Below are 1,150,845 nucleotides of genomic sequence, written 5' to 3'. Positions count from 1 at the left end.
ACCGTATATTGACAAACCTTAATCTGAAACCATAGGAAAAGAATATATTATCCCCATTAAAATGGACCTGCCGAAAGCAGAATCTAGGGCCTTGGATATCACTTCCAGTTTGGGAAGCCAGCGATCTAAAGGCTATGCCTGTGAGCTGGGAGCTTCAAAAAAAGGGCAGGCCTGGCTGACTGGGGCCTCACATCTCCTTGCTTACGACAGTAAGTCTGCAGGGGGTAGAGGAGGGGTGGCAGATTTCATGAAACTGTCGTCTTCGTATGGTGGTGCTGGAGATGACCCGGACCTCAGGAGCTGGGGCAGCAAACTTGTCTCTGGCCTTCAGAGCTGAAATTCCCCAATCTGGCATTGGACCAGCCCTAGAGAATCAGGAAAATGGCAAGCCATGGAAATGCTCTGTGTGTGTGCCAAGGAAAAGTTTTGACCAGAGTTTTCCATGCAGGATTGTTTCGTGTGTGTGTGTGTGTGTGTGTGTGTGTGTGTGTGTGTGTGTGAAATATTCTGTAACATCTGATTTGAGAAGAAGCTAAGCCATAACAAAGCCAACAGTGGTCTGGTTAGGCCAAGGGGTATAAGGGTCAGAGTTGGGTCCCCTCCCACTAAACCCTCAGGACAGATCTGGAATAGGGATTTAAGAGCACACTCGTGGCACTTGGAGAGGACAGTCAGAGAAACATGAGACAGGAGGGTTTTGAATTGCTGGTGGAAAGAGGCAGTGGAATTATACTTGGGGGAAAAAAGCTTTTCAAATAGAACACATTCGCCAGAAGAGAAGCCAGAGCAAGGGTGGGGAGACTGGGAGGGCATGGAAATGTTCAGGCCTAAACTAGCACTTTTGACCTGGTCCTGAAGGAGGTGGGGGTGGTTAGCTGCATCATCCGTTTCAGCCCCCTCGTGTTAGAGAGCAAATGGCTTGGCCTGGCCTCTGAGGCTAGCATTCTCCTGACATCTTGCTGTTCCTAAAGTGGTTTTTTGGTTGGGCGGAGGAGCTTACCTTGATCTCACCCTCACCCAGCGTGACTCCAGGCTCTGATTACAATATGCAGCAGCAGCAGGGATCGAAAATGGCTGGCAAGGAGGCACAGTGAGGAGAGAAGGGCTTGGTGCAAAGGAAAAGCCAGGTCAGCCTAGCCTGGACGACCCTCACCCCCAGAAAATCGACACACGGTGTATACTCAGACTAATGCGACCTGTCCCTGCACCATTCAGCAACTCTGACCCCTCCCGGATTGCTGAATGCTGCCCTGACATTTCAGCCCCTGGAGATGTCAATAAATCCCTTGGAAGACTTTCAGAGAGGAGCCATAAACATGCTGGGTGACTGGAGGAAAAGATAAAAGGAATCAGAGGGTGGGAGCTGAGGTTGTGAGGTTTGAGGTATGCAGGGACTTAAGAATAGAAGCAGACCCTTTCAAGTTGTAAGCACTCCAGGACCAGAAGAGGATGGAACAAATTTCAAATGGTATCCGCCCAGTTGCAGGCCCAGGAAGACTGGTTCAAATCACTGTGCTCTTCTTAGCTGTCAGATCCTGGTGAGATCTTTTTCCGAAATGAGCTGGGAGAAGCGGCTTACGGCTCAGATCCCTTTATCTTTATTCCTGTTTTAAACTTTCCTGCCCAAAGGAAACTCCTGCATTTTGTTCCCCAAGCAGTGGATTGGAACTCCCTGGGCAGGAGCTGCCAAGCTTCGCCTTCCTGGGAAAGGCTGGTGGAGACTCTGCCTCATTCCAAGTCTGTCTGACTGTGGACCCCCTGCCTGCTGAACACCTACACTGCTTTCACCTCTTCATTCCTCATGTTAACGTGTGAAATGAAGAACTCGGGAAAAAGCAAGTCCTTGGATTCCCCTTGGAAGGGCGGGAAGACGAGGGTCGGCCGGGCTGATCCTGATGTTGGTGCACTAGACAACAGGGCCAAGGGGGAGCCAGGAGGAGGGGTGGGAGCCTGGAAAGGCAGAGGACCGAGGTGAGTGTGCCTCTGGGGGCGCCTTCAGAAAGAAGTAAAACTTATGAGACAGACTAGAGTGGTTGGGGTAGCAGGCCCGAGAGGCCAAGCTCTGTCTTCATTTAAGACGATCAGCTTCTTTGTGCCCAGTGAGATCATTGAGATTTTGTTTTTAATTGGGATTGGCTCTTGCGATTGCTGATGTAGTGACAGATCACAGATTCTGCCACATCAGCCTTGGGTGCCCGTGGGGCCAGGGACAAGGCCTTGGCAGTCAGGAAGGGGATCTTTGGGGGCACCGGGCTGGCTCAGTCGATAGAGCATGCAACCCTTGATCTCGGGGTTGTGGGTTTGAGCCCCATGTTGGGTATAGACATTACTTAAAAATAAATTCTTAATTAAAAAAAAAAAAAGGAAGGGGATCTCTGTCCAGGCCCTTGCTGGGGACACCTGACCCCATGATAAGTGATGGCCTGTTAATTCCTGGATGGTGCTCGAGCTCCAGGGTGCCCACCTTCAAGATCTGGAATGGTGGGAAGCCTCCTAAGATGATCCCGAGGCACCCGAAGGCAAGCCTCTGCCTGTGTTTCTGCCTATCCCTGTGGCGTGCCTATCCCTGCAGGCTGCCATTCTCTGTGGTCTATATGAATAGCCCCTCCTGGAGTTGGAGGTACAACCTGCCCCACTGTACACCACAGTCCTGCAACAGGGGCTCCGGGTCCAGAAAGGGAGGCATTGGAGCCCCACAGCTCTGCTCCTTTATTCTTTCCCTGCCCCCATGCCGAGCGCCCTGTGGGCTCTTCCCCAGAGCTCTGAATATTCCCCTACCCGGTCTTCTTTACCTTCCGCTCTCCTGACAGGGCCGCCAGCCCCATGGCCAGCCAGGCTGAGAGCCCAGGTCACTGCATAGCAGGTAGGGAGGAGGCGGGAATGCGGAGGGCAAACTGGAGCCCAGCGCAAATCCGTGCCACCTGCTGAGCCCCACAGTCACATCGACTTTCTTCCCCCTGGGTCCCCAGTGTGACTTCAAGGCCTAGGAGAGGCTCAGCTGCCCAGTTTCCCAGGCTGCTTCTGCTGTTCAGTCCACCGTCCTCAAGGGCACACTGGGGCTCGCTTTGGGAGGGGCATTGGGGTCAGAGGGCCAGACTGAGAAGCAGCTTCTGCATCGGACCTGCTTTCTCGTGACCAGACCCTCCTTTGCCCCTTCCTGCTCATGTCTGGGCATTTCCCTCCAGCTGCTGCTTCCCCTCAGTCCCAGCAGAGAGGGAACTAACAAGCTTTATTCCATCTGTAAACTGTCTCCTGAGCCCTGTGTCCCTCCCTGGTGCCAAGAAACTCCTTCCCTCATGCTCTGAGTCAGCTCAGTCGCCTTAGAATAGCAGAAGTAGTGAGTCAGGGAGAGATGGGGGCCCAGGAGGGGTGGAAAGTGGGGGTCCAAGGTAGCCCTGGGGAAGTAGAAAGTTAAAACAGGGAGACCTCGGTAAACTCTGCTTTGTGACATGGGCCAGGTCACTTAATGCTTCTGACCCTGAATTTATTCATACACAAAGTTGAGATGAGGCTTACCTTGCAATGCTATCGTGCAGATTCGTGAAAGCACACGCACGGACCCTAACTCAATGTCCAGCGTGCAGCAGGCTTTGGATAAGGAGAGCTGCTACTGTTGTCATCATAATCATGTCTTCTCTCGGGCCCAGTGACCTGCTGACCTTTGGCCCCATGTTCATGATGCTGGTGTTAAGCGCGGTGTTGAGGACAAGCAGTAGGGCGTCCCAGTGACTTCTCCAAAGATGTCACCTCCTCCTATCTATTCCCTCTCGGCATTTACGAGAACTCGACACTGGAAATAAGGCTCAGTGTTGGGGAATACTGGGTTCTCTTTTTGTCCTAAATACTTCCAAGTGAAGCCAGCCACAGAAGCAGAGTTGGAAAACCAGCAGCTAGTGAGGGGGAAGAAGTAGCAGCAGGCCGAGGAAGCAGGAGGCACTCACAGCCACGGTGTCCCTTCCCAGGGGCTTACTGGGACCGTCCAGAGAGCTTTGATCTGTCCAGCAGGAGTATGGCCTTCACCTTCAGAAAAGCCAATCAAGAGAAATCCAAACTTAGGAAACCAAAATGAGGACAAAGGGATTCACATTACATACAATTGGATTCGTTGAAAAAGGCTTTTGATGACGCTCATCTGCTGTGTAAAAAGAGGCGCCCTTGGATGAAGCGTGTAAGGTAAGCGCTGAGCGAGTGCTTTACCAACAAACCACTCCTCTTCAGTAGACTCTCAGTGATCGGTTAATCCCAAACGGCCGATCGGCCCAAAATGTAGGAACTTCCCCCATGGAAGAAATTTCTTGGGTTTGCTATCCATAAGGATTTTAAACTCTCTCTCTCTCTAGGAAGTCACATCAGAGCTAAAAACCCCAGTGGATCATTTGAATCCCCCTTTTTTTCCCATTCCTTGGCGCTCCTGAGTGCTGGCCAGGGTTTTAGCAGCCGGTTCCCTGCCAGCACCTTATCCCCAGTTACAAAATGAGAAAATGGTCATTATAGGGTCGAAGATCTTTGTACCCCAAGAACAAAGTGTTTGTTTAGAACAGTAGTTTTCCAGGGCGCCTGGGTGGCTCAGTGGTTAAGCGTCTGCCTTCAGCCCAGGTCAGGATCCCAGAGCCCTGGGATTGAGCCTCACGTTGGGCTCCCTGCTCAGTGGGGAATCTGCTTCTCCCTGTGCCCCTGCTTGTTGTGCTTTCTCACTCTCGCTCTGCTCTCTCTCAAATAAATAAATAAAATCTTAAAAAAAAAAAAAAACAGTAGTTTTCCTTCAGAATTGTGATCCACAAGGGATAAAGAACAACTCTATGAGACCAGAAGATTTAAGTGGATTAAGTTAGAAACTTAGGAAAAGGGTTGCGACGTGAAAGAAAAAGATATGAGCAATGAAGGTCTATCCTTATTCCTCAGTAGGCACGGTCGGTGCATCTCAGTACTGGTGTCCTGGGGCTTTGCAAAGGCTGGATGGCAAATGCGTGTCTTGGCTATTATGTCTCTGTGGGAAACATGGATGAAAGCAATTCCGTCTCCTCCCTGTGTCCCCGATCTTGTTCCCACCGGCACTACTCAAAGTAAGTATGCACATATTCTCTGTCCAGCAGTCCATTCCTGGACGTATATTCTAGACATTCTCACCAAGGTCCTGAAGGTGGCCTGTACCAGGATGTCCACTGTGGGTTTGTGTGTGGTGCCAGGGAAGTGTTTGTCCCTATGGGAGTAGGTCTGCTAAATGTGGTAGCAGCCCAGCCCCAAGGGCCACAGAGCCGTTGGCAGTAACAGAGCAGGTGGACTACTCGTGGCAACATAGATGGATCCTAAAACCACAAGGCGGAGTGAAGAAGGTAAAACAGAGTAAGAACCGTAACACCATACCATGTACGCAAATTAGAAATGCATGCACACAAGAGGAATGTGCATTTATCATAAACACATCGAACGAAAGATACACATTACGTACGCTGGAACTGTCACTTGCGGGGGAAGGAAAATGAGATGAATGCTTGAATAAATCAAGAGAAGAGAGGGCCACAGAAAAACCTGTAGATAAATGTTCATAGCAGAATTGTGCATAACACCCAGAAAGTGGAAACAACCCAAATGTCCATCAGCTGGTGACTGGATGAAAAAAATGTGGTGTATCCATACAATGCACTATTACTTGGCCAAAAAGAGGAGTGAAGTACGGGTGTACGCTACAACGTGGATGACCTTGGAAAACATCATGCTAAGTGAAAGAAGCCGGTCACCAAGACCCCACATATTGTGTGATTCCATTTATATGAAATATCTAGATAGACAAATCAGAAGAAACAAAGTAAGTTAAGGTTACCTAGGGCTAGGGGAAATGAAAATGTTCTAAACTTAGATTGTAGTGATGGTACAGCTCAGTAAATATACTAAAAATCACTGTACACTTTAAATGGGTGAGTTTCATGGTATGTGCATTTTATCTCAGTAGAGATATTTTTAAATTTTTTTAAAGATTTTATTTTTGCCCTCCCCTGGCTTGTACGCTCTCGCTCACTCTCTCTTTCTCATATAAATAAATAAAATCTTTAAAAAGATTTTATTTTTAAGTAATCTCTACACCCAACATGGGGCCCGAACTTACAACCCCGAGATCAAGAGTTGCATGCTCCACTGACTGAGCCAGCCAGGCGCCCCTCAATAAAGATATATAAAAAGAAAACCAGGGCGCCTGGGTGGCTCAGCCGGTGAAACTTCCAACTCCTGATTTTGGCTCAGGCCATGATCTCAGGGTTGTGAGGTCAAGCCCCGTGTTGGGCTCCACACTCAGTTCAGAGTCTGCTCGGCAGCCTCTCTCCCTTTACCCTTTCCCCAGCTTGAGCTCGCGCTCTTTCCTTCTAAAATAAATAAATAAAATCTTTAAAAAACAAAAAAAGAAAGTAAAGAAAAAGAAAAACAGAAGAGGGAGAGTATGCTCACATGGTTGCCCTGGGGTCCTTCCTCTTTGTGCTTCTGGTTTCATACTGGAATTGCTCGAGCTTCACCTACCTTAACCCTGCCCGTGGGCCACTGCCCTAAAATGGTGCACGCTTGCCTCTGGCCTTCCGGCTTGAAAACCCAGCACCGGCCAAGTGCTCCCTGGAACTGACTCGAAGCTGATTCCAGGGCAGGTCTGACTGGCTCCACATAGATCCCTTCCTCCACTGCCGAAAGTGGCTCACAGCCAGACTGCAACGGAGGGTTTTCTCACAATGGAAGTTAGAAGGGACATATTCACGGCCTTCTGCGTTCTGTTAACCAAGCATGAGTTTATCATTAGTCAACAGTGTGACTCTAAGAAGACATGTTTTTCCTTTCTGGCTTTGCCAACAATAGTTGTGAGACTTTTTTTTATTTTCTGAAAGTTGTTTTTTTTTTTTTTTAAGTAATCTCTACACCCAATGTGGGGCTTGAACCTACGACCCTGAAATCAAGAGTTGTACACTTCACGGACTGAGCCAGCCAGACACCCCAGTTGTGTGACTTTAAAATGCTACTTCTGTAAGTCTCAGCTTCTCTCTTTGGACCACCACAGCCAGGGCAATGCCCATGACAACTCCTAAGGCTATGATGGCAGAGGCATGGTGCTGGGCTGATGAGCTTTGATAAGTCAGAGTTCACCTGGAAAATCACAACTTGCCGCACAATGGGAGAGGGTGGAAGGACACTGAGAACATGGACACAATGCCTACCGCAGGACCACATATTTCATTCACAGATGGGAAAATTGGGGCCAAAGTTTGTACGTCCAGTTTGTGGCAAATCTAAGACCAGATATGAATGGTCTTGCCTAGAGTTGGCTGCTTTTGAGTCAGTAATGGAATAGAAGACCTTGAGGGGTAACAAAACCCCATTACTAGGGAGATTCACGCTGAGGCTGGATGGCATCGTCGCTGTAAAAGGAATGACCACACTGATCTCCAAGGGAGGACAGAAACCTCTGTTACTGACATTGCATGGGGACATCGTGGAGATGTGACAGCTAACCCCGGGATGGAATGGTGGAGACGGGGCCCTGCAGCAGGAACAAGTTCATCCTGTCTACTTGCTTGGATTTGCAGCTTCCTGACAGAGGCTCTGCGTGCCCCCTGCCTCTCCCTCCTCCCTGCCCAGTTCCCAGGCTGAGGGGGACAAGCCAGGGCTGGTAATTGTGTTAGTTCAGTTTCCTCCCTGGCCCTGCCCTCCTCATAATCGGATTTCCAAGGGACGAGGGATAGCAGGGCCCAGGCTCAGGAAGAAGTCTGCTCCCCCGTGTGCAGTGGGCCTGCTAATTTGATAGAACTACTTGCTGAGCTTCCACAGAACCCCCATTAGGAACAAATTTCATCTGGTGTCCACAGCCCTCGCCCTGGAGAGCTCTCTGGGTCTCAGCTCAGAAGGAAATTCAGCTTCCAGTTCAATTTTTGCATAAGGAAATGGAGTCTGTATTATAACGACAGCAACCAGAGATGGAGAGCCTACTGTGAGTGAGCTGCAGCGCCAGGGGCTTTATATTTGAGGACTCACTAGGTGTGCCCCCCGTCCCCCGTGAGCTCACGGGTGCTCCAAGCTAGGTCCTTGGCCAACGATTCCCTTTGTCACAGGATCCTCCCTCCATGTGAATGGATCTGCCCTCGTGTGACCCTCAGAGTAGTGGTGTTTCCAGGGCAAGATGGCGGCCCTCACGTGAGGCAGGCTCTAACCCCGTCCCCTCTCCTATGCGGGGTTCCTGGTGTCTAACAGGAACCAACAGCCCCTCGGAACACCTACTGGAGCCCACCTTCACCAGCCCTCCCACTGCCGTGACACGTACCAACAGCTGCAAGCCCGTTCTAGGCTCGGCCGGCGCGGCGCCATGACGGGTGTGCGTGAGCGTCGGAAGACTGACCCTGGGCGCGGGCGAGAAGCGGCTTTGCAACCTGCTAGCTGTGGGACCTTGGAGAAGGTACCCAAACCCGAGCTGGGTCTTCCTCACCTGGGAAAGGGCAATAGCATACTCTACCCTATGGGGCAGTCGTGAGAATGACGTGAAAAAGAATATGCAGCGTCGTCCCCAGTTTCACTGTGCGGGGCGAGAACTATGCCTCACGCCCGCTCCAGTATTTCCCCAGCGCCTGAACCACCTGTGTGCTCTGGCACCTGGCCCCCCACTTTGACTTCCTCCCCAGGAATCCCAGGGGACTCGCAGGGTTAGGGGGAGGGAAGGGGGCTTGCCAGATTGCTCATAACATGGAAACTAGGGTCACTTGCTTGCTTGTCCCTGTCCCCACAGAGATCATGACACAGGCAGATGACAAATAAGTGAATGAATATATAAAATACTATGTTGTGACACAACCTGTGTTCCAGTAGATATCAGGGAGGCTCCTGGGTCCCCAGCTGGGGTGCCGGTGTCCTTGCCATCCCAGGGAAGTGACAAGTGGCTTTCCATGCACCATTCTACCCAGACAATAGATACTTACTCCCCCAGGCAGGCACCCTCTTTTTGTTTTTTTGAAGATTTATTTATTTGAGAGAGAGAGAAAGAGAGCAAGTGGGGGGAGGGGCAGAGCAAGAGACTCTTCCCGTGGACACCCCGTTGAAGGTGGAGCCCTATGCAGGGTTTAACACGGGGCTCGACCCCATGACCCATAGTAAGGGTGCCTGGGTAGGTCAGTCGGTTAAGTGTCTGCCTTCGGCTCAGGTCGTGTCAAATAAATAAATAAAATCTTCACCAAAAAAAAAAAAAAAAAGAAAGAAAAGAAAAAAAGAAAATCTTCAACTAACATAATACTTAATGGTGAAAGACTGAATGCTCTTCTCCAAAGACTGGGTAAAGGACAAAAATGTCTGCTTCACCACTTCTTTTCCACATTGTACTGGAGGTACTGGGGCTCGATCTCACAGCCATGAGGTCATGACCATGAGATCATGACCTGAGCCAAAACCGAAAGTCAGATGCTTAACTGACTGAGCCATCCAGGCGCCCCTAGCTAAAGGGTTTTTTTGGGTTTTTTTAATATTTTATTTATTTGTCAGAGAGAAAGAGAGAGCACAAGCGGGGGGAAGCGGCAGGCAGAGGGAGAAACAGGCTCCTATCTGAGCAAGGAGCCCAATGTGGGACTCAATTCCAGGACCCTGGGATGACTACCTGGGCTGAAGACAGACGCTTAACCGACTAAGCCACCCAGGCATCCCAGGGTTTTTAAAAGATGTCCTTATCAGGGCACCTGGGTGGCTCGGGTGGTTAAGCATCTGACCCTTATTCTCAGCTCATGTCTTAATCTCAGGGCTGTGAATTGAAGCCCTGTGTTGGACTCAGGCTCACCGAAAAAAAAAAAAATGGCCTTATCAAGTTAAGAAAATTCCCTTCTTTTTCTTGTTTACTGAATGGCTTTTGAATTTTGTCAAATTTTTTTGACTCTGATGAGATGATGATGTATTTTTTTTTAATTGTGCTAGAATGGGGAATTACACTGATTAATTTTCTAATAGTAAACAAACATTTTATTCCTGGGATAAACCTGATTTGGGCATGCCTCATTTCCCTTCCTATCTATTGTTAGATTTGATTTGCTAAAATTTTGTTAAGGGTCTATGTTCTTTAGGGATTCATTTCTTTTCTTATAATCTTCTAATTAAATCTTTCATTTGATTTGGATATCAGGGTAGCACTGGCCTTAAGATATGAACTGGGAAGTGGCCATTTTTTCTTCCATTGTCTCAAGGAGCTTGTGTAGAACTGATCTTATTTCTTCCTCAAATGTTAGGTAGAATTTGCTATTGAAGCCATCTGGACCAGGAGTTTTCTCTGTGGGAAGATTTTGTTTAAAATCAGTTTACTTTCAAACAATTTTTATAATGAGATGAATTCCATGTCATATAAAATTCACCATTTTTACCAGTTTAAAGTACATAATTTAGTGGTTTTTACTACATTCACAACATTGTGCAACCATCACCATTATCTAATTCTAGAACTTTCTTTATTTTCCTAGAAAGAAACCTCATACCTCCCAATTCCCTCTTTCCCCCGTCCTCTGTTTAACCACTTCTACTTTCTGTTTGTATGTATTAGCCTATTCTGGGTATTTTATAGAAATGAAATAATACAATACGTGGCTTTTTGTGTCTGGTTTCTTTCACTTAGCATAATATTTTCAAGGTGCATCCATATGTATCATGTATTAGTACTTCATTCATTTTTACCGCTGGATACTATGCCATTGTATGGATATGCCACATTTTGTTGATCCATTCATCAGGATGGACGCTTGGGCTGTTTCCATTTTTTGGCTATTACAAACAGTGCCACTACGAACATTCATGTACAAGTTTCATGTGAATGTGTATTTTCAATTCTCTTGGGTAGGAGTGGAATTGGTAGTTCATATGGTAACTCTGTTTAACTTCTTGAGAAATGGCCAGACTGTTTTTCAAAATGGCTGCACCATATTATACTCCCAACAGCAATATATGAGGTGTCTGAATTCTCCGTGTCCTTGCCAACACTTGTTATTTTCCATTTTCTTATAGTCCTACTGGTGCATGTGAAGTGGTTGTGGTTTGGAGTTGCATTTCCTTAATGATTAATGACATTAGCCATATTTATATCTTCTTTAGAGAAATGTCTATTCAAATCCTTTGCCCATTTTTAAATTGGGTTGTTTGTCTTTTTTATTGTTGAGTTGTAAGTATTTTTTATGTATTCTGGATACTAGAACTTTATCAGATACATGATTTGTAAATATCCCATTCTGTGGGTTGCGATTCCACATTTTTGATAGTGTCCTTTGATGCATAATAATCTAATTTTTTCTCTTTGGTTGCTTGTGCTTTTAGTATCATAATTAAGAAACTACTACATTGGGGCACCTGGGTGGCTCTTGATTTCAGCTCAGGTCATGATCTCAGGGGCATGGAATCAAGTCGGTTAAGTTCCCTGCTCAGCAGGGAGTCTGCTTGGAATTCTCTCTCTCCCTCTCCCTCTGCCCCTCCTCCCACTTGCTGTCTCTTTCTCTCAAAATAAATAAATAAATATTAAAAAAAAACTTACAAAAAAAGAAACTACTACATAATCTAAGATCACAAGCATTTATATCTAAGAGTTTTATAGTTTTACCTATTACATTTAAATCTTTGCTCTAGTTTGAGCTAACTTTTTAATATAGTGTGACATAGGAATTCAACTTCATTATTTTGAATGTGAATATCCAGTTATCTCAGCACCACTTGTTATAAAGACTGTTTCTCCCCCATTGAATGGTTTTGATAACCTTATAGAAAATCAACTGATCATAGAGCTATAAGTTTAATTCTGGACTGTCAGTTCTATTCCATTGATAGACATGTCTATCCTTTGTCAATACCACGTTGCTTTAATTATGATAGTTTCATAGTGAGTTCTGGAATCCCAAAGTGTTTGTCTTCCAACTTTGTTCTTTTCCTCCTTTCTTTCTTTCTTTCTTTCTTTCTTTCTTTCTTTCTTTCTTTCTTTCTTTCAGATTTATTTATTTGAGAGAGAGAGAAAGAGAGGGGTGAGTGGGGGGAGGGGCAGAGGGGAAGCAGACTCCCCATTGAGCCACCTAGGCACACCCTGTTCTTCCTTTTCAAAATCATTTTGGTTATTCTGGATTCCTTGCATTTCCATAGGAATTTTAGGATCAGCTTGTTCATTTCTGCAAAAGAGACCAGTAGAATTTTGACAGGGGGTGTACTGAATCTGTAGATCAATTTGAGGAGTATTGCTAGCGTAATAACTCTTTCAATCAATGAACATGGAATATCTTTCAATTTTATTTAGGTCTTGTTCAATTTTTTTCAACATTGTTTTGTGGTTTTCAATATATAAGTCTTGCACTTCAACAGGAAGGATTTATTTATTTATAATTTTTTTAAAAAGATTGTATTTATTTATTTGACAGAGAGAGAGTACAAGCAGGAGGAGCAGCAGAGGGAGAGGGAGAAGCAGGCTCCCTGCTGGGCAAGGAGCACAATGTGGATCTCAATCCCAGCACTCTGGGTTCATGGCCTGAGCGGAAGGCAGATGCTTAACCAACTGAACCACCCAGGTGCCCCTCCTATAGAAATAATTTATGTGTCCTTTCTTTTTTCTTGATCAAGCTATCTAGATGTTTATGAATTTTATTAATCTTTTCAAAGATCCAGCTTTTGATTTCATCAGTTTTCTCTATTGTTTGCTTCATTAATCTGTTGTTTCGTTTTCTGTTTCATTAATCTCCACATTATTATTGTTTCCTTCTTTTTACTTGGGCTAATTTAATTTGCTCTTCTAGTTTCTTAAGGTAGAAACTTAGTTTATTGATTTGAGATCCTTTAATTTTTTTAATGTAAGCATTTGATGCTATGAGTTTTGTGATTTTTTTTATTGAGATATAATTGTCATATCCAAATCTTTTCTTTTTTTAAACATAAGCTCTATACCCAATATAGGGCTCGAACTCATGACTCTGAGATCAAGAGTCACATGTTCTACCAACTGAGTCAGCCAGGCTCCCCACTGAGTTTTATTTTAAGCATTGCATTAACTGTATCCCACAAATTCTGATATGTTATATTTTCGTTCAGTTCACAATATTTCCTAATGTCCCTTGGATTTTTTGTGGTTTGGGGTTTTTTTGACCCTAGGTTTATTTAGAAGTGTTCTTTAAATTTCCAAATATTTGAAAAATTTCCCAAAATCTTTCTCATTGGTCTTTAGTTGAAGTCTTTTGTGCTCAGAGAATATACTCTGATTGACTTCAATCACTTCACATTTCTTTGACTGTTTTATGACCCGGAATCTGGTCTGTTTTGTTGACTGTTTCATGTGCACTATAAAGGAACTTGTATAATGCTGCTTTTAAGTGGTGTATTATGAATATCAATTAGATCAAGTTATTCTATATTCTTATTTTTGTTTATTCTATTACTGAGAAAAATATTGACATCTCGAACTATAAATGGATTTTCCAATGTCTCCCTTTTATCTTTTCGTATGTTTTCAAGCTCTGTTATTAGGTATATATATACATTTAGGATTGTTATGTCTTCTTGATGAATTGATCCATTATCATTTTGAAAGGTCTCTCTTTATCCCCAGCAATATTTGTTATTCTGAAGTGTACTCTGTCTGATATTAAAATAATTGCTTCAGGGCACCTGGTTGGCTCGCTCAGTCAGTAGAGCATGCAACTCTTCATCTTGGAGGGTCATGAGTTCAAGCCCCATGCTGGGTGTAGAGATTTTTTTTTTTTTTAAAGATTTTATTTATTTATTTGACAGAGACAGCCAGCGAGAGAGGGAACACAAGCAGGGGGAGTGGGAGAGGAAGAAGCAGGCTCATAGCGGAGGAGCCTGATGTGGGGCTCGATCCCATAACGCCAGGATCACGCCCTGAGCCGAAGGCAGACGCTTAACCGCTGTGCCACCCAGGTGCCCCAGAGATTATTTTTTTGAAAATGCTTCAGTGTTCATTCTTTTTTAAGTTTTATTTATTTATTTATTTATTTATTTATTTATTTAATCGGGAGAGGGAGGTGGGGAGAGACAGAGGGAGAGAGAGAGAGAGAATCTTAAGCTCCATCTCACCACCCCGAGATCATGACCTCAGCCAAAATCAGAGTCAGATGCTTAATTGACTGAGCCACTGAGGTGCCCCAAGTTTTATTTTAATTTAAAGCTTTGTTGCGATCTAATTGACATATAATATATTGCATATACTTAGAACGTACAATTTGGTTATCAGTTTTGATATATGTATACACCCATGAAACATCTTCACAATCCAGCTTTCTTTTGATTAGTGTTTGTATGGTATGTCTTTTCCCATTGTTTCACTTTTAATGTATCTATATCTTTATATTTAAAGTAGACGTCTAGGGGTGCCTGGATGGCTCAGTTAGAAGAGCACACAACTTTTGATCTCAGGGTTGTGAGTTTGAGCCCCACACTGTGTGTAGAGATTCCTAAAAAAAATGAATAAGTAAACTTAAAGAAACAATATAATGGATTTCTTCCTCTTTTTCAATAAAATGACAATCTCTGCCTTTTAAGTGGAATGTTTAGACTACTTAATGTAAATATCAATACACTTGGGGTTAAATGTATCATCTTACTCCATGTCTTCTACTTTTCTTTTTCTTTTTTCTTTTTTTAAGTAGAGTCCATGCCCAGCTTGGAGCCCAATGCAAGGCTTGAGCTCAAGACCCTGAGACCAAGACCTGAGCTGAGATCAAGAGTTGGACACTTAACCTACTGACCACCCAGGGTGCCCCTTCTTTTTATTATTTTTTAAAGATTTTATTTTTAAGTAATCTCTACTCTAGTGTGGGACTCGAACTCACAACACTGAGATCAAGATTTTCACGCTCTACTGACTGAGCCAGCCAGGCACCCCTGTTTTCTACTTTTCTTTGTTCATTTTCCTGCTTCCTTTCTGATTGGGTGTTTTTATGAATCAATAGTATCTCCACCATTGCTTCAGTAGCTCTATGTTTTTGCTTCATTTTGGGAATTCCCACAACTCTTAGCTTATCCATATGGTAGAAGTAAAAAAAAAAAAAATCCGATAAGTTGAATTACGGTTTATAAGTGAATCTTTGCCAAGGTGTTGATGACTGATGATATGTTGAGGATGACCTGTCCGGGTGACATATTTGCATTTGAGACATAGCTTCACCCCTTTCTGAAGTGATCAATAGGGAAAGTTTTCTGATCCAATAAGCCAAGTTCTTTGGGCTTATCCGACACGTACATAGCCACTTAGCCATGGGTTATGAGAGGTGACAGGACCTTCCTGTCCTGGTTGTCGTGAAGATTAAATGAGATAATGCATTAATTCAACATAACCGGTTGAGCACACGCTATATAGCAGTCACTCCCCTAGGGAACTAAGGTACATCAAAGAACAAAACAGACAAAACTCTCCAGCTTCATAGAGCCTATGTGATAGTAAAGGAGGACTTAGAGTAAACATACAGTCTATGGTATGTTCCATGATACTCTGTGCTACATTAAAAACACAGCAAGTGAGGAGATTTTGAATGTTGGGAGGTTCAATTTTCAACCGAGGTAGAAGGTCTCACTGAGAAGATGATGCTTTAGTAAAGATTAAGGAGGTGAGGGAGGGAGTCACACAGTTCTCTGGAATAAGAGGGTTCCAGCCAGAGGGAACAGCAAGTGCAAAGACCCGGAGGCAGGAGTACCGCCGGTGCTTGAGGAGTAAGGAGGCCCTTGGGGCTATTGTTGGGTGCGGGAGGCGTGGTGAGAGATGAAGTCAGATTGCTCAGGGTCTCGCAGTCTGTAGGAAGGGTTTTGGCCTTTGCTCTGAGAGAGACGGAGCCACTAGAGTGTTTTGTGCCAAGGAATGACGTGATCTGGTTGACATTTTAGCAGAATCCCCTGTGTGTGCTGCTGCGGGGAGAATAAACCGAGGGGCAAGGTCTGAAATAGGAAGCCCAGCTGGTAGGCTGTTGCCGTAATCCCAGCCGGAGGAGCATATCAAGCAGGAGAGCAAAGTGAATGGCCCGGCAGGTGCCTAAGGCCGGGCCTCATCAGTTCTGGGCGAATTTCCAGGAGCAGAAACCCATTCACTCTGTCACAGTTAAAATAATCGGGTCCAGGGGGCGCCTGGGTGGCGCAGTCGTTAAGCGTCTGCCTTTGGCTCAGGGCGTGACCCCGGCGTTCTGGGATGGAGCCCCACATCGGGCTCCTCTGCTGGGAGCCTGCTTCTTCCTCTCCCACTCCCCCTGCTTGTGTTCCCTCTCTCACTGGCTGTCTCTCTGTCACATAAATAAATAAAATCTTTAAAAAAAAAAATTGGGTCCAGGGGCATCTGGTTGGCTCATTCAGTGGAGTCTGCAACTCTTGATCTTAGGGTTATGAGTTTAAGCCCCACGTTGGGTGCAGAGATTACTTAAAAATAAAAAAGTAAAAAATAAGTAAAATAAAAGTCAGATCCAGGGACATCTGGCTGGCTCAGTCGGTGCAGCCTGAGACTCTTGATCTCAGGGTTATAAGTTTGAGCCCTACGCTGGGTGTAGAGATTACTTAAATAAATAAATCTTTAAAAAAAAATAGGGGTGCCTGGGTGGCTCAGTCAGTTAAGCATCGAACTCTCTCTTTTTTTTTTTTTTTAAAGATTTTATTTATTTGAAAGAGACAGCCAGCGAGAGAGGGAACACAGGCAGGGGGAGTGGGAGAGGAAGAAACAGGCTCCCAGCAGAGGAGCCTGATGTGGGGCTCTATCCCATAATGCTGGAATCGCGCCCTGAGCCGAAGGCAGACGCTTAACCGCTGTGCCACCCAGGCGCCCCAAGCATCGAACTCTTGATTTCGGCTCAGGTCATGATCTCAAGGTTGTGCCGTTGAGCCCTGGATCAGGATCTGCGCTCAGTGTGGAGCCTGCTTAAGATTCTCTCCCTTGGGGTGCCTGGGGGGTTCAGTCAGGTGAGGGTCCAATTCTTCGTTTCAGCTCAGGTCGTGATCTCGGGGTTGTGGGATCAAGCTCCCCACTCAGCAGAGTCTGCTTCCCCTTTCCCTCGCCTTCTGCCCCTCCCCCTGCTGAAGTGTGCTTTCTCTCTGTCAAATAAATACATAAATCTTAAAAAAAAAAATTCTCTCCCTCTACACCACCCCCACCCCCCGCCGCTCATGAGCAAGTATGCTCCCTCTCTCTCTCTCTAAAAAAAAAAAAAAAGTCAGGTCCAGAGGGTGGTTAATAGGACAGCAGGGAATCTGGATTTGGGAACCAGCCAGTGAGTTGGTGGACTGCAGCCCCCTGCCGTAGGTCTCGGGGGTCAGTTGTGTCTCACCTGCTCTCGTTCTTCCTGTGCTTAATCAGGACAGGGCTGAAGAGGAGCTGTCCTTCTCTGGTGTCCAAGGATGGTGTCCCCTCCCCGTTTAACTGACCTGACTTCCCATTATTGGTTAGACAAAAGCAGCTCCTGACAGGCCCGAGTCTCAGCCTCTCACAAAGTCCTCTAACCAGGGCTATTACTACTAATGATAAAAATGTTTTCCATTTATGTCCATGTTTCATAGTTTTTAAAGCTGGAAAATAGCATATTCTAGGCAGAAAGCATTATGGTGAAGATGTGGGTCTGGAACCCAACATTTGGAGCTGGAATCCTGGTTCCACCACTTATTAGCTCTGTGACCTTGGGAAAGTTATGTGACCTCATTTATAAAAGCCATTTCATGTGTTGGCTTGAATCGTTAGTCCATGCACAGCATAAAACTCAAAAGGCACAAAAGCCTATATGGTAACCATAATTTTCCTCCGCCCGTCTCCTAAGCCATCAGTCTCCACATTGGAGTTAACTAACTACAATGATCACTTCCTTACTCCACCTTCTAGAGCCTCCGTTTCCTTTTCTGTAAAATGGGAACAGTGACACTTGCCAGCCTCCCACCCAAAGCTTTTATGGAGATCAAATGAAATGAAATGGGCAGAATTCCTTCATCAGGGAGTGGCAGAGACTATACAAATGGAAGGAACCAGTGACCCTTGAACTCAGACTGGCTGGAGCAGGTCACACCTTTCAATAGCCGGCGTCCATCAGATTGTCCTCGTTGATCCCAAGTCTGGACTTTGTTGAGATAAAACAAACTGACCCATGGAACCTCTCAGAATTCTTGAATTGTCCAAATCCTACCTGTCTTTCAAATCCCAGCTCAGGTGTCACCGTCCTGAGAGGCTTTCCCTAGATCCTTATGCAGCCCCCTCACCCCAATTCAGATGTGCTTGCTGTCTCTTTGGGACTCGTAGAATCTCCTTCCAGATCTTTCTCTGCTGTGAGAGGCATTTCCCTTGTTCGCTGACATTGTAAGGCAGCCGTGTGTGGTGGGTCAGCAAAGCTTGGATTCTGGTGTCACTTCCCGTGGGCTGTGTGACCTCTCACCCTCAGTCCCCTCATCCGTAGATTTTTGGTTAGTAACTACCTCTAAGGCAGCAGTTCTCAGATGTCGTGGTCTCAGGACCCACAAAGAACTTTGATTTATGCAGGTGATAGTGGAATATTTATTTATCTGGAAATTTACTCTATATTTTTATGTATCCATCTGTATCATATTAACAATGAAAACTGAGAAATTAAAACATATTTATTTATTCCTTTAAAAATAACAATAGCCAACCCATTGCATGTTAACGTTATTTTTAATTTTAAAAGTTATTTGTGCTTCCCAAAACAAAAATATTTATGAGAAGAATGATGTTCTTTTACATTTTTGCAAATCTTTTTAATGGAAGAGAGCTGGATTCTTATTGTTTTCAATAGTCAGTCTGCCGAGATCCGTACTTCGGTTGAGGACTCTGAAGACAAGCCAACCTCGCGCAGTTACGCGCTGGGAAAGGCAGGAGTGGTACAGTGGCCTTTCCCAATGACTGTGGGTATTCTTCTTTGACATTATAGCAACACTCAGCAAGTGGGGATTTCTTAAAGGTCAACTACAGTGTGAAACCTGAAACGATTCAAAAATCGTTTCAGGGGCGCCTGGGTGGCTCAGTCGTTAGGCGTCTGCCTTTGGCTCAGGGCGTGATCCTGGCGTTCTGGGATCGAGCCCCACGTCCGGCTCTTCCGCTGGGAGCCTGCTTCTTCCTCTCCCACTCCCCTTGCTTGTGTTCCCTCTCTTGCTGGCTGTCTCCCTCTGTCAAATAAATAAATAAAATCTTAAAAAAAAATCATTTCATATTCTGTCCCATTGAAAGCCATGGGTCTATCTCGTACTTTAAGGAGATCTTTTACCCATGCACAATCTTGCAGTTCCGTGCATTTGTCATTTGGAAAGTAGTATTTTATTAAATATGCAAATCTTCTAAAAGTTGATATATTTGTTATCAACATTTAAAAAATCACATGGCTAATACCACCAATTGCCTCAGGAAAGTCTTTCAGCATCGGGAAGTTGTCAAGTTCACAGTGGCAGATCCAAGTTTTCCGAAAGTCTATCTTACTGTTGCTCTCTTTGAAGTGGCAGGCTCGTTTTGTTTATTTTTGAGACAATGTCTGCCACATAGCCAAATACAATACCATGGTGGTCTGCCAGGCTCTCTTTCAAGTCAAAATGATGCTCCATGGGAAAGGTGGCTAATTTAGGTCACAACTCAATAATACAAGTCCTTTTCCTTGAGACAGCCTCTCTACTTTGGAAGGCAATCGCAGAGCTTTCTGTGTATTTCCCATTTTGTCACACAGAATAGTCAAAAGACAGACACTCGGGGAGACTGAATAAGATAATAATTACTGCCTTGTCAGGGACATTCCTCCGTGAAACTGGAATCCGCAAATGGGTGGTGGCGAAGAAAGCCATGGCCCTCGGTCGAGTTTGGTGCCACTGCCTTGATTCCTGCTAACACGTCAGCGTCTTGGCCCACCGCTGCTTCTGTACCATCGCTGCAAATGTCCACACAGTGAAGCAGGCAAATAACATCTCAGTGGCATTATGCAAATAGTTCTAACCTCGAGGGACCCCCTGCAAGGGTCTTGGGGATCCCCAGAGGCCAGCAGACTACGTTTCGAGAAGCACTGCTCTAGGGTTGTTGCAAGGATTAGACAAAGTAATGTGTGTAAAGCCGTTGGCATGGTGCCTGGCACATTCCAAGTGCTTAATAAATGCAAGTGATTCCATTTCTTATTCAGAATGATTTCACATATTTTAGCTCACAATGACCTCCCTGTCCCCACCGTATCTAGCCCAGCCTGCCTGCGTAGTATGAGTTCATGGGATTGTACTTAGCTATGAGCTCCTCAAGGGCGTGCATCTGTAACCCAGAGGTTGGCCTAGTGTCCAGTTTATTTAAATGAATAAATTAGTGAGTCAAGGTCTGTATGCCAATTTCCCATGCGGAGTGTCTGCGACGGAGTGACTTTTCAGCTGGTCACTGTGCTGATAAGCGCAATGCTGAGGAGTAGGGGAGAGGGTTAGGCAGCAAGGAGGGGGAGGGGGGTCCACTGGGAGTAAAGGGTGGAGGAAAGGTGAGGAAAACTTTTGCCTCGTGTGAAGATTATAAACAGTCTGCCCAAAGGCCAAGGTTGCCCACCGATGCCTGCACGGTGCTTTACATTTTAAATAGTTCCCAAGAAGCGGGATAAAGGAGTATAAACCGGGAATTTGCGAAAGAGGAAATCCAAGGGCTAGCAACCATCTGAAGAGATGTACAAACCCATGAGTAACCAGAGAAATGCAAATGAGAAGAACAATGAGCTCTCCTTTTATACCTCATCAACTTGCAATATGGGAGAGCGAGGGGATGCCCAGCTTTGGTACGGAGGTGGGTAAACAGGAACTCCCATGAACTTCCGGTGAGCAGGTCAGCTGCTGTTCCGAAGCATTACCAGGCAGAGCCTAGTCGAATGAGGCCAAGGCTCCCTCGGACATGCTCCCGGCAAGTATCCTAACTGGATTCTCGAACTGGTGCCTAAGTTGGTAGAAGGCTGCAGGAAACCGTTCAGTGTAGCAGTGTTTACGGGTGGAGAACCAGAGGCATCTGAGGTCCATCTCAAAGGGGTGAAGAGGTGAAGTGTGGTCGATGCCCACCATGGATCGTTGTATCAGTTGGGTCCCCGCAGGAACCAGATGCGGGCTCGAAAGGGGTCAATGAGGATAGTTTAAGAAAAAGACTGCTTACAAGATGTGGGCATGGCTCAAGGAAACCAATAAGGAATGGCAGAGCCCCGAGATCTCACAAGAGGGACGAGCAGAGAGAACAACCTAAATCAACCAGAGCTGTAGCTTTAAGGGTGGGCCCCCTGCCGGAAGCTGGGGCCTTAGAGGAACGCAGCTAAGGACGGACTGGACTAGCAAGGAGGGAGGCAAATACCCCACATCTCTCTTCTCTCTTCCTGCCCTCTGATCTCCTGACTGTGCCCCTACTGGCCAAGCCAGTGGGAATTCGGAAGGCAAGGGAACGCAGGGCACGGAGCAGGAAGGAGACAGGTGGAGAGCAAAGCTGGAGGGGCAAATGCAGAACGTCAATCAGAAGCGTAATGCTCTGGCTGTGAATAGTGAACTAGATGTGCACAGAGCAGCATGGACGGATCCGAAAATACAGGACTGAGAGTAAAAAGTAAGTAACAGAATGAGATCCACAACACGATGCCATTTACGTCATTTTAAAAATGCATACAAGCTGTGGGTCTGGCTGGCTCAGTCGGTAGAGCGTGCAACTCTTTTTTTTTTTTTTTTAAATATTTGGGGCTTTATTTAAAAAAATGTTTTTAAAGATTTTACCTATTTATTTGAGAGAGAGAGAGAGGCAGGAGAGAAGAGCAGAGAGAAACAGAAGCAGACTCCCTGCTGAGCAGGGAGCCCAATGCAGGGCTCGATCCCAGGTCCCAGAGATCATGACCTGAGCCAAAAGCAGACGATCAACCAGCTGAGCCACCCAGGCACCCGGAGCATGTGACTTTTGATTTCAGGGTCCCGAGTTCGAGCCTTATGTTGGGCACAGAGATTACTTTTAAAAAATGCCTACAATCTAATATATATGCATATAATTGTATATATCATATATGAATAGAATTATATACAATAACAGAAAATACCTGGGAATAATTTAAATGGAAGATGTGTATGCCCCGTACACTGGAAATGAGAGCACATTCCTGAGAGAAACTAAAGAACAAAACAAGGAGAGTGATATGCCCTGTTCATGGATTGAAAGAATCAGTATTGTGAAGACATCAGCGTTCCTCAAATTCAATGCAATAGATTCAATGCAATCCTAAGCGAGTCCCATCAGGACAGCTGATTCTAAAATTTATACAGAAATGCAAAGGACTGGGGCGCCTGGGGGGCTCAGTCAGTCAAGCGGCTGCCTTCAGCTCAGGTCATGATCTCCGGGTCCCAGGATCGAGCCAGCTCAAGGGGAGTCTGCTTCTCCCTCTGCCTCTGCCTCTCCCCCTGCTCATGCTCACACTCGTTCTCACTCTCTCTCTCAAATAAATAAATAAAATCTTTAAAAAAAAAGAGATGCAAAGGACGAATAATAGCCAAAATAATCTTGAACAGTAAGAAGAAAAGTTGTAGAACTCCACACCACCTGGTTTGAAGACATGGTAAGACTGTGACGATGGAGACAGTGCGGTATGGGCAAAAACCACACAAACACATCAGTGGGACAGGGGAGTCCGGAAGCAGATCCACGTGAAATACAGATTATTGGTTTTGCAAAGGACAGCAAGGCAATTCAGTGGGTAAAAGAAAGTTATATCAACAAAGCATGCTGCAACAATAAGCTACTCATATAGGAAAAAGTGAACCTTGACCCCTATCTCCTACCATACAGCAAAGTTCGTTCAAAATGTATCACAAACCCAAACATAAGAGCCCAAACTCTAAAGCTTCGGGAAGAAGACATAGGAGACCATCTTCACAAGCTTGGAGGAGGCAAGTTATTTTTTAGATGGGGCACAGAAAGCAATAACCCTGAAAGAAAAAAAAATTGACAAATGTCCCTTTCTTTCTAGAAGAGTCCTTGAGTCTCCTTCCATGGCTGGCCTGCCTCCTCTGCATCTTGAGGTGTTAACACTCCCCACACGCCCCGTGCAGAGCCCCCAGCCCTCCACTCCCACTGCTACCGCATTTCCCCAAACCGAGGGCCTTCGAGATCATTCTTCCACCTTTGCCACGATTTACTCAACATTTTCCTTTAAAGCAGCTCACTCCCTTTAACTTCAATCTTGCCCTCCCTTCTTCCGCTGTGTCATAAACCATCCTTGCTGTGAAGTCCCTAGTTGATAGGTTTGTCATTTTTCTCTATTACATATTAAAATAAATCATTAACTATTAAAGATTTTTGAAAATGTGTGAATAACCTAAAATTATTTCAGGTACTGTATTTTTTACATGTTCTTGGGAATATGGGTTTAAGGGTGTGTGAGCATGTGTGTGTGCATCTGAGGGTGTGTGTGAGTGTGTGTGTGTAAGTGTGAGGGTGTGGTAGGGGAGTGTAGGTGTGTGGGGGTGTACTGTGAGTGTGCAGAAATATGCAAGTGTGTATTTGACCGTGAGGCTGTGTTCCTGAGCGGCCTGGAGGTGCAGCAACTGTGAGTGTGAGGCGGGATGGGCTGGAGGAAGACTAGACAATCCACATAATGACGAGTCCTGGTCCCGGGGGGTAACCGCCTCCCCCTGCCCCCCAGCAATGAGCCCCACTCACCAGGAACCACGCAGGGCAGAGAAAAGGCATGTGGCCAGCAGCCCCTCCAGTCACTTCCCTGCTTGTTATCCCCAGGCCCTCCGAGGAGGAGGGAAGCCTGTCCTCGGCCAAGAGAGCACCTGGTTACAGCCAGCATCCTGGTAACCATCACCAGGGACTGAGAGTACTTCTGGGAACAGCAGGAGCCAGCAGGCGGGGGCAGATCCTCTGTTGCTATATTTATAGGTCTGGATTTAGCACAGGACCTTGAGACAAGGGACTGAGCTCCCAAGGTTTCAATATGTTCGTCCCCCTGGCAACCTTGTGCAAGGCATATTTTTCAGGAGTTCAGAGGGGTTAGGTAAATTGCCTAAGGGCACACAGCCAGGAGATTCAGAACCAGAGCAGGACCCAAGTCTTCGCACTCTAGGGTCAAGGATTTTTCCACTACGGCGCAGGCAGCACGGCACCCCCAAAAGCCCTGTGCAGCCCCTCCCTGGACATGAGAACCCAGGCAAGAATGCCAAGTGTCACCTGATTTCACTGTGGCTGTTATCACGTGGGTCAGCCCCTGTGGTCTTGGGTAATGATTCTTCTGCACGTTCCCAGCCAGGTACGGAAAGCCCATGCGCTTTCTGTCTGGGGTGACATTCCACGCAGCTGCTGGCACGTCAGGGCCGGGACCCAACAGAGCTAACTTCAGCCTGAGGGGCTGGGGTCCTGGTTGAGGGTGAGGGTCTCCAGGGAAGGGCAGGGGCAGCCAGAGCACTGGAGACACTTAAGGTGGAGGGAAAGCTCGGGTCTGGGACTAATTACCAAGCAGAATGGAAGCACGTCGGTACTTAAGTAATTCTGGCATGTTCTGGCTGCACATCAGCCTGTGCCAAAGGATTTCTGTACTTTCACTCTTCTCAGAGGTGGAAGATGAGGCAGTTCCTCTGTCTTCCCCTTCCTCCGTCCTCCACTCCCTTGCATTATGGACTGAGCCCTTTAGTGCTAGGGAGCACAATGCTAGAAACTAAAGCTAGTAAAATCTGGATCTCTGCCTGCACCCCAGGAGCTCCTCTGAGAGAGATTCTCTCAGAAAGCCAGCCCCAGTCCTAGGCTGTAGAGGTGCCAGGTTGGTACCCCGAGGGCCTGGGGCCTGTGTCATGTGTCACCAGCTCCGGGACAGATAGGTTCTGTACACAGGCCACTCAGACTGGCTCTAGAACTCAGTCCCCCACTGTCTTCTTCAGACCCCCGAGCAACAAACATATCCATGAGCTCTGCGGGCTTCACACTGAGGAGAGTGGAGTAAATCCCGCAGCAAACAGGATCATGGCCGGCTCAGGGTGGATGATTATTTGGAAGGCCCCAGACTTCTGCATAGGCCCCTGCCATACTCTTGCTTAGTGGTTCTCAAACTTTAGTGAACACAGAATAGCTCTAGGGGGTTAATAGCTAGGGATTTATGTTCATATGAAATGGAGAGAAATGACAAACATATCAAACCAGAGATTTTTACTGTGGAAATTCAGGTAAGAATTCACGCTGCAATCCTGAGTCCAGATTCCACGGGGACAGCAGGCTGGGTTTCTGTGTTGCCGTTTTGATGCAGAGTCCCTTCTTCTGAGACCTCAACGTTGCTCTTAAGGCCTTCAACTGATTGGATGAGACCCACCCACCCCGTGGGGGGGCTGTCTGCTCTACTTAAAATCCACTGATTGTAAATGCTAATCACATCTAAAAAATACCTTCCTAGCAAATCTAGGCTAGCATTTGACCAAAGAGCCGGGTACCACAGCCTCGTCAAGTTGGCGTGTAAAATTACTCATCATATTTTCCTTGACCTCTGGGGAAGGTCAGCACACCCTTCCCTCTGCGCTCCGCACTTACGTGCTGTTCTCGAATGGGTGCCTCTCCTTCACAGAACTGCCACACCATCTGATAACTATCTGCTTGGCTTTGCTGTTCTCCAGATTTTCCACCCTGTGCCCAAGGTGTGCATTTGGGTTGTTTATTTTCTCAGGTCTCTAGGTAGTTATTCTTTGAAGATTGAGGTTTTTCTTCACGTTTGATCAATTCCCAGCCATTTTGTCTTCAAATATTGCCCCTTTCCCATTCGCTCTTCATTCTCCTGGATGTGCTGGCCTCACTATGCTAGATCTTGTCATCTCTCTCTATCTCTTAGCCATGGTTGTTCCTATGTTTTTCTTCTCTGCATTTTCTCACTGTGTACCAGCAGAGTGAGTTTTTTCCAGAGATATAACCCAACTTACTGAATGTCTTATTCTGCTGTTCAACCTATTAATTTTAATCAATAATTTATTAAAACTATTTCTTTTCATTTCTAGAACTTCTGTTTGGCTTGGTTTTTGTCAATTTTTTTCATATCATCCTGTTCTCTATTATTATTTCTTTTCTTTCTAATTTTTTAAGATGTTATTTTTAAGTAATGTCTGTGTCCAAGGCGAGACTTGAACCCACAAACCCGAGATCAGGCCTTGCAAGCTCCAGCCACTGAGCCAGCCAAGCGTCCCTTCTCTTAAAAAAAATCTTTATAATCATTTAAAATGTTTATTTTGTTTTTAGATTTTTCTATTCTATTTCTGAGAGGGTGAATTCCTCATTTTTTGTCTTGTTTGGTTTTTGTATTTACTGATTGTCTCTTATTGATACTTTCTTTCCCGGTGTGGTCTGTAATTTGGTTGGGAACTCGTCTTCATTGGGACTTGTTTTTGCTCTGGGATGTTTGTGAGCCCTACACTGTGAAATGTTCTTACAGAGTACTTTGGGGTTCGCTTCGGTCAGGGCGTTAAGTTCTGAACTAATTTTTATGTTAGCTTTTTGGTACAAGAGTCCTGAGACCAGCGGCACGCCAAGGTCGGGATGCAGTGGGAGCAGTCCACCTCTCTCTTCTGTGTGGGTCAGGCCCAGACCTTCCGTCTTGCACAGGAACTTTCCTCCCACCCCAGCCCAGGATGGTGAGACGGCATTGCTGACCCTTCGGCAGGCCAGGTTGGTAGAATTTTCCCAGCCTCCTTTTTCCCTGACCAGGGCTCTTTTTAAGGCTCCAAGCCTTAAAAGGATAAGTTCAGAGGGATGAGTCCCAGCTCTTCTGCCTCAGACAGCCTGGGGCTGCCTCCCGTCCTTGAAAGGGCCTTAGAATTCCAGGCTCCAGGCCTTAGAGCCTTTGTCTAGTCAAAACCCAATGAATCATAGCCTGAGCTCCCATTCCTTACTGTGGATTAGAGTTTGTGCACTGTCTCTGGAATCTGGGGATTTTCTTTTCTTTCTGTTGAGCTCGGCTGTGTATTTTCAAGCGTTGGCTCATGCTCTGTGCAGCATATGGTAGCAAGGGAAAGGCAACCTGAAATTGCTCAATCCGACATGTTGCCAAAAGGATTCTGATACATTGATCTGCGTGTTGTCCAAGTAATATTAGTCTCCCCCCCTAGACTGTAAACTCCATGAGGCAGGGACTCTGTTGGCTTTTGCTCCCAAAAAGGGCTCAGCATACGGTGAGAGCTCAATAAATATTTTTGAATGAGTGAATGGAGAAGCTCTCTCTGGGGACATTAGTATCTAATTCATAGGGCTGTTGGTAGAACTTAGCAAGAGAAGGTAGGTCAGATGCTTGGTATATGGTGGGAGCACAGAGATGGCATCTATTATAATCACCATGTCTATTAAGGCAGAGGCTCTACCTGTGATGGTTTCCCTATAATTCAGCTCCCACCCCTCAGCTCAGACATTAGTTCTGGCCTAGCGGGGCAGACAGGTTCTGTGGGTCTGGCCCCCTGATCCTTCCTCAGAGGACAAAAATCAGGCCTTCCCGCCAGAACAGCTCTCAGTTTTAACCTGAGCCCCAACGCCTGGATGTGAATTGGTGAAACTTGTCCCACCACCACATTCTGATTTATCCTGTCCTGTCTAGGGGTCTTTGGCCATGCCATTACCAGTGATTCCCTCCTATGGCCAGGATTTTTCTCGAGAAATCTTCATTTTTGAGAGGTTTGTGGAGGAAAAATGCACGTAATAAGTAATCATTGATCTATTTTTGCATCTTAATTAATCACAGGCATTTAACTGCCAGGGCTTCCAATCAGTGTGAGTGAGGTAAGATAATTTTAGCCCAAAGCAAGGAAACAGCATTTCAGTCAGGCTGGGCAGCATCTCCTGGGTGAATGCATGGGGGACCCTCTCCCCATTCCTAACCCAGGGATTTGAAGACTCCAAATGAGAAAGTCCTGTCCCAGGGGGACCCCCTAGTAATAGCAATGCCTTACAGATCAGACCTAAGGAGGACACAAAGAACCTTCTAAGATGGGACCCAGGAGTAACCTTATGAGCATTACAATAATCCCAAGAAAATAGTTGGCAATGGTGTGAGGCAAGAGTGGGACTGACAAGGTGTACGATTGGCTTCATGCCGCCTCAGGAGGAAGAATTTAAAATGTACGTGGGGGGGGGGGGCGATATCTTCTTGGGCGTGTTGGAAGGTGCACTCAACCAATGAGGGCAACTTTGAGCTACGGACTATAAATAATAATGCCTATTAAAATCCTATTATGCATCAGGCACCCTATTTAAAATACTTGAAGCTATTCCTCAAAACCCACCTGTGAGGTTGATACCGCCCCCCCCCCATTTTATAAATGAGGAAGTTAAGTCAGAGAAGTCTTAAGGAACTTGCCCAAGGTCATGTGGCTAGTAGGTCAAGAGCCACCTGTCTGACCCCAAACCAGCCTCCAGCCCCTGGAGACTGCCCGTCCTGTGCATGAGGAATAACAGCGAGCGAGCACTGGGTCTCAGTATTGACTGCTGGTCGGAATCTCCTGGGGAGCTTTAAAAAAATATTGATGCCTGGGTCCTACCACTACAAACTTTTATTTAATGGACCATCAGATTTTTAAAAGTTCCCCGTGGGGTTCTTTTTTTTTTTTTTTTTAAGATTTTATTTATTTATTCGACAGAGATAGAGACAGCCAGTGAGAGAGGGAACACAAGCAGAGGGAGTGGGAGAGGAAGAAGCAGGCTCATAGCGGAGGAGCCCGATGTGGGGCTCGATCCCATAACGCCGGGATCACTCCCTGAGCCGAAGGCAGACGCTTCACTGCTGTGCCACCCAGGCGCCTCTCCCCGTGGGGTTCTAACATGCAGCCACTGGCTTTGTGGATACCAAGCCCACCGAGGTCATTGGCTGTAAACGTTATGTGGCCTGCCCAACCCCAGGATTAAGAAAAAGGCCAGAGAAGCCCAGGACACCAGCCCAGGCTCAAAGTCCAATGTCTGTAACTGGGGCTGGCCCAGAGCCAAACTGGGAACTAGGCACCACTAATGGTAACAGGATGTCAGTAACAGTGACAGGACAGTACTGTGATCGTAATATATTGAGCTTACAGGTGCCGGGCACGCTCTCTCCCCCAGCAGCGTTGCTCACAGCAATGCTGGGAGGTAGGTACCACAGTGAATTTCTCCAGTGTGTAACTGAGGACACTGGGGCATAGACCCATTAAGTCCAAGGTCACTCAGTGAGGCTGGGTTGGGCTGTTGATCCCTGGCTTCTCTACGCTGCCTCTCCAATCCAAGGCCACCTCCAACTTTGCAGCCCCTGGGCCCCCCCGGAAGTCTCATGCCACCGACAGCCCCCAGTGTCCAACTGGCTGGATGTCTGCTCTGCACTGGAAAGGTGAGGTCGGCAATGAAGGTGGGGAAGGGGGAACCCTGTCCCCTACCCCTAATGGGTCTCACAGTGTGGTGGTGGTGGGGGGGGTAAGGCCAGAGTACCCAGGCTTGTAGAGCAGGCAGAGTGAGCCAGGACATTGCGTGCTCAGGGACACGTGGACACAGAGGAGTTGAGGGGGTTGGGGCTCCTTCTGACCTCCCGGCAGATGGAGGGATCCTAACCACAGCAAGCAACCAAGACCCCTCCAACCCTCAGGGTCACATGTCGGAGGCTGGCTCCCTGGGCTCTCCTTCTGCCCCCACATAGCATCTGGACAGGGACAGAACAGCAGTCAAGACACACCTGGTTCAGGGCCAGACCTTCCACTCTGTGGACCCTGCTTGCCTTCCCATTACAGGCCCTCCCGGCAGGTTTGGGGGCGGGGGGAGCAGACGGAGCCAGCCTGGCACTGCTCAGTGCCCCTCGCCCACAGCCGTTTCCGCCCCTTACCCTGTACTCCATCACCAGAGCCCAGCGTGGCTGTCGAGCCACTTCCCGAGCTCTGACTGTCATGATGAATGGAAACTCTGAGAGGGACCATGTCTCTTTGCATTTCCCCAGCAACCAACAAGGGCCTGGCACCAGGCTTCCTCGGAAACGCTCGCCAGGCTGAATTGTTCACGGCTGGCAGCGCAGCTCGGTGACTCAGCCCGTCCAGAGAGATGCCCATGTACCCAGGGCCTTCGTTCCAGTCAACGCCTATTAGCCAGCCCAGAAAGTCAGTGGTTCTCGGGCCCAGCCGCGCAGGAGAGTCCGTGGGGGGCGCAGTAGGTGGGAGGCAGAGGGCGTTCAAGTCCTGAGGCCCAGGGCGCCCCAGACGAGACAAAGCAAGGTCTCGGGGCAGAGGCCCAGGCAGCCTCTCACACAGTCCCTGGCGGGTCCCCTGAGGGTCTTTGTGTTAGAAGACAGGACTGTTAGCTTACAATACGGCTTCCAGGCACAGGCCCCAAACCAGACAAATCTGCGCCCTTGACCCATCCCAGGGGATTTTTTTTTTCTTCTTTTCTTACGATTTTATTTGCACAGTAAGGTGTAGGAACTTCTGGAGGGCACCAGGGTGAGGAAGAAGCAGGCCCGGCCCCCAGGTGTACCTGGCGTGGTGAAGAGGTGGAGGAGGTGAGGCACCAAGGGACAAGGAGGCACCTCTGTGGAGGGAGGGCCTGGCAGGGCCGGGAGGGTAGGGGCTGGAGGACTTCTTGCAGAAGGTGGAGCTCCATTCCTCTCATTCCTGAAGAATGAATTTCTGGAATTCCTGACTGGCTCAGTTGGTTGAGTGTCCAGCTCCTGATCTCAGCTCAGATCTTGATTTCAGGGTTGTGAGTTCAAGCCCCCTGTTGGGTCCCATGCTGGGTGTGGCGCCTACTTAAAAAAAAAAATGAATGAATTTCTTTATTTTTTAAGATTTTATTTATTTGTGAGAGAGTGCACACTAGAGAGAGCTAGAGAGAGCACGAACAGGGAGGAGAGGGAGAAGCAGACTCTGCTGAGCAGGGAGCCCCCCCATGCAGGGCTTGATCCCAGGACCCTGGGACCACGAGCTGAGCAGACGCTTAGCTGATTGAGCCACCCAGGTGCCCCAAAAGAACGAATTTCTAAGGGTAGAATTTCAAGGGTGGTAAACAGAGAGGCAAGAGGAGCTTTCACTTACTTATTTACTCATCCAGCCAGCCAGCCAGCCAGCCATTTACTTCCTCTCGCACTCCTGGGGCTAATCAGCTCACCCCAGGGCAGCCTCCAAGGTCGGCTTCTCTAACCTCCCAGCCTGGCTAAAAGGACCTATGCAGGACTCACACCAAACCCCAGGGAAAGCTGGACGTAGGACAGAAAAGGTGTGGGGGTGGCTTTTAGTCCCAGGAGAGCTCCAGAGCTCCTACTTCTAGTCCACAGATCTGACCCAACTGTTCCTGGGCCTGTGGAGCCCCAGAACCGGGAATGAAAGACCAGGATCTGAATGGCCCCCAGGGCTGGCTGAGGGATCCTTGGGAGGCTGACCCCGGGGGCAACAGCTGTGGCTCAGGTGACCACAGGCTCAGGAACAGGCCCTGGCTTCTGCTCCAGAAGCAGCTCTGGGGCAGACATGTGGTCTCTTAAGTGCGTTAGTCTAAGCCGGGGCACCTTCCTCACAGCCCGTGTCAAGTGTCCAAGGCGACATACACTCACTCGTTCATTCGACACTCGCTGTGGGCCAGGCACGGTGCTGGGCTCTGCAAGTTCGCTGTGAATGACACAGAAAGGCCCCGCTCTGTGGAGTTTACAGACAACAAAACCATAAACACCTCCGTGCAGAGCCTGATCGAGTCTGTGGAGTAGGGAGAAAGACGAAGAGAGGTAAGGGAAGAGAGAGTGGTCGCGGTGGAAAGGTGAGCTGTTCCTGCTCCTGCGCGGGGGAAGCCTCTGAAGAGAAGACACTGAGCAGAGGCCTGAGGGAAAGGAGTGGGACCGACAGATGGGAGGGAAGGAACCGCAGGCACCAGGTACCGAGGTTCGCGGCCAGAAGGAACTTGAGGCGTGACAAGGAGGTCAGCATGGCTCCCGTGTTGGGAAGGAGAGTGTGGCGGCAAATGGGGGTGCAGAGGTAGACGGGGCCGTGTCTCTGGGGCCCACAGAGCCCCGCTCTTTCTATGTGTCTGACAGGAGGCCACAGGTTGGCTTGGGAGGTGCGAGGAGTGAGGGGTTTGAAAGCTGCCAACACTTAGGAAAGTTGAGACGGGAGGATTCGATGCTGGGACGGAGGCAGGTGTGAGGAAGGAGGAGGCACAGCTGGTTCCTAGGTTTGCCTCTTGAGCTTCCAGGTCAACCGTGCTGGTGAGGGAAGTTGAGAATTCTGCTCGGGACACGTGACACCTGAGGTGCCCATTGAGCACCCCGTGGAGGTACTGGCGTGGGGCTGGCTCTGGGGTGGGGTCAGGCATGGCTTGCAGGTGCAGCTGACAGCTGTGGGGGAGATGGGATCCCTGGGGAAACTTAGAGGGGCGGAGCAGGGAAGTGAGCCCTGAGCCCCCAGCCTCTACCCCGGAGGTCCGCAAGAGGAGGCTGAACCAGCCTGGAAGACCGAGCCAGAGGAGCCAGAGAGGAACGATGAAGCCAAGCGGGCGAGGTGTGCTGGTGAAGGCACCCGGCAAGAAAAGGGCAGGCTGACCTGTGCCCGGAGCTGCTCCCAGGTGAGAACGTTTAGACCGGCACGTTGGAGGCTGTGGGTGACCCGGACAAGAGAGCCTCAGCGGGGTCGTGGGGCCTGAGGCCTCAGAAGAGTGAGCACCGGCATGCATGGGACGGCAGGAGACCCAGAAGCAGGGCGGACCAATCTCCTTGAGGGCGTTTGCTACACAAGCGAACAAGGAAACCGAGCCGTAGACCAGCCAGTCGGACCTGCAGGGAGGAGAAGGTGGGGGGCAGCGACGACCTTGCTTAGCGCTGTCCGCGTGCGGAAGTCCAAGGGGACTGCTCTGTTAGCCAGGAGGCTGGCAGGTCGTCCTGGAGATTGGAGGGAAACAGGTAAGGAAGGGTAAATACGCAGACGACTGTGAAGGGGATGGAGGGCCTCTGCCAAAGCTCGTTCTCTCTGGCCTGAAATTTCACCTTGACTGTGTTTGGAAGCCTGACCTTCAGCAACCGAAGAGAAAGAAGCTACCTGAAGCGGCACCCCCTTATTACAGCCAAGAGCAGAGCCGAGATGGAGGCTGGTGGAGGAAGGCCCCCAAGTAAAGGGGGAGCTCTAGCTAGAGCCCTTTTGCCCAAGGCTGCATAGGCCTGGGTGGGTCATAAGAGCGGGCCTGGCCGGGGCAGCGCGCCCAGGAGAGCACATCCGCAAACAGTCTCCAGCCTCACAGCCCAGCGTTGCTTACTACCAGATGAGGCATTCACTTAAGAACCCATCAGCTCTGGCTGGGGGCCTGGTGACACAGAGGGGTAATAGACCTCTGGCAGGGAGAGGCCCTTCCTGCTGTCTCGCCATTCCCAGAGGGCTTCCTCCACCCACACCAGCCAAGTAATGAGGATGGACTTTTGCGTCTAGAAAAAGGATGTACTGGTTAGGATGCCTTCAGCCAACGTAACAGTGATGATCGATGCTCAAAGTGGGTTCCTGAACCAGCAGCAGCCACATCACCTGGGATCTTGCTAAAAATACAGAAGCTCAGACCTGCCGAATCAGCCTTACTTTAATGAGTTCCCAGGTGATTCATAAGTACATAAACACTGGCTTCTGCTGCTGGTTCTCAAATTTGCTACACCTTGGAATCACCAGATTTTTTGAAGTACTGATGCCTGAGTACCACCCTACCTTCTGCAGGCCTCCCAGAAATGCTGATTTCACTGGTAGGGGCTGTGGCTTGGGCATCAGGAAACTTAAAAGCTTCCCAGGTGATTCTAACATGCTAACTTAGTCACAAACTTTGAGAACCACTAACTGAAACTGTAAAGAAATTTATTTTGGGAGTTAGATTCCAGGGTACCTCCAGGGTAGGTCCAGCAACCCCCCCTCCGCGATGTAACTGAGAACAAACCATTATTAGAGGGTTTTTGATCCTTAGGCTGGTCACCTACCTCATGGTTGCAAGATGGCTGCCATAGCTCCTGGAATCATTCACCCACATGACAGGGGTCAAAAGCTGGGAATGAGGTGCAGGGCCAATGTGATGAGTCTGTTTTTTGACTTCTCTCCTTTTGTCAAGCAGGGAAAAAACGTTCTTAGATCCTTGCAGCAGATGTCCCCTTGGTTCTCATTGGGCAAAGACAGGTCACCCTTAGCTGCTGGGAGACTGGGAAAGTGAATTTTGGGGTTTTACACTGTCCATAGCGGGGAAGCAGAAAATGGAGAAGAGGGCTGGAAAGGCTCCCGGGCAGGCAGTGATCCGTGACTGTCAGAAAATGCGCATCTGAAATACACCGGCAGCAAGCTTAACACGTGAAATAACCAAGTCATTAGTTAACTCCCCCCACCCCTAAGCAAGAAGCCACTCCCCGACGATTCCCCCAACTGGGAATGTTCTCGGAAGCTTCTGGAGACCCCGCCCACTTGGCGCAGTTTATATTTTGGTGGAAACTCTTAATATTTCCATTGTCTGACTTGAGAGTGTTGAAATTATTCATCTTAATTAAGTGTTGCCTAGGTGTTATTTTGACAGAGACTCTCACCCATTGAATTTTCTTTACCTCTTCTTTGTTTTAGAAGCCAAGAAGGAAAATGCGTTAGCGGGAGGGCAACTCTCCCACCTGCAGTATCTGGAAGAAATGACAGTCAGCTTGGCCTCAGGCTGGCCTGACTTCCCACTCAGCCGGTTTTTTAGAGACTCGAAAGCCAGCAAGAACCCTTTCTTTGCAGAAGTAGCTGCCAGGGTTCCAAGGTAAGTCGAACAACGTCTCTTTCCTAAGTGGACCAGGTGCTGGTTTCACAAGTGGACGTGTATCCTCTGGACTAAACCATGCATTCCTAATGTGCGCCAGGAGGGTTTGTGAGGACAGGGAGCAAGTCTAGGTTGGTGACTATGGGCAGCCTCTCAGAGGTGGTGGCATTTGAGCTGAGACTTGAATGGACATTCAACCGTAAGCAAATCTGGGGAAACAGAGTTCCAGAGGAAACAACAAGGGAAAAGACTCACGTGGGAATGAATTTGGCCATTTCTAGGAAAGATGGAAGCCTGGGAGGTCTTTTCCTGGGATAAATTCCCACAATGGGGTGACAGGACCAAAGGTTATAGATAAATTTTTTTCAAGATTTTATTTATTTATTTGAGAGAAAGAGAGACAAAGAGCAGGGAGAGGGGCAGAATGAGAGGGAGAGAGAGAATCTTAAGCAGGTTCCACACCCAGCACAGAGCCCCATGCAGGGCTTGATCTCACGACCCTGAGACCACGACCCAAGAGTTGGGTGTTCAACTGACTGAGCCACCCAGGCTTCTCAGTTATAGACGTTTTTTATGACTTTTGATACACACACATACACATATATGGCTGGCTTGTTTTCCAAACGTATATAGGATCATGTGTCCAATTGCTAACAGTTGTTGTTCCTGGGGCGTGGGATTCAGAGGTTGACATGAGGAGAAAAGGGGCTTTGAAGTTTCCATCTTCTCCATGATTAGAATTTTGGCTATATATTTTGGTATATATCATTTGTAAAACTTAAAGTGACCTAATGTTTTAGAATATTGGTAATAAGCAGGGTGGTAGATATAGTGTTCTATTATTCTAAATATCATATATGTATTATGTGAATTCCATTATTAGTAAGAAATATTTCATAGCAAAAATTTGATTTTTAAAAAGTGTATTAATTTAGTGTATTAATTTGTACATGACCAAGTAGCTCTAAATGTGACAGTTTCATTACATACACACAAAGATTGATGATTATTCCTTTTTAACATTTTTGCTTCTTTATTCGGGGTTAGGCTCTGATTTGCTCTGATAAGCCACTTTATACTCTGCAGGTTTCAGTTTTTTGTCAAATGAGAAGAAAGATCTGACTAACCTCTCAATTCCCTAACAGAATTGTTCAGGAAGTTAAATAAAATAGTAAATGGAAGGTACTCTGAAAATTTTTATTTTATTTATTTTATTTTTTTAAAGATTTATTTATTTATTTGAGGGGGAGGGGCAGAGAGAGAGGGAAACAGAGAGAATCTTTTTTCTTTTTAAGATTTTATTTATTTGAGAGAGAATGAGCATGAGTGGGGGGAGGGACAGAAGAAAAAGCAGACTCCCCCTTGAGCAGGGAACCCAATGTGGGGCTTGATCCCAGTACCCTAAGATCATGACCTGAACCAAAATCAGGCCAAAATTAACAAGACAGGAAACAACAAGTGTTGGTGAGGATGTGGAGAAAGGGGAACCCTCTTACACTGTTGGTGGGAATGCAAGCTGGTACAGCCACTCCGGAAAACAGTGTGGATATTCCTCAAGAAGTTAAAAATAGAGCTACCTTATGACCCAGCAATTGCACTACTAGATATTTACCCCAAAGATACAGATGTAGTGAAAAGAAGGGGTACATGCGCCCTAATGTTCATAGCAGCAGTGTCCACAATAGCCAAACTGTGGAAGGAGCCAAGATGCCCTTCAACAGATGAATGGATAAAGAAGATGTGATTCATATATACAGTGGAATGTTACTCAGCCATCAGAAAGGATGAATACTCATCATCCGCATCGGCATGGATGGAACTGGAGGGAATTACGCTAAGTGAAATAAGTCAAACAGAGAAGGAATTATCATATGATTTCACTCATATGTGGAATATAAGGAATAGAGGACCACAGGGGAAGGGAGGGAAAACTGGGAAGAAATCAGAGAAGAAGACAAACTATGAGAGACTCTGGACTCTGGGGAAACAAACTGAGGGTTACAGAAGGGAGGAGGTGGGGGATGGGGTAACCGGGTACTACCGAGGGCACGTGTTGTGATGAGCACTGGGTGTTACGCACAACTAATGCATTGTTGAACACTACATCCATGTGCTGGCTAACCGAACATACAAAAAAAAAAGTCAGACATCCAACCGGCCGAGCCACCCAGGCTCCCCTCTGTAGATTTTTAAATGCAATAGAATAGAAGGGAGGAGGAAAGAGAATTAGGAAGGAATTTCCATCATCAGGATGAATTCCCCCTCTAATCACATCTCACCAAAGCCAGCACCTTCGCCCTGCAGCCCTCCTAGACTCTCCCATTCACCCTGATCTCTCCGTTCTCTTAATTCTGTCTCGAATGTTCTTAAACCTAAGGCTACACAATGTGACCCTTGGATGGTTTTGTGGGCGTTGATGATGACCTCCCCTAGAGAAGGGCCCCGTGAAGGCACCATGTCCTGATGGTGGGATCTGAGGCATTCGTGAGTAGGTAGAGAGGAGATAATTTGAGGGGAAAGGGTGGTCTTTTACACAGAGTTGTACGTGTGGGGAAGAGCTTCACATTAGGCTGCGGAAGGACCAAGTGCTAGTCTGAGTATTTCAGTGATGAGCTCTGAGCATGTCAAGTCTTTTCACCTCTCTGGTTTCAGTTTTCCTGAGCTGTGGGGCAGTTTACACCTTCGTTCTGCCATTTACTCCCTGTGAGTCATTAAAGGTCCCTGTGGTCCACCTGCTCCATGTTCACCACTCTCCGGGCCTCCTCCCCTTCGCAGAGTGTGGGAGCCTCAGCCCTCTCGCGGCTGGGTGGGGCCACGGGACGAGCTCCGGCAAACGAAATGACAGAGGCAGCTCGCTTCCAGGCTGAGCGAACACCACACGCCTGTTCTCCAGGCTCTCTCCTGCCCTGCCACAGCGATTGTGGAGCAGGCTGGTGTGGACGTGGTGGGCCGAAAGGTCAAAGCAGCCCGATCGCTGAGTCACTGCCTGGAAGGCTGCTGTGTGCGTGGGAAATGCACTCCAACTGTGTAAAACCGCTGAGATTCTCGGGACTGTTCGTTACTACAGCCCAGCCCAGCCTAGCCTAACGAACATACAGACTGAGCCTCAGTTTCCCCTCCTCTGGGGGAATGACACCTAGCTTACATGGTTGCGGTGAAGATTGAACAGGAGAATGGGTGTCAGATTCCGAGCTCCACGTCGGTTCACGGGAAGAGCTCACTCGGTGTGCACTTCTTGCCCTGCCCTAGCCAGATGCTCGTTGCTGGCAAAGCCAGGCCAGGCCACCTGACCAGGCCTTCCTGTGGACCTTGGGGCATGACAAGGTCAGTAGGTCCTCAGGGAAGGAGGCCCAGCGTCCTTGTTAAGCAGCACTTCTGAGTTCTGTCTCTCCACACCACCCGGTTCCTTCCGTGTAAACCCCGGGCAGTGATTTGGGTTGTTGAGCGACGTGGGACTGACGGCTTCTGACGTCCACCTTCCGCTAGCAACGAGCCGTGGCAGCGGCACGTTCTCCCCACCACCGCCACCGGCTGCCTCCGTCTTGCTGGGAGGGGACTGCGGGGTGGGGGTGGGGAGGGAGCCTTCCTCATTGACCGGGAACTGTCCCCTGGGTGCCATGAAACAGGGAAGAAAGATTTGGAAGTATGGGCATCTGGTAGGGCCTCCGCGCCTCACTTCATCTGTGCCTTGAGCCTAATAACGACAACAGAATAAAAATAAAGTGAAAACAAGCCTCTAAGGTGCAAGTGCCCTTTCTTTTTTTTAAGAGGAAAGTGTAGCGAAATGGTGGTACAAGGAGCCGAGCATGAGCCGAGAGTTCCGTGGGGAGAAACCGTCCCCCCTGTGAGCGACGGCCGGCTCTGCGCGGTGGCTCTGGCTACCAGGCAGATACTTGCAGGTGCCTCAGGACGGCAATTTCTTGAATCCCACAGCGAGGGACAAGAGAGGTCAAAGTGTTCTTAGGAATTTAAATCAGGGCGATGGCAGAATGTTCCAGAGCCAGTGACTCAGGATTGCTCACCTGGACACCTTCCCCACCGAAATCCACCCACCCCCGCACACACGTCTGGTTATGGAGCAGAGGGTGGGAGCAACTTGGAAATGCTTTTAGCTCAAACTTTAAAGACTCAGAAGAAAGTAAGTCCGTTTTCAAAGTCTGGGCCTGGCTGTGGTAGGGCCTGGTCCTACTTCAGCCACTCTCCTGACCCACAGGAGCTGTAGTCAGGCAAGTAATGAGCTATTCTAGAGAGTTCAGAAAGATGGATTCCACTGCCTGTGCTTCATCTTATGAGAAACAGATGACTCCCTGCTCTGAAATGGCGAGTGCCTCCAGGAATCTATCCTTGTCCCTTCTTTGTTCCAAAGCAAACACTTGCCTTGGCTTCTGTTCTCACGCCCAGACGTGCTCCATGGGAGTGGAGCTCCTGAGCCAAGGACCTGAGACTTGAATTTGAATGGAACTCAACAAGCCTACCCATGAGCTGTGACCACAGAGTAGTGGGACTGCCTTCATAACGAACCTTCCAGACTTACACATCCACGTGTCATCGCATGCAACACGGTCACCTCGGTGTGCTGCAGGTTTGTAGCCAAGGTGATAATAACAGCAAGGTATCAACATTTATGGAGCATTTACTAAAATCTAGGCTCTGTGCTAAAAACTGTAAGGGTGTTTCTCATTTGACCCTCACAGTCCCATTACCAGATGAAAAAAACCGAGATTGAGAGATATCAAGTCATGTGACCAGTGGGTGAGGAGGCTGGGAGTCAAACCCTGGCCCAAAGCTGTCCCCTGCAGGGTTAGAATGACGCTGAGGACTTGGAATGACTGCTGTCCGTTCACATCTTCACTGATGGTGTGAGGATTCACCTTCGCTCAGGTTTAGCCCCGGGAATCAGGAACTTTCACATTCCTTCGCTATGTCGTTGAAATCTCCCCACGGGGAGGCAGGTGGACAATCATCCCAGCCCCCAGCCGTCCTCGGGACGAAGCCAGGGTCACTCAGGGAGGGTAAGGAACTTGCAGGAGGACTCAGTGCAATAACTCTCGTGAATGGACTTAATTTTTTTTTGAAACAGCCAAAAGCTATTTGGAGCCAAGTCCACTAATGTAGGTAATTCATCCAAGTTGGCAGAATTCGGCATGTTGGGTATAAATTTACACAAGCCTGCTCGTCTTGTGGGGCTCGTAGTCTGGTCATGAAGGCAATCCCAGAAGAGAGGTTTCAGGAATGGTTAGAAATTTCCTTCTAGGGGCGCCTGGGTGGGGCAGTCGTTAAGCGTCTGCTTTTGGCTCAGGGTGTCATCCCGGCGTTCTGGGATCGAGCCCCACATCAGGCTCTTCCGCTATGAGCCTGCTTCTTCCTCTCCCACTCTCCCTGCTTGTGTTCCCTCTCTCACTAGCTGTCTCTCTCTCTCAAATAAATAAATAAAATCTTAAAAAAAAAAAAAAAGAAATTTCTTTCTAGTCCGAACCAAAATCTGCCTCCTTGTAATTTGCTCCTGTGGTTCCAGTTTGAATCCTGGAGCTGCAGACTTGGCCTCATCACCGGCCCTTGCCACACCCCACTCCATCCTGACGAGCTCCGCGATCTGGTTTCGAAGCAGCGAATTCGAAAAGATGAGCGTGCACCTTAGAATCACCTGGGATGTCTCTAAGCTGCAATGTCCAGAGAGTCCCGCTTTATCCGACAGCCTGATGGATAAAAGCATAGCTGTGTTTTGAAGTTTATCAAGTGACTTTCTTTTTTTTTTTTTTAAAGATTTTATTTATTCGACAGAGATAGAGACAGCGAGAGAGGGAACACAAGCAGGGGGAGTGGGAGAGGAAGAAGCAGGCTCCCAGCGGAGGAGCCTGATGTGGGGCTCGATCCCATAAAGCCGGGATCACGCCCTGAGCCGAAGGCAGACGCTTAACCGCTGTGCCACCCAGGCGCCCCTAAAGAGTGACTGTCACACGGGGTTGAGAACCACTGTTAAGAGAGGAGAATTTAGACCCGGAGCGGCTCAGTTACTACTGGCCCAAGCGTCACAGGAGCCATGCCCCAGAGCTGGGCTTCAAGCCACCGCCCAGCTGCCCCTTGCTTCCTCTGGACTTGCCCACCCTCCTTGGCCCACAAGGGTTCCCTGAGCTTGGGGTCCCAGCAGGGACAACGAGGGAGGACAGTCTCTGCCACGTGCCCCGTTCTGAAGGCGGTGCTTATCACCCCAACAAAGCTGGATCCCTCGTTCGGAAGGCATCTGTGTGGGAGGTGCTGTCTGGAAAGCTGGGAAGCTGGGTGCAGACGATGCTCGGGTGCTCCTGGGGTCTGACTCTGCTCAGCCCCCACACGAGGATGTAGCCCTAGAGACACGGGTTGGGTCCAGAACCAGGAGAGGCCCGTGTTTATGGACGTTCTCTTGATTACACTGGGTTGTTAGAAGTGGGTTCCTCTGGAACCATGATGTAAGCTCCATTGCAATAGGGTAAGAAATCCCACTTTCCAGTGAGATCTTACCTCCCAGGGTGGAGGGCAGGCAGGCACCCCCCACACCCCCTCCAGAATTCTGAGGGCCTTTCTTCTGATAAGATTGAACCTAGCCTTACAGGGATTGAGTGTAGCATCAGTCCCCGTAACCTTTAGGTGGGGACATGAGGAGGGCTGGCCTCCTGGCCCTGAGCCTGATAGGAATAACAGGCCTAAAGAAACCAAGGCAGGGATGGGCTGGGGTTGCCTCCACCGCGGCTCCTCTGGGAGTCTGCCCACTAGCCAGGCCTTGCCTCCCTGGTCCCTCTGTCTAGAGCCCCTCTATTTCAGCCTCTCCAGTGGTCTTTTTTTCTTAATCCCAAAGTCTCCCAAGATGCTCTGGTCCCACCTCTCTGTGAGCTCTCTGCTCCTAACAGAAACCCCTATCTGGCCGCTCCTCCCCTTCCATTTCCCCTCCATGGCTATCCCCATTCCCTTCCCTTAAGTCAAGGACATTCTGAGAAAGGACAGGAGGGAATTTCAGGCCAAGAGCAAGGCACAGTTGTCGTGGTTACTCAAATGCCAACCATGGATTTACATGAATACCAATGAATGGCTTCCACAGACACAGAGATTTTGTGTGATAGTTAATTTTAGGGCCTGCTTGCCTGAGCCACAAGTGCCCAGGTATTTGGTCAGACATTATGCTGGGTGGTTCTGGAGGAGATTAACATTTAAATCAGTAGATGGAGTAAAGCTGATGGCTCTCCTTACTGTGGGTGGGCCGCAACCAATCAGTTGAAGGTGTGCATAGGCCAAAAAGGCTGACCCTCTGCTGAGTAAGGGAGAATTCATTCTGTCTGATGGCCTTTGAACTGGGATGTCAGCTTTTTTCCTGCCTTCGGGCTTGAGCTGAACTGAAACACTGGCTTTTCCTGGGTCCTGAGCCTGTTGGCCTTAGCATTGGAACTACAGTATCGGCTCTCCTGCTTCTCAGACATTCAGACTCAGACTAGAACTGACCATCTGGCTCTCCCGAGTCTCCAGTTTACCAGCGTACCCTGCGGAGGCTGGGACTTGCCTGCCTCTATAATCAGGTGAGACAATTCCTTATAATAAACCTCTTTCTCTCTCTGTACATCCTATGGGTCCTGTTTCTCCAGAGACCCTGACCAAGGTACCTTGCCTCACAGATATTGCTAATATTCCCATTTTATACGTGGAGAAAAGCCCCACCCCCACAGGTCTACACTGCCCTGCCCTCTCTAGCAGCACCATCTGGATCCCACTCACTCCAGCCCCACTCTCCTCCTCCTCTCCTCTCTCCATCCGGGCATCCAGCTCACCTTGTCTAGCTGGAAGCCCCACCTCCATCTCTCTGCCCAGCTGGGCCAGGCTGTGCCTGGATCTAGGATCTGTGATTCTTCCCTGCTTCTTTCAGAAGCAAGCCCATATTCCTGGGGGAGTTGAAACACACTTGCTGGCCTTCCCTGGTTCTGCAGTCACTTCCTTTTTAAACAGTTGGAAATATTTCAGGACCCACATGATTCCATTTGGTTGTCAAGCCACATCATTGTTTTGGAGAGCAGGCTATATTTCCTGGAGACTGTGCCTGGTCTCCATTTCTTTCCCCACCTCTTTACACATTCCTTTCTCACTCAGACAATCTCCTCCTGCCTGCGGATTTATTTCCAAACAACTCAGGAAAAGGTGTTCAGCAGGCCCATACATTTGACCCCCTGTGTCTTCCCAAAATCTAGGTGGCACATTAGCTTCTTCTTGGCCACAGCCTGGGTAATTTTTGTGCTACAGCAAATGTATTCTGAGTTTTATTTATTTTTTTTTTTTTTAAAGATTTTATTTATTTATTTGACAGAGAGAGACAGCCAGCGAGAGAGGGAACACAAGCAGGGGGAGTGGGAGAGGAAGAAGCAGGCCCACAGCAGAGGAGCCTGATGTGGGGCTCAATCCCAGGACTCCAGGATCACGCCCTGAGCCGAAGGCAAACGCCCAACCGCTGTGCCACCCAGGCGCCCCTATTCTGAGTTTTAGATGGTAGAAAGAAAGGAAAGAACGGAAGAACAAAGGAGAGGAAAGAAACCAATAGCAACACCCAACAGCCAAATTGATATGCACATTATGGTAATAATTCTGCAAGAACAGCTTGTACTTGCAGATAACTTAGCCTCTGGCCAACCAGGAACAGGGGGTACCCACAACCGCAAGCCGTATACCAACCACAAGACTATATTTGCCCAGGTTTTTTTCCCAACCCTATTCAAAAACACTTCAGCACATCAATTCTCCTTTCTTCTGAGCATACAGAGAAACAGGTTGGCGAAGGGGATGGCTCAGGCGGGTGGACGGAGGCGGGAGACAAGAAGATCTTTGAGGCCTGGACAGTGTTCTCTGGGAGGCCTCTCCTCAAGGCTGGAACCTGGGAGGGGGTGTCATAAGCTGTAGCACAATGAAGTCAGGGAAGGTGGAGGAAGGCCTTCCAGAAGGCAGGAGCATGAAAGAGGGATTGAAGAAAAGGCTTGTGAAGGGCATGCCAAGAGGGCCATGAAGTAATGTTCCCAGAGCCCTCCAGCCCTCTGGTTAAAGGACCATTAAGCACGAATTATTATCCTGGCTATTATTTCTGTCTGCAATAACAGCCATGACAATGGATGCCGCAAAGGTCAACCCTGGGGCTCCTGTTGCCTAATCCATTTAGTGAGCGATGGAGGCGGAAATGAGCTGATGAAGTTTGTTGTCGATCCAGACACGTTTCAGCTGGCCGGGCCGCGAGGCCTGTGAGAAGCTCCAGATGGAGTCCGTCTCCTCTGTGTCCCAGGCGAGGATGGCGGCTGAAATTGAACCTGAGCCCATTCAAGGTAAGTCCTGACAGGGAGGAGGCATTCGCCCAGTTCAGGGCAGTGGCCGCGGTGGTCACCGGAACACGCAGCTTGCCCGCAGAAGAGGGGCCCTGGGCTCCCGCCTCCCAAGCAGCGGCTAGACCCCCAGGAGTCTCGGCTGCCCCTTTCATCTGGAGGCATCTCAGATCCCACCTGGCACTGCAAAGACCCGCCCAAGGTCACCCATTTGGATAGACGCTGAGCCAAGACCAGACCCTGGGGCCCTTGGCTTCTGGCCGGGGTATTTCCACTCCACCTGTCTGCAGCTCCCCCGCCCCACCAGAGGCGAGTAAGCTGCAGCCTTGAAGCCTCCAGCTGGAGATGTGGGGGTTGGGGAGCCTGACCTCCCCCCCCATTCCCTCCAGTCAGGCCTTCCAGCAAATGCATATCGAGCACTTACTGCAGTTCCTGCACTGTTCCATGTGGGGGATGAGGGCACGGAGTCTGGAGTCAGACCTCGGTCCTTTAATCCTTCTGAGCCTTGATTTTTTCATCTGGAAAATGGGCAACATTAACCCCTGTGCCTCACACATGACTGCTCCATGAAAGGTGGCTGTATAAGATGAGGGCCTGGCCCCAAGGAGCTCTTGGTCTCCTAGGGGAGGCAGATCCATCAACGACCATGCGCACTACACAGGGACACCGCGTCTGCGAGCAGAGGAAGGAGTGCTCTGCCGCTCAGCAGCCGGAGGACAGCGAGCAAGCTCCTCACCCTCTTCAGGGGGGCCCGAGTCCTCTTACCTGTGCATTGGGATAACATAAAGAGCCCATAAAGTCAGGCTTATGGATCTGTGCTTTGGACCTGATAAATTCGAAGGGCCTGGTGCTCAGGGGGCGTCGAAGTAGGAGCATCAGTTTGGAGGCGAAGTCGGAGAACCTTCACAGGACAGGTGACATTTGAATTGGGTTTTGAGCAGAGCTCTACAGGCAGAAGTTAGGCCGAACGGCCTGGACAAGGGCATGAAGATGCGGACACACAGCATATTCAGAGAAGAGCAAGCAGCTTGAAGAGTCTGAAGCAGGGAGTTGGTGGGAGAGGGGCGGACAGGGCTCTGGGGACAAGCTGTGGTGCCCGATGGAAAGAAACCTGAACTTTCGGACAACGAGGGCAATTGGAGGTTTTTGAGCTTAGGTAGGACAGGATCAAAATGGCATTTTTAAGATATATTTTGCTAGCACTTTATTGGCTGCTGGCTTGTAGTTTCGCCAGGAGCCATGTTGTAACAGCAATAATACAGTGGTGATAAACTCCTCAGTAACTGTCTGAACTCTATTGGTTGCAAACGACAGAAAACCAAAATCAGACCAGGTGTGCTGGTTTTCAGATATGTCCACAAATTCTTTGATCTTCCTTCCTTCCTTCGAGGCCCGATTCCCCTCCCCTTGAGTGTAGGCCTAAGGTCCTAACTCACTTCTAACAAACAGAGTGAGTGGGAGTGACAGCGTGCACTTCAGAGACTAACTCAAAAGGCACTGCTCACTTGCTCTCTTGGATAGCTCATCCCGGGGGTCGTCAGCTGCCATGTTGTGAGGACACGCAATCAGCCTCTGGAGAGCCCATGGGACAAGGAGCTGAGGGCTCCCACGGCCAGCCACGCGGCCAGCCACTGGGAAAGCACGACCTTCAGGCCCAAGCAGGCCTTCAGAGTCCTTGCTAATACCCAGACTGAAATCCTCGGAGAGACTCTGAGCCAGAACCACTCAGCTAAGCGCATTCCCGAATCCCTGACCTACAGAAAGTGTGAGATGAGAGATGTTCTTTTCAGTCTCCGCATTTGTGGTAACTGTGCAGCCATAGGTAACTAACACCTCAGCTTATGCAACAAAACAGGCAATTAATTGGTGCACATCGACTGAGACGTCCTGAAGTAGGTACCGCTTGATGCTGGGGATCACAATCCAAATATGTCTCCAGGATTCAATTTCTTTGCAGCCCCTAGATCTGTCTTCCTCTGCATTGGCTCTTTTCTCAGGTTCCGTGTGGTGGCTCCTGAAAGCTCGAGGCTCCTCTCATCTTTACAGCTAAGATCTCCAGGGGAAGAGACGCGTCTCTCTCCCAAGGGTGTGTCGTTGATTCTGGTTGGGTCCCCTGCCCATTCCTAAATCAATTGTTGGGCTCTGATTGGCCAGGCCCATCATTTGCCCAGCCCTGGGAGGGGGGGTTAGGGGTGGGGTCACCCTACCCTGGGGCAGGATGGGGCCTGGGGCAAGGGAGGTGCCTCCCTAGAGGAAAGTCACCCGTGCAGTTGCCAGGAGGGGAAATGGTTGCTGGGCAGTGAAACAATGGGTGTCTATTACACCCACATTTGCATTGTACTTTTCGTGTGTGTGTGTGTGTGTGTGTGTGTGTGTGTGTGTGTGTGTGTTGTGTGTCTGCTATGAGTTATTCCACAATAGCTACCTGACCTCCTGGGGGCTGTTCCTCAAATGCTTTAGCTTCCTCCATCTCGTTCAGGACTTAGATGTTACCTACTCAATGAAACTTCCCCTGAACATATGCCAGTTAAAAATGTAACCTCCCTCTACTACTCCACTGAGATATTGTAATTTTTTAAGTGTTTTTTTGTTTGTTTGTTTCGTTTTGCAAGTAATCTCTACACCCAGTGTGGGGCTTGAACTCACACCCCGAGATCAAGAGTAATGTGCTCTTCGGACTGAGCCAGCCAGGTTCCCTGGTATTGCGATTTATAATAAGAAATAAATATTTGGTTTTTGTGCCCATTTCTGGCACCAAGTTCCTAAAACCCTTGAAATTTCCTATGGAATAAGAGCAACCAAGGTGCTCTTATTGAACCCCTTTCAACAACACCTGCGTTTATGTAAATGAGGTGATTTTTGGAAAGTGCTGAGTGGCGCTGGTTGCCAGGGGAGCCAACCATGTGATGGAGGGTTAGAACCTTCAGTCCCACCCCCCTGACCTTTAGGAGAGAGAGGGATCAGAGGCTGGATCAATTGCTAGTGGGCAGTGATTTAATCAGTCATGCCTGTGCAATGAATCCTCCGTAAAAACCCAGAAAAGGATGGGGCTTGGCAAGCTTCTGGGTTGGTGAACATGTGGAGAACCCAGGAGAATGGCACCCTGTCCCCATAGGCATCTCTTCCATCTGGCTGTTCCTGAATAATACCCTTTTCTAATAAACCATTCATCTAGTAAGTAAAGCACATCTCTGAGATTGTTGAGCCTCTCTGGCAAATTAATCGAATCCACGGAGGGGGCTGCGGGGACCTGGGATCTATAGCCAGTCCGTCCAAAGTACAGGGGACATCCTGGACTTGGGATTAGCATCTGAAATCTTGCAGGTGTGGGTACCTAGCCAGTGGGGCCTGATGCCAGCACTGGGTAGACAGGGTTGGAATGAAGGCAAATTTTCGGGCATCCCACTGGTGTCAGGGAATTGCTTGGTGACGTTGGAAAACCCACATTATCAGATGCCCATACGCTGTTCCCTTCCCTGCTTTGTCTTTTTCCTTAATACTATCACACTATTTTCCTAATTTATCTTATTACCAGTCTCCCCACTGGAATGTCAGCTCCACAAGGCAGGGATTTTTGTCCATTTTGGTCACTGCTATACCCTGTGTGTCTAGAACATAGTAGGTACTCAATAAATAATGACAGGATGAACGAATGAATGTTCACAGTCATCCTGTGAAGTGGGTAGAATCGACGTGAGCCTCCTTCTCTCTCTCTCTTTTTAAAGATTTATTTATTTATTTGAGAGAGAACTTCTGCGTGGGTGGGGGTGGGGGGTGCACGAGGGAAGAATCTCCAGCAGACTCCCTGCTGAGCGTGGAGCCCAAGGTGGGGATCCATCGCTCCAGCCCTGAGGTCATGACCCGAGCCAAAATCAAGGGTCGGCTTAATTGACTGAGCCACCTAGGCGCCCTGGTGATACTCCTTCTTTTATATATAAGGACACTGAAACTTTTTTTAGATTAAAATTTTTTTTCGGGGTGCCTTGGTGGCTCAGTAGGTTAAGTGTCTGCCTTCGGCTCAGGTCATGATGTCCTGGGATGGAGCCCTGCGTCGGGCTCTCTGCTCAGCGGAGAGCCTGCTTCTCCCTCTCCCTCTGCTGCTCCCCCTGCTTGTGTTCTCTCTGTCAAATAAATAAAATCTTAAAAAAAAAATTTTTTTTCTAAGTAAACTCTACCCCCAACGTGGGGCGCAAACTCCTGACCCTGAGATCAAGGGTAGTATGCTCTACCGACTGAGGCTGAAAGGCACCCAAAAATTAAAAAAAAAATTTTAACTGATGCATAGTTTACATATAGCATTATATTAGGTTCAGGTGTACAACATAACGGCTCGACAATTTCAGACGTTACTCTGTACTCAGCATGATAGCAGAGCTACCATCTGTCACCACACGAAGTTATTACGGTATTACTGCCTATATTCCCTATGCTGGACTTTTCATCCCTGTGATTTATTCATTTTGTAACGGGAAGCATGTACCTCTTCCTCCCCTTCACCTATTTTGCCCATCCCCCACCCCAGGATATTGAAGCATGAGAGAAAGATCCTCTTGGCAAAAAGATTAAAAAGAAGTTAAAAAAAAAAAAAAACCCAAACCTTTAATTGTTGAGTGCTAATGAGAACCCAGCAGAGGGGAACTTAACGCATTACAGTGTGTTCCCACCAAGCGAAGGTTAAATGGTGCCCTGATGCTGTGGTTCAGACTGAGAAAGTAGTAGGAGAACTGAGTCATCGCCTGGCACGTGGTGATGCCGGCGGCCACCTGCTCGATCACAGCGCGGCAGTCACGCTGGGCCCGGCAGCTTCATTTCAGCAAATAGCAACAATCACGTTCAAATTAACGTGGCTACGTTGAGTCTTAGTGGTTTTACAGTTTCTTGTAGACAGGAATTTGTAAGCTTGTTTTGATTTTAATTGTAAACCTAAAAGCTTAGGAAGTTTGTACCGAGTTTTATGTTCGTAAACATTTGAGAAACATTAAAACAAAAATTAAGTAACTTTGTGAGAATTTGTATCCTTTACAGAGGACCCGGCTTATTATTTGAGATTGAGAAGCACGGTTTCAGAAGACCCAAGCCCTCTTGTCATTGGCCGAGAGAAGCAGCTTGAGAAGGATCTTCTTAGGACAGGGCTCAGGGCTTAAGGACCATCAAGCCCTTTTATGGTGCAGGTGAATAAACCGACGCAGGGACAGGTCCCCTGATCCCAAGGGTCTTTCTCTGAAGTTATCCTGCCAGACAGATAAGGATGCCTGTCCTCCAGAAGATATCTTTATTTTTTTCTTTAACAGTTTATTTAAATAATCTCTACAGTGACATGGGGCTCAAACTCATGACCCGGAGATCAAGAGTCGCATGGTCCTCTGACTGAGCCAGCCAGGTGCCCACCCCCACCCCCACCCCAAGATATTCTATCACTTCTAGGAAGTGCCCCGGGCAGGCCTCTGGGCTTGAGCTTCTGAAGACCAGTGGGACCCAGCTGCTAAGAGGGGGAAGCTGAGGTTAATTGGGCTCCCCTGCAACTCATTCCCCGGCCTGCAGTTTGCCTGTCAGCTCCTGAAGCGGGGCAGGGGAGTGTCTTACTCACCAGGAATTTCCCAGCTGTGATTTGGGTGTTTCGCTCTGGTATTTGCCGGGAAACGGAGATAGCCGGGAGAGCTCGCAGCCCTCCTAGGAGGACTCAGGTTGGGCAGCTATCAGGCATGACTATCTCTTGCACATGGAGCTGACCTCAGGGTAACTGTCTGAGCTGGAGATTTTGGAGGGCCCTGCTTGGATGTGACCCCTGGAATTTGGGGTAGAGATATATGCAAAAAGATGAAAAAGAGGGCACCAGAGAGGCCAGAAGTTCCATCACCTGACACCCAAGGCCGGAGAACTGGGCAGAACTTGGGAACCAAAAAAACTTCTGCCTGCTCCAGGCCAGTCCCTTACCAGAGACCCTGCAAGACGGAAACTGACTGTGTTCTCTCCTCCCCTGAGCAGCCTGTGGTGGGAGGGGCAGGAATGGGCCTAGAGGCAAACAACCTTTCACTGGTGGCGAAGACATGGGCCTGGTGAGGGCTGGGAGCTGCTGGCTGAGGCATGGGAGCAAGATGGCCAAGTCAATGTCTCCAGCACTGGCTTCTTGGGTGGTCAGAAGACCTAGGAAATGCTTACACGGACTATGTCAAAGGACTAGCCTTCCAGGGCCTCCCACAGCTTGATGAGAGAAACTGAGGCACAGAGATAGAATGTGCCTAATGCCATTTTTCATTCAGCAAAGATTGAACCGGACCACCTACGGTGTTCCAGGCCCTGTGTTAGGCTGTGTGGGAGAAAGATGAGGGATGAGACCAGACAGGGACAGTAGGAAAGAAAATGAGGACAAAGGAACACAATAAAGAAGAGGGGGTTATCGCAGTCATCAAGGGTGTCTATGGGAGTTCAGGCGAAGAAGCGGTCATGAATTAGATTGCAACTGGGACTGGCAACCAAACTAAGGTCTCTGATCAACTGAGCTAGAGACCCAAGAAACCATGGTGATTTTCCCTCCCTCCTTTCAGCCTTCTACAGATCCCCAGTGCCCTTAGTTCTCCTAGGAAGAGCCGAGAAGGAGCCTATTACCATTAGGGGGGAGGGTTAGAGATTCAGGACACGAAGAAGGAAATCCCCAGCTCTTTGGGCTGGGAGATCCATGGTACTTTTAATTTCCAGAATCTTGCCGCTCCTACTTTTTCCATGTTTCCCCACGGGGACTCAAAAGGCCAGTGACACATAGTAGGGAAAGAAAAAGGAACTTCTGAGCATCTAAGTGGTCTGCTGCATGCCAGGCACAGGGCTGGCACTCCACATTCTTGATGTCACCTCATGTGGCAGGCCAGTTTGTTCCCAGTCTCTCGGCCTGTGCCTGTCGGTTAAGTACCTGTTAGATGACGAGTGCTAGGGGAGGAAGCCCATTGTTTGGCCCCAGCTGCACTAGAAGGTTTGGGAGGAATTGGGCTCTTCTGTGTGTCTCCTAGTATCCTGCCTGGCACAGCGTGGGTACCAGTACTCCCAGAACTCATAGACATGAGAATTCCTCCTTCTTTCTAAGGCAACTGGCTTAGCTACTCCAGAGCGAGGTTCTTTCACCAGCAAGGCACCTACGGCTTTCTGGGAGACTCAGTACCGGCTGGACTGGGGCAGAAACAGCTGGCTGCAGGGCTGGTGGTGGATGGGGCTAGTCTCAGGGCCTGCTGCTGCTGAGTCAGGACCTCTCCCTTCCTCGAGCAGCTCCAGGGAAAGGCCTGACCGGGGCCTGAAGGGACATCGATGCTGTCTTCCCTGCCTTGACTTGAGCAGACTTCTTGGGCCCCCTTTCCTGCCCCCCGGCCTGTAGAATGGCAAGAACTCTGCCCACAGTCTTGGTTCCTTTGTAGCTGCACCCAGAGAAATGCAAAGGATGAATGGAAAAGGGGCATCGGAGAATGAGCCTCTGGAAGGAAAGGAGTCAGGACCGCTTCCCAGATGAATCCTCCCATTTTCTTTCATGACCTTGCCTCACTCCATTTTGGCTGCCCACATGACTCCAGGGATTTTGTTGTGTTTTTAAAGAGCTATTTTCTCTTAAATTTTTAATTGAAAAGTCATATGAGGGGCTCCTGGGTAGCGCAGTCGTTAAGCGTCTGCCTTCGGCTCAGGGCATGATCCCGGCGACCCGGGATCGAGCCCCACATCGGGCTCCTCCGCTGGGAGCCTGCTTCTTCCTCTCCCACTCCCCTGCTATGTTCCCTCTCTCGCTGGCTGTCTCTCTGTCACATAAATAAAAATAAAATCTTTAAAAAAAAAAAAAGAAAAGTCATATGAAATGGACATGTTCCGGCTTCCCACCAGAACAAGCCCAAACCAAACAGCTCCCGTGAGGGTGCAAAGAGCTTCCCCAAACAATCATTCATGGACTATTTATTAAGCATCTACTATCTATTCTAAGAGGGACATGACCACTCTTGCATCTTTATCTAGCACGGTGCTGGGCATAGAGTAGTTGCTTCCTAAATAGCGAATACATTACATTTGGGGAAATTGATATCATATGCATGTCATTGTTCCTTATCTCAAGCCCCATGTCAGGTGCCCCTCAAGCAGCTAATACATTAAGAATCAATTGCTATTAAAATGAGTGGCAGTGGGAATGGGAGGTTTTTATTCAAAAGGTTGGTAAGACTATGGCAAGATTAAACCCATAAAAAGAGACCACTCCTCACCCACTGTAATGGCTGAAATTTAGGGAAAAAAACTGACAACATCTGGTGGTAGGAGGCTGTGGAGCAACTGGATTTCTCACACCTGCTGCTGGAGAGTCAGTTGTTAAACGGCCAATTTGAAAAGCGTTTGGCAATATCTACTAAAAGGAAACACAGACCCACCCTATGGCCGAATGATCCCATTCCTAGGTATCTACCCAAGAGAAACGAATGCGTATGTTCACCGAAATGCACATAAAAGTGCTCACGGCAGGGACGCCTGGGAGGCTCAGTCAGTTAAGCATCTGACTCCCGATCTCAACTCAGGTCTTGATCTCGGGGTTGTGAGTTGAAGCCCCGACCTGGGCTCCATGCTGGGTGTGGAGCCTACTTTAAAAAAAAAAAAAAAAAAAGAGTGTTCCTGGCAGCTTTATCCGTAGTGGCTCCAAACTGGGAACAAGGCAAGTGCCCATGAACAAGAGAGTGGGTGCGCCGCTCAGCACATACCCGTACGACGAAAGAGCACACGGCGAAAACAGAAAAGACAAATTAACTACCGAGACAAGCCGCAACAGAAGCAAATCTCATAGACATTAAACTGAGTGAAAATTCCAGAAACCAAGTGTATATACTGTGTGATTCCGTTTATATAAAGTTCAAAAACAAATAAGAACAATTATTGGCAGTAGGAAGTCAGAATATTGGTTTCCTATGTTGATTGTGAGTGAAGACTGGGGAGGGGCTTGAGAAACCTGAGGTGCTGAACATGGTTGATCTTGGTGTGGGTAATAGTTTCATGGGGGTGAACCCAGCTGAGCTGTATGCTGAACATTAGCACCCTTGGGGAAGGTGTTTTACTGTATGTTATACCCCATTTAAAAAAAAATTTTTTTTTTAAGGAATCTCAGTATCCCTAAAGAATTAACCCGTTTAGTAATTCTGTTCTCTCTGTAGAAGGTGGTATTATATGGGACTAGTATCCCCAGTGCGATGGCCACTAGTGAGTCCTGGATGGCAAGACTGGTCAATTCATCACCTTCGGTCCATCCATCGGGGTCTCCTCCCTATTGAGAAGACTAAGATCATCAGTAATTGCTTCAACCCACTCCCTTACCCCCTTCCCATTCACTTATGGCACCCACGCCCATCCTCGGAACCCCTCCCCCAGCTCAGAACACCAGGGCCTTTCCTCTGTTTGTGTTTTTTTTTTTAAGATTTTATTTTTAAATACTCTGTCCATCCAACAAAGGGCTTACACTCACACCCCCAAGATCAAGAGTCACGTGCCCTACTGACCGAGCCAGCCAGGTGCCCCTCTTTCCTCTTTTTATTAGCCCGCCCTTTAGCCTGTGTCCCTGAATCCACATGGTCCTGTCTCCTCAAGAACTGTGCCATCTCTCACTTTTCTCTTGCTTGCCTTTTCAATTCTTTCCTCTCAACTGAATCCTTCCTTTCAGGCTGCAAACAGCTCAAGTTTCTCCTATTCAAAAAAAAAAAATTCCTCTTTTGGATCTCCTCTAGGAATGCCCTTATATATTTTTTTCCTTCTATCCCTTCTTTTTTTTTTTTTAATATTTATTTATTTATTTATTTATTTATTAGACAGAGACAGCCAGCGAGAGAGGGAACACAAGCAGGGGGAGTGGGAGAGGAAGAAGCAGGCTCCTAGTGGAGGAGCCTGATGTGGGACTCGATCCCAGAACGCCGGGATCACGCCCTGAGCCGAAGGCAGACGCTTAACGACTGCGCCACCCAGGCGCCCCTCCCTTCTATCCCTTCTATATTCACTGTTGTCCTTTATTCACTGCCTAGTGTCTCTTAAATTCACAGCTTGGCCACACTACTAGAATTCCACAGGCAAAGACACTAGTGAATTTTCAATGATCACATGCAAGAATCCTGTGAGGCCTTATTTTCCTGATACGTCCGATGCTGCTGACCCCCCTCACTTTGAAACTTCATATCTTTGACTTTCACGATGCCATGTGGTCCAGGCTTTGTGTGTTCCTGCTGATTTCTTCCTCTCTGTCTCCTTCAGAGGATCTCGTTCTTTACACTCCCTTCTAAGTGCTGCTTCTCCAGGTCCCACCCTTGGTCCCCTTCCCAGCCCCACTTAGGCATCCTTCATGGGTGGTCTCATGGTTGTCAATACCATCTGTATACTGTTGACTCCCAGACCTGTTTCCCCTGAGTTCAGGGCCATGAGGTCAACTGATGGCTGGACAACCGAGTCTGAACATTCTCAGAGCACTTCAAGTTCGATGTGTTCAAACTCAATCCAGGATTCTACTCCCAAATCTGAAACTCTTTATCTCAATTGGCTGTACTGCCGCCATTCACCAGATGATCCCGACTAGAAACCAACAGTGAAGGCAGACGTTCTCAACGCTGGTGGTGGTGCTCTCTTGGGCTGGATCATTCTTTGCTGTGGGGAGACTGTCCCTCCCACTCGCAGCTGTGGGCCTCTCTGGCCTCTCTCAACTGCATGCCAGTAGTGACCCACCAGTTGTGACAACTAAAATATGTCTCCAGTCATTGCCAAATATCCCCTGGGGGAGAGGGTGTCAAACTATCCCGGGGTGGAGAAACACTGGGTCCAAAGCATGGGTTTAGGACTCACATATCCCGTGCAGCCGTGCACTAGTTAGCCACCTCCCCGAGCCTTAGCCGGTTTTCTCTGTAAGGTGGAGACGGTTCTCATCGCATAGGTAGGGCTTCCCTAAATCATATAGTTGAAGTGCATGGTCTGTCCCATATGGGCGGGCATTGGGCGAGAGGAGCAATGACTCCTCCTTGTCCTACACTGAAACTCTGAGGCCTCTCAGTTTTGTATTCTGTTTCTCGTCTAACCACTCTTCTCTGTTTGCGATAGACTGAACGTTCATGTTCCGCAAAAATTCCTATGTTGCAGGCCTAACCCCCAGCGTGATGGTATTAGGAGGGTGAGGAGGTCATGAGGGCAGAGCCCCTTGCACCATGTGAGGACGCAGAAGACGGCTTCTAGCAACTGGGCCGCAGGGCTCTCACCACACCGAATCTAACCTTGGACTTCCCAGCCTCCAGAACTGTGAGAAGTCAGCCACCCAACCGACAGTACTGTGTGCTGGGGGCCCAGATGGACCAAGACACCATTCCTACCTGGATTATCGCGACTGCTCTGCACCTGGCTCTCAGCTTCTGCACAGCCTGGGTCCCCTCAGATCCACACTTCCCATGGCGCACCAGGCCTTTGTGGTCTGGCTGCTGCCCACCTCCACGGCCCTATCTCTTGCCCCTCCTGGCCTTGAATTTCTAGTCCAGCCACGCTGAAATGTGAGGCATTCCTTTTATACCAGGCAGTTTCCTGCCCCCATGTACTTACACTGATCCTTCTGCCTGGAACAGCCTCCCACACTCTGCATCTGGCTGACTCTTGTTTTCAAGGCTCACTTGAATTTCACCTACTCCAAAAAGTTATACCTGGAGCCTCCTCTCTGCGGCTGGGCTCAGTGGTCAGAGCGCTCCCCGCCAGAGCTGTCCCCTTGCGCTATATTTTTGTTTCCGCATCGGTCTCTGCCGGGCTGCATGGGGAAGGAATTGTGTCTTTTCATCTCTGTATACATAACATCTAGCACGTCCCCTGACAGGCAGACGGGGCGCAGCAAGTATTTATTGAGTGAACGAATGGCCACGGCACCGTATTACCCTCTATGTTAGATTTAGAGCCATAGTTTAGAAATGGTTATAAAATAGTCCATAAATCTGCTCTCTCTGGCTCAGAGGCAGTGCTTCCTCAGCCAGGGGCTTGTGGCGCGCAGGGCACTGACGGTAGCACTTGCATCAATGTGAGGTTGACTAATGATGCAGGGAGCGACACCAGATATCTGCTTACAACAGCATCCGCTCGAGAGAGTCAGGGGCTCTTTCTTCACCTTATACATCGGTGGCCCTTCCTGGCAATGCACTCTTTTTCTCACTCCTTCACCTGCCTCCGGGTTGACAAGCTGGAGTTTCTGCAGTTGGCTCACCAACCTTCGGGGCACAAATATAAAAGCACTCCTGGGTGCACGACCTGTCGGAGGGCTGTTCTTTAGTACAGTCCCCTAGAGGAGCCCACCAGGAGGTCAGGCCTGTCTCTTCCCGGTATCTGTCACAGCTGGGCAGTGTATTTCCACTCTCCTTACTAGGCCTAGGGAAAGAAGCCCAGGCAGGCACCTAGAAGTCAGAGGTGTTTGGCCAATCTTGCCCTCCTTCCTCCTCCAGTAACAATCAGGCTTTGTTTGTCAGGCCTGAGGTTACAGGGTCGGCCTTGGAGTCCTGAAAACCTGCTACATCCCTTTTCCAACTCAACTCTTTGAGCCTCAGTTTACCCATCTGTCAGGCGTGTGTGCTGGGGGTGGGGCGTGGAGTAGGTAGACCACTCAGGGCTCTCCCTTCCAGTTTTCAGGGTGCTGCTGGCGCTTGTAACAGGGTAGATCCCGCCTGCCCGCCTGCGGGGACCTGCAGGGGATCCCGGGAAGCCGGGCGACGTAGGCGCCTGCGGGAAGCCCTTAGGCAGAGCGGTCCCCTGAGTCGGAGGTCGGGCCAGAAAGGACCCTGTGGCGAGGCGGGAAAGCTCTGTGGCCCCCGAACGCCGCTCGCCTGCCAGACACCGGGCTCTCAGAAGGCAGGGGTCGGCTGGGCTGCGACGGGCGGGGCCGGGCGGGGGCGGGAGGGATGGAGTCAGGAAATTCCCAGGAAATTCCTTTCCATTCCGGCATTCCCTGCCCCCTTTCGTTGGGTGCTGACTTCTCCGGACCCTACGAAGGAGAAATGAAATGCTTTCCGGGTTTGCTTGCGTCCCTTCTCCAGCCCCTGGCCCCCTGGGGTTTGGAGCGCGTGGGGGGCGCAGTCAGGCCGGCGCGCCCGAGTTCGCCGCCTTCCCGCGGGCGGGAAGGGTGTCCAGTCCCCGGCGGCGACTGAGGCTCCGGGGCGCGCTGCCGCTCGGTCCCAGGGCTCGGGGAGGCGTCCCCCGGCTTCGGTCCCGTTCAGCTTAAGCTGGTGTCACATGAGCGGCGGGGGAGTGGGAACCCGGGGAGTGGGCGGGGGCGTGCGCGCCGGGAGGGGGCCGCCCAGTCCACCTATATGCGCCGCGGCCCGGCTGACGGATGCCAGGAATTCCCAATGAAAGGCGATGGGGGGAAGTTTGGGCAACTCGGCCTGGCCAATGGAGAACCTCGGGAGGGCTCTGCCCCTTCCCCCCGCCCCCGCCCGCCTCGGCTCCCGCAGCGCGAGTGTGTCCGCCTCGCTCACTGTGCGTGGAGATTAGGTTCCAGGCAGGCAGTCCGCGAGCTCCAGCCGCCGCCACCTCCAGCAGCAGCTATCGCGAGCAGTGCCGCGGCGGAACCGGGCGCAGGGGAGCAAGCCCGGCCCCGCTAGCCCAGCCCAGCCCAGCCCGACTCCCTCCCCACGCCGGGGCAGGAGCAGCAGCAGCCGCCGCCGCCGGGAGAGAAGGTGGAGGAAGAAATCCAGCTCGTAGCACGCGCGCACCATCATGGACCATTATGATTCCCAGCAAACCAACGACTACATGCAGCCGGAAGAGGACTGGGATCGGGACCTGCTCCTGGACCCGGCATGGGAGAAGCAGCAGAGAAAGGTCAGCAGCCTCCCCAGCCCGCCGCAGCCCCCCTGCCGGAGCAGCTCCGCCCGCCGCGCTCCCAGCTCCCGGCTCCGAACGGGCTCCAGGCTCGCACGAGCGGGGGCGGGGGATGCGTGGCCGCTGCGAGGTGGGGTGTTGGGTTACAGGCGCGGGCGGAAGGGGGAGAGCCCCTTTCCCAGAGCCCGCGAACGCCGAGCCCGAGCGCGGGGAGGTGGGGCCGCTGGCGGGCAGGTCGCCTTGGGGTCCGCGATTCAGGCCACCCGGCCTCAGCCGCACGGTCCCCGCGTGGGCAGGGGGTGGGAGACGGTGCTTGGAAGGCTCGGGCTGAGCCGCTGGCGCGGTAGCTGCTTGCTCCGGATCGATTTTCCCTTCCCTTCCCCGCCCCCTGGCCGCCTCTCCATATGGCGGTGGCAGCGCGCTTCCTGGGCCGCCCTGGGCTTGGTACCTGCGGGGGGCGAGCAGTGAGGGATCCTGCACCTTCCAACCCCAACCCGCAGGCCGGGGGGAAAGCGGACACTGCGGGGATTGGCAGCCACCTTCGGGTCTGCCTGGAGGTGGACTTGCTGGAGTGGGGCTAGAGCCGGTTCCCCAGCCGGCCCTGTGGGGGCGGGGTCAGGACGGCAAACCGTTTTATTGCTTAACTCAGCTGCGGGCGGAGATGGGTTTGCGTCTGCGTCCTGCCCCTCCGACACCCGCTTATTCCTGGGAGAAGGAGAATTTGGGCAACTTGATCTGAGTTGAAGGGCTCCAGGACAAGAGGTTGTTTACTGGGATATTTGGGTCAGTCATTGGGGAATCCCTGCTTAGCCACCGTCCCCAGGCGTCCCAGACGAGGTGTGCCGGGTGCGCACCCCGCCACCGGGTCTGGCTCGGAGCTGGCGGTGGGACCGGGGCATAGTGGCCGGTGGCAGGAAGAGGTCAGAAACCACTCTTGTGGGGAGGGAGGGGAGGGCGCCCCAACCCTGCCTCTGCTTCCTGCCTGCGCTGTGAGCTCTTGCCCCAGGCGGCCACGTACCCTGAACACCCTCCCCCCCCCCCCCGCCGCTGTCCGCTCCCATCCGGTCCCTCCTCATTTCATCTCCCCCCCCCCACCCCCCGCTGATCTGGGAATGGGGGGGACAGGATGGCGCGTCCCTTTGGATAGTGCGGTTAGGGCTGGGCTTGAGGGAGAACGCTCATGTCCAAAAATGGTAACATTCATTCCCTTTTTTAAACTTAAAAGGGGGGGAGTTTAGGGAGCCGACTGAAGTTTTTTTTCAGCCAAAGGCATCCTGTATTAGCTCACTCAGGAATCCTAAGCCCTGAATCGGCGCCCTTTTACTCACTTCATCAGACAAGCAGAGGTAATTTAAAACACACGCACAAAGGGCTTCCTCAAAGCCCAGCGACCTGAGACCCAGGCCCGGGCTTCTGCTGGACCCGGCCCTATGGCTTGGAGCTGACTTACTTGCAGTGTGACAGTTCCTTAAACATCCCTCCCCCACTTCCTGTTGCCCACCCCCCTGGGGGGGATCTGGGGGAGAGGCTGTGACAGTCCCTCACTCACCAGGCTTATTTCCTGGGACAATTAGGCTGTTGGTGGAGCTGAGAATGGAGTGGGTAATTTGGAGATTATCAAGGGGTCAAGGGGGGGGTGCTTTTTTAAATTCAGGGTGAGGCCTTCTTGAGACTAGATTTTAAATTGGATAGGAGGGGATGGGATTAGGGCGGTGGATGTCTTGGGATCTTCCATGGGGAGCAGAGGAGACACGGAGCACCTACTATATGCCTGGTTGGGGCAGGAGTGACAGGACTGTGGGATGAAGTTCCGGGGAGGGCAGAAATCTCTTCTCCTCAGTGTGGGTCACTGGACCTGCATATAGTATTCTGTTATCAAACGAATGAATGAATATATTAAATATAGTTGGGGACAAAAATTATATTGTCTCTGTCTCTTTCTCTGTGTGTATATATACGTATGTAGACTCATAAAACTCTGCCGTGGGTGGCGGTGGGTGTGTCCCGGGCCTCTGCGTAGCCAGGTGGGAGCAGGGTCGTCTGGGAAATCTGGTGGTCTAGGGGGTAAACTCAGCGTGCGGGAACCGGCACTGGTGGATGTGAACCTGGCACACTAGACCTTGAGGAAATGAGGGGCAGAGGAAGAAGTAACAGGTCCAGAGTTCCAAATGGTGCAGGGGGAGGGCTGGAATGCAGCCATGTTAGGGGCAGGAAGGTTCCCCTCACTTGTCCCTGGGTGGTAAGGAAGGCACGAAAGTTGGGCTTGGCATCCAGAGGCTGTCAGGATCTCTGGACCAAGGGGAGCCAACCTGTGCTTTGGTGGGGTTGATGGAGGGGGTGGGGGCATGGCGCAAGCTCGGGGCCTGACTTTGAAAATCCAAGGGTTGTTTTTTGTTTGTTTGTTTTGTTTTTCCTGCCATTCATTCCGTTGCCTTGCATGGGCCTGTTTTCTTGTCTGAAAATTTCACCGAGTTCTCAGTGGGGTGGTGGGGATATAAGGAAGTGGTGTTACGTGGGAGATCAGACCTAAAGTAACTTCTTTTTTAAAGAGTTATTTATTTGAAAGAGCGTGCGCAAGCGGGAGGGGCAGAGGTCGAGGAAGAGAGCATCTCAAGCTGACTCCGTGCTGAGCACCGAGCCCGACAGGGGCCCGATCTCATGACACTGAGCTCACGACCTGAGCCCAAACCAAGAGTGGGACGCTTCCCCGACTGTGCTACCCCTGACGCCCCAACCTGGGTGTTGCTTTTGGCAGCCTCTCTGCTGAGCGTGGGAGGTGAGGGCTGAGGGTGATCAGAGCAGACTAGTGGACAGAGGGGGCTGGCCATTCCGATGCAGGAGGCTGAGTGTCTGTGGGTGGTTGGGGGGTGGTGGGAGGACACAGTGCAGTGGGACACAAGGGCCTCTGGGTGGGAGGCAGAAGGCCCTGTTTTTAGCTGTGGTGCAGTCACAGTTTGAGAGACTTCGGGCAAGTCCATTTCATTTCTCTGAGCTTTTATGAGAGTATTCAACAGATGCTTTTTGAGCGCTGACTCTGGCCGGCCCAGTTCCAAGGGCTGGGGCTGGAGCCCTGAATGCTAGAGACAGGTGCTTCCCATCCGTTTCCTCCTCTGTAAACGGGCTGCATTCCTGTCCTGCCCTGCCCTGCCGATCCCTCCGGGTTCCGACAGGCCACGGATGAAATGATGTGGTAGGAAGTACTTCCCTGGGGACGGGTTAGGCGTAGGCAGCTGCAGGTAGAAGTCCGTGCAGGCAGGAGGCATGACTCAAGAAACCCGCATCTGTGGGCTGTGGCTTGTCCTGTCTTCAAAGAATGCTTCCATGCGGAGTTCACGGGGCTGGACCCCCTGCCTCCGGACACAAAATGCAGCGGCTTTGGGAGTTCTTTGGGAGTTTGCTGGCCTGCGAGGCTGAGCTCTCAAGCCGCCTTTTTGAAGGGAGCAGGTCTGAATGCCCATCTTTGCAGGATGACGGGAGCCCCCCCCCCCACCCGGTTTATTCCCTCACGGGCATCTCTGCACACCCTCCCGTGTGTGTCCCCGGACACCAGGCCAGCTGGAGAGAGCATGGGCTCTGACTAGCACCCTGGCTCTACACTTGCAGGCTTGTGACCTTGGGCAAGTCACTTTAACCTCTCAGCCTTCAATTCCTTATTTATAAAAAGGAGCTAATACCCCCACCTGCTGGGTTGACGAAGATTTGTAAAATGGCAGCTTTCAGCTGTTAAATTTTATTCCCTCTTCCCTCTTGAATCCCATAGGCTCGAGTTTAATGGGTATTCCCACAGGTGCCAGCCCTCTTTTTTTTTTTTTTTTTTAACATATAGGAGCTTAGTCAATATTTGCTGAGCTAATGGTGTTGAAATAGGCGTTCACATGGCAGGTGAATGAAGGTGGTTGTCAGTAGGCCCAGGTCCCGAGCCTGCACCCACATCATGCCAGGCGTCAGGAAGATGGGCCCTCTTGTTTACACTCCCTGCTGGACTGCAGGACCATTGCAGGAGCTAGCCAAGGCCACCGGTCAAGGGGGAGGCCCGCTATGGAGGGGTTTACCTGGGGAGGAACAGGACATCCGTCTGCCTTGAAGGTTAGGGCTGCAAAAACCAGAGTGATGCCTGGTGGAAGTAAAACATGCAGGAGGAGAGAACTGACTCTCATTTCAGTCCTCCTGCCCCTCACTGTTCTGCACTCCGGCCTGCTTCACCCTGTGCCCATGGCTGTGGGCGCAGGGCCCAGCCTATTCTGTTCTCTGCTGAATCCCCGGTGCCTAGTACGGGACAAGGTGTCAAGAAACATAGCATCACGCCTGGCTCCGAACTCCGGGATGGGAGGTGGAGATAGGGATGGAATACTTGACATTCCGGACAACCCAGCCCATCCTGGGGCTGTATCCTGGCTCTAGCCTCTGCAGAGAGACGTGCTCTGGGCACACTGGGTTCAAATCTTGGCCCCTCTGTGGACTTCCTGTGTGATCTTCAGTGAGTCACCTACCTGCTCTGTGCCTGACGATACCAGTGGGGAAATGAGGAAATTAATCATTCCTGCCTGATAGAGTTGAGTGGAGGTTTAAACCAAGCAATGTGTGGAGGGAATTTAGCAGAGCGCCTAACAGGGAGTGCTCAGAAACACGTCAGCTCTTTGAGGAGCCAGAGTTGGTGTGGCCTTTACCGTATATTCTTGGAGAGAAGGGGTATATAGACCCATCTAGTTGGCTCTGAGTATCGCGCGAAGTTGTGTTCTCCTTGACCTTGGGCCCTGAAGTGAACTCGGGCTCATTCCATGTCACTTGACCTTTCTGATTGCTCAGTCCTGTCACTGTAGAGTGCTGTGGACTCCCTTGCCCACCTTTACGTACCTGCTGGGTCTCCAGGATGAAGAGATGGATGTGAAGTGCTCACTTTGTCAGTCTGTTCCAGTGCAGGTAAAATGACCTCAGAGTATGAAATTCCTCTAGCGGATACAGCCCGGAGTGTCTTCAGGCCCCACTGTCACGTAGCTGAGGGCATTCTTGAGGCCCTGCCCGTGCCTCCCAGCCCTGCTCTGCTCTCGGACCGGTCACAGCCGCATCCTCTCCCAAACCTGTCTCACGTGGGTGCTCTGAGAACACGTGCCCCACGGTTTGGCAAGCTGATCAACAAAGCCTGAAAGAGAGCTGGACGGGGGCCCACAGCATCGGGGCTGCCTCTGGCTGCCACCTAGGCTTCCCCAGGACAGATGCGAGAAGGCCCGGAGCCCACTAGAAGCAGATTGTCCAGTTTTGAGGAATGATGAGATCTTGAGGGGCTGTTGGTCCCTGGAGTTGGGCTTGTAGGAGAGATAGGCCCGCAGGCTCCTGCAAGGTCTGTGGTCACCAAAGGAAAAGGAGGAAAGTGGTTTCCTGAAGCTGTCTGCTCGAGGAGGATTACCAAGGCTGTGCTCACCACAGTAGGGGTGCGGCTGGGGGGAGCCCTGGACCCCTGGGCCCTTGCTTGCAGGCGGTTCTAAGGGTGAGGAGGTCAAACCAAATGGGCATCCTGTAGTTCATTGTTGGTGGTTGGGATTTGGGCCTCCCCTCTCCTCCTCCAGGCAGGCCCGGAGCTGGGCGCCTGGCCAGGGGCCACAAACTGTAAGCCTGGCTTGAGGACTTGTCACACAAGACCCGGTGCCTCCTGTGGTTCTTGGAACCAGCGTGGGCGTTCCAAGCCTGAGACCTGAGATCAGCTGCTGTGTGTCTCTAGAGAAGAGCCGGTGTCTCTGTTCCACTATTGTAGTCCCTTTTGAGTGTAAGAGCACCAACAGTTTCTCCCGGCGGAGTCCATCAGTGAGCACTGGTTGAATCCCTGTCAGGTATCTGACGCTCCACCCATCTGGGGTCGTGCCATCATGGTTTAGGTGGAGAGGGAAGCAGAAAGAACATCACGCCAGGCAGCGCCAAAATGGCCAGAGGCGTGGTGGTGGCTGCTGCCAGGCGGGAGCGAGCACTGCTCCCTGCCTGCGTTGGTGGAGAGGCTGAAGAGCTGCTGGCATTTGAGCTGCATCTTGAAGGATAGGCGGCGTTTGAAGATTCTCCTGGAAGCCTCCCCCTTCCCTGGCAGCTGGGCTGTGTGTGTGTACGGAGGAGGGCAGGGCAGGAGGGAGCCAGGAGAAATGTGGGAGGGCAGACCAGAGGGCAACCACGTGTAAGCGGCTGCAGGCCGGGCAACACCCGCTCCCATTGTTCTCCTCACTGTCCCTCCCACAGAGCCGACCTCTCACCTTTCTGAGAGGCCAGGCTGTTTGTATAGCTCACAGGTGGGGGTATGGTTCCCACAGCTGTGCAGGTGTTGTGGGAACCATCCCAGCACGTTAACCCCACCTGATCTGCCCCCGTGTGTAACCCACCCAAGCTTTTCCTAGGACGGGGTGTGGAGCCAGTGGGCTGTGGTCTCAGGGCACCTTCCCCACCAGCCCTGCTTCTCTCCCCTCTGAGTATGCTCGGCGGGGGGGGGGGGGGGGGACACATCTCATCTCTGCAAGGGCCTGGGGAGCTGGGCTCGGTAACTTGCCAACGACATGGGAGAGGTTCCAGAGCCCACCAGCTGGTTTGGACGGGTTAGTCTGCAACTCCCCAGAGAGGTCGTGGCTGAGAAGCCTTAGGCAGAGGAAACCCCTTAGCCTGGTTCCTTCGTCCTGGCCACACTGGTCAGCCCGCTCAGACTCCTGATTCAGGCCCAGGGTTGTCTCCCTACTGAGGCACCAGTGTCCTGCTGGAGGCAAGGGGCCTTGGGAGTGGTAGGGGCAGGAGACCCAGCAAATCAGGGCTCAGAGCCAGCCTGGAGCCCACCTTCCTCTTTTTTTTTTTTTTTTTTTTTTAACAGATTTTATTTTTAGGTAATCTCTATACCCAACATGGGGCTTGAACTCACAACCCCGAGATCAAGAGTCACATGCTCCACTGACTGAACCAGCCAGGCGTCCCCACCTTCCTCTTAACACATCAAGATTTCTCACCTGGTTACCCAAGCTAGGCATCAAGTCCAAGCTCCCAGAAGCCTTCCTTCTCAGTGGGTAGGGGTACATTCTTACAGAGAGGGCTGGTCAGGGGCTCTCTTCTCTGCCTTGCTTGCCCTAGCCCCTGTTCCCGTGTCCTGGCTGGGGATTATCTGGCAGGTTCCCAACACATTGGGCACCTCGAGTCTGGTATAGTGATGCGTCGGCCCCAAAGCCCCATGGGCAACACTCATGACCCCAACCTGCCCCATCCGTGTGCCCCATTCAGCCCTCCCAGACAAATCAGCAAAAAATGGTGGCAGTCCCCAACAGCCTGGGCACAGTCATCTTCCCAGACCAGAGCCGGGAGCAGAGCTGTACTTAAAAAAAATTCTTTGTCTCGTCATAGTCATAGCGGCTCCCCCCCTTCTGGGCACAGGCTAAGTATCAGGCACTGTGTTGGGGACTGTGTGTTGCATTAGCACATCCCGTCCTGTGAGGCGGGCACTTTATCCCCATTTCACAGATGACAGAGCGGGCTCAGAGCAGCTGCGGATTCCCAAGATCACACAGCCGGTACGGGGTCGCCTGGACCCGAGGCCGGGCAGTGTGGCTCTGCTGTTTGCCTCCTCACCACTTCGCAGCTTACAGAAGAAATGCTTGTGTTATCTAGGGACGTTTGACCAGAGGCAAACATATATGAAACAAAACCCAGGGATGAAAACATTCTGGAATTAGACAGTGGTGATGGTGGCACAACCTTGTGAAGACACTAAAAACTATGTACTAAATATACTAGAACTTGCTCAAAATATGTATACACTAAATATATGTAAATATAGTCTAAATATATGTAAATATACTCTATATGTATAAATGTTCTAAAACCCGGGTGACTTTTATGGTATCCTTCTATCTTAATTTAAAAAACCTGAGAACATGCTAAGTCATACAGAGAAGAAAATGACAATTGCCTGTCCTCCCACCTCCGGAGCTCAGCAGCTCGCAGAGTTTCTCATGCTCTCTGCCTCCTTGCCCCTCTTCCTCATTTGTGTCTATCTGTTCTCTCTTGCTCGCTGTTTACTCTAAGGTCAGGGATCCAGGTTCATGGTGAGTGAGCGGGAGAGCCGCAGAAGAGGAAGATAATCAAGAGGGGCATCTTTCATAAAAAGCTTGATTGACCCTGTGCTTGGAAACTGCTTAAGAATAGATCACACATAAGCACAGGCAAGTAGAAGGCTGGGGCGGGGAAGGAGGGGGTGGCTCTCCTCATTTCCCCGAGGTCGAGTCCCACCGCACCTGCACCCCTAAACCCTGTTGGTCTGGGAGTGCTTCTCACCTTCGCCATCCCCGGGGTTAATGGGGTGGGGTGGGAGTGTCCAATGGGGGCAGCTTTCCCCAGGGCCTGAGTCCTGGGAAGGGGAGGGGGGCCGGGGTCCTCCCCCAGGAGGCAGCTGCTCTGCTCTCAGGGTTGCCTAGCAATAGTGGGAAGAGGTGACTTAGCCCACTACAGAGGCGGGAAGAGAATCAAAAGCAGCCGGGGATGGAAATCGGGAGTAGATGCAGAGGATGCTGTTACCCTGGAAACTGCCTGCTTGGTCCTGGGCTGTAGCAAGCTACTTTGGGGCTGGGGTCTGCTCTTCATTGAGAGGTTGTGGGGTCCTCTCCAGGCCTGGGGTTGGGGGATACAGAGGAACCCCTCTTGCACATTAGACATGTTCTGTCGGTGGCCCCATTTAGCATCTGTGGCAGCCTTGGAAGGGACGTGGGATGATTACTCCTGACAGATGAAAATCCCAGGCCGGGAGATAGAAAGTAGCATGCTCGACAGCTGCAGAGCGAGGAGCCCCTGGGAAGGAAGGTGCTGATGTCCTTAGTCCTTAAGGGGAACCTTTTGGTTTAAAGCATTTCCCAAGCCCAAGATCTGGGAGGTGATGTAAACACTGTCCACCTCCTGGGGAGGGAAGAGAAGATGAGAGAGGGGAGGCTGAAAAGGAGCGTTTTCTGCTTTATACCAACCAGCCAGTATTTATTAAGAACGTCTTGGTTCCTCAAATAAGTAAAATGACTGATGGTTCACACTATTTGAGGGTTGTGTGGTTTGGATTACCTAAATCTGTCAACCCTTTGAGGAAGGCCCTGTTATTTTCCTTGTTGCAGATAGGGAAACTGAGGCTCAGAGAGGTTAAGTATCTTGCCCAGGATCAACCAGCTGGTAAGCTGGTTATGAAGGAGCCCAGGCAGATTGACCTCAGAATTCGACTCTTAAGCAGGGGTAGGGACAAACCTTTTGCTGTTCTGTAGACAAGGCTTATATAAGTGAAATCATAAGGAACAACTAAAGATGGTTTATAATCAAGTACTCATTATAGGATCCATGGGTTTTGTTTTAAAAAGATTTATTTATTTTAGAGACAGAGAGAGAGGGAGAGAGAATCTCAAGCAGACTCCCCGTTGAGTATGGAGCCAGACTCGGGGCTTGATCTCATGACCCTGACATTGCAGCCTGAGCGCAACCAAGAGTCAGATGCTTAATTGACTGAGCCACCCAGGCGCCCCAGGATTTGTGGGTTTTTTTTTTTTTAAAGTAAACTCTATCCTCAATGTGGGGCTCGAACTCATGACCCCGAGATCAAGAGTTGATGCTGTAGTGACTGAACCAGCCAGGTGCCCCTTGAGTCATGATTTTTAACATTTATGCTTTCACACATGGTTTTCTCTTCATTAATCATGATGAGCAAACTTGTGAGGTCTTATTCCCTTTTTATAGACAGGGCAAGTAAGGCTCAGAAAAGTTAAGTGACTTTACCAGGGTCTCTTTCAACTTGAATGGGGTAGAGTTGGTTTTGAATTCAGATCTTTGACTGAAGGGTCCGAGGGGCTAAGCCAGGGGAGCAGGGCCAACCCAAAGTGACTTTTCTTGGTTGAAAAGGTAGGAGGGCATTCTAATTGTATTTCTCCACACTTTTGAGTAGGAGTCACTGACAGGAACAGACTCAGGTCCCCTGAGCCTGAAGGGCCCCCGTGTCCTTGGTGGCCTCTGTAGAGCTGACCCCAGCTTTTGGGAACTGGCTTTCCCGCTTTAGGACTCAACCCTGTCCTCCTCTCTTGTTCTGGGTCGCTCAGCCTCACCTGCTCGTCTTTCCCTTTGTTTGGTCACCTGGGGAACAGGCTTTGAACCTGGTAGCTGAGGCTCACTGTTTATTTTGGTTTTAAAAGAAACCCAAAGCTGGAGGTTCTCTGTTAAGCTGTGAGACCGTTAAGAAAGTTGGTGAGGGAAAGTTGGGGGGCTTAGGTGGGAGTCAGTTCAGGCTTTTAAGCGCTGCAGGCCAGCACTGGGGGGAGGACAGTGCCCTGCCTGACCCCCAGTTTTGAACCTTTCCACTCAGGGTGTAAATCCGAGGCCCCAAGTGGTTCAGCTGGGGGAAGAGCGGTCGGTGGGGGAAGGGAGCCTGTGACAAGTCGCCTTCTCTCTGCCTTGCTTTTCCTGTTGCCTGCTGCTTGGTACCGTGGGCCCGTTCAGAGCGCAGACACAGGCCAGGCCAGGGCTCGCAAGGGAGCATTTTTATGGGCCTGAAGATTTATTTTTAAAAGCCATCTGTAAAGCTGATATAAACGGATGGGAACAGAATGGAGGGGTGCTGAGCTCTATTTTCAAATCCTCTGTAGGTGAGAAGACAGGAGGGGTGGCTACGTCGAGGTGGGTGGCCTCCTTCACGCAGGTCTCTGAGTGGAACTTGGCTTTCCATCTTGGAGGACAGGCCGCAAGCCCTGCACGTGGGTGGCTGGGGGCTCGTTACAGTCAGACTATCTTCTCTGGTTACGTCCAATGGGGGACTGTCCACCGTCACAGTCTGTGGTTTGGGGATGGAGAGAAGTGGGGCTTTCGATTCTCCTCAGTCCCAACACCAGGAAATGGGATCCCCACCGCCCACCAGCGTGGGGTCTGCAGGGGGCGGGCATCAGCTTTAGCAGAGGTGCTGTGGTCCTGACCTCCGTGTCTGTCGCGGTCTGTGAGCGTGCAGGCCGTGCACACGTGTGAGTGCAGGCACACGTGTGTGTCTCTCTGGCGCTCAGAAGCCCCTGTGTTGATTTTGGCCACGGTCTTGACTTCAGCAGAGGAGTGGCTCCCTTTCAAACACCGCAGACATCCTCCAGATAATATATGATGAATGGCACTTTCCAGTGGAGTTCCCGATATTTCGGAAAGGCCTTTCTTTCCAGGAACCCGAAGTACTTTTCCAGACTTGGCTCTGGGAGCCGGGAGATGGAGGAGGCGGCTCGTGAATCCTGCGTTCCCGGAGCAAGGGAAGCGGGGCCAGACCCCTGGTTTCCTGCCCTTTATCCTGGATCCCGGCTGGGACTGTTCGGAGGTATCTTTGCATGCATGAAACCCTGAGGCCTCTTTTTAATTTAGATGTTTCCCCAAATGTGAGTGAGTCTCTGTGAAAGCCGCTGTTTTGTTTGTTTAAGTTAAACAGTAGTTAATTTAGAGGTTCACTGTGCGTAACTAACTAAAAAAAATTCAGGAATGCTGCACTGGGGTCTCAGCTCAGTGGGCCTGGCTGGAACTCCTGTCATGGTAAAGGCCACAGTGGGGTGCAGGGGTGCCAGGCTCGGGGACGTGCCCCTGATCCCCTTTCCACGGGAGCTGCTGGTTCCGAAGGCCCGGTGTAGGCCCAGGCCCAGGGAAGGTGTCTGGGAATGTGGAGCTGAGCATCCGCCCACCCCCCCCACCCCCCCCCCCCCCCCCGCTTCGGTGCACCAGCCTGGTAGGGTGCTGTGGGCCAGGCACGGTCAAGGGTTTCCCGGCTATTCATTCATTTAGTCTTTTTTTTTTTTTTTTTTTTTAAGATTTTATTTATTTGAGAGAAAGGGCACACAAGCAGGGGGAGTGGCAGGGGGAGAGGAAGAGGGAGAAGCAGGTTCCCTGCTGAGCAGGGAGCCTGATGCAGGGCTTGATCCCAGGACCCTGGGACCATGACCTGAGCTGAAGGCAGACGCTTAACTGACGGAGCCACCCAGGCGCCCCTCATTTAGTCTTTACAGCACCCTTTGAGATGACTTAGCTGGAAGTAAGGAAATTCAGAAAGGCCTGCAAAGGCTCAGGCGGTTCCATGTGGTAGTTTAGGTTTTCTGCTCTGGAGGCCAGTGAAGGTGAGGTGCTGGTGTGCCTGCCCCCCCCCCCCGTGCTGTTCCTGTCCTCCCTGGAAGTTAACAGCTGTCTGGTGTTCGGTGCTTTCTGTCCTCAGCGTATGTTGTATTATGCAGTCCTGTCTGCGTTGTCGTCTGTATTTTAAATGGTGTCACAGCCAAGACAGCACCGTGCATGCACGCTGTCCTTTCTGCTCCCACCTTTCCTGTGCCCTGGAGCTGTCGAGGTTGGCCTGGCCCACCCCCTAACCCCGTTTCACAGATGAGACCGCGGCTGAGGCCCGGAGGGGCTGAAGGACTTGAGGGACTTGTCCAGGTTGCACAGGGGCTTACAGGTGGAGGCGAGACCAGAAGCTGGGTTTCCTGCCTCTGAGGGTTGCTGTCTGTGTTACACCTGCTACTGCGCCCCCCACCCCCCGCCAGGGTTCAAAGACTCCCTGGTGTTTGAGGAGGGAGGGCAGGAGCAGCCAGCCTCAGTTTCTTCTTTTCTTTCCTCCCACACGTGTTTGGGCACCTGGCTCCGATTTCCTGGGGGGCACCGCACCCTTGCCCGCTGCCCTCCTTTCCCCAGGGCCTCTGAGAGTCAGCTTCTTAGGGACTCACTGCTTTGCCGGTTTTTCTCCTCCCAGAGTAGCAGTTGTGCTTTTATTGCTTCTTGATGAAGCAAATATGTAATGACAGAAAGCTGCTGTGGATTTGGGAATGCTTCTAAATGAGTTTGCATTTTATGTCTCACAGTGGCATCTTGCAACATTGGGAAGTTAGTCGTTCTCTGCACGTAGAGTTTTGGAAGAGGCCGAGGTGGGGAGGCACAGCTGAGCCCTTCTTGGCTGGGCCCCAGGGGCAGCCGGTGGGATTCCAGTTATGTCTCCCTGCCCCGGCCTGGTTTCCTGGCTCTGGCCTTTTCTTCCTTCTCTGCTGGCTCTCGGCCACTCAGCGCTTGCCTCGCTCACTTAGCGCCTGGGTAGAGGATGGGCAGGAGGGAGCTGGAAAGGACAGGCGTGTCAGCAGCCTCTTGGCAGCCCTCGTCATCCTCGCTTTGGGCATTGTGAAACTCTTGGCTCTGAGGACATTCGGAGGGTTCTCAGGGGATGTCACTGATCTATGAATGACTTGGGGCTCCTTGGATGACGGGAGGTGGGTCTGGGTGGTCTCAGGAGCCCCCCTAGTAGGGGGTTTGTCATCTGGGCCTCCTGGAGGCTATGCCACTGTGATCCAGACACACTTATACCACCTTGTCCCAGAGCCTTGAAACCTGGAAGGGTGGTTCTCAAACGTGACCGGGCATCAGAATCACCCAGAAGGCTTGTTAAGGTACAAATGTTGGACGCCATCTTCAGGGTGCATGTGGGTCTGGGGTGGGGCCTGAAAATTTGCATGTTGAGCAAGTGAGCAGGCACTTCAGAGTTATGAGCAAAGGAGATAGACACAGGCAGGGCTGAAGAGGTCTTGACGGAGATGGTGACTTTGCTGATTATTTACTACGTCCTGCCCCCTCCCCCGCCCCCCACAATAAGCGAAAGTTTGGGTGGCCTGGGCCTGGGGAGGGAGAGGTGCTCCTGCTCCCTGAGCGGGGTGAGTCCTCAGGAGCCTCCTGCTGGCGCAAGTAGGTGCTCACCGAACACTACATGTGCTGAGCGGTGGCAGTGGGGCCTTTGCAGGGGGTGTGACGGCCACATCCAGCAGATGTCTGGCAGAATGTTGGGTGGCCACGGTCCAAGGCACCAAGGGCCACAGCACGGATGGGGCTGAATCTAGGTCCCAGAGCAGAGCCCGGGCTGGCTCCCCAGCCTCAGAGGTGTGCCCTGGAGTCTGGAGGAAGCCAGAGACCAGGGAAGCCTCAGCTTGAGATGGGATCCGAGCCTAGGATGGCCTTGGCCTGCTACACTGCTCTGCACCCCCTCTCAGGGTGTTTGACTGCAGGGCGGCCTGGAGCCTGTGTGCCCCCCTGTCCTGCCCCCCCAGCTCCCTGTTAGGCCGTCCAGCTGTGTGTTTTCCTCTTGTGGCCATCGGCCCACTTCGGATTCGTCTCCCGAGGTCCTGGCCATGCTGACACGTCCCTCCGCTCCCTGCCCTTGTTGCATTTGGCTAGGGCCCCTGCTTCAGAAAATCTTAGGGAGTTTCTGATCCTCTTGTGTGGGTTTGGGGGCCTCAAAGGAAGTAAAACCGCCTTCCAGCCCCGGCACTGAGGGTTCTCTCAAGCGATGGACGTCAGCAGCCTGCTGTCTTTAGCCACGGCAGCCTGGGGCGCGGAACCTGACAGAAGCTTCAGACCCTGCCGCTCACCAGCGTGTGGGGTCCAGCAGGACCTTGGTCCACCTGCCTCCCTTGCTGTTGGGACCCTGGTGGGTGGCATTTAGGAGAGGAGTAGGTGTGGAAAACCGTCCTCTTTTGGCCTATCAGTCCAGAGAGCTTGGGAGCGCTGGGATGGACCCTGTTCTGTCCCCTGGGAACAAGGAGAACAGGCATGCAGGGTGTACCAGGGCCCATGGCTGCTGCGTGATGCTGGACAAGCCACGTCGAGCCTTACCTACAACACGAGGGGGCTGGGTTACAGGTCGGTGGGAGTGGAGCGTTGTAAATGCCTTACCTGGATTATCACATGGAGATGATCTCAAGGCCTGGGTCAGTGCCAGCATTCCGTGCATCTGTCCTCTTGATGGGGGTTGCTCGGTAGAGCCAAGCACTTCTAAAGGTGATCTTGAGGTTGATTCCTGGGCTTCCCAGCCTGGCCCTGAAACGACTATTCTGCCCACACAGGGAGACTCTTATCTTTAGAAGTCTTCCATGCCCTCAGCTTTCAGGAATTTGTTCCCAGCCTCTAGGGAGGGCGTGGGTGGGGCCAGGTGAGTTTCCCTGATGGCTGCAGTGGTGCTCTGTGTTTTGGGCCCTGCATCACCCTTATTCTGGAAATGCCTGCGTGGGGTGTGGCCATGGGGGAAGCCTGGTGCCTGTGGAGGGTAAGCAGCCTTATTTGGGATTGGTGAAGTGTCCCTTAGCCCGGCCTTCTAGCCCGGGTGCTCCGGGTGTGGTCCGGGGGTGGGGAGAGCATCTCTGCCCACTGCAAGGTGCAGTGTTCATAATCCGGCTTTTGTGTAGGCTAGCTGCATCACAGGACTGGTGCGAGGTAGGGGAAACGGCAGCCTGTGCCAGGGAGCCAGGATTTCAGCCTGGAATCTGCCCAAGGGACGGGTGTCAGTAGGCGGCCTCGTCCTTCACTTTGTTTACTTCCAGAACCCAGCTCTAGCCCTTCTTTCCCTCGTAGCAGTGGGAAGAACTCAAACCACAGAATGCAAGGCCAGAAGGGGACTGTACTGTCACCTGGCCCTCCCCCCTCAGATGAAGAGACTGAGGTCCATCGTGGTGATCTGACTTGTCCAAGGACGCTCTGCCGTGGGTTCATTCCTTGTGGGGCTGGTTTCGGTAAGGACTGTTTGTTCAAGCACACACACGCCATCTTCTGTGGTCATGCTTGTGGGTGGGCTCCCAACACCTGCAGACAGACAGGCAGCCTCAGACCTGTGCTCTGAAGGCAGAGGGATGGAGCTGCTGGGGTTCTGGCTCACGTGTGGGTGGTCAAGTTCAGGTGGATTTCGCACATGACGCCAGCTGTGCTCTGCCAGGTTGGAGGTGATGAAGGACAGGTGGGTCCTTTGTATGGCTGCCCATACGCTCAGATGGTCCTGGGACTGGTTTCTGGCAGGTGAGGAAGGGAGTGAGAAATGAGCCAAAGGGTCGAGGCTGGTGGCGCGTGGGGGGACTAGCGGTGGTGGTCCTGCTATTTACAGCTACCACGCCCACACACCTGGCCCTGTGCAAAGTCCGTGATGTGCTTTGTGTCCATGAATCCTCACAACCATACTGGGCATTTTCATCTCCACTTTACACGAGAAGTTGAGCTTCAGTGAGATTAAATAATTTGTCCCAACCCACACAGCTCTTGAATGGTGTTCTAGCCTCTGAACCCGGCGCTGCCTGGCCAGAGCCCACACCTCATCACTGACCTGACCGGAGACCGGAAGCCCCTCACTGGAGACAGAACTGGGTCTCCACCCTCCTTGGGCCCCAAATACCTCTCTGCTGACGCACACATTCCTGCACATTCCTGCGGAACCTGGAGCTGCCCATGGCTGCCACATGATGCTGGATGAGCCACACCTGCTCCTCGCCTGCAACATGGGGGTGGGCTGAGTGATAGGATGGGGGGGGTGCCCTGTTGTCAATGCTGCTGGAGTTCTGGTCCCTGACACTCCAGGGCCCAGTGCTGTGTCAAGCAGTGGGCATGGGGGCAGCTCAGGGCGAGATGGGGGCTTCTTTTAGGCCTCTTCCCTTCTTCCCCATGTCTTCTCTCTTTCCCTCTTGCCCTGTGTGGCACGCCAGGCACTGGCCATCCCCAAGGCTGGTCTTGGGAATGAGGTTGTGCTGGGCCTTGCCTCTGGGGAGTGGCGGAACTCTTGCCGTGCTGGGAGCGCAGGAGTGCTGGCCATGCCTCTACTGGCTAGCCCAGAGTGTGGCACCTTCTTGGCTGTGTCGGGGTTGGGCTGGCCCTGCGTCTGTGAAGGTGCTCCAGGCCCCACCCCCTGACACAGTCGTGGTGGTTGTAGGCCCTGGGTTGGCTGTTTCATCCCCACAACAAGGCAGGAGGCATTAGCTCTATTTACAGGTGAGGGGATCAAAACCCTGAGTAGTCAAATAACATACTGAGGCTCGCGTGCTGCAGACCGAGGTTCGCACCCAGGTCTGTGGGGGCTGAAGCGTCCACACCGCCTAAGGCCCAGAGTGAGCGGAAATTGGCAGCTGGCTCCAAAAGACAAAAGCCCAAACCCCAAACAACAAGGAAACAGCGCTCAGCCTGGCTACAGCATCTGGGTCTGGGCAGGCTGGGGAGGAGAGGGGCGCTGCTGGCCAGACAGAAAGCTTCCACGGGCTCGCAGGCACCATTTACCCATTGGGTTGTGGCTAGGCCATGGCTCAGGAGAGCTCCCGCAGCGGGCGAGCGTACTGCTGCAAGGACAGCCAGAGCCAGTCTGAGCCTGTTTCTTGAATCTGGCCTTGCCTCTGGGATTTTGTTCTTTGCATTTCAAACTGCGTCGTCACCTAGACCTGTTAATAGGCTGTAGGAGCCTGGTGAATAATACTAATGCGGGAGTCGTGAAGTAACTCTTCCAATGCTGTGTGCCTGGCACGGTCCTTAGCTTTTCACATTCAAGCACGGGGACAAGGACTTTCCATGCACTGACCCATACAGTCCGCAGAACCACCCCGCAAGGTGGGCGCTAGCATCCCCCTTTTATACATGGGAAAACCGAGGCCCAGAGAGGTTTAGTAATTCGCCGGTTCTCGCGCAGCTAGTGAGTGGCAGAGCTAGGGTTTGAATCCGAGGATTTCCAGTCAATAGGACCTTGATTCCCTTGAAGTCAGGGTCCTCCGCGTGGCCTTTATTTCGACCTCCAGAGCTGGCCTAGCGCCTGATAACTGAGAAGGCTTTAGGAAAGGGTGAAATGATAGAATGAAGGGTCTTTGGATCCTGCCCTTTGAGGGAAGACTGTCTTTTGCTGGAATCCTGGCCTGGCTTCCTGTGGGCTTGTGACATCGGCAGCAGCCCCCAGGCCCACCCATAGTGTCCTGCAGCCACTTACTAAATGGGGTGCCGCCCCCTTATGGGGGAGACGGCAAGGGCAGGTGGAGGAGGCAGGGCTGGGGAGACAAGCCCAGGAGAGACAGCGCCCAAAGCCCCTTGTTATCTCTTCTGCCCTTTGGGGAAATCAGCATTGTCTTCATGTCACACGTGCCATCAGGTGTTGAATTTTCCGGGAGGGATTAGATAGCAAATAATTTAGAATTTAATCAAGTTTTCAACTCATGGCCGCTGGAGGGGGTTGTTCCTTATTTCTCTCTTTATCCACCCTGCCTGGCATGTGGTAGGCACTTAGGGAATGTTAGTTGCATGAATAAGTTAAAAAAAACTTATGGAAAATTCAAGTACAGGAGTAGAGAATAGTCTAATGAATCCCATTGTACCCATTACCCAGCTTCAACATTTAGCAGCGAAACCCCCTGTCACATTTAGCCGTCTGGGCTAGTTTGCAGTGAGATGAGTGTGCTCGCTGAACTGCTCTTCTCACGTGTGCAAAGGACAAGTGGAGATGAGATGACCTTATAGCCCTAAAGGGGGCTCACCCTTGTGTCACCTCTGTTCCAGGCACGGGCGATGCAGTTCTCCAGGCTTGAACTACTCGGTCACTGGCCACATGGCGCGGCTCCAGCCCCAGGGGGCGGGGAGTCTCTGAAGGATGAGTTCAGCCAGGTAGTTGGGGTGGTCAGACATACTCTGCAGCCAGCAGTAGTCTGTGCACTCGGGTCACATTTACTGTGGGTCATTTCATTTTTTTAAATGCCATTTCAAATCTAAGAACAAGTACAGAGAATAGTACAGCAAAGACCGATGTGCTCAGCACCCAGATTTAACAGACATTAAGCACTTGCTTTTTCCAGGTCAGGGTCCGGTGCTTGAGAGGCCAGTGGGTGACAGGCCTAGGAACCGGCATTTCCTTGTCACAGTAAAAGACGTCACATGTAGTATAGGGAAGGGAGCCCAAGGAAGGCCTCAACCCACCTTAGAGGAGACAGGTAAGAGTTCCCGGGGGAGGCGATAAAGTGAGCTAAAAATCAAATCCGGAGTACGTCTGGGTGAGTCAGGCCAGGGGGTGGTGGTGAAGGGTGGGGAGGTGGGCCAGGCAAAGAATGCGACCAAAGGCATGAGCGATGAGTATCAAGCTCTGGGAAGGGTGGGGCAGGGGATGAGCGAGAAGGAGTGGGCTGGGAGCAGCTGGAGAGAGAGGCCTGGGGGTGGGTGGCAGCGTACCGGGTGAGTCAGCAGAGGGACAAGCACGGCCATCTTTGGGGCAGCAGCGGGCTCTGGGCTTGTCCTGAGTCCCGCTCGGCACTCGGCTGTCTGAACTGGACACTGCGCGTTGAGAGGGTTGGAGACCCATACGGTCCGGTGGGGAGGGTGGGAGCTGTGTCAGGAGTAGTGGAACCTGGCTGTGTAGAGAAGGCTCCAGGCCACGTTGCAAGGCCCGAGGGAGAGAAGTAGTACTGGTGGGAGTTGTGTGGGAGATGGAGTGTAGCTCAGAATTTCTAATTGTCAGACTTTCCAGAGAAGGAGTGAACTGTGGGGTCATGAGTTTCCTGGTCTCAGTGTGTTTGGGTAGACCTGTTGAAGCCGTGGGGGTGGAGCAGGGCTCTGCCTTGCCTGGCGCCCACGGTCCCCGCTCACTCCGTTCTCAGGGCTGAGGCTGGGCTGGGCGGGGTAGGTGACCCTGGCACGGGTGGAGGGTACCCTGGGAAGCGGCAGTGGAGGAGAGGCTGGCCGGTTGCCATGGGAACCACCTCTGCCGTGGGTTTCTCGTTCTGAGGATGCCCTGGAAGGGAATGAGCTCACTCCACCTGCGAGGTGATGAGTCAGCCTCCTACTTGCTCCCCAGGGCAAGGCTTCTCTGCCCGATGTGGGCTGTTGTCCCTGGAGAAGAGATGGACAGAGTAGAGGCGGCCGCCAGCCATGCCGGCAGCCACTGGGGTCAGGAGGAAGCCTCTAGTCCACTCGCCCAAACCTCGGCCCTCAGCAGGGGCTGAACCACCCCGGCAGCCGCTGGCCACTTGGCTCCTGTGGCCCGGGCACCAACCGCACTATGCTGGCCTTGGGCTCGCGGTCCCCTGGGCTGGGCGGACACGGACGACGTGATTGCAGAGGTGCCGGGGGCGTGGACGGAGGCGTGCAGGCCATTTGTGAATGGCTGTCCGTCAGGTGTGAGGGCAGTTTCTGGGGGCGGATGAGGAAGGCTTCCTGGAGGGAGTGGCACTTGATCTGACGTGGGAAGGCGGAGGGGTCATTAGTTGGCCAGTCAAGTCCTAGCATTTGTAGGTCAGGGGTCATGGCCGATGGCTCGTGCCACTCTCCACAGCCGTGTGTCCCGGTGTCTAGTTCCGTGCTCTTACGAGGGCGTGCTCGCACATGGCTGCTGACCAATGGCGAGAATCTCCCACAGCTGTGCTTTCAGGCACCAGGCGTCTTCCTCAGGACCCTAACACTTCCAGACCACACCCGCTGGGTTCCAGTCCCTGAGGAGCCAGACAGCATGTAGCCTGTCCCCTGCCCCCAGTGTGGCAGCCTGGGGGGTGACATGGGAAAGGCCAGGGAGCTCTGGCTTCTGCTTGCCTGCTTCCTTCACGCACATAGGCTTCTGTTTCCATTCGAGAAGATAAATGACTTCAGGGGGGGAAAATGACCATTTTAACTGTTTTACCTAAACACACAATTTATAGTTTCAGAAACCTATTTTTGTTTTCATCCTCATACATGCATTGTTTTGATAGTGGTAATCATAGTGTATATACAGTTTAGTATCTGCTTTTTTATTTCTCCACATGGCATTTTATCTAAGATTTTTTTTTTTTTTCATATATAGCTGCACAGTCTTTGTGTTCCTTCCCTGGAGAAAGTGAGATCCAAGTATAGAGTTCATTTCATGAATATTTTTTTATTTCTACTTTTTTTGCCTTTCTCCAAAAAGCATTTGAGGAGAGCACATTAAAAGGCTCATGTATAATAAAGTTTTAAAGTTGCAGGATCTGAGCTTTGTCAGGGTGAGGACGAGGTAGTTGAGAAAACAGTGTTATAAGAGGTTAGTTTTTGTAAGTTTGCCTTGACCCTAGTTCCGAGCTTCCTGGTAGCCAAAGCAAAAAGGGAAATTGGACTTATCATACGTTTGTTTCCTAATACAAGGAAGTATATCAGTTCATGGGAGAGACACTTTTTGTAAGTACTGAATACCAGGGGCTTTTCCATTTTAGGAGAGTGGTGTGCCGGACGATGCTGTCAGTAGTGGTTTCGTGGATAGTGGTTCTTTTCGTGCATAGTGGTTCTTTTTTTTTTTTTTTTTTTTAAGATTTTTATTCTTAAGTAATGTCTACACCCAACATGGGGCTTGAACTTACAACCCTGAGATCAAGAGTCACCTGCCCCACTTGAGCCAGCCAGGCCCCCCTGCATATTGGTTCTTAAATCAACCCCCAGGAGACATGATGTTAAGTCACAGTTCAATGAAAGCATTTCTGTGAGAAGCTGAATAATGAAATCTCATCCTGCTGCTTCTAGGGGTTCAGCCTAGGCGAGGCCTCACTCCTTGCAGATGCTTGTCACGAGAAACCCTCACTTGCAGCTGTTCGTCCAGGGCTGGAGAGCCGCCTGTGCGGACTCCTGGGCCCTGTGTTTATTAGACGTTTTCCGAGACCTTTACAGAGAAGAGAACTGTTTGCTTTAGGTACGAGGCATGTGAGAACCAAAGCTGCTCTTTTGTTAGGAAAACGAGAGTTTGGCCCATCTACGTTTTCAGAAGGAAGGCGGTGGAGGCCAAGGATGTCCTCTAGAAGCACTTTTGGATTTGCTCCATGTCTCAGCCAGGCCCTTCTGGCCCAGGCTCCTTGCCGCGGATCAGGGATGAGGTCTTCTGGGGAGAGAGTGGCTTGCCCGTTGGGGCTGGGCCTAGCATGGCACCTTTACCAGCTGCTTCACTCCTCACTGAAGGGACAGATATTCTCCTCTTCATTCTCCCACTGGTGGACGTTTCCATGCTTTCCAGTTTTTGGCTATCCTAGCTAATGCCTCTGTAAGTATTCCTTTCATGCGGTTACCTTCCTGCATTTTAGGTTAATATCTGGGATCTGAGTTAATTGGCCAAGGGAGATGACCATTTTACATATTCATCAGTTGCCTTTATAAGATGGACCGACTTACTATGCCACCGGCAATACACAACTTATTTTTTTTTAACTAATTAAAAAAGAAAGTAATGCTTGTTGTGGAAAATACAGCAAAGTATAAGGAAGAGAAGAAAGATGACCTGGAATTCTACCATGCTGAGAGTATGGAGATGTTGGTTTGGGGCGCTGCTAGAGCCAGCCCACTGTCCTTTGTCAGGCCGGGGTAGGAGCTAGGGCAGTCCCCTCTTAATGGCTGTCCTAGGTGTCCCCTATCTGGTGGGGGGCGGGGCGCACACGATTTTCCTCTGACCCAAAATATCTTAGCCACTGACCTGCCTGGCTCTGGGCTAATCTGAAGGCTTGTTCACATTTTCATCTAGTGTTAGATGCATAGAAGGTGATTCAGAAACTGTCAGGACTTAAATATTTGGGAGGAAGATGTGAAATATTATCCCCCAGGGACAACCTAGCGGACTCTTCAGTAGCTGCCACATGCCAGGGCGGGACCTCGGGGACGAGGGCATGAGGCATATGAGCATGTGGGGGAAGTGGTTGAGAAATGGAATCCGTGTCGGGGAAGATTTTGCCCAGACCTGGCTGCTGACCACATTCTCCAAGTTCCTGTCTCTCCGTGAGGCTCGTCAGAAGAACCCGGGCGTTTGGTAACATTGAAGGGAAGTGGGAGAAGTCCTAGATGAGAACTTAACGCGGCCGGCTCCGCACCGGCTCTCACTTCTCCCGTCCACTTCCCCGGCCCAGGCGCCGCTCTCCTGCTCCCCCATCTGCAGGAGGGAAGCCTCCGGGCAGGAGAGCCCGCTTCCCGTGCTGGCCGGGCCCTCGCTGACCTCTCGACGGGGGGCTGGTTCTGGGCTGAGGGTGCCTTGCACCCCCAGCCCGCCGTGTTCCTTCTGTCCCTGGGCAGCTCCACGGTCACCTGAGCAGCTATGTGTCTGACAGAATTTCCCAGGTGCTGGGATGGGAAGAGGAAGTTGACTGTTCATGAAATGACTTGACCTGCAATAGGGAGTGAGGCCTCAGTCCTTGGGAACTCTAAGCGCCAACGAAAGGTTTCTCAGGTGGCTTCAAATACCCACATGGGTGATGCCTCGGGAGCGCTTGGTGTCTGCGCACGCACCAGTGACACCGCTGGGTGTTCGCGGCGTTTTCAAGCTGTAAGAGGCAATGCACGAACATTCCTTTCTCCTGCAGCTCTGGCCCTCCCAGTTTTTCATCGTCACCGAGCGCTAGCTACGTGGAGTTGGTGCACCTGGCTGGGCACCATACCTGAGGTCCATGGGTGTTTCTTGGGGGAGGAAGAGATAGCGCTTCCATGATGGCGTCTTAGAGTTACCCAAGCCCCTGTGCCCACGTGTGGAACTTTCGGGCTGTCTCGGAGGTGCACTGAGGGGATGCTAATACTGAGCGTCCCTAATGCGGAGTGTGCTATGGCCAGCCCCTCCGACACGGTTGCAGACAGTCTTCCAATGTCCAGGGGCTGTGGAGGACCAGAACTTTGGAGCCATGGGATTCACCAGAGGGGTTCTTGGTGTTGGGGCATTTCCTTGGGGGCACCGAAGGGGGAAGCCACTGGAATGTCTCAGCTGCTGTTCGGCTTGTCCGGGTAAAGAGCTCCCTGTCAGGGCCTTCTGGTGCTCCAGCTTGCGGCCATGTGCACGGGCTGGGATTGATTTGTTCTGTCTGGCTTGCTAGACACTCTACCCTCTTTGCCTCTCCCCACCCAGAAAACCACAAGGAACTATAAAGGCTGGTCCAATGAAGACACATGGTAATTGGGAAGGAGACAGGGACTCCTGAGGAGCCAGCAGACTTGTGCTTTGCTCTGTGAAGGAGAGGTTCCTTTGCTCTGAGGAGTGGAGGCAGGGGACAATGAAGGCCTCCTGCCTACACTTTATTAATTGAGTACCCACTCCAGGTGACTGCAACTTCCCTGTAGGTCTTCTGGTTCCAGTGGGCATGTCCGCTCTCTGCCACCCACACGGAGAGTTTCACTCCGATGCCATATTTACTAGAGGGTGGTCCACGGCCCACCTAGAGTTCATCTACGAGCTGTAGCCTCTTGAGCCTTGGCCAGACCTGCTGCACCAAATGCCCTGGGCTCAGAGCCCAGGAATCTGCATTTCTAGCAGCTCCCTATTTAATTTTTGGGTAACGCTAGAGACCTCTGTGAAGGATTCCCTGGAGAATATTGTTGCTTCAGTCTGAATGGTAGGAGTATCCCAAAAATGTGAACGAAGTGTTGGACCCTAAACCCACATTAGTTAGAGGGGAAGTAAGGAAAGGGAAGAAAATCTGTTCTTGCTTCCCTGACTGTATGTTGTTTTGGGCCAGTTGGCTATCTACAAGGCTGTTTTATTATATTTTTAAATTCAATTCTTTTTTTTTTTTTTTTTTGGAGTAGGCTCCACACCCAATGTGGGGCTTGAATTTATGACCCTGAGATTAAGAGTCGGCATGCTCTCCCGACTGAGCCAGCCACGCGCCCCTGTAAGGCTGCTTTAAAGCAATACTTCAGGGGCACCTGGGTGGCTCAGTCAGCTGGGCGTCTGCCTTCGACGCGGATCGTGATCCCGGGGTCCTGGGATCAAGCCCCGCATGGGGCTCCCTGCCTGGCGGGGAGCCTGCTTTTCCATCTCTTGCTCCCCCTGTTTGTGCGCTCGCTCTCTCTCTCTCTCTGTCAAGTAAATAAATAAAACCTTAAAAAAAGAAAAAAAGAAAAAAAAGCAATACTGCCGTGCTCATGGTGGAGGCCATGCTTTTCTCGTCCCGGGCTTTCTGAGGGGCCCTCTCTACCAGACAGGTGGCCTTCCCTGCTCACCGAGCACAAGCATCTGTGTCCTTCAGTGACCGTCCAACTCTGTTGTTTGGTTTCCGGTGGAGAGAAGGCTTTTCAATGTTCTGCATCCTGCCTCACCCTGCACCCTGCCCTGTCCCACCTTAGTGACTGACCTCTGACCCTCTAGTGTCCACTGAGCCAGATTCTGACTGTGGGCTGTTGTCTGGGCTCTAGCTTTCATGCAAACAGCGTGACCACAGGGGTTTGGTTTGGCTCTGGACTGTGAACGCCTCCTTGTTGTCACGCTCCTGGGTCTTTTCAGCCGGGGGGAGGGACGGGGGGCTGCCAGCAGCAGTCTGTTGGCATAGACTCAGCCTGGCCCCTGGAGATGGGCCCAGGCAATGGGGAGCCTAGAAGGCCTGTGAGACTCAGTTGAACTGGGCAGTTTGACATCCCCAGGTGTCATATCGGGGGCTCTAGGTCAAGGAGTCCTTGGCTGCCTGTCTGTCTGTCAGGAGTTTCTCAGGGGGGATGTGGTACTGCGGGGGCCAAAGGTAGGCAAATGTTCACAGCCTTTGGCCTGGTCATTCTACTCTCCCAGCCTCCAGGATTTTGTCTGAAGAAAACGGTCTGGCTGAAACAGAAATGCCTAAGAATATTCTCTGTGCTATCTGGGAAAAAAGCTTCCATGCCTAAGTAACATTAGGGGAGGAATTTCACAAACCTTCCTGATACCTGATAGTGCTGGAACATTTTTTCAGCCTTTAAAATGACATTTATAAAGATCGTACAGAAATGAAATATTCAGTAGTCTGTCGACTGGTAAAGAACACGGTGTGGTCTGTGCATTATACTCAGTTGCAACCGTCAAAACTAGTGTAAACAGAAAGATAATAAGCAAAAATGAAAATGTGTTGAGGTTGTAGGATGAAATAAATTTCTTTTTTAAGATTTTATTTATTTGGGGGCGCCTGGGTGGCTCAGTTGTTAAGTGTCTGTCTTCGGCTCAGGGCGTAATCCCGGAGTTCTGGGATCGAGCCCCACGTCAGGCTCTTCTTCTGGGAGCCTGCTTCTTCCTCTCCCACTCCCCCTGCTTGTGTTCCCTCTCTCGCTGGCTGTCTCTCTCTCTCTCTCTGTCAAATAAATAAAATCTTTTAAAAAAAAGATTTTATTTATTTGACAGAGAAAGAGCACAAGCAGAGGGAGCGGCAGGCAGAGGGAGAGGGAGAAGCAGGCTTCCTGCTGAGCAAAGAGCCCGACATAGGACTTGATCCCAGGATCCTGAGCCGAAGGTAGATGCTTAACCGACTGAGCCACCCAGGTACCCCAGAATGAAATACTTCTTAAGAAAAAATACTATTTCAGTTTTACAGCAAGTCAGGTAATTTCTATCTGAAGCACCATCCCTCTCCAAAGACTTTTTTTGCTGTCACCTGTCCTGTGCTTGAGTCATGGCGGCTCCGTGACGGCTTGCCATCTGTTCTGAGCATGCTCAGTGTGTGCCGTGTACTGTTGGGTGCTGGGGAGTGCACAGAAGGTATAGGACGAGCTCAAGGGCAGGGGATGTGTCCCCTTGCTGGGGAGAGAGGATGTGTCCCCGCTGCCCCAGCTGATTAGAGCTAGGTGCTGCGGCATGGCCCTAGCACGGATGGGGGGCATGGGGAGGTGGGTGGGCTGGGCCTGCAGCTGGGGTTAGGAGGATCTGTAGGACCAGGAGAGCTTTCAGGTCAGGGGAGCAACCAGTCTGGCAGCCCAGCACAGGCCAGCTCTGTCTGGATCCTCACAGCCGCGCATGAGATCAGAGATAAAGAAGATGCCTGTTACTCATCCTTGGAGACGGTAAACTCTAGTCCTGGAAATGGACTCTTCTAGGAATCTCCAGAGTCCTCTAGGGACAGGGCTGGTGCTCCCCAGGAGCTGGCTGCCCTGCCTTTGCAAGCCCTCCCCGCGCCTCCCAGGCGCAGATCCCCAAGCGCAGGGACCACCTCTGGAAGGCTGCCCTTTGGTCCCTTCTGGGCTGGTGGCGGAGGATCAGCATTTCTTCTCCAGTGACCTCTCCTTTTAAATCTGTCCCTGGCCCGCATGGGTGCCAGGCGCTCCTGGGGGGCCGCCCCATCCACACTTGCCATTTGGGGACTTTGACATTTTGTTTAAGCAGGGATGTGATTGAGAACATGTGAGGGTGAGAACCGGAGGTGCTGGCTCTTTAAGGCTCGGCCTTCAAGTGAATTTGGCAGAGGAGAACTGAATGTTTAATTTTAGGGCCAGGAGGGGGTGGGGGAATGTCCCTACCACATCTGGTTTGTGTTAAGCCCTTCCCTTCAGAAAAGGGCTGTGTTTATGGTTCAAATCCGGCAGAGATGGGGCGGGAGGGGCGCCACTTTCCCCTACTAGGCATTGGGGCACCGAGAATGCACAAAGCTCCCTTCTGGTCCCGTGACCCCATCCTGAGCTAAACAGTTCCAAGTTTGAGAAATCTCCGACATCCATTTTATCCCTGAAGTGACAGCAGATGTTCGCCCTCAGACGGCCTCCAGCAGCTGGGATTGCGGGGCTGAGCTCTGTCCCTGGTGCCGCAGAACTCCCCGGAGTTGGCCGGCTGTCAGCTCGGCTGTCTGGGGTCCACGGGTCCCGGATGCTCAGGGGTCAGCGGTGCTGCTGGGATCCCGGGATCCCAGAGGCGTTCCAGGCTGTCAGAGCTGGAGGGTCCCACAGAGACCAGCCCCAGGCCCCTCTTGACAGATCAGGAAACTGAGGCCCAGAGGGCTGAAGAAGCTAGTCCAAAGTCACGCAGCAAATCGGCGGCAGATGCGGGATTCAAACCACACTTTCCTGGCTCTAGTTCGGTTGGGTGCTCTTTTCGGGGCCCCGTATGGCTTCCCCTTTGCCTGCTGTTTGTATTACTCTTGCAGGCTCTGCTTTGTCTGAGGGCTGGCTCGGGGACGGTGGGGTGGAGACGGCGCGGAGGCCGCGAGTGCCTCGAGGCTGGGCTGCTCGCCGGCTTCCCGGCACTGGCACGGCCCCTGGCACAGGGCGAGAGCTTCGAACACATGAAATGAGTGAGTGGTGTGGTCTGAGGGTGGGGGTGCGGGTGCTCCCGTTAGAAGCATTGCTTCCGGTGGGGGTGGATACCGGGCATGGGTCCCTGTCGCGAGGCTCTCCTTGTTCCAAGGCCATGTCTTGTCTTCCCCAGCCCTTTCCCCGTTCTGGAATATCACCCAGCTGGTATGTAAGCCCATGGTTTCAGAGCCAAAAGCAGGCGTTCCATGCCTTTCAGGTGACAGATGAGGAACTAGGGGCAGGGCCACACAGCTCGACGGTGGGCACTTGAGCTCGAGTCTGCAGCCCTCCTGGTTGCTCAGGGTGGGGGCTGAGGGTAGGAAGAGGAAAGGCCCGTCTGGTCCTTTGTGCCTCCTCCACCCTGTGTCTTCCTCCATCGGGTGAACGTTTTCTCCGTCTCCCTCTTCCCTGCAGCTTCCTATCGCCCTGAGGTGGAGGTGGACGGGAGGCGGTTTCCCCAGAGCCCCCCCATGCGGGGACTGGGCTAAGTCATTCCCTCGTGCCTTCCTAGAAGGGGAAATGGGGAGACTGGCTCATTTCCTCCCAAAGCCGGAGTCACCTTGGAGTCAGAGCCCAGGGAGGAGCACCCCAGTTACCCTTTGCCTCTGGCCCTGGGGGCACTTCCCGGCTGCTGTTTTAATGAAGGGTGGAGGGCCGGGGAGGCCCTGTGCATGATTGCTGGCCCCCACCCCAAGTCCGCCTTTACTGCTTTCTGGGGGGGGGGTGTTTCTCATCCTTGATGCCAGGCAGGCTGGCGCTGGTGGCAAGGAGAGTGTCAGGCGATGGCATTGCCCCCATCGTGTGTGGAGTGGGCAGCTCTTAAACACTAGCATGGGTCACGATTTGAAATGTTCTGGGTTGATAAGTCTTCGGTGTCTCTTTTTGTTTTATTATGGGAGTATAACTTGCTCATGGTAAAAAAAAAAAAAAATCCCTTCAGGTAATATGGTTGTTTTTTCTATGCCACACATAAGGTTTTGTGTTTAATCTGTATCTCTCTCTATTTTTATATATAGAGAGAATTTGTGGTAAAATATACGTAACATAAGATTTACCATTTTTACCATTTTAAAAAAATATTTGAGAGAGAGTGCATGCACACGCGTGGGGGGATGGGCAGAGGAAGAAGCAGCCTCCCCGCTGAGCAAGGAGCCCAATGCGGAGCTCGATCCCAGGACCCTGAGATCATGACCTGAGCTGAAGGCAGAGGCTTTAACTGATTGACCCACCCAGGCACCCCCCCCATTTTTACCATTTTTAAGTGCGTAGTTCAATGACATTAAGTGCATTCACAGTGTTATGCAACTGTCTCTGCGATCCGTCTCCAGAACTCTTGTCATCTGGCAAAACTGGAACTCCGAACCTGTTAAACGCGAACTCCCCATTCCCCCATCCTCCCGGCCCAGGACAACCTCCCTTCTATCTTCTCTGTGAACTTGACTCCTTTAGGTACCGCGTTCAAGAGGAATCATCCAGTGTTTGTCCTTTTGGGTCTGGCTTATTTGCTTCGCATCACGTCCTCCGGGTTCATCTGTGTGGTGACCTGTGTCAGCCCTGCTTCCTTCTTATGGCTGACCAATACTCCGGGGTATGCATACACCACGTTCTGTTGACCCGTTCATCCTTTGGTGGACTTTTGGATTGCTTCCACCTCTTGGCTGTGGTGCATAATGCTGCTGTGAACGTGGGTGTACAAATATCTGTTTGATTCCTTGCTTTCCATTCTTTTCTGTATCTACCCAGAAGTGCAATGGCTACATTTCATGGATTGACTGCTTGTGCTCTCCAGGCACTTTGAGCCCCCAAGGCAGCACTGATAGGTCAGCAGAGGGCTCTGGACACCGGCCCTCTTTCCTCCTCCCCCCGGGCCAGGTCCCTGGTCCGTTGGGCTTGCCCCAGTAGCTGCCTGCACAGGTGGGCCGGCTGGCCAGCGGGGTCACCACAGGGGTGCCATGGCCCGTGCTGGCTGCAGCACAGCTCTGGGGAAGTCTGGGGCCACTGAGCTAATGAGAAGCTCTGGCATCTTCTGGTGAAGAAGGGCCTTTTGGGGCCAGGTCCCAGCCTTCCTCCTGCTACAGGGAAGGGGACTGTAGCCTCTTGAGCATTCTGGGGAGGAGTGGGGACCCCAGAACCAGCTGGCCCCACTCTCCCCATGGCCACCCCCCCGGCCCCTTCCTGTTCTTCCTGTCCCGGGCTGATTCTGTGCCAGAGGCTCTCCTGGAGGGTAACTGTGAGATAGATTTTTGGCCAGTGAGTTACAGAGACAAATGTAAAATCTCCTAGCTTCCTTTGGAACTGGAGACGGTTCTGTCTGCTGCTTGGTAACACAGCAGGATCTCCTCTCCCGATTCCTGCTCACACCACGTCTGCTGCACCTGCGGTTGGCCGCTGGCTCAGGTCGGGGCTCACATGCGGCTGCACCCCGGAGTCCCTCACGGAGCATTGGTTTCTGCTTGCTGGTGTGGACCTCCACCACGAGCCAGGACCCTGGCTCCCTGCAGGGATCTGTGCGTCATTTCCTCTTGGGTGCCCCGCTTGGCGGCGCGTGTAGTGATCCGTCAGCTCCGTGCTGCTCCGTGAGGGTGGGGCCGTCTCTCGTGCTGGTAGTCGCTGGTCTGCTCCCCTGTCCTCAGGAGATGCTCAGTGAGGGAGACAGAAAGCAGGGGAAGGAACTCTGGAGTCGGGTGTCAGGGAACTCCTGGGTTTTGGGTGAGGTCTTGTTCTTTGCCAGCTGGGGTGCTTAACCCTCTGGAGCCTCAGTTTTTCCACCTCTGAAATGGGGGGGTGTCACAATCGAACTTGTAAGGTTGTGCGGAAGAGTCCACGTACAAAGTGCTTGCTTGGTGAGCGAGCGTCACTGAATGTCAGCTGTGGGCATCGCTGTGCCCTCTCAGTGGGAGGGGAGGCGCCAGCCAGCAGACCTGGGCGAGGACTTGGTGCAGGACGGCAAGATCTGCGGACTGCCCTGTGCTTTCCCTCTGCTGCTCTTTGTCTGGTCCCAGGCCAAGCCCCCCGGGAGAGTCTGGATGAGAGGAGGAAGGGGCGCTGTAAAGCTCTCTGGCTGGGTGGCTGCAGCTTCCTCTCCGTGCACTCTGTCGTGGGGCTGGCTGCCGCTCGCCTAGCAGGGATTACGTGTTTGCGGGAAGAAGGGGGCCAGGGTTCCTTGCGCTTCATTCCAATGCAATGTATCCTTGGATCCCGGCACCCTCTCCTGCCAGACCCTCTTAGAACCCTTCACTTAGAACCGCTCACCAGGCATTCTGGCTCGGCACTCTCTCCAAGTTGGGTCGCCGTATGACTGTTTCTTAGGTGGGTCCCCCCCTACCTTCCTAGATTGCAGGCTCCAGGACCCCTGTCTCCCTCATATTTGGGGACAGGAAATAGAAGCCTCCATCTCCAGCAGTGGAATGCCCCTTTCTCCTGCAGGATAGGATGATTGGGACCACCCGTACATGGGTCACGTCCAGGTGCAGGGGAGGGAACAGGTGGGTAGTCCTGCTTGCTGTCTCCTCCTTTCTTTTTTTTATTTTTTTTTAAAGATTTTATTTATTCATTTGACAGAGAGAGACAGCCAGCGAGAGAGGGAACACAAGCAGGGGGAGTGGGAGAGGAAGAAGCAGGCTCCTAGCGGAGGAGCCTGATGTGGGGCTCGATCCCAGAACGCCGGGATCACGCCCTGAGCCGAAGGCAGACGCTTAACGACTGAGCCACCCAGGCGCCCCTGTCTCCTCCTTTCTGCCCTAGCCTGCAGGAGAGTCCGTCTTGCAAGGCTGCAGTGTGTTGAGAAAGGCTCAGCTTTGGTGTCGGCAGTTCTGGGGTGAAGGGAAACTCTGCTATCTTCGTCCTGTGTCCTGCCATCTATCCTGCAGGGTCACTGCCAGGACTAACTGAGAGGAGGGAGGTCAACCAGAGGAGCCTGGTGGGCTCCCTAAGTGTGGGCAGGGGTTGTTATTTCCTATGTGTGCACAGAGCCAGGGAGCGTTTTAGCAAACCCTGCTTGCCCTTCTTTGCATAGGGGAAGTGGTAAAGACTTTCTTCACGCTCCTCGAACCTGGAGTTGCCTTGCCCCAACTTGCTCGATTATAGGATTCACCAGGGGTATTTACTACTTGTTACAATTCTGATTCATGGGTCCCACCTCTGAACTCCTGAACCAGAATGGCCGTTGTTGGGGTGGGATCTGCATTTTCAGCATGTTTTATAATGAGGCCAATTTTGGGAACTCTCACATTTGCTGCTCTCAGAGTCCTGTCCCAGTGGCTGTATGATTTGATTTCACAAGAGCCCACTGAGACCGCTATGAGGTGGGTATGGCCCCCCCTAACCTGGAAGACTTTCTAGGTGAGGAGACCGAAAGGCTTCGAGGACAGCCTCAGGCCCTGTGCTCCCTCGCAGTGGAACCGGAATTAGAACTCAGATCTCCCAGTGCCATGTGTCCATTGTGCGTGCCACCATTCTGTTGAAGCATGGAAAAGGTGGGGGATGGAGAGAGGTGGGGTGACAGGAAGGAGGTGAGTATCATGGCTGCGGTGGTGGCAGAGGGGGAGCAGTGGTTGCTGCCCCTTGAGGGAGGCCCACGGAGACCAGCCCTTGTGAGCGGGCGGCCGGGCGGGAGCTTCCCCAGCGTGCCTTCTGAAAGCCAGGGCCCAGCTGAGCGTGGTGAGCCGTGGGCTTTGTCCCGGGCCACTGCAGATCCACAGGTGGAAGGGGGTAGGGAGGCGGCAGGGGCCAGGTGGACAGGGCTCGGACACCGTCTCAGGGTGGAATCCTGGAAGTCCCGTGGGTAGCTAGTGTCCACTCCTCCTGCCCCTCCCCCTGTTGTGGTTAGGTCTGGGAAGCCTTCTAGAAGCACAGGCAGGGCGAACCCCCCAGCTCAGATGGTGGAGGGTGGAGTGTGCGGGGAGTGAGGAATGGGTATCGCCAGGCCCCTCCAGGGGCGCAGGGGTCCACTGCCTCCCCTGCTTCCTTATTCCCAAGGTTGGCTTGGTCCATGAAAGGAAAACCCTTTCAGGTTCTTTGTGTACCCCGCCCTCCCTTTTCAGTTTCCCTGTAAGAGGCTCTTAATGATTTCAACCTGATTGTGTCTGCGTTTTGGTGGAAAGGCTTGGGGAGGGTCAGGCGGGGGAGGGAGGCACCGGACTTAGGTTCTAAGGCCCAGCTTGTCCATCCCTTCTGCAAGTAGGGGAGCTTCAGGTGCGCCTGTGCGGGCTCCGCTCCTGGAGGGTGATGGGCCTGGGTTGAGGGGACGGGGGCAGTGAGAGGGGAGAAGCCTCATGCTGGGCCTGTGGATGGCACCTGCTGTTGGGTGCTCGGGAGAGAGGAGGTCCAGGCTGACCGAGCCTGCGGTTAGAAGCACGGGCTCTGCAGCCTGAATTCTGGCTCCTCCCTGTGCTGTTTGATGGGACGTTGAGTGACTTTGTGAGCTCTGTGTGTGCTTTCTCATCTGGAAAATGCGATTGACGATAGTCCCTACCTCGTAGGGAGATTGGGAGGATTATGGTGCCGGCGCTGACAGAGCACTGGACAGTGGGCTTGGAGGGCATCCTGGTCTCTCAGATCCTTTCCCTCTTGACTTTCACATTCGGTTGTCAGGCCAAGGGCTGTAGACCCTTCTTTGAGCCATGGTGAGCCGCTGGAGGTGTCTGGGTGGGCAGGGGAGTGTGGTGGAAAGCCGGGCTTCGCTGGATGGCACCTTCAGCCGTTCATGCCTTCATCTCTTGGCTCAGGTACAAAGTCTGAGGGTGACCTCTGATCCCTCCCTGACCCCCAGGTGTACTTGCGTCCACCCACTTCTCTGTCTCCACCACTACCACCACCACCGTGGTCTAAGCCACTTTTCTCTCTTGCCTGGACCTTTGCGTGGTCCCCTGACTGTTCTCTGCTGACGTTCTTGTCCACCTCTGATCTGTTCTTCACCCCAAAATTAGGAGTCTCTTCCCAAGATGCAGGTGTAATTATGGGTCAGCCAACACCTGATTCCTGCACCCACCTTGTCCTCACCCCTGACCCTTAGCTGAAGTCAGACAGACCTCTTCAGGGGCTTCCGTTGTTCTCAGAAGAGACCATCCTAACCTCCCGCCCGAGCCTCGAACCCCCGTGGCCTGCTGAGCTCAGCCTCTGCCCCTCGCCTTCCTCCTGCACCATCTTCCAGTGGTTTGAGCACGGCTTCATTGCTTTGTGCCTGAGGACTGTGGTACTTCGTTCCCTCTGCTCGGGCAGCATTGCCTCCTGGCCGCTCCCGGCCCCACACACATGCATAGGGTGACCGTATGGCTTGGTTTGCACCTGTTGCCCTGATGTGATTATTATTATCTTTTAAAATTTAAATTCAGTTCACATATGGTGTGTTATTAGTTTCGGAGTTAGAGTTCAGTGATTCATCAGTTGCATATAACGCCCAGTGCTCATTCCATCACGTGCCCTCCTCAATGTCTATCACCCACTTACCCCATCCCCCCACCCCGCTCCCCTCCAGCAACCCTCAGTTTGTTTCCTGTGGTTTAGAGTCTCTTTTGGTTTGTCTCCCTCTCTGATTTCATCTTTTAAAATTTTTCCCTCCCCCTGTGCTCCTGTTTTGTTTCTTAAATTCCACATATGAGTGAAATCATATGATAATTGTTTTTCTCTGACTTACTTCGCTTAGCATAATACCCTCTAGTTCACCCAGGGCGTCATTGTGAATGGCAAGATTTCGGGGCTTTTTTTGATGGCCGAGTAATATTCCATTGTATATACATACCACACCTTCTTTATCCATTCATCGATCGATGGATGCCCTGATGTGATTATTAATAGCAGCTCCTTTTATTTTGAAGTGCCCTGGTTTGGATGATAAATTAGATGGTCCCCCTTTACATTTACAGTATTTTCGTTTAATTAAAACTCCCCAGCTTTAAAAATTCACTGACTGGCATGCCTGGCTGGCGTGTCAGGTAAGTGTCCGACTCTTGGTTTTGGTTCAGATCCTGATCTCAGGGTCGTTGGGTCCAGCCCGGTGTCAGGCTCCCTGCTTAGGGGGGGGGTCTACTTGAGATTCTCTCTCTCCCTCAGCCCCTCCCACTTGTGCTCTCTTGCTCTCTAAAATAAATAAATAAAAAGAAAAAAACTCACTGACTTCCTCAGGGCCGTAGTCAAGTGTGGGTGTGCATGTGTACTCCTACACACACAACCAGGTTAGGGCCCTGTTTTGGCCCCAGACCTTCTGGAATTGTTCCTTTATGCATTTAAACTCAGTTTGCAAATATACAGTCACTTATGAGTCTTTGATTACTGTTTGTCATCCCCGGCAGACAGAAGGCTCCTTGACTTAGGAGCCCAGCATGTGACCCCAGGCCCCGTGTGAATCTGGCTCCCGGCTCACGGGGGGGATCCTGGGGCTTGGGCGAGGCAGGAGGATCTGCAGTGGACCGCTGTGGGGGAGGCTGCTGACATCAGGCCAGTCCAAGCCCAAACAAGCCAGTTGCCCACACTCTGGCATACACACCCCCGACTTGGCTGCCCCTTTAATTATTCCTGATCTCTCTCAATGGGCTTTGTGTTCAGAAAGCCAAAAGAGGCCAGAGCTCAAACCCTCTCTCCACCTCCCTAAAACTGAGAGTCAGAAGAAAAACCTGCCTGGCCCATTCTGCATCCCCAGGGAGCCACCAGGTCTGGGACCTTGTCTCGTGGCTGGATGTGAGCGCTGGGGGTGACCCTTAGCCCGGTGTCCTGGGCCGGCCTTTAGCTACCCTCCTTGGTCCAGGCCCAGGGACGGCCTGAGGATGGCTGCCCAGGTGCCCGTGTAGTTCTAGACAGACGCAGGGCTGGGGCAGGATGGCGGGCGGAGCTGCGTGGTTGGAGCGGGTGGTGCTGGCTGATTCCTCATTTATTTCCCACCCTGAGTGAAGGGAGAGGGTTTCCCTGGAGGGGCCTCAGCCCCAGCATAGTGGACAGGGCTCGGGCTTTGGTGTCCCTGGGACCCCGGTTCAGATTTCAGTGCTGCCGCTCCCTAGTTGTGTGCCTGGGAAGGTTGTCGAACACGTCTGGCCCTCGGTTTCCTCCTCTGGCCTAGGGTTGTTGAGCAGATTTGCTGAGGTGGTGGAAACCTCACAGAGTGGGAAGGATAGCCAACATCTTTGATCTCATTCCCTCTCTGCCCCCCTTCTCGGGGCCAGAGGTCCACATTCCCTTAGAGCCCCCTTCGTGGGGGCTTGACACTGTATTTTCCTCTGGACTGAGGTTTGGGGGAGGCTGTGGTGCCCTCCGGCTGCCCCTGCTCTCTGCACCTTTCTGAGGTGAAGCCCAGCGCTGGGGGACAGAGCGGATGTGGCTCTCGCAGCTTCGAGGAGGCTGTGAACACACTCCCCCACAGACAGGAGCCCCGCGTCCTGCCGGGTCCCAGCAGAGGGTCCTGGCCAGATCCACCTGCGGCCGTACTTCTCACCCTCCGAAAATGTGGGCGATCCTGCAGACACGTCCCTGTTCCTCAGCCTCCTGCTTCCGGCGTCCGATCCCTTTGCTGCCCTGTCCCTCGAGCCGGGCTGGCCCCCTGGCCAACAGGCCCACCCACTGCGCTGGCTGCCAACGCCCCATCCTCCTGACAGCCCTGGTGGACGGGCCGGGCGGGCAGTGCTGGTGTGGGGTTCCATCGGCCTAGGCCTGGGTGGGCTTTTCCTTGGCTCACAGGTTGTCTTTGGGTCCTTAGTAGGGGGATTTGGGGGCTTCTGTGTTGTTTTATAATGTGCTGATCTGTGTTTGGGTTTTGAGAGAAGAAACTTGATTTTCCTGGACCTCAGGTGAGGAGAACTGACCTAATGAGGCCCTCAGCTCACGCCTCCGGTCACTGCAGGTCCATGTCCAGTCCGGTCACTGCGCATCTGTCACCTTTTACCCCACCGTCTTCCTACAGTGGGCATGCGAATTGTCCCCAACCCCTCCCCTGCCAGCACAGCTGATGGGATGCTGAACATTCCCCCACGTACCCGGCCTTCACCGCGGGAGGAGTTCTCTGGGAGGGGCCTTCCGGCGAGCATTGCTGGGTAGCGGAGCAGGTGCACGTTGCGGTTGACCCTCTAGTGCTGGGTTGCGCTCCAGAAGGGCCGCGCCGTCTGCTCTCCAGCAGGGCATAAGAGCCCCCGTTTCCCTCGACCAGTCTCTTAGTTGTGAAGGGCCAGTTACTGCTTTATAGGCAACTCAGGAGGCACTCCACGTGCCACGCCTCTCCTTCCCTTCCTCCAGCCAGCTCTCCAGGAACCAGAGACTTCCTCTTAGGTACAGGGTAATTGCTGTCACAGAGGAGAGGCATGGAGATCTTCTGCAGAAAGCCCCGTGCCCTGGGTGGTGGCAGTTCATAGCTGCAGTCTGTTGTTGCCGTTTAGGAAGTTTGCGCTTCACCCCACCCCCCAGGGCGCCAGTCACCAGGGTGACTCCTCCTGGCTTGTGATGCTTCCAGGGTGTTGGACTCTGAGCTGGCACTGCCACCCCTGCTTTCTGCTTGGGGCGTCTGTGGGTTCCCTGGAGCTTTGAGCTTTCCCTTTCGAGGCCGTGTTTCTACCTCCATTTGGTGGGAGTTCATGTGGCTGCTGGCTGGCAGTCCCCTCAGGAGGGAGGGTGGGAGGCATCATGATGTTGGCTTCAGTCTGGGCCATGAGCTGAGGGCCTGTCGGTCATGTGTCCTTGGGCCGGAGGAGCTGGGTCACAGAACCTGCCGGAACACGCGGATCAGACTCAGGGACACATGTGGCACCGGGGCCACCTCCCTGACTCCCACAGGGTGCCCACTGACCTTTTGCACACACTTCAAGGCCTCTTGCAGGCCTGTTTCTGCCGAGTGTGATTTCACAGACGGAGGCTTCGAGAGGTCAAATTGAGGGTCACACCTCAGCTACACAGGGAAGTCCAGTTAGGGTTGAGTCAGCCAGACCACAGATCCCCATATTTCATGAATACGAGGCTGGGCCAACTCCTTGTCATCCGGGGAACCTTTCTGTGGAACTGAGTGGCCCATAGCTGTATGCATCGGTGCCAGAAAAACCAAATGACCTCACTTTTGGGTGGCTTTTCCTTCTTTGGAAAAGGAATGTGTGGGCTACTCCTGTGAGCTCCAGCCTGCCGAGGCCTGTGTGCCGTCAGACCTGCAGGGGCCAGAATTGGACTGCAGACGTGGGGGAGGTGTCACAGGCGGGACCAGCTCAGGCTCAGCCATGGGGGGCAGGCCTTTCTCACACTGGTCTCCAGGGCAAGGTGTCCCCCTGCTGCTGGGTGGAGTGAGGTGTGGCCCTCTGGGCTGGGAGCTGCCCTGCAGAGTAGCCACTCCTGGAGAAGGCCAGTGGTACCTGCAGCTCAGGGTTCAGGCCTGGCACCGCTGCTACGTGTGGCCAAAGATGAGACCAGTGCCCGTCACCTGAGAATCCTCCTGTGAGCTTGCTTTCCGGCCACAGTCAGTAGCTGGCTAGTTCAGTCCGTGCCCTTGGGGCCTGGATGAGGGGAGGGTCCAGGGCCTGCCTTTGTGGCTGGTTTCTTGCCAGTGGGACTCATGGGTAAGCAACAACAACAAAACCGAGGTCAAAGGCTTAGTGGGGTCCTGGAACAGGAGTTAATTTAGTGTTTGGTCTTTTTTGGTAACAGCTTTTTTGAGATATAATTTACATACAGGTCACCCATTTAAAGGGTACGGTTGGAAGGTGGTTAGTGTTCTCACAGCTGTGCAACGTCCTCACAGTCCGTTTGAGAACATTTTTTTTTCCTTCAAGATTTTATTTATTTATTTGACAGAGTGTGGGTCGGGGGAGCGCACAAGCAGGGCAGCGGCAGGCAGAGGGAGAAGCAGGCTCCCCCTGAGCAGGGAGCCCGACGCAGGGCTCGACCCCAGGACCTTGAGATCATGACCTGAGCCGAAGGCAGACGCTTCACCGACTGAGCCACCCCGGCGCCCCTGAGCTTAACCCCGCTTTGTCCCCTGCTTCCAGCCCTAAGCAACCAGGACTCACTTTCTGTCTCTGTAGATAGGTTTTTGGTTTTTGACATCTAGCGAGCACTTAATCTGCATCCGGCACTGGGCTCAGCCCTTTGCATTACTCCCGCACACCCTCCCGCAGCACCACCGTGTGGAATAGAGGCTCGTGTTTCTCTTCCTGATGTGACAGCCGGGGCCCCGTGGATCTGGATCAGAAAGGCCGCCGGAGCCTGCCGACGGCGGCGGCGTCCTTATTTGGTCTCCGGCTGCTTGCGGTGGGGATGGTGGAGGCCGCTCTCACTGGCCGGGAGCTGCTGGGACAGCCTTTGCTTCTTCACAGGGATCACGTGCCACCTGTCTTTTAAAATGGTACCCAGTTCTCCCAGGAGCCAGCAGTTCCACCAACGCTGGCAGGAAGGCGCTGAGCTGCCCAGGCCTCCGTCTGCTTTCCGAGGGCCTCATCGAGGCCGCAGGAGCGCTCTCCAAGCCGGGTGCGTTCATCAGGTCACACCACCTGCCAGGATGAGCCATTCGGCCCATCTTCTTTGTCCCCCAGCGTGGCTGCAGGTAGACATAAAGGAGGAGACCTACAGGCTCCTGGTCCCCTTCCTAGTCCCCACCCTGGCTGGGAGGCTGGTCTCGAGGTTTCCTCATCAGTGGGGGGAAAACCATAACAGGACGTCTTCCTTTCCAGCCTGTAGAGCTCTGTGAATGATTAACCTTGATTAAACAGAAAGGGTTGGGAAACGAGAGTAGAATGACCTCCGATGTTTATGGGCTCCCGCTCTGTTGTGTTTGCTTCCATTGGCCTCATTTTGACAGCAGCCTGCGGAGTAGGGAGAGTATGTAACCCCATTAGTCAGATGAGGGGATGAAGGCCAAGACAGGTTAATTAGGGTCCCACAGCCAGTGAGGGACAGAGGCGTGCTGGATTAAGATTTTTTAAGTATCTGCTGTGGACACAGCACCAGGCCGCCTTTGATTAAGTACATAAGATCTAATTTGGTCCTTTCTGATGCTGTGCTGTGTAGGTCTTGTGGGTGGTTTTTGTTTTTGGTTTTGGGTTTTTTTGGTCAGAAAGAGAGCATAAGTAGGGTGAGTGGCGGCAGAGGGAGAAGCAGGCTCCCCACTGAGCAAGGAGCCCGATGGGGGGCCTGACTGGGGCTTGATCGTGGGACCCTGGGATCATGCCCTGAGCTGAAGGCAGGCGCTTAACCTACTGAGCCACCCAGGCGTCCTGCTGTGTAGATCTTGTTATCCCCATTTTACAGGTGGGCATCCTGAGGCCGAGACTGAGAATCCTGTCCAAAGAGAGCTAGTGAGAGGTATAGGCTGGGACTGCAGCCCCAGCTCTGCCCGGTTCCACAGTCCAGCTCCCTCGGGTGCCCCAGCCGCCTTCACCCTGAGTTTCCAAGATCCTAACATTTGCATGGCCTGGGGGGGCAAGCTGTGAGAGAGATACCCTTTCCAGACAGAGGAAACTGCCTGGCAGTTCTCAACTTTGTCAGCAGCCACTCCCAGGTTGGGGGAAAGTAAATAGATCTGGGTGGAGATGTTCTTGAGGACTCTGCTTTTCATCTTTGAGCAAGCCAGCTGACAGTTTGCTTTGAAAGGCTGGCAGCATGCCCTTGATAAGTGAACCAGATACTCCTGTTTATGTTACGAGAGCAGCGGGCATCTGAGATCACTTCTGGGCAGCTCTTTGCCTGCACAAACCACCCCGTGCCCACACCCTGGCTAGACTGGCCGTGTGGGGACCAGAGGGTCTCCAGGGTGGCCCGCGGGAGAGAGAAGGCACCCTGGCTGTGCCAGCAGATGCCGCCGAGAACTCGACCCTGCACACCCATGCTGGCCTGGCCCTGTGGGGGGCACCTGGCCCGATGCCCACCCACTGCGGCCGAGGGCGGCACGGGAGGGGTGCGCTCTGACCGGCAGCCGTGGCGGAGCTCCCCCTTGGGGGGGGGGTCGGGGGCTGGGGGCCGGAGAACAAGACCAGGTCCCTGGTTGCTCTACTCCAGGGAGGGGCACTGGGATTGAGCAGCCAGGTACTAAAGAGGCTGAGAAGCTAGACTGGGGTTTTTCTGGAGCCTCCTGGCCAGGGGGTGCTGCCCTTCATCTTCCCCCATGGTTAGCAGTTTACTAACTATTGGGGTGAATATGCGTGTGTGATTGCTGGCTCATTCTCCTGTCCTGGCCCCTAACTATGACTTTCTTTGGAATATTCTACACCGATAAGGCACTTTAAAGTTTTTCAAAACCCTTTCTCTATGTAATATCTTAATTTGATTCTCTTACTAATTCTTTTAAGTAGATAGGACAGTTTTTTCCTTTTTTATTGTTCTTTTTTATTTTGGAAACATCTGCTTCCCCCCTCCCCGATTATACATGAGCACGGATCCTTCACCCCCACAAAAAAATTCCCAGAGAAATGGGAAGTCTCTATATCCCATCCCAGAGGTCTGACTTAGATAAGTGTATATGCTTGCAGGTGGACTTTTCTTACATTTGCATAGCTTTTTTTTTTTTTTAAATAGGTAATGACTGTATGTGGTATGAAATTCAAAAGAAACAGAAGGGTATTCTGTCAAAAGCAAATGTCCTTCCCTCCTTTGTCAGGAGGCCCCAGCTCCCCTCCCTGGCGACAGCCACTGTCTCAAGTCCCTGTGTGTCCTTCCAGGGGTGTTCTGGCATACAGCTTCGTTTTTTTTTTTTTTTTTTAAGATTTTATTTATTTATTTGAGAGAGAGAGACAGCCAGCAAGAGAGGGAACACAAGCAGGGGGAGTGGGAGAGGAAGAAGCAGGCTCCTAGCGGAGGAGCCTGATGTGGGACTCGATCCCAGAACGCCGGGATCACGCCCTGAGCCGAAGGCAGATGCTTAACGACTGTGCCACCCAGGCGCCCCTGGCATACAGCTTCTGTAGGTGGTCCAGTAAACTACTAACAGGTGTCTGGTTGTGAGGGAGGGAGCTGTCAATCTCAAGACTGAAACACTGATCATACTTTGAGTTCATTGACATGAAACTCTTCCTATTTATTGGCCTCTTTGGAAAATGGACAGAGCCTACCAATCAGAATCAGCCCTACAGGGAACAAAAGATTGCCCCTGCATGCTCTATTCGCTTGTGCCTTTTTTTTTTTTTTTAAAATTGAAGTATGGTTGACGCACAGCATTGCATTGGTTTTAGGTGTACAATAGTGATTCTCGACAATTCTGTACATTATGCTATGCTCCCCACAAGTGTAGCTCCCACCTGTGCTTCTTTGAATTAGGCACCTTATGATGGGAAAAGTGGCTGGATTCCAGCCTGCAAGGTGTGAGAGACTTATTTGGGGTTCCATAGCTGCAAGGGGTCGAGGTGACTTATCTGGGCTCACACGCACACCAGGTTCCCTGACCCCTATCCTCTGAACAATAGCTCCCCTGGAATGATCCCAGAGGAGTGGGACGATGTGCCTGGGAGAGGTGTGGTCAGTACGTGAACCTGGGGCCTGTGGTGGCTGGGTGAGGTGGCGCTGCTGTCCCCCTACCACTGCCAAGCCATCTTAATTTGGCTGTAGGTGGGTTATCTTGTTTACTCTGTTGTGCAACCAGTAGAAAAGGCACCTTTGTCAACGGAGGCTTCTCTGGTGAGGTCAGCCAAGAGCGGACGGCCTGGATTGTGCTGGGAGGCGAGTAAACATCAAAAAGGAAAGTGCTAGCCGGGAGAAGGGTGAGGGAGCAGATCGTGGACACCGGCCATATTTGCAGATGCCTGATCAAGGGAAGCAGGGGAAGTCACGGACACGCGCTTCCTGGAGCAGGGGCGCTGGTCACGTGTGGGTGGGGCTTGGTCAGGTGCTTTTCGTGTTCCTGTGATCACGCACTTGGCTTTGAACCTGCAGTACATATAGTTCTGTATCCTGCTTTTTTGTTAATTACATCTAAGGGTTCTTTCCATAATAATAGATGGTTTCAGAACCTCTCATTTTGGCCGTGTAATGTTCCATTAAGTGGATGAATCATAATTTACTTTACTGATACTTTATTAATGTAATTTGGGGCCATTTCTAATTTTTTCCTCTCGAGTGACGCTGACAAGAACATTTTCCTACTCATGGCCTTTATTTAGCACTGTTTGCCCAGAATAGCGCCCCGGCTCTGGGCTAGGGCTTGTGAGCATTTTAGTTCCCTTGGTGAGGAGCTTTCCCCAGGAGGCGTACGCGTCAGCCCGCCTGCCGTGACGTCACCCTGCCTGCCGTGACGCCGTGATGTCAGCCTGCCTGCCATGACGTGTTGCGGGCCTTGTCTCGGTACCCACCCTGCCATGGGAATTAGCAGAAACTTGTTTTTGCAAAGGGAACGAATGAAAATCGGCACCTTTGATTCAAGCACCAAGTATGGCCGTGTGTGTGGTACCTCTCACTATCATCCCTGGTGACAGGTATGAGTCCACGATCAAGCCCAAGTGAGGGGAGCCCCCGTGGCCCCTGTCAGGAAGTCCTGTCAGCTTTTGCTACCAGATCCCTAGATGGCTGGCATCAGCTGCGGTGGTAGGAGGAGCCAGAGACCTGAAGAGTGTTGTTGGTTTTTTAAAATTTTAAATATTTTATTTCTAAGTAATCTCTACACCCTGCATAGGACTCCAGCTCACAAGCCCGCGATCAAGAGTCACTCACTCTATCAACTGAGCCAGCCAGGTGTTGTGAAGATGTATGAGTTGAAGGGGGCAAAACACTCAGAAGAGGGTCTAGTACATAGTACATGCTTAGTAGATGTTAGCCGCTAATATTGCTATTATTTAGGGCATATGTTTGTCTCCTCTAAGTTCTCAGCTGGTGGTGCTCTTTGGCTGTCACCACTCGAAATGGGGAGATGTTAGTGGCATCTCATGGGAGGGCCCAGGAATGCTGCTGAACGTCCTCATAGGACAGGCCCCCCGACCCCTGACAAGAAACCAACCCCAAGTATCAATAGTACGGAGGTTGAGAAGCCCTGCTCACACGTTTAAGTGTGACTCTTGGTAACTGAGCTCTTTAAACACATCTCTAGAGAAACATTTTCAGGGACTGCCTTGGTCTCTCAAAGAATCAGCATCAAAGGGACCTTACTTCACTCAGTCCCCGGGGCTATGTGGATTCCTTCCCGGCACCCTTACCAAGGACATACCGTTGGCAGGTAGCACACTGTACATTTGACATTTGGTGCATTATGACATTGAACTCCAGCCTTCCCGGCACCCTCCTGTCCTCCATCCTGGTAACGGTAGCCACCATGCTTTGAACCTTGGGCATGGGTGGTTGTGCTTAGTGGTTGCCATGTATTTGCTGCATTGATCCCCACCATTCTTTGAGGTGGGTTTTATTCTTATACCCATTTTACAGATGTGGAGATCGAGGGTGGGAGAAGTGAAGTCACTTGTCCAAGATCACTTGGGGGCAGAGCTGGGTGTGGATCTGGGTCGGTGTGGCTCTAGAATCTGTATTCCTCACTTTGCTTCCTGCCTTGTCCTGCTTGGGGCTGCACCCAACAAGCTTATTTAATGCTCATCCACGGGAAGGTCTTTCAAATCTTTGAGGTGAGTTCCTCAGTCCTCTCTTCTGTCCTCTGGTCAGAGAGACCCAGTTCTCAGAGTTCCCCGCAAAGACATGTTTCTGAACTGCTCACCATCCAGAATGCTCTCCCGTGTCTCAGTAACCGCCTGCCTGCTTCCTGGCTCTGTTCCCGTCGCCTCTCTCCACCACACTGCCCTCAGCGAGGCTGCCCGTCCCACACCAGCGCTACTGATACTCCATCAGCTCAGACTGTGCCAGTGCTGACCGGAGTCACCCAGATTCCATCGGTTGGTGGTGTCACTTCACAGTGACCCATTTTCACTGATGCTCCGTAAGATTCAGCCTGCCCATATCTGCACCTGAAGTTCAGTGTCCCGGTGGAACCAAAGGTGTGTGGAACCGGGAGTCAGGAGGCTGGGTTGTGATCATACCTGATTTTGTGGCCTGGGAAAAGCCACTTGCCTTCTCTAGTCATGGCCTTTGACTTGGGTGCTGTTGGTATTGCTTCCAGCTCTAACATTTCTTCGATGGAATGTGTCGAGCAGCAAGAACTTGTAATAACTGTAGTTCTGATTATTGTGGTAGCAGTAATAATAGGTAATTATTGGCCAGCCGCTCGGTCCCAGGCTCTTTTCAGTGTTTTAAATGGATCGTCTTACGGAATCCCCTGACCCCATGCTGTTATTACCCTCATCGTATTACCCCCACTCTACAGATGAGTGCCTTGAGCAGAGCCATGTTGAGTCGCTTACCCACGGTCACCAGTTGACCAGAAGTGGTTGGACCTGGGGTTTGCATTGTCTTCGTTAGAGAGAATCCTTCCAGTGTCTTGGATGCTTGTTCTCCAGAGTGATCCTGAGCACGTGCCCTGACCTTGCTGTATTTCAGCATCTCTGCGTTTGACCACTCCCTTCTTCCACCAAGATGAAGGCTGTGAACGCCACTTGACTTTAAAGGCTTGGTCTGTGACTTGTGCTTATGGAGTGATCCTCTGTACCCCAGATCCCAGCTGAATGTGATTATGCAGATATTCTTTTAGAATCTAAAATAGAGACAAAAATGACGATGATAGGGGCGCCTGGGTGGCTCAGTCGTTGAGCCTCTGCCTTCGGCTCAGGGCGTGATCCCAGTGTTCTGGGATCGAGCCCCACGTCGGGCTCTTCTGCTGGGAGGCTGCTTCTTCCTCTCCCACTCCCCCTGCTTATGTTCCCTCTCTCGCTGGCTGTCTCTCTCTCTCTCAAATGAATAAATAAAATCTTTTAAAAAAAATTGATGATGATAGTGACTCTTCCTTACACATTTACTGTAGTTCAAACATATATTAGTAATATATTATCATTATTAACATAAATTAGCAATATTAAGGTTATATTATCTTTTTTCTAATTTTTTTACTGTCTGATTTTATCTTATTTAATTTGCATCACAGTTCTGCCTGGTAGATGCGTCCCCATTTTACAGATTTGAATACGGAGGCTCAAAGAGGCCCGTGTGGCTCGAGTCACATTCTAGTGCATCTGAGCTGGGAGTGGGGGACAGCATGTTCTCAAAAGCCATTTACTTTCTCAGCACGTTTTAAGGGAAATACATACTTGGTAAAGATCTAATGGAAAGGTATTAGAGGATTCTCTGTGACAGCAGGGCTGTGCGACCCATAGAGAAGGTAGACAAAGATGCTTCTCCATGGCCAGCTCCGTGGAACTCAGCCTGGGCTCGAGCACCCTCCTTCTTCTCCCCTGTCGCGATGTGTCCATCTGTCCTCCCTCCCCTCCCCAACTTGGGGCCTGGCCAGGCCTACTCATAGCCCTGACTTTCAGCGCTGTTCATTAGGTAGGGTTAGATATGCAGATTGGATATGGGTAGTTAATTCAAGGTCGGAGAGAGGTTGAATGGGGGTCCGGGTTCTCTGCCAGCCCCTCCCTCACTCCCAGCACCCTCAGAGGCTGCAGCTGTCGGGGGCGTGGAAGGGAACCCGTGAGCACTTCCAGCACGGGGCCCCTCGCCCATTTCCTGAGACCACCCTGTATCCCTGAGCCCATTTCTGCAGCGGAGTGCGTCCACTAAAGGCCCACCAGCAGCTTCTTTCCTTTTTTTTTTTTTTTAAGATTTTATTTATTTATTTGAGAGAGAGAGAGCATGAGCAAAGGGAGGGGCAGAGGGAGAGGGAGAAGCAGACCCTCACTGAGCAGGGAGCTTGATGTGGGGCTCAACCCCAGGACCCTGGGATCATGACCTGAGCCGAAGGCAGATGCTTAACTGACTGAGCCACCCAGGTGCCCCCACCCCCACCCCGCCATCAGCAGCTTCTATCTGTTTATATAGTGAGCTGAAGATGGACCCAGTGGTAGGGCTCTTGGAGCAATGGGAAGGTCCGACAGGGTGAGGCGGGGTTGGGACTAAGGCAATAAAATGATCCCTGCCCTTCATTTGAGTGAGGCTGGACCATCGCCCTGCTGGGGTGCTACTGCTCACCACGCTGGGGCGTCTGGGCCGGAGGCCGTGGGGCCCCGGGTCTCTAGCCACGGGCATCACTTGTGGTTGTTGGCGGTTCCTCCTTGCTGGACCCCTGGGGCACTGCTAAGGGGCAGGTGTCCTCCTTTGTCATAATGTTGGAGCTTGAGCTTCAGGACCAAGGTCTGTTTGTGCATCTTCCCCAGCAACTGGGATGTCTCCACCCTTTGTGTGTCTAGTGGAAGTTACTTGAGCTCTGTGCTTTGAATCCAGTTTCATAAGTCCTTGACTAAGGAGCTCCTGGAGCGCTGCCCTGGCCAGGGAACCGTGAATCTTCGGTCTCAGACACGAGAGGTCGGTTATATGCCGGAAGAGAGAATGCGGCTGCATGGTGTGCCTGGAAGCCCACGTTGTCTTCCCCACTCCTTTGCCCCATTGGTTTCTTCTCTGGTGAGGACCTGCAAGGCCACTGTCCTAGTCACAGGCTTTCTGCACCCCACACCACACATCAGAGTTCTCAGACACCCTAGGTGTCATCTCGGGAACTCAGGGCAGCACTTTCGGGGTGGGACCCGGACAGTTTGGTGGCTGAGGGCAGGGGGAGGCTGCAGGCTGGGGGCACAGAGTGGCTGAGTCCACCGGGAGGTTTCAGGGGGAGCTGCTTTTTCTTTTCCTTCTTACCACTGATGGCACGCTAGTGACAGGCACTTTATAAGTGTTTTCTAGTTAATCCTCCTGACTTTATAAAGTGCTGTCACTATCTCGCTTTTACTGGTTAGGGAACTAGAGTTTAGGGAGGGTAATCTCAAAGTCACACAGCTGGAAAAGAGCGTCAAACCCAGATGTGGTACACCCCCACATGCATGGTCTCAGTCACCGGGTGACCTCCACCCTTCCCTGCCTCGGCCTGAGCTGCGTGAGAGGTGCTGCTTATTGGTGGAACTTTCCTTATTTGGGAGGTGCTCAGGCGCCCCTTCGAGGCAGTCACCTGTGGGGCCTGGGATGGGAGACTGAGGGTCTCCCAGGGCAGTGCAGCCCCGGAGGCCTCCGAACCCGGGCCTTGTGTAGGAGCCCTGAGCAAACACAGGTGCATTTCTGTCCCAGGGCTCGGAGCCTGGCTTCCCCAGGAAATGGGGCTGGCTGCTTTCAACAGCATTTTCCTCTTGCAAAAGCAGTATTTTTTTTTTTTTCTTTCAAAACCAGCCTCTTCTTCCTCTCGTCCCCAACCCCTCTCCACAACTGAGCGATAAACAGATTTCACAGCCCCCAGCTGTGTCGGTGTGGGTGATTCCCACCAGGACCCTGGCCACATTGGACCTGATACTGTCCCCTACTGGGGGGATCCCGTCCCCTCGCCCCCTTGAGTCTGTAGAAAACCCCAGGCGGAGGCTGAGTGTGGGCCTGGAAGGGAGATGAGAGCAAGGCACAGTGGAAATTCTAGATGGTGGTAAATGAAGAAAAGCTACCCTCCCCACAGATACGTTCTGTGTGATGACACCCGGGGCAGGAGTGTATAGACAGGTCACAGCTAGGAGAGAATTAGGAAGCACAAGATAAATTCTCTTCAAGATGAAAAAATTCTCTAATATGTTTTACTATAAAAAAAGTTTTAACAAAGTGAAAAAAGAGGCCAAGTACCCTCTGGGCTCCTGCCAGGTTGCGGTGCCAACACTAGAGGCAGGGCCCCCAGTAAACAGGCCTCCCGTAAGGTGTCTTACATTTCCGGAGGGTCCCCGAGGGCGCTGTTTGGCCCGTCAGCCCCCTGCCCTGATACCATCTGGCATCATCCACAGGTGCAGTTGGGTCTTCTAGAACCCCCCCCTCCCAACTTTGCGTGAGCTCCTCACTGGCTCCTTCACCCAGTTGTCCAGTTTTCACATCCCCTAGAATGTCCGCTGCACAGGACAGGGGTTTTCGCTCTTGTGGTCACTGCGGTGTCCCTGACGTTGTGCCCTGGGACTCTAGGCAGAGCATCGAGGCTACACCTTCAGGAGCTCCCATTCCGACAAGTGGCCGGGCGAGGACCGTGCACTGGGATATGGGCAATGATGGGGTGGTGCAGGGTGCTTTGGGCTCTGTGCCCCAACTCAGATGTGGCAGTGGGCTGGCTGTCAGGAAGGCTTCCTGGAGGAGGTGATAGCTTAGCCTGATCTTGGAAGATGAGGGTGAGCTAGCCAAGCGTGATATGGAGGACATTCCAGGCCGAGGATCAGAATATATCCCCTGCCCACCCTCGTCTGTGTGCCAGGTTTCCCAAAGGTTTTGGGTAGCATCCACGACCCTCTTCTCTGTCACGGGAGCACACTGGCCTGCAGAGTGGAGCCGTGTTTGTAGGGAGAGAGCAGTTGCCTCGTGAGGCCTGATTTAAAGATGAGGCCCGGACTTGGGGGTGTCCTAATGCTGCCTCCTCCTGCTCACCTGTGTGGACTGACCATCCCTTCTTGCTCACAGCTCTTCAGTGCTTGCTTATAAACCTAAGCAGCCATTTCTTTTCCCCTAATGATCACTGGGGTGGCATTCCTCCCTTCGGCCTGTTCCTTGCCACTTCCCTTTGTTCCCCGGGGCAAGAGGAAGTGGTGGGGGAAGGGGGTCATGAGTCTGGTGACCTTTCTTAGGAGGAGGGGTGGTTCTGGTGTGGCTGTTACTGGTTGAGTAACACACTGCTCACCATTGCAACTTTGCAGGGTGGGTGGGAGGGGAGCTGACTGGCGCTGCTGGGGGGTGCTGGACATGGGCGCTCGAGCCCCCATATAGTTGAGGGTGCCGTTTGGTGCTTAGAATTCTGGAGTTGCCGAGAAGTATGTTGGACCTGAAGCCGGAGAGCTGTTCTTTCTGTTTCCCATGGAATGTGACAGCTGGGGAGAGACCCCTGCCCCCATTTTGGGCGGGCCTGGGAAGTGGAGGCACAGGCTTCTGTTTCTGTTCACGGCTCAGCTTGACCCTTGGGTGGGCCTCAAGGTGGTGCTGTCAGTGCAGGACGGCTTGGTTGATGGGGGGGGGGTCGCTTCAGTGTTGCTGCTCCCCCACCCCGCCCCCCGCAGACTAGAAAATCACAATAGAGATAGTCTTTCGTTGAGTCTCCTTAGATTCCCTTCTGGAATTCTTCCTCACAGTTTTGCAGCTTGAGGTGACTCACACCCTGACGCCAGACACACACACACACACACACACACACACACACACACACACACACACGTGCATTGGGGTCCTCACCTTTCTCTCCTTGTCCTGATGCCGCGCCTCTGAACCCAACAAGATTTACTGATTCTTTCCCTTAGGCAGCTGCCAAGTGGACAAAGATTTAATAAACTCATTTGCCCGGTTAATTAATTAAGGCTTGCTGTGTCACCTTTCTGAGCGCGGGTGGGGGGCATTAAAGCGGGGCGCTGCGTGGCCCATCCCACGGTGCCCACTCACGCCTTCCTTCCACAGCAGCCGGAGAGGGCATGAGGCGGGCGGGTGCTGGGGACTCACTGAGGCCCCCGGGAGGGTCGCAGAGAGCCTGTGACGCGTGCGGAGCCTGACCGCTTGCTCGTCTCTCCTTCGCGCAGACATTCACGGCCTGGTGCAACTCCCACCTGCGCAAGGCGGGGACGCAGATCGAGAACATCGAGGAGGACTTCCGGGACGGACTGAAGCTCATGCTGCTGCTGGAGGTCATCTCAGGTGAGGTGGGCCGCCCTGGCCGAGGACGAGGTGCCGCCTGCTGGGTTCGGCCGCTTGGGGGTGCTGCCCAGACTCCTCAGCTTCTGCTCTGCCTTTGCTCGCGGTGACCTTTGGGTCTCTTGAAAGACGTTGGGGGCGCCGCGGAGGAGATTGGGTTTGGTCCCGGCTCTGCGGCCGACCAGCCACGTGTCCTTGGACACGTCCCTGCCTTTCTGCCTCAGCACCCTCGTTTGCAAAGAAGGGTCCACCATGGCTGACCATTGCCAAACCTTGGCTCCCCTAGTACCTCTCCACCTATATCCAGATGGTCCCGCTCCCTCGCCCAGCCCCCAGTGCAGAGTTTGGATGTCCAGAGATCTGGAGGGACGGCTCCTGGAATGCAGAGCTCCACTTTCTCATGAATACCTTTCCTCCCCGTGCCTTAGAGCTTGGCGCTTCCCACAGTCTCGCCTTGCTTTATACACTGGGTAATCTTAGCTACTCTCTTCACCTTACCTTCTACACCAGTGAGTCCCAGACCTGGTGTCAGTCCTGTCTTTTCCCTCAGGCCCCATCTTCGCCCAGATGGCCCCCAGCGACGCCTCAGCGTGCCCAAGGCTGTGTGGACTACCCCTGGCCCTGCCTGACCTCCTTCCTCCTATGATCTCCATCTTGCTCTCCTGAACCTAATGTAGGAATCAGACAGCTCTTCCTTTGCTTCACGTTCCAGCTTGGCATTCAAGTTCTATTCATTCTGTCTCCTTCTTCCGTTAGCCTTTTTTTTTTTTTAAAGATTTTATTTATTTATTCGACAGAGATAGAGACAGCCAGCGAGAGAGGGAACACAAGCAGGGGGAGTGGGAGGGGAAGAAGCAGGCTCATAGCGGAGGAGCCTGATGTGGGGCTTGATCCCATAACGCCGGGATCACGCCCTGAGCTGAAGGCAGACGCTTAACCGCTGTGCCACCCAGGCACCCCTTCTGTTAGCCTTTTAACCTCTGCTATGGTGTTGTCAGCGTGGGCCTGCGTCAGATCTCACCTAGATGATCCTCAGAGGCCTTCGACCCTCTCCTGGCTCCTTCCCCACCGCCGTAGTCCATCCCCCACGCGGCAGCCAGAGGGGCCATCTGACGGCCCAGATATGGTCTCGCTGTTCCCTGCTCAGAACCCTTCAGCGCCTCCCCAGGGCTCGAAGCCTGCAGCCCACATTCCTTAGCATAGCTTGCAGGATCCTTTGTAAGCTGGCACCTGTTTTGTTTTCAACTAACTTCCCAAAAAGGTATCAGACCTCAGACCCTGTGCCACCCAAGAGACACGCAGTCCTCACCAAGGACAGGCTCACTGCTCTCTCTGCTTCTGCACAAGCTCTGACTGACTTGTTTCCTCTTGCAGGTGCAGTCTGTGTGTCGTGGGGGGGGGGGGCTGGGGGATTGTGCGTGTGCAGTACAATCTGCAGAACGGAAGATTTAGCTTTCGAATATTTTCAGTTTCATTGAGTATTTCGTACACTCCCCTTCTTGTGCAGACACCCCAGCATCCATCTGCAGACTCCTCCGTCATCCCACACTGAGACCCCATGTCCATTAAACACTGGCCCCCCCGTTCCCATCTCCGGAGCCCCCTGGCAGTCACCCTTCTCTTAGTCTCTGTGAGCGTGACTGTTCTCAGCACCTCGTGTTAGTGGAATCAGACAGTATATGTCCTTCTGTGGTTTATTTCATTGGAATGCCTTCCAGGTTCATCCATGTGTCAGACTCTCTTTTTAAGGCTAGCATTCCATCGCGCGTACGCACCGCTTTCTGTGTGTCCATTCATCCTCTGAGGCATGTTGGGATTGCTTTTATCTTTTGGCTGTGGCGACTAGCGCTGCTGTGAACATGGGGGTACAGATACCTGTGTGAGTCCCTGTTTTCAATTCTTTGGGGTAAATACCCAGAAGTGGAGTTGCTGGATCATATGGTAATTCTGTGTTTAATTTTTTTAAGGAACCACCGTACTGTTTTCCTCTAACTGCCTTTTAGACTGTCCTTCCCTGCCTCCTCTTCCAACATTTCTTAGTTTACACAAACCTGGTGGTATTCTTCTTCATTCTTTAAAACTCAGCCCAGAGTTTCCCTCCAGGAAGGCTTTCGCCGTATGAGTGGCTGTCCTCCTCAGGGCCCCTGTCACACCCCATTCATCCCTCCGTCATGTCCGTTTCCCCGTGGCATGATCATTTTTGGCCCACTTGTGCTTTTCCCCGTCCCACCCTGAGTGGCTTGGGGCAGGGATGGTCTCATCTCTGTGTCCCAAGTGCTCAGAATGGTACTTGGCATGCATGTGCTGCTCAACAAATAGCGTGACCAGACGCCCTGCCCCGGGCTTTTCTGCATAACCAGCACCGTTTTCCCCACCAAATGGGTAGGCCTGTGCCCAAGGGGGACCCAGGCACCTCTGTGAAGTGGGCTTATCTCCTTGCCTGGAGTGAGGAACATCGAGTCACTGAGACACTGCCTTTTCCTCCTTGAGCATCGTGAGGTGAGTAGAGGGACAGAAGGAAGGGGCTGGTGCCCCCAGAGGTCCTCTAAGTAGCATGCCCAGACCACCCACCTCAGAATCTGCAGGACTGCTTGTCCACATGCAGATTCCCAGGCACATCCCAGACTTCCAAAATTAGAAACTTTAGGAGGCAGGGGAAGGGGACTGGGCATCAGAAGTGCGAGAACTGCTGGCCTTGCTGCCTTCACTATCCCGATGGAGAAGTCCTGTTCCAGCCAGTGTGCACGGCTGGGGGCCTGGCTGGGGAGCCCAGGCTCGGCAGGACCTAAGGGCTGGGGTTTTAGCAGGAGAGGCTTCAGGGCTGGGGGTGGGATGGGGCACTGCCTCATTCATCCTATGGGAGGGAACCCCAGGGCATTTGGTCTGCCCAGGGGGATAGTGGGGTACCTAGCTGGGGAGGCTGAGAAGTGGTTATAGCCTTGGAGAGCCCCAAGTGGAAAGTCTTAATTTAATCATAAAAACCCAGCTGTGCTTCCCTGGGAGCTGCCAGGCCTAATCATATCTGCGGCAGGAAGTCTGCTCTCTAGAAGCTGGGGGGCTGGGAGGCCCCCTGGAGAAGTGCTGCTCCCACACTGCGCCTGCCCCCCTCCTTGAGCCCTCTCGGCCAGGCTGCTAATGTGCTAGGTGTAGTGGGGGGGGGGGTGTATAGCTGGGCAGGGCTGGAGACCATGGCAGGTGCAAGGGCCCCGAGTTTTGGGCTCTAGGATGGTGGTTCTCAGCCTTTTGGGGTCCCTGGGCTTTTAGAGACTCTAAAGCTAGGTGCCCTTCCCCCGGTATGGGCATGCATGTTATACATTTCAATTTTGAGTTTTAACTTAAAGAGGTCCGCGAGTGCCTCTGTTCTGAGCTGAAACTGCTCTTAATGGGGTGTTTGGAGAACCAGCTCTTTCCCCGCAGCTTCGGACCCTGGAACCTGCGTTGGAGGAGTCGGTGGGCTGAGGGTGGGCAGGTGGCTTGGAGCTGAGCCAAGGATGCCCACGAGAAGCAGCGGTTCTCAAGCGAGATCGGAACACTGTGGGCAGCTCTGTTTAAACACTAGGGGACTTTTTCAGAATATTCTAAAGTGCCCACACATGTTCCTGGGCCAAACAGTATAGACTAGAAGGGGTTCGGGGCCTTTGCACGTGCTGTTCCTTCTGCCTTGATAATCACTGCACGCTGTCGCGGCCTGGCTGCCCTCCCACTTGGAGGCCTTTCCTGACTATCCCATAACTCCTTCATCCCCCACCTGCCCTCCTATGCACCCTCTTTTTAAGCATTTATCCTTCTTGGTGTTTGTTCATTTGCATGTATTCGTGTGTTTCTCTGTTGGAGGTCTGTCACCTCCTGGTCCAGAACTGCACGGAGGCAGGAAACTGTTTTGTTCGCCCCTGTGTTCATAGCGCCCAACCACCTCCCAGACATACGGGGCTTACTGTTGGGTGGAGGCAAGCAGTTGAGGTCTGAGAAGTGGCAGAAAAGAGGCAGGGTCCACTCTCCCTGTCATTCCCTGCGAGGGTGGTCCTCACCACTCCTGGGCAAGGGTGTCATGAGAGCAGCCCTGCTCCTAGGAAATAGCATCTGACCCTCCTGCCCTCCCTCTTGGTCTGCATTCAGGGGAGCGCTTGGCCAAGCCGGAGAGAGGCAAAATGAGGGTGCACAAGATCTCCAACGTCAACAAGGCCCTGGATTTCATAGCCAGCAAGGGGGTCAAGCTCGTGTCCATTGGAGCTGAAGGTGAGTGAGGCCTGCCGTCTGGCTGCTCTCTGGAGCCTGATTTTCTGTTCCCTGTTCTCTTGGCCTTTTTGGCCCCGACTCCCGGGTTCCCACACCGCTGGGTGCATTGGGAAGTGGGGCTGCCAGCACCTCCATCTGGTCGACCTGTGGATTCTTCGTGTAACAGCTACACTTTCCATCCAGTCTCAGCACCCTCCACATCCAGCTCTGCCCCCTGGAAAACCAAGGGCCTGCTCCCTGGTCCTGACTTTGATGCTCCCAGCCAACCCACCAGCTGAATCCTGGTGCCATGAGGTCCTGTAACAGTGGAATGCCACCTCCCTCACCCACAGGCCTGCCTGCACTTTGCTGCCTGAGGCAGAGAATTCTGTTGCCTGGAGAGTGTCAGACATGGGCTGGGTGGTGGGTGAAGGCTGCCCAGAGGCCCCATGGAGCCCTTGGAAGACTGATGTCCAGAAGCCTTCAGGAACATTCCTAATAGCATTTCTCTGCAGATTAGCTTCTTGACTCTTTTTTCTTCATTTTAAGCTCAGTATAAATTGTTATTCGTTTGTTCTTAATGGTTTAAAAGAGGTAGCTCAGTTTCTTGTGTGCACTGTGGTGGCCCGGAAGGATTTGGGGAGGGTGGAGGAGAACGGAACACCATACCCGGGCCGTGTCGGCACTGCGCCCCATGGATCCAGCCTGGACTCCCTGGGCACCTGCTGTGCGGCACCAGAAATCTAAAGACAGGAAAGGTTTCCATCTATTCGTTCATCATTTGACGTATGTGCTCGGCCGTGCTCCCCGAGCACACGCGCCCTGGTGGGGACTGTGCCGGAGCCCGCTGGGGATCTCACTGATCTCTCCCACAGCCTCTCTGCTGGCTCTCGTTATTATCCTCCTTTGATGAGAAGGAACCAGATGCCTAATGAGATGACTTAACCTCCTGAAGGTCCCGATGTCAGTAAGTGGCAAAGCCAGAACTCAGACCAGATCCTTGTCAGAGAAGTCCCCTTAGAGCATGGCCTTTTCTGGAAGAGGGTGGGGTATTTGCTCCAGGAAATCATAGGAGTGCATCTCTTTTCTGGTGGATGAGTTTAAAGGCCTCCCCGCCCCCCTTTCTTTCTAGAAATTGACGGATTTTGTATTGCTACATCAAACACGAATTTTAGCACAGTATCGACAAACCACAGTCCCCGGTGTCAAATCCGGATGACACGGGTTTTTGTAAATACTGGAACCCAGCCACACCTGTCTGTTTACATATTCTCCGTGTCTGCTGTCCTGCTACAATTGGCAGAATAGCTGTGGCAGAGACCGTATGGCCTGCAAAGCTGAAAATATTTCCTATCAGCCTTTTGCAGAAAAATTTCGCCAAGCCCTGCCTTACTGGGGACTCAGGCTGATGCTTGAGCACTCGTGGGTGCTGCCTCATGGGCCCAGCACACCTTCGGCTGTGAAGCAAAGAGCACGTCTCTGCATCCGTGTGGCGCCAGCCCTTCACCCTGTGACGCACACAGCAGGTGCTCAGGAAGGGTGCGAAGGACTCGCACCTAGCAGGGTGCTTTGTTTTGTGAGTGGGAACATACTCTCTGCTTCTTAACAGTAGTTCGCTCTCTTAGGGAAGGTTAAAGGCTTGGCAGAAAAAGTTTCAACTAAGCAGGGCTGGGAAACCAGAGACAGAGCACTCCGCTGGTCTGGCGCAAGCCCCAGGGAAGTAAAGGATGTGTAAGGGCCAGGGGTGACGGGAGGGATGGGTGGGGATTGTGGAGAACTGGGGGAGGCATGTCCTTCTAAGTGGGGCACCTGCCAGGCACATCTAATCATTTGTCGCTGTGTGGGGATGCAGGTCCAGCATGGCCAGGTGTTCCAATTTTTCAGCAGAAGCCAGAAATCCAGATTTTTAGAAAGAAGAATTAAACAGCTACTTAACATTTTTTTTTTTTTAAATAACTCTGAGGTCCGAAGGGGAGGAGGAAAGGGGAAGATGGGAGAGAAAAGCACTTGGTTCCAGCTCTTTGTCTGGCTAACAGGATGCTTTGTTGGGCTCTCCCCTTCTGCCTGTGAGCAGGCCTGTATGGTGGGTATCACCAGCCACATTTTATAGTCAAGGCAACTGAGGCTGAGAAAAGTTGCTAGGGTGGAAGCCTGCGGTGTGGTTGAGCACGGGCTCTGGGCCAGACTCCTTCCATGTGGCAGAGCCAGGTTGAGCCATGGAGTGTGGGCTCCAGAGCCGAGATCTGAACCTCTTTCCATGGCTCCAGACATGGCGCGTGGGGACCGAGGACAGCACTTCCCTGCCTGCTTTTCCCCACCTATGGAGGGCTGGGTCAGGTTCCCGTGCCTGCCCCAGAGGGCGAGGAGCAGAGACAGGCTCGGGCATAAACTCCACCCCGCCCCTCCGACCTTCCGCGAAGTCAGCCTAGCTGGCCACGGATTTCCAGGTTTTTTCACGCAGGCCTCACTTCTCTGAAGATTTTGAAAGGCTGCTCTAGAGTGAGCTCACCCTGACCTCCTCGCTGCCCTAGGGAGTCGTGCTTCAGGCTGAGCCTTCCGCTTTGAAATGAGCTCTCCTGTTCCAGACTGAGCGCTGAGATCATGCTGGGATGGCTGCTGTGCTGTGCTGGACGAGGCCACAAATGGGTTTTGTTTATTTTAATGAAGTGCGGTTATTGCCGTAGCCTGTAAATACAAGGCGGGGCAGCAGATCCCCGAGAGGAGCGCTCGTGGGGGCGGGGCTGGGGAGATGTTGCCGGTTACCCCGAGGAGCATCCTGGGCGGAGGGGGGCAGGCCCAGTGTGGGCGAGACCCCAGAACTTTAAAGGATTATCACGTGGTGCAGGACTAGACTCTGGTGAACCTCTGAGGGGCAGACCCAGGCCCGGGAGGCCCTGTGGCAATGGAGTGGGTGCTCTGGAGGGGTATATGGTCCCTGTCCCCGAAGGTGTTCAGATGGAGGCTGAAAGCAGGGAATGTCCGTACATCCAGGAGGGATTAGAATAGATCCTTACGGTTTCCAGTACTTGATTTAGAATGTCTAGACTTCATGCCGTTGAGGCTTGACCTAGGGGAGTGGTTGGGATTTAACCAGGTGAGAGGGCCCGGAAGGATTTTTAATCTTATGATCTTTCGGGGAGGAAAGCTTGATGGCTTTGGGTGCCAAGAGCCTGCGTGGTCTTGATGATTGATCACCTGTCCTCGGGGTGGAGGGGGCGGTGGGTGCAGTAGCTGAAGCATTGGTCTGGGAGCTGGTGATCCCCAGGGGTCTAGTTTCTGTCACGTGGCATGTCTTCCTCCTACTCTGAATCACGCCCGGGTGACTGCATCCCTGGAGTGTGGGCAGGGGTCAGTGCAGGAAGCGAACCGCTTCTTGGCTGGCTGTAGACCAGGAGTGGCAGACACATGCCCCCGCTTCTTCCCGCATCTACAGCAGACATTGTAGTCTATCGTCATGTTTTGTCCACAGGGCCCACTTGTGGCCTTGGGACCCTCCTTCGGGACCCAGCATGGCTGGCAGCCCCCTGACATAAAGCTGCTGGTGAGATGGGGCATCCTTGATACAGACATACAGATGCCTGGGAAAGGATTTGTTCTGGGGGCCCTCTGGGGGGGGGGGCTACTCTCTGGGGGTGGGCAGGGAGCCAGTAGTCCCTGAGGCTGGGGTGGTGCATGGGGTATCAATACACCTGACTCTTTTTGCCTGTACTTGGCTCTCCTGTTTCCTGAAGGATCTGGTATGAGTGAGAATTCAGAGAGCAAAAATCCTGGGGGTTTCTGGGGAAGGGAAAGAAGAATAAGTAGGCAAGACCCAAAAAAGAAGCCACTCTTGTCTTCCTGGTTGCTGGGAGGGCACTGAACTTGAGCCACAGGAGGCCCAGGTATTCGGCCTTCACAAGAAGGGTGCAAGAGGGGGCTATAGGATGGGGCAGAGGTGGGGGCCGGTGCTGCAGCCCCCGCTCTTGGAAAGGTCAAGAATGGAGGCCTCTTACCACCGGAGCCTCTTCTAGACGTTAAAAAAACATCCCCTGTATTTGAAACACTGTCCGTGAAATTTCACACTTGCCTTTTCCACTTTCCATATTATAAAGATTTCTCCAAGTCATTAAAAACTCATGAATGTAATTTTTAGTGGCTGTGTGAATCGTTGAGCACAGCTACGCTCTGTTCTAGACCTGGGTCCTGCCCTGGGGGAGCCTGAGTGCCCTTCCGTTCTCCCACCCACAGGCCTGGGTAACCTCTGCCCATTCACCCGCATGTGTGTAGTGCCCTCCAGTACTCATTCATTCATTCATTCATTCATTCAACAAACGATGGAGGGCTTTCTCTGTGCTGGGCACTCTGCTGGGCTCTAAGCAGTGATGCAAAATGGAAAAATTGTTCCCCTTGTGGACCTTATGTTCTGGAAGGGGGAAGAGAGAAAACACACACACACACATGCACACGCACACACACACACACACACACACACACACACACGTGTCAGATGGAGAAAAATCAAGCAGGGAGTAAAGTGGGAGGTTTCCAGGAGAAAATGAAGCAGAGATGGAGGGAGGTGAGGGACAAGTCACGTGGATATCCAGGGAGGAGAGAGCTATGGGGGGGCCGTGTGACTGGAGCGGGTGGGAGTCTGTCAGGGCCTCACTGCCCACTGGCTTTGACTCCCAGTCAGGTGGGAAGCCGTGGAGGTTCTGAGCAGATGGGTGACAGGCAGGGCATTTACTCCATCACATCTTGTACTGGGTATATTCTCGCTTTCCAGCTTGGGGCCATGATAAATGACCCTACCGCAGGCTCCCCGTACGGCAGCCTTAACTCTGCCTGTCAGATCATCGACTAGGCAGCGATTCCTAGAGGGAGATTTCACTGACAAAAAGTCTAATGATTTTGGGGCTCCTGGGTGGCTCAGTCGGTTAAGCATCTGCCTTCAGCTCAGGTCATGATCCTGGGGTCCTGGGGTCGAGTCCTGCATTGGGCTCCCTGCTCAGCGGGAAGCCTGCTTCTCCCTCTGCTGGCTGCTCCCCCTGCTTGTGCTCTCTCTCTCTGTCAAATAAATAAACAAAATCTTAAAAAAAAAAAATGTTGAACAACTTCAAGATGCTTGATCCTGTTGCCAAATTATTTCCCAGAAAGTATTTCCTTTTTTTAAGATTTATTTGTTGTTTTTTTTTTATTTTTTAAAGATTTTATTTATTTATGTGACAGAGAGACAGCCAGCAAGAGAGGGAACACAGCAGGGGGAGTGGGAGAGGAAGAAGCAGGCTCCCAGCGGAGGAACCCAATGTGGGACTCGATCCCAGAACACCAGGATCACGCCCTGAGCCGAAGGCAGACGCTTAACAACTGCGTTACCCAGGCGCCCCTTAAGACTTACTTGTTCGAGAGAGAGAGAGAGGACGAGTGAGAGCGTGAGCGGGAGGGGCAGAGGGAGAGAGAATCTAGAGCAGACGCTGTGCTGAGCGTGGAGCCCAACCTGGGGCTCAGTCTCACGACTGGGAGAGATCACAACCTGAGCCGAAACCAGGAGTTGGACGCCTAACCAAGTGTGCCACCCAGGCTCCCCAGAAAGAATTTTTTTAAAACCAATTTACACTTTTAGCCACAGTGCGGTAGGTAGCCTTGCTACCATCAACACACATCAAGGTGTGTGTTCCTTGTTTTTTAACTTTGCTGGTATAACAGCTGGGAAACTGTTCTCTTCCTTAATTACAAGGGAGATTGACATACTTGGAAATTGGTTGTATTTCATGTTTTTGTGAAGTATTTATTCAGGTCTTTTGCTTGTTGTGAACTTAGACTTTTTTCCTTATCTATTTATATAAATTCTTTAAATGTTATACAGATGAAACCATTGGAAATCGCAAATGAAAGGGCGTTTTTTAAACACCAGATCTTTATGAACTGGTTCTTCACTGATGGAGTGTCTCCGTGTCCCCCAGCGTGCTCTGCATGGTGCTGGCTGGCTGTTTTACTCCTGAAAGCACATGGCTGTATGCTCCTGAGTTCTCCGTCTCTCACCCAGGCCCTCCGACTCGGGTCTGCGTCCCACTGGTGTCTGTGGCTCTGGGAGGGGCATGGAAGGCCCTTGTTAGCAGGAAGAGTGACATCCTGTCCCCTGCCCGACATGGACGCTGTTCCCCCCTCCGCTCCCTGATGCAGGCTCAGCAGAGTCGCCCGCCCTGCCGGGAATTAGCAGCCGCGCTCTGCACCTTGTTGGGCCCACAGCGGCCCGCAGTTTTGCCCTCCCTTTTGACGAAGGCGATAAGATCTTAGAATGTGATTTCCTTAGTGGAATCCACTCTTGCTTAACCGGTTTGTGGGAAGCAGACCCTAGTGGACATGGGCTCAGGATATTGGGAGTTCCTGGAAATTACCCCTTCTCATGGTCTTGTTAGGTTTTTCCTTAGTCAGTTTTTCAGGTTGGAAAAAATAAGATATTCTTTGGATGCCAGACTGTTAGCTGAGAGTACCTTGCCACGGGGCTGGGTTACTGTCTCCTGGTTTGGAAGCAGGTGAGGGTGAGGAGTCTACGTTTGTCACGGGCTCAGCCCCCTACGGCTCCATGTCTTAGGCTCCTTAGACAGGTGTTTATGTTTGTAGTCCTTGCCTCCGGGCCTGGTACAGGGGGAAAAAAAGAATTACTTAATAGAATTTATAGCATTTTTTAAAAGTCTAAAAAGTGTTGCTTAGACTGAGTTTAGTGGGTTAGCGCTTAATCATGATCTTGAAGCTGTTGTTTGATTTTTAAAAAAATACACATTTTGATACCCGTCATAGCATGCAGTTGATTTGTGAGTTGGTACATCCTTCAGGATGTCAGTTTATAAATCTTTGTTGGATTGATTTCTTTCTGTTGCCTACAGTGGCTTTTTGGGCGTGGATGGCTATTTTGAGAGCTGTGATTGCCCAGACTTCCCCAACTGAGAGTTGCCAGACCGTTTGTGATGATTTAGAAACCTGTCCCTCTTCTGTCAGTCTCTCTTGGCTTCCCTGATGCACCCAGGGGAATTGATCACACCTCCCTCGTGTCCCGGGTCACCCCCAAATAGACTTCTGTCCTGGCACCTGTGATACCTCATTGTACTTCTAAGAACATACTTAACTTTTTCCTGGCAGTGGAGCTGTGTGGTCTTTGATTTCCTACGTGGTACACACAGTGATGTGGGCCCTCCGGGAATTTTAACTCTGCCCCTACTAACAGCCATCCTAACATGTCCCGATGCCATTTCCATAGAAATCGTGGATGGGAATGTGAAAATGACCCTGGGCATGATCTGGACCATCATCCTCCGTTTTGCCATCCAGGACATCTCTGTGGAAGGTGGGTGTCCTGTTCTGTTTCATTAGTCCCCAAGTCCCTGCCCTCACCATCACGTCTTCCTCCCTGAGCTCAGCCTGGAGAACCCCCGACCCCTGGCAGTGGGGGCCTGATCGTGGGCCACATCCTGGGCTTCTGACCCATCACGGGTATCTGCCTTCCCTCCTGGTTTGTAGAGAAATAAGAACTGTTTAGGTGCTGGTTCCCGCTGGTATGTTGGCCCCAGGGAATCCCACTCACTTTGGGACTGCCCAGGGGTGCTGTGGGGACCTATTGGCTCTTGGGTTGTTAAAGCCAAAAGGGCAGGGAAAAGCTTAGCAGCCAGAAGGTGGCGTGGCAGGATTTCAAGGGGACCCGAGGTCCTCCACTTTGTTCCCATAGCGCCCTCTGGTGGCCACTTCACAGATCTTCAAGAGGCCCCTCTAGTCTGGGGCCGCGATCTTGTGATCTTGTTCAACTTTTGGTTCCACACTCGAGCATTTTTTGAGCTTTACATCTGATATGTGTGTATTTATTTTGTAATAAATTGTATTTATGTGTTGATATTCGTATTATGAAACACACATACCGAAACAAATTTTAAAAAGGTGAGATGGAGATAATATTTTAAAAATATTTTTTATTCATGGGGTGCCTGGCTGGCTCAGACAGCAGAGCGTGCGACTCTTGATCTTGGGGTTGTGAGTTCGAGCCCCACACTGGGTGCAAAGATTACTGAAAAAATAAATAAATGCATATTCTTTACAAAATATATTTTTATTCATTTTCGTGACCCAGGAATCTTATAAAGATTTTTATTCAAAGTAATTATTTTGATGGGAGGAATGTGGAATAAATAGCTTTCTTATGGAAATTTTGGTTTGACACATGATGATACAGCCATGTGAAGGCCTACATTTGACTTATAGATGCTTGGTATTTAGGGCTGAAGCAGTTAAGAAGGTGTCCACAGTAGTCAGTTCGAACATGGTTCTCGTTAGTGATGGGGGATATAAATCCGCTCAAATCGCCTTCTTGATGAGATCAGTTTGATTCTTTGGGGGCTGATTTCTTGTCAGCTGTGGTTAAATTGTCATTGTTTTAATCTTGTAATATCGCTGATGAACTTGAGCTGAGTGGAAGCATTAGCTTTGCTGATTTTTTAAAATTGTGCTTGAAATATCTTTGTAGAAATCATTTAATGTCATTTTAAAGTCCATTTTGTGAACTGAGAGTAAATGAGATCACCCATGAAGCCTCTTCGCTGGGTACCATTTCTGCAATTCACAGATGCGAGCACATGGGGGCAGTGTGGTTTGCAACCCTTCTGTGCTGGGAGCTCCTGGGGCCTCCTCTGACGCCTGCCTGCTTTAACTTACAGACGTGTGTCGGCTTCACACATCTGGCAATGGTGTCAATCCATGCATTAAATATAAGGAAACTTTATTTTTTAGATAATTCTAACGCTTCTGTGCACTCTGCACGGCCTGAGTGCCCCTACGTGGAGATCCCAGGACTTTAGATTTCATAGACCAATCAAACGTAGACCTGACATAGGTTGCTGATTGACTTTGTAATGCTACATGTCTTTGAATAAAAGGGAATGATGGAGGAGATATTCGGAAAGTTTAAAAGGCCATTGTATCAGTATGTAAGTGTGTTATGTGGCTGGCTTGTAAAAGCTGCCTCACTTGCTTCTTTGTTTCTCAAATGACTGCTCAAACTTTGTTGAGGAAACAGACTTAGTGGCCTGGTAGCCCCAGGGTTGGAATCTAGGGGTCTTTGGACCCCTCATGTGAATGAGCATGGACCCCGTGGTCACAGTGGGGCTTCCCGTGAGTCAGCACCCCTCTCTGCACTGAGCCAGCCCACTGACCTCTCCGCCCGTCGTCCCCCTCCTCACAGAGACCTCTGCGAAGGAAGGGCTGCTCTTGTGGTGTCAGAGAAAGACAGCCCCTTACAAAAACGTCAACATCCAGAACTTCCACATAAGGTGAGTGGCTGGGGGCTGAGGGGCTCTTGCAGAGCCTGGGCTGTTTCCCCAAGACCCCTCGGCCCCCTTTGGCTGGCTTAGTCTCAGCTCTAGAACACAGCAGAGCTCCCTGGGGAAGAAGTTTCTCTCTAGGGGATGCCACACACCCTCTGAAGCCACCTTCCCTCCCAGTGGTGCCTTTGATGTGGCTGCTGCTACCTATGCCTTTAGTTAATGCTCAAGCCACTGGGGAGCTCCCCAAGGAGGTGTCCAGAAAGTTCCGGCCTGGGGCACTGGAACAGAGCGGGGAAGGAGGGGGAACAGAGACCTCAGTGGAGGGTAGAGTTGCATGTGGTAGGTGTCTCAACTTGCCAGGCCCCACAAAATCTTGACCCCGGTGCCTGGGATTATGGCAAGAAGAAATGCTGCTTCCCATCCTGTCTTCTCCTCACTCCTGCTCCGAAGCACTATGTGTTCCTCTCTGGAAAAAAGGAGGACCCCCTCCCAGTCCTTGTTTAGAGCTTTCTCCTTAGTTAGTGCCTGGCCCCACTCAGCAGCTTGCCCCCCACCTTCTCTCCCCCTCGGGCAGCTGGAAGGACGGCCTCGGCTTCTGTGCCTTGATCCACCGACACCGGCCTGAGCTGATTGACTATGGGAAGCTGCGGAAGGTACGTGCACTTACCCGACTCTCTGTGGCCGGCTCTTGGCTGCCAGGTCCCTGCTGGGTAGCGGGGAGGTGGACAGGTGGGACTGGGGCCCTCTTCTGAGAGCCCATGGCCATGATCAGGGGTGTCATTCCCCTCAGACTGGCCCCGGAGACAGCCTGTAGAAGTTAGAGAAAAAGACCTTCACCAGGGGGCTACGTGGGCACCCCGTGTGCACGGCACAGAGTCCTCGCTGACGGAACAGCCCACAGCGCGTCAGAAGCACCGCAGCATGTTGTCGGGGTGATGGGACCCCACTGACATTTCCCCTGCTGTTTCCTGGGGTTTATAAATTGGATGTGATCCTTCCATAATTGAAGCTATTGGTGTCAGGGCCTCAGTTTCCAGGGCGTGGGGGAGAAAAGGAGTAGACTCCCATATCCTCCAGTGCTTGAAGCCAGGCTGAAGCCGGCGGCCTGGCCCTGCATGTGTCTTTAGTCAGGGGTCCACCATCTTGGTGGGTGGGAGGGTCCCTACACTCTCGCTCGGCTGCCTCACAAGGAAGAAAATCAGGTTGAGAACCCCTGACTTCCCGAAAGCTGTGTGGCCAAATCAAACAGAGCCGAGGCAGGAAACCCTAGAGGTGGCGAATTTTCTTTCAGAGACATCATCACATACCTCCTTAGTGTTTGCCTGACGCGCCTCAGTGATAGGTGTGTGTCTGTCCCTGCGTCTGTGTGCTGGGGGGGACAGCCAGTTAATCCACAGCCGTTTGCCACTCCGTATAAAGTGGGGCCCTGCTGACTGTGGCTGTCCAGTCCCTTGCCCCGTGCCACAGATTGCGGCGGTCTTGGCCTCTGGGAGGTGAGAGCCTAGGGCCCTTTGTCTGCTACCCGGCCAGCTGCCTACCCCCACGTGTCTTGTCTTGTCTCCCTGTTTCACTGTATCTGTCTCCTCTCCTTAATTCAGTAGCATCAGTAAAATCCAGCCCAAATCCTAGCCCAGACCTGGTCCCACTGAACCGTGGATGCTTTCCAGGAAGCACAGGTTGCCAGAGCCAGCTGCTGTTTGGACATAGGGGACAGCCCTGGGGCTCTGGCTGGGAAGCTCTTCCTTCCCGCTGTGGCCTTAGCTGGGCGTGAGAGCCTGGCTGTCCCTAGAAATTGAGTGTGGCCAGCGGGTGTGGCCCGGGGCCTGACGGCTGCTGGAGGCCCTGGACGGAAGTGACTTTCACTGCTTGGCATTGTTTTGTTTTTTTTTTTATCATTCTGAAAGCTGTAAAAAAACTTTCCCAGAAGGACTCCACCTTCTCTATTTTGAGCAGTTTCCTCCTGAAAGCATCCTGGATGAAAGTATTTATTTCTTTGTAACTTTGTGCTTCTTGTCTTAGCAAATGGGGACACTGACAAAACCAGGTTGCTTTAGGTTAGTCTGGGGAACCAGGACATAGTGTGGAAGGACCAGCAAGGAACTCCCATTGCTGTGTGGTGGTTTCCTACCCACGTTAAAAAAATTCTTTTAATTGTGGTAAAACGTACATAACATAAAATGTAACATACATAAGAACACAAAACATGTATGATCTAAACGTTTGAGCCGTGCTGAGGTGCACGGGGTGGTGGCGGGGACATGTCTCCAGTGCTCTTGGTCCCGCACAACTGAGACCCTGCACCCAGGAAACCATCACACCCCGCTCTCCGCTCCCCCGGCAGCCACCATCTGCTTTCTGACGCAATGACTCGGACTGCTCTAAATGCCTCATATACGTGAATCCTGCAGTATTTGTGTCTGGCTTACTTCCCCGAGTGAATGTTTTCAAGGCTGGCCCAGGTGGTAGCAGGTGTCAGTCTCCGTCCTTTCGAAGGCAGGATAATAGTCCGTTGTACGGACACCACTTTGGTTTGTGTGCTCGCCTGGTAATGGGCAGCTGTGTTATTTTAGCCTCGTGGCTCTTGTGAATAATGCTGCTAGGAATATGGGCATGCGCATAGGGATTTGAGTCCCTGCTTTCGGTACTTTGGGCTGTATACCCAGAGGCGGGACTGCTGAGTCATATGGCAGGTCCTAGATTTAACTGGTTGAGGGCCCTGCATGCTGTGCTCCCAGCAGCTGCCCCAGTCTGCACTCCCACCCATGGCGCCCATGGGCCCCGCTTTCTCCACATCCTCCCCAGTCCCCAGGAGATGGTAGCAGAAGTCAGAGTAGTCAAATTGTGGCTTTTGAAGGAGCCCCCAAATTTCATGGGATGCGAGCAGGCTCCTAGTCCAACTCCTCGATAGCGGAGGGGAAACCGAGGGTGGGTCGCTGAGCCGTCGCACCGGCTGCTGGCAGAGCCGAAGCCAGAAGCCAAGACGAGCGGCGCCCAGGCAGTGATCTGCTCTTGGCGTGTACTTCTTAGCCATTCTTTCTTGGGCTGCAGGCCAGCATTCTTCGCCCTCTTTCTCTGACAAACTGAGGCTTGAGGAGGACAAATGGCCCTTTAAACACCCACCCAGCAAGCTCTAGAGGTGAAGCCGGCCTTGTACACCCAGAGCTGGGCCCTGGGGACCAAGCCCAGGGGACCATAGACGTCCTCCCTGCACCCCTGTCTTTGATCACTCAGATGTGGGTGACCAGTGACTTCTTGGGCCCCCCATGCCTTCATCCTCTTCTTCCTCTAGGACGACCCACTCACAAATCTGAACACAGCCTTCGATGTGGCCGAGAAGTACCTGGACATCCCCAAGATGTTGGATGCGGAAGGTAAAAGGTGTTTCCTTCTGTTTCAGTGGCTCTTCTCTCACCTGCCCGCCGGTGGCTGAGATGGGTGGGCCCCAGCAGCCTGAGGTGGGAGGGGAAGAGGCCTGGCTCTGTGATCTCATCTGGGGAGCCCAGGGGCACCTGCCTGTCGGGGATTCCTCATTGCCTGCGGTTTGGGGGGGAGGCCAGCTGGTGTCTTGGAAGCTGGTCTGCAGCACCTGCCTGTTCTCGTCTCTGTCTTGGGGCTGGGGCAGTGGGCGCTGGGGGGGAGCACAGCGTTCCCTCGTTGCTGTAGGGGCTGGAAAAACTCTGCCCCTACCCTCTTAGGCACTCCCGCTGGGATCCTCTAAGTTAGACCGGCAAAAGACAGATTCACAGAAAAGCAAACAGAAGTCTGTTGACATGTGAATTCACAGAGAGCTGTCAGTGATGGGTACTTCACAGGGGTGGTGAGGGGTTTGGGGTCTATACCCACACCTAACTTGTAGGGGAAAGAGAGGGGCCAACCGGCATTTATGGAAAAGCAAGTGACTTTTTAAAAAGATGACTGGGCCCTTAGGAGACTGGGAGGGAGAGGTGAAGGTTGGTGACAATGTCTGTCTGGGACCGTTTTCCAGTCTATGCAAAAGCAGGAAGAGTAGTATAAGAACTTCCACAGGCGCATCGTCCCGAAGAAACAATTAGATTTTGCCACTTTTTTTTCCCCTTTGTTTTCTTAGTTGAAATATTTTAAAACAAATTCCAGACATCGCAGCATTTCACCACTGCATACTTCAGAATACACACCTTAAAAATATGGATATCTTCTTATGCAGCCGTAAAACAAATTTCATACTTAGCAAGGTGACTGTAATTCCTTGGTATATTTACTGTCCAATTCAAAATCAAATTTCCCTGATTGTTTCTTTTGAGGGTTGGCTTGTTTTAACCAGGATCCAGATAAGGTCTGCACGTGGCATTTGTCCTCTTTCTTCTGTCCTTTCCTATCTGTAAGCGCCCTCCTCCTCCCTCCATTCCTTTTTATTCCTGCCATTGAGCTCATTGCAGAAACAGGGCCAGCTGCTCATGGAACGTTCCTTATTCTGGGTTTGTTGTTTGCTTCCTGGGGACACGGTTTCTCTGCTCCCTCTACCTCTCCTATTCCTGGAAGTGGAGGTTGATGCCAGAAGCAGGTAGGATTCAGGCTTGGCACTTGGGCAAGGAGACTTAGAGGTTCTGTAAGCTTCCTTCCGCATCACATCAGGAAGTGCATCATGTGTTCGCCAGCTGGCTTTTAACTCCAGATTTTTCTTGACAGACATCGTCGGAACCGCCCGGCCGGATGAGAAAGCCATCATGACTTACGTGTCCAGTTTCTACCATGCCTTCTCTGGAGCCCAGAAGGTACCTGGGGCCCCCTGCTCCTTCCTCGCGCAGCACACCTCATGCTGGGCCCCAAACCATGCGCCCCCCCACCCTACCCACCTCTCCCTGGCAGCGGGGTCCGGATGGTCTGTCTCTTTGGTAGAGTTAGCTCCCGGTGCCAACGTGGCGTGCTGCTCTTGCTCGGCTCTCTCCCGCCCTGCATCTCCGCCCCTCCTCTCCTCTTCCTCCACAGTCTGAGAAGACTGGGCTAGAGCTCGCCTTCTGGGACCCGGAGGGCTGGCTTAAGCAGGAAGAGCTGCATGTGTGAGATCAGGCTGGGGGTTCTGGACGCCTGGAAGGCGCAGTGGCCAGCAGCCCCTCCGTGCCCACCTCTGTTGGAACTGTGGGCTTTCACAGAGCCATGAGGCTCCCCGGGGGGTATCGCCTGTCTTCACTGACCTGTCTTACAAAGCTGTCATGAAGCCCCCACCTTTTTCCCATTCACGGGCATGATTTAGCAGATCTGTCCACAGCTTTTTTGGGCCCTGGTGCCTTTTATATCCTTCTATATCCTGCCTGGGACCCACGTGTGGGATCACTCTGCACTCTGTATTCGCAGACATAAGCACAACCCCTTGGAGTAGTGGGGGGGTGGGTGGGGAGGGAGGAGGTAGGCGTCTGTGAGCCCCTTCAAATGCCCTGGCTCAGTTTTGCTCAGGGAGGCCTGAGTTTAAAGTCCAGTTGTGCAGGTTCCACACTGCACAAGGGTACCACGCCTAAAGAGCACCATTCACACTGCCGATTTGAAGATTGGAAGATTTTTTTTTTACTAGGCTTAGCTCAGGCGGCAGAAGCCCCTCTTCTAGACCCCTCTCACAGGCAGGACCCTGGAAACACAATATGCAGGTCAACACAACCACAGACCACAGGCTGGGCCTTCATGGTTTTGGGCTGTGCACCTGTCCCATCACGTGGATGTGCTCAGGCAAATTTCCCACCGTCCGCATGGAGTCTGAGTGACCTATCTCCACGTGCATGATGGGGGTGCTCCCCCCACCTCTGCCCAGCCTTCCCCTCTGCTCTCTCTCCCCCTTCCCTGTCTCAGCCTGTGCTCTCTCCCCTCCCTGCCCCCTTCTCCTCCCACCATCTCATTGCTCCTGTCTCTGCCCGTTCCCTCACTCGCTGTCTCTGCGACCGTCCTGTGTTCTCTCTGTCCACCACGCTGTTTGGGTTTGCTCTGTGCCGCTGCCGCCCTCCTCTCTCCTCTCAACCTCTTCTCCTTCTCTGTGCAGATGTGTAGGCTCGCTAAGGCCGGATGGGAAGGCCATGTGACCTAGTGTGTCACGTCACTGCCACGCCTTCTTGGGTGCGCAGAAGGTGAGCTCTCCCTCGGCCTCGCCCGCTCTCCCTGCCGCCCTCCGTCCAGCTCTTCCGTCCTCCCGGGATGCTCCAGCAACAGTCCCGTGGGGCGCAGCCCCTGCAGTGACGGGAGGGACTAGCGGAGGCCCCTGCCTCTTGTGCTCTCTGAACCTTGGCCAGGATACCTGAAGGCGCCAGAGAGCCCCAGCCTCAGTCTGGCCCCCGTGTCTCTGTCCGTACACCCTGGGCTTAGTGGAGGCCACAGACGGGAAGGAAGCTTGTGGTTTCAGTGCCTTCCCTGGACCCTGAGTCAGGAGCCCTTTCCTGAAGTGGTACAGCTCCTGGCTGCGCTTCCTGACCGTTCCCTGAAACACTCAGGACCCCTTCATTTTCTCTCCTTCCCGCTTAGGCAAGACCATCCCCGCAAATCACCCAGCAGACAGGGCAGGAAGAAATCTTCCTGCCTTCTCTCTGGTATCCAGGCCGGAGGCTCAGCGCCCTTCCCAGCCAGGCCTGCCATGGGCGTGGTGCAGGCTGCACACTCCCCAGGGGTGCCGTGGGTGCCCCGTGGACCATGGGGATCTGAATAGTTGTTACTGAAGCAGTCCTGCAGCTGGCAGGAAGAACGGGCTCGAACATATCAGTGTGATAGCTTTCCACTAGAAGCGCCTTGGGAAGAGGCGGCTTTAACCCATCCCACAGAAGCACCATATGGGCTAGCAGCAGCCCTGTTCCCTGGCTGCATAGGCACCCAGAACCCTCCTCGCCTGCCTTCCAGGCCTTGCCTCCTTGGCACGGAGACAGGAGAGCTGTCCCGTGTGGAGGCTTCCTCACAGGTGTCCTGGCCCTCCCAGGATCCCCAGCCCCTTCCAGCCTCTTCTCTGGTCTGCCTCTTGCTTCCTGTTTCTCTCTGTCCCACCTCCGCTACTGCTCTCTTGCCAAGATTTTCTGGCCCCTCTGAGTCCCCAACCTTTCAGCCAGCGTGTGAGCAGCATCTGTCTACTTCCTGGGTGGGCCCCCAGCCCTAATAACCACAGAGGCCCGCCCTCCCCCTCCCCCTCCCCCTCCCCGCTTGCCTGCATCCATAGCTAGAGGGCGCTCTGCTGTGGGGTTTTCCTCTTTCCAGCTCTTCCCCTCTCTCCCCTGCTCCTCCAGGGGTTCTCTCCTGGGCTTCATGCCTGCTGCCACTGGCCTTCCCTGTGTCCTGGCTGATGATAATGCTTGGACAGGTGCATGCAAGAGTGTGCGTGTGCACGTGCGTGTGTGCGTGTGCATGTAGCGGCCTGCTTCCCCCCCTCCCAGACCTCCTGCCACCTCCCCCCATGCCCTCCTGCCTCCCTCTCATCCTTGTTGCAACCATTTCATGCTCCTTTTGTCCACATTCAAGGACAAGGTCACCAGTGTAGGGCCAGGGTGAGGTAAGGGTGGTGTGCCCCTCATGTCCTGGGTCGGGAGCCCCTCCCAGAGTTGTCCCTAACCACTTCTTAGGATTCAGACAACTGCTTAGAGCCAAGCGGGCCAGGGGAAGGGGAAGCTTTGCCCTCTCCTATGGAAGAAGGAGGATTCTTTCAGACCCACACACTCTTCTTGTCTTGACTGTCTCCGTGTCTCGTGCCAGTGGGGGGACATATCCCGAAACCCATGCCCAGTGCTCTCCATCCCCTCCACTGTCTTTCTCTTGTCAAGCCTTGGATGGAGGAACTAGAAAGGCAGCACGTGACCCGTGCATGTGCGCATGCGTGTGTCGAGCAGTCTGCGTGCCCACACCGGCGTACGGTGTGCGAGTACACATCACTGGTTTTCCCTGTTGGACGAGGGCCAGCTTCTGCTTGCCATGTTGGTTTGGGTTCTGATTCTTTCTCAGTTTTCTTTTCCCCTTCCCTTCCCCCGTGTCGATTGAGAATCAACAGAACGCAACAGGTTTTGTTTATGTAGTTTGTGCCTTAAAGTTCATGGTCTGTTGGGAATGATTGTGAGAAATAACCCGCTAAGGCACAGACTAGCTCTGCTGTAGGTGTTTCTGGATGCTTTCAGGAGTAGATGGTAATGTTTGCATCTATCCGTTTGGCCTGTCGGTTGCTTTTTTTCACATTATGAATCTACAGGAGAGAAACACCACTTCTGCCCCCAAGGGATTCACGGTCCATCTGGGGGGGCCCTACACCTAGAAGCCAACAGTGGCTGTGGACTGATCAGTGGCCACTCTGCTACAGACTTGAGCAGGGGAGAGGCAGGCCGGAGGGCTGCAGGGCTGCACAACACAGTGCTTTCTTGAACAGGAGGCCCTTGAGCTTGGGGGCCTTCGAGGTTGAGTAGGGGTCCTCAAGTGAAGATGTGGCAAGGGTGGGGAAGGCAGTCACAGCGTGTGTGACAGTTGGAGGTGTGATAGTGTAGCCTGCGAGGGGAGGGCGAGTTAGCCCTGGTGGCCAGGTCTCTCCCACTGCGCAGAGCGAGGCACCCAGGGGAAGCCGGAGATGGCACTGGGGAGTGTCCTGAGCCCCTTTACCTGAGGGCCCCACTGGTGGGGACACCAGGCCTGGGTGCTGATTTAGACACGGGGAAGGGCTGAGCTGTGGGAGGAAGGAAATGGGCCATTCTAGGTAGATTTGGGAAATTTTTGACTACAAAGGTCACAGATGACATTTTGGTAGCATTCACATGAATCCCTGTAGATTGTGGGTGGCAGAGCCATTGTGCGTCATTTGGCTACATTTGTCACCTTAATTAACTACCTGGACCAGCGAATTCAATGTTGCTTTTTAGAGCGGCCGTCTGGCTCGGGATAGCTAAGCTTCGTGTGGGGTAGCGAAGTTGTCAGTACTCCGGGAATAATAGGCCCTGACTTACAAAAAATAACTCTAATACGAAACCAAACAGATTGTTCCATGTAAAGCTGTATAATAATACAACTTAGAGTAAGGCATGAAAGAATAAACCAAGGGAAGGTAAACACAAATTGATAAAAGTCTTCCTGTGGCATTTAGAAGTAATCCTTTTGCCCAGTGTAATAAAATATTTTCTCAGCCCGTTGAAGATATTTGTGCTGATGTCCCTTATCTCATGCAAATTCTGTCAACATCAGAAAGGCCTGGGCGATCTGGTTTGGCTTCTCGGGTTCCAAAGCAGCCCATCTCCTCTTGCAGGAAGAGCCCGAGGCCAGGACTCTCCCGGGGTTGGTGTTCTGATGGCGCTTCAGTTTCTGTTTCTTTCAGGGAATGAATCTTTCCTCCGCTAGAGCAAATCTCTCCTTTGAGCAGTCTTTATGACTTGGTGGTGCTGAGTACCTCTCTCCTAAGTCCCCCATAGTGATGTAGTTCTTGTAGCCACGGGAGAAACAGTTTCTAGAAAACTAGAAAGTGGGACAACGAGGCTAGGCCTTGGTCCCAGCCTCAGGGGTCTCACTCGCTTCCCACCGCAGCGATTCTGTCCCACACGCCTTACTTCCCTGTGTGGCCTCTGTGGCCTCCCGGACTAGGGGTGGTGGATGACTGAAACTTCTTTGCAAAGGGACCAGCGTAGGAGCAAGTGTCATCTCGTAGGCTTGGGGGGGGGGCGGGGTTCGCAGTGAGCGAAAGAAACGGGTCAAGGTCTTGAACTTGCTACCTGTCCTTTTTTTTTTTTTTTTTTTTCCCTAAAACCAAATCTGGATTCTGGGAACCTGCTTCTTTGCTAAAGGGAACCGTGGGAGCGGGTCTGTCCCTCGAGGGCGGAGGCGCCCCCGCGGAGTTTGCAGACGGGCCATTGCCATTTCTAAAGAAAGTCCTCTTCTTCCGCGATGTCTGCGCTCTCTTTCCGAAGGCAGATTTCCTGGTGATAATGACCGGTTTTCTCAGTCTCTCTGGGTGAGGCCACCTGGGCCTGGGCAGGCCGAGTTGCGGGCCTGGGAAAGAGGCAGGTCTTTGTGAAAGGTGCCCAGGAGGCCCACTGGGGAGCTCCTCCGGACTTCATCCGAAAGGAGCCTCCGTTGACCCTGAACAGGCAGCAGACTCCGGGGGGCGGCGGGGCCCGAGGGAGGCCCCCAGGATCTGTCTCCTAAAATCCCACGAACACAGGCCTCATTCAGTCTGCTGGTTTGACAGATGGACACACAAGTCAAAGCTTAGGACCCCTGAGGGGCGCCTGGGTAGCGCAGTCGTTAAGCGTCTGCCTTTGGCTCAGGGCGTGATCCCTGCGTTCCGGGATCGAGCCCCACATCAGGCTCCTCCGCTGGGAGCCTGCTTCTTCCTCTCCCACTCCCCTGCTGTGTTCCCTCTCTAGCTGGCTGTCTCTCTGTCACATAAATAAATAAAATCTTAAAAAAAAAAAAACAAAAACTTAGGACCCCTGAGTCCAGGATTTCAAGATGAAGTGGGGGGGTAACAAGGCCAAGGAGAGCTTTATCTGGGAAACCTCACAGTGGTAGCTGCTGGTTTGCCCGTGAGGCGCTGCAGAATCTCGGATTCTTACCCCCTCGGTCAGCGTGCTGGACATAGCTTACCTATGTCAGTACGGAGACCGCTGCCCTCCTCCCGGTCCCCCTCCCCAGCCGTCCTTGGCACATCGGCCCATTTCCTATGACCTTGCCCTTTCCAGGGCCCCACAGGGAAGGAATTTCCCTCCTTGTCACCTCTTGGGGGTTCCCTGTGGTTACCTGTTGGTTCTTAAGAGGAAGGTTGATCAATCAGGAGTTCCAGGTGAGACGTGGCCACGGCATCTCCAGGGCAGTTAGGCTGGAGGGCAGAGGGGGAGGGTCCAAGGATGTGTCTCCTTGCCTCAGTGTCTTGAGACCTGGGACTCAAGCACCAATCCCATCTCGGAGGCCCTCTGGCCCTTTCCACAGTCGGACCTGGTGGAGGCCTCCTTGCTCTGACACCTCACCCTGGAGGGTGCAGTCTCTTGACTTTGAGCTTGAAAGGACCTTTATGCTGATCTCCTTCTGCGCCCTCACACACACACATCCCAGCAGGCCCTCCCACGCACACGATTCGGTGGGCGTGTGTCCTATTTGAAAAGTTCTGCAAAGAAAAAACATTTGCATCTTAATTATTTCTTTTCAGTTCAAAGCACCCTCATTCTCAGACAGTTCTTCTTATGCCTAGCCTCAGTGTATCTTGCTGCAATAAAAACTCATTTTGTCTAGTTCGTCAACCAGTTGTGAGATGTCATCTTTCTATCTCTTAAACCCTTGCCATCGGCAGGGTCACCCTTCTCTAGGGCCCCAGAATGCATATCTGTCTTTTCAACAGCATTATCTGCTCCCACCCCTAGGCTGTGTTTCTATCCCGGGACCCCAAAAAGGCTTGAGTTCCCCTCCTTAGGACCTTGGTTCCCCTCCTTAGTTCCCCTCCCCTTGGAGTTGGGTCATGGTGCAAAAAGATGAATTTAAAAATCACCGAGTGCCTGGTGCTGTGGCCGTGTGGCCCTTGCTGGCGTTGGGTCCACAGTGCCCTCCATGGCCCAAGAAGGCAGTGTCTCTTGGAGTTTCTGGGCCTTTGCCTCTGATTTCCAGTCAGTGCCCTCATTCCTCTTGTCGCCAGGACCCGTGTCGGGCGTCTGCTAGCCCAGCAGTCACTCAGCGCCAAGACCCGCACTTAGCTTTCCCCCAGGCGCCGGTGCCCAGCTTCCTGGACATTTTGCCCGTGCTGGGTTGATCCTTAAGTTTGCCCTTCACACCGTAGAGGGTCTCCACGTCTTCTCTGATGTTCCTTGGGCCGGGAGCAGATTCTGTAGGGACCTCGAGAGGCCCTGCTGCTTCTCAGTCGGCACCTTATTCCAGACTCCCAGTTTGAATTGAGCCTTGGGAATCCCAGGGGCTCCACTTGGGATTCTAGACTGGGTGTGAATTTTCTCACACCTTTGCCTGAGCCGAACATTTTGATTGTCTCAGTCATCACATTGGTGTCTTCCCAACGTGCATGGTAGGCCTCAAACTCAGATCCTTCTCCAGGGGCCCCTGGTTCAGCCGCAAGATCTCTCTTTGGGCTCACTTGATCTGTGGGACCCAGCATGGGCTGGCAGAGGCTGGCGAGGAGAAAGTGGATTCGAAGCCTTGGGAGCTGCAGGGGTGGGAGCTCCTGCTACCCAGGGCTGACTGTGACCACCCCCTCCCGCCCCCTTTCTTCTTGCCAGGCGGAGACAGCAGCCAATCGCATCTGCAAGGTGTTGGCCGTCAACCAGGAGAATGAGCAGCTCATGGAAGACTATGAGAAGCTGGCCAGCGATGTGGGTACCTCCTGGGTTCTCCTGGCCTCACTCGAGCAAGGCTCTGCTACCCCACCCTGGGGGAAGACGGAGCCCCCAGAACCTGTACCTCCAAACCCATCCCTGGGGTGCAGTCTGAGGCTGGGTGTCGTCCTTAGTCCCAGCACAGCAGATCTAGGGAAGCTTCAGCTCTTCTCCCGTTCTCCCAGAAGGCAGAGGCGGGCCCGATATCCAGGCTCCAGAGAGCCAAGTCCCCAGCTTTTTCTCTCACCAACAAACAGTAAGCCTGGCAAACTCTGCACCTCTCTGGGTCTTGGTTTTTTTCACTTGTCAAGTGAGAGCTAAGCCAAGAGGTCTCAGGGGCCTTTCTAGCCTGGTATACTGTTGTTCTGTGAGTGGCTTGGCCTAGAAAAGGAGGACACCTGGTTCTGAGAGGATGTGAACTGGAGATGGACCAGCGTTGGCTCAAGCTAGCGTAGCAGCTGGGCCCACTCAGGGGACAGGAGGAGACAGCGCTGGGTCTGCTGTTCTGCCTTTGACTATATTTGGGTGAAGGCTGTACTTCTTCCTTAAAAGAACTCAGCCTTCTGAACCACTTAGCCTGGCCTCTTGGTGGATCTGCCATCCAGCATAATAAGAACCCAGGTGCCAGGCTTAGTCCAGCTTGCTCACCTTGGCAGGTCACATAACCTCACGGTGCCTCGGTCACCCCTCTGCAACCTGGGGAAGAATCACAGCACCTAACTCCATGGGGTTCCCATCATTATGCCAGTGAGTTCGTTTGGGGGCCAGGCTGGCACCTTGCAGGCGCTCATGCTATTTGCTGTGACCACCAGCACTCCCCCTCCACCTTCTCTTCCATCATCACCTCATCCAGGCTCTTCTCTGCCTGTGTCCCTGAAGCTGGCGTCTTCCCTTTAGAATCTGAGATCCTGCTTCTAGAATTCTAGATGGCCAGGTGATGGGGCCTCAGGAAACAACCGTGAACCCCCTCCTTGGTAGGGATGAGGACACGGAGGCCCAGCCGGGTGGTTGAGCTAGAACCAGAGGGCGGGTCTGCTCCTAGCTGAGCTGACTTCCCACCAGGTCTGGCAGGGCAGGGAGGTGGAGTTACCCTCCTCCCCTGGTGGAGAGGAGGCTGGTGGCCAGGCTGCATGAAGAAACACCCCAGAACCTGGCCTCATGGCCGGGGAGTGGGAGTTGGGGACACAGTGTGCTGTCAGGAGGGCCCTCCACCGGCTCCCCCAGTGTGGGAAGGACCAAAAGGCCCCTCAGGAGGAGAGGGAAGCAGCCCTCGCCCTGCTCCCAGCAGCCTCGCCCCTTCCCCCCTCCAGCTGTTGGAGTGGATCCGCCGCACCATCCCGTGGCTGGAGAACCGGGCGCCGGAGAACACCATGCACGCCATGCAGCAGAAGCTGGAGGACTTCCGGGACTACCGGCGCCTGCACAAGCCGCCCAAGGTGCAGGAGAAGTGCCAGCTGGAGATCAACTTCAACACGCTGCAGACCAAGCTGCGCCTCAGCAACCGGCCCGCCTTCATGCCCTCCGAGGGCAGGATGGTCTCGGTGAGTGCCAGGGAGCGTGGGCCCCGCCCGACTGCCTGCCTCCCCGCTCTGCTCCTGCTCGGGGCAGGACGTGTCCTCCCCCGCCTGCACCCCCCCCAGGCTCGAGCCCACCCCTCCCACTGTCCCAGGCCAGACTCGCCCTGCCAGACCCCAGAATATGCACCTGGACCTCCCAGCACCCCCTTCTCCCCTCGATCCACGAGGCCTGGAAAATCATCCTTGCGAACAAAATGCCTCTTGACATACTGAACCAAACAGGGCATGATTCGGTAGCAGTTAGGATAATTTTTTACTGCTGTGGAATCTTTTTTAAGCACTTAAAAAAAAAAAAGTATTACCTATTAAGTACTTAAAAAAAATGTATTACCATACAAAAAATGTAATGGACTTTTTTTTTTGGTAGGATATTTCAATGATACGAACAGGCAAAATGCAGAAAACCGAAAGTACTCATAATCTGAATTACCCAATATCAGCTTAAAAGGTGTTTTTTAGGGGCGCTGGGGGGCTCAGTTGGTTGGGTATCCAACTGTTGATCTCAGCTCCGGTCTGGATCTCAGGGTCGTAAGTTCAAACCCTGCGTTGGGCTCCACGCTGGGCCTGGAGCCTACTTAAGAAGAAAAAAAGTTTTTTGGAAAAGATTCTCTTAGTCTACGTAAAAATAATTTTTAAGGAAATCCTAAAGCATGTTTTATTTAATAAGCTGCTTTTTAAAAAAACTAAAAATTATATTGTGAATGGCTTCCCGAGTTGTTAAATTCTCTTCATTTAGGTTACTTAACGTTATTTCTGCTTCCCACTGACCCTATCCTCAGACTTGGGAGGAAATGTTATGAGCCAGAGAAACGTGCAAAAGAAAATTTAAAAATTCGCCAAGATAGAGCTTTTGCCCTTTAAGATGAGAAGTCACGAGAAGTCGTGCGCGTATAAGGCGGGTAGGGCAGGGGACGGCCGAAGCAGGCAAATCAAGTTGGAAGGAGGCAGGATCCCAGGGGACACTGGAGGAGAGGAAAGAGGCCCCGGCCATTGTTTCTACGCTTTGGAAATTGCGGTCTTTTTTACAGATTTCAGGCTGAAACAGCAGCTTTTAGGTGGCTAGAGCCCCTGCTAACTGGAGGGTGCTCTGCGTGGGTTAGACGTGCCCCCTTCTCCGGGTGGTTGCAGCCTGTCCTCTGGGCACGCAGGTGGCATGCAGGCCGGTTCAGCCCCTATCGGCCCAGCGGACACCCTATGCCAATCGTAGGAGCGACCCTGTGGGTGGCTCCCTGTTTGAAGGGCTGTGGGTTTGTGCTCAGCAGCTGTCACTGTTCTCAGATGCTTGGCCAGCTTGCCCAGACCGGGGTCCCTGCCGGGTTCAGGCTGCTGCCCAGAGCCCATGAGCAGATCCAGAGATGGGGGCGCCTGGGAGGCTCCCATGCCTGCTTGCCTTGTTCCATTATTGTTCTTTCCCCCTGGTTGGCCCTACATCCTCTGTGATCGGTCAGCATCCTGGGCCACAGAGGGCCTTAGGCTCTTTCCCCACAGGGCTGCACATGCAAACCCCTCTAGCTGGGGGGCCCACGTGGACTTGGGCCTCACTTCCTGCTCAGGAGGCCTGGTGCCCAGGAGCCCAGGAAATGCCAGTGTGGGGCTGGGTGGGTGTGGCTGAGACGGGGAAGGGGCTTCTTCTAGAAGGCGTGGGGCGGCTGTGGGGGTCTCAGGAGGGGCTGACCCTGTGCCTCCCATCACTACAGGACATCAACAATGCCTGGGGCTGCCTAGAGCAGGCGGAGAAGGGCTATGAGGAGTGGCTGCTGAACGAGATCCGGAGGCTGGAGCGGCTCGACCACCTGGCAGAGAAGTTCCGGCAGAAGGCCTCCATCCACGAGGCCTGGACGGATGGTAAGGCCAGCCTAGCCTCCCGTTTCCCCGAGGGTGCTGGCTTTCTTGCTCCATCAGCTGAAACGCCAGCCCTAGCTCCTTTCTCTTTGGCTGCTTGTTTTGCCTTGCCTCTTACTAGTTCCTTGTCGTTAGACAAGTTCATTAGCCTTTTGGGTGTCTCTGCTTCCTCGTCTGTAAAGTAGCGATAATCCCAGTGACAAGTTCGTCGGTTTAGGGAATGGAATGAATGAATACCTCTGAAGCACTGAGAATTCCTGGCATAGGACGATGCTGTGTATGTGTAATTCATTGTTGGTTTTGGTCACCGTGATGATGTCTCCTTCCCTGAGTCCGTTAGGCTGGGGTTCCCATCCCGACTCTGCCGCCTAGAAGCAGAGTAAGTTTGGACCAGTGACTTAGCCCCCAGGTGTCATTCCCTCATCTGTGACACAGAGATGACCATGCGCCCTCTCCTGCGTTAGCTTCCTAGGGCCACCAGAAAAAGGACCAGACGCTGGGTGGCTTCACACAACAGAAACGTGCTCTGTCCCAGGTCAGGAGGAGTCAGAAGCGGAAGGGTCGGCAGGGTTGGCTCCTTCTGGAGGCTCTGAGGATGGGGCTGTCCCTGCTTCTTCCTGGCGTCTGCTGGTTGCTGGTCACCCTTGGTGTCACTGGCTTAGTTCAGTTTCTGCCTCCAGCCCCCCATGGCTGCTTCTGGGTCTCTCCTTCCTTTTCTAATCAAGACTCCAGTCGTTGGATTTGGGCCCTCCCTAGTCTCCTATGACCTCATCTTAACTAATTGCATCTACAAAGACCCTATTTTCAGTTAAGGTCAGATTCTGAGGTTCTGGGTGGACCTGAGTTTGGGGGGATACTGTTCAAATTCAGCATGCCTCCTCCTAGTGGTGTTGTAGGAGTAAACGTCGTAAGGACGTTTTATGCTTAGCTGAGTTCCTGGTGGGTAGAGCACGCTCTGTAAAGGATAGCCCTGGATATTTTTCCTCCACTGCCTTCCCTCTTCCTGTTTCCGGCCTCCAATTCTAGTGACCAGAGCCCTTGCCGTGTTAACACATGTGTCTCCATTTCTCCAGATTGGAGGCACTTGGGGCCATGTCTGGTGTCTGCTTGTTGGCAGCTGAAATTAACTCCAAAGAAAGAAAAATCACACCTGGAATAGTCTTTTCCTCAGAACCTGGGTCAGGGCTAGAGGGGGACCCACACTGCCGTTTCCTAGGGTCCTGCAGCCGCTTCAGCTGGGGCCCCTGGGGCAGACCCCGCTGGCTGGTGGAGCGTAGGGTCTCCACACTCCCCCATTTGGCTTCCTTGTGCTCCTCAGCTCTTGGGCTGGAGACGATCAGGAACGGCCGTACCCTGTGGTTACTCGGGAGCAGCTTGGCGTGGTGGGGGGTGGGAGTGTGCTTGACTCGGCCTGAGGGGGTCGGGTTCAGCCCCACGTCTGTGAGTGCACAGCGATGCGAGGTTGCTGTTTGTCCCCCCCGCCAGCCGCAAGCCTATGAGGCTGTTTACCTAGCTGTGCCTGGTGCAGAGTGAGAGCTTGCACCCGCTCACCCACATGCTTCGATCACGTCCTCTCCAGGGCCCAGACACAGCTCGCAGGAAGGTACGGAGCAGGGACCAGCACCGTCAGCCAGCCCGCCACCAGCACGGACGTGAGAGTTGCTGGCATGCGGGCAGTAGACGCTGGCACAGCCTTGGGGCCCAGACTGCCTGCCGCCCAGGGATTCTTGGGACTGTCTACAGAATTAACCCTAAACGGGGGGAAATCACACGCCTGGAGAGATTTGCCATGAGACTGTCTCTAATAGTGCAAGCTGAGGGGCCTGGACCCCCACAGTAGGGTGGCAGGTGGTCACGCCAGTGGTGGCTCAGCCACCGGAGGGGACACACGTGGGAACTGGAGCCAGAGCAGAGCCTCTGATGACATGCTGCTGAATGTTTGAAGAGCAGGAAACACAGTTTCTGTATACCCGATGGTTGTAAACAGCATCCGTATAAGGAAAGACTGAAAAGGAGTAGATAAGTAGGCATAACTGTAATTTTTTCTCCCCATAAACGTGTCATATTATCACTCTGACTTAAAAAATAGGGGGGCACCTGGTTGGCTCAGAAGAGCATGGGACTCTTGATCTTGGGGTCGTGAGTTTGAGCCTCACCTTGAGTGTAGAGATAAGTTAAAAATTAAATCTTAAAAAAAAAAAATAGAAGTAGAGGGCAGGAAAGAAAGGCCACATTGGGCACCGTCTGTCAGCCTCCGCAGCCCGGCCTTCATCTGCTGAGCAGGGCTGAGCATCCCTGACGGGCCCAGACGCGGAGGGTGGGCGTGTGGCCAGGCCAGGGCAGCCCCTGTCCCGTACCAGGCACTTCACGAGACCGCTGGCAGACGTCATGTAACAATAGTCCCAGGAGGTTCGGTTCTCATCCCATTTCCTCCTGGGAAACCGAAATCCAAGACATGCCAGCCCCACCCCACTCTTAAAGAGACGGCGGTGCCCCTGACCGTCAGAGAAGGTTCTGGCCACCAATGGATTCTGTGTAGAGTGCACTGGACTTGCTGACCACAGTGAGAGTAATTAAGGGGAGGGGTCCCTGCAGGGCTGCAGGGGGCTAGCAGCAATAGCTGGAGAAGCTCTAAAGAAGGGGTACCTGTGAGGCGCTTGGCTGGCTCTTTCCTGGCTATTCCACGGGGCAGAGCCCTATGTAGCCTTTGTACGGAATCACTCCTCGTGGCCCCGTACGTGTTCCGTGGGAAGTCGTAACTTCCCTGACCCGACCTCGTTGTGGACGTTCCGGCTGCACGTCCGCTTTCTCAAACTGCAGATGATGGATCGCTGTATGGTGGACATCTGGGGACGAGCCCTCGGAAATGGGGCTCTTGGGGCTCTGGGGGTGGTCGGTCAGGGCCGAGAAGATGGGGCCTCTGGCTTCTGCTCAGCCTTGTCTCCCCTCTCTCCGAACCCAGGCAAAGAGGCTATGCTACGGCAGAAGGACTATGAGACCGCCACCCTCTCGGAGATCAAGGCCCTGCTCAAGAAGCATGAGGCCTTTGAGAGCGACCTGGCTGCCCACCAGGACCGCGTGGAGCAGATCGCAGCCATCGCGCAGGAGCTCAAGTAGGCGTGGCCCCGAGAGGGCTGGGGCTGCGGTGGGAAGTGGGGTGTAGCTGTGAAAAGCGAGGAAGGTGGGTACAGTGGGCGCCCGGGCGGGAACGGCGTCCGTACAGAAGACTGCGAGCGTCGCCCCGGGAGGAGAATGGGCCCGTGACCCTCCTGCTGAGGGCATCCGGTCCTTCCCTGTAACTAGTGCAGGACCCCGAGCTCTCACTGGGCCTCAGGGGCTCCCTGCCATGGGGCATTGGGGTCAAGACTGGCATCGCCTCCGGCCGAGGTGTGCCAAGAACTGGCCTTCATCTGTCTCCCAGCAGTCTTCTGGAAGCCAAGGCGTTGGGGGTGGGAGGGGCACCTGGAGGTCTCGAAGAAGGGAGCACACCTGGTCTCCCTGTACCACGCGCGCCCCAGCCCCGGGGAGAGGAGAGCAGGCCCTGGAGGTAACCCGGGTCACCAGACCTTCCTGTCTCCTCCCTTCTAGTGAGCTGGACTATTACGACTCCCCCAATGTGAACGCCCGGTGCCAGAAGATCTGTGACCAGTGGGACAGTCTGGGAGCCCTGACCCAGAAGCGGAGGGAGGCTCTGGAGGTGAGGGCCCCTGAGGGGGATGGAGGCCTGCCTCGAGCGGCCATTGGAGGACTTTCCTACTCCACAGATCAGACTGGGGGCCAGGCTGGGGGATTCCAGTGTGGGACGGTCTGTAGATCCCACATTAAGAACCGGTGTCCCAGAGAAAGCCTATTCTTTCTGTCTGACTCAGTCCGGTGCTTCCAGACCTAGACCCCTTGTGGCTGGCCAGGAGGACCTTGGAGGTTCGGGACGAGGGGCGGTGGGCAGGGAGTGGTGATTCCAGATAGGACTCTGCTGAATACCTCCCTGTATCCGCCCCTTCCCCTCAATTGTCACTCCCAGCGGACAGAGAAACTGCTGGAGACCATTGACCAGCTGTACTTGGAGTATGCCAAGCGGGCCGCACCCTTCAACAACTGGATGGAGGGGGCCATGGAAGATTTGCAGGACACCTTCATCGTGCACACCATCGAGGAGATCCAGGTGTGCTGCAGACCCCTCACGCCGGAGGCCTGCTCCCCCAGGCCCCTGTGCAAACCGCACTCCTGCAGGGCTGCTCTGTGGGGGTGGGGAGAGCAGCCAAGGATTTTCTACATTTGAACGAATTACATTTTATGTATTTTGATTAGGTAATAGATGCAGATGGCATAAAATCTAGAGGATAAAAAGGACATGCTGTAAATTCTCCCTCCTACCCTAGTGCCTTCCCCAGAGGGAAGCAGTATGCCCGCGCTGGCTCTGCATATGCAGGCTAAGATATTTATTTATTAATGTGGTTCTTCCCCATACCCCTTTATAACATGAAAAACAGCTCTTATTATATACTGTATTCTGAACCCTTGTTTTTAACTAATATTTTGGAGCTCATGCATTGCAATAAACAGCTGCCTCGTTCTATACAGCTGCAGGGAATTTGATTTAAAAGATTCTGCCAAGGAAGCCTGGGTTGGGGAAGGTCACCTGGGGAGCAGACCTGGGGCACCGCTTGTCCCCGACCTGGCTGTGGGGTGGTGTACCCTCTAGGGCAGTTGCTCCTGGTTTCACCAGCCCTCAGCGTGAAGCTCTTGCTTAGATGGCCCTGCTTTCACCTCCCCACGGCCAGCCCTGGCCTCCTGGTTCTCAGCCATGAGCATCCTGGCTTGATGCCTCTGGGTCTCCCAGCTGGTGTGGGGCCAGGCCTTCAGGGGCCCTCCCGTGCCCCCGCACCCTGGGACCTGTAGGGCTCCCTTAGTTCGTCTTGCCCACAGGAGGCACCAGTCACCATGCTTCTCTTGCATCCAGGGACTGACCACAGCCCACGAGCAGTTCAAGGCCACCCTCCCTGATGCCGACAAGGAGCGCCTGGCCATCCTGGGTATCCATAATGAGGTGTCCAAGATTGTTCAGACCTACCACGTCAACATGGCGGGCACCAACCCCTACACAACCATCACTCCTCAGGAGATCAATGGCAAATGGGACCATGTGAGTCCAAGGGCTGGGTGGGGCGTTGGCTGGGCCGTTGAAAGTTTTATCCCCCTTTTAGGTTGATTTTTATTGATTTTCATTGATTTTATTTTTTTCATCATCACACGGTAAGCACTCATCTGTCCAGTTAATGAACGATGGAGTTTCTGGAACAGGTCCATGTTCACTCCTGTTCTGTAACTGACTGGCCCCTTCCCTTCATGCCTCCTCCATTTCCTCATGTGAAGTACGGGGCAGGTGACTGGCCCGTTCCCCATGTCCATGATCGTCCCCACCCCAGGTGCGACAGTTGGTGCCACGGAGGGACCAGGCCCTGACGGAGGAGCACGCCCGCCAACAGCACAACGAGAGGCTACGTAAGCAGTTCGCAGCCCAGGCCAACGTCATCGGGCCCTGGATTCAGACCAAGATGGAGGTGGGTCCCCTCACGGGAGGCAGGGATGGGGGCTTCCACCCCTTCCCAGCACCGTCCCAGCCAGTCAGGCTTGCCCTGTCTCCTCCCAGGTGGGACCCCGGGAGGAATGCTGGTTCCAAGCCCACGATTGGTCTGCTGCCCTACAGAGGGCATGGAGCCTGTCAGGGAAGGCCAGTGGGTTGATCCCCATCTCTGGTTTGCGAGCAAAGATCCACCCAGGGGTCATTAAAGAGCCACATGAGAAAGTCCCACAGAAGGATGAGTGCCCGGGAACTGACTAGCTTATTTATCCTGTGGCTTATTTGCCTGACCAGGTCTCCCTTCCTCCCGAGTAGAGAGCTTTGTCAAAAAGGAGGATCTTTCCAGAGAGAGAGAACTGAGTCTCGGACAAGAGTGGAATTTTTTTGTTGAATTGTTGGGCATGGTGTCCCTCTGAGCTCCTTGAGGGCAGAGACCATTCGCTCGAGCTTGTGTTTGTGTGTCTCCTGCACCCCACCCCCACCTGCTTGGCACACTGTGCATAGTAGCTGCTTAAGAAAGACTTGCTGGGTCAGTTGAGTGCACAGAAAAGGCTTTTACAAACAAGGTTTGTTTCCAGAGATGAAGTACAGACAGAAAGGGGGGGATGAGGCCTGGCCCGTGGGGCAGGTGGGACTGAGGCAGGCTGGGGCAGGCACCCTGGGGGCAGGGCGGCAGGTGCATGGCCACCGAGGAGGCACGTCTGGTGCCGTGAGGCTGTGAGGAAGCTGGCTCTGTGAGCGGAGAGTCCCTGAGGTGGGTGGTAGTTGGGAACAAGACCTGGGTTGGGAGTTTGAATGGCAAGCAGAGGAGTGAACATTTAGGTTGGGAACTGACCTTCCAGCCCCTTTCTGAGGCTGAGAGGCACCCGGGGGACGGGAGGTATGTCGTCTGGTGGTGACGGTGCTTCTCATACCCCTTTATGGTGCTGTTTCCATACCAAGGTGTGTCCCTGCTGAATGTGTCTTGTTCTCGGTTGACTGATGACCACTGATGGGGTCCCTGGTGCTGCGATGGGAACCGAGAATCATCTGAGGGGCTGACGATGATGACCTGGGTGCCCCAGTCCCTACCCCAGGGACGGAGTGGGGCGGTCTGACAAGGGCTTCCTCCCCGAGCAGGAGATCGGACGCATCTCCATTGAGATGCACGGGACCCTGGAGGACCAGCTTAGCCACCTGCGGCAGTACGAGAAGAGCATCGTCAACTACAAGCCCAAGATCGACCAGCTGGAGGGCGACCACCAGCTCATCCAGGAGGCGCTCATCTTCGACAACAAGCACACCAACTACACCATGGAGGTGGGCGGCGCCGACCTTGCTTCTCCAGGAGGGGCGCCCCGGAGCCCCTTCTGCTCCCCACCCCCTGGGGCTGGTGCAGGGCCAGTTACCAGTCTCCCCAGGAAAGTGCTCAGAGTGGGAGGACAAACTCACTTGGGAGTGAGGGGGTACTCGCTGCCGCTCCGCTCCGGAGCTCCGGGTCCTCGGGCCCTTCTGAATTTCCCAGGGAGCTTGTGGACAATGCAGACGTCCAGGTTCCAGCTCCAGGGTTTGATTCACTAGGTCTGGGATGAGACCGAGGAATCTAAATTTTGAACCAGCGCCCTGGTGATTCAGAGGCAGGTGGTCTCCAGACACGGGCTTAGGCACCTGCTTTCCAGGTGGTGAATGGTCTGGACCATGAGGGCGTGTGCATGTGGCACGAGAACAGGGTGTGCAGGGCCCTCCTTCCTGGCCTGACTCACGCCATGCGTTAGTTCTGGTCTTTGCTGTCCCGTCCCCCCCCTCCCCGTGGAGGCCACGCCCTCCTGTGCTTCCCTTTCATCATCTGGGTCCTCTGTCCTGGTGTTTTGTCCTTGTCCTGTGATGCTGTCAGTCTGGCTCAAAGTCCAGATCTGATTACTTGGGCCGTTTCGATAGTTGCGGGAAGAAGTAGCCAGGAGCAGCCAAGGCCCAGGCGTGGTGCCCCTTTGCTGACAGGCTCCTCATCCCCCCCCAGCACATCCGTGTGGGCTGGGAGCAGCTGCTCACCACCATCGCCAGGACCATCAACGAAGTGGAGAACCAGATCCTGACCCGAGATGCCAAGGGCATCAGCCAGGAGCAGATGAATGAGTTCCGGGCCTCCTTCAACCACTTTGACCGGGTGAGAGCCCCACCCCCCGCACCTAGAGCAGTCCCCACCCCTGCCCCAGGGCCCGGGGGGCACTGCCTAGGAGGTGGGCAGCCATGCTGGGCCAGTTCCTGGGCAAGGGAGGAGGAGGAGGAAGAGGAGGAGGGAGAGCAGGAAGTCAGCCTGCCCTGACTTTCCGCACCTCACAGCTGGCCTTAGAAAGCCTGTCCCGGTGTGCTGTGAGCTTCCCTGCTTTTCTGGAGCAAGAGCTCATGTAGCGAGCGGAGAGAGGACCTCTGGCCCCCGACACTTGCTCTCCTGCCGCGAGGACTCAGCCCTTGGGAGCAAGGCTACCGTAGCCTCAGGGGCCGGCCTGCTGTCCCCTGGCTGTGGGGACTATTGCTCGCCTCTGTCTCAGGACAGAGGAGCAAAGGCTCCCTCCCCACCCCACCCCCAGCAGCCTTTGGGAGACTCTGTGGGGGCGTCAGCATTGTTCACCCTGGGTTCTCATCCTAGCTCTGGGATGGGCTGGGCTGTACATGGGCCATCGCTCCCGGTGCCCTGGGGCCTCTGGGTAGCCAGAGGGGTGGGAGCATGGGGTTTGGTGCTGCCCACCACCCTGCCTGCTTCCCTGTCCTCCAGCCTCCTGGGTGTGTGAAGCCCTCTGGGAAAGCCGGGTCGGGGCCTTGGGGCTGGGTGGGCCGGGCCCTTCTGGGGGAGCTTCTCACCCCCGTGGCTCACCGTGTCCCCCTCTGGCCTGCTTCCCGGAGCAGAGCTGCGTGTGCCAGGGAGAGGGCACCCTCTGGACCTCGTCCGTGTGTCTAACTGTGTGCACTTTTATTTCCCCTCCTCCCCTGCCCCTTCCACCCTCCACCCTCTCCCTCCGCATGCCTTCGTCCCCGTGTCTCCCCACACACGCCACCCTCCACCCGGGGCATGGCCCACCCCCCTCCCCTCACGGCCTCCACCTCCCTGGCACCGCATGGCTGGCTGCCTGGCACACGTCGGCCCCAGGATCACTCCGGCACGCTGGGTCCCGAGGAGTTCAAAGCCTGCCTCATCAGCTTGGGTTATGATATTGGCAACGACCCGCAGGTACTCGCCTCCTGCACGCAGCACGCTCAGGGGTGGCGTCCGGGGCGAGAAATAACGCGTTTCTCCTTTTTCTTTTCTCTCTCTGTCTGGCTCTCCCTGTCTCCCCTTTCCTGTGGGCCTCGGGGCTCGTCCTCTCCTGCTGTCCCTGCCTGGCCCACGTCGGGCTCCTCTTCCCACTGCTCCAACCTCTGCCCTCTGCCCTCGGTCATCTTTCATGGGAACCTGCTCGGGGCCCCCCTTCCTCTCTCCTCGTCTCTCTCCATCCTGTGGATGGACTTTGGCCTATCCCTGTTCTCTCTCCTCCCCGTGGACGTGTCTCCTCTGTGCTCCTCTTCCCTTCCTGACCCCCCAACCGTACCCCTCGACCTCCTCTTCTGGCCGTCTGCGCCCTGTCTTCCTGGCCCCGGGCCGGCCCTTCCTCCTCCTGCCTCTGACCCTCCTGTGTCTTGGTGCCACTGCCCCCACAGAAGAAGACAGGCATGATGGACACGGATGATTTCCGCGCCTGCCTTATCTCCATGGGTTACAACATGGTAATGTAAACCCCGCCCTCTGTTCTGACGAGGGCCCGCCAGCTGGCCAGAGAAGCCGAGGCCTGGCCAGGGCAGGCTGCGAGGCCTCAGGCTGGGGGCTGCTCTCCCTGGAGGGGCCTCACAGTTCCCGTCCGTGGGGAAGATGGCGCCCTGATGGCTGGGCCCAGCCTCATGGCGCGCGTGTGTCCCAGAGGTCTGGCCTTCTCACCTCGGTCTCTGTGCTGGCGTATTTTTTGGTACTTACTGTGGAGAGGGGCTTTTTCACTCCCATGGTGGATGGTGGGGCTGACCCCAAGGCTAGCAGGAAGGACTGGAGGTTTGGACTTCCTGGGTTGGGTTTCATCTCTCAGGAAGCGCAGAGATTTCTGCCTCGCCCTGTTGGTGGCTCCAGCCACGCCTGTCGTCCCTTGGCCTTCCCAGCCTTCCCAGTTGTGTGCCCTCATGCAGGCCTTCTGAGTAGAGCGGGGGCCTAAGCTGGGCAGCCAGGCAGCTCCCGGGCCACGGCACAAAGGGCAGAGCTTGTGGGCTGCCCCGTGAAGGGCAAGGGCTCTAGACGCAGGGAGCCCAGGAGCAAATCCCAGCTCTGCCATCAGCAACTTGGGGCCCAGGATGAGGTGAGGGGACCCCTGCAGAAGGAGCTTCTGTGAGTGTTGCGCACGGGTCTGACACAGGGAAAGTACGGTGTGGTGGGGAGAACACAGGTTGTGGAGCCAGACCAAGTTCAAATCCCAACTCTATTACCTGCTGGCTGTGTGACCTTGAGCAAGTCACCAAGCCTGTCTGGGCCTCCGGTTGCCCTTCTGGAATCCAGATGGAAATAATAACAACCTGTGCCATATGGTGGTGGGGAGGGTGAAATGAAGTGAAATGCATCCAGCCGTTAGAAGAGTACCTGCCCCGTGCTCTCAGCCATGACGACTGTTGTCAGCATTGTCGCCGTTTGCTTCGACGGGAAACTGTGGGGTGTGGGAAGCCTGAACTGGGTCTTCGCTCTTGGGTGTGATGTCCCTGTGATGCCCTTAGGACAGCCCAGTTTAGGTCAGGGGGCCGTTGTGCCCCCCTCTAACAGCCTTAGGCCACTCTGAGCCCCCAGGGCCTTCTGGTCCGTATGAGACATTCCCAGCAGCCTGTGGCTGAGAGGCTGACGGGCCTGGGGTTGGCTCTTCTCTCCAGGGAGAGGCAGAATTTGCCCGTATCATGAGCATCGTGGATCCCAACCGCCTGGGGGTAGTGACATTCCAGGCCTTCATCGACTTTATGTCTCGGGAGACGGCCGACACAGACACAGCAGACCAAGTCATGGCCTCCTTCAAGATCCTGGCTGGGGACAAGGTGGGTCTGCTATGCTGTGGGCACTGTGCCGGGGCCACTCCGATCTGGAGGGGAGGTCACTTGCACCCTGTGGCCCCTTCCTCCCACTGGGGCTCCCCCTGCTGTCCATCTCTACCTATTTCTGTAATGCTTTGGGATCAGCTAAGGTGTTAGGACACAATATGAGCTTAAGGGGGTCTCCTGCCAGGGCGTGGGACTCCTTAGCACTTGGGCAAGAGTGATGAGTGGTAGAGACGGGTAGAGTGGGGTGGGGGGTGTGACTGAGTGATGAAAGGGCCAGCTGAGAACTTAGAGTTTCACCGTTACATCACTCTGGGCGCAGGCGCAGAGCGTGGGCAGGGAGTGGGAGGCAAGCACGTTTCGGTCTACCCTGGGCAGCAGTCAGTTCTGGTTTCCAAATTTCCCAAGTTCCCTGCAATGCCCTGCCTGGCAATGGAACAGTGGGAGCACGAGGGGGAACTGGCAGAGAGGGGGATGTCTGGAGGCCAAATTTCCTTTCTATAAAATCCATAGGATAATCCTTCTGCCATCCTTCCTTCAGACTGAAAAGATTTGAGTTATAAAAAGCCAAAGCCAATGGGGAGCATAATTTCTGAAATGTCTCGGTCTATAAGGGAAAAAGACTGAGCCCACAGAGGTTCCTAAAGGTCGGTTCCTAAAGTTTAAGGACACCCTATTAGAGTCCTAGCATCTTGTCACTTGAAGTGACTCTGGGTCTCTGAGGTCCAGAAAGGGGCCTGGGCTCCTGACTTTCGGAGTGACCTGGGGGTGACCCCGCCCTCCTCGAAACGGTTCCTAGGGGACTCTGGCAGAGGTAGGGCATGGGGCTGGGGGCCTGCCTTGTGGGTCAGAGCCTACAAGTGAGCTGTTCTGGAGCCTAAAACCCCCAAAAGAAGCAGCTTCCCAGTAGACCTGTCACGGGCACCCAGAGACCTGGGCTGGGAACCAGGCGCCGGGGGGGGGGGGCAGACCCACGTCTTGCAAATGTGGTGGAGATAGCTGTCGGCCACAGCCACGTCACACCTGGGTGCTCACTGTATTGGCTGAAATTACATGACCTGCAGAGCGCTTGCTTGAGCGGGCGTGGGTCCCACTTTGTTACCAGACCCCCTGCTGGTTTTGCTCCAGCCCGTGGTGCCTGCAGTCGAGAGCAATCCATGAAATTACAGGTGCAGTTAGCACTTGAATTAGCATGGAAACAGGCCAGAGTAGGTATGGAAATGGCAAACAGGAGATCGGAAATGAACGTGTATGTTGTATATGCACACGTGCGTGTATCCGTACGTATACATGATACACATGTGGGTACGTGTGCCTGCGCATGTGTCTGTATCCAGAAGCAGGAGGGAGGGGACGGGGCGGGGTGTTGCCGCCCCCAGTGACATCCCGGCCCCCCTACCCCGCTCTCTCTGCAGAACTACATCACGGTGGACGAGCTGCGCCGAGAGCTGCCGCCCGACCAGGCCGAGTACTGCATCGCTCGGATGGCCCCCTACACCGGCCACGACGCCGTGCCGGGTGCTCTGGACTACATGTCCTTCTCCACGGCGCTGTACGGCGAGAGCGACCTCTAACCCGCCCGCCCAGGCCAGCGCCCTCGCCCTGCCCGCTGTGCACCCCCTGCCCTGCGCCCCCTGCTGCCCCATCTCCCGCCCAGGTTTGGTCTCCTCGCTCAGGCTCCAACCGGGCGAGCCGGGACCCACGTGGCATCGAGCCTCCCTGCCCGCAAAGTGACAGTTTACAAAATTATTTTCTGCAAAAAAGAAAAAAAAAAGTTACGTTAAAAAAAGTAAAAAAAAAAAAAAACCAAAAAACCACATATTTTATTATAGAAAAAGTATTTTTTTCTCCACCAGACTTAAATGGAAAAGAGGAAAAATTAACTGTTTGCACCAAAATGTTTTGTTTTGTTGTGACATAGGACAATAACCAAGCACAATGTTCTATTCTGTACTTTTTATCGATTTTTTTTCTCTCTGTATCATCTGCTGTATTCATTTCTCCAATCTCATGTCCACCTTGATGTGGGAGTTGGGGGGGTGGGGTAGGGGGGTATCTCGTCAGAAGGCACATTGGTGCATGTGTGTTTGCTAGCTCACTTGTCCATGAAAATATTTTATGATATTAAAGAAGATCTTTTGAAATGGCTGTTTTTTAAGGAAGAGAATTTATGTGTCTTGTCTTCTCGGTTATAAGTCTAGAGGTGTGGTTAGCACAGTTTTTTTTCCTTTAGTTTTACTATTGCCGATTAAAAACGAACAAGATTGGAGAGTGTGGACAATTTTGATAATACTTGTCACACATCATATTAAAGCAACAGCACTCCCATGACTAGTCTTGGCCTGCTCCTTGCTTACTGTTTTCCAGAAGGGTGCCTGAGGTCAAGGACGATGGGGGCCACCTGTACCCAACCTTAATAGGTTTTCGACCCTGGCACAATGCCGTCCTCCTACACTTCACTATCTTTATTTTAAAAAAGGAAAGGTGGTTTCCTCAGAAGGCTCGTATGAGTTGAAGATAAGGTCACAGACGTGTAAGGAAGGCACTCTGTAATAAGTCCTACCTTTGTTCTCAATGGCATCAGACAGCTCTGTGGCATCTGTGTGCCCCCCCCTTGCTACTCAAAATGTCCTGCAGTTGGGGCGCCTGGGTGGCTCAGTCAGTTAAGCGTCTGCCTTTAGCTCGGGGTCCTGGGATCGAGCCCCAAGTCTATTTCTCCCTGTCCCTCTGCCCCTCCCTCTGCCCTTCCCCCTGCTTGTGCTCTCTGTCTCTCAAATAAATAAAATCTTAAAAAAAGAAAACAAAACAGTGTCCTGCAGAAAGCAGCTCTCCAGCATCACCTGGGAGCTTGCTGGAAATGCAGAGTCTCAGGCCCCACCCCAGACTTTCAGAATCTGCATCTTAATAAGATCCCCATAGACTGCCATTTCCAAAGTGGGGAAACTGCACCAGAGTTCCCTTAGCTATTACGTGGCAATAACAGTGCTATTGGAAAGCCAGTGCGGCAACACGTAGAGCTCCTAGAATCCTAGAACGTTCTAGAATACTCACTGCCCAGGAAAGAGGCAAGAGGACTGTTCAGAAGGAAGGACATGGGGTAGAGGTCGGCATTTGCTTTGGAAACATTCCTGTAGGATTTACCACCGGCTGGTGAAAAGTCCAGTAAATGCTCGGTGTGGGTCTGTAGTGGGTGCAGCTCCAAGGGGGAAAACCGTGGAACAAGGCCAGAGCCTCGTCTCAGAGGGTCAAAGTCCTTTGACAGAGGGTAGGGCACAGGATACCCTGTTTTCGCTATTGACATGCAAGTCGAGCCGAGGGCGTGGTGGTACAGGAGTCGAGGAGAGGGGAAATTGTTCCAAGCAGAAAGTTTCCCAAACCCAAGGTGCCAGCACTTTACCGTACCGCAGTTTCTAGAGGTATCAATCGACCTTTCCACTGCTCACATTAGAAAAGGGTAAGAGTCATTTGAACCACAGTACGCTTACTAACTGCACGTCCTGTAGACAATGTCCTTATTTGATAGTCTCAATATTCAAGTGTGCTTGTTTGTCTGCAGATGACGATAGTTGCTTTAAATTTTCAATCTGCTAAAGAGAAAGCATTTTAAAATCTATTCTTGAAGCTATTTAGGTGATCACACACGTCTTACTATATTGATAACGTCATTTTTTCTGTAAAAATAAAAACACTCTTGCTTGTCCTAATCATTCATACATGTAACAGTTAACCATCCCAAACAACCCCATTTAAATCTCCCAAAATAATTAAGTTCCTGTAAATATTTTAAACATATTGACAGATTTTAATAATTCTTTCCGGTACATCAGACTCCCCACTGAGGCGAATTCAAATCGAGGCTGCAAATTCTTGCTCAGCACAAAACAATTGAACTATTAGAAATGTAAATCAGAGTCTCTGGAGCAGTTCAAAGCTGTTTACTAACAGTTCTCTTCCGCCTCCCAAATGAAAATCACACATCTCATCTCAATTTCACATTCCAGATAAAAACCCCCAAGCGAATATATGCCAGATTGTCTTACAAGTTCAAGGTCCTTAAATTAATCCACAGGTTGTCATGCGTATAAACCCGCTGAACACCCCCAAAATCTTCATACTGAGAGTTGGTTTTCCTTCATCCATGCACTTCTTTCTACATAGCTGATCTCAAGTCCCCCTGTCACTCATTGCTGGGTGTTCGGGTCACAGGTTGAGAACTGTGACATGCATCAGTGGGGAGTCCGAACCAGGACCCAGGATGAGGTGCTCACCCGCTTCCAGGTTCCACCCAAGGCACCGGGGAGCTCATGGCGTGGACTCCAGAGTCCAGCATTGTTTGCTTTGTCACCAGGGTCCCTGGGCCCAGGCCCCTCCTCTGGGGCTTTGTCTGCAGCCCGTCGCCTCACTCCCTTGCTGGTTATCCTTTGTATCTCACCGTGGGCCACTCTTCATCGTGAACCACTCCAGTTTGCTCTAAATGATTGGATACGTGGAATTTTCTACCCTGACGAAGGGGGCAGTTGATTGTTCCTGCATCCGTGGGAGGAACGCATCGAGTCTCTTTCTTGCCCAGCTAGGGCATGCGTTCCTCTTGTATTCTCATCTGCGTCTGCCCATACCTTTGGAGGGCATTTGCTGACAGCCTGATGAAAGCCAGTCTGGAAATACAGCTCCTCTTTCTCTGGCCTGTCAAGCCTTTGGTGAAATCCTACGACCATTGCAAATCCCAGGCCTGTCTCAGGAACCTCTGTGTCCTCTGTCCCTGGGCCCACTCAGAACTGTCCCTGGATAAGGACCAGTGCCCGAAGGGTACAGTCAGTAGGGTGAGTGAGTTACCAGAACTGAGAACAGATAAGATTTCCTTAGGTTGTAAGGACATCAGAGGCTTTGTCAGTTCTTTGGCCTGTGCCACAGGGCAGGACTGTGGCATGGACGGTGTCCCAGGGTGGCGTGCGTGGTGGGGAGTGCCTCTGAGCTGCCCCATCTAAACCCAGCCCAGGACTAGGGTCTGCCTTCCTGTCACTAGGGAAGAAATACAACCTCTCGCGACATCAGTGCCTTTCAAGGGAGACACGTGGGCTCAGGTGTGCCCTGCAACTTCCCAGCTGGGCACATCACCTCCCTACATGGTGTCACCAATGCCACTTTCCATCTGTGCTGGCACGTTGTAGGCAGTTAATAGGGGACAGTAAGTATTAATACAGTTTCTTTTTTAATTAGCTATGCTTTGTTAAGCTATTTTAAATATTCTTAAGGCAAGAGGCGCCTGGGTGGCACAGCAGTTAAGCGTCTGCCTTCAGCTCAGGGTGTGATCCCGGCGATCTGGGATCGAGCCCCACATCAGGCTCTTCCGCTATGAGCCTGCTTCTTCCTCTCCCACTCCCCCTGCTTGTGTTCCCTCTCTCGCTGGCTGTCTCTATCTCTGTCAAATAAATAAATAAAATCTTTAAAAAAATATATTCTTAAGGCAAAAAGGCCTGACTCTAGAAAAATACTGGTAAGGGGAGTCCTCTTCCCGTATTTGAGTTCTGTGGTGGGCTGAATACTGGTCCCCACAGTCCACGCCCTGACGCCTGGAGCCTGCGATTACTTTACGTGGCAGATGGGACTTTGCAGATGTAATTAAGGATCTGGAGATGGGGAGATGATTCTGGATGATCTGGGTGGGCCTTCATAAAGAGGTAGGCCAGAGTGTGAAAGTCAGAGAAGAAGAAGTGATGGAGGTAGAGGTTGGAGCGCTGTAGGCCGTCAGCCGAGGCATGCGAACGGCCTGCAGAAGTTAGAACAGGCAAGGGCACGGAGTCTCCCCTAGAGCCTCCAGAAGAAAGGCAGCCCTGCTGACTGACTTTGGCTTCCTGGCCTCTAGAACCACAGGCACACCTGGTTTCACGTAGCACTTGGTAGATCACGTGTTTCTTACAAATTGAAGGTTTGTGGCCACCCTGAGTGGAGCAAGTCTTGGTGCCATTTTTCTAACAACATTTGCTCACTTTATGTCTCTGTGCCAATAAAGTATTTTAAAATTAAGGCCCGTGCACTGTTTTTTTTTTTTTCTTTTTTCTTTTAGACACAATGTTATCGCGCATGTAATAGGCCGTGGTATAGTGCCAACACAACTTTTACCTGCAGTGGGGGACCAAGAACTCCCTTTGGCTCGCTTTATTTTTTTATTGTTTTTAAAAGATTTTATTTATTCATTTGAGACACAGAGAGGGCACGAGCAGGTGGAGAAGCAGAGGGAGAAGCAGGCTCCCCGCTGAGCCAGGAGCTCGATGTGGGGCTCGATCCCAGCACCCTGGGATCATGACCTGAGCCACCCGGGCGCCCCTGGCTTGCTTTACTGCGATGTCTGCTCTGTTGCGGTGGTGGGGAATGGAATCTGCAATAGCTCCGAGCTAGATGCCCGTAGAAGATAATAAATCCGTGTTGTCTTCGGCTACGACGTGTGTGGTAATTTATTGTGTCAGCCGCAGGAAACTAATACGCTCCATCGTCCAGGCCTCTGGGAAGTCTGGCTGCTTCCCTGATGTCAGTGGCCCAGGTTAGAGGCCTGAGGCTCTGGAGGAACCGCTCCAGCTTCAAAGGCCTAAGTTGGCAATGTTGGTGCTTGGGAGGCCGCCACGGCTGTCGGACCAGAGCCCCAGCCCTAGACATGCTAGCCCACAGAGAAGGGAGATGGAAGCTACAGCCTGAAACTCCAAAAGGGCCCGAATGGCTGGGCCTGCAGGAGACTGGGGAGCTGGTTAGCAGCATGGCTGAGGGGCTGAGGGCTGCAGGCAGGACACAACCTAGGCCACTAAGTTGTTTGAGAACATCAGGAGCTGAGGTTTTATTTCATTTTCAGTCTCTGTGGGTCAGACCTAATGGAGATGTCCCCTTGTCCTTTCAGAATTTTCTGACCCTCCCAGTCTCTACTCACTGCAAAATTCTTTTTAGTTCCAAATTTAGACCCGGTGGTGAGCGTAGCATTTCAGGAAGAGAGGAAGGAGCCATTCTCATGACAAGGTAATAGCATGGGGAGTGCAGAAGGGATGGGTGAACCATTTCCCGGGAAGCTTACATGGGCCTCCGTGACGGGCTAAATGTGGGACGAAGGACAAGAATGTCCACAGAATGTTAGTGTCAGAAAACGGTTGAGGTCATGGAGTCCAATCTTTCCATGTGACAGAGAAGACTACAGCCTGAGAGCAACGCTTGCTCGAGGTCGCAGAGGCAGGTTGAGGCAGAGCTGCGGGAGAATCCAGGTCTCCTGACTCACAGCCCAGTGCTCTGTGCAGAACAGCCAAGTTGGAGCCAAGGTGGGTGGGAGGAGAGAGAGACAGGAAGAGAAAGAGAGAGGAGGATATTTCGTTTTCATACACAATCAGCCTGAGATCATCAGATGTAATAACTCGTTACCCAGCCCGGTGTCATTTGTGGATGAAGCTCGGTCGCTACTAGGCATGTACTGATTAGGACACTTGTAGTGAGTTGCCGGAGTCACAAAACGCAAGCTGCACGGCTGAAGCCAGAAGGCTGGTTTTACCGGCTTGGATAACCGAAGTGTGCGGGCTCCTGCTGGCTGCCCAGGTGCCTGAGGCAGGGGCTCCCACGACGCCAGCAGGACATGGTTTCTCTGGATTGACCCCATTCTCATGTAGGCTGTCCCTCCCAGGGGGCGAAACAGCCAGGGGCTCCAGGCTCACCACCTTGCAATTTCGAGTCTAGCAAAGAGACTCGAGGAGAGAGCAACATCCCCCGGAGGTGTGCAATATGGTGGCCTCAGCCAGGGCCACGGGGTTGCTCCCTGGCTGCGTTTGGCCTGTGTGTGCACCCTAGAGGGGAGGGTGCAGCCCCCCGCCAGGCCACCTGGACGTGCAGTGGGGGCGGCAGGGCCCTTTCTGGCAAGCGACCCACAAGACGCTGCCTCCCCACAAAACTCATGTAAGGGGTGGGCTCTCCAGAAGCTGATGCTGGCCAGCCAACAAACGACATCCTCCACGACAGCGGGAAGGAACGGAGTCCTCGCGCAGGTCAGGGGCTGTGGCTGGAGGCAAGGGGAATTGGGGCTGGCACGATGGCCAGCCGGCACCACATCACAGGCCGCTGCCCTCACCGCCCTGCTCATACGCAGCCAACTTCCACCTCCCGTTCTTGCACCTCTGTGCCCGGGGACTTTCCTCCCAGAGCCACCGAAGGCCACCCTGCCCGAGGATGAGCAGGCCACTTGAGGCAGCTTCTAGGAAGAATGTGTGCCAGCTCCCTCCCCCCTCAGATGACATTACTGGGAGGCTCAGGCTTGGCACGGTTTCACAGCGTTATCCCAACAGGATTAAGCCCAGCTGCCCATGGAGCTTAGGGCACAGGCAGCCCCGGGAGGTGGCTCTGGGGATACCCCACATGAGCACACAGCCCATTCGCAGGGAAGTGCCCCAGAGTGACCCCCTGAGAGCCTCCATCCAGACCCTTGAGATGCGTCCCAGGGGAGTCCCAGGCCCCGTCCAAACACCGTCCTAGAACACGTGGACCTGCTGGTTGAAGAGTCTCCACCTGCGGCCCGTTGAGAAGGAAACACCAAGCGTGCCGGGAGGGGGCAGCCTCCTCTCTCTGGGCCGCAGGCCCGTATTTCTTCACGTGCAGCTGGCAGCTGGTGGCCAGGAAAATAAGGTGCCTCCGGTGGGCTTGCAGAGGAGTGGGGCATCCTGGTGTCAGGCCCGTGGGCACTCAGAAAACTGTCCCTGGGCACCTGTGGGAGACTCCAGGCTTAGGAGCAAAATTCCCATAATTCAAGGCAATGGAAAAACAGTTCTGTATGCAAAACTTTTCACTGTATGTTATATTTACGACACTTATATCCATGAAGTGCTGCCCGGAGGAGGTCTGACGTTGGGTTACTAACCCAGAGCCCAGTAAGCCCCCCCACCCTCCTCACCCACCACCTGAAAATGCCATTGGAGAAGGCCGGTCTTAAAACGAGCTGGGTGGATGTTGCCCTCCAGCGGCCAAGCGCGTCCTTACAGCGTGTGGCGGGGGGAGAGTGGCAGGGAGCAAAACCAGAGCTCTCACCGCGACATCCTGCCCTGCTTCCATTTGCTCCGCTACCAACGTGTCTCAACCAGGGAATTTCTGGGATGGCGAGGGCCCTTGGCCTGTGCCACAGAGGGACGGCGGGAGCAGCCGGGCACGCTTAGCAGGAGAAAAACAAGGGCTAACATTTGTTGAGCACTTCCTTTGGCCCAAGTCTTAAGCCATTTATGTGCATTCAGTCTTCACACAGACTATTATTATCCCTTTAAAAACCAGGAAACCAAGGCACAGAAATCTTAAGTTAGTGACCTGGATTTGAACCCAGGTCCCTCTAATCCCCAGAAGCAGAAACTGCATTTCTTTCACCTTATTAGTGGTTCTCAGACCCTGCTGGGCTCAAGAATTGTTCTGGAAGTTTGTCAAGGATGCAGATCCAGGGCTCTGTCCCCTGAGAATGTGATGGAGTGGGTCTAAGAGGAGCAAAGACACCTGAGCGTCTGTCCTTAGGACATTCCGGGTAGAACCCGGCAAGTAATCCAAGCAGGTTCACGGGCCACACTTTAGGAAACACCGAAGTAAAATCTCATCATTGCCAGGAGGGTGATACGAGAAAGCACTTCCTTTTTTTTGTTTGTTTGTTTAAGATTTTATTTATTTATTTGAGAGAGAGAGAGAATGAGCAGGGTGGAGGGGCAGAGGGAGAGAGAGCAGCAGACTCCCCACAGGGCAGGGAGCCCGCCAAGGGGCTCCATCCCAGGACCCTGAGATCATAACCTGAGCTGAAGGCAGATGCTCAACTGACTGAGCCACCCAGGTGCCCCAAGAAAGAACTTTCTAGTCATGTATGCGGATTCGATTCATGTCTGCATGCCAAGCATTTTGATAGGTGGTCTCACGAACATGGTCTCAGCCCCCTCCCTGGTAACTCTGGGGGCTCCGTGTCCCCATTGCGCAGATGACGATGCCTCCCAAGAGGGAACAACCCCCCCCCCCACTTTCTTCTACTTGGAGGTTCCTTTCACTCAGCATTCCACTCTGTGTTTACAGTGGGTCTCCTGTGATGCCCTCCAAAATAGGCCATTGCTGCATAGGGATTATCTTGAACTGAAGGCGACTGAGAAGCAGATATAAGAAAGGCTCCCTGTTCTCCTCCTATTTGCTGGAAAGCGGGACACGCAATTGTGAAAGCGTCCCCTTCTCCCCTTTCTACAGGGAAGACAGAAGTTGGTCACCAGAGAGAACTCTATCCCCATATCAGCCCACGATGGCACCGGAGGAACCCACATTACAAACCTTGCTAAAACTGGCCCTTTGTTAGCATTCATTTCCCCGTTTGCCTTCCCACAATTTGCTGCCCTAGAAACTCAGTCTTTTTTTTTTTTTGTCGTGCTGTTTCTCTAAAAACGTATTGTTCTTCTGTCGAGATGCTGTATAAGCCCAAGTTCTAACCACCCTTTTGAGTTATTCAACTCAGCACTCCTGTGCGAATGTGGGAGGAACGTGTCAAAAAACTTCTGCTTTTCGCTTGTTGATCTGTCCTTTTTTCACCAAAACTCCACCCTTTGTCATTAACTGACGTTTACCTAATTTGGTACTTCAAAATGAAGGATAACTTGGTATATTAAAAAGTTAATGAAGATTAAAAATTATCTCAATTTTCTTTATCTACCTTTTAAAGCAGTAAGTGACTTCCTTCTGTTTTGAGGCTTTTCCTCTGAAGTACAATGATCATTATTTTAGATTTATGATTTTCACAGAGAAATATGGCTTGGGTCAATAATCATCCATCTGATTTAAGGAAGAGCTACCATTTAAAATAGACAGGGGTGCCTGGGAGGCTTAAATCGGTTAAGAGTCTGACTCTTGATCTCGGCTCAAGTCTTGATCTCAGGGTCATGAGTTCGAGCCCCATGTTGGGCTCCACATGGGGCATAGAACTGATTTAAGATAATAAATAAATAAATAAATAAATAAATAAATAAATAAATAAATAGACAAATATCTGAATCATTCTAGAAGATCTACTATTTGTTAACCTTTTTCTTCCCCCAAATTTGTGAAATTATTTGTTAATTTTTTTTCTCGAGAATCTGAGCCCAAATACCTACGGAAACAAAACTCAGAAGAAAATTTTTGGTCTAATATTACATTTGCTATTATGGAAGTAGTTCTAGATAAAGTGGAAAATACTTCTGAAATCTGTCTTTTGTTAGTCTAATTGACAGTGCCCCAGCCAATGAACCTGAGATGAGTAGAGGAAAAGAAAAGGTTTTCTTTCCTTCCCCTACACCCCCGTGGAAATTAAGCACCTTGATGTTGCTGGGGACATTTGCATCGTCTGGCAGGGGCCCAGAGTAAGTGCAGGTAGTGCTGTTGTGCCAAAATGCCCCAGCTGCCAGGAGCAGGCTCGGGGAGGCGTTGCCAGGCCTAGGGAGCAGCGGCCGCATGGGTCACCGGGGGGCATCAGTCCTGGGATCTGGAGGAGCTAATCCCTGGGACAGGCCCTGGGGAGGGGCAGGTGGGAGCCAAGTCCTGGTCACTGTGGGGCTGCCCACAGAGCGCCATCAAACCAGGACACATCGTCTGCGAGGAAGAGGTCCTGTGTGGCAGGCCGAGGGGCAAGGGCAGCGTGACAAGTCCCAGCAGGCTGGGAGGAGGGAGGCCAACTTGCTCTCAGTTGGGGGCCCTACCTCTGCGGCCCCTTGTCATTGTCTTCCAAATAAAGCACTCATTCTTAAATCCCTGACTGAGGGTCTGTTTTTAGGGCAAACGCAAACCAAGCCGGTGGCCCTCCCTGGGCCCCGAGCCCCTGGCAGGCTGCTCCTTCGGTGGCACGCTGGTCTCCATGTAAGATCTCGCTGACTGGCAAATACGCAAAGCTCTGGTTTGCAGTATTTGCTGATTTCTGGGTGTGAGTACTCCCACCGTGGCTGATGTCCATCGACGGAGTTGATGTCCCTGCCCACAGCGTAGAAAGGGGGTGCCCGCTGCTGGCTCTCATGGTGGGGTGAGCTGGCTCGGCACGGCCCCACCCCTGTGACACCCAGCACGCGCTACTGTAAGTGTCTGCCCCTGCTCCGCGTCCCTCTGCGGTGTCCCGTCGTCTCAGCACTCAGCAGCGCCCACTCATCCTCGATACCAATATATCTTGAGCCAATGAGAGGAGCAAAGTGGTAGTAGAGTTGAGAACAGCTGCCAGAAAGGTGTGTCTGGGCGGAGGAGAAGGGACCCATGGGCCTGGCAGAGCCAAAGCCTGCCTGGAGGTCGTCTTCTGGCCGAGACCTGAGTCTCTGAGCACAAATTTCGAATCCACCAGACCCGGCAGGGAGAAACTGAACACCCAGGCGTCAGCAAGAATAAAGCCCAAATGGGGTTAAAGGGCATGTGGGGGAATGTCAGGACTTTGGGAAGCAGGTGACTGCAGCATAGAGGAGGAGAAAGGAGAGGTGTCCCTCTGCCTCTGGGGGACAGAGGCCCTGGTTTGATCTGCTATCCCACTGGCCCTCCCTAACCCCCCAGGCCAGAAGCCAGGCAGGCCTGCCAGTGGCCCACCAGCTGTTTTGAACATGGGAGCCCTGACTTGGCCATCCTGTTAGTCAGTTCCAGTCTGACAAGAGAACTTGCAATTCGTGTCTTTCCCCAAACTGCTACCTTTGCGAGCTCCTGCAGCCTCTTTCCCCAGAGCCTGGTGAGAGAAGCGGGGAGCAAGCTGGGTCAGTAAAGACCCAGTAGGGCTGGGAAGGCAACAGGGAACCCACAGTGAGAGCTGGGAGGACGGGAGGTAGAGATAGGTCAGGGAGGCCAAGTTCACTGAGTGGCTGCAGAACCAGGTGAGCTGGGAGCCATGAACTAGGCCTTCTAGAAGCTTCTGAGCTTGGAGCTGAAGATTAAGGATTCAAATAGAGCAGATGAGAATGACCTACCTACTCTGGGGAATTAGCCTGGGCCCGAGGACAGAAAGGACAAACTGGCTTTGGTCTTGCCCCCCTCACCTTCTCTAGAAGGCGAGAGACTCGGACGACACAGTGGGAAGCATAGGGCCAGCGAACCTGGGTTTGAATCCTACTTCTGCTGCTTACTAGCTTTGTGACCTTGGGAAGGCTGTTCACGCTGGGTCTCATTCCTTGCCTGTGAGGTGAGGCTCCTGGGGTTGTGTAATAACGTATGCCAGCTGACCAACACGGTGCCAGCAATATGATTAGGGTTCAGTAAGTAATACCGGATTTCACTGAATCTAACATGTCATCAATTTTTATTTCTCAGTTTATTGAGATATTATTGAATGCCACGAATTTTAAGAGGCACCTTTTGGGGGAGAATGCTTTTACAACATGTATCTTGCACACTTTACATATCTCACCATGTTATTTGTCAGTTCTACTTCAATTAAAAAATAAAATCATCTGGGGCACCTCGTTGGGCGTCTGCCTTTGGCTCAGGGTGTGATCCCAGCGTTATGGGATCGAGCCCCACATCAGGCTCCTCCGCTATGAGCCTGCTTCTCCCTCTCCCACTCCCCCTGCTTGTGTTCCCTCTCTCACTGGCTGTCTCTATCTCTGTCAAATAAATAAATAAAATCTTTAAAAATAAATAAATAAATAAAATCATCTTTATTTTATGCTCTTCTAAGAAAGAAAACAAAGCTGCCAAATAAACCGACCTGCCATCAATTGTAAGACATATCCAGATTTCAGAGATAATAAAATGTGAAAAAAAGTACCCCTTAGCACTGAAGACATGCTGTAGTTCTTTTTTTTTTTTTTTTTTTCCTTCTCATTTGTGATTTTTATGCTTCTGGACTTTTCTGCCTCTGGAATATTGTAGAGTGTCATAACCCCTCACTGAGCACCCCGCCCCCCGCCCGGCTGAAGACAGTTTCCGATCCTCTTGCCCTCTCTTTCCCTTGCATATGCTGCTGCCCTCCCACCACTGGAGCTTGGGGGTGGGGGATGTGCGTCCTTTCGGTTTCAAAGGGCCCAGGAAGTCAGGGTCTGCAGTGGCTCGCACTGTGTCCAGGACTTTCTGTCCTCCCAGGGCTGTGGATGTTGGTCTCCATGGGTGTCCCATCTTTTGGGAGGCTGACAGGCCGGTCTGATTGCTCCCAGCTGTGGCATGCAGAAGTGTAGGACGCAGTGAGACAGGCCACAGGCTCCCTCGAGCTGCAATGCTAACCATGTGTCCCCCAGGGGCTGGTTCCGGCATGTGGCAGTCTCTGAGCCTGATGCCACCCGGGCACACGTCCCGATTTGGCTTCCCCTTCAGCTCTCTGTCCCGTCAAATGTCTTCTTTTAATGCACAACTCACGACTTACTTCCCTTTTGCTACACTCTTAAGGTGAGGCTGATGGCTATGATGCCAAAATTGGTTTCCAAAGATTTGTTGTTGTTGTTTTGAGATATCTTGGCGAAATAGTTGGTAGGTTTCTGTATGAAAGTCATATCTGCATTCCAAAACCTATCGACCAATCGTCGAGCTCCTCAGTGTACTCTGAAACCCTAACCCCGACCCCAGTTTACTCTGGGTACTTGGACACCGAGAAAAGTGGTTTTCTTTGGAAAATGTACAATAGGATTTTTTTTAAATTGCAGAGTTGGAGTTTTGGAATTAGATGGACACTTCCCGGTGTGTTGCTGTTATGAATGAGGCTACAGAGGAAACCCCTGAACATTATCTTTATACCCGTGAATGTGGATGTGTCTGTTAGGCTCATTACCAGTAATGGGATTGCTGTATTGATGAGATTGCGCTTTTATAATTTGATAGGCTGGAAATTACTTTTCATTTATGTTCTTACCTTAATGTTTGAGAGAGCTCATTTGATTATGTCTATTTTTTGGATTTTTTAAAAATTTATTTTTATTCGAGAGAGGGCAGAGTGAACAAGAGAGAACACGAGTTGGAGGGGAGGGGTAGAGGGAGAGGGAGTAGCAGACTGCCCGCTGAGCAGGGTGTCAGAAAGGGGGGCTCAATCCCAGGACCCTTTGGGATCATGCCCTAAGCCGGAGGCAGACAGTTAACTCACTGAGCCACCCAGGTGCCCTGAGACCCCATTTGTTTAAAGATGAGCTTAAGACAATCTAATAGGATAAAAGCTGCATAACTAATTTGATATATGAAGTGGTAGGGATCATCACCAATTAGATGTCAGCATATTTGTATATGTGTGAATGCAAATACATAATCTTTTCATTGCCTAAGGTTTATAAATCGGGTGCCTGGGGCTTTTTAAAAACACTGCTTTATTGAGGTCTGATTGATAATTAGAAAGCTGTGGATATTTAATGTATACAAGTTGATGCGCTTGTGTCTGGCACCTTTTAAGTCTCTCCACCCCTGGAAATCACACAATTAACGTACGTGGGGGGCCAATAAATTACATATCACTGTTGTTACCGGGCTTTTAAAATGAGAAAAATCAAGCCCAGCTGGGAGGACCTTGCCGCAATCCTGTTTTGGGCCAGCAGATGGCGCCTGTGCTCCCCAGTGGCCACCCCGCTGTGAAACTGGACTTAATATAGAAACCCGATGTTGCCCTGAACCTATAATTTTCAAACCTCTGATCCCACCACAAGGAAAACCTCGGAGGATTTTCTTCTGGGAAGAGCAATTAGCCTAACCTCTTAGGAGGAGAAATTGCATCCCTGAGCTTGACTGGGAAAGTAAAATATCGTCCCTAAGCGGTCTTGGGGGGTGGGTGGAGAGAAACCACCAAAGGTCTTTGGGAGGGAGGGAGTGCTGGGGAGCACTGGGAACTGTAGGGCCGGGATTAGGGCTCGGGGTGGGAAGTGCCTTGGATCTGAGGAAATCAGTCCCCAACCTGTCAGCCTCTGGGTTTAGGTGGGAGGGTGATAGAGATACTGAGGAGTCGCAGGACTACTTGGGGTGGGGAAGGGGCCTCTCACCTGTACCCAGCTCAGACCTATGGGGACCAGGCCAGCGCAGGAGAACCCCCTCCCTGCACCCCCCCAATCTATAGTGATCAGGTGTCATGGGGGATGCAGCTGTGACAAGGTGGGTCTGGTCCTGCCCTCACAGAGCCCGCAGTTTGGGGCCGGAGCAGAGCAGCCTTTGGTGGGGTCTCCTCTCAGTCAGGGGACCCAGGTCCGTTGCCTTAGACTCTGGACACCTTGAGACTGGAGAGAAGACTGGAGGGAGTGATCTGAACCAGAGAGAATGGCCTAGAAAGGCCCACACAGCAGGAGGAGAGCCAGCTACAACCTATCGATCATGGGGTAGAGAGCTTGGAACTGGGAGTGGGGGGCACTTGTCACAAGGGCTGCAGATGGCCAAGACTGTGTGACCTTGGGCAAACACTTAGCTCTCTATACCTCTGTTTCCTCATCCGTAAAACAGGAACAATATTAGGATCAACGTCATAGGGCTGTTAAAAGGGTTAAACACAAAATAATGCTTGTAAAGCACGTAGCACCGTCCCTGGCCCGCAATAAGGTCTCAGGTGGTTGTTGCTGCTATCATTTATCATCATCGTCATTATGAGTTGTCATCTGCTGGAAGAGGAAGGATGGGAAAAGCGGAATCCGGATGGGCACGGAGAGGACAAGCCATGGGGTGGGAAAGGCAGAGCAAGCTGGAGTGAGGGAACAGTAGGAGCGAAGGCCAAGAGAAGTGTCAAATGACAAACGTAAACAATTTAGTGATGAGTTCGGTGTCTTTATTTGAGGGAAAACAGTCCATGGCTGGGGGCGGGGGGTACAGAGCCTCACAAACGTGGACCAGGCTTTCTGAGGAATTTGGGGCAAGAGTTTTTCATGGAAACAGGGCGTGATTGGCTAGGAGGCTGGAGATTCCCTTAAAAATAGGCGGGTCCTGATTTCCAGGGTGAGGTCAGCTCGCTGCTCCTGAGTTGGAGGATTGTGATTGGTGCGTTAGGTTTCCTGACAGTGACATACTTCCTGTTCAGTGCGGCCTGACGTCGGTTTTAAGATTGGTGACGTGAGCCGGGCCATGCCGGTGGCCTCACTTTTGTGAGTCCGGGTATGCGAATTACCTTTATCAGACGCGAATAGTCTAAGGCCTGGCTCCTCCCCGTGCAGCCTGAGGGCCCGCGGCGGCAGCACCTGGAGCTCGTTAGAAATGCACACTCTCGGGCCCCGGCCCAGGTCTTCTGACTTGGAATGTTCTGTTTATCAAGCCACGCAGATGGTTTGTTTGCGTGTTGGCATCTGCGAAGCATCCTCTGAGCCGCCACTCATGGGCAAAACCAGTTCGGTGGGGCAAACGGACAGCAGACGGGAGAGACAGGTTGGGACCAATCAGCACACTGCCCTCTGAATACTTCCACAGGCAAGTTGTTAATTAGGACCCAGTATTTGTTTATAGTCCCCCCCCCCCAGATAAAACTTACATACCATGAAATGTACATATTAACTGTCACGGAGGCAACTGCGGATGAAACCAGGCTCCAATCAAGTTAGACAATGTTACCAGCAACCAGCAAGTTCCCCCATTGCCTCTTCCCAATCAATCCCTGCCCTGGCCTCTGGCCTCCTGATTTCTTTCCCATCACAGGTAATTTTGCCAGTTTTAGAACCCCATATACATAGAACTACAGGGTAGGTTTTCCCGGCATGAAGTTTCTGATACATCCATGGCATCGCATGTGTCTGTGATATGTCCCTTTTCCTGGGGCAGTTGTGTTGTCTCAGCATGCCTCGGTCTGTTTATCCAGTAGCTTGTTTCTGATTCGGGGTTCTTAGGAGTAAGGCTGCCAGGAACATTCCTGTACAAGTCTTTTCGTGAACTTATGTCTTCATTTCTCTTGGGTAAATACCTATGAGGTGGAATTGCTGGGTTATAGAGGAGATGTATGCTTGGTTTTAAAAGAAACCTCTAGACCTTTTCCAGAGTGGTTGTACCATTTTATGCTTTTACCAACAATGTATGAATATTCCAGTCAACATTCTCACTAGCATTTGGTTTTGTCGGGCTTTTTTTTTTTTTTAAGATTTTTTTTTTTAATTTATTTGAGAGAGAGCACGAGAGAGAGCACAAATGGTGGGGAGAGACAGGGAGAGGGAGAATCAGGCTCTCTGCAGAGCGGGGAGCCCGAAGACCCTGGGATCATGACCTGAGCGGAAGGCAGATGCTTAACCAACTGAGCCACCCAGCAGCCCCCAGGCTTTTCAATTTTCACCATTTTGATGAGTGTGGAAGGGTATCTCTCTGTGGTTTTATTTTGTGCTTCCTAATGATGACTAATAATGATGACTATCTTTTATATGTTTATGATCCATTTGCATATCTTCTTTTGAAATCTTTTGTTTAAATCTTTTGCCTATTTACAAGTGGGGTTATTTGTCTTTTCATGACTGAGTTACAGGAGTTATTTCTATATCCTGGATACTAGTCCCTTGTCAGATATGTTTTGCAAATATTTTCTGTGAGTGGATTTTTACAGGAATCTCAGCTATTGGGTTGGCCCCAGGCGGGGCTTGTGTGGGTGTGGGGCTGGAAGCCCAGTAGACCGCTTGGGGTTGCTCGTTGTAGGGGGCCACGGGCCCCTCCCTCACAGGGCTGGTGCCGAGCGGGAATGAGAGAACACAGGTGAAAGTCCTTTGTAAAGTCTAACAAGATAAGCAAAGGTTTATCATTGACCCTTCAACCACGACAGGAGGAAGGACCGTTGCTCTGCCTTTTCCCCAACAGTGCCGTCTCTCTTGGGAACGGGAGAGAAAAAGCTACCCCTTGGCTGGGAAGGGCCTCTCTGGTTAAGATCTGCGTGGTTAGTTGAGCGCCTAAAACTGTACGAGTTTGGTATCACATGTGGGCTCAAATCCACATTCTGCCAGATACTATCTGTGCGCTCTTGTGCAAGTCCTCATTTCATCTGGAAACTGGAAATAACACCTACCTCAGCCCGGTCATTGGGAGGATTAAAACAGCTTTTACTCTTGGTGTTATGACGATTTGCAGAACGGTATGCTAAGAGGGCTGCCGATGCTTGTGCAGTCCTCACAATGACCCTTTGATGTAAGTTGTGTCACCTTCTGTTTTGGTTTTAGGCAGTTGCTGGTTGCTTAGAAGATGCTCCTGGAGCGGGTAGGACACCAGGCTGCGCTCCCAGGAGGCCCGTGTGGGGAATGCGGCTCTATGCGGCCTGTGCCACAGAGGAGCCACCAGAGGGCGCTCGCCGTCTCCTCGGGGCCATGCTGAGGCTGGGAGGTCCCCAGCCCCAAACTCTGCTTCCCACTGCCGCCCTGCTCTGCGTCCAGACTGTTCTCTGTGGCATTTTCGAGAATGCAGCTCAGGAAGGCCAGGGAGGGCGGTGTTGGTCTCTGTCCCCTTAAAGGTTTCCTTGGGGCAGGGGTTCATGCAGGGCCCGAGGGCACAGGGGAGGGAGCCAAGCCGTTGAGGAGCTTTCTGTGCACCCTCCCTGGACCGCATGTCACACCCCCCCACACACTCCATCGGAGGTGGGGATAACAGCTCGCGGCAAGGCAGGGCTCTGCCTGACCAGGCCTGACTCTAGGTCTCCTCTTGGCTTCCTCTGTCTCAAAGTTGAGGCGTATTTGGCACTTGTTCTCCAGAGATTCTTGGGCTCCCACCTGCCCCTTGCTTACTTCAGTCTCCCCCAGAGAGCTGGCTGGGGGTGGGGGTAGGGAGTCCCCCTGTGTGCCCTTTAATGCACAGAATAGCCCTTGACTTGGTCCAGTTACTTTCCCTTTGTGCTTCACTGAAGGTGTTGGGGTGTGAGCTCATAGACCCCGAGGTGCCCCTCCCTCCAGCTCTAAGATACACAGCCCCATATTAGAGCAACAGCCTCATCCCCCCCTTTTTGACACGTTATCCTTGCTCCTGGCACCATCTAGCCTGCTCCACCCCCAGTCCAGAGCCCAAGTGGGCCTTACCCCGGAAAGAGGGGCCGTCGGCTCTCCTTGGCCACAGCAGTGAGCCCTTGGTAAGACACTTCCACGCCAGCTCGAACCCACCCCCTTAGGCAAACAGGCGGGGGCACTGACCCCAGGGCCCAATGGCCAGTGGACAGGGGTGCTGTCCTGGCCAGGCTACCTGCTTGTACAGGGCAGCAGTGAGGCCTCTTGGCCACCCACCCCCACCCCCACCTCCACCTCAGGCAGGGCCAATGGATCTCTTGCTCTTCTTTTCCTCCCAGCAGGGGTGGGCAGGTCGATATGTCCTGGCCCAGGGTCCTCTTAAGCAATCAAGCTCTCAATGGCCCGTCGATGATTGACCAGGCCAGCCTGTTACTTGGTCATCAAGTGTGCATGTGTCTGGCAGGCAGAACCCCTTGTTCTGGAGACATGCTGTCTAGGGAAGGAGACCTGGGGGGATTTCATGGTGAGCCAGTGCGCAATGGGCCACCCAGTTTCTCAGAAGCCACATTCCTTCCTCTCTCCCAGAGGCCATGTGACCAAGGAGCAACTGCTTTTCCCTCAGCTGAGCCATTAACCATCCAACTACTGGTTTACTAGTTTACTCACCCGCTTGTGCACTGGTCCCCTCACTCACCCATCCATCTGTCCACTTGCTCACCCACCGGGGACTGTGGAACATGTGGACCCACTTCTCCACTCACTCATCCCCACGCTTGTCCACTCGTCTACTTGCTCGTGCACTCCCTCCCCCATGCAGTGAGTGTCAGAATTCTTCAGGTGCTGGGCCGGGGCTGGGAACAGCCAGCAAGGAAGTGCGGAGTGGTGAAGGGCAGAGCCTCTGGGGTCAGAGGGACCAGATGTGAATCCTGATTGTAGGGTTTCCTGGCCACGTGACTATGGGCACATTCTCAAATGTCTGAGTGCCAGTCTCCTCATCTATAAAATAGAGACCCCATGCACCTTCCTCCTCCCAGGATGGATGTAAAGATTGGCTTCAGGATGAATTAAAGTGCTTTAACCAGAGGCCAGGAAACGGAGCCGTGGTTACTGGGCCTCTCAGTGGCCATGTCCTGGCCGTGGGGCCTGCACTTGGCCTATTTCCCCATGGCTACCCCGTCCCATCCCTGCCTCTCAGCCAGGCTATGTTCCTCGGGCAGGTGGCCCCCACACCCAGCCTTGAAATGGAAGGCGATAATCACCGCCTTCCCACGCACCTTCCCTCTGCCTTCTTACCCACGGGGCACTCTGGGGTTGCATCAGGTCAGCCAAGACACCTGGAAGATCCAGCTTGCTCTTTCCCTCTTTGCAAACAGGTTCTCCATGACAGCTGTGGGGGGTGGGGACAGGCCTCGAGCATCTGACCCCTTCAGGGGTCATTTCCCCGCCTGTCTGAGGCCCATACCTGGCCAGGACCCAGTTACCTCCCACCCGGTTCCCTTAGACCTGGTGTGGACTGTTCCCGCCAGCTGCTCTGGGGGCTCCTTGGGGGCAGAAGATGCTTGCTAGCTGCAGAAAAACTGGCTGAGCTGGAAGGGTCAGCTGGGGCAGAAGAGGAGAGAGGGACTGGAGCGTGATGGAAGTGGCGCTCTGTCGGAGGGATTTCTTCCCCACCTCCCCACCCCCCACTCCCACCCCTAGACAGCCTGGCCAGGGGCTGCACGGTACTTGGGCGGTGTGGTGTGCTAGCCTTGGCTGGGGAAACGTGCAGAACTGTGGGTTGTGGACTTTGGAGAGGGTCAGACAAGAATGAAGATCCTCTCCTAGCCCCGAGACTTTAAGTCACTGGTAAAATCTCAGTTGTTTAAGAAATGCCTGTGAGGGGCGCCTGGTGGCTCAGTCGCTGAGTGTCTGACTCTTGATTTCAGCTCAGGTCATGATCTTAGGGTGGTGAGATTGAGCCCTGAGGCGGGCTCCTCACTGGGTGTGGAACCTGCTTAAGATTCTCTCTCTCCCTCTGCCCCTCCTCCACCTCCCTCTCTGGGGAAGGAGAAAAAAAAAGAAAGACAAAGAAATGCCTGTGATGTGCTGAGCGTGGAATGAGCCTGGCACCTCGGAAGTGCTGTGTCATCAGGGGGTGCTGCTGTGAGCAGTGCCAGTGTACCAGCCTGGGTGTCCCCTGGCCGTTCGACTCAGCCCGGCACCCTTCCAGCTGCCTCCTGAGCCTGAGATGGGGTCCTGTTAGGGCTCGGAGGGATCCTACCCCTCCCCTCAGCCAGTCCTCAGGGGCACCTCTAGGGGAACCTTTCCTTGTAGGGAGAAGCTTCTGCATCCTGGATGGGGGTGCTGGTGGGGTGGTGGTATAGGAGCCCCAAGCCCTCCGGCCCCTGTTTCCAGACTGATTTACTGAATGGACCTGCTTTGGAGGACTATAGTCTCAACATGGGCTCAGCTGTGGGACCCACGCAAGCAGATGCACACCCACACTTCAGCTGCCCATGGGGTTGGGGCCCCGCCTCTGGACGCCTCACCCTGGCCATGTGGTCAGTATTAGTTTGATTTGTTCACTCAGGTTTTCTTTTTTTTTAAGATTTTATTTATTTGTTTAGCGCGTGAGTGGGAGGTGGGGCAGAGGGAGAGGGAGAATCTCAAGCCAATTCCATGCTGAGCAAAGAACCCCACATGGGGCTTGATCCCACAACCCCAAGATCATGACCTGAGCTGAAATCAAGACTCGGATGCTTTGCTGACTGGGCCTCACTCAGTTTCAAGCTTCTAAAGGACAGGGACTTTTTTTCCTCTAAATCTGAGTCTCCTTGTTGCCTAGTCGTACATCTGGCTCTGACGGACTGAATGAAATGAATGGCCACGAGGCGGGCACGAGTTCAGAACAGGGCAAAGGGACAGTGAATACCATGTCTTGCTTGGGCCCCAAGTGAGCGAAGGTGGGCACCCCAGGCAGGCGTTCCAGAGTCCTGTGCACAGCCTGCCCTGTGCCCTCTACCTGCCCTGAGCTGGGAGGTCTGGCATGTATACAGCCTTGAGTGAGGTCAGGGATTTCCTAGGCTCTGTTCCTGGGTCCTAACACCCACTTCCTATGTGGGGGTTGGCACCCTCTTCAGAAAGGGACTGCTTTAAAGGCGGGGGCCGCCGGCACCTGGCACCTGGCATAGAATGGGTGCTTAATAAACACTTGTCCGCTGGGGTATCCACCTGCTGGGTGGGCCCAGCCCCTCTGCCCGGAGAGCCGGCTGGGGACAATGCTCAGGACCTGGCCTGTCCAGCAGGCTAGCCCCAGGGCTGAGGCACCACCCTGCCTCATACCCAGTTGAGAAGGAGGGCCTGAACCCCAGGAGGTTGGCCAGGAGCTGGCATTTCCCCTGAGGAGGTGGCCTCTTCAGCCGATTCTGGTGACCGGGAGGCCACCTTGCCCACGCCAGTGAGCCAGTCCTGAGAAGAGGCCAGGTCACAGCTGGGGGGAGCCAGCATCTGCCGGCAGCGACAGCCCTCCTCTTGGAGCAGCAGTGCCAGGATGGGGCCCTCCGGGGAGCAGGCGTGCTCACAGGCCACGCTTCCACCGCGGGGCTCAGGCTGAGATCAAGTCCTGCTTGGCCACAGAAAGGCTGTGACCTCTGGGTGTTGCTTGTTTGCCCTGAGTCTGTTTCCTCACCTGTGAAATGGAGGTGCTCCCATACAATGGAGCATTATTCAGCCATAGAAGGAAATGGAATACCCAGCCTGCTAAGACGTGGAGGAACCTTGAAAATGTGCTAAGAGAAAGAAGCCAGCACAAAAGGTCTGGCTATATGAAGGATCAGGATAGACAAGTCCAAAGAGACAGAAAGCAGATTGTGGTTTCCAGGGGCTGGTGGTGGTGGTGGGGAATGGGGAGCAATTGCTTAATGGATGCGAGTCTCCTTTTGGGGTGAAAATGATTGACAACTGGATAGACGTCGGCGGGGTTGTACAATGTTGTGCATGTGCTAAGAGCCACTGAGTTGTTCACTTTAAAAAGTCCCTTTTCTGTCGTGTAAATGTCACCTCAATAACAACGATGGCGATGCTACTGACCTCACTCGGGGGTTGGGAGAGTCCGGGGAGATGGTGCCTATGAGGCCCTGGCTGGATGCATGGAAGCCACACCACCCGGCGGCCAGGCCAGTTCCCTTCCTCGCTCTGCCCTGAACTCCGGGGTCCGACACAGAGGCCAAGGTGGGGATGAGGGCAGGTGGCGTAGGCTGGCAGATCCCCTCATCCAGGGGGAAAGGGGACCTCACCGGCTGCTTTACCAGCTGTGGACCCAGGCTCCAGCCTCCAGTTTGCTGGGAAGCTTTGGGCTGGCGCTTCAAGCCTGGCACATTCCTCAATCTGCTCATGCCTGCTTCTGCCTGCCTTGGAAAGTGTATGTGACCACTGCATTCGACATGTCACCCCCGTCCCATTCCTGTGTCCTAACTCCCATCGTCTTCAGAGTGCACACCATTTCCGGGCACGTATCAGGAATCTCTCGGTTCTTGTGTTGGTTATGTGTCTTCCACGAAGAATGCAAGTCCTGGGGCCCCTGGGTGGCTGCGTTGGTTAAGCATCTGCCTTCAGCTCAGGTCATGATCCCAGGGTCCTGCTCAGCGGGGAGTTTGCTTCTCTCCCCCTCCGGCTCCCTCCCCCTGCTCATGCGTTCGAGCTCTCTTTCTCTTTCTGAAATAAATAAATAAATAAATAAATAAATAAATAAATAAATAAATAAAATCTTTTAAAAAATGCAGATTCCACAGGAGGAGATACGTGATCTGTGTTGCCCATGACTGTTTCCAGCCCATTGTCTGGCACAGAGTAAGTGCTTGGTAAATGTCTGTTGACTGAACAAATACACGAATCCTCATTCTTTACACAGTGGCTGCCTGGACTAAGTGCTCTCAGCTGTGAGGTCTGGGCTGTCATTATGCCCACTTTGCGGATGAGGAAGCTGAGGCTCTGGGACATAGGACGGCCCATGGAGCTGGGATTTCCACCCAGCGGCCTGGCCTCAGAGCCCCCACTGTGACCCACCATAGCCTAGGCTATCTCCCGCCCTCAGAGCTCCTGGTCTAGAAGGCAGCCTGGGGCCGGAGCATCCTGCCCCCTCAGCCAACTGGCACCTCCCACTCCAGGACCTGGGCGGCCCCATACTCACCGCCCCAGAGCCTTTTTCTCAGGCTCACAACCACCTCAGCCCAGCTACCTTCCCTGAGAATCTCTGTCATAAAGAAGGCGAGGCCCTGATCTGGCCTGTCTCTCCACCCCCAGGCCTTCCTCACCCAAGGGAACCTTGGTTATAAATACGGGGGTCACGCCTTGCATTTGTATTAAGCACCTTTCATCTGGGGAGCTCCTGGCTGTGGGGAGGCTAATTAGCTGCTCTCTGGGAAGAGTGAGTAAGAGCTGCCATCTCAGCCTGGGCATTGGCTGACGAGAGCTGGGGCTGGCCCTCCCGGGGAGAAGCGGGCACACCACCACGTGGGCCACTTACCCCTCTATGTTTCTCTTTGCCGCAGGACCTCTTCACAAGGGTCCCCTTTCTCTGACTGATAACAAAGGCTACCATTTAGTGGGTGCTTACCATGTTCCAAGGGCTGGCTAAGCGCCTCCCGTCTACTGGATGTAGCCACAGGACCAGCACGCGGGGATGGGGGGCACGGCGAAAGGAGAGCAGTGGGACTCCCATTATCATACCTTCCTCCTTGCGCCACGGCAGTCGGTGCTTCCTGCAGGACTTCACGGAACTGTTGAGAAGCCCTCATTAGCACAGTGCTTCACCTGGAATAAACACTCAGCAAATGGTAGCTAGTACTCTTCCTCTTCAGAACAACCCTATGAGGCAGGTACTGTACGATCCTCATTTCTCAGAAGAGGAAGCCGAGGCCCAGAGAGGTTAAGCCACTTGCTGGAGATCACACAGTGAGTCAGGAGCAGAGCTAGTACTTGAACCGGATTGGTCTGACTCTAAAGCTGCACGGAGCTTTTCAGGTGCTCTTTCCTCCCTCTCCTCGAGGTTTTCACCCCCAAAGGCCTTCCTTTGCATCGTTGTGGGGCCAGTGAGCAGGGGCTTCTGCTCATCCATCCCTCCAACAGCGTGCGGGCCGGCAGGGCTTGCACCAAGACACCTTGGGGATCTTCTGTATGACTCCGCCCCACCCCCCATTTTTCACATGAGGAAACGGAAGGAGGGCAGCGACTGAGCAAGGGGACAGGCCTGATGGGAAGATGCCTCCTCCTCCCAGCAGGAGGAGTAGAGAGGAGTGGAGAAGGGCCGCAGCTTACCCCTCCTGCTCCCTTTAACCCCTTGACACCGAGTAACAAGCGTCCTCACAACAGAATACCTGGCTTCCATCCTGTGGGACCCAGCCCGGCCTACCCACAAGGAGCTGCCCGAGGGACGTGTGGGTGGGATGGGGGTCGTGCTGCAGGCTAGGGACCCAGACTGGGGGTGGGGGACGGGACTCCACCTACTGCCCCGCAAGGTGCTTTCAGCGGCAGGACCGCCAGGGCAGGCCTCCCTCTTGCGGCACGCCTGACACATCCCTGGAGGGACTTGGGCACAGACCCGCAGTGGGTACTTAGAAATGCTCGTTGGAGAAATGGCTGTGTCCTGCACCCACAGTAGGGAGAGAAATGTGGAATGTACAGAGGGGGAGATGGTACACCATGTCTTCTCCCCATTGCTGGGTGAACCTGGATTCATCCCATGTGGCTCTCCTTTAGGCCTTGGGAAGGGGCCTAAGCAAATCCGGTTCAGGCAGCAACAAGTTGGTGGGCCACGGGCACTTAGCTGAGGTTCCCACAGGTGGGACACCATGCTTGGGTGCTGAGGGGGTGGCTAAACACTCATTATCCACTTTCTCTCCTCCTCTCCTCTGAGCGTTGACCCTTCTGAGGAGGCAGATCTGGGGGCTGTGACCCTCTGCCTGGCTCCCAGCTCGGCTCCTCCAGCTTCAGCACCTCCCTTGGCCTCTATAGCTTCTCCCTGCTGCACTGACTGCCTCACCGCCCCCTCCTTCTGGCCTCAGCTCAAGGGTTTCCTCCGAGAGGCCTTCTCCAACAGCCCATCCCAAATCGAAAGGAGTTTCCCATGTACATATGTTCTTCGAGCATCTTATTCTTTCTCTTCCCAGGAATTCGAAAACTTTTCAAATGGAATCTTATATTTATTTATGCGGTTAAGTCTATCTTCTCTGTTACAGTAAGCCCCACAAGGGTGGGAACTTGGTCATGGTCGCTTCTTGTCCTTAGTGCCCAGCAGGTGCAATATATATTCAATGAGTGATGCCAGAAGCCCCCGGACAGGATGAGCAAACTGAGCCCGTGGTTCTGTAAATGTGGTCCTCGGACCAGTAGCAGCAGCAGCCTCTGGAATCTTGTTAGAAATGCAAATTCTCCTCCCTTCAGTGTGGGACCCAGCAACGTGGGTTTGAACCAACTGTCCAGGGCATCCTGGTGCCTGGTGAAGTTTGAGAACCACTGGAGGAAGCAGATGCCCTGCTCTTCCATCTGGGTGCACCGTGGCAAACGGCAGCTTGGGCCGCCCGTGAGAGGAACTGGGGGTGAGCAAAGCCACGTGTTCGAAGGCAGCCGAGGGGCAGCCCTTCTCTGAGAAGGCAGGAGAGCGGGGGACGCGCGCTGTTTGGCGGGATGGCCACTGGAGGGCAGTGCGACCACGTTCAAGGCGCCCCGGCGAAGGCTGCCGGCGGGAGCGGGAGCAGCCCTGGGAGGCCAGTCCAGGACCAGCTGGGGTGGCTTCAGCCCGAGCGGGGGAGCCGGTGCAGCCAGCGGAGCGGCCTCGGCCCCCCACCCCGGGGTCCCTCCCGGCGGAGGACGCAGCCGCGCGCACCCCCGGCCCCGGTCTCCCCGACGGCCCTCCCTGCCTCGCCGTCCAAGGCCGGCTCAGTGGCCGGTCTGGTTCGCCTTGGACCTGGAAGGTTCGGCGGGACGGCAGGACGCGCAGGGGAGGAGATACCGTCAGGCCGCCTGGGGCACAGCGCCAGAGAGGGCGGCGGGACCTTGACAGCCTCCCCAAGGCAAAGGGCAGCCTCCCGCGTGACCCCTCCGAAGTGCAAAACAAGTCGGCCATCTTGGCGGCCGCTTAACCCCCTCGTGGCCGGCGGCGGCGGGGGCGGCGGCGGCGGGGGCGGCTCGGGCTTGGCCCCGCGGGCCAGGGGAAGGGGGGGGGGATGGCTAAGAACTTCAGGAAAACCTGAGCCCCCGACCCAGGGCTGTTGGGAAGTCCCATCCCATTCGCCATAACGAAAGCCCAAGCTTTTGTAAGTGAAGCGGATTTGTTGCAGGGCACCCTCTTTCTTGCCCCACGTTCAGAGCGTAAAGTCAGAGGCTTCTCCCGGGCATCAGGTGTGGGTTCGGAGTCAGGATCTGAGATGAGTGTGTGTCCAAGTGTGGTATCTTGTTGCTCACAGCATGAAGTGCCACTCCTTCCCGGGTCACACCAGTGTCCGAGCCAAGGGTCAAGGACTGGCAGCCTGGGGCCGAATCTGAGTGGCCGTTTCCTCTCAGTCGCTCTCCAGCACGAGGAATTTCCATGCCATTCTGAAGGCCACTTAAGGAGCCACGGGCCAACAGGCTGCACCATGCCTGTTGTCCATCTGACCTGGTCACTTGTTGATACTACCTTTCTGTCATTTGGTACTTTTCAGCTTCTGGAATATTCGTAATATTCAAGGTCCAGCTTAAATATCAGCTCCAGCAGGGAGCCTTCCTCAGTTTCCCTCCATTTGTTGCCGGCAGATTCAGTCTCTCTCTTCCTCTGCCCACCTATGGTACCACTAGCCTTTGCTAACTAACAGGACTCTCCTGCTTTCCTCCCTGCGCCTTCCCACACTGCCCTGTGGGCACCATGAGGGGAGGGACCATGAGATAGTGGTCTTGGTGTCCCCCATGGTGCCTCACACATGCAGGTCATTCAGGAAAGGGTCGTTGCAAGAGAATCATGAAATTATTGAATGGGTTTTGGTGTTGGAAACAAAGTTCCCAAACATTTTGAACCTTGAGCAAAGAAACAACATATAATGGTGTTTCCTTAAGCCCTGTAATGGAATCCTTTTGTGTTTTTAATTGCTTTAAGTTATTTTTAGTGGCATGTCAGGGTGCCATAGGAACAAACACCACAGGTCTGAGCTTGACCAAGAAGACTAACCACTGAGTCCTGGGGTGTTGCTTCCTCTGTGTGGCCTAGGGTGGGAGCCTGGGACAGGGATGCCCGTCTGCAGGTTAGGCCCCAGGGGCCAGCCAAGGAAGGTCTAAGCTGGGCTTGAGGTCATGATTCCAGGCTGAGATCTCCAGGGGAGGCGGAGAAGAAAGTGCCTGGAGAGTCTTGCAGGAGGCTGAAGCTAAAGGAAGAATCCTTTTTCCTTTTAAAAGAATAAGCCAAAGTGCTTCATGAAGGACTCCAGAAAACCCCTTTCATGCCTCACCCACAGATGATTTGCTGAACGCTCATTAAGGGAAAAACAAAGAGGTGGTTTTGTTTATTTATTTAAGAGGAAAAATGAATGAGCTGTGACAAAACAATTTGAAACCAGGCCCCTCCGAGACCTGGGCTTTCACTTCCTTGATGGGAAGTAAAACAGAGAATCAAATCCCCCTCCAAATAAAAGTGAAGTTAATAATCAGACAGCTCGAGCCCTGGCCACATCCTGTGTCAGCTCCCTCCCTCCCTTGGCTCACTGTTTATAGCTGCAGAGCCGGCCTCCTGAAGCCCAGTGGGTTTAACTCTTTCCTTCCCATCCCAGGGAAGCCCAACCTCTGGTGCAGAACTGGCCTCTGCAAGGCTGGCTGTGCCCAGGCCTGCCCACATGCGCCTGTCCCCCACAGGGCAGCCGGCCGGCCTCTCGGGCTCTGGCTGATAAGCTTAACAAGCCCCGCTTGGAGTCCAGTGATGGTTTCTGCGTATCCAGCACAAAAGCCGAAGTGGCCACAGGAGGGCTGCGCCCACAGTATCCCTTTCCTTCTCCACCCTAGCAGGGCAATGCTACCCCAGCCTCAGGGCCTCTGCTCTATGCAGCCTCCAGAGCCTGGTGGCCTCTAGGAGGTACATTCTGAGGGGAGGAAGCGCAGATATGCGGGGCTTCTGATTTGTGTTGAGAACAGTACTCTGTGCATATCCCCAAGCGGCTTTCTATGAAGACTTTAGGCTTCCTTCAAATACCTTCCCACCTTGTAGCAGGTTATTTGTCCCAGGAAACGTGGGGTTGCTAGCAGTGCATTCCCCCGGGCCGAGGAGGAAGGCTCGCTGATACGTACTGAGGGCGGTTTCTGTCTAGCCATCGTTGTAAGCCCCAGCGCTGCCCTGTAGACCCACCTGTTAGCCCCATTTCACAGAGAAGACTGAGGCCCAGAAGGCTAAGCAGTGTGTCCATTGTTATAGGGCTGGTAACTAGCAGAGCTGGGATTCAAACTCAGGCATTGTGGCTCCGAAGCCCATGCTCTCAGCCCTTGCCCTTGAGGTCTCCCAACAGAGATTGCTCTCTTCTCTGGAGCCAGGGCACTTTCAGAGAGCTTAGAATGATCCCATGAATTCATTTCGACATTCCCAAAGCCCAAGGACCTTTTTGAGAGTGTTCAGATTTTGTGTAGGGATCCCTCCCTCCGCTCTGATTCTTCTGAAGAAAGAAGGCACAAAGGACATGCAGCCCGTTGGGTGGACAGTGGTGTGAAGGAGAGGCTAGGCCATGGAGCAGGCTGGGATGGGATAAACGCTTTCATCGCTTGGCAAGAGGCCATAGAGCAAGAATCTAAAAACTTGGGGTTGCTGCTCTCTGAGCCACAGGACTACCTTCTGCTCTGTCCCCTTGCCTCTTCCAGTCCTCTAGCCTTCACCTAAAGTCACAAACGCCTTCTCCTGGCTGGCGCTTATCTCTAGGAAGCCACTTACCAGTTGCCTGGGGACAAGTGGCAGAGGCTCATGACCTGGCTCGGTGGGCCACCCGCCTCTCCTGGGATCCCGGCCTCTGGATGCCATGGCTGCTTAGATTTGTTCTTGGAAGGTGGTCCGCTCACCCTGCCCAGACATTTGGCACCTCATCCCTCTGACCTGGGAGGGTGTCTTCTGCTGCCCCCTGGAGTCTGGAGGCTTTCATGACCGCTTGCCTATGACTCAGCTGGGGAAGGCTCTAGAAGCTCCCTGTAGGGGAGTGCTGCTGAGCACAGGGCCTGCTGTCCATCTGTGTACCCCTGTCTTTGGGAATGAGATGATCTGCTGAAGGTCTGCTTTCTTAGGATGCGGTTTGCCATTCAAAGCTACGGCGCAAGTGGAGAGTGCCCTATTCCTCATTTCTCAACTCATTCTTCAACTAGAAAGTGAGGGCTGCATCCCAAGTGGCCTGTTCTTCCCACAGCAGGTGGCTGTTCTGGAGAGGGAGAGGACAGCAGTGGCTTCTGTGACACCCAGTAGGATTCCCGGCCCAGAGAGGTCTCAGAGTATGTGTGCCCTGAGTTTTATCTAATTTCTATGTTTAAGTGAGGCCGCGGCTGTTCAAAGAGAACGACTGAGATGGGGTGCGTCCACTGTGGTCTCAAGAGGCTGAAGGCTGATATTTGCCAACAACCCCTCAACTCAGACCCATCCTTTATCAGCGCTTACTAGTGCTAGGACACTTCACGTGCATTAATCTCATTAAGCCTCACACTCTAGGAAATGGGGCACATGGGATTCTCCCCATTTTCCATTTGAGGTTAGAGAGGTAGCCCACTCTGCTATAATCGCTGTCTGCTGGAAAAAATAATTCATTGTGCTTTAAAATACATTGAAACCAACCTAAGGATAATTTTCACTGAGTTTAAAAGCAGTGCCAAATGAACACTGATCTCTTCGACTCTTTCTTCCCAGCCTGGGAGGCCCTGAGGGACGGGACAGCCGTCTTGGTTCTCATGTGTTTGGGGGGAGGAGGGTTTGGGGCACTTTCCTGCCCCCTGCGTGGTGGTCTTCCTGCGTCTTCTCCAGCTCCCCCCACTCCTGGCAGGTGTCCCACAGCCTCGTCTCCTGTCCAAGAGCACATGTCCTCAGCAAGTAAATATCATGTTGCAAGAACCAATAAGACAAGAATCCCTGAGTTAAAAATGTTTCAGCTTTTATGAACTTAAGACATTTTATTATGGAAAATTTCAAACATATACAGGAGGAGACAAAGGAGTACGATGAATCCCCATGTACCCATCACCAACATCACTAACTCTTGGCCAGGCTTGTCCATAACACCACCATCTGCCTCCCCACCTCCCATATAATACTGAACTAAATCCTATGTATCGGGGCGTATCATTTCCTCTGCCAGTATTTCAGTATGTATCTCTAAAAGGGGGGGGGGGCTTGTTAAACTTAGCCACACCGTCTTTATTTCACCTAAAAATTAACAATATCCCTTAAATGTTAACAAGATTCAGTGAGTGTTCACATTTCCAGAACATTTTTGAACTCTTTGCCTTTCTACTTTAAGAAAGAAAATTGGCCCTGAAATAAGAATTTCTCAGCATTTGGTCATATCCTTACAGTCTAGCTCCTAAAAGGACAGATCTCTGAATTTGGACAGAAATGCCCAGTTATTAAGTCTCTGAGGCTCGTGACCCCTGCGTAAGCTTGCTCCCCCTACCGCCCTTGGCCTGGCCGGTGCTGTGCACACAGTAGTGCTAGGTAACTACGTGCTGGGGTTCACGGAAGGATGAACACATGCAAGGGTGGGGATGCAGTCGAGTTGAGCTAATGCGGGAGGACTGGAGCGCAGCCCCCTGCGTCCTCCCACCCACGCTGTGAGTGGCTGTCCTTGGCTCTCCGTGCAGTGCTCCACCCGCCAGCTGCCTGGGCCTCCTCTGGGACCCTCTCCTCTCTCTTGCTCGGGATACTTGACTGTGTTCCAGTGACTCCGTGGAACCCCATTTTGTGGGGCCTCCAGCCTTCTTCTTGGCCTTGCCAATTCGCTGCTGAACGTACAGCAATGGTTGACTGGGGGCGCTTTTAGGGAGGGGGGGCTGCTCACATGTGCCAAGCGCCCTGCTCATCTGTCCTCATGGCCACAGCCCCAGGAGAGGGGGTTGCTGTCACTGCCATTTCCTAGCGGAGGAGACTAGGGGAGGCAGGTAAGTCCCTTGCTTGCCTAGACAGTGGCAGTGCTGGGATTTGACTGTGGTCAGCCTTGAACATGGGCTCCTCTCCGTTGTTTCCCAAATGTTAAGACTCATTTGGCAAACTGCTTGGCCGCGTGGCCCAGGACCAGGCACTTACCCCTTTGAGGACAAATCTCAACAGGTTGGGATCTTCAATCACCATGCCCTTTCCCTGCGATGTTCACATCTTCCAGAATAGATACAGCATGACTTATTATTATACACACCCTTATGTGGAGATTAGCTCAGTTGAATGGAATAAATTTTAGGTCATTCAGCCTCTAATTTCCTGGTTTGTCTTTTTTCATGGTTAAATAATAGTTTGAGTCATAGATTATACGACTGTGGCAGGTTGGGAGGTGAGGAGGGACGAGAAGAAACCGGGTTGAGTATCCAAGGCTACAAGCTAGACGTGATTCCTGCCGCACGTTTGGCCACATCTCTCAGTTTTTGGTAGAAGAAAAATGTGACTTTTGGAATGTACAGAACTGGGGTCAAGTATTTGAGAATTCTTGGGGAGAAGGGCCAGTGCTGGCACTGTTCCCTTTGTCTTAGTCCATCAGAGCTCAGCCTGTGTGGCTTCGCCTGGCTTGAACTTTGTGGGGACAGTTTTAGGGGGCCTGGGGAGGCGCAGCGCCGTGTCTGCCAGGAGCCTCCTCACCCGCTGCAGACAGTCTGGGCATGCTGGGTGCTAAACCAGACTCACGTTTTTACTTCCTTTGCTTCTTGATTCTGCTTCGGTGTGCTTCCACTGCCTCCCGAGGCCTGCTGCCCTCGAGAAATGTCGAGGGGGCAGAGGTGGGTGTGATTAAGTAAGGGAAATGAACGACCTAAGCAGACACAGACGAGAGATACTGGCTGACTCACAGAGGAAAAGAGGGGCAACAGAAGGCTGAAAGGCCAAGCAGGCAAAGGGAGAGGGACCAGCATCTTCTGCAAGCGCTCCTGGGGTTTGTGAATAGAAGGCACGGAAGGTGAACTTTAAGAAACTATGCTGTTTGCTGCTGGAGCAATGAGAAAACTGTAATTATCTTTAGGTCCCCTTGGGAATGCCTGGAAACAAATTTAAATCATCTAAGTTGTTTCCAAAAGTTGCATTTGCTGGGGCTTCTCTGGCTCTGCACAGAGTTGGGTATGCCCTCTTCCAGGCACCCCTGCTGGGTCTGAGGGCTGGGTTAGCCCAGATCCACAGCAGGGTGGCTGGGAAAAGCCCCTCCCTAGAGGCTGAAAAGCTGGAGGGACAGCTGCATCACACCCAACGCTCCCATCGCTGGGCTCCCCCTACTCAGACCGCCCAGTGGGCCCTCAGGAGGGCACCGTGATGGAAGCCCAGACTCGGGGGGCGAACTGGAATGGTTTTTGGCCTTGCCCCTGGAAGAAGAGCTCTCCCCCTGAAAAAAGACCAACGGTGGGGGTGAGCTAGGGTGTTGGAGGAAAAACAAGGGCACGCAGGAAAGCTTGCTTTTCTAGGACTGCCCTCTGCTCAGTGTTAGAAGAGTGAAATCCACAAATGCTCTAAGACTCGAACATGCCTGAGTGTGGCTGGTGGGGGGTCAAAGCGGTTTAAAACCCATGGCTGCCTCTCTCTCCCTCCTGGGTCTCTTTCTCTCTTTTTCTCTGGTGTTGTTTGCTTTCACATTCTTCTCTTTTCAGAATTATTTATAACTGCCCTCCACTTCTTTTTCATTCTCCATTCCCTTCCCCACCCGACTCTGCCTTCTTAGCATAATTTTTCTTCTCTTTCGGCCTTCCTTGTTTTACATCTGGATTCCCGGGTGGTTTATTTTGTCTGTTTCCTGAATTCCCCTCCTCTCCTGTTTCTTAGAGCTCTTCCCCTCCTTTTCCTTCGCCGTCAGTTCATTCCCCTCAAGCTTTCCTTGGGTCACACAAGCTTTTATTCTTGCTCATCTGTTTCAGCAGAGCTGGCAAGAAGGAGGCCACAGCCGGCAGGCAGAGCCACGGTGGCAGAAGAGGACCTGAGCATCTGAAGATTCTCCCGCAACCCTGGTGTCCCTGGAAGAGGAGCCCCCCTTCTGGAGAGGCGGGCTGGGGACAGGGCTCCTCTCCCCCTACGAGGGTTCACAGTGGCTGCCAGGCTGGGGCTGAGGGCTGGGGCAGATGGTGTTTCCTCCACGGTGTGTGGGCCTGGGCCCCATGGCTCAGGGAGGCGGTGGAATCCATCCCTCTCTGAGCGGACAGGTGGGGGGTTCACCGGGTTCCACCCTAAAGGCTGGAGCTCAGGGCAGGTGCCGGTGCTGGGAACGGATGACTCGCAAATCTCTGTGCTGTGGGTGGGAGGACTTGCAGCTTAGGGGGCCGCCTCATGGGGGAGCCTGGGTGTCCTTTGATAGTCGCTTTCTGGCTGAAGACCCCCGGCGGTTTTCCCGGCAGAGGGCCCTTCCCTCCCAACACCCCCAACCCGGCCAGAGGATGTTTTTACGGTAAGAGCAGAATGCAAGTCGTGGCTGATCATTTCAAGGTGTCTTAAAGGCGGTTGGCCAGTGAGGAGCAACACAGACCCCACCTGTGGGAGGCCCTGAGGGTCAGCCTCATACTGATAGAAGCAGGTGGCACTTCTTGAAGGGCGCGGTGGCAGAGAAACCCTAGAAGTCGCAGCCGCGCCCCTCCTGTGTGGAGTGACGGTGGGGCGGGGGGGTGGTGGTGGGGAGGCGCATCCTGGCTCTGCTCCCCAGCTGTCTGAGGCAGATCGACTGGAGTCCATCTGGCCGTCCCCCACCCTCCCCACCGCCCGACCCATGCTTGCCTCCCACCCTGGGACGTCGGTGCCACTGGGGCCTGGCTGAGCTCTGGGTGGGCCCGGGTGAGGAGCGGCCGGGTCAATGTGCACTCGGGGCTGCCTGCGTCTCGGGGTGCCAGGGCCCGAGGGCTGCGCCACCCTCTCCTGGGCCCCTGGTGATGGTGGCCACGTGCTGCTCCGCAAGGGCCATCAAGGGCTCCCTCGCCTTCTCCACATACCTTGCCCGCTGGCCAGGTCCCGTCCGTTCCTCACCATCTTCATCAACGTTCCTCCTACTCCAGGAAAATATCATTAATTGTATAGAAGCTGGAGAGAGATCTTTGCTTATTTTCTATTTTGCTTCTGTTTTCTAAGCCTTCAGTCCTAGAGTCCAACTCTCGGGGTCCAGCATCCTTTCAGACTCTAGAACCGGAAGGCCCAGGAGCCCACAAGTCCTCACTCCTGGGCCCTGCGGACCTGCTTTGTCTCTGGTTGAAGTCAGAGCCTCCTTCCCTGCAGAGAGGCCTATCCTAGTCCTGAGGAGGAATGTTTAGGGGACTTAGGGGAAGGATGGTGAACTTTCTTCTAAGTTCTCCTCTTAACTGTGGCAGGAAGGCTGGGGGCAAAGACCTGCTTCTTTGATGTAGGAATTCGGTGGGAGTGGGGGGGCTAGGATCCTGGTGGCCTCTCGCCCTTCCCACCTGAGCCCGAAAAGCAGGCTCCTGCAGCCTGCGGTCTCAGTGCACCTCATTCCTGCCACCTCCCTCTGCCTTCCCTCTTCCCACATACCACGTTGTATAAATATTTACACCCCCAGGCTGGCAAGAATCTTTCTCTAGCCGCATCCACGGTCTCTGGGAGGGCTTGTTCTCTCCCAGAACAGCTGCAGCAGATCTGGTTGCCTTTGGTCAGACGAGGGCAGGCCCTGGTTTGGGGGCCCATGGCCCCCGCGGGGTGGAAGGTGCAGTTGGCAGGAGAGAGGCAGCTCGGAAGAAGTCACAGGGCTGTGGCCGACATCCGTCCTCTCTCTGGCTGCCTGTGTCACGACCCTCCAAGAGCTGTCTGATCCCTGCTCTGGCTGGGGAGGTGGGTCCTGCTTCTCAAAGGAACAGGTCCCCAGGGTGGCAACAGTCCCCTTCTGGGCTGGGCTTTGCAGGAGAGGGCCGGAAGAGAATTCCAAGGCAAACTGGCTGGTGCGAGGACAAAAGAGAAACTTAGTTTACTTGTGAGCACTTTACAGCTTCTAAATATGTCTGCACCCTTTATTCTCCCTGAAGCGGCACCCCAGTTCAGAGCAAGAATCCCCTGGGGAATCTTCATGTCAGGCCTCTCCGGGCCTCCTGCCCCAGGCCACCCCCTCTCCTATCAGTTCCTGTTCAGTCTTTCTACCTGGGGGCTGGGGAGTGGACAGGACGATGCTCCTTTCCCCAGTTTCCCTGGCTACCTGGGAAGCAGGAGTTTGCCAAGGAACAAGACTGACATTTGTTGGGCTCCTAGGGGCCGAGCCCTGGGTGCGGTACTTCCCATATTCTCATGTGATTATTTGAGTCATAAGCCCAGCAGATTTTTTTAGCTTCCTTGTGTGTCTTCTCTTTCTGCCCTCAGAGAGCCGGCTACATGGCAGCAGTCCCCAGACACAGGTCCCTATCTTTCTCTGGTCCTTTCAGGTTCAGTGGGTACCTCTGAGAGTCGGTCGGTGGACACAGAACTCACCTCCCCTTCCCTTGCCTCAGTTTCTCCCATATCTGTGGGAGGTGATTAACCTGTGTTCCATAAGCATTCCAAATTCACAAGAACAGGTTTTTAGAAAGCAACATAGGGGTTTCATTTAACCCCTTTTTCTACATATGGGGGTGTGTGTGACACGAGAGACCGTTCAGGCATCAGGCACAGAAAAAAAATGTGTGTTTGGTGCCTTGGGGAGGCTGAGGAGAAAGAAGGCAGGACTCAAAAGGCCTGGATTTAATATCCAAGAACCCCCCAAATTCAAATAGTAGAGCCACTGAGGATGGGGGTGTGGGATGGGGCAGGAGGTGCTGATGGGGCCAGGGACAAAGGCACGCACATTGTGCCAGAAAGCAGGCAACCAGGTTCAATCTCTCAGTCTCTTGGAGGGCTCCAACCCTTTCTGGGAATGGGAGACGAGCAGAGGTCAAAGGGGCCTGGATGAGCCTGCTTGGCGTTCAGTGGGTAGACAGCCCCCCACTAAGGTGCAGTGGGAGGGGGCCGGGTCTGGCCTCCCAGGGAAGGCACAGGGAGGAAGGTGGGAGAGCACAGCTCAGAAGCCGTGCAGCTGTGAGATATTCCTGCTTGCTGCCTGCCTGCTTCCCCACCCCCAAAAGGTGAAACAAAACCCAAATAAAAGCCTGACCCGGCAGATATTAATACCCTAGAGCCAGGGCTGGTGTGCAAGCAGCCACCCCCCCTTCCCCCTTGTGTTTCTATAAGCGGCTGAAATAAATTTAGCGAACCAGCCCCACCCATCTGAGGGCCTAAGATTTCAGAGCAGTGTGACTCTTTCCCCTGAAAGCCCCTGTTTTTCAGAGCTGAGAGCATTTTGTTTAAATTCCCTTTGGGAAGGGAATGCTCTGGATCTGAAACAATCGTGGTCCTGCAGTCACCTACAACTCACCGACGACCATGACTGCCACACAGTGCGGCTCCCTAGGAAGCTGATGGGCAGTGCACTGCAGCTTCAAGCCGTCACCGCGATGGGGGCCGTCGCGTAACTGGATCTACCGGGTGTTTGTTGTAAGATTATTCTTCACACTGTCCGAATGTGCAGCCAGGCCCTCTGCTGTCTGTCGCAAGGGCAGCGGCTATGCTGGCTAAGTCATTCAGTAGAGACTCACTTATTGAGAGCCTGCTGTGTGTTAGGTCCTGTTCCAGGCACTGTGGGGTAAGTTGAGAGCAGACAGACGGCTGGCTCTCTCATGGAGCATACATCCTCATGGGAAGGGAGATGTCAAAAAGGTAAATGACTACAAACAACAACAACAACAACAAAAAACCTCTTGCAATTAATGTTGTTCTTAATAGTCAAAGATGGAATGCTTTCCCCTAAGGTTGGGATCAGGTGAGGGTGTCCACTCTGACTATGCCTATCCAATATTATACTGTAAGTCCTAGACAGGGCAATAAGGCAAGAAAAAGAAATGGAATGCATGAGATTGGAAAGGAAGAAATTAAGCTGTTCCTATTTGCAGGTAACAGAATTGTCTATGTTAAAAGAAACAAACACACAGGGGGGCCTGCGTGGCTCAGTCAGTTGGGAATCTGACTCTTGATTTCTGCTCAATCATGAGACTGAGCTCTGTGCTGGGTGTGGAGCCTGCTTGAGATTCTCTCTCTCCCTCTCCCTCTGCCCCTGCTCACTTGCAGGCTCTCGCTCGAGCTCTCTGTCTCAAAAAACCAAACACGCAAAAAACAAAACTCAAGGAATCTACAAAAAAACCCTTACAACTGAAGTGACTTTTGTAAGATCAAAGGATACAAGGCCAATACACACAAAACTGTATTCCTATAAGCTAGTAATGAAAAATTAGAAACTGAAATTTAGAAAAATGTTATAATAGTTCCTCTAAAGGGAGAAATACTAGGTACAAATCTAAGAAGACATGTATAGGGTTTATATGCTAAAAACCACAGAACACCAATTAAAGAAATCAAAGACCTCAATAAATGGACATACACTGTATGTGGATTAGAAGACTCGACACAGTAAAGATGTCATTTTTTCCTGAATTGATCTGTAGATTTAATGCAATTCTAATAAAATTCCCAGTATGATTTTTTTTTTGTAGATATAGATAGACAAGCTGATTCTGAAATTTACATGAAGAGGCAAAGTAACTACAATAGGTAAAACACTTTAGAAAAATAAGAATAAAGTTGGAGGAATTATACCACCTGATTTTAGGACTTACCATAAAGCTACAATAATCAAGACAGTGTAACACTGGCAAAGGAATGAACACACAGGTCAATGGAACACAATCAAGAGACCCATATAACTATGGCGAACCGATTTTTGGACAGACACAAACCATTCAATGGAGAAAGTGATAGCCTCTTTAATAAACAGTGTTGGGATTGGACATGCATGGGCAAAAAAACCAAACCTCAACCTAAATTTCCCATCATATATAAAAACTAACTCCAAATGGATCATAGATCTAAGTGTAAAACATAAAACTATTAATCTTTAGAAGAAGAGAGAATCTTAACGACGTAGGGTCAGGCAAACGGTCTTGGATGGGCCACTAAAAGCATGATCCACAAAAGATAAAACTGAAAAATTAAACTTCATCAAAATGAAAAACTTCTGCTCTCTGAAAGATATTTTGCTCAGAAGATGAAAAGATAAGGCGCTGACTGAAGAAAATATTTGCAAATTTACATATCCCACAAGGCAACTGGAGCCAGAATATATAAAGAACTCTCAGAACTCAACAGTAAGAAAACAAATGACCCAGTTAAAAAGTGGGCAAAAGACCTGAACAGATACTTTGCCGAAGAGGACATACGGACGGCAAGGAAGCACATGAAAGGATGTCTAACATCATTAGTCATGAATGAAATGCAAATTAATAGCACTACACACCTCCTGGAATGACTAAAATAAAACGTACGGACAATTGTAAGTGCTGGTGAGGACAGAGTAACTCAGAAACTCCCCTGTATTGCTGCTGAAGGTGCAGGACGCTGTATCCACTCTGGAAGACGGTTTGGCAGTTGTTTATAAACTTCCACACACACTTCCCATTGGCCCAGCAGTCCCACTCCTACGCATTTACCCTAGAGAAAGGCACAGTGTTCACACAAAAATCCGTACACAAATGTTTACTGCAGCTCTATGCATAACGGCCCCAAACTGGAAATAATCCAATGTCCTTCAACAGGTGAATGGATAAACAATGGTGTACCCATACAGCGAAACAGCAGTCTTCAATAAAATGGAATGAACTATTGACACATGCAACAACATGGATAAATCTAGAAGGCATTATGTTGTGTGAAATCATACATACTATGTGATTCTACTTACATGGCATTCTGGAAAAGATAAAATTACAGTACAGGGAGCAGATCAGTGGTTGCAGACTAAAGGACAGGGAAGGGCATGACTACAAGGGGATAACATGAGGGAGGTTTTCGGGGGTGATGGATATGTTCTGTTTTCTGATCATGGTGGTGCTTACAAGAATCTATTGATGCTAATAGTCTGTACACCAAATATAGGTCAATTTTTCTGTGTGTTAAATTAAGAAGTGAAAAAGTGTTACAGGAATGAATATATACTCATAAACCGAAATAACTTCTCTGAAGGAAATGAACATGGCATGAGGACATCAGAGAGAAGATAGATACCTTGCCATGTTGGGGGGAGGCGGACTCCAGGAATGGCTGAGGAAGTGATGCTTGAGCTGGATGCTAAAGGATGATTTAGAACTTACTTAGGCCAAAGGAAGGTCAATTCAGATAGAAGAAATAGCAAGTGTCAAGGCCCTGGGGCAGAAGGAAGTATCATTCATTTCATCTGAAACTAACCAGAGCACAGGGAGTGCCCTGGGGGAGTGGGAGAGGTGGTGATGGGGAGGGAGGGGTATGAAAGTCCAGGCTGGAATAGTAAGAGAGTCAGATGCCCTTGGACTGAGGGTATGGTTTTATTCTAAAAGGATGGGCAGCGAAGGGTTTTAGGCAAGTGTAACACGAGATCAGGTCTAGGTTTTGAAAAAGATCACTTGGGCTGCCGTAAGGAGAGGGGTTTGAGGGAGAGCGGGGATAGAGCCTAAGTACACAGGAATCTTGGAGTTGGAAGCCTCTAAAACTGGGTTTCCCAGTTTGGGTACTATTCACGTTTTGGGCCAGATACATTTTGTTGTGGGGGCTGTTGTGTGGATGTCTAGCAGCATATCTGAACTTTACCTTCTAGATGCCGATGGCACTGACCTTCCTTCCCCCAAAAGTGACAACCAAAAATGCAGCTAGACATTGCCAGATGTTTACTGTGGGGCAAAATCATTCCTGGTTGGGAACTACTGTTCTAAAATAAACATGTCCATGTTTCTGGCTTCATGATAGAATCATCTGGGGAGCTTCAAAGATACAGATGCTGGGCCTCACCCCAGACCAACTGAAGTGGAATCTTTGGAGGTGGGGTGGGATGGGGTGGGAGAGGGCATCTGTGTAGTTTTAAAAGCTCCCCGAGATAATTCTGCTCAGAGTGATGTTTGAGCACTACCTGCCCAGTCCAACGTTCTCCATCTACAGGGCAGAATAGGGAAGCCCAGAGTAGACAATGATCGACTGAACTAGAAGGAGAGTAGCTCTAGAATCCAAGAGTCCTGACTCCTAGACCAGTGCTCATTCCATTAGACTGTCCCCTCTTAACAGCTGCACAGAACATGCCGTGGGCTAGCTGTGGAAGCCCAGCTTCCCTGAATGACCAGCTCCGGCCTTCCCGGCCTCCCAGTGCTAAGACTGCCATTTCCCCTTGTGGCAGAGCCCAAGCCCTCCCTTTCTGCCACTCCCCACACCTCTGCAATCCTTCTTCTACTCCCACTGCCAGACGTAGGGTGGCCAACGTGTCCGAATGGTTTCAACAGCAAGGTTCAGTAACAACTGAAAAATTGTATTGTGCACCTACTCGGGACCTACTCCTGAGGCCCAGGTAACAGAGCTGCCCTCGTCCTCCAGGAGTTTATAGTCCAGTGGGAATAAATAGGTAATTCCCATAAAATGCAGCAGAAGGCTGGAGTGCTGTAGGCCGCAGTGGTACTGCTGGGAGAGAGGCAGTAGGCCTGCTCAGGGAGCTGCCCGAACCCCAGCGGAAGGAACCTCTTGAGTAAAGCCCCAGGGAGGGGTGTGCAGCGACCACCAGCAACTGCGAGCAGTTGGGAGTGACTGGAGGCCAAGGGGCTGTCTGAGCTGAGCACTGGCTGGAAGAGTTTAACCTTCCCCACCATTGCAGAGGCTAAGGGACCTGCTCAAGGTTGTGGAACTGGTGACCTGCTGGCAGAGTTGGGCTTCCCATCAAAGTTTAGGGGGCTCAAAACTCATGGGCTTTCTTATGTCCCTAGGCAGGCCCAGGCACGAAAGGAGGAGGTGAAGCAGTGGTCAAAGGTGTTAGCTGACCATTTCATGGATGTTTATACCGAAGAATACTTTTTGCAAAGTGAATACTCCCCAAAATGTGTTTTGTGGTGTGATAAGGTCCCAAGAATGGTTTAGTTTACATACAATGGCTAGGCATACAAAAGGGTTCTGCTAGGCTTGAAACTAAGCACTTTATCTGCCAATTTTAGGCAGTATTATTATCCATATTCTAGAGATGAGATAACAGAGGCTTTAGTCATGGTCTTGAAAAGTCACACAGCTAGAAACATTTGGATCACACAGAGCCAAGGTTTGGATCCAGATGGCCCAACTTCAAAGTCTTGGACCACTGATTCTCAAACCTTAATGTCTGAGTCACAAGCAGGAAATTACTAAAAATGCAGATTCCTGACCCCACCCCAGAGATTCTGATTCCCTGGGCCTGGGACCAAGCGGAGGAATATGCATTCCACAGGCCCTACAGGTGAACTCTAAACCAGGTAACTCTCAGGCGCACTTGGCCATACCTCCCCCTCTCTCTAATCCAGAGACCTTGTGGCTGTCTCAGGGTCTCGGGTAGCAGAAGTTGGGGGGGGGGGTTAGAGGGGGAGGGCAAGACCCAATCCGAAGAATTTGGGGGTTTGTGCAAATGACCTGAAGCCAAAGGGCTCTGGGATGACAGGTCCTATGTTGCAACCATGGCCAGGAGGGGATCCCAGGGAAGGGTGTCTTGGAGGGCGCTGGTAACGGTGACCAAGGCCAGGCCCGCTGGGGGCTCGGCGCCCCACCCTCTCACCTGCCGCGAGGTGCGCCCAGAGTCCAGACTGGCCCATGAATATGTCCGTCGCGCTTCCCTAATTCCGAGGACTTTCACTTTCCTCCTTTTTTTTTTTTTTTTAAAGATTTTATTTATTTGTTTGACAGAGATAGAAACAGCCAGCGAGAGAGAGAACACAAGCACGGGGAGTGGGAGAGGAAGAAGCGGGCTCCTAGCAGAGGAGCCTGATGTGGGGCTCGATCCCATAACGCTGGGATCACGCCCTGAGCCGAAGGCAGACGCTTAACCGCTGTGCCACCCAGGCGCCCCTCACTTTCCTCCTTAAACAAAACCTAACACCCCCAAACCAAAAATACCTGACTAGCCCCTCCTCGCGAGGGTATCGGCTCCAAGGGAGCCAGGAGGGCCCGGAAGTCGGGCCTGGGACGGAGGACCCGGCTGATCGCCTCCCGATCGGAAGCGGCAGTGCAGGTGAAGGGGCGGCCTTTCCCGACCCGGAGCGAGTTAGGAACCCGAGCGCCGACTGCCTTGCGAAGGAGGCGGGGAGGGCGGCGCACGGCTTTCGTCCGGCTTCCTGCGGCGGTCGGGGCTGGCTGCCATCCCCGCCGCCTTCGGGCACCTGCGGAGCACGTCCGGCCGGGGCAGGCCGCCTCCGGCCCCCCGACTCCCAGCCCTCCTCGGCCGGGCTGGACGCCGCTCCCCGGCCCGTCGGGTTAGCGAAGGGTTAAGGAGGCTCGCTCCCCCCCCACCCCCGCCCCGGCTCCCTCACCCTTGGAAAGTCCCCGAAATGACGTTTCAACCCGACAATTAAAAAAGAGTTTAATTATAGAGACAGGCTCTGGGAGCTGGAACAAACTCGGTGGGTCGGCGGGGCCGGTAAACAACTCCGGAGCGAGCGGGCCAGGCCGCCGCCCCGCGGAGCCCGCACCCCGGGAGTGGGGGAGGGGAGCGGCGGCCGGGAGTTGGAAAAGCGGAGGAAATTCGAGGAATCGGCGTTCTCTTTGGGGGGTGGGGTGGGGGTAAAAAAAAAAAAGAAAAGACTTTTTAGCTAGCCTGCGGCGCTGGGGCCGCGTGACGGTACTTCTTACCCGTCCCGCAGCCGCGGGGGGACAGCGGGTGCGGGCCGGGCTTGGGGCCGGGAAGGCGGCCCCACCCGCTCCGGGTCCCCCTTCTTCGCTTCTCCACACCCTCCTCCGTCCCCCCAGCAGAGCTTCGCGAACCCTCCAGAGTTAAAGACCAATGGGCCTTTTTTGGTGGTGCAGGGGGGAGGGAGATAAAAAGACGAAATAGCTTCACATCAGGACGCAGACTAACCTTGTGGTTTTAACGCGCAGCCTGCTCTGTCCTAAAATCTGGAACTCATTACCTCATCACCAAGAAACTGCACGATGCCCCCCCCCCCTTTCTTGGAGCTGGGGAAAAGAGAGCAAACACCCCTTTAAGAAACCTACACTTGAATGATTTAAATTAAGGTGGATGGAATTTATTTCCCTTTCTGGTGCTTGCCAGATTTCAAGAAAAGCTGAAAAATGGGAGCAGAGGGAAGGAAGCAACAGGAGGCTTGGACAGCAGCAGGAGGAAAGGCAAGGGGCAGCAGCCAGGTTAAAAATGGGGGCCATAGGGGGCGCCTGGGTGGCACAGCGGTTAAGCGTCTGCCTTCGGCTCAGGGCGTGATCCCGGCGTTCTGGGATCGAGCCCCACATCAGGCTCCTCCGCTGGGAGCCTGCTTCTTCCTCTCCCACTCCCCCTGCTTGTGTTCCCTCTCTCGCTGGCTGTCTCTATCTCTGTCAAATAAATAAATAAAATCTTTAAAAAAAAATGGGGGCCATAAGTTTAAGTCAGAGGGACCAAATAAAAGCAGACGGGCTGGGATCACGTAGATTCGTGGCTGCCGCTAAACTTGTGTGTTTCGCAAAGATGAAAAACAACCGGTTCCTTTCGTTGTGATTTGGAAGGTTTCCCTGGGTCTGCTCGGAGGTTGACGAATACATCTGAAATGTAATAAAAATGCGTGTGTATGTGGGTGGGTGGGTGGTGGTGGCGAGAGCGCGACTCGAGCGCTCTGCTCCGCCCGCCCTGTCCTTTCCAAAGAAACGTGCTCATAATGGGGTGACCTAATTACATCGCAATGGAACCCGCTCTTAGCCACTCAGCGCTCAGGGTTTCATAACAGACTCGGCGGCCTCCGAGTGCTGGGAAGAAACGTGCGAGGGCTGAGGAGGCGGCCGGGCACGCGGGGAAATAGGAAAGAAACAGAGCCCCGCAATTTCCGCCTGGGTCTTCGCTCCAGCACCCGGGGGGCCGTGGGCGACGCGTTAACTTTTTATTTGGGTGGATGGAGAGGCATCCGAACCTAACAGTAAATATAGAACAGTTTTTAAAAGGAGTAATCTATTGGGGGGGGCTTTCGGTTTCGAGGATCCCATACCCTCCTCCCCCCATCCCGCCAAAACAGCGCAGCGTGACAAGCCATATGTTCCGTTCCCGTGGGGGCGGGGGAGAAGCGACAATAAGTTAAAAGTGTCGCCCCCCCCATTTCTTTACCTTCATTCTTGCCAAAGTAACTTTTTTCATTGTTCAAGCATCTGGGGTGTGTGCGTGTGTGTATCCCCTAGTTCAGAGCGCGCGTGGAAAGTTATGCGTTAATGATTTTTTTTAATTGGGCGGGGGGGTGGACTGCAAGGGGTATTATTAATGAGGGTTCGGGTTTTCTTTATGAAAAACTTTAAAGTTGGATATGTGAAATAAATCCCACTCCCAGGCCTGTTAAGCAAACAAGCAATCCGCGCGGGCGGTGGTCTTTTCCGCGACTCCCCCTCCCGCGGTCCGGCTGCAAAGCGCAGGAGAGTGTAGACGCGTGCGGCGCGCGAAATCGTGCTGCGCTAGCCCCGCCCGGCCCGGTCCAGTCCTCCCGGGGGAAAAAGTCTGCCTAGTTTCCCCCACCACTCTACCTCCGCCACGTCCTGCTGGAAAAAAAACCCCAAAACCCCTAGACCTGAACGTTTTGTGCGTCCCAAATTCCCGATCTCCTGGCCCTGCCCGGTTGCGGAAGGCAGCCGAATGAGGAAGAGAACTCGGGAAAAGAGTAAGTTGTGGGGGGCACTTGGAGAAGTTTCAGGGAGATCTGCTCAAGATGGAAACCGCAGCTCGGGCGCTAAGGACGGGCTTCTGCTCCTGCTTGCAAAAAGAGAAAGTCGAGCCCGCCTTCCTGCCCGACAAAAAAACAACAACACAACAACTAGAACCCCGAAGAGGGTGGAATGAGTGATGTCACAGAGCCGCGCTCGCAGCCTGACAAAGGGGGGGCGCGCCCCTCCCCCTCGCGCCGCGCTGCCCCAGAGAGGGGCGCCCCAAGCGCCGGGCTGCGGAGCGAGCGGACTCGAAACTTTTCCTCTTTAAGAAAAAAAAGTTGTGCGAGTCTCCCAGTTGGGTTTTTTTTTTTTCTCGTCTTCTTAGGCTTCTTTCCTCGTTTCCCCTCCCCCTTCTTCCTTTTGAAAGTTTCTTTTTTTTTTTTCTCGAGTTTGACCGCATGGCTGATTCAACTTCAGTGTCAATCAACTTTTTTTCCCCTCCTCTTCCTCATTTAAATAAGTTTAAAGCTCCTCCTCCCCCGGCCCACCAAATCTGAACTTTATAAATTGGGCTTCGCGCGCCGCGGCCGAGGAGAGTCAGAAAGGCGAGGGGCGCCGGGAGTAGGCGTGTGGGACTCCAGATCGGAGAGCCGGAGGCTGCGCCTTCCCCGCACCGAGACCTTCGCGACACACCAGATCCCCGTCCCTGCCCCGTGCGAACGCCCAGGATGACCACCACCCTCGTGTCTGCCACCATCTTCGACTTGAGCGAAGTTTTATGCAAGGTAAAGTGGGGCGGAGGGTTTGCTTCTCAAAGTTTTCGTTTTCCCTTTTTGCCTAAAGAAAGAACCCCCAAAAGTTCAGGTCTTGGAAAGCAGGGAGGAGAGGAGGGGAGGCGAGATGGGTCTTTTTTCTGCCTCATTTCCTCCCCAGTTTAAAGGAATTTGGTTCTCTCATTTCCACCCTGAGTTTCAACAGGTCCTCGCGGCGACTGCATAGGAATTTGGAGACTAGAGTTTTGGGGGGAGAAGTTTGAGTGGCGGGGCTGCCCGGGGGACTTGGGGCATTGGCAGACTGGGGCAGTTTTGCGGTGTTTCTGTCGTCCCTAATGTGCTGCTTGAGCCCAGTTTCGCTGGTCGGCTCGGGTTGCCCGGTGCGCGCTCTGGGTCTCGCCGCCGCCTGGAGGGGTTCGAGGCTCTCCAGTCACACCGCCAGCCTGTGTGGGGTCAGCAGGGGCGCCCCTTGGCAAAGTGAGTCTCAGGAGGACGTTTTGCTGGGAGATTGCCCCCTCTGATGTGGAAGGGCTGGGAATCTGCGAGAAAAAGGCCAAGAGTTGTGATTCAAAAGGATGTTGCAAAACGGGTTTGCAGTGTGGCTTCGGTTCGCCCCAGCGCGGTCAGGCTTCCTTCTGTGATAGCCTACAGTGCTGCAAACTTTGGGGTGACAATGGGACTAGGTTTGGCCCGCTTACCTGTTTTCCGAGGGGGTGGGGGGACTCGACAACAAAATGCCGGCCTGAGCTCAAGGGGCTCTGCGAGCAAGGATTTAATGGGGCCTCCTTAAGTGGTGTGGAAAAAAAAGCAGGTTTTAAACACTGAATGTTCCAGGAGTGTGGTTTAAGTGTACATAGCAAAAGCCTATGGATGTTAAATTATTTTCGCCCCCTCTCCCCAATTTGAAATCGGGGAGCTGCTAGGCTACTTTTAATTGCTAAAGTGTTGTGCCTTCTTTTAAACACGTCGGGTCATGTCCCTCTCTTTTCTCAGCTTGCTTCTCCAGTCCGCCCAGCTGCCAGGGCCCCAGGGCTGCAGGGCTGGGGTGCAGGGACAACGAGGAGCTGAAGAGCAACATGAAAAAAAGTTTGAATTTCAGCTTCCTTCCCTCCTTGCGCTTTCCCAGACTCCAGTTGCCCTTGCGGCTCCCTGAGCTCCCCTGCACATCTTCCTTCTCATCCCAGCTTTCTCACTCTTTGATCTGTTTCTCTTTTTCTTGCCCTCTGCAACCCCCCCCCCGCAGGACTTTTTAAATGAACCTTATTGTTGGGAACCGGCTCTCAACTTGGTTCCTGTAATCCGCTCCGTGGGGTGGTTGCTGTTACAGATTCCCGATCCCCTGCAGCTGATCCTAAGGGACAGACTTTAGAATTTGCACAATGACACCCACATGGGCTGGGAGCCAACTCCCAGGTCCCCGGCTTGCACCCTTTCCAAATCTTGGGTACAGATTGGGCAGGTGACCAGGGGCCCATTGGAACAGAAACCTGTTTGTGGTGGCTCTGCTTCCCTCCCCCCAAATCCACTATTGACTAGGAGGCGGGTGGGGGGATGTGGTGCCTTCCTTTTCCTTCCCACCTGCAGCTTTGCGTTAAAGATTAAACACTGGCGCTCTTATCCAAGCCTGCCCTTGCAGCCAGACTAACTGCAAAGGCATCTTCCCAGTGCAGGGGGTGGGGTGGGCCGAGAATGGTGGGGAGATCATTGTAGAAGGCACCCCTTCCCCAAGTATGGGGCAATGAATTTTGTTTTTAGGAATCCCATCCTTCTCCTGTCCCCTCCCTCTCCCCTGCCCCTCAGCAAGTAAAGCAAAGGCAGTCTGGAAACCTGTTGCCAAAGGAAGGGAACACTTCTGAAGGAGGAAGTTGAGAGTCTTAGGCCATGTCGTGTGTGTGTGTGTGTGTGTGTGTGTGTGTGTGTGTGTGTGTGTGGTGTAGTGTCAGTGCAGGAGGGACTGATTAAAAGGGCGGTACTCATAGTCTCCTGAGGTTTACCTGTTTTTGTTAGGGGGAAGGGGAATCTAGAGAAGTCTGAGCTGTATGAGATATTTTGAGCTGAGGAATCTGTTTGGGAGGTAAAGAAGTTCAGTTTTGTGGATCAACGCGGCACGTTTGGGGACAGGATATGGGGGCACATTCGAGCAGTGTGCAGGGAGTAGGGTGCGTGTATAACAATTTCATCCCGGTCAGCATTTTGTGGTTTCTTCTGTATGGGGCCAAAGTAAAGCTAGGTGGTGGCCTGTGGGAGGAAGAGTGGGAGGGGCTTGTCAGGACAGAGTTAGAGATGGTTCCTTAGAGACACAAGGGGCATTTCTGCTTATGGAGGGGGCTGCCCTTAGGGGTTCCCTTTCTTGGCCCTGGTGGATGGCCTTTGTCACTAACCACACTCTCTCTTCCCTCTCTTCCCTCCAGGGTAACAAGATGCTCAACTACAGTACTCCCAGTGCAGGGGGCTGCCTGCTGGACAGGAAGGCGGTGGGCACCCCTGCCGGTGGGGGCTTCCCCCGGAGGCACTCGGTCACCCTGCCCAGCTCCAAATTCCACCAGAACCAGCTCCTCAGCAGCCTCAAGGGTGAGCCGGCCCCCTCTCTGAGCTCTCGCGACAGCCGTTTCCGAGACCGCTCTTTCTCAGAAGGGGGCGAGCGGCTGCTGCCCACCCAGAAGCAGCCGGGCAGCGGCCAGGTCAACTCCAGCCGCTACAAGACGGAGCTGTGCCGCCCCTTCGAGGAGAACGGCGCTTGTAAGTACGGGGACAAGTGCCAGTTCGCGCATGGCATCCACGAGCTGCGAAGTCTGACCCGTCACCCCAAGTACAAGACGGAGCTGTGCCGCACCTTCCACACCATTGGCTTTTGCCCCTATGGGCCCCGCTGCCACTTCATCCACAACGCCGAGGAGCGCCGCGCCCTGGCCGGGGCCCGGGACCTCTCCGCTGACCGTCCCCGCCTCCAGCATAGCTTTAGCTTTGCTGGGTTTCCCAGTGCCGCTGCCACCGCCGCTGCCACGGGGCTGCTGGACAGCCCCACGTCCATCACCCCACCCCCCATCCTGAGCGCCGATGACCTTCTGGGCTCACCCACCCTGCCAGATGGCACCAATAACCCCTTCGCCTTCTCCAGCCAGGAGCTGGCGAGCCTCTTTGCCCCTAGCATGGGGCTGCCTGGGGGTGGCTCCCCAACCACCTTCCTCTTCCGGCCCATGTCCGAGTCCCCTCACATGTTTGACTCTCCCCCCAGCCCTCAGGATTCTCTCTCGGACCAGGAGGGCTATCTGAGCAGCTCCAGCAGCAGCCACAGTGGCTCAGATTCCCCCACCTTGGACAACTCAAGACGCCTGCCCATTTTCAGCAGACTTTCCATCTCAGATGACTAAACCAGGGTAGGGAGGGACCCCCTGCCTACTCCACCCCTCCCATCCTTCTCCTCACCTCCCTCTCCATCTGATTCCCCACAACCCCTGCATTAACAAGGTTAAGCTCAACCCCTTTCCCCCAGAACCTTGGAATGCCCCCTCCCTCTCCCCCCTCTTAACCCTCCCCCCCAACATAAGGACAAGTCAATTTGTCAGTAGCTTCCTCTGGCTTGAAACCCCCCTCTCCTCGATTTTATAGCCCACTTACCACGCAGAACAGACAAGTCCCATATTTGTCAGTAGATGCCTTTTCCCCCTGGCTTAAGCCTTAAGTGCCAAATCACAAAAGAAAAAGCAGTAACAGTTTACAGAAGCAATTTAGTGCCTTGTAATCTAACTTTGTCACTGTGACTACATTACCTCTTCAGCGCCAGAGGGCACCCGTGGGCCTCCCGGAGCCTCTGCCCATGGGGAGGGGGAGGGGACCCAGAACCAGCAGCTCCCTCCACTGGCGACCCAACTGCACCTTCCCTTACTTCAGCCTCCCACACACTTCCTCCTCCCCCTCCCCATGACCCCCGCACCCCTCTAGGGAGAGTTGTTGCCAGACTCGGGTTTTTGGGGAAACCTATCTTGATATTCAAAACCTTTTTCTTCCCGACCTGAACCTCTGTTGACTAATCTTGCCTGGGTTCGTGTAGGTCTACAGGAAGGAAGACTGAAAAAGTGGATGAAGATTGTGACATAAGTGGGACTTTGTGATTTAATTTTTTCTTTCTTTCTTTTTTTTTTTTTTTTTTTTAAGTGGGGAGGATGGGGAAGCTAGATGGACTATGAGAGACTTGATTTTGGTGCTAAAGTTCCCCAGTTCATATGTGACATCTTTAAACAAAAAAATAACAAAAAAATGAGAGAAAAGCTAAAAAACATGTAAGGGGTGAGCAGTTAATGGTATTCATTCCACATACAATATCTGTGTAAAACGATTTCCCGTAGAAGTAGCTGTAATGGTTTTTGCTCTAGAATACCGTAGGCCTGTCCTTAGAGCACTCACGCCATGCTTTCTTCCCTGGGTTTTAAACTTCATATAACTTTCAGAAATTGGAGAGCAAAAATTTTGCTTGTCACTGCACATCAATATAAAAAAGCTTATTTAACTTATCAAAACGTATTTATTGCCAAAACTATGCTTTTTTTTTGTTAATTTTGTTCATATTTATCGGGATGACAAATCCATAGAATATATTCTTTTATGTTAAATTATGATCTTCATATTAATCTTAAAATTTTGTGACGTGTCTTTTTCCTTTTTTTTCCACAGTTTTAATATATTATTCTTCAACGACATTTTTTGTAACTTTACACTTTTTTTGGTTATTTTATTTTAAAAAAATGAAAAATTAATTTAAAAAAATGCAAAAAACTGTTGGATTATTTATTTTAGAAATTTCCCCCCTTTGTGTTGGACTGCAAATTGAGTTTCTTCTTCTTTAGGCCTTTTCACAGCTAGGACTGAGAATGTATGTAAAAGTTCTGTGACAGTACAGAAGGAAAACAACTTATGTATGGCTTCTAAAAGGGAAAAAAATTTAAAAAAAGAAACCCTTTGACTTCCACGTGCCCATCTCAAGACATTCCGATTGCAGATTTGAGGTTCTGGATTCCAGGTTTGGAGTTTTCCAATGTTAATGCAAACAGAACTGGCACACACATTAAGATGAATGTAATTATTATTCCTCTTGCTGGTCACTACCGTCGCTTTCTATTTCTCTTTCTTTGTGTGAATTTATTTAAAAGAAAAAAAAACTTTTTGTAACGACTATTTGCAGTTTAAAAATCAATAAACCCCGTTTTTTTTCAAGAAACACGGATGGTGAAGCTCGTTTTACTTGGCTTGTGGTTTGACTTCGCATGTAGGTTTTTGTCTTTTGTGTAGGATGCAGGTGGTGGGGGGGAGGAGGGGCACTGGTTGCTTTTTTTTTTTTTTTTTTTTTCTTCCTCAGAGCTAAACCTATGGCTATATAGCTCCCTCTGTTGATGCCGGAAGTCTCCGCGGAAGTATCAGCGTAGAGGGGATGGGACGGAAATTGATTGCAAAGGAGCTCGCATTTCGCTATTATCTTCCCAGTGTGTTGGTTCTTGACAGGCGTCCAGTCTTGGGACCCCGGGCAGCTTTGGAGGACCCTCAGAAAAGCTGAGGCCTACAGTTTTCTAGTCTTCTCCAGTCTGTGGTCTTCATTCCTTTGGGTGCTGAGGGGGAACCTAGTAGTACATGGTACTCCAGCCAGTTGGGTTTGAGGGAGTTCTTCTGTGTGTTTCTAGGCTCGTTTTTCCTACATGAAATTGACCAGAAACTCTACCCTGTCAACACCTGTCGGGGGTGGGTGTGATGAAGCATTGCAGGCTTGGAGAGGAGCATCTGAGATAGTCAGGGACCCAAACCAGAGTCCTGGGGCTGAGGGTGGATCCCCCTGGAGCTGACATGCACTTCTGTATTTGGAGGGCTCTTAGGGGGAAGTGGCTGTTAAACTGGTCAGTCATAACAGGAAGTCCTCAGGAGTTCCCACCACCTCAGTCTTGTTAACACCCGTGATGCCATGCAGAATATGTGGGTTGTCATCTTGGGGCGAGTGGGGTCCCCTTGGCTAGAAGCATGGCAGCCAAGGCCAGATGACCACTTTGAAGGGGATGTTTTTGCCTGCCTGCGGGGCTGGATCCTACTGAAACCCCTGAGTCTGTTTCTTAAGAGCAGTTGCTTTTTGGGTTGGCAGGGATGGATCTTGCTTTTGGAGGCTGCCTTTGGTTCCTTGCACTCAGTAAGTTGTGGGGGTGGGGGGAAGTAAGTTGAATTTCCATCTTGACTCCACCCGGCCTCTCCCAAAGGCAGTCCGGTCTGCAGCACACATTGGCTGGGCTGTCCGGGAAGACCTACCTTATCTACCCTGTCAGCTCTTCCCTGGCCGGCAGGCTCCTGCTGGGAGATGCATGAGGGAGAAGAAGGGACAATTACCTTTTCGTAGGCAGGGCCTGCTGGTGGAGGTAGGGGAACAGCATCCCTCCTCGGGACTGGAGTGAACCTAGGCTGCTCGGCCCTGAAGAACAGAATGGGGTGTGTGTGTGTGTGTGTGTGTGTGTGTGTGTGTGTGTGTGTGTGTTGGGTGGTAATGGTGGTGGTTGGGGCATGTGATCTTCCTTACTGACTAAAGGCAAAAAGACATTTAATTGTTTACCTTGATGAGCAGATGGCAGACATCTTTCTAATGCTTTAGCTCATGGTGACACATACCCACCAGCCTTCCCAGAATTGCTTCTGTTGGAGTGGGTCCCTTGAGTGATACCAAAGGTAGAAGCATTGACTCCTGGAGGGTGGGGGTTGCCTGTCCAGGCAAGGGGAGGCTCCCATGGCCTTGGGAAGCTCTCCATCCCCAAACCTTGACCCTTTACCCCACCTAAGTATCTCCATGGGAAACACACGGTCTGGGATTGTAGCCGCCCAGGCGCATGCACGGTTATCACCACAAAATTGGATTTTCTGCCATCTAGGTTTTTAAGGTACAGGAGGAGTTAGGTCCAAAGCTATGTGGGAAAGGAACCATCAGGAGACTTTTAGGCCCTTTCTTCCAGGATGTTAGAAGATGGAGGGGCCTTGGTAATGGGCCTGTGCTCTAGGCTGGTGGGGGTTCCGGAAAGTGTGAGCCCAGAGCTGGCAGGAGACCTCCACCCCTCAGCTCCTCCACAGCAGGGAGGACAGGAGCCATGTAGGGATAGCTGGAGGTAAGGCCTACACCAAGACTACTTCCCCACCTCCTGTCCCCAACCTTGGGGCATCTCTGGTTTGGGGGTCCGCATGAGGGCAGGGCCTCCGTGGCTGTTGACCTGGCAACCCATGGTCTGACCCTCCTTGGAGCAGCAAAAGGAAATGAGCTGTTTTGGTCACTGAGCAATGACTTACTTCTCCGGGCCAGGAAGCCTCATTTTCAGGAGGAAGTTTGGGGCATACGGTACCTCACTGGCATTCTGGTGAAAGGAGCAGACATGAGATAGTTTTGCAGCCCATTGGATCATGAAGCCCTGGTTGCCAAAGGGACAGAGAGAGTCATGGCAGGAGGAAGCTTCCATGGCATGGAGGAAGAAGGGAGATGGAACCCTTTGACCTGGGTTCAGATCCCAGCTCCCTTTGTGTCAGCTGTGCCTTGGGCAGGTGACTCAACCTTGGATTTCTCATCTGTATCTCAAGAGGCGACTGATAATCAAGTGAACGGTTAGCAGTGACAGCTCTTCATAAGTGGCAGGTAGTCTGAGAACTTCGTGTGTGTGAGCTCATTAAATGCTCACGTGACCCCATGGAGCGTCTCTCATTTTCTGTATGGAGCAGTTGGGGTGCAGAGACGTTCACTCATTTGTCACACAGCTCGCAGTGTTGGGATTTGAACCCAGGCAGGCCAGCTCCCTCGTTGTGTTTCACCACCATGTCACCGGCCGGCGTTCTGAGTACGTTTGGCCCAGTCCCTGGCACATAGTAACTGCAAACTGACCGGTGTCAGTTCCCGTCTCCCTTGGCCCGTGGAGACTTTGTAGGGGCGCAAGAAGCAGCCAGTTGGATTAGATGACTCTGTACACACCCCTTCAGTGTCATGATCTCATGTCCCACACGGCCTAGGGTTGGCATGTTTGGAGGACAGTGCCTGGGAGGAGGGGCAGGCCATCCCCTTGGACTTTCCCCTTCTCTGCCTGCCATGGGGTGGCTTCTGTTAATGATCAACAGAGCAAAGGGTGCCCCAGGGCCACCTGGGGAGTTGGCCCTGTGCCCTTCTTCCCCGGGATCTCACTCCCCTGCACGTAGCCAACCATTTAATCACGTCTGGCTGGACTGCCTGAAACAGTGCCTGAGTTCAGAGGGGGAGGGGGCTGGGGAGACTACCCAGGCTCCTCACCTCCCCCTGCTGCCTTGCGGATGGCCCTTCTCAGGCTGGTTTCTGGGCTGGTGGGCACCAGCAGGGACCCCAAGAGTTGGGAAGCAGGACAGAACCTTGGCCTTTTCTTGAGGTCAAGCCGGCACTAGGAGTCCCTGTGGTGACCCACCTTTTGGTGGGATAAAGCCTGGATTACAGAAAACCTTCTGGCCTAAAAGCCTACAATGCTTTTGCAGGAGTCACAAAGGGTTACAACTGAGTTACTGTCGTGGGAAACTAGTCTCTGAGGAGCCAGGGCAGGGGCTGTCCACATGCCAGGCCAGGTTCCCTCCCCCTGCCCGTGAGAGCCAGCTGCTGGTCAGGGGATGAGGGTGCTCCCACCGTGGTTAGGCTGTTTGCAATTATTTCGACATGCTGGCGAAGGCCAGGTCTCAAGGTACAGAGCCTGGAGTGACAACCGTACCTGCGCCATCAGCTTGGGGCACAGTGAAAATAATATTGACAACGGCCAGATCTGAGGCAATTTTCTCACCACCTGGGGCCAATCAGGTAGCTGCCCCCTGACTCCCACTTGTACCTCAGGGAGAAGGAGGTCATGACCACATGGGACAGAGTTCATTTCTACCCACCCCAGTGCTCCGGGGGATGGGAGGCTCTGCTGCCCTGGGCGAGGAGCTGGTTTTGAAGTCAGAGGGCCATGGGTTCAAATCCCTGCTCAGGGTCACCCTCATTCTATGACCTCCGGCTAAAAACTTAGCAAGCAGCTTAGAGCCCCAGCTTCCTCATTTGCAAGATGGGATGAGGACGATGAGACGATGGTAATTACATCTAGTTCAACGGGTAAGCTGTGGTGTAGTCACACAGTGAAATACTATACAGCCGTGTAAAAAACAAATGACTGATAAACACAGCAACATGGATGAATGACAAAAACATAAAGTTAAGGTGGGGGGCACCTGGGTGGCTCAGTCGGTTAAGCAGCCAACTCTGGATTTCGGCTCAGGTCATGATCTCAAGGTCATGGGATCAAGTCCTATGTCTTAATCTGCTTCTCCCTCTCCCTCTGCTCCTCCCCTCTGCTCTCTCTCTCAAAAATAAATAAATAAAATCTTTTATTAAAAAAACGTAAAAACCCCATAAAGTGAAGGGAAAGAAGCCAGTCCAAAAGACAGCATTTATATGAAGTTCATAAGCAGCCCAAAGTGATCTATGATGACAGAGACTCCATTAGAAGATAGAGCTCATACGCGCCACAGCTCGCGAAGCCGCGTGCTGAAGATCCATGCACTTTACTGTGTGTGAGTCCCACGAGCACGTAACACCTATAGCGTTGTTATGTGTTCCTACAGATTCCAGAAAAGCGAAATGCACAAAAAAAATGAAATGAAATGAATTCCTTGCCCGTTTTAGGCACTCAGTACATCGTGGCTGGTTTTTGTAACAGCCACGACCTGAGGATGTCGGTCCTGTTCCTGGTCCCTTTTTATAGAAGGAGGAAATGGGTTCAGAGCAGCTGAGTAACTTGCCGACGTGAAGTGGGATTTGAATTCAGGCACGTCGGCTTTTAAGCCTACGGAGCTGCCTGATACCCCGGACGCCCCTCAGTGCCCAGGTGTTGCTTCCTGAGAACAGCTCAATACACGGTAATCCAGACGCAAGCAAGCTAATTAGCAAATTAAAAATTTTAATTAGGAAATACAATCATCCGCATTTAGGGAAGGGTTTTTCACTTTGCAGATTCAAAATTAATCTCCTGTGGCTAGTTGTTTCCTCCCACACTTTGTGTGAGGTAGAGGGAGGCCAAGTTGGAGCCTGGCTGAGCTCTGAGGGGCTGGAGAGAGAAGAGCGTGGCTGGGCAGGCCAGCATCCTTGTCCTGGGATTCACCCACGTGGCCTGCCTGTCCAGGCCCATCTCTCCCTAAGGCTGATGGGGGCTGTGAGGCCTCCGAGGGACCTGCCCAGCCCAGCCTGCTTTCCCTGGCCCTCAGGCTCGAGGGTGCATGGAAGTCTCACGTGGCCGTCAGGGCACCACTTTTGACCTCTGTTCCATTCCACTCTTGTGGGACTTGGTTCCAGTATTCAGGCTTTGGGAAAATGTCCTTGGATCCTGCCTGAGGGAGATATCCAGCTCAGCCAGTAGAACAGTCCACCCGAAGCACGGGGGGCAGGCTCTCGCAGGGCAGCTCCGCGAGTGCAGGGCGTGGAGACTGCAGCCTCCGTGCTCTGGGAAGGGCCCAAGGCTTGGTGGGCTCAGGCAGCAGGGCAGAACGTCAGACGCTCACTCAGGATGGTCCCTCCTGAAACCTGGCACTGTTGGCACCTCACTCGCCTCCCTCTCATCCTGGCCCTGGCTGACAGGCCTGGACGTGGAACCCTGCTCAGGGACTTACAAGTTGCGAGATCTTGGGCAAGTCACTTAACCTCTCTGGGGCTCCTTTTCCCCTCACGGCATGGGTACAGGAAACACACCGTGCCCACTTTATGGGGCTGTGGTGAGAATCTCATGAGGTGGAGAGGAAGGAGTTTTGGGGATTCAAGCCCCTGGACAAAGGTGACATTGAGAGTGTGGGAGTGGCTTGTGGCCCTCTGGAGGGACAGAGCCCCTCCTCCACGGATCTTTTTGTGTCATAACCTGGTGCGCTTTGCCGATGCGGCCCACCTTCCGGAGGTCCTGCCTTGAAATCACGTGTGGTGTGTCTGTTGTAGGTGATTCTTCAAAATGTACATAATAAATATAAGAACACCGCTCTGTGTTTGTGGAGACTTACTACGCATGCCAGCTTCGGCCCTCCATCACACGGTCTCACTTGACAGCACCTATGAGCAAGTGCTGTTATTAGACCCATTTTCCAGATGGGGAAAGCCGGGCTCCGGAAGAAGTCAGTATTCCCAGTCACATAGTTGTACATGACTGAGCTGCCACCCCGGTCTGCCTGACCCCACCACACAAGCTCTCAGCCCCCACGCTCCAGTGGGGAGGCAGACGTTAGATGTTAGATGTTAGAGGTCACTCAGCAGGTCTGGGTTCTAATATTCACTCTCCCCTGGGGACCCACAGGCATGGAGAATATGTCTCCCCTCAGCCTGTCCTTTCTTGGGATGTTGCCCATCCTATCTGGTTACCTTCTCCACAGCCCAGAGGGTCGGGGTGCTGAGCAGAGGGAAGGCTCATTTTCTGCCTGTTTTATCAATGGGGAAACTGAGGTACAATAGTGGTGGGGAGTGCACCGGGATTGCCCTCAGTGCAGCAGCTGCTGTGAAAACCACGTCTCCGTGTGGGCTGTGCTGTCGGCTGTGCTGCCGCCTGGCTAGTGGTGCAGGGAATTCTATTTTCCCACTCCGAGGGTGTCATCCTGCCTGATGACTGACGACGGAGAAATCCTGGCTCCTGCAGGAGCCTCCTCAGGGCTAAGGTCATGACGCTCTAACCAGCCTTACCGTCCACCTGAACGTGGTCCCTCGGGGGCTTCTCTGGAAGGCACCGGATAGTTGCTTGGAATGGTGCTTCCTTTTCTGAGAGTCGCTGCCTGTAACTATCCAGTTGTGTTCCAGCATTCCCTGTCCGCCCAAGAAAGTCATGTATTCCTGCTAATGCAGGGGTCAGAGGTAGAAAAACGGTAGGTTCTTGAGCTCCAGCCAGTCCCTGAAGCCAGTGAGGGCAAAGGAAGGAAGCACTGTCCATCATCTCCCACGCCCCCCTCCTCAAAACGTCCCCCAATTGCCTCAAGCTGGGGGCAGGAGGGCAGGGCTCAGGGCGGTTCATTGATTGGCTCCGAAAGGCCTGTTTCCTCAGGCCTCTTTCTTCCTGTGTTCCTGACCATTTTACTGCCCAGCCTTGAGTACCCTGAGGCATTGTGGGCAGCCAGGCGGTTGGTTTGGACTCAAGTAAAAGCCAAAATAGTTTTGGTTTCTGTGTTGTCCTTGCCTCTGCTGCTTTCCTGCTATCCTGCAGCTTTGGGTTTGGAGCTAAAGCCGAGTCTTCCTGCACGGCCGACGGCCCCCACGAACCGAACAGCGCACATCGAAGCCAAACAGGGCGCCCAGCCCCTTTGGTACGTGGTCAGATGTTCACGAGGATTCCTGGACTGCAGGTCCGCATGCAGAGGGGGTTAGGGAGCTGGGCTTTCTCTTCTTACACATACGTTAGAAACCCCCGGAGGACTGGGAGTCCACGCCAGCGTGACAGCGAACCTGGGATTCTATATTAGTACCACGGCCCAGGGGTGCCTCGACCGGCTGGAAGGCTGGAGAAGACAAGTCCCACCCTGGCCAACATTGGCTGATGGACCTGAGTGGCCACTTCTTATTTCCAGCCTTTCATTTCCTTGTCTTTGAAATCAGGGGGTTGGACCAGATGAGTTCTCAGTTCTATGATTCCACGAATATCTTAGAAAGCAGAACGCACAGAGCCAAACTTCCTTTGCCATGCCAAATGATGGGGTGCCAGGGCCAGCAGTGTCGATGCTCAAAAGCCCCAGCTACAGTTCTAGGCAGAAGGGAGTTGGTGCGTCCTGTGAATGATGTCAGGTGACTCCCATGGACGGGTCCAGGACTCTAGAAGTTGATTGTCGGAACCTCCTTTGAAGCTGTGGTTGGAAGCACTTCTACGAACTGGAGGGTGAATGCTAACATGCAAGTCATCGCCTCGGTATGTTGTGTTTTCCCAAACACACCATTTCAAATCAAAACATTGAAACAACTGTCTTATGTTAGGATCGTTCTTTGCATTTGAACACGCTGCTTCACATCGTTAGCTGACCCGCTTCTGCGACACTTGGAGAATGAGTTACTGAATTTGAAGTCCCAGGGAAGTCGATTTCAGCTCATTTCAGGAAAGAGCTGTTTAACAAGCTGAGCTGGCCTTTGGAGGTAGGGAATTTCCTGTCATTGGTAATGCTCACACCAACGCTAGAAGCTTACCGACCTCCCTCCCAGGCCCCCACCGTGTTCTCCTGCCCACCAGTCAGGGAGATGGCATCGTGATTCTCTGACACCCGATCCAAGGCAGCCCCCTCCTCCGTACCCTGTTGGACAACCTGGTTTACTATTTTAGTACTTATCACTCTCTGAAAGTGTCACACTCATTTATTTTATTTTATTTATTTATTTTTTTTGCTAGGTCATCATCTTGCCAAACTCCAAGGTCAATCTGGAGAAGCAGGCACCTGGACCCTTGTTCCCTGTTCTGTCCCTAGCGTTGCATCTCCTGGCACTTAGCAGACGCTCAGCACATACTGAATGGATACAGTTTTGCTATTGGTAAAGGCTTTCTAGCTTCTGAGCCTCCCAGCCCCTCATCCTCCGGGATTAGGCCCCTCAGGAGCGTGGTGGTAGATGCTGGAAGGAGCTGAGGGAGAGTAGAGTGAGCACTGGGGATCGGGCGGGCAGAGACTTTCTCGCTGCCCATATCCTTGGGGGAGTCACCCAAACTTTTGGGGTCTTGCTTGCTTCCTCTGTAAAAGCAGAGGGCTGGATTAGGTGTCTCAAGGCTCTTTCCAGCTGGACCACCTTGTGATTCAAGTACTCTGTGTTTGTACTCACTCCTCTGTTCTCAAACCGTTTGTTCAACTCCCTTTTATTAGGGGTTCTAGGGCTATTAAAACAGAAAAAAAAAAACCAAAAAAAACCAAACCCACCCAACTAAGTAGCTTTGCGAAGTGAAGAGTAAACACAAGTGCAAATGGATTATTTATGCCACATAACAAATTACAAGGACTGCAGGTAGTCCCCAAGGTGACTATTTAATTAAATAATCCCCAGGTTAAATATAGATAGTTTAACCCAGTCACAAATTAACAACTGAGGATGTTTTTCCCTGATATACTGTAGCCACCTCACAATGTGCTCAGCTTCAATACACCTAATAATCTCTGATTTGAAATATACTTTATGAAGAGGTTTGTACATTCTTCCTTCTCTTCGGCCTCTCTAGGATGTGGAGAGTAAGCTTGGATGATTCTGTTTTACTGGTGAGAAAATTAAAAATAAGCTACTTTTTTTTTTTAAGATTTTATTTATTTATTTGAGAGAGAGAGACAGAGATAGCAAGAGAGAGCACAAGCGGGGAGGAGAGGGAGAAGCAGGCTCCTGACGGGAAGCCTGACGTGGGGCTCAATCCCAGGACCTCGGGATCATGACCTGAGCCTAAGACAGATGCTTAACCGACTGAGCCACAAAGGTGCCCCCAAAATAAGCTCCTCTTAATGACACCATGAAAGAAAGCAGCCCCCTGCAGCTGTTTCTGGCTGCCGGCATGTGCTGATGAGCAAGGCCAGAGATGGCTAATTTTTTGTTGGTAGATACATTTGGGACTGGCCTCTGCATATTCCTCTTTCTTCCCTACATAGTCCTCTATCTTTGTGTTTCTGGAAGAGATTTCTTCTGTATCCTGAAGCGTTAACCCACATGCTACCCACAACAGCCACAAAGTCAGAATTACCTCTGTGCTGAATCCATCAACACACAGATCGGTACTGGGTACTAATACAGCGTGAAAGGTGCTCTAATGGTTCGAAAAGACAGAAAATGTGATGGTTGTTTGTAAAGAGTTTGCATTTCAGTTGGGGAGGTAAGGCGTGCATGAATAAAGCCATCCATTAACGAGACTGGATTTTGTACTCTGATGGCATTCTATGCTGACGCAACAAAAGACTAGCTTGAGATAATGCGGGGATAGCGCGGCTTCTGGTTCTTTGCGAATTGGGTGGTACATTTAGTGCCAAAGAGCCAGAGGAGGGAGAGGCTGGCGAGGACCGGTGTCTGTCTGGAAAGAGGCTAGCTTGCAGCTCCACATTGGCCTGCTCTGGGGGTACGGGAGGGTCCCTACAACTGCTCCAAGCCACCCGTCTCAAGGAACTGAATGTGAGTGGCACCCGCTGGAGCGGGGTAGCACGGTGGCCCTGTGTCACGAACAGCTCGGACTGCAGAGACCTAGACGTGGTAAAAAGATGGAGAGGTCTCAAGGTCACTGTCCATGGTTTGAGTCAGCCCTTGGGCCCGTGAAAATGTACTGTGCCTTACACAGTATTTCTAAATATTTTGAGCCAATATTTAAAAATCAAGAGATTTAAAAAATAAGAACCCAGTTTTCTGGCATCTCTTGAAACCGTGGTACCCCTGGCCAGGGGAGACTTATAGTCCCCTCTGGCATCGACTGAGATGCCAGTCACGTGGATCTAAGCAGAGTCTTTTATTTATTTTTTTTTAATGATTTTTTATTATATTATGTTAGTCACCATACAGTACATCCCCGGTTTTCGACGTAAGGCTCGATGATTCATTAGTTGTGTATAACACCCAGTGCACCATGCAATATGTGTCCTCCTTACTACCCATCACCGGTCTATCCCATTCCCCCACCCCCCTCCCCTCTGTAGCCCTCAGTTTGTTTCTCGTAGTCCATAGTCTCTCATGTCTCATTCCGCCTTCTGATTACCCCCCCTTTCTTTATCCCTTTCTTCCCCTACTGATCATTCTAGTTCTTATGTTCCATAGATGAGAGAAATCATATGATAGTTGTCTTTCTCTTAAGCAGAGTCTTTTAAGACAGGGCTTGTGCTGTCAGCCTTGCACCCGTCCCTACCACTCCCCGTAAGTCCCCAGGACCTCCTACACCTTTTTCTCCAATGGTAGAGAAATATTTCTCTGTATTCCCATCCCTACTAAGAGTAAGAAAAATAAAAGCCCAAGAGGGCTGTGTGTTTAAAAAAAAAAAAAAAAAGGCAACAGGAAAAAGCCCAGTTCTTCATAGAGGGGAAGAACGTGCAAACAAAGGGCAGTGCTGTTGGAGGAATTTAGCCCACCGACCTCACTCATGTACAATCCTGCTGGGCCCCGTGCCAGCCCAGTTTGCGGGAAACTCGGCAGGTTGTATAACAGAGAGGTACCGCCTTAAGAATAGTCCTAATAGCTGAGGTTTATTAAGGGCTTATACGTGTCAGGGGTTACCTCACTTAACCTTCCCAACAAGCCTGCCAGATGGGTACTGCTACTATCCCCGTCTCAGAGTGGGGAAACAGAGAGGTTCACCAACACGCCCAAGGTCCCACAGCTACTTGAGGGTGGAGACAGGATTTGGATACGGGCCTGCCGGACCCCAGAACCCATTCCTACTTCTGCTTCCTCTGTGCCGTGGTTCTCTAAGACAGATAGCCCCGGCCTGGGGTGCTAGACACATGTCGCGTGTGCGCGTACACACATGCGCCGTAGCGCAGCGCCCAGAGCGGTCGCGGTGCTAAGAGGCTCTCGCTAAGTATCTCTGAATGTGCGCGCTGGGCCCCGCGGGCCAGGGCTGTTTGCTCAACTTCTTCGTCTGCGTCCGCCATCCCGCTTGGGGCTCAGCTGGGGCCTTCTGCCGGATCTGGGCAGGGTGAGCTAGATCGGCGGGAGAGCCCCGCCTGCCCCACACCTTTCTGTTCTGGCTCTTCCTCGTCTCTGCGTCTTTCCTCCTCCACCCACCTTCACCCTCCGGACCACGAGCTGAGACAGCTGGTGGCCGGCAGAGTGAAGGACGAAGCCGCAACTGCTGACAAAGCCAGAGGGTGAAGGAGATGGTTCTTCAAGCCACTAAGGCGCTGTGAGGGGCTGTCCTGGGGTGTTCGTGCACAGGGGCGGTGGGGGTGGGTGCGAGGGCAGTGTCTATGCAGCTGGCTCCCGGAGTGGAGCCGTGGAAGCATGGAAGCAGAGGTAAAGGCTGACGGCAGCGGTGACTGGGTGTGGAAGCCTCAGCTCCGTGTCCACTGGTCTTAGTGGCTTAGAAGGAAACCCCCAGAGAAGGATCTGCGTGCTGGTAGTTAATTTGAGAGGTGATCCCAGGAAGCCCCAGTAGGAGAGTGGGGAAGTGAGTCAGAGAAGGCCAGGCAGCCAATAAAGGGTTTGTTTTCAAGTTAGTTATCACTGGGTTGGCCGGACCTTGATCTTGCTGGGAGGATCTAAGATCCAGTAAAGGACACACGCCTCAGAGGGGCAAGGAAGCTGGGTATTCGTACACCAACCCCTCAGTCCCGGGTTGAGGGTCACTTGGCCCTTCTGGCCTGCTGGGAGGGTGGCCAAAGAGAGCCCCCCAGGCAGAGACACAAGTACTACAGCTGGCGGATGGACAGGGATGCACTGACATGGGGAGGGTGAGGGAACTTAGGGGAACACCAACGCCCCCGCCACTCCCCCTCTGTCCATGTAGGTGGAGCTCCATGTCTGGGGCGTGGGGTGCTTTGCAGAGTTTCTACACCTGTCCCGTATCAATTAGCTTTGGCTACATAACAGACCTCCCCCCGACTTAGTGGATTAAAATAGCAGTCGCTTATTTAGCTCACAATTGGGTGGGTGGGCCATTTGGGCTGGGCTTAGTTGGGTCATTCTGGTCTCAGCTGTGCTCCTTGTGAGGCTGAGGCCAGCTGGAAGGTGGGCTGGGGGCTGGCCGGTCTCAGACAGTCTCTCATCCCGAGGCAGGCGAGCTGCGGCTTGCACTCATGGCTGTGCCGGCACTCCGAGCGAAGGAGTGTAGGCAGGCGAAGGCTCTGGAAGCCTAGGCTTGGAACTGACACAGCATCACTTCCACCTCCCTCCGTGGGCCAGAGCAAGTCATCAGGCTTGCCCAGATGCAAGGGGTTGGGAAAAAGGCTCTGCCTCTCGGTGGGAGGGGCTTTCACATTTAGGAGGAGAGGAACATTTGTAGCCATTTTTACAAATGATCTATCACATGTCCCATGCCTTTAGGCATCTTGTGGTCTGGTGGACAATCAAAACCAGTGTTTGTTCTAGTCTTTTAGACATAGTAGGAGTCAGAAGCTGTCTGGATCAAGTGTGGGAACGTCTCTGTCCTATAATGTCCCCTCCCCTGATGCTTTCTGTTAAACTTTGTCCTTTCTTTGGTCATCTTTAAGAAAGCAATTATTTCTGAGGGATAGCACATTAAGCCTCTACTTATGGAGGCAGTGGTTCTGTGTGGGTGGGAAAAGCAGCAATGAGCTGAGTGGTGGACGTAAACCACCTTTGCTCCTCTTTTGGCCAGTGTCTGAACCTTTCCCCATGCTTAGGCCTTCCTAGGCCTACTGGGAGGCAGCAGAGCCCGCCCCCTCAGAAGACACGAAAATGTCTTCCCTCTCCCGGCCCCTCTTTGCACCAGGCCGTGGGCTTATGACCTGGGCTTTGCCCATCAAACCCACCTGCCCCTGTACTCAGAAAAGGAGCTAGTGGGGCGCCTGGGTGGCACAGCGGTTAAGCGTCTGCCTTCGGCTCAGGGCGTGATCCCGGCGTTCTGGGATCGAGCCCCACATCAGGCTCCTCCGCTATGAGCCTGCTTCTTCCTCTCCCACTCCCCCTGCTTGTGTTCCCTCTCTCACTGGCTGTCTCTATTTCTGTCGAATAAATAAATAAAATCTTTAAAAAAAAAAAAAAAAGAAAAGAAAAGGAGCTAGTGATGTGAAGAAATGGTGATCAGTAAAGTCTCTCTGGAGGTGGTGTGAGTTCCGGGGGGCCGTTCTGGCTGTGGGACTAGGAGCTGGGTTCAGTGCCTGTGGCAGCAGTGTCCTCACTGGACAAGTCCTGAGGTGTGTATTAGGGGGGTAGATTCTGGCTGCCGAGTCTCAAACTTGGTTCTCTAGGTCTCCAAAAGATTATGGGAAGTATGAAGTATTCTTTTAGTGAATTTCTATTTTGCTGGAATTGGCCAGACCCTATTTCTGTTGCTTGCAGATAAGAAACTCTAACTTATATGATGGGGGTGGAGAGGGAAGAATACAGAAGGGGGGGCGGAGAGTTTGACAGGAAGGAGAAACTGGTTCTTTGTCACTCTTTTGCCTGATGAGGTCCTGTCGGGAACTGAAAAAGAAAACCAGCTAACTGTTTTTGAAAGCATGTGATAGTTTGTTCGTTTAAAAAAAATTTCGGAAGATAAAATTTGCCCCTTTAAGAAGCCGGTTGAAGCACTGACGGATAGCCCTGAAAGAGAGAGGGGCAGATACGAGCCATAGGGAGGTTGTGTGCTTCGGGTCTGGAGCCCTGGAACCAGACACGAACGTCCGGGACTTGGTGGAAGGCCAGAGGGGGCTGTAGGAGGTGAGATGAAGCATGGCCGCGCGTCCCCAAGTGAAAGGACAGAGTATGAAATTCATTTATTTTTCTCCAAAGAGAATCCAGAGTTGGACGGGGACACGCAGCGACAGTGAAGCTGAGCAAAGAACACGTGTTATTTTATTTATTTATTTATTTATTTATTTATTTATTTAAGATTTTATTTATTTATTTGACAGAGATAGAGACAGCCAGCAAGAGAGGAAACACAAGCAGGGGGAGTGGGAGAGGAAGAAGCAGGCTCATAGCGGTGAAGCCTGATGTGGGGCTCGATCCCATAACGCCAGGATCACGCCCTGAGCCGAAGGCAGACACCCAACCGCTGTGCCACCCAGGCGCCCCAGAACACGTGTTTTTAAAGCCTGTACTTGCCTGGCTAATAAGCAAAATTAAGATACTTTCATAGAAGAAACATAGGTGAGTGGATCACGTAGGGTATTACTGCTTCTCTTGGCTTACCAACCCTTACGGAACGTTTACTCTTAAGCTTGGGGAAATTTGGCCCGTACTTCAAGCGTAGGCGACCTCACCGGGAGGTGGTAGTTCACCTCTGTATGTAAAACGCAAAAGAAATACACTTACAAAAGGCAAGTCAAAGAGAGTCAGTGCGGCCCTGCTGTTTATCTTGACTGGAATCATAGTTCTTGTCAAGACAGGGCGGGGGTGGGGGGTGGCGGGGACAGGTGCCTAGCAGTAGTATTTCTTAGGCTGCCTGGGGTTATACATCCGCCTTTGGTTACCCACCTCCCCACCATCGCGCCGCACACCTCCCGCAGGCCCCTGGCTTCTTCTCCTTCGCCACACTGCTCTTCCTCAGTTTACCTGAGCTACCCCTGTTGTGTTCCTGCAGCACCATCAGCTCAGAAGAGAGCAAATTCGGGTGTTGTCCCAAGGCCTGCGTCTGCAGAACCGGAGTGGGCAGGGAGGAGAGAGACCCCAGTCCAACTCGCCTTCAGAGGGAGGAGATCCAGCCTGGAGAGCTAGACTTTGTGTGAAGAAAGGCTGAGAGGCTCTGGCCCATCCCCGTTCACTGGTGGTGTGGGTTTGCTGAATGGTGTGGAACGCCTTCGATGTTAAGGCATCCAATCTGCAGTGGGGAAGTGGAAGTCCCTCCTTACACCCAAGGAGGGAGAATGGATCTGGCAGTATCTCCACAGGGGACCAGCTGGGTGTGACCTGAGCGTGCCCAGTTCAGACCTTCATGGGTCAGGTTGAATCTGTGTGAGCGGCTTCACCTGCCATTCTCAATGTGCGTCCTGGAAGCGAAAGGGACCTTCTTGGTGCCTCCGGCTGGGGATGCTCAAACACTCAACCAGCCCGGAGCCTTTGTGAACATTTGTGGAGCAACTCTTTGCCTTGCTGGGCTCTCCTTCTTCACCTCAGTCCCTGCTTACGGGATTTTTTACAGAAACTGAGGCTTCTAGAGATCAAATGGTTTGCCCAAGTTTACGGAGGTATAAGGAGTGGAAATCGAGTCTTTTAATTCCAAATACAATGCTGTTATCATGATACCTCACTATTAATCTTGAATTTACTCAAATATTGCATTGAAGAGAAATGATTTAGAGTAGAGATTTGTTTTTTTTTTTTTTTAAAGATTTTATTTATTCGACAGAGAAAGACAGCCAGCGAGACAGGAAACACAAGCAGGGGGAGTGGGAGAGGAAGAAGCAGGCTCATAGCGGAAGAGCCTGATGTGGGACTCGATCCCATAATGCCGGGATCACGCCCTGAGCCGAAGGCAGACGATCAACCGCTGTGCCACCCAGGCGCCCCTAGAGTAGAGATTTGTTAGTAGTCTTCCTTCAAGATGTTACACACTTGAGGAACGTTCCAGCCACTTTTTTATGGTATCACTTCTGTGATGATTAATTTTATGTGTCAACTTGACTGGGCTAAGAGATGCTCACATAGCTGAGAAAACATGGTCTCTGGGTGTGTCTGAGGGTGCTTCTAGAAGAGATTAGCGTTTGAATTGGTAGACCCAGGAAAGAAGAGAGCCCTCACCGGCGCTGGTGCCCACTGTAATAGTCAATAAGGGCGTAACTAAAACACAAAGTTGGAGGAAGGGAGAATTTGCTCTTTGTTTGAGTTGGCCCGTCCATCTCCTCTGGCCCTTAGACATTGGTGCCTCTGCTCTCAGGCCTTCAGACTAGGGCTGGGATTTACACCATTGGCCCCCCCCAGTTCTAGGGCCTTTGGACTCAGACTGGGACCAGAACTTACACTATCGGCTCCCCTGGTTCAGGCCTTTGGGTTTGGACTGGAACCACACCACTGGCTTTCCTGGGCTTATGCTTGCGGGTGACAGATGGTGGGAGTTCTCAGCCTCCATAATCCTCTGAGCCAATCCCTAATAATAAATCTCTTTCTATCTCCATGTATCCTATTGATTCTGTTTCTCTGGAGACCCTAATGCAAACCTTGGTTCCCCTTCCCTATACGCTCTGCAAACACACTCTTCTCATTGCCTTCTGCTCACTCAGCCTTTCCGTCTCCTGGTGGGTACGGCCAGTGTCTCAGTACCCTTCTCTCACCCCATCACTGCCTCTGGGTAGTTGGTGCACATGGGGTGTCAAAGAGCTTGGGAAACCATGGGTCCACACCCCATCTTCCACTGGTGTCAACTTTACTGGAAAAGTTTTGGGGGGAGAATAATACTACAACATATAGCTACCCATGCAGCAAAGTATACTTTGAAGATGAGTGGTTTTTATCTTTCAAGTTAATGCAAAGAAATTCTTGCTTGCCCCAACTGTTTCCAGAGCTAGCCCTGGACCTTCTGGAGAGAGCTCCGTCTCCTCAGCAGGCCGTGGGGGTTATTTGCTGAAATACAGCCCTCATTATCTGACAGCCTTGCTGGGTGTCTACCATATGCCCCAGGACAATGTCCTGAGTTCTTGTGTTTCTCATGTGTTGTTAGATAACTCTTCTAGTCTATCCTGTTAGATTACACCCACTTTGAAACTTTTGTAATAGTAACATTGAGTACCTACTATGTGCCAGGAGAAGGGCTGGGACGAGGGTGAGGCGACCAAGGCGCCTAGGATATAAAACTTAAGGGAACAGACGGTGCCAGCCTCGCACTAGCATGACCCCGAGAGAGAGTGCCTTTTGAATTTCGCACCGTAGGCTCCTCCCCTCTCCTTGGTCCTGCCCTGGCTGATTCTTCAAATCCATTTTCTCATATGTTTTGTCACAACAGCCTCATTTTACGGCTGGGGAAAATCTGAAGCCCACGCTGGTTAAGAAACTTGCCCGGGATCCCACAGCTGGTTCCAGCACACTGTTGCTTGACGCTGACATTACCAGGCTCTTTACTTTTCCCACAGCCCTGAGACGTAATCGGTCACGTATAGTATTGGTTCAAGAGGGCCGATTGCTAAATTTCCAGGAATTCTGTGAGTCAGCTGTTAAACAGCCATTATTAAATAGCAAACAAGACAACCGTAAGTAATTAAATAAATTCTATCAGAAGCGAATGTCCTAAGTACCCCCAACTCATCACTTTCTAGTTCTGGTTCCCCAGGGTTGGGAGGAAATCCTGGTTCTGCCACTTAGCAGCTGTGTGACTTCCCTGTTCTGTGAGAATGACAGAGTGAGGAGCCTTCCAGAGAGTGGAAGGGGGAGGGGAACGAGGCCCTTGAATTCAAGTCCCATCTTCCCTCCAGCTCTCGGTGTCCGTTTTCTCATCCGCAAATGGGGAGCAATGGATGGACAAGCACGTTGCCGCCGGCGGCCGTGTCTGCTCCGTCACATGCTGTTGAACACATAGCTGTTGGACGCTTGCTGACCACTCATTATGTGCCAAGCATTGTTCTAAGCCCCTTGCTTATATTTTATTAGTGTTCCAGCAACCCACTGAGATAAGGATTGTTTTTCTCCTGTTTTTAGATGGGGAAACAGCCTCGGCACAATGGAGTACCTTTCCCAAGGTCGCACAGCTGGTACGTGGCAAAGGCAGGAGTCCCTCTCGGACAACCCCTTGGGCCTAGGAGATGCTCAGTGACGGTTACACATCAGCTCCCGCATCTCCCCCAGGAGATGTCTTGGGCCCCAGTGTCATTTTCCCTGGGAGCTTCCAGGTCAAATGTCAGCAAGCAAAAAGGCCCTTCAGCTTTTCAGATGGCGGGTCCCAAAGCTGGCCAGGCCCCCAGCAGGCAGGGGGCGGGATCCGGCCTCTGCACCCAAACCCTCCTGCCTCCCTGTCCAAGGGCACCTCTGAGGCAGTTGCAGCTGCTGCTTTGGAGCAAAAAATCCCTCCTCCGTAGGGCGGGAAGAGGCCGGCTCCTCCCTGCACCAGCCGGATGCCACTTCTTCCGGTCATTCTCCAGGGCGGATACATTGTAGGAATCAGCCACGCTGGCCACAAGGAAGAAAAACACCCTCTTCCCATACTCCCAGCACCAGTGGTGGAAAGCTCTAGGCTCGAGCTCCTTGAGACCTCTCCCTGGGTCCCAAGAGAGATCGGCTCCCTACACTGGGGGACATGCCCCTGTCGCCCACAGGGCCCGGAGGGGCTGACGGCAGAGGCTCAGGAGGCAGTGGGCCCCCAGGAAAGAGCTTGGCTTTTTGTACCAGGCAAGCCTGGGTTTGAATCCCGCCTCTGCGTCTTACGAGCTGGGTGTCCTCGGCTGACTTCTCCGAACTTCAGTTTTTCCATCTGTAAAATGGGAGAATACCCAACTTATGGCATCTTACAGAGTTATAGTTTAAAAGTCAGAGAAATGTGGGGCACCTGGGTGGCCCAGTCGTTAAGCGTCTGCCTTTGGCTCAGGGCGTGTTCCCAGGGTCCTGGGATCGAGCCCCACATCAGGCTCCTCTGCTGGGAGCCTGCTTCTTCCTCTCCCACTCCCCCTGCTTGTGTTCCCTCTCTCGCTGGCTGTCTCTCTGTCAAATAAATAAATCTTAAAAAAATAAAAGTTTAAAAAAATAAAAGTCAAAGAAATGTGTACAAAATACCTAAGACACAAATGGTGGAAGGAATGGAATAAATGGTAAGTGGATGAGTGCTCAGCAGTTGTGTGCCAGGCACAGCGCTAGGCAAGGAAGCTCCCCACAGGGGCGGACACGAGTGCAGGGCTCTGCAGAGGCAGAGAAACAACCCGAGAGAGAAGGTGCTGTGGTGGCGGGGTGGGGGAGAGCAGGGAACATAGGACGGGGCCTAACATGTCCCTTACAGATGCTCCCTGAGTTACCGCTGAGACCTACTATGTGCCCGTGGGTATTACGGGGAATGCGGCTATGCGTACAACCCAGCCCTTCGCTCTCAGACACAACACTGACACGCACAGAAAGTTAAATGACAGCGCAGGCAATCAAAGCCTTAGAGACTGGGGCTCCTGCCTGGCTCGGTCGTAGGAGCACGTGACTCTTTTTTTTTTTTTTTTAAGATTTTATTTATTTATTCCACAGAGATAGAGACAGCCAGCGAGAGAGGGAACACAAGCAGGAGGAGTGGGAGAGGAAGAAGCAGGCTCATAGCAGAGGAGCCTGATGTGGGGCTCGATCCCATAACGCCGGGATCACACCCTGAGCCGAAGGCAGACGCTTAACCGCTGTGCCACCCAGGAGCCCCAGGAGCACGTGACTCTTGATCTTGGAGTCGTGAGTTCAAGCCTCACGTTGGGTATAGAGATTACCGGGGAAAATTAAATAAATGAGAAAAGCCTGAGAGACCAAGGTGCAAGGAATCATAGAGTGAGAAATGTGGTGCTTGACCACCTGAGAGGGACGGGCCACAGGGAGGACCCTTGTTCATACTTGCAGTGGAGACCTGTGGGTGAGGGGCTTATGGGAGGCCCGAGTTCTACTCCATCTTGTTTAACAAGGCACAGGACAGAGGAGGGGCCTGGCCAGAGCTTGCTTTCCTCTGCTCCAGCGGTCCTTCCCCCAGAGCTCCCTCTCTGCCTCCACTGCTTGGGCCCAGGCCTGAAGCAGCCCCGGACCTGCCTCTACAGGACCTCGAAGCCGAGCTGGGAGCCTGACTTGCTAGTGTGTCCTCACTCCCATCCCGCAGGCGTGCCCGTGCCGTGGGGGAGAGGCAGTGTGGAAGCTCAGGAAACAAAGCCAGGTCTTCAGTCCTCTGTGGCTGAGGGGATTTGGATCGGAGCTGGCCCTTTGTCACGGGTCTGTTTCTCCCTCTTTGGCTGCTTCTCGTACGACTCACACGGCTGAGTCAGGTGGACCTTCCTGGGTTGAAGAGACAGTTCCAGGAAGAGTATGGAGGTCGTGCGATGGAAGCAAGTCAGAAGATGCGGCCCTCCCCAGACTTCCCAGGCGGGGCCCCTGCAGGGCCGCAGCAGGCCTGGCCACCTTGCTTCCTTGGAGGTCCGGGTGTGTTCCTGCAGCTCCCCTTCCTTCCCTTCGTGTGAGGTGAGTTTCTCTCATAGCACATTGTCTGTTGTGACAGCTTGTTGGTGTCGGGGACACAGCCTCTTGGTACGTGTGCCCTTATGCTTTACCGAGGCCGCTTTTCTCCCCACCCAGTAACAACGAACCTGTAATAAGCACTACGGAAGACAGCGTGGTGATCGCCCACTCCTCCGTGCTCCATGCCCACACGACATTCAAAAGGGATCTGTTCTTAAAATTAGGGCAGCAGATGAAAAGCCCAGTCCACTTAATCGTGTGGGGTGAGGGGCTACCCTGTCTGTGTGCTTGCCAAGCTCACACCTGTGTCTGCGGGAGCACTGACGCGTGGCCCCTACAGGGGTGTGTTTCCCCCAAGTGCGTTTTCATGTTACAGATCACATCATCCTCAGAGAAGGTGACTCTTTTTGGAAGAAATAGGCTGTTTCTCTGCTCCTTGTGTGGGGGATGGGACAGAGGCCGTAAGGACTGGTGATTACAAGGGTGGGCTCTGGGGGCGCCTGGGTGGCTCAGTCAGTTAAGCATCTGCCTTCAGCTCAGGTCATGATCCCAGAGTCCGCTGGGCTCCCTGCTCAGTGGGAGTCTGCTTCTCCCTCTCCCCCACCTCCTGCTCCTGCTTGCTTTTGCTATCTCACTCTCTCTCAAATAAATAAAATCTTAAAAAAACAAACACCCAAAAAACAACAAGAAACCAAGAGTGGGCTCAGAAGCTGGAAAGCCAGGGGTTCGATCCTGACTTTGCCCTCTTGCTCCTTGTGTCACTTTGGGGAAGGCCTTGACCCCTTGAAGCCTCAGTAGCCTCATCTGTGAAACACAGAGCCTGAGAGTGAATGTCCTCGCGGAGAGCTGGTGGGCATTAGATGAGGTGCTGTGGGAGTCATGGGGCCAGAGGTCCACGCAGGGGCTTCTGGGCCACTTCTTGCTGTGTGACTCTGGGAAAAACAACAGCCTCCTGAGGTTTGCTCATGTCTGCAGTGGGGGTTACACGTCTGATATGGGAGTCAGGGGGGGGTCAGATGAGGTCTCTGCACGATGAGGGGCACGCGGTAAGTGCTCAGTAAACAATGGCCTGTGACAGGCTGGCGGGAGGGGGTGGGGACAGGACAGGAAGATGACATCCTTTCCCACTTGGCTCTTTCTGTGTTTCTCTTAGGAAGCCTGGTCTGGGGCTTGGGGCTGTGAGCAGCACCCCCGGGGGCACCCTCCCCGCTCCTGCACTTGAACGGGCCCGGCCCTCAGTGGCCCTGGTCGGGTCCATGCCCTAGGCCACGACAGAACTACACTCATTTTGCAGCTTCCTCAGTGTGGAGGCTTAAATGCAATGGCCCCGGGACCGTGGGGCCATCTCCTCCCACGAGCAGGCCATGTTTTCATTCCCGACCATCCTCACTAACCCAGAACACTTGGGATTCTCTTGTCTGCAGCAGAACCCCAAACACCTCCCGCCCCCTTGTTGGTATACTGGTTAATTAAGTGTCTGTCAGTCACAGAAACCAGAGGCAGGTATCAGATGACTGTTCACTCAGCCTTTTCCCGAAAGGCCCATCTGGCCTTGTTTCCTCAGCTCAGCAACATCGGTGCTCCCCGACCGCCTGTCTTCTCGGCCACTAAGGGCAATGGCCCTGGGGCTGGTGAGCAGCTGTTGTCCGTCTCCTGGAGCCAAGTGGGGAGCTTAGGCTGCAGTGGACAGCCATATCTGGTAGAGGCCAAAAGGAAAACGGCTGAGTGAATGGCTGAATCAGCCTGCTGATTCTTGGGCTGCCATGAAAACTTCAGCCCCGGAGGTCTTTCACAAACAGGATAGAGTTTCATCTCTCTGGAATGTATTAGGGCAGCAAGGCCTACCCGTCCTCTCTGCCCAGATGAAATTCATCTTCCATGAAGGACTGGGCCCCACATCTGAGCTGCACAGAACTACATAGACCTCCACGAATAGAACATAGAGCTCCACTCATGGCCGCCAAGGCCTTGAATGACTATCTTTCTCCAGGTATGTGTTTATTTCTTTAACTCCCTTGAAGGTGAGGATTATGTCCCACGTATAGCCACACATCACTCAGCATGGCGCTGGATACTTCTTAAGCATCCACTGAGGTCCCGTGGTAGTTAGGGGGCTGCCCCTAAGAGGGGAGCAGAGCTTGAGAGGGTGGCTCACAGAATTGGTAGGTTTTGAGGAAGCCAGTAAAGGGATGGGGTTTGGGGTGCTGCCTAAGAAAAGTGGGCTCCACAGTGGGGCAGGGCAGTGAAGCTCAATGCTGGGGACAGCCAGAGAAGGTAGTAGCCTGGGGACAAAGGGCTGGGGCCTAAAGACAAGGAAGACAATTGACGGACTTCAGGGCTTTGTTGAGAACCATCCCTGGAATCCCCCACATGGCACCTCTCTTTGTGTCAGCATGGGGTTCAGACCTGGTGACTGCTGACCTCCAGCTGATCTCCAGCTGGATGAGAAGGGATGCAGGAGAAGTGTGAATGAGGTGTGGTTTCAGGAGAAATGGGGACTTGGGTGGGCAGAACGAAAGGATGAGCCTCCAGGCCAGGAGTGATATAGGGAGGCAAGAACTCCGAATGCCACAGACCACAGGGCTTCCTGCAAGCCTGGGGATGGGGCCGCGCGTCCTTAAGGAAAGATGGAGCACTGGTGTTGACAGACCTGGGCTGACCCCTGGGGTAAAAGGGAGAAGGAATACAATGGTGGCCATGGCAATGCTTCCCACTCGCATGGTGTCTCACAGTTTACAGAGGGCTTTTGTACCTGTTAGCTGAGGAAGAGGGAGAGGTGGAGAATTTCGGTTGTCTCTACCCCATCTGCTTCCTGGTGGGCCTTCACCTTGACCTGCCCATTGCTCCTCCCTCTTTCCGGGACTGAGCCCTTGCCCTGGGATGTGCCACCCGGCAGGGATCTGCAGCGGGGTGAGAGCAGGGACAGGCTCAGAGCAGCCCCGCCTCCTCTCCCTTAATCCTGCCCCCTCCCCTTCCCAGAGGCGTGCTCCCACAGCTGGCTTACCTGGGTTCCCAGGAAGGCCAGGAGGCGGAACCCCTCTCTCTGTGTCTCCCAGGAAGGGGGAGCTGTGGGCTGGGAGGAGAGCAGAACTTCCGGTACCTTATTGGCATCACAATAATCTGTTTCTTTCCTCACCTGTCCTACCTACTGGGCACACCCCTGGCCTTTCCATCTTGCTCTGCCAGTGGCTCTGTGCGTCTGCCAGCCCCAAAGGTCAGAACCCATTTCCCACACTGACTCAGATCTCAGCCTCCTTCCTGACAAATGGCACACGGGGCAGCCCCAATCCTGGCCTTGGTAAATGCCCCGCTATTCTTCCACCAGCACACGTATCTTTCCAGCTTGGGGATTCTAGCTTCAGAAACCTCACCCGGCATCTGCAGCCTGCCCTGGGCTGGCCAGGGATGTAACACAGCCAGAGGAAGGTATGCGGAAGCCCAGAAGACACACGTTTTTGACAGGAAACAGGGGCATGTAGCAAAGAACAAGAATGGTGGACCACAGGGGAGAACTGCCTGTCACGGAGAGATGGGACAAAGGGGCCAACAGGAGACCCTATGAGGAGGAGGAAAGTTGGCTGGGCCCACATGTGCAGATCTGGTCTGGCTACAAGGAAAGCACAATTAAGTTTGACGTGTATGATTCTGAACTCACAAGACTGGCAGATCAGGACACGGATGTCGTTTTTGTGTGTCCAGTGGCCTCACCTAGAATTTCTAGGCTAGGACGTAAAAGTGTGAGGTAGATGGTCCCACCTATTTAAAAAAAATGTCCTATTACAACCCAGATCCACAAGACATTGTCCCTTAAGAGTCATAAAAAGAAGTATGGGGTACTCTGAGTGTAACAAACTTAATGAAAGGTCTTTATTTATTTATTTATTTACTTATTTATTTATTTAGAGCACGTGAGTGGGGAGGAGGGGAAGAGCAGGAGGAAGACAGAGAACCTTAAGCAGCCTCCACGCTCAGCACGGAGCCCAATACAGAGCCCAACATGGGGCTCGATGGGGGGCTCGGTCTCAAGACCCTGAGATCATGACCTGAGCCTAAATTGAGAGTCAGACGCTCAGCTGACTGAGCCACGCAGGCGCCCCACACGTAGTGAGAAGTCTACGGGGAGGGCTGCGCCGTACAGGAAGAGTGCTGGAAGGTACTGAAGTCTGGAGAATTTGATGTCATCCACTGGAATCAGGTGATTGTTTCCGCAGTGAGAGTCCGTGGGGCACTAGAAGACAAACATATAGTCAGCTGGGCTGGGACACATGTAGTGTGCAGAAATGAAGTCGGGGTGTGCGCGGTTATGCTGTGGCGATAACCACAAAATCTCCGTGGCTCGCGATAACAAAGGTTAATTTCAAGTGTACCACGTGTCTGTTGTGTGTTGGCTGTAGGTCTGCTCCGTGGTTTTCACTCCTGGGCTGATGGACAAACGCTGGGACTTTTTGATCTGGGACTCTGACAGTTTCATAGCAGAGGGAAGAGACACGATGACTCACTCACTGATCCTTAAAACTTGTCACTTCTGCTCACATTTCATTGGCCCATGCAAGTCATATGGCTGAGCCTAAACTCTCCTGGGAGAGCAAAGGATAGTTCTCCTCTAATGAACAATAATAAAATTTACCACAAAAAAGGTCCTAAAAGTCAGTTTCTGCTTTAGGCCATAATTGGGGTCCACCTCACTAATTCTTGTGAGGTGTAGAGACCTCAGAATTTAGTTGTGGACAATTGTCTTAGGAGGGAGTTATAGACCTGTCCAGGAGAAGAAGCTCCTGGAGGGACAAGTGTATTTCATTCACTGGTATATCCCAAAGGCTAAGAACAGGCCCCTCAATGTATGTTTATTGCCTAATGAATTATAAATGGATTCAAGATGCAATATAACCCTCCCTGCCTCAGCCAAGGAGTATCCAGGTGCCATGTTCTGACCTCTTTGGGTGTGGAGATGAACACACTCAGAGAACTTGTGTGTCTCTGATGGATCCGGGTGAGTTGGGACTTCACCTTCTGCTTTGGGATGCAGTGTGTCCAGCCCAAGGGTCAGCAAACTTGTTCTGGAAAGGGCAGACATTGACTATTTCGGGCTTTGCACGCCGTATCACACATTGTCTGTCACGACTATGCAAGTCTGTTGTGGTGCAAGCAGCCATTGACTGTATGTCAGTGATCGAGTGTGGCTCTGTTCCAAGAAAACTTCATTTGCAAACACAGGCAGTGGGCCAGGATTGGCTGGGGGACGGTAGTTTGCCTACCCCTAAACTAGCCACGAAGCTGGCTTCTCAACCTCTTGCTCTCCCTGGGGCTCCTTTCCAGCACCAGGTTAGAGGCATACATTTATCCCTCTCATTTCCATAAAATGAACCTCCACAGAACTGTAGTTTTGAAATGTCCTGATGTCTGGTTGGGGTGTTTAGGGCTTCTGTTTATTTTTGTACAGGGAGCATGTCCATCCCAAACACCCTGACCTGGCCAGGTCTTGGCTCTCACTGTGCTGTTGTAAATCCCAGGGGCCCCACTCCATCAGTATCCCCATCTGCCTTGCCTTTGCGGCGTGCACCCACTTTCCCTGTTTCACTTGTTCCAGGGACCCCTGGATGCCATGGGGGGAAGGGAAGGGCACCTGGAGGGCTGAGAAGGAGGAGCTCGCCCTTCTCCTCATAGTTCAGTTGGTGTGAGAAGTATAACAATCTATTTTCTTAGGGATGAGGCTCAGATATTTTCATTTCATGGAATCTTATGTCTCAGAATCACAGAGTTCTTTTCTCAGGCTGGAATGCTTCTGGTATGATGTGACAGTCTGGAGAGTATTAGCGGCTGCCCCTTCTCTCTGGGGGCAGTACCAGGCTTATGTAATTAGAAATCCGAAGAGGAGACAGGGAGACAGTCAGACTCACCCCAGCCAACAACCTTCCTCCCACAGCCTTCTAGATGGTTGTCACAGAATTCTAGAGCAGGAAGAGACCTTGTACGTAACGACCTCTCCTCCATCTGGTTCCAACTGGACATTTGAACATCATGAGGACCAAAATCCAACCCTCTTGTTCTAGGTGTCAAAGACGGGGCTTCAGACCCCATGGGCTCTCCACATCCTGTCCTTCAACTAACTTCCAGACTGCTGCCCGCCACCCCTCCCCATCTCCTCCAACAAGATAAACACATCTGTGACCCCATCCTGAGGGGACCTGGGGGAAGGAAGGAGGGAGGAGGGTGGCTCCCCAGTGCAGACAATCAGAGACTCGGCCTTGACTTGAGTTGTTATGATAGGACCTGCCTCTCTTCTCCAGCTGGTGGGAGCACTGACCCCAGGGAGCTCAAGTCCTGGGGGAGGAGAAGCTTGCCAGGGAGAACAGATAAGGGAGAGTAGGGGAGGAGTCCGGCCAGCTCCCACCTCCTGGTTGCTGTTCCAGCCAAGTGGCTGAGCTGGAGAAAGAAAACTGATAACAGATAAGGATGCTTGCTTTCCTGTGGCCTTGTTTACCTAAGCTTGGGTTCTTGCTGATCTCTGGGGGTGGGGTGAAGGAGCTTTGTGGGTGGAAGGCAGTGCGGGGTTCCTGGACTGAGACTTGCTTTCAGCTGCCTGAGGTTTGGATGGCTTATAGATCTCCTCTTACCTCCCAGCCCCACCCCCAGACTTCCTGCAAGAAGCCAGCTAGACAATGGCTTGAGCTGAAATACAAGGCTTTCCACACATGGAGTAGGGCCTTTCACCCCAAAAGCAGTGGGCATGATGACTCTGCCTGTCACCTGGCTTCCTGGGTGTCTGGGCACCTGGGTGAAGATCTCCAGCCCCAACAAGCCTTATGGGAACCTGCTTGAGCGAATCCAAATCTTGCCTGCCTTGCTTCTTCTGCCCTGCATCCCTCAGGCCCCCTGAAATAAATGGAGTCTGAACTGTACTATGATCTGAGGAGCTGAAAACCATCAAAGAGCAGTTGCTATGTGCTTGGGAATAGGCACAGAGTAATGAAAAAGATAGACACAGTCCATGCCCTCATGGAGATTCAAAGCAGTTAAGTGATTCCGTGAAGCATGAGCCAAGGCAGGCTGTGCTATGGAAGCACCTAGAAGACACCTAACCTTCCTGGTGGCTGGGAAAGACTTTCTGAAGGGTGAGCAGGATTGTCTCAACAACTGAGAGAGGTACAGGGAAAGAGCATCCCAGGCAGAGGAAATACTGCAGGTGGAAGCATTCGGGAGGAGAAAGAAAGTGGGATATTCGGGGGAAAAAGCAAGTCGTGGTGTTTCATGAGACCCAGGGTGGGAAGGAAGCAGTAGTGAGAGATGAGGCTTCAGAGGCAGCAGGGGTGGGTCATGGCAGGCGGAGAGAAGGAAGAAGGAGGACCTGGAGGGAGGAAAAAAATGGGAGCAATGGTGGACTGGTTGGGGTGGGAGGTAGAAAGACTCCAGGAGATTTTCCTCTACAGAGAAATGAGAACCACAGTCATTTCTGAGATACGCTTAGCTGGTAACTCCTGGGGCAGAGCCCTTGTCAGCTTCGGCTGGTTGCCTTCCAGCATCAGTGCTCCCCGAATGCTTGTGGGTTTGGGGCTGCCTCCCGTGGGTTCCTCTTGGCCCCAGCCTCATCTGTGGTAGGCACCTTGCTGGTCCCTCAGCCTAGCCCTGGGTGGTGTGACATGACACAGACTGGTGATGTTGTCCTGAGGGGTCAGCACTTCTGAAGCAGCTCACCCAGGTAGCACCCCATTCCTTTGAAGCTGTCTGCATCCGCCCACCGTCCCCATCTTGCCCTCATAAGGCAGCAGTTAGAAGGATCCAGAATACCTTGCTAATGGTCAACTCAACCCTTCCATGTGTGTGAGTCACCCCCAAGACCTGTCAGCAACTCATCCATTTGCCCCTACTCATCCTCCCCTCCCCTTTCCTTCCCTGGTTATCGAGAGCTTATAGACGCTCTGTGATTAGCACACACTAGGTACCTTCATTGGCTCGAGCTCTATTCTCTGGCCAGGAAGTCCCAGAGCTGGTAACGTTAAGTTTAGTGGGTCAGGGTACAGGCTCCGACATCAGACCATGGGGTGCACATTTTCTAACCACCTCAGTGACCTGGAGGAAATCGCTTTTACACCTCAGTTTCCTGGTCTGTAAAACAGGTAACAATAGGAGCTATTGTACAGGCTGTTGGTGGATTAAAGGAGAGATTCCTGTACAAGGTTTTGGGCGCAGTAAGTCACTGAACATTCGTTACTGCTGTTTATATGCTTAGCTGCTTACTTTGGAACAGGAAATTGTTAGGAGGGAAACTTTTTCGTGTTTTTTACTGAGATGGTAACACAAAATTAAACATATCTATGCTAACAGCAACTATTTTTATATTTACTTCCAGTATTTATCATGAGATAATGATATAAAAAATCCAGAAGTCCATAGAATTTTAGGCTTTCTTTTCTTTTCATCTACTCCAGTAAACGGGCTATATATAGACTCAGGAAATGACCGTGGGGGATGCAATCCACCCCCACAACCACACTGAGATGTGAGAATGTTAGATTTACATTCTGTTCCGTCCCTTCCATCTTGTGTGATTGTGGAGAGCATCTTGGAACCTGTTTCTCTTCATCTGTTCGACGGAGAGATAATGTCTCTGGGTTGTGGGAAGCAGCACTAACGTGGGCAAAATGCCCAATACATAACAGAGGCTTAGTAAATGCTATTCCTGCCCCTCCCTCTGATGTAGTGTGGGGTTCAGAAAATGGGAGGTACCAAGGGGTTGTTGCCCCCAGACTGGCCGAAGCCCCCTCCAGCCTTCCCGTAGGAAGCCCCCAACCCACCGGAGAGGACTGGAAACTCTACTTTGCTTGCAAGAAGTAGAGGGGGTCAGCCGCCCTCTGGTGCCCTCTGACACCAGTGCAGGGAAGGGCTGGGCCCTGCCAGCTTCCCCAGCTGGCCCAGTGGAGGGGACCTGGGAGTGGGAGAAGGCAAGGGGGAAACACTTTCCTGGGAGCCCTTGGATGCTCTGTCCTCTGTGGTCAGTGTGGTCTGACAGCTGTTGGGGAGAAGAACTGTGGCACGTGCTGGTGGGTGAGCTGGGGATCGCAGGGTTGGTGGGTGAGCTGGGGATTGCTGGGTTCCGAAAGAGCTGATGGAACAAGCCAGGCACAATGAGAGAGACTCTTCAATGACTGGGGTTTTGCAGCTCATTAAATCAGGCTGATGGGAGCAACCTGGCTGAATTGCCTAATCCCCCCCACTTCCCCACAAAGGGCCTTTCTCAGACACAAGCAGAATATTACGTTAATAATGAATAATTTTATGGGGTGCCTGGGTGGCTCTGTTGGTTAAGTGTCCGACTCTTGATTTTGGTTCCAGTCATGATCTCAGGGGTCGTGAGATCAAGCCCTGTGTCAGGCTTCGTGCTGGGTGTGGAGCCTGCTTAAGATTCTCTCTCTCCCTCTGCCCCTGCTCCACTCTAAAAAATAATAATAATAATAATAATTTTTGTTTGTACAAAATTTTAGAAATCACAGCATTCTTTTATGTCCATTTTCTAATTTCAATCCCACAAAAAGGTGGGAAGGGAGGTAATATTCCTATTTGACAGATGAGAAAACTGAGGCTCCAGGGGGCTAAGAAATTTGACCAAGCACACACAGTTCCTGAGCTGGGATGTCAAGCCAGGCCTTCTAGTGCCAAGGTACCCACAGCTGGACAATGAGCAGGAGTTCTCCAGGCAACTAGTGATTGGCCACTCAAATAATTTAGAAGTTTCTTCATTAAAGTTTTTAAAAGATGAAAGTACTATCTGGCTCTTACTCCTTTTTTCTTTTTGGACTTGGGAACTGAGTCCCCAAGGGAAAAGCTCTCTGGGGACGGAGAGCTGTACAGTACCGCACAGCTGGAGGGATTTGTGGCAGCCAGCCCTGCAGAAGGATTTTCAGAGCTGCTGGTTAATAGGTGACTAATTGAGGTTACAAAATCACGCTGTCTGGACATCAGCTGTCACCAATAGGATTAGGGACCTCTTATCCATTTAGTCTGTCTCTAAGAGATGACACTAACAAACAGTGTGGATGTGGGGCCTTGGGAAGCCCCATTTTCCTCTCTGGGCCTCAGTGTCCTCATCTGTAAATGGGTAAACCTTGCTCTCCACTTAGCCGCACCTGCCGTCCCAATTATCTTAATTTGATTTTCTGTGTGCAGGTTCGGGGAACAAACATTTCTTGAATTCCTGGAAACCAGTCTGGCTCTGCTGTCACCCAAAGGTGGCCCTAGACCTGTCACTTAGCCTCTCTGGGTCACGGTTTCCTCATATAGGAAAGGCCGATGGTGGCTCTTTGGGGTCCTTCCAGTTCTAGTGCTCTCTACGGAAGCCATCCACCAGCGGGAGGAAAGTGAGGCCTAGGGGCTTTCTTGGATGGGCCTGAATGAGGGGACCAAGTGGCTGGGCAGGGGGTCGTAGAAGCCAGTGGAGGGAAAGGAGTTGGGGGAAAGAGCCTGGAAGGGCAGAGTTAGGAGCTGGGGCTGTGAAGAGGGAACTCAGAATGCCTGGCTACCCCCTCAGGCCTTGCTCATCTGCTGGGCTCTCTCTCAAAGGAGGTTCGAAGGCCCAGATTCAGGCTGGGGAGATCCTCTAAGGGGGCTGGAGCCAGCTACCACGAAACAGGCCTTCTGGCGTCTGCAGGGCCCTCTGACCTGCTCTCTGCTGAGCTGATCCATCTGAGGCAGGCAAGGAGGAGAGAAATGCCCCACATGGGGCTTGCTGTGGAGGCCTGCAAGGCGGGCTAGCAAAGGGTTAAAACCAAGCTCTCTAGGCAAATGGTATCTTCCTTATCTGGCGTTGGGATCCCAGCGTGGAGGAAAGGCGGAGTCTATAGGAGGCCAGGGCTGTTATCTTGAGGCAGTGCAGTTACGGGGAGGGGAAGGCACGCGGGCCTGCACATCGAGGCCCAACTGTGCAGGCCAGCTCTCATGCTCTTTCCTACGAGGGCCTCCGCCCTTCTTTAAACGAGTGCCTTGGAACCACCTCTAGTCCGGCTGCCTTGAGAGACCTAGAAACTCATTCATTTTTTCTCAGACCTGGGTGCCGAATGGAGGGGTCTTGTGGCTGTGGCCCGTCACAGCTAATGGGACTTGAGTTTCCATTCTTGCTACTCCGTCCTGGCAAACTCAATCTCCCCTCTGTGACGCAGTGTCTTCATCTTTTAAAGAAGGAGAAGGGTCCCTTTGGCCACCCCTCTCCCTCTGGTTCAGGAAGGTATCATGAGGATACACACGGTGCTGTTGGTCACAGGGCTGCGGGTCCTTAGTGAGGCCTGAGGAAGATATGGAGGTTTGAGGTTCGAGAAGAGCCCGGTGGTATTCTTACTCATTGGGTCCTGGCCACCATGCTGGTCCCAGGTGGGACGTGGTTAGCCAGCCTCAGACGGAGCAGGAAGCCAAGGGCGCTTCCTTTTTTTCTTAGTACAACTTCAGAAACCTGGGGCTCTCAGCCCTTGCCTGGCAGCCGGGAGAGGGTGAGGGTGTTGGTTTCTGCACGGGAGCCCCCGAGTCTCCTTGAAAAATGACACATGACTACATCCAGCCTCGCAGGCCATGAGGAGCTGAAAAATGTGACTGTAGGGCCGTTGGCCCTGAGAGGTCAGCACCATCTGTGATGAGAGGGTGAGAGGTGGGGGCTTGTGTGAGGTGTCTCCTATCAGCTGGAGACAGGTGTCCGAACCCCGGAGTCTGAAGGCAGATCCCAGGGGGTTGCACATCGGCCGTGTGACCTTTGTCACACAAAAAAGCTCTCTGCCTCGGGTTTCACATCTGTAAAACCAGCGCTATCATACTAATACATGCCTTGTAGGATTGTTGCAAGAACGAAACATGATCTAGAATGTCAGTGGTTGGTCCTGGTGGAATCCTTAGCAGGTTGAAAATGCTCAGTACCTGTTAGAGAAGGGAGAGAAGACAGAGTGGCGGGCAAGAGGAGTGGGCAGATGACCATTCCTAACCTTGTGATGCCGTGAACTTGGGGTCGAAGTCTAGTGGAGACCCAAAGACACTAGTCTGGGGGCGGGGGGTCTGGCCCAGGCAGTAGCATTCTTTATCCAAAGAATGCATCTGCCCTCCGTCCCTCAGAGCTTACAAATAGTTCATCACTGAAATGCTCAGAGCCCAAAGGCCTGTGGAGGCCAGTATGGGGAGAGAGGGCGGGTTCTGTGGTCAGAGCCTAAGGCTGGGCATGGGGACTTCTGTTCTCCTGGAAGCTGTTTGTTACATCACTTGGAACAAATTTCTTAACCAGTCCTCCCTGGGCAAAGGGTGAGGCAAAAGGTCTTGCTGCTTCTGAGCTGTGTGACCTTGAGCCCGTCATTTGACCTCTCAGCCAGGGTTGCTCGTCTGTGACAGGGATCATAATCAAGGCTCCTTAGGAAAGCTTGTGAGGACGGAAATGAGATCCCTGTATGCACTGGTCCTGCCTGGTGAACGGAAGGAATGGTTGTGAGGGGGGCGGCGGCAGGGGTGGGGGGGGCTCCGCTCTTGTCAAGGGGCTGGGCTGGCCACCACCTGGAGGGAGCAGGTGGAGATTCTAGGATCTTCTTCATTTCAAACACGGGCCTCTGGGGAGCTTATGGTAAAGGTACACAGGGCCAGCAGTTCAGAGGGCAAGGCTGAACAGGGAGGAAGGTTCTCAGTCAAATTCTCCAGGAACTTTGTGGTGCTACCTTAAGAGAAATCGGTTTGGAGCCTCACTTCTGTAAACTGGGCAAGTCCTACCCCCTTCCTAACAGAAGGAACAAATGAGAATTAATTAGTAAACGTGGCTGTCAAACGTGGTCGGTGTTGTTATTAACTTAATGTGTTTGTTTAAAAGGGGAGGCAGGCCTGCTCCAGCCTGGGCGTGTGAGCTGCCAGCCAGCCCGGTTTGATGGGAGATCCTCTAGATTGTTTCCACATGCGACTTTATAGCACAAATAATTAGTGGCAGTGGTGGAAGGCCTTGGAGGCAAGGACCGAGGGATCGGATGATGGATTTTGCAGTCGTTCATATAAAACGCAGAGGCAGTCCCTCAGGGAAGCTTCGTACCGGGGAGAGGGCGCCCCACTCTAGGTACTACGGTCTGGGCCAGCAGGTGGGGTGACCAAAGGTGTGGGGCGGGTGGGGGTAGAAGAAGATGGTGCAGAAAGGCTTGTTTGTCATGAACAAGCTGAGTTTTCTAAAATGCGTGGGCGTGGGAGGGTCGGCAGACGGCATCTCTGCTCTGAACGCCACTTTAGTGGCCTCTGGCTTTGGCTCTATGTGGTTTCATTCACTCCTTTCTGATGCTGCGTTCCCGAACATCTTAGTCCTGTCTCCCAAGGCAGAACAGAGGAATGGCCAAAAGCAAGGGCTCTGGAACCAGACTGCTTGGATTTAAATCCTGGCTCCATTACTTACTAGCTGTGTGACTTTGGGCACGTTACTTAGCCTCTCTGTGTCTCAGTCTCTGTCATCTGTGGAATGGGCGTGATGATATTTTGTAGACTTGATTATGGGGATTGAATAAGTTAACATTTGTAAGGCTTTTAGACCGATGCCTACCGAGCACATGGTAAATGCTACGTAAAGGCTAGTTAAACAAATGCACGGGGTCTCATTGCCCTGATCCAGTGGCAGAGTGGGCTGCTTTAGGATGCCCGTATGTTTATATTATTTTGTCTCCCCCAAGCCATTTCAACACACAGTCTAAAAACAGTACGTTTTCCGTGCTTTTGACGTTTCATTGCATGGCTCTTTCTGACCCCTTGGCAGCTTGCAAGCTACCTTACCCTGAGCCCACTGTGACTCTGTGCACCAATTTTCCTCATTGGGATCCCCAAATCTTGCCAGCTGCTGTGTTTTGTTCTTTACAAGTGATTCCTCCTCACCAGGGAGAATGAACCCACCCCTACCTGCACTCACTCTCACCGTGCATCTGCCTTCCAGTGTTGGGCATTGCCTTGAACCCAGCAGAGCACTGTCCTGGTGCGCTGGGGGCTGCAGCATCCACTTTGGGTTCTGGTCAGTGTCTGGGATCCTCAGAGTGCCGTGGTTATCTGCTGCGCTGGTTTGCCATGGGGTCAGGCCAGAATCTCGTATGCACCAACGAAGGAGAGTTTATTGACCGTCTGGTCATTTTTGCCTGCTTCGGTGGGACCTAACTCAATATTTTCAGTAGGAAAGATAGAACACGATCGAAAAGAAAGCTGGAAAATAAAAGCTAGTAGAAACCACGAATATAGAGAAGTACTCAGCAACTACTTCTCCCTGAAACCCGAGCAGACTGCGTGGTTAAATGTGTGTATAGGCGTGTTGTGTGTCTATCGAAAACCTTTAACAAGTTCGCATCTTTCAAAATAATATTACCTCTGGGAAACCATCCTCAGGAAATGCTATGAAATCTACAAAATGCTTTATGCACAAAGATGTTCTTCATGTAGTTATTTATAAACGGAAAAATTGCAAATAGCCAAAATGTCCAGCGTTCGGGGTAAGGTGATCTGAAGCTGTGGTTACACCAGTTCCAGTGGTGGTCAAATTTTTGTAGCTTGATGAGTTGCTTGAGACAACTATTAGGATGAGGGTTCCCAGCCTCCACCCCTAGAGATTGATTTAATGGGTCTGGGATAAGATCCAGAAATCTGCATTTTTAACATACCCTGTATAATTCCAATGCAGATGCTCTGCAGTTCACATTCGAGAAAACTGATCCACGTAATGGGATATTTTGCAGTTATTTAAAATGATGTTTATAGAGAGATTGTAATAACATGGAGGAATGCTCTAAAATAAAAAGTATGTAAGATTGTGTATCTAACTCTGCATCCAATTATGCAATAAAACTATGTAAAACAAAGCAAAAGTGCATAAAAATGTAAACAGAGGCAGTCTCAGGGTGGTAGGGTTATGGCGACGTTCTTCTTTTTTCGTTTTTTGTATTTTCCAAAATTTCTAAAACTGAGTATTCTTTTTATCATAAACCCCATAAACCTATACGTTTAAAACGGAAATTGTTCTCTTCGCAACAAATTAAGAGGCTCCCTATTTTGGGGGACTCATACTGGGAGGGGTCTCATTTTGTCTGTAAAGAGACCGGGGACCCCAAAACAGAGCTCTGCTGGGTTCTTCATCCTCTCAGGCGCCCAGACCCTTCTTGGAAGCGCTCACGCCAGGCTTCACCTCCAGTTAATAAACTTCTAGAATTAGCCAGCATACATTTGTTCCCCCCAGTCATTGTGAAGGGCTGCCACCTAATGAATTCTTAGCATGGGATGGGCGGGTTATTTTGTGGAGCTGGACCGTTTCCATGCAGGTCTCCTGAGAATATTCTAGAGGAGATGACGATTGGTGCAGGATGGTGACGTCCTCTCTCAGGGAGCTGGAGATGGAGAAAGCACAGTTGTTTTCTGAGAGATGCACGCGTCCGTGTGCTAGTGCTGCCATCAGAAAGTGCCACAGACCGGGTGGCTTAAACCACAGACCTTTACTGTCTTGCTTCTGGGGGTTAGAAGTCCGAGATCGAGGGTCAGCAGGGTTGCTTTCCTCTGAGGGCCCCGAGGGAAGGATCTGTTCTGGGCCTTTCTCCTGGGCTTATAAATGTCTGTCTCCACCCCCCACCCCCACTGTCTTCACGTCATCTTTCTTCTGTCCATGTTTGTATTCAAATTCCCTCTACTTAGAAGGACACCAATCATACTGGATTAGAATCCACTCTCATGACCTCATTTTAACTTAATTACCTCTTTAAAGACCCTATCTCCAAATGTGGTCACATTTGGCGGGGGGGCTTGTCAGAACTTCAATATATGAATTTGGGGCTGGGGAGACACATGATTCAGCCCAGAGGAAAGCATTACTGAGCAACAGATGGTCGAAGGCAGACCTCATTTCAAGAGCCCAAATGGGTCCCCGACAAGTCAGATTGAACTGTTGGAATGTGTCAGGTAGCTTGAAAATGGAGAGTTAGAGGCAACGTGAGCTGTTCTTTACGGAGCCGCAGCTGGAGAGCGCCTGCTCGGCCCGGGCTGGCCACACTTCTGGTGCCGGTGAGAGGTATGTGCCCCCGCCGTGGAGACAGAGCCTGCAGCTTACCCGCTTCTCTCCCGGTCCGCTTGTTGGCCTTTCCAGTCACGTGACAGTGGGGGGAGGGCTGGTGCAGGATCCTCTCCGAGCGTCCCCTGTACAAACGGGAATAAAAATTCCTGTCCTGTCTCTCTCGCAGGCTGTTGGAGATAAGGTCACGAAGGCGCAGTGTAAACCGCAAAGCTCTGTCCCCAGCAAGCAGGCAGTGCAGTGAACAGCCTGTCTCACAGGAAGCGGGTGGGCATGAGTCTCTCTGAAGGCTTGGGGTTCAATCGTGCTCAGGAACAGCTCTCAAGAAGGTGATCGGGCCGTATGTTTGTTGATGAAGCACCATCATAAGGCCCCTTGTCAAAGGCCTCCGGACATTGTTAAAAAAAACAACAAACACCTTATTATGAAGTCACATATGTTCCTTATAGGAACTTTTATAAACTGGATATAGAAAAACAACAAATAAAATTCCCCATTCCCTTCCATTCCACCTCCTTCCTACCATCTGGAGACACCCCCTCCACCCCTACCCCTATGACTTAATATCTTCCTATGTTTTTTATGCTTATACAAATATGTACATACATACTTTAAAAAATGACAATTTGGTTCATACTGTTTGAAGACTTGTGTTTTTAACTTAATGAGTAATTGTGGCCTTCTTTTCCATGTCATTTCATGTAGATGGATCTTGAACCCTATTTTTTTTAAAGGGCTGCGTAGTATCCCATAAAACAGATATGCTATGTGTTATTTAAGCATTCCTTCATTAATGGATATTTCAGTTATTTCCAGTTTTAAAAAACATAAAAACGATTGCGGTGAATACCTGTGAGCACTTGTGTGAGTGGACCTCTGTAGGATGAAATTCTAGACACGAAGTAACTGACTCAAAGGGGATATTTACACATTTAAAACTTCCATAGGTTTTGTAAATTGCTCTCCCCCCAAAAAACCAAAAATGATTGTATCAATTCACACTTTCTCCAACAGTTCTTGAGAATCTCTGTTTCCCTATATCCCTGCCAACAATGGACGTTATATTCTTTTTGCTATGTATTCTCTAGAATGTCGAGGCTGCCTATTATTTTGAGACTGTGTTCTTTCAATATCTTCCCAGAGGTTTTCAAAATCGTGATCACAAGGCCAATTGGAGAGAAGCAGCTGGGTCTGAGACGACAGGGATTTGTTACCAATTTCTCAAGGAGCCCTCTGAGCACTGGGAGCTTATTCAAAGGGGGACCAGGATTTTCTACCTGAACCTAGTTATTGCATGGACCCACAGAGAAGCTCATGTCTTTCTTTTCATGTGAAAGAGGAGAAAAGAAATAAAGGCGAGTTTGAGCATCCAACCAGACCCACTGACCTTGAAACAGTTCTCTAGCTATCTGTCTATCTCATCTGATTGGTTTTTCTGTTTCTCTAAATAGTGCTTATAAGGGGGTGCCCCTATGAAACGCTTAGAGTCAATCAACTCCTTATCAGAAGGGAAGGCTGGCCTCGCCTAAGCTCATTCACCCCTGATCTTGAGAGGACACGGCGGACACTGGCTGCTGCCCAGCCCAGCAGGGAGACTGGGCGAGCGCCTCATTAGGATGCCAGTAAGTCTGGGGCCCCAAAGCGATGAGGAAAAAAACCTGCAGCTCTGATAAAGTCATCCAGAATATCGTGTTTGGAAACACACAGAAAGAAGCAATTTTTATTTCTGAATAGATGCAAGTTTTTCATAGTGTTTTTATCTTGGATCCCACCACAGATGGTGCCGTCTGTTTAGGGCTTAGGAATCGGTCTGAATCGGTTTCTCTGGCATTTTCTCCCACCCCCGAGTCATGGCAGATTAAGTGTGCTCTGAGGCTCTGGGATTTTCCGGTTTTTCATGGAGGCCCTGCCTGCTGGGAGTCTTGAGATGGGGCTTCGTTCCAGTGATATGTTCAGAATAACTACATCACAGGGCAGTGGTGGGGATTTCACTAAAAAGCGTGTGAGGGCACCTGACAGTGTCGGGACTCAAGCAATATTAATTTCCTCCCCTCATCGGAAGCTTGTTCCATCTGAATCATGGGCTGGACAGGGCGGGACTTGAAAGGCTTTAAGAAGTCCTTTATTGCTTTAGACACAAAGTTCTAGAAAAACAAAAAGGGAGAGCTGTGAAATTGGCGTTTTCCACCTTCCCTTGAAGCTGTAGCCTATGCCATGCCCACCACAGGGCCCTTATAAGTAGTTTTTCATTGAGTTGAGTTGAATTGAATCGAATCATGCTTGTCTTCACTCTATCCAAGGTGAAATACGTGTGATTCACGGAGCAAACTTTCCTCCTTTCCAGAGCTTCTTAATTTCTGCATTTTCATGACCTAGGGAAGACTTGTATTCCATGTCGGAGGGAGGGAAGTCAAACTGTGCACCTCCACAATGTGCTAAGCACGGTGCCTCACATTACCTTCCCAGCTGCATTGGAGTATTGTTGTCTTATAATTGAAGAGCCAGAATTCCAAGCATTTCTTCCCAGGGTCACATAGGTGATCAAGGGCAGAACCAGGCCTCAATGGCATGTCCGCCTGACCGCATTTCGCTCACCGCCCCCCTGGCATCAGGCTGGCCGGAGTGAGTCCACGTCAGGAACATCTGCCCATTGTTGAGTTTTAGGTCCAGGTATACAGAGATCCCCCCGCTCCCACACCTTACCGGTCAGCTGGAATGTCAGGTGCCTCAGAACACCACTGCTGTGGGATAAAGCCATGCCATCCAGGGCACAGGAGCCAGGGAAAGAGGCACGGAGAAGGCTCCGTAGGGGTTAGGGTGAGGTGAGTTTGCGGCCTTCTCCACGGCCCAGCCTTTCAGTGTGTTCTGATCAAGACCCTTCGGTAGTCCCTTTCTTAGGAGAGGCTCACCCCTTCATTAAGCCCCAAGGGACCACAGTGGCCACTCAGAACCCATCCAGTCATGGGTTCTGTCATTCATTCCTTTGTCTAGTGACTGTTCATTGAAGCCCCTCCTTCCCGCCCCCCCATGACTCTGGGTGCTGGGGATAAAGCAGTAACAAAGGAAGACACTGTCCTTGCTCTCCGGAGGCTAACCAGGCAGCAGCGAGATACCTCAAGTCAACAGTCACAGAGGAAAGGCATGGATCACACTTTTCTAAGTGCCACAAGAAGAAGGTGCCCAGAAATCTAGAGATAACGTTTACACTGAGACGGAAAGGCCCAGCTGAATTTGGCCCGGTGGACAGAGCATTTACATAAACCCACCAGACTTGTTTTAGTGCTTTACAAATACTAACTCACTTAATCCTCCTAACAACCCTGTGAATGGGTGCTGTTATTATCCTCATTTTATGGATGAAGAGCCTCAGGCACACAAAGGTTAAATGACTTGTCCAAGGTCACCCACCTAGGAAAGCTCAGAGCCAGGATGGACGCTCATCAGCACAGGGATGTTTCTCAGAACAGGGACGAGGTGGGGTCTCGTTGGGTGTGAGCACAGCCCTAGAGAAGGAGAAGCCTTAGATGGAGGCTGAACTTAAGGAAGACCTAGCCCAGTGGCCTGAAAACAGTAGTCAGGAAGGGGGACTCAGAGGCAGACAGGCTGGGGGGCGTGGAAGGAAGTATTTCTAGAAGGAGGGAGCTTACACCTGGCCAAATGCTGCTGACAGGTAGGGGGGTCAGGACTGAGAAGTAACTGGTAGGCACCGTTTGTAACCCTTGGCAAGAGGAGGATGGTGGGAGCAAAGCCCAATGGTAAAGGGTTCAAGAGAAAACGGGAGAAGAGGAGGTGGTGACTATGAACATCAATAATTATTTTGAGGAATTTTACTCTAAAAGGAAGGAGACAAATATGGTGGTGACTGAAGAGTGACCTAGTCCCAAAGGATTTTTTTTTTCTTTTTCTAAGATAGAGGTTGAGCAACACGTGTGTGCACGGGGCCCGGGAGAGCGCCCCCAGTAGCAGTGCCGCCCCTGGAGAAGGGGAGGGGGTGGAGTCCGGGTGGAGTGCAGGGCTGGCCTCCCCCCCCACCCCAACCCCCCGCAGCCTTCCTTCTGGAGAGTCTACAGCAGCGGCCCTGGGAGCAGCCCTCCCCCCCCCCCCCCCAGGAGCAGCAAGGCTCTGTCCCAGGGTGTCACCAGCCTTTTGCAGATGGTGCTGGCTGAGGGGAGAGGAGCTCACAGTGGGGGTGGGGGCAGCCTCGCTTGTATCCTTGCAGAGCTGTGAGCTGAGTAGGAGAGGGTTAGCTACACCGACTAAGGGGAGTTTTCTCGAAGACTTGTGTGGCCCTTGCTTTTCAGGGGCCCTGGGAATCCCTGCTGTCATGTAATAGACGTGGGGGACACATAGCATCAGCTCATTGGATCAACAGGATAGCCGTGAACCCAATTCCAGCAAGTTTACTTAAACTAACTGTAGAGTTTCTAATGCATAAAATTGGCCAATCGGTGCCCTGGGGCGATGGACTTTTCCTCAGGGTCTGAACTTAAGAAATGCCCAGCCCACAGGGAGCACTGCGGGTTCCATCCCAGCATCCCAACGCGGACCTTCTCAGCCTGGCTGCGTCTGACGGAGAAACTCACAAGACAAAAAGCCGGAGGAACTACATTGGGAGAGCTTTGAATGCAAAATCTGGGGATTCCCCATTAGGGAGACATTCCTCTGGTTAAAAAAAAAAAAAAAAGAATTGGGTAAATGAGGCAGAAACACGGTGCTGTAAGACACCCGGCACACCACTGGCCTGCTTACTTCATTAACCACTTTCTCATGTAAAAAAAAAAAAAGAGTCTCAAAAATAATGCATAGGTAGATAGGTAGATAGCCCCCACCCTCCGCCCAGGAGAACGTGTGTCAATTTCTCTTTTCCCCCATTTATTGTAGGTTGTATTGTAAGTGGTCTTCCTACAAAGTAATAAAATGTAAATGTGGGTTTTAGGTATGCTAATGTTTCCAGCTGGCTGAGCCTGAATTCCCAGCCTGTTATGGGGCGAGGGGCCTGCAAGGAAGCTGTGGGAACTGAGTGGGGGGTGGGGAGTAGAAGGGAAAACAGAAGTTCCCCATTGTTTCAGTTTGAGAAAACCGGGATTTGGGAAACCGTGTGATTTGATGTGAGCAGGAGACATCAGAAGGGAATGTATCCATTAACCATGCAGAGGCAAGTTGGCTTGCAAAGGGCGGAGAGCCCGGAGCAGCCCCTTGGGCAAGTCTGTCCAGCTGCACCATAGGAGCCCAGGGGGAAGGACCTGCTTCACCTCCAGTGGGGCCGCCGCTCTGCCTCTGGGAGGCTGAGCTTGACTCCTCCTGAAACCCCCCTGCGGAAACGGGGCCCGAAGGGGACCCTCCAGGTCACTGGCATGAGGTCCCATGGTTACCCCAGCAGAACATTCAGAGGCCTTCCATGAGCTCATTTTCTTCTTTTTTTTAAGTTTTAATTTTAATTCCAGTTAACAGCCAGCGTTCAATTAGTTTCAGGGGTGTACGATCGTGAGCTCATTTCACATCATTTCACATCAGTCTTCAGGTTTATAATGGGAATGGGTGGTGAGAGAGGATTCATGTACAGAAACTGGTTAAATGCACGTTGATTTGGTAAAATAGGAATTACCTGCAGCTCCAGGGTGGAATCCGTCTGGAAAGACTTCACAAAAGCACGTGACTTGGGTTTCTGATTTCTGGATGGAAAATCCAACTTTCGCTGTCCTTTGAAGGCAGGCTGGGCCCCACAGGGACTCCAGGGCAGCTGGGGAGATACCAGAATGGAGGCACGGAGGGCCGGAGGGGTGTGTGAGGACACTTGGGGGTAAGGAGAGGTTGGAAATCTAGGATTGGTGAGTCAGAACTTAATAATAGCTGAGAGCTTCCAAGAGCTTCGGGGAAGGTGCTTTGATTCAAAGTGGTCTTGAGGCAGGTGGAGAGGCTGGAGCAGGGGGAGACTGAGAAGGAGCTTCCAACTCTGTTTCAGAGAGGATGGGCAAGAGGAAACCATGCTGGGGAAGGGTCATCCAGTTGGTGGAGAGCCGCAGGGGGGACAAGGAGGAGTTTCCAGGGGAGGTGAGTTAAATGCGGATATAGGCTAGGTGGCAACGTGTGCATTTGTAACTGTTGCCAGTCCCTGAGGGCCTACTATGTGCTGCCAGACTGTGGCCTCCCTGTGTATCCCCAGAACCTAGCAGGGTGCCTGTATCTAGATGCCACTCATTCATTATTAGTCTGATGAATGAATGGATGAAGAAATAATGACAACTAAAATGTCTTGAAGCCACTGTGGAAAAACGGAGTGGTGGTTCTTCCAAAAAATTAAACATAAAGTTACCATATGATCCAGGAATTCCATTCCTGGGTATGTACCCCAAAGACTTGAAAGTGGGGATTTGAGCAGAGCTTGATATCCTTACACCACGTTCCCTCTTCTCGTGCCAAGACAAGACTAGAAGGAGAATCAGAGTAGTCAGCAGAGTTCATGCAGGCACATGTATTAAGCACCAGCTGTATACTCAACTCTGTACTCATTACTAAGAAGATCAGATAAGTAGAAACACTATTCCTGCCCTCAAAGAGATGACTTAGTTATGTGGGATTATGCAGCAGATATCCATCTCAAAGGATCTCGGACTGGACAGCACCAACCCCGTGGGCTATGAGATACAGAGGGAGCAACTCAGGGGTGGGGTGAGATAGTGGAAGACTTCTGGAGCCAGGGCTTCCTGGGAAGGAGTCACCCAGCACATACTATATTATGGCAGAAGAACCCAAATGTGTAAATACAAACAATATTAGTACAAAGTCACGATCCCTAAACTGCAAGGCTGAGATTCAAAGATCTCAAAAAAAAAAAGTTGTTTTTTTAAAGATTTTATTTGTTTATTTGGGAGACAAGGCGAGCACGCGAGCTCAAGTTGGGGGGTGGGGCAGAGGGAGCAGGAGAAGCAGACTCCCCTCTGAGCGGGGCTCCATCCCAGGACCACTGACTGAATCATGACCTGAGCCAAAGGCAGACGCTTAAGGGATTGAGTCACCCAGGCGCCCCCCACCCCAAAAAAAGTTTTATTTTATTTTATTTTTGTTGTTGTTGTTATTATTCTGGACCAAATCTTATCTGGCAGCAAAACTTGACCAGAACTGGAGAGGCTCTTTACTGTTCTGACTTAAGCCTCCAAGTGAATGTTGGTGTGTTCAGTGAGGAATCCTGCATGTGTCTGGTGGCGGGGCACTGCCCCAGGGCCCACCGAGGGTGGTAGAGGTGGCTAGGCACCATGACTTGCTAAAATCAGAAAAAAATAAATGAAATCGGTGAGACAAGGAAAGACAAATACTGTACGATCTTACTTACACATAGAATCTAAAAAACCAAAACACCAAAAAACAAACCAAACTCATAGATGCAGAGAATAGACTTGTTGCCCGAGGTAGGGATTCAGGGGTAGGCAGAATGGGGAAAGGTGGTGAAAAGATACTAACTTCCAGTTATAAGATAAACAAATCCTGGCGATATAAGGTATAGCAAGGCAACTATCGTTAACGATACTGTACTGTACATTTGAAAGTTGCCAAGACAGCAGATCTTAAAAGCTCTCATCACAAGAAAAAAAACTGTAATCACGTGTGGAGATGGATGTTAACTGAACTTACTGTAGCAATCATTTCACAATATATATGTATATCAAATGATTAAATTGTATACCTAGAACTAATACAATTATATCTCAATTAAGAAAAAAAGAGAAAAATAATCTTTGGACCAAGAGTTTGGATGAAGGATCGATAACCTATATTTATCACATGTCAGACCATGTGACTCAGGCATTTTGCCAAGTGCTTTCCCCACATTACCTCACTTCATCCTTATAGCAGCCCTACGAGACAGGTCCTACTAGTATTGCCATTTTGCAGACGAGAAAACTGAAACCAGAGAAAGTAAGTAGCTTGCTCAAGGGGAAAGGGGACCCCAGGATTCGTTATCCATCTGGGTGTTGATAAGGCGGGGAGTACGGGTGAGGGTCTGAAGTGACATCCAGGTCAGGTAGGCCCAGGTGGATGGACAGGGTTGGGAGCTGTAGAGTGGTTGGACCTCTTAGGGGAGTCTGGGCTCCCTGTGGCTGAGGCCGCAGTTTGGAGAACAAAGGGCCCCAGAGAGCCTGGGACTGCAATCTTGCCTTTAACTTATCACCTACTCCCAGACATAAGGGGCCACGCTTAGGCCTGAAGCCATTCCACTTTCTGTTGAAAGAGGAAGCAGCCCTAGAAGATCCCCTTTACCCACTCTCTGTGGTGGGAAGAAGAGGAACCTGGATTTGATTTGGATTTTTTGAAGAAATCTTGCTTTAGTGTGGACCAATCCAACTTCTTCATTTGCTGTCTTAACAAGGACCGTGGTGGTAGCTGTGCCTCCCCAGGGACTGGCCAAGGGGACTCTCTCAGCCAGGGACCCCAGAGGGTGGAGTTCCCAACCCTGGCTCCGTGACTCCTTGGGATGCCTCTAGTTATCTCCAGGGTTACTGGAACCTTTAAGTCAAAATTTAAATATCGAAATAAACAACGCAAAAATAGACCTACGAAAAGAAATAACCCTATACCAACCAGTATTTCCTTGGAGAGGGGAGAAGAGAAAGAGTTATAATCTATTTTTTTAAAGATGTCAGAATTCTAGGGGTGCCTGGCTGGCACAGTCGGTGGAGCAGGCAGCTCTTGATCTGAGTTGTGAGTTTGAGCCCACGCTGAGCATGGAGCCTACTTAAAATTAAAAAAAAAAAAAAAAGAAAAAAGAAAAAAGAAAAAAAGAAAGGTGTCAGTATTCTAAAAACTCACCCATTCTATTTTTTTTTTCAAAGATTTTATTTATTTGTTCGAGAGCAAGAAAGAGCACGCAGGAGCAGGGAGTAGAGGGAGGAGCAGAGGGGGAGGGAGAAGGAGAAAGAATCTCAGGCAGACTCTGTGTTGAGCTCAGAGCCTGACGTAGGGCTCGACCTCACAACCCTGGGATCATGACTGGGCTGAAACCAAGGGTCGGACGCTTAACAGCCTGAGCCACCCAGGCGTGCCAAAACTGTCATTTATTTGAAAAACGGCCTCTCACAATGTCCTCGCTGTATGACTTTGGACACGTCTCTAAAAGTCCTAATAAGGTAGGGCTAAAGATGGTCCTGCCAAGGTTGGTGGGAGGATTGAGCGAGATGGGAGCCATGAACGTGCTTTGTAAATTAGAAGGCATTATACACAAGGGAGAGATTGATGCTGCTGGATCATCCCCCCAGAGCAGAAAATCCTACCATCTTACCTGCACTGGTTCTCCTTTCCTGATGAAGGAGTTACTCAATCCATACTTCCTTTCTCTAGCCTCAATTTCCATATTAGTCAGGCTAAGCCAGCCCATGCCGCAGTGACAAAGAAGCATCCGCGTTTCAATGGCTTAACACAATCAAACTTTATTTCTTGCTTTGATGAGCATGGATGGAACCTCTTGCATCTTGTCGCCATGCTGTCAGAGCCTGTGGGCTGTAAGTTCACAATGGCAGGCAGAGGGAGGGATGGAGGAGACACATCATCTCTTAACTGTTTGGGTCCAGAAGTGACACATGTCACATATAGTCTGTCGGCTATAATTACTCGCATGATTCCTACCTCCCTGCCAGGAAGACTGAGAAATGCAGGGGAGCACATGGATATTCAGTGAATGCAAATGGACTCTGTCATGGTTTCCTCGTCTCTCGAGTGGGAGGCTTGGACAACAGGACCTCAGTGCAGGCATCACCCAGCTCTGGCCTTCTGGGAGGATGTGAGCCAGACCCCTAGAAGTTGATGACCTATGGCGAGTGTTAGTGCCCTGGGATACTGCACGCAGGCTTCCACAGGAAGAACTGTGTACCACCCTCCAAAACCTCAATTTCACTTTCCTCACTGTTTCCCAGATCCATCCCTGCCGCTCCTTCATGCAGCCCCAGATTCTCTAGCCTGTGCGGTAAGAAGGCCTACAAGTGACCCCGCATCAGTGCACATGTTTTGCTTTCTGAATGAAACAGAGCCTGCCTTGACGAGGAGGCTGAGGAAGAGCTGGCAGCCAGGCTGCTGGCAGGCTGGGACCCCCTGGAAGCACTGGGCCCTGGGATCTACTTTCCCTCTACGTCTCTACAGGGACCTAGCAATAACTCTCAAGACCTCCTCCATTTGCTGTCTCCTATTTCCCTCTTCATCTGTGTACTTTCCACTTCCCTTCCCAGTCCCGTGGGATCTGTACTGCTCTTAGCCGAGATGATTAAAGATGGTCTAGGTGCATTTAAAAGGCACGGTGAGGGGCGCCTGGCTGGCTCAGTCGGTGAAGATTGCAACTCTTGATCATGGGGTTGTGAGTTTGAGCCCCACACTGGGTATGGAGATTAGTTTTAAAAAATCTTTAAAAGGTATGGTGATCACTAGAAGCTTGCCTGGGTTCACCAGGAACAAACCTTGGTCCCCTTCCCTTTTTTGATACAACATCTGAATTGTCAGATCACGAATAGGCCATAGATACATTTTTAAGTTTCAGCACAGGCAGGCCATAAACTCCCATGCACTCTCGGGAGAGGAACTGAAGGTGCTCTGCTGAACCCAAGTGATAGCATCATGTCACATGCTGCTGGTCTGACTCTGTGCACGTCCCAGCTGGGATAACTGGGATTCTGCCTTTTCCAGGAGACTCAGTATCCACCTTGAATCTCTGCTGTATTGTAGGGTTCTTATCATGGTAGGCTGGCCTGTGTTCCTCTCGGCAGGAATGTCAGAGGTTTTGGAATATTGCTTCTCCTCAATTACTTATCACCTTCGAGTAGCCTGCTGGCTAGAATGTGTGCCCTGACTTGGTGAGAGAGTACTGACTCGAAGTACTTCTGCAGCTGGATGTAGGCTTCTGTGCTGCCGCGTCTGTGCTGAAGTTCTCTGACACTGCTTCCTTCCAGAGGTGGGACCCGTGCTCCTCCCCTTATTCCGATCGTCTTGTGAAGGCTTTGATCAGTAGAGTACGGAAAAAGTGACACTCCGTGACTTCCAAGGCTTGGCTTATAAAAGGTCCCACAGCTTCTGCCGGCTTCTCTTAGAATACTTGCTCTTGGAGACCAGCTGCCATGCTATGAGACACCCAAGCCACATGGAGAAGCCACATGGAGAAGCCACATGTAGGTCTAAGTGGAGCAGTTCTAGACGAGCACAGCCTGTGTGTCACCCCAACGCTGGTACAAGACATGTGAACAAAGAAACCTGCCTTCCTTCCTTGGTATACAAATAGCTTTGATTGTTTAATTGATATTTTATTTATTTTAATTTATTAAAAACATTAAAAATTTTAATGTAAGTATAGTTGACCTATGATAGTTTCGGGTGTACAACATAGTGAGTTGACAGTTACATATATTATGAAATGCTCACCATGGTAAGTGCAGCTACCACACAAAGTTATTACAATATTATTGACTATATTCGCTATGCTGTACTTTCTTCTGCGTGACTTATTTTATAACTGGAAGTTTGTACCTTTTTATCCCTTCACCTAATTTGCTTATCGCCCTACCCTCCCAAAGAAGCCTTTAGATAACTCCAGCCCCTCCCTCCCCAGTAGTCGCCTTTTCCCAGCTGGATCCCTAGACAGGAAGCAGAGAAAAGCCATCTCTGATATGTTCTGTCCAAATTCCTGACTCACAGGATCTGGGAGCATAATAAAATGGTTGGCGTTTTGTATCCCCAAGTTTGAGGTGGTTTGCTCCATAGCAAACTGGAAAGCCACCGTGTCCTTCTGCCGTTAGCATGAAGATGAGCGGATCAATGTCAGCTTGGAGGAGGGAAGCCTCTAGTAGCAGGCTGCAGGACCCATTCCCATCCAAACTCTCTAACGGCGACTTACAGGGAGCCCTCATAGGAGCAGCAGTAAAAACAACAGAAGGATCATTTGAAAACTGTGGGCATCACACACCGAGATAATCAGGCAGGACGCCGGGGGCTGAGGTCCGCGTCCTGAAAGATCTCTCCTGGCTAAACTGAACCGAACCCCTGCACTTAGGTTTAAAATCCAAATGTATCCGTACAGGGAGGGGTTAGCCAGGTGAAGGGAGGGTTGAGGAGCCAGGGTCAGAGGGAGCACCTGGAGTAACTGAGGGCGGTCCTGTGGGCGGAGCACAGGCGGGAGTGACTCAAGGTCACACTGGTAAGCGGGTAGGGTCGTGTCAGGGAAGGTCTCAAGGGCCATGGCAGGAAAGTTGTAAAAGGTGCTGGACCCCCGGGGAGGGTTGACCCTTACCTTACCCTCGGGAACTCAGAGTCTAATGGATCTGGCCAGTTACCCTCTTGCGTTGCCAACCCCCCTTTCAGATCCTAAAATGGTACAGAATTGGTTAAGTTAAGATAACTTACAAAGCAGGAACCCAAGGACAAAAATGGCTGGGTTTCACAGGAATTGATTCTGTTCAGATTCTGCTAGGGCCCCCCTGCCATCTAGTCCACTTACGGCACTGGACACACAGCACGTTGGAGTGGCCCCGTGGGGAGCCGGCTAGACCGGGGGTCCTCCTGACTCCTTCCCTTGGCAAACCCTGGCGGTGCTCCTGCATTAGACTGTTGTGGGTCCCCATCTCCCCTCAAGACGTTGCTGAAAAGGCTGGGGTAGGGAGGGCCCTGGATGGGGATGAATTCCTGGGGTCACTGTGCCTAAGTGTGGTGGGATGTGAGTCCTATTGTGCAGAGTCTGGTCTGGATGCAGGGCCTGGGGAGGGTGAGGGCCCTGCCAGCATACGGCCTCTGGGTGGCTCAGCGGAGGAGGGATATCACGGCTGCCACTGGGCCACGGCCTCTGGCTCCCTGTCAGAGTTTAATCCTCATAGTGGTCCTTTGAAACAGGCATTATTTCCATTTTGTAGCTAAGAAAGCTCAGACTCAGAGGTTAACGGGCAGGTCATATTGTTTGTTAGGGGCAGAGCCGGGACACGAACCCACATCTGCCTGACCCTCAACCCCGGGCTCATTGCCACCTTTGAAAGGCCACCTTTCAAAATGTAATTTCAAGGAGAGTCACGGACCAGCAGGTGGAGACCTCCGGGAACATAAGCAGTTGAGGGGTGGTCCTGAAGAGTATGGGCCTGAGAATAACCACATGGAGATTGGAGATGAGGCATGATGGCCCCGCAGAGTTCTACCTGGCCTTCTCTACTTCCCACCCATGGCCTGCTGAGGGGCACAGGCTCTGTGGACTCCACCTGACCAGCTTTCAGGCTTCCCCTGACTGGGACTGGGCAGGGAGGTGCCTCCAGATCCCCAAGACCGCACCCTCTGGGCTCAGCTTCCAGGCTGGCCGGGCCTGGAGGAGGGCAGGAAGTGAGGCTCTCGGTCTGGGATGTCAGGCGTGGGAAGAGGGCGGCCGGGTCTGACAGGACTGAGGTGGGCACTGAGGAAACACTGAGGTGGAGGGGCAGCCTGGGGGTTTCCTCACGGTGAGCGTGGCCCTGGGCATCGGCTTTTGTGGCTCAGAGCCCCGCAGTGGGGGGCCGCCTGAAGCTTGCATCTGGCAGCGGAGGGCGCCATCCTGGTGGCAAAGGTCCGGGGGCTCTCTGGACACGGAGGCCTGACAGTTCTCTCTTCGCAACATCATTTTCTTCTCTGTCAAACAGACTGTTTTAAGTTTTACAGGGAACTTGCTGGATATGGTTCCTGAGTGCAGAATCTCCTGAGGTGGACAGAAGGGTTGAACAGGACTTGAGGCGGGGGGAAGGGGAAATTTCAAAATAACTCTGGGTTTAGGTGAAAATTCTAGGTATGGAGTTGGATGGGAGAGAGACATGGAAGCTGGCTGGGAAGAAACTCTTGAGGTATTCCAGTCAGAAACACCTCAGGGCTCTCGCTCTCTCTCCCTGTGCAGAAAGGCATCAGAAAGCTCCCTACCTACTGATAGGGTAAGAATTCTGGAATACTTTGTTGGGTGAAAAAGCCTGGGGCACAATACCATGTATATATGCTGTTATGCTACCTGAGTCCAAAAAAAAAAAAAAAAAAAGAATGTAAAGGGCAATTATCTGAAATCATATTTGCTTGTAACTACACAAGCAAAATATGTAAGAAATGAATAAAGATAGGGATGTGGGCGTAAGAACTGGACAGATGGGGGACACGATAGGAGTGAGGCATGCCCTATCACCTTCTATGCTTTTACTTCTTTTTTCTTTTCTTTTCTTTTCTTTTCTTTTCTTTTCTTTTCTTTTCTTTTCTTTTCTTTTCTTTTCCTTTTCTTTCTTTTCCTTCCTTTCTTTCTTTCTTTCTTTCTTTCTTTCTTTCTTTCTTTCTTTCTTTCTTTCTTTCTTTTTTAGAGAGGGAGAGAGAGGGGGAGGAAGGGCAGAGGGAGAGGGAGAGAATCTTAAGCAGGTACCACACCCAGTGTGGCGCCTGACTCGAGGCTCCATCTCACGACCCTGAGATCACGACCTGAGCCGAAATCAAGAGTCGGATGCTTAACTGACTGAGACACCCAGGCGCCCCGCTGTGTTTTTATTTCTGACCATGTGATTGTATTACCTATCCCCAAAATAAAATGTCCTTTTTTCTTTAAAAAAAAAAAAAACCTGACCAACCAAACCCCCCAAAGTCAACCATCAAACAAACCCTGTAACTCTTGGGTGCTCTCTGGGTCATTGCCCTCCATCTCCTCCCCCACTGCCTGCTCCATTTTTGCTAATGGTCTCACTGCTTCCTTTGCCTGATTTTTTTATCTGAGCCTAATTCCAGGCCTCCTTCTTTAAAGCGGAACAAAGCTCTCCAAGCCTAAAATCTCTGTGGATTGTCTTTGACTAGATGTAAAGGTTGATGGTAGTTGGCCCCCCTCATCCCATCAGGACTCAGGCTCTGCAATCTGATTGTCCGACTCGCCTGGAGAAGGTGAGGCTGTCCCTGGCCATGGTCACCTGCTCCACACTCCAGTCATCTCCAGTAGGTTCTTGAACATTCCATGTGGACTCTCCCGTCTGGGCCTGCCCACCTGCGCTCAGCAGCTGTAGGAACCCACCTCTACCACTGTCAGTCAAACGACTGGGGCGGGCCAACTTCACACTTCTTCAGAGATCTCTTGGTTCTTTCCTCGCCAGGCTAAACAGTCTCGATCCCCATAACTAATTTTACAACCCAGTCATCAGGCTTCTTTTGAAATCACTCTGAGCACCTCTCAATTTCTCGAGCCTCTGTTACATAACAAGTGGCTAAGCCCTAAGTACATAGAGACCAATGAAAAAATCTTCCCTGCCTCCTTGTTGGGATCCCTGTTGAACACTCAGGCAAGTCTCTTAGACGCTGTTTTTTGCAGTTTACGGAGCACCACCATCCCCTCGACCTCAGTCCATCAGAGCTCCTTAGTGTCTTATTATTTCCACTGACTCAGGGTAAGATTGGCCCACTGTGGTCTTTCTTTAGATCATCTTTATTATACCTGCGGGTAGATCTTGTAAGCAGGCCTTGGCACAGCTTTATTTGTGGGTTTCCTTTTAAAAGGTCACTGTGAAACAGGAAATGTGACTAAGAAAATCTTCTTCTTCCATGAAACCCTCTTCATTAACTGGAAAAAGACACCCGTCCCCTCTCCCCCAATACTTACTCATGGCCCAAACAGACACATTTCAAAAGAACACATAGTTCCCCAAACACTGAAAAGTGCACCGTAAGGCTCACGTGTGAGGAGAGTGGTTATTTGTCAGGTTGACGCTGTCTGGGGCCGTCCTCACGCCAACACGTGCTGCCTGTCACCGTTCTTCACAGCATCTGAGGACAGAGGTGGGGGTGGGTGGGAGGGGGAGTCTGGGAGGGTCAGGACCGAGGAGGAGCCACAGTTTCAGAGCCAGAACAGTTGGGGGGTGCGCCTATGGATGAAGGCCGAGGCAGCTGGGACCCCGGGTCTCCTGGCTCTCCAGCCACATTTGCCCCGTTAAACTACTCGCCCATCTCCTTAAACTTCTGGAGGGGCCCCCTGGAGATGCTGCAGCGGGGACCCGGGCTTGCGGGGAGAGACCCTGGGCACACAGTCCTGGCTTCCTGGTGGGGCTTCCTTGAGGGAGCAGTAGTGGCTGTACTTGGGATCACCTGCTTTGCAGCCTTGCTTCGCTTCCCTCAGCCCTACAGCAGAAACACAATAGTCTTTCACTTACAGGGTTATCATGAGATGAAAATAAATTAAGCACAGAAAGCATCCAGAGCAGTCTTGGTGTGCCACCCCTCTGTAAGTGTTACTATTATTCTGATGGGTTGGTTAGCCTTCCTCCTTTCTATTCATTTCAAGAATTTGGCACCAACTGTGGGCTTTGCTGTGAAAATGGCCGTGTTGAGGTGCCATCTTATCCTTGGCCAGTCCCTCCATGGCCAGTAGTTTGTCTTAAGAAGAGCAGAAAAGAAAATAATACAGATGGTCCAAATGCACAGTGAATACCGCTGGAGGCTGGGGGGCCTTTCCGGACAGGCTGTGTGGCAGGGAGCCCGGGTCTGACATGGCCTGGTTCAGGCCTGCGAGCAGCTCCCGCTCCTCAGAGACAGAGTGAGTGGTGTGGTGGGCCCTGGGGCCAGCCCGGCGTGGACACTGATATTGTATGGAGAATACAGATTGAGGGGCAGAATCTTGGGGCTCCATGCATTTGGACCCGATGCCGACAGGGAGTGTGGGAACATGAGAGGGGAGTCTCGGGCAGGCTTAGGGGCGCAGGGTCTCCCCTTGACTCACCCCTCCATCTGCCGCTCTCACTCCCCAAGGCCTTTGTCTATATGCTGGGAAATTCCTGGGGGATGGTTCAACCCCACCTCTATAAGGCATGAGTCTCTTTTCCTGAGCAGTGAGTTGCTTCATTCTGCCTAACAGCTTCCTGAAAATGTAGTCTTGCTACACTGGAGGAAGGATAGGTCATCACCCATGTGGGACCCTGAGTCAGCAGGATTTAAGAGGGGGAAGCCAGAGCCGCAGCTGTATGTGTGAACAAGGCTGAAGTTTTCATAGAATTGTTATTTCTGTTGCATGTGTCTATGCATTAGGCACCAGTCCGCATTCCTCCAACGTCAGCATGAATCTTTTGGCTGCCGACACAGCAGGGTCCAGGATCTCTGTCGGGGAGTAAAGCAGGTGTGCCCAGGTATAGAGACCCTGCCGGTCCTCCAGCGCATCCAGCCAACACTGAGGCTTGGCTGTGTCCTGCTCTGCAGCCAGAGCGGTTTCTGTTCTCAGCTGCTCTTGGTGGATAGATGCGCTGTGCTTACTCGAATGTGCCTGGGTGCGTCATAGTTAGCTGGCTTGCTGTGAGCGGAGGGGGTTGATGATTTCTTAGAAATTCGCGCTGATGTCAATTATATCTCAATAAACCTGGGAGCCCTCCTGCCATGTGGCACAAAGCTTGAAATTCAATAAATACAAATATTTATGATGCCCCGCCCAGAAAAAGAAAAAAAAATGTGCTCTGTTTCTGAATGGTATCAAAATAAGCCTTACATTCTTTTGTGGATTCCCTCTTTGGGACCCATTCCATATTAAAACAAAGTGACAATAGGCCAAATTTTCATTGATTTTGAACTGATTTGCCATGAAACTAAATTCCTGAGTAAAAGGATTTTTGGTAAACTTCGAAGTAGGACCACTAGGTGTTTCCCATTTATTAACCTAGTGTTTAAAAGCATCGTGTCCTGATTTTCCTTTTTTTCACTTTCTCTGAGGTCCCTCACTTTCCTTCCTTATGCAGATCTAGGGAGAAACAGCAGGGAGAAAAAAGCAGGAGTTGGTTTGGGGGTTTGAAATGGGACAGAGTAGACTTTCCAGTTCCCCATATCCCTCTATCCTGAGTGTCTTCTGAGTTTGAAAACATGGCTCTTGGCTGCTTCCGTGGCCTTGAAGTTGTCCTTGCTTTTGCCCCTGGGCCTCGGTTGCAGCACCCCCTCTCCCAGCCTCCTGGGCGTGGGCTGGGGGGACCTGTGTATGCAGGGGTGGGAGCCTCACACCCTAATGGGGCTGAGCTGGCCATAACGCCTGTCCCTCCCAATTAGTTCCCCAAAGGGAACAAAGCCTTATTTCTTTCCTCTCTCAGTTCCCAGGCGCTGACTGGAGAAAAACAATCCTTGGTAGCTCAGGGGTTAAAAATAAAACACAGCAAGGGGGAAAACAAGCCGGGCAGCTGCAGCGGCTCCTCAGAGCCCACTCCAGGCTAAACAGAGGCCCCAGCAACTCCTTGGAGACTTGAACCCTGGGCGATGGAATTTTCCCTTGCATGGAGGCTATTGTCCTCTGGAAAGGGCCAGGGCCAGAGGAGGGCCTGGGGAGCACTGATCTCCCCGAGCTCGCAGCCAGGAAGCTCCTGAGAGCCCAAGGGCTCTGTCCCACCCAGCTGGGGTTGGGTGAAAAGGCACTGGGGGTGCAGTCCACCCCTCCCCCTTTGAGAAAAAGGGGGGTCCGTTGGGGGGCCTCCAAAGGCCTGGGCACCAGTTGTTACCCCACTCCTCAGCCTCAACCAGCCAGTCACTGGGATGGAATAAAAGGCTTGGTTCCCTTGGCAACGGCAGGGTCTATGGTCTTTCACAGAGTACAAGATGGGCTTGGGGGTGGGGGTTGGGGGGGCAGCATGGGGGGGAGGTGAGGGGAAGGGGGGATGGGCAGCCTGTTTACCAGTGTTGTTTGAGGGAAGCTTTTGTAGGTTCTGGCCTGGGAAATGCAGGATACCCTAAGTGTGGGGGATGCTCTTAACTGCTTCCCAGTTTCAAGCCACAGCTGGTGGTCCCTGGTGGGAACAGGACTGTGTAGGCCTCAAGTTGACTTCCTGGATGGCTCAGGAGAGTCAAGTAGAGCCTACCTTTGTAGGTACCAAGGCCTGGCCCTGTTTTATGACTGGAGACCCCTGGAAGTGTTGATAGATGCTTGAGCCCATAGAGAGCTATTTGTGAAGCTGAGATTAGAATAGCAGGCGCCTGTCTCCTGGGTCTGATCTCGATGGACCAGACAAAGCTATTTTTAATATCAAGCAAGAGAGTTGCTGAAATAATGACAAAGTGCAGAGCCTGGGCTGACTGTGTCTCAAGCACTAGACTTTGTGAAAGGAGTTAAAAAATCTATTCACATACCAAACAGATGCGTTTAGCCTCAGTGAAAACAAGTGATAAGGGACAGGAGACCTTGACCCAGGGTTTTGGGATTAGAGGTCCCGGCATGATGTCACTAGCACAGAGGTGTATGGGACTCTTGGTGGGACCGGCTCCGGGGTTTTAGATTGTGAGGGCTTGAAACCTGGCATTGACAGAGAAAGTACCTTGCGCGATGCCTTTAAAAGGGGGACATCTACCAAACGGAACAAGAGAATCAATGAGTCGATATGGTGGCGTAAGACGAGAGATGACTGGTGTAAATCCGCACACGGCTCAGGAGTCTTAAAATGATTTTCCTTTAAAAAATGAAAAACAAAACCAAACCAAAAACCCACCCAGATTCCTATCTGGTGTAGCCAGGCAGGTCTTAGAGACGGTGAAAACCAGGTTAATGGTTGCTTCTAGGGGAAGTCTTGCTTCATTCTTCTGCTGTTGCCTGAGCATTTGGGGATGAGGAGGGGTCAGGGGAGAGGTGACCCAGTTTCCCTGAAAGAGTGGCCAGGGCCATCCTCAGTGAAGTACTTCCTCACGCACACTGGGGTCAGTCCCTTCAACCCTCGACTCCAGTGGGTGGGTCTTCTCTGCAAGACACAATTTGAGGAAACCTAGAGGGTGGGTCCTGAGATGAGGAAACACCTGGGTGGCAGGTTCTCGATAAGGAAACAATCCTGAGATATCACTGCGGCTGCTTTGCTTGCAAGACCTGTGGCGGATCAGATGGCCGCCTGCTTTTATCATCATCGTCAAAATAATAATAATAATAAAAAGGAATCACTTATCACCTATTTAATTTACTTACCAGCTGGTGGATTGGCAGAGAATAACTCTGAGCACGGCAGAATAATAACCCATTTAGAAAATATAGAGAGAATGGAAACCCAAAGAAGAGGAACTAGCCCGGGCTTATCACATCTGTGTGGTCGTTCAGGTACATACGGTCTCCTTTAAGTTTAATGACAATTCAGTGGAGTTGGTGTGATTATTATTCCCGTTTTGTAGATGAGAAGACTGAGGTCTGCGGAGGTTAATGCACTTGAGCAAGAGCCCATGGCTGAAGGTAGAGAGAAATGGGTTTTGAATCCTATCTGATGATCTTAGATCCACACAACAGCCACTTTCAGATACGGAATCTCACTCGATTCTCAAAACCACTTATTAAGGCAGGAGATTATTTCTGTTTATAGCTTCAGAAGCTGAAGGTCATGGAGTTTAAGTGACTTGACCTAATCACAAGACCAGTATGTGGTAAAGCTGTGACTGCTCTGGGGCTTTTCCCACAGTGGCATGCGGCCCGGTCTCAAGTTCCATTCTTCCCGAGTCTAAGAAGATTTCAACGTCCACCATTCGCTCATTCATTTATTCATGCCGTCATTCAGCTAGTATCTGCTAAGTACCCGTCACAAACAAGGCATCGAGGGGAGCAGAGAACGAATTAGATTTTTAAAAAGTCCCTGGGAGTAAAAGGATTTGTGACCTCGCCATCCTGGGTCTGTGGTTGTGGCTGTCAGTGGAAATCCTCCCACATCGATGCGCTCACTGGTGTGTCATTCAATAAGCCGATACATTTACAACAGGAGAACGAAAACAGTAGGAACTCCGGAAGCACAAACAATCCGGGGACACCTTGCTCCTTCACATGGACGCAGTCATTCGGCCTGCTCTGGCCGGACTCACAGTGACACGGGAGCGGAGGCAGAGGCAGATGAATTCTGGCCAAGGCTCCGCGGGGGTCACAGCCCCCCAGCGCCGCAAGCACTCCTGTCTCCCTGGGCCCGTGGAGTCCACGGTGAGAGCCCCCTCCCAGGACAGACTTCCTCCCCCCATCTGATTTCAGGGGCCAGCACTTCTGGACAGACCCTAAACTTCACATCGGCCCGAGTCAGGCTGCATGCTGGGCATGGTCCCTACTCACCATCTGCTCAGGATTGCGTCCGAAGATGATTTCTCACACCCGACCACCGCGGGGAAATCCCCCCTCCCCAAGTGACAGAAGTCACCCTTATACAGCAAGGGAGATCGCACGCTCTTAAAGACCAGCAGGACGTGGTTGTTGCCTCTGCAGGGCCCGCAGTTTCAGGTGGGCCCATGAACAAAATTTCGTCCTGTCTGCATGGCCCGACATTTACTCATTCCTCTGGGTCAAGGGGCAGGTTTTATTAGAGCACAAGGTGAGGGAAGCACAGGAGCTTTTACAAGGAAAACAGAGATGATAAAGGAATGGGGGGGAGGGGAACACAGGCCTTTGAAGAGAAGGGGACAATTCAGGTGTTCATTCAACGCTGACATATATTTTTTTTTTCAAAGACTTTATTTATTTATTTGACAGAGACAGACAGCCAGCGAGAGAGGGAACACAAGCAGGGGGAGTGGGAGAGGAAGAAGCAGGCTCATAGCGGAGGAGCCTGATGTGGGGCTCGATCCCAGAACGCTGGGATCACGCCCTGAGCCGAAGGCAGACACTCAGGACTGCGCCACCCAGGCGCCCCCAACACTTACATATATTGAGAGCTTTCCCTGGGTCCTGGTGCTGCTCATGTTTACCTCGTGCCCGGTGCTTAGTAGGATCCTGTGAATCGAGGGCAGGACCGGGTCGTACAGGCTGTCTCAGGAATCGGGGTTGACCCCTGAGAAGGTAGAGACTGGCCGGGGAGGACCGCGAACACCAGTGTTCTAACGCTGACCTCCACCTCCATCTGAAAGGCCTGGGTTTTGGTGCTGAAAGGCACCCGGGAGTCTCTGATGGGGAGACCCGGTTGCCCTCCGTGACAGGAAATAGTCTAAATTTTAGAGGCTCGATTAGGAAACCCTTCACATTCTTTTGGTAAACATTGATGACTCTGTTATTCATAAATGAGACCCAAACTTTTTTTTTTAATCTTTCACATTTTGCTATCGCTTTACTTAATTTTATTGCTCAGAATCTCTGCCTCTTTTTCTTTCGCCTAGCTTCCCCTTCTCGAGCAGGAATGCTGGATTTAGCAAATCAAAATACAGGACATGCAGTCAAGTTGTAATTTCAGATAAACCACAAATACATTTTTAGTGTTAAGTATTTCCCAAAGAATGCATGGGATATACTTACACTAAATAATTATTTGTGGTTTGTCTGAAATTAAAATTTAACTCAGGTAGCTTATATTTTATCTGATGACACCGCCCCCCTGCCTTCCACACCTGGGCTTCTTTGAATTTATTTATTTGGATTTTTATTACCTGTCAGCATGTAGCATATCTCAGGGCAAAGAGTTTCCAGGTTTGTTATCTTCTGTGTGAAGCAATGTCACGAGTAGTGTTCACCTCTCTTCACTAACTGTCCCTTTCCCTGATACTTCAGAAAAATGGTATATTTCTGTGGAGTTTATTTTCTCTTAATTCTATGGGGGTCCACATTCACATTTAGCATTCCAAACAGGAAAGTGCTAGGCACATCAGACATTTTCCCATGACGAACTTATATATTCTTCCCATTTGGGGGGGATCACCTTTCCTTGGGTCTTTGGTACAGACTTCAGAATGGATAACATTTAATGGTACCACGAAGTGAGATGTGAAGACCCAAGGAGATTAAATATCAGCAGGGTGAGATTCAAGATTCTCTGAGGTTTTCCCAGTTTCCATCCTGATAATGCCCACATAGGCCAACAGCCCAATGCTTCTTGAGCACGTAGAAGGTTGACAAGGGCTCTGAGTCTGTGTAGGTCCATTCGATAGAATCCTTGAAGTCTATACATTTTGTCTTTTTCTGTTGTGTGTGTTGTATGTGTGATATGTGTGTGTGTATTGTAGGTGTGGAGTGTGTCTGTGTGTGACTCTGATAATAACCCAGTAAAACAGCGGAGAGAGTGGAGAAGGGAATAGAGGGAAGAAATGGTAGCGTGGTCCTGATCCTGCTCTCAACACAAGAGACTCGGCAATGGAGATGGTGACTGTTTGGAGGCTTAAATTATGATTCTTCTTCTTTCTCTTCTGCTTTCCAAACCATGCAATATCGTTCTCTATTTTTTAAATTTTTTTATTTTTAGGGGTGCTTGGGTGGCTCAGTCAGTTGAGCACTGACTCTTGGTTTCAGCTCAAGTCATGATCTCAGGGTTGTGGGATCGAGCCCCGTGTTGGGCTCTGTGGTCATCGGGGAGTCTGCTTGAGATTCTCTCTCTCCCTCGTCTCCTGCCACTCCCCCTCCCCTGCTCGCATGCTCCCTCTCTTTCTCAAATACTTAAATAAATAAATACATAAATAAGATTTTATTTTTAAGTAATCTCTGCACCCAACATGGGGCTTGAACTCACAGACCCGAGATCAAGAATCATGTGCTTGGGGCGCCTGGGTGGCTCAGTCGTTAAGCGTCTGCCTTCTGCTCAGGGCATGATCCTGGCGTTATGGAATCGAGCCCCACGTCAGGATCCTCTGCTGGAAGCCTGTTCTTCCTCTCCCACTCCCCCTGCCTGTGTTCCCTTTCTCACTGGCTGTCTCTCTCTCTGTCAAATAAATAAATAAAATCTTAAAAAAAAAAAAAAGAATCATGTGCTCTACTGTTGATGCAACCAGGTGCCCTTATAGTTCTCTAATTTAAAAATAAAACTGGGTGCCTGGCTTGCTCAGTCAGTGGAGCGTGTGATCTTGATCTCGGGGTTGTGAGTTCGAGCCCCATGTCGGGTGTGGAGATGACTTAAAAAAAAATAAAGTCTTTTAAAAAATAAAACTAAAACCAAAAATTTGAAACCATGCTTAAATTTACATTTTTTAAAAAATGCAAGGTCTTGCTATTAAAATGCCAATGACTATAAAAAGAAAAGATGGCATTATAAAATTGTCAAAGCACATAAATGCTTTACCAACTTTACATATCATTTTCTGAGTAACTTTTCCATGATCCCAAGATGAAATGGTATTGCTGCTGGGACTGTAACTCCTGTCTGCCTGGCTGAAAACCCAGGCCCCTCCATTGTATCATAGTAGTAATATACTAATTGGATCTTGTAGGAGTGTGTCTGTGCAGAATCTCAGGGGTAAATCTCCAATAAAATAGACACGGCTCAAAAAAAAAAAAAATCTCAGGGGTAAAAATCACATGGATTTCAACACTTTATTACTAAGTTATTTCTCTATATTCTGCAAGCTTACACCACCTACCTACACAATAATTGATTTTCATTATTGATTCTTCTGCACAAAATTTATAGGGTTTATGAATGAGTCAACAATGCAAAGTCAATGATAATAATAGCTACTGTTTCTGGGATGCCATGTACCAGGTGCTGAGGTGACGTTTTAATTCGTTTCACTCATTGAATCCTTGCAACCATTCAGAAGTCAGTTCTAGCTCCACTTTACAGGTGAGGAAATGGAGAGTCAGCGAGTCAGACCCCACCCGGCAGATCTGCGGGCTAAGGTGCGGAAGGAAGAGCCTAGTGTTTCACTGTATGCTAATCCTTCAAAAATTCCATCTCCCCTACGGAGGGTAATAACTCTATGCATCAGAAAAGGAGAGTGCTTTTCCTCCCATCCTCTTTCTCTAAGCTGTGGGTAAACAGTTCCCATTTTAATAAGATCCTTAGAAGAAGAGAATGACAGAGAACAGCTCAGATGGAAGCATCATCCACGGAGTCCGACTTAACCCTTCGGACGCCTACAGTTAAACTCAGAGGCACGCACTTTCTGAAGGAGCCACAACTCCGACAGCTTTCTGATGCACCCTGTTCAATGGCCCCTTCCCTTGGAGTTTGTGTTGTGAAGGTTGCAGAGGAAATCTGCTTCTTCATTTCTTCCCAGGCCTCAGGAGGCTCATTTTCCATATTAAACAAAGCATCATACATTCCTGAGAACGCCTCTCCCACAGACTTGTTTTGACAACCGGGAGGGAAGATGGGAGGTCGGTAGAATGGGCTGCATGAGAACCCAAGAGGATCTTGGAGAGCCCTTTCCAAAACACTGGTTGATTATTTCCAGCTCCCGGTCAAGCCGGGTTCTCAGAGAGCAGCATTTATCAAAGGGGAGACACCCGGTTCTCTAATTACCTTCCCCCGTGTCGGAGGTGTGTTCTGAGCCTTTATCACCCTGATGGTGACCTGTTAATGTCCATGATTCTGGCCAAAGGTTTGTTTATGTGTTTCCCTGAATAGGTTGAGCATTTATCAACCATTATTGGTATTTCATAACTCTTCCTCTTGGTGTTGTAATTAGAATTCTTTTGCATTCTCGAATTTTGACATATGATTGTTTTTGTATGGGATACTTTGCTTTCAAAACCACACAGTGTTCCCCTTGTGTGTTTGTATGGGCATGCAAAAAGGAGCTCGGGAGACAGGGTTCTCCTAGGGCTTTCAGTCACAATGCTTTCCTTTCAGAAAGCCCCATTTGGCACTATTTTGGTAATGGATTTTATCATTAAGTTATGGGTTTCCCTGTCTTTATATCTCCATGGCAGGCATTACTTCCCATTTTACACAGGTAAGGAGAGATTACTGCCTAAAATCTTAGTGATTTTGTTTCCTCCCCAGAATAGTGCTTTTATCGTTATGTAGCAAGAATATCTACACAGATTTATTTGGTAAAGATTCTATTCAAAGGTCTAGGTACTGATTAACGCTGCTTGGCCCACTGAACAATGGGTGTAACCTGGGTTTGATAAACCAAATAAGACCTTTGTCTTGTTTTGCTGGCTGGCAAAATTGCCCGTGCCATAAAATCCTTCAGCCTCCAAGGAGAGGCCAGGATTCTTCTGTTATGCCCTGGTTTTTATTTCCTGTCCCTGATGGGCAGTTGAATCAAGGGAGGCACGTGCTGATAAGAAAGGCCTTGAGGACATGTGTGTGTGTGTGTGTGTGTGTGTGTGTGTGCACGCGTGTCAGTGTGTGGGTGTCTATAGCGCACTTGTGCACATGCTCACGAGCGTTCCACCCACTGGGATCCTGGTTGTGGGGGACGGGGTGGTGAAGCAGCCAATTGAACATGGACTGTTTGTGTCCAACTCTTGCTCCAAAGCACTTACGTCCTCTTCCTCACCTGCACTGGCCTGGGTCACTTTGCTCAGGTGGATGAAACGAAGGACTAAGGAAATTCCAGCTCCAGCAGTTTCCTGAAAGAGCTACTCTGGTATCCTCTTTGATGTCTGGAGGATAGTGAGTTTGAGTATGAGACTAGACTAGCACGAACCCACCCCTCTCTTGGGAAAACTGCTTGGGTTTATTCCAGAATGGGGTCAACAGTGCCACGCTTATTTCCTAAAAATAGCCCAACTTGCTAAAAACTTTTTTTTTTTTTTAAATGGCACCCTACTATACCATAGTGTATGTCTCACAGCTCTCAGAATCCTCCCTGTACCTTCGGGTGAATGCCCAAGAGTGGGTTTCTTGCCCCAATTCCTGACATGGATCTGGTCTTCAAGATGAGAGAAAGAAACATTAGGAAAGCCCCACTCCAGTGAATTTGATCCCTGTCCATGGCTACATTTTAGAATGCATTATATGGAGGAACTGAGGATGCTTAGCCTGGGAAGGGGGGTACTCTCAAAGGGGATCAGTCTTATAGCTTTAAAATACCCAAAGGGCTGCCATGGAGAAGAGGAAACAGACTTATTTATGGGTGGAAGGGTGGAAGTTTCCGGAAGGAGTATTTTGGTTCGATATAAGAACAATTGTCTAACAGTCATCCAGCAATGAATGGAAAGCTTCCTTGAAGGTGCAGCGAAAAGGCCCAGTCTCAGGACCCTGCCTGCAGAGGACAGCAGGGATGTTGTAATGTGAATTCCAGAAGTACGTGAGGTTCAACTGATGACCTCCAACGTTCCTTCCAGCTCTAAGATTATATGATTCTACAACTGTAATTTTCCATTTCCCTATTAAGAAGAAATTTTCCACATTCAAATTTGTTTTAGTGTTTGATAAAGGTTGTAGGATGATTTCTGCTCTCTTTGCTCTAACGTGGGGCTTACCCCTTTGCCCCATGGCTTAACAAGACATAAACACATCAGTGCTCTTTGTTAGACAGAGGAGATGGGAGTTTACTGCTGGGTGGGAAGGTGCTGGTTACATGGGGCCTAGAGTGGAGAAGTTGGGAACTCCATATCTTGCCTCCATCCAGTCTCTGAAATTCCTCCACCCAAAGGATATCTTACCTCAGTCTTGGATGGTGAGCATAGCTGAAGTGGTCTGGAGCCTGACTGCTCCTTACACCTACTACCTCGGCAGTTCCTCCAGCATTCTCCCACCCCCCCCACAATTCCATATTCTTCTCATGGACCCTAATAATACGGATATCCTCAGGAATCCTCGGAAACTCTTACCTAACTTGAGGACAGAATGAACTTTCTTTGAAAACTAACTCTCTTTCAAGTGCTCCATTGAGCTATTGTAAAGAATAAAAAGCTTCTATTTAAAAAAAAAAAAAAAACCAAAACCAAAGAGAAACACTAGCCTAAACACCCATTAAATACTAGATTATAACTTTGACTTTAACTTTTAAGTGGAATGTTCTTTTGTTTAAACAAAGTTAAATCTTTGCCTTGAAGCAAAAAGACTGGTTGATTTTTTTTCCCTTACAGTTACTTTAAGAACACCCTTTCTCTCTCTCTTGAGTTAAGGATATGTTGCAAGGAGAGTTCTAGGAATTGAAAGTAAAATCTGATAATTTGAAAATGAATAAATGCATAGTAACTGATTTTATATCAGTGTTCACTTCAATTAGTAGAGTGTGTCAAGGATCTGAGATATGAAGATATGAAGGGTAACCTTGATGGAATCCCCTGGGAGGCCCAATGCTCAGCTCTTCCAGCAATCAGCAAGGAAAGGTAAGCATTAGCTATCAGATCCCTTTACCTAAATTTCATACTAAAGGCAATGAACAAAGGTGTTCAAAGCTGTTCGAAGGTGTCCAATTAGTCACCAGAAGAATATGAATCAAAGAGACCCTGCGATACCATTACAGTCTATCAGAATGGCTAAAACTGAAAAAGAACGAGATATTCAAGTGCTGGGGAGGATGTAGAGCAACTTGCAAACCCTCATGCCCTGCTTCAATTAGTAGAGTGTGTCAAGGATCTGAGATATGAAGATATGAAGGGTAACCTTGATGGTTACCTTACTTGATGGTAACCTGCTGGTGGGAGTGTAAATTGGTACAACACCCTTGGGAAACTGCTCGGCAACATCTGGTAAACCTAGAATGCCCATGATCCAGCAATCCCACTCTTGGGTATATACCTAAGAGGAAGGAGTTCATATGTTTTCCAAAAGAAATGTGTACAAGACTTGTTTTTGCAGTTTTATTCATAGCCCCCCAAATGGGAACCACCACAAATGTCCACCAGTCGGAGAATGGATAAATAGATTGCAGTGGAATCCAACATGGAAATAAAAAAGAATGAACAGCTGAAATGACTGACACCACAACATTTTATGAATGTAAGAAACCAGACCCCAAAGAGTATTTCATTGAAAGAGAGTTCAAGAACAGGAAAATGAATCTATGGTGATACAGAACTATGATGACTGTGGTAGGGGGTAGTAAAAGGGAGGTGGGATCAAGGAGATCTTCTGTATCTCAATCTGGGAGGTGATTTCATAGGTGTATGCATTTGCCAAAACCCATCAAGCTGATAATTTAAGATTAGTGCAGTTTCAACCACAGTGAGATACCACTTCATTCACTACCACTAGGAAAACAAAAAAGACAATAACAAGTGTTTTGTTAGTGAGGATGAGCAGGAATTGGAACCCTCGTACATGGCTGGTGGGATTGTGAAATGGTTTTTTAGAAAACAGTTGGGCAGCTCCTCATAAATTCAACATAGAACCACCACATGGCCAGCAATTCCACTCCTAGGAATATTCTCAAGAGAATTGAAAACATCTGTCTGCACAAATATCTGAATGTGAATGTTCATTGCAGCACTACTCACCATCGCCAAAAAGTGGTAAACACGCAAATGACCATCGACTGATGAATGGATAAACAACGTGTGGTGTAGCTACACAGTGACTGAAATATTCCTCAGCGATACAGAGGAAGGAAGTGTTGATATCTGCTCCAACATGGGCGAATCCTGGCAACATGAAAGAGGCTGGTCACGAAGGGCCATCGTGTTGAATGATTCCATTCACATGAGATGGCTGAGTTGGTAGACAGGAAGTAGAGTAATGGCTGCCAGGGGCCGCCAGAGAGGATGCAAGGAGGAGGGACTGCTAATGGGTGCAGAATTTCTTTCTGGGGGGATGAAAATGTTCTTAAATAGTGGTAATGGTTGCCCAATTCTGTGAATATGGTAGAAACCACTGAACCCTACACTTTAGAAGGGTGGCTCAGTCAGCTGAGCATCCGACTCTTGGTTTCACCTCCGGTGGGTCGTGATCTAGGGGTCATGAGATGAATCTGCCCCAGGCTGTCAGGCTCCCGTGCAGGGCGGGAACATGCTGGAGATTCTCTCTCTCACCCTCGCCCTCTGCCCCTCCCCCCACTCGTGCACACGTGCTCTCTCTCACATGAATAAATAAGTCTTTAAAAGAAAGGGTGGATTTTATGGTATGTGAATTACATTTCAATAAAGCTGTTTTTTAAAACAGATTAGTGCGCTTTGGGTGTATTTACACTAGAGAGAGAGAGAACAGAGTAAAGATGATTTCTTCAACTGAAAACAACAGGGAAAAGAAACGTGAGTTAAGAAAAGACAGAAGAGGACTGATTGGCTTGAACGTCTTCTCAAAGTGCCAAGTACTTTATGTAAAGCTTTTCATTTAGTTCTTACATAGGCATTTCCGCATGAAAGGTGAGGAAACCGTCTTCTTTAGTAACTTGCTAAGGTTTCCAAAGCCAGGAGTTGGGGTCCATGGCCGTTTCTCTTCTCCTCCTCTGCCCCTCAGGTGCCTTCCTCCAAGCGCTAGCGTTGGCCTGGGAGCTGATTTTGTCTGAAATATTCATGTGGCAGAAGAGGCCCCCTGAGACCTAGGCACGTGATGTGGCTTGTTGGAGATCCCACAGCCAGCGTGTGGCAGAGCTGAGTTAAACCCTGAGGTAACCAGTGTAGGATTCTTTTGTTAAAAGCTGATAAAATTAGTAGCACTATACTAAATCCCTAATTAAATAGCTCTGTTTGGTCCAGTCATCTCAGACAGCAATCTGGAAGGGCTCAGTGTAGTGAAGATGTGTCCGCCTGCAGCCCAGAACCCCTCCTGGGATTCTCACTCAGAGTATTTCTTGCATAGGGTACCAGAGTATTCGGTTCAGCCTTGTTTGTGGCAGGTTAGTGGTCCATCACCAAGGGAATGGGTAAGTTAACTGTGGTGGGCAAATACTATGGAATATTCCCAGCTCTTAGAAGCAGGGAACTACAGGCACATTCCATAATATGACAATTTTCTTAGAGCTGGAAAAAAAAAAAAAGCAGGCAACCAAATGCTCTTTAGCTCATACCGTTCATAAATTAAAAACACAACTCGCCGCAAAATAATACCATATATTTTATAAAGAGATATATATATAACAAAGGCCATCTAGAAACACATTTGTGTAGTGACCTTTGGGGTGAGGGCAATGCAGTGGGCATGGGGGGGCCTTGAGTAGATCAGCACGATTAACTCCGTTCTTTATCCCTGACACCTCGGGACTTTTTTTTAAATAGCAGCATCAGATGTTCTGTGGAGACAGAAATTTGTCTCCTTTATTTAGTTGACAGGGGCCTGAGTTCACCTGGAAGTGGCTAAATCAAAATCTACAAACATCACCTTTCAAAGTAAGGAGAAATTCCAAAGATGAGTGGCCCTTGGGTGGGCAGTGTTCTTCTGCAGATGCTGCCGGCCTTTCAAGGACAGCTCACAGGGGGCCCTTGCCTCCTTTCCGCTCTGACATTCATGACACAGATCTTCTGGAAGGCAGACAACCACACTGTCTTCCTCAGAAAGCCCACTGGCCTGGAAACGGGTTCCAGGTGAGGAAAATGAAGGCACAGAATGGCAACATGACTCAGCTAAGGCAGGTGTTATGGGGCTGAGTTCTATCCAAAATGTGTATGTTGAAGTCCTAATCTCCCCCTACCTCAGTACCTCAGAATGTGACTGTATTTGGAGACAGGGCCTTTAAAGAGGTAACTAAGTTAAAAAGATGCCATTAGGGAGGGTCCTTAATCCCATCTGACTGGTGTCTTTATAGGAAAAGGAAATTTGGACACGCAGGAAATTTGGACACATAGGTATGCAGACCCACGGGGTGGGGGTGGGGGACCTGTGTAGAGAAATGGGTTGTGAGGACACAGGGAGACGACGGGCCATTTGCAAGCCAAAGAGACAGTGCTCAGTAGAGAGAAAACCTACTGACGCCTTGATCTTGGACTTCTAGCCCCCAGAACTGTGAGAAAATAAATTTCCATTGTTTAAACCACTCGGATCATTGTCAACTGCCAATAATTTCTATGTAAGTGCCACAGGCTTGAGTAAATATGTAAATATGTTTAATTCTGTGAAATTTTATGGCAGCGCTAGCAAACCAATACAGTAGGAATCGACAGAGCTGAGATGTAGCCTCAAGAGGTTAAAAACAAGTCTCGGTCCTCAGCTCCGTGATGAGTTAAGATGTCCTGTAGTCCTTGTCTTACTAAGCAAAACTCTGAGGAAATTGTCCTAATAAAGACACCCCCGAAGCTGTGTCCACCTGGAGCCCAGAACTCCCTCCTGGGATTCTCGCTGAGCCTGGGTGGCTCAGTTGGTTTAGCGTCTGACTCTTGATCTCAGCGCAGGTCTTGATCTCAGGGTCGTGAGTTCAAGCTCCACGTTGGGCTCAATGCTGGGTGTGGAGCCTACTTAAAAAAAAAAGACAAACCCAACCCATGTCTTGGGGGTTGGAAGAGCTGACTAAGGTGGATCTCTGGGAAGAACAAGAGGAGTTCAATGAACTCACCCAGTCCCAGCACCCTACAGTTAGGGAAGCCTTGAACAGTTGGCGGACTGACAGGGCACCTGGCAGTAGGGGGCCCCAGGTGAGGGGGAGTCACCATACTTGGGGAGAGACATTCATCTGGAAGTGCCTCTCAACTGCCAATAATTCCTTTACAGGTGCCACAGGCCTGAGTAAATATGTACTTCTCATGAGCTTTTTAAAAGACTGCTCACTCAAACAGCCCATTGTAAGTTTTTAAAAAAGCCCAAGTTCCTTCTGATATCAGACCAGAGATTATTGTTCCTATATCAAAGGACCAACGAAGGTTAACAAAGTTCAGGAATGGAGGGGCTGAGTCTGGGTCAGTCCACAGGGCTGGGGAGGTACGCCGGTACTGTAGCCCCTTGGAAAATGTCCCAGCGGGGAGTGGACAATAAAGGTCACTTCCCGTACTCTCGAGTTTCTGTGATGTTGAGGCAAAGCAACACCCGGTGTTCTTGGTAGAATTTATGGTGGCCATGTTCTCGCTTGTCAGTGTCACTGGTCTTCTAGGAGCTAAGGAGTTTTACTGGCAAAGGAGACTAGATACCATGTGTCTGTGTATTTGGGGGGATAACTTGTAGCAGTGATTTGTGGTGTAGGGATGGCATGGGAACGTAGGGGTAAAAATAGGCAGAGAAAAGGGGAGGAGGGACAGCTCAAGTTCCACTGGCTCCCCTAAAAGGTTTGAGAACCTCCTAAAACTTGGGCTTGTTTTCAGCCAGCAGCAGGCAGCCTTGGGGCCAGCCTTAGAGCCTCGGATGCTCACAGGCAACACTGTTCCCACGCTAGTGTGCTATTGGTCCATGACAGACCAAGCCAAGTCCTATAGGATTTAAGGCAGCCCAAGCCTGTCGGGGCCATAGGTACTTATTGGCTTGGGTCCAGTTGAAATACCTGTTGAAGAAGCGTCTCAGTTGATCTTGGCTCAAGGAGGTTGCCTACTTCCCATGCCCACATTCAAGGCACTGTGGCTGGAACCCAGCTAGATCGTCCTGGGGCTCCGTATTCTCCATCTACCACTTTCATGGTGAGAGACCTTGGCAAACTACATCATATGTGAGCCTCAGTTAGCCCAACCATAAAATGGGAGAGTCATTTTGATTCCATAGGGCTGCCGAGAGGAATAAGTGAAATAAAAATATAAAATATTCCTGGCACAGGGTGGGCATTTAAAAATATTAATTTCCGGGGCGCCTGGGTGGCTCAGTCGTTAAGCGTCTGCCTTCGGCTCAGGGAGTGATCCTGGAGTTCTGGGATCGAGCCCCACGTCAGGCTCTTCCGCTGGGAGCCTGCTTCTTCCTCTCCCACTCCCCCTGCTTGTGTTCCCTCTCTCGCTGGCTGTCTCTCTCTGTCAAATAAATAAATAAAATCTTAAAAAAATATATTAATTTCCTTCCTTTCACTGAAAGGAAGTGTGTGCCATTCGTTCATTCATTCATTCATTCAACAAAAGCTTATTTATTCATTAAAAAAGTTTTTTTAAGTAGGCTCCATACGCAACATGAGGCTCCAGCTCACAACCCCGAAATCACGAGTCACGTGCTCCACCAAGTGAGCCAGCCAGCACCCCTGTTCGACAAAGGTTTATCGAGGGCCAACTGAAAGCCAGCAAGTGATGCCCCCCGCACGTCAGCAACACGGTGGCCCAGATATCACTGGCCCTTATGAAACGTTTAGTCTAGTGGGTAAAAAGCAAAGTGGAATCAGGTGTCAGGGAAATAGTGGCGTCATGTTTTCTCAGCCTTGTTCTCCGATGTCTTGTCACTTGGCCATGGGGCTAGACACGAACGTAATGCTCAAGGGGAATTCTGTGAACCAGCCTTGAGAACAAGACCGTGGTGACTCACAACAGGTTAGTTTCCGTCAGCAGCAAATGAAGGGCTGGGGACGAGGTCAGGGAGCCCAGCAGCTGTCACAACAATCACCACCATCTCCTACTTATGTGGGACTCTTCTCCCCTTGCAAGCTAAGTGCTTTCCGGGCATTACTCAGTGAATTCTCACAGCTTCCTCAGGTGGCAGGAGGGGCGGAGATTATTAGAGATGAAACACGCCCCGCAAAAAGATAAGTGCCTTGCCTGAAGTCACGCAGCCGGCCGCGGCGCTTGATCCAGAATTGGGTTGCCCAACCTGGAGCCCATTGGCTCACACTCTGACCATCAGGGCCATGAGGTCAGGACGCCGTGTGTGGCTGTGGGAGGCAGGGCCGATGGTGGTAGGACAGCCTTCCTGCTTGTTCTCACTGTCCTCAAATAGGGGTTCTAATTCTACACTGCATTCTGTTCTGGTGGCCCTGAGCGTGCCATTCAGGGATATTCCAGTGTCCGTCTCTTCCTTGTCCCTTGATACTGTCCTTAGGGTGTTAATGCAGTGGGACCCTAAAGGCAACCTTGCCCAATCCCTTTGTGTTACCTAGGAGGAAACTGAGGCCCAGAGAGGTGAAATGACTTGCCCACGTCACACAGATGGGAAGTGGCTGAGCTAGGTCTGGAATTTAGCTCCCATCCACCACCAGCTGCCCTCCCCGCTCCACCACTGGGAAGGCTCCCAGTGGTGGCCTGGCTTTACAATCCCAACCCTCCCTGTTCTCATCCGCCACTCCTGACATCCCACGGTGGAGTTTCTCCCAGCAGAGCGCCTCTTTGGGATTTCTCTTGCAGCGCTGTCTACCTTGAGAGCTGTCTTGGGTACTAGCTGTGGGATGGATGCCCGGAGCTTGCAGCGAGTCCTGGACCGTCCAAGGAGGGGAGCCCCAAGCTGCTGCCGTGCTTGCTCTTGCCTGCAGCACCAGCTCTTCTGAATCACCTTTCTCGCTTGAGTGCCGAGTGCACTTAGCACATGTGGGAATATTTTCCGATGACAGTAACTTCTTCTCCGCCAGAGATAACATCTGTGTTAGTAAACTCTTTTACCTACCAAGCTTGCCACTTTCTTCCACCACACGGTCACACACCTCGGGGGCCTCCTGTGCTTTAGTCAGGGGCTGCCATCTTGGGTGAAGCTGTCTGTGGCCTCTGCCCGCTGACTATCTGCCTCTCCCATCGTTTGCCTTCTGGAGCCTCATGGGCCAACTGGACAAATTACACTCTGCTTCACCCTATGTGGCCCCCACACTTGAACCCTTCTGGTACAAATGTGGGTAGATGGCTGTAGGTGGGAATGATCTATTTTTTATGCTTGTATTTTGATGTCAACTTAGCATTTTTTTGGGTTTTTCGATCTTCTCTCTCTGTCTCAGGGTCCTGGGAGGGGGGAGGCTCAAACTTGGTAGATCTCCATGGCCTAGTTACTCAGTACATTCACACGGACCTCACAGACACTGCTGCTGCTGGGATGGTACTGCCGAGGACTGCAGCAAATGGACCTCCCTGCCTCCCCATTTCCCCCAGTACAGCTGGCCTGATCCCCGCCATCCCATAGGAGCTTGCTGTGGAGGCCCCAGGGCTCTGGTTCACAGGAAGGCAGGAAGGGAGAGAGGAAAGGTCCAGGCGCAGTGAGGGCGAGAAATCGCTGATTCTGTTACGAAATGAGTCCCCTGTGGCCCAAAGGGGACGCTGTCTAGGGACGCAGTTCTAGGATTCCACAAGCACTGATGGGAGGCCTTCCCGTGGAGCTGTGATAGAGCTGACAGCGTGCTGTGAAGGGATTGGCACTGGGGGCATCAGAGAGTGGGTGCGCTCGGCCCTGAGAAATCTGCTTTGGAGGCGGGCTGTGCACACTACCTGCCCCCGTGGGGTTGTCTGGCCCTTCTCCTGACGCGGCACGCAGCTATCTCATCCATCTGCGCGCTCGGAGGAGCGGTGCTATTACTGCTATCCTGCAGATAGGGAAACCGGGCGCAGGGCAGGTGTCGCGCATGAGTGGAGTGAGGCTGAGAACACAGGTCCAACCCCAGCTTGCAGGTCGTAGTATCCTGTCCTGTCCACATTCACACCTGAACCTGAACGGCAGGGAAAAAATGGCTTCAGAAGGAAAAGAGCGTTTGTCATTTATCTGATGGTAAACATAATGTGTAGTGACTAAAAAATTCCAAAGGTCGCCAGATTCGGGATATAGTTTCCTCAGATGGGGAAGAAGGGGGAGGGGTGAGTGGCGTCAGGATTGGTGTCAGGATTGTCTGGGGGCTTCAGTTGGACTAGTAAGGCTTTCTGGTTTGGGGGGTTTTCTTGGCTGGTGAGTGTGTGGGTGTTATCTTCGTCTTTATTTCCTTTTTGTACATCTTAAATATTGCACGCTAAGCTAAACTCGGGTCACTCAGACAATCCCCGAAGCATAAGATTATTGTTGAAAACGAAGGAATTTAAACTATTACTTCTAAGACCTGGGGCATTAAGGACTGAAAGGATCGTTTAAGGAACCAGAAAGGGGTGCCCTTCCAGCGAGAATGGAGGAAAGCGCTTTGGCAGAGAAACAATCATGGAATTCATTATTACGAAGTCAAAAATGACGTCAGACATTCTGCAAATAGTTAATGGGGGTCTCTATGTGTCAAGCCCTGGGTTAGGCCCTAAGAGATAAACAGGTTCCTGTTCTCCTGGAGCTTTCATTCTAATGAGAAACAAAGGTAAACATAGGTCAGTAATCAGCAAAATCATTGTACAAACTGGGCTGACGAAGGTAAGAAGGGGTTTAAGTACAGCTAACATTGCAGGGGAGAAGGTCCCTTGGAAGACAGGAGCCCCCAGGGAGCGCATCTCTTGGTCCCAAAAAGTTCCTCCATCATCTCCCACCGCACAGATTTGGGGAGCAGCACAGCAAGCTCAGGGAATGAGGTGAGGTTGGAGACTGAGCCAGTGTGAGGAGCACCAAGGCGGCCTGGAAGCCCCAAACTCCACAAGTGCTGGTTCCGCCCTGGGTGTGCCCAGAGCCAGTGTATTATACTCTAATGAGGGGTTGGGCCAATGGTGGTGTGTTTCTTTCTGTCCTTCTTTCTTTTTTTAATGAGGTGCTGCTTTGCATAGATAAATACTATGATTGTGATGTGGGAACCAAATGGCAGATCATTATGCAAAAAGCACTGGCTGAGGTGAGATTCTGAAACCAGTTCTGCTTGAGGCCTGCTGCCTGAGCGTGGGAACTAGGAGGTGTCTGACTGTCTGCGCCTCAACCTGGGCCAACTGGATGGAGGCCGCCCTCTCCAGCTCATCTCAGGACAGCTGGGCCGGGACGGGAAGGACTCCTCTTGACTGTGTACCACAGATTCAGAATCCCAGGAGAGGGAAGAAGAGAGGGGAAGGCAGGTGGCTCCCCGACTGTCATCCCTGCTCTTGCAGTTGGTGGGAACAAAGCTCTGCCTTTAACGGATTCCTGGTGGTGGTAAAACAAGAATGGGGGCTTTGGGTGTCCCACGTGAGGCTCGAGCAGTCCGAGGCCTGGGAGGAGGCAGAGAATAGGGAAAGGAAGAATGATCTTGGTTCTGAGTGTACAAGCTGGCCGCCCAGGGTGGGTAGCTGGGCCTCGGAAGAGGAGGTAAAGACCTGCAGGGAGATGCTGCTTGGGCAGTCAGAGAGGAAAACTCCAGCAGCCTGGAGAGAGGCAGAGACGACAGCCAAGGAGGGAGACCCAGGGCTCCAGATCCAGGCAGAGGATGCTCCCGTGATGCCTCCTGAAAGGGGGACTCAGGAGCTGCTGGAGTGGTCAACCAGCTAATAAACATAGTGCACACTCTTTGTGCTCTGATGCGCCCACCCGTCTGCCTTTTGTCAGGCTCAGAAAACCTGCTGAGGGCGAGCACTGTTGACAGCTTCCCAGAGGTCAGATCCAGGAGATATATAAATCCAAGGTCAGCACTGCCAGGGAGGAAGAAGTCACAGGCGCCTGGATCCCAGGTGTTTGCTGCAGTGAAGGCTGCAGTGAGAGCGCCCCCTACAGAGCACATCCCAGAGAGGCAGCCTGGGGAACAGGGAGCCTGAGGGTTTATCAGGCTTTTATCAATTGTTTTACTCAATCGACAACTATCTGTTGAGCAACTCCTGTTTTCATGGAAATGAAATCAGAATTACCTTCTTATGTTACGCATCTGGAAAGCAAGCAGCATTTCCCTCCTGGTTTTCCTTGGTTCCTCAGCACACTGTTAACAACTTCAGCTCTAAGGAGGAGGTGAGACTGGCTAATGGTCTGCGCTACATCCAGATCTCCCTTCCTACTCCTACTGGCAGGGCAGCTGGAAAGAGGGCAGTATGGGAATCGGGGGAGGTGGCTCCACCTTTCCCAAGGTCTTGGGACTCAGTGGGACGCCTCTGGATAGTCCCTAGACACGTTGGGTGATGTGGCAAGGAGTGTTAATGATGCAATTCAATTATGCCAGGCTGGTGATGAGCTGCTGGTGATGAGCTAAGTGCTGTATCTTTATTATGCATCAAAAACTGGAAGACATTAAATGGTTAGTGTCCCAGGCCTTCCCCATACAGAAGATCATGATTCTGTAAGAAGCTCGGAATCCCTACTTGTCCAACTCCTTTAATGACCTGATCTTAAATTGATCCGTAAAACTAACTTCATTCCTCGGACTCCAAGAGAGTGAATTAATGGAGAATTACAATATTCATGTGTTATGTCATCCCAGGAATGGTCTTTGGACCCTGTTCTATTCTGTTCTCATTGTCGATGCCCACCACACCACTGATTCCAGTCCTGGGAAGGAGTTCTAAGGAAATTATCCAACAGAAGCAAAAAACTGCATGTGCCAAGATGCTTGCTGCTGTTAAAAATGGGAAACAACTTCGCACATAGGAGATACGAAGCGTTAGAAAACTAGTTGAGGAGATGATAGCAAATCTGTCCATGGTACATTGTACAACTGTTAGAAATGGTAATAATGATGCCTTTGCAGAATGGTGGAAAATATTCTTTATTTGGCAGCAAATGGAAAAGGTAGGATATAATCAAGTATGCCTATTTTGGCCATCTGTAAGGTATGCATTGATATTGAAGGCTGTTTGCAAAACAGATCATTGTATTAGAATGATGGAATGCTGGGGATTTTATTATTTTACAAAATCAGTGTTAATGTTAAATATAATTTAAAAGGACTCTAAAAGAAGAAAAAAAATGCTACTTTAAAATATCGTAGTAACTCTTCATGATTAGTCATTTTCCCTATGACCCTAAAATTGATTCTCAAAGTGAGGCATGAGATGACCTTGGCATTATTTTCAACATGCTGGTTTGGCCCTGCCTCACCTGGGACCAGAATCCCCTGGAACAGTAATCCAAGAATCAGAAGTTCAGCCAGGCTGTGAAATGATTCTAATGCACATTCATGTTTGAGAACCACTGTTCTAGAAGTTCTCAGAATCGAACTGTAAACAAATGACAAGAGGGAGAAATCGATTTTCTCTCCTGAAAAGCAGACCGAGTCTCTGAAAGCTAATATGCTCAGGAATCAGTTCATCAGTCTTTGAACTTACTAAATTTTCAATTTAGCAAATTTATTTTAAACTCGTTTTAAACAGTAAATTTCCAAAATATATTCAATGAATATATTCTCCATGAACATCTGATTGCATTCTGCCTGAATGTTAGTAACTATGCAATAAGAATATATTCTTATTCGATTCAATATATTCCTCATGAATATATTTCTTGCAAAATATTTTCATTAAATGATCTACTTAAAATATATTCATAAGAAGAATATATGAAAATTAAATCATTCCAGGTCTCTGAGCTTTTGACAAATGGAATATTCCTTAAATTGCTGTTGAGAAAAAAAATATTCATTGAGAATATTCAAGAAGTTTTTGTGAAATGAGTGAATTTAGTGAATTCAGAGTTGTCATTCAGCAAGTTGATCCTTTGAGGGATTCAGCTTTTGTGGAATTGGCCTAGAGTCCTCTGGAAAAGCCCAAGGGACTCTGGGCTCTGCTGACGTTCAGGAGCAGATGAATGTCCAGGAGGCTAAGGTTGGGTCAGCAGGCTAAGTAAGGACCTGGGTGTGGACGGTGTCTCCTAAGAGGTCCTGATACTCACCCTGAGAGTCCTGAGGAGGCCAATGGTAGCCCTTCCTCTTTCCACATCCAGTGGGGGCTGGAGGCTGCCAACTGTTTCATCACAGGGAGAAAGCAGCTCTTACCACTGTTAGAGATGTTAAGACTCATTCTATAGAGCTTCGAAAAGGAGGTAATGGTCTGCAATGGAATTGGAGAAGTGGGCACAGATGGCACTCTTAGAGGGAGCCACCGTATGTCTTACACCCCTCACCTAAGTGGGGACTTCCCCACTGAAATCTCCTTTCTCCCCTCGGTGACCTACCTCGGTGACTATGCCACAGCTTTGCTGCTTATGCAAATTCGCACATGACCACCTTTTTGGGCTTCACCCTGACAGCTTAGCAGAGCCCTCAAAAGGAGATTGTGCTGATGCCAACGGCCACAGAGAGTCTTAGATAATCCCTGACAACGTCAGCTCACATCTGTTGAGTGCTTTCCGTATAAGAGTCTGTGACTTGCCAACTTCCATGCACGGTCTCACTTAGCCCTCACTACATCAAGACCTAGAGATGCTAACTCGTTCCTTGAGGCCTCACAGCCTCTGTGCAGTTGACCTGAACTTTGACACCAGGTAGGTCGGCTCCAGGGCTTCTGTCTCCTTTAGTTAGAGAGAAACACTCAGTTTTATTATCTGAACCCCGTCTTCTGCCAGTGTCATCTTGAGGACAAATATTTAAAGAGAAAATGAGGACATGAGGGAAGCAGTATTCTCATAAGTGGCCAGCCGTGAGCTTGTGACAGATTTTCAGACTGGGACAAATGGATTCTAGGTCTTGGGACCAACAGCAGATGAAAGCTGGTGATTCTCTATTCAATGAAAAAGGAATCAATCAGCAATACAGGTCCCAAGGAACTCCTCTGAGTGTCATATCCCAAGGCAGATGCAAGCACCTGACAAGGGCTTATGCTTCTTTTGTTGGGTTGCTCGAGAAAATACAGGATGTCCAGCTAAATTTGGATTTCAGATAAGCAACAAATAAATTTTTTAGTATAAGTATGTTCCAAATATTACAGGGGATATACTTATACTAGTGAATTTTGTTGTGTATTTAAAACTCAGATTTCACTGGGAGTCTTGTATTGCTATTTGTTAAATCTGGCAACCCAGTTTTTTTGGGGAGATAGTTTACAACCCAGGCAGTGTGTTAATAAAGACACAGAGAGAAGCACAGATAATAGAGCCTTTGCAGAAGGGAGAGTTCTGGATGTAAATCCAAGGAGGTAACGTGATCTTCTGGGTAACAGACTCAGTGGAAGGAGCTTTGTGATGGGAAGCCTTCCTGGCAGAACTGGTTCCTAAGGATAGGAGGGAAGGATCTGGAAGGGTAGAGCGGGGGGAAGTCTCCAAGGCAGTGTGGGGACAGCAGGCGGACAAGGACATGTCTAAAGGAGCTTCATGTTGGGGAGGACCAAAGGTGAAAGATGGGTCTGTGGAGGGTCTTGAGTGTCCTTCTAGGGATTTTGGACAATGTCTTTTGGACAAGGGTGGATGACCAATTGAAGTAGTATTTTAGGTTAAGAAGGTTCATCTGGTGATGGCACAGAGGTTTGGTGGCAATGGTGAATGGGGCTGGGAGCTGAGCATGAGGTGGTAGGAAAGGGTGACCAAAAGGACATCCTAAAGTAATGGCCTCATCCTTCAGGTACAATATCCAGGTGCCCATCAGGAAGATAGGTGGCCCAAGTGTGGCTGTCTCCAATCAAGTGGGAGATCTGGGCCCTGCTGGGTGCAGAGGAGGAGAAGGCAGCCATGATGCAGAATCTCAGAAGAAAGATACTCATGTCTGAGGCATCCTCAGAAGTCTCTCACCACAGAAGATGGAGGAAGGGAGAGTGTTGTATCTTGTTCTAGTCTATCCACCCTCTCTGTGTACACACACACACACACACACACACACACACACACACACACACACTGTTGCTTATTCGGTCTGTATAGGTTTCCACAGAAAGTGAACTCTTGTTTTAACCACAGATAATATTTATTACGGATGCAATTTCAGCCTCGCGTTCTATTGTTTTGCTTCCCTCAGAGCCGGTCTTTTAAAGATCCATTCCACTGCCAAAGCTGACCCTTCTTCTGTGGGTCCTCCTGCAGCTGAGACAACCCCTACTCCTTGTAAAAGGTTTTGAGATCCTCCAAAGAAACGTACTCGGGCAGCACACTAAGATTACTGCTACGTGGCCGGCCCATCCCTTGCTTGGGCCCTGGCACCGAGCCAATCCTGAAAAGCCCACTCAGCTGTTCTAGGTTTTCCCAGAAGAGCTACCTGGGCAAGAGAGGAGAGGCCCAGACATGTTGGAGATGGCAACTGTTCCAGCCCTTTCCTGGGACTGGGTGGGACGGGACAGATCCACAGGGGCAGGGCAGGAGGGAGGAGGCTCCCTCAGCAGGGGCGGGGCGCTGGGTACCCTGGGTCTATCTGATCTTCTCCCCACCCTGGAGTGATTGAGGGCTGGGCTTACAGCAAGGGTGACTTTCCAGAATGGCCTGGAGGACAGGTGTGCACCCCCCCCTCACGAGGAACATTACTCCCCCCGCCCCCAGCCTGTGATCACTACTCAGTGAACACAAGGTATTCAAACCCGGACTCAAACATACCGTTTCCTGCCGGCTGCCTGCCGGTCTGAGGCCAGGTGACCGCTACCTCTTCCTCCCACTGAGCAGAGGGGGCGTGTGTCTGTCTCAGTGTCTTCCCTGAGGAACTGACCAACGCCAAGGTGAACGTGGGCTTACATCTCTTGCAGGAACAACGCTAGCTTGCTCACGCCAGGATGGCTTGACCTTGGCATCAAGGCGACCCAAACTTCAGTGGTGAGAATGGGAGGGGGGGGAGGCAACATGCAAACTGCCCATTCATCCTCACCGTGCCCGCCTCTTTCCCATGGGAAAGACTCACAGGCTCACCTTACCCTCACACCCCATTGCCCAAGAGCTAAACCATGCTGCCCATTAGGGGTCCTACCCCAGCCCCACAGACCTGCCACCTTTCCCTGCTCTTTCAGCAGCCCTGGCCTATGCATGGACTGTGTACCCTTTCCTGAATGTCCTTCCTCCATCAACTTCTCTGCCTGGGGAACTCGTTAGAGGACTAGCCCCAAAGTCATCTCTCCCATGAGGCCTGCCAGTTTCCTCCTTTGACACCTTCTTCTTAGGGCTCGAATCTTCTGTCCCTTTGCTGGAGAGACCACTTACAAAACCCGTTGCTCTGGGAGCTTTGTTTCCAGCTTCCGGCCCTGTGCACGTCTCCACAATTGCTCCCTGACCCAGCCAGGGTCCTCTGAGTGTTTGGGGTGTAGCGGGCCAGACTTTGAGGCTCTCTGGGAGACAATGCCTACAACTGGGGCTTTGGGTTCCCTTTCCAGTCCCAATGGCCTCCCCAGAGGTGGGCTGCTGACCCAGCAGGAAGTACCCGGGTCAGTGCCCATGCACACCACCTGTGGCTTGTCTCAGTCTCACACCCGCCTTCTCTGGCTCATCTCTGAGGCACTGGGTTCCTCCTTTATCCCCCAGACTCCTCCACTGGACTGCTCCCTGGCCTTTCTTGCTGAGTCAGCCCTCTGCTAATTGCCACCAGCTGGCCTTCCCGAGATGCAGCAGGCTGCCTGTGCATGGAGTCCGACCCGGGGTGGCTCGTGTGCTGGGGAAGTGGCCTTGCTTATCCCAGTGAAGCTTGGGGGAGCTATCCCAGCCAGCCTGAGGATGGGGTGAGCTGGGGAGAAAGGCCTAGGAGAATGTAGGGAGATGGGGAACAGGCCTGGGGGAGACCCAGGGGCCCCCCCTCTGTCCATAGGCTGTCTTTACAGCAGTGGTTCTCAATGAGGCAGGATGATTGCCTCTTCCCACAGTCACCTGCCTGGGGCATTTGGCCATGTCTGGAGGTGTTTCTGGTCGTCACAGCTGGCGGCAGGAGGGGAGAGCTGCTGGCGTTCAGTATGTAGGGGCTGGTGATGTGACTAACCCTCAGAAATGCACGGGACAGGCCCCCACACGAAGGGTTATTTGACCCACAGTGTCCACAGTGTCCACAGTGCCAAAGTTGGAAAACCTTCTTCTGGTGAAAAGAGGCTGGGGCTGGCTGGGATAGGGGCCTCACTTTGAGAGCTGGGCTCGAGCAGGTTTTCATTGGTCTGGGGGATGACTTGTTCTTAGGGCTCACGTGCAGCCTTCTCTGCCCCTGCGGGTCCCCATAGGGAGCCACCAGCATCTCCTGCACTCACCCTGCTCCTTACTGTCCTCCCCCAGCCCCACCTTCACAATTCAGGCGGGGGGGGGGGGGCTTTTTGCAGCCAGCAGGTATTAGATGCTGAGAAAACCTCTTACCTTCCGTTATTTTGCCCCATATCAGCCCATAGTTTCAGAAGGGCGAGGAAGCAAAGGCTTTCTTCCCATTTTTTGAAAAACGCTTTCTATGAAGGAACATTTTTTTCTTTCATCCCCTATATGATAATGTTATTCACCACTGTGCATTGATTGCTTATTTTGTACCTGGAACTTTCACACACGTGATACGATGTCATCGTCACAATAATGCTGTGAAATAGCTACTGTTACTCCTTGAAAGAAGCCGCATCTGAGGTCCAGACTAGTTACATAACTTGCCCAGGTCACGCAGGTAGAAGGGGTGATGCTAAGATTGGGACCAAGTCCTTGCCCCCCAAATTGGTAATTGGGACACCCCCAGAGATTTCTCCTGTAGGAAGTCATCATCATAGAGGAACTTTCTAAGTGAAAAGGACCACAGGGACTCTCGTGTCTGCCAGAACAGTATGGGTCTGAGTAGGGGGGACCAGGAGAGAGGCTTTGGGCTGCCAGGAAAGGGGAGGCTACCAGAGGACGAGACTGATTCCAGGGAGGGGTGACTAACGCTGCCATGAGTCAGCCTGGGCCCCGGAAGGGTCCTTTCCCTCCTCCAGGGCTCATGTTCCCCAGCCCTGGTGTTGATCAGGTGCCTGGAAGGAAGGACCAGGTGCCCCTCCCTGAGAGCAGTGGTCTGGTCCTCTTCTGTCCAGGCATCCATCCGGGAGCTCTTGCTGGGCTGCTGAGTGTTGCCGGAGCTGAGGGGCTGCAGGAGGCAGGCAGTAAACAGGAAATGGTTAAGTAAGAGCAGGTGGAGCTTGCCCGGTGCTGGAGCAGGGCAGGAAATAGCTAAGCGGCTGAATGGACTCAAAAGAATGCTCTGCCCTCCTCCCGGAGGCTTTGGCCAAGGGCTGTCCACCCACCCCTCCCTGCCCTGCACTGAGAGGCACCCAGCCCAGCAGCCGCCTGACCCCCTGCTGCCCTCCTCAGTTCTGCTGGGGCTGGGAGGCGCTGGGAGGAGAGGGCCCAGGGTACCAGGAAGCCCAGCTGGGAGCTATGGGGCAAGAAGGAGGGGGTTCCTTCCCTCCGGGGCTGTGAGCCAGGCCCACTTCCAGTGGCCCCAGAGTGAGGGGCTGGGGGGTGGGGGCATGGGCAGCCTCTCCAGGCCCCAGAGGTTGTTTTCCTCCTCCTGGTTCTTTGTTCCCTAGAGGGATCTTTGTATTGACTGGGGCTCCTAGCCTGGGCCAAGCCCACAGCCAGAACAGTGGCCTGGGATCTGGACGGAAAAGGCTGGATGCCCCAAGGGGTACCGTGCTCTCCCCTTTGCTCCTTATAGCAGCAGGTGTCCCGGAAGAGGGGTGGCACTCTCCTCCAAAGTGAGATGAGGAGCCTTGAGGTTAGGGAAGTTGCGTGGCTCACACAAGGAAAGGGCACTGGGGCTTGGACCCCCCTTTCTGCCTCCCTGCCCTTCTCCTACTCTCCCTCTGCACCTCGGTGCCTCTCCTGTTCAGAGAATTCTCTTCGCTCTACCCTGGAGTAAAATTAGTGGTGCTCTGGGTACCCTCTTGATCCCTTTCCCAGGGGACCCTCCCTCATGGGCAGGCAGGGCTCTGCTTCCCAGGGTCCTCTTGCAAGTGGGCTTCTTCTCTGCAGAGCAAAGGGTCCCCTAGCTCCAGTCTTGCAGTGTCACTGACACATTAGTGTCTGAGGACTGTGGGGCATCCAGGTATGAATACCCAGCCCAGGCTTCAGCAGGCAGGATTCCCTGGATGCCTGAGGGGCCCACAGGGATACTGAGGCAGGCGTAGCCCATTCCTGGTGCTGGTTGTTGCCTGTTCCCCAGCACATGGCTCCTGGCTGCAGCAGTCTTGCAGTGGGGAGTTGAAGGCCCTGGCCCCTGCCTGAGTAGGGGGAGAAGCTATGCTCACCTGTTTTCCTGATAGCAGTGGACATCAAGCATATCTCAACCCCAAAGAATGAGAACAACCCAAGTTGATTGGGTATTATGTTCTATTTGTTTATAGTAAGTATATATTTAAGTATGTGCACGTATATATTTATACATGTATTGACTCGTGTAATTCCTACAGCAACCCAAAGAAGAGGTACTTGGATTATTCCCATTTTCCAGATGAGGCCTAGAGAAGGGAAGTAACCGCCCTGGTGCTAGGGCAGTGGTGGGTCAGCTACTCTGACTTCAGCCCTGGGCAACTGTCTCCGGGCCACACTCTGGCCACTAGGCTGCATTGCTTGTCAGGAGCCTTTGGAAGTCCCTCACAAGATCCCTAGTCTTTAGGAAAAGTTCCTTGTCTCTCAGGAGCCAGAATTTCCTGAGCATCCTCAGACCTTTTTGAGGTCTCTGATGGAGAATGCCAGAAAAGAGGAGGAGAAGATAGCTGGAGAGCTCATCAGTTCTCCAGGCTGGGCCATGAGTGTGGCATCTCCCCGCTGCCACTGTTACAGGGCCCTGGGAAAATTCTGCCATCAGTTCTCTTCATTCAAGAGCCGTGGGTTGGCACCAGCTTTGTGCCAGTCCCTGGGCTGGGCACTGGGACGAGCCAGCTAAAGCAGACACATCATGTGCCCTGGGGTGTTGGCGGGAGCAGAAGAGTATTTTCGTATTTCGTCTTTTGATTCAATGTGGGAGATGCTCAGATAGAGGGAGGTGTGCGGGTGGGGAGCACGGAAGCAGAGAGTTGGTACTCAGCCAGCCTGGGAAGTCAGAGAAGGTATCCTGCAGGTGGACGGGCTTGGCTGAGCCTTGAAGGGTGATCCCACTTAGCCAGGAGGAAGAAAAGGGGTTGGCGTCAGGGGTGGGGAGGGTTTGGGGGGGTGGGCGGAGGTGACGGTGCGGGCAAAGGCTTGGAAGCCTGCCATGCGGGGAAAGCAGAGCACAGGAGCACCTCAGTGTTGCTAGAGGCGGCGGGGCGGGAGAGGACCTGGCGGGGGTGGCATCACGGGGCCAGCGAGGCCATGTCAGGGCCCTGGAGCTTTGTCAGCCTCCGCCTCTGGGCCTGCAAGATCCCCGCAGAGAGAAGGGACTTGGGGGAGGACAGTGCCAGAGGTGGACACGCACTCTCTGCTTTCATGAGTTATGAAGGAGCTACAGTAATGGAGACAGAAGTGATGGAAGGATGGACATTTATGACAGTGGGCACGGTAGACGGTGGCGAGAGCTACCCCTCGCACACTCAGCTGCATTTTGAAAAGTGCAAAGGGAATTCCATGGGGAAAGGATAGTCTTTTTTAAACAAAAATGGTGCTGGAAAATTTAGACATCCGTAATGAAAAAAAAAAAAAAAAAAAAGCCTTGGCTTCTAACTCAAAAACTATCAACGACAAAAGCATAAGAGAAGGAATGAAAGAAAAAAACCTAAAAGTATGAAATAAGAAAATGCAGGAGAAAATCTCTGTGACTTGGGTGAGGCAGAGTTTCTTATTATGTCACCAGAAGCAGGATCCATGAAAGAAAAATGGACAAAGTGGACTGACACAAATTAAAAACTTCCAGTTTCCAAAAGACACTTAAGAAAACGCAAAGAAAAACCACAGACTGGGAAAAAAATGTTTGCACAATCTGTAGCTGGCAGAGAGGACTTCTATTTAGAATATCTATAAAAATTCCCCAAGCTCAGTAATAAGAAAATGAACAATTCAGTTTTTATTTCTTTTTTATTTTTTTAAAGATTTTTAAAAATTGTTTGACACAGAGAGGGAGCTAGCATGAGTAGGGGGCGGGGCAAAGGGAGAAGCAGGCTCCCCGCTGGGATCATGACCTGAGCCCACGCTTACCCAATTGAGCCCCCCCCTCCGCTGCGCCCCACCATTCAGTTTTTAAAATGCGCAAACTATTTGAACACACACTTCACCACGGAAGACATAAGAATGGCAAACATACACGTGAAAAGATGTTTAACAGCTTTCATCACTAAATTAAAAACATAATGAGAATCCACGATATCCCTTTAAAAATAGCTAAGATTAAAAAAAAAATTAAAACCCCAAAGCTGACAACACCCAGTACAGGGGAGGGTGTGGAGCAACTGAAACTCTGACGTGTTGCTGGTGGGAATACAAAATGGCGCTGCCCCTGTGGAAGACCGTCTGGCCGTCCAGTGAGCCGGTCAGCATCCACTTGCCCTATGACCCCGCAATCCAACTGTTAGGTACTTACCAAGAGAGATGAAAACTTACGTCCACAAAACCTTGTATGCATTATTTATAATGGCGTTTTTCATAATGGCCAGAAGCAGGGTACAACCAGTACAAGAGACACGCCCTTCCATTGCCGAATGGATGGACATGCTGTTAGGCCGTCCACTGAGTGGGATGCCACTTAGAGATGAAAACAAACTGTTGAGTCAAGTAATAACATGGCCGCATCTCAAGTGCACCAGGCTAGGTGAAAGGAGCCGGACTCCGGTGGCCTGGTACTGCGGGATTCCATTAGCACCTCGGAGATATTGTGGGTGCGGTTCCAGATCCCTGCGATGACGTGAATATTGCAATAATGGGAGTGAAATGAATTTTTTGGTTTCCCAGTGCATACGAAGTTATGTTCACACTATACTATAGGCTATTAAGTGTGGGATAGCATTACGTCTACGAACACAATATATCCCTTCATTAAAAATGCTGACCATCATCTGAGCTTTCGGCGAGTTGAAATCACGGATCACAGATCACCATACCAAATACAACAATAAGGAAAAAGTGAAATATCGTGAGGATTACCAAAACGTGACCCAGACACACTGTCGGGATGTGGTGCCCATAGACTTCCCCCATGCACGGTTGCCGCAAACCTTCAATTTGTGAAAAACAAACAAACCCCACAATATCTGAGAAGGGCAATAAAGGAGGTATGCTTGTGGCCAACATTTTAGAAAAGGCAAAACTACAGGAACAAAAAAACTAGTTTTCAGGGCTAGAGCCTGGGGCAGGGGTGGAGCAGGAACACAGGAGAATTTAGGGGGTGATAGAACTGTTCCATATCTTACCCGTGATGGTTACATGACTGCATGCATTTTGTCAAAATCCATAGGACTGGATTTTAAAATGCATGAATTTTACCATATGGAAATTATATCTTAACAAACTTGACTTTAAAAAAACACAGTGCACAAGGTTATAGAACCTCATCTTATAACTTGGCTCTAGGCCTGGGAGTTGGGGAGACTCAGCTTTGGTCTAGTTCCTGGCAGCCATTCTGCCCCCTAGGACCCCACCCACCCACCAATGGAAACCTTGCTCTTTGTGATGTCAGAGGGCCAGAAGGGGAACCGTTAATGAGCCCCTCCTCTGCGGTGTTGTGGTCCCCGTTTTTATTAAATCCAAGTGCCCCTGGGAGGGCGAATAACTTAAGTTGAGGGAGGCTTTGGCAGAATGAGAGAGGGGGATGGAAGGATGGGAAGGGAAACAGTTTCCATGAGGTTGAAGAAGGGTGGGCGGTGGAGTGGGAAGTAAGCCTTCAGTTTGGTTGGGGGCACTGGGCTGTCCTCATGCATTGTGAGTATGTCGGGGGCAGGGTATTAGCTGCATGGAAGGTAGACCCCCTCATGGCTTTGGCTTAGTATACGAAATCCTCTTTCCCCACCTGGCAAGCACAGCCCCTGCCTGGGCTTCCTTCCCTAGCACCTTCCTCCTCTGCTTCCTAATTATCCAATCCCAATTACGGGTTGCCCAGACAGGTTGGGGGGATGATTTCTTTATGGCATCTAAACACAAAAGACCTCAGCATCTTCTCGCCCACATATTTCCACTCTGAGTCCCTCAGGGTTCAGATCACCTTAGGCATTTCTGTCCTGTTGGAAATTTCCTTGTCAGAGGGGAGCAGAAGGTCTAAGTAGGCTGCAGGGCCCCAGGCTTCAGTGGTCTTGTGATGCAAATTATGGGGTGGGAGGATTGGTAAGGGCATCTGCTTGGCTTGTATTTGTTTCTACAGCATTTTCTTCAAATGTGCCATTCACTTTCCCACCACAGGGCCTTTGCACACACTGTTCCCTCTCTCTGGGGGTTCTCAGTTTCTGAAGCTTAATTTAACCACCATTTACTATGCTTTACTATGTGCCTGCTATGGAGGATGCAGAAGGAAATAAGACTAGTCTTTTTATGGTAAGAAAAACTTTGGCCTAGGGAGATGGTGGTAAAAACAGCAGCGGCAACAAAGGCAGGGCCATTTCAGGAGCAGTCACCATGGGCCAGGCAGGCATTTATGCAGACAGCGTCATTCAAAACTCAGCAGTCCTAAACGCTTCTCATTACTATTATTCCCTTTTTCTAAGTGAGGACACCGAGTGAGGCTCAGAGAGGTTAAGTTGTTTGCTGGGCTGGCCCATGGCAGGGTTGGAACTGAGTCCGGGCCTCTGGATCTCCGAAGTCATGTTTATGACCACAGCATCATCCCACCCTCTGCCCCACGTGGAGGAAAGCCACCATCCAATCCCAGCTCCAACCTGGCAGGCCTTGGAGTCGATTTGCCAGAGAAGGAGTGAAAAACAAAGAGGATGCTGGTCTATTCCGCGGGATGCAGGCTGTAGCTGGAGAGGCCAGCCCAAGCCTGGGCAAAGGAGGCTGGGTAGGGATGTGGCATGCACTGGCCAGCTGGCCCCCACCTTTCCTGCAGGACCCTTCCCTCTCAGTGTATTCACAGGGGGCGTTTTCCAAGGTGTGACGTACAGGACTGCCTCCTTAGGGGGACCAGAGGCTTCAGGAAGGTACTCCCAGGGTGAGCCTTCCTGGCTTGAGGCTCTCGCGTTCCATATTTTGGACAGAGGGAAGGCATACACTGGATGTTAAGTCCACAGCAGACCAGTAAGTCAGAGTCCCGGTTGGGCTCTGCTGTCTAGTAAACCAAAGACGATCATTCATGAATAATGTGGGCGTGATATTGTGTAACAGGGCTGGTGGATGGGCTGGGGGGGGGGTGACTCATTTCTGGAGGTCTTGAATCAGACCACTGTTATTTCCTTTGGCTTCCAGTGGACCTAACCCAGACTCCCCTCAACACCTACCTGCCTCAGTCACTGAATCAGAGATGTGGGCTCTGGTAGGCTGTGGAGAGCTGCGACCTTAATGCGCGCCGAGGCCAGTTAGAGAAAGATGCTTTGAGGAGGAAGCAGCCTTGCAGGCTTTATGGAAGGGCTGTGGGACAAAGCAGATGAGGGGGCCTGGTCCAGGTGAGGTGATACTCAGACCACAGAGAGAGGGGCGTGCCGTATTTTCATTGGAACCAAGAAAGCTCAGAGGGAGGAGAGACAAAATCTGATCCCGGAGAAAGATTAGACTCTCTTTTCTCTCCCTCTCTCCCCTCCTCGCAAGAGCTGGAGAGAGAAGCAGAACTGGTAAGAGTCTTGTGATAAAGGCAGCCTTTGGCAAGGCGGTGGATGGTGCCTGCATGGCAGCTGTCTCGAAAATGTCCCTGAGGGTAACCTGCCCAGTTGGAGCCAGGAGCTAGTGAACTGAATGCCTATGTGGGTCTGTCAGGCAACCAGCAGGCAGGGGCTCCCACGGCCCCAGGGCATCTGGACATCCCCAGAGGAGCAGAGCAGGGACACCCTCCTCCTGGGGTAGCTCCCTGAAGGCAGAGTGGAGTCTTCTTTTCTCAGCACCCTCCTCCCTCCCACCCTCCTCTCTCCCTCCTGCCCTCCTCCCTCTCTCCGCACCATCAGTGCTTCCCGAACTTTGGACGGAGTAAGCAAAAGCTCATCAAGGAAAAGAGGCCCAAAAGATACCGGGTGGGTGACTCTGGGGCAGTCACCGTGGGCAGTCAGGCCTCTGGAGCCAAGAGGGGCATTTGACACACTGTGCGGGTCCGAGTGGGAGGTGCCAGGCCACAGAGTCAGGGCTCCCCTGACAGTCAGGATTGGTGCCCAGCTTTAAGCAAACCCGAGATACATGGCAATTATCCAAATTATCTAGATTGTATGAAAAACGCTGTACAAAGATTGACCCCTCCTGAGACATGTAAAATTATTACTTGAATTGCACTATTTTAGCCCCCAGACAGATTCGGGGAACATATCTATTGCACGAAGCCTGTTGTTTTCATGTGAAATGTGCGAATGACAGGTTATTGAACTCCTGGGTCTTTGTTTTGTTACCCATCTCCGCCGTGACCTCAGAAGCCCCATGCCCAGGACAATTTGCTCCACAGTTGGCCTGGACTTCTGGATGACATGAGCTGCAGAAATGCGGGTTGTGCTGCTTAGGGTTTGCTCGGCAGGCTAGACCCGGGGCTGGCAGTTCTCCCCCCTCTACAATAGGAAGCTGAAACACTGGCAGGGTAGGCTTCCTTGCTCTGGGGCACCAGCCCAGGCATCACCAGATGCGAGCCCTGGAAGGGATGCAGAGACCCTAGTCCAACCCTTTCCTTCCTGGGAGTTCCTCCTGGAAGATTCCAAAGGCTGCTCTGTGGCTGTGTGGACATAGAAAACACAGTCACTCATGCTGTTCCTGCTCCTGCCCACCCCTGTCTGCATACATTGCCAGGCCCTATGCACTTTGCCCCAGATCTCACCCGTCTCGCTCACCTCTTTCCTGGGAGAGAGACAGTTCCACGCACGTGCTGTACTAACGCTGCTCAGCTAATTTGAGGGGGTTGGAGCAATGCGTATTTTCTGAGCACAGCCTCTGGCAGAAAAGCCTATCTGACTCAGTGCTTCTGGCCAGTGGGGTAAACAAAAGCACGGTCTGAGCACGGCGTGCCATACAAAGAAGCTAGTGGTGAGTGTTCACGGGAAGCCGTGGGCTAGAACACAGCAGTCTCCTCACTTTCCCTACCTTCTTTCCTACCTTCCTCAGCCCCTCTTGGCACATGTCCTCTGAAACTCAGCTACAAACTCCCAGATTCCTTGGTGTGCATGGCGTTCACAGCCTTGCCCCCCTGCCCTCCCAGGCCCCCAACACCTCCCTCCACATTCTCACGTGCTGTTCATACTCATCCACCGAACGCAGGCACCAGCGGTGGGCTTGGTGGCTCCTGGGCCTTTGCACCTGCTGTTCCCTGGGCCTAAAACATGCTTGTTTCTCTGAGAAGCTACTCATCTTTCAAACCCAAATCAAATCTCCCTGCCTGGGGTCTTCCCTGGGTCCCCACAGAGAGGGTTAGGCTGTCTCAGGGAGAGTTGGTGGCCTCATTGAGGGATAGGTGACCTCGCTGGCCTCCTGTCTCATTCCCCTGCCAGAGTGACCCCGTCAGGAGCTCCCGCTGCACCCCGCAGTAGTAGGCCCTCAATAAACGGTCACGTGAGCGAAGCAATGCGTGAAGGAGCTAGCGGCAGCTTGAGAAAAGGAAACAGAGACACATCCTTCATGGGGAAACTGGCCTCTGAGAACCTTATTTGGGGTGTCCTCTCCAGAGGTCGGCTTCGGGTGCTGCTTCTCCCCCTCCTGCCCTCAGTGCAAAGAAGTTCCTCAGGGGGTGGACCACCTGCCCGGCCTCCTCCAGGGATTTCTTCCTTGATGCTCGCTTGCGGCTTCTCTGGTCAGTCCAGCGCAGGACTTGCACAGCTGCTGGGGACTCATTGCCCGAGAAAGCCTGGGGATCTGGTGTGGGCTAACTCGGAGGAAGGACCTTACGCTGTGCAGTGAGATAGAGTCCACCCAGGGGCTGCAGCAAGAACCGACAGGAAGGCGAGGCTCCTAGGTTTAGGGAGGATTTCTTTCCAGGGTGGGGAAATCACAAGGACAATTGATTGAGTTGAGGTTGGGCTGGATGGGGTTTGGGGGCCAAGGCAGGGGTGGGGACAGGGAGTGAATGTCTGGGGCTGGCAGTGGGAAGGGAAGGTGTGGGCGAGGTTTCACTGGAAGGGAAGAAGGGAACGTGAGTGCAGGTGGCTCAGTGGCCCAGCTCTGCAGCAGCGGAATCTTCAGTCCCTGCAAGGATCCGCAGGAGAGCTGGAAAAAGAAAAAGAAAAATGAAGGAAGCACAGGGGCCAGGATCTTGGTGGACAGCCGAGTAGCTTGGAAGTGCTAACTGGCACCGAGGTTGCTGGGTGCACAGGCGAAGAAGCAGGAAATGGACTTTAGGACGAGGCCCATGCCGGAGTGGTTCTGGACATTCCCCCTCTTCCTCACAGCACAGCCTTCGGGGAATCCCAGGGATCTGGGGCCCAGGATAGGTCCCTGAGGGACCCTGGCCCCGCACAGCTGAGTCTGTTTCCCCACAGGCCCCCACCCCGCCCCTGGCAGTTTGGATACTAATAGCCCACGGCACCCCAGGAGGGGGCGAATGGGGATCCATTTGTTTTTCCAGAGTTTGACCTCTGGGTAAAACTCTTCCCCCAAAATGTGCCGGTTTAAGTGAAAGCGATAAATCAGCCCCTTTGAAATGCAGAAGCAGCTTGGGGAAGCCCCCTTTGATATGCAGCTTGGAAACGGGGCACTTAAAACCTGGGTTAATTCTCCGTCCGGCTTTATTGGAGGCCGAGAAAGGGAAGAGGAGGAAACCCAGGGCCGCTCATTAAGTCTGGGGCACTTGAAAGGCCTGGGGCAGGGGCCGAGCGGCCGCTAAGAGATCACGGAGGCACAGCGGCCCTGGGAAAAGCATCCCTGTCCCCACCAACTCTAATCCCGGTTCCCACCCAGACAGATGAGACGCGGGGGTGGGGGTGTGGGGGGCGGTGGAGCGGAGGGGCCGGGCCGGCGGGCCGGGAGAGGCTCCCAAGGATGGGGAGGCGGTTGCTGTGGAAACGGAGTCGGGGCGCCTCAGAGGAGAAAGCCAAGGGCCAACCTAGCGATTTCCTGAAAGAAGCAGAGAATTCAAGAGTGTGTATCTCACTCCTGGGGCAGCTCCTGCTCTCAGAGGCCTGGGGGCTGCAGCCCCTCCATGGGAGCCAGGCGGGTCGGCCTGCCTGTACTTGCCTCCGGGGCCCTGCTCGGGCCCTTCATTAGAAACATCTGCTCCTCGTGGCACTCCATGTCACAGGGTGGCCCGAGGGCTCTGTGTAAGTTTCAGGCAGGGGTGGGGCTCTGGGGACTTGCGGCTTCCACCGCCCAGCTCCAGGCTCCAGAAGGGAGGAAAGGCTGAGTGTGGCACCGAGGCCACTTGGTGCCAGTGAGGTGACCCTGTGTCCTGGATTTCAGGATGGTTCCCCCTGCTGTCCCCACAGGCGACAAGTCCGCGTCTTGGATGGGTCAGGCAGAAGGCTCTGGTTTAAAGCTGGGACAGGCAGCCGGGTAACTGTACAGCAGGACCCCCTAGAGCTTCCGAAGCGTAGCACCCATGGCTGCTGGCCAGTCCTGCCTCCTCCAGGGTCCGTGGGCTCTGCCGTGGGCTGTGGGCAGGGGTGCGCAGGAGACTGGTTGCTGCCTTCCCGCCCCTGCTCTGCCTGCTCCGTTTTCTCTTGTGTGTCGTTTCTGTGCAGGGAGGTGGGGGGTGGTGGAGGATGGGAGCGGAAAAAGTAGAAAGCTGACCCTTTAGAGCTTGGTCCTCCCATTTGAGACAGGCCAGGGTGGACAACAGCTGATAGGTTCCTGTCACCCCCTTGCCCCCTCTGACCTTGGGGTGCTGAATTCTGGGGAACGCATTCATCGTGCAGCTGGGCTGGCCGCTGCCCCACAAAGGTCCTGCCTCAGTGGGCCCAGGGCTTCGCATACAGAGATGCTTGGGTGAGCCTAGCAGCCAGTGACAGGCCTTTTCTGAGCCCTCCACACATCTCCCCAGTCCCTCCCTCATCACGGGAATCCAGAACCCGTGTCCATTTGCAGGCCTTCCACCCCCACCTGTACCTCCCACCCAGACGCCAACCCACCTTGGGCCTCTCAGGGCCTCAGGGGGCTGCCAGGACCTCCCAAAGCCTTTCCCTGTGTTAGAACAACGTGCTCACAATTGCAGACCTACACTAGGTCTCGGACAAGGAGTCAACTGAATAAATCACAGAAATGACTCACTGTAAACTCTTTTAACTCCGGGCAAGCTGAAAGCCCCTGGAAGGCAAGAGCAAAGCAAGGATTTTTCTGTCTGCCACTCCCTACCCTTGAGAGATGTGAGGGAGGAGTGGCAAAGGACCAGGCCCAGCTCCCACAGAGCTTCTGCCCACCTCCAAGTTCCTGTCCTGCCCCTGGGGTGGCCGAGAGGAGGGAGGCTTCCCTGTCCCGCTTTGTCATGCCTCTCTCTGCACTAATCAGCTTTAGTCTCCAGATTAAATTAACTGACTGGAGCATTTCAGCAGGGCTGAAGCAGCAGGAGCTGGGGTACACAAGCCAGCTCCATGGGCTTCTAGAAGCCCAGTGCAGAGGCACCATTTTGTTCTTGCCTCCTCCCCAGCTGCAGAGAAGGAGGGGCTTGGGAAAGGGGGGTGGGAGACAGCCTCACAAAATGCCTGCTTGGAAGCAGAGCCGAGGGGGATGAAGAAATCTGGGCAGGCCAACTGGGGATACAGTCCACTGAAGGCCCCACAGACAAAGGGAAAGATGATGGAAAAAGAGGAGATATGTGGGTCCAGAGAAAGGAAGGCAGGCGAGAGAAGGCCGACCACAGTGGCCGGGGGAAATGGCAGAGCCAACCCCTGGTCAAAGGCCAAAGTTGCATTGTCGGAGGTGTTTCCGGGAAGAAGGTCGGTGGTGGCGGTGGTGATGGTGGGGTGGATGTGTGTGCCTGCCTTTGTGTGGGCAGGAGACAGGAGTGCGCGCGCTCGCGCGCGCGCGCTCTCTCTCTCTCTCTCTCTCTCTCTCTCTCTCGTAGGCCGGTGCCAGAAACTGCTGCATTCCTCTTAACCCCAAAGCCAGCCCCCTTTCCAAAATGCTTTCTCATTATTCGCAGGCACATTTTTCTCCGCCACACTCGGCTCTTGTTTCGACGTCTCTATATGCTCGCTGCACTTGAGGCTCTTCCCTGCTCTGTGGTGCGCCTGTAAAAACACCTGCGTTTTATTAATGCTGCCTGGAGCCGGGCTGGGCCGGCCCCTCCGCTCGCCCCCTGCTCGCCTTCTCTGCCAGGCTCAGTGAAGCACAGCCCCAGCGTTAACCCTGTGTGGCTGGGTCTCTGTCCCGCGAGGGCTGCAGACCCCGCAGAGCAGGTGGGGCTCCCCTACGGCCCCGAGATGACGGGGCAGGCATTGGGGGGGGGGGGCTGCCTTGGCTCCATGCTTTCCTTGCCCTGGACTTGTGATCTGCTTCTCTTATCACTGCTCCTCAGTTTCTCTCTCCAGAATGTGAGAACATCGTTTTCTCTTGAAAGGAATCCTGGCAAACTTCTAAGCCAAAGCCCTTAGAAGCCTGGCCCTTTAAGTATCTACTCCGTCCTCTTGCCTCCAGGAACCATTGAGACGAAAACCATCCCGAAAAAGAGCTGCTTTCCTCTTTAAAATCTTTTAAATAAGGAAAGCATGAAGAATACAAATGCCCCATAATCCTATCACCCTGAGAGTCCTGTTAACATTTCTTTTAATGCAATACGGGCACATGACTGAAAAAAAAAAAAAAAGCATAGAGGTATCACATGAAACTTAAGTTTTTCCTCCCTCAAACCACAGTTGTTCCTCCCCAAGGTAATAATTCTTAACAGTTTGTGTATCCTTCCAGGGAAAGAATTTGGGTATATACTGACATTTTTTTTTTTTAAATAAAAATAAGTCTGGACTTCTTGCCATATCAGCACACGGAGACCCCCTTCGTTCTTTTTAACGGTTGCGTATTAATTCGTGGTATGGCTGCACTAAGGTTTATTTAACCAGTCTCCTAGTAATGGACTCCAAGGCTGCTTCCAGTTTCGAATCTTCCAAACACGGCTGTAGTGAGGATCTTCGGACATCTGCCTTGGGTGGACATGTATGAGGATATCTGCAGGGAAATTCCTCCGAACGCACTTGCTGGGTCAAAGGACATGTTCATTTGTCTACTCTTTTTAAAAAAGAGTTGTTTTTTTCCCCCCTGTCCTCCTCCATTTCTTTTCTATCAGGCAAACTCCTAGTCATTGATTAGAATGCAGTTCAAATTTGTCTCCTCTGTGAAGCCTTCCCTGATTGATCCAGGAGCCTGCTGGCTTTGCCTTCCATGCTTCCTTTGCCCTCTTACCCAAAGCCTTATTGTAGCTCAATTTTTTAGAGTGTTTGTTCTCTATACAGGATTGCAATATGAGCTCATTGACATCTCTCTTGGGCACGATGCTTTTGTCTTTTTTGTTTGTTTGTTTAAGATTTTATTTATTTGAGAGAGAGAGCACAAGCAGGGTGGGGGTGGGGAGCAACAGAGGGAGAAGGAGAAGCAGACTCCCTACTGAGCAGGGGCTCCGTCCCAGGACCCCCGGGATCATGACCTGAGCCGAAGGCAGACGCTTAACCAACTGAGCCACCCAGGCACCCCCGCTTTTGTCTTAAAATTTTTCTTTGTGCAGTTCCACTCCTGGGTATGTACCCAAAAGAACTGAAAGCAGGGACTCGAGCAGGTATTTGTACGTCCGTGTTCGGAGTAATGTTATTCACAATAGCCAGCAAGTAGAAACAACCCAAATGTCCATGACAGGTGAACAGATAAAATGTGGTACCGTAGTCTCCCTTATCTGCTGTTTTGTTTTCCCCAGTTTCGGTCACCTGTGGTCCATTGCTGGAAACACACGATCCTCCCGATGTATCTTCGGAAGGTCAGTAGGAGCCTAACGCTGCATCTCGGCGCCTACGTCATCCCCTCCCCTCATCTCATCACATAGGCGTTTTATCATCTCACATCATCACAGGAGCGGTGAGTATAGTATAGTAAGATCTTTGAGAGAGAGACCATAGTCACATCAATTTTATTACAGTATATCATAAAAATTGTTCTATTTTAATTTTAGTTGTTATTATTCTCTTACTATCCCTAATTTAGAAATTAAACTTTATCCTAGGTATGTATGTATAGGGAAAAACACACTATATATAGAGTCCAGTACTATCCGTGGTTTCAGGCATCCATTGGGAGTCTTAGAATATATCCCCTGTGGGGAGATTTTATACACACACACACACACACACACACACACACACACACACACACATAACAGGAGCCCTAAAAGGAATGAAGTCAGGACACATGCTACCACATGGCTGAACCTTGAAGAAGGTATTATGCGAAGTGAAATAAACCAGTCACACAAAAAAGACCAATGTTGGGTGATTCCACTCATATGAGGTGCATAGCGTAGTCAAACTGACAGAGACAGAGGACGGAATGGTGGCTGCCAGAGGCTGGGGAGAGAGAGAAGGGGAGTTTGTGTTTGAGGAGCACAGAGTTTGAGAAGGTGAAAAGTCCTGTGGACGGATGGTGCTTATGGTCGCACAGAATGTTCGCCGTGCCACCGACCCGCACCCTTCAGCATGCTGAGGATGACAAATCTAGTGTTAGCATATTTTACCACAGTGAAAGAATTCCACCATGTCATAGACTCAAAGTTCTTTGCAAGCTCTCTCCGTGGGTCGATGTTACCATCCCCGTACTTCAAGGCAATGCTGACCCATCCAGGACGGGAGAGTACTTATCCTATTTTCAGATATTTCCAGGGAAGGGAGCCCATTACATTATTAGGCAATCTTTTCCAGTGTCTCAAAACCCCAGACATTCTTGGTACCAGACCTTTCCTGCTGCACCTGAAGTTAATTTTTTCTTGGTCAGTAAGTGCTTTGTCAGGCCACTGACTCTTCACACACTCAGAGGCTCTTGTTACAACTCCCCCCCAACCCCCGCCAGTCTGGGCCAAAGGCACCAAGTAACAGTCTTGTGGGTGGACTTTGAGGGCCTCGTGAGACTTCCTCTCGTGCTTGCCTCTCACCAGAATGATGGATGGAAGGAGCCCACCCATCTCTTACTTCATTTGAGATGCAGTTTGTGGGGCACTAGAGCCTCTTTCTCTCTCTTGGCTCTCCCCTCTGCACCCTTCTGTTGAAAGCCTTTGGCTGACAGGGTGGACCCCCCCCCCCCAAGGACGGGGACAGAACCGGTGACTCATTTCAGTAAGCCCCTTAGACTCTCCTCTGACCAGAGACCACATGGCCCCTTAATGAGCTGCTTAGAAGGTATGCTTGGCTGGTGTGTTCTCCTAGGCCTGGAAGATGCTGACCTTGTCGGCTTAGAAACATCAAAGGGCTAATGAGGGAAGAACAGGGGCTGAGAAAGACACCATCACCTGGCTTGCAAGGCCCAATGCGGCTGAGAAATGTTGTCAGGAACTTGGAGGAAGTGGGGCCTTCTCTGTTGTGAGGACCTGCCCTCAATCCCCTTCTGGAGCACAGGAAGGGGGGTGAAGCTAAATGGTGGCCCCACACTTGGTGGCTCAGATGTCACTGCTACCACAAAGGGAAGTCCGTGTGGGGGTGGGCACTTCCAGAGAACTCGTTCACCTGCAATTTGGGGGATAATAACATCACCCCTGTGTTCCTGGGGCAGGCCCGTCAGCCTCGGGTGGTATTATGTTGGTCAATGGGCTTGGGTTGGTGCTGACATTTCTGATTTCAACTCATGGTTTATATGAAGGACCTGGCCTCGAGAAGAGGGCTGAGCCCTGAGGAAGACAACAGCCCTCACAGGTCCTTCAAGAGGACTTATGGGATGAGGAAGGAGAGTCCCCACGGGTCAGTGCAGTACCTGGGGTTTCATATGAACTAGACGCACACAGACATTCATGGAGTTTGTGCGTCATAAGCTGGTCTCAGTCCTTGACGTTTCCCAATAAGCTGGAATGTGGAACAGAGTGAACTCCAGATGCTCTGGTAGAATTTTCGTTACGTTCGGGCAGCTCAAGGGCTGTCCCCTATCGACAAGCACTTCGGAAATGCTAGTATTCGTGTTTGGTTGTTTATGTTTCTTTCTTTAAAATCACAGTGTATGTGTTTATTTGTTGTTATATTTATTCCTATCACATCCTCCCACCCCCAGACCACCCACCCGAGGAGCTGGTTTCAGGAATCACAGTCATGTGCTGCAGAAGGTATGGGAAAGGTTGCTGGGTCTCACATGAAGAAAGGGATTCTATCTGTGTTATTCACCACTGGATTCCCAGGACCTTGCACACTGCAGGCAGATAGAGGCTCTGATTCATGGCTGATGAATCTTACAGAGAGGAGAGAGTTCACTTGAGTTGCCTGATATTCCTCAGCAGATCAGCAATGGAACCAGGAGGAGAATCTCCTCTTCCAACTTACAGGCCAGTTCTCCGCAGGAAGCCATGCCTGTCTCTTTATAAGCGTCCTGTGGCTGGCTTTAGGTGTCAAGTAGCTCTCCCAGGGGAAGCAGAGGACAGGGCCGAGTCTTGAAGCTCAGGACTGGCTTTGAGACAGTGCCTCTGACAGGATGGGCAGGGCTCAAGGGCCTTGAAGGCCCTTCCTGCAGCAATCGGCAGGGGCACTGGCGTGGTCCTTGGGCTGGAGTTCCCTTGGCCTAGAATTGCCAAACAGCCGAATGTGAGGGTGCTGATCACTGGAGGAGGTCCTGGAAAGGGTCTTCTCGTAGCCTGACCCTTGGAGCTGAGGCAGGGCTGGGCCGTCTCTAGGACAGGCTCTAGAGAGCCCAGAGCAAAAGGGATAGTGCTTCGGACTTGTTCCTCCTCTTAGGGCTGGGTTCTGTTTCTTAGGGAGAAGCCTGCTTCCCCGTGGACAACTCTGACGGGATCAGAATGTGAGCCGGAGGGAAATTGTCTTTCCAAGAGTGCTCTGTGTTCAGATTGGCCATCCTTTGTGTCCTGGGACCGAGAGCTTGGGCCAGAGGCCGTGGCTGAGCCAGGCTTTACAACACCTCTGTTTGCTGTGCCATGCTTTTGGAAAGCCAACCAGGAGCACACCTGAGACTGTGGGCAGCTCCGGTCCTTCCTTTGCTCCTGTTCGTCAGACCTCCCCAGAGTCAGATGTCCTTCCACACAAACTCTTGTCGTTCAATCTGTGGCCCAAACAGCCTGAGGCCTGAGACGATGGTGGTCTTGCTGAGGCCGTCAGAATGCTCAGTCGCCGGCAGGCTCATGCCACCTCAGAAGTGATACGGCTGCCACAGGTTCCCTATGGGACCATGCGCTCACCCACTTAAAGTCCATCAAAGCACTGGGTCAGTATTCTGATCCCCTTTCTGTTCATTTGCCCTGTCATCCCGCCACCCTCTCCCACTGCTCCCCTCCCCGCCGGCCCGTTTGCCACCTCTCGGCACCACAGCCCGCAGGGACCCTGACACCTGGAACACCTCACAGAGCCAGCTTTTCTCAAGAAGGGCTCCATTGCCGTGAGGAGTCTGAAGGCGTTTTCTTTTAAGGATAAGTTGGGAGAGGGTCAGAGAGTGCTGAGAAGTTACGCCTGTTTCTTCTTTCTTTTCATTTCCCCCTCTGGGGCTGACAGACCAGATTTTTTTCTTTTTTACAGTACATTTTGGCAAGCCCCATTTTTTTCTGACAGAAAAAAAAAATAACAGGCATATTTTGGGCGATTACTCAACTGGGGTCCTTTGTGACAGGATATGCAGCTGCGTGACTAATGGAGCTGGCTTTCTCCTGGCTTCCTTCCCCTTTCAGAACTCTTGTTTACTGCCCTATACCAAAAAAAAAAAAAAAAAAAAAAAGAAAGAAAGAAAAGAAAAAAAAAAGAAAAAAAAAGGAAAAAAAAGCCATAAGCTACAGATTTTTATATAAAAAAATGCCTTGTGAGATACTCAAAGGCAATAAATCCTTCGGATATTCCATTTCTAGGGCTGCAAACTCCCCACCCTCTCCCACTTTTTCTTTTCAAATGCTTAAGCTCTTGACTCATGACATGTGAATCTTCTTCTCCCACCCCCACATCCCTGCTTTCTTCTGAACATATGTCCAGCAGATTGTGTGTGTGAGTGTGTGTGTATGTTTGGGGGGGGGAGCAAGATGGGAACCATATTTTTGGTGCTTAACTCAGCAATTGCTAAAGGAGGGAATAATGACTTCCAGGGGCCTCGGGACCTTTTTTTCCAAGGCCTGTGTGTTTCCATAATCTATGACAATTTTGTGGTGTAAGCAAAAGTTATTACAAAACATGGAACTAGCCTAATGAGGAAGGGTATGTTCTAAACAGGGAGGGACTGTCTCTTTATAGAGGAAATCCATATTTTGGCTGGCTTTGGAATTGAGACTCCTTGGGCTTCCCACAGAACTTTTGGAAGAGACTCTCTCCAGCTTGTAGTGTTCGACAACTGGAGCTGGCCTTTCAGTTTTTCTCGAGATCAAACAGCTTTCTATTGCAAAAAGCGTCTGGCCTGCGGATGGGAAGACCGAACTTGCTCGTCGGGATTGATAGAGACAGATTGGCATAGGTGAGATTCATGGTTTGTGGTCGCTTGATGAGTCTGAGCCTCAGTTGGGATCTGGAGTAGGTCGTTCAACATCTGTAGGTCTCAGTTTCTCTCATGTGAAAATTAGGATCATGTCCCCTCCTCCTAGGTGGCTGGCAGGAAGAGCGCTGACAGAAGTCCGAGGCATGGAAAGGAGTTGTGAAGAATTCAGTGATGCTTCTTCATCCAGTGGGCTGCTCGCGCTTTAAGCAGGGGAAGAGGTTTCTTCCACAAGAGCTCACGATGAACGGGACAGAGGCTATTTACAGCAGCCTGGGACACGATCTACAGGAGTGTTTCTGAGGCTGGTAGTGCCTCCAAGTTTGCCAAGTCCCTAGTCCTCTTCCACGTGGGTCTCAAAATCCGAACTCTGATCACGTTCCTTTCCTACTCAGGAAACACTCATGAAACCCAGAAGAAGGCACCACTAACCCCATCTCACCTACTCTGTTCTGTGACTAACTCATCCTTTGCCCACACGCTGCCCCAGAGATGTGAACACTGAACGCAATTTACTCAAGCCCCCAGCCCAACATTTCCCCCGATGTTGCTTGGAGTCCCCCTCCTTCTAGTCGTCTTCCCGATGCTTTCTGGTAAACCTTGCTCATTTGTCATTTCCTGTAAGAGGTCACCTAAAACTTAGCTTTTCCTAGAGTCTACACTGATTTAGGACTCCTCCAGGGAATACCCCAAACCCTCCAGCAAACCCTAGTGACTATCTTTCTTACTTTCCAGAGCTCAAGTCTAATGTCCTTGGTGAAGGCAGTTAACTTGATTGCACCACGGGGTAAACTGAGGCACCAGCCAGGGAAACAACTGGCCAGGGCTAACATACCAAGTCCTCGACACAGACAGGAATAGAAACCCCACATCCTGATTCCAGTTTGCCTGGAGCTTAAAGAGGCACCTTAGCTTGGATATCCCAGAATAGTTTCTCCCAGGCTGACCAGCTGTGAAGTGATATGTTGCAAGGGTTATTTTTTGCCTTGGCTTAACTCTTAAAAAAACACCCCAAACTTCCTAAAATCGGCCTAAGAAAATCCATTTCTCACAAAGTCGTTCGCTTGCCAAGTATAAACCTAGTATATTACATCATGGACGCCTTTGGGCCTCACTTGCAGCTTACAACGACACTTAGGTATCTGAATTAAAGTCAGAAATCACAGTTTATTGAAGGAAACAGATCATTAAGTCACTCCACTGGACTGAAGCCGTCGACATTGCTTATTTGGAGAAGCTGAATGTTGAATAATGTCCTCTTGATTTAGGTGGACCTGGACGAGCTGGAGTCATCCAACAAAGAGTGTGGCTGTCCTATGGCCTGAGGCCGGTGGGGGCTAATAGGAAGAGGGGAAGGGACAGCGGTGTGCTGGAGCTGCCTTGTGTTGGCTGAGTGTTAAATTTTCAGGAATTTTGGGAGCCGGTTGTTCAACACATCATGAAAATGAAATTATATAAACCTACAATTGAAGACATTATATTAAAACAACGGTAATAAATACTAAAAAGAGATCACATCCTAATTATTTGGCTTCAGTTTACCATTCTCCATGCTTCTGAGTTACGTGTCTCCTACATCCGTGTGGTGGGGATACCACAGAGTTGTACACCACTGTGCATCTCTCCCAACTCCACATTCCGTCATCTCATATTGGGTGTTTGGAAATCGGCCATGGTGAGAATATCGATGCCATAGATATTGGCGAACTCTGCAAATCAGGGCTTGATTTATGGTTTTGTTGATTGTCTAGACTTAAGAAAGTGATAGAGAAAATACTAACAAGGTAGATTAAATATGAAAGCATATCAGGTCTGTAGCGGTGACATTGCGAATAACACAAGGACTAGAGCCAGTATTTTCCCAATATCCAAAAATAATGATCCAGTTCAGCACTTGCTCCTGTCATTGACAAATGAGTGAAGTTCTGAAATACCTCTTTGTTGTTTCCTGGTTGTCTTATTATGGTAAGGGAAATGATCAACCGACAGTCATGTGAGTTGTACACTTGGAAAGCCGGTTGTTGGACATCACCATCCCCTTCTGGAAAGGAGTGTCCACGGACTGCTCTCTTGGGGTCCCAGCGGGAAGACCACTGTGGAATACGTGCAGCTCAGCAGTCAGGACATGGCTAAGGGACTGCTGTGGAAGAGGAAGGACTTACCTGTGGGAGGAGACCAACACAGGTGATCCAGGGTGGATCCAGAAGTCAGAGATGAGCCCGTGTGAACAGGAATGTGGAAAATGCACTAGATTGGCTGAGTTGCATGTACCACCAGATACCATCAAGGTTAGATAGTAGAGAAGCCGTAATGACTTCCACGTTCAAGGTGAGGGTTAACGCTGTATGTTCACAGTGCTTCAAATTCTCAAGGCCTTTTTTATCCATGAGCTCATGGGACCACTGGAACAGAACTGTGAGGTAGATGGGTACGTTAGCTATCAGCATCGAACCCATTTTACAGATGGGAAACTGAGGCAATGGGTGGCTAAGTAGTTCACCCAAGGTTACTCTCTCCGCATAAATGGCTAAGCTGGTGCTTGATGGGGAAACAGAAATAATACAGACTCTGCGGTCAGACACATCTGGGTTAAAAATCCAACGTTGTTATTTATGTAACTGTGGTAAACTTACTTTTAAAATCTTTTTTTTTTTTAACTTACAAAACAGGCACAACAATGCCTAGTTGTCACAAGTTTGCAATGAGGGTTAGTTTAAATGAGATAATAGGTGTAAAGGAACTGGGACTCAGGACGCTGTCAGTGAATGTTCATTTCCTTCTCTCTCCCACCACGACGTTTTAAAATTATTTGTATTTGATTTTGAAATGCAGTGTATGATTTTTTTGGCTAACACATTTATTTTTCTGATTATAATCTTTAGGTTTCAGTAAAATTATTCTGCGTAGTTTGGGCGGAAACTAATCAGAAGAGGAGGGGACAGAGGCAGAGAGGAGAGGGGGCGGGCCCGGAGACAGCTAGCCCAGGGTCCAGATTTCATAAAGGGCTCCTTCACTCACTGGTCATGGGAGAGAATCCAGCACTCTGTCATGTTCAGCAAGGCCTTTCTCTACACCAGGACTTAGAGCTCCAGATGTCCCTCCCCTTTTCTGGATCTAGGCTTCCATGTCACCACTGGCAGAGCGGGGAGGCCCAGCCTCTTAGCCCTCCGTCCCCTGAAACACAGCCTCACCGCCATGCTTTGCCTTCAGGGCAAGACCAGTCCCGTGGGAAGCAGAGTACTCAGGCCATTCCTCCCCTGCGCAGAGAAGCGGCCCGCACACCCACCAGGACTCCTGCCCCTTCTGCCCAGATTTATCTTTCTTCTTAGCCCTTGTCTTTCTATGCCCTGCTATGTGATTAATAAAACTGGATACTCCATGAGGGCGGGGCTTTTTGTTGATTTCATCTGGGACCTAGAACAGGGACAGGGACCATGGAAGGCTCTCACTTAAATAGTTACCCAAGAGAAGAGTAAAATGGGTCATCACCCCTCTCCCCAGTTTTTTCTACTTCAAACAACAGTCCATTCTTCGATGGAGCTCAGCGGACTCAGATTTGGCTCAGGCCTCACGAGCATAAATGGTGGGGGTGGAGGGTGTTGTCAGAGAGCTGAGGCGGAACTCCAGGAGGAGATGGGGGCCCTGAGGATGGTCCGCTGACTGTCCCACAGGGACCGAACGAGGCAATGAAGCTCTGTGGTTAAGAGCGTGTTGGTTAAAATCTGGCCCCTACCACTTACTTGCTATGTAATCTTGGGCAAGTTATTTTCTCTCTCTGAGTCTCAGTTTTCTTATCTGTAAAATGCAGATAAAAAGATCCGTAAGGTTATGACGCGGATTAACGAGACACAGCATGGTGAGTGCTTCGCACAGAGCCGGGCATGGAGAAACGGAGCCAGTAGCCCTCACATCACAAAGGAGGTGGAAGAGGGGGTTTGTGCCGGGTGGGTGAGCACGACTGGGGGAACCGGGAGAAGCCAGACATGCTCAAGGCCTCGGCTTCTGCAAACACAGCCAAAGCCCAACCGGCCTGGCATGGGGCGCTGCAGAGGGCCTTTGGCACATTGACACTGACCCAGGGGGACCTGGCTGAGGCTTTGGAGCTGTCACCATCACAGCCTAGCCCGACCCGGAGGCTGTTGGCGTGACTCCAGTGACTTCGCGTATATATGGCGTCTAACACAGCTTCCTCTCCTTGGGCAAAATAAGCACAAAGGTACCTCAGCCCATGGGAGAGTGTGTAAGGGGGGGGGACACCAAGGCCGAAGCCATGCCTGTGAATACGGGACGCAGGGATTCATGCAAGGCCCAGAGTGGAGGATGACGGGGTTTAGAGCGGTAGGGAGGGGAAATAGGACAAATGGGGAGGGCAGCTTCATTTTCCTTGTGCAAGACAGTCATGGTTTCATCCTGAGAGGGGACATGGTGAAAGGGCAGGAGAAGACACATCAAGGATTGGAAGTGACATGTGTGAAGGGGTCAAGTTCACGTGAAGAGGACTGGGCAGGGGAGCAGGGCAACGGGGGGCTGTACACAGGGAAGCTGCAGGTCTATGCAGCGTCGAGGCAGGCCCCGATACACCCATCACTAGGCAGACAGTCTGTCCCCGAGTGGGCTCCCTGGGGCCAGCCTGATTTAGGCCCGAAAGTCCCTCTTCTGCTTGGTATTTTAAATGCCGTGGGCGCTCAAGACCGCATGGTATACGGGAAGATAGAACTGGAATAGGGGCCAGGAGATTTAGTTCGAGGTTCCCGAAATGTGATTTTCTAGCTGCGACCTTGAGCCTCAGTTTCCTCACCTGGGACACACGGAGGACCACACCTGGCTCCTCCACCTGGTATTCAGTTTCGGGTTTGAGTGAGGCGAAGCAGTGCAAGGAGCAGCCCGTCTCCCAGGCCTCTTACTAACCCCTGTGGCCTTTGGTTCTGGGTGCTCCTCGGACCCTCACTTCAAGCCTGCCTGGCTCGTGTGGCCCCACGAAGAGAGCAGAAACGCCCTGGTTGGTTCTGACCTCCCGCTGGCCCGCCTACAAGTGGAGACAGAGTCCCGGGGTGCTGGGCGGACAGGCTTGTCCGTCAGTGAACGCAGCTCAGGCGCTAAGCGCGTGAACGGACGCCTGCAAAGCACTCTGGGCTCTTTGCTGGAAAGCCACCGGAGTGAGACAAAAGATGCTTTCCTTCTCTGCATTCCTCAGCAAGGCCCCCCTGCGCCTGCCTCGCCCTAGAAGCGCCCGAGCAGGTGTGGACGTGTGCACTTTCCTGGACGCTGGCTCTCCCCCAGACAGCGTGCAACGCAGGTGCACATTCCTCTCCCGCCGCTACCCCTGCAACTGCGGGCACGCCGCCTCCCTAATCTCCCGGGGTCTCAGTTTCCAGAGCTACAAAGTAGGAGCCACAGATACTCTAGACCTCCTGCCTGCTGGGAAATCTTCCAAAAGCTGTTATGGAAGTTTTAGATTCTCTGGGACCTCTATGGGCCAGCCTGTGTTCCCATGCCAGACGCAGCCACTTCCCAGGTTCAAGTTCAGAGCCTTTGGTGTCCCCGACTGTTACCTACCAGGAGGGTCTAGAGCCAGCCTGCCGAGACTCTGGCTTCTACTCACTAGCTGTGCGACCTGGGCAAATCACTCTAGCCTTTCCGCGCTGGTTTTCTCATCTCTCTCTCGCTCTTTTTTTTTTTTTTTTTAAATAATAAAATCCTTTTTTGTTGTTGTTGGGGAGGTTTTCTCATCTCTGCGAGGACGAATCCTGGCTGCCTTTACCCTTGCAGCTGCGGCATGAGCTCGTTCAGGTGAGTTACGAGTTAATGCAGGACTTAACACAGATGGACGAGCTCATACCGCAGATGTGAAGTGCTTAGACCAGTGCCTGGCACATAGTAAGCCTAATTATATAAGGGATACATAATAATGACAATTACTATTATCCATTTTCCACCCCAGTTATTATTCTGGTCCCATTTTCCCGACTTGCTCACCATAGCCTTAGGGCCTGGCCCCATTTCCCCTTGGCTTGCTACGACCACGAACACCCCAAGACTTGTGGAAGCAGTGGGCGGAAGAAAGGTTGCATAAAGCAGGATGGGATAGAGGATTGAGAAGAGAATGTGGCTGGGTTCGAGGGAGATGAGAAAGGCCTAAAAACAGGGTGAGGGAACAACGCCTAGGCTAACCTCTCAGAGGCCTGATAGCCCGAGGTAGTAGCAGAGTGTCTGAAATTGTTCTCACACTGGGAGTCCCCCGGCACCTACATTTTAGGTGAGTGAGGCCTCATCTTTGTGTTCCTTGTGTGGGGTGGGAACTCAGTGACTGTTCCATTGAACCACATGCAAAAACTAGTGTGCTAACCAGTTAGGGTAGTAGCTGTGGCTTCTGGGTCCCAGCCCGAGACCTTTTCTTAGCACTTCTGTTACTGAGCTGGCCCCTTAGGGAATCAGGAATTCCCTAGACACCCAAGCAAGCTGGGAGAAGAGGGGTGCTGTCTCATGCCCATTTGCCTAGACTCTGCCACTTCCCTCTGTCATTGCTTGCTTGCTTTTTTTTAGATTAATTTACTAATGGGGGGAGGGGTAGAGGGCTAGGGAGAGAGAATCTCCAAGCAGACTCCGTGCTGTGCGTAGAGCCCAATGTGGGGCTCCATCCCATGACCTTGAGATCACGACCTGAGCTGAAACCAAGAGCCAGAGGCCTAACTGACCGTGCCCCCCAGGCACACACCGCCCCCCGCTTCCCCCCAGGTCGTTTCTAACCCATCCCATGGCACTATGTTAGGTTTGTGCCAGATAAACCCCAAAGACTGGAATCTCCTCAAACTATATCTCAGAAAAGCAGGGCCCCAACTCAGATTTTTTTTTAATCTCCCTCAAACTCCGTCTAGATGTTATTAATACCCCAATCCTGAAGATATGATCTTACAGAAGGAGGCAGGAAAGGCCTGCCTTGTTTAACTGCTGCCTTTCTTCCCCTCTCTCCTCTGCTTTTCTTCCTGGCCTGGAAGAGCTTTCCACGTCCCTTCTCACCTGGAGGAAACTTCCTCGGGCTACCTGCTGTCTTTGCGGCACTATGACTTCAAGTCCCAGTATTAGATTTCCTGGCTTTGTTCTTGTTATGTAAAAGGAAGATTTTAGAATTGAGGAATCCTCTTTCCAGAAAGCCTCTAGCAACTCAGGAAAAGTCAGCGTGGACCTTCCAGGCTGAGCAGCGGCTCATGGTCCCAGATGGTGTCCCCTCGGCAAGAAGCAGACATTACAAGAGATGACTCACGAAGGAGAGGAAAATACAGTGGTTTAAGACGTTCACTGGTATTATCCCAGTATATCAAGGAAAGAAAACGTATCATGATGCTATTTCTGTGTAATTTGACATATCATTTTATGCTTATGTGTACATATTTAAAATAAATGGGAAGGGCATACGGTCTTTCCTGCATGGTGGCGGTAGACATGATTTTCACCTCTTTCTTTTGGCTCAAGCATATTTTCTACAATTAATAAGTTACCTTAGAGTAAGAATTAAAAGACAAAATGGATGATTTCTGACATTTGATGTGAAATTTTATATGAACATACAAATATATTATATATTATAAATAAATATGTAAGAATATATGGAATGAATGTTTTATATGTAAAGAATTCTATAAACCTCTTCATTTATATAGTTAAATATTATATAATATATAATACATATCATATGCAATATAATATATACTACGTATTGGTATATAGGTCATAATTCATAGAGAAACACTGGAAGGAAATACAACAAAACTATCAACAGTTTTCCAGTTGTGTTTTTCTGTATTTCCCAAGGTTTTTTTTGCATGGAGCGTTGATTACTTTTGTAATCTGAAGGAAAAAAAAAAAGCTGTGTGTGTATGTGGATTACACTTTGGCGAAAACAAAAATTGTCAAGTTTACTCCAGATCATTGTTTTGTGTGTGCTGGTAGGGTTATCTGCTTTTCTCAGCATGAAAACGGCACAGCTCTTGTTCAGTAGCTTCTAAAAGTCCGGCTTAGCCCCTGAAGTTACCACAGGGTTTGATGTTTCCATTTGGCCAGACGTGGCTTGTTCATAGAACTGGTCGGCATGGTCAGGTGGACTGAGGATAGCATCTAGGTTTGCTTACAAACAGCAAAAAACCCACACAGTAGAGAATGTTCTGGACTTAATTTCCATGCAGGAGGAGCTCTGTTTTGTAGGTGTTGCCTGTCTGGAGGGGATGGATGGGAGATTAATCAGAAACACTCTTCACCGTCCAAAGCAAGTGAAAGGTGAGAGAAGGTCCGAAGGGGGATGGCAAGACTGCATGGTGGCTGTCCAGGCCCCTGGGGAGAGCAACATGACGGTCTCATGGCTATTTTCCATCCCTTATGACCTACGGGACTTCCCTGATGCTTGTGTAGCTGCTTGCAATTTGTCTTTTGGCTAGTACTTTCTAGATTGCTTGGAGAGAAAACACTGATTTCTCCATTTGTATTCTGGGGTGTATAAATAGCAAAGATTTAGGCTCCCATCCTCTGTTTAGGGAGTGGCCGCAGGAACTTTTATCCAATATATAAATGGGCTCCAGAGAAAGAAAGATCTGAAATAGGTAGATCTAGACTGTCTGGAACCTCTGGGCCCCGATGGGTCCATCTGCAAGCAAGGACTTAGTGTATTTCCTCCCGTTCCCATTGCCCTCGGAATTCTCTGAGGGAACCTCCTCTCTGCCTAGAATTTTGAAATTCTCTGATGGAAGCTTGGTGTAATGGCAAATGTACTTTTGAGGTCTCAGAATGTTTTCCACTCTTCACCAATCAACCTTCCACAAAGCAATTTTTAAATCCTTCCCTAACACTAATAAGGATTGAGAAACAATAGAGGTTTCATGCTCTTGTCCAAATTGCATGGAAAGTTCCAGGGGCTACGGGAGGGAAGGATGGGGAGGAGAACAAAAACAGAACATCACGGTCTCAGGATGTCCAGCTTAAAATATTAGCCTCTGAAACTCACTGCTTCAAACATGTCACCAAGTCTGTAAATACCGTTCTCCTCACCTGGGGTTGTAAAGCTAACGTTCTTTGGCTCTCTGGCTTTGCGTTGATGGTCTCGTTTGATTGCAGGACGCTGTTCAACCAACCATTAGTTCCATGGGCCTCTGTGGGATTCTAGGACCACCAGGGACTGCCCAGAAAGGGAAACTCGTTACATCACTGCCCCCAAGAAGGGACCACCTGGGCCCACACTCACAGCTCACTGAACATTTCTATAGTTCTTCCAGGCTATACCTCTTTGTGATCACTTAACTATGTTTTTGGATCACCAATCAAATCTGTAAGTATTGCTTAAGGCCCTAGAGTGCTCAGAGCACTGGGGAGGCATCCTTGGGGCGTACATCCTGGGTTAAGGTTGGGGGACATACAGACTCAGGGAGACAAAGGCCATTACATCTGAAATGGAGCATATGTGGTAGTCATCAGTGAAGAGGCAAACTTTATTTGTGTGTGCAGTAGACAAAAAGAGCCATGAATGGAGAAGGAGAGGACATGGGTGCTCCAGGCTTCCCAGAAGTGTGGCCGAGGGTTGGGGGGAGAGGGGAGGGCAGGGCTGAAGCTGAATCTCAGAAGATAGGCAAAGTCTAGGTAGATATTGTAAGCAAAGGGAATGGAAGGAGCAGGATACAGGGTGGGTTTGTAGGTCTGGCCAGGGTGGAGCTCGTGGGGGAAGGTGTGGTAGAGCAGACTGGAGAAGCAGTTGCATGGGGCTCCATCATGGAGGGCTTGAAACACTTCTTTTTCACTTTAAGTTCCCGTGTGCTCTTTTCCAGATAAAAACATGTAACCAGCAATGATTTGTCCAAAAATCTGACGTTTGCTCCAGACCTCTTCCTCTTGTCTCCTCCCTCGTTCTGACCCACTAGTAAGCCCCCAAGCACGGACCAACCCCGGACAGGTGGTTTGCCCAGTTATCATGGGTGCCTCATGGACAGTCTAGGCAGCTTTTGCTCTGCAGGGAGCTTCATTCTGCCAACAGAGCTGGACCGGGAAGAGCCTGGATCAAGGGTTTGGGCTGTGTCTCCACAGGCTACCATCTTGGGAGGGCCGTGGCAGACGCCAGGAGCTGGCTGGCGTCAGAGTGCAATCTGGTAGCCACTGAAGGGACCCTCATCCTCAGAGGGTCTGTGAGCCCACAGACACCTGCTTGGTTGGCTCGCCTTGGCTGGGAGCATTTCCGGCACAGAAGAGCGGGAAATGGATGGGTGGTTGAGAGCTGATGGTGAGAGGGAGGAAAGGGTCTTCGGTGCTGAAATGAGATATTTGTGAGCCCCTATCTACAAACAGACAAGTGCTGGCCTTGGACAACGTTGCTGGCAGATGTGACTCGGGGGTCACTGTTGCCTGAAGCTCTCCAGTGGGAGATCAGGATGGAAATGGACCGGTCAGTGCAGCTCTGCGCCTGGAGGGAAATAGAAAAAGGAGCACTGGCTGGGAAGGCGAGGTGGGCTGTGTAATGAGACAGAAGACGTGAGGGCTCAGGATGGGAGAGGGAAAGCTGTTGCTGGGGACTGCTGGGGATGTGCCACTCCCAGGGACGGGAGCCATGGTAGCGGTTCTTGGACCCTTTCCATGTCTGTGCTCCTGGCCTACTGCCTTCTACATGGATTCATGAGACCAAGAAGCAAAAGTAAGGGAAGAAGTGCTTCTCAGCAGAAATGCCCCATAAACAAAGCCTTACGGCCACCAGGAGAGCTGCAGCAGGGGAGGGGGGCACACTTGCCACCCCTCCCTGCCTCAGAACCATGACTTTCTCACTCAAAGACTGTCCATCTGTCCATCCATTCCGCCAAGCCCCAGAGCCCCATGCTGATTTCCTTTGGAAGAGCCCCAGCTCCTGGAGCGGCCGTGGCAACAGCAGGGCCCACGGACGGCTCCAGTCTCCATCTTCCCATCACAGGCAAGGGTCGGCCTGGTCCGTGGAAGTTAAAATAACACACTGGCTGTTTATGAGCAAAAGAGCCCTCAATAAAGTCATCGGTTGGTTCTCTAGGCGGCGTGTCTAATCTCATCTGGCTGCCTTTCTGGGCCTGCGGCCCCTGATCTATTTTGGTCTTTCTCTTCTTTGGCTCATTCTGGGACTTCCGTGCCATAAATCTGCGCCCTCTCCAGTGCCTGATCCCACCAGCAGGCAGACAGGTCAGAATTAGCTGTGGTCATGGTTGTCCAAACTGACAGGCAGGGAAACTGAGGCACAGCAGGCTACAGGACCTTGTCTTGTCTCCCACAGCGACCCAGCAGCACAGCTGCCAGCAAGGCCCAGGGTTCTGGCTGGGACTTGAACACTGGTGTTTGTAGGGAAGGCTGGGGCCATGTGAACTGCGATAAAGCTCTTACTGAGCCCTACTTGGTACAAATCCCAGGGCTGAGTGGCAAATGGGACTGCAGTGTGTGTGTGTGTGTGTGTGTGTGTCTGTGTGTGTGTACCTCTCAGGCTTGATGGTGGTGTTTGAAATCATCCCCATTCCTGGAATTTGACAAGCACAGTATAGAGAAGGGCCAGAAAACCCAAAATAGTGGAGAAGAAAGAACAAAGAGCCTTCCCAAAGCCATGGTTCAAGCTGTGGGCAAAATGTCTTCCTGTTTCTCATGCAAAGCCCCTGCCGCTGGGCCCAAGGGGCTGGATGGGCTGGTTTGGCCAGTCCAAGGTCAAGGCTAAACTCCTGACTCCAATCCCTCCCGCTGCCCCAGGCCTCCCTGGGTGCAGGCTTATATGCTCTGGAGAGGGGAGTGGGGGTGGGGGGTGGGGGGGAGGCTGTTAGGGTTTCAGACACTTTCTAGGTGCCTCGGGGGACCTACATATTTCCTATGTAAAGTTCAGTCTGTTTGCAATTAGGCCTCTCTTCTTTGCTTATTTCCGGAGAGATTAAAAATAGTGAAATCAGCTTAATCTGGGACTGTCTGAGATCAACAAGGCCACTGTTTCCAGCAGTATGAAAATACCAAGCAGTCCCACCCACATTCATGGGTCACACCACATGGCAGGCCTGGTAGGCTTTCTGTAATGAAGGAACTTTAAGTTGCATGAATTCTCAACAGATAAGACTCTGTTTATGGACCCCAGCAAGGATATTTTCAACTGAAGTGGAAGGGATCCCACACTGTTTCGGGCCCGAAATCCCCTCTTTCCTTATAAACGAGCTCAAAGCTGTGAACGCCTTTTCAGGAAAACCCACTTTGGTTTAATAACTTAACCAGTTTTAGCGTCTCCTTAGGGATCCGGGTACAGGGTGGGTCCTGGGCAGCCTCAGATACGAGGACGCTGCTCCCAACCTGTCACCGTCAGCTGTTTCCTCGGAGGCTGGGAGCCATGTCGCTGATCCTTAGCAGGCCTGGGGAGGAACAGCCCCCATCTGGGAGCTGAGGACGGCCGTGGGTTGACCAATGCTCCCTTTTATGCACTACATCGGTCAGATGGGAACGCTCTGCTGCACCCCACATCTCATTGGTTACGCCATCTGGGCCTGTGATGTCAAGTTCACTCTAGTCAGGGGACACAGGACGGATGGTTGCCGAGATGCTTTTAAGGGCCAGCCCTCTAAGTGCCTGACATCACTTTCGTCCACATCCCTTTGGCCAAAAGCCAGTCACGCGCAAGGGAGGCTGGGAAACATCGGATTTGGGGTGAGCAGGCATCATCAGAGGCTTTGACCTGCCATCAGCCATAATGGCACCGAAGCCTAAAGAACACCGTCAGAGAAACCTCTCGAGGCTGCCAGCAGAGCAGTACTGTGAACTGATGGGGCCTGCCTATTGCCCAGCCACCATTTCCTCTTGGCCTAGATGCCCACAGACGTGCGGCCGCCTCAGGGAGGCATCCTGGAGCCCAGCCCCAGGCCGGATGCCAAGACGAAGCCTATAGTAGGTAACTGGAGTGAATAAATTAAGTACGCAGATTATTAGTGCGTGTAGATGTCTTCTAGACCATCAGAAGGCAGGGTGAGGCCCTTTGGTTGGCAGGACAGGGACTTGTAATAACTTGTCCTTATTTGGGCCACAAGTCAGGTTTCCTAGCAGACCGAGCAGGTGAAACGTCTTCATGTGCGCTTCCGATGAGGCTCTCCCACGGGCAGCGCTCGCGGGGTGAACGCCCCCTCCTGCTGCAGGTGCCTTACTCAGCTCCCAAGGCTGGTCTGCCTTCAGCTAGGACACCGGGGATGTCTTCAGCCACTGGGGACCCTGGAACAGGGCTCAAGGGCTTTTCTGGGACAGTGCTGGGAGGGGAGTTCTGCAAATAGTGAAAAGTCAACCAACGGAGATTTAATACATAAGAGCGGATTCACATATTTTAACATCAACAGAATTTTAATAAAGCATTTCCTCCAGACGGAATTAAATGATTATCATGGATTTTCTTCTCTGCTGGGTTTTGTCAAAGGGATGTTCTTTTTAGTGTCCATCTTGGCCTTGCCTTGAGAATCTGAAGCTGAACCCTCACTAATATGTGGACAAGCAGGTGGAAACAGTGGTTCACACAGGGCGTGATGGTTAATTCTATGTGTCGACTTGGCTAGGCTATGGTGCCAGTTATCTGGTCAAACACTAGCCCAGATGTTTCTGGGAAGGTATTTTTAGATGTGATTAGCATTTACAATTACTTGATTTTAAGTAAAGCAAATGACCTTCCACAATGTTGGTGGGCCTCATTTAATCAGTTGAAGGACTGAAGAATGAAGGCTGAGAATTCCCAAAGAAGAAATTCTGCCTCAAGACCACAGCTTAGAAAATCTGCCTGAGTTTCCAGCTTTTGGACTCAAGACTGAAACATCATCTCTGACCCAGATCCAGCCTGCCTGCTGCCCTTCAAGAGCCCATGAGCCAATTCCTTTAAATTCCTTTAAATGTCTCTCAATCTCTGTTATATATATATATATATCCTAGTATTTCTGTTTTTCTGGAGGACTCTAACTCTGTACAACTAGGGGGAAAGCAGATTAAATTAAAAGTCATTTCATGATTAGTAGACGTCTGTATTAATTCATAGGGAACGGGAGTAAACTATAGAGAACTACAAGTCATGATGTATAAATAAGAGGTTTCAGTATAGCAGTGATATTTACTATCACATTAAATGTACAACGTGGGGTGTAACAAAGGCTAAACTTGATGGAAATGGTTTGGTGTTTTAGCAATTTCTATTCTAAAGAGGTGGTGTTTGCCAGGGGAATCTTCCTGTCTGGGGCTCAACCTCTTCCTTTCTGGGCCCATCCTGGTGCTGCTCTCTTCTGTCTGTGCACCTGTGCGCTTGCGAATTCCATGCCTAGGGCTGGCCCTGCCTCCTGTCTCTTCGTTCCATTTCAGCTATGTATGTACCTTGAAACAACCACTGTCAACTAGGGCTCTTTGGCTGCCAGACAGAAAATTTGTCTCAAGGTGCTTTAGCCACAGAGAAATCTAATGGTCCATGTGGCTGAAAGATCCAGAATTAGGGTCAGCATCAGACACAACCGGATTCGGAGCTAAAATAATGCGCTCAGTTCAGCTCTCCGCTATGTTGGCTTAAGACTCAGTTTTCACGTGACCAGAGACAGCAGCAGTTCCAGGCCCTATAGCTCTCAAATTTGAGGTTCAAGGGAAAAGAGGGAGTCTTTTTCCCAGAAGCCCTAGGGAAAACCTCAAGGTATTCTATTGGCTCTGATTGATCAGATGCCTCTTCTACAATCATTGAGCCCCGGAGAATGGGCTGCACTGATTGGCTTAGACCTGGGCCATGTTCTTCCTCCTGAGCTGGCCGTGGCATTGGCTGAGCTGGAATCTCATGGAGGGAGAAGAGAGGACAGTGTAGGATTCCCCAGGAAGGAAATGGAGCATGGGTACCAGAAGAGAGTGGACGAATGCTGGATAGAGAAAAGGACAGATGAGAAAGCTTAAACATTCTTAATCTATTTATTTATAGAAAAGCACCTCTGGGGACAGCGTTGATGTGAAGCTGGTTCACCCTTTTTCTGACGTCCCCTGGATCCCTTTCCATATGTGCTGGTACAATTGTGACTGTCAGAGTGATGCAAGTTCCAGAAGTAAAGTGTTCTTCCCTAAAGTCCCTTTCCCAACACCCAGCTCTATTTCCAGAACCTGATATAGACACAGTTGGGGAGGAGGTGGGGGGGACTATATTTCTGACAAAGCAATGTTTCCATTTCACACATATGACTAATAAGGAACTTGGTCAGGAATAGCTCTTTTGCAGTTTTGGAAACCCTGGCCTAGACCATAAATCACTGAATGAAGCTCTAGCCACATCCCTTGACTTAAAACTCAGTTTCCATCTGCCCAGAATCCTGTTTGAGGATTGGAGCAACAGAAAAACTGACCTTGAGTGTCTAATGGTGTCATCCCATTGGGACAGGCCCCAGGCCTGTGGGGAGGTCACCTTCCCATGGCATTGCCCTCAGCAGCGATCTAGGGTCAGGCAGAAACTCTGAGCTTGGTCCCTCACTCCTTTCTCCTGCTGCCTTGCCAATACAAGCCTTAAAAGTCATGGAAACATCTCTGGTTTTCAAACTCAAGGGATTCGGCAACAGAGGTCAGAGAGTGGAAGGTCACATGGGAGTATGTGGAAGGGCAGATATCTCTGGGCAGAGGATGCTTGTCCTTGGTGCATCTGTGTGAGTAAGGGGAGAAAGGGGCTGAGAGCACAGAAGGAGCATGGCTTAGGCCTCTCAGGAGAGAGAAATCAGGAGTGAGGGGCATTAGCAGGGAAAAGAAGAATGTCTAGGCTGAGAATCCAGGACACTTAGGCATTTCCATTAGGATAGACATCCAGAAAACCTCGAAGTTTCTGACATAGAGGTTAACATGGCACGAGATGGCCCACAGGAGGAGTGGGCACGTTGACAGTTCAATAGGAATGGCTCAGTAGTAAAGACTGGGTTGGAATGGCAAAAAGCAGACTGATGCAATGTGATTAGATTCAAGGAAGACCTAGTAGATGGAAGTTGAAGTGGTAACGAATAGATATCTTGGGGCGATAAAGGAGGGAATTGGTTCTCTCCTAATGGGGACAGCTGTGTTCCTCCATCTTGGCAGATTCTCCAGCTTTCACAGAGACTAGATCTTGGGGGAACCTTGTTTTGCCCTTTACCAGCTAAAAATAGTAGGGTGAAATGTGACTGACCAGAGACCCTTTGACCTCTTTTGGGTTTAGCTTTTGGACAGAGTTAAGAGACTCTCTTCTGAGTCTTATTTTGGTAAGAACATCATTTGGGAGAAGGATGGGGTGGGAAGAAGCCCTGTAAGGGCAGGCTGAAGGGCACCACATTTCTTGAGCCTAAACACGTAGGAATCATACTTTATGGTTGGGAAACTTCAAAGTCATGCCAAAAAGGGATAGGAAAGGGGTATCAGATAGAATGTAAAAAGCAGCCTCCTAGATGATTCTTTGCTTAAAATTTCTCTTAAAAATAAGAAACAGAACTGAGAGCTTCTCTAGCTACTAACATAACAACAACAATAGCAGTACTTATATTTCCTTTCTCCTGTAGTGTGTGGGCAGATTACCTGAGGTTCGAATTCCCTGGTAGCCATAAAGAGTAAGACCTTGCAGCACATTGCTAGCTTACCCTAGCACCAAAGCAACACCCTCAATAGTGAGATTTTCTCTTAATAAGCATCTGTGATAACTCTCCTTTCTTAAGTGCTTGCAATTTGTCTTAGTGGTGGTCCTCCAAGTCAGGCTCCTGGGGCACAGAGCAAGGGGAGAAGGATGGAGACGGGTCCTGGAGGAGTAAATGGACGTGCTCAGCATAATGAGTTAATAAGTCAGGCTGAGGACAGCTTCTGCTTTGGGGTTCAGGAATCATCTCTTTCATGTAAAGGCAAAGGGAAGGCTTCTGAAGACTTAAGAAAGAAAATGCTGACCATTATGAATCAGCATGGATTCACCAAGAAAAGAGATGGTCTACCAGTTGTACTTTTTCTGTGGGGGGCATGGGATTCCTGTTTGCTCATGGCATTGCAATAGGCAGCAGAACAAGAACCTTATGGCGTTCTTGAGGACAACGAGGGCTGGAGGACAGCAAAAACACAGTGGCTGGGAATGTGCTGAGTGATAAGCAGACAAATGTCAGCCTGGACGGGTGGTCTCATCCCACATCCCAGAGCACCCCCCTGCCCCTAGCCCTACACGTCAATGGTCTCACTAGAGACTAGGAAAAAGCCTCAGAGGGCAAGCTCACCCACTCACAGCTGGAAGGAGTAGCTCATACCTTGGGTAACAGAATTAGAATCGCCCAAGATGACAACAGTTTAGATTAATTCTGGTGACATGTAACAGATGAAATATAATAGGGTTAAATGCACCTCTGGAATCTTGGAGGAAAAACAAAAGGAACCATACACATCCAGGATGGGGGAGATGTGATAAACTTGGGGGTTTGTGTTGAAGGTAAACTTGACATGAGTCAGCAGGCATGATTACCAAGAAAATTGGCGTGATCTTAGGTGACATTAACTGAAGAAGAGCTTTGAGGATTAAGGAGGTATTTCTCTTGCTGGACTCTTTACTGGTCCATCCCAACTGGAATGCCCACAAAGAAACTGTACTGCATTTGGGGAGAGGCGTGGGGATGGGCGAGGGGCCCTGAGAGCGTGTCCCAGGGGGGCATGTGGCAGGAAAGCAGAGGAGACAAATTTAAGAGGAAGGGCTAGCAAGAGAGAGGTCTTCGAGGTGGTGACGCTGAAGAGCTGTGTCCGTGTCACGCAGAAAGCAAGCACCATGGCCAGTGGGTGAAGGCTAAAGGAAGCCGATCAAAGCTCCAGCTGCTGGCGGTCCGAGTGGGGTGTGAGGTCGTGCGTCTGCTCTCCCTAGAGGTGTTCTGGCCAAGGGCTGAGGGAGAGCACACCAGGCACTGAATGAAAAGGATGGTCCTAGTGTTTCAGGGCGCTCTGTTGACTGAACGCCTGGCCACATGAGTCATGTCTGCACACTGCGCTTCCTGCACGTTGACCATCCATCAGCCGTGCTGACTGATGATAAGCACACCCCGCAACTATTGGAGAACATTTGTGAAGGAAGTTTTCCCCAGCGTAATGGAGAAACCCTGGGCAGGCAGACCGGGGCTGAGTCTCATCTTGGCCACGTCTGGCTCGGAGAGCTCAGAAACTCCCTTGGCGGGCAGCATTGCCCTGCGCGGGGAGCAGCGACCTTCCTGTCCCGGGGAGCTTGCTGCTCTGTGTCTGTCGCCTCTTCTGCAAGATGGCAGTGATTGCTGCTGCTCTCTGGGGGGTGGTGACGGAATAGGGACTAATGCGTGAGGAGACTGGCGTCGACCAGAATTGGTTTCCTTTCACTCTCTCCCTTGCAAGGAGCTCGAAGCTGTGGACATTGGCAGGAAATCGTGGGTGCCCAGAAATGCTCGTGGGCACTCGTGTGAGATCTGTCCCCCTCTGTCCTTCCGAAGGTTGCTGAATGTCAGGCCTGCCCGTGACTCGCCCCTCCACAGTAGCCCTTTTTCCACCGGCTTCACTCTGCACTCCCTGCCCCCCAACTTGTCCTTGGAGATCCTACCCAAAATTTGGTGGCAGTGGGGGTGGATAGGTGGAGTGGGGAGGTTGGTGGCCGTCTAGGGTGGTCACCCTTTCTTAGCAGGTGGGGGCTACCTGTTCCTGTGGTCCTGGGTCCCAATGGTAGTGTTCTTAGTGTCCTGGGTGGGGCGAGACGCCTTCCAGTGTCAGTAGTCTTTCTCAGCCCGAACAAGTCGGCGTTCCACCCATTTTTTAAGGTTTAGCCCAAACACTGCCTCCTCTGGGAAGCCTTGCCTGGTTTCTCCTCATCCCCAAACATTTTCTACTGTGAGCCCAGACACTGTCAAGGGCTGGTCACTTTGTCTCCCCAACCACAGTGGTTTTCTGAACCCATAATAACGTTTAGCTCCATGAAGACACATGGGCTCCCAATAAATCCTGCTGTTTGATTCTTTTTCAACCTTCCTCTCACAAATCCCTTTGTTAAGTGGAGAGCAGGAGGAGTAAACAGTAAGTCAGCATTCACTCACCCAACCAACTTCTTACAAACGTCTCAAACCCGTGATTCACGAACTGAAACGTGCCCACAGGCACGCCTCACGAAGTGGACATGTTTGTTTGTTTGTTCCTAAATTATTGCAAATGTTAAAAAAAAAAAAAAAAGAACAACCCTGGAGGTTTTATACAGAACCCTGAGTTTCTAGGCTCTCGTAAATATTCAGCGGTAACTGAGTAACTGAGCTGAATCTGTCCCCTTCAGATCAGCCTTCTCTGGGTCAGGGCAGAGCCCCCCAGCTTCACTCCCCCGGCTTACTGCCGGTCCCCACAGGCATCTGAGTTTAGTTTGAGAGTTACTGACATCGATAGGAATCCTATGACATTTTGAGCTTGGCAACACCTATCTGACTCCCTGGGTTTATTTCCTGACCCACTGCAGGATGTGCTCCTCCAGCCCAATCCAGGTCAAGATTCTTTCTCCCCTGGTGCAACCAAATCCTAATCCCCTTGTGGTTGCGGACGCCTCCCATGGATCTTGCTGCCAGCTCGGCTGGCCCAGGATCCTGCAGAGCTTTTGGGGGGCGCTAGGTGGGCAGGTGTGTGCCCCAGCAGGGCACAGCTCCAGGTTGAGCCCAGAGGGCCCCCGCAGCTGCGGTCCATGTGTCAGTTCCCGGGCAGAGGAAGGCTGTTTGGGGAGACCACCCACTCAAAGCCTGGGCCACCTCTCTAGAACCTCCTTTCAAAGACACCCCTGGAAGTGACCCTCCACTTGGCCCAGTGCAGTGACCTGAGGTTGCTCTCGGGGCAGGAGGGACCCTGCTGAGGTCCTGTTTCCTGCCCTCTGCAGGCCCAGATTTCAAAGCTGGCCATTTACTCTTCCTTCTCCTCCTGCCCGCCTCCCACCCTCTTCTCCTCCCCAACATTCTTTGCTTCTTGTTTATATTGCAGAAAACATCTGTGAGAGTAAATGACTGAGATGAAAGATCTTGGCAAAGGGCTATTTTTCTTTGCTTGGCTTAAAGGGGACAGATGAAGGCTTCAGCCTTACCCTCGCCTTCCCTGGCGTGACTCCCTCCCCCACCTCCTGGAGAGGAGAGAAATGGGATCTGAATGAAGACAGACCAGAAGGTGGCCCAGCCGGCCCCAAGTCCCCAGGCAGGGGAGATTGGTTTTCCAGTGGAACAGGCTGGCCGGGAGGAAAAGGCTGCGCGGAGGGTGGAGGGAAAGAAGTTGGGCACGCTTCAGCTTCTGCAATGGGCTCGGCTGCATTTGCCCCCCCGGCTCTGCCCTCTCTGCCCGTACTCCAGGCCATACAGCCACCTGCCTCCGCCTGCAGCAGGCTCCTCGTTCCGGGCGCCTTGGCATGAGATGGAGGAGAGACCACCCCACCAGCTTCCCCCCGACCTTGCTCTTCTCTCCTGAGTGGCTGTGCAGATTTGCAGGGAGTGACGGCCTGGGCATCGAGTGGTTTTGGATAAGTTAGTAACTTCTCTGACCCTCAGTTTCTCCATCAGCCCTCCTGCCTAGCCATTGTCACTAGTGGGGGGGGGTTCCCATTGTCACTAGTGGGGGGAGTTCCCATTGTCATTAGTGGGGGGAGTTCCCATTGTCACTAGTGGGGGGGTTTCCCATTGTCACTAGTGGGGGGAGTTCCCATTGTCACTAGTGGGGGGTTCTCATTGTCACTAGTGGGGGGAGTTCCCATTGTCACTAGTGGGGGGGTTCCCATTGTCACTAGTGGGGGGGTTCCCATTGTCACTAGTGGGGGGAGTTCCCATTGTCACTAGTGGGGGGGTTCTCATTGTCACTAGTGGGGGGAGTTCCCATTGTCACTAGTGGGGGGGTTCCCATTGTCACTAGTGGGGGGGTTCAGTGGCCTTTGTCATCTAGATGAACCTCTGGCCCATGCGCCCTGAGAACAGGCCGGTCAGGGCTGGCTGGGCCCCCAGATTCTCTGTCCTGGTAGCCCCCACTGTCACGGCGTGGTGGCACCAGGGTTTCCAGGATGCAGGCTCAGGGGATCCCACAGCAAAAGGCAAGGGATGTGGCAGCCCCCAGAAAAGCAGCTTGGGGAGCCCTCCCAGCCCATCTCACCTGCCCTCCCCTCTTCCTTACGTGGGTCCCCTTGGAGTCCTGCAGTGAGCACAAGCTTCTGGGGAAGGGCAGGCCAGATCTTCAGAGGACATTGGCATGGCAAGCAGTTGTCATTTGGGAAAATAATGAGCAGGTTCTTACCAGGATGGGACACGGAGCAGGTAAGTTTTGACTCAGGTATAGGAGGAAGAAAATTTGGCACAGGGCCTGGCTTAGAAGGAAAGCAGCTGGCGTTTGAGGACAAGAGCAGGAAACTTTTTCTGGCCACAGCATCGTCCAGCCTGGCTCCCCAATGGAATCCAGGGACATTTGTTCATGGAGGAGGAAGCCAGTGGACACAGAGCAGAAGGCCCAAGCCTGGAGACTTGTCCTGAGGCTCCCGGACCTGCCCTGTCTCTAACTTCCATGGAGACATAACCTTTTCCTGTGCACAGGCTTCCCTCGGCGGGGAAGTGCACACCTAGGAAGGGAAAGGCTGGGTCTGTCTCCTCCTCCAAAGTCAGAAGCATGAAGCCCCCAGATTGCTCTCTGCCAGGGGAGGCGAAGGGATGTACCTTGGCCACTAGCTCATGTCTGCTCCGATGAGCTGGACGCCAAGCACTTGGTACCACAGCATACAGAAGCCTGGCTCTCATCGGGCTCACTTAGTCATGTTATTCAATCTTGTATTTAAAAATGGGGAAACTGGGGGGCACCTGGGTGGCTCAGTCGGTTAAGCATCTGACTCTTGATTTCGGCTCAGGTCATGATTTTGGGTGGTGAGATTGAGCCCCGTGTCTGGCTCCATGCTCAGCGGGGAGTCTGATGGGGATTCTCTCTCTCCCTCTACCTTGGCCCATTCCCCTCTCTCTCTCTTTCTCTCTCTCGTGTGCGCACGCTCTCTCTCTTTCTAAAATAAATGAATAAATTCTTTTAAAAAACAGGGAAACTGAGTTCTGAGAAGTCCAGCCATGTAGCGCCGTCCCCCAGTGGTAAGTGGAAGTCACAGCCCGCATGAGCCTGGGTCCCTGCTCCCCGCCCGCCGGTTGACTCGCCGTGTGAGGTGGGAATATCAGTAGCCACGGGGTAGCATCCACAGGGGCTTTCATGAACACACTGAAATGAAAAGTCCAGTTTCTCAGTCATACCCGCTATACTTCAGGGCTCACTAGCCACACGTGGCATGTGGACAGCACAGATATGGAAACTTCCATCTTTGAAGAAAAGTTCTCTTAGCATGGTGACTAGACTGAACTGACTTTCTATCCTTTTCCAGCCATGTTGTTTAAAGTATTTTATTCAATTACAAAGTCATCTAGTCTCCTAACACCTATTGCCCCTTCCTCTATCCAGTCTGGCCCCAGGAGAAGGTAATTATTCACATCCTCTGGGGATGGATGGGAACACTATGGAGCGGAGGGGCTCCATGGGGGGAAGGGCCAGGAACTCAGCCCTGTCCTCTCGGCCACTCTGAACCATCATTGCTGTGTCGGTACAGAACCAGGGCCTGGCTGGTCCCCTCCAGGCTGTGGGGCCACGGGGCCTGACTCCTTCACCCACTGAGGCAGGCTCAAAGGTCACACTGCCGGCCTGCAGTCGCCCTTTCAATCACCCAGCTCTCTGAATGGGACCCTGTGAGTGAGCTTTGTGCAAGCGCAGGAGAAAGGGGCTCTGTCTGGGAGTCTGGGAGCTGCTGGGAGCCCCACACAGAGGCCAGCCCTGTGCAGCACCGCCCCGAGAGGTCTGGCCTGGGAGGGGTGCTGACCTCCAGCATCACACGTGGGCCTCTCTGTTCCCCTACTGGCTTGTGTGTAATGGACCAAATCCTCAGTGACCCTACGGGGAAAAAGGGGCAGATGAAGAATGTTAGAATCAGGCAAAGCTTCTGTACCCCGCTGAAGCGTTTGTGCACGGTCTCTCTGGAGGCCCCAGTTGCTCTAGGAGGTAGGCGGGGCCCCTTCCATCCTCCCCTTTGACAGGTTGAGATGACTGAGGCATACAGAGAAACTTGCCCCAGGTCACCCAGCTAGTTGGTGGTGGAGGGGGAGGGGGAGGGGGAAGGGGAGGGGGGAGGGGGAGGGGGAGGGGGAGGGGGAGGGGGCCTGGAGCCAGGTGAGCTTATCACCGGCTCTCTCTGAGGACCGAGGGGCTTCAGATCTGGATTTGCCTGAGCCCCTTTCACTTGTGCTGAAAATGCGGGTCAGTCTGTTTGGTCTCTCCATTAGCTGGGGGCTCCCAGAAGGCAGGGCCCTTGTTCTGGTCCTTGCTCAGAGCCAGCACCTGGACCGTGCCGGGCACTCGGAAGGCCCTGAACAGACATCAGACGGACGGACAAACGGCTGGGGCTGAATGCAGGTGAGTGAGTGGGACAGCAGAATCACCTGGCTCATGTCTGCTGGGAGCTGCCTCAGAGAAAAAGTGGAAGCCAGAGCCCCAGGGAAGTCCTATTACCTCCTTAACAAGGCACGGGGACAGAGAGAAAAGACACCAGGAATTCGTGAAGCCAGGCCTTTTGGAACACTTGGTGTTCCCCAGACCCCCAGATCTTAGGGACAGCCTCTGGTCCCTCTCCTGCCCCCTGGCCCCGGCTGTTGGCAGGCTGAGGCTCAGTGTAGGGCTGGCTTCCGTGCCTGCTTGCTCCCCGCCAGGCCCCCTGGGCTGGGCGGAGACTGTGTAACCGAGCAGAGCGGCGTGTCAGAGGGGACGGGGCTGCACAAGAAGGCCTCAGCCAGGATGAAATAAATCTGCCCATCTCCCCCCCTTCGCCTGCCCTCTCCCCCGACCTGCACAGGTTTGCAATTCATTCGCCGTCCTCAGATGCTGTTCCTGCTATCAGATGATGAAAATGGAGATTCGTCTTGAAGAAAGAAAGAAGTAGCTTGCTCCCCCCTTCTGAGTCTATTTGAGCCCCCTTCCTCCCCCCTCACCATGTGTTCCCGAAACCTGGGGCTGTTCCAAGTCCTAAATGTGCTGGAAAGTATATCCCTGAGCAGCTGCGAACCTGCTCAGGCTGCAGTGGCCCGGGGTGACTCCGAGCCCGGAGACAGGCCGCCAACAATGCGGCCCCTTGTTCCCGCGCGGAGGGAGAGCGCCATCAGCGCTGCGGCTCCTGGGAGCACAGGGCAGTGAGCTCTCACACACTCACACACTCACACACACACTCACAACTCTCTCACACACTCACAACTCTCACACACACACAAAACTCTCTCACCTAACTCTCACACACTCACAACTCTCACACACACTCACACTCTCTCACACACTCACACACACACTCACATACTCACAACTCTCTCACACACACAAAACTCTCTCACCTAACTCACACACTCACACACACACAACTCTCACACACTCACACTCTCTCACACACACACACTCTCTCACACTCACACACACTCACACACTCACAACTCTCTCACACACAAAACTCTCTCACCTAACTCTCTCACACACTCACACACACACTCACAACTCTCACACACTCACACTCTCTCACACACTCACACACACGCACACTCACTCACACACTCACACACTCTCTCACACAGTCACACCCACACTCACACTCTCTCTCTCACACACACACACTCACACACCCACACCCACCATTTACCTCTGCACACCATCCACCCCACCTTGGCCCCCAGAGAAAGGCTGGGGAGGGGGGTTACATAGCAGGCCAAAGCCCATCGTGACCGCGCAGCTGGGCTGGCCTCCGTCTAAGCTGCTTCTCAGTCTCTTGCTCTTCCCTTTTACTCTAACGTAATTGGGAAGGCAGGGCGGGGAGCTGGAGAGGAGGGTTTGCTCAAGACCAAACAGTATTGTCTCAAAGTCTCCCACTGAGCTGGGGGACCAAGGAGGACAGTGGGACACACAGCCAAAGGGGCTTCTTGGAGCCTGAGAAGGTTTGGGGAAGCGTATTTGCAGGAACCAGACACCCTGAAAAAAAGAGTTTGCAGGCAAGTCTCAAAACCCGGTCACAGAGTTGGCAGCCGCTCAAGGCCGCGGTGGAGTCAGGGGGCCTCTCCATCAGGCCTGATTACAACCACTCACGGTCCTGGCCAACTGCAGGCATTAAGTGCCAAGTACCTACGGGGGTCTGAGCCACCCACAGCAACTGCTCTATTCATACTCACCATGTCCCAGAGAGGTGGAGGTTTTCTCCGGTCACAAATGGACAAACTGAGGCTCAGAGCCACCTCACTGCCAGTCTGATGGTGACAAAATTAGATGCTCAGTTCCTTGACCCAATTCCTAATGGTTGGGTCCTTGCCTCCAGACGCCTCCCACGAGCCTGGTGTAAAAGCAGGCGAGGAAGAAGAATTAATGTCCACACTCCCCAGTGTAAATGTACCCCCCCAAAGCTCCCTCTTCCCATGAGAGGCAGGCACAGTGCAAGTGTGTTGGGAGTGTTTCCAGAACAGAAAAAGGCCTCAGCTGCATGACTGATACCGAAGGATTCCATCCACTCCGAGGTGTCAGTGTCACCTCCAACTCTCTTCCCTGTCTTTGGTTCTTAGCCACTGTGTCTGAGCCCAGCACATTCTGTCTCAGGACAGGTTCTCAAATTCCTCTCTTCCTTCCCTTCCCAATCACCGCTGCCTTAACCCAAGCTCACCTCACCTCCTCCTGAATCACCATCATAGCTTCTCCCCTCACCATCCCACCAGGCATCTGTTCATCATGCTCCCCAGCTTAAAAATCCCCTCGTTTTCCCTTATCCTCAGGATCAAGTGCAAGCATCAGAGTCACACATGGCCCTTTATAAACAGGGGCCAAGCCCAGTTTGTCCTCATCTTCTGTTTTTCCTCCCCAGGCACCCGCCATTGAACTGTCCAGTGGTGCCCCTGTGCCTTTGCACATGCTATTCCATCTGCCTACACTATTCCTTCTCTAACATCTACCCAGAAACTTGTGTCCATCCTTCAGAACACAGCTCAAATGCCCTCTAACTCCATGCACAGCCCTGCATTCACACCTCTATCGCAGGCCTTCTTTGAACGATAACCATCATTTATATATTTGTCCAACCCATTAGACCAGTGGTTCTCAACATTGGGGTGACACTGCCTCCAGGGGACATTTGACCATGTCTGGAGACATATTTGGTGATCACAACTATTGCTATCTAATGGTTGGAGGCCTGGGATGCTGCGAAGCGTCCTACAGTGCCCAGAACGGACCCCACAGCAAAGTCTTTCCCGCCCCAAATGTTAATAGGCTGAGACGCTGTGCAGTAGAATGTGTGTCTCTTGAGGTGACTTCTTATTTGTACCTTTTTTTTTTTTTAAAGATTTTATTTTATTTATTCGACAGAGATAGAGACAGCCAGCAAGAGAGGGAACACAAGCAGGGGGAGTGGGAGAGGAAGAAGCAGGCTCATAGCAGAGGAGTGTGATGTGGGGCTCGATCCCAGAACTCTGGGATCACGCCCTGAGCTGAAGGCAGACGCTCAACCGCTGTGCCACCCAGGCGCCCCTCTTATTTGTACCTTTTTATCTCCAGTGCTCGGCCTACAGAGGTGTCCGATACTGTTTTGGGAATAAATAAGCAAACAGACTGACCCATTGTTTCATATACTCTCTATTGTACCATGTGGCTCACTTTGAAACCACTAACTGAGAACTCAAGAAAGTTGACTAATAGTTAACAAGTATATGGAAAAGGATGGGATAAAATATGTACTTGAATCAAAATCTGTTTCCAGTGCAGAAAAAGACTGATGTTACACCATCGGAGCAGATCTCAAGTTAGGCAAGGACGCGTGTTTTCACTGTAGTGCTTCGTGTTTTCATGAGCCAGGGGCCCGTGATTGAGAAGTGTCCGGTGAATCCCTCCAGTCTGCTCACCCGGCAGGAGTCAAACCTTATTAAGGCAGAGGACTCAAGGCCCAGCTCCACACCCTACCCAACTTATGGCCAACTTGGAGACGGTACAGAAAGAATCCATGAAAAGGAAGACAGCTCTGGACTCCTACGCTTGATGAAGAAAGGCAAAAGAAATTGATAGTATTTAACCTCAAAGAAGTGATGGCTGAGGGGGTAGGTATTTTCCAATAACACAGGAGGTTGCTAAATGGAGACAGTGACCAGCCACTCTTTGGCACCCAGGACATGAAGAGGAAAAGCCAGTGGGAGGTGGGTGGGAGTGGGATGGAGATTCAATGGCTTCCGGACGAAGCAAGTGAGTGAAGGGATGGTAAGAACTCATGGAGACTCGTTGTTGAGGGTCCTAGAGGACTGTGTTTCTTGCCTCTTCCCTAGATGCTGTCCCTACTCCACCACTAGTACTGATGGAGAGCTGGGGAGAGGGCTGTTCAGGCTTCGGGTCTTGCTTCTAGAATTTTCCTTTGAACTGGGAAGGCGGGAAAGACAAGAATTTTCCTTTGAACTGGGAGGCAGAAGGAGGAAACTCGGGGAGGAAAAAAAAAGGTGAGAAAGCAGGAGAAAGGAAAGCAAGAGCAAAGAGGCAGCTGGAGAGACATCAGGAAAATGTCGAGGCCTCCGCATCTGGAAAACAGACCGGGGCCTATATTTAGACTGCCATGACTTGCAATAATTTGTGTGAGGGGGGGAAAAGGAAAATGTGAAGTTGGCGTCGTTTTGGGGAGGGAATGAGTTATAAGAAAAGGATGGCTTGATAGGGGAGAACCTCAGTCCTTGGCCTTTACTTAGGAAAGGGTGTCTGAACAGGGCAGGCTGTCAAGAGTGACCGATGGTGTTTACCGAGCCTCATCCAGCTCATGCCCCTGTCCCCAGCCGAGAATTCAAGGTGCATTCCTGGGCATACCAGGTGGCCTGGCTGCCATGGCACCAAGACGTGTCCGTGATGATGCTGGGTGCTTTCTGGAGAAGGAAGGGCCGAGGCAGGGGCTCTGCAAGGGGGCTCGGGAGTACGTGAGCAGGAGTCTGTAAATCCTAGGAATTTGTATATATTGCTGAGGCCTTTCTCCAGCTGGATTATAAATAGAGGATTAGTTCAAAGGCAGGCAGCCTTTTAAAGAGATGGTGCCAAGCAAAGCCTGCAAACCAAATACAGTAAAACCTCCTTAAGCCCCCGTTGGTTTATTCCAAATATCATCTAAGTCAAAGTAACAGCATTTCCTGGGCCGACTAGGTGCCCCGATGTCCTTTCGGGGGAAAGGCTAGAGGGTTCCAATGGCGCTATCGTGAAACCTCCATTAACCAAAGTGAAAACCGTCATTGTGGAGAGTGGGGCTTGCCAGAGAGCTATCGGTTTGCCTTTTGAAATATCACATTTACAAAATCAATCATTTTGGAGGAAATCTTTCTTTAAAAAAAGTTACATCCTTTCCAGTTTTTAGGGTAGAATCTACTGATTTGAATTTAACACTTTCGTTCTGCCTAGGGTCATTTTGGTCGGCTTTCGTCACGGTGCTATTGTCGCAGTGCCCAAACCTTTGACATATGTGTGGTCATTTGTTTCTATTCTAAGTGGGTTCACTTTGTTGTGCTTTTGGGGTTCCTCAGTCTACTTTTTATCAGGAAACATGCCATTTTACCTTTAGTGACCTCACGACCCAGCTTCTTTTAGTCCGTTCCGGGTTGAGAAACCAGATATGCAAACTCGTTAAAATTCTGTGTCAAGAAAAAGTAAATAGATCTTGAGTGAGGAACTTAGTCTTTTCTCTTCCTCTTGGATTCATCCAGTCTTCCTTAGAGGGTAATAGTTCATCTCGCTCTCTGGGGACAGTTGCTTTGAATTATATGCTACTTTAAATAAGCCAATATGAGCCCATGAAGATAATTTCAGCTGCTTAGACGTCACTTGGCTTCTCTCCAGGTTCTGGGCCGATTTTAGCCAGTGAGGTGTTTGGGGAGTTGTGTTTTGGGTAGATGAAGTCTTACTTTGTTAGCAGTCCACATTCCCAAGGCCCTTGCATTTGAGGTAAGTGAGTTTTTTGCCTACCTGTGTATGAGGTTGGTAGAGTGATTAAACCTGGTGCAAGAAAGAGACCATAAACAAAGACCCTGGCCACTTGCTCATTAATGGCTCAGGTCACAATCTCAGGGTTATGAGATTGAGCCACAGGTCAAGCTTTGAGTCTGCTTGAGATTCTCTCCTTCTCTCTCTCTGCCCCTTCCCCACTCTCTGCTCACATGCACTCAACTCTCTCTTTCTCCAATAACTAACTAACTAACTAACTAACTAACTAACTAACTAACTAACTAACAAACTAAATAAAATCTTAAACACAAAAAGGACGGGAGGATAGTGACTCATAGGTATTGGGTTGTGCATTGGTTCAGGAGAGCAAGAAGAAACTAGATATTCAAAAGGGCTGAAAACAGGCCAAGCCAGCCTGGGAGGGCCTAAAGGTCCTTGGGTTGTTTCTGGCATCTTCTGGTTAAGCAGTGAAACTCTTTCTGTGGTTAATTAGATTTGGTGCTTTATAAAGTCCTCAAATAGCTGATTTCCCATCAGCAAAGACTGGACATTCCTGAGAGACATTAGGCTCCAGCAGGGAAAGTGACTTAATATTCTCATAGGCCAACAGGCCAAGAGGTGACTCTCAGAGGCCCTGCAGCCAGGCCACCGCCTCAAGGCAGCCCTGTCAGCAAGTCTCACATTCTTTCATCAGAAGTGCTAGTCCTGACTCCTGCATAAGAGCTTGGGGTCAGGCTTATTCTGCTCTCATATCAGCATCAGATTGAAAGACAGCTGGTCTTTTTGCTGAAGAGGTTCCTCACGGCCACTCTTCCCACACGCAGATCTGAGGAAATTTATCCTCAGCAGCCGCGCTCTGGAGCACATGCCTCATCTCCCCCACTCACGTGACTGGACCGAGGGTGGGCACCTGACCTAAGGGTGACCACTTACTGGTGACTCACCAATGATGACCGATGACTGGGGTGGCCTGGCTCACAAGGATGAGCTGAGGTAAAGAACTCCTTTCAGGAGAATCTAGGATCAAAAATGGAAAGATGGCCAATTGGCCATGGACACTGGGGTGAAAGTGTAGCGGTGGAGTGGGGACCCTGACGTTTGTGCGGAAGCTGATCGCACTTCAGTAAAGTGGGAAGTGGGTGTAGGAATGGAGGGCATGGCTCCCGAGAGCAAACAGAACACAGAGCCACGAAGAGAGAGGCGTGTGAGTTCCTCACAGCCTGACTGTTCTCAGGAGTCTGGTTACGCTGGTGTTTCTGCCTGTGATTTCTATGACCTGCGGTCTCTGCAACAAGCAGAGCTTCGTGTAAGACTCCTGCAATCTCTTTAAAACACTGGCTTGCGCGCCAGGAGCTTGAGGCTAGACCCATCTTAATACGCGCTTCTCCAACCTGAGCAACTCCCCGCCTGACGTTCCCCCAGAGGACCCATTTGCCAAGGCTTTCATCCTTAGGTTGTCCTTCTCTCATCCCTCCTAAAGATTCCCAAATCCTTCGTGTTCCGCTGCTTTGGTGCCACGGTCGCCCCCGGGGGTGGCCGGAATTGACGGTAGTGCCCCGCCATCCACCCTAGATCCACTCTGCTTCATTTCCTAGTGACAGAGCTGTCCTGCGGTCTGCCTCGCGGGTCTGCCCCTCTCTCACCCGAAACCTCCCCGGGGTCATCACTGTTACAAGACGTCAGGGCGGGAAGGGACTTGGCGGTCATCAGGACCAACCCTGTCATTTTAGTGATGAGGAAACAGAGTCCCGAAGGGGCCACATGACTTGCCCAAGGTCAGGCAACGGCGAACGTCTTGCTCTTTCCTCACTGTGTACGTGCGCGCTGCACAGGAGTGTTTTTGCCATGTTCGAGCTTGATCTTGAGAGTTTAAAAACTCTTCTTCAAGCTTCAGAGCGCATTTTGAAGGGTGCATATTCAAATTCCCATGCGTTATTTGAAATCCTTGGTGACCGATCAGAACGAACGCGCAGCTGTTCCACAGAGGCCTGTATACGCCCGGCGGAGAATGAACCCGTGGGTATCTTACTAACACTCATCTGTTATATGACCGGTCTCTGAAGTAGGATATGTGCAAGCTGATTTATTGGGGTAAGTGAAAAGGATTAGAATGTCTATGTAAATTTTTTTTCTATAACACGTACATTGTAAAACGCAACACACACACAAACACACACATATATTTGTGGGTCTACATTTTTCTTAAATAGGCATGTGCAATCGACCTTAACACACAGTTCAAGTTCACAGTTGCTGTTCACAAAAACACTATATGATATAATGTGATGGGGATTGGGTAAATTCACCCTAATTCTGCTTTATGCAATCCCACTGGGCGAGCAGTATTTGTACTTCACAATTGAAAACTCGCAAAGAAAAACATGATACAATATTCTTCTTTTTCTAAAGGTTTTATTTATTCTTTAAAGTAAGCTCCACACCCAATATGGGGCTCAAACCTACAACCTTGAGATCAAGACAGGCACTCCTACAAAATACTTTTAATAAAATTAATTAATCACTCTTAACTTTTCCTTTAAAAAAAAAACAAAACCTCTTAGGGTAATAAGAAGAGACAATTACTTTGTTAACATGAAAATACTTTTTTAATCTTAAATAAAAAGCCAAAGCTATTCTTAATGGTGCAACATTAGATGCGTTCTCCTTAAATGCAAAGATAAAATACAGATGCTAGCTATTACTTTTACGATGTAGTTTTTATTCCGTAACAATCATTTTGAAGTTTCTTCCCATGCAGTAACACGCGATATGGCAACAGGAGGTAAAACTCTTGGAAAGGAGAGGAATAAAAGGAAGCTACAGTAAAATAGATTAATGGAAGATACGTGAGTAAATAGCAATAAGAAAAGCAAATTATGTCAACATCCTCCAATGCTTTGAGAACCCACAGACAGACATTCCTTTATATTTAGAATTTTAATGTTGGAAGAAATCTTCAAAATACATCTGACCTACAGAAGATGCTCAATAAATATTTGTTGACTGCATGAATGATTAAATGACATAAATAAAGCCACTTTTAGGAGAAAATGGATTTTGCCTTGTGTAAATGGAGAGAGACCACAAATCGCTGAAAAGGGAAGGACTTTATTCAGCAAATAGAGCTGAGACAAATTAAAGATTTGAGAGAAAAACGGATTCAGAAGATCATTGCTCATTGTTTCTGAATAAACTCCATATGGTTTAGAGAGTTAAATGCAAAAAACAATAAAAAGAACCCTTACAGGTATCTGGAAGGAAATGCAGGTGGATAGATACATCTAATCTCCAGATGAGGAGGGACTGTAGGCCAGGGCAAAAAAGACGCATGAAAGAACTGGGAATTTGATTACATGTAATGTTTACATGCTTTTACTTTGGAAAATAATAGAAACTTAATTAAAAAAGCAAACAACAAACGGGGAGAAATATTTGCAGCAAAATGGGAAACACATAAGGTTATTCTCTTGGAAGAGTCCATGCAGTTTGACAAGAAAAACAGGAATAAAAGCCAAGTCAGGAGCACGGAGTTAACATGAAAGGAAGCGTTAAAGACCAGCCTTTGGAAATGAAGGGTCAGTTTCATTGATGATCAAAACTTTTTGAATGATCATTTTTTATTGATCAGAGAAGCAAAGTTTTGTTTATTTCTTTTTTCTTTTCTTTTAAAAAATATATTATTTTAATATTTATTATTTAATTTTTTAAATTTAAATTCAAGTTAGTTGACATACAGTGTAGTATGGGTTTCAGGAGTAGAATTTAGTGGTATAACACCCAGTGCTCATTCCATCACGTGCCCTCCTTAACGCCCCATCACCCAGTTACCCCATCCCCCCATCCACTTCCCCTCCAGCAGCCCTCAGTTTGTTCTCTGTAGTTAAGAGTCTCATGGTTGGCCTCGCTCTCTGTTTTTATCTTATTTTATTTTTCCTTCCCTTCCCCTACGTTCATCTGTTTGGTTTCTTAAATTCCACACATGAATGAAATCATAGGATATTTGTCTTTCTCCGACTGACTTATTTTGCTTAGCATAATACCCTCTAGTTCCATCCATGTTGTTGAAATAACTCAAAGCTGCCACTTTTGTAAGGAAACAGGCATTTTCATTCACTCTTGGGGGAGAGGACACTGGCAGTGTTTTACTGAAAAGACCTTTGGCCATAGGCGTCCAGAACCTTGAAAATGCTTATCAACTTTGATCCATTAATCCCACTCCTGGAAATTCTACCTATGGTAAGTTGCTTGATTTAACAATCTAGCAAAATATACAAGATACCCAGTTAAATTTGAATTTCAGGCATATAACGGATACTTTTTAAAGATAAGTTTGTTTCTGGCAATATTTGGGCAACTTATACTATAAAATTATCCATTGTGAATCTGAATTTAATTTGGGATTCCTGTACTTTCCCTGTCGATCCTTGCTTACGGAAATACTCTAAAGTGTAGCAAAGATTTATGCACAAATCTTTGTTGCAATTTTATTTATAACAGCAAAAATACTGAAAGACAAAAATCCTAAATTTCCAGTAATAGGAAAATGAGAAAGGGGTCTGTGTCCAAAGTTTTTAATGCTAATACTTGCAATAGAAGGTGAACTTAAAAAAACAAGCCGGGGTCCCACACCCATTAGGAGGCTACTATCAAAACCCCCCAGAAATTAACAAGCATTGGGAAGGATGTAGAGAAGAAATTAGAACTCTGGGCGTGGCTGGTGGGAACGCCAATCAGTACAGCCGGGGTAGGAGACCATCGAGCAGCTCCATAAACAATTAGAAATAGAATTACCATGGGATCCAGCCACTTCACTTCCGGGTATATCCCCAAAAGAAGTGAAAGCAGGGTCTCAAAGAGATTGTCCACTCATGTTTAAGCAGCGTTATTCACAGCAGCTGGAACACGAAAGCAGGGCAAGGGCCTACTGAGGGGTGAATGGATAAGCAAGATGTGGCATCTGCCCACAGTGGAATATTACTCAGGCTTGAAAAGGAAAGCGATGCTGACACAGGCTGTAACACGATGACCCTTGAGGACATGATGCTGAGTGACATAAGGCAGTCACCAAAACACAAGTACTGTGTGATTCCACGTTCAGGAGATACTGAGACTGCTCAGAATCCTAGAGACAGACAGTAGAAGGGAGGCTGCCAGGGGCAGGGGAGGGGACGGGGAGTTCGCGTTTAACGGGGACAGTTTCAGTTTTGCCAGATGACCAAGAGTTCTGGAGACGGACGTCGGTGATCGTCGCACGACACCGTGAATGCACTTAATGTCACCCAATTGCACACTTAAAAATGGTTTCGATGGTAACTTTTAGCAACTTTTACCACAGTAAAAAAAAATTTTTTAAAACAAAACAAGTGAGGTCAAAGCTATGCTCCCAAGTCCATAAAACAATACGGTCAGGAGAGGAACACAACATGTCAACAGCGGCCCTCCCTACGCGCTGACATGACGGGTTATTTTTATTCTCTTGTCTGTATGGTTCTGTTTTGACTAATTCCCCAGCATGAGCACATAAAACCTTTTTTTGTGGGGGGAGGTGGTCGGTAAAACCAATTAAGAAAAATAAAATAAAACAGAATGACACCGACTCGGGGTCTAACAAAACCTACACTGCCGGGCTTGATGACACAGCTCGGAGGGTCTGAAGAACCGATCCCTGAGGGGAGCTGGGAAATATCCTGGAGGCAGCCCTTCAACCTATCCCTCCTCTCCAGGGCGTGACTCCTGAAGGAGGACAACTCTTAGGGTGGTCTGTGGGCTTCAGAAGGTAGGAGGGACCCCTGTTTCCGGAGGCCCTCCAGGCCTCAGAGGTGTGCTGCAGATGGCCCTTAGATTTTCTCACAGAGAAGGATTCCGGGGGTTTTCATGGGGCCGGGGAGGGCACAGAAGTGGCCGAAAGAGGGTAGGTCCTGTAGCCACGTGACCAGGAACAGGCTTTACATCAAGGGTCTCGGACAGTGGCCTGGCTCCAGAGGTGGGGTAGACACACGGCCCTGCACAACCCTCCCTCCCCCTCCCAAAGACCTTGGGGCAACCTTCATGTCTGAGCACCCGGTAGGCGCTCACTGCATGCATTACGATGAACAGGTAAATGCTTGTTGCATGAGTGAGGATGCCACGATGGCCAGGGCAAGCCTAAAGCCAGGCCCAGGAAGAGGCAGGGAGGAGGGGGAGCCACGGGACAGAGGAGGAGGGAACAGACGGAGGCAGACAGGTGTCAGAGTGCCCCCATAACAAAGAGTAGGCAGCTCTGGGGAAAGGCTGGGGACCCACCCCGGGAGAAGGAGAGGCCAAGTCCAACATGGAAGCTGAGAGACGCTGGCTTACTGATTCCAGCACCTTCTCTCATCCAGAGAGGCCCGGCCCCCTTTCCATCTCAGTTCCTCTCCCCTGGGGAACCCGTATTTCTGCAGCTGGGACCTGAAGCTGTTGTGTTTGAGGCACGGCCTTGGGGAGGGGTGGGTGACCCTCCCAGACCTTCCAGAAAAGGGGAAGACACAGAGCTGGGCTGGTTTCTTTCCTGGCATGTGTTTAGCGTTAATGGTGTTTTCCGTGAGTTCTGTGTTCTGAACACGTCTGCCCCTTCCGCAGACGAGGAGGACAAAAGGAAGTGATACGGGCCGACCTCATTTTACGGCGCTTCACTTTATGGCGCTTTGCAGATACCGTGCTCTTTACAGACGGAAGTTTCAAGACTCCAGTGCAGGAAGTAACTGCAGATGTGGTGGAAATAGCCGGAGAGCTAGAATGAGAAGTGGGCCTGAACTGCTGCGATCTCGTGATCAAACTGGAACAGATGGGGAGAAGCTTCCTGACGAGCAAAGAACGTGGGTTCTCGATGTGGACCGACTCCTGGGGACGGTGCTGTCAAGACTGTTGAACTGGCCTCAGAGGGTTTAGAATATGACATAAATGTAGTCCGTAAGGCAGCCGCAGGGTTCGAGAGGATTGCCGCCGATTTTGGAGGAAGTACAGCGCCCTCAGACAGCGTGGCATGCTGCGGAGAAATCGCTCGTGAGAGCAAGAGTCAGCTGAGCTGGTGAGCGCCCTCGCGGCCTTGTTTGGGAAACGGCCACAGCCACCCCAGGGTCAGCAGCCATCGACATCGCGGCGAGACCTTCCACCGGCGAGCAGACTCGGACTCACTGATGACGGTTAGCATCTTTTAGCCACGACGCATTTTTAATGAAGGTATATACCTTTTTTGAAAGACACGGTAGCATTGCACATCTCATAGACTACGGGACAGTGTAGATACAACTTTCTACGCTCTGGGAAACCAAACATTCGACTTGCTTTACTGCAGTGGTCTGGAACCGAACCGGCGGTATCTCCGAGGTGTGCCTGTGGAGGCAGGGGAGGGGAGAGACTCCCCCGTCCACCTGCGACCGTTTCTGCACCTCCCACTTCACATGACGAACCAGAGTGGCCTGACTAAAGTACTTGCTTATTTTATAGGGATCTGGTTTAACTGCTATTCCTTTGCTGCTTCCCTCCTCCTCTGGGCTCCCCTTCTCCGTGGTACCCAGGGCTGAGTTCACCATGACGGTGGCCGTCATTCAGAGCCACGGCGGCCACACATATCCAGCTCACTTCTGCTGGACGCTTCTATCTGTGCCCTTCCAGGAGCCTCAGACCCACCATTTCCCGAACAGAACTCCCTGTGTTCCCCCCAGACCTGCTTTGCTCTGGTCTCGGCGGCCGGAGCAGGCACCGCCGTCCCAGCGGTGGGAGGCAGGAATCCTCAACCTCTCGATAGTTCTGAATTGGCGAAATGGTTAGGGCCTCTGGCTTTGCATTAAAACCCCAGCTCTACCTCTTCCTAGTTGTGTGGCCTTTGGCTGTTGACTCCCCTCTCTCAGTCTCAGTTCCCTCATTTATTAAATGGGTGTAAAAAATAAAGAAATTCCTGTAAAGCCCTTAGCACTTGGCTGGCACGTGGGGCACTGCATGGTAACAGGTGTTGTCATTGTCACTACCACTGTCCTCTGCAGACCTTGAGCATCTTGTAGTGAACTGCGTCCTGGGCTTCCTTGCCTCTGGCCGTCTCTGCCGAAGCCTCCCAGGCAAGTAGCCACCAGGATGAGCTCACCAGCATGCACAGAAGACCATGACCGGTCTCCTGCTGAAAGCTCGCCGTAGCCTGTTACCACGCCGGCTGGTCCCCACGCTCAGGGTCCTGCTGACACTGCCCACCGTATCGCCCGCCCGTTCTGCCTCAGTTTTATGGTAGAGACACTGAACTTGGAGATTCCCGCCTCACCCGCGTCCCAGCACCTGCTCCCGCACACGCGGTGCTGCCGTTCTTTACTGCTCCTTTGCTCCTGGGAATACCTCGATCCCTGCATGTACGACGCTGTAGTTTAGGATCCGCGGGTGTGGCTGTCACCTTCCGGCGTTTAAGTTTCTTGGGGGCAGGAGTCTTGTTTGGGTCCTTTGGATATTCAACACCCAATAAGGTGCCTGGCCCTCAGTACGTGCACAATAAATGTTTGCGGCACGAATGACCAAATAGGGACACCAGGCGAGGATCTTTACAAATCGGATTACTTAACAAACTTGGAAAGTAGGTACCCATTCACCCATTTCATAGACGGGGAAACTGAAGCTCAGAGAGGTTACATTTGCTCAAGGCGAAGGCGGCTACGGCTGAATTCGAACCCAGATCTTCTGAATTCAAACCCACAATCTTGCCGCTGCTCCACAGAGAGTTGTTAGGCAAAGATAAAGCCCTACCCGGGGGTCATGGGATGTGCTTACGGAAGGTGGTAGGGAGTTGTTGATTACTTCCCCAAGCCTTGAAAGCTGGCTCAGCCCCACCTCTCCCGAGGCCTGGCGGGACTCGAATTGAAGGGCTCGTAGTCAGTCCCCCTTCCTTGAAGTCTCTGCAGTACGAACCGATTCTCTGTCTTTCCCAAGCTGCCTCCTTTTACTTTCCTTCTTTGGCTCCTCCTCCTCCTAACTCCTCAATGCAGACACTCTCCTTGCTTCCGCTTTATATTTCTGTTGCCAACGCCCTCCTTCAGATCTCGGTCCCTGTCCTGTGGCAGAGATGGCCACCAGATCGTCATGCCCCCAGAGACACATGGCCAGCTGGGCCGACCCGTCCAGACCCCCTGCCTGTGGGTGGGGTCCAGTGGCTGAGGTCTGGCCGATGAATGTCTGGCTCATAAAAACCACCCACATTCCCTCCACATTCCCCTGGGCCAGGTGGATGTCTGCTGAAGGGTGAGCCCCAGAGCCTCCCTCAGTCAGGATCCTGGAATTACTGTCGGAGCAGAGCCCCACAAGTTGGCGTTATGGGAGCAAGAAGTGAACTTCCAGCGTGGATCTCAGGCTGGGGAGGCAGTTGCAGGAGCTCGCACGCCTCCACGAAGATTCCTCACTGACCTCCATGTTCCTGGGCTCTCCCTGCCCCAGGAGCCTCCTCTTTCCACTCTACCCTCTATCCCACTGGTAACCCAATCTTCCTTCAGTCCATCTAGGTCGTGTCCCTACCTCGCCCCCAAATCTTCAGCGACTCCTCCTCATTTACAGATGCAAGGACAAGCTTCTGGAAGAGGCACAGAGACCTCAAGCCACCTGCCTGCTCCCTCTCCCGTTCTCACATTCATGTGAAATGGGAATGCCCAGAGCTGCCCAAATGTATCCTGCCCACACTCATGTTTTCTCTCTGTCTTTGTCAAAATCCCTCGTTTAGAATCCTTCCTTCTCCGAGATGGACTTTCTGGGTCATCCAGCCATACTGACCGAGGAATGCCCACCGCTGTCTGCCTGTGTGTCACCCAGGGCCCTCAGTCACTGCCCTGCACTGCAGGCGTGTGTGCTCCTTCCCACTGGACTGACAGCTCCCTGAGCACAGGCCCAGGTCCCCACTGTCACCCTGGGCCCGCCAGAGCCCCCTCCCCCTCCTCTCAGAAGCTTCTGTCTTTCTTCCTTGAGGCTGCGGGAGGGGGGTGGGGGGGAGGGCTGTTGCGGCGTGTGCACGACCAGCTCATCCATCTTCCTCCTCCCAACACACTCACGGGGCTGGCGGTGTGACCTCTTGCATCTGTGGATTCCCCTCGCGCTCTCTCCCTTTTTTTCTTTTTAAACACAGGGTCTTGAAGCTTGCTCGGAGGCCTGGCCCGGCTGGGAAGAAGTTGTCTGCTCAGTTATATTTAGGCTAGCAGAGACATCAATCCAAGGCTCTTTAAAAATAAAGTCTTGTTTCAGCTGGATCCCCGAGCGCGTCCCCACCCACTCCTAACGAGAAGCCGTTCGCCTCCTCCGGGTTCCAGTCTCCATTTCAGACCCTTCACGTGGCCCACACATGTGGGAACGTGTGGTGGATGTCCGTGAGCAGTTGCCCTCCCTGGCCATGTTCAAAGGAGGATTTCTCCCCTCTTCCAGGCCTTCCTTTGCTGGGGCTCTTCTCGCCTTTCTGTCCCAGGGATCTTGCGACCTTCTTCAAGCCCTCCTCCTCCCAACCTAGCCAGAAGCAAACTTTGTTGATGGAGAAAACACTGCCTCCTCCCGAGTTTCTCGGTCCTGCCCTTCTCCTTGCCCACAGGGCTGCTGCCTTGGCGGCCATGGGAAGAAGCAAACGGAAGACAAAGACCAGAGACGGAAGCAGAAAGCGGGGTTTGTGGTTAGCTAGAATGCGGGCCGGGGGCCTGCGCGTGAACACTCCCCGTGGGCCACCTGTGCGTGTGTGTGAGTGTGCACACGCGTGTGGAGCGTACCGAGGGTGCATGAGAGGCAGCGCACGGCAACGCTGGGGCCGACCCTTCCTACTCCTTGACTTGGCTACCGCAGCCCTGGTTCTTTTCCATCCGCACTGATGAAACACTTCTTTATGTCTTATTCACATCCTGTCTTGACTACCACAGTTGTCTCCTTGCCGGGCCCACATGTCTCTCATCACCAATGGGATCCAAATGTTGCTGACAAAATAATCTCACTGCCTTTGTGGGGCAATCACATTCCTCCACTTTTCCAGAGTTTTCTCTGTCTCCCATTACTGGGCGAATCGCACACGCAGACCACCACCTCTCTCTGCGTCTTCGTTTCCCCCTCGGCCCCCGCTCCCATTCCTCTCTCCACCTTTCCTACAAGCGCCTTTCCCTCCTCTTGCTGTTCCCAAGCTCACGGCTCTTTTGGGCCTGTGCTGGTTTTCTGGCAGAAGCTCCTTGCACTGCGTATTCAGTCAGCGAATGTTGATGGACAGTGACAGGTACTCTTCTAGGCACTGGAGTGAAGCAAGAAACAAAACTGAGGACAGCGGTTGGCAAAGAAAAATAGAACGGCCTGTCAAGGACTGTAGGTACTATGAAGGAAACGAAAGCAGTGAGGGCCAGAGAGCAGCTCTGACACAGGGTGGTTGGGAAGGCCTCCCCGTGGGGGCCTGGAACATGCTCCCCACCTTTCTTCCATGTGGGGCTCAGGACCTGCCGCTCTAACATCCTCCTGCTTTGCCAGAGGCCTCCCCTCCCACCCTTCTCTTTGTTTGGATCATATTGACCTTGATCTTGAGAGCAGGGGAGGCCCTGGGCACAACTCTGCTGCCGCAGGAGACCTGCGCGTTATTGACTCATGGAAGACTCACAGGGCAGAAGGAACCAAGCACGCACACACAGATCACTCAACACAGGCCCGGGCCTCTTGCGGTACCCTGTCCAGGGCACAAGCCGTCATCTACATACGGCGTCTGAATGACGAGTAGGAGCTCTGCCCGTGTGTCCCGTCAATGTCCGAACTGTGTCTCCCCTTTCCTGGAATCAGGGAGCACTCGCTGGCACTGGTGACCCAAATCTGGCTGTGTCTCCTCCAGCCAGGCCTCCCCCTCTTCCAAGCACGGCAGAGCCCACCGCACGGCCGCTGGATGCCAGTGGTACCGTCTTCAGCCTTCAACAGCTTACAGGAAAAGCGTCAATGAACACTTTTATTAGCCAGTGAAATGACTCACATTAAATTAGCATCCATCGCAATTGCTACCAGTGTTTAACAAAATTGTCGTGTCTGTGAGTTTTCCTTCCTGGGGGCGGGGTGGCAAGGCCAGGAGGGGTCGGACGATGAGGTCTGGCTTTCCGTTCAGACTGGGAACAAAGTTATAGGTTGCTCATCTTTTCACCGAGGCTCTCGGGCAGCCACCTCACTAGGGACAGTCATGCTGCCCATAACAATGGTCCTTGGCCCAGGTTTCTGAGCACGGTCTAGCTGGATCTTCCCCGGGCGATAGGTCCACCACCGGCCTCAGCAGGCTACGCGCAACTGGGATGTGGCCAGTCTGAATCCATGCATGTTGCAAACAGAATACACCCACCAGATTTTGAAGACTGAGTACAAAAAATCAAACATGAAATACCTCACAGGTAATTTTTATATGGATTACATGTCAAAATGGTAATTTTGGGCTCAATAAAAGGTATCGTTATATTATAATAGATAAATATTGTGTAAGTAGTAATACTTAGAAATGACATGTATTTTTAAAATTAATTTCACCTGTCCATTTTTACCTTTTTTTTTTAAAGGATTTTATTTTTAAGTCATCTCTACATCCAACATGGGACTCAAACTTCCAACCCCCAGATCAAGAGTCGCATGCTCCACTGACAGAGACAGCGAGGTGCCCCCATTTTTACTTTTTAATGTGGCTATTATAAAATATTAAATTGCATGTGGGCTTGTCTCTGTGACCTGTATTACCCTTGTATGGAAAAGCGCGGGTCTTGTATCAGGTCTTTGCCTTTCGGAATGTCGTTGTTGACGGCAGTTATGCTTTGGTCGGCAATCGTGCACAGAACTCTGCTATCGAAAGCACCTAACAGTGGGGCCGCTCAGGTGGGAGAGGGGGTTGGGGCAGCACGGAGGGGGCTGAGAGTGTGGGAGGAGCCCTGTCCACACTCGGAACCTGGCCTGGCTCACTTATTGGATTGGTTCATCCATTCGTTTGAAATGGGGAGTAGGGGGAACTCCCTGGAGGAGGCCCCCATTCAATCACCCTAAGTGGAATCTGATCGTTATCTTGGGATAAACATTCCAAATGGAAGGTGAGTGCTGGGAGATTAGGAAGATAAGGAAACCATATGGCCCTGTCAGGAGGCTCCCAGGGCCTTATTCTTAAAAGGATTAATGAATCCAAAGGGGGGGGGGAGTGGTCATCTTGGTGTTGTTTTTTTGAGGAGGAAGAAGTCCCAAAGCTCCAAATAGGGATGTGGAAGTTCTGGAGGAGGAAGACTGGAACTCAGGACCCTTTCTTGCCTTTCCTGGCTTCTCTGCCCCTCTGTGCTCTGTCCTCCCCCTTCACAAGAAAGCCTTTTAAAACTGCATTTAGCACTCAGGCCTGCAGAGGTTGGCGGTTGGGATCTTGGTGAGCAAAATTTCCAGAGATTCTACCTCTGTCCCCCTAACCCCCAGCCGCCCATGTGGGCCATTGGTGGACGTCAAGGGGGGTGCACAGGGGAGAGGGGCTCTCTGGGCAGGGCTGCGGGTTGCTGAGACTCAGGGCCACATGGTGGGGCAGAGAATCGCCAGCTGTGGGGGAGGGCAGGTAACATGAGCCCTGGAGAGGGGGATCTGGGGCTGAGGGGAGGGGGAGGGGGAGGCTACGGGCTTTTGAGCACGTTCTCTCCTCCCCTATGTCATGAGGCACTTCATCCTTCATTCCTGTGGCCCTGCCTGTCTTGCACAGCTGTTCTCAGACCCACAACTGGAGACTGTCAAAGGTAATGGGTTTAGGCGCAAAAGTGGGTGCTCATGGCAGACAGAGTGGCTTCAGAATGGTATGCTAGAGCTCACTGGTGATTAAGAAGACTACAAGAAACAAGCCACACTTACTGAGGGCTCATTTTGTGCCAGTGCTTATCTCGATTACCTCCTTAAATGCACCATGGCTCAACAAGGTAGGTGTCATTTTACCAAGAAGGAAACTGAGACTCAGAGAGGCTGAGTCACTTGCCCAAGGTTGCACAACTATTAAGAGCTGGAGCGGGGAGTCAAACTCAAGAGGCTGAACCGTAGGGTCCAAGTTCTTGAGGTAGACAGCGGCCCAGCACTCAGTTATCCCCATCAGACCACATCAGTGAGGAGCACTTAGGAGAGACTCTCTCCTGCTCGGATTCTGGAAGCCCCAAGGTAATGAGCAAGGCCAGTGGTGTCTGGGTGCCAACCAAGTGAGCCTGGGCGGTCACACCTGGCTTAGGGGGTCACCCAAGCCCACTGTTGTCCAAATAGCCCTGGCCAGGAAGAGGTCACCCTGTCACCCCCCCCCCCATGGTCACATCTTAGGGATAGGTGGGAACAACAGGGCCAGCAGGGGTCCCACAGAGTTCCAGCCATAGGCTTCCCTGCTTCAGGCTGGCCCTGGCCGATGGCCTGGTTTTGGGGCTTTTCTGTGCTCAGAGCACATCTAAACATTTGGAGCAAAACAAGAAAGAGAACAATAGACGTTTGTGGGTTAGAGGACAGGGCCGACTTCCCCCTGGGACTCAGCACTGTTCATAAACCGCCCCAGCTGCACTCTCACGCTGGGGATGTCACTGGAGCCTGCTTGAATTACAGCCTTGTCCTCACTGGGGGCCGGCTACTGGCTCCTTTTATATATCGTTGGGGGATGCAAATGCCGGTGGGGCAGCCGGCTGCTCAGGGGAAGGCATGTTTTCCTGCCTGAATTTTGGGAAATCACACAGAAAAGACACATCCGAGCCTGGCCTTGGAGCTCTGCCTAGTCCTGCCCTGACAGACGTGGTCTGATCAGAGCTGTCGGCCCCACAGGAAAAGAGTCAGCTTTCTATCAAGTGGACTCTGGGCCCGGCCGCAGAGCGCTCCAGCTCCCGAGGACCCGGCGAGGAAGTGGAACGCACCAGCGCTGAGAGCGGTCCGGCCAGCCTGCGTCCTCAGACAGGGGCCGGGGGTGTCGGGCTGGGTGTGGGAGGCGGCCGGTGGTGGGCTTCTCCCTGCTGACCCCCTCAGGCTGTTCAGCCCATGGCTTCCCATGGTCACAGCCAAGGGCAGCAGGGCAGGGTGTGAGGCACAGAAAAAGTCAGTGGGTGGTGGGGTACACACCGGAGTCTGGACCCCCCTTCTCGTTCACGGCTGACCCAGTCACGCCAGCTGAGGCCCAGTCAGGCTAACTCCCCCAATCCGGTGCTCCCACATCTACCCCCAGGACCCCCAGACAACCGAGAGGGGCTGACGTGGAGTGTCCCCGCCTGGATGGCATCCCTGGAAAAGGCTGGAGTGTTTCTAAAGAGGCCGTTCAGACATCACATCACAGCCCCAGACGGCCGAGCGGTTCTTGCACTCACTTGGCCGCCCTCCCTGGGAAATGCTTTGGATCAGACAGCACTTCTGGGTTGTTTTCGCCTGAGGAAAGTGGGAAGAATTCAGCAAGAATCCCATGGTTGAAGGAAAAGTCGGCGGATTTACTTAGCAAAAGTATTCATCGAGAACCGTCCAGGAGGTGAGCAGGGTGGCGCTGCAGGCCCGGGACTGAAGACACCAGTGTGGGCAAGAAGGCCTCCAGAGGAGGGCACCTTGGGAGCAGACCAAGAGGCATCTAGAGACAAATGGTTTGGCTTCTGGAAGATAAAGAAAGGGTTTCTTTTTTAGTGCCCGAGAAGTTCAAAATGGCCGTGCGAGGTCACCCCTGCAAGCTCTGATAGTCTCGTGCTCTAGCGTTCTTCCCAGGGTCTCCTGCGCCCTGTGTCCCTGCGTCATTTAGCAGACGCTCCCTGACGGCCGCCAAGCATGCGCGCTGAGGCTGTGAAGATGCACCGGAAACCTGCTTGTCCTCACGCTGCTGCAGGCAAGCCGGCCGCGGTCCTGTGGTGTGGACGGCGGGCGGAGAGCGCTCCGCGATGGCGCAGCAGCGTGAGCCGGGGGACGCAGAAGCCGGAGCCGAGTCCTCACGCACGAGCCAAGAGCTGGCCGGGCAGTCCGAGAGGAAGGACAGCTAATCCACGCAGAGGGCACAGGCTGTGCAAAGGCCGAGGGAGAGCATGCCCCCTCCCCCCCCAGGGACAGCTGGAACAATGGCTATGAAGGGAGCAGGTGCCCAAAGAAGAGAAAGGCCAGCCCCGCATTCTTTGCTTTGACTCTCATGGTTTTCTGTCAACCGGGCACAGGCGGGCTGTGGAAACTTCTTGGCACAAGGGCCTCTGTGGAGTTAAGTTCCATCCCTTTTGGCACATTGATTAAAGGCCTCATCCCTGGCTTTGGTGCTGGGGTGACCCCCGCAGAGAATGTGCCTATAGGACACACTCTCTCCTTTCATACCTAAGGCTTTCCTGAAACTTCACTGGTCTGATGTGCGAGAGGCAAAGAACGCACTTGAAAGCCAGAAGGGAGGGTTCCGTTTCCAGGGGGCTGAACAATATTATCACTATATTTTCTACATTTCTTGTCTTGTCTTGATTTCTTGATTTCCGGTCTCACAGCATCACCCTCACCCTTGCTCTGAAAAACTGTCATTAAATCAGTGCAGCTTTAGAACTGAAGGAACATGGGAAATTCCCAATCACACCTCACTTTAGGTACAATCTTTGACCATGTTAGGTCCAGAATGTCCTGTATGCTCTCTAATTTATTCTTCTCCTTCACAACTGAACACACAGGCGACTGGCTGAAATCCAGGGACGCATTCAATGGAGGCCACGTCTTCCCCCACTCGCGGCGCGCCTAATGATTTCCATCTTTGTCTCAATTATATTAAGTTTAGGAGACCTGCCCTTCTTATCACCAGCATCAGCACTTCGTTTTTCCATTTTCCACTCATTCTTAGAAAATAACAAGGTCAAAATGCAATAACATATTCAAATACTTGCACAAACACTGCTGAACTGTCAAAAGGTGGTGGGGCTGACACCAAGCACTTGGCCACCAGTCAGCATTCCCACGTGAAGTCTTGAAATGTGAGTTCTTCTGCCCACGCAGGAAAGCGTCAGCTCCGCGGCTGGCCGGCACAAGGGGTCGGGGTGGTGGTGTAGGTCAATGTAGAATGTCTGAAAAAGAAGGGTGGCCAGAGTGAAAGGTACAAGCGGAAGGTCGTCTACAGTGATCCCAGCCTCCGAAGCTCAGTGGGGTCTAAATCCTGCCACCCCTGCCCAGACGCACAGGCACCCTGCGCGACGGGGCTGTTGGTGACGGCTGTGCGCCAGACAGGTTGTATCGTACCACGGACGCGCTCCCGCGCACCTCCCAACATCTCTGAGTCTGCAGGTGCGTGCGTGAGGGAAGAGCGGTTGTAGGGACCACCATCCTGTTGTCCTATTCTGCACACTCATTGCAGAGAGAAGTCAATTCTAGGTAACACTTTCCCAAACAACTCAGCTGCAGGGGGATCTGCTGGCAGGGGGGCTGGGCGCTGTTATCATCCAGAGATAGGGGGCTTACCGGCCAACAGAGTGGTGAAAGGACACTTAGTGTTGCTTGAAGAAATTCCTAAGAAGACCGAAGGGTGCCTGGAAACAGGCAGCCAGGATTTCTCTGCCACTTAGCAACCCTGGCAGCCGAACGTGACTTAGGTCTCTAAGCCTGTAGCGAGTGTGGTCCTAGCACACTCAGCAGTTCTGAGGGATATACTGAGAAGAGACTCTTCGTCTCTCCACAGAGCTGTGCAAATACCAAGAACCTTGCCTCAAAGCTTCTGGCTCTTGAATCAGAGTCCTTTATGTGGGAAGGATTTGTGAGGAAGCGGGAAGGGAAAACCTGGTCTTTATTCCATGCCTAACTAGCACGTTAGAAGGCAAAGAGTCCAATCGTGGGCATGGGAGACCTGGCCTCCAGGCCCCCCTCGGCCCTGCCTTTCTGAGTGGTTCTGGACAGGCTCCCTCATTTAGCAAAATAAAAAGGTTGGTCTGTGAGCTCTCAGCTTGAATACTCATGGTATTGGTGAGCTGAGACAGCATGTGAAATGTGAATCAAAGTGTGATTTAAAAAAATACATCTCAGGAAATATTTATGGTCTTCACAACTAGAAATGTGACCAAGGCAATGTGAGTCCACCCTCAGATTCATGACAAACCATGAGGGAGGATTCGGGGGCTCCCAATCAGGCCTCGAACAATCACAACAAAGTCACGAAGTCCTTTGCTTCTAAATCAAATCCTCCCAAGCCAGTTCCCCCTCCTTCACCTGCCCTGGGTGGAATTTCACAATTTCTCTTCAAGACTCTGAAAGGGGTGCGGGGGCTTTGGTCACGAGTGAAAATACGAAAACCTCCTTTTGCTGAAACTGAGGACCATACACACTTCCCAGAGTGGCTGAGGCCCACATTTTGTGTTTGTCCAAGACCTAGTCTGAAAGGCAGTGTTCCCCTACCCTTAGAGAAGAAACGGGAGTGAGAGGCGGGGTTTGTGATTTTTATGGTGCAAACCTTCCAGTGCAAGACCGCCTCCTCGTCCGCAGCGCAGGTAAACAAACACCTGAGCCGGGAAGGAAACCTGCCTGGGAGTCTGCCGGGAATGCCGGCAGGACAAGGGGAGGGACGGGAATGCCGGCAGGACAAGGGGAGGGACGGGAATGCCGGCAGGACAAGGGGAGGGACGGCAGGACAAGGGGAGGGACGGTGCGGGGGCAAAGCCCGCTCTCTGGCGAGCTGAAAGCCTACTTTTGTTTGACCCTCATCCCAATCCTCACCTACCTACCCTTGGGAAGGAGGGCCAAACCAGGGAAGGTGTGATTTCCCTGAGGGCCCATGCCTAAAGCCTGGCAGCAAGAGGGCCAGAAATCTGTGGGCGCAGAAAGCCCGGGGTGATGTCCTTTCCGCAGCGCCCTTTGGGGCCCCAAACTTGCGGGAAGGAAGGATTCCACACCCCACACCCACCTCCCCCTGTTCGGGTAATTTTGCGCCGGAGTGCCACACTTTCCAAAGTGACTGAGTGATAGGCACTTTCTAAATGGGCAGCTACGGACTGAAACCAAGAGTCTGGCTTCGCGGGTTCGCGCCCCCCTGGCTCCCGGGGACTGGTGCTCGGCTGAAGCCTCGGCCACCTCCTTCCAGGCGGGCTTTGGAAATGCTTCTGCTCACCCTCACGGTCCCCATTTTCTGATTCTTACTGTTGGGCCCCCCGTCCCCCAGGCTCTGCCTCCACCCACAAGACGCAGCCCGGGCGACCGAAATGGCTGAGTCAACTCGGCGAAACAAGAGCGTCCCCAACGGGCCGGCCGCCCCCAGCCCCCTTCGCCCCTCTCTCGGCCCCACAATGCGCCCTTGTGCCGCGCCTGCAGCCAGGCCCGGGGATTTGGCGCAGGGATGGGGAGGGGGGGAAGTCGTCAGATATTTAAAACAGAGCCTAGGGAACAAAGCAGGCCTTTGTGCACCGAGGGAGCCGGGAGCGGGGAGCCGGCCGCTGCAGCGCGAGGGGTGCTCGGCGCATGCGCGCGGCGGCTCTGGCCCGCTCGGGTTACCGAGAGTTTTCCACCCGGTCCGCCTGGCCTGCGTTAACCCCTTGCCGGCCGCTCCCCGGGGGCAGGCGGACCCAGACGCTGCCTTTCATCTGCTGGCCGTTACCTGTTTAATTGAAAAAAGAAATAGTCGTTTTCCATGTTTCTATAGGAAGCACAGATCATTAAAATAAAATGATATACCAATTGGGAACCCAGCTTTTAAATGAGCGGGATTTAATGGGACACTTGGGCCATGTAAAAATCGAGGCATTTCGAAAGACGCCTTCTTCGGACGCCAGTGAAACCTATTTAAAGGACTAGCTTCTTCTGTCTTGTGTATGCTGGGTGACTGGCTGCTTCGTTTTCCTGTTTACAGTCACTTGGGATTTGGAAGATATGTTGGTTATTGTCAAGGTTCTGACTTGTTTGGGGTGGTGCGCTTGACGGTGTTTATTTTTTAAAAAATAACTAAATAGAAGGAGAGTGTGCATGGTACAAAGATGAAATTCGGTCGTGAACTAGGGGATATACTTAATCTCATCTATGCCCTAGAGTTTCTTACGGAAAGAGGGAGGGAGGGAGGGAGGGATGGAGATGGAAGGAAGGAAGGGGATGGAAGGAAGGAAGGGGATGGAAGGAATGAAGGGGATGGAAGGAAGGAAGGGGATGGAAGGAAGGAAGGGGATGGAAGGAAGGAAGGGGATGGAAGGGAGGAAGGGGATGGAAGGGAGGAAGGGGATGGAGGGAAGGAAGGGGATGGAGGGAAGGAAGGGGATGGAGGGAAGGAAGGGGATGGAAGGGAGGAAGGGGATGGAGGGAAGGAAGGGGATGGAGGGAAGGAAGGGGATGGAAGGAAGGAAGGGGATGGAGGGAAGGAAGGGGATGGAGGGAAGGAAGGGGATGGAAGGAAGGAAGGGGATGGAAGGAAGGAAGGAGATGGAGGGAAGGAAGGGGATGGAGGGAAGGAAGGGGATGGAGGGAAGGAAGGGGATGGAAGGAAGGAAGGGGATGGAGGGAAGGAAGGGGATGGAAGGAAGGAAGAAGATGGAAGGAAGGAGTTGGAAGGAAGGAAGGGGATGGAAGGAAGGAAGGACTTATGAAGCACATTTTGTTGTGTTGGGGGAGGAGATTGAAGAGGTCGCTCTAGTAGCATAGACGAGGAGTGACTTGGGGATGGGAAGTGCAAAGTACTCCATCCTGCTTCATACCCACAATGATCACCTTCCCCTGGTATGTAATGAGGAGTGGGGAAGTTAACTGCAGATTTAGAAGTGAGTTATTATGCTTGAATTATCCAGATGAATGGGGAGGGCAGTCTCAAACCACCAGGTGATTCTATAGCCTTCCAAACAAAGCTCCTGGGCCCAAGGCTGCAAGGTTAGACGGACAGCCCCGAGCAAAGCAAGTCCGCGGGAGTGGAAGGGATCAAAGGGACACCTCGTGACGCGGATGCTAGGACTGTGCGTCAGCTTACCCTGCTCTGCCTGTGTCCATAAACCTGAGGAACTTATGGCTCTTTCTCTTTCCTTCGTAGCTTCGTTACCAGGTGGTGACAAGAAAGTAAAGAGATTTCTATGTGAGGTTATGCTGGCAAGAAGCTCCCTTACCATCCTTGATTCCAGGCCTCCAGGGCAACCACTGCTGGGGTGTCATAGGCACCAGACTGTGTCCCTTACAGTCCACACTGGGCAGATAAGCAATTTTTGGGCAACTGTCATGTAGCAGATTCATTCTCAAATGAGGATGATGTATGTGGTTTTTCCCACTCTCTTCCACATTCTGGCCCAGAATTCTGGGCCTGGGAAATAGTCTGAGAATGTACCTGGGGATGTGAGTTAAGAGAATAGTTGTGAGGAAGGACTTGGGGAAAGAAATACTTCTAATCTGAAACTAATGATGTACTATATGTTGGCTAATTGAATTTAAATATTAAAAGAAAAAATACCATCTTCTAGACAGAGGGACAAAGTAGTTTTTCTCATGGCTTCCCTAGCCCATGGCTCATTTCCTCTGCCTCTCCAAGCTCAATAAAGGAAGTTGTGGCAGACAGTCTCCAAAATGGTGGCCCCCAGCCTTTCCCTCCTGATGTTCGTGTGCTGCTTCTCACCTCCCGAATCCGGGATAGCCATAGTGACTGGCTTGACCCACAGAACACAGGAGGTTGCATTCTGAAACTTCCAAGGCTTGGTTATAAGAAGCTTTGTGATATCCGTCTGGGTCTTTTAGAAGCTTTAGTCCTGGGACACTTGCTCTAAAAACCAGCTACCACCCAGGAAGAAGTCCAAGCCGTACAGAGACGCTGGAAAATAGGTGCTCTCATCAAGAGCCCCAGCTGAGCTCTCCGCCAGGATTCACGTCCCGGCCAGCCTTGTGAATGAATGGCATCCACTTGTCTGCGCAGCTCGGTAGAACTTTGGGAGGACTCCAGCCCTAGCTACCATGTGGCTGTAACAGCAAGAGATCCTGAGTGAGAACCAGCTGGCTGAGCCCGGCCAGCACAGGTGTAAGAGAGAGTAGTCAGTTGTTTTGGGGTACAGTGTTTTAGGGCGTCTGTTATGTAGCAATAGGTAATTGAACAGGAATGCATTGCTGGGTGGGGAGGGAAAAGAAAGGAGAGGAACTCCAGCCAGCACTGTCACTTTGAGGGGCTCTATTTCTCTTTCTGTCCCCCTTGGTACCTCCAACACCACCTGTTCTTTCTGAGCCCTGCCTGGCGCACAGCACAAAACCTTGTCCTGCTGCTGATTGTCGAGCGTGTGCTGGGCTCCTCCGTGGGATGGGGGTCACCCTGAGGGTAGGGCCCCGTCTTATTTGATTCCTACCCTCCCTGGGGCCGACCGCTCTAGTGGACACACACAGAGAATAACCGCTAGAACAGGATCTCAAGGTGCTTAAGTGGCTTGGCTTCTGATCTTTGACCTTTAATACCTGATATCTTATGTCCCTGCTGCCTGGGCCCCCCAGCCACACCATGGGAGGAGTCTGAACCCCAACACTCAAGGGAAGGAGATCAGGGCCAAGGGGGCAGTTGCAAACCTCCTGATTGGATCTGTCCCTTTGGAGGCTTTAGAATGGGGGAGAAGACACACGTGACAGCTCTGGGAACCAGAGGCGGTTTGTAACTGTGTTGGGGGGGAGAAGAGTGCAAGCCCCCAGGACTCATGAGTGGAGCTCCTAGGAACAGCTGAGAGCCCGTCGTGTGAAGGACACTTCCACATGTTCGAGGCCTCCCCCAGCTGGCCATCACTGATGTGTGTTGGAGATGCAGGTCAGCTTGTGCAGAACCTGGTGCCTGCCCCGGGGCCCTGCCAAACCCAGTGCACACTCAGAGCTTGTGACAGCGGGAGGAGAAAGGCACAGGAAGGGCAGCTCGGGAGAAGTTCCTTTGTCCCTTCAATCAACAGTCACCTGTGAGCCACGCTCGGCTCCAGGCACCGGGCACGTGGTAGGAGGCAGTCCTGCTTCCAGGTAAACGTCTTCTGGGGGCGTTGTATCTGAGATGCACGCCACCTGTGTCGGTAGAGCTTGGCTGGCCGGGAGAATCGGGGGAGCTGTGTCTTCCCTCCTCAGAGCTTAGCCTTCTGACTTCATTTCAAGATCCGGAAATCCCCGTGCTGTGAGGTGGTCATGGATGTGGGCACAAAAGCCACATGATCTAGGTTCAAGTCCTGGCTTCACCAGGACTTATTGGCTGTGTGATCTTGGGCAAGTTGCTTAACCTCTCCGAACCCCTTCCCCATCAGTAAGATTAAGTGCTTCATCTCAGGGTTGTATGGGGATTTGATGAGACCCTGTTGGCAAAGCAAGCACAAGCTCCATAGCTTGTTTTCTGACCTCCGGGAAGACTGGGCAGACGGGCGGATACCACAGGATATCCTGCTGGGAAAGCATTTCTGAGACCAGCAGCTCCCTCTGCCCACAGGTATGAATTACCTTTGTGACACGTCCCTGTGATGTAAAGAAATCAGTGAGGGAGCACAGACCATTCTCCTATACCCACCAAGCATTTGCTCGAACCCCAGTCCTTTTCCCCAGCAGCACACCTGTGTCATGCCGCCATTCGGATGACACTGTCAGCTAATCATTCTGAGTATGGAGTATGTTTTCTGATGAGAAGTTGGGCTCTCTGTGGGGAGGGTCGTTTTTCTGAAAAAATGCCCACTTTACCTCATCTTTTGGGGCCTACTTCCTGACCAACAGGCTCAAAGTAAGTGAAGCTAGAGCCCAGTGTCTGGGAAAGATTCCAAACCCCTGGTGTTTCCAACACAGAGGGGATATACTTACTGTAAATCTTTACTCTCCTTAAAGTAGTTTAACAGAAATAAGGCATTTGATCCTTCCTTAGTACATCTCAATAGTTCAATTTTCACTGTCATCTGAACTCAGGACATCGAAAAATAAAACATAAAGCCTTACTGGGCCTGCTGGTTTATCCATCATATTCTATTACCTTCTAAGAAGTCTGTCCAATTAGCATATCTGGTCACTTGCGGAACACCTGGCTGGACTATTTAGGTGGTGGCAAGGGAAGGATTGGCTTATTTTCCTCTCCAGATGTAATTCTTTGGGCTCTCCACCCAGGGTCACTGCGAGCTCACATGGCATGTAAATGCAAATAAGAAAAAGGCACCCCTTCTTCCATGTGGATGCAGCCACGCCGGGGGGGGGGGGGGGACAGCGTGGCAAGCAGAGTGAGGGCTAGATTTCAGTCCCCACTCACCCTCTTGTGCAGTGAACAGCCTGCATGGCTCCCCATGATGGCTCTGCCTCTACCCACATCAGTGGCGTCACCAGCTCCGTTTTCTCTTCTTGGAGATGTGTCTGCTGGAAGGGGATGGAGAGGGGGTCCTCATTGCTGTCTGTTAGATTCAGCCTTCCCGAGGCCCAAGAGCAACACCTTAATGTGGGTATGGTTTGAGGTCTGGGAGACTTTCAGGGCATTTGTAGTAGGGGCACTTTTTCAGGGACAGAGAACCCAGTCCTTGAAGTTAAGACAGTTTTGGGGAATACAGCAGCTGGTCAGTCTGCCCACAATCCCGCTGGGAAACCTGACAGCAAATGGCCTTGGATTTGCTCATTTGGATGCTTTATGGTAATTTCCAAGAAGGCTTTACCCGCTTCTGAGAAAGAGAGGGTAGGCTCATGGCACTAGTCTCCCCTTGTCTTCTTTTGAGCTTTGGTCTGTGGTTAGGACATCTGGGCACAGGAGTTGAACCCATCTCTGCTTTCATATCTAAATCCAGTCACCTGTCAAGAGGCCAGCCTTCCCTGCTTTAATGAGTCCATTTATGGAGTTCTCCATGGCGTGATCTGTGGGGGGAGGGGGTGGGTCCGGAAGACTCCCTGTGGGATCTCAGGGGTATCACCTTCCCTGGTTGTGCCCCAGCAAACCCACCTCTAAAATGGAATGAACAGCACGCAGCACGTCCATATCATGAATAGGTTCATGAGGACTCACGACAAAGTTTAGTTAGGTTTTTGGGGAAACGGATACATGAACAGACCCAGCACCAAATCCTGTTAGTAACCAAGGGCTCTCAGGACATGTGGAGATATTTGTTCATTTCCTAGCTTATTCGTTCAGCAAACATTTACTGCATATACCATGTGCCAGCTCTGCACGAGGCTCTGGGCAAAGAGGCAAATGAGAAAAATACTCTCTTGCTTTCTGTTTAAATGTCGTTTCCTTGGGAAGGCTTCCCTGACTACACCCTCCCAAAGCTTGGGACCGCTGCGTGTATTCCCTTTTGGTAAACGGTGCTGCACGTTAATTACTTGATCCATTTCCATTTCCACCACTAGACAGCTTCTGGAGCAAAGGGACCATGTCTGTGTTCATCAGAATGCGTTGGCACTAAATTCTGGCACCATGTGGCCCCCCAAAATATGGGTTGACTGAATCCATTTGTTCCCTCCCTTGTATACTAGATCAGAATGGCTCCTTCTCCTGCGATACTCCTGTGTTTAGGACATCTGGCTCCTGGGAAGGGTTGAATCCCAAACAGGGCTTCATCTGTTCCTGAGACAGTCAGGACCACATGATTGCCAAGGCCCCTCCAGCTTAAAGCCAGCAGTTCTGGGACAGATGGGGCTGTAGAGGCCTGGACAGTAAACAGGTAACCAGAGCATGGGGGTGTGGGCCAGGTTAGAGGCATGCTTGCAGGAACAATCCAGGTGCTCAGGCTCCAGACCGAATCCCTTCTTTAGGAAAGAAATAAAGATGTGAGCTGGGAATGCAGCTCTGAAGAAGAGTCCCCTGTGGGCCTGATGCTGACCATCCTCCACTCCTAGCACATATGCTCCAGTTGGGGGAGACTGACCTCCAGTGGGTCTGCCAGAGGCAAGAGGAGAGAGGGGAGTAGTGCTGCGGCTGTTGGTCTGCCTCCTACACCTGAGAGCTCTGTGTCTGGTTACACTCACTGTCACTGTGCACAGAACCGAGGTCACTGCTGGGCCCTGGTTGCTGACAGCACTGCTTTAGTTTTGCCTGGCCATTAAATCCTGGCTTTGTTATTCTGTTGTCAATAGCAACAGAAGGCAAGGCAGTTTTCTCCATGTTGGGAGCTTATTTTTCTCTCCTGTTAGATGGGCTATAACCAGTCCAGGGCCCTTGCAGGCAGGCTGGGTGCCCTGGGCTCCCCATCAAGGCCTTAAAATCCACACCCTGGTGGCTGGGGAGGAAAAGGTCAGGTTAGCTCTGCCCAGGCACACTGGGAGTGGCAGGATGAAGGGGGAATCTGTGAGTGGGGAGTTACCAGCTCTTCTAAGATTGGGCTCAGTTGCCCCTCTTTCGTTTTAAAGGCTACAGAATATCCATGGTGGCTGCCTTAGGGATGCTTAAAGCATGGGGAGTAGAGGAAGAAAAAGGAGAGGAGAAGGAGAAAAAACAGAAAAGGAATGTAAGAGTAGAGGAGAAAGAGATGGGGAGGGAATAAGAAGAGGAGAAAGGGGTCCGTGGAGAAGTATAGTAACTCCAATGGCAGCCTCTGCCATCACTTAGGATTTGAAGCGAAAGTGGGGAGACCCCACAGGCCTGGATGAAAAAAATAGGGATTCTCTCTGGAAGGGGCTTTTGTTTCCCATTGGGAAGGAGCTGCCATCATGGATGGGTGGACGGATGGATGGACGGATGGATGGATGAATAGGACAAAGACCAGTGGGATAGGATTTGCCAGGGATTGAGTGAGTGAAAGGGGAAGAAATAGAGTGAGAAGTGATAGAATCCAGTGATGGGGTGAACCATTTTAGACAGGAACTATCAACTATGATATTGGTGCCAAGTGGTGGTTGGGGGGGGGAGCTTCTCTCCGCCCCATCACTGTCTTAAATGAACATATTATCTAAGAGAAAAATAGTATTTACTCTACAAATAGCCTAAATAAAAATCCCCTAGCCTTTGTATTACCCAGTTTTCCACCTCTAGGTCCTCCTTTACAGGAACGCCAAAGCTTCCACTGGTCAAATGCAAGGCATTGTGTCTCCTTTAACTAAATCCCTTCCAAGACCAAGTGAATTTGGCTTGGATAGATAGGCAAGGGCCTGAAACATAATTAGAGGAAGCAGGGAAAATAAGCTTCAGATTAGTGTGAGGATAGAAAGAGTTAAAGAGCCTCAAAACTGTCAGTCACTCTTACTCAGGGATTTGGAGTATTAATTACTCTAACAATAGCAAATCATTGAGTAGATTGTCTCTTTTTTTAAGTGTAGAGCTATTCCCAGGGAAGGCCCAGTGGGAATTAGGGTCAGGGTCAAGGGTTAGGGGTCAAAATGTTACACCCTCCAAGCCTTGAACCAATAGTGTGGGTGGCTGGCACAAAGGTGAGCAAAGCTTCTCTCATGGAAGGTCCTTATCAGAAACAAGACTGCACGGAGGGATACTGTGAGCCAGGTTATAACGGCTAGTGGTGGTGGGAGCAGGTCAGAAGGGGCATCAAGTAGAGCTGTAGGGTAAGGGTGCCATTCTTTGGGCCCTGCTACCGTAGGGGCCTGCTGACTCACCTGGGAAGCCCAGAGCTCCTGGGTAGCTCCAGTCCAACAACCTGGCTGGGTGCATTGTCGGGTAAGTCTGGGTTGCCTTTAATGTCAACAAAATAATAGGAAAACACTGGCTTTTTCTCTAAAGAAGATGCGATGTCATGTTCGAGCCTCTGTACGAGTCGAAGAATGAGGAGGTCTGGTTCCCAGAGAGGTGTAAACCTTACCTGAAATCTTGGAAGTAGCCCTAGAGAGAGAGGGAAAGAGAGGAGCTGACCCAGGAGAAGTGGCCCGGGAGGCTTTGGCTTTGAGTTCCAGCGTGGGCGGAGGAAAGGTACATTATATTTAGGGCAGGGGTCAAGTGAAACTCTAGGAGAAACTTCAACCCTGGAGAGTGAATAGGCTTGTCATATTAGAAGCCTCTAAGGGGTCTTAAGTGTTCCTTTGGTCAAGGGGAAGACACAAAAGGTGCACTATGCAGAAATAACCTCCCCAGGAAGGCAAGCAGGTTTAATGGGTTTCCACAGAAGGGTGGAAGACCATTCCATCTTCCCTCTTTCAGGACAGGGAGATGGGGATGCTGGACCCAAAGGTTATGTGTTCACTTTTACGGACTTCACTGTGGCCTAATGTCTATCAGGATAGACAGCCACTAACTCTGGTTCTTGTTGTTTGTGGATTCCTTCCACCATTCCTTTGGCTTCCATTTCTAAATATGCTTCAGCCTGGGGGAGGCTATAGTGCCCAGCCCTGTCTAACTTGCTTTTTTGACCTCAGGAATACCTTTATATAAAACTAACCGTTTAGAACTCATGACTTTCCCCTCTTTATTATTTAAATTCCTGATTTTTAAAAACACTTTTCTTTATTCATGCTATTTATCTGTGTTTCTAGTTAAAAAAATAAAAATGCCTTCTCCAGGGTGCACGTATCAGGAGGGGACATTTTTTTCCTTGTGTGGTGAGCCCTACTGGCCAGGGCCAAATGCTGAGTAGCTTGTATGAACTTGACCTTGATCCCAAAATGATGGCCGTCCCCATGTAAGTGGTCTTCATTTGGTCTGCTGCTTTCTTAGCCCTCAGCAAGTTGTATCTGTGGCTAAGATCTGGAGGGAGGGACTTGGATCACCCTACGAAGCAGAGCAGCTAAACCAGGAATTCCAGTGTGGGTATAGGAGACAATAAAGAAAAGGCAAGGTGTGGGGAGGGGGCACTAATTGCCCTAGGGCTGCTGCTGCTGTGGGGTAGTCTGCTGAAATTGAGTTTCTGACTTATAAGGCCCCAAATAGTTAAGGCTAGGCCAAGGGCAAACTAAGGAGAGAGTCGGAAAGCGGTCTGCCTAAGGTCATTGCAATTAGTGGGCAGTTCATTGTTCAGTTAGGGACAGCATCAATAATTCTATAGTATCAGGGTCCTGGTGGGAAAAAGACAGAGAAGAACTTAATACAAGGATTCTTTAGCAAGGTTTGATCAGGGTTTAAGGGAACTAACAAAAATGGTGTGATACTCAAGGTTTAATAGCATTGAGGAGGCATTACCATCCCTAAGTCCAAAGGATCAAGAGAAAGGAAGAGTCACTAGAACCTAGAGAGAGATCCTGACAGGACCTGCGACCTATGACCTCTGCCAAATCCATAGTGATTTGGCAGAGAAGGAATTAAGGCAATAAATAATCTTCCTGCCTTCCAGTTTCCTGCTTGTACCTCTCTTTGCCTGAGCACAACTAGAAACCAGAGATCAAAGGAGCCCGATTAACGCAGTATAGACAGGTTAATCCTCTAAGGTACAGGGCAGGGTAAAGGGTGGAGAGTAGATCTGGAGAAGCAAATGGAAGCTATCCCGCCACCTGGGAACAGGACTGAGATTTGTTTTGATAGCCTCCACGTTTTTTCCTTTCTCCATTGTCCTACTTGTCCCTGCATGGCTTGTAGATGCGAGGGTCTTCCTGCTGCCTCTGTATGCCCTGGGATCCCCAGTAAGTCATTAGTGTCTAACTTTTGGGCATGCCTTCCCTCACCATTATTTCTTTATCAAAATCCGGTCTTAAGATTTCTGCTTCTGGCCATGACAGGGCAACAGGATCCAGATTTACTTTCCCGCCATGAACAACTAGTAAACTAAACAAAATAGACACATTGATGGCTTTAGATATCGCACAACAGGCAGTACAAGACTGCGATCCCTGAGATAAAGGCAATAAATGAGATGAGTCCAATGATCACGTCGGGTTCTGATTGGAGACACATTCTGGTATAGAGCAGAAAAAGGAATCCCAAGCTGTCTGGTGGTCTTGCTGAGTTAAAAGACAGAACGTGAAAACTTTGGATGGAAGTTGTAGGGCAGAGTTCTAAGAAAGTGGAGGTCTCTGTGGAAAAAGCCTCAGAAATCTGCATAAGGGTCCTTTTGAGTATTTGCTTAATACTAAAATGTACACAAAGCAAAACTCCATAAGGCTGGGCAAAGAATGATCAGGAAGTATCAGCTGAATAATTTAGAATTCACACGGGACAGATAAATGTTCAAATATCAACCAGTTGGATCACTCAGGGCATTTAGTAGAGACCCCGTAAGGGTCATGCCAACTAGTAAGTTTAAACTGTCCCTAGAGAAACTTTAGACCCACCCTAAAAAACTACAAACATGCCTCTAGAGGATTGATCTTATCCATAAATAACTTAACTGCCTTCCAGATAAAAGCTCAACATTTTTAAAAGAAAGATAACAAGACAATTAATAATGTAACTTTAAAAATATCCAACATCCAATCAAAAATCACTAGACTCATCAGGTAGCAGGAAAAGGCGACCAATAACTAAGAAAAAAAAAATCAGTCAATAGAAACAGACTTTAAAATGACAGAATTGGTAGAATGAGCAGACAAGCACATTAAAACAGCTATAATAAATATATAAAATATGCTTACGGATTTAAGGAAAATAATGAATAGAATGAGGAAAGAATGAAAGATTTGATAAAAACTATAAGCACTTAGAGACCCAAGAACCACAATGAAGCCCAAGCAGGATAAACAAAGAAAACCAACAAAGAAAATCAAATTGCTAAAAATTAGTGATAAAGAGAAAATCTTTAAAGCAGCCTGATGTAGATATATTTTATGGAGGCACAAAGATAACTGCAGACTTCTGATCCAAGCTATGCAAGCCAAGACAATGGAAGGATATCTTTAATGTGCTGAAAGAAAAACCGCTCAACCTGGAATTCTGTATCCAGCAAAAATATCCTTTAAAAATGAAGGCAAAATACGTTTTTGAGATACATAAAATCTTATAGAGAAATGTTAAAGGAAGCTCTTTAGGCAGAAGGACAACAGTACGTGGATCTACATAAAAGAATGAAAAATGCCAGAAATGGTAGACAAGAGGGTAAATATAAAACAGTTATTTTCCATGTAAAAAATTTAAAATATTAGAGAAAAATGAAAACAAAGTACTATGGAATTTGTAACATATGTAGAAATAAAATGTCTAACAACAGTAGCACATAGGACGTGAGAGTATAGTTAATAAGTCAATAGAGATAAAATGAAATCATAAAGAACCTTCAGTCCAAAAGAAGGCAGTGAAAGATGAAAAAGAGAACAAAGAAGAGATGGAACAAAAGAAAATAGTAGGATGCTATACCCACACCAGATTGTAAGTACATTGTGTATACTTGTAATTAAATGTAAATGGCCCAAATTAAAAGGCAAAGATCATTAAGCTGGATAAAAAACATTCTTTTTTTTTTTTTTAAAGATTTTATTTATTTATTTGACAGAGAGAGAGACAGCCAGTGAGAGAGGGAACACAAGCAGGGGGAGTGGGAGAGGAAGAAGCAGGCTCATAGCGGAGGAGCCTGATGTTGGGCTCGATCCCATAACACCGGGATTATGCCCTGAGCCGAAGGCAGATGCTTAACCGCTGTGCCACCCAGGCGCCCCTGGATAAAAATCATTCTAAATGGGTTTCATTTAGAATGTTTTTTATCTTTAAAAACATTTTAAATGAGACCCATTTAGAATGTAAAAACATAAATAGTTTAAAAGAAAAAGAATGAAAAAAGATATACCATGCAACCCTTATCATAAGAAGGATAGACTCTATTAATAGAGAAAGAAGACTTGAGGACAAGGAATACTGTCGGAGATAAAGATGGAAATTTCATAATGCTAAAAAGGGAAGTTTTTAAAGAAGACATAACAATCCTAAATGTGTGTTCACCCACAAACAGAGCTTCATAATACGTGAAACAAAAACTGACCAAATTGACAGGAGAAATAGACAAGTCCACAATTACCCTTTGATATTTCATCACTTTCAGGAACTGATGGAACAAATAGGCAGAAAAAATAGAAGACTTGAACGCTACTATTCACCATCCTGAACTGACATTTTTAGAACACTCCACACAACAACAGCAGAATACATATTTCTTTTCAAGTCCCATGGAATAGTCATCAAGATAGACTACAATTTGGGACACACACGTGCCCGTGCGCGTGTGCACGCACACACACACACACACACACACACACACACACACAAGCCTAAATTGGTTTTTAAAATGTAAAACTTTATTACAAAATAATGAAATTAGAATAAAAGCCATGAAGGTGTTTGGAAAATGCCCACATATGTGGAAGTTAAGTAGGACATTTTAAATAGCCCATGGGTCAAAGAAGATGATGCAAAGATAATTTAAAGTGATTTTAAATTGAAAAAAAAAAAAAACAAAGGCATAACATATCAAAATTTATGGGATTCAGCTAAAGCAGAGTTTGAATGAAGTTTTAAAAAAATCTTATTAAAAACATATTTATTGAAGTACAATTTCCATATTATAAAATTCATCTGTTTTAAGTGTACAATTCAATGGTTTTAAGTAAATTTACAGGGTCATGTAACTATTACCATAATTTGGATTATCTTCTTCTGGTTTCTCAGAAACTATTGTTAAATTGCAATTGCAATAAGGTAACAGTTGTTAACTTTTCTTCTTACCCATGCAGCCAACTTAACATTTTAAAATTGAGATACAATTCAGATAACATAAAATTCATCATTTTAAAGCATGCAATTCAGTGTTTTTGTGTGTGTGTGTGTTTTTTTTTTACTATATTCACTATGTAATCCATTAAAAATCCTCACTATCTTATTTCAGAATATTCCTATCACCCCAAAAAGAAACCCTATACCTATTAGCAGCCTGTCCTCTCTCCTCCCTCTCTCCCCTGGGAATCATAAATCAACATTCTGTTTCTATGGATTTGCCTATTTTGGACATTTTGTATAAGTGAATCTTACATTATGTGGCCTTTTGTGCCTGGTTCCTTTCACTTAACATTTGGATGGAAGTTTAAAGCTTTAAATGCTTATATTAGAAAAAAAGAAAGATCCATTTTTGACATGGTTATTAAGGCAGTTCAATAGGAATAGAATAGTCTTTTCAACTTACAGTGCTGAGACAAATGGATATTTTTATGCAAAAAAATAAAGTTGGATCCCTACCTCACACCATGTACAAAAATTAACTAAAAAATGGATCAAAGAACTAAATATATAAAATTCTTAGAAGAAAGAACAACATAAATCTTTGTGAACTTGGATTAGGCAATGGTTTCTTGGCTATGACATGAAAAACATGAGCAACAAAAGAAAAAGTAAACTGGACTTCATAAAAATGAAAAACATTTATGCAAAAAGATGCTATTACGAAAGTGAAAAGACAACCCGTGGAATGGGAAGAATATTTACAAATCACATATATGAAAAGAGATTTGTATCCAGAATATATAAAGAACTCTTACAATGGAACAATAAAAAGACAAACATTTTAAATTTTAAAAATAGGCAAAGGATTTGAATAGACATATCTCCAAAGAACATATACAAATGGCCAACACACACATGAAGAGATGTACAACATTTTTAGTCATTAGTAACATGCAAATCAAAATCACAATGAGATACCACTTCACTAAAAAAGACAATAACAAGTATTGCAAGAATGTGAAGAGATTGGAACCCTCCTATATTACTGGTGGGAAAGTAAAATGGTACAGCTGCTTTGGAAAATAATTTGACAGGTTCTCAAAAAGTTAAACATAGAGTTACCATATGACCCAGCAGTTCCACTCTTGGGTAAGTCCCCAAGAGGACTGAAAAAACACATTCACTACACTTATGTATGAATGTTCATATCAACATTATTCACATTAGCCAAAAGGTAGAAACAATCAAAATGTACAACCAACAAATGGGTAAACGAACTGTGGTATATCCATGCAATGGAATATTACTCAGTCATAAAAAAGAAATTCTGATTCATGCTACAAGCTGGATGAATCTTGGAAACATTATGCTAAGTGAAAGAAGCCAGACACAAAAGGTTACATATTGTATAATTCCATTTATATGAAATGTCCAAAATATGCAAATCCATAGAAAAAGACAATAGATTGTGGTTGTTTGGGGCTGGGAGGAGGGAGGAACAAGGAGTGACTGCTAATGGGATTTCTTTCTGGGGTGATGAAAACATTCTGAATTAGATAGTAACTGATGGTTACATGACCTTTTGACTATACTAAAAAAAAAAGAAACCAAACCACTGAATCAGGCTCTTTAAAGGGTGAATTTTATGGCATATGAATTAAGAAAAAAAATGAGGATCTGGGGCACCTGGGTGGCTCAGTCAGCTAAGTGTCCAACTCTTGGTTTTGGCTCAGGTCATGTTAGGGTCGTGAGATCGAGCCCTGTGTCAGGCTTCACACTCAGTGTGGGGTCTGCTTGGCATTCTCTCTCTCCCTCTCCCTTTGTCCCTCCCTGTCCTCTCTCTCTCTTTTAAATAAATAAGTAAATCTTAAAAAATAAGGATCGGATAGAAATGACTTTATGCCTCAGTACTGATAACTGATAAAGGCTTCATGTGCCACTCTTCACAGGAATATCTGTTTTAACTTAGGCCAACCCCTCCTGCCAAAGGCTACAGAACTTATTTTCTCAGAAAGTCTGGCTCCTAGGACTTTTGATTTTATTCTCAGCTTTGATTGCTACTGGGCTGCCTCTAAAGCCTGAAGACTCCTATAACAGGTCACGCAGGTTGAATTTGTTATTTTAGAATCGATGCTAACTTTCCTGCCAAATGAATTCTTTACGATCCATTGTTATCTTGTTCCCATGGCCAGGCTTGGCTGGAAGGATAAAAGATGAGTGTGGCACTTTAGAGTTTACAGAAAGCGTTTTCACATTCACCACTTTTTTGATGTTAGGCATTTGAATTTAAACGTGCATTATGACTGGCCACACAGCAGCAGGCCCCGAACTCTAGCCCCAATTTCTCCAACTCCAAAAATCTAGTCTTTCTTAGAACAAGCCAAATGCGTTTGTGGACAGGTCATGGAGAAAAGGCCTCCCATTCAGCCCTCCAAGGGTATTACACAGGCTCTTTGGCATTTAAACAACTGCTTCCACTGAGAATCTTCCATTGGTCTGCGTTATACAGAATGACCCCCATATTTGTCACGGGGAGCACCCAGAGATTAAACGGCTTGATCCAGTGTGCTCCCCCTTCACCACACCGTTTATGGACCCTTTTCCACTCCTGCAGGGTCACAGACACCCCCGGCATGCTTGGTGCCTATGTGCAAGCGAGTGGGCACGTGCGTGCGCGCACACACACACACACACACACACACACACACACCCTCTCTTTAGGGCTGAGAACTGAGTCACCTGGCTGCCTTCTCCCAGCAGTGCTGTGATCTGGGCTGAGTCCCCACTCGTATTTCTTTTTCTTCCCTTTTTTATTATGGTAAAATATAGATAACATAAAATGTACCATTGTAACCAGTTTTAAGTGTACAGTTCTGTGACATTGTTCACCGTTTGTCTCCAGAACTTTTTCATCTTGCCAAACTGAAACTCCACATAAGCTCCCCCTTCCCCTCACCCTCCACCCCCAGCAGCCACTGCTCTATGTGCCTCATATAAGCAGAATCATACACTATGTCACTTTTTGCCACTTGTATTTCTCAGTGGCAAAGGGTCCTCTGATTCCAGAGCTGGCCCACGGGACCTGGTGTTTGATGGGGTGACCAGCCCAGGAGGAGGGACAGCAGAGTCCGGAGCACAGAAAGAGCCCTGGTCAGAATCAGGGCGGGGGAGCTCCCTCACCCCGACGACAGCTGGAAATTCTTTCTGCTCTTCTGCAAGCTGGGTGTGACAAACCGGAGACTTTTCAAACCCAATCGCAAACACAGGAATTCTCCGCTCATCAGTCTGTCTCCTGGGCCCCAGCGAGACCGCTGTACTCCCACGCAAAGCAAAAGCATTCGACTGTGAGAGCCCTTTCCTGGGTCAGCTTGCTCCTGCTTACCCTTGAAAGAGAACATAAGGTCCTCTCGAGAAAGGACTGTTTTTCTGCTCCAGGTTGTATGGAATGTGGTGTAGAGGCCTCTCGAGATGTTCCTTGCTGCCCCCAGCAGCGCCGGTGCTGTCTACGCCCCCCCCCCCCCCCCGGTTGGTGTGGCCATTGTGTTGACTCAGCCAGGTCTTTGAAATTTACCAAAAGGATTTGAGTCTCACGCACGATCCTTACATGGGCTTTTGTGAAGGTAAATGAACCAATTCTTTCTGAAACTGAAAAACAGAATCCTTCCCTGGAGTTGGGTAAGGCCACAGCTAGACTGGAAGCAAAGAGAGCTGAACATGACTCTAAGGGCGCTGGGATGTCCCAGGCCAGATCTGGTGGTAGGGGCTGAGTGCATTCCGCGCTGTGGGTGCCCCAGCACAGAGACCTACATAAACCCTTGTCAAATGAAAAAGCTTGGCTTTCTCCAAATTCCCACAAAATGACCTATGTGACTACCCAGTGTGGACAGTCATACAAAGGGGTGGTGTCCTATTTGACTTTTAGAAAAACACACTGATTTGTTTATTTTTATAGGGTGCATTTCCTTATAGGAGCCACAAGCCTTAACAAGCTCCAGAAATCTTTCTGCGGTGAAGACAGTGCTGTAGGGAGTGCAGGAAATGCTCTTCCCACCCCTGCAGAAGACCTAGCTGGAGGAAAGATTTATCGTGGGTGTTGACTGTTGGGGCGGGGGAGATTTAGAGAACAAAGAGAGAGATTTTCGCTGGAGATGCTGGAGATGCTGGCATCCTTTGCTAAAAAAGGCGAGCAAGCAATTTCCCTAGAGGTTCAGGGAACAGGACTGAACTCACTGATGGCTATTCAGTGTAGGCCTGGGGGAGGTGGTGGAAAAAAGGGCTGGGTGACCCCTGGCTCCTCATCCAAGGTCTCTCTATTCTGATTCCATTCCACCCAGTGTGTGGGAGGAAGAGAAGAGTTGAGGACAGTTGAGCACATCTGTGGAGGGCACATGCCATCAGATGATGGGCACCTTGTCTCCCTAGAACTGCACCAGGATCCAGGAGTCAGGGCTCGAATGTGATGCTGCCGCCCCTTGGCATCAAAGACCTGGGGCCACTCTGACCACAGTTTTATCATCTGTGAGATGAAAGGAAAGGACCTGATTCACATGTGTAGTTTCAAGTTGCATAAGAGCTGTTCTTTGGCCTGCAGGACCACACAACCAGAGAGACAACACACACACACACACACACACACACACACACACACACACACACACACTGGGATGCAGTTGTAATAGGAAACAAATCCTACTCTAAGGGCAAATGGGGAAGGGGAAAGACGGATTCTACCTTGGAATCTTAACGGGTTTTTTGGAGAGGTGGGCTATGGACTAAGCCTTGAGTATGGTTGGACGAGGTGCTGACAGGTGGGCATGGGAGCAAAGAAGAGAAGGTGCCTCTGGCTGATAAGACAAGTGAACAAAAAGAGGAACCAGAAAACTGGGTGAGTCCAGGGTAGCAAGTTCTGGGAAAGGAAAATAGGGGGCTCTGATCTGGGCACAGGAACACATCACACAGCAGGTCCTCAGTCAGCATCTGTCAGTGATGATGGCAGTGACAAGGACAGGGCTGGAAGGACAGGAGGGCTGACTTGCCTGCCAGACAGGAGAGTGGGATCTCGGGTAAGTTGTGCGGCTCGTGCGCCGGCTGTGCCCTCCCCCCACCCCCAGCAGGCCTGGGAGCCACAGAGTGAAAGAGTGATGGACCTGCTGGGGTTCCTCAGCCCAAGGGTGCAGGTGAGTGCTTGGTGGAAAAAGAAGCTCCCAAAGGGACATGGGGTGGGGGTGGGGGAGCACAAGGGAGGGCGGGAGAGAAAGCAGGAGAAAAGAAGAGGTGGGAGGGGAAGCCGATGTTCCAGAGCCATTGGTGGTGAGGTCTGGGAGGTGAGCATTGGACATGGCTCAGGGGGCCAGGCAGCTGAGACAGCAGGCTGGAGCGTGGAGAGCGGAGGGCGTACAGGCAAGGGGCCGAGGCACAGGACAGGGAGGCTGGTCTCGTGGCAGAGTGTTCAGTGACAGGAGGAGCCAGGGCCTGACAGCTCCAGGAGGATGGAACCCAGGCCCCGCCTGTGAAACTGCCGTGGGAAGTCCTTCCACTTGCTAGCCACGGCGCCTGTTTGGAAGCCAGAATGGCTCCCAAAGGCAGAGGGGGCCTGCCCTGGTCTCGTTCACTCAACCCCCACTTCCTGAGTCTCCTTGAGGGCAGCCCCGGGCTGGGAGGCTGAGGGCTGAGTCTCATGCCTTTGGACCACGATGTGCAGGGAGGATGTGAAAAGTGGCTCCTTCCGTGAGGACTCATGGGCACCTGCTCGAGGACACTCTGTGGTTCCCCCAGTGACCTGTAGCTGTCACGCTGGGCCAGGGAAGGTTGGAACCCCACTCCGAGGTCAAGACATTCGGCGCTGAGATTCCAGCAGTTCCGCTTTCCCAGCCCCTGGGACCACCCCTCACCTCTCCCGCGCTGCCAGACCCGCCTGGAAGCCAGTGAGTGCTCCTGGCACAGCCCTGAGCGGGGGAGCTCCGCTGGGGACGGGGGACAGGCCATCGGCACTTCCTGCCCTGGGACGACAAGCCAACAGTGCGGCTGGGCACCCCACTCTCAATTTGATTCTCTTTCTCCCCCTGGTGAGCTTCCGCGTGTAGCTGTTTGCTGTTCATCAGCAGTTTATGGAAACTGTGGCGTCTGGGGAGGAAAGAGGAGGGACGGGAACCCTCAGATGCTGTGCCCGTGCCCAGCCGTGTCCTGGGCCTTCCCAGTAGGTCTCTCCAGGCCTGGGGCGGGCCTCCACAGGCCGAACCCTCAGACCCACAGCTCTTGTCAGACAGCCCCTCGTGGTGTACTTTTTAGGCCCCTTGGGACACGGACCCGTGGCTGCCAGAAACCACATGGGCTCCTTCCCTCCAAATCAGAACTTCCTTTCTTTATTCCCTCTGCTAAGGCCTGGGATTTCTTTGCCTTTCAGCCCGACTCTTTCTCCCTGTGGAAGTCTTTGCAAGAAGGAGGCAGGAGGTAGAGCGGCTGGCCTTCCTCTGGCCTTGTCCTCCCTGGGTGATCTATGGCCGCTCCTGCCTCGCCAGACCCGCTCTGTCCCCTGCACCACAGGGCGACAGCCTCTGGCCCTTCCTGGCGTTGCCTCCTCCACGTCTGTCCGTCATTCCATCCACCCATCCCTGTGCGCCTTGTCCCTGCCCCGTGCCCCTGGTGATTTGTCCACAGAGGAGGAGGGACACTCTGAAGGATGTGTGCAGAGACCCTGGACAGAAGAAGATAAATGGAATTTGCAATAAATCTAGGAGCAAAGTTGTAACTTGACTTAAAAACAAACAAAAGGGCCAGAACTGCACTTAAGCTCAGCAGAAGCTCATCTCCCAGTGTAAACAGAAAAGGGCGGACGTGGGCCGCGGAGCCTTGCTGGGGCCCGGGACAGCCCGGGAGGGGTCTGGAGCAGGCTGGCGGCCGCCCACTTCCTCTGGAAGGCACGGGTGGTGGGGAGAGGTCTCTGCGGCCTCGTTAAAGGAGAAGGAATATGCTGGCACTGCTGCTGTTTGCCGCTCATTTTTCCATGACTTACCCTTTTGAAATGACACTCTCAGGATTGGGACGAGAAGGCCGCTCGTGGGGGGGGGAAATGCCTTCTCAGCCCGTGAGTGTGGCTGGGGCCCGGCAGACAAACGCTTGGCGCAGTAGAGCGTAAACTGAAGCGACGGGCGTGAGCTCCCACGGCCTCAGCCTTCCCCGGGCTGGAATGTTAGGGAGTTCACGTGGACCTCTCCACTGGCTCCAAGGGGCACAGCTTGCCGCGCTGGTCTTCCCTCATGCAGTGGTCTGCTCGGCATGACCCCGGAGGGGTCGCTCTGGCAGGAATCACCGTGCCTCCCCTCGAAGTGTTGGGCTGTAGCTACCAGTTAGAGCACCTTGCCATCACATACCATTTTGAAGTGCTGCTACGCGGATCCTCGGAGGTGGAACAGACAGCAGCAGCATTTTACAGGCAGGAAAACTGACCCAGAGAGGTAAAAACACCTCTCCAAGGTCACACAGCAAATCAGCAGTTGACCTCAGTACAGTGGAAAAGCTGGGTCTCGAGATACAGTCAGCTGATAATGAACTGTGTGGCCTTGGGTGAGTTACTTAATCTCTCTGGGCGCAGGCTTTCCTCCATAAGATGCAACTCGCTCCAAAGTTTAAGCCGATTGGCTGCCCCCTCTAGCACTCTGTGCCGGGGCTTACCAACCTCAGGGGAACTGAACAGCGTGTGAAAAGAATAGACAGAGCCACACTTTAAACATGACCTATGTTTCTGGAGCTTCATTTCTATACTTGGATATTTCTGGAGGGAAAAAAAAATCTTTTTTTTTTTTAATTGTAAAAGAAGATGGCTATACTACAGAAGGGAATGCAGAATTCACACTTTCAAAGTAAAACAGGAAACTTCAGGGCATTCTGTGCTTGCTGCTGTTTCAGGTCCGCCCAGTACGTATCTGTTCTCTCATGCAGCCTGTGAACTGGGTGGGGAGTTTTCTAAAGGGTATTCAGGCCCACCAGGCAGTGGATTGCAGAAACTCATATTCCCGGTGAATGTGTGTGTGTGTGTGTGTGTGTGTGTGTGTGTGTGTGTGTCTGTGCGTGGGGGCTGCATCCCCTTTCCTAAGGAGAGAGCTGTTTTCACAGCATCTGACACAGTTGTTCTTATCCTGGGCTTCACATTAGAATCACCTGACGAGCTTCCGAAACATACCCACGTCAGGCCCTACCCTGACCAAGCGAACAGCATCCTGGGAGAGTGGTTAGTGCTCCGTGTGTTTGAAGAGCTTCCCGGGTGATCTTAGTGGGCAGCGTGGGCTGGGTACACCAACTTATAGTTCAGACTTGGTGGTTCAGGGAGTCCTAGAGTGTCCATGTCCATGGAGGGAAGCGGTGACAGACAGCTCCCTCCCTTCTACCTCTCAACTGCTGCTCAGACTGGTGAGCAGATGAGACTGCATTCCAGAAGCCTGTACCCCCACTAAAGGAAAGGGCAGTGAGTTTGGACAGAGGTGGAGAATAAGACAGAAGTTTGTCAGGGTGGGGGCAGGAAGGCTGTTCTTGGTTGGATAGTATCCCCCTAAAATTCATGTCCTTCCTGGACTCTCAGAATGTGTCCTTATTTCTTATTAAAGTAGGGTCACTGCAGACGTGATTCGTTAACATGAGGTCATGCTGGGATAGGGTAAGCCCTTAACCCCTTGCAAAGTTTAAGCAGGAAAACTGACACGGAGAGGTAAAGACACCTATCCAAGGTCACACAGCAAATTGGAAGTTGGCATAGGTCAGTGCAGTGGAAAAGGTGGGTCCTGGGACACAATTCCTTGCAAGGGGAGAGACACACAGGGAGGACATGAAGATGGAGGCAGGGATAGGGCTAATGGCGCACCCACATGTCAGGGAACGCCAAGGAGAGCAGGCAACCGTGAGAAGCTGGAGAGAGTTCTGGAACAGATGCTCTCTCCGAGCCCTCAGCAGGAGCCAACCTTGTTGACACCTTTATTTCAGACTTCTAACCTCCAGAAAGATGGAGAAATTTCTGTTGTAAGCCCAGCTTTACCAAGTGTGTGGTCCTCTGTTACAGCAGCCCTAGGAAATGGGTACAGGGACTGATGTTAATAATCCTTGCTCTTCCTGAGACCCTCAAGCCAGGACCCTGGTGGGCCTGGGACCGAAGATTCTGGGAGCTGGGAAGGGAACAGCAGTGGGCTCATTCTACTGAGAAGAAGCTGAGGGCACAGAGAAAAATGTGACCTGTCCAAAGTGTGAGTCTGTGAAGGTAAGACGAGAACAAAGGAGTTGGTTCACTCATGCATTCACTCACTCATTCACGTCCTACTTGGGGAGCCCTACTATGTGCCAGGCTCTAAGATACAGAGACCAGACCCAGCCCCGCCCTGCCCTCGGGGAGCTTGATGCTGAGGGGTCTACTGATTAATCAGTGAGGAAACTGGGTCAATGAGCACTAAGATTCTTCCAGCTCTGACATTTGGTGGCATTTTGGGGGAGGTCACTGCTATCTCTCTGCCTGCAGGGGACACATGCCTGTGAGGACATGGAGCTGGACCCCTGCTTTCCTCCGCAGGCACAGATGGTGAAGCATGCCCTACTGGAGGGCCGCAGTGGTCAGGAACAGAGGCCAGGCCTCGCCTGGCTGTTGCAACCACTTGCGGGACACTGGAGGCAGTGAGATGGGCCTCGGCAGCCACCACTAATTGTACAAAACCGAAACATCTCGAGAATATTTTCAGCCCATTTGCACTTATCAAATATCACACTGGAAACCCCAGAAATTTGCGTAGGATCCTTTCCAGAACAAGGGGGATTTCACAAATCTCGCCTGGTGCAGGGTGAGTTTCTTGGAATTTCAGCCTCGGAGTGGGCCTGGCCTCCCTGTTCTGGTTCACCCCGCCTGGGTCCCCAGGGCTCCAGCCCCTCCCCGGCCCCCCTGCCTCATGCCCAGGTGGCTCTGGAGACCCACTCTCCAGCCACGAGGTGTCTGCGCTCCTCTGGCTCTTTGGCGTCCCCATCCCAGCTCTGGGAGTCCCGTGGCCCTCAGCAGCTGGCGATCCTGGCAGTCTAAGAACTACAGAGTTCAGGGCCCGAGGTCGCTGTGGCCTCTGCTGTGGTTTGTCTGAAGCTCTATTTCATCGGGGCCAGAGGTGAACACTTTCCTCTGGAGACCCCGGCAGGCGGGTCTGAAGCAAAGTTCAAGGAACAGTCGCTTCCACCGTGGCTGGGGTGTTGGGCGTCTGGCTCAGACGCAGCCCCACAGCACTTGGAGAGGCGGCCCAGAAGCGGCCACGGGGCAGGGGCAGGGAGGGGGGGTGGCGGAACAGGAGAAGTGGCCCAGGGCAAGACGCTGTGTACCCAGCTTCCCGGCTCGGGCTTCACACCAGTTTAACAACAGCCGTCATCATTAACTCCCTGAATGCTTTTATTAAAAGTTCCATGTTACCCGACACTTGAACATAATTAAAACAGAACAACCGTTTGCAGTTAACTTTACCTTTTATGACCTCACAGATTTTTACAAGGATGTCCCAGAACGCCTTCTTTTCAAAGGAAAGCCAAGAGGTATGCCAAGGGCCCCGAGAAAGTGCAGAGAGCGGAACCCTGAATCTCCTTATACTCATAAATGAAAAGATGAAAGAAAAAAACATGTACTGTTTTTTTAATGGTCATAAAAGTAACACATGGTCACAGAGGACAAGCTGGAAGACACAGAAAAGTATAAAAAAATCAGATAGAAGCCGCCCACAATCCCACCCCAGAGACAGTGGTCTGTGGTGCATCGACCCTTCCTGGGTATGAAAACCTCTCTTAACATCTGCCCCTACAAGGAAAGGTAGGCACGCCCGGGCACTACAGTCCTGCTTTCACACACCAGGCTCTCAAATGGGCCCTGGTTCAGGTACAATAATCAGGGTCAGTAAAAAGAATCGAATGAATGAATCCGCAGCAAAGTGAGGCCGGCTTTGTATAAAGGGCTCCGTCACATACCGTGGGGGACTAGAGACACCTGCAGCGTGGCTCCCGGCCCCGAGAAGGCAGAGGGAGAGGACAAGCGACGCGGAGAGTGGCTTTTGACGTTCGGATCCTCAGCTCCTAGCAGAGCTCACTGTTGGGCCCTCAAAATGGTTTTGTGTGGCGAGCTGCATGGTGCCCGGCACAAAGGCCGTTCACGTTCACGTACCGAACAAATACTGACGTCGTGCCCGCTCTGAGTCGGGGGGACGTTCAGGCTTTGGAGCAGGAGCCGCTGTGATGAGGGCAGCGTTTCAGGAGATCTACGCGAGCACGGGCTCCCCGGCTGGGGGTGGGGGTGGTGCTTAACTTTCTGTGTCCGCTCCGCGAGGCCATGGTCCCCGGACACTTGACGAAACAACGAGCTAGATGTCGCTCTGAAGGTTTTTTCCAGATAAGAGTAACTTTTAAATCAGTAGATTTTGCGTAGAGCGGATGACCTGCTGTGATGTGTGTGGCCCGCATCCAGTCCGTTGAAGGCCTTGAGAGAAAAGACTGGAGTCCCCTGAGGAAAAGGGAATTTTGCTTCCAGACTGCCTTTGGACTCAAGCTGCAATTTCAGACTTGCCAGCCAATCGCATGAGCCAATTTCTTAAAATCTCTCTCTCTGTGTAGAGAGTGTGAGAGACAGACAGACAGAGATATAGATACATATATATACATACATATCTATACCTCCTATTGGTTTTGTTTCTCTGGAGAACCCTGACTAATACAGAGGAGAGTGCAGAAGGGCAGGAGTAAGGAGAATTGGCTCCTCAGCAGGGGTGAGGCTGTCAGGATGCTGGGGGGCAGCAAACATCGGCGTGTGTGTGTGTGTGTGTGTGCTTGTGACTTGGTCTATGTTCATACGCACATGCCTATGTGAGTATGTGTGTCTATGTACACATCTGTGCGTGTGTCTGGCTGTGTGGGCTTCTGGGTGTGTCAGTACGTGTGTGTACGTCTATGTGAGTATTGGTGTCTGTGTCTCTATCTGAGGATCTGTGTATATCTACGTGAGTGCATGTCTGTCTGCACATATGTGTGTGTACGTGTGTCTGCGTGTGCCTGTGTGTGTACCTGCATCTCTTTGCACGTCTGTATACATCAGCGTGTGTGTGTGTCTATGCTAGTGTTCACGTGTGTCTCTTTGTTTGGGTCTGCTGGGGGTTGTAAGGCAGGGTGAGTCTGTCACGGCGACCCTAGAAGAGGACCTTGCTTGCTAGATTTTAAGTCAGTTCAGACAGCTTGCTGGGGGTGACAGGGTACACTGGTCTGGGAAGCAGGCAGGAAACGGGGCAAGCGGGAAAGCAGGTCCTGTGGAGTCTGGAACTGGAAAAGCCCACAGGAAAGGGGCAGGAGACTCAGGTGGGTTTGGGAAGAGGATAGCCAGAGGCCAAAGGGGTACAGAGAGGCCTGAGGGACAGTTCGGGGACATATATGTGTCACACCTACCTCAAATCTAGAGATTTCGCCGCCCAGGGATGGGTTTTTGCAAGGACCGAGTAGGCTGGGACCGTAAGGGCCTGCACTGGGGGTTGTCCATGGAGAAGGAGGTCTCAAGGTCAGGGCAGGGAACTGGTTTGAGGACAATAGTGACTTCAGTTTGGATTTGTTGAGCTTGAGGAAATCACAGAATAAGACTTTCAAGGGGTAGTGACCAGTGAGGGGCGGGTAGTGACAAGTGTCATGCTCCAGGAAGGACAAGGAGAATGAGGAATGGGAAAAGCCATTGAGTTTAACAATGAGGCGGTCTTGGTAACCTCAGTGGAGGTGACAAAAACTGGTGGAAGGAAGGAGGCAGTGGTTAAGCGTGGTAGGAGGGGAGAAGCTGTTGTACTACGAAATATGGAAATGGAAAAAGAAAACAGGATAATGACACGAGTGGACAGCAGAGTTGAGCGATGGGAGCCCAGTGCAAATTTGAATTAAGAATGAAACTCAGTCATCAAGATATTTAGCCCTGATCCCATTAAGTACTTCCTCTGGGAGTTAGCAAACTGATATCCTTTAATCATGCCTTATATTTATAAAGGCCTCTCTCCAAAGAACTCCAGGTGCTCAATAAACATTAATTAATTCACTCTTGCAGCCTCCTTTAGGGAAAAGTTAGTGGCAGGTATCATCCTTATGTTTATGGACACGGATACTGTGGCGGAGACGAGAACCAAGTTCACGCAACTAGTCAGGATGGGAGGTGTCATACCTGGCTCTCCCCCTTCTGCTTCTAGGCCATTCCTAAGTCACCCACATCTTGCCAGGACCCCCACGTTACTGGTGAGACTCGGCTATGAGACAGACCAACTACAGGGTTCATGCTTTAGAGGATAGCCTCAGGATAATCCCAGGGGGTCCTCGGGCTGCCAGCTGTGGGGCTCCGGGAATGAAGCTATTGTTTGCTGAGTCCTGGGCCATCTGGGGGCCTAAGCAGCTTACTCTGTCTGCTGAGTCCTTAAGGGTCACAAACAAACGCTGAGTCTAAGCAACAACGAAATTGCCAAACTCAAGAAAGCACGCGGTTACGCCCTTTGTGTTTCATGGGTACCCTCACACGGGAAACTCTCCAGTGCCTTCCAGTAGGGAAATGCCCCCGGTCTTTATGCTTTGGGCTGTGCAAGATCCAACCATTTGCTCAGGAGCCAAATGATCTCTAAATGCCAATGACAATCAAGGGCAGCCCACTAAGATGATTTTGTCGCCTCTGGTGGTGAGCTTGGGCTTTATAGGGCCAAGAAGTGAGGGGAATCCCCAAGATCTCAATGTGAAGTTGGTCTGCAAAGACCCCCGGCTGTGGCAGATATAGGGACAATTAACCTAAAGTCATGCTGTCCTTCCAGGATTGGGCCTGCTGACACCTGTTGAACTCTGTGAGCTGGCAATACTAAGACTTCTAGCTAACGAGCACTGGCTCTTACGGGGATCAGTTAAGCGGTTCATGTTCCTAGTCTGGTGTTTATGCCACTTGGGTGGACCTGGGAAAATCAAGGGGCCACCGGCATGTTGGCCCAAAGCCAGGGTTTAATTAAGCCCTAAATCTCCAGTGATTCCACCAGGGGCCTGATCCTTGTGAGGCCAGCCGAAGGGAGAAGCGTCCCAGGGAGCACTGGGTCGGCTTCTTTTGAGTCTTCCCCTCCACCCATTGTCTGTGGCGGCCTTGCTTGTTAGTGCAAATAATCCCCTCAAAGTCACAGAGCAGCGTACAGAAAACCGGAGGACCAGCCCTGCACGGAGCGGCCTAATTACAGCATGGCTCTCACGGCGAGCACGTTGTTTCCCACAGCCGCCGGCTGCATTCGGTGGAATGTGGAGATCCTCGAGCAGAGAGAGGATAGAGGAGCACAATAACACTTTCCTCTGGGGGTTCTGTTGAAGGATTCTTGGTATTTGATCATAAATTACCAAAAATAAGTCTTGCTCAGGAAATGGAATGATTAGGGATGACTATTTGAATTGGAAGGCCCAGAAGGTCCTATTACCCTGCAGGGCAGAGGTCTGGGACCCGCAGCCGAGGCCTAATCTCTGGGGGACCAGCAGACCCCTGGGAAGGAAGAGAGTGATAGGAAGTGCCTCCAATGGGGGGAGAGACCTGGGACTTTCAGGGGATTTTTATCTTTTCCTTCATGTCCCCATCCCTCTTTCATAGCCTTGGAGCAGAGAAATGCCAGCCTTTTACAATTAAGGGGAAGAGGACCAATGCCAGGATGGGCAGTCGTGTGCAGACCCACCACATGTCTGGGTGGCCAAAGGCGAGAATATTTTCAAAGAACCGCCAGATGAGGGACATGGATGCAAGCAGACCGCAGGTGGGGCTGATTGGATGGAAGATCGTGGGAAGAGAACTGTAGAGTCTCGTCTTTCTCTGACTTATTATTATTATTATTATTATTATTATTATTATTATTATTATTTGAAGAGTGTAAGGCGTAAGTCCTTGGGCCTTAGGGTCAGATGGTCTGACTTTGCAGTCTGGAAAATGCCACCTGGAGACCTGGTCCCACCCCATTTGGGAACGCAGCAGTCCCACAGTTCCTGTACCCACCCGGAGTCAGTGGGTCTCCCAGAGAGGGCAGGGCCAGAGTTCTGCCTGGTGGCATCTGGCTTCTACCGCAGCTGGGGAGGGAGCAAGCGAGGCTCCTGGATATTTCTGAAGCGAACTGTGATCTCTCACGTTAGGATGGCATCTGGCCCTTAGGAAGTGTTTTATGTTGGTACCACCGCCACCGTCCTCCTCCACCTCAGCCCAGAGCTGGTTGACTACGGAGACTTGCCCACACTGCCAGAGCTCCTGGCAGCCTCCCTGGGTGCAAAGAGTGTGGGAACAGGGCACTGGCCTGTGTCCGATGGCTCGCCCTGCAGTGGGTCACAAAGCAGCGGCAAAGGGAGCGCCCGGCTCAGATAGAGCGCTCGAGATGAAAGCCGCCGTGTTTGCCTTTCCAAAGTGCCGCTGTGTTCCCGAAGGCCTGCAGCTTCCTCGCCCTGCTGGGCTTTTTTTTTTTTTCCTTCCCAGTTCCTCTCAGTGATATCTTAAGAGGCAAACTTCCAGCACTAACAGGAGGTCTTTTGTTCTCCTTTTCTCCAAGTGGACTTTAACCCAGTTACGACAGATGAGTCACTGTAAAAACAAACAAATAATAATACTCCATTTTCTTAAAGGCTCTTCCATGCCTGCTGACAGAAAGCAGGGAACCTGACACTGCACTGGGCCTTTGGGGCTTCTCTCTGCCCCGACCTTATGGAGGCACAGTTCCGAAGAACCTTCCAGCACTGTGGAATTGTTCAGCAAGGCTCCGGCTTGTTTAGAATTGCGTCTGATTTGGGGTGGCCCCCGGGGGCTTGGCACAGTCCTGCTTGAGGTTTACAGTCCTGGATTCAAGTAAATTCTGGACTTGCCTCCCTCCACACGTTAGTTTCTTTATATATGGAACAGGGTTATTAGACACTTTTATGTTTCTATCAGGAAGGACTTTGCAGTAGGATATCTTCTGTTCTGTTAGAAGACATGTAAGTCTTCTACATAAAAGTTCAGGCACGTGGGCTTTGGGGTTACAGAGAGGAGAAAGACACACTTCCCGCCCTCAGGCAGTTAGACATGTAAGTAAATGATACAGTGACTTCTGATACACGTGATACGCAACATGAGCCAAGGTGGGGTAAGAAAGGGGATGGCCATTCGATCCAGAAATGTTGGGAAAGTCTTCTTAGAGTAGATGGCGTTTGAGCTAAGTCTTGAACCATGAGTAGATATTCATCAGATGCTCTGGGAGGAGTGGGGCGGGTATGGCAGGGAGAGGCAACAAGGGGCATAAGCAAAGGACTGAAACCCATGGCAGGTTGGGACCCAGCCTGTGCAAACCCTCTCCAGTCTTTGTCCAGGCATTTTTGCCTACGTGCTTAAGTAGAGCTGGACACTCAATTTCCTAAGAAGGAGCCATGACTGGATGAACACGCTTGGGACTCAGGTCTCAGATGTCTTCTGGCTGCATCAAACATTAAGGCCTGGGTAGGGCCCCAAGCGCCCAGGTTCATTGCTAAAGAGGACAGCTACGGCTCCCGAGGGGTGATGGGACACGTGTTCTACAGGAGGCTGTTACCCACTGTGTCCTGAATTTCTAGAGCTCAGATGCATAGTGCAGCACATTTGTGTCCACGATGAGAACACCAGTCTATTTGCCTGGAAAACTCCTACTCATTCACCCCAACTTACAAGTCTTTTTTACTGTGAAGAGCTTCTAGAAGCTGTGAGTAGAATTAACAACACTCTTCTTTGTGCACCCATGGCTCGTTCTTCTTACCTTGCTTTAGGCTTTAACTGTAACCTATTATCGCAGTTTCCCTGAGTGCCCTTCTCCTGCCCTTATCATGGAGGGGATGGTAAGTAAAGGAGAGTATTTGTTCATGTACACACAAGGTGTTCAATAGATGTGTGTTAAATGGACATGTGCATGCGTGACTGAATGAGGTTTGAGCTGGTGTGTTTTGCATAGCCTGACAATGCTATCGACAGCCAGCTTCACCTTCATCATCTCTGATAATAAACTGGTAGGGCCTAAGGATTTCCTACTGAAGGCATCACTTTGTGCATAAGTAGATTTCTCACCCTGAAGGTACTTTCACTTGAGAATTTAGATTTAAAATCAGATTGAGCCCCCTGTGGGGTTCTAGGGCCTCGGGGACCCTAGTCTATTTTTCCAAGCTGACTTCGCTGCCGATAGCCAATCCTGGGAACTGGAACAGTGAGGATCTTTAGTTTAATCTGTTGAGTTTTCATCCCCTGAAATACATTCTTTATCTCTGTGTCAATCATCTAAAAAGTGAGCATCTCCCCAGCCTGTGATCTGGCAAGGACAGGACAGGGTAGACTTCTTTCCAGCAGGGTCAGGCTATTCCCTTTCCTTCCTTCCTTCCTTCCTTCCTTCCTTCCTTCCTTCCTTCCTTCCTTCCTTCCTTCCTTCCTTCTTTTTTCTCTTTTTTTCTTTCTCCCTCCTTTCCCCCACACTCTTTCTTTCAGAGTCTTATCAAGAGCCAGGATGGTGGGAGCCTTATTCTACAGGCTAAGTTCTCCTCGGCTTGCCCTTCCTTGCCCACTCTTTATTCCTCCATCCCCATGCTATCAAGAGTAGAGGGCATGAAATGAAGTCAGTGGTAGGGCTGGGCGATCATGGCTATGGGGGGGTGGACCCCAGACTCGGTGCACGGCCTGGCCCTGCCTCTGCTTCTTTGTCTGCTTTGGGAGACTGCAAGGCTCTGCTTCGGACCTCATCTCCTGGGGCGGGATTATGGCTCTAAAAGGATGAGTAAAAAAATTCCAGGAACAGGCTTGGTCTCAGACAGGAGCTGGTTAATTACTTCTGCGAAAATGGAAACCTTGGTCTCCTGATATGTGCAATGACAGGCACCAGAGGAATTTTCCAGTACAAGAGAGGAATGAGTTTTCCAAGGACAGGCTGACTGAGAAAAGCCACCATCTGACCACGCACCAGAATTAGGTAACACGACCCCCCTGGGGTGGCAGCGATGACTAGCTGGAGTAGCGGCCCAGGAGCACAGTGACGCTCCCTGCTACCTTCCAGGTGTGTTGCCAAGGTCTGCCACTGACGTGAATGGTGACTTCGGGACGGCTGGCACACCTGGGATGCCATTTCCAGTGAGGAGAAGGGGACGATCTTGACTATTCTGCTTTGGAAGGAGGTGGTGATAAGGAAGAGCTAAAACAAGATGGGCTTTTAGAAATCTGTGACAGAAATGGTGTGCACTGAGGCCTGTCTCTATTCAGCAGCAGATGTTACGGTGGTTTCCTTCCATTAAATCAGTTTTTATTCCCTTTGTCCACTCTCGGGCCCCCCTCTATGTGGGACGCTGTCCTGTGAACCAGGCCAACGAAACCCAACTGTGTCAGTCCCTTAGTTGTGTTCTCTCCAGTTTCCTTCCTTGTCTTTCCACGATTCTCCCGGGCCCTCCCCCCTTCTCGCTGTGACAGCCAATTTTCGCAACTCTGAGGGACAGGGTGCAGTAAAAAGGCTCAGGAGAAGGGATGAATCACCTTCATGCTGGAAAACCCACGGAGCAGCTGTTGAGGTTTATAATTGTCCTCTGTGAGCCCCGACCTACTCATTTAAGATCCCGTGGCGAAGTTTGTTCCTGGTTAGAAGAACAATTGGTTTGGTACCGTTAATATCCAGTGTCCGGTGGGAAGGAAACCTTTCCAAAGCTGCTGCTCTCAGTGAGTAATTCACCTTGGTGATGTTGCTTAGGACATCAGCTACTCTGTGCCTCTTGCTTCTTAAGTATCTGCTGTGGGAAGGGCTGAGAAATTTGAATTTCCAAAATAAAATGGAGAATAGACATGGGATAAGAAACAGGGAACCCATTTTCTGGCCTTTAAGACAAATTTTTTTTTAAAAATAATTTCTCCCCCAGGTTTTGGAATAATATATGTTCATAGAAGAAAATTTGAAAAAATAGAAACCGGGTCGCCTGGGGCCTCAGTTGGCTGGGCATCTGACTCTTGATTTCAGCTCAGGTCATGTTCTCAGGGTCATGAGATCAAGCCCCGAGTCAGGCTCCTTGCTGGGCGTGGAGCCTGCTTGAGATTCGCTCTTGGCCCTACCCCCTCCCAAAAAAACCCCCCAAATAGAGACCAAAATAAAAAAAAAAGTCAAGCCAAATCTTATTACCCAGATTTAGCACAGTTCACATTTTTATACATATTCTTCCAGTTAAAAAATATACACAATACTTTCTTCTTACAAGACTGCTATGTTCTGACCATACTGCTTTATAATTTTCTTTTTCCTTTTAATGATATGTTGTGGATATTTTCTCATGAGAGTAAGCCTTCTTCTAGTACAGAATTCTAATAACGGCCCAGTATTCCATTATACAGATGTTTGTGTAACTAATACCCTGTGGGTGACATTTAGGTTGTGTCTGTTTTTTGCTATTTTAAGTAACAGAATGTACGTGCTGGGACACTAACTCAGGCTGTTCCATTGTCCTGGTCGTAAGTCACGTAGTCCTTCCTCAAAAGCCATTGGTCATTTTGTGAGCCAGAGAAAGTATATCACAGGCGATTTCATAACCCTTGCTCAGAACACAAGGACAAACTTGATTTACTCAAATAGATTAAGCCCTGAGGTTCTTTTAATTCCATAGAAACACCCACCAATGTAAAAAGACAATTGTGTTTAACTCGTTTATTCATAAACGCACTATTTCAGACAAAACACGTTCCCTTGTTTGGTTCCCCTTTGACTCTGGTCGTCTTTCGACAGGGAGGGTGAGCTTATTGTAACAGCAGCAGAAGCTTGTAATGAGCAAGGTAAATCAGTAAAGACACCTGGAAGCGCGCGTTCTGGGGTGAGTCACACCCCATTCTGATTCACAGTCTGCATTTAGTGCTTCCGGTGTCACGTTCTGCTTGGTTGGAGTAGATAGGCGAGAGGGGAACAGCAGAAAAGCCCAAGGCTTCCAGCAAGCCAAACGGTTAAGAAGACTTGGCCACTGAGCAAACTCCCAGCTGAGTATTTGGGGCAGAATCTAGGCCACTGGTTGCTGGTTCGAGAAACTCAAGCTGCCACCTGGGGGGTGTCCCTTACATGCCTCCTGTCTCCATACTGCTGGCACTTCAGCCTAGCAGGAAGGCCCAGGAGAAACAGGCTGCCCCGTGAAAAGGGCATGTGCTTCATGCCTGGGAGCGTGGTCTGAGTGGGGCAGATCAGCAGAGTCACCTCCCATGCCATCGTGCCATGCCATCGCCCCTTCTCATCCCAGGGGCCCCCCCACATCTTCAATAGTCATCGGAGGACGAGATTGCTAAGGAAGAAATTCTCATGTTAAGGCAAAGTCTAGACCCTCTTGCCATCTCTGAGGCCTGAGGCTTCCAGAAGAGGCTGGTAGAAGGAGAGAAGAAGTTCAAGGGGAATGGCACAGGAACACACATGATGGCTGAAATGCTCAACGTGTGAGAAATTAAAAATCGGCAGGGGTGAAATGGTGGTACACGTGCACTCACTCACTCACTCACTCACAGTTTAATGGGGTTTCTGGGAGAGGAAGTTGTGATCTTCAATGTCTATAAAAAGTCCTGGAGGGAGCTCTCAAAAGGGGGGGGGAGCTGGGCAATCACAAGATTCCATCCAGCAAACATGTTTGTCTTGCCTCCCTTCTCAGCTGCTCTGATATGTCACCAGACACCCCTGCCCAGTCTGACAGTCCCATGGCCACAAACAGCACCCCAGTGAGCCATTCCTTTCTGGGCTGCTCCAGCCCTGGCTGATGAGCTCAGTCATCTCCTCTTCTAGGAAAGCAGGCCGAGCTTCTAGGAAAGATTTACTGCAACAGAACATGGCTGCCTTCCACCACCTCCCTCAGCCACCCTGGTCTTTCTTCCAGGCTGGAGACTGATGTGGGGGAAGTTTATAGAGGGGATGCTGGGAATAGATCGATATTCCTGCCCTGGATGATTGAGGAGCTGGGCAAAGGCAGCAGGAGCCTCTCTTCATGCCCGTGACTGGACACCATGGCTCGGTATAAATGCCAGCCCAAAGAATTCTCCACCTCCAACCAGCCCAGGTGCCAGGCACCTGAATCTTGGCCTCTGCTAATTAAGAAGAAACAGCCCTATGCTCATTTGCCAACCTTTTATAGCAGGGATGTGAATTCCCTCTCTGTCCTGTCAGATATCATCTCTCCCTCTCCTTGAAGCCTACAGGGACAGGCCCTCACGGGTTCCTTCTACAGGTTTCTTCTCCCTACCCCCAATGGGACACTTGGGCCCTACCTGTGGCCTCTGCCCCCCTCAGCCTCAAGGATCCCTTGTGATCATAGGCTGATGAGAGCTTGAGAGCCAACCCAGAGAGCCTACATGGGGAGGCCCAACTCTAGGGACATGTGTGATGGGCACTGTTATCCTCATTTTCCAGATGAGGGTACTGAGCCCAGAAAGGTTCATTGATTTTCCCAAGGTCACACAGATAAAAGAGTGGCAGAGTGAGGATTTGAACATGGAGGCTTGGCTTTGGAGTCCTGCCCTTAAGGCCATATTGCAGATGGAAATAAAATAGCTCTGTTTCTATCTGTCCTGCTGCTGTCCCAGGTCTGACCTTGGGCTTCAGTCTGACAACAGGATTCTGTCTTGCTCCTGTGCTTGGACTCTTGCTTTAGAGACTTCCTGGTATGCTCATCTCTCTAGGATACCTTAGGATATCCTATGCTTACCATCCCTCATTTCAAGTTCTGGAATCCCACCCTGAGCCCATGCCGATGGTCATTGCCATGGACTTGCTGACAGATCCCAGACAATAAGATTGATGTCTTTCTTAACCCTGGGTCCCACACAGAGGTCTTAGCAAGGTGCCTAATGCACAAGAGGTGTTCCATTTATATTTGCTGAGGGAAATCAATGTCAAATGCTCTGTGCCTCAGTTTCCTCATCTGTTCAATGAGAGCATCATAAATAGAGTTTTGTGAGAATGAATTAAGTCAATCTATGTAAAGCTCTTAGAACAGGGTCTGCACCTGGCAAGTACACTGTACGTGCACCGTTAGTACCGTATATGCGGATGGAAGGCCATTCTGGTGAAGACTTTGAGCTCTGGGTCAGAAGCCGGGATTCGAATCCCACCTCTGCCACTTCTTGGATTTAGGATCTTTGGCATTTGACCTAAACTTTTCTTTTCTTTTCTTTTTATTTATAATAATATTTTTTTATTATATTATGTTAGTCACCATACAGTACATCCCTGGCTTCTGATGTAAAGTTCCATGATTCGTTAGTTGCGTATAACACCCAGTGCACCATGCAATACGTGCCCTCCTTACTACCCATCACCAGCCTATCCCATTCCCCCACCCCCCTCCCCTCTGAAGCCCTCAGCTTGTTTCTCAGAGTCCATAAGACCTAAACTTTTCAATGCTTGTTTTCCCACTTAAAAATTGCTTAACAATACTTGTATGTCACAGGGTTTTTTGAGAATTAAATGAGATTACATATGCTAAGTGCCTGGCATAGAGAAAGATATCACTAAATGATAGTCAAAAGATGATTAATTTTACTATTGTGATTATTTTACAACTGAGATACATATGTTTAAAGCATTTTGGGTCACTCTGTCTTCTTCTTATGACAGATTCTTCCGTGTTTTTTTTTAAATATAATGATCACATAGTTCTATACATCACTCAGTGCTCATCACGATAGGTGTATTCTTAATTCCCTTCACCCATCTCACCCATCCCTCCACCTACCTCCCCGCTGGTAACTACCAGTTCGTTCTCTGTCGTTAAGAGTCTGTTTTTTGTCTCTCTTTTTCTTTGTTAGTATGTTTTGTTTCTTAAGTTCCACCTATGAGTGAAATCATATGGGATTTGTTTTTGACTGACTTATTTCACTTAGCATGATACGCTTTAGCTCCACCCATGTTGCTGCAAATGGCAAGATCTCCTTCTTTTTTATGGCAGAGTAATATTCCACCGTGCATGTAGACCACATCTTCGTTATTCATTCACCTGGCGATGGACACTTGGGCTGCTTCCACAGTCTGGCTATTATAAATAATGCTGCAATAAACATAGGGGTGAATGTATCTTTTCAAATTAACGTTTTCATGTTCTTTGGGTAAATACCCAGTAGTGGAATTACAGGATCATATGATAATTCTGTTTTTAATTTTTTGAGGATCCTCCATACTGTTTTTCACCAGTTTGCATTCCCACCACCAGTGCAGGAGGGTTCCTTTTTCTCCACATCCTCGCCAACACTTGTTTCTGGTGTTGTTGATTTTAGCCATTCTGACAGGTGTGAGGTGATATCCCAGTGTAGTTTTGATGTGCATTCCCCTGATGATGAGTGATGTTGATCATTTTTCATGTGTCTGTTGGCCATCTGGATGTCTTCTGTGGAAAAATGTCTGTTCATGTCTTATGCCCATTTTTAATTGGATTATTTGGGTTTTTTGGTGTTCAATTGTAAAAGTTCTTTATATATTTTGGACACTAACCCTTTATCAGATATGTCATTTGCAAATATCTTCTCCCATTCAGTAGGTTACCATTTAATTTTGTTGATTATTTCTTTCACTGTGCAGAAGCTTTTTATTTTGATGTAGTCCCAATAGTTTATTTTTCCTTTTATCCCCCCTTGCCTCAGGAGACGTATATAGAAAGAAGTTGCTACAGTCAATGTCAGAGACATTCTAGGAGTATTTTTTTTTTTTTTTTGGTTTCAGGTCTCACATTCAGGTCTTTAATGAAGTTTGAAATATATTTTGAATATATTTTTGTGTATGGTGTAAGAAAGTGGTCCAGTTTCATTCTTTTGCAGGTAGCTGTCCAGTTTCCCCAACACTATCTGTTGAAGAGACTGACTTTTCCCCACTGCATATGCTTGCCTGCTTTGTGGAAGATTAATTGGCCATATAATCATGGGTTTATTTCTGGGCTCTCTATTCTGTTCCATTGGTCTATGTGTCTATTTTTGTGCCAGTGCTATACTGTTTTGATTACTATAGCTTTGTAGTATATCTTGAAATCTGGAATTGTGATATTTCAGTTTTTTTGTCTTTTTTTCTTTTTCAAGATCGCTTTGGCTATTTGGGGTCTTTTGTAGTTCCATATAAATTCAGGATGGTCTGTTCCAGTTCTGTGAAAAATGCTGTTGGTATTTTGATAGGGATTGCATTAAATCTGTGTATTGCTTTGGGTGGTATAGATATTTCAGCAATGTTTGTTCTTCTGATCCATGAGCAGGGAGTATCTTGCCATCTGTTTGTATTATCTTCAATTTCTTTCATCAGTGGTTTATAGTTTTCAGAGTACAAGTCTTTCACCTCCTTGGTTAAGTAGATTCCTCCCTTTGATATTCAAGAAACATCTCTCCACTTCTCTCTCTCTTTCCTTGAATACACACACACACACACACACACACACACACACACACACACAGAAGGACTGGTACCTCAAGGGGCAAATACCCAGGGAAGGAGCCTGTCAGAGCAACACATGGCGCACACGAGGAGGGAAGGGGCAGAGGGAAAAGTGACTCCCCACTGAGCAGAGAGCCCGCCACAGGGCTCCATCTCAGGACCCTGAGATCATGATCTGAGCTTAACTGACTGAGCCACCCAGGAGCCCCTGTATGGATTTGATTTTAATTATCTGAGGGAGCTCTGGTTGTAGTATCACCATGTAGTTATTTCTAGGGAAGTGTCCATCTTGGAGGGGTAATCTGGAGGGATTATGGATGGAAAAGCCAAAGAGACAGCTCCCTTCTTCCTCTTCACTAGGGAATGTGAGGTAAGGAAAGCAAACGGGAAGGGGCCTGCTCGAGACTCAGCCGGAGTGTGGCAGCTGTTCAGTTTACACAGACTTCGGTGTGGAAGGCTGCCGTTGTCCCACTCCTGCCTCCAGGTCTTCCTCTGACTTCCACTCTCTTCTGCCCTCACACGCGTCACCATGCTATTGGAGCCCAAGCTCGCTCCCCTGCGGCAGCTCCCCTACCCCACTGCAGGGAGAGTGCCGTGACTCAGCTTCTCAACACAAACAAGAACTCATTTTAATAGGAAGGAGGGAGAAGGGCCCCAGGTGAGATGTATATGGTGACACTGCCACGATGGGGAGAAGAGGGGACAGCGGCTGCCTGGCCCTCCTCGAGTGGGGGCAGTCATCTAGTAAGGACATGCTGGGGTTTAGCTCAGCCATCCCCCTACTGTCCCTCTGGAAAGGCGCCTCGGTGGTGAGGATGTTGGAGATGGGACATTCTGAAGACTCCACCTTTCCGTGGTCGGTAGCAGAATGGCTCACAGGAGTCTGCACGAGCTGGCGGGTACCTCAGTTACGGCCATACCGTGAGCGCTTCGTTAAACTCTTCGGTAGAAATGGTGCAGAGACATGGAGAAATCAAGATTGGATGGCCCCTCAAAGGCATTGGGCTACTGTCAGCTAAGGCAGCAGGTGCTGCTAACATTTAGGACCCCAGGTAGGTCTGTCTGTACCCCCAGTGGGATCCCCGAGGAGAAATCCAGGTCCATTTCTCAGCCTTGGGAGGCAATAAGGGGCCCTGAGTCCCAGGTGCCTTTGACATGGACAGGCCCTCAGATGAAGAACTGAGGTCTCCAGGCTTTCTTTGCTGCGGGAACCAGGCTCTGAGACAGGTGACCCCAAACCCCGCAGGGCAGTTGAACGTGAATGCCCTGCTATGCAGGCAAGCTGGGTGGGATTATAGGTGTTGATGTGAGGAGCGACCAGACCGGTTTCAAGCCGGTGACCTCCCCGCTGAAGACTGGTTTCATTTTGTAACAACCCTCGGCTTGGCCCCACCTGAGCCTTTGCGGACTGGCTGGCTGGGGGAGTTTGAAGAGACACACAGCCTTGGGAGCCTCAACGCTCACTCCGTCACCCAGCCCAAACCTTCCCCGACACGCACAGCCTGACGCACGGCAGGCTCCTCGGGTAACAGGCCAGAGACCGAGGCCAGTGTGAGCTTTCAGAATCTGCGTCTGGGAGGACGCACCAATCGGCTGTCCTGGGGTGATCTGTGTGGGGACAGGCAGGGGATGAATGTGAGGTGAGGGTGCAGGCAGGGAAGGAGGCTTTGAAATGGGGCTAAGTCTTAATGAAATAAAGGTCAGACCATTAACAAATATACACCGTGAGCACAGATCTGAATGCATCTGGAATGTGTGTGTGCATGTGTGCGTGTGTGCGTGTGCGTGTGATTTGACGAGCTAAGGAAAAAGGGGGAAAAATGAAAAAGAAAAAAATAAATAGAAGTCCTTTCTATCCCTGTAACCATTAGAAAGAAAATGAAGTCCAAATTGCGTTCAGGGCTGCTGGGACAGAGGAAGAGAAGCAAGAATGGAAAAAACAGGCCATAAAGATGCCAGGGCTGCTTAAGCAGAAACATCTGTTGAAGTCATAAGACTCGGGCCTGGTCAGGCTTCTAACAAACCCAGGAAGAGGAGCGTCTGTGCTGGCTCAGGACGATCCGCGTCCGCCCCATGCAGGGCCCCTGGGACCCGCATACGTGCAGAGGAGATACCTTCTCCAGGGCTCTGCCTGCGCCTGGCTTGGGGGGGGGGGGGCGGGTGGAGAGCGTCCCCAGGTCAGGAGCAGTTTTGAGCGTGTATTTATTTCAAGCTTTAAATTCACTGGGGTAGCCTGGGGAGCCACATGTGTCAACTCCTGCAGCTAAAGAAAGAAAAAATGAAGGTGGGGGAGGAGAGGGTCAGTTGCTGACCTGCACAGGAGCGGGGAGGCTGTGCTTTTGCTGTTTGCAAATGGGGAAGCCACTTCCTTGTTTGTGCTTTTCTGCCTAGGCCAACAGCCCAAGGCTCACCTCTTCTAGCAACTACGAGGACCGCAGCTAACATGTAGGGACCATACAGCACTCTCTGGGCCATGCTCCTGGTAGGCGTCACCTCATGGAATCCTCCAGCTCCCTGTGGTCCCCGGGTCCCCAGCACGGGTACAGACTTGCATGGCATCTTCCGAATTGCCACCCTAGGAGGAAACTGAGGCTTAGCCGGGTTAGACGAGCTGCCTGGCTGGCCAGGTAAGCGGCCGGCACGTTTCGAGGCACACCCACGCACGAGCTGTCCCTCTCTCCGTCCCCCAGAACGAACTGGAAAAGCAGCGTCAGCCAAGCGCTGTTGGAGAAGCAGCTCTGCAGCATAAGCCCAGCGGTCGTGGACTCATGGCCCTAGTGGGACCCTGTGGCTTGTGGGGCCCAGTGCTCTGTTACCTCAGCCTGGGGATGAAGAGGGAGCTGTGGCCGAAGAACAGGCCAACACAGAACAAAGGGAAGCTGGTCAGTGCTCCTCCCCCACAGGGACGGACCGCTATCGCCTCTCGAGGAAACGCAGAGATGGTAAAAGAAATGAAATCCAGACTCTATATTGCTAGCTTGTGGGAAACGGTCAAAGTGCCACTTGGAAGGCTCCATTCCCAAGTCAGGCGCTGTGTGTCTCCTCTTCCTACAAGTCCCCCCTCTGGCCCTGGCCCTGCCTGTCTGTTCAGTCGGCTCCTTCACCCGCCTTCATCCTACCACAAGGGCGACTCACCACCCTCCCTTCACATGGGGGGCCAGGGGGGACTGGAGAGGAAAGGCTACTACAACTGTTGGCTTGGGGGTTCATGGCCAGGGTCTATGAATCCTTTCAGAAAATACAAAAGTGAAATAGCAAGAGGGCCGGCTGAAGCCCCATCTGGGTGCAGCCGATCTGTGGAAGCAGACGACAGTAACGTTCCTGAGCAATCAGCTCTGCGCCGCTAACGTTTACTAGGTCGGAGCCTCCTGGTGCCAGGCCGCTGCCTCATGTGAACCCTTTATGACAGGTAACATCACCTCCGCTTTACAGGGGAGGAAGCTAGAGCTCAGAGAGGGTGTTTCTGTGCCCGACGTCACACTGCTACTGAGCGACAGAGTGGGAATGAAAATCCATGCAGTCAGAGACGAAGTTCCTGTACGTTCTCTTCTGTGCCCCAATGCATCGCCAACTCCAACGTGCCTCCAAATACCTGGCTGTCTGGTTAAAACATATTTCCCGATTAAGGAGAGGTCTGAGACCCGCCTCCGCACGGTGACGGCCATGCGCGGGTCCCGGGACCAGACTTCGAGAAGTGAGGATCTACAGCTCGCCGGCTTTCTCAGCCCACGCTGTCTGTGCCATCGGGGCTGGCACTTCTCCGCCTCTCCAGCGTAGCTCTGCCGTCAGCGCAGACCGACCCCCCCCCCCAGTGCAACCCCGTCAGCTAGAGCGATGCACCCAAGTGCTGTTCAGCATTTCCCTGCTCCCCATCACCAGCTGAGTAAAACCCCAGCCCGGCTTTAGGTAAGAGAGGCTGGCAGCGCCGCTTCCGTGAGGCCCAGAGCGGATGTCGGGGCTGCTCCCCCCCACCCCGGGCTGGGATAAGACTTTGATATGATTCTGTATCTCGGGGGGGAATCTATGTGATGAAATCTCCCCCAGTTGGCCTCTCCCACGAGCTGACAGGAATTTCCTGTTCAAACCAGCAGAGGAACTCGGGTTAGCTCCTTCAGGGCCAATCTTGGTGGGAAAAGGCACAAAAAAGCAAGAAGGCAGAAGCTGCTTTTTTTCTGAGCCTGGACGACTTGGGGTCCTGGTTCTGCTCCATTGGTAGCTGGGGGAGGGGTCTTCTGTGGCTTCTTAGTTGCAGCTCTCAGGGCTGGTTCAAGGGCTCTGAGTACAGATCTTTCAGAAAGGCTGGGGTGACCTGCATTCCACAGAAAGGAGGGGCTGGGAGAGGCTCTGGCTCAGGTTTGCTCAGGAGCACAAAGACAGGCTGGAAAGACAACCCAGAAAACCCAGCCCCTGCAGCCAGCCCCCTGACAACGCTCCTTCTTTCCTGTCTGTCAACAGACAACACCGAGGGCCTTCTGGCGCAGGTGCTGGGCTGACGCCGCACGACGCAGAGGCCGGGCTTCCCTGGCTGTGGCCCCGTGGAGCTCCCAGGCAGAGGGAGCTGATTTTTAAACAGGTCTCTGGAGTTCTATGGAGTCAATGCCCGGAAGGGGAGTGTGGGCAGTGTGGGGGTTGGGGGGTGGGGGGATGGTTACAGGCTCTGGGTGCATATTCCCTCCCTAGTGGCACAAATCACGTGCTCTGGCTATCCTTTCTCCAAAGGAAAACCCTCACCTCTTCTGGTTGACTTGCCCACTCTCACTGCCTCACAGACATGGGTCTCCCTATCTCCTCTGGCCATCTTCCATCTCCCCTGACACCACCTTTTTAGGGTCCACTGGACACCTGGGTGAAAATCAAAGACCCATTTGGGCTTGTGCACCAGTGGGCATCTGGAACTTATCAGCATGATGACTGGTGAGGTCATTTCTTGGGGACTCTGCAAATGTTTGCCTTGGTCAAGAATAAAGGTGTGTGTGGAGGGGAAAGGTCGGGTCAGCCAGGGAAAGAGCGGAGGGGCTGGAAGCGGCTGCTGCTGCAGTCTGGTGACCAGGGGTTTACTACCACCCAAACTCTAGCAGTCCTGGGCAAATGGCAGCCTTTGGAATGGGACTGCAGGGGCTCTGTCCCTCCTCACCAGCCTTCGAGAGTGGCTCGTAGCTTTTCTCCCCCTTAATGATCTGTTCTCCCGCAGGCGAGGAGCTGATGGGGTTGAGGGCTGGGGGTCTGGAAGAGGACCGATGGCCGCAGATGCACCGTCACAGGAGATGCCAACAGGCTGCAGATGCCTTGCAGGCTGTGACGGGTCCACGGCGGAGGAGCAGTTGCCTCGGCGACGCTAATGGAAAGCAGGCCTGGGAGAGGTCCAAGAACCCCCATGGGCTGAGTTATCTACCCCCTTTGCCGCTCCCCTCGCCTCCCCACCACCAGCCTCAGATCAAACTCCCCGAATATTTATAAAATCTCAACCAGAAACAGAGAAAGTCAGCCGCCCAGCCAGGCGTCTGCCCACGTCCTTCCGGAGCTGCTCGGGTGACAGTCTCCAACGTGGCTCATTATTCTAGTTTTCTTCCTTGCAGGGAGCAGGGCAACCAGAGCGGGAGAGAGAAAAGAAAAATGTTTATTTTGCCCTATTCTGGCTGATTTCTGAATCGGGGAATTTACTTGGAGTTTAGGGGCCTTATTTTGGGCAGGTCACCCTGTCCCTATCCCCTAGTGTCCCTGGGCCACTTCCTGCTCTTCTGTCCCCAGTCTGTTTTTTGTTTGCTCCCACCCTCTGTAAAAGGGGGCTCCGACCTAGCCTCTCCGCTTAGTTACTTCATGGCTGCTTACTCGGCCCCTTCCTGCTGTGGCCCACCAGCTTCTCGTCAGCCCCTGGGAAAATCAGAAGGGACACTTGTTAAGATGTGAATCGGGGCTTCCAAAATGAAAATGCAAGGGATTATGGGGATTGGTAGCTGGAGGAGCTGGCCCCCGGCCGTCGGGGAGCAGGAAATGGGCTTTTTCTCTCTGGAGAAAAGGGGAGACAGCAGGGAATTGGGGCTGGCCTGCGAAAATCTGGGTGACCTCTGATGATCACTCTTTTCCAGGTGGTTATTAAAGTGGATAGCAAAGAACTTGAAAGACATAAGGTATACAGACATGGGCTGTAGCCTGGACTCTGTCCTGCTGATCAACAGGGAGGCACCATTTGTCATTTGAGGAGGATATCACGTGATTGTCTTTCATGACTGCCCCATCCTTTGAGTGACAGAGACTTCTGTGTGGAGAGGCAGCAGGGATTTGTGGCAAGTCCGAGATTGGGTCAAGAGGGCTGAATGTAATTCCGCCAGGTTCAGCCTGGCTTTGTAATAAAATCTTTGTCTCTCTTGGTTTTACCTTTAAAAAAATGAGGGCTGGGCTGGATGGTCTTTAAGACTTCTTCCAGTCCTGTGATCTTTATATAACAAGCAAAGAATAATAATGTCATATGGTATGAAGGACTACCATGAACATAATTCATTTGACCAAATGTGGGGTCCAGGTGATAAAAAATACAGGTGAGAAAGCAGGGGAAGGATTAATGGAAGGTATTGGGACCCTTTCATGGGGTTGGAGCCTCAAGTGTCTCTTGAAGGATGAAAGGGATTTGGACAGAAATAAGGAGCAAGTTGAACCGGAGAAGATGAACAGATGTTGGGAGCAGGGGAGGAGCCTGGGGGAGGAGGCGAGGTAGGTGGAGTCAAGCTAGGTGTTGGGAAACACTGTAAGGTAAGGGTCAATAGAGAGGGCTGGCCCAGGCCATGGGGGAGGAGCGTGAGTGTAGGAGAGACAGAGGCTCTCCCACTTCTCTGGAGATCAGTGGACCTGCTTTGAGTGACTCCCACCACCACGCAGCAGTGAGAGGTGAGAGGAAACCAGGTTGGTAAGTGGAGGTCAGGACCCTAGGCCATGGGCTCCTATGGCCTCAAGGAGGCTTCAGGGTCTGGCTGAGGGATCTGACTTCTCAGAGAGAGCCCTTTTGTCACCTTTCTGACAAGAAGGCCAGCCAAGTGGCACAGACTGGTGGGGATTAAAGTCAGGGAGTGTGAGAGGAAGAAAACAAGCTCCATACTGTGTCAGGAGTGTGAGATGGTGATACGTGAATGACCCCGAGGCACGAGGTGTTGGGCAGAGGCCCAGCCTGGGACAGGGAGGTGCTGGGCATCCTGAGGACTCTTCTAGGAAACCTCTGGTTCTCTTCCTTCTAGTTTTCACTGGCCTCCCTCATTCCCACTAAGCACTGGCCTCAGCCTAGTGATGAGAGTGGCCCACACATCAGGGGGCTGCTCTGGCTCTCCTCCAGCCACGGCCTGGTAGCCATGGGCCAGGTGTTCACAGGTTAGAGGGCCATTTCCCCAAGAGCCACACATGTCCTGCTGCTGGCCCTTGCTTCAGGTACTGAGATCCTGGCGTCCCCTCCCCAGTTCCCTTGTAGAAATAGTCCGAGTATATCCAAGGCTAGATCCTCTTGGCATTCCCATCTGTGACCTGAGATCTCCAAGGGAAATGATACAGAGATGATAACAGAGCCATGCCAAGAAAGAACCTTGAAGAAATGGGTCTGGTTGGAAGGGACTGAGAAAGGCAAACGACCATGAGAAGGAAGCAGAGATGTCAAAGAGGGAGGGAAGAAATGTGGAAGAGTGCGCCATCATGGAAACCATGAGAAAAGACTATGGAAGGTGTGTGTCAGGGACAGCAGAGGGCTCAAGAGAATGAGAACCAAGAACAAAGTCACTGGGGTGATCGAGGGAGCTGTTCAGTGGAGCAGCAGGGGCAGAAAACCACCCACATCTATAACAGTGTCTTCCCTATGCTGGTCACTGTTCTAAGTGCTTCCCACATATTAACTCATTGTATCCTGACAACAGTCCCTGTTTGCAGATGAGGAAATTGAGGGGCAGAGTGCTAAGTATTCCAAGGTCACACAGCTAGAACAAGGCAGAGATGGGGTTTGAAGCTTATGAGACCAATGTGGTATAGATCACTACACGCTAGCCAGGCCATAGCTAGTCTGTGGGCAGGATGTGAGGGTGTGGTGCCAAGTGGCGGGGCCTCCCTGATGTGACTTCCGCCACGTCCAGAACTGCCCATAAGGTGTCCATGTCCACCATTTTCCAGAAGACTGAGACTAAGGAAGAAGAGGGGATAAATCAAAAGGGGAAATGAAATGAAAAACCTGGAGCCTGGGCCCGGTTTTGTCCTGGGATAGTGGGAGCTGGAGGAAGCCTCTGGAGGGGTAGCTCAAGTGACTGTTCGGCAGGAAATCAGTGCCTCCTGAGATGTCACTTTTCAAAAGCCCCCTTCAAAGCTCCATGCTTGCCCTGCTGGGCCCTTTCCCTCTCCCCAGTCTCCAGTCCCTGTTGCCACCCACTCCCAGTTCTCTTCCAGCTCCTCTTCCTGGGCTGATGGCCTTGAAAAGGCCCTTAGCAGATCCCTGTGCCCTTGACTGTGGGGGCATGTGCCACCTTTAACAGCCATGAGCATTTGCTCCTTTGCATTTTCTTTCCTGGGTGCTTTGGTAGTGGGGTCAGCCAGCCCCATCAGAAAGGATGCCTGTGGGGAACAGAAGCTGGGGTCAGAGGTTGTGCCCCGCACAGCAAACCCAGTTCTATCTAGGCTGATTTGGGAGTATGCTCAGAAATCATGCAAATAGGATTGCCAGATAAAATAAAGAAAACCAATGCAATTGGGATTTTGAACAAACAGGGAATAATTTCTCAGCATAAGTGTGTCCCAAATATTTTATGGACCATACTTATACTAATATATACATTAGTATATACATATATATATACACACACACACAGTAATAAATCTATATATTCACTGCTTATCTGAAATATTATATATATATTTTTTCACTGTTTATCAGAATTTCAGACTTAAATGGTGTTCTCTATTTTTATTTGCAAAGTCTGGCGATGCTACCCTCAAACACAAAGCTACAGCCTGGCTCCCAGGACTCTGTCAAAGAGAAGGCCAGGCGGTGCTATGCCTTTGATCTAGTGGACCTGCTTAAGTCCTTGTACTCCAGGAATAAAAGAAATCTCTGAGCTGCCTTGGTTCATTGTCTGAGAAGCTCAAGTGCCAAGTTAAGAGGTCCCTCCCCCAGCCCCCTCTGCCTACATCTCCGTGGGTGGTAACCACAGAGGGGCAACGGGGGAGCTTGGCGATTTGGAAGCAGCTGGACAAAGGTCTTGAAACAGAAGGCCGGGGGGTAGTCGCTCACATGGGAGACTCTGAAGTGACTTGTTTTTAGACCCTTGAATTCTCAAGGTTGAGTAAGGCCATGCGTACAAAGGGAAATTGGTGGTGGTCTCGCTAGAGGGAAACCAGGCCTACAACCCAGTTCACTGAGTACCTCACTACTTCCAAAAGCTAGGTAGGGCAGAACACAAACCTGTTAGATATCTCTCAAGTGCACTCTCCCGTCCTCCCTTCTCTTGTCACCCCTGGATCTGCCATGTGTCAGAAGGCACATGGATGGGGCGGGATGTGTTAATCCAGACCACTTTCCCTGAACGGCTTTGTGAACTTTGGTCCTCGTGGTCCTGTGACCTACTCCTTCCAACTTGGTCTTGGAAGGACTCACTTCAAGGCCTTTTCCCTATGAATTAATATATTTTTTTGAGGAAAGAGATTATCAAAAGACATTCAGGACCTGGGACTCAGATGTGAAGCTTCGTTTGTTTATTTTGAATGAATCGTATAGCTGGTCTTACATGAAGTGAGCTGTTAGGTTCTGAAAATCTCTGTGAAGGCTGCCATGTCACGCTATCTGTGAGGGAAATTACTTTATTCATTTTTGCTCTCTTTGCTTTCACCACGATTAACAATGAGTTCTAACAGCTATAGCCACATTCTGCTGTGTGGGCAGCAATGGGTTCGATGCCAAACACACATCACAGAATCGGGAAGGTCAGTGTGTTTTTCAGGAGTTTGCCGGATGCAAATGAGCCAGCTTGAAGTCCCACAAAGCAGCGGGCACACCCAACATTCCCTCTGAGTTACAATAATCTAGGCAAGAGATGACGGTAACTTTGACCAATGAAGCAGCAATCGAGGTGGTAAAAGGTTGTTGGATTCTGGATTTATTTAGAAGAAACTGCCAACAGGATTTGCTAATGGGTTAGATGTGGGGTGTGAAATCCCCAGAGGAGGCAAGGATGACTTCGAGACTTTTGGCCCGAACAGCGGGAAGGATAGAATTACCCTGTAAAGACATGGGGAGGCTGAGAAAGGTGCGTGTTGGGGGAGGTGAATCAGAGTTTGATTCTGGATACAGTAATCCGAACATGCCCAGTAGATATCCCAGTGGAGGTGTCAAGTGGGCACTTAGCTCTGCAGTTCTGGAATTTAGGGGAGACGGCCAGGCCAGAGATTCAATTTGGAAGCTGCCAGCAGATAGATGTCATCTAAAGCTGTGAGACAGCCAGGAAATCATGGAGAGTGAATGAAGATAGAGAGAAGGGGTCTGAGGGTGGAGCCCTCAGCAACACTGAAGAGCCATGCTCCCCGTTCGGTGGCCAGGTGGGTCACCCACAGCAAGGGCTGGTTCTTTTAGGGTGCAGGTTTTCTAACTCAAGAATAGGCTCGGGAGTGAGTGATGGCTATAAGGTGGATTGCAGACCTGTTCTACTGGACCTGGAAGAGCTATTCAGGGAGACAGGCAGAACGTGGTGCCCCTACAACCAAGCTTCCACCTAGTGAGGCGGGCCAGGAGACTGAAGGTGTGCACAGTGGGAGCCCCTCTGAGCACACGGAAGCCGGGCTACGGAGATAGGAGATCTTCATGCGAGATGGTCGTGTGCTGGGGCTCTTTGAACCAAAGGTGTGGGCTAGACGGTATCTCACGAAGTGGGTGCCAAGAGGCTGGCTATGCTTGGGCAGGGGGTGCCGTAAGGAAGGGTCTAGGTAGATGAAGTGGGAGAAGGCAGAGAAGAATGTTTCAGTGCAGAGAGTGGGCTCTGCCGTCAGGCTGATGTGGGCTCAGCTCGGGCAAGCTACTACGCCCTGCTATCTGTAAGGAGCTGAGCATCGTGCCTGCAAATGCCCGGTGATCCATAAACGGTAACTGCTAGTGTTTTAATGCTCACTCACCATTTTAGGGCACTGTGTCTATATCCAGGCCTATTCAGACAGAGATTGGAGGATATATTTCAGAAAAAGCAAAGACAGCACACCGACCCTCTAAGACATGAGTTTGGTTTTTAGAAATAGCTGTACTGGGGCGCCTGGGTGGCTCAGTCGTTAAGCGTCTGCCTTCAGCTCAGGGAGTGATCCCGGCGTTCTGGGATCGAGCCCTGCATCGGGCTCCTCCGCTTAGAGCCTGCGTCTTCCTCTCCCACTCCCCCTGCTTGTGTTCCCTCTCTCGCTGGCTGTGTCTCTCTCCGTCAAATAAATAAATAAAATCTTAAAAAAAAAAAAAAAAAGAAATAGCTGTACTGAAGTTTTGCCTTCCATACAAGGAGGACATTTATCTTTATGCAGTGGGGAGCAGCTCCCGTACTGAGAGAAACACCCCTTGGGAGACCCTGGCTCTCAGTAAGAACACACTCTCTTGTCTCCAAGCGTGACAAGAAAGGGAGGAAGGCAAAGCAACAGAGTTCAAAGCACAGCCCCAGGAAGGTGGGGCAGATGGACCGAGTCGGTCACTGTATTAGCAAACGGGCTGACATCAGCTGCAAGACACTAGGGAGGTACCGTCCGGCACATTCTTTTTAGAGGGAGGACTGGAAGTGCATCCCAGGACCAGCCTCACGCTTTCATTTTGAGAGGAAACAGAGGCTTGGAGCAGGGAAAGAATCACCTGCGGTCGAACGGCTGGTGGGTTGAAGGCTAAGACCAGGTCCGGGAAGGCAGAGGCTGTGGAGTGAGATCTGGGTGAGGTGTGAGGAAGGTGTGAAGGGCAAAAGGTAGGAACCCTGGCTTATGGTCCGGGATGTAGAACCCCATTGCAACGACCTGCCCAGGATTGGCTTTTTTATTCTTTTTAAGTAAAAATCAGAGGAACAATGAGTGAAATCATTAGAATAATACTTTTACATTTTACTGTGGAAGCCTCTGGACGAAAGGACTGAGGATTTGTCCTTGGTTATTTCTTTTTGTAGCTGGCCTTCATTTTTAAAACGCTTGAAACCACGGGTGATGGGGATTAAGGAGGGCAATTGCTGTGATGAGCACCGGGTGTTCCGTGTAAGTGATGAGTCACTAAATTCTACACCTGAAACTAACATTACACTGTATGTTCACTAACTGGAATTTAAATAAAACCTTGAAAAAGAAAATAAATAAATAAATACAATGATTAAGATCATGGACAAGGCCACAGGACAAGAAAGGCGCAGGGCTTTGCTCTAGTTATCCTGTGGCAGGGCAGCTAATTTCTTGTGTTCAAATGAGCCTGGACCACACAAACCTGGCATCGTCCCCCTCTCTCCTTGCCCCGTGGTGTCTCCTCTTGAGTTACAGTCATCATGGAGATCAGGTTGGCTCTCTGGCTTTTAGGCTAAAGGTCAAGGCGTGAAAAGACTTGGAAATAAACTGGAAAATCTGCTTCCCTCTCCAGAACTCCCTGTCAGCTTTTAAGCTCCTTCTGTTTATACAAGTCTTGGAGAGGGCATTGGTCTCTTGTGTTCTGACATAGGCGCTGGCCTCTTAAGCTTGCTTTCCAGTGAATCTCAGCAAAACACAAACAGAATGACCTTGTTTATTCCTCCTTTATCCAGAACTTTTTTCTAAATAAAAGAGAGTTAAATGCTTTCTCTTGCTTTTGAAATATACACACACCGAGATCTGTTGTACGAAGGCAGTGGTGAGCGTAGCAAGGAACATGGATTCCGAGTCCAAGAGTTGGCTCACCCAGCCCAGGCCCACGTCTGACTCCTCACTGGCCTTACATCAAGCCCGTGCCCCAAATCAAGGTCCTAATATTGCCTCCAGCACAACCAATCCAACAATAGAGTTCGTAGGAGTAATACTGATCTAATTTTTAAGAGGCAGTGATGACTCCGACCCAGAAGCTCTAAAGTACTGAGGCCCAGTCCTTCTCTGAGAATGTTTCCCTGCATCTCTCAGCACCAGCCATGCCCACGGCTTTACTGTCTCTATCTAGAAAGTAAGACTCATTCCTCATCACCAGGCACCATGGAAATGATGCCAAGAGATTTGCTTTAGAACACGGGTTTTAAGCTTCACGCATCCTCCACCTTCCTGCAAAGGTCTTGATATCTCATTCTCCAAAACCTGGAGATCCGCAAAGGATGAAGTTGGCTGCCTGGTGGGCAGTTTCGTTGCCCGGCGGCTGCTGGTTTCTAGAATGAGCAGGGCAGAGGCCCCTAGTGGTTGCCTAGCCTTCCTTTTTGGGATAATCCCAGCTCAACAAGGGTGTGTGTGTGTGGGGGAGGTCATAGGTAAAGGGACATAATGTGTTCTGGAATCTAGTAGGCAAGGTTTTGAGATTTGGTGGTTAATTTCAACTTAATGAATGGGGTCCCAAACCCAAAGAAGCACTCACTGAGCTCATTTCACTCCAAATCAGGGGGACCCCAAACTTTTGTAGGTTCTCAGTCTGGGGGAGACATGCAGTCCGGGGACCTCCAGAGAGACATCAGAGGGGACTCGTATAAGTTTTGGAGTCAGACAGACCCAAGTTCAGATTCTGGCCCCACTATGCAGAAGCTATATGAACTTGAGCAAGTCAAGTGACTTCTCAGAGACTCAATTCCTTCATTTTTCAATTCTAAAACACATCCTCATAGAATTCCTGCTTCAGTAATTTTGACAGAATACCCCTGGCTAAGTAGTAAGGTGAGGCATTGAAAGAGTGTGCCCCAATGCCTGGCACAAACCAGGTGCTATCACTTGTTATCTCAGCCCATTCCTGTGGTCTCGCATTAAGGAAATTGTCATTCTTGAGAAGCTTCTTGGAAGCTAAGGTCTTTTTAAAGACTTTTTTTTCTAAAGTAGGCTCCATGCCCAGTGTGGAGCCCAAAACAGGATTTGAAATCATGACCCTACAATCGAGACCTGAGCTGAAATCAAGAGTTAGACATTTGACCAATTGAGCCACCCAGGTACCCCTAGTTAAAGACTTATTAAGGCAACTAGAAAACCAGTCAAAGACACATTTGCCTTTTCTTTAACCTCAGAGTGGGTTTGGATAAGACTTCTCTCACCCTCCTGCCCCTTTAACTCCTTGGCCTGTTTCCCCAGTACCCCCACACTCAGTAGCTTGAGACAAAAAAAACCCTAGCTAAATTGGCAGGCTTTCCGCCCTCTTTGAGGACCTCTGGAATTGACTAATGAGGTCACCACAGGTGCCGTCTTGCCACTAGCCATGAAAAAAAAAATAAAAATAAACTATTGTCTGTTGGAGAACGGTAATAGGAGAAACATGCCCAGAACCTGGTACTGTGGGAATCTCAAACCACAGGGCTGTTTCAGTAACACATTTCTGTTTCACCAGCCCACGGTCCACTGACCATTAGGCTGGCCTGATGGATTCAGCATGGGGGTCTGTGTGCTCTGGTCTCACTCTGGAAGCCCTCAGAGCGCTACCTCCACGGGCTGCTAAAGTACTGGATGGGAGGACAGGAGCCATCTTTTAGGAGAAGTCAACAATGATTTCTCAGTTCTATTATTTTAAATAATGTCCAGTAGGTGGGACGTGGTTTTGAGGGCTGAGCATTCAAACCATGTGGCCAGCGGTGTTGTTGCTGAGGATGTAGTTGCTTGCCATCCTTGGCTTGCTAGAGTCAGGGTGAGGCTAGAGGGAAAAGCTTAGGATTCCCTTCAACAGGTAAGCGAGCATAGATACATAGATAGATAGATAGATGATAGATTGATCGATCCCAGAAAAATGTGCTGCATGTTCTTGTTTTCCAGGATACATGGAAGGAACTGGGTACCAGAGTGAAGCTCAGTCTTCATCTCAGTCTTCAGCTGAATGCAAGGTCTTCCACCTGGTGGCCCAGAAACATGCATAGGTTGAGACCTGGGATCTGAACAGTGTCTGGAGGCTCATTAAAATATCAGGTTTCTGGGACACCTGGGTGGCTCAGTCAGTTAAGCATCTGCCTTCAGCTCAGGTCATATTCCCAGGGTCCTGGGATCACGTCCTGCATTGGGCTCCCTGCTCAGTGGGGAGCCTGCTTCTCCCTCTTCCTCCGCTGCTTCCCCTGCCTGTGCTCTCTCTCCCTCCCTCTCTCTCTGTCAAATCAGTGAATAAAATCTTAAAAAAAAACAACAAAAAACCCATCAGGTTTCTGAGGGGAGTTTGGGGGATTCATATATTCATTCAGCGAGTACATGCTGCAGCTTTGTTCCCAGCGAGAATGACAGATAATAAACAACAGAGACACAGCTCATGTGTTATTTGGTGCTAATTTTATGGAGAAAAATCAGTCAGGTAAGGGGGGGGTAGGGAGTCTTTAGGTAGGAGTACCAGCAAAGGTAGGGTGTTTTGTTTCTTTACATAGAATGTCAGTGAAGACCTTCTTGAGAAGGGAACAAGCCAAGATACAGGGTTGGGGGAGGGCAGTCAGGGAGAAGGACTAGCAAGTACTCGGGCACTGAGGCAGTCAGGAACCTGGCTTCCTTGAGGAGTATCAAGTGTGTCTGGAGAGGAGGAGAGAAGGATGGGGAGACAGAGGAGGTGAGGACTGAGAAGGGGCAGGGCTAGGCCACTGTGAGCCTCTGGCTTTTACTAAATAAGATGGGAGCCACAGGAGGATTCTGAGCAGAGGGGTGACAGGAGCCGATGTACATGGATTACCCTGGCTGCTGGTGCCCCACAGCTAGGTTCGAATCCTGACTACAGGGACAAAGGGGTATTAAGATTGAAGTCACCAACACGAAGGTCAGTCATGGAAGCCAGGACTCACTGGGAGGTCAGGACAAGCAGCAGTCAAGCATGAATGACAGCCCAACTCCAGAGGCCAGGTGATAGTCTGCAGGTGGGCAGTGGGGGGTACCCCGGGAGTTACCTGGGTGGCTAACCGGAATCAGGAGCACCAGGCCAAGAAACCAGGAAACAAGGAGCTGGGTCCCAGACAGAGCATAAAGAAGGGGCTCTCCAAGAGATACAACTGAAGAAAGTGCCCAGCTGCAGGGACAGCTCAAGAGCAAATGACCAAAGCCTACATTTTATTTCAAGAGTCTCAATGGACTTCGTGAAGAGCAGGCTTTAGCTTCCAACAAGGTAGAAAGCAAGGCAGCTGCTGACACACTCCTACTTGCAAGACGTGAAGTCTGGGAGGTAGTTGGGCAGGGTCCATGAGGCAAGGTTGGGCTGATACGTGGGAGAGGGAATTTAAACCCACTGTAGGGTTGAGAGACTGCAGGGAACTACTAGACACTTAGCAGAACCCATTAGTGTATTTGAGTTAGAGATAATATCTCAAAAGGTTGACCAGACATTTAAAAATGGATTACAAACATCTCTGCTTCTAAGCCGGAAGCTTAGACATAGGACATGGGACAAAAACCAAGGTCTTGAGGCCAAGTTTCTGTATGGAGTATGAACTAGCTATGAACCCTGCCTCTGAGGGGGTATGTAGGCTAACAAACTACTCCAGAATGGCATGTTTTCTAGTTCTTGGGATGGTGCTTTATAGGTTTATTCTGCTAGGCAGTGAGATAAAATCAATGTTCACTTCCTGTGTCTTCCTCCAGCAGCCCCTTCTTCCCGTTAGAGACTGTTCACTCTTATTTTTCTCTTCTTCTAACAGTCTTGATTATCTGGCTCTTGAGTGAGGACCTGAGCTGGGGGTGTCTTTCAAAAACAGTGAGCCAATCACCAACCAAAAAAACAATTAATAACTGACCAAACAACAAACCAACTAACCAAACTTGGTAGACAGAACAATGGTCCCTTAAGGATGTCCATGTCCTAATTCCTGGAAAACATGCATATGCTACCTTACAAGGCAAAGAGGAATCGAGTTTGCTAATTGGCTGGCTTTAAAATAGTCATATTGTCCTGGATTATCTGCGAGGGTCCAATGTAAGTACAAGGGTCCTTAAAAATAGAGGGAAGCAGAATAGGAAATCAGGGTGATAAGATGTGCGAAGGACTCAACGCCCCACTGCTTTCTTCGCAGATGGAGGAAGGGGCCATGAGCCAAGGAATGTGGGTGGCCTCCAGAAGCAGGAAAAGGCAAGGGAAGCGGGTTCTCCCATGGAGCCTCCGGAGAGGAACGCCGTCCTGCCAACGCCCTGATCTCAGCCCAGTGACACCGTATCAGACTCCTGACCTCCGACACTGTAAGATAACGAATTTGTGTTGTTTAAGCCACTAAGTCTGTGGCAATGTGTTCCAGCAGCAATAGGAAGGGAGCACGGTGACCACCCAAATTCTCTGTCCCGCTCAGTCCTCCTGGTACTACAGCACGTGGGGCCCTCAGCCTGGGTCTCTAGCCTTAGAGCACAACGTCACCTGTGTGGTGCTTACCATTCCTTGACCGTCCCTGCCTCTCACGTCTGCCAGTGTTCAAGACTCCTCCTTTTTTCTTAATTTTTAAAAGTTTTTAAAAAAGATTTTATTTCTTTGTTTGAGAGAGAGAGTAAGAGAGAGAGCACGAGTGGCTGGAGGGGCAGAGGGAGAAGCAGACTCCCTGCTGTGTGGGGAGCAGAACGTGGGGCTCGATCCCAGGATACGGGATGATGACCTGAGCCAAAGGCAGATGCTTAACTGACGGAGCCACCCAGGTGCCCGCAAGGCTCCTCCTGAAAGGGTTCTTATGTCTTATATTTGCACAGAGCTTTCAGGCTTACAAAGCACCTTTAGTGGTTGGCGTGAAGTTGAGAAGAAACAACATACCTGTGAGTGCTTTGCAAGCTGGAAAGCGAACACAAGCATGAAGTAGTGAGAGATTTTGTGTGTGTGACTCTCCAGGCATCCAGCCCAAGGCCTCTGACTGCCCACAGGGCTTCTCCCCTCAGGACGCTGGCCACAGTGTCCTAGATGGTAGTTCCCTATATACAAAACTTACCCTCTCACTAGGTCTGAAGGGTCTTTGAGGGCAGGGCTCTGGACTTACCATATTGATCCTGGCAACCCTCACAGTGAGAAGCTTAGCTGTGGTACAAGTGGGCATGGGGGTGAAAACAAGAGTCAAAAGGTCACAACAGGTTGCCAAGGGTACTGGCCCACCTCCCTGCTTAGGCACAGCACCCAGACTCAGACTCCCTGATGACGGGGCCATGCTTTTGCCCCTTTAGAGTAGGGTGTTCAGTAAAGAGTTGTTGGAAACACATTTCTCTTAGTACCCTGCCCTGGTTTCTTTTAGGTCCTACCATGAATTTTTCCAGATGCCTCTGGCCCTTGTCTGATCCCAGATCTTCTTCTTTTTCTTCTTCTTTTTTTTCTTTAAGATTTATTTATTTATTTATTTATTTGAGAGAGAGAGAGAGAGAGAGAGAGGGAAAGGCAGAGGGAGAGGGAGAGGGAGAGAGAGTCTAAAGCAGACTCTATGCTGAGTGTGGAGCCTGACTCAGGGCTTGATTTCACGACCCTGACATCATGACCTGAGCTGAAACCAAGACTTGGACATTTAACCAACTGTACCACCCAGGTGCCCCTGATCCCAGATCTTCTTACCTACAGTCAAAGAGCCCCATGAAGACAGTCTTGATTCTGGGCCCTCTCCTAATCTCAAACTCCTGCATGGGTCCTGCCCTGGGCTCTGCTCCGGGCAGGGCAGTCCTTTGGCTACTCCCTGTTTCTACAGGTTGGGAGAATGGATGCAAAACAAGGAGCCACAAGGCAGAGGGACCTGGGTATGGGGACCCAGGGGCCACCAGGGCAGGCTCACTCTTCCCGCTCGCTGGCACAGCTTGTCCTGTTACTCTGGGCCACTTTAGGTAAATGGGAAAAAAACAATGTCTGTCAGCTATGAAATGAAGCCACCAGGAAAGGAGTGTTATTGCCAAGTGTTCTCAGAGGGCACGACAAACAAAGAAGGTGAAAACCTGTCTTTAACGTCAGGCTCCAGTTCCTGACCGTGGCCCCTGGTGGCCTTCTGTGCACAGAGGTCTGTGGCCCCTTAAAAGAGAGCCCTTGTCTACCTGCCCGTCTTCACTTTTCCAGGCTTCCCCAGTCTGTCGCCTCAGCTCCTGGGTGAGGGGCTCCCAAACGAACAGCCCATGGGCCACAGAGCCTGCTGGGATTCAGGCTGCTGTCAGGCCAGGCTCTGTGGCAAACCTGAGAACCCACAGCAGTGTCGCAGTGTCGCTGCTGGCTGTGCCCTTTCTATAGTGGCATTTCCATCTCCAAGGAGGCAGCCACGGTAATACAGGACGTTCATCGTCTTGCCCTCTGGGCGGGCAGGGGTGTCCCCTAGCAACTGGAGCTGTGATCTGCATATGACAGCACACTGCATCTATTCAGGACTTTCTTTCCCTGCTTTCTTTGAAACAGGCTTGCCCTATACCCAAGTTCCCTGTGAACCCCACACAATGAAAACAGCAGTTGACAGGTTCCCTGTAACTCGTGAAATCTGAGTGCGTCCAAGGGGAGAAAGACAGTGCTCATTACTGAAACACAAAACGAGCCCCTTTCAAGGCACAGCTAGTCGGCCCTCCAGTTTGCTGCCGCTGACCCCTTCCAAGCACAATGAGCAGAGGGAGGAGAGGGAGAGAGAGGTCTTTACTCCTTAAGTTGCCAATTGGTCATCCTCCTAACCCCTATGGGGGCTTCTTCGAACAAACAATTCAGGTGACAGAGGTCAGGGCTCCAGCCCATTCCTTGGGGAGATCTTAGCTCTCCCTGCAGGGACTTTCCCAGGTGAAACAAAGACAAGCTCGAGAAGCCTTAAACAAACTCCTGCCGATGACGCAGAGCAGAAACAGAGAAAGGGGAAATTAGAGGTGCCCGGAATCACAGCACTGGGCCTCAGCCCTTTCATCCAGCCGGATCTCAACACCCTTTTCACACTCCGGGACTGGGCCATGCACTGTGGAAGCCCAGTCATGTCCAAGCTCCAACATGGCAGCTAATGATGACCACCTGGTAACAGGGTTGGGGCGAGAAGCCATATGCGGGGTGGAAACGGCTCTATTTTTGCCCACACTGGCTTTTGGCTGATCAACCAGACTTCTTTTTTTTTTTTTTTTTTTTAAAGATTTTATTTATTTATGTGACAGAGAGACAGCCAGCGAGAGAGGGAACACAGCAGGGGGAGTGGGAGAGGAAGAAGCAGGCTCACAGCAGAGGAGCCCGATGTGGGACTCGATCCCGGCGTGCCGGGATCACGCCCTGAGCCGAAGGCAGACGCTTTAACGACTGCGCTACCCAGGCGCCCCAAGACTTCTAATATGCAAAATATCAGAAGAGGAGAAAGAAGAGGCAGAGAAAGAAGAAGGAAGAAGGAAGAAGGAGGAGGAGGACTAGGATGAGGACAAGGATGAGGAGGAGGAGAAAGAAGAAAGAAGAAAGAAGTAACTTATGAGGTAGGTCTAAACGGTGCAAACTGTCAAAGAAAGTCTGTGGAGAACTGCCCCCCATTCCCGAGGCTGTCCAGTGAGGGCTCTGGAGGGTCCAACTCTGCTGCTTGAATGGTAAACCCTGTTGTGCACAAAGCAACACAAGCTAGTGTAAATGAAGAAATACACTGGGGCTCTCGGGCTTACCCCAGCCAGTCCTCAGAAGAGCAAGAGATGGGTAAGCAGGACAGGGCTTTGTTCTTTCATTCCTGATTCCAGAAACAGTAACTGAGAGTGAGCACACAGCCGTGTTGTGGCAATGATCTCTATGGGTGTACTTGGGGACCACAGGCAGTCATTTAACCACTGGGCCTCTGAGTTTATCATCAAGAAATGCACTGTATCACTTGCAAGTCTGGCCACCCTGCATAGAATATAATGTATTATATATACATAGATAATACATATTATATATACATAGAGTATATACACATATATTCATACATATATATGCAAACATACATATACATAGAACATATATACATATATATATTATAATATGTACTATATATACATAGAATATAATGTGAATGGGGCCCCTAAGTCTATGCAATATGGTGGCTTTGCTTATGGAACTCCTGTCATAGGCCAGGCTAATGGGGGAATCTCAGTAGCCACTTTCACTCTAGTTACAGAGACAGCTAATATGGGAAGATGCGATAAAGACATAGTCAAGAGTGGCCCTGCCTATGGCTGCAACAGGAGGCCTGTAAAAGAAGAGATCAGTGTGGACTATAGTCATTGGGAAAGGCTTTATGAAGAAATTGTACTATCCATGATGAATGGGCTAGAAAACAGAATGATAAAAAGAAAGCATGCAAAGCACAGAGTATTTGCAGGGCAGTGGAACTATTCTCTATAATGGTGGATACATGTCATCAAACATCTGTCCAAACTCATAGAATGTATAACACCAAGACTGAACCCTAATATAAACTGCAGACTTTGGGTGATAATGATGTGTCACTGTGGGTTCACTGACTGTAAGAAATGTACCACTTTGGCAGGGGACATAGATAGTGGAGGAAATTGTGCATGTGTAGGGACAGGGAGTGTGTAGGAAATCTCTTTACTTTCTGTCAATTTTGCTGTGAACATAAAACTTTTCTAAAAAATAAAGTCTATTTAATAACTAAAAAAGAATGAGTCTATTTGGGATATTAACAAAACAAGTATATTGAAAAAGAAGCAAGCAGAGCACATAGGAAGATAATAAATGGCATGGCCTGACCATAGGTGGTGGGAGGGAGTATGGATTGAAGAGTAATGAGAAATTGAATTGGAGAAGTGAGGTGGGGCAGATGATGAAGAATCTTGAAAGCCAAGCAGAGAAGGTGGGACTTGATTTTGGAGAACATGGGGGGCCTCATAGGTTTTAGGGCTGAGAAGTGATACCAAAAAAATAGTAGGTGTAGAAGGGGAGTTCGAGAAGTGCTTAGAGTGAAGAGAGACGGAACACTCTCCTAGTTATCAAGGCACCAGGAGTTTCTCCAAGCTCAGGAGGTGTATGCTAGGATCTCATGACCGTCTCTGCACAGAGCTGTGGAAGAGCGTGCTTGATCTGCCCAGCAGAGGACAAGATCCTACAGTGCTCCATGAGTATGAGCTTTCTACAAACGGATCGAGGTCACATGGTGAGCGAAGCTGGCATGACAGCACGTGAGACAAGGAGTGCTCAAGCTTGAGAGGCTGGCCTGGCTTTCCTGCTTACTTACTTTGCCACTGTTTGTAATTTGGCCTTGACGTTGTTTTCCTGATATCTAATAAGGATGGTAAATAAGACAGTTCTGCGGACAATAGGCCTTCTTGTGTATTGTTCACCTTCTTGTTTATTCTCTGGATTTTTAGTACAGAGTATAAGAGATGAAAACGTGGTTTTCTGTATCTTGGGAAACAGTCAGTTATTCAACAAAGAGTTATCGATTCTGAGGACAGAGCAGCAAAGAAAAGAAACAAAATCACCTGCCTTTCCAGGGCTAAGCATTCTAGTAAGAAGCCATGTAAATGAGTTTCTCATCAGTTGTAGGAAATGGGGAATCCTGGAACTGTGCAGCCCGGAGCAGCCAAGTGAGAAGGGTGACAAAAACCAGGGAAATGTGGGGGATTGGCACCAAGAAGAGGGAGCAAGCTTACTTTGTTCTAGAAATGTAGTCCTCAAATTTTCCAGCCAGCATAGCCGAGGGATGCAAGTAGATAAAGCTTCCCTCAGCAACAGTGGCTTGTGGCCACAGTGGTACTAAGGAAGGATAGGAGTAGCAAACACCCTGAGAAAGAAGAGATCTCAGTTACACTCCTTAGCCACGTGGGGTTAACCTGATAGGGGTGTGCAGGGGAGCAGTTGCTTCCTTGGAGCACATTCTCCTAAAAAAGCATCTTTTGAGCAATATCTTAAAAGATAATATTGATATGAAGATGTTAAGCCCATGATGAAAACACATTAGGGAGAAAGCAAGAGTCAGTCTGTCCAGTGTGTAGTGAAGATATTAATGATCAGGCATGAGATGTAGAGAGAAGCGGGGGCAGGGGGCAAAGAGGTCAGCCTTCTTTGTATGTCTGGATATTGGAACCTGGTGAAAGTGCTGGCCAGCTCTTGAGAATTATTGTAAAATGGGGTCAATGGATCAAAGTCACAGAGCGGTGGATCCTATCTCAGTATAAGAAAGAACTTCCTGAGGATGAAAACTTTCCAACAATAGCTCAGACGTCTTCACACAGTAGTGTGTACACCATTCTGGAAGAATTCAAACCCCATGACGGTCATCTGTCAGAGCATCCTGTGTTGAGATGACCAAGCAAAGCCTCTAATGCTTCAAATCTCAGATTCCGGTAATGGAAGGTGGAGGTGTGAAGAGTAAGATGATTGTGAGGACTAGTCTTACCCAGACCCCGGAGAAAAACCTTCCAGCAACAATCATAGGAGCCCAGAGACCAGTTCTTAAAACTGAATGGCAACAGAATCCATTCCCTGCCAGCTCTTCGTCACCAAGGGCTTGGCATTCATTCCTCCGCGTCGTTGTTTGGTGCTTGGAGGCATTTTGAGATGGCCAAAATGGAGAAGTGAGAAGGTGACGTGCCTAGTTCAAGAGGGAGACTTGCCTAGGACTAGAACACAGTGAGGTTTGCTCTCAAGGGGTGCTGCAGAGACTCCCAAGCAGAAAGGCCTGGCTCTGACAGAGTCCGTTCTCCACTGCCCTGGGCCCTCCTTGGTCTCTTTGGAATGGTTGAGCAAACGGCTCTAAATCACCTTTTGCCGGAGGAAGCCTGCTTCTCACAGGAGGGCCTGAAATTGGCCCCCGATAAGGCAGCATGTCCTGTCTGGCTCCCCATCCACACCTTCCCAGCTGGGCCCGCTGTGGATGCTGCCGAGTTCAAAGGCACTGCTTCCCTTGGACCCACATCAAGGACTGGAATGAGAAAAGGGTCCTCTGACCTTCCCATAGTGAAGGATGGGACCACCTTTGTGTTGCATGTGTTGAGAGGGGGAGTAGATTTTTCCTGTCACTATTGTGTTTCCATGCACTGGATGTAGACTATCTGAAAACAATCATCGGAAATAGTCTTTCACCTATGGCCAGAGGCTGGAGCCTGGCCCAGTGTGGGGAGAGGCTGTGTCCACCCAGGGGGAACCTGGTGGCCCGTGTTAAGGACACTCACTAGGGGGCACGGCTGGGCTTTCCTAGCCCCTGCCTGAAACACCGGTCCTCTGTGTGTCCCTTCCAGCGAGGCCACGGGCTCTGATTGCAAGTGCCTTCTGCTTACCAGCTCTCTCCACCGGAAACAACCACCCAAAGGCCAAACCTTGTCCTAAGTCCAACAATCCACCTCAATCTCAAAGTTTTCCACTTCTCCTTCAAGCCAGTTTGATAGTCAAGACCATTCCAGGCCTAAAATTCAGCCCTCTCCTGGGCTCTTGGGAAGGTGCCATGCAGTGGTTGGCAAGCCATGTGGGGAGACAGTCGGATTTCCACCCGTCCTGAGGTTAAGGCTGCTGGGTGCTGGTGGTGGGAAGCTGACGAACTCTGTGGCTATAACTAAGGGGTGGGAAGGCTCCTCCAACCAGAGCTCCCCCTCTCAGGGCTGGACCGGCCTCTCTGGGAAAGAGGACCATGCCACATTCTTTCTCACAGGCCTGTCCCAAGCCGGGATAGATCACCAAGCTCCAGAGGCCCCCTGTTATCAGAAAGTGCCACAGCAGTGCTAACAGGGGCGGTCCAGGCCTCTGCGGTGTGACCTCTCCTGAAAGGAGCCTGGAGAAGCCATGGGCCAACACCCACAGGCTGAAAAGGAGACCGGGTGCATTCAGGAGGGAAAAAATAAGAAGCATGAAGATTTGCACCAGACTGATGCTGGCCACAGCAAGCCTCTCTGCAGGCTTTTCCCACCATTCTCTGCCGGCCCTGAGGTTTCAAGGACCCAGTGGAGAAAAATCAAGCCCCAAGTTGATTATGGCCCAACTTCCCCCAAAGACGTAGATCACCCCTTTTCTTGCCCCAAACACCAGGCAGAGCAAATGCGTTTAATAACCCCGGCCCCTTCCAAGTCCACTCAGGGTACACAGGGCTGCAGCCTGCTTCTCGAACGCGGGCAGCTGTTCTGAAACAGGTTGGGGAAAGTGATCTTTGGCACATAATGAAAAGGGTGTGTATGTGTGGGGGGGTACCCAAGAACTCTCTATCAGGGCCAATCATATTTTTAATTGCCGAGAATCGGCCCGTGGCTGTTGCTCAAGGCTACAGTGCGCAGGCTTGCCAAGGATCGGAAACTCATTTCAGAGGGGGTAAGAGAGCACGTCCCGAGGACTGTTCATTACCGAGCTGTCATTTCTTCTGGGAAATCAGGTGACGCCTCAGCGTTTATACAATCCTCTCCCCACCACCTCTCCGTCTTTCGTTCCCATCTAGAAAGGGAGCAGTGAACTTGAGCAATCTGGGAATTTTGGGTTCTGCCCTCCCCCCGAAGCATGACCGATGGCCCATTTTTCAAGCCAAATCTCCCCCCTTGCAGGCAGCTGTCAGGAAACCACAGAAGGTGCCTGCAGGAGCACAAGAAATGGCTGGCTCTAATCTGGAGAAGAAAATGAATTAACAAGGCAGCTACTTATGGAAGAATGTTTTCTTTCCTTCAGCCTCAGCCTGCATATTTTCACAACATGTGTACTCTGTTACCTTGTCACTTCCCTGTTTTCTTTGGGTAAATAACTGGGCTCTGGACTTAGGGGAAAAAAAGAAAGAAAGCAAGCAAGCAAGCCAGCTCAGGAGTAGCTCCGGGACGGCTTGCCTGGCGGAGCTGGACGGGAAGAAGGAGCATGCTGTGGGCATGAAAGGGGCGCATTGCAAAGCCAGCCCAGCCCGTTCTGGATGCGGCTTTCACTGACCTCTGCGAGTCATGGTGTGGGAGTCAGAGAAGGGAGGGGAAGCCTGCTCCCGCAGCCTCGGGGCCGGCCAGCCCTGTGGCTGGGGGAAATAAAGAACTTTTCTCCTTCGCCAAGTCAAATGGAAAGCCCTCTCTGAACTCGACAGAGTCAACAAGGCCTACTGGGGCTCTACCCCCAGCCTCTGCCTTCCCACGGGCCGGGAGCCGCCAGGGTGAGGGAGGTCGGTGTCCCGGCCCCCTCACTGTGCCTCGGCAGGACCCAGATCCTTCTGCGGAGCAACAGGAATAGGGTCTTTCTTTGTGGAGATCCATGGCCCGTGTTTGCATGTGTAGGCAACATTCTCCATCTAGAAAATGCCCGAAGGTTTTGAGTCTGTCTTGCAGGGGCATTGCTCTGTCCTTCTTCACTTCTCTGGATGAGGAATGCTCACCTTGGGCGTCTGTGCCATACACCAGAGGAGTACAAACCACACTGGTTTCACCTGCAGGAAACCTTTTAGATATGCACCGTTGATGAGGGTGCAAGGGAATGACCAGTTCGTGGGGAACGATGAGCTACTCTGCTAAATTCGGGTCTTTGATTCATAAAGCTACGGCAACACTCACCGCTTGGGTCCTCACAGCGAGTCATCAGAACAGAGAGCCAATACTAACATTGCTTCGAATATTCCACCGCACATAAAAGCAGTTAGTGTACCACGCGCCACAACACCTGCGGGTGCTGGCCCATCCTGTGGGGGGAAACCAAGGCAGAGAGCACTTGGAGGCTGAGACCAGCACAAGAGCCCCCCCCCCCCCAGGCGACACGGCAAAGGCACGGGGGTGGGGGGTGAGGTGGGGAGTAACTGGGTGCTCTCTGGGCTTCTGCAGCCATGCATTTCCTTTCTCCATCTGCTCAGGACCCTTTGATTGCAACCTTGAACTCCCGATCTCACTTTGTAGATCACACAGCCTTCTTCAGGCAGAGGTTTGGAATTCAAAACCAGAGTTTTTGGTTGCAAGGGTCTGGCTCCCATCTGTTGAGAGGTTCCTTCAGCATGACTGGAAGGGGCTGCGAATGTCCCACAAGGTGGGGCCGCTTGGAGAGGAAGAGGATGGTGTTGTTGCCTATTCCAAAAGAGTACTTGCAAGGGCATCAAGGGCTTTCAGCCGGAGGAAGAGGGAGACCCCAAAGCTTTCCGGGAACAGAGAGACAAGGACACTTACAGGCTATCCAAATTATTCATGTGGTCTAATTCGACAAGAGGCAGCGTCAGAGATGGGCGGCCGGGCAGATGGGAGCAGCTATGAGAACAAAGATGCCAGGTCGCATCCCTCCAGCCCTGGCAGCTCCCAAGACTGCTAAGCGCTTGGCCCGCGTGACCTCATCTATTCCCCACTAACCCCCTGAGGTGGGTACTCTTGTCCTCCTCTTCCAGAGGCACAGGGAAAGGACAGTTTGCTCAAGTCTCCGCTGAGACACCAGACGGGTGACAATCACCCAGGCAGAGTGATCGCAAAGCCAGGAGTTTTGCTCGCCGTGCCGTGCTGCCTCCGAGGAGAAGCTGAAGGAGCTTCCTTCTCAGACCTGTGGCATCAGGAGGAGCTCCTCTGTCTGGCTTGATGACGGTACCCCCCCCGCCCCCGCCCCGATCTAGGAGAGGGCTCTCCCAGCACCGACCCTGGTGGCAGGAGATTGAAACGTCTCTTCAATCACTGGGCCAGCAGTGTTTCCATGAAGAAACCTACAGTGGTCCCTGAGCCATCACCCTTGGGACTGGCCTGCGTCTACCCGGCTCCCACGTGCAAGCCTATGCCTCCCCGGTTCGCACCGGTGCCTCAGTGGCGCCCTTGCCCTCCTGGCTTTACTTCCTCCTAGTCACCTCACTAAGTGCCCTAGGCATGCTGTGCGGAGCTGAGGCCCCTGTGAGCGTGCCTGGCCAAGGACTAAGCCACACTTCTCCCAGGGTGGCCCCTAGGCCACCAGCACTGGAGGCTTCCAGGAGCTTCAAGAATGCACATTCTCCAGCTCTGCCAGAGCCCTCAATAAGATTTTCAGCATCAGGACCAGAAGTCTGCATTCTTAAACAAGCTCCCCAAGGGATTCTGATGCTCCCTGAAGTTTGAGGCCCACCCTAGAGGCTTTCTCTGAATTAGGTTGTGTTGAACACAAGCCAGACGTGGCCAAGCAGAAACCGGGCAGTGTCCCGCTGCACCTTGCCTCTTGTCCCTCCGAGGCTCTGATATGGGCACCGTGCGAAGAGCTCAGAGTGTGTTTGGGTACAGGCATGGGTGTTCTCGAATGGGGAGGCTGGGGTGAGAGGAAGTGGGGAGTGGCAGAGGAAGGTGTGGGAGGCTGTGTGCACCATCTCTGCCAGTCTATTAAGAAGTCCTAGATGGGTAAAGGCCCTGGCAAAAAGTCACCAGTGGAGGTCCCAAGCAGAATGCCTCCCAAACCCCATTTAAAAAGGCAGTCCTGAATGTGGTCAATTTCCTGCTGGAGGATCCCAGCAAGCAGGATGGAGAGTGAATCAGGCCCTAAACTTTCAACAGGGAAGTCAGGCAGCCTTGCAAAGAGGAGAAAGCAGGGTGGAGACCCAGGCAGGCCACCTGGCGCAGAGGAGTGTGTGAGGGTAAGAGGCCTTTCAAGACCTCTGAAGGCCACTTTCAGAGAGGCATGGGAGAGAGGGAGCCCCTGAGGGACCCTGAGCCCCAAGCTCATCAAAGGCATCCCAGGCAGGCCACTGTGTCCAGAAAATGAGATGAAACATTTAGTCAAGTCGGTTTGGAGTTTGGGGAAAAAAAAGTTCTTTTTAAAATCCTTCATAAAATTGAAAAAGGAATGGATTCCCCCCCCACCTCACCAGAACCCCAGAACAACTGAACACAAAGGACTTTAAACTTGGTGTCTAGTAAGACCTCCATGAAAATAATTTCCCAGCTCATTTGCAGGGAAAACAGTGCTATTTTGCGACCACCTATAATATCTGGGCATGCTCAATGGAAGTAACTCAAGTGAAAAATCTATTAGTTGGGAAAGTGGGGCATGGAGGAGGTAGAGAAGGAAGTGGCGTGAGTCGGGGAGCCTCTGGGTGTGTGCAGACCCGACTTCTACGTGTCGAACTGTTTGTGCCCCCCGTGGACCTGGATGAGCCACGTCACGTGTCCGGGTCTGGGTCTTCTCCTCTGAAACAAGTTAGGGGAGAAGGCTGCTCGGCTGGCAGAGCTGCCTCCCTGTGGCCCTGGGACACCCGGGCAGCCACGCGGTGCCTCTGTCTATCCTGCATGCCCATGTCCTCATCAGAGTCCAGCCTGAGCAAAGACAGACCTTTCCCAGCATCTCGTTAGTGGGAAAACCACAGGAAACAGAGTAAGAGCAGCTCTGTGTCTTTAGATTAATAAAATTAGGGCATTACTCAGAATTGCTCCTATGATTGGTATTTATATAGTGTCATATATATTTATGTTATGTCATACATCACATATACAAATCACATACGCCTGCTCTTTTTATTTATATAATGTCATATGCAGTGTCGTATGTATTTATACAGTATCATATACATATATGATATCATAATATATATATGATCATATATACATGATACTACGTAAATACAAATCAGGGGTATTTGTATACATATTACAAATAACCTATTATATTATAGTTGTAGATAGGTAAATGCATATTATAGGTATTTGTATATATATGTATACACACATATGTGTGTATAGGTATTTGTGTGGGTGTGTATATATATACACATTATATAAATACTAATCACAGACACACACACATACACAAACACACAGTCAGTGGCTGAGTAACCTAAGGCTTCCCAGTGAGGCCATGGACAATACACATTTGACCCTATTGTGGGTAGAATTGCACCCCAAGGAAATATATTGAAAACCTTATCTGTGAATATGACCTTATTTGGAAATAGGGTCTTTGCAGATGTAACTAAGACGGAAGTTAAGAGGAGGTCATGCCAGAGTAGGGTGGGCCCTTGTTCCACTATGACTGGTGTCCTTCTAAGAAGAGACACAGACTAAGACATACGCAGGGAGACGATGCATACCCACAGGGAAGACAGCCACGAGAGCATGGTGGCAGAGATTGGTGGGACCATCTACAAATCAAGGATCAACACAGTTGCCAGCAGCTACTAGCAGCTGGAAGAGGCAAAGAAGGAGACTCCCGGAGAGCCTTCTGGAGACACCTCCATTCAGACTTCCAGCCTCCCGAACTATGAGAGAATACAGGGCTGTGGTTTTAAGCCACCCAGTTAAGCACCAGCGTGTGGCACCTGGTTAGAGCAACGCCCGGAAACGAACAGGACTCCCACTGAAAAGTGGTAGGGAAGCATCGGTCAGGCTTTTGCATCTGCTGAGCCCCCCGCCTTGGCTGCTTTCCCTGGCTCTCTCTTGTGGGGAAGGGGCTGGGTGGAGATATTTAAGTGCTTCCAACTGTAACCAACACTTGACAGGTTGTGAAGGCCCCCACACCCCCTGCTCCTCTGTGGTGACTGCTGACGGCCCAGGCCATACCTCTACCACCCTCAGCCCAAGCTGGGGCGAGACGACGACACTTCACAGCTTTACTCTCCCGGCACCAGCACCAGGGGCTTTGAGCCCTCAAAGGGTGGTGGGAATTTATGGGTCGTCTGCCTCTGGATCAGAGTTCCCGCTGTGAGAGGTTCTCTTTTTTCACTTTAATGGTACACAGGCATTCTCCCCACGCCCCCTCGAAACAGCCACACATCTTTTTAAAATTTGCACCTTTTTTTCAGGCTGGTTTCCTATGGTGAAGGAGAGGCTAGGAAATGCCCAATAAATCATCTGTCTGTCCTCACTCAATTGAAAGGCAGGAAATGCAGAGAACAGTCCCTTACCTTTTCCACTTTGCATATAACAAGACTTATTGGGACCTTTTGGAGGGCAGCCCCTCTGACAGCAATATTAATTCTTCAAGGCCACTGGAGTTGTTTCCAGGGACTAGACTCAAGGGAGCATGCCCATTTGGGATGTTGATTGCCTTCGCTACCAGCACTTTCCATGGGCAAACTTTCCGGGACTTGCCCTGGAATCTAGATGGTACAACAGCTAAGTCGTGTCCAAGAAGATAATGACCGCCTACAGGGGAGTTTATGGAGAACGTCCAAGGAGAGGTTGAGGATGTGTAGGGACGAACAGAGGATGCTTTCCGGTAGCCAGCAAAGGCTTCTTGGAAGAGGTGAAGAAAGCTCTGGGCGGAGGTGTGAGACTCACAAGGTTTGGGAACATAGAAGAAGGAATGAGACTGCTGGAGAGGCTGGGGATTCCTGAGAACAGGCTAGAATGGGGGGTGAGAGAGGCAGAAAAGCATATGGCTTACCCAGGGAACAGTGGAACCCCCTGGTGTGTGGAAAAGGTCAGGTGGTGTGGCAGGGAACAAGGCTGGAAAGGTAAGCAGAGGTGCTTCTCTGAGAGGCCTTGAGAGCCCAGCTGAGGATTGAGGACCTGGAGAGAGGGGGACTGGAATTGCGCTTGTAACCTGCACAAAGCCTGGCCGTCCCTGCAGCACGGCCTCTGCTTGGACTCACAGAGAAACACGGCAACTCCTAATGCTTTCGGGCCTAATGTGATCCCACCGCGGGTTTTCTCCAGAAGCCATGCAGGGGATTCACACCGCACCCTGCCCAAACGTCCAGTGCCATTTCCCCTCTAGTTTTTCACACTCAGATTACCCCTCAATCTCTTCTTTTCTCTCGTTCTCTTTCTAGCCACCTCCCCTTAGCCTGCCCCACCTCCACCCTGGGGGCCCCCCCACTGCTATGGGCTCCTCCTGTTCTGACCTACCTTACTCCCTCTCAATGCTGGCACCTGCCATGCAGGACAGGGAAGGCTCTTCTTAGGGAATTAGAGGTGTCTTCTGCTGTGCCCACTTTTTTCCCCATGACTAGCCCACTGGCTAGCCTGGGGCTGCAATCCTCCATCTAGCTCTGGCTTCTGGAAAAGTCTGGGGGGCAGTTGGTGGGAATGCAGGCCTGCCCTGCAAGGAGGGAGGGTGCAGACAGGAGAGCAGGGAGGAGGCCACTGGTTCCTGGGGCGGGCCCAAGCAAGGCTCTGGGAAGAAAAGACCCCAAGGGAGATAGGAAAGTCAGACCAAAAGGTGGCCCTAGGTCTGGACAGACTTTCAAGTTTGAGGTCTGTCCCCTTTACAGACTGGGAGCCATGAGCCTGAGTCTGTTCTGTTTACGCAGCCTCTCTAGGCCCTAACATGGCACCAAACGCGTGGTGAACATTCGGTGCGTATCTACTGAATAAATGAATGTGGGGACGAAGGGAGGAGTGTGTAAGTGGGTAACTCAGCGGTGCCCCACCCGAAGAGAAGGGACCCTGCAACCCCATGGCGGTGATGGGGTTCAGAACACGCTACCCCAACACACGGCACCTTGGCATTTCGGCATTTTCAGCTGAAGGAGTCTGGGAAAATGGCAGGAGCAGCAGCGGCACTCTGCCCCCCTCCCCCACCCTGCCGCTCGCCAACACTGCTCCCCTGAAACAGGTCGCAAAACCCTCATCTGCAGGGTGCCCTTCCCAAACCTGGAGGTATCCCTTAGCCCCAAGGATAAAGGGACAACGAGAAGAATCCTAGCCAACAGGCGTTGCTAAGCTTCCCCCAGTTTACTACACTTGCCTCCTGTTCCTTAAGCTGCCTCATTCCTCCACGACTGCCGCTCCTCAGCACTCCTGGCACCACAGTCTCAGGTCCAGCTGTTTCCTCAGGCCTCCATTTCCTTGTGGAGCTCCCGCGTCACATACAACTCACGTTACGCGAGTAGGGATGCTTTCCTCCTGCTACACTCTCTTTGTCAGTGTACCTTTCAGATCCAGCCAGGGACCCCAAGAGGGGCGAGCAGAACTTTTTCCTTTGTATACAGGTCAATGAACAGACGTCCCAGGATTCACCTGCCCAGCTGTCCAGGAAGCTGGCAATTCCAACAGGTGAGAGGGAGGGAGCGTCCCTCCACCAAGCACCCCCGCACCTCCGCCCGCCACCGTCTCCCGTCTGCCCTGCACTGATTCACACCTGGCTGGAATCACAGACGGTGTGGGACATGCCCGAGGAGACCCTGAGGCCCCCTTCCACCAGATGGACCAGGAGACCTGGCTTGTCCAGGGTGTGACTCACCCACTTCCCTTGATGTGGGGTTTTCCCCTGCACTATCTGCTTCATGGATTGATGTCAAGGCTGAACGTGTTGTCCCTTCCAGAAATATTGTAATTGTAAAAGGTGACCGTGCAGAGCAGGTAGGACTTACCACAGGAGAAAGGAAGGCGCGAAGGGGGCAGACAGGTCCTGATTCCGTATCCCGAGCTAGTAGTCACTGTGGTAATGTTCTTGAGGAATTTTTATTTATTCTAATACCTCTACTGCTGTTCATGCAACAGTTACTTTTTGAGCACCTAACATGTTCCAGGCTTGTTTTAGGCGTGGGGAAAGGGCAGGGAGCAAAACAGAAATCCTGTCCTCATCACACATTCTAGCAGAGAAACAAGAGAATGAATAGAATGCATAGCCTATTAGAAAGTGATCAGTGCTGTGAAGAAAAATAAAGCAGGGAAGGAAGACAGGAAGTGCCAGCAGTGGGTGAGGGTGGTGGGAGGGGTGTAATTTAAAATAAGGTGGTCCAAGGGGCGCACAGCGGTTAAGCGTCTGCCTTCGGCTCAGGGCGTGATCCTGGCGTTGTGAGATCGAGCCCCACATCAGGCTCCTCTGCTGTGAGCCTGCTTCTTCCTCTCCCACTCCCCCTGCTTGTGTTCCCTCTCTCGCTGGCTGTCTCTATCCTGTCGAATAAATAAATAAAATCTTTAAAAAAAAAATAAAATAAGGTGGTCCGGAAAGGCACAACTGAGGTGACATTTACGCAAGAGTCGAAGAGGGTAGGGCATGAGCCGTGGCCACGTGTGGAGGAGAAGATTCTAGGTATAGGAACCACCTGCATAGGGAATGGTCCTACGGAGGGAACATACATGGTCTGTTCCAGGCACAGCAGGACCAGTCTGGTAGGTAAATCACTAAGCCCACTCTCTAAACATGGGAAGAACCGGCTCTTCCTGTTAGCTCACCAGGTTAATTCATCTTGCTAAGGAGGTCCAGGTCGCAGGCACAGGACGTATTTGTTCTCCAACAAAAGTCATCTTGCAAGGACAGAGGACTGGGTCATAAGAGAATGTATTCATTATTCCAACTCAGTCCTTCATGCTGGTCTGGAGCCCAATTCCACTGCTGTTTGCACTGAGACAAATCATGCTATCTGAGCCTCAGTTTTCTCTTCTGCTAAATGGGGGATGATGTTTAATAACACCTATCCTAAAAGATTAGGCTAATATAATGCATAAAGCATTTTGTAAACAGTGACGTGCTGTAGAAATTGTTCGTTGTTATTATTAGACCGTAAGAGCCACTCAGGGTCTATGTCCAACTCAGGTTGGGTCTGTAAAGCCATTTTCATAGGCAAAGAGAACTTCCTTTTTCCCTTTGCTAGGTTGCAAAACTATTTTTACTTAGGTGTTACAGTAATCTTCCTATTTGGGGTGGGAAAAGATTTCGTGAGGCTCTCACCAGCCCCTCTGAACTTTGGCTGGATCTGCCAGACCATTTCCCAAACCTGAGTTAATCCTATCCCCACCCTTACACCCTCACCCCACCTTGGCTTCTGTCTCCCAGCTTTGCGGAGAGACTTGGGTGTCTCTGCCAATGGTCTCTATCACTAAATCCCACGGGGTGACCGCAACTGGGCTCTCAGCAGTGCCAAACAATTTTCATCCTTTGGTTAAGTCCTTGTTTGCTTCCTGTGGTGAGAGCTCGGCATCCTAGTCCCCAGCCCCGCAGCCCCCCCTCACTCTGGGCACATGGCCGGGCTGCAGCTGCACTAGGAGATACGAGTCCAACCACACAGGCTCCTCCCTGCCTGGACATTCCTTACCAGACCTCAGTCTCCCCTTTACTCCACCCTTCTTCTCTAGATCGAGAGCCAACACCGTCTCCCTGTGGAGGGGATGATTTCCTCCTGTGCCAAAGGCCGATATCACACTTTCTATAGAAATAATCAGAGTGACCCCAAAGAACTTAGGAATAAGGAAGCTGATTGCTGTATTGTGTATTTTAAAAACCGAGAAGCAACTCTATGTCCAACCAAAGGGGACTGATTAAACTGATGATGGGTGCAGCCATGAGACGGCCAGGAAAACTTTATGAACAGTATGTCCCAATCTTGCTAAAAGCCAAATAAAATTGGCAACAACAAACACGAACACGTGCATATGGTGGGAAAAAAAGACTGGAAGGAAATATACAAGAAGATCAACAATGATTATCTTCAGGCGATGAAATTATGAGTGATTTTTACTTTTAGTATTTTGCTATATTCTGAAATATCTCCTGTAAGCAGGCAGTATTTTTTATAATTAGAACAAACAGCAAAACAGCTTTTACTTCTCTGTAAAAGCTGCATGCGCTTCAGTTCTTCTTGTCCCTTTCAACGCAGCCTTTCCCCGGTGGGGTCTGGTTGACAGCTGGACAGTAACTCTCATTACATGGAAGGCCTAGAAGAAAACCATAACCAATTAACATTACCGCGGGAGCTGAGGCATGCAGAATGGAAATGCCTCAACGGGAACATGTTATTACTAATTTGTTTCCATCACGGGACAGGTGTTTAGAGGAATGTGCTAAATTTGCTTCAGATAATTTATTTTTTAAATACTATGGTTACTTCATTTTTTTGCCTCTGTTGACACGAGAACCTTTACTATGGGGAAACGTTTAGTGCGGATATTTCGTTCTAAGTCTGTTTAACCTTTATACCTGAGGCCCTACTGTGTGCCGGCCGTGGTGATACAAGGGATTACCTGCCGATGTTTCTTAACAGGGGCTTTGGAACTGTTTGGGGGTGATTTTGACCGTCCAAACGATCGAAGGAAAGTGCTACCGATTTAGTGGGTGAGGGCCAGGGTTGCTAAACATTCTATACTATCCGGGACAGTCCTACGTAACCAAGAATTGAGGTCCCTCTCAGGCCACCACCCTGGAGGAGAAACCATGAACTGGACAGTGGAGACAGGCAACGTCTGGAAGGACCAGAGAGAAAGGAGGGTACGGCTGCTTCTCACGCTTATGCTAGGATTCAGGGTCACCGGATCTCCCCAGTTTGTCAGGGGAGCCAGCAGTGTAGATGATGACATAAAATGTCCCGATTTTTTAAGAACACTGCCTGGGCTAAACCAAACACATCTGTGGGCCAGATTTGGCCCTCAGGTTGCTGACTGGCAAGCCTGTCTTAGGGAAAGACACAGTCCCTGTCTCCATGACAGGAGTGTGATGGAGCCCATAGGAGCTCGAGTTCAAGTTCTAGAGTGGACCAACCTGGGTTCAAACCCCGGCTCTGTCATTCACTACCTACAATTGCAAGCAAGTGAACATCCTCTGGCCCTCACTTTCCTCCTCCCTAAAATGGAACCAGTGGGAATACTCACTGGTTCGTTACAAAGATGCATCCAGGTAGGGACGTCCCCAGTGAGGTGCACATGGGAAATGCTTAATGAAGTAGAATGCAGTCTAGAATCAGTACTGACTGTGAACAGTCCATCGTGCCAGGTGCTGAGGGCTTATACATAAGTGTGAGAGAAAGCCCTTGACCCGGAGGTGTTTTCATTCTGGAAAAATAAATGAACCCAGGACATAAATATTGTAAGCTGGCCAAATATATGAATGTGACTGACATCAGACAGTTTCAGGAGACCAGAGGCCAGTACCTCTCATGAAGGTGGTGGGGGGTCGGGGTGTTGGAGTCTAGCCAGGAAGAGAGGGAGGGAAGGAGTGGCCCAAGCCAAGGACAGATGATAAAATCATAGTAAGAACTGAACGCTTACCACATGCCAGGCACTCTCTGGACACTCCATGGGGTGACAAACATGCTCCTTTTGGCCTCGTACATAGAAGGGATAAGGCATGAGTCTGGGAAGGTCCCCTGGAGCTGGGGCACGGTTGTGCTGACTGCCAGGCCAGAGCATGGCGGAGTATTTAATTTGCGGGCAGGGGAGTGGAAGCGAGGAAGGGACATGTGGGAGCGGTACTCTGGGGTGGAGCTCAGGACAGAGTGGATGTGGAGATGACATGGCAGACTCATGGGGAGGTCATGCGTGAGGTCAGAGGATGGGAGGTAGGGAGCCCCGCGGAGGGTTTTCTTTACCAGGTCTTTGTACAGACCCAATTTGTGGGGTGGTGGGGGATGCTGTCAAAACTGATTGCCTAGGGGACGATGGGAATTTTATAGAAGGAAAACAATTTTATTTATTTTTATTTTTTTTAAAGATTTTTATTTATTTATTTGACAGAGAGAGACAGCCAGCGAGACAGGGAACACAAGCAGGGGGAGTGGGAGAGGAAGAAGCAGGCTCCCAGCGGAGAAGCCTGATGTGGGGCTCGATCCCAGAACACCAAGATCACGCCCTGAGCCGAAGGCAGCCGCTTAACGACTGTGCCACGCAGGCGCCCCGGAAAACAATTTTAAACTCCTGTCTTGTACCACCTCCAAGCTCTCCTGCCTCTCCTTCCTCACCCTCCGCTAGCATGTTCCTGGTCTCCACTGACCAGGCCTTGTGGTTATAAATACCCTCTCCTTAACTATTTTTGAAAATTTTGGAAGCAACCCCTTCTCTCACTAATGTGCTGTTATTATCCAATCTCTCCAGAAGACCTGTACCCAACCCCCTCCTCACCCCCACCTCTCTAGAACACAGATCACTGTGAGAATGGATGGATTGGATATAGCAGAGCTTCCAGACTTTGGGCCCATCGGGGCTGGCTGATAGAAAATCCCATACTGCGTATGAAGGAAGAGTGTGCTTAGCGAATTCTATGGAACTGGTTTTTTTTCAGGGGGAAATTGTTAATCCACTACAAGAGCAAACTGTTCCAAGTACCCCGGTCCATTTGCATAACAGGCAACAAGCTGTTTATGCAGGAGGCCCATCTTTTTCTCAAAGTAGACCAGGCCACACCTCTCGTAGGGAAGACCGTGTTGGCTGTGATTCTGATTCATTCTACAGGACTGTAGGATGCAGAGCGATAAGACCATTTTGCTGGGGATGTCTGATGCCTGAGCTTCGCTAGACCCTAACCTGAATTAGTCCAGATCAGTGCAGGGTCATGGCAAGGCATCTTCAGCACGAACAGCTCGCGGCAGTAGAGAACTGTTCCATGAGTCAGAGTCAGAGTGGACCAAGGTTTTCATGGGCTGCCTTACAGACAGCAAGTTTCCTGTCACCGGAGGGGACCAGCCGTCACACACTAGCACTAGGATCCTGCCGTGGCTTCCCCTAGCAATCAGTAACAAAGAAACACCTACCAGACCTTTTTTCTTTCTTCTAGAGTCTTCTATACAAATGTGTCCAGGGCAGGGACTAAGCACCAGATGTGGGCTAACGATCCTGTGGTTACCTGGCCCTGTGATTTGGCGCAAGTCGCTTCTCATCAGGTTAGACTCAAAGAAATCTGAGCAGGCTCCCAGGCTCAAACATTCTATGACTTATAGACAGAGGCTCAAAAATGAAGACCTTTCCAGGTCCGACTCAGAGCCTTGGAATTCGGATTGTCCTGCTGAGGAGGTGGGACAGACAGCTGGAAGTCTATCTGGTGGCTTTTGAAGGACCTGACGTGCCCTGGGCTCAAAACTCTCAGCTCCTACTCTGATTCCGTGCCTGAAAACATTGGCCCCTCGAAGTCTCTCCCGGGGATTTGAATCTCCGACCCTGTTCAGGGGTCCCGTAATCAAATGCAAATTACGCCTCTAAGCAGCAGAGGGCTGGGAGGAGGGATTAGCTGACAACCCTGGGAGCGCTGCCTAAGGCCCTTGGGAGTGACAGCCCCCCACAGGGGGAGGTCAGGAGGGAAAGAGCAGAAAGGGAGAGAGCTCAGGAAGGGTCAGGGGCCTCTGGCAGCCCCCACTTCATCCCCAGAGTGCCCCGAACACGGCCCTGGGTGGGGGTCTAATCCCCAGGCAGCCCGCCCTCGGCATTGTCTGGCTTGGGTCAGGACCCCTGCCCCATGTGGCCCTGGATACACTCAGCCTCGGAGCTCTCTGTGAGAACCCGCAGTTCTCCACGCCAAGGGCCCAGACACATCCTATCTGTCCTTCTCACTCCTCCCCAGGTTCAGGGAAGTCAGGCCTGAACACAAAAAGAGGGGGGGCCCTGATGGGGCCACAGTTTGGTGAAGAGGGGCACACAGAAGGTGGCAGAGCCAGCCTGGAACTAGCTCCCAAAGAGTAAACCAAACTGCTCTCCTCCCCTCCCTGCAACTCTTTCCAATCAGGGAGTCTAAAATTATGGTATTTACAGCATCTGCAGCCAAGCCGAGCACTAAACAAGATGAATAGAGGTGACGCACGAGCGGAGTGGAAGTATGCGGCAGGGCTGGGCTGGGCTGGGCCCCAGCGTGTGTGCCCCACGCGGGAGAGCAGGCGGTCCCTGGCAGGGGGACTGCCAGGATTCACCCAGCACCAAACCCAAAGGGAGCTGGGAGACAGACAGACAGACAGACAGAGAATGTGAGGACATGATGCTGACTTTACAAAGTGTCTCCCTTTCCTCCCTCTGCCTCCCTGCTCAAGAGAACAGTTGAGGCCCCGGAGACAGGACCGCTGGGGTCTAGGTTCCAGTGGGACACCCATGTCTGAGTCCTCTTCCCAGGCAGCCTTTTCCGGGGAAGCTGTGATCAACCCACATGGACTAAATGACTCCATTCATAGAGAAGGCCCGAGAGCCTGAGCCAGGCAGCTCTGGTAGAAACCAAGGCGGCGACGGGGAGGGGGGCATGTTCCGGGTCGTGCTGCTCCCCCACTCTGCACCAGCCTGGACTGTTCTTTCTCTGGGAGGGAAAAGGCCCAGGAAAAGAGTGACTCATGACCAGCAGACGCTCTCTCAGAGAAGTTCAGAGCCAGGAAGGACCTCAATATGACAGAGACCGGGGAAAGAGATGGGGCTAAGGAGTCCAGACCCGCAGACTCTCAGGCCGGTGCGGATTCTCCTGCCTCAGAGGCTCACAGCAGACCCCCTGGAGCGCTAGGAACCTGAGGGACAGGATGGCTAGACCCCTCCAGTCCCCCCTTTAGCTACAGCCTCTCCTCTTTGGTCTGTTTTGTGTCCTGGGCTTCTCTGTAAGTTCTCGTCTCATTTCTGCAACATTTTCAGTGCCTAAAATAAGGCACTGGCTTGTGCTAGGGGGCAGGAGACAGAAGTGGTAAGTAGTACACGGGTGGCTAGAAGGAAGGCGGAAGGAGGTGTCTGTAGAAACAGGGTTGGGTGGGACGGGGAATGCTGAGAAAAAGAGGTTCATATTAAGAGAAGGTGAAGATGAGCACTAACTTGTGAACCAGCCCCCAGAGGAAAACCTCTTCCTTGAGAGAACTGGAACCAGTCACCATTTACGATAATCCTGCTGGAACCTGAACCCAGGCCCCAAAGTGGGGCCACTGGTCAAGCAACTGCTTAATCCACATGAGCCATTTTTGGTAGGAAGTGAAAAGAGGCAGGATTTGCTGGTGTTTGAGTTGTAGCTGCCCACTCAAAAAATGTTTCCAAGCTGAGAACACCCTCAAATAGGCACACCATTCTGCCCATCACTAAATCTGGCCCCTCCCCCAGGGCCTGTTAGAAGGAGAAAGTCCTGATAAACTACACAGATGTGTTTATGTTCTTCCCAGTGACCCAGAACTGCTAAGAGCCTCCCTTTACCACCAACATGGTAAGAAATGGGCAGTATTAGTCAGCCAAGAGGGCAGCTCCTATTCTCACTGCTTTGTCCTAGGTGGGCATTGGATTCTCAGTGGCATCCGGGAGTCCCGCTTTCTTCTCCTCCTACTTCTTGGACCTCTCCCCTTCTGTCTTTCCATTGCTCCTCTTTCCTACTGTCTCATTAAATTGTGTTTCCTCCAGGTTTGGGCTTCTGTTGTCTCTTCGAACTCTATGCTCCTTGAGCAACCTTGCTCTCTGCTGGCTTCATTTATCACCGAAAACCTGTGACCTCAGCCCCAGCCATCTCCTGGATTGCCCACATATATTTCCGACTGTCTGCTGAACATCTCCAGTCAGGCATTCTACAGTTGTCTCAAATCACACATATCCAAAACTGATCTCATTATCTACGCTCTCCTGCTTCCCATGGCAAGTCCTTCCTTGGGTTCCTCCCCTCTCCTTTCTCTCTCAGTGGTATCACCAGCCACTCAGACATCCCAATGGAAACCTTAGAGTCACCTCCGACCCCTCCCTCTCCCTCATCAAGGTCTGTCAGCATTAACTCCACTGAGCCCTTTAAATCTTTCCTCCTTCATCTGTGCCACCATAGACTCCCAGCATCTCTCTGCTACTATAGTCCTTCTTATGGAATCACCCACCCTCACACCCTCAGATCCCCTCCACTCTATAAACAGGAGACAATTCTCTGAATACAGATCTGACTTGGTAAATATTGCTGAGGGCCCACTTTGTGCCCAGGACTCGGCATGCAACAGTGAGTAGGACTAAGTAGGGTCCCTATCCTCGTGGGGCTCATATTCCAGTTGGGGAGTTGGACAGGAAACAAGCACAGACCAGACAAGTGAATAAAATCCTTCCAAGATGTAGCCAGTTCTAGGAGAGAAACAAATCAGGGGCCGAGGTCAGAGATAATGGGGTAGGGTGGAAATCTCTGCCACCATCCACATCAAGACCTTCAAAGGCTCCTCATTATTCACGGAACAGGGTTCAGACTCAGCTTGGCATGCAAGGCCCTTGCCAATCTGGCCCAATCTGCTTTTCAGCTCCTCTTACACCACCTCCTCCCTCTCCCCTCCACTCTAACTCTATGCTCTATGTCCTATTCATCTTTGAATTCCTAGACCCGCGTTTCCTGGCAAATAACAAGCAGGTAATAAATGTTTGAGCAATCAATATGTGGAAGAATGAGTGACGGACAGAGTTCCCTTTACAGTCAGGCCCTCTCCCCTTTTGCACATCTGCTTTCTGGTGAAGCTGCTTTACAACGGCTTCTTCCCCTGAGTCTCCATAGTGTTTCTCACACTATTTCTGCCCCAGGTGCTTAGCATACTTGACTGTCTCTCCTGGTAGACTGCTAGGGCAAGGGCAGTCTTGTTCCATTCTGAAGAAAACTCCTGGCACGCAGCAGGTGCCTGGAACATGCCAGTTGAGTCGATGGGAAGAGCATGAAGCAAAGGGAAGTGATTGGTGTTCTTTTTAGGCTGTTTTCTGCTAAAACAACTCCAGTGGCCAAGACAGTTGGGTGGAAAGAAGCAGCGTGAAGACATCATTGCCAAGTGGACAGCCAGAAGCACACACCTCCTCTCGCTCAAGAACAGCTCAAAGAGCCCAACGTTGTCACTATGCCTTTACTTTGAAAATATTTTTGCACAAATAAAGCAGGGAACAATGAAGCAAATACGTGCCCCTGGAACAATCTGTCTGTATCCATGAGAACAGAAACTTCCCTGGGTTGGGAGTTGGTTTTAGGGCTCAGCTTATCCTTTCCCGGGATCTATGAAGAACTGGCTCCATTTCCATCCGAGCAAACTAGAGTACCTGCCTCTTTCCAAGGACCTTAAATGAAACCTAACTTCTCTGCTATTCCCACATCCCGTTCTTGGAACTCCTTAATCATTATTCCCCGAGGCTAGAATAATTGCACACAGGGGTCTGTTGGTCTTTGGCAAATACATTTGGCAGGGTGGGGGGAAAGTGGACAGGGAATCAACCATAAAAAATTTTCAATAAAAAAAATCTGATTAAAGGTAAGAATAAAAATGAGAGGTAGATTTTGTGAATTATTTTAGGCTTAGTGCCTGCTCTCAGAAAGGTACTGGGCAGGTGCCAATCTGCCTGGCTTTCTCAAATCACTGTGGATTCATTTGAATTTCACACATGGTCACCTTGTCCTCCTTTCTCTTTTGATTCTCTCCAGAAAGCACCCAGATCCTGACCTGGGCATTTCATTAGTCCTATCTCCTTGGAGACCATTCCAGATTTTTCTTGACAGCCTTACTTTATTCACTCCGGCTCAATGTCACCAACCCAACTGTCCTCAGCCAAGCCTCCAAAGGAAATATGATCCACTTGCTGCGTCAGACCATTTGGAAATAGATACGGTTGGCTTGGAGTCCCTCCATGCGGGGCTGCAAAATTGCTCTCTCCTTCTGAGTGGGTTGGGTCAAGCCCAAACTGAGGCAAGAGGTTTCCAATGAATACAGAGCAGAGGACTATAGTAAGTGGTGGTGATTCAGTCAGTGGTCCTCTTGCTTCTGAGTCAGTATTAACATTCCACTGGTGGCAAGTATGCATAGGCTGCCTTCACAGTCAAACAAAATAGTAAGGTCTTCAACACTGAGGTTCGTGAAACATTTTACAAGAGTAGCAGGATTGCAGGCTTGGTGTGAATCTCTTCATTCAAGCCAGTTTCTGGTCTAAATTTTTGTGTTTCCAAGATAAACGAAAGTTAGTTAAATTGATTGTGAGACTTATGTATCTTGTGTGAAGTTGGCGAGGTGTCTTTATTTCTATTGGGTTGACTCGACTAACTACCATTGAAATTCTCACATACGTTGTTCCAAGTTCTCTTTGGAATTTCACATGGGATCAGTTTCTTCTTTGAACTAATTTTGCACTGTGTCTTTTTGTTCTAACTGCTTGAGAGGCTCCGTGGTCTAGTGAAAGAGCTTAGGTTGGAATCAGAACACCGGGGTCGAAGTCCCAGCTCTATCATTCTTTGGGGCAAGGTATTTAACGTGCCTCAGTTGCCTCATCCACAAAATGGGAATTATGCTACTTGTTTTGCAAACCATAAAGCAACATATAAACATAGGGAGGTTTTGGCCTTAACAGTGGCCGTGTGGTTGAAGATGAAGTGATTCTCCAGATACCACTGAAGCCGTGGGCCAAGGCAATGTGATGAGAACATGAATGTGGATGGTCAGGTGAGCAGGACACTGACTGCCCTGATAGAAAGCCTAGTTTTAACTCAAGCCCATTCCTTTAATCTCATTAATTAGGATTTTTATACAATCGTTGCTTAAGATTTGTTTCCATCTGTATCATTTATGGCTGCTCTGGCACTCCAGTAGCAGAACTGAGCAGTTGTGACAGAAAGAGTATGGCCTGCCAAACTTAAAATACTTACTATCTGGCCCTTTATAGAAAAAGTTTGCTAACCTCTGGTCTAAGGGAATCAGGCCTTTTAAAGACTTAACTTGGGTCCTCAAAGTTAGGGAAGAGTTAGACAAATGGAGAACAGGAGAAAGGCATTCTGGTCCAGTCCAAAAGTAAGTACTAAGAAACGAACTTATTAAAGGGAATTTCCTGTTTAAGAAGCAGTGAGAAGTCTCAATGGTACGTGACAGAGAACAACGGGAGATGAGGCTGGCAAGGTGGACTGAGGTTAGACAGAGAAGGACCTTTATGTCAATGCTAATGTGTTTGAAATTAATCCCGTAGACCTTTGGTTTCCAAATGGGGTGGACACCCCAGAGTTCCACAAGACGATCCGTTGGGATTCAGGCAGAAATTATTATATTTTAACTCCTTTTTTATCTAAGAAATAAGAAATTTGGCTTTATAATGTTGAATAAACACAGTGAGACTCCATTCATGGCTGTGGCCACAGGTCATGGACGGTTCCTGAGATAAAGCATCCGGCGGCAAGATTTGGCCCTGCACGGTGCAGGGGGCTCACTAGCAGTGTCCTCAGTCCTCACTCTTCTCTGGGCTTTGAACAAAAGTTAAGTCACTACAGTTTACATGTTCTTGCTTCATGGCATTATGGATATTATGTAGTTCAACCTCACATATACAGAATGGACAAGGGGACTAAAAATATTCCTGCATAGAAACAACAGATCGAAGACAGTATTAGCAGTGTACGCATAGGTAAATAAGAAGAGTAGCATTTATACTTCTCTTAGAATGAATTCCCTCCAGTCATATTCTAGCTGAAAAGAAGTACCAAATTTTCAGATGCGACAAGAAGTAGAGACAACGACAATTAGAAAATACCAGGAGAAGTATCAGACATAGGGATTTACATCCTCTCTCACCTGAGCTCTGCCTGACCCATCTTTGTGTTTTGTGATAGCAGGTAATGACAGTACAACGAAGCCATGATGAGCAAGATATTTTCAGCTATTGCTTATGTCAACTTAATTTTGGCTTTCTAAAAAATTTAATCTTGTGTATGTTTTCTAATGTACATACATAGTGTGTTAGTAAAGAAACACACATGTGTAATGTAAAAATAAATATATATATAATGCGGGTACACATTCAAAAATTGTTTAATTTTAGAGGGCTCAATCAAAAAAAGTGCTTGACGGTCTCAAACAAAAGGTGTAAATACTAAGAGCTGTTATTACAATTCCGCTCTGCCAGCTCTCTCTTCTTTCCAAAACGAATGGTGTTAGGCCCAAGCAAGGCCGCAGAGGTTTGCGCTGACAGCATGGCTCGGTGACGAGCAAAGTTAGCTGGGTGACATAAAAGCTCAAGGGCAGTTTCCAGAGATGAGAAAACGTACCCTAAGAATACGGCATGCCACCCAGACTCAACTTTCCCCTCCGATCTACATGGGTTTCCAAGGCAAAGAATTCTTCAATTCTGAGGGGTGTAGCCACTGTTTCAGCCAGAGAGGCCATTCCCGGTGCTGACAGGCACGATGAATTGATTCTGACGGGCAGATACATTCTATCAAGATGGTGCACAGAGGATGTGGCTTCTGGGAAGGACTATGGCATTTCTCCTGGGAAAAGGGCCAGGTAGGCCATTAACCTATCCCAGCCTGCTCTCTTAGCCATCTGGTCCTTGCTACAAAGAACCAAGTTGCCAGACCTGAAGAACTTAACTTATATCCTTTCAAAGTCTTTAAGAACAGAAGCAGCTAAAGGGACTTGGGTAGGGTGAGGGTCTGTGGCATTCCCCGGAGCATACGGCCGGGGCAGTCCTTGAGAAGGACCCAGCACGGGTCTTGAACCTAAACCAAAAGTCCTAAAACATCAAAGGGACTTTCCTTCTCTGCGCTCCATGAAGGAGGGCATGCCCTCTTCCTTGCTTTCTCTTTAAAGTGCTGGGGTGGGAGGATAGGGACAAAAATAAAAGCAAAATGAAAGCAACAGCAACCACTTTCTATGGACAAAGGTGGACTCAGGAAGAAACAAAGAAGCATGCTCCGGCTTTCGCGACTCTATGTCATCTGGCCCCACTCTTCACGTGGATTCTTCATTCCAGCAACGTCTGTTTCCTTCTCTCAAACACACCGTCCAAGTTCACCCTTTGCTTCTGGTTGAAAGTCTACTCAAACTTGGAGCCCTTGCAAGCCTCCATCAGCTTCATCAATCTTCCCTCACTGCTCCAAAACCCACCTTCTCTTTCTTCTCCTGGTAGCCAGTTCCGAATTCAGTTCGGGCCCCCTGTGTGTTTCTGCAATCGTTCTGGGTCTCCCCAGCTGACTTGCTTGAAGGCGGCTGAAGGTGTCATTATGTATTTCCACAGCACCTGGATCTTGGCCCTCAAATGAACGCTGGGAACTCAGAATTCTTTGCCCATGTTTGACCTGAACACATTGTTTTAATTCACGAGATCTTGTATTTAAAACAAAACAAAAGAAGGAACAAGATGGGATTCACTCATGACCTGGAAGCTGTTGGAAGGGGCCTAGAACAGACAGATCTGTCCAGTGGATTTTCTCTGTCCTTGTTAGTTCGGCACAGCTGCTGGGGACAGATGCCAGCACAGACATGCTCTTAGGGAGGACACAGCCTGCCAGGATTACAGGGCCTAAAGGAAACACCGCCACAGAACACAAGCCTCACACCCTTCCTTACTGCATCCGTAAAAACCAGCAAAGGCAGGAAGGCTTAGCCGACAGCAGCCTGGAGGATGTGGGGCCCCGCTGGAGGCCACAGTTTAGCATCCTTTCACCCAGAGGAGGGAAAAAGTCCCTTCTTTTCTCACCCCTTCCCCAAAATTAAAACAATGAAAATCAGTTCTCATTATCCCAATAATTAAGTCCCATTCAGCCAGCTGACAGCAGCCAAAGAATGATTTTTCTGTGCTGCGCTGTGCGGCTGCCCTCCACGGCCCCATTCATGGGCCACTGTGTGCATTTAATCACCCCAAGCGGGCCGAGCTAATGAAATGCTGGGGCCTTGCCCTGCCCTGACCCTGCTGCTATTTCTATCTGAGCTCAGCACGTCCTTTGCTTGACAGTTGCAACCGAACAAGCAGATTTTTCTCTCCCATCTATGGAGTGTAAAGAGCCTATTTTAGCAGCCCGTGGGGCTGGGGACCCCACTGGAAAACCAGTGAATGCCCCTAGAGGTTAACTTGCAAAGCTGTTTTCCAGACTGAGAGGCGGGGTGGAGGAGAGGCTGAGCACTGGAGACCTGAAGGTTGGGAGGCTGGCGGCCCGTGTGCCTGGGAGAGGAAGGGCACGGGCTCCTCGGGGGCAGAAAGGGAAGATGAGCCTGGAAAAAGTAAGGGGCCGCGCCATGGGGCAAGCTGATTTATCCGATGCAAACCTGAACAAAAGCTCTTTGTCAGTTATCACAAAATCTCCCTCCCTCGCCAGGGTCAAAGTGAGAAAATCCATTCCGTTTGGTTTCCAGTTCGCAGGGTGTGGTGAAACGGGGGATCCCTGCCGAGAGATTGCTCTCTTGACATTCCTAGCTGTTGTTTTAACGACTCCCTAAGATTCAGAAGTTAGGGAATAGGATGCCAAAATCATATGCATTTATCTGCATGGAAATGTAGGGAATTACACTTAGCTCATGAAAAAAAAAAAAAACCCCCAGTTTTCTCTGAGGGAAGTTGGAAAGAAGAGGCAAAAAATGTATTAAATGTGTCAGCATAGGAGCGCCTGGGTGGCTCAGTTGTTAAGCGGCTGCCTTTGGCTCAGGGCGTGATCCCAGCATTCTGGGATCGAGCCCCGCATGGGGCTCCTCTGCTGGAAGCCTGCTTCTTCCTCTCCCACTCCCCTGCTGTGTTCCCTCTCTCGCTGGCTGTGTCTCTGTCAAATAAATAAATAAAATCTTAATAAATAAATGTGTCAGCATGGCAGCTTTGTATAGAAAAGATATATCTAACGAAGGACTTAAATCAGAGGTGACAAACTCAAATGCCCCCAGGGGCCAGAGAGGTCACCAGGATGACTGAAGGGAGGCAGGTGGGGACTGGGGCATGCGGGAAAGGTTGCCTCATCTAGAGCACACGGTCCCTGCACAGCCCCGGCTTCTGCCTTTTTGTAGGCGGGCCTGGAATGACATAATTTTCTGTGTTTTGTTCAAAAGAGAAACCAAACATTTCTATTCTTATATGAAATCTCCCAATTTTTAATGTTGGAAACTAATTCAAGATGTTAAAAAAAAACCAAAAAAACAACCCAACCCAGCATGCTAGCCAAACCAAATATGTCGGCATACGGCAAGCTCACCGCTCACATTTGCAGGGCCTGGGGCAAAAGGAGAAATGGAGGCCACGTCTCATATGTCTAAATATTGAAAAGGTATAAATCAAGCTCACTAACTGTTAAACAAAATATGCTCTGTCTGCCTACAGTGAAAAAATATGGTTTTCTAACGACCTGGTAGCCAGGTGTGAATTCAAGGTTCTGGGACATCATGGAGTCCCTCACAGAAGTGAGGCAGCAGGGGGGAGAGCTAGCTCCAGGCCCCAAGTCCTTCTTTGCCCATCCCCACTCCAGCCTGCATCACCAGGGGTCCTGTACACTCATGTGGACACTCCAGCCCGCATGTCCAAGCTCTGGCTATCATCCTAAGCTCAAATCGCCGCCCCTTGGCTGCCACTCTGGCTTAGTGGTGCCTCTATCAAGGGCGCAGTCTGCCCTTGGGAAGGCAGACCCAGATGAGCTTGGAGACATTTGACAGAGAACTCCAGGGTTCTGGGATCCAGGCTGTGGTCCAGGGGTAGGGTATCGTTTCTGAGCGGTCATACTTCTTTGGTCCATGAAATTAGACAAGGGCCAGAGGAAGGCCCTTTAAAGAGTGGCATCTAAGGCCCCAGGTAAAGTACTGACGTCAAGTTTAGATCCCTGACTTAAATAATCATATGCCCAGAAGTGAAGACATCCTGATTTGGGGCCTGATTTTATGACTAACTAGCTATGTGACCTTGGGTAGGTAGATAGCAATCTTTCGATGAATCAGTTTCTACGTGAATCAAATGGGGACAAAATAACTCTTGGAACCAACTCACTTGAGAAATAAAATGAGATTATTTAGTGAAAAAAACTTTAAAGGTAGTAACTAAATAGAGAAATTTTTTAACAGAAAGAAAATAATAACTGCCGCAGACGCAGATTTTATCAAAGAGAACATATATATCTGAAGGCCTCACTCAAGTGACCTCAATAAAAATCGACTTTATCCCGAGATATGGGCTGAATCTAGAAGAACTGAAATGACATAGTACTTCTCATTGAGAGTCTTTTCTCTTTTCCAACAATCCCTCAGGATGGGTCTCTGCTCACACTGGTCTTAAAGGGCGTTGCACAGGTAAACAAAACAAAACAAAATGGATTCGCAGTGATTCATGACTCCTTTCCAAAAACAGAGTAACCCCTTTAAATCCACATTAGAGCAGGATCTCTCTTTAGGGATCACATGTGCTGTTATTGTGATAGCCATTCTAGAAATGTCGGGTCCCAGTTTTTAATGAAAGAAAACCAATGGGAAAAGTGGCAAAGGGAAAAGAGGAAAAAAAAAAGAAAAACCTCCATAATGATCTAAATCAGTAACAAGTCAAGAATTTTATTTTTATAGACAAGAAAAAATAACCTCAAACCACAGAGGGAGACAAATTGTACAAGAGGTAACTTGGTATACCCGGAAACATTTCATGTGACAGTCAATTGAAGAGTTCCTTCCAAAGAAGTATTGTTTGATATTATCATGTCAAGCATGGCTGGCTTGGTACCAAAAGAGATCCTTCTCCTCAGACCAAGTTAGGACTGACCCCGAAAGCCAGAGAGGAGCTAAGGCTTTGTGACTTCTTAAATATCCACGGAGGAGCTGGGAATTGTGAGCATTTGTCATGTTAGAATGCCTAGCACTCATTTCTTCTTCTTAACACCAACCCTGTTTTCCTTTTGGGAGCTAATCTCTTCCCCTTAGGATGAGTCTGTGGATAGAGCTGGATAGGAGGTTTGGGACCCAAGTTAGGCCAATCAGATGCTCCCCCACGGAATGTGAGTTTTGAGCAGAGGGACAAGAAGAATGGAAACATTAGGAAGGTCGTTACATCCAGGTCGAGTATCCTGACCAGACTTTTGGGACCCTTGTTGATGTTCTTACTTCCTAACTTCTGGAGCTTGATTGCCTCTTGCCCATTTCTGAGGCTGGTTCTCCAGTCTTCTAGGGAGCATATGTCTCACTGCGGGACACGAGGCACAGGCCTGACACACAAACGAATTTCCTCTACCCAGTTACACATACCCATTTTCTTTCTTGGTTTTCCTGAAATGTTGGAAGGTTCAGTTAGCTTTTCACTTCATAGTGTGAGCTGTTCATAAAACAGCCAGCAGAATCTCAGCACTTCAAAGGGTGCTTCCAGAATGAGTATGTAGTTGGAATCAGTATGACAGTGAGTCAGCCTGGTGACCCTCAGGCCTGCAGCAAGATCGATGTGTCAATATCACATGCTCAGAGCCTAGGTTCCAATGTGCCTGACTGTCCTTGAAAAAAGTTGGTGGAAAAGGCTGAGGGTTTGCCAGGTGAAACTAAAAGTAACAAAGAAGGGAGATATGCAGTGGGGAAAGATATGGAGGAAAGAACTGGAAACTGACAGCAGAAAGTTGCTGGTTCACAGTGAGAGACGAACAAGAGTATATGACGTTCGGGGCAGCAAATGCCCTACACTAGCTTCTAGACTAGCTTTTGAAATCAGTAGTAATATTTATTGCTTAATTTTTTTATTATTATTTTATTTTAATTTTTTTTATTATGTTAGTCACCATACAGTACATCCCTGGTTTCTGATGTAAAGTTCCATGATTCATTAGTTGCGTATAACACCCAGTGCACCATGCAATACGTGCCCTCCTTACTACCCATCACCAGTCTATCCCATTCCCCCACCCCCCTCCCCTCTGAAGCCCTCAGTTTGTTTCTCAGAGTCCATAGTCTCTCATGCTTCATTCCCCCTTCTGATTACCCCCCTTTCTTTATCCCTTTCTTCCCCTACCGATCTTCCTAGTTCTCTATTGCTTAATTTTTCACTTTATTGCTCTTTGGTCATTTATCATCACCTGGGCTCTTAGCTTGATACTGCTCTGTATGTCCACCAACCATAGGAAGGTGGGGTAATTTGGAGGTTCAGAATATAGGGGCTCCAAGGCCAAACTCCAACTAGAGTATGTTTGGACTTCAGCTTTACCACTTGCTAGCTCCACAACCTAAGGCAAGTTATTCAGCTTTTCTGTGCCTCAATGCTCTTATCTATAAATGGGGTGATATTAATAATACATATAAAACACTTAGCTGTACCCTGGCACATTAATGCTCAGTAAATAGTAGCTACCGTTATTTATTCAACAGATATTTACTGAGCATCTAGGATTTCCAGGTACTCTTCTAGTCCTTGAGATATATCAGTCAATAAAATAGACAAAGATCTCTACCCTCATGAAGTTTATATGCTAGTGGGGGTGGAAGTGGGGGAGAGACAATAAACAATGTTGGTGCTGTTATTACTATCTGACCCAATTATTATTATCTGACTCAATATCCATCTTCTCCCCCCAAATTTCTGGAACTTCTTTAAGTCCTTATCCTCTTCTTTAAATATTCGGTTCATCTTGGGGCTTTCACTGAAACCTGGTTGGCCTGAGTATATCTGGTTTTCTTCATCGCACTCAAAAGTGGGGTCTGCTTTTTCTCTCATTGTCCATGTATCCCAGAAACTGACAATAGGAAAGTTGTCTTCTTTGCTTCCCACTGCTCCTTCCATGTATTTTCTCCAACATACCCTATAAAAACCACAGCTCTTTGGATGCTCATTTCTTTAGAACGTGTAACCCTTCTCCATCTTGTTGCTGTCATCAACCAAGTCTCCATTACTCATTTATTTATTCAATACTGGAGAACCCAGCTCACCCTCCTCCCATTCACCCCTATCTCCGTCATCATTCTTGGTGACTTGAACATACCTGGTCTCTGAGTTCCCTGACCTCCTCCTCACTTCCACTGATCTGTTCGTCCACCTTCCTCAACTACTTTTAAATGGCCATAGCCTAGACCTTGTCAGCACCCCTTTCAAATCTAGATTTTGTCATATGATCCAAACACCAGTTTCATCTTTCCAGCCAGCTTTCTCTAGTGTTCCTCAACCAATCATGTAAGCTCACCTGTTTATTTATTTGTATTTTTCTTTTGCTTTGCTATTTTGTTCTATCTAGGCCAAACTTGACTAGAACATCCCCAAGCCGGTTAAACCCAACTATTGGCTTAGGGTGCAATGGCTCTGAGGCAGTGTAAGATGAATGGGGAAAATGACACACTGAGTTGACTGATCCCACTTTAAATCCAGGACTTCTGTGGTTCTCAAATGAGTACTCGATACTGCCCAGAAATCCTGTATTATTTCTCTAGCAAATTCATTCTAATTTTTACAAACCTCTAATCATCACCCATTTTCAGCTGATGATCTCAACTCATGTGCCATTGAGAAACAGAGATAATCAGACTGAAACTCTCAATTCCCCATCACAACATCTGCTAAAGTACTGGCGTAATATCTGTGTCCCTCTTCCTATTAAAGCCAAACCCCTCTACTTGTGTTTTGGGTCCCATCTTCTCTGGATGTCTCAAGGACTTTGTTTTTGATGTCAGCCCCATCTCCCTTCTGCACAGTCAGCCTCTTCTATTCTACTGAATTACTCTATCAGCAACAGCAACAGAATGCCCAGCTATCTCTCATCTTTAAAAACCCTCCCTTCATACCACGTTCTCCTCCAGCTACCATCCTCCTCACTGTTTCCCTTCAAATTAGTTTCATGTAGTGTATAGGGAATGCTGTTGACTATTTTTAAAAAGACTGTATTTTTTAGAGTAGTTTTAGGTTCACAGCAGAATTGATCAGAAGGTACAGAGACAGTCCCCTGCACCCCCTTGACAGCCTCTCCCATTATCAACAGCCCCCACCAGAGTGATTCATTGTTATAATTGATGAACCCACATTGACACATTATCAAAGTCCATAGTTTGCACTGCAGTTTGCTCTTAGTGCTGTGCATTCTATGGGTTTGGACAAATGTATAATGACACATATCCATTATCATATGGATATCCTCTGTGCTCTGCCTATTCCTCCTTCTTCCCCCCCCATCCTTTGGCAATTACAATATTGATGTTATCTTCAGCAAACTGCCTAACTCTCTTTTTATTTATAATACGTTTTCTATATTATGAATTTTCTGTGTAAACAATCTTATTATCTTTAAAGGAAGATTGCTTGTCTTTTCTCTTTCCAATTCTTATATCTGATTTCACTTTCTTTCCTCACTGCACCGATAGGGCCCAGAATAGGTATCATCATCTTTTTTTCCCTGATTTTAACAAGAATACAGTTAAGGTTTTACCATTGAGTGATGTTTACAAAGGTATTTGTTATATACTTTTTACCAAGTTAAAGAAGTTCCCTCCTATTTCTAGTTTGCTGAGTTTTTATAATGGAGAAACTTTGGATTCCATCAAATGACTTTTTCTGCATCTGTAAGGTGATCATAAATCTTATCTGTTTTAATCTGTTACAAGTGGTGTCCTATATTAGCAGCTTCTGATGTTGAGTCATCCTTGCATTTCTTAGATAAATTCCACTAGAAGATTTTTAAAAAATACATGCACTCACCCTATCATCATCATCTCTGGTAATATCTTATTTAGGAAGTTTTCATCTATGCTTATAAAAATCAGTCTACAATTGTATAGTTCCTGGGTTTCATATCAAGTTTTTTTTTTTAAGATTTTATTTATTTATTTAACAGAGAGAGACAGCCAGCGAGAGAGGGAACACAAGCAGGGGGAGTGGGAGAGGAAGAAGCAGGCTCCCAGCAGAGGAGCCTAATGTGGGGCTCGATCCCATAACGCCGGGATCACGCCCCGAGCCGAAGGCAGACACTCAACGACTGAGCCACCCAGGCGCCCCTCATATCAAGTTTATACCAGCTTCATAAATTGGGAAATTGTCCCTCGTTCTCCATACTCTAAGACAGTTTGTATAACATAGAGGTTAGCTGTTCTTGATGAGTTGGTAAAACATTCTGGCAAAACCACCTAGGCTCAACGTCATTTGAATGGAAGATTTTGAATAGTGATTCAGTTATTTCATAGGTTATTGGATGATTTAAAGTTTCCAATTAATTATCCTTGATCCAATTTTGAAAATTAGTTTTTCTAAAAATTATCAGTTTCATCCATTGGCATTAAGTTGTTCATAGAATTGTTCATAAAGTTGCTCATCCTACTTTATTATGATTTTTTTTTATCCCAACCACATCTGTAGTTATGAGTCATGGTCTCTTTTTTATTCTTAATATTATTTATTGGTTTTTTTCTTTGTTTCTTGAGCAGTCTCATAGAGCTTTATGTATTTTACCAGTCATTTATAATAACTTTTAGATTTATTGAGCCCATGTTTTTTGTTATTGTTTCTTTCTCTTTTCCATTAAGTTCTATCTTTATTATTTTGTTACCTGCTCTCTTTGGACTTAATCTGTTGTTTTCCTTGCTTCTAGATTGAAACATTTAGCTTCTTATATTTGGTTTATTTTTTTTTAATTAATGAATTTCAAGATTATGAGTTTCTCTCTTAAGTACTTTGGCTATGTCTTCAAGCTTTGATGTATAACTACATTTTTTTCTTTTTTAACACGAGTTAATTATGAGATTAGCTTTTCTTATTTAAATTTCACTGTGGTCAGAGAACATGTATGTATGGCATCAATTCTTAAAAATTTGTTGAGACCCCTTTTGTGGCCTGTTATGTCAATTTATGTAAATATTCAACGTGTTCTTAGGGAAGAATGTGTGTCCTTTATTGTTGGATTTTGAGTAAAGTGCATAATGGTTTGTGGTTGTATCTTTTAAGTTCTTAGAAAGTGTCTTTGTAAAAATGAGTTTCAATCTCCTACCATAATTGTACATTCATAATTCCCTCAGTTTTTATTTTATATATTTTGAGGTTTCAAGATTGTGTTTTTAGAGGCATACAGATTCATGATTATTATGTCCTCTTGATGGAGAGTTCCTTCTATCATTATGTGATTCTCTTTATCCTTATTTTTTTTTAAAGATTTTATTTATTTATCTGACAGAGATAGAGACAGCCAGCGAGAGGGGGAACACAAGCAGGGGGAGTGGGAGAGGAAGAAGCAGGCTCATAGCGGAGGAGCCTGATGTGGGGCTCGATCCCATAACGCCAGGATCATGCCCTGAGCCGAAGGCAGACGCTTAACCGCTGTGCCACCCAGGCACCCCTCTCTTTATCCTTATTAATATAAATTGCTCTAAATTCTATTTGTCTACTATTTGTACTCTGGCATCACCTTTCTCCGCGTGTTTCCTAGTATGGCTTACCGTCTCTTTATTGTTAAGGTTCTGTGTGGATTAGCCTAAGTATGTGTTTTGAGAACAGCTTATAGCTGGATTCTTAAAAAAAAAAAAATTCTAATCTGATAATCTCTGGTTTTTGGTAGTTACATTTGATCCACTTACACTTATTGTGGTTACTTTATATTTGACTTACTTCTTCCATTTTACTTAGAGTTTTCTATTTATCTTCCTTCTTTGTTTCTTCATTTTTTCCTTCCTTCTTGCCTACTATTAAATTGATAAGGTGTTCTGTGTTCTATATTTTTCTCTTTGTTTGCTTGGAAGCTACAGATTGAAGTTCTTCACAGCTCATGATTACTCTAAAGTTTTATCATACACATTTAATTGTAAATGTTTCAAGGTATAAAGATTTTAGCATCTTATCCTCTTGACTGGGAGGGAGTCTTAGCACATTTTAATTATCTAATTAACTCTCCCTCTCCCATCAGATGGTCTCAATTAATATTTTGATTTAACCTTTATTTTAAACTCCAGATTTATTTATTTTTATAATCAGTTGAAGTGCATTTTAATCAGTTTATTTCTGTGCCCACTATAGTTCTGTTAATCAGATACTTTACTCAAGACTTAGTCCTTTTCTTATTATAATACATCCTTTAAGGGTACTTTTAGTGGTGATCCAAGACTGACAAAACTTCATTCCTTTTTACATCTAAAAATTCCTTTAACTCTCTTTTAAGTGCTAGTTTAGCTAGATATAAAACTTCAGATTAACAGTTTCTCCCCCTCAGATCTTTGAAGATACCACACCACCATTTTCTGGAATCTCTTGTTGCTATTGACATGTCTATTATTAATGCAACTGTTATTTCTATATAAGTAACCTCTCTTGTCTTTCCAGTAATTTTCAATGTTGTCTTTTTTTTTTTTTAATCCTTGAGGGGCTATAGTTTCACTACAAAATACTTCAATGTGGATTTACTTTTATTTATCCTGTTCAGTATTCAAAGTGCTTTTTCAGTTAACAGCTTTTCAAATGTGGTTTCTTCATCTCCTTAATGCTTTTCTTCCAGAACTGCTACTAGACATAAATTGGAACTTTTCAATCTACCTTCCATGCTCTTAACTTTGACTCTGGGCTGCATTTTGAGTGACTTCTTTCTAAATACCTTCCCATTCACTGATCCCCTGTTCATCAGTGTCAGGTCTAAAGTTTATCCTGTCAATAGATTTTACCTTTTTAATTGGTTCTTTTTCATATTTACCAATTCTTATTTCACTTATGCCTTCTTTGTTTCACAATTTCCTTTTAAGAATAGGTGTTATTCCTCTTTATTTAAGCACACTTAGTTTAAGTCTTTGCCAGATTATGCTCTTAATTTCTTTTAGATGAAATTCATCTAACAAATGTTAATTTTGTGGATGGTTCCTTTTAGTGTTGGATATCTTTGTTTAGATGCTAGTTGGAGTGTGTGTTTGGGAGGTGGGTGGTCCTTTCTTTCTTTCTCTTTACCTATTCTATCCTAGAGATTTTATAGAGGTCTCTGGTTCAGAACCAAGTGATAGTTTGAGATCCTGCATAGCCATTGTAGTAGTGATGATTCCCCTAGTAGTTGAAGCATCCTGGTTGCTGTTGCTTGGCTATGACTACTTCCTTCTGCCTCCAAAGGCCTACAGTTTCACAGATGCAGTCCCATTTAGTGTCATTAGCATTTTTTTCAACCTCCTTCCCCTGGTGAGAAAGTTCCACCTCAGTGTTTCATCTCTAGCAGTGAGCCTAACTCTAGTCATCTACCATGCTTGGAGCAATTCAGTCCCTGTTACTCCATGGGGCCCTCTTGCCCAGCTCCTGGATTTGGAACTCAGCCAACTGTGGTTTCAGCCCTGTTGACCATCTCAACATTAATCTGCCTAGAAAAAGAACATCAACTGCATTTCCTGAAGCAGAATGGGTTGGGAATTATTTAGAATTGAACAGACCACGGTGTCAACCACAGACTCATCACTTACTAGCTGGGAGGTTGGGGGAAATTTGTCTAACTTGTTTGAGCCTCAGTTTTCTCATTGGTCAATTAGAAATGATAAAACCTTCACCACAAGATTGATGGGATAAATTTTAAAACAGTGTCTGGCACCCAGTAGGCACTCACAGCACATATTAGAATGATTATTAAATAACATTTTAAAAGGTAAATATTTTGTTTCAAGCAAATCTGTTTTTGCAGTCAGAATTTTTTTCTCACTAAATATGGGACCTTGACTCAGAGACTTTCTCCTTCATTCTCTTCATACCTCCTTCCTGGAACTTACTGGTCAAGATGTTTAGAAATATGAATTTTAATGGGCTGATCATGGGTTATTACAAGAGAATAGATAAAATTTCATTTATTTTTTGTACTTTATGATTTATATCCAACTTTCAAAGTATTCTTAAGATAGTTTACGAGAAAAGAAATGTGCATAATAAGTTGGATGAATGAGAGAAAGAGAAATTTAAACCATAGGAAGAGAAAATAATTATGCCAAAAACCTGAGCTAACCGTTACTGTAATTGACCATTAAATTTGTTCAAGGCTTCTTGGCAGCTAAAGGCAAAAAAGAGGAAATGTGATGGGTGACATAATTCTCAGTGGCTAAAGTTTTTCTCTTAAGTAGTTTAGCAAGGTTATGGTGGGGTAGAAACCATTTGGGGGTTAAGCTCCATTGGGGTTGCATGGTGTGGAGAAGAAAGTATTCTTTACAAGGGATGGTAGAGTCTATCCCCATGGCTTTAGCAACGGATTGGATGACTTTGGCTTTGGATGGTTTAGTGCAAATCTGACTGAAGCCAGGAAACTGAGATTGATGACTTTTTAAACAATATTTTAAAATTTTCGGATAATAAAAATACATGTTTACTATCAAAGATCTAAAAAATACAAGAGTATAAAGAAACAAAAGTAGCTTCATAATCCCATCACTTAGAAACAATCATTATTAAAACTTTAATGAATTTCCTTCCAAACTTTTTTCTGTGTGTACTTATATTAGTTGATTTCTTGCAGTTTTCTTCTAGTCAGATGACTCTCTAAATTAGGTGGCCGTTGGCCCAAGTGGTTTTTATATTTAATAATAAAAATAGCTACTGCTTGCCTATTGAATGTCTAAGGTGCTCCAGACCCCTGTATTGGTATTTCCGGCCCTTCTAATACCAACAGGTATGAGGCAGTTTTTCCGATTTGCAGAGAGGTTATGTAACCTGTCTACATCATCCAGTGAAAGGAGAGCAAAAACAGATTCCGGTGTGTCTGACTGTGCAGCTTAGTCTCCTTCTACTACCAGGTGCTGCTTCCCTGAGACACAGGCCTCTTCCTGGCACCTGCTGCTCACCTGGGACTCCTGGGAGTGGGGGTGCCTGGATCTGACATGGTCTTGGCTGACTCATGGGCCCCAAATGGCCAATACAAAAAGCAGAAGAAGCTCATTCTTTCCCTACTGTCTCTCCTCTTCCTTCCCTTCCCCTACATTCTGGAAGTCGAGTAGCTAAATTGCTTAGGTTCCCAGGTTAGCCCAGGCAGCTGTTGTGCTGGTTTTGGCTTTGATAAGTTTTTCTAATTCAAACCTCTTTTATAGAAATAAAGTTAAGAGAAAGTTGAGAATCTCAGTGCTGTTGTTTTCAGTCCCAATGATACTGAAGAGCATGGAGATTTTTGTTTGTCTGTTGTTATTACTATGGTTTATAATTGAAACTGTGCAGATGTGACTTTCTTCTCTCCTGAGCGCCTGTATCTGCCCGGAAACTTCTTTCATGAGCGAGTCACATATCAAAGTGTCCTGTAGCAGCCCCCAAGTAGCCAGTAAGAGCCTGCTCCCTCAGCACAGACCCGGCCACATGGTTGCCAGGGTAGGCTGGCTGCCACATCCAGAAAGGTAGCCTATTGTGAGTGGCCTCTGGCTGACACAAGCAGTGTCCTGGGCTCTCGGGGTGCCTCCTGCCTGAAAACTGGCCAATCTTCCCCCCCTTTCTGTCACCACTTCTGGGGACCTATGAGCTAAGTCTTGAAGAGCCATGAGGCCTAAATGTCAGGGCTCCTGATTGGCCACACAGTGAGCTGAGCTAACTGAGAACAGAGCTCTGAACACTCTGGGTGCAGGCTGGGCTGCCAGTGGGTGTGAGTCAGCGTCTGAGATGCCCTCTCTCCACTACATTTGCATGGCTCTAAGCACAGGGCTTGGTCTTTCCCTGCAATCACTCATCTGACCCTGGCACAGCAGGGCCTGTTTCCTGAAGGAGATGTTTGGGGGGGGGAAAAGCTTTAAAAGAGGGTGTTACACACCTGAGCTTCAACACTGTGTGGTGGTAGTTCATGTCAGTTGCCGGAAGTATAATACATGGCAAACCATGAAGAAGCTGGTTTTCCCGATGTGCCAAGTGACTTGCCTCTAAGATTTAGGATCAAGGTAATTATAATAACATTAGAACAACAATAGTAATACTGACAACAACTAACACTTACATAGCACTGAACATGTGCCAAACAGTTCTCGAAGTCCTTTATGTTTATTAACTTGTGTATTTCCCCCAGTTTACAGATAAGAACACTGAAACATAACAAATTTAAATAACTTGCCTGGTGTCACACAGTTAGTAAGAGGGGTTCAGGTTTCCCAGCAATACTAGCTTCTTAACCCAGCTCAAGAGTTTGGCTTGGGTGTTCATGTGAGAGGAATGGCAGAAGATTGGAGAAAATCACAAATTTTCCAACAGACAGCTTCTTAAACCCAAGGGTGGCTCAGGTTGTCCCCCTGCACATGGTTCTGTCATGCTAATTCCATATTCAGAGATCATAGAAATTGTGGCTGGCTATCTGGAAGAGGAGAAAAATCCCCCAAACCTCGTGCTGGCCAGAAGTATTTGGCCTTTTTGATTGGCGTGAAGAGCAGTTCAGTGTAAGGCCATAGGATGTCTGGACCACACTGGAGAGAGGACCTGGCTAACAGTGCCCAGAAGTGTGACATCCCTAGCTGGGAAGAGGCCCCATCCAGGGAGAACTCCGATGGCTGGAGTGGGCCCGTGTAGATGGTGCTTGGCCAGGAGGGGAGGGAGAGTTTTCAGATGGTCATCGGGAAAATGCTGAGGTGACCATTGTGATTTTCAGCCCCCAGATTGTGGGACCTGGGGTGCTGTTGTTTTTTGCGCTGCAGCTGTCTACCAGGGGGTTCGTTTTCTACTGCTGCCGTAACAAATTAGCACAAATACAGGGGCTTAAAGCAGTACAACTGTATTATCTTATAGTTGGGAGGTCAAAAGTCTGACACAGGTCTCACTGTGCGAAAGTCAAGGTGTTGAAAGGGCTGTGTTCCTTTTAGAGACTCTAGGGGGAAAGTACATTTTCTTACTTTTCCAGCTTCCGGAGGCTGCCACGTTTCTCGGCTCATGGCCCCCTTCCACCTTCAAGGCCAGCGATGGGTCACATTGCATCACTCTGCTGCTGACCCTTCTGCCTCCCTCTTCCATATCCAAGGACCCTGTGATTGCATTGGACCTACTTGTGCAATCTAGAATAATATTCCTATTCTAAAGTCAACTGATTAGCAACCTTAATTCCATCTATTACCTTACTGCTCCCTTTTCATCAAATATAACATATTCACAGGTTCCAGAGATTAGGACATGGACATCTTTGATTCTGCCGATCACAGACTCCAAAAGGAAAAGCTGAGCATCCCTATCATGGATGTTCGTAGCCCAGTTGAGAGACTACTTAGCAGCTGGCAGTCTCTGCTGCATGCCAGGGAAGAGTCACTGGGGACCTGCTTCAGAGGAAAGGTTGAGCAGGCCATATATGGTATTCAAAAAGCTACAGATGCACCCGCCTTCTCGAGAAGACCCAAAACATGAAACTTCTCAAGTTTCAATGCTTCTACTCCCCATCAGAACCGAGATAAAGAACCCATCCCATGAGGTCAAATCAATGACACAGGCAGCTGGGACCCTCCTTCATGATGACTGCAAGGGTCAGCTCATAGGAGACTGAGAGCATTCTCCCACAGTTAGCCCTAAAATCTCAAAAGCATGTCTCCAGAACATTTTTAAATCATGTGTTCTAGATCTGTTAGGCACACTTTATGTAAAACCAGCTTGAGCCTGTGGACACACTTAGCCTACCTATCTACTAGGGAAGGTGAGTGTAGTACTTGTAATGGGCTTATATCCTTCAGAGGTGGTTCCAATTCCAACACTCTAGTGGGCTACCCACTCAGAGTATCCATACACTATCTATATCCATATACTTTTAGCCTGTCCAGCCTGAAAAAGTTGGCTTTTTACATTTTAAGCATCTTGTTATATATGTGTCAAACTTTTCAGTGCTTCTAAGCCACTCTGGGATCATGACGGGAGATTTCTCTGTTGGTCCATTGATCGGGGCTGATTCTGTGTATGTTCTTGGGCAGGTCATGTGACCTCTCCCACTCTCACTTTCCTCATATGCAACATGAGGATAATAACAGTACCTACCCTATAGGGCTGGAGTCAGGAGTAAATGAGTGAACCATGCAAAGCCTTTAGAACAGTGTGTGGTACTTGGTAAAGCTGTGATACATCTTGGTTCTTATAATTACTAAAAGGTCTACTAACATGAACATTTTCTCTTACAGTCACAGAGCCGGCCATTTTGTTGTCTCCAGACACTGATATTCACCCCTTCTTGAGGGCAGCAGACACATTCCTAATCAAAGTGCCTTTTTTGCTTTGCTCTATAGGCGTCCTATCCCCATAAAGGCTGTTGCTTATAGTTGAGGCAAGACATCAAGGTCCACTGTCAAGGCAGTGGAAACAGGCAGATAGAGAGCTAAGTACTTACGCTATGGCCAAGAGAAAGCTCCTCTTTATCAGCTTGGGGTAGGGGCATGAATTTAGCAGAGTGGGTTCTCTTGGGGCTCTGTGGTGCCACATTTTACCCTAATCCAAATTCAAAAGGGAGCCTCCTTTTGAATTGTTGCCCTAACAGTCAATCCAGTCCTAGTAATTCAAAAGGCCACCTGGACAGTCACTGTCATGAAGAGCTCTTGGCCAGGACAATTCTAGGGTGGCTTCAACCTCCATACCCCAGTTCTACTTCCATCTCTGTACTTTAGGGCACAGTTCTGAATGTCACAGAACTGTCCTGGGTACTATGAAGAAGCATGAGCCCTAAGGCTTCCACCCCAGGGCTGCCAGCTGACCTGTGACCTCTTGCCCCATATTCTGCTTTCTGCTCTCATAGCAGTGGTTACCCAGCCTGACTCCAAATGGCCAGATTCCACCACTAAGCCCAGAGGACTTTTGGGGCCGGAGAACCTTAACTCCAAATAACACACAGGCCACATAAATTCCTCAAATATGTACCCCAAAACAAGAGTCCCTGGGGATTCAGTTTATCTCGCCGAGTTTCAGCTGAGGGAAAAACATTCTAATGGCATGTAAGGAAAGCTGTCAGAGAACTGTTTTTGCTCAACATCAAATGCATTCCAGCCCTTATCTAATCAGGGAGTCTTCTTTGCAGCTGATGCAGAGGCTGTTCCTGGGCCAGGAGAGAGGCCTTGATTTTAAATACAAAATCATGGTTTTTTTGGCACAGGCAAAATTGGTCGGCAGCTGGAGGTTTGGAGTGACCCCTGACCCTCTCCCACAGTTCCTCTTGAGTCCCGCTGCACAAAACTAAGCCATACTCAAATCCCAGGCTCTAATTGGCTCTGGTTTGTTTTGCTTTTCTATTCTATCCAGAGCTTCAAAAGGCGTTTCCATAATTGTTTGAGGCATGAAAAAGGCAGGTTTCAGCTTTCCTAACTGGAATTGGAGGTAATTACCGTCTTGCACACACGAGCCGGTACATGCTTCAAATCAGATGGCTCTGGGTGGTTTTATAAAGTTAGCTGGGCCTCTGAGCCAGGAGAGGGAGGATTACGGAACCTTCCAAAGGCTCTGTTCCAGAGAAAGAAAAATTCGGACATCTCAGAAACAGGGAAGCATCCATATTCTTTTGTGGTTACTTTAAGCTCTGCCCAAGAAGTTTGGCCTGAAAAGATTGTGTCCTCAACCTCATCTTTTCTAGGATGAGGAGACGTTTTTGTTTTTTTTGTCCTCTCTTTCAAGAGACAGAAGCTGACACCCCACATAACTCCCATCTTGCTTGTAATCAGCAACTGTGGGCTTCGCCTGGGCTGTCCACCTGCGAAACCTCGGAATGGGGCAAACTAAGTCAGGCATTGTAAGAGCCAACTCAGTGAACCAGATCTGCGATTCACTTCTGGATTCTCAGGACAGCAAACACAAACGTGGGCAGTCTCTAGCTTCTATCCCACCCACACCACCCTGAGGGTGGATTGGGGAGCAAGACACTGTTTCACATCTCAGTCTACTAGCGGTGTGTCCATAGGCAGCTGATTCACATGACTAATCCTCCATGGCCTCACCTCCAGAACGAGTATGGTGACTGGCCCAACCTCCTAGGGTTGCTCTGATATCTCAGTGAGGTCAACCTGTGTCAAATGCTTGGCCTACTATTTGCACATAACAAGTGCCCAATAATAGTTTTTGTTAATAAACATAATTGTCAGGGGCATGGCCGTGAAGGCTAAAGGGACCACTCTGAAAATGGTGGAGGTTTTCAAGACTCTAGAGATTCAGAAATAGAGGAAGAAGAGTGGCTACAGGAACAATAAAAGGAAGGGAGAGGGGAAGCAGCGAGACAGCCCCCACCTCAGGGTGTCTTCCCTCCCAAGAGCATCACCTTAAACATATTAGGTGGCCCGAAATTCTACAGATGAGAGATCTAGTTCTGCCTTTTTTCAACAATATATCTCAATGAGAACTAGCTGGTTAAACAGCGTTGACACATCAGCGTAAACTGGCTTATTTGCTTTCTTTCGAATACCTACACACTCAGCAGCTTAGGGGTTAAGGAGCTTGGGACTGAGGAAGGAAGAGATAGTAATAATTTAGTGTCATGAGGCACTGCCTGGGACAAGGCCAGTCCAAGTTCCCAGAGCGCCAGTTCAAGTCACTCACTGACCCACAGACAGCCTGCCTGGCTCATGGGAAAAGAGGAGCTGGGGGTCAGATATGTGCTGGGGGCCCTGAATTGCTTTTCTGATTTTTGTGCTAGCATATGGACACTAATAAAACAGCCTCTTCCAATGGCTTCCAGGACTGTCTCCTCTCTGGGGAGCTCGTCCTCCTCCTCTGTCAGAGCGAGGCCACAGATGGCAGCCCAGGGCACGGGGCTCAGACCTTGCTTCTCCTCTTGCACCTCTAAATTATTATCTCAGGAAGGCTTGAGTCTGCCTCTGTGTTGCTCACTCCCAAACCAACTTCTCTCTTGATTTGGATATTTAGTTGCCTACTTGACATCTCCTTTTCAAGTGTCCCAAACTCTCAATAAACCCTTATGCCACCAAAACCAATAAAAACAAAAAACCCCATTAACAAGGTCTCATATAAATGTTCTCATTGCAGATGATCTTTCAAAACTGTTGACCTTCCTCTTTGTACCAAGTACTTATCTTTCATAGCACTTAAGACAATGTATGATCACATATCTATTTTTATATTTATTTGTACAGTATCTGTCTCCCAGTAGCCCGTTAAGCTTCATGAGGACAAGATGAGGTCTGTCTGCCTCCTGTTCTTCCCTGCGCCTCACCCAGTGTCTGACACAGACTGTCCTCACTATACATTTGCTGAACGAATGAATGATTTCGAGGCGGATTTGGGTCCCTGGATCAGGAAGAGAGTTTCTAGGTACAAAAACGGGCTAGGAAACCTGGCAAAAAATACTTGAGATCACATCTTGTTTTCCCAAAGTGGGTTATTTGGCCACTTCCCCCTCCCATTTGATGAAATTTCATGTTTAATAAAAGCCCTGAACAGTTAGAGCAAACATATAGGACTTGATCATAAATTTGATGAACTGCTGCAAGCCTAAATGTCCAATATGGGGAATACCTAAATTATATTCATAAACATGGCCGGCTCTCAATTATCCATTCCGGTGGATAATCTAATAGCCAATAATCTAATAGTTTGTAATTCAATAGTTTATAATCTTGAAAGTTTTACATGTGGCTTTTGTGAATCTGCATCAGTACATAAGGAACTCTGATGGTTTAGGAACTGACAAAACTTTGAGCTCAGATGTTCAATAGCACCATCCCCAGTTGCCTATTACGGACTTCTCTGGGCTCCAACTACATGCAGAGAAAATACTGCATTGTGTTTGGAAGGAAAGCACATTAGTTTTTTTGTTTTTCTTTTTGTTTTTGGTCACAAGAATTGGGGTCCAAACTCCAGCTCTGGCACTTACTGCTCCGTTTTCATGTTACCTGGCCCGGTCTTTGTTTTCTCATCAATACCTACCTCCCAGGACTGGGATGAAAATTTTCAGGAAAAATTAATGGGAACCACTCACTCAGGTAGAAGCAAAACAAATCAAAAGTAGGGTTGGGTCATCTATGAACTTTCTGTTTCACAGCCGAGGAAAGAAAGAATTCTCTTTTCATCCCTTTTCTTTTCTTTTTCTTTCTGCCTTAAAGGAGCTTGTCTTCCAAGCTCAGTAGGCTAAAGTAAACAGGGTCCTTGCTTCACAAATCACATTTGGTTGTGAAAGCTTCTGCTAATGCCTGTACAAATCTGAAAGAAAAATGCTGTCTTGAGCAATCTAACATGAAAAACTGACCATGGGCCCTCCCTGGGCTCCACCAGCCCTCTCAACAATACAAATGATGGTGCATATGTCTGGGCATTTGCCCATGTCATCTTGGGTCCAAGTCTCAGGGTTAGAAAGTAGAGACATCCTAAGATCCAAGGCAGAACCAATTGTCTGTTGCGGGGGCTAGCACCCCAGAGTTCCCACCTCCTTTTCCTGTCATGAAGTTTATATCTCGAGGGAAAACAGCTGTCCATTCTCAGGCCAACTGGGACTGGAGCCAGCTGTTGCTTCCAGACGCCAAGAGCCAGATGTACACCCACTCTTCTCTCCCACTCCTTAAGCCTGAAGTCTTAAACTTTACTGAATTTATTAATAACCTTCGCAACGTGCTAAAAATGCATTTCCTCAGGCTCCCCTCCAAAGAATCCGATCCATTTAGTTCAGGTTGGCCAAGAAATCTACATTTTAAACAACAACACAACCAGCCTCATCTTCTCTTTTCCTTAGGAAATTCAGATAAAACTGATCTGAGAATCATACTTTGAATGACAATCTCTATAGTGGAGGCAGTGGCATGCTGGTAAATGTTTAACAACTAGTTTGGGAGCAGAGAAAGCCTGGTTTGCAACTTGCCGATTTCTGTGATGTAAATATTCCCACCATGGTCAGTTCAAGCGACCAACATGACATCATGATTTTGAAGTCGGGAAGGGGAGTGTGCAATCAATCCTCACGAGCTCATAGGAACTGGTTCCAGCACACCACTGGGTAGAAGCCTCTAGACACCTCCAAACGGTGTTTCCTGGGCTTTGGCATAGAAGGGCCACTGTTCAGCCCATGATGTCACATCCCTGAGTATTTTTCCCCCTCAGTCCGTAGCTCTTTGAAGGGTTTGTTTTGGTGACTGGTTCCCAGAGCCCTCTAGGGGTTCCAAACCAGAAAGAGAGGAAAGAGAGAAAGAGTTCCAGGAAAGAAAACGCAATTAGCGTGGGATGTTGGCCTCAGCCACACTGTCAACCTTGCTCGACCCAGCTTTCCACAGGGAGGAGCTTTGCAGACACCTGCTTCTGCCTTCATTTGATAAGCTTTCTGGTCAACTCCCATAAACCCGATCCCGCTGACCTGGAGAATGATGAAAAGGCTGAGCATTGGGGACCTGAGGGGATGAAAGGGGACGGGGGAGGACCACGGGGTGGTCATATGACCCAGGGTCACCAGTGGCTTAAGGCTTCCCCTTTGTCTCCCTGCTCTGGCCCCGTGTTGGAAGGTTCTGGTGATTTTCTCCCGCCCCCGACCAGGCCAACAGATGTGGAAAGGTCTTCAGTTCCCAGGGATCCGGACACAACTGCTTGTTGTTTCCCGCTCGCAGACAGGGCCTGTGATCACAGACAGACCAGCTATACAGTCACTCACCAAAGAGCCGAGCCCAGTCAGGTGTGGGGTTCCAACCTACTCGGCATTTCTGCAGCAAGAAAAATGTACGAGCGAAACCGAATGAGAGTGAAACAGCACCACGCCTCTCCCTGTGTTCTCTAAGTCGGCCTCACAGGAATGCCGAGGGCTCCAGAGAGGCAGCGCCTTAAGTTCTCCCGCAGTGATAAATCCTCACAGATGCCATGACCCCTGGAGCACATGCCACCTTTTGGGCCTGCTGCTTATCTCGTGGATGCGAGGAAGACCCCTCACACCTTAAGCTTGGAGCTTCAAGGACCCTGCTCCCCTGAACAGCTTGTCTTCTGCAGTCCACAGAGCTCCCAGTGCTCATTGGATGAAAAGGAGAGAAGAAAAGGTTATAGAGGAAGGGGTGCAGGCGACAGCCTCCTCGTTGACCTTAATTATTCAACAGAGACAGTCTGAGAAGTTTCTTGGTGCCTAGCTTCCTCCTGCCATGCACACACCCTTTATGAGTGGGGCAAACAAAAGTGTGAAAACACACTAACTTCCCTTAAACAAAGAACTTGTCTCCTATCAAGTCCATCCACAAGAATAAGCTGATGTCTTAATGATATCTTTTCTAGCTTATGCAACAAAGCATGGCCATCACAATCAGACACAAAGACCCGGTGCACGTATGTCTCCGCATATAGTCCATTCCCCCATAAATGCTGCCAGTGATAAAAGGCACCCTTTTCTCTAAAGCAATGGTTCTCAAAATAAGATCTATGGAAACCTGGGGTCCCTGAGACCCTATGAGGGTGTCTGCAAGGTCAAAATCATTTTTATCATAATACCAAGTTGTCCTTTGCCTTCTCCACTGTGCTGACATTTGGGTAAAATGCTGGGGTCAGACACTGTACTGGCAGTCACGACAGTCTTCACAGCCAGAATGTCACAGGACAAAAAGAAAAAGAAACCAGTTTTGACTTAAGAATGTCTTAGATGAAGCAGTCAAAATTATTAGTTTTATGAAATCTTGCCCAAAGTGCACGTCTTTTTACTATCTGCATGGCGAACTGGAAAGTAAGCGTCCTGAAGCCCAAAGGTTGTTTGGAGGAAAGGCATTCGCGAGAGGAGGGAGTTATGAGCTGAACTAGCCCTTCCATGAAACACCGTGTTTTGCTCAAAAGGACCGAATAACCTTGGCTATTCAGACTCGGTTCTTGGACAGCCGCTTTCTCCCAAATGAACAAACAGAGCTTGTCACTTCAAGAAAGATAACTGACAGTATTTGTTGCCAAACTACAAGCTTTCAAGCAAAAATTAGAGTTTTTGAAAACTTGGACCTGCCACAAAGCTCAACACCTTCCCGATGCTTAAGGAGGTTTCTGATGAGACCAGTGTGTTATTAGCAAATGTGAATTTTTAGTTTTCATCATGAAATACATCCAATTTGGAAGATCCGCATAACTTAGTGAAGCAATATTTTCCAAATGACCCATGCGTAGCATTATATAATCACACACGGGCCATGCAAAGTGCCAGACAGACCAAACGGATTTTAATGTAACTGAGCCTGAGAAGGTGATTGCTATCGTTTCAGATGCTACATTGCAACTAACGTTTCATGAGCTACCATTTGTTGAGTTTTGGTATGGTGCCAAAGAAGACTACAGGCCACCCCCACTGTCCAAAAGTAGAGTGTTCCTATGAAATCTTTTGTAAGCTGAAAGGTAAAGAGGCAATCACCTTTACGGAAGATTTTTTGAGGGTTCTCAGACTCCAAAATACTTCTCTTTGGCTTTTCTCATCCTTAGGACACATCTTGCTAACAAATGTCCCTCAGCGACGACGCAGTTCAAAGCTCTGGTGGCGGGATGCTCAGATGCTGAGTGTAGTTCCCGAGGAAGGAGCTGGGCGGCGCCACTCCCGCTGGTTGGGTTGCGAGCGGCCTCTATAAGGGCTCCCTGCAAACCAAATGCTGAATGAACAGCATTTTCACTTTTTGCCCTTTTTCATAAAAGTGAAAATCCTCTTAGGATTTCTTTCGGTTAATGAAAACAGGCACTAATGTGGATCTTTCATAGAAGCAAAATGGTGTAAAACAGACTTTTGAAAAGTGGGGATACCTATATCCACAATTATCTGAAAAGGCTGTTAGAATAGCCCTCCCTTTTCCAGCTACATATCTATGTGAGGCTGGGTTTCCTTCATATAGTTCAATCAAAACAACGTTATCACAGTTGATTGAATGCAGAAGTAGATATGAGAATCCAGCTGTCTTCTATTAAGCTAGACATTAAAGAGATTTGCAAAAATGTAAAACACTGTCACTCTTCTCACTAAATTTTGTTCTGTTTTGTTGTGGAAAACACAATTATTTTTACACGAAGCTTATGTTATTTTTAACTTTTTAACAAGTAAAAAAATTTATGAATTTTAATGGAGTAATAGATATGACTATTCCTATAAATGAATACTATTAGATGGATTAACAAAGAAATACTAAGTATTCTTCTGTTTTAATTTTAATATGGTAGATGATTTAATTAAATACTCCAAAACCAAGTAGCTTAAAACAACTATCATCATTTGTTACCCTCATGGTTGCTGTGGATTAGGAATTCAGAAGTGGCTTGACACTGCAGTTCTGGCTTGGGGTCTCTCATGACATTATAGTCATCTAAAGGCTTGACTGGGGCTGGAGGGTCTGCTTTCAAAGCGGCTCACTCACAAGCCTGCTCAGTTGTTGCTGTTGAGAGGGGAACTTGGTTCCTCTTCATGCAGGTCTCTCCCACTTATTCAAAACATGGCGGTCAGGTTTCTCCAGAGCGAACAACAGAAGAGACCAGACAGAAACGTTGAGTCCCTCCTATGATCTAGCCTCTGAAGTCACACACCCTGTCTTATGCCATTCTCTACCAGTCACCCAGACTAGACCTGATTCACTGTGGGAGAATGCACAGGGCACGAATGCTAGGAGATGCGGATCACTGGGGATACCCCAGGATTCATCAATAGATACTACCCACAGAAACAAAGGCTTTTTGGGGTCTTCAAAAAATTTAGAGTATAAAGGAGTCCTTAAAACCAAAATATTTGAGAGCTGCTAGCCTAAAATAATTGATCTATATCTTAAAAGGGTCTTTGCGTCTCCTCCTCCTCCTCCTCCTTTTTCTCTTTCTTCTTTTTCTTCTTGTTTTTTTGTCTTGTTGCTTACAAAAGCACTTAGGCAGCTTCCTGCTCCAAGAGCTGGGGACAGGGCCTTCTGGCTTTGTTTCTTCTGAACTGCAATTTATTGAGGACTCCCTCATGAGTTTAACACTCCCTGTAACCCTGGTTTGTTGGGTCTTTTGCTTGGCAATGCTTGGGGCCCGCTTCAGTTCTGTTCATTCTCTGATCAGGCTCCCTGAACAGCCCACACCTCCAACAGGGGGTCACCAGCAGGCAAACTTGGGTCACTAGTGGGCAAAGATGAGCAGCTCTCAGCCAAGGGCCTAAAGGCAGTGGAGAGAGCTGTGAGCGAAACAGAACAGGGTCCCTGCCCTCGTCTCCACTACTTCTGGAGTTTTCTGTAAAACCCCCATTGCGTTCACTCCCCCGGGGTGATGTCTCCCTAGGCATGCCTCCCTAGAGCAGAAGTGCCCACGCCTTGTACAGACCTTCTGCTCCCTGTGTCATAGAAGACAGTAAAGAAAATCATGCGTTGTGTGCAATTTTATTTAAAAGAGTGCCAGAATGTTCTTGAGCCTCTCAGTCTGTTTTTTTTTTTCTTTGTCTTTCTTATCGGAAATGAAAGAAAACAGCCAGGGGAGATAGGATCTCAGGTCAAGAAATCCTAGCAGGTAATTTGGAAGTTGAAAACAAATCTCCCTTGAAATGAATTAAGCAGGTGAAGGGGATTCCAGCTTCAACTCTTAAACCACACCTTATCCTGGCCTGGCAAATGACTTCCTTCCAGCCCCAGGCAAATCCCAACTTCCACCCACTAAATGCCTGCAGTTAATAAATGTTAAACAACAACAAAACCCCAAAGTGGAAAGAGGAAGCCTGATTGGAGGCCAAGATACCAGAAGGACTGCTTGAGAACCTTCCCTGGGAGCTGCATCCGCAGAAGGAACATTTAAGCAAGGAAGCAGGGCCTGGGCTGGGGGACCCAAGTCATGACCGTTTTCAGAACATCAGAGCTAGGTGAGTATCTGACTTGAGTTCAAATGACTCTTTTTCTTGATCAGACCTGCCCACTTGTTTCATTTGAACTTCACGCCACAAACCATATTCAAACCCTTAAAGTTGGTTAAAACCTCCAGAATCTATTACTGAGCCACAATACAAGTCATGCCTCCCGCCAAGTGTGCCAGGACTGGAAAATCCCAAACTCAGGTCTAGAGAAGTCAGCTGAGGGCTGGCTGGTTCTCATAGGTCCGGGGAGAAGTGAGAAAAACAAGCATCAAGTTAGGCTCTGAGGAATTCACTCAGCATTACTTTTTATTCCCATTTTATGAAACAGAAAACTGAGGCTTGGAGAAGTCAAGTGGCCCCATAGCTAGCCAGCAGCAGAGCCAGGAGAGAGACTCATGTGATGACTCATGATGACTGTCATTTGCAGAGCACATCTGATGAGACAGGCAAAGTACCTTGGGCTTTCTGCATGTTAACTTTTTCATTTCTCGTGGGTTACTTCCTTTCTAAAGAAGTAAAACTGTCCAATCGAACTTCCTGCCATGTTGGAAACGCTCCATATCGGTACGGTCCGATCCTATGAGAGTCACCAGCCCCGCGTGGCTATTGAGCACTTGAAGTGTGCCAAGTGGGACTAAGGAACTGAATTTTTAAATTTTATTTCATTTTAATTGATTAAAATTTAAATAGCCACACATGGCTGGTGGCTACTGCATTGGATAATGCAGTTCTAGGAGGTTCGGTAACTTTTTAAAAAGCTTTCAAAAAGGGGGCACCTGGGTGTCTCAGTCAGCAAAGTGTCTGCCTTCAGCTCAGGTCACGATCCCAGGGTCCTGGGATAGAGCCTGGCATAGGGCTCCCTGCTCAGCGGGCAGTCTGTTTCTCCCTCTGCCTCTCCCCGCATTCATGCTCACTCTCTCTTTCTCTCTCTCAAATAAATAAATAAAATCTAAAAAAAAATAAAATAAAAAAGCTTTCAGACACTTGTTAAGTGGACAGGCAAAGGTTGCATCCCAGGCTGACTGAACCCAGAGCCCATGCCTTTCCCTTCTCCCCTCTGCTCCCCAGCAGGGTAGCCTGCATTTTGCAAAATGAGAGGCCCTGGGAAGAGAACTGATAAGAGAGTATACAGTCAGCCAAAAATAAGCCAGACCCCCCAAAGGCCAGGTCTGTACTTGAGTCTGATTTTTCTGAATGTGTCTAGAGGCCCCCACAGAGGTGCCAACAAGTGGCCAAACACCCTAGCTAGAAGCTCAAGACCTTGCACCAGCCACTTCCCAGAGCTTACCAATAGTGGCCTGGTTGATTGAGGGTTCTATGACTCATGGGTCCCAACCCTGCTATTTAAACATCAGCATTTCCTTTTTTTGGGCTTAAGACTAATTGGCATAGAGGTAGTGCGCTCGCAGGCCCAGCTCCACCCTGCCGACACAGGTAGCCCTCAAAGGTTTGCACTTGAGGCACCACCCATGAGGTGGAGCTGCCATCTGCCACATGTCTGAGTGCAAACGTACAACCCGAGCTGGCCGGTCATGCTGTCATCAGCTTCTCTCCAGCCTTCCAGCGTGCATCCCTCCCGCGACATTCCCCTGCTCCAGAGCCTCCAGGGACACCCCCGTCATGCTCAGAACAAACACCAAAGTCTTCCTTTCCAGAGCCTCCAGGGACACCCCGTCATGCTCAGAACAAACACCAAAGTCTTCCTTTCCTGAGCTGGCCCCTACCCACCACTCTGACCTCCTGTCCCAGGTCGTGCCTACCATTCACTCTGCTCCAGTCCCTCATCTCTTAGTTGTTCTCCAACACTTGTCACACTGTCCCTGTCCCAGGGCTTTACGCTGACTGTTCCTTCTGCCTGGAATGCTCTTTCTTGGGCTTGAATGTGGCTCACTTCCTCTTCATTCAAGCTCTGCCCAAATGTCACCTCTTCAGAAAGGTCTTCCTGACTCCACCGTGTCTAAAATAGTGCATCGCTCACCCCTATCTCTCTACCCTGCTTTACTTTTTTCCCAGGCACCTATCACTAGTTGATATATGTATATACCTACATATACATATGCATATTTGTTGTTGGTGCTGGTTGGTTGGTTTGCCTATTGTCTGTCACCCCCACTAAGATGTAAACAGGGTAAGGCGGGACATTGTCTTTTTTCACTCCATATCTCCAGTGTCTAGAATAGAGTCTGGCACATAGGTGCTTACTGAATATTTGTTGAATGAATCAATGAATGAATGAATGCATGCATGACTTCTTTCTCTGAGTACAAGGGGGTGGGGAGGGGTGGGGAGGTTCAGGCTTGGCTCACTCTACACAGATCAGTGCTTCCATGGCTTGGATACTGAACCATGAGAAACAAAGAGATTTGTTGGTTTAATTTCTTTTGCCCTGGGAAAGTTAAAGATCACAGATAATCCAAAACTCAGTGCCAAGTTCTCTATTTATAATCAAGGAATTATTCACACAGAGGTAAACAAGAGCAAAGAACTGACAAGTGAACTGTGGGAGGAGAATGATGGGAAACAGATTGAGGGACCCGTACATCTGCATGTCTTCAACAGGCCTGGGTTCCCACCAGCACTCACTCAACTTTGGATCCACAGAACCCTTGACAATTTCCGTCCCAGAATCATTTGGGCCAGGCCACCCAGGTGGCTGTTGGGAGTGAGGTGGGGATTGTAAGTGGATGCCGCCAGGTAAGTCCCATCCATATGTGACAATGATATCATTTGGCCATCTGAAAGGTACACCCAGAACAGCAGGTGTTTCTCTAGAATGTCCAGGCCCACAAAGTTTTCCTAAAACCTGGATTCTGCAGAGAAAATTTCCTGTCCTTCTTCAACGTATTCCACAGAATTGTATCTCTTTCATTTCATCTCAAAACGTCAAAGAAACAAAATGAGCAGTGTCTAGAAGTGTCTGACACACAGGAGATAATCAGTAAGTACTGAATGAGTGAATGAAAACGTCAAGGCAAAGTGAAGAATGGTATAGTTGAGCAAACCCTGATCGCTGGGAAACATGGGTTGGACCCTCTACTCCAGCTCTAAGGCCTCAGTTTCCCCATCTGTAATACTGGCCTGGATGAGCTGGACTTGAATTTGCCTCCCAGTTCTGACACTCTCTAATCCTCTAAAAAATTGCATTACAGCTTTATTGTGGATTGGGTCTATCTAGCTGGTGTCCTACTGAAAGCAAGGCCTGCTCCTCTGGAGACTGTCCATTGTTTTTAAGCATCAGAGGTTATTAAATAGCAACTCTCCCAAAATATTTTTCATGTCCTTCATGAAAGAAGGTTCTGGAAGGTAGCCATCAACAAAATAGGAAGTAAAGCCAGGCTGGTGTTCCATTTAGCAGATAACACAGACTCAAAGTTCCTGTCACCCCATATGGTGATTCTGGGAGCTTGACCAGATTTCAGAGGTTTTATATTCAGAGCGGTAAGAAATCATCTCTGTGGCTTGCGGGATTTAGTACCTATTTCCCTCCTTTCCGCAGCTCGGGGCTCTGGGTGCCAAGATAGGCTCCAGTGACTCTTTTCTCAGGGCCTCGGTGCAGCTGGTCTAGCATCTGAGGAGAGCTCGCCCCACTGGCACCGCCAGGACCCCCAGCGCTGGCTCGGGGGGCTCCCCTGTCCACTGCAGCATTTCATTTTAAGCTACATGTGAGCTTGCCATTTCCCTCTACTCTTAGAAGTGTCCTAAAGCACCAGTCCAGTAGAAGTCAGACTCCTTCTCGACCTTTCCGGCTGTTCACTGCCTTGATGCACCAGGAGGATAAAGAACACCCCCCGTAGACAGTTTGAGCAAAAAGACGGAACCGGCTTCGGCCTGGGCATCTCCCTAGGCCTGTTTCCTCAGATGTGAGGTCAGAAGGGAGTGCTGGCGGGTGGCCCTGGCCCTGTCTCTTCCAGCCTTGTGATCCACCCCGCCCCCAACACCCCCCCACCCCAGGCCCAGAGGCAGCGCCAGCCCCTTCCCATGAGGGAGTCACAGTTTGCACGTTATATAACTTCCATCGAGGCAGGGGCTCCTCTTTTTCTTTTCTTTTTAATGTTTTTAGGTACTCTAGGAAGAGAGAAACATTTTTATGATCCCAGTAACCAAACAACATAATGAAAATCATGGCAACCATCAGCCTAATAAAACCCATGGCAAAAGCCTCCCCATTCTCAAATAAGACCCTGGGAATTCCAAGCTCTCTGAAGCCCTAAGTGGCCAGGGCCTTGCTGAAGGCCTTGGGACGCCGGCTGATGGTTGATGAAAGGATTTTAACGCGCCACTGAAATTCTCTTTTCCAAAATAACCACTTTGAAACCTGTTAATTACAGACACACAACCAGCCCCAGCCCCCCCAACAGGACCTGGGGCTTTCACCAGGGAGAGCCCAGATCCAAGGCTGGCTGCTTCCATGACGCTACACATGCTTTGTGTTGGGTGAATTAGCTTCAGGAAGAGAATCCAAATTAATTAAAACCACATGGCCACTCCCCTCACCCCCAGCCTCCTACCCCACCTCCCTCCCCTGGAGACAGAGGCCAGTTCGGTCTAATTTGGTCCAGTGTTTTTGTTTCCTAAAATCTGTCTTGGGCTCTGGGCCATTAATAGGTTGCAGCTGACTTTAATCTACATGAATCAGAGACCTCGCTTCTTTGGTTTTGAGGAGATTACAAATTGTGTGTCCCACAAACGGGATGGAGGGGAAAGGTCCTGGGTAGGGCGGGGGGTAGGGGACAGATCCTGGAAGTCACAAAACTCTGCTCTCCATTAAGCGGGTGGGTTTGCATGAGCCTGTGATCTCTCAAAGCTGGAGGAGGGGAGTGAAGTGGAGGTGAGGGTCTTGTTGCTGTCACCCCAGGGTAGGAGCACAGAACTTGGGCCTGTGTGAACAGAATTAAAGTCAAGGATCTGCATGAGCAGAGAGGTCTCTACTCACCTGTCTTCAATACATCCGTTTCCCAGGTTTTCCTGAGCACCTACCCCGAGCTAGAATAGGGCTCGGCAAACCATGGCCCGTGGGCCAAATCGGGCTCTGGGCGCAATTTCATAAATTAAAGTTTTGTTGCAACACAGCCATGCCCATTTGTTTGTGGGTCATCTATGGCTGCTTTAGGAGTGTGGCAGAGACCCAGCGGCCCACAGAGCTGAAAATACTTACTATGCGCCCCTTGTTGGTAGAAGTTTGCTGACCCTCAACGGGAGAAGTACCAGAGAGCTGTTGCACTTACGTGACAACAAAGGACAGACGTGGGACTCACTCAGTTTCCACATCATACATACCAAGATCTAGTTCCTTCTAAACATCACTTTTCAGGAAACTGTCTTCATGTCATTTAACCGACAGACGATGCCAACACTCATGCTACTCAGTTAAGGGTTTAAAGTACTTGCCCCGACAACTCCACACTTCCACTTCACAGCTGAAGGGACAGAGTCACTGAGACAAAGCAACTCACAGAAGGCCACACGGGAAACAGCACAGTTAGGAAGAGCCAGGCCTCCGTCATCCGATGATGGTAATGAAGGGAGATGGGGGGCTTTAACGTAACACTACTCCTCGTATGTGTTGTACTGGTCATTTTACGAAGTTTTTTCATGTATGGGTCTACAAATAATCCAGTGGGACACTCAGGGAACTATACCTCCATTTTTTAGGTAAAGGTGTGTAGCACTGAGTATCAGGGGATGGGGATGAGAATCAGGCCAGAGCCCTTGAGAAGCACCTTTATCCAAGGCCCAAAGGCTAGTGAGTGTTGGGGGTACTCAGTGAGGTCCTAGATGACCCTCACCCAGTCAGGACCCCACGCTGCCCCACACCCTCCAGGATGCCTAAGAGACGGCCCTTGGCCTTCGGGGACTTCCAGGCTAGCAGGGGAAGACACGAGGAAGGGACAGATTATGATTCCATGACAGGCACAGTGATGGAGGGGTACATAGGGTTCTTGGGGAGGACAGAGGAGAGGAACCCCACCCTTCCCTAAAAGCAACCCCCTCTGTAAGGAAATCTGCATGAAGAACCTCTGATGTCAGAGGTACTGGCTGGACAGGCAATTGGGTCCCCTTCCAAGGCTGTCGGGGGCAAAGTAATTGCTGGGATTATTGTGGGGGCTGGGCAGGGACGCCTGAAAAATCAGCACCCTCCCAGGGCCTAGTCTTGGCAGGCAAACAGATGGCACCCAGGAAGCTGCTGCCTTGGAGCGGGGGTGGGGGTGGGGGACAAGTGCAAGTCTCTTCCCACAGGAGCCCATTTCCTCCAGGGCTAGGTCCGGCTCCAGGTGGAGACCCTTCCAGCCAAGGCAGGACATGTCCCAGGCTGCAATCACAGCTGTCTGGAGAGCTCTGGAAGGTGGCTCTGTTGGGCTTCGAACAGAGTCACAGATCAACAGAGTTCTACACTAGCTTGCATAGAAGATTAACTCTATGTCAAGGTCCCCGGCGAACAGGAGCCAAGAGGTCCAATGAAGGATAATGATCTGTACCTCATTGTCTCCAGCCCCAGTGCTGCCTCAAGGTCTTTCTTCCTTGGCAAGCTTCTCCCTGAACTTTAGGCATTGCTTCAAAGGAGTTTCAGAATTCACTTAGGAGTCATAGGTCCCAATCTTTCCAGTCCTGTGGCTGTTCAGAGGTCTCCTAGTGATGAGATTTTGTGAATTGCTTGAGGGTGATGGAGGGATGCCAACTGAGCAGGGATGGAATATAAAGCAAACTCCTATCACCATAAACAACTGAAGTCCTGCATCGGGCCAGGGCAAAGCCTGGGAAGTGACCCCATCGGCATCTTTGGGTCCCACCACCATAGGAGCGCTGAAGTCAGAAACAGCCTTAAGCAGGGCTTAGACCTTGACCTGACAGAGGACAAGGTATGGCTCCTCTCGCTTCTACCTCCCAGTGAGCCTCCTAACACACTCCCTGATTGGTACTCTTTCCTTCCACCAGCACCAAAGGTTGTGGGTATGATCTTCAGAGCTCTGTTTTGCCTAGACTTGGTTTCCTGAGAGGTTTGGGCTCTCTGCTTCATAGAACCCAACAGCCAGGAGATTGTGCTACTCCTTCCTCGAGTCTACACTACAGGAAGAACAGAGGCTCATGACTCTCACACAGGTGCAACGGGAACGGTGTGTGTTCAGGACACCTGACCAGCTTGGCACCGTGCTCTGCTGAAGAACAATGGTGGCTCCGTTGACTCTGGTCATGGCTTCATGTCCCTTGATTGGAATAGACCGCACCATGGTTAATTAGCAGCCACTGAGCATTTATTCTGATCTGGGTGTCACATGGATAATACACTGGCAAGACAGACTCCGAGGAGGTCGCATGCCAAGGAGTTTGTGTAGAGAGTGCAGTTTCTCCCCATACTGAAGTGTTCGGCAATGTCTGCTCACATGCAGCCCATGGTGGCGAGGCTCAAACTCCCCAACTTCACTGGGGATGCCAGGCCGAGGACCCTGTATGATCTGGGGGCTTAAACCAGGCTCTCCCCTTCCATGCCACCACACAAAAGCAAGTCAGAAGAAAGCAGAGGGAAAAAGCTCTTAAACACTTCCTGGGGCCGGGCTCACAAACGAAGGCTCGGAGTGGAACAAGACACACAAGTTTAAAAACACATACACACGCAGGAACGTCCAGCTGCTATTGGAGGAGCAGATCAGGCACTAAACTGGCTTCGGAGCGACAAAGGACAGAATTTTAAAATTAGATCTCTACCTTCTCCCTCTCCCAAGCATACAAGGGTGGGAATTATGGATTAATATTGAAAATCTATTTCACGGGTCCTTTAAAAGACACTGGATAGTGACTCCCCTGCACCCTGCTTCCCCACCCTCTCAAAATACCCTGTCCCTCAACTCACCTCTGATACCCGGAGTTTTTGCCCTAAATCATATTTTGTGTCCTGTATAAACAAGGGCTGGTAACTAGCACAGGAAATGAACTTCACAAGCATTGAATGTGTACCAACCTGTGGCATGGGGAGTTGCCAAGATATTCTTCTGAGGATTTTCATAGACTCTTGAAACTTTCTTTCAGCTTCCCCTTCACACACTTGAATGCAGCCACACACACCGTACGCGTGCACCTACCCGAACACAAAATTTCCCCTGTTTCCCCTAACACACATGAGCAGAGGTCTGGGCTCAGACACAGACACACTCCCGTTCTCAAAACTTCCCCTTGGGTCCCCACTATCTCCATCTATGCATTCGAGCATCCAGGTGTGTGAGGGCTCCCAGAAGCCTTCGATATACAAATGAAGGGCGCACACACACATGTGCATACACACACACTCACACCGCCACCCACACCCCCACACACACCCACACACATACCCCCACACGGAGCCACATTCCAGCTGGTGCGGTCACAGCCGTGACAGGCCTGGGTCTGCGTGCTATGCTGTCTCATTTGCCTCTAACGGGGGCGTTCGTGTCAAAGAGAGTCCTGCCACCCCCTCTTTGCCTCGAGTCGGAGTGTTGGGAAGTTGGCTTTTAAAGGTACATGTGGATGGCAGAGTGAAAAGCAGGTACAAAGGAATCCCTTTGAGTCTCCTGCCTTCATCTCACATGCTAATGAGCACTGTTCTGGGTTGTTCGGGGTATTTCTTTGCTGTTCTGTCTGAAACCAGGCTGAGAGGCTGGAGACTCTGCGGAAGGCCTTCTGCAAGTCCTCTCTCAGGGTCCTGTTCGCCGCCTCCTACTGCTCCCAGGGTTCGAGGCCCCAGGCTACCTGAGGGCAAGGCCTGGGTGGCAGGCATCAGCCACGTGAGCAGAGACTCATCCGGGCAGAATTTCAAGGAGATGAACATAGGCCCCGAGTGACCAGTACCCCTGCAGGAATTTTGGCACGCAAGAAGAGCTGGTATATAGAGGGTTCCTGTCCCCTCCCTGGAGAGCAGGAAATGTCGCACTGCAGGTGCAAAGGGGACACTGCCTGCATCGACAATAGGACTGGCTACTGTACAACTTCATCTTGTACGACAGAGAGGCAGATGGACTTCATGCATCTAAGAAACTAACCAGCTCGGCGCTGCCTCCGCGGGTCTGGACTGGGGAACGTCTTCCCGGGCAGCCTTCACACACACCCTTTACTCATGGTAGGCACGCGCAGGGCTTTGACTGATTTCTCACTGCTCCACTGAACAGTGGCAAGGGGCTGTCTAGAAGTCTGTGTACTTTGTACTCGGCCACTGCCTGTAAACTCCACCCCACTCTCTTCCCCAGCAAAGTCCGTTTTTCAAACAAAATCTTACTAGAAAGCCTGGTGTGCAAAAGTAATAAAAGCAGAGATGCTGTGTTTGTAAGGGGAAAGGATGAGTTTGGTGTGTGTGTGTGTGTGTGTGGTGGGGGTGGAGGGTGGCCCCTTCTGCTCTGGCTCCGTCCTGCTCCTTTCCCCAGCTCTACTTCAGGGACTCTCTGATGGGTTCCGTGGACCCCAGTTTGAAAACCATTACCATAACGCACACCCTTTCTTGTGATAGTCGTTGAACTTTCGTACCCAAGAACACACACAATGACAAAGAGCTGCTAGGATTTGACAACCCTTTCCAATTAGCCTTTTACATACTATTGATTTGGGCTGTAGTCCGTATTTGGTGTGGTGTACCCAGTTACAGACCCCTTGCTAAAACTCTTCACCCCTGACCACAGGTCTGCAGCTCACAAATTGGGAATCACTGCACAGAAGCTAGAAGAAGAACAAGAAATCAGACTGGGGTCCCAGATGGAGTCATACCATGAAAGTGCTTCCGGGTCTAGTGAAGGGATTTGTGCCGAACACTATTCTGCAGCGGAGAACCATTAAAAAGCCATGTGCAATTATAACTATTATATTATTAAAGCCAAAAAATGACATGATTGGACATGAACCAGCAAAAAAAAAAAAAAAAAAAAAAAGGATTACTCCTTTGCAGTTAAGTCCTCTTACCCACCTCCAGTTGTCTGAGTCTCAACATCACTGTATCCACCAGGAGCAATGTCCCCCTCGCACCGTCTTCCCGCCTCCACCATCAGAGAGGCTGACCGTCTGGCATGTTGGGGCCCACTGATGTATACAATCGACACACGCCTCACTAAAGAGTGTGCGTATGGGTAAACAGAAGGGGACTTGTACTGTGCGCAGACCAAAGTGAGGTCTAAGTCCTCAGCTTTGCCCCCCTCATTCCTAGACCTTCTCATTCCCACCCCCATCCCCCGAACCTCTCAGAAAACTTGGTTATTTGCTGAGCCGGGAAACACAGCTGGAGGTAGCATCCAACGCAGGTCTGGGGAAGGAGGCCATGTTCCCTTTACCATGGGGAGAACTGCGAAAGCTTTGGGGACCCAAATCCATCCGTGCCTAAAATGAGGGGTCCTGCTAGCAATGCGCCTACCAACTTCAGAAAGGGCCGTGGGGATGGGTCTGTAATTAGAGCCTGTGACTGCTCTGTGCTTCCTGGATGAAAGACAACACTCTGAAGTTTTATTATCTACCTACTCTGCTTTTTTATGGTTCCAGTTCCCTTCTGTTTTTCCTTTTGGGGGTCTGTGTAAACTTTATTAGGTATTAATTTCAAAAAAGGCCTCCTTGCACCTCAGAGAAGGATTTTATTTGGTGCCTCAGAGAATTTCTTTCCATAACCCGGACCGTCAAAGGATTCCTCTTAGGGGGAAAGAGGCCTGCGTGTGTTCAGCTGCTCAGTTCAGTTCAATTTAACAAATATTTACGAAGCATCTACTAACATATGCCTCGCCCCGAGAGGCAGGGCAGGCCTGGGAAGAGTGGGGAAGGTTATGAACTTTGGAGCCAGGCCTCCTGAGGCTTGAGTTCCAGCTTGCCAGTTCCATGTGGTCCTAGAAGAGCCTTGGTCGCTTCTTGGAATCTCTGTTTCGTCACCTGTAAAATGGAAATAATCCCATCCATCTCTCCGGGCAAAGTAATAAAAAGATATAAATCTCACAGTGAGTAGTGGCTGGCAGGTCACTAATTCCCAGCTGCCCACCCCCTCTTTAGGATCTGGCCTTTGGAGAAGGGGGAGAGGAAATGCCTCTACCTTCATTTCTGTCTAGTCTACCCTGAGGCCCTCCGTCTAGTCCCTGTTCATTCATTTTGGAAAGAATGCCAGCTGGTTAAACCAGCAGTTCTGGAACATTCTCGTCTCAGTTTCCCCAGTGCTGCTGGGCAACCCATTTCCTCTACACATTCCCCCTCTACCCAAATACCTCCCAGGCTTCCACATTAGTATCCCCCTCCACCCTCCCTTCAAACCCATTCCCAAGAAGGAGAAGGAAAGAACTTTCCCATTCCCTTGAGAAGGAGAGCACAGTGGAAATGGCTTTGCTTTGTTGCACCCAAATTCATGGGCTCCTGGGAAGGTGAGTCCAGGCAGGAGGGAAGGGGCACGAGGCCAGCAGGGTGGGCTGAGGCTGTGCAGTCCGGGCAGTGCCAACACAGCATTCAAGGCAGAGCCTTTTCATAGGTTCCCTCGCCCCCCAGATGCAGTGCGGAGGATGATGCTAGAATGTTCCCTGGAAGATACCGTGGTCCAGTCTGAGAGAAGCTCACTAAAGGCATCCACACGGGACCCTGTCGCACCCTGAATGAGGCTTCTTGCTGTTTCTCGGATTGCCAGGGGAGATTGGATGCAAGGAAGCCTGGAACAGGCACTGAGAGGCCAACACACATTAAATTCGGCTTCCGAGGGGCCGGGCGTCCCACAGATCCCCGGGAACACGGACCTTGGAGGCGGCCTGTTAGTCTGTTTGTTCTTTCAGAAGTGCGCCGGGGAAGCCAGGAGTTATTGTTTCCCGAAAGGTAGGCGCTCATCGGGTGGGTGGTCCTTGCGTTTTCCGTGTGCTTTGATTCCCTCCCTCTTCTTTTCAGGACCACTGAGGGGGTTATTTCCCCTCGCCCAGCAGCGCTGGGGGGGCTGGCCGCACAGCGCATCTGTGCTGGGTTTTCCCACAGGCTCCCCCCAGGGCAGCCTGGCTGCCTTCAGAAAGCCCTGGGCAGCCCGTGGGGGAAGCAGGGCTGCAGCTGCGGGCCCCTCCCTCTGCAGCGGGCTTTGATCCGTTCTTGTGGGGGCTGTGTGCGGCCTGACCTCCCATCTCCAGCGCCTCTCAGGTGGAAAGTTCTGTTCAGCCTGTCTGTGGCTTCAAAGGCTCTCCCTCCTTCAGGCTGGGACGAGACTGATAATGGTTCTCATTTTGTTGTGTGATCTCCCAGCAGCCCCCATCCTTCCATTGACAGGCTTCTGCTTGTTTGCTTGGGCTGCTTTGGCCAAACTCAAACCACCTTTCTGGTTGAGGAAGCACATTGACATCCTCCCCCATGGAGGCGCCTTTGATGGCTCAGATGTGGCCTCCAGCCCAGACAAAGGTGACCGGGCCACCGCAGCTGGGCACCTGGTGAAGCAGACTCTGGGCGTCAGGCAGGGCAGCCGTCGGAGAGGCAAAGGACTACCCAAGCCTGCAGCCTTCAGGAGGAACCCTCAGCTCCCCTCTTCCCACTTCAAGGGAGCTGATGCTTTCTGCTCCAGCGCCCTGCAGGAATCCAGCTGTGGGGGCTGAGGTGTGCGCCACCTGTGCCCCTGCCTGGACCTGGCTCTGTGGCGGAAAGGCCCCGAGGCCTGAAGACACCAGCTTCCCAAGAAGCCGAGCTATTCGCTGTCTTGAGCCGCAGGCACCAGGCCAGCCAAATTCGGGAAGTTCCTTCTAGGGCCTATTATTTCCAATGGCTGTGGCCTTCTGGCCTCAGTTCTCAGCCGAAGGGGTAAACAACAGCTGAGCAGCCACTCCAGGGCCCACTTCCAGCACCCTCCCCACACGGCCGCTGACCCTGAGCCTGGGCCTCCCAGCCCCCTGCCCAGGGCGAAAGGACAAGACCAGGGTGACCCGGGTGGCTGTCCGCGAGTCTGGGCAGGATGGCCGCCTCACCAGAGGTCTAGGCGGCCTCGGAGCAGCGCGCTGAGCCTCACCGAGGATGGGGTTAGGCTGCACGCTGCCCTTCGGTTTCCTCATATTTAAAATGAGGGTGGCCAAGGGCAACAGGAGCGGTCAGGAGAGCATCCTTCTTCCCCAGCCTGATAGCACAGTGCTCTTCCTTCCTTTTGATCGTACTCAAAACAACTGCTGCCCTAGAACAATGAGCCCGGGAGGAGGCCGGAGGGGATTTATTATGCTGTTGTCCTGTGGCACAGGCTCGCCTGACTTTATCTTGCACCGAGGTCTGCGTAGGAGGAAATCTGGCAGGCCCTCGGGTCGCCTCCCTGCTCCTGCACTCCCTCCGACTCAGAATGCTGGAAGGACAGGGAAGAAGCTGCCCCATCAGCCCTGCCCCAGCCTAAGCAGCAGTCAGAGTGAGATGAGTCCAGATCTCTCCAAAACTCTGTGATTCTGGGAAAGGCACAGGGACTCCAGGTGTCAGGCCTGCCTGAGTCCAACCTGCTGAAGACAGGGCCCCCAACAACGTCCATCTGCCCAGGACGGGGCTTTCGCAGAGCCTCTCTCTCCAGCCAGCTTCCTCTCTCTTCTCCGGGCAGGGGGGAGCGGGGGTAGTTAAGCCGGATGGGTTCTGTTTGTGGACTGGCCAATGTCTCACATGGGAGAGGCCACTTGATTAGGGGTTTCATCTCTTCCCCCGGCATCGCCAAGGGGGGACAAAGGCTCGGAAGCTTGGGGCTAAGAGGATCTTGATCAGTATCAGTTGGGACTAGATTTTCCTGGAATGTGGATGTTTTGCCCCCATCTGCTATTAGCAGGGTCTAACCAGATCTTCGCCCAAACTGTAGTGTCAATGGTGCTAATATTTAGAAAATAAACAAATCTTTCTCGTCAGCCAGCCGGGCACTGTGGGATGCTGTGCAGTGCTCGAACAACCGTCCTTGTGGGGCTTGAATCTTCCATAGTGCTGTGGATTCAGCACAGGTCTGGTGCTACCATTATTCCCTGGATGACCTTGAATAGGCTACATGACCTCTCAGAGCCTCAGTTTACTCATCTGTAAAATGGGGATGAGAATACTAACCTCATAGAACTGTTTTGAGGCTCAAATGAGATAATGCATGTAAATTACATAGCACGTGTTAAACGTTCTGTAGAATATGGTCACTACTATTACCACCATTTCAAATAGGTGTGAGGGTCTGACCTGACCTCATCAGATCCTGAGTAGCATCCTTGAGTGAGCTGTGGCCCACTCTCAGCCGTGAGGGGCGAATACACGAGGATCTCAGGAGGAAATAGGCCTGCAGCACAAAGTTGACAAAGTTCACCCCGGACGCCAGCAGCAAATCCAGGCACTGGACTTGGTTTTCTAGATTCTCTCTCTCTCCTGTCACATCATTTCTCCGTGCAACCCCATTGTATTAGTTTCCTAAGGTGGCTGCAACAAATTGTCACAAACCCCATGTCTGAAAACAATAGAAATTTATTCCACCACAGTTGTGGAAGCCAGAAGTCCAAAATCAAGATGTCGGCAGAGCCATACTCCCCCTGAAGGCTCTTGAAGAGAACATGCCCCTGCTTCTTCCAGCTTCTGGTGGCTCCAGCCATTCCTTGGCTTGGGGCTGCTTAACTCCAGTCTCCACCTCTGTACTCAAATGGCCTCCTCTTTTTCCTCATAAGGACACTTGTCATTGGATTTAGAGCCCACTTGGGTAATCCAGGATGATCTTATCTCAAGATCTTTAACTTAATTACATCTGCAAAGACCCTATTCCAAAGAAAGTTACATTCACAGGTTCCAGGGGTTGGGATGTGGACATATCTTCTGGGGGCTGCTATTTAACCCACCACATCCATCTGCCTGGCAAAATGTCCTTCTGGATTATGACTAAAGAGTGGGGACAAAAGCTCTCACTTGCGGCTGGTGAGGAGGATCACCTATTTCCATGTTGACATCACTGGTTCTCTACTTGGTCCCAAGAAAGGGGTGTGGTCCATCTTCAAAAGGTGATTTGGCTGTTCCTTCTTTGTTTCCTGGAGGGTAGTGAAGACAAGTTCCTTCTGTCCTGTGAAACACTGAGACAACCCTGTGTTCAATGGCAGCACTCAAATCAGAACTGTGTCCCAGGGCTTCTTGTCCTTAGCCAGGTACGCTGGGGTTTCAAAGCCCATTGTGCCCCTGTGAAGACCTTCTTCCAGTGTGTTGAGTCTCCTTCCTGCTAAGCCCACTGGAAGCATTAATTCTCCCAGTGCTCACACTCCTCCCCTTCTTCTCTTCTCCTTGCCATCTTCCCGAGGCCTTACACTCACAGAAAACGTCCAGGAGACCCTACCCCTCTCTTTTCTTAAAAGCCTCTTCTGGCTGTCCTCCCTTCTCAGGGCCATGCTCTGACAGCTCCCCCACTGCTCTATTTCCACTGTTAGCCCATGTTCGCCCATAAAGATCCACGTCTAACAGAAAACACATTGTCCCAGGGCTTCCCAGCCTCTCTCTTGGAAGGCCTTCAGCTACCAGACTGTGAGAGAAGAAAGATTACCATGCAGCAGTATTTTTAATTCTTCCAATCAAATGATACTTATATATAGATTTAACATAGGCCTTGACTCCTTCCAAGTGGTTTCAAGAAAGAAACCAGCTCTATGCCCCTTCCCTCTGACCAGTGTGGTTCGGTGGGACTCTGCTGATGGCCTGGCCTCTCTCCTCCACAGTTACTATGAATAACTTTGCTTTTGTCCCTTTCTCTTTAAAGGTGTTCCTCCTCTTTCTGGCTCACAGATGGTGATGGGTGGCACGCGGAGAGTTCAGCTTTCACAAATATGAAAGCTCTAAACATTGGATCCCATACTAACAGAATCCCACACACTGACGGGAATCTAGCTAAAGGTGGAAAGTCATTATGACCCTACAGTTTTGAAAAGGGGATGGCTGTGACTCCCATAAGAATAGAATCTGACCCGTGCTTGTCCGTTGCTGGTGGGAATGTAAAATCGTTCAGCCATTGAGGAAAACAGCATGGCAGCCCCTCAAAAAGTTAAAACGTAGATTTACTATATGACCCAGCAATTCTACTTCTGTGTAAATACCCCAAAGAATTGAAAACAGTTACTCAAATAGATACATGCCCGTGCAAGTTCATAGCAGCACTATTCACAATAGTCAAAAGGAGCCAACAGTCCAAATATCCACCGCTGGATGAATGGATAAGCGAAATGCAGTATATCCATATAATGGGATGCTACTCAGCCAGGAAAGGAATGAAGTACTGAACTATGCTACAAGATGGACGGACCTCAGAAATATGCTAGTGAAAGAAGCCAGACACAAAAGGTCACATGCTCTATGTTTTTATTTACCTGAAATATCCAGAATAGGTAAATCCATAGCGACAGAGTGCAGACTGGTAGTTTCTAGGAGCTAAGGTGGGGCGGGGTTTGGAGAGCCCTGACTAATGCCTGTGGGGTTTCCTTTTGGGGTGATTAAAATGCTAGATATTGGTGGTGGTTGCATAACATTGTGAATGTACAAATTGCCTCTGAATTGTTTACTTTAACATGTTTTGTGCTAGGTGAATTTCACCTTGATAAAAATTTCAAACGTAAAAAAAAAAAAGAGTAAAAGAAAATCTAACCTTTGTGCTTCACACACACATCACAGCCCCTGGTCTCACGCTCACTTCAGATGTCCTTCCTTCCGGGGCACACCTGGGGCCCATTCTCGGCGCCGGAGCACCAAATCGGCTTATGGGGCAGATTACTGTCAAGCTTGCTCTTGATCCCACTTCTGAGGCACATCCTCTAAAATTCCATGACTAAAGCTGAGTCTACACAGCAGCAACCAAATGTTTGAGCAGAGAACAATGGGTGTGGGTGAGAACACCTTAATAGCCAGACTGTTGTTTCCCAATATTTTGTTTCTGTGGCGGTAAAGTGGATTTTCTAAGCAAGATTAATAGGTTTATACATTTCTCCGTCTTTAAGAATTTCTACAGGCTAGCAGAAGACGAAGAACACAAGTGATAAGATACCTAGAAAAAGAGGTTCAAGGCCTCTCTGAGGCCCACCCAGGGTTCTCTTTGAAACTATTGTTTGTTGAAATTATGGTGGAAGAAAGTTCATGCTCCCACTGTATTTGTTCCAACTTCATTTTTAGGAATAGAAAGAGACCTTCTTGTTTTGTGCTTCCAGAACAGAGGATTTGGGACTTTGAGGCAAAAAACCCTTATCAAAGGAACTGGGGCCATGGGGACTTCCCCATGTTAATAGGATAGAACGTGGGAAGTCTGATAACTGAGCTGTCATTCATCCGGGCACTCGCTCCCTCACTCACTCCACGGGGCCTGCTGGGAGCCAGCAGGCAATGGGCCAGGCCACTGGCTGGAGTAGTCAGAGGGGCCCAGTGCCTGTCCTGACTGTATTTGCAGCACCGTTTGGAAGTGGGGTGCACACACTGGGGGCATCATGGCTGTAGTGCGCATGCTCAGTCCGAGGGCCACGGAGCACCCGGAATCAGTGCCTGAGGTGATAGGGAAAGCCCCCCTGGGGTTGGCGACATTTGAGTCCAGAGTTGAAGGAAGGGGGGGACCCGCATCACAGGCAAGTAAGCTCAGCAGTGGCGTATCTGGGGAAGACGGCATGTGGTTCCCATGAAGAAGGCCGCACGCATCTCTGGAACATGTAGGAAAGACCTGGAGTGACTGAGGGGCTGTCCCTGGAGAGGTGGCGAAGAGGATGGGTTTAGGGAGGACGCTGGAGGCTTTTGCCGAGTTGGTGACCTTTCATTTCTTAAGCTGGGTGTTGGTGCAAGGAAGCTCTTTATGCCTTTTTGTATGTGTGAGATCGTCTCAACGACTTTTCAATCTCTGTGGGAAAGCTCCTGGTACCGGGAGGCTGAGGAGCCCTTGCAAGCCTAGGAGCTTCTGAGCCTCCCCCTGCGCTGGCACGTAAGCTGCTGTTTTGTTACTCCCTTTGCCAAGGTCTCCGAGGCAACACCTCTACAGAAAAAGCAGGACGGAGAGCTTGACCCTCCCAGCCCTGGGGCGTGCGGTTACTGGAACTGAACGTTTCCCATCTAGGGAAGTGTGAGGAGAGAGGAACGCGTCTAAGCCCCATTCTGTGTCCTCAGGGACAGCTTACACACCCCGTGATGGACACTGCCCCAAGTTCTTTTTCAAGTGAATTTCCCTTCAGCTACACTGTTTGCTTTTCCTGCCAGAGCATCCTGCCCTCTCCAGTGCAGCCCCGAGGAGGAGACCCAGCCCCTGCCTTCCTGGTGTGCAGAGCTTAAAACAAGAGCCCTCTGCCCATCGGACATCCTTACCATTTCCAGCTATTGAGTGTAATCAGGTGTGCCAGGATCTGATTTCAAAGCCCAAATCCAAGGGGCTCAGAGGAATCCTTTCTCCCTGTTGCTCCAGTGGAAGACAAAGGGGACTGAACAAACAGGATGTGCTGAAGCCGCACAGTGCGCTGCCCCGGCAAGACAGCCGGCCGGGCGGGAGGCAGGGCTGCACCGGGGCTGGGGCGGTGGCATGTGCGCTTAATAGTGGCCGAGAGAGAAGTCAGAAGCAGGACAAGAGCGAACACACGGATCCATCTGACTGCCTCTCTGGAGGATGGTTCCTTATGGATAGTCACGCTCTTGCAGGGTCTGGGGAGTTAACAGAATCTCTACCTACCAGAAGATCCTGACTCTGGCCATTCACCTTGCAGAAGCTGTTAGTATTTCTAGAAATTGTGGGGCAGAAGAGAAGCGGAACTCAGGACTGGTGCGGGATGCAGTTTGGGGGGAAGACACATGGGTCACAGCCCAATGTTTGGGTCCTGGTGATTCCATGTGTTTCTGTTCCGATTTCTGTCTCTTTTATCCCAAACTCTAATTGCTGGGCTTGGGAACTCACATCTAGTGAACTCTCTCAATCATGAACTTGACAAAGGGTCCAAAGTCATTCCAGAGAACAGAACCCTTCTTAGGAGGATAGTTCATCCTCTCCCTCCTACTGCCCAGTTTTATATGGGAGAAATCAGTTTAAAATTATATTTATCAGGCACCTGGGTGGCTCAGTTGGTTAAGCCTCTGCCTTTGGCTCAGGTCATGATCCCAGGGGCTTGGGATCAAGCCCCATATCGGGCTCCCTGCTCAGCAGGGAGACTGCTTCTCCCTCTCCAGCTCCCCCTGCTTGTGCTCTCTCTTTCTGTCAAATAAATAAATAAAATCTTTAAAAAATAAAAATAAAATAATATTTATCAAGGCCAGATTTGAAAGCAAACAAAGGACATTGAAGGCAACAAGAGTAGGAAGCCACTTGCACTGGAAGGGGAGAAGCCCCTGGGGATAGGCTCCCCCCCTCACCAATGGCGGAACTTAATGGCATCTGCCCCCAGTTCACCATCTTTCAAGATATAGTCACCGGTGCTTTCAATCTGGGGTACTTGGAATATTGCTACAGGCACTTCTGGTTCTTCCAGGCACTGGGGGACACACCTCACATTCTGTGGATGAGGCAGGAAGGACAAATGTCCTCCAGGACACAGGGCAGTCCCACGCAATTGGAGAACTAAGCCAGCCTTTTACTAATAGAGCAATACTGTCATTTTTGACACTCAACTCAATTGGTTGTTTTTGACACTCAACTCAACCCTGAGCTTCTCCGACCTAGAGTCTTTGAACATAAAACCCTATAGAAAGAGTATCTGAGAGGGAGTAGCAGATTCTAAAGGTCACTGTTGGTTCTAGATGAAATAAAAAGCACCCAGAAAAGGAAAACCTGCATGACATCTATAGTTCATCATTGTCTCTAAAGGCAACTCTGAAATAAATCCAAAAGCTTCCAAGAGAAATTTTAATCTGGCATAAAACATCAGTTTATGGAGATGCCTCCCCCTGGGGCTAATGTTCTGGGACGTTGGGATTCAGAGGCTGCTTCTCAGATAAGATAGTTCTGGGCATACACTAAATTGCTTTGCCCCTGTGTGGTGTAAATAGCTGGCATATGCCAAGAAGGGCTAAGAAAGAAAATCACAGCTAGGAGTGGGTATATGGAAGGCACAATGGACATGCTGGTTTATAAATGATTTCTGTTTATGTAAAGAGACAACATGATTGGAGCTCTTCCTTAGTTAAGTGGCCAGAGTGAAAACTAAGTGGGGATCCTGGGGGAATTCTAGCTACATTAAATGAACTAACTAGGGCAAGTTTGGGAGGAGGCGGGGGGAAAGCAGCAGACACATCCAGATATTTCTTAAAGGGAGAGACTTGATGAATCCATCATTCTGCTCATTAGCAAATGACCTTCCCAAAGAATCTGAATTCTAGAGAGAGTTTGAGCATAAAATTGCACAATGCCTTTCAGAATTTGATTTGTGATTCGAGATGAACTGCTGACTCGGGTTACTCAGCCAGGGAGGGTGGGAATGGCAGGCCCATTCATCAAAAGGTGGCAGGAGAGCCCTTCAGGTGATAACTGAATGAAGGGAGAAGGTGAGCCCAGGTGGAGAAGAGAAAGCCAGGAAGAAAAGAAATACCCCTTCTCTCATCTCCTGGTGTGGCCAGGAGGAGATAGATCTGCTTGAAGGAAGCCCAGGGGACTGGTCTAATCCGAATTCTCTTTCAGAACCAGAGTGACTGGAGTTTGTCTGAGTAGAACTGAAATCTTTGCTCCGCCACTCACTAGTTGTATGACGTTAGACAAACTACCTAACCTGAACTTTGGTTCCCCATTTGTTAGATGGGGTTAATGGTACCTGCCTCAGAGGGTTGTTAGGGAAACAAGTGAGCATTTATTGAGCACCTTATATGTGCCAGGCCTGGTATCAGATACTGGAGAGACAATGGTGAAAGGGCTGACAGATTCACGAGATCACTTATGTAGTGAACTGGGTGCAGACACTGCCTAAGCACATAACAGCTGCTCAACAAAGTCCTTAGCAATGTTCTCTAGCCTAAAATTGTTACAGTCATGCTGTGTGGAATGAAGAGAGGGCAGACAGGCAAGGTTTTGCTGAGTGGTGATAGTGGAGCTGAGACCTGAATGACAACAAGGATCCAGTCCTGGGATCTTTGCCCGCCCACCTCCTTCCACTCTACCAACTAGGCACCTGCTGTGTACAGACGGTTTTGCCAGTCCGTTGGGCTTGACATTACACAGCACTTTGTAGCTTCAAAACTGGCTTTACATATCAGAACAAATGTCAGCAGTGTTCAAATTTGTTCCTTGGAGCAAGAGTTATTTCATGGAGAGTCTGCAGGGATGGTGGGAGAGATTTTGAATTCATATTCCCCTCAACTAGAGCAGTCTTTGATTGGTTTTATATCCTGGACCCCTAAGAAAAATCCAACCTATTTATCGAGTGTCCTTGATGTGCGTGACACTGCTCTGGTGCTTCGGGCATTCAGCGAGCAAATCAGAGATGCCTGGCCCCCAGAGCTTATACTGTAGCAGGGAAGACACACAGTGAATGGTAAACATAATGAGTTATTTATTATGTTGCATGGTGATAAGTGCTTTGGGAGAGGAAAAGCAGAACAGAATGGGGGTAAGAAGAGTGGGCTGCAGTTTAAACAATATAGGTCTCATGGAGAGGGGGCATTTTGGCAAAAAGTTAGAGGTAAGGGAGTCATGCCGATATCTGGAAAAGGAGGTGAGGGCATCAGCTATGGGACTGTCCAGGGAATAGATTCCTGCAAAGTTCAGGGTACAAAGTCTGTGAGGGGAAGAGTGTTTGGTGATGAGAGGAATAGCACAGAGAATGGGGTGGGCATGGCAGGTGAGCAAGGGACAGCAACAAGAGATGGGATGGCAGGTGCTGGTGGACACATTGGGCTCTAAGGGACAGTGGAGAGCCTTTGCTTTCAGTCTGAGTGAAAAGGGAGTCACTTCAGAGTTCTGAGCAGAGGAAAAGCTTCATCTTATTTAAGTCTTACAACTACAGAATGGGTCATCACATTAACGACCCCCGAAGGCTGGAAGACCATCCATTCATCTACATGGTCATTCCCATGGCCCCTTGGAACATAGACTGGGCAGATTACTTCCATGCCCATTTTACACATTGGGAAATTGTGGCTCAGGGAGGTCACAGGGGTTCTCTGACCCCACACAGCTGGAATGTGGTGGGCTGGGGATCAAAGACCTGCACCTCCCATGACTTGGTCTCGGATGGGTTGCCAGACACAAGGGGCTGGCAGTCACGGCACTGTCTCTTGTGTCCTTGAGTCTCTTGTGTCCTTGAGAACTGTTTCAGTGCAGACAAAAGACCACCCGGCTATACTTGGTTTTCTGAAATTAGTATTTTATTTATTAAAGTCACACATTAAAAAACTCAGTTGTCCCTGAGGTCACCTTTACAAATCTTATTTTACTCTAGTTATAAATCATAGATGCTCAAGAAAAGTTTGTGATGTCCTCACATTTCAAAAGCTCCTTCCCTGCCTTATGCCTTAACAATGAACCCAATACATTCCACCTAGTACATCACACATCATGTATCCCACGATAAATCATGCCAGAAAGGAAGAGAGAGCCCTGTTGGAGGTCTGGGCCAGACATGACCGTGACCCGAGGCCTGCAGGGTGGGGCAGACTTCCTGCCAGGCACCCTGTTGCTTGCCAGGGTACCATGACAGAAGATTCAAGAGGCACCTGGATGAAGGAAGAAAAGGAAAGGCTTTCTCTTCCCCTGTTCTCTGTCTCCCTTTTTTATCCTTACTCTGAAGAAAGCTTCGTGAGGGCAAAGTTGCAGGTTGATGAGCAGAGGCTCAAGGGGCAGCTTTCCAGCGTAGACTCTCCAAGCCCCTCTCCCCTTATGTCCGCTGTCTACAACCCCCACCCCACCCCCAGTGCATCACCGCTTTTCTAACTCCTCTGCCCTCCCTCTGCCTCTCAGGACTCCAGTCTTTCCCGGTCACCCTCCCTCCTGCTGCCTTCCTCCCCTCCCCTCCCCTCTTCGGGCCTTGGGAGCTCTCTGCTCTCCCCCTCCATGCGTGTCCTTCCAAACCCACACTCTTTGTTGCTGAATTCAAGGTTCTCAATACAATAAAGCTTTGATGATTGGCCCCGATTGAGAAGGAATGTCAGCTTAAATTAATGAAGGGTCTGAATAATAGAATTTTAAAGCAAAGTTTAGTTGCTTTCACATTTGTGAGACATCCTTTCCGCAGGGAGAAGCCTTTGCATTCAAATGCAGTAAAAGCTAACGCTGAGAAATGGGGCAATATGTCTTAGAGACTCTTTTAAATGCTTTAACAGAAAGGGCCCTCTATAATTGGCATATACTTTCTTTGAATCTGAGTGTTTCTGCTCCTAAAACCTTTCATTTTTAGTGACCAGCATTTCTTTTTATCAGAGATTTTACTGGGCTTCTCTCAGCTCTACCACAGTTTCAACTCCTGAATTCTTTATGACAGAGACATTTCCACATGAAAAGTCTCTAAAAATGTTTAATTTTCCATTTCCTGAGCAATACACGAACTGTTGCAGAAAATTAAAACCTTAGAAATAACAATAAATGAAAGCCTTATAAATAATAAAAGAATTCATGTCCCAGTTTATATCACTTTAAGGTGGTAACAATGTACGTAAGGAACGATCCTGCACAAAAATCCCCTTTCAGGAGTCCCGTCCAAAAGAGAACCATCTGCATCTGACTGGGTCTCCCTTTCTTGCAAAAATAAGGCATCCCTGAGGTAGGTAAAGTCCCACGCTTTCCCATCTCTCCCATTCAGTACCACAATGCCTCAAACCATTCCCATTTCCGAGCTGCCGCATTCCAGCCCTGAAACGAACACTCACCAAGATGAAACGAATATGGCAAATGGTAACAACGATTAAATCTAGATAAGAGTACTTGGGTGTTCAGTATGCTATTTTCTCTACTTTCCTGAATGTCTCAACTTTTCATACTAAAAAAAGAGAAACTTACCAAGTGGTAAGAAGAGCAAAACAGCCAAATAACCCGTGCAAAAGAAAAGGACTGGTTCTAGTGAACGCTACCCTCGTCTTCCTAGGGATTCCCAGTCCAGCATTGGGCAAGGCTGAGCCTCGCTCACAGGTACAGCCAACAACAGAAGTGCATGGTGTACTTCTTAGCAGTGTGCCCACATTTGTAAGCCCTTTCATACACATTCTTCTTTTTTTTGGGGGGGGGATAGGTAAGGCAAGTGTTGTCCCCATTTTCCAGATGAGTAAACCAAAAGATTTGGTGACACTACCTAATAATGCTGGCTCCGTTACTGCTTTCTTACAAAGCAGAAGGCATTGTTGTAGGCGACTGCATGTATTAACTAATTTCATCACTACAACAACTCTTGAGTTACACGTGTAACTTGCTCAAGATTGCAAAGCTGGTAAGCGGGGCTGGAATATGAACCCAGGCAGCATACTCATGAGCCGGAGCTCTGAAACACCTACATCCTCATCTGATGACATTACGGATGTCTTTCCAGTAGTCCAAGAGTGGAAATCTGGCAGCCTCCAGGGTTCATTCAGACTGTAAATGTGCTGATTTGGCCCATCCAGTATTTTACAATTTTTGAATTAATTGTCATAATTTAAAAATTTATTTAAAGAAAGATTTCATGGGAAAATCCAGATTTCTTGTTCTCTTGAAAAATCAGACATACTGGCAACATTAAGCTGGCATCCCACAAAGCAGTAATTGGCAGGAACAGAGTATACGTGGCCCCTGTAGGCAGGGCACACTCTTTCCAATTTGTCACATTCCCCACTATTCCCTATTATTGCACCTGGCCTCTTTTAGCAGCCCTGATACCTAGCATGAGCATTTGAGGTTGCAACTCCTGCACTGTAAAAATCTACACCCCCAAAGAAGTAGAATGTAATGTCTGCCCTGGTGGCACTCCCTAAGTCATATATTCATCCATCTGTCTATCCATCCAACCATCTTCAAGTCAAACGTCCATCTTTTCACCCTGCCTATCTCAGCCACCCTCCCCACCTAGCTTAGCCATTCTCAAACTGACTGTACAGAGTCCCATCCACCATTTCTTGACCAATATCTATTCTTCTCCCACTCAGAAGGACAGCATCAGAGGATGGGAGATGATCTGTTGAGGAAAAGTTATGGCAGCTGTTATGGACTGAACTGTGCCCCGCCCCCCCGCTACTACCACCAAATTCATAGGTTGAAGTCTTAACCCCCAATATGACTGTGTTTGGAGATGTGCCTTTAAAGGGTGGCAATTTGGATTAAATGAGGTCATAAGAATAGGATCCTAATCCAAGAGGACTGGTGTCATAAGAAGAGGAAGAGACGCTAGGAGAGCACACATATGAAGGACCATGTGAGGACACAGTGAGAAGGGGCCCATCCGCAAATCATGGAGAGAGGCCTCGGGAGAAACCAAACTGACTGACACCTTGATCTTACCCTTCCAGTCTCTAGAACTGTGAGAAAATAAATTTCTGTTCTTTAAGCTATTCTGTGGTGTTCTGTGACGGCAGCCTTGGAAGACTAATACAGCAGGAAACTATCTTTCATGTGTCCCCCACCTACCCTGCCATCTCCTCAGCCCTCAGCCCTTTTCCCCTGCAAAGTTAATCACCTGACACCCAAAGCCATTTGGGCTAGTTACTCAGAGAAATCGTCAGCAATCCCAGTTAAGAAGGTCTGCTATCTCTCCAGTGGTGTAAACACAACCATTGGGATGGGCTGGAAGGGTAGGGGAGAGTGTGGGAAGATGCCACTAACGAATTCCGTCAAGTGAGATGCACTCAGGACATCTCGCTAAACCCCATGTACCTGAAAGAGGGAGACACTGCCCAAGTGCAGAGCATAAGGAGACTCTGCAGCTGAGATGTGGACGTGGAAAGTATTAGCAAAACCTAAAGTGGCTTAAGGAACACTGAGAGCCACAGGTTCGTCCAGCTAGTTGGCTGGTTTTAGCAAGCTGGGTTTTTCCTGGACAGTCTGAGTCCAGCTTAAAAAGTGATGGTCAGAATAATTACTGTAAAATTGGCTTCATCTTAAGGCTTCCTATGGGTTTCCTCCAGGTGTTCTGGTTAGAGAGGCTTATGTTATTAACACAAAGATAGGTGGTTGCTGATTAACCCCAGAAGGACCTAGAGGACTGGGAGAAAGCCAAACTGGCTTCTGCTCCATCTTTGCATCAGCTTTTAAGCTGTCAGAGTGGTAAGGACTGTGGAGTTGGACGGTGGAGTTGGAGAGACAGGCTGGACAAACCCCAGATGGGTTTTCAGATCACAGGGGACAGACAACGGCAATAGATTTCAACCTCAGATCCTAAATGGAATGAGCAGAGATCTGGAAGTAATCCAGAGGAACTGGCTCTAGAATCCCACAGCAGCAGGTTTAGAAACACCATCAGAACTACCTTTCCTGCCATCATAGGCTCCTAGGGAAACTGCAATTTTAGTCAGTAGATAGAAGTTTGAACAAGGTTTGATGAATGATTTAATCAGCACTGACATATCCAGAGCTCAGGAAAGGGCAGGGAAATCCAGGGTTGTTTAGACTTGCCTCTAATTCACTTCTAGCCTCATGTCCACGGAAAAGAATACAGATGCTGACATTTGAATATAGGTTTGGGGTTGGCCTTTTAACCAGCTGATGGGGTATAAAAGCCCAGTATCATCATTCAATTTCCCCCCAGTCCTCTCCTCGATGTGTGAATTCAGACAAAGCATAATTTCTCTGACTCAGATGAAACAGGGCAACACCACACAGGACCAGTCCTCTAAAAATATCAGGGAGATTTGTGAAAACTGCCAATGAAGAGCTTTGAGCATACTGGAAGAACACAACTGGCAAAGACCTTATCTACACAGACTCCTTCACTTGTCTTTCAAACCATATTTTGTAAGTAAATTGCTTGGGATTTGATATTCAAGACTCTGGGACCAGGGCTCTATAAGGCCTGAGGGTGGGGGCCTGGGGAAATGCAAAGGTCTGAGATGGGAACTAGGAATCCTTGCAGGGGTCAGAAAAAGCTCTGGGGGATTAGCAGAGCCAGACTATCTTCCTGCTGTGCTCCATCTGGGTCTCTTGATGGAAGTTTCTCATGCTTCTGCTGATGTTTGATTTTGGGGAAAGGGAAGCTGCTCCAAAGATTAGGAGAAAGAGGAAAGGTACTTGGGTCCCATGGTGGGAATGGGTTTTCTTTAGCTAAGAAAGGGTTTTATTTCCATTCCTCCTTCCACAACTTCCCCAATCTTTCTTATATTCTCAAATAAATTTTAAGAGCTCTTTCTTCCCACTCACTAGCCCAAACCCCCATGATTGTGCACTTCAACAGGGTGAGAAGCAGGATGCTGGATCAGGGGTTAGCAGATGAGCAGTAATGGGAGCCCAGGGTATGGCTGGAGATCAGGCCTACAGTGATGAGATGGGGGAGGAAGAAGCAAGAGAGAATGAGTACCTTTGCAGCAATCCATTAAGGGTTCAAAGAGCCCACTAGGGCCCCTCACATCCTCATCCCCTCATAAACCGTCTAAAAGAAGCTGCCTTGCCCCATCTTCTGCAACTTAGGCAGCCATGCTTGCCCACAGCTGACTGGCAGGCTAGTGACCAATGATGTTACCTGAGACAGAACAACAAGATGAGCCAATGAGATTGTCTCTTAGGAATTTTAACTAAGAATACCAAGGAAAAAAGCCAATGGGAACTGAAGTTGAGAGGCTGAGTTATATAAGGAGGAGCTCAAGAGCCCAGGGTGAGCCACATGCAAGCTGAAGTTTGAGTAAGCAGAAACTGCATCTATAGGGCCTGTCTGCTGGGACATGAGTACCTCAGGCAGAAATGCAGAGGGAAGCAGAGACTCAGAGACTCTGAGGTAATAAATCCCCAGGGCTGCCTCTGCTCCTAAAGGCTTTCCAATTCCAGGCCACTTATACTCTTAAAAATACCTGTTTCTTTTTACCTGAAGTAACTGAGACTTTTCTCAATGAAGAGAGCCCAACTATAACTAATAATTTGTACCAGTTCTGTGTAGGTAAGCTGAAACCAAATTATCTGAAGACATTTGTTTTGGGGAGAAGGAGTAGGCTGTTCCCTTAGCAAACACAGCTACTGCCATTGCTTACTTGGAAGCAATATGTGTACTTGAGATCAGGTTTTAGGCAGGAAATGGTGTGTCCTAATTTTTCCCTTCGTTCTTATGATGTCAGGGTAGGCCAAGACTATGTTTGAATCCTGAAGAAAGGAGGTCTTGGCATCTATAAAAAGTGGGCTGGTCTGTGAAAGCCAAGTCCTTTTTAAGTTACTAAGATCCAGGTCTACAAATCTCTTAGAAGGAAGCTTTAAACCATGACTTTTTACCTAGTTAAAAGGAGCAAAGAGGTGTGGCAGCCATGTTGGTTCACCAGTGGGATCTCGTGAATCATTTCGCATCTCCAATTTCAGGGCTTAGGAGGGCTAAACTGGAAGGAAAACTGAGAGCAGCTCTTGTCAATATGAGACCTCATCTATTATGTCCACAGCCTGTTGGAAATGTCCCCCGGCAAGGCTGCCATCAGCACTTGACTGAAAACACATGGAAACAGCCCACTCAGAGCAGGAATTCATTATTGGAAGAATAATAAGGGAAAGTTTTTTTTTTTCTTCCCCCTCCTCTCTCTCTCTCTCTCTTTTGGGAGAGCTGCTTTCTGGAAAAGTCACAGGGCTTAGAGGGAATTTGAATCATGTCTGGTAATAAGGGGAGGAATGGAGGAGAAAAGGCACGTTTCCAGAAGCACTTTCATACACAGCCTGATGGTTATGGGCAACTCAAAATTAGTTGTTCCATCTTAGATGTATTACTGAAATCAGGCCATGGCTCCCTTTAACCCCTTATCCTTTCCTAGAGTTATTAGTGTCTGATAGCTCCAAGGGAAAACTACCCAGAGTGAACTGGTTTTCTGTGGCTACTCCTCTCTTTCAAAATGGTTGCCTAGGGACTAAAATGGGCTATAAAACTATTTGGTCTTCTTTCCCCAACACTAGCCCAAGTCTTCAATATACACTGGGTGATCCAAGGGAAAGGTATGTGTAAGGCATGAGTATGAAAGAAGGAGGTATGTGCCAGCTCACTGGCTACAGCATTATATGGCAGACATTACAAGTGTTTACTAAATATCTAGCTCTCCTTCCCTTCCAAATGCAGGGGAGGTTTGTATTTCCCACCTCCTTGGAGCTGGGTGTGGATGCAGGACTGCTTGGCCATGAGAGCAGAAGTGATGTGTGTCAATTCTCGGGGGAAGCACTTATTGCCAGTGTACAGCCCTTCTCTCTCTTCCTCTACTGTGGCAACTGTGGAAGTACATGTTGATACTAAAATGGAATACTGAGTCATCATATGGAGGACAGCATCCCGGGAGAGTCTCTCAGACATGCAGACTTTAAGTCACTAAGATTTTGGGGGTTGTTTGTTTAGGCACCAAAACCAAGTCTGTCCTGACTTATGCTCACTATTGGTTGGTCTTCTCTCTTCCCAAATCTGTTTGGAGTTCTGGAGAACTTGTGCTCCATCTGAACACTGTGCTCACTGAAATTCAGAGAGGTAGGCAGTGTGCTTTCTCTCACACTTAGGATATTCTTTTGAGGATTGCAATGGGCTCCCTCCTTCCATTTGAGCAAAAGTGGAATTCTGTAGTAGAATAAAGAAAGCCCTTCCACAGCCATAGGACAAAAGTGATGGTGACAATATTGAAACCAAAGCTCAGAAAGAAATGACACTCCCAACTGGCTCCAACACCACACTTTTAACGTCAGAATCTATCTGATATTTTGGACTTTCTCTTGCCTTCATTCCCTGCTTCCCCCTTACCTAATCCTCATTCCCCAGCTCCAGAGTTCTCATTTGGCAATCCTGATTTTGCCAGATAATCTTCTAAATCCTGTCCCTGAGTAGTAACCTTGCTCACAACATACAACATACAAGACCCAATGCATAGAATTCAGCACTTCTGGGTTAGTTCAGAAATGTTTACTCTGTTGATAGGGATCAGTGCTAAATCCTTACTAGGACTGCAACACATCAACAGAGTAGCTCGGAGGTCAGCACAATTATGGAAACAAAGTTGGACTTTGAGAGATAAATGTATGTGCACACACAATCATAGAAAGAAATCAGCGAGTAGCATCCAAGGTCGATAGAAGATCCCTCACTAGCCTCTCATGGCAGGTACCAGTTTGGCAGCTTCTCAGCTCATGAATACCACCTGTGTCTTCTTTCTTGTGAACATTTCCTGGGGCAACTTTCCTGAGCACATCTCCTAATCTTTAGTCATGGTGGCAAGAGATGGAGGTAGTGATGGAGTCTCTACTAAACTCTTAGCACCACTGCCCAGACTTTCTGTAGCCACTCCTTCCAGTGCAAGATCAAACCACTAGTACTGCTGCTGGTGATTCTTAGAAAAATATTCACGGAGTTACTAGTATGTGCATAGTATTGTGCTGAGTACTTTAGTGAATTGAGGATGACGAGGAGAAGCTGTAACAGATATGAACAGAAATACTACATGGGTGAGGGGTGAGAGGGGAAGAAGTAAGACTGAGTGGGTTCCAATCTACCTTCCATCACTTTCTAGCAAGAGACTGAACTTTTGCCTCGTTGCTCATCTGCACAGGAGGAATGATGTGAAGTCCTACTTTGTGAGATTGTTAGGATTAGGTAAGCTTATGCATATGTAGTGTGTGTCAGACATGCAGCAACACTTAATAAATACTGGCAAGATGCAAAAACAGTACGTAGGTCCTATCCTGGCAGTGCGGTGTGTGGTGAAAAGCCCTGTTGGAACTGGGGATTGATTTGTCAGTCACTGGGTGCAGAGCATCATCTTAGGGTTTCCTAGGTCAAAAAAATAGGCTCAATAAGGGAGACATCTAATCCTTGCCATTTGGGATTGGGAGATGTCTTCCTTGTACCTTTCTCAGACACTGCTGAGTGCCCTGTTTTAATGTGCGAACTGTTTAGCTTTTCTTTCTTGGTGGGCAGTGAAAGTGGAGAGAGACCAAATAAAGAGTTGCAGAGAATAAAACATCATTCTCAACTTCTCAAATAGTCCCTTGATGTTTGAAATTAGTCAATTCATGTAGTAAGAACTGATAGAAAATGTACATTTAATCAGTCGCAAAAACTCAGTGTGGTTTTCACAAATGTTCTACTGAAGACCACAAGTTCCCAAAATGCATCTCACTCCAAGGGAGACAAATGACCGCAGTCTGGAAAGTCTGCCTCCCTGACCTCTTCCAGGTCTACCAAAATCCTTCCTGCCTTCCAATGCCCAACACATTGTTTGCTCTCCAGGAATACCTTCCCTGATTCACTCCAGCTGCATAAAATGGTCCTACTCTTGCTCTTGCAGCATGTGGCTTGGATGTACATCTATCATATCATTTTATTTTATTCTGTTTTATATTACAGTTAGTAGTATATGAGTCTTTTCTATTCCTCACATCTCGAGGATGGGATGCATATCCTGTTGTTGTGAGCTGCACCGCAGCATTTGGCACGTGCTCAACAAATACTGAGTTGTTAAAAGACTTAGTCATTCACTTGCTCTTCACTGATCCGTACCTACTCTGTGCACAGCTTTCTGCTGGGCACTGACAGGAAACATGAGATAGAATAGGACCTGACTGTAGCCTCCAGAGCATTTAAAAATCTCTGGAGGGGGAGTAGGTCCAAAGCTTCTATAGAAGGCAGCCTGGGGGTCACTAACAACTTGGGTAAGAGAGGTCCCCAGGCCAAAGGCTGGGAAGATCTGATGTCTGCCTTTGAAGGAGCTGAAGTCCCCAGGCCTTGCACTAAACCCAGTCTTGAGGTTTTGGTTGGAAACTTCATGGCAGTAGGAGGGCGTAGGCTGGGTGTTCTGCTGGAAACGACTAAATTACCCTATGGGTCACCAATTGGTTTATTTGCTAATTGACTGGCCCAGCTTTGGCCTTTAAATCTAAAGAAATCATTTCATCCTTTATTAAATACTGCATGAATCTCACTCTTTGTTCTGCAGGGCTATACACAATATCCTGTGAAACGTGAATTTACACCACAATAGTCGTGCCACTAATGACCTTCCAAATGCCACTAATGCCATGCATGTTCCGCTTCTCAGCTGGATCCGAACCTGTCAGCGAATTCTGAGCCCATCGACCTCCCTCTGACACAAGAGCAGACCCCCACACCCATGCCCGCCCCCAGCCTCCCCATCCTTCCATGATTTAATTTCTAAATCAGTTACTCTTTGGAGACCCCAATTCCTTTACACCCACTCTTTTTATATGGTGGACAATACTTTATTCGGAAATGTTCCCTCCTGTAATTACAAATCCTGTTAGTCATCCTCCTCCTCTCCCCAGGGGGATTGTGGGCTTTAATTAATTAACGTGGCTAACCCGCTTTGAGGTGCCTGGTTGAAAGGTGCTATATAAGTGCAAATTATTATTATTATGGCTGTTGACATCCCATGGCGGCAAAGCCTTCAGCCCCACGCATCTACAGACCTGAACAAAGGCTTCTTCATCCTCACCTTCCCTGCTAGGTCTGAGATGGCTGGCTCAATGGTATGGGGGCAAATCTGTTACCATCTCAACATCAATCAACTAATTAATCCCCATTATGTTGGCTTCCGTTTCCTTCTTCCAAGCAGCACCACCTTGTTTCATTTCACAAATCGTGCCCTTAGCAGCTCTAGACAACAGTCATAGTGTCCCTATGGCCTTTGCTGGCCTAAATGAGGGGGAAAAAAAAAGAGGGAGAGAAAAATAAGTTTGAAAAAAAAAAGTGTCATCACGAAATGCACTAACTTCTCACTAATAGTCTAAATAAAACTTTCCTTCCAGCTGTAGTCCCCTTACACACATACATACCTTTCTATTACCTAGGGAGCCAGCAGCCTCACAAACCAGAGACACCCAGAAACACAGCCTAGGTGTGGGGTAAGGTCCCACAGCCCTGGCTTGACTGCCGATAACTATGGACAAAAGCCCTTTCTGGGCTGGGTGGGAAGAGGTCATCCAGAGAAGTGGGAGCCCCTCTTCGGCTTCTTCCACTAGCTCCAGGTTTCCCCTGAGAAAGCCAGCTGCCATCTGTAGCAGGAAGCCCTCACAAAGACAGGGGACCATGATTAGACGTTTTGTGCTGCACCTAGCAAACCTCAGCCCTTAACAAATGCCCAGTACTTCCACTGTGATGGTAGCCATTGAAAGCAGCCCTGTGGGGAGACGTGGCCTCTCGAAGGGACGCTGCTGACCAAAATGCTCCTTACAAGGTTGTGCCTCAGACCCTTTGTTAGCGTGGACGTGGGTGAGCCTCAGGGGGTCATGTCTTCATCTGCCTCCATTTATTCTCCCTATTGAAGGGCTCCTTCAGGACATCGGTCAGTCTCTGTGGGAAGTGATTTGGAGGGCAACAAAAGAACTTGGGCCCTTTGGGGGGCCTTCAGAATTCAGTAAACATCTGGACACGGAAGGCCAGGTTCTCAAGCAGTCTAGCTGGGGAGACGTCAAAAGAAAGAAAAAGCCATGTGCGCAATGCAAGCTCTTAGTTCTGCGGTGACATTTGTTGAAGAAAAACCCAGCCGCCCCAGTAGGTGGATAGGAAGATTTTTCAAAAGCTCCTCTATTTGTCCGTGTTTGTGAGGGCAGAGTACTGTCTGTCAGTTCTTGCGGCATGTGTGAGGAAGTAGAAGTTTCGCATGGCTGGGGAGCAGCATGTGATGGACGTGCCGACTCTCTATGGACGATGAATAACCCACGGTTGCACAAGCCTGTCCTGGGAGTTGTTGTTAAACATTTCTGTTATCCCTGAGGTTTGGAAAACACTTTCTAGTCAAGGTGACTTGTTAGATTCTCATCATGAGCACATTTTAATTGACAAAAAAATGAAGTACTCAGGCTAAGGGATTTACATTTCATCACACGGTGAAATTCAGGATCTGAACTCTTGCCTCTTAATATTCCCTTTACTATTGAATCAATCCATTAGAACACATTAGTCAGCATGATTCAACATGAGTCACATGGCACTAATCAGCATTCCCCAGGGTTCCCAAATCTATCCTCAAACAGGGAAAGAAACTGGCCTCTATCAAGAGACAATGGAATGCCATTTTCATCAGGATTCAGGGGCTGACGTCCAGTTCAAACTACCCCCCCCCACACACTCTCAGGAACCTTCCTCAGTCATCCTAGTTGAAATGATTCTATTTCCTTTATCCATATCACATGGTTTGAGCCTCAGTAATAGGTGTCACAGTTTGCCTTTGATTAAACTTATTTTGTTTTTGAGCTAACTAGATTTTGAGCTACTACTAAAAGAGAGGGACCATTGTTCCACCCCTCTCCCCCAGGCTTATATTCCCTGAGCACCACAGTTTACAAACAATAGGTACCTCAACAAATACCTGCTGAACTAAACTCACTGAAATGGAGCTTAAATCATATTCCAGAAAGAACACCAAGTCCTTTTGGAAGAAGTTTTCAAAGAAAATCAACAACCTGAATTGATTTAACATCTTTTAGTATTATTACCTGGGCATTTTCACAAATGCAAATTGTTAGCTCTGCAAAGATAGCCAAATGGCTTCCAGGTTCTAAGAGTGTGGATCCAGTCTAAGTATAGTCCAGACCTTGGAATAAAGTTTTTTTCTATAACCTTATTCCAACTGACATTTTGTTCCATGTTTAAAAAAATGTGGAGACAGGAAAAAACATTTTGGGGGAAAAATGTGTTTAGTCTATGACTTTGGACCCAAATTCATACCCTGCTTTGTGCTATAAGCACAAGCAGCTCTTGTTCAAGTATATTTCTTATGTAGTGTATAATAGCAAAACACATACTAAAGTTTCGGTTTGAAAGAGATCCTGTTATTGGGTGGGGGACCAAGATTTTTGGTGCTGATCCTTGGTGGCATTACTGATTGTGATACCCTCCTTCTCTGCTCTAGACTCTACCAAAGAGGGTCCTGATAGCATTTTTAACATACAATATTTACAATACAATATTTATGTTGCATTTCAACATTAGGCTATGAGCCCAACCCTAGGGTCTGTACTACTGCACCCTGGGGTCTAATCTCTGCAACTGGGCTCCTCTGAAAGGGCTGTGTCACTGAATATTCATCTCCCCTTCTCTCTCATGGTAAAAGAACTCCCAAAACTTAGCTGGGCACATGGACACCCAGATAAAAAAAATTGCATTTTCCAGTCTTCTTCCCATACATCTACAGTCTGGCCAACATGATATAAGCAGAGAAAATGTGTGTAATTTCTGGTTAATATCCTTAAAAGAAGGAGGATGCCCTTTCCTCCCACCATCATTCTCTACCCAATACAAATTCTGCTACCTGGATGGAGGTCATGATGCTGAGCCACTGTGGACCATGACAATAAAGGCAACATCCTAGGCGTGATGGGGCAACAAGCTAAGAGTCTGGGTCCTCTGACAAACACGTGGGATGAGCTGCTATACTAGCTCTGGACTGTATTCCTCTGCAATGCTATGTGAAAAAGCAGTAAACCTCTACTTTATATGCTACTGTTAATTTAGATTGTGATTCCATCCAGCCAAAATTAAAACCCAGCTCAAGAACTTTCTTGAGGGATTGCTGACATTAGTGTGACTGATCCAGCTTAGTTTGGGATTTCAAGATTCAAGATTCAGGACAGGACTGGAATATCCCAACAGAGGCTCAGAGAGATAAGTTACCAGAGGGGCTGCCGTGATGGAAGATGAGAGGATCCAAACCCATTTCTAATTTAATAAAATCTTAGGAGCTCTGCAGCCCTGAAACGGGCTGCAAACGTAATTTTGAGGCAGTGAACACCACTTTGCCTTTCTGGAACTCAGTCTACTGACCTGAAAATAAGGGTGACGGACAAAACTAAAATCTCATTGGAAGTGTATATAGCTAACTTTGGGAGGAATTAAAGTTATTTTTGTCAACTAATCATGAAAGTATATGCATAAAGCACATGTGTTGTACAGAAGATCCCTCTAGAGACTATGGAAAGATTATACCCCAATGGCAGAGATAAAAGAGGCATCCATAAAGAATACAAAGAAGGCTGCCCATGGAAACATGACAACAAACTTATAATTACACACAGCTGCGTAGAAATTGGTCCACTACCTCCAGAGGAAGTTTAAATTGGTAAAAATCCTTGGAAAGCAACTTGGGAATATACAGTAAAGATTAAAATGTGCATACCCTCTGACCAGTCATTCCACTTTTTCTATATACCTACAGAAACCCTCACACCAGCATACCAAGCAGCACATGCAACAGAATTCACTAAGTTAACAAATGATTGAAATTTCCATCAACAGGGAAATGGATAATGTGGTACATTCATACAATGAATATGGATACCTCATTAAAGTGAAAGAACATAGTCTATGTGTATCAATGCGGATAAATTATAAAAACACAACATGAAGTGACAAAAACAAGTTGTGGAATAGATGTGTACAATAAACCATTTATGCAAAGTTGGAATGTACTCAAAACAAATCATTATATTATGTGTGGGTTCACACACATGTAGAAAAGTTCTTCAGCACGAGGATAAGGATGTATATCAAACCCTGGAGAATTTTTACTTCTGTGGAAGAGTGTGAGGTAGGGAAGGGATGGACTGGGATAGGTACAAAGGAGTTTTTTATTTTGTCAAGTTTTATTCCTTTAATAAAAAATGATCTGAAGCAAATGTGACAAAATTTTAACATTTACTAATTCTGGGTGTTCAAGTCATAGGCTTTATTATATTCTGTCCTGTTCTGTATGTTAAAAAAAAAAAAATATATATATATAATTTTTCCCCCCCACACACACACTGAAAACAAAATCTCTCTTTGAAGCTAATAGCCAGTGTAAAAGAAGTAAACAAAGCAGAGGGTTGTTGTGAGGAGATGTCACAGAGGCACGGATGTGAAGTAAATGTCAAAGAAGAGGAGAACTGGCAGAAGGGCATCCTTCCTCATTTTCCCTGGGGAAGCTCCTCCCTGACAGGCAGGCAGGAGCCACAGAGGACAACGCTTTGGCTTTCCCCAGCTTTCTGAGGCTGCAGGGGTACCTGGCAGCCAAGGGACAATGTGACAGACCTGCTCTGACCTCTTCTGTGTGACCTCTGGGAGAGGAGTTCACTCTCTCTGCTCCATTGAATCCCAGGGCTCTCTGCCCAGGCTCCCACAAGAATGCCAGGCTATGCCAGGTGTGGGGGCTGTATTTACCAAGCAGACCTCCATACCTGGATGGAAATGGATTGAGAATCTTCTGGGTCACTTTGAGTCCACCAGGCAGAAAACATTTAGATGGGTTACTAATTCCAACTGAAATCTGATGAACTTAGATGGTGGTATTTGGGGGAAAAGAATTTTTCAATAAATCATCCAGTTGGCTCAGTGACTAAGAAAATGGGTGGAAGAATCTAACCTGACTTCGTGACAAGGGAACAAATAGAGGAGATTAATGCCTCTCCCAATAAGCTTCAAAAGGCGATCAAACAACCATTCTTGATTTTACAAGAAAGATGAGGTACATAGCTTTCCAGCTCTTAAGAAAAATCATTCTTTCCTTGTTTTCTGGTTTCTCCTGAGTCCCTGTATTAGGTGGTTGGAAAAACAGGAAACTAGCTTCATTTGCAGAGTCTTCTCTGGACCCACCTCAGGGTGCCCTGGGCTCCCCTGAGTTTCCCCAGCTCCATCCCAAGACTTATGCCGCTCATTCAGACTTAAACTAGCAGAGGACAGCACCAGAATCCAAATTCAACCTGTCATACCTAATTTTAATTTTTTAAAAAACAACATAAAAACCACAATTTGGTCCTACCAAGAAACTAAGCCATTATCTTCTGTCCTTAACAACCTGGCTCTTGTTTTTCAAATGCTCCCTAGATTCTTGAGGAAATGGAGAGTAAGGAGGAGCCCCTGCTGACCTGGCCTCTTCACTCTCTCTGGCCAGTCCCCTTCCTTACCAAGTTGACAGGCCTCCTCTGCCATGAGGCCAGGACGTAGGCCAGGCTCTCTCTCTCTCCCAGAGAGAGCCTGGCCTTGGGGTTTCCCAAGGCCTCCTGCAGCATCAGCAACACAGCCTGTCTGTTTTCAATTACAGAATCTTCATCTTTATTTCTGGCCTGACACAGAGGTCCAGAGGTCCCAGCTGCGTTCTAAGGGGCACAACGTTTGGGGCTTGTTGGGGGAAACAAAGAACACAACCAGAGCAGAATACGGGTCAAGTTGGAGTTCACTATAAATGCTCCCTTCCCTTCTGCGGCCATGCGGTTTTGTGGGCCTGCTCCATTAAGCTGATTCCCAAAGCCAGCTCCTGCTTTTCCCTCTCCCTACATTCCCGCACTCCTTAGCGTCACTCTGAGCCAGCCAAAACTCTAAGGTTTTCTACCCAGTGGGCGCTGGGGCTTTCGTGGTGAACTCTGGGGACAAAAGGAGAAAAGGATTCATGGAGCTACCCCCACACCCTCCACCTTTCCCACCTCAGTTGCACAAAAGGGCTGTCTCTCCCTCTGCCAGGACCTGGCCCCTCTCAGAGTCTGAACCATCAGCAAGCTGGTGGCTGTGAGCTTCTAGTCCTTTGGGGCCAAGTATTTCCAGGGTGTTGAGCCCAACCACGAGGGCAGGATCTGGACAAGCGCAGGACACACAAAGAAGATGCAAGCAGCACAGCATTACCATGGTAATGGCCTGAGCCAGGCAGCTTCCTGAAAATACCAGGAGGGTGGATTTTCTTTTACTTTTTCTTTTCTTTCTTTCTTTCTTTCTTTCTTTCTTTCTTTCTTTCTTTCTTTCTTTCTTTCTTTCTTTCTTTCTTTCTCTTTTCTTGCCTTTCTTTCTTTCTTTCTTTCTTTCTTTCTTTCTTTCTTTCTTTCTTTCTTTCTTCTTCTTCTTCTTCTTCTTCTTCTTCTTCTTCTTCTTCTTCTTTTCTTTCTTTCTTTCTTTCTTTCTTTCTTTCTTTCTTTCTTTCTTTCTTTCTTTCTTTCTTTCTTTCTTTCTTTCTTTCTTTCTTCTTTCCTTCTTTCTCCCCCCCCTCCCCTTTTTGCAAAAGGAGAATAGTTCCGCTTTCTATTTTACGACAACAATAGCACGGACCGGCTCCCTCAAGTATTTCAAAAAGCAGCCTGAGAAATCTCTAACCAGGCCCCTCAGTCTCTCTGGCCTGCCGCTGCATTGTTCCTCCCGTCCCAGGGAACAAAGGGGCAGGAAGGGTATAAGGCCCCCAATAGCCGGCTCTTCTTAGCATCCTAATCCTTGAGAACTGGTGAGGGGCATGGCCTGCGGAGCTGGGAAATCGAATTTTGGCCTCACCTTTTATTCCTAGCCTCTGCTTCTGCACACAGGAGCACTTCAGGTATTATAAAACCTCCTGGTTAGCAGGCCGGTAGGAACCTTGGACTTGCTAAGGGGATACAAGGCACTGAGGGATCATTCCCACATTCACTAACCCCCGGGAAAAAGGGTAGCCTGTATGAATTGTTTCTTCGCACCACTCCAGACTGGCTCCATTACAGATACTGAACATCCAGCCCCAAGGGGTTGGGCTGGCAATTTCTTTTTTAGTCAGTACTGGGGGAGCTGCCTCACTCTTCCAGCCCTTCCCCTCTCTGTCTCTCTGCCCCTCAGACATGGATTGCTTTGCCCCCCCCCCCCCCGCCAATTGCCCAGCACTAGGTACCAACCAACCTCCATGCCAACTTGGGCTATCATGCCAGAGCCACCCCTCACACAAGGAAAGCTTGGTTTGGCTGCTGGTATCTTTCCAGGGTTACCATCCAAGAATCAAAGGTTTCTTCGCCTTAAACCTGGGGGAATTGTGCAGGTGGTGTTTTTTTTTTTGTTTTTGATGTTTTCTGTTTGTTTTTGTTTTGTTTTTAGCTCAGTCATCTGGTAAGAGTTGGGGGGGGATAAACTTTTATGTTCTGGTGCGTGGAGATATCAAGATACAACTGTACTGAGCTAAATGATAAGAAGTACGCCACCTCCTAGGAGAATCAGATAAGCCAAAGGGTTAAGGCCGTTAGAGGTCCCCCAGGCCATTAGAGGTCACCCAGGCCAATGACGACAGTCCGAGTAAGAAAAACATTTTGCACTGCATATACACAAATTCATAATACACACACAGTCACACAAGAAATATTTCATGAAACAGTGCAATACGTGTGATGTAATCTGATATTTTCTATTCTCCTCTACTTCATTTTTTAAAATTCTGGTTGTGACTCATCAATTTCACTTCATGACCCACCAGTGGGTTGCAACACAGTTTGCAAAGTGCTGAATCAAGGTCAACATTGTCGTTTTCAAGCTGATAAAACTAGGGTGACAGATATTTTTCTCAAGATCACACCTGAGCTGGAACAGAAATCCACGGGGTCTCTCCACTAAAGGAGGGATCTCCATTTTTCTCAGGTTTGGAGCTTTTTGTTTTCCCGGAGTCTTGGGAGCACACAGCTATTGGGGAGGGGGTGCCCAGAGGTTTGTATTCAGTGGCGTTCCTGCCAGGGGCAGAAGGATTCTGCTGCCTCAGAAAACCTTACAGAGGGAGGTGTAGCTGGGACAGTAGGGTGAAGAAAAAGCCTCAAAAGCAACCAGGTGAGGCACTGTGGTCTCCCAGACATTTCTATTTACTGCCTGGGGCTCCTGCATCATTGGACACCTCCCTGAATTTTTCTCTTTCCTGGACACACAGCTATAGGTCAGCCTCCTTTAGTAATCCACCTTCTCCTTGGTTTTCTGGCTTTTTCTAATAGTTTCTGCAGATACTTAATCTCTACCAATTCATTTTATTTCTAGCCTCTAATTTTTCTCCACAACTTCCTATATCCTGTCAAAATCATGTTCTTAGCAATGAGTGTCAGAGAGGCAACTCTGTGAATCTTGTTCTCACAAATATTATTCCTAAAAGTTATCCAGATTAGGTTAGGCTTAGAAATGCTATTTACCAAAAGGCCCAGTGATCAAGATCAAGGCTCTCGATACAAGCCATCTGGGCAGAACTGCCTCTTTGCCTCCTGAAATTCCCTCGTAATCTTCCATAGAATTTCTTAAAATCTTCATCTAAATTTGCTACTTAGTCCATTTCTAATCTTTTAAGAAAGCCTCTAAAAATGAAGAGCCAAAAGCCACACCGTGTCCTGGGTAAATAAAAGTTCAGCTTTCTGATTGCTTATTAGTTATACACCCTTAGAGAGTATGTAACAAAGGGGCCTGCTGTTTGCTTTGCTTAATCTGGTCTTAAAATCTCTGCTTCTTTGTCAGAAAACAACATTTGCAATTGTAAAAAAAATATTTACCAAGGAACTTGGATAGCATAAGTCAAAGGCTAAGAGCCAAAGGTCAGTGGTTCTTACCCCAAATTTCCCTGGACCTGAGTCCCTGCTGTGGGGCTCGGCTGCACCCAACAAACAAGCTGCTTTCCGGGTCCATGAAGCAGCGGACTTCTTAGAAGGGGAAGGAAAGGGAAGGCTGCAGCCTGTTCCTCAGTCCAAAGCACGAACACTCCGGCCTGCCCCGCAAAACTCCTGCTAGATCTTTTCAATGAAATGTGTCTCCATGGGAATATAGTAAGGACTCGCCGTTTCATAAACCTGGGAAAAGTACTCAATTTACAAAAATCCTGAAGGGCAGATATTCCTCCCATCAACAGCAATGCCAATAAGCTCCCCTGGTGTTCAGGCCAGATGTTCACCTGTGCATTCTGTGGGGAGGGCCTCCTGCCTGACAGTGGGGGACAGATGTGGATCCGAGCACTTCGGTGGGGACCATTCTCAACCTACAAAGCAGCTTTGGACATCTGGCTCTGTGGAGTAAGTTCAATGGTGTCTGAATTTCCCTCTCATGTCATTATTTTCTGCAGTCACCAGAAGATCCAGCATCTGGGAACCACCGCTCTAAATCAGGGAGTTCTAGGCTGTAGCCTGGGGGCACTCTACCATGAGTCAGAACTCCATCCCTCCTGAGTCCCAGGCCCATTTCACCAGAGCAGGTCAGCAAGGCCTGGTCCCAGTCAGGACTTGGGTAAAGGGACCAGAAAGAGGCCGAGGATGTAGTGCTCATGGAGCCCTGACCAAGTGCCCCACTGGCAGCCAGACCAGATGGTTTTGCAGGCCTTCCACACTGGTGTCAGAGGCTTACGTCCCGCTTCCTCACTCCATAGGGTCTGTGAAGAGACCTGGGGGGTGGCAGTTCCTAGACTGGAGCCTTAACCCTCATTCTTTGTCGTACTCTGTTAGGAAATTCTACAGTTCTCCCTCAGCCCCACCTCCACCTTCTGTGAAGTTCTTGCCACCATTGCCAATCTCTTCCATCTCATCAGGATAAATATCATAGACAAACTCATCTTGGCCTTTGATTCTGTCCTGAAGTAGTTTCTATCAGGAGCATAGCACTAATTATCACCAGCCATAGGCAGCACTGAGCGCAATCAGCTTAAAGAAATGGCTTAATCCAAGGATCTTACCTTTGAAGAACCAGGCCTTCCTTCTTGATGGTGTAGGCAAATGAAGTGAAGGGAGCCAGAGGGGACTTGGCGATGAGAATCTGCACATAAAACATATTTTCCCGGGGTTGGTCAAAGGGGAGATCAGAGATAAACCTCTATTGACTCCCCTTCCCACTTCGAGACAAAGTGGGAACATGTGACTATAAGCCATAAAGTTTATTTAAAAAAATTATTTTAGAACCAAATGAGTATTATTCCTTCCATCAGCTGGTCACTTAGGAAAGCTATACATTTATCACAACTATTCTGCCACTGAATACCATACTCTTTAGCCGGTTCTTCTAGAAATGTTTCATTATTTTATTTCACATGCTCAAATACCTACCTTTCTGGCCAAAGACAAACCTAAACTGATTCTCTAATCGTATTCATAAATTTAGCTATTTTGCTAAAAAGAAATTCAAAACTACCCTCAAAAGATAAAGATTTACCTTTATTATAAATATTCAAAATAACTCAGTAAAAGCAAAGCTATGATTAATTTGCTTTCTTGGCCCCAACTTTCACCAAGTCTGTATTCACACCATTTGCCATGTGACCACATTTCCTCTTACTTAGGGTGTGGGTGTTTCCCATGGTCCTGGACCATGGTTTTGGCCATGTAACTTGCTTTCCTAATAGGTTCTTTGCCTAGGCTTCGAGAAGCCTCCCATATCTTCACTTGCTCTCTTATGTTTCTGCTAACTGCCAGGGAAAAACACATCCACACTAACCTGCTCTCTCAGAAGGAGACTGAGAGACATCTGGAGCAGTGCTGGCCAGCCAGCCCCAGTCTAAAGAGCTGACCCCCAGGAGACCCACATACCCATTAGTTAAATGCTTATTATTGCATGCCTCTGAGATTTTGGTGTGGTTGTCATGAAGCATCATTGCAGCAAGAGCTGACTGATATACCAGGCAATACAAAATATCAAAAATATTTTGAGCAGTGGCATTCTTTTAACAAAATCCCTACTTTAAAAGGGATAGCCATTTGGTCATTAAAAAAATGATTACCATTAACAACTATTACCATACTTCATATGGTTCCACAGAAGCTCTAAGGACCGGTGGATTATTTGTTATAACAATTCTCTTGAAGGAAGATGAAAATCAGTTTCCTGCTTTACAAAGTAACATAGTCAAAGATAGTGACAGTTTAGTACAGAGCCACTTAGGTAATCAGGGAGGCAAGAGAGAAGGAAGAAGTACTTTCAAATAACCAAAAGGCTTACATGTAATATCTCAGTTTATCTCGGTTCAACAAACATTTACTGACTGTCAACTATGAGAAACAGTGGTATAATGTGGTGGAAAGATCACAGGCTGTAGTCACAGAATTTGAATCTTGGTTCTTCCACTAATCAGCTTGGTGCCTATGGCAAGGCCTGAAATTTTCCCCTCATAGCCACTCTCCCTTCTTCTTTGTAGTTAATAACTCCCCAGGTTTCAACATTTCTTTGCCTCTTTTGCAACTGGGTGTGGCCATGTGACCAAGCTTTGACTAAGAGACGGTGAGTGCAAGTGACAAGCAGCACTTCCAGTATTTTGAAAACTTATGTTTTCACTAAATAATGATGTGCTCTCCATTTTCCCTTTCCCTCTTCCCAAGGGCAGGGAGGAACCAGCTTCAACCCCATGGAGGTGGACATCCTGGGAGATAATGAAGCAACACAGGAGAAGGGAGTAGGGTGACCTCATAAAGCATCCATGCTTCTTACATGGGGTCACCTGCCCATCTCAAGATAGAGCCACCTGTCTGAACCACTGAATTCCCAATAGTTTTGTTACTATGGTGTATATAGCCTGAATTCTAACAAATACTGCAGCTCTGCACAACCTAACCTTTTGGATTCTCAATTTCCTCACATGTAAAATGGGGATAACATCACGCACCTAAATGGGATTACTGTGAGGATTAAATTAAATATATAAAATTTCTGTCATTGGGTCAAACTATCAAAAACATTTCCAAACAACTCATCACATATGCTTCCCAAGTGCTTCCCTTGATTCTCACTCATCAAAAACAAAAATACTTTACTTTTAAAGGATTCAACTCAAATTAAATCTCAATTTTTACTACGGCTCCAAAGTTATCTAGATAAACTTGCTCATCATCCTTAGAACCAATGAGTAGATGGTACAGGCGGGCATTTGCATCTTCATGTCCAAAACATGTCACCTGGAAATTAGACAGAACCTTTCTGGCAAAGATAGTTTAGGGATGGTTCCTTGTGAAGTTTACAGATGGCCCTTGGTAGAAGAACAGTGCAACAGAAGAGAGGATGGTGCTTCTCGAACTTTAATGTGAGTGTGAATCATCTACAGGTCTTGCTGACATGCAGTTTCTCATTCAGTATGGTTTTAGTGGGGCCTGAGAATCTGCATTTCTAGCAAGCTCCTAGGAGATGCTGATGCTGTGCTCCATAGTCCACATTTGGAGCAGCTGGGTTCCAGGAAATTAGCCTGACTGAAGAATGTAAGACAAAGAAGCAAGAGGCAGGAGACCTGGAGCCAATTAGAAAGCTACTGTGATAACTCAGGGATGAGATGACAAGGGCCTCAACCACAGCTGTGTCAGAAAGAATGGGAAAAAAGGAAATGGAGAAAAGAAATAGAAATCCTTTAGATCAAAGAGCAATAGAAATAAACTAAACATATCCAAAACTTCAGATCTTTATTGTCTGCATGAAGCAACTGGACATGAAACCAAAAGGATATAAATAAATAAAGTATCATACTATATTTTTGAAAATTGTATTACCCTTTTTATTTGATAGATTGCAAAACTGAGACTCAGGGGGAGAAAAGGAGGTGATATTCCAATGCAACACAACAAATGGGATCTAAGCCTCAGCCTCCAGCTCAGTGGTGCTGCCTCCATCATTTGAATGCTTCCACTCCCAGCAAGCACAATGCTCACTGTGAGTAAGCCAGGAGGGCCTCACCTGGAGAGACCTCACACCTGGAAGGACCTCCCTTCCAGGGATTCACAGGGTTCGGACAGGTCATTGATTAATGTCCTGTTCTTCCTGAGCAGGGTTTAAAATGGGTTATCAAAAGATGATTTGTATGCAGTTAGAAAGAGGAAGTGCTCAGTTATGTCAGATGAATCCCACTTCCTTTTTTTGGGAAGAACTTCCAGATTAATAGATGAGAGAGCTACCACCAACATGAAATATCTGATTTTCAGCAAAAAACGCAACAAATTCTCAATGTCCTTCTGCATCAAGTGAAGACAAGTTGGGCTGGATGCTAATATCATTAAGTGGATTTGTAAGTGAGAAGATGATCAGTTGCAACCTCTAGTAGAAGGTACCTGATTCTAGCCTTGGTCCTGTCAATGTTCCACATTCTTACTGACCTGGATAAGGACACTGATGTATTCAACCACATCCATACAACAGATATGGGATCCACCAGGAAACAAAACTTACAAAAACTGCCACCCTAATGGAGCTTACATTCCAAAGGAAGAAAAAGATAATAAACAAAATGAGTAGGCAGAATATATGGTATATTAGATGATTATGCATGCTGTGGAGGGAAAAAAAGCAGAGAAAGAATATAAGAAGTATATTAGATCACAGAAAAGGGTCAATTTTAAATAGAGTACTAGGAGAAGACCTTACTAAAAAAGGTGACATTTGGATTTGTGGATCACATAATTAAATCCACTGATGGGATGCTGAATATGGTAAGAGAAGACAAAAAACTTAGGGGTGCCCGAGTGGCCCAGTCCTTTAAGCATCTGCCTTTGGCTCAGGTCCTGATCCCAGGGTCCAGAATAGAGCCCTGTGTCAGGCTCTCTGCTCAGCAGGGAGTCTGCTTCTCCCTGTCCCTCTCCTCTCCCCAGCCCCCTGCTTGTGCTTGCAAGCGTGCGCTCTCTCTCAAATAAATAAATTAAACCTAAAAAAAAAAAAAAGAAGTTGTTATACTGGATTAGATAATCATAATATCAAAACAAATCTCAGTTTGGTTAGAAGGTTTGTTCTATTTTAGAATGAAATTTTATTGAAACATGTGTAAGGCCTTGCCCTTGAGGACAGAGGACCAACTACTGGTTACAGAATGGAGGACATGAGATTTAGCATTCAGAAAATGGATTAGGAGGGCTAGTTAACTACAGTTCAGTGTGAGTTGGTTGCGGGATGTGGTTCACAAAAATCTAGTGTGGTCTCAGGTTGTATCAGTGGAGACGCAGTATCTGGAACAAGAGAAGTGATGGTCCTTTTCTTCTCATTCAGCAAACCATACTGGGTGCAATGTGTTTGGATCAGAGCCTAAATTCCAAAGGGAAACTGACAAAAAAGAGAATAACTGGAGGAGAACCATCAAGTGGTTAAACACGCAAAGCAACCCGTGACCACAAACACTTCAATGCAAACATGATGTTAAGAGGTCTGGGGTGAAGGTGCATATTGCTCTTAATATGGGCTTTCTTTCTTTCTTTTTTTTTAATACGAGTTTTCTAATCTGAAGATTCCGTAGTATTATATAGTAGAGAGGGGGAGTGTAAATTTGTTTTCTAGCCCAACAGAGTTCAGAGAAAAAGTGATGCTTGCCATGTATCTTTGTGAATGCATATAGTCTTCCCTTTTGAAGACTTGAATGAATATCCCATGCCCTTGTGCCTTTCTGCCTTTCAAACTACAAATTATCCTTTTCTAAAGCAAACAACCCTCCCTAGCAGATAATTTGGACTGTTCTGTTTCAGATGTTCAGTCATCCCATAAATTCGGGGTGTTCTAATCATTGTCTGACTTGTGCTGTTGTCAAGTATCATTCCACCTTCTTCAATAATGACCTACAGGGAGGGTCGGGCTGCTTAATAAAACTCCAGGGCCCTAATGAAAAATTTTTATCATACTCAACCCTGTGTGCAATCGTGAAGTTGGCTTTAGAATCCTCTGAGCGTTCATAGAAATATGTAGTTGGGCAAGAATGAATGCAGACACTGTGGCTTAGAAAGCCCAAGGCCCCACAAGGCAGGTGTGCGCTATTGTGAGCTTTTATCCCCCCTGTGAATAGCCAGGTTGTTTTTTCTTGAATGTTTCCTTCATATCAGACTATTTCAGCTTTATACTGTAATGAATATATTTTCTCCTCTCTTCACCTATCCTTGCAAGCAAAGTGGTCATCAATATTTTAAAATTCTTTGGAGGAGCATTTAAGGTATAGGTGTGCTGGGTCCCAAATCCCACTACTATCTGGAGTTAATTTCCATTACTCGTTCCACCCATGCATTTATCCATGCACTTATTCAACCCACAAATATTTACTGGGCACCTTCCTTTATGCTAGGCACCGTTCTAGATGCAGGGGATATAGCAGAGGGGTGAGACAGAAAAGGTCCTTACTTGCATGGAGCTGACATTCTGGTGGCAGAACACAGACAATACAGAGAAGACTTTAGGCCTTTGGGCTTTTTTTTCACATTGACGTTCTACTATGAGTTCCTCATTCCTGAGCACTCATTCATTCTTTCAATCCATTCATCAGTAAACATTTATTGTTGGGCCAAGCAGATTCAATTTGCACTGTGTGCATTTGCATTTTTTAAAGGATTGCTATCTATTTCTACCTCAATTTATTTCTTAGGTGTATGTTCTGAATTCTCAATGGGATTGCAAAGATCAGGGGCATGTTCTTTGATCCCACACCCATCCTTTTTATAGGGCCCAATCCAGTACTTTGTACAAAGTGGGTGCCTAAAATGATTGACAGGCATTTTCCTCACTGTTCTTTACTTTATCCCTGTGCTGTATGTGTAAAGGTTTCTTCTAATTAACAAGTGAAAACACAGAGGCCTACATATTTTAAATAAAATGTGGAAGGGGAAATCTGTCCTTGGAGCTCACTAGCCTCCCCTTACAAACCCTATTCTCCTTCTTTTATGTCCCTTCAGGTGTCTATTTGGCTCCAAGCAAATTGTCAATGGATTCTCTTTAGTTCTGATCAGGTGACAGCTGATTTAAACCTTCCAGTGTTACCCTTTCTGGTGTTTTCATTTAAATATAAGACTCTCGAAGGAGAGTAATGGATCTAAAATGGTGGAAAATCCTACAGGATCGGGGTGGGTGAGGGAGCGTTCCGCAGTTCCCACAGTAATGATGGTGGTGATGATGGTGATGGTGATGATGATGATGATGATAAGAAAACAACAACCCTTTGAGGTAGTAGGCTTATATAAGTGCTGAAATCAGGATTCCAGCCCAAGCCAGCTGGTTCTATAGTCCATACTTTTAACCACCATGATGGCAGCCCCCAACTTATCATGCACAGATCAATCTACTTATCCAGGATAATACATCAAATGAGGCAGAATATATAACAGCAAATAAGGACATTTTTTTCTGCAGCATGGATATTGCACAATTCAAGACACAGAAGGGAACTGGATAGGGCATCCATGCAGGTTGCCTTGGATGTTCACAAGCTTCCACAATGGCAGTCTTGTTTCTGCCCTTCATTTCCCAATGTCCAAATCCTACCTATTCTTTGAACCTCATACAAATGCCACCTCTCCCAGAAAGCTTATGCCAATGTCTCCAGCCTGAGGTAATCTGTCTCTAATCCCATCACACTTCATCTATACCTCTCGAATAGTGCTTACTGCTTTCTCCACGGTTTCACAGTTAATGTTACCTGGACTCACTGCCATGTATTTGAAGGTAGAGACCATTAACATCATTGCTGCTTTTTCTAGTCCCACCAAACTCCAGTATGGGGCCAAATACATAACAGAAGCTCAATTATAAAACCCGACAATGGAGGAGTGAATAAATGCACAAACTGGTGACCCTCAGAAGCCCTGACTGATACCGACTTTGAGGACTTAGCTGGTACCTCTCCCCAGAGTTGGGAGACAGAAGATGGCATAGAAAGGAGCAGCCTGCCCAGTCAATCACTGCCAAGATTCTCAGCTTGGGCAGGTCCAAAGTCAAGTCTTTGGTTTCAGCTTGCTATAGCATCACATGTTTTTCCTGGCCTGATCCCACTTCTAAGAGGCTCAGAAAGTGGAAAAGGAGCCATAGAACAGAAAGTGCTGGCCATAGGAACCTCAGGTCTCCTCCAGTATGGTGACACCTTCTAGGGATAGTGCCTGGGTCCTTCTAAAGTGTAGGTGCGACTGTCCCCTTATCTGGAGCAACTCAGTCCAGGCCTTCTCCTTCACGGGTGGTCAGGAAGGCTAGTGTGGACCAGACGGCAAAAAGATGTCAGGAACCTTGGGTATAGACTGTCCTGCAGGCTGCTTTTACAGAGTTCTGGTCCTGGCAGTTTAACTGAGTTCCTGCAATACAGTCCCAACTTTAGGAAAAAGTGAGTTTTGCCTTTATGGCCCAGGAAAGTAGACATGAATAAGCAGCCATGTGCTGAGGGTAATTGGCACCAATTCTTCCACTTTCTCTTCTCTAATTCTTGTGCCAGGCAGGCTTCCTTGAACACTGCTAATGAATTCTTCCTCTCTTCTATTTCCTTCCCCTTCCGACTCACTACCCCAAATCTCACATTGGTTGGGGGTGAAGGGTAGAATAAAACCAGCTGGCAGAATAAAAGAATAAGCAGAAGAAATTCTTCCTGTAGGGGCAGGTGGTAGGCCTGGCTTTCTTTCTATACTTGCTCTCCGTTACAAAATTAAGAGCCCAAAGACAATGTAATATGTTGAGCCAAGACACCTGGGGTGAGAAGCAATTGAGATAGCTGAGATATAGGACTTTACATCCATCTGCAATTTCCTATTTTGGTACTTATCTAACCCTGTCTCAGTCTCCTCTGTGATCAGCAAGATTATGTGGTTGTTGATGAATTCAGCAGTGATGTCCTTCTTGAATGCATCCGATACTTTCATCTGCATGCAAGGGTCCTTCTGAGAAGCAAGGGAGGAAACCTACTGACTCTGAAATGTCCTTCAACAGGGACCCTATTATCTCACTTCAACTGGATGCCTGGGCTAATAAAACCCATTGCTAAGCTAAACAAACCTTTCCTCTAGCTGTGCCAAGTGTCTGCGACAGAAATCCTTCATGCCAGGGATTTTCCTCCTTGTCCAAGACTTAGAAAAAGGTTGTTTTCTCAGCTGCTTTGAAGCCCAGGAAGACAGCCAGGGAGGCAAACAAGCCAGTCAGTCTTGCATCAGATAATTCAACAGGCTTTTGATAACCCCAAGTCTTCTGTGTCTTCCCCAAGTTGAGCTGAACTCTCCAAGCCTAGGGACAGAAGGCCCGGAAATGCTCCAGACAGGAAGATCTCTGTGGCTGGAAGGAGGCCACAAGGACAGGGAGGCTTGAAGTATACCCAGAGATCCTCAAAGGAATTCCCTAGTCATTGTGTTAAGAGAGCTGGAGGGAAAGGTGGCAGAGGTCCAGCTCCCAGTCCGCATCTGAATTGTATACTGATTAGAATCTGCTTCATCACTTGGAAAATCACTCTCCATGGAATGCTGAAGTGTCAGTACCAACAGCTTTGCAAAATTATGAGGGGAGAGTAGAGAATGAGTTTCATGGCATCTAAACTGCCGTCTCAAAATAGTGGAGTAAGATCTGTAGAAGTAATATAGTACTGGAAAATGACAGGGTGGAAAAATGAACCATATTTGAGCAGGCATGAACTTATTAATTTATCTACATATGGCCTGTTTCACAACTTTCCCTACAGAAATTAGGGGCAGAAATTAAGTTGATCTGAATTGCTAATGAAATATAATTCTAGACTCAGAAGATTCTCCTAGAAAGTTTGGCCCTGAGGCTACAAGATCTTATTCCCTATAGAGTATCACCATACTCTTTTATAACATCTCTCTGGTGATTATTTAAAAAATGTTTATCTATAATACATCAGGTTCCCAAAGAATATAAACTAAAAAAGCTAGCTCCCTAAAGAAAACATTAATTTCCTCAGACCAATAGGACATTAACTTAGTAAATTATGATAGCAATTTTTCAGGGTCAGAATGGCATTTTGAATTTATTATTTTTTCCCCAACATTTTATTATGAAAATTCTCAAACAGACAGCAAAGTTGAAAGAATTTTATAGTGGGTGCCCATAAACCTATCAAGTAGATTCTACCATTAATATTTTATTATACTTGTTTTTATCACTTATCTATCCATCCAACAGCCCATGTTATATTTTTGTTGTTGTTGCATTTCAAAGTCAATTGGAAACATCAGTGGACTTTCCCCTAAATACTTTGACATGCATATAGTTAACTATAAGCTTAATATTTGTTCCTATATTTTTAAAAACCATGTTGGGTTTTTTTCCCCAATGACTTTTACATGAGATTTGAAAGAGTGATTTTTCCCAAATTATACTAAAATCAGAAAGAATTTAGTGACTGCACATATATAGATAGCATACAAATGTATACAGTCAAAGAATATGGGTCATTCTTTCTATATTAAATATCAATTTTATTGGGGCGCCTGGGTGGCGCAGTCGTTAAGCGTCCGCCTTCGGCTCAGGGCGTGATCCCAGCATCATGGGATCGAGCCCCACATCAGGCTCCTCCACTATGAGCCTGCTTCTTCCTCTCCCACTCCCCCTGCTTGTGTTCCCTCTCTTGCTGGCTGTGTTTATCTCTGTCAAATAAATAAATAAAATCTTTAAAAATAAGTAAATAAATATCAATTTTATTGAGGAATTACTTATATGCAATAAAATTCTTTTTTAATATAGACGCTTAAGCTATACATTTCCCTTCAAGCACTGATTTAGTTGCATCACATAAGTTTTGGCATGTTGTATTTTTGTTCTCACTTTCTCAAAGTATTTTCTAATTTCCCTTATGTTTTCTTTGACTTATTGCTTATTTAGGAGTGTGTGTGAGTGTGCATTTAACTTGTACACATTTGAGAATTCCCCACATTTTCTCCTATTATTGATTACTAATTTTATTCCACTGTGACTAGAGACATATACATGCTTTCCTTCAAGATCAATTTGTGTGGTAATATATGGTCTATCGAGGAGAATGTTCCATGTACACTTGAGAAGAACGTGTATCTGCTATTATTGAGTAGAATGTTCTACAATGCCTATTAGGTCTAGGATTTATAGTGTTGCTCAAGTCTTCTATTTCCTTGTTGACCTTCTGCCTAGTTGTTCTATCTATTATTGAAAGTGGGTATTAAATCTCCAAGTACTGGGCACCTGGGTGGCACAGTGGTTAAGCGTCTGCCTTCGGCTCAGGGCGTGATCCCGGAGTTCTGGGATCGAGCCCCACGTCAGGCTCTTCCTCTATGAGCCTGCTTCTTCCTCTCCCACTCCCCCTGCTTGTGTTCCCTCTCTCGCTGGCTGTCTCTCTCTCTCTGTCAAATAAATAAATAAAATCTTTAAAAAAAAAATAAATAAATCTCCAAGTACTATTGTTGAATTGTCTATTACTCCCCTTCAATTCTGTCAGTTTTTACTTCATGTATTTTGGGGTTCAGTTGTTAGATGCATATATGTTTATTATTGCTATGTCTTTCTGATGGATTCACTTTTTTATTCTTTCAAAATGTCCTTTTTTGGGGAACCTGGGTGGCACAGTTGATTAAACGTCTGACTCTTCATTTTGGCTCAGGTCATGATCTCAGGGTCATGGGGTTGAGCCCTGTGTCAGGCTCCACTCTCAGTGTGGAGTCTCCTGGAGATTCTCTCTCTCCCTCAGCCCTTCTCCCGACTTGCACTAAGTAAATAAATAAATAAATAAATAAATAAATAAATAAATAAAGTCTTTTAAGAAAGAGAGTACTTTTTTTGCTTCCGGTAATAATTTTTTTTAAAGGATTTTATTTATTTATTTGAGAGAGAGAGAGCATGAGCAGAGAGTGACAGAGGGAGAAGGAGAAGCAGACTCCCATTTAGCAGGGAGCCCAGAGGTGGGGCTTGATCCCAGCACTCTGAGACTACAACCTGAGCTGAAGGCAGATGCTTAACTGACTGAGCCACCCAGGCACCCCTCCAGTAATAATTTTTGTCCCAAAGTCTATTTTGTCTGATGTTGGTAACCAGCTCTCTTTTGGTTACTGTTTGTGAAAGGGCTCCTGAAGCCAATTTCAATGCATGTATATGTTGAGGCTTCCCCATACCAAGAACACAAGACAACTATTTCACCGTTATGGCTCTGAAGCATTTACAGGAACTGGAGACAAAAGAGTTAGTATTATAACAAAGGATGTTCCATTGCTCTTACTGCTTGGGAAATGCCAAAAGTTTTGGGATCTGTGAGTGAGGACCTGTGGATGAAGACCAAATATATATGGGAAATATATGTGGGTGATCTAAATCACAATATTACCACTTGCATGGTACGTATTTGTCCATCCTTTAAGCAATTTGTTTTTGACTCCAAAGTGTGTCTCTTGTAGACAGGATTTGGTTGGATCATATATATATCTGCTTTTGATTGGAATATTCTGCCAATCTCTGCTTTGGATTGGAATATTTAGTTCAGTCTACGGCCATACCACCCTGAACGTGCCCGATCTCATCTGGAATATTTAGTTCATTTACTTTTAATGTAATTATTGATAAGGTAGGATATATCTGCCATTTTGCTATTTGTTTTTCTGTGTACCTTATGTTTTTTTGGCTCCTCTGTTTTTCCTTTACTGATTTCTTTGTGTAAGATATTTTTCTAGTATACCGTTTTAATTCTCTTATTTCTTTTACTATACATTCTTAAGTTATTTCCTTATAGGTTGCTCTGGGAATTGCTATTAAAATTTTAACTTTAAACAATTTAGTTCAGATTAATAACACTTTAATTTCAATTATTTACAAAAACTTTGCTCCAATATAGCTTCATTATCCTCCTTTCCTTTGTACTATTGTTATACAAATTACATCTTTATGCATGTTATCAACATAGTTTTATATTTATTACTTTATGCAGTTGTCTTTCAAATCAGATAGGGGAAGAAAAGAACTACAAAAAAAATACATTCATACTGTCTCTTTTATTTACCTATGTATTTACATTTATGGACGCTCCTTGTTTTATCATGTGGATCTGACTTACCTTCTAGTGTCTTTTCATTTCACTCCTTTAAGTACTTCTTGTATGTCAGGTATACTAGTGACAAATTCTCAGATTTTGTATTTCTGAGAGTATCTTACTTTATCCTCATTTTTGAAGGATAGTTTTGCTAGATATACAATCCTTGGTTGACAGTCTTTCTTTCAGCAATTTGAATATGTCATTCCACTGCCTTCTGGCCTCTATGGTTTCTGGTGAGAAGTCAGCCAACTAATTTTATTGAGGATCCTTTATACATGAAATCACTTAGTGATTACTAATTGAATAGCTAATGATAAAAAAGATTCTCTGTATGCCTTGAACCTGTAGGTCTCCCCACCTTTGCCAAGGGTCTCTCTGGGTGTTGAGGCATGCCTTCAACACTCCAGCAAGCAGTGTAAAACTCTGTCTTAACCTTTACTTCTTGCTTACACAGAGCCTTAAGGTCAGCCAGAAGTGAGAGTGTAAGGTCCTTTTAGGTCCTTCCTGGGCATGAGCAAAGCCCTGTGCATTTGTGTAGCCTTGGGTTCCCTGGTATATGTAGGACATTTACAAAGCTCCCTGAGGACTTCTCATTCCCAGAATTTTTTTTTTTTTTATTTTTTTGGTCAGCCTCTTGTTAGCCCATCCTGGTAATGGGACCTTAACAGTCATGATGGTAAGTAATTGTCACTGATTATTTTCAACAAATTCCCTGTGGGTAGAGCTGTTCACACAGACCAAATTCTGAGGCAGGTCAAAAAGGACAAGCCTTGAGAATGGAGCTTTCAGTGAGCTGTCAGACAGGTCACATGGTGACAATTCTCTTGGATGGGGCTTTTGGGGAGCTGGAAACCTGTTCTGCCTCTTCCAGTGGCTGTTAGGCTGCTCGCTTACAAAGTGATTGTAGTTGAAAGATGGTCGGCTTTCAAGATTACTGCAGAGCTGGGGAGGAGGAGGATGGGATTAGGGAAAGTTAAAATGCCACAAATGTTACTGTTCTTAACAGAATTCTTCTGCTTTTCTTGAATAAACACTCCTCAAATTGTTGCAAGCTATAGTTAATTTCCAGAGTTCTGAAAAAGTTGATTTTGAGAGTTTTTGTCAATGTTCTTCCTGCATTGTGGAAGTGCAGACATTTTGAGTGCCATATGATGCCCTTCTATATATTGATTCTCTCAAGGCAAATTTTTAGATATCCTGATTCAATATCCATCTGTTATCTCCCATATTCTTTTTCTGTTTTAAATGTTTTCACAGCTTTAGATAATTTGTTTTTTTTTAAGACTGATTTATTTATTTGCGAGACAGCGTGTGAGTGGGGGGAGGGGCAGAGGGAGAGGGAGAGAGAGAATCCTCAAGCAGACTCCCTGCTGATCACTGAGCCTGATGATCACATGACCCTGAGATCATGACCTGAACTGAAATCTAGAGTCAGACACTTAACTGACTGAGCCACCCAAGCTCCCCTGTTTTGTTTTTAATGAACTTAATGCTTATACATACTCTGAAATAGCAAATAACATCATATGGTGTTATTTTCCACTCCTTTAACTGAATTTATGTTGGCTATCATATTTTTAATTTCCAGGAGCTTTTTCTTGTCCTCTATTTCTAATTCAGCACATCCTATTCTTGTTAATTCTTTAATTCTCAGAAATTAATTATGTAGTTTACATTTTATTTTCCTTCTGAATTTTGCATTAGCTCTAATTCCTCATGGAATTTTTTTTCTTTTTTTTCTGTTTGTTTTATTCTCTCTTTGATGTGGGAAGCATTTCCAAATGATCCGTGGTTGTTCAGTCATATTTAAATTATATAATATAAAATATATTTTATTTTAAAAATATAATTAGAAATACTATGTATATGGACAACATTTGTAAACTGGTGGGATCCACTAGAGAGTGATCAATGTCAATACACAGAGATGCCTTCTCAGAGGAGGACTGGTATTTAAAGAAAAGAGTTCTCCAATCTCTTGTCTAATTTCCACATTCTAGAAGCAGGGCAGAGAAAGATTCACCATTTGGCAGGTATAATCCCATTTTAGCTGTATGCCTCCCCATATCCTCTGCTTTGTTTGGAGTCCCAAGCCTGAAATTTCTCAGATTCATTTTCTCCGAAGATAAATTTTGGCCTTCAACCTGGGTTGGAGAGATTTATCACCTGGCTCTCCAGGGTGACAAAGGGACGTCCAACTATTTCATATATAATTTTCAACCAATCTGTTGTCATCTTCTCTATCTTCTGTGATATCTGGTGCTTCCAAGTTCTGAGAAAACCTCTCATGTTCTACTGTGGCACTTTGGTTTGCAGTTTCCTCTGCTTTGCGCTGTCAATCGTCTATCACTTCCTGTCTTGAATACTTCATTGAAATCTGTCGATGTCTCAAATGATTCTCAATGTCTTTGCCCTTTTGGGTTAATATTTTTTTATTACTATTAAGCTGAAATAATTTCATACATCATGAGAAAGAGTAGAGATAAACATAAGTGGTTAAACCTTCACATTAAAGAGGAGGTTGTCTTTGCAAGCGTTAGTTCTATTTCCAATCAGGTAGTGATTTGTTGGTATTGTCATAATATTAGATTTGAGGGTCAGTTACATACACACACACCATACGTATAAGTACTATATCCACCAAAAAGTTCCCCTCGAGCCTGCTCAATATAATTTTTAACTATTCTTGGGGCACCTGGGTGCCTCAGTTGTTAAATGTCTGCCTTCAGCTCAGGTCATGATCCCAGCGTCCTGAGATCATGCCCCACATCGGGCTCCCTGCTCAGCAGAGAGCCTGCTTCTCCCTCTCCCTCTGCTTCTCCCACTGTTTGTGCTCTCCCTCTCTCTCTCTGGGTCAAATAAATAAATAAAATCTTAAAAAAAGAGAGAGTCTTTAGTTTTTAACTATCCTCAAATCATTCTCCCGGGAGGCTAAAAAAATATGGCTTGGGGCAAGTATGATCATTATTACAAAATGTAAAATGCTTTGAATTTAGTCAATCATGGCTTCACATGTTGGCTGTATGATTTTGGGCACCCAGCTTCTCCAAGCCTCACTTCCCTCATCTCTAAAATGAGCACAATAATACCACCCTCGTGTGCTTATTGCAGAGATTCACGAGATGAAGGAAATGAATGAAAAATGGGGTACTTCGTGAGTACCTAAGAAATATTAGCTCCCACCATGGTGGGGGAGGGGGTAAAAAAATGCAAGAAAGTTAGGGACTTCCCCTGTCTTGAAGGTCAGTCAGCTCAATAATCTGTCTTTGCCATCCATGTGAGAGTGTCTATGTGTGTAAGGCTAATGTATCATTCCACACTCAGGCTGTAGCACTGTACATTGAGGCTTCAAATGAGCTTTCTAACCGTTACTGAAATTGTTAATATTACCATTGGGTGCTGCTAAAGGGAGAAGTAAGAACTGGTTGGATCTAGTAAGTTCATGGTCATCAAATATCATATTTAAACTTTGTTTTTAACTTAAAAAAAATCAAAAGTTAATGGAAATACCATTGATTTTAACTTTCAAATAGGTATGAGCTGGTTTCATTGTTACCTGAATCTGGAAATTTCAATCTAGCTCCGACTAAAGCAACCAAATACTGTTACACAAAATTTCAAGTGACAAAGATCTTATTGCCTTTCTCTACCCTAAATCAGGAGTATAAAAATGACCAGGAAAAAAAAAAGATGCACAGGCGGTCTGTCCAGATATAAACACTAAGCTCTCTGAACATGCAGTGAGGCAGGCCTGGCTTCCCAGCACGGTCCACAGGCCCAGAGGAAGCAGAGCTGGATCTTCTTGTCCAGCCCTGCTCAGAAAGACAGCCAAGGTAAGGCAGCTCTGGCCTGCAAAGGTCACAGAAGTAAGGCTGTGGCTGTGTGATTATTATGGTAAAAAGATGCCAGGAACTCCGAGGGTGTGTCTTGAATTCTGAAGCACACATCCCTGTTACATCATGCTTGGGCCACACGGGATTTTCTTTCGTCTCACAGGAATTGATTCGAGGAAGGCAACATGTTTCTATGTAAAGAGGCCGAACTCTGGGCTTGACATATCCAAAAACAGCTGGTCAAGTGGGACTGGTTTGTGTAATGTACCACATCCCTGGCTCTGTTCTGATGGGTGGAGAAACTATTGCTAGTGGGAAATCAACACACTCTTTCTTCAGAGCACGGTCAAATTAATTCCCTCTGTTACTGCAGCATTCTTACTATTTCCCTAAAGCCCTCCCCCAGTGAAAAAAGGGGCAGAGGACACGGAGGAAACACAGGATGGGATTGCCAATGAGTTTAAGAGTGTAACAGAGAGACAGTAGAATATCATTACCACCCTTTCCTTTAGGGCTTCAGCTAAATCTAGTTTGAACTAGTCTTTGCAATAAGCTTAGTAAGATGGAGGAGAGCTGGAACTTTATACAATAACTCTCTTCAGTGTTGTCAGCACATAACCGGGGACTTGTCAGTTTAATCATTGTTATTTTTAATGTTTCTATTGTGACTGTGTCGAAATTTTACACTATATATAAATATACAGTAAGTATTTTTTCAAGTATTATTGAAAAATTAAGGTATCTTGAGTCCACAGAAATAGGCTCATAGACTGAAATAATTCAAGAAATAGGGATCTGCAGGAGAAGGACTTTAGAAAGAACTTGGTGAGAAGAGCTTGATAGAAACCACACTGTTTGTCAACTGGAGTTAAAAAGCTGTCCTATTTCTTTGGGAACCCACCAGGTTTCCATCTGGGGCTTACTTCAAACATCAGGACTCTTGGTGGGCTTGGGGTAATAATACTGATAGGAGCTAACATTTATTAACTAAGCTCTTGCTATGTGCCGGGCACTGTTGTAAGACATGTAATCCTCATACCAACCTCATGAGGTAAATACTATTATTATCCCCATTTAACCAATGAGGAAACTGAGGTACAGGTCAAGCAAGTCTATTGATCAATATAGGGGAGTGTCCGGCTTCCCATGCCTAGAACTTTTATTTATAGAAGCCCAAGAACAAGGGAGCCCATGGGGTCTGATTTCAGGGGTGACAGAAGGTCCCTAGTCACAATCTTCCTCCTCTCATTGACTTGTTAGGGTCTGAAATTCTCAAGAGAGCCATATATTTGGACCAAATCTGTGTCTTCAGGCAGCCTCCATGGTTAACACAAAATGTCCCATCAGGCAGAATTCTCCAGAACGCATCAGTAGGTAATCTTACCTGAAAGGCCGGACCCTGAAGCTGGGAATACAGATGAATATTGACCATGAAAGAGGTCAGAAAACTCACAAACATAAGATGTTCCCTGGGATGAGAAGTCTGGACAGGGCCCTTTGTGGGGTGCAGCACAGCCTGTCACTGAGTCCCCAAAGGAAGGAGGTGGGGGGAGGGATGTTAACGTCTTCCCTTTTTGTTACCATGCTAAGGATTAGTCCTGCTCAGAATTTTTAGAGGCCTTTTAAAGTATCATAATCCCACTAGCACTTTTTTTCTTAACGTTGACCTGCCTGTACTATGGGACCATTTGCCAGTCCCACTAAACAACTGGCTGGCTTTCTCTTTCTCTACCCCTCCCTGCACTATGAATATAGTTTTATGTTCTTCTGATTATATAAATAACACATGTTCACTATAAATAATTCAAGCAATATAGAGTTATGTGGAATAAAGCAAACCGGCTCCTTCCCAGCAATTCTGGGTGAGGGAAACTCTTTATGTCAGGAACTACAGAGCAGAGTGTGGGGGTCTAAGCTCTCCTCTCTCTCCTGGGGCCCTTTGGAGGTAGTAGAGGAGGCAAGTCCAGAAGACCTGGCCTTAAAAAGTCCTGAACTCTGGTCCCACGCCTTCCAGTGTCAGCTTCAATCTGTCACCCCTCTGCTCCTGTCCTCCCACCAGGCAGGGAACTGCTTTCTGGAATGACACACAGCAACCTTGGCTTGGCCCAATTAGGAGGCACACAATGTGAAAAACGTCTCCTTTGTTCCCTCAGGGTACCCATCTTAAATAACAACCCTCCACTTTTCCCCCTCCTTCCCAAGGATTTAATCATGTTTTAGAAGTAAACTAGAGCTCTGCCTAATGACTACAGGACAAAAGCTTTTTTCACGGAGACAAGAGCCCACACTGAAGAGTTTTCTCAGTGCTGAGGCAGAGTTCTAACACAGCAAGGAGGCGTGAATTAGAGGTAACCACCCTAACGACCCTACAGGCAGGTTCATCCCTAGCGGAGCCAGCCATGACTCTATAAAAACTGAGATACCAAAGAGGAAGAAAGGTGACAAAAGAGAATGGAAGCAAAAAACAAAAACAAAAGCCAGGTTCAGCAACTCAAGAGCGGAGCAGGGAGACCTCAGTCCTGTGGCATACAGCTGTAGACTCTCAGACTAGGAAGTCACATGATCTGGGGATGGATGGGGGATGGGCCTAAAGGAATCTCATTGTTCTGAGCTTGGATTATTTGGTGAGACCTGAGCCCTTTCCGGAGCCATCTTCCCCTTTAAAATCAGGATCAAGAGAGAGCACCAATTAAGGCAGGCCTTATTAAAAGACATTTAAAAACAACTCTATTTAAAGATCCATTAAGTCCAGACTAGTACAGAACAACTTTTATGGAGTATTTGTATAATGTTTACTACCTTCTTTGGGGTTCCCAGGTAGAAGGGGTTAGACAAGGTTAACAATGAAGCAAAGCATGCCTGTAATAATGATAGACTTAAATCAGCTATTTCTGGAGTGAAATTATCGATTGCTATGTCTCTAGCTTGGATCAAAGTTATTTGTTTCCTTAAATAATTAAAAACAAAAATACCTAAAGTATTCTGAGTTTAAGAAACGTGGCATTTCACTCATTTTAATGTCATCATCCTCTTGACCACATTTCTGTTATATCTACACCACAGCATACTATGCTGCTATGAAAAACTATAGTAACTATACCAGTAACTATATTTACACAGCAAGATTATCCAAAATGTAAGGATGATTTAGAAAGCAGGTTATAGAACATTAGCTATTGTGAGCACACACATATTTTCATATACGCATAGAAAGAGTCTAGAAGATTACATGCCTCTAGTGGATTTTCCTTCCTACTAGGTATTACTTCATATTGCTTGATTACTTCTCCACAAGTATGCATTACTTTTATGTTTCCCATCTTCAGAATAAATAAACAGAAGCATCCTATCTCTCGTACAGGTAGGAAAGTCAAGTTAAAGAGAGGGCGCGTGCTCTGCCATACTCAGTCAGCAAACTACCCAGGATATGCAACTCATTGTTGCCAGAAGTTTTCTGTTGAGCAGGCAGAGGCTCTAGCCGAATGCCACTGGAAGTAGATCATGCCAGAATGAAAATACAGGACCTAAAAAGGGCAGTCACACTTTGTGATTATATAAGGACATTATATTTACAATAAGTATAAGCAATGGTTACTTAGAGCTGAATGACTTATTTTATGTTATACTAATTCAACAAATATTTACTGAGAACCTCCTATGTCCCAGGTACTGGGCTAGACATTAGGGAAAACAAAGATGGATATGATGAGGTCCCTTCTCCTAAGAAGCTAAATGGCCAGCTTTGAAGTAACCCAGAAGGCCTCAGGAATCCAGAAGATGACACACACTGAAAAATACCCGCTTCCCAGCTCCTTACTTCAGGACGAACAACAGTCCAAGGCTTTCGGGGCTTAAACGACTGTTCCTCTTGCTTTTCCAGATTAGAGGTATCGTAGTAGAGTATATGGCTCATATAGCTACAGAATCTTAAAGTGAGCTTTCTCTCTCCATCAGACAAGCAAGACCCCTACGTATAACCCAACAGTCCTTACCCCCAGACTACCACATTCTTAGCCCCTTGAAAGCCATGCCTGGCTGCCTAGTGTCTTTTACTTTACAGAGGCTGTTCTCTCTCCCCTGAATGAACTATGTTAGAGCCCCACTCAAAAGTCACCTCCTCTATGTAAAGTCACCCCTCTCTTCACCTCCATTACAAGGCCTCGATTATCAAATGACTCCCAGTCTTACTCAGCCCATTCCAGTTGTCAAAATACTGAAATAATGCCATGCCATTTGGCAGATAGTTGCTGTTCCTACGGTCCTCAAGGACCCCATTGCTTCACTGGCCCAGGACCCTCCTACATGACCCAGAAACTAAGGCACAGTGGGAGGCGGTGGCTCCAGAACCCACTTCTCCCAGAGACTGGCATGCATTCTGCTGGGTCCCTTCCTGTGCAGAACTAGTTGTGAAATGTTTTTACTATCTTCCTGCCCATCACACTACATTGTGGTCAGTGGTTCCTAGGCTTGCCGATCCAGCTAGATTTTGAAACTATGTTTTATTCGCCTTGGCTTTTTCCAGAGCCTAGTCCAGTACATGGTACATGTTCGGTAAATGCCAGCTTGCTAAATGACCACATTTCCCAAATTATTACTAATGCCATCTCAGTTACTTATTTGATGCCACTTTTGAACTGGAAAGAATATTTTACAGCCCATCATTAATGATTAAGTGAGACTAAACCAGGAAAGGTTGTATTTTTGCCATGGAAGAAATGACATCAAGGACTTTCATAAAGCTTAATATGTGGCAAAGAAGCCATGGCTAACTAAAACCCGAAATAATTTTTTAATTGCTTTTAAGTCATTATTTTTAACTTACTCTTTATCTGAACCTTTTCCAAGAGCCTCATAAACCAGGATAGCTGTTTAATAGAAGTTTCATGCTTTTTTCTCTCTATAGTAGTGGAGGTGAATAATGAAAGGACAAAAGAAAACAAAGGAAGGAAAGAGCAAACATAAAAGGAGGAAGAGAAAAAGCAAAGAATGGAATCATCTAGAAAAGAAGAAGGTAAAGCTGAGTAATCATAATTGGTCTCTACCTAATGGGAGGATATAAACACCAATTTAATAATAAAGTTTCTCATTAGAATTTTTCTGCCCTCACATTTGTACGTAACTATGAGCATACAGTGTGTATATTATTCCAGTACTCTTTCTGTTGTAAGTCATAGAAATGCAACTGAGACTAAATGAAAAAGGAAACTTACTGGCTTATGTAACTGGAATGTTCAGGGGTAACTGACCTGAGGTACAGCTGGACCCAGGGCCTTAAATGATGACCTCAGAACTTCTCCTTCTTCCCCATGGAACATTCTCTCAATCTCTTGGTTTTGTTTCCCTCTGGGTTGACTTCATTGCCATTCTCAAGTAGGTTCCCTCTGCACGGTGTCCAAGATGGCCACCAGGAGCTCTGGGCTTACATTCTACCAATTTAGCAACTCCAATTGTTTCAGCAAAGTCCTGGGTTTACTCTAATCGGCTTAGCTTGGGTTAACTGATTACTGCAAACCAATCTCTATAGAAATGGTATGTGATTCTTCTTGGTCAGATCGCTAGACAGTGGGTACAATCAGCCCTACCTAGATAATTCAGGCTAAAACTTGAAGAGGGACATTTCCTTATAAGAACAGCAGGGTGCAGAATTTAAAAGAAGGGGTAAGAGATCAAGGGAGAGCAAAAATACTAGATGTGTACTATGCCCTTTATGAAGCAAAACAATCTAGTGGCTAAAATCACTTTAGAGTTAGACAGACCTGAGCTTGACTCCTTTTTCTACCACTTACTGAGTGTTGTTAGCTTTAAGACATTTTTTAACCTTTCTGAGCCTATTTCCCTATCTGGAAGATCAGGGTAATCATACCTACTTCATGGTGTTGTTGTAAAATCCCACCTCATAGTATATTGTAAAGAAAACATTTGTGTAGCTCTTTTCATGTGTTGATCACAAAAATGGCAGCTGTTAATGTTATTATCAGCATTCCCTGGGGTGGCTGTAGAAAGCACAAAGGCTCTTTCCTACAGAAATGGGTAGTAAAGAAGGTGAATAGCCATAGCCTAGATGCAAGCCAGGCTGCTCTGCCTCATCTTCAGGCCCTTTGGAGTCCATTGGTTTGATCTTGGTGGAATCTCTGCCTCTACTTTCTTATACTCTTCTCAGACCAATGCCACATTGCTTTCTGTCTTCTGTGCAGATTTAGCAGGATGGGCAATCCCACTTGTTCACCAAATTGATCACTTTCTATATACTTGTTCATAACTTTGGAAAAGTCCCAATTATGGATTTTCCAATCTAAGAATAATATAAATTGAAAATGCCCAATGCCTACTTACATTTAAGGTGAGTCCACACTTAAGAATGCTAAGTATACTAAATCCAGTAATTTTTTAATCTGTGGCCCAGTCATACAGACCGAGGAGGCAGGGATTCAGGAAAGCCAGGTGATTTTAAGATATATCTGCAGAGTTGTAACTTAACTTCGAGAACAATAATTAACAATTAACAATGACTTAACCTTTTTGTGCCTTAGTTCCCTCACCTGTGAAATGGGGATATTAGCAGCTACTGTACCAAGGTGTGATAATTATATGGATAATTACATGCATAATGGTAAATGGTTAAGCACTTGGTAGATGTGCTCAGAGCCATGTGAAGCCCAGAGCTGGGAAGAGAAGCCAGCAGTCTCTTTCCCTAACTTGTCCCTTTGTTGTAAGCCTGTGGGCCAGCTCTTTAGCTTACAAGCAGAGTGTGAATGTGGGAGGACATCCTGTAGTTCTAGTTTGCTGTTGGCTTTGGGCTCCATAATGAGGGTCTCTGCCTACCTCTGGACCTCATAAACACAGACTTGAGAAGAAAAATTTGCCAAAGTTCAATTGCATATCAAAGAAAACCACAGAGCCAGAGAGCTCCCTGAGGACCCACACAGCCGCTTTGTCTACTGCCAAGCCATGGCCCCAATGCATGGATACGCCTGCAAGCCAAGAGCCAAAGCCACAAAGTTCCACCAGTTCATTTAGCCTTGGCATTCAACGTACTGAGGGATCTGTTATTTGGGTTGTTGTCTCATTGTTAAGGGGTAAAAACAGAAACATCCTCGTCATCGGAAAACTGGTTTACTAAATTCACCACCACTACCCCAACCCCACCCCGAACCCTACCGTGAGAATAGCTCCACTGCCTTGTGTGACGAAATGGAGCAAATGCCAGCTTTTCCCCACTGGTGAACCCTGATCTCCTTGTGGTGATTCTTTCCCACGGGCTGACTTGGATGGGCCAGTTGTCTCATCCCAGGGTGGGTGCAGCTCTGCAGCCAATGCCACCAATGTTCAATATGGGCTGGGGTTTACCCTGTCTCATCCTGGCCCCTTTAAAATGAAGCACCCTGGATGGTTTAATTTCGATTCCAATAGCTTTTCAAATCTTCCCTAACATCTCCCCCCTACTAAAATGTACCAACAAAAAAATTCGTAAGTTCTTCCACACTTGGGATGTGCTTGTTTCTTCAAATGGTGCCCCCAAATCCAGTGACTACAAATTCTCTACCTGGATGCCATGATGCTTTGAGTTCCAAAAATGTCCCCAGATGGAAAGCTACATAGAGAACTTAAACCAGAGAATTCTGAAGTTACAAATAGTAGCTTGTCTTAGAGATGTTTATTTCCTTTAAGTCAACAAATACATGTGGGGCATGTGCTCTCTGCTGGGACTTTTAGGAGTGAGTCAACCCTGCCTTCTAATTTAGCTGAACACCTAATGTGGCAGGGAAATGGTAGCAGGTAATTGCATTTACAACCATGTGAAAAGGAAACGCAGAGAGCCACTTCTTCATGGTGGTTGAGAAGCATGTAAAAAAAAAAAAAAAGATATCATCAAGGCCAGGCCATGAAGAAAAAGTAGGATTTCTTCAAGTGAAGGACATTCCAGGCAGGTACAGCACAAACAAAGGAAGTTAGGCTGGAAAGTTCTAGGCATTACCACACACTGAAAAGTCTTACTGGAAACATCTCAATTATGAGTAAATACTAAATTATGAGTAAAGAAAAGGTACCTAGTGCTAGGAATACTTATATATGAATTCTGTTTGAATGCTCCGAATTCATCTTTTACTAGAAGAGCTTTTACTCTCTGAAGCACACAGCTGTTTTGTTTTGTTTTGTTTTAAACAAGTTTATGCTTTTAGACAGGAAAATGCGGTCCTTAAGAAGAGACTTATGCAAGGCTGGGCAAAGGTCAGTGTCTTACATTCTGCAAGTCGCCAGGCTGGAGGCCGACCTCAGAATTCCCGTTTCCTACATTCCCCCAGACCACCCCGCCATCTAATCAAGCCAACTCCACGTCTTGGTTTTAAACATTTGAAGATGGAAAGAAATGTGACAGGTCAAAATCTCAGATTCCTTGGCTTTCTGATTACTTGCAAATCCACATAAGGCTCACATATCACCCTCCTCTCATTTTGTCAGCATCTGAATTTGTTTGGTTGTCACGTGAGTGATGAAAACTTAAAAGCTATGTTGATACGTACAGCATGTGGAAAACCACTCCCAGGTTCTCTGCTCTGAGAATGTACATGTACACATTCTTATACACCCAGACTATCGGTCCACTTGTGCACACACTCAACATCACTCGACACTCGTTTAAAAAATGCAGCGTACTGTGCACTGACTTGATGGGAAGCCACGGGCTAAGTTCTCAGACACTGGCCAAGAAGAGATGGGATCCAACCCATCCCCAGACCACAGGAAAAATACTTTCAACCACAGAGCTGGCTGCAAAATATTCTTTTTGTAGGAAACAAAATGTTTCCAGCCCTAGGATTTTTTTTTTTTTTTGGTCCTTTCACTGTTATTGAGCAGGAAAGGCAAATGCTTAAGCAAGAGGCCAAGTAAACATCTAAGGAAACCAAAACCAGGCTCCTCTGCTGGGAGAGTGGAACATAGGGTGAATGAGCTGCATGCTGGATAAGCCCCGGGCCTTTAGAAGCTTTGGGGGCAAAGGAACCTGGGTGGCTCTTCACGTGTTTATGACCCCGGCTTAATCCCACTGCATTGCTGCTCCATTTATTAACTAAGTAGTCTCGGACAAGTGACTTCACTTTCCAAGCCTTAGTTCCTTAAGCGTCCAGCATGAATGACCATAGATATCATAGGTTACTGTAAAGCATAAATGAAGCACATGGAGAAGTCAAACAATGCCCAACACAGAGCAGGCACTCAAGAAACATTATTTGTTAAGATAGGTGCAGTGATCTTACAGGTCACCACAGAACTATTTTCATGGATTGTTAGAACCCAAGAATTCTAGCCTCCACATTTTATAAATAAGGAAACAGTTCTAGAGAGATGACAAGGTGTGACCAAATCAGCCAGTAGTAGGCTCAGAGTTAAGACCCAGACTGCAAACTGGATGCAGAGGGCAAAGGGCGTTACAGGACCTCCCATCAGAGAGTACACATGTGCTGTTGGTTGGCGGTGGAGCTCAGACTCTAGTGCACCTAAGAATCTCCTGGGTAATGTAAAAAATGCAGGTTTCTAGGCCCGCCCCTGGCACTACTGATTTGGCTTGGGAAGGCCCAGGAATCTGAATTTTTAACAAGGTGAATTCCAAGAGGTTTTCCTCTGACCTCTGGTCAAGAAGCATTATAAGAGGAAGTCATTGGCCAAATAAATAGTTGAGCGGAGTGCTAGGGTTGTATCCTATGATTTAGCACAAACAAATGATGTGGCAAGCCCTACCATGAACATTGTACAAAATAATAAATGAGGTATAGCATGACATTGCTTCTTCTTCTGGATCATTAACTGTTTCGTAGAAGAGGAATTTACAACTCACAGTTGTTTGCCCAAGATCACATATCTAATTGTAGACAAAGATAGAATTTAATTCTAAAATACCATTACCTTTTTCACAATGGAGACTCTCGTCTTTCTAGGTACCTGAGGTGAAGACTATGGGCTTATGTATGTATGTTATATGTCAGAATCCATGCATTAATTTTAATCTCTGACATAATAAAAAAAAATCATCCTAGCTTTTTGAGGCATTCAGATGGAAAAATCCTCTTGTATTACCTCTGGGGCTATAATTCATTCCACTGGCTCCCTTGTAGGCTAATGGAAGAAACTTGGGAGGAAGAGTAACAATGCCATACAATGCTAGACATTTCAGGAACACCGGAACTGTTTGCATGGGTGCACACCACCTGCTTCCTTTTCATTCAATTCCTTTTCCTTCTAATATAAAACATATACCTGACCCCAAGGTCTATAATGTTCTGTGCATCAACAAATAACCACCCAAGTATCCTAGTTAGTGGGTACTGTGCTAAAAAAAATTGGGGGAACTTCCTAGACACAGCCCAAATAAATCGATATGTGATTAGATTCACAGTCATTCTTCAAGGGATGGACTTTCAGCTGTTCCGTGCAGTGATGTCGTGATAATAAGAGTCTCTTAGCAATTTCTGGGGTTTTGCCCCCACAGACTAGCAATGATGGTTACTTTTTACTTTTTGGTTCAATACTGAAGGATCTGAGAACGTACACAACTCTAGCTCCTTCACTTCTACTTTTCTCTGATGAATGCTTTAAGACAATAATAATCTTCATCCCCCAAGAGACCCTTCTGAAAGTTGCTATGAAATGTGGGTGATACAGCAAAGTGAAATGGCCTCTTTGAAGAAAATCAGTAATGGACTCTACAGTTGTACGCTGCTTATCCTCACAAGAACCTCAGAATGCTCCAGTTCATTAAATTGATAATAATGGCCTTAGAAAAGATTTATTATGACTTAGATCGATCTTAACAAAGATTGTTGGCCAAAGAAGGGGATTATGGAATTCTTTCTATAGAATCTGAAGCGGAATCTGAATTAGAATCCAAATACTAACCACTTAACCATCCTTTCCCTCCTGCAGAGAATTCTGGCCTTTGGACCTACTCTGCTTCATGTCATCACTGCATTCAGAAGTTGCCAACTTCTCTTCCATGATATGAACCCATTAAAGGATGGGAGTCTGCCATGCTTTCAACAAGGGAGGACCAGGGTCTTGATGTGTATATACAGACCCTGGAACATTTCAACACACCTCTTATAGAGGACGTTCTGTTGGTTTCAAACCCTCAACCCCCCCAACACATATTTCCAGCCATTAAAATGTTTCCTGAGCTTAGATACAACTGGAAAGTTTTGGAAAATCCCACAGGAAGGAGAGAGGGCCAAGAGAGCTCCTTTTCTCATGCCATTCAGGAAGCACCGAACAAAATGTTTGCGCTCCAAGACAGCTCAGCCTAAGAACCCGACTCTTAGGGCTGGAGAATCACAGTAGGCAGAGGAGCTCTTTGGGGGAACTAGGGCAATGGAAAGTATTTGGGGTCTTATAGTAACCACGTGCCAATCAGAGAGCTTATGTAGAGCATGCCAGTCAAGTTCCATCAGGAAAACAGGACTCATCCCACGTAGTTTAAGAGAGAGAATTTAATGTGGGGAACTAGTTACAAATGTGTTGGAAGAGCTGAAAGGAAAACAGGGGCAGTGAGGCAATCCAGAGACTAGCAGCAATAGGAAGCCACCACCATCCTCAGGGCTAGAGGAGCAAGGGAAGAGGTGCTGTTACTAGAACCCAGAAAATGGAGCTGCCTAACTCCAGCTCTTTTTGGAGCTGGGACCACACAAAGGTCATGGAGGAGGACTAGTGTTACTACCACCTGAGACACCATTGGAAGAGAGAGGGAGGCAGAAATACATTACTTTTCCCGTACTTCTTCCCTCTACCCTCCTTTCAGGACCCCAAACTAAGTAGAATCATGGAAAGGGAGCCTGGGAAATGCAGATTGTAGGATTGGTCCTGTGTGGTACCAAGCAGAGCAGGGGAAAGGCAGGGAAGAGATCTGAGCAAAGAAGCAATCGACTGGCATGACCCACTAAGGCATGGATTCCTGGTTCCCAATTTGTAAATGGGGATCTTTTAGAAAACCCTGAAGCCTAAACTGGTAGTTCTCCTAATTAGTTAGTGATTCCACATCCCTGGAACTTAAATATGCCAGAATTCACTGGAGAGGAAGACACAGTTATCCATAGGGCCCTCTCCTCTCTGAGCTCAGGGGCTTGCATGCAAATAGTTTGTACCTTTCCCTTTCCCCTGCAGGTGTTTCCAAACTTCATTTTTCATACATTCTGATGACAACTGTCTTTTTATAGAAGTTAGGGTTCTAAAAGAAGGAAATAGTACTGAGGGTGGAGAAGAGAATGATGGGCGGCTGGAAGCAATGGTGTGGGGCACATAGGGGAAGAGAAAATTTTGACTCAATATTCTGCACAATGGTAAGAAATCCCTTCTGATCTCCAGGCTACTCACTGAGAGCAGTCATTGAGGTATGGGAGGAAGAATGGAAGCAGCCACACTGTCACATCGAGCAGAGCCGGCTCTTCTCTCCCTTCCAGGCCTGCTCGTCCTCCTGTACTAGCCCATTCAGTGAGTGATGACCTCATCTACCCACTTCCATCAGAAACGACCCCTCCTTCCAGACCCCTCTCTGTGTGTTTAAGTGCTGTTGATCCTGCCTCCATCTCATACCTCTTCCTTCTTCTCCATCTCAATGGCCACGGCTTTGGTTCAGGCCCTCATTTCTTTCCATCCGATTTCAAACCCATAGGGCAAACTTCTGCCTGAAAGAACCTTGTAAGTACAGATCTGATGTCACAGCCCCACTGAGAGCTCTCAATGGGGTTCTGAAAGCTTTCAGGGTCAAGTCTGATTTGCCCTACATTTCTTTGCTTTGCCTTTATATACAGACTCCATTTCCCCTACCCCCACCCATTGTACAGACACACACATACCCTCCCCAGTAGCACTTCTTTGCAGTTCCCGCCCCAGAGCCTTTGTTCATATTGCTTCCTCAGCCTCCTTCCCCATCTACCTGGCAAATCCTGATATATCATTCAAGTCTTCTCTTAAACATTATAACCTCTTCTGAATCTTTCCCTGATCAGGTCTTTCTTCCCTGCTGAGAGTTCTAAATACCCTAATATTGATGCCCACACTGTACTCTGTCACAGTTCCCTCAATACCTACTTGTATGTAGTTACATGGCAGTCTCTCTCAACTAAGTGTTCTCCCTCCACTATGGTTCTTCAGGGCAGGAAATGGGGCTTTACTGGACTTCATATTCCCCAAATTTGACAAATGTATCTACCCAGAAAAGATCAGAAGGTAGAAAAAGAGGAGGGAGGGATGGAAGGAAAAGGGAGTGTCCAATACAAAGAAAACTTAATGGTCTAGTCTAGATAAAAATACAAGAGTTACAAGAGGATCCATGTCTATGGTTAGAGTACATGCAAAGGACTTAATTGAGGAAAAATATTAAATTTTTCAGAGATAAAAAAAGATTTCACAGATCCTGTGGCAGTCACTTAGCCAACATGTTTCAGTGGGTTTTCCTTGAAAATGTTTCGCCTTTGGACATTATACAACATGTAATGAGACCCTGTATGCACTGGGATCCTAGAGACAAATGAAGCCTTTGGTAGAAATGCAGGCTGTTTAATTTAAACTGAGATTATAGGCTGGTTCTGAGACAGATTAGCCTTCTCAAATCGATGGGATGAAATGCTAACAGACTCTTAGCAGAGCCAATCACAGAGATCTTCAAGCAAGGTCTAAATGAGAAAAGGGAAGAGGGAGGCATAAAAAGGTAAGGCTAGTGCCAGAATGGAGTCACAGGTAGAAAATGGAGATGAGTCACAAAAAGCCTAACATTCCCGTGCATGGACAGTATAGGAGAGTATGCCTGCAGAGAATACTGTATAAATAGCCACAAATAAGAGAGAGCAGCTTTCCCATTCCAGTAGACATTCACTGAATCTCCATTAGGATGCTGGGATAATACTTTCAAAGAAGAACTGACTACTCAGAAAAAAGTTAAAGGTAAATCATGAAATTGATTACTATGTGGGGAAAGTGACTTTGCAAAGACAGACACAGGGATAAATATCATTTATATGTAATTTTGTATCATCCATGAGGGAAGAGATTATCTCCACAGGGTGCACCACTGTACCTCTTGGGTCCTGCAAGGTTCTCACTTGAGGGGACTAGAAACGGATAGGTACAGGTCTGTCCCCACTATGGGCAAGATTCCACAGAGACGTTCTCTTTCTGCTTTGACATTGTAAATATCAGACATTGAAGCCAAACCCAGAACATGGAAATGATGCTGGCTGGAAAGGCCAGAACTTGGGAGTTGAGAGAGGAAGGGCCAGGACTTCCCCTGACTGAATGGGGAGATGTCCCATGAAGCACGTTCTTCCTCAAGAGTGTTCTGTTGCCATATAGAACCACATTGTTATAGGAAATAACTGATGATTATTTAACAGAGATAGAAAAAGCTCTCTCAAGGTAATGACTCATTCCACTCTTTGAGGGGAGCATCCACCTAGTACGACCACTGAGGGTGGCCACACCACAGTGGTTGAATGGAGAAATTTCCTGCAAGTAATTTCAAGCAGCACGCATGAATAATCTTACTTTAACATGGAAGTCAGTAGAAGATAATGGTTAAGAACTCAGGGACGTAGGAGTGTACGTATGTGCATGGGGGAGGAGGGATCCTTAGAAGCCATGGGACTCAAAGCAATTTTTAAAAGTTCTATAAACTTCAATGTACTCATCTAGGAAGTATACCCAGTAATATCTACTCATAGGGTAGTTGTGAGATTTAAACAGGAGAATGCCCACAAAACACTTAGCAGAGTAACTGGCACAAAGGAAACTCTCAATAAATTGCTGGTTAGACAGAGCAAAGAAGTCCGAAAGCCAGGGCTGGAGGGGCTTTGGGTGATTTGTTCTCAATCCCTCCCAGGTATACCAGGTGCTTCTGTTGTAACTTTTTAAGGTTTATAACAATGAACCTCATTCCAAAGTTTTGACATTCAGAGAATTTTGTTACTTCAAGTCATGGATCATAATTCCAGTTCAATCTCTCACTGCCAATTCTGAGTCGAGGATTCAGAAAGTAGGCAGTGGGGTATAGCCCCTGTAGCTTGGCTCTCTAAAGGTGTTCTCAAAATCATAGTCCCTTTGGTAACAATAAAACAAGGGTCCAAGACTCAAGCACACATGCTCTTTGTCCTAGATGCCAGAATTCTTAAGCTCTGCCAAACCAAGAAGCGAAACTTTCAGAAAGATACCCTCTGTGGAAAATCTCTGCTTCAAACATTTGAACTCTAAGGTGGTGGCCAGGAGACATTGATTTAAAAATCCAGGGAAGGTTATGGGGTGGGGAGAGGGAGAAAGTGTGCAGAGAGGGGCCACCGGGTGAGAAGAAGGTTGAGGGAAGGAAAGAGGGCATATGTCAACTCTATGGTAACTGAAAATTCCAAATTATTTAGAGCAGCAGAAATTAGTAAAGTTCAATTACTTATATTGCGGTTGGCAACCAATCATGCAGTAGATAATGTTTAGTATATCATAAAATGTTATGGTAACATCATCAGACTTAACTAAATTCAAACTGAATCCTAGAGACATATTTGATGTGTTTTTCCCTACACCTCCATCATGTAAATCCTTTGTCAGCTTCCCATGCCCGTACACCTAACTTCATAAGCCATGAAGATTTTAGAAGGGTCTGAAGCCCCACTGCACCCCTTGCCCCAGTGAGGTCAAAATACACACCAGCATTGTACCATGTTGAACTGACCCTCTCAGCCACAGTAGACCCTGGGGAGAAGCAGAGACCACAGGCCCAGGCAGTGTACTACTTGGGCAGGCGTACTCCCCTGGCAATGGCAACCAGATGACGAATTCTCCGAGCTGGATCTGCTTCAGCCACATGTGTGACAAGCTGTGCTATTCAAATCACACACAGACGGGGCAAGGAGCATTTCTGAATCACAGTCACATGCCAGGAGTATTTCTCAGCCAAATAATGGCAAGAGCAAGAGGAAAAAAGCAAGAAGCAGCTCATCATCTCCTTCCTAATGTCCCTGGCCCTGGAGTGGGAGGTGCTGTTCTAATATGTAATGCAGTAAGCTTTGGAGGTAAGCTAAATGACATTCTAGATCCAGTCATCCCTGGGGAGAAAGATACTAAGGACCATTCATTGTAAGCCCAAAGAATCATCACTAAGGCAAGGCCTCATTTTCCAGCACCTCATTTGATTACTGAAGTAAAAAAAAAAAAAAAAAAAAGTGCCTACATCTCAGAGGACATGGTATAGCAAGAAGACTTGGGCTTGGAAGTTAAACAAACTTGGTCTCAAATCTTGGTCTACTACTGAATACACATTTATCCTCTTAGCTCAGTTTCTCTATTTGTAAAAACAAGATGATAAGATCTCTGTTGAAGACTTGTTGTGGGGTCAGTGGAAATAATGCATGCGAAAGGATCAAACATGATGCCTGCAACAATAAGTACTCAATAAAGACTAACCCCCTTCCCTCCTGAGACAATAAAGAGGACTTTAAATTAGTGTTGCCTGGAGCACCTGAAGCCATCAAGGATGCTCTTCACTACCGAACTGTGGGATACTGTGGGATCCTGAGACCGCAGGAAATGGGTCTCCACACAGACTGCCTCCTTCCCCCGTTCCACTCTGACTTTCTCAAATAAAGATGCAAAGACTCAAAAATATGATAATCACAAAGCTTCTCTCATTCTGAGAAGACCACGCAAACAAAAGACTTGAAAATTTGAAGGTTCCCAAACCATCACATACCTTTAGCCTATGAAGCTAGGCAACAGGAAGATCAAGATGAAGGGTGACTCACCATGAGCACATGTGACCATTTGTGAAGAGGGGCAGAGAAGACAGCCTTGTTTGCAGGATGTTGTCTATAAAGAGTCATTCGGCGGGGAAGTCCATGCTCATTTTGAAGTTCAATTTAGAAAAAGTCATGTATTCACCAAGAATTTAAAATGCTGACTTTCTTTCCTTCCTTCCTTCCTTCCTTCCTTCCTTCCTTCCTTCCTTCCTTCCTTCCTTCCTTCCTTCCTTCCTTCCTTTCTTTCTCTCTCTTTCTTTCTAGATTTATCTGTTTACTTGAGAGAGAGAGAGCATGAGTGGGAGGGGCAGAGAAAGAGGGAGAGAGAGAATCTCAAGCAGATTCCCCGCAGAGCGTGGAGCCTCATGTCACGACCCTGAGATCGAGACTTGAGCCGAAACCAAGAGTCGGTTGCTTAACTGTCTGCTCCACCCAGGCACCCCTAAAATGCTGACTTTCATCTGGTAATTCATTGCAATGTGGGGTGGGATGGTGCTTTTAAAAAAATATATTTTTTTGCAGAGTTCTGTAGACCCTTTTTATAGGCCACTGAAAGTCATAGAGGATATAAACATCACTTTGCCTACAAACCTAGTAAATTGATTGGGCTAGGGCACTTTTTTGCCCAGAGTTTTTCTATTAAAAGTCAGCATAGTAGAGTGAAAATAGCAACAGATTAGAAATGAGAATTTAATTCCACCCCCATTTCTGCTACTTATTAGTTGTGTGACCCTGAGTAAGTCACAACCTCAACTGCCTACCCCTATCTGTAAAATGAAATGGCTAGAATACAGTGTCATTCTGAGGACCACCCTGGTGAGAATCACCGGAAGTGCTTGCCCTCATGGAATGGTCACTGGGGCAGGGCCTAGGAATCATCATTAATAAACACCTGTGGTTCTTATGCTGGCTATAGTTGAGAATCCCTATATCCCTTGCTATTGTTGAGATCATCTCTAGGAGGCATCTCAGATGGGACATTGTCATATCCTAAAGGCTTTAAAGGTTCTAGTGAAAGCACTGGTTCATTTATAAATCAGTTCATAGTTTATGTAGCTCTTGCTTTTCCTAACCAAAGACGTTGCCCCATTTTCTTCTCAGTCATAGCTGACCAAAGCCAAAATACAACATCCTGTCCAAACTTCATCCTCAAATGAGCCAAATACATTTCAGTGTCCTTGACTCTCAGGTCACTGCCTTGTCCAAGAGATCTCATAGCTGTTTCCTATGTTGTTTCCCAACTGAAAACACTTCTCTTCCCTAGCCGACAACAAGGTCTTCAGTTTGGTTCCAAAGCCCTGTGTCTCTTCCACTTCCTGCAACAGCTGAGATTTCTCTGGAAATCTCTCATTCACATATTTGCCCTGGTTTACTTAGCAAGTTAGAGCTGGGAGGGTCACTGAATAAGGGGATTTGGTACCAGACAGTGTGTAAAAATAAAACCAGTCAGAGCTGGAGGAGAATGACAGAGGTGATAAAATACTGGGACGGTGAGTGGCTCAGTAAAGGGGAAGTCACCTAAACACTGTGTTAGTGGACTGGTTACTCAGCCTCTCATGGTCAGAGATCATGATCTCAAAGACAGAAATAAGGACATGTACTAAGTCTTCCATAAAAACAAATGTATTTGATTTACAGTAGTATTCTTCATTCACAGATAATGTCTTCTCTATTTTTTGGTATTAAAGTATCTTTTCCTTTTGAAATGGTGGTAATGCTTAATTTTACAACTCTACTTTTTAAGGACATTTAAAATCCTATGATGGCTCTCCCCCCAAAGCCCCCCCTTATTTTGTTTTGATTTTGATTTGAACTTTTCTTGACTCCCTGTGGCTCAAAATCTCCTAGGAAAGACTGACTCTCCCCCTCGGCAAAGGTACATTGTCTATCATGGCCAAGGCATCTGAAAAGCAGACCTCTCTCAGAAGCTTGGGGGCAACTGTACTAATGGATTTTTAAATGGCAATTTCCAGTCGAACCCCTTCAAGGGAAAGTTTTCTCTACTTGAACCCATTCAGAAGTAGTGATTATATTATATTTTTATTTTTTGAGTACATTGACTTTTTCCAGAGGGAGTCCAGTGGAATTTGGGGTGGTTTTTTTTTTTTGGTAGGTGGTGGGGAAGGCATTGATCTTTCTATCTCAAACGTGGAGACAGAAACAGGGAGTGTCCACTTGGGTCTCTACGTTGTCCTTTCTCAGATGGAGCCTGTCTTTAAGCTCTGAGTCTAGCTCACCGCATTCATTTGCTATTACTGCTCAACTGCAGGCAGGATTTCCTCAGATTTTAATACAATTGCCTGGTGACCTGAAAAAAAAGAATCCTTTTAAAAGTCACCATTCTGGGTTCCTCTTTTATACATTTTCCCAATCTGCTCAATACCTGTTACAGCACTTCTGGAGGAAGAGTGTGGGCAGGGGTTAGGCTTCACACTTGAGCAGCTCTGAAAAGGGTTGGAACATTTATACCCAAGGCAATGTACTTGGCTGGGATTCTATGTTCCCTTTGCTATTTCTGCAGACATTTATGCTTAAAAAGAAATTTCTCCCACCCCTGCAGCCAAACTTCTCCTCCGACTGGATATACACACATACATATCAGTCTCCTTGCCTAAAAACAGCAGACGGGCTGAGGTAGAAAGAAACAGAATAAACACAATGACCCGGAACCATTTTACAAAGTGAGAGGGGTTCATTTTTGAGTGAGGGCAACTAAGCCTGAATTCCTCTCTGGAGGAATCTGCAAATAGCGAGACATAAAACTACGACTTCCATGAGGTAAAACATCCTCTTCAATGTCTTTCTTTGGGTGAATATGATTGTATGTCTCACATTCTTCCCCAAACCTTTCCTTCAGCTTATCTGGGAGAAAAGATTTCTCATCTTTCCTTTAGTCAGTCCTCCATTAAACCTATCCAAGCACAGACAGCAGAACCCATGACTGGTTGGAAGATGGCAACAAAGGTTTCTTACCCTTCCCCTCAGCCAAAGTCCGCAGGCTGCCTGTTCCCTGAAAGCAGCTGTGGGAACCCCTCTCCCTCATTCTGCCTGGGTCTGTGTTTAGGGCTCTGGTTTGCTTACACAGAGGAATTCCAACTAGGATTTCAAGGGAAGCCTGACTCTCACTCTCCCATAGGCCCCAGCAGGCTGGTTTTGCAAAAAGATATTCCTATATTCAGTACTCGTACAGCACTTCTTTATAAGGATCTGCTTATAATTGTCAAGGTCTGATGCCAACCTTTTTAACCGACAATTATTAATACTTTAAAGGAACTATTAAGCTGCATAACTCAACACCTATGGTGAAGAGTGATTCCAAATAAGCAGTATGGCCTTCTTCCTTAAGACGAGGTCCACATATGGATATGAGGAGTTTCTCTCTCTACCTCTCTCTCTCTTTTTTCAAAATATATGTATTGAACATGTAAGTGTCAAGCATTGTTCTGCTTCTGAGAGTATACAAAGAAGATTCAGTCACAGCCTTCAAGGGGCTCACAATCCAGGTTTCACTCATGCAAGAACAGAGGAAAGTACTAGGTGCATCTGTGGGCAAAACTGAGGGAAATGGGGCTGATTAAAGCTCGGTGTCAGGAAATCTCCACAGTGATGGTGTTTTAAGTCTTTTAAAACACAAAATGGATACTGAGAGAAGAATTGTATCACCAGAAAGGAGACACTAAATACTTCCCAGATGCAAAATGACCTGGGACCTTGAGAAAACCCTAAGGATTCTGGTAAGGACCAGGAGTTTGAGTAACATTATGGGTCTTGTCAACAATTTACTGGGTACTTTAGGCTCTTCCCTCAAGTGTTCTTTAACTTCCGGGTGACTTCTAAATAGAAGATGAAAATATTATTATAAAGTCCATTTAAATAAACCTACTATATGAAAAAGTTATCTCTTCCCAGTTTGTTGAAATGAGGGAGTCATAATATTTATTTCATCAAGGGGGTGTGAAGCTTAGTTGGGATTAATTTCCTTCATTACTCCTTCCAGGGCACTGAAAAATTTATATGATCCCATATGTGGTTTGTAGGAACAGACTTCATGATGAGTTGATGAGAAATAGTATGAATATTTCACCAAGTTTTTCATCATTGTTTCAAGTAGAACCGCCCTCACTCCAGCTTTTCCAGCCTCTCAGGATGGCGCGTCTGGTCACTGCCAATCCATTGTGTGTGCTGCTGCCTCACCAAACACCCCAGAGCCTTCCTTTGTGGAAAACCGCCCTCTCCGCCACGCTCACTAGACCCACCACATGCAGCATGTACCGTTTATACGTTCGCCTCTTTCCCCAGGTGATTGTGAACATCTTCAGGGCATCGACTTACTCATATTTGAATCTCTGGCATCTTATGTGGTGACTAGCAGAGAAGAGGTGAGCAAATAAAGCCCCATCAAATGACTGAGGGCACAAATCCTCTGCTCTTGTGACAAGGCCAAAACCAACCCACGTCTTCTGAACATGGGGACCTGCTCTCCTGTTTGTCTTCTTTTCCTGTTCCTCCTCACCCTGAATTTTCCCTTTCCTTTCTCAATAATATACATTTATCTATTTAAGGCAGTGGTTTTCGGCCTTGACTGTGCAGTAGAATCACTTGGGGGAGCTTTACAAATAAACACTGGTGCCCAGCCCACCAACACAGATTTCGATTTAATTGGTCAGGGTGGGGCTCTGGGGCTGGTATTGTGTAAATGCTCCTGTGATGAGTCTGCAAATGCAGCCAGGCTTGAGAAACACTGATTTAAAGTGATAACTCAAGTCCGTCTTTTAGAAAGACTGATGTGCCTCTGGTGAGTTTACCTTGCTCTGGTTTCAAAGCAGGCACCGTCTTAACCACTTATTCGGTAACAAATCGAACGCCGCCTTATGACAGCACTTCGCTATTCATTTGTTCCTGGGCTCCGGCACACCATTTTGATGATCCGTGAGTGTAGACACACGTACCATCTCTCACACCAGACCAGAAGAACCTCGAAGGCGTGACCGAGTCTTCTACTTCTTTGTATCCCCAAGCCATGCACATTGTGGACCAAAACATATTTTTGATTATTAAAAAAAAAAATAAATCCGAAATACTAAAAAAAAAAAAAGAAAAAAAAGAACAACCCTAGTAGAGGCCATTTTAATTCCACTTTAAGGACATGTGTTTGGTAAGAGTAAAAATGTTGCAAAAAGGGTGGGGCAGGATTGAAGCTGACTAGAAAAAGAGTAAATAAAAGTCAAATGGAAAGAAAACTAAATTAGTCCAAAAGAAAATGTTCCCCAGCTTCTTAAGAGGGTTTTTGCAAACACTGAAGCAGAATAAACAAGACAGTTAACTTGGCTTGTGCCCTGATAAGGAGATTTCGTTCTTGGTCATATAATTTTACAAAGTTTCCAGGGTGTAAAGAAAATAATCAGCCAGGGAGGACTCCTTCCCTTGGACTCTACAACTCAGCTCTTGGTTTAATCGACTTGCAGAGCTGCTCAGCTTGACCTGCCCTCCTTCCAGCCCTGTGATCTCAGACTAAGCCTCACGTTCAAGGAGCCCTGGTGGAGAGCCCAATGTCATAGAAACAGGATCAAACATAATCCTCATTCCATGTCCTTGATCCCTTGGTGTAGCAGCCTCGGTGCATTGGTGGGGGTGGGGAGAGCTCTACCTGGTATCTTCTCCTGGTGGTTAGTGTTCCAGAGGTCGGCCGATGCTACCGTGATCTAGGCATGTTCTTCCACTAAGTAGTGTTATGAGGAAGTACTGCTTGGAACAACTACCTTAAAGACCAGCTTAAAGCACTGTTTTGTGCACATATCCCAGAAAAGGTTTATCTTCATACGGCTTCTTTACTTTGTCAGAAGTAAGACCACAGGAAAAGCTCAGTGGATCACGATACACATCCTCTGCTAAAGTGAGATAAGTTCATCAGATAGACACATGTTTTCTACATCAAATTTTATCCTACTTATTAGGCCACAAATTGAAGGACTGGTCAAAAGGCATGCACATTTCTATAGATTAATTAAGTGTAAGTTCTTTTGCCTGGGTTGGCCATTTTAACACTGGTCATATTTTACTTTGCTATGGCATTTTATTATACTTTACTATTATATTTACATATTTTACTAATTAGTGTTTGAAAACATGATTCAAAAGCATTTAACTCTGCTTTTGATTGATTAGCAATGATAGTAACATGTTGTCCTTTGTAGATTAAGATAACACCCTGACTCATTTGATAAGCTATGAGTTGATAAACTGTCACTGATCTATCCATGCTGTGCTCCTCATTCTTCTTGTGACTAGTGGCCTGTGTTTGACCTTATGAGCCAAGAACCAAGAGCCACCAAAATCTTGCAGTTACCAAAGAGACATAAAATAATAGCATTTGTCCTACCAGCTACCTTCTATTGATATTGAAAACATGGAAATGACTGGCTAATTTATTAAAGCAAAAGGAAAAGAAAAATATGGCTCTAACTTCTTTATATACTAATAAATGCAAGCTAGAATTGGTAAAACAAGGATCTGAGAGTCTGGAGTCCAGGCTACCATATATAACAGACTACATCACAAAATCAGTGTGTGCCATCTAAAACCTAAAACAGAAATAAACTACACATTTTCAAGGAACGGGGTTACATGGATCGACACTGATTCACAAGCAATTTTGCTTTCTCAAATAGCAGTACTGCCTGACAATCCTTAATGATATCCCTGATAGCTGCAAACTGGGTTTATTGAACATAATTTATAACCTAGGGTACAAACCAAAGGACATTACGTTCTACAGGAACATCTCTGGCTATGTTCCACTGAAAAGAGAAGTAATGGATTCAGAAACCAGGATACTTGAATCACAGGGGTAAAGGTATCACTGAGGTAATGAGCACGCCAGGGCCTGAAAACTTGAGAATGTTCCCCTAAACAAAAACAAGCAGCTCTATCTTCTCAGAACATGGCTGACTCAATCATCAAGATGGAATGTTATTTACACAGTCCCAAGCAAACCAAGAAGAATCCTCTGGTCTGTAACCAAGGGCACTCGGAAAGTTATGTCTGGAACAGGCAAAGGCTCATGTCTGTTTCTGATGATTCCTGACTCCTTGAAAGACAGCCAATTTACCTAATGCAGGTAAAGGGCAACAACTCCCTGCCACCTCCTCCAGAAAGGACCACCAGCATGATATTTCATGCCTCTTTAGTGAATAACCTGGATTGTAATGTATTTAGCAAGATGGGCAAATCTGGATTCTGAATTCTGCCCCATTCAACAAATCAGAACAATCACCCTATCTTCTTCCTCCTCCTGCTTGTGGGAGAGGTCATGATGGAACCTGGTCCACACAACAGAATAAAGTTGAGGTTAGGCATCGAGAAAAATAAAGTCCCTAATTATGAAACATTTTACCAAAGGGGTCAGACTGTGGTGTCCCTTTCTTTAGAGTGAAAGAAAGGGTGTAGAAAGTTAAACTTTCTGGATGGAAGGCGGGGGAGTTCTCATTTGAGGCCAGGATAGAAACCATCAATAGGGAGCCCTGAGAGAGCTATCATCCTTTTGGGGGTCTCTCTAGCACCTTTTGGTATTTGAACCTACTGGCTTAGGAGTTAATGCACAAGCATCCAGGGTCTGGGGAACAGTTAAATCACATGAAAAGATTTGTCTGGACTTCGGTTTTCAAAGCATACTAACCTCAAGAAAAAGCACCATCACTATTTAACTTGTACACAAATTATCTAGTCCTCAACAAATACAAGCTAAGTGAAATGATCATTCACCCTTTAGAGACGGAGAGTTTGAGATCCCTAGAGGGTGGACCTTGGTCACTTCCAAGCCATTGGCAAATATCAGGAGGCATGCTAACTCCATGGGCTCTATTCTTACACATTTTTTCCTGTGAGTGACTGATTTCCCACTTCATTATAACGGCTATTGGGGCGGGCAGGGATGCTGGTTTCTTTACTTAGCCCCTGACAGTGCTGGCCCAGGACAGACAAAGTGGGCAACGCTTTCAGAAGACAAACACTCAGATTGCTAAGTACATCTTGCTCTCTAAACTCGACAATCAGAAAACATTTTCAAAGCACTCACCTGTCTTCTTTCTGAACCAAGGTACTGGAGAATCAGCCGGGTGTTCACACTGTGACTCCAGGTGTTTCCTAGGGCAGCCGTCACACAGCTGGATCCAGAAGAGCCTGAAATGACATAGGGCAAAACCATGATTATGAATGCCCACTCCTTGTAATGGTGTTTCACATAAACAAAAGTCCAATCATTGCTCATTGCTTAGAGACTCCTGGGGGGCTCAGTTCATTACCACCAAAGCTGACAAATTAGAGAAGAAGGAGAGAGGTTAAGGAACATGAGACTAAAAATAAAAACCAGCATGCGCTTCCTTCAGCCTCAGTGAAAGAGACCACCACTGAGCTAAAAGATAACAGAGGTATACATCGAGAAGAGCTTGCATGCAAGGCAGCTGGGAACCATTGCTAATAATAAATCGAGCCACTCAACATCCGTGGCAGAAAGGCATAATGCTACTACACAGAATAAGAGCCAGTTATGAAATAGTCTTAGTTTAACAGAGTTGTAAGACTTGTTTAGCTTGATAAGAGTCTTAACTCAATTTTCCTTATCAATATAGAAATGGCGGCATATGCATATAAAATTCCTTTGCTCTTCCAACCCCTGTGCGCGCGCACACACACACCACACCCACCCAGAAAAGGAATCCGGAAGATCTAACCATTTCATATCTAATCTGTATTAGACAACCTTACCCCCAGAGAAACACTCTTTCACCTTCTAAGGCTTTCCTGCAAGGGGGCGGATCTGAAGGACCCATCGGAGTTTCTAGTCTACTCCAAGTTGTGCTTCACCTACTACCTTACATCTCCAGAGCTTCGCTGACCCCTTTTGACATCACCAGTAGGAAACTATGCCTGATCGCTTCTTCTTCTTCCTCCTAGAGGCAGGCTCACAAATCCCACCACTTAGAAGACTGCCCACCCCCCTCCCCTCATATCTGGCACATCCTGAGATCTCCTCTGAATTCCCGTGCCCATTTTGGCCCTGGGCCATGAGAGGAATCCTAGCCCTAAGGAGCACAGTGGGACATTCACTGTGCCTTGTATGCTGAAGATGCCATCTCTTTGCAATGAGGAGACTGAGTACAGAGAGGCTGAAGTCCACCAAATTAGCTAAAACAACATGAGGCCTTGAGCTTCTCATTCATTGACTGCTTACTGCATCATCTGATTTTCACCCCTCAGTCTTGAGTATTAGTCTTCTTTTCTTTTCTTTTTCTGGTCCTGTCATCTTTCAGGGCGGTCTACCAACTTTGTATGGCCTTATACTCCTGGGCCCAAAGATTACAGCAGACGAATGTGGGTCAGTGGCTCAAGGCTGGAGGTGATTTTGTTGGCAATGTGTAAGTGGGAGTGCTGCTGGCATTTAGAGGGTAGAGGCCAATGACGCTGCTGAACACCCTGCAACGCACAGGACAGGTCCCCATAACAAAGAATTATCCAGCGCCAAACACAAGGGTGCTGAGGTTGAATGCCCCTGCGTTAGACAACACCAACCATAAATTTTCTCTGGTTCAATAGATACAGGAATGAATTAGATGGAAATCAACAACTGGGACCACAACAAGCCTGAGGATTTCCAAATGAAGAAGAATTTAGCATAGGAAAGAATAAAATTTAGGGTGACCGTAGTGCATCATGCACTTCATTCAGAACATATACAAATTAATTGAAAACAAATTACCTAGACCACGCTCGTCTGATCACATCACTCCCTTACGCAAACTCCTCCAGCAGCCCTCCACGCTGTGGAGAAATACTAACCCCTGAACGATGCATCCGGGGCACTTCGTCATCTGCTCCGGAGTGTCCCTCTGGCCCCACTGCTCTAAGCTTTCTCACTGGATGGTCTCCTGTAACCTCCTGACTTCTCTGTCCCCATCCTCCTTGACCTCTTGTCAGCAACTGATAAAGCTTCCCCCTCTTTTGGCATCCAGTATACTGCTTCTTCTGGATCCCGATGAGTATTCTTTTCCTTCTCTGCTTTTCTTCTCCCTCTCTTCCTGGTTGTGGGTGGACTGCAGGGGGCTGACCGTGACCAATTTTTCTCCTGTCTACCACCCAAGTGTTTTCAGTGGCTAGGAAGGTAATGTGCATTAGTAAAAAGGCCAGCTGTTTGCATCTTAAAATGCAGGAGTCCTTTATTACTGCAAAAAGATATACTTTCTTCCATTCTTCTTAAAATACACAACCCTCTTGTCTTCCATTATCCCCTTTCTGAGAGAGACATATTAATAAAAAAAAATACTTTCTGTTATTAGAAAACTAACCCAGGAAAGGCAATATCAACTGATTTTTCTTTCCTTTTTTGCGTGTTTATAAAACAGCTTTTTTGAGATAATTCACACACCATACAATCCACCCAAAGTGTACAGCTCACTGGTTTTTACTATATTCAGAGTTCTTTAAGCATCACCATGATCGGCTTTAGGACACTTCATCACCTCAGAAAGAAACCCCATGCCCCTAGCCATGTAAGCCTCAAGTCCCTCTTTCCTGCCCCCCAGCCCTAGGCAACCATTAGTCCACTTTGTGTTTACTATGAAGTATTAGGAGATGATGAGGAGTAGTGGAGAAGGAGAGCATCCATCTATGATTGCAAGGGGGGCAGACCCTGGCTGCCCTAGCTATTGCTGTCATGTGACAATACGAGTTCATAGCCAGCCACATCTTTTGACTTTTAAAAGAGAAGCCAGAAGTCAATGTTTTAAGTACAATCTCCTGTTTAAAATGTTGGCTTAATTTAACAATTTTTAAAATGAACATACTTAGGAGCCGTATATCACTCATTGCCACCAAGCTTGCAACATCTGCTGCATATGGCATGTCCTCACTGTTGACAAGGACCACACCCCCACATGGATGATTTTGAAGCTTTTGTCTCAACCTAGGACCAGCCTTAGCACCTGTCCTCCATTTTCAACAAGAACTACAAGCCTGACCTAGTGAACTGCAACAGTGTAAACTGAGTATCTTCGAATCAAGTTTATGTCTTCCCATATAACTCACTCTTCCTTCTTTGTCCCTTTCTTTGGCCTTCTAGTTAATCGGGTTTAGAACCTCAGTTCCATTTTTAAATTTCTCCTCCCATGCTTCTCAGTTCCAATAAATTGCGACGTCCTATTGATTCACCTGTAAAATCTCACCTGTATCCATTCCCTACCCTCCGTTCCTCCAACCCTGACCTTAGATCAGACACCCAGTACCTTTCACCAGGGAATGGCTGCTAGAGATTTCTAACTGATGTACATGCTCCTGTCAGTTCCTCCTCACTAAAGCCCATTCTCTCTTCTTCTGCCTGATTAACTTCCCCAAGCACACACCTAAGCACACTCCCCTGCCACTTCTGATCAAGTGTGCTCAAAAACTTTCAGTGGCTCCCAAGTGTGTCCAAAGAGTTCTAAATTCCTCAGATTGGCATCCAAAGTTCTTCTAGTTTGTGCCCAACCTGCCTTTCCACACTGCTCCCTCCATACCACTTCATATAGACTTCAATCCAATGTAATCACTTCTTCCCCATGTCCCTTCCACATCTGACATGCCTCTAGGTCCACATGTTGTCTTCGATACCACGTCCTGCATGCTGCTTTCTCGGTCATCACAGACATACTGTCTTCCTCCTCTAAGTTCCCATAATACTTTCTTTCCCTCTCTCACGTTACACTGTTTTCTCTCCTGCGGTATAACCCTTGTGTGTGCTTTTCTTATCACCCCTAATACATATTTTAAGAGGGCCAAATCCATGTCTGATTTATGCTAGTCTGCCCAAATAATTTAACTTATGCCTCGATCATTCTGTGTCACTGATACACAGGAGATACATAATAAAACCTGATTAAATAGTTAATGTTATTCCTACTAAACTTTGAACCATGTTATATATATTTGTTTTAGCAGCAGATTTACATTCTAATTCTATCTTGCTTCAGCTAAAATTAATAGCATTTTCACATTTTTCAAACAAACTTGTTAGAAGCTTGTTGCTTAGATGCCTGCTAAGCGATAGGATGAAGTAAGGCTGAGCTTTCAAGTTTGCATGTGACTAATTGGAGTTAATTAGTTTAGCACTCAAAAAATATGTACTTTTTGGTAATAAAATTATAGGCACTTTCCAGGTCTGGAAGATGTTTTCAGGAGTCAGAGACATATGTGGCCAGTGGTGACTATTTAAAGAACGCCATGTCCCTAAACCAATGAAAACAGTATAACAAAGTACCCATATACCTGGCTGCTTTCCGGACAGGTGAGCTCAGGTCCTGACAAAAGGCCATGAGTGCAAATGACCACGGAGAAGTTACTAATGGAAACCCTGAGTGAGCGGCTTAAGGAGATCTATTTTCAGGAGTTCTTACAAACATTACGCCACTACAAGAACAGTCACAGAGGACCTTGAAAGCTAATGATAAGAACAGACAATATTTTTAAAGTACTACAAATGAGGCACTAGGTGAGCCCTTTATATAAGGAGGGCTTACGTCTTGTTTGAGCTTCATATCTTAGTTACATCTTTTTTGATCCTCATAACCACCCTTGGAGGTAGGCAATATCATCACCCCTATTGACAAACTAAGGCTGTGAGAGATTAAGTCACTCTCCCAAGGTCACATGGTTGGTTAATGACAGGGTCGGGACTCAAACCGGGCCAACTGTCTTCACCACTACTCCACCTGGCCTTCTCCAGTCTCATGATGTCGAACAGCCCGCAACTGGGTCAGCCCAGTGGGGCCCTCGGGAAGGGCCTGAAGAGCCTGAAGGCCCATCTCTGAGGAGACACTGATGGAGGCATATTGCGAGCATCTATCTCATCGCTCATCTGAATCTGTGTGTCACTCTGGCTCCACACCAGCTTCCTCTGTTCTGATATACAGTGATAACTCAGGGCAAGGGGTTTCCAGAAAGACAATGCATGCCCCGGCTTGGCAAGTTATTTAACCTCGCTCAACTGGCCCAGCAGCTGATTCATGTCAATCAGGTGGCCTGAAACTGACCCTCTGTGGTTGGAGGCCTAGTATTTCACTTAATGGAACCCTGAAGAGTGGCTATAGGTGGTGGGATTACTTGAGAGAGAAGCGGGAGAAAGGAAGGTGGGGAAACAGTCAGTTACTATAAATTTATAACCTTTCTTTTTTTAAAAAAAGATTTTATTTATTTACTTGAGAGAGAGAGAGCATGTGCACACAAACAGGGGGAACAGCACAGGGAGAGGGAGAAGCAGACTCTCTGCTGAGCAGGGAGCCCAACATGGGGCTGGATCCCAGGCCCCTGAGATCAAGACCTGAGCCAAAGGCAGACACTTAACCCACTGAGCCACCCAGGTGCCCCTGTAACTTTATTTTCAACTAGAAAATTCAGTGGCCTCATGTCTTTTGACTTCCAAACATTTCTGGCATAAATAATCATTAATGCTGTTTATGAGAAATTAAAGGTAGAAGGAATCTGCTTGCTGGCCTTTCAGAAAAGGTGATTTCCTGCCCAATGACCTAATTGGTCAGGAAAGAGATAAGTGAATCTTCCCCGATGCTCATTTTAAGCGGAAGTTCTAAAAATTAGGGCACTCTCTCCCTTTCTCCTTTTTGATGACTCTGATATTTAGACTTGCCAAGGCAGAGTGACTTCATTGTACTGGAATTTGGTTCATTTCAATACAGATAGAAATATCAAAAAAGTGAACTAGGTTTTGAAAATATTTTCATTATTGGGGCTTTTTCATCATCATAGGATTGAGCTTGCGGAAGTATTTAAGTAAGCTACATGGAGAAAATCTAATTTGTTTACATTGAAGTCAGGTCTCTCTAAAACAGACTGTGGGGACATTCGTTCTCCACTCTCCGAGACTCTTTTAGGTAAGTCAAAGCACGTTTTCTTTCTGTGATTTCTTACCCATCTGTAAAATGTGAATAATAATTCCTGCCTCCAGGCAACCAAAGGTTCACGGTGACTTTCAGATGGAGATATTTGGTATATATAAATGACAGGAACAATGCCGATCGAACACTGAAGATGAAATTCTAGGGAGAAAGCAAGTCGAATTATCATCTTCTACATTTTTTATTCTATTAATAATGAGGCAAGCTAGTAAAGCTCAGTAATGAAGTGGTTAAAACAACAGGATTTGGATTCTGGAATATCTTTCATGACCACTATCTTTTGGATCCTCATGCCTGTGGAGTGGGAGTTGGTTATGAAGATACATTTCTCACAAGGAAGGGGCTCTCTCCTTATTCTGCACACAGGGTGTAGTCCTTGTGTAATCAGACTGGAGGAGGATAATCAGGTTGCTATGTAGTCTTGATTTCCAAAAAGGTAATGGGCTTCTGGTACCAACTCGTGTCAGTAACTAGAAGAGGCCTGCTGGGGGGCCTTCAATGAGGAAGCTCCTTCTCTGAAAACATTTCAATTTATGACTCCTGTGCTAAGCATTTCTGGGAGGTCAAACTGAATCTCCGGTACATAACATAAAAGTGTCTGTCCCATAGCAAAACAATCAACTTTAAAAAATAGACCTTTCCATGTTAAAAATAATGAAAGTATAAACAAAGCGCTGACTCCCAGGATTGGGGGGGGGGAATTCACAGCCCAGGAGGGCTGGATATCCTGGACATTGATCCCTCCTGTCCCTTTAGATGAAAGGCAACTTACTGAGATTAGAAAGAGGAAAGAAAGAAGGAGAGAGAGAGAGATGGAGGGAGTGAAGGAAGTAAAGAAGGAAGAGAGGGAAGGAGGGAGGAAGGGAGGGAGGAGGAAAATACCTGTAAATCTTTTCAGGACTGCAATAAGTTCGGGAAGGAGATGGCATGTTACCATTGGAATGAACAGTCTCTTTCTTATCTTTGTCCTCACATTCTAAAGCATGTTCTGTGTAATGCATGACAGCATATGGTCAGCTGCTGGCTACACAGCAGGACCCTAGAGTTCTATTTCCAACTTAGCTGTGGGCTTTTAATGAGACCGGGTGGGAGAAGGAGAGTGATGTAACGAAGATCATCAGGGCGGGCCTTGCTAACGACCAGTTACTTTGCCTCTCTGAGCCTCATTTTCCTCATCCATGACAAGGGGTTGTTGAAAATGATCTCAGAAGTTCCTGCCTCTACTAAGAACTTTGAATCTATGGCATTTTGATGACAAGACATTAGCTCTTCATTCTGGACCTCACCTTTCCCAGGAGTTTGAGAATGTTCTACTCCGTGTGCTATCTTTGAATGGCTGTACCCTACCACCTATCACCCATTTAAGCCTGAAGAGAGTGCAGACATGTGGTCCTTTTCCTAAGAGTAGATTTCCCTCCAGACTAGGGATTTTCTTAGTCTCCCCTACCTACTAAAACCTTATGATGGGTAAACATGGGATGGCCAGTGGCCAAGTCCCAGCAAACATGACTTCATAACAACAAAGCTTAAAGGTGGGAGTCTGAGTGAGAGAGGAGGGGTCACAGGGGATTACCATCCATTTGGTTCAGTTTCTCCTGTTTAAAACCAGGCCCACGGCAGTGGCTGAGCTTCAGCACATACTTTTTGTTGGGTCATTCATTTGAACTGGGGAAGTGACTGAGAATCTTGGTTAGCCTCAGTCAAAAGATGAAGTAGGGAAACATTTAGATCTGCTTTACCCTAAGTTCCTCAGAGTAGCCTAAGCTGCCTCTGTTGGTGGATCATCAGGTCTTGTTTTATTTGACACAGAACGCCAGAATTTCAGCAAGCAGTGCTGAAGAGGATGAATGGGGTATAAAAGGGAAGAAGACTACCTAGGATAGGCTATTTCTAGAATAAGGATTCAAGATGACCTACAAGCTCCATGAGGCCACAGTGCAAAGGTATCACATAAAAGAGATTTGGACAGGCTCACACATCTATCCTCCAGCAATATTAATTTCCTTGGGGGTTTGTGGTTCATTAACTGAACCTGTGAACCAGCTGTATTCAGTGTGCACTCTACTTCCTCAGGCCTTTAAAATTGACAATGGTCTGTAGGTCAAGTTCCAACGGAAGTGATATTTCTGACCTAGCTCTATAAATAGAGCACTGGAAAAAACCCATCAGCTGCAAATGGCCCAGGAAACACACGCTATCTATTAAGTAAGTAACCGCAGTATCTGTACTGCCATTTTAGATGGGAAAAAATATCTCTTGTTATTTATAATCTTCTGAGCTTTGAGATTCTCAAAATACTTTAAAGCTATTAGTCTTCTTTCAAATTTACAAATAAAGGATCTGAGGCATAAAACCACACAATAACTGCCTCAATATCATCTGTGCCCTGAGGAAGGCATTTGGCCTGGTAAAGGATAAGGCTGCTTCACTTTGGTAAAGCAGAAAATTTCATCCCCAGTGTCTCTCGGCTAGAGGTGAAAGATTTGAATGCAGTCCAGAGTCTTTATTTACTTGCACAACACACCTAGGATCCACGTTCCAATAAAACTGGTTAGTGAGGAAGGTTAGAAATGTGAAGACGACAGGAAAAGGTGGGGCAATCAGAACCTTTGGAATGCAAGAGCTGGGGATGGGTTAATCGTCCACAGCAAAAGGAAGAAACAGAGTTAGCTAATCACTAGGATGAAGACTGGTATGCCCTAGCACGAACCACTCACACAACTCCATTGGCTTTGTGTGGGGAGAACATACTTAAGTTTCCCAGAGTCTTAGTATGGTTACATAAGTCATCATCCAAACAGGACACTTTTGAAAATGAAATGGGGACATTTGAATAACTATATTGGGATAACAGAGATAAATCAGGGCTGTTCTGGGCAAACCAGGATGCATATGGGAAATCCCTAGAACGGGATGGAGGGTGCTCACCCTAGTCCACAATGCCTCTAATTTACCAACCAAGAGTTCTATAGGGGACACTGCACAGAACTGCTCTGCTATGTTTGCAGTGACAATCACGAACGTCCTCAAAGACAGCTATAAAAACGATAATAGGCATGGGGAGAACAGAATGAGGATGTCTGAATAGAGAGAATTCATCTCCTCCCACCTAGCTTTGCTTCCAACGTTCCCCAAGAGGCCATGCCCCTGAAACCTTTCTCCAATATAGCTTTCTCCAGCTACCTTCTATTTAAGGGGGGGAAGAAAGTCCTGACTGGTGACCTATAGCCAGATCTCCTGACCCTTTGAAAAGAACTCTTTAATTAAAAATAAACTCACTCATTAGAGTAAATGCATGCTATTCGTAAGTAAATATTAGCAAATAAAACGAAGAAAATAAAAACCCAAACATTTCATTTTCTTTTCATTTCATTCTGAGGCATTTTCATTCTGAATTTAGGCTTAATTCAACATCAACCAGGAAGATGCTTATGTGAAATGGATTTTCTTCTATCGCAATGTGTTCTAGACTGCAAATAGGTGAATTCCTCAAATCATGCCAATTGGCCATCTTGGTATGAGCTTTGCTTTTCTACTCTCATTGCAGAATTCAAGGCAACAGGTGGATACCAGAGTTGTTTCTACTAAGTCCTGGTATTATATGTGGTCATCTCATTTTTTTTCAGGTGACTTTTTTTTCTGGCCGAAGCAGAAGAAATACAGTCACTTAATCTGATTTCAGATTATCTATAGTCCTGGCTGCTGGGGGGAGAAAAGTCCCTCTCAGAAGTATCATTCAGCCAACTGCCTCTGGAGAAAGCTAGGAAGGACAAAACACGGCATATCCTTTATCAGTTATTTTTCCTGGGGAGAATTAAACTAGAGTGAAGTAATGTTAGATCCAGGGAACTCGTCTGGACAATGACAGCCTACCTGACTGAAGAGCAAGGGACACACCAATAGTAATGGGGAATCAGCTCACTAGGCAAACCCAGGACCAGGAGATAGGGTCCTTTCCCAAGGCCTTAGCTGATGCAGAATTGGGCCCAGGTTAAGTCTGCTGTTGCTCAGGCGGGCTCTGCATCCCTGGCTCTTTGCAGGTAATAAGGACAGAGGGGGGAAAATGCTGTTGTTTATCAGGAAACACGTTCTAGAAGAAAAATCATTTAAAGATCATTAACACAGAAAGACATTTCAACTAAATAGAATGTCTAATCCTGGACTGGATCTTGGATCAGAAAAAAACAAAAAGTTGCCATAAAGTACATAAGTGGGACAGCTGACAAAGTCTGACTTTGGCACATTACATAATAGTATTATATCAGTGCTAATTTCCTGGGTGAGATCACTGTATCGTGGCTATTATGTAAGAGAAGTTCTTGTTTTCCCGAGATAAATGCTGAAGTATTTGAAGATGAAGCGTCATGATATCAAATGGTTTCATAAAGATAATAATAAATTCATATTATAAAAAAGTTGATAATAATAATATGAGGGAGATTTTAAAAATGTGGCAAAATGTTAGAAGTCTAGGTGGAGCATGTGTGGGAGTTCATTGTACTTTCCCTAGAAATTTTCTGTAGATTTGAACTCTTACTTAAAAAAACAAACAAAAATAAACAACTGTGAAAGTGTAGGTTGGCCTACTCTAAGAGTTGACTTGGGTCACTGATAGAAAATCAGGACCTAGGACTGGATCTCTGGAGAAATTACCAGGGCATTGTTTCACCTGCATGTTTATGCATCAGAATCACCTAAACCAGGTAAACCACTTTTTAAAATGTAGAATCCTTGTCCCCATCCCAAACCTAATGAATCAGCATCTCTGAGGGGTGATGCCCAGGAGTCTACAGTTTCAAAAGGCTCTCCCAGATGACCCCTTATATACATTAAGGTTTGAAAAAAATCACATACCAGGCATTTGTTATTTTGCTTGCAACTACAGACTTCTCAGACCTCATGGACAGTCCATGTACTATTGTGGATTCACTTGCATTTAAAAAAAATCTCCACCTCATATCTTGTCATGTAGCTCTGAATTCTTTTCCTCAGTGTACGACCCCAGGCTGGCAAATGCCCTTTGGCCCAGTTTTTAAGACTCCTATCTGCTGACTTTATCCGCCACCCTACTTCCCAAGGGGAATAGGGAAGAGATGTAAACTGTTTAGAAACGCCATAACTCATCTGCTTGGAGTTGTTGTCAGAGGAGCAATCCAAAACCCTAAGTCAGCAAGTGGAGGAGGGGCAGCTGACGGCCTGCGGCATGAGACAGGACAGGGGTCGTGATGAGGACCAGGGCCCCCTCAGGCACAGACCCTCATTAAGGTCCCTTGTCAGTCAGGCTCCTTGACCTGCATTTCTTCCAGACACCAAACATAGCTCAGCTTTTAGAGCTCGAGCTTCCCTTTGTTTCTTCAGTGAAAACAGGAACAGAGCACAAGCGAGGGAGTAAGAGAATCAATGGGGCAGGAGCTAGGAGCCCTGAGGTGCCCTGAATACTCCAGAGTACACTAGTATATCCGACCAAGTCAACTTCAACCACACTAATCGACTGCTTCCCTCGATCCCAGCACATCAGTGTCATCATTATTCCCATTTCATAGACTAAGAAGTGGCTTTACTGAAACCCGCCTAGTGTGAGGCAGAGCTGGGGCCTGGGCCCAGGCACGCTAGGGCTTTCTGCTGACCAGCTGCCTCCCTTTCGGCCTTAGAGAGCACATCGCTGTGAAGAATGCTTTTAATTATCACCTTGCCCGGAGTGCAAAGATTTATTGTTATGCTTTCTTCCCACCCCGTCTCAAGCACCCCTTTGGGAAGTAGCATGATCATGATAGGAATCAGGATATTTTCATGCATGGGAGGGAATGGAATGCTGGCATCACACATGTTTGTTGCCTCTGAAGGCTGTGAGAAGGGGATAGGGGTTATGAAACAGAACGGTGAGGGGCGCCTGGGTGGCTCAGTAGTTAAGCGTCTGCCTTTGGCCCAGGGCATGATCCCAGGGACCTGGGATTGAGCCCCATATCGGGCTCCCTGCTCTGCTGGGAGCCTGCTTCTTCCTCTCCCACTCCCCCTGCTTGTGTTCCCTCTTTCGTTGGCTGTCTCTCTCTCTCTCTGTCAAATAAATAAATAAAATCTTTAAAAAAAAATAAAAAGAAAGAAAGAAACAGAACAGTGAATAGTTCGGTGAGGCGATCCCCAGGTCCTCAGCACCCAGAGTTTTAGACAAGAACCCAAAGATACTTGGGTTGTCTTTCCTCACGCTGATGAGTTCAGCTGGGTTGCCAGGTTCCCACTGTTCAGCTTGTGTTTCCTTGACATCTGAAGCTGGGCTTCCTGCGTCAAGGAGAGGAGAAGATGCTGTACTTCTCCCTTTTTGGGGTGTGCACCCGGATACACACACCCCATGGTTGTCATGCCAACATAAGGCTCACAACAAATTGGGGCCACAGAAGAGGGAAAAAACTCCATTCATGACCGGAATTCACAGTGGCCTCTGGATTGCAAGTTGCAGGGTCCCTGCCATGTGTGGATTGCCCGGGTGTGGGGGATCTTGGGCAACAGAGATGACCTTCATTTAACTTCCTCCAGTACTCCCTCACAAGACTGCCCCGATCCCTGGTGGTACAGTCAAGTATTTTTAGGCAGGAGCTTCATGGCAGGAGAGGGAACTGATGAACAAAATGTGCTGATGCTCACAGGACTATTTTAGTTGGGGGGAACTGGTTTTGGTGACAGCAGGCGGTCAGTACACATCTGTGAAATATGAGTTCTTGAGCAAAGCAATTTCCTTCTTCCTTGAAGGCCATTGTTTATCTAGAAAGAGGACAGAACTATGGGTTTACTGAAAATGACCAGATTCAACAAAGTGATCAAGACCACCCACTCGGTATAACTTGTCCCATAGCTCTGACGTCACTTGTTACAAGACATTATAGTAATGAATTATGAGGTAACATTTTGGAATAATTAGTATGTTCCAGACCTAGGCTCAATACCTTATGCACACTACGTGATCTCTATGAGGGAGATGCCATTATCATACCAACTTTCTAGGGAAGGAGGTTAAGCTACAGAGAGAGTAAGTTATTGCCCAAGGTCACCCTGCAAATGGCAGAGCGAGGCTTTGAATGCAGCAGTCTGACTCTTGTCACTTCTTTCCTTATTTCTTTCAGCCATTTAGAAAATATTTAATCACCATTCATCTCTCTGTCTCTGGGAGAGAAAACTCAGCCCATTTTCTAGATACTCCACTCATGTTCCTTTCCTCATTAAGTTGTAATATTCAATTTCTTATTCAGAATCATCTGTGCCTGTCTAGGAATGCATATTTTAATAATGTTCTTTCCCTATTGTTGGGAAACTCTTAGTCATATGATACGTTTCTAGAAATTGATACCGAAGAAAAATAAATCTCCAGGTTCTGTAGATTTCCAACTGAAAATATGTGAAATAACCTTAGTTGCCAAAATCATGATTGGCTTTTCTTCCATGAATATAATCACATCTGGTTCACCCTCTTTGCCAGAAGGACATGATGATATATCTTTTTTTTATACCTTAGGATGTTTCTATTTTATGACATTTCTAAGTGGAATTGCTATGTTAATCATCATTGCAATCCCATTGATAATTACATTATTTCTTTTACCGATGTTAACTCTATAGTGAAAAATAAAGCAGCAGAAGGTAAATGTGATAGAGTCAGAAAAGCCCCACAGGAAGCCAGTTAGCCCATCTTCTCATCTGTAATATGGTCATGGGATAGGAAGGGGGTCAATAATCATGGATAACACTCACACGCATCTACAATGGGCCCGAAGCAGTTCCAAGTGCTTTCCGTGATACAAATCTTTTGGTCATCCCAATAACAACATGAAGGTGGATACTAGTATTGCCCTGATTTTTAAGATGACAAAAATTTACCCACATTTGTGTAGCTAGTAAGTGGTGGACAGAGGATTCAAAAGCTGAGTCAGACCCCTGAGCCTGTGTCCCAGCCTTGCCCATGACTCTGACAAGCAGCGAGGGCTGGGAGTCCTTGTTCTCACTGACTTCCCACACCAGCAGCTAAGTCTGACCCCAGCAGTCAGATTATTATAGCATCCTTAGCCAAGGATGGCCCATAAGGTTTCATGACATTATCATAGACTCATCTTGTTTATGAAACAGAGTAATGAATGGTACACACAGAAAAGTCACATATTAAACATTTTTTTAGTAAGAGATTTTATCATCATTGTTTTTAGGGAAAGTGACATGCCTCAGGTCACACACCAAGTCATGGGGTCAGTACTGGTACAAACACCCCTTCCTGGACACTCCTTGAACCTCAGGATCTGTTGCTTCACTTAGAAGACATCATGGCCTCCTTGTTGATCAGGTACTTCCGTAACTGCGTACAGCGCTGTGCAAGACCAAAGGGATCACGTACCCATTTCCCAGCAGCCCTAGCTCTAAATTAAAAACAGCACAACAGCAACAACATAGTAGCAACAACAAAATTATAATAAAATACATGGCGGAAAGAGCTTTACGGTGCAAAAATGTCCTTAAACTGATCATCTAGGGAAGAAAAGGGAGGGTTCCTTCTTTTAAGAGGCAAGTGCTGGCCAGCAGGAACCTAAAACTCATTATTATTCTGTATTTTCTTTTTGTATGACTGAAAAGTTTTTCTATCCTCCTCCCTCCCATCCTTATCAAAAGAATACCCCCAAGACAATCACAAACTTTAAAAGCAGCAACGTGTCACTTCAAAAAAATTTTAAAATGAAAAATAAAAAAAACCACGGTGGTTGCAAAACAGCTTTGTGTAGAAGAAGGTCGAGTTTTCTCTTAAGAGAGGCTAATTTCATAGGGTTGGGAAAGAGAGAGATGAGGGGGAAAGGGTGGGAGCACAGAAGAAGGGGAGGCGGGAGAGGAGGGGATAAAGAAGGAAGAATCGCTGGCTTTAAAAAGCAACATTGTCCAGAGAGGTGAAAGGGAACAGATGGCCGTGGAGAATGTGGCCCTCAAAGCCCAGAAGAAAGGGGCAATGCTGACAGATCTTGCTGTTTCCCATTGACGCCTGAATGTTCTAGTGTGGGGAGCCGAGGCCAGTGCAGGGGACAGACCTCTGTTCCCAGCGGCTCACTGGGGCACTGGCGCTGAGGCTCACTGAGAAAAAGAGCAGGGGAGGGGAGTGGGGAGGGCAAGCAGCTGTGACCACAGAGGGAGGGACAGTGGGGGGCGTGCGGGCTTCCACAGCCTTCTCTTCTGGCCTGCCCGGGAAGGTCAGCCCAGTGCTGGTCTGTGCCCTGGCAGAGGTGAAGGAAAGGGCAGCAGCTGGGGCCCAAAGTCTCGGCGTCCTTCCCCGAAAACACACTGGGGGAGGCACATCTGGGACAAAATAGATACCTTGAGAGAGGGAAATGAAGAAAATATTCCAAATGCTTTTGGAGGATTGAGACATTGAAACTACAATAAACAAGAAACTTAGGTCTTTGAAGGAGGTCAGAGAATTCTGCCAAGTAAATCCCATATTATTTCATGGAGTCTCAGGGCAGAGAAGGGATTTGGAGAGGAAACACAAAAGTGAGTTGGTGGCTGACCCAGTAAGGAAGGAATCCAGGCGTCCGTTTAGAGGTCTGAGTCGGCCCCCAGAGGGGTGCAGGATTCACAGTGGAGCTTTGCAGGGCACAGCGGGGTGGCAGGAGGCACAGAGGGGGCTCCTACATCCAGGGCGTGTTCATGTGTGTTCACGTGTGTGCGTGGGACAGGCATCTGGGGGCACTGTTTGTGGGCCCATTGCCTGTGGTTGCACCACACCGTAGGATGTTACTGGAAACTCACAGGTCGCCACAGAGTGACGCTATTGCAGGCGCCTCTCCCCTCCCGTAAGGGGAAAGCCCGACAGGCAGCGCCTGCAGATGGAGAATGGGTGTGTGGGGGGGAGGGTTTGCAGAAGCAGCCATTACAGAGAGGCCCATAGATTTCAGGGGACAAAGACACAACTGGTGTAATATATATATCAAATATATATACCAAAGTTATTAATATAACTTTGACTGGGAAAATTATTGTTCCAAATGACCTCTTGACCTTTCCCTACACCCTCCAGAGGACGATGACAAAATTGAGCCCTGCTCCTGCCCACTAAGGAGGGAGCCACAGTCTTCCTGGCTCACTGTCCAGTGGCCCACGGAGAGCTGCACCAGCTCAAAACATTTCTCTGGTTTTAATTTTCTTTCTTCTTCCCTGATCCTGAAAATGAGAGAGACCTGAACTCAGGGCGGAGGGTCTTCAAACAGTGGGGTATGAGTGTGGAGCAACAGATCCTTTTTCAGAATAACCATTTGGAAACATTCCCGCATGTCTCAGGCCCCCATAAACATTGCTCGCTCCTCGAACCCTTGGTGGGGGAGGGGACGTTAAAAGGTGGCTCTAAATGTATGTAGTGACCTGGCAAGTTCACTTTCATTTGGGCTACATCTCTGTTTTCACATGCAAGAGGATGCCACGATGGCCATCAAGCCCCGTATTTTGCACCGTACGAACATCTGAGCTCCTGAGAAAATCCCCCCCAGAGTGGGGTAGTAAAAAAAGATCAACCATGATGAAGACCTTGCCTTTTATTTCTCTGCTTCATCCAAATTGCTTCCCAGGCACTTTTAGATTTAGAAGCTCCACTAATCAACCTTATAAACAGCAGTCCAGCCAATGTATAGAAATTACTTTGTATAGCTTCTCAGTGAAATTACCCCAGGGGACAGAAGATGCCCAGGACTTTAACAATCACAACATAACACAGCCTCGGTATGAGAATAGAAGACAAGTACACTTTGACATCCCAATTGAAACTCCGGGCTGAATCCGACACAGAAGAATGTCATTACCTTTCCTAGTCTGACGGCACACTAAAGAAATTGGAGAAGTGGAATACCTATTAGGTCCCCGCTAATCCTCCTCCTAAATTCAAAGCAGGGCTAGTCCCTGGAATTCATTTCTGAGTATTCTTACTCTCCACTATTGTTAAACAGCTCAATTGATAAGTGCTTGCAGCTAATAATGCTTTCTACTGAACTCACCCCTCCTCTTTCCCAGCAGCTCAAAGCACTTTACAAATATCACCTCATTATTCTTTATAACACTCAAGTGAGCCTGATAGGTGGAAAGGTTCATTATCTTCTCTTTACCGATTGGGGAAATAGACAAAGGAAGAAGTGACTCGTTTAAGCCAACAAAGCAGAGGCAGAACTGGAACGGGAAACTCGGCGGTCCTCCTGACTCCGAATGAGCACATGTCCTGTGTCAGCTTGCAGAGACGTTCTGCTGACAAGGCAGGATTCTCTAGCTGGGGGCTGTGTTAGAATCAACAGGGTTGCAGAACTTGCGGCCCTGGCTGGAGAGGAAAGGGCAGGAGTTGAGATGGAGAAGCCCCACTTAAAGGGTCTTCATTAGTTGGGGCAAGTCACTTCACCTCTGAGTCTCAGTGTCCTCCTTAGGGAAAGGAGGGGCTTTGATTAGAGGATCTTGAAGGTTCCTTTCAGTTCTTAGATAACTAGTGAAGTGCGAGTTTCAAAAGAGGGGTTCGAGTTTTCACCAGCCCCTTGTGATGTCTGGGCTTCATTTGTCTTGTAAGCCTGAAATAGCATCCTGTCTCTTTATAGAGTGCTCTCTGTCATCCACTGTTCACACAAATGACAATGGGGATCAAATCAGTCAGTGCAAGGGAGGAAATGGAAGAGGTATTCCTGGGGTATCTAGGCCAAGGGCTAATGAGAGATGGAGACAGGCAGGGAGCAGGATGACGGAAGACTAGAAGGGTCATAAAAAGAAGAACTGGCATACGTTTTGAGTTATGCCTGGGTCCTACCTAGTGGCACTCCCTACATTCCAGGGAACCAGTGACAAGTCCTCCAAAGCTAAGAAGGCCCCACAGAAACAAGGTTTGCTTTGCTTTTTCTAAGTACATGATTCACTTGCCAACCCCCAAGCCCCAGTGAACAATGCCCCAATGTACCCTGTCTTGGTAGTTTTCCATTTAAATACAATTTCATTTTAATGAAAAACACCAATGTGCCTTCAAGTTAATTAAAACTGGATTTTACAGGTGGCGTCATAGTTTATGATTTGTGTTGTTTGAGCCACATATGCCAGAGCCTTTAGAAGACCTGCAGGATTTTATCTCTGTGATCTTTTGTACTTTTTTCCCCTAAATGATGATTTGATACTCTTCACTTGCCACAAGAAAGTTGGAGAGAGAGGACATTAAGTAACACCAACATTTGTTTACAGGAGAAGCAGCCCCCCACAACCAGTATAATGACCCTGGAAAGAGTTTGGGTGATGAGCCGATTATAGCGACTGGATATAAAGGACCGACTGCACAGCTGCCAGAAAGCAACACATTTTTGTAATATCTCAGTTGTTTCTATTGGCTGGCCTTCCTTGCATTCACCATGGGAACTGAGTCAACACACTTTCTTGCTTTTCTTTCAGTGATTGCAGTGCTTTCTCCTCCCCCCACATACAGGGAAAAAGAAGCAGAGAACAGATAGCCCCTGAGAAGTGAAGTCTTGATGATCCAAAAAAATGGGTATGATTTTATTTATCTCCAGGTCCAGCTGCAGAAGCAACTAGTTGCAAGCTTTATTCCATCTGCTCTCTCTGAGGACCTCAGCCTGACCTCGTGGAACCTTCTTTCTGGGAAGTTAAGGAATTTCCAGGATTAGCTCAAGTCCTAAGGCTGCCAACTGTGACAATCTACAAAGCTCTCTTAGGTAATGATTCAGACCCCACTTCTGCTCAAGGCCAAGACAGTTCCCAAGGAGTTGGAAATATTCTCATTTCCTGGACCTGGACTAATAAGGCCAGTTGACCCTGGAAGAATTTCAGAAGGGCAAGCTCAGCATCTCTGCATACTAAAGACTCAACAACTGATACACCTTTTTTTTTTTTTAAGATTTTATTTATTTATTTATTTGACAGAGAGAGAGAGACAGCCAGTGAGAGAGGGAACACAAGCAAGGGGAGTGGGAGAGGAAGAAGCAGGCTCCCAGCGGAGGAGCCTGATGTGGGGCTCGATCCCAGAACGCCGGGATCACGCCCTGAGTGGAAAGCAGACACCCAATGACTGAGCCACCCAGGCACCCCAACAACTGATACATCTATGACAACAGAAATGTAATTGAACTTGAAAAGTGAGGATTAAGAGGTTGGATCAGAAACAAGTTTTAAAAAGAATACCACAGAAAAAGAAGGAAGGAAGGAAGGAAGGAAAGGGAAGGAAAGAATGGAAAGGAAGGAACGAACAAAAGGGAAGGAAGGAAAGGGAAGGAAAGAAGGAAGGAAGGAAGAAAGCCTCATAAATTTAATAACAGTTGACCTCCATCACCTGATTCTGGAGAAAGGCATCTTCTGAACATCTCCTGAACTAAACTTTTGAATTCTCCAGCAGAGGCCAAGTTTCCAATGCTAATCAGGTAAAACGTCAAATTCCTCTCACCATCACAATCTCAAGATGAGGAAAAAGGAAAGATGAATCAATACTCTCTTCTGTGGGGTGACCTGGAGAAGAGTAAGGCTTTAGATGCTACCAGAGATTGCACTGGTTTAATGGAGCCTAGATCACTCTAATCACTCCTCAGACACTGTCTTTCCCTATGCCTCCTAAAGAGTACAGACATCTGGCTAGGCGATGGATCATCAAGCTTCTAAGTCTATTCTGTGACCTCCTTAAGCCTCAGTTTCCCCATCTGATAAATAAGAGAGTAGGATTAGAGTCCTCCTACACCCCTCCCATCTCCAAGATGCCCTACTACTATTGTATCTCTGCACGGATTGGCTCCAGCATTTTCCCCACCGCAGTACATTATCTCTTTTAAGCTTCACCCAGTGCTTGTCCCAAGGGGTCCCTGACAGTGTCTGAAGAGTGTCAGGTCAAGCATTTGTACTGGATAACAGGGATATTTACTTCTCTTCACTCCTGCAGGGGAAAGTTAACGTCAGAATACTAGTGTTCCAGCTGACCTCACTCAGGAAAACCCACTGGCATATGCCAATAGATACAATCCAAAATGGGTAAGGATAAAGACCCAACTGGGAAGATTTAGTGTGGAAACCAAAACTACAACAGGCTAAGCTCTTAGTGTTAACATCTAGGAAATAAATGGGCAGCTTTTTAAATAAATGACTGGAACCTCAAGGTTTACATGTTTCCACTACTCAAGATTTGCAGTCTAGTTATGACCCTGCTCAGCAACTATATCCATGACAATGGATTTCCACAATGTTAGTTGAGGAAATTTTAAGAACAGTCAGCAACTTGACAGAACTTTTCATTTAAGGACTCCAAAATGTTATATAAGTATTATTTCTTATGATCCCAAACAGATGTGATGAGACTCTGCATTTAAGAAATAAGGAGTTTATTACAGACTTATCTCAAGTTAAAAAATAAGCTAGGATTTGAACAGAGACTCCAACAAGCCACTCAGAAAATTATCCACCTTCCTAATGTATTACATATTATCAGAACACCTGGGTTTAAAACAGTAGAGAGAAATTCAGAAGATTCATTGAGAAATAAGAGGCCCGACTCAGTCTTGAGTATCTCAGTGATCAATCTGGCAACTCAGTGGTCTATTTGCTTACCACCTTTATTCAGAAGTCCCCTGGAAACCCGGCTAAGATGGACCACATCTATCTCCCCCAACATGGGGCTCGAGCTCACAACCCCGAGATCAAGAGTCGCATACTCTACCGACTGAGCCAGCCAGGCACCCCAAGTTCCACTTTTTAAGTTATCTTTCAGCTCAGTTCAGAATGCAGCTTCCTTAAGAGAGAGACCAACATTTAAGATACTCTGGTAGATCTGATACATTAAACAAAAGAGCAAATCACAAAGTATTATGTGTACTATGGTCTAATTTTTGAAAAAAATTTATAAAAGTACTTGTATTGCCTAGAGAAGTGCCTAGAATTATAAACACTGACATTTTACATTATCTTACAAAAGTAGGACACTAATTTTTATTTTTTGGCTGGTACATACAACAACATGGATAAATTTTATAAAAATAACGTTGAACAAAAGATACCATACTAAAGAAAATGTACTATATGATTCCATTTATATAAAGTTCAAAGACAGGCAAAGCTAATCTATGGTTGTAGAAATCCAGATGGTGGTTACCTTTGGGTTGGGAAGATATGGATAGTGATAGGAAGAGGGAGCTCCTGGGGTACCATTAATGTTTTGTTTCTTAATCTGGGTGCTGGTTATACATGTGTGTTTACTGAGAAAGCTCATGGCATTGCACACTTGTGAGGTATATGTTTTTTGCTATGTTATACTTAATTTTAAAAGCTACTTAAATTAAAACAAAACAAAAGAAAACCTGAATCTGGAGGCTTCCATACACAACTGTCGGGAAGTCAAGAGAAACAACTGTCTTTTGGGTGGGGAGAAATCTCTCAAATTGCACTTCCAATTGCACAACTGTCTTCTCTTTGTGGTGGTGATGACAAAGAAGACACGACCATATCTCCATAGCTCCATCCCTGAGGAAAGGGGCTCTGGAAACTGGCTCCACCAAAGCAGGACAAGAAACACAGGTTTACGTCATGGAAAGATCCTAACTCATTACTGTCAGCATCCTTCACATCTCCCTTGACAACACTGAAATAATGGTGACTCTGGAAATCCAAGTTCTCATCTCCCTCAGGCTCTCTCTAAGGGTTGATCGGGCCGCATCAGATGCAGCCACACGGCAAAGTGTGCTTCCTGCACTGAGCTTACATTCACAAAAGCAAACAAAAAATGGCTAAACCTGCTAGAAGAGATATTCAGGGAAGGCTGAGAACTTTTCTCCCCCAGTGCCTAATCAAGACCTGGCATAGAAGAGGGGCTCAATAAGTACTTTTCAGATAAGTATATATATCCACTTTCAAAAAGAAGAAATTGTTACGGCTCAAGTAGGAGTCACCATGAATGGTAAAGGAAGGTAAAAGGATGGAGTAAGAGGACACATACTTGATTGGTGGTAGGGGTTTCCCCCTGCTATCTGAAAATAGACTGTGCCTCTGAAACCTTTTGTAAACTGAAATGGCATAAAGTGAAGAAACAAACACCATGAATGTATATAGAAAAAGTTCTGAGCGTTTCCAGACTCAAAAAATAACCTCTCGAAGGCTTTTCTGATACCTTAGGACGCATCTTGCTAATAATGCAAAAAAGAAATTGAGAGAAAGCACAAATGCTCACAGACACAGTTCTAAGCTCTGACAGCTTGAGGCTGAGCTGCTGCTGAGTGCGGTTCCCAGGGAAGGAGCTGGGAGAGGCCCCATCGCTGCACAGGTGCACCCTGCCTCCATAAGGTCTCGCTGCAACACCAACACTGCATGAATGCTATTTTTGCTTTTCTCGTAAAAACGAAAATCCTTCAGATTTCTCTCGTTAATAAGAACAAGTATTGATGTAGCTCTTTCCTAAAAGCAAAGTGGCATAAAACGAACTTTCAAAAAGCGGGGGATACCCGTATGTCATCTCCGATTGCCCTTGTAGTGATCCCCAAGCAAGCTAAGTCAGGCTAACTAAGGCATGGAGAGATCTGTGTTGCTCTAGATATTTGGTAAAACCATTTAGAACAGCACAGTCCAACAGAAGTATAATGCAGCCCACAAATATAATTTAAATTTTTCTGGTAGCCACATTGACACAGAATAAAAAGAAAAGGGTGAAATAAATGTTAATTATATATTGCATTCAGTGCAACATATCCCAAACACTATCATTTGACATGTAATCAATATGAAAATTAAGATATTTTCCATTATTTTTCCTGATACTGTCTTTTTTTGGGAGGGGTAGGGGCAGAGGGAGAGCGAGAGAGAGAGAATCTTAAGCCGGTTCCACGCCCAGCATGGAGCCTGACACGGGGCTCGATCTTACAAACCTGAGATCACCACCTGAGCTGAAATCAAGAGTCTGACGCTTACCCGACTATGCCACCCAGGTGCCCCTCACTTACGCACATTTCAAGTGTTTAATGGCCACATGTATCTAGTGGCTATTGCATCAACAGGGCAGGTCTAGGATATCCACCTGGTGACAGTTCTTTCAGAAAAGGTGAACGGGGCGTGTGTGTGTGTGTGTGTGTGTGTGTGTGTGTGTGTGTGTGTAAGAGAGCTTGAGAGAGAGAATGAGAGAGAGAGACTAACTTGAAGGTATTTAACACCAGTCTCATCTGCCCCTGAAGTCAGCTTCGTCCCAATCCTTAGCTCTTGCAGATATACCAGTATCCTTGAGATAAATTCCACTTTTGCTTACACTACTTTGAGGATGGTTTCTGTCACATGCAATCAAAAGAGTCTTACATAAAAGAGATAAATATAGAGAAAACATGCCCTATAGGTGCATCCTGCTTAGAGGCAAAATGCCTGTCCAGGAGTTGACACTAAGTCAACATTGTGGAATTTATAAATCAAGAAATAGAGTTATTAACAGAAATTCTACTCTGAAGGCTTTTCTGTCACTCGCTGGAGGTTGCACAATCAATTTGTACATCACTTTTGAGAACAAATGAACCAAAGTCTAGTTCCAACTTGAAATATTCCAGGTGCATTTTGGCTGTAAATTCTGACTCCAACAGGAGTTTAATAAGGTGCAGGCGCTACAAGTTACCTGGATGCTATCCATCTGAGGCTGCTGCCATGCAGCAGAAATGAAAATGACAGCCTTTCTATCAGCCAGCATACCTCCTGCTTCATCTCAGGGCTTGTCTTCCTGCCAATGCGCATTTATTTCCGTGAGTCTTCAGTTAAACACGGAACTGGAGTTTGAGGAGAATGGGTCTGTGGTTTAATTGTGCTGAGGAAAAAAGTGGTGAGCAACTGTCGCTGATACCATGGCCCAGATGGTTTTGTTACTATAATGCCATCAGTAAGTTTGGCATTTTGGTATTGCTTTTCATTCTGCCCTGTTAGGTTCAGACCTGCATGGGACAGATGAATGGACACAGTTTCATCTCAATTCGGATTTTCCCGTGTCACAAACCAGTCTCAGGGCGGAAAGCTTGTATATGCTTTCCCTGTTCCCCAGATCTCATTGCAAGCAGTCATCCAGTGAGCTGGCAGGGCAGCACTAAACGAGAGGCGGAAACAGTCCCCTTCCCACTGCTCCACGAGAAACCCTTCTGGAGACAGACAAGAGAGAGATTTCTGTAAAGAGGAGTTCTGGGTCAGCTTTCAAAACCAAAAGGCACATGCCATCCAGGGAGAAGGAAGAAATAGGAAGGGTCAGTGGGGTACTAGGCAGCATCAGGGCAGAGATAGTCAGAAAGGACCAAAAAAAGCAAGCTCTCCATCATCTCCTGCTGTTAAAATCCCTAGACAAGCCCTGCATGGACTGAATGTTGGAGGAAATTTGCAGAATTAGCTGCAACTCCTGCCATCCAAAGAGGTGTAAGATATTTAGTGGGTGCCTTACAGCAAGGAGAGGAATGGGAAGTGGCATGTTATTGCTACATTTGTATGAGTCATAGGCTTGTAAATGCTTTATATCTTGCATAGATCATTCAACCTTTGAGTTGGGAATTTAACCCGTCTATGGAGCTGTTCCTGATTTGCTCTGGTTGCAAGGGTTGAGCAGGTCAAAGAATACTTAACCTCTAATATTTGAATTTTCTGCTCATCATAATTATGAGTGGGAGAGACACTTAACAGATGGAGCCCCCAGCAGGAAAGCAGGATTCCTGGGTTCTGCCAATAGCTTGTGTGTGGCCTTATGTAAGTCTCTGCTTTTATCTCAAAATTTCTATTTGTACAAAGGGGGCAACAGTAACTTCCAAAGGAGAAGTTGGCCTAAATGTTTATGAGATCACATCTAAAGAACCTGCAAACTTCGGAAATAGTGCTGAGGGAATAGAGCAGAGTGTTTAAAGGACCACCGTAAGTGACCACAATAAGTGGCTAAAGGCACAGACTCTGGAGCCAAGCTCTGAATTTCAATTCTGGTTCTGTAACTTACCGGCTGTTTGCCTTGGGACACACTGCTTAACCTCTCAGTGCCTCAGTTTCCTCGTCTATAAATCAGAGCTAGTAAAGTACCTACCGCATATGAACTCAAGTAATTTCATATATGTGAAATGCCTAGAGTCGTGTCTGGCACATATGTAAATATTAGCAAATTTTGCTATTAATAAGTACAGCATACTTTCTTTTTATAGCTGGAAAAGATTTCATAAAATATTTAGTCCTTCTCAGAAAACACCCTTTCACAGATGAGAAAACCAAGGGTCAGAGAGGTCAAAATAAGTCATCAGAAATGATTTCCATATCTTGGCCAGTGCACCAGCAGAGACAATGACATTTCTGAACTATTCTCAAAAAGTGCTGTAAGTGTCATTGTTGAATGCTCTTAGCGCTAGACTAGGACCAGGAGAAAGACATGTCCTTTCGGATGTAGTCCTGGGGACAACTTAGGCCTTGCTTTCTTAGCTGCCCAGTGAGCTCTTCTGTGAGACACAGCACAGAAGAGCATTTGGTTGGTGGTACGGTGCCATCCAACTTCCAAAACGGTCAGCCTGAAGTTGTCAGTTGCCTTGAGGGGGTACTAGGAGGGAGGGGGTGCTAGGGATGAAAGGCCCAAACCTATCACATTGACTAGAAGAGTCTTTGGAGGAGTGAGCTAAGTCTGGAGGCTTACATTTCTGTTGTAGGGGCTGGGAAGCCTCAGCTCAATGTGATGCAGCAGTGAGGGGTGGCAGACCTGGCAGGCTGCCCAACGCAGAGAGGCTGTGGCCCAGCTGACAGGAGAGTCAGGCCGAGCAGTCCCACTGTTCCCTTGAGATCTGGAACAAGCTCATAGCCAGGGGAAGTGGGGATTAACACAATGTGGTGTCCGAGCTAATGAGTTAGCAAAACAGAGACAGATGGCAATTGTAGTAACTTAAGTCGCCCATCTCTGTTTGCAGTGCACTCCCACAAGCTTCTCCTCTGTCCTCTCCATCCATCCCGGAAGGTCATGGTGACAGGGAAATCATCCCACATGAAGAGGGGTTGTCCCACTACTTTCTACACACAACTGTCACCCACAATTGGGGTGTAGTGGTGAGGAGGAGATCTTTCAGACAGATTTGGAGAGATACTGACCTCTGGTTCTAGAGGAAATGCAAAGTTATTTTTACTGAATTCTTCTTATTTTATGCTAGTGATATAATTCTTCACAACAATTGCTTAAAAGGTAACCAGTTGCATATAAGAATGCTAAAAAGGGGTATAATTTGCAACTTGAGGATGAAAACATGAAAAAGGGAACTAAAGTTTCCTTTAGTCAGATCAGATCAATAGACTGAGGAATGGCTTCCTTCATAGGCATTTACCACATGTGATAGATGATGTTAGCACACACTTAGACCAGACATGCCAACCTAGCTATGTTGAGAGGCAAACGACTGCTTTACAAGTTATTTATCAACCTTGTCCTCTTTTAAGGTCCCCCCCCCCCACTTCTTTCCCAGTGATTATTGTTTCCACATGTCTTTAGAGTGCCAGCTCCTTAGAGACTCACTTGGTACCAAGACCAGCCAGGACAGAGCTATATCAGGCAATCCTGCTAATACTTTTGAGAATTGGTTCATTTTTTATACTAATCTCTTCAACAATAAAATTCCACCATGTAAACAACAGAAGACTTTCAGGAAAACAAATAATTTTTAAAATCCGTGATTTATGCATTTTGGTAAAAATTTTTCCTCCCTATTCTTAGTTCCTCCATTCAATAAGGTAAGAAACTTAAAAAAAAATTGAGCTAAACTTCATTGATGCAAATGGGCTTTGCTTTTGCAAAGTGAAAAGCTGACTTATGAGAAGAAATGTAAGCGGTCACTGTATTATTCAACAGACCAAATACCTAAACAGAGATATTGAGAAAGAAGCTTGTAAGTAGAAAGGACTCCTACCCGCAACCCCAAACTTCCCACCCAGTGAACCTCTCAGGGGCTACCTGCTCACTACTCTGTCTTCTTAGAATGGGCCTTGGGACTTACACAGAGTACAAGTGATAGGTTGTAAGAAGCTGCAGCTTACCAGCTGGTAGGGTCAACTTTAGACCAAATGATGTCTGGGGAAATATTTATATTCTACGCCTCATCATATGCCTGATAATGAGGGGCAGTGAAATATGCTGGTGGAGACCTTGAGAGTAACATTCTGAGGAAACCAAATACAACCTTCTTGGAAGTGGAACTTCATTGTGGAACACACTTTCCAACCCTGAGGATCCGCTGTCTTCCGTAGGAAGTAACTGAGCACAGCCTCCTGGTTGTGGAGGATATCCTGCAGAAGTGAAGCTGATAAATGATCAGCGTCTAGTTCAGTTACATTTACTCTGCGTATGTCCGTATCATACACTACAGGGTTTTCTCAGCCCCAGCACTGTTGACATTTTGGGCTGGGTTAAGTCTTGACTGTGGGAATTGTCTTATGCATTGTAGGATGTTAAGCAGTATCCCCGGGTAGACCCCAGCAGGATTCCTCTCCAGTTGTGATAGCCAAAATGACTTCAGATGTTGCCAAATGTCCCCTGGGGGGCAATATCACCCTGGGTTGAGAACAACTGGTATACTAGTACACGTGGTTAGTCTAAAAAATTTTGAAAAAGCTTGAATGACAGCTGTTATAATCTTATGGTTGATACTTTGAGAAGTTAAATAATTAGCTTGTAAAATATATTTCTATCTTGTTTAATAAAACTCCAACTCACAAGTATCCAGAGAGATTAAAATGCTGAAGGGCAATGAGTACCAAATGACAAGAGGCATTGGTTGCTTCCATTGAAGGGAAACTTAAGAGCAAATTAAAAATTAATTGATTTTTTCCAGTTGTGGTTTCTTATCTAAGAAGAGGAATCAGAGTAAACTAAAAGAATATAATAACTATAAACAAGGCCATCTGGTATCAGAAAGTATAGTGGTGTGATCTAAAGACCAACAGAGCTGGGCCCAGTTGGGCCAAAAAAACCATGTAACACTGCTAGTGAGGGGTTTTATTTTGTTTTTCTGTTTTGTTTTTTTTTAACTTGTCCCCAGGAGTCCTTTCAGCTTTAAACATGCCACCTTTATATCCCAGGAAGCTAGCAACACACATCAGTAGAACGTGTCTTTGAAGTGTGTGTGTGTGTGTGTGTGTGTGTGTGTGTGTGTTTTAATTAAAGTATGGTTGACACACAATGCTACATTAGTTTCAGGTGTACAACATAGTGATTCAACAGCTCTACACCAATGCTACATATTATGCTTTGCTCACTACAAGTATGGCTACCATCTGTCACCATACTATGCTATTATAATACCATATTCCCTATGCTGTACCTTTCATCCCCATGACCTCTTCATTCCATAACTAGAAGCCTGTGCCTCTCACTCCTCTTCACCCATTTTGCCTATCCTGCCAACCCCCTCTGCTCTGGCAACTATCAGTTTGTTCTCTGTATTTATAAGTCTATCTCTGCTTTTTTGGGTCATTTGTTGTTTTTCCGTTTTTTGTTTTTTTGTCTGTTTGTTTAGATTTCACATACAAGTGAAATCATGGTATTTCTTTCTCTCACTTACTGTTTCCCTTAGCATAGTACCCTCTAGGTCCATGTTGTCACAGACGGCAAGCTCTCATTCTTTTTTATGGCTAATATTCCATTGTAAGTATATACCACATCTTCTTTGTCCATTCATCTATCAATGGATACTTAGGTTGCTTCCATATCTCCACTATTGTAAATAATGCTGCAATAAACATAGGGATACATGTATCTTTTTGAATTAGCATTTTCATTTTCTTTGGGCAAATGCCCAGAAGTGGAATTACTGGATTGTATGGTATTTCTATTTTTAATTTTTTGAGGAAACCTAGTGGTTTTCAGAGTAACCAGGATATAGTTGTGCTGATCCAATCAGTGAGACGGCTGGTCCAAGTTAAAGCCAGATAAGGGAAGACAACCTCAAAATCTTAATTTCATTAGCATTTGGTGAGCAAATTGATTATACTGAGTAGAATTTAAAGAGTATTAAGTTCTGTATCTTTGTGGGAAGATTCTGTGTTTTCATCTAGAATTAGCAGATGCCTGGCATAGTGCCCTCTGCAATAGCTATTCTTTGAATGAATGAATGAAGAAATGGTTTTAGAACCTAATTATAGGAAACTTCTACTCTATGGCTTTTAAACAGAAATGTATCAGATCAATTTAGGGGAATTAGGAAAGAAATCAGTAATGCTTTAAATGAAGCTCACATTAGTAAAATTAGTAAAATTCTTCTAAGAAATGGGTAAAAATATATTTCCCAAAGATGACTACCCAGTAAAGTGGAAAGACTGGAATTCTGGTGACCTGGATCCTAACTTGCTAACTAGTTGCATGATTCTGAAAAGCCACTTCCTGTGAGTGAGGCTTGGTTTCCTCATCCAAAATAAGAGATCGATTCCAGCAGCTTAATTTGGCAATCGACAGGACAAAGAAAAGAGAATATATAGGGAAATTGGAAAAAGTGAGGAATTCAGAATAAACAAGACAATGATTTCACGGTTTAGATTTCACTCTTTTAATTTAGAAGCCTATCAACACATGCCAATTAAACTCACCTTACTGATCAGATCTAACTTAAAGTGACTGAAGTGCCCACCTCATTTATTTTTACGAGCCTGGAGCCACAACTCTTCCAAACGGAAGGTTGTTTTCTGTGGGTTTACACAAAGCACGGCCTTGATGGAGGTAGAATTAGAACAGTTTTCTTCCTGCAATTCAAGTATTCTAACCTAATGCTGCGAACCTTGAGATTGCAACAAAAGATTTGGGGTAATATTTTCACTGAAGTGACACTTGGCGGGGGGGTGCCAGCGACTACTGCCTGAGTTATGGCACAGACACAGTCCAGAGACTTGGCTTTTCTCTGTTGCTTTTTCAACTGATGACTCTCACTGAGACTGTAAAAGCCAATGATCCCTGCTCCATCCCCCGCTCCATCTCTCTGTGGGGAATTATGATTAAATACTCTTAATTATACACACACACTGACATCCTGAGGAAACTGATGAAAACTACCTGGCAGAAAGCACAGGTGTATATTAACTCCAACCATCTGGGGCCTGCGGGGGCACTAACCACAATCCTTGCCATTTACTCCCCAAGTGAGATGTCATTCTGAGACCATGTGTGTGGTCAGTTAATCATGTGTGTTTCAGTTTGGCTGAGTGAATATGCTCTGCAATTTCACTTTGGTCCCCTCACATTCTTAGCTTTTCAAGATGACCAAAAACCCCCGTCAGAGAGGAATAATTGGGAAGGAAAGTAGCCTCCTCACTGGCCGAGTGGAGCCAGACGTGCTACATGGTTTCCAGGAGCTGCTTAGAAGCCCACTTTAAGCACAAGAAAGTCTCCAGAACCCTGGGGCTTTGAGAAAGAGGCAATTTAAGAGAATGACATTATAAAAGCCTGGAATTTCAGGAAGTGGTTCCAGGGACAATGAGTATATACAAATGAAGTGGAATCACTTTTTCCAGGCAATCCACTTCCATAGACAATGCAATCAGATGAAAATAACTAGCATTTATGAGCATGTGAGCACACACTATATGTTTATAGATACCACAGCAGTGACCAACAGCGGAAGAGGGTGAGTGGATCCCTTTGTGACCAGCAGCCTGTCTCTTCACTGTTATAACTTCACCACACCCATGGGAGCCTAGCTCACCAACCAGCCCAGCAAGAGCTGCCTTGATTAAAATGTGATGTCCCTGGTCACTAATAGTTCTCTTGGGACATAAAGGGAAAGGAGCCAAACCACACCACAGGAGAAGCAGACAAAAAATCTCTTCCCTTCCCATTCAGACAGATTCTCACCACAGAAATTGTCTTCTCACCAACTCTTCTGCTCTCCATTCTAACCTTCACACTTGCTTCCATTTTCCTGCCTTTCCATTTACACTTCACACACTTCTAGCATTTCTCTCCTCTCCCTATGGTGGGGGTGAATACTTCAGTTAACTCCAGGCAGACCAGGTGACATCATTTCCCATATCCACTCTGAGGCCTAGAAAATGGATCAGAGACAAGAAGGTAGATAAAGCCAGAAAGGGGATTTTCTCTGCTGGCCTCCCAGTGAACCTCTCTCTCAATAGTTCCCTGTTCTTTTCCCTTTAAAGCCCTTAGCAGTCATGGACCAAATCCTGTCAACTTCAAACTTGAAAAAATGTTGGCAAAAATCTGTGCAGCAAAAATTATCTCCAATGTATAAATTTTTATCAGACGGATGAGAGAATGATTTTTTTTAGATGTATTCATTCAGCCACTCATCATCCAATAAATATTTACTGAGTTAGTTCCATGTACCAGGAACTGGGCAGGGTGAGATCGGCTATGGGTCTTTGGTAAATAATGGCATGTGACTTCTGTCAGGCTGAGTAAGCCCGGCAATGTCAGTCTATCCTTGAGTGAGAAGCTCCACTTATGATTTCCTAGAACAAATCACAGTGGAACAATACAATATGGCAAAGAGCTATCCAATATAACTTTGTTGCTGTTATTGGATGAAGATGCATTGTTGGAAAGCACACATAAACTGAGTTCCCACAAGACACCTCTCTGAGTCTGAATGTTCTCACCTATGAAATGGGCATCAAGCTACCAGCTTCATTGCTCCCACAAGACTGCAGTGAGAATCGAGAGATAATGTCTGTAAGAGTGGAATGTAGACATGAACTACTGTTGTGATTGCTCAGTCTTGAGGTCACTGACAAGAGTAACTCAACTCTTTGTTTCAACCAACACAGAAGCACTTCTAGAGGGAGGTGGGCTCAATGAGATTAGTCACCAGTAAATTAAATCATCCTAGTCTTAAAAGGAACAAGAAATAGCTATTGGCAGAAACATGCTCTGTATAAATTAATACATAGCGATTGAAAACAGGGACTATTTCAGTTATGAAAACAAAAGAAGCCCATGTGCTAACAGTTCAACATATTGGGGTGGTCCTCAACTAATTAGGTCGGGTAGGATGAGGATAAGAGAGCTAATATTTTGTCCCACCTCTATATAAAGTTTATGAGCCTATGGAAACAGTCCAGTGCTTCTCAAATTGGAGTGATATATGGATTCCTTTGGAAGAAAAAAAATTATTTGAGACATCCAAAACACATTTAAAAACCTCCAGGAGAACTTAGCACCTAGGCAACCTTAGACCAGGTTTCAGAATCAACTCCAGAAACTAAAGATTTCCTTTTTTAAAATGTCTTTTAATTGCTAAGTACTGTCTTTATGATATCTTTCAAGTAAACACATAAAGGATGTAAAATCCCATGGACTATGCAGACCCCAAATACCTACAGCCTCCATTTTGAGAAATATTGACTTCTGTCTCATCCTTTCTTTTCTATGGATGAAGGAACTCGGGGCCTGTGAAGACAAAGTGACTCTCCTAAGCCACACACAGGGCTTATTAGCAAAAGTGAGCCATAAGCCCAGGTCGCCTGATTTCTACAGCAAGGCACTCTCCATCTTTAGACAAGGCCTCCTCTGTTTGCGGCAGAGCTCACACTATCTGCTCCAGACAGATACGGGTATTGTGTTAGCCCGGAGACAGGGAAGCAGATGGAGGCAAGAAGGTTTGAAGGGGAGGTGATGTGGGTGTGGCCGATGCAGGACATCACTGTGGCTCAGAGGGCTAGTTTGTTAAGAGAGGTATTTCCAAGGCCAGATTCTTCTGCTCACCATTTAAACAAAAAAAACTCTGGGTAGAAAGCACAAGCAGTTTTAATAGTGGTAGAATTTCTGCCTAACAAGTTTGGGCAGAAAAGTAGGAAGAATACCATCTCAAGCTAAAAACTGGGCAGGACCTGCAGAAGGCATGAGGTTATAATTCAGGGTGGCCAATTTAATCAGCTCGTATTCATTATACACCCACATCCACATGATGCTTTACGACAAACCCCTTTCCTCACTTGAAGCATCCACCTCACTCTGGGCCTGTTTTAAATGGGCCACCCTGTACATGTTGGGAATCTGGCCAAGGTGTTAAGGCAACTGCTTCCCTTCCTAAGAAAAATAGGGTAGATTTTTAGTCAACCACAAGTAAAGGTTAAAGCCTCTAGTTTTACATCCTATCTGAAAGCTGGGAAAGACTTAGGGAATCCGTTTTCCAGGAATCTGTTCTTAGAGCTCAGTAATATATTAAACCCTTCAATTTTGGACAAATATCTATGCTATCTACCTTCTCAGACTTTCCCCTGCAACTTCCCTGGATGCATTCACCCTTCTAATTGGAGCTGAACTCAAGTCCTTTATTAATATTCCCACATAATGACTCTTATGAAGCTTTATGGCCCTTCAGTTATGTCTAATTAGCCAATCAGTGATTATGTTCACTTCTGGCCTTTGGATAATGAACTCATTGAAACTACAGAAAGCATGGTCTTACCTCTGCCTATTTAAACTGCCAAGGATATCTTCAGCTTTACTGATTTATCAAGCAACTTTTGATAGCAATCTGATGAGAGGGCTGACTGGGCCTTCTCCCTTGACATTCCCGTGGAGCTGGGCTTAGCAAGCTTCTGGTAGCAGGTAGTCTCTGAACACCAGGGAGCAATGCGGCACAAGCCATCCTACTTGGGTCCCTGCCCAACAGTGTTGGCAGGTGCTGTGACTTTTCCAAGATATCTCTGATATTTCCAAAGATGGTGACTCACACAGGAAGGTATCAGATCATGAAGAAAGACTAAAAATCTGCCCCGACATCAGACCATTCTCTGATAAATTTCTCCTTCCTACAGGATGATGTCCACTAGAAGTCCTCCAGGAAGTCCAGGACAGGACTCAAGACCTTCTAATTATAGCTTGTAAGACAAAGCACACAGTAGGTGTTCAACTAGCCAATGCTAAGTGATTGGTTGTTTTCGTTTGTTTTTAATTTGGGTTAGTTTCAACAGGTGGTTTAGGAAAGTGAGATGGGTTCAAGAAGTAGTAGATACAAAAGGATAGACAGCATAGCTTGTGTGCAATGGCTCTGCATGTCTTCAAAGATATGAACAGGGAAAAATAGGTATTTTTCAAGGCATTTAGGCAAACAGCCATAAGAGCTATAACCTAATCAGGCCACTTTAGTAACACCATCACTTTTTATAAAATCCTTAGCTAACCCTTTGGCCTTTGCCTTGGGTCTGTATGGAACAAATGGCAGGTGGTGTATTTGGCATGCCCTCTAGTTCAGGAGTAGGTCCGGGGCCCCTGGATCTATAGGAATCCTCTAGCTTAAGAAACAGAACATTACCAATATTCTGAAAACCTCTTGTGTAATCCCTCCCCACTGGCAATATTTTTTCTCCCAACAAGAGTTAACCTTCATTCTAAACTTGGTGATTTTCATTCAAGCTATTGTCAACAGCTCAAAAATCCTGCCAATATAAAGAACAAATTTCTTTTATTTTTCACTGGAATCAAATCAGCTAATTCATTAATTTATGCAACAAAGGTTTCTCGAGTACCCAGTGTGTGTCAAGTGAAGACTTGAGCACTGGGGAAATAGCCGTGTAAAAGGCATGGTCCGAACAAGACAAGTGTGGTCCCTGTCCTCACAGAGCTCACAGCCTAGATAAGCAAACAGTTACGCAAATCATTAGTTGTAATTGTGCAAAGAGCTCTGTGGGTGAGCTCAAGGGTACTCTGTGTGGTGTATCTGGAATGGTCACCTGGTAGGGGAAGGAGTCCCTGAGAAAACACCATGGGTGGACATCAGAGGCAGAAGATCCTGCATGAAGTGTCAACAAAGAAACAGAATCATTTAACCATCATAGTTTGTTTACTAGGCCCAAACCCTTAAAACGCAGGGTCTGTAAAGAGAAATATAGTAAATGGTGAAGAGTTTGGAAGCCACTGCTCCAGGGTGACCCACTAGCCACAGAAGCTGGGATGGGAGAAAGAGAGCATTAGGCAAATTCAACTTTACCATCACACACAAGGAGATGAAGGAAAACCCTCGTACCCAGGCTCCTGAATTCCGTTTCCTGAGATCAAGCAGCAGAGCGGTTCCAGGTCTAAATAGGGTGGTGCCGTTTCGGTTGTGGAAGCAGTTCCTTCTCCACTAAGCTTTACAAACCATGACTGTGTCAGTTTTTCCAGGCAGGAGAAATGGGTGGAAAGCCAGGCCACATCTTAATAGGGCCCGGGTGAGCTAATGGCTGTGATTATTTCATTGTCTCGGATTCACGCCAGCCCAGGCTCATCAGATACAGGCACAATCCAGGAGAAACATGACCTCACTTTCGACATGGGACTGCACACTCAGATGCCAATAGGAATTTAGAGATCCCTTAGCGCAGGTAAAACTGAGCTCTTTACAGTTCCAGCTAATGAGAAGCATACCAAAGTTACCTAAAACAGTAAAGCTAATATTGACATTAACATACTAGATACTGCTAGGGTAGGGGAAGCCAGGAAAAACTTCTGAGACCATCTGTGCTAAGTGTGTCACATCCATAATAAGGTATGTATTTAAGATAAATTTCCATCTCTTTAAATAATTAAGTACCAGATTTATAGAAAGCTATAACCCCACTGGGACTGCAGGGTTGTTAAGTGGTTAGGGCTATAAAGGTGAGAATCTCAAGATTTCAATTGTGTCACAAATTGTCCACTGACTTGCAAAAGTCTTTGCCTACATAACTTTTGTTCCTCAGTTTTCCCAACAATAGAAAAGCAATTCCATCACTGAGATTGCACAGTTGTGAGAACAGGGGTTCTGCAATAAGAAACATACATGCATTCACAGATATGTTTTCAGAACCTTCCACTCTACTAGGCCAACATCCATTAGAAGACCCTAGGAAGCACAACACAAGGCTCGATGCATTTCAATTGCGGCTTATAGCATGTTCAATCATTAGCCATGCAATAAATTTTTCTCACGCCCCTACTATGTGCCACAGTCAGACCCTATACTAGACACTAGGGAGAGAATAGTGATTAAAAACAGACTCTCCCCCTGCTCCAACAGAGCTTAGATTTTGCTAAGGGAAGCACCAGAATTGACTCTTAACTCCTTTGTGAGCTGCAGCACTGGGCAACTCACTTATTCTCTCTGTTAAGTTTCATTTCCTCACGTGTAAAATGAAGACAATATAACCGGTTTGGTATGTGAACATGCCTAACATTATATCTGACACATACAAGGTGTTTAAGAAATGTTGGGTCTTTCCTTCCTTTCTCCAAATCACAAAGAAGATAATAATATTTACAGAGTTTCAATAAAGGATGTTTCACAAATACAAATAACTAAGCCATTATTATCACTGACTACATGATAGGCAATGTGGTATAGTGGAAAGCTCTGGCTTTGGACACAGAGAGGCCACAGTTAAATTCTTGACTCTCCTACACTGGATATGTGGCTTTGAGCAGGCTATTTAAACCTCTCTGGGCTTCCATGTCCCCATCTTGAAATGGCAATGAGAGAGCAGTTCTGAGGATTGAATAAGATGATAAATACTACATACCTAGGGTAATCAATAAGCAGTGGCAAGTAACTGGGTGATTTGCCAGTAATGAGGAAACACATACACACACGGCCCATCTCAAAGAAACTGGTTTGATTTAATTACCATAGTACTATTTGTACATACTTTTTTCCATTTACTTCATCTATTCACAGAGACAGAAAAATACGTATCAAAAGAAAATATCATTGCCCTAAGAATGGCATATATCACAGCAGTGTTCCTGGGGAGAAGCAGTCAAAGGGACCATGAAAAGGTAATGCACCACCTTAAAGAGGGAAGAAAGTTCTGTTTGGTTCTCATGTTGCTATTCTTTCAGAGACCTCAGAAGAAAAAGAGGTATCTCCTTTAATTTTACCATTTCTTCTTAATCATCTATAAGTCCAGCTTTTTTACTTTCTAGCTATCATAACACCAAGGAAGGATCTTAGAATTCTAATTAATGCTGTATATAAACAGCATTTGGGCAAAATTCAGATACCTTCCAGGAAACATAATAGATAAATACCATCTGGGAAGTCCTCTAGTCAATATTCTCCTTCCCTAAGCACACACTGTTGGGTCTGTAGTATATGCAGATATGAGAGTCAAGAGATCTTTCACAAATATGAAAAAGGCATTAACGTGGGTGTAGAATGATGATTTATTTAGTTTGTTTGGGAAATGTCTCTAAGTAACTTAGTGAGGGACAAAATGAGTTGGGTCAGCCCTGGACAGCTGGGAAATATGCCTCAAGCCCTATGACTTGAGCCAAGTGGGGCATCTTGGAAGAAGGCAAAGGCTCTGATAGCCTCCCCCTCCACACACCCTATTGGGGCAGGGGAGTCCTCAGAGGAGGTTCACCTGACACAGCCACCAACATTTTATCCCTTCTTTACAGAGATCACTTCCCTAGCTCACAGAGGTGGTAGCCACTTAGGGAGTCCTATCTCTTTTCTGGGCTCTCTCTCTCTCTTTCCTGAGTAAATTACTAAGTCTAGACTTAGCATCTATTTTCTCATGAAACCATGAAGGAATCAAAGGCAGTGGTGGCGAAGTATAAAGACTGTCTGACTATTCCATCAAATCTTCTCCAGTCTCCAATATTTCCCTTTCCTTTCTTCACTTTCTGCTGGCCAGCTCATGTCCTTTTCACTGAGAAAAGTCAGGCCATCAGAAGAAAACGACGTCATCCTCACACACCAAATCCATTAGCCTGCTTGCAGTTATACTCATGTAATCTTCCTTCTTTTCTGTTCCAGTGGATAAGCAGTACTGTTTCAACCTAAGTCCTGCTTCAACTGCTTCAACCTAATCCATGTGGACTTGTACCCCATCCTTTCCCACATCCTCCAGGTCCTTTCACTAGTGGTATCCGATTTTCTCTCCGACATTATCACATCTTCCCTTTCTACTAATTATGTTCATCACTACAAAAATACAAAATAAAAATACCTTTGACCTCTCCAGCTACCTCTCCATTTCCTTGTTTCTAGTCATAGCAAAACACCTTTAAAAATTGTCCTTGCCCTCTGTTTTTACTTCCTCACCTACCTCTGATTCTTTCTTCAACCTACTCTAGTCAGGCTTATATCCCCAACACTTCCTCAAAAAACACTCTTTCAAGGTCACCATTGACTGTATGCTGCCAAATCCACGGGTCAACTCTCAGTACTCGCCTCACTTGATCTCTCAGAAGCATTAGGTCTGGCTCCTTTCTTCCTGAAAGACTTGCTTCATTTGGCTTCCAGAAAAATCACATGCTCATGGACTTCCTCCCACCTTACCATCCCTTCCCTCCTTGTCTTAAAGATCTCCCCTCTTTTGGCTTCTGAGTGTTGCTGTACCCCCAAGATCAGTACTTAGCCCTTTCCCTTTCAGTTCAGCCCAAGCCCCTGGCCTCCAGACTCATATAGTCAGCTGTCTACCTGGGATCTCCACTTGCATGTTTAACAGACATTTCAAACTCAACTTTTCTAGGACTGAAATCCCTCCCTGCTCGCCTCCATCCAATTGGCTCTGCTCCTCAACATGGTTAGATTTTTTTTGGCCTAAATAATAACTCCATGGGACTTCATAGGAAAAACAACAACAACAACAACAACAACAACAACAAAAACAAAAACAAAAAACAAAAAACAAAAAAACATTCCCAGAGTCATCTAGGTCCCAAAATCTAGAGACAATTCTTGATTTTTTTTTTTAATATTCACACTTCATATTCAATCTGTCTGCAGGTCTTGTAAGCAGTTTCTTCAAAATTTACTGCAAATCTAACCACTTCTCACCCCCTCCACCACAACCACACAGTCTAAGCCACCATCATCTCTCACCTGGATTAGTGTTGTGTTTCCTGACTGGCCCCTAGCTTTCACTCTGGCCCCTTTATAGTCTATATTCCATACAGCAAGCTGAATGATCTTTCTAAAACGTATATCACGTCATGTCCATCCCTGGCTTAAAACTTTACATCACGCTTAGAATAAAGTCTAAACTCCTTCCCTTGCTTTACATTCCCTAGGCCTTGCTTACCTCTCCATCTAACTCACCAGTTTCCTCAGGTCGTTATGAATATAAAACTAGATTTACAAAGGAACTTTTAAATTATTAGGCACCATAAGTAGATGATGTTGTTGCTATGGTTATATTGGATCAGTTGCCCTCTGGGAAAGGGTTTAAACATGTCTTCTAAACATAAAGTGTAATTCCTGCCAATTGCTGTATATTATTACAAACAGATTGTGTAACAGGCAAATTCTTTCATTCTCATTAATAGGTTCAGTCATTACCCTCTTGCTATATATTTAACTTTGTCTTTTTTCCCTTCTGGATGTGGGATGTCCCTTGCAGGAAACAGCAGCTGTGTCACTAACCCTGGATGTGGTCCAAGGCCATTTCCATATCCTGTGGGAGAAGCATCCCCTCAAAGTTTGTTTTTGCAGCACAAAGTAGAAGAAAGATCATTTTTAAAAATATACATTGTATACAGCAGTTTTTGTCCAGAAGTGACTTCTGTATGACCCGAAGAGATGACTAGGTCTCCAATTTTGCAACTTGTACTGAGCTAGTCATTAGAATTATTCCATCCATTACTTGGGTGAAATAGGCTCTGGAATGGAATTTAGCAGCCAGAAATAATGTATAATGACTCGGGAGGGAAAATGAAGGATGTGGCACCCATTTTAAAGAATAGGAGCTTACAGAAGAGGAAGTCAATGACTGAGTTGCCCCAAAATTCCAAAGCCAAGCAGCTAACATTTTTTTCCCTTCAAAAGGGTAGCATGCCAGTTTCATATTTTACCCAAGAAGAAATGATGGTAGGACCAGAAGAGAACCTTAGAAAATACAGCAATATGTTGTGGATCACCAATACTACTTTCTGAGTTCTAATTTTCTTAGGGAGGTTTTCCATAATTCGACTCCATGGCCTCAATTCGTGCAAGAGCTGGTGTGCTGAAGCACAACATGCCAAATCTGACACAATGCCAAGAAAATCCTGATGGTGGTTTCCTAAATGAGTTTCTAACTTTCACAAATAGCCAAAACCATTGGCGCTAAGATATTTGCCTTAAGTGACTTTTATTTTTAGATGAAAAGTCAACAAACACACGAACAATCTGGGGATTCAAGCAATGAGCCCAATGGGTGATATCAATATGGAGTCATGTCTCAGGTCCCAAGGGGGATGAATCACGGGCCTCCTCAGGACAAGCCAGAGCTGACTGCAGGGAGGACAGCTGGGCACTGGCTAAACTGAACCACCAAGGGATGCAGGAGGCTGTGGCTTTTTGTGGTTACCATCTCGTCGTACACAGAGGGAAAAAAAAATACAATAAGACTAAAAAAAGAAAAGAAGAAAAGATTCCAAAGCTACCCTGAAAATGAGCCACAAAATCCCAACATGATTTTGCAGTCACACTTCAGATGTTTGCCATCTATTTCATTTAGCCTCCTTCAGACTTTCCCTTCTAATTCTTAGACGGCACATCTCTCTTATAAATTCACTGCTCTTGTTCCTTTCTTTATGTAGCAGCAAGATGTTCCCTACTTGGGGAAATAGGCATGGCTTTCTTGTCTCAGGACTTTACATGGGGGTGAAGTAAAGACACTAGAGCAGCAGCCTTGATAACAGATACGCAGCACACATACTGCCCCCTTCCCCCGCATAGAGCTCAGGGGGCTGCTAGACAATTACAATATAGCACTCCAAGCCACCACTATTAGCCATGTGGAGTAGAATGGAAGATGGAACCTATTTGCCATTTCTGGCTAGAAGCATCCAGATATTACAGAAAGAAGAAGGAGGAAGAGGAGAAGAAGGAGGAGGAAACACATATTCTCTACAGGAAGAAAAAACATGATCAATGGCAAAACCAAAACAAATATGAGAGAATTCAAATGTCTGCCTTTACTCTTGTAGGTGGACATAAGCCTGAAGATTTAGCTCTACTGGGAAAGAGTATGCCTAAGAGGGAGGACATGGGCTTTGCCACGTACTGGCTGTCCTGGGATTCTGAGGAATTTATTCAACTTCTCTGAGGCTGTTTACTCACTTGTGACTGTGCAGGTAAAATAGCTGCTTTACAGGTTTCTATAAAAATTACAAGAGAAAAATGAAAATAAATACTTGGGTCCTGATTAAAGATAACTCCTTTTCTGATTAGCTATCTGGTGTTCTAGTTCTTAGAAGCAACTCTACCCAGCTTTAGTAATATTTCCTTAGTGAAAAAACAACACCTTTAAATTTAATCAGTGATAAATAAATAGCAGAATTCTGCAAACTCTTTTTGGCATCCAGATCAATAGCCATTAAGATAAGAATCAATTCTAGAATGTTCCCCCATGAGCTCTTCTTTTCTATGTGGTTGCCAGAGGCCTCGGAATGCTCATACTCTTAAAGATACATTACAAAACAATGCATTTTTCAGAAATTTTCCTTTGTTTCCCCTTTTCTACCCAAGTTGTGACCCCAGCAGTTGCCTCCATCGCTAAAAATTCCACCTCCTTAGGACCCAACAGAACTACCTCTTGATCCCTCTCCTCCAAGAGAAGATGACCATTTTGGCCTGCATCTTTTATCTGGGTCATACTGATCACAAACCTAGCCTTTCTGAGTAATCTTTTTCAGTCCTGAGTCCTCTACCTAAAATACTCTCCTCCAGTTTTCTGCCTCATGGATTCACCTCTTGTCACCTCCATTAGCCTTATCTGGACTTCCCCATTCCTAAGAAGCAATGGCTCCCTTCTCATGCATTCCTTCAGTCCTTATAAACCTTATTTCAAATATCTGTTCATGGATCTTACTCTACTTTATGTTTTCTTTTTATATTTTCAAGTCTGGCATATAGTAGGTATTAAATAAATATTGAGTAAGCAAATTAATGAATAAACTAATTCTTAAAAGGTCTCAGTTTTTCAAAGGGCCCCTTACAACTCATGCATAAGAATATAGGTCTGTGGTAAGTCTTGGAGTCCTCCAAATCAGCTGTAAAAAATAGGAAGGTGGGGAGCTTCCCATTTCATAGATACCATCTAATTTAGTCTAGATAATAAAACCACTACCAAGGAAATGAATATCAAGCACAATTTGAAAAATATTATTGGCGTCATCTTTTAGTTTCAACAATATATCTCATGAATGGTTTTATTAAGTGGCCATTTTATAAAGGCTTTTAGGTTGCTCATCACCCTGGACCAGACACAATTACAAGGATTCCACAGCAGTCTGCAGTCCCTTCCTGCATTTTATAAAGAGCACTTCAAAATGCTCTGGAAAAATCTGTTTTTATGTCCTAAAGCTCCTAAGAGTGAAATGTTACAGTTGGAAGCTGCCCGAAGCTCATTTATACACTGAAGTTATTAATCCCCTTCTTATATGTTTGATATAAGCCCTAGGGCACTTGGGAGAGTGATCCAATTACCCAATTCAGAGAATTGCCCTTTTCTTTCAACCAAGTTCAGAGCTCTGAAATTTTGTTCCACCAATGACTTTTTGTTTCAGTCAAACAAGGTCACGGAAGAGGCCAATATCTGCCAAGGCCAACAGGGGTTTCATTTACATGCCCACTAATTCCAGCGACATAAGAACCTCTTGAGAGCATTCAACTAGGGTGTGGGACAACAGCCTGTTATTTACTTACCAGCTCCCAAAGCTACCACAGGCAGTTTTTTGCTATTTAACATTTTTGGTTACCATTTTGAACTTAATCAAACTCATCTTCCATGCATCTGGAAGATGCAGTGGAATTTGCCAGTAGGCAAGGAACCCCTAGGGATATGTTCCGATGAGGCCTGAGGGAAGACGGCTCCACCAGGCACACTCTGCATTTCCTTAAAGTTGAACATTTCCAAAGGTGGCCGGTTCATGACTATAAATCAGCAGTTTTCTTTTACTGTTCATCATCTTCCACAGGCTTATAGTAGTGATTTTTATTTGTTTATATTTGTTGTTTCCTTTATAATGAATATTAAAACATGAGCCGGTCTACTTTAGTTGAGACTGGAACACTTCCAACATGGCCAGAGAGAAGATGGTCTGGCCAATGTCCTGTCATTGTCAGAGACACAAGCTATCTGTTGGAATGGACTGTGGTGTGTTTGTTGTTTGAAGCTAATGAACAATTGAGAATAAGCATTTAGCAGACGGTCCAGAGAAATAAGGCAAGATGTCATTCTATTTACCAAAATGTCCAGGACCCCACTTTGTGAATTTGTGAACAATTCAAATGACACTAAGGTTGTTAAGAGAAAAGTTCATCTTAGGGATGTTTATTAAATTCAAGGATAACTAGTTATCAAAAAAATATGTTTCTTCAATTTACCAAACAGTGATACCAGTCTTTGAACTGTTCTGTGTTTGCAATACAGCAATCAACAGAAACATCTGGAAAACTCTCTTTCCTGCCTGAGTATTTCACAAATGTATTAAAATTATCACTGGAAAAAAGTCAGGAAATGAAAAGGGAAGGGAAAAATTATATTCTTCCAGTGGCCCAATCATAAAGCCAATAGTTTTTGCATCTGATATGTCAAAGAGGTGACAAAATTTTATAAACAGTTGGAAACATGACTGATAAAAAGCAAAGGAAGAAAAGATAGCTTAAAAATAGGATTTAGACTGTCATACAGTTTCTGATACATACTGCTCAGTTGAGAGAATATCTTGTTTTGGGAATAAGAGGAAAGAATTCATAGATCGTACTTATTAGTTAATGAATCTGGTCAATGAAAGGCCCTCCCAGGGGTTTAATCTCAAGCCTTGAAATTCATCATGTGGTTTGGGAAAGTCTTACTCTGCCACCTAACCTCAGTTTCTCCAGATGAAATATGTACGTTGTCTGAGACAGCATGAGTCATCGAATAGAATGCCTCTGAAAATAACACTGCTTGCAAATGCAAGCTCTGAGCTTCAACTGCCTTCAGCAGTCCAGAGACCTAAAACCTGGACAGCCTAAGACAAAGAGGATAGTTCTGTGCTTTCTAGCAGTGCGATCAAGGTGTGGGTAAACATCATCTCACATCTTTCCTCATTAAACAGCTAAACTGGGCACAGAACCTGATCCAATATTCCATATTTCATATGCAGGCCTTTGCCTTCCCTCCTAGTCCCCTGAAGCTCTGGCATTAAAGTCTGTTCTGAGGCAACCCACAAAGTACATTTTCCTCCCACCTCACTTTCACTTGGCTGTGAATTCCAGCACTGGGGATCCAGTCCCAAGCACGTTCTTCAGGCCCAGGGTAGGAGGAGAAATGTGCCGGGTTACTAAATCCCTGGTGCACTCACCCCAGCGAGGCCTCCCCACAGCCAGGGGAAGTCAGATGCCAGCATGGAGACACGGCATCTCTCTGCCCCAACACCTGCCAATTCCTGCCTAAAACTATCCAAAGAACGCAGGGGTCTAGGGAGCCTGAGTGGGAAAAGGGTAACTGGCAGAAGGGAAAACACGATCCTGGTCTCAAAACAGCAATAAAAATAAAATTAAACCCTCCCCCACACACATAAGATTCTTTATGTCTTCAATTGAAGCTGCCTGGGTACTTCACACTGGAACTACGTGCAAAAGGATTTTCTGCACAAACAAACCACACACACAACAGACCTTACTGCTCCCTTGAAGGGGCTTATTTAAGGCCAAACAAGGCCTCCCATCATTCCTGGGAGAGATCATTGTCCCCCTTGTTGCCACAGCGCCCTGTGAGGCTGTGGGAAACAAATGACCTCAGCGGCACTGCAGTGTGTGTCACTTCAGAAGAAAAGAGAGGCGAGGGGGCCGGGGGAGGGAGGGGGGCTGCTGGCGAGCCAAGCCCTCCATGGCGCAGCCGCCCTCCAATGGTATCCCTCCAGGCACAGCAGGAATGAGGCGCGCGGGCCCCAGGAGTCTCCAGCCAGCCAGTAACGGGATTAAGCTCCCATTCCCCAGAAGCAAAGCGTCTTTCTGGATGTCCTGCTGCTCCTCCCGATCAATCTGGCCTCTAATTGGCCCTCCTCACAAAGTGCCCAATGACTGCTAGTGTCTCACTTTGTTTAATGGGTGTCTTGAGTCAAGACGGGCCCTCCTGAGGCCCATGCGGGCGAGTGGTGGCGGAGGAGGGGAGGCGGGAGAGCAAGGGAGTGGGCTAGCTGGGGAGGGGGCAAGGGACAAATAAAGGGGTAGCAGTCCACGGGGGGGGGGGGCAGATGGAAGCATGGCGGGGGGAGAAGGAGGCAGGAGCGCGGGATGGTGAAGCCGAGCTGGAGTAAGCACTGAGCAGAACTTTCCTCTGCCACAGACTGTGCGGGCACTGGAGACCGAAGTCGCCGTGTCCTCGCTCTCACTCAGGGCACATGCGTGCAAACAAGCCGGCAGCCCGGCCCCCGTGGGCTTTTCCGCAGCGGATCTCACCCTAACACATCATCGATTTTACCCCTTCAAAGAGCTCATCAAGCGATTTCCGTCTTACGCGTGGGCCCGCAGAAGCATGACAGTGAAGGGCAGGCTCTGAGTCCCCCTAAGGTGATACCTGTACCTTCAGCATACACAGAGACAACGCACAGAGATACGCACAGAGACAACACACAGAGACAACGCACAGAGATACGCACAGAGACAACGCACAGAGACAACGCACACAGCGGCCACCACCACCAATCTCCCTTTCCGGGGCTCCCTGGTAGGTTACAAGCCTGCTGGAAACACTGAGGTCGAGCAGCACATTTACCGTTCAGAGATGACCCCTGCTCTGGCCCTCTGCTCCTAGCCATCCCACTGAACCACAGAGCTATGTGAACCGCAGGGTGACAAGCAAAACTGCAGGAGGAGGACAAGAGTGGGAGCAGGTGAGCAGAGCACAGCACGCGGGAGTGGGGAAGCCCGAGTCAGGGCAGGAGTCCCTGAAGGTGGTCCATCTCCACGCTGGGGAGCATGTAGAAGATACAGACAAGGAGAAAGAATTAAAATAAAATATTATCTATTAACACATATATATACATAACTACATCATAAAGTTTATGTATGAAATTCCTTTTATAGATGTATGCATTTCCTATGCAAATATGGAATGTATGGCTGTATACATTTTTTTTTACTGACTGTTTAATCACCTATATTCATGCACCAAATACTTACTCAGTGCATAGTACCCATTTTTGAAAAAGAGCTGCAAATACTGAGTTTATCTCTAGGCTTTGTTTTGGCCTCTATAAAGAGGGAGGCATGGTGTTTTGCAGTCCTAAAGGTAAAGAGACCAGAGAGGGTAGCTGAATATGAAAAACAATTTTGTACCAAAAACCTTTCCTCACAAAACAGCCTCAACTGTGGTAATACAGGTTTTTGCAGCAGCTTGGCAACTGGGAAATACTGGTTTGGAGAAGCTAGGTTTGGTGCACAGAGGTCCTGCCCATTTTGAGTTGTTTCCCAGGAATGCGGACGCTTCTGGGTTGCCCTTCCTCCTCCTGGCGGTGCCTGGGGACGTGCGAGAGCACCAGAGGCCTTTCCCAGATACACTCAGGCCCCTGAAAATACAAATGACAGATAAGAATGAGAAGGATTTGGTACATTACTTTTCTATTAGGTTTCTGTTAGGCCCTAGGCTTAGTATTTTTCAGAGTGGGATGATTATGAAAGAGCATAGACTCTAGGACCAGAAGCTGGGACCCAAGCTCCCCAAATTAACTTGTCTGTTGTCTCCACCACCTGACCTGGGAAATGAGGTTCGTCATGGTACCCACATCATCAGACTGTTGTGAGAATTACAATTGTGTTATAAGAATATGAGTCAAGGGGCACCTGGGTGGCTCAGTCAGTTAAGTGTCCAACTCTTGATTTCGGCTCAGGTCATGATCTCAGGGTTGTAAGACTGCAGAGAGATGGGCTCCACGCTGGGTGTTGAATCTACTTAAGATTCTCTCTCTCCCTCTGCTCCTCCCCCTCCCTCTCTGGAAAAAAAATAAGAATATGAGTCAATAAATGAAAAATTCTTATATAACAGTGCTTGGCACATAGTTATTAAATATTAGTTGTAGCAATTATTAATCTTAATTCATGTATTTCCCTAGTCTCACTCCCTTTTAGGAATTTTAATACCTCATTCAAGGATTAATAAACATGACAAGAGCTAACATTTACATTTTTCAAGAACTCACTACATACCAGGCACTAGGGGTTATTTATGTGTATTATCCGTATTTAATTCTTATTCCCTCAGGGAAGTCTGGAGGCGTCTTTTTTTTTTAAAGATTTTTTATTTTATTTATGTGATTTTTAAATTTTATTTATTTATTTATTTATATTATTTATTTTATTTATTTTTTTTTATTTTTATTTTTTTAAGATTTTTTATTTTATTTATGTGACAGAGAGACAGCCAGCGAGAGAGGAAACACAGCAGGGGAGTGGGAGAGGAAGAAGCAGGCTCCCAGCTGAGGAGCCCGATGTGGGGCTTGATCCCGGAACGCCGGGATCACTCCCTGAGCCGAAGGCAGACGCTTAACGACTGCGCTACCCAGGTGCCCCTGGAGGCGTCTTCTTAAGGCCTCTGACAGAGGCTCTGTATGAGCTTGACCCATATGATATGGCTGATCTTCAACTGTTCTGGAGCTATAAAAACAGCGACTTCATTTAATTTAGCCTAATTACTTTAGGGTGACTGAAAAGAGATCAGGGAAATAAAGGGTAGTTCAAGGAAAGTGGATACCTGAGACAAGGAGGCTACCCTTTGCTCCATTCCCAGCCCTGGAGCTAAAACATAATGAGAGGGTATGGTTCCTAGAGAGAAACCAGGAGACAGGATGATAACAGGTACAGAAGGAGATTGACTAAGGGTCTAGGGAACCCAGTTAAAGGACAAAGTGTAAAAGCCATCAGAAAGATTTCCCCAGGCTCAGAAAACAATTTCAGGGCCATTCATTCAATCGACAGATATTTACTGAGCATCTAGGTGAGAGACCATGAAACAGAGTGGAAATGAGTAAGATCTGCATTCCAACTTTGGTCCAGTCATTTGCTAGCTGTATGATCTGGCTGAGTCTCTTAACTCCTAAGCCTCAGTTTCCTCATCTTCAAGCTGCAGATGATACCATCTATGATGTAGGGTAACTGGGAGGATTAGGGATAAGACATGAGAGAAACACATGGGATAGTGCCTAGCACGTGGCATGTGCCCAATAAAGCGTATTGCCATTATTACTGTTACTACGGCTGCTGCTGCTACTAATGCCACTGCTGCCACTGCCACCACAGGTATTGTGTTACACACCCAAGGTTGCTCCCTGCTCTCAAGGATGTCAGCCATGGAAGGAAGGCTCAGGGCATTTAGGGCAGCTTTATATGGCCAGAGGACTCTAGCAGGGACGGGTACAGAGAAAGCACCTGGAGAGGGAGTGGCACCTGCAAAGGGGAGAAGCCCAACATGCAGGCCCTAAGCTGGGAGCTGGGAAGCAGCTGAGTTTAAGGGTGTTTGGTGGGGAGGAGGGACAAGGAAGGAGAAAAGGCCCCCGAAAGGTGGCTGGGCCACCGGATGGAGAAGAACGAGTAAGAGCATCTTCTCCTCTATCTTCACCAGGAAATCAAGAACGAGGAAGACAGACACATTTTAAGAGATTCTTCTTTTAACTGCTGAGGAATTTGGGGGGGATTGTTTGTGTGTTCGCTGTTCGAGACCAAGGAGCCCAGCCCAGGCCGACCAGGGTTCCCCAGCAGCCTGCAAACGCAGAGAAAGGTCAAAAGTAAACAAGTAAAAAGTACCCAGGCCAAAGGCAAACCGAGGTTTGGTTTTGTTTTTTTCTTTCTCCTACTTCCAGTCTCTGAAAGGACCCCTCTCCAAAGTCTCTATTTCAAAAACAAAAAGAACAGACAGTTCCAGCTTCTAAATATTGGCAGAGATGAACAACCACTCTTTTTAGAGAAATAAAAAACACACCACCCACCACCCACAACTTTCAGCAACATTTTTGCCAGCAGCATTCAAAATGATTCCCCTGCGTTGGCCAAGAGGAGCCCTCAAAAGGTGAAAACCCGCGCAGATATGCATGGCTTCTGCGGGAGGTCATTGCCAGGCCCTGCTGTAAGGCTCTGCTGCAAGGCTCCTGACCAGCCCCCCCTGTGCTTCCAGGCAGCAGCTGTTGGTGTTCACCACTGAGCACCCAGAAGCAAGGAAAGAGGGGGTTTTGTCTGCATTCTCCCTAGTGATTGCCATCCCCCCCAAACCAGCCCCGCACCCCGCCAGAGCCCTCTTCCAAAACAACAAAACATGCTTCCTTCCCGTGAGCTAAAAGAAATCCAATCACCCAGAAAGGGAGACTTTATGAGCTTTCTGGGGGCTCTGGACGGATGGAAGGGATTAAAGGGAGGTGTGCTTTATGTCTTTTGTAGTTTACTCTCCCACTGCCGCATGGAGTAGCCAATTCCCCACCCTCAGACCGGTCTTCTTATTCCTGTTGGTGAGCTGTCTTTCTCCCTTCTGCCCCTGTGGTTTTTCATGAGTTGGAGAGAGGATGCAGTAAAACTTCCATTTCAGATGCATCATGAAACTCAGAGAGGCTGGCTGATGGCAGCTCTAAGTAGGTGAACTACTCCTGGCTGTCGTAGCAGCTCCTCTGCAGAGAGGGCTCCAAGAATTCGGTCACTACTTGCTAGGACCGCAGCGGAGGGGAACAGCCCAGGGACACCTTCTCTGCAATTAGCATCTCCAATTAGCAGTGTGAAGGTCTTCTTTTGTTAAGGATACTCAAATGTCATGGTATAGTAAGTCATAGAATATTCTTAAAATATCTTTCTAATGGCTTTAAAATTTTTTCTTTACTATAGGCTTTCATATCTTGCAATCTACCTGACAAATGATTTATAGTCCAGACCCTGCATTCCATGGACCAACCAGACCATAACACTCCCAGAGTTTTTAGACTGCGCTAAGTGAGTAAGTCACAATAGGAAAAATACAAATAGGCAATAAACACACCAAAGATGCTCAATCTGTCTAGCAATCAAAGGAAAGCAAATGTAATCAACTGTAAGATATCATTTTCATATAAGAGGTTCGCAAAGATTGAAAACAAATGTAACCCCCAGTGTAGGTATGCAAATTGATACCTTCCTGATAGGTAGCTGGCAGTACACATAAAAATAGAAATATGCCCATCAATATCATTTCAGGAATGCATCTTAAGGAGATAGACAAGTTTGTAAATCTGTATGTAAAAAGATGGCTATTACAAGCTTTCTTTATGATGGTAAAAAAATAGAAAAAACATTCAATAACCAACAATTGGGAAATGAAGAGCTATTTAATGGACTGTCATATGTAGCCACTCTAATTAATAATGTTGTTCTGTATATGAACATTCAGCCGACTCTGGGGATATTACTCAGTAAGACTGGTATTAATGTTTTCTTTACACAATGCAAAGACTTAAACAAAAAAAAAAGTTGTGTCTCCAAAAACCAGGCAAAATAAGAAGCAGGATGTAAAAACGTATTTGCACTAGGATCACCAAAACAGGAATGCCAGCTCTACTATTCCTGAGCAGGGTCCCCTCGGCGGCAGCCTGTACCCCTCCAGTGATGAGACAAGAGTCCTCTTCCCTATGCACCATAGTCCCCTTGCCATCTCCCCGCCCCAGCCAGAGAGCTCACAGCCTTCACTGGAATTTTTCCTAAATGCTGAAAGGTACTCAGATACTACTCTCATACTGCGATTATCTTCTCCTTTTACAGAAAGGGAAACTGAGCCACTTTGAGATCTAGAGGCTTACACAAAGGCATTTCAGACCTCAGAACCTGAAATGGGACTCTGAATTCAAAATTCAGTCTTGAGTTCACCATTAAATTGTCTTTTTCTCACTCAAATCATAGATGATTCCAGAGGCTAGCCTGTAAGTTCCCAAGGGTTGACCTGACTTACCTTCCCCACCAGGCAGCAGAAGGTTTTGCGGCTTTTAAGCCTCCAATGGCCCAGTCAAAACCATTATTGGAATATGCGAAAGCTCTTGTAATAGGCAACTACGTCTATTGCACCACAAATAATAGTGACTGTGGCTCCTTTTTCTAAGTTCTTCACTACTTTACAAGTCATCTCTTTGTCAAGGAAACATTACCATTAGTGTCAACACTTGTAAATAGTTTTTGTTTCATGGAAGTGGTGACGAGAACGGATCACATACTTGTTTTTTGTTTAACATCACAGGTGGTTCTTATATTGTGTACACGTGATTGGAGTACATCCCTTTAGAGACCGTGGGCTTGGGTTACCCCACATGGTTATACCAGTTGGGTGGCCTGAACTTCCCCAAAACCTATTATTAGAAGCATAGCTATGTGGACACAGGGAAAGTCTTACTGAACCATTCCCCCAAAGTGGCAGCTTTTTGGAAGAATTTTAAGTGAAGTGTTGACAGTTCTGTGCTCTGTTCCTCCTGCTCCAACAACCAGACAACAGTGGCCGAGGCCTGTGCCCCTCAACACTCCACTCTCTGCTCTGTTATAACCTGGCTCCACCTTTGCTCCCAAATTTTTATCCTCTCTGCTGTTGACCCCATGGCTGCCTGGAAACCCACCTTTCTCAACCCTGGTCTTTGATCTCATCTTGCCCAAGTGCCAACGAAACTACTCAGGTTCATATGATCTCACTAGAATATGGTGATCTCAATCCTTTGTGGGCCTACCACTACCATCAATGCATCACTTTATCTTTCTCTATAGGGTTAAATAGGGTGACCATAATTTATCTCCTATATTTTTTAAAGGTAAAGGAGGTGCTACTGGCAATTATGCCAAAGACACTAGGCATAAACCAGAACAGGCCTCAGAAATTGGGATATGTGTTCATCCTAGATCTCAAGAAAACAACACAAAATAGGGAGAGGTTAGGGAAGAGGCCAGACAGAGTTGTTTTGTTCTCAACCCACTTTCTGACATCGCTAGTAATTAAAAACCTTAGAAACTTCCAAAGAGTTTTGTGCTTGCTTTAGGAACTAGAAAGATGAGAAAAGTTTTATGACAATACTTTGTAGGCTAAGCATGGGGAAATAAATAGCGCCATCCCTGCCCTCCCCATTTTATCCTTCCTCCTGAACCCATCAGATTCCTACCTGCTGATAATAAAAGCAAAGGACACAGGCAGGCCAATCCTTGGCGTCCTCAGAAAGGATAAAGAGGAGTGAATGGGTTCAGGTGCTGACCTAGAAGAGCCTCAGAGAGCTTGCACTGCTAGGGGTCCCAGAAACCCCCAAAGCCCCCCGTCTGAAGCTAGTAAGCCCCTCCCAAACGCAACAAGGTAGGCAGTCCTGTCTTTCAGTTCCTGGTGAGGGGGATGAGAAGAGAGTGGAGAGGAGTCCCCAGGCCCATGCCCAAGGCAGCAGTAAGGGAAAGCTGTTCTGGTGATCCAATGTCCTTTTGAACTTAATGTCCCTTAGAAAGGGCCCTGGTCTATTAGGATCAGCTGGGGTCTCTGGTGGCATCAGCCTAGGAACCGAGGTGCTCTTTGGAGAGGAGCGCTCTACAATCCAAACAACCATCTTCTACGTGAACACTTAGAGCCCACCCAACTGCAAGTTGGAAGGTTTTAGGAGGGATCTCTCCATGTGGGGAAGGGGGTGGCCTGGTCACTTCCCAGGTACTTGTTAGCTTTCAGAACATGTCCATATGAGGTGTGAGGAATAGCCACAGGACAAATAATTTGCTTTGGCATCCTCGCAAGCGATAATAAATAGTTACAGAAACACAGCGTCGCACAGCTGTCTAGGCCCTCTTCTTATTCTACATTCTCTCCTCACCCAGTCTCATCCCCTGCCTCATTCTATCACTCACTCATTCAACTAACATGTATTCATCCACACTCAGGGTTCGATTACCATCTACGGGGAGAAGACTCTCAAATGTATATCTCTAGCCCAGACCCCTATGTCCTCCTGGTACATTTTCTCAGTGTCTTAAAGGCACCTCAAACTTGACAAACTCATATTCAGCTCTTGAATTCATTCCCTTCACTTCCTCCCCATCACCATTACCCCAGTGCAAACCACCAAAATATGCCACGTGGAAAATCTCATCTGCTTCCCACTGGGACTTCCTGCTCCCCACATGCCTCTAATTCTTTACCCTGCAGCCAGAGTGACCTTTCCAAAAAGTAAATCTCACACTTCAACCCACTCTTTGCTTGAAACAAGTCAATGGTTTCCCTTTACTCATAGAATAAGGACCAATTCCCTATCTTGGTGTGCTTCCTAACTTCCTAGGCAGCTGCACCTAAGACGGCACATATCCTCAGTTTCAGAGTGTCTCACGTGGGCAGTGTGCACTCTGACCTATTTCCATGCAATGCTGTCCCCTAACCAACACCTACTCACCCTTCTAGCCCCAGGACATCTCCCTAGCGAAGTCCTGGAAAGTATGTCAAATTCTCCTGTAATGCTCTCTTAGCCAATGCACACTCCCCTTTGAGGTAAGGATCACAGCTGTAATCTGTCATTTACTTTGGGCTTCTTTGATTCACGGCTGTCTCTTCCTTCAGACTGTAAGCTCTGTGTGGACAGTGGCCGTGTCTGTGTGGCTTACCACAGGCACTCATTAAATAATTATTGAATAAAGAAAAGAGGGAAGGAAGAAGGCAGGGGGAGGGTGTATTCCCATGCTCCCTGAACATATTCTGAACTTTTCTACTTTTGGAATTTTGTTTATGCTGTTCTCTCAGTCTAACAGATTCTTCTTCCGCCTGCTAGTCAAATCCCTCATTCCCACCCAAAGCCCAGTTTCAGTGTCTCCATTCTGTATCTGCCCTTCATTTCTGCCATTCTTTGAATCTGGACTTGATTAGGGTGATTCATATACACAGTCACCTTTTGAGAGGGTCCACGTTTCGTTTGTCTTTCTCTCCCACCCCCACCCTACCCCAGCACGATCAATCTCTGGATTTAGGACAATGCCTTCCACAGGTTTACTGAAAAGCATTGAGGTCAGCTAAGCACCGTTAATAAGGTTGGAGCCATGAAGAGAAAATTTCTTTATTCTAGAGTTAGGAGGTACCATAGTGTATAGTCACACTGCTGCCCAGTACCATCCTACTCAGGTCTTCATGGAAGCTATGCTGGCAGTTCTGCTAGAGTTAGGAAAAAAAACAACTTTTTTTTTTTTTAACTAGGCTTCATATACGGCATGGAGACCAACGCAGAGCTTGAACTCACGACCCTGAGATCAGACCTGAGTTGAGATCAAGAGTTGGACGTTTGACCGACTGAGCCACCTAGGCACCCCTCTGCTAGATTTTTTTCTTTAAAAAGAAGCCAAACAGATGCGATTTCTATCTTCTAATATCCCACTATCTAAAATGGAGGATCATAATAAGTCAAATACTTAAATGTCAGCATTAGGGTAAGTGTGTTTAGTGGGTTTGATGAATGGAGGTGGAGGGAGTTAGCTACCCTGGGGCAACCATCACCTCCCGTTCACTCCATCAGGGAAACTGTCTATCTTCACTTAATTCTATTTACTTAACATGAGCCTAAAGAAAACTTGTTTTACTTTATCCATCTGTCTCATGGTTGCCACAATATAATTTTCGAATGAAATTTCTAAATGCGGACCACACACGCTATTTCAGTGGACCTAACCCTGATTTATGCTAAGACTGGGGGAAGGGAGATACTCTGAAGAAAGATGCTTAGCCAGCAGTTTTCTGACTGCCAGCCATTGCTTGCTCTGCTGTAGCAGCATGCAGATGTCGTTTAGTGTCTCAATTACTTCTGGATTTGGCCCATTCGAGAGTTATATCGTCTATGCTCTACCAAGTAGGCATGAAAGTCAAAACTGTGATTCTTAAGACAACCATGGTGATAGAATATAAATTAAAAAGTCCTTGCTTGCTTAGCCTTCATCTGAAAACATCAGAATGCAATTTGTTGGACAGATTCTATAATCTGCAGATGAAGGCAGTTATAGGGCTCAAGTTTATCCAGCGTTAACAAGCCCTAATAGTCTAGTTCGGCTCAGACATAACAAACGGAAATGGCTTTAAATTATCCTTCCCTAGAGACATGATTTCATAAGAGAACAAACTCTATATGCGCACAGAGAGATTTCCAATGTAAACATGTGGTGGAAGCTAAAAGCTGCAGCAGGGTTTCAAGCCTGGATATGCCAACGGGAGGGTATTTGATTTCAAAGACACCGATTTCCTCCCAGTGCAATAGCATGCATGCTTTTTTTGCTGACTACACTTTGAACTGCAGAGTACACACAAGCTTGCATATATGTGTAATTTTATAGTTTTCTTTCTAGCTAGGATATTAATAGATTTTAGCCTTTTCCATGCACAAGTATGGCTGGGATACAGATGCTTAGGGATAGAGTTCCTCATGGAAAACACAAGGCTCACTCATCACCTGGGCTGTCTGAAATGTAGACTGGCCTCTGAGGCTTTGGGAAATGCAAGGTGAGCAACTTGGCACTTCCATGTTCAAGCAGGACATCAACCCAGCCCCCTCTGAACATGAAAAAGTGAGGAAAGGAGAATTCCCTTGCACTACACAGAGGGCAGAACACCCTAGCTTGTTCCCTTGGGGCTAGTCAGGTCTAAAAAGCCTAAGACCAAGACTTTACAATGACAATCATCTGATGTCCATTTGGCCTATAGGCCAGATGAAGTCTGCCTCCTGTTTTTTGAATGGCCCATGAGCTAAGAAGTTTTTAAATAATAGGGGGAAAAGGCAAAAAAAAAAAATTGTGACATGAAAACGATATGAAATTCAGGTTTCGGTGTTCATAAAGTTTTACTGGAACACAGCCATGCTCATTTGTTCATGTATTGTCTATGGTTGCCTTCATGCTGCAGTGGCAGAGCAGCTGCGACAAACACCGCATGACCTGCAATGCAAAACCTAAAGTAGTTATTATCTGGCCCTTTACAGAAAATGCTGTGGATCCCAGATCTAAACATCTAAACTATGAAACAAAGGTATCTTCAATTTTTTTGGTTTGTTTTTAAATAAACCTATGCACTATGCCTAGGAACTCACAAGTGAGTTAAATATTCTTTGTGTTTATATGAGAATCCACTTATCCAAAGTTGAAAGCCTTTGTACAGTTTTCCCAAAACCACTAAGTCATGTGTGAATCATTTAGACCTGAGATCACAAAGTCAAACAGATTTAAGAGTCAGGCAGAAACCACAAGCAAGAAATCTTAATTTTTATTAAAAATTTCCTGAATTTGAAAATGTCGTATGACTCTGACCCAGTGGGCACCAACCTGCAATCCTCTGATTTAGACCACGAACATACCCTGGACTCTACTCCGGTCTCTTCATTTTTCAGCCACTATAAACTGCATTGCAGAGTATTTTCTATTTTTATATAATCAAAAAATAAAAGTAGTTTACATTTATCATCAGAACCCATCACATAAGGTCTATTCGTTTTAGTGATGTTAATCACTTTGGACTGTAAACTCTTGGAAGACTGTCCTTCTCGCTTAACTTGTCAGTGCCCTTCCACAGCACGGACCACGCAACGGCCACTTAGTAAATACTGGCTGACTCTGCCAGGAATCTTTGTTTCTTAACTTCTCTCTTGCCCTGTTGGTTTTCGAAGCCTGGGTGGAATATTGAGCAAATCCATTTATTTCATCTCTGCCTCACGGAGATGAGTAGTTAAACTACTCCAGAAAGACAAGGCTCTCTAAAGCTTCAAAGTCCTCTCTCAATCCACACAGATATCCTATACTTGGGCTCCCATGCAATCCTTCCCTGTGGGTGTTTATAAGATAAAGTCCCAGAGTGACCAACAGTCCTCTCAACCATGCAAGAAACAGAGGCTGCTAACATCAGTAGCTGACATTACTGTAAAGCAGAGCCTGCTCCTGGTCACAAGCCTGCTTCTTAAGGCCAAATCTTTGCAATACAGAGCCCTCTGCCCATTTTGTGGGAATAGCTAATTCTACAGCCTCAAAGTTGTAGGATGTAGAGGAATACTGCTAACAAAAATGCCTACACTGCTGTTTATTCACACGTATAAACATGCATTTAGTCAACAAACATCTCTGGGATGGTCTTCGAGTGTCAGGTACAATATTATGTGTTAGAGACAACGGAAGGAGTAGGACGTGGACTTGGTGCCCAGGACCTTTCAGTCTATCAGAGGCAAACAGTGTTGCAAACAATTCATAAAAAAAAAAAAAGAAAGAAAAGAAAAGAAAAGAAAAAAGAAAAAAAAATATGTTGAGGACAACAAGGCACAGAAGTGGACACAAAGAAGAGACCACTTGCTTCTTCCTAGAGGTGAGCTGTCAAAAAGACTTCAGAGAGGAGGTGCATTCTGGTTGAGTCCTGACAGCTGAGTCAGTTTTGGGGGAGGCTAGATGGTGCAAATTATAGGCAGAAAAGCAGCAACGCTACCCCAAAATGTGAAATAGCCTAGCCCCTAAGAGGTACTCTGAGTACTTCACAATGGCTCTAATGTATGTGTTTAGGGGGGAGGGGGGTGATGGAGAAATGAGGCCAAGAGAGAAACCATTCAAGGAGATATGACTGGAGAACTCAGGCAGCTGCCAGACCCTTGAGGTCCCTATATGTATGCTAGGGAGTTTGGACTTAATCCTAGAGGCAGTAAAAAGACCCTGAGGGATTTCAAATACAACAGTAACACAATCACGCTGTTGCATTGGAAAGAACACCTTGGCCATGGTATAGAAGAGGGAATAAGAACTATAGACGGGGGGTGCTGGACCAGTCCAGGCGAGAGAAAATTCAAGGCATGAACTTAGACACTGGACGTATGGTTGGATATGAAAGGTACTGAAAGAGAAATCTTGATGGAATAGTTGTTGGGGGAAAGGGGCAGCAAAGAGGAAAGGAAATCTACGTTGGTTCCTAGGTGACAGGGTAACTGGTGAAGCTATTCATTGTGAGAAGGGATAGAGGAGGAGGAATAAGATCTTTTTTGCTTAAAAACAATAAAAGGAATCAGTGACTTTCTGATTATAATCTAGGCTAGGAAACCATATCAAATGAAGTTGTGCTTCAGGGTGTCTCGGAAAATTCTTTTTCTGGCCATGTGGCTTTTGAATGTCATGGATTAGATTACCATGTTGAAGATGAAGCCATCTTAAATCTGTTTTGGAAAAAGATAGGATATAAATAAATAACACTTAAAATGCCAAGATATTAAGTTTTTAAATCCATTCTCTACACATATTCAAAGACAAATATAGGCTCTTCCTAAACATTTTTTGTGAGGATTGAGGGGACCATTAAGTTATACACATTTCCTACCTGAATTCTGAACCCATCAAAAGAAACAGAGGAAGTAGAAGATATGGCTTGGGAGCACAGCAACAGTGGGCTTCCCCCGAACTAAATTAGGCAGTGGCCCTGATGTCTCTATGGCTGGTGGAGCACCACACCTTCCTTAAGTTCCTTCCTTATCCTAGACTCACCAGTCAGATGAGCCATTCCACTTTCCCTGAGAAGGAGTGATGAGGAAGCAGAGAAGTCAGGAGCTGTCTTGGGAAAAAACCCTTCCTCATGGAGAATAAGGACTTACCCCTAATACCCTTGCCTAGTAAACTTTTAAAAAACTATTCTTTTCCTAACGTAAGCAGTGCATATGTTCAATAAGCGTCAAGTGGTTTCTGTGTCCCAGGCACCAGACGAGACACTGAAGATAAAGAGAGACAAAGCTCTGTCTTCAAATGTTCACACCCTATTTCAGGAAGCTAGATCTGTAGAAGGGAAATAACCAAGGGACAGAGCAGAGAGGCAAGCAAAATATTGGGAAGCAAAGAGGAAGTAACAATTAGTTGTAACCCTGGGGACTAGAGAGAATATTAAAAAGCACCTTAAATTTTTTTTCTTTCACTACTTACAATATTTGAACCTGTCATTATATTTTCACTAGTGAAGGCTTTACTTTTCCTTTCTTTTTTTGCCAAGGATGTGAAAGTGTCTGACATGCAATTGTGTAATGTATGGGTGGACAGCTGTTCTCTCTGCCTACTCAACACCCCATCCCACTTTTCTGGTAATAAAAGCCTTCCTTTCCTTTGGAGAACTGCCCCAGCCCCACCTTTGGGGCCCCTGTCTTTCTGTCACTGGGGTAAGCAAGTAATCCAGTGGGCCAGATGGACTCTTTGGGGGTACTGACTTAAAGGCAGAAAGAAGGACCCCATGCCTTTTGAGATCCTAAGTGATGAGGACCAGGGAAGCCGCTTTGTCACCATGTGGCAGAACCTGCTGAGATTAAAACCAACCAAAACCAACCAAAGGAAAGCAGAGCTGAGAGATGGAAACAGCAGTAGAAACAATGATACATTGTTGGAAACCCAGCTAGATACACCCCTTAGACTTCTTAACCAAGACATTCCATTGGATCGGTTACCTGCACCGAAGACCCTAGATAATACAATATTTATCATAAGCTTACAAATTACTTGAAAACATTATTACAGATTGCTACTGTTGTACCTTGGACCTAAAATATGTCAAGTTGAGACTTCCACAAAACTTTATGAAGACCCTTACTGCTTTAATGCTTTAAGATATGTCCTAGGAATTGACAAGTCTATAAATAATAGTGCCATTTTATGAAGAAGCTACTCTGGTATGGTATCATTTATCAACTATCACTTTTACTTTTTATTTTTCCATTTACATCAGACTTGTAGTTCAACCTTCACTAATACATGTTTCTATGATTTCTTTTAATCCATCATACCTTTTAAAAAATTTTTGGCACTACAGTTTGCTGAGATATAGTCACCTTGGTTCTTGTTGTCCTTTTAAAGAGACAAAATTCATTTTCAGTTCTCACTTGATCATTCACAGTGTGCTTTATCTTAACATTCTCTCTGGCCAATCCATCTTAGTGGCATCTGCAAGGTTCAGACACCATCCATAAGTGGAAATTGTTGCTTTTCACCTTCCCTTCTCCAGCAAAATTAGAATTTTAAATAGCAGGAATGACTGACCCTCTGTTTACACAGCAGTAAAAATAAAGACAGTGAACCCTATTTTCCTCTTCTGGCCCTATAAAAATGAAATGGGACAAGTTAGAACACGTAGAGATCTCTGAACAGCAAAGGTGCCAGTGTTACCCATTGCTTTTGTATTTTATTTCCTACCAAAGTCTAATCTCTTAGAGACTCAAGTATCATAGATGTCTTTGGCCATCCCACATAATGTAAGATGGTGGTAAGATGATAAAGAGAGGAAAGAATGAAAGCTTTTCTACTTCCCTTGGTAATTCATTCCAATGTTTCAAAATACCTGGAAGTTATTTCTAATAAATACTTCTAAGTAAACACTACTGGTAAAATACCATTGAATACTAGCCTTGTGCCAATCACTGCTATATTCCTCCTAAAGCATTTCCTCTTTTTTAACCCTTTTGTAGACAAAGATAAGGCACAAGACGTTTCTATAAAAGATCATTATAAAGTCACATCTCTGCATTGTCTGTGATAAACCACCTCAATTCCTTTAAACATTCTTTATTTTGGTGATTAAAATTATAAGCATTACAGAAAATGACTATGAGATTAGACTGCTATCTTGCTCACTACTTTTCAACTTCTACTACTTGGGAGAAGCAGATTTGCCAAGGCTCTAATTTTCTCAACATTTAAACTTGTGCGTATTTATAAGAGGGAGAACTAGACACAGAGGACAGTATATTCAGTTTTTGGCTTAGTGGCATCTGTGAGGTTAAATCATCCTAATACATGGAAATTGTTGCTTCTCACTTTCCCTAAATGTGAAAATTTTGGCAATGAGGCTGGAATCAGATATAAAGTTATTCGGTATAGATGCCAGGGTAGGATGGAGAATAAGAATACAGTAAGTATAGAGAAATACTTTGAGACATCTGAATAGCCTCCAGTCTGAACTCATTCACACATGGGGGTCCTTGGCAGCCATGTTTGAACAATGCTATTTGATTGGTGTAAGGGCAGGCATATCACCTACGCCAGGCCAATCTGATCTTCTTGCAGAAATTTAGCTAGAGAGATGCTAGTCAGCCTGGACTGGCCCACTGAACTGAGGATCCATGAACTTGGGTACTGAGAAGGTACCATGTTTGGCTGAGTGCTCACTAAGCAGTGCAAGTAGTCAGTAGGGAAAGAGAAAAAGAAGGAAGCCGATATATGGAGAGAAGTGGAGCTTTGAGTCCACAAAGTTCTGAAGGGAGCTTGGCAGACAGAGGGATATATGTGGGGGGAGTGGGGACTAGCTGCCTGGGTCCTGCTCCATTTCTAGGCTTAGGTCTCTTATGAAGCCCAGATAGATCTCATATTCCTGGGTTTTGCAAAATTCTCCTGCTTCCTTATGGTAAATTTCTCTTTTTTGTTATGACAATTTGAGTGGGTTTCAATTATTCACAAACAAAAGATTTCTAACCTAGGCAATAAGATAGTGGTTCTCAATTGTGGCTGAGCATCAGAATGCCTCCCAAAGAGGTTTTCAAAAGCACAAATACCCCTGTTCTGCCTCCAGGGGTTCTGACTCAGCAGGTCTAGGACAGAGCCCGGACAGATTACATTCTTAAAAACGCAACCTGAGATCTCATGGAATGACAATCATGGCATAATTGCTGAAAGCTAGGCATCAAAGGAAAAGGGACATTTTGGACTAAGATAACAATAGCAAAAAGTGAAAAAATAACCATAGGATGGAAGAGTGCACACCACTTCCACAAAGCCGAATACCGTAAATGACTAATCTTAGCACTTACTTCCACACTGAACAAACTGTGGTCAATTTCAGTCATCTGCCATGAAAAAAGCTTCAAAGTATTTCAGGTTTGATTTATGTACCAACAAACTATCTCCTGCAATTTTAAATCTAAATCATTTTGGTACCTGGAAGCATCAAATCTTAAAAAAAAAAAACAAAAACAAAAAACCCACAAAAAACAAAACAAACCTAACTGAGCTGGACAATTATAGGTTGCAATGAGCTAGGCTAGGCACAAATGAAAATAAGATGTGGGTGCATACAAAAGAGGCAATTAAGTGGGAATTTGCTATAGAAATTCTTCCCTGAACAGGAAGAAATTGAGTCCAAAAGTTGATTGTATTCATCTGACAGCAAGATTAACACCCAAATTATGGAATAAATTAGTAAGGAGACTGCAAGTGAAATCACCCTCTTATTACTCTGACAAAGGAATTTATCTCAGGTTTAGAGGGTGGATCTTTTATAGGGTAGATGAGAAAGTTTACTGTAATATTTGTAAAAAAATCTTTTCAACAACCATGAAAAGGAGATTTATAATATCTTACTCTATAGAAATACATCTTTTAGAACTGCATTATTGGGGGGCGCCTGGGTGGCTCAGTCGTCAAGTGTCTGCCTTCGGCTCAGGTCACGATCCCAGGGTCCTGGGATCGAGCCCTGCATCAGGCTCCCTGCTCAGTGGGAAGCCTGCTTCTTCCTCTCCCACTCCCCCAGCTTGTTTTCCCTCTCTTGCTGTGTCTCTCTCTGTCAAAAAATAAATAAATAAAATAAAAACAAAAACAAAAAACTGCATTATTGGGGTAGGAGGCACTGGGAACAAATAAAGATATAGTTACCTCTCTTGCAAAGCCTGGGAATGAATTCTCCACCTGTGAATGGGTTGATGTCTGGAAGTCACATCAGGATTAATATACAACAGTTGAAGTTCCAATAAACTGATATAGGAAAAGACAATTTAATTTATGAGTTACAAATCTTCTCCATACAATAGGTACAAATTTGGCAGCAGGTAAAACTTTGTCATCATCCTAGTTAAGGTTCAAGGCATTTCTGTCACAGGAGTTTGGGGGTATTTCCTTCTTGAAAAATTTCAAGAACTTGCTGGTAATTGATTGGAGAGCATCAGGATAACAATCTGGGTATCAGACAGTAAGACCCCCAATAGGAAGAGCTGTCTACTACGGTCAACGTCATTGCTTAGTGGCCCTATGTGTGGCCCCACGTGTACAGAAAGGGAAAAATAAGTGTTGGACAAAATATAATGAAAAGAAAATATAACCAGCATCACACATTTACAACATTGTTTTGGACAAATAAATATCTTACTTTTTAAAATTCTGCTTTCTTAACTGCAAAACTGAGACACCCGAGTCAAATATGAAGGAAGATACTAATGACAACTTTGAGAGATAGGTATGTGGTTTATGGCAAAAGATGGCAGAATCATAATTAAAGATTCAGTTTCCTCAATAGTTTGTGCTATGAATGATGCAATAATAATAGCTAGCATTTGTTGAGCACGTATACCAGACACCATTCTTACATAATACATCATTAATTCTTTAACTCTCATTATGGCCCCCCTGAAATAGGTGATCTTATTCTTCTCACTTTTACAGTGGCACAGAGAGGTTAAATATCCACTAAGGTGAAACAGCTGGAAGTGGAAGAGCCAGGATACACCCCCAGGGAAGCGTGACTTCTGAGAAACCTTTTCACCTCTCTGTTTCGCTGCCTCCCAGAATGCAGTGACCACACAGACTTCTCACTCCTCTCCTCGTTTCTTCAAGGATAGCTGGCTTCATGGCTATTTCCACAAGACAAACCTGTGGTGGGGGGCCTGGTTGTCCACAGCGAAGGCTCAGTAGAATTTCCATTCAGGTCACAGATTCTGGTACCTACTCTAGTTAGCAGGTGAATTTGAACAAGCCTCTCACGACCACAGTTGCCTCATTTAAATAAAATAATTACATTAGATGATCCTTGAGGCAATTTTGCAACTCTCTGAAATGCTAGGGGGGAAAGGGGAAAGATTCCAGGCCTCTCCTACAATCCCCTGCATTGTCGGGTCTTTCTGGCACCATCCTCCCTGAGCTGATCAGCAGCTGCAGGGAGGTAAAAGAGTCGTGGTGAAACCTGTAGGCAGCAAAAAGGAAAGCCTCTGGGCCTGGGGACCTGGAAAGATGCAAGTCATAAAATGGCGGCAGGACTAAAGCCTGCTGCACAGTCAGATGCAGGAAGGACAATCTTCTTTTTTAACTCTGAAAACATTTTAAATACAGAAGATACAGAGAAAATGATAACAAACCCTGTTTCTACATTTTCTTCAGTTTTTAAAAAAATCTTTTGTCTTGTACATTAAAAAATGTATCAAGTCAAAGTACCACAATTCTATTTCCTTCTGGTGACAACCATGATCAAGAATTCGGTATTCAGCCTTCTAGTCTTTTTTTACAAATACGAAAATGGCGGTTTGGGTACTTAATCTTATGGAGCATCGAGTACCTCTCAGGCACACATCTAGAACTGTATTTATTGGATTGCAGTGTGTGTGCATTTTCATGTCTAACCAGATGCTACCAGATTATTCGAAGCGACTGTACCAATTTACTCTTTCATCAGCAATATGAGTTCTTGTTTCCTCACATGCTCATTGACATCTAGAAGTTTTTAAGTTTTCAATGGTTTTGGTTTTGGTGGGTGTTTGGCCAAATTGATGGGTAAGAGTGGTATCTCATTTTGTTTTAATTATTATTTCCTTAATGACTTGTAAAGTCAAAGACTCAAGTTTCTTCTTCTAAAATCTACCAGTTTATAGCCTTTGCCCAATTTTCTATTGAGTTGTTATTTTCTTATTTATTCATAGCATATGAATATGCCTAATTTCCTAAGACTAGAGGGTCAGAGGTTACAGACTAGTTTGGGAGCCCCTGGTTGGCCCCAATTGGGTCAAGGGGCTACCCGATGGGCTGGCAGGCTTGTAACAGAACTAACATTCAATAGCAGAAAGAGTGAGGTCATTCTAGTCAGGGAACAGCTAACTAACCTGTTACTCACTGGGTGGGCAGGTTGTGGACAGGGCTCTTGGGGTGTTTTCCATTTGCCCAGCCATCGTTCTGGTCACTCCGCTACGCTATGCCTCTATGTCCTACTCATTAGGAAGGAGAAATACATGCCAGCCTTGCCATTATCTCTCATGGGATGAAGATCTCTTGCACTTTCTAAAGAAAGGTTTCACATAGATGAGATGAACTGAAACTGTTTCTTCTCAGCTTACAAAACATTTAAGAAAAGAGCAGATGAAACGAACTGCAGTGGAATAGGAGAGAGGTATTTAGCTGTATTTCTCTGCACCTGAGTTTTTTCTTCTGAGAAATGGGGGGAAATCATTTTTGTTTTCTTTGCCCCAGGGCTAACTACTATCGATAGCCTAGAGTTGGGAATACAACAGATGTAAAATCTTCTCTTTCTGTGAGGTGAGGGAATATGTGGCATGAACTTTTTCCCCAAGAGAACTTGGGTCTTTTAACATGTAGGCCACGAGGCTGCTCCATGGCACTGTCCCTAACTTTCTCAGTGGAGAAGAGCCATGCACCCTACAGAGGGGTTTAGAAAGAAAACAATACTATGAAAGGGAGCTTAGTCTCTCTGGGTTTTCTTGAAATAATGATCTCATGTCAAGCTCTGACGGTTAAAATGAATTGTATTTTGATTAATGACCTTTATTCTGCTAAAAAAATAAATGACCAAAGTGCGTTTACATATGCAGAGATGTATATTATACATATGTGTGTGTGTGTATCTCCTTTGTGTCCGTGTGTGTATACCAGGAGTGAAAGAGCCAGCTGTTCTAGCCATTTACGTTTGGGGGATGGGTGGGTAATACAGTAAGTGCTGTTGAAAGGAAATTATGGGAGAGAATCTGATACCCTGCCTCTTTCAACAAGACAGAGGTCAGGGGGCAAGTGTGGAAATAAACTTAGAAACTAGCTTCTTGTTTCTAAATCAGTTTTTAAAAAGTAAACATATAATATGCACTCTTTTTGGAAGTTAGATTCTTGTTGTTTAGAGGTGTTTGGTTTGTTTGCTTGGTAGCTTGTGTTTCTCAGTTGATTTTCCTTGCATAATTCAACTGGGACATGAGTTTGGGTGGGGTATTGCCAGGTCCCTTTGTATCAAAACCACCAAGTTCAGCAAACTCTTCCCCCAATACGTTCAACCACTGGTTTGCAGACCTGCTATTCTTCTCTCTTCCCAGTTTTCCCCTGTAACTTGAAACTGCAGATCTTGAAATTATCACTTGAATTTATTTAGAATAACTGATTGAGAAGTCAGTCAACCTCTGCTTATTAGCAGATTCACTGAAGGTTGGAAAGCTTCCTGAATAAATTACTTTTAAGTGACCGTGTGGGCTCCATGAAGGAAATGACTGCTGGGGTGTAATATATGGAAATGGCAGCGTCTAAGCAATGTGGCCAAGGAGATTGCAGAACCCAGGAGTGGAGCTAATTAGTAGATGTGTGGGCGCATGAAAACGACAGCCAGAGGAGCTCGTGCTTGTACAAAGCATCCTGTGTCGCCAGCTGAGAACTTGAGATAATGGCCCAAGTAGTAGAAAAGAAAGTGGAGCAACCTGTGGCCTTGAATTTTTTTTAACCTTAACTTTCAAATAGGTCTGGATCCATCAAAGCAGTAATAATGCCAAAACCATTGTTCTTTAGAATAGCTTTTCCACGTATCAAACTGCAATTGTTTCCCTTGGTGAAATCCATCTTCCTGAGTCTTGGTTTGAAGTCTCTGTATCTCAAATGAGTCTGGTCAAGTTATAGCAGGCAATAAGCCAGATACTTCACCACAGTCAACATTAAATGTTCCTGACTCAGTAGACCCATACACTAAATTCTACCCCTCCAAAACTACTGACACCAATGCTAAACTATCACTTTATTTGTCTCATTTATATACTTAATGCAGAAACTAATTATGATGTTCTGCCCAACGGCGGCAAATGAAGGAGTAGAAAATAGAAATCCTAGGTTTTATCATTACTTCACCACTATGTGTTTTGTTTCTATTTTTTGTTTTTCTGATACTGTTTGTCTATACACAATATTTGCTTCTTCACAGGCATGTTATTAGTGTTGGAAGTAACTTCTGGACAGAATTACACCTCAACCAAACCAGCCAGTGTCTGTTCACCTTACAGTTTAAAATATGCAGCAGGTGGTTTCAAAATTCTTTTGAAAAGCAAATCCATGATCTAGTAATCAGAATCTTAGTGAAGAGGAATCTGAAAGGTCATCTGGTCCAACCTTTACCCAGTACAAGAATCCTACGTGCTTGGGGGCGCCTGGGTGGCTCAGTCATTAAGCATCTGCCTTCGGCTCAGGGCGTGATCCCGGTGTTCTGGGATCAAGCCCCACATCAGGCTCCTCCGCTGGGAGCCTGCTTCTTCCTCTCCCACTCCCCCTGCTTGTGTTCCCTCTATCACTGGCTGTCTCTCTCTCTCTCTCTGTCAAATAAATAAATAAAATCTTAAAAAAAAAAAGAAAGAATCCTACGTGCTTGAAAAAAAATCTTTCTTCTCTACAAATGAAATATTTAAGGCCATTTTTTCTCAATATACTCAGTGGAGGAGGACAGCATCTGCCACCTTTTTCTTTATAAGAACTCTTCCTATACTTAAGTACCATTTATTTTCTCCCTTCAATCTTCTTTTCTTTAGGTTAAATAGCCCACTTTCATTGTTCTTCATAGATCTGATTTTCCATGCTTTTAATCATTTCAATTGCTTTCCACATCCTCTCAAAATGCCCAAGCCCAAGCTGGGCACAGTGGCTGAATGAGAGCTCTGCTATTAATGTTTCATTAATGCTGAATATGGTGACTCAGTTTTTCATGCCAGGCACCTGTTAACATAGTCTACCACCATGTTAGATTTTAAAGTGTGCTTGAAAAATGGACACACACACACAATTGATTCTCTGACCTCTTTATGTTATCAAAAAATATTTTTAACATTAACTTGTTTAAATGTGAAAACTCCTAAATCATTTAGAATGCTTTTCCTCTCCTAAGGTAAAACCCAGACCTCGTGGGGCTTTAACATTTAATCACAGATGTCACATGCAGCTGGTGATACACCTTGTTATCAGTCCCAAGTCTCCTCCGGGAATTCCCAAGTTCCATATGTGTGTCATCCTGCTTTCTAGACCAGAGACAAGGAAAAATACTCTGTAGTTCTCTAGGACTTGCAGCTCGAGCTGACCATACTATCTTTTTAGTAGCTTGTGGCCTCCATAGGGCTGCAGGTTCCAGAAAGGGTTGAATTCTCAGATGTGTGTATATTTTACTCAAGAGTCCAGGTTATAAGTCACAGAGTGCCAACTCAAGTTGTCATAATGGGCAAAACAAAAGGTAGGGCCTGTTAATGGGTCACATTTCCAAGGTGGGTGGACCCAAGTGCTCAAGTGATGATGAAATTTCTTTTTCCACAGTTCAGCTCTGTTTTCAGAATGTGGACAGTCTTAAGCAGGCTCCCCCTAAGTGCTGGTTACAGGCTTACAGTCTACCAGTTTAGTGACCCTGGCGGACAGAGGGGGCCCCTCTTTCCTGGTAGTTCCGGCCAAACTCTTGTGGTAGATTCTCATATCCTTAGTTTGACTCACATATTTATTCCTAAACCAATCACTGAAACTCTGCTTGGTCTGATCCAGATTCAGAGCCAACCTCTAGAGCTGGAGGGTGGCATCAGCCTCATGTGAACCACACAGATGGAGATTCAGGTGGGAAAACTGAGGTGCTGTTTCCAAAAGAAAGGGGAAGGAAAGCTTGTCAGGGGAGAGTACAGCACTCTTCTACTGCTAGGCCTTCAGTGTCTCCTCATGCCTTTCAGGGAGTCCAGAGTGGTCTGGTCTGTGACACACAGTGTGGGGTCAGTAAAGGCTGAATGAATGAATCCACTGGATAGCAGCCTAGCCCATCACCAGCACAAGACCCCAAACACTCAAGGACAACACTGCCTCACAACGCACAGAAGAAAATGCTTGCTGGGTTGGGATAGGGGTGTAGGATGAAGGGCAAAGGGCTGAGAAGATACAGTTCTTTCTGTGTAATTTCAGAAAGGGCAACCCAAGAATTAGAGAAATCTCTCCCACGGATCTAAGAAAAAGCATCTACTTAAAGCCTATAATGAGAATTCCCTTAGCATTTCTTTGATCCCCAATTCAGGGAAGTTCTGATCAGAATTTTGCAGTGACTTTACGGCAGCTCAGTAAAATACAATGACCACAGATATACGGCTGGATAAAGGTATACAAGGTGTATAAAAAGGAGGAGGGGCCAAAGGGCTCCATAGAGAAGTGGGGCCCTTCTATGGGGCACTGAGCAGAGGTAGGATAGCTTTTCCAGGAAATCACCTACCTTTTAAAGTGATTTAAAGGGTTTTATGCTGACTGTCACAGTAAGATGAATGAACATGAGTGAATAACTCGAAGAGTCCACACTGTAACTTCCAGACACTGTGCTGAAATGGGCCATAATCATGTTTCCTATGACACACTGATTAACTTTTAAATTCCAGTTTATTTGGCCTTTTTGTAGTCACAGATATTCCTTTGCAATTATGACTCGATATTTAATTTGACTACCTTCTACCGTGTTTTAATAATTCCTTCTCAAAGATTACTATCCACTCATAGTGGTTAGAACTTGAAATAATTAGAGTCTGTTTACCTTTGGTTCCTTGTTGAGTCTTAAGTCAATTACAAAAATATTTGTAAGTAATAAATATAGCCTTGTTGGGGAACACGGGCCTTGGTATTAAAAGCAAAAGGGAACCGGGAAGTTTAGTTGGGTTCCCAAAGGAGTTTTTAGCTCAGAAAGGTTTGGGAAGCACCATGCTAGAAGTCTCCAAATGTAATATACTCTTGGCCTAAGCACAGTAGGAGCAAGCAGTGAAGAGGAGGAGAAATGAAGCAACTCTCTTTGTAAAAAGAAGAATCTCTGAAGAACAGCATTTTTATTCTCTGTGCACTCTGGAGGAAAATAAGCTGATATATACACACTTCTCAACCCCCCACCCCAACAAAGGGCTAAACTAGTAAGACATTGAGAAAAATACCCGAGATCATCAAACTGATGATGCTGTAACTATGGCAGAAATACTTTATAACCTATTAAAAATTTAGCTTGCCAAAACAGATAAAATTGAAATATACACCCCTACCTCTACAATCAAACATGAAAACATGTTTTCCAGGTATACTCCTGTGGGTCACTCCAGATTTACTCTCCCTCCTTTTCCATCCCCCTGGGTGCTTTGGAACCTGACCTGGGTGGACCACATCATCAGGACTCTTTCCTGGGTTTGGCCCCTGGGGGGCACCAGCAGGGGACCCCAGGGGGTACAATGCCCTTGGGCTGTGGGTTGCCCACGCGTCTTCGTGGAAGGTCTCAGATCCCACCCATCAGACCTCCCTGTCTCCTGTTTCTAAAATCCAGCCCATCCTCTTGCCCTTTCAGTCTAGGGGTACTAATGGAGCCAATGATTATTAGCCCCAGAATACTGCACAAGCCTGTGGTCTCCCTGCACCCCTGTCCACTCCATTACAAGTATGTCTTTATTATTCAGGTTTTCTGAATGATCCTAATTAAAGAGCCATCTCTTTCCTGATAGGATCCTGGCTGATACAATATGTAATGTACTCAGTTGAAGAAGTTGTAGAAAAAGTTCTAGTAAGTAACCTGTGCCTCCTTTTATTTCTAGTCCTAACATTTACTGTTATTTTTATTAGAGTTGAACGCAGGCCAAGCCTAGGCATAAGGAGGTTTATGACAAAAACCGCCTTCAGTCCTCTACTAATGATTTAGACACAGATACAGAGTGGACTGGAACGAGGACTGCTTGGCTTTCATCACATTGACACAAACCTGCTGTTTCCTCCCCACTGTCCTCATCTTTATAACCTGGCACCCTTTCCTACTATTGGGTAGTGGTGGGGCAAACAGCACTGTTTGTGAGAGTGTCCCAGACAGTACTAACACACAGTAAGTACAACTGGGGAGATAAGTCTTACTTATTAACGAGTAATAAAATTATTCAGTTAGTGTTTCATAAAAGATGAAAAGAAATTGCTCTAACCCTGAGCACCTCCACAGCAGGAACCATGTCTCAGTCATGGTTCCGGTCCCAGACCTAGCTCAGTGCCTGGCACTTAGTAGGGGCCTGTGAAAACACTGAGATGTGTCAGTGTTACGTTCGAAGGGGCAGTGGGATGGTAAGTGCTGGGGAGAGCCACACTTGGGTGTCCTGGGTGTATATTTCTGCCGTGTACACAGTTCATCTCACTCTTCTTCACAGAAATATCATCAATGGCTCCCTCAGTGGTGCTTAACTGATTGTGGGTCACGGACGTCCCCCTGTGAGAACCTCACACACCAACAGATAAACAGAGGTCAAGGACAAAAAGTAGAACGAAACAAAACAAACAAACCTCCTAGTTAAGATGCTCTACACAGTCCTGAGGCAGACATGTTCCCTGTGTAGAAAAAGGGCAGGACACAAGGTACTCCATGAGGAACCGGAGAAGGCGCATTCCAGTCCAGACTTCACAAGACTATAACCCAGAGGAACTTACTTTCTTTATCCAGACTCCAACTTCTGATACTGAATACCTATGGCTGGTGGTGCTGATGGGGATGACAGCTGTCCCTGTGGGCTCAGGTGCTGTGCTAAGTGTTGCACATATCTTAATTCATTCAGCTTCACAGCATCTTTACTACGTAGGTAATACTATTATCCTCACCGTAAAGATGAAGAAGTTGAGACACAGGGAGGTTTAGCGGATGGTTCAAAGTCATCAAAGTCCTTCAGGAGGAGCCCAGGATCAGAATCCAGGTAGTCCCGGGGCACCTGCGTGGCTCAGTCGGGTAAGCATCTGCCTTTAGGCTCAGGTCATGATCCTGGGGTCCTGGGATCATGCCCTGCAGTGGACTCCCTGCTCAGTGGGGAGCCTGCTTCTCCCCTCTCCCTCTGTCGTTCCCCAACCCCCTGCTCATGCTGTCTCACTTGCTCACTCTCTCTCTCTCTCTCAAGTAAATAAATAAAAATCTAAAAAAAAAAAAAAAAGAATCCAGGTAGTCCCACAAAATGCCTGAGCATTTGCTCACATCTGCTATTGCTCCCTAATGAGCTAATACCTGCTCCTAACTACTTCACCTCACTACCAGGATCTTATGAGCACAAGTTCGTTGAGCACCCACTGGAGTGTAAGGCATCGTGCTAGCTGCTACGGGAGAGACAGACACTGGAGTGGAAGGCATTGTGCTAGCTGCTGTGGGAGAGACAGACACTGGAGTGGAAGGCATCGTGCTAGCTGCTGTGGGAGAGACAGACACTGGAGTGGAAGGCATCGTGCTAGCTGCTGTGGGAGAGACAGACACTGGAGTGGAAGGCATCGTGCTAGCTGCTGTGGGAGAGACAGACACTGGAGTGGAAGGCATCGTGCTAGCTGCTGTGGGAGAGACAGACACTGGAGTGGAAGGCATCGTGCTAGCTGCTACGGGAGAGACAGACACTGGAGTGGAAGGCATCGTGCTAGCTGCTACGGGAGAGACAGACACTGGAGTGGAAGGCATCGTGCTAGCTGCTACGGGAGAGACAGACACTGGAGTGGAAGGCATCGTGCTAGCTGCTGTGGGAGAGACAGACACTGGAGTGGAAGGCATCGCGCTAGCTGCTGTGGGAGAGACAGACACTGGAGTGGAAGGCATCGCGCTAGCTGCTGTGGGAGAGACAGACACTGGAGTGGAAGGCATCGCGCTAGCTGCTGTGGGAGAGACAGACACTGGAGTGGAAGGCATCGCGCTAGCTGCTGTGGGAGAGACAGACACTGGAGTGGAAGGCATCGCGCTAGCTGCTGTGGGAGAGACAGACACTGGAGTGGAAGGCATCGCGCTAGCTGCTGTGGGAGAGACAGACACTGGAGTGGAAGGCATCGCGCTAGCTGCTGTGGGAGAGACAGACACTGGAGTGGAAGGCATCGCGCTAGCTGCTGTGGGAGAGACAGACACTGGAGTGGAAGGCATCGCGCTAGCTGCTGTGGGAGAGACAGACACTGGAGTGGAAGGCATCGCGCTAGCTGCTACGGGAGAGACAGACACTGGAGTGGAAGGCATCGTGCTAGCTGCTGTGGGAGAGACAGACACTGGAGTGGAAGGCATCGCGCTAGCTGCTACGGGAGAGACAGACACTGGAGTGGAAGGCATCGTGCTAGCTGCTGTGGGAGAGACAGACACTGGAGTGGAAGGCATCGTGCTAGCTGCTGTGGGAGAGACAGACACTGGAGTGGAAGGCATCGTGCTAGCTGCTGTGGGAGAGACAGACACTGGAGTGGAAGGCATCGCGCTAGCTGCTGTGGGAGAGACAGACACTGGAGTGGAAGGCATCGTGCTAGCTGCTACGGGAGAGACAGACACTGGAGTGGAAGGCATCGTGCTAGCTGCTACGGGAGAGACAGACACTGGAGTGGAAGGCATCGCGCTAGCTGCTGTGGGAGAGACAGACACTGGAGTGGAAGGCATCGTGCTAGCTGCTACGGGAGAGACAGACACTGGAGTGGAAGGCATCGTGCTAGCTGCTGTGGGAGAGACAGACACTGGAGTGGAAGGCATCGTGCTAGCTGCTGTGGGAGAGACAGACACTGGAGTGGAAGGCATCGCGCTAGCTGCTGTGGGAGAGACAGACATGTGTGAACCAGTTTCACCTGAAGAAGGCAGAAATGTTAGGAGAAGGGGTGGTTCAATGCCTCATTGGCATTAATAACATGATATGGCACAGGTGAGGAATAACTGGGGCGGAGCATAAGCATGAGTGAGGCATGAGTGGATGGGTCTAAAGTAGCCTGAAAGGTGACACAGGGCTCACCGTGTGCCAGGCTCTGTGCCGGGCGCTGGAGATTACCAGGATAGGATACCTACCCTAAAGAAGCACATCATGTATTGGGAAAGACAACCTGCTTTGCAATTTACTGTGAAAACTTGGTGATGCCCACAATAACAGGGGATGAACAAACAGTCTGGAAGATGAGGCCTGGAAATTTCATCAAGAGTATTTCCTGCCCAGGCATGTAGATTGGGAGCAGATATTTTGTTCCATCTACCTGGGCTCAGATGGTTCATCCTAACACTGTTTGAGTAGACTTTTGAACATAAAACAAGGGCATCTGGGTGGCTCAGTCGGTTAAGCATCCGACTCCTGACCTCGGCTCACGTCACGATCTCAGGGTTGTGAGATCGAGTCCATGTTGGGCTCTGCACTCAGTGCAGAATCTGTTTGTCCTTCTCCCTCCCCCACGCTTGTGCTCTCTCTCACTCTCATAAATAAATAAATGTTTTTTTTAAAAAAGAACATAAAATAAGAGATTATTTGCGATCCACCAAGATAGCACCGTAGGCAAACTACATATAATTTGCTGATATGCTGGGCGATTCCACAATGAGTTATAGTGTGTATGACTATGGGTGTGGTTTTATTTAGGCTCCTCCAGGAGCTTAGTAAACTCTTACGGCCGCTGATGACTGCAGGTGCCTGCACTAGCTCCTTCTCTCAGCTTCTTTTCCTGCCACTCCTAGCTGGCTTTGTAGCTTCTGAGGACTCACAACTGCATGTCCCAATCAGTGGAGTGTCTGAACTCCTGCATGTTCTCTTACTATCTGAATGTCATGTCGAAGGTCAAGCTCCGACTCGCAGAAGACTATCTGCTCCCGCTTCCGCTCTCTGGAGGCAGAACATTGGTACATCACTTCCTCTGCTGCGGGGCTCGGTTTCTCCAGGGCTTTTTTGTTTGCACTGTGCCTCCTCTTGGCAGGCTTCCCAGTTCTCTAAGGAACACCACCCGTCATGGCCAAGGCCTTGGACTCAAGGCCCAGTGAGGTCACACGTCGGGGCTCAGCCCCGGATCTGGCACGTAATAAGCACTCAGTAAAGGTATGCTGCAGAGTGAAGGCATACACGAACGAATGCCCACATCTTTGGGTCTAAAGGATCCTGCCCTCAGCTGCAGAGGCAGCAAGGCTCAGCTGCCACAGGATGACTGGTTGGCCGACCCCTCGGCAAGTACTAGTCTCATCGAACATTTCACCCTCCTTTCTGCTCCCACTCCTAGATCCCATGGTCTCCCTGGGTATTCCTGTGTTTGGGTCAGGAAAGCCTATTCTTCTTGTCCCTGGGCTCTCCTTGGAGGAGTAACAGCTTCTGGGCAGAGTGCTGCTGCGAAGACGAGTCCTGCAAAACAATAGATGGTCTTCTTCTCTGTATTCTTGCTTTCCCTTTTTAAATTCTCAGTTGCCAGATCTACTGGTCAAGGCTACTAAAACCATACATCTCCAAACAGCAAACACTACCCACAAGTGGGGAAAAACACACATTGTATTTTTTTATTCTTCCACCGTCTTTGCCAATTGTATCTCTAACATGTGAGAGTGACATGGTCATCCGGGTTTGTGTATATAGATTTATAAAAGTGTGGACATACATACCACCATGCTGGAGGGCCAGAATTTACTTTTAGAAAACAGTTTTCCCCATGGAATTTTATTTATCCACCCACCAAAACTTGCCCGGGATATGAATGACAGCACCACACTGCCTCATTTTAGAGAGTGTCACTAACGGCTATGCCAATTTCTCTGTGTTGCTTCGCCCCGGCACCTTTCAGTGGCGCGGCCGTACTTTTCCCAGCTCTCTGTGTTTAGTCCTTTACCCACTAGGCAAAGCTGGAGCATTTTAAGAGGCAGTGCTTTGTATAATAAAAAAGTATATTTTAACTGTCCCCTTTTACCCTTTCTCAAGGTGCTAATTAAGAATGTTCCTGGTAATTGTACAAAGCAATGCCTTCAGCCTTCTGCCTACAGGCACACCTCCTTTCAGCCTGTGTTGGGATCTCAGCACAGGACCAACCCCCTTACACACACACACACACACACACAGAACTTCACAGTGGCTTCATCTGCCCTGGCCTGTACTGGGGGCTCCCATTAACCTAACACAAAGCAGGGAAACACTGGGCTTTCAACAGAACACATCGATGAGGCCTAGAGGCAAGATTCTACTAGGTGCCACTTGGCTCTATGCCAACAATTTCCTAGTCTGCGAAAGCTCAAATGAGCCAAAAAACCCCACATTGATAAGAGTACCATATATGCACAGGGCATGGAGAAGGATACACAACCATCAGAAATGTGGCCCTCATCCTCGCAAAGAAGCTTACGATCTAGAAGAGGAAAAAGGCTTTGCCCTTAAATCGATTTCCACTAACACTTGGGCCACACAGGCTGACAGTCAATATGAGGTAAGGGCAGCAAGGCAAGTGGGTACAGGGAAGGGGGGGGGAAGGGGGTCTGAATGAGTTGGAATGGGAAATAATCAGTCTGGCCAAAATACAGGTGAGAGGACGTATACTAAGACCAGATTGTCAAAGTCCTTGAGTGAAATTACGGAATGTGTTATTGTGCAGTCCTTGCAAACTGCCACTTGGATTTATTTTGGACCTTTAAGCTGTCAGACAGAAGCTGAATATAGTTATTCAGGCATGGATCAAAAGAAGGACATTGTGATTTTTTTTTTGCTTTATTATATTTACCTATTTAATATCATGCTTACTCTATATATGCTAAGCACTGTTCTAAGTGATTTATAAATATTAACTCATTGAATCCTCACAACAAATGCTAGAGTCAGGATGACTTTTTTTGCCCTTTTTACAGATGGGGAAACAAAAATACAGGGTTTAAGTGACTTGCTCAAAGCCTACACCCATGCTGCCTCTCTTGCTTCCAAGGAAGAGATTATTAACCAAATGCTTCTATTTTCTGTGCCTCTCAGATGCAATGAAATACCAAGGGCAGCGACTAATCAATAATGTCTTTCCAGAGCTTCTTCTGAAATCTTCTAAGACTATCACTTAAATTGTTCCTGAAAGTCCCGTTGGCAGCAGCATTCTATCACCCAAAAGGAGGGAGATAAAAAATGTACAAGTTTACCAAGTGTATAAATTGACTAAGTTAGACTGGCAGTGGGAAGGGGGGTTCCAAAAGGGCAGAAGAATGTGAGGAGTGGGGAGTGGCTGGGGCTGCCCTCCTCTCGGAGAAAGTACAAGATTATTTTTCTCAGACATGTAGGGCTGAGGAAGATTCTAACAGTATGCCCCCACCTCTGCTGTTTTCCTAGTTTACCATTTTTTTGTTTTAAATTTCCTTTTAGAATTAGAATGACTTGATTTTGGAAAATTTGAGGAGTGGATGGCGAAAGGAAATAGGAAGTAGGAGAAATGGAGTGTGATGGAGAGGTGGAACCAGATGAAGAGAGAGCCCAGAAGAAGAAAGACCTGTACATGATGACTAGGGGGTAGGAAGATGAGAGGCACATTGGAAGTCAGAGGAGAGAGGGTGGGATAACTTTTCACCAGAGGCAGGGTTCCAGTGTGACCCTAGGAAAGACATTCTTCCAGACCTTTGGGTCCATCACACACAGTTTGAGAAATGCCGTTGGGATGTTTGGTAGACCACACCCACAGAGATATTTTACACTTAACAACTGTGGCCACAGCAGATGAGGGGAATGGAATGGCTAACTTCATGAACTTTCCCAGCTGGAACAAGTAAAGCTTTACTTGACGAGCTCAAATGCTGACAAATCATTTTGTATAACGAGTGAACCAGGAGGGGCAAATGTTGGTTCAAAAAGAAAATGGTGAGGGGCAGTATATCTTTGCCGCTTCTTTACCAAGGGGAGAGCTGCAAGGGGGGGGAACCAGGGGGGAAGAAGGGTCCCTGTCTTTGTCACGACAGTTGGCTGAGGACCATGGCACCCCTGCAGAATGTACACAAATGGCCATTTTGGAGCAATCATGTGATTCCTATGTAAGCCCATCTTGTAGCTGTTAGCTATTTACGGTCTAGTGCTTAAAAGTCTCTTCAGGCTCTTTAAAGATATTAAAATGATGACACATTTTAAAATGTGGTAATAAAGTTCCTGGGCTTTTTTCCCCACTGGTTTAATCATTTTCGTATAAAATAGCAAACATCCAAAGTTAACATCTTCCCGTGCCCAAATTTCTCTGTCTATTGCAATGCTGCATGACACACAGGAACAGAGATTACTTAGGGCCAATTTCAGATGGAAAATTGCTCTATCAATTCCAGCATGTAAGGAACAAGGAGAGAAAGGGATGACTCCAATAGCAAGTCAAACTGGGGGCCCGGGAAGGAGTGGAAGAGTGGGGATCTAAGGATACCACATGTGGTAGCACAGAGATTAAGCAAAGGGGTTTTGGAGTCAGAGGGAACTGAATGCTAATCCCAAGTCTGCCCTTCTTTGGCTCTGTGAACTGCAGCATGCTACCCAATCTCTTTGGACCTTCATTTCTTCATTTGTAAAATAAAGGTAACAGAGATGTCTCATAGAGTCGTTGGGCAATGTGAACTCATGTAGGTCACGAAGGTAAAGCAGTGGTGCATTTAGGCACTCAGTAAATGATGGCTATTCTTATTCCAAACACATGCCTAGGCAGAGCCCACTTCACTAGGCCAGATAGGAATTTTATAGAAGCAAGAATTCAAGAGGGTCCAAAGTTACCCTATGGAGGCCAAGTACTTTGGATTTAAAAGGGAGCCCCAGGTCTGACCTAATCATCTGAATTAGAGCCAGAACAAAGAAGTCATCCAGATGGTTTACAACGTATGACTTTGAGCTACACTAGAACTAGGAGGGTCACTCCCAATAGAAAGGGATCCTCAGGGCTAACTACACAAAGATAAAGAAACCGGAAAGGACCCTCTTTACCTTTGTATGACAATCTGATTCTATTTTCAGTTTTATCTCCTAGATTGTTCTGTCTGGGTTCAAAACTGATAGCGACCTTCAGTCATCATAAAAAATCCAGGCTTCTTGGGCAGCCTTTTTTATTATGAAGTAAGTTAGGGTCACCAGATTTAGCAACTAAAACTACAAGATGCCCAATTAAATTTAGATTTTTGATAAAGACTGAATCATTTTTAGTATAAATATGTCCCAGTGCAATATGTGCAATGAACTCATACTAAAAAAATATTTGTTGTCTACTCAAAATGCAAAGTTAACTGAGCATCCTGCATTTTATCTGGCAACCTTCATCAGTGGCCAAGAAGCTACCCTTTCTAACCCAGAGAGCAGCAAAGCAAAGTCACCGCCCATCCATAATTAGTTATGCACTGGAAAATGCCAAAAGAGAAAAAAAAAAGCCCCACAGTTTCTAGGGCTTTTACTTCTCAGCAAATATAGTACTAAATTTACAGACTTTTTTTTTTTTTTTAATAATATCATTTCCCCACTCAGGGATTTTTTTTTTAAATATCTCAGTCTAGAGTAAAAAAATAACAATGGGAGGGGACTTCCCCTCAGATGGCATGTTAGTAATTATGGGTAGACAGACGTTTGAGACGTGATGCTTGTAAGATCACTGACCTCTTGCTGCTTTAGCTTGTCTAGCAAGGCCAATAGGATAGTTATGATTTTCTAAAATTCTCTCCTCTTTATTCTTCATGGAAAAAGAAAATACACATACAGAAATTATATTTCCCCAAACAAAGTAGCATTTTCTTTGGCAGGTTCAATGCCACAAAAGACTATGACATTAACTTTTGGGGCCTAAAGGGCAAGGCCCAGCGCTGCTGGCCATTGTCTCTAGCTATAGCTACAGGCTGGCTATTCACACTGACCTCAGAGAGAGGGGTTGGCCATGTTGTGAACATGGACACACAGTAGATGGACTGCCCATGCAAACAAACAAATGCAAAACTCCCTCTTCCTTGGTTATATCAAAAAGAACTTAGTTCTTTCCTTCCTGATTGAACGCCAACAATATTCCTTACTTTTCAAAATATCCCCAAGCAACCCCAGGTTCAAGGTCCTTGGCAACCTAAATTTAGAGATAGGTTTACCCTGTGGAGTCCTGGGAATTTTAAGCAAATGGTACCATTCTTCTTCTTTTTCTTCTCAAGCCTCTAATTCACTTCCTGAGTCTACTCAGGTACAGCAATTACCCCTTCAAAGGACAGCAGCCAAAGTTTCAAGGAGCTGTTTTTTTAGTCATCTTGCAAGTATTACATTAAACTTCTGGGCCAGGGTACAACAGGCCTATGGCCAGGCTGAACTGGACAAACAAATGGAACTGGTTCCTGCTTACCAACCTGGCCCCAAAATGTGCTGGTCAAATAAGTGTTTTTTAAATCATGGGGAACACTAGTGAAAATCCATTGGTGCTTTGATGGTGGCCCAGTAGGTGGTGGCTTCATGGCGAAATAAAAGAAGAAACTGAAGAAGGAAACTAATCATCATATCATCTTGGCATTAAGCACACATAAGGGACAGAGTGGAATGAACTGCCCCTCTAGGAAGCCTTCCTTGATACAGCCAAGGGAAGTGAGAACGTGTGATTTACTTAATTTCCCTGTTTCTGACATAAATATATAGAAATAGTGTATACTGTATGACACATGTATCAACCCATCTTGGATGACTCACTCTTTTCAGAACATAGCTCTCCCACCCCTGAGCCTTTACTCACATCTTTCTTCTGAACCTTCCCAAAGCTTGCCCATGCCTGCTGAAATCCTACCTTTTTGTCAAATTTCCGCTTTTGAGCCTTTTGAGGTTTTGAAGTAGCCTGTAGGCCACTTCTTCTAAAAAGACTTCTTGAGATGGTTTCTCTTTTGCCTCTAAATTCCTAGTGTATTTTGCTTTTTCCACCCATATGCAGTTACCACATACAATTGGAAGTAACAGTAGACTTGTTTCCCCCACCAATTACAAAAGCCCCTTGTAGGCAGGGACCAGATCTCACAGAGCGTCGTTCAAATGGAGCAAAGGACAGGTGCTCAATTTATGTCAGCAGGATTGATGCAATTATTAACCATGTCTTTGATTTCTTAGTAACATCTTCTCTAGGCAATCTTTACTTTGATGGCCTTTCTGATACAACGCAGCACTTGTCTCTATCACAGAATTTACGACATCATATTGAAACTATCATATTACCTATGAGCCACTAGACTCTAAACTTTCAAGGTAGGGACCTTGTTTCACTCATCTTTGTGTCTGCAGTGCCTAACATAATATCCGAAAATGAGAGGGCACGTAAGTAAATCTTTGATGAGATGTTAAAGTGGGCTATGAGTTTTTTGAAGGAAGGATCCACACATTCTCATCTTCTTCACCTTCTCTTTATAGTCAAGAAACACTCATTGATGCTGATATGTGAGGTAGGTTCTATAGCAAATGGTTTCTCAGTTCTTTCAAGTAGGTCATACCATTTGATGAGCAAAAATATGGAATAGTCTTCTGAAATACAAACGCTAATCTCAAGGCTTCATGTACTTTGAGAAACTTGAGACTTAGTTGTCTCCAATGACTTGTTGGGTGGCCTTCTTCCTTAGCTCAAGATAGCCTCAAAAATTTATTTTGTACTTCAGCATGACCTGCATTCCGATTATGATTATTTGGTATTTTCAAAATAACGCCAACCAAAGTTGTAAAACTGGATTGTGGTGATGGTGATATAATTCTCTAAATGTACTAAAAATCATTGAATTATATACTTACAATGAGTGAATTTATATTATGTAAATTATACCTCAAGAAATCTGTAAAAAAATTAACTTAGACTATTCAACAACAGGGACAACATCTTATTTTTCATTTTGCCCTCCAAGGTCTACCATACTAACAGATAGCGTGGCTGTTCCTTGTTGGCCAGGAGGTGCATCCACGCTGGCAGAAGTGCTCAGTCAGGTCACCAAATGTAAACAGCTCTGGAGAGGTCACCACAAAGGCACTGTTGTTCTATCTCATAGCCGAGAAGGAAAGGAGAGTCGCCATGGAATATCTACTCTCTCTTGCATCCCTAATTAGAAACATGTGGAAGAGGGCCCACCCACGGGTCAAATCAGCCAGAAAGGCCTCCTTTCTTCTGCCTAATGTTGCATGTTGGCTGAAGAAAGACTTCTCCCTGGGCCTGCCATAGGAATGGTTTCAAATTATAAAAGTACCTACAAAGGCCACCATCAAAACACCAATGGATTTTCACTAGTGGCTCCCCATGATTTAAAAAACACTTCCTTGACTGGTACATAATTAGTGCCAGGTTGGTACCTATGACATATGGTAATTTGTCCAGTTCAACCTGCCCATGGGCCTGTTGCACCCTGGCCCAAATCATACACTGCTCAGACCCCCATGGGTAGGTGAGATGCAGAAGTCACAAAATATACAAGCTCTAGGCAGCACCTTGGCAATTCAGATCACACAGATGTCTGCATTCTTTCCTGTAATCCATTTACGTTGAACTTAATACTTTGGTTCTTTTCATTTTAGGACTGCACCAGTATCTAAACTATCTCAATGGGATATGAAGAAAGTGAATGAGCGATTATATAAACTCTGTTTGTTAATGTCCTAAAGAAAATGCCATATTAGGTGAAGATGCTATTTATTGTAATGCTCCCCAAAGAGCCATACTCTGCTCTCATTCAGAAAAGCCCCTGCAAATGTTCACTTTTCTTCAAATTCCAGGAGACAGTGACTTGTTTTAGTAGAAGAAAATTGACATAAAGTCAGCCCAAATAAAACTAAAGTTTTACTTTGGGTCCAAAGAGCTACAAAAGCTGGCAGACCAAATTATTTAAACACACTAAAATGGTTTTTTTTTTTTTTTTTTTTTTTTTAACACAAGGAGCAATCCATGCTAAGACTGCTGTGCTGGCCCACCATGGGGCCTTTTGCAAAGATCAGATAGTCCAAGAGGCTCGCTTTGATCTGACCAAAGATGGGTATTTAATCTCCTATGTAGAAGAAAGCTATAGTTTTTAGATTAATTACCTAACCACAGATCTGCCGCCAAGCTGCTCTAAGTTTCTCTTCCTAATGTGAAATAAAATGGCCATTTACTTTAAACCACGTCGTAGAGCCAGCTCGTGCCAGAGAATATGCATTTCGTCTGCACTCATTTACCAATTATGTAAAAGGTCAGTGTATCATTCATGTGCACTGGGAGCAACAATCAGTCTGTACTCCATTGTCTCTTCTAAGTTTGCCAGACAGAGGACTAGGGGCTGACGGTGGGTGATTCATGGAAAGAAACTGTGAAAACCAGAGAGAGCTCATTTTGCATATGAAGAGTTATCTTCTTGGTTGAGATGCACACCTAAAATGAGACAAAGACTGAAAGGCTTTCTGGGGGCACCCACACAAAGTGTCATTAGCTGGCGTTCTACAGAAAACCGAGCGGGTTCCAGCAGCTGGATGGTGGCGTTAGTAGGTGGAGAGAGAGCCTGTGGAGAACCTGTGGTTCTAGTTACAATGGTTGTCTGCTCTATAAGAAAGTGACCACCACTGCCCAGCATGAAGACCAAAGGATCAAAACTTGGACTCACTGGCTGATCCTGAATGAATTTCCAACATGCCTGTGTCTCTGCTGCCTCAACCATTAAAACATAAATAAATATACCCACCCACTTTGGTGTGAAATGAGGTTGCATCACACTTTTGGCTCCATAATCAAGACGTGTCTTGTTAATATTACACTGCTCTGTAGAATCAAGCATGTGGAAGCTCCGGGCTTCCAATATATGAATGAATGCCAGTAACTATGTGGTTAACAGCCAAATATGAAATCAGATTCTCTGAAAAGAGGCGAGCATTTTAGGTCTGCCTTTCAAGAAGCTGCAGTCCCACCCAACTACTAAGGTCTAAACGGAAGTGACTTAATACCATTTGGCTGCATTTTCTTTGGCTGGCCAGTGCCTCAATGACCACCTCCAAGAGAGATCTGCACAGGGCAAATGACCTGAATGAGTACACAGGGGTCAGAGGGCTGGGGGTAGAGACAAGAAAGGACACAGAGGAGGGGGAGTAAACCGGGCAGTGAACTGTCCTTTGAGCAAACGCTTCTTTTTCTCCAGGCAGAATGATTATAGGGAACTTGCTGTCAGCACTCTTGGACTAATCTTTCCAGACACTTCTCTGAAGAGTGAATGACTCTGCTCAAACCCAAATCAGCAGTTGAGGAGGTGGAGGAGGAATTTTAGAAGCTGGTGATTCACTCCTCTGGCACACAGCACATGCTAGCCCCTAAGCTTAGGCTGCCAGGCCTGGAAAGGCTACAGCAATCAAAGGCCACAGGGGTCTTTATGCTCCTTGCTCCCTGACTAAAAAATAGCCAACAGAAAAAGGAGGAAACCAGTAGCTAAGAATCCTAGTCCTAAACACTCCTAGCTATTGTCACACCATTCCGTATGCCTTCTATCAGCAAAACCATTGATATCACTCCAGACCTATCCCCACCCCACAATTTCCTTGACTGTCACTCAACCTATGATGGCTCCAGGGGAATTGCAGGCCCAAAGTGAAGGATTCCTTTGTTCCCATCTCTATGATAGGATGACATGTGGTCCTGAGTGCCAAGGTACTAAGATAAGAGGGGTGCTCAAAATGCCCAGATGGCTGGAGAATAAAAACCCTGAGAACAGAGCCAAATTTGCACAGCAGACAAGGGCCACTGTGGCCAGGGCTGGAAGCACAGTGCTTGTAGTCCACAGGCAGCAGCGGAACTAAAGGGAAGCCATCCCCCAACTCAGCTGGTGGGAGCTGGGCAACTTCCCAGCTGGAAGGAGCTCTCAAACACATCCCTGTAAGCTACCCACGAAAGACAGAGGTGCCGTTAAAAACAACAAACAAAAGGAGCCGCTAATCAAGAGGAACTTCAGACTTAAGAATGGGATTCAGTCATCCTTCCAGAAAGATGCATGTCTGGACCAAGGCCCAAGAGCATGTCAGCTGCCGTACCCCTCTCTGGGGCCCAAGTTTGGAGGCACTGAAAGAAGAAGAGATTCACAAAGGAGGCAGATGGGAAGGCCCCCATCCACATGCACTGTGGTTCCCATACAGAAGATTAGAATTCACCAGGTATAAGCAATCACAATCGTAATTGGCTGCTTGGAATTGAAGTCATGTTTTGAATAAGAAACCAGCAAAGACCTCAAAACTCCTCTCATTTCCCTTTCCCTCTAAACTTTGAAACGGTTCTAGCCATTTGGCGGTTGACGCACAGTGCGGGAAAGCAGCAACTGCTGAGCTTGGAACCACCCCAGGTTCTGACTCCTCAGGACACTCCTCAAGGAAGCCCAAGCAAGGGCTTTCTCTGTGGTTAGTAAAACAAAGGAATTTTGCATAGATAACCCCAATGACTTAATTTTTCTCTTCCAAGCTTAATACATATAACTAGGCTCTTTTGTTAATAATGGTCCCTTCCTCCATTTCTTTCCTAATATTTTCAGTACTATCCAAATTGTTCCTAGCAATATTTTATCTTCCACTAATTCTTCAGACAGAAAGGCTATGACATTGCCAAGCGAATCAAACAGAACAAGACAGCAAAAAAGAGAAACCGTAACAGCTTGATGACACTACTGGCAAACTCCATACGCTGTGGAAGGAACTACTAACCAGACATTCTAGTTTAATTGGGCTTTGAGAACTATTTAAATGGTTGCTAGGGTTGGGCTTATTTATTTATTTTTTTTCCTGAATGTCCAACTGCCTTAGTTCAAGGGGAAAGAGAGGTATACCTGTTGACCCAGTCACTGTCAGATGACAGCAGGTTTAAGACTGAAGGGTCTGCATGGTCTCTGAAAACTTGACTTTCCTACCAACTTTGTCTTGATGGCTGGATGGGACAAAGAAAAGGCAACAGAGTCTTCTTTCCTTAGACTTTAGTTTACGACATGTTTTCAACTGGAAGACAGTATGAAAGCAGAATGGTGGATTCATTCTACCTTGGCTCCAAAGCAACTGAGAGGCTCCAGGGAACCCAATTTTGCTCTTCCCGCTTGTCTGGGTAGTGTCAGTGCCGACTAAGTGACTCAGTCTTCCTCATCAGAAGCAGTTGCTCCATGTCTAACTTACCCGTGGGTGCAACGCCTTTCGCCAGCATATTTTCTTAAAACACATTTCTCCTTCATGGCATTGCTATTCTATATGGACTGGGGCCCTTGTGGATGAACAGCACTCAGTTAACCCCACAAAGGACAAAATAATATTTGATTTATACAACATGAGCTGAAATCACAGAGCTGAGTTTCAACGGGTCGCTTTGCTGAATTACAATATGTTTGGAGCCAATATCTATTTACTTTCTTTTTTCATCCAGCCCTTGTACCCCCACCCCACCCCCTGCCATGACATCAACATCTATGTGTAGGCTTTTAAACAGCACTGGTGCTATTTTAAGTATGATAACAGAGGGGGGAAAGATGATCTTGAGCTGAGATAGCATGAGGATTGCAATAGGAACAGGATACCCTTTGAAAAGAGAATGCAAGCTCTTCATAAGCGCAAGAATTCAGGATGTCCTAGGTCACTGTTGGTGGCATTGTCATTTATCACTGGCTGCAGAACACAGTGGCCAGATTTCCTGGGAATAAAAAAAGGCTTTTTTCCCTGAATTTTCTCTTGACGTAAACCATTATCTATTTGCAAGAGATGAGGGAAAAAAGTCATAGACATATGTTAGAATTTCAAGCCTTTAAAATAGTCATTGCCTGCTTCCCAAATGGCCTACTTAAGTCTCATTTTTTAAAAATAATTATTTCCTCTTCAGACAAAGCTGCCTAGGGGTAGTCTGTTAAAATTGATTTTGTTGATCTTGTCTTTTCTTCTCTACCAGATTACATATTGGGCTGCAGTTAACAAAGTGGACATGGCACCAACACCCTAGTCTGCATTCCTCCATGCACAGAAACGTTCTGGGGGGAATGAGCTTCATGCATACAAAGATGAGGTATACAGGGCTGGACAAATGGGAGATGAGGAGGTATGAGGGAACGAAAGAAAGGCCACTCTATCTAAAGGGGTACATCTTTGTACACTATAAGGGGTACACTATACACTATACACTGATGAGAGACAGGAGCTCCCAGCTGGGAGAACAACGTGGCCCAAACTTTCTCCACAGAAGAGGCTCGGCCATGACTGTCATGTCTTGAAAAAGTCTGTGAGAGCAGAAGTGAAATGGCTCACAAAAGAGTTAAGAGAGAAAAAGCAAAAGAAAAGGCTGGAAACTGGTTCAAATAAGCAAGGCTGCTCACCACTCTGTAGAGTTTCTTTTGTTTTAGACAAACTAGCTTTCCTTAGAGAGAAAGGCCATCTGCTTTTTAAAAATTAATTATTTATTTAGTTTTAAAATTTTATTATGTTATGTTAGTCACCATACGGTACACATCATTAGTTTTTGATGTAGTGTTCCATGATTGCGTATAAGACCGCCCTCTTCCCCCTCCCTTTCAGCCTGACTGGTCCTACTTCAGGCCCTCAGACCTGTAATAATCCTGACAATAGTGTGGAGTTGTCCTATATGTTCTGTTCAGATGTTTCATATGGTTTACAGGCTTCATGGCTTCCTAAAAAGCACAACCACGGTGGATGAAAATATAGAACATTTGAAAATTCATCGGGTGATAAGAGGAAATCAGGCTTGTGTGCCTGAGGGGCAAATAGCCCACAGAGTTTTGATGGGATCCTTTCCATCCCAGAATGAACAGGATGTCTGATCTTACTTGTACCCAACTTCTGCCAGAGGAAGAGGAGATTTATTTTTAAAGCCTTGAATTATAGAAAACAGGTATCTAAATGAAAGATGTCCATACCTGACAATGGTATCAAACTAACACAAAATACAGCAGAATAAAATAAAATTACAAAAAAATCATATTAATCAAATTATGTTTCCCATGATAAAGACAGTCAAGTTGACTTACATATGTCCTGGTGTGTCTAAGATTATTCCTTATATAATGTCATCACATTCTGTTGAATTTCCCAAAGCATCATAGCTAGAATAACCATTTCCCATGACTATTCATTTCTTTTGGTTAGAGGAATTAGTTAGTGTCCAACACCAGAGGCTCTGTGTCCATTCCCTCACAAACTCTCAGGCAGAGATCCTGACTCCACTGTAAGTTGCAATGTTTTACAACAAACGATACTGCATTTAAAGATGTTTCTTTAGGGAGATTTAATAAAAGCTATTATAATCCTTATTATTATTGTTGTTGTTAGGAAAATATTTTGGAAGTTTCTAAGCGCAGACAGAGAACTCCATGCCCCTTGCATGCCACCTTCATCCACCCTCTGATTTTCATCTCCAGATAGAATGAAAGCTAAATCTAGCAGTATCTGTTTGGCTTTCTGCTCTTGGAAGATGCAGTGTTGTTTCATGTCTGCCTGGATTCGTCTTTGCCTTTTACATCTCTCTACCTCCCTGTGATTCTCCTTTCTCCCCACCTGAAAATAAATGCTCTTTACCTTTGGGCCTGCTGTTTTCTGATGCACAGCCCTCTGAATCATGAGGCTGGTGATGAGTGATGAGCTCTCTGTGCTCCTTTCACAGCCAGTACCAGTGCCACTGAGTTGGCTTCTACTTCAATAACTGCAAAGTGGGCAGCAGAAATCCACATGCGATGAGGCCGCTCTGTCTCAAACGCTTCCCATCAGACAGATGAAACAGAGCTGCCTTTCTTGGTGGAGCACATGAGCTATCTTGTATGCCCTCTTAGTTAATGAAGGGTCTCGCTGTAAGAATAGCTTTCCCAGTCCATTAGCAAGATAATTCTCTAAAGGATCTGTGAACATTTCTAAGAACTAAATATGGAACACCGATCTTCAAATGGCAGAAACAAAATAATATAGAGCTGCATCAGAGGTCTGTTCAGAGGCCCAGCAGCGAAATCCCTGGTGTTCCATACTACAGCAAGGATGTCCCCTCTGATTTATGAGCACCCTCCCGCTCAGTATGGTCCATGGGTTGTGATCAATGGCAGCCTTTCCAATAGAAAGTGCATTTGGTTTCAATTCACTTTCATAACAACAGAGACTAATGCTTAGCAAGATGGAGAACATTAAACCCTATTGTTCCGGCTGAGGAATGACTGGCTTGGGTGGCAGGAAGCAGAACAGTCTCTTCTCTGGGGAAGAAAATGCTTGTGGGTAACAAACCTCATTCCCAAACAGCCTTCTTCTTCTTTTTTTTAAGTGACAGTGAAAGATTCAAAGAATCATCTCAAATCATAGAAGTGGAAGGGATCTCAAAAAAAAAAAAAATCATCATGTGACTCAACCTCCTCTAGAAGGTTTTTGTTTCTTAAATAAGTATATAAACCCCAAGGCATTGTGATTTAATAAGGTCTAAGGGCACAGCAAAGTATTTTATAAATTATTTTCCTAAGCCCCTTGTGGAGCCTTTTATTATCTTAAATAATGAGAAAATGAATGAGATTCTTTAAGATTTGCAGCTTTCAGATTTTAGAGGTTGTTAAGTGGAAAAGGTAGAAATAGGATCCAAGTTGTGTTCTTTTGGCAAAAGAAAATACCCATGCCATTGGTTCACGTCTCAAACAACCAGAAATTCACTCTCCATCGCTGTAATTATTCAGAAATAGCCTGCCCGTTATATTCCTTTTTCTCTCACCGATGGAAAGAAAGGCGCATTGGATAAGCTAATACAATGGAAGAATTCTGACATACAAAATGTCCTAATGAAGGGTCCTTCAGGGAAATAAAAGACCAAAAAACAAACAAACAAAAAAACCCAACAACCACCCAAATAGGGAATTATGTAATTCTATCTTTGTATTACTTAGAACATGGCAAGGGGAAAAACACCATCCACCGTACGTTCCTTGAGAACCTCCAATCAAGGGCTCTAGCCATTTAAAAACATGTTTCCTGGCTTCAGACTGGCTATAAATACATTTAATAAGGATGAAAAAAAAATCACTGCATCATTTACAGTTCTCTCTCAACTCCAGCTGACAAAAATCCAGTCCAGATGTTTGTTTTGCAAGAACAACAGCAAGAGGGTGAACTTCAATAGTGAGTATGAAAGCCCCAGGAGAAGGGGGTGTATTTGCAGAGAAAGGGACAGCGAGGTTGGCAGAGAGGGTGCAGACAGACCTGGTTTGATACTGATTTAACAGAAACACAGTAATTAATTTATTTTGTGTGTAAGAAATCCAGTTTACTAGCCTTGCTCCTGTCTCATCACCCCTTTCAAAGCCACAGGGCCTTGGCTGGTGAAGCCTGAAATGGTTGTTTCATAACCTTTGCTTTTAAATTCAACAAATGACCTCAGATTTTGGAGCAGTTGTTGACTCAGGGGAAAGTATGCCATTAAAAGTGTGCCAGAAACAGATTTAATTGGTACAAGTCCCAAAAAGTGCTCGAAAGAGAACAGGCTTCCCGCATATAGATTTCAGGGAAATTACTCAAAGGCTGCACAGCTTTGTCAGAATTCGAGATGTGAAACAAGGCAGCTGAAAGACTCCATATCAAAAGGGTAAATTCAATTCAGGAGATATTAATCTGATTACCTAAGTGAGGCCGCGAATCGGATATGCTCCATTGTGAGCCCCTGTTCAACCTGGACAGCTGGAGGAGCCAATGGCTTCCTTTTTCCCGACATATAATTAAGTTTTAAGAGACGATCGAGTTACGGATACAAAGTTTTAAGAAATATTTCATTCAGGAGTGGCATTTACAGTGCTCGCCTGTTGCAAGAGACATTGTTCACTTTATTTCCTTGAGCCACGCTGGAGAGTGTGTGGATCGGGGCCTAGGGGCTTGGTGTTTGTGTTTCGGGCTACAATAAACGCCCTCTGTGCACCTGCCTGGAGGAAAAACCAGTCCAGCCGCCTCCCTAGACAAAAGGGCCCTGTATTAAGTGCTGAAAACCCAGACGTGAACTGACCCTGTCAAATTCCAGATCGAAAAAAAAAATCAATATTTTTGTCCAATCCAAAAGAAGCTGTCATGTAGGTTTTTGGCTTTCCTTTCTCATCCTCACTGAGTCTGAAAAACAGTGACCTGTCAACAGAAGTCACCTTCTTTCTCACGAGTCTCCTCACCTTTCTAGATTCCTTTCCCGATGGCGCGATCCATTGCCTGGCCCTCCATAAACTGACCTCCAGAGATCAACATACACTCCTAGCTCTTTCTCCACCAGGCCCTTGCCCCGTAATCTCATTTCAGTCTTTAAGGATGTACATCTTCCCAAAGAGATAGCATTACTAACTTACATGTTTTCAAAGATTCCCCAATACACGCTTATCACAAATTCCACCTACACTTAGAATTGCAAGAATGTTTATCTGTAGGGCAAAATACCAAGATCATAGTTCCTCCATGCCCTCAGTGGTTCCCGAAGCTAGCTGGGCAAAGGCCAGGCTGGGTCATGTGTACCCATTTCGGAGGACTCCTTCAGAGATCTATTCAGCTTGGGCTACTTCTGGAATCAGTCATGCTAGTCTCAGCTGATTTGTGCATTCTCATGAAGGAAAGTGATTTCTCACAAAATTTAAAACCAACTAAATGAGGTTTCATTTGTGAATTTCACCGATGCATGGGCAACTTTAAACCCCAGTTCACAGATGAATAAACGAAGTACAAGGTGACTGCCTCAACCTGAGAGTGCAACTTGGTTATCAAACCAGGAAAGAATCCATCAGTTGCATCTCTGACTTCTCTAAGGCAGCGCTGAACAGAGGGTAAAATTAATGAAATCATGATTTTGATAATCATTGAAAACTGCCATACAGGGTAAGGCTTTGGCTGCAAACCATTTTTGAATATATTTGGTGAACAGCTAACCCCCTTTTAAGGGTTAACAGCTTTCTCAAGTTTGCCTCAGCAGCTTCTCCAAACTCTGACCCTGAGGGGCAGGAAAACCAGATGATCAGCACAGGAAGGCCAGGTTCCCTAACATGACTATTCTAGCAGGATGTGCTTAATTGTTTGTGTCTGGAGTGAGCATAGGAACCAAGCACAGTTTATCTGATTTGGTGCTCATGAAACAACTGGCCAAGAAAAACAGTCACCCACCACAGGTGCTAAGCTACACAGAACTACCTTGGCCAGGCTGGCGAGTTCTCAGTGAAACATGCGGCTGATTCTCAGCCTGTACCTTCATGAGCGATGGAGGTTGTCTGTTGGCTGATATATAGGGCCCTACCTACATTGTGATTCAGGACAGACCAGTCAGGGAGTCCATCTTCGTTGTGTTCTAATATCCTAAGATGGTGGTCCACGCCACCAAAAGATCGTGATAGCCTCTCCTTTCCATGAGTGCCCCAGACATTTAAAATCTGCTGCCCTCATCCCGGCAACTCACTAAGTGCTGTGCTCAGTGTGACTTGAACTGTCTCATGTGTGTGGACCTCATATTCTGGCCTTGCCTTCTTTTCTTATCTTTTCCCGGTCCTATGCACTGTAGTGTAACACATACAACCCGTTCAGATGTAAGGTTTGGCTTCATTACAGTATGCAGGAATTCTAGGATTCCAGATAAGGCTGACAAAAATTAGAATTAGCCTTTATGTTCTAGGGGGCAGAGGCCAAGCCTGATATTGTTCTTGCTACCCCCGAGCACCCAGCAAGCTTTACATGATAGATGCTTCATATGTGAATGGATGAACAACTGAAAGAATGGAGCCAATGCTCAAGTTTTGGGCTCAGTCTCATTCTTTTTGGGACAGTAAAGAGCTTTGCAATGAAAACAAGGAAGGGAGAAATTTGAACTGTCCCCATGACATCAGTGGCAGGCATACATATGATGACTCACTGGGATGTGGGGAAAAAATAATTAGAATCGATTTCGTTTTTTTAAAACCTCTATTTCTAGTGTGTTTTATATAACCTAATAGCATAGTAGCTCTATATTTTACAGATAGCAGTTTTACATATTTTGGGCAGTGTGCTCAAAAACAATTGGGTTGTGGATTCAAAAACATGTGAAGATTGCTGCTCTGCACAAGCAGTGTAATAGCAGCAGTGACAAAGGGATGTGCCAAAATGCTCATAGAGGGTTTGGTCCAGCCTGGGGTTTGCTTTGTTCATCTTTAAAGGAGAAACAGAGAAGCTTGTCTGAAACTTAAAAAAGAAAATATCGTTTGCCTTGAAGAAGTGAACTTCACAAGACATCACCTCATGCGACACCCTACGTAAGTGGCCGAGGGAACCGCGGCCCAGAGAAGTTAAGTGACTTGCTCAAAGTAACACAGACAGTTTGTGGCAGAGCTGGCCCCTGAACACAGGTCTCCTCATTCCAAAGGCAGTGCCCTGTCTACTGTTTAAAAACACCTCTTCTCTAATGTCTGTCTGTAAAGAGACTTCAGGGCATCTACAAAGAAATGGCCACAGTTATCATAGCGCTTAGTGTGGGACCCTCTCAACTCTGGCAGTGGCAGGCGGAAATATGTGATCATAAGCTCAGTGAGGTGCTTGTAGGATCACCTTGAAGAACTGAGTATAATGTACTGGTCAAGAGCACAGACTGTGGAACCAGACTGTCTGGGTTCGAATCCCAGCGAATAATCACTAGTTAGCTGACCATCAGCAGCTTATATAAATGCTCCACACTTCAGTTTCTTTGTTTCTGAAATGGAGGTTATAATTGAACCCCACAAAGCTGTTGAGAATTTTCATGCTCAGTACAATGTCCGACACATACTGGACATTCATTATTCTCACTAGCAAAAAAGGACACAAAACATATACTAATTTCCATAGGGCCCTTTAAATCATTTGCTATTTTCTCTCACCACCTAGCAAAGAATTACAGATAAGCCACTTCTTTTTTTTTTTTTTTTAAGATTTTATTTATTTATTTGACAGAGAGAGACAGCCAGCGAGAGAGGGAACACAAGCAGGGGGAGTGGGAGAGGAAGAAGCAGGCTCCCAGCGGAGGAGCCTGATGTGGGGCTCGATTCCAGAACGCTGGGATCACGCCCTGAGCCAAAGGCAGACATTTTAACGACTGTGCCACCCAGGCGCCCCAGATAAGCCACTTCTAACTATAAGGTGCCTTGATAAAGGGAAGGCTCACCTGATACTACTCGGGTGCCTGAATGCACCAAAGAAATCTCTCTCAGGTTTTTGAGTGGGAAAAGCTAGACCTGGCCACTCAGACTTTAGAATGGTTAAAGCTTATTATAAAGTTCCCAATACCTTGAGAAATTTAAGGCTGTTTTCCACTCAAAAGTGATTCCCCTCAAAGAAATCAAAACCCAAGCTCTCTAGTTTCATCCCCATTCCCTCTAACCTGTCCATCACTCCCTGAGAAATTTCTTTGAACCACAAAATCATCCTGTCTCGTGCCTGTTTCAGTGGCTCCCCTCAGCTTCAGGAAAGAACTCCAAGTGAGCAGCACGATGAAGAGCACCTTCCACAACCTGGCCCCGCCTATCTCGACAGATGGACCTACGTCTTCCATGCCAGCCCTCGCACTCCTCCCACAGGTCTCCTGTGGCGCCCTGCCTCTAGCCCATTACAGAGGCTTTTCTCGAGGCCAGGAGCACCTTCCCATTCTCATTCTCCTCTTGGGAACTGCTACTGACCCTTCAGGAGACAGCTCAAGGGTCTCCTCACTGGAAAGCCTTCCTAGAGAACTCCCGTCCCCAAACCAGGACTCCTGTGTGCTTCCCAGCTATATCCTCCACCCAGAGCCATCACAGCACACTCTGCTTCCCCGTCCATCACACTTCCTCCCTCCTGTGAGCTTCGCAAAGAGCAAGGACTGTAGCTTCTGCCGAGCACAGGACCTAGTAGATAGTAGGCCCCTAATAAATATCCATATTATATATCAGACTCAACGGCTTCAGTTTCCATGCTGGTGTAAATGGGGGAGATTTCCCCTCCAAACGCAGAGTTATTAGGCTCCTGTTCTTTCCCTTTTGACACTTTCCCTGCACCGCTTAATGTTATTTATCACACACAGTTAGTGCAGGTACATAGCTAAAGCTGATTGCATTTTGGAGGAATTTTAAAGCATATATGATCATGTCTGATGAGAAAAACCACAGTAGTGGTTTCATGCTTCTTTAAGGTAAATACATATCTAAAGCTTTAAATAATTCTTTGCCCGCAATTTGCAGCTGTAGGTGCCTCATTCAGTCATCAAGTATTTATTGAGTAACTACTATACAAGGCAGTATTGTAGGCTCTGATAATCCAGTAGTGGACAAAAGAGAAAGATTCCTATCCTCAAGGAGTTTACCTTCTAATGATCACAGATTAGATTTTTTTTTTCCTAATTTACCTGAATTCCTATCATCATGTCAAAGCACAAGCTATTTTCCTTTGTTCCAGTTTGGTCCCTGAGGGAGCCACGAGGGTCTCTCTCGTTAGGCCTTGGATCTACTGCTTATGCTTTTGTTCCAGCATATCATAAATTGTAGAAAGGATGGAACTTATAGATATGGAGTTCTCCACGGCACATTTTTCTGTTACCCAGCTGCCATCTTGGGTATGACAAGAAAAGACATCTGATCTTGTCTTAAACAGCGGTAAATTATGGCCACTATATTCTGATGACCACTATATCCTATAGTCCGTGCTAATATGCTGGTCACATGTCCCTGAATAGGAGGTAACTTGTACACAGGTAAGCTTAGGCTTCATGTGTCATCAGATAATAATTATTTAGAATATGTAGTAGATTCCAGATAAATAGAAGAGACCTCTCTCATCCCTGAAGAAAAACTCAAGGGTTGACTGTAGGTATAAAGAAAATTGAAGAGGAATCAGATGGTTATCTGGGACTGGAAAAAAATATTTTCAAATGTTACTGGTGTTTTTTAACCAGTGTATTGGCTCAAAGGCATGGACAAGCAATAGGTAAGTAATACCAAAAAGTTGATCAAGAAGGAGAGGATTCTGAGAATGGATGTGACTGATGGGATTGACAGAGGTATACATATCTCTGGGTTTATAAGTAAACTTATAATGATATCTGCTTAGTTGGACAAAATTCTTGAATTAGAGGCTATGTGGGGGTAGAGGAATCTGCCCTTCATGCATAACCTGTTAAGGGAAAAGTGCCCCTTATCTATGCATCTCAATGAAAAGATAGGTGTACTCGCCATGTTCATATGACTTCTCAGCCATGGGTGACAGGCCCAAAAGACCACTCATCTGCAGAATTACCAGGTGTGAAAAGGTAAATTGGACCAATCAGATCATAAGGTCAAGGGCCAGTGCCGTGGAAAGCTTAGGTAGGGATCAGAAAAATGAAGAGAATGACCTGTTTCCAATACCTATGTAATCAGGCCATATTTTAGTTCCTATTTGCACATAGCCATATATCCTTAGAGAAGAACCTAGTGGAAAAAAATGTAAGTTCTGGAGCCAGATTTTTGGGTTAGAATCCTGGCTCTGTCAGTAATTGTGCTGCTTTCTAAGCCTCTGTTTATCTATAAAATAGGGTAATGATTACCATCTGCCTCAGAGGGTTGTTGTGTTAATGCCACAATGGATGTACAATGCAAGACATACAATATGTGGTCCATACTGTTAGGTATTGTTATTAATAATCCTAACTTTTTGTAAGCAAACACGAGCGTCTTTGTTTCTTGCTACCAAAGGGCCCTGAACAGTCTAGTAACTACACTATCACAGACCTGAGACAAAGCCTGGTGACCCAATAAAGGCAAATGGCTACCTAAGTCCTTCTAACATGCCTATCTCCTCTCTTAAGATAGTGTCCTGGAGAGCTCAGATGGAGACACATTCATCTTGGTATTCTTGGTGCCTAACACAGATAAGAGATTCACTGAATAAAGAGTGGTTCTCAAAGTGTGGTCCCTAAACCAGCAGTATCAACAACTCCTGAGAACCTGTTAGAAATGCAAATTATCTGGCCCCTCCCACAACTGAATGAAACTCTGGGAGTGGGAGCCCAGCAATGTGTACATTAATAACCACACCCCCACACCCCTACACCCTCACCTGGTGATTCTGATGCATGCTGAAGTTTGAGAACCACTGGAATAAATTTTCTGGTGTGGAAACACAACCACTACATAACCTTAACTAAAGAACAGCCCTATTCTATCTGGGGAGATCATCCATCTTCTTTGATTGAGCATGTGGCTTTGTAAGGGATGCACATGGAACTGTAAGGGAGGAAAGAGAAACATTCCTAGCCAGTCAAATAAGCCTCATCAATCATGTTGATCAAGGAAATGATGTGTTGCCAATGGATTATCCTCACATTCTTCTCACGGGGGCTTCAGGAAAAATCATAAACTCCCTAATATGGCATGCCAGATGTCCATGATCCACATGCCTACTTCTCAAGTCTCATCCCTTGCATTTCTCATACATCCCCCTGCACTCCCAGCCATAAGGAATTACTGCAGTTCCTCCAATGACCATGCCCTTCCCATCATATCTTTGATAACGACATATCCTCTGTCTAGAATGTCATTCTTCCATCTCTATATTCTTAGCACTAAGTATAGTTCCTGGTACAAAATGGATGCCCCATTTCCCTAAATATTTGATGAGTTCATTGTCTCCCTACTTCTAATCTCCATATCCCTAAACCATCCTATACATCTCATCTAGATAGTCTTGAGGATGTATAGTTATGATCACTTTAGCATAAAATCTAAATTCAGTCTGGCATTCAAAGTCTGGCCCCAATCTATTTCTAGATTTGTTGTAAGTGACCACCCCAGGCAAATGAGGCTCCTTCGCCCTCTTCCTGCATTTCCCTACAATACAGATCCCATATTTCTTGGGTACTCTCCAGGAACTACAGAATACAGGAGTGATCAAGACAAAGTCCCTGCCCTTGAGGAGATTATATGAAAGCAAAGGAGGCAGACAGTGAACCCATAGACAAATTTATAATATGAATCAGGTAGTGATAAGGGCAATGAAGAAAAATAAAGCAGGCTTGGGGGGCAGAAGAGGATGGGATGGGGTAGGGGCCCCATCTTAGAGAGGTGAAGAAAGACGTCTCTCAGAAGATGAGGCTTGAGCAGTACTGAATGTAGTGAGAGAGGAGGCCAAGGAGAGATCTGGACAAGTGCTCCAGTCAGTAGGAATAACAAATGCAAAAGCCCAGGGGCGCCTGGGTGGCTCAGTCATTAGGCATCTGCCTTCGGCCCGGGGCGTGATCTCAGGTTCCTGGGATCGAGTCCCACATCGGGCTCCTCCGCGGGGAGCCTGCTTCTTCCTCTCCCACTCCCCCTGCTTGTGTTCCCTCTCTCGCTGGCTATCTCTCTCTGTGTCAAATAAATAAATAAAATCTTAAAAAAAAAAATGCAAAAGCCCAGAAGTAGAAACACTTTGGTGAATTTGAGAAACAGGAGAGTGGGCTATGAGGCTAGAACAGAAAGGGGGAGAAGGACAAAAGATAAGGGCAGGACATGGCCCATTTTGAACTTAATGCCTTAGTTCATAGATTTTCCTGATCTCTACTCTTCTTTGCCTGTTGAAATCCTATCTATCCCTCAAGGGCTGTCTCTTACATCTTCCTCCCTGGACCATTCAGATTCCCCTCTGCTGAAAGAGATGTGCTCTTCTTCCTAAATCCTGGAGGCTTTGGTGCATACCATCTTGTCTGAAAGCACCACCCACATTTGACCTAATAATATTCTCCTTTAGAACTATGCTCAATCTACACTGTAAATATCTTGTGGGCAAGGACCATACCTTGCTCATTTCTGGATTTCCTATAACATTAACATAGTGCATATAGTAGGGGCTCCACAACTCATAAAATCGTCGGCTGGAAGGAACTTGAAAGTCTCTTCAACTAGCCAAAAAGTTTTTTTTTGGAGGGGCCATAGCTCTAAAACTATGCTAATATATGCAGGAATGCAGCTATTGCATAGGAAATGTCAGTATGACTGAATGAAGTGCAGCTTAATCCAACTAGAATTTATTTAGCGGCTTATCAGAAAAATGAGGAAAAGCAAAGCCTTCAGAGAGATCTGAGCCTAGGTCAGAGCTCAGCGGGACTGTCCTTGGGCTAAACCACCTTGCCAGACCTTGTTATAATCCTCCCCAAATCCTAGTAAACATCACAAATGCATTCTGAAAGTTTTTCATGCCACATTACAATGCAAACCAAGTTATTCTCTGGGCACCACTCCTAGAAACCAGCCATTCATCCCTTCTTTATGATCTCTGACCTAGAGGCCTCTCATATTTGGTATTGAATTCTCTTTGATGATGGTAAACATGGATCTTGTCTCAGAAAATCCTTCTGACTTGAAGCCCTCTGGGATCACACCCCCTCTTGGCATCCCATTCTTGGGCTTTTGGCCCCGTCATCTCTGTAGTTGAAACAATTGACAAAACTGGCTTTGGTATTCTCGTCCCTTCTGTCTTTGTGATGCTGAGATGTTAACAGGAACATGTGCAGATCTAGGAAATTAGCCAGTAAATCCTAAGTAGTGAAGAAGTCTGAGGGTAAGAGGAAAATACTTTCAAAACATCTAGCCCAGGCCTCCCACGAACCACCTCAAAGACTGACCCCCAAGAAAGCTCTCTCTCGTCTCATTTGATCGTAATGCACCTCATGCTTCAAATGTGTCTCTCTCTGGCAAACTACTGCTAGCAAAACAGAGCTCCTGACCAAGAAATACTTCCTGGTGGCTGACTTCAATGTTCCCTTTCTCCTGTTGGTCCCTCTGCCTTGATCCTATTACCCCCTGGTCTCCCTGCTGGACATCTTCAACAAGTTCCTCTCCCTTTTGAGATTTACAGCTTGTCAGACTCTTGTAGACTCTGCCCACCCTCTCTCAACTCTAGCTGCCCCTACCTCACATAATAAGAAGTTCGTTTTCTTTAGCTAAACAACACAGGGTTTGGGGGCTTTTAATCTTTTTCTATAAATTAGGCCTTTCACGGCATCTGAACAGTTGCTGGAAGTGATATACACCCAGCTAAGTGCCATGGATTCTGGAAAACTAGGGAGGGTGGAGCATGGGTAGGCATGTGCCCCTTGTGAATGGAAGCATGTGAGGTTATGTGTTGGTATATGTCCGTGACTTTGGAATTAGAAATCGAAAGGTCACCAGGGCACTTAAACATTTTTATCCAAAACTCCTAAGAGGCAGCCGTAGCCAAATCTAGAAATTCACAGGAGGGGCTCTAACTTCTGTTCCTGGCACTACCACTTCTCACTTATTGTGTGGCCTTTGAGCAATTCCCTTCTCTCCTTCATGCTTCAGTTGTTTGAGGTGGTTTAAATGATTCATCATTTTAGGACATTTAAAAATACTATAGAGATGTTAAGGTCAACAATGCTGATCACAGTTGTTAACATTAACCTCATTGTCACGTGGTGACACTTTATGTTTTCAAAGCAATAATTATAGCAACCTGCACCATACCCCTGAGAGGTGGATTTTTAAAGTTGTTGCACCCATTCTCACTTGTACATGGTCCTACACAAACCATCAGACATTTTTAGTTTTGGACTGGGCTGTGGAGGGCCTTGGAGCTAAAGTGGGGAGAGAGCTCTGCTAACTTGACCAACCCACCCCAAAGTCTGTGGTTAATGGATTACAAATTTGGGTAATGCTGGACAATAAATTACAACTACAATAATAAAGCTGAAAGTACACACAATTTAAGCAGAAACACCAGTGTTTTTTATCGGAAATGAAAGAAACCATTGATCATAGCAACTGTCTGAGATTAGCAGGGAGCCACAATTTCAAACATCCTGCAGTAAATCCAGAGCAGATCCAGCTGGAAAGCAAGAGTGGAAATAAAACTTGAAAATTCATACCACACTTTGAAGTCTGCTTTCTTCACAACCATGAGTCCCTGATTCGCCCCCACCATTCCGAGCTGCTCTTGCTTGTTGAATTTATTTTAAAAGAGACACCAGCCATGCACTTGCATATAATCTTTCAAATGGACTCCAGCTTTTTGCAGGGATGGTTTGTTAAGGAGTATGAATCCCAAAATACTTTCTCTTGCACATGAAATCAGCCATCAATTCAACTGGAATAGAAAGGCTTCCACTACTAAAACTAGAAAGCACCCGTGGTTCTAGTAAGTACTGCTTTTTCTCTTGTGTTCTTTCCTTTACCCATCCATGCACTTTTAATTTTTAGTTTTTGAGTGCTATTATCTATCAAAAACTATTAATGCAGATAAAAGGAGACTAACATGGCAGGTGCTGGAAATGCCAGGATGGCAGCCTAATAATGTCTTCCTTTCCATGAAGCCATCTGGGGCTCCTGAAATGGGCCATGTCGCCACACTGAAGTGACTGCTATTCCATTAAATCATCAGAGGAGAGAAAGCCAATGGTGTAGGTTGAGCAGAGCTTCAATCTTGCACAGGGCCCACTGTCACCATACGTCAGCCTCACCTACCAACTGTGCTTGTGTGGACAGAAGCCCAGCCAGTCCTTCTGCCCAAATCCCAGGTGACTTCAGAACAGGGTATGGAGCCTTAGGCCAGCTGGACTGTTAGATCCTTTCTCTACTGATCGCTACGGGGAAAAGAGATATTCCCTAGGACTGAGATTCAGTCATCCTCAGTATTTTCTATGACCACCAGGAAGAATTGGCAAGGGCATCTAAGGAACATGTCCTTGGCCACAGAACAGTCACAGCAACCTAGTCAATAACCAGTCACTCAACTTTGTAATAATCTAGTTGCCTGAGTTTCTGTCAACAAAACTAAAAACTAAAGAAGAAAATACTTTGATTCACAGTGCCTGGTCAAGAACAATGTAGATTCTAAAACCAGAAATCTGGATTTCTGCCCTTAGGTTCACAGGGCAGTGAATTTTGGTCAATTTGCATAAGTCTTGAAGGTTCCATTCTCCCCACTAAATGAAATAATGTTTGTGAGAGCAGGCTGAAAACTGACAAGCACACTGCAACTATGAGAAGTTATTTCAACGAAATAGGGAAAATTCTATTTGCCCTCTGATTCCTTCACAAGGCACAAAACTATGGGGCAGGAGCAATGTGGAGGAAGTCCTTGACCTCTGCAGTCCACTTCTCTCTTCTTTGGCTCTCCTACCTGGGAGCTGGATAATCCAACAGTGGAATGAAACTCCGATGAAGGGAATCAGACCATGGACCCAAGCAGTGAACATGGCCTACATCATCCAAGCAACAACCCAGCCATAAACTTTAATAAGGAAAAAAAAAAAAAAAAAAAAACTAGCAACACAAAAACAAAGAACTCTCAACTTTACAAACACTGGGAGGGCAACAGCTGGTCAGCCGAGATTAAAGGAGCGTGAGAGAGCACCTCCCCATCCCCTGACTTCTCCTCCCCCAAAGAGGTCCCTGCAGCCAGCCAGAGCTCACTTTTACAGCTCTGTGAAGATGACCTTGTTCCAGCTAAGATAGGGGCTCTTTTGATCTCAGCAGGGGGAAGCTCTGGGCCTGCAGCTGGCAGATATTAATAGTACAGGATCCGCTGGGGTGGAAGAGATCTCTCCGTTGGGCCAGGTCACTTGTATTCCCTGCTCTGCATCAGAGCAGAAGGGACTTCATTTCCCTGAATTGGCCCCTGCTGGGTATTTCCCTTAGGTCAACTCAGATCATTTTATTGCTGGCTGCTCTTGGCCGCTTGTTCTCACCCCACAACTGTTTTCAAGGGAGCACTGTTTAAGCTGTGCCCTCTGCTCTGCAGCTGAAATCTATTACACGACAGGGTGGACCTGGAGCTCACCCCATCAGTGTGTTTCTCACTCTCACTGGTTTGCACACGTGTCTTCTTGTGTATACGCCCGTGTGGGAAAGAGGCAGAGAGAGCAAGAGACAGACAAGACCAGAATGGTTTACAGAGTGAGGAGAAAATGTGGGGCAAGGAGGCTCTTGCAGGTGTGCCGAAGTATCAGTGCTAAGACTCCTGAAGATCCTTTCTACCATGCTTAATCTAGGAAAATGCAAGGCCGTTCACCCCACTCTATAAATCAGAATTTTAAAACCCCATCAACAAGCGAATGCTCCTGATTTTCGGACCCATATCATGACCTCACAATGGTAGAGTGAGAAAAGACTTCAGCAATCTTATATTTCCAACCTGTCATTTTATAGAAAAAAAACACCTAAGGCTCAAAGTCATTGAAAGACCTGCCCAAGGTCACAGGGCTAATAACACAATAGCAAAGTTGATACAATGGATTCTGAAAACAACAAAGTAATTTATATGTATTAACCACAGTGGCATTAACAATCATTGCAATGTATCTGAATAGGTATAAATGCTTTAAGAAAATTGTCCATTTTAGTTCACTGGTAAGGAACTTCATTATAGACTTCAGGAAAAATATTTCTATAGCTTCTTTATCTGCTCAGCTATACAAAGGAAAGATCTAGAAAAATCAACTGTTTCCATTCTCCCTAGGATTTCATAATTTAAAAAAGTTATCTAAGGATGAGCTGATAAGTCTCCCCTTGTCATGAATACAACTTAACCATTTTCTGGAAGCGGTTACACTGGAGCCCCAAAACAATTTCCTCTGTATTTGTTCTGTTCCTCTTCTTTGCTTAAGATAAGCCAGGAAGCCAAGACAAAGCAAAGTGCTATTATTTATTGGTTTTTAAATAAGGAAATAAGACATTTTTTTCCTCCTCAAAGCTGAATAAATGAGTGTGTGTGTATGTGTGCATGAAATAATTACACCAATTTTTAAAAAGTGAATCTCACAGCTACTGTTTACAAAGTATTTACTATGGTATCCATTTAGCATTTATTTACTGCCTACTTTGTGCCTAGAACTTTGCTACTCACTCAGGATACAAAAAGAATACAAGCTAGCCTGTGCCCTTAAAAAAATCTGCCAATCTAGTCAGGAAACCATGAAAAGTTAAGTTAATTTTCCTGGACCTTTTCTTTATAAAGCAGAGCAGGTAGAAGGGCCACGGAGGAGGAAGAGGGAGCAAGACCAGTGCAGACTGGAACAAACAAGGAGGTTTTGTGGGAAGCAGTGGTCTTTAAATAAACCTTGCTTGAGTCGGAGGATTTGGGAAGAAAGGAAGCAGTAGAAGTAAAAAAGGGAAATGCTATTCTAGATAGGACGAGCTGTCTCTGCAGCAGCATGGGGTAGGAGTGGGAAGTGGCAGGCAGAAAGTCGGCATGCTTGATGTGGGAGCTTCCCACAAGGCATTGGCAAGAACCAAGGGGAACGGGAAGGACAGGGCAGACTGTGAGGAGTGAGGAAGCACTGTCTCTAGTGGTGTTTTGGAAACTGATCCACACAAAAGAAAAGAAAAAAAAAAATCCTGATTTTTAGCATGTGTAGATTCTCATGGTGTAAATATTTCTACCCTGGGTGATTTCAGGCTGACAAATCACAAATTCCTGAATATTTTAAAAGCAGCTTATTGATCTTAGCCCATTCTCAGAAAATGGGCTCCTACGGTTCCCAGACTTTTGAGTAGGAGGTGACAAGTAAAACGAAGCCAGATCCGGAGAGTTTCATTTGGTGGTGGCAGGATGAAGATGGTAGAGAGGCTGGAGTTGGGAAGGCCATTTTGGAATTTATAAAAATAATCCAACTGTGAGTTTAATAAGTCAGCTGATCACAATACAAATCACAAAGAGGAGGCACCTGGCTGGCTCAGTCGGTAGAGCATGCCACTCTTGATTTCAGTGTCTTGAATTCAAGCCCCACACTGGGCGTGAAGCCTATTTAAAAAATGTGTAATATCCATAGATATTATTTTTTAATTACAAAGAAGAGGGGGCAGAGGAAGAATATATTTGTGTTTTTTTTTTTTTTTAAAGATTTGATTTATTTATTTGACAGAGATAGAGACAGCCAGCGAGAGAGGGAACACAAGCAGGGGCAGTGGGAGAGGAAGGAGCAGGCTCCTAGCGGAGGAGCCTGATGCGGGGCTCAATCCCAGAACACCAAGATCATGCCCTGAGCCGAAGGCAGACGCTTAACGACTGAGCCACCCAGGCGCCCCAGGAAGAATATATTTGGAAAGAAGAACCAAGAAGCCTGGATGATAGGAGTGCAGGGAGGAAGGAATAGTAAAGATTTGGGTTTTCAGTTCAGGTGATGATGGGAGGGGTGACGTATCACTGAATGTGGAAATAGGGGACACAGAGCATTATACAATTTTTATGAATAAGTAGTTTTTCTCTCTGAAAAACACCACCAAGAAGCAGGGCTGTGGTCCTTCCGATTTTTGAGTCCGTGAACTGTGGGCAATCCATGGAAGACCACCTGGGCAGTCAGAAGCCTTTCTAGGCGTACAAGTCCCATCTGCTCACTCATGAACACTTCTCAGAAAATGGAAGTGCAGAGGGGTCTGTCACAGCTACGCACATTTATCCAGCCCACAGCTAGCAGAACTCAGAAATGTCACATAAGAACTTTCAATAAAGCTAGAAACCACCCACTGGCTCAGTGGCGTAATTCCCCTAGCTACGCAAACCATAGCCAACCTGACCTTTGCTAGCATGGGAGGGTGAAGAAAATTTTGCAGATTTACCAACGTGGAGAGTTTCTCTTAACTCTTCTGTAAAGCTGGTCGGGAATGCCACACCTCCAGCACGCGACACGGCTGTACACTTTAAGCCAGTCCAGAAACACCCAGCACAAACAAAAGGCTGAGTTGCTATGGGACCACCAGTAAAGCCAACCTGTGAGCATCGGTCTCAAAAATCAAGTCACTTAGCAGTTGGCCAGCCCTTATCCGAAGGACCCCAAATCAGCCTATGGAGGTGTGACAGGCTTCAAGGTGGAGGTAATGGGTGTCTGTGAGGGTGACTCACTCAGATGGAAAAGGAAGCTGGCCTATAGAGACAGGGCAAGAGCCTCTCCAAATACAAGGAATCAGATGGCAGGGAAGCCGGCTAAGCCTAAATTGCCAGGATCCAGCTGGGTTCACTGGCCAGGGCCTCTCAGCCCAGTCTCCCAGCGCAACAGGGGGCAGAGAGGCAGAGAGGAGAGGCGGTGGGGCTATATGTCAGTGTCAAGTTTCGGCCCCTCTAGGACAGATCCCTTACCTTCAGACAGGGACAAATCATCAGCTGGAGACACCAGGTCTGCCTGAGAAGCTAGGCCTCTGCTTAGATGCGTTGTAATTTGATTCGTCAAGATAACCTGTGAACAGACAGGGAGAAGGTGGGGGAAGGGAGAAGAAAGAGACCAAATTAATTATTAGAGCTCTCAAAAGAAAAGACTGTGGTTCACGGGAGGACTGATAAGCACATAGGTAGGAAAACCCCAGTTCTGACTTTCATCAGTTTTATCTGCAGGCCAGAATATCTGGCAAAACCTATAAGTCATTCAAAACACAGAAAAGGGGAAACAGGCTTCTTTTAGAGTTTAAACCACCAATCAGTTCCTTCTAAATGCTGAGTAAATTGGGACTGAGAGGTGTTGTCATATTAGCTAAATAATAGAAGGCTAACCAGAGAATTAAGATGCATATGAACACATTTGATCAAACTTCAAATTTTAGGATTATATCCACAGCCCAAGATATTGCTAGTGCTAAATAAAAGCAATAATTTAAAATTGGGATGCCTGTGGCTTCTTCCTTATTAACTCAGAGTCAGAGTTTTATTTCCAAATTTGTGAAACTGTAATAAGATTCATCTGGAAAGGAACAACACTGTTCTTTGAGATTCGTTGAATGCCAACAAAAACATTCCAGTCTCACTATGCATTTAAAACACAAATTAATATAATCCTACCTATACAAAATACGGTTCATAACACTTAAAATTCCTATGATCCACTGCCACACCGTGGCATTTGATTCAATCAAGAAACTATTCTTTTCCTTAAAAACCTTCATTTATAAAATTTACTATATTGTTTGAAAGCCCAAAGGAGGAATAAAATACAGATTCTCTCCTGGAACATTACATTGACTAACACCCAAGGTTTCCCAAGGTTTGGGTGTTCCCATCATGTGGAAAACTGTGAGCATCTTGGTCACTCAGAGGAAACGTCCCTTCTGAAAACGGTACTAGGCACTTAGCATCTGGAATAAGCATCTAGTTGGAATGTCTTGGTCTGTCCCGAGGGTCAGCTATGGTTTTGCTGCCACCCGAATTTGAACAGAAATGGAAACTGTCTCTATCCTTTATTTTCAGCCATACCTCTGTCACTGTCTCTTGAACGAACCAGGCACATGTGATAAATCCTCTACCAACGGCGGCTTAATTGAGGGCTGAGAGGGGAGCATGTTGGCAAGGTCAGGCAAAGAAATGACGCACTCTATTAGCAAAGACAACCTTTGCAAGGTCTCTGTGTGTGACCTAGGCTTATGAGTCTCCAGCTACTCTGAAGTGATGGTCAGCTCCTGCCAGCACTCTGCTCAGTATCTGCACATTTACTCTCACTCTTCTGCATTGCTCCTTTTCATCTGGACTGGTAGGAATCACCTGCCATGTGTCTTCAATTACAATGGCTTTGCAGAGTCGAATAACAGCCGCTCTTTCAAGAACAAATGTTCATGGTTAGGAGTATGAATAAAAATTACGTTCATTTCTCTCTTTATAACATAGGGCATGGGCTTTGGAGTTTAATTAAACCGGGTTCGAATTCTGACTCTGACACTGCGCACCCTGGGACAGTTACTTAACTTTTGAGTTAAGTAGCTTCATTTGCTCATAGGTAAAAATCACACCCATCTTACAGAACTGTTACGAGAGGGAGTGCCTGGGTGGCACAGCGGTTAAGCGTCTGCCTTCGGCTCAGGGCGTGATCCCGGCGTTATGGGATTGAGCCCCACATCAGGCTCTTCCACTGGGAGCCTGCTTCTTCCTCTCCCACTCCCCCTGCTTGTGTTCCCTCTCTCGCTGGCTGTCTCTATCTCTGTCAGATAAATAAATAAAATCTTAAAAAAATAAAAAAAAAAGAACTGTTACGAGAATTAACGGAGATAATCAATGTGAGGCACCTAACATAATGTCTGGCACATAGTAAATAGTCAATAAATGGAAACCATTGTTATTGGTGTTATTTTCTTCAGAACGATGCTATATACATTATATATATATATATATATTATATAGTAAAATCCATGTGCTTCAGACAATTGAATCTAACAGGAGAACACTAAACCACAATTTTCTACATTAGGATATACTTCAGGATCTGATCATTTCTACCAATCTTAGTCCTTCTTAAGTTTTATCCAATGGCTAGGAATTTGTGCAAAAGTCTCAATAAGAAAAAGGTAGCAATCATTTAAAGGCAGGCCAATAATGTACTGGTATTACTCTGAAAATACTATGTGCTTTATTTACCAGTGAACAAAACAATGTATCTGTCTGTCCTAGTTTTTAAAATGTGAAGCTTCTGAGAGATCAAAATAGGAAAGTTCACTTTATTAGAGGATTCTTCTAAAAGACGGCTTGGTAAAAATGAAAGAACTCTAATGATACGGTAATGATAGTATGGAAAAAAATGTATTGAATACTTAGCATGCAAGGCCTGTCACCATATACACAGGCGGAAATGAAGAGGTAAAGGCTCTGTATGTCTTCTCTAGAAACTTGTAAGTTAAGAGATGAGCCATTTACTAAAATATTCAGATCATTTTCCCCCTTCAATTTTATTATTATTATGCTGGTCCTTCATGGAAACTTGTCCTGAGATGATGGTTGTATTATATAGAACTAATAAAGTTATGTCCTATAGAACCTCAAACCAAATTCCAGATGTCCCTTTTAGAAGGTTCTCAGCCCCATTTCTACCTCCAATGGAAGATGAGGTGAAGAAGAAGACATTTCACTCACCAAGGGCAAGAGTGGTTTTGCTAATAATCCTCTCCCTTTGTATTATGCACCCGAAAGCCAAATCACTGAAGGACACATAGCAACTAAACTCGGGGCTTTGCTAATCACACCATCTTACTAAACTGTTGTGGTTTTTTAAACCCGTGTTCGGCAAAATGATAGAATGGAAATATTTTCAAATAGTATCGCTGACAAATAACCACGGCTTGGGCAGAACCCTACAGATCTGTTGTCCTCTGGAGACCTGAAAACTACACCCTTAAAATAACCTATAAAATACTATAACACATCATAAACAGAGTCTTAACACTACCTGGTTTCTGAAAATTTATTCTGACTGACACTTCAGAAGGGCTTCCGTGCCACTTTGCTCCATTGGAAAGATTGGGGCCTCTGACGCTTGGTGCTCTCTTTGTGGGAAAGCAGTTTGCGCAGCAGTTAGGGTGAGTGCTTGGGAGTCAGACCAGAGTTAAGATCCAGGGCTCCACCACTTACTAGCTATATGACATTAGGCAAGTCTCATCTCTCTCTGGTATGATAATACTGAACTCACAGGGTTTCATGAAACTGGATAATGCACATAAGATCTCTAGCATTAGTGCCTGACCAGTGCTAAATGCTGAAATGTTACCACTCATCGTTGTCTTTAGTTATCCTTTGCAGACTGGTACCTTCCTTTTTAGATAGAAAACATACCCGATTCCCTTTTGTATAACATATAGCCCATTGCTGACAAAGAACAAATGCTGATATGTTCAAAAAGCGATGGCAATTTAAATGAAATGACATCAACTATTTTTGCCATTTCTCTAAAAGTATGGCTTATTGAAAACATACCACTCCCACCACACCTACCCTCCATTAACTACAAATCCAAAGGCCAGAATAGGACTCTTGGACTAAGGAGAAGACATGTTGGGTTTTGTTTGTTTGTTTGTTTTAATGGTCATGATGACATCTGAAGCCAGGAGGAGACGGAGTCTAGCTTAAAGTTTATTCTTCGGGAAGGAGAACACCATCCATCTACTGGGAAGAGGAGGCTTTGTAAGTCAGATAAAGTAACTATTGTCTCCACTCAACTCCATATAGAGAGAGACCACTTACTCCCAGGGCTTCTCCGTACTGCCCTATGGGATGTAGGATGCTTCAGGTACACTTGACTTGCAAATGGCCCCTCTTATCATGTCATGCCACATAGACCTTGAGTCTAATTTTTAGTGCTCCTCTCCCAAGGCAACACTGGGGTGAGACTTCTCCCTCCAAAGACCATGTCCCTGGGTTCCAAGTTTTCTCTTGCATTATCTGGCTTTCTTTAAGTGCATCCTACTCAACCTTTCTGTGTATAGTGTCTATGCTCACTTCAAGGGCACAATAAAGCTCTTTAAAAAAGAAGAAACTTCAGGGTACATATTCATAAATAACCCAGTTAGCCCTGCTTTCACAGAGTACAGGACTTAGAGAAAAAAAAGTGGACAGACAGGAACCAGTTAAAGACCAGGTGAACTGAAAAGACAGATGGATGGGAAGGAATGCCATTTTGGTCAGAAGACAGGGTCCTGTGGATGAAAAAGCCAACTAATACACAAACAGAAATATGACTCATTCCCATTAAGTATAAAAAAAATAGTTTAAGAGAGCAAATAACTGGAGACAAGAAGGTAGGAGCAGAATAAACTGATTAGAACCACCCGCCCCAAGTGTCAGGGGGTTGGGGAGCTAGAGTCCACTGGGCAATTAAGCCTGCCTCTCTATGAGTCTCTGTGTCCAGTGTAGACCACTTGCCCTCAGTTGACCCATCTCTTTCTTTGGCTATGCTATGACCAGACTATATCTATGCTGTACTCCACCCCCACATCCTACTTATCCTTCTTGCTCTGGTCCAGAACACTTTCTACCTTAGAGGCCATCATATGTCTAGTCTGATCCACCCTACAGTGAAGTATTGGAAGTATTTCTGCTGGGGCCTCCAGCAGAAGCCACTAGTATATTCCAGCCCCATGGTGAATACTGGAAAATGGGAGACAGAAGAGAAAAAGGGACAGCCCGGGTGAAATCAGGGTGGAGAACTGTCAGATCTAAAGGCACAGCCTTTGGCAGAAGAAGCTCCTTTTATTTGACTCTTGGAAGGTGACAGAGAAGAAGGACTTTACGGTAAGCCAGGGACAGAATAGGTTGGAATGGAATATCTGGCCCTCTTTGGTCAGCAGAAGAAATACTCATGGTCAGCAAAACAATAACTCAATATTTACAAGTCAGATTTTTTTAAGGACCTAAATATATGGCACATGCTCTCATTCAACTTTTTGTGGGGGCAAGTGAGAGGCAAAATTTCTAAGTCCCACTTTCCACCAGGTGAACTAGAGTCACCCGCCTGAGGTCAGCAGCTCAGATAAGAAGAGGGACTCTTCCTCTTAAGGCAGCAGTGGACAGACGAGAGGGGAGAGGAGCTCTCAGCTCAGACGCTAGGATGGGGGACTTCTCCAGGCCTGCACGTCCTGGTCCAGAGATTTTGATCTATAGATTTCTTTGTTCATTATGTTCAACATCCAGAAATTAGAAGATTATCAAAGTGCTACAAGCCCAATCTTGTGACAAGAGTCCTTTTGGACTCTGCTGCTACGAAATAACCATAAGTCAAGTAGGTAAGTAGCTGAGGCTTCTACAAAAGAGCTAAGCATTTGAGGCAATCTGAGTCGAACTCTGCCAATTTTTTGGTGGTTTTCAGTGGCCCCAGATGCATGTGGCATGTCAGTTCCGAGGCCCACAGAAGGCCTGGAATCTAAAGCTCTTCATGGAACTCATGGCTATGTACAAGAGTTTAAGGGGGAGGCTGGGCTAGAGGAATTGTGAGGCCCCTTCTGGAGCATTTCTATGCCCATAAAAACACCCACTTCCTCCTCCCACCCACTCCCTGTCAGAAACCTGCTACAATCTAACACAGAGAATCAGACAAGTTTCAAAATCACTTTAATTGGGCCTGTAGTGCTAGGTGCAGAGATGGTCCTAATACTCCTGGTTATTCAAGTGAACAGGCAGTGCACCAGATAACCTGGTCAGCCAGAGAAAGGGCATCATCCGAGCGATGGAGAGAGAAACTGGGGCCTTCCTATGCTCACAAGCTGCCTGCCCGCCACCAAATCTAGCACTCTCAAAATGACAGGGCTCTGCTTTTCATAGGTTCTGAAGTCATAGTTAATTTTTTCTTCTTTTTGTATTAAAAATGGTCTATCTGCCCAAGATGCACTTTTTTATACTGTTATTTTTGGTATCTAAAATGATCCTAATTGCCAGATAGCACAGTGATTGAGCCTTTCTATCTAAACACAGGCCTTGGATAAGTCAGAAATTCTGGGTTTTAATCCTGGCTCTATTAAGGGTTGCTAAATGTCCTGCTTTTAAGAAGACAGAGGCCGGAATTTTCCTGTGAGAATTGTTAAGGTTCATTGAGTCCTTTCATCACCAAGGCTTGGGAGAAAGGCCCTGGAGTGGTTTTCACCGTACTCTCCTCTTGATTCCCAACCATGACGGTGTCTGCCCCAACCCATTCTGCTGTACAGGAGCTGGGAGTGAGAGGGAAATGGGGAGGCGACCCCCTGCCCCCAAAAGAAAGTAGGAGAGGGCACGAGGGAGGGAGGGCACGAGGGCAGGGGCAGCTCTGGGTGCAGTGCAGGAATAGAGGAGTCCCCCTAGGAGAGGCCAAGAGGCCCACACTCACAGACACATGCCTCTCCCCTGACTCTCCCCATCCCAACCCCTTCCTGTCACTTCCAGCTTTGAAAAGACATATCCAGTATTTGTTGTGAGGAAAAGTCAGACCAAATATTTTAGAGTCTGAGAGTCACAGTTCTGGTTTTACTATTCACTGGCTTAATTTTGCCAAGGTCTGGAAAATTATAAATCATTCCATTATGAAAAAATAACCATTTTTCTTTAGCTTCAGCCCAGAGAATATCAACTGTCAGTTCGAAAATAAAGAACTGATAAGGTTTTGGTATTCCAGCCTGCTTGAAAGTCTGTATGACAATTGTTTTCTGGGAAAATCTGAAAGGCTGTGGGGGATTTTCCTTTCAAAATATTTGTGGTAAAAGGACCAAACTTCAATTTGGCTTGAAGAAAACACTGTTGTGGGAATCAGGCATCCTGCCTCGTATTTCTGGCTCTGTCACTAGCCTGCTGGGCAATCCTGGAAAATGCTCCTACCTTCTCTGAACCTAAAAAGTGTTGAGTCAAAAAAAAAAAAAAAAAAAGTGTTGGGGCGCCTGGGTGGCACAGCGGTTAAGCATCTGCCTTCGGCTCAGGGCATGATCCCGGCATTGTGGGATCAAGCCCCACATCAGGCTCCTCCGCTATGAGCCTGCTTCTTCCTCTCCCACTCCCCCTGCTTGTGTTCCCTCTCTCGATGGCTGTCTCTATCTCTGTTGAATAAATAAATAAAATCTTAAAAAAAAAAAGTGTTAAGTCCATAAAAGGTATAAAGAAAATGAATATATTATGGCTGTAAATGTAGCAGGCTGCTATGAAAAATGCTATACATTTCAGTTCTCATCGGGATGAGTGTTATACTTAAAATTCCACCTTATCATTGATTCTCATTATCTCCACCCTCAAGAAATCCATTTTACACAGAACCAATTGGTAGTAGCTGAAGAAGAGAGAAGGAAAAAAAAGAATGAAAGACACAATTTCAAATAATTTTGTATTTATGGTGAGACTACTTTCAAATCCTGATAAAAATTCACATCTCTTAATATGAACCTGGAGGAAAAGATCTCTTTTGTAGGTTTCACTGTGGAAATTCACAGGCAATGTTCAAGAAACATTGCCTAGGAGGAGAGTCTCTAAAGTAGGAGAGTCCCTGAGGAAGATACTGGCTCAGTATGAGGCCATGGAGATGGAGGAAGAGAAATGAATCTCCACAGCTTTGTGTGTGCGCACACACACACACACACACACTCAATCACACAGAGGTTGATAACACTACTGCTTCTGTCTCATGTTAGCCATCGTCTAGACCATGGAGTTCAGAGGAGATGAACGGAAGTAAAACTGTGTCTGCCATTTGGTCAAAATAAAGATACAAGAAAACTGTAGCACAGTAGGGTGGCTTTCTCTTTGGCCTACTTCTCCAGGGGTGTACATGCAAGGGGATGCGGTGGAAACCCTGGGGTGGCAGCCACTGCGTAGGTGTGAAAGGTCCGGTTCCACTATCAACATGCTGTTCCACTGCTCCAATGGGGCTGAGGTTAACACATGCTGGTTCCGGGTCTCAAATGGGGTGACAGTTGTAATGAGGCCACAAACAGCAGCCTGGTGTGCTGTTTCCACCTGCAACCCAACCTGGGCGACATCCTGTCAGTGATCTTCAGCTTGTTGCAGGAAATAACATGCACCATTGGTGAACTGCAACAGCGTGTTCACAGCGGCCTCAAATGGTGCATTCCCCAACCGCGTGCGATTTTGCCCTTAGCATGGGATCAAATAGGTCTCTGGCCAGCTGGGGCTTGGAAATGAACAAGGCCAATTGCTGGATGACTCTGAGGTTCGAAAATGCGGAAGAAACCTTCCTACCAGCCTTCACTGCACTGTACATTTCTTGTGGCCGAGTCGCTCTTGGGTTTGTTTGGTTGTCCTAGCCCACTCCCTTACTGCCCACTGAGCCCTACAGAAAGGCAGGGGAGGTGAATTTCCAACAGCCCCCTGAGTTTCTGCTGACCTTTTTAGGTGTTTTTGTTACTTGATGGTGCTTTCTATTCACGTGTACTCCTGGGTTCTGGGGATTCCCCTACTTTTGATTTGCAAGGATGGTTAGAAAGACACAGCTTTGTGATGAGTCCATTACAGGCGGCTACTACTGACTGATTTCCCCTCCTTAGACTCATTTGAGACCAAGAAAATAGTTCTGTTGAGTCACTTGCTCCCCAGGGGTCTGAAAATACGGCTCTTGGGGGAGTCCAGCCTGATAAACACCGACTTTGCTTTTCTCTAGCCCCAGCCAAACTTATAGTGGCTTATAGTGGGGAGGAGCTGAAGCCCAGACAGGCCTCTGATCTCACCCCGCCTCTGAAAAACCTCCAAAGGAGGACAAGCCAACACTAATCTGACTTCAGTATCTCTATGCCACTCAGGCAAATGGCATTCCAGCGCTCTCTGAACTCAGAAACTGGGTGCATGCATCCAATTCTATCTCCAAAGTGAATCTGTAGCATAAAATGAAAGCAAAGATCATTCACAACCTGTTCAAAAGGAGGCCAAAACACCTGCCTAGGAACAAATTTCCAAGACACCAACCTCATCAGAGAAGCCTTTGAACAAAAGCTATTTATTTGATATCCTCAAAGAAGGGATACTGTGTAAAGCGTTGTTGTTGTTGCTGTTGTTTTAAGGAGGGGGGGGGTTGGGAGCTGAAGCTATCTGTCTATATCCAAACTTAAATAAATGACATCAATATCCACAAACAATAAAAACCTACAATTAAACAGAGTCAACATAAGAGACAGAAGAAGAATAGGCCCAGAACAAATACATTAAAATGGCTAAATATTTACATGGTGAGTGAGGATGGGCCTCCTTTCACGGCAATGCCCTTGGAGTGGAGATCTTGATCGTGGTCACTAATAAGCCAATCCCCATCATGTGCTACAGGCCCATAAAATGATGTCCTCGCCAAGGGCAGATCACACTCAAGTCACAAGCCTCAATGCCAGATGACAAATAGGTTTTTAGTCTCCAATAGCTACTCTGGTGGCTTGGGAATGGCCACCTGGAGCACTGTCCCAAGAGGAAGCATGAGGTTGTGTCAGGCCTCTGAATTGCTAGAGGGGATGGTGAGGGCATGAGCTGCTAACTGTAACTGCACAAGATTGCTATCCTGTCATTTTTCCTCCGTCATTTTCATTTCTCTATTTTGTTCCCCCCTCATCTAACGTCATTAACAAAAGTAATGACAGCACTTTACATGTGTATGATGCTTTATACTTTTCAGAAGGTTCTCAGAGTGGCCTTAGCTGATCCTCACTGCCTCTTGAGGGAAACAGCTCTTGTGTGTTAGGAGGGTGGGCTCTGGAGTCAGACCTCCTGGGTTTCTATCTCAGCTCCTCAACCACCCAGCTGTAGAATTTCGGGTAGATGACTTCATCTCTCTATGCCTCACTTTCTTCAACTGCATAATGAGAGAACAATTACACTTGTTGTGAGGATAAATGAGTTGGCATAGAAAGCACTTAAGACAGTGCCTAATACCTAGCAGGTACCTAACACCGATCAGCTTTTTACTTATTATTCTACCCACTTCCATTTTTTCCAGTGGGAACACTGACGCTTGTGACATTCTCATTCTTCTCTGTGTTTCTCATGGTTCACTCACTCTTGCTCTCATTCCCATGCCAAGTGCCCCACGCCAAGGCTGAAATGTCCTCCTTTACTCTTCTTCCAGCTTCCATCTTTCAGGACCAGTTCAAATGCCACCTCTTCCATGAAGTCTTTCCTCACCATGCTAGCTGAAACTAACTCATCTCTCAGCTCCTAATGCTCTCACTTGACAATTGGTCCCAAGTAATTTAGGACGAGGATTTTTTTCTCGGTGTCATGTATGTGATTCTTACCTCTCTACCTACAGTGTAAATGTTCTGAGATTTCATGTGTCTCTGCCTCCCTGTCCCCATTCTAATGGCGGGAAGGGAGAAGGGAGGAGACTAATGCCTGCTTCCTATGGATCCAAGCCTGTACCAAGTGCTTTACAAACATTAGTTCATTTCATCCTCACACTTCAGTGAGGCAAATGTTATTATCCTGGTTTTGAAGATGAGGAAACTGAGGCTCAGAGGAGTTGAGCCATTTTCAGAGATGGAATAGCTAGCATGTGGCAGAACCAGATTCAAACCAGGTCTGTCTTCACCTCCAGTGCACGCTGACTCTACCACATCAAAGCTTCTTGACACAAACACTCATAGCCTCATGGATATTTGTGGATTAATTTCCTCAGAGCATGGCATTTGCTGAGATTGGATGGACCAAGTGCCATGTGATTTAAAGCAAAATCACATGTAAAGGAAAACTGTACAAAATGTGAAGAATAAGACAAACTTTCAGTAGCAAGAAGAACCCAGTCGACTGTTAGAATGCTGTTTGGTGGAGCTGGAAACACTGAGTCTTCAGTGCGGGGAGGAACCATGCTCCAGCAGGTATGGCGAAAGAAAAGACACAGACTCCTGGATTCTATTTCTGTCTTGGCCGCTAACCTCTCTGCTAATATTTTCACTTCTGCTAACATGTGATGACAAGAGTTTCAGAAGAAAGGTTGCCACCTGAGAGCAGAACGAGGATAGGCAGTTAGCTGGTTACATGTGGTGGAACCACAAACAGCACTGGGATCTGGAGGAGGAGCTCGCAGCCGGGGCGAATCCCATGTGGGCCTGTATCTTTCCAGCTCCACTTCAACCCATGGGGAACAGCCCTGGGTGCACTGCCCTCCTTAAATATAAATGATAGGGGCATCTATGTGTTTAAAAACCCAAAAAGGACTGTCTTTAGTTTACTTAGGATCCATGTGAGCCATTCAAAAAGTTCATTCTTGTTTTCCGACTTGAAATGATGTTTGCATTCATTTTCTGACTGGTTACACCATACGATGGTGGTACTAAATAAGAAAAAAAAATCAGTCGATTCTTCATATGTTTGGTAATTGATTCCTGAAGTGTATTAGTGCCAGTGTTTGTGATGGAGGCCCTGGTCTATCTATAGTGAAGACACAGCTAGAATGGAGGTGGAGAGGCAGAGGTTTGTCCTTGGTCCTTGACATCATCCAGCTGAGAGGCCGGGCCTGGAAGGACTGGTAACCCAGGCAGGTTTGCAGGCATGCTGGCAATTGCTGAAGGGGCATGATAAGCCCTCTGAAAACAGAAACACAGGACCTGTGGGTAGTGGCTTTCCATTCCCACATATCTGAGGTCCCACTAAATTCAGAATCCTGGAGCTATGGGCAAGTCTTGTGGAAGATTTCCTGTTCAGATCGAGGCCTAGAAAGGGATCACGGCTGCAGATGAACAGCCAGCTGCTTTGGAATGGGAGGACAAGGAAGCTCTTCTCTGTCTGGTTATTTACAACACAGCATTTGGGCTCATGGACTCCTCCTGCCCTCCCCAGGACCACACTGAAATGACTAAATCTGCCTGTTACTCCAGTGAATCCAGTCAAATAAATAAGTCAATTCTCTTTAAGTTTGTGGTCTCAACTCCTTGTTGGTTTATTGCAAAATTAAAGGGCACACAGAGTAGAACCATCAATCAGTAACCAGCAGAGGAATAAGCTCTTTGTGGAATGCACTGAGAAGCAGGAAAGAAGAAGAAAAAAAATGAAAAGAAACCTCATGAAATGGTCATTTGTTAGGAGAACAGAGGGGGGAAATCCACATTTCACATGCAGCATCATTTAGGAAAAGTCTTATTAAAGGTTTCCTATCTCACCAGGAGAGCAAGCACAGGAACACAAACAAAAATCCCTCAAAATGATCTGCCATTTATTAGCACTGGTTTCTTGTGGCCTTTGCTGTGTTCCGTAGACACAGCCAGAGATCATGGGGCCAAGGGGCTGAACAGTGACTCAGCAGGCTCAGGACCAAGGCAAGGAGATGAGATACCACTACTGTTCATTATGAGGCAAACAAAACTGGCTTCCTCCATTCTTCATCCCAACCTGACGGTCCCTTAGCACCCTGTTATTAAAGCACCTCCTTAGTACCATGCCTTATTTGGAATGTATAATAAATGTGATTTGATGAGGGTAAAAACTGAAGAGCAACATTTATAGTCTAGAGGAAAATAACTAACACTCATTGAGTACCCACCAGGTGCCAAACAGTATGCCCGATGACTTATTTACATAACTTGCTTTAATCCTCATTGCAATCCTATGCGGTAGGTGACATTGTTCTTCTGCTTTTGAGATAAATGTATTCTGTAACTTGCATAGCTTGCAGCAAGCAGCCACATCTATGTGACTCCAAAATCACTTCTTTCAACCAGACTCACCATGTTCAAACATGGCACCAGGAAAACTACTGTGGATTTTAAATCCTGCTAGAAGAACTGAAATAGATAGAATTGGAAATAGCAGAATGGTAACTCACCAGTCCTATGTCTACCTTGCACATATTCTATTTCAAATAACTACCTTCTCTGGACAACTGATACTCTTGACCATTTCGCAAGAGAGGAAAGTAGGGTGCTAAGAGGTGGAGGGAACTGCTCATGCTAGTAAGCAGAAGAGCCATTAGACCACGACACAGCTCTGATTCTCACCCATGGCAAGATGTACCTTTTGAAATAACTTGGCAGTAGGGAAGAATTCTTTATGTTGCTTTAGAAAAAATGAAGGGGCTACATACACACGCCTATACAAATACAGAATTTCATCTGAACCTGCTTCTCATCTAGTGATAAGGTAGGTATTACATCTCTTTCCACATCAGAGAGGAAAACTGAGTAACCTAAAGTTTACAGCATATATATGTACCCAAAGCCAGGTCTACTGACTCCAAATCCCATGTTCTTTACACATCTTGATCCTGAAGGGGAGTGCACCTCCCATTGAGAGGCAGATTGAGGGTAAAGGAACAGCTTTCATGAGAAAGCTGGGTCTCAATGTCTTCCTGAAACAAGGAGGTGCTGCTCGTGAAGTTGTGATGCCCAATGCAGTGGGATCTTGGTTTTATTTCCTCTCTCCACAGAGGTGACTGTCGATAGTGTTAGAACTTTTATGCTCTCTTTGAAGGCGATCCTCTGTTACTAATGTGAGGCTCATTTAAGTGCTGGTTATGGTTTATTAGAAACAGCCCCATTCATTAATTCAGCAAAGGAGTTCCTAAGAGAGCAAGTTCCTCGGAAGCAAGAAGTGAAAGAGAGCTATATCTGAGACTAGGTAGGTTTGGGGCAAGATTGCAAAGAGTTAAAGAGTAAAGCATATATGTATGGCTTCCCTCCCCAACTCCACCATCTTCTTTCTGTTGTGAACCCCGTGGGCTTTGCACACTCATCCTACCCAACACAGCTAGACCTCCCTTCCCCAGCCAGTACCACCTTGAAGGGCTTTGAAAGTCCAAGACTCCATCCCTATACCATCCACTACTACTCAAAAATCCACAGTCTTTTCTCCACTTCTCTCTTTCTAATGAGCTAAATCTTAAATTAAGTCTTAAGTGACTTTTGCTACAGATCTTTATGCTACCGGGGAAGGAGCCCATTGACATACCAATTGTTCTAAAGCAGTGACTTGATTGTGAAAGCAGTGAAGTGATTGAGGTGGGTGTTGAATCTAGTCTCCTGACTCCAAATTCCATGTTAATTCCTCTCTACAATCTTTTCCTCCCTCTTCTGAGGTAGAAAATCTGGCTCTACATCTGACTGACAGAGTCTCCTATAGATATTTGAAGCATAACTGAAATATAAACTGAATATCTGACAAAATAAAATCATTCAAGTCATTTAATTACAATTTCAAATGTTGATAAAATATTTATTTAATACTAACTAGGGTCAAAACAAAGCAAAGATAAGACTGCTATTTTTCTGTCAAAAGGGAGAAGTAGTATGAGTATTACTATACTAACTATAACGAAAGGGAGCAAATAATCCTTGTCATAAGGAGGGTGAAGAAAGAGAGCCACTGGAGTCTAGAAGATGGGAAGAGATGGCTTCTCACCGAGGGACTCAGGGAAAGTGTCATTTGATCTGGGCCTTGAAAGCAGGGTACAATTTTGTCATTGAGAGTTATGTGGAAGGTTTTTATAAATGGCAGAAGAGGCCCCAATATTATAAGAATTTGAACTACAGAGTATTTTAGAGGAGGGCCTTAAACTTTGGAATACTGGCAGGCACTAAAAAGAGAACCAATCTGCATCAGGAATAGACCAGGTATTTATACCAGGAATTCATTTTAATCCAAAGAGGCCTTTGAAAAGCATGGAAAAAGGCTCCCCAGCCAAGAGAACCTAGAGGAACCAACCTTGCAGGAAGGAGACTCAAGGTGCCTTCATAGTTCATCCTGCTGCTAAGTTGACTCCTACAGGGCAGGTGCCTGTAGTAAAATCGTAATACTAGTAATATGTCAATTGAGAGAATCCTGAGTGTTGAGTGCATGTGTGTGTGTGTTTCAAATTTTATGTAGGAGAAAATTCTGCTAAAACACATCAAGGGTACCAGTCCCTGTTACAGAGGAAAGGAAAAACTCTAATCATATGCAACAGGGTTTAGGAAAAAATCTTTATGAAAGACCTCTTAGCAACTAGGGCAGTAAAAACTAAAACACAAGAGCAACCAAAAATTCCTTACGACTGTGCGTCCTGTGTCCCTTCTGGTAGCGTCCCTCCAATCCCCTCACAGGCAGAAGAGATCCCAACAGACTGCAGATCTTTTCTGCACTGGAGAACGGAGATATGAGAAACTAAAGCAGAGTCTTCTGATCTGTTCCATTTCTTAAAAATCTATTTTTTTTTTCCTGCTGGTTACTTTTCAACATGACTGACAAGAAAGCTTTTCACTTTTCTGTTTATGTTTTCTAAGGCAACAGCAAAGCTCAACTAGAGGTTCAAATAAAAACATTAATCAGCACAACATAGGAGCATATTACTTCCAGGTAAATTCAGTCGGCTATCTGGTAGGACCTGGAGTTATACTGGAGTCAAACTAGGTAATCGGCACTTACTGGTTCAGAACTGAATGACACAATGAAAGGACAGACTATGTGCCCCATAAAATGATGGATCTAGGTAATGATCATCAATGGATTAGATGAAAAGTTGATAGGGAACTTGGCAATGGAATGATCAGCTGCCATCAACTGAACCCACTGATCAATTTAATCACCATTAAAGGTGGTATGACAAGACATTATTGTCTTATGGCATGATAAAATAGGAAGTAAACAGCACCACCTATAGAATATTTTTGCTTAAAAAAATGTAAGTCCTAATCTAATAGGATATAGAAGAATAAGTTAAACAACACTGTGAGGAAACCATCCACCAAATCTAGAATGTGAGGCATTCTACATCCAATTTCTCCAGCAAATCAAATGTCAAATAAAAGAGGGGTGGGAGGAGTGCTATTAACAAATAAAAGAAAGGGAATATAATAACCAGACACAATTGGTGAAACTTATTGAGGTCCTTATTCAAATTAACCAACTATAAAAGGAAATCTTTGAGACAATCAGGGAAATGTGAATATAGGCTAGGTGTTAGATGACATCAATGACTTGTCACTTCTCCTAGGTGTGGTGAAGGTATGGCAGCTACGGTTTCAAATGCCCTTATTAATTTAAAGATGGAGAACAGGTGGAGAAATACGCTCCAAAGAGAAATTTAAAAATACAAGGAAGGAAGAAAGGAGGGAGAGGAAGGGACAGAGGAAGGAAAGAGGAAGGAAGGAAGCAAGGAAGGAGGGGAGGAAGGAAACACGATCATCGTACGTGTAGTAGCTCTCTGTGAGCACTTACACTGGCGCAACAACATAAATGTTAAATATGGTTTTAACTAAATGGTAAGATGAGACCACACTGGAAAGAAGAGAAGGGTGAAACTGACAGGGAGAATGGTGACTCAGTGGTCATCTTTCATAGAATCATCTTCAATGGAAACATCAAGAATTAGCAATTCGAGCATATCATTTAGAAATAGGGAGGTAACTAGCAGAATCAACAACTCAATGGTTTGAAAGTGTCTCCTCCCAGAGAGTCAAAGGGGAGAAGCAGACTTGGGGCCGAGAAATGCTGCTTTTCAGTTTAAGTATTATATGATTATTAGATTTATGAAACAATACCCATGTTTTACTTTGATGAAAAATAAAATTTAAACTAAAGAAAGTGCACCAGAAGTATGTGAGGAGGAAGTTAGTCAGCCAAAAAATTAATAGAAAAGATAGCCAGAGAGGCAAATGATGGCAGTGTAGATTCGAACCCCAGCTAGGGCTACCAGGGGCCCTGTGTGACTCAGGTGAGTGCCTGGATCACCTGGCAGGTAGATCTGGGCTGTGGAGACAGATGCAGCAGGCTATGGCCACCCACCAGAAACAACTGAATCATGTAGCTCCCTTATCGTCAACTCCATACTGAAACAGGTAACCTTCCAATAATTTCATTTCACATTTAACTTGTTTGAAGGGGAAATGTGCTAGTTAGACCAGCATCCCTGTCCAGTGCACAGAACAGCTGTCTTTCTCATTGTAAAATTAACAACTTGATGTTCTGCTTTTATAGCTCAGTCTGGCCCACGAGAGCTTTGGAACCATAAACAGGGCCAGGTCCACCTGAGTGCGATAAGCCCAGATAGAAATCTGGGCCAAGGCCAGGTCACCAGGTAAAATCCATCTTGTGAGACCTTCCTGATTGGGCTAGCAGCTTCCTCTCCTAGGGCTGCCCTGACCTCAGGGTATTCCCCACATTGCCCTGAGCGCCCTCACAACGCCATTGATGCCTATCATTTCCCTACATTACACTGAATAATTGAGAGGCAACTATATTTGATTGCTTCTCGGAAGACACAGTGGACACCTGTGGCTCTTTTCAAGCAAAGATATTCTTCACAACGTGCTTTCAGGACCCCACAGGACACTATGGGCAGAAGCTGAAGTTCCCAGGCTTTCAAAATAGAGAAAGTGTTCATAAACTTAAAATATCACAGTACCAGATTATTTCAATTTTTTAGTAAATGACATAATAATAAGTATTACTGAGTACTTTTAAAGTACTCTTTACATGTAATAGGTCATTCAATCCTCACAAGACCCTATGGTATAGGACTATCCCATTTTTTATTTCTGTCTGTCCTTCTGTCTGTCTGTCTATTACCTACCTACCTATTTACAAAGGTGGAGAATAAGGTATAGTGAAGTTGTCTAATTTGGCCAGGGTTACACAGCAAGACAGGACATGGATTCATAGGCCGTACAGTGAGAGGGTCTGGTTGAGGTGAAGTGTCTTGCTGAGACTCACACAGCAAATGAGCAGAGCTGGGAAGAGGCATATCTTCTTACAGAAGGAAGTGGAAGCCAACCAAACCCTTGAGATAGCACCATCTCCCAAAACCAATTTCATTGCCTCTGAACAAGCTAACCAAACACCCAAGTTACATAAAGTCCTCCCAGTGATCACCTGGTGAGGGCAGAGCCCCTGCGGCAACTCAGTCCTCCAAAATTCAAAAATAACCCCTGAAATCATAATGGAACTGCCTCATTAAAGAGCGAAGAAAGGAGTATGGCACATAAAAGTTGTTCACCGTTCCATTTTCAACTTGAAACAAAAAGCTCACAGAGATTGCTTTACTTCCCCCAGAGAAGACAGAATTGGAGGAAAACAGTGACATTAATTTAGGAGGTTCCCAGAGTCCTAGTATTGTTTTCTCAAACCTACCACTTATTGAGCAGTTACTCTGCATGAGCAATGAGGCTAACTTCAAACATTATCATCACTGTTCTCAAAAGAGCTCAAGTTAATGGATCCCTTACTATGAGCTGGTCAGTCTGGTAAACCCTGCACATGGATTACCTCTTTAATCCTGATCACTGTTCTATTCATCAGGCCATAGCATTATATCCATTTTACAGGTAAAGAAAGTGAGCTTATAGAGTTTATAAACATTGCGAAAGGTCATGGGAGAGCCAGAACTTGAAGCTGACGCCCAGATCCCAGATCTACTGGAATGCAAAGCTTTGCTTCTTAGCCACCACGTTATAATATCTCTTTTGATCTTTACAACACACCTTCAAGGCCGGTGCTATAATCCTTATTTTACAAATGAGAAAACTGAGGCTCAGAGAGGTTAAATCACTTTCTGAAGACACACAGCTGCTAACTGGCAAAGCGGGGATTCAAACCCATGATCCTGTGACTCCAGAGCCCAAGCTCTTTATCACTACACTATATTAGCCCTCCTTTCACTGGGACATTGGCTCACTCATGCAAGGCATATTTACCAAGGGTTTAACTATGCACCAGGCACTGTTCTAGGCACTTAGGCATACAATGTGAACAAAAGAGCAAGAAATCCTTGCCCTGTGGAGTCTGTATTCTACCAGGGGGAGGCAGACAATGAACACAAGAAGTGCTAAGCTACACAGTGTGTCAAAAAGTGACTATTTCTAGAGGAAACAAATTAGAGTAAAGGGATTTGGTGTAATGTGTGAGAACAGGTCGCAATTTTAAACAGAGTGGGCAAGAGGGGCCTCATGGAAAGGAGATATATGAATACAGACTTTAGGCTGAGGGCGGCAGGTACGTGGCTATCAATCAGTCTATATCTCCTCCTGAGAAATCTTTAAAGAGAAATCCTCTAACCTCTTAATAGCCCATCTTATGTGGAAAAACCAAGGAAGCAGAGAAATTAAAAAGCAAAGGGCCTTTGCTTTGCCACTTCACTTGCCCAAACTGCATACTGCAAGGTGATAAGAAAATACGCACACGGCTCAGCTACCATTACTGATGGAAACGGTAAGGTTGGGCGCCTGTGCCTCGGCAAGGACAGGAAAAATGCTACATATTATACTAATCAAGAATTAGCTCCCAAGGTACACGGTCTTTCCCAGCAGTCCAGCTCTCAGTCTACAGATGTTAACATTATACAACTATTCCTATAAAACGGTTCTGTGTGACAGAGACTGGCTGAACCCCCATAACCCAAACGTGCTATCTCCAGAAAAACCAACAAGGCGAGCTATGTTACACTCTCCATGAGTACACAAGGCCCAGGCCATCCCCCTGTAAGAGCTCATTACACTGCAAGGGTCATCCAGGAGTTCAGCCTGTGACTGTGGGAAGTTACAGAGATAATCTCTCAAAATCCAAATAAAAATAGAATTCCTCTCTTAGGAAAATCCTGAGAACTCATCCTTTTATTCCAGACTTTCTGATAAAAAAGAGCTAAAGCTAGGCAGTCAACTTTGATCCTTGGCCTCCTCTATAAATGGTCCCTGGGTGAACCATCTTCCTCTTCCTCTTCACAAGCACATTTCTCTGGCCATATCTGAAGATTCAGCAATCTATATATCTTACAGGGCCTCTCTCGTATTGGGCTAGATTGCAGGGCATCTCACAAAGGAACTGAAGAAGCAGTTCAGTAATGGAAATTAAGGTTGAAAAGGTGTTATCAGAGCTAATGTTAGTAAAGTATTACAGATTACTCGAAATTTCTTTGTAGTTTTGATTTACTGATTGACCAACAGAAAGAGAGTGGCTCTATTATACGTGTTTCCAATTGTGCAAGGCCAGAAGCTTCAGATCAAGTGAACAGAGAAGCCCAGAGCTCTGGCGCAAGGGCTGTGGTCCAGCATTAAATCATCCTGCTTTTCCCGATGCAGGTTCTGCCCAAGACACAAGAGAAATAGAGAGAGAGAGAGAGAGAGAGAGAGAGAGAGAGAGACAGTGAAGGAAAAGCCAAGAGAGAGAAATAATGTCAGATTCCATCCCTCACTGAGTCTACGTGTGACATGTTTATTAAGCAGCTGCTGGGTGACAGGCACCGTTCTAAGTTCCGGAATAACAAAGAACAGGACTAATAAAGCCTGTGTGCCCTGTGAAGTGAGTGTACACACTAGTCAGAGTCCAACAATATATAAGGAGACCAGGAGACGGGCCAGTCAATGTCAGATTTGGTGAGTGACATGGAGAAATAAAATATTGTGTATAGGGCTACTGATAGGACAGTCAGGGAAGTCGGACGTCTGGGCTAAGATCTGAGCGGCAGCTCTGGGGTACCACGGAGTTCAGAGCACAGACTGAGGCAGAAGAGTTGAGCATTAAGGTCTGAGGCAGAAACAAGCTTGGGGTGCTCTAAGGACCCAAAGAAGACCAGCCTGGCTGGAGGTTAGTGAGTGAAGAGAGGGATCAGGGAGGTGGGCCAGGCTGAGTCAGGCAGTGACTTGGAGGCCCAGCACTTGGTTCTAAGTGTGGTGGGAGGCTCCCGACAGGCTTCAAACAGGAGACTGATGTGATCGGGTTTGTTTTAAAATCTGCTTATTCTGAGGAATTAAAACTCCAACATTTAATCCCCCTTATGAAGATACAGATTTTGTGTTCTGTGAAACCCACTTAAAATACTCCTGAGAGTTCAATCTCTCTTGGCAAAAGAAAGGGATGAAGAAAGAAGGGGAGAAAAAAACAGACCAAGGGGGAGTGAGAGAGGGAAGGAGAGACAGAAAGGGGCAGAGAGAGAAACAAAAAGGAAGAGAAGGAAAAAGAAAGAGAGAGGAAGGAGGAAGGGAAGGAGGGAACGTCCACTGAGGCTCTACTTCTTCAGGCTGCTAAGAGTTGGGAGTAGGGTAGACTCTGAAACACAAGGCGCCAGAAACACAGCACAGTAGAAGATGACCCACTAAGGGCCTAGACTGGAGCTGGGGAGTGTGTTCACAGCCCCATTTTCTGGGTGACCTGAGACCCAAAGGAAGAAGGTATCTGATCACATCGCACCAGCTGAATCTCAACAGGGGCGACGGCACTGAAGAAGAATATTTCTAGCTGGAAACACTTTCAAATAGAATTCCAGTTCACCCGAGGCAGGATGTGGTCCCACTGTGTCCGTCAGCAAGTACTTATTACATCTCTACCAAATGCAGTGTAGGAACAGAAAAAGATGACAAAGCGAATATTGTGCAAATTACAGATGCAGTGTGTCTTTGAGGATTTGAGAATCTCATAGGGAAGCTAGGAGAGAAGGGGGAAATTCTCCGTAGTGGTAGTCAGAGCGATCTTCACATATATGTAGATATTTAGAGGTAAAGCTCAAACCCAGGTCTTTGGATTCTGGGTTCATCACTGTCTCAGGTGAACAGACTCACAAAGCCCATGGTTTACGATTCTAATTGTAATGGAATGTGATCAGACATTCTGCCTGCTATTACCCCCAAGAAGACAAAGGTCATCCATAAACAGCCATTTGGCTGAATCCAATTCAGCAAATTCAATCTCTTCCAACCCACCATCAGTTTCGCTTCCCTATGGGGAAGCTACAAAATGTACAAGGGAGGAAGTGAGAGTAACCAGCTGGTGATCATTTGTCTTTTTTGAAAACTAGCAATCTGCACAGGACATGTATGCATACGCAGAGACAAACGGCAGCTTGGGGGGTTTGTGTGTGTGTGTCCACACACGTGTGCCTGTGCATATATATGCATTCTAACAGCTCATCCAGGAAAAATAAGCACGACCTGAATATGTCAGGTGTGTCTACAGAGTATCTAAAGTGGTATGTCCTAGAGGGAAGATAAAATTGCCCTGGTTTTTCTGACTAGCAAGGAATGCAATTCTCTTCTTGCTGCCCAGACAGAAATATTACCGCGATCAGAGGATTTGTTTTATACGTTAGTCTCTGCCCTCCACTCAAACACTTTCGATAAATGTGCATTTAGTTCACTTGTTTAAAACAACAGTGATTTATAACAGTAGCTGAGAGACCGCGTGGAAGCCTCTGACATATTACCTGACATCTGAAAAGCTCGGTTTTTACCTGTGTAAAATGGGAACCGTAAAACTGAAGTGGCTCAGAGTCAGGGCACAGGAGCTTGGCATGGAGTCAACTGTGTGATTTATTATGATAAAGCACTGTGAAAACAGAAGCCGCTCTGAACATTTTTATATTATATTCATACCCAAAGCAATACATATGGTTAATCTGATGTTAACTCAGGATATCAGCTGGAGAGACATGAGGCTCACTTGCGGGCCCATGAGCCAACCATTTCAAAGCTTCCTTTACAACCACGCGAGGACTCTCCAGGGGCTCTCCAGGCACCAAGGAAGCTCCTCTGTGTAATGACTCATATCTAGGAGTGCCTTCCTAGATATGGTCCGTCAAATCCTAAACACCTACTTTTCATCCATTATCTCTTTGGATTTTTATAGCAACCTTCTGAGGTGTATAAAAGAGTCATCATTGTCCTCACTAATATCATAAAACCGAGGCTCAGAGAAAGTTACTGGAATTGCACTTTCTAAAGGAGGCAGGATTCTAATCCTAAATTTTGATGACATCCAATTATCATTATTTTTGTTAATCAGTAAATTAAAATTAAACTTTAGCAAAACCATAGTAAATCAGAAAGCAAATCAGTGTTTGCCTGGGGCTGGGAAGGGAGGGGACTGATTGCAAGGGAACATGCAGGAAATTTTGGGGGTGATGGAAATATGGTTATTAGGTACGCCTATTTGCCAAAACTCATCAAACTACATAACTTTATGTAAATTAAAATTTAAAAAATTTGATGTTAATGTGACGTTCCAATTTTGCTTCACATAAACAAGAGAAATGATTATCATGACTCCTTCTACTGCCTTTGTCCAGAAGATTCATCATTTCATTTGAAATCTTCTTGTGATAAATATGTCCTCTGTCATCTCTCTTTGATATTAAATGCAATGACATTAAACTTTTTTTGTATAATACCATATGTATTTGCCTTACCTTGATTGCCTAAATTGAGGTATGTTTTTAATATTTGTGGTTGTCACAGTGTTTCTATTATTAGGGTTAGTCTGGGGATCAGAATCACCTGGATTGTTCACATTCAGAGCTCAAAACCAAAAGAGCAAACGTTTCTAAGGAGCAAAAAATGTAATATCCTTCCCAAAAGCACAATATTCTCCCCCCTTTTCAGATTTCCTTTTACCCAGCAGAAGAGCATACCAAGTCCATAGCAGCAATGAGGTAGACCCACAGGTCTATTTTCCAGGGTAAGAGCCCCTAGGGAGGACTTAAGGCTTCATTCTCCCACTTCGGAGCTGATACAGAATCCTGATTCTGTTTTCCTAGAAGATGGGTCCTATACCTCTGTAGTTCTGCATATTACATACAACTACATAAAAAATGGTTTGCTGCTGTTTGATAATATAATAACATTTATATCTTTTCACAACCCTTACACAATGCTTTCACATTTATTAGTGCACTTGAGGCAACAATTTTGTTATGTTGGTGCTATTATTAATCCTATTTCATAGAGATATCAAAGTCACCATGACTATATGCAACTTGTCAAAAGACACTCGGCTTTTAGGTGGTAGAGTAAGAATTTTGTCTTATAGCCTGTCCTCTACTCATTCATATCACACTGCCTCTAATAACTCCGCATAGATCAAAATGCCATCCTCTTTCCAGAGAAGGAAGTATCTAAAGTCTATTTTCAAGAGTGCAAACATTGATCACTTTGCTAGACAAGGACTTCCTCACAAGTAGGGAAAGAAAGAACAAACATGATAAGATCATCCATCTACCACCTATAAGCCCAAAATGTACACTTTATCCAATCTGGTGGCCCTACATCTTACTGGGCATATCCAACTACATTGAAAATTCATATTTTCTTGGGGCGCCTGGGTGGCTCAGTCAGTTAAGCGTCTGCCTTCAGCTCAGGTCACAATCCTGGAGTCCCAGGATCAAGCCCCACATTGGGTGCATGCTCTCTCTCTCTTGGGTGCATGCTCTCTCTCTCTCAAATAAATAAAATCTTTAAAAAATAAATAAAATAAAATACATATTTTCATAAGCATAATATTCATCCCTCAAAACACTAGCCATCCACTCCCTCCTCTATAACATTTTGTGTGATCTTTCAGAGCAAACCACTTTCTTCCTCTGTGCTACCTGATTCATACCAATAAAATAGCATTTACTATCTTATATAGCATAGTTAATTATTTTCATACCAGTCTGTTCCACTGGTCTGGGAGCACCTTATAAACAAGGCCCATGTGGGGCGTGTGGCTGGCTCAGTGAGCGGGTGGAGCATGTGACTCTTGATCTTGGGGTTGTGAGTCCAAGCCCTATGCTGGGTGTAGAGTTCACTTAAATAAATAAGTAAATAAATAAATAAATAAATAAATAAATAAAATATTTCTAAAAACAAAACAAAAAACAAGGTCCACATGTCATTCACCTCAGTGCCATTGGCACAGCACCTGATACATAGCAGATCCCAAGGAAATTACTGCTGAAAACTCACTATGGAACCTAAAAATTATGTGTGACATTCTTAGCCATAAATAAGTGATAAATTTTAAGAGACCAAGCTTTACTAAGGCCTAATGAGTGTCCCAAAGACATAGAAATTCTGCATTAAAATCCTACCTCCAAATCTAGTTTAAGAATTCTGTTTTAACCACTGATGAAAATTATCACAGATCTCTAGATCATAAGGGTCCATGACCTCCAGATATCAGGGTAATAGGAAGTCCTGTCACTTAAGTGAACTAAATATAGGATAGGATGCTGAAATCCAAGACTATCCCACTCATTCCAAGTCATCTGGAAGACTGGCCAGTATTCCATCTAATTCACTTGACCTAGATTATCCCATTTACTTCCCACCAAATTTTGTGTAAGCATTATATGCTAATGCAGAGATACAGCTCAGAGTGATAAAGGTCTTTAGACACTTTAAACATATTCTGTGTTTTTCCCACTATACTATGCAGCCTCCATATACATATCTTCAATTTGAGATTAGTAACATTCAGACAAATCAGATGAGAAGTGGTAAAGGAGGTTAAAGCACAATGCAAACCCCTCTCTCTCACTTCCTGCCATCCATTTTCCTTGGATCCTGAAAACTTCTGGCATCTTATTCAGTACTCTGTAATCCCCCCAAACTGGATTCTACTAAACTCTTTTCTGATCGAACTAATTCCCAGACTCAACCTCTTGTCTCCTAACTGTGTCAAGGATCCATGAAAGTTCCAAAAACCAACTTGAATCCACTCTTCCTTTCTTCTCTTTTCTAGCTTCTAAAAAGGTAACTATTCTATAAGATGCCTCCTGTATCTCTGACATTTCCCACAAAGTGGTAAGTTCTCTGATACCCCACAGTATCACTTACTGGCTCATCGAAAATCTTCTCACAAATCCTCGGCCATCCAAAATACTATCTACTCAGAAAACTTTCTCTTCTTTTCCACTCCGGTAAATTCCACCACTAAGCTTATAAACCTCAGATAATATGACAGAAATCTTGTTCCATCCCTGCCTGTAAGTCATTTCCAGTCACAGAATTCCTAGAAAACTAAGAACTTTTAAGGCATTCAGACTTCCCTAAAGATGGTCCCAAACGGACCAGGCATGTTGACCAATACGACAACCCTACCCCTGACTGCCAGAAGACAGGGTGTCAAAATAGTCCTACTAATTTAGAAGCCATAGTCCTAGACAGGCACAATCTTTGCCCCTACTCTAAGCTACATACCCTAAGCTCTACCCATTATTTTTAGTGAATTCTGATGAAGTGGCAAGAGAAGTCATGAAGTAGAGGGTATGTCTGCAGAGCCATCTCAAAAGTTTGGTAAAATGGGACAAGCACCCACCCCTGTGTTTTGCAGCCCTTGGCTGTTCTCAGAAGAGAAGTGTAAGTCAGAAGACAAGCACCCAGAAGGTGAAATTTACATATGAAGTAAATTTGCTGCTGACTTCTCTGCACATTGCTTTTTGGCAACCCTTTTCCCTACTATACGTTGTTTATGATTTTTGCGTTCTGCCTTCTGATGATCAAGGCTGCCATTAGTGCTCATTTAAACCAGATGTTTTCCACAAGAAAATGTCAGATGAGGGGAAGGGCTAGACCTATTATGAAAGAACGTAGGCCTTACAACTTTCCTCCTCCACAAAACTTTGCAGATTTGACTCAGGTTTCCGAATTGAAAGCCTGACACATTCTGTTTTGCTTACAGTAAAATGTAGTTTCGTGTGTTCAAATAAGAACTAGTGTCAGAAGAAAAAAAAGCACCGTGAAATATACTAGTCTTTACTGTATACGTAAGCGATATTAAATCTACAATGTAAAATTAGCATTAAGTATTCATAATGAATGTTAATATAAAATAAGAATGAAGTTCAAAAATCTTACTTAAATTTGACTGAAAATATGTTACTAACACTGCTGGGACTGTCTGCCCTGTGAGTGCCCATTCCGTCCCAACCCTTCTATGGGGCTATTTTCATCTTTGCTCCCTTTTCACTTCTTAGGTCTTCCCTGGCTTCTGTGAAACCAGAAATTCTGCTTTTTGTAGAAGTTGGTTAGGTTTGGGCTTTTATCACTTGCAACAAAGAATCTTGACTAAAATATCATGCTATGCATTAGAATTTTGTGTTCAAACTCCTAGGTGGGCAGTTTGTTTTATAAGCAATCTGCAAAACTGGGAAAAGTGCTTACACATATCCTGTTACCTTCAACCCTCAAAACACACCAGTGAGGTAGGTACCATCTTCTCAATGCAGATGAGAAAACCGAGGCTCAGACACTAGCTCAAAAAAACAAATGGCTAACTAACTGGGGAGGATTCCGCCTTGGCGGAGCAGACTCAGAGTTCCATCGACCTCCTAAAGCAGTTGGGTGAGGGGGCAGGTGAATATAAATTTCAAACGCACTTACTAAAAATCTCAAGTCATGTGCTGGGATGGGTGGTTCCCATTTCTCCTTTACCAGATCTAAAAGTTTTCTGCATCAGATTCAACAGACTTTGCCTTGGGGGTGGGGCTGGGGTGGGAAAGGGTAGAGGGAGTAGTGCTCCAAGGCAGCCTGGGGGGGGGGGGGCTGCAGGTGCACACAAGTTTGACCTCTACCCTGCTCTGCCCCACAGTGTCTCAGGTCCCATCCCACCCACTTCTGCCCCATCTAATATGGCCACAGCAGAAGAAATGGCAGAACTTGCTCCTACAACTACTGACTATAAATCCTTATGCTTCCCTGGCTCTTCTTTCCTGCTCTGCTGCTTTTCCCTCCTACTCTGGCTACAATGTTACAAACACACAGCCACACACACTCAGCAACATGGAACAATGCACAAGTAAGCGTTATTACAAGGTGAAGGGACTCTAGGGAAAAGAGCAGGGGTTACTCCCCTTGGCTAAGAAGGCTGGAGCCCTGCACTCCCTAGAGGAAAACTTCTCACCCAGAAACTGTCCACCAGCCCCCTTCCCTTCCTGACTTCAGAATCCCTGGCCTTGGATTCCCTTGTCCCTCTCTCTTTGCAGTCGAATCTCACAAGTTCAGCCTTATCCCTTTTCCATGTATAAAGCCCGATACCAACCCTATGCCTGTTACTGGCGTTGGGAGTGTGAGTTTGGCTCTCAGTGATGCCCACTCCTGTGCTCTAGGATCATCAGTGATTTAAAAAATATTTAACATAGAAGGTCACATTTTATATCAGAATTGCATTTTAAAGTTGGCGTGTAAGGCAAAATTTACGTAGTCAAAATTACCCTGGAAAATCCCTTAAGCCTCCCAGTAAAAAATGTATGATTCTGTAGTTACAACACTGCACAGTAATATGTGTACACAGTAATATGCATAGCATATAAGTAAAATTACAAGTGCAAAATACAATTCTGCAGTATTTTTAACTATAAACAAGAAAGACAGTGCATAGCTGAACTTGAATAAATTCAGTGGGGCTCTGAGGCTACTCCACAGTGTCTTTCCCCAACCCCCACAGGCTCTCCACACACTTCTAAATAGGCTTAAGGGCTCCATTTACATGAAAAGACAGACAGCTCCGGGAACCTTTGAGGCCTTCTCTTAAGATACACAATCACCACAAAAGGAAAAGGGAGAGCATTCTTTCACACAGATCTCTTTTCCTGTTTTTGCCTTGTGGCAGGAACAAAAGAAGATTTCTGAAAGAGAAAGCCGGCAAGAACTGCAGGCAATCACTTCTACACTAGGCTGTGAAAGATGCCCAGTTTCAGGCTTCCTTTAGCTGCGACATCCCGGAGACTCAAGAGTCCGCCGACCGATTGGCCCAAGGTCTCTTAAGGATGCACTCGCCTTAAGAGGAAATCAATTCTAAGGAACCATTCAGAATTGAATCAGAACGGCGCATCCTAGCTGAAGTCGGGTAAAACAAAGTTTACATTAGGCACTTAAGGATTAACAGAAGATTAATAATTTTGTGAATGTGCTTAGAGTTCTTTAAGTACTCATTCTCCAAGTATATCTTGAAATATGCTATCAGTGATTATTTATGTTAGTTGTTGAATGTTCTCGCAAATGTGAGAAAACCAGCTTCTATCACTCTCCCCACTATCTTCCTCTCTTCCCCGTTTCTCCCCCTCCCCACATACAAACAGTATCTCAGTCACACTGGCCACCTTTTTGTTGGAGAATTATCCAAGCTTGCTCCTACCCAGGGCCTTTGCATCAACCATTTCCATCTTATCTTGAATGTTTTCCTCAGTTCTCCCCATGACTGGATCCTTCTCATCATTTAGGTCTCAGCTCAAATTGTCTGCTCAGACAGGCCTTCTCTCTAACTACCCATTTTACAGCAGCCAGCCTCTCCACCACTGTCCACCCATCTCCCTATTATCACGTGCCTTGGTTTTATTTCCCTTGTCACATTCATCACTATCCATAAATACTTCAAATATTTGGTTTTTTGCTTATCGTCTGAATCCCTCCACTAGAATGTAAGCTCCTTGAGGACAAGATCTCTGTCTTGTTTTCCACACTCTCCATGATGTCTGGTTTGTGCCTGGCTCAGAGTAGGTGCCCAATAAATATCCAATGAGAGAATAAAGAATTCTCAAGCTAAATAGCCATAAAGCTGTGGGCCATATAGTCTTAGCCCTCCTGCTTGGACCACAGCATCAGGGCCAAGGCACCATGCCTAACTAGTGCCTGTTACCTTAAGCAGTAGGGAGAGGTCAAGAAGGAAAATGAAGCTATAAGAGGTCAACTTGCAAGTCTAAAGTTATAGAGAGCCAAGAATGATCATAGAATTGATTGGTTTGAGGTTTCTCTATATACCGTTTTCCCTTTGTCTCAGAGATGCAGAACTATCACCCATCAGGAATATCGGGTACATCACTGTCTGAGATCTCCAACAGAACCAAGTTCCCACACCATTAATGAAAACCTAGGCTCCTTCTAACTGGCCCAGCCAGACTCAGTAAGAACACAGGGTTCTAATTTAGGATATTATGGGGGAAGCAAGTATGGTTATGGCATAACCATTAGACCCATGATGCTTTCTTACTTCACTAAAAGAATATACCCACCTCCTTTTATGGTACCTGTTGAAATCAATTCAACAGAACTTACTAAGTACATTGCGGACCAGACACTATGCAGAGGGCTACAGAGGACACTGAGATGAGAAAGAGTCAGTGGGCTCAGCATCAACAACTTGACCGTGGGAGGCACAAGACAAACATAAATACACAAGGCTAACAGAAGTACCAAAAGATGCCCAGAGAGTGCTCACTTATTACTATAATGAATAATCTACTTAGAAGGTAATATACAGAATGCTGATGGATCCATAATAAATTTAAGTGTCCCTATAATCTGAGCTATAGAAGGCACTGGAATAGCCAGCTAGAGAATCAAGGATATACTAGGATGATAGTAGGAAACCATGATGAATGGGGGAACAAACAAATATTTCCCAAGTATCTTCCAATGTGTCAGACATCATCCTTGTTACCTCTACAAGGATTATTTAATTTTATAATAACCATGTAAGGTAGAAATTCTATTTTTATCCTTGTGTTTACACATGAGAAGCATGGAGCTCAGAGAACTGTGATGAAGGACATGAAGGGGACATATCAGCGTTGAACCCAATCTTGACTCAGCATCCAGTCCCCCTTTCATTCCCCACAACCATCTCCTTGATCAAGATGTCATATAACCTATTTGTGTGAGACAGAAGACCACACATCAAATGAGTTCTACAAATCCAGCTTTTTTGGTGGTAACTACATAAACTTCCAAATTAAAGACAAACAAACAAACAAAACTATGGAAGTCAGGAAAGCTATAGATCCCAGAACGCAATTTTTTCTCTAGATGGCACACAAATAATGGTACCAATTTTAACTCCAACATTTATTTTTCAGAAATTTTTGGTATGAATATCCACTAGAAAATATCTAACTAGAAATTTAAAAAAAAAAGACTAAAATAAATGTAATCACTGGCTGCTTACCAAAAATTTCTAGGACGAACAAGAGAATTTAATTTTATAAAATGTGTTGCCAGCTTCTTTGAATTGACCTGAGCACTAATGTAAAAAATACACTGGTGCCCTGCGCATGTATCTACCACAGACCTGTGCTAATCCTCAGGTCTGCGCTCCATTGTACTTGGAATCATATGAAAACAGGGCCATCTATAACCATATGGTCAGATTACAACTGGCATTGCATTCTTGACCTTGTCCAATTCTTCAGTCCCTAAATAAAGGCAAGTGCCTTCTTGTTAAATCATGTGTGATGAACCCAGCAAAGGCCTTTTAAGCATTTGTGTTCTGAGTTTTTAAATCATCCTCCTTTCCTTTGCATTTTGTTCAGTGTTTTCAAACAAGAAAGAGAGCAGATAGGACGGATGGAATAAAGATTGAATGAGGAAAGACCAACATGCTGAAGGCACTATTATCTCCACAACTTCCTGAAATCCTCATGCTTCCTCTAAATGTGATTTCCAACATTGAAAAATTCATTCACATGCATCTAAAAGTAACATTTAGGGGTGCCTGGGTGGCTCAATTGCTTAAGCATCTGCCTTTGGCAAAGGTCATGATCTCAGGGTCATGGGATTGAGCCAGCCTGAGGCTCCCTGCTCAGTGGGGAGTCTACTTCTCCCTCTCCCTCTGCCCCTCTCTCTCACAATAAACAAAATCTTAAATAAATAAATAAATAAACAAACAAATAAATAAATAAATAAATGTAACATTTAGATTTCCTGGAGAAAATCAAGAATTTTAGTAGGGCATCATAATCATACAATTTCTAGGAGTAGCAGATATGAAAGAGAAGAAAAAATCCCAAACTGTGAAAGAATCACTTGTCTTCACTGATGACAGCTCAAGAGGATGTCCATTTAGCACTCCCTCTCTCGCTTTTTTTAAAAAAGAGATTCTTGTGTAATTCAATTCATTTAATTCAACAAATGTTTATAAGGTGCCTTCTATGTGAGAGGCTCTGTTTTGGGCGTTGAAACTATAGCAATGACCAAACCAGAGTCCCTGCCCTTGTAGAGCTCACACTGTAGTAAGGCACATTGTGTTAGTGTGTTGGCTGGAGGAAAGACAAGAAGGCGGGTGCAGTTATAATCAGGAGGGAAATCCTGTCAGAAAGATGGGAGATCATGTGAAATCTTGGAGGCCACGGTGAGGATTTTGGATTATATTCTGAGAGAGAAGGGAAGCCACTAGAGTGTCTTCAGCAGGGGAGTGATAGGACATGATTAATATTTTAGAAAGACCACCCTTGCTGCTACACAGGGAACTGATTTAAGATGGCAAAAGTAGAAACAGAAAAGCCAGGCTATTATAATTGCTTAGATCACTAATGATGGTGACTTGGGTTAGAGTGGTGGAGGGGATGAGACCATGGTTTAAAAATTGACATTTCATTGGTCTGACTTCTTCCAATTTAGGTTTTGTTTTCTTTTGTTTTTTCCCATCTCTAATTGGAACCTCTTACCTCTGAGTGAACTCAGGGTCTAAATATGGGTCTAGGTATCAGTACTTGATTAAAAACAAATCCAAAATGCCTGAATAAGTAACAATAATGTTTCATGTCCCTATACTAGACACTTTGATTTTGACCTGCCACAAGCATGTCCCCTAAGGGGGACCACCTATCTGTAGTCTCTTCTGCCAGTGTTGGTTCAAGGCCCAACTTCCCTCTCTCGCATTCTTTGGTAAAGACAAATAAAATTTTCTGCAAATGTTTCTGCATCAAGTGGCATCCTTCCTTTCACCAACCATGTTGCTGCCCCTATGTTCCCCTATGTAAAATTCTAGAGCCTCTACTGCCAGTGGTTAGGTGGTCATTTTTCAGACCAGGGTTACTCGTTCCCAAAGTTGACTAGACCAATGTTAAGCAAGTGAGTCAAGGGCAAGAAGTGAGGGGAAAAATTGACAGTGGGTGGGGTCCAGGAGAAGCTGCTCTGGCTATAGTGGAGACATGTCAGTGAATGAGGCTCCCAAAATTCCTGCTGCTGAAGTCCACCTTCCAGTATGAACCTCCATGAAGCTCCACACTACCATGGCTTCTGTTCTTGAATTTTCAGGAGATTCTTCCTCCTTTGCGGTAAACCTTCTTTTTCATTTGAGCTAGCTTGAGTGGGTCTTTATTCAACCACAAAAGTCTAATTCAAACAGTTACCAGTATGTGAAAAAGAGAGAATAATACTATCCAGTAAGGAAACTGTCTCATGGGGATGGTCATGAACTGCCCTCAAAGAGGCAACCTATGGGAAACCCTTGAGTGGGACTGTGTTGGGAAAGGTAGATTCATTGTTAGACACCACACACACACACACACACACACACACACACACACACAATCTGACATCATGGTCTACATTGTGGATGCTATCCTTGAGACGACATGGTTTTATGAAATAAATTATATTTTGAAGGAACTATAGAAATCATTATTACAAATATACACACATACACCCACCCACACCCACACATTATTTTATTAGTCAGTGAACCCACAGACTAAGTTTTATTAAGACATAAAGTCCATGGGAACTTTCCAGGGTCACAATAATTATTTTACTGACTAAAGAAATATGTTTCTGGAATAAGAAAAAAACAAAGAATCAAAACCAACAACTAGTTTCAAATCTTATGAACCATGTGTTCTCATACAACTCCCATTTCTGAATCCCAGATACCTCATCATTAAAAGGTGAGTAGTAACTTTCAGGATTTTACAAATATTTAAATGAAACAAACTATACTAAATATTTAGTATCATGTCTGGCACATAGAAGTATTTAAAAATACCAGTTTCCATCCCTTAGTTTGAATGTCTTTACTTTTCTCATAATTTATATATCTACCCATGAATTCAAAGCATTAACTTCTCTACCATTTTATTTGTGTTTGTATTTGTATTTTTTTTACAGACTGATTATAAACCTCCAGATTCCAGGTGAGGACTCTTGATGCATCTTAAGTGTTCAACCTATAAGCTGGGAGATAATTTATTTTATTGCTTTTTGATATTCTGCTTTTCCATAAAAAATAATGTTTTCCTAATATATGTACACCCCAAATCATGCATATATTCCTAAAGAAGAACATTAGATTTTTCTTTCTCACAAAGTTAAACTGCATTACATTTGTTGGTAATTCTTGATTACTAAATAATTCTTTCAAGAGATATCTGTTCTGTTTTACTATTTATTAGTTTTTAATTTTATTTTAAAGATTTTTTTATTTTATTTTAAAGATTTTTTTCATTTATTTGACAGAGAGAAAGAGCATAAGCAGGGGAAGCTACAGAGGGAGAGGAAGAAGCAGGCTCCCCACTGAGCAGGGAGCCTCATGTGGTGCTCGATCCCAGGACCCTGGGATCATGACCCAACCTGAAGGCAGACCCTTAACTGACTGAGCCACCCAGGCACCCCTTATTACTTTTTTTTTTTTTAAGATTTTATTTATTCATTCAACAGAGATAGATACAGCCAGCGAGAGAGGGAACACAAGCAGGGGGAGTGGGAGAGGAAGAAGCAGGCTCCTAGCGGAGGAGCCTGATGTGGGGCTCGATCTCATAACGCCGGGATCACGCCCTGAGCTGAAGGCAGACGCTTAACCGCTGTGCCACCCAGGCGCCCCGCCCCTTACTACTTTTTGAAAAGGAGTTTTTCTTTTTCCTTCTTTACTTTTTGACCCCATCATCCATTTCTCTTCCCTACCCATTCCCCACCCCACACCCCCCGCCACCTCTGGCAACCATCAAACTTGTTCTCTAAATCTATGAGTTTGTGTTTATTGTTGTTGTTTAACTCCATATATAAGAGAGATCATATGGTATTTGTCTTTCTCTGTCTGGTTTATTTCATTAGCATAATGCCCTCAAGGTCCATCCATGTTGTTGCAAATAGCAGATTTCATTCTTTTTTATGGATCAATAATATTCCATCACATAAATATATACCACATCTTCTTTATCTGTTTATCCATCGGTGGAGACTTGTGTTGTTTCCTATTGTAAATAATGCTGCAATGAACATGGGGGTACAGGTGTCTCTTTGAGACTGTGATTTCATTTCCTTTGGATAAATATCCAGAAATGGATTTGCTGGATCATGAAGTGGTTGTATTTTTAATTTTTGGAGGAACCTCCATACTGTTTTCCATAGTGGCTGGAGCAATTTACTCTTTTAAAAACATGGAGTACAGAAGAATTAAAAGACACAGACTCTAGGGGCGCCTGGGTGGCACAGCGGTTAAGCGTCTGCCTTCGGCTCAGGGCGTGATCCTGGCGTTATGGGATCGAGCCCCACATCAGGCTTCTCTGCTATGAGCCTGCTTCTTCCTCTCCCACTCCTCCTGCTTGTGTTCCCTCTCTCGCTGGCTGTCTCTATCTCTGTCGAATAAATAAATAAAATCTTTAAAAAAAAAAAAAAACACAGACTCTACTTCTATAGTGCTTACAATTAAGTCAGGAGGCCAAAAATCATCACAGAGAACACATTAAAACCTTAATATATCTATACACATAAAATTTAGGGTTTAATAATATCTACAATGGGAATCTTTCCAAAAAATTACCAATCCCATAACGTTAACCAATATATTTCATTTATCCATTTTCCCTTCTCATCTTGATTCACATATACACATTTGTATAATTTTGTATTCTGCTTTTATTGCTTACCATTCTACAAAAATTCTTATCAATGCATCATCTTTAAAAATCATTTAATTTAAAATTGTTATCAATAAATGCACAGTGTATTAAGTGTGTATATTATAGCTGAACTAGCCATTTTTCCATTGTTAGACACTGTGGACATTTTTCCCTCTGTAATTAATGCTGCAATTAGTTTGGTGCATTGATCATTATGTAATTTTTTTTCAGTTTCAGATTTTATTACTTTTCTGCTAGATCCTATATCCCTAGCAATAAAATGTTATATATGAACTTTGTTCTTAGAAATACCAATTACTTATAATCTCTTTAATATATCTTAGGTGAATAAAACCAGATTTTATGTTGATAACTTTATTACTTATGGAACTCTCTTAGGCTGCTTCCTGTGCCAAAGTTTACCTTTTTTGTACAAACTGTCAGATCTGTAGAAGTGTAGTGGCAAGAGAGATTGGTGAAGGATTAAGACAACAGAAAAGCCTCATGAAGGAGGTGGGATTTGACTTGGCCTTGGAAATACAGTAGGATGATGAACTGACCACAGAGAAAAGGGACACAACAGAGAAGGAAAAGAACTTGGGAGGAAAACCAAGTCATTATAACCAAAGTATAATGACTGAACAGTGTGATTTCCAGAACTATTTCCCTGAGAGTGGAAGAGGTATCTCTGGGGAACAGCTGTAACAAGCCGGACTAGGAGGAGAAAGGACATACCATGGGAGGGGCTGAAAGCCAGAGAGAAAAACTGAGACCTCCTCAACTGAAATTAATCCAGAGTCACAGTCATCAAATCAGATGAAACATTTAATGGACTATTTGATAGGTCAAAAAGGTAACTTCAGATATCCAAATCTTTCTGGCAGAATGAAGGGAGAACTCTTACTCCTCTCCACAGAGAACACCTCGCAGACATCAGATGTTGAGGGGAGTGATAGAAATGGCCAGGGAAATGGCCACCAACATTGGCCGGAACAGGTTACAAAGATGGTGTAACTTTAGTTATAAGGGCTATAAGTCCAGGGACCAGCCCAGAAATTCAACACTGAAATAGGGTAAATCTATAGCCATTTGTCAAATTCAGTGTGTCACCTGACCAAATCTAGTCAGAGGTAAGGTGCAGCATATATTTTTTTGGTTGACCACAGTATAATGTCCTGGATCCAGATGAACTTTCTTTGCACAGTATTTATTATTCTAATAAACTAAATGGAATGTTTAGAGATGACTGGAGCAATCTGATTGGCAAACTTACAGGGCATTAATTCTTCCAAGGTGACTGGTGCATAAAAAGTGAAACTATAGCACTCATGTAAACAACCCACCTGCCTCATTTCCCTCCCTCAGGCACCTCTAATTTTCAGCTTATGTTAGCTGTAACACGAGCTAATGTTTTTAGTGTAGAAAAATGGCATTATTCCAGACAGAGAACTTTCTTTAAGAGGACAAATTGTATAGCCATACAGATTGTATCAATAGGTATCCATGACCAATGATTAAGATGAACTGCTATTACATTTCAGTAGATAAGTGAGACCATGGCATGAGCATTTCAGAAATGAAATCCTAACTTATTCAGGCATCAGAAGTTCCTCTTTAGGTGAAGAAACTGTGTGATAATTTTTGCCCATAAATATGTGTACTTTTGAACTCATCCCAAAGAAATGACCTAACTCAACAACACAGTCAAATTGTCTCACTCTTTTAGGCCCTTCCCTGTCAGTACTGTGTCAAATGTCTTATGAGACAAGCAGGTTATAAAAGGAGCTGGATAAGCCAGATATGAAAGCAGGCCTTGAAACTATGGGGCCAGACAAGCCCCATAGAGAGGTATATATGTTCTTTCCTGGGGCCAGACAAGCAACAAGGTAGGTACCCTCAAAGGTCAATTCTTAATTATCTCCAGGTAATTACCTTACACTTATGTTTGGCAGATCTTATTCTCCACTTCTGGTTGATATTATTAACCCTTTCTATCAACCCTTTCATTTACCCTGTTCCTAAATTCATTCTTAGACCCAAAAGAGGAAACATTTTTTTTTAAATAGTTGAAACATAAACTCCATGAGCGAGAGAAGAAAAGGAAGAGAAAGAAAAGGAGGAAGAGCACAGTGAAGGAAGAAGAGCATGAGAAAGAAACGAAGAAGAGTGGGAAGAAAGTGAGGTATTCAGTGAAAAGGGGGGAGTGTGAAAAGGGAAGGAAAGAGAAGAGAATAAGCAGCTCTAGTTAGGATGATAAAGAGAACTTTTCCAGAAGTGAAAGGATCAAGGCAATAGAGAGGAATATGCTGGACTGTTTTTCAGCCCTTCCCAAATCACCTCTTGATCACTCAGTACCTAACGAGTACTGATAAAGCCCAACAGTACACCTTGCATTCAAATAGACAGAGGCTCTTCATAATGTTTATGCTATGGACCCCCTTGGTGGTTTCATGAAGCCTATGAACCCCTTCCCCAAAAAAAGTGTTTCTAAGTGCATAAAATAAATAGAATTACACAGAAAACCATTTTATAGAAACCCAGTTTCAAAATAATTTTTGAATATTAGTAAATATGCTTCTGAATCCATTATATAGCAAAATCCAGTAGTGGGTCTAATATGAATGCTATAATGTTAAAGTAATGATGAGTATAAAAATATTTCAAGATATCTGAAACAACTAAAATGTAATATTAAATATCTGTAGTTTAAAATCATGGGTACTGCTAACATTACTGTGGTTTGTTGCCTACATTCAAAATTGAAGGAAATGGTTAATTTCACTGATAAAGGTTAGTGAAGATGGAGATGTAATTCTTTTCTTATCCAGGTTAATGGATATCCTGAATCAGAGGTGGGGAAGAGCAGGTCCATCCACCCTAGGATAAGACACACTTATCCTATTCCTATATAAAGAATAAAACAACTGGAACAGTTAGTCTCTCTTGTTCGATGAACCTTTTAATCTAGGGGCAGCATCAGATTCCATAAAATTGTGCAGACCAAAGTTGCTGAGAAAACCAAGAACTCTGAAGAAATGTAATTGAAAAAACAACGAACATGAAGTGGCACTAATTATAAAGGCTTCTTGGAAAAGTCAAGTCTTTCCCAAAGTCCTAAAAAGTGCTAACATATTGGTGACATTGACTAATTAAAAAAATTACATCTAAGCCCCACCTCATACCACACATCAAGGTGAGAGCCCGACAAATGAGAATGATATATAATTAAGACTACTCAACACAATAGGAAAAAGTATGGGTATTTTTCTTCTTTGTTTTTAGTGATTGTTGAGGCAGAGTAGAATTTAGTACAGTACTTCAGGCTTAACAAATACCAGTAAAACATATGGCAATATAATGAAGTGGGGAACAGTGTGGGCTCTCAAACCAGACTGCCTGGGTTTACGCCACTTCTATTTATATGACTCTCTCTGCCTTTATTTCCTCATCTGAAAACAGAGATAACAGTACCTATCTCATAGGTTTGTTATAAAGAGTAAAACTACATAAATTTATATATATGAAACAGTTGACATGGTAGCTAAGTGCTAAAAAATATTTTATTTTTATTATTGTATATATGTATTATTATTATTATTATTATTATTATTATTATTATTATCATTATTACAGCCTCTTTTAAGGTCCTTTTAAGCCTAAAAAAAGAAGCTATAAAGGAAAATACTAACATATTTGATTATATAAAAATTTAAGACTTGTATAATCTGTTATGGTTCTATAAACAAAATCAAAAGACAAATGAAAAACTAAGGAAAATAACTGAAACAAATATGAAAGAAAAAAGACTAATAGCCTTAAATATAAGGAGTTCTTACAAATCAATATAAAAACACACATTAACGTTCCAGTATAACAATGAATAAAGGACATAAACAGACAACTCACAACAGACAAAATACAGCGTTTAGACAATTGTTCAAAAAAGGATTTAAGGATGCAAGAAAATAGCTAAAGTAAAATGATAAATAGAAAAATATTGGACCAAAACTTATACAGTGTGTCAGTTTTGTAAATATTGTACAAATACATTGAAAAGGCATGGAAGAAAATACACTAAAATTTTAAATCCTAGTTAGAGGATTATGAGTGATTTTCATTCTCTTCTTCATATTTTTCCGCCTTTGTGAGTGGAGAATTTGGCCAAATTTACAATAAGGAACATTCCTTTTTGATTAAAAAAAAAAAAAGCACATAACACAAAGCATTGCTTGAAATAGTGAAAAATTAGGAGCCATCTAACTGTCCATCAATAACAAATGGGTTAAAAATACACATAATATGTATGCATGTACTCAATATGAATACACAGCTGTTAAGAAAGAATAAAGTATATTTCTTTCTGCAGTGTTTTTACATAAAAAGAAACTTGCAAAACAGTTTATTTAAGCATGACCCCATTAAAAATACTGTGTCTATTTCTCCATTATTTGGCAAAAATATGTGTGTGTGCACGCACACACACGCATGCATGCATGCATGGAAGGAGGGGTGGTGAAGGAGAAGTAGGAAAATAGATTAAGGCCTGGGGGAGTGTATTGAATTTCCAGAATCTAAGATAGGACCATGTTCACATTCACATGTAAATTCAAAAATACATATCTATCCAAACTAGATTTACATTATTTAGATGGCTCCCACTTCTCCATTCACATAATTTCCTAAGATTTACACAGACTATTTCCAGGAAATCCAGAACCAAATCATGCTCTTCAGCCAAAATGTCCACAGGTGAAATACAGTTAAGCATGTGTGTGTGTGTGTGTGTGTGTGTGTGTGTGTGTGTTTTACATGGTATTTTGCTGTTTTCAAGTTTCAGCTGTCTGGCTATAGGTATACTCAATTCCTTCAGGCTGTAGGATTAAAAGAGGAATTTGAGCTCTTTCCCTTTTGTAGAAGCTGCAAAAGACCCTTTAGAAATAAGGGACTCAAAAAGAAAGGCTATTGGCTGTGAAAGACACTCCTTTAAAATTCTCAATAAAAATCAGTTCCTTCCTGCGCCTTATAGGTTACAAAGGCTTTCCCAAATGGTAGACAGGTCAATCTTTATGTGCATGGCTTAGTGAGAACTGTGTTCAGTCATAACAGACACTGGTGTTTTTCCCATAACATCTGAAAATGGAGAATTTCTACATAAATGTGTTAGCATACCATCTTTAAACAACACTACTCCTTCTCATTATGAAAAACAAGAGTATTTCACACTTTTATAAGGGTTGAGCTGGGAAAGTATAGCACTGAAGTCTGAAAAAAATCATCAGGGCAATGAGCAAAGACACTAGGCCCAGCGGACATGGGGTCAACTTGAGGCGGCTTGTGCGCACAGAGGGACAGCAGTGGTGTGTGCAGGGCACTTCAGAGAACAGAAGCCCATCATGGGAAAGTCTCTTTTCTTAAAATTATTTCCTTTATTCTATTCTCCTAAACATTAGAGTCAAGTGACAACTCCTCCACATTCCTTCAAAAGTTTCAACAGGTTTTAAGCTATTTACCAGCATGTAAAAGAGAAAAAGACTCTTCCCTTCTGTAGCTACACTCCCCTCTAAAAACACAACACATGCTTGGCTCTTTCACCTCATGCTTTTAAGAAGGAATTTTAATGGGATGGAGCTCCTCGAGGTGCACAAACTTAGGGGGGAGGAGCACAATAGTAAATTATACAAAGAGTCTGAGCCCACTGGCCACTGCCGGTGATGTTAAGTCCATAAACAAAATCTGCCTTAAAGAAAAAAAAAATTCCTCCTTGAAAGGTGCAACAGAAGAAGATGAATCGCTTCTTTTTCTCTGGGTCTGTCATATACAAGCCAAGGACTTGTCAATGACTCCGAACAGCAGGGCTTTGACAACTGGTCAAAGACAAAGTTGTTTTGTCCAGCATCTCTCTCTTCTCTGGAAGCATTTTCCTGCCAATTAATGTAAGTTATGAGGCTGCACTGGAGAGCTCAATAAATGGAGACTCGAGAACATTCGTTGGCTCTTTAATGCTGAAAACCATGGTAAACGGATATCTATAGCTTGTGTCCACGAGGGTGCAGGAGCCAGAACTTCTGATCGCCCTTTGCTCACAACCAGGCCCCTGCACTGGGGCGGGGGAGCCCCCAGCTCTCCGCTGCCATCCTGTTTGGCCGATATTCTCTCCTCTTCTACGAATGTCCCCCCCACCCCACTCTATTCCTCAACTCTACTCTCCTACTATTTTCTTATGGCTAGACCCCAGCCCCTCATGTCTCTGGTTTTGAGATGTCATTTGGATGGAGGTATACGGCCCTCAGTGAATGAATGCTGGTTGGCCTGAGGCTATGAGCAGGGCTGGGTAACACCTAAAAAGCCTGTTCCCAGAGAATCTGGCCTATTTTGGATGTGGCTTTTTCCCCCTTATGGATAAAAATAATAAAACCACTACCACTGTGTTGTTCACTTTGGAAATACAAATCCAAAGAATTCTGCCAATATATGAAAACATCTAATTAAAGAAATTGTTTAAATTTGAGTTATTTCCCTTAAAAGTAAACTACAAAGCCCTATACCTTGAGCATTATAATGAGAAAATTAAGCTTCTTGACTCAGAAACAAATATAGAAGCAAGCCGTGACTCATTTTTACCATTGTTCTATTCCAGAAACTTAAAAGCATGGCCTGCATAGTGAAGATCCCCATAAAAATGCACAGACCCATTTGTTGTAGTCCTGAGAGCAGAAGATATCAATTAATTGGAGGGTGTGAAAATAAAGACAGAACAAATGGTGGGGTGGGGTGGGGGGAGTAAGGAGGGAGGAGTGACAAACAACAGCAAAACTATCATAAATAATTCAGAGTGGATGCTAAATACAAAAGTGGGCACGCAGCCAGGCTATAGTTCAGAGACTGCATCTAGGGATATTTTGTGCAACACATTGATTCACTAAAGCACCAAAGCAGCTATTAGAGGAAACAATAAAGAGGTCCCCTCCCCCTGGAAATTTGAACCCTGCTTTGGAATTTTTATGACATTTCATTCTTAACAAACAAGAAAGTCTCACAATCCTCTTCTAGCTTCAAAGCATCACTATGGTGGTGGCCTGCGATAGATATCCTTGGTCTGATTTATATATGTTGTTTCAGGTATTCTCAAAAGTCACAGGGTTTATTCTTTATGAAAGAGAAGCAGCTCTGGCAGATAAACAAATAAAGCCCCCCCCCCCCAACCTACGGGCTTATCCTGATTACTGCCACTCACCTGGGTCACTTCTACAGGCCCTCAAGTCACCAGTGCCTTCTCTGCAAAAGTAGGATCATACCAGCAGCCCCAGCTACAAACTAAAAAGACACTGAGATTCCCAGGTGGAAAGTTGAGTAGAGTGTGGTGTAAGTCTGTGTGTAAAACTACAGTCCAGTTACTCTTTGTTTTAGGCAACGAGCGGGCTCCTGAAACGTCAAGCTTTAAATACTTTTTTTCATGTTTGTAAATGGAATCACTTACAATTCACATCAGGAACTTGCTATTTAATGAAATCCGATTGTGGTTCCAGCTATAAAGCACAGAATGCTTCTGTAATTAAAATAAAATCTTTTTTTGATCCATTTTAGGCATTCGGACTTGGTTTCAGTGGAGTTCCTTTAGGTCGTGTCTACTCAGAGTGTTACGCCTAGGTGTAGGTATGTAGTTTTGTTTTCATGCTACTCTTTTCTTTTTCAGCAAAAACTCCAAGAAGTATTTCTGGACCCCAAGTTCCCACTCTTCACAGCATGGAAGGACACACCTGGTGCTGCAGCTTTCTTTAGCCTCACGCTTCCTGTGGCAGGAGAGGCGCCCAGCGGAGCAGACACTTGGAGAGTGTGGAGACACCAGCAAATCGTTAGGGGGAAAAAAAAACTGGAGGCAACGTTCCCCACACCATGCAGCAATATTTCCAACCAAGCTAAAGAGCTGCTCTTTAAAAACAAAAACCTGTTTTGTATACCTGAGTCAGTTAGGGCAGCACCTTCCAGCTGCCCCAGCTTAGCTGCTGCTGTCCCTGGGCCAGAGCCACCCGCACAACTCGGGGCAAGGGCTCAGGAGCCTTTCCCCGGACCCCTGATGAGCCGCTGGCACTCAGGGCAAGAGTGCCAGCGCCACTGGGGGCACCCACCCCAATCTGCCATTTCAGAGCAGCTGCCTGCAGGCCCTGTCTGCCCTCTGCTACATGAATGCAATGGGGCAGAAAAGTTAAAATGCTGGGGAGCTGGTGAGGCGGGGGAGAAAGAAAGAAAAAAGAGGGAAACCTTAAAGGCAGTATCTTGGAAGCATATGTTTTAGAATCACTGCAGCCAGTTCCCTGTCAAGAAAATATTGGCCAGGTTGTCTGGTCCGATCTCATGCAGCCACAGATGGCTTCTGCCTCACTACTCAGGTCCCTCCACCGAGAGTAGCAAGAAACAAAGGAGACCCTACTTTGTGGTGTAGTCATTCTGCCACCTAGTGTTACATAGGAAAACAAACAAATGACCACTTGCTGCACTAAAAGAGGAAAAAGAGAATGGAGAACATTGTTAATTGCATTTTTTTTTTCCTTTCTAAAAAAGAACATCCTTCATTTATGCTGGCAGCCTGGGGAGGCATCACCAATGTTTACAACAGTCTTTTTCTCATTCGAATGGAAAGCCAGAGAGCAGTAGGTGTGCAGTTTAGGATGTGAAGGAGAAAGGAGTATATAACTTCAAAACCCATCTTAATGATTTTTAAAAGACCTATGCCTCCATGTGAGTGGGAATGCAAGGTAAGGGCAATACCTCCATGTAAGGTAAATACCACAAATACGATAATACAAACCAGGAAGCAAAACTCCCTAGGACTGGGCAGGGACTACACAGCCCCTGCAGTTTCTGCCCTGGAGAAGAGATGAAAAAGCAAACAGAGAAAACAGGGATTTCTATTTATGGCATTATCACTTCTATAGCTAACGCATGGAGAGGTCATGAAATAGGCTGTGGTCTTGGAGAGAAAGTCTTGGGTTTGAGTCCCAATTCCGTAGCTTCCTAGTGGGCTGGGTGAACCACTCAGTATTGCTGAGCTGTGATCTGCTTTACTAGAAAACAACTGTACTTATATGTCTATTCTTCCTACTTTCCCAAAACTGTCCTAGAGGATCCATTAGGTAACATACGTGGAGGCATTCTGTCAATTATAAAGCATTATGAAGATCATTTCCCCACACTATTATTCCCTTCTCTGGTTTCTGGCTGTTACTGACATGTATGTGGCCCTCTGTGCAAACGGCTTGTGTAACCAACTTGTCCTAGAGTGCTAGTGTTTATCCTCAAATAAAGTGCTTTTATGGCTAAAAGAAATATTAAGTAAGAAATGTTCAAATATTCATGCAATATATGAAAATATCCCCCTACTAGACTAATGAAGAATTAACATTATAGTTTAAAATCCAGTTACTACAAATGTTTCCCCTTAAAATTATGTTCCCTTGAGAATGATAAGGTTATCTTGATTAGCTGTTTCTACTAAGATTGATATAGTTGTCCAAGTTCTTAAAGCTACAGAGAGCGTGAACTGAACTTTCCCTCTCGTGGGCATAGCCTGCACGGTGACGGTCAACCAAGCATCAGGAACTCTAGTTTTTCGTTTCTGTTCCCGCATTAACCAAGTCGGGCAACTGCAGGCAAGTCACTTAACTGCTCTCAATTTCAGTTTCCAAATGTGCAAAAAGTAAGGGGTAGAATAAAAAAACGCTCCTTCCAGTTCTAGAATGAAAAGTTGTTCTTCCGCTTTTGATAGTGAAATTCAAAACTCAGGGTAGACCAGCTATACTGTAATTCTTGAGAAAAGTCCTAAGAGTTATATAAATTTCCAGTAACCAGACAGGAGGGACAGCCTCAGGAGAGATGGCCACTGCAGAAGGGGTGTTTGTGTGTCCTCTATCAGAATCTCTTAAAGCTGCTCAGAAACCACCATGGGCTAAAACCAACAGGCTGCGAGAAAGTGCTTACCCAGCCACCTACCTACGCTTTCAAAATTCCAAAGGAAGACTTTGTTTCCATTTAGCTCTGAAAACACTTTTTGCTCTTTTTAGTAATATTTTTAACAATGCCAAGAAAAGAGTTCTATTTATCCAGATTTCCTCCCTCCCTGCAAATGTCAACATGACTTGGGAGTACAACACAAACAGCCTGGAGTTTTCATGATGTGAACATCAGACCAAAGTCAAATTGCAGAGGGATCAAACTCGGAACATGATTGCCAATAAAGGATACCACTCATGCCTAGAAAAAGCCAGCCATTGATTTCTCTTTCAGAAATCATAACCGCACTGGGTTTACAAGCTCTTCTTGCCATATGGAAGTCACCTTACTTTAAATGTCCCAGACTCCCTCTCCCTTAGGGTGATGCCGGTGCCTAGTCTTGTAAAAAATGCTCAGCTTTGCTCAATCCCACCCCCTGCTACTATGTGTGTGTACGTCGTGGCACATTTGGGCCAGGAAGATTTAGTCCTTTCCCTTCCCCCATCTACTGGAACTCCCACCACCCATATCAAAAGGATTTTTTCAGGCCTTGCCAATAATCTGCTGGAGGCCATGGAAACAAACTTAATCAGGGTTCTCATCAATCTTTCTCTGCAGGCCAAACAGAGCCAGGAGGCGAAATGGAAAGGTGGTGCTGGACTCTTTTTTTCTCCCTCAAGACACACTTCTGTCCACAGAATTAGGCCTACTCTGGGTTCCTGGGAGCTAACATTTTTCTGAGGAAAGTTCTAGGATTTCACATTTGCCCCAAACTAAATACACATGAAACTTTAAGTCTAAATTCCACAGCGTCTTTTAAAAGGAGGGGCCTTGTCTCCCCTTGGCTTACAAAAACCCTGAAGGCTTGTTGTAGCTCATTCATTTTGGCAGTTTTCCAGGACAGCTGACAAACTGAAAATAAGCATGCTGCTGTCCCCCCTCCTTTACTCCCCATACCACCTTCCCTCATTCCCTGACAACTAGCACTCCTCACTTACACACACACACACACACACACACACACACACACACACACACCCCAGAGAGTCAGATAGACTCTCAGAATAAATGTAGGTGAACACCACCTCTGCCTCATGGCTCAGAGTTTAGTAGAGATCTTGAACGTTCCTGGTTTGAGATTACAAATGTAAGTCATCATTGGTTTAAATCAGACTATGGGATTAGAGCCCTGCTCAAAATGGAGAGCAGGAATTCACCTTTTGGGGATATGTGTCTAAGGTCAAAAATCTCCTTGGAGGCAGGCCTACCTCTACTCCCAAACCTCCTCTGTGTTTCTGTCCTTTCTGATAAGGGACAGGAAAAGATAGATAGAATAACTTTGGTTGCACAATTTGAAACAAAAATTTGAGGCAGGCCTCTCCACGCTTGGGAACCTATGTTGGAAAGCTGATTCGGGAGAAGGAAATAAGCAGCATCACACACTAGCAAATCCAACCAGTGCTATAAAATCTGAATGACAGGCTCCAAGAGGACAACTAGGTCCCCATGTAAGGCACCACTGCCACATGCCATTGATATATTATAAATCTGATCAACCATAGCTGGAAGTCTACTTGACTCAAACTTAGCAGTAGGTCCAGTTCCTTAAATTGGGGAGGAGAAATAGGCATCTAGTTTATAAAGCCTTCCAGAAAGAACCACTTCCTCTGAAGTAGTAAATTCATAGCCACCCCAGTTTGCTGGGCCTCACCCTGCCTGGGGCTCCTCTAGATCCCAATATGAGTGGAATTAAGACCCCTAGGATCAGGACTAAGCCTGATGGCCTAGAGAGGATGGAGGAGACAATGACGACATGGCCACAATTTTACCTAGGTGTTTTCACCTTGGTGTCAATCAATACATCTCAGCTCTTTTGTGTTAGGATATTCTCCAACAACTCCTTCGAAAAGAAAGATGATAAGCCTTTCATACTGCCCTCATTCAACTATCCAAATGTTAGGAGCTTATTTTCTTTATGAAGTATGCTGATTAATTGCCAAGGCAACACCTGTGCATCCCCTTTTTTTGCTAGGGGAAGCATTCTAGGAAATTCATGTACAAGACTGCCCAGAGATCACCCACCCATTGGCTTGGAATGCAGTGTGACCAAAGGCATTTCCAGAGAGCTCACAGGGCACAATGGCCATGCATGGGTGGATTTGCTGGATGGATTAGACAAACCAACCGCAACCTTTCCATCCTTTGTTTCGATTCCTTCCAGTAGATTGGCCTTGTTACCAATACTGATGCCAAGACTAGCAATTGCTTGCAACAAAGAATTGTTGTTAACCCCTACCCCCTGCTTCATTCACCCTAATTATTCTCCAACAATACAATGGCTTCAAAAAGCCCCCAACTGTCCAGCAGACACTATGGGCCAGAGGAATCACTGAACACAAGCAGCCTATCAATAAAAGACAATACTGAAGCAGCTTCTGTCTGGGTATTTGCCCCATCTTCCCTGAGACAATGGGAGAGAGAGCTCAGGGAATAAAAAGGAAGTCCTACCCTACAGATCTTTTGTTTGTCTGCCAATGCTGTATCTGTTCCAAGTTCTTGGGCGTATCCTTTACCACTCCCAAATACAGGAAAAAGCCTCAATTTCCTAGGAAATGCAGCTTCTATGTTTTTGATGAATTCTTATTGTAGCCAAATCAGACTTCAGTGAGGATTCTGGTTAAGACTTTTTTTTTCTTAAGGTCAAGTACATCTTATATACCAGAGATTTGTGGGCCACTGAGATAATTCATAGCAAGCAGTAACAACATGAATAGTTCTTTCCATAACATTTTAGATGACAGCACAGAGCCCACAACATATCAGCATTTTTGTTTTGTTTTTTTTGCTCTTTTAAACAAATAACATGGGTTGACAGAGTAAATGAATGGATAAATAATAGGCTGGAAGCAGGCCAATGTGAAAGGAAACCTGTTAAAGAAATTGAAATTTATATAATAATCCTGGAGGTTTCCAAACAGGGAGAAAATAAAGTCAGCAGAAAATTAAATGAGAGGAAGCTTCTGTTGATTACAAATCAACACATAATTAGATTGGGATGCACCCATGGTGATGAAATGCCAGCAGAAATAAAAGGTCAGTTGTTTCCAATACTCAATGCTGTTGGTCCCAAGTTTAAGGAGAACAGACCAACACAATAAGCCAGAATCCCAAAGATATCCCAGAATAAAGGGGACTCATTATAGTCTATTTGAGTCATCAAGTAGTGTATGTCCATATGTAAATGGAACATGGGACCTGCAATGTGTATAGTATGTCAATTACTATAGAGCAATTGAAGCAATAAAAACCAAGGCTCCAAACCATGCCCACAGCAGAGCTATAAATAAGTGAACAAAGGGAAACTTAATTCCCCAAGGAAGGAAAAGGCGGGATCAAAAAAATCAGCAAGCTCTAGACCTTAGAAAATACAAATAACACCAAGCGTGACAACTTCGTCCTTATGTTACTCATTAATTCTCACATGCCGGTGACCTAACCAAAAAGAGAAACTATTAAAAATATGAAATCATGCAGAAAGTTGCTTTTTGCCTAAAGATTTGTATAAGAAAATTTACCACAGGAAAAAATCTGAACAATATTTTATAGAAGAAAAAAAAAGAAACTTCAGTTTACTGGGACTTGCAAAGGTTAAAAAATGTAATCATCTTGAAGATATATCACTAACTAGAAAACAGGCATGATAATTCTAGGCAAGTTCTTGGTGCATTCTGAGAAACTGTAATACCAAATATTGTAGCTACAAAAAGGGGGAAAGAAATGTCATCGATTATCATGTGTGAATCAAAGCAATGAGTGATTTAAAATTAACCAGTACAGATTTACTTTAAAATCTCTCGTATATAGTCCCAGCTTTTAGATATAAATTAATTCTGAAGATCACATCTTAAATTAATAACAGTGACGATGATGCATAAGGTACACACTACTGATGGTATCATTCGTTGGTAGATAGTGAAGTGCACTGTTCAAAGGCCCCTTCAGGGAAGGACTTGCTATATAGCCAGGGGATCTATGGTCAGCAGATGGCCTCCAACGTCAGCTCCTTTAGGGTCAGCCTCAGTTTTAGAGGGCCTTCTTGCCCATGGTCATGCCCTTGTAGGAGCAGATCACATCCTTTAACTAAGAAGCACAGTGGGGAAGGGGTGGGTATAAAGGCCACAGCACGTTCTAGAGCGAACCTGATTTTAAACCATAATGATAGTTCTTTATTAGTCTAGCGGGGGGACTTTTTAAATTTTTATGTACTCTAGAACTTGTTGCAGGATTGGCTGAAGCTCTGTTGGGTCTGTATCAGCTCAGTTCCTCCCTCTGTTCAATTCTGCTCCTTTACCTTCCTTTCACAAGTGTTGATCCCTGCAATATCTTGTATCCAAAGTCTACCCAGTATCTATCTGCTTTTGCAGAACCCAACCTGGAGCAGTTAACTGCTCCAAACTTCATTCATTCATTCAACATATAACAAATATTTATTGTTCATTTGATTATTTATTTATTTTTCAAGTAGGCTCCATGCCTAGTGTGGAGCCCAACACAGGGCTTGAACTCATGGCCCTGACGTCAAGACCTGAGCTGAGACCAAGAGACAGACACTTAAATGACTGAGCCTCACAGGTGCCCCATCAACATTAAACAACAAATACTTATTAAACACCTATTATGTGCCAGACCCTGTTCTGGATCCTGGGGATACAATGCTGAGTAAATCCCTGTTGCTGCTGGGCTTCAATTCCAGCAGGGAACAGACAGTACATATATATGCAAGTAAATGTGATCAATTTACACAGTGATAAATGGCCAGAAGAAAATAAAACAGGGTAATCAGGGTAGAGAGTGTATAGAGGAAGTGGGAAAGAGGAGTGCTACGTTAGCTGGGAAGTCCATCTAGAAGATGACTTTCTAGCCAAGATGATGAGACATACAGCTGTGAAGGTCAGGTTTGAGAGCATTCCAGGCAGGAATGGACTACTGCATGTGCAAGGGTCCCGAGGCAGGAACAAGTCTGGCAGGCTGAAGGGACAGTGGGAAGGCCGGGTGGCTGAATGAAGCGCAGTGTTAGGAGATGATGTCAGAGAAGAAGGTTTGGACCAGCTCACATATCTCTGCTACTGGACACTCAGTAACTCAACGAAACTATATCTTATTAACCTGATTAAGAGCATAGGTTTGGCGGTAGACAACCTGGGTTCAAATCCCAGCTCTACCACTGACCAGAGCTAGGTGAACTTGAACAAGTTACTAACTTCTCTGACGTCCTTCGACAGGGAAACTGAGGTAGTGCATGCCCAAGGTCGCACAGCTCAGAAGTAATGGGGGTGGAGTATGAATTCTGACTCCAGAATTCATGGAGAGAGACCTGATGGAGCAGGGGAGCCATGTGATTGTCTTCTCACTGGTGGGGAAATACACATGGGCTGGGCTGCCTGGGGTGCAGTGGAGAGAAGGTGGGCAGAAACAAGTTTTTAAAAAATAAAATCTAGGGTGTCTGGGTGGCTCAACCAGTTGAGCGTCCGACTCTTGGTTTTGGCTCAGGTCATGATCTCAGGGTCGTGGAATCAGGCCCCACATCAGGCTCCACACTCAGCGTGGAGTCTGCTTGTCCCTCTCCCTCTGCGCCTCCTTCTCCTCTTCTTCTCTTTCTCTCTCTCCCTCTCTCTCAAATAAATAAATAATAAATAATAAAGAAAATCTGAGACCCCCCCCAAAGAACTTAAATTTAAATGGAACCTGTATTTATTAGACTTAGCCAAAATGATGAAACCAAATATTTTTTTGTGACATTATAATTGACAATTTAAAAAAAGCATTAATATGTTTTTCTCATAACAAAGGAAGAATACAAAAAGAGAGAAAGAAATGGAGAGAGAAAAAGAAAGTTATTCAAAGCTGGGTCCCAATGCTGACTAGCAGCTTACAAGACGGAAGAACATGCCATTTGGGTCTGTCAACATATCAGAGCCCCATTTAAAGGCAAAGACAAGAAGATGTCATAGAACAGGCCCTGGTGAGTCTTAGAGTTTAAAGCCATGATAATATACAGCTACTGGCTCATAGAACAAATGACAAAAACGCAAAGATGGCAAGCTCACTGGAATTGCTTTTCTCAGCCGACCCGTCACATGAGAGTTGGGTTTTATTTTCGTTTAATGAGATAATCTATGTAAAGTGACCAACACCGTGCCTGGGGTGAAGCCGGCTTTTCCTTCTGGGCTTCTTCCCATCTCCAACACAAAGGTAAGACAGATAACCTTTCCTTCTCTGACAGCTTCAAGCTGGTGGGGGGGAACTGTTCTATAAATCTACAGAAAGAAAAACATGATGGCAAGTTTTCGTGGGTTAAAGTCCTTGAGTTCTGGCATCATTTATGAGTGAGTTGGGATGGCTATGAGACTAGACCCTGTTTCCTTGAGAAGTAAATGAAGGCAGGGATGGGAGCAAATATTAGGCCACAGGAAAACAAAAGGCCTTTTGTACTCTGGGCACTTTATCTTTACTCTATTAGTGACTCACCCACCACAAAGAGCCAGTTCCTGTGCCAGTTGAAACCTCTAACTTCTTTAGTTAGAGAAATAATCATCCTTTACCATTTTACCTCCCAGCAATTGATGAGAAAGTGCTTCTAATGAGGTATTAGGTAAGCAAAAGTATTGATTATGCATACGCTGTCAAAGCAGCACACTGGACCCTCACAGGAGTTTGGGGTCCTAGTGGTCTCTGCTGCTCATGCACACCAGCTTCTCTTTCTGTCCATTCTCCCTGAGCAGACAGTCCCTAGAAATTCCTGTTTATGGTCCATCCATCCTGAAGTGGTTGTATAAGAAGCGTGGAGTTGAGGCCATTAAAACCTTCCAGATCCTGGGGTGAAAGGTGCTGTTTTAAGTCATTCTACTCATTAAGGACAGGACAGACATGGGCTGCGCCTCTAACTATATACAACGAGGCCTGGTTCTGAGGTGAAGGAAACTCAAGATCCAAGGCAATCTTTATGATCGCAGATATAACACCCAGGGTAATAAGGGGTGCCCTATAAAAACCACTGCTGCTGATAAAGAGGGGCTGGGGGTTCCTGCACAACTTCAGTGTCACGTTTAGCAAAAAAGGCCTCTCTGCTCCAGATGCCTATGTGGATGCTCTCGTGGTCAGACTCTGGCCTGGTAGACTATGCAAAAATAAGAGATGTAGTGGGCCGGAACAACGTGGCTGATGTAGGTTTTACACATCCAACCTGAGACCTTCTATTTTTTTATTAAGATATTGAATTATACTCAGCGAGTCCAAATTTGCTCAAGTACAAACCTTGTCAGTAAAGTATATTTAAGGGGAAAATGGAACAGAATATTTGAAAGGAGATTGTTGAAACATCTGATGATTCTAACAGACTCTGCTGAACAAAGGGGCCTCGTGTGGTTCTTCTGGCTGGAAATGATTACAAAAAAGGCTCCAGAGTCTCAGGACTGGATCAGTACCCCTGGGGGGGGGGGGCTGTCGGAATGGATGGGTGGAAGTGAGAAAGAGTAAAAGAAGAGAGAAAGCAATAGACAAAAGAAGAGAGTAGTGAGATGAAGAAAATATATCAAAGTTGGGTGCTAGAGTGGGGCCGTAGGGCTCAGTGAAAGAAAGAGAGAGAGAGGAAAAAAAAAAAAAGGACTACGGAGAAGTGCAGCTTCTGGGGCAGAAGTAGAACCTGAGGGCGCCTGGGTAGCGCAGTCGTTAAAGCGTCTGCCTTCGGCTCAGGGCGTGATCCCGGCGTTCCGGGATCGAGTCCCACATCGGGCTCCTCCTCTGGGAGCCTGCTTCTTCCTCTCTCACTTGCCTGCTGTGTTCCCTCTCTCGCTGGCTGTCTGTCACATAAATAAATAAAATCTTTAAAAAAAAAAAAAAAAAGAAGTAGAACCTGAGTCTGGAGCAGGACAACTGCCTTCTTCCTCAGAAGGTCAGTGTCTTGGTCAGCCAGGGCTGTCTAACAAGGTACAGTTAAATGGGTGGCTCATGAACAACAGAAATTTATTTCTCGCAGTTCTGGAGGCTGGAAAGTCCAAGACCAGGGCGCTAGCAGGGTTGGGTTCTGGTTCTTTTCCAGGCTGCAGACTGCCTACTTCTCATTGTACCCTCAATGGCAGAAAGAGCAACAGAGCTCCCTGGGGGCTCCTTTATAAGGGCACTAATCCCATCCATGAGGGCTCAACAGACCACAACCCGGAATAATACAGCAGTCCTTGATGTGGTTGGCCCTAAGAGTTGAGACCAAGCTGAGAGTTCCAGGGATGAGTGAGGGTTAGCATAATCCATCAGCAACACTTCCTTATAAAAAGTAACGAATTCCATTTTGTAAAATATACATATACATTAAAATCAAATCCACACTGAAATACCAATTCACAACAACTAGCATGGCTATAAGACGGACAATAAAAAGTGCTGGTGAGGATGTAGAGAAACTAGAACCCTCACACACTGATGGTGGAAATGTAAAATGGTACAGCCACTCTGGAAAGCAATTTCGCAGTTCCTCAAAATGCTAAAACACAGAGTTAATGTAAGACCCGCCCCACCCCTGGCCAAAAAAGACCCAACATGGCCCAGGTATGCTCCCAAGGGAAATGAAAACATCTGTCTTTGCAAAAACTTGTATACAAAAGTTCATAGAAGCATTATTTGTAATAGCTAAAAAGTAGAAACCAATTCCACAGAGACAGAAAGTAGATTAGTGGTTGCTTAGCAGTGGGGTAGAGGGTGGGATGGAGGAATAGGAAGTAACTGCTAATGGGTACAGGATTTCTTTTGGAGGTGGAAATCTGTTTTAATTCAAAGTGGTAATAGTTGCAGAACTCTGAATAAACCAAAAAATACTGAATTTTCCACTTCACCTGTGTAACTTTTCTGGTATACAAATTATTATCTCAATTATAACTCAATAAAGACTCAATACATTTTAAAATATCATATAACTTTTGAAGGTTCTAAATAATTTTGTTAGTAGAGCCTACAAAGAAAAGTCTACACAGGCAAGGCATGAAACATATGAGTGAGGTGGGTCAAGTATAAGAAAAGTAGGGAGCGGTGGGGACTTTGGCAAATGGGGAAGACATGCTACTCTAAAGGGGGCAGGGTTATGCAGGTCTAATCAGTTGTCAACCTACAAGAACGCAGCCCAATGTTGTAGATCTTCCAGTTTTTAGGAGAAGTCAAAAACCTGGACTTATATGTAAGTCTCAATTTTTTAATACTGACAATGAATTTGTATTTTCTTAAAGACATCACTGAGACATCAAATTAAAATATGTCTGTGGGCCAGTGGATCCCATGATCGACAGCTTGTGACCTTGAATCAACAGGTGCACCTTTCCTTCGCTGTTAGCAAAGTTGATCACATTCAAGAAGCTCAGAGGCCTTCATATACTAACAACTTGGAAAATCTAACCAGGTGACAAATATTCATCAGAGGCCTCTTAGGTGTAAGGCACTAGAAGTTAGGTGCAGCGTGAAACAAGAGATAAAGTCATGGTTCAGTCAATTATCATTGCAAATGGGAAGTATGGCATTTGTGAAGGAGGGGCTCCAGCAGCCTGCATAAGACAGTTATATATATGGCATTACAACCAGGCTCCTAAATTCCAGCACACCGCTGGGCCCCATCTTGTGATACTTAAGACTGGCTCTGGACTATCTGAATTCATTTATTTTTCATTGCTGCAGTGAACAGCAGGAGGAAATCGACTCAGAGTTTCTAAATGTGCTTATGAGCTTTGGTTCAAGACGCAGCTCATTCTTCCCGGGTCAGGAGGGAACAGACACTTGAATCCAGGTGCTCTGTACGCTGGAAGAGATTTAGATCCCGGAGTTGGCTCAAAAGCAGAAATACTTTTTTCAATAATTCTCTTCTGAAGAAATTTCCCAGGACAGGGAGTTTTTGTGGCAGATACATCACTGCTCACGTAATTGAAATAGCAGGTGAATAAAGGGGGGAGGGGTCAGCTGATTTGATGAAGGGTCGTACAGGTGTCCTTGAAAAGGAACAAGCACTGGAGAAACAATTTGTGTGCTTTCTCAGAGACTCAGGAACAGACTGTTACAATTAGTTCAGGGGCTGTATACAAATGACACTCCTTTCGTGTGGATGCCTGCAACTCTCTATAGGGCCGGCGGTTGTTTGGAATCCAGGTCAGCAGGGTAAAGCTGAGTGGGAACATGTGCTTCTGTGTCACTGAGAACCATTCTCTAACTCCTCCCCCAAAACAACACACACAGATAACGGCCTACAGGGGGTCAGTGTCCTGCTAGCCTTTGACTGAGGCTTCCAACCTCATTAAAAGATTTATTAGTCATGTGTAGAAAAATAACACAATCCAAAGTATGTCTTGCATAGAAACAATAAACACGGTTGTGAAACAGCCAATTAGTGATCCCTAAAACTCTCAACACAGCATAAATAGATTCCTGATCTACAGTCTGAACAGAATATACTCTCTACTGGCCCCCTTTCTCTTCTGCTTCACTGATCTAATCAGCTTCAAGTACTTCAGATACTGCTCAGCTGATCTCTTTCTTGACCTATGCTCTGATCACCCACTGGACTTTCTCTACCCCAATGTCTCACCTCATTAGCACCTTAATTTCAACTCAAACATGTCACCAAGTGACCTCATCACTCCACAAGGCTGCCTTTCCTCTGAATTTCTCATTGAAAGTATCATGATCCACCCAGAGACCAAAGTCCCTACCCTGGGTCATCTAAACCTCAAGCCCTGTATCTAACCAGTCATTACAGTCTGCCTGTTTGACTTCTGACACATGTCTCAAATCTGTCCCCTTACCTTTTTGCCCCCCACCCCCCACGGCCACTTCTAGACTATGCAATAACTTTCTAACCAGCCTCTTGTTTACCCTCTTCTCCCACTCCACACTATTACCAGAATTTTCTTCCTGAAAACATAATCAAATGAAGTTATTCTTTTGTTAACTCCATGAGCCCCTCCAGGGCTTACAGGCTCATGTCTTAGTGTGCTCCACAAGGTCCATCACAAGCTTAACCCAACTTACTTAACCATTTTGTCTAATTTTTTGCCACAGCCCCATTTTTTAAAATGTCTTATTCTACCCTGAACATGGTATGCTTTTTCACGCCTCTTTGCATTTACACATGCTGTTCCCTCTATTGAGGATGTCCCTACCTCCTTTGTCAGTCTGGACACTTTCTATATATTCGTGAAGTTCCAACTCAAGTGTTTCCTTTGCAGAAATATGTGCTGCTTCCCCTGTGCTTTCTCAAAGTATTTTGCTCATACCAATCGCAAAGCACTAACACAACATGTAACTTCATGTCAGGGTGATGTCTCCATGACCAGTACACTCGGGTGCTTAATAAATGTCTGAATTGAATGAATAAACCAGGAGATTAAGACATTACAAAAGCAAGAGAAACAGACTTTCCAGTATAATTTAAAAATATAATCATGAATCTAAAAATAAGCATTTCTTCTATAATAAATTTCATGATGAGGAATATTGGCCAGATGAAATAATGTAATCAATATATATGGCCTGGGCCCCGACAACCAGAACTAACCTTTTCGTCCTACAAATAAGAGTCTCTTAGGGAGAACAATGAGTATAGTCCCTGACAAATAATCAGCAGTGTATGTGTGTTTGCTGTTATTATTATTAGGGGGCTATGATGTGACCCATAGTCCATCCAAAGAGACATAAATATAAGCTGTCATAATGGAATTTTACTGGCTAAGTGGCCTACAAATACTAACCCTTACATTAAGAACTGAAATACCCACACATATCTAGGGTTCCTAATGCACATGAAACTATCCTACTTTAAACACATGAATGAGCCAATGGCCTTCAGCCATAGCCCATATACTAGCATCTGAGGATAGTGTGCTTAAATGTTTTGGCAATATCTTCTAGGTTTTTCTATAGACCAACAAGCCAATTTATCTGACCTCCTTGATCTAAACAGCCTATCCAATACCTACAGCTATGTTCTAGAGGCCTGAATGAGTCAGAAGAAGAAAATGATTAATCAACTTGGAGAGATTTGAAAGCTGGAAGAGAGCCATCCTGTGAGTAAAACTTTGGAGCTATGGGATTGCAGCCATTGGAAAGTTAGGGGATTTCCATGGTTGAAAACATTTGGCCGGCATGCTGTAGTCCTCTGACCTTGCAATAAAGACAAAACAATCTGAGCTGGGTGATTTACCTCTGACAATATCTTATGTCTGCTGCCTTTGGCTTTTCACTCTGACTTGACAAAACCAAAGTTATTCCCCCTCAGTGTTATGACTTTGGAACCGGCTTAGAAAATTCCCTCTGCTTTTTCCTCCATTGGATATCATTTTGGGCCCTTGGCTTCACTTTTATGTATAGTGAGGCTTAAATCAGAAGTATACGTAAAGCACCTAGCAGAGGACTTGGCAAACAGCATATAGGTCTGCTCTTTTTTAGGCCAGGTTGATCCTCAGACACTCAAGGTATACAGGACCATCTTGCTTTTCTTTTTTGACAATTGTTAAACGGGTAGTACCATATAAAATCGCTCTGCCTGCTCAAGATCTGTATCACTTACCACTGTTCCTCATTTCATCTATATGAATGCTTCCAATTTCTTTTATCAAGGACTTGATTTTTGAAATTAAATTTCTTAAAGATACTACTCTAATATTGTCTGGCTTTTATTGTTCTAAAATACTACAGACACTGCATCTGAGCAGTGTACATTCCCTGTTTGTTTAACATGTGATGTTTTATTAATGCAAGGACAGCTTCTGAAATTTCTAAGCTATTTGTTTCCACCACTATATCTTGATTTCCATCTTCTTACATATGTTCACTCCCCTCTTTCTCCTTTCTTTCATTTAAACATATGAATCACTTGGATTTTATTACCATTTATTGCCATCTCTTTCCTGGTTCTGCTTTCTGCTCAATCACTGCATCCATAATATATTCTTTGTGTCTGCTATCAATAATGTGTCAGCAAGATATGCTAATGCCTAATTGTTTTTTGGTCTCTTGTCCCTGTTTCTCTCTTTAATATAGTCTATTTTCTTTATGCAACTTCTTAGGACCTTGTCCATTAACTTAACAAAGAAATAAATTAAGGCAAAGCTTTCAACTTAACTCTTCCTTACCAGAAAAAAAACAAAAAACAAAAACAAAGACCAAGCATCTCTCCATTGAACTAGTTGCTTGAACACTGTCATACACGTCTATGTACATACAAACATATCTGTGTAAACTTTCAGTGGCAGGGTTCTTCCCATTGATTCATGGATCACAAGGCACCTGTTGAGCAATGATAGCTGCTGCTTTGCACAGCACTTGCATGGAGAGAGGGCCCTTGGGGATTGTGCCTTTTGGGCCACAGGTCAGTAAAAACGCATTGCGGATTAACAGTGAAGAGAAAAAGGCTTGGGAGTGAGGCACTAAAATGCTGATTTGGAAGAGGAGAAAGAAAGGGAATTTCAGGAAAAGGAACATAAATTATGGACTATAAGACCAAATAAGGAAAAGAAAGGGAGAAATGAAAAAGGGTTAGAGAAAAGAAGATTTAGAGAGAAAACACAAGAGTAGATTAGAGTAGTGTGGTTCAGGAAAAGAAAGAAATCAGGAACAGAGGCAAAGAAAGAAGAAAAAGGTGGCAGCAGCTGGTCCTCCACTTGAGAAAGAAAGCATGAAGGAATATACTTAGCAATAAGTAAATACAGATGAGAAAACATTCCAAATCAATGTGTCATCCTCATTTTAAAATCTCCTTTGTTATTATAATCTACTACCCACAATACGGTTTCTTGTTATAAATCCCTCAGCCTATAGAAGCAGAATTATCTGGCTTGCTAATTTGTTTGAAGTCAGTCACTCTCATCAAAGCCAAGGGATAGGCTTATAACCCAAGCCAGCCAATCAGACACTCTCTTGGGAATTTGAATAATTAGCTGAACAGTAAAGATCTGGAGTGGATTCATCCCAGAAGTGGTACTATGATGTGACTGTCTATCCATTTCTGTTTCTTATATTCCTAGAGCTGTCCTGGTCTGGAAATCTGTTCGCTTTACTTTTCCTTCAATTCTATGACCTACTCCACATCCATTCCAACGTTTTTGGGTTTTTTTTTTTCTTTCCTTAAGTTAGCCAGAGTTAGTTTCTGTTGCTTGTAATCGAAAAGTCTGTTAATACAATTCACATTCTGTTGAATCAAAAAGTCACTGTGTAAGAAGGTCCTACAATTTGATGCCTTTTGTAAACCTCTCAACTGGCTACAGGCCCATTCTCCATGCCTTCTCAGCCCTGGATATCCAGTTGAAAATGTTTAACTTATTCTGAGGAGCAGCGGTATAATGCAGTGATGTGCTAAAATGAAAGGAGTTATTTCGACCTAGTCAAAGTTGCAGTTTTAGTGTGAGATGAGGATGTAGCCTGGCCTCTGATGGCCCCAGAAAGTGGTCACATTCTGTCAAATCCTAAGCCATGAATCTAGAGGTGAAGCGATCTAAAGAGCTGGTTGGGATGCGCGGATACAACTGATCTGCACCACAGCTCTGATCCTGGCCCCAGACTGAAGGCTTGTCTCCCACACTGGAGCTGGGATACTTGCCCTGTTGGTTCCAGTTTTCAGGGACAGCCTCTCTGTCTGGAGACAGGGAGACGGACCAACTAAAGAGGACACACTGTTCAGCATATGCCTGGGGCCTTACAGGAATAGAGCCGAGCCCAGGACTGCAGACTGGGGCCTACTTATTCCCAACATCCCAGAGAGTGCTCTACTCTGAAACTGGCTGTGAGATTAACCCAGATTTTACTGTAGATATCTACTCCATGGGGCCATTTCTTTCTCATCCTGCAGCATATGAGACATTGAAAATGACAATTCCAGTCACTGTGAAGATGAGTAAGACAGGGGGGACATCTTATATAATGCCACATTCTTACCTATACTAGGAATTATCCAGAAGTCTCAAACATTATGTCATCACCTTGGTTCTTATCATATACTATTCTAAAATGCAATGTGTTGCTCATCTTATCCACAAAGGTCCCTCCCAGATAGTTTTATAAGAACTCCTAATGGCCAAGAATTCCAAAGGTAAGCCAAGTATACAATTAGGCCAACAGTGACTAGGTTCTCCAGCTCCTGGCCATTAAAACATGTTAGCATGGCCAGCATGATAACTATAAGTCAGTATAAAAAGATTTAAATGTAACAACTCAATGTAAGAAAGAATAATTACTTCTCAGCTGTCCATAGATGTTTGTTTACAAGTGCACCTCCAATTTATTGAATTTTCAAAATTACAAAGCTATGTCTCTGTCAACTTAGCCCATCAGCAAAAGATGATATTAGCTGTTGCATGAATAGTATCTTTTTGGGCTTGGAAACAAGTAGACTTTTGCAATGTATCTGTTTTTAAGTTAAGAACTTCTGTAGTATTTTCAGAGAACATTGGGTTTTCTTCCCAAATCTGCAAATTTTAGGGTTACAGATGAGTCACTGAGATAATCATACTTTATTTCCACATTCATAGCCTACAGAAAGCTACGAAAGCTGAAACCTGGAAAGGAACTTAGCAATCATTTAGATTAAACTCCATCATTTTGCAAAGTCAAACTCCATGTGAGGGCCATTCAAGAAGTAGTTACTTGACATAAGCCACACGGTAGCCAGGCTACATCTAGAGCACAGATAATCTAACTCGCCTTCAGAACCTGTTTTACTATATCAAGTGCTTTTAAAACAAAGCTACTAAAATCTCATTCATTCATTCATTCATTCCATTCTACACAAATTTATGATGTTATATTATATTATATATTTGATATTATATATGATATTATAAAATTCTGATATGCCAGGAGCTGTTATAGGTAGACACAAAATGATAAATAGAAATAAGTTCCTTTAAAAAAAATTCAAAGTTGGTTCTAAAAATAACACCTCTCAGTGTTTTGTTTTGGTTTAGATTTGATTTATTTATTTGAGAGAGAGAGACAGCATTAGAGAGTGAGCATGAGTGGGGGGGGGAGTGGAGGCAGAGGGAGAGGGAGAAGTGGGCTCCCCACTGACCAGGGAGTTCCACGTGAGGCTCAATCCCAGGACCCTGAGACCATGACCTGAGCCGAGGGCAGACGCCCAACCTACTAAGTCACCCAGGCGCCCCCACCTCTCAGTGTTTTAACACATTTTCATGCTGTGGTAAAGTCAAGACAATTGAGACAAAGATGAAATAAGGTTGTACATTCTTACGAACAATAATGGTTCAATATCAGTTAAAACAGTGTGTGAATTTTTGGCCAACAATCGGAAACATTTTCACTGAGCTTGTAAGTAAGGCCTAGAAACCATTCCCAGTAAGGCCAAGAAGCCATTATGACCTAGCCTATTCCTGGCCCAGAGGTAAGACTTCTAGTCTTAGCCAGGATGGCAAAAAGGGAGCTATGGTAAAAAGATCATGGGCATTGGGCTTTTGAGCTAGACAGACCTGGTTTAAATTTTGGCTCTGCCATTTACTAGCTCATGACCTTGGACAAGTTGCTTCCCCTCTCTTGGTCTCCATTTTGTCATCTCTAAAATGGGGATGAGACCACCTACTTTACATGGTTATTGTAAAAATTAGATATAATACATGTAAATCATTTAGCTCAGTTCTGGCATAGAGTGAGCCCTTAATACATAGAATCTGCCATTATTGTCACTAATAATAATTAATGGCATAATAATTCAACCTGTAGAACAATTCTATAGGAACAAAACTAAATACATGAATTCCCAGGTGACATGTTACAAAGCCTTTACATAGGTGTGTTCACTATACTTAAAGTTTTCTCCAATTAAGCATTAGAGTGGAGACTTGAATTTAGGTTGGTCAGACTACAGAACCCGAACCCTTAAGCAATCTGTATACTGTCTCCAAACCGACATACACCCTAATAGACTAATCTTCAGGAAGAAAGCACAGGTTAAGTGACAGGACCTGGGACGGGTCTGGCCTCAGATCTAGGCTGAAGAAGAGACCATTGCTGAGGAGATGAGAACAGTGTTGCTGTCTGGGAAATCAAAACTGCTAAAACTTATTGAGTTCTAATACTTCTTGCTTTCTTAGTAATAATCATAGTCTCACAGGTATTGTTTCATTTAATCCTTTCAACAACCTCTGATGTAGATATCAGTATTATTCCCCCCATTTCACATATGTCTTAAGTCACTTACCTGAGTTCAACATTTGCTGAGTGGCAGGGAACCCAGGGAACCCTCAGACTAAATGATAGGCTATAACCTTTGGCCCCAGTGCAGGGGAGGGGTACAGTCTTGGGGCTCCAGAATCTGGTCCTGGGAGTTGGGAAAGTTCCACCTATGCCTCGGCCATGTCGAGGTCTATATCAGAGGGTCTGGAAGAAGAGGGGAAAAAGGGAAGGAGCTCTCTGAAGAAAGGAGAAATTTATGAAGCCTTAGAGGATATGTATCTCTACCTCTTGTTAGTCTGACTCTGACCACAGACTTGGGACAAGGGAGGCATTACTATACCATTAAGGGTATCTACGTGCCTGGAAAAATCCAAAAGCCTCTCTTACTATCTGAAATACTTTTTCTTTGAATTAAAAATCCTTGAAGTCTCCATCAAAGTTCCATTTTTTTATGACAAGTGCCTAGCATAGTACCCACCATATTAATAGGGCATAATAAACATTTCTGGAAAGAAGAAAAGGGAAGTAAAGGTCAAAAAAAAAAAAAGGTAGAAACACTTCTCAAATACTGTATCACAGCATAATTATCACAGGCCTAACTCAGTGAAAGAGTACTGACCTGGAAGTGAGGAGATTTGGGATCTACCCAGCTCTGAGAGCAGCCGTATACACTGGCAAGTCATTTAGTCTTTCTAGCCCTCTGTTGGCTCATCTATAAAATGATTAGATAAGATGATCTATAAGTGAGATAATCTGTAAAGTGATTTTGCTCAACAGATGGCCCAGAGAAGGCTTTTAACCTATGTTTACTAAATATGATGCTTCCCATCTTTTAAACTTTAAGCTGGGCCCCCTCATTTTACAGATGAGAAAACTAAGGCACAGAGGAGTTAAGTGATAAGTACAAGATCACTCAATTAATTACTGTACACCCAAGACAATAATCAAACTCCCTCGACTCTCAGCCTGGTGCCCTTTCTTCTACATCACACTGCTTCCTGACTTGAGTGGTATACTTGCTTCTCTCCTGCTACCATGAAGGAGCTTTTAAAAAATAAAACACCACATGATTGATGGGATTCCAGGAAGCCCTCAAATCCACGCCATTGTCATTACACAAGACTCATCTCAAAACACCCAAAGAAAGAGGCGCCTGGGTGGTGCAGTCGTTAAGCGTCTGCCTTCGGCTCAGGGCGTGATCCCGGCGTTCTGGGATCGAGCCCCACATCGGGCTTCTCCGTTAGGAGCCTGCTTCTTCCTCTCCCACTCCCCCTGCTTGTGTTCCCTCTCTCGCTGGCTGTTCCTGTCAAATAAATAAAATCTTAAAAAAAAAAACAACACCCAAAGAGAATAGAACATATAATTTTTAATCCTCAGAGATAGAAATTCTACCATATTTCTCAGTAGTCTACTCCAGTTTTGCTGGTTACTAGATACTTTCTTATGTCCCAAATCCTTCAAGCTATAATTTAAGCCTCTTGTGTTGTCCTCAGGTGAGTCTTTTCATAGGCAAAGATGGCTATTAAATTGCTCTTTATCCTTCTTTCTTCCCAAGATGACTAATCCCAGTTTCTTTAAATTCCTTCCTACTTCTTCATTCCCAATGTTTTAATCACCTTTGTGGCTAAACTCTCAGCCACCTCTGGACTCAACCCCTCCTTGTTGATTACAAATCACAGAACTGGGGCTGATTGCCAACTATGGTTCTGAATGTTGACCAGAGAACTGATTATGTCATGGCTCCTATGGGATAGTGCCCTCAATTAGCATTCCATGACCATGCTTTGGTTTGTAAAACTATAGGCCACCCTATTTGGGCTGAAAGTAGATGATTTGCAGCTTCTCCGCAGCAAACTTAAATGTGAACTGGCTATCTCCTAACTCCTGGCCTATTTCTAACTACTTCTCCTCCAGGCAATCAGGGAGAACTAACTTTAATAAGAACCCTGGTAAACCATAAGGAAGAAAGTAAATTAGCTGAATAGGAATCCTAAAATGTGTATTAAATATGAATATAAGTAGGTTTGGGTTTTGTTTATCACTGTTCCTGCATTTGTACACATAATGCAGTGGTATCTAAGAAGCTATCTGAGTTGCCAAAGCACAGTTTACTTATGTATCATCCCTATAGTGTTTTCTGTTTGTACAATCCTTCTAAATTTATAATAGCTTAGAAAAAAAATGTTTTTCTAAATTGCATAATAGTGTGTTTAAATCTTTTTCTGTAACAAACATACCCTTCATTTGTATTTTTTCTACATATGCTGTTGAGGCTTTAAAAAAATAACTTTTTAAAATGTTTTTGTCGTTTACATAAAAAAACAAGACCATGGTAGTATAAAATTAGCAACCTCCTGAGCCATGTATTAACACAAACTTAATGAATATTTATCAGACACCTACTATGCACACACTAGGTACTTGAAGGCAGGACAGAGTATGAGCAAAGCACAGTATAAACCTGAAAAGCTTTTCAGAGGAGGTGACATTTAAGTTGGACATTGAGGAATGAGTAGGATTTCTGGCTGACACCCAAACTGAAGGAACATAAACCAGGCAGAAGTAACAACGAGCCAAGAAAGGCAGAACAGCATCAATTATACAGCTAACGAGACATTGGCCTAGGAACCGATTGGGAAAGAACAAAATTGGATTCTGGAGAGATGCTATTTTTACAATAGTTTTTCCAACTAAAAGCTGTCCTTGAGAAGTCATCTAAGTACTGCTAACAGAGTCACGCCATTTCAGTACAATCTCAGGATGAGAAAACAACTAATTAACATAACAGGCTTCGTGCAGGATGGAGACTGCACAAAAGGAGGCACTTAAAAGGCCGAGCAATCCAGGGAAACAAAGTCATTTGCTTTTTATGGCTTAAATAATTTCACCCGCTATGGTTTCACAATTTTTCTTCATTCCACACAAGGACTGTTTGGTCCCACTTGGCAAACATGGGACTGCTTTGCCTGTGCATGTGTGTTTCTCAGCAAAAAGAACAACAACAAAAAAAATGTGGCTGAGGCTGATTTGTAATTTTTCACTGTGGCTTTGAGTCATGTATGGTATCAGCACAGCTACAGAAATTGGGTTTGTCAGCTAAGCCTCCCTCCCTGCCAGCCAAGCAGCAGAGCATGAAACATAAACCATAAAGAAACAATAGCAGGACTTGGGGGTTATTTATTGTTGTTCTCCAAATACATTCTAGTGACAGAATGGAAAATGGTCAACTGGGAATCCAAACTATATTCTCATCGAGGCCAGGATAATTTCTTAGGGTAGGATTTTCTTTTCTTTCTTTCTTTTATTATTATTTTTTTATTTTTGAAAATTTGTTAACAAAGGAGAAGGAAAATGGTTGAGCAATGTCTGAGAGTGGTTTGGCAGCATGGAGTTTGTGGCTCAACTGGCCAGAAGGTATTTTGAGGTATCATGGCAGAATTCTCAACCCACTTCCCTGTAATAATGACACAAGCCCATAGGCCCGCACAACATAAGACTCTCACCAGTCAACTGAGGGAGTTAAAGGACTGGGCAAGAGTTGGAGAACTTGGATGACTTGTGTGAACACTACAGGTACGTGCTTACAGACACACACACACACACACACACACACACACACACACACACACACACACACACACACATTTGTGAGTGTGTGTCCTTCCAACAAAAAATGAAAAGCTATAGAAAAAAAATACCTATTCACTAGACATTTATTAAAAGCATAAGTATCTTGGATCAGGCCTTGGGCTGGGCAGGGATAATAAGTAATGAGCAACGAACCCTGTCTTGGAGGGGATCCAGAACCCGAAGGAGAAAAAGGAATGTAAACATCTTTGATCTGGTGTGGATAGGAAGGGAAAGGGGGAGTTCCTCTGGCCCCAAACTGTGATGTATGCAACTCTGTAGATAATGATTTTTCCTACTAATCAAGACAGGAAAAATGTGAGAGGTAGTCATTTTGGAAAGAAAGATGAACAGTTCAGACTTGATCACTGGAGCTGCAGGTAGCAACAAACCTGGACACATAGGACACCTGTGGCAAACACTTGGACACATGGGCCTGGAGCTTAGGAGAGAAGTCTGGGCCCAAGGCAGAGACGTGAGGCTGGTCAGAGTGAGGGTGGATTCCACAGACATACATAAGAGACCACCCAGAGAGAATGGATAGTGAGAAGAGAACCAAGGTATCTAGAATGCTGTAATAGGCAGCAATTCAGCAAATACCTCATGGGAAATCACTCTTTGTAGTCATTTTATGAGGTACTTCCAGGCATAGAGAGGTGCAAAGAATGGAGTTCTAGCCCTCACAAAAATGACTACTCTTTATGGGTATTTGAGTAAAACAAATATTTCTTTCCTGATTATCAGTGGTACTTCCCCTAAATTTATGCCCCAAATTTACTAAAATGACATAGAAAATATTATTTTATACTTTCTATGCCTTCTCAGTACATTTTCCTACATTTTTTAGTTTGTTCTTAAATTTAGGATTATCAACTGGATGCTTTGTCTCTGTCATTAGAATACTAAGCTCCTTGAGGTCAGGGGTCACTATAACACTTATTTCTCTTTTTAATACTCAATATTCTACATGAGAATAATAACTATCACTTAGTGAGCAGCCATTACTTGTAAGTGCTTTACAGAAGTTATTTCATTTAAACACCATGACAAGCCTACAAGGTTGGGATTACTCCTCCATTTCATAGGTCCAACAATCAGGGTACAACCTGATTGGCAAATGGCATAGCCAAGACACAAACCCAAATTTGTCTCATGACCACAGGAGCAAATCATGCTCTTTTAAATGTCCACATGCCATCTCTGTGCGTTCACTCTTTGTGAAGAGGGAACAAATGATCACTGCCAGTGACAGGAGGGAGGTTTTGTAATAACTGAGGATCTGCCATCAAGCACCCTTGTCCACCTCTACCAACTCTTGGGACTACTTTAGAAAACCAATTAGAATGCTTTGAGAAGTACTCCTCTTTAAGACTACTTAGTGAGTGTCCAAACTTTGGAGGCATGAAAAGCTGATGAATGAAAAGGGGGTTGTTAACGTTCCTTACATAATGAAACATACCTATTTAAAAAATGGAACAGGTAACGTTCAAGGCAGGTTTGCAAGGTTGGCCTTGGATCTTTTCTTCTGTGTGTAACTAATACTGCCTTGGGCAGTAAAACTGGGGACTCAAAGGGACCTTATTAAATTAAAGAATAAAAAATCAAAAAGCTAAATGAGATTGAAAAACACAAATTTGACGGAACGTCCCTGAAGGAAGAACAGAGCGGATTATTTGCCCTTAATATACTGAGTTTAACAAGCAAGCAAGAATAAACAAAATACGGTGTGTCCATACAATGGAATATTATTCAGCCATAAAAAGGAATGAGGTCCTAACTTGTGCTACAACCTGAATGAAACTTGAAAACATTTAAAGGAAAGAAGCCAGACACAAAAGGCAACATATACGGCCTGATTCCATTATTATGACATGTCCAGAATTTGCAAATCCATAGACACAGAAAATAGATTAGTGGTTGCCAGCAATTGGGAGAAGGGGGGAATGGAGAGTGACTGCTAATAGACACTGGGTTTCCTTTCTGGGGCAATGAAATTGTTCTAGAATTAGATAGTAGCAATGGTTATATACCTAGTGAATATACTAAAAAACCACTAAACTGAGCACTTTGAATGGGTATGTGACTCACAGCTTAATTAAAAATTACAAGTTAAAAAATCAAGCAAGACAATGAGATTCATGAGAAAAAGTACTTAGGAATCACAAAACAATCTTCTTTTTATTAAGTAATTGGTTAGACCTTATGGACTACAGCATGAAGTTCTGGGATCCAGATGGTTTCTAGGAGAGGGTCGAAGCTGATTAGACTTGGAAAATAAGACAAATGGAATACTAAAGAGATGGGAATAATTCTATCTAAAAACCCAAAGTAAGAGAGGGGTGATTTAATCAGTTTCTTCAAGTATATAGGGATTCTTAAGGAAAGAATAGTCACCAGCTGCTTTCCATCTCTAGTGAAGATAGAGCAGAAAGAAGAGGGCTCAAAGATAATGCAAGGGATTTAGGATAGACACAAAAAAGTGTATCTTTACAGTCAGAGTTTAACAAAGGGCAAGGTTACTAAAGGAGGCTGTGAACTCTCCACCACCTCTGAAGATCTATAAAATAAGGGCAGAGGAGTCAGGACTTTCGAGAATGTTTTCAAAGTCCCATTTGTGAATGTGTCATCATGCTACTCCAGAGGACGCCCTTTCTACGGTAAGGTAACTGAATGGGATAAAGGGAAAGACGTCCTATGGACTAGATGAAGTCCAACTGGGTTTATGCTAGAGTAAATTTCTTTAGAATAATTCCAATTTCCTATTGTTTTCCTTCATAAAGCATCCTCATGGGAGAAAAAAAATTGTCAAACTCTCCTGTTTCCAAATGAACTTAGAAGATTTGATACACAAGATTCGGGTGCTCTGTCACAACACTCCCATGCCAGGGGTTTTAGCTACTTAGAAGTTCCCTTTCTCCTTATCAACATTTTAAGAATTTTGTCATTTTTCTCTAATTCTGAAAGTATCCTTGCTCTCAGCCTTGCATCCACCCACCCAGTCTGTCAGAATGCAGGAATTTTCCCCTCACCCTGGCACCAAACGTTGTGCCACTGAAGCTCGACTGCTCCCCTGCTGCGGTCCACAACCACCTTGAGTTCGACTGCGTCATCCACCACGTCCAGCGGTGCCAAGTGGGAATACCGATAATATCCATACACCCTACTGCCTAACACATTGTATCTTCATACTGAAAATTCTACATATTTGAACTTTTAGATTATGCTGTAATCTATGTTCGTTACCTGCTTTTTCAATAGAGAAGTATGCATTTTCTGATCTAAGTACAGTAATTTTTCACAGTTCTTATGTGTTTTTCATCTTTAAGGAAAGACCAACATACTGATGTCATAATTATAATCTGAAATTTCTATCTCTTGATTAAATAGATTAAGTCAATGTCAGTGCCATGTCACAGCACTCACATTCCGGGAATGGTAAAACTACATCATCACTTACAAATTGGCATGCTTGCTAATAAGCATGATTTGTACTGTGCCCATCCTCAGAGTATCACAAATATTACCGGCAGCCATATAAACGGCCAGGAAATGCACTGCCAGCTGCCAATAATACTTAACAAAAAGTAGACCTCTCACCTTACTGAAGCCAGAATCAAAGTTAGACCAGAATGAATCAGGCACAATTACAATCTTTTTCCTAACCCCTCGTACTAACTTGGAAATGAGATGGGGGTGGAGGAACAACATCAAATAACCTTTACAAGTCAGAACAGAACAGGTCTTAAAATTGTTTTTGGCTCCACTGCCCCTAGGTCAGCTCCTGAAACAGAAGTCAAGCTGTGACTTATAGGCTTATATTAATTTTCCTTATGCTGCTTAATTTTAGTAGCATAGTTTCCACATACTCTAATTTCTTGTTTTCAGTGTTGTATGACATGTCTTGTAAATAGTGTGAAGTTGGTTTAACTGTACTACATTAAAGTTATATCCCCATTAGGTCTATAATCTAAAGACCTGCTACTTCTAGATAAGGTACAGTTCTCACCTCTGGGAACTACTGAGAATTATGGAGAAATCCAACAAGGCCCTCTTACTTGCTTGAGACTAACCTTAAACAAGAAGGCCTTGCAAATGTATACAAAGTTGTCCTTTCAAAATCAAGTAGACAAACACTTCCTACTCCAGACCTGGAGTCTTCCGTGACTTCTACTGTTTTAGAAAAATATCCTTACATATAAGTGTCCAGCTCTCTGCACCACATTACGCAGGTCCCACTCCTCCACAGACTAGGAAAATGAGGCTGGTATCCTATTTAGTTTGGCCCATAGTCACAGAGTCCCATCAAGTAAAAAATCTTGGGACTATCACTCGAGGGCAGGGATTGTGTATTTTCCATGTTAGGAATGGATCTCAGGAGCATGCTTCAGACAGGGTGTCCACCCAGTAATATGCAGCCCTTGCACTCTGAGCGGGTTAAGGTCCCAACTGCCAGTCAGCCTGATGCAAGAACCCACTTCCCCTGTCCTACACACCCTCCTCATAGAATACTGACCGACTGAAACAGCAGTTATGTTCTTCTTTTTTTTTTTTTTAAGATTTTATTTATTTATTTGACAGAGACAGCCAGCAAGAGAGGGAACACAAGCAGGGGGAGTGGGAGAGGAAGAAGCAGGCTCATAGCGGAGGAGCCTGATGTGGGGCTCGATCCCATAATGCCGGGATCACGCCCTGAGCTGAAGGCAGACGCTTAACCGCTGTGCCACCCAGGCGCCCCAGCAGTTACGTTCTTGATCAAGGGATCTTTACAAAGGATCCTTCTTTGTAAAAGAGCCATAGCCTCCGTATTAATCGACCACAAATGCCACATCTTTACATTGTGCAGGATTAAGCTCTCTGACATCTCTATATTACTGATAACATGAGATTCAAAGCTGGGGTGGGGTTTGTTTGGGAAGAAGGGATGAAGAATGATCTGCAAGCAACAATGAGGAAAAGGATGATACCCACCTGGCATCCAGGCCTGGTGGCAGGAGACAGTAGAAAACACCACTAAGAGGACAACATACCCAGAAGAGAGATATATTTCTGTTAGAGTTTGAAAGTGAAAGGAATGTTCCAAGAAGAGGCTGGGAATATAGGAGATTTTGCTGATGCTGGATTCTGAATTCTAGGGGACACAGGACTTGGGGAGGAGTGGAAAAGGAGTAGAAGAGTTTGAGAGGTAAAAGATTTCCTACAAGTTGGACTTCTTGTGGTGACATCTAAACAGTAGTCAAGCATAATGAGATCAGAGCTGCATTACTGGAGGCAGATATTGGGGACGAGGCTGAGAATGGGGTCAGAGAGGGATGACCATCCACTTCCCCTTGACCCCTCCTGATGGAAGGGAGGAAATCCAGGGGAGTGAGATATTGTCCTTCTCTTGATCCCTGATGATGGAGGAGGTAATAAACAAATCCATACAACAGAGGACTATCATATACATTAAAAATATTTCTATGTAATTCTAGATTTAATTTTATGACAAGTAAAAGGTGAAAGAACAGCTGGAATAATGGAACTTAGATGGGATTCTTTTTTTTTTTTTTTTTTTTTTTTTAAAGATTTTATTTATTTTTATGTGACAGAGAGACAGCCAGCGAGAGAGGGAACACAAGCAGGGGGAGTGGAAGAGGAAGAAGCAGGCTCCCAGCAGAGGAGCCCGATGTGGGACTCGATCCCGGAACGCCGGGATCACGCCCTGAGCCGAAGGCAGACGCTTAACGACTGAGCCACCCAGGCGCCCCTAGATGGGATTCTTTAAGAAGACTTCAACAGCCTTATCTGGGAAAACTGCTAGGGAAAGTTAGGGATATTTCATGGCTTTGGGGAAACTGAAATAGGATGTTTGATTTGATGTCCTCTTAAACATTTATAAGATACTGAAATGGAGTTTACATTGGGAAAGTTATAAAATCTTGAGATTCAGTTTCCTTATCTGTCAAGTGGTTAGAAGTGGGATAATACCTAATAATACCTATCTCCTAAGGCTTTCATGAGGATTAATGCTGTAATTAATTATATAAATGCAAGCACAGCAACGAGCATATAGTATAGGCCCAATAAATGTATTTCTTTTTATTTGAGTATAGTCAACAATGTTACATTAGTTTCAGGTGTACCTAAAGCAATCAATAGATTGAATGCAACCCATATCAAAATACCAACAGCATTTTTTCATAAAAACTAGAACAAATAATACTAAAATCTGTATGGAACCACAAAAGACCCTGAATAGCCAAAGCAATCTTGAGAAAGAAGAACAAAGCTGGAGGTATAACAATTCCAGATTTCAAAACACACTACAAAGCTGTAGTAATCAAAACAGTATGGTACTGACACAGAAATAGACACACAGATCAATAGAACAGGATAGAGAGCCCGGAAATAAACCCCTGATTATACAATCAATTAGTTTATGGCAAAGGAGGCAAAATTATACAATGGGGAAGACAGTCTCTTCAATAAATGGTATTGGAAAAACTAAACAGCTACATGTAGAAGAATGAAACCATTTAACCTTTTAACTCCCTACACAAAAATAAACTTAAAATGGATTAAATACCTAAACGTGAGACCTGAAACCATAAAAATCCTAGAAGAGAGCACAGGCAGTAATTTCTCTGACATTAGCCATAGCAACATTTTTCTAGATATGTCTCCTAGGGTAAGGGAAAAAAGCAAACGTAAACTATTGGGGTTACATCAAAATAAAATGCTTTTGCACAGCAAAGGAAACCAACAACAAAACAAAAAGACAACCCATTGAATGGGAGAAGATATTTGCAAATGATATATTCAATAAGGGATTAATATCCAAAATATATAAAGAACATATACGACCCAATACCAAAAAAAAAAAATCTGATTAAAAAATAGGCAGAGGACCTGAATAAACATTTTTCCAAAGAAGATATACAGATGGCCCATAGACATATGAAAAGATGCCCAACATCACTAAACATCAGGGAAATGAAATCAAAACCACAACGAGATATCACCTTATACCTGTTAGAATGGTTAAAAAACCATTAAACATTAAATAACCCTTTCCATTTGTTCCTTAAAACAAACGCATAAGTCAAATGTTATCTCCATTTTAAGATGCAGAAATAGATTTTTAGTGGGATTCAGTAACTTATTTAAGGTGTCTCCCTTAGAGTCTGAGCTGGATTTTTGACTCTGTTTGGACCAATGCCCATGGTAGGTCTGAGCTCTTTCTGCTGAACCTCATTGCCTCTCCTGTTTGTTTTTCTGCTACAGTTAATATCGGAATTTATTTCCCCAAAACTGACTAAGAAACATACTGCCTCTATAAATGCCAAACATAGTAAAACAGGTGTACCTGGCACAGGCCCACATGTGAATCACTCTCAGACAAGAACCACCTGCATTCACTGATGGTAGTGGTGGTGAGGAGTAAACAATATGAAGAGAACATTAGGCACTTAAAAATCGCATAATAGCCTGAGATTCTCTACGATTCTGAGTGAGTTCCTCTATGTTATGAGGGTACAATTTGGCTCAGTTTTCATTTGTTTCCTCTATATGTATTGAAAAGAACCAATTGTTAATGAAAACCAGTGAAGCAGCTGCAGTGTACAGTAGAAAATGTGCTAAACAGTCTAAAGACACTGCCTAGGCCACTGGGCACCCAGATGGCCCTGGTAGGTTCATAACCTCTCTGGTAGTAATAATGTTTTGATTGAGAACATGGGTTTCAAAATCAAAAAGCTCTGGGCTTGATTCCGGTTCTTCTACTTACTACTGTGTGACCTTGGACAAGTAAGTTATGCTCTTGAGCCACAGCTTCCCCATCCCCAAACGGAGAAATTAATACCTAACTCAAAGAACTATTATTACAAGGATTAAATAAACTACTGAAGATAGCTGGCACAGAGTTGGTGTTCAAAAAACATCTGTTGTAATTGTTACCACCACCACTCTCTGAGTTTCATCTTCTCGGTCTCTGAAATGGGACAATAATACCTGTCTAGTCTCCTCTGTTCTTCCTTCCAAACAGGATTATTTGAGATGACTATCGTGTGTAAAATAGCATTTTGTAAGATACAAAAGACCATATAGGAATAAGGAGTGATTATGATGGTAAGTCAGGAGAGAACTTAATACATTATTGCTGCCAATAGTGACAGGAATGATTACTCTTGAAATTTTGGGAAAATGATAACCAAGTCCTAAAGGCCCTAAATATCCAGCTGAGGAAAACAAAATGTTCTTCAGGTTCTCAGAACTCCAAGTTCTTTTTTCCATAATATAATTGGAACCCCTAAGGGTCCATTTAATTCACAATATAAACGTAAAACAACAACAACAAAGTTGAAATAAAGGGAAAGATGGTTTCACAGATTGCCCACAAAACTGGGAAATTGTTTACTACAGCACAATGCAATAAAGAGGCTTACAAATTGAGTCCTGGGGGAAGGACACAAGCTATATTTGTTACATGTGGATATCAGAGGCCAGAAGCTGGCTTCCTCTATTCTGTGAAGTGCCATGTGTGTAAATTTGTAGACTGTCACTCCCTTTAACTCAAAACACTGGTGAACAAACAGTTGGAGCAAAGCCACCTCCAGAACATGACCAGCCATAACTCTCAGAACATTGACCATCTCTCATTGCTCAAACAATCTCAGCCCCTAAATCATTGCCTTGCTTAACTCAGAGTTGTTGTTGCTCACGAATGTGAATCTTCACTGATCTCAGAGAATCTTAAGGAGGGGGGCCCGTATTAAGTCATCTGGATCCGCCCCCCCCCCCCCCAGCCCTCAATGCTAGGAGTTTTCACACAATTCCCTACCAAGGCAGGACATTTCAGAGACAACAGTGCCCCACTGGCTTGGCGGCCCCCACTGGAGTTACAGTTGACAAGTACCAGGACTAACACAATTCCCCTGCCCTAAGGCTTCCATGAGGGGCCTCCTGCTACAGAACATTCTGGTCTCTTTTGCAGCCCTCTCCAAGGATTCCGGGAAGAACTTCTGTGCAGACATGAACTAGGCTCCTTTTCTCTCACTCAGAGTACAGAAGTCACTTTGTTTTCTTCAACCAAGTACATGACATATTGACTTATATTGTATTTCCCATCAACAAACATCCCTAAGACTTTTCCCCATTACTTGCTATCAAACCAAACTCCCACTGTCCTTTTTTGGACTTAATGTAGTATTTTGTTAACCTTAGTGTAGGACTGTACACTGACCTCTGTAAAATTTTGACTCGATGGCTCTGGTAACATAGTATAGTGTTTAGGAACATGTGCTTTGGTGTTAAACAACTGTTGCAGTTGTACCTCTTATTGACTGTGGGACTTGAGTAAATAACTGCACATCTCTGTGCCTTTGTATATCTACTATCAAACAGAATATTAATAGTATACAGAGGGTCATGTGAGGATACACAAAGGAATACATGTAACACATCTGGCATTCTACCTGGCACATAGGAAGTCCTCAGTAAGAATTACATGTGGTTGTTATTAGCAAACCCGTCCCATCAGCCTACACAGATCTTTTAAAAATCTTGTCTCTCTTATTGGATATGTTATTCATCTCTTCCAACTTTGAGTGAACCATACGTTACACAACCACAAGTTTTATGCTTTCATCAACATTTTTAAATGAGTAAATTGGACAGAACAGCATCAGCAAATAAATTCCTGAGTCCTTCCAGAAGGACATCAATTCATCAATCAGCTCAAAACTACTTGCTCACATTTGTTGAACCAGCTATGAATCTACTTAATTAATATCCCAACTAGACAACAAGAATATAATAAAAATCACTGCCAACTTCCTCCCAGAAAGAAAAATCTACTCTATGACATTCCTATAACCAATCAGATGACAGTGGAAGAATAAAAGGATGTTAGAAATAAGAATGCTTTGTTATTCGTGAGCTCATAGTGGCTCTCAATAATCATCACAAGGTGTCCTTTGCCTTGGTGGTGGTGGTGATGATGATAGCAGCTATGTGTAAGGCTCTGAGTCAAGCATTTTACACAGATTATCTAATTTAATCCTCAAAACAACACTTTTATTTATTTTTTTTTAAGATTTTATTTATTTATTCGACAGAGATAGAGACAGCCAGCGAGAGAGGGAACACAAGCAGAGGGAGTGGGAGAGGAAGAAGCAGGCTCATAGCGGAGGAGCCTGACGTGGGGCTCGATCCCAGAATGCCGGGATCATGCCCTGAGCCGAAGGCAGATGCTTAACCGCTGTGCCACCCAGGCGCCCCTCAAAACAACACTTTTAGATTGGTGTTATGATCATCTTCTCTCCTTTTTGCAAGGAAAGAAACAGGCTTAGGTCATACAGTTTGTAAATGGCAGACCTAGCAGTCAAACCCATGTCAATTAATTTCTGGCACCCAAATTTCTAAGTGCTATCTTACCTCCCTTTTGTACTAAATGCCACCTAATGCCTATATGAACTATACAGCTGGGTTCCAGTTTCAGCCTCGCAGATCCAAAACCTTGATGCTGTCAGTATCCCAGAGTTGACTAGAATTAGTCACAGTGCCTCACCCTAAGAAAGGTCACAATAAACTGATGCAGCAACCCAGAATGCCAACTTATTGATTTACAATAGTAATGTATCTATCACACTGACCATAACAGTCACAATTGTCTGACCAGAGCATTTCCCCTTCAGGCAGTTCTACCTACAGAGGCAAATTCTAATCACAAGGTATCAAAATGAGAAGTTTGCTGTAGGACTGAAATGTTAAACTGAACCGCCCACAAAGGAGGACTTGCAAGTAGAACTGAAACCCTGGAGGCTGCTGACAATCCCGTTCCTCAGGACAGGTACTGGGGGCAGGAGGCACAAACAGTGTGTACTTTTGGGTGCTTGTGATGTAGACCAGCTCCCATTCGGACACATCTGTGCCTCACGTACATTTATGCCGGTCTTTGGCTTACAGACAGTCACTCTCTTTAGGTGACTGTCCACAACTCTGCTCTGATTCGTTCTCTGGTGGCTGTATATATTAATTTATTTCCCAACCAAATGTTTGAGTAACCCCATATCTTAGTCTATGCTCTATACTATAATTAGCTCTGACCTAAGAACTTGGACTTACTCAAGACAACTAGGAGTTCTCCTATTATCTTTTCTATTTTTCTTTTTTACCCCTTAAAAACATATCTACTACATTCAGCTTGGTGAATGTAGTACAAAAATAGGATTAGGTATGTTTTTGTGAACATTCTTCTCTCTCCTCCAAACACTGGTTTCAATGGGAGAAAGGGGATAGAGGGTGGGTAATGTGATCAGAGACAAGGAAAAAAAAAGGATTAACTTATTCTTTATACAGTTCTGTATTATTTTGGTATAAAATGCATATGTTGTTTTCATGGTTAAAAATTCTAATACAGTTTGGGGCGCCTGGGTAGCGCAGTCATTGGGCGCCTGCCTTCGGCTCAGGGCGTAATCCCGGCGGTCTGGGATCGAGCCCCACATCAGGCTCCTCCTCTGGGAGCCTGCTTCTTCCTCTCCCACTCCCCCTGCTTGTGTTCCCTCTCTCGCTGGCTGTCTCTGTCAAATAAATAAATAAAATCTTTAAAAAAAAATTTCTAATACAGTTTAAAAAATAAAATAAACGTTACCTAGTCCAATAATATACATCCTCTCTACAATACACCTTCACTGGTTGTCCAGTTTACTCTTAACACCTCCAGTAATGGCAACTCAGACTCTTGAGGCTGTTCATTCCACGTTTGAACAGCTCTGTTAGAATCCTCTCTGTGTCACTAAGTCAAAATTTGTCTCTGTGTAGCTTCTACCCATGGGCTTAGTTCTATCCCTTGGAGCCCCAAAGAACACATCTCACCCTACTTCCCTATAGACATTTGGAGGCCTTTAGACAGTAAATGAAGCATAACCCTACTTGCTTGGTTTTTCTTCTGGGCTAAATATTTCCTAGGGTTTATGAGAAGGATTCTGAAAGACAACAGAACAATATATGCTATGCATCTTTGTTAGACTATGATTCCGGAGATTGAGCCAGAACACCTTGGCTCCTTAAGAGTCTGCTTGGAAGGGTTCACTGCCACGTTACAACTCTCACTTACAGAAGGAAGCAGGTAGCCAGACAATAGTAAGGGCACCAAACCACAATACATGGAAAGGGGGGCCCTGTGCATAGGCAGCCAGGCCCTTGACCTAGAAGTGGAAGTAGTCTTATACACAAACAAATCAGAGCCAATAGGCAATGGGTGGGGAGGGCAGGGGGAAGGTTCCTAGAGAACCATCTGGGCTAGGCCACTTGTTGATTTTTGACATTCCTACCTAGGAAATGCACCATGAACAATGCTCTCATTCTGACCACAGTGCATTAGTCAGATAAACAGACTTCTCAGAGAAAAGATCAAGAAAGACAATGCAAATTTTTAAGTGTGGGAATGTCTCTGACACTGAACCGAAGCTTGAGAACTTGAAAGTGAAAGTGACAGGAAATGAAGTGAAACCGGTTTGCTGGTCAAGAATGGAATGTGAAAATGAACCGAACATCTTAAATGGAGCACACTTCTCATGACCTCTCACTTTGCTCCGTGACTCAGACAGGGAGTTTCTGCAGTACATACAGAATTCTGTTTGGTAAAGGGACCTACCGACTCTTTTCTGACGACCTTATCCTGAATATCTGGGGAATAACTCACTTCACGTCATCGTGATAATGATTGCAAGCATATTTGCCCGCTCTTGCAGAGTGCTACAGACATTACAAAGCACTTTGCCAAATAATTTCTCATCTGACCCTCACACAAACTCTGTGAGGCTGACATTTTTGTCTGTTACAGGTAAGGAAACCACTTTAAGTTCAAGGATTTTTTTCCATGGTACATAGCAGTGAGGGCTGTGCCTAGAGCCCATGCAGAGTTCCCTGCAGGCAACCAAAACACACACAATGATCACTCTACCACCCTTAATTCGCATGAAGTGTCATTGTCCAAACAGACCCCGTTGCTACATTGATTTGCGCACACATACACAACGCAGCTTTATCAGCCCTAACATCTTTAAAATAAAACACATGTGGACAAGAGCATTTTTAAGGTAGTCCTACACATTTGGCCCTGGTATATTTGAACACGGGAACAGAAATACTGCCTGCCTTTATGTGCTTCAGGCATGGCATATGAAACCGGGTTCCACTGTTACCTGGTCTCAAATTTTTCAGCTATAGAACTATTCTAAAGATATTCCTAGAGTGTGTTTCACTCAGATTCACACAGCCTGATGAAATTTCAGTGCCAAATAAGGAAAAAGATCATGTGCTGCATTCCCTGGAGGCATATTATAGCCTGGCAAGCAGTTTCCTGCAAGACCCATTTAAAAAGATTAGCAGGAGGAAGAAATCCAAGGTTACAATAAAAGAATTATCACTAAAAGTTCTCAGTATAATTCCTTTCTTTGAAGCCTAAACACAGTGTCTTCTAACATGATGGTAGCTAAGGCATGTGTATCCAAAGGGCAGTAGATCCCTGAGGGTATAGAATATTTTAAAATCACCTTCTTAAAAGTAGATTTAAAGAGGACATTTCCATTTTTCAGGCCTAAATATTCTTTCTCCTTGTCCTCACTTCAGTTCTTTCAAATGTTGAAGAAAACAGAAGTGAAAAAGACAACCTCATCTTTTCGAAGGGAATCTTAGTAGGAGGAACGACTTCTCCTGAGGAAGAATCAGTGAAGCTGTGAAAATACAAGGCTCTGGGAGCCAGAGAGGTCATCCACCAAAGGCCGCAGCACGGACAATCAGCAAGGGTTGCTGTGCACACTGTTCCTGCCCTGAACTTAGGAAGGAGGACGGTGGTTCTCAAACGCCCTTGTTATTCCTAGTATGGTGTCTGGCTTGCACAGTCTTCTGTAAATATTTGTTTACTGAAAGCAGACGAAATGGAAACAGCCTCCCATATGTCCCAAAGTGGTCGACCCTAGTGTACTGGAGTAGAAGTACTCTCTATTGGCAGAAAAGAGAAATACGATTTTGAATCTAATGTCTTGAAGTCTTGCAGTGTGAAGGATGAAAAAAATCTTCCTGATCCATCAGTCTCCAGACTGGATCACCTATCATGAAAAAGGAGAGCGCTTCCCTAAAGTGCTACAACACACAGCACGTCTTCAACCCCTCAAAACAATAGAACTTCGCCTCAGGACAAGGCTATCACAGATCTCCATAGATCCCATTCAATTCAGAAAATATTTTACGTTCAGATGACCCACAGGGTCCGCTTGCGGGCGCTGGCTACCCAACTGCTTCTTAATACGGCACAACTCTATGCTGGCACACACTTGGTACATAACATCTACAGTACAATGTACCACCCCAGAGAGGTTTTGCTGCTGAAAGGAGATGCTATCATGTACAATACAGCTACAGACCGAGGTGCAGGGTTGGTTGGCCTGAGTTCAAGCTCTACGATTTTCCAGCTGTGGGGACATGGACACATCATGTCACCTGAGTCTTGGTGTTCTCATCTGGAATGTGAGAGGCTGAAAGTGGTTCACTTCAAAGATCCTTTCTAGCTTCTAGCACTTTCATGACCCTGGGAAGAAAAGCAACTAAACTTAAACCCTTTGTTGCTTACATGCTGCGCAGGAAACAGGTTGATGCATCAACAGGTCACAAAGACATGGATCCTATTAGCAAAAGCTCAGCCCTTTCTGTGGCTGAAAGGAATGGGAAGAATATTTTGGCTTTCAAAGTGGTTTGGACTTCTCTCTAAAAAGACAGCATGTCTCAGCAGTTAGAAATGATGCCAGTAGCCACAGGCTGGGTCACTGCTTTTAGTGAGGAAGGCCCAGCATGCATAACACAAATGTCTTAATTACCATTACTATAACCTTTACCACATCTTGTTTTTCTTGGGGGCTCTCCTGGTCAGGTAATCTGAGTTAGAGTCAACCCAATTTATAAAATTTGAAACTTTTCCCACTGTAGGTAAGATTACATGCTATTTTAAGAAACCTCTTGGGGGATGAGGAAATATGTTGTTTTTCTTTTAAATATCATACTGTATATCGATTCCAAATGCTAACCGAGCTTTTAAAGAAAAACATGAGTTCCCTAAAAATAGCCTGTCTACAATGCCTCTTAGATTTGGGGCACTTTATACACAAACCATAACTTGCTAAGCATGTAATTAGAAACAAAATAATATTTGGTGAACATATCTAAAAGGTTAAAAAAACTAAATATAAGTGTCAAATATTAATTAATATGAGCCGCATTACTACTTTAAAGTTCTACTCTCAAAAAAAAAAAAAAAAATCTCAAATGAGCTCCTAAATCCATTTTTAAAAATCTTTGGTAACCAAACTTCAAATCCAAAGGTCTAGTCTTGGTCTTCAGTTTTCCTTGACCACCAGCAGGATTTGCTGAAAACCTTTCTAGTCTTGACCTTCATGACTCTACATAGGACTGGCTCTCATTCCATCTCCTTCCGGGGCTATTCTTCTTTGTCTCCTCTGTGTCGTACCACAACATCTTCATGGGTCTCAAGATTCAGTGACCATGCTGTCTCCTTTCCCTTTTGACATGTTTTGCATATAGTCTTGCCTTTGGATTTGGCAAACTCTAATTGTGTTCACCTGTAACTCTGGGTAGATGACACCCTAACCTTAATCACTAAATCTAACCCTCTCATGTGTGTTTCAATTTTCTATCTCCCCTACCGCATACTGGACATCTTTACCATTCACCTTATCATTATTTCAGACTTGGAAGCTATATAAAACTGAGTTGAGCAAGAAAGAACCCTGTGGGGATGGACTGAAACTGGAGGTATCAGAGTGATTTCATATATATATATATGATTTCATATATATATATATGATTTCATATATATATATGATTTCATATATATATATGATATCATATATATATGATTTCATATATATATATGATTTCATATATATATATGATATCATATATATATGATTTCATATATATATGATTTCATATATATATATGATTTCATATATATATATGATATCATATATATATATGATTTCATATATATATGATATATATTTCATATATATATATGATTTCATATATATATGATTTCATATATATATATGATTTCATATATATATATGATATCATATATATATATGATTTCATATATATATGATATATATTTCATATATATATATGATTTCATATATATATACATATACATACATATATACATACACACACACGCATATGTATACACACACACATATATATACATACATATATGTATATACATTTATTTATTTATGTATTTCCCAGCTCTGTCAGCTGAAAGGGCCAAGAAACACAGAGCACACCTACTCCCAGAACCTGGTCCCTATTACCATTTCCACCAAAAAAGAACTGGAGATTCTTAAAGAAATGGGTGATTTAAGGACTGGGGAAGGATAGGTACAAGATGAGCCTGAGAATTTCTTTTTTAAAAAAAAAAAAAAGGAAAAATATGGTGGGGAATATAACACAAGAACATAGTGGCTAAATCTGGGACAATCTGAGCATCAAAATAATTCAGTACAGTACTAAAAAGAATAGGAATTCATGAGTTCAAACTGGTAAGGGATGGATGGATGGATGGATGGATGGATGGATGGATGGATGGATAGATGGAAAGATGGATGAGAAAGAGAGCTCTCTTGCTTACAGGAAAATGTCTAGTGATGACTGGTAAATGTGGAAGAAATGTTAGAGTTGGAAAACCATGATTTTGTAGCTATCTTATAGAGCTTGGACTATACAAGAACTATCAATGAATACTAAATGTGGGTGGATGATGAAAAGCAAGAAATTTACTTCTCCCTGACGGCTTAGTGCCTGCAAGGGAAAAACAGTAACTATATAAGATGAAAAATGAGAAAATACCTTGACCTAGTGATTGAAATTTAAATCATAAGGAGGGGCAGATGGACATTACCATATGCCTCAGATATGATAACCTGAAAAGGACAAAACATCATCTGGCTGGCAAGGTATCACCTGAATCTAATTAAAAGGAAATAGCAGACAAATTCAAAAAAAGCGTGTTAAGGGAGGAAGCTGTATTCTTCAAAAATGTCCAAGTCATAAAAAATAAAGGCTATGAATATGTTCCAGATTAAAAGAGACTAAAGAGACATAACAACTAATTGCAATACCTAAATCTAGACTGGATCCTATGTTAGAGGTGGGAAAAAATGCCTTAAAGGACACTATTGCACCACTAGGTCAATTGACAAAATTGGAATATGAATGGTAGATTAGATGAAAGTATTTAATCAAATTTACTGAAGTTGACAATTCTCTAATGGTTATATAAGAGAATTATCTTGTTTCTTGGAAATACACACTTAAATATTTTGGGGTAAAGAATCAAGAGGAATATAATTTACCCCCCAAAAATCAGAAAAATATTACGTATGTATACACACACACACACACACACACACACACACACACACACACATGCATATATAGTTATTTAGGTGAAACATACATAGTGGGTGGGTAGGTAGGTAGATACGTAGACAGAATAAATTACAAAGCAAATGTAAGGTATGCCTGGGTGATTCAGTTGGTTAAGCATCCAACTCTTGATTTCAGCTTGGGTCATGACCTCAAGGTCCTGAGATTGAGCCCCACGTCAGGCTCCGTGCTAGACGTGAAGCCTGCTTAAAGAGTCTCTCTCCCTCGCCCTCTGCCCCTTCCCCTGTGCTCATGAGCACATGTTCTCCTGCTCTAAAAAAAAAAAATTTTTTTTAAATAAAATATTAGCAACAGATGACTCTTGGTAAAGATATTTTAGTGTACTTTTTTTTCATTTTTTGTTTGCTCTCATTTTTTTTTTTATTTGAGTATAGTTGACACACAATGTTATATTAGTTTCAGGTGTACAGCTTAGTGATTTGGCAAGTTTATACCTTACACCATGTTCACCACCAAGGGTAGCCACCATCTGTCCTGTGATATTGTTGTTGCACTATCACTGACCATATTCCTTAGGCTGTACCTTTTGAGTGTGCTATTTTTATTCTTATAACTTTTCTAGACTTCCAAATAAAAAGTAAAAGAAACAAAACAAAAAAACAGTAAACAAACAAACCTGGATTGAAATGATTTATCCTGGCTTCCAAGCAAGCTATCTCTACCTCCATTGACTTTATTCTCCCAGGAAAGCTTGAAATATTGTAATTGTTCCTGGGACTCTTGCTTCTCTCACCTCTCAGAAACATTCCACCATATATTGCCTATTCACCCTTTGTAATGTTTTTTTTTTAAACATTGTATTTATTTATTTGACAGAGAGAGAGACAGCCAGTGAGAGAGGGAACACAGCAGGGGGAGTGGGAGAGGAAGAAGCAGGCTCCCAGCGGAGGAGCCCGATGTGGGGCTAGATCCCAGGACCCTGGGATTACGCCCTGAGCCGAAGGCAGACGCTTAACGACTGGGCCACCCAGGAACCCCCCACCCTTTGTAATGTTTTACATCTAGACTTTCTTCTGAATTCCTACAACCACCACACTATTTCAAACGTCTATCATTTTATTTATTTATTTATTTATTTATTTATTTATTTATTTAGAGTGCACACGGTGGAGAGGGGTGGGAGGGGTAAAGGGAGAGGGAGAGAAAGAATCTTAAGCAGGCTCCACACCCAGCACAGAGCCTGATCTCATAACCCTGAGATCATGACCTGAGCCCATATTAAGAGTCAGCCAATAGTCAGAACAGCTAAAATTAACAAATCGGAAAATGACAGATGTTGACAAGGATGCAGAAAAAGGGATACCCTCTTACACTGTTGGTGGGAACGCAAGGCAGTATAGCCACTCTGGAAAACAGTACAGAGGTTCCTCAAAAAGTTGAAAATAGAGCTACCTATGACCCAGCAATTGCACTACGAGGTATTACCCCAAAAATACAAATGTAGTGATCCAAAGGGACACCTGCACACTGATGTTTATAGCAGCAATGTCCACAATAGCCAAACTATGGAAAGAGCCCATATGTCCATCAACAGATGAATGGATAAAGAAGATGTGGGGTGTATGTGTGTATATATATATATATATATATACACACACACAATTACGCAGCCATCAAAAAATGAAATCTTGCCATTTGCAATGACAAGGATGGAACTAGAGAGTATTATGCTAAGCAAAATAAGTCAATCAGAGAAAGATAATTATCATATGATCTCACTCATATGTGGAATTTGAGAAACAAGGCAGAGGATCATAGCGGAAGAGAGGAAAAAATAAAATAAGATGAAATCAGAGAGCGAGACAAACCATAAGAGACTCTTAATCATAGGAAACAAACTGAGGGTTGTTGGAGGGGAGGGAGCTAGGGGGCTAGGGTAATGGGTGATTGGACATTAAGGAGGGCATGTGATGTAATGAGCACTGGGTATTATATAAGACTGATGAATCACTGAACTCTACCTATGAAACTAATAATACACTATATGTTAATTAACTGAATTTAAATAAATTTAAAAATTTTTTCTCAAGTCAGTCAAACGTCCATTATTTTACAATAAAGTATTGTTATAATCTGCAGATTCATCAATCCAACATGAAGCTCTCTCTACTCTAAAACATCTTACACTCCTCTACACATATGTCTTGCAACAGTATTATTTTCATTCTGTCACTTATTTACTCAGATTTTCACACTGGACTCTGTATTGCCTAAAATAAATGAATAGGTCAATCAACAAATAAGTGCCTAACTTCTTGCCCTCATGTAAAAAAAAAAAAAAAAAAAAAAAACAACTTCATTGCAAAATAGCACAGTTCCACAGAAGAAAGTTGAAAATATCAAAGACGATCAAAATAAAGAAAGTTGAAAATAGCAAAGAAGATAAAAAATAACAAAAAGTTCAAAGAAGAAAACTGAAATAACTCACAGTCTCAAAACACACACATAACCACTGCCAACAGCTTGTCATTTGTCCTCCCTGATTTTTTCCTCATAATACATATATTTTACAAAATTGGGGTCATACTGTACATTCTATTTTATGGATTACATTTTGCACTCCTCCCCTTACCGTATTTCCCCATTTGAATAAAAAGTTTTATACAACACGATTTTTAATAGCTATAGAGCATTCCATTGTATACATGTAATCTAACTTAATCAGCTCCCTGAGTTTGGGCTTTTTCCCCTCAAGTTTTCATTCAAAAATATTTGTACATACATATTTTTATCCATCTCTTAATGATTTCCTTAGGATAAATGGCTATTTTTAAAAAACTTAAACTGAATCACATCTTCTACGAATTAATCTTCTACTATTTAATGTATACAAAACATAGTATGACTTTTTCACTCCTATGCTTTTACTCCCTTTCTCATGTTGCCTTAATATCCCCTCTATGTCAATCCAAATCAGAATAAGGCAACATATCTTAAATGTCTTTGTGTCACAAGTCCTCAAAAAAATGGTCTTTGAATGATTAACATCCTCTGTATTCTTCCAGGCCTCACACAAGTCTCCCTTCTTCCATAGAGCCTTCCCCATTACATCTAATGGCCACAGTTACCCCTTCTTCCTGTTTACCACTGACACAAGAGATTGAAATATTTTCTCTCATTGACACGCAGGTGACAAGTACCTATGTCTCTTCCATTTGGCAGGTTGGAGAAACATGACATGGAAAGGTGATTTATTCACTAACGGTCTGGTTTTGAGTCTCAGAGTAGGTTTTAGAGCCTGTGCCCTAAGAGAAGCCACAAGAAGTGTGTTCCCTGGGAAATTTCTGTGATACTTGACTTGCCTCTGTTAGGCCCTACACGTCTGATGAAAGCATATTTTGATTGGGTTAGCTTAATATTAAAACCAGATGGTTTTAAAATTAATTATATGCACGAATACTTCAGGTTAATGACTTCTCTTTCCAAAAATATCACTAAGATTCAAGAAGTGATCTTTTCATTATTTCCAGGTTGATATGTTTCCTAGAGCACTGCTAAAACATCTAACCAAGAAGGGCCTTTACAGAACTGCCTTAATAACAGACACAAATGATTTACACTTATAAGCTCAATAAAGGATATCTGAATAGAAACTTCTAAAGTACATGAAAGTACTGGAGAAGATTTTTTAATACGAAACCTCCTAATATGATGCATTTTAAAAACAGATTCATGAGGAATCAGAACAGCAATGGGGCTCCAATATTTCAGCAAAGCAGTCAGGACTACTTTGGACTCTGGGAATGAAACCGTAACACTACCACAGCCCCTGGGGCACCCAGCTGCTGCCTTCATACATTTTTAGAGAAAAATCTCTGTTTTATTTTACTGAGTTCCTTTAAGTAAAATTTTAAGCATGAATTAACTAAGTCATGGGCAAAGCCATCACTGAAGCTACCTTTGAGGTTCATGAAAGGACGGGGCTCTGAGGATTAAGTTAGAAAACACATTTGCAAAATTTTGTTCCTCGGCATTTTTTGGTCTCTTTGGGAATTCTCTGTAGTAGAGTTTTATGCACATTTTTTTACAATTTTAAAGGGAAACACTTTTAAAAAAAGCAATGACACTGCACTGTGCATTGCCCTCTCCAAGAAGGACAAGTTCCATCTTGTCAAAGGGAGTTCAGAAGGGGCAGCTAATATTGCTGTAGTAATCCCCAAATCAAAGCCTCCATGCGGATGGCCTGTGTTCTCAGGCTCCCTCATGCAGGACACTGAGATTGGTTTCAGGGACAAGGAAGGTGCCACAAAAGAAATGATTAAAAACAACCAGAGGACGATTACTCCTTTGTGACTCCTGCTTGAGAGCCTGAAATCTGAGCAGAATTCATCTCAGTTTCTCTAATGAATTCCTCTGCTGCTGTCATGCGGTTAATTCTCCACATTTTCTACTACTCTGATTATTAAAAAAAAAAGAAGTAACAAGGAAAAGGAGCCAGCCAATATAAACATCAAAGGGTACTCCCACTTCTGTGGCCTTCAGATATTTTCCAGAGCTGGATTGTGGGGACAAAAGAGATTGGGAGGGGGGTGGTGGAAGGAGAGGCTTGATTTCTGTTTCCTCTGGGAGACACTGGGAAAATCGGCCCCACAACGCTGCCGTGCAAGTAGGTGGCATGTTTCATATCATTAGGCAGCAAAGGTTTTCTCAGTGAAGCTAGATGTTCCCTTGGCTTAGCCAGACAGACCTCAGCTGTTACGGGTGGCATGTGGAGGATGAGAGCAGGCTCTTCCTAAAGATGGTCTAGCTGCAGACACCCTCCACTGGGCCTCAGACCAAAACACTGAAGGGAGCTGGGGGATGAAGTGGAGGAGGGAGGCGGGAGGCAACTTGAGAAACTTAAAACCAGCATAACTTTTAATTTCCTGAACTTAAAGCAAATAACTGTTTGTGGTATTCACTGGAGTTTGAGTTTTTTCTTTTGCCAAGCCTGTAGACTCTACCAATGTCAGTCTGAAGTTAACAAGAGGAGACTGAATGAGAATAAATGTAAAAACCTATTTCATGGATATAAGAAAATTCAGGATAGGAGAGTGACCAGGAAGAACAAGAGTTCACGTGGAAAAGATCTAGGGTTTTAGTTGACTGTGAACAGTGTATGAGCCAACAGCGTGACTTGGCTGCTAAAAAATCCAATGCAATTAATTTAAGGCCAGATTAGCAGAAGTATGCTGTTCAGAATAAGAGGGAAAATGGTCCCCCTATGCTCCACACTGGTCCAGACACAGCTGGAGTGCTGCCTCCATTCTGGGTGCCAAGTTTTAAAGAATACAGAGAAAAACTGGAGCATGTCAAGAGTGTCACAGGAAGAAAAAGGGGGTGGAAATCATGTCACATGAGGAGTAACTGGAGAAACTAGGATTGCTTCAACTGTGAAAAAAGAACTTCTTGGGTGGGTTAACTATCTGCAAATAGCTAGGGAGTCATTTTGTGGGACACAGAGCCAACGTAACCCCATACCTCCAAAGGGCAGACAAATGGGCAGAAAAACAACCCAAATTAACAAAACAATTTCTAACAATTCAAGGTGTTCCAAAATGAAATAGGCTGTTCTGTATCACAGTTACTTCTCCAGCATTGGGAAGTATTCAAAGCCTAAACCTGCCAGGGATGTTATGAATATTCTAGCATTAAGTGGAAGACTGGGCTCAATGGCTCATGAGATTCAGAACCTGAGAACTATGATGAGACAGAAATAACATTAAAAAATAAAAGGCACCTACCATTTGCTTAAATCCTTCTGTATATCAGTGGGAAATCTACTCAGTCATTCAACGATACCACTATGGCTCTTTCTGTTTGTATTAAGAGGAAACAAGAAAAGCCTTCCTCCTATAAGGTCTTCAACTAAAGAAAGCATTGTTTGTAGGAATACCAGCATTCTAACACCCTCTCTACTATGTCTATCAACCAATTTCGCCTTTTAGATATCTTAACATCAGAAACTCTAAATGCCAAAAAAGCTGAACTCTTGAGAGCAGGGTCTGTCTTATTTACCTTTGTACTCCCAGGACCAAGCACAGAGCTTGACACAAAGTAGGTGCTCACAAGGATTTGTTAACTGTGCTAGGACTGTGCTAGGTTCTGGGAATACAGCACTTCCCCCCTCTTGCTCCCGCTCCCCCTGCTTGTGCTCATGATCGCTCTGTCAAATAAATAAATAAAATGTAAAAAAAAGAGAAACACCTAGTTTTAAAATTATAATAAATACAAAGAATAAAAAGTAAAGAGAAGAATGAGGGGTTATAAGGAAAATCTAACTTTGTTAAGGGAGTGATCTTTACAGAGTCAAGAAGGAGAATGGGAGTTGGCCAGGTGAAGGCTGGAGGAAGGAAAACTATTCCATGGGGAAGAAAGAACCTGTCTAAAGGTGTTGAGAGGGGAAAAGAGTGAACAGGAAGCAGAGGTAGGACCACGCAAGACTTCACAGGCCAAGCTATCATTTCCAGGTTTAATCCTAAATGCAACTGGAAGCCAAAGAAATATTTTAAGCAGGCAAGTGATAGAAAACATCCCCCAACAGCTGCATTGAAAAAGAATGTAACAACCAACTAGTTCTGGCAGGGATATAGAGAAAAAGGAACCCTTGTGCACTATTGGTAGGAATGCACACTGTCACAGCCACCGCGGAAAACAGTAGGGAGGTTCCTCAAAAAATTAAAAACAGAATTACCATATGATCCAGTAATTCCATTACTGAATATTTACCCAAAAAAATACAAAAACACTAATTCAAAAAGATATATACACCCCTATGTTTACTGCAGCATTATTTACAATAGCCAAGATATGGAAGAAACTCAAGTGTTTATCAAGAGATGGAAGAAACTCAAATGTTTATCAATAGATGAATGAATAGATAAACTCAAGTGTTTATCAACAGATGAACAAAGAAGATGTTGCATACACACACACACACACACACACACACACACACAATGGAATATTACTTAGCCATAAAAAAATAATGAAACCTTGCCATTTGCAATAATGTTGGATGTATCCAGAGGGTATAATGCTAAGTGAAATAAGTCAGTCTGAGAAAGACAAATACCATATGATCAAACTCATACCTGGAATTTAAGAAATAAAACAAAGAAACAAACAAAGAGGCAAACAAACAAACAAACAAAACTCAGACTCTCAGCTACAGAGAACAAACTAGTGGTTGCCAGAGGGGAAGCTGTGGGAGTTGGAGGAGGATGGAGGAATTAGGGGAAGGGGATTAAAAGTACACTCATCATGATGAGCACTGAGTAAGATATAGAACTATTGAATCACTATATTATAAACCTGCAACTACTATAACACTGTATGTTAATTATATTGGAATGAATGAATAAATGGAAGGAAGGAAGGAAGGAAGGAAGGAAGGAAGGAAGGAAGGAAGGAAGGAAGGGAGGAAGAAGAAAGAAAGAGCGAGCCTAGAACAGTGTATTTCAATGCATTAGTGGGTCACAAAATGAATTTGATTCTGCCCAGGATGAAAAAAAAAAATAGAGTTCCTAAAAACATCAAACTGCATCCTACAAAGTAAAGGCAAGTATTACTTTATGAATCTTTTGTTTCAAATTTACTTAAACATACACAGTACACACACACATATGTATGTGTACTAGAGGTATCATGAATATATTTTTTATTGTGAGTCACAGTCAAAAAAGTTTGAAAGCCACTAATTAGAGGGAATCAAGAGTGAAAACTGGGAAACCAGTTAAGAGGTGAATGGAACAGTCAAGATGGTAAATATGTCGGGAGGTGGACAGATCCAACATATACCTGGAGACAGACATTTGAAAGAACTTGGTGAATATTCGCATTTCAAGGATGACTCAGGTTTCTGGTGCCCATTAACTAGAAAAATGAGTGAATGGGTGGGTGAGTGAACAAAGGAGTAAATGATGATGGCACAGTAAACCTACCTAATGTTATAATTTTCTTCACATTTAACTATAAAAAATCTATCCTATTTAAAACAGAAAAACTGATTTTTCCCTCCTTGGTTTCTACAGTCTTCTCATGAGCTTCTCAGGTAGGGCCCATGTCTTCTTCAACCTTATATCCCCAGGTCCCATCACAGGAACTGCTGTGTAGTACATGCTCGGTAATTATGTGCTGAATGGACTAATGAATGGAGTAAAATCAAAGTGATAAAGTAGGGGCACCTGGGTGGCGCAGTCGGTTGGGTGTCTGATGCTTGGTTTTGGCTGAGGTCATGATCTCAGGGTTATAAGATGGAGCCCCGCATCACCTCCACACTCAGTCCAGAGTCTGCTTACGTTTCTCTTTCCCTCTCCCTCTGCTCCACCCCCCAGTCTCTCTCTTGAAAATAAATAAATAAATAAATAAATAAATAAATAAATAAATAGTGAAAAAGTAGGCAGTCTTAACAAGAAAACGAAATGTCCCATATCAAAAAAAAAAAAAAAGAAAAGAAAAAGAAAATGTCCTGTATCTTTAAAGCAAGGAAGAGCAAATCAACTTGGGACAGATTTTTATTATAAATCTCCACTTATTAATTAAAAGTCACATTTTATAAAACCAAAGGAAAACTATCTTTAATTACAATCATGCTACAAAAGCACTCTCACTCCTTTATTGCAGAGTACTAATAAATCTTCAAAAGTTCTCTTCTACCATGCTGTCACATCTCATTCATACTCTCTGTTTACAGATTCACAAGAGACTCAAAAGTTCTAAATTAACAGTCTAAACATTACTCAGATTATTCTCACGTACTTAGTAGAGGGCAGGTATAATCCTCAGTTTAAAAAACAATAAATGAGTCATGGAGAATGTCCAAGAAATCTAAAGCCACCTAGCAGCAGAATCCACAGTAATCCAATCCTTGCCTTCTGGTTTATAGTCAGCCCTGTGGCACTTTGGTGACACTCTACCTACCCCCATTCTTTGTTGATCCTGGTACCTATGAGCCACGGATTCAACTTCCACTCCCTCTGGGGCAGACACTGTGTCTTCTACTTTTACTGTACTGTCCACGATGCTCAGCAGTACTGAACACACTAGACACTTAGTATTTCTTGACTGGACTGCCATTAAGAATAAAATGGAGATCTGCTGATTTAGAGGCCGTTGAACTCGACTGCTCCCTTCATCAAGCTGTGTTGGTCTTGCATGCAAGTTTTATCTCCAGCCGACCCAGTCTTCCATTACAAAATAGCAATTGCCTCTTTCCAAAATGAAAAACATTTTCCATTGTAAATTATACTTGCAGCTGTGATGTTGAAATGTTCCTCAAGCAAAGATTTTTATCTGTGCTGCAAATGGGAAAGTGTAGCTCATAAGCTTAATTCTTTAAACAAATCCAGTAACTCTGTTCTGTTGGTCCCAGACAGCCCTCTCAGCTTGTTTGTTTGTTTTCATGCCCCACGCTGTTCCCCCCCCCCCCCCGCCCCCGAGGTTCCTGGTAGTAAATTACCCAGGGCGTGTGATCACACTAAGACAGATTACTGCTGGTGTGAGGAGTACCATCTCTATGATTGCTTACAGCTAACATGCCATCCCCCACAAAAAGAACAGTGAAAGGATAGGTACAAGCAGAGAGGAAGCCGAGGTTAAGAACCTTGAAAGAGGTTTAAACAAACATGATCAGTCAGAAAAGCTCATTCCCCAGCACTCTTGACTAACTTGGTGAAAACAGACTGGAGGCAGATTACCTTTTCTCCTGGCCAACTGTCTCTCTTGAGTTTTAAGTATCAGAAAAGTGCTAATTATGTGTTATGTCACACATCTATCACTGAAAACTTGAGGTATTCATTTTGAAGACAGTACTGACTATTTTAAAGAGAATTTTGAGTTTGACCAAGTGTTTTACTATCAATCTCTGAGCTCTTGCTCACAGCAGTTCTGAGAAATCTAAATATCACTGTTCCCATATATTTCTGAGAAAACAACAGATGCATGCAACTTTGCACTGAGCCAATCATTCGGATGCTACTTAAAAATAGCGTCCTGGTTCTCGAAGTTTGCCTCTCAGAAAGGAGGAAAACGTGTACAGAAATCAATGAAAACACAAGGTGTAGTGAACTAAGTGCTCCAGTAATAGGTCAAAGAGAGTGGTACAAAGAGTGGCATTTAAGTCCAACTGGAAAGCAGTGGGCAGAATTTAATGATGGAAGGAACATTTGAGCCTTGCCTTGAGAGATGTCAAGTACGCAGGAGATGAAAGAGGAATACCAACCTGAAATAAGAGCATAAGTCAAGTCACAGAGGTGTGTAAATGCAGGCTGTGTTCAGGGAACCATGTAAAACCTACGTGGCTAGAGCATAGGACTCGCAAGTGATCATCAAGTGAAGAGTAAAAGTTCACATGAGTGAAATCCACAAAAAAGCTATCAGCAAAAAGTAAAGGTGATTTTAAAGTCTGGAAACATTTTCAGTGCCTCAGAGAAAAGCATCTGTACCAGCTTTAGTGTTACAAATCCAATGTAGGATGAAACTGACAAATCAACAAATCTGAAAACATAACATACTACTATATTCTTAGATTTAAAAAATCCATTTGTATAAGCAATCGATTCCAAAATTCATTCATAAAATGATCCCATCCAAATTCCTGGATCTGACCCCCTCTTTCAACAAGGGTAACTCACAAGATGAATTTTCACAAAATAAGGTAAGGATATAAAGGTAAAAAAAAAAAAAAGAGAGAGAGAGAGAGAGAGAAAGAGAGAAACTGACATTTAAGGTTGCATCCATCAGGTTGGGAGACAGGAAAAGGAGCTGTCTGGTGAGATCTAGTCTATTTACATTAACATCAGTGGGAACATATGGTTAAAAACAGACATTCTGGATTCTGGATAGCAAAATCTGCTTTCAGAGAGACAATGTATAACATTTGGTGGCTGACATTTAAGAACTAATCCAGTTTGGGGCCAACTGAAAGAAATTGGGTGGAGAGCACTGGCCTACTGTTTCTATTAGCTGAAACTTAAAGATTACAGTTTGATCATTTCAATTTGGAATAGAAAACTCTGTTTTCAGAGAGGCCAATATACAAATTCAGTAACTTGTGCAAGTCAACATGGAGTCTTCTTCCTCTCACAATGAAAGGGGGAGAGCATCCAAAAGGAAGACTTCATGAAAGGCTCCTTTCAAACAGTGGCCCTTGCTGTGTCCTCTTAATTAAGGGCTCATAAATAAAAGGACACAACAGCTGCAACGTATGATTAACCATGGTATAGTATTTCAAACAGTGAATAACATTATAGTTATTGCAACTAACAAAACTCCTTACATTGGTTCAACACATGACCTTGGTTTTGTCTGGCCTGTAGGTGACCTGAATTGAAAAGAGATGTCTGGGTTGAAATTTAACTCGGTGTCTGAAAAGCTATGTCACATGGCTGGAAAGTCAGTAATGTTGCAATTTTGGGAACCCTTGCTCCTCTCAATGTGATTGGATGGTGTAAAGGTAAATCTGAGAAGAGCAGTGAAAAATAAAGCTAATTGGTCAGTCTAGGACAGCCCTTGAATAATGTCCAAACATTTGCAAACCGTCTGAGTAAACCACTCAGGTTATTCTTAAACGACTAAGGTAACTTTACTGCCTGCCATGGGCAAGTGCCCTTTAGATTAACGTGGTAAACAATTCTTGAGTGATTAATGACATACACTGTTTCTCTGCCCTCTAGTGAGGGCAGAACTCTCTTAAGGAGAGGAGGAACAGGCTTTACCTCTTGATTTATAGGCTAAGACCAAAGCAATCTGAGTTTTCTCTGAGTATAAGAATCTATCCCTGAGGAAGATATGGGCTCTCAAAAGAGAGAACACAGAAAACAACGAAGGAAGGGGCTTCCATTATCTCTTTGCTCCATTAACTATGCTATGAGAAGTTGCCAGTGTCTCTCCACTCTTATTTAATTAGATGGGTTCAGGACCTAATTCTAAGAACTCTTCTCCCCATGATCATAATAGATGAAAACTAAAGGAAGAACCTGAATTTTCTCATTTCAATTGGTAAGTAATCATATCACTTAGTACTTAGTTTCTTATAGAAACTCCAGTACCTTTTATTGGGTTGTCTTTAAGTGGCCTGATCATGTAATGGTTTTAAACTGTTACACAGAAACTCACGTTTCCATAAAAGCAATCTATGGTCTCTATAAAATCATGACCAAGGCACATATGATTACTATGTGTCTGTTTATCACTAGTTCACATCTAACACAATGTAACATTTAAGCAATCACATTTCTACTCCCAAACTCTGCCAACAAACGACTCAGTTCCACTAAAAATGAACAATAACATTTAACATAAATACATTCTTTTTGAATTTACAATAGTCCTTTGAAAAAGGATATTGTTTCTTTAAAAGGCCTGCAGTGATATAGCATTAACTAAAAGTAGTTAGACAATTAATATTGGGAACTAGGAAGATACATGTTTCCCAGGAAAGAGGCGTTTGCTTGGATCTTCCATTATAACTCACAAAATGCAAAATATTAACCACATGAAGAACTGAAAATTCATTGGTCATTATTTAAATCAATGGGATAAATTGCTAGCTTCTAGAGAGATTTTGATTATGAACAGGAGTGAGCACAGAATAGATCCTAAATGGACACTCATTAACTGGAGCCAATTAACCACGGGGAGTAAAAAATAATTTTTTAAGAACAGAGAGCTGAGATAAAATTTTAATCTGAACTTGTTATCTTGGTACCCCCCGAGTAATTCTATCAACATCTATCAGTATCAACAATGATTATGTGAATAAATGAGCTGATTAATTAATGGAAGAAGGGCAGTTCACTAAGAATAGTAGAAAAAGCATGTCCATTTGGTGCTATTGTTCACCTATTTCTATATATACCTTTCAAAAAGGAGAGTTTAAAATCTGAATTAGTGCAAAGAAATGATATTTCAGCCTGGATTTTCTAGCACAGAGACTAGACCAGCCTCATTTTTAAATAGGGAAGTTTAATTTCCTTGGAGGGCCTAATGCAAATTAAAGGGATTGATTTCAGGATCATCTTTCAAGGAAGACTACTAAACCCTTTTGTTAAATCAAATTACTCTAAGTAAGTTTTCTGATATCTAGCTTAAAAAATGCATCACTACCATTTCCTTTAATATGCCAGCAACTCTTAATGGGAGAAGTAATTTTGAAATTAAATGTCATTCCACTTCTTAAGCAATTTAAACCTAGATTTAGGAATTTAAGGGAAGGATTTGTTGCTTTTTTCTACCAGAAATAAATTGTAAGAAAAAGGCAGTTGGATTTTAACTATATCTCTTTTCTGTCTAAAACCTCAGGTCTTAAGATTTATAGTTTCTTTTTTTAAAGATTTATCATTTCTAATAAAAACTTTATCAAATGGGTAGAAAAATGGATGAAGTTTGTTTTTATTCATGGATCCATAATTGCCACTGAGGAAATCAATAATAATTTAGGCTATATCTCTTTTGAGGCTGATAGCAAAGAAGTGAACAAGTATTACTTGGTGTAACGGTCCTACAAAAAATACCTTTTAATGTCCCTTTCCCATAAAGAAATCGACACTAGATGGATTGAGGAAATTATAGTGGTCACTCATTCATTTAAGCACTACTAAGTATCTCTGGAGCTATAAGAATGAATAAAATATGGTTCCTAAACTCTGAAGGCTCACAGTCCAGGTACAAATCCAGACATGACAAATTCATCAACTGTATATTTAAGGTTTGTGTACTTTATTGTCTGTAAATTATGCCACAATAAAAAAAAATTAAAAGGGTGAAGACACATTAAGGTAAGTTATACTCTAGCATCAGAATCACCATAATAGAAGTAGAGAAGAGGACAAAGGAGTCCGTTTCCCTGTCCAGGAGGTCTAGCAAAGCCTGACCAAGAAGCTTCACCTAGCAAAGAGCATCCTAGCAGAGGGTAAGTCAATGCAAAAACACAAAGGTAAGAAACAGCAGAATGATTTTTAAATAGGAGAGTGACTAGATCAGATTTTGTTTCTAAGTGGATAACTCATTTCTTTTTTCCAGAGCAAATCAATATCACATCTCAACTCAACCGGTTTTCACAAGCTCATTGCCAGAAATAATGCCAAGGTGGGAAAATTTCTTTCCTGAAATCATTAATTCAAGATTCACACTATAAATAAAATAATCACAGGTAATGGGCTGGCCAATATGAAAGTAGAGCCAGGGCCAAACCTAAAAGTTCTTGCTTAAAAGGAAAACAACAACCACCACCACCCTTCAGCTCTCTTCCTTGTAACTCTGTATTTACCATCCAAATCAAGGTGTAAGGGGTTCTGAAGGAATATAAGAAAAGAAACCTGGTATCAAAAACCCTCCTGTAAAATTTGTCTAAGATGTAACATGAGAAAATTGTGCAAAACAGCATATGACATAGAAACGCATTTTTGTTAAGGAAATGAATAGTAAATACACTCATAAATGCATTGAAAAAGTTTGAAGAAATACCAAAAACCTGCTATCAGCAGTTAAGTCTAAGATTATGGAAGACTTTTCCTTTTTCTCCATAATATTTTTCTTAAAGGTCTGAATTTTGTAAGTATATATTACTTTTATAGACAGAAAAACACATGAAAGATCAATTTAATTTAAATAAAACCTTTCAATGGTGGCCTATAATCACACAGGTTGCGGGAAGCCAGACAAGTGAACTAAGAGCTTCCATGTGAGATTCACCACTAACAAGCAAGTTCATCACACTTCTATGTGGTCAACATGATATGCCAACAGGAGAGTTTTCCGATTAGCAGGCAATGCTCATCTATCTGCTTCCTTCTCTCGCTCCCTAATTTACTCAAGAACATGGTGTAATTCCTTGCTAAGATAATTTTTCCCCTGTGGACTTTAAAATGATGATTTGAATGCTGATTAATTTATGGTCAGTCTATACCAGCCACAAATAATCTTCAGTTTTGTCCTTGTGAGAACAAATGTGCATTTGGGGCCTGTGGAATTTCTTCTTCTTGGAGAAGCAACAAACCCAAATGGTAAATTCAAGAGATGCAAGATTTCTGCACGCATTCCTACACAGAAACTCTGAATTTTTAAGGCTAAATCTAACCTGCTGGCAATAACTTGCCAGCATTACCTTATATAGTTATTTTTCATTTTCCAAAGTGCACTCTTAACACATTATTTTATGTGATTCTCATAATAACTCTGTAAGGCAACTGGGGCTGGAAATCATCTCCATCTTTTTTGTTCTCCATGAGTTTTAAATCTTAAGAGATACTGGGCTTGGGAGGGGAAGTAAATACAAAAGGAACATATCCCCAGTGCATATAATTTTGAGGGAAAAATAAAAACAGGGGTGCCTGGGTAGCTCAGCCATTAAGCGTCTGCCTTCGGCTCAGGTCGTGATCCCAGGGTTCTGGGATCAAGCCCCGCACCGGGCTCCCTGCTCGGCAGGAAGCCTGCTTCTCCCTCTCACACTCCCCTTGCTTGTGTTCCCTCTCTCGCCGTCTCTCTCTGTCAAATAAATAAATAAAATCTTTAAAATAAATAAATACATACATACAGTAAAAAAAAAAAAAAACCCAAGGGGCGCCTGGGTGGCACAGCGGTTAAGCGTCTGCCTTCGGCTCAGGGCGTGATCCCAGCGTTCTGGGATCGAGCCCCACATCAGGCTCCTCCGCTATGAGCCTGCTTCTTCCTCTCCCACTCCCCCTGCTTGTGTTCCCTCTCTCGCTGGCTGTCTCTATCTCTGTCAAATAAATAAATAAAATCTTTAAAAAAAAAAAATCCAAAAAACACCAAACCAAACCAAAAATCATTAATAATCTCACACCAGACATAACATTATTATTTGATTGTATAGGTTTCCCAATATCTCTTCTCTGTATTCCATTAAGTGCAATAGAAGATGAGAAAATTTTCACATGGCTAGTGAGAGTCAAAGCCAGGGCTAACACCCATGAACACTATCCATCATACCAGGAAGTTCCTTCTTACTAACCTGTTCCTCTTTCAAAATGTCCAAGCATTATAAAGAAGAAAGCTTAGAAACACAGATTTTGACATATTCATGTTTTGTTTTGATGTACTAAGTAAACTTACCAATGGTCTTTAGATATTAATACCTCTAGTATAAAAACAATTGCCAAACTCAGTGATCTCTAAAATGCTCTTTAACTCTGAAGTAACTCTAATCTTCTCTGAATGAAAAATGGCCAGAAAACAGGGTCAAGAATCTGAGTCAAAAGGATATCAGATGTGGGCAAATTAAGTAAATCAAAATCTCATAAAAAAAAAAAAGTTAGCCAAACTAGAATCAAAATCACAAATCAATATGTCATACATTGGAACAAGGGTCAATCAAGGAAAGAAAAGAAATGAAAGTCTGGAAGAATGAGGCTGAACCAACAAATACATTTGTCAGAGATTGCTGGTTGAACATAAAACCTATTTCCTCTTTTTCTTAGACACACAGCTACATCACATTTCCTAGTTGTCCTTACAGTTCAGTACGGCCATATATGTCCTAGCTGACAGAATATTGGTGAAAATGATCTGAGAATACTTCCAGATTTGGCCCCTAAAAACCTCTCAATTTGTAATCCTTCATGCTTTCCTCTTACAGGGTGACTCTGGAAGTCATCTGCTGAATATGGTAGAGCCACAAGATAGAAGGAACCACACGATGGAAAACAATCCTGCTTGAATAAGAGCCTCCCATGAATCAAGAACATCTAGTTAAACTTGATGCGAGCAAGATGAAAATATGTATTTATTATATCATTGAGATTTGGGGGTTTATGTATTACAACAACTAGTGTTACAGAGTCCCTGGCAGGTGATGCGTAAGCCAGGCCATATGGGCAAGGCCAGACAGACTCTGACATAGTCATGGATTGCCTATCTTCCTCAGCCTAGGGCCATACCTGCTGACCAGGCTTTGATAGAGAAATTCAGCATGCTGATTTACTTCTGTCAGTGAACTCCTATTCTGAACCATACATAAGCTAAGAAAATCAAATGACACATGGAATCATACATGTGTTATAGGCAAATCATGAAAAGATTCAACAAAATCCAAATGTCCACTCAAGTTTTGAGAAGACTTTGATAATGTTTTACAGAGAAAAAAACACAAAACAAATTAGAGCAAATAGATTTTCCAAATCAGAAATGCAAAAGGGAGGGAGGGAGGGAGGAGCTTATGAATTAAACATTTGTGTCATCCCCCCAAATTAATATGTTGAGACGCTAATCCGCAACATAATGATATTCTAAGATGGGGCCTTTGCAAGGTGGGTCATGAGGGTGGAGCCCTCATAATTCAACTAGTGCCCTTATAGGAAGAGACACAAAAGAGCTCTCTTCTTTCTCTGCTCTTAGCCATGTGAGGATACAATGAGAAGGTGGTTAAGATAGAGAGAAAGTCAATGCTATCCCGATTAAAATACCGAGGACATTTTTCAAAGAACTGGAACAAATAGTCCTTAAATTTGTATGGAAACAGAAAAGGCCCCGAATCGCCAAGGAACTGTTGAAAAGGAAAAACAAAGCTGGGGGCATCACAATGCCGGATTTCAAGCTGTACTACAAAGCTGTGATCACAAAGACAGTATGGTACTGACACAAAAACAGACACATAGACCAATGGAACAGAATAGAGAGCCCAGAAATGGACCCTCGGCTCTTTGGGCAACTAGTATTTGATAAAGCAGGAAAAAACATCCGGTGGGAAAAAGACAGTCTCTTCAATAAATGGTGCTGGGAAAATTGGACAGCTACATGCAAAAGAATGAAACTTGACCAGTCTCTCACACCATACACAAAAATAAACTCCATATGGATGAAAGACCTCAATGTGAGACAGGAATCCATCAAAATTCTAGAGGAGAACATAGGCAGCAACCTCTACGACATCGGCCAAAGCAACCTTTTTCATGACACATCCCCAAAGGCAAAAGAAACAAAAGATAAAATGAATTTATGGGACTTCATCGAGATTAAAAGTTTCTGCACAGCCAAGGAAACAGTCAGAAAAACTAAGAGGCAGCCCACGGAATGGGAGAATATATTTGCAAATGACACTACAGATAAAGGACTGGTATCCAAGATCTACAAAGAACTTCTCAAACTCAATACACGAGAAACAAACAAATCAAAAAATGGGCAGAAGATATGAACAGACACTTTTCCAATGAAGACATACAAATGGCTAACAGACACATGAAAAAATGTTCAAAATCATTAGCCATCAAGGAAATTCAAATCAAAACCACACTGAGATACCACCTTACGCCAGTTAGAATGGCAAAAATAGACAAGGCAAGAAACAACAATTATTGGAGACGATGTGGAGAAAGGGGATCCCTCCTACATTGTTGGTGGGAATGCAAGTTGGTACAGCCACTCTGGAAAACAGTGTGGACGTCCCTTAAAAAGTTAAAAATTGAGCTACCCTATGATCCAGCCATTGCACTACTGGGTGTTTACCCCAAAGATACAGACGTAGTGAAGAGAAGGGCCATATGCACCCCAATGTTCATAGCAGCAATGTCCACAATAGCTAAATCGTGGAAGGAGTCGAGATGCCCTTCAACAGATGACTGGATTAAGAAGTTGTGGTCCATATATACAATGGAATATTACTCAGCTATCCGAAAGAACGAGTTCTCAACATTTGCTACAACATGGACGGCACTGGAGGAGATAATGCTAAGTGAAATAAGTCAAGCAGAGAAAGACAACTATCATATGGTTTCTCTCATCTATGGAACATAAGAACTAGGATGATCGGTAGGGGAAGAAAGGGATAAAGAAAGGGGGGGTAATCAGAAGGGGGAATGAAACATGAGAGACTATGGACTATGAGAAACAAACTGAGGGCCTCAGAGGGGAGGGGGGTGGGGGAATGGGACAGACCGGTGATGGGTAGTAAGGAGGGCACGTATTGCATGGTGCACTGGGTGTTATACACAACTAATGAGTCATCGAGCCTTACATCGGAAACCGGGGATGTACTGTATGGTGACTAACATAATATAATAAAAAATCATTAAAAAAAAAAAAGATAGAGAGAAAGTAAAACTAATATTTATTCAAAGTCTATAGCCTAGAAGCTTTCACATACACATTCTTAGTTAATCCTCACAACAAATTGGTGTGATAGTTATTACTACCTTCATTTTTTCAAAAGAGAAAACTGAGGGTCATAGCAATTAAGTAATCAATCTAAGGTTACACATCTGGAAAGTGGTGGGGCAAACATTAAGCCCTAGTTTGTCTTCCTGCAAAGCTCACGTTCTTTTCACTATAGCCTTGTTATCTTGATATTTGCACACATTTCAAAAGATTTGCAAAAGTTACCTTGACCCTAACAGATTTCTTGGATGGCCCCAAAGGTGACTGCCCTATGTCTCACCTCTCTAGGTATAGTCACAGAGTCAATGTCCCTTAACTCTCTAAGAAACAAAGAGACAAATGCTTCAAAATTTTTCCTGGGAGGTGACTTCTTAGAACATGCTTTGGGAAGGTGCCTTAGAACTCATCTCTGCAGTGGATGTTTGTTCCAGCTTCTGGTATGTGATGAGAAGATTAACATCTCTGGCTCTCTTTCACTATATGAACACCATGAGCACACGTGTGCGTGCGCGCGCACACACACACACACACACACACACACACACACTTTAACTGGCTGCATTTCAGGTCACCTGGCCTTCAACTGAGGTCACCCATAATCAGAAATTGGTATATATCAAGAGGATATATGAAAAAGAATCTAAATTGAAGGGGATATCATTTACAGAACTCACATATTCCCTGTTCAAGCAAATTCTGCTGCCCTCAACTCTGCAAACACGTTTGTCTATATTATATTAAATCATTACATTGGAGATAAAGTTAAAACCAACATGCTGATCTGAACTAGTGGGCAACAGACTGAAATGCTTACAGCAGTCAAAATTGGAAAAAAGTAAATCACAGACTTACCCCGTACACCTCATAGCTGTTAATTTAGTTTTGGAAAAATCTCTCTTAAAGCAGAACTTTTAAATGGAAGCCACAAGATGGCCTGAATAATGGCAGTGGTAAGGGAGGCCGATATCCCTTGGAAGCATAGGGACCACACAATAGACATGAGGGCTTCTCAAGTACCTTTTTGCTTCACCCACTATATCATCATGGCAAAATACCTCATAATGCTCTAGGGTTTGAAAATCTTAATCTATAATGCACACATAATTATATTCTTTAGAATGGTATTGGATCTAAATTAAAAAAATAAATGTACTGTTTAAAGCCAACTGTACTTATTAGCCATGTAAGAGTGGAGAACAGGATGCCTGACTTTTACTCAGGTTTTCCAGTGACTCACTGTGTAATTCTGAGGACACAGCGCTTTGATCTTTAGTTCTTTAGCCTATAACCAGAGTGTTTTAAATTGTGCCCCCCCCAGTCTTTTTTGGAGGGCACCCTCTCTAGCTTCTTTGCCCTCAGATGAAAGGATCTATAGACGTGGAAAATTGTCGTTTGGTGATTTCCTATATCCCCCTTTCTAGTATTTCAGCCATTCTCCTTTTACATCTGAGGGACACTGCGGAGAAATCACTACTGTGCACAATCGAAGCCACAGGCTTAAAATTTCACTGTTGGAGGGGCAGGCTGAGAAGGAACAAGTCTAGCTTTAACACCACAAATATCTCCAATTACCAAATGTGGGCAGAAAGAATACAAAAAACAAGGAAAGACAGAAAGACCCTTGGTATTTTTCAAAGCTTCCCTTTTGGGATGTAAGTTCTTTTTTGAGGCTTCCAAGGCAGAAAGCCTGGGTAGCCTGCACACCTGGAGTGCATTAGTGGGCCCTGGACTCAAGGTGAAACAGGCTGAATTTCATCTAGATGCTTCCCACAATCCATTCTCATAAAAGCTCACAGTAATTTACCAGCTTAGGAACACGGCATGTATTCATGGAGCGTTGAACCCTGGGATTACCTTCCAGAGTCACTGGATAAATCCCACTGCTCATCTATGTAAACACACTTTCATCTTGATTACCTTTAGTTCAAGGAGAGTTTCATTTTGTTTGCTGTGGCACAGGGTCAAGACCAAAACCCACCCTCAAATCACTCTCATAGCTCTTTCAAAGAGCACCCAAATATTGATGTAAATAATGAGTGAGTTTTCGCATTATGCTACGTATTCATCTAAATACAAAGCACCAATGCCTCTACTGTTTGTTTCCCTTTCCTCACCCACCTCAGGTAGGTGATGCCAGCTTGTCTTTCCAGTTCCCCATTTGAGTGCCTCCAACCTGTACCGAGAGGCAGTTGTGCTGTAGTCACCAGGCAGGCTCCAACCTTGCCATGGTAGCCAGTATGGCTGCTCCCACCCAGAAAAAACCTTTGTCTTCACCCCACCTCTTTTCTGTACCTCTTCAGGTATAACTCAGAATAGGGCCCACCCAGCCACTATAATGACTGTATTCCATGCATCTGCTCCCTAAGGTGCCTCTCCCCCCTAAGGTGCCTCTCCCTACACCCGCTTACTTAGGGAAGAAGTGAAGCAAGGCCGCGGGCTCTGGAGCCAGACATTCTGATCTGGCACTCTGGCGCTGCGATTTATTACCCATATGACCTTGGACAGGTTACTGAGCCTCCCTTTGCCTCAGGTTCCTTATTTGTAAAACAGGCATAATGATGGTAGATACCTCATACATAAAGTTGCTGTAAAGATTAAATATATGATCTTAGAATAGTGTCTGAAATGTTGTAGAGCACTCAACAGCTTGATGACAAGCACACTGATACCTTCAATATCAAGGTCAAGTACTTTCTTCAAAAAGATTACTTCTCTAGCTGGCCCTCTCTCACAGTACAACTCCCTCGTGCTGTAGGATAAACAACTTTGGGCCAAATACTACACAAGAGCAAAATAAAGATGAATGAGATGGAGCTCTCAAAACATGCTGTACTCCATCAAACTAAATGCTCTAAAAATGTAGGCTATGGCTTTGAATCTACCCAAAGTTGGGGTGTTTTAAGGTGACAGGTGGTGAAACTTCTCTCCTTGACTGTTAGGATGACTACTTGAGTTAGGCAATGCTCTTGCCTACCAATGTTCCTCAGGACTGAGAAATTGTTGTTGCCATAAACCAAACTCTTGTCACAGAGTGCCAGGTAGGAAGAAAGAATAGAATAGAATAGAATAGAATAGAATAGAATAGAATAGAATAGAATAGAATAGAATAGAATAGAATAGAAAAGCACAACCCACCCTCAACATACGCACATATGTGTACCTTCTATCATTAGTACAAGAACCAGTTGTCTTGAAATACTTGATGACATGAATTGGCTGGAGTCCTGGTGCTTGCGGCTCCCAAGCCATTTGCATCTCCAGCATCATGTTAGGCATGATAATTCTACAGTGCGAAGGACGTAGTTATCTGTTTACTAGCACAGACTGACTAGTAGTCTAACACAAGAGCTCTGTGGCAGCATTACTCCTAACAGATACAATAATAATGTAGCATAACATTTTTCAAGATGTACATCTTTCTGAATTATGTTATTACTAGAGATGTTCCTTGAAAAGAAATATTCCATATGCCATATAGATAGTATCAATTTCTATGTGTACTACAACATAAGAAAGATTGTAAAGCATTGCTCTAGACTACTATCAGAAAGAAACTTACTGTTCAATAAGCTCCAAAGATTTACTGAGAAACCAATAAGTATAAATCATGTGATACTATGCCTTTAATAATCTGTACTTTGATTTCTTATCTGTAGGTCAGCGATAAATACATTTGTCTCAGAGGATTGACCGGAGGGCAATAATGGCCATAAGTGCTTTGAACTTTTTAGGTAAATAAAAAAAATTAAATATTTATTTTTAATTTGCTGTATGAAATGTATCTTATCCCCAGACAGATTCTTGCCAAAAAAGAAAAGAAAACAGAGCCTCATCTTAAAAACAAAGCCTGAAATCCAGGGCTTATATGTGAAGAATATCTACCACATTCTAGTGTAACAAGGAAATCACATACCACTAAACAGTAATTTAACTGTAGAAGGAATGCTAACACCTACTAGCACCAGCTCCTTTATCTTCAAAGGAAAAATATTAATGAAGGAAGAAGGGGTTTTAGAGTACTTTGCAGAAAGGTGGCATTGATCTCACCTGTCTCTGTGTCAAAATGCCAATATAGAAACATACTCCCACACTCCCACATCTACAACCAAGCATTTGGCATTCTCTGTGATTCAGACCACAGCAATACTTTTATCTCTACATCTCCTTCACAGTGTTTCTTATTTCACCTTCTTCAACACAACCAAATACTTTGCTCTAGTTCTGACCTCAAAGAATCCTGTCTAGAGTCTGCCTTAAAAAGTGAGCCAAAATGATTTTTTTTGACAACCCAAACATCCTCAGTGACCAGACATACAAAATAGGGACAATGAAATGGAGGTGCTAATGGGGGGGGGTGGATTTTTGTGGTGCTTTACTGAGAACTCCCTCCTCTCTTGACTGTACATTCTGCCAATTTCCAATATGCTAGCTATGGGCCAGAACTAGGAAGAAGTTACAACACTCCAAACACAGCCTGAAAACTCCTTTGTTGACTTAAAGGAATAAGATAAAATCAAAAGGCCTGACCTTCAAACTTTTAACAAGGATTTGGAAAGGAATGGGATTGAACAGGCCCAATTACTTGGATGATGGATCTCTTAATCCACTCTCCACTGCCAACTCCTCATGTGTGGTTACAGTCAGAGTTAAGCCCATTTCTTCTTTCGTAAGACCAGAGGGTAGAGGCAGGGGGACATGACAGAAAAAAGAAAATATGCTCAGCTCAGACACTGCAAAATGGAAACTGGTATACAACTAAAATGATAAGGCATATAAAACAGTAACGGCCTTTCTGCTACGGCTTCAGAAAAAGTATTTCAACTAATTGGGTCACCAGGAAACAATTTCATATAGAATTTTGATAAATGGGTCCAAAAGTTTAAAAAGCTACTAATCAATGAATTCATTCCAGGTCTTTGTTCTGCAAAGAGATATGAGTTTCAGTTGATACTTGTTATTGTCAAAACAGCCTCAGGGCAGGGAAGGAGGGTGAGAAAGGAAGAAGACCCCGAAGACTGCAAAGTAAAGAAGGCAGCATAGCCACCAGCTCCATGTTAGAAAAAGAACATTATGAATGAAAGCACTTGCTGCGATGACCTGCTGTTCTACCTGCTTGGGTGAGCTACCTCCTCTCCAGTAATGCCAAGGTCAGGTACACTGAGCTGTTAAAAACACCCAGGTAGGAAAATACTTTCCAGCAAGGTGACTTTCTTTAAAGTGTGCTCAGCACCTGGTCATCTGTTCATCTCAATAGTGGCTCAGTGATCAATAGACAAGACAGAGTAAAAGGCGAGTCAAAGGTCACAATGTCTGAACCTCTTGGCTGGAGAGTTAAATTCTTTTAACCCTTGGAAGACTTTCTTAAAGCCAATTTATTTATATACGTTGCCAGAGCTTCAGCAGACTTTTTTTTTTTAACTTAATTGCTTTTTATATCCATTTCTTCATGCCTTTCTCTTCCTCCTTCTCCCTTTCCCACTCACTTCTCTTCCTTCCCCTCCTTTCTTCTCTCTCTCTCTCAAGTCAATTTAGAATTGCTTGGAGAAGCTCCAATGATAATACCAAAATGAAAAAAAATATATATATTTTCCCCTTATGAATGGAATTGAGTTCTATCCTAGTGAGAGAAAAGATAACCATAGATGATTGTTTGTTTTTAAAGGAAAGTCTATTGCGAAAACCTAGTTAAACTTGAAAAATGGATTTTGGTAGCTGGAAATCAGTAAATCATGTGTAACTAGATCACTCGAGCACTGGCCAGCAACAAGGATCATTCTAACACAAAAACAATATACCCCACAGGTGCCTTGATATGCCTGTGCCCACACACATGCAGGGACAGCTGCAGGTAGGCTGGGACTCTTTCTGGCACCCAGGAAAAGGTGGTACTTCTGAAAGTTCCCAGGAGAAACATCACTGTGTCTGTTTGTGTACAGAACCGCATGCTGTTTGCCCTTGGGTGTAGATGTGGCAATGTACACAACTGGTACTATTCTGGAGTCTAGAAGAAAAACCTTTCACAGAAACAAGTCTTAATCCTCAATATTATCTTTCTTGGCTTATTCTGGGAGTTATACTCTGGGCAAAAACCTCCTTTGCTCATTTTGTGACATGCCTCATTTGCGGATGGCACACTTGATGACAATATTATGAACAAAGTGATTTAGAACAGATCTCTAGTAAAAAACAGAACTCAATCTTGGCATAGTGCAGTTGATTAATATGCCCTGGGCCCACGAAATACATACACTTGCTGCTAATTGAAACAATCCAGAAGCCTTCTCTGGGAGTTACCTAGGTGATATTGTTCCATTACTCTACCCTCTTTTGGCACTGCTATAACGATTTTAAGATTGGTTACCATTTCATTCCCAGAATCAGGATATTCATGGTCCAAAGTTTACCTTTTTGCATTTAAAATGAACATGCTCAGAAGTCTTTAATATGAAATATTAACACTAGAAATTCATGTAATGTTCATCCTCTCGGAGACCAATGGGCTTTACTAATGCTATTTTATTTTACTTTCTAATGTTTATCCTACCCCTGAGCGATAGACATCATGAGCCTCATTTCCTTCATGGAGAAATCATCCAAGGACAATTGAGCTGCCTGAGGTGAAGTCAGCGGTGAAGCTCAGAAGTGAAATCTGAAATTCCTGAGTCACTATTGCAGCACTAGATTTTATTATCTTATTTTAGACATGACGAAGGACTTGAGAGCTAACTCTTTGAGAACGGCATATTAAGAATACAGGCTTTGGAATTATTTGGACCTGACATTGAATCCCAGTTCCACTCTTGACTGTTGTGGATCCTGAATAAGTGACTTAACCTCTTGTGCCTCACTTTCCATTCATCCGTGCAAAGGCCCAGAAAAGTAGCTAGGTGTAGATAGGTATGAGGTGGTGTGTTTCCCAAGATGCATACCTAACAGAAAATCTGCCTCCTCTTCATCTCCTAAAGTTGTTTTAAGGATTGGATGGTTGGCAAGTCAGCACACACTCGGAGAGCCCAGCTAATAAAACGCAGCACCCAAATGGAGTCCAGGCTCAGCAAGAGGAGCCAGTCTATTAGAACACACACCTGGAGATGTTCTAATGATTGCAGTAAGGCTGCTCTATCAGTTACCATGATACAAGAGCAAGGAGGGAGCAGGTAGGGGGACAGGAAACACTTGGATGGCAGATACTGCAAATTCTTTGCAACTACTCTAAAAACTGAATATGTAGTTTAAAAAATGTGAAGCCATTGTCTTGGAACTGTAAGAGTTTACAAATGAGGAAGTGGAGGTCCAGAGAGGTTCACGCAACAGAACTCATACAATAAGATTTGTAGAAAGATGTGAACTCCTGATCCACACATTTTCTATCAATACTCTGAATCTACTAGAAGATAACAATGCAATGTATAAATGTTAACTGATAATTTATCTCAGCCACTTGGAATTCAAACAGAGGCCATAATTTCAAAACTTGAATTTGGTCTGGGAACCATAAAAGAATCCCGGTCCTTCTGGTGAGGCATTGCACAGTTAATATCATGTCCCAGCGCTGATTTAGACTGAGTGTAGGTGTTTCTTAGTTATTTTCCACATAAAGGTTATCTCCCATTATAAAGATGATCTCCACTACCTCCTGTCCTATGTTTGTGAGGTATGATGAGCTCATTCCAAACACAGGTGGGAGGGCCATGGACAAGTACACCTACCAAGTCTTTATAAGCCATGCCTACAATGAATAAAGGGGAAATAACCAGTCTGACTCATGTAATACTTAAATTACTCTGAATGATGAAACTCAGATACTATGCCTCTTTGGTATGCTTTATTTCTAGTATAAACACACCAACAATCTTTAAGTTCAGCAAACGCACCCTGAATTCTTTCCCTCATCACTGACATCAAAAAGATGGAAAAAGGAGTTTGAAGGTGCAAACTTCCATTGAGTAAAGGAAAAAAGAAAGAAAGAAAGAAAGAAAGAAAGAAAGAAAGAAAGAAAGAAAGAAAGAAAGAAAGAAAGAAAGAAAAAAACCATGGGGAAGAAACAAATGGAATGACAAAATGTGCTATATCAGTATAAACAAAGATCATATATTTCAACTGTATCAGTATCGCTTTATTTAATTTTTAATCTTTCAGGGAAATCCTGATCACCAGGATTCGAAGTATAGCTAGAAAGAGGAGAACATTCTGTTCCTTTCTCATGGGCAAATATTATTAATATTCTCACTAACTGAATACCATTATTTGCAAGGAGCATTAAAATAAAAACTAAGATGTGGATCACACCACTGAGCTCATCATCTATTGCATTACATTTTCTTGTGTTACACAGGATTAATCAACAATGAGGTTTCAATGAACTCATTCAAATCACTGCCAGTTTAAATAGTTGGGTCAGAATAGATCTATAGGTCTCATTGAGAAGATGACATTTAAGCAAAGACTTGAAGGGGGTGAGGAAGTTAGTTATGTGTATATCAGAAAGAGGAGCATTTTAGTTCAACCCAATGCCCCTGGTCTTGGCCCCACTGGGGAGAGTCTCACCACATGCTCTTGGCTTTACTCCAGCACTGTTCTGTATTTTCAGGGTATCCTATCCTATGCCCATATGCTTTATTTTTAAATAGCTTTCATTAAAGGGCTCAAAACACTAAGTCTAAGCTGCTCTTGTCTTAGCCTGGGGTCACTGAGGCCCATCAAGATTACATCCTTGATTTAGTCAAAATGACGTTTTTCTCTTTCCCTTTGTTGTTCTTTATTCTTTGACTATCCTGGACTCTAGAATCTGCCAGTAAGTAGAACTTACCAGCGTCTCCATTAGAGTCTAAACATGCAGAGTAAAAACTAGTATTATGTGCAGAGTAAGAATAGATAGCAACATATGTAAGGGTCATTAGAAGGATAAGGGGGAGGGAGTAGGAATTAATACGCAGCTGCTAATCATTCATATAGTCAATGCTACACTGGAAACATCATGATGAAATAATCTAAGACTTGGGCTAGTAAGTGCCATAATTACAAAGATGCCCTAAAGAGTAAGTTTCTAGTGGCTGAGGTTTCAGTGGCTAGAACTTTCCCTTTCATGGACCAATATGTGGCCACAGATGTCAATATAATGACCTATGTAGGAGTATTTTGTGTATCTTACCCATCTTAAGACTTCACTCTTTCAATGCTAAGCATTCTTCCTTGAGTAAATATTTATCTATGCAGTCTAGTGGTTATAGACCAAGGGAAGAAGCCAGGAAACATGGATCGTAACCCATACTCTGCCTCTGCTCTTCAATATGACAATGCAAAAGTCATTTCTCCTCTAAGTTTCCGCTACTAAGAAACTGAGATAGTCTATGCCCCGGAACCGAGTCCTAGAGACCTTTACACAGAATCACTCCTATGCCATGTGATTCTTATTTTACAGGTGTCCAGACCTTGGAATCTAAATCAATGAGTAATCACTCTATTCTTACCACCTCTGAGATCGTGATTAGGACTTCCCATCCACATAAGAAAAATCTGCAGCTCAAAGGTGATTCCCCAGTTAGATCTCACTACACCTGCCTACTGCTGTGTTGGAGAATAAAGTCTGTTTTCTGAGGTCAGGTTTCCCCAGTTCTTTGCAGAGAATATTACTCTGATAAGTTCGACCTACACTTCAGTGGCAACAGATCAAACACAAAAATTTCTTAACTACAAATGACTCAAGCCAGCCCTACCTGGCTTTATAAATAAGAAACAAAAATGAATTAGACACCAGACTAAGTGTGTAAGAGTGTACACCCATTTGAATTCTGCCACTGACTTGTGGAAGTTTTGGCAAGTCAAAACTTTCCTGAGTCCAATAGCCTCATCCGTTAAAAAAAAAAAGGAAAAAAAAATAATGATATTTTACTAACTAGGTTTTTACAAGCAATAAACTTAAAAATGCCTTTGAAAAATGCAAATGCCTGGAGCTGTATAATCAGTCACATCATCTTCAGAGTAAAACAAAGGCCCAACTCCCTGTGATCCAGGTGTCCCTACACTCAATAATAAGAGACCTTGGAGATTTGGCTCAGAAATGAGTAAACAGACTACAATACAGGAAGGGCAAGCTACTGGGAAGGGAGGCCAACGCAGGTTAATGATTCACAGGATTAAGTGTCTTATTTCTCTTTCATAACAGAGGCCTGACTAGCATACCCAGCCAAGCACAAAAAGCCATCAGCGGTTAAAAGGAAATAATTGAATGGGAAAGGAACCATGGTTCAGGTCACATCATTTTAATTCTCTTAAGTTCTTCCTTTTTAAGGGTCTTTCTTCACTTGAAATTTAGAAGATACCAGTTCAACCTGGATACACGGAGATTTAATTATTTTTCTTACCCAGGAAACCACTTACATATTGTAAAAATGAGCCCCCCAAAGCTTATGAATTCTTGTGGAAGAGCCTGGCAAGGGTTCTGAAACCCGTTCTTAGCTTCTTGCTATATGACTTAGAAAAGTCTCTGAATCTAGCTAAGCATCTTTTTCCTCCAAGTTAGAAAACAGAAATTAGGAACTGGGCCCTGGCTAATGAAAGGACAAACCCATTAGTGCCTGGCTCTCCTTTCCTTAAGTAATACATTTGTACTTTGCAATATGATCAGAGGTCAAGTCAGTAAGGACAGCACAACTGTACATGTAAGAGGTTAAAAATGTAATGACAGGAAAACAAACATACAGTATCCACATCTTCCTCTCCACAACGAAGCATTTCCTTACCCTTCCTAAATGAGAACTGAACGATATAAGGGAGAAGGGAAGGTATAAAATGAAATTGGGGGAGGTACTGTTTAATCGAAGACCAAACAGGATGTAACGGAAAGAAGTATATTAAAATTGGCTAGTGTATATACAAATTTAAATGGCTACGATACAGAGGTGTTAAAGTTTCAAATATTCTCATCAACCTTAAATAAGAATATGAAATATGATGAATAAGATGAAAGGTAATCACTGCCTAAAGCTCTGCATTTAATTGTTTTCTTTAAAAAATAATAAATATTTCTAGTGAAAAGACTGTAGTCTTTAATCCTTTGCTCCAGAGATGATTCTTCAAGAAAAAGAGAACCTCTTATATAAATACAGGAACTCAGTCAGGCTGGGAGTCTGTCCACCTGTTCACACAGAAGAGTGAGAGACTGCTCCACTAGCTGGGGTGTGGTGGTGGAGCTAATCTGGATGTTGACCTAAAAACTCTCCCTGGGCAGGTGGGTCTTGCCCTTTTAGTGACTCCAGTTGAAAATTTACTTTGTTCAACCCAAAGGTTAAAACCAAGACACAAAGCTTTTATTTTTGGAAATTTTGGTCTCAAACTCAAAGGCATTACTCTCTGCACATTTTTTTTTCCTTTCACATAAATCTTTTATGCTTAGAAATGACAATAAAAGGTCTCACAGCCTTTCCAAAATGCAACTTGCTTTTTACAATTGTGAAAAATAGACACAACCTACATGTCGAACACTAGAAGGATGGCTTTGGAAATTATGTTACAATCATGGTATAAATTATTATGCTGCCATTAGAACTGTGTTTACAAAAATGTTTTTAATAGGATGGGAAAATGTTCATGATAAAAACCCTGTAAAAACCATACATAAAATATGAGCTAAAGTATGTGAACATCTTAAATTTATATAAAATCAAACTAGAAGAAACATAGGAAATATAACAAAATGTTATTAAGTAGTAGACATTTCAGGATTGAGTTTTAGGTAATTAACTTTTTGTAGAACAGCTTTCCTGAGATATAGTTCACATACCATACAAATTCACCCATTAAAAAATGTCAGTGGTTTTTAATCTACCCACCAAGTTGTACAACCATTACCATAGTCAATTTTAGAACATTTCTACCACTTTCAAAAGAATTCTGTATCCTTTTGCTATTTATTATCCACAAGTCCCCCATCCCCACCCTTAAGCAACCACTAATCTAATTTCTGTCTCTATAGATTTCCTTGCTCTGGACATTTTATATGAATGAAATCACGTAATGCGCGGTCTTTTGTCAATGGCTTCTTTCACTTAACATAATGTTTCCAAGATCCATCCACATTACAATATGTATCAGTACTTCATTTCTTTTTACTGTTGAATAATATTCCATTGCATGGACTTGCCATATTTTGCTTATTCGTGCATCCATTGATGAATATTTGTTTCTACTTTTTGGATATTATGAACAATGATGCTATGAACGAACATTCATGTACAACCTATTTTCAGTTATCTGGAAATAGGCATACACCCAGGAGCAGTTGGGTGATTTTTAAAACATCACCATGCTCCCAAATTTTCCACAAGGTGTATATAATACCTTTATTATTTAAGAAAAAAAGAAACAAAAAAAGATACCCTTTTGATTTTCATTCTCTTGCGTGCCAGTGCTTCCCCTGCCCAATCTCTCATTCTCTCCTAAACCCAAGCCAGACGCTTTGTAGTTAATTAACTAAAATGTTTTTAATGAATGCTTGCTCTGAACTGGACCCTGTACTAGGCAAATTAGAGGATATGAAATAGGAAATGAGGGCTTTGCTTTCAAGAAAGAGATGCTGCTTAACTCTAGAGAAAATGCTTGGGAAGGGAAACCATCAACATCAACCTAGGAATTAGAGGAATCTAGCATATTCAAGTGGGATGGGTTCCATCCTGCACTTCAGAGTGAACTTTTCCGTTGTTCAACATAAAACCAAAGAGTTCTCTCATATGCCTATGCTCTCACCAAGAAGTCAGAAAACTGAACTTCACAATCATTAACAACCTTCTGGAGGAAACGCATTTTCCTAATGAAGAACCAAAGGCTGGGAGATGGTTATAAGGTTCTTTCTACTACAGCTAAGAGCCCACAGAATAGTATTATCTGTTATTTTCTGTGTGCAAGCACACATACATGCAAATAAGACTTGTACCCATTCAGAAAAGGCGGTGATGTCAAGGCAGTATAAAAAAGTGGGGAAATGGCACTGCTGTAAGGCAAACTAGGAGTCCAACTAGGACCTCCAGGTTAAAATGAGTCTCTCAGTTCAATGCATGCATCATGCCTAACTTGAAAGAACAACCCGCCTTCCCGTGAAAGTGTATCAGTAACTGCCTCTGAGACCACCTGGGCCTCAGGACAATTCAAGCCATGAGGATTCAGCAACATCCACAGAGAGAGTTGTTTGTGATACAAGATATCCCATTGAGGGAGGGAATTAACTTTTTAAAATGTAACTTACTATTTAAAACATATTTAAATGTTCTGAAGAATAATATAATACCCACCTACTCAACTTATGATATAAAATATCAATGAGGTGTATTGAACAATGAGGTGTAAGGAACAGATAAATTGAAAGATCAAATTATACAAAGTTAGTGACCAATAACAGAACTGAAAGGTTATAACCATCAGCAAGAGGTCTAAGACTAGGATAAAATGCTTTGGGGAAAGAAAATCTGAATCAGGCACTAAACAAAAAAAAAAAACAAAACAAAAAAATGAAACCAGGCTACTTAAGGATAATGTAACTTGTCCCAAATAGGACTCTTGACTGGGCACTCCCTGCCCTCCTACACTGCAGCCTCCTTTGAAACCATGTTTCTCCCAGGGTACCAGATGAATCATCTGTTAGAAAAATGAAGAAAACAGCCTCAGTTTGAAACGAACAGAGACTAAAATTCATTAAGGTTCCTGTGCATGCTGAAGTCTTCAGGGAACAGGATCTACATAAACTGCTGTTACAGTGATTAGGAAAACAACAACAGCTAGAATAATCCCGCCCCAACTGCCCCCCCTAAAAACTGAAATAGGAGAATGCCAGGAGTGAAATGCTTTGGTGGAGGTATGCCCAGGTCCTAGCACTGGAATAAAAGCGGGTTTTAAAGGGCAAGTCTGAAATGTACTCGCTGAACATGACCTGCCTTGCTAAGCCTGGTTCTTGTCATGGCTATTATGCCCTCAATTTCATGAACATCATGTTCACTTGGAAAGAAAAAAAAAAAAAACTTGTTTTAGTAGTAATTGCACATCAATACGAGAGTCCTATTATTTCTATTAAGTTAATTAACCTATTTTTGAAAAGTATACAAAATAGGTCACTTAAGTGGGTGTGACCTTACCCAGTGAACTATGCTTTTAAACTGTCTCCAACTATTAAGATTTATAGATGCCTTTATCAACATCTTAGTTTGAAAAGACTGGCTGAGTGAAAGGCATGCAGCACCAGGCAAAAACAGCTTTGGTCCCTATCAATCAGCCTATTATAACTTAATGATATTTAGATGATGTGATTAGATTTTCAAATTGAATGCTGCTTAATCTAAATTCCAGAGTGCTTGTGTAATCGTGCCGTATTTTTAAGGCTTGGGCAAACAGTCTGAAGGAGAGAACTTGTATCTGAGGTCTATAAAAAGTAATGTTCTTCCTAGGTTGCTGAGGAAGAAAACTGTTTTACCATAGTACACATATGTGGGGAAAAACTGCTTCTAAATTATCACTACCATCATCATCAAAAGCATAAAAGGCCTTTGCAGGACTGAGCACAGTACTAGGCAACAGATAAACATTTTGTCTCTCATTTTGCTCCTGATTAGATGGCATAAAAATCCTAGAAGTCCATTTCTATTATCTTTAATAAAATTGCATTTACAAAGTAATAATGTCCTTTCAAGCCTCTTCTCATCTGAGGGTCTCTGGTTCCATGACCATGTGGCCCAGCCCAAGGAGTGCTGGAACTGATAACATCTAGACAACAGGAGACGTTTGCAAGCTCTCACATCCTAACAAAACGGTTTCACTATCAGAACAGTGCAGATGACAAAAAAACATCAAGACTCCCACGCATGATCACTTTCTTAGGATCTGTGAGCTCCAACATTATGCATATGAAATGTTTCCCATGATGATACCTCAACTAAAAAATAGTGAATTGTGTAAAGTCACAGAGCAGCATCCCAAGTTAATTCATTTTTAAACCTCTGCTAGTAATCTACCAGGCCCTCAGAAGCTGTCTTAATAATTTAATGAACCAGTACACAGAAGCTGGCTCCTTGGCACCTCCAGAAGAATGTCCAAGCTTTTTAGTCTTGTCTTTGAAGCTTAAGTCTCTGTTCCCACCTTTATTTTGCTTCTAACACAGCTCTTCATGGATGCTTCACTCTAGGGAAGGTGACTTACTCGTTATTTCCCATTCACTCTGGTTTTTCTCCAACTTCATTGCTTTACTTGTATTATCCTTATGCGGTAAGGCTTCCTCACCCCCCTGTGTTCAAATCCTACCCACACTTTTAGTTTGGATGTGACATGCTACACATGTTGGAGAAATGGATCTGAAGGGATTCTGAACTCAAAGACAGAAAGTGGGGCTGGGGGAGTACTAAACAGAACTGAACTGAACTGGGAGGCTGATAAAAGTCTGTACAGGGACAGACAAGATCCCTACCTATAGCCTCTTTCTTTCCCTCAGCTCCCTAAACTCTGACAACCATCTGTTTCACCCTGGAAAAGAAAACTGGAAGTTTCCTCTCCACGCAAAGAGATGAGCTATAGAGAAAAGACATACAGTTGCAGGTATTTGGAGCTCCACCCAGAAAATACTGGGATCCATGCCCATAACCCTCAAATAAAGACACCAATCAACTTAACTGCCCATATACCTAGAATTACTAGTATATGCACGTGTGTGTGTGTGTGTGTGTGTGTGTGTGTGTGTGTCTGCCTGCACATCCATGCACCTCTTGCTCTTCAATATGTATGGATTGCCAAGGATCAGCAGACTTTTAAAGAAAGCCTCCCACATGAAAGACAAAGAGCAAATCTTAATCCTACCAGTGCTGTGTCATAAAAATAGCTTGTGTTTCCCACAAAACAATTATATTTAAAGATTTGGGATATTAAGTATATGATTTTCAATATTCGGCATCTTGCACTTCAATACAATCTGGATGATTATCAATATAATGATGATAGAAACTTTCTATGCATCTTTCATTAAGGTTAAGTTAAAATGTAGCTTTAGCAAAGAAGTGGTGAATGAAGAAATATAAATTTTATATATTTATATTAAGATAGTGTCCATCCTAAGGGCACCAGTCGATTAAGCATCCAACTCTTGGTTTCAGCTCAGGTGGTGATCTGGGGGTGGTAAGATCCAGACCCACACTGGGCTCAGCGCTCAGGGTGGAGTCTGCTTGAGACTCTTTTTCCCTCTGCTCCTCCCCCCTTCTCTCTCACTCTCTCTCTCAAATAAATAAATAAATCTTAAAAAAAACAAAACAAAAAACAAAAAAAATATAGTATCCGTCCTAGGTCCACTGTCACATCTAACCAAAGTCTAACTTCCCTGGGCTTGCCCCAGCCCCAAAAATGATCCTCCATCTTCTTTCTTTATACTATTTCTCTTTTTCAATATACAAATTACAACTCTCATTTCCTCAGAATTCTCCTCTTGGTGAGCTGGCATGAAGAAAGTGATCTGTTTGACTAATACATACACCAAGGTATTTAACTCTTAATACATTTGTGTCTCCTTCTAAGGTAAAGGCCTAAAGAAAAGAGGATGCAGGAATCAGTGAATCTAGGTTCAAGCCTTAGCTCTACCATGTCAATGGAATGACCTTAGCTCAGTGAATTGCTTCGAAGTTATATTTCTTTATCTCTAAAACATATGTGATATAAATCTCTCTCATAAGGTTATTTTCAAAATTAAATAAGATAATGTTTATGGAAGGACTTTGTAACTACATAGTTCTAAGAGGGCAAGGCGTGCAAGTGGAACTTCAGAACCTTAACAAATGAGCTTCATGGTGAAATTTCAGCCCATCTATGAAAACGTTGGGCAGGTGGAAGGGCTAAAGGAACATTCTTATTTGACCCGTCAATCATACCAATAGTAGGCAGAAACCTAGTACATCTATCAAATCTTAATCTGGGTACTTTTTAAGGCCATTTCCATTCAATACTGAAAAGGGAGTGGAGTTTGAGCAGGTAGATATGGTCATAGGAATTTACTTCACCCATCCATCCAATCTATCAATCAAGTCCTACCTCTGTGCCAACCACTGAGTCGGACATGGAAGTACAAAGATGAAAAAGATACAATCCCTCAAGTAATCAACTAGGAAGAGAAGGACAAAATAAGTGCCATAGGTTCCATAGGCATTATGTAAGAAGTATGTACCGGGTATGATGGGACACCAGGAGGGAATAATCAATTCCATTTGAATCACAAGTGACATCATGCTTGAATTAGGATTTAAAAATAAATAGGTGTTTTCCAGTAAAAGAAGTGGATGGACAGAATGTAGAGTGTTCAACAACATGGATATCTAGGAATCCATAAACTCTCAGTGTGGCTGGAGCATAGGTCACAGGAGGATCCAAAGCCAGAAATAAGGTAAAGATCACTAAAATCTCAATAATCAATATAAGGAGGTTAAATCTTGTCCTGTAGGACACAAGAGGCCATTAACCATTTTTTCCGGTGAGAAAGTAACACTTTATGATATGCATCCGAGTAAGGTTAATCTGGAAATGGTACTGAGAATAGACCACAATTGGGTAAGTCCGGTTGCAGGAAGGTAACTGCAGCCACCCAGTGACAGAGAGCAAGAATTCAATTAAGGTGGTAACAGGGGGAGGCAGAGAAGGGGCATAAAATCCTGATAGTCAAATCCATAGACTTTGAGGGGAACGGGTGAGACTTTTCTGACTTGAGAGATGGGTGTTTCCATTCACAGAAAGAGGGAATTCAGGAATATTATATTAACTTAAGTTTTGTACATATTGAGCTAGAAATTATCAGAGGCGATCCAGGTAGAGAGGTTGTCTACTTACTTGAAATTTATGGGTCTGGATCTTTTTCTTATTCAGGAAAAAGATCTAAGGTAGAAATATAGACTTGCGAATCATTAATTGATTGGGGCAAACTGGAATTATGAATTCAGCAACACTTTCCAAAACACTTTCTTTGCTGCTACTTTACTTAGCCTATGTCACCAGATAAGTAGTCTCAGATCATTTAAAATCAAGGACACTTTGAAGATGTGACGTGGTTTATAGCTAAAAAACAGTATTTAATTGAAGTGTTGGTAGAGATAACAAAATAACTCCTTCTGAAAGTCATGCCATGAATTTTACTTACTCTGGGTCCAATTAAAAAAGCAAAAAACATTAAATACGGCAAATGATTCTTACATGCAAGACTAGTAAATATAACAGGGAAAAGGTTTACTCCAAAGGCTTACTCTTCTGAACCACATGAATATTTTCTACCCATTGGTTATAGCACCTTTTTATCCTCTTAGACTATAAGAACTTTATACTTTCTCTTCTTAGTTTTAACAACATGCCTGCCAGGTAGGCAAATGGACTAAGACTTGTATCTTCATGGCACAGCTAGAGAAACTAAAACATAAGCAGTAGAAATAATGTGCCTCTGGTTTCCCAGCAGGTCATTAAAGTGAAGCTGGAAACTGAATACAGATTTCCAAACTCCTGGTTTTCACTCTACACTGTCACTATCATCAGTCACTTTTAGGATGGTACTGCTAGGTACCTGGTATTATATTCATGGTCCCGTATCAGGCCATCCTCTTATATAGAATAAGATACTAATGCAGAGATCATTGGAGGAGTCAGGGTAGAAGTGTGAGTAGGGAATTTTTTCAAAGGTCTTTTAGCTATTTTTTTATGTACCATGTTCACCAAATTAAGTGTATTATTACAGAGTATGCAAAACTAAAAAGAATTTTATAAAGTACTTGCAACCTCAAGTATAAAACCAATGCAAAAGATAATCTACCCTGGTAAAGACAGTTGTTTTAATCATTACTAAAAAAGAAAGTTTAATGAGGTAGACAAGATGATACAGAGAGGTGGCATGAGACTTGGAAACCTATACCATCAGATCACCAGTTCAAATCTAGTGGAGGCTTGCTGTAAATGAAAGTTACTTTGATATAAAAGTGTTTTATTGGCTAGTGTGAAATAACTGATCAGTTTCATGCCACTTGTCACAAGTCAATAATCTACATCACAAAATAAATAGTACTTCTGACCCTAATAGGACTCTTTGCCCAAGAGAAAAAATCTGTATGAATAAAGTCTGAATTTCCACCTACCTACTCCTCTCTCTACCATAAAAGCTGACCACTTTCTCACTGCTCCATCCAAAGCAATAACCTCGAGATGGCTGTTATCTCTGTCTGGCAAAGCTTGCATGCCACTGTGCAATCTTACTTTCCTCCTGAGATGAACCACAGAAGTTTCCAGGTTTATATGCAATGTTAACTGGTGCAAAGTTCCCGATGTGTTATTAATGGGACAAAAGAAATTTCATTTTAGAGCAATTTTCAAATCTCCCTACAGAAGGACATCTGAAAGTACTTAAGAAACACACTGTATTTCTAGTGGTTGAAGGGGGGGGGAACCTCTGTCTTGCTTCATAAAGGTTATTGAAAATACCATGCAATTAATGCTATTTATATGGCGTTGAGCTAAACTCGAAAGGTAACACTTAACCACTCTGTTTACCAAGTTAATCTACCAGATTTGTTTACTTTGTCTGATTTACGAAGACAAATACGTTGAGTGTCTGAAATGTTTTATCTGGCCCTGGGAAAGGAAAACTAAAGGAGTGTTGTGCTTTTATTAATAGATAAGTGCAAACAGGCCCTATCCTATCAAATGAACAGCTAGGACCTTTGGCCACTGTTTACTGAAAATAAAATTAGCCTTGGCTGGCAGGTACTTATCAGATCTGAGAATAATTAACTACTCACATCTGGTACATGTTACTGAAAATGCTAGTGGGAGCCATTAACTTTGGTAAGGGTTATTTTTCCTGAACAGCTAACATCCCCCTAACATTCCATTGGAATGTACTCTTTCTTTCCAAACACACTCATGGCAGCACCAAAAGCAGTTCCACAAGCTGTTTCCCCACTTCAACCCAACAGAAAAACAGTTCTAGAAATAAAATTTAAAAAAAAAAAAATTACTGAGACATGGTTGGTTCCCAGCACACTCCCCAATGCTCCCCAATGGGATCACCTGCCCCAGCAAGCACTAGAAGCTTTGCAAACAAACAAGGGTCATTTTAAGTTAATCAATAATAACATTTTGCACTTTAAGTTTATTTGGTTTTTTCCTCAAAGAACTTCAAGGAACATCACCAACACAGAATAAATGAGTGCAGTTTTCACAATTCAAAAGGAGAGCCTAGGAACCAACATCCATTACCAGTCAGTTGAGAAGTAGTAATCAAATTCAGGTACATTGTGCCTAGTTCATTTCTTTTCTATCCTCACAATTTCTTTACTAGGTGAAGTTTTCATGATTTTATTAAAGGATAGGAAATGCTCCAAGACATTTGTATAAATAAGCAATGCAAAATAAATCATTTTATATTTATGTCAAGGGAGCAAGAGACAGGAAACTCAAGGGCTCTGCAATTAGCTTGCTGTGAAATTCTAAACAGGTCAAATGACTTGTTTAGTCAAGTGACTTCTCATCTCTCTGCTCTATAAAACTGGGAATACCAACTTACATAACAAAGCCGTGGAGAGGAGTAAACTTCCGATAGCACCAGGAAAATGCTCATAAACAGAAAGATAAGAAATTCTAAATCTCCAAGAACATTTCTTCTCAAGGAAAATAGTAGTCCTATATGATAATAAATTATAACATTTTATCCAGCACCATTTATCAAGACAAATTACAGACAAATATTATCGCCTATTGTAATGTGACAAAAGAATTTGCATTTTAGTGATTAAGATCTCAGGTGGTTTGAAGATCAGAAGCTGCCTTATTTCCAAGGAAACTGCAAATTGTATTCTATTAACAATGAACAGGTACAATGTACCTGTACACATATACCTTACTAAAACATGCTTGGTGGGTAGACATCAGACACCTTAGTAGATGAGGTCATGAACTAAGAAACAGAGAAGTCTCAGGATATGGAGCCAGTAAATAAAGTTTGGGAAACAGAAGGAAGTAGGAGTTCTAAGTGAGAAAAAGAGATAATACAGGGGAGGGAAGAGAGGCCCCAAGAGAGGGAAGACACAGAAGAAGAAATAGAAACACAGAAGAAATAGAAAAACCAATGAGTATTTCCTGGATTAGGCAGTATGGTCAGATGAAGGAGTGAAGCCAAGCCAGCAGGGATGAGCTGGAGGAATCTCAAGTGATCAAGAGAGAGGTGAGGAGGGTTTTCCATGTGCGATATCAAAGCAAATATGAATTATCTGGTTGAAATCAGAGAAAATGTTGATCTCGGTTGGGTCTAATGAGGTTGAAAAGAACCAGAGAGAGGAATGGTTTCCTTGTATGTAGTCATGAGGCATCTGGAACATAATACTGAAGATTTATTTGTACAAAATTAGAAAATGCTATGCCCCAAATCTTCCAACTCCAATAATAAATTTGATTTGCTGGATTATGAAAGATTTCTACATGAATGTGATCTGTAGTATCCCCCTAATCATTTGATTATTCTACTGGAACACTACTTGCAGTTAACTATAGAAACAGCTTTCCTAGGATGATTCAGATTCGCATAATTAGAACTCACCTGCAGTCTCAAGGAAGTGGACAGTTCAATCTATTTTAATGTCATTAAATAAGAAAGTTGATTTCTCTGAAGTGTCAAACCCCAAAAGTAGCAGCTATAACACATTCAATGCACTCTTCTGCCTCCATTATTCTTTTACATAGCACTTGATCATAGAAAGAAATTAAATCTCTTATTAAATCTCTTATTTAATCATTAAATCTCTTATTATCATCAGAATTTTAAAAAATGCTTTGGCTGAGAGTTTTAAAAATATTTCCCCGGTATAGTATCTTCTATTTGAAATGTTTAAAAGGCTTCCAAGATAAACTTATATATTTGTTTTAAAAGCATTCAGTATTTGATTTAAAATATCCCTAGATCTACATTTTGAGGAAAATTTATATGGCTTTGGAATGAAAAAATTACACCTGGGAAGTTAGCTAAAGCCTGCATAAAATAATTGTTTTAAAGGAACATATGTACTATTTCAATTTACCCATTAAATTCAGAGAATGCAGTATTTTAAAATTGGTGGCTATGACAATAAAAGTTTCCCTTAATTGAGAAGTTACTTAATTGTAACTAGATATTTGAATTATTTCAGTCTTGCTCTTTATTACATCTTCCTTTCAAAATTTATGTTAATAGTAATAGCCTGGAAATGGGTATCTCAACTTCAGCTCTGTTGACATTTTGGGCTGGGTAACTCTAGCTGTCCTGTAACTGCAGGATGGTCTCCCCTCACAGTACCCCTCCAACAACCCTGCACTGTTCTGACAACCAAAAATGTCTCCAGACTTGGTCAAATTTCCTCCAGAGGCAAAATCACCCCATTGGAAAAGTACTACAGAGAAATGGCAACCATCACAGTTTCATGGAGAAACTTGAGGAAAAGAAGCGTGGTATTCCAGGGAGACAACAAGGTATAGAAAAAAGAGGATAGAAATTAGAGTTAGGCAGATCTGGGTCAAAATTCAGACTTAATCACTCATTAGCTATATAGCCTTACAGAAATTAAGTTAACTAAGCTTCGACTTTCTCATTAATGAAATGAGAATGACATCCCAATAGACATTTGTCTTTGCCATTCAGCATCCCTTCTGGGGAGGAAGCAGTTAAGAAGGCCCCCTTCCTTTAAGCGGAAGGGCTTTCCCACACTAAGTCTAGCCACTGCTATGAGACTGAGCACTGAACCACACTTAGCCAATGAAATAACTATATCCCCCAGGCCTTAATTAATGGTGCAGGGATGGGCATGTGACCCATGCTGGGCAGATTATAACCAATTCTGAGGCCTTCCCTGGAGCAATCAGGAAAAATTTATTACCTTTCTGAAGTTACTAAGCTAGTAGGGTATAAGCCTGAGGCTTCTATGTGGGAAAAGCCAACTGCAGGAAAAAGACTCAAAAGATGTAGAGACCAAGCCCTAATTAAATGCGTTAATATGTGAAGTCAGATCTACCTATTAGATTTTCAGTTGTTGGCTAAAGTATTTCCTTTTATTTTAACTTAAGTCAATGTGTGTTCTCTTTTATCATCTGGAACCAAAAGAGTCCTATCTAATAAGTGACCTATCTTAAACAGTTGTTGACAGGACCAAGTAAAATAATAAACACAACAGACCTATAAAGAGCTTCCTTCCTTGATTCCTAATTTATAGAAACAAACACAATTACATAAAAGCTCAAAACACAATACAGTGAAGAATCAGAAAATAGAACCTATGACTTAGCTTTGAGCTTTTTTCGATAAACTGGTAGACATTCTAAGTGTGCTTAAATTCACGGAGCCAAAAATTACTATGCTTTGAGTTACCTACAAGCAAGTCAATGAATAGGACATGCAAATTCTGTTTTTTCTTTGTTACCATCATTTTTAGGTGGCTAACAGAAAGGGCTTGCTTTGAGTATAAAGTGTCCATGGCTTGATTTTTTTTAATTTTATGTATTTATTTTTTTACTGCCAGAAGGCTGAAAGAAGAGATTTATAGAGTTAGGGGTTACATAAAAATAGCAGGGCCAGGGCTAGGGTGAAGCAAGGGAGGCACCAACCTCAGATGCAAAATCTTAGAGGCTTACAAAAACCCAGTAATCAAGATAAAATAGTATTTTAATGCAATTTTTTAGAAATCAAAATTAACCTAAAAAATCCATAATGAAGAAAATACTTGTCTTTAAACAAAGACAAGATCGTATCACTGAATTTTCATTTTGCCTCAGGCTTCAATATGGCTCAGCATGGCATTGCAAAATAGAGTAAACTTTCTAAGCTCTAAGAAGCAGAGACATTCCTAGTGTTCACAAATAACATCAGGGACCTAAATCATATGAGCGGCAACCTAACTAAGAACTCTGAATTGAAAGCTAAGGGACTCAAGTTCAAGTTCCAGTTCTGCCAATACTAAGGTATGTAACTGTGCAAATTATTTGACCTTTTCTAATCTTTAGTTCTATCAAACATGAACTGAAAGGACTATACCAGGTGATTATTAAGATCTTTCTTAACTCTAAAGTTCTCTGATTACATTCTAAATTTGATTTCCTTTGATGCCTAAAAACAAATGATACAGAATATGTTGTACTTCCAATTCAGTATTTGTGTTATCTTGGAGCTTATGGAATGACAAGGTTTAACCGCTGAAGTCTTACTTGTGGAAGTAACCCAGGTGGAGGGTGATTTTGTTTGTGTGTTCAATATCAGTGCTTTCACATGTTTCAAATGTTATTAGATTATAAGATCCTACAATGGGGAGGTCAGCAGTTTTCTGTCATGAGTATAGGGTAGCATGGTTGATCAAGGTCTCTAGAAGCTGAAATAATTCACAGGCCACCCACTGACAAGCCCATTGAAGCATAAAGTAATTGAGTTATTAAGTGACTGCTCATAATTCCCAACAATTTCCAGAAATAGGAAAGTGAACATCTAAAATCAATGATGACAAAAAGAAGGTGACAAGTGTCTAGAACAGGCATAAGAAAAAAAAAGAATCTCTTAACTCTTTTAAAATAGCATATTAAGGGGCGCCTGGGTGGCTCAGCCATTAAGGGTCTGCCTTTGGCTCAGGGCGTGGGCCTGGTGTTATGGGATCGAGCCCCGCATCAGGCTCCTCTGCTGGGAGCCTGCTTCTTCCTCTCCCACTCCCCCTGCTTGTGTTCCCTCTCTCGCTGGCCGTCTCTCTCTCTGTCAAATAAATAAATAAAATCTTAAAAAAAAAATAAAACTCAAATAAAAATTTAAAAAATTTTTAAAATAGCATATTAAATTAAAAGTTCTAAAAGCAGCAAGTGGTTTAGAAAGCACTGGAAATAGAATATAAAAGTTGAATATGAAAAACTAAAACGTCTCTGCTCATAGGTTCATGCATATAAGATTTTTTTCAAATTTTTTGCTGAACCGTAAGAAATAAAGTATTCTCTATACCTGAGAGATAAAGGACTCAACAGCTTTTTAAAGGCCTTCATAAATAAAAACAGGTGCTATTATTTTTTAACTTTTTATTATGTAAAATTTCAAACATACACAAGGTGTACAGGATAATATAATGATCCCCCATGTACTCGTTAACTGCTTCAATAATTATCAACTCATGGCCGATCTTACTGCATCTATATTCCAACAAATTTCCCCCAATTCTCATAAAGAGCTTTTCACTTTAAGCCCAAAAATAAACAAATCTTTTGGGGCTTCAATTTCCTTGTTTGTAAAACACAGGCAACTATAACTAACCTCCTCACTTACGAATAAAATTATGAAAAATAGGCAAACCTTTCAAGCCTCTTCTAACACTGTGGTATTTGAACATAAGAAACAACAGGATAGCAAATGGAATCAACTTGTTTAAAAAAGTCTTCCTTTTAAGCAATTCAAAGTGCTTTGAAGAATTTATCTTTCATTCTCCCAGCACCTCTATGTGGCGAATGGAAGTATTATTATTCACGTTTAGCAGATACAAAAATTAAAGAAAAAGGAAATGATTCAAGCCAGATTCAAATGAAAAATCAATAGTAGGTGCAAAAATAAGTCCACATTTTGTGATTCCCTGTGTTCTGTCATCACAATATGCCACTTCTATCAACATATGTGGGTGTAAATGGTTATTTTCCGTAAATAAAATGGACTTATTCTCTATTAAGGAGTTTGTGCTTTTAAAAGAGCAGTGCTATATAATATGTAGGCCTTCAAGTATATGGACTGACTTTAAATCTCACCTTGTAGATTCACACAAGAGCACAATCTTAATTTAGTTGGGTCAGCCTACCTAAAAGAAGACAGTAGGAAGTAAAGGAAGGAAATTAAACACACCTGTGGTTCACTGGAATTGAACAATTATAGCTTGCCATTTCATAGGTTTGAAATTTAAACTATTTACTTGGCAGATGCAAAAATTACTCCAGTATTACACTGGAGAATTACACCATTTGGGCCCAGTCCATAGTGCCACAGGCATGGATGATGCAAGTTCTAACTCAGTTGCAGAATATTTTTATAGCACTTACCAAGTCATTATAACTTCATATATTTAAGACACTTTCCTTCCGATTCATACAATGGTTTCTGTTCATTGCATTTAGTCAAGGCAAGCTGGGATGGTGTGGGGGAAGGAAAAAAAAAGGCCATGGAAAAAGTGTGGTGAGAACAGTCTGCATGAACGAGGCTTCCCTAAATGTTGCCTATTATTCATTTCATAGGATACATCAGGGCAAAGGCTCTTTCTCTTCCTATGTCTCAAAAATAGTAAGGTATGACCTGAGCAATGTCTTCTAGAACCATTAGAGCAGAGATGACAACTACCTAAACATTCAAATGAATAGCTTAAAAGCTTACATAAGGGGATTCTTCTCCAATTACTTTATCCAATTTTGAAAATAATATTAGAGGCCATGACCTATCTAACACCTGGCTCCCTAAGGCTTTTTGACAAGCCAAATAGAAATCAACAACCAGCTAACAGGTTTAATTTATATTTTTAAACATAATAGTTTGTTATTCCTAGTATTATTGTTCGTATTCAGGATGTAGAGCTCATGTGGATTGTTGCTTCTAAAATAAGGCAGAAAACAGAATTAGGATACAGGAGAAAGGATAGTGAACTGGCAGTTATGCAACCTAGGTTCTCTTCTTTTATCTGCACTAACTGGCTCTATGGGCAAGGCTGATAGGCTTCAGGACAGCACGTTTCTCAACCGCCACATGAAATACATGGTCCAAAGTGGTTTCTAAAATTATTTTTAGTTCTAAAATTCTTAGACTACTTAATTCCTTACCTTTTATTCTATTACTCTATTTAGTGTCCCCATTTTCATAATGCCACCCCTTTCATATAATGTGCTTAAAAATGTTAATCATCTATTGATTAGCTTATAGAAAACGTTTAAAGTGGAGAAAGAAAAAGAAGCACTCATATTAAATGAGCTTTTAATCACACTCTTTTATAGGTATAGGTTAAAAAAATAATATTTTCTAGTTCTTCTCTAAATCCCATCTAATCATAATCATTTTCTGAGATTCAGAAATGGCAATTTATAAAAGGATAAATATAGATGTTTGTCTGAGCACCTGGCACATAATAGAAGCTAGATAAATATTTGGGTACCTCAATTTCTCCCCCAGTTCCCACCTTCCCAACACCATGACCTCCACCTACCACAAGTCCTTTATAAACTGCAATATCATCTTTCATTTTCCCTAAAGACTTTATTATTTATTTATTTATTTATTTATTTATTTATTTATTTATGACAGAGAGAGAGAGAGAGAGAGAGAGAGAGAGAATATGAGTTGTGGGGAGAGTCAGAGGGAGAGGGAGGTGCAAACTCCCTGCTGAGCAAAGAACCCACTGTGGGCCTCAATCCCAGGACCCTGAGATCATGACCTAAGCCAAAGGCAGCCCCCTGCAATACTCTTCTTTCAATCAGAGATGCATGCACCCAGGTTGAGGACTCAATTATGAACAAGAGTTTATACTTTATGTAAAAAAGTTCAAAATCTCACCAGAAAAAAAAAGAAGTATCAAAGTTTCTGTTTTCAAACTGTCAAAAACAGTCTTGGGTGAATTACTAATAAAAGGAAATTTGTTAATAAATGTAAATCATCAAAATTCATTACAGCTCAAATATATTTTATATTTTCCCAAATACTTCCTGAATAAATGTCACTTGGTATGCAATGACCTTATTATAGTGAAATTAAATATGAATAAACATAGAACATATAATAATAATAATAATAATAATAATAATAATAATAAAAATACCTAAGCCTTCTGAGTATATTGCATGTACAACTTACCAAACTAAGACCTAAGCAGAGCAAGACATGCTGTTCCAAGTTTCAAAAATGCCAAGAGAAATCATTTTTCTGAAGTGCTTTCTTGACTCGAAAGAGGGATCCACCTAAAAGCTGATAATTAGATAAAGGGGAGACCAGTCTTCCCCCACAAAAGGGCATAAAAAAAAACCAAAACAAAACTAAGAATAGCAATGTAATCGAAAAATATTCTGGAATTTTAAAACTTGAAATACAAAAGGCTTTCTCTGTGGAGATGAACTCCCTCCATTCTCCAAGGGCTCTGTCAACATCACCAACCTCAAACACTTGGCTCACAAAAAAATGTGATGACACGGGAAATCGTCGGAAACAAACAAATAAACAAAAAAGCATTCTCTCTCCCTGGAACCAGAGCTACCCCTACAGAGCAGGCAAGCAGCCAGCATGTCAGAGCTTCATTTTAAAGTCTGTTTTAATTGTTCCATTCCAATTCAATAGTCCAAGCCCCTCTTCCAAGAAGTACAAGAGAAGGGGAGAAAAAAGATCTTACAAGATATTATCTAGGTCTTACTTCACTAGCCCCAACTGAAGAAACTCTAAGTGTTAATTAGCCACATATACTGGGCAGATGAACTCCAGGTCTTTAGGTCTTTCTAGTCAACTTTAGAAGGGTCTCTATCTGCTCTGAAGACCTAGTCAAACTGAAACTCACCCTAGATTCACAGTTGCATTCTAATCACTGCTGTTTATCCATGAACTTTTCTACTTTTCAAACTAACTATAAAAGGAGAAAGCAGTTGCAGCAACTACCTTATCACATTCCGGTTGGATTTTTGCAAACATTTATTGACTTGGCTGACATTACAAGGGTTGTAAGAACTGAAAGGAGATAATCTACATTTCTTTAGCTTTTTGATATTTTTTCCTGCCACTTTTCTTGCCAAAGATCACTGTGGCTTCCCAGTAAAGGAAAGAAAGAAAGAAAGAAAGAAAGAAAGAAAGAAAGAAAGAAAGAAAGAAAGAAAGAAAGAAAGAAAAGGAAAGAAGGAAGGAAGGAAGGAAGGAAGGAAGGAAGGAAGGAAGGAAAGAAAGAAAGAAAGAAAGAAAGAAAGAAAGAAAGAAAGAAAGAAAGAAAGAGAGAAATCAAGGAAGGAAGGAAAAGAAAGAAAGAGAAAGACAGAAAGGAAGGAAGGAAGAAAAGAGGGAAGGAAGGAAGGAAGGAAGGAAGGAAGGAAGGAAGGAAGGAAGGAAGGAAGGAAGGAAAAGAACAAGCAAAAACACAAATCTCACAGCTATTTGCTGATACAAAGAAATTAAAATAATACCGTACTGTGATACCAACTTGGTTCCCATTGCATCATTTCCTTTTTACAGAATGGATTCTATGAAACTTATAATTCTAGTGACTTCTGTATGTCTTTTCCCCTAAAATTCAATAACCTACCCATTGATATGGTGGACAGTGTATACAAGGAATTTCATTAGGCAGATATTTGTCAAGTATTTGAGTAGAAGGAAAAATAGATAATAGTAATTCTGAGATGAATTCTCCTTCCAAACTCTTGATCATCATGGATATTTCACTTAGAGACTCCCTGTTTTGCTACTGGTCATTTCTAAAGCCACCTCTGAAAACTTAAAAGAAGCTCTTTTGTTTCTGACCAAGATAGAGTAAGAGGGACCAGATTTACCCTATGACCTAAAACAATCAAAAGGTTTTTTAAAAGACAAAACATATGGAGGCGCCTGGGTGGCACAGCGGTTAAGCGTCTGCCTTCGGCTCAGGGCGTGATCCCAGCGTTATGGGATCGAGCCCCACGTCAGGCTCCTCCGCTGTGAGCCTGCTTCTTCCTCTCCCACTCCCCCTGCTGTGTTCCCTCTCTCACTGGCTGTCTCTATCTCTGTTAAATAAATAAATAAAATCTTTAAAAAAAAAATTAAAAAAAAAAAGAATGATCACAACATACTGATGGCAAAAAATGGCTTCGTAATTGACAAAAGCTGATAATTTCAGGTGAACAAATTACAATGACTTTAAAAAAAAAAAAGACAAAACATATGAAACAAACTTTTTTCAAGACACTTAAACACCAAGCACTGAAGGACGGTGATCCCTTAGAAATGGAAAACAAACAAGGAGAGCTTTATGACTGCCCCAACCTACTGCCTTGAAAGAATTTCCAGACCGTGGTGCAGGGAGAGAGAACCCAGGTAGAGTCCAGACTCCTTGAATTGAGGAGATGGAGCTGACGATCTGGAAAGAACAAGGTACTAGAGTTCACAAGAGAGATCTGTGGAGAATCCCCTCAAATCTTCAGCAGCGTGCTGATTAATGCAGACATGTGAGGAAACTACTTGAGGCTAGAGAGAGAATGATCTGAAAGAAGTACAGAAAAGAGTACATTGCACTCAGACAGGGCTATTCCCATGAACCAGATTAGAAACTTTATAATTCATGAGGCACTGGGAAGAGTACTCAGAAGGGTCTTGCCTTAATAGTGGAGAATAGTTAGCTTTCAATTAAACGATTCTGGTCTTGCCAAAACAAATCTTAAAAGCAAGATCCAAAAGGATCAAACTGTTTCCAAATGATTTAACTGCATCTCAAAACAAAGCTCAAGATTTGTAGGAAGACAAAAATATACAGTACCCAAGAAGGTAAAATTCACAATGTCTGGCATCCAATCAAAGATAACCAGACATGCAAAAAAGCAGAAAGTAACACCCATTAATGAGGAGAAAAGTCCATAGAAACAGACTCAGAACTGACATAGATGCTAGAATGAGCAGACAAGGACATTAAAATAATTATTGTAACTATATTCCATTTGTTTTAAATGTTAAGTAGAGATACTAAAACAAACAAACAAACAAAAAAACACCCAAAATCAAATTTCTAGAGACAAAAAATACAATGTACGAAATAACAAATCCACTGGATGGGACTAATGGTAGACTATACATTGAAGAACTAGAAGACATAAAAATAGAAACGAGTAACAATAGAAGTAGACAATAACAATTAGTGAATTTGAAGGAATAATGATAGAAACTATCCAAAATGAAAGACAGAGAGAAAAAAAATTTAACAAAAATGAAAAGAGAATCAGTGAGCTGCTGGACAACTTCAAGTGGCTTAGTATATGTGTAACAGAAGTCCCCAAGGAAGAAGAGGTGAAGAGAGAAGAAAAAAATATTTGAAAAAATAATGGCCAGAATTTTTCCAAATTTGATGAAAACTATAAATCCACATATCAAAAAACATCAACAAACCCCAAGCATAAAAAACATGAAAAAAATTACATGGAGGTACATGACAATTAAACTGCTCAAAACCAATGAAAAGAGAAAAACTTAAAAGGAACATGAGAAAAAAGACATGTTATGTACAGAGAAACAAAGATAAAGATGAGTGCAGTTTCTAGTTGGAAACAATGAGTGAAATTTAGTGGAACAACTTTAAAAAACTAAAAGAAAAAAACTGCCAACCTAGAATTCCATTCCCAGCAAAACTATCTTTCAAAAAACAAAGATAAAATAAAGACCTCTTCAGACATGCAAAAGCTAAAATAATTCATCACCAGCTGATGTAAACCACAATAAATGATAAAATAAGAACTTCAGGTGAAAGGAAAATAACACCAGGTGGAAACTGGGATCTATCCAATGGAATAAAGAACAATGGAAATGATAGTTACTGGTAAATATGTAAGATATTTTTATTATTTAACTATATTTTAAAGATAATTGCTTAAACAAAACTGTATTGTGGGATTTATAACTTATGTGTAACTTATATGTAAGTAAAATGTGTGACAACACTGCAAGGCCACTATAAGTTTCTTACACTATCTGTAAAGTGGCATAATATCACAAAGGTAGACTGTAGTAAGATGTATACTATAAATCCTAAAGAAACCACAACAATAACTAAACAAAGAGTTATAGCTACTGAGGCAATAAAGAAGGTAAAATGAAATTGTAAAAAAAATAGTTAATCCAAAAGAAGACAGGATACAAGGTTAATGTACAAACGTCAATTGTTTTCTTACATAACAGCAATGAACAATTGGAATTTGAAATTTGAAACACAACATTTTACACTAGCATTTAAAAGAGAGAGAGAGAAACACTTAGGTAATAAACTTAACAAAGTATGTACAAGATCTATATGAGGAAACTATAAAACTCTGATGAAAAAATCAAAAGAGATCTCAATAAGTGGGAGAAATATTCCATGTTCACAGATACGAAGACTCACTGTTGTCAAGATGTTGGTTCTTGGTTGGTTCTTCACAACTCAATCTATAGATCCAATGCAATCCTAATCAAAATCCCAACAAGTTACTTTATGAATATGGACAAACTAATTCTAAAGTTTATAGCAAAAGGCAAAAGACCCATAATAGCCAACACAACATGGAATATGAAAAACAAAGTTGGAGGACTGAAACTATTGGACTTCAAAACAGTATAAAACCACAGTAATTTGAGAGTGTGGTATTAGTGACAGAATAGATAACTTGATCAACAGAAAAGAATAGAGAGCCCAGAAACAGACTCACATAAATATAGTTAACTGAATTTTGACAAAGGAGCAAAGCAATTCCATGCAGAATAGTCTTTTCAAGAAGTGATGCTGGAACAACTAGACATTCACATGAAAAAAAAAATGGATCTAGACACTGACTTTACACCCTTCACAATATTAACTCAAGGTGAATGATAGAACTAAATATAAAATACAAAACTGGGGGGGGGGGGTCTGTTAAGCGGCTGCCTTCAGCACAGGTCATGATCTCGAGGTCCTGGGATCTGGCCCCACGTCAGGCTCCTTGCTCAGTGAGGAGCTTGCTTCTCCCTCTCCCTCTGCTCCTTCCCCCTCCTGTGCACTTTCTCTCTGTCTCAAATAAAGAAATACAATCGTAAACACACACACACACACACACACACACACACACACACACACACAACTAGGGGCACCTGGGTGGCTCAGTCAGTTAAGCGGCCAACTCTTGATTTCGGCTCAGGTCATGATCTCAGAGTCCTGGGATTGAGACCCACACTGGGCTCTGTGCTCAGCAGGGAGTCTGCTTGAGAATTCTCTCTCTCCCTCTCCTTCTGCCCTTACCCTGCTCATGCTTTCTCTCATTCTCTCTCTCTCTCAAATAAATAAATAAATCCTTAAATCACATACACACACACACACACACGCACACATAAAACTATAAAACTATATAAAAGAATATAATATAGGAGAAGGTCTAAATGACTTTGGGCCTGGCAATGAGTTTTTGATTTAACACCAAAAGCACTATCCATGAAAGAAAATATTGTTAACTGGAACTTCATTAAAGTTGAAAACCTCTGCTCTGCAAGAGACACTTATTAAAAGAATGAAAAGACACTCCACAGACTGAGAGAGAATATTTGCAAAACACGTATTTGATAAGGAACGTGTATCCAAAATAATCAAGGGACCCTTAAACTCAACAATTAGAAAACAAACAATCTGATTTAAAAATAGGTGAACAATCTGAAGAGACACCTCACCAAAGCAGATACACAGAGGACAAATAAATACATGAAAAGATTTATAACCTCACGTCATTAGGGAATTGCAAATTAAAACAATGATATACCACTATACACCTACAGCTGAAATTCAAAACACTTGAAATCATCAAATACTGGTGAAGCAACAACACTAGTTCATTGCTGGTGGGAATGCAAAATGGTACAGTCACTTTGGAAGACATTTGGCAGTTCCTTACAAAGCTAAACATACGTTATCCTATGTTCTAGTCATTCTACTCCCAGGTATTTACTCACAAGAAAAGAAAGCATACCTATATTCAACAACTTAGAGCCAAATGTTCATAGTGGCTTTATTTGTCATAGCCATAAACGGGAAAGAACCCAAAATGTCTATCAATATGTGAACAGATAATCAAATTGTGGTATATGAATACAATGGAATACTATTTAACAATAAAAGGAATGAAGTATTGGTACATGTAACACCATGGATGAATCTCAAAATAATTAAACTGAGTGAAAAAGCCAGAACAAAAGAGTTTATACCGTATGATTTCATTTATATAAGACTCTAGAAAATGCAAACAAATCTTTAGTGACAAAACAGTTTGCATGAGGAGGTTAAGATGGAGAGGGATGGAGAGATGGATTAACAGCCATGTGGAAACTTTTGGGAATGATGGATATGTTCATTATCTTGATTATGGTGATGATTTCCTTGGTGTACACATACGTTAAAACTTATCAAATTGTGCTAAAGATGTGCTGTTTATTGGACATCAATTATGACTCACTAAAGCTGTTAAATTTTTTTAAAGCTCCCAATTTTGGTCTCATGTTTCACTCTTTAGTCACAGTTCCTTCCTACTGGATTCTAAGTCTCTCTCCACAATACTCAGTTGTTTAAAATATAAAGAACTGGGGTGCCTGGGTGGCTCACATAAAGGCATTAAGCATCTGCCTTTGGCTCAGGTCATGATCCCAGGGTCCTGGTTTGAGACCCATATCAGGCTCCCTGCTCCACGGGAAGCCTGCTTCTCCCTCTCCCACTCCCCCTGCTTATGTTCGCTCTCTCGCTGTGTCTCTCTCTGCCGAATAAATAAAATCCTAAAACATATATATAGAGAGAACTACTTCTTCATTCCCATTAAACAGAAAATATTTAATAAAAACCTAATGTATGTAAGTCAGTAGACTGAGCACTTGAAAGGGATACAATTGGATAATATCAGGATAGATGTCAGAATACAAGGAATAAATACTACTGAGGATGATAAAGTGTAGTGGCAGGTGTAGTTTACTTCACTAGAGTATAAAAAAGCTCAGAAAATGATTAAACAGGAAGGCAAATTTTAGGTCATGGAGAGCCCTTGCCAAAAACCTTTAAAAAACGGCAAGGTTAATATGTCAGAATTTCAAGAACACAAAAGAGGCCAAACACAAGTTCTTAAAGTAAAATTCTTTTATAATCTTCTCATTTATTAAACGGTAGTATATTAAACCTTGATGGGAGGACATGAGATTAGGGAAGAGCTTATTCTGAAGATACATTTATTCATAGTATTTTTTTCTGTATGAAAACTATGGGGAGTATCATCTAATTGAATAATGTCTCCTGAATTTATAGACTACAGTTGATTGTTCTAAAATTTATCAACTTTGGCACTCTACCCTCAAGGGCCAGGAATCTCTGGCTGTTATGCCTCAAGTGGAGTAAGACTCCTGGAGAAATTCTTTTGCTACCACAACTATTTCAGTGCGGTTAAGTGGTGAGCCCCAGTGCTTGCCAAATTCCTCTGGTTTGATCCTATCTGGATGAACCCAAAATACAGCAAAATAGCACCTTCTACTTCCTGGCCATACTTGATTGTCCAATATCCTTCCAAAATCATGCATACTTTTTATCTATAAGAAACAACTGGCGCAAGGCTTTTAATCTAATACAGGACATTTGGTACAAACAGGCACAACGAACAACCATTTAATTCTTAATCACTGCTACATTCTCTTTCCCTTTCATCTTACTGAAAAAGTAATCAAGAAAACCCTAAGAGTGTTTACACACCTTTTACGTGTCTAATCATAGTTATGGACCAAATTACATAAGCTTGAAAGTCCCTCTGCAATCAAGAGTTCCGTAAAGAGGACCCCACCGGTTCTCTTGATGTCTGTCTAAAATCTAAGCCAAGCTCCTTCTCCTGAGCCCTCTCTTTATTAGAGAAGTAAAATTCTTCCTATTTTCTCGAAGTCCTTCCATCCACTTCAAGCTTAAGTGAATTCCAGTCAACCAATGACACCTATGCAATCTGAGGGGCCCTCAACTGAAATTCCCCTGAATTACTAATTCTGAAGCTTCCAAACTTTCTTTTGCTGCTTCTGGACTTTGCTAATTCAAACTGAGCTTTATTTTCTAACTCCTTCCTTCTCTCCATACTACTGGGTTCAGACAATGCAGTTCCGCTTCCTTTTAACAGAACAATCTTGGGCCCCCTTTGTGTTGAACAGAAGATAACTTACTTTCTTATTTATTTATTAATTTATTTATTTTAAGTAGGTTCCACTCCCAGTGTGGAGCCCAACACGGGGCTTGAACTCATGACTTTGAGATCAAGACCTGAGCTGAGACCAAGAGCCAGAATGCTTAACTGAGTAAGCCACCCAGGAGCCCCCATAAGATAACTTCTACCTCTACTGCAAACAGGCACATATAATTTTAGACCGAAGCCACTCACTACACAGTTCAATGAGTTTCAGCATAACACTAAAGATCTCAAACTTCTCAAAAATATGAATATAACATTCTATATAGATTATATATTAGATTTATATCCTAGAGTTTAGCTAAAAAGAAAAGCAGGGGGTAAAACCAAGTACACTCCAGATGTCTTCTTTGGGTGAGTTCAACTTGTACAAAAATTTTTGGACAAGTACAAATGAAAGCCATAAAGAAAAGGGAAATGCATGAATCACAGTCATGGTATAAATAACTTGCAGGAATTCATTTCCAGACAACTCACTTCATTCATACTTCAATGCTGAGTTTAGGAGAATACTACTGAATAAGGGAGGGTCAGAACAGCCATTTATAAAATACTTATTTGAAATTATTATTTGTGCATATAACATTTCCCTATGATCAGATTTTTATAACTAATAATTTATTGAACATATGTATAACAGGCACTTTATACAGATTATACAATCCAATATTCACAATAACTCTAACGTATTATTGTTATTATTCCCATATTAAAGAGGAAGAAAGAGTCCCCAAAAGTTTTAGTTACTGGCCCAATTTACCCTGCCAATAGGGGGTAGAGCAAGATATTCAAACCCAAATGTGGCTCTAAAACCTGTGCCCTTTCCAGTAGGATGCACTCACCTGCTGTTGAAGTACTTATTACTAGTCTAGTGCTCTGGAAAATTCCTGACATGGGCAGCCTGGGGTAGTATAGCAGAAAAACACTTATGAGCCCAGACTGTAGCGGGTACGTGACCTTGGCCTAATCATGTCTCTTTTGTAGACTTTCTTTTTGTCATCTATAAAGCAAAGAGTTTGGATAGTTAACATCTAGGGGACCTTCCAGCCACAATGCAAAAAATATGGACTGGGGGAAAAGGATGAGGGACAGAGGGTTACTTGGGTATTAGGAACAATATAGCCTTGAAACAAGTCCAGGACTAAGGAAAACAGGAAGAAATGAAAGGAAAATGTAATAGTATTGTATTCCCAATATGAATAAAAAGACTTTCTATAGTATGTATAAAGTTAAACAAGATCCTATCACCAAAAAATTTGATCAGACTCACCTGTTTGAATTGAACATCAGCATTTAAATTATATGAAATAAAATACAAAATACACACAGACATGAGAAACCATCAGACAAACCCACATACAGACACACTTTGAGTTTTATTTTTTTCACAAGGTTCTGAAGACTATGTGGGATTCCTCTTATATAAAAAAAGGTATGAACTGGCACACCCAGGCTTAGGGCAAGAGAGTTGATGGAGTTTCTAGAAAGAGTGGCAGAGAAGAACAACGCCTTGTGTCTAAAAGACCTCTATTCATGAACAAAAGAGAAATGCTGTACTACAAAAGACAATGACTGTATAGGATTTTTGTTTTGTTTTGCTTCTAACATTCAGGCCAGCAAAGTCAGTCTGCGCACAGTGGAACAATTTAAAACCTTCATAATACATGGCTTCTCCTTATATTTGGCCAAGATTCTTCAGTAAGATTTCCTGATTCTTCCCTGGTTTTCTAAAATGATGAGAACCAAGTGCCTCTTTGCTCAGCTGCCATCACTAAGAGCCAATATGAAATGTATGCAGACAAGCTCCGTGGGAAAGTAGCACAGGCCAGAGGTGAAAGGACACTAGAGCTAGCTCTCTCTACCAGCTGGGGCCTGATAGACTGCGGACAGCCAAGAGCTCTCTGGGCCTTGGGAGACCTAATGGTCTGGGATATACTGTCAGAGACGAGAAGGGGTCAAATTTCTAGGCTTGTGAGAGAGTACAGAGGCTCTGGTTATCCATCTTCAGCTCTCTCAATAGATAAATATGTTTTATGTGGAAAAAAGAAAAAAATAAATAAAACACAATGAGCAGCCTGGCAAAGGAACCTAAGACAAACCAAATCTTCCACAGGATGTTCACAGACAAAAAGGCTGAGGAATGTAGAAGGGGGATCAACCGACCCAAAGAGGAAGGGAGGGGAAAAATAGTAAAGCCATCAGTGCCGACACTTGCCAAGGAAGGAGAGGGAAAACACCGTTCGAACTGCCTATAAACCAGGTAAAACTTACTTGGTTCCGACTGAGTCTACACACCCTAACAACACCCCACCACCAAGGCCGCCACCACTGTGCCTCCACTGAAGACTGCAGCTGCTTCTCAAAGCCCCAGAGAGCAACAGGCGGAATATAGTGACAGCTGGAAAGAAAGGGATTAAGCGAGAACTTGGCATACATAGAAGTATAGCCAAAAGGCACAAATATGAAGAGAGAGAGACAATTTTCCTGTGCGGTTTGTGTGTGTGGTATGGGGGGAGCTCAAAATACAAGCTAGCCAAAGTTCTGGCCTTGATTGCCTGAAGGATTTGGCAGGCTCGGCCTTTCTCATGGCAGGCGGGCCAGGAAATGAAGCTTACAGCTGTCTGCTTCGATGTTTTCCTCACTGTCACCATTTTCATGTTTGGCCCCTGGCTCGTTTGTATTTTCTTCTTCTTTGGGGATTAGCACGTAAGTGTGGACAAAATCCATTTTGGTTATTCAAGACTGTGTCATTTCCTCCCGCACCGTATTTGTCAACTAGGGACTTCAAGAACATGAAATTCTGACAGAGTACAAAACAAACCATAGAATTAGATGAGCTGAAAGGGACCTTGGAGGCCATCTAATCCAGCCTCATTTTACAGATGGGGAAACTAATGGCAGCTAAGAGAAGTAAGGTGATCTGCTGAAATCACACTGTTATTTAGAGAGTAGTGAAGTTGGGACAAGCATCCAGCTCTCCCTTTCCCATCCAGCCAGTGCCCTGTTCACAGAAAGCAGTGTTCCTTTCGGATCCATCTCAGACAACATGCCAGTCTCCCCACATCGATCCCTTTTTTAATGAGGACTTAATAAGAATTATGATGCTTTTTCCCTCCCTCCCCACCCTCCTGCTTTCTGATCAAAAATTCACACATAGGTTTGGTAAGTAATTATCCAAAATGTTAGGTCTCAAGAAAAAGAAACTTGGAGATTTATATAACTAATAGCCCTCTGAGAAGATGCTGCCTAAAACCTAGTAGAATGCATGTCACTGAAAACGGGCTTCATCAACTTAGATGTTGACTTTCATGTGTCATGTATAATTGTCACTATTATTAAATCACAAAGATAACGCTGCTACCCAAATAAACTGTGGCCTCGGTGTAGCCTGCCATGTTGATTTATAAGGTAGTAGATTAATTTCAGGTCTTGGAGATAAATAAATTAAGCAAGTATTTTATTTTATTTTATTTTATTTTATTTTATTTTATTAAGATTTTATTTATTTGAGAGAGAGAGAGAGAGAGCACAAGCGGAGGAAGGGGATGGAGGGAGAAGAAGAAGCAGACTCCCTGCTGAGCCCCAGGACCCGGGGATCATGACCTGAGCCAAAGGCAGACTTAAGCAGGTATTTTTAAAAAGTAGTATTTCTAGCTCGAGGAACACATTTTAAGATCAGAAGATAATATTTTCACTTGAAAGAAAAAAACTATAAAAAATAATGAAACGTTATTTATGAAATAATTGAACTTGTATACAAAAAATTATTTCACATTTTTTTCCTTTTGCCAATGGAAATAATTTCTGATACTGAGAAGAAAATCACATTCTCAGAAATAGGTGAAATTTTTTAATTCCAGTATAGTTAACAGTGTTGTATTAGTTTCAGGTGTACAATATAGTGATTCAACAATTCTGTACATTACTCGGTGCTCATCTTGATAAGTGTACTTTTAATCCCCTTTAAGAAATAGGTGACTTTTAAAGGCTTAAAAGATTTGGACTCTGTAAAGGAGTTTGTAAGTGTGGAGGGGAAATATATTGGTTTACATGTAAGGTTATAACTAAGCAATTGATTTGGTTTTATCAAATTATGGCTTCTTCTAAAAATATTTTTCAGTACTATAGAAACCATTTTATGTGAAATTATTAAAAAACTTCACCTCTCTTTGCCATGTCTACTGCGAGAATGGAGACCATTCTCAATAATCAGACTGTGGACATTCCAGAAAATGGCAACATAACTCTAAAGAGACGCACAGGTACTATGCAGGGGCCCCAAGGAGCCCTGTGGAGGAACTGCAGTCACAGTTCTGTCTCCCTGGAAAGAAAAACACCTGCAGGGTATCTCAAGTCCAGAGAGATGAGCTAATTCTTGGAAATTTGAACTTGCGTCAAATTCAGCTGATTTGATACAGTAAGTCACAATAGTTAAAAAAGAATATCAGAAAATATGGGGATGGTAGCTACATCTTTGAAAAAGAAATAGGGGCGCCTGGGTGGCTCAGTTGGTTAAGTATCTGCCTTTGGCTTAGGTCAGGATCCCAGGGTCTTGGGATTGAGCCCCACATCAGGCTCCCTGCTCTGCAGGAAGCCTGCTTCTCCCTCTCGCTCTGCATGCCACTCCCCCTGCTCGTGCCATCTCTCTGTCAAATAATAAATAAATCAAATAAATAAATTTAATTAATTAATTAAACAAAATCTTTAAAAAAAAAAGTTCAATGTGCTGATGAATAAAGCTGCACGGCTAGAGAACAAGATGCTGGGTGATTCCGAAGGAAAAATTACATCATTGTTGTGTCAAAATAAAATTATTTAATAAAGAGTACTCGAACACATTATATAGCAAAAGACAATGACTTAACACAAAACAAACAATAATGTTAAGGTAACACCCAAACATAAGAGAACACGGTAACTTTCAGACTTGTCACAGGAGCTTTGTCTCCCCATTTTTACACAGAGCACTAACTGCAGGCTAACACTAACACTAATAAACCCATAACATCTTAACATAAATTACGTATTTTTATGAAAAATAACTATTTTCTAAAATAGAATAATGATATTATTTTACAGTCTTTTTTTTTAAGATTTTTTATTTGACAGAGACACACAGAGAGAGGGAACACAAGCAGGGGGAGTGGGAGAGGAAGCAGGCTTCCCGCCAAGCAGGGAGCCCGATGCGGGACTCCATCCCAGGAACCTGGGATCATGACCTGACTTAAGGCAGACGCTTAACAACTGAGCCACCCAGGCGCCCCTGTTTTACATTCTTACAAATCTCTTTAATGTCTGGCTTAATAGATGACAGCTAAATTTTGGTATGTGGTTCTTCATTCAAGGTGTTATAATATCATACTTCACAGGTCCCCTAGAAAGCTCCACTGTATACTTGTGAGAAAATGAGAATGAAAAAGGCAAATAGAATGTCTTAATATTATGATGAAACTACTTAGACCACACAGACTCCTTAAAAGATCTCCTGGGACCCCCAGGGATCTCAGACTTCATTCTAAGAATCACTGGTCAATAGCAATAAAAGTAATGTTCAAAACTGGGTAGATTAAGAGTATGAATTCAAGCTTACTTTATTTGAGGTTTTAACTTACGGACATCTTATCGTAACAGAGTTCATTATTTAGCCTACTAATTCTAAGACAAGACTTGTTTTCTTGTAAGTGAGACAATCCAGGTTGCATGATGGGTCTGCTTTCTCTGGCACTGTCAAGATTGCCTCCTCAAAAGGCTTGGGCTGGATGGGGGGCTGGCACAATGATGAAGGTACCCATGTGTCCCCTTTGCCAGGGGCAGTCGTGGTTTCATCCTATTGTCACAGAGTCATCATTAATAGAACCCCTTCACTCTGAAAAGCATTCTAGTTTGGATGGTAAATGATATGGTCACCTTGACAATTCATTGCAAAAGCAGTGCTAGCATTCTGCTTCTTCCCACTGTGTGGACAGGTCTAAAAGAAGCCATACTGGGTTTGATACACGGTAATATTCTACCAGCCTCTTCTCCTAAAAGGTAGCCAATCAAGGGGAGAAAATTCCTCATGATCTCTTGGTTCTGTGTCTTCTTTTGCTTTCTTAAACTGTTAACAGCAACCATTCCTGGCAGTTCTCTATGATAGCATGTGCTGTTAGCTTTTTTGCTGTGCGCCTAGTTAAGAGTTTGAACTATAGGATGTGACTCTTGCCCAACTGCTTCAAATTGGTTGGAATATAACCTATAGATTGAGGGCTACAAATTAACCAGACTGGGTTAACCACTAGGCTAATAAAATACTAGGCAAAACCTAGTGCATAGATTCACCCCCTAACCAGAAACTGAGGCAACTCAGTTAAGACAAGAGACTTCTTTGAAAAAGTATTAAATCTACCAGGCCTAACTCCATGAGCATGGCAGGGGGGATAAAGAGAACTGGAAAAGAAATGCTGTAAATTTTGATTAGTGAACCTTGAAACTGACACGAATTTGGCTTTGCATCCCCAAGTGGCAGAGAAACCTCAGCGGTCATCCGGTGCTTTTAGAGAGTAGGGTAAAATTATAAGAATACTTTTATGAGTTGTGGCTGGCAAGCCCTGGCCTGTTAAACTCTTTAAAAAACCAATGCCTTAGTGGAGGTAACATTTACTGTTTACTGTAGCTCTGGTTGTTAGGGGTTATTGCTAAGGTCCCCGTTTTCCATGACATCAGCAGCATTCCAAGGGAAGTGTGTGTCAGTGACTTTCAGTAATGACTTCTTTTTCCAAATGTTCAAAGCTTCTGCCAAGCTGCCCTACACCTGCACACCAGCTGAGTTAGAGGAAAAGGAAAAGCACGATGGATTAAGTGGGATTTTTGTCTGGGTTCTTTAATGAGACTAAAGGCTTTTCTTTCTTCAGTGTTTGGTTTTGTGTAATAAATTGATGCCAATCCCTTTAGGAGTGACATGACTCATCCTTAACATTTCATAAACCAATCTGACTATCTGTCATGACCTCTTGCTGTCATATTCTGGACTAGCCTTTTGAGAGTTTTCTTCGGCAAGAAAAGTTTAGGGCTTAGCAAGATGATCAGCATGGCACGCCAAACACTGGAAGAGGGTTTTGAGGCAGGCATCTGCTGCTCCCCAAATTAGCAGGAAACAGAAGCACTGAGGAGATGTTACTGTGTAACTGCTTTAAGGATCACCTGGCTATCAACATCTATTACCAGATGTATGCTCTCAAGGCAGCAGCAGACTCACTCCAGAGTCTGTCCTCACCAAAACAGGGATCTGGTTAACCCAATCAAGAAGTTTGTCAGTGGTAGTGGAACCAATATGAACTGGGTGCTTACATAAGACCTTTATTTTTCTTAATTTTTTTTTTACATTTATTTTATTTTCTTAAGACCTTTCTTCCAAACTGTGATGTGGAAATACTGATGTTTCCAATGAGGAAATGTTGGTGAATTGCACAGATAAATTTGACGGATAACTACTTACACAGCATCCTTCTAGATAAAAGACAGTAAATTCTCCCATTCCTACTGGAGGATTTATTTAAATAAAATATGCTTATTAAACACTTTCTCCAAAGATGGTTTTCCTTAGTAATCTGGGCATTTTGTTCAAAAAGGGGTAATATTGCATCCTTGTGTGAAATGTAAAAAAGCAAGTCTTGCCTAATGATAATGCCACATTGTGTGTATTTTTGTTCCGCTAAGAGGTAGAAAACAAAAGTTCTTGTTTGCCTATAATTTCCTGACATCAGTTCCCACCAAAGTAAGAATAGGTTAAAATAAAACCTGAATTTTTGCATTAAAAAAAGACCTTTATTCCAAAAGGTTACACATTTTATCAATATTAAAACTCATCAGTATTCATGACAACCCTCTGAGAGGTGGCAAATTAGTTCAGGATGGTAGAAATTGGGAAATGACATTAAGGAGAATTAAGTCCTCTTGCAAGAGTGAGGCAGGAGAGCTCATGGAGCCCCCACCCCACACCTTCATCCCTTAGGGAACTGACCCTTTCCAGTTCTGCCTAGGCTAGACAAACCTGCTCTCCTGTGCCAGTCACAGGATTGTGAAAAACAAGCCCTGTTGTTAATGAGGCAAAGTGTGAAGCTGTCAAAGGAAAACAAGAACAATTTTATATAAAGGTACAGGGGAATGCCCTCTTAAGGATTTTGAGAAGAATGATTTATGCATTCAGGATGCCTGGGTGGTTCAGTAGGTTAAGTGTCTGCTTTCACCTCAGGTCATGATCCCAGAGTCCTGGGATTGAGTCTGCCATCAGGCTCCTCACTCAGCAGGGAGCCTGCTTCTCCCTCTGCCTGCAGCTCCCTACTGCTTGTGCTTGCTCTCTCTCTCTCTCTCTGACAAATAAATAAATAAAATCTTTAAAAAAAGAGAATGATTTATGCATTCAATATCTGCTTCTAGGAAAGACGTAAGGCAAAAGATTCCATCTTTTTTACCTTAGTTCCTTTATCTATAAAAGCTAAAAGAATATTTTTTAGTATGTCCAAGAGTTGTTTTGAAATTTTAATTTTTTGAATTGCATAGAGAACTTTGAGGGAGAACCTCGGAAGTGTTAAAAAGTATCCTCTTTTATGGTAGATTACACAGTTCTAGAGGAAATTCCTTTGATTTAAGAAACAGGAATAAATTCATGTGCTTTCCAGTGATTTTTAAAATAAAAACCTCTATAATTACAAAAAATAATCATCTTCATTTTGAAGAAACTACAAGGAATTTTTTTAAGTCATAGGAGTGGTATCATCTGTGGTTTGTGGCAGCCACACATACATACTAACAAAAACGTCTGCCTCCCAATTTCTCTTAGACTTAATCAAAAAGGATTCAAACATGAAAAAATACTAAAGGAATCATTCTCATTCAACCATAGGTTGCCTATGAAGACTGGAAAACACAACTCTTGGGTTCAGTTCCTGAATTAAACTATGAGAGTTTGTCCAGTATAATCTCACATTAAATCCTGAGCCTTGGTTTGCCTGAATACCTTTTAAAGGAGAAATTTTACAATTATGCCTTAATAGCAAAAGATTGAGCTACCACCAATTATAAAACAAGATCTCAATAAAATTTCTGGTACATTGAATAAGCAGTTATCTGAGACTTAATTCCACCAATCATTTTCATAAATAAATAAATACATAAATTAGGAAGCAGGGGTGGGGAGTATTTTTATCCAAGATGCTTAAGTCCCAAGAAAAAAGAATTGAAAAAAAATTCTTTTCTTCTTGAAGATAAAAGATTTAATGAGTTACTAATCCCCTCAGTAAAGTTCCTTTGGTAATTGCCCCTATTCTAAACCACACTGATTTTGCTAGGAGCTTTTGCTGTTAAAAGATGTTGTTTTATTATGTTAAACTACACACAAAAGCAATGTAAAAAAACAACAAAATATGCTTCTGATTTTGTTATGCTACCAACCTATACTTACCCAGAAATTTTAACTGCCAAGTGTCTTTTATCTAATGCAGACTTCATCTTTCACCACCCACCCTTCACCACATGAAGTAACAACGTCATTAGGAGTGGAAAACTCTGTGGGAATAAAAACCTGAGCCCTGGAAAAAAATACTAAATGGGAATCTGCCTCCAGCTCTGCAGATTTTCAAGCTTATCCTGGCCTCTTGGGTCTGGAAGCTAGACTTTTGTGCCCAGAATAAGGCTGGATGAGGAAGACAGTCTCAAATCACACCCCGAGGGCTAGGAACAGAACACACAGCCTACAGTCCCCTAAAGAGGTTTGAGGGCTCCCGCTACAGAGGATCCTTTCTCATTGGCCGTTGGTGATGTCATGCCCATGTCTCCAGGGCCCAGGAAATGCACCATGACTAATGGAGTGCCTCATTTGTGAATACACATCCCATCTCAGAGGAGCAGCAACTTCCACGGTTTCACAGCACTGAAGGCCCAGAGAATGCCAGTCAGCCATGCACAGAGGGCCTTCAGTAGTCCCAAAATAGACTGCTCTTGTTCACCTCCTCAGAAAACCCTTCAGCAACTGCCTGTATGCCTGTGGCCTAGCCTACTGCAGGACAGTGACCCTAAAACTGGTTAAAAATTACTCTCTTCAAGGAAAGAAAAGTGGTCATTGTAATGGGGCACACATTCTTCCAGATTTCTAATGTATTAAGGCAAGGGTTGGCAAACTTTTTAGGTGAAGGACAAGATAACACAAACTTGAGGCTTCGCAAGCCATATGGTCTGTATTGAAACTACTCATTTCTGCCTTGCAGTGTAAAAGCAGCCATAGACAAGACCTAAATGAGTAAGCAGGGCTGCGTTAGAACAACACATTTTACAAAAACAGGCAGCAGGCTGGCTTTGGCCCACAGGCTGGAGTTTGCTGACTTCTGGATTAAAGGGTGAATCACCCCTTCCTCTGCCACATACCCAGGCCAAAGGACTCTCAAATAAGAGTGCAGTGACAGTAAAGCATGTGAAGGAGTTTTCATGATAGACCTGTAATGGTTATCCCATGTAGATAGTTTACAGAGGTGGTCTAACCCATGGTTTCAGACTGTGGGCTTTGAAGTCAAATGGCTGGGTACAAAGTCTGACTCTGCCACCTCTGAATTTAAGGATTTGGACAAGTTACTTTATTCCTCTGAGCCTTGGTTTCTTCATCTGCAAAAGGAGGTCCCAAATTATTCTTACTTGGGTTAATATGAAGGTTCAACGAGATAATACTTGAACAAAGCTTATTACCATAGTGTCATGCTCAATAATTATCTGCTATTATCGCTATATTTGAAATTAAAAAGTGACCATAATTACAACACCTGATTGCAGTAGCCCAAACTGAAGAGGAACAGATCACAAATACAGGACACTGTGAATTTCTTTCCAACTCTATTACGATCTATTGATACTATCATCATCTTTAGTAGCTGCATAGAATTCCACTGGAATGCACTAAACTTCCTATTGTTCAACATTTGCTTAATATTTTTAGCCATTATAAACATTAGCATGATAAACATCCTTAAAGATACACTTTTGAACACCTGTTCAATTTTGTTCCTTGGGCCAAAAGGTACGCAATATTTTAAAGAACTTGTAACTATTCTGCCAACTGGCTCTCCAGAAAGGTTGTACCAATTTCTATTTCAACCAGCACTGAGAGGATCTGTCTCCTAACATTCCTAACAATACTACAAATATTTTAACACTGGAAAACCTAAGACCCAGAGAGGTTAAATCACTTGGTCAATTTTAATAAGAAATGCTTACTGTTTCCTTTGGCCTACAACTTTATATAAAACATTTTATAATTATTTTGATAATGGCCAATCTTTCCAGAACTCATACAATTGGCAATTATTATTATTAATTCCATTTTATGATTGGGAAAGTTGGAGCCCAGAAGTTTACTTAAGATAGCCAAAGTTCTCCAGATAAGGCAAAGAATAGAGAGGAATATGAACAAGCTACAAATAAACTTCACTCTATTATAGGGCCATGCGAGGCTTACCATAATATCTCAGGCAAAATTTAATTTTCAAACAGCAGAGAAATACACTGCCTTCTCAGGAACTGATTTAATTTTTCTTTCTTTTGGCAATTAGCTAATCTAAACAGAACTGTTTATTTACTTAATATTTCTTTTTATTTTTTTGCTGTGAAACTAAATGAGCCTATAAACCAAATGTCCTCTTCCCAGAGGAAAAAACTTAAAACCCTGAGCTTTTGACAAGAAAGTCACAGATCTAGACATTTGTTAAAACTTACTTCATTCACTCTACATTATTCTCTTGCTTTATTTTCTTCTCAACACGTATCACAATTTGAAATGCATTATTTATTTCTTTGTAACAGTGAAGTTCCATGAGGGCAGGAACTTACTTAGTCTTGTTTACCATCTTTTCAGTACCTAGAATAGTACCTGGCACAGAGCAAGCGATTTATAAATATTTATTAAATGGATGGATCTTCCCAGATGTCATCTATGCATTTTCCTAGCTGTACAACCTCCAAGACAGGCAGGCTTTGGCATGTATCCTCTATTAATAAGAGTTGCTATTTCGTATTTACAACATTGTAAATCAAACCAGCTTAAGAGCAGCCCGTTTCTCACCATCAGAGTTCCTAGCCAATTATATCCCAATCAAGCCTCCATTATAAGTTGAACCACATCATACACTGCTACATGCCAGCATACCCTGATTTCCCACCTTACCCCTTCGACTAGGATATTCTGCTACTGCCGTTCCTTATAAGCATGTGTACTGGTTTTGCCTTCTGTATTTGGTTTGTTTGACTCCAAAAGAATCTCTCAAGTGGGTCAGTAATTAGATTGAAGTTCTAAAGACAAATATACCACCTGTTTTATAAAAGATGTTTTATTAAAGATGTAATAAACATGGTAGTTGGTCAACTACCTAGGATCCACTCTGTCCCAAATAATTGATCTAGTTCTATGTGGCCAAATATGGTAGCCACTAGCCATTTGTGATTATTTAAATTTAAGATAATTCCAAAAACTCAGTTCCTCAGTTGCACTAGCCACGTTTCAAGTGCGCAATAATTGCCACATGTGGCTAGCAGCTACTGCACTGGAAGCACAGACACAAAACATTTTCATCACTAAAGAAAGTTCTATTGGACGATATGGGATCTAGTCAAAAGTGGTAATCCCATTCACTTTGCCTGCAATTGATTTTGAAATGGGCACATGACAGAATTCTGATCAATAAAATATGGGGAAATCTGTCAAGTGGTTTGGGAAAGGTTTCCCTATTCAAAAAAAAAAAAAAAGCCTCACAAGAGGTGGTCTTTCTTCTCTCTTTGCATAATATTGGTTTAGAATGTGATGGAGAGGAGGGAGTTAAGATGGCAGAGGAGTAGGGGGACCCCTTTTTCAGCCAGTCCCCTGAGTCGAGTTGGATAGGTACCAGACCAGCCTGAACATCCACAGAATCAGCCTGAGATGCAGGAAGATACATCTGGATCTCTACAAATGAACATCTCCAGCGCTGAGTATTGAGGTACGAAGCAGGGAGCCGTGAAACCGCGCACAGATAACAGAAGATAAATGGAAGGGGGAGGGAGCCGCCGCGTTGGGGCCCAGGAAGCCATAGCCACCTGCACGGGGGAGCGGGAGTACTCGCGGACTGGCACCCGGGAGAGAGCAGACTGAGACCATGAGCCAGGGAACGCACGATCAGACTGAAAACCGGAGCTCCGGTGCGCTCACTGGAACCAGACTGAGACCGGGAGCTCAGGAGCGCGCGGGGGGCGGCTGGCGGCTGGCGGTGTTAGAAACACAAAGGACAGAGACACGCCGCCCCTGGAAGTGAGGGCTGGGATGCCGGGTGTGGGGCGCATATCCCGGGACGCTGCAGGGTTGAGCAGCACCAACAGAAACAGAGTTAAAGTGGCCAGAACATCAGTGGAGAACGGTCCGGGATCCCTCTGTTCTGTGACAGAGGCTGAGATTCGGCCACTGCTGCTCTGACTCTCAGAAGAGGAACAGCAAACCGCCAAGGGAAGCCGCCAGAGAACAAAAGCCTGGAAATAAAGGCTCACAGTGTGCCCACCCCCATCCCCCCTCGCAGGGGACACGGAGACTCTACCCAAACAGGGTTGCCTGAGTATCGGCGCGGCAGGCCTCTCCCCCAGAAGGCAGGCTGAAAAATCAAGAAGCCCACATCCCTAAGATCCCTATAAAACAAGGGCGCACGGCCTGGGTCCCGGTCAATAATTTGGGCTCTGGACAACCCCGCAAACTCTCTTCATCAGAATGACGAGAAGGAGAAATCCCCCCCAGCAAAGAAAAGACAATGAGTCTGTGGCCTCTGCCACAGAACTAATGGATATGGATATAACCAAATTATCAGAAATGGAATTCAGAGTGACAATGGTCAAGATGATGTGCAGACTTGAAAAAAGTATTAACGAAAATGTTAATGAGAATATAGAATCTTTAAGGGAGGAAACGAGAGCGAATCTGGAAGAAATTAAAAATTCTATGAGACAAATGCAGTCAAAACTAGAGCCTCTGACGGCCAGGGTGAATGAGGCCGAAGAACATATCAGCAAATTGGAGGATGGGTTAGTAGAAGACAAAGCTAAAATAGAATCTGGACTTGAAAAAGTCCACGCTCAAGAATGTAGGTTACGGGAGATTACTGACTCAATGAAACGTTCCAATGTCAGAATCATTGGCATCCCCGAGGGGGTAGAGAAAAACAGAGGTATAGAAGAGATATTTGAACAAATTGTAGCTGAAAACTTCCCTAATCTAGCAAGGGAAACAAACACTCGTGTCCAGGAGGCAGAGAGGACCCCTCCCAAGCTCAACCACAACAAACCTATGCCACGTCACGTCATGGTGCATTTGCAAATATTAGATCCAAGGATACAGTATTGAAAGTGGCCAGGGCAAAGAAATTTCTCACGTACCAAGGCAAAGGTATCAGAATTACGTCAGACCTGTCTACACAGACCTGGAATGAGAGAAAGGGTTGGTAAGGGCATTTTTAAAGCTCTTTCAGAGAAAAACATGCAGCCAAGGATCCTTTATGCAGCAAGGCTGTCATTCAGAATTGAGGGAGAAATAAAGACCTTCCAGAATCGCCAGTCATTGACCAATTTCGTAACCACGAAACCAGCCCTACAGGAGATATTAAGGGGGGTTCTATAAAAGTAAAAAGGCCCCAAGAGTGATACAGAACAGAAAGTCACAATCGATAGAAACAAAGACTTTACTGGCAACATGGCATCATTAAAATCATATCTCTCAATATTCAGTCTCAATGTAAATGGCCTAAATGCTCCCATCAATGCCACAGGGTTGCAGATTGGATAAAAAGACATGACCCATCCATTTGCTGTCTACAAGAGACTCATTTTGAACCTAAAGATACATTCACACTGAAAGTAAAGGGATGGAATACCATCTTTCACGCCAATGGACCTCAAAAGAAAGCTGGGGTAGCAATTCTCATATCAGACAGATTGGATTTTAAACTAAAGACTATAGTTAGAGACACAGAAGGGCACTATATTATTCTTAAAGGATGTATCCAACAAGTGGATATGACAATTATAAATATATATGCCCCCAACAGGGGAGCAGCAAGATACACAAGCCAACTCTTAACCACAATAAAGAGACATATAGATAAAAATACGTTAATAGTAGGGAACCTCAACACTCCACTATCAGAAATAGACAGAACACCCATGAAAAAAATCGACAAAGAAACAAGGGCTTTGAATGCCATACTAGATGAGCTGGACCTCATAGATATATATAGAACACTACACCCCAGAACCAAAGAATACTCATTCTATTCTAATGCCCATGGAACATTCTCAAGAATAGACCATGTTCTGGGACACAAAACAGGTCTCAACCGATACCAAAAGACTGAAATTATTCACTGCATATTCTCAGACCACAACGCTTTGAAATTGGAGCTCAACCACAAGGAAAATTTTGGAAGAAACTCAAACACTTGGAGACTAAGAACCATCCTGCTCAGGAATGATTCGATAAACCAGGAAATCAAAAGTCAATTTAAATAATTTATGGAGACCAACGAGAATGAAAACACAACGGTCCAAAACCTATGGGATACTGCAAAGGCAGTCCTAAGGGGGAAATACATAGCCATCCAAGCCTCACTCAAAAGAATAGAAAAATCTAAAATGCAGTTTTTATATTCTCACCTCAAGAAGCTGGAACAGCAACAGAGGGACAGACCTAATCCATGCACGAGGAAGCAGTTGACCAAGATTAGAGAAAAAAATCAATGAATTAGAAACCAGGAGTACAGTAGAACAGATCAACAGAACTAGAAGCTGGTTCTTTGAGAGAATCAATAAAATTGACAGACCACTGGCAAGACTTATCCAAAAGAATAGAGAAAGGACCCAAATTAATAAAATTATGAATGAAAAAGGAGAGGTCACAACCAACACCAATGAAATTGGAAGAATTATTAGAAACTTTAATCAACAGCTTTATGCCAATAAATTAAGCAATCTGGAAGAGATGGAGGCCTTCCTGGAAACCTATAAACTACCAAGATTGAAACCGGAAGAAATTGATTCCTTAAACAGGCCAATTAATTATGAAGAGATTGAGTCAGTGATAAACAACCTTCCAAAAAACAAAACTCCAGGCCCGGATGGTTTTCCTGGGAAATTCTACCAAAAATTCAAAGAAGAAATAATACCTATTCTCGTAAAGCTATTTCAAAAAATAGAAACAGAAGGAAAGCTACCAAACTCATTCTATGAGGCCAATATTACCTTGATCCCCAAACCAGGCAAAGACCCCATCAAAAAGGAGAATTACAGACCAATTTCCCTAATGAATATGGACGCCAAAATCCTCAACAAGATCCTGGCTAATAGAATCGAACAGTACATTAAAAGGATTATCCATCATGACCAAGTGGGATTCATCCCTGGGATGCAAGGGTGGTTCAACATTCGCAAATCAATTATGATGTCATAGATTTTATCCAGAAAGAAAAATTCAGAAATCATATGATTCTCTCAATAGATGCAGAAAAAGCATTTGACAAAATACAGCATCCTTTCCTGATTAAAACCCTTCAGAGTGTAGGGATAGAGGGTACATTCCTCAATCTCATAAAAACCATCTATGAAAAGCCTACAGCAAATATCATTCTCAATGGTGAAAAGCTGGAAGCCTTTCCCTTAAGATCAGGAACACGACAAGGATGCCCACTCTCGCCACTATTATTCAACATAGTATTAGAAGTCCTTGCAACAGCAATCAGACAACAAAAAGGGATAAAAGGTATCCAAATCGGCAAGGAAGAAGTCAAAATGTCTCTCTTCACAGATGACATGATACTCTATAAGGAAAACCCAAAAGAATCCACTCCCAAACTATTAGAAGTTATAGAGCAATTCAGTAATGTGGCGGGATACAAAATCAATGCTCAGAAATCAGTTGCATTTCTATACACGAATAATGAGACTGAAGAAAGAGAAATTAGGGAATCCATCCCAGCACCAAAAACCATATGTTACCTTGGAATTAACTTAACAAGAGACGTAAAGGATCTATATTCTAGAAACTATAAATCACTCTTGAAAGACATTGAGGAAGACACAAAAAGATGGAAAAATATTCCATGCTCATGGATCGGAAGAATTAACATAGTTAAAATGTCCATGCTACCCAGAGCAATGTACACTTTCAATGCTATCCCGATCAAAATACCGATGACATTTTTCAAAGAACTGGAAGAAATAGCCCTTAAATTTGTATGGAACCAGAAAAGGCCCCGAATCGCCAAGGAACTGTTGAAAAGGAAAAACGAAGCTGGGGGCATCACAATGCCGGATTTCGAGCTGTACTACAAAGCTGTGATCACAAAGACAGCATGGTACTGGCACAAAAACAGACATATAGACCAATGGAACAGAATAGAGAACCCAGAAACGGACCCTCAGCTCTTTGGGCAACTAATCTTTGATAAAGCAGGAAAAATCATCCGGTGGGAAAAAGACAGTCTCTTCAATAAATGGTGCTGGGAAAATTGGACAGCTACATGCAAAAGAATGAAACTTGACCACTCTCTCACACCATACACAAAGATAAACTCCAAATGGACGAAAGACCTCGAAGTGAGACAGGAATCCATCAAAATCCTAGAGGAGAACATAGGCAGCAACCTCTACGACATCGGCCAAAGCAACCTTTTTCATGACACATCTCCAAAGGCAAGAGAAACAAAAGAGAAAATGAACTTATGGGACTTCATCAAGATAAAAAGCTTCTGCACAGCCAAGGAAACAGTCAGAAAAACTAAGAGGCAGCCCACAGAATGGGAGATATATTTGCAAATGATGGTACAGATAAAAGACTGGTATCCAAGATCTATAAAGAACTTCTCAAACTCAATATGTGAGAAACAAATAAACAAATCATAAAATGGGCAGAAGATATGAACAGACACTTTTCCAATGAAGACATACAAATGGCTAACAGACACATGAAAAAATGTTCAAAATCATTAGCCATCAAGGAAATTCAAATCAAAACCACACTAAGATACCACCTTAAGCCAGTTAGAATGGCAAAAATTGACAAGGCAAGAAACCACAATTGCTGGAGAGGATGTGGAGAAAGGGGATCCCTCCTACATTGTTGGTGGGAATGCAAGTCGGTACAGCCACTCTGGAAAACAGTGTGGACGTCCCTTAAAAAGTTAAAAATTGAGCTACCCTATGACCCAGCCATTGCACTACTGGGTATTTACCCCAAAGATACAGACGTAATGAAGAGAAGGGCCATATGCACCCCAATGTTCATAGCAGCATTGTCCACAATAGCTAAATCGTGGAAGGAACCGAGATGCCCTTCAACAGATGACTGGATTAAGAAGTTGTGGTCCATATATACAATGGAATATTACTCAGCTATCAGAAAGAACGAGTTCTCAACATTTGCTGCAACATGGACGGCACTGGGGGAGATAATGCTAAGTGAAATAAGTCAAGCAGAGAAAGACAACTATCATATGATTTCTCTCATCTATGGAACATAAGAACTAGGAAGATCGGTAGGGGAAGAAAGGGATAAAGAAAGGGGGGGTAATCAGAAGGGGGAATGAAGCATGAGAGACTATGGACTATGAGAAACAAACTGAGGGCTTCAGAGGGGAGGGGGGTGGGGGAATGGGATAGGCTGGTGATGGGTAGCAAGGAGGGCACGTATTGAATGGTGCACTGGGTGTTATACGCAACTAATGAATCATCGAACTTTACATCGGAAACCGGGGATGTACTGTATGGTGACTAACATAATATAATAAAAAAACATTAAAAAAAAGGAAATAAGAATGAAAATGTAAACTCCATGATGGCAGCACCTATGTCTATCCTGTCCCCATTATAACCCTGAACTTAGCACAATCCCAACACACTGGTAGGTGTGCAGTATTTGTGGAATGAACAAATGGACTGCCAAAAGGAGAAGCCAAAGGCTAAATGTGCACAAACAAAGCAACATAGAATGTTGCTGCACTTTCTGGTATGTTCAGGATTGTGTAGAAAGGAAAATATTAGTAATGTGAGGTGTCTTTATTTGCGAAAGTCAGCAGTACAAGTAGAACCTATAATGAAATCTTGCTGAATCTCAGAATGAAGCTACCACCTTTAAAAAGCTGAATTTTTCTTCATTAATTAAAACACCACTGAAGAGAAAACTTGGTACTAGAATAGAGCCAAACATACAGGCGTTCCACTATACTTGAACGCGGTATATTGAATGATTTTATTCATCTTAAATTTAACCATTTAACCATGTCTGAGCTGAGAAAGAAGAAGGTGGAGTAGGTAATTTGGCAATTTAAAATTCTTCAGATCAGGGGCGCCTGGGTGGCACAGCGGTTAAGCGTCTGCCTTCGGCTCAGGGTGTGATCCCGGCGTTATGGGATCGAGCCCCACGTCAGGCTCCTCCGCTGTGAGCCTGCTTCTTCCTCTCCCACTCCCCCTGCTTGTGTTCCCTCTCTCGCTGGCTGTCTCTATCTCTGTCAAATAAATAAATAAAATCTTTAAAAATAAATAAATAAATAAAATAAAATTCTTCAGATCAATCACAAATATATAATAGAGCCATCTTCATCAAAATTTAAAACTTGTGCTCTGCAAAAAAAAAAAAAACATGTTAAGGGGATTTTAAAAACCAATTTACAGTCTGGGAGAAAATATTTGTAAACCACATATCCAACAAAGGACTCCTGTACAGGCTATGAAGAGAACTCTCAAAACTCAACATTTAAAAAACAATCCAATTAGAAAATGAACACAAAGATATGCATGGACATTTCATCAAAGAAGACACACAGATGGCAAGTAAGCACATGAAAAGATGTTTAGTATCATTAGCCATTAGAAAAATGTTAATTAAAATGACAATGAAATATCACTACATAGCTACCAAAAGGGCTAAAATAAAAATTAGTGATAACACCAAAAGCTGAAGAGGATGCAAAAATTAGGTCACTAATATGTTGCTGGTGAGAATGTAAAATGAAACTCTGAAAATAGTTTGACAGAACCTTTTAAAAGCAAAATTCAATTTATCACACAAGCAGAATTGCACTCTTAGGCACGTATCCCAGACTTATTTTCATTTAGAGACTTGTACAGGAATGTTCATAGAAGCTTTATTCATAATAGCCCCAAACTGGAAACTATCCAAATACCCTTACAAGGGTGTGGTACCTCCATACACAGAATAATATTCAGCAATAAAAAGGAATGAATTATATATCCACACAACAACTTGGATGAACCATAAGGAAATTATGCTGAATAATTTGAATAATGCTCCCTAGACATTTCTTTGCACCTTCCTGTGAATCCATAATTATTTCAAAATAAAAGTTTTTTGAAAAATCCTCTTACAATAAATCATTCAGATTTAAGAGTGTTCTATCCTTCTGAAGGTAATCTACGTGATTTTAAGTCCCTAGGTTCCATTTCTTTTTAAGTATAAATGATTTCTCCCACACTGAACATTCATTTTTAAATAATAAAATACTTTCTTCTATTCTCAAACTCAAAAATAATATCTGGGTAAATATTCCCTGGTTTCCAACCAGAGTAATCCTTGAGTTGAAATAAACAGGAAAAAGAAAATTTCAGATATAACCTAAAACCAGTATGTGCGTGCCTTACCTATAAAGCAGGTAGAATATTTGCATCTCCAAGTTATGAAGAACTTAAGGATCTTCCAGTTCAAATTCCCACCAACATAAAAATCCTTTCTGTAACATCTCTGACTGATCCAACTTTTATTTGAACAGATACAGTGATAAAGTAATAGACATTAATTGTTTTACCCACCCACCACATTCCCTTCTGACAAAAGCATCCCTCTTTCTTCTGTGGACTGCTTTTCTCTACTGTGGTTCTACTAGGAGCTAACTTTTCCCGATACCTTAGTTCAGTTCAGAGAAGGCACCCGAATCACACAGAGTGTCCTGACCCTTAGCAGGGGTTGATTTGTCCAGAGTTGGACACCTGACCCAAACTGGACCACAGCCTTTTCCCCCAAGATTTTTCTCACTAAGTGTGATAAAGAGAGTTTCTCTGCAGTATTGTGAGATATGAAATGCAGGTACTCTAAGCAGCCATGTTTCATACGATGTACATGAAAGAGTCTGCAGACAAAGAAAATAAAGCCAATATCCAGAAGAGGAGATGATAGAAAGAGATATAAGGCCAGCTGCATTTAGGTCTCTGGTTCTAATTGTTCTGAGGCCCAGTAGGATGTCTGCCCTTCCCACAGTTTGGCTAGTCAATTCTTTCTTTGTTCACATGAAATATTCCTAGTATTTTTCTAGTAATTTTCTCCTTTTACCAAGCTAGTACAAGTCAAATTTCTGCCACATGCAACCAAAAGAATCCTAATAAAAATGGGAGGTCCATAACCTCACAATGCAGCCTGTTCATAGTTCTAATTGCTAGAATGTTCTTTCTCAAGTTGAAACACAGTAAGCTCCCCTGGACATTCCACCCATCGCTGTACATCTGTATCAAGTCTCACCTCTTTTCCAAATATGCAAAGATCACGATTACATAACCTGTTGTGACCATCTACTACTTTTTGACTGTATAGCATACATTTCCCTACTATTTTAATAACAGCACCACAGTTCTTTGGGTGCTCTCTACCCTACTGAATGTAGCCCAGTGGGACTGCAAGTCAAGTGTCCTGCCTTCCTTTAGCCAGAGTGAGCATATGGCCCAAGCTAGACTCCCGAGTCCTGAACCTTGACAAAAATGCTAAAAGTTGCTGGAGCATGATCACTCTGGCAGTGAAGCCATGAAGAATATGACAACCAAGGTTGCAGAGACCTCTTAAGTTGCTCTGGCCCCTATGCTTTCTAAGCTTGATTCTTCAACCTTCTCCTTGACTCTGTAAGCTGCTTGATACTCTTCCAATGAGGTATGTTATTGTTTAAGTTAGCTAGTTTATGCAACCAAAGGGCCTAACTTAAACATACCCCAAAAGTTCTTTTTTAGACTAAGTAATTCCAGTTTATTGAACTGTACTAATTCATGTGACTTGACTTCCAATCTCTAATCTGTTGATCCCTAAGTAAATTCACTTATCAAAATCTTTCTGAACAGTCAAACAAAAGGTGGTCTGCCCAGAACAGAGATAAGAATAATATGTCCATCTTTGATCTGGACATATGTTTATGTTAATGCAGCTACAAAGCCCATGACACAGTGAATGAAACTGAGGGCAGATTTTTAGTTTATAGGCAACTATAATTTGAAGTCTTCTTCATATTAACTTCTTTAAAATTAAATATTTCCTGCCCTAAAATATATAACTGACTTTTTAAAATCTAAGTAACATTTCAGTGTGTTGGATTTATGCTGTTCGTTTCAGTTCAGTCTACAAAGGTTTACTACATAACCAGTGTTCTGATATGGCTATCACCAACTTTAGGAATGAGCTCAAATAGAGACTGGGTTTTAGTCTCTGACAGGGTGAGACTATGCTGATCTGACAAAGGAATGAACTAAGAATAATCTTGATTACCAGTCTTCACTAAAGAAATTTAAGAATTCTATATTTGCATATTTGAGTTATATAAAGGAATCAGCTAATTAAATTTGTATATAAGGACCTCCAGGCCACTGATAAACAAATAAAGCTAGACTTTTCTTAAGGGATGAAGAAACAAAATTAGGCAACTAGAAGTATAAGGCACACATACACAACCAGGCATACAGACCAGGTACTAAAAACCAGTAGATCACAAAGCCTTATTCGTTAACTCTCAACCATTTGCAACTGCAACACACTCCTCCCTGACAGTTGCCGGAATTCCCTTGGGAAGAGAAGTGAAGCTGCCACTGTTTCACCCTTTCTAATTTTATTTTCAAGATCCCACTTCAGGTCAGAAACTTCATCTCAAGGCTTCAGTAAGAGAATCAATTCCCACACAAAGAGAGTTTGGAGAGACTGGCTACAGAAAAACCACTGGACATTTTGTCTGAATTTCTAAGAACTTTTCCATTTTAATTCTAATCATGGTTTCAATCTAGGGTATGCTATGTAATGAGAAGTTTGAGGAACAAGTACCACTATAAAGCAATACAGGGGGATGATGATGCCTGGGAGGGCAGGCTGGCTGCCCAGTCCATCCCCAACAGTGATTTTCATTTTGGTGAGTTTTTCTTCACCCACAATCTGAATCACAGCTAATCAGTCTCAAAACCAATCTATTAAACCCAGCAAGACTGGGGCCATATACTAAGAGGAGATCCACATTAAACAAGTTCACAGGGCCTGAGGTATATAATCAGAATACTGATCTATTAATCTCCTGAGAGGAATTCAATTACTGCAAAGACCAGAAACACTTGAGTCAGCCAGACTTAGCATATTTTCTCCCTTCAAGGCAGCCTCTATGGACCTGAGAGTGACCTCCAGGAGCCAAGAGCAGTCCCCAACTCTTGCTAGCACTGAGAGCAATAAAACAGGACTTCAGTCCTATAGCTGTGAGGGAATGAATTCTGCCAATAACCAGAATGAACTTGAAAAAAGACCTTGAGCTCCAGATGAGAATGTTGCCAGCCAAAACCTTGATTTCAGCTTAAATAGAGAACTCAGCCAGGCTGTCCTAGATTTCTGGCCTACAGAACTGTGAGCTAATAGATAGGTGTTGCTTTAAGCTGTCAAATTTGTTACACTTCATTAATCTGTTACACAGCAACAGAAAATGAATATACCTATAGACCAGTGAGTCTCCAAATGTAGTTCCCTAACCAACATCAGTATTATCCAGGAACTTGTTAGAATGTACATTCTTGGGCCCTAAGAATTTGGAGGGTATGGCCTAGCAATCTATATTTTAGTAAGCCCTCCAGCTACCTCAGAAGCACACTAAAGTTTGAGAATCCTTAAAGTACAGGATGCTCATATAGGCAAAGGTAATCTTTACTGGTGATTCGACCTTGTCTATGCTTCAACAGCTGACCAACATATTTTCTCTTTCTCTGGGATGTGAATGCATGCTCTTGAGTTCTCCAGTTGTCTTTTTTGCATTGGCAACATACTCTAAGACAATTGTGTAAACATCCACTGTGATCCAATACTTATTGATTCCTAGTTCAACACTAAGGGAAAACTTCACCTCCCTCATTAAATGAGGCATCTCACTGTTGTTCCCCTATGGTGTCTACACTATACCAAATGGCTAACTCTCTAGGTAAAGAATAATATATTTAAGCCATTACATGTTGGCTGTGTGTTGTCACCCAACACACTCAATTCATACAACTCTGACTGTCACTTGCAGCCTGTAAATGAGCATCTTGCCTCACTAGATAAAGAAAATCCATAAGGCATAGTAGAAAGAGTCTTGGACAAGCTGTGAAAAGACTGAGGTTCCAGTTTAGGCTCTACCATGGCTAGCTATGTAATCGTCCACAAGTCAGTTAAAATCTCAAAGCCTTTTTCCTCATCTATAAAATGAAGAGCTCAAAATGAATGGATGATCTCTAAAGTCTCCAGCAGCTAAATCAGTGTGGGGCTGATACATTCATACTGCATTCCTCTAGAAGCAAGGCTAGGGACCTGGATGATAAAAGAAAGATATAAAGTAGTAGATGATATTGCAAGTGGCTTAGCTTATATAGTTTCTCACAAGAAGTGGAAAAGACTACCTACCTTCCCATCTCTAGGAACTTATCCTTGGAATTAAAGAAAAATTAATTTCAATGACATATTAACTTTCAAAATTAAAGGGTTACCAAAACTAAGTTCAGAGTTTAAATTAAAATTATTCAATGCCACTTTAAGAATTAGGGAATAACTTACTAAGAGTTGTATTTTTAATAATATTTTAAAATATTTTATTTATTTATTTGAGAGAGAGAGTGTGTCTGTGAACAGGGAGAGGAGAGAGAGAATCCCAAGCAGACTCTGCACTCAGTGCGGAGCCTGATGCGGGGCTCTATCTCACAACCTCGAGATCATGAACTGAGCCAAAACCAAGAGTTGGACACTTAACCAACTGAGCAACCCAGGTGCCCCATAAAAGCTGTATATTTAATATCAAGTTCAATTCATGTGAGTATAGAGATATAGAGCAAATCTATAAGCTCTTATTAATGAAACTTGTATTTCTGTCAGAATCAACCTGAAAATTACAGAAAATTTGATTGCTGAAAAACTTTACTCTTGTGATCTAATTGATTTCTCCTCACATTACCTTCTCTAAAAGTTTATTTCTCTGAGTAAGAATCTAAAACAGAGACAGAGAAACAAACAGGATTAAGCTTCTAAAGGAATTAAGTTTAATATTCTAAAGGAAGAATCTGGGAACAACCAACACCAGACCCATATTCTAACTTGCAAATACCACCATCTTTGCAAGGTTTCAACATTTCTCTTAATAGTCATTTTTGGTCCCAGTGATTCTACCAGCAGTAAAAAAGAACTTTCACTTTGAAGGTAAGATAAAGAATTTGTATAGGTTTTTCTAATTGGGTCATACATTCATTCTTACGTTCAATTCAAGAGATATTTATTGATCATCTACCATACTCACTAGGCTCTATGCTAGAAACCTGGAGATAAGAGGCAGGGCACCTCTTGGAACTCAGGGAATTTATACCACTGGGATAGCCAGACTAATTAACAGGTAATTCTATCAATAGATACAATGAAAACTCAAAAATTCAAACCTAATCTGATTACAGATCAGAGAAAAGGACAAAATCAATTCTATTTAACCTTCTAACCGATGATAAATTACCATCTCTGTTTTAAAGTAATAGTTGAAAGCAACATATTCTTCCTGTCATGATGATATGACCATAAGCAGAATACTTCTTGGTACTTATGGTTCTCCAGGGATAAAAAGCACTAATGCATGTATATGCATTGTAATGTGCAATTGTCACTTATACCTATCATTATTATGCAGTGCAGCTAACCTTAGGAAATGGGCCTTTTTTCCCCCATTCCTATAACTCAAGGCCACTGTTCACTGAATAAGTCCAACATTCATTTAGTAGAAATGTAATGAGTACTCTCTGTGTCCTAGCATTATGCTAGGCCCTGGGGAAATACAGATGGAGGGCATAGTTGTGTCTCCATGGAATTTGCAGTCTAATAGAAGAAACAACTATATAAACAAGTCATTGGAATAGTGTGTAAATTATGCTTCAAGAACACATAATCTAGCAGAGATGAGGGAGTGAAAAGACCTTCTTAGTGGAGGAAATCAGGTGGGTTGAGGTGTGTGCTTGACCTATGGCTACATTCAAGGGACTGCGTATAGCTGTTGGGGGAATACAAAAATGAATAAGACAAAATTTCTACCCTGATTTCAGTGTTAGATGGGGAGAGAAGTGAAAAAAATATTTCAGAGGCAGACTGAGATGTGAGATAAGTGCTTTTTTGGAAGTGGAAAGTGCTTTGGAAAAGCAGAGTAGGGAAGACTTTCTTTGCGCAAGGCATTGAAGAAGGCTTCACAAAGGAGGTGGTATTTGAGGTGGCTCGTTGGCTTATACTCTGAAAGGTTCTATTTATGCCAGTAGACGTAAATGATTTCAGTTCTGAAGAGGTGCTTTTAGATTTTCTCTTACTTTAAAATCTTGACAGAGAAACTGCAATAAGCAAATATATTTTCTGCAGAAAGAATCCACCCAAACACCTTGACATTCTCATTCCACATATTTCACACATGGTATCTTTTATGTCTGGGAAAGTAGACTAGGAAATGGTTCAAATACCCAAGGGCCTCAAAACATATACGTTGGAAAGTGTACCTAATTTCCAAAAAAGGTCGAATTGCAAAAGAATCCATTTTGATTGGAAAACAAGCTGTTCACTTGTGGGTCTGGAACAGCTGCTGCAGTTTAGGCACAAAGGAAGTGAAAGGCACCTCTGCTGTCAGGAGAGTCCTTGTACAGCCTCTTCTTCAGACCAGCAGCAATCTCATTCTGACCAGAGTGTCACATGAAAAACCCATTTGAGGGGGCAGGGAGGTAGGCAGAGTTTGATATAGTTGTTCAAAGGAGTGGAACACTTCTGACTGCTGCTTCTGATCTTTGCTGACAGTGATTTAGCACTGGAAGACTCGAATACAGAATAATCCATAAAGAAGGAAAGTAATTTTGCAACTGCTGAGTGTGAGTTGTTTTCTGGCACACACAAGAGTTAAACGGCTGCCCCAGAAAAGTAATGTGCACAACAAACAGAACCGAAGAAATGAAAGTGATCAAGAAATTAGGCCACACTAACTAAAAGCTAGTATGAATATTTAAAAACTGATAAAAAAGAATGATTATTTTTTGGCTACTACAGGTGAAAAAAAAATTATCATCAGCCCTAAGAAACTGCATGGCTCAAAGACATAGATGTATATAATTCAACTTCCATTTCATTACAGTTACACAACCAAGTTATTCATGTCAGATCTTCCACCTGAGAAGCCACGGGACAACACCAGGTTGAATGAGAGTGCCCATCAACATAAATACTGATAGTCATTGGGAAGACCCACTGTGGCGACGTCTTGCTTTGACTTCACAGCTATCATTTCAGTAACTGTTTTATAAATTCTTTCTATGTGATCCTATGTATCATGGCGCCTTATTATATTTACTACACTTCTAAATGACACCGAAAAATGGACTTTGATGGAACTACAGTTCTAAGAACAGAGACTACCATCAAATTTCATGGCAGATTACATGATAGTTAAGATCAACTGTCTCATCCATCATCCAAAAAGGGGTTTACCTTTTTAAAAACATTTTATTTATTTGACAGAGAGAGATCACAAGCAGGAGGAGTGAGAGAGGGGGAAGCAGCCTCCCCACTGAGCAGGGAGCCCGATGCAGGGCTCAAACCCTGGGATCATGACTTGAGCTGAAGGCAGACGTTTAACAGACTAAGCCACCCAGGTGCCCCAGAAAAAGGGGTTTACCTTTTAAAAATAAATCTCTTAAATAAGTAAATAAATAAATATAAAATAAATAAATTAATTAAAACCTCTTGAATATCTAAACGGTACCAATATCCCCAGAAATTAGGCATTTTTTATTTCTCCCAGGCATATCCAAACCTCTTGGCAATCAAACTGACCAAAGCCAAACCGTACTGATTAGCCCTACAAACCTGGGTGTGGGACACGTTAACCAAAGTGCTCTGCCACTGCTCACACTGAAGCTCAGCCCGTAAGTCCTGTAATTTGTGTTCATGAAGCCCGAGTTCTAAGAGTTATCAGACTCCATTCCCATTTAGAGGAACACAGGGCACTGAGAATGACACAGCCAGCTACTGACAAACGACTGCGTGTGCTTTTTCCATTGCATCGTTTCTTCCAGCTCTCATGGAAACAAGCACTGCCACAGCCTCTTGATGAGCCAGCAGAGCCCAGTCATCTGGCAGCCATGACTGGTCTCTGGCATCTGAGAAGAACATCAACGAAAGAAAATGAGAGGATAAAAAAAGAAGCGAACACAGACCATTCGTTTCTCGCCCTCTTAAATCCTGCAATTCCACTTGCCTGACTCTAAATTAATTTCGTCCTGAATGCTGTAGAAACTAATGTTAGAGCCCTATCCAGTTTTCAGACCTCTCTGCTATATGCCTAGTATAGGGCCCAGTAATGTTACTGCTGGCTTAAGTGCTCCATAAAGCTTACCACTCACTGATGTAATATTTTAAATAAAGATATATTTCTCATCCAAAATGACATTATGTGGGAAAATTTAGTTGTCACCTGTTTGTCATGAAAGCTTGAGAAAGTTACATATTCTCTTTCAACTGTACCTTTATCTCATTAAAATGAGAGTAAGAAAACCTGTCTTTATTATTATTAACTGTGAGATCTACTGATTATTCAAAATGAGCAAAAACTATTTGCCAACTAAGTGACATCAGGGAGCTAGTTACTCTTTTATGAGGCCTCAGAGAACAGAGATGTCACAGTAGTGTGATCTCTGAGTTCTCTGCTAGTTATCTCAATGACCTTATGGAAATGTATTCAGTGTTCCTATTAAGCAAGATGTTAGCCTCTCAAATAAGATACATACACACATATATATGTATGAGAAAAGTATCCTTACGTGAAAGACAATATAGTGTAGTAGTTATAAAGCCTAGTTCCAGACTGGAACTAAATTCTTCTACATATAAACTGTGCGGTCTTGAGTAAATAAGTTACTTAACCTCCTTGCTTTTGAAAACAATATTATTGCTTCATAAGGTTTTTGGAAGACTTATATAAGTCAGAACTCATAAAGTGCTTAGAACAGTGCCTAGAATGTTGTAAGCATTCACATCACGGATGTTTGTGAACACTGCCAATTTAGGGACATTATCAAACCAGTACTTCTTCACATCAAATTTTAATCAGCAGGTTTTTAGGCCAGGTTTAAATTTCTAGCACTAAACCCATATTGGACAAGTTTTGTATAGATATTCGCACAATGCCTAGTGTCTAGAATGGTGCCTAGTACAGAATAGGCACTTAATAAATATTTATTGAATGAATGAGTGAAAGATTCCCACCCCCCCCCCCCATCCCAATCCATCCAGAGCCATAGCTGAGAAGAGCAGGTCTCCTACTTCAGGGGCAGCTTTTCCTAGTTTGCCCCCTGAGGTTATTGCCCTTTGGAGTCTCAGAGATAGGCAGAAAGCTCCCATTTACCCTCTTATCCTGCTCAGACCCCAGCTTCGTCTCCTACCCCCTCAACTCTGAGTGTGTCATGTGCCCATCAGAACCCAGACTCTAGTTCACCAAAGACTGGCAGCTGCTCTCAGGGGAAAATCCTCCCTAATTTTTTTCTTCTGAGAAATGTTCCTTTTTCAGATATTTCTGGCCAACACTTCCTTTTCTTACTTTATCTTCAGATGAACCATGCTTTAAAGAGACAGATTTTACATTTTAACCAGAATTTTTAGTTGTACAGTACTCAGCTTCTATCATATTGCTAGATGTAGAATTCTCTACAACCACCTCTTTAAAATGGAAAGAATGGGTTATAAGAAAGTTAAGGTCTCTAAGTTTTGACATTGTATCTTTATTCCTTGGAAGTTAGAGAACTTTTTTCTTTTGTGTGTTCCAGATTAGATCACATTTATTATTACCTCACATATGAATAACACTAGCTATAACTTATTGAGTACTACTGTGCACCAGGCATTTTACATATATTATCTCTAATCATTACAGTAACTTTGAAAGCATTCTTTATTAGCCTTATTTTAAAAGTGAAGAAACTGAAAGCTAGAGCATTTATGAAACTTTTCTAATGTTTCAAGGTAGTAAGAGGTTGCAGCAGACATGTATTATGGCACGTGCCTACCCACATTCCTCTACGGGATATTATTTTACCCCGTTGAGGGGTAGCAGCCATGGTTTATACCATATGATCCTACCCCCGTGTCCCTGCCAAGTGAATGAAAGGTACTATATTGACCTAAGAATCCACAATTTATATGTTAGTCAATGCCCTCTGACCAACCTAAATGTTAATGTGGGCCAATCAGGTTCTCCCTTTTTCATGTTGCGAGGGGTGGGTTATCTCTAACAGTCAAGATTTCCTTTAAACAGTTAAGTGTTGGAAAAAACAAAAAGTCAAGAAGTTCTAATTGGTCAGAGTCTTGAGAACAAGTGACAAAGGACTATAGCTTTCAGCCCTCTGTCCCATTTCTTTGTAAATGCACCATTTCTTATTTAAATAAGAAAAATAGCCTAATTGGAAGTGCTGTAGGTAAGGAACAATACAATAACTTCTATAAAATTATTCTACATCTTTATTAAATCTCAAGTATTTTTGAGACCAGAGGAAACAGGAAAAAGAGCCACTATTTGTTTAAAATTTCCCTGCTTGGAATTGGTTAACTTTAAAGAATCTGAACAGCTTTGACACAGTCCCTTATTGTACTAGAAGGAGCTCAAGTCAACTGAAGCACTGAACAAAAATGTGTTCATTTCCTTTAATCATACTAATTTATTCTTTTATTCAATGAATATATATTTGGTGACTACCTACCTGTGCTCTCAGAACTGTGTTGAGGGCTAGGAAATACAGTGATGAACAAAATAGACTTGGTTCTCGACTTCACAGTACTTACATTCTAGCAGGAAAAAGACATCAAACAAATAATTGCACAAATAAGTACTTATAGTAGCAAAAAATGCTACAAAAAAGGAAAAAAAGATATCTAATAGAAGGACCAGAGAGTGAGGAACTAGCACAAAAATATGAATATTACAGATAAACTTGACTCATTATAGATATAAAATTTTAAATAAAATATTATCAAACAGAATCCACTTTATAGCACCTTGAAAGAATATTAAGCATGACCAAATGGGGTTCATATAGGAATATAAGGATAGTTCAATATTAAGAAATCTGTTAATATAATTTACCATATTAGAACATCAAAAGAAATAAATTATATTGTCACCTCTATACATGATAAAAGGCATTTTATAAAATTCACCAAATTCTTGATTAAAACTTTTGATTAAATGAGAATATGTATTTTTATTGACTGCTTACTATATTCCAGGCAGTTTTCTAAGCACTTTATGAGTTTTAACTCATGTAATACTTCCAAAAACCCTATGAGGTAATAATATTATGGCCAAATCATACAAGGCCTAAGAGGCCTTGCTGAAGATTTCAGATGCTAACGTAAGGACAATGGGAAGCTGCTAAAAGGGTCAAGAAGAAGCATGATGTAATCAGATTTGCATTTATGAAAGATCACTCTGTCTAAGACATGAGGGTACAAGAGCAGATATGGAGCAACCAATTAAGAAGCTATTAGAGTAGTCCCAGTGATTAACAGAAACATCGGGTCTGCCGAGTTACAAACTTGGGAAATAATTAAAAATTTAACTTGGGGAGAGCTACTAAGAGTTATTAAATAGAGAGATATTGCATGTACAGAGGTATTTTAGATGAGCTGGAAGGGGGAAGAGAGTTAGAACTAGAAAGACCATTTAGGAAATGACTAATTGATAAGGCATGAGGTAATGAGAGTCTGAACTAAGGTGATGGCAGAAAAAAATGGAAGGAAGATAGGGATAAAAGAGACTGAACACCAGGGCAAAACTCCCAGAGCTCAATACACAGCCACACCAGGGTTATAGATAGTTTTGTTGCTTCTATGCACTATGAGCTTCTTTATTCCCAAGCACATCTCATTCTTCTTTTTATTGCAGTAATCAGCACAAATTTGGCACGTGGTAGGCTCACAACTAGTCAAATAAATGAAAGAAAGAATGAACAAGACACGGAATAGCTAGAATTAAAAAGACAAGAAATAACAAATTTGGCAAGGGTGCAAAGAACTCGTACACTATTGTAGGAATGTAAATTGGTGCATCCACTGTGGAAAACTGTGGAAGTTCCTCAAAAAATTAAAAATAGAAATACCATATGATCCAGTAATTCCACTACTGGGTATCTACCCAAAGAAAAAAAAAGACTAATTCAAAAAGATATACACATCTCTATGGTTATTGCAGCATTATTTACAATAACCAAGATATGGAAGTGGCCCAAGTGTCGATCAATAGGTGAATAGATAAAGAAGAAGTGATACATATACAGTGGAATATTACTCAGCCATAAAAAAGAATGAGATCTTGCCATTTGTAACAACATGGGTGAAACTAAAGAGTAAAATGCTAAGCAAAATAAGTCAGAAAAAGACAAATACCTTATGATTTCACTTATATGTACAATCTTAAAAAAAACAATAAAACAAATGAACAAACAAACAGACTCTTAAATACAGAGAAATGATGGTTGCCAGAGGGGAAGGCGGAGGGTGGCACGGGCAAAATAGATAAAATACATTAAGACGTACAAACTTCCAGTTATCAAATAAATAAGTCATGGAGATAAAAAGTACAGCATAGGGAATATAGTCAATAATATTTTAATCCTGTTGTATGATGACAGGTGGTGACTCACATCTGGGTGAGCACTGGGTAATGTATGGAATTGTTGAACCATTATGTTGTATACCTAAAACTGATAAAACACTGTATGTTAATTATACTTCAAAACTCAAATACAAAAAAAAACCCTCAAATACATAGACAAGTAATTTGAACAAATTGGTGTTCTGTCAACTTGGAATTTTTGGACTCACATTCAGAGTCTATGGCTCTTTCTTTTTTTTCTTTCTTTTTTTTTTTCTGCAAGGATTGGGAGAGAGGTGGTACTATCCTTTAAATGTCCTCATGGAACTGTCATAGGTTAGGAAAGACCAAGGACAGACACACGACAACAAAATGAAGTAGTGTAAGATCCTGGATTGGATCCTGATGAAGAAAAAGAATATTAGTGGGGAAAACTGGACAAATTTAAATAATGTCTGTAGATTAACAAATAGTATTTTATTGATGTTAATCTCCTGATTTTGGTAACTGTACTGGGCTTAAGTTAGATGTTCACATTAAGGGAAGCTGGGTGAAAGATATATAGGAACTCTCTGTACTCTTTTTATAACTTTTTTGTAAGTCTAAAGTATTTCAAAATAAAAAGTTAAAACAATAAATACCTTTGTTGATGGCAAATCTTTACTTTTTTAAAGTATAGAACTGACTTACAACAGAAGAGAAAGAAAAATTAGTGCAGACAAAGGCTGGTGGAAAGGTCAGTAATCTATCTGGGTAATAAGTTTCTTTGCAAGGGGAAGGGTTGATTAAAGAAACATGGTATGACTTTAAGTAAATATGAGACTGTTTTCCTTTACAGTTCATAAATGGCTTCTAAAGGCAATTCAAAAGGACGAGTTCTAAAAATATTTTTTGCAATGACAGCATTGTTGGATTTATGTAAAGAATGGCTACATTGAAGAATAGCAGTCATTTAAACAGTGTACCTTACGGTATATTTATTTTCAAAAAATCACTCTTCATTACCTTCTGGTCACACCTCAGGGTGTTAAAGCAGTTTCTGTGCACTCAGTAAGTAAAAGAAAGGTTAATTGAACGCAATAATTTATCATGTCTCCTTCTGCTTTCTAATGTAGGAGCCTAAGGCCGCTTTTAGACTACTCTTCTGTTATGGATGATCTTGTTTTACCTTTTTGAGCTTGTGAGCAAATTCATTACTCTTTAGCAGAAATTTGCTATTCTTTGGTGGGGGGAGGAGGGGGTAAGGAAAGTACAAAGAGAAACAGAGTAACAGAGAGAGAGCAGCCACAGGCAGTGTGTGGTCAACAAGGTCAGCTCCCCCAGGTCATAACTCTGTTGGTCTCACAATGTATTCTCTCTAGATAACACTGAGCATCGACTGGACATATCCACCAATCTGCTGGTCATGACATCTGCAGCATTTTATGGAGAATTTATAGCTCAGGACCTTATCCATGAGCTAATAAGCTCAGACATTCATTCATTAGAATTTGTGTTAGAAGGCCTTTGAGCCACATAACCAAAAAATAAGAGAAAATAATATATAAAATTATATAAATATTCATAAACAATTATCCAAATAGGCACTATGCCCATGTCTATAACAAAACAGAAGCATTTTATTTCTTTATTTCCCTAATGAAGCAACATAGTATAAGATATAGGCCCACATCTTAGAATCAACGTCCTAATTTTTGTCACTCTTCTTTTTGCCACTTAATTTGCCCACATTTTGCCCCTCTTGCTTATAAAACACATGTAATAACACTGTTACCTTCCAGGGGACTTATGTAAATTAATAAATATGGCTGTAAAACATTTTGCAAACATTAAGTGTTACATAATTACTAATTCCTTGACTGTGCTCATTATATTACCCACTTTGAACCTTAATATTTACTTATAACTCTACACTTCAGATTTCCCCAAGGAAGAAATTCCAACTTTACTTGCCTGTGGCTTTATAGACATTTCTTTATATAAGCAAAGTCCCAATTCAATAGGACGCAGAACCATGAACAAACACTACTAACTAAAAACCAAGCACTATTCACAGATGCTCTCAGCCTGTGAATGTACAACATGCACCCTAGTAATAGTTAGGCACATTCATTCAACATTTCCAGTTGGGGATTGTAACAGAAATATAACAACTTACAGAGTTAGATGGTAAAAATTAAAAGTTCACAATATAATCTAGTGACTCTCAAATTCTCTGTTTAAACAGAAGACCATATTTTCTCACTACTCAAAGGGCAGAATACTAAGTGGGCTAAAAGAAAATTTTATATCTGAACAATATTTGAATAATTTAGCCTGTTGCTCTAGCTTTACACCTATTACCAATGGATCACTTTGAATTACTGCTACTCGTGCTCTATCTTAGCCCATTTGAAACTATCACCAACTTGAAAACACTGTCATACTAAAAATTACTAAGATAATTAAATGAGACAGTACATGAAATGTTCTGCACAGTATCTGTTACACAGTAAGCACTCAATAAATAGTATTTACAAAAAATGACATGTAAATAATAATTAACTCTGACAAATCAGTTGATGCCCAATGAAAATACTGTGGAAGACTTAGGGAAATACTAATATTTTTACTTGTACATTAAACCCATGACAAAGAAACACAGGTTGATAAACATTTAGCCCATATTTGGATAATAAAAAATTCATCACAAAATGAAAGATGGTAGCTATACTTGTGGTAAATGACTATGTTGTACACCTGAAATTAATATAACATTGTGCATCAACTATGCTCAAAAAAATTTTTTAAACCTCATCACAATGAGAATAACAAGATTAAAAAAATAAATACTCTTGATGTAACAATTTTTATATGTTGATATATAATAAAATACAACACAGAAACTATCCTATATTACTGTACAAATTTAATGGCAAAATGCTATGTAGAGCCCTCAAAAGCTTCCTTTGAAAGAGTGACTATCACACTAGGATGGTAAATACAAAAACTGTCATTTGATTGTACTACACTCAGATTCCATAAATAGGAAGGATGAATATGTTATGGTAAGTCAGTACACAATCTATATAAATGGGTCAGTGTGAAACAAATGGTTTGTCTTCTAATATTGCAACTTGGAACAATTTCTATTATTAACAGAAAATAGTCCAAATCCACTTTAATAGATTCAGATATAAAACAAAAAATATGATTTAGTGCAAAGCATATTGTTCAATGAGGCTGAGGGGTTTGCTATGACTCAGGACTGGACAGCTGTCACTAATAATGATCACAAGTATGTAGGATAAAATAGTAAAACAACCATAAGTGCCACAACTCCTAGAGCATCAGTAAGTTCACACAAGAGAAAAACTGTACATGTACCGAATGTAGAAACACGTACGAAAAGATTAAGACTGATTGCATACCAGAAAATTCATACTGGAGAGAAACTACGTTTGTACTGAATGTTGGCAGGTCTTCAGACAGAAGTCAGAGTTGATTACTCATCAGAAGATTCATACTGCAGAGAAACCTCATGGAAATAGTATCTGTGGGAAATCTTTCACTGGGGAAATCACATCTTCCAGTGCATCAGTTCATTTATACAGCAGAAAAACGTCTATATGAACTGATTATGGGAAGGCCTTCACTGACGGGTCAAATGTGCAGAATCCTCCAAATGCTCATACTTAGAGTCTCTCAATGTAGTGACTGTGCTAAGGGCTCCATCCAGTCACCCCGACAGCCAGATATCAGGCCTCAATGTGCCCCAGAGTATTCATACATGAGAGAAAAAGCATTTGTTGTTTGAAAGTAATAACATTTTCTCACAGGAATCAGATCTAATGATAAAATCCATGTTGCAGAGATCCATATGAATGTGTTACATGTGAGAAAGCCTTCAACAAGAAGTTTCTCATATGTACGTGACAACTCATTCCCGAGAGGACCCCCAACAATGCCCAGCTAAAGGAACCTTTCCTTATTTGCGCCAGTCTCACTGAGTATCAATCACACCTTTCTACTGACAGCTTAATGCATTAGGAAAAGCCTTCCTGTAGAATGTACTAAAATCTGCATTTCTTTAAATAGTATCAAGGTTATCACAGGCAAATTGTAGTTCTTCATCTATGAACTTACTTGTTCAAAAACTCTTACCTATTTTTCTCATGGATTTTCTTTAACAATTCTTAACATATAGTGGATATTAACCCCTTATTTGTTATACATTGAAAAAATTTTATTCCAGCTTCACTATCGTATCATTTACAATAGGGATGATATTGATTAATCTAAGTTAGAAATAAACAGACTTCCTCCAAGAAAGTTAAAAGTAGCTAATGCAGGGGCGCCTGGGTGGCACAGTCCATTAAGCAACCAACTGTTGGTTTCGGCTCAGGTTGTGATCTCAGGGTGGTGGGATAGAGCCCCACTGGGCTCTGGGCTCAGTGCAGAGTCTGCTTGGGATTCTCTCTCTCCCTCTGCCCCTCCTCCCTGCTTTTGCACACATGTGTTCTCTCTCTCTAAAATAAATTAAATCTTTTTTTTTTAAAAAAGGTAGCCAGTGAAAATTCTAGTGAAATTAATAAAAATTGGCAAACCAACTGACTATATTTTAAACATAAGTATGCTATCCTACCCAATAGAATCTATAAATATCTTCAGGCAAAAATTAGATACCATAGATCAAATATCATATGAGAATTCAGAGAACCTTAAGACAACGAAACTTAAAAGCATGTCTTTGTAATTTAGGGGAAATACTGCCTAATTATATAAGGTAAATATTCCTTCTGTGTAGTGAGTTTATTAAATTTTTAAAGAGGAAAACAGTGATGACATGCCCACTAAACATGAGCTATATTCTTAATACCTTTTTACTGAAGTCTCGCTTCCTGAGTGTTAATTGAACTGGCTTCAAAAGCATCTGGCAGGTATTGCCTTGGATGACCAAAGAAGACCATCTCCTGGAGCAGGGGAGCCTGGGGAGCTGCCACCACTTTTCCCTCTGAATACAGCTCAACAGAACCAGCCGGGACACAGCTCCAGCCCAGCTGTCGGCTTTGATTTCCTATGGCTACACTAAAAACAATCACCCCAGCTTGATCACATGATAATTAAATCTGAATTACTATAGCTTAGACTCATGATGTTAAAAATTAAAATTTGCCAAGAATTGAGAAAGACTATCTAAAGAAAGAATTATATTTGTGGCTGTGTCATCACGTACCCCAACGTACATTTTGTTATCTCATCTGAGATCAGGTAGACAAAAGGGCTGATCACATTTTTTGGAGGAGATGAATATTACATTGGCCAAATGAAGAAGGAGAGAAATATATTATTAAGGCCTATTATTGACATAAATGCCATTAACAGAGTAATCATCATATCAACACTCAGAAAAACACTTTTCCTTAGCACAGCTCACCAGACCATAAGTTCTCAAGAGCAGGGAACATAGACTACCAATTTTTCTTTTCTTTTTTTTTTTTTAAAGATTTTATTTATTTATGTGACAGAGAGACAGCCAGCGAGAGAGGAAACACAGCAGGGGAGTGGGAGAGGAAGAAGCAGGCTCATAGCAGAGGAGCCCGATGTGGGACTCGATCCCAGTACTCCAGGACCACGCCCAGAGCCGAAGGAAGACGCTTTAATGACTGCGCTACCCAGGCGCCCCTAGACTACCAATTTTTCTAACATCAGTCCAAGCACAGTGCCTAACACATAACAGGTACTCAATAAATGTATTCTGAATGAATGAGAAAGTAAGCTGGTAAGATAAGTTATACAATAGTTAAATCTAACGAGGTGACAATGGGATAGCCTGATGATTTAATTCTTTATGTGATGCAGAGAAAATAAGAGGTAGAATATTCCCAATATCCATAGACTCTGTCCCTTCCGGCCATGACTCTCACAGAATGAGCGCTCAACAACTTCCTGATTATAAAGAGGAATACTGTTGGTGTCTACTCTGGAACACAACCAGGAGGAAAAGGAAGAAAACATTCAGAATTAACCAGAAGCACTTCTTGGAGGAGTAGGAAGCAAATATTAACCCCAACAAAAATCTCCAGTAGATTCAGGCTTACTTTCAATAGTGACGTGTGCTTCAGTAAACGTATTTTTAAAGATGGGGAACCCTGCCAGGTGCCTCAGACCCCACTCACTTTGTTGAAGTTGTACTGAGTGCAGGAGTTGTAACATAATCACTGGACGGCCAGAAACTCATTTATGTAAATTATACGTAAATTAAACCAGAGAAGTGGAGAAAATAATCAAGACACACTTATTTTGCTAGCGCTTTTCTCCTGGTCACAGAAAATGCGGGGTCTACCTTACGGGAGCATTGGTACTTTAACCTTTCATTATTATTCCCAAATGTGGCTTTATGGATGGGGAACTATGGGATCCGCAGGACGTTCCTGTGATTCAGTTTGAAAATGTGTCCATGTGCATGGCGGGAGAGACTGGAGATGGTGCCATGTGCTAGGCTCTTGGAGACATGGCAATGGATACTCCAGGAGTGGTGATAGGATCTATCCTGTGATTAAGATCTGTAGACAGGGAAGGCGGGCTACCGATGGGCACATTGAATCATGTGATTCCTTAATCTCAGCCAAGGGAGAGGATGTGGCCCTGTATTCTGCATCAGAAAAAAGAAAGAAGGTACTGAGAAGATAGCAAGCAAGATCTCTGAAGAAGGCAGTTGAGAGTGGGCCTTAATGAATTATGGAAGACCACTGCTAAGTGAGGTTGAATATGTAAAAATTCAATAGAAGGAGAGGCTGCAGAGACTAAGACTTTATGAGTACAACATTATCCTAGGATTCCTAACTTTGAATGCTAACTGAATTTCCTGTATGAGGTTATGCTGTGAAGATAGGCTACAGTTCAGGAATAAAATCCCCAAAGGCTTAGAAAACAACTCCTTAAAAGGCAGTTCCACATGCAGCCCTGCCTCTGCCACTGGAGCCCAGCAGAGATCCTACTAGGCGCTGGCAGGAAGGCTGAAGATAGTGCAGTGAAGCTCGCTGTTCAGCAGTAGCAGGGCTTTGACGGTAACCTATAAAAACACATGCCCAAACAATGAGCAATGGGGTTTTGGGGGCAGGGAAGAGGATCACACAGGTAACATAACTTGAGGGCCTGTAAGGTCAAATCAAAGGCTTAATAAGGGCGTTAATACTCATCACCACAGGTGACCATCTGCTTTCAGTCTGTTGTGGGATGTAATTGCTCCCTTCTTGCTGGCAGCCATTTCAGAACACCCCAGGGGCACCTCTGGCAACCTGCCCAAGGTGGTCCTTCCCCTTTTGTCTTTTGGCAGGAACGGAGACGTGTACTGGGGTAAAGGAAGTGGTTTGCTGAACTTGACTGGGTTTGCAGTTTAACCAAAACCAAAGTACTTAGAATGGCATTGTAGTGAGGTTGTGCTGTATTTACTTCTCAGAAAAGAATGAACTGCTGCACATTTGATATGGGGAAAGAAGCCTTGAAAGCAGACACCTACGCACCAAGCGCAAATAACAATTTAAGATGGATGAACTAAAAAGACAGGCAACAGCACAACCACATTAGAGCTTTTGTGTATGTAAATTTGCTTGCTTTTGAAACCACTGATATCCTGTTTCTGAAAACTTATTCCTAGCCCCTATTCTCCTCTAATAGAACCCAATCAGTTTCTGACAGCTCTTTCCCAAACAGCTGTCTTTCATTTAATTTCATTTAGTGTGCAAACCGTTTCAAGTTGCATGCACAAGCACACTGTGAAGAATTCATTTTCTCTAGTTTCCTGGCGACGATAAAAGAATTTAATAATAAAAAAAAAAGTTGAACTTTGGCCTGAAATGTTGCTGTCCTGCCGAAATGGTGAATTATACAAGTGGAAGTGATCCAAAGGTTATTTGGTCCACCCCCTACCATGCAAAAAGAGCCTAAACAGATCCTTTCGTGTAATTATCTTACTTGTCCTTTTAAAATCTTGTAAGAAAAATTCTACATTCTCACTAAATAAATTTGGTCCAGACCTTGATAATTTGAAGAAGGAACTTCCCTAGGGATCAGTGCAAGGGGGAAAAAAGGATATAGGACTCAGAAACTGGAACGAGTCAGAATATAGAATTAAAAAAACAAGTATGATCCTAGAGTACTTTTATAGGAAATTATCAGGGAAGAGTTTTGTTTAAAAAGCTGAGTTCTTGAAAGAGAGAAACACAATAGTGCACAACAGTTTAGAGCACAGACTTTAGAATTTCATGCCCATGGGTTCAAATTCTACCAACGCTATTCTAAGACATGGTTCTCTGGTCTCCAAAACAGAGGTTAACCACAACATTTATTGAACTCTCGCTACATTGGGGGCAGTATTCTAAGTGTTTTACATGTATTGATTTATAGAAAAATGCTATTATAGTGTTGTATAGATTAAATAAAACAATATAAAGAACTTAGTACAATTCTTGTGTTCAATAAGTGGGAATAATCATTCTTCCAACTTTTGTTCAAGAAAACCTAAACTGACCATCAATAAGACTTTGGCACCCAAAGACCTAAAAAAAGAACTAAAACAAGTAACACCAGTTTGCCCCCCTCCACCCCCACTTCCCCTCCATCCTGTGTAGGAGACAGGCATGAGAAAGGAAGGAAATTCAGTTTTGTCTTTTCACCTGAGTAGTAATGGTAAAAAGAAGGGATTATAGAATAGTGTGAATACCTTCCGATTTCTTCTGGCCCAGTTAAGAATCTCATCATCCTCTACTTTTCACCCCAATCATGCTCCTTGTAACATTCTGAGTTTCTAACCCACCAGGATCTTGAATGCCAAATATAGTATTCTGTATAGGGTAGAGAAGAATGATTTGCCCCAGATTCAGAGCGAATAATAAATAGGGGGAAATAAATGAGAAAACTGAATTAACCTTGCTAAAGGAAATAATTAAAAAAATTTTAAGGTATAATTTCCCTGATAGTGAAAACTGGTAAACTTTGGTATGAGTTACCTCTTTAAAAAGTTTTTAAAATTATTTAAATTCTTATTTTCTGAGGATGTTTTTATTTAAAGCATTCTGTTAGAAGAGGGTGGATGATATCTCAAGATTTCATTTAACTCCAAGATGCTGTGATAATTCAAATGTTTTTCTAGCATAAAACTATTTCTTTTGGGGCACCTGGGTGGCTCAGTCGTTAAGCATCTGCCTTCGGCTCAGGGCATGATCCCAGGGTCCTGGGATAGAGCCCTGCATCGGGCTCCCTGCTCTGCTGGGAGCCTGCTTCTTCCTCTCCCACTCCCCCTGCTTGTGTTCCCTCTCTTGCTGGCTGTCTCTCTCTCTATCAAATAAATAAATAAAATCTTAAAAAAAAAAAAAAACTATTTCTTTTTTTAGACATTCAAGTGAACAAATGCGCATTATTTAATGTACCCACTCCTGCTACCTTTAAAAGTTGAATAATCTACTCTAGTTCAAGTAAAATAGATCACCAATTTAATCTAGGTTCAAAACTGCTTTGAAAATGGAAAATAAATTTTTTTCAAAAAATATGCCATCTCTCTAGGGAGCTGTTGAAAGCAACAACTTTAAGGTTAGGCAGGGATTCAAAGGAGCTAAATTTAGAGCTTGCTATCACTTGAATTGGGCACAAACACTAAAAGGCAAAGGGAAAGTTGCTGGTGAGTAGGACCAATGCATAAAAGAATTGATTAAAATTAACAGTTCAAATGTGGCTGAAACTGAAGCCATGGTACAGAATTCTCTCCATGTATGCCAATATTTGGCAGGCAATGGCTACAGGGAAACTTAACATTCAATTTGACAAGAGGCTAAAACATAATCTATTTTAAAAGAGAAGACCAGCAGTGACATTGGTGATGCCACTGTCTTGTGTTATCAAGTATTGCCACCCGCTCTTTTCCGTCCAGCCCATATTGCCATCACTAGCAAGTACACTGGAGCCAGACACCACATTCAGAACCATGGCTCCTTGCTGTCTATACTCCAGGCCCCAAATAACTGGTTTCTTTATCCAATCACCCTGAATAAGAGGGAATATTGTCTAACAACTACAGCAGAGGATCCCCGGGCACTCTCTGGGGAAATGCATTGGGAATATCAGTGGAAAGGAACTGTCCCCCAGCAAAGAGTTTACCTTCTCATTCTCCCAAGCCCATTATTCCTCTCAGAAAACTTTGCTTCCTATTATATAATGCTTTGGGTAGGACACTCACACTTCTCACTAGCACCATGCCAGAACATTCAAAAAATAAAACCTACTTCAATTCCATGTTTACAGAAAAAGAGGATACGTACGAATTCATACCATAAGCTGGGCTCACAGACACATTATAAAAGTCATATTCAACCTGCCTGCATTTTATCAAACCATGAATCATTTCTACACTGACCCCCCAAGATTCTTGAGCTCTGGCCAGGGAGCATTTTAAGTGTGTGGCCATCAAGTGCCATGAATAACAAAGAATGCAGGAAAAGCAGTGTCTAAATCAAATCCGTACTTTTGAAAATAAACACATTTCCAAATGATGTAATTGCAACAATATGCCAGTCTTGGTTTGAAAATTAATATAACGTTAAGTTTTTTTTTTTAAAGACCAAGAAGGACGTATAAACAAAAATGACATCATATTACACTATCCATTTTTGCCTGTATGTAATAAGACTAGCTGGTGGAAAGTAGGGCAGTAGATAGATATACAAAAATAAAGAAGATTAAAGGTCCTCATGGATAAAGTCTAGATTACATTGTACTCAAATTGAAATAACCCAAACACAGATAATCCAAAACCAAAGTAATAGATTTTTAAATACATGTAACAGTTTTATTAAGATATAACTCACCATAAAACTTACCCCTTTAAAGTAAACAATTCAGTATTTTCTTTTTTTTTTTTAAGATTTTTTATTTATTTATTTGACAGAGATAGACAGCCAGCAAGAGAGGGAACACAAGCAGGGGGAGTGGGAGAGAAAGAAGCAGGCTCATAGCAGAGGAGCCCGATGTGGGACTCGATCCCAGAACGCCGGGATCACGCCCTGAGCCGAAGGCAGATGCCTAATGACTGCGCTACCCAGGCGCCCCAACAATTCAGTATTTTCTAGCACACTCACAGAGTTGTATAACCATCATCAGTACCTAAATCCAGAAGATTTTTATTACCCCCAAAAGAAACTTTGTACTCGTTAGTAGTCACTCCCCATTCTTTTGCTCCAGACCCTGACAACCACTAATCTATTTTCTGTCTCTATAGACTTGCCTATTCTGGACATTTCACACAAATGGAATCATACAATATGTAGCTATTTGTGCCTCTTTCACTTAACATAATGTTCATCTACATTACCGCATCTATCAGTACCTTATTCTTTTTCATTGCCAAATACTATTCCTTTGTATGGATATACCTCCTATATTTATGCATTCATCAGCAGATAGACAACAACATGAGTTGATAAGATATTTGGGCTGTTCCATTTTTTATTTATTATGAATAAGGCTACTATGACTATTCATGTGCGAGTTTTTATGTAAACATGTTTTCTATTATCGTGGGCATACACCTAGGTGCAGAATTGCTGGGTCATAAAGTAGCTCTACATTTAACTTTCTGACGAATGCCAAACTGTTTCCCAATATGATTACAATATTTTACATTCCTACCAGAAAGATATGAGGGTTTCGATGTCCCTACACCTCACCAACACTTGTTATTGTCTGTGTTTTTTTGTTATAGCCATCCTAGTGGTGTGAAGTGGTATCTAAACCTTGTTTTGATGTGTCTTTCACAAATAACTGGTGAGTATTTTTTCATGTGCTTACTGATCATCAGTACATCTTCTTTAGAAATATGTCTATTCAAATCTTTCATCTGTTTTTAACTGGGTTATTTATCTTTTTGTCATTGTATTTCAAGTGTTCTTTATGTTTTCTGGAAACTAGACCTTTATCAGGTATAAGATTTGGAATTATAGTCTTCCATTCTGTGGGTTGTCATTTTACTTTCTCGATGATATACTCTGAAGCACAAAAAGTTTTTTATTTTGATGAAGCTCAATTTATTTTTACTTTGGTTTTTGGTGCTTTTGGTGTCATACCTAAGAAACCAGTGCCTAATCCAAGGTTATGAAGATTCACACCTATGTTTTCTTCAAAGTTGTATAACTTTATAGCTTACATCTATGTGTCTGATCTATTTGATATATGGTATGAAATAGGGGTTCAATTTTATTCTTTTGCATGTGGCTGTCCAGTTACCCCAGAGCTATTTACTGAAGAGACTAATCTTTCCTCCATTGAATTGACTTAGAATGCCTGTCAAAATTCAATGGACCATAAATGAAAGAGTTTACTTCTATATACTCAACTTTGATTCACTGATCTGTATTTCTATCCTACACCAGCACCACACTAGCTGGATCACTGTAGCTTTGTAGTAAGTTTTGAGTCCTCCAACTTTGTTGTTCTTTTTAAGATTGTTTTGGCTGTCTGGGTCCCAATGAACTTCAGGGTCAGCTGCGATTTTGACAGGGATTGTGTTGAAGCTGTAGATCCATTTGGGGAGTATTTCCATCTTAACAATATTGAGTCTTCTGATCCATACACATGAGATATCTTTCCATTTATTCAGGCTTCTTTAATTTCTTTCAACAATATTCTGCAGTTTTAAGTGTACAAATCCTACCTTTTTTGGTTAAACTATTCCTAAGTATTGTATTCTTTTTGATGCTCAAAGTATTAGGTTTTAGTGTCTCTTCTAACTTTCTTGAAGCATCAAGGGAAAAAATAATTCTATCCATAGTCAAGCATGTTCAGACCAATTCTGGATGTTTATAAACATCTTTAATGAGGAAGGAAGTAGTATAGATCTATCAAAAGGCAGTAGAAGGGAGCAAAATGCAGACTGGAATCAAGTAAGATAGGCTGAAACTAAACCTCTGTCACTTACAGGCTATAGAATGCTGGAAAATTTGTTTTTCTTCTCTAGCCTCAACTTTCCCATTTATAAAATTAAGACAATATCTACCTTGTACACTTTATATAGATTAGAAACAATATACCAAACATAAACTTCTTAAGGACTTTGTCTTATTCACTCACCATATATCTTTAGACACTACATTAATGTCTGGGGTATAGGAAGTACTCAAATATTTGCTAAACGAATTAACAAAATGTCTGACGTAGCATTTAGCAAAAATAAGAACTTAATAAATGACAGCAATAGTTATTACCATCATCATTGATATTATCGATGTTAGTATAAATAACCTAATGCTCCAGTGAAGTAAGTAAACCAAATTATACCAGTACCACAACCCGAAGACAGTGGAACAACAAATGCATTTAGCCAGAGGTAATGCAAATCTGATAATAACAAAGGAAAACTTTAACAATGCCAATGTGGCAGATCACCTTTAAATTAACCTTTTTGCTTACTTCCTATTTTTTAATATGGGAAAGGCTGGAAAACACTATGCCAGATGGGGAAATATGCCAGAATACCTCAAAATAAAAAAACCTACCATGTCTATATTATACTGGTTATAATAATAAAAATACATTAACAAAGCTAAGAAGGCACTCTGATTTTTCAAACATAAAATGGAATGTTCCTTAGGTCCTTTCTTATTTTCTGTAAAGTTCATTGTTTCAAAAAGAATGAAAGAAAAGTAGAAAAGATTTGAACCCTACGAATATGCCAGGCTAGAAATCTCTAGTTTGGGGGTTCTTAGAGCTTTTCAAAACTTCTGTAAAAATTGGACAAAAGGACAAAAACTAATGCTTAAACCAAAATTCAAGTCCAGTTGCCATATGCAGACTCTAAAAATGCCTTCTGATGTTTCAACAGACTGTGCTTTTTCATTTCCCATAGTTCTATCTTCTAAAAAGAGGGAGCCACTGTTTTGCATTTAAGACATGGCATTAAGAAGGACTCTACACTCTGACCTTGGTGCTACTCATTACTAATTAATTGGTTTGAAAACCAATTTTTTCCATTTCTATTTCATTTCCATTGCAGTAAATCAAAGGAAGATGATTCTACAAATTGTCACAGATAGACTAAAGAAATAATAAGATCTTTTAGAGTGTCAAATAAATACAAACTATATAATCCTATCACTAACATTGCTAACTCTTGTTCCTATGCTTTTAAGAGGCTGCTTATTTCACCAAACAAAAGTAGCTGTTCTCATTGATAGACAAGATTTAAAAGACCCTTCTTACTATAATAAGAGCAAAAAATCTAACTATAATTTCAAATAATATGTTAAGGCTACATAAAATAGTCTGAAATTAAATTTCAAATATTGTTATCCTGGTATGCATTTTGTAATGATTTCAAAGTCTTCCTTTTGTCCTTTTAAAATTAATAATAAAGCCAATTTTTTAAAATGTTTAAACAATGCATGGACATCTTTTGAAAAATTAACAAATAAAAGTATAAATGAATGTAAAATTCTCCCTTTCCACAGACCCATTGTCCTACTGCTCCAGAGAAATCACTGTTAACTGTTTCTTATTAACAACCTGAAATTTTCTACGCATAGGCAAGTATACCCAAACATACATACACGAAAGAAATTTCAATTCTACTATTGACAACTGTAAGCCATCTCCTTTAATACAAAATAAAATTATGTATGTATCTAAATATTTTATTATCAGTGTATGACTATAATACAGTAATTAGAGAATTTAGGTGCTTGAAGCAACCCTGGGAAGCATTTACCAATCTCCTTGTTTTATAGTTCAGGAAACTGAAACTCTGTTAATTAAAAATAACTTGCCCAAAGTTAGTTTTAACCAGAGCTATTCCGAACTGACCACTTGGAAGTTCTGGTATTTTGTTCATTGCATGATTTTAAAGATATTACTATCCCCTAATAGACCTTAGAACACCCTTCTTGACTAGAAAAAAAAATCCTGAAGTTTAGTTTAAAGTGAAGAAGATACACACTGTTCATCTCTCCCACAGTTTTAACCTCTCACTGTGCTGGGGCAGGGGGGCGGGGGATTTCATTTCATTTCATCCAAAACAACAGTTCTCCTCCTAGGCAGACTCAACAGCCCTATTCACATCTGTAGTCTTAAATAAACAACTAAAAATAAAGTGCAAACCTTATGAACTTCGCTAACTGCCATGCAAGCATAGTAAAATGATGGATTTGGGTTTCTCAGTTGAACACCAAAGAACTCAGAGAACTGACCTGTGCCCTGCGTAATAAACGAATAAAGATATCTCATTAGGAAGCTCAAGAGGGTAAGTTCTTGGTTTCATCAGAAGCGAATGAGATATATGGTGGATGAGATATATGGTGGATTCCTTGTAATCCACTTAAAAAAATCACATGGGCCAATATTCACCCAATTGGTATGTGAGCAGAGACAAGATGTCAACAGAGTCTAAAGATAACCTTGTTCCAAAAGCCACCGTGTTTAGAGAAAGACTCTGCAGTGATGAAAAGTACTTTACTGAATGACTGCTGGTTGAATATGCAATGAAGTGCTTAGATTAGATAATTCTGTTTTGGTCATACCATGTGACCACAGGCCTGTCTTTTAAGTGCTTTGTTTCTCCGTTTACCTGTTTTTCTCATTGGTCACAAAGTATCTAGTACTGGTTTGGAGAGAGGCGTGGGATTCAGAGACTTTAGACAAACAAAGGTCTTAACAACGAACTACAGAACTTACTGTGCTTTTCGACTTCTTTTAATTAAAAAAAAAAAAAAAAGCCTAGAAGCAGTTGTGTGCCTTCCCTCATGTCTTTGCAAGTTTCTATAGACACCAGAATCTCCATCCTCTATTATATAATCTTTTCGCTGACTTTTTAAACCCTTCAGAATCACACAGAAATAGAAACTGCCCCTTAAGCCTGACCTGGCACTAAATACTAAAACTTCTGTAGATTGTTAGCAGTAAAAATGCCAAATAAAAATCTCCCGGATACATTCTCTCACTCTGTGTATGTTGTTACCTTGAGTTTCTGGGATTTGTCTCCAACATAAACAGTCCTATTGTCACACTGAAGGAGGTTACCTCAGCCCTTCAGAAAACTGGGACTGGGTGAGTTCTAGTCCCTAGAACAAAGACAAAAAGAGGATGGGCCAGACAAGCAACAACTAGTAGCTACCACAAGCACTGACAACTAATACTGACAACCAGTACCCACAAATGCCAACTATTGCTTCTAATGGGGTACAAAATATATTGAACTTGCAAAATTCCCTATATTTTTACAGTTGTAATTAATTGTATTTTTCAACCACAAAGCATCTTTCGTTTGAGGAGTTATTTGATACTAATGCCTTTATTTAATTGATTTTTTAAAAATTTGTTTGCTCCCTGTCTGAAGTTGTCTGTCAGAAGTCAATAATATATTTTTTTCTCCTTCCTAGTTGGGGCAAGGACCCTTCCTTATTCAGCCTATCCTCTAAGGAAATCTAGAAAAGATTCCCTTCCTCAATTGGTACTAACATTTTAAATGGAGAAAATAAAATGAAAAATTACTATATGTTGGGGATACAGACATAAAACATTATAATAGCATTCCTTGAAACCTACACTATATTCATAGGAGGAATAGTTTAGACTTTCAGGATTGGCATCTGATAACCAAATATCTTTGCTTTTGTTCCTCACCTCCTGGTTGCCTAACTTGGGGCTACTTTTATTTTTTTAGTCACCATATTCTCCACAGCAGGAAGAAAAGCACAACAGATTGAAACTCAATGTGGTCATTTCCTTCCTAGTTGCTCTCATAAAAAGTTTGCTGGAAATAGAGATTGAAACTATCATGCTGATACATATGAGGTTTTGAATTATACAAGGAATTCATTTAATTATTTTATGAATTATTCTTTATAAGTCAATAAAATAAGATGCTGTAGTTTTCTCCACTGTGTGTAACATTGAACTAACTCTATGCAGCTCAAAAGATGTGCATCAACATAGGAAGAAGGAGTGTAGTGGGTCAGGATCCGGGTGGAGTCCCTGCACATCTCTTTGCTAGCTGAATGCCCCTAAGCAAGCCACTGACACTTTCTGGGCTTCAGTTTACTCTTTGCAAAGTGGTAGGGATGGGCCAAACAATCTCTAAAGCTCTAGAAGTTTATGAAAAATAATGAATTATTTTTAGCTAATTAAATATCTACAGCCCCTTTGAGGTAGGTCATGCTCACATTAAAATTATCATAAATATTAGAAAAGATAAGGAAGGCACAATGGAGGGATGAGAGACCAGCGTCCACACTCAGTAAATAGAAGAGCTAAGTACCACAGTAGTTTACCAACCTTGGAATGGGAGCCATAAATCTTTCCTGAAGAAACTACAGACTTTCAAATTTAAACTTTGTACAAGAGGCCAGAGTTGCACATGTTCCATAGGCAAATAAGCATCCAATATGATTTATAAAATAGTTTGAAAACCCATTTTTTTCCAATAAAGAGATTTGTATTTGATCATTTTCCCTCTACAGTTGAGGTCATTGCAGAACACTTCTATCTCCTTCTTTTCCTATCAAACTCACACATGTTTACAAGGGCCAGCTCTAATCCAAGCATGAACGAGGTCATGAGACAAGAGCCTGATCAGGAAGAAAGTCAGAAAGAACTTCCCCACCCTTTGAAATTTTAACTCCTGTCCAGGCACTCCTTTTCACCCCATACTCCCCTCATAAAACATGGTATTTATTTATCTTTGATTCTCCTCAAAGGTGCCTGGAGAAGCCTGTCGAGTGAGCTGCCACCTTCCAGATTTAATCAGTTTCCCTCAGTTGCTGGGCAGCTCTAAAGGCAGAAACCAAAAACTCTTCCGCCCGATTGGGTTTTCTCAATACAAGAGCTGGCATCGTCTCACACAAATTTCATCTAAGCGGAACAATAACAATATTAAGTTCCCTCCTATCACAATGGCCCTAGTGTTATTTGGTTGGGTTGTCACTCCACCTGTCAGCTGCCACCAGAGGACAACAAATTTGCAAACTGACACAGTTTTCTTAGGAATGTTCTTTCTTGTTTTTCTCTTTGGACTCGACGTTTCTGTAGCTCCTATTCGTCAAGGGCATGGTGCTTATTTAAACATAGATTTTTTACAACTTAACTGGAACAGTGCCCTGCTTACACATGGGAAATTGCCATAGAGCAGACTTAATTTATGTACCAAGCAGGTGACAGAGCAAGAATAGCAGTCAAAATTATGGTTTCTTGTCTTACTTAAGCAAAGGGTCTAAGCAGGTTTATCCAGGATTGTGGACTAGATTGGGGGTCTGGGAAAAGAAAACGGTAATATCTATACCCAGTTATAGTAAGGGAATTTTATATACATCCACAACCTGGGTCAACTCAAAAACATAAAAACCTAAGACGCTTTCACACATCCCTGACCACCATGATTAACTATGGAGAGATTGGAGATCTGTCCCCTAAATCAGTATCCTATTGTGTTAGGAGCCTCTAAACAATAAAAATCTATGGGTTCTCTTCCCAGAAAAAACAGGAGGAAGTAACAAGCAGTTGGGGAGAACAAAGGGATTTTCCCATGTTGGGATTTTTCAGTTTCAGAAAACCAAACAATTAAAGAAAAGTATGATATAAAATATCGAAAGAGAACAGACTGCACAATTAAACAATAAACAACGCAGATGTTTAACAGTCTTTTCACTGCCATCTCTAAGGTCTCTAGAACATAACAGATGTTCAGGAATGTTATTCTCTCTGCCCAGAACCCCCCAACAACACCATCATGGCCACACAGCTCCTCTCTCACTTCATTCAGGCCTCTCCTCAAAGGTCTCCTCTTTAAACGTGCCTTGCTTGACCATATGATCTAGGATCTAGGATCTCCTTATTCCTCTTCATTTTTCTTACAATACTTACTACCTAACACTGTGTATCTATGTGCTTACTTTTTAGTTGTCTGGTAGGTACTGTTTTTGTTCACTGTAGGATCCCCAGCCTCTCAAACAGTATCTGGCACATAGTAAGTACTCAATAAATAGTTACTGAATGAATAAACAATTAGACTGGATTACAACCTACAGACTTATTCCATTCCATATTCACTCAGCCTGCCAATAATTACCGGCTATTCACTAAATATTGGACACTGTCTAGGAGTAAAGAATCTGTGTTAAGATTAGGCCCCTATACAGCAAAGTCATGATAACAGCTTAACAGGGGACATGTCATAACACTGAGCATAAAGGGATATATGTGAGCAAGGACAAAAGGCATCTAACTCAGACTGGCAGCGTCAGTCAAGTTCTCCCAGTGATGCTTCAGTTAGGTTCTGCAAAGTGAATAGCATGTGGGAGGAAATGGAGCACATAGCCACAAGATGAAACTACATGGTTAGCAGAGAGAAATGGCAGGAGGTAGGACAGCACGACGCAGGGGACTCAGCATGAAGGGCCAAAACTAAACTTAATCCTGAAAGCTGGAAGGAGACATTGAAGGTTCCAAGCAGAGAAGTGACAGGATCTGACTTAAATTTTAGGAATATCGCACTGACAACATTAGAAGGAGCCAGAAGTGAGGCAGGAAGTCCATGGAGAAGTGATGAAACTAAGACAATCCATCCCAACATTCATTCATTCATTTATTTCTTCAAGAATTTGAGTACCTGCTTAGGCAAGGCTATGTGCAAGGCTCTCAGACCAGGAAAGAGCAATGGGAATGGAAAAGAGCGGTGGAGTAGGTAAAATATAAAGAATGGGGCAACTGATAGGGACATCTAATATGACAGCCATGTATGTGGTTCAGGTGACTAGGGGGCAGAGCAGCGCCATTCATCAAAATAAGAAATGGAGTGGGAAATGGGGTGGGGAAAGTGTGGAGGTAACTTTATTTGGCAGGAAAATTATATGTGAAGTTTCAGACGATTTGAAGTACTAGTTGAACATTGAATTAGCGATGGCCATGTGGCAACAGGGTGTTCATTACCTGCATGAGGATAAGCTGAAAAAAGCATTCTGTTCTATGTAAACTCCCAAAAACTTCTCTAATGGCACCTCCCTGAGATTCCAAATTTCCCTACTCTTATCCTTATGAAAGCAATCAAATTAGTTAAATGTCTTTGGTTTTCATAAAAATTAAATTTATACCTTTACTAAAAATTGAACTTGGAGAAATATACATTAAAAGACGAATTTTTCAGAAAAATAACTCTTTGTGTTCATACTCAACAATGAAAGCACCACTGACATTCTACTAACATGTTCATCAAGGGAGAAATCCATAATAAACGGTGGAAAATTAGGAGATGAAAGAAAGGAGGAAAACAAATGAGGAAAATGAATATGTATACATCACATCCCTAGCAGGAAGGTGATTTAACTATCAGGTCAGGAAAGCTTCAGTTGATCTTAGACGCGTTATTTGTATATTTATAGTCACCACCAGCAAAGGGATATGTCGCAGTTTGTGAAAATACGTTCAAAGCAAAAATTTTTACAAATTAAGAAACATGAGATCAAAGAGGAACACAAGAAAATAATGCTAGGAATAAGATCAGTGCACAAATATATATTGCTTATTCCTCCACAGCCATTAGAGATGGTCTGCAAATTTGGCTCTAACCTTCCTAGTAACTAATGTAAAGAAGAAACTACGAACAAGTGTAAGAGTCATAATAGCCACAAGACTTTTTTAGAAAATGAGTCAGTGCTTCCAAACTCTGAGATGTGAGGAGAATGTCATCTCCAGGTCCTCTCAGAGATGATGCAATGTAATAAGTGGCCTTCTCATTAAAAACTCACAGACAGAATAGTGAACTTCATCCAGCTATTTGCTGTAACATCCATGATAGAAGGCCAGTGACTTAACTTTGCTATTCTATAAATATCATTTCTCAGAAGTAGGTTTTTGAGCAATTGGACAACAGAGAATTTAAAATTCTAATCTCAGGGCACCTGGGTGGCTCAGTCGGTTAAGAGCCTGCTTCTCCCTCTGCGCCCTGCTCGTGCTCTCTCTCTCTCGATCTCAAATAAATAAAAATAAAATCTTAAAAAAAAATTTTTTTAATTCTAATCTCTAAAAGGAACCTGAACACAGATTTTTTTTTTTTTTTTTGGTGCAACTTAAAAGCACCACATCCTTTAGCAATAGCTGGAGCAGAGGGTAGGATTAAAGTCCTCTTAAAAAATTAAGGAGTCTAATGAAGACATCACATTCTACACAAATACAGATTTTGTAGAAATAGCCCATGAAAAATACAGTGTAGTCAGGAAGGGAAAAAAATAAACTTTGGAGTTATGTTTGGCTTCAAAACCTGGTTCTGTTACTTACAGCTGTACATCCCTAGAATAATCACTAAACCTTTCGGAGTCTGTTTCCTTTATCTATAATACGCAGGTTGTAATGAGGAATAAATGAGATTATAAATATAAAGTGTTAGTATAGTGTTGAATATGTGGACATAAGATAAATGAGGGGGTGTGGGGCAAAATACCAACAGAACCAACTATAGCAAAAACAGTATACATTATAATGAGGGGAAGGAAATATGGAATTTGTATCTGGCAGAGGAAGACTCCTTTATACTGCAATTAATTGAGTTTGGAGCCAAGAGAATGCCATTTCTACTAATGGGAGTATATAATATTCTCCAAGAGTGTTGGCTGAAAATAAGTTGAGAACACAGTTCTAGACCACGATCTTCTTTGCTCCCTTCAGTTGCATACAATTAGTCAATGTTCAATGTTTGTTATGAATAAGAAGAACCTACATATCAAATGACAAAGGCCAATAAAATAACTCATCCATCTAATTTATAAGTAACCACCCACATATCACTTCTGTATATCATCAAATTTAAGATACAACCCAAAGCACACATGATAAATGACTTAATTATAAACCTATACTTGCCAGGGAAAGAGTTTTACTTTAATAAGCAACATAAAAGACAACCAGAGCCTGTTCTTAATAGTAGCTACTCATTTTGTCTTGTGGCAGGTGTATACATGCACTTGAAAAGAAACATCTGCTTTCCTTATTATAGATATCTTCATCTCAGGAAAAAAAGAGAAGTTCCTATTTCTCCCACAAAAGCTTTAAAAATCAAAAAGGTACAACCAGATGTAGTTATTTAGGGGCATTTTTCTTCCTTACAGGCATCTTGCTTATGAGTCATAACACTTAAAATATTTTATTTCTGTTTTCCTTCAATTAATCATGTTTTGGTTAACCTGTTTTCCCATCACCTCTCCTAAATAATATTCACCTATCTCCGGACTACTGGGTTAATCATACCTCTCAGCCCAGAGTATACACTATGACTATCAGTCTGTGGAAGGCCCCTCTCTTGGTTTATTTATTTTAATGGGTTTTTTCCCCCTTTATCTCCAATCTCCATTCTCTCCTACTTCTACATAAACAATCAATTAATTGCCTGGCATCTATCTTTGGATATGGATTGTTTATTTGAAAAATATAAAGTGTTGTTTTGTGTATATGTATGTTCTAAATTTTTCATCAATGGCAATGTACTATGCATAGCCTTCTCTCCTTTCTTATTAAATTCTCTTTTCAAACTGTATCCATGACACAGCATGGCCTTTTAGTCCAAACTAAACTGCTGCATTGTATTACAAATAATGAAACTGTTACCTCAAACAATGCTAATACATCCAAATGTGCCATCTAGATAAACTAAAACTTAAATGTATATGTGGCTAACAGTGGCACGCCTGGGTGGTTCAGTCGGTTAAGTATCAGACTCTTGGTTTTGGCTCATGGGTCAATCTCATGGGTTCTGAGATTGAACTCTGTGTGGGGCTCTGCTCAGTGGGAGTCAGCTTAGATATTCTCTCCTTCTGCCCCTTCCCCCACTTGTGCTCGCTCTCTCTCAAATAAATAAACAAAATCTTAAAAAAAAAAAAAAAAGGTGGCTAACAGAACAAAAAAGTCAGATCAGAGAGTAATCGGGTGGCCCTAGAATCTAAAAGAATTAACTGTAAGGTTAAAAAAAAAAAAAAAAAAGAGAGAGAGATTTGATTAATTCAAAATTAAGGTCCACATCAACACAAAGTCTTAAATCACAATAATATAAAGCCAAAAAACTAGTATATAGAGACTAAACTTCACTAATAATCAAAGAAATGCAAATTATCTCTTTATATCCATCAGTTTAGAAAAATGAAAAGTCTAGGGGCGCCTGGGTGGCACAGTGGTTAAGCGTCTGCCTTCAGCTCAGGGCGTGATCCTGGCGTTCTGGGATCGAGCCCCACATCAGGCTCCTCCGCTATGAGCCTGCTTCTTCCTCTCCCACTCCCCCTGCTTGTGTTCCCTCTCTTGCTGGCTGTCTCTATCTCTGTCGAATAAATAAATAAAATCTTAAAAAAAAAAAAAAAAGAAAAATGAAAAGTCTAAATATATAAAATGTCAGCAAGTATTCATCTACTATTGGTGGGACACAGACAGTACAGCCTTTCCAGGAAGCATTCTAGCAGTACTTGGTGAATTTCAGAATGTGTGTTCTTTTACAGATTTTTATTTCTTTATTTTAGAGAGAGAGAGTACAAGCCGGGGGGGAGGGGGTTGGACAAAGGGAGAAGGAAAGAGAATCCCAAGCAGACTCCAAACTGAGTGCAGAGCCCAATACAGGACTCAATCCCAGGACCCTGCAATCATGACCTGAGCCTAAATCAGGAGTCAGATGCTTAACTGACTGAGCCACCCAGGCACCCCCAGAATGTGTGTTCTTGATGACCCTGCAATCCTACTCCTGAGTACATACCCCAAGAGTACAAAGATGTTCCTCATACCATTGTTTGTGGTAGCAGGAAGAGATAATCCACTCCTTGTTTTATGCAATATAAAATTGTATAGACCCAGACTATGAAAATATATATTATCTTTACAACCTTTTTAAAGCAAAGATTCTATCATAAATTTTCTATAAAAAAATTAGAGTATGACTGCAAACTTGAAGCACAAATCAAAAATAACATCTCACATTTGCAAATGGTATATTATTTTCCTATAGAATTAAAGGACTCTTGCCTAAATAACTGAATACTCTCTACAAAGGTCCTAAATATCTCATACAGTCTGAATATTATTTAAATGCAATAGCAATGTATTTGGAGACTTCTAAAAATTTAGGACAATTTACTAAAACTGCAAACCTTACTTTGTTATTGTCGCTACAATGGAATAGCAAATCAAAGGATAAGAGTTGAGTTTTCTAAGGTTATACTGGTCATTTAGTGACAAAAGTGCCCTATTCTTATTTTCCCGTGCTGCCTTAAAATAAGTAGAGTCATCAGTTCTCAAGAATTATGGCATATAAATGCTGTAAGTTTAACAAAGCACAATGCTATCAGCAGAGAGCCTGCTTCTCCCTCTCTCTCTGCTGCTCCCTCTGCTTGTGTACTCTTTCTCTTTCTCTCTCTCTCTGTCAAATTATAAATAAATAAATAAATAAATAAATAAATAAATAAATAAATAAATAAGAAACAAAGGTTTGATGGACACTGGTCATGTTAGTGTCACACTCAATTACTGCATTATACACATATTCCACTCTGGAGTCAGAGACAGTTCTCCAGGTGCCTAGGCTTTAAATAAGACAATAATTTGGTCACTTGGGAAAATCAGGAGAAACAACTTGAAATATAAATATGCAACTCAGCTTTTTATAGCATCTCTACTTTTCATGTATTTTCCCACATATTAGATAAAAATTTGAAATGATATCACCTGGGGCATAAATCCCACAAGTAACTGCTGCCAACACCTCTCATGAGAAACCACCGCCCTGAAGTATGCTTTAAATACAGTGGTCCCTGCCCAGAGCCTGCTTTTTCACACACAAACACTGACCTGAGACAGAGGCTACCAAAAGAACTACATTCAGAAGAGGGAAAAGAGCTGGGAGCGAGACGGGTTCTTGGCAAGGATGGCAATCCGAGAGGCCCAAGCAGATTGGAACGGGTGGCTTTGTTCCATCCAAAGGTCATTTGAAGCCCAGTATTTTTATGGTAGGGTATTGAGTTCTGAGATCTCTGATACACCCCCAGGGAACTAGCAAAAGCTACTCTCTGCACTGTGCCAGCCCCCTGCCAGCTCACTAATGAAGGTGAAGAACGGTGAGTGCACCCAAATAAAACACAGGAAAAGGCGAAAAAGGACTCCGAGCTGGGTCCATTCCTTTTATTCCAGGAGCAACCTTTTCTGCACTTAGGGACTAATGAGTCATGAACAAGAGGTGGGAACAAATCCCACGGTGCGTTACCAGGAGGGACAACACCATCAGCCTTTGTGTTCAGTAGCCGGTTCAGTTTTCAGAGCATTTCGAGCATTTCCCAGCAAGGACCAAAAGCAACTAGAACAAAGAAAACAGAGCAGATACTTGAACTGTCTCCATCAATACTCCAGGGAACTGGGTGCTTCAGTGTTGAAATGATGGTTCAAGTAGGGAGGAATATATAGGTAAAGGGGCCCAGGGAATCAAATAAAGATGACTTTATCTGAAAGGTTCATAAAAACTTTTCTTTCTCCCAAGTTGCCAAAAGAACAACCTTATCTTTTCTAAGGGACATAAGCTCCGACCCCTCAGCAGACTTTTAAAAGGAAAACAGAAATAAAGCTTGAGGTATTTTATTTTTCCATCCTTACCACGTAATTAAGAAGGGCCTTAACACCGTTTGAGGTTTTAATTGCCTTCTCCCCCTTCCCAGCCTCCTCCTCCAGTTAGGCCCAGAGAGTACCTACACCACAGCCAAACACATATCTGAAGCTTCTCTCATGGAGGGAAAAACACCAGCACAATTATCCTGGACACCATGTCTCCCTTCCTCCTCTGCCCCCTCAACAAGCACACATCTACAACATTCCTGGTGTACAAGAAGCTTTCCTGGCATGACTGAAAACACCAAATGCTGTAACAGAAGAAAGTTCCCAATAATCTGCAGAAAAGGAAGAAGGGGGAAAAGAAGTTATTAAACAGAAAAAAAAAAAGGATTGGAGAGAAGCTAAAAAAGTAATAATCTTCTAACTAAAATACATTAATGGAAAATAACAGGGATCCAATAAAATTTGATTTGTTTCCCTATACCTTAAAAATCTAGAATTTTATCTCTTTTCTTGTTACTTACTATGATGACATGTAGGCCAATAAAAGGTGTTTTTAGCTGGCCCAGAATTATCACAAGACTTCTGTGACTATGAAAACTTATACCGTGGACATCACCATTAATCTCTCTTAGACGCATGGAGAAAAAAAAAATCCTCAATTTTGATTTGGTATTCTAAAATTAATTCAGAGTATGCACACTAAGGGTCTTATAATAGTAAATAATAAATTCTTTTTATATAATTAAAAATAATATCAGCTCCCATTTAATATCAATAATGTGCTGACATATATGCATGACCTCTAATCTTTGTAACCATGATGCAAGTTATAGATTACCAGGTATTCCCATGAGGATATTAAAGACTAAATGACATGCTCAAGGCCACAAAAGCTTAGTCAGTGATGGAGCCAGGGTTTGAACCTCATTTTTTTTCCAGCCCCAAAGACTATTCTCTATTAAGCCACAGAAGAAAGTGAACTATAATCAGCCCTTTAACATTTGAACAGTAAAATTTAAACTTAATACTGTGATAACACTGAGTTTTCTACAATCAACAATCATCATATAGATCAGTAATAATGAAGAGTCATAATGAGAATGGCACAGTTGCTAATTAAAGTAGACTGACTATAGGTGACTATAGGTGACCCCCAGGAAACACCTGTGTAAGATTCCAGAGGGTCTCAGAACACCCAGCTACTCTGATTATGTAGGCTAGAATTGGATCCCAAACCCTAACTTAACCCATAGGTTCAGAGTCCAATTCTAGTATATGCCTGCTACCCACAATAAAGAGAGTCATCAAATAAATACAGCCTGTAGGGATCAGTGGCCCTTTGAGAATTCCGAAATGGATTTTGCCAGAGGTCTCTTAGTGTTTCTGTCACTCTGAACCTTCAGGAAGCCCCAGCAGTAGAATTCCCTGAAAGAATGGAAACTAATCCCAGCAGGATATGGACTTCTCTATAACTAACAATATCCCTCCAGTTTTAAGGGTACCCCTATCCAAAATCAGTCCTTCTGCCTGTGCTCTGGACTCATCCCATCTCAAGTTGCTCCCATCCCCAGGTTCTCCTCTCCCACAGCAACCTCTGTTTCCACTGTCTCCTTCCTTATCTGCATTTAAACATGCTCAAGCCCACCTGCCTTCCCCCAGTCCATACCTCCTTCACATACTATCCTCAGTCTATTCTCTTCCTTATAGCCAAAATACACCAAAACATCCTGCACCTATTGATTCCATTCACTCACCTCCCACTTAGTCTTTAACCGAATTTACTGAACTCCTGCAACCATCAGTCTACCAAAAAAGGCTCTCAAAAAATCAATAATGCTTTTGCAAAAAGCTAAAGTTACAAAATCCAATGTCATCTTATCAGTCTTCATCTTACTTGACATTTTAGTTGAATTCAAAACCACTGACTACTCTCCTCTTTTTAAAATTCTCTCTTCCCAGGCGTCTGGGTGGCTCAGCCAGTTGAGTGTCTGCCTTTGGCTCAGGTCATGATCCAGGATCCTAGAATCAAGTTCCACATCGGACTTCCTGTCCAGAAGGGAGTCTGCTTCTCCCTCTGTCCCTCACCCCTGCTCATTCTCTCTCTCTCTCTCAAAATAAATAAATAAATAAATTAATTAATTAAATCTTTTAAAAAATAAAATAAAATTCTCTCTTCCCTTGGTTTCCATATAACATACACTTCTGATTTTCCTCAAACTTCTGCAGCCCCTTCTCTTCAGTTTCTTGAATATACCTCCCAGGATGTTGCTATGCTAGGCCTTCTTCTCCCCACAGGGATTCTCCCTAGACAATTTCATCTGCTTCCTTGATTTCAATTAAACCAACTATTTCCTGAAGAATACCAATTCTATACAACCAGCCTAAACCAGTCTCTATCCCTAGAAATGTAGACACCATCTGAAGAATAAGATATAACAAGGAACAAAACAGATATGATCCCTGCAATTCCCAAGTTTACTGTCTAGATCATCCTCCTGGGTATCTCAAAGGCACCTCCAAAGGAAAGTAACAAAAACTGAAATCAGTACCTGCCCCCACCTAAAAAAAAAAAAAGCCCATTTTTCCCACTCTACTCACCTTCATGAATACTACCACTCTTCACTCTTTTAACTAAGCCAGAATTATTATTGGTAATTATTATTGACTCCTGGGAATTATTATTGACTCCTCCCTTGCTCCAATCAATTACCAAATCCTAATGTCTCTACCTCCTAAATATCAATGAAATCTCTTCTCATCATCCCACTGTCACTACCCAAATCCAGACAACCACCATTTTCACCTTTATTACACCCAACAGCTTCTTAACTGGTCTACCTGCAGCCTTACTTCCTGCCAATTCACTACATATAGACACAAAACCACATAACAACACACATGTCACCAACACTGAGACTGGCCTATAGCAGGAGCTTAATATATTTTGTTAAATGAATAAGTGAATCAATCAATTGATCAATCAACTAACCAATACAGAGCTCAAGGGCTAGCTTTAATGATTCTTAAAAAATCTCCCCAAAATTGAGCAGTGGCCTTTTAAAAAAATTTATTGCCCCCAAATTTGTGCCTTTGTGTTGCTCTGCTGTTCCAGATCACAAATACTGGGGCAGCACATCAGACTGTTGAATACTGTGTGAGATCCACATTTAAACCTGCTTTGTAGGATCACTACGTATGCCTATAGTATTGACTCTCAGTTGAGGACATTTGTGTCCCCCTGGGGGTATTGCTACTGGCATCTAGTGGATAGAAGCCAGGGATGCTGTTAAATAGACTAGAATGCACAGAACAGCCCCTCAGAACCAGGAATTATCCAGTCCAAAATGTTAATAGTGCCCAGGTCTGTAGTTACAAAATCAACGACTACCACAATAACAGTAACACTATTTCCAAATGCCACAAGATCAAGAAGTCACAAGATAATAAACCTTTTTATTTTCTCTGAAAAATGAGATACGGCACATTCTAGAGAAAAACTTAATGGGCTTCTCTATTTTCATTTTCATTTTTTCATTTTCCAAAAGTATGGAGGATCCTCAAAAAGTTAAAAATAGACCTACCCTATAATCCAGCAACTGTATTACTAGGTGTTTACCCAAAGAATACAAAAATACTAATTCAAAGGGATACGTGCACCCTGGTATTTATAACAGCATTATCTACAATAGCCAAATTAAGGAAAAAGCCCAAATGTCTATCAGTTGATGAATGGATAAAGAAGATGTGGCATATATATATACAATGGAATATTACTCAGCCATAAAAAGAATGAAACCATGTCATTGCAACAACATGGATGGAGCTCAAGAGTATTATGCTAAGTGAAGTAATTCCGTCAGAGAAAGACAAATACCGTATGATTTCACTCATATGCGGAATTTACAAAACAAAACAAAACAAACAAACATGGGGGGGGAGAGGAAAACCAAGAAACAGACTCTTAACTATAGAGAACAAACTGTTGGTTACTAGAGGGAAAGAGGGTGAGGGGATGGGTTAAATAGGTGATGGGGATTAAGGAGAGCATTTGTTATGAGCACCAGGTGTTGTATGGAAATGTTGAATTACTAATATTACACTGCATGTTAACTAACTGGAATTTAAATAAAAACTTAGAAAGAGATTTATTCTTCATTGAAGAGTGCTTTCTCTACTTAGAATAAAAATGAACACAATAACAAAACACCCCAATATGCACATAATGTTTTATTATTCCTTTTCATAGCTTTGAGAAATAAGATTGTTTCTCTCTCACTCCCAACTCTATCTTCTCCACTGTATTTAACCAACCATAACATAGTTGGGAAGTATGTTTGTCTGGGTTTTTTTTAAAGATTTTATTTCTTTATTTGACAGAGAAAGAGAGAGAGCAGCAGCAGCAGCAGAGGGAGAGGGAGAAGCAGACTCCCTGCTGAATAGGGAGCCCAATGCGGCACTCAAACTCAGGACCCCAGGATCATGACCTGAGCCGAATGCAGACACTCAACTGACTGAGCCACCCAGGTGCCCTGGGAAGTATGTTTTATTGTCTTTTGTACTAGTTGATATGCTTCCTCTTCCTAAGATTAAAAAATAAGTAGATTCTTTATATTTTTCTCAGAGAACAAAGACCAAAAAAAAAAAATCTGAATCAAGATGCTTTATTTGCATGAATGGAAACATATTTTTTGACAATCAAGAAATAAGAAATATTCTCCATTTCTATCTTAACCAAATAGCCATCAAACCAATAGCAATATAAAACAATTCTAATGCCTTTTTTCTATTTACTGTCTTTCATAGATAGCACACTTTTAAGGAATGGTGTTTTCTGCAAAAATCAAGAGTAAGCTAAGAGACCAGCAGTTATAATTCACTGAGTGAAAAATTTAGGGGAAATGAATACTCCAGTGATCCAATATGAAAATCTCCATTGCATACTATGACAACACTCCTTTTTTGTGCTTCATATGACTCAGTGAAGATTTAGCATAACCTACTATATAGATCAACACACATGCTCAATGATTTTGTTGTGTAATTACTATATCCGATTACAATCTTAAGAGTTTTTGATCATCGAATGTACCAGCTGTGGCCTGAAGAGAGCTGTATGATGTAGGCAGAAATTATATAGAGAGACCTTCAAAGCAAAGAGTAAAATTGTTTTGATTATCCATACTCATCTCACCCTAAGAGCTTAGATGGTTCTGATTTTCTTAACCCTACTTTATCGATGATGCAGTTTTCATTAACAAGACTTGAGTATCACCAAATCAGGACTGTCTCATCTACCTGAAACATTGTACATGTCATAGTAATACAAATCACACGTTAGTAATTGTAACTCTTCAGTTTGCTAATAGGAGCTATGACCCAGCACTTGTACAACATGAAGATCCCAACAATAGCTTTTACTTTAGGTGAGCACCCTGGGGAAAGAGACTGGAACTAGGTAGGTTAGCAGTGTGTACATGTACCCAGAAGTCTACACACAAAGACCCCAGATGTGTCAGAATAAATAGCTCTCCATTCTTAGTACCAATATCCAGGCCCTAACTAAAGCAGGAAATGAATTTGAAAATGAAAAATAAGCAGAAAGCAACATTAATCATTGTTAATGAAAATAAAAGATTGGCAACAACCTATGTGTCCATTAGTAAGCGTCTAGTTAAAAGAAATTGTGATCTACCATATGACCCAAACAATACATACCCTGAGACCACAATACAAGGAAGTTTTTTATGTACCAACATAGAATGATTTTCAAGTGATATTATTAAATGAAAATAAGACATAGAATAGTAGTAAGTAGTAGTAAGCATGTGTGTGAAAAGGAAAATTATTTTGTTTATATATGTATATAATATATATACACACATATACATTTACACATACACATATATCTTCTGTATGGATAAAACACTATGGAAACAAACAAAAGAAGCTGGTGGCAGGAACTGGGTTTCAAGGAAGCTAATATGGTGGTTTGGGGAAAAGATTGAGTGAAACAGCCAAGGAAACAGTCAAAAAAACTAAGAGGCAGCCCACGGAATGGGAGAATATATTTGCAAATGACACTACAGATAAAAGATTAGTATCCAGGATCTACAAAGAACTTCTCAAACTCAATACACAGGAAACAAATAATCAAATCAAAAAATGGGCAGAAGATATGAACAGACACTTTTCCAATGAAGACATACAAATGGCTAACAGACACATGAAAAAATGTTCAAAATCATTAGCCATCTGGGAAATTCAAATCAAAACCACATTGAGATACCACCTTATGCCAGTTAGAATGGCAAAAATTGACAAGGCAGGAAACAACAAATGTTGGAGAGGATGTGGAGAAATGGGATCCCTCTTACACTGTTGGTGGGAATGCAAGTTGGTACAGCCACTTTGGAAAACAGTGTGGAGGTCCCTTAAAAAGTTAAAAATAGAGCTACCCTATGACCCAGCAATTGCACTACTGGGTATTTACCCCAAAAATACAGACACAGTGAAGAGACGGGCCATATGCACGCCAATGTTCATAGCAGCATTGTCCACAATAGCTAAATTGTGGAAGGAGCCAAGATGCCCTTCAACAGATGACTGGATTAAGATGTGGTCCATATATACAATGGAATATTACTCAGCCATCAAAAAGAACGATTTCACAACATTGGCAGCAACATGGACGGGACTGGAGGAGATAATGCTAAGTGAAATAAGTTAAGCAGAGAAAGACAATTATCATATGGTTCCACTCATTTATGGAACATAAGAAATAGGAAGATTGGTAGGAGAAGAAAGGGAAGAATGGGGGGGGGTAAACAGAAGGAGGAACGAACCATGAGAGACTATGGACTCTGGGAAGCAAACTGAGGGCTTCGGCGGGGGGGGGGGGGGGGGGGCGGGGGGCGGGATTGGGATAGGCCAGTGATGGGTATTAAGGAGGGCACGTATTGCATGGTGCACTGGATGTTATACACAAGTAATGAATCATGGAACATTACATCAAAAACTAGGGATATACAGTATGGTGACTAACATAATAAAAAATTATTATTAAAAAAAAAGAGTGAGTGAAAGACTTCTTCCTATATACTGTTCTCTGTACCTCTGGACTTTTGAACCAGGTGAATGTATTTCCTATTACAAAATAAATAAACTGAAATTTAAAAATATTTTATTTACCAAAACATTCCATAATGGTTCATTGGCGGGGGGGGGGGGGAACAAAACTTATCACTCTCTAAATCGGCGGCTTCTGTTAATGTGTAGATCATGATGTGTGCCTCAACATTCCATTAACATGGCCCTGGTAAGAGCTCCTAACAAAACAATAATTCACTTAAAAAAAAAAAACACTCTATGGCAACTTTTTCCTCAATAACTTTCTCTTCAAATCAGTATAGGACTTGAAATGAAAGAGGCAGCATTAAGGTTTAATTAATGACTTCTGATAAAATTCATTTTCCTTAATCATGAATAAGGGGGGAAAGTAGATGTTTTTGTCTAATTTATTCATTACATATAAATACACAAGTAAGTTTTGACACAGGTGGTTCCAACTTTAAATGCCAGAAAATAAGATTCTGCCCTAGCTCCTCTCTTTCTAAGTAACACCTGTATCTTTTTTTTAAAAGATTTTATTTATTTATTTGACAGAGAGAGAGACAGCCAGCGAGAGAGGGAACACAAGCAGGGGAAGTGGGAGAGGAAGAAGCAGGCTTCCAGCGGAGCATGGAGCCTGATGCGGGGCTCCATCCCACGGACCTGGGATCACGCCCTGAGCCGAAGGCAGACACATAACAACTGAGCCACCCAGGCGCCCCCACCTGTATCATTTAATGATGTGACTGTGCGACCTGGACACATGTCCCAAGGCCACAGCTAAGAGAAAGTTGAGGATTGCTCTTCCAAGCTAGGACAACAGCTCTGCCCACATATTCTAGGAGCAGGCTCAAGAAGCATTTGACTCTTTGGCCACCTTCTGACAGAAGAGAAAACATAAAATAAAATTAAAAAACACCCTCAGTATCAGTTATGCCAACTCAAACCCTATGATCTCTGGAACACTCTCTTTAGTACTCAAACAGTACTAAACAATTACATCTTTTTTTTTTTTTACTTTTTTTTTTTACTTTTTTTTTTTTTTTTAACAATTACATCCTTTAGGCATCTCATTATAGGACAAAAATTTTTAAGTTCTGCAAGAGCCATATTAAAGTAATAGACTTTAACTGTTAACTCCTGACTTTAAAAGCTACCAGGACAAGGTAATTTTTTAAGATCATGTTAGTGCTAAAGACCTTTGGACTTCAACTAAGCACTTGTTCTCACTGGACTTTATAAATCATATCAGGGCCAGGTTTTTTGCACAGCCTTGTAAATGGTTAGGCATTACTTTGGCTCTGACCTTCAGCAAAATTCTATCAATGAATAGTTTGTGTCTAAGTTTCAATGTCCTCTTTTTTTCTTTTAATTTGACATTTAAATGTTAATAAGTTTATCTATAATTAATGGTGACACCAGATACCAACTATTAAACTATTTTTCTTTTCTCAGTCAGTATCAGACAGACCATGCATATATATATATATTAAGTGTTGTGGTAAAACTTCTGTTCTTCAGCTGAGAAATTAGACTTTTTTAATGCTCTTAAAGAGACCACCAAATTCAACCCTCAGTGATGGCATTATTTCATAAATGATCATTTAGGTTAAAAGAAAAGAAGGTATGAGTAGACCAAAGAAAGGTTTTCCAAAAAAGGCCGAACACTCACCGTGAGCTATCTGTACTTCACTTTGGGGACACCCCTTTCGGTATACCCTTCAATGGTGTGGGGCCTATGTTTTGATAGACGCTCAAAACAAATGCAGCTATTCAAACATTTGCCCATATCTGAAAAGTATCTTGAATACTCAAGTGCATTATGGAATGTGATTAACATGCTTTGATTCTGAAAAATCTGAGTAAAGGAAAAGAATGTAAATAAAAGAATGGAATATGTATATACAATTGGACATTATGGAATCAGAAGTATGGACAGAAAATAAACGAATAAGATTAAGTTAATATGTCTGGGGAAGGAAACACTAGCCCATTCATAAATTCTCTATGAAGTAAATGAGAAGCAACTGTTTCTATCCTCATTTTGCAAATAGGAAAATCAAGGCATGAAACAGAAAAGTAACAATGTGGGGGGAAGTTTACAGGTCTACAAAAGTAATGATTGAGTAAGACCACTAAGCTAGTCTCTTGATGTCATAATCTACTGTCCTAATCTTTCCTTATCACAGAAGGACCTCATCTGTTCTTCCCACCTATTCTTCTGGAAATTTGTGAACTACCTAGTAACCACCATAATATATAATATCATTTTCATGCATACAGAATATAATTTAAGACAGGTGCAAAAGATGGGGAAGAAAGGGGAAAAAGACATGGTCTTTGAATTCCAGGAGGTGTGTGTGTGTGTGTGTGTGTGTGTGTGTGTGTGTGTGTGTGTGTGTTGAGGGGCAGAGGAGTAGTGAGAGAACACACTGGAAATTTTTTTGGAAACAAACAGGAATGAATAAAACTTGTTTTAAAATAGGTGGCACAGATGCAGTCCAATATCATATAGAGTGAGAAAAAATACACACTTTAAAAAATGTTTGTCTTTGTCTTTTATGTTTTTTAGTTCACATGACACTGGGTATAGCAGCAATGAAAAATCAACTAAAATATTTAGATTTCATTGAGATAGCCAGGCTCATTCTAATTCTAAAACATTAGTTTATACTGCTAGTGATACATGCTACAACTAATAATGAAGGGAAAACTACTACTATGGTATCCTCTGCTTGCTCAAACATATCAGAGTTTAGGCAGAAGTAAATGCTAAATCCTGCTCTCAAGTAGAGCTTAAGATCTCTGTGGGGTTGGCGTATATTTTTTTAAAAGGCCACAATATTGTGAAAACCAATGGAACCATAAGTTTCTAAGCAGAATGTGACTACAATTTAAGCATAATTGTGAAGACCACACGAAACTTTAAAAGTAGGGTGAATAATAATTTGCCTGTATAAGTTTTCTTTGAACATATACCCTAAGTGTTCCTTTCCTGAAATCACACTGGCAGAGTAGAAAGTTCATATGTGAACAATAGAAAACAACTGAACTAAAATGCATACTAGACTCTAAAAAAGAAAATTACTATTTTGGAAAAAACAGGCTCTGAGAAATAGCCATAGTAAAGTTGGTTAGGTTCTAAGAACATAAAGATTGCAAAAACAAGAATGTATAGTATGTTAACTCCTTTCTAGCATGAAAATTTGGATAGCCATTTAAAATAAATGCAGGATTTTAAATAAACCAAGTTATAGTTAAATATACCAATGACCTAATCAAGTGAAAATCAAATATCTCTGTATCACACTAAAGTTGGTCTCTAAGAAAACATCCAAACAATTTGCTAAGTCAGCTACTAATTATCTTTATAAGGTTTTAAATATGACATTCCACTTAGACAACCTTGTTCATCTTTATTTAGGAAGAAAAAAAGACTAAAGGCTTAGAACCTAACATATATGTCATATTATTTTTACTTTATCATATTCTGTTAATAAGCTTCCTTTCGTGGAAAGAGTAACAGCTAATATAAACCAGAAATGACACCCTTCAAACACTGCAAACCTAAATGCAGCTTAAATACAGAATCCTGTGTTTATAATATAGGTTTATATTATAATAAAATATTCTTAGCCATTCAATTAAAAATACATATCATTCAAATAATGAAAGATTAGAATATGCATAATACTTCATATAATATCTGTACATCATGTGTATTTTATATATCTGACATACCTAGCATACTGGGTAGCTCACAGACACTTAAAACATTTGTTATCTTCCACCTTATGTACATATAAAAATAAACACACATTTTAATGTGATATATTCGCAGCAATATAAGACATACAATTCATATTTTTGTTTGGGGAGGAAGGATTGGGCGTTTTGCTTGTTTTTGCAATTTGAGATTATGATAGTCTTTTAGCGTTGGGCTATACAAATAACATGTGTGGACACCTGGAAAAAGCAAATGTCTTTAATATACAACTTGAAACATTCTCAAGTTTATATGGAGCCTCTACATAATCAGGAGGTTAGTCCTCCCAAAGTGAAACCTGAGCAAGATAACCTATTAAATAATGAAGAGTCTAGTGGACAGACTGATTTTAAGTACCCTGAGGGCAGGGACCATGTCTTGTATTCTACATTCTGCCCATCACCTAGCATGGTGCCTTGTATACAATAGTTATATAATAAATACTGGTTGTCCAAAACAGACTCAAACAGCCGAAATCCTGGCTTTACTTCTACCACTGACATTTTTGAAAATGAAATAAATATTTTGGGGAGTGTCTAGCTCATGACTTACTCCATCACTCCTCTTAGAGCTATTGACCAGAGTACAGAGAAGAAAGCCTGTACCTGCTGCCATTTTAATCTCATTTCTATTATATGACCCTTTCTCCTTGTCTATAGCTGATTGGATCAAGGGTAAACTCATGATTCAAACAAAGGCAATGAGAGCATCTCATATAAAAATCTGAAATTACAAGCACATAAACTGGTATTTGGAAACTAAACATGTCAGTGGGGTAGAGTATTAAAACAAAGATTCAACTGAGTTTCTCACAGCTAACTTAGTTCTTTTTTTCTGAAGCTAGCTGCACAACTACTCCTTGAATTCTGAGAGATCCCTTACATTCTTAAAAAAAATTTCACTTTTGAGTAGTTAAGTAATAGAAATGAACTAAAGTTTGTTTAAGCAAGGATCTAGGGCAAGTCACTTCGCTTCATAGTTATTACAACACATGAAATATATTAGATGGAGTCTTTAAATAAGCAAGGTTCTTAGATAAGTTAGTTCAAACTTTCTCTCAATCAGGAATTCCTTTGACAACCCCCTAAGAAGTAGCTCATGCTAACTACTTCTGAACAGAAGCCAGCACTAATTACCAGATCCCTTTCTAGAAAGAGCTAAAAATCCACCTTCCTATAACTTTGATCCAATGGTCCTATTACTGTCTTCAACAGAAATTTAAATAAATTTATTTGGCTTCCTATGTGCCAATCTTTCAGCTTTTTGAAGAGAGATGCCCTATTAACCCCTTATACTCACTCTTCTCCAGGTTAAACTTCCCCAGGTCATTCAATTCTGACCCATACTAGATAAGACACTTGATTAAAAAAAAAAAAAACTTATCAAGGTAAGTTGCTTGATTTCTGTCCCTGACTACTGAGATGTCACCACTAAAGGAACTCTGCATTCAGCTCCCCCATTCAGCTCCATGAAGAAAAGGCATGGAAGAAGTGCCTCTATGCCCAGAAAACATTTCTCTTACGGACAATCATCCCAGTTACAGACAAGGGAACTGATAGCAGCCCAATTTCAAAGAAGCAATAGCAAAGCTTGATATTCCCTTCAACATCTCCTTCCATATCCACAGGTCCACCTACTGTGTCATGCTGCCATGCTTTCCCCACAAAATTATTTTCATCAGTCTGTAGAAAGTGCGCTTAAATGCACTGAGGTATTTGTATGCCCTGCTCCAGCTTCTAAGGCATAGACAGCTCTGATCAGGGCATAGCAGGTGGTACCCCCGCTCAGAAGCATTTTTTTAAAAGGCACACTAGCATCTGGTACCAAACCATCTCATGGCATAGAAACAGAGTATTCAGGAGAAGCAATTTCAGAATGGCAGTGCAATGATCTTTAAAAAGATCTTAGAAAAAATCTTGTTGCTCATTCATAAAAGCAACAAGAATGCTGGGAAATGTCAAAATCAACTCTTCCAGAACTTTGGAAATTTAACCAAAGGCTTGCAACAATTGAGGATTTACTAGATGATCCAGCTATTCCCACTCAGGTATAAACCCAAGAGAATTGAAAACATGTTCATATAAAAATGTACACATATTCATAGCACCATTGTTCATAACAGCTAAAAAGTGGAAACAACACAAATGCCTTATCAACTCATGAATGAATAAATAAAATGTGGTATATCCATACAGTATAATATTTGGCAATGAAAAGAAAGTACTGATACATACTAAAACATGGATGAACCTCATGCTAAGTGAAAAAGGCTAGTCACAAAAGGTCACATATTGTATGATTCCACTTACATGAAAATGTCCAGAATAAGCAAATCCATACAGACAGAAAATAGATTAGTGGTTGCCAGGGTCTGGAGAGTAGGAGAAATGGGGAGTGACTACTAATGGGTGTAGAGTTTCCTTTTAGGATGATGAAAATATTCTAAAGTGTTCCAAAATCAGGGGCACCTGGGTGGCTCAGTTGGTTAAGCATCCAACTCCTGCTTTCAGGTCAGGGTTGTGAGATCAAGCCCCTCACTGGGCTCCGCACTGGGTGTGGAACCTGTTTAAGATTCTTTCTCTCTCTCTCCCTCTGCCCCTTCTCTCTCTCCACTTCTCAGAAATAAAATAAAATGTTCCAAAATTAGATTATTGGTGACAGTTATGCAACTCTGTAAATATACTGAAACCACTAGATTATAAATTTAAAGTGTTATAAAAAGTTGTTATTTAAAAAGTTTTCACTGATCTAGAAACTGCTCCCATGTTTTCTCACCTTTGTTTCTTTGACTATGTCTTTCCTCTGCCTAGATCTCATTCCCTTTTACTTCTAACTACTGCAATCAGACCCATTTCTAAGGGCCCATACGAATGCCACCCTTTCCACAGAGCCTTTTCTGATCCTCCCAGAGCACTTTTTCCTTTGGACTTCCAGAATACTTTCTCATGCTTTACCTCAACTTAAATGCATTAGTTTTAACAATTCTTTGTGAACACCTTTTATCTTCCCTACTCGATACTAAGATCCCTGGGGTCAAGGATCATGCCATCTTTGTGTAGATAGATATACCCTGAGTGTGTAGCAGTTTGCTCTTAACCTAGAAGGTATTCTCACAATGTTTGGTGAATGAGTATGCTTTGCCATATGAGTAAACAAAATATATTTAATCACTTTTATACAACAGTCTAATACTTTTCCATTTTTTCCTTCTTTGTTTCTTTTTAGGAACATACAATATACTGCTTGAAGAATTAATCATCTGAAATTTTTAATGTCATGTTTCACATCAAATGTGGTCTCTATAAATAAAGTCTGTTTTTCAATACTTATCCCTTAATTAAAACACTGTATATCTATATCTTTCCAGAAAAATGGAAAAGCAAGAAAAGCAAAAAGTTAAAATTATTTATATTATCTATCCAGAAGAAAGACTTAACATTTTCTGTATTTCCTTACATACTTTTTTCAATGCATCATTAACAGTTTGAGATCCCAATTGAATGTACAATTTTATAAATTTTCCCCTTAATTATGATGTTTCATCATGCCATTATAAATTCTTTGCAAACATGAAATTCTTTCCTATAACTGAACCATCATTCTTCTTAATCCTCATAATATTAGGTTGCTTTCAAAATTTCACTATTATGAATATGATAATAAATTACTTAGTGAATAATCTTTCTGTATTTTTTATATACTTTTGGAATATACAGCAAGTCAATAGATTGATGTGACCAGGTCCAAAGGAAGAAACATTCTTTACAAAATAACATCCATTAGCTTTTCTTTTTCTTTTTTTAATTTAAGTATAATATACAATGTTATATTAGTTTCAGGCTGACAACATACTGATTCAACAATTCTGTAAATTACTCAGTGCTCCACATAAGTGTAGTCCCTGTCTGTCACCACATGTTATTAGAGTATTATTGACTATATTCCCCATGCTGTACACTTCACCTCCATGACTTACTTATTTTATAACCGGAAATGTATATCTCTCAATCCCCTTCATCTATTTCACTCGTCCTCCACCTGCCTCCCCTCTGGCACCCATCAGTTTGTTTTCTGTATTTGGGAGTCTGTGGAGTTTTTGTCTTGTTTTGTTTTTGCTTCTTTGTTTCTAGCTTTTCTTTATCATAAAAATTGTGTATGATCCCTAAAGAAAAAACTTTTAAATACATTAAGTGTGTAAGAAAAATCACTCACAATTAGTGTATGTGTTTCGAGTCTTCTCTGTTCTCTCTCAAATACATGAGATCATGTTTTATGCAGGTTATTTTCCTGTCTGAATTACCACTGTACAAGTATTTTAAAACTTTATTAAAAGTTTTTGTAAACATTTTAATGACTTCATAATATACTGTATAAATATACAATTATATATTTAATCACTGAGGAATATATGGATTGTTTTCTGTTTTTTATTATAAATAATACTGCAGTAAATATCTTTGCATATAAATATTTACATACATGTGTGATTATTTCTTTAAGATAGATTTTTTTGGGGGCGCCTGGGTGGCTCAGTTGTTATGTATCTGCCTTTGGCTCAGGGCGTGATCCCAGGTCCCTGGGATCGAGCCCCGCATCAGGCTCCTCCGCTGGGAGCCTGCTTCTTCTCCCACTCCCCCTGCTTGTGTTCCCTCTCTCACTGGCTGTCTCTCTGGCAAATAAATAAGTAAAATCTTTAAAAAAAAAAAAAAGATAGATTTTTTTTTTAACAGAATCCTGAGATCAAAAAAAGCTGTAGGTAATTTCAATACTCCTGATATTATGACACCAAGTTACATTCCAGGAAAGTTATAATATTTTATACTCCCAGAGGTTTGTGAATATGACCATATCATACCCAGCATCGGGCACTATCTTTAAACAAAACAAAACCAAAGAATTAAAATTTAAGTGTGCCTTTTAAATCTATGATTTTATTATTTTGTATTTAAAGACATTATTGCATATGTTAACATAATAACACATAAATCTATTAATCTTTTATTTTATTTTTTCCATTGCCCTTAGGCTTAGGAAGTTCTTCTCTATTGAGATTCACATCAATACTTATTGATACATTCTCCTAGCTTTTTTTAAAGTGCTGTTTAAGTATTACTTGGGAAATACCCAATTGAAATACAATATCTACTTCATTTTTTAAAGTTTTTATTTAAATTACAGTTAGTTAACATACAGTGTAATATTAGTTACAGGTGTGCAAGATAGTGATTCAACACTTCCATATATCACCCGGTGCTCATCACAGCAAGTATACTCCTTAATCCCCATCACCCCCACCCCCATCCACATTTCTCTTACCCAGTCCCCATCATCCCCATTCCCATCCACATTTCTCTTACCCTGCTCCCTTCTGGTAACCAACAGTTTGTTCTCTATAGTTAAGAGTGTTTCCTGGTTTGCCTCTCTCTCTTTTTTCCCTTTGCTCATTTGTTTTGTTTCTTAAATTCCACATATGAGTAAAATCATATGGTATTTGTCTTTCTCTGACTGACTTATTTCACTTAGCATAATACTGTCTAGCTCCATCCACATTGTTGCACATGGCAAGATTTCATTCTTTTTTATGAATGACTAATATTCCAGTGTGTGTGTGTGTGTGTGTGTATGTGTGTGTCTACATATATATATATCTCACATCTTCTTTATCCATTCATCAGTTGATGCACCTTTAGGCTGTTTCCATAATCTGGCTATTGCAGATAATGCTGCTATAAACATCAGTGTACATGTATCCCTTTGAACTAGTCTTTTAGTATTCTGTGGGTAAATACCTACTAGTGCAATTGCTGGATCGTATGGTAGTTCTATTTTTAACTTTTTGAGCAACCTCCATACTGTTTTCCAGAGTGGCTATACCAGTTTGCATTCCCACCAACAGTGCAAAAAGGTTCCCCTTTCTGCATATCCTCACCAACACCTGTTGTTCCTTGTGTTGTTGATTTTAGCCATTCCAACAGGTGTGAAGTGAAATCTCATTGTAGTTTTGATTTGTATCTCCCTGATGATCAGTGATGTTGAGCATCTTTTCATGTGTCTGTTGGCCATCTGTATGTCCTCTTTGAAAAAATGTCTATTCATATCTTCTGCCCATTTTTAATTGGATTATTTGGTTTTGGGGTGTTGAGTTTTATAAGAAAAAAAAAGAAATACAGTATCTATTCCAAAAAATGTATGTGCTCAAAACTGACAAAATTGGAGCCAAAGTTAGAATGAAGTTTGAAGGAATCTCAGATGCGTCTGCTGCTTCATATCAAACTAAAGCAAAATCAAGTGTCACTTTACTTGCAATACTATAGACAAAGGGAAATTTCACTGAAGAGTGAAAATGTAAACTCTGAAGAGAAAAATAGAGAAATGAAAGGAGAAAAGAAAGTGGAATAAAGGTAAAGCTTTTATAATGTTAAAATGTTCAAGATAATTGAAATTACCTTCATTTCCAACAAACTTGAAATATAGACTTCCAACTTCATAAAATAGAGAATAAAGGAAACGAATTTTTAAGAAGTATTTGAGGTCTGGAATGTAAGGAATCTAATATTCTGGTTGTTAAGAGGAACTCATAACAGATAGTGTCATCTACTGGCAAAGGATAATACTGTAACCCAATTCTAGTAGACATTATAAATATCCAGACAGTATTTGTGTGATATTTTACCTTATACTTTTATAACAATATAGACAAAGATCTTATATTTTTAAATACTCAGCAAGATTTCTATATCTAGCATTGCTTATTGATCCTTTGCTGCCCTTATCACATGATTGCTCTCCATCTCACATGGTAGGATTTACCAGTGAAGTCATTTGATCTTGGACTTTGTTTGTTGGGAGACTTCTGATTATAGAATCAATCTCCTTACTAGTAAATGATCTGTTCAGATTTTCTATTTTTCCATGATTCAGTCTTGGTAGGTTGTGTGTTTCTTCTAGGTTCCAATATGTTGGTGTTTTAATCTTTTTTTCTGAACCATTACTAGGGAATAGTTTTTGTCTTTGATGACATTGATTTCTCTTAATATACGTAGTAAAAAATATAAACTAATACTGTTTATCTGCAGAGCATCAGAGTTCTCAGATACTCCTACCATATAAAAATATGTTAGTAAATCAATAACCATTCATCCCCCAAGGGATTTGTTAAGGGGGTGAGGAGGATCACTTCCAAAATCATCTTATGAGACTAGCCTTACCCTGATACCAAAACAAGAGAATGACACTACAAGAAAATAACATTGCAGGCCAATATCCCTAATGAACTAGATGCAAAAATCCTCAACAAAATATTACAAAACCAAATTAAACAATACATTAAAAGAATCGTATACCATAATTAAGTGGGATTTACTCCAGGAATGCAAGGATGATTCAACATCTGTGTATCAATCAACACAATATACCACATTAACAAAATGAAGGGTAAAAATCATATGATCCCATCTCAATCACAGGATGCAGAAAAAGCATTTGACAAAACTCAACATCCATTCATGATAAAAACTCTCAATAAGGTGGATATTGAGGGAATGTACCTCTACATAATAAAGGCCATGTAGGACAAGCCTACAGCTAATATCATACTTAATGGTAAAAAACTGAAAGCTTTTCCTCTAAGATCAGGAACAAGATAAGGATCCTCATCTTCACCAATTTTATTCAATATAGTGCTGAAAGTACTTGCCAAAGCAATTAGGCAAGAAAAAGAAATGAAAGCCATCCAAATTAGAAAGGAAGGAGTAAAAACTGTCTCTATTTGCAGATGACCTGATATATACAGGAAACCTTAAAGACCTTACCAATACAAAACTGTTAGAATCAATAAATGAATTCAGTAAAGTTGCAGGGTACAAAATAAATATGAAAAATCTGTTGCATTTCTATATGCCAATAATGAACTATCAGAATGAGAAATCAAGAAACAATCTCATCTACAATTGCATCAAAAAGATAAAATACTTAGGAATAAATTAAACCAAAGAGGTAAAAGACCTGTATGCTGAAAACTATAAGACATTGATGAAAGAATTTGAAGAAGGCACAAATAAATGTAAAAATGTTCCAAAATCTGGGTCGGAATAATTCATGTTCTTTAAATGTCTGTAATACCCAAAACAAGCTACAGATTCAACACAATCCCCATCAAAATTCCAATGGCATTTTTCACAGGAATAGAAAATCATAAAAATTGTTTTTATGAACAACAAAATCACAAAATCACAAAAGACCCAGAATAACCAAAGCAATCTTGAGAAAGAAGAACAAAACTGGAGGTGTCACACTCCCTGATTTCAAACTATATTACAAAGCTGTAATACAAAACAGTATGGTATTGGCATAAAAACAGACACATAGATCAACAGAATAGAATAGGGAGCCCAGAAATAAACCCATACATATACGTTCAATTAATTTAGACAAAGGAGACAAGAATATACAATGAAAAAAGGACAGTCTCCTCATTAAATAGTGCTGGGAAAACTAGATCACGACATGCAAAAAAGAAAAAAAGAAACTGGACCACTTTCTTACACTGTATACACAGAAATTAACTAAAAATGAATTAAAGACTCGAACATATGACCTAACACCATAAAAATCCTGGGAGAAAACAGGGGGTAAACTCTTTAACATCAGTCTTGGCAATGATTTTTTGGATTGACCTGAAAAGCAAAGGCAATAAAGGGAAAAATAAGTGGGATTATATCAAACTAAAAAGTTTCTGTACAGCAAGAGAAACTATGAACAAAATGAAAAGGCAACCTACCAAATGGTAGAAATTATTTGCAAACCACATAGCTGATAAGGAGTTAATAACCAAAATATATGAAGAACTCCTAAATTCAAAAGCAAAGAAAAAAACAATTCAATTAAAAAATGGTCAGAGGGTCTGATAGACAATTTCCCAAGGAAGACATATAAATGCTCAACTGGTACATGAAAAAGTGCTTAAGGTCACTAATCATCAGGAAATGCAAATTAAAATGACAATGAGATATCACCTCACACCTGTTACAATGGCTATTACCAAAATGACAAGAGATAACAAGTGCTGGGGAGGACATGGGAGAAAGGGAACCCTTGTGCACTGTTGCTGGGATTATAAATGGGTACAGCCACTATGGAAAACAGTATAGAGGTTCCTCAAAAAAAAATCAAAATAGAACTACCACATGATCCAGCAATTACACTTCTGGGTATTAATCCAAAGGAAATGAAATCACTATCTCAAAGAGACCCCCATGTTCACTATAGCATTATTTACAGTAGCAAGGACATGGAAATAATCTAAGTGTCCATCAACAGATGAATAGATAAGAAAAATGTGATATATATATAATCATTAACATCAGTCTTGGTAATGATTTTTTGGATTGACCTGAAAAGCAAAGGCAATAAAGGGAAAAATAAGTGGGATTATATCAAACTAAAAAGTTTCTGTACAGCAAGATATACACACACACACACATTATAATATATATTGGAATATATATGTAATGGAGTATTATTCAGCCATTTAAAGAGAAAATCCTGCCATTTGCAACAACATGGATGAACCTTGAGGGATTACGCTAAGTGAGTAAATCAGAGTAAAACAAATACTGACGATATTACTTTTATGTGAAATATAAAATTTAAACAAAAACAAAAACAACAGTGCCCATAAATACAGAGAGCAGACTGGAGATTGCCAGAGGCAGGGAGTTGCGGGTAGGCAAAATGGGTGAAGGGGGTCAAAAATTAAAAACTTTTATAAGATAATTAAGTCCTGAGGACATAACCTACAGCATGGTGACTATAGTTAACAATATTGTATTATATCTTTGAAAGTTGCCAGGAGAAAAAAATTTTTTTATTTATTAGAGAGAGAGAGAGTACACATACACAAAAGAGAGAGAGAGAGCAGGAGCAGGGGGAGAGGGAGAAGCAGACTCCCTGATGAGCAGGGAGCCTGATGCAGGGCTCGATCCCAGGAACCTGAGATCATGACCTGAGCCAAAGGCAGACACTTAACAGACTGAGCCACCAGGGTGCCCCTAAAAAGAATAAATCTTAAAAGGTTCCATCACACACACAAAAAATTTACGACTATGTTTAGTGATGGATGTTAACTAGACTTATTATGGTGATCATTTCACAATATATACAAATATTGAATGATTATGTGGTACATCTGAAATTAATATATGTCAATTATACCTCAATAAATAAAAGTTCTCATCACAAGAAAAAAAATTGTAACTATATGTGGTGATAGATGTTAACTAAATTTATTGTGGTAATCATTTTGCTATCTATACATGTATGAAATCATTATGCTGTACACCTAAAACTAATACAATGTTATATGTAAATCATATCTTAATTTTTTAAAAAGACTTTAAAATATACTCTTGTCTTCAAATTAGCTGTACTGAACAAATCACAGGATTTTCTTTTTTTTTGTAATTCAAGATGTAAAGGATGTTAGACATCATTTAGACTAATGCCTTCATTTTTATAGCTATAGAAACTAAGACCAAAAATCATTACATATTTAGATAAGTACTTATTACTTGTTAGTTATTACTAAACTGTTGAGTTTAGGGAGATTATTACAATACACTATTACCACCAAGACCCAACTGGCTCTCCAAACTGGTTATAACTTAAAAAGAAAAAAGTATGCTCATTACAATTAAAGATTGGTTCAAAATGTCCTCTTATGATATACCGACATAATCGAGTACTATGTCATTGAAAAAAGAATGAGGAAAATCTTATGAAATGATACAAAATGATTTAGGGATATATTATTAAGAAAAAAAGTACAGAAAAGTATCTGTAGTATGTTACATTTGTGTAAGAAAGAAGAGGAAATAAAAAAATATATTTGTTCAAATAAGAAATACATTCATACCTGCAAAAAGAAACACAGGAAGAACGAATACGAATACGAAATGAGAGAGAGTATTAGTTATAGGAGGTGGGTGAAAAAGGGAGATGGGAACAACACAGAAGGAAAGGGAGATGATTCTTCCCAGAGTATACTTTTTCGTACAGCTCTGACTTTTGGAAACTGCATGGTTTACACACACACATACACACTCAATAAGAATGGGAGAAAACTCTAAAATGAAATATAAACAGAAACAAATGAACTAAACTCATATTTCAAACGAGTAACACAACCACATTTGGTGAAGGGATACAAGAGGACAGAAAATGGAAACCAACCCAAGTAACTTATAAACATAGTACTTGCAGTATCATAAATGCAACCGTATTTATTAGGCTAAAAGCAAAGCAACACTCTAAACAAATATTGACTGCTACTTTGTAGGGTTTCTTTTTATAGATGTATGGGCTAACAATTCTCGAACTGCTTTCTTTGTATCCTAGGATTGAGTAAATAAGTAAGTATATTGAGTATAATGGAGCTGGTTTTTCACTGTCAAAGATGAGAGCTAAAAATATGGAAAGGAAGCATGATACAATGAACCCTATTGTGCTGAACTGGAATTGGAGTTATCAGTAGGAACACATAGGAATTCTCATAGGAATAAGACAAAATATCACTTTTGTGGCATTACTGCTCAAAATGTATAACTTGAATCTAATCATAAGGAATCATTAGACAAACCCAAAATGAAGTTCTTTTTATAAAACAGGGCTGTACTCATCAAATGTGTCAATGCTGTAAAAGACAAAGAATGACCAGTAAACTGTTCCAGAGTAAAGGAGAGTAAGAGGCATGGCAACTGAATGCAACATAAAATAGGGATTTAAATTTGCTATAAAGGTTGGCATTGAAACAACTAAAAGAATCTAAATAAGGTCTGTAAGACCAGATAATAGTAGTACATCAATGCTAATTTCTTGATTTTAATAACTGTATCATGGCTAATAAGAGACTGTCCCTGTTTTTAGGAAGCATACATGGAAGCATTTAAGGATAAAAAGACATCATGTCTCCAGTTCCAAAATGGTTCAGGAGAAAAAAAGTACGTGTGTACGTGCATATGTATGTGTGTAGAGCAACTGTGGTAAAAATTAACCTTTGGAGAATTTAAGTGAGGTATATTATACTAGAACTCTTTGTAATATTTTTCCATCTTTACTATAGTATGTCAAAATAAAAGGTTTAAAAGTAGTCCTGTTCACTGCTGCAACCTCACTGCCTAGAATCTGGAAGAGAGCTGATATTCAATCAATATTTGCTCAACAGATGAAACCTCACTATTAAGTTATGAAACTCTAAATTCAAATTAGAAAGAAGGAACAGAGCTTGGAACCTCATTAGGAATCAAATTTCTGCCTCCTTTCCTGATGATTGCAAATACATCAGATACCCAGAAGAGCGGACTACTGAAAGGGGGAACTATAATTTCTACTCAATAAAAAAAACATTTTTCCCACCTTTGATATGTGTATTTGTGAACAATCTATCAGCCTAAATGCTAATATCATGCACTGCACACAAACATTAGCCTGATTTCAGAGTAAAGTGAGATCAACACTTACTAAGAAAATTATATTAGGGTATTTGTCAGAGATAGTGAACTCTTGAAGGAGACTAAGCATTTAAATAATGTAAGAGATCTAAGGACCCAGATTAGAGTTATTCAAGGTAACACATCCAGGTACTCATTGAAACATTAGAAATAAAAGGCTCTTTATCAAATATCCAAGGTTCTTTCTTCTTGACAGAGTATCTGACTTCAGTAATGTAAGGACTACTGACCGTACAGCCCAGGGTTAAATAATCTTTAGCTGGAGGGGAGCAATCACTTCTAGAAAAACCATTTTATCTTCTTATTCTCTATAATTCATTCATTCCATTATATACCCAGGCAATTTATATTTATTGAGCACTTAACTACGTGCTAGGTCCTATGCTAGCATTCTGGTGACCCAAAACCATAGAAGTCAGTGATGCATAAAAGAGATACCTCAAAAAGACAGGTTCTGCTTGATTCATACATTCTTTCATTCCAAAGAATAAAGCAAAAACAGGTAGACAGCTGATTCATGTCAAAGATTGGCCTAGACATTCCTAATAAATAGTTCCATACTTTTAAGGTTCCAAAACAAATTTCAAGAGCGCAACACAACCTTTCAGAACTATTCAGAGGCAAATAGCTTTTTTCCCCTAAAGCTATACTGTGAAGATCTAAAGTAAAAGCAGTCCTCCAGCTTCCCAATTCTGAAAGGGCTATTCTATTGGAGAATGAATCAGTATTTAAATTGCAGAGCCCACCCCTCAATTAAACATCAGGGTAAATAAACATTCTTTCCAACTGAATGGGCAGTGGATCTAACTCCCTTTTTCTATGGATGAAGATCAAGCCTAGGTAGGTGAAATATAAATATGGCTACCTGTAAAAGTAATGGGTGATAAGACAGAACAAAAAGGGCAAAAAAGGGCACATTTTGGTGTCCATATGACAGGGACACATGAAGTGAGATAGGGAAGTGAGACAGATGAAAGGAAGATACCAAAATAGTTAAAGATTTGAAAAGGGATCTAGAAATGACTAGAGATGATGAAGCAGGAGTTAGGAATAAGGAAAGAAAAGGGTAAACAGAAGGAGTGTTTAAAGTTAGTGGCAATGAAGCCAACTGCAGGAGTCTGTCCTCTCAATGGCAAGTTAGTTCATTGCACCTAAGGGTAAGCTTATCAGTAAAAAGAAAAAAAAAACTAGCTAAAATCCATCTCAGATACAATGCACAATGCTTGGCACATAGTATATGTTGGATACATTAAATGTTAATTATCACTGTTATTGTTAATTAATTAATTTAGAAGCAGCTGAAGAAATAAACCTTGATGATGTTACCTAAGCTGGACTTAAGAAGAAAATTAAGACATTTCTGGTATAGAATTCCCTAGATGTCACAGTGCTTCTTTTAAATTATTTCCTCAGTGTGATAGTTAATGTCCTAATTGCCCTAGAGGCTGAAGCAGAGTAAAATGCAGAGAAACCCAATCTTCCTGTCATGTTCAACAGAGTTTGGAGTTTGTAGTTTGGTTATTGTAATTTGCCTGTTTGTGTACCATTTACAATTCACAATTCAAAATGTCTTAAATCTCAAGAGTTTTCTTCTTAATTTTGAAAGCTAGTGAGTTAACCCCATCATGTTCCTAAAAACTAAGTTATTGAAAAAGAAAAATATATATGTCAAATAGAAATGTCAAATAAATGTGAAAAAAAATGTTCAGTCTTTTTAGTAAACAAAGATTGCCCTGGGAATTAGATTAGCAAAGTCCATTGTTAAGAGCACAATCATGGGCACTCTTGGGACAAAGGCCTTAAAAATGTGAAAATTCATCTGACAATTTCACTTCTAGGTTTTTATTTTATAGAAACAACCAAGGTTGTACATAAGAATTTATCCATAAGGATGTTTCCTACAGCATATTTATAACAGCAAAGAAAATATTGGAAAAAAGGAACAACCTTTTATAGTTAAGACTATACAGCCATTAAAATCATGATCTAGAACTTAGTAGCATAGAAAACACATTCAATATATAATTTTTATTTAAAATTTTAAAAGTAGTCCATCTTTTTAATAAATTTATTGGTTATTTTCAAACACTAGTTTTTCTATACAAACTTGAACATTATTATATCCGGTTTTTAAGAAAATCAGGATCTAGCAATCTGGTAACTTTTGGTTTTAATTTATCCTTAAAGATTTTAAAGATTGTCAACACTGCTGTAAATGGAACAATTACTCTTTTTTTTTTTTTTTATTCTGTACTTAATGGTACAGAGAAAAGCTATTGAGATATATATATTTAGTATTTGGTCATCTAATCAGATTTTTTTCCCCTTATTAATTCAAATTACTTGTTATATTTCTTCCAGAGCTGAATGTAAAGCAATTAATTCTCTTGGAAGGTATGACTAAATGAGCTTGGTAAATGCTTAGACACACAGCCTGTTCACATGGATGTCTACAGAGATGGCGAGAAAGGGGGGAGGAAAAGGAGGAAGATAAACTTTCTTCAAAAAAAATTAAGCATTTAAAAAAGATATTCATAAAAAGCAGCATGATATGTGTCAGTGTGTGTATGAATAGAGATGCCTAAAAAGACAGTCACCAAAATATTCATAACTTCCTATGCTGATAAGATTTCAGGTACTTTTAATTTCTTTATATTTTTACGTAGGGTTCAAAAATGTTTTATATGAAAATATATTACATAATATTAAAAAATAAGTTCTTTTCAATATGTGTATGAAAATATGGTATACACTTGAGTATGCTGGTAGATTGATAAGGCTTTCGAAAGGAAAAGAAGAGGAATTTGATGGAAGGAAGTGAAGATAATAGTCCAGTGATTATAACTATCAAGGAGATGTAATGGGGACAAAGCTGGAGAAGGAAAAAGAAAAAGAAATAAGCTTTTGAAGGGTACCTACTTTATGATGATAATGAAGAAAAAGAAGAAGACAACATTCACTCAATCTTTATCATGGTTTCATTAATGAAAAAGTTTATAATCTAGCTGGGGAAAAATAACCTCCATAATGACATACTTTCATCTTATAATATGGTGTATAAGAGGAGTAGAGAGAAAGGAAAGACCTAGGTGGACTGAATTAGGAAACACTTAATGGAAGAAACAGAACTTAAGGATTTGAATATATTAAACACTGAAGTAAGGATTTTCTAGTTCTGTGAAAAAATAAGATCTAAGGTATACAGGCTAAAATGCATACCAGTGGACTGCAAAGGTGGCTTCATGTGGGAAGCCAGAAATACAAGTATGTAGGTGGGGGTGGCCAAGTCAGAGAGAGCCTCAAAGGACAAGCTGAAAAATTAAGGCTTGATGCTCAAGGCATTCTTAAGCAGAGGAATGACAGGACAGGAATGTTCTAGAAAGATAAATCTGGAGGTGGTGAAGGAAAAGGGCTAGGCTGTTGGGAGCAATGAAGACCTGGATTCCTATCTTGGCTGTGGTGATAGATACACAGGGGCAAATCCAAGAGATACTTTGAAGGACTATTTGGATATTCCTGCTATAAAATCTTTAAGTCTTAATAATCATCCCAAGGAGACCTTGAGCTCTAGGAGGCACAGATATCACCACCTGGGAAATGTGGAGTTGTTTGTAATTTAGAAGGTGAAGGAAAGGGCAAGGAATGACTCTGTGAAGGGAAAATAGAGAGGCCTTGGGTGTTAGCAGAGGAGCAGGGACACGGAGTTGGACAGGTGTTCTGGGGAAAGCATGAGTGCCGTCTCTTGTGTGCTCCCATGAGTCCTGGCACCTTACAGGAAGTGCTGGCCGGGCCCAGGCTCTGAGTAGCATCTCTAACAGCTAACAAAATGTCTAAATTGCTGATCCTTGATTCAGTTCTCTCACATAAGCTCTACCTTGGCTGATCTTAACCTCCTAGTAAATGAGTAAAAAGAATGTTTTGATTACTCACTATGTAGCTATCTAAATATTGTAAAATTCAGTTACTCCCTTGTATATTTTATCTAGGTGTTGGAGGAGTGAACGCCCAACAAATATGTCCATATCATTTTCAAAGCAGCCTTTCTTCTGATAAGACTTCTTCGCCATTTAGAACTTGTTGACATACTAAATGCTGCAGATAAGGTTTCGGTTAGAAAAATTTCATTCTTTTAAGAGGACAGGTTCCTTTTCCTTCCCTCTAAAATAAAACCTCAAAGAGCCAGTGAGTGGGAGAGCAATCAAGAGAAAGAGTGAATGAGAGAAAGAGAGAAAGAGCGAGTGAGAGAAAGAGAAAGAAAAGAGAAAGAAGAGGAAAGGGAAAGAAAATGAGAAAAATTGAAAGAGAAAGAGAAAAAAAAGCACAACATGAAAAATGTCTAGCTTTCTTTCCTGTTGTCTGCATTTTCTCTATACAGTGGAGCCCACTTAAAGAAGCAGACTCATTTATTAGACATTCCCTGAATCACGAGCTCAAAGCACAATAGTATCTACCCTCATGGTGTCAAAAGAGGAGATAATATTTGTAAAATGCTTAACATAGTGTCTGGCACATTGTAATTACTCAGAATGGGAATACAAAATAATGATCAACACAAACAATAGCAGGCCAAGACTGTGTTCATATGGCATGATTTCAATTATATTAAATTACACGAAAAAAAACATCAGAAATATCCTAAAAAGTTAGAAGAGTCCTCAGAAAAAAAATTATTAACAAAATGAAAAGGCACCTACCAAATGGAAGAGAATATTAGCAAACCACAGAGCTGATAAGGGGTTAATATTCAAAATATATAAAGAACTCCTACAACCCAATAGCAAAAAAGCCCAAATAATCCAATTAAAAATTACCTGCATAGACATTTTTCCAAAGAAGATATTCAAATGGTCAACTGGTACAGGAAAATATGTTCAATATCACTAATCATCAGGGAAATATAAATTAAAATGACAATGAAATATCACCTCACACCTGTTACAGTGGCTGTTATTAAAAAGACAATAGGGGCGCCTCTGTGGCTCAGTAGTTAACTGGCTGTCTTCGGCTCAGGTCATGATCCCAGGGTCCTGAGATTGAGTCCCGCATCAAGCCCTGCATTGAGCCCTACATCAGGCTCCCTGCTTGGTGGAAAGCCTGCTTCTCCCTCTCCTGCTCCCCCTGCTTGTGTTCCCTCTCACTGTGTGTCTCTCTTTGCCAAATAGATAAATAAAACCTTCAAGAAAAAAAAAAAAGTCAAGAGATAACAAGTGTTGGTAAGGATGTGGGGGAGAAAAGCAAATCCTTGTGCACTCTTGTGGGATTGTAAATTGATATAGTCACTATGGAGAACAGTATGGTGTTTCCTTAAAAAAAGAAAACCAAAATAGAACTACCATATAATCCAGCAATTCCACCCCTGGATATATATCCAAGGGAAATAAAATCACTATCTCCAACAGAGAGCTCTACCCCTATGTTCATTGCAGCATTATTCACAATAGCCAAGACCTAAGCATCCATCAATGGATGAATGAATGAAGAAAATGTGATACTGAGATATCTATCTATCTCTATCTATCTATCTATCTATCTATCTATCTATCTATCTATCTATCTATCTGTAGGAATATTATTCAGCCATAAAAAGGAAGGAAATCCTGACACGTGTGACAACGTGGATGGACCCTGAGGGTATTATGCTAAGTCAAATAAGTCAGACAAAGAAAAGCAAATGTTGTGTGAGCTCACTTTTATGTGTAATCTATAAAAAACTGAACTCATACAAACAGAGAGCTGATTGGTGGCTACCAGAGGCTTGGGGGTGATGGTGAAGGTAGTTAAAGGGTACCAACTTACAGTTTTAGGAAAAAAATGTTCTAGAGATCTAATGTATAGCATGGTGACTATAGTTAATACTACACTGTATATTTGAAAGTTGCTAAGAGAATAGATCTTTTAAGTTCTCACCACCTATACACACACAAAAAAACAACTATAACTATGTGAAGTGATGCATGTGTTAACTAACCTTACTGTGGTAACCATTTCACAAGGTGTACATATATTAAACAATCACACTGTACACCTTAAACTTACATGATGTTATACATATTGTATTTCAATAAACCTGAGAAAAATGATTGTTATATTAATAAGTTGCACAAACACACAAAAAAAGAAAAGAGTCATCTCTGGGTGATGGTGTTAGGTGGTTGTTCTTTCTTCTTCTATTTTCCTCATTCTTTTCAAGTTTCTCACAACAGGCACACATTTCTTTTATAATCATAATGTGAAAATATCTAACAGTAACAGGGTTTTGCACAAAGAGAGGCTGGGAGAGGGGCTTACTGGCCCCTGGTAAGTAGAGACGGAAAGAATTTTTTTTCTCTCCCTGTTGAACACTTTGGCTCCTTTAATGACAAGACCACACCTCATAAACTTTATTGTCCTTCTACTTGTTCCCTCTACTTCTTTGAAAGTTGTCTACCTGCTATTCTTTCTTTTGCTTTCTGGTCTTAAAGAATAAAAATTTTAAATGTACAGGGCACCTGGGTGGCTCAGTCAGTTAAGCGTCTGACTCTTGGTTTAGGCTCAGGTTGTGATCTCATGGGTCATGGGATCTAGCCCTGTGCTGGGCTCCACGCTCAACATGGAGTCGGCTTGAAGGATTTTTTCTCTCTGCCCCTCCCCCAACTCACGCTATCTCACTCTCTCAAATAAATAAATGCTTGAAAAAAGTTTTTAGTGTACAAAAAGCAAACAAAAATTGACTCTAAAGAAGCTTACTTCTAAGTGGAAATCCTATTTCTGTAGATACATGACATATTATAATAAAAGTCTCTTGTAGTGAGCATATGATGTGATGTGAGCTCTTGGAAATGTTATAATTTAAAAAACCTTCCAGAATCCTATTATCCTACTTTAACTTCTTAAAAATGACACATATTATAAACCCTATACTAGAATAGAAGATAATTCCTTCAATGAGTTTAAACTGGACCACAGCATAATTCTATCTGGTTTGTAGAGAAATATCAATGATTAACCCCATTTAATACTGAAAACCACAAAGTGTGTAGAATGGCTCTAAAGTTTTCTAGAAGCAATGTTCCATAAGGTTACAAGATGAACAAGCTATTCCACAGAACCTTTTTCTCTACAATGAAATACAGTATTCTGCAATTTCCACAGGAGAAAGCCAGGGCTTCTGCAGGTGCTGCTGTTAAATCTAAGCAGGAAAAAACTGACAAGAATTAAAGATAGCCTCTGTGTCCAGACTGGAAGAAATAATTAAAATATTTATATTTCTAACATCTAATAATTTTAAGCCCTTAAATCTGTAAGGTTTTTCTTTTTAAGCAGTTTAAATCCTCATCTATAAGGGCTTGCCTATCTTGCTATTATGGGCTGAATGTATCCCCCCCCAAATTCACATATTATAGCCCTAACCCCCAATGTGATGGTATATGGAGGTGGGACCTTGGGAGGTAAATTAGTTATGGATTAGGTCATGAAGGTGGGACCCTCATGGTGGGATTAGTACCTTTATTAACATGAGGAACACAGAGATCTTGTTTTCTCCACGCATGCACACGTGCACCAAGTAAATGAATCTGAATACAGAGCAAGAATAGTGTGTCTACAAGAAGGGAGAGAGCCCTCACCAAAAACGAAATCTGCAGGTACCTGGATCTTTGATGTCCCAGCCTCCAGAAATATGAGAAATAAATATCTGTTGTTTAATCCACCCAGTCTATGGTATTTTGTTATAGCAGGCTGAGCTAACTAAGGCACTCCCTCTTCTCCTATCCCATACTACACCTGGCTTGTCCCCCAGTCACTATTACCTACTATAGGACAGTAATAAATATAGAGTTAAGGTATTTTTACATTATTGTTTCACATCCTTATCATGAGAATGCTTTGCTCCTTGATGTTAATTTTAAATACAGAACATTTTATACTTCTCCAAAAAAAGAAAAAAAAACTTATAAAAACTAAATTAAATTACTTTTTATTATACGATCCCCATTTGTTTTTGTTTCCTGTAAGACAAATGGATTTGGGGCAGAAAATATTGCTTACCATTCCTGGATTACATATTAAGATACAGAATTAAATATCTTTCCTCATAGTCAAAAATTAACTGAATTAGAATCAGTAACAATTTTTTATTCAGCCTCTGCTGTCTAAAAGCACCGTAGGAGATTAAAAAATATGAAACAAGAGCTACCCTCAAAGTGTTTACCTATATTCACTATTATCCAAGGTATGCCCTCAACAATGCAACAAATCATTTTAATTTTCTAAAAGGTAATACCATCAGACTCATGGGATCCATCTTTTCCTGTCAACTTCACACAAATCATGCTTGCTAGAACAGACTACAGTTGGGCAAAAAGTGAAATGTCACACTGTTCCCACCAGTCACTGAGAAGCCCTCACTAATTGGATTATTACCAGGAGAGAGGGACAAAAAAAGAAGGGTAGAGAAAGAGAAAGAAAGAAGAAAAAAAAAAAAAGGTGATGTTTACCAAGTTGTCTTTTTTAAGATAACCAGGACAAAGTTTTAAGAAGAAAAACACGACTTTTTCTTATTCTGAAAGGAACATTTAGAATTACTTAAAGAAATACATGGAAAATTAGCTCAAAACTTTAGACCTATACCACTGTGGATCTCTAAGGGTCACCTAATACTCTCACCAGCTAAACCAGTGCCAGGATAAAGTCAAGAACTCAGAACAGCTGTTTTGCTTCTTTGGCATTTTAAACATTTTAAAGAATATGTGGATTAAGGGAGGGAAACCATCAACACTAGCCCAATGATATGCTTATAACCTCCCGCACCCCACTATTTAAAGCAAAGAAGAGTCTAGTCATTTTGTCCTCCTTACACTGGTTTGCAGAATTAGAGACTAGAATTTCCCAGTACTTCCCACCAGTTGGTTTCAAAATAATTTGAACGTGAAGACATTCATGTCGATTTGTTTAAAATGCTTCTTCCTTCTCCTGCTGGATGCTTGACTGCACTGTTGTTTTCTCAAGGAGACAGTGAGTAGTCATTCAAGTTGCTGGCACTGCTTTCTCTGGGCCAGTTACAAAAAATAAGAAGCTGACAGTAAGAAGAAAGAAGAAAACAAGAAGAAACCTGCTTTTATCTTCATGCTTTGTTGCAACCTGATGGGAAATAACTTAGTGCCATATTTAGCCATATCCTTCCCCTGTTCTGTAAAAAGTTTATGGTGTAGTCCTCATTTGTACAGTCTCAACATGCTTCCTTCTTTTAAAACCTTTTCTACAAACTGTAATGGAAAATCTACCTCACTGCACCTTATATAACATAAGTCCTCTCGGGTTTTGCCATCCCTGGTAATTTGGCTTTCAAACCAAAACTCTGCCCTACGCTTATTCTTCTTGAGTTGTGTGTGTGTGTGTGTGTGTGTGTGTGTGTGTTTATTCTAACTTATTTCTCCAGAAGAAAGCTATTCTCTCTACTTACTTGTTGAAAACCTTTTTTCTAACATTAATTTTCAAATAAAGTGTTGGCCCAAGGTTGCAGGTCAGCTCTGCAACTTTTCTAAAGATTTGCAGATCAAGTCAGAGAAGTTGGGTCTGGTTTGCTTTTGTGGAAAAAGTGATACAGACAAAATTGGAAACTACTACTTTAAATTCCAAGTTCCAAATCTAACTGAAAATATTTGGGGGCTTGAATTCCATTTTTATTCCCATCTAAGAAAAAGTTGGTACTAAAAACCTATTTGTAAAGTTCCTAATATTTCTCAGTCATCAAATATCTTTTCCAAAACAGCATTCTGATCAGTATATTGCAAATGAATCACCAATAAAGCAATTAAATTCTACCCAAAATATTCCTATACTAAAATTCAAAGGAAAGTGCTTGGCAAAATGCATCTTGGAACCTGCCAAACCCCAAACATTTGAAAACAAATAATAACTCCAGGGTGCTTTGCCAAGACCCAAAAAGCCAATGGCCACTGCTCTTTGAGAATGCATTTTTCTGAACATCTTCTACTTAGACTTCATAGTCTAAGCCGCTTAGCGTCAAAGGTCAAGAACCACCAACCAAAGAATTAATAAGACTGAAGCTCTAGGCAAATAAACTTAAAACTCCAAAGCTCTGTCAGATAGATTCTCACACAGTTCATCTGTTGAGAGATTTTTTTTTTTCCATTCAAGGAGCATTTTAGCCTTAGGATTACCTTTCATTCAGCAAGGATCACCTACATTCTAACTCTTGCGGTTATTACAGCAAATCATGGGGTGTTGAGAACTTGGCTTCCTCCATCTTAATAAAACAGTTCAAGTCCTAGAGGCAGTTAATCCTTGGAAGGCTTTGTGATCCCATCCCCTGACATGTTTGATAAATATGGAAATTGTAAAATGTTCTGACTTGTTAAAATTTTTTCAGCCTGCTTACTGTGCTCTTTGGCCTTAACATGCATAGAGTGCTGACTTGGCATGCCCAGGGGCCTCCGTCGCCTTCTCTATTGTGTATACACTGACAACCCCTGAAGCATAAATAAGTCACACTTCACAAAGAAATGTTTATTCTACACTCTAAGAGGGACTCTCCTTTTCTCAAGGAAACAAAAGTATGGCAAAGGGGAGGGAAGAAGGGTGTGTACAAAAAAATGTGGGAGAAAGGAGGGGGAAAAAAACCTCAGTTCTAAATGATTGCAAAGCTGGAGACCATTAAAAAAATCTGGGTTGGGGCAGGTGTGTCTACAGTTGCCCGAAAGATCTAAACAAATCTTTCTTTCAGAGTCTAAAATTACTATGGTAAGAAACAAATATACCTCTTTGGTTTTCACTTTATAAAATGTAATGAATAATAGAGTTTTCTTTCAGTACCTCTTATACTTCAAATGAGTTGACTCCCCTTTAACACCATTCAAAATCAAGAAAATGAAATACTATGATGACCTGTATATCTGGCCATCAATGAGCAAGAAGGCAAGGTCCAGTGTCATGAATAGGCCCAACTTCTACACATCACAAATAACTAGTCATCTTGGAGATTGAATAAACAACTATATAAATACCAGAAAGAGGGCCTGTAACTATACAAACTGGGTGGGGTGTCTAGAAACCCTGCAGACTCCTCCGGGCACAGTATTCACAGGGAAATTCTATGAAGAAACCACAAAGACAATACGCTGATGAAATGATGATGACGCATTGGAATACTTCAAAATTTATGGCCAGCTGTACTCGTCAGTCACAGCCATTCCTGATATTCCCAGATCCAACCGTCGAATTCCCAACACTCTGACCATTTCCAGAAGATTGTCTTTATGACATCTCCTGAGACTGCTGCTTCTATCGAACTTAGAACTGTGAGAGCAACAGCAAGAGATGCATGGTGGGATGGAAATGGAGGTCTCACAGATGCAGAGGTAGGCACACCTTAGCGAAAAGAAAAGCAAGCAGTAAAATAGCCAAGTGGCACAGAGCTGGAGGGAGAAGTAAAGAAGCCAAGAGTCAGGATGGTATACACACTATTAAAACCACACAAAAATAATTGAAAGTTAGCTGGAGCTCAACAGTAGGTTCAGATGGTTCTTAGGACCTAGAGAGGTTTAGGGTAGACAGGAAAAGGGGCACTAGATCATTTCAAAGGGCAAGAAGTTGGTCTGTGGATGCTGGAGAGAGAAAAAAGAAAAGAGTAAAACTGTTGACCTTTCAGCCTAATCTTGTGAAGGAAAGTGGACAAAAGATGACTTTAGGAGAGAAAGTAATCAAAATGATGGAGAATATTCTCTCCTGCCTTCCCATCAATACCAAGTTTCTTAAAAAGAACTGTAGCTCAAAACAGCAAGACATGAAGAAAATAACACTGCCAAGAGAAAAGGAGATCAGCCAAATCAATGTCCAAGTCATCCATCTTCTGAGAGGCAGAATACTCTGGAGTCCAGGTCAAGGCTTCTCAAACCTTAATGTGCATAAGAATCACCTGGAACTTGTTAAAATATAGATTCTGACTAATTAGTTCTAAAGTGGGGCCAGTGTTTTTGCATTTCCAACAGGCTCCCAGATAATGCTAACACTGCAGGTCTACAAACCATGCTGTGACTAGCAAAGGTTAGTACGGCTCTTGGTCAAGGTAAATGCTAGCTTGCCCCATGACCCTGGAGAAGTTCCTTCTCTAATTTCTCAGTTTCTTCATTTATTAAATGGAGATAGCAATACCTACCTCATAAAGTTGACATGAAGAATTAATAAAACTATTTAGCCTAATGCCTTATTACCACTACTAACACAGTATTTTCTGAAGAGTGGTACACATACCATTAGTATTACAAGGACAAACTTAAAAGTTGTAATTTGTAGGCAATATTTTCATAGGTATTAGAAAAACAAATTACTGCTACCTTAAATTCAAGATTTCATGGGTATTATCACTTAAGGAAAACTAAGTTTAAAGGAAAAAGTCAATCTAAAAAATTACTAAGTAAATAAAGGTACAAGGGGTACATGGATATGACAAAAATGATGGGGGTGATACTCAACTGATTGAAGTTTGGAAAACATCAATTAACACAGAGTTACTAAGTTTCTGAAGGGAGGGGCTTGACCCAATCATCCCATTATAAGGAGCAGGTGTATGACAGAGTCCTGAAAATATTTCAAAACCTTCTGGTCACTCAAGGCTTAGAAACCACACTTTAACCAAGTGATATTCTGACCCACTCGTACTTGTATATACTGCATACCTATGCTATCATAAATCATCAAACTATCCATAAGGCTAAAGAAAACAATCCCGTGGAATAAAGCCATTTCCCCCTTTGATATGTAAATTAACCAATCTAAAGTACCTCCCAAAAGTGGGCTAAATAATAGAATTATGCCTCCAAGGAAGGAAAGCTATGATTTCATAAATCCAGTATTATAATGTTTCCTCTTTTCCCACAAACATTTTGTAACACCATTCTAAGGTAATTTGTGGTCAAAGAGATGGATGTGGATGACTGAACACTTTACAAACGAATTTGTCATACCCTTTAACAACAACCTTTAGAGCTAAGACAGGAAGTCTGAAGTCATATATGAGCTGGAAAAGAGGCAGCATGTTTGTGAGTAGCATGGTTTTTAAAAGAGAACTATAAAAGGATTCCTGATGTATTTAGCATCTGATGTCTGGTATACTTGGAGCAATTCATCATTCTTACAATTCTGCTGTAGCTGGTCGATGGTTCTATTCAACCTAATGAGCAAAAAGAAAGTGAACACAGACATATGTCAGAACTTCACTCATTCATTTGTCCATGATGTGAACCACTTCTTTGCTGAATTGGATAATAGTTTCAAATACTGGAAGAATATTTTCTCAAGTTTTTTGTGCTATGCATAATATACTGGCTGTAGACATGATACACTTTAAGTTTAATCTGCATTATTAACATTTTCTCCATCACTTTCTTAAGTCTAGACAATTAACAAAACAATACATCAAGTCCTGATTTAGGTTTGCCAGTTTCCACAGTGTTAATACTTCTCCTGTGGCTGATTTCAAGTTGCCAACATGACCTCAGTGAACATGGAGTTGGAAGAGATGTGCGGTAGTATACACCATTATACGGCATTTTCAATACAGTTGCAATAGACATGAATGATTTCAAGAGTATAGATAATAATAAAGCATAGTAAAAAGAATTACAATGTAATGAGTTTTGAGCATTTTTCCATATAATTTATTTAATTGTAAGTTTATATAATTTAATTTGTAATGATAACCAACTGACACAATTTCTAAAAATTTTATAATTGGCTCCTGGGAGCTTGTGGGGACTGGCTCTAGCACACCACTCTCCAAGAACCACATCCTATACATTGTTGCTAATCCCACCAGATTTACACATCAATTTTGAGTTTTTCAAGTTAAAAATCTCTTTTAGAGAAATATGGTAAACCTTGTGTATTAGAGGCAACAGTAATAAAAATAAACTGACAGATATTATAATCAGAATTTTTAATATAGCCAAGTTGTAGTTAATGATAGAAAATATAAAAAATAGAAATAGGCCACAAAGCCTTTAGGAAAGCAACTGACAAAAGCACCTTTGCATCTTGGGAGAAAGAAAGGTAGGCAATAGATATTTGTTTGGGTGAAAAAGGACATCAAGGTAAGAATAAAGACATTTGCATCAATGTTCACAAATAAAACTGGCCAGAAAGACTTGATTTCCTAAGAAAGCCAAAAATAAATAACTGCTTATAAATAAATTATAAATATTCTTTCTATAGACAACCACCAAATATAAATACTTTACATACCATCATTACATGCCAATACCAACTTTCTAATTTGTAAAAGATAAAAGAGGAAAGTATAAGGAAACCCAAAGCTATTTCACTAATCCCTCTATCCAAAATAAACTGCTCAGGGAATGAGAGAACTTATTCCATGAAATGGTCATTTATGATGTTAACTAGCACTTTTGAAGACTTTCAAAAACAGGTCTGGTAAGTCTTTGAAAAACTAAAAGCAGTTAAGTTACTCTCAGTCCCTTGGAAAAGTTCAATTAACCAGCTAATGTTAAAAGGGTGAAAATTCAGCTACCTTCCCTTTCACACAGGCTTGTGTGAATGACTTTTCAAAACCAACTATAATATCCTATGGAATTGTTTCTTTCAAAAGTAAGTCTTCAAAGCTGAGGGAAATGTACAGCACACATATTGTTTATCTCTACATGATGGAGCATATGGAAAAATTTATAACTGTCAAGTGTTATTACATTGCAAAACAAACATGTGGATGTATACAACACGGATAAATATAGTGAGATTCGTTCACAAATTGGAGATGCTGGAAGCACATGGAAGAGTTTACAAAAATTGCAATGTTTAAGTGATCAGGAGGACAGTGGTGCTAAACTGGTTTCACAAAAAGATTGCATGCAATAGATTCCACTGTTCCTCCTGAATGATAACACAGGTTTGGGCATGCAGGTTAATTGAGAAGCAGCCCTTAAAGAAAAGGAAAGAAGAAAACAACCCCTATCTTGTGTTTAAAATTCCAAATAAACATTATGGATACTCAAAAAACCAGGAGTAAAACCATTAAAATCATAAATTAAATAACCAGTAAGTAATAAATATTATAAAGAAAACAGAGTTGAAAAATTATTTTAACAAAATATTTATTATAAAGCAAACAATTTCATTTTCTTAAGAACTTTAATTAATAGCAGTATAAATTGATGAATTAGGCAATTTTAAAATATAAGCCATTTCTGCAATGACTTTCAGGTAAAGAAGATAAAAGGAAAAAAGGCACTACATGCACATTTTATTTTATTTTTTTTAAGATTTTATTTACTTGAGAGAGATTGGGAGCAAGAGAAGAGAGAGAGAGAGAGTGTGTGTAAGCACCACAGAGGGAGAGGGAGAGAGAGAAGCAGACACCCCACTGAGCAGGGAGCCCAATGTGGGGCTTGATCCCAGGACCCTGGGATTATGACCTGAGCTGAAGGCAGACGCTTAACCGACTGAGCCACCCAGGTGCCCCTAAATGTACATTTTAAAATGGAGAATTTTGTAGTTATCTCCCCAAAATCCTCCTTCAATGTGGTCTAATATTGGAATATGCAGTATTCCAAAAGTCCAATTTTCACGTATAGAGCTTTAATGAAAAAAAAAAAAATTCCCCCAATTTCTCCATGTCAACAGTGCCCTGAAAAAACAAACAACAACCAAAAAAAACCCCTTCCTAAGTGGAGTATAACAACAGAGAAGTACTCCCAAGGAAATAAAAGTATTCTCTGTCCGAAGCGCACATGTACTAAGTGCAGAGGCTGAAATAAGGCTTGGATGTTCTATTTTCTTCAGTCCTCAAGTCATTACTTTAACAGGCAAAGAATAACTAAACAGCAAAACTTTGACGGAAGCACATACTTTCCACACACTCTAAGTGTCAGAGGCCTGTTTAGAGAAAGGCCAAACAATCTATGGCATCTTAGTCAGAAGGGCCAGAATTAGATGTTTCTGACTAAGGAGACTATTTCTGCCTCTACCATGGCCTCATTTTGTAACGTTAGCGAAGAGATTTATCTGTTCCTCACCTGGCTTTAAAAATAAAGATTGATCCACGTAACCTCTACTTAGCATCCTAAAATATTGTGGCACTACAATAAATAACGCCCATAAAAGTTTTGATCTCTTCAGGGGGGGAAAATGAATTCTGATAGAGGCAAGAGAGGTTTTAGAGGTTCCTGAGGGACCAATGCTAGGTCAAGGTGGAACACAAGGAACAGATAAACCACCAATCACTCGAAAATGCCTGTTAACCCTTCTTATTTATTTTCCGGGTAAAAATAGTCTTTGAAACTAAGACCATAAACTGTCATCTAGATCATATCCAATTTCTATTTCTATTGTATCCACTTATGCCATCACTAGAAATTATAACATAAGAGCAGGTCAGAGACAACTAGAGTAAATAGACTCATGATTGGAAAACCCGAGGAAAACTCAGGGTTCTTGATTTCTAAGCCTGGTTTCCCCTGACGTTAAAAAAATGAGGAATTAGAGACTTAGTTTAAAAAAAAAAATAGATCTCAGGCCTCTTTATAGTCCCATCTGTTTCTCTCATGAGAAGTCATCGACATGGCTGCCAAGATTTCTTGGTGGGAAAATTATTTTGTAAAATGAAACAATTGCACTTAATTGAACCTTAGTTTCTGGATATATGCCAGAATTTGCATTTAAGTTATTAAGGATTTGGGCACAATGGTTTCAATTGAATCTTCTCTCTGAAGGCTCTCATGTCTGCAATGCATATAATTTATATATTTTCAACTATTGTACAAATAATGATGGCAACAGTTTACTTCTTTTTCCCCCTATAAGTTTGATTCACAACAGCCACACATTTCAAATAGCCGATACATAATAACATACTGTATGACAACAGAGCAGCATTTAGAAATTTATAATGTGACATGAAATCACACAGAGTAAAAAAGGAGAAAATAACAGAGTATATAAACAATCTTAGCAAAATTTCTACATCTTGACAAAGTCTGTGTTTGCCCCATTGACTACAATCTTAATCCTTAGGGTTTGAAATCTACCATATAACTAATCTTTAATCATTATCATCTTCTAGGAAAGAATGGTAGGTCACTTGTAATTTTTAGCTTTAATTCTTTTTCTTTTAAGATTTTATTTTTATTTATGAGAGAGAGAGAAAGCAGGGGAAGGAGCAGAGGGAGAGGAACAAGCAGACTCCAAGCTGAGCTGGGAGCCCGACATGGGGCTTGATCTCACAACCCTGAGATCATGACCTGAGCAGAAACCAAGAATTGGACGTTTAACCAACTGAGCCACCCAGGTGCTCCAAACTAATCCTGATATTTTGTCTGTTTTACAAAGATACCTGAATGTGGTGTTGTTATCTTAGTCTATGTCATTAATAAATTGGTATCAAGGTAATAACAAGAAGGCAATAAGTAAGAGACCTTTGAAGACTGTGACCACCTTTATATGCTCTGTAATGGTAGGCACAGCTCTACCAGGTGGATGAGATCACGAATATAAAATACCACATTTTTTTCTAACTCTCACTTTCAAAATCATTTAATCTCTCCAAGCATAAGAAAAGATGCTTTGCTGAAGACTAAACAGCAAATAAAATTCAGAATAGGGATTTGAGTCCAAGTCCATCTTGCTTCACATGTCTGTGTTCCTTTCACTACGCCATGGGGCCTCTCATTACGGTACAATACTTTCTGCTTCTACCAAACCCCTCTCGATGTCCAGAATATCAGTGGCAGCTCCTGCTGCCCCGACCATTCCTAACACAATCAAGCAAAAGGAAGTGGGGGGATAAGGAAGCTGTTCTGACTGTTGTTACCTATCTAATTCTGGAAGTATTTTTCCCATAGAAATAGAGTTAATTTTTTAAATGGCAACTGGAATCCACCTTCTGAAGTGTTGAAGTCTTAAAATAGTAAGGAGGTAAGCTTTCCTTGCATATTAGTTCTCAACAAGGGAAGATTAATGTTATATTTTCTTATTTACATATCCTACTCAAGAATATAACTCAGACTCTGTTAGTCTGTGAGAAAGTAATTCTTCACTTTTTAGAGATGTATATTAATTTTCCTTGTATTAGTTCACATTTTCACAGAGTATCTGAGCACGTGTATAAAACGAAAAGAGCTCATTGTGAACGCTTTAAAACTGATCCTGCCAACCTTCCTAATAGACAAATACCTCAAGTTATTTTTTTAAAGATAAAGAAAAAAGAAAAAAAAAGTCAGACACTGGAAGTAAGACATAAAAGGATGAAATCCATGAATATAAACTCCTAAGCAGTTCAATTTATATAAGAGGAAACAGGTAAATTAAATTATCAGAATCCAAAAGAATCAGATATCTTATTGCAACTAGGAAGCAAACCTATCCCCAACACAGATTTAGGATGTATTTAACACTGGAAGCCCAAATTCCTTTCAGTCACATCCTCTTCTTGCTTCTGCTTGAAAGCCAAGGTGCATGATGGTAAATTTACCTAATTTGCAACATTAGGAATACCAAGCTCTTCAAATAAGCACCCCAGGTTCTCTGGGTAAATTGCCAGAGAAAAATGTTGAAAAAAAAATTATATGGCTTACTCTTTCTCCCCAAAGGACTTTTTTTGTAACTGTCTAGGATAACCTTTCCTCTGGGGGACTTTAAAACAACGGATTTACCTTTTTTGCTAAAAGTGATATTTGAGTTTGCCTGAAAATGTGCATAAGGGACATCCATTATTTAATTAACTCTAGCTGATGATAATTCTGCATCAAATGGAATTATATAGATAAACTATCTTTTTTTTTTTAAAGATTTTATTTATTTATTTGACAGAGAGAGAGACAGCCAGCGAGAGAGGGAACACAAGCAGGGGGAGTGGGAGAGGAAGAAGCAGGCTCTCAGCAGAGGAGCCTGATGTGGGGCTCGATCCCAGAATGCCCAGATCACGCCCTGAGCCAAAGGCAGAGGCTTAACAACTGAGCCACCCAGGCGCCCCAGATAAACATCTTCTTAACATTCTTGTTATAGTCTTAAGAAGGCAAATAATCTTTAAAAACAAAAGTTTAATCTGTTCTAGGTCAGAAAAGAGTTCTGAAAATTCTATCTTCCAGTGGTATGAAATGCTCAGTAAACGCAAGATTAGGACTATTTCCCTGGAAGATTTTTCTAATTATGCTTTTGACCCAAGCAAGATGCACTTAAAAATGAACAAAAGCTCCCCCAAACTACATTATCAAACACTGAAAACAGTGGTCATATCAGTAAGGCCAGGAAAACTAATGTATACAGATCCATCTGTATCTCAGATTTAAAAAAAAAAAAAAAGACTTCTTTCTTAGGAATAATGCAATCAAACACAATCACTATCAACTACCTTCTATAATGAAGTTTTCATAAATAAACGTGATGAAAATGCTTCTTAGCTAGCAGGTTATATTCAGCCAGAATATGAATGCTTTCCAGAGCATTCATTTTTCCCTGTTTCAAGGATGATTCAGCTCTAATGCCTACTTCAGCCCAGTGGTGACTGAAAAGGAGAGGATCATTAATCCATCAACAGGTTCCCCTGAGGAGTCTCCCTGTGTGCAGCTACCTGAAGGGGCTGAGAAAGTCTAAGCCATAGTCCTTCTGCCCTCCTGGTGCTTTCTCTTTGGCCTGCAGAACAAGACAACTCACTGGGCTTTATTATCTTCTAGGATACACCACAGTGAAGACGGCATGATTTAAACACAACTTTTAGTTGAAAAACTTCAAAAAATTATCCATGGAAATGTCATCCAAATAAAGCTGGAAGACTGAATGAAAGTTGGCAGAAGTGCTGATGTTAAGTGGCATTTTACACTCAAAAGCATCCAAATGGGGGGGAAAATGTGGTGTTTGTAGTACAAAATGAAAACAAACATTAAAAGATTTTAAAATAAGGAAATGTGTGAGGATAGAAAAATAAGAACATGTGTTGAAAAGCAGTCTTACTATTTCTACAGTTACTTATGTTTGAAGAAATATTCAAAGCTAAATACAGGAATACCATATGTAGCTCTAAACCCTAACAAATGTTGTGATATAGGATGGGTTTTGTCCTCCTGTTGTTAATTAACAACAACATTCAACAAAATTTTACTGGGTGTCTGCTATAGGCTAGGCACTATACTAGGGAATATACTGATGAACAAAAAGGCATGGCTCCTGCCTTCAGGGATCTTGAGAAGAGACAAGGAACTAAAACATGGAACAAACACTCTATGATGACAGGGTAATACAGAACAGACCATAGAGATACCAAGCCTGCAGGAAGGCCCGACTGAGGAAGTAAAGTTTAGGTTGAGACCAGAAGGCTAAGCAGGAATTAGACAAAGAAGGATGATGAAAGGAGGAGAGAAACAGTATGTGAAATAGCTCAGAGGCAAGAGGGAGCAAAACAAAATAAAAAGAAATTAAATTAAATCAGAAGAGGGAATTGACAAGGAGAACAATGGTGCAAGATAAAGCTAAAGAGACACAAGTAGGTCCTGATCAAGAAGGCTCTGTCCTAAGGACAATAAGAAGTGACTGGAATGTTTAGAAAGAGCAATAACATTATCACCTTTGCATTTTTTAGAAGATCATTCCATTTACAATATGGGTATGGAATAGTGTGATCAGGGGTAAATGGTACAAGGCTATTGTCACAATCCTGTGAGAGATGATAGCTCCTTGGACTGGAACGGTGACATCCAAAAAAAAAAAAAAAGAAAGAAAAGAAAAAAAAGAGAGAGAGAAAGAGATGTGGAAAACCTGAGACAATATTTAGAAGGTAGCATTATCAGAATTCTGCTTGGTGATGGAATGTAGAGAGAAAGAAAGAAGGAAACAAGGCTGTCTTCCAAGTTTCTGACTTGAACCACTGGAAAATGAAATCACTGGAAGCAGATCAGGTGTGAAAGGAATGATATTAGGATTGGGAATAAAATTTAAAATGCTTGGGAAGCCCAGAAACTAATGTGGATTCCAAAATGAGTAGAAGGTAAAAAGTTGAGAATGCGATGGAGAAGAGACAGATACAGTGCTAAATGTGTATTTGAAGCAGAATAGTTTTTAAAGATGAATTTAATAAACTTAGGAGGAAGTAGAAAGGAAGGTCATAATAATACAAAGACGTTTCTTCTGAGTGCTTACTTGGTACTAACCACAGAGCTTAGCACTTTAAAGATATTCTCTCTTTTAATCTTCACAACAACCCTAAGACATAGGTATTATTATTCCCAACTAACAGAGGAGGAAACCAAGTCTGAGAGATATTATATAATTTGCCCAAGATTTCATAACAGCAGACCTCAAATTGGAACCTAAGTAAGTCTGATTACAAAGCCTATGTTCATCATCACTAGGCTATGTACAGAATTTGGGAGATAGATGGGATTCGAGAAAAATCAAGATCCCTCTAAGATAGAAAAGGATGGAACCCAGACTTTCTGGAATGAAGGAAAACCTTTTTTCCTAGCAGAATGGACAGAGGAAAATAACCACATGAGAAGGTTCATACCTTAGATAGCAGATGATAGAGGAGTTTTCCAGACTTGGAAGTAGTCATTTGCTGAGTATCAAGACAGAATTAGTAAGATGTTTGAGAAGAGTAGAAAATAACTGAAATTATCATTCATTCACTGAACAAAATATTTTGAGGGCCCACCCTGTATTGGGTACTATTCTAGGCACTGGAATTACGGTAGTAAGAAAAAGAAAGGTGCAATAGCTAAATTGTGGAAGGAGCCGAGATGCCCTTCAACAGATGACTGGATTAAGAAGATGTGGTCCATATATACAATGGAATATTACTCAGCCATTAGAAAGAATGATTACCCAACACTTGCAGCAACATGGACAGGACTGGAGGAGATTATTCTAAGTGAAATAAGTCAAGCAGAGAAAGACAATTATCATATGGTTTCACTCATTTATGGAACATAAGAAATAGGAAGATAGGTAGGAGAAGGAAGGGAAGAATGAAGGGGGGGTAAACAGAAGAGGGAATGAACCATGAGAGACTGTGGACTCTGGGAAACAAACTGAGGGCTTCGGGCGGGTGGGGGGGGGATTGGGACAGGCCGGTGATGGGTATTGCAGGGTGCACTGGGTGTTATATGCAAATAATGAATCATGGAACATCACATCAAAAACTAAAGATATACTGTATGGTGACTAACATAATAAAAATTTATTATAAAAAAAAAAGAAAAAAAGAAAAAGAAAAGTAAAGTTCCCTGTTCACATGATCTTTACATTCTTGGAGGGGAACACATCAAAGAAACAAATAAATATGGTAATTTCATACTGTGATACTGTAATGGAGGAAGTGAAGCAGGGTAATGGGACTGGGAGTGTTTAGGGAGAGCTGTTTGCAGGAGGTGCTCAGGCGAAGGTCTGTGTGAGGCAGTGGACACAAGCTGAGACTGGAAGGAAAAGCCCCAGGCGAAGCATGTTGTCCTGGCAAAAGGAGATTTATTTAAAGAATAAAAGAAGATTGCTGGGTAATGCTGAAAGGACAAATGAGGTGGGTGCCCATGTATTTACAGTGACATTAATCTGCCTCACTCTGTATTTTTCTCTAAATAAACTCAGCAGCTCAGGAGAAATTGCAGAAAAAACTCAAGCGTCACCCACATTTGGGAATTTACCAGGCAGATACAACTGATTATAGGAGTTTGGTAAGTTGACAAGAAAAAAGTTAGATTTAAGGTCCATGGAATCTAAACTGAAAAGAAAGGATAGTGAGTTACTTGTCCCATATAATCCTAAATCCCCATGAGGCTGAAGATTTGGTGATAAGCTGGAAAGATAAAGAAATTACAGCCAGAGAGGAAAACATCTGAATTTTAGAAAAATGGTAAAAAGTGGGTAGAAAAGTGGCATGGAAGAAAAGGGTATCAAAGATGTAGTTTTTAAAGAAATGGAGAGAAAAGGGTATTGGAAGAAGAATAATGGGAGACATGACGGTAAACATACATACAAGACAAAAAATGAAGTGGAGGCGGGGGAGGGGTGGACAATGACAACTAAACCAACTGGTTTTTTTCGGGTTTTTTTTTTCTGTGCTAAGTAGCAAAAGCATCCTCAACGAAGCAGAGTATTTGCTATAAAGCAGGTGAAGAAATAAATGGTGGCCTACCAGTTGTAGGGGGGACTTAAAAGGACAATGGCCCTGCAACAGTGAAGGTGTGGGAAAATGAGCAACCTCTCAGAAGAGCTGTAGCACCTCAGGGGAGAGCTGGACCTCGAGTCAAGAGACCTCCCTAAGAGTGGCTTACCAATGCTGAAATTTCAGACATGCCTGCCATCATTGGCATCTGATCCTTGTGTGAAGGAACCATTTCTCAGGGTGTGATGCTCTCCATCCACAATTCTCTTTTGCCCTGATTCCTCTAATATGGCATTAACATAGTAAAGGAAGAAATCCAAGAGAACCACTAGTCTGGAATAAACATCCTTTTAGACAAAAAAAAAATTATGCATTGGGAAAAAAAAAACACAAAACCAAAGCTGCCATGTTGACATCAGAACAGTAAGGCAGTTTATTTGGAGAGTCATTTGAACAAGGCAGACACAGTTTAAGGACCCAGGGGGGGTTTCAGTTTCCACCATCTGGTTATTTCCCCAAGTCCTCTGCCATGCATCACAAAGCTCTCTGTGAATCCACTTAAAAAGGAAAGAGCTAACATTCCTCTTTATTTGCTTTAACACTGCCCTCAATAAAAAGTGGTACATCCAAAGGATAAAGTAAATATTCAGCCACAAAAATCACAGTGCAAAAACATATTTCTTTATGTGGAAAGGTGTTCTCTTTTTATTGTTAAGTACTAAAAGCAGGTTATAAATTAAGATATTCAGTATGATCTCATTTTTGGAAATCATAAATGTTTTTTATTGTGATAAAATAAACATAACAAAATTACCATTTTAACCAAAATATACATAACAAAATTAGCCATTTTAACCAAAATATACATAACAAAATTAACCATTTTAACCATTTTCAAGTATACACTTCAGTGGCATTAAATGCGTTCACACTGTTGTGCAACTATCACCACCATCCCTCTCCAGAAATTTTTCATCTGCTCAAACTTAAACTCTGTACCCATTACACAAAAACAATGAATGTTTACACAGGAACATAGAAAAAGTCTGAACAAATGTATACCAAAAATGTTAATGGTGGATCATGCAATTATAGGTGGTTTTTCTTTTCTACCTTTTAGCCCTCCCTATTTTCTGATTTTTTTCCTAAAGGAAGAGCATTTCTGGTGTAATTTTTAAAGTAAATTTAAGTGATTTTTTAAAAAGACATTGATAATTCAAAAGAAAAGAGAAATAAGATTAGAGGCCATGCTCATCACTTTCTTTAGATACGAACGAGTTACTAAAATATATTCTGAGTGATCTAAAGCAACTCAAATTTTCTATGTATTTTTTAGAATGAAAATAAAAGCCAATTAACAATTGCCTGATAAATACTGCAATACTCAAAAATAAAAATGATTACTGCACTATAGACAGCTAATTGTCCCCCACTGCCCATTTTCCCTTTCTTCCTAGTAATAAGAACCCCAGTTCTGAGCTGGGTACATTGATGCCCAATCAAAAGAAAATTATTTCCTGGTTGTCCCTCTTATAGTTAGTTGTGGCCACATGACTAAATTTTGGCCAAAGAGGAAGTGCTATGTGGAGCTTCCCAAAAGGAGCACACTCTTCTTGTTCTTCTCTCCTCACTGGCTATAGTACTGACTGAACGGCCCAAGCTCTAGCAGCTATCTTGGACCATGAGGCAACACTAGGGATGAGGAAGCAGTAAGACAGACATCTCTCTTTTCGTTATATGCAGTCAACCTAATCTTAACTGAAACAATTACCTTCTAAATTGTTTTCCTTCCAACATATCTTACATTCAGTCCTATCCTTTATCAATCATAATCACAAAAAAAAATACTGGTAAATAATAAAGTCAACCACATACAAAGATGACCAATCCTTGACCTTCTTCCTACCTGAATTCTGTATAGAATCTGCCACTGTCAATCAGGCCAACTTTCTGAAACTCTTTTCATTGAAATAACACTTTGTAGATTTTGCTTCCATCTCTTTATTTGTTCCTTTACAGTTTCCTTACAAGGCTCCTTTACAATCTGGTGGTCAATTTCTCTAAACTGCTTTGACTATGATTAATTTTTTTGTATGTATTTAATCGCTGTTTCAATAATCAAAATTTCCCTGAAACAGTCTGCTATGGAAGGACTTAATTGTTCAAAACTTACATGTTGAAGCCCTAAACCTCAAAGTGATGGTATTTGGAGATGGGACTTTTGAGAGGTAATTAGATTTAGTGAAGTCATGAGGGTGGGGCCCTCATGATGAAATTAGTGCTTACATGAGAAGAAACACCAAAGAACTTGTGCTTCTTCTCTTTCTCTCCCCTCAACCATGTGAGGACACAGTGAAAAGGCAGACATATGCAAGCCAAGGAAAAGGAACTGAGTTGACTGGCACTTAATCTTGGACTTCTGAGCCTGTAAAACTTGAGAAGATTAATTTCTGTTGTTTAAGCACCCAGTTCCTTGGTATTTAATTACACTAGCCCAAACAAACTAATACACAGTTATTCACTCAATTATTACTGAAGACCTAATAACTAATCACTAATTAAATGTTTACTATATGCCAAGAACATTACATATTTTATGTCTAACCCTCTCAGTAACCTTGAAAGCTAGAGATCATTATATTCATTTAGAAATAGGAGGCCTGAGACCCAAAGACCAATTACCCAAGTTCCCATAGCTGGTAAGTGGAAGAGTCAGACTTCGAACCCAGGCTTACTTACTCTAAAATTCACCAACCATTATACCCCATGGCACACACAAGTTTCTGCCTCAAGGAGTTTATGGTATTTTAGAGATGCAATCTAGACAAAAACCTAAGTAATTCAAAAGGCTAATAATAGTAATGACAAAAACACAGAAATAATAAGAAATACTGGGAGTTCCTACGAGGGAGAGATTACTGAATTTAAGAGATCATGAAATGCTTCAGTTTTCCCCCATATAGAGAATTATTGTTAAACTAAATCCTTGTTGAAGCCCATCCAAACTAAGTAAATAAAGTGATAAGAGACATTTCAACCTTGGAATAAAGGTAAAACCTTAATAGAACTTGCTTTGACATTTAAATTAGTACCTTTAAAAAAGTCACCAAAAAAAGCACTTTCCTTCTACAAGGTGATTTGTTTCATCACATTACAAAGAAACTTAGCTTTCCTAAACTATCTACTAAAATTAGCCAGTTATTACTAAAAAGGGACAGGAAAAGTAGTTAAAACTATTTTCCAGAAGGTCATGAAATTATATTGTCTGCTTGTTTTTGAAGATACAAGTATTTGCTTTTCAAAAGTTTACATTATTACACCACTTCAGTTTTGCAAAAGACCTTCATTCGTACCCGTTTTCCCTAAACAAAAAAAACTTGAAGAGGATTTTCACTTTTAAGAAAAAAAGACAAAAAGGAAGAGCAGCATTTAGCATTTGTTTTGCAGCAAGATGTTTTAGAGGCAGCCAGCCCCAAAACAATGAGAGCAGCCGGCCCGGCTCCTTCCCAGGGAACCACACTCAGCAGCATCTCAGCATTCAGCTGCCAGAGCTTTGAACTGTGTCTGTGGAACATCTGTGCTTTATCTCAATTTATTTTGTGTATCCGTTAGCAAGATGTGTCCTAAGGTATCAGAAAAGCCTGAGAGAGGTTTATTTGGGGGTCTGGGAATCCTCAAAATTTTTTCCATACAAATTAATGGTTATTGCTTCTTCACTTTCTGCCTTTCTGCCTACAAAAGTTTTCATAGGAATGCTCTACTTTTGGGTAGTGGGGGAAGCCTGTAGTTTTCAAATGTCTGAGAAATTTCTTTATTAAAGTAAGAAGAACTATAAATGGTCGAATAAAATTTTAACAACTCGTAGGTTAGACAGGAATGTGGGACACACAGGACCTAGCCTCAATTTTGGAACAATATATCTTCAATTTTCTTACAGTGATGGTGAGCTAGCTACTTTAACTACCAAGCAGTTTTTAAATAGATAATTCTGGAGTTAAAAGAAAATTTTAATGTGGGATACTTTTATAAAAATTCAAAATCTCCCATGGAAATCTATGATAGTCTTCACATAAAATCTAGGAGAAAAAAAACAAATCCAGTATTGATCCATAAGAAGCAAATTCAATTTCTATGTTCTACTGGTTGTGAGAAGAAAATAAAATTTCTCAAGCAGGAAAGATCTATTTGGATAATGCCTTTTAATTCAACAAAAAACTTAGAGCTATTAATTAGAATTTGATTTTGTGACAAAAATGATATTATATTTTCATTTCATTTTCAAATATAAAATATGCTCCTGACTGGAGATTTGGAAAATGAGGACAAGGATAAAGAACATAGCATATCCTTACAATCTCCAAACACTAACATTTCCTTCTATTTAGCATATTTTTTATATGTCTTAAAAATTTTGATCATTCAATGTAAATTAAATAGTTGGCATTCTTTCTTGCTTGCTTTTTTGTTTCACTTAAACATATGGTATTTAGCCATGTTGTTATAAAATCTTCAGAGAAGTCACTTCTAATTCCAAGAAACATTCCAATCAGTTGATTTAATTCTAATTTACTTTAAACAATTAGGTTGCTTTTTGTTATGTTAATAATGTCCTGCTGAACATAGTTCTGCTTTTTCCAATTCACAGATCATTTCCTTAGCAGAGAATCTAGCAGTAAAATTACTAGCCAGAATCATGCAATCACTAATACCCAGGTCCTAGGTAAAGAGACATGGTAGAGTCAGCTTGTACTGGTTCATGAGTTTTGCTTGTTAAATTTTCAGAAATTTTCTAAGCCAGTTGTTAAATACACATAGCATTAAAAATTAAATTTTGTAAATGTACAATTAAATAGATTTTATTAAGACAAAGATAACAGATACTCAAAACTCACCATTTATTAATTCTGTTACTATAGCTTACCATTACCTTTGCTGGAAGTTACTTACATCTACTGTATCTATTTGATGAGAATACTACCATACAATGCTGTCCCACTGTGCATTTCTTCCCACTGCCACATTCAGTGATGGCATAGTTGGAAGCATGCATTTGGCCATAGTAGGAGTACTCGTATCGTATGGGAACTCGTATGGGAATTGGAAAATGCTGCAAATGAGGGCCTTTTACTCCCCTAAAGAATCCAGAGAATTAATCTGATTATTCAGATGGTGAGCTATCCATGTTTCTTGTTTATTTCACCCTGAAACTGCCTATTTTTCTACCTATCTATGCCTTTAAAGAGCCCTCAAAAAGGTGGAAGTAGACACTGAGATCTAAGCATGTTAACGTTTTCTTGAGCCACTTAGTAAATGCTTATAAAGTATTTCTGAAGAGTACTATTTTGAGTGGCTGTCAGTGATACAGAACGTTTAAGTCTTCAAGTAAAGAAGATAAGATCCGCACAATAATGATTTAACAAGATAAAAAATGATAAATAACATAAGATAAAATGATACAGGGATGCAAAGAAAGGAGAGATTATGTCCTGCTGAAGAATTTTAAAAGGTCCACTAAGATACAGCATTTTTAGACTAATAAATAATGTCAAAGAAAAGTGAAATAGTTGTTTAAGGCTACCAAAACCTCTATTCCCTTCCTTTCATAGCACTTTTACATCTGGTTTATAACATATCACTCCCCCATCCTATGTTGCAATGTCTATTACTGTTTATACCTCTGCCCCACAACACTATCCTCCAGAGCAGAGCTTTATCTTCATATTCCCATCATAACAAATGTTCAATAAACGCATCTTTCGTGAATGAGGACCTTGCCACACTCCATCAAAAAGTGGGGTCTATCTTTCTCCCCTCGAACTTGGATGGACTTGTGACTGTTCCGACCAACAGAGCAGGACAGAAATGATGTTCTGTGATTTCCAAGGCTATCTCTTGGAAGGATACAGCTTCTGCCTGGCTCTCTCTTTTTGGAATGCGTGCTCTGGGGGACCCAGAAAGCCCACTTAAGGAAGCTCAAACTAGGTCATTTGGAGTATACATGTGGAGAGGAACTGGAATCTTCCTAGCCAACAGCCAGCAACAACTGCCAGACATATGAATGAACGAGCCTTCAAATGATTCTAGTTCCCAGCCTTTGAGTCTTCCAGCTTCAGACACTGTGGAACAAAAAGAAGCCATCCCTGCTGTATCCTGTCCAGATTCCTGATCCACAGAATCTGTGAGCATAATAATGGATTGTCCTGTGTCACTAAATTTGGGGTAATTTGTTACACAACATTGGGAACAGGAACAATGTAACTGCCACACTTAAGATTTGCATTTCAACTAAAATCAAAAAGATTTTAAACTGGCTTGCAAAATTAAATATAATGCAAATAGGGCACAGATAAAACAGACATAGAAACTCATAAAACAAAGTGGAAACAAATGTCAGGCAAACCACATATCATTATAACAACAATAGCTAATAGCTAATGCCTCCATGCATAAGGTACTGCAAAGAGCATTGATTTAACCCTCCTAACCGGCCTATAAGGATACTGGCTTTATCTCTATTTTATATATCACACACAAATCAGAAATAAAATACCTTAAGACTAAAACTATGAAAAACATTTTTATCTTGCTTTGTTGATTCAGATGGCACTTTGGGGATTCTTGTAATGGGTCGTCATCATAACTATTGCTAATAAAGAACAGGGGTTGGCAAACATTTTCTTAAAGAGCCAGAGAGCAAACATTTTAGTCTTTGAAGGCTATATATAGTCTTTGTTGCACATTCTTCTCTGTTTTCTATTTGTTTGTTTGCTTGCTTGTTACAACCCTTTAAATATGTAAAACCATTCTTAGCTTGTAGGCACTACAAAACCATGTTGTAGGCTGGACCCTGGGTCATAGTCTGCCCAACACACCACTATAGGGAAATGCTGAATACTACAAGTTTAACAAGCCCACTTTTATTATAATACTTATAATAGCATCTACAGTTATACTAAATTAAGAAAGCATCGTTTCTGGCTTCAGCCTATTATTACCCACTAAAACCACAAGCCTCCTTGAACTGTTTGTAAGTGAAAATGTAGACCCAAACATCCATAATTTCCATTACAATAAATGTCTATTCATAATTGACATTCACCTACTTTACTGTCTGAGAGAAATTCTCTCTCTAGGGTCTAACTGCTTCTCTAGGCATCTACACGGATATCTATGGTTGTCTATTGAGATTCATGACAGCCCAGTGTGACTGATAAAACACTGAGCACTTCTAACCTTTAGTGTTGCTCCTTCGCAAGAAAATGTTTATTATTCTTGGCAGGAAATGATGGAAACTGGTAAGAAACAGCCAGACTACCTTCATATTTAAGTGAACTGGAATTCTTAGGGAACAGTTCCCCCTAATAAATTTGTCTACACACTGCTTAATCAACCAAATTTACAGCTGTTAACAGGTTGTGCCTCTGTATTCCCGAACATATAAATAAACTTCTTAATCAGAACAAAAACAGGTTTGGAGTCCAGTTGTTTAAACTGGACTTGGTACAGCCAGCACCTAAACGTAGTTAAAGCGACTCTCAAGGAGAATCACAGTCTTAGTAGAAGAGTTGTTTTCCAGTTTCCTCAAAGCTACAAAGATGCTGCTGGGCAAACACTTCTGTGATCATCCAAAACTGAAATTACATGATCTCATCTAGAACATGATGCCCAATCTAATGCCAAATCAAACACACCAGTTTTCAAATTTAAGTTCCAAATTAGGAAAAAGTTAATTACTTACATTCAATTGGAAGAGGAAAGATTTCTGAGAGCCTGTAAATCAAAAGGCACTTAGAAATTGGAATCTGGAAATTGGGAGTACTGGAGTGAGGAAACGAACTCATAAGTATAAAAACTGTTACTCGTTTTGCTTAGAAATGCAGAAGTAAATAAAGTTTAAGTAAGAAATAGTAAGTATGTTTACAGACAGCCCTCTTTACAGACTAAGAATTGATATGAGTTGATTACTAGTAGCTCAGGTGTTGGCCATGCCATGTTAACAGAAATGAGTTGCCTTCCTGAATTAATTAGTTAAAATAGTCATCGAGAAAAATAACCAATCCAGTCACTGAAAAGGCACAGCTGGCCAATTTATGCCCTCCATTTTTTAAAATCCCTGAAAAATCAGAAGTATTATTACAAGGCATCTGAAATTTTTATTATTGTGTGTAAGTCTCCACATTTCTTTCACCTAAAAGATCATCCAAGAGACAAAGAAATAAAAATGTATCTGTGATAAGTACAGAATAGAGCAGCTAACCATACAGAAGAATCTATCACCATAAAAATAGCACTTTTGAACCTATATTACTATCTAATTGACAAATTCTATTTATTATAAGTTGAGCTTAAACAACGCCAAACCCCATATGAAACCTAAATTTTATGATACTCAAATGCTGTAATATCTGCCAAATTCTCCTTTCCTCAAATTATTCCAGCATGACTTCAACCTAAGTGTCCACAGTAAAAGCTGATCAGAAGAAACAGCTCAGGTATATATATTTTCTAAGTACTGGGAAGGGATCCAATAACATTTAAAATAATGACATTTAAGAAAGAGTATCTATTTATAAGCATCCGAATTCTTCTGACACGGGAAATATTTTTATACTGACAAAACAGAGCCTATTACTCTAAAACCTATATATTTGCAGTAGAAAGACAGGGAAAGATTTGGGCTGAAAAAATAAAATGAATAAATGATACAGAACACCAAACAACTATCAACTTCTCCATTGAAGCTATACGTCCAATGACCCAAGATTTTAATGATTTTTTTCTTCTCTGAACTTCTACAGCATTTATGGACTAATCAAGCACATGGCCAAGCAAGTGATTATATATTTATATTGTTTTCTAGTGATTTCTTATGTTACTGTATGTCATTAAAAATTTTTTACTCTCATAGTCAGCTAAACACATAAATAAGCAACTCTTACAAAATATTCTCTTCCTTAAAACTCTCCTTAGTGCTGTAGAAAGGTATGCTCTAGTTTAGATATAAAGAGGATTTGCCCTTAATTCAGTGGATCATGGCAAGCCACTGAAAAAGAGTGAAATGGTAATAGAGATATTTGAAGAGAGTAATCAGACGTCTTATGCAAGTTGGATTAGAGAACTAAAGGAAAAACAAAACAAAATTAAGAAACTATTTAATTGTCCACAAATAGGTAGCCAGTGCCTGAACTAGAGTGGTAGGAAGTAGAATGTGCATAAAAGCAACTCAACAGATTACGGGAGCCTGAAAATAGTCACAAAGTGGTAATTTACTGAGTATAAGAATTAGACCAAATGGTCAAAGATGATTTGTTTCAGTTCAGCAAACATTTGTGGAAACCCTTTGTACAAGGCACTCAAAAATATGAAAATAGATCAGCTCACAAGATGCTTAAAATCTAGTAAGGCACAGGTGCCTGGGTGGCCCAGTCAGTTAAGCATCTGCCTTCGGTGCAGGTCTCCATCCCAGGGTCCTGGGATCAAGCCCTGCATCAGGCTCCCTGCCAAGCAGGGAGCCTGCTTCTCCCTCTCCCTCTGCCTGCCGCTCCCCCTGCTTGTACTCTTTCTCTCTCTCTGTCAGATAAATAAATAAAATCTTTTTTAAAAAATCTAGTAAGGCAGACAGACAATACCCTCAAAAAGAATGAAGTTTGACCATAATGCATATTATAATAGAAACACAACGTGTTTGTTATAAAAGAAAAACAACGTGTTACCATAGTCCAGGGGATGACATAATCAATCCTGAGTAGAACTGGGAAGACCAATGTTTTTTGGGTTTTTTGTTTTGTTTTAAGATTTTATTTATTTATTTGACAAAGAGAGAGAGCACAAGCAGGGGGAGCAGCAGGCAGAGGGAGAGGCAGGCTCTCCACTGGGCAGGGATCCCAATGTGGGACTCGATCCCAGCACCCTGGGATCATGGCCTGAGCCCAAGGCAGATGCTCAACCAACTGAGCCACCCAGGCATCCCTGAGAAGACCAATGTTTTAAGCCTGACCGACTTTTACAATAATGGTATTCTTGTCAAATAATGTGCATTCTTTCTTCAAAATGTATCTTAATCCACTTCCTTAAATCTCTTTCTACTAACAAAGTCTAAGCACAGGTCCTAAGAAGAGCAAATCAAGTTAATTAACAAAGTGTTAGCCAACTGGTTTCAACATGCTACTACTTTCTCATGACTCTAAGGGAGAGGAGAGGACTTTGGAGACTTCTAGCAAGTCTGAGGATCAATCTGTTGCTCCCAAAAAGGTCATTTCTCTAAGCCGCTCATCCTACCTTTCATCTGAGCTCTTCTCATTTTACATTCCTTTTTAAAGAGACATACCCTTATTGTAAAGGTGATTTGAGGAGCACTTGACGTATGAGTCAGAAAATCTGAGACTGAACACTAGTTCTGCTAACTCCTGGTTCTGTGATATTCCACAAGTCAGGCTGCACTCTTATTTCTGTATCTGAAGATATAAAGCCAACCTTGTGGAGACATTTTGAGGATTTATGTAAAATTTTTATAAGAAGTCAGGATATAAACTGTAAATATGAAGATGAGTACAGATCCCTATCAGCTAAAGTCAGTTCTTTTCCTAATTAGTGACGAGTCTACATAGTTCAGGACCTAGATCAAGGATTGGCCATCCCAAGTTTGAGTCCATTTGTTTTCGGATGACAGGCTAATGGGGGTGGTTTTTAATCTATATCCTTGGAGTAATTTCCCAAGACTCCTGAAGCTTTTGGCTTTGTATCCCTATCCAAGCCAAATAAACTGAAGTTTTCATCTATAAAGAAAAACAAAAGCCTAATTGGCCTTTTTAAAAAACATAATTAGATTAGAATTTCCAATAACTGCTCTGACTCCGTTTTTTAAAGCATTTGTAGTTTGGGAAACTTCAAACTTTTTTATTCACTATTTCCCTCTTCTATGGAAAGTTTTTGCTAGAGTCCTCTACCTAGTCGTGTGTTAACTATCTACAACAATGCTGTCCAACAGAATTTTCTGCAATGATGGCTATATTCCAGATCAGTGCTGTCCAATATGGTAGCCACCGATCACTTCTGGCTATTGAGCACCTATAATGCAGCTAGTGCATCTAGAGAACTTACTTTTTACTTTAATATTAACTTAATTTAAATGGCCACAGGTATCTACTGGCTACTGTTTTGGACAGCTCAGGTCTATTCCATGTATACCAGAGACAGACCCATTAACACTTATAAAATCTACTGACAAGGTTGGCAGCTAGACTGTCCATACCACCCCAGTTATAAAAATTCTGCTAATGCTCTTCAGAGTTGGGAGCCAACTCCCACAAGTGCACCTGCACAACCATGACTCATTCATTGGTCATAATGTTCCTCCTGCTTCAAATGCCCTCCCCCTGCCCCACTGGCTTCAAATGTCCTTCCCCCCACTGTGTGCCAAGCAAACTCCTATTTATCTTTAAAGGTCAATTCGAATGTCACCCTGCCCATGAGCCTCTGATTATTTTTTAAAGCAACACAGTAGAGTGAAAAAATCTATAGTTAAGAAAGAAGGCAGATTAAAGTTTGAATCCTAGAAATAGTCTTTACTAGCCAGAACTTACTAAACCTTGAACAACTCTTGAGCCTCAATTTTCTCATTTATAAAATAATAGTAAAAATATCAATTTTGTAAATTTGTTGTAAGATTAAAAATTCTGAGCAACATCATATTATGGCTAACATTTATTAAGTGTCTACTTGTATCAGTCATTGTGGAAGTACGCCATCACTTAATTTTGTTCATCTCATTTTCACAGCAACCTAAAAAGTAATATTCCTTTACCTATTCATCCATATATTCAACAGTTTCATTCATTTATTCATTCAACAAACACCTGAGAGCCTAATGTGCCTAGTGAGAAACTGAGGATAAAAGAGTGAACAAATTCATGGCAATGACAGGTCTCACATTCTAGTGAAAAAAAGACAGGCAGTAAGCAAGAAAACAGATACATAATATATCAGTACTGTTAAGTGTTACAGAGAAAAATAAAGCAGGATGAAACAGAAAAATGGAGGATGCTATTTTATAGAAGAGGTTGTCCAGCAAGTCCTCTCTATTGAGATGAAAATTGAACAGTGAATTAAATAAAGCATGAGGATGAGTTATGTACAGATATGTGGGAAGACTGCTCCCAGGAGAAGGAACACATTGGGAACAATTATGTAGCAGACCCTATGTTAGATGCTAGACGTATATGAGCAAACCAGACAAAGTGATTGTCCTCCAGGATTTTGCATTATTGTAAATAGATGAACAAAACCATGAAGTCTTGGGAGTAAAAAGTTTAATGAAGAAAAGGGAAAAATACAAGGGAATAGAGAGCGATGGAAGAAAGTACTACTATTTCTACTTCACAGATGAGAATACTGAGAAGTCAAAAAACAAGTAAATTGTAGCGTACCTCATTCTTTTAATTACTATTCCATTCTCTCTGTCCTCCCCCCACCCCCGCCATCCCCTCACCTATACTATAAAATCAAATCTGCCCTGGGAACCAGAGAATGGCAAGGATCACAACCTGTTCTTTGCTATATCCCTACTATCAGTGCGATGGCACACAAAAGATGCAAAATGAAGTTGAATTAACTCAGATTTCCACTCTAGATATAACAAAAAAACTCCATTATAATTAAAGAGACCATGATCCTAAGACCAGGAAGATGGTTCTGCTCATTAAGGAAATCCCATTTAAAAATTCAAAACAAGAAATAAAATAACGTTTAAAGGAAAAGGTGATAGTTTTGGAAGGGGGTTGGAGTGAGAGGGAGCTACTCAAATGGCCCTAGTGGTTATTACTGCAACACTGAACTATGAATGTGCACTTGGTGAAGGGTGGGATGGGAGACTAATAAAAGGGGGAGGAATAACAAAGTTATCATTACACAGATGTTAACCCAACTGGTGACAAATTAGCAATACATATCAGGACTTATTGACATTATTTGCCCAAGTATTTTCTTCATTGTAAATCCTTAGGATTTAAAATACTTCAAGTTTCAAAGCTGCTTCCTATCACTTAGCAAACTAGTTCACAACTGTCAGCACTCATAAACTAAAGGAAGAAAATCCCAGGGCCATATGGAAAAAATTCTCACCATGCCATAATAATCTATTTAATCTGTGTGAAAACATCTTATTCATAAATATTGTACTTTTTTCCTAATTAAAAAAGCAACAGTTGTTTATTTGTGAAAATCTAAAAAAATCAGAACTACATAAAGGAGAAAATCTCAACTTTAATTTTATCACCCAAAGACAGTCACTGTCAATATGATGAGGTATTTCTTTTCCCATATGTATATGTGTGCACATGTTTGATGGTTGTTGTGTGAATGATGGTTGTTTTTTATACAGCTGTTATCATACTTTTTATATAACTTTATATCTTGCAATTTTTCACTTAACATTAACATTATATGAAGAACAACTTGTCCGTATTTTAAAATATGAATTTTAATAATGGTAAAATATTCTGTGTGCAATTAATCATCTCTATAACTGTTGATTCCAAATTTATGACATTAAACATGCTAAGGTGAACATAACCATACATAATCCATATTAAAAACAATTATTTTTTCAGGATAAATTCCAAGAAGTAAAACTACTGGTTTAAATTACATAAATATATCAAATTTTGTATCAAATGTAATGCCAGTTTACATTTCCACTATTAAGTTATCTGAGAGTTTTACTCCATATCCACCCATAAAAAGCATCATATTTTTCTAAAATATGCAAGGCAAAAGATAATGTGTCACTATTTTAATTTGCATTTATTTCATTAATGAAGCTAAATATTTTTCTTTCCTCTATTAGCCAATTATACTTCTGTGAATTCTTATTTTAATGTATTATTTGTCCATTTTTCTTTTTTTTTCTTTTTTTTTTTTTTAAGATTTTATTTATTTATTCGACAGAGATAGAGACAGCCAGCGAGAGAGGGAACTCAAGCAGGGGGAGTGGGAGAGGAAGAAGCAGGCTCACAGCGGAGGAGCCTGATGTGGGGCTCGATCCCATAACACCGGGATCACGCCCTGAGCCGAAGGCAGACGCTTAACCGCTATGCCACCCAGGCGCCCCTGGCCATTTTTCTATTATAGTTCACCATTTTCCCCTTTTCATTGATTCAAAAGAATACTTCATATAGAAAACTATTTGCCCTTTACCAAAATACATTTAGGAATATTTCTATCTCTTTATTGTTGCCCTTTAAAGTTATTCCAACGTAAAGATGTTTAAATTTTTCATGTAGTCATATTTATTATTTGTATTATATTTATTATTTGTTATTAATTTGTTCCACTGCACTTATACCTTTGCTTAATACCTTTTTCTCTTATAATTGGGTTGAAGCTACCAAAAACTATTTACACCTAGAAAATCTACTGGTGAATTACCAGTAATATGGGGAAATGATATAACCTAGAACTTTCCAATCACACACACATATGCAGTTACTCTCTCCTCTCTCTAAATACATAGAAATATTAGATAATATATATGTAGATTTTTTGTTTTATAAACATAGATGAGCTTCAAATTAATAAAGGAAAGTCCCCAAATGCCAGGGGTGAAAAATGAAAGTCAGAAGAGAATAATACTACACTTCTTTGGCTAAATTTATTCCTAAGTATTTTATTATTTTCTTTCTATTGTAAATGGAATTATTTTCTTAATTTCATTTTCACATTTTCATTGCTGGTACATAAAAATACAACTAATTTGGTTTATTGATCTTGAATCTTGCAACCTTGTAGAACTCATCTATTTTCTCTAATTGTTTTTTTCTTTTTGGAAATTTGTTTGGGATTTCTATATATAAAAGATTATGTAATCTGCAAACAGAGAGAGGTTTACTTCTTCCTTTCCAAACTGATTGCCTTTTATTTCTTTTTCTTACCTAATTGCTCTGGCTAGAATCTTCAGCACAACATTCAATAAAAGTGGCAAGAGCCATTATTAAAAGAATTTTTAAAAGACCTTAAAAAAAAAAGGAAAAACATTCCATGTTCATGGATTTGAATACTTAATATTGTTTAAATGGCAATACTCCCCATTTGATCTAAGATTCAATACAGATTCTTCTCAGAATTCTAGTTGCCTCTTTTTTTTTTTTACAGAAATGGACAAGCTAATCTTAAAAATCACATGAAAAAGCAAAAGAATCAGAATAGCCAAAACAATCTTGAAAAAGAACAAAAGTAGAGGACTCACTTCCCTATTTCAAAACTTACTAAAAAGTTACAATTATCAAGACAGCATGGTACTGACATAAGGACAGGTAAATAGACCAATGGAATAGATTTGAGTCCAGAAATAAACCCATACATCTATGGTCAAACTGACTTTCAGCAAGGGTGCCAAGATCATTTGATGGGGAAAAATGTCTTTTCAACAAATAATTCTGAGAAACTGGATATCCACATGTAAAAAAATGAAATTGGACCCTTACCTGACACTATTTGCAAAAATTACCTCAAAATGGGCCAATGACCTAGAGGTAAAAGCTACAACTATAGAGTAAATCTTTCTGACCTCAGATTTTGGCAGTAAATTCTTAAATATGACACCAGAAGCACAAACAACAAAAAGAAAAATAAATAAATTAGAATTCATTAAAATTTTTAAAATTTTGCTTCAAAAGACACTACCAAGAAAATGAAAAGACAACCAAATGGAAGAAAATAATCAAATCATGTATCTGATAGGGGTCTAGTAACCAGAATATATAAAGAACTCTTACAACTCAACAAGGAAAAGATAAATTACACAATTTTAAAAAATGGGCAAAGGATCCGAATTGACCTTTCACTAAAGAAATATACAAATAGCCAATAAGCACATGAAAAGATCTTCAATATCATTAGTCATTAGGAAAATGCAAATCAAAACCATGAAATACATCTTCACAGTAATTTCAGACAGCAGCCATAAAATTTTTTTAAAAAAAGAAATCAACAAGTGTTAACAAAGCTGTGGAGAAATTGGAACCCTTACATATTGCTGGTGGGAATGTAAAATGGTGCAGCTGACAACACTTTGAAAGTTCCTCAAATAGTTAAACAGAGAATTACTATATAACAATGAAATTCCACTCCTGGGTACAGACTGGAGAAAACTGAAAGTATATGTCCACACAAAAATCTGTGCACAAATATTCATGGAGCATTATTCATAACAGCCAGTAAGTAGAAACAAGCCAAATATCCATCAACTAAAATATGGTATACCTACACAATGGAATATTATTTGGCCATAAAAGGAATTAAGCTATATACATGCTATAATATGGATGAACTTTTGAAAACATTATACTAAGTAAAAGAAGCCAGACACAAAAGACCACATTTTGTGTGATTTCATTTACATGAAATGTCCAGAATAGGCAAATATAGAGACAGAGAGTAGATTCATGGTTGCTAGGGGCCAGGGGAAGGCAGGAGACTGCTAAGAGGCACTGTGTTTTGTTTAGGGATGATGAAAATGTTCTGGAATTAGATAGTGGTAATGGCTGCACAACGCTGAATATACTGAAAAAACACTGAATTGAACCCCTTATAATGGTGAATTTTATTATATATAAATTATATCTCATTTTTAAAAAGATTTTAAAAATTAAAAACAGAACAATAAACATAAAAGTCAATACTGTACCAGCTCAGGAGTTTTTTAGACCAGAAATTCCACTTTATGAATTTATCATCCTTGTAGCTGTGCTTGTTGCAGAAAAAGACTGAAAATGATTTAAATGCCCATCAACAGGGGACTGTGTAAATAAATTATCACATTATTACATACTATGAAGCTATTTTTAAAAATGAGAAGCTCTCTATATATTGAAAAGCAAGGATTTCCTAGAAATATTCTTAAGTGAAGAAAACAAGGTTCAAAACAGTATATAAAGCATGCTACCAGTTATGTTAAAAATACTCACACATACTCATATATGCTTGTATATACAATATACAATAAAGAGATAGTGACTAATAATTTTCTGGAATAATTGAAACAACTTTATATCAATAGATCTAAAAACAGATAAATCAACAACCTGACAGAAAAAGTTATTAAAATGATCTCAAAAGGAAACAGAAAACTTGAATAACTATTAGAAAATTTTAAAACTACGCATAAAAGAAACCATTTGCAGTACATATATCCAACAAAGGATGCATTATCTGTAATATATAAAGAACTTCTATAAGTCAATAAGAAAAAGGAGACAAACCAAATGGATAAAAACTTGAGTGGCACTATCCCAAAAAGACTATATAAATGGCCAATAAGCATATGAAAAAGGTGCTTAAGGTACCCAGTCATCAAGGAAAAGCAAATTAACAGCATAGTGTGATAGTCAACATACGAACTAGAATGAATAAAATAAAATAAATACCAAGCCCCAATAAGAATGTGTAACAATCAGAACTCAAAACACTGCTGGTAAAAATGTAAATTAGTTAAACAACTTAATTGGCAACCACTAAACCACTAAAGCTGAACAAAGGCAAAGTCAATGACTGACCATATAATTCAACTTGTAGGTTAAATGGGCATGTAAATATGTTCACCAAAAAACATATATAAGAAGGTTCATAACAGCGCTATTCATATTAGCCAGAAATTGGAAAGTACCCCCAAATCCATTAATAGTATAATGGGTAAATAAGTGTAGTGTATTCTACTATATGATTATTCAGGCAACAGAATACTACACAGCAAATAAAATCAATGAACTACAATTATACAAAACAACAAGATGAATCTCACAAATATATTCAGTAAAAGAAGCCATATGCAAAAGAATTCATCCTGTATGATTCCACTTATATATAATTCCAAAACCAACCAAACAACAACAACAAAAAAACCCGATCTACAGTTTAGAAATTGGAGTACTGGTCACCCCTAGGGAGGGGCAGTGGCTGAAAGGGCATGCAAATAAAGACTTCTGGGGTGTTAGTAATGTTTAGTTTCTTGATTTGGATTATGGTTACATGGATTTGTTCAGTTTGTGAAAATTCATTGAACTGTACATCTATGATTTTTACAGTTTTCCATATGTATGTTATACTTAAATCATTTTAATCTACAAAAACAAACAGGGGCGCCTAGGTGGTTCAGTGGGTTAAGCATCTGCCCTCAGCTCAGGTCCTGATCCCAGGGTCCTGGGACCAGCCTGCACTGAACTCCCTATTCAGCAGGGAGTCTGCCTCTCCCTCTCCCTCTACCATCCACCCCCACTCCCCTGCTTGTGCTCTCTCTCACACACACACTCTCTCTCAAATAAATAAAGTTTATTCTATGATCAAAAAGGTATAATACTAGAAAGAAAAGTCACAGAGCATTCCTAAACAAAATATTAACAAAAGAAATCTAGCAATATATTATTTTTAAGTAACTAAATAGAGTTCGTCTGGCAATACCAGAATTGTTTAACACTAGAAAATCCATTAACATATTTTATTACATTAACAGGATAAAAAAGAAAATTCACATGATTTATCTCAGTAGGTATAGAAAAAACATTTAAAACTCTGTGTTGAGGGAGGCTGGGTCACTCAGTGGATTAAGCACCTGCTTCAGTTTGGGTCATGATCCCAGAGTCCTGCGATCGGGCCTTCCATCGGCCTCCCTGCTTGGCAGGGCGTCTGCTTCTCCCTCTGCCCCTCTCCCTTGTTTGTGCGCTCTCTCCTCTCTCTCTCTCTACTAAATAAACATTTAACAATCTTTATTAAAAAATTTTTAAAAAATAAAATTCTATATTGATTCACTACTTTAAAAAATGCCCACCAATCCAGCAACAAAGAGAAACTTTCTAACATGAAAAATGATGTTAGGAGTCTCTTTAAGTCAGGAACAAAGCAAGGTCCCACTATCACCACTTCTATTCAAGAATAAAGTAGTATGAGATTTGAAAGGAAAAGAAAAATTGCCACTGCACATGATTTGATTCTTTCCCTAGAAAATCTAAGAAAATGTACAAACCATTTTAAGAAACAAGTAAAGCAAATTTGCTGGCCTCAAAATCTACATATAAAAATCAATTTTCTGAGGCAACAACCAATTTGTGTAACAAAAAATAACTCCCTTATTTAAAGACTATTAAAAATCCATTAATAAATATAGTAAATAATGTACAAGATATTTAGGGATAAAACTCTACAATTATTGAAGAAGTCCTAAATAAGTAGAAAAATAAACCATTTTCATGAATGAGAAAACTCAACACTGGAAATATGTAAGTTCTCCCCAATTTAACTTATGAACTCAATGTAATTCTCATACAAACACAAGAGGATTTTTTTGTGAGAACATACCACAAAGAAAGAGAGGGACAGACTTAAAATGATCGGTATTTGAGAGAGAGACAAAGGACTTTTTAAAACTTGAAATTCAGGGGCGCCTGGGTGGCGCAGCGGTTAAGCGTGTGCCTTCGGCTCAGGGCGTGATCCTGGCGTTACGGGATCGAGCCCCACGTCAGGCTCCTCCACTGTGAGCCTGCTTCTTCCTCTCCCACTCTCCCTGCTTGTGTTCCCTCTCTCGCTGGCTGTCTCTGTCTCTGTCGAATAAATAAATAAAATCTTAAAAAAAAAATAAATAAAAATAAAAAAAATAAAACTTGAAATTCAGATTTCAAGGGTGATATCTGAGTTTTGGTTTTGCCATTTCTGGTCTTAACATTTTCAGGGGTAACAGCTCTCTCCATGAGATTTATTTTTTCTAAAATATTCCAGAGCTTCAGAAACCAAAGAAAACAATAATTGAATAAACACCTAAAGGCCAGATAAAAGTTGAAGCAACTTTTATGAAGCAAACCCAATCCAGGAAGCCATGATTCTTAATAAACAGTACAAAAAATAATAATTTAAAACAAAAAAAAAATCAAAATCCCATTACAACCAATCTTAACCTCAATGAAATAAAGTGCTTAAGTTTAGAATCCCCCACCAAAAGAAATGTAGAATATATTATTTATATATTTTACTAAATCCTGACAGTAATCCTACTAAATGTGAACACAGAAAGACATACCAGAGTCTAAGAAATGTCTTTTCAGTATTTTCACATTATCAATCACTTAGAAAACCTAGAGAATCAAGTTTTACTGGATGAGAAGGATAAAAATGGAAGTAACCCAAGGAAACAGATAACAAAGAAAAACAATTCAGCAAACTCTTGGAAACTTGGGAACATGCTCTAGAGTTTAATATTAATGAAACGATCGGCTTAGAATATCAACTTAAAGTAGTTTTGAATAGTGGTTAGGAAAATATCAGCCCACAGGAATTTTCCACAGGCCTTCCCAGATTTATTAGTCACGGCAGTAAATAGGAATGGCCTAAGGAGGTATACTTTTACTATGGGTTACATTTTCTGTTTGTTCTTTTTTTCTTTATTTTTACTTTCCTACTACTAGGATTCTTTTTTTTAAGACCCACACTGCTTTTCTTAAGGCTCTATGCTAACTTTCATAAGTATTTATGCAGACTTCCCCACCTTTTACACCTTGAGCCCTTGCTCATTCAGGTCCTTTAAAGTAGAATGTCCTTGGAACCCATCTAACATGTATCGAAATCCTATTCTGCCTTCAAGACACAATTTAAATGTCATTTCCTCCCAGAAGAATTCTGCAGTAATAATTAACTGCTCCTCTGTCCTACATTAATTCTAAGGAGAAAGAAACGAACACTTAATGAGGCTCTACTAAATGCCAAGTATTCTATAAAAGAATTTCATTTCCATATTCTCAACACTCCTAAGAAGGATTTTCTCCATTCTGCAGAGTGAGAAACTAAAGCTATGAGAGGTTACACAGCACAATAATAAGTCATGGACTTGAGATTCAAATGAAGCCTATCTTGTTTCAAAATCCATGATCTTCATATAATTTCATGTTGCTCTATTATAGCCTTTATCATAAGCTGACATAATGAGTTGTGTATATGTCAGCCTTCTCTCATAGGTTATGAGATCTTTGAAGGCAAAGACCCTATCCTATTTAGGTTTGAATCCTTCCATTCTAGCACCGTGTCTAGTATGCAGAACATATAGCACTCTAGTAGTGGCAGAAATAATGTGAAGAAATTAATACAATGTTCATTTTCCTCATAAATTAGCTCTTATGTGATCCCATGACTATAAAAAATAAGTACCTGGCTTCCAGCCATAACAGAGTAACTGGGACCAGAGCTGTCCTCCTGCTATAAAGAGTAAGAAAACTAACCAAAATACATAAAAGAACTACTGTCACACATTGGACAAAAGTCAGTGGAGGACTGTGATTCCTAATGGCAGGGAAATGAACAAAGCAAGTCCCAAAAATGTCCCAAAAATGTCAGTCTGGAAGTACTTTCTGGAATACAACACAGGGAATGCTAGTCTAAGCAGAGTATAGATGTCTTGAATTGGGGTGACAGAGTTCAGAGATTAAAGAGGAGGAAAGGGATGGAATCTGTAGAACAGAGTACTGAAAAAGGAGAGAGCTATGTGGACAAGAGCTCAAGAAGTCACAGGGGTCCTCTTGAGACTATGGGTGAAGATTAAGCTTCACAAGTACAGAGCAAATGCCACAAAGTCAAGCAAAGTATCATGAGTGGTAATCAGAATACTATTGAGAACTCATACAATGCTATGTGACATTTTACCAGCTAAAGTAGAGACCTGGATAAAGATCTGGAGCATTGCATAGAGACTCTGGAAGAGCACCACATAATAGTAGCAAACCTAACTAGCTCTAGAGTAGTGACTCTTATAAGTTAGAGTGAATCAGAATAACCTGGAGAGTTTGTTAAAACACAGACTGCTAAGCATTACCGCCACAGTTTTTGATTCAGTGATTTGGAGCAAAATTCTAGAATTTACATTTGTAACAAATTCCTAGGTAACAATGATGCTGTTGGTCTAGGTACCATACTTTGAGGACCACTGCCCTAGAGGAAAGACAACTCTAGACACACCAAAAGAAACTTCAAAAGAATTGAACTGATCCACAATTAACTCACTACTTATTATAACTAGGCCTAACAGTTTTTACAGAAAGACAATAAAATTCTGCATTCAACAACAGAACATTCACAATATCCAGCATCCAATCCAAAATTATCAGACATGCAAAGAATCAAGAAAATGAGACCCATATACAGGAGAAACATCAGAAAATAAAACAGACATGTAAATGACAAAGATCTAGAAATAGCAGATAAAGACTGTAAAAGAACTAAATTTATGCTCATGGATGTAAAGGAAAACACAAAAATAAGGAGAGAAATAAAAGATTACCAAAACAAACAAACAAACAAAACAAAGACCCAGAGCTTCTAGAAATGAAAAACACAATATATGAAGTGAAAAATACATTCATGGAATTCATCATAGATTAGACACAAGAAAAGATCACTGAACTTGAAGCACAACAATAGAAATTATCCAAACTGAAGCACAGAGAGAAAAAAAGACAAAAATAGGCTCACTCTCTGTGGAACAATATCAATTGGGTTTAAAGTGTTAAAAGAAAAAAAACACAACATATTATCAACCTAGAATTCTATATCTAGCAAAAATGTCCTTTAAAAATAAAGGTAAAATTAAAAAATGTTTCAGGTAAACAAAGACTCAGAGAATTTATTGCAGCATGTTTGCAATATAAGAAATGTTAAAGAACATTCTTCAGGATAAAGTTAAACACTGCCAGACGAAAACCTGGATCTATGCAAATAATGAAGAATACCAGAAATGGTAAATGTGTGGCATTTGGTATTAATATATAGTTTTAATACTTAATATTTGTTAATACATTTAAAAAATTATCTATAAATTATGTTTAAGTTTAATAGTATTTTAAATATTATTTATAAGTTTTAATTCAATAAATTTATAAAATAGATTTAAATTTTAATATTTAATATTAAAATAAGTATACAGAAGAATTTCCTCCTCGTTTACTTAATTCCTTCAAACACAATTGACTATTTAAAGCAAAAAAACAAAAATCACCTTTTAACAAGCATTTGTTTGGTACTAGTATGCATCACACATTATGTATGCTAGAGTCTGGAGATAGAGAGATAAATCAGGAATAATTTTTGCCCTCACAAAGCTTATGAGGGAGACAGAAAATAAATAACAGCAGGGGCGCCTGGGTGGCTCAGTCATTAAGCGTCTGCCTTCAGCTAAGGGCGTGATCCCAGCGTTCTGGGATCGAGCCCCGCATCGGGGTCCTCCGATGGGAGCCTGCTTCTTCCTCTCCCACTCCCCCTGCTTGTGTTCCCTCTCTCACTGGCTGTCTCTCTGTCAAAGAAATGAGTAAAATCTTTCAAAAAAAAAATTTTTTTTAAGAAAAGAAATAACAGCAATAATATGTTATTAAGGATCTTAAGAATAGTATGTTACTGGCTAAAGTTGGGGCAAGGAAAGAAGTGGTCAATTCTGCTTGGAGGTGAGTGCTACAGAAAACCCTTCACCCAAAGATAATGCCTGAGTTAAGATTTAAAAGATACATAATTTGGGAATGAGGGTAGGAAAACACAATGTATTCCAGAAAAAGAGAAGAGGCATGAGATAGTGTGAGAGTCAGAAAGGGAAGAGAGATGAGACTAGAGAAATAGAGATGGCAGATCATAAAAATCTGTATCATGAAAAGAAGTGCAGATTTCATAGATAACTGGAAGTACCTGATAAAATTTTAATTACAGAGTAGCATTTTCTTCTGTGTTTTTGTATCTTTGTGGTTTTGTTTGTTTGTTTTAAAGAAAACTTTGATAAAAGACAAAGCAAAGAAAGCAGGGTATATGGAAGAGTTTGAGAACAGAATAAGAGAGTATCTAAACTAAGGCAATGATGAATCACTCTCTCTGTGATTGATACACGTCCTTCATTTGCCTTCTGGGGCACCACACTTGATTTATCCCTTATCTCGCCAGTTGCTTCTTCTCAGTCTCCTTGGTCAATTTCTTTTCTTCCCCCACCTTGACCCAACCTAGATATCTTTGTGTTGAAGTGCTCTGAGCTCAATTCTTGTCCCTTTTCTCTACCTACTCATTCTAGACTTCATCTAGTCTCTGGTTTTAAATACCATATATTTGCACATGACTCCCAAATTTATTTCCACTGGAATTCTGAACTCACATATCTGTCTACTCTGTTCCTCCATTTGGATATGAAATAGACTCCTCAAGTTAACAAGTCCAAAAATTCAACACCTTCCCTCTAAACTTGTTCCACCCTCAGCCTTCCCATCTCAGTTGATGGGAAATGCAGTTACTTGGGACAAAACAACTTAGATTGACTCTCTTATACCTGATGTCTAATCTATTAGAAACTCCTATTGACTCTACCTTCAAAATATACCAAATCTAACATCATCTTACCACCTCCACTACCACCAACCACTCCATCGAGGATACCTTCATTTCTTGATTGAAATATTCCAACAACCTTCTATCTGGTCTCTCTGTTTCAATCCTTGATCACATAATCTACTCTCAACCCAGCAGCCAAATGACTCATTTAAAATACAAATCAGGTATTTCTCCACTGCTCAACACATCCATTATCCAAATGCCCCACAAAGACCCTACATGAGCTGACCACTGTTACCTCTATGACCTCATTTCCCATGACTTTTCCCTTTGCTCTCTCTACTCCAGAGGTACTGGTTTCCTTGGTCTTCCATGAACTTACCAGGCATGCTCTCATCTTACAGCCTTTATGTTGGCTATTCCCTCTGTCTGGAAAGCTTTTCCCCAGATATAATCATGACTCATTCCCTTACCTCCTTCAGGTTTTTGCTCAAATTTCATCTTCTCAATGAGGTCTATACAGACCACCATTTTCTAAATTGCAACTCTTTCCTACCACACACACTCCCAAACCCCCTTTTCTATCCTACTTTTATCATTTTTCATGGCATTAACACATTCTAAAATAATACATAATTTATCTGACACTTAGATATATTATTTATTATCTGTCTTCCCTGAAAGTTGCACAGGGGCAGGGACCTTTATTTGTTCATTGCCATAGCTCAATCAACCAAACCCAAGTCTGGTACCTTGCAGCTGCTAACAAGTATTCCTTGAATGACTAAATTGCACTGCTGACACAGAGAAAGCAGATAAGAGAAAGGTGAAAAATATATTATACGCAGGACTTGGCCACCACTAGTATCGGTTGATAAAGGGAAAAAAGACACATAGGTTGACATGCATATGTCTAACTTGGGACAGAGGAAGCAAAAACAATCTGTAAGGTAAAGATCCAAGACACGCAGAGTAAATGACTGAGTTATATCCTTTACTGAGTTTGTCTTCCAGCCCAAATCCTGAACGTTAAAGCCAAATACCTTTAATCTGATAACCAGTCAGTTTTGATAGATGGCTATTTTTTTGTTTTTGTTTTGTTATTTTTTATTTCTCTGCAATCTTTTAAATTTTTTAATGTAAAGGGAATGTTTTTACTTAGCTAACCTTTTGAAATATTTTTTGAAAAGCTCTTTTTTTAACTGTGCTAAAACACATATTACACAAAATTTACCATCTTCACCATTTATAAGTATACAATTCAGTAGGTTAGGCATATTCACATTGCTGTGGAACCAATCTCCGGAACTTTTTCATCTTGCAAAACTGAAACTCTACAACCATTAAACAACTTCTAATTTCCCCCTCCACCTCCCCTACCATCCACCATTCTACTTTCTGTCTCTATGAATCTGACTACTCTAGATTCTTCATATAAGTGGAATCATACACTAATTGTCTTTTTGTGACTTATTTCACTCAGCATAACGTCCTCAAGGTTCACACATGTGGTAGCATATGTCAAAACTTTCTTCCTTTTTAAGACTGAATAATATTCCACTGTATGTATATACCGTATTTTGTTTATCCATTCATCCACTGAAAGACATCTGGGTTGATTCACCTTTGACTATTGTGGATAATGCTGCTATGAACATGAACATACAAATCTCTCCCATTTCTCTACAGTCTTGAGATGATTAAGGGAAACATCAGAGATCGTAAGTTAGGGATAGAAAGACTAATGGGCAAGAACTAACATTTTCCAAAGAATCCTGGAAAACTTCAGAGAAAGACAATCTGGCAGAATCAACAGTCTTAGACATGTATAGATGACTTGAAGATCAACCAGGGGGGACCCCCTCCCCGCCTTAAGTCTTGCTTACTATAGTCACACAGAGGAGTACTGGCTTCTCATTTTACATTTCTAATTGTAAAACTAAATACTACTACTCTCCCCTACCTGGGTGTGATAATGATTTATAAGCTAATGTTATTAGGTATACTTTGAAGATGAAAGACAGAGAGTAACCTTCTTATATTAAAATAAATTAAAGATAAAATTTGGCAGCATAACCAATGAATATATTCAACTATTAACTTATCCTTCAGGCAATGCCTTTGTTGGCTTCATATTTCAAAAGCTTTCTTTTTTCAAGATCATTCTTGTCTACTTAGCAATAATACACATCGAAATTAAAACTGGCTAAAAACTTTAAGCCAAGAGAGCAAGAAAAGCATTTTTCCTCAAAAAATAGCAGTTAGCATGTATTTTAAAAACCCTTTACATAATATTTTATTTTTCCTTTCAAAAAACAACATGGAAATTAATAGTCCAAAAGAGAAAAAAATACACAAACTCTGGCACTATAAAAGAAAACTCTGAAAAACCAAGTTCTATCTCAGAATTCAGTTTCAAGGCAATGTTAATACTGATGATATACATAAAAGTGTGATTTTGCATGAATATACGTAGTAGTTAACATACAGTTAAACTCAGGATTTTCTACCAATTTTTTATACTTTTCTTTATAGTTTACATTATAAAAAAATGATAAATGATACCTGTTTATTATAATAATATAATATATAATATAAATATATATACAAATAATGTAAATATATTTATATTATTATATAAATATATAAATAATATGAAAAATAATATAATATATAATATAAATAATATAAATATTATTTAATATTTTAAAGTGTTTCTTATATAAATATATAAATGATATAATATATAATATAAATAATATATTATTTAATATTTTAATAAAAGTGTTTCTTAGCAAGTTATAAGACACAGAGTCTATTAATAGATATTTCATCAGAGAAATTGTAGTATATGTCAACTTCCGAATACCTAAGAGTGCCCAGCTCTTACCAGGCTAGTCAAAAATATTTATAAATGAAATCAGTAAAAGAACAAATGAGTGAACAAAACCAGTGAACTTGTTATTCTAATGTGGCTGTGTGATTTGGTTTCATAGTACTATCTTTTCACAGTTGCCACATGATCATCTTGGTTTTGGTGCTAATCAAAATGTGTCAAATTATAAACAAAAACTGTTTTCTGGAAGCAATACTATTTTCCCTTGTAAACTCCTATGTTAAGTCCTTTTAATTTCAGGAAGGTATTTTAGGAGTGAGCAGACAAGAATAAAGCTCCTTGCAGAAGCAACAGGCATGTTTTGATAATAACATAAACAGATGACTCCTGCTTCTCAATTTATGGTCAAAGACATTCTCTACTTCTTAGCCAAATGACAGGGAGTAAGACTGGTTGTAAACAAACAGGGAACACACCACCAAAAAAAGTCAGACTGCATCTTAGAAATCAACTAGCTTTAGTCCCTATCTGGTGAATAAATTTCTTCTATTACCACAGGCCCAGAGGTGATTCGGCAGCACCCTGGAAAATTCACTGCTTAATTCCTAATGCAATCCATTCCACTTTTCTGGACACCTCTAAGGACCAAAGAACTCTTCTTTATATGGAGACAAAAATCTCTCTCCACATAACAGCTAACCATGGGTTGTCATCTTGCATTCTGGAGCCTGAGTCTCATTCTAACCACTCTTCTAAGGGGTTGCCCACCAAATATTAGGAGATGGCTTTATGACCCCTTACAGGCTAAGATCCCATCTTTCTTTAGTTTGCTTATACGGAAAAATCCCCTTATCATTTTAGCCATTTTCTTCTGGATGTACTTGAAGCCTGTTTCTCTTGAAGTGTAATAATCTAGTAAGGAATAGTCTGATGCACAGAGAATAAAGCAGGACTATCACCAAACCTATTCTAGACTATTCAATTAATGTACCCTAAGATCATACTGTGTTTTTTCAAAAGGAACATAAGGTTGTTCATATCGAGTTTTAAATTAAAGACATTAAGTCTTTTTTTTTTCTACCCTACATCTAAACCAATTCTACCCCGTTCTGTAATACATAGTATTGTATATTACATTAGAAACTTGTTCTCAGTAAATTTTATCTTTTTTAAAAAGATTTATTTATTTATTTTAAGGGGGGAGGGGTAGAGGGAGTGGGAGAGAAAGAGAAAACCCTCAAGCAGACTCTCTGCTGAGCATGGAGCCCAACTCAGGGTTCCATCCCAGGACCCCAAGATCATCACCGGAGCCGAAATCAAGAGTCACTTAACTGACTGAGCCACCCAGGTGTCCCAGTAAATTTTATCTGCATGACCAAGCCCATCATTCCAGTATATCTGGACCTTTTTTTGACATCATCTCTATCACCTAAAAATTTTAGTGATCCTTCCCCTACAAATTTGATCAGTGTGCCAACTATCTTTTCCTTTAACTCTTTGTTTACATATTATATAACACGAAGCTGAAGACAGATTCTTATAGTATCCCAGAGTCTTCCTTCTAGGTTAACACTTTTTCCATTAAATAACATTCTCTCAGATGGTTGTTCAACCAGTTGCGTATCAACATGATTGTGTTATCATATCATATCACTCTCGGCCATCTTGTCCACAATGCTATCAAGATGGGCCATGTCAAAAAGCATCAGGGGCATCTGCCTTCAGCTCAGGTCATGATCCTGGGGTCCTGGGATCTTGGAGCACTGGGTCCGGCTCCCTGCTCAGTGGGGAGCCTGCTTCTTCCTTTCCCTCTTTCCCTCCCCCATCCCCTCTTCCCCCCTCCCCACTTGTACTCTCTCTCACTCTCTCTCTCAAATAAATAAAATCTTTTTTAAAAAGCTGAAAAAATTCAGACACTTGTATCTTGTGATTAATAGTCTAATAACCCTTCTAAAGAAGAATGAAATTAGGTTAATCTACCATAACATTTTTTCATAAACTCAGGCTGGCTCCTAGAGATCAACGTTTTTCCCTGAGTACAAACCACCATATGCTAAATGATCTAACCTGGAATTTTACTGAGGATTCCCTCCAGATTCACCAGCTGTAGGGAACAAGAAAGGGAGAGAACCTACAGATTGTATTGCCTTAGGCTCAGTGATTTGTTTCCTCTCTTTTCACCCCCTAAAGCTCCATCTCCAGGGATCCTGACCAAGCTGCAGATAGAAGCACAGGAGGAAAAAAGACACCAACAATGGTTTTTCCAGATTTAAGTGTCCACCCAGCTCCTGTTCCCAACTGCCTTTCCCATGTTCTTTATACCAATAAAGAGGAGCAATCATTATCTACTATTTTTTACTTATCTGTACTACTTTTCTCCGTTAGTATATGGGATAGAGTTAACTACCTTGAAATGGTTTATATTAAGGCTTCACTTTCCACCTTCTCTAAAAAGAAACAAATGCTAAAATGTTAACACAGCCATAGTCTGTGAGCAAAGAAGGGAGTAGCTTGAGATACAGCTGTATGATCATACCCTCTGGGTTTGCTTTTCATTCCATCACCTACTTACTACAAATTTTACACATTTTAGGCTTTTAGCTTAAAAATATCCCAAAGTATTTATCAGTAAAATATACTATCATTCTTCAGTTAAAAAACTCAAAGTATCAGTGCTTAGTTCTTAAGCAGTAATCATACCCAGTAATTGTGTGTGACAGATCAGAATTTAAAGTGAGGAATTTTATAGTCAATTAAAAATGAAGAAAAAAATACAATTCACTTTTCCTACAAAGATAATTTTAGCATTTGTAATAAGCTTCATTACTTCAAGCATTAATTCAGTCTTTTAAATCCTTCAGGTTTATGTTTGGGAAATGTTTCTGAAATTGTTATTCACTTAAATATTTATTGAGTTTCTACTATGTACCTATTACTACGCATGTTTCCAGAGGGTCCTGGCTATCATTAGCAACAGGTTTCTTTCCATAGAAGACATCTTCTTAGGAAGTAAAGAACTGGTTATATGACAAGGAGAAGCCAAATTCAAAATAAAAGTGCATGAAATGCTATGCTCCCTAAGGATATTCTCTAAATAGCCACTGGACTTGAAAGATTCTGTTTGTTCATTCATTTTTGCTTTTGTTTTTTGCCTGACTGTCCCGTTAGGAACAGTGACAAAATTAATTAAATGATGTTAAAAGTCCAATCACTATACCTGGCCACCATTTGAAAAGAAAGAATCATTTTGTAATTTCCTCTGGAAAATTAGAATCAGGTTCAAACTTAAGGATGTTTTATAGGTGAGGCATATAACAGCCTACAATGAGAAAAATTCAGGGGTAGGCATGTAAATACAAGCAAAGCAGGTAATTTCAAAGAAAGACATTATATCCTCAAGGCTAAGGTAATGGCATAATACAGGAAATTCCAAATGAAAGTTCTCTCTACAATTGTGGCCTTATAGTGGGGGTTCCCATCAACCCACTATCCTCTACCCTAGCAAGAATTAAAAGTCATATAGTTGTCGTTGTTGTTGTTGTTGTTGTTTTAAGTATTTCATTTCCATATCAAAATACAAGGTCAAAAACCATTAATTCATGCACTATTTTAAAAACATCTTTCTTTTAGAAAATGTGTCAGGAATGTCTATTGTATTCTTCATTACATCTATCATAGACACCATAACTAAGTAGAATCATAGAATTTCAGAGTTGAAACCAGGATATCCTCTAGTGTAAGGCTTTCATTTTCAAAGGTCCTTAAGTGATTTGCCTAAACTCAAGCAGCCAGTTAGTGGATAGATCAAGAAATAATAATCATACATAATTTTGTTACCTGGACACTGGGTCCAACTGAGCACACTGATAATCCTTGTTTTTTTTTAATAGGAATCATACTTTGCCTGACAGCCAAATATTTTACATATTAAGTGTCTGCTAATTCAGAAATCTAATAGTTTTCATTTAAGTGAAACTAAAACATTTCAAAGCAAACATAACTACAGAAAAATGGGTGAAGTTATCGTGTATTTTACAAACCACATTATAAGAGTCTAAGTGTGTAATAATTAAATAGCATCACATATAACTAAATAAATTCAACGTTGTGAAAATAGAAGATCAAAGCACTTTTAATACAGGAGGGGACATCATTTTCAATGGCTAGTTCCTTGATCATTCTTTTAACTCACACAATTCAGTGAATCACAGTGCCTCTTCCTGCTGTAGTAGAAATATGCCTCAAAAAAACTCTATTTTTTAAAAAAATGAGCGAACATGAAATATTCCCAAGTCATGTCTGTGGAAAGATTAGTGCATGATCAGTTTTCTATTAAACCTGATCCTGGAAAAAATAGTTGAGACGTTGTTTTTCATTCCCTAAATCAGATTCTGATCTAAGCATACACTTTTGAGTTACAAGGAAGAGCTCTTGGCTTCATACTGTGGCAAAAAAGTAGATCATCTGAATTACCTGATGTTTCCTGTTTGCTGGTGGCTGTTGGGTTTTCTTTGTTTGTTTGCTTTGTATTACTTCGTTTTCAATACCTTCCAAGGCAATGAAACACTACCTACTACCTGAGTGATTCAGTAAAAAAAAGAACTGAGGATAGTAGCACCGAGCAGGACACAAAAAACTCCCATTTCGGTTATTTCATTCCTCTAAACTTTGGCTGAACCACACTGACTGTTACTTCGCTGGGGAAGCAATTGCCAAGTTATCCACAGGCACATACACACAGACAAACCACAATATGGAGAATGTCAGCCGTTACTCCTCTAAGAATATCTCCACCAAAGTATGTGCTGAGTAATGAGGAGTGATTCAGTAAGTTCAGATAAATGCAGAGTTAGAATAAGCCTTCAGAGATAAAGAATCAACTGGAGATAATAATTGGCCCAGACAAGAGTTAAGAAAGTCAATACTAAGGATATTACATGTTCTTCAACAAAACTAGAGAAAACAATGTTCTGGGAGTTCCTTAAAGCCTACTGACTTAAAAATCCTAAATAATTCTAAATAACAAATTCAAACTTACTATGGACCTTTATAAAGAAGCGATGGGTTTTAGGGAAATCAGAACCTCTAAAAGGCTATAATGCATCTTTTCAGATGCTGGCTTCAAAATGGAAACTTTTCAACTTGTGCTTGCCCTTAAAACTTAGGATAAACCACTTTCTCATAACTCTGTTTAGTTGATAATGAGAGGATAATTAAGGATAATAAAAGATTTTTTCTTGACAACCTTAGATACTTCCAATCTTGAGAAACATATTTTTAAAGGTCCAAGATCTTTCATGCTAATTTCACTGCCCACTGAAATATCAGGTCAGATGCAAATGCTATTTTGGAACTCTGTATACGGAAAAGAGGTCAAACATTATTGCAAAGGGTTTCCTCAGAGGAATGATGAAAAGAAATAACACATGTCAATTAGTACAGGATTCACAGTGTTCTGTGCATGCCCCATATTATATTACACTCTGTAGCAGCCAATTTCCTTCAAGATTCAATAAAATAAAATAATACTTCCATTGTTACCATGGCTCTCTTTGACCTCCTTAATTACTGAGAGTTCATTAATCTGATATATCCTTCTCTGTACGTTTTAAAGCATCCTTTTAATCTACAGAATATGTAAGAACTTTTGGCTTATAAATATATTTATTTTTTATTATAGGCCAAGTATTACACATGCTTGGAAGTGTGAAAAACAAACATTGAGAGGATGAATCATCTCTGTCTCCAAGGAATTTACAATGTAATTTGGGAAAAAGGACTCAAATGAGCACACAGCACATGTGTATGCACAGAGAAAGAATTAAACTACAACAAAGAAAAAAATCAAGGTATCATGGAAACAGTTATGCAAACCCAAATGAGACTTTCTGCAAAATTAAGGCCCTGTACTCTTAAAAAATGTCAATGCCATGAAAGACAAAAGCTAAAAAAAATTGCTCTAGTAAGGAAAACTAAAGAGACATGACAAAAAACATCTTATCCCCTAATCCTCAGATTAGTGAAAAAATAGCTATAAAATTTACACTGGAAAATCGGCAAAATTTGAATATGGACCCTATATTAGATAATAATATAGTACTGAGTTTGATGAATATACTATAGTTATGTAAAAGAGTATCTTTGCTCTTAACAGACACACGCTAACGTATTTAGGGTGAATGGTCACAAAGTCTGCAATTTACTGGCAAATAGTTAAGAACAAAATTATAATGATATGTATGTATATGTATATTTATGAGAGAAAGAGCAAATGTGGCACAATGTTAACAGTGGATAAAACTAAGTGGATGGCATCTGGGAATTCATTATACCACACCTGGCAACTTTTCTGTATGCTTGAAACTTTTTCAAAATAAATTTTGTAGGACACCTGGGTGGCTCAGTTGGTTAAGTGTCTGCCTTCAGCTCAGGTCACGATCCCAGGGTCATGGAATCGAGTCCCAAATCGGGCTCCTCGCTCAGTGGGGAGCCTGCTTGTCCTTCTGCCTGCCGCCCCCCCTGCTTGTGCGCCCTCTCTCATTCTCTCTCTCTGACAAAGAAATAATCTTAATAAATAAATGAATAAATAATTTTTTTAATTCAATGAACATTTAAGCTACAAAAAGACCTTAGAAATTATCTAATTCAATCCTAGACCTAACTTTACAAATGAAGAAACAGACCCGGCAATTTGGGATATATGATTAATAGCATAGATCAGTGGTCTCCTAGCTTTTTAGTTGCCTCATCAGGAAAACATTTTCGGCATGTACCCCGCTCAATTAATTAATGTCTTCTGTTTGGGTACTAATTGATTCTGTACATTATAAAACTTTGCAAATATTTTTATCTCAGCCTAGTTAATTTTAATTTTTTTTATGTGTGAAGTTCTAATATTTTCTTTGTGCACACAGTGGAGCATCCTTGCCAAGCTGTCCTCTTACGCCTACCTTGGTGACCACTGGCACAGACGACTCTAAGCACAAATGAGGAATATATATAATATGTATAGATAGACTGTCACAAAAGCCTGACTAAAGTGGCATCTGAAATATTGTAGGGCTTAGATAAGTAAATAGGAGAGAAGGGCAGAGGGGCTAGACTGAACAAGGACATACACAAGGCAAAGAAGTAAAAATAAACGCTAGAAGTTTTGGCAATTCATAGAGAGGGGTAGTGACACAAAGGGTTAAAAGACAGACTGGTGATGGACTGTTAAAGGAGAAATGACATACACAGGTAATGAGAAACTTTTGAAAGTTTAGAGTAAGAAGGTGTCTTAAAACCAACAATTAATTGTTTACAACAATTAAAACCTGGCAATGTCTTGCAAAGTTAGTTCAGGAAGATACATAAATTATTACTAGATTACTCATCAGGAATTGTCATAACTTCTAAGAACCAAACTAAATCTTCAATGAAAACTTCATTCTGCCTAATTTTTTTACTTGCCTGATTTATAGCTGACCCTTAAACAATGTGGGTTTGAACTGCATGAGTCCCCTTACATGCAGATTTTTTTCAATAAATACAGTACAGTACTATAAATGTATTTTCTCTTCCTTATGATTTGCTTAATAACATTTTCTTTATCTTACTTTATTGTAAGAATATAGTATATAATACATGTAACATATAAAATATGTGCTAATTGACTATGTTATCTATAAGGCTTCTGGTCAACAGTAAGCTATTTGTAGTTAAGTTTTAGGGGGAGTCAAAAGAAATGTGCAGATTTTTTACTGTGGGAGGGGTCACTGCCCCTAAACCCCACATTGTTAAAGAGTCATCTATGTATCACTATAGACCTGGGTTGTTTTCCATCACCAAAGTGATTTTTTCATCAAGAGATATACCTAACAATTTTCAGCACAGACCACTCATTTTTATCATTGTTATTTTCAAATCCAAATTGCCAGCTGGTCGCACTTTTTCCTCCAAAATAAAAAAAAAAAAATTAAATAGCTGATAGGATATGCTTATTACTAGTTTTTTAAGAAACCAAGGACTAATAACTCCACAGCCTCATCTGAAATTATTGCAGAGCTTTAAAATCAAGTTTAAGTATCTCTTAAACATCATCATTATATATATAGAAAGTAAAAATCATCCCTATTGTCAGCTACTTCGTAATTTAGGTGTTTATTTGCAGTATGAAAATACTAACAAATTTACATATATTTTGTACTTTATTATATGTTAATGCAAAGCTGTCCAAGTGGTGTCATTGAATCTTAGCATAAACTCATTATTTTCTTTAACTCACAGAGATGTTGACATATGGTGGCCTACACATAATTCCTTTTTTTTTTTAATAAACAGACCAGTGAGATCTCATCTTACATTCATAATAGATAAATTAAGCACAATATATGAAATACAAAGATAATCCTAACATTCTACTTGATTTAGACTCTTATTTTAACCACTATATTGATTAGTTCTCGTTCCTTACTTGTAATAAAACACAAGTTTCCTTCCCCAAATTATCTTGAAAAGTAGTTGCTTAACCAATACCATGTAATAGTACTATAGTTTCAATGGATTCATCCTTATTTTAGTAATCATTGGTTTAAGAGAACACATGAGAAGAATCAGAAAAATATAGGCTTTATTAAGAAAGTGAAAGAAGGAAAATATTAACATTTAAAGATTGAGATAGTCTACTAAATTAAAAAATAAAGCTTGTTCATTTTTTACTGTTATCACTATAGCTGTACAGAGTCTCTATGCAGAGTGAAAGATGAGTGCTAGATGGTGAAGGTGTAATAATTTCCTTTATAAAATGGTCTTCTTGGGGCACCTGGGTGGCTCAGTCACCCCATAAATACAGTACAGTACTGTAATTTACTGTAACAGGGTGTCCTTTTCATTTCGGCTGGGGTCATGATCTCAGGGTCGTGGGACTGAGCCCCACGTGGGGCTCCACACTCAACTGGGAGTCGGCTTGGGATTCTCTCTCACTCTCTCCCTCTGCCCCTCCCCCCACTTTCATGTGCATGTATATGCTCTCTTTCTCTCTCTAAAATGAATGGATTGGCCTTTATAAATAAATAAATAAATAAATAAATAAATAAATAAATAAATAAATAAATAAATAAATAAACAAACAAACAAATAAACAAATAAATAAATAAATAAATAAAATGGTCTTCTCCTTTAACTAACATTCTAGCAACTCTATAAAACCTAAGATGATAGGTAACACGTGGGTCTCTTCAATAATATACATGTTGTTATATATATATGTTTATAAATATACACATTATATTTATGTTTATATTACATTTATAATATGCTAATGTATATAAGAAATGATACTGCTTTTGCTGCTGAATTGTACCCCAACACTTCTTTACAATATTTTTTTTTTATTAATAATGATTTTTTATTATATTATGTTAGTCACCATACAGTACATCCCCGGTTTTCGATGTAAGGCTCGATGATTCATTAGTTGTGTATAACACCCAGTGCACCATGCAATATGTGCCCTCCTTACTACCCATCACCGGTCTATCCCATTCCCCCACCCCTCTCCCCTCTGTAGCCCTCAGTTTGTTTCTCATAGTCCATAGTCTCTCATGTTTCATTCCCCCTTCTGATTACCCCCCCTTTCTTTACTTTACAATATTTTTTCCTTTTTTCAGTTGAGATACAATTTTATTGAGCTATGAAAAGCTGCAAATATTTTAAAAGTACAATTTGATAAGCTTTGAATTACATATACACCTGCAAAATACAGTAAGAGAGTGAAAATATCAATCACCTACAATTGTTTCTTTGCATCTCTGTGTACTCCCTTCCCCTTCCCTACCCGTTATCCCTAGACGACCACTGATCTGCTATCACTATAGAGAAGTTTCTATTTTCTAGAATTTTACACAAATGAAATTATACAGTACGTACTATTTTTTGTCTGGCTTCTTTCATTCAGCATAATTATTTTAAGAGTGATCCATGTTGCATGTGCCAATAATTAATATCTTTCATTGTTGTGTAGTACTCCCTCGTATGGATACACCACAGTCTGTTTATCCATTCACTTGTTGATAGGACATTTGGATGATATCCAGTTTGAAACTACTACAAATAAGACTGCTGTGATATTCATGTACAAGTCTTGTATGGAAATACACTTTTAATTCTCTTAGGTAAAAAGCTAAGTAGAGTGGCTGGATGATATGGTAGGTGTATGTTTAACATCTAAGAAACTGCCAGCGGGGTGCTTGGGTGGCTCAGTCAGTTAAGCATCTGCCTTTGACTCAGGTCATGATCCCAGGGTCCTGGGATGAAGCCCCACATTGGACTTCCTGCTCAATGGGGAATCTGCTTTCCTTCTCCTTCTCCCTCTGCCCCTAACCCCGCTCGTACTCTCTCTCTCTCTTAAATTAATTAATTAATTAATAAGAAACTGCCAGAGAGTACATGGTAGTTACCAGTGACAGAGGGTGGGGGAAATGGGGAGATATTAGTCAAAAGGTACAAACTTCAGGTTAAAAGGTTAACAAGTTCTGGGGATTTAATATATAACATGGTGGTAACAGCTAATAATACTGTATTATATACTTAAAACTTCTAAGAGAGTAGATCTTAAATGTTCTCACCACAAAAAGGAAATGGTAATTATGTGATGTGATGCACGTTAGTTAATGCTATGGTGGCAATTATTTTGCAATATATAAATGTATCAATACTTTGTATGCCTTACATTTACACAACATTATGTATCAACTATGTCTCAATAAAGCTGAAGAAAAGAAAAATAACTGCCAAACTATTTTTCAAAGTGGTTGTACTATTTTATGTTCCCACCAGCAGGGCATGAGAGTTCTAGATCCTCCACATCCTCACCAACACTTGATATGGTCAATCTTTTTAATTTTAGCCATACCAATAAGTATGGTATCTCATTTTAATTTTCATTTCCCTAATAATTCCTGATGTTGAGCTTCTTTTCACATACTTATTTGTCATCCATATATCTTCTTTTTTTTTTTTTAAGATTTTTTATTTATTTATTTGACAGAGAGAGAGACAGGCAGCAAGAGAGGGAACACAGCAGGGGGAGTGGGAGAAGAAGAAGCAGGCTCCCAGCAGAGAAGCCCGATGTGGGGCTCAATCCCAGAAAGCCAGGATCACGCCCTGAGTGGAAGGCAGACACTTAACAACTAAGCCACCCAGGTGCCCCCATCCATATATCTTCTTTGGTAAAATATCTGTTCAAATTTTTTCATCTGTTTTTTTGTTGGGTTGTTAATTTTCTTATTATTGAGTTTTGAGAGTTCTTTATATATTCTGAGTATAAGTCCTTTATCATATATACATCTTGGAAATATTAACTCATAGTCTGTGGCTTGTCTTTTCATTACCTTCTAGAGTGTTATTTATTTAAGTAATTTCTATACTCAGTATGGGTCTCGAACCTATGACCCTGGGATCAAGAGTCACATGCTCTTCAGACTGAGCCAGCCAGGCGCTCCTTCATTACCTTTTAAAAGTAGAAATTTCTAACTCTGAAGAGGTCCAATTTATCAATTTGTTCTTTGACAAATCATGCGTTTGGAATTATATGTAAAAAAAATTTGCCTAATCCAAGGGAACAAATATGTTTCTCTCTATGCTTTTCTATAGGAGTTTTAGATTTTAGGTTTTACATGTAAGTCTATGGTCCATTTTGAGTTAATTTTTTATATGATTTGATATGAATCATTTTTTATGTTTTTATATGAATCATTTTTTAAAATATGAATATCCAATTGCTTTAGCATCATCTTTTAACAAGATTGGCCTTCTCCAGTGAATTGCCTTTACACTTTTGTCGAAACTCAGTTCCTCAGTTATGTATGGATTTGTTTCTGGACTCTCCACTCTCTTTAATTGATCTTTTTCTCTATCTTTATGCCAATACCACACTGTTTTGATTGTTCTAGGTTTATAAGTCTTGAAGTCAGGTAGTGTTGGTCCTCTAACTTTATCTTCTTTTTCAAAGTTGTTCTTTAAAATATTTTTTGGGGGGGCGCCTGGGTGGCTCAGTCGTTAACCGTCAGCCTTCGGCTCAGGGCGTGATCCCGGCATTCTGGGATCAAGCCCCACATCAGGCTCCTCCACTGGAAGCCTCCTTCTTCCCCTCCTACTCCTCCTGCTTGTGTTCCCTCTCTCGCTGGCTGTCTCTCTCTGTGTCAAATAAATAAATAAAATCTTTAAAATAAATAAATAAAATAAAATAAAATATTTTTTTGTGTAAGATACCAGAGATAAAAATGAGAAAATGGAGTTTCTATTTATAAACACATGAATCCCAGAACTTTTTCTCTTTTAAAAGATAAAACCATCAATTCTAAAAGCCAAGCAATAAATCTTTAAAGAAGACAAAGTACAGACTTCAGTAGGATTTATTATATAGTCTCCAGTATATATTAAGCATTGTGCAGGCACCATCACTCAGCTCTTTCATTTAATAATTTATGTAATTTAAACAAAGCCACAATTTTTAATTTAATAACCTCAATAACAGAATATATATTTAATATCCATTATTTGCTCAGAAGTGTATTAGACTCCAGTTAAAAGAAATAGAAGATAGTATTTTTATCACACTGATATCTACTTGGAAAGGAAAGAACACACATACAACAATAAAAAAAATCTTCAATAAATCAGCATAAATATAATAGAGTAGGAGCTTGGTTGAAAAGTACTGTCAAAAAACAGGGCCAGATGGGATTATCATGAAGACCCCTTCAAGGAAATTATAAATCAGGTTTTGAGAGAAATATTGGTGAGATTAGGATAAATGAGATCAGTTGATAGGAAAAGCATAATTTTATTTAAGAAAGATTATCCTATAGCACCAGGTAGGACAGGTTGAAAAGGAGAATGACTAATGCTAGGGAGATCAGGAAGAAGACTTTTGCTATAATCCAGGCATGAAGTATCAGGGGCCCATCCAGAGCAGTGGCTATTGGAATAAATGCCTTGAGATACACCAAAAATCTAAAAGCAGAAGTACTTATTTAAAATTTTCAAATCTGGGGGCGCCTGGGTGGCACAGCGGTTAAGCGTCTGCTTTCGGCTCAGGGCGTGATCCTGGCGTTATGGGATCGAGCCCCACATCAGGCTCCTCTGCTATGAGCCTGCTTCTTCCTCTCCCACTCCTCCTGCTTGTGTTCCCTCTCTCGCTGGCTGTCTCTATCTCTGTCAAATAAATAAATAAAATCCTTAAAAATAAATAAATAAAAATAAATAAAATTTTCAAATCTGTTATATATCAGAGTTTAATATTATATTTTAACTGCATTTAAATATCTGAAACCATATACAAATCACAATTGCATTTTTAACAATTTACTTCTGTGGGGCAAAAACAGCTCTACTCTCGTCTTGAAGAGCAGTGAGGCTCCAGCTGCAGAGCTGTTTACAGTGAACACTAAGGGGCCACAATTGCCAAACCTGCCCACATCGTAGCTTCATGTTTATATGACAGCAAGTCAGTAAAGTATATTTTTCTTTTTTTCTCCTTCAGTAAAATGAGTAGACTAGCTTTTAGCATATGGAAGCACTTTCATATTGCAAGTTCTGGTGGGCGGGGGAGGGGGATAATTTGCAAATGCAATCAAATGAAACGTGCACTTTCAAATGAGGCTGATTAGACAAGGTTTTATGTGGCAAAAGTTGTATCCAGTAAGTCTTTTCCTTTCCTCAAGAAGAGAATGTCAATATTTTTGTATAAAATGCAGCAGTGATCAAGAAAGATGGAGACCAAGCAACAACTATGACATTTGGTCTTAAGAACATCTTTGGAGATTTTCGGAAAAGCACTTGTATTTTAGTATTAAGGACTGAAATTCAAAGGAATTTGCTTACTTTTTATTTTAAACTCCTTCAGAAATATTAAAGTGGTGGCAGCAGGAACATGGCAGAATAGGGCAGAGGCTGGTTAGAAAAAGCAGTCGAGTCCTTGGAGGACTACACTCAAACTCTTCCTGATTTGGTTTCATGCCTGTCTCTGACCCTTTCTCACACTCTTCCCTCCCACTTCTCTGCCTCTTTTACCTTTAAACACAGAGGAGGTTGTCCTCTGGATAGGGAAGTGTGGAGAAGTATGGGATGTATCAAGAAGAAAACTAAAAGTTGTCATAGAGCTAATATCACTGGACTGGCTTTCATAAGGAGGCCCTGAAGGGTTCAGGAGGGCTGGAGGAAGGAATGCAGAGGCAGGATGTAGGAACTGAGGTATCCTTTATCTTCTCCAGGAAACATATCCAAAAGTCATTAGCTATGAGGATAAAAGTCAAGAATCAAGAGCTTTAACCTTTCCAACTTCCTTAATTTCTCTAATTCAAATATTCCTGTGCTAAAGACAGGAATCTTGGCTGAAAACACCTACATGAACAAAAAACAAAAGGAAAAAAATTTTTTGTGTAAATACCAGCAATTTAGCCACAGGGAAACCAAAAATGTACAAATAATAGCCTAAATCATAGACCTGACATTATAAAGAAGCCTAAAATACAAACCTATAGAGAATTTGAGACTGCTGTAACAAAAATTTCTCCTCTTCTAACCATGACCAAACCTTACCTATAGCTTTAGAGGGAAAATAATGAAGAGGAACAGAAAGGTAGAGAAAGAGGAAGAACAACAACAAAGGATACAAAGGAATATTGGTAGAAACTAACAATGTAAATAGAATTCTATCTTAGCAAAAGCATAGAATTAAACTTAAAGTTACCCAAAGAACTGAGGCTTTACTTCCCACTGATTGTCAGACCTCATTCTCCAAGGCTGAAACAAAATTATGCCAAGAATATTATGGAACACAATTAGCCCCAACATTATTTTCAGTCTGTATGTGTACTTATATTTTGATTAATACTATTACCTGACTTTAACTTTTCTAGGTGAATGAGAAGATGCTGACACAAAATTTCAGTGATTGCCCTTTCTTTATGAATCAAACCCATGAAACTTGAGAGAGAGAGAAAGAGGAAGAGAGAGGGAGAGAAAGAGAGGAGATAAAAGTAAATTCCTTGCTCTACTATCTACGCCAAAGGGTTTGGCCAGGCCCATAGCAGAAGCAGCCAGGGAGCAGAGTCCTTGAATTGCTTGCTACTTAATACCTGCTCTACCCAGGCGACTCTACAGCATTTGCTTTAATAGTTCAAGGCTAAAAGCCAGTTCTGATAGTTGGCCACAGAGAACTTTATTTTTTTTTAATTAATCACTTCATACAGCAACGCTTGATCAGGAAAATGATGAAATAGTTCCAAACCGTCCCCAAGTCCCAGCTCACCCTCATTTCCAGCTCTGGGAGTTCAAATTCATTCAGCAACATCATGAAGAAGTTTTTAAATTTTTTTACAGCTAAGTCAAGTTTTCTAATTGTTAGTCAATCAACCAACATGTACTTAAGAGAGAACAATACAATAGAGATGCAAGAAGCGAAAGGATTTTGCTCTTACAGAACTGGAATTCTAGTTGGGAAGGGAAATTAATTCAGCCAAATAAAGATAAATACGCTGCTTGGTATTGAGCATTAATATAACAGGAATTCAAAGATTAAAAACCAGAGTGCACCAGAGAAGTCTAAAGTGGCTTGATGAAAAATGTGGAAGGAAGGTACATAATGAGATCTGAGTTAAGAAAGAATCAGTAAGATATGAAAAACCAAGGAGAATAAGCAAGACAGATGAGGGAGATAATTAGAGATGAAGACAAAAAAAAAGTAAAACTGAACAAAGTATTAGGGATGGGGTGAGGGTTGGGTATGAGGTATAAATAACCAGTTTAATTAAAGTAGGTGTTTGTTAAGAAACACGGCTGAATAAATAGGTTGAGCCTGGTATATGGAACGCTTTGAATGCCAAGAAGACTAACACAAACTTAGAGATTAGGCCTTAAAGATCTTAAATATCAGAAGTAGTTATTAATCACAGAAGGAGCAGCATGAATTTCTTTATAAAAGGCAGTTTAACAGCAGCATGAAGGTAAAGATTGGAAGCCAGCACAGAAGTTGGTGGAGTCATTTAGGTGTGCAGTAATGAGACCCTTAACTAGCATAACAGCATCCATTTATGAAGATTCAACAGTATTTATTGAATGCCTGAATGTTTATCATGTGCATGTGGTATTATTGGCCCACAGAAACTGTGAGATAATAAATGTTCACTGTTGGGGTGCCTGGGTGGCTCAGTTGGTTTAGTATCTGCCTTTGGCTCAGGTCATAATCTCAGGGTGCTGGGATCAAGCCCATGCTGGGTTCCCTGCTCAGAAGGGAGTCTGCTTATTCCTTTCCCTCTGCCCCTCCCCCCACTCATGCTTGCTCTTTCTCTCTCTCACACATAAATAAATAAAATCTTTTTAAAATTTTTAAGAAAATTACTAAATGTAGTAAAAAAAAAATGTCTTTCCAAACATATTCCTAGATCATAGATCATTTTTGAGGGGTTAAGATTTTTCTTCCACTTCTGTCTCTGTTGGAAAGTATCTATCACCGAAATTCCCTACTTAACATTGTCCCATTTGTTCACCTTAGAAAACTAGCTGAGATCGTTCTATCATGTATGTTCTCTTCTGCATTTTTCTACTGATTCTGCAGATTTCACCTCTGGTGTTAAAAAGACATTTGATTGTCTTTTTCCTATCCAACTTACTGATACTCAGTGAATCAAACTGAGTATGTTTCTCAAAAGATAAATCCCCAGAAAATAAAACAGTAAGAATTAAAGACAGAAAGATGAGTGGACAAGTTATCGTCAATTGTTAGACACCATTCATATAAGTGGTTCCTGTATCACCTTTTGCTTGAGTCTCTTGAGGTTCCATGTCTTCATTTCTGCAAATTCAACTGCATTTCAGACTCAGTTCTAATTCAATTCTAACTGAAACTTGCATCTCAATTATACTGAATCGAACAATCCTGAATCCATGAAAGAATTTTCATGTCTTTCCTTCCAGATCATTTCAAATTTTGGTTTAGAATGTCAAAATACTTATTTGGGTATATCAGAATCTAAAATTCTGTATTCTCTTCCCCTCAAATTGATAATTGAATGAATTAAGTAATGAAGTAATGAAGAGGATATTTTTAGGAGAAATTTAAGTAGAAGCATAAGAAATAAGAAAATGAGGTGAAGTTATAAAAAAATTAACATTTAAAGAAATCAGACGCTCAACTTTTTAAAAGTCTATTTAAAAAACAAACCAATTACATTTTTTATTTTTAAAGTGGTCCTGATACACCAAATTAATAGATTAACTTCACTCCTTAAAATAGAAATAGGCTACTATCAATCTTAAGGAGTTATAATCCAGACAAATCTTATACTGAAAATATTTATGGGCATTCACGCAGAACAGCTGCCACCCAGGATGACTAAAATAACACAAATTAGATGTAATTGAGTTAAAGGACCACACCAGGTTTGTAATTCAATTTGTCCTATGTGGTTTGGGTTTGATTTTTTTTTTTTTTTTTTTTTTTTTTTTTTTTTTTTGCCCCTCCAGCAAACCACAGTTTGAAAACTTCATCAAATGGGAAGTACAAAGGAATGGGAATATATAATGAAAATATTTAGCATGAACAATTAACATAAAATTTATTTTAACAATTTAGACAATTTTTTTAAGGTCTGAGTGCAACAATCCCTTATTTAATAAAGCTTCCTTTCAGGGTCTTATTCACTAAAACTTCTTACTGCCAATTTCTCACTCTATCATAATTTATCCTAGCTGTAATGTGAGTTTTGTTTTGATCTAGTTTCCTAACCTAGAAGTATACAACAGAATCCAGGTTAGATTCAAGGCCGTTTACAGAGTTCAGTCCAAAATCCTTAGGGTCATTAATGAGTGTCAAAAGTAGACCCAGAATTTTTACCACAGTGGACCTTTCAGCAGCCTTACATATGGTTGATTATACACAGCTGATAGATGTGGCTAATTACATTGTCATCACTGTGTTGATAATTTTGATATTTATAGGTCTAGCCAGCATAGACCTGTCCCTAGAAGAATGTTTAAATAAGATGTCCTAAAACTAACCAATCCCAAACCCTTCTTGGGATCTACTCACACAGGGCAATTTGATTACTGAGAGATTTTTAAGGAAAAGAGTTAAGCTTAGAAATCCAGTATTGCCTCTCACTGTGCCCTTTCCATTAGAAGCCATGGATTTGAAGCAAAATTTCAGGTGAAGAATTTTCCAAATGAATAGGTTGAGTAATCACCTCTCAGTTCATGCCATGACAATAGTTCCACCTAAAGCCAAAGGAGCTGATGTAATTAACAAGCTTCATTTCAGAAAATTCTGCTTAATAAGATTTCTCTGATAATTACAATTTAAGCAGAATATAGCAATAGGAGTGTGTATCAACTTGACAACCAATCAGAAAACAAATTTCCCTTTTTTTTATATTGATCACCTATAAAGTAATCTGAATTCTTGCATGTATTAAAAAGTCATTTTGCCGTGGAAAAAAGAACATATTTTTACTGAGACATTCTTGCTCCTTCAGTTTTTGGCTCTGGCAAATACAGACATGAAAGGCAGCTGGCCTAAATAATTCTTCCTTGCAAAACACTCCAGAACACACCACAAGCCTATCCCCTCTAAAGCCTAGGTTCTTCCAGCTTACCTAAGACTCCAAAACCACGCACAAGAAGCTTAAACTTCTTAGGCTGTTCAGATAATAAAGTTATTAATCATGTCAAATAATAAGAGAAAATTATTTTTAAATCATATTTTAATAATACTGCTATCAGGGAAACAATATTTTTAAATTACAGGAGCTAGCTCTTCAGTCTTCTGCCTGCTATCTGACACCACCTGAAGTATACTATAAATCTTTGTGAAAGACAAGGCCAAGAAGTACTACTGGCTAATTATAGGGGTCTCATGTATAGACCAGATGCTGAATGCAAGATGACTAAGATTATTGCCAGCTAGAACATGCATAAGGCACTCAAACTATCTTGAGAGCCTAATCATTGTTTTTATGCTCACCCCCTCAAAAAATGTGGTTCCATTCTTAAAGGGAGAAGAATGCACTAATGTGGCAAGGCTATCTTCTATATTAAACTCATTCACAATGAGAAGTCATCTCTACAACTTTAAAATTTTGCCTCCACTGAATTGAATAAACCTCAAATTATCTAGCCATATGTATGTATAACATACTAGTCACACAGAACACAAACTGTCCAGGAGGCAATCTGGAATATATTAAGAACCATGTATTCTTCAAGACCCAGCTCAAATCTTTTACAGTTCATTCCCTTCTCTCCATTTTCCAAATTTTCTATGTTACCAAACTGCCTTTATTTTAATAACAAGTTGTTTCTTTTTATTCTTTCTTTCTTTCTTTCTTTCTTTCTTTCTGGGGGGGGGGGGAAGGGGCAGAGGGAGAGAGAGAATCTTAAGCAGGTTCCAGGCCTAGCACAGACCAGGGGCTCCACCTCAGGACCCTGAGATCATGCCCTGAACCAAAATCAAGAGTTGGGCACTTAACCGACCGAGCCGCCCAGCCACCCCAATAACAATTTTTTAGAGTACAAAGCTACAATTCAGTTTAAGTTTGCAGGCAAAGAAAGGAAAAACAACAGAGATGCAAAGTAGGTCAATGGCATCCTCTCTAATTGCTATGCTTGGTTACTTGACTGATCTGGATTGTAAACTTCAAGAGGAATCAAAAAGTAACCTTGTTTTACCTGCAAAGCTATACTCAGAGACCACCTCTACTAAATCTACAGATACAAAGAAAACATGTTCTGCTGGCATCAGAAGTAAACAAACTTAAATTTGTCACTAACCAAATACCAGCCATCTTTCAAAATTCATATGAAACTGCTGAATAAGGAAACAGATCCATTTTTACAACATCAGTTCACAATGTCTTGCTTCAGCTGAGACTGGTCTGAAGCATTCCAGAGTAGTTTACCTACTGAGGTATAAACATAACCATTCCATTTCAGCATAGGTTATACAAGTTTCATATGTGTTTATAAATACTTTGATTGTGAAATATATACTTTAAAAATTGTAATCTTAATTTTTCACATCATAACAGAATAGTCTCCAGATGCAGAAAACACAACAGACACCACTGGACTTCATGCAATCAAGTGTCAGTTTTGTTCACCAGTTGGACATGAAGCTTTGAAAGAATTCTCACATCCGCCTGGGGTAACATCAATTTGGAAAGAAGTACAATGAGAAAGAATGTATTTCTTTAAACTCTTCCTCAAATATCCCCTTTCATCTGCAATTGTTTTTTTCTTTAAAGACAGTTTACTGGTGCTTTGCATCAACAACAACAAAAAAAAAAAACAGGTATTTTTCAAGAAAGAGTCTCTTCCCTGTTTTTGTAACAAAAAGCAATCAATCACAAGGTGAAAAGTGGAATTCAGAAAGAGAACCTGACACAATAGCTCCACAGAGTTAGAATTCAAGTAAAATGGCAAATTTTACATATGACTTTCTATTCCAAGATTATCTAAATGACAGAACTCGTGGAGACTATTTGAACAACATAAAAATACAAATGTCCTCTACCCTCTCCCCGCAAAAACAAAAACAAAAACAAAACAAAAAACAACCTGAAAGGTGGGTCACTAACTTTGGCAAAAAGTAGCAAATGACTCAGAACATTAGAGTTAGGCAGAGAGCTATGTAAAAACATCATGGATTTACTCCTACAATGTCACAAACCTTTCCTTTTCTATTGGTTTTCAGCTTTGTTCTACCTAACATAGAGCATGCTTTTTGGCCTAAGAGAAATGGTAAGAGAAAAACTTTAGATGACCTATCCTGAGTACTTTTCTCACTTTCAAGAACTTTCTTAAATAGTGCAACAAACACCCTACTGCTGCCATTAATCTACATAGAATCTCTACCAAGCAGCACAAACTAACCGGCAGCGGTTATCTTTACTATCTCAGAAAACATCCCTTTGTAAGTTAAGAGTCAAAAATAATCTACTATGTGCTACAGATGGGGAAATTTAAGAGCAAGGAGTGACCTGCCATCACAAAGTGAGTCAGTGATAGGCTGGGACTGATTCCCCAATTCCTGACTCTTAACCCTTTGCTCCTGCTATATGATGGGACCTCTTAAATCTTTAAACACTCAAAATGTATAGTAAGTGCAAATATCTCGCAAGTACTTTCTCAGAACCTCCCCTTCACTTTGACTCAGTCCTACATTTTGGTGGTATAATAATACTTGACAGTTACAAAGTCCCTTTGGCTTACTTTGAACATTAAAGGAAACATTCAAGGAAGAGCGACAAATAATTAGCACAAGTATCATCTATTTCAATGTTATTAAATTATCTATACTCATAATTAACCACAACCTAAATCAAGCACAGAAAAGTTTTGGTTTATCAGAATGTATTCTCTAAAATAAAATTGTCTATAACTTAAAAGAATCCTAGAGCTGTAAAATCCCTAAAAGATAACCTAACACCCTCATTTTACAGATTTGCTTCTTGAATTAATTTGGGAATTTAAATTAAGTGCTAAACAGAAGCAATTGAGGAGGAAAGACTTAAGCATATGAAAAAGGGAAAACCAGATGTATACATACCACAAAGAGCCCTGGTTACATTTAATTTCCAGCAATGCCAGTAATTGGGGGGTAGGGTAAGCGAAAGGGAAGGGGGAGGGTGTTAATGTCAGTGATGTCCTTTGAACTGGGTCCAACAGGGCTTCTAAGACAGTCTAATTTTTAAGGAAAACATTCCTCCCCCAGCCAGCAATTGCAAGCTTCTTCCTTATTTAATTGGCGGTAGGATCAATACTTGTTTGTTGTACTTCTTTCTCTATTACCTTCTAATTGTCCATACGAGATTACCAAGAGAAGAGGAAAAGGACAAGCTGGCCCTAGAGATGATACTACATGGTAGAAGTTGAAAAAAATGTGATAAATCATCTGTACTAATATGAAAAGATCTCCAAGATACACTGTAGAATTTAAAAAGCAAGTTTACCAAATGAGAGGCAGTATGATACCACTTTTGTGGGGAAAGCAGACACAAACACACACACAAAGCAGTACTATACATTCTTCATAAACCTATTTATCTACCCATACACGTACCTCTAAGTCAATACATAGAAAAAGACTGAAACTGAATAGAGCTGTCATTTTCTGATGTTGGTAGGGAGATGATTGGGATTGGGATGATGGTGGTGAGGGGAATGTCAAAGTAGCCTTCACAGATATTCTGAATGTTCTGAACATGTTAATGTATTACTTACATAATAAAAAATGATTTTTTTAAAAAAAGAATCAGACATCTACAAAAAGGAGAAAAGTTAATCGGGAATATGCAAAGGTTAGGTAAAAGCATGCCTAGGCACAAACATGAGAAAGCCTCTACTTCCTTATGAACTCTAGGTAAAGAGCTGCTGTTTTCCTTCACTCAGTTTACTTCTTAAACTCCATCCTGTTGATTTTTAATGCATCAGGGTGGAAGGCTCTTAGTGGGTTCTTTTTTTTTTTTTTTTTAAGATTTTGTTTATTTATTTGAGAGAGAGAGAAAGAGAGTAAGAGAGCACAAGCAGGGGGAGCAGCAGAGGGAGAGGGAGTAGCAGACTCCCCACTGAGCAGGGAGCCCGATGCAGGACTCGATCCCAGGACCCTGAGACATGACCTGAGCTGAAGGCAGTTGCCTAACCAACTGAGCCACCCGGGCATCCTTTTCGTGGGTTCTTACCCATTCTTTACTCCCTTGGAAAATGAAAGAAGGCAGGAGTAGTATGTAGATAAGGGTAATGAGTTTTCTCTTAATTTTTTAACTATACCACAAACCTACTAAGACTCTTTTCTTCTATCCTCCACCTATAAAAATAGGAGCTGGCTCTTGACTATCTATAGTAATAGGAAGGAGGCATTTCTCTAATACAATTAAAAACTAGCTCATCACTGCTCTGGCTCCAGTGCCTTCTGGAATTAAGTCCTCCCTCCTGGCCAGCCTTACATAGAAGGAGTCTGCAGCTCCTGATCTGACCTCTGCTCTAATGGTTGTCCCTAATCCCTGGTTCTATGCACATGGCTCGTTTCTTTTGTCCTATTTTGTCAAAAGTATTCTTTATAAAATCTTGGTTTCCTCAGTTGTTCCACACAAGCAGTTTATCAAAGAAGAGTATTCTTTGAGTATGGAGCAAGGAACAGTATGATCAAAAGCATAAGGAGAGAGCAAGCTCAGGGAACTATAAGGAAACTGTGGGACAGAGTAAATGTCCATGTGCGCTTGGCAGCAAGGAGTGGGGGTGGGGTGAGAGCTGTGGCAAAAAATAAGGTGAGAATAAGTAGATTGGGGCCAGACTATGAGACACTTGCATGACAAGCTAAGGAGGTTAGACTTTATCCCTTCAACATAATAGGGACCCATCAAGGGTTTTTAAGTCAGAGAATGATACGATTAGATCTGTCTTTAAAGAAATTTGACAGCACTATGAAGGATGGATTGGAAAAGGAAAGGCTAAAGCAGATAAGCAGCTCTCCTGAGAACTGGAATGAAAGGTGAAAAGGGCTTATGCAGGGCAATGGCTATGAGAACGGAGAAAAGGAAACAAACATATTCAAAAGCAATTTTGGAGACAGAAGAGACAGGACTTGTTGATAGATTGGTTGTGGAGACTAAGAAAACATAAGGACTCAAGATGAATGTTAGGTTTCCAGCTGAGAGGATGGGGAGGCCATTAAAGAAGATAGAGAATAGAGGGAGGAAGGGAGGGGGTGTTTAGAAAGTGTGTGGAAGACTGAGTTTGGAATTTGTTGAACTATATGCTAGCATAGCCACTCTCAGTAAGTTCCAAAAGGATAAGGTTCTTGTTTGCTAATTTTCAGTATGCTGCAGCTAGTACAAAGCCATGTGCATTCAATTCAAGTTTGTGAGGACAGTGATAATAATGCTAACCTATCCCAGGATAATTGAGACTTGACAATATTTAAGGTATCTCTTCAAGGTCGCTGTGTGGAAAGGAAATATGAGACAAGGAGGTTTGTTTTACTCCTCTGTCAAATTTCTTCTTCAGTAGTTTCCAAAGTAAATTTCCAATAATAATAGGCCTTTTAACAAGAGGCTCATTACTAAGAGCAGCCTGCGGCAGACCAGAATACCTCTCACAACTTTACATTCTACACATTCCAATAATCAAGTCACATCACCTTTAATTCTCTTTCTTGTTCAGGAACCTGTACTACCACTTAAGATTCTAAAACCTGCCACTCCCAATAGTCAAACATAATCAGAGCCATTTAAACAATTTGAAAACAAAAAACAAAAAACACTGCTGTGTTTTATTTGAAAAATCTTGACAGGGGGATATGGGGGGGAAAAGCACCATTTGTTCTGGTTGGTGTTGTTGTGCAACGTTTTCTGGGGTTTGCCTTGTAGACATGTTGAAATCATAACTAAATAAATCAGCTTCGGCAACACAAAGAAACAATATTCCCTTCCCCCTTGGACGCCTGAAGGAAAAATGGCATCTTCTCCATGATGTGCACACACTTTGGAGCTGCTTTGTTTTTAATCCTCTGCCAAGCCAAGTTTTAGTTTTATTTTAATCTCAGTAACCACAGTAAATTCCAAATCTTTGACAAGTAAATGCTTTCTTCCTTGCCAGAATCCCACTCACTTTCCTTTCTAACTCTTAGAACTTAGGAGTTTAATAATGCCTGCACTGCCGATCTCTTTCCATAAGAAAGAAAATAAATACACTATAAATTAAGTATATTTCCTGATATTTACAAGTTAGTCTATATGTGAAATAGGTTAAGATAAAATTATATCTTTCCTGCCCATCATTTTAAAAAATATATATTCACATGTACTGTAGGGGAAGTAACAGGAAGTCAGGAGATCAGGGCTCAAGCCTCATTCATTTTAGTTGACTGGATAATGTTAGTCAAGCAACTTAAATTTGGTTTCCTTATACGAAAAAGTTAGGGAGGGGTGCCTGGGTGGCTCAGTCCGTAAAGCATCTGCTTTCGGCTCAGGTCATGATCCCAGGGTCCTGGGATGCAGCCCTGCACCAAAGGGCTCTCTGCTCAGCAGGGAGCCTGCTTCTCCCTCTCCCCTCTGCCTGCTGCCCCCCCACCCGCTTGTGCTCTCAAATAAATAAATAAAGTCTTAAAAAAAAAAAGGGAAATATGTTAGATGGTTTTTAAAAGCCCTTCCCTTTTACTTTAAAATTCTGATTCTTAAGATCATAGCTATTACCTGATTTTTTTTAACACATGGAAAGCAGTCACTCAAAAAGAACACTCTTAAGGAAAAAAAACTAGTTTTTGTGGTAAAATGGCATAAGCCTCAGAAATTACCTAACGCATACAGCTTTGAAACTATAGACCAAGAGTTATATATATTGTTTTGTTTATTGGGAAGATTCTATAGTTTAAAGAAAAAGATTGCAAACTACTCATCTAATCCACTCTCATTACAGATGAAAAAACTGAGATCAAGATTGGAAAAAGAAATATAACAAATCCATAAATACCATGCAACTATTAAACATGATGGCAAGAGATAAGGGTCATGATAAATTTAAAAAGTGAGGATATTAAACTGTGTATTAAAAAAAAACTGTGTAAGTATAAACCGATTTTTCAGGGTAATATATTCATTGTATTACTTTCACTAAAACATTTTTTTTAAAGATTTATTTATTTACTTTAGAGAGAGAGCATATGTGCACAGGCGTAGGGGCAGAGGGGGAGGGAGAGAGAATCTCAAGAAGACTCCGTGCTGAACATGAAGCCCAAGGTGGGGCTCCATCCCATGACCCTGAGATCACGACCTGAGCTGAAACCAAGAGTCAGATGCTTAACTGACTGCGCTACCCAGGCACTCCTCACTAAAACATTTTTATTATCAATATTCAAAAAACACAAAATATACAATGAAAAACGCAACAAATGATCCAAAACCTCAACACTGAGAAATATTCAATACTAACATTTAGTGAATATCACCACAGACAGCTATTCACATATATAGATGGGTAGATGGATGAACAGGAACAAATTTATCATTTCTGGGATGAGAATATACTAACTTTTGAAAATAAAAAATATTAATTTCAATTTTACTTGAAATTAACAGAAGCTAAAATAAAATTGAAGAAATTTTAAACCTTAGATCACTGTTTTTTCACTCAGAAAGCAGTAACTGTGAAAAATCCTTATGTGTTTAAGAAAAGTGATTTAAAAAACCATAAACAATAGATTAATATTACTTTACAACTATTTTAAATTTTAGACATTATTGATAGAATTGTTGCTATGAAAGATAAGGAGATTAATCATTTCCATTTTACCTCCAACCTTTGTTTTACTTTGCCATGATGTATAATGTTTACACTCTGTTCTGTTACCACAGTTTCCATAGTTTCTAAATCTTAGATTTATATATAAATGTTCCTTTTTTTTTTTTTTTTAAGTAGGCTCCACACCCAGCATGGAGCCCAATGTGAGGCTTAAACTCTTGACCCTGAGATCAAAACCTGAGCTGAGATCAAGAGTCTGGCGGTTACCTGACTGAGCCACCCAGGTGCCCCTAAACATATTTAATATTCACAACTGGTTATTGTTTTGAGCCATCTCTTGGTTGGCTCAATTTTAACAAGTGGTGGGGGGGCACCTGAGTGGCTCAGTCAGTTGAGTGTCTGCCTTCAGCAACCCCTGCCTCAGACTCCCTGCTTGGCAGGGAGCCTGCTTCTCCCTCAGCCAGCAGCTCCCCCTGCTTTTGCTCTCTCTCTCTCTCTCTCTCTCTCTCTCTCTCGCTTTCTGTCAAATAAATAAATAAAATCTTTAAAAAAAATTTTAACAAGTAGGTTTTTCAGAAAGATCTCACAGATGCTATATTCTCTACATTCTTTCATATTTGAGGACTTACATGCCTGTTGCCTTTTTTCTGCAGCAACAACTTGGCTAGATACAATGCTCTTGGGTCATACTTTGGGTCACACCTTCTTTTTATCAGAATTTTGTTGATAACTGCTCCTCAGTGTTGCACTTCGTTGTGGAGAAATCGGAGAATAGTCTAATTTTCTCCCTTTCAGATGACTTTTGCTTTTGCATGAATGACAGAAGGAGTCCTTCTTCAGTAACAATCAGAATATGAGTTGATACTGATTCTCTACCAATGTCTGTATTCAATGTAACTTTTTGATCTGTAGATTCAGTTTTTCACTTCAGTGACTTTTGCTCTATCAATTCTCTAAAAACTTTTTGGTCCCATTTGTGGGGTCCTCTTCCTCACAGACACCAGTAATCTTTTTTCTTGACTCTTCTTTGTATCTCATCTATCACTGTTAACCAGTTTGCTTTAAACTACCTTTTACCCCTGTGTTTATTGTGATTATTTCAAGCTTTTCCTCCAAACGATTAAATTTTCAGCCACATCTCTTCTATTCCCTACTGGTTCTGTATCACTTATTAGTTCTTCAACGGTGTTGTTCTAGTCCTTAATTTGTTTCCTTAGCTCTACAATCTCATTTTTCATCAATATGAATTTCTTAAAATTTATTTACTATTTCTATCTGCATATTGGGGGTGAGTCTATGTGTGTGTGTCTAATATGCATGTTCTATAAAAGCCCAAAAAACTATATGCCAAAATTTTAATAGCTTTCTGTTGTAGTCAGTGATTTTTTTTTCCTTTTTGCCTATCTAGATTTCCTAAATTTTTTCACAGTGAACATATCTACTACTTGTACATTGATACTCATAAACACACACATATATAAATATCATGTATGTATTTTTAGGGAAAAAAACTATTTCTAGAAAAAAAATATTGAGAACCGGAGAGATGAAATAATTTGTCTAAGAAAGTTGTTGGTAGGAGTGTAACCTTTAACTCTACTATGCTGTTTCCAAGATGTTTGCTTAACAGCATAGCTGTTAAGTTTTAAGAGAACTGAAGTATTCAGCCAAGGACTAACCATCTTTATATCAATGATCCAAAATTTATAACTTTCCAAGAATAATATTCTTCCTCAAGTTATATGTGGTTATAGTCTTTGGAAAATAGGAAAGTAAGCTACGCGAGCAGTCAGATGACCAGCATATAATCTATATCGTAGACAAAGACGCACAGTGGATATGAGTGAAAACTACTCCTACTTTCTTTCTGACTGATTTTGCTGTTTCAGAGGTTAAGCAAGTAAAGACCTCAGATGATTTTTCCATGAAAACTGTATCTAGAAAAGGAAATTCCTCTCAGAGTCTGGCAAATTGTTAATATGTCTAAGGTCTATACAATGTTTTTGAAAATATATTTCTCTTAAATTTATTTCCTCTTAGATATATCATGGATATACTGCTATACTTATATGCACTCTGATTCTACCAAATTCCTGTTAATATGTCTAAGGTCTATACAATGTTTTTGAAAATATATTTCTCTTAAATTTATTTCCTCTTAGATATATCATGGATATACTGCTATACTTATATGCACTCTGATTCTACCAAATTCCTGTATCTAGAAAAGGAAATTCCTCTCAGAGTCTGGCAAATTGTTAATATGTCTAAGGTCTATACAATGTTTTTGAAAATATATTTCTCTTAAATTTATTTCCTCTTAGATATATCATGGATATACTGCTATACTTATATGCACTCTGATTCTACCAAATTCCTAAAATCTTAGGACAGGGTCCTGGAACAAAAAGCAATTTTTATTTTATTTTATTTATGTATTTATTTATTTATTTGAGAGAGAGAGCAGGCACGCATGCACATGGGGGGCGGGGGCAGTAAGGGGGAGAGGCAGAGGGAGAGGGAGAGAATTTCAAGCAGACTCCCCACTGAGATCATGACCCGAGCGGAAATTAAGAGTCTGACACTTAACTGACTGAGCAACCCAGGTGCCCCAGCAATTTTTTTTAAAACAGAAGATAAAAATTATAGGATCTTCTGAAATGTTGAGCTGGGGAAAACAAACAAACAAACAAGAACCTTCAGTGAAGGTTAAGAAAACAAACTGATTTATAAAAAAAACAATCATAAAAGATCTGAATTTTTTTGGAAGAGATGAAATGATGTCATAGATCAAGTGAAATGGAATCAAACTATTCTCAAATTCAAGTCTCAGCCCCTACCAAGCTGTGTGACTTTCAACAAACCTTTTAACTTCTCTGAACTTGATTCTTCATCTACTCAATAGATGAACATTATTTACTTTTGTCAAGTAATATATTTATATACTTATTATAGAATATTAACTTTACATTTGTATTTTTATATAAACTATATAAAGTGATTTTATAAAGGTTGTTTCATTCTTGGTCAGAATGAAAAAATATAAAATTGATTTTAAAAGTTAGGTGTCTATAGGAGCACCCAGGTGGCTCAGTCAGTTAAGCATCTGCCTTCAGCTCAGGTCATGATCTCAGGGTCCTGGAATTGAGCCCCACATCAGGCTCCCTGCTCAGTGGGGAGTCTGCTTCTCCCTCTCCCTCTGCCACTTCTCCTGCTTGTGCTCTCTCTCTCTCTCTCGAATGAATAAAATCTTTAAGAAAAAATAGGCAATTCTTTAAAAAAAAAGTTAGTTACCTATATATATATACACACACAGAAACACACTAGAAAGAAGACACAGAATGGTAATTTTTTTACTGCTTTATAAACCAATCATTAACCATCTGATAACACTTAGAGGTACATCAGGATATTTATCCCTGGGCTAGCTTTTATTTTTCAATGCAAACATAAATTTCAAAAAAAAAGTACTGACCAAAGGAACCAAGGAGAATCAAACAGAAACACTGTGAAAGTCGAAAAATAATAAATTTGAGAACTGATAAACATTGGCAATTGATTCCTATTTTACATATGTAAATCTTAATAGGTTATAGAATAAAACATAAAAATGAATCTAGAAATCAAGTAATACAAGACATGTCATATATAATAGGTTAATATAACAAAAGTAATTTGAAAAACTGACTACAATAAAAGATGTAGCAAGTAACCTCTGAAGCTTCCTTGAAATATAATAGAAAAAGTCAAGATAGATCTAGAGAAAGGGCAGAAAAGGCAAAGTAAGGGGGAAAAGAATGGTTTTCAAGGAAATATTAAAAAGCTACCTTATCACTCTAGGAAGTTTCTTTTTAGTGTCTGAAACATTCTAACAAAGAAAACTAAACTTAATAGTTGTGTCCATGTAATGACTTTGGATGCCCGGTTTTATAATTTAGTGATGCAAGTTAAAATAGAAGGACTCTTTGAAGGAGGATCTATTAGTAAAATTTGTTTTTACTCAAATAAGAGCTGGAGTATCTTCAAAAAGTATTGAGACCTTATTCACTTTGCTCCAGCTCTGTTTCATCAAATTTGCATTCAATCCCCCAACACTATTCCAGAAGCCTGTCCCAAATAAAAATAGGGATAAAAATAAAAAGGAATATTTGTTCACTATAGCTTTTATCCAAATTTCCTGTTTACTGTACTCAGTCTTGATTTCATATGAAGTTTATTCGACAAGCACTTGGTGGTAAAACTAGACACCAAATTTTTCCTTCAGGAAAACCAACGTGGGTGGCTTCTCCGTATTTTTCATCTTTTTTACAAGAGGGTACCTCTTTGTGGTGGCATAAGATCTCATATAGCTATGTGAGACATTCTGCTGCCCAGACTGACTAGGCATTCAGTTAATTCAACCTCTCTGTGTTCTACTGAATGAACAGTTATCAGAAAGTTCGGCCAATCTAAAGATAGGAAAGGGAAGAAATGCATAGAGAAAATCATCATCATCAAATAAAAATAAAGCTTAATGTACAGAGCTCTTTGCTAAGCATTATGCAAAATAAGCAGATATAATCCCTGCCTTCCAGAAGCCTCCATGCTAGAGCAGATGATGTCGACACAGACATGTAAACAGACTTTCACAATGTAGAACAGAGACTTGACGACTGCCAGTAAAGCAGAAATAAATCAACAACAGCTAAATATTTACAAAATGTGAGAGATTTATTATGTGCAATGCATTTTGTATAATACATAAAATAATCTCTGGAACTGGTGAGGGTTGAGTAAAGATACATTTCTTTTGTATCCTGATCCTGCTCTCTCTCTGATTCCTCATGTAACCCTTAGGTTTTAAACTACAGTGATCATTTGTTGTTGCCCTATAAAAATGAAATAAAAGCATTTAAATTTCTTCCAGGTTGCATATAGTATAAGTGCATAGGCTCAGGAAAATATACCACAGAAAATTATATTTTTATAATTTCTAATGAATTGAATCAGGACAGAAATTCAATTTTTAAATACCTTATGAAAAATATTCTCACATGATATACTTAATGATACCAACTTAGACATTCGAGAACAAGAACTTTTGAAATAGCTGATCTGATATTTTGACTAGAGACAGGGACTCTGAGTGTTAAATAAATGGTATTGCCATTCCTAATCAAATGTTACCTGTTTTATTTCTCTGAAACTTCCTCTGGCCATCATCTTTTTCTTTTTTCCTTTTCTCCAATTTCCTTTCTTTTCACCTCCTCTTGCCCACCTCTGACTGTGGGATCTACAAATACAAGCTCCCCAAATAGTGGGAGGAACCAGGGATCTTTTTCTCTTCAGATCAACACAGAAGGGAGACTGTTTTCCAAATATTCTAAATACATCATAAAAAGACTCCGAATTAAAAGACCTTACAGATTATCTGGGCTCCAGGCACAGAGAACATCTTTCAGTCCCTGAAACACGTCATGTTCTTTTACACACAAGTGTTTTTACACTGCTTGGATCATCCTTTCACCCACACTCTCCAACTTTAACCAAACTAACACGTACACAACTTTCTCCAGAATTAAACCTTGAGTCTTGCTTCTGTCCTTTTCCTCATATATGTTCACAGCCTCCTCCTATAGAGGCACTTATCACATCCTATTTCATTCACCTATTAGCTTAGATCTACCCTCGGCAAGACTGAAAGATCCATGTAGGCAGGAACTAGGACTTTTTGTTAACACCTGGCACATGGTAGACATTTAATGAAGGCTTGTTGAAGAAATGAAATGACTGGGGAGCCTGGGTGGCTCAGTCAGTCAAGCATCCAACTTTTGGTTTTGGCTTAGGTCATGATCTCAAGGTTCTGAGATTGAGCCCCGCATCAGGCCCTGCACTCAGCGGGGAGTCTGCTTGAGATTCTTGCTCTCTCTCCCTCTGCCCCTTCCCCAGCATGCACATGTGCTCTCTCTCTCTCTCTCTCCCTCTAAAATAAAATAAATAAATCTTAAGAATAAAAAAGAAATGAAATGAAATGACCAAGCAAATCACCTGACCTCCAGAGCAGCACCACCCAATAGACATTTCTGCAGTAATGAAAATACTCAAGTATCTGTGCCATCCAGGACAATAGCCATTGGTGTGGCTACTAAGCACCTGAAATGTAGCTAGTGTAATTAAATTTTTAATTGTATTTAATTTTTGTTCATTTTAATAGCCATTTGTGGCTATCACTAATATAGTACAGCTTAGCTCTAGAATCACAATGGGAATATAAAATATTATGCATGATTTTATATATATATATATATATCTGCTTATATTGTTCAACATATTGAACTTTTAGTTAAAAGTAGTTCGCTCAAATAATTAAAATTTCCAAAGTGAAATTTCTCTTAACAGAGTATGTACTTTTTGAGGTCAGGAATTTTACCTTGTTCATCATCTTCTTATATATAGTAGGTATTTAAAAATAACGTTCAGTTTAACTGAATGATGATACCAGGTGCTCAAATTTAAAGACTTTGGTGTCCCTTTTATTTTTTTTCCAGTTTAAGAGTAGCAGGCAAAACTAAAAAACATACAACTACCATAAAGTAAAACAGAACAAAAAGATGTTACGTTATGTTATCTGGACAGACTGTCCTCTCCAGTATCAAGCAGCTACCTCAAGTCTTTACTTTCAGAAAAGGAACTAAGGAAAGTAGCTTCCTAAATACATACCATATCTCCCACCTCTGCTCCAACTTTGCTTATGCTATTTCCTTTGCCAAAAGCTGAACTCTTACCCCCCAATGCCATCATAATCTGTCCAAAGTCTACTTGTACTACAATGTCTAGTTCACATGCCTCTCCTTGAGGAAGCATTCACCTTGACAAAAAAGAATGGGATCTCTCTTATCTAGGCAGTCCTCTCAGATGGTTCAATTCTTTGTTCTGTAGATGTTTGCCAAGTTCATTAAATACAATTAGTGTTAGCCACGTAGAATTTAATGCCTCACTTTTCTGAACTATCAGCAATATCTATATGTAATGTTTCATTTTTATCATAAAAAATTCTGCAAATTAAACATCTTCCTAGATTGAGTCAAACATCTTTTACACATTAGCCTGTTTCTTGATTTGGTGTATTTCCAAACCTAGAAAAATATCTTTCCTATGAAACAGATGAAACAGATGAAATCAGAAACAAGAGGAGGCAGACACTGTGTCATGCAAAACTAGCCACTGAGTGACATGCTTGGCAAAACCCCAAGCTACATTCCTAGAATGAACTCCTAGTCCCTGAAAAGATTCTGTTTTCTTATACTACTTGAAAGTACCTTCAAGTCCTAATTGTATATTATTTTTTTGTGATCCTACCATACAAAGTAATAGTACCATCATCATGTATATTTCTGGATCCAAGATATGTGCATCAACAGGAATTAGCTGACAACAAAATACTTCACATTTCTGAGTGCAGACTCTCATGGAATTTTCTTGTCCTTTTATGCAAAAAAAAGGGAGGGGGATTTTACCAGAGACAGGCAAGAAATTAAATTAACTATCTATCCTTAATTATGTCCTTCCTCTCTTTAACTACCTCTTACTACAACTACTCCACATCATTTCTCCTGTCCTTTCTCCTCATTCCTAGCAAATGGCCTTACTTTTTTTAATGAGATGTCTGAGGTCCTATGATATTCTCCCTCTGCATCTGTCCTCTCTACCAAGAAGCTCCCCTGTACGCTTCACCCATCTTTCGTATTCTTTCTCCTCTTATTTCTAAATATTCCCTCCCAATATCAATGTCTCGACCCATATACTTGATCTCCTTCTTTTCAGACTCCAAGATATATCAGTCAGTAATCGACCCCCTATTTCCCAGGACCTTCTCTCTCCTTCACCAAAGACTCCTTTACCTCTGCCTACAAATATGTTCATTTTCCCATTAAGAAAAGAAAAAAAAGATGAAGAAAAGAATAAGCCTTCCTTTCACCTTAGTCCTTCTAGGGCTATTTCATCTCTCTACTCCCGTACATCTCCTAAACCATGAAAGAGTAGTTTATAACAATTAAGTTCATTTTTTATAAGGTACTTCATTGTTTAACTTTTTGGATTTTTCCACCCATATCACTGTACAAAAACTATCTTCTTAAAGGCCATCTGTGACCTTAAAACCACCAAACCTAAGGGTCTTTTCTTAATCCTCGGTTATTTCCTCTTCTGTGGAGCATATGGTACTAGAGACTAAACTTTAACTAAAATTCTTTCACCTGTTGTTTCTAAGTCACATGCTGGTCTAGAGAGCAAACATGACAGCCAGCATCTACACCTACAAAATGCCTACAATCATCTCCTTCACTCATAGGACACAGGAAAAGAAGCAACAGACTCAGTGGGTCTTTTCCAAGTGGGAAATTAGCACATAGAGTCTCATGTATCAGGTGAGCTCAGGAATGATAATATAACCTTGGCACTGAGACGGTAAGCCTCTGATTCCTCATATCGTTCTGTTGATTATTAGTCCTAACAGCTTCTATGATGTTTAAATAGACAGAACAATGGAGTTAACTCAAGTTAGGGGGCTATTGTAACTGATTTCCAAAAAATTCAGCACGGCGGCGGGGGGGGGGGGCGGTTCTTTGGCAAAAAGGCCATTCACTACAACAATGAAAAGTATGAAAAGTCTCAGGGGGGGGGTACACAGTAGAGACTGCAGCAGCCTCAGTAACACAGGGTCACACAGCATAAGAGGGGCCTCTTAATAGACTTCTTCCCCCCCCCTTTGTTTACTCTTACTAACTTCTTTTCTTCTATTCAATCCCCAAAAGATATGTATTTCTTAAGGTTTCATCTTCAATCTTCTCTCCCTGTTTCTTTCTCCTCCTTATCCATTTTTGTGCTCCTACACATTCATCTCAAGTACTTATTAATCTTTTCAACTCCACAAACCAGTTCCTCCTCCTTATATTCCTATTTCTGTTACTAGCATCACCACTGACCTAGCTACCCAAATGAAAATCTTCCTCGAATTCTCTCTTTTCCTTTGTTCTCCACGTACAGTCATGGCTCAGTTTTGCTGATTCTGCCTACCAATTGTTTCTCCTTTCTTTTCCATCTCCACTGCCACACCTTATGTCAGGCCCTTGTTATATTTCACTAGGACCTCTCCAACGTCCTCTAAATTCACTTCTTACTTCCAGTTTCTCCCTACTCCGTTGTATCCTTCCAGTTAATCATCCTAAACCACAGCTCCTTGCTCCTCTCCTGTTGCTGCACTGCCTAGAAAACAAAGTTCAAAATCTTCAGTTAACTTTTAAAACCTTTCATGACCTGGATCTAGCCCTCTCTTATCATTTTTATCTCCCACTACTGTCTTCCATAAAAGCTATACTTCACCCTACCTCAGCTACTCCCTGTTCCTAAATATCTCCCCATCTCCACCTCTGCTCCATCTTTGCTCATACTTCTGTCTTTGCCAAAAGCCTAACTCCTACCCCAGTCCTATCTTAATCTGTTCAAATTCTACATGTACCACAATGTCCGGTTCGCATGCCTCTTTCATGAAGTATTCATTCTTGACAAAAGGATGAGATCTGGCTTGTCCACAGACTCCTCTCAGACAGTTCATTCTGCTTTGTTCTCTAGATGTTTGTATATTTATGCTCTCTACCTAACTAAACAGTAAATGCTCTGAGAACAAAAACAATACCTTAGTAGATGGGACTAGAATATGTGCTGAATTAATGAAGTCTCACAAAATAGCTAGTGTAATTACAGACACTCAGTTGAAAATGCCAAAGAACATCTGATGCAGAAATACTTCCATGCTAAAAAAATTTTTGCTTTTAGAATACTCAGAGAGCTCTGAAGTTGCACTCTTCCAAAATTCTCACTAAATACAGTGTTTCTGAAAACTTTTCAAAAGTTCCGACAACATTTTTTAACTTCCAGTTATCATTTTCTTTATGAATGAAGCCAGGGAGAATTTTCTGAATTTGGTTTGGGGAACATCTGATTATCCAAGGACATGATCTTTTGTGATGAAACTGGTATTACAGTATCAACAAAACTTACAGTACCAAAAAAATTAAAGAAATTTTGGAATCAAAACACTGGAAAGAGTGACTAATACTTTATTTGTCCTGGTCTTCATATATCCCAATGAAGAATTAATTTTAAATACCTGTATATTAGTTTGACCATTCTAATAGCATTTGGAAATATCTATCACTTTTACCAACATTTGTAAATCACATGGGGTTATTTGCTCAAAAAATATGAGGTGCAGAAATGTTTCCATATGCTAGAAAATGGTTCCATCATTTTAATAAGATGGGGAGAAAATGTGGTTTATTTTGCAAATAAACACTAAGCTATAGAAGGTGTCCTTGTAAGAATAAGCTTTCTTCAGGGCTAGCCATAAACAACTTTGCAGCCATAAGAGATCACCTTATAAAAGAACAGAAAAGAATAAAGTCAATTATGATTTACTAAGTTTAAAAAATGCTACTATGGTTAAAATATAATTTAATATCTAAATTCACATAAACTTGAACACTTGCCTTGATAAAAAGGCCCATTCTTTTGTGACACTCGTGATCATATGATCGAGATGAGACAGGTTCCAACTTTCTGATTTCAAAATCTTTAACCATTCTTACTACACTCTGTCCAAGCCTTTTAAACCAAGAAGACAATAAGCTTTAGGAAAAGAATGGGTACTACCTTAAAGGCTATAGGTAATTGCCTTATTTTAGTTAACAAATAATTTAATTTTCCATTTCTATTTTCCTGAAAATGTTCATAAAAATTTAACTTAATATAGCACACTACCAGAGAAGAAAAAAGACCAAAAGCCCTTTGACAATGAGATCATGCTGTTATTACAAACCTCAGCCAACTCTAGATCAAATGGGTAACACCATATTTCAATGGGCACCAAACCACAGGCTACCAACTACATATACCGTAAGCAAATTTGTCACGAAAACAAAAGTACTATAACAGTACATGTTGCATAGCATCTATCTCCAGACCCCAATTCCTAGTGCAAGAGATCTATACTATATCCACTCTGTCCCAGAAGATGTGCTAACATCACTGTCTATTTGTAGGAAATAAAAAGATAACATTTCTATGACTAAAGAAGTTCAAAATGTCTCCTAATCTAAACTCAATTTAGAATGATTCTAGAACCAACCAAGCCTCATGAAAGTCCATTTTTCCAAAAAGGGTCATATCACAATGTTCTTGTAGACTACATAAATTATTCCTGTAGATATATGTAAGTTATTATGTATACCTGGACTCCGGTATGCAATAGGAATACTAACCTATATGTCCAGTTAAGTACTTAATCTAAATATAACTCCAAAAGACAGAGAATTTTCCTTAACAGATGGAACAATTATTTACCTAACTTTGTCATAGTGGCCATACTTCATTATGATCAGTACTCATTTCTGAAAAATATGTTTCCTGCAGTTGTAAATGTTTTGTTGTACTATGTAAAGTTCTCTAAAATAAGAGAGTAAAGAGTGTTTCTTAAACATCTAATTGAAGACATTGCTTTTCTAGGCAGATTTTTTCCACTATCATAAATACACCAGTACACAAGGTAATTTGAGTGTTAAACGTTAGTGATTGCCTGATACATACACAAACGAAGATGAAGTTTTTTGTTTTAAGAACAAATATTTGCTTTCTACAAAAAAAATCTTAAACCTGAATGTTCTTAACTTGAATCAAGTCTTGTTTCCCGGGTGATTTGTTTCAAACAAAACAGTCCTGTTCCAAAAAAGATCTGTATTTTAATCAATAATTCTAAAAGAGTCACATTGCTGATGTGACTCTCTCATAAGAAACTCTTAATACGAAAACAGCAACTATTTTTGGAAACCAAAGGAAAAACAAAAAAGAAAACACAGACAGATGAAGACAAATATTTAGCAGAACAGGATGCCTGAGTAGCTCAGTCGGTTAAGTGTCTGCCTTTGGCTCGGGTCATGATCCCAGAGTCCTAGGATCTGGTCCTCATGGGGCTCTCTGCTCAGCAGGGAGCCTGCTTCTCCCTCTGCCCCTCCCCCTGCTTGTGCACGTGCGCTCTCTCTCTCTGACAAATAAATAAATAAAATTAAAAAAAAAAAATACTTAACAGAACATCAACCATGGGCCAGATGCTAAAATGGGAGCTAAGGATAAAGGTAAATAAAAGACAGTCCTGGCCCTCAATGAAGCTTATAATCAATTTGATGACATGTCCATATTTTTCAAAAGAGCTATCCATATTGCTATTAATCTACAAATGAAAACTAAACATGTCTTGAAGAAAACTCTTTTCTAACCCGTGGAATAATCTGCTCCTCTAAACAAGACCCTAATCAACCTGCCTTCCCATTCCTCCAAAGACAGATCAAAATAAGGGACTTAAATGTATCAAATTAAGGAATCTAATTTTACTTCTTGATTCTTCTATCTAGAACCATGGGTAATAGTTTAAACAGAAATATATAACCGTAATTTTAAGTTATAACTACCCACTCCTCAGCAAAGTATATGAAAAGGTTAGGACAAGACAAGCAATAGGGAAGACAAAAGTATATGTATCCCGTCCCTCTTTAAACCTGTGTCCAAAAAAAAAAAAAAGTATAAAATCAATGTGTATTATCAAATGACTTATACCAATGACCTTTGTCTGATCTTAAAGAACGCTTTTAACCTGTGATGAAATTTAAGATTTAGGAATTAATTTCTTCAGTTCTTTACTAGAAAGATCTAACAACTTTTTCCCCCTTTGCTCCTTTCTATTTCATTTTCTTTTTTATTTTTTTGTAAGATTTTATTTATTTATTTATTTGACAGAGAGAGTGAGAGAGCACCAGCAGGGGGAACAGGGGGAACAGTAGAGGGAGAGGGAGAAGCAGGCTCCTTGATGCGGGCCTCGATCCCAGGACCCTGAGATCATGACCTAAGCCGAAGGCAGGCGCTTAACCATCTGAGCCACCCAGGCGCCCCTCTATTCTATTTTCTAAAAACAACCCTTCATCTGACTAAAAGGTTGAATTGAAAAGAAGTATTTTCAAGTTCCCCAAAAGGTATCCCTCAATTCAAATCAGTATAACCTACTGAGAGTTGAGAGTTCCAAAACCCCATGGTTAAACACACACCTTCAAGGCCCAAATTCACTCAGAATCTCCAAACTGCAGTCCCTAAGGGGAACCAAAATAGCCCCTCCTTCTCCAACACGCCAGTTTGGGAAAATAATCTCTCTTTTCATGATCCTGAATTGGAGAGAAAATAGCAGACCCCTTTAGGAAAAGTCCTAATTATAATTCTTAACTTTCTAAGGGTCACAGAAGTCTCTGAGAATCTTAAAAGGGCGATGGACTTTCGTCCAAGAGGAAAGCTCCTAAGTACATACACATAAAATTTCACACCATTTCAGGAGTTCTATGAACTTAATGAAGTCCAGTCAATGACCTCAATTTAAACTTGGTCTGTGTTGCCTTATCAATTACATATCTTTCTATAACACTGGGACTTAGGATCATATTTGGGAAAATAACAGAGTGAAGCTTTTTGAAGAAAAATCAATTAACAGAAAAATGTTACATGTCCCAAAAAGAAAGAGGTACTACTTGGCCATTTGGGGGTATCCCTAGCCTGGTTATACACCAAAAGATTTCACCAAATGGTACAAGTGAAGCCATCTAGAAGTTACCACGGTCTTTCTATGTACAAACTACATTATTTTCTCAGACTCCCATTACTGATTGACACTTTCTTGCTTAGATATTTTAATACCATTTAATCAATGGAAAATTTTGATATTTATATACTCGTATTTTCCTAACTCTTCCTTCTCTTCCTGATTCTTATCTGGAAGACAGTTTAGCTCATGTTTTGTTTTTTTTATTGTTGATTTTATGATTTAACTCTCAAGAGTTAGAGAGGAGGGGCGTCTGGGTGGCACAGCAGTTAAGTATCTGCCTTCGACTCAGGGCGTGATCCCGGCGTTGTGGGATCGAGCCCCACATCAGGCTCCTCTGCTATGAGCCTGCTTCTTCCTCTCCCACTCCTCCTGCTTGTGTTCCCTCTCTCACTGGCTGTCTCTATCTCTGTCAAATAAATAAATAAAATCTTTAAAGAAAAAAAAAAGAGTTAGAGAGGGAAGTCTTGCTTTATTCTTGGCTTCTATGAATATACCTAAATAAATATTTTAATATAGCAATACATTCAAGCTAGGTATGATTCTATCTCTCTCTTTGGTGAAAAGGCTCCCTGGTCTATCCAATAATCACAGTTACTCTGAAATACATCTCTGCATCTTTATGACTTACTCCCAATCCTGTAGATTTCGAAGAGACTCCATCGAGTATCTTAAAATCTGCAAGATTCATAAGGGTAGGGCCTGGTCAGTTTTGGTCACTATACTATGCCTAGTGCTTAGCATGACTGGCACATAGCAGGTGCTCAAAAAATACAGTTTAAACTCTTGAAGCAGTTACTTGTTCACTCACTAAGCATGTGAGCTTGGCAAGTTACTAAACATCTCTGAGACAGTTTATTTATCAAGAAAGGATTAATAGCCCTCACAGAGTTACTCCTAAGATTAAATAATTTTTTATTATTAAATATACAGTATAGTAGTGACAAAAGTACTATAATTATCCTTTAATGTACACCTATATTTTAAGGCCTACTAGAATAAATATAGTTGAATTTTTTAATATGACAACACTATAAAATGATGTGATTCAAATTAATTTTACAACTACATTTTTATAAAATAAATAATAATAATAATAATAATAATAATAATAATAAAGGTCCAAAAAAAACCCACTAGGAGCAGAAATGTTAAACACAGGGACAAAGAAGGAAAAAAATTCTCATAAATAAGGCAATGTTTTGAAAGAAAATAACTTCCTTATATACTTGTGGCTTAAAACACAACTAATACTTTCCAAGTGACAAACCTGGCACAAAATAGCAACTGGGAGATTTATTTTTGCTAAAATTATTCTCCAGCTCTGTCAAAAAAAAATCCTTACTTCTTAGAGGCACGTACTCTAAGATGAAATTGTCTTGGTGGTGTAAAAAAAAAAAAAAAAGCCCATTAAAATGTGCTTTAGCTTTCTTTTTCTCTCTAGCACTCAGTTCTTTAAAAACTAAGTCTAAAGCGCCATCTACTGTGTCTGTTAGGATCACATCACTTTTGTGAAATGCAAACTGGCAAATTTAGAATCTGTTACTTTTTTTTTTTAATATTTTATTTATTTGTCAGAGAGAGAGAGCACAAACAGGGGTAGCGGTAGGCAGAGGGAGAAGCAGGCTCCCTGCTGAGCAAGGAGCCCTGGGATCATGACCTGAGCCCAAGGCAGATGCTTAACTGACCAAGCCACCCAGGCATCTCTAGAATCTGTTACTTTTAAAATCCTATTCCAAAGAAATACAAGAAGGTGTGCTTTTTTCCCCATTATATATTTTTATACAATATACCAAACTATAACTTAGACACACACATTGTCGTGTCTCAGCAATCATTTTTTCTGCTTTCTTTTCACTTTCTTCTTATGTAGGTCTGAACTCATAAGAAAAACATCACAATAGGGAGCAAAATTCTTACCTCTATACATTAGACAAACACGTAATAATAACAGCAAAGTTTTATTGAGGGCTTACCATGTGCCAAATATGACCAAAGTATCATTCGAACCCAGACATTCTAGCACCAGAACCCATCTCTTAACCATGAGACCAAGCTTTCTGTTACTATCAGTGGGCTCAAACAATTATTAACCACATGTCTGTCATCAGAACTGCATAGGACAGGGGTGCCTGGCTGGCCCAGTCAGTAAAGCATGCACCTTTTGATCTCAGGGTTGAGTTTGAGCCCTATGGTGCGTGTAGAGATTACATAAAAATAAAATCTTTTAAAAAAGAGAGAGAGAGAACTGCATAGGACAAACGCTACATCATGCTTTATTTCAATACACCATTCTATCTTTAGATTTTTTCTTATATACCTATTTTTAGGAGGTATCATTTTATGCAGAGAACTTGTTAAAATACCTGGGCCCTACTCTGGAGATTCTGATTTGATATATCTGAGCTAGAATTTGAAAGCACTGTTTATAACAAGGTCCCCCCAGTGACTCCGACACAGCACTCTGGAGCCCTGCATTTAGAACCATGGAGCTTTAAGACATATTTTATTCTTGGGCTATCCATCTGCTCTTAAATTATAAGTTCTACTGACTTTTCTCTTATTCTAAGAGTTTAAATACAGAGAACTGTGAAGGCAAACTCTGTCATAAATTCAAATATGTGGGCGATTTTGTGTTTATATTGACTTTCAAAATAGGGAAGCAAAGGATTGGTAAATGGAAATTTTAAACTTTGTTTTAATCATTGCAGAAGAGTAAAAAAGAAATGAAGTAAGCCTCCCTAACTGCTTCATATGCAGTCTTTCCTGACCCTCCAGATAACTTATTCTCTGTATCAGGGGTTTTCAAAAGTTACTTCAGGGATTCTCATTGAGGGGGAGAAGAGAAGGCAAGGATTCAGTACCATCCCTATTCCACCCTCACCTAATCAAAATAAAATTTCCATAGATAATGTTTGAGATCATTGACTTCTCCACTAATGCTGGTGCAACTAACTGCTGTTTATTTCACATGCATACACCACCCAGCAAATAACACCAAGCATCTTAAGGTAAGGAGCTGTGACTCATTGTTCTTTTGAAGTAAATCAATGAATGGATGCATGGATGGATGGATGGAGATGGTCAGCTCATAGCTCCTGTGACAGTCGCTATCTCATATATTAACCCAGAGCGTCTAAAATAGATGTAGGCTTTACTGAGAAATATAAATGCATGAAAAAAAATCTCCAGTTACTACACAATCTCCTGTTTCCTCCCTAAGAGTATACCTGGGGTCACAGAACTCTAAAATTTTAAAAACAGAAGGTCATTTATAAACATGGTATATCTATAATGTGATGAAATGGATGTTTTAAGAAGCATCTAAATGACATGTAAGTTATACACACATGATATAGTAAGTTAAATGACGTTTATGAAATCAATCAACCAAGAACTTATTCTAAAGGAAATCCTGCCATTTGCAACAACATGGATAAACCAAGAGAACATTACATTAAGTGAAATAAGTCAGACAGAAATGCAAATACTATATGATCTCACTTATATGTGAGATCTAAAAAAGTCACTTATATGTGATACCTAAAAAAGTCAAACTCATAGAAAGAGAAAGTAGAATGCAGTTAGCAGAGGCTTGGGTAGGGAAAATGGAGAAACGCTGGTCAAAGCGTACAAACCTTCAGTTATGTGTAAGTTCTAGGGATCTAATGTACAGTGTGATGACTATATTTACCAATACTGTACTGTATACTTGAACTTTACTAAGAATAAATCTTGAATATTCTCAATACGCACACAAAAAACAGTAACTATGTGAGATGATGGGTGTTACTTGATTGTGGTAATCATTTCACAATGTATACATATACCAAATCATTACATTCCACATCTTAAATATATATAAGTTCGTCAATTATACCTCAATAAACCTGGGGGGAAAAACAAAGCAGTTCATCTAAAGATAAAAAAACAAGGTTATTCTAATACTACTATTACACAAATATTTTTGCAATTTCTCATTGGTAATTTACTTCAGAAATTGTAGAAGAAATAAAAGAAAATTAGTTTTACTACTTTATATTTAAAATTTACTTAGTCTGATCACTCACCTTATTCATCACACTGGATTCTAAATGACAATTGGCTATATCAAAAATCAAAAATAAATCCCCGAAATGAAGATGTGCTACCATAGAAAACAGAATGATGTACTAGAAGCTATCCTCCCCCCCCCAAAAAAAGAAGCATGCATAAAATGAGTATATAATCTTCCATAACCATTTTAAGGGAAACAGCACTTACTATTGCTGGCAGTAAAAAAAGAAAAAGAAACTCAGACACTATATATTTAAATCACTACATTTTATAATTACTGCTACAGAGGTTTTTATTTTTTATATATAAAAATGTCCTTTGTCCTGAGTCTTCCTTTCACAAGAGTACTCAAAGCCAAATCCTTTATTGGGATTTCACAGTCTTCCTCTTGGAAGACTTGGCAGGCTTTGTGACTTCAATATATTGATATTACTCCTGTTACTTCACGTAAACCTTCACTTCAAGTTTGGTGTGTCTGTCACCACATTGCCCAATTCTTCTACTATTCCAAATACTCTGAAAAAGCTTCCCAGAAATCCCTGTTTGGATCAGCAAAAGCAATTTGGTGTCATCAGCAGATTTCACCATTTCCTTTTGGAGTCATTAAAACATTAAACAAGCATGATCTTGGTATCAATCCTTGGAGTTCCTTCTATTAACCTCTCTCCAGCTGAAGTCAAGCCATTCTTTGCTATGTTGTGATTCCCATCATAAAATCAGGATGTGTTTATTTGCTGAAAGTTTAAACTTTGATGGATATCTTTTTAACTGAAAGTTGCAAAATGCATTACGAAAGTAAAGAGAAAAAAATTCCCAAAGGAAAGGCCAAATAAACCAGCAAAGAGAAACAGCCCCTACTTGAGTTGTCTTATCCCAGTACTCAAACCACCTCATATTCAACTGATTCTAAAACCTCAACAGAATGTTGACCTTTGCCCTCCAATTATTTACTTCTTTTATAATTGTATGAGAAACCTTATTAAGCACATTTGAAAATTCTATATGAATTATAACCAGCAAGTTCCAACCACTTTATTAGCTTTTTCCCCTCTTTATTACATTTGAAGGGAAAAAAGCAAACAGTCCTTACTCAAAAAGTGAAAAAGCAAATAGCTTTCTCCTCAAAATGGTCTGTACTCTGAACAAGAGAAATCACTCTTTCTTTTATTCAAGTGCAAATCTGTTTGAAGCTTTCATTCTGCTTTCCCAGCCTGCTCTCTGCAGCTGCATAAAAGATGAGACGTGGGAATGAAAGAAAACTAGACTGGGGCCAAAAAGCAATACGTCCATATGCAAACTCACTCAAAGAGCAGCAAAGCTTCCATACATCCCTTCCCACATTTTCCAACCTAGCAGACCCCCAGCCAAAAGGAGGAGGTGCTATGCTAGTCCATGTCCAATCGTGTTTAAAACAACAACTTCTCATATGTAATTAGGGGAAAGATAAGGTTACTAGACAGCACCCCCCCCCCCCCGCCACCCTCCCCGGTATTGACACGGTGCCTGAGGTAGTCTCAGGCCCAATCTTTTAGTTCTAAGTTAGGTGGAATGAGGCATAGTCAGGGAGCCAATGGAAAAGACCTTCACAGATCTCTTAAGCTGCTTGTGGAGCAAGAGACCAGCAGAGGCACAGCGACAATAAGCAGAAGTGATTTTACCTATCTTGGCCCATGAAAAACCAAGGCACAATCTTCCCCCCAGAAAGCTAGATCTGCTGTAGACTTTCAGAAAGTCTGGCAGCCCATTAGCCTACATGCAAAGGTGTTAGCTAACCTTATAATTCCAGCAATCTACTCAAGGCAAACGGTGAACTACACAATTGAGAAAGTTCACCATCAAAATCAAACTCTGCTGGGATCAGAAGAGTATTCTCAAGGGTTTTTACTCAGATGTCATTATAACTCTATGTTATTTTTAATACTGTTCTTTGGATTTTGCCCCACAAAGAATTCCCAAGTTACAGGAGGACCATGAACAATGTCCAGATGTATAAAAAGCAAAAATACTTCCCTCCTACTTGTGTATTCCAAGATAAACACCACAAGAAGCACGTGTGACTAAACTCAGAGCTCATTCCAAATTAAATACTGCATCATGTGCACAGTGTAGGGCTAAAAAACAAAACTGCACAAATATTCTACACGGTTCATAAGCCAGACTTGGGTGAGCACATGACCATGTTATAAGAAAGAAACATGAATTGTAGAGTAGGGGTAAAGGGTAAGAAAAGTCTTAGTCATGACCTTTCCCAGAAAATTGGTGCTATTTTCAGAGAACACTTGTATAATATGGGACATAGATGAAAGACGAAATAGTATTTTTCTTTTTTTTTTTTTCCCTACTGATGACCCTTAATTCTAAAACCACCCAGCAAATAGAAAACCCTACAAAGATTTCAAAATCCCTAGCTAAGCCATGCACAAACATCATTAAACACACACACACACACACACACACACACACACACACACACACACAGGAAATGAATACTTAAATGTCTGGCTGGCCAGCCCAGACTGAATCCTTTTGACTTATAAACTAGGTTCTAGACAAAGTACATGGAAGTTTAGGGGGCAGGGAAATAGGACACCCAGGTCATGTGAAAAGACTTCTACATTATTTTTATTGTGTTTCAAAAACTGAAGTATAAAATGGATAGATGGATGGATGGATGGATGAATAGAAAGTAGACAGGGAAATAGTTTGACTGAATGAGTTTGGTTTTTCTCCCACAACTTATCCTGAGTAAAAGCTTTTAATAAGTTAAGATTTGGAAATGTTTACTTAAATATCTTGATTTTTTAAAATTATGTAATATTGATAGATACAAAAGAATATATATACTATGTAAGTTATGATGCATAATGAAAAAATATATACCTATGAACCCATCATCCAGTTTATGAATTAGAATATTCCTAGTCCCAATCAAGTTATACATGGGCCCTTCCTGAATTTCCATCTTCCTGCTTCTCTCACATTGGTCATCACTGCTCTGAATTGTGCATTTATTTTATTCTTGAGTTTTATAAAAATAGTTTTTACTGCAGCTGATGTAGTTTTCAAATATATTTGGTAATCCCCCCCTTGTGTATGCTTCCATAATGGGGAGAAAAAAAAGAGTAAAGTCCTTACTTCAGTGTATGAAAAAAGGATCTGCCTGTATATCTATCTTCCTCCACATGTAAGTACCTCAAGATCAGGAATTATGTCTTATTTACTCTAACTTCACAGCACCTTGCAGAGTAAAAGGTATAGAACAGGTAAAATAATTATTTTCAACTAATCTTTCAAATTAGAGCCCAAATGTCTTAATGTTTCACAGACAGAGCTGGTCAACAATAAATACTGCTCTTTGGATCACTACCTTTCTTTAGTGATAGATCTCCTATCCCCAGGCCCAAGGGCCCAAGTTTATCAATTATCTCCCTAGATTACAAATCAATATAACAGTCACTACATCACCTATCACACACTAGACACACATCTTAGATGGCACTGAAATTGTCAAATGAGACTGTATTCCTCAAGGGTCACAGAGGGCTGACTCCTTAGTCTGGGAGAACACATTATCACATGAAAGTTTAATTCAATAGTATTTGAGCTATACTTAACCACAGATACCAATCAGACATGGAGGCATCAATTGTTTCCTACTTCAGGATGGCATCATCTACAAAGCAAACTATACACAAAATGAGTGAGATATTCCTACTATTTGACAGCAAAGAGTTTCACAACCACCTTGAAATATCTTTACATTATGTACTGAACACAAGTCTCTCAGGGGCAGTGTTCTAAAGGATAAGCCTACACCCTCAATTATGTCACCATTATGCAATATACTCAGGATTACAAATTTGTCCTTCAGCCTGGAAGAGCAAAACCAACAGTTAATGTAATGTGGCTTCAGATTCAGATTACGTTGTGCGACCTCCCCCCAGTGTATTAGTGTTAGAAAATTTCTCTGACTCATCTCTTCATTCTAATCAAAGCACAAGATTAAGATTAAAATTAAGAAGATACAAAATATCCTTCTGGGTGTGGAGAGGAGTCAGGAGAGAATGTTCCTTGAGGACTTAAGCCAGTCATAAGACATCAATCTAAAAGATCCTTCTTAAGAGACAATTGTAATATTACTCCAAAAGGTTTAATAGTTATACTTTAGGAAGCAAAGTTTAGGGAACTGTTCACATAAGTAAGTGCTATCTGTAGTCCAGAATTATTTCGTATATTATAAAAATTGAAAATTTAAAAAAACTTAAAGCACTGCAACACATACCAGTCTACTTTATAAAACCCGTATCTTTTCACATAATAATGAGAAGTCTTAGGAAACCATATTGATATTGATAGGCCATTCCAGGGGAAAACCTTGAAGAGGTGAACATCCTTCTCAGAAGGCTTTTAGTGCTCTATTTCAAACACTTAATGCAAAAAAAGAAAAAAATCATTCATCTGTGCCTGTCATTCACCAGATATAACCATCTCTTCTCTTTTGTGTGTGTGCAGAAAGCATCTTTACTTTTTTTTAAATTTAAATTCAAGTTAGTTAACATATATTGAATTATTAGTTTCAGGGGTAGAATTTAGTGATTTATCAGTTGCATATAACACCCAGCGCTCATTACATCAAGTGCCCTCCTTAATACCCATCACTCAGTTACCCCTTCCCCCACCTACCTCCCCTCCAGCAACCCTCATTTTGTTCCCTATTGTCAAGAGTCTCTTGTGCTTTGACTCTTTGTTATCTTATTTTTCCTTCCCTTCCTCTATGATCATCAGTACATCTTAAATTCCACATGAGTGAAATCATATGGTATTTGTCTTCCTCTGACTGACTTGTTTCACTTAGCATAATACCTCCTAGTTCCATCCATGTCACTACGAATGGCAAGATTTCATTCTTTTTTTATAGCTGAGTAATATTCCACTGTATATATACCACATCTTCTTTATTCACTCATCCGTCAACGAACATCTGGGCTCTTCCCATAGTTTGGCTATTGTGGACATTGCTGCTATAAACAATGGGGTGCATGTGTCCCTTCAAATCACTATTTTTGTATCCTTTGGATAAATACCTACTAGTGTAATTGCTGGGCCATAGGGTAGTTCTATTTTTAACTTTTTGAGGAACCTCCATACTCTTTTCCAGAGTGGCTGCACCAGTTCACATTCCCACCAACAGTGTAAAAGGGTTCCCCTTTCTTCTTATCCTCGCCAATATCTGTCATTTCCTGAGTTGTTAAAATTTCTTCACTATTACCACTGCACTTTGATAGCAAGCTGAAGGTGTGGTAAGGGGACTAAGAATACTCTTAAGCACTACTCAGAGAGACTGATCAAAAAGATGGACAAGTGACTGCAACCATCTCAGTGTGCCACTCAACATTCATCCAAGTAGTCCACCTGCTCAATTACTAATGGGGCAACATCTCCACTGAGACTGTGACAAAGACACACTCCATTTTCTCTACCTATGCCCTGCCCTCCCCCCCATCTAAATATGAGTTTTATTGTCAAAGGGTTAATCTCACTATACCTAAAGTCAAAGAAAAACAACAGCTTGTAGCACTATGATGTCAATTAGTTGGGAAGGCATTTCTTTGATAGTGATTTGACAAAAGTGGAACCACTGTCATCCCTGCAGGAACCAGTTGGTCTTTTATTGTTTTTTGCTTTATTTTTGGTTACATCTCGAGAGTATATCTTGCCCGAGCCACAAAAGAAGAAAGCAATACTCTTTTCTCACCATTCCAACTCCTAGCATTTCTCCACTGGTTTGTAACTAGGATAATACAAAGACAGTAAGAAGAAGGTATGATATATTATATACTTGGAGGACATTATGCTTTGCTCTTAGTAGTTTGTTCTTTTTTGGCTTCCTATAATTACATTCCATACTGATTGAGGGAACAGCTTTGAATATTAGTAAAAGACAATTGTCAATGTCCTTGTTCATTCCCTCAAATGACAAGCTACCTGATATAATAAAGCACACACAATGCAATAAATCTAAACCGCCTTATTTCATCATGTTATAAATATTGCATTTATATGTATATAAATATACTTGTGCTTCAAAGAAGCAAGAAAGTGAAAAGACACAATGGGAGAAAATACTTGAAAATCAAATATCTGATAAAGGACTTAGAGTCAGAATATATAATGAGCCTTAACAATTCAATAATAAAAAGACAAACAGAGGCACCTGGGTGGCTTAGTCAGTTGAGCATCCAACTCTTGGTTTTGGCTCAGGTCGTGATCTCATGGGTTATCAGACTGAGCCCCACGTTGGGCTCCATGCTCAGCAGGGAGTCTGCTTGAAGACTCTCTTCCTCTGCCCCTCCCCCACTCAAATGTGTGCATGTTCTCTAAGATAAATAAATAAATCTTAAAAAAATAGACAATCCAATTTAAAAAGAAAAAGAAATATGCAAAGGATTTTAATAGATATTTTTCCAAAGAAGATACACAAATGGTCAATGGGCACGTGAAAAGATTCTCAACATCTTTAGTCATTAGGGAAATGCAAAGCAAAACCACAAGGAGATACCACTTCATACCTACTACTAGGATGGTTATAACTAAAATAAAAACAAAAAAAGATAAGTTTAGGCGAGGGCATAGAAAAGTTAGAACTCTCATTCACTGCTGAAGGGATTGTAAAATAGTGAAGCCACTTCGGAAAACAGTTTGACAGCTCCTCAAAATGTTAAACACAGAGCTACCATATAACCCAGCAATTCTACTCCTAGGTATATAACCAACAGAAATGAAAATATGTTTTGGTACTAGATAGTGGTAAGAGTTGCACAAATCTATGAATATGCTTTTTTTTAAAAAAAAAAAGCACTGAATTATATACTTTTTAAAAGGGGAATTGTGTGGTATGTGAATTCTATCTCAATAAAGCTGTTTAAAAAGACACCTGTTATTTGAAGGCTTTTTGTTCTTTATAAAATAGCAAGCATTATGAGGTCTATAATGATTTATCTATTTTCTAATATGTATTCTTGAATATGAAAGTTCCCTGGCATTCAGTAAATAGATGCTGATCTACTGACACTCACCTGTGGTATAGAATTCACCTGAAGTGAAATTCCTCTCTTCCCATCTTTTCCTCCTCTACTCAACCCTAACTTAGTTCTAACACTCATCATTATAAAATGAAGTCTCCAGCAAGCCCTATAGCCTAAGTAATAAATAATAAGTGCCATTGGTCCCTATTATTTTTGAAATAAGAAATAAGAAAACTACAGCAGGGCTATTTATCCAAGGCAAAGCAACAGAATCCACATTAAAATTTAGGAGTTGTATGTACAGAATTGGTATTACAAGTCCATCTCTACCTTATGACTGGTATATCTTCTGGTTATCTTTGAAAGTGCACTATATCTTAAACTTCAAAATAATTGTTAAGGGAAGGTCTTTCTGGTATATCCAAAAACCAACTCTCTGAGAAAGGATTCCAGTATAAACCTACCTTACAGCAAGTACACTACAGCTAAGATTTATTCGTTCTTTCACCAAAATTTTTTGAGCACTCACACCTGCCAAACACTGGGATTGCATAAATGAATTAAATTAGACACAGATGCTACCATAAAACAATTCAGCTGTATGGAGAAACACAGAATGCCATGTAAACAGGCAATGACAGTGGTGTGCTACAGTGGAGGAGGGTATATGGCGCTGTCAGAAAAGTCTTCAAAGTCAGAAACCTGAATTCTACAAAGGGAAGGAAGTCTGTAATTTCTAACCAGGAGCTGTTGAGGTCCCCATCTGATCCTAGCATTCATTCAACACATTTAAAGACTTCCCACCATTCATAAAAGACAAGTAACGAACTGCATGCTCTATATGCCTGAATTACTAGCCCTTGAGGAGCTAATTTTCAAATATGTTAATAAGGATACTTCTTTTTAATTCCAGAAAAGGTTTACTCTGATAGGAGAATGAAATCAATGATATTAAAGAAACAAAACTAAAATTAAAAAATATTCATTTCCATATTATTTAACATATACTCTACAAAGAAGGGGTCAAGATTTTAAATTGAGGTATTTTAAGCTCCCTTTACCTATAGGGGGACCTGGCTGGCTCACTAAGTAGAGAGCATGCAACTTTTGATCTCGGGGTCATGAGTTCAAGCCCCATGCTGGGCATAGAGCTTACTTTAAAAAAAAAAAAAATAGTCTAAAGTCCCTTTACCTATAAACCAGGGTAGGAAGAACATCTTGTTCACTGTGGTATCCTAAGACTAATTCTCTGACTCTCATTAAATACATGTCAAATAAATGAATTATCAAAAAAAAATGAACCAGCAACAAATGCCATCTTACTACTTCACAGTATACCTGTTTCCTTTCTCCTTATCTCTTTTCTTGCCCTCCTACTTCTTCTCTTTTATCTTTATCTCTTCTTCCTTTGTCTCTTATTTTAAACCTATGTCTTTGGACTGCCACCAGTTGCTCTCACCGGACATTATTTTTCTAGATTGATCCCTGTGGTAGCAACAGAGCACTTGCATTTTCTAATTATAAAGCTCCACCTAGTGGTCTAAGCTCCCTTTTTCTAGAAGGTACCAGATAATAAAACTAGAAAACCTGAAAGTTAACTAAGACACATCAGTGAATTTCAGTTCCTCTGTTGGTCTTCTAATGGCATCAGATATACTGAATCCATGTCTTTTCATCTCTACAACCAAGTTGTCAGAAATTACCGACATTGATACTCTACGAAGATTCATAGTCATATTTACTTTGTTTCTTACCCTAAAGCAGACAAATTATGTTACTTCAGTTCTGGAAGAATTAGCAAAGGTACAATGCATTGAGATATTTTATTTAAATTACACTTTAAACACTATAAAATGCAAATCTGATATTTTCCTCTATCTGTGATAATGTTTCCTAAACTGACCTGATCATAATTTACAAGATGTTAAGTGACATTGTCCTACTGTCCCAGAATCAGTGACAAGGGCCTGCGATGAGCACAAGAGGCAATAAATGCCCAATCTGAGAGAAAGCACCAAAAATTATGTCCCTGCGAGGTTTAAGAAGAAAACTGGCAGGTGCATTCAATCAACCCTCCAGGGATAGAACTAAAGGCAAGGCAAGGGAAACCCTGGAAGTCTGGCTTCTTGGGAGTGGTATCATTGATAAATGGGCACTTCAAGAGAATGGTTTTACAGATTGGGAGGTGGAGATGTCTGCAAGAAGGAGAAACTGTCAGCATGGTTCCAAGCTGACTGCTTGCAGAGCAGCAGGACCCATACGCACCTATACATAGAGATACATGTAGTCAACTGTCTGGAGGCTTCTGAAAGAAAAGGGCTAACTAGATTAGTTCATGCCCAAAGTGAAAACCCCAAAAGAGGAAAGTAGAATATGTAGCTTGCCTGCTAAGAAAAGGACTGGGGCTCTTGGTGGGCACATAAGAGGGCCTCATCAATTTCAATGTTCCCAAGTGCAGAAGTGTGAAATAAAAGTAGGATGGGGAAGAAGGTGCCCAGGAGGTGGCTCAGTTGGTTAGGCATCCAACTCTTGATTTCAGCTCAGGTCATGATCTCGGGTCATGGGATCGAGCTCCATATCACGCTCCCAGCTCAGCCGGGAGTCTGCTTGAGATTCCCTCTTGCTCAAGCATTCTCTCTCTTTCTCTCTAAAATGAATGAATAAAATCTGGAAGGAAGGAAGGAAGGAAGGAAGGAAGGAAGGAAGGAAGGAAGGAAGGAAGGAAGGAAGGAAGGGAAGAAGGAAGGAAGGGAGAGAGGGAGGGAGGGAGAGAGGGAGGAAGGAAAGGAAAGGAAAGGAAGAAAGAGAAGAGAAGAAAATAAAGAAAAGAAAAGGAAAGGAAAAAAGAAAGAGAGAAAGAAAAGGTACCCAGGAATACATCCACCTTGTCAAGAAGGGACCACTAACAGGGACCAGTGGGGGAAGCCATGATTACCCTTCTCACCCTTCTCACTGACAGAAGGGGTCTGGATGAAATTGGCCACTACTTAAAGAAATCATCAATGCTATGATCACCACATTAGTGGAGGCCATTGGTATCTGGCAGAACTAGAAGATTTAGAACATTACTCTCTGCCAATCACTTTGAAGACCTCTAATTCCCCTATTCCCATACTCTGTTGCCAACATGGAGGGTGTGGATCTTGAGAAGGGAGAATGAACACTATCTCTGAGCTAGACCATAAGCAGCCTGAGTCACAGCTCTAGGCTGCACTGGGAGACTATACTTCCCAAAGTTTTATACTGATCTAGACTATTTTAGTAACAATAAAATATACATGCACATATACATACATACACCTATACACACACATACACACACACACATGAAAGTTGTGAAATGTGCTCTTGAAGTCTCACATAGAAAAGATAATTTGGGAAACAATACCTGCTTATATCCTAATAAACTGAACTTAATAAATTGGTTACAATAAGAATTACCAGGGCACTTGTTAAAAACACAGATCCCCAGTCCTCCTCTAAGGATTCTCATTTTCCAGGTCTAGGGTGAAGTTTAGCAACTTATTTTTTGTTTGTTTGATACTTAACACTTGTGTGATACTTAGGATCACAAAAATTTGAGAAACTGTGTTCTAGGAGGAACCAATTAAACTCCTAAGTGTAGTACACCTGTTCTATGAGAGGGCTCAGTCCTTCCTCTTACTCTACGCTACAAACAAACAGAAATGTTTGCTATTTTCACAAGTAGTATTACATCTCCACATCTGTTCTTCTTAATACCTACTTTTTTGAGATGACCTTTTCTTCTTATTCATATGGCTAAATATCATGGAGAGCACTTTTAACCTTCTACTTTACTGCATTTACTTATTTATATGTCAAATTCTTTTCTTTAGGACTAAGAATTATTAGAGGGCAAGAGTGACATCCTAATTTGTCCTGTATTCCCAGGACATAGCACAGAGCCTAACATATGGCAGATGCCCTATCAATGTTTGTTGAGTGGATTAACTAATGCACCCAGACGGCTAGACAACCATATATTATAGGAACTGAACTACTATAAAATCTTACACAATATTAAAGCTTTAAAGTAATAATCTTCATTTAGATTATCTTTTTCTCCCCTTGCAGTTTTTCCTTTATGTACTCGCTTATCTATTAACTAACCAAATGAAAAAGCAGATGACACATAAACATGGTTCCATATTTATGACAGAAATACTAATGTGACACAAAACTGCCATATTTTATATTACAGCCAAAGCATACAAAAGAAGAAATGCAAAGTCGAGATCAAATAGATTTACAATTAATTAGGCCATATTCTTTAAACAATAAAATTTGAATTTGCTTTTACTCAATCTCCAACTACAAAATAACTACATAGCAAAGAATTCCACAAGAAAAAAAAATCACTGGGATAACATTACTTTATTGGCATAAGTCAGTGGGATATAAGTCATCTTGGGAAAGTAAAAGAAATTATTATATAAAAAATTCAGTTGCTTCCCATATCTAAAATTAACAACTGAAAGTTTTCTTCATCACACTACTACATAGCCATGTTAAAAGCAAGATATTCTTATAAACATGATAGTGCCATACATACAAAAATAAAAACAGATAAATGCTGATAACTGTATACATGAACTTTAAATTCTTTCAACTAAAACAGTGGTTTCCCCTGCCCATCCTCTGCAAAAGTAAAAGGAAAAACAAAAGAAGCTTTCTTTTCTAGAGTGTCACAGGGACTATTTGTTGGCCATCCCAACAGTCAGCCCCAAGCTGTTGGTTTGCCGGTTCAATTACAGACACTCAAGGAGCTAAATGCTAGATGTTTAAGCCTTCATTCTAACTATGAGTGATCTAGGAGTAGAGTAACAAACTTTACAAACCTTCACAGAATACTGTAATTCCCTGTTTACTTGTGTGTAATTCCTACTACGGTGTAAGTTCCTTTAAGTTAAGAAGAGTATTCCCTAAATCTCTGAAGAACTACAAAACTCTTTCAGAATGTCAAACATGTCATGTATCAGTTCAATTGGTTTCTTAGAGCCATCTTCCCTGGTTTTTACCTCCCTCTGCCCCAATCTTCACTGGCCATCTCGAAACCTGCTGTCAGCTGTCATCCTGGATGATCTTTTACCATCATCTTAGGAATTTATCTCTCTCAAGCATTATATCTCTGTTCTTCTTGGATTTCATGTCTTCTTTTTCCTTTCATGTCTCTTTCAAGTCTTACCTCTCCTTCTGATCCTTCAATTACTTCCTAAGAAAGGATGTATAGGAGATAAATTTTTTGACCTTGCATGTTGGAAGGTATCTTTACTCTATCCTTATAATTAGTGTATGTTGGTGGTACAGTGGTGAGCATAGCTGCCTTCTATCCTCATAATTGTTTGGACAGAGAAATACATGTTGTGGTAATTTTCCCTCAGAACTTTGAAGGCATTACTCCACTGTTTACTAGCTTCCAGTGTTAGTATTGAAAAGTCTGACATTCTACTAATCCCTGATCCTTTCTTTGTAACTTGTTTTTACTCCCTGAAATGTCCTGGTAGTATCTTCCCCCATCCCCTTCATAGTGCTGATCACTTTCAATCTACAAATTCATGTCCTTCAATTCTGGAAAATTTTCTTGTATCATTTCATTGATAATTTCCTTCCTCCCATTTTCTTTAGTCTGTCTCTCTGAATGTCTTATGAGAAAAAAGTTAGACCTCCTACATGGATTTGCTATTATTTTTAACATATCTCTGATACTTTTGCATCTCTTTGACTTTTATTTTCTGGGATATTTCCTCAATCTCCCAAGCTATTATTTTTTAAGTTCTTATATTATATTCTATGAGATCCTTTTCTCTGAACATCCCTTTTGCAACCTGTTACTCTTGTTCCATGTAACAATATATTCTCTAACTCACAGAGATAATTATGTTAGGTACTATGCTAAATGATTCACATTCACCATATTTAAACATCTCAAATTCAATATATATGAGACTGAACTCCTGATCTTCCCCCCTAAAACACGCTCTACCCACAGTCTTACTCTTGTCGGTTAGTAACAATTCCACACATCCAGCTTCTCAGATCCAAAGTCTAGGCTCCTCTTTTTGTTTCAGAAAAACAACATATACCAAATCATCAGAAAATCCTGTTGGCTGAACCTCCAAAATGTATAAGGAATTCAACCATTCCTCATCATCTTCAGTACACACTACACTAATTAAGCCAATCACCTCTCACCTAGGCTACTATGAACGCCTCCTAACAATTTTCTCTGCCTTCATCCTGAGCCCCCTACAGTCTGTTCTCAAAGACGGCAACCAAAGGCAGCCTTTTAAAACCTTAGTCAAGTCTCCACTCAAATGTCACTTGTCAAGATGCCAAACCTGACAACCCTAATTCTGCACCTGCTCTCTTCCCTAATCAATTTCTCCCTGTCCCTGTTCTACTTGCTCTTTTCTTAAAACAATTACTATTTTTAACACACAATGTCTGGTTATCATTTCTCCCCCCACTAGAATGTAAGGTGAACAAAGGAAGAGATAATGATTGTTTTGTCCACTGATGTTTCCCCAACACACAGAAAAGTGACTAATAATAAATATCTGTTGAATGAACAAACAAGTACCTTTTATATATGAGAGTAGTGAGGCCCACAGAGATTAACTTGTCTTAGGAGACACATCCAAAACATGAAAAACCTGGTTAGAACCCATGTTGGCCTATTACCAAAGTCTACATGTTTAAATTAGACTGCCCCTTGACATGTCTGTGATTAAAATGAGGTAAATCCTCCACAGACTTCCAAGTTTGGAGGGTTTTTTTCTTATATTTCTAACAAAGGGAAAAATACATGCCTTTGTATAAATTCAGAGGGAAAACGTTTATGCAAATGTGTCAGGCTGCAGAATGTGATGGCATTTAACTCCACACAAAGGCCAGCAGAGTAAGCAAGACTGGAAATTTCTTTGAGGCCTTCAACTACCTAGATGGGAACAAGGTTGCCAGAGAAACTTCTAAGTAAGAATCTCTGACCCCCTGGTAGGATATGTATTCCTCCCACTTTTACTTAGCAAGTCATGCCTTTGAGATACACAGTATATTTACTTTTTCCAGGATTTTCCAATCTTTCTTCTAAAGACTTAAACACATGCTATTATGTATTTTAACTGGACTATTGAAAAGTTTTTGGCTACTTCCTCTATTCCTATTCAAATGTCTAAATTACATATTCTCCTTAAATAAGGGCTAGGGAGGAAAAAAGCTTCAGGCTCCAAAAGGAAATACTACTTTTTTTGCTTTGGCAAGCCTAGAAAGTAAGGATAGAGACTTTATATGTTGTAACATTAGACAATACTAACAAAGAGAATCAAACTCCTGTGGTACAAATATATAATTTGATAAATATTTTATGTGTTATGTAAGAATGACACATTTTACCCCCTAAAATCAAGAGGAAAGTTGGGGCGAGGCCTTTTATGTGTCTTTGGCAGTAGGTTTGGTAGGCAGGACCTAAGCTACAGGAAAATAGGACCTTTATGCTTATTTTCCTTCACACTGCTTGCCTGATGTCATTTCCCTCCAGCAAAGATGATAGAAGCCAATAAAACTAGAGGAATCCATTCTGGAAAAAATAGTAAGCTATTGCTAAAGTAGGGAAGAAAGAAAGTAGCAGTAAGGAGTCTATTCCCGAAGAATCCATTCAGGCCATTTTCTTTCTCCAAAGTAGTACAATTTTTTTCATTCACTATTAAACTCAAATCTATCCAATAAACTTTACCCAGGTATTGCAGCAAACGGTTGCAGCTTTTGCCTGACTGGCACCTAAGCCCCACTTCTTCTAATAAATATACACCACTTCTTTTGGAAAACCCCAGATTCTCAGACCATCTGTTTGGGAAGGGTTGCATCCCCAACAGTAGGGGCCAGCAGGAGCACCAAATCTCCCCAGCCACAGGGGACATATGACCAGGCAAGTCTGATCAAAATGAACCCCAACAACTTGCACACGACCTACGAAGAGGAGACAACATAGGTTGAAAGCCGTTTTGCCAAAAGCAGACCCTGAGAATGACAGGAATACTGAAGAAAGTGGAAAAGAAAGATCAAGAGAAAGAAGACTGAATCCTGATGAAATCATTTGAGCTTTCTGGATTAAATCTCACTTGGGCGCCTGGGTGGCACAGCGGTTAAGCGTCTGCCTTCAGCTCAGGGCGTGATCCTGGCATTATGGGATCGAGCCCCATATCAGGCTCCTCCGCTAGGAGCCTGCTTCTTCCTCTCACACTCCCCCTGCTTGTGTTCCCTCTCTCGCTGGCTGTCTCTATCTCTGTCGAATAAATAAATTTTAAAAAAAATCTTTAATAAAAAAAAAAAAAATAATAAATAAATAAATAAATCTCACTTGAAACTATACTACTCCCAGGCTAATAAGAAGGAAAAGTGTGTGTGTGTGTGTGTGTGTGTGTGTGTGTGTGTGTACATATATACACATTTTAATATAAGGCATTCACCAGTAATTCCAATACAAGGTATTCAATAAACATCTACTATTGTTGTAGGAAGCACTGTAAATCACACTTGATTTCTGGGAAAACTAGAATTGCAGAAATGAGACAAAGATCAATTTTCAGGGTTCAAACAATGTAAGTAACTATTTTATTCACTCAGGCTGCTAGCAAAGTCCAGGAAGACAGTAGAGGTAAGCTTGGTACAGTACTTCTAGAATCATTTCTACTAGCTTCTTCCGCAAATATTCAGTCTTAGAATAACCAAGTGAATAATAAAATGTGGTATCATTAAGAACAGCGTTCTCTTCCCCAATAAACAGTTTTTCTGATTATTCCAAAGCCTTTTCCTTTCTTATTTGCTTCCTACCTTTGTACCTTTCAACTCCATTTCCTCTCTCTACTTAGACACCATAATCTTGCCAGCATCAACTTAGAAATTACTCTCTCAGTCTTACAACATCAAAATTAAAGCATCATTCACTAATTTGATAAAAAATAATATACACCTTAGTCCTAAAGCCAACATCTTACTTATTAACAAAGAAACACTAGGGACATGCCCACTCAAATCAGATGCAAGGTAAGGATGCCCACTATCTCCACTATTATTCAACACTGAACTGAAAGTATTAGCCAGTGAAACAGGCCAGACCCTTAGGAATTGGAAAAGAAGTAAAATTACCTCTATTTTCAGATGATATAATAGGGTTACCCTTGCAAATCAATAATATAAACTAACTGAAAATAATAAAAGAATTCAATGACGTAGGAAGTTATAAAATCAAAATAGAGAAAACAATAGCCTTTTATACAAGCATATTAAACAGTTAAAGGATAAAGAGAAAGAGCAAATTCTACTAAATATAACAACAAATAAGATAGGATTCTTAGGAATAAATTAACAAGAAATGTGCAAAACTTACATGAGGGAAACTTTAAGACACTCTTGAAAGGTACAAAAGTAGACTTGAACAGAGGAAAAGATACCTGGTGTTCTTGGCTAAGATGATTCAACATCATAAAATTACCAGTTCACCTTGAATTAACTTATAAATTTAATGCAATTCTAATAAAAATATCAATAACCTTTTTGGGGAGAATGGGACAACCTGATACTAAAATTCATATGGAAAAATAAACATGCAAAAATAGCCAGGAAAACGCTGGAAAAGAAAAGCTATGAGAGGAAACTACCCTATGGAACATTAGAACATACTATAAAACCTCTATAATTAAGACATGTAGTATTACATAGACAGACCATTAAGTAGAAGACAGTCCAAAGCTGGACCCAAATGCATATAAAACTTAGTAAAAATATAGGTGGCATCTCAAATCACCAGAACAAAGATGGGCTTTTTTTAAGATTTATTTATTTTAGAGAGACAGAGAGAGAGTGAGTGGAGGGACAGGAGAGGGAGAGAATCTTCAAGCAGATTCCCTGGTGAGCACAGAGCCCCACACGGGGCTCGATCCCACAACCCATGAAATCATGACCTGAGCTGAAACCAAGAGTCAGATGCCCAAACGACTGAGCCACCGGGCACCCCAAAGATGGATTTTTAAAATAAGTTAATAAATGGTGGTGGGACAACTATTTAGCCATTTGGAAAAACATAAAACTAGATCTATACATCAAATCATTCACACAAATAAATCCCAAAAGGATCAGAGATCAAAACGTAAAATATGAAACTAGGGTTGATTTTGTTATGCATAGCAGTTATGTTCTACAAAGTCTCCACAAACACTGCATTACCAAATAGTGACTCCTTACTCCTAGGGGAAATACAGGATTAGATTCCCCAAGGCTCTGGTCATAATATTTTCATCAATCGACCAATACATAACTTGTTTTATGTGTGCTTCTGTTTAAAGACACCTTACTTAACATATGTTGTTGATTAACATTGAACTCGCTGCCCGCAGCACTAGGTAACTCATGCCTAAATGAAGCTTATTTCTTCCCTCTGTGAGGCCCATCACAACCTCCTCCTGCTTAGGAAAACCAGAGAGCAGTGCAGAGGGCCCATTTTAAACAGCAAAATCACCAACAAAAAGCACAAAACTACGAAAACAAACTTGCGTACAATATGAGAGCTGAGAGAAGAAGGCAGAGCATCACACTGTTCAACCTTGGGGGGACCGTGAGCACTGGATGAGTCACATTTTTCACCACTCTGCATGAATCTGCAAATGACTGCAAAAGCACCAAGACTATTAAATAGGGAGTTACAAATAAATTTTAGTGAGGAGACAAACTCACAAATACAGAATCTACAAACAATAAAGATGAATTATATGTGCATACTCAAAGAAAACATGAGTGGCTTCCTCTTTAACCTCAGTATGAGGAAAGACTTTCTAACTATGACTCACATTCCAGATATACTTAGAAGAAAATATAGATATATTTGACTAATAAAAAAATTATGTATGGCAAAAAAAAATTACAGAAAGCCAAAGAAAACTAACAGAGAAAATATGTGTAAAATACATCACAGATAAAGGGCTAATACTATTAATGAATTTTTAAACCCTTAAAAATTAAAGGAAAGAAAACTATTAACCCAAAAGAAAAATATGTGAAAAAATTAACAATCTACACAAAAAGACATAAAAATGGCCTCTACACATAACAAAAAATGTTTAATCTCACTCATAATAAGAGTAATACATTAAGATACCATTTCTTAGCCATCAGATCAGCAAAATTAACAAGTATAATAACACACCATGTTGGCACTATTATACATTGCTAGTGGGAATGCAAACTGGCACAACCCTTATGGAAAATTTGGCAATTAATAACAAAATTACATGTGAGTTTACCTTTTGACTGAGCAATCCCACTTCTAGACATTTACCATGACAGTATATTTCCAGCAATACTGATATACATATGCACAAGGTCATTTGTTGCAGCATTGCTTATAACTGCCACATACTAGAAAGAAACCTCAGTGTCCACATAGAGGAAAGCGGTTGAATAAAGTAATAAACTATAGTGTACCCACAACACAAGAGACTTTTGACACAGCTATAAAAAAGAATGAGAAAGATGTCTATCGACTGGTAGAGTTATTTGCAGGTCACATGCTATGATTCCATTTACACAAAATTTCCAGCATAAGTAAATTCACAGAGAAAGACCACAAATTTATTATCTAACAGATAATAAATTGCCAGAGAGTAGGAAGAGGGGAAAGTAGAGAATGACTGCTAATGGGTATGGAGTTTCTTTTTGGGATGATGAAGGTGTTCTAGAATTAGACAGTGGTGATGGTTGCAAAAGGGTAACTATTATTGCATGTTAATCATATCTCAATAAAAGTTTTTAAAAAAGAGTATATTATGTTGCCGTATGTATAAGAAATAAGGGGAAATAACATCGACATGTGTATGCTTTTGTGCAAAAAGAAACACCAGAAATGTATGAGGTTGGTTATCTACTGGAGGTGGGTAGAACAGAATGGAATGATGAGCAGGTAGAAATGGGAAGAGGAAGAACTAGAATGATCAGTAGGGGAAGAAAGGGATAAAGAAAGGGGGGATAATCAGAAGGGGGAATGAAACATGAGAGACTATGGACTATGAGAAACAAACTGAGGGCTACAGAGGGGAGGGGGGTGGGGGAATGAGATAGGCCGGTGATGGGTAGTAAGGAGGGCACATATTGCATGGTGCACTGGGTGTTATACACAACTAATGAATCATCGAGCCTTACATTGAAAACCGGGGATGTACAGTATGGTGACTAACATAATATAATAAAAAATCATTATAAAAAAAAAAGAAGAAGAAATGGGAAGAGGAATGGGGGAGGGAATGACTTTTCTTTCAGTACATCTTTTTGTATACTTCTAACTTTTAGAACTACGGTAAAAATAAATACATAAATAAAACCAAACAGGGTAGGAAAAGAATTCTAACATGATATACTAACAAAATTATATTCCAAATGTATAACATAGTCGCACTGGGGTAAGAGTGGGGGGTAGAGAAAAAAAACTAACTTTCGAACACAGTATTTGAATTATATTCCCTCAGACTAAAGATTTTTTTTTTTTTAATTCCAGATGAATTGTAAACTCTAAATAGTAGAAGGTTTTCCCCCAGAGGTTTAGGTCAGTATTTCTAAAACTATTTTCCGTGTATTCTATGATTGAGTAAATAAGTAAATATACTATGAACAATGCAATAGGTACTATGAACATTGGAGAAGAGAGTTACAAATGTGGAAGGGGTAAGAAGAGAATGAATCCTGTGATGCTGGATTAGAATTAGAAGTATCAGTATGAATTCATGATTTTATATAGATAGAAACAGGTAAAGATATAGACACAAATGGAGAAACAGATACATATGTATGTGTACACACACACACACAAACACACACACGTTTTTCCCCCTAGTTCTGTCTGCTAAGAGGACCTAGAATCGATGAGCACACGATATGGCCAGATTTTGGTTTCTAAATACTATATTAGAAAGAACAAGAACTACTTCTACAGGTAGGACTGGAAAAGCACAAGATGAGCATAAAACATGGTTTTATGTTAGAAAGTAAAAAAGTGCTCAAAGAATGATGAGTATATGTCAAAAGAACATAGAAGCCAGCTTGAAGGGGTTCCCACTGAATTTCAGTATCAAAATAAATAATGAGAGTAATGGTTTACAGCCCACTGAGTAAAAAAAGATCCATGAGCTCATACTTAAAAAATAAATAAATATATACATAAATGGAGAAAAAGGAAACTTATTCCTTACACTAGAAAGCCAATTAACCAATGCAGATAAAGTGATAGTATTAGAAAATCATCATTTGACAACCATCATAGTAATAACTGATTCAGGCAAGAAGCATCAATAAATGCTAAAAATACAGTGAAAGTTTGAAGAGTAACAAAATATATACCAAGTCTCAAAGTACCTCTTCTAGATACGTATTCATTCCAAAGAGGAAAAAAGTAATTCTATAGTGGAAAAACTTGGCAGACACATCCTAAGTAAAGTGATTAAAGTTAATATCACCAGTATCATGTACCTTCTACTATGCTACACGGAAAAGACCACACGTCACTTTTGTGGTATTCCCATTAAAAAAAGCATATCCTACAACTAAGCATAAGAAAACAAATTGAAGGACCTTATACTATTTAGGTGCATATTTAGATAAAGGGGCATGCATATTTATGTAAAGGAACAAACACTCATAATCACATTTAACCTTCCATTCAACACATATTCATTGATGATTATTGCCTAAATCAATAATTTTTCAAAAGGGCTACAAAATAATCTTCTATTTCTATCATTCCTTCCATATTTATTAGCTGGAATTCTTCTGTAAAGGTTTCCTTTCTTTCCCTACAGTATAGTTAATACAAAAAAAAAACCCAGAGTAAATGCTGAATTCTTTCCTTTAAATTGCCGATTTTCATACTAAGGAATTAGTGTCCTAGGTTCTTCAAGGTTTCCTGTGAGATGTTGGGTATTTTTCTTTTTATCATAATTATATATATGTGGTATTTATGCACTAAATGTGTTTCAAACAATTGGGTACTTAGTTGTTTTTTTCTGTTTGTTTTTGAGACTCAATTTTCTCATTGGCTGATAGGAGCCACTCATGCCCTTTGAAGTTCAGTTTTGGACATACTGAATTTGAAGAGTCTATGGGACATATAAGACAGACCTAGCAGACAATTGAAAGGGGTTCTGAAGAAAGAGACAATTCTTGATGTTCCTTGGATTGTTGCTGCATTGCTCCAATCTCTGCCTCTGCCTTCACGTGGCCTTCTTCCCTATGTGTAATTCTCTGTGTTTCTATATCCAAATCCTCTCCCTTCTCTTATTGAGATACCAGTAATTGGATTTAGGGCCTATCCTAACCTAGTATGATCTCATCTTAACTTGACTACATCTGTCAAGACCCTATCTCCAAATAAGGTCACAAGCCCAGGGACCAGGGATTAGGACTTGAACACATATTTTGGGTGAACACTCAACCCACTACAAACCTCTTCACACTCTTAAAAAATATTGAGGCTCCCAAAGAGCTTTCTTATGTATGGGCTACATTTACTGATATTTACTGTGTTAAAATTTTAAATTAATTTAGCACTTAAGTACTTATCTATTCATTTATTTCAAATTAACAGTAAGCTCCTTACATGTTAACTTAAACAGCATTTTATGAAAAATAACTGTATTTTCCCCAAAGAAAACTGATGAAAAGAGTGGTACTGTTTTATATGTCTGCAAATCACAAGAGAAGGCAGCTAGATTCTCATATCTACTTCTACAGTCTATTGCAATGTAGTTTCAGGCGAAGTATCTGAAGATAATCTGGCCTCACATAGATATGTAGTTGGAAAAAAAAAATCAAGTGTTTCAATGGCTTTTTCAGATAACCATAGACATTATTCCTTGATAGTACACCAAAACTCAGTAAGTGGTCATTTTTTTAAAGGTTTGTTACAACATGGACTCTGAAGCTATATCAGTGAACTTTTTGGGCTATTATATTAAAACCCATTTCTTTACTTTGCACTTCAAATGGATCTTTACCCATGCATTGGTCATGTGGAATATGCTGGTTATGCAGATCTTCCCAATGTTAACACACTTCAAATACCATCAATCTCATCAGTAAAGTCTTTAAGTATTGGGAAGTTTTCCATATTCTTGTTTTCGCTTGAAAGCTTAGATTTTATCATTAGCAATGATAAAACTGTTTGTTCATTTTTGGGAAAATTTCTGCCAGATAGCAAAGTCTGAACAACTATATAGTTTGTCTACCAGTCATTTTTTTCAAGTAAAAATGGTGTCCCATGGCGGGGCGGGGGGGGGGGGGGGGGGCGGAGCACAGGAGGGAAACATCTAGTTTAGCTCACAACTCAACCAACTGCAAAAGTACTATTCATTGAGACAATCATAAAACTTCGGAATGCAGAAGTGCTTTATGAGTATTTATCACATTGTCAATTAGAATAATAAAACATGTATTCAAGGGGCAAGACTTAACGAAATTAATAATTTTTACTGACTCATTCTTAAGCAAAACTATACCTTTTTTCACAAGTGTGTGGCAGTGAAGTATGCACTGATTACTAATATAATTTGGTACCACTGCTTTAATTTGTGCTACGGCAACTACAAGTCTACCCATCATTGTGTTTTCGCCATCAGTACAAAAGGCAAATAATGACCTAGTGTAAATATGAAAATAATGACTTTTCACACTCCTGAAAGAGTCTCAGAGACCACCCGCAAGGAGTCTCCAGATCACATTTTGAGGACCACTGCTATACGTAGTGTTCCTCAACTTTTATGTCCATCATAATCACCTGTGACCCCAAACTAATGAATCAAATATCTTTATATATCTTCATCTATTGACAAAGCACCATTACAGGAATTTTAGGGGCTCCAAAGGTTGATAACTCCTGGCCTAGATGATATATGATAGATAAAACTAGGATTATAAAAGTGGGGATAAACAGCAGGAGATAGTTAGCAAGAAACCCTATTTAAAACTACAAGTCTTTGCAAATTGATGAAATGTGAAAATACGAAGAAAATTAAAAACATCAAAGGTTTTGAGTCTTGATTACTGAAAAAATAGTAATACCATTAAGAGAATGAGAGAAGTCCTGAGAAGCCTATGAAGGAACTAGAGAAGTAAGAGAGAAAACGAATTATTTGTTCCTAATCTTCCTGGACAGAATTAATCCCCCCTTCTTCTATGCACTCACTAAGTGTTGTTTTTATCTCTATTTTTAAACTTACTTCACTTAAAATTTTACTTCATCCTGCATTATATTACAGTGATATGTTTATAGGTCAATCTCCCCACTCAGTAGAAATTAAACTCCTTGAGTGCCTGAATGAGCTTGGGAATGTCAGTTCTGGACTCTAACTGTATGCTCTTAGAAGTGCTACTTAATCTCTCTGGATTCAATTTTATCATGTCTAAAATAAGGATAAAATGATCTACTTTTGAGGGTAAGGGTCAAAGATAAATTTTCATTGTAATTAGCATAATGCCTAGCACTAAGTAAAACTCAACAAGTAACAATAATATAATCAATCAGCATAGTCCCAGTTCCCTTATAAGTACTAAGAACTTTTTGCGTGAATACAGACCTTTGGTAATTCTCACTGTAAAGTACACCACAGATAGTTTATTCTTGATTAATTATAGAAATGATAACCTAATTTGTGAACATAATCATCCAATTTATGCTGCAACAGGCTCATTAAGGCCACTAGAAAAATGGACAAACAAGAAGGACAAGTTTATAATATGCTTTGCCTTTTTGGAATGCTGCATCTAATTCTGCATAAAAAGTAGAAGAAAAAAATCTCAAATAAAATTCCTAGATTGCTAGTGGATTGAATTTACTCATGTTATCCTTAACACTCATATATACAGATAATTTACAATTTATGGCAGAGGAATGAAATTCTTTTCTCTATTCATGTAACTGAAACACACATCTGGTCTAAAAGACAGCAGTTTGCAAGAGTCACTTCGCAGAGGTTAAAAGAATAGAAGTGCAGTACAAAACGGCATTTAAATGAACCAGAAACAGAGCTGAGGAGAGAATGGGAAGGGGTAATCCTAAGGGAGTTCACCTCTCAACCTCTCAACTCAACTCTCAAAGCCAACTTTCAGCCAGCATTCCTAAGCTTATATTTCCTGACTTGCCAAAAATAACATTAGGGTCTTTTTGACCACAAGCAGTAAGGACTACAGCTTTCGGTTTCATCTAACTATCCATATATATATATATCAAAGTGTGATGAGAATTTTTAAAACTCTGTATCATGATCCAATAAATGCTATTTCCATTACAATCAGAAATGGTGTGCACTCCCCTATTATTTCTATATGGCATGCATGGAGGAGGTTCTAGCTCTTTAGAGAAAGAAAATATAGAGCGTCATATTAGGATGCTTTCAGTTACAAGTAAATAAAAACCCAATTCAAAGTGGCTTAAAGGAACACCTCTCCAGCTTTTGTGTACATATGAAGCATCTAGGGATCCTTATATTAAAATGGAAATTCTGATTTAGTAGTACTAGGGAAGCGACTGAAATTCTTCATTTCCAAGAAGCTCACAGGTGATGCTGATGCTGCCAGTCCATGGACCACAACTTCAATACCAAGGACTTAAACCATAAGTAAATACACAGACTAACACATCTGGAAACCCATAGGTAAGACTGTTCAGTAATGTCACCAAGGACCCAAGGCTTTTCTATCTCTTTGCTCTACCACCCAAAATGTCAGCCTCATTCTAAGGTTTAATATTTTCCTCCCTCATCCCACCAAAGCTATCATTTGCTTCTGAATCCACTGCATCAATTTTTCTGCTTTTAGAAATCCCGTTACAGTGGGAGATCTTTAAAATCTTTCCCACATTCTACAAAATGGCTTCCTAAGCTCCTTCATCTATTAGAATTCATATTAGAGTAGAACTATAAAAATAATTTCAAAATACGTTATCAACATAAAATGACAAAGAAATTTATTATTTCAAGATATATAAAATTGTAGAATAAGAATAATAATAGTAACAGGGTATATAGTAGTCTAATAGCAAAGTAAGAAATAAATTCACATTGTGAGATATACAAATGAATAAACGAATGAATGAGGAAATATGGCCTTTGGTCTTGTATCTATCAGTCTTTTCAAGGAAGCAAGCCTCGTCCCAGGTCAATCTCACAGTACAAAAATTATCCCTGAACAAACTGTTAAAAACTAAACTAAACTAAACAAACAAACAAATAAAAAATCTTCCCTCTAATAATACAGAGAAATAATTTGCAGAGAAAACGTCTAAAAATGACATTGCCACGTCACAAATTCCAGGCATCTACATTCAGTTTAAACAAAAATCAGGATCACATAAATGCAGAAAGCAATATCAAAAATGTGGGCTGCCTGGTCTGATCCTTAATGTTGCTCTACCTCACAGAACGCCTAGACTCAGGAAAAGGAATGTTCTTTGTAAGATGTACTGTTTGCTAGTAAACAGAAAGCAAAGGCTGGAGTCAACTATATAGGCTCAATGCTTGCACAAAGTTGTTCCTAAGAAAAACTTGGCAAACACCTCAGTAATAATTCACTAACAGGTGAGACGTTTTTTTAAAACCACTAATACTAAAGAAATTTGATCATTTAACAGACTGGGCTCACTATTTCATAAGGATCTCATCTTTTCTTCAGCATTAACATTATAAAGGAAGAACTATTTCAAAATCAGATCCACAATACACAATATAAATCATCATACAAGACTATCTTCAGATTTAAGTCTATGCTTTTCAACTTGATTTCTAATCGGTCGGTACCTAATCCAAGTTACTGCATAAATCTAGCACTATACAAATCTAATGAAATATAAAAAATTAAATGATATTATTATTCTCAATAGCCAAGATTCAGAAACAAGCTAAGAGTTTGCCAACTAATAAATGGATGAAGAAGACATGGGGTCTGTGAATATTATTCAGCCATGAGAAAGAAGGAAATTCTGCCATTTGTGACAACGTGGATGAGCCTGGAGGACACTGTGCTAGGTGAAATGTCAGACAGAGAAAGACAAATACTTTATGATCTTACTTATATGTGGAATATAAAAAAAAAAGTTTGGATTCATAGAAACTGAGAGTAGAATAGTGGTTAGCAGAAGCTGGAATGGAGGAAATGGGGAAATGTTGGTCAAGAGCACAAGTCTTCAGTTAAAAGATAAGTAAGTTCTAGGTACCTAACTTCCTACAAAAGGAAAAAGAAATATCTCTGGCCTCCAAGAATCTGTTTAACCTGATTATTACTTCCCCTTCAACTTAATAGGTATTTATTTGCCTCATAGAAGAAAAAGTCTGGAAGCAGAGTGTCCGGGGCTGACATCCAATGTTATCAACATCCTTAGCACTTGAGTTTATTACATCATGGGCACAAGATAGTTGCTGCTCCTTCAAGGCAAAAAGGGATAAGCAATGAAGAACCATGCCAAAATACCACTTCCCTTTTATCTGTTAAGTAAAAGCTTTCCTAGAAGCTTCCTTCTCCCCACTAAAAAGCCTTCCCTTTTATGTTGTAGCAAACTGTATTTTCGAAATAGGCCACACCTATATATTTATCCCATCCCACATGTTCTTTTCACAGTGTGATAGAGATCTCTAAGTGAGAGGTCATGTTCTCTCCCTTTGCATCTAGGTGGGGACTTGTGATGGTGTCAACCAACAGAGTATAGCAGAAGTGATTCTATGTGACTTCTGAGGCAGGGTCATAAAAAGAATGCAGCTTCCATCTGGGGCTCTCTTCCTCAAAAAACTCTCAGAACCCAGTGAACATGTTGAGACCAAGTATAAATGTTGCAGCTGGGCCCCTAGCAGACACAAGCATTAAATGCCAAACAGCATGAACAAGTCTTCATAAGATTCCAGGTCCCAGTCTTAGAGTCTTCTAGCTGAGGCCTCAGACATCATGGAGTAGAAATAAGCTGTACCCATTGGCCCTATCTGAATTCCTGACCTATATGAGCAATAATAAAAGACAGTCATTGTTTTAAGTCACGACATTTTGGAATAATTTATTAAGCAGCAATAAAGAACTAAAATGGGTATCATTGGCCAGAACTGGGTTACATGCCTACGGTCTGCTGCCAAATTACCTGGGAAATCGGGGAACATGACTGCCATGAACTTTTAGCTAAGTTGGGCACACTGCCACTGAAACACAATCAGGGTTCTAGTAACAAGTGGAAGAAGGAAATGAGTATTGGGTAGGCAACTAACAGTACCTGCCACAACCACTTACTTAAAACTTATTATTTCCTATCTTATGTTGATCTTTTCTTACCTATATGTTTTATATCCACTAATAGAATATAAGAATCTTGAAAGAAAAGACTATTTCATTACAAAATGCTTTCAATGGTGGTTACTCTAAAAATATTAGCTATTTAACTTCTGAAGGGAAATATGTAGGTTACACTTTAGAAAGAACTAGATCCTAGAAACTGTGAGGTTCTGCGCATTTATTTCAAAATGCACAGAAAAAATTTTATAATTTTTTCTTAGAGTTTTTTTTCTTCGGAATAATATCTCTGGGAAAGTGCTGGAGAAACTGAACAAATGAATAAGATTTGAAGATCCCTTTTGGGATACAGACAAATATCAACTGACTCCAGAGTTAGAGTCAGCACAATGGTATCTGGAAATTTTGCCCAAAGCTGGCCAATAAAGGCACTCGCCCAACCCTTTATGTAGAGATAAACATTGGTATGGGCTAATTAACAATTGCAGAGTACTTTGTAAACATAAATTGTTAAATATTTATTTTTTAGTAATCACATTGATTTATCATGAAATGATAATTTATTCTTAGTAGAGCAGGAACCTCACTGTAACTCCCAAAATGACAATAGCCCTTAAGTACTCCAGACCACTCATGATTTTTACTGAGTCACTGCCTCTATTTCTTTAATAATAAGAATAATAATATAGAAACCAGACGTGATTGCAATTTAATTTTAAAATAAACCTTAACACTAGTCAGAAGACATTCCAAAATTTCTATTATACCTAACTGGAAGTTAAGTGCATTATCTAAATTTCAAAAACCCTGATTCAACATTCAAATAACTGAAGCTGAACACAGACACTAATTCAGTTCAGTTGGTTATGAAAAGATCAACTAATATTCACATAGTGCTTCAGAATTTACAGTTCTTTTATAGATACATAAATATATATTCCTATTAAAATTATTACATATGAAAGTGCTTTGTGAACTGTAAAAACCTCTATAAAGTTTAGTAATCTAGCAATATATGCTTATTATTATTCATTTACTAACATTATTAGTAATAATAATATTAAGCCTTATGAAGCAGGAGCTTTTATCCCCTTTTACAGATAAGGATACTAAGGCTCAGAAATGAGAACTGACTGATCTACAATCACAGCTAGTTGAAATGCATTTGGTTCTGAAAATCACATTTTCTGACTTGAAATTCTAGGTACTTTCCACTGCTTCATACTGTTTCTATAAAATGTTTACTTTTCAAAGCATGGTTCCCAGAGACTAGAAGAGAGAGGTAAGAGGAGAGGTCTACTGTTGGACAGAGAACTGTCATTTCCAAGGCTGTAGGGCAGGCCCAGCCCATGTTCTTGGACAACCCAGTAAACTAAACTAAATATCACAAAGCAAAACAAAAAAAGAGTTTCATTCAATATAGTCTAATAAATGAAACCAATTTTAGTAACTTTAAGCTAAGAGCATTAAAACAAACTTTTCACATTATAACATTTTCAGTATTTCTTTAAAATACTGCACTTTGGTCCTCATAACTACAAGCATTGCTTTATTCCAGTTCAGGTCAGAGCTGTCCCTCCCTTAAACATATATACTAAAGGTCCTTTGAGTCATGATGCTTATAAAAACTACCTTAAGTTGTAAGTTCCTAGGAACTTTTAATTAAATTCATGAACAGCCAATTTTACTGGACACATCTGGCCATGAAACTAAAATGTCTCCTGTCTAGTCACAGCACGTATTGAGTTTTCATTAAATCTCAAAGCAGAATCTTAGGAGGTTGTCTGTACTTCAGATGTTCCCCAGGAGAGGTCCAAAATACGATTACTTAGGAATTATTTTCCTAAAACAGCATATTTATCCCAGGACTTAAGCTACAAGATTGCCAATTTGAGCTTGAGAATACAGAAACCCAACAAGTCTTTAGCATATTCACGGGCAGATAGAAGGCATTAATTATACTCCTAGCATACATGTATGATTTATATGTAGGTTAAAAAGCAATCAAAGCTGAAAAAGCAATCAAATACTTGCAAGCATGCAAGTATTTCTCTTACTTGAAATAGTGATACCACTCACATAGAGGCACTTCCACACAGCAATCAAGAAAAGTATGAGACTTTCCATTGAAAAATGGCTTGTAAGAAAGAATTCTGAGTACTAAACAGCTTTTAGTAAAACAATAAAAAGCAAGGGGGCAGAATAATTTTTACTGTATTTTAAGAAGCAGTGTTCCATTGTGAATAAGAACACATGCACTGGAATCAGATCTGAGTTCAAACCTTACCCCTTCCACTTACTAGCCACGTGATTCTGGGAAAGTTATTTAATCCTTACAAGCCTCAATTCCTTCACCTATAAAACAGGAATAATATAACCTACCTCACAAAGTTACTTAAAGCATTAAATGAAAAATGTTTGAAATGTACTCAATACGAAACCTGAAACAAAAGTAAATTCTCTATAAGGTGTAGTTATCATTAAGAGCCGCGTAAGCTTCTAGATTATTTACATAAACTAGAACAATTTCAACAACTACTTACTTTTGCCAGTAAACTAATTAACACAAACTCCGAGATACTAAAGAAGGTCCTTGATCTTAAAAGGGACTTCAAAACCCAAACATTTATGATCAGAATTTAATTTTAAAATTTAAATTTAAAACTAAATTTTAAAAATTTCAAACCATTAATGATAAGAACAACAGCCTTTGCTCTCTTTCTAACCCTACACATTTTTCTCTCCTAGGACCATGAAAATAGTCTTACAATTAAAGAGCTATCATTTGATTTAAATGTTTTACTTTTTTTTTTAATGTTTTACTTTTAATAAAACATTTCCCAGCAAATATTGAATCAATGCGAAGAGAATCAAAACAAATAGGAAAATGTGAAATCGATAAGATATCTTTTTCAATATTAAGGATAAACAAAAGGCAAAAAAATGCACAGGGAACAAACTGTTCAAATGAGAAATATCTAATTTTTCTTATCTTCTATTTTAAATTATCTTATTTGTATTGGAAGGCAAAACCTTTATTTTTTTTATTTTATTTTTAATTATTTTTTATTATTTTATGTTAGTCACCATACAGTACATCCCCGGTTTCCGATGTAAAGTTCGATGATTCATTAGTTGCATATAACACCCAGTGCACCATGCAATACGTGCCCTCCTTACTACCCATCACCATCCTATCCCATTCTCCCACCCCCCTCCCCTCTGAGGCCCTCAGTTTGTTTCTCATAGTCCATAGTCTCTCATGCTTCATTCCCCCTTCTGATTACCCCCCCTTTCTTTATCCCTTTCTTCCCCTACCGATCATCCTAGTTCTTATGTTCCATAGATGAGAGAAATCATATGATAATTGTCTTTCTCTGCTTGACTTATTTCACTTAGCATTATCTCCTCCAGTGCCGTCCATGTTGCAGCCAATGTTGAGAAATCGTTCTTTCTGATAGCTGAGTAATATTCCATTGTATATATGGACCACAACTTCTTGATCCAGTCATCTGTTGAAGGGCATCTCGGCTCTTTCCACGATTTAGCTATTGTGGACAATGCTGCTATGAACATTGGGGTGCATATGGCCCTTCTCTTCACTACGTCTGTATCTTTGGGGTAAACACCCAGTAGTGCAATTGCTGAGTCATAGGGTAGCTCAATTTTTAACTTTTTAAGGGACCTCCACACTGTTTTCCAGAGTGGCTGTACCAACTTGCATTCCCACCAACAATGTAGGAGGGATCCCCTTTCTCCACATCCTCTCCAACAATTGTTGCTTCTTGCCTTGTCTATTTTTGGGAAGGCAAAACCTTTAAACAGCTGTTACAGATTTACATAGACTCTTAAATGTATAGAAAAAAATTTTAAATCTTACAAAGTTAATTAAGTGTCTGCTTCAATTCTTAGACTCAATAACGGAAAACATTCTAACTGGGGTAAAGTTTTCTGTTTTAAAACTGAAAGTTAAAACTAATAGTTCAAACTCTATTAAAATTATGAACTATCAGAGGAATAAATTTACTAACTTAATAAACTTGTAACAAGGAGAAACTTAGCATGTCTGACTTCACATTGCTTCTACTTCCCTTGCTGCTGTGACCTATAGCTTAAGAACTTCTCATTAGCCCTGTTACATAAGCACGTGAATCATCAAAGGAATTTTCCTCACGGCTGAGATTTGTAAAAACTGCTTTTTCACCCAAAACCTATCTCGCTTTAGAAGATAAGGAAGTATGTACAGAAATGACTATGCTATGCTTAAGATTTACAGGAACACGACCAGATTCCTACACTGAAAGATCAACTGACCAAGGACAAAGAAGTTACACGATCATCCTCCGATGTCTACAGTCACCTTTTGACTTCCAACTCCCAACACTTCTGAGCAGAGAAGGATGTGATCAGAGATATACTTTGAGAAAACTATGTAGCAGTGGTATATACCTATACAGAAAAGAGATAAGCAGGCCAGTTAAGACATTGTAGTAATAATCTCAGAAAGAAGTAGCAAGTGATATTCTTCAATTATACAAATGATTTCTTAAGGAGTCCTAGACAAATCACCTCATTTGTCTGCATCCTTGTTCTCACATGAAAATTAAAGTTTGCCACTCAGCCACCTTAAGATCCTCAATTGGAAAATTCTACAAACATATCAAGGCATTGTGTAATATATGTAAAATAACACTAAAGACTATATGACCTGCAACTTGCTTTCATTTCTAACTTTTTCTTAGCAACATAACTTTGGAATTATGCTTCTTCTTTATCAGTTTAACCACTGTCTATCTGTCTCCAAAAAAGCACTCTCTTTCTGAATAAGAATGTACAATAAGGATCAAGATTAGACATGATAGAGGCCCCTGGCTGGCTCAGTCAGTAGAGCATGTGACTCTTGATCTGGGAGTTGCAAGTTTGAGCCCCACGTTGGGGTAGAGATTACTTAAAAATAAAATCTTAAAAAAAAAAAAAAAAAGATTAGATGTGATAGAGTTCAAGTAGAGACTATGAAGGTCTAGCTACCTACCTTTATTTCTCTCTGTGTAATCTATAGGACAGAGAAGGGCTACAAAGCTACTTACATAACTGCTAGAAACAGAAAAAGAACAGTGGACAAGATACAGGTTTCCCCCATTATCCAAAAGTACAGCATTCCTATGAAACCTTTCATAACCCAAAAAGGCATAAAGTGAAGAAGCAATTACCATTAATTTATACAGAAAAGGTTTTGAGTGTTCCCAGACCCGAAAAATAATCTCTCTTAGGCTTTTCTGATACCTTAGGACACATCTTGCCAACAGATGCACAAAATAAATGTAGATAAAGCACAGATGCTCACAGACACAGTTCAAAGCTCTGGCAGCCTGATGCTGAAATGCTGAGTGTAGTTAGGGGAGAAGGAGCCGGGGCGGGGGGCGCTGCTCTCCCTGCTCAGGTGTGCGCTGCCTCTATAAGGGTTCACTGTAAAACAAATGCTGAATGTTATTTTCACTTCTCATCTTTTTTCATAAAAGTGAAAATCCTCTAAAAATATTTCTTTCAGTTAGCAAAAATACAGACTTTCAAAATGTGGAGGATACCTGTACATATTTCATTCTCTATTATACCAGAAAGCTATCTGTCTCGCACAATTTACTTATTTATAGAAGTCTTAAGGACATTGTTTTGTTTATCTTTATAACCTTACAGTGCCTTGCACAGAGTTCTGTACACAAATGCTGAAGATGGAATTAAAAATAAAAAGAAGAAGAGAGTCAGAGATCCAAAGAATAAGTGAGTTAACCAGGCAGTATGAGGGTCCAGGCAGTAATAGCATCCATCAAAACAACAGCTAGAAGAGGATACAATGGTTAAGACATGATTTTTCTGTCCGAGAAAATTACAGCTTTGTGAAAAAGAATATTTAGAGGAAAAATAAAATATACCAAGCATCTGGAATGAGGTAACTACTCAAATTAATAATTAATGGCTACCTTTTACTGAATGTGTCAAACATTGTGCAAAGAACATTACAGACATTATCTCATTTAATCCTCACACCCCCATGAGTCAGATATTATTATCCCTGTTTTTCAAATGGGAAACTAAGAGCTGGAGCTAGGATAAATAACTTACTCAGGGTCATAAAATCAGCAAACAGTGAGACTATGATTCAAACCAACATCTAACTCCAAAGTCACTCTTAACCACCAGGAACCCGGATGATGACACTGCAGGTAATGGGAAGTAATCGGGTACTGAATAGATTTTGAAAATGTAGCGAGCTAGATTTGCTGAAAGATGACAGGTAGTGTGAGGTAATATCTATAGGACCAGATGACTAAATGCCTTAGCAAAAGTAAATCCCCTTCTGGCCACTATTTTCCTTCTCTAGATACAACTAATGGCATTCCTTTATGAGCTGCCAGAACCAATTTATGCATATAAAAGCACCCCCAAGCCACTCTTTTTTTTAAACTTTTTATTTTGAACTAATCTTAGACCCACCAAACAAGTTGCAAAAAGAGAGCTCCTATATGCCCTTCAACCAGCCTCTCCTAATTTTTACATCATATACAACCATAGTACAATTACCAAACCAGTAAGAGTAGTGCAATACTAGTGACTAATTTTGCCAGTTTTGAGCAATTACAAAGCTTCCATAAATATTCTTGCACATATCTATAGATGCCCTGTGTGTCCGAGGTCCCCAGGACTACTCTCTGGGAGATGATTCACCGAAAGGACTCACAGGTCTCAGAAAAGCTGTTACACTCAGTGACAGCATATTACAGCAAAAGGATACAGGCTGAAATAAGCAAAGAGAAAAGGAGCATGAGCAAAGTCCAGTAGAAATCAGGCACAAGCTCCCAGGTGTCATCCCATAGTGGGGTAGCATGGATGTGCTTAATTCTCCCAGCAATGATGCATAACAACACATGCAAAGTGATGTCAACCAGGAAAGCCTGCCCAAGTCCTGGTGCCCAGAGGTTTTGCTGGGGGTCAGTCACAAGGCATCCAGGACCTGCATGACTAACCACAGCTTTCAGATTCCAGTAGCCAGAGCAAAATAGATGTTCACCATAAATCAAATTGTTTGCATTAACTATCTGATCCAACTGGTATTGTGCAGGCCAAGGCCTCAGGCATACAAAAACACTCTTTGTAGAAAGAATATTCCAAGAGCTCAGAATTTGTCTTCCAGGAGCGAGCCAAGAGCCAATCTTGAAGACAGGCCTTTTTCAGGAACCCACACCATCTGAGTTAATCCTTTCCTACACAACCTGTGAGTATATTTCTGGGATCTCACTCATTTTAACAACGGCATGATATTGTATTATCTGGATGCACCACCACTAATTTAGCCAATTACCTACTTATTAACCTTCAAGCTATTTCTAGCTTTTGGCTCCTCTCAACAATAAAAACAAAGTTTTAGAAATTATAAAGAGCTACACAAAAGAAAATATAATTTTCTGGAATTACTGTCACTGACTAATAAATAAAGGTTTAGTCTAGAGTACGAACTTCAGTCACCTGAATGAATAAAGGGTAGCTTTAAGAATAACCTGATTTCAAATGTGAGTGAGCAAACAGAAGGCACTTGTGGAAAAGAAAAAAGTTGTAAAGGACTTTTCTCATCTCATAGAAGTCCTATGGTGTTTGCTTTCAGTAGTTAACAGGAAAGTAATCAAAGTAAACCAAAAATTACATGATTTCTAGAAAAGCATACAATAACATTACACAATAACAAAATATAACTCTAGAGTTTAGTAACTTTTTTATATACATCTAGAGTCCAGGATTCCTATTTTGCAATCATTGTAACTTCATCAGGCTTTCACCATAAATGCAAATACTAAATTTTTATGTTAATGATAAGAATAAATGTCAAAATTAGAGGTACATACACTCTCTTCTATCCTACAAGTCATAAACATAATATTACAATTTTGTAACTAATAAAACCTCAACTATTTTAAATGTACTGGCTTAGTTTCCTATTTTTTAATTTTTTAAGCTTTCATTTAAATTCCAGTTAGCTAATATATAGTGTAATGTTAGTTTCAGGTGTAAAATTTAGTGATTCAATACTTCCATACAACATATTTTTTAAATTTTTCATATCTATTAATATCTAAGATAAGGTATAATCTTACAAGATTAAACCTCCTTTGCACGATGGGACAGCTAAAGATAAAAAGAAAGAAGTCCTGGCCCATATGAAGTTTACCATTAAGCTGAGGGGGGAAAAAAAAAGAGACTTTTTTTTATGCTTTTGTCAAATAATAATAAAAAGTTTAACCTTATATGTGCCTCACTTAAAACAAAAACAGAAACAAATAATTTCCACTAGTTAATGGTTTTAAACACTTATATCTTAAAATAAGAAAATGGGGGCGCCTGAGTGTCTCAGTCAGTTGGGCATCTGCCTTCCTGGGTCATGATCTCAGGGTCCTAGAATCTAGCCCACATCAGCTCCCTGCTCAGTGGGGAGCCTGCTTCTCCATCTTCCTCCGTCCCTCCCCTCTGCTCACATGTGCATGTGTGCTCTCTCTCTCCCTCTCAAATAAATAAATAAAATCTTAAAAAATAAAATAAAGTCCCACAAGTTCATTTTTTCTTTCATTTCTCTTGCCTTTGAAGATGTGTCATGAAAAAATTGCTGTGGCCGATGTCAAAGAGGTTGCAGCCTATGTTCTCCTCAATGATTTTGATTGATTCCTGTCTCACATCGAGGTCTTTCATCCATTTGGAGTTTATCTTTGTGTATGGTGTGAAGATATTTGCAAATGACACTATAGATAAAAGCCTGGTATCCAAGATCCACAAAGAACTCAAACTCAATACACGAGGAACAAATAATCAAATCAAACGATGGGCAGAAGATATGAACAGACACTTTTCCAATGAAGACATACAAATGGCTAACAGACACATGAAAAAATGTTCAACATCATTAGCCATCAGGGAAATTCAAATCAAAACCACATTCAGATACCACCTTACACCAGTTAGAATGGCAAAAACTGACAAGGCAGGAAACAACGAATGTTGGAGAGGATGTGGAGAAAGGGGATCCCTCTTACACTGTTGGTGGGAATGCAAGTTGGTACAGCCACTTTGGAAAACAGTGTGGAGGTCCCTTAAAAGGTTAAAAATTGAGCTACCCTATGATCCAGCAATTACACTACTGGGTATTTACCCCAAAGATACAGACGTAGTGAAGACAAGGGCCATATGCACCCCAATGTTCAGAGCAGCATTGTCCACAATAGCTAAATTGTGGAAGGAGCCGAGATGCCCTTCAACAGATGACTGGATTAAGAAGATGTGGTCCATATATACAATATATACAATAAAATATTACTCAGCCATCTGAAAGAACGATTACCCAACATTTGCAGCAACATGGACTGGAGGAGATTATGCTAAATGAAATAAGTCAAGCAGAGAAAGACAATTATCATATGGTTTCACTCATTTATGGAACATAAGAAATAGCAGGAAGATCGGTAGGAAAAGGAAGGGAAGAATGAAGGGGGGGTAAACAGAAGGGGGAATGAACCATGAGAGACTATGGACTCTGGGAAACAAACTGAGGGCTTCAGAGGGGAGGGGGGGGGTATTGGGATAGGCCGGTGATGGGTATTAAGGAGGGCACGTATTGCATGGTGCACTATGTGTTACACGTAAATAATGAATCATGGAACACTACATCAAAAACTAAAGATATACTGTATGGTGACTAACATAACATAATAAAAAATTACTATAAAAATAAATAAAATAAAATAAGAAAATAAGAAATACACATATTTTCATTCATTTTTCTGTAAACAGCTTTAAACATTTAATGAACATTAATAGTTCAAAAGAAACCTTGCTATAGAATAAATTAGAGCAACGCATATTCTCAAAACACACATAATCAAGAACATAGATGACAACAACAGAAAAACTGCTTATAATCACATCTCAGTAAAATAACTTGGATTTTAACAACAACTTTTAATGAAAATAAGACTTTTCCTTCTTTGTTTAAAGAGTAAACCCAATTTTTTTCTGATATACCACTTTTCTAAATACCGTTAACTGGTACTAGGTCCCATATACTAGAAAATATTTATACAATATCAAGAAATGAAGGTAGAACAAGGTAGAGGGGAAAGAGACAAAAAACTTCAATGCTACTCAAACACCAACAACCAAAAATTCATTGAATTCTCTGAAACAGTAAAAATTTACACCTTAGCATTTTGTGCATTTTTTTTTTTTGCATCTGGGTTGGCTTGTTCAAAAATACAAATTTGAAGCTTTTTTGAAGAAGCATCTTGAAGGTTAAAGTCCTTTTATCTAAGCAATGTATTTTTATTCCCCTTTATTCAAATAGCTTATAAAACTCTAGGATGGAAAACAAAGCAAGTTAACAAAAGAACACAGCTAACACGGCATACTATAAAGGCCAAAAAAAACAGGGCAAGAATGTCAGCAGTAAGCATAAAAATCAAATTATGTTTAAAAAGATAAAGAAAAATTTTCAAACAGATACAAACATTATATGTATGTAGTAAGTATATTTTCATAAGCCTTAATTATAATTTTTTAACTTTTCAGGTCCCTTCATGACACTCTTAAAATTAGGTCCCTCTTACTTAGGCAACAGGTACATGTTCTAGTAACCCAGACTATTACTTATCATCATTTAACCAATTACTTTCCTTATTCAGCTCAAGAGAGAAAACTTTACTTTCAGCCCCTCTTTACACAAGCTGAAGTTAATATACAACTCTGTGTTATTATTTCAGAGTCCCATATATGCTCTTTTAAAAATTGAGATATAACTGACATTGTATTAGTTTCAGGTGTACAATATGATTCAATAATTATAATTTTATGAGCTGTAACTTCCTAAATATTACTTGTCCGCAGTATGAGGCTCTGGAAATCAGAGAAATAGAAGACGCAATCCTGTCTTTAAGAGGTTTACAGTTCATTATAATTCTGTAGGTCTCAGGATAAAAAGATAATCCTACAGTAGAAAAAAAATCCCAGAACCAGCATCCAAAAAGAACTTGCATTCTACCCACTATCTGTCCTCTCCTATGCTAAGTATCCTTAAACAAGTCAGGTCACTCACTACTCAGCCTCAGTGTCATTTGTAAAATGAAAGGGCTGATCTAAGTGATCTTTAAGGTCCTTTTTGGCAAGAAATCCTATTATTTTAATCTGACACATAATTTATAATATGTATAATAACTATGCTGCCTATGGTAATTAGAAGTCAGTGATAAACAGGCAACATAAATAACAATAAAACCACAATTTATTTTATACAAGCAATATTTAAATTCTTCTCTTATGTTATTTTCAACCAGTATCTATAAACACTTTCAGAGCCTTCTGTTTTTTTCACTATGGACACACTTTAAAAAGACAAAGATTCTACATCATACATCCCAATAGCCCAATGTCCCTTACACCTCCCCAATAAACATCAGGAAATAAGACTCTGCAAGACTAATACGACAGCATCTCTCAAACTACAGTCTATAAATATATTCAATGGTCTGTAAATTCTGAGAATTTTTAACTTTTATGTTTTCATTTCAATGATGGCCTGAAAAATTCTGAGAATTTTTAACTTTTATGTTTTCATTTCAATGATGCCACATGATGTCAATGTCTGTTTTCAATCAAGTGATGCCAAGTAGTATCACCTTAATTATCAGGGACTAAGGAGAAAAGAGCAATGGTAGACTTTAAATGTATATGCATTCACACCCAGGTGAGGGCCAAATGATGTCACCCTTTCCAAACAGTAGAAGGTTCTTTAGTAGCTCAAATAGAGAAAAGAGGTGGGAAAGTTGAGTCATCACATGAACTACACTAGAATATATATATATATATATACATATATATATATGTATATATATATATATATATATATTCCAAAAGAACCTGTATCATAAGTTAACTTATTTATATTGCAAGCAATAATTTGATATAGCAAATTACCATCTATAAGAGTAACTAATTTGAATAGTACTGTGTTGTTTGTAAATGCAACCCACTTTTATGGTTTCATAATGTGATTTGATATGAAAAGTTATTAGCTTGTTTTATAATTCTGTCTATTTCTGTGATATTAAAATAAAACTAAAGTCAATAATGGGAGTTCATGAGACTATTACTTGCATTTAAAATTGAGTCAATGCCTTAAACTAGTTTGAGGAAACACTGCTTTTATGAGCAACTGTTCTATTCCCTTCCTTCTAATTCCATAAATTTCTGGACTTGTGGTAGCACCAACCCTGGGTGCTTAGCCTAGGGAGAAGGGAGAAGGGCCCAGATCAGGGGTTGATAAACTATGACCCACGGGTCAAATCTGGCCCTTCATCTGTTTTTGTAATCAAAGTTTTACTGAACCACAACCATACCCATTTGTTTGCAAATGGTTTATGGCTACTTTCAAGCTATAATGGCAGAACTAAGTAGTTGCCACAGAAACAGCACAGCCCACAAATCATAAAATATTACTATCTGGCCCTTTACAGAAAAAATATGCTGACCAGTGGCCCACATGAGCTAACAGGGCAAAATGAGAATGGGCCCACTGGCATTTGAAAGTCCTGGAGCAAGCAAATGGGAAACAAAGTATTACTGTCTCTGGAAGAGACAGTAAGATTCTCTCATCTGTAAAATGAAGGTGTTAAATATTAGTTATAAGCTTACAGCATTTTTCAACTGATCATTTGTTAAGCTGTATGTGAGGCTCTGTGCTAAGTATTTAATTTAATGCAAAAGAACAACCAGTTTCTACCATCAGGGGAAACTTTTTTTTTTAAGTATCATCCTCTAAATTATTTTTTTTAAGTTTATTTACTTAAGTAATCTCTACCCCCAGCGTGGGGCTCAAACTCACAACCCTGAGACCAAGAGTCTCATGTTCCTCTGACTGAGCCAGCCAGGCGCCCCACCCTCTAACTTTTCTAAGGATCTACTGATCCTATCACCAAACCGTGGTTTTAAAGTTGGGCAAGTCCCACTTCATACATTAGGAAACTGAAAGACGTAAAAGTTAAGTTACAGTTATACAGCCGGTAAATGGAGGAGTCTAAACTCTAACGAGGTCTGTTTGACTCCAAACCCCATGCTAAAAACTACTGGAAACTACAATTCATCTAATATTGTAAAAGTTTGTGAGGAGAAAAATTCTTCTCACTCAAACTCCACCAGCAAGTAAAGACTATCTTTGAGGTAAGTTTTAGCATAATTTTTCAGAGACAGCCTCCACAGACATTAAAAAAAAAAAAAAAGGCATTAAAAACTCTGTGTGTGTGTGTGTGTGTGTGTGTGTGTGTGTGTGTGTGTGTGTGTCTCCTCTACTTGCTGACCTGAAATCCTGTGAACCAGAACAGTGGCTGCCACTACTGATCACATATCAAAATAAAACTTACCCTAATGTGTCTTTATTAAGGTATATCAAAGTCTACTATCCTAATGCTTTACATACATTTAAAAACATATATAAAATATAAGTTTTAGAGGTAAAAAGTAAATATGGTGTTTCCAATGTTTTATTCCAATACCCCAATGTATCATCTTATGTCCACCATATGAACACACTGTTTTGGAGATCGATGAAGAAGACAATGCTTTCCCTTCAGCAAGTAGAGATAAGACTTGAAATGCAAATGAACCAGAGACCTAAGATGAAATAAATGAAAATAAATTTGCTGAAATGGTGTAAATGGTTTGTTTTTTGTTAGAGGAAAAGGACTAGAATATAGGACTGCACCACAGTGTGGTAGTTATTGGAATTTGCAGAAGCGTAATTGGCAGCAAAAATCCAACTTGGTGACTCCATCAGACTTGTCTCTACTGCATATTCTCTGAGCAATTATTTATGGCTCTCATAACAGTATCAGTAAATTAGATACACCAGGATTATGGACACTATGCATTTTTTTATATTGGGTTTCCTAGGTTGCCATATTATAAAATAAATGCTTCCTAATTTGAATACACTTAGCATAGTACAAGTTTACCCCTTTTCAAAGCTGCAAGACTACCCATATTGAAGCAAACAGTCTTCTTCTGTAGACAATGAAACAAATGGATCTAGTCAAATACATATAATGTGTACACAGGATTAAGGCATCCCAGTAATATCAAGGGGATGAACGGGAATGTTATTCTCTATCACCTAAACTTTCAAAGGAATCATGTTTATGAAGTCCCAAGAAATTAAAATAATTATGGAAACACTTCAATTAAGTAGTAAAAATAGACCATGTGTCTACTGAAAACTTGTATCTGCTACCATTTTGTTTTAAGACAGGAACATGAGGAGCATCTGCGTGGCTCAGCTGGTTAAGCGTGTGACTCTTGATTTTGGCTCAGGTCATGATCTCAGGGTTGTGAGATCGAGCCCATGTCAGGCTCCGTACTGGGTGTGGAGCCTACTTTTAGGATTGTCTCTCTCCCTCTCCCTCTGCCCCTCCCACCCTCTCCCTCTCTTAAAAAATAAACAAAAAATAAGACAAGAACATAAACTGAAGCTTAAAATATAATGATATACTTTATTAGTGTCCCAAATATTGTGAAATCAATCTAATATTTCACAAACATCATAAAAGAGAAAGCTGTATAAGTCCTTAGTGTGATCAATCATAAAAAGCTTTAAAAAGATGTTAGTAAAACAAAATGTCAGAGAGGAAAATGGGCCTGCCTTGGTCTTCTGCAGCTCACACATGCTCTGGATATTCTCCTCAGTTACTACCTGAACATCTCAAAACTTTGAAAGAGGATCAAGTCACCCATAGCCACCAAATGTCAGAACTTTAACACCCTTGGGGGCCCTAAAAGTCCCTAAAATTTAGAATTTTATGTGCTATATACTACTCCTTCTTCATCCCATTAAAAAAAAGAAAGTTAGTGAAGAGTATATCCTATATAAACTACTCCAAAGAGCTCCTTTTTGTGACGTCCCACAAAACTAATAAAATATCTAGATCTAAATCTCGATTGAGATCATATCTTGTTATACAACACTAATGAACAAAGAAAAAAAGAAGACCTTGAGAGAACAGTTTTTCTTCAACCCTGAGGGAGGACATTTCTTCTTACATGCTTACGAATAAATAAATCATCTCCAGAAAGAAGGCATGAATTTACAATACAAGTTACTGATTTAGCTTTTGAGGTTAAAGCTATCTGAACTCAAACTGAGACATTTCGGCTTTTTAGAAATTCACCTCTGCATTAAGGATTACTATATTTCCAGCAGTCGTTAATGTGCGGGCAGTGTTCACAAACTGTCCAAATATAATTAACTTTATAGACAAAGGTATTAGTTAAAAAAAAAAAAAAAGGAAAAGGAAACATGTTTCAGAAAGAAGAATTAGCAAGAGGCTAAGGATCAGTTAGGTTATGTTTCTTACCTATAAGTCTTCAGCAACTTGCTCCTATAACTCAACTGGAAAAAACCTACAAAACTGATTTTGAGGCTAGTATAATACAACATGAAATAAAACTTCAACAACTTGATATTGGCCCATAAATTCTGAAGACACCAGCAATTTTTTAAAAGGAAGGCTATTAGGCCACAGCTTGAACAGCCGAAATAAAGTTAACTGATTAAACACACTTGGTAACTCTCTTTTCCTTGAGGTAACAGAAAGTTAAAATCAGAGAAGAAAGTTCTGAGTCATAAGAGATCTTCTAGCGTAAATGTTTCATTTGCTTTTTGTTGTTGTTTCTTGAGGAAAAAGTAACATATAATTTTAAAAACACACCCTGTTTGGGTGTACAGTTCTGAGTTTCAACAAACTCACACACTCATGTAGCCACACCACAATCAAGATATTGACCATTTCCATCATGCCAATAAGTTTCCTCATACCCACTTGTAATCAATCTCCTCACCTTCCCACCCTGAGCCCCTGAAACCACAAACCTGATTCTCACTTTCATAGCTTTGCCCTTTGCAGAATGTCATAAAACAAATCACATAAAATGTAGCCATTTGAGTCTGGCCTCTTTCATTTAATACAATGCATTTGAGACTCATCCCTGTTGTTTATATCAGTAGTTTGTTCTTTTTTATTGCTGAGTGGTATTCTGCTATATGAATATTCCATTACTTGAGTATGAATTTCTTTATCCATTCACCAGCTGATAAATATTCATGTTGTTTGTGCTGTTTGGTTATAGTGAATAAAAGTACTAAAAGCATTTTCATACAGATTTTTGCAGGAATATAATTTCTTTGCTTAAAAGAATACCTAGGTGAAAGACTGTTGGGTCACATAATTAAAATGTTTAACTTTGCAAAAAAACTGCCAAAGGGTTTTCCAGAGTGGCTACACCATTTAGCATCTCCATCAGCATGGATGAGAGTTGGAGCTCCTCTACACCCCCATCAGCATCTGGCATAGTCGGGGTTTTGATTTTTGTTTTTGAACCATTCCAATAGGTGTGTAGCAGTATTTCATTATGATTTTAATTTGCATTTCCCTAACAACTAATGATTGAGCATCTCTTCACGTGCTTATTTGCCATCTGTATATCTTCTTTGAAGTGTTTATTTACATCTTTTGCCCATTTAAAAAATTAGACTGAGTTTTCATGGTTCTTTATTATTCTAGTTACTAGTCCTTTAACATAGAAGTTATACAAATATTAACTGCCAGTCTGTGGCTTATCTCTTCATTTTCTTAAGAGTATCTGCAAAGAGTAGAAGTGTTAATATATTTTACAGTTCCTGTTCTTTGTATCATTAAGAAATCTTTGCCTTGCTCAAAGTGACAAAGATTTTCTCCTGAAGTTTTATAGTTTCAGGTTTTATGTTATCATGGATGATCCATTTGGAATTAGGTTTGTGCAATGGTGTGAAGAATTGGTCAAGGTTTGTTTTTTACAAACAGATATCCAATTGTTCTAGCCCCATTTGCTGAAAAACTATCGCTTTTCCGTTAAATTACCTTACCTTCTTTGTTCAAAATGAATTGACCATAATCTATTTATTTTCTGGACTCTCTATTCTGTTCCACTGATCTGGGAATCTACCCTATCACCAATGTAACACTGTCTTAATTACAGTGGCTTTATAGTAAGTCTTGAAGTCAGAGAGTGGAAGTCCTCTATATTCCCCTTTTTATAAATTGTTTTGGCTATTCTCAATCTTCTGCTTTTCCACATAAATTTCACAGTTGCCTTGTTGATTTCTACCAAAAAGCCTACTGGGATTTTGATTGGGATGTGTGTTAAATACACAGAGTCATTTGGAAAGAAACGACACCTTATCACTAAGTATTTCATGTTCTTGGCGCTCTTATGAAAGGTACAGCTTTTCAATTTCAATTTCCAATTGTTTTACTAGCATATAGAAAAACAAGTGATTTCTGTATAACCCACATCCTACAACCATGCTAAAATCACTTGTTAGATCTAGTAGCTTTCTTTTTTTGTGTAGAATCTTTCGGTTTTCTACTAAAATTATATGATCTATGAATAAAGACAGTCTTATTTCTTCTTTCCAAACTTGAATGTACTTAAATTATTTTTCTTGCCATATTATACTGGCTAGGATCTACAGTTCATTGCTGATTAGAAATGGTAAGATTGGGCTATCTTATCCTTTCTCCCAATCTTAAGAAGAAAGCTTGTGTCTTACCACTAAGTGTAATTTAAGTATGATGTTAGCTGAAGGTTTTTCTAGATGCCCTTTATCAAGTTAAGAAAGTTGCCTTCTACTCCTGCTTTGTTGAGAGTTTTCATCATGAATCGCTGATGAATTTTGTTGACTGGCTTTCTTTCCTACACTGAGATGATCCTTTTGTTTTTTTTAATATGTTGACGTGATGGATTTTATATTTTAATGTTGCATTCAAAATTTACCTTGCATTCCTGAAATAAGCTCCACTCAGTCCCTTCTTATTTATTGCTGGATTTAATTTGCTAATACTTTGTTAAGAATTTCTGTCTTTATGTTTATAATGGACATTGGTCTGTAGTTTTCTTGTAAATTTTCTGGAAGACTTGTATAGAATTGTTATTTCTCCTTTAAATGTCTGGTACATATTACCAGTAAAACCATTTGAAACTAGAGTTTTCTTTGTGAGATTTTTAACTACAAATTCAATTTTTTAACAGATATGGGATGATTTAAGTTATCTACTTCTTCTCAGTAAGTAGTTTGTGTCTTTCAAAGCATTTGTTCATTTCATCTCAGTTAACAAACTTAATGGAATAAAGCTATTCATAACATTCTCGTATTATCATTTAATGTCTATAGAATCTATAGGGATAGCCCCTCTCTCATTCCTGATATTACTATTTTGTTTTTTCTTTTTCTCTTGGTCAATCTGGGTAAAGTTTTATCAATTTTATTGGTCTTCTCAAAGAACTAGCATCTTATTTCATTGATTTTTTTCCTCCATTGTTTTTGTTTTCAATTACACTGATTTCTGCTCTTTATTATTTCCTTCTGTCTGTTTATGTTGGGTTTAATTTGTTCTTCTTTTTCTATTTCTTACAAGCTTAGATTATTGATTTATAATCTTTCTATCTCATATAAGCATTTAATTGTATAAATTTCCCTGTAAGCACTGACTTAGCCATTTCACAAATTTTGAGATGTTGTATTTTCATTTTGATTTACTTGAAAATATTTTCTAAGTTCTCTTGTGATTTATTCTTTGACACATAGGTTATTTAGAACTGTTTTGCTTAATTACCAAATATTTGGGGATTTTCTAGATATGTTTGTATTAGTGATTTCTAATTTAATTCTTCTAGTGGGTCAAAAAACATACATTGTACCATTTCAACCTTTTAAATCTGTTGAGTTTTATTTTATGGCCCAGAGTACTGTCTATCTTGGTGAATATCTCATGTGTACTTGAAAGAAATGCATTTTGGGGCACCTGGGTGGCTCAGCCATTAAGCATCTGCCTTCAGCTCAGGTCATGATCCCAGGGTCCTGGGATCAAGCCCCGCATCGGGCTCCCTGCTTGGCGGGAAGTCAGCTTCTCCCTCTCCCACTCCCCTTGCTTATGTTCCCTCTCTCGCTGTCTCTCTCTGTCGAATAAATAAATAAAATCTTAAAAAAAAAAAAAAAAGAAATGCATTTTCTGCAAGCAGCAAATGGAATGTTTTGTAAATGTCAATTAGATCAAGTTGGTTATGTTACTCAGGTCTTCTGACTTTCTAGATTTAATTTGCTAACATTTTGTCTATTTTATCAATCACTGAGAGAGAAGATCGAAATCTTCATGCATGCAGGCATCCTTGCATACATATACAATGTGACAATCAAAATTAAGTACCAATTATACTTTTAAACTTCTCCCCACTTATTAAAAGTATTGCATGTTCACTGAAAAGAAATTTTAAAATTCTATAAAGTACTCATCCCACCACCTAAGGTGATTTTACTCTTTACTCTTATTTGAATGAAATGATATCTAGAGTGTCAAAGTACCAGGCATGTTCCTGGCCCTATCCACCATCTTAGATCCACAGCCAGAGGGCAGGCTGGAATGCTTGGCTTCCTGCCCACTGCTCAGAGGCCATCAGACGTTCATTTATCGTAGTTCTACTAAACTGAAACAGAATCTTTTCTACTTCCTGACTTTCTGATACTATATAGATCTCTAAAGATTTTTCCAAGCTTAAGAATCTTAAGAATTCTTTTTCTTCCCATAAGATGCCACTGTAATCTGAGTACAGCTCCTATATGATAAGATATTCTGCTATCTAATATTGTATTTTATTACTATTAGAAATAATAAATAATATTAAAGATAGGATCAAAATAAGGCTGAAAGCAAATATTAAAAATTTAAGTGTAGTACCAATAATATAAGATTAACTCAAGTCCAAAGAGAAAAACAATATCTACAATTCATACATTTGAAAATATTTACTGAGTGCCTACTGTGTGTTAAGCACTGTTCCTGCTGCTGAGAATAAAGTAGTGAAGAAAGTAGGCAGTCCCCATGACCACTCTATGGGGTGGAGGAGACACACACACACTCAACATAAATATATAACATGCTAGAAGGTGAAAACTGTAATGAAGAAACATAAAGCATAATAAGGGAGATGGGGACGCAGGGAGTGTGGTTAATACTTATATGGTCAGGAAAGTCCTCATTAATAAGATGACAGGAGAGAAGAAATCATATGGATATTTAGAGGGGAAATATTCCAGACTGAGGAATAACAAACACTTCTTGAGGCGGGAATGTTTGTCAGAATGTTTGAGGAACTATAAAGAAGCACATGGTCTGTGATTTTGAAAGGGATAATAAATTAGATAGCAACATACTGTTTTCAGCTAGTTAGTTCCATGTGGAGTTGCCTATTCAAAGTACAGCTTAAAACTTAAAAGTTCATGATTTTTCATTTAAATGAGGTAATTAGGCTAAGAAAATTCCCACACTTCCTAAAGGAAGTATTTTTCAAAATCCTTCTAAAACCAATACTAACTTGTCACAAAAACCACGACCATCCTGTGTTACAGAAGTGCATATTATATTCTGCATTTATCTCTAAAGAGAAAAACAAAGGCAAAGAGAGAGAGATATGGAAATAGTAAGAACCTACTCTTTCAGAAGGCACTAATAAAAACAAAGAAAAGCAGAGCTCTTTTCTCACTCAGGAAAATAAATTACTTCAGGAAAATAAATTACTTCAGAAAAAAACTGAAAAACATGAGCCTACAATTACTGTTTAAAAGCAAATAAATACAACTTTTAAAAAGTGAATTTTCATATTTTACATAGGATTAAGTCAAGCAACCAGTATGAATTAATAAAATAAGTATACATACTTAAATTTTCCATTCAATCAAGTAACCCTAGAAAATATTTTTAAATTCCGTTGGCCAGGGAAAACATGGATTTGGATTTATCATTTTAACCAACTACAATAAAATTTAAAAGATGAGCGTCATCCGGGATAAACTTTACAGCCCTTGACTTACCAGGAATTACATCACATAATCCGAAATACGAATTAAAAAGCCATTAAGAAATGTAGAACTTTTTATATGCCACATTTTCTCCTTTGACTTCTTGCTTAGGTTTATAAATCTCAAAGGCTGTGTGGTAGTTTAAAATCTTGGTACACATTACAGAGACCCAAGCTTTTAATTTTGCAAACACGAATCTAAAAATTATAAAATCATAACTAAATCTTATCTCAGTTTAAGGAATTTTCTTAACTTCTGTTGAGATGATGTCCGGCTAAAATGGAAAAGCCTGACAATACTAAATGTTGCTGAGGCCGCAGAATAAGCAGAACTCTCCTATGCACTGTTAATGGGAAAGCAATCCGAACACACTTACACCTTGTAGCTTACCCACCACAAACCCTTGAAAGATACCTGCATCTTCAGATTTACTCATCACAATCCCCAGTATGGAAAGTGGGGTCAGTGGTAATCTCTCAAGGTCTCCATTACTATCACTCCCAATACTCTAAAATATGATAGTCAACCTCTGGCCATTTGGAGCAAACCAAATCCTACAAAGTACAAGACAGCACCAAACATAATAACATAATATCTAAATCTAAAATATTTATAAATCTGACAAATATTGCCATAAAAGAAACTACAGAAATAGACCTAGGCAATTTCATGTAGTTTTAGTAGTTAATATTTACCTTGGTGTGACAAAAGTAATACAAAACATACACACAGAGTCAACAATTAGATGGAGAAAAGGACTGACTATATAGGAACTTTTACAACCAACATTTAAAACTGCTCCAGACTCCAACTGTGAAAAAGATAATCTCAACAGATGACCAAACTTAAGAAGATATTTACTATACCAATTAGACCATGCTACCTTTTACACATCATCTGTTTTACATTTTTTTCTAATTATATTAGTTGATATTATAAGTCAGTGAACATAAAAGAAAACAAAGAAAAAGAAAAAAAGAGAGAAAAAGAAAAAACTTACTGGGATTGAAAATTCCTCAGCCAAATACTTCAAGGAGGCTGCTTCTCTTGCCAAGAACTTGTTTCTTTCTCTGATGTTGCCCTGAAGTTGTGTATCAAACTCCTTTCTTACCACAGAAGCAACAGAGTCAATAATTACCAGTTTAACTCCCTTTGAAATAATTTCTTCTTCCAAAGAGTCAATCCTATAAAAGCAGAATTTGCAAAATAGTAAATTAAAGATATAATATAAAACAGGGTATTACAAAGATTAACCAACTTAAAAACAATGACAACAAATTGTTCTTCCCTAAGTTACAGTAATGATTGCAAATATTCAATATTCATAACTTATTTCCAGCTCTTCTATACATATAGCACCCTTTTGAAAATGCACCAAAATGCTTTCATTTAGTTTCACTCTCTGGTTCTCCTACAATACTGCTAATTTTAGGATAAAACTGCTTATCATAGCCCATCTCCAAAATGGCCCCATTTTACTCCCACCTTGTATTGACAGCCTTGTGCAGTCCCCTCCTACATTTACCAGGGTTGGTCTATATGACCAACAGCATATGACAAAATGATGGTATGGTACTTCTGAGAGTAAGTTATAAAAGACTACAGCTGCCATCTTGGGCTCTCTCTCACTTGCCCACTCTCTCAGATCACTCTCTCTGAGGAAGACAAGCTGCCATGTTGTTAACAGCCCTATGGAGAGGCCCACATGGTGAGGAACACAGGCCTCTGGCCAACAGCCAGCAAGGAACGGAGGCCTTCCAGCAATTACATGAGTGACCTTGGAATTCTCCAAGATTCTCCAGCCCCATTTGAACCTTGAGAAGACCACAGCCCTGGCCAATAGCTCGACTGCAACCTCTTCTGCAATCCCAAGCCAGAAACACTTAGCTAAATCACTTCCAGATACCTAAGCCTCTGCTACTACATGAGATAATACACGTTTGCTATTTTAAGCTCCTGAATTTTGGGGGTAACCTATTAATGGAACAATAGATAATTAATATACCACTTAAATAATTAATTAAATCTAAAACATTTCACTCATTCAATACATTTTCATTTTTAAAGAAATATTTCATCCAATAGGCTGTGGCAAAAAAAGAACACTGAAATAATTATTTCCCATAACCCTAATACATATGCAGAGACTTTTTTTTCACTCAGCTGAAAACATAAAAAACAAAAAATAAATCTTCGAAGTATTACTAAAATACCAAAATCTAAAGCAGCATACCTTCGCAGAACTTCATCACAGCTGAGTTCCCGATAAAGGTGAACCTTACTGCTTGTCAAAAGTAATTTTTCTTCAGTGTTAAAATATCTGGGAAAACGAGATTCTGCTATCTCAACCAGTCTGTAGTGAAGAAAAAATAGCACGAGTGAAAATAGTTAATAATATTTAAGGCCATAATGCTGAACTTCTAATGAATTTTACTTAGGAAACTCATAAGCCACATGTAACACTAGAACAAAAATAGAGCAGATATAAGCAAAATAAGCCTTCCTTTACAAGCACTAAAAGAGGTTAGCAGTCAGAGCATGACACCAGCAAGGGCTTTCAGATGTCATCTAAGGTTAAGTAAGCAACAATGTCTCTGAGGTTTATCTTTCTAGGAATAGATATGTTTTTTTAATAACTGATAATTTGACTAGCAGCTATAAGATATGTTTAGTAAATAAGAAAAATTATTTCATCATCATGAATGAAAGAAATATATTTGAACAAATATATAATATCATTCTAACAATCAAGTATCAGTAAGTATCTCTGTCTCCGAACAGAAAAATATGCTTTCTCAATTAAAACTTAATATATACATAAAATAAATGCTATCTAATAGCTTCTTGGTAAACAGGAAATTATTTCCTAAACAAATGGATGTTGTCCAATATGTCCTTAGTAGAGAAAAAAGGATTTTCTACATTCTGAACTCAAAGCCAGATCTAACGCATGCACAGGCCAAGTGTAGGAGAGTGACAAGGCCAAAGAGATGCAAATATCATCATTAATAGCTTAAGACATAGAGCTCAGTACTAGAAATTTCAAATATTTCTGGTTAAAAATATAAAAGTGTAACTCTTTCACTATAACTGTCTCCTATTTAAAAATGATACTTTATCAGTCTGATACTTAACCATCCAAGGATGACTGGGAGGAAGGACTATAAATACACAAAAATCACCCTATACTTTATGTTCCATTTAAAGGTAAAAGTACAAAGAACAGTGTTTTCATTTCTAGATAGTTAATGAGTCCCAAGAAGAGGCTGAGAACTTTAAAGAGATAAACAAAATAAATTCCTCACATATAACCAGAAATGAAAAAGAAAAATCTAAAATAGAGAAAGAGAGAAATAAAACTGGTTAATAATATTTTTAAAGTATATTTTGAACAATTTGAAAAAAAAGGCATCATTAGGTTGAACAGGAAAAGAAAAAATTACTTTACCAAAGGATGTATAAAGACCGAGAACAAAATGGATCAAATGAGCATTTAGGGGAAGTGCATGAGAGAGACACACAGGGTGGAATAAAGGAGGAAATGAGGTAAGCAATGAAAGCAGGAAGAAATGAGATGACATTGGCACAGGCAGGACAGGCACATTTCAAGGATTTGAGGGAAATGGGTAAATTTCTTGATTAGGGCAACTGTTTGCTGAGTTTGGAGCTGGTTACAGAAGTCAGCTAAAAGCTCTGACTCTTGGGACCGATTTTTAATAAGATAGGTATGGCAACATCGGCCAGAAACATGGAAGTTTTTCATAATTGGATGCCCGGCTGATTAGGTACTGAGTACTCATCTCAATCAGTGAGTACCTAACTCATTGGCAACAACAACTAACAGACAATAATAATTTTCTGCCTTCAATACTAGGCTGAATTTCAACTGGTGCCTTGAGTGGTAAAAAGCTCCGGAACTTATGACTGCTCTCTCATTCCATTAAGGCCCCTCAGAAGGAAGGTGGTCATGTATGGACACAAAGTGACTGTATTCACAGTCACCACACGAAATAACTATATCAAACAGTTATTTACATACCAATATGCTATAATTTTCTATAATCAGTTTCTCCAAGTATTTTAATTTTAGAAAAGATATCTAAAAATATATATAAATCAAAAACCAAATACAAATGTAGTATCTATATGCCTCACATTAATTATAGCAATTTCTTGTGACAATCTTCATCACGAAGATCTTTCCTGGCTAGAGTAACAACAGAAAAGATCCTATCTTTTGCTCCCAGACATTAATTACATAAAGTTTGAAAGCAATGCCATCTAGTGGACATCTTTTTCATAAAAAGTATTCCTTTCAAGGACGCACTTAAGATTCATTCATTCAAAACATATTTATTGAGGGGCGCCTAGGTGGCTCAGTTGGTTAGGCATCCAATTCTTGGTTTTGGCTTGGGTCATGATCTCACAGTTGTGGGATCAACCCCACGTCAGGCTCTGTGCTCAATATAGAGTCTGCTTCAGATTCTCTCTCCTTCTCCCTCTCCCTCACTCTCTCTCAAATAAATAGATAAAATATATTTTTTAAATATATATTGAGGACCTACTATACGCCAGGCACCATTCTAGGTGCTAAGGATGTGACAATGGACAACAACAACAACAAAAACAAAAACAAAAAAAAACTTCCTTCACGGAACTTACAGTTTACTGAGAGAGACAAACACACACATATTATATATCAGGTAATAAGTGCTCTAAAGAAAAATGAATCAGGATGAGGGAACAGATTGTGAAAGATGTAAGCAAGTTCTACTTCATGTAAAGTGGTCTGGGAAAGCCTCTTTAATAGGGTGAATTTGAACAATGGTTTAACAGAGATGAGAAAATGAACCATTTGATATCCAGCGGAAGAGTGCATAGAAAAAGAGAACTATATATAACAAGGGCCTGGGGTGATCGAGGAATAATAAACAAGGAGGCTAACATAGTTGGAACACAGGAAACAAGAAGGAGAATAAAAGGAAATAAGGTCAAGGTGCCTGGGTGGCTCACATTGGTTAAGCATCTGCCTTCAGCTCAGGTCATGATCCCAGGGTCCTGGGATCAAGTCTTGCATCGGGCTCCCTGCTCAGCCGGTGAGCCTGCTTCTCCCTCTACATCTGCCTCTCCCCCTTGCTCGTGCTTCCTCTTTCTCTCTCTCAAATCTTTTGAAAAAATTAATTAATTAATTAATTAAAAAGGAAATAAGGTCAGAGGGCTAGCCAGGGGCCAGGATCACATAAGATCCTTAGGTCTGTGGTATTTTGTTTAGATATTATTTAGTAAAATAAGAAACCTGGAAGCAGAACTGACATGCTCTGACTTCTTTTTTTTTTTTTTTTTTTTTTTTTAAAGAATCACTCCATCAGATTTGGAAAAGAGGCAAAGAGGCTGTACCTGGGACATGGGTGAAAGCAAGACCAGCTAGTACAGTAGTCCAGATAAGAGATGATGGTGACTTGACCGAGAAGAGCTCAACTGATTAGAAGTAAGTGAACTCAAGGTAAAGTTCAAAAGAGGAGCTGAAGGGATTTCTTGACTAATTGGATGAGCATCTGGAGGAATGGAATTACCACTCATTGAAGTGGAGAAGACTGGATTCGTTCCAGGTTTTTGTTATTAGTTCCCCCTGTTACTTCACAGCTCTTGTATAAAAGGAAAGTACATTAGTACATTACTGACCACATGACAACTTGAAACAAAACACATGCTTAACGTAAAAAAAAAAAAAAGTTTTCCAAAATTCTAGTTGAAATATGGCATCATAAATGTGCTGAAATAGAAGTTTATGGTTTCTCAAAGCTTCTTGTACATATGTAATATTTTCCTGTTCATTAATTCAGTATGTATTTGTTCAGCAGTGTGATATAAATACACAATATGAATCTATTACTCCTTTACAGATTCCAGAAAATTCCAAAGTTTTGTTTTTGTAGTAAGTACTTATGACTAATTTCATTTTCTATCTTAGAACCTCTTCAAGATCTCCCCACTAATTCACCTAGATTCACATAGGCAGCTAGACTCATAAGGCAGCTAAAATTAGACTAAGGTGAAACCTCCCCAGACTCATGAAACCATCTTAAAAAATGTCTCCGCTATTGTTTGCCCCCCAAGTCAAACAACTTGGATTCATGCCAAGAAGCAAATAGGTAAATGGTCCTAAGACCACACTGGTAATTAACTTCCTAACGAGCCGAAGTCATGGCTAGCCACTAACATTAACAAAGTCATGCCTCCTCCTGATACACTGATCTCAGAGAGCGACGCTCTAGTTAGTGAGGTAGGAATTGGAGCGCACTGGCTGGGGGGTACCTGGCACCTTGCAAGGCGACAGGCAGCTCCTCAGATCTAAGCTTGGCCACCGCTTCCACACAGAAAAATACAACATACACTTTTCCTTTGTACACAGAGCTATAATGATTACAATTTTACATGTTTGTGACTATTTAATGTCTTCCTCCCCTGTTGAACTACGTATTTCTTCCCAGTTTTCAGAGCTTTTCTGATTTCATGACAACTCAGGATTGTCCACTTCTACCTCCTAACTCCCCAATCCTATATTCCACTTCCCCAGGCCCCCACCTTCCAGAGTCCCGGGCCCCATCTCGTGTTTCAATCCCTCAGTTTGCCTCACACACATACGCACCTGCAGTTCTAAGACCCAATTTTATCTTCCTTTATCCATTGTATTCCCCCCAAAATGGTACTTTGAAAACCTCTATTACTATTTACCATCCGTCCTTTTTTATTCTTAATCTCTGGTTCCATCTTTTCTTAATTACCTCCAACAGGGATAATACAGTATTCACTCAATTCACAAATACTAGAATTCTCATGGTTGCCAAAATTTCTGCACAGGTCACTAGATTAATCTATTTATCCATATTCTTAAGGTATATATAAGCATAGAGTGTCTAAGACCATATCAGATCTTAAGCATAAGTCCCATAGGTTAAACAAATAAAAAGAGACTCTTCTGAAACAATCAGAAAGGAGGACCTAGAACTCTTCTTGCTTAGCATTCCCCTCTCCCCAAGGCAGTCCCTGAATACCTGAGGGTTTAGTACCAGACTCTACTATTATGTAATTATTAATCAGTTTGGAGATATAATCAGTCTAAGGTGAATAAGCATGCTTAACATACTATTTTAGATTACCTTCTCAAAGATTTGTAAAAATGAACTAGTGTACTACCTTAAAAAAAATACAACTAATTGGGGCACCTGGGTGGCACAGTTGGTTGAGTGACCAACTCTTGGTTTCTTTTGGCTCAGGTCATGATCTCAGGGTCGTGAAAACGAGCTCCGCCATGACAGACTCTGTACAGAGTCTGCTTGGGACTCTCTCTCCCTTTCCTTCTGCCCCTCCCCATTGTTCATGCACACACTCTCTCTCTCTCTCTCTAAAATAAATAATCTTTAAAAGTATATATATAACTAATCTTTCCAAACTGTTTTTAAGTACATCACCTGCAAGGTTTTCTTTTTTTTTTTTTAATGCATTTTAAACTTAAGCAAGTTTTATTTACTCCTCCTTTGTTTTTTCCCTCCTTCTTGATAAAAAGGTATCTTGCAATTTATTATTAAAATTAAAAATTACAGGGGAGGGGGGTGGGGGAATGGGATAGACCGGTGATGGGTAGTAAGGAGGGCACATATTGCATGGTGCACTGGGTGTTATACACAACTAATGAATCATCGAGCCTTACATCGAAAACCGGGGATGTACTGTATGGTGACTAACATAATATAATAAAAAATCATTATAAAAAAAATAAAATAAAATAAAATAAATAAAATTAAAAATTACAATCATTTTCCACTTTCTATCACTTACCCTAAATTCTCTATATGCAAATTGAGGTTTGTTTTTTTTTAAGAGAGCGAGAGGGAGACGGATGGGGGCGGGGAGGGTTAGAGGGAGAGAGAGAATCTTAAGCAGGCTCCATGCTCTGCGTGGAGCTCAATGTGGGGCTCAATCTCACGACCCTGAGATCATGACCTGAGCCAAAATCAAGGGTTGGACATTTAACCAACTGAGCTACTGAGGCGCCCCTTTATACAAATCCTTTAACCTTCCTCAGAATAATCCTTCAATTCACGTTCTCATTTGTACTGATCAGATAACATATTCCGCTTTGAGTTTCATTTTCATGCTTTTACCTCTTCTCTAAGTCCAGAAATGATCCCAGTGGTGACAGATGCTATTAATTACCTACCAATATCCACTCCCACATCTTCTTTACTTTGAGAACCCCAATTTTACTCAGGCAGCAATGTTAACCAGCCCCAGGAAACTCATCATGCTTATTATAACAATCTTTTCCCCCTCCTTTCCCCACCCTCCCTTGCATATAGGGGTGGTCCAGTGAGAAATCTGCAGGACAATTCCAGAGGAAAAAGAAAATCAACAGAGGGAAAGAGACAGCTATTCTGGGGAACACATATTTTCCTGATAAAACATATAGCTGGCCTTTTCCCTTCCCGCTGACTGGATAAGATGCCTAAAAATGCAGCAGCCCAACGTCTCCCTGTCATCACAGAGGGGCAGAATCAGTGCCCGCAACCACCTACTTACTGTTCTGTGGGTATTCAGTTACTTGCAGAAGAAAGCTTTCCTAACTGATTAACTAACCTTCCCCAATAAATCCAAATAGGGGTCAAGCAGTCCTGTAATAGCACAAATGAAATGGGACCAGGCAGTACAGAGCCAGCTGCACTCTCTGACCGGCCATGACCATCTCTCCAGAAGGAGGAGGAGGTGCTCCAGAAGGAAGACTGGTACTTTTGATTCCACCTGATCCTATCACCACACCTCAGAATGCAATCCATGTGGCAGCCAGATGACCATACTCTTCAAGCCTGTGGAGAACAGACTAGAAAAGTAAAAACAATATAAATTTCAACCCCTATCCTCCAATGACCTTCATTAAGGCTCCTTGTGAATTATGAAACATAATTCCAGAGGCACCTGGCTGCCTCAGTCAGTAGAGCAAGCAACTCTTGATCTTGAGGTCGGGAGTTTGAGCCCCACGTTGGGTATAGAGATTACTTAAAAATAAAATCTAAAAAAAAAAAAAAAGAAAAGAAAAGAAACAAACATAATTCCAATAAAGGGACTAAAATTTTACCTCATTTCCAACTTGTCTTTGGCTTGTCAGTTGAAGGCTAGTCACTGACATTTTGAAGAGTACCTTTCATTTGGACAACCTAAGTGAACTAATGTCTTGACCAGTGTTAGCATCAAATATATTTCAGTGTTCAGATTTTCAGTGGTCTCATGTATTTATGCTTTTGTTCTTTTTTACCATTTATTTGTTTAAGATCCAAATAAGTTCATCACACTGGAAATGACCAATACATCTTTTTCCCCAGCTTTATTGAGATATAACTGGCATATAACATTGTATAAGTTTAAGGTATACAATGTGATGAGAACAATATACCTTTCAAATCTCTTTTAATCCAAAGGTTCCTCCTCCAACCCCAACTCCAACAATCATTTGTTCTGTCATTTCCCACAGTTTGGATTTTGCTGACTGCATCTTTCTGGTGTAGTTTAACATGTTCCTCTCTTCTCTGTATATGTTGTAAACTGGTAGTTGGATCTGAAAGCTTGATCCCACTCAGGCTTGACTATTCTTCCATCAGGAGGTACCACAATGACTTGTTTTCTTTTTGTGATGCTAGTAGCCTTTTATGTTTATGAACTATTTTTACTTAATGACATTTCTGACACCAAGTATTTGGGTTTTCCATACCAAGCAATTCTTTAATTCCCTGTGGACACCAACTGGATATCAGACACTTAACTACCTGGAGTTAGCTCAGACTCCACAGTTTAAGGGCTCAGACTGTCCCCCCACATCTTGAAACACTAATCCCAAGTCCTGGACCTCTGGGACTACTACTACTCCTACTACTTCTGACCAACTGGGCAACTACAAATCAGGAGTTCCCCCACCCCCTTCCTCGAGAGTTCAATAATTTTGCTAGAATGGTGCACAGAACTCAAGATGGCATTTTACTTACTATTACCAAGTTATTACAGAGAACAAAAGATACAACTCAGGAAAAGATCAGGGAGGGCTCCATGGCATACCACCCTCCCAGCACTTCGATGTGTTCACCAACCCAGAAGCTCTCCAAACCCTACCATTTAAAGATTTTTGGCAGGGCGGGTAGGGGGTGTTGGGTGGAGCTGAAAGTTCCCACTCTATAATCACATGATTGGCAACCAGCTCCCATCTGAAGCTATCCAGGGGCCCACCAAGAGTCATCTCATTAGCATAAACTCAGGTATGGTTGAAAGGGGCTGATTATGAATAACAAATGATGCTCCTGGAACCTCTATTAACTCAGGAAATTCCAAAGGTTTTAGAAGCCCTGTGGCCAAGAATGAGGACAAAGACAAAATATGGACTTCTTATTACATGCCAATATTCAATGCCTAGATCCATTAGATTGTTGGGGTTTGTAATTTGGTGATATTCTCTCATTCCTTCTTCATTTATTGCTGGAATACCCTTGTAAAAAGACCTATTTGTTACTCAGTAATATAGTTCATATAGAAAAAGAATAGATGTTTGATTTCCTTTTTTTTTAACTCATTTTCAAAATAATGAGTCGCATCTCCAAATTTTCCAATACTGATCAATTAGCTGCTTTCCATTTCTTTATAGTATAGACTCATGAATTTAAACATATTTCATGGGTTTTAATCTACTATCATTATTATCTTATTGGTGGTCAATTTGTATCATCTTTGGCCAGTGAGAGCCTGTACAGGTTGACTCCTGACTCCTAAGTAGTCTTTGATAGCTTCCTTGTCATCTAATATGATGTTTCAGACTCAACTTAAAAATTTCCTGCACCAGTGCCAGAAGCAGCCATTTCCCCAAAACCCTCATTCCTTTTGGTAGGAAATGGTATCTAGATTTCACAATTTGAGAGTAATGCCTGTCCATTCGTTTATCAAACATTTTCTGAGCAGTTAATACGCGTCAGTCACTAGACTTGGCTTTGAAGATACAAAGATATAACACAAACTCACAAAGCTGACAAACCTGTGGCACATACTTAGAACAGATAACCAAGCAATACAGAACAAAGCAAACAAACTCTAGGCAAAACAATCCACTTGGAACTTATCTGGTCAGGGAATAGACTTTGATCTAACTAGTATCCTTAGAGAGAAATAAGAAAGGGACATGATTCATAATGACACAGTTAAAGACAGACTCAAAGGACTATACCTATACTACACCTTGACTAAAAGAACAGAATTGAATCAGTCTCCAGACCTACAAGTACTCCAGCTCATGAAGGTTAATCAGAGCAGGGGAGGAGGGGGACCAGACTTACTTTCAGGTGTATAGAATTACCCAAATAACCAAATGCCTCTCATAGAATGCTAAAAGTTCCTTCCAGACTAAGGAAATCTTTCCTTTCCAAGCATAGATACACTTACTATCAGTGTGTTTCTTATATCGAATACCATACTATTGCAAAGATTAAAATGAAATACTTCTCAATCAAAATGTATTTTGAAATTTGCAACTTTTCCATTCACTAATATTTTACTTCTAACTAAAAATCAGTTACAAAGCACCTTACCTTTGGTCTTTTCTATTAATTTCCCCTCTTCTCCATTTCCACTTACATCCCTGCCTGTTTCTTAAACTTATTTCTCCCTGGGGCGCCTGGGTGGCACAGCGGTTAAGCGTCTGCCTTCGGCTCAGGGCGTGATCCCGGCGTTATGGGATCGAGCCCCACATCAGGCTCCTCTGCTGGGAGCCTGCTTCTTCCTCTCCCACTCCCCCTGCTTGTGTTCCCTCTCTCGTTGGCTGTCTCTATCTCTGTCAAATAAATAAATAAAATCTTTAAAAAAAAAAAAAAAAGAACATGTATCCCCTTAAAAAAAAAAAACTTATTTCTGCCTGACTTTCTGCAAAACACAGCTTATCCAGCAACCTTACTTAAACCAATGACGAAGGGATAGAAAAGACAAAAAGAAGCTGCTTCCTCTGTTAATCTCAAATGGAAATCCATTTAAAACAGTATCTAGCATTCTGCATTCTCTCAAAGAAAAGTTAAATCTTAAAATGTTTGAAAATGTTACATGCTATAAATAAGTTACAAAATTAAACATTACAACGGAAAAGAATAAAATCTCCCACCTTTCAGCACTAAATGCTGACTCTGTGTCGATGTACACAACAGCTCCTTCTAATCCTCCCATGTTGGTGGGTAACGTGGCCAAAATGCTCATCATTATACAAAACTGAGTTTTTCCACAACCTGGTGGGCCTGTAATCTTAAAAAAAAAAAGAAAAGAAAATCATTTATATAAACATCACAAGCTAGTCAAAGCAAAATCCTTTTAAGAACTTGCCACTTGCACAGTCCCATTAACCTGGGTTCCTGGAGTTCCTTAATGTTCTTAACAATTCCTTAGAACATTCTAATACATCTTAGTCTGGGTTGGTACTAGTTAGATACCATCCTTGGGAAAAATGAGAAAATAGTCACTCAAATCACGCTCTGTGTTCTGTAGTTCAAATGAAAAGCTTTGGTTGAGAGAGGCTGGAGGGTGCATTTATACATTCAGAACTGGGAGTTCTAGATCTTTTCCTCATTAAGACATTTATAGAAGGAACTAGAAAATATTTAAGAGGCTTTAATAACTGGTTTAGCATTTCTTATGAATTGGCCTTTTAGAACAATTTTGTACGAGTCCCCTAAAAAGCTGCTTTGATCTTTATTGTAAACAATAAAGAATTTAGGGGTGAAGACTACTAATGTATACAATTTATTTTCAAATGCTTCAGAAAAAAAAAGGCATGTACACACATACACACGTGTGTACAGAGAAAGATTAAACAAATGTAACAAAACTCAACAATCATTGAATCTAGGTGATTCATACTTTGAAGTGTGTTTTGAAATTTTAGTTGGTGAAAGCTATTCTGAGATTATAAAATTTGAAATCAAGATGCTTGAGAGGGGAAAAAATAGGAAATTCTCAAGCCCAGTTAGAAGTAGTTAATAAAAATTAATTTGAAAATGCTAAATATATATATATATATATATCCCCTCTAAACATATGCTATTTATCACATTGGCTGTGGCATCCAAATTTTAAGAACCAAAACGCTATCCCTTTTGTGAAAATAACACTAGTAATTTTAACACAATTTTTCACAAAGGAAGGGAAAGAAGAAGAGGGAAGGAGGAGAGAAAAAAATCTCAGGGAGAGATGAAAAAGTCTGAGCTAAGACTGAGACAGACTGTAAATATTTGAATAAACTGTCTCAGATACATCATGAAATAGGGAGAAATAAGAAGGGATGACCCATGAGTCTCCATCACTTATACCAGTGGTTCTCAAACTTAAGTGAGCACTGGAATCGCCTGGCAAGCTTATTAACCGACATCTCTGGTTCAGTAGGTCTGGGATGTGGCCTGAGAATTTACATTTCTAATAAATTCCTAGGCGATGCTTACGCTGCTGTAGACTTTTGAGAACCACAGTCTTAAAATTTAGACTAAAGCTAACCTTCATTTATCAAGGCTCAACATTAAAAAACAAAACAAGTTAGAAACTATGTGCCGATTTATTATAATCTCTAAACAGTGATTTAGATTTTCAGAATAAATTGTTGCTACCAATAAAAGTTTGCCAGATCATGAGTAATCAGTGAAAAGGGGTCTCCAATCTTTTTTGATTACATAGTCCGACCAACCAAACACAGACAAAATTTAGTATAGTCTTCCAATGTATGCATATTTATTATATACATACTATTTTACTAATACATTCTATATAATATAAAGCATACATAAAATGGAGATTAAAAAATTAAAAATAAGCATTTTAAAATAGTTCCATATCTTATTGATTTTTTTTAAAGATTTTATTTATCTATTTGAAAGAGAGAGTGCACACGTGCACAAACGGGGAGGGGCTAAGGTAGAGGGAGAAGGAGACTCCCTGCTGACCAGGGAGCCCAACGGGAGGCTCCATCCCAGGGCCCTGAGATCATGACCTGAGCTGAAGGCAGAAACTTAACTGACTGAGCCACCCAGGTGCCCCTCATATCTTATTAGTTGTACAAATCTTTTTTTTTAAAAAGATTTATTTATTTGAGAGACAGTGTGAGCCGGGGCAAGGGGGAGAGGTGAAGGGAGAGAGAGAATCTCACACAGATTCCCACCAAGCAGGGAGCCCAAAACAGGGCTCAATCCCACCACCCTGAGATCATGACCTAAGCCAAGAGTCAGACACTTAACCATCTGAACCACCCAGGTGCCCCCAGATCTTTCAGTTCTCATAAAAACTTAACACTTTCAGTAAAGCAATGATAATAATGAAAATAACAAATGAAATTATATTATTATTTAAGTATTTTGTCATTCAGTGATTGAAATATCAGGTCCTAAGTTCCACATATTTCAGTATTTACATGCAATGGCTGTGTAGTTGAGAAAAGGATATCTGCAAAAATGCAAGGACTGAAATTTTTAAAATACATCACTCATACTTACTATTTTCATTTTTCAGTAACTTCCATCATAGCAAAAGTTTTTGTTGAACTTTGGCTAACAAATTTCCATCTTTCCTCGTGTCAATCAATTGTTCTTACAACATAATCAAAAAAGATACTGCATTTTAAGATTTTTAACAATTGGTTTAAAAATAAAAACTCTTTATTTGGAAGATTTTTCAACAGTATAGCAAATATTGTTACAAGGTTTTTAAAGTGTGCAGATAACAAAGTTTTCACAAGACATACTTACCTTTGACAACAAAAACAACATTATAAAAGAAACATTTCCAAGCAATGATTTTTAAAACACTCTGTATGTTAATCTGTCTTCAAAAAGGCAATGACTTTCTCACTCATTGTTAAAACATTACCTTTACTTTAAAGGGATGTTGTCAGAATAAACCACTGATTTGAGTGGTTGGTTAATTCTTAATTTTATATGAAGCATATTACATAGCCACTTCTCATATAAAAAAGGTCAGCAAATTTGACATATCTTTTCACTTAAAAACATGTTTCACCCATCCTTAATGGGTGGAATTCAACAGCCCTTTTACAATCTTTGCTGTGAGATCACCAAAGAAGCCCTTGAGATTCAAATGATTTTCATGGTCAGTCCCCATCTCATTACAGAGTGCTATAGAGATTCCACACTTCACTAGTCAGGTTTTTATAAAAATTAACAACACTAATACCATCCTGAAGCACTCTCCACACAACTGACATCAACTTCTGTGTTGCTACCGATTGCCTAAGGATGATGCAACAGAAAAGTTCAAAGAATCTTACAGAGAACGTCTGTCCATATACCTACCACTTACTTAACCATTTTTACTATTACTGTGAGTAGACTAATCTATCCAACAACCCAACCCCCTATCCATTCATCAGTCTATCTCAGGTTTGGTTTGGTTTTGTTTTTTAAAGATTTTATTTTTAAGTAATCCCTATACCCAATGTGGGGCTCAAACGTACAGCCCCGAGATCAAAAGTGGCATGCTCCACCCACTGAGCCAGCTTCAGTCTCAGGTTTTTTTAAAACATTTTAAAGTAAGTCAGAGACATCAATATGCTTTCCCTTAACAATTCAGCATGTATATCATTAACATGAGTTTAATATGTATGATTCTTTTCTTTTGTAACGTAAATTTTACATACAGTGAAATGCATAATCTTAAATTTACCATTTGATGAGTTCCAACAAATGTATACATATATGCAATCTAAATCCCTCTGAGTCAGAACATTACCATTACCCCAGGCAATTCCCTCATAAACATTGTTTTATGTTCAAGAGATTATTTATATTCAAGAAATCATATAAACACCATATTCAGGAAGCTTATTGGGGAGAATACATCTTCTCTAATTCATCTTCAGTTTAATGGCACACACAAAAAATTTAGTTCTTCCTGTATTTCATTACTGAAACAAAATCTAGCTAAGATGATAATCTGGGTCATGGTAGAAACTTCTGTACTTTATACAGCATCTTTCCACATTGAATAATCTGTTTTAATTCTTAATGCTCCAAATCAACTCTAATCATTTCTACATAACTTCTGACAGTATCTGTTCACAAAAGAATCCATTTACGTTGTTGCCAAATAGTTTTCTATGTTTTATTTCGTTCATTTTACCGCAACAGGAAGAATAAGTGTGTCCTAATGTTATTAATCATGTATTACATTTGGCCTTTTACTATTAAGAAAATTCAAAAGAGGCTTTTAAATATCTATCATTAATTTTAGCGATATTTTTCTAGATACTGAATTATGTATCACATGACTTTCAATGTCACTAAAAACATATGGAAGTTTGTCTTCCTATCCCTTGTGTTTCTTCTTTTTTTTTTTTTTTAAAGATTTTACTTATTTATTGGAGAGAAAGAGAGAGAACAAGCAAGAGAGAGAAAGCATGTGAGTAGGGGCAGAAGCAAAAGGAGAGGGATAAGCAGACTCCATGCTGAGTGTGGAGCCTGACATGGAGCTTGATTCCACAACCCCAAGATCATGACCTGAGCTGAAATTAAGAGCCAGACGCTCGGCCAACTGAACCACCAAGGTGCCCCTATCCTGCATGTTTCTTAATTATGATGGCTGCCTATGGCTGCCTACTATCATTACTCAGCATTTCAAGGGACAAAAAAACAGCAAAAGTTTCATTATAAATGATAATGGATATAATTCCATATATCAAATTGTGTCTAGAATTTCAAAATTTTTTGGATGTCTTCTCAGATGGAATTAGATTGTCACGGATTTACTTCATTAGTCAGGGGAGATTCATCAGCTGACTTGTCTATGCATGTGGTTCACTTCTAGCACATTATTAGTATGGATTCCAATATACAGTTTCTTTGCAGGAATCTTTTTTGCCATTTGTTTGTTTTGTGAGATTTGGTTTAGTTAAATCCAAAATCCATCTAACTAGGTATTTAGAACTACAATTCATCCCAGTATGCTGAAAATAAAGGTACACCAAGGTGCCTCTGTCAACTTTCTGTATCATTTCCTCATGGACTATACCTGACACATGACAGTCTGATATACAGACCAAGTGAGGACGCCAGTGTCAATCTATATATTAAATACTCATTAAGGTTTATTTCATTTTTTAGGTTGAAATAGCAATAAAAGTTCTAAATTTTTTTCCCACAACCTAATAGACCATCTTACATATTCTGCTTTGGAAACCGCTAGTTTTAAAGAGTCCCAAACACTCTTTTATCATTATCAAAGACAGCATGGTTCAGGTTAATTATCAGAAATCAGAGGAAAGGTAACTTTTGTCAGTAAAAGTTGGAAGTGGATCTAGAAAATGAAAAATGGTTACTCTTCAGGGTGCTAACTAATGGGAAGAACAAAGGACTGCCTTTCTATACATACTATGTATATGCAAGGTTTTAAATATGTTCTAAGATTTAATGAGCTTAAACCCCTTAAATGCTTTGTGATTTTTAGTGGAAAAGTAAAATAAGCTATTGTTTTAATTAAAATGATACATATGAAAACACTCAGTAACATATCAAGTCCCATGAAAATATAAGGTGTTCTCTTATTATTCCATCTTTAAAGAAAACATTTAAAAATCTGAAAACTTGAACAAGTATAACTGGCATTTTTTCTACTTCATTATTTTCACATACTATTCAGTATAGTCTAGGGAAAAGTAGAACATTATGTGAATACCATTTTGGGTTTGTTTTGTTTTTACTTTGCATTCAAAGTTCAATAATTACATTAATTTAAGCTCTAATAACTAATTTCTAATTCTTTGGCAATCTCAGATCCTCTTCATACATTTTTCACTCTCTTCCTAGACTCAAAGAAAGTTATGCTGTATGCAATTCTGATGGGCTGACTGGAGTTAAATTTCATTATTTTTTCAGGTTTACTTACTGGGTTAAAACATTTCAACATTAATAATTTTTAGCTTCAGATAGTTTAGCTCTGAATTCTACCAGCCAAACCACAAAATTTCAAGTTGTGTTCAGTTCCCAGGTTCAGCTCCAATGGTGGTTATAAAGAGAGAACATGCCAAACCAGAATAGTCTCAGTTAGTTGCTTCTTGGAAACTCAGAGTGAATACAACATTTACACACAGAAGACACCAGTAAAATACAATCAGCTTCATATAGTTTAGATTCTGGGCTTCAACCCTGCCTGAGAAATAAAAGAACTGAAAGAAAATAACCAGTGGTTATCAACAAGGAAGCAAATATTAATAATTAGTTTAAAGGAGAAAAAGAATTATTCCCAAGAAAATAAAGTCTAATTGTACTGAAATAAAAATGAAGCCTAGTCATTTTTACCTTTAGAGAGAATGAATGGTTGAGATGAATGTGAAACCTGGACCTGTTAGGACCTAAAACAAAGTTAACTCTCCTCTCATTCAAGATGGGGGCAACAGGATGGGCCATCTGCCAAACCAATACTTCACCCGAGAAAATGTAAAGACTGCCTGGTTCTGACCTGAGAAAAGAGCTTTGGAAACTTCATATCTTTTTTTTTAATGACACCCCTCACCCATCATTTGTCTCCATTTGCTCTACAATTATGTAGAAATATGATTAGGCCTTCAGACCTATAGAATTCATTTGAAAAATAATTAATTCTCAAAACCCTAAAACAAACAAAATCTCAATCTCAGAAAGGCCAGGTAGCACTTTGCCTTGTGAAAAAAAAAACGTGATCTTAAATTACTTTACATCAGCATGTGGAAGATTTTATACCTTGGATTTTCTCCACCACTCCCTCTTATTTCATATTAACAACTGCTATCTTTCAAGTACATGGGAAGAGATGAAAAAGGAGAAGGGAGGGGAACAGAGCAGAAAAACACAAGAGGACATGGAAATGACAAGTACCCCAAGCTTCACAGTTAAAAAAAAAAATAAAAATCAAACTATCAAGCGACATAACCATTCATTTAACAATCATATAACATGTGCCATACAAAAGATTCTATGAAATCTTTATGGAGAAAGATGTTTATTTCTAAACCAGGAAGTGAGTGAAGAATTAGGAACAATGATCCAATCAACCACATCTGCTAAACTCCTGTATTAGGACACAGACCTAGTTATCTTGCCTTTCAAAACAGTGGGCAGGATAAACAAACCATGTCAGCGGATTACAGTCAAGGAACGCCAATTAGAAATTTCTCCCTACTAATCCTACTGCCGTTGTTACACATGGAGCACACCTTAACCTGACTATATTTTGAAGGAGATGAGACCCATCTTGGCCAACCTACACACCCATGAGCAAGAAAAATAAATGTTTGCTGCTGTTGTAAGCAGTGTAAGCAGCCAAAATTGACTAATAAGTATTTCTGTCTTGCACTTCACTGTTTATGCATTTCTATCACATGCCTGGCCCTTGTAGGCATTTAAGTTTACAACACTGCCGCCTTCTTAGCTCCTGTGATCTTACAGTCCACAGCTAACCTTGCCAATAAGAAAGAAAAAGAACTGTATATTTAACTGTTCTGAGGAAAAATTAGGATGCCAAAATAGGACTCTGACATCCTGCTCCTACCTTTTTGGGATAGAAGAATAGTCACTTTCAAAGCAAAACTGACCCACTCAAGGAGGACACCTGGTCTCCTTAAATCATGAACAAAGCATAGAAATGAGTCAGGAAATACAAATAATATAAAAATGTGCTACGTCCTTTCTTAGTATTTAGAGCAAGGATCTGGGTATAATCATCCCTCTTAAATGCTGTGAAGACTTGGCAGTGTTTCATAGGTTTACTCTTCCAGAGGTACTCTTGAACAAAGATATGCAGATCTTATATCCCTTTTTGTTGACATGAGTTTGGACCAGTTCTCTAGTCCAGTAACCTCAGGATTATAATATGAAATTTTGGCGATCCCTTTAAATACAACCTTAATTTTACCAAATCACATTAGCATCTTTAGTTTACATTCTCAGCAGGGGTGATCTTCACCCCAAGGGTGAAACCTGGTTTTGATGGGGGGGGGGGTAGATTTTACTCTTTTTCTATCTAAAACACAGATATACAGACAGTACATAAACAGGTATATAGTGTATCTGTAGTATTAAAATCTCGTGGGGAGGGAGGACTTCATTAGAAAAAAAAAAAAATGTCCAAAAAGTTCCTAAAGGGAGAAAATGAAAACAGGATTGAGGAACACTGATTTAATTTACATGATCCCCTATGAGAAGGCTACCATGTGGTTTGACCTCCACATAATGTAAACTTTTAAATTTTAAATTTCAAACATATCTTTACTACCAATCATCAGTAATAACAGATGCAGAATTATCTGCTTAGATATTCCTCAAGTAAGGAATTTGATGTTCTCAGGGAATGGGACCAAGCCCTCTAGTTCAATTTCATCTGTGATTCCGCAGAGGCGGTTTCTCTTTGATTTTCCCCTCTGCTGCTTCTGCTTTCGGCACGAGTAGTGCTTCTCTTGTTCCACTTTTTGATCTTGGTGCTGTAACCGCATCTATACAGATTCAGTGACATTCAAATCAATCAAAACTGGGGAATCAGGAAAGAACAGCTATAAAAACGCCAGCAGAATGTTTCCAGACTTATTCTTACTCCCTCCATCGTCTCCAGGCCTCATCTAAGTTTATTCTACCAACTGCCTTACCTCTCTCTCACCTCCACCAGTTCTAACTTCTACCTGATATCTGGGACTCTAGGTTTTACCTTTTAACAAGAAACAAAGATCATCCAGTGCAATTAATTAGACACCTCCATTGATACACATAGTTCTCTGTCGCTCTGTAACAAATTACCACAAACTTAACAGCCTAAAACAATACCCATTTCTTATCTCACACTTCTGTAGGTTAGCAGTCAGTCATGGGCTTGACTGGGCTCTCTGCTCAGTCTCACACACCAAAAGCAAGGTGCCAGCTGAGCAAAATCCACGACTCTGCAGCTGTGGATCTGAGCTCCCTGCTGCCTTTCTGTCATCCGAGGGCTGCTCACTGCTTCTAGAGGCCACCTACCTACATTCCTTCTCACAGTCTTTCTGGTTTCTCCTTCTTTAGCCAGAGAAAGCTCAGTTTTCAAGGGCCCATGGAAGTAGAGCAGGATAATCTCCCTCCCTTAAAGTCAATTGTGCCATAGAACATACCATAATAATGGGACCGATATCTCGTCATATGCACAAGTTCCAGGGATTATGGCAGAGCATCTTTGGGAGGCCATTTGAGAATTCTGTCTACCACAAAGTCTCTGAGAACGGAGAGTAATAATTTATTAAAGTTTTTTAAAACTTACACACATACATACACACACATATATGCATGCATCCGTATATAAACACACTCACATAGTGAAAGCCAGGCTCTAAGAAGGACCCAGTGATCTCACTCTGGTATTTGCACCCTTCTGTACTCCCCTCCCATACTGTAACAGGTGTGTCTGTGTAATAGAATACAGCAGAAGTAACGCTATGTAACTTCCAAAGCTAGGCCGTAAGAGACAATGCCATTTCTACTTTGTTCTCTGAGATCACTCTGAGATCACTCTAGGAAAGTCAACTGCCATGTCAGGAAGACAGGCAAGCAGTCCTGTGGAGAGGTCCAGGTGGCCAATAAGTGAGCCTTCCTGCCAACAGCCAAGACCAACTTCCCAGCCACATAAGTGAGCCATCCTGGAAGCAACCCAGCCAGCTCCAGTTAGGTTTTCAGATGACTGCAGCCTCACCAATACCTTGACTGTAATCTCATGAGAGACCATAACCAGAAAACCAGCTAAGATGCTCCTGAATTCCTGACTCACAGAAACCGTGAGATAATGTCTTTCTTGCTGTTTTTAGCCACTAAACTTTGGAATGATTTGTTAAACAGCAATATTTAACAAATCTATGAATATGCAACTACAGATATACAGATGTTAGAGATACTTAAGAAAAAAAACTCCTAAAATGAAAGAATCACTGATGTTCATTAATGAAAGATCAATTAGATAGAAAACTCATATTCCTTAAAGGTACTATTTTGGGGGCGCCTGGGTGGCACAGCGGTTAAGCGTCTGCCTTCGGCTCAGGGTGTGATCCCGGCGTTATGGGATCGAGCCCCACATCAGGTTCCTCTGCTAGGAGCCTGCTTCTTCCTCTCCCACTCCCCCTGCTTGTGTTCCCTCTCTCGCTGGCTGTCTCTATCTCTGTCGAATAAATAAATAAAATCTTTTTTAAAAAAAAGGTACTATTTTGATAATTTTAATGGCATACAAATGAAAATAAATATTGTAACTTCGAATAGCAATAACATTAAAAATTACTAAAGTTTGGCTTATTTCAAGATCCAAGGAGACAACATGAGAGAAATAGCAATAACCAAAGCATTACAGTAATCAAGCATTATATAAGTGTTTAAATACAAACTCATTCTTTCAACTAATATTTATTAAGTACCTACTGCATATGCTAATACTGTGAATCTAACAATAAAAATAAAAGGCATAATCCCTGCCCACTTGCAATTTATTCTCCAATGAAGAAGACATGCACTGATTAATCATACAAACAGTACAACAGTGACAAGTGTTACATAGAAGAACCATAGTACATGGCTCAGTTCTCTAGAAACATATGACAATTATAAATGTGTTAAAACACAATAAAATAGGTTTGAAATACATTAAGCAAAAAATACTACTACAAGTAAATTTGTCAATTCAACATTTTAACAACCTTCTCTAAATTACTATTAGGTTGAGCTGAGAAAAAAAATGTTGGTAAAGATAAGATCTGAACAACCCAAATAACAAGCTTAATTTAATGGTCATATGCAGAGCATTCAAATATTAGAGAATAATCATTCTTCTCAATCGCACCTGGAGCATTTATAAAAATCAATCACATATTAAACCTTAAAACAAATTTCAGAAATTTTCAGAGAATCAGTACCACATAAAGTTCTCTGACCAAACAAATTTAGGTTAACAATCTAATTTTTAAAAGATAAATATTTTAATTAAATAATTTAGATTTTCAAAAATTCCAAATAACTCAAGAATCGGAGAAGCAATTATAATGGAAATTTTAAAATACAACTAGAACTAAATAAAAATGAAAATGCTTTATATAAAAAAATGAAGCAACGGATATTCATAGCCTACAAGCTCAGAGTGAAAAAAAAGAAAAACTGAAAGTTAATGGATTAAATGTACATGAAGTTGGGGGGGAATAATCCCAGAAAACATGGAATTACATTGAAGACAAAGAAAAGATAGAGAGGACCAAAAAAGAACAATAAAAAGCACAGTCCTTTGAAAAGACTATAATAGGGACACCTAGGTGGCTCAGTTGGTTAAGTGTCCGCCTTCAGCAGGGTCCTAGGATCAAGTCCTAAGTCCCACATCACACTCCTCGCTCAGCAGGGAGCCTGCTTCTCCCTTTGCCTGCTGCTGCCCCCCCCCACTTGTATTCTCTCTCTCTCTCTGACAAGTAAATAAATAAAATCTTTAAAAAGAAAAAAAAGGTATAATAATAGTCAAAACTCTGGCCAGACTTTCAAAAAAGAAAGGGGAAAAAAAGACAAAGTAAGTAATGTTAGGAATGAAAAGGGGAATAAAATCACATATAAAACCAGATTTATTTTTTTAACCAGATTTAAAGATAAGGAGAACCCAGTAATAACTTTATGACAATAAATTTGAAAAATTAAAGACAACAGGCATAATCCTAAAAATATCATTCACCAAAACTACTCAGGAAGAAATAGAAAACCTGAATAGTCCTATAAATCATTAAAGGAATGGATTTCATTTCTTTTAATCTTCCCACAAGGAAAATACCAAGATCAGACAATTTTTCAGATAAGCATTATCAAATATTCAAGAAACAAATAATTCTAATTTATACAAATTATTATAAAATATTAAAAAAGATATTACACAATTCATTCTACCAATTAACTCAAAATAGATCACACAAAAATTAACCTAAAATAGACCATAAACTAAATGCAAAACCTAAAACTATAAAACTGTAGAAGAAAACATAGCAAAAATCACTGTGTCTTTGGCTGGACAAAGAATTTGTAGAGATGACCAAAAGCACAATCTATAAAAGAAAAAAACCTGATAGACTGGCCTACACCAAAATTAAAAGCTCCAAAAGCTACCATGAACAAACCAATGAACATACAAGCCACAGATTGGAAGAAAACAATTGCAAATCTTATATCTGATAAAGGACTTGTATCCAGAATATATAAAGAATGCTTATAACTCAGTAACAAGAAAACAACCCATTAAAAAAAAGGCAAAAGATTTGAACAGACATTTCACTTAAGAAAATACACAAATGGGGGTGCCTGGGTGGCTCAGTCAGTTAAGTGTCTGACTCTTCATTTTGGCTCAGGTCATGATGTCAGGGTCATGGGATGGAGCCTCATCTGGGACTCCATACTCAGCAGGGAGTCTGCTTGAGGATTTTCTCTCCCTTTCCCTTTGCCCCTCCCCATGCACACGTACAGGTATTCTCTCTAAAATAAATAAATAAATCTTAAAAAAAATACAAAAATTGCTAGTAAGCACATGAATAGGTGTTCAATATCATTAGTCATTAGGGAAGTGCAATTAAAACTACAATGAAATTGGCAATTCTGCAGCAAGCCTGGCTGTGAGAGTGGGGATACTGTTGCCTGTGGTCCCCCAAGAGACACAAGGGAGAGGGGAATGAAAAAAAAACCTACAATGAAATACACTACACATGCACTAGAATAGCTAAAATAAAAAAGAGAAACAATACTAAATGTTAGTGAGGACGTGGAGAAAAAAACCATCATACTTTGCTAGTGAGAACGTAAAATGGTACAGCCACTTTGCAAAGCAGTCTGGCAGTTTCTTAAAAAGTTCACCATACACCTATCATATGATCTAGCCACTCACTCGTAATCTACCCAAGAGAAACAAAACCTAGGTCCATACAGAGACGTATCTGTGAATGTTCATAGCAGCATTATTCCTGACAGATGAAAAATGAAAACAGTCTAAGTCTCCATCAACTGACAAGCGGATAAGCAAAATGTGCTATAGCCATACAATGGAATACAAGTCAACAATTAAAAGGAACAAACTACTAATACATACGACAACATGGATGAACCTCAAAAACATCACGCTATGTGAAAGAAACTGAACACAGAAGACTACATATTATATTATTCCACTTATAAAAAATGTTTAGAAAAGGCAAATACATAGAAATAGAAAAATAGATCAGTGGGTACCCAAGGATGAGGATGGAAGCAGGGATTACCTATAAATATGCATGAGGGAAATTTTTAAGGTGATGGAAATGTTCTAAAACTGGATTGTGGTGATGATTTACTAGAAAATTACCGAATTAGTTGAATTATGCAATTAATAATGGTTGAGTTTTTATAGCATTTAAATTGTACCTTAATAAAACTGCTTTTAAAATAACCAAATGATTTATGAAAAGATATTCATTTCATTAGTAATCAGGTAAATGAAAACGAAGATCAAAGATGCCAAAAATGGGCCTAAGTTAAGGAATCTGATAATACCAAGGCATGAAGATGTGGAGCAAGAAGAATTCCTGCACATCACTGGTAGGAATTTAAACAGGCACAAGTGCTCTGGAAAACGATTTGTCCTGATTCTGCAAAGTTACATTATGCACATATCTTATAACCAGGAAATCACTCCAAGGTAGATACCCTAGACAGGGGCCCGACAGTAAATATTTTAGGCCCTACAGACCATGAGATCTTTGCCACAACTAACTCAACTCGGCCTTCTATCATATAAGCAGCAGCAGACAAAACATAAACAAATCAGCATAGTTGTGTTATAATGAAACTTTATTTACAAAAACAGACATCAAGCTAGATTTGATCATTGGGCAGTAGTTTGCCAATCCCTGTCCTAGAGAAATACTTGTATATGTGATGTAAGGGACACGTACAACAATTTTCATAGGACTTGTTTATCTTAGCAGCAAACTAGAAACAACCCAGATGTTCACTCACAGGAAAAAAGAAATAAGTTGTGGCATATTTTCAAAATGGAATATAATACAACACTGAAAGGGAATTATAATCCTGCTACCTGAAACAACATGGATAAACCTTAGAAAACACTATTAAGTGAAAAAAGCAATTCATAGAAGAGATATGATATGATTTAACCACAGAAATTATTTAATAGAGCTCAAAATTAAACAAAACTAAATAAAATCTTGTTATAGCTCCTATTTAAGTACACAGACGGTTAAAGAAAACTACAGGGGAAAAATTATAGGAATGGTAAAAATTCAGGATAAAGATTACATCTCAACAGAAGGCCAAAGATAGGATCAGGGAGAAGCCCACAGTTAGTTTCAATGGTTTTGGTATTGTTCTGGTTCATATTAAGTCATAGGGTCATAAGACTTCATAACTTTCACAGGCAGGATATATTTAATCTTACATATATATATAAAATATACTTTAAAATTTTGTTAATAAAAGGTAAACAGAAATACTCCCTATACTCAGCTGAAAAAAATCCCAAAATAACTGAACAGGCTACCTGTAACTAAAACAGAATGTAAAGAACTGGACACTAATAAGCAGTCAAAGTACTTATGTTCCAAGTCAGCCAAGTAGATCATGACAAAACACCAGCATGATTTGTAACTACCACTTGGATTCAGAAAGAATTGACAAATGCCAAGTGAAAAAGCATTAAATATTATTCTAAAACTTAAAAAATAAAAAAAAGTAGCTGTTGGTTAATCTTAAATTCTGTTTTTGCTATTTAAATAACTTTGTAACTATTAAACACTGCTGTTACAAACTCCTTTGAAGAGGTCCAGCTAGAGTGCGGAAAGACTATGTACAATAGGATTATGGTACCATCTGGTGGCAGTACCCTGCAATAGCGGGGGGGGGTTGTTTCTTTTAAAGATTCACTCACTTGTTTATCAGCTATCTAATAGGCATCCTCCAAACATAGCACACACATATTTTTAAATCTTTCTTAGAAGACAGGGCATAAAATAAGGTATAGTATCTAGAACAGAGTGCCCATCTTCAAGAAAAAAATCTACACTTGAATTTATGACTATCAGAATGTCAGAGTCTGCTCTTGCTTACAAGTGTGCTCAAAGTATCTATGCCCCTAGAACTCTTAGGCAAGAAGTTCCTCAGGAGTATCCTGGTAAGTCCATGAGTCACCACACTGAACCAGTAAGGACACCAATGCAGCTTGCAAGGAAAAGAACTGTGGTGGTTTTTAAATGTCTTCAATCTCACTATGGAAAACAATATAGAGGTTCCTCAAAAAATTAAAAACAGGACCTACATACAACTCACCAATTCCACTTCTGGATATATACACAAATGAAATAAAAACAATTTCATCAAGATATCTGCACTCCAATGTTTATCACAGCAGTATTCTCAATAGCCAAATAAGGAAAGAACCTAAATGCCCATCACAGATGAATGGACCTAAAAATGCGGCATATATACACAATGGAATATTACTCAGCCATGAGGAAGGAAGATAACCTCCCATTGGCAACAACATGAAGGGACCCTGAGCACATTATACTAAGCAAGATAAGTCAGACAGAGAAAGAAACGTACTATATGATATCAGTTATATGTGGAATCTAAAAAAGGTTAAACCTGCAAAAAAAATAGAGTAAAATGGTGGTTAAAAGGGGGTAGGCTGGGGAGATAAGAGTGATGGTGTTTGGGGCACCTGGGTGGCTCAGTTGGTTAAGCGTCTGACTCTTGATTTCAGCTCAGGTCATAATCTCAGGATCTTGAGATTGAGCCCCACGTTGGGTTCCACCCTCAGCAGGGACTACTTGAGATTCTTTCCCTCTGCCCCTCATCCCCCTCCCCGCTCACCTGTGCCTTCTCTCTCTCTCTAAAATAAATAAATCTATTTTTTAAAAAGTGATGATGTTTAACAGTACAAACTTGTAATGAAAAGTAAATAAGCCATAGCTATCTAATGAGTCTCATGAATATAGACAATAATATTGTACTATAATTATGTAATGTGGTAAATATTGCTACATCGGCAACCATATTACAATATATAAATGTATTAAAGTAACTTGACGAAAACCTTAAACTTACACAATATTACATGTCAAACTTATTCAATGAAAATAAAACATCCTTGGGGCACCTGGGTAGCTCAGTCGGTTAAGTGTCCAACTCTTTTTTTTTTTTTTTTTTAAGATTTTATTTATTTATTTGACAGAGATAGAGACAGCCAGCGAGAGAGGGAACGCAAGCAGGGGGAGTGGGAGAGGAAGAAGCAGGCTCATAGCAGAGGAGCCTGATGCAGGGCTCGATCCCGGAACGCCGGGATCACGCCCTGAGCCGAAAGCAGACGCTTAACCGCTGTGCCACCCAGGCACCCCAAGTGTCCAACTCTTGATTGTGGGCTCAGGCGTGATCTCAGGGTTGTGAGATCAAGCCCCACATGGACCCTACTTGAGATTCTCTCTCTCCCTCTCCCTCTGCCCCTCCCCCCAAAAAGAAAGAAAGAAAGAAAGAAAGAAAGAAAGAAGTCCTTGAATTCTTGACACTTCTTTCAAAAAGCAGAGCCAATTTTCCCTTTCCTTGAATGTGAGCTGTACTTAATGACTTGCTTCTAAAGAAGAGAATGTGGCAGAAGTTAATGGTGTGTAACTTCCACAGCTAAATCATCAAAGGCATCACCACTTCCATCTTGCCTTCTTTTGGATTACTCACCCTGTGAGAAGTCAACCACCATGTCGTGAGGAACTCAAGCAGCCTGTGGACACCCCACCTGGAGAGGAACTGTGACCTCTACCAAGAACCAGCATCAACATCCCAATTATGTGAGTGAGCCCTCTTGGAAATATTCTCCAGCCTCACCAAGCCTTCAAGATACTGCATCCCTCACCGATATCTCTGAGCTAAACCACTCCCAAAGAAACAGAAATAATAAGTATTAATTGTTGTTGTTGTTGTTTTAAAGATTTTATTTATTTATTTGATAGAGAGAGAGACACAGCCAGCGAGAGAGGGAACACAAGCATGGGGAGTGGGAGAGGAAGAAGCAGGCTCACAGAGGAGCAGGGAGCCTGATGCGGGGCTCAATCCCAGAACCCTGGGATCACGCCCTGAGCCGAAGGCAGATGCTTAACGACTGAGCCACCCAGGTCACCTATTAATTGTTGTTTTTAAGTCACTTAGTTTTGAAGTGATTTGTTGTGCAACAATATATAACCATCATATCCTAGAAACAAATTTTATCTATGACAGAAACTAAAAATAGCTCACTTCAGTTTAATACTGTAATTTGCCCACATGTTAATAAAATTTCAAATTTTCCTTCCTAATACACTAGGAAGTGTTCCTTTTTTAATTCCCCCGAATTGTTTCATACTGTTTCATAATATTCATCATTTTCTAAGTTAATCTTAAGAAACAGCAACCTAAGCAGACTTCATGTGGTCAGCAAGGACTGTTTTGAATATCTTTATTTTTGCAAAGCAACTATACTAGATCCTGAGTTGGAGAACCATGCCCTTGAGGTATGAAATACTTCATGTTTTTCAACTAAACTTTTTCCCCTGGGCCTGAAGGTTATAGGTCAATGGGAGGTTTGGAAAGTTTCTCCTTTACCTCTGTGAGGGATCCACAAGCCACACCACCATGCAGGGCTTCATCCAATGCAGAAAGGGTTGTGGCTAAGAATGCTGGTGAGAGAGAGGCAGACGTCCGCATCTTCATCCCATAAGCCTCAACAAGAAAAAGAAGACGTTCTTTTCAATCTCCGTGTCTATTCAAAACCAGAAACCAACTCCAAACCTCAATTTCTAGCAGCTGGAACTCCAATCCATCCCTCTTTTCCTCAAACATTTATTTGTTAAACAAATATTTAGTCCATGCCAGAGACTGTGCCAGACTATGGGGATATGACAGAAGAGATAGAGGCCCTGCCCTCACAGTACGTATATTCAGCCAGCAACTGAAATCAGAACTGAAAACTGGGCAATTACAATACAGTTATCAGAGATACCATGACAGGGAAAGTGGAGACACAGAGACAGTGTACCTGTTCTATGGATTTTGTGATCCAGGAAGACTTCAGGAAGAGCTGGATGTCTGAGCTAAAATGTGAAATAGCCGTTAAACAAAGGAAATGTGCATGTTCCTGCCAAAGAGACAGAACATACAAAGAAAGGGAGAAAACGGGAATAAAAACTACAAAAAATAAAGAGTTCATTTAGAATGGTTGAAAGATGGAGTGTGGTCACAGTGGGGCCACTGATGAGGCTGGAGAAATAAGCAGGGCCAAATCACGAAAGAGCCTTGTTGAGTCTGGGGTCAATGTGGAGAGCAACAAGGAATGGCATGCTCAAGTTATCTTTCCAAACCAAGGTTGGTCTATGAAGAATAGCTTGAAGGTAGGTATGGTAGCCTGAGAAATGTTCCCCCAAAAGATATCTGCATCAAATCCTTGGAACCTGTGAATGTTACCTTCATCTGAAAAGGGGCCTTTAAAGATGTGATTAATGTGATTACATAACTAGCTAGCAGTGTTTAAGAATGCTTACTTCTGCAATTTCTAAGATTAAAAAATACTACTATTTTATTAAATTGCTCAAATAAACTGAGGTCAAGCCATAGAACTGTAATCATTCATTCATTCATTCATTCAACAAATACTGAGTACCTACCACATACCATATACTATGATAAACTCTGGGAAGAGAAACAGAGACGGTTTCTAATCACTTAAAATTTACAACTTAATAAATCTATATATCAAATCTAAGGCCTTTCTGCTTCTGTGAGGATGTAGGAAAACCAGTATATTAATATTTATAAGCCATAAATGTGCCCACTTCTGTCCAATCTCTCCTATTAAATTCTTAGATGATTTAAACCATAGATTATTACATTTTTCTAAGGCTATACTCAGGTACGTTAAAAAAAAAAAAAGAAAAGCTACAGAAAAAAGTCATGTGGTATGCATCTGATTTAGAAATACCTGAATATTGTCTACAATATATCATCAGGCTGTTGCCTGAGAGGTGGGCCTGGGGACATTTTATCAAATGTGTAAACACTGTCCAGTCTGTCAACATTAAAGTACTTCCTCTGCAACTGTAAGTGCACTAATCACTAGAATAATAGATTTAGTGACACATATAAAAAAGACTAAAATGAACGAATAGAGTAAGACTTCAGAAATGATAATACGTATATAAATGAAATAAAAAGGAATATTTTGGTATGCCACTCCACCAGTTTTTCTTCCATGTTGGTGGCTGCTTCTTCTCAGACGCATCATTATTTAATCTGATCTCAAAGTGTTGGCTTCACTCAGGACTTGGTGTTGGATATGCTTATCTCATTATCATATTTACATTGATGACTCCCAAATGCATACTGCTACGACAGACCTCTCCTTCAGACTCCAGGTCCATGTATTGAATTGCCTGCTTTGTGGATCCATTCATTGTTTCATAAGCACCTAAATTCAACAAGTACTAAATTAAATTCATGATCTGCCTCCCTCAAGCCTGATCCTCTCCCAGCATTCCTCATCTTAGGAAGTGATACTACCCAGTTTCCCAAAACAAAAAATCAAGGAATCATCTGTCACTTTCCTGTATCTCACCACCACCCACTGGCAAACAATCACCAATCCTATTGATTCTGCCTCCTAAATATATCTCATAACTACTGACATGATGCCACCTGCACTGACACCACACTAATAATGCATGCCACAAACACTTTCTGTCTGGAAAACAGTAGTAGATACCCAACTGGTCTTAACGAATATCTTCCTGTTCCTTTTCAATCACTTATCTATGTTCAAGACTGAGTTGTGGTGGGTTTTTTTCCCTCATTAAACTTTTGTTTTAATGGGTCTCAAAATTCTGTGACAGATTTTTGATCAAGTTGTTTCCATTAAAAAGTACTAATTCTAAAAAATTAATAACTTAAAACTGCCACACACACACACACAAAACAAATGGTCCACAAAACATTCTCCTTTCCTTCTGAGGGTTTTACAATGCATTGTTATCATTAACCAGTCTTTAACTATTAAACTTAATTGGCCAATTGACACAAATAGTTCTGAAACCGTTCTTCCACCGCAGATTAAGACTGGGGTGGAAGGTATTGGGGATAATATTCATTTAGCCTTCTGAGCTTTCTGGGCAGACTTGGTGACCTTGCCAGAGCCAGCTGTCTTCTTATCCACTGTTTTAATACACCCACAGCAACCATCTGTCTCATGTCACTAACAGTAAAACGGCCCAGAGGGGGCCAGTCAGAGAACACGCATAGGCTTGCCAGGAACCATATCAACAATGGCAGCATGACCAGATTTCAAGAACTTGGGACCATCTTCCAGCTCTTTCCCAGAACAACGATCTATCTTCTCCTTCTGCTCAGCAAACTTGCAAGCAATGTGAGCTGTGTGACAATAGAACACAGGTGCATATCCAGCACTGATTAAGCCTGGATGGTTCAGGATAATCACCTGAGCTGTAAAGCCAGCTGCTTCCGTGGGTGGGTCATTTTTGCTGTCACCAGCCACATTGCCACGATGAACATCTCTGACAGATACATACTTGACACTGAAGCCCACATTGTCTCCAGGAAGAGCCTCACTCAAAGCTTCATGGTGCATTTCAACAGACTTTACTTCAGTTGAAACATTGACTGGAGCAAAGGCGACCACCATGCCAGGTTTAAGAACACCTGTCTCCACTCGGCCCACAGGGACGGTACCAATATCACCAATTTTGTAGACATCCCAGAGGCAGACAAAAGGGCTTGTCAGTTGGACGAGCTGGTGGCAGAAATGCAATCCAGAGCTTCAAGCAGTGTGGTTCCACTGGCATTCCCATCTTTACATGTGACTTTTCACCCCCTGAACCGAGGCATGTTAGCACTTGACTCCAGCATGCTGTCACCATTCCAACCAGAAATTGGCACAAATGCTACTGTGTCAGGGTTGTAGCCAATTTTCTTAATGTAGGTGCTGACTTCCTTAAAGATTTCCTCATATCTCTGTAGGGTGGCTCAGTGGAATCCATTTTGTTAACACCAACAATTAGTTGTTGTACACCCCCTGTGTAAGCCAGAAGGGCATGCTCACGGGTCTGCCCATCAGTGGAGACACCTGCTTCAAATTCACCAACAGCAGCAGCAACAATCAGAACAGCACAGTCAGCCTGCGATAGGCCTGGAATCATGTTTTTGATAAAGTCTCTGTGCAAGACTGAGTTTTTAAAAACAAAGATTATACCCTTTTATGACTTTTTATTACTCTCAGAATAAAGTTCAAAATCCTTTACGCGGTCTGCAGGCTCCATGATGTGACTCCTGCTTACTTCTGACTTCATCTCCGAGGTCAATCTGCTCCTCACCACTATGTTCCATTCACACCAGCCTGATTTTACTGCTGGGAAGCACCATTCTCCTTCTCCTCACAGGGCCTTTGCACTTCCTGGTCCCACTGCCTGTAAACTCCTCCATGCTCACCTCCTTTCTGACCTTGCCCATCTCTTCCCTATTCATCCTTCAGGTTTTAGCTAAAGTGTCACTTCCTAAGGGGAGCCCTTCCCAACCCCCGAACTAAGTAATATACCCTGTTATTAAGCTTCAGAGCTTTTTGTACTTTTCCTTGATAGGATTTATCATTACTACAAATAACTGTTTATGTAATTGTATGTCTAATGTCTGACTTGCACTAGACTGTAAGCTGCATGAGGGCAGGATGTTACCATGTTCACTACAAGATCCCCAGGACCTGACAGAGTACCTGCCACATGGCAGGCACTCAATAAATACTAGCTAAAGGAATATATAAATGAACAAAAAAATCTTCCCTGGAAAGATGAACTGAAGCTAAGCCAATGTTTAAACCAAGACTCAAATCCACAGAATGGTACAGGAGTGAATGTACAACAAAGGAGAAAGATGGCTTCCTGAGCCAGCATCTGGAATGGTACTGAAACCGAGGCTGAAACGGTAGCAGAAGTGGAGACTAAAGGTGAATTTCCTGCTCATGCTCTCTTCTTTAATTCTCTAACTAGAAATATGGCATAGATATTGACCAAACAGAATGACACACATCAAACTAAAACACTTTCTTGGTGCTTTACAAGCTTCAAAATACTAACAAGTTAATTTGAACCTGGTCACAGAATCGTCACTTACTATTTTAGCCCCTTTCTTCTCCCATAAAACAAGGTGAGCTGTTCAAAGCTCCAAGGTCAATAACAAAGCTAAAACAGTGACAATCCCTAACTCCAATTTTAATTCTTCTGACTACTCTGCCTATGAAGTATTTTCTTAGATCACAAGCTAAATCTGAACAAAAGAAAATACTTTATCTATTCATTAATGTCAGAAATTTCAAATGACACTAACATCCCTTACTTCCTACTTCACAGAATTGAACTCCACTTTATTGCTCAGTGGTTAACAAATTTCAATATAAGATGTAAGGTAAGTAATCTATAATCCACCTAAATAAATAAATCTGTAAAGCACTGAACAGACTTCTAGGCACTCTTATTCTCGGAAAACAAGATCTTTTCTACCATACACTAAAACCTACATGTTGAAAATCTAAAATTATTAAACAGAAAGTATAAATTAATAGTACAACTTGATGAGGATTTGTTATAAAAGACTTTAACTCTTCCCAAGGGTGAGTAAAGTTTTTGGGCACCGGGTGGCTCAGTTGGTTAAGCAATTGCCTTCGGCTCAGGGTGTGATCTGAGTGCTGGGATCAAGCCCCGCTTGGGCTCTACACTCAGCAATGAGTGTGCTTCTGCCTCTCCCTCTGCCCGTCCCCCAACCTCATGCTCGCTCTCGCTCTCCCTCTCTCTCTCTCTCTCTCTTCTCTCTCAAATAAATAAAATCTTCAAAAAAAAAAAAAAAGAGTGGGGCGCCTGGGTGGCTCAGTCGTTAAGCATCTGCCTTCGGCTCAGGGTGTGATCCCTGCATTCTCGAATTGAGCCCCATGTCAGGCTCTTCTGCTGGAAGCCTGCTTCTTCTTCTCCCACTCCCCCTGCTTGTGTTCCCTCTCTCGCTGGCTGTCTCTATCTCTGTCAAATAAATAAATAAAATCTTTATAAAAAAAAAGAGTGAGCAAAGTTTTTAAGTATTATTTATTCAATCAATAAGCAAGTGTAAATTCAGTATGTGTACTTCATGATGTAGACTGATGATGATAAAAGTTAGTATTACAGAGACAGGGACATTCTAATTTTACAAGTATGTTAAAATTTAACGTGAGGTCCACAAATTCTACCCAAACAAACAAAAGACAAAGATGACCTTTTGAAATATCACTATTAGCTACAGAAAAAAAAAACTTCCTGCTGCTTTCTCATTCCCATAATTAGGAACTGTCTCCCAGGAGCTAATAAACTGCATAAATTTTTCACATATATTCTCATTAAAGGACTAACTCAATGGTGATGGTCAATATTTTTGAGGTGTTCATCTCTATTTTTGCTTTTGCCTCATCCCCAAAAAGATCTTATTTTTTTAAAGATTTATTTATTTGAGAGAGAGAGAGCACGCACATGCATGCACACACAGAGGTAAGAGGCAGAGGGAAAGAGAGTCTCAAGTAGACTCCACACTGAGAATGGAGCCCAACATGGGGCTCAATCTCATGACCCTGAGATCATGACCTGAGCCGAAACCAGAGTTGGTTGCTAAACCAACTATGCCACCCAGGTGCCCCCTAAAAAAGATTTTAAATGAGATAAAGAATTGTCTCAAAAATCATAACCAAATAATAATAAAATACATATATATACCGTTTGCATCTGTGGGGCACAGGCCCTGCTGACCATACATAGAAGTTCATGAACCCCTCCATAACTAAGGCCAGTCATCTTCATAAGCTCCAGTGGGGAAAGACATAAAAAGTCCTAGAGACATAAAAAGACTATTTTAAACATACATGTGCAACAAAGATACTGGAATTAAAAAGAAACTTTTCATGGACACTATCCATGTGTAGATAAAGCATAATTCATTGTAGATCACAGATTTATATGTTTCTTATAGTATTTCCCCCTACATATGCCTTAACTGAAAGATACGATGCCATAAACTTATCTTCTCATTCTCCAATTTAGTTAGCATATACCAGAGGACACATCAAGTAACATCACATAGCAGCAGCCTCCAAACCAGGTGTATATGAGCACTGCCCTATGCTGGAGTTGGGACACAAACAGACACCAGAAAGTATGAGGTTGAAATGGGTTTCTTTCTAAACTATGAGATCATTCACAGGAAGTATTTAATAATTGAGACAATAAAACTATGGAATGAAATGTTAAATCTCATACTTTTAAGAGTGTTTTCAAGTATGAACATGAGGATTATTAAGTGTATAACAGAGGAACCAAAAATACCATTAACACACAAAGCAATTTTTTAAAATTTCAGCATACTCTGAAAAATTGTTTCATTAAGGATTAAATCCTAACATAAAACCTTATTTAACCTAAGAGGGATCTACTTCACTATTGTGCTTAAAAATGCAACATCTGCTCTACCCATTTATCTCATTCACTGGAAGGAAAATTATTCTATTAATTTCTCTTGCTTGGAAGAGACATTATCCATTTTGAATACCATCTCCTCACTTAAGTCCTATTTCTCATGTAACTGCAAAATTTCTTTCAAGTGGACAAAACTTCTCTAGAATCCCAAATAAATGGCGTGAGTATACTTCACATTATGCTATAAGCATTCTCCCCTGACCCAAAATGCAAACGTATTGGAATCTGGATAAATGAAATCACATTTGGAAATACAACCTAAGTGGCCTGTTATTTTAAACTAGTTTCTGGAGAAGCACTATCATTTACCTTTTTTTTTTTAAGTTAGATTTTCATATTTCAGGCTTATTTTGGAGTTATTAAATTTAAGATTAATTTGTACTTTAAGTTTCTCCATGAGAAAAAGTATATAAATTTTACCTGACAGGTAACAATCTGATGTCTGTTCAGACGGTCACACAGCTCTTGTGATAAACCCACTCGTCTGAGTTTCTTGCTACCCATGCCTCCAGATGCAGCAGAAAAGACCTGAAAAGAATTGGAAAAAGGCATAAGCAATAGTAGACAGGCTATCCAAAACATACTACAAAATAAAAAAACTCTTCAAGCTTCTCCAGATGCAAAATGAAATGTATAGTATCTAAAATATTACTGATAGGGACACCTGGGTGGCTCAGTCCATTAAGCGATTGCCTTCAGCTCAGATCATGATCCCAGGGTCCTGGGATAGAGTCCTGCACAGAGCTTTTTGCTCAGCGGGGCTTGCTTCTCCCTCTGCCTGCCTCTCCCCCCTGCTTGTGCTCTCTGTGACAAATAAAATCTTCAAAAAATAAATAAATATTACTGATAAAATAAAGGACTGCTACAGAATCTTTCTAAATGTCTGCCAAACATCCACACAGAGAAACAAGACAACGTTAAGAATGTGCATTCCACACAATTCTTTGATATTTCTTACATGAAAATAAGAACACTTCACATTTGTATAGCATCTTAAGATCTTCAATGCATTTATAAATTTTATTTGGATACATAATTAACCCTCAAAGAATATTTCCAAGCAGCACTCCTTAGAAAGCCTTTACTTTCGTTACACTATAACAATAAATTTACTGTGTACCTACTACGTACCAGACACTGTTCCAAAACTTTATATAATTTATCACATTTAATCTTCTCAACAGCCCTATAAGGAAGTTTGATTATTGATCCAATTTTTACACATGAGAACACTAAAGACTAGAAATGTTAGCTATTCCATTGTCACCAGAAAAAGTTAACGGTGGATCCAGAATTTAAGTCAGGAAGTTTGACTCTAAGGCTTATCCACTTAACCATTACACCCTACTACAAGTCCATAATCATACTTAACCTCTCCTTTTTCTACAAGGCAGAGCAAACCTCTGAATCAAATGAGATTTTATTATTTCAGGTCATATTTACAAAGTGAAATTGTTTTTTATTGTTTAGCTTCTCACATTCTCACATGCAATTAAATTTCATTCTTGTTGAACCTCACTAGGCCTAAATGAGGCTCATGAAATATCTTCAGAGAACTAGAACACAATCACTGTGATTCCTTTAATAATGCATGCAAAGGAGAGGCTATGTATCTCACGGAGATGGCAAGATATCCTTTGAATAGAGTAGAAACAGGAACTCTTCATTATTCCAGGCGATAAAGCAATATAGTTATCAGAAAAGGAGTGACATTTTGGGAAAAAAATACATAGTACTGAGAATGTGGACACCAGTTTACTTCCAATACCATGGCCCAAATTTCTACATAACATCTAAATTCTCTGAATCAAATAAACTTCCTCCCTCCCTCTCTCTCCCTTTTCTTCCTCTTCTCTCCCTCTCTCACACACATTCACGTGTGCACACAGACACACACACCTCCCAAATACAAAATACATCCCTCTCATTTCACCTCAGTAGGAATTTGTCAGTATTGATTTGTTTCCCAAATAGTTTACCAAGCGATATTTGCTGTATCATTTCCTAGTGTCTTCACAGATCAGGTAATTTTGGGCAATAACACCATTTAGACTGATAAATTCAATCAAAAAGAGAACCCAAACTATCTGGACTTTAACAAACCAACTCCGCTATCTCAGCCTCATTAGGGCCACTCCCATCATCTGCCCGCACTATGCATACTGCCTCTGGTTATTCCCTGCACTATCAAAAAAAAAAAAACAAAAAATCATCCATTCATTTGCTCCTTCCACAGACACTTCTTCATCACACACTCTGCTGAGCCCTGGGGTACAAGAATCATTTAAGCATATTCCCTACCCTTTGGAAACTCACAGTAAAAGATGAAGAGATATGTATACACAAATAATTAGTCATCCAATCAGTACTGTTATTGGCATTTAACCGTGCTATGGAAGCAGACAGGAAGAAACACAAACTTGTTGGGGTTAACGTAGAGCATGAAATCAGCCATAATACCCGGCTTGCTAAAACCTAACACTGAGGCTGCTGAGGGCAGGGAAGGTTTGGGAGAAGGGCATAGGCCTTTGGAATGCCAAGGCCTGCATGACCACTCTGCTGTTGGAATGCTGAGGGGAGTTGCGTTCCGGAAACTTTCCTAGCCAAACAGCTGCCCTGTGATCTAAGAGATGCAGGCATTGTCCCTTAGGCTGTGTTTAGCAGAACTCGTAGAACACGCAGATTAGCACATTGTATCTTTCCCCTAAACGGATCCTTCCAGTTTCAGTAAGACCCCTTGTCACACATCATGTGCCTGAGGAATAGTGATAAGGATTTGTGATTACCCTGAAGGACCAATAAAAGCAGGAGCAAAGAAGAGCAAAGGATCTTCGCCTCTGAGCTTTTACCCCCTTTCCTTCTCCTCCTTTTCACATCAAAGTTTGGAGTAACCTTTCTTCTGTCGGTACAGGGATTGCTGGCCATTCCTGGCAAAACTGGTCTGCAAAAGTCAGGTCAGTGCCACAATCCTGCCAGAGGTAGCTACCTAAAAATGTACTCCAATCCTGTCACTGTCATCCTTTAAAACTACCCATGGGACCGTCAGACCACGGGATAAATTCCACACTTTTTAAGATCACATAAAGACCCTTCATCAGCTGGCCTCTCACTTCCCTCTCATACATCAGATTGCAAGGCCCAGACCCTGGCCTTCCTGGCAGGTACTTATCTCCTGGTGTCTGTTTCCTCATCCATAAAACAAATTTAAATCAAATATCTACCTCATAAGAATGTAGTGAAAGGTTAAAGGATTTGGATGGTGCCTGACACACACACCTCAAGGTTACCATTTGCCATTATCAATTCAGGTAACAAAACATTTGCCACTTCACTTATCTGCTCTCCAGTCACAATATGTTGGTAGGTTACACCAATGATCAGTCAGTCCTAACTCCTTGACTTTCCTCCACAAAGCCTGCCCCCAACTCACTCTCTTCTCCTCTCCAATGTTCTCATCATACTCGTACATATTTGTTGGATAATCTTTTCTTCCTTCCACAAGGGACTTAAACAAGCATGCCCGCCCACGTAAACAGGGATGAGGGAAGTTATTCCATCCTGAAGATTGAAACCGTCCCTCCTCAACAAAGTAAAAATCCTCACGGAAGATGTTCAATAAAAATTGTTAAGTAACGATAATAGCTAATATTTATTGAGCCCTTACTGGTGCCAAGTACTGTTCCAAGAGCTTCCGTCCTTTTCAGACTAAGGATACTGCGACGCTGAGTTGAAAAACTTGTGCAAAGTCTATCAGTAGCAAATGGTTGAGTCCGCGTTCGAATCCACTGACAGAACTACAGATTTCTCACTTTACGTCTTCTTCAACACCACCAGAAGGCGAGCAGACCCTAAACTTCCCCTGCCGAGACTCCAAACAGCCCTCAAATGAGAGAGGGGAGGTGGGCATCAAGAGGCGAAAATGTCACCTTAGAATCCCCTAAAAATAACTTTTTCCAACAAGGAGTAGCTTCCCAGCATCCCCCACAAAAGGCCACAGAAGCCCCCAGATCCGCGGCGGGGTTCCTGTTAAGATGTCTATGGGCCTAAGGGGAAGTGTACTGGACCAAAGAGAGATTCTCCGCTACCCCGAAGCAATAACACAGACAGGGGCCCAGAGAAGGAGCAGAAAATAATGAGCGCATCCCATTTCCCCACAAGAGCCCCACACACGAAACTTTCCAGTACCGGGTCTGTAGCATCCAACTTTCAAAGTTACCCCACCCCTCAGAGTTCCCCGCGGAAAGTGCCGCAAAGCAACAACCCAAATGCTGATTGGGTTGTCACTCTGGCGAAATATCCAATCAGAGATAGGAAGAGTCCCAGGTTGGCTCCCCTGCTTGCTGGGAATTGTAGTTCACACTATAATCAGTCCTTAAATTCCAGTCAGTTTCTCAATGCATTGATTATCAATATCCTGTAGAGGAAAAGCAGCGAGGAGAGAATGAAGCCAGGAAAAACCTTACTTGAATTGTCTCTTTTCTTTCTTTTGTCACAACCTTTAAAAAATGTGTAATGGACCAGAGAGAGATGTTAGTTTCCAACGAATAGATAAGAATCACCTATCCTAGAAGAGGTTTTGAAAGAGAGCTTGGGTTTATTTTGGTTTGCTTTTTTCTTTTTTTTTTTTTTCTTTTTTTTTCTTTTTTTTAAGATCTTATTTGTTCATTTGAGAAAGAGCGCGCGCGCGCGCACAAGAGCCAGAGGAGGAGGAGCAGAGGGAGAAGCAGACTCCCCGCTGAGCCCTGCTGGGGCTCCGTTCCAGGACCCTGGGGTCATGACCTAAGTAAGCCAAAGGCAGATGCTTAACTCACGGAGCCAACCAGGCGCTCCTGGCTTGCTTTTTTCACCACACTTTGGTGGTGAAATAGTTTGGGAAATGCTAAATGAAATTACTCAAACTGAAAACACGTAATAGGGAAACAAGAGAGTCTGTACTTCAAGGAGACTATAAAGGAAACCAAACAAGTTTCTGTGTAAAAGCAGCTGTGATAAGAAAGCTTAGTAAACTGTTGCTTTAAGACTCGGTTTCAGATTACAGTATTATATTTGCAAAAAAGCTTTTGCTCGTTCTTTGCGCTCATCTCTTGGTGCACGCTTTCTATCTTATAATTTAGCCTACTGCATCGTAATTACTGGTCTGCACTCCTCACTGGACTGTGAGCTCCTTGAGGACAGGGTCCGCAACTTATTCAGCCTGTAAAGTATGGACTAGCACCCCGTTTAATTAACGGTTGTCGCGTAAATGAGCAAATAAATTAACGGAATTAGGCAGAAAATGGGAATTCAGGACGTAGGATTCTGGGTTGTAACAGAGTCCAAATGGATAGAATAACAATGGAGGAGGATCCAGTTTTCCTTGCTCTCGGTATCCCCAAGGCCTGGCAAAACACTGTCACTGGCTAGCACTTTTTAAAAGCTGACTTCAAATTCTAGGGAGTAAAAGGAAAAATCAAGGGACACTGATATTCCTGCCACCTGCTCCGCCAAACGCAAAACAGAAGGTGTTGAGCGGAGGAGTGGTCAAAACTGGAAAGAACGATCCTTATATACCAGATTTATTCTGTCGGTGTCCTAGCTTTCTCTAGTAGAGGAGGTGGCGTCACGTGACCCAAACAAATATGGCGCCTTATTTGCATAGGCCCTCCACTGACCAATAGGAGTAGCCGCTGTCAGTCGTCCCACCCTCCCCCCCACCCCGCCATCCGGCAACCTCCCGAATGGGATCTATCACCTGACTCGGTTCAAACATGGCTGCGCTGGAAGTTCTATTGCTTTGGGCACCGGGTGCGGGTGAGTGTAAGGCGCCCCAAAGAAGGCGGGGGCGCTCTCCACGACCCCTGTAGGGAGCGGCCCTCAGCCCCAATCCCCACGGTCCTCCAGCTTTGATACAGACTCTTCTCCAGACCTCACTCATCTGCCTTAAGAGAGAGCCCAAACTAGGGAGGTTCCTGCTGAATTTCTCATCCTTAAGGAGGCGACCACCTGGGGATTTGGAGCCGGAATGGGCGTAAAGTTAAGTGGGGAATATGAAAGTACAGTTAGGGGTCTGCGCCCCGAGCTAATACGACCATTAAGATTAAATATTGTATGCGTGTTGAGAGATGGGATCCACCCCTCGGGGAAGGGTGGAACGGTGGAACTTCTCAAAAAGAGTAAACACGTCAAATCAAACTTAAAACAATAATTAGAGGAGTAAGTCCCGCTTTTCCCAGCCGGGCTAGTAGTTACTAGTTTGTCTAGTTATAGTTCCTTCCGTTTCGCCTCACTGTGGTGTGTATTGTTTCTAGGAGGTGCTCCACGAATGAGAAAATTGACAATGTGTTCTGCGTAATTCATCTGTTTCTATCTCCCTGCACTCTGTGCTGGGAAAATGCATCATCCATTTGGAAAAGAGGAAACTGCTTCTCAGAAGCAACTTTTTGGGTTTTTCTGTGAGTGCCTTCGCAGAGGAGAATGGGAGCTGGCTCAGGCATGTGTACCTCAGCTACACGAGGCACAAGGGGATATCCCAAAAAAGGTGGAAGATATACTTCAGGCGCTGGTGGTGTGTCCAGATCAGCTGAGGTAAGGGACTTCTCTTCATTCCAGGCAGTCACAAGGCAGGAGACACAAGGTCAGTATTTGGGCTCTGGTCAACGTGCCTCTCTAACCTACCCCCTGAAGAATTATCAGAGGCAGAGTGTATTTCGCATGCTCTGAAAATTTACCTAATATGTGTTTAGTACTTAATCAGTTTTGGCTTTCAATTATCATCTGAAACTGCATTTCAGCCTGGCTAGCAAAGGGTGCCTGAAACCACCATTTCTTGATTATTATCATTAAAGTAGGTGGTGGAACTGCATTGAAAAGCATTTTCTTTGCCTCCAAAAAAGCAAACCCTGCTCTTCTTGCTTATGTAATTGAAGGTATTATAGCTTTAACAAAGGACTGGAAGTCAATTCACTTGAAATTTTTATTTTGAAATAATTATATAAATATTATATTAAAAGTTATATAAATAAGTTTCACATTCACAAAAAGTCCAAAAAAAAAAAATACAAAGAGTACCTTTTCCACAGCTTCCCCCAATTGTGATATCTCATATATCTGTTGTACAATATCAAAATCAGGAAATTGACATTGGTACGTTTCTGTTAACTAGACTACAGACCTTACTAAGTTTTCACCATTTTTTTAACGTGGATTCGTTTTTATGTGTATAGTTCTATGCAGTTTTATCCAGGTACAGATTCATGTAACTACAACTGAAATCAAGATACAGAACTCTTCCATCACCAAAAGAGAATTCCCTCACTCCCTGGGAATACCTCTTTATATTTTGACCCCTCTTTGTACCCTGGCAACCACTGCTCTCTATCTAAATTTTTAATGAAGCTTTTCCTGGCAGTGCTTATTAACAGCTAATGGTATAACAATTAAATGTGCTGTCTAGTCTCTCCCTCACTTTTCCTTACTTTGACAGCTATATTGTATTGTATTAACACACATAGAGACTTAGGTGATTCTTTTTTCCCTTTATTTTTTTTTATTTGGGTTCTAGCCAGTTTGTCTAAATTACTAACTTCAAAGAAAGCGTTATGAATTCCTATACCCGTTTTTAGCATAGAGTTAAAAATAAATTTTTTTAAAAGATTTTATTTATTTATTTGACAGAGATAGAGACAGCCAGCGAGAGAGGGAACACAAGAGGGGGAGTGGGAGAGGAAGAAGCAGGCTCATGGCAGAGGAGCCTGATGTGGGGCTCGATCCCATAATGCCGGGATCACGCCCTGAGCCGAAGGCAGAGGCTTAACGGCTGTGCCACCCAGGCGCCCCTAAAAATAAATTTTTTATGAAGTTCCTTTTTTCTTTAAGACTACTTGATTCAGTTTCTATTTTCAAGAATATACTTTAGGAGCCTTGCTTTTATGGTTTTCTATGAATGTTATTTTGTTTAAAAATAATAAAGACTAGATAGGGAGTTGGAGGTAGGGGTGAGACTTTTTTTCCTTTTTTTTTTTTTTTTTTAATGAAAGCTGTTGGCTCTGTTCTGGTGCTAGTTTTATTGATCTATCATATAATTGAAAACTTTTCCTTAGGACAATGTCTTCTTGCCTGTTTAGGTTTAAAACAGACTGAGCAGTGAAATCCAAATGTTGGGTCACAAAAGAGTAAAGGTCAGTAGAAACTCTTTGTTTAGAAATTCTTTCTTTTCACATTTTTCAGATGTGGACAGGACATCGACCCTCAAAGATTAGCATGGGTCTGGTTTCTTGTACTGGAAAAATGGTTCTCCCAGGAAAAGGTAAGCAGGTTTATATTTCAGATTTTTTTCCTGAGGCCAAGACTGAGAACTTGGAAGTAGCTAAAGATTTCCTTTTCATCTGTTACTTCCTTTATTATGAGGTTTGTCATATTCCCTTCTCAGTATCAATAGTGAGAATGGCTTAAATTTTTATTGCTGTCTCCTTACCTAAATTTATTCATTCATTTACTAGCATACATTGACATGTGATACCATTTAAGGTGATATCATTTAAATACCATTGTGAGTCTTGTGCCTGAACAGGACTTTGCAAAACCAAGTGAAAGTGACAAGATAGCGAATAAAGTATGAATCTCATAATACTCAAGTTATGGAGAATGGGCTGAGCTGAAACCTGGTTGTTCTTCCAAAAATCTCATTGTAATTAGTCCAGTGTAGTGAGTACTTATAGATTTAAACCTCATTGATTAATAATTTAATAATCCACATGAATTAAACTTAAAGTTACCAAATATAAAAACAGAGTGAACAAATTAATCGTGAAAGAAAACTTGCAACAAAGTGCTCTTTTAAAAAAGGTTACCACTAAAAGTCTTTTTAGAAATATGTGATAATTATCAGAAGTTGATATCCATTAGAGGAATTTCTCTGAGACAATTTTGTATTAAGCCTCAGACTTTAAGATTTAAGTGAGGAACCTCTGACCCAGAAATGAAATAACTGGCCCAGGGATACACCATAAAGTTATTTGGAAGAACTAAGGCTGGAAGCAAGATCTTCTCACTTCAAGTCCCCAGTCTACTGGTTTTTCCACCTCAACATTATTTGAGGTGGAACCTAAAGAAACCATAAATTCTGTTCTATAAATGTCTATAATTCAGCCTAATTTTCTTCTTTACTCCCCCCCTGTCATCAGAATTAATTTTGCCTTCAGTTCCAGTTTTGCCTGACACTTCTTCATATAGCCATTAAAAAAAAAACAGATTCCTAATCTAAATGTACCTCATGTCCAGGTTTTTGGCAGTGTCTAAAAAAAAAGACAAAAAATGCCAAAAGGCTAGCAGGAGAGGGAAGAAAGAGAAGCAAAATTTAAAAATAATCAACCCCAGGATGATTGAGTTGGCTCTAGTTTCAGATCTAAAAAGGAAAACTTGAATTAAAATCTTCAAAGAGCAAAAGAAAATAAGGTCTATTGTTATTGACTGAAAATCTTTCTAGTCCAAACATGGAATTTGTCAAACCAGATGAACTTTCCCCTCACTGAAGGGTATTTGCCTACTTCATGGCTGCTTTTCTTTTCCTTTTTTTTTTTTTTTTTTTTTTTAAGATTTTTTAATTTATTTTAGAGACGAGGAGGGGGGCGGTGCAGGGGTGGGCAGAGAAAGGGAAAAAGAGAATCCTAACCACGCTCCACCTGGAGGCCCTGAGATCATGACCTGAGCCAAAATCAAGAGTTAGATGCTTAATCAAGTGAGCCACCCAGGTGCCCCATTCATAGCTGCTTTGTTGCTTATTTTCTGTATAGTTGCTCAACCATACCAGGTGGTTGATTTCACTTCCATGGCTCCTTAGCACAAACTAAGAGTTGTTCTTGTTTTTCCCAATATCAAAGGCCATTTAGTCTTAAGGCTTCAGTGCCTCAATTATTTAAACAGTTGTGGAAATGTTTTAAACTTTAAGCAGGGACCTCAGAGACTTAACTCTTACAATGACTAAGGCTGCAGCTCTTACAAGGACTTAGAGCAGTTCCACAAGGCCAGGCACTAACTGAGAGTGGCCTTCGTATTTTAGGGGACTTGCTACCTGCCTCTCTTTTTCGTCTCCCACCTTCTGCCGAAAGCTTCCTTTTTAATTATTAGTTGAAACAGTGATTCTATTTTCCCTTTTCTTCATTTTCTTTTGCCTTCTGCCTTTTTGTCTTGCAGTGATTTATCTCTACATGTGGAAGCATGCGTGCAAAGATTTAACTGCAGAGGTGTTCACTGCCATGCTATTTCTAATAAAGGAAAACTGGAAACAACCCCCATGTCCACAGTTCAGGACTGGCTAATCATTTGTAAAATACCGTGCCACTATTAAAATTATGTGGTAAATGAACTTTCGGTGACATGGAGGGATGTTTATACTCTGCTACATGAAAAAACACTTTAGAGAACTATGCATTTGGGATGCATGAATAGAAATGAATAGACCACAGAATTAATAGAAGCTGTCTCTCAGTGGGAAGATTTGGGGGTTGTATGTGTGTGTTTTCACTTGCCTGTTTCTGTATTCTTTCTACATTGAACATGCCTTGCTTTGATAGTAAGATGTGTGCTTAGAAACATGGAACAAATTCTTCCCTGTTTTAGAAATGTTAGTCATTTATGACCCTGCACGTGCATAAAGCAGTTTCACCAGTACCATGATTACAAACTAAGGAGTCTTTAGGATTCTTGATTAAAGTCCTGATATCTTAACGAGACTTTGTTCTTTAGCAGGGCCCTGCTGTCTGGACATCTTATCTATTCCTTCCTCTCAGTCCTCAATTGAAGCACTTAACTTTTAGTTTTCCAGCATGAATTTTCTCCACTGACTTCAAATCACTAGCATTATATAAGCACTCAAATGGCATAGGTGCATTAGGGAAGAATGTGGTAAGAAGAAGTAGGATTTTGCACTGAGAATATACTAGATCGTGTTAGCCTCTGATACGGTGAATGGCACATGAATAGAGAAAGTGTGATCTTGTATTCTAAACCTCCCCACACGTGCGTGCGTACACAGTCTTGCAGGTGCTTCTTGCTTGAGGTAGGAGACCTTTCAATAAAATATGACTCCTGGAACCTTTAATCGGCCATGTGATTTAGAGGCATCTTTAATTTAAAGCAGTGTTGGGGTGCCTGGGTGCCTCGGTCAGTTAAGCATTGGACTCTTGATCTCAGCTCACGTCTTGATCTCAGGGTCGTGAGTTCAAGCCCCGCATTGAGCTCCACACTGGTTGTGGAGCCTACTTAAAAAAAAATAAAGAAATAAGATAAATAAAACATAAAGCGGTGTTTGTTAGGATTACTCCTAGATTTTACTCTTACTTGTATTTGTGTCTGGAGAAGGGGAAACTATAATTTTAGTTTTAAGAACCAGGTGAAGGCAAGTTATTGTGAAACAAGCAGGTCCAGGAAGAGTCAGGAGCTCTCTCTTTCCTTACATCAGTCTTCTCTGATGGCATGTCTCATTAACAAATATTTCGTGAGATCACTTTTTCTTTTTCATGCTTGAAATAACTCAAAAATACTTCCTAACCATTCATCTTTAGTAAAAATGTATGCTCAAGCACAGGTTTGTTTGATTTAGAGATTAAATGAAAATTTTTTAAATGTGTGAAAATATGACACACAGTATCTGGCACATAATAACCATTAGATAGCTTCCTCTTTCGTTTTCCAACTTATAATGAATACCAGAAACAAGGGTTTAGACCAAAAGAGGATCAAGTGAGCCATACCGTCCCAGGTTTACTCATAACTGGGTGTTTGGACACTGCAAGGGAGATTCTTGGAAAAAGACTTTATGTGACAAAAAAGTCACATGACGTGAGCAAATCTTGGAGTTTGAGGCTGATCAGCGTGGGATTTAAAAGTTAGTATTTAAGAGGGATATGCATCCAAGTTAAGCTGTTTTTGTTTATAAAGAAAAGTATCTTAGGGAGCTTGGGTGGCACAGTCAGTTCAGCAGCTGACTCTTGGTTTCAGCTCAGGTCATGGGTCATGATCTCATGGGTTGTGGGATCAAGGCCAACATTAGATTGTAAGCTCAACAGGGAGTCTGAAGATTCTCTTTTTCTGCTCCTCCTCCCTCTTGCACACACTCTCTCATTCTCAAATAAATAAATACATCCCTAAAAAAAAAAAAAAGTATCTCAAACATATCCAGGAATTGGGTGGTTAAAAGTACTTTATCTTAGAGAAACAGCAGAAATAAAACTAACTGGAGAGAAATATTTTCTTATTACTTGTTAACTAAAGCATATGCCTAATCTCTATGCTTCCTTTTTATGATTCTTCTAGAAATTACTCCCAAGTGTTTTCCGGAGAAAGCTTGAGTTTCTGTTATTATCAGAAGATCTCCAACGTGACATTCCAGAGGACATCCTCAAGGTGAAAGAGGGCTTGGGAGCCATCTGCCCAGGGTTACAGTCACTCAACAATCTCAGCTTGTCCCCATGAGGTTGGCTATGTTCTCCAACAAGACCAGGCTAGGTAGAGGTCCCTCTGAGGGGAGTTCAGAATTCTAATAAACTTACCTGATTTTGAGTTGGATTGTCTAGAAGTACTAAGTATAACTGGGGATTTAAGTTTTTTTTTCATTCCACGTAAAAGGAAGACATATCTTAGATTTAAGCTTCGTATTTGAATTTTTCACCACTGTATCATAGAGAATATAAAGGGAGAAAGGAAATAGTATTTGTTAAATACCTCTTCTATAACAAATGCTTTAAATGTGATAATCCTCACATCAACCTTCTGGGGGCAGATTCAAACTAAGTCTTAATTATATCTGTACTTAAGTGCCTAAGGTATGCTCTCAGGGTTGGTACTGATTTTCTTCATGACCTGGCCACCAGCTAATTAAAGACATATTAACACTAGGATTTAAGATAGCGACTTTACACTTGTATTAGGTCAAGGACTCATGGCCCTGTGACCATCTTGGAGACAGTTAATGAAGAAGCATCCCTGAGCGCTGTCCATAGGCATGGTGCTAAAGCATGGGAAATCAGGGGCGCCTGCATGGCTCAGTCGTTAAGCGTCTGTCTTCGGCTCAGGGCATGATCCCAGGGTTCTGGGATCGAGCCCTGCGTCGGGCTCCCTGCTCCACTGGGAGCCTGCTTCTTCCTCTCCCACTCCTCCTGCTTGTGTTCCTTCTCTCGCTGGCTATCTCTCTCTCTGTCAAATAAATAAATAAAATCTTTAAAAAAAAAAAAAAAAGCATAGGAAATCACCTACTTCCCCATCCTCTTTTCCCCCTCTACACCAACTCTGCAAACAAATTATAGGCTACAGAGGTTCTTGCCTTCAAGGGCTTACCATCTAGTCAGAGAGAAAAGACTAATGCACACATGCCAGAATTATGGACTAAACCAGATGGTACTAATTTTGAGTACTTTCAAAACCCAAAAAAGAGGGAGAGTCGTGTGGGTTGGAGGTATTGGGGAAGGTTTTAAAGGTTGAGGAATGGGCTGTACCTCAAAGGATGGCTAGGATTTAGAGCAGAGGTTAAAAACTGGCGTGTAATATTCTCTTAAAAATTGAATTTAAATGCCATGAGAGTAGGCATCATGTCTCACGCCAATTTGTTACCTACTTGGTCTATGAATTTGCAGCCCAAGATTTAGATCCACAGTGCACATTTTGGAGGCAGTGAGGGGGCGCCTAGCTTGAGAATGGAGCCCTTGGGCAGTTGAGTTCTCTCTTTGCCTCTATCTCTTCATTTGTAAAATGAGGATAATAGTAGTGTCTTCCTGTTAAGGTTGTTGTAAGGGTTAATTTGATTGTTCTGTGTAAAGGATTTAGCATGAAGTAACTACTTCGAAGTGTTTGCTGCTGCTTCTATTATATGCACACTCACATTTATACCGAAAAGAGGAAAACATCAAGGCATATAAGTGATAACATTCCAGACATGCTCACCATGGATCCTTTGCTTCATCCTCTATTTAGGAGTTATACGAAGCCCTAGCACAAGATACAGGAGGCCCTGTGCTTGATGGAAATCAGAAGCGGGAGAGCTGGACCCCTCGGCTCAGCTCAGAAGCTGTCTCTGTGCTCTGGGATCTTCTGAGGCAGGCTCCCCAGCTAGCACAGGCCCTGCTGGAGCTCCTGCGTAGCGAGGATGACAGCACTGGCCTCTCTGGCTGGTCTCTGCAGAAAGCACTGGTGGACCTCGTTCGAAGGGCACTTGGAGCTGTGCAGGGCCCCACCACTGGGCCCGCTGGTGTAGTAGATGCCATCTACGGAGCCCTACGGAGTCTGCGTTGCCCTGCAGAACCACTTGGGGGTGAGCTGCGTCTCCTGTGTGAGGAACTACTGGAGGCCTGCAGGGCTGAAGGGAGTCCCCTGCAGGAGGAGCAAGTGCTCAGCTGCCTGCTACACAAGGCCGGACGGAGCCTGGTATCCCTGTACGGCCATACCTATGCAGAGAAGGCCACAGAAAAGCCAGCGAAGGCCATACACTCGGGAAAAGGTATGTTCCCTTCGCTGCTTCTCCTTGCATGTTAGTAATTCCACTGTATCCAACCTCTGAAGTTCCTCTAGGCTGGTGCCTTCCAAGTTGTTCAGGAAATCGACTGGAGAGGCTAAGCAAAAATGGTAAGGTGTTCTTTCGTACAAGTATAGATTTTGTAGTCCAAGATGGAATGATGGAAAAAATAATAAAGTAATAGCAATAGCTGGAAAGAGCTTTTCAGAAGCTACTGAGAGACGTAAAAGTGACTTTAAGATAGAAGTGTAGAAAACCTGGCTTAAATTTTTAAAAAAGTGAACTCTCACATCTGTTGGTTTTTTAAATGGGCTTTAGCTTAGGAAAGAAGATCTCCCTGTTCCCCAGTAACCTTGTCTGCTTTGATTTTTTAGTCTCCCCCGATCATCTAGATCCTGAGCAGGCAATGCTAGCCCTGTTCTCCAGTCCTGACCCAACCCAGGCTTGGAAATCAGCCTATTTCTACTGCCTGAGCAACAGCAAGCATTTCCTCGAGCAGATCCTGGTAAATGAAACTTATTCATTCTCCATCACAGAAGTACCCAGGGATTTTCTGTAGGCTTTTTCATTTCTCATTTCTCTCCGACTCCTATCCAGCACAAAGCAGTCTAATTAGTGGTGAGTCATTTGGTGTGTCCATCCCACAGTCCCATGGGAAAGAAAGCTCTGAGAATTAGTATCATTCATAATTAGAACTGCAGTCATTTTATATACGCCCTTTGGCAGGAACTAAGATGTTGGATACATATAAGCTTTCTGGAAGGTGTGAGGAAGAAAAGACAGTGGCAGCAATATGTTACCTAGCTGACGGGGGACTTCAATGACTCTAACCTCCATCCAGACCACAACCGAGCTTTCGTTTAATTCAGCAGATAGTTATTAACCTCGTCCTGTGTGCCACGTACTGTGCTAGGAGCTGGGCTTACAACAGAAGTCAGTCCCTGCCTTCAGAGAACTTTCAGTCTAGTATTTCTGTGAACATTTTGTACTCACCTGGCCACTCCTCGTTGTCAGACATCTCCCTGCTTTACTAGAAAGCTTCCTACCCTGAGGAACCGCAGGTCCACATAACTGTCTACAGCAGCCTCCATTGGCTTACAGGTGACGGCACTAGCGCTGCTGAAAGAGGAAGACTTCCCGAGTCTCGGCTGCCTACTAGACAGAGAATTCAGGCCTCTCAGTCGACTGCTCGTGCTCCTGGGCTGGATGCACTGCCAGAGCCTAGCGTCAGCCAAGAGGCTGCTCCAGACACTCCACAGGGCCCAGGTAACTCTCACTCTGCAGCGTGAGCTGCTCCAGAAGCGAGTGCTGTGGATCTTCGAGGTGAGGCAGAATGCAGGGTCCCGAAGTCGGTCACAGTCTCTGACACCAGGTGCCTCAGTCCGCATCTCTTTCTTCTCCCATATCAACACAGGACCAAGGCTGTGACAAGCTCCTCAGGGATGCCTGTGATGGGCTGTGGGCTCACCTGGAGGTCCTGGAGTGGTGTGTACAGCAGAGCAGGTACAGTCCTGTGCAGCCAGCCCCCTTCCCACCACAGGGCACATTTGATGCCGTGCTCCACGCACGTACCATTTTGGGCCACCTTCCACATAGGTATTTGAGTCGACAGCATTGACCTTCAACTAATAATCATTCCAACTGTTAAACCAGGAAAGGAACATAAATAATGATTATCTTTGCCATAGCCGTAAGATTATAACTAGAAGATAATTTGAGGATGACAGTGATAAATGGAACAAAAGCTTACATTTCCTGAGTACTTTCTATATGCCAGACATTGCTCAGAGCCCTTTCAGTGGATGGTTTCACTCAAGCCTCACAGTAATTCTGTGAGATAGATGCCAGTATTGTCCTCATTGTAAAGGTGGGACAACTTAAGTCCAGAGTTAAATCACACGCCTAAAGCAACACAGCTAGTAAGTGTGGTCCATATTCTTAGGCGTGTATTATCCTGGATCACAGGTTTATGCAATAACTGCCTCTTGCACTTTGTACAAGACTGCGCTGGGGCGCCTGGGTGGCACAGTCGTTAAGCGTCTGCCTTCGGCTCAGGGCGTGATCCCAGCATTCTGGGATCGAGCCCCACATCAGGCTTCTCCGCTAGGAGCCTGCTTCTTCCTCTCCCACTCCCCCTGCTTGTGTTCCCTCTCTCGCTGGCTGTCTCTCTCTGTCAAATAAATAAATAAAATCTTTAAAAAAAAAAAAAAAAAAAAAAGACTGTGCTTCCCTGATAACTTAGCCTTAGGTCTTCCCCAGATCCGGGTTCCTGTTTTGTTCTTCACCCACTTCACCCACACTTCCTGAAGTAGAGTAGGCAGAAGGGGGGTGAGGGGGGCTTACTCAAAGCAAATCACAGAACCTCAAGTTAGCTCTTAGCCAGGAAGAGTATGGAAACTGGGAAGCCTAATCTGTGGGCCCTTTCTAAGTCTTTTCTAGACAAGTAGAGCTGACTTGATGGATGTACTTTCCTAACAGTAAACAAATGCTCTGCTCTATCCCAAACCAAGTAGAAGCTTAGTGTTGAGGGAAGTGAAACCTTTGGTGTCATGGGCCAGAGAGAAAGAACAAGAGGGAATCAAGATGGGTTTTTCGGAGTCAGATATAAACTGACTCTCTTCCAACTTCTCAATTTTGCCCTTCAGCAACCCCATACCAAAGAGAGATCTCTTATGTCATTTACATGGTGGAGATAGCCACTCCGTGCTCTACTCTCTCCATCACCTTACCAACCTTCCAGCCCTCAGGGAGGAAGATGTTCTCAAGCTCTTACAGAAGGTACCAGCCAAGGACCCCCAGCAAGAGCAAGGTGAGTTGGCAAGGAATGACTTGGGCAAGTTTCCCTCTTAGGACAATATGCTGAAAGAAACTGGTGCAGAAGATTTATTTAGTTATGATCTGTCAGGGTGGGTGGTCCAGCAGCTGCCCACTAGATAGCACTGTTTACCCCAATCAGATTATGGGATATAAGGACATTCCTCTCCTTTCTTGGTGAGGTATAGGGAATCCTATGAGAACAGGCCCATAGGAACCTTTGTCCTCCTGGAACTTTCTTAGGAACCATTCACATACCTTTATCCCAATGAAGCAGAATTAGGACCTGCCCTCTGAGTTTACAGCATTGTCGTAGGCAGTATTTATGCAAGTTCTTGGTGAGTCTTTCCATGCTTCATAAGCTTCTTTCTAGCACATTCTGTGCTTCCTCTCCCTCCCATCTCTTTTTCATAATCTATTAAATAGATAAAGAAGCTTAGAAGAAAGACTTGCCTAAAACAATAACAAAACCTTGTTTTAACCTTGGATCTCTGCTTAAAACTCAGCTCCCCATTAACAATCTCTTTTTGCTCTCAAAAATCACATCATAGCATAGTCAGAACACAGGCTAGGGACACTGAGCTTTGAGAGAATCAAAAGTTTTCATATGGCAGTAGATGTTTCTCAACCTAGATACTTTGATTTATGTTTTAAAAGAACCTATTACTAATTGGAAAGCCATGTTACTACATTCTATTTTTTCTTGGAAAAGTAGGCAATCTGTTTACCAGATTTCCTAAAGGAACTAGAACTCTCTGTTTTCTACACCCAAGTAGAAAAGGCTTCCAGAGAACTATTTAAATCAGATTCCTGGTGACGCACATTCCCCATGTGAAATGTGGAACTTGAACTTGAAAAAGAAGAAGAGCAATATTAGGGCTGGGATTAAAGTGAGGCAAGAGAGGCATCTGGGGTACAAAATTTAAGGAGCCACTTACCCTCAAGGTCATGCAAGTGCTTGTAAGTCCTGACCCTGATCAGTAATGCCAGGGTCATAAAACAATGTTGGTCTCATTTTTCATATTATCTTGACCTTGGCAAAGCTGAGGTTACTTCCAGAAGTAATCACTAGAAAGTCTATACATAAACGGGTTTATTGCAACATCATAGCAAAGCATCCCTAACTACTGCATGCCCTGCTCAAAAGGAATCCCTAGGGAAGGGATTCATTCAGTAGAACTAGCCATCAGAAATTTAGTCCATGAAGAAATATAATCAAATGCTTATACTGTAAAAGATATTTAAGAAATAGGAAAATTAGATAGTATATAAAATGTCATTACACTCAACTTAAATACATACTCATATATATATGCCAGACTATCAAAGGCATTAAACCAGAATGTAACAATGATTGTGTTTAGCTTGTAGGATCATGGGTAATATTTATTTTCTTCTTTTTTGCTTTGTTACATTTAGTGCTTTTTTTTTTTTTTTTTTTTGAGCAGGTTGTACTTTTTTAGTACAGCAGATTTCTATATATTAATTTTCTATCATGCAACTTTATTGAATTCATTTATCAGTTCTAGTTTTTTGGTAGAATCTTTGTGGTTTTCTATATATGGTATCATGTCATCTGCAAATAGTGAAAGTTTTACTTTTTCTTACCAGCTTAGATACCTTTTATTTTTTTTCTTGTGTGATTGCTGTGGCTAGGACTTCCAGTACTATGTTGAGTTAAAGTGGTGAGAGTAGACATCCTTGTCTTGTTCCTGATCTTAGAGTAAAAACTTTCAGTTTTTCACCATTGAGTATGATGTTAATTGGGGGGTTTTTGTATATGGACTTTATTATGTTGAGGTATGCTCCCTCTAAACTTACTTTGTTGTGTTTTTATCATAAATTGATGTTGTACTTTATCAGATGCTTTTTCTGTATCTGTTGAGATGATCATATGGTTTTTATCCTTTCCCTTGTTAATGTGATGTATCACATTGATTGATTTGTGAGTATTGAATCACCCTTGCATCCCTGGAATAAATCCCCATTGATCATGGTGAATACATTTTTTAATGTATTATTTTATTCAGTTTGCTATTTTTTTAAGATTTTATTTATTTATTTGAGAGAGAGAGCACAGAGGAAGAGTGAGAGGCAGAAGCAGACTCCCCGCTGAGCAGAGAGCCCAATTCAGGGCTCGATCCCAGGACCCTGAGATCATGACCTGAGCTGAAGGCAGACGCTTAACCAACTGAGCCACCCAGGCGCCTCTCAGTTTGCTGTTTTCTTGAGGATTTTTGCGTCTATGTCCAGCAGAGATACTGGCCTATAATTTTCTTTTTTGTGATATCTTTATCTGGTTTTGGTATCGAGGTAATGCTGGCCTCATAGAATGAATTTGAAAGCTTTTCTTCATTTTCTATTTTTTGGAATAGTTTGACAATAACAGGTATTATTAATTCTTCATTAAGTGTTCGGTGGATTTCAGCTGTGAAGTCCTCTGGTCGTGGACTTTTGTTTTATGATTACTGATTCAATTCTGTTGCTAGTAATGAGTCTGTTTCTTCCTGATTTAGTTTTGGAAAGTTGTATATTTCTAGGAATTTATCCATTTCTTCTGTGTTTTCCAGTTTGTCGGCATATAATTTTTCATAATATTCTCTCATAAGTCTTTGTATTTCTGTGGTGTCGGTTGTTATTTCTTTTCTTTCATTTCTGGTTTTATTTATTTGAATACTTTCTCTCTCTTTGTCTCCCTTTTTTTTTTTTTTTTTTTTTGGATGAGTCTGGCTAAAGTTTTATCAATTTTGTTGATCTTTTCAAAGCACCAGCTCCTGGTTTCATTGATCTGTTCTATTTTTTTTTTGTCTCTATTTCATTTATTTCTGCTTTAATCTCTATTATTTTCTTCCTTCTACTGGCTTTAGGCTTTGTTCTTTTTTTCTAACTCCTATAAGTGTAAGGTGGTTTTTTGAGATTTTTCTTGTTTCTTGAGGTAGGCCTGTGTTGCTGTAATCTTCCCTCTTAAAACAGGTTTTTCTGCATCCCAAAGATTTTGAACTATTGTGTTTTCATTTTCATTTGTCTCCGTGTTTTGTTTCCTCTTTGATTTCTTGGTTGACCCATTCATTGTTTAGTAGCATGTTATTTAGCCTTCGTGTATTTGTGTTCTTTCCAGATTTTTTCTTGTGACTGATTTCTAGTTTCATACAATTGTGGTCAAATAAGATGCATGATATGATTTCAGTGTTTTTGAATTTATTGAGACTTGTTTGGTGGCATAACATGATTTATTCCAGAGAATTTTCCATGTGCACTTGAAAAGAGTGTGTATTCTGCTTTGGAATGGAATGTTCCGAATATATTTGTTAGATCCATCTGGTCCAATGTGTCATTCAGAGCCACTGTTTCCTTGTTGCTTGTGTGTCTGGTGACCTATCCATTCATGTAAGTGAGGTGTTAAAATCCCCTACTATTATTGTATTATTGTCAATTTCTTTGTCTTTTAATAGTTGCTTTGTATATTTAGGCACTCCCCTGTTGGGTGCATAAATATTTACAATTATTATATTCTCTTGTTGGATTGTTCCTTATATCATTATGTAATACCCTTCTTTGCCTCTTGTTATAGTCTTTGTTTTAAAGTCTGTTTCATCTGATATAAATAATGTTACCCCAGCTTTCTTTTCACTTTTATTTGGAAGGTAAATGTTTTTCCATCTCTTCATTTTCAATCTGCAGGTGTCTTTAGGTCTGAAGTAAGTCTCTTGTAGGCAGCATATAGATGGCTTACGCAGGTTATATTTTGCTATGGAAAGTATTAGAGTCAGATTAAAATGTTAGAGACCTTTTAAAAATTATGGTTCCTTCCTTTCTCCTGACTGATAGTCAAAAAAAGTTTTTTTTAATGAAAAATGAGAAATTATTAAACAAGTACAAGGAATTTCAGCTGAGTTTGTGTTTTTTCCCTTGGTGTCTGCTTCAATGCTTTCTTAGTATTAAATATTTGTTTCTAATTTTTTGTTGCCTTTGCTCTTGTTCAGTCTAAATGCATTTTAAGCCTATCTCCTAGATAATGTGGCACTAGGTAGACTAAATATTAACTTGACATTTTAATTTTTTTAAAAAAGGAAAACAGGTATCGTAAGAAATATGAGGGAAAGACTTGTTAAATAGCCATGAGGGCCATAGTGAATAGCCATCTAGAACAGAGGCAGGTGGGAAAAGGAAACAGAGGGGCTGCACGTTGATGTTGAGTGGAAGAAGGGGCCCAGACGGGGCACAGGTCAAACTGACAGCAAGGAGAAAAGGTGAGAAATATGAGCCTGAAGAGCAGTGTGTCTTTGCTTCGGCCATACTTGCAGCCCCTGCCTGAGAGACCCGACTCTGACGTTCTGCCCGTTTCTCCACAATTCAGATTCAGCTGAAGCCCCAGTCCCTGAGCACCTGAGCCGGTGTCAGAACCTGACGCTCTACCAGAGCTTCTGTGCCATGAAGTATGCCATCTATGCCCTCTGTGTGAACTCACACCAGCACTCCCAGTGCCAGGAATGCAGAGACAGTCCTTCAGAGGACCCGGCCTTGGCTGCGGAGCCAGCAAATGATTCTCTCTCCTCCCCAGGTACAGACTTTTCCCCGTCACCCCATCCCTGACATAAGCTGGTAACAGCCTGTCCCAGTGAGTTCTTCACAGAATTGGGAGGTGGCCTTGGTTTTATTATGCCCGGGAATAATTTCATCCATTTGTCAGCCTCCATGAATCAGAAGGACATGGAGAAGACATTGCCTAAGTTCTAACAGAGTCTGATCACATAGTGCAGTGTTTTCCAAATGCTTCTTTTTTAACTACAGCCCACAGTGAAAATAGCATTTCACATCATACTCCTGTTTGCACTTAGGTATATAATTTGTGTGATACACATGAATGTATGTGTGTGTGTATAAGAGAGAAACTAAGTTTTAAGAAATAATACTTATCTTTCCAAATGGAGTACCCTCTCAATTATTTTCCTATTCTATTTTATTTTTTTAATGTAGCTCTCTAAGTCATTGTCATAGGTCACAACCTACATTATGGAAGAACCCCATGTTTTATCCTCTTTCTTTTTTTTTTTTTTAAATTTTATTTATTTGAGAGAGAGCACAAGCAGGCAGAGTGGCAGGCAGAGGGAGAGAGAGAAGCAGTCTCCCGCTGAGCAAGGAGCCTGATGTGGGTCTCGGTCCCATGACCTGAGCTGAAGGCAGCTGCTTAACTGACTGAGCCACCCAGGCACCCCCTCTTTCTTTTTTCTTAATAACTTATAATTCCTTAACTTGCCTTCTGTGACTAGGGGTCAGTTGTCTCTCTCATGTGGCTTTGGAATAGACCTTCACTTTTGAGCATGGTCATTTCTGACCAGTGCATATTTCTTGAAAGATCTAGGTAGCTCATGATCACTTCTAGTGTAACAGTGAATGAAAATAGAATTGAGGAATAAGGAGTCTCCATACTGCCTTCATTCCAGAAACTGAAATATGAAGTGCTTGTCAGAGATAAGGAATAATATTTTTTGTTTTGTTCTGTTCTTTAAACTGTTTAAAAAATTTCTTTTTTTTTAATTTAAATTCAATTAATTAACATATAATGTATTGGTTTTAGAATGATTCATCAGTCTTACATAACACCCAGTGCTCATTACATCACATGCCCTCCTTCGTGTCCATTACCCAATTACCCCATCCCCGCACCCACCTCCCCTCCAGTAACCCTCAGTTTGTTTCCTATGATTAAGAGTCTCTTACAGTTTGTCTCCCTCTCTGATTTCATTGTTTTATTTTTTTCCTCGTCCCCTATGATGATGAGGAATAATATTTAAAAGCAGAAACAAAATAATGAGTGTTCAGTAAGCTATACTCTTAATTAAGGTAGCAAAATCTTTCTGCAAATCATGAAAAGGTATGGCTGAATAGTCTCTTATTCTTCTGCCTGTAACCACTTCCCTTAGTCATTAAAAACTAAGTTAAAGTTGTGAGAATGTTTGAGTCTGGCAAGTAGTGTTTCTAATGTTTACATTTTCTCTCCTCTTTCGGTCTCTTCTCTTACACGTGCTTCTTTAGGTGCTTCAGATCTCTTCTCAACATACCTAGCCAGATGTCAACAGTATCTGTGCAATGTTCCTGACTCTTTGTGCCTGGAACTTCTAGAAAACATCTTCTCATTGCTCCTCATCACCTCTGCCGATCTTCACCCAGAGCCTCACCTGCCCGAGGACTATGCTGAGGATGAGGACATTGAGGGGAAGGGCCTGTTGGGTTTGAGGTCACCATCAGAGAGCCCTCAGCACATAGCACAACCTGAGAGGAAGTCAGAACAGGGTTGCCAGGAAGTCCCCAGGAGCCTTGCTTGTACAGTACCAAACTGTCTGAAGACAGAGCCAAAAGAGAGTTCCCCAGGGCCCCATGGGCACAGCTTTTTGGACCTAAAGCACTTTACTAGTGGTATCAGCGGATTCCTGGCTGATGAATTTGCAATAGGGGCCTTCTTCAGGCTTCTCCAGGAGCAGCTGGATAAACTCAGCAGCCACGATCCCCCTGAGAAGCCAAAGCTGCCAGAAGGCCAGAGCTGCTCGGGAAGCAGAGATGGACTACAGAGCCGCCTGCACCGGTTTTCCAAGGTTCTCTCTGAGGCCCAGTGGAGATACAAGGTGGTAACAAGCAACCAGGGCTCAGGTGAGAGGCAATGGAGAGAGAGCCGGTGGGTCCTAAGTGAGGAGGGAGAAAAATCCCAGGAATGTGGAAGAGAGCGAGGAGTTATGTGGGAGTCAAACCTTAACTCAGGGCATTATCACCATAGCAACCCATGTCAGAAACCTGTCTCAGAGCCAGCCAGATCTTCCCCTACCTGTTATCCCAGAAGGTGGGTCAAAATCAAAATAGAACACTCCCATATGACCCATAGTTTGCTGTTTCAGAGGAGCAGCCTTCCCGAAGATACCGGCCCATTGCCACAGGGCATCCAAGTCTCCGCCGGGGACGTCGGACAAGAAGGAGCCGACCAGGTAATCTGAAGAGCTTCCCCAGTCCTCCTTCCGTCACACCAGGCAAGTGGTATGCTGCCACTTGTCTAGTATTCTTTAAAATAAAACACAGAGTCCAAACAAACAAACACAAGGGATCTAAGATTATCCTCGTCCCACTTCCCCAAGGTAACCTTGCTAACAGTTTCCTTCCAGAAATTTTCATGCAATATAAGTGTATGTCGCATTTTCTATCTATGGATGTGTCATACTATATGTACTGTATATATTGAGAACTGTGTTTTTCTTCTTTCACTTATATTCTTTTATATATACAGATGTATCATGCTATACATTGAGAGCTTACTTTTTTTCCCTTGTAATTTAAAGGCTGCTTAGCATTCCGTTGTTATATGTACTACCCTTTTGTGGACTTTAAATTGTTTCTGTTTTTTACTATTATGAACAATGCTATAGTAAACAACCTTGTACATAATGTCTGTGCATACATACATACATACATACATGTGTGTGAATGTAGCTATAGAATAAGTCCCTAGCAGTAGAATAGCAAGGTCAAAGATATATGGATATGAAATATAGACACTACCAAATTGCCTTAAAAAAGAGGTAGACCAGGACGCCTGGGTGGCTCAGTTACTTAAGTGTCCAACTCTTGATTTCGGCTCAGGTCATGATCTCAGGGTGCTGAGATCAAGCCCCGAGTCAGGCTCCGTGCTGAGCATGGAGCCTGTTTAAGATTCTCTGTCTCTCCCTCTCCCTCTGCCCCTACCTCTCCCACCCCTGCCCCCCTGCTCATGCTTGCTCTCTCTCTCAAAAAAAGAAAAGAGGTGGACCAATTTATATTCCCATCAACTATATATGAAGGCCTGTTTGCACATACATTCATCAAAAATGAGTCAATTTAAGAAATTTTTTTTATCGATGTGATTATAATAATGGTTTTTATGTTTAATATTTTGATACTAATTTTTAGCTTGAAGTTGAATGTCTTTTCATGTATTTATTGGCCATTTACGTTTTTCTCTGAGTTGCTTATTCATATCTGAGGTCCATATTTTCTGTTGGGTTTGCTTTCTTTTTGAATTGTAAGAAGCGTTTTATACATTAAGGAAAATATTCTGTCATTGTATGCTACAGTTTTTCTGTATTTTGTCTTTAGACTTTGATTATGAGTTTTTCTTGAGTTTAATACGGGAGCATTATACAGGAGTATTACATTTTTAGATAATCAAATTTCCAATACGGCTTTTGATGCTGGTTTTTAAATAATTAACAGGGAAAGGGTGCCTGGCTGGCTTAGTCGATGGAACGTGCGACTCTTAATCTCAGGATTGTGAGTTCGAGCCCCATGCTGGGTGTAGAGATTACTTAAAAATAAAAAAATCTAATTAAAAATAAATAACAAGAAATTCATAAGAATTTCCTATGTGCTAAACAGTGAGAGGTAGCTTAAGGGCAGTGAATGTGGCATGAACCAGGACTTTGCTTCAGAGAATTTGTAAGTTACCTGTATTGACACTATATATGAAAAACTTCAACTGCACTGAGACACTGCCTGAAAACAGAAGAAATTTCTTAAAGGGGGAGATCAGCATAGCCTACAAAGGTCAGGGAAAGGGATGTTATGAAAGAGTTGACTCTTGAACAGGTCTCAGAAGAATGAGTAGGCTCTAGCTAAGTGGCAGTGAGAAAAGTAAGCATAGTGGGTAGGGTGGAGGATACTGTGACAGAAACCTGCAAACTTCAAGATTGAGTTGCTGAGGCCCTTAGGCTGCTCAGTTAATTGGTTTTAGTCAAAATAGTTTGCATTCACTTGGCCAATTCAGCCCAAGAATGCACAATCCATCTTTTTCCTCCTGCTGTTTGTTCCTTTCCAGTGAGCCCAGGAGCCTCCTATGCATAGCGCTGATAACTCTCTTAAATGACCACAGTAAGCAATAGTGAGCCTCCGTTCACAGACCCTAGCACTTCAGAAAGCAGGTGTTGAGAAGAAGCTTTTCCTCCAGGGCTTTAAATATCATGGTGTTTGCCAGACTGGGTCTTACACTTGGTTCCCTACCTTTTCAAGTATGAGGACACCTTTTTCTATGTCAGAAAATTCTGTGGCCCTCTTTGCACCCTACCATTTCCTGCTCATAATAGTTGCGCTTTTATTTTGCCAGAATATTGACAGTGCTTAGTAAGCAGATGGAGGTCGCTGACCCCTGCAAGTAACTTGAAAGCTCCTGAGGCTGTGATACCCACAGGTTGGAAACCACTACTACTCAAAATGAGCACAGGGGCCATATTAAGCCCACCCTTCACCTTTGGTCTATAGAAACTTGTGTTTGCTGTAGAAAGAGCAGCAAGGGGTAATTGTTACCCATTACCCTCTCACTCTTAATACCCAGACCTTGGCTTCAAGCTGACTTCTTAATTTCCACACTGTAAGGAGTTGAGGGTTGATTCTCTCTCTTCTTCCTAATACCTTTAGATGGCCGGGACAGAAGTTCGAATCCATCCCTGGAAAGTACAAGTAGTGAGCTGAGCACAAGTACTTCAGGTATGGGGGTCCCAACCAGTTGCCAACTTCAAGCAGCTTTGCCCTGATGTAGAGTTGCCCCACACCACAGTATAAAATCCTGGACTGAACAGTTTATGCCTGTGTTCAAGAAGGTTGGTTCTAAGAGATACCAGCTTCCGGTTATAAATAAGTCCTGGGGCTATAATACACAGCATGGTGAGTGTAGTTAACAGTACTGTATTGTATATTTGAAAGTGGCTAAGAAAGTAGATGTTAAAAATTCTATCACAAGAAAAAAAATTTGTAACTAGGTGTGATAAATGATGGATGTTAACTAAACTTATTGGGGTGATCATTTCACAATATATACATAAATCATTATGTTGTACACCTAAAACTAATACAGTGTTATATGTCAATTATATCTCAATTTGAAAAAAAAAAAAAGAAGAAGGTGGGTTCTGCAGATAGGGAAAAGGGGAAGGGCTGTCTCACTATCAGTGGAGTTACCCGTCAGCAGAGCGAAACAGAGGTGAATAACCCAAAAATAGTACTTAAGTCTTGTATTCAAAGATGATAGCATAGGTTTGCCCTGCAACTGAGGAAAAAGTAAGCCCTGCTTATGGAACTTTTAGACAAGGACCTTGAAGATAAGAGTTTAGTGGGAGGTGCCAGCAGTATCGTTTTTCTTCAGTTTCTGTTGCTTCCTTGGTCCCCACATTCTTGTGTCCCAACAGAGGGAAGTCTGAACGCTGTGTCCGGAAGGAATGAGCTGGATGGCCGATTGCAGCCCCAGTCTCAAAATTCACTCATCCCCATGATGTTCTCCCCCCCTGAGTCACTGCTGGCATCCTGCATCCTCCGGGGGAACTTTGCAGAAGCCCACCAGGTAAGGGGAGTACCTGTGTAGCAGATGTGAGCCACCCAGGCCATACCTTGTCCTAGGAAAGAATACTAAGGCAGCCCGTAGCTGTCCGGGCCCCCCTGGGCCTCATGTAAAGCCAGACTTATGTGCAACCAGAGCCTCAGGAGCACCTGAGGGCCACAACCAGCAGGGGCAACGGGGATATTTCCACGTTCAAGGCCCTGTCCTCAGCGTTGTGAATTTCAGGATTCATCTTGGATTTTAAGCTGTTGAATCATTTCTTAACAGAAACAGTGTTTTAACAAGATAAAAGAAAATATTTAGCCACAATTCCACCACTTGAAAACATTGAAATATTTTGTTTCTTTTCTTGTACTCCTTCTGTGAATACATATGTGGTTTTATATAATTAAAAATCAGGATGCAATTATTAATAATAACTAGAATGCCAATTCATTATACAAGAAGTATAGGAGACTACCAAACTAGAGTGTTCACGATATATAGGAAAAAGCACAAGGAGTAGAAGTCAGAAAGACTCTTACACTCTGAAATTCCATATCCTCTTTTGAAAATTGGAGTTAAATGTAATACCTCCTTGTCCTATCTCATGGGAATGTTAAGAGGATTATGTACAAGCTGTGAGATATGCAAGAATCCTCTAAAAAAAATTGCTTAAACTTAATGGCATAAAAACCTACTATTCTGGTTTTTAAAAACTCTCTTGGTATTTTTATCATGCTTGTGCTGATCCCTTAATGCATACGTCAGAATTTTTCTTTCATGTGAATTCAGTTCAGGAGTAAATTGAGGAGAAATATAGGTGGTGGAAGAATCTTTGTTCAAATTCCTCTGATCATTTTAGATCCCATACTTGAATGATAATAATTCTGACCCTCTGGGAGCACCCTTGCCAACTTTTTTTTTTTTTTAAGATTTTTTTATTTATCCATTTGACAGAGAGAGAGACAGCCAGCGAGAGAGGGAACACAAGCAGGGGGAGTGGGAGAGGAAGAAGTAGGCTCCCAGCGGAGGAGCCCGATGAGGGGCTTGATCCCAGAACGCTGGGATGACGCCCTGAGCCGAACAAAGGCAGACGCTTAACGACTGAGCCACCCAGGCGCCCCTCTTGTCAAACTTTTTACATCCAAATCCAGAGAGGGATTCAGTGGGACCACCCCCTCCCCCCCAGGCTCAAGGCTTTACTCCTAAATGTCCTCACTTCTTCCTTTCCTGGGACCTTGATCTTCTTTTCTTTCTTTCTTTCTTTTTTTTTATTTTTAATAAAAATTCCTGTTTTCTTAAGCTGGTTATAGAATAAGTCATGTGTATTACAAGAAAATACCAAAAAATATTAATAAGTGTTCATTAATCCTATTGTCCAGAACAACCGATATTAAAGGTGTAAAGTATATTTTTGCCAATATTTTTCCAAGTTGTGAATGACTTTAATATAGTGAAAATTATTTTGAATCTATTATTTAGTGCCTTTTTTGCATTTGCCTCGTGATTGGTTTTAGTGACCTCACAATAGTCTGATCAGGTAGGTGCATTTGACCATTCCTCTGCTACTCAACTTACATTCTTTTCAACCCTGTAACAGTTGTAATAAATAGTGCCAAGATTAACACCTTTGGGCATTAAGTCTTTTGAATTGTTTCCTTAAGAGAGTTTCTCATAAAAATTACTAAGTCAGAGAATAAAAACATCTTTAAAGCTCTATAGATTGTCAAATTGCTTTTCAAAAAAGATTGTGACAGTTCACCCTGCCAGCACTCCACGAAGGTTATTTTTACTTTGTCATTGTGAGAGATGCAGAATGGGATTAGTGTTTCTCAAATTCCCTGGATTACTAGTCAGGGAAAACATTTTTCACCTATATATTAGTCATACGTAATTAGTCATATGTGTTTTTTCTTGGAAACTATTTATGTCTTTTGCCTGTTTTCTGTTGGAGCCGTGGTGGCTTTCTTGCTGACTTTTATGAATTATTTCTGTATTTGATCTATTCTTCTAACATTAGGTGCTCTCACAAGCCTCCCAAGCAGATGTCTCAGGGCCATACTGTAGTGCTAGGCAAGATCTCCTGTCTCTAGACTCCCTGACTCAGCAGACCCAGCACAACCCCCACTCCTCCTCCTCCTGTGACAGGTGGTGTTCATGTTCAACCTGAAGTCCTCGCCCAGCTCAGGGGAACTGATGTTCATGGAGCGCTACCAGGAGGTAATCCAGGAGCTGTCCCGGGTGGAGCACAAGATCGAAAACCAGAACTCAGATGGCGGTAGCAGCACCATTCGAAGAACAGGCAGTGGCCGCTCCACACTACAGGCCATTGGCAGCGCTGCAGCAGCAGGTGCACCATAGGTGGTGAGGTAGCCAGGGGAGGAGGGGATGGGGGAACAGCCACCCAAATCATAGGTACCTCATGCAGGTGAGCAAAAATCCAGAGCAGGACACTTGCCGTGAAGAATAGCAGTCCTGACACAGGCAGACTCTGTTTCTAGCTGTGCCTAGCTTCCCTGACCCCAGTGGTCCCATACCTGCCACTTGAGCTACTCCATTCAACCTGTCCTATGGGATTTAAACTGCAGGGTGTGAATGCTGCTTCCCCCATTTGTTTTGATGGCCACTAGCTTGGGCTTTGGGAAATGGTTGGGAGTTTATTTCCTTCCTATGTAACTATTCCAGGATAAAGCATATCACTTCACTTTTCTGTAAAGTGAAGAAGTTATGTATAACACTGATGGCTTAGGATTCACAGGTGTTAATGCCCAACATGGGCTACACTGCAAAAGCTCATCCTTTCATGATTTCTTGGAAGTGGAATCCTGCCCCACATTTCCGCATCTCTTACTGGTCTAGGTTCCACATGTCAAGTACCATCAAGTACACATTGCTCCTTCTACATTCTCCTAGAAATTTTCTGTAGCTCTTCAAAAGAATATTTGCACATCTTTTTTGTTTGTAATATAAATGGGTTCTTAACAATAGGTCCTGTTTTCTACCTTGTTTTTTTAGCAATGTGTTTTAGAGATCATTTCTGATTAGCACACACAAATACACCTCATTCTTTCTCAGCCTACCTTTAGATCCCATTGGGAAGAAGCCCCTAATTATCTTGACCATTTTGAGTTTCTCTGGGTCTGCCTTTCTGTAACGTTGTTTTGAGGCCATAGAGTAGGCTGTAATGATGGTGTTTAATATACATAGAAGATATCCCATGCAGAAGGATCATTTTTTTAGTAACCACTTTTCAAAATAAAAGTGGTACTGAGAATCATGTTAACCTCTTGCTTTTTACTCCCCTGCTGGGTGTCCAGGGATGGTATTTTACTCCATCTCTGATGTGACTGATAAGCTACTCAGTACCTCTGGAGAACCCATCCCCACGCTCCAGGAGGACTTTTGGATAAGCAATACCCTGGTGGAACCCACTGCTCCCCTGAGAGAGGTTCTGGAAGACCTCAGCCCCCCTGCCATGGCTGCATTTGACCTCGCTTGCTCTCAGTGCCAGCTCTGGAAAACCTGCAAGCAGCTCTTGGAAACAGCTGAACGACGTCTGAACGTTAGCCTTGAGAGCCGGGGTGAGTGTGCTTCTTTAGCTTTATTCCTTCATTCTCAAATGAGGGGATGGGTTTCTGAGATGCTTGATAAACTATATAAGAAGAAAATCCTTACTGGGTAAGGAGGAGACAGGGAGGAAGGAGTATTAGTTAATTTCCTCATGTCCAATCTGGTCATTTAAATATAATCTGAGACTCTTATCTTCTTAATAGACTGGGCAATCTGCAATCATTTAGGGAAATTCTTTTCTGGTTTATAGATAAATTCAAGGAAGAAATATATATTCAAAAATTGTACAAATGGAAATTGTGCCTTTAGACTGCATGCCCCTGCCCGAGTGAACCCCACTTAACCTAAAACCTAGAACAGTCTTGAGTTTGTAAATTCATGGATCACAGTTAAAGGGAAGATTGTATTTTGAGGTTAATAATGTCCCAGAATGTGTATATGGAATTTTTAGAGAAATCCAGTATATGAAGGCTGAGGAATGTGAAGAAACAATTAGGAAAAGTTCCATTCCACCCATCCTTGATACACACACCAGACATTGGAAAGAGCACACCTCTCTCAGTAATATGGAAAGAGGAATGGTGAATAGGTCGTGATATGATATCCACTCCTAGACTCAGTGATTCATTAGAAGTTACAGAACTCAGCATATAGTTATACTCATGGCTAAAATTTATTTCAGCAAAAAGATATGCAGCAAAATCAGCAAAGGAAAAAGGCCCATGGTATACAGTCTGAAGAAAACCAGACACAACTTCCAAGAGTCTTCCTGTGGAGTCCCACAGGCTGTGCTTAATTCCTCCAGCAGTATTTGTGACAAGTGTATGCAAGGAAGCTCATTAGAGACTCAATGCCCAAGGCTTTAATGGGGAGCCATCTCTGCCAGCATGTACCAAAATTCTAGACTCTCAAAAGGAAAGCAGGTGTTCAGTGTAAACCACATTGTACACAGTTTAGGCACAGTGGACCACTCTCATCATTTATGGCACGTTTTATAGCAATGTCAGAAACCATTTACCAGTCAAGTTTGCAGCTGCCAACCAATGGCAACCTTATAAGCAAGACTTTCTAAGGATAGTGGTCACAGGCCTGCTGTGGTACCTTTTTTCTGCACACCCCTAGAAATCACTTCTGACCTGTTGGTTAAAATGTACTTTAATGTTCAGGTAGTCCTTCTAAGAAAGTATATTGTGCCATATACAATGCTGTTTTTATCACACAGTTTCCCTCCCCCTCATGTAGTATTCATATTTGAAAATGAAAGGAGATATTATTCAGACTGTTAATAGTTGGAATGGTTTCATGTCAGTCAGTTAGGAATTAATTTAGTACCTACTGTGTTCCCAGATTATCTGAAGTGTAGGGGGTACAGGAGAGATAATAAGAAATAATCTTTGTCCATAAAGTTGTTCATAGTCTAGTCAGGGTGTCAAGATGCCACTTAAAGCAAAGAGAGAAGACAGATATGATCCCAGCTCAAGTTCTCAGCTGAGGACACTACCAAGGCAAATTCACAAGAAGTGATTGGCTTGGGACAGCAGTTCCGTAGGAGTGCCAGAGATTCTGGGTCTGCTGCTTTTGGCAGCGGAGGCATCATGCTGGAGGGAGCTCTGGAACCTCAGGCGTGGAATGAGCCAGGTAAGCTGGTCGTCACCCAAAATGGCACAGCAGATATTTCCTCCTTAACATTGGAGAAAATAAAATTTTACAAGTAAATACAGAAAAACTGAGTATCAGTCTTTGAAAGTGCCTGATTTTTTTCTGCATTCCCTCTTCAATCCATTTCCAGGTCGACGGCTAGACCACATACTCCTCAGTGCTGATGGCATTCGAGGTTTTCCAGTTGTTCTTCAGCAAATCAGTAAGATCCTCAACTATCCTCTTATGTCAGCCGGACAGACTAAGTCAGGTGAGCTGCTTTTCTCCCTTCTTCTCCTTGCTCCTGGATTTGGAACATTAGGTCAGCATCAGAATTCACTTTTTCTCATTTGCTTTCCACAGAGAGTGTAGAAGAAAAAGGAGCGGGCCCTCCACGATGCAGCATCGCTGAGCTGCTTCAGATGTGCTGGCCCAGCCTCACCGAGGACTGTGTGGCCAGCCATGCCACTCTCTCGCAGCAGCTGGATCAGGTCCTCCAGTTGCTGAGAGAGGCACTACAGCGGCCAGGTACAGGCCCAACTGCGTCACAGCAGATGAAGGCTGAACTGGGGAGAGGAAACAGCCAGGAGTGAAGGAGCCCTTTAGAGCAGAGGCTTACGACTCCAGAACTGGGTGCTTGCAGCCCCCTTGTTAGCCAGGGCATGTCTCACAGCTAACTCCACCTGTTTCCCCACCACTCCAGTGAAGGGGTGCTTAATGCTCCATTAGCTGATACATCTTTCTGATTCTTAATGACAAATACACCCAGAAGATACTTAGTAAATATTGATCAACCTTCCCTAAAAGATTACTGTGTTCTTCATAGAGCCATTCCACCCCGCAGATACTGGGGTGAAAACAGGACTATCCACCCTGATTTTTCCAGACTTAAATCTCTGCCTGGCTGAGAATCACTTGTAAAGGCAACCAACATAGGATTTTATAGCTACCTTATAAGTTTAGTACCCAAGCTCAAGGAGGCCCCATTGATCCAAAGCTGGAAGCACAGACTAAAGCCTCCATTCCTTCTCCTGTCATAACTCCTTCCAGAGCCCAGGAGTACTCCACTCTCCTCGCTGGTGGAGCAGGCAGCCCAGAAAGCTCCAGAGGCAGAGGCCCACCCTGTGCACATCCAGACTCAGCTCCTCCAGAAGAACTTGGGCAAACAGACCCCAGCAGGCAGCAGACAGACTGACTACATGGGCACCTTTTTCAGTTACTGCAGCACCATGGCTGCAGTTCTCCTTCGGAGTCTGAGCTCTGAGCCTGGTGAGTAGCAAGAAAGAGGAGACGGAGTCATGACTGGCCCAGTGTTTAGAGCAGGGAGGAGGAAAGGTGCACAATTAAAGAGGTTCTGGGTACTGGGGCGCCTGCAGGGCTCGGTTGGGTGTCTGACTCTTGGTTTCAGCTCTGGTCATGATCTGAGGTTGTGAGATTGAGCCCTGTGTCAGGCTTTGAGCTGGGCATGGATCCTGCTTGAGATTCTCTCCCTCTGCTCCGCCTCCCCTTCTCTAAAAGAAAAAAGAGAGAGAGAGAGGTTCTAGATACAGTAGTAGCCAAGAATGCTAGATTTATAGGGTCCTCTCTTACTCTTCTCTGTGTTTTATTCATCCTTGTCTCCCCACTGCCTCGTAGAACTGTGTAGCACATGGGAGTACTTGATAAATTTTAATTGCATTAATGACAAAAAGTACCTCTCTCAGACCATCGTGGATTTGAGGACCCAGAGAGGATCAAGTCTCTGAAATGAGGGCCAGGTTCTTACTTGAGTCCACAGAGCGAGTATTGCGTGCACTTTAGTCATGTTGAAGAGAGCAGGGTGAGCTGCTTGTGGCTAGACCTACCCACTAAAGTCTGTCTGTGGGTGGAAGTCTTTAGAGCAGTAGTAAGGTGTAAATTCGTAGTCAGGGTCATGTCGAGAATACCCTTTACAAAGAAAATATCAACAGAAGGGCTCTCAATGTAGTCTTTTTTTTTTTTTCCTGAGTTTTTTGGGGTTTGTTTGTTTGTTTTTGAGAGAGAGAGAACAGAGCGAAAGAGCACGAGTGGGAGGTGGGGGTCAGAAGGAGAGGGAGAAGCAGGCTCCCCAGTGAGCAGGGAACCTGATGTGGGGCTCGATCCCAGGACCCCAGGACCCCAGGACCATGACCTGAGCCAAAGGCAGATGCTTAACCAACTGAGACATTCAGGCACCCCATACTCTTCTTTATTAATTCTGGGAAAAGGGGCTCTGAGCTGTTACAGTCAGTGGTGAAAACAAAAGTCCCTTTATCTTTGCAGATCACATGGAGGTCAAGGTAGGAAATCCATTTGTTCTCCTGCAACAGAGCTCTTCCCAACTTGTGTCACACCTCCTGCTTGAGCGACAAGTTCCCCCAGACAGGTAGGAGCTACTTTGTGGGAGTTAAGCACGGATGGGCCTTCCTGACTGTTTCGTTTCATTAAGGAATGCCAGGACTCAGTGGGGTTGTGCTTGAGTTCAGTACAGAGAATGGGGATTTCTTCCAGACTTTTCCCTTAATTTGCATTTACTCTTACACAGCTACATTAGAATTCGATTTTAGTTCGCCTCATTTCTTTCTGTTTTGCCACGTCTCACAACATTTATATTACAAGCATCAAATTAAGGGATGAGTCTTCATTTATGAATAAGCACAAGTCCAAAAATTGGATAATTCTTTAGTTGGCTATGCTAGAGGAAAAAAAGCATTCTCATAGATTGCTGGTGGGATATAAATTAGTACAGCCTCTGTGGGAAGACAGTTTGCCCGTATTTATTTTAAAAAGCAAATTTGTATACCCTTCAATTTAGCAATCCACATTGTGGAATTTATCCTGTGGCTTTAGTGACCCGTGAAAAATCACATATATATACAAAGTCATTTTGTTACAGCCTTATATTTAATAGAAACAGATAAGAAAAATTCACTGTTCGGTAATAAAGACTAGTTAAATTATGGCTCAACCCATAATGGAATACTGTATAGCTGTAAATAGGAATGAGGGGGTCTCTCTGTAGAGGGATGTGGACAGATCTCCCAGATACATTATCAAGTGAAAAAGCAAGAGCAGAGCAGTGTGTCTAATAGGCTACCTTTTATGTGGGGAGGAAAGAGAGAAAGCAGAGCAACAAAGAGCCTGCGTTTACATTTGATTGTATAAACAGAAATTCTAAGCTTGGGTAATATGCCTGTGCACTCAGGTCTGGTGCGTCCTCTGCTTCTCTCCCTCCAGGCTGGCAGCCCTTCTGGCCCAAGAGGGGCTCAGCCTGAGTGTGCCGAAGGTCATCGTTAACTGCTGCTGTGAGCCTCTTGCCCTTTGCTCTTCCCGGCAAAGCCAGCAAACGTCATCCCTTCTGACCCACCTGGACGTCCTGGTCCAGCTACATACCTCCCACTGCCTGGAGGACCTGCCACTTTCTACACTGAGCTCCCCAAAGCCAACTGGGATTTCCACACTGGAGAGAAAGCCCCACTCCTCCCCAAGGGATTCATCACTCCCCGCCTTTACGTCCTCTGCCTTGGCCTTCCTTAAGTCCCGCTCAAAGCTGCTGGCCACAGTGGCCTGTCTGGGCGCTTCCCAGGGGCCAAAGCTCACCAAGCCCAGCCTGCCATGGAAGGAGCTTCGTGGCCGCAGGGAGGTGCCTCTGAGTGCAGAGCAGGTAGCCCAGGAGTGTGAGCGCCTCCTGGAACAGTTCCCTATGCTCAAGGCCTCCCTCCTGGCTGCCTGGGAGCCACTACGACGGTCCACCGAGCAGGGGCAGAGCCTGGCAGTGAGTCTCTGTGGCCGGGCCAGTCTCTCTACCGTGCTCCTGGGCCTACACTCTCCCAGTGCCCTAGATGTGCTCACGGAGGCCTTCGAGGAAGCCCTGGTGGCCAGAGATTGGTCCCGAGCCCTTCAGCTCACGGAAGTGTATGGGCGAGACGTGGATGACTTGAGCAACATAAAAGATGCAGTCCTGAGCTGTGCCACAGCATGTGGTGAGCAGAAGGCTATGCCTTCCCCTTCACTGGTGGTAATAACATTGAGCATTCAATGAGTGTATCATCGCGTTTGATCCCCACAATAACTCTAGAGAAAAGTGCCATCGTAATCTCATCATATTGAAAGGAGACTAAGGCTCAGAGGATAGGAAACTTGCCTTGGGTTAGTAAGTGGTGGAGCAGAGCTTAGAACCCCACTGCATCTAACTTTTTTTTTTTTAAGATTTTATTTATTTGAGAGAGAGAACACGTGCTCAAGAGAGGGAGCACGAGCAGGGGGGAGGGGCAGAGGGAGAGGGAGAAGCAGACTCCCAGCTAAACAGGGAGCCCAATGCAGGACTGATCCCAGGACCCTGGGATTATGACCTGAGCCGAAGGCGGATGCTTATCCCACTGAACCATCCAGGCACCCCTCCATCTAACTTTAGAACAGGCAGTCATAGCCAGTATCCTCAACACTGCATATCAGAATCACTGGGAAATTCTGTAAACTACAAATATCTGAGCCCAACCCCCAGAAGCCCAAGATGAAATTCAGGCAAGTGTTGACTTTAAAACAGGGGTCAACAAATTTTCTGTGAAGGGCTTTGGAGACCATACAGTCTCAATTGCAACTACTCAACTCTGCCATTAGGGTATGAAAGCAGCCAGAGATGATACATAAACAAATGAGCATGGATATATTCTAATACAACTTTATACATAAAAACAGATTGGGGGCGCCTGGTTGGCTCCCACAGTGGAGCGTGCAACTCTTGATCTCAGGGTTGTGAGTTTAAGCCCCATGTTAGGTGTAGAGATTCTTAAAAATAAAATCTTTAAAAAACAAACAAACAAAAAAAAACCCAAAACAGACTATGGGCCTGCTTGACTATGCCTATTTTAAAAACTCCCAGTGAGGTAGCTCTTTCTGCCCTCAGGTCCTGTCCCCAGGCTTTAAAAAAACCACCTTTTTGCACTGAAAAAAATAAATAAAAGCTCCCAAAGAGCTTTTAAGGGAGTTGAGAGCGGTGACCTATAGCACTCCACTGGGGGCGGGGACAAGAGTTGGGCAAGCCGTAGGAGATGGCTTCTCAAACCCGGGTGTGGGCACCCTGCAAAAAGGAGAAAATCTCTCCTGGAGAAGGCAGAGAAATCCACCAGCTGGCTGTGCAGTCTTCATTGCTTTGAGTCTGTTTTCAGATCTGTGAAGTGGGTGTAGGAGAGAAAGATATACTAAGTAATAATGAGAGAGGGCATGGAGGGAGTGAAACTAGTTTACCTGAAATAACTTTCAAGTACTGTATGACACAGAGTGGAAATTGCAGGGAAAACTAGAAGTCCCACCTACAGGCTGAGCCTGACCCAGTGCTCTCTGTGCGGCAGGCCAAAACATGGAGAGCTTCATGTGTTCTAGCTCTTCTCCGTTCATTCCTTCCTTTCTTCCTCTCCTTTCTCCTTTTCTCTCTCTTTTCAGAAGGTCTCGTGATTGTGATTAAGTTTGCAAAATGAGAAACGTAAGGGCATATAGCATGTCTCCTTTTCATATAATGGTTCCAAGTATAAAAATTAATTAAGATCAGGTGGATCTTAAGGATCCTCCAAGTTCCTGTTATATGAAATTGAACAAAGCCCTTCTCTTAAGGACTAGCCTGGACTCAAGCTCTTCCAGTGCCAGGCTTGCTACCTCTGGGCATCTTTCCATCTTGTAGACAAAGAAGGTTGGCAGTTCCTGTTCCCTGTGAAGGACGCGTCTCTGAGAAGTCGGCTAACCCTACAGTTTGTGGACAGGTGGCCCCTGGAATGGTGCTTGGAGATCCTGGCGTACTGCATCTCAGACACAGCTGTCCAAGATGGACTAAAGCGTGAGCTACAGAGAAAGCTGGCAGAGCTACGGGTGTATCAGAAGGTATGGTTCCCGGCATCAAGAGAAAGGAAATACGCTTCCCACCATATTACCAACTCCAGCCTATTCTCATGTGATGCTGGATTTTAAAAAAATAGTCTGGGCCTGGCTTTTGTTCCGTATCTGGCTTCTGTTCTTAGGTGAACAATGAAGAGAGACCTTATATCTATTTCCTATGTTATTTTCCTTTTGTCATTTTAAATATGTATACATCAAACAAGGGTAGTAATAATAACAATCCACAAAGCCTTTTTCACATGTAAACTTGAGTTTTATGCCTGCTTTATGTCTGTTATGTGTTCCTCGTTCAAGAGTTCTTACAGAGCTTAATCTCTATTGTGTCTTTTTTAAAGATTGTTTTAAATTTCAAGAGCCATTTTGAAAGTTTGCATGGAAGTGACAGTTTGAAAATGAAAGATTTGGAAATGTGTGTTATATTCAAGATCAAGAGGCCCAAGGAGACAGATTTAGGTGGTATGGCTACATAGCAAGTGTAAAGTTTATGCTGATTTTTTCCATGTAAACCAAACAGAGTCCAGAGCCCCAGCAGAGCAAGTGAAGATGGCAGATGAGAAAGATATTCTTTCCACTCTTCCTCAGCACTTTTCATGCAGAGCTAGAATGCTTGCATGAAGGGCAGTCCCACAGAGCATTCCTGCTGGAAGAATATCTTGGGTGGAGTTTTTAAGATGGAGGAGCATGGGACAAGTGACCCCAGGAGGCTGAACAAGCTGTGAGGCACAGAAGCCTCTGAGAAAGTGAAAGGCCCCAATCCTGGCCTCCCCACTCAGCCTTTGCTCCCTGAGGATGCCTCCTGGATATGTTCACTCACCTTTCCAGTCTTTGCCTCATTTGCTTTAATTCTTCCTCTCTCCTGCCAGGTTTTGACAGCTTAACATTGGGACAGAAGCCTAGGGGTGGCCCATCCCTGGAAACTCCAATGACTTGTTCATGGAGGGGGAAGCTTCATTGTGGTTTGATAGCTCTTCCTGTCTTTCCTTAGATTCTAGGTTTGCAGGCTACCCCAGTGTGGTGTGACTGGCAGAGCCTGAGGAGCTGTTGCATTGAGGACCCATCAGCTGTCATGAACATGATTCTAGAAGCAAAGGTACTATTTTCCCAAGTGGTATTCCCCTTTTTCCCCTTCTCAGAGTTGCAACCCCTTACCTGGTTGTGTAGACCCTTTCCATGTATCAATGTCCACATTTTTTTGGTAACTACATCATGTTCTTTTTTCTTTTTGTGTGTGTGAAATGTACCAACGAACAGAGAAGTGTAGAGAATAATACAATGGATGTGTTTGCGCTATCACCCTACACTGTAAATGCTGAGTGCAGAATGTAGAGCTACTGGTGGAATTGCTGAATCATCAGGCGCAAGCATCCTCCCCTTTACGGAGACATTACAAAGTGCTCTTAAGATCAGTAGTCCACTTGCAGTTTCTGTTGCTCCATATCCTTACAGCATTTGGTATTGTCCAACTTCTCCCTTTGTGCCAGTAGGATGGTATCTCGTTACTGTTTGAATTTACATTTCCATGATTACTAATGACCTTGAATGTCTTTTTATATGTTTATTGAACATTTGAGTGCTACATAAAGTTTTACTTATTCTTTAAGGAGCTGATATACCATAGTTCAAAATGTGGATGTGCTCGTTCAGATGTTCGTGCATCGAGGAAACCTTTATTGACCATCTGTTATTTGCCACTGTACCAGATGGTGGCGAAACAAAGATAATTAAGCTTAGTCCTTGACCTTGTGAGGCTCACATTTTGGGAAAAGGGCTGATATGACACGCATCCCTAGATGATTGCGATTTATCAAGTGACAGAAGTAAACCCAGATTGTGGTGGGAGCACAGGCACAGTGCCTGATGTAGCCTGAGAAATAAAGAAGCATCCTGAACAAAGTGGCCCCAGGCAGAGTTGTGGGGAGGGCATTCCAAATGTCACCATATTAAAATACTTGGGCAAAGCCTCGGGAATTCCATTCCCTGAAACTTTAATCCAAGTTTCACACATTCGGGGTGGGCAGTAGCAAACAGGGACGTGGACAGAATCCAATGCCCAGCATGTATGTTTGGCCCATGCAATATTGGTCTGCTAGAATTTTGATTTTTTCATGTTAATTTCATTGCCAACATTTTAAAATAGGGAAATTTTTTAATTAAAAAACTTTTTTTTTAATTTTTTGAAGTTTGGCAACAGTAGGCTTGCACATTCATATGGCAACAATCAGAGCTGAGTATGCGCTGTCTCCTTTGTGTTTCATTTTGTTCTTTATTTTAATTCCAGTATAATTGACGATTAGTGTTATATTAGTTTTGTTGTACAATATACTGATTCAACAATTCTATCCATTACTTGGCACTGTTTCCTTTGGACAGTCTTCTCAGTCTTCCCCACTTCCTTAATATCTCCCCAGGGCTGTCATCTGTTTCTTTTTTATGCTAGATCTCAGAGAAAAGTGATATCATTAATCATCAACCTACTTTGATCATTTTCATAACTCCCTTGCCACTCTAATCCTTTGAGTTTATGAGTCTACTTTGATCCCAGAGTGAAGTTCCCATCCGCACTTAACCAGACTTTCCTAGGGCTTTAGCAGACTCAAAATTGCTGAGAAAAATCAGGCAAAAGCTGGATGTATGACAAGGCCAGTGATTCAAAGGGATTGAAGCCGTGTGTGTTTCCTTCTAGGAATATGGACTGTGTGAGGAATGGGGCTGCCTCTACCCCATTCCAAGAGAGCATTTAATCAGCCTACATCAAAAGCATCTTCTCCACCTTCTGGAAAGAGGAGATCATGAAAAGGCTCTGCAAGTAAGCCTCCATCTCTTGCCATTTTTCTTTTGGGATAAGACAAAAAGGTTAATCAAATCAGATGGCTTTCTTCATGCTAAATACCACACAAAGCATTTGCAATCTCAGATCTGCCGCTTCATGTCCTTCAGGAGTCCTTCTTGGCCTCAAGATGATTTTAGTCATCTTCAGTGGAAGGTGCCTAGCCCTGCCTTTCATGCCAGATGGTCAGCTGGGTTAGGATTCTGCTAAACTCTGGTCAAAGTCATCATTTGTGAAGCTGCAGGGGTGGTGAAAGAAAGAGTGCAGAGAAGGAATTAGTCCAAAATTAATAAACCTAAAGGTTTCATTCCCAAATAAAATAAGGTTGGACTGAGTTCTCTATGGGCCTCACCTTTCTCCTCTATCCTTCTCCTACAACAGCTCCTGCGAAAAATTCCTGATCCCACAATGTGCCTTGAGGTCACAGAGCAATCCCTCGACCAGCACCCTAGCTTGGCTGCTTCTCACTTCCTGGCCAACTACCTCACCACACACTTCTACGGAGAACTGACTGCTGTCCGACACCGTGAAATCCAGGCACTGTACATGGGATCCAAGGTCAGGAAAGAAAGGGGGTGTTGGTAAGGCATGCCTGGGGGAAAGACTGCCAGCCCAGCTCCCGCTTTAGAACTTAACCTTTCAATGGCTCTTCTCCCAGGCACCTGCCATTCTTGGCCTCTGTTATATAAAACCTTTATCCAGCATCCCACTCTTGCATCCCTTAGGAGTTGTCATTCTCTTACTGCCTTGTCTCCAAAGTGAATTCTACGTGGTCCTCTTAAGTTCTCTTTGTTGGTTTCCCTGGTATCTGCTAGATCAGTATTCTCAATGCAGACCATATGGTAGAATCACCTGGACTTTAAAAAAAAAAAAAATCATTGACCTTTACCCCAGATCAATTAAAACTGAATCTCTTGGGACAGGGCCTGGCTATCTTCCAAAGAGATCCTGAAGTAAGGATTTCAAACTACTGCTTAATAGCCTAGTCTATGCTAAAGAAAAGAGAGTTAATTCTGTAGGTAATGAGGTCCTTACCTTTGATGTGTGACCTGGGAGACATTAACGAACGAAATGACAAGCTAGAAAAGTAACCTGGACAAGGGAGGTTTGGAGAGAAGTGGGGCCCTCTGACGCTATTCTAATGATTCTGATTGGCAGTCATATCTACTACTCCATGAGTATGGAATTCGCCCCACGAATAGAATGAGTGCTGGGAGAACCATCAGTATGAGCACTGGCTCACGTGTGAAGAGTTCAACTACATAAAATGTTCTTAAAGAAAATGCACTCTTTTTTTTGATGCGCTGTAACTAAGTGGGGGGAATCCTTGAAAACTGGCAATGAGCAGAACCAGTGAACATATTTCAAGCCTAGTGATAACAGTCTCTAGGAGTGTAGAGACGTCATTTACCTACAGGACACTGGAGGTGCTAGGTTTAGGCAGCCTACTGATATCACTTTGTATTGCTCATTCTAATTAAGCCTCAGATGGACAGAATGATGGCTTTAAGGGTCAGGTAGAGTTCAGCTATACTGTGCAGTGCCACCTGTGGGCCAAATCCAGTCCTCATCCTCTTTCGTAAGTCAGGTTTTATTGGAATTTAAGTTCGTGCACTCATTTATTTACATATGGCCCAATGGCAGGGCTGAGTAGTTGCCACAGAGACTTCATGCCGCATAAAGCCTAAAATATGTATTATCTGACCCCTTATAGAGAAAGTTAGCCAACCTCTCATCTAGGGAAAAGGTACCTGAAGTACTTCCTGATTGCCACCTGAAAGATTGAAATAGGAGTTCAGCCTTGCTTCCTAAAAGACTGCTAGCCAGCTTCAGTAGTTAGCTATGTGCCTGTGGTCCCTGATCCCCTCCCCCCTCCCACTAAGAACCTTGGATTTCTTCTGACATGTGTGTGCCGTTTTCTTTACTCTGTGGATCTACCATACAAACAGGTTCTGTTGACCCTACCTGAGCCACACCGGACCAGCTATTCCCACTTGTCCTCTAACCCCCTTCTCATGCTGGAGCAGCTACTCATGAACATGAAAGTGGACTGGGCCACTGTGGCTGTGCAGACTCTGCACCAGCTGCTGGCTGGGCAGGAGATTGGCTTCACCATGGATGACATTGACTCACTGCTCTCCATATATGCGGGAAAAGCCTTGGACTTCCCATACTCTCTGAGGGAGAAACGATCAGGTAACTGCCAACATCCTAATGGCGGCTCCACCTAGGAGGAAACACCATACCACATCTTAGTTATAATTTGTCTTCTTTTATTATTTTGAGTTGATGAAGAGTGAAAGGTATACACTTCCAGAGAGCTAGCTCTTTGCCATACAGGAGACCTCTTGGCCTTGGAAGACGTGGCAGGCTAACCAAAATTACCACTGTGCAAACATAAAGGTTTGGGAAACAAAACATGCTGGGAGTGCTCTCTGTCTGGCCTTGGCGCAGTGGACTCTTACATACCATCATTCTGTATTGAGGCTATGTGCTGTTCCCAGGGTCATATCAGATACCACTACTACGTGAGCTGAGCCTCTTCCAGAATGAAGAAAATGAAATAAATGTAGGCTTACGTTCCCAGACAGCTTTTTAGTTTTTCTTAACTCTCTCCCTTCCAGGGCCATCGTTTAAATGTCTTCTACTTCCCTTTGGGCATTTTTAGATTTATTTTGTAAAATCCTAACAGCTACTTCATTATTTCATGTGTCTAAACGTAGTTTGCTTTTTGAGGAGTTGAAGAAGCGTGCTTGCTGTGGTCTTGGATGTACCTCAGCCATGCTGTTTACACCTGGTAGAGTCACGGGATGACAGTCAGCAAAGCAGCAGGGCTTTAAATTCAGTACCTAGCAGAGTGAGTAAAGATGCTCATGGTAGGATGATATTTTGTCAGCATTTTCCCTTTCTACAGATTCTGTGACTCACCTCCAGGAAGTCAGCCAGCCTTCAGACCTGGTGACCTTGTCTAGATCCCCGTCAGGAGAGTTCTCTGTTGCGGCGGCTGTTGCTGCTCCTGGTAAGAACAGGTTCTGTGAGTTATCTGTGGTTAAGTTCCAGCTTGCCTCATTCTGACTTTCTGATTCTTTTGCCTCTTCTTTCATTTCTAGTTACAGCATTCGTATTGTTTTTCTTGGTTCATTCCAGCTTTGTTTATCCCAGAATTTTTAACAATCAATTTTCATTATTTGCAGTAGTATTTCTATAAGATCTGTGCAAACACTGAATTGGCAAATACTGAACCATTGCTCCTAGGGGAAATGTGTGTGTGTGTGTGTGTGTGTCTGTCTGTCTGTCACTTAGATGGAAATTGAAATTGAAAACAATTCATCCTAGTAGATTTTATTTTATTTTACCCAAGAGAGAAAGAGGTTTAGAAGTGTTAAAGTGGGCAAACCCACTAATGAGTGCCTAATGAGAGTTTGGGATTCAGACCCATCCAGCTCTCCGGAGAGCCGGAGCTTCTTGCACCACCCAGCACTGTCCCCTCCCGTCTCCATCCTCCAGCCACTTCTGTGCAAGAGCTGAAATAAGAAAGCAGAACATTACCTTGTTCATCCTCAGATGAGAACCTGCATGTCAGGCGACTCAAATTATTCATTCTGCACATGTCTACAAAGGCACTGCAAATACTGATTTTGAAGTTACAAGCAAATTTTGGTGGGTGGGCAAATGCACAAATACAGACTCTGGTGAAAGGGAAGATAGAGTGTAGTCCTCATGATCATCCTGGCCCTCTGCTGCAAGTTCATTGTTTATGTCTGTCACCTACACAGAGTGCAGGCTCCTTGAAGGCCTTAGCCGTGTCTTGATCACCCCTTTTCACCAGCCCTCCTGTCCTCCAGTCCCTGGCCCCTTGCCCCTTGCACAATGGCCTGCAGTCCTCAGAAGAAGCTTCAGCAAGTGTTTGTTTTGCCTACGCTCAAGGGAGCGGGATTCCGGGGTGAGATCTATGGGCCCTGCAAAGACTCAGTGTGTTTTTCAGTTCTCTTTTTTTGTGGCCTGCCAACTGTGCTTTGCTAGGTGACAAGAAATTTCCTTAGGTACCATAAAGCAAAGACTGTGGCACTTCATGGCCATACTTTGAAAATTAGCCATGCTCTACAGTAACCAGCAGACCTGAGGGAAGGGTATTTATTTATTTATTTATTAGTTTTTTATTGTGGACATTTTCCAATATACAAAAGTAGAGTAGTGTACTGAGGTCTCACATACCTATGGCCCAACTACAATAATTACCATCTCATCACGGCCATTCTTGTTCCAATATACCCTTGTGCCGCTACCGGGTTATTTTGAAGCAAATGCTAGATATCATATGATTTTGTTTATAAATGTATCAGTATATATCTCTAAAAGGTAAGGATATTTACAAAACAAAACCATAACATCATCATCATACCTAAAAACAAATGAATGATTTCTTATTATTACCAACTATCCAGTCAATATTCACATTTCCCCGGTTGTCTCATTAATATTTTTTTTAGAATTGTTTTTTCTAAAATCAAAATCTAAATAACGTCCACACATGGCATTTAGCTAAAATACCTCTCAAGAATTCGATAATGGCCACGCTGCAGTCTGGGTCTTAGTCCTCTGTATATCCAGTACACTTGTTAGTAGATGTAGAAGCTTGATTTGATTCAGGCTTAATATTTTTAGGTAAGTCTGTTTGGTAGGTGCTTATGTGCCTTCCATCAGGAGACACACAGTGTCTAGGTGTCTCTCTTTTTATGATGCAGTCAGCCATTGATGACCATTAGCTGGATGTATTATTGCAGTAGGGGTTTGAAACATGGTGAAATTCTGATTTTCTCATTCCTTCTTCATTTATTAGCTGGACTGTTGATCACCTTTTACTCTGACTTTGGCTCTGCCCCCCAGGTGTCTCCACTATACATTCCCCCAGTCCAAGGGAGAGGAGCTTCCCAGAGAGTCAGCACCTACCGGAGTTTGTCCCCCCAGCAACACCCCCTGGCAGGCCTCAGTGGGTGCCCGATGAGAGTGCGAGCATCTGCATGGTCTGCTGCAGGGAGCGCTTCACCATGGTAAGCGGCGTTGGTCTCCGGCTTTGCCTGTAGGGGAAGTGAATGGAGACTACCAGTTTTCTGGTTTCTGGTTTCTCTGAGCCCAGAGTTTTATAGTCACCTTCTGTCCCCAAGAAGATATTGGTATTTTCAGAAGAACTACCAAATCCAGGACTTTGGATTCAACTTTGACCTAACCAGATATGTTATCTGAATTCAGGGAGGTGGTAGACACTTTCAGGTAGCCTTAAATTCTAAAATCTTTGCCATTCTCATGAAATGACTAAACAGAGGCAGAGTGGTATAGCAGGAGGAGTCACCAACACCAGGAGATCTTGTTTCTAGCTCCCCTTTTACCATAATACAGTTGGCCTGGTAGTGGGTTTATGTACTGGCTCTGGAGACAGAGGACATGGGTTCTAATCCCAGCTCTGCCTCTTATTAGCAGTGTGACTTTTTCAGTCTCAGATGCTCACTTGTAACCTAGGGATGATATATTTTTTGGCCTATGGAGGTATAAGGACCAGCTATGATGACAGATGTTACCACACTTACCAACGTATTGACTGGCATATTAGCTCAGGGCTGATGAGAACAACAATGATGTGATTGCTCTCTTTCCCCCTCACTTTGAAAGAGGTGTAATATGTCCATCAACCTCTACTAGCGAAAGCATTTTTAAAAAAGGACACTTTCTCATCATTGTCAGTGCCATGAAAGCATGTGATATGCTTTGGCTAAGAAAGTCACTTCTTCCCCACTATTCTTGCTGTGTCTTCATACACTGCCTCCATAGACAGGTAGAACTTGTCAGGAATTATTGCAAAACTGCCCATTACTTGGGCACCTTTGCCTACCATCTGAGACATACCTTTAAGTGTCAGGTTCTTAAAGGCAAGAACTAGGTGTTCTTTCTCAATAGAAACCCAAACACCAGGTATTCTTAGTAAGTCACAGGCATCTAATACCAAAGGTAAGTGGGTTGAGAGGTAGACTCACAGTTCCTGCAATCTCATCTTCTCTTTCTCCCTTTTCTTTCTCTTCCCAATGACACTCCTCAGTTCAACAGGCGTCATCATTGTCGCCGCTGTGGCCGGCTCGTGTGCAGTGCCTGCTCCACTAAGAAAATGGTGGTGGAAGGCTGCAGAGAGAGCCCTACTCGAGTGTGTGACCAGTGCTATAGTTACTACAACAAAGAGTGAGTAGCGGGGCCCCTACTTCCATTGACCTCTGCACACCCACCCTCCCCCGAGGTTGGGGGGGGGGCGTGTCTTGGAGTCTCATTGTGGAGAACATCTCAAATCTGGAACAGTGACAGCAAGTTTTAATTTAACATTCACACTAAAATGCCATTAACTCTACAGCAATACGTTTGACCTTGGTCAAAGAAACTTCTAAGAGAGGAAGGAAAGAGAGCTCAAGGTTCTTACATAATGTTCTCCCTAAAATCAGGACACTTGATTCCTGACCAAGGTCGTTACTCTTAGTTTGCCATCAACCTCACCAATTGTTCAGCCCCTCCTGCTTCCATTGGTCTCTGCTGGACTCAGAGGGATATGTTCACACCTGCTGACTGTTCAAGCATCACTTGCAGTAGTTCTAATCTAGCTAGTCATCCTGGCTTGTTACCCACAACTAGAAGAGCCCCCACACATTCCTACGTATAGATTACCTAGTAACAGATTTCAGAAACTGCTTGTACCTCTGGCAAGACAGATTAAGACTGTGTTTGCTGCCTTAGTGTTGCTCAATTTTTCTCACTACTTCTAGCAGCAAAGGAGGGCGAGACTAAGGCTCTAGGCCATCTGGAAATATGAGCCAAAGCAATTCCTCAGAAGCAAATTACTTTGAATTCTTCATGTTTTGCTTACAGACTTAAATTGATTTTATATTCTGCTCAACAGCATTATTGAGTTTGTTTTAATATGAACATTTTTTGTCATTATTTACCACAATGATTACTGATCTCCTAGAAAGGAAGACCGGCCATGCTTATATTGCAGTTTCTGTGATCCTGACATACCACTTGCCTCCCTTGGGGTAGGGGACAGAAGAAATATCCATATACCATATTGCTGAGATTGGCAATGAGCAGTTAATATTGTTGGGGATCCTTTCATTCAACGATTACTCAGCAATAATCACTTCTTCCTCAAGGAGCCCCCATTTTAGTGGGGAGACCGTTAACAAACAGACCATAGAGTCATTCAATGAGTGCAGTGGTAGAGCTACTCAGCTTAGCCTGATGGTCAGAAGGTTTCTTAGAAGTGTGGCACCTTGTCTGAGCGTTAGGGTATGAGAAGTTAGGAAAAGAAGCCTACGCAGGGCATGCCCAGAAGTGGGAGTGACAACTGCAAAAGTAGGGGCAAGAGAATATGTGGGTCCTTTGAGGAAGTATAAATAGGTAGGTGATACGCTGAGGTTCTAGCTGGCATGCCTTGGACTTAGACAACTGACAGCTGAGCCAGGAGGACTTGGGCCCAAAGGCTTGGAGCTTGCTCTTTGGCAGCATGGGCTGGGGTTGACCAGTCGGCTTCTAATGCAGGTGTTAGACTTGACCTCTGATTTGTGGCATCAAGACTTAGTGCTTGGTGATGCCACCTGAAGTTAACCAGAACCAGTGGAAGAGTGAGGAGGACTTTAATGAGTTGAGAACAGGTCATGGGTGGCAGGAGTTGCTCTCAAGAGATAAATAACCAGGCTAGGTTGTAAGGGTTTTGTCTGCTAAAACTTGCAAATGTGGAATACTTTTACCGTGAGAAGCTATGGAAGAATTTTAAACAAAAGCATAACATGACCAGATTTGCATTTTTGAAAGCTTGCTATAGTTACAAAGTCGGGAGTAGGTTGACAGAGTCAAGGACACCAATTGGGAAGTCATTACAAAGGCTCTAGCAATAAATGATGAGGGCCTTCTCTGAGGCAGGGATGGAGAGAGCGATGGGGACACTTAAAGAGGTATTGAAGTGGGGCGCCTGGGTGGCTCAGTCGTTAAGCGTCTGCCTTCGGCTCAGGGCATGATCCCGGAGTTCTGGGATCGAGTCCCACATCGGGCTCTTCCGCTGGGAGCCTGCTTCTTCCTCTCCCACTCCCCCTGCTTGCGTTCCCTCTCTTGCTGGCTGTGTCTCTCTCTCTGTTAAATAAATAAATATAATCTTTAAAAAGTAAAATAAAATAAAAAGGTATTGAAGAGATGGACAGAAAATGGTCAGTGATTGGCTGTGACAGGTGAGGGACAGAAAAGAGTTTGGTTGGTTCCCTGATACATCTTACTTGGGTAACAATGTAAATGGCAGTGCTCTATACCAATTTAAAAACAAAGAGGAGGAGAAGGGATTCAGTCATTTCATTTTTCTTTCTCCGTTTCCAGTGTGCCAGAGGAGAATCCAGGACAACCAGAAGGTAAGGCTGAAACATATTCCTATCTCTTTGTTTATATGTGCAAGTTGGCTCTTCCTTCAGTGTTTCAGCTGCAACTGATACCCTTGATAGCAGCTCAGTCCAACTTGTTGGCCAAGGGAAAAAGAAAATTCTTGGCGTTTTTAAGATGTTTCCCTTAAAGTTTATTATTCTATTAACCTACCATACTGGCCCATTAGCTTCCAGCATTCAGAAGGCCAGCAACCAAAGAATTTGGCCCCTAACTTTGAGTAGGTTATTTCTCCTAGATTCCTTTCATTGCCATCCTACCTCCAAATGCTCCCTTCTTCCCACTAGGCAGTCACTATTAAGAGTTTGATTTATATCCTTCCACAGAGGTTCGTTTTTTGGGCAGCCAGTGGCTCAGCCCTCCATTGGAGAAAGGTTTACATTTCAGAATTTCTTGTGTGAAGCAGTGGGGTTGTATGACACGTAACACTCATCCCAGATCTTCCCTGGGGAAGAAAGTTTGAGGTACCTAATGAGATCTCCCAAAGGAAATAAAGGGGACCCAGGAGAGAGAACAGATATCTGCGTGCAGCTCATGCCAGTTTTCCAGCTGGTGCTACACTGGACTGCTGGTCAGTGACTGACGCACAAATGACACTTCTCTTCTCAGCACCAGACAGCTCCAAGAGTGAAAGTCCTCCCTACTCAGCAGTGGTGAGAGTCCCCAAAGCAGCTGAGGTGGAATGGATTTTGGATCTGAATGAGGAGGAAAACGAGCTGGTGCGGAGTGAATTTTACTATGAGCAGGTAATAGCAGTAAAATTTATTGGTCATTTGAGTTTCTTTACAATATGTAGTTATGACAAGAAATGCGGAGATAGGTGAACACAGCCTGGCCTTCACGTGCTTACAGTGTAGTAATATGGGAGCTCAGACAAGTAAACCAAATGAGGCAGAAAATGAAGAGCATCTTGGAAATGTATGAGAGCAGATCCGGAAGGACTTCATGAGGGTACGTGGGTAGCTCAGTCAATTAAGCATCCAGCTCTTGATTTCGGCTCAGATCATGATCTCAGGGTTGTGAAATCCATGCCCAGCGGGGAGCCTGCTTAAGATTCTCTCTCTCCCTTTCTCCCTGCCCCCTCCAAAATAAATCAAAAATAAAAGTAAAATTTTTAAAAAAGGAAAGGCTTCATGGAAGAAGTAACATTTAAGATGATCCTTAGAAAAGTTGTAGGAGTGTGACAAGCAGAAATTGGGGTGGAGGGGTAGTGTAAGGGGAGTGAGGGTAGGTAGAGGACAAAAAGCACACCTAGAACATCTGAGCAAAGGCACGGTGTCAAAAATTGCAGGGCACAATTAGGGGACTGGAAATGGTTTAATTTGAAGGAACATAGGGTGTTCATAGACAGGTAGTAAAAGGTAGGATTGGAATGGGCAATATGGACAGGGCCTTGAATTCTGCAGTAAGGAAAGTATACTTGGTAGGCATCAGGGACCATGAAAGGTTTTGGAGTGTGCTTTGGATAATTCAGCAGCAGTATGTCCAGGCTTGAAGCAGATAACTTCTCCAGGAAGGGGACTGTCATAGTCCAAGGCAGCAATAAGGAGGACCTGCATTAGTGGGGAAAAGGAGGGAATATATGGACATTCCCAAGAAGTAGGTAACGTATGAACAGAGCTGCCACTTAGAACATCTGAAATTTGTTTAGTTTCACTCCTGCTTTGCCATAGAAGTTTGGCTCCCTCCTTCAGTATATTTCAAGCCAGGTGAACTGGGAAGAATAATTCCTGCCATCCAACGGCATTTGAAGAATGCTTTGGTCCCTGAGCTCACTGTGTGTTTCTCTCTTCCACCCTGGCCAGTCCCCCAGCGCCTCCTTGTGCATTGCCATCCTGAATCTGCACCGAGACAGCATTGCCTGTGGCCACCAGCTGATTGAGCACTGCTGCAGGCTGTCCCAAGGCCTCACCAACCCTGAGGTGGATGCAGGGCTACTCACAGACATCATGAAGCAGCTGCTCTTCAGTGCCAAGATGATGTTTGTCAAGGCCGGCCGGAGTCAGGACCTTGCTCTTTGTGACAGGTAAATGGGAGTGAGTCTCTCTTGTTTTACATGGTTATCATTTCTGTCTAGCTTCTTTTTTCTGGCCCCACAATGTGGTCTCACATCACCATCCTCTTTCAGAAGATGCATTGAAAATGTTTCACGTCTCAGTTTGAGACGGTGAAATGCTGCTACCGGGTCACAAGTGGTCTTCCTCACCCTGCCTTGACAGCCTGTGTCCTCTTTCCCTGGGTACCTCCTCAAAGCAGAGTGTTCTCTAGCTCTACCCAGTCAGAAAGAAAGTCAAGACTTTGGTTAATTTGTAATTAAAATCTATTTAGGGGAGCACCTTTATTCTCTATGGAACTTTCTGGCTTTTAAAGAAAAATGTGTCCTCCCTAAATGTCCAGTGCTCAGCCTTGGCTGGAACTCTACCCCAGTCTTGACCAAATCCAGACTGTGGCCCCAGAAGTTCTGGGTAACAGAGCTATGAAGCACTCTGGGGGCTGGTCCATCCCTGTGTCACAGGTAGGAATCTGAGTCGTAAAGTACGAGTATCTGTGGAAAAGCTATGGTTAGGCCCCAGAGCCCTATACAACCTGCTCTGCCTCCATTCATTAACTTGACAGTTGAACCTCCCAGTTCCCAGCTTATCCACCCAGATGTGTGACTCATGTTGGTTGTTCTCAGCATTCAGGCTGAGATTTGGGAGTAGAGAAAATAATTTTCTTTGAAGTATAAGTGCCTCAGGCACTTGTTCAGAGTGTTTGCCTGCAAATTTCCAAGACAGCAGAGCGAGCTCAGTGAATCTCATCTGCACTGCTTCCTGGCTCTGTAACCTTGGACAAGTCTGTTAACCGCCCTGGGCCTCAGTTTCCTCCTCTGTAAAATGGCGATGTTAGTAATAACCTATCTCATAGGGCACCCAGGAGGATAAAATAAGAGTATCCCTGTAAAGAGCTAAGAATTGAGCCTGTATTCTCCAGAAATTCTAGTTTATGTATTTTCATTAACAAAACCAGAAGATTGGGAAAGACAGGAGGAGGTGGCACAGAAAGTGGAAGTATAAAGCAGTTAATTTCACTCTTTCCTATCAAGAGACAATAGATTCTATATCATTTTTCAAGTTAATAAATGAAGAAATGGGTATATGTTGAAGTTTCTCACTTTTTAAATTTTTTTTAAATATTTTATTTACTTGAGAGCAAGAGAGAGAGAGAGAGATTGAGAACACACAAAGGAAGAGGGAGAAGCAGTCCCAGCTGAGCAGAGAGCCCAACCTGGGGCTCCATCCCAGGACCCTGGGATCATGACCTGAGCCAAAGGCAGATGCTTAACCGACTGAGCCACCTGGTGCCCCAAGTAAGGTTTTTTAAAATAACCGTGAAAAGAACCAAAAATCTACCAATTTACCAGAAATGGAGAAGAGGGGAAAAGAACAAAAACCACTCTGTATAGCAAAAAGTAGAATTTAAGACAAAAATAAAAATATATCTAAATTATCTCAGATATCAGTAATGTAAATGAGATGAAATCTTATTAAAAGAAAAAAGTATTCAGATTGGGGGATAAAACAAATCTAATGTCAAGTCCTGTACTTCCTTCAAAATCAAATATAAATGGAGGAGATATCCTCTCTAGGCTGTGGACAACAGAAATTAAGAAAGTGCTTACTTTGATAGGATTCTCACCCCCAAATGCTGGGCACGTCTCTTGACAGTGTACAGCAATGGTTTCAAATTACACATTCTTTTTCCCCAATTCTGGATTCACACACCCATTCTAGAGGATTACTTCCTTCGTGCAGGTTTGCTAATGGTAGTGGATTCACCTCTCATGTGTGATTTGCGGAGTATTTTTTCACTGTTTTTAACTCCTTGTTCCTTCTAATAGACATATAAATAAATAAATAAATGTTTAAAAACAGAACTCACATTGCCTATTAAAAATGTACAGTACGGGGGCGCCTGGGTGGCACAACGGTTAAGCGTCTGCCTTCGGCTCAGGGCGTGATCCCGGTGTTATGGGATCGAGCCCCACATCAGGCTCTTCTGCTGTGAGCCTGCTTCTTCCTCTCCCACTCCCCCTGCTTGTGTTCCCTCTCTCACTGGCTGTCTCTATCTCTGTCGAATAAATAAATAAAATCTTTAAAAAAAAAAATGTACAGTACGTTGTGATACCAAATTTGCATTTACAGAGTATACTCTCCTTTGCCCCATTCCCACTAGTTGAAAATGACTGATGTACTGAATCCCTTTCCAGAGAAATTGGTGGCTAAGTCAGGATCCACAGGTTTTTTGACTAGATTATAACATATATTGCATAATATATTTACTGTGTAATACGTATTGTATAATATATACAATTCAAGAACTTTGAGTGTAGGACTGTTTCAAGGCAGCACTGGACAGAGTGACCCAGCGTTCTGGGCTCTCTGTTCCTATAAGATTTTTGCAGTCACCAGGTGTCAGGAGTAATATCAAAGGTGGCCGTCATTCTTAGCACAGGGAGACGATGTCAAGTCCAGAAGACTAGAATCCACGTGATTGCCTGGCAGCACCTCCAGGCAATGGTAGTGATGTGAACTCCATACTGAGTAGGAGTGCAGGCCACGGAGATAGCCTCAGGCTCTGTGCTCTCTCCCACGCAAACAGGTTTCTAAAGAACCAGAAAGCAAGTGGGTAATTGGGTCTCCTCCTTGTGAGCATTCCTACTTTGAGTATTAATATCTAATATTTAATGAATACCTACAAAATTCTAGACTTAATCCTAAACCCTTTTACTTGAGCTATTTCATTTCACCCTAAAATTCTGTTATTGTATCCATCTAAAAGATGAGTAAATTGAGGCAGAGAAGAGTTAACTAACTTGCCCAGGGTCATAGAGCTGCTGAGTGATAGAGTTGAATTCAGAGTATGACTCCAGAGCCTTCTCTCACAGTGTTTACATACCCCTCAATTCTCATTTTCACCTTTCACATTGGAATTGAAATAGAAAACTTGTAAGCAGGGGCGCCTGGGTGGCTCAGGCTTGAAGCTTCTGCCTTCATGATCCCAGGGTCCTGGGATCGAGCCCCGCATCAGACTCCCTGCTCTGCAGGGGGCCTGCTTCTCCCTCTCCCTCTTGCCTGCCACTCTCTCTGCTTGTGCTCTTTCTCATGCTTGCTCGCTCTCTCTCTGTCAAATAAATTAATTTAATTAAATCTAAAAAAAAGAAAAAGAAAACTTGTAAGCAGCAACTATTTTTAGTAAGACTCTGGAGCCTCATTGCCTCGTCCCTTCCCTCCCTGTAGCTACATCAGCAAGGTGGATGTGCTGAATATCTTAGTTGCTGCTTCCTATCGCCACGTGCCACCTCTGGACCAGATTCTGCAGCCGGCTGCAGTAACCAGGCTAAGGAACCAGCTTTTGGAAGCTGAGTACTACCAACTGGGTGTTGAGGTGAGACGAAGACAAAGCTTACTTCTACCCAACTGTAATGAGTTGCCTTTGCCTAGCCTTGCAAATGGGTATTGTCATCTCTCAGTTGTCCTTGGTCATGGGGAAGTATCTAGGGCATGACAAGTTTGACAGTTTGGCAGTAATGGCAGGTAGGGTGATGGAGGAGGAAGATGATTGGCAACAATGGGAAAGACTAGGTCTTTGGCATTTTCAGGCCTGGATTTAGGTACTTCTCACTAAAAGGAGCAATTTTTCTTCCAGATCTCCACAAAGACTGGCCTCGATCCCACTGGAGCATGGCATGCTTGGGGCATGGCCTGCCTCAAAGCTGGGAACCTCACTGCTGCACGGGAGAAGTTCGGCCGATGTCTGAAGCCTCCTTTTGACCTCAATCAGCTGAGTCACGGCTCAAGACTGGTACAGGATGTGGTTGAGTACCTGGAGTCCACAGTGAGGCCACTCCTATCCTTGGTAAGAACGTAGCAGGGGAAAGGTCAGTTCAGGGAGGAAGAAGGCCCAGCAGCAGTAATGACCTGGGAAAAGGATCACCTTCCACTCAGCTTATAGTGGCAGTCCTGGCTCAGAGCTGCCAGGTTTAGATTTTGTTCTTTCCGTTATACATAATTAGGTAGTAACTATATATGGTTAGATAAGTAATACAAAGTCAATTTAAAAAAAAAAAAGCAATTTGGTCTATACTACGGAAAAGTATTTTTAAAATGATAAAAATGACATTTAATCCCATACCCAGACTTAAGTAATGTTTAGATTTTGGCGAATTTTCTATGTTATGTTTTTGAATGAAACATGGTATTATAATATGGAAAATTTTGTATCCTGCCTGTTTTTCTGCCCTTCAAACTGTATTGTAAGGCTACTTCCACGTTTCTAAATATTCTTTGACAGCAGTATTTTCAGAGGCTGCTAAGAATTTACTGAGTTTTATTTTTCTTTTGCACTCTCTCCTTTCCCGTCAGCAAGATGATGATTACTTTGCTACCTTGAAAGAACTGGAAGCTACACTTCGGACCCAGAGCCTCTCTCTGGAGGTGATTCCTGAAGGGAAGATCATGAACAACAGCTACTACCAAGAATGCCTCTTCTACCTGCACAACTATAGCACCAACCTGGCCATCATCAGCTTCTACATGAGGCACAGCTGCATGCGGGAAGCCTTGCTCCACCTGCTCAACAAGGTGGGGCACACAAACTGACCTCTCAAAGTGCAGGACCTACTTTGCCCATCTGGGTTGGCCCACTCAGCTCTAAGGGGGGCGGGGGTTCAATAAACCCCCTGAAACTTAACCCACTGTTGAGCTGTGAGATCATTTCTGGTAGAGTTCAGATCAAAATGGAAAATCTGTCCACCCAAATTAGATTTGATATATGGGCAATAAGTCTTAACCTGGATCCAGATTGCCCTTCTGACTGGCAATGACAAATTTCATGCCTTCTCCCAAAACATACAGCAGAATCAAACAGTAGTTGAGAGCATGGTCTCTGGAATGAGATGGTTGGTGTAAGTGGTATGACCTTGACCAAATTGCTTTACCTCTCTGTTTCTACACACCTCCCACCTGCCCTGGGACTGTGTCCCACTGCTGACTTAGCTGCTAATCCACTCAGAGTGTTACAAGGGCCAGGAAACACCCATGATCCTGTATTTGGGCCCCAAATATCTAATGGAAGGAGAGAGCTTTCCTTTTTTCTGACATCCTCTGCCCTCCTCTCACAGGAGGCAAAGGCACTTCTGAAGTGAATTATTTCTGTGGAGCTATTGTTAAGCAAAATCAGGATTCTGTTTCACCATGACTCTTTGGCATTCGTTTTTTTATCAGATTGTTCCATCAATACTTTCTGAGGAATTGGCTGATCTGTACCAAATTTCATAGGAAATTAAAGGAGTTCATGCTTTAATTTCAGTTTGCTGCCCTGATTCAAAATGGCAGCCAATGAAAGTTTATAAATGGACATATCTTCTAGGATTGCTCTAAGTGAAGTCAGCTGTTCATAGTCATGGTAACCATACCCCTACAGGGTAACTACTAACCAGGTTTCAAGAATAAAGTAAGAATTATTTTAATTAGAGTTTAACTGCTATTTTTTTCCTTTTCTTCAGTTTCTAAATGAGTTTTGAGGTTAAGTTGCTTCTCCCAAGCACAGATTGAGAGTGGAAATCAACCAGTTCTGTTTCTTCTAACTGTTGACTAGTCCAGAGAGTTAAGCTGCTTACTTACTTATCTTGGTAGAAGCTGACAACAGCATTACCCTGCTTTACATTGGCCGAGCGAGGAAAGAAGCCTTCTTTTTATAGGAGTATAATCACGGTTACCCTTGAACTGAAATATCTTAATTCTCAAGCAGGTAGGGAACAACAGAAAAACACATTGTGAAAACTACAACTGAATGGCTGGAGCCTGGAAGGTGTTCTTTGCTAGCCTCATTCCCTGCCGTTTTCACCCCTTTATCTGTCACACTGTCCCAGAGTGAGCTTTCTAAAACATAATATATGTTATTGATGTTATTCATAGTTCATGTTATTCCCTTCTCCAAAGACCCTCAGGAGATCCCCATGGCCACAAGATGAAGTCCAAATTCCTTAGCACGCATACAGGACCACCGAGATCAGGCCCCCTCATTTGTCCTGTTCATTTTCACCACAAGGTCTATGTATGCCCTACATTCCAGACTTACCAAATTATTTAATTTTCCTGATTGTACCTTGCCCTTTCTGACCTCAATGAACCTGCATGTGCTGTTCCCCCTAACCTTGCCCCTCTTTGTTTTCTTGGGAAACTTCCGTTTATCCTCTCAAACCCTCTCTGTTGAGCATTCATAGAACACACAAGCAACATTAGGAACCTCTTCCTGTATACCACCACTGTATCTAGAATACAGCTCTGTTATTGCATTTATCCCACGCATTGCAACTGTTTGTTTATAACTGTGTCATCCTTTCTGGACCAAGAAAGCTTTTATCTTACTTCTCTGTGTCTTCCGATGCCAGACATAGAGCCAGTTATGAATGAATGAGTTGAGTAGATAAATAGATGAAATGGAAGTTTTTAACATATTGCTCTTCTGAGAAATTTCACCTTTTCTATGGAACTGATTCCCCTGCCTTTTAAAGTCTGTCCTAAAATTTTTAGATTAGGTCTGGGTTTCTGAGTTAGGAACAGCTAGAATCAGGAAAGGAGTCCTCAGCTACCATGGATGTTGTGAAAACTCAGAACTCCTCCAGTTCTAAGCAGCTTGTACCCAGTGTTATTAGGCCAACATGGCTATACTAACATGAGTTTATGGCCATTCTTTACCCTCCATTAGTCTAAAGTCTAAATGCCCGGATGATTTTTTTTCTATGACTATGGAATGCGGGTTTGTGATACAGGGTCTCTGAACCACAGATGAGCTTCAGAAGGGAGGGGATTTGTATGTGTGTGCACCTTCCTGAGGAGTTGGTCCATGGTGTTTATCACTTACTTGATCATCCAAGAAATACTTATTGAAAAGCTAAGGACTACTCTGGGCACTGTGAAAAAAAATAGACAAAAATATCTGCTCTCATAAAACTTACATCATAGCAGGGAGACAGACAATAAACAAGGTAAATAATATCTATAGTATAGGTGATGAGTAATAAGAAAAATAAAGCAGGGGAGAGGTCAGGGATGGTTGGGGAGTTTTAGAAAGGATGCCCAGGGAAGGGGACACTCAGTAGAGGCCTAAAGGAGGTGGGGAGTGAGCCTGGGAGATTCTGGAGGAAGCACAGTCCCAGCGAAGGGAGTAGCAAAGGCAAGGGCCAAGGTGACTTGAGCAGAGTGAGCTGGGAAAAGCGTAGGAGCAGATAAGGTCAGAAAGGTAACAGGGGTCCAATCATATAGGGGTCATATAGGGCCTTGTGGACATTATGAGGGCTTGGACTTTACAATGAGTGAGGAAAACCATTAGAAGATTTTGAGCAGAGGAATAACGTGATGTGACTTATGTTTTATCAGAAAAACTCAGGTTAATTGGTTGGCATTAGACAAAAAAGAGACAGGACAGAAGGTAGTAGATGAGGGAGGAGGCCATTGCAAAAATTCAGGCAAGTGGCAACGATGACTTGGCCAGGGTGGTACATTGAGAGGTTGAGAAGTGGCCAGATAGATGCAGATACTGTGTGTAGGTTGATGGTAGAGCCAGTAGAATTTGCTAATGAATTTGATTTTGGGTGCTGAGGCAGGGGGGGCGGATTTGACTGTTTTTGACCTGAACAACTAGAAAAACAAAATTGCCATCTGAGAAGGGAAATACTACAGAAAGAAGAGATTTGGAAGAAACAACCAGAGTGTAGTTTTAGGTGTATTAAGTGTATGAGGCACCCAAGAGGACATTCGGAGTAGGCAGTTGGGTATAAGTTGAATATCTCCTTCTGGAATTCGGGAGGAATGAACAAGGGGGAAATAGGGATCTAGGCATAATCAGCAAATAGATTTAAAGCCATGAGATTATATGAAATCACCAAAAGAGTGAGTATAGGAAGAAAAGAGGTTCCTCCTAAGTGCTGAGAAAATTAGGAGGAATCACCAAAGAAGATGGAGAAGGAGTAGCTGGAGAAGTAGAAAGAAAACCTGGAGAGGGTGGTTTCCTAGAAGCCAAATAAAGAAAATTTTTCAGGAGGAGGAAGCCATCAGCTGTAGCAAAAGCTCTTGATAATTCAGGTGGAAAACAAGACAGAGATTTTAGATTTAACAATTTAGAGGTCATTGGTGATGTAAGGGGCAATTTCGGTGGAGTGGTGGGTGCAAAAGCTAGATAAGAATGGGTTTAAGAGGGACGCCTGGGTGGCTCAGTTGGTTAAACATCTGCCTTTGGCTCAGGTCATGATCCCAGGGTCCTGGATCGAGTCCCGCAGCGGGCTCCTTGCTCAGTGGGGAGCCTGCTTCTTCCTCTGCCTGCCACTCCACCTGCTTGCTCAGTCTCTCTCACTCTCTCTCTCTCTGACAAATAAATAAATAAAAATCTTTTAAAAAAAAAAAAAAAGAATGGGTTTAAGAGACAATCACGGAAGAGAAATCTCAGCAAAGGAGAGACGTGGAGCAGTCACTAGAGTGGGATTCTCAAAGGTATCTGTGACACATACAAAGTTAAGAAACACCACTATAGAAGGAAGCCAAAGATGTGTTAATGGAAGGAAATCCAGGGTGGGTCTGAGACAGTGCCAGAAGCAGGCTCAAGACGACTTTTTGCCTTGCCTTGTTCCAGGAGAGTCCTCCAGAAGTCTTCATAGAAGGCATTTTCCAGCCAAGCTATAAAAGTGGGAAGCTACACACTTTGGAGAACTTGCTTGAGTCCATTGATCCAACCTTAGAGAGCTGGGGAAAGTACTTGATAGCTGCCTGCCAACATTTACAGAAGAAGAACTACTACCACATTCTATACGAGCTGCAGCAGTTTATGAAGGTAATAGCCCCTTCCTGCCCTCTACCTCTGTTGGTGACACCCGGCCATGCAGGGAGAGTCACCAAGATGAGGGAACAAGACTGTCATTTGGTCCCTGGCCTCATTCTTTGACCAACCCTAGAGCAAATCCATGTGGCTCTCTAGCATTGTTGAATAATATTAGGATTTCCATCCCCATCCCAAAGAGGCAAACCTTAACCTTGTCAGTAACAGCATTCTTCAGAATTCAAGGATCGTGAAGGTGAAAAAGAGGTCTGTGGCAATTTTAAGATAAGCATGAGGCATGAATACAGAATTCGTAAGGAATGGATGGAGAAGTGTTTTTAGAGAAGATGTATAAAGGGAGAGGGACCAGGTTTCTCCCAATCTGTCCAAGGATTGCACCACTAAGTCACAGAAATTGAACCATTCAAAGCCAAAGAGCGAAGCCAAGCTGAATGGAGAATCAGAAGTATCCTTTTCGAAGATCTCTTCTGCGGTGGAATAAAGTCCTTCCCAGGAGCTCAGCCAGTTTGCTTTAGAATTCCTCGGGCTTAGGAATAATTGATATAAAATAGTGTGCATCTGGTGATGGAAGTGGGTGCTGGCAACCAGGTTTCATAGGTGGAAATCAGGTCAGAATTCTGCTCACACCCATACCCTCCAATATCCCTGATCTCACTTGACCTGAATGTTCATTTTCTCTTCCAGGACCAAGTCCGGGCTGCCATGACTTGTATCCGGTTCTTCAGTCACAAAGCAAAGACTTACACGGAACTGGGAGAGAAGCTCTCGTGGCTGCTTAAGGCCAAGGACCACCTGAAGATCTACCTCCAAGATACCTCCCGCGGCACCAGAAGGAAGAAAACCACCTTCTTCCAAAAGAAGATGACTGCAGCTGATGTGTCAAGGTAGCCCGAGGCTCAGGGAACAGTTGGAGTGGGCAGAAAGGCTGGAATGGAGTGTCTGTTGGTGATGAAGCTTCTCTTGTCCATTCCTGAACCCTTGAAAGAGAACCGCATATCTAAAGGCAATCATTCCTGGGGCACCTGGGTGGCTCAGTCGGTTAAGCGTCTGCCTTTGGCTCAAGTCACGATCCCAGGGTCCTGGGATTGAGCCCCACATCAGGCTCCTTGCTCAGCGGGGTGCCTGCTTCTCCCTCTCTGTGTGTGCACACGCTCTCTCCCTCTCTCTCTCAAATAAGTAAAATCTTTAAAAAAGATAAATAAATAAAGGGAAACATTCCTGAGTGACAATGGCCAGTACAAGCCTGGAGAGCCTACAGAGGAGCTCATAGGAAGAGAGCAGGGGAAGTATTAGAACTAGACCCCTTCCAGTAAGCAGGCGAAAGAGGTCCTGTGAAATGTTGGCCCGCCCCCATTTCCATCTTCCTCTCACACTCCTTCCTTCTCCCTTGCTGAGCAGCAATCATGCTGGCCTCCTGGGGGCTCCTCCACACACCAAGCCCTTCTTTCCTCTCAGTCTTTATGCTGGCTTATCCATTCACTCCCTCTGCTTACAACACGACATCTAAACTAAATGCTGCACCCCGCCTTTATCACCTTCATAGGCCCAGTGGCTAAATATTTTATGTGTTCATTCATTATTCATCTCTCCTCTAGCCTATGAACTCTGTGAGGGCAGGGTTCATGTCCCTCTTGACCTCTGTTGTCTGCAGCACATAGGTGCTTCATAAATATTTAACTGATTCAGGAACTGGACTTTATCCAGTTCCACGGAGCAGCTTGCCACGCTGAGGCACCTCTGTACAGGGCACCAGGCCACCCTTTTTGTCTTGTCATAACTGCTCAGAGGGCATTTTGGATCTCTTCTCCTACCATATCATTTCTTTTGCCTTTTCCAATGCCATCTTCTCATGATGTCTCAGTCACCCGGCCCTAGTCACTCCTGAAGCCCCTCATGAGGCTCAGCTGTGCGTCTCCTGTCACCATAGGCACATGAACACACTTCAGCTGCAGATGGAAGTGACCAGATTCTTACATCGGTGTGAAAGTGCTGGGACCTCTCAAATCACAACCTTGCCTCTGCCAACTCTCTTTGGAAATAACCACATGAAAATGGATGTTGCCTGCAAGGTACATACGAATGTTTCAGACCTCTGACAGACTGTTCTTCTCTTTCAGAAGCTTATCACAGTTGTTACCGTCTGGTTAGTATTCCAGTTGTTCATTTGAAGGCTGCCTTCCCACTAGAAAGTGAGCCACAGAAGGCTGGAGATCAAGTCCATTTTGATTACTCTTGTATCCCTAGTGCCTGGCACTTGGAGTCTCAACAAATATTTGTTGAATAAATGGGGCCCCTCTTTCTTGATAGAGGGGCTACTCCATAATTATTGTGTCTTTAAGCACATTTCCTCTCCTTTTCAGGTCATGCTAGGAGGGAAAAATGTGGAAGATGGTTTTGGAATTGCATTCCGTGTTCTGCAGGTATGACTTGAATCACTCGAGATTGTACTAAGGGCAATCAGCACCTGACTGCAGTTCCATGAAAGATTATTCTTCAGAAAACTTTTATCCCAAGGGATGCAGATATACATAATACGTCACGAATGAAGTCAAGGTGGCTGTTACAGAATCGTGTCAGATTCAAGATTCTTGGGTACTTTGCCAAAACCAAGTAACCAGTGACAAATTCATCAAGAGCTATCAAATAAATACCTGAAACCAGGTCTAGACAGTTCCCTGCAGCTGTTCCCTGCATAGGCTCTGCTCGCCCTCTGAGGGGAGCAGGGCTGAAGGATGTGGCAGGGGCCTGGCGGGGGTCCTGTGCAGCAGGAAGGGCCATCAGCATCAATGGCTGCCCCTCCATCCATCTGCCTAGGAGTTTCCTCAAGGACTATCTTTTCTGTGCTTGTGGTCAGAGGACGCAGGTGTGACTGTGGCAGAGTGGAACAGGGCACTGAAACCACAAGGGTCAGAGTTTCTCCACACAACCTCCCCACACCCCCCTGCCCTCCGCCCCACCAGACAGTTCGCACAGACGCCCTAAGGACCATCACTCTCTGGGCAAGTGGGGTCTGGAACGCATTGTGTCTGTGTCGAGGATTAATGGCTTCATGAGTAATTGGACTGATTCCTTTCTTTTCCACCTATTTCAGTGTTGGAAAAAGCTCTCCACAGCCACATACCCCTGGTGGACAGGAAGAGCCACAGCTCCTCTCAGACTCTGTCAAGGATTATCGTAGATCGGGCTTAAAGTGTTTATCTGGTAGTTTCTAACAGATCAGTCTTTTGGTGAATTGGTCTGTTTCCAAATACCAAGGCATCTGTTGGCAGAGCACCAAGTGTCCAAGCAGCAAATACCAACCCTCAACATCCCTTTCCTAAGACAAAGGTGGCTCATTAGAAGAAGAACAACCCAGCCTTGGGAATTTGATGAGAGTATTTTCAGAAAGTGGCACTGCAGTGAGGTATCCCACGTTAGATATCAAGGTTACGATGCTTATGGTTGCTTCCTGAAATGTCTGCCTCCTTCCAAAGAGGAACTTTTTTCTTGTTTTGTTTGTGTGTCGTAGGAGTGTTTCTGTTATGACTGCAATCAGCGTGGTTTATCCACACCAAGCAGGCTTTTTAAATGTTGCCTTCCTTCCTACTGCTGGTGCCCCTGCTCCCCTAAGCCCCCGTGCTGTGCTCTCTTCTAGGACTTCCAGCTGGACGCCGCCGCCACCTACTGCAGAGCCGCCCGGCAGCTGGTGGAGAGGGAGAAATACAGTGAAATCCAGCAACTGCTCAAGTGTGTCAGCGAGTCAGGCATGGCAGCCACAAGTGACGGGGACACCATCCTCCTGAACTGCTTGGAAGCATTCAAGAGAATTCCACCCCAGGTACGCGCACTCCTGTGCCTCTTGGCTCCTCCGTCTATTTCATTGTCTTCACATCCTCCTCTTGGTTTTTCTGTTCCCCGTGGTATACTCATAATGTATTGGAACTCTGCAAGATCCCTTTATCTTTCTGACTTCTCTGTAACAATGGTCTCAGCCTGAATCAACCCTTCTCTGGAAAGAAGATTCGTGGTTATCAACCTCTACTCCCGGAAGGTGTCCCTCAGTATCCATTGTCTAACATGCACCAGTGGACAGACCAATTTGAGCTTCTCCCTCTGATTGTAGAGGAGGTCAGGGTGGGTCTGGGATGGCCTTTGAGCATGTTGCCCATGAAATCATCCCCCTGTGGCTTCTTAGTGGGGTAAACAGAGTCACATCTTCTTGTGAAGGCCAAGGACAGTCCTCTTGGGAGCTGTTCTTTCCCCTCAAATTCCCAAGCCTGGTGCTAATCATTAGATTTCCTTTGGTGCTCTTATAGCAGAAGTTGAGTTTAAAAGAGAACAAGCAGGCTGAGGCTGGATTGGGCGTCAGCTCCCACACTGGGGACTCTTCCTCCTCTCACGACCACTGTTTCTCTCCGGCACAGGAGCTGGAGGGCCTGATCCAGGCGATACACAGTGATGACAACAAGGTGAGCAGAAACATCTCCAACCCTGGTCATGTCATGAGCAGCACCTTGGGCTTACCTTTTCACCTTTATCCATTGCTCCCCACAACTGTTCCATTCAACCGGAATTTCCACTTCTTTGTTATCCAGAGGTGGAGCTGGGGCCCAGCCAGGGGTGCCGAGGGAGAAAATAGATGGAGCACACACAAACATTGACCTCATAAGCCTTTGCCTTCCTACCTCTTCATGCCTCCATTTTCATGCAGAGCTTTTCTCAGAGACCCCAAGGAAATCCTTCATTTCTATCTTCAGGTTGACTGACTGAATGAGGTTCTCAGAGTGGGTAGGCATTTCGTTATCCTGGAGGGAAATGGGTACCCTGTACAGGAAGGAAAAAACCCTGCCCAGCCCTTGAGCAACAGCCACCATTCACGTCTCATTCTCCAGAGCAGGCTACTTGCCTGAGGTCAGTGAGCTCTTTCCTATTGAGTAGGAAATCAGTGCTTCTGCAAGGAGTGCCAGCCAGAATAGTACTCCCAGCGGCTCCTGCCTGTGCCTAGCCACAGGCTGATCCACCCACCCTCCGGAAGAAGGCCCACAGGCCAGCAGAGGTATAGGAAAACCAAGCCAGACCACCCTGGCCACTAGCAGTGGGAAGATCTGGCAGCTGAGTCCCTTATGAAGAAAACTAATGTCAGGCACAGCATGAGGCTTCTTACCCAACCACAGAGCTGCTCCCTGTGATAGTATTGCTAATCCCTGGACTGAACTTGCCGGGCCTTCTTTCATCGACGGGTCAGGGAGCACGTGTTCTGAGCATTTCTTCATTTATGCATGCAGCACCAGATGACCTCATATGGAAAGGATGGAATTCTGATATTCTGAATTGTAGAGAAGTACTTTTTCAGAATCATGAGAATCCAGCAGCCAGGCCAGACACCCCGATTCCCTGAGTCCCAAACTGCAGTCCTTTTCCAAGCCTTCAGTGAGCCTCCCCCTCAATAGGGCAGAGGCTGTGGCCCTGGGAAAGACATGCATTAAAATCTCGACAGTTCTTAACTTTTTCAGGTGCTTTTCTCTCAACAGCTATTCTCATGCATGTAAGTGATCTCGGGCCACAAGGTCTTGCCAAAAACCAGCCTTACTCAGTTCCTATTCCAGACTTTCTAGCAAAATGCCCTCCTTCTCTAGGTAGGAATTTTGCCTGCCAACTTGTGATATTATGTTTAAAGCACATAGGTGCTAAGTAGAGCTCAAGGCCTGGGTGAGAGCAAACAGCCTGGGGCAGCAGGTAGATACCCAGACAGCAGGACTTGATTACTTAGTAAGCTTAGAGAACATCCAGCATCTTCTAGCTTTAGGAGATTATCTGTAGTTGAGCTTAAGATAGACTTCAGCGACCAAAACAAAAAAGAAGGTGGAAGGTTGAAACAAGAGAGAGGAGTCCCTTCCAACCACCAGAAGGGACTGTCACAGCAGAAAGGCAACTGCTGCCGGAAGCTCTGAGGCAGCTCATGAGGGCCTTGCTGTTGACCGGCCTAGAACACTGGCCAACCAGCGATGTGCTGGTGACATTGAGGCCAGGAAAGGCATGAGCTCTAGTCTCCATCAAGCTGGGGGTTTATGAGATGGAGGGCCTCCAGAGTGCAAGAGAGACACCCCTCACACCCAAAACTGAGACGCCTCTGATCCAAACAGCAAAAGTCAAGTCAGTGTGGGATTAGACCTTAATTAGACCTTTTCTGATTATGTATGTGCATGTTCATACCTGAATTTCCAGTTACAAGATTTTAAATTCAGCAGGTCAAAACAGAAAAATAGTGAAAGGGGAATCTGTGTGCCCATAGTAAGGAAGAGATACAGTGTTTCAGCCATTCATTCATTCATTGACTTAATGCATATTTATTCAGTTCATACCGCATGCCAGGCCATGCGCTAGGCACCACAAGTACAGGAAGTAGAAAAAGCAGACGCCATTCCTGTCCTTGTGGAGCTTAAAATCTAGCCAAGGAAACACGCATCAATCAAATCATTACCCAAGCAACTATAAAATCCTGACTCGTGGGCAGTGACAGTGCTGACTCTGAAGCGAAGAGGAAGCTAGAGAGCCCAGCGCAGTGAGGAGGAGGGCCTCAGAAGCAATAGAGGCCAGACTCTGCCCACCCGCCTGCTTTCTTCTTTTTAAAATTCTTAGGTTATTTTTAATCATTATAAAATAACACAGCATAATTGCTTAATGTCCAGAATCTTTAAAGCGTTGCTACAGTGAAAGGAAAGACAAGAACCCAATCATTAATTTGGTAGGTGAGAAGTGATCTTTCGTCTGCTGAGCTCTGGGTCACAGCTCTGCGTTGTTTTGTCATCCGTGATGGTTTCTTTCTGGCTGTCTCTTCTTCCCCATTGCCAGGTTCAGGCATACCTGACATGTTGCAAACTGCGTTCTGCCTACCTGATTGCCGTGAAGCAAGAACACTCACGCGCCACAGTGCTCGTCCAGCAGGTGCAGCAGGCTGCCAAGAGCAGCGGGGATGCAGTAGTGCAAGACATTTGCGCCCAGTGGCTTCTGACAAGCCACACCCGGGGTGCCCACGGCTCAGGCTCCAGGAAGTGACAATGGGCAACAGGGCCTGAATACTGTGGAACGGGAGAGACGGAGATGAGCTCTACCTCTTTCCTCCTGTGCAGTGGGACTTCCCTGGCTCTGCCCCAGGTCGGAAAGAGCTGGATTGGACCCTAGTTGCCATCTTGGGCAAGGATAGGACCTTTCACGCCACGCAAGTGCCATGTTTCTGTAAAGTAGTGGAATCTGTGTGTTTGTCTGGAGATGGCCAGTTCTTTCTACCTCAGAGTGAGTGTGCGTGCACGCTCCTGTGCACTCATGTTTACGCCTAAGCATTTCTGAACAAACAAAACTCCCCCCCCACCACCAAAAAGAGGCACTTTACTTTAGACTTCTGCCAGTCTGAAAACCTTTCCTGCGTTTTGGTTCTTAACCCGGGTCATCCTGTTTGTACACATTTCCCTCCACGTGGAGATGCTCAGTAGCTCCTCATAACTAAAAGGGTTTTACAGAGAATTCTAGAACAGCACCAAAAGGATTGCCTCTTACTTCTTCCTTCCCCCTCCCCAAATTCAGAGATGGCCTTGGGGCAAGTGCTACCTGTGGAATAAAACTGGTCCACGTATGTCCTGTCACAAGCACAAGGAGTTACCAGGAGTCTTTGGAAGGAAGTCCAAACAGAAGAATCCTCAGGTGCCGGCGTCCGAAAGCTGTTGATGCACACAGTGAGGGGGTCAGAGCCCCACACACCGGCAGGCAGGGCCCCATTGCATCCATCCCACAGGGAGAGAAAGGTGAACCTCTCCAAACAAGAACGCGGGGAGGTTGCAGACAAGCACAGAGCTGGCTTCTGTGAATTATCCTGCCACAGAGAGAACACAGCTCCATCTTCGAGAAAGGAAAGAGAAATGGTAGCCAAGGTCCTAGGACTAAAATGGCTAGACTACCTATTTGAGTTATGATCCTATTTGCACCCCTTTAAAATGGTTAGGAAACCACTTCCTCTTCTCTCCTGCTTCTCCACAGTCTCAAAAGGACCCCAAGATGAAGACGCAGAGGCCCAGGGTCATCTAGAGGGCAGTGTACTTCTTTGTCTTCACGGAGGGAGTCAAGGGTTGGGCCTGCAGATAAGAGTCAGAACAAGGGGACGATGAATTGGTCCCATCCAGTTGATGGAAAACCAGGTGAAGTACTCCTTTCATATGCACTGGCTTGTGTGCCCACACCAGGTACGATTTAGAAAGGGTCGGTCATCCTCAGTGTCTTGGATTTACAAATGAGGGCCCTAAGGAAAGCTCTGCAGCTCTGAGCCTCCCACCAGCCAGAGCTCCGTCTGTTGATCTCACATTTGCTGCTGAGACAAACAGGAACTGGAAGCCAAAGTCAGTATCTCTGGTGCTTAGACCCTATGGATTTCTCTCTGAACCAGGTTTTTTGATAGTAAAAAAAAACAAATATTATGAGCATCTGTCCGATTCAGAGCTTTGGTCCTATAGAGAGGGGAAAGACTGCAAAGAAAATATTAGATCTCTTTTGGGGGGAGTTTAACAAATGAAGTGGTTTTTCCTTCTTCGAGTCATAGAATTGTCTGTCTTCCAGGAAAAGTCATTCCCTGGCATCTGCTTGCACTTCTGAGTCTGCCTGCCCTCTTTGCACTGAACATAAGCACTTTATATGAATGGGTTGCAAATCTTGCAGCTCTTAATTTGGGATGTTAAGACCAGATTTTTCTGACTTTTTCCTCTAACTAGTTGAACTATAAAGTAGGTAACCATTGGGTAGACTGACATAAGATGAGGCTAAAGGCCTTTGAGCATCGCGCTGTGGTCTCCAGGAAAAAAAAAAAGTACATGTTGAAGGGTTGAATGTTTTACGACAAGCAAGCCACAATAAAGTGTCTGTCCTACCAGTTTCTTGGCTTCATGACTTTTTTGTGATGTCTTGCTCTTACCCTTCCCTTCCTTTTTGCCTTGTGTTCTGTGTGAAGAGAAACCATGTGTGGGAGAGTTCAGATGGTCTTCAGTTCTTGAACTTTCTTGAAATGATTCCCATCGTAACTAATGACTCTTTGGTTAGGATTCATCTCAAGTTTCCTGTGTGTTCAAAACTATTAGTGTACTCTCTACCACCAGAAAACTTTTTTGCTTCAGTTGGGGTTGTAGGTGGAAGTAGGTTATACATTCATCAGGTATAGAAAGTGAGTGAGGGCAGGGCTCCTGGGTGGCTTAGTCATGAAGCATCTGCCTTCCGCTCAGGTCGTAATCCCAAGGTCCTGGGATGGAGCCCTGCATCAGGCTCCCTGCTCCTCTAGGAGCCTGCTTCTTCCTCTCCCACTCCCCCTGCTTGTGTTCCCTCTCTTACTGCCTCTCTCTCTCTCTCTGTCAAATAAATAAAATCTTTAAAAAAAAAAAAAGAAGAAGAAGAAAAGAAAGTAAATGAAAAAAGTCCCTCTCCCTATCCCTTCAACCCAGCGCCCTCCCGGAGGCCACCAGTGTTACCAGTTTCGAGTGTATAGTTCCAGAGCTATTTTATTGTGTAAACTAAACAGCAATGACTAAAATATTCCATGGTGAAAGATATGCCATAATTTTTTAACGAGTCTCTTGGATATTTTAGGTCATTGCTCTCACCACTGCAGATTATGCTGCAATGAATTATTTTGTCCCAAATCCCCTGGGTCAGAGGATATGTGCATTTGGCAAATATTGTTAGTTGCCTTCCAAAGAGGTCATAGCAATGAACTCTTCCACAAGCAATGTAGGACAGAACCTGCTTTCCCACATCCTTGCCATCGAACTTTGTAGCTCTTTACCAGTCTAATACAAGAAAAAGTACTGAACTTTTTTTTTAAAGCTGCTCATCATTTTTTAAAACCCATATTTTTTTTTATCAACCAAATTGTAAATCTTCAAAACCAAGTGTACGGTCTTTGGGGAAAGTAGAACTCAAACTTAGCTTAAATTGTTTCCTTGCCACCCCCTTAGAGCATGTGTTTGCAATATAATACTTGAGCCATGGACTGTAGCATTGCTGCCATTATCTCCTTTCCCCAGAAACATGACCTCCTCTCATTTCTCATTTAAAATAAAAAAAGTTCATTGTATAAATAGACCACATCTTCTTTATCTATTCGTCTGTTGAAGGGCACCTCAGCTCCTTCCACAGTTTGGCTATTGTGGACATTGCTGCTATGAACACTGGGGTGCATGTGCCCCTTCTTTTCACTACCTCTGTATCTTTGAGGTAAATACCCAGTAGTGTAATTGCTGGGTCATAGGGTAGCTCTATTTTTAACTTTTTGAGGAACTTCCATACTGTTTTCCAGAGTTGCTGCACCAGCTTGCATTCTCACCAATAGTGTAAGAGGGATCCCCTTTCTCCACATCCTCTCCAACATTTGTTTCCTACCTTGTTAATTTTTGCCATTCTAACTGGTATATTGTGGTATCTCAGTGTGGTTTTGATTTGAATTTCCCTGATGGCTAATGATGTTGAACATTTTTTCATGTGTCTGTTAGCCATTTGTATGTCTTCTTTGGAGAAGTGTCTGTTCATGTCTTATGCCCATTTTTTGACTTGATTATTTGTTTTTTGTGTGTTGAGTTTGATAAGTTCTTTATAGATCTTGGATACCAGCCCTTTATCTGATATATCATTTGGAAATATCTTCTCCGGTTCTGTGAGTTGCCTCTTTTTGTTGACTATTTCCTTTGCTGTGCAGAAGCTTTTTATCTTGATGAAGTCTCAAAAGTTCATTTTTTTAAAAAGATTTTATTTATTTATTTGACAGAGAGACAGCCAGTGAGAGAGGGAACACAGGCAGGGGGAGTGGGAGAGGAAGAAGCAGGCTCCAGCGGAGAAGCCTGCTGTGGGGCTCAATCCCCAGGACTCTGGGATCACGCCCTGAGCCGAAGGCAGATGCTTAACAACTGAGCCACCCAGGTGCCCCCCAAAAGTTCATTTTTGCTTTTGTCTCCCTTGCCTTTGGGGACATGTCTTGAAAGAAGTTGCTATGGCCAATGTCAAAGAGGTTATTGCCTATGTCCTCCTCTAGGATTTTGATGGATTCCTGTCTCACATTGAGGTCTTTAATCCATTTAGAGTTTATCTTTATGTACAATGTAAGAGAATGGTCAAGTTTCATTCTTCTGTATATACCTGTCCAGTTTTCCCAGCACCATTTATTGAAGAGACTGTCTTTTTTCCATTGGATATCTTTTCCTGCTGTGGACCATATGTACAGTGGAATATTACTCAACCATCAGAAAGGATGAATACCCACCATTTGCATCAACGTGATGGAACTGGAGGGGGTTATGCTAAGTGAAATAAGTCAAGCAGAGAAAGACAGTTTTCATATGGTTTCACTTATATGTGGAACATAATAAGGAATAGCATGGAGGACATTAGGAGAAATAAGGGAAAAATGAAGGGGGGAAAATCAGAGGGGGAGACGAACCATGAAAGACTGTAGACTCCAGGAAACAAACTAAGGGTTTCAGAGGGCAGGGGGTTGGGGGGATGGTTTAGCCCAGTGATGGGTATTAAGGAGGGCACATATTGCTATGAGCACTGGGTGTTATACGCAAACAACCATGGAACACTATATCAAAAACTAATGAAGTACTGTACGGTGACTAACATAATAAAAAAAATAATAATAATAAATTAAAGTTAAAATTAGAAAAGTTCAGAAGCAAAAATTGTGATGAAAGTAGACCTGAAAATCACCTGGTGTGGACATGGCACAAAAATGTGTCACAACACAGATAATTAGAACACCCAATCTAACTCTAGGATAGGGAACCATAGACTATGTTTAGCAACCTGAGACACTCCAAAGTTACCAGATACCTTTGGCTGGAACTTAAACGAAGTAGGTCAAATGCCGTTAGACTTTCTTCATACCCAAGCAACCAAATATCAATAATCCCATAACCCAAAGGTTATGGCCTTTTCTTGGTCATCATCTCTTTCAGAGTAATAATGTTGACTGGCCTGTCCTTAAAACTTCCAGTTCCTCTACAACAAATTCATTCCACATCTGGTTATTAAATGGCTTTCTTCGGTGGAGTGCTTTCCTGCTCCCTATATCTTTGTGTTGTTATTTCTGCGTGGAACCCTTCTTTCACAACCTCCCAGTCTCTACCCCACCTTCCAGTCTACCATTGTCAAAATCCTTTCTTCAGGCTCATTTTAAGTCCCATTTTCTCTCCAGATTATTTGCTTCTCTGGCTATACTTCCTCTTCATCCCACTTAAAGGCTGAAATTCTTCAAGGTTCTATCCATTCTCTCTTGACGCTTACACTGTCCCATACAATCCCATAATTTCAACAATCATCTTGGTTTACTGAGTTCTAAACCAAAGTTGTCCCTCTTAATTCCGTCCACATCAGGGCTGCCTTTTGATTGTTTCCTGGAAGTCACCCACATGGCTAACCACATGACTAATATTATAAAAATATTAATAAGTCCAAAATGGAACACATCCTCTTCCACCCAGAAACCTGATCTTCCTCCTTCAGTGATTTGTATTACTGTTATTATCACTGTTATGCATGCTGCCTGGGTTAGAAACCTCAGGGTTTCTCTGTATTGACTGTTTCTTCCCCTTCCTCATTCAAACATTCAGATGCCTACCACGCATCAAGCATATATCCAGTTGGAAGCCGAATGCTATTATCTTCCTACCTTTCCGGTCAGAAGAACCTCAATTTAATGGAAGCAGGAACTCTAACAATGGAAATTTGGCTCCTGCTATCTTTCTAGAAGTAAATTGTTAAACTGATATGTCACCTGCATGAGATATCACCTACAAATAACCAGGTTTTTTTTAGAGCTAGAAGTGACCATAGAATACAATGAATGCATCTCTTATTTTTTCATTAAATTATTTATTCAACAAATATTGATTACAGTTATATAGTGAGCTGCATGCTAGAGATATAAAGATGATCAAAATAGACAAAGTTCGTGTGCTCCTGGCACTTACAGAGTCCTCACAGATGTACAGTCACTTGCTGTACTCACACGTGAAACGTTATTTGAGCAGAAGTCCAGGGTGTAAATGAGAGCTCTCAGGAGGAGCACTGGATACTGGCTTGAGGGAGATCAGTGAAGACTTCCCAGCAGATGTGATGCCCAGAATATAAGTAGAGGGGGAAAGAAAAGAGGTTCCCAGCACCTGGCGACTCATCCTTCAAGTCTTGCTTAACCATATACAACTTGGTTCAGGAAGTCTTCTCTGACCTCTTCCCCTTACCACAGATTAGGACAGGCACTTCTGCCATGTGTCCTTGTAGTAAGGGCAGGAACAAGAGCTCTCTTTCCCACTTCATATTCCCCATGCTTGCAATAATCCTAAAACATAGTTAGTGGCGGTGGTGTTTAATAAATGAATGATCTGATGGTGGCCTGAGGAAATCTATAATGTAAGGGGCAGGCAGAGGAAGAGGAACCTGGCAGGAGTTCCTAGAGGGAGGAAGAAGACCAGGAGACTAGAGATCATAGAAGTCAAGGAAGTAAGTTGACTTGCAGCTCCACATGGCTCTTTTTACTCTTGAAAACCACCCCCAAGGAGCCAAGGAAAAACAGACTCTAAACAAACACACCTCCAAACAGAAATGAATGATAGGAAGATTTTTTTTTTTTGCTTTACATATTTTTTTAATTTTTATTATGTTCAGTTAGCCACTATATAGTACATCATTAATTTTTGATGTAGTGTTCAGTGATTCATTAGTTAAGTGTTGTGATGTGCGCTGGGGGTTATATGATACGAAAATTTTAAAATGGATGGAGTGGCACCTATTCTGCTGTAGAAGGTGGAAAGGAAGAAACTATGAGGGGGGTACAGGTAAGTTTGCTGATTTGGTAGCAGAAGGACCATATTCTCTATGAAGTCAGAGGAGAAGTCACCTGTTAACAGCTCAAGGGTGCAAATGGGTTGAGTACCTTGAGAAGATGGAGAAGACACGAACTACGTGTTGTAAGCTGAGAGGCAGTGTACTGTGAAGCTTTTGGAGCTTATCTGGGCCTCTGTGAGTAAAGGAGTCACTGAGAGCTGTATTCTGGTATGGGGGGGGCAGAGGGACAGCTTGCTGTTAGCATTTTTATGCAAGCATTGCTGGTAAATCGCCTAAAGAGATCTCAGAAGACCTTAAATTCCCATGGCTCCACTTACTCATTTTTTTTCTTTTTTTCTCATTCTAAAGCAACATCCACTTTTGTACCTCATTTTGTATCTATAATTTTGTATTATTTTTTTTTTCTTTAAGGGAGAAAGACCATGTGCACGTGGGGGGTGGGGGACAGTCAAAGGGAGCAGGAGAGAGAATCTTAAGCACATTCCATGTGTGGTAGGGGAATGTACGTTAAAAAAAAGGTAGATGGGAGTTAAGATGGCGGAGCAGTAGGAGACACCGTTTTCAGCCGGTCCCCTGAGTCGAGCTGGATAGGTACCAGACCAGCCTAAACAACCACGGAACCAGCCTGAGACGCAGGAAGACGCATCTGGATCTCTACAAATGAACATCTCCAGCGCTGAGTATTGAGGTACGAAGTGGGGAGCCATGAAACCGCGCACAGATATCGGAAGATAAACGGAAAGGGGAGGGAGCCGCCGCGTTCGGGCGCCGGGAAGCGGTAGCCACTTGCACGGGGGAGCGGGCGGGGCTCACGGACGGCACCCGCAAAACAGCAGACTGAGACCGTGAGCCAGGTGCGCGCGCCACCAGGCATCTCGCGGAACACCGGAATCCCGGTGCGCTCACTGGATCCAGACTGAAACCGGGAGATCCGGGAGCGCGCGGGGCGGCTGGCGGCGTTAGAAACACAAAGGACAGAGACAAGCCGGCCCTGGAAGTGAGGGCTGGGACGCCGGGTGTGGGGCGCACATCCCGGGACGCTTCAGGGTCGAGCAGCACCAACAGTAACAGAGTTAAAGTGGCCAGAACATTAGTAGAGAATGGGCCGCGATCCCTCTGTTCTGTGACAGAGGCTGAAATTTGGCCGCTGCTGCTCTGACTCTCAGAAGAGGCACAGCAAACCACCAGGGAAAGCCGCCAGAGAACAAAAACCTGGAAATACCGGCTCACAGCGTGCCCATCCCCATCCCCCCTCGCAGGGGACACGGAGGCTCTACCCAAACAGGGTTGCCTGACTATCGGCGCGGCAGGCCCCTCCCCCAGAACACAGAAGGCAGGCTGAAAAATCAAGAAGCCCACAACCCGGGCGCCTGGGTGGCGCAGTCATTGAGCGCCTGCCTCCGGCTTAGGGCGTGATCCCGGCGTTCCGGAAAGGAGTCCCTCATCGGGCTCCTCCGCTGGGAGCCTGCTTCTTCCACTCCCACTCCCCTGCTTCTGTTCCCTCTCTCGCTGGTTGGCTGCCACATAAATAAATAAATAAAATCTTTAAAGAAGAAGCCCACATCCCTAAGATCCCTATAAAACAAGGGGCATGGCCTGGGACCCAGTCAATAATTTGGGCTCTGGACAACCCTGCAACCTCTCCTCATCAGAATGACAAGAAGGAGAAGCCCCCCCAGCAAAGAAAAGACAGTGAGTCTGTGGCCTCTGCCACAGAAATAATGGATATGGATGTAACCAAAGTATCAGAAATGGAATTCAGAGTAACGATGGTCAAAATGATGAGTAGAATTGAAAAAAACTATTAACGAAAAGGTTACTGAGAATATAGAATCCCTAAGGACAGAAATGAGAGCGAATCTGACAGAAATTAAAAATTCTATGAGCCAAATGCAGGCAAAACTAGAGGCTCTGACGGCCAGGGTCGCAGAAGCAGAGGAACGGGTTAGTGAATTGGAGGATGGGTTAATAGAGGAAAAAATGAAAATAGAAGATGGTCTTAAAAAAATCCACGCCCACGAATGTAGGTTATGGGAGATTACTGACTCAATGAAACGATCCAATGTTAGAATCATCGGCATCCCCGAGGGGGTGGAGAAAAACAGAGGTCTAGAAGAGATATTTGAACAAATTGTAGCTGAAAACTTCCCTAATCTAGCGAGGGAAACAAACATTCGTGTCCAAGAAGCAGAGAGGACCCCTCCCAAGCTCAACCACGACAAACCTACGCCACGTCACGTCATAGTGCATTTCGCAAATATTAAATGCAAGGATACAGTATTGAAAGCGGCCAGGGCAAAGAAATTTCTCACGTACCAAGGCAAAGGCATCAGAATTACGTCAGACCTGTCTACACAGACCTGGAATGAGAGAAAGGGTTGGGGGAGCATATTTAAAGCTCTTTCAGAGAAAAACATGCAGCCAAGGATCCTTTATCCAGCAAGGCTGTCATTCAGAATTGATGGAGAAATAAAGACATTTCAGAATCGCCAGTCACTAACCAATTTCGTAACCATGAAACCAGCCCTACAGGAGATATTACGGGGGGTTCTATAAAAGTAAAAAGGCCCCAAGAGTGATACAGAACAGAAAGTCACAGCCAATACAAACAAAGACGTTACTGGCAACATGGCATTATTAAAATCATATCTCTCAGTGATCAGTCTTAATGTAAATGGTTTGAACCATCCCATAAACGCCACAGGGTTGCAGATTGGATAAAAAGAAATGACCCATCCATTTGCTGTCTACAAGAGACTCATTTCGAAACAGTCAGAAAAACTAAGAGGCAGCCCACGGAATGGGAGAATATATTTGCAAATGACACTACAGATAAAGGACTAGTATCCAAGATCTACAAAGAACTTCTCAAACTCAATACACGAGAAACAAATAAACAAATCAAAAAATGGGCAGAAGATATGAACAGACACTTTTCCAATGAAGACATACAAATGGCTAACAGACACATGAAAAAATGTTCAAAATCATTAGCCATCAAGGAAATTCAAATCAAAACCACACTGAGATACCACCTTACGCCAGTTAGAATGGCAAAAATAGACAAGGCAAGAAACAACAGTTGTTGGAGAGGATGTGGAGAAAGGGGATCCCTCCTACATTGTTGGTGGGAATGCAAGTTGGTACAGCCACTCTGGAAAACAGTGTGGAGGTCCCTTAAAAAGTTAAAAATTGAGCTACCCTATGATCCAGCCATTGCACTACTGGGTGTTTACCCCAAAGATACAGATGTAGTGAAGAGAAGGGCCATATGCACCCCAATGTTCATAGCAGCAATGTCCACAATAGCTAAATCGTGGAAGGAGCCGAGATGCCCTGCAACAGATGACTGGATTAAGAAGTTGTGGTCCATATATGCAATGGAATATTACTCAGCTATCAGAAAGAACGATTTCTCAACATTTGCTACAACATGGACGGCACTGGAGGAGATAATGCTAAGTGAAATAAGTCAAGCAGAGAAAGACAACTATCATATGATTTCTCTCATCTATGGAACATAAGAACTAGGATGATCGGTAGGGGAAGAAAGGGATAAAGAAAGGGGGGGTAATCAGAAGGGGGAATGAAACATGAGAGACTATGGACTATGAGAAACAAACTGAAGACCTCAGAGGGGAGGGGGGTGGGGGAATGGGATAGACCGGTGATGGGTAGTAAGGAGGGCACGTATTGCATGGTGCACTGGGTGTTATACACAACTAATGAATCATCGAGCCTTACATCGGAAACCGGGGATGTACTTTATGGTGACTAACATAATATAATAAAAAATAATTAAAAAAAAAAAAAAAGGTAGATGGGGCGCCTGGGTGGCTCAGTCAGTTAAGCGTCCAACTCTTGATTTCGGCTTAGGTCATGATCACAGCATCCTGAGATTGAGCCCCACATCAGGCTCTGCACTGAGCATGGCGCCTGCTTGAGATTCTCTCTCTCTCCCTCTGTCCTTTTCCCCCACACCCAAAATAAATAAATAATTTTTTGAAATGGTAGGACATCAGCATTCAATATATGGCTCAATGTAATACTATTGTAATCGGGACATAGATTTCAACAATATAGACCACTTACTGTGTCACATAACAATAAGTCCCAAGAAAGGATAGCTTCCGTCTTGGTTAATTCAGTGACTCACTCATTTTTCATCATCAGCCCAGGTCTTTCCATCTTTCCCTCTACCGTCCTCAGAATATGAGCTTGGTCTTTTGGCCATTTCAGCTCCACTCATGACTCAAGATAATCGTGGTAGATTCAAATGTCATATTCAGCCATGACAACATCCAACGGACGAAGACAAAACATTTCTTGTGCCTCACTTTTTAGTCAACATGGAAGCCTCTCCCAGAAGTTACCGACAAGTATCCTTCCACATCCCATGGGCCATGATTGAGGCACATGGCTTTTCCATAACCAATCCCTTGCGAGGGACGTGTGATCACTATGATACCTTGGACTAGCAGTTCACAGCCCTACTTGCACATCAGAATAACCTGGAACTTTCAAAAACCTTTGCCCAAGAATACAACAATTAAATATGAACCTCTGAGGTAAGACCTAACCATTGGCATTTTATGTTCTAAAGTACACCTATGCAGGGGAAATGGAGAGATGTTGGTCAAAGAGTATAAAATTCCTTCTAGGAGATTAATACCTTCTGAGAATCTAATGCAGAGCACTGTGATTATAGTTAACAATACTGTATTATACACTTGAAAGCTGCTAAGAGAATATATGTTAAATGTTCTCACCACAATAAAGAAATGATAATTTAAAAAATAAAGCACACCTAGATTTGAGAACACTACACTCGGTTAATCAGTCACAGACATGACAGTGGCAGCCCACAGTGTCTACTGAAAGTATTAATTTTTATTTATTGAAGTATAGTTGACATACAATATATTAGTTTCAAGTGTGCAACATAGTGATTCAACATTTATATACAGTAAGAAGTTGTCACCATAGGAGCACCTAGGTGGCTCATGCATCTGAGTTTTTTTTTTTTTTAATTTATTTGACAGACAGACAGCGAGAGAGGGAACACAAACAGGGGGAGTGGGAGAGGAAGAAGCAGGCTCCCAGGGGAGGAGCCCAATGTGGGGCTCGATCCCAGGACTCTGAGAGCAGAAGGCAGACGCTTGATGACTGAGCCACCCAGGTGCCCTGTGTTAAGCATCTGACTCTTGATCTCAGCTCAGGTCTTGATCTCAGGGTCATGAGTTCAGCCCCGTGTTGGGCTCCACACTGGACATGGAGTCTACTTTAAAAAAAAGGAATTTTAAGCAGTCGTCCTAATAAGCATAGCTACCATCTGTCACCATACAAAGTTGTTACATATTGACTGTATTCCCTATGCTGTGCCTTAAATCCCCAGTATTTATTTATTTTATAACTGAAAGTTTGTATCTTTTTATCTCCTTCACCTATTTCACCCATTTCCCCCCTACCTCCCCTCTGGTACCTACTACATAGTTCTCTGTATCTGCGTCTATTTCTGTTTTGTTTGTTCATTTGTTTTGTTTTTAGGTTCCACATATAAGTGAAATCATATGGTATTTATCTTTGTCTGACCTATTTTACTTAGCATAATACCCTCTAGGTCCATCCATGTTGTCACAAATGGCAATATTCCATTCTTTTTTATGGCTGAGTAATATTTCATTGTGTGTGTATATATGTGTGTATACATGCATGTACACACATATACTATATATGTGTGTATATGTATATACGTATATAGATGAATGGATAAAGATATGATATATACATATATATGTATACTATATGTGTATATACTATATATCTGTGTATATATATGTATGTATATGTATATATGTGTGTATATATGTATATACTATATATGCATATATGTATGTATACATACACTAGTATATATATACTATATGTGTGTGTGTATATGTACATTATATATGTACATATATATACATATATGTATACATACACTATAGAATATATATTGTATAGTGTATATATGTATATACTATATGTATGTGTGTATATGTATGTATGTTTGTGTATATATGTATGTATATGTATATATATGTACATACATATATATGTGTGTGTGTATAGATGAATGGATTAAAAAGATGTGATATATATATGTATACATATATATGCATGTACATGTGTATATATGTGTATATACATATGTGTATACATGCATACATATATATCACAACTTCTTTATCCATTTATCTATCAATGGACCCTGGGTTGCTTCCATATCTTGGCTATTGTAAATAATGCTGCAATGAATATAGGGGTTCATATATCTTTTCGAATGAGCGTTTTTGTTTTCTTCAGATAAATACTCAAGTAGAATTGCTGAATCATATAGCATTTCTTTTGGGGGGGTAGTTCTATTTTTAATTTTTTTAGGCACTCCATACTGTTTTTCATAGTGGCTGCACTAATTTGCATTCCCACCAGCAGGAAATCATTCATTTTAATTTCCAAGGAAAATGTGAAAACATTGTGTTTTTTTAAAAAATGAAATTTATTTCCTATCAATCCTTCCGAGGGGCAACCTCTTTTATGTGTTCATTGTATATGATTTTAGACCTTTTTCTGTGCTTTTACAAACTGAAGTGTGTACTCACAGAAAATATATGGTATCATGTTATATGTGTGTAATCTTTAAATATAAATCTTATCTCCTGCACACATTCATCATTCTGCATTTCATCAGTTTATCTAATAATGTGTGTGTGTCTTCATATATGTGTGTATATACTTTTTAATATAATTATTTTTGGAGTAATTACCCCAAAAGCAAGTATACTAGTACTCCATTGTGTGATTATATCAAAGATTAGTTTTCCCCAATTGGACCTTTAGGTTGTTTCCATCTTTTTGCTAGTACCAAAAATGCCTCCTTACACATATATGCTAATGTTACTGCAGATATTAAGAAGCAGAATAGTGGAATTGAAATGGCTTCACCATTTCTTCCACTCATACCAGCAGTATATAAAAATATCTACTTCCTAGACTTTTACCAACATTTTTTTAAAGATTTTATTTATTTATTTATTTATTTATTTGACAGAGAGAGATCAATCACAAGCAGGGGGAGTGGCAGGCTCCCCACCAAGCAGGGGGCCCGATGCGGTGTTCCATCCCAGGACCCTGGGATCATAACCTGAGCTGAAGGCAGATGCCTAACCAACTGAGCCACCCAGGCGCCCATGTCTTGTTCTTATTAAGAACTAAAAGTTCTAGGGGCACCTGGGTGGTTCAGTCAGTTAAGCATCAAACTCTTGATTTCAGCTCAGGTCATGATCTCAGGGTTGTGAGATGGGGCCCTGCCTTGGGCTCCATGCTAGGCATGGAGTCTGCTTAAGATTCTGTCTCTCCCTCTCCCTTTGCCCCTCTCCTCCTTCTCTCTCTCTTAAAAAAAAAATTTTAAAAGTAAAAGTTCTTTATATAATATGGCTACTCATTCTTTGTCTGACATACATCTATCACTGCAGCAGATGCCATGGAATGCCAACCAGATTCCCCACTTGGAAAATGAAACACCTATACCCCAGATGCTGGGAGTGTGGCAGCTGACAGCTCTCAGCTGAGTCTCTCTCTAGAACTTGCCCTCATCAAAAAGAGCCACCATGTCCAGGTCACGCCCCCTCCCTGGCTCCCTCAAAGTTGCCCACATCCAGTGACTGGGCATTGTGGGTCTATAAAGACCACCCTTCTTTGCTCAATCCAGGACAACTTTGTTGCAGAGCTCCCTGTGGGTTCAGGATTATCGAAGCCTTTGACCACATCACCGCTCCACTTCGCCCACTGCCCAACCATACTCCCATCACTCCCCCATTAGTTATTGATCCTAAGAGTATTCCCAGCAAGCTCCCTGTGTGCTATTTCCTGGGATCCCTGGCCTGAATTACATGTATGTTCACCAATATCACTTGACTTTTAAATTTATCTCTGGTGTGTTTTTTAGATGTATCCCAACATTCCCATATGCTTTTTGCTCTTCATGTCTTAAAAAGGTCTTCCCTATTCTAAGGGCTTCAAGATATTCTCCTATGTTTTCTTCTAATGCTTGTACTTTTTTTTTTTTTTTTTGCTTCTTAATCCGTCTAATACGTGTTGTTTTGAGTGGTGTGAAATCAGGAATCTAACCTTATTTTTCACTTGGATAGCTATTTGTCTAACAACATTATTGAATAGTCCATGTTTTTCTCATTGATTTGAAATGCTACCTCTATAGCAGTCCCATCCTCACACAACCCTTCCCCCTTACCACAGCTGAATGCTTTTTTTTTTTTTAAGATTTTATGTATTATTAGCGAGAGAGAGAAAGAGAGATAGCACAAGCAGGAGGGAGGGGCTGAGGCAGAGGGAGAAGCAGACTTGCCGCTGAGCAGGGAGCCTGAGTCAGGGCTCAATCCCAAGATCCTGAGCTCATGACCTGAGCTGAAGGCAGATGCTTAACCGACTGAGCCACTCAGGTGCCCCATGAGTTTCTTTAAATACTAAAAATAGGAAATTCTGCAGTGCCTCTTCAATGGTAGAACAAGGTGTGGAGTTCAACAGTTTTCCACGTCAAATTTCTTGCCACTTACTCTGAAGTGAAGCCCACATCCAGAGAAAAGGAAATATTGTAGAGAGAAGGGTAGGGTGATGCTTGATGCTTGATATTTAGTTATTTCTGAGCGACATCCCTGCCCTTTCCCTCTTTTCATATCCAACCTTTCCTTGAATTTATGAGCAAAATATTCTGTTAATTGGCTTAAGCTTGCTCAAATGGGTGTCTATCTTGTAATTAAAAGAGGCCAAATACACGTGGTGGGTCTTCCAAGGCTTGGACACATGGCAACACTGACTACAGAGCTGAGTTGGACAAGGGCTAGGTGCCAGTCAAGGTCATCTGTGACAGCTAGTCTTCGCTGAAGTAATCTGTGCTCTGGAACTGTTTGCTTCTTGACTTTTTAATGTATCTTTGGTTTCCTTCAGTTTCCCAGACAAGTTTTATGTTTTAGAATTTTTTTAAAAGATTTTATTTATTTATTCCAGAGAGAGAGAGCAGGGGGAGGAGCAGAGAGAGAGGGACAAGTAGACTCCACACAGAGCTCAGAGCCCAATGCAGTGCTCAATCTCAGGACCCCAATATCACAACCTGAGCCGAAACCAAGAGTCAGATGCTTAACTGAGCAACCGACTGAGCCACCCAGACAAGTTTTATTTTTAAGAAATTTAGGCCAGTTTCAGTTGAGTCAAAGGGGAAAATTTTTCTCACCTGGGCTAGGCTAGGTAAGGATTTCAGAGCATAACAGAAGCCAAGAATCATGAAGGCAGTGGGCCTGAGGCAGCTAGAGAGGCACCTAGGAGCAGAGAAGTCTGGGACAACTGTCATCCCTGAGTCTTTCTCATCAGGAGCTTGTCTCCAGTATGCTGGGGGGCACTCTGCCAGGCAGGAAGCCATATCCATGGCAGGAGCAGACGGGAAGAAAAATGACCTCTGTGGTCATGGGAGAATTTAATGAGAAGCAGAGGTCGAATGGTAACTGGGTCACCAGATTCCTAATGTTGCTTGTGCTGGGCCAAGGCCTTTCCTTTCCTTGGTTGTTAACTTGGGACGAGTCTCTTCTGGGAACATGACAAGAGGCCAGGGCTGGCACTTATTCCTCACCCAGGCAGACTAGACAACGCTTTTGGTGTTGAGCAGGAAGTTATACAGGGGCAAGATGAAGCCCGAGCACAGGGCAGTTCCAGAGGAGTGGTGCTGAGGGAGACTGTGTCTCATGGAAGTGCCACAAGAAATGATAGAGTCTGGATCTCAACAGGGGAACAACTATTGTTTTATATTATGAAAATACCAACAACATGTAAGTCAATACCCACACCTAATTTTTTTTCTCATTTTTAGTATTCTTTGCTGCTCAGCACTCATATATTTGGTGTCACTCCTGTCAGGTACAAATGCATCCAACAATTTAAAATAGGATAGGAAAGTTCAGATTTAAAATATATTCCCTGGGGGCGCCTGGGTGGCTCAGTCGTTAAGCATCTGCCTTCGGCTCAGGCGTGATCCCGGCGTGCTGGGATCGAGCCCCACATCAGCCTCCTCCACTGGGAGCCTGCCTCTTCCTCTCCCACTCCCCCTGCTTGTGTTCCCTCTCTCGCTGGCTGTCTCTCTCTCTGTCAAATGAATAAATAAAAAATCTTTAAAATAAATAAAAAATAAAATAAATTAAAAAAATAAAATAAAAAAATAAAATAAAATAAAATAAATAAAATAAAATAAAATAAAATAAAATAAAATAAAATAAAATAATCCCTGGCCAGGGGCACCTGAGCGGCTCAGTTGGTTAAGCATCTGCCTTTGGCTCACATTGTGATCTCTGGGTCCTGGAATGGCGCCCTCCTCATCGAGTCTGCTTCTCCCTCTGCTCCTCCCCACAGCCCCCCCACCATGCTCGCGCGTGCTCTCTCTCTCTCAAAAATATAAATAAAAATTTTAAAAAATATATATATATATATATAATCATTCCCTGGCCAAATAACATTTCACAGGCTTCTTTAGGTGAAAGGCAGTATAGCATTGTGGTGAGGAGTAACCACACCCAGCCCTGTGCCACTTTGAGCTGGCTGAACTGTGCCACCTGCCAAGGATGGCAGGAAATAATGCACATTTCAAGTAGAGTCATTCTTTAGGAAGGAAGGGATCTATCGTATGGAAGTTATGATTAGGGAAGTTGCTTGGAGCAATTTCTATGTTCTCCAGAGACCAGGGTTAGGTGATAATGCAGGGAATGGCCCCACCCCCACTCCAAAGCTCAAGAGGAAGGATTTCTCCACCAAACACCATGACCTTAAGATTAGCCCTCAGCTCCCAAAGTTCCTAAGGCCATTAGACTAGGGAGAGCAAAGTCTTTTGGGTGCCAGATTCTCATGCAAATTGCCTTCATCTGTCTGCCCAGCTCATCTGGCCTCCTCCTAGCATTAGACCCTGAGGATCTTACTTTCAAGCTGCCATCTTGGCCCTGAGGTCTAGGCTCTGCTCCTTCACTATTCCCAACCCCTGTACTCCAGATTGAGTCTAAAAGCCCCTTGCCCCCCAGCAATTAGCCGCATGGCCCCTGAGTATCTTAGAAAACATACAAAAAGGTTTTTTTAGGTTTCAGATATTTGACGCAAATCAAGAATGGGATGACCTTCACTAAGCCAATCATGCTAGCAAGTAACCTGGCAAACATGGGAAGTTTATAAAATGTAATAGTCCAAAGGATTCTAAAAACACATTATGTAAGGATTCTATATATTTTAAGGAACAATCTTTTGAATGTGTTAACATTGTGTTCTCTGTGAAAAAAGATGTTCCATAGAAGACACGTATTTAATAAAAATGACTATATTTGAATGTGTGACAGTGGAGGAACCCAGCCTTAGGAGCGGGTTTACTCAAGAGCCGTACACCACCAGTCCCAACCCCAGTGTTGTCTGGGTGTGGCAGCTGGAGTCAGCTCCTTGCAGTCCATATGTGTCTTTGTTTCTTCCGCCTACAGCCAGCCCCCTCTGACACACATGAACATCCCCACCCCAAACCCGCCCCTCTTGCCTCAATGTGCCACTGCTTATTAGCGCTTAAGCAAGCACACAGGTGTGAGTCCTCGTTCTCACACCCATGATCTGCTTGTCCTCCTTGCTGGGCAGAGAGGAGCTCTGCATGCTTGCCTTCCACAGCCCCCACTCCTGGTTTTTGATTTATGCTTGTCCCTCCAGCCCAGAGGACACATCCCGGATCATCCGTGCCTGCGTGCTCTTCACCAGCCCTATCTCCCACCCTTGCATGGTCTTCGCCCATTTTGTTTTTTCATCTCTTTTTTTCCCCTTTATTCTTCTCCAGGCTTTTCATTGGATCCAACAGCCTGTGAGGCACAGATTGTAAGTCGCAGTAGTAAACATATATTGGTTGCTTCCCCATTACCCGCCCCCCCCCACCTGCCCCTTTGCCCATTCATGTTCCTGGATTTTTCCTTGAGGGAATGTGTTGCTTCCTCCACCGTGGTAAGCAATAGAGCATAGCAATTAAGAGAGCGGATTCTGGAGTCAGACTACCTGGGTCCATTCCACCACTGACCAGCTGTATGAACAAAGGCAAGTACTTCACTTCTCCGTGCCTCATCAGTAAAATGGAGATAAAAATAGTACCTACCCCAGAGAGTTCATGTGAGGGTAGCTAATCCTAATTAATATAAGTGCTCTATGTTAGCTCCTATTCTTCCCCACTGGGTGGGGTGGGTGGGATGGCCCCCAGCTCAGGCGTGGATAATGATTGACTTAAGCCAATTAACTATTCATTCAGGCCAATGAGGCACAAGGAGATTTGCTGGGGCTTCAGGAAAGAAAAGTTTCATCTTTTTTCAGGACAGTTTCTCTTCCCCTGATTTGTACAAACCAACATTAAAAAGACAGTTGTGAGACAACAAGGGAAACTTGAACTCCAAGAATAAACTTACATTCAAGAATTATTAATATTCTCAGGAGTGACAACAGCACTGTCATTGTGTAAAAAAACAAAAGTTCTTATTTAGATACTCACATTAAGTATTTATGGGTGAATGTACAATGTCTGGAATGTGCTTGAGAATATCCCACCTCACCCCCAGAAAAAAACGTCATGGGGGAAATAGACAAAACAAGATTGACACAACGTTAACCATGTTGAAGCTGGATGACGGGTAGGTACATGGGGATTCATGATACTACTTGTTATGCCTTGATCTATTTGAAAATCTATGTAATACAAAGGTTTTATTGAAAAGTCTCCTTGCTGTGGAAGAAAAGGGCATTTTTGTTCCCTGGTTTAGAACTAGAACCAATAACATGACTTTTTTGTCAGTCGGGTGAAGATCAGGCACATGCGCACCTGCCTCTTCTTGGTGGACTTGAGCCCTTGAGGCAAGAAGCAGGTGGCAGAGGCAAGCATAGGAGAGGAAGGGAGGCCAGGAGAGAAAAGAGCCACAATTTTAGGTTGAGGGTTTATCAGGGCTGGTTTTTCTGCATCCATGTATCAAATTAAATGAAGTCCTATATTACCTCTGGCCTTAATCTGTAGTGGAGATCAGCATCTGTTTAAGTCCCCCTGTTACATCTTTGATGATAAAATGGGAGAGCTGGAAGAAACTAGAGAAAATATCCAACTGAACCATCTTATTTTTCACCTAGATGCAATATTGTAAGAAGGTTATAGGTGGGTGGGTAGGGTGAGATACTGCTCACTAAACTAGAAGGCTGGCTTCCCCACTTTGTTCCATTTCTCCCTGGCTACCCTGACAAAATAAATAAGGCAATAAGATGAATGCACAGTCTTTATTTTCTCTAAAATTTTAGGTAAAGAGAACTTTGTAGAAAGAAACCATCTATGTGATTGAAAATGAGAAGCCCCAAACTTAATCAATATTATGTTAGTTATATCTCAATAAAGCCAGAAAAAAAATTTTTCAACTTCTTAAAAAGAACCAGAAAGAGAAAATGGAAAGGTCCTGCTTCATACAGTGGCTCCAGGATGCTCAGAGAAAGAAACCAAAGTTGGTCAAGGATAAGCCAAGATTTGCCAGAGTTGCTCTAGCCTCCAGAGTTGTGACTAGTTATCTCAAAGAGGAAAGAGATCAGGCCAGAGTTTGGGTCTATAGTCCCTGGAGATATAGTATGTCCCGCTGACGCTCCTGTCATTTAGCTGGGCATGCTGGCTGGCGTTTCTGGTATTGGTGAGGAAACTGACCTAATTTCTTAGGCTCTTCTGCCATCCCTGTGCCCAGCCTGGCAATCTGCCCAGCCCTCCTGCCCAGGGAGGGCAGCTGACTCTGCAAGTCTTGGAGAAGAATGCTCCATAGGTATGAACATCTTGTGCCATGAACCAGCCTCACAAGAGAGTTGGGTGTGCAAAGGTTTCCAGAAGAGTCGGGAGAATCAGAGCAGGGTAGGATTCTCAACAGCAGCAATCCAGGAGGATGGTCCTTCTGAGGTGGCCTTCTCCTTGGTCTCCTTTCAGTAAGGCATGCCCTAAGCCCAATAAGGCTGTGGCTCTTCCACCAGCTCTACTCCCACTGGATTCCTAGAAGCTCACAGCTGACATTCCACAAACGCTCGGCCGTTTTGTTATCTCGAGATTTTGGAGACACCCAGGCCTTCTTGCAGTCACTGGAGGGCAGAGAAAGAGCATAAACATCCAGGAGTGGAAAACAACAGTCTGGAAAAGTTGGTGGCCTCTTTCTCAGGATATGTTTCCAAATGTGTAAGATATATTGGATGAAAAGGAACTAATTGTATTGAAATGAAGTTTTAAAATATTTGAAAAACAGGTGCAGGATAGAGTAATACAGAGGCTTCCTTGTTAATATATTCTATAACAAGAGCTTGTGCTGGGTCTAACAGCCACGGCCCTTTGAAGTAATGGTGAGCAGAAGTGACACTGTAAGACATCTGCACCAACTGCCATGTGCCATGAAAATACTTAGTTTCATTGGTGAAGTATCACTGCTACTCCTGCAGTTTATGGCCTATATTTGTCATCAAAGGAAGTGTTAAATTTCAGGTGGAGGTTATTGAAATTGAAGACACAATAATCTTCCCAACCAACTTCACAGACCCCTTGAATTCTATCTGCACACCCACCTGTGCCCCACGAACCCCCGCCTAAGCACCCTGTCTTCTTTTGTTTTGGAGGGAGCAGGGGATGGAGGAGGGGGCCAGATGGATGAGGAGGTGGGGGCAGAACACAGTGCTCATGGTGTTTTTCTTTAAGTAGTATTTTTTTAATTATAAAAGTTCTGTACGACACTTGGAAAATGCGATGCTGATAGGGAAGAAAAGCCTACTTACTTTTTCTTACCCTCTCGTTTGCTTTGTTTATGAATATAGACTTTCTCTCTTCCTTTTACACAGAACTGGGATCATATTGTATCTAGGATGGGGCAGGATATGTTTCTCTTGTTAAAAATGTATATTTTAGGGGCGCCTGGGTGGCTCAGTCATTAAGCGTCTGCCTTCGGCTCAGGGCGTGATCCCGGCGTTGCGGGATCGAGCCCCACATCAGGCTCTTCCACTATGAGCCTGCTTCTTCCTCTCCCACTCCCCCTGCTTGTGTTCCCTCTCTCGCTGGCTGTCTCTATCTCTGCCAAATAAATAAATAAAATCTTAAAAAAAATCTTTTAAAAAATGTATATTTTAATTATACAAGTGATAAGACATGTGTGATCTTTAAAAAAATTTTAATGAGGAAATACCTGGATTAAAAGGTTAAAATCCTCCTTCATGCTCCCCTGACTCTTTCTCAAATTCCCTGGAAGTAACTACTACTTAGGGTTTGCTGTATATCCTTCCAGACTGTCTCTATGTATTTACAATGAATACTTATATAGTTCTGTATTGCAGTTTTTCCTCACAATATTATATCGCCAACATTTTCCCATTAATTGAATATCATTTGGAAATATTTTAGTAACTGCATAATATTTTATCACATACTTATGGCAGTGTTGTCAAACACCCAGATCTCAGGGTGGCATTGTCTGAGAGAAATGTGATGTGACCCACATGCATAATTTTAAATTTCCTAGTAAAATTTTTAAAGTATATTTTAAAGAGGAAAAGTAAATGGGTGAATTGCATTTTATTAATATATTTTATTTAACTCAACATAGCCAAATAATTTCAGCATGTAATCAATATAAAAAAATTATTAATGAAATACTTTAAATTTCTTTTTTCATACTAGGTCTTCAAAATGTGGTGCACCTTTTACGCTTCCAGCACACCTCAGTTTGAACGCGCCCTATTTCAGGAGCTAATAGCCACACGTGGCTAGTGGCCACCACCCTGAACAGCACAGCTCTGCAGCCAGACTGCCTGGCTTTAAATCCCAGCTCTACTACTTACAAGCTATATGACCTTAAGCAAGACGTGATTATTCTGTGCCTCAGTTTCCTTGTCCGTAAAATGTGGATAATATTATTATCTACCTCCTAGAGTTGTGATGATTATATGAACGTAAAAATATTTAGAAGAGTACCACACACTTTTGAGAGCTCAAGCAACGTTAGCTATTATTATTTACCCATTCTTCTATTTTTTTTAAAGATTTTATTTATTTGAGAGAGAGAGAACGAGAGAGAGAGCATGAGTGCGGTGAGGGGCAGAGGGAGAAGCAGGCTCTCCGCTGTGCAGGGAGGCTCATGACCTGAGCGGAAGGCAGATGCTTCACCAGCTGAGCCACCCAGGAGCCCCCATCCATTGTTTGGTTGTTGGACACTGAGGTTGTTGCCAATGCTTCACTTCATAAACGGTGCACCAGGGGCACCCAGGTGGCTCAGCTGGTGAAGCAGCTCAGGTCACGACCCCGGCATCCTGGGACGGAGCCCCGGGTGGTCAGGATCCCTGCTCAGCAGGGAGTCTGCCACTCTCTCTCCTTCTGCCCCTCCCTTCACTTGTGCGTGTGCTCGCTCTCTATCAAATAAATAAAAATCTTAAATAAATAAATAAATAAATAAATAAATAAATAAATAAATAGTGCGCCAGTGAACAACATTGAACAAATGGGACAGAATAACAGATTGGGATGGATCAAGTCATGGAATGGGAAGGAGATTTAATCTTGGGCTTCCTTTTATTCCCAACCTCTGCTTGCCCATTGTGTCTGTGGCGAGATTCAACAGTGAAATGTCTATTTCTGCATTCCAACTGATGGTGCCAATCTTGGCACCACTGGGAGACAGTTCACTGTGGAGAGAGGTGACCTTGCCCCAGTGCTTTGTGCTAAATGGTATTAAAGAATTCATGAAAGGAGTCAGTCAAAAGCTTCAAGGAGGAGAGAAAGGATCCAGAGGGCCTGTTAATGTTCTTTGCGAAGCATCACCAACAGGGACAGTCCTTTCTAACAGCTCTCAGAAAGCTACAAAGCTTACCTAAAAATGTGGCACACAGATATAAGACAGAAGCATAAAAGCGACAGCTGCCAAGTTTCTGATGTAAGCTCCCTTGGAAAAGTAACAGCACTTGGTTTGCAGGCCCAACCCAAACCTGGGTTCCGTGATCGGGCACCAACTTGGCCGCTAGGGTGGGGTGCAGAGCCCAGGGAGCCCTGCGCCTCACCACATCCCCAGGGGATGGAGAAAACCAGGACCGCCTCCGCGCACCTGAAGTACTTGCCGGTCAGCGGCTCAAGGCCCTCAGCCAGAGCACAGTGCAGGCTGGTCTGCGCCCCCTCCCAAGCTGACTTGATGAAGGGGGAGAAGATCCTCCAGAGCAGGCACAGCAGGAAGGAGTGTCGGACGAGCTCAGAGCTGACGATGCCTGGGTGCACAGCATAGGTGGTGACGCCCGTGCCTAGGGCAAAGGAAGCGCAGTTAGTCTGGGGGCACATCCAAGCCCAAGGAAGCAGCTCACCTCCTGCAGCGAAATGCACAAATGAGCAGAGACTCTGAGAACGAAACCCCAGGTTCGGAAGGTGCCTCTCCTAGCCAGGTAGAATCTGAGAGTAATTAACTGATCTCTCCCAGGAAGATCTCGGCCTTCTGTGCTTCACAAGGAATGCTTGACCGAAGGTCCTTCTATTTCAACGTCACTTTTACTCTGTGGCCTAAGTATAAATAACAGAAACAACCACATGTAGTAGCAGTAAAAGGAGGAGAGGAGGCCTATTAATTATTAACAGTGGTATCCATGAAATTTCTATAGAACGGGCTCGGGGGAAGCAACTAGTTGGAAGGCAGGAGGCTAGGACCTCGCTCTGAGTTGCAATTGCTGGGCAAGTGCATTTTATGGGGTGTAGATTGAGGGAGGTTGATGGAGGTTAACATGACCCCGAGGCACCCCCTGGTGCCTCTACTATCTTTGGTACTTGTTATGAGCAAGGGCTGTGCTATCTGCTTCACGGGCATTATCTCATTTCATTCTCAGAGGCTTGGAGAATGCCCATTCACAGCTGCGGAACCTGAGCTGTCATCACAGAGAGGCTCTGTAAACTGCCCAGTCGTACCTAACAGGCGGCAGGGCCAAGGGCTGAACTCTGACGAAGAGTAAAGAGCATAGATTCCGGAGCTAGACTGTCTGCATCTGAGCCCTAGCTCGGCTAGGAAACTTGCTTGGTCAAGTTTCTTAGTATGTCTGTGATGAGCCAGAACTAGCTCCTCATTTGTAGAGTGGGGGAAAACTGCCTCAGGAATGTTGTATGAAATGAGTTTAGACATGTATAATAAAGGGCACATACAAAACCCTCAATTATTATTATCATTATTCTTTCTTCTAATAATTACCTTATTCTTCTACCTTCTGCACTCTGATAGTAAATACCATTGTTCCCAGACTCTGACTTATTCCAGGTGGCAAATGGTTCCCAGATTTGCAGGTGTCAAAGCCAGCAGCTCGGCGAAAACTTCAGGGGAGCACAGAATCATAGGATTAAGAGAAGACTCCCTCATTGTACAGTTGAGGGGATGAAATCAGGGGAAGTTAAAGGGACACGGCCATGTCCACATGTGGCTGCTGTGTGGTCAGACCCAGGGGCCGACATCCAGCCTGAGCTGTCTGACTCCAGGCATCGGCAGCTCTGTTCCTTAACTCACCAAAAAGAACCTCAGCAGATAGCAGTCACAGAAAGACGCACCCTGCACTTAAAGCGGAGTTCCCACATTCCAGTCCTGACTCCTTCACTTGCCATATAACCTTTGGGCTGGCCACTTCTTTGAACCTCAGTTTGGATCCACAAAATAGTAATAATAGTAACTGCTCTGCCTCTTACAAGAGTTTGTTGTGAAAAGTCAAATGACATAGTAGATAGGAGATAAGATGTGACCTAAATGTAAGGTAAAACAGAAAGGGGAATGAACCATGAGAGACTGTGGACTCTGGCAAACAAACTGAGGGCTTCAGAGGGGAGGGGGTGGGGGACTGGGATAGGCCGGTGATGGGTAATAAGGAGGGCACATATTGCATGGTGCACTGGGTGTTATATGCAAATAATGAATCATGGAACATTGCATCAAAAACTGGGGATGTACTCTATGGTGACTAATATAACAAAATAAAAATTATTTTAAAAATAATAATAATAATAAAAATAAATGTAAGGTAATTTTATAGATTCCTAACCCCTGTTTCATTTTAAGCTTCGAGAGGACAAGAATTGTTTTTAGTCTGTTTATAATCTCATTCTCCTTAGTGTATAAATCTACCACTGACAGGTGCATGGTTGACATCTTGATTTCAGAAGTTTCTGTGAACCTCTAATCTAAACAGAAGACCTTGCTTTTTCTATCTTAGCCCTGGCCCTTTCTCTAGACATACCTTGGAGCCTCTTGGCCAGCTCACGAGTAAAAAGCACATTGGCCAGCTTGCTGTGGCAATAAGCCAAACTTCGGCTGTAGTACTTCTCGCTCTGGAGGTCATGGAAGTGAATCTTGCCAGCATGGTGAACCACTGATGACAGGTTTACCACCCGTGCAGGGGTAGACTCCTTCAGCCGCTCCAGGAGCAAGTGGGTGAGAAGAAAGTGGCCTGCGAGGAGAGCCAGAAAGGGAGATCGAAGAGTGGAGTGGTAGCCCTGGCTCCGGGGGTGGAAGCCGATGGTAGGATTTCAGCATTAGCTCACTATCTTCTGGGTATGAACAAATTTTGATACTGTGATAACTCAGTGCAAATGATCGGTCATCTGAGCTAGTGTATTCCTCAAGGCAAGGCCCAGAGCTCGACTACAGGTAAGGCAATAGACTTAATCTGTATTTATTTGTCCCTCTGCCCAGTCAGGAGAAATGCCACCTGCTGGCTTATGACCACCCTTCGGCCGTGATTACACAACTGATGGTCCAGGTACATTCATGTACAGAAGGAAGGATGGAATAGTCAGGGGAAATAATTTGCCTACGACCAGAGAACATGTTCCATGATCTCCTCACTAGAGCTATCACCTTGAATTCTGAACCCCAGCCTCATTCATACCTTAGGTCCTCAAGGTCTGCCTCCTCCATTGTCTGACCCTTGACTTGCTTGGCCCTCAGTTACAGATGTGACCCTCTCCAGCCGAACACAGACTACTGTACCCACCATGCCTGAACCTGCTTGGCAAGCCTTGCACTACCACAGACCCAGCTGAGAATGACATTCTTCTTCCTGGTATCTCCCAAGTTCTGGGGTTTCTTAACGGTACAGGTAGGAGGATCTCGCTTTTCTGTACTGGTCAGTGGAAAAATAGCAAAAAACCAGTATGTCCAGTGTATTGGAATCCTGGGGTCTATGAGGACCACTAGAGATTCTCAACACTCGTATAGGGTCATCTCCATACAGAAAACAAGATGGGGTTTGTCTTGCTTTTCAATCACTTGAAAATACTTATCTGGGCACCTGGGGGCTCATTTGGTTAAGCAGCCAACTCATGATTTTGGCTCAGGTCACAACCTTGGGGTCCTGAGATCAAGCCCTGCATCAGGCTCTGCACTCAGTGGGGAGTCTCCTGGAGATTCTCTCTCTCCCTCTGACCCTCCTCCCACTTGCAGTCCCTACCTCTCTCTCTAAAATGAATAAATGAATCTTAAAAAAAAAAAAACAAACTTACCTAGGTGGTTGACTCCCAAGTGGCTTTCAAAGCCATCAGCTGTCTTAGAATATGGACACATCATCACCCCTGCATTGTTGATCAGAATATGGAGATGCTTTTCCTCTATAGAGCAAAAACCAAGAAGACCCTGTAGTTAGCAAGGAGCCCACTAGCTGCCTGTTGCAATCATGAGTATTTTCTCCTTGCCCTCGGATCTATCTCAGTGATATTTAATAAACGCTGTCATTGGGTTTCTAAATTTAGCTACTGATATCTTCCTGGACACCACTCCATTCATTCATTCATTCATTCATTCACTCATTCATTCATTCATTCAACAAACGTATACTTAGTACCGACTCTGGGCCAGGCCCACTTGGCTAGGCACTGGACATATAGCCATAAAACAAGACAGACATGGTCTCTGTCGTTCATGAATTTCACAGGCCTTGGTGGAAACTAGTCATTTTCCAAGATACAGAAGAATTCTGGCAACAGCACTTCAGCTAGTGCCTGTGGCCCCAGAAGGTTGATTCTCAGGATGAGAGAAGAGGCTGACATCAGGGCCACACCTTGATGCCAAGGAGCAAGCCCAGACAGAGAGCCCAGCTTTCTCATTGCTGAGGAAAAGGGTGATAAGTATCCTGCCCAGCTCGTCCACCACCAAATCCTCGCCCTGCCGGTTCAGGTGGCAGAACCTGTCCAGTGGGATCCATGGTGGCTCTGATGTAGGGTCCCAGGTGGCGCAGGGTGGAGCAGCCACTCCCATACCCAGCTTCCTGCTTTTCTGTCTACTCACAGGGACCTTACCTGCCAGAAAGCTCTCAGCAAAGGCTCGGATGGATTTGGTATCAGATAGGTCCAGTTTCCGCACCAGCACCTGGGAGTTCTTTGTATCAGCTCGGATTTCACTGGCTGCAGACTCCCCCTTCAGTACATCTCTGCAGGCAATGTATACTCGGGCTCCTGGGGCAAAATGAAGAGAGGGCAATGCGTTCAGACCCAAGGCTGAAAAAGAGGACTGTAAGCTTGCGACTACGGGACAGAGCATTCTCCCAGCCCAGCCATCCCTAAACTGTGAGTGGCTATGTTGCCACCTCAGGATTCTCATAAGTAGAAATGCTCAGTCCCTTTGCTGTCAGCTTAACCCGAGGCTGGAAACCTGGTTTTTACACACTGGTATTTAATGTTTCTTGGTACCTCCTTTTAGAATAACTGATTTGACCAATATTATACATGGACATATACACTAGGGAAGGAGAAGGGAGGAAAGTTCGTTTAAGAGCACAGAGTGAGTTGGTGTCAGAGCTGGACTTGAATTCCAGGTTCCTTGAATTCCTAGCCAGAACCTCCAAGCCCAGAAGGAAAGACAAGGAAATGTGGACAGAACCCCCAGTGAGAAAGGCAGGAGGCACTGTCCTATGAACACGAGAGGGGAAGGACTTGCCTCTGCGAGCCAGCTCTCTGGCCGTCTCCTTGCCGATGCCCGTGTTGGCGCCAGTGATCACCACTACCTTCCCGGGAAGCTGCACATTTGATCTACAAACCCCACCAGCAAAGAACTTCCTATAGGCAAGGGAAACAAAAGCATTCATGCACCATCCTTCCCAATTCCAGGCCGAGATCAACATAAAATCCATCCAGCTCAAAGAGAAATTTCTTTAAGCTGTCATCAAGAGACTCAAAGAAGCTAATCTTCAGGGGACACTGTTTTCCCACTAGGCATCCTGCTCAGCAGCTCAGGTTGGAAGGTCATGTGCCCAGAAACTACAAATGATCATTTGGACGAACTGAATAAGTGCTCTTGAGCCAGGGCCAATGGAGACCTTCCTTGTGAGATAACACAGATGCCTAGCTCTCATCTAGAGGTTCCCAGAGGTCAGCTTCCTCCTCTAACCTGCATTCAAAACGTATGGGTGACGAGCATTAGTGGAATCAGGGGTCCTGAGCCCTAAGTCTTTAATAAGCATCAACAGTGAGTAATTGATTAACAGCACTACAAATACGGCTCTTTGGCTTCTTCTCCAGTTTTAGAGAGCCGACATCTTCAGAGGTTTTCCGCCGTCCTACTAGATTCCATTCTAGCCATCTGCGCACAGAGAGAAACTGACTTTGTTCAGATGTCTGTGCAGAGAGCATCCTCTCACATAAAGTTGACTTGACAAGTTCCACAAAAGAGGATGGGAGCAGGGCAGAACTAACATTTCCTGAGCATCATCTGACTGCCAGACACTAGGCTAGGAGCTTTCTGTAGAGAAATTATTTTAATCCTCTTGACCACTCCACCATTAGCCCCATTTTACAGTGGAGAAGACTGAGGGTCAAACAAGTTCAAGTCACTTGCTAATGGTGGCAAAATTGGAACTTAAACCCAGGTTTCTATGCCAGGACCTAGGGCAACAGTCCGTTCCTGGTATGTTCATTTAATCTTCTTTATTGTCAGCAATTTTCAAATTTTTCACTCAGAACACACATTTCTATGACACCTTCAGACATCCCACAGCAGAAGACCCATCCCAAATCATTAGTTGAGGGTAGTTTCAAATGTAAGAGAATTGTTTCCTTTGCAAAATGCCTGGTACTTAACATTGAGTCCCTCAGCAATGACCTCCCATAGTAACCCAGCAGGGCCACCTTGATCAGAGGCAGGGAAGAAAGGACCGAGGGACCTTCAGAGAAACCCAAGGGAATAGAGTGAAAGAGCAAGCACTCCCACCTCAGTTGTCTGTCAAGCGATTTCGTAGGGTCAGCTGTCCACTAGCCTCAGCATTCAAACAAGCCCTTTCTCTCCCAGCCTCAGGTGCTTCCTTCCCGTTTTCCACCAGATGTTCCTAACGACCTCCTTCCTGCTTTTTCTGCCCTGACCTTCCCTCCCTCAGCCTCCATCCCTTTCTCTTCTTTCAGCAGCTGAGAACTCATCTACTTACAAGCTCCGTGTCTCCCAATCCAGGGCTTTGCAAAATATTCCATGAGTTACTGAAATAAGACAAACCTGATGGATGGAGCTGTGAAGTACAGGAAAGAAAGGAAGGTGGTGAGCAGTCCCAAGACAGCCAGCATCGTTTCAACTTCTTTAGTTGCTGCTGCTTTAGCAAAAGCAACTTGGACTCCAAGCCTGGTTCAAGCTCCTGGTCTGAATCCAACTCCTGGAGGCTTTGCGCTGCCTCTCCCTCCTCTAGCTCCTCTCGCTGCTGGGTGCTCAGCAGCAGCCTGATTCTATCTAAGCTTAGCCCAGAATCCTATTTAAATCCGAGAGCTGTCAGAGCACAGCCTGCTGGGAGATGTAGTCCCCAGGGAAGAGAACAGTGGAAAGAGCAGAACCTCACACTTACTGGCAAAGGGAATGAGGGAAAAATAGAAAAACTACCCGCTAACTCTTCACCCTCAATTATTTCTCTTATCTAGGGAGCGTGTTCTCCCAACACCCCCCCCATCCCCACTCCTGCAAGACAGAATATTTTTAACTTTAGCAACTGACCCAATGACACTTGGAATACAAGTGTGATTCAAATAGAAAGAAAGAGAAGGTAGAAACCCTTAGGAGACTGGTAAGAGAAGTCAGGAGGGTGGTTTCCCTTGGAAAAAGGGTAGAGACTGGGAGGGGGCACGTTGAGAACTCCTGTGGAGATAAGTGTTCTGTTCTTTGAGGTGGGTACTAGTTAGAGAGGTGTGCTCACTTTGCGAAAATTCATTGAGTTATACACTTGATTTGTGCATTTTTCTGTGTTTTATGTTATACTGCAGTGAAGTTAACACATATGTGTACGTGCCAAGGAAAGAGTTTCAGTGCATGGGCTCTAGAGTGGAGTTGCTGGCTCAGATCCGAGCCAATCTACTTACAAGCTCCACGGCCCTGTGTAAGTTTCTTCACTGTGCAATGGGTATGGTAAAAAATATATACCCACCTGTTTTAAGTATTAAATTAATTAAATAGGTAGAAAATTTGAGACAGAACCTGGCATACAGGGAATACTGTGAAAGAGTTGGTTGTTTTGATTAATTGTATTGATTCCTCTCTCCTTTGCTATCCCACTTGCTTTATTCGAGGGTTTGGGGAAGAAAGCGAAGAGGTCATGAATGGGAGTAACATTTCAGTTGGATGCTATTATTTACTTTAGATAGGCTCCCAATGCAGGGCTTGAACTCATGACCCTCAGATCAAGACTTGAGCTGAGATCAAGAGTTGGGCACGCAATCGACTGAGCTGCCCAGGTGCCCCTCAGTTGGATGCTATTAAAGATTAGCGAAAACACAGGACAAAGCTATCAGAGCCCTCTGAAAAAAGGAAAGTACATCTTGTAACCTCAATTCGGGATAACTTTGTACTAATGTCTTCTGGCTCCCCAGTGCTACTGAATCAAATCCAAGGTCCCCTACATTCGTGGAGATGATATTCAATTTATCTAGAATTATGGAAATATGCAGTTTGCTAAAAACACACATTAAATATTATAATCCAAAGACCACGTTCAAGTGGTCGACTAGTCCTACCAAAGTTACACTATGTTACAAAGCTGTAATAATTTAAATAGTATGATACAGGCAGGTGAATAGTCAGACAAATCAACAGAACAAAATGGAAAGCCAAAACACAGACCCAAATACATGTGGAAATTTAGAGATGATAAAAGCACCTTTCAAATCGGTGGGTGGATTGGCAGAGGAGATGGATTATTTAATAAAGTATTACACTACCCAGGTAACCAGCAGGAAAAAAGTAAACTTGATCCTTACCTTACTCTTTACATCAAAATTTCAAATAGATTGAAGATAAAAATATAAAAAATGGAACCATTAAAGCATTAACAAGAGCCACTGGACAAATTTGAAAATAAGGAAGTGGTAAGACACTTCTAATAAGATAGGAAACCCAGAAATCAAAAAAAGAAAAAAATCTTCATGAAGAAAACTACCACACACAAGGCAACATGAACGAGAAACTGGTGGGAGGGGTGGGATATCACAAGACATACCACAGACAAGAGTCTAATTTATTTAGTGTTTAAAGGACTCCTATACATTACTAAGAAAAAGAATAAACAACCCAATTGAAGTAACAGTTTAAAGAAAAGGAAATACAAGTGGCTGTTCAACCTCACTCATAACAAGAGAGATACAAATTAAAATTATACCAGAAACTACTTTTCACTTAGCAGACTGGCAAAGACCAAAAGATTATCACATAGTTCACTGGCGAAAGTGTGAAGAAATAATGATAGACTTCTAGTGGGAGAGTTGGTTGTTATGGCTTCCAGAGAGAAGTGTGGTAATATCTAATAAAGCAAAGCATGCACCTTGACCTAGACATTCCACGTCCACTTATTTGTAACGCTATCATTGCAGCAATATGTGTAATAGCAAAAGCTGGGAAACCTAACTCTCCACAATAAGACAGACAGCCACATACACAATGGATACTATACAGCTGTAAAAAAAGAATAAATACTTTTTAAAAAACATATCGATAATAGAACAACCTTTGAGACATGTTAGGTGAAAAAGCTGGGAGAAGAACTGTGTTTATAATATGCTACCATTTGCTTAAAAAATGGGGGAATACATGGACATTTGTTTGTATATGAATAGACTATCTCAGAAGAGATGACAAGAAATGGCTAATGATGGTCTCTTCTAAAAGGACAGGGGGACAGGAGGAGGAAGCTTTTCACTGAATGTACCTTGGGTACCTTGTGTATCCTTTTATACCTTGTGAACTTATAACCCATGGCTTCTTAAAAATTAAAGTTTTTAGCAAAAAGATCCAGACCACTTTGAAACAAACTTACTGGTTTAATTTCATTAATCGTTGCAATATCATAAAACAAAGTTATTTCTCAAACCAGTGTGGAGACATTTGTAAACATGTGTTGCCACATTACCATGACCTCATTCATCATTGCAATCGACACCAAAGGACCATGGAGCAGTACCTGTTTTTAGGGACATTCAATCTGAAACAAACATAAATATAAATCATAGATAGAACAGGATGGAAACACCAGGAGAACTAGTATGGGAACAGATCTGAAATTCAGGGATGAAAAATGGCTCATCAGTGAAGGGCCTTTTTCCTGCCATTAGTAAATCACAGGTCAGAAGGTAATGCCATCCTCCTAGAGCATTCTATGAAGCTGGGAAGCTGCTGCATGATTTGACCTTTGGTCCAAATTTAAGTGGGATCATACTGCACTGGCCACCTGGTTATCCCTGTACTGATTTCTCTGGAAAGGAGCCTCTTACGAATTAGAGCAAGAGAAAGAACGGAAAACCTCTCTTTCTCTCCCCCCCCCCACAAGTCTTAAAATCACAGCTTCTAGAAGCTAGACAAGTAAAAGATTCCAAATCCAATCTTCCTACTGCAAACCATCCCCCGCCTTCCTGAAAGGGCTCATGCAGCACCACGTGGATATTTCCATTTCCAGCCATGAGTAGCTTGCTGCCTCTTCCCATGTCTCTACCCCAAACTTCACCAAAATGGAAGCACGTTTTTGTATTCGTTTTACTCAATAATAATGATTGTTCCTTTTTCTTGATTTTAAAAGCCAAAATAGAGGCGCCTGGGTGGCACAGCGGTTAAGCGTCTGCCTTCGGCTCAGGGCGTGATCCCGGAGTTCCAGGATCGAGCCCCACATTGTGCTCTTCCGCTATGAGCCTGCTTCTTCCTCTCCCGCTCCCCCTGCTTGTGTTCCCCCTCTCGCTGGCTGTCTCTATCTCTGTTGAATAAATAAAAAATAAAATCTTTTAAAAAAATAAAATAAAAAATAAAAGCCAAAATAAACACACCGCCTTTCAAAAGAAGAAAGGAAGGAAGGAAGGAAGGAAGGAAGGAAGGAAGGAAGGAAGGAAGGAGAAAAGAAAGATAAAAAGATAAAAGAAAAAGAAAAAGAAAAGAGAAAAGGAAAGAAAAAAATTTTGCTGCTAATATGTAACTTCTATTGATTTTTCCCCCTATAGGTCAATGGTCCTTCCCTACAGCAGGACCACATTCTGGGCCAGATAATTCTTTCTTTTAAGGCTGTCTTGTATATTGGAGGATGTTTGGCTGCATCTGTGGCCTCTACCCAGTGACATGTGACAACCGAAGTGTCTCCAGATATTGTCAACTAGCCCCCGGAGTGGTGTGGGGGATATCACCCTTTCGAGAGCCACTCCCTTCCAGGATAACAGAATGATACAACTTCAGTGTGTGTATTATTGAATAGGATTCTAGCATAGTCATGCTTTGCTTAGCGTCCCATGCCTGTGGCTCAGCGGGAGTCTAACCAAGCTAACCTGTTAACCGGATCAGGCAATAGTAACTCCGCAGGCCTACGGGTCCCGCCCACCTCCTAATCCTTTTGCCCTTCAAAACTTTTTCTTTGTCCAGCTTAATTCTATCTCTGATCACTCCATTTGTCTACCGTGGCTGGGATCTGTACACACATAAATTTCAAAAGCACCCCTCCTGAAGGAACTTTCCAGGCGTGATGGGAATGATCTATACCTTAATAGGGGTTTGGGTTACATGGATCTATGAGTTTGTCAAAACTCAGGAATGTAAACTTAAGATTTGTGCGTTTCACTGTATGTACAGTTTACATCAAAAGAAAAAACCATAGACAAATATTGATGTCTGCAATTTACATGGAAGCGCATTCAATAAGATAAGATGGAGTGGCAGATGGAGGGAAGAATATTTTATTATGCTTGTTTTGTGTATGAGATAAATGTAGCATAATGTAGAATCTAGGTGATAGATAAATGGATGATTGCTATAAAATTATTTAATCTTTTATGAATGTTCAACATTTTTTCACATTAAAATGTTGGAAACACGCACACACCATTTGTCATGGAAAACCAAGAAACAACATTTCAGAATGCAAAGTTAGAATACATCGCCATATTTACTTTTTTCTTTTTCAACTTTCTAACATCATGGAAATTTTCTTCAACTAAAGGAATCTTTGATCATCTTTAAGGTTCAACTTAAATATTATTTCTTCTTTATAGCTTTCACCTACCCTATCCATCATTCCCTTCTCTGGCTCCCACACACTGTATTAACCTCTCCCGTAAGGCAGCTGTAATAGTTTAACTTGAAGCAGAGTTAGGTAAATTCTTCTTTTCCCGTTCAGAAATAGAAATAGAGGGGCGCCTGGGTGGCACAGCGGTTAAGCGTCTGCCTTTGGCTCAGGGCGTGATCCTGGCGTTGTGGGATCGAGCCCCACATCAGGCTATTCTGCTAGGAGCCTGCTTCTTCCTCTCCCACTCCCCCTGCTTGTGTTCCCTCTCTCGCTGGCTGTCTCTCTCTCTGTCAAATAAATAAATAAAATCTTTAAAAAAAAAAAAAAGAAATAGAAATAGGACCTACGCCTTTGTGTTTTCCCAGAACCTAGAGCCAAGGTCTGCATGCAGCTAAATTTACAGTAATCTCTCTCTGATTATAAAATCCTAGAATATTCTAATATAATTCTTTGCAGCTTTGTGAGTACTGTAAAGATTTGGTTCTAACAGAAGTGAATTGTGAGTCACTCCTACAAAGGTTACTTAGAAAAAGAACAAACTGGGACACCTGGGTGGCTCAGTCGGTTAAGCATCTGCCTTTGGCTCAGGTCATGATCCCAGGGTCCTGGGATCCAGCCCTGGATTGGGCTTCCCTGCTCAGCAGGGAGTTTGCCTCTGCTTCTCTCCAGCTTGCTCTCTTTCTCAAGTAAACAAACAAAATCTTTTTTTTTTTTTGTAAAGTATATTATTGAGTGATAGTACAAAGCTCCCGAAGAGGGAGGGAACCAGAGAGGGTTGCCAAATAAATAAAATATTGAAAGAAAAAGAAAGAAAGAAAGAAAGAAAGAAGAAAGAAAGAAAGAAAGAAAGAAAGAAAGAAAGAAAGAAAGAAAGAAAGAAAAGAAAAGAAAGAAGAAAAAGAGCTGGGTGCTGGGGATTGAAGAGGGATGTAAAGCAGAAAGGAGTTAACGGTTTTTTGCAATTAAACCTTTTTTTTTTTTTTTAGTGTTATGTTAGTCACCATATAGTACATCATTAGTTTTTGATGTAGTGTTCCATGATGCATCGTTTGCGTATAACACCCACCGCTCCATGCAATACGTGCCTAAGGAAGGAAAATAAGGAAATACCCATCCCCGGGCTAGCCCATCCCCCCACCCCCCTCCCCTCTGAAAACCCTCAGTTTGTTTCCCAGAGTCCATAGTCTTTCATGGTTCGTCTCTCCCTCTGATTCCCCCCCTTCATTTTTCCCTTCCTTTTCCTAATGTCCTCCACGCTAATCCTTACGTTCCACAAATGGGTGAAACCATATGATAATTGTCTTTCTCTGCTTGACTTATTT

At 44.3% G+C, this 1,150,845-nt stretch overlaps 5 protein-coding genes, 5 long non-coding RNA genes and 1 pseudogene across 26 annotated transcripts; 7 read left to right on the top strand and 4 right to left on the bottom strand.

Annotated features, from left to right (window-relative positions):
- The first annotated feature begins 26,198 nt into the window (after positions 1-26,198).
- Positions 26,199-38,385, top strand: LOC123799049 (uncharacterized). 2 transcript variants are annotated; one of them, XR_006781486.2, is made up of 5 exons: positions 26,199-26,599; positions 29,193-32,182; positions 32,328-32,470; positions 34,480-34,654; positions 37,430-38,385. It is a non-coding gene; the product is annotated as an uncharacterized LOC123799049 (long non-coding RNA). The 2 variants fall into 2 exon arrangements; XR_006781487.2 differs by having other exon boundaries at positions 37,307-38,385.
- Positions 38,386-57,432: 19,047 nt separating this feature from the next.
- Positions 57,433-149,751, top strand: ACTN1 (actinin alpha 1). Of its 3 annotated transcripts, XM_045807962.2 has the most exons (22): positions 57,433-57,795; positions 107,982-108,096; positions 112,210-112,329; positions 119,543-119,629; positions 121,511-121,598; positions 122,167-122,245; positions 124,882-124,963; positions 126,258-126,343; positions 133,772-133,864; positions 135,178-135,408; positions 137,142-137,289; positions 140,249-140,399; positions 140,875-140,983; positions 141,308-141,448; positions 142,247-142,429; positions 142,713-142,847; positions 143,987-144,166; positions 144,864-145,010; positions 145,992-146,072; positions 146,540-146,605; positions 147,779-147,937; positions 149,353-149,751. In XM_045807962.2, the coding sequence occupies exons 1-22, from the start codon at positions 57,691-57,693 to the stop codon at positions 149,509-149,511; spliced, it is 2,745 nt and encodes a 914-aa protein (XP_045663918.1). In that variant the 5' UTR covers positions 57,433-57,690; the 3' UTR covers positions 149,512-149,751. The 3 variants fall into 3 exon arrangements, with proteins under 3 accessions (XP_045663918.1, XP_045663920.1, XP_045663919.1); XM_045807964.2 differs by lacking the exon at positions 145,992-146,072; XM_045807963.2 differs by lacking the exon at positions 146,540-146,605.
- Positions 149,752-192,289: 42,538 nt separating this feature from the next.
- LOC148107691 (uncharacterized) lies at positions 192,290-194,866 on the bottom strand. The gene is made up of 2 exons (XR_015721799.1): positions 192,801-194,866; positions 192,290-192,485 (listed from the first exon to the last, which is right to left on the bottom strand). It is a non-coding gene; the product is annotated as an uncharacterized LOC148107691 (long non-coding RNA).
- Positions 194,867-195,103: 237 nt separating this feature from the next.
- Positions 195,104-200,545, top strand: ZFP36L1 (ZFP36 like 1 zinc finger CCCH-type). Its single transcript, XM_045807966.2, has 2 exons — positions 195,104-195,342; positions 197,742-200,545. The coding sequence occupies exons 1-2, from the start codon at positions 195,286-195,288 to the stop codon at positions 198,699-198,701; spliced, it is 1,017 nt and encodes a 338-aa protein (XP_045663922.1). The 5' UTR covers positions 195,104-195,285; the 3' UTR covers positions 198,702-200,545.
- A 22,031-nt stretch (positions 200,546-222,576) lies between these two features.
- Positions 222,577-299,807, top strand: LOC123799071 (uncharacterized). The gene is made up of 3 exons (XR_006781492.2): positions 222,577-223,025; positions 295,863-296,020; positions 298,884-299,807. It is a non-coding gene; the product is annotated as an uncharacterized LOC123799071 (long non-coding RNA).
- Positions 299,808-356,778: 56,971 nt separating this feature from the next.
- RAD51B (RAD51 paralog B) lies at positions 356,779-1,051,799 on the bottom strand. 11 transcript variants are annotated; one of them, XM_045807967.2, is made up of 12 exons: positions 1,050,386-1,050,444; positions 1,046,621-1,046,728; positions 1,045,445-1,045,558; positions 1,039,260-1,039,376; positions 1,021,763-1,021,899; positions 1,011,815-1,011,934; positions 1,010,582-1,010,765; positions 646,429-646,525; positions 541,058-541,161; positions 500,373-500,452; positions 499,264-499,500; positions 468,233-468,902 (listed from the first exon to the last, which is right to left on the bottom strand). In XM_045807967.2, the coding sequence occupies exons 2-12, from the start codon at positions 1,046,702-1,046,704 to the stop codon at positions 468,899-468,901; spliced, it is 1,278 nt and encodes a 425-aa protein (XP_045663923.2). In that variant the 5' UTR covers positions 1,046,705-1,046,728; positions 1,050,386-1,050,444; the 3' UTR covers positions 468,233-468,898. The 11 variants fall into 11 exon arrangements, with proteins under 11 accessions (XP_087712179.1, XP_087712175.1, XP_087712173.1 ...); XM_087856053.1 differs by lacking the exons at positions 468,233-468,902; positions 499,264-499,500 and adding an exon at positions 356,779-357,170; XM_087856049.1 differs by lacking the exons at positions 468,233-468,902; positions 499,264-499,500; positions 1,050,386-1,050,444 and adding exons at positions 372,536-388,883; positions 1,051,751-1,051,799.
- On the top strand, positions 380,469-407,891 carry LOC123799055 (uncharacterized). Of its 3 annotated transcripts, none has more exons than XR_015721798.1 (4): positions 380,469-380,607; positions 388,700-390,214; positions 403,432-403,594; positions 406,453-407,891. It is a non-coding gene; the product is annotated as an uncharacterized LOC123799055 (long non-coding RNA). The 3 variants fall into 3 exon arrangements; XR_006781489.2 differs by lacking the exons at positions 403,432-403,594; positions 406,453-407,891 and adding exons at positions 390,764-390,881; positions 391,500-398,047; XR_015721797.1 differs by lacking the exons at positions 403,432-403,594; positions 406,453-407,891 and adding an exon at positions 391,500-398,047 and having other exon boundaries at positions 388,700-390,881.
- LOC123799053 (uncharacterized) lies at positions 743,405-747,282 on the top strand. Its single transcript, XR_006781488.2, has 3 exons — positions 743,405-744,014; positions 744,125-744,190; positions 746,700-747,282. It is a non-coding gene; the product is annotated as an uncharacterized LOC123799053 (long non-coding RNA).
- LOC148107690 (elongation factor 1-alpha 1 pseudogene) lies at positions 1,040,478-1,043,243 on the bottom strand (annotated as a pseudogene).
- A 103-nt stretch (positions 1,051,800-1,051,902) lies between the features above and the next one.
- Positions 1,051,903-1,115,975, top strand: ZFYVE26 (zinc finger FYVE-type containing 26). Of its 2 annotated transcripts, XM_045807975.2 has the most exons (42): positions 1,051,903-1,051,990; positions 1,052,488-1,052,764; positions 1,054,406-1,054,484; positions 1,058,492-1,058,581; positions 1,060,145-1,060,667; positions 1,061,057-1,061,187; positions 1,061,784-1,061,948; positions 1,062,097-1,062,185; positions 1,063,328-1,063,491; positions 1,067,854-1,068,057; positions 1,069,533-1,070,144; positions 1,070,387-1,070,473; positions 1,072,929-1,072,997; positions 1,073,696-1,073,847; positions 1,075,975-1,076,176; positions 1,077,144-1,077,407; positions 1,079,186-1,079,305; positions 1,079,398-1,079,562; positions 1,080,085-1,080,303; positions 1,081,315-1,081,417; positions 1,082,269-1,083,014; positions 1,084,709-1,084,905; positions 1,085,906-1,086,010; positions 1,087,604-1,087,726; positions 1,088,129-1,088,305; positions 1,089,697-1,089,943; positions 1,090,662-1,090,766; positions 1,092,635-1,092,798; positions 1,093,839-1,093,975; positions 1,096,148-1,096,179; positions 1,096,817-1,096,953; positions 1,098,013-1,098,233; positions 1,101,487-1,101,634; positions 1,101,896-1,102,105; positions 1,102,612-1,102,830; positions 1,106,879-1,107,076; positions 1,107,767-1,107,966; positions 1,109,010-1,109,151; positions 1,109,443-1,109,502; positions 1,110,717-1,110,899; positions 1,111,486-1,111,530; positions 1,113,914-1,115,975. In XM_045807975.2, the coding sequence occupies exons 2-42, from the start codon at positions 1,052,571-1,052,573 to the stop codon at positions 1,114,115-1,114,117; spliced, it is 7,632 nt and encodes a 2,543-aa protein (XP_045663931.2). In that variant the 5' UTR covers positions 1,051,903-1,051,990; positions 1,052,488-1,052,570; the 3' UTR covers positions 1,114,118-1,115,975. The 2 variants fall into 2 exon arrangements, with proteins under 2 accessions (XP_045663931.2, XP_087712172.1); XM_087856046.1 differs by lacking the exons at positions 1,051,903-1,051,990; positions 1,054,406-1,054,484 and adding an exon at positions 1,054,303-1,054,356 and having other exon boundaries at positions 1,052,632-1,052,764.
- Positions 1,115,976-1,134,284: 18,309 nt separating this feature from the next.
- On the bottom strand, positions 1,134,285-1,144,689 carry RDH12 (retinol dehydrogenase 12). The gene is made up of 7 exons (XM_045807987.2): positions 1,144,510-1,144,689; positions 1,142,965-1,143,083; positions 1,142,328-1,142,483; positions 1,141,536-1,141,640; positions 1,140,272-1,140,481; positions 1,138,123-1,138,312; positions 1,134,285-1,135,129 (listed from the first exon to the last, which is right to left on the bottom strand). Exons 1-7 carry the CDS (start codon positions 1,144,575-1,144,577, stop codon positions 1,135,027-1,135,029), a joined length of 951 nt encoding a protein of 316 aa, XP_045663943.2. The 5' UTR covers positions 1,144,578-1,144,689; the 3' UTR covers positions 1,134,285-1,135,026.
- Positions 1,144,690-1,150,845: the final 6,156 nt, after the last annotated feature.

Source organism: Ursus americanus, chromosome 26 (genome assembly GCF_024610735.1).
Source record: "Ursus americanus isolate L20-20 chromosome 26, mUrsAme1.1.p, whole genome shotgun sequence".
Taxonomy (NCBI): domain Eukaryota; kingdom Metazoa; phylum Chordata; class Mammalia; order Carnivora; family Ursidae; genus Ursus; species Ursus americanus.
This window is presented reverse-complemented; position numbering and strand designations above follow the sequence as displayed.

Coding starts and splice junctions, on each gene's coding strand:
- RAD51B (XM_087856049.1), bottom strand. CDS start 1,046,704: ATGGGTAGCAAGAAACTCAGACGAGTGGGTTTATCACAAGAGCTGTGT. Junction 1,010,766..1,011,814: donor TGTGATGAAGTTCTGCGAAG/GTATGCTGCTTT, acceptor CTGCTTTTATAG/GATTGACTCTTTGGAAGAAG. Junction 541,162..646,428: donor TGATTTGTCCCTGTCTGAAG/GTAAGGGATCTG, acceptor ATGTCATTTCAG/GCTCTTCTGGATCCAGCTGT.
- RDH12 (XM_045807987.2), bottom strand. CDS start 1,144,577: ATGCTGGCTGTCTTGGGACTGCTCACCACCTTCCTTTCTTTCCTGTAC. Junction 1,140,482..1,141,535: donor CTTGGGAGTCAACCACCTAG/GTAAGTTTGTTT, acceptor CTCTCCTCGCAG/GCCACTTTCTTCTCACCCAC. Junction 1,138,313..1,140,271: donor GCTGGCCAAGAGGCTCCAAG/GTATGTCTAGAG, acceptor CCTTTGCCCTAG/GCACGGGCGTCACCACCTAT.
- ACTN1 (XM_045807962.2), top strand. CDS start 57,691: ATGGACCATTATGATTCCCAGCAAACCAACGACTACATGCAGCCGGAA. Junction 141,449..142,246: donor ACACCATCGAGGAGATCCAG/GTGTGCTGCAGA, acceptor TCTTGCATCCAG/GGACTGACCACAGCCCACGA. Junction 146,606..147,778: donor TCTCCATGGGTTACAACATG/GTAATGTAAACC, acceptor TCTTCTCTCCAG/GGAGAGGCAGAATTTGCCCG.
- ZFP36L1 (XM_045807966.2), top strand. CDS start 195,286: ATGACCACCACCCTCGTGTCTGCCACCATCTTCGACTTGAGCGAAGTT. Junction 195,343..197,741: donor TGAGCGAAGTTTTATGCAAG/GTAAAGTGGGGC, acceptor TCTTCCCTCCAG/GGTAACAAGATGCTCAACTA.
- ZFYVE26 (XM_045807975.2), top strand. CDS start 1,052,571: ATGCATCATCCATTTGGAAAAGAGGAAACTGCTTCTCAGAAGCAACTT. Junction 1,073,848..1,075,974: donor ACTTTGCAGAAGCCCACCAG/GTAAGGGGAGTA, acceptor CTCCTGTGACAG/GTGGTGTTCATGTTCAACCT. Junction 1,083,015..1,084,708: donor GAGCTGTGCCACAGCATGTG/GTGAGCAGAAGG, acceptor TCCATCTTGTAG/ACAAAGAAGGTTGGCAGTTC.